We start from the raw sequence: 1,153,433 nt of genomic DNA on the forward strand, positions 1-1,153,433 counted from the left end.
CAATGCAATCCCAATCAGAATCCCAATGACATTCTTCATGGATGTGGTGTATATATATATATATATATATATATGTATATATATATATATATATATATATACAATGGAATACTATTCAACCATAAAAAAGACGAATTCATCCCATTTGCAACAATATGGAAGGACCTGGAGGGAATTATGCTAAGCAAAATAAGCCAGACTGAGAAAGACAAACACCAGATGATTTCACTCATATGTGGAATACGAACAAACACATGGACAAAGAAAACAGTTCAGTGGTTACCAGGGGCAGGGGGATGGGGGGGCGCAGGGGGTGAAGGGGAGCACTTATGTGGTAACAGTCAAGAAATAATGTACAGCTGAAATCTCACATTGATGTAAACTATTATAAACCTGTAGCTGAGTATATAGGAATGGAAATGTTGATGGGTCAAAAATGAAGAAGAAACTGAAAAGTAGAATTGCAAGAGAAAATCAAACTGCAGCTATCTGAAAGGATAATGAGGTGGGATTGGATATTGCAGTCTCAGTAACAAAAGTTTTTGGTTTAACAGCCACAAAATTGGGCTCTCATATGCTGGACAACTGAAACTTAGAACATTTAAAGAACTACATCATCATTTATTTGGACATTCAAAGGACTTGACTATCATTGAACAGGTAGGTTAGAAAAAAATCAATTTTTGACAGCTAGCAAATAGAAACTCATCTATCATTGCTTGGGATTAACGTGGAAATAAAAGTACTCTTCCCTGAGGATTAATAAACATGAGTGTGGCCTCATATGAGCTTGAATGTGTTATCTTTTGTCTGATGCAGGAACACCCAAGCCAACTAATTAATATAAAAAGTGATCTCAAGGGCCAGCCTGGTGGCACAGCGGTTAAGTTCACACGTTCCGCTTCTCGGCAGCCTAGGGTTCGCTGGTTTGCATCCCGGGTGTGGACATGGCACCACTTGGCAAAAGCCATGTTGTGATAGGCGTCCCATGTACAAAGTGGAGGAAAATGGGCATGGATATTAGCTCAAGGCCAGTCTTCCTCAGCAAAAAGAGGACTGGCAGTAGTTAGCTCAGGGCTAATCTTCCCCCGAAAAAAGTGATCTCAAGTGGGACCAAAAGAGACAGAAACATGGCAAAAGTGTTCTAGAGGGATAAAATTTAATTTAGATGAGAGGATTTCCACAGATAAAGTCTTGCTGAATGTGAACTCACAACCCAAAGTGGCACAATACTTGTACAGTCTTCCAAAAGTAGAATTTGCAGACAGAACAAACAAGAATTTTATGTAATAGAATTACTAGACACAGACTTTTAAATGATCAATAAAATGCTTAAATATATAAAAACATTTTGAAAATTAATGAGGAGGTTGAAAATGAACAAAATTGAACTTCTGTCAATACAATATATACTAAAAAAACCCTCTATGGATTGATCAATTATCAAATTAGATGCAGCTGAATAAAGAATTAGTGAAGTAGAAGATATAGCTGGAAAATTACAGGAAATAAAAACAGAGATACAAAGAGAGAGAAAATATGAAAGGCCCAACATGTATCTAATAGAAGTTCAAAAATGAGAGATCATAAGAAATAGGAGGATAACACTCTGAGCCCAAAAGTTTGAGAATAAACATATTTTCAAGCCTACATGAAACATTTATAAATATAAAAAAGTGACAATATAATAAATTTCACAACAATCACTCTCAACAAATAACAAAGAAAGAGCATCATTCAGAGCATGTTCCCGAATCACAACATAAAGAAGTTTTAATTCCATTTTAAGAACTTAAAAATCCCTATACATGTGGAAATTTTAAATGAATATATAAATAGCTCATAGGACACAGAGTAAGTCATAATAGATAAAAACTTAAGACCAATTTGTAATCAAAATTACATACCAAACTTTGTTGGATCCAGCTAAAATAGTATTTAGAAGAGAAATTTTACTTCCATAATTTACATCAGGAGAAGGATGAGCGAGAGTTAAAAAGTTTAGAGTACAGGATGAGAAGCTAGAAAACCAACTCAAGAACTATCTCAAGAAAGTATAAGAAAGGAGCTAATGAACATAAAACCACAATATAAAACAAAAGTATAAAACATTTGGACCAATAAAACCAAAAGCTTATTTTCTTTTAAATTGGAAGAAATAGACAATTGAAAGAATCAAAATCACAAAATCAATGCTAGGATTTAAAATCTAAAAATGTATGTTTTCTTATATTTTAACATCAAGATTCCTTACAATCAAAAATATGTCATAGTTTAACTAGTGAAGTTTCTTTTACTTAAAGGAAGGTAAATTTGTGGTGAATCTTATAAATGACTGAATATAATATAAAAAAGCACTATAAGCAATTTTATGTCAATAAATTTGAAAATTTAGACAAAACTGACATTTACAAAAATATAACACAAAAGACAGAAAAATTAGATATACATATTAGAAAAATGCTTTAGCCTGGGTGTTCTTAGAACCAGATATAAGGCCTTGCATGTGGTACTTATGTGATGCCATGGAGCAGGAGTACAGGACAGATGGAATGAAACAGAAAAAAAGAACAGACAACCTAAGGATTGTCAAATTGTCCTCAACTCTAGGTAAATATTTCTGGATCTAAGAGGATATCTCGGAACCCTCACCTGAAAGAGAGGAGCACATATCCATCTGCTCTCATTCCTCATTGGTCAACTGTAGCCCAAGGGTCATTAATTGCACTTCCAGTTTGTGCATGAATGGGTGAAGAGTGGTTCTAAAGGTAGCCTCACGGTAGAAAATGAGATGTACGTGGAGTGGTTTGAGGTGATGGGTTGCTCAATTGTCCTTGCATAAAGCAAATCAACATCTGCATAGAAGCAGTACTGTAGCAGTGACGAGGTTGAGAGAATTTTGAAGTGGTCTATAAGAGATAACCAAAGTAAGTAGTTATAAATCTACAAACCAAAACAAGCTGATAACTTGTGCCAGATATTTCCAATTTCATGTAACTCATCCCAAAATACAGAAAAATTCAAATTATAAAGTTCAAAACATCTTGATAGCAAAAATTGTCAAGGAGGGCATAAGAAAAAATATTACATGCCAGTCTCACAAATACTGATGCAAAATCCTAATTACAGTGTCAACAATTTGAATCCATCAATTTATATTTACAGAACAAAGCCCCATGATTACTAAGCTCAATTTATACAAGAAATACAGGGATAGCTGAACATTAAAAACAAAAACTTCTTGTAATTCATCATATGTACAAATTAAAAGATTTTCTTAAAGCATAATCATCAAAACAGAAGCAGTTTTCAAAGGAAGATACTTCTATATTTGAAACAAAAATAAAAACTGAATTAATTGCTTACTATGGTAAGGAAGACCCATGCTGGTCACAGTCTCCCAGAACAGAGGAGAATGCTAATCCTCTATTGAGTGTTTAAAATCAAGGGAATTTAGGAGTTGGTGGGCTTTTAGAGGCGGGTATGGTGGGTATCATCATTTGGTTACTCACAGGTGAGAGTGTATTTGATTGGTTGATTATCAGAAGCAAGTTTATTTGAATAAATTTTCCCTGATTGGCTGACTTTCAGAAGTAAAAGGTTGATGCTGATTGGCTGGCCTGGAAAAATATGCTCATTTAGGCACACTGTTGATAGAACAAACAGTTTAAATCCAATTCTGGTGTCTGCAGAACAATATGTATTTTCCTAAACTTGTGAGAATATTAAAACATTTAGTTATGTTCATGATGATATGTCTTGCTAAGTGCAAACAGCTTGGGACTTCCTAACTGGCTAAGAGGTATCTACCAAAACTCTACCAAAAAAAAAACAAAACACATATAGTGATGAAATGAGAGGCATCTTCTCTTTTAATAAAAACAAAACAAAGATTTTCATTATCACTACTAATTTTCAACATTTTACTGGTGATGCTAGCCTGAACAACATGACAAGAAAAAGGGCTTTATGATAATTGGGCAGGATCAAAATGGCATTGTTTTCAAATAGTACATATATATGCATTTTAAAATTCCAAGAAGAACTACAAAAGATTGTGAGGGTAGCTTTACTGTACAGAAATCAATTGAGCTTTTACACATAAGCAAAAACAGCAGAAATCATAATTTTTAAAATATTTTTGTAAGAGCAATAAAAAGATATCTAGAATATATTTTAGCATTCTGCTTAGAGGTTAGAGACCACTAGAGGTAGAGAACTTTATGGTGACATGACATATCTTCATGTTTGGGAATAAAACAGAAACCCCAGAACATGAGTAAGACATCCCACCCTCCATTATTTCCCACCCTCCCTCCAGTCGTTATCATTAGAGGTTAAGAAGCTGTCCTGAAATTTGGTATAAGATTGATCTGATCTTGGTTCTTCAGGAGTCAGGCAAGAGCCCCAACTCCAGGAGATTACATGGTCCCAGAAAAATCTCCACATTCATAGATACTGTAACCTTCTGCCTTGAGATCAAGATTCGTCACAGAATATCTTATATCCTGGAGTTATGTCACTTCCTACAAGAATCTCATGATTGCCTGGTCATCATCACAAATACCTTCCCTAATCCCTTTCCTGACCCCATCTTCTACCTCTCTCCAACTCCTGCATCCTTTTGCACCTGCTGAAATTTAACGTTGGTCATCATAAAATTTTCTATATTCTTAATCTCTTCTCTAGTCTTTACCTTCAACTTCTCAGTCTAACAGAAACTTAGAATCTCTCTCTTCCACCAGAGCCTTCTTCCGGGCCCTTTTCAAATGACAAGTTTAAAACATCTCAACCACTGCATCATTTATTGCTTTCAAAATATTATTTTTGTGGGTACTTCTAAAGGTCTACAAAAGATATGGCTTTTCCATTATGGATTAGTGTTTGCTCTGTCTGTTGCCAGGTGACTAGGACAGAATTACTTAAAACACAATTTACTATGAGACAGTTCCCTAGACTACTTTAGTGATGAAAATTTTGGCTGCACATTGTTGATAGGGCTGACAAGATTCTCCTTTGTTTCTTTTCTCTCTCTCTCTCTCTTTCTCTCTGGTCAATGCCAAGGCAATTCTCCTTTGCATCTCCTGGGTGAAATAAAGGAAGCTGGTTTTCTTTTGATTTGCTCTTACTCTGATCTCATTGTAATAAGCAGAAGGATCTACCAGATACTCTATATTTTGACTTTTACTTTGCAAGGCCTCAAGACTAAGGTACAATTTGCAACTTGATTGGGTCTTGATTGCCAAGAGCCTTCAGGCGTTCATATTTTTGGGCTGCCTCTCCAGTTGTCACAATTTGCCTGAAATTCTTTACTGTTTTTCTTCTATTTTATGCTTTCAAAGCATTCTGTTTTTAACTGAAAGGTTTTTTTCTCAATGACATCACACCTTTACCAAAACCAGAAGTGTTTAGAATATTATTTTCTGTGTTTCATACATGTAAACTGGAATAAAAGAAGAGGACTAGGTATTAAGATTCTGTATAGGACCCACATAACCATATGATTAAATAATCATAATTATATAGGGACATTTTGTATTAGAATATTAGGAGAATATTATAAATAACAATCTGAGTTGAACTGGAATGTTGGAATACTACAAAAAAAGAAAAATTGAGAGTTTTCATATGTTTATAACTAAATTAATTCCTTGACAAGTTTGGCCATATCTTCCTTAGAGGATAAAGTCTAAAATTACGACATCCCGTGGATCCTGGCCATTCTACATATACTAGAAATTACATTTTTGAGACCAAGAATAGGTTACCTACTAGGGCTTTAAGCTTGATGTTTCACTGCTAATCTTCAGAGGGATTCTAACTTCTCTCCTGTTCCTATTCTATTTGCTATAGTTGGCACCACCACTCAATGGCAGCTACTGCCTATAGGAAATTTATGAGCTAAGGCTACTTATGGAGAGAGACTAGCAGCAGCAGATCTCTAACCGAAAGATAAAGCTAGAATTTTCTCAGTTGCCAATGGTGTTCTTGAAGGAGAGATAAAACAATGAGTTTCCCAACTCACACACTCTCTCTCCCTTCTTCCATTTCTATAAAGATATTTATATGTGTGCATATAAATGTGTATATCTATGTAAAGGTTATAAAGATATTTCACGTATAACGTATGAATGATTATGCATATAACTGATTCCATAGAGTATATATGTTAATTAGTTATATGTTGCTGTATAACAAACCACACCAAAATCAGTATCTTAAAATTAAAAGAATTTATTATTGCACCTAGGTTTATGGATCAGCCAGGTGATTTTGCTAATCTAATCAAGACAGCTGATTTTGTCTGGTTTTGCTTATGTTGCTGTGATCAGGTAGTAGTTTACCTGGAGGCTCACTGATGTGATTAACCAACCATCATCAGGCGTGCTGGGCATGGTTCATGTGTCTCCAAGCATCCAGGAGGTTGGATTGGATCTGTTCACATGATAGTGTCAAGGTTTCAAAAGAAAGAGGAAATCTTCTAGTGCACTCAAGCTCTAGGCTGGGAACCAGCATAAGGTCACTCTCCACACATTCTTTTGGCAAAAGCAAGTATGAAGGCTATCCCAAATGAAATCATAGATCCCTTTTTGTTGTGGGGAGAACCACAGACACACTGCAAAGTATATGAATACAGGGAGGATTGACGAATTGGTGCTATTTTGTAATCAATCTACCTCAGCAAGTATTACACACTCAATTTTAATAATTATGTGTATTTCATAATTATGTGTATTTATATTAAAACAAGTTTCATTTTTATGATATCTTTTTTATTTTTTTTAATTGGAGTATAATTGACATATAACATTATATTAATTTCAAGTATATAACATAATGATTTGATATTACAAAATGGTCACCAAAATAATTCTAGTTAACATCTGTCACCTTACATGGTTATGAAAAAAATGTTTTTGCTTGTGATAGGAACTTTTAAGACATACTCTGTTAGCAAATTTCAAATACGCAATTCAGTATTAACTATAGTCACCGTGCTGTACATTACATCCCCGTGACTTATTTATTTTATAACTGCAAGTCTGTGCCTTTTGACTCCCTTTATCCATTTCTCTCACTCCCTACCCCTGACCTCTGTCAACCTCTAATCTGTTCTCTCTATCTATGAGCTTGGATTTTTGTTTTTGTTTAGATTCCATGTATAAGTGAGATCATATGGTATTTGTCTTTCTCTTTCTGACTTATTTCAATTAGCATAATGCCCTGGAGGTCTATCCATGTTGTCTGTCACAAGTGGCAAACTTTCATTCTTTTTTACAGCCAAGTAGTATTCCATTGTGTATGTATACCATATTTTCTTTATCCATTCATCCATCGACGGACTGAAGAGATTCTTAAGTTGAATTGTATATAACTCTTTGCAGATGGCCCCATACAAACTACGTAATTCGTGAATGTTGGTGGTGTTAACATAATGTGAGAAGTATCATGAGCAACATGTAGTTTTCCAGATAGCCACGGTTATGCCAATTATATTCTAGACTACGGAATTTGTGAATCTACCCCTTTTCTGAATTTTTATTGTAGTAATGACCATTATCTCATCTTTCAGTGATTCATTCATACATCTACTCATTCATGCAACAGAGGGTTCCTTGGTGCTAACTATGTTCCAGGAACTGCGTTATATGCAAGCAACAGTCCAAGGAAAATAAGAGGCAAAGTAAAAAATAATTGAAGTAAAGACTTCGAAAAGAAGGCAATAGTCAATAAAAAATGGACTTACATTTTTTATATACATTAGCAATGTGTCAGTTTTGAAAAAAAAATTGATTTATATTTCCAACATTTTATCATTCTAGTTGCAAACTGCATATATTCATATATATACATACAGAGATATTTATAGGTGGAATAAATGAAAAAATAATCTTATGACTACAGTTATCAAAACGTATTTCACATTAGCAAAAATATCCAATATCTATAGACAATATAATGTGCTAGGTGCTTTATGTGGATCACCTTTTTAATTCTCAATCCTATGGAGTAGGTACTATTATAATATTCATTTTAACAGATGAAGACATTGGAGATTACCACCTGTAAGTGACAGAGCTGAAATTCAAACTCAGGCTTTGAGATTCTTGAAATCTTTGGTACTACACCATCCAGCTTTGCCAACTCTTCTTTGCTGAATTGACTGTTGCAAATTCCCAGGATCTGCTGCTTGCTATATTTTCCCAAAAACACAAAGAGGCATTTATTACAAAGAAAGAAGGCTTCATCCTTACTACTTCTCTTTACCCAAACCTCTCGATCTGCTTCCCTCCCTGGCCATCAAAATCACATCTCTTCAGGGAAATAAATCACATAATAAATAATTTCTTCATTAGAAATGCATCATTATTTTATATTTTAAAATTCTGTTTCTTTCATATCTTATTTTAACTTGCTAGTATATTTCTTTGGTTTTGAGTCTGTCTCACCCACTAAGTTCTAAATTCCTGAGTATAGGATGTTCTCTATCTGCCTTTCTATTGTCCCTGGCCAGTAACAGGCAATTACCAGCAATTTCTTGCTCTAGACTCTGAGTCCAGGCAACTCTTGGCAGTGGCTCAGGGATCCAGAATCAAACTGAAAATGAATACAGAATTAAAGAGTAGCTGCTTCCATGAGACCAAAGAGCAAAGCTAAGGAAGAGAGAGCTGCTCCAACTGTTCCCAAAGGCCCTCCACTGCCTTTCATGCTGACGCAGGCCAAACATACCTGCCAGGTCTGGTCAGATTTCCTGCTCGTGAGAGGTCCCTCTTGATGACACTTTCTTTGTCTATGCCCTCAGGACAAAGAGGAGATCTGAAAGACGGTCTGCTGTCTGAGGCTGGAAGGAAGCAGGAGTGGTTGATAAGATGACTTTAGGAATGCCAATTAAGCTTGGGGACTAAATCCAGCTCACACGTGTGCATGCTCTCTCACCCCCTCTCTCCCCTCTCTCTCTCTTCATCTCTCTTTTCAGAATCCTGAAAATACCCAGGAACTCCTTTCCCAAATGTCTTCCAGCTTGAAATACATATATGATATATAGTGATTTTACCATAAAAAAATGTTCTGCACACATTTTTCCCTACTCACTTCTTTTTGGACAAAATATATTTGAAGAGTGTTCACATACTTGAATAGTTTTTGGATATTTTGCCTCCCCAACTACCTGTTATGAATTTACTAAAACATAGAACAGAGAAGTAAATGAGGCACTGCAAAAACAAATACCCCTAAGGAAGTTTCAAAGCCATTCAACATTTTTTATTGTAAATTATATATCGTGTTCTATATAATCTATAAAGTTAAACACTCCCAGCACGTGACACAATTCATGCAAACCTCTGTTTCTTCATAAAGAAATACCTACTCACAAAAAAATGACCATTTGTTTGTAAATTTTTATTTTGCTGCTGCTGGGAGTAGTAAAGAGAAAGGGAGCAAACCATTTATCAAGAACCTATTATATGCCACCCGTTTTGCTTGCCCCTTTAGAAGAGCTATTTCCATTAATATTAACAGTAATCCTATTATATCAAATCCAGAAACTGTCCCTAAGAGAGAGTGTGAAACATGTTCCTGGTCACAAAGTTAATAAGAAGGAAAGTCAAGATTTAAGCCCAGGTCTTTTTCTAACTCCAAAATTTGGGTGTTTTTCATTTCACCCTGATTCTTGCCAAAACTTTTTTACTACAGTATTATTCTAGAGATATGTATTCACAGTCATACGCTAATGAGAGATGTATAAGCCATTTCTGATACAAGTAGCTCTTCTCTTGAGAAGCCACAAGATGCTCACATTGAAGGGGAGGGATGAGAGTCAGACTTCAAATTACTCACATCTTTCTACGTCAAGGAGTAAAGGAGATATTAATTCTATCACAACAATTCTGTCAACTTAATCCTTCCAGATGTTAAATAACTCAAACTGAATAAAGCTCCTTGACTGTTGATTCTCTCAGAAAATGGATAAAAGTGAAATGATTATGGGAAGTTTGGGTATCATATTAAAATCAAAAGATTTACAACTGTAAAACCATTTTTACTTGGATAAGGATGACATATAACAAAGACATTATTCTATCCTCTAAAAACCAAGAAAAGTTCCGTAACAAGATGAGAAAGTATGATTGGCAGAGAGGATGCTGATTTAAAAAGAAGAAAGAAAGAGCACAATAAATAAATTTGCTAACAAAGAAAGATAATGGAAAAATTCAAATTGCCTAGGTATTCCCTAAACATCCTTGATTCACTCTTTCAAGGTCAACTCATTGGCTGGTCCAGACCTTTACTGGACTCCTCCATTCCTCTGTCTTCCTCTTTCCCTTTCATTTACAGGATAACATCTTCCCTGCTTACCTAAAATTTCATGGTGTAAACAGAGACAATGTGGTAGAGTATTCACTAAATTTCCTGTATCACTACTTGCTTGCACACACACACACACACAGCCACCAATATCCTTACATTCTATATTAGAAAAAGAAGTATCCTTCTATATGGACTGCTGGGAAGCCCAATACATCCAACTGTGCTGTCTTCAAGACTCTTAATATAAAAGTTAACCCCCTTGCCTCTTGAATTTTGACTCTTTGTTCTCATAATAAAAACATGCTCTAGGATAACCTCTCAAGAAAACTTTTAAAAAGACAAAAAAAAATCCACAACCACAAAAAGAAAAACATTTCACTTGTTTTATCATTGCCTTTCTTCCATCTCAGTCCTTCAAACAAACTAAGAAATCTGTACACATTGCCTCCCTTCTTCTTATGGTCCATCCTTCCCTCCTTTCTTCCTTATTTCTTTTGTCATTTAATAAATCTGCATTAAGTATATATCATCAGCTCTACTAGAAGTTGAGGATGCAGAGGCACCTAGGTAACAGTTTGTGCTGCCAAGGGGCTGCCTTACTTATAATGTAATAGAAAGAGACCAATAAACATAAATAAGTGAGTACAATTAAATGTTGTATTGTAATGGGAGAAAGATAAGAATGCACTATTCTGTCAGTGGATCAGAAAGATTTCAAAGTTAGAAAATGGCCGTTGAAAAATTGAGCAGATATTTACCTCTTGAAGAAGATCAACACATGAAGCAGAAGAGCAATTCAGGCAGGATAAGAGGAAAAAACAGTTAACTATTTGTGAAAGAATTTGTGGTGTTTAGAAGCTAGCAAACAGCTATAAATGGCAGTAAGATGGGATACAAGGATTGGAGACGGCGAGAGGAAAAAGAGAGAAAGCTGAAGAAACAAACATAGATTAGATCTTAGAGGATCTCATGTATCATGTTGAATTTAGACTAAATTAAAAGGAAATGAAGAATGACTTAAGAGTGAGAATTCCAGGTATACATTTCAGTAAATTTTGCTGTGTAACAAACCACCTCAAAATTTATTAACTTTAAAACAACAAATGCTTATCATTTCTTAGGTTTTGTCTACCAGTTGGACTGTTCTGATCTGGTCTAATTCAACTGATTTGTATGGTCAGAAAGCAGTTCAGCTGGGGTTGCATGGCCTAAGATGGCCTCATTCAGATGTCTGATAGAGGCTTGACATCAGCTGTGGTGCTAGAATAGCCTGGCCATGTGTCTCTTTCCACCCAATAAACTAGCTCAAGCTTTTTCACATGATAGAAATATTAGAGTAGCAGGAGCCAATGGCAAGACACTTTATGAGTGTCTGTTACATTGATATTGTCCCATTGGCCAAACCAATTCACATAGCTAAGGCCAGAATCATTGTGAGAAGTAACTACCCAAGAGCATAGATACAAGTAGAGGCATAATTATGGCCATTTATTGAAGTCAAATTGTCAGAGCAAAGAACTAGAACTTTATAACATCAAGCATCATGGTACTTATTGACAATTTATAACTAACCGATGGACCGGAATTACAATATATACTATCCTTTGTTCCCTGCAGTTATATAATCTGCCCGTAACAGTTGTAGAGCATGAAGCCAGAATACAAATGGAGGTTTATATAACACAAGTCTAAATATTTAAAAGTTATAAATCAAGCTAACAAGTGTTAAATAAAATATAGACTAGTCTCTTACTTTGACAAATATATATTCATAATGACTTGGAAGCCCAATTTCAAATATCTTGGATTTCTTGGAGTTCCTTGCTGGAATTCATAAGCCAAGGAGAGCTGGTCCACAGCATACCCTTCCTTGCTTCTTTCCCCAGCTCTAGCACTGTGAAAAGCTTCATGCCATGCATTTGTTTATCATAGTCCACATTTCCAAGTTCATCTGTCTTCAGATAACAAGAAAGTCACCTGTTGAGCCTCGGGTTGTGTCCAGCTGTGGTATGGTCTTTCTTCTGGAGGATCAACATGGAGAAGAGAAATTTGCAAGCCCTGGAAGTGGACTTGGGGTCATTTGAGCAGGGAATTTGGAGTCCAGGACACAATGGAGCATGGCCCCTGACCTGTGGAGACTTTCTGTCCCTTGGATACGTATGCAGCTGGAAAGCACAGGACCAGATAGAGAAACTCTTCTTTCAGTATAATGGTAGTTATTTCAGATGAGAAAGTAAGAATAATTTTAAATTCTCATTTTACCATGTTAAAACCTAAACTGAAAGCTGAACAACTCTGGCTGGGAGCTCACTGATGAATTTCTCTGGAAGAAGCCATTTCAGGGGTCATGAACAATTCACCACTGCCTACTTTTCTTTACACTTCTTAAACCATTGCCATCTCGCTTTTGTAGAAACCCAGCTACCAGCATAACCCTGTCATCAATGACCTTTGCTTTTTGTGGTTTTTTTTTTTTTGGTTAAGGAAGATTCACCCTGAGCTAACATCTATTGCCAATCTTCCCTTTTTTATATGTGAGCCACTGCAACAGCATGGCCACTGACAGATGAGTGTCTAGAACTGAACCTGGGCCACCAAAGCAGAGCATGCCAAACTTAACCACTAGGCCATCAGGGTTAGCTCATCAATGACCTTTTGATGCTCAAAACCAATGGACATTTCTCAGAACTTACCTCACTAGCAATAATAATGTTTCTGGTGGGCTGTCAATCAATTAGTCCTTTCTGCTTTTTTGCAAGAGTGGGCACGTGAGGCTGGCCAGGCGACATAGTTTATCTTCTTGGAGTGGTCATGTGATCCAAGGATAGTCCTTTACAGAATTTATATGGATGCTCAGGCAGAGAAAGTCATGTTCCCCCTCCTCCACTCTGGAATGAAAGATGAGCCTGGAACTGCAGGGAAAAAAGAATTGAGATGGAGAAAAACAGCGACAGACAGAGAGAGAGAGGAAGAAAGACAAAGAGAGAGAGAAAGTAATTCCTGATTGATAACATATTTTAAAACCCTGGATCCAGCCATAACTGATCCAGTCAGTCATCACCCTGGACTTCCCATGAATGTGAAAAAATTATTGCATTTATGCAGATATGTATTGCTTTAAATGATTTCAATTAAGTCTGTGTCATTCATAACTGAGAGTGTTCTAAGTGTCCTGTGGTACATGGTACTCTTGAAAACGCCCTCTGTTTTTTAACTTGCAAGATATATCTCTCTAGTTTTCCCTCCTGCATTTTTTAATACTACATTTATTGATTTCTTTCTTTATCTGCCCCTGGAAAGTGGATATATCTCAGCCCTTTGTCGTTTCACTCAATAGACTCTCCCTGGATAAAAACACCAACATCCATTGTCTTACTCCCTTTTGTATCCCAAATGTTCAAGCCAGGCCCCTAAATATAGAAAACAGATAAAAATTCACTCTATCTTCTTGTGCTTTCGTTCAGGAATTGCATTCACCCCCTACTTCCTCAAATTCCCATCCTTGAATCATGTACTGCTATAAATGATTTAACTGCTTGAGCCTAGCTTCACACTTTCTTGTTTCTTAGTTTCTCTTCTTTGCTTTCTTTCGCCTCTACAATTCCTGTTAATTCTGGAGAAGACAATCTGATTTTGAAAACATTCCCCAGCTTATTTTGTAGTATCATCAGGTGGTACATCAAACCTGACTCCAGGAGAGCAAGAAGATCTACCACCTACATCAGTGGTTCTCAAAAATTTAGCAGGCATCAGAATCACTTGGAGAAGTTGTTAACACACAGAATGCTGGGTGCCACTCCATGAATTTCTGATTCAATAGATCTGGATTGGGGCCAGAGAATTTGAATTTCTGACAGATTCCCAGGAAATGCTGATGCTGCTCGTGTGGTCCATAGGAATAATTTTGATCTAGTCTATATTCTGTTTGTTATTTTCATTATTGAAAACCCTTGTATTATGTGCTCCTCTTGCATCTGGGAGGAGACTACGACTTTTTTCTAACTGATAGAATACAGCAAAAGTGATGAGACATTACTCCATGACTATATTACAATATTTAAGAATCTATTTTAGCAGACCAAAGACGGACAAATTCTGTTGGCCATGAAGAAACAAGAAGCCATGCTGTGATTGTGAACTCCTCATACACAAGCCACATGTCTGAGATATCAGGGTGGCCTCCAAGAGCAGAGGGCAGCCTCCAGTTGACAGCCAGTAACAAGCTGGGACCCTCAGCATACAACCACATGGAAATGAATTCAGTCAACAACCTAAAGGAACTTGAAAGTGGACTTTTCCCCAGTTGGGTATCCAGAAGAAAACACAGTCCAGCTGGCATCTTTCTTGATGCCTTGTGAGACCCTGAGCAGGAGACCTAAATAGGCCACGGCTGGACTCCTGCCCCGTGGAAACTATGAGATAATAAATGTGTGTTATTTGAAGCTGCTAAGTTTGCAGTAATTTGTACTGAGTACAATATCTTCTAAAAATATTATCCCAGCATCAAGCTTTCTGAAGCTCCCATTGCCTACAACTTAGTAGAGCATGTAAGGCTCTTTGTAAAACGTCTTCCTTCCTTCTGTAGTCTCAATACTCAAATTGTCCCTCCTGGTTAGTATCAAGCCATTTCAACACTCCTCTTCAAACGTGGATCATGCTTTAATAGGTGTACATCAGAACTGTTGAACAATTTTTCACTGAGTATTCCTCATTTTGCACCCATTCCTATTGCTGTCAAAATTCACTCTGATGCTGTTATCTTCTGTGAACCTTCCATGACACCATCCTCAACCTAACTCATGAATCTAACTAATTATCTATGGTCTTTGCCTCTAAGCACCGTATGTTTACCTCTAATTTTGCAGTTATCACGTCATCCTGCAAAGTTAATTTGCTTTTCTATCTCCACAAGTAGATCTCAGCAACTTGAGAGCAAGAGGTTTCCCTTTAATTTGTCTGTATTCTTAATGCCTATCGAGAGGTGAGAGGTATCCAATCAATGGCTCAACCAAGGACAATAATTTGTAAGAGAATTGCATGTATTTTTAAGAAAAATTATTTATTAAGAAACCATTAAAGTGAAAAACTAGAAATCTAGGTAGACGAAAGATATATATAACAGACTAAATAGTATCTGAAATAATGATGTGGCAATTCCTTAACAGTGTGGGAAATAAAGAGCAATAGGAGGTCTTTGTCTAGTCATGGCAGGTAGGTCAAACACTGAGTTACATTTGTGTTTTCCAGGCACTCCATGATGCCACTTTATGATAAATATGCTACTTCACACTGAGCTAATGCCACAAATTTAAGTGTTATATAGTTGTACATGGATATACTCTTTGAATGAATCAACTACTGTCATCGCTTTTGATGGAAGATATTTAATTCAATTACTAAGCAAATAGATAATTATATACTTTATAACAATCCAATTTTAAATGTGCGACATAGTGAACATATTATAGGGTTTTAAAAAACCAGTGGTCTGTTACATTTTCTATTTCATTAAAAAGAAATCTCATTCCTTTATAGTTTTTCCTCACTTTTCTGGGAAATTAGTTTTAAAAGACTTGATGGCATTCAGATTTATATTTAGAGACCTCACACGAGGAAAGTTTTTCATTTATAGTTCTACTGCTCTTCTCCTTGAGATGTATATTCTCCTTAAAGATATCATTCAATGTAATAATCACATTGAATTCTTTCTTCACTTTCCTCCCATTAGGCTGGGCCAAAGTGAAAGGTTAATCTCATGTCACAGTCTTAATAAATAGGATTTGTAATACACAAACAATTACACAGGAATCACAATAAATAAGTCCATTCCATAAAATTAGAGAACATGACAATAAAATTATTATTTAAATGAGATCTATTATCTTTAATAAGTCAAACCTGTGTGCCTTTTGAATAAGAAAACCACAATAACTCTTTCAATATAGATATCTACAGGCCTCCCAAACCTTCTTTCTTATAAAAATAATTTAAATTGCAAAGCATAAAAGGGAAAGAGGTCTCATGGCTTGTGTTAATCTACTGACACTACCTGGTGTAGACTGAAATGTGTCCTCCCAAAATTCATATATTGAAACTCTAACACCCAATGCCTCAGAAAATGACTATATTTGGAGATAGGGCCTTTAAAAAAGTGATGAAGTTAAAATGAGGTCATTAGGGTGGGCCTTCATGCAATCTGACTGTTGTCCTCATATGAAGAAGAGATTAGGACGTACAGAGAGGGGCCAGAGATGCTCACACACAGAGGGCAGGCCATGCCACAAGAAGGTGACGGTCTACAAGCCATAGAGAGAGGCTTCAGGAGAAACCACCCTTCCAGCACCTCGATTTGGACTTCCAGTGTCCAGAACTATGAAAAAGAAACTTCTGTTATTTAATCCGCCGATCTGTTGTGTTTTATTACAGCACCTCTAGGAAACTAATACACTGCCCAATGCTCCCTCCACTCTACTAAGGCAATGATAACAACAATATGAAAATAGAAAAGAACTTACATTTCTCTTTGGAAAATGAAAGAAACAAATAACTGCTGATACTATAAATATTTCTCAGAAGCAGTTTGATAAATGATGCATAACCTTAGATCTATCCTTATTCGTATTAGTATTGTTTTTCTCTCTCTTATTTTCTTTACCTTGACACAAATCTGCTCTGTCCTATGTCTCATAGAAATGCTAATCTGAATGTATTACACTGAAATTTAAAAAAAGATGGTAGCTGTATTTAACACATCCCTGAAGTGTTTACTTTAGAGATAAAACATAACAAGGAGGGGAGAGACTTTCATCTTAAAACCTATGCCTGAATATTAAAACACAAATAGACTGTATAAGGTGCAAGAGTCTCAAAAATCGCTTTGTTAAATATCGTTGTAAAGACAACTTGACATTTGGTCTTTACAATTAAGATGATAAGCACCAGGTTATGAAACTTCGAAGTTCCTCCTGTCTTATAAGTAACTATGAAATTTAACAGCTGAAAAAATGTCTTTATCTTGGCAACCTGTATTATAACTGGCATTATTTAATTAATGCAAAATGGAAATACATGATTCCAGGGATTGCTACTGAATGAGTTTTCCAAAGTTGATGATTGAACTCATAAAATATGTAATTATTATTCAGATAAGCAAAATGAACATGTTGTTATCTATTAATATACCATAAGCCTAAAGGCTTTTGTCAAACTCTTTATTCCTTTAGGAATGAAAAAATCATGACTGTTTCTCATTATGTTCCTGATATAAGAGAACAGTATTTTATGATCATTAGTATATAAGAAGACACCTATTCTATACAAAATTTAATTCCACTAGTCACAGATCATTTTTAAGGTACTTAGGCTACTATGGTAGCAGATATTATATCTTGAAGTCATTGAACTATATACCAGCTGACAAGCTAACAGAAAATTGAGAGACAATTTTCAATACTATGCTCCAACTAAATGCCAATTTAGAAACTAAATATAACTCCTGGATTCTGTTTCCACTTTAAAAATTACACTCCGAAGTTTAATAGTAGAATGAAATTTTCTGTAAGTTCCACATTCTCAAGTCTTGAGGCATAGGTAAAGTTTGTTCCAAAAGAATGGGCACTGTTACTTAAAATGCAAAAAACATTACTAAATCTGTACACAGATATTACACCTTTTAGGTAGGAAAAGTTTTTGGAACGCTGAAATTCTCAGTCATCAACATAACTAGGAACAGATTGGATGACAAACTATACCTTCTGATGCTAGGAAGGGATGACCCAAACTTGCTATACAGAATCTAAGGTGATTGATTCAACAAACATTTATGGAAATTTAACTATGTGTCAGGTACTATGCTATCTGCTAGAGAAAGCCAAGACCCAGTCATTAAATTTGAAGAGTTCATAAACAATTGGAGGCGCAGCAGAGAAAACAATGACCACCCAGTGTGGTAACAGATAAGCAAGAGGTGTCATGGGAGGTCATAGGAAGAGAGTTACTTCCTACAAGGTACTCACTTGAGAGTAGGTAAGTGCTGGTTCCTGCAGGAGGTGACAAATATAAGAAGCTTTAGAAAATGAGTAGAAAGTGGGCTAGACAAAGCATCATGTACAAAGGCACTGAAGCTTACATATTATGGCCTACAAGCTGATAAATTAGGATGGCAAAAGGAAAGAGGCAAACAATCAGTGGGAGAAATTAGAAAGGGACTTATTTGTAAAATCTACAGGAACCCAGAGAAAGGTAGTGTGCTTAATGGTTGAGTATTATTGCCCAGGGCTACAATCATGAACCCTATAACCAGGAAATTGTATATTAATTAGTATTACATAATACTAATTGAGGTTACTTTTTTTTTGCTTCAGTATGCTCTCCTATAAAATGGTAATAGTTATATCTACCTAGTAGCTTAGTTGTGATGAAAAATTAAGTAACTTATATAGATGTAATGGACTGAATGTTTGTATTGCCACAAAATTCATATTTTGGAGCCCTAACCCCCAGTGTGGCTGAATTTGGTGACAGAGCTTTTAAGGAACTAACTAAGGTTAAATGAGGTCAGAAGAGTGGGGCCCTGATTTGAAAGGATTAGTGTCCTATAAGTAGAGACACCAGAGAGCTCTCTTTTTCTCTCTCTCCATGTGTGCACACCAAGGAAAGGCCTTGTCAGGATGAAGAGAGAACACAGCTGTCTGCTAGGCAGGAAGAGAGCCCTCACCAGAAATTGAAACCTTGATCTTGGACTTCTAGCCATGAGAAATGTGAAAAAGTAAATTCTGTCGGTTAAGCCACCCAGTCTATGATATTTGTTACAGCAGCCCAAGCAGACTAGTACAATAGGTAAAAGGTGAAACACTGGAGCTGGCACATAGTAAGAACTCAGTAAATTGAATCAGTCCCTCAGACAGCATTATCCAATTTGCTCTATAGAAAGATAACTCTAAAAGGAAGAAGGAGAATGACTCAGAAAGGGAGAAAACAAGAGGTGGCAAGAACATCCAGGGCCTGTGGATGGAGTTAACCCAGGTGAGAAATAAAGGTATGGATAGAAGGGTGCACAGGGGTAATGGGTTCGAGAAAGATTTGAAAGCATTAAGAAGTAGAGCCTTTAAAATCTGATGACCAGTTGCATGTAAGAAATGAGATGGTAAAGTGAGAGATGACTGCCAGGTGTGTACAGGTGCAATTAATATAGGGAATATTGGAGGAAGTGAGTAATTATGGGAGAAAACATTGAACTCAGTTCTTGAGCTTTTTATTTTAAGATGTTGCTTTGGAGCAACATCCAGACTGGGATAAAAATTTGGGATTAGAACCAAATTCTTCCAGACTTCTGGAATTAACATTTTCTTTAATATCCAGAGAAATGCTACAGGTCCCATCTCCTGTAATTATAAAAATACAAACCTTCCCAAAATTTGCTGAGGCTTCCAGAGGGGTTAATTTTTGTGTTTACGTGTTCCTCCAAATTTTAGCTCCAAATTCATTTTCTGTGTGTGTGTTAAGAACAGTTAACATGAAAACTGCCCTCTTAACAAATTTTAAGTGCACCGTAAAATATTGTTAACTATAGGCACAATATTGTAAAGCAGATCTGTAGAATTCATACGTCTTGCAAAATACCAGGTCATTTCTCTAACACAGTAACCCCAATGTAACCAGACCTTTTATTTTTATATACATATAAAATAATTTAGGATTCCAAAACGCATCTCCCAAGAGAGACAGGTGAAAGAGAGAAAGCAAGGTCAAAGCTGTACAGCTGTATTCACTCATATGACCTAGCCTGGAGAATGAGGTAGTGTTGCTTCCATTGCATTTTACTCTATAGACAAATTACTATGGCCAGTCCATACTCGACGGAAGCGGAATTATATTCCTCCTCTTGAGGAGTGGGTAGGCTATATATGGCGCCCCCTAAAGATGTCCATGTTCTAATCCCAGAAACTTGTATATGTGTTACCTTACATGGCAGAGGGGACTTTGCAGATGGGATTAAATTAAGCATCCAGAGAAGGGAAGATTACCCTGGATTTTCCAGGGGGGCTTTATATAATCACAAAAGTCCTTCTAAGAGGGAACAGGAGAGTCTGAATCAGAGAAGGAGGTGTGATGACAAAGCAGAGGCCAGAGTGAGGTAGGACCATAAGCCAAGGCAGGGCAGCCTCTGGAAGCTGGAAAAGGCAAGGAAACAGATTCTCACCCAGCGCCTCCAAACAATTGGAGCCCTGCCTTGATTTTTGACCCATTTTGGACTCCTGACTTCCAGAACTGTAAACTAATCAATTTATATTGTATTAAGCCATTAACTTTGTGGTAATTTGTTATACAGCAAAAATAGGAAACTAGTAAAAGGAGTATCAAAGCATTTTGGACATGTTGTAAAACTGTCACATTCATCATCTTCTTTGACTTGCTGAGAAACTCAAATGACTTCATTAAAAACCCCGTATTATGTAGCTTCCACGTGCTAGCACTGTGTTAGATGCTGAGGATATAAAGATGAATTAAACATGATTCTTTTCCCCAGTATGCTCACAGATAGCGTTCATGGAAGGACTTTGTAGAACTCTAAAGGGCAATATAAATGTGAAATACTGTGAGTCACTTGTGAAGTTTAATATGCGAACCAACCATTTCCTAATTTACTAAATCATAAATCAGAATCAATATTTCAACAGATGGGAACTATGCGTACTTCCTGAGTAAATTACAAACAAATACAGAAGATAATTTAAAAATTAAATGTCAATTGGATTTGCAACAGACGTTTACCGTGTATCAAAGTAAGAAATCCTGTTAGAACAAATACACTATGGTCAATCTCAGGGCGAAAGCTCTGTTAATGAGCCTCTAAGATGCTAAGGGACATCCCCCGGGGATGAAAGGCTAGGTTGGTCCATTCTCTCCCTGAACTTCTAACTGAGGCAGCTAACAAGACAGCCAACTGTGATTTAGACACATATCTAGTAGAAACTAGGTAGAGATTGCTAATTTAGTTTGTACAGGTCACTGAACTGATTCCATTAGGTGACAACTTATGGTCACTTACAGATAGGATCATGACACAAACCCGAGACCAAAGAAAAGGGAAGAACTTCTTGAACTATCTCATTTGCCAAGACAAGAAAAGCAATGAAAAATCAGAGAAATAAGCAGTCACTCAACTGAAGTACCTATTTTTGTTATGATATTTAGATCTTGGAACTTCTTTGTACACTTGAGAATTGCAAACAAAAATCTAAAGTGTGTCTAGAATATGTAAATGCTTTCATGAAAATAAAGTTGATGTGAACTAAACATTTCTTTAGAGAGCCACAACCACTTTAATTCTTGAAGAAAGTTGTTCAAAAGATAACTAGCTTAATGATTAGATGCTAAAAAAAATACAAGTTCTCAAGAAAGCTTAAAAGAGTGATATTCAGTGGCCTGTCTAGAATATCTGGGGGCGCCCTCTTTCTACAGGCACAGCTGCTGGCAGCTGGCCAACATCTCAGGCAGGCAGCTGGCAGGGGAGGAGTGGGCTCTGCCAGCTGGTGCTAAAAAATTGAAATTAAAATTAAGGGGAAAAAAAAACAACCTGAGGCACACATGCATAACAATCAAGCCTTGATTCCTGGTGTTCTCCCTTCTTCCTCTGTCCTTAGGGAAGCCCCTTGGAAAGGCAGCTCCTCCTTCCCCCTTCCAACATCCCCAGGATGCTCTCTTCTGGTTTTGGTCCCCTTTTTTGGAGGTTTTCTGTGTTCATTCATCCAAGCCGCATTTCTTGAATTATAGGGTGTGCCAAGAAATGTGCTAAGAGCTGAGGATGAAGACATAGGTATTAGTTACATTCCTGCCTTCTAGAAATATGCAAATTAATAAGGGTGATAGGCTGATTTTAAAATGTTTACAAATCACTGCAGAAAATGGGGCAACCAGAGAGCTTAGGAAAATAGAAGAGAGCCCAGAGGAGATGATGGAAGGAAATAATGATATAGAAATAGAAGAATCATTAAGGCTTTGTCAGCTGGACAATGGGGAATAATCTCTTCAAGAGGCAAGAACACGAGGAGGTGAATGGAGATATAAATTGGAAGTTGCATTTTAACATGTTAGTGTACTAATAGGGTATAGTCTGAGCTGCTATAACAAAGAGAATGGAAATTATAGAATCTTTAAAGTCCTATCTCTCTCTCTTTTGTAGTATGTTTCAGAAGAATATGGCTGGCTAGTATGGCAGCACAGCCATTTGCAAAACACAGATTCTAACTTTCAGATCTGAGGAAGCTGTTCCAGATCTTTCTATCATGTCTATATCTCAAGGAGAGGGAAGAAAGGGCAAAATCTCCTTTTAAGGGAGCAATATACAAGTGGTTTACATAACTTCTAATCACAATGAACTTCAAATGAGGCTGGGAAATGTAATTTGCTGAATAGCCTTGTGCCTACCTAAAACTCAGAAGTTCTATTAAAAACAAAAAGAGAGAATTGAGACTGGTAGAAAACTAGCCCTAGTCATAACAAATAGTAAATCTATACAAGCATAGTTCTAATTGTTAGTGGACAATGAGTTTTGTCACATTCTCTTTAAATTATTCTATCCAAGATTTACATTCCTTGGGCTATTACCAGGACTAGAATATGAATTATTTAATGAACAAATATTTATTAGAGATAAGTTAAGAACAAGACATTGTGAGAAGTACTGTGGCAATAAAATATGCTTCGATGCACTATAATAAGGAGGGAATTTTTGAATGACAAAATATTATCATAAGAAACAGATGAACACATATTATTAGAGCCAATAGTGGAGTAGGTTGGTCATCAGCCTTCTTGATAGATGCACGATACTCACTATAAAACAGCCCAAATAGTCATAAAACCTTTATTCTGTCAAGTCAAGAAACCTCAACTGAAAGTGTTTGCTCAACCTGCATTTTATCCTTTCTCTCAGTCTAGCCATCAGATTTTGATCTATGTGAGCCTCAGGGTAATACATTATTGCTCCTAGAGTCACAGTATATTCCGTATAGTCACATTTCATGCATAATGAAGATGGCAGTGAACTACGCAGGTTTTTATCAACCCAAACAGGAATACAAATGCTGTCTGAGGGCAATTTATGGTGTGTATTTTAAAAGAGGGAGAAAGGGAGGAGTTTTTAGGTCAAATCATATGTCTTTAGGGAAAATTATATCTCTTAAAAGCATTTTGAAAAGGGAAAATTCTCATTTTAGTGGGTTTTAAGATTCTTCTGTATTTCATCCTTTTATTTTATTTTACTACTCAAATGGTAGTGTTGACAATTCAAACAAAAACTCATTAGAAGAAGATTTTTTTAGGTATAGATATTTTCTTTTTTAATATTTATTGATTGTCTATTGTGTGCAAGACACTTTGCTAGACACTAGGATACAAAATTGAGTAAGTCATTTATTTTAATTAGGATAATTTTGCTGTAAAGATAAAAGATTCATCAAAAATAGATCAAATTAAGAATGTATGTTGTCAGAGGTAATAAGGAGCAGTCCATACAAATTTAAGGACTAAATGTAGACAAGGCTGGGGCTTGCTCAAGACCAAGTTGAGGAAGTTTTCTAGACTCAAGGAAGCCCTGGGGCCTTAGCAATATGTGTGGACTTTCTAGTGTCCTGCCTTAGTGAGATTCAAGCACGGAACAGAAATCTGGATTTGGTTTTGTTTATTTTTTTAATTGCTGTTTTATTTTCCCTTCTGTTTCTCTACCAATTGTCAAATCCCTTCTAATATTCTTAGTTCAAATTGCCAAGAACAGGAATCTGATTTTTACAAATTGTTTCCCAGGCCATGCTACAAGTCTCAGGCCCCTGTCCTTAACATATATATCCACTCTTCTTATTCAACTGGGACCAAAGCAGACGAGGTCACAACATAGAGAACCTCTCCATTTAGGCCAGAGGAGCATGGGGAAATCAAAGATAAATATGACAGGGTTTTTCAATGCATTAATTATACTTGCAAACTGTTTCAAATTGTCAATTGACAAAATACTTACTGAGCAAACATAGCTATTATTATTTATATAATATTTTATATGATACAATATAATAATTTATACATATTATATATGTACAATTTTATAAAATACTTTAACATAAACTAATTGTACAGTCAAAAAACTCCTGTGGCATAAGCAGAGGTGATATTCAGAATAGTTACCAACTGGTACAGTGTGGACACTGACCAATCAAAATGAACACCCCAAATAGCAGAACAAATACTGTCACAAGCAACCAGCATAATGAACGAGTACATGTTGGCTAAACAGTAGCCCTGGATCCTGATCCAGCCTTTATTTGATCCCCCTTTTACAGATAGAAAAAAACGGAGTTCAAGGGAGGTTAAATGACTTTGTACAGGAAGCTGCGTCTTCAGATTCCAACGCTAATGCAGTTGGCACAGTTCGCCTCCATCTGTACCTTGTTACCTATGTAACATATAGCATGCTCAAAGGCCACATCTGTGACCTCCCTATCTAGCAGCCATTTTTCTTTGCATGGTTTCTTAAGTGCTATTCAAGATTTTATCTCTATTGCATTTCCTGGGACATTGACTTTCTATTGTCCGCTCTCCTTTTTCTACAGACTATACTCCCTGGAGGCAAATCTGATAATGTTTATTCCTTGTACTCTGTACCTCCTACATCAGGCAACCATTAAACACATTTTGAAATTTTTTGAAGGGAGGGGAAATTATCAAGTGCATCTAAACTCGTATTTAGATCAAAGAGTTGTGGAATTTAAATGAATTCAGGAATGTCAAGGGCTTAACGCAATGTGGGGCGCACAGTAAATATCCAATAACTCTTGGCTGTTAAGTGTGGTCTGGAGACTCTTCTCTGTAATCCAGAGGAATCACGAATCACCTGGAGGGTTAGAATCCAAAGTCAGTGCATGCAACAAAAGGTGCAAAATTTTCATGAGCAATTTCCAAATTTACTCTTGTAAATCTCTTACATCATCCATAAAGTGTAGTAAACTGATTTTTGTCCATACAACTCAAAAAATGGATCAGAGTATGTAGAAATGCATGGTGTATTTACCAATATATTTTATCTAAAATTCTCTGGAAGGATCATATTTAGAAATTGATTTAGTCAAGCCTTTCGGTTATAGAATTCTTCAGTACAATCACCAGGCTTTCATCCTTTTTCTGTTTGTTGTTTTACCTTTGTCTCCTGGCTACATGTGTTTGTTAGGCAATGTTTTCTTGGGCCCTTAATTAGTTCTTCAATAGCTTTCTACAGGAGGCCCAGGAAACCTATAACCACCTGCTTCCAGCCAGTCACTCTGAATGTTCTCAGCCGCCTTCTCTCTCTCAAATGGAGTTGAATTGAGATAACTTGAAAACAAGTGTGCTGTGATAATTCTGTGTAATTTACTTATAAAGTGGTTCCAGTGTAAGGCATGTTTCGATTAGTCATATAAAAGGTTGGCATCATTACAGTGTCTTTATAAACAGCAGAAAACTAAATCTCAGAGAGTTTAAGCAACATCTTCAGGGTTACCTACAAATAAGTGGTATGAAAATAGGTTATGAACTCTGGTCTTCAAGTCTCAGATACTTAAACTTTAAATCAATGGATCTCCAGGGAGTCAGACCACGTGCAGAAGGAATTCTGAAAATAGTATGGGAGGTTTTTGGTTATATTCTAAGTGGGCAAAGTCACTGACATTTAGTGGGCAGGGGTCTGAGATGTGGATCTACCACAATGTGCAGGAGAGTCTGTCACAGAAAAATTGCACCAGACCAGTTAAACAGGCAAGGAAGACGTTATTTAAGACTTTTGCAATGAGGTAGACAGATTGAATTTAACTTCCCTGGAACAAAAAGTGGGAGCTTTTTTAAGCTCTGTGGTAAACTAGTGGAAAAGTACTGGGGGACATTACTGGCCGGTTGGTCAATGTTGTTAGGCCACCTGTTTTTGTTAATTATTGTTTATCAAAGTTAGGCTCCTGTCCACCCACAGAGAATGGAAGACAGGGGCTCTAACTTCCTTGAAGATTATATTTCAAAGAGATGGCTCCTGGGTCCTTGCAAAACTGGATTTTCAAACTGGCAAGAGGTTGGAAGATTTACATCTCAAAGCGGCAAAAAGAGAATATACTCCTCTAAAGTTTAGTCAAGCTGAGGGGAAAATTAAGGCCTTCTTGTTCAGGTCCCACATGAGGAAAAAATTGGTCCCATCTCCTGCTTTTTTGTAAGTGATAAAACTGTTTATAATTATGAGAGCTTGGCAACCCACTGCATTTTATGTACGGACACAAATATTTTCGCATGGTTTCAATAGAAACGCATCATCCAGGAATGTAGCTAACTTTTAAATTTAGGGAAGATTGTTTTGGGTTTGTTTGTTTTAGAACCTTACCAAGATTTGTTCCTCATTATAGAAAATCATGTCACTAATGACCATGCTGATCACAGATTTTAAACCACCAAAGAAACACCTGTTTAAGTCTGCTTTTTGCAGCTCTCTCGCTTTGGGTGACTCCATATGCAAATGCAAGAATCTCATGTAACCTCATTTTGACTTCTAGCAAATTCTTATCTGAGTATTTACATTTTAAAATTCAGATTATTTTATTATAAATTGTTTCCCTTTTTTTGTTCTTTATATTAAAGTTACAGCATCTTTTTAAAGTTCTTGGTGATATTTAAAACCTTTGAAAACTTGAATATCCCTCTTGTTTTCCCTATGACAAGACCAGACATAGACTCCAAATTCCCATTCTTTGCCTCGTAAATCATTAGCTGGGCTACTGTCCTCACGCATCAATCAGAACAAGATGCTTGTTGCCCAAACTTCTGTTAAGCCCCTCTCCTTCCCCAGGAGGATCTTTGACATAGCTTCAGCCAGAGCCAGCATACAGCCCCTTCTGAGTACGCGCTGCCTGATTGTAACACATTCTCTGATCTACTGTCCTTTAATGCCACGCTTTCATCCCACTTCCCCACACCCAGTCCTTTGTAGCCTTGTTTGCTCCACCCTAAAATAGACAAATCCCATCTTGCCCAGCCCTTCAGACACCTGCAGCTGTGCGGTTGGAGAGCTCTCCCTACTGCAAAGGTCCCCCAGCCACATGCAATGCCTCCCCACTTACCGGATCCTAAAATCTCTCCTTACGAAGCCCAGATTTGTTTATTACATGACACATTATCTTGGCAAAATAATTAAACAAATTAACTAAAATTCATTCGAGATCAGAAAAATGCCAGGGGATCCGAATACATACATTTTACAGAATTTCTAGAATAGAGTAATATACATTTAAAAGTTTGCTGGAGTTCTGTTCGGAAGCTCATTAAAGTAAACTCCTTCACATTCTTAGACTGCTCTGTCAGGTGAAAGATTATTGTTTCTTTCTTCCCTTTATTTTTCTTAAACTAATATCACTCTTTGATGTGTGGCCGAGCTGGTTAAGCCCCAGTAGTCGGACGGGGAGCCCTCCCTGGCGGCACTGCCAGAGGGCCGCTCTGCTTTGGTAAGGTCAGATCAACCTGAACAAAGATGGAAGAAAGGATGAATGTCAACGGTAGCAATTGTTAAATGGACTGTGGAAAACGGGGAAAAGATGAAACCAAGTTTAGATGACCTTCGTGAGCATTTAAGTCATAATGGCCCTTGGCTGCTCATAGCCACGTTCTTCTTCACGGAGCACTTAGCCAGGCAGCAGTTTAACAACTTAGCTGATTCTCCTTCCCCAGGATGGAAACACATTAGGTCTGGATGTGGTAAAAGGATAAGCAGTCAATGAAGAGTTACAACCTATGAAATTTTGCATTTTCTAGTTGGCTTGAAAACTCACTCTTTTTACTGGACAACACAAGAGAAAAGCAAAAAGCAGCCAGTGTGAATTAATATTGAAAAGTTGGGTTTTTTAATAAACCAAGCTCTGATTATTTGCTCTAATAATTAAAAAAATACAATCCTAAATCAACCTGACTTGTAACTTCACATGTGAGTGCTTATTCAATCAAGATTCAGAATTGAAGCTACAACTAAGTCTCTTTTTCTAAATATGTGAGACATGGACGCTGGCCTAAGTTCTCCCACCAATTCCAGGAGCTCCCGCTGCGGAACAATGCCTGTGTTGCCAGGAGGGGAAGCGAGAGGCACACAGCTGTGCTGCTGCAGCTGGTGGAGGTCAACAACCGTGATCTCTGTCTAGGAAGAAAGAGAAATGAAAGACAAACTCCATTTTTCAATTAATAAAATGTTAGTGCATTTGAAGGTAGACAATGACATGTTCCAATTTTAATTTTCAAAAATAAATGTAAGGTTTTATATCAGCATACTTATTAATTGAGTCTTCTGGCTTTATGTGAGAAATACTTGTTTCTTCATGAGTGCAAAACCACATATACTAAAAATTGACTTTTTGGGTGGTCCCCGTGGCTGAGTGGTTAAGTTCACGCACTCCGCTGTGGCAGCACAGGGTTTCGGCGGTTCGGATCCTGGGTGCGAACACGGCACTGCTCACCAAGCCATGCTGAGGCAGCATCCCACATGCCGTAACTAGAAGGACCTGCAACGTCCTAAGATATACAACTATGTACAGGAAAGATTTGGGGAGATAAAGCAAAAAAAAAAGAAAAAAATTGACTTTTATTTGCCTTAAGAAGTTGGATTATTTCCTTATTATAACTCTACAAAAGCTTCATTCCAGAAAGCATAGAAAAAAATTGCGTAAATTGTAAGTGATTTAATCATAAAATCATTATTTAATTTATGGTTTAAAAATAAAGACAAAATCTAATATCATACTTTTAATGTGATTTAACTCTTAATACCATTTCACTTAAATATTGTATTTCTTATCCCAGTATTGCAAAATAATAAAAAGGATATTTCAAACAGGCACAAATATTTTTTGTATTTTCCAATGTGTTTATCATTCAAGCATGCTTTTCATATTAGCATCTCTTTTCACTATATCTCCTTTTTATCTACTCATAAGAATGCCCTCCAACTATATAATCAGTACTGTTTCCTTTTTTATGTATAACCCAAAAGCAATTACTTCTATATTATTTTTTTTTTCGGAATGAGAAAAAGAAGGAAAGAGAATAAAACTGCATACATGTTCTTTGTGAATGGCTTAAAACCAGATTATTGAGGCAACCTATTCCCCACCTCCATGCCCACCGCAACATTTTCCCCCATGAACATGGCATCTATCACTCAGTGAGGATTTAAAGCAGGTAGAAAAAATAACCATAATGATCTTCATTTTCTCCTGATATAGAAGGTGGATAAGGTCAGGGACGCAGGCCTGGGTCAGGCAGAGGTGTCATTAACTAGTGTGAGATGGTGATTTGAGTGTGTTTATAGCACCTTTGCCCCAGTAATTCCAGCGAGATGAAATCACATGCCATTCAAAACAAAGTGGAATCAAGCTCCTCATTAGTTGAAGAGGCCAGTATGTCTCTTGGGGGTGTCACTCATCTCAGACACTGCCTACTTTAAATGGTTCATTTTAAGACAATATAATGGCTAATCATCTTACTTTTTCACAGTTTAATTTTTTTTTCTATTGTTAAACATTGCTATAGCATCCCAATCTTCAATTGTCACTTTTTCAGTTTGTTTGGGACTATCAAAAAAATTTAGTATGATTTGCACTTCATTTCAGGCTTCCATCTATTCCATTTTTTTCAGTGGTGTGTGTGTTTGTGTCTGTGTGTGTTTCCTTGCCAGGAGCTGTTAGCACTGAGCAATACCTGATCTATGAGTGTGCCATCCTCAGATTTCTGAGCTATGCTAATGTAATAGGTATGAATGTTCCATGACATACTGTAAGATGTATTACTCTTTTTTATTTTTAAAATTTGATTCAAATCCTCTACTCACCAATATTGTCATGAGGTCCACTATTAGTCATTTTTCATGCTTCTCTCTCCTTCCTTTGAGCTTTACCAGAACGCTGTAGCTGCCATAGTCCAGTAAAAAGGGAGTCCACTGTCTCTCACTTAATAACTGTCACTGTTGCTCATGCTTCTTGACCAGGATCTTAGGGACTTTTACCTACCTCCCAAGATTAAAGTTCTTGGAGTTCAAATCACCACAGATATTCTCCACCTACTCCCGTCCAAGTTCCTCAGCCTTTAATACACTGATGGTGAGTCTGGCGCCCCTCTTGGTCACTTTGAGAATCTGGCATTCTCTTTTCCCCCAATATGAGGAATCTCCACCTCTCTTACACACATGCAACCAGCCTTCAACACCTCCCATTCTAGGAGAAATTTACAACTTATCTCCTTAATGGGCTTAGGGCAGAGGTTGCAAAATTGCAGCCTAAGTGACCAAAACCAACCCACAGAAGTATTTTGGGGTGGCCTAATCCCTAGTTTTAAAAATTAGGTTATTTCATATCAAAATCTAGATTTCAGGCTCGTCTTGAAACTCAGGGTTATTAGTCATAACTAGGCGAAAATGAGTCCATGGTTTAAAAAACACTATATTTGACTGCAAAAAAAAAAAATCAAAGTAGAGTAATAGGAGAAGTTTCACATTAAAGAGTTAGCATATTACACAAATATGTTTTTCCTCATATGTAAAGGACATTTAGGGATTATGGCTGAATGGTCTGTGTTTTCATAAGGTAAAAACACCCAAATTTCTTGGGGACCTCCCTATATCATTCTCTGTCCAGGTGGTTCTGATGGAATTAAAATGTATCCCCTGACTGCAGAGATGGGCATGTGACCCAGACATGGTCAGACAGAACTAAGGATATCAAATGTTAAGGGCTTATTTTTGCAAGGGTTGGGGGGTGGGGTGGATAATAACAAAATAAATGTTATTTTTATAGTGTCAGTGAGACTGTGAGGGTGTATCCTCGGCACTGTGTACGTAGCTAGGAGTAGAGAGTCTACTAAAAATGAAGCCAACACAGAGGAATGTAGAACGCAAGGACCGAGAAAAAATGAGACATGATGCTCTTTGAGCCCCTATATTCAGCCGTATAAGCCAACACATTCCCCACTTGGAGAGGTTTCTGTGTCACCTGAAATCAAGGGTCCTAATGAGGGAGAATCTAACATACATATTCTTCCATTTGTGAATTCTCTTGTTCTTAACTCTTTTCTTTCTTCTAAAATTTCTCTGTAGTCTTTCAAATATACCCATCCATACTTTTCACCCCTTCCAGCTAATTGCACTTGTCAATGTCTTGAAAGACAAATGTATATGGCAGCCTGGAATTCTCAACATGGAGGCAACATGAAACTTCCACCCTGGACTATTACACCAATTTAAAAAAATGACTTTATTGCTTTCTAAACCACTGAAATTTAGCCTACCATCACTAATTTATCAACATATTTTCATAACTCAAATTTAGCCGGTGGCCATGGTATGATTCACACAGGTCAAATTCACATAGTACACTAGTAATTTTGATGATAGGGGTCTAGAATTATTTAAAATCGATATTACATTTAAAGTCTCTATTGAAAGCTAGCTGTAGAGGACTGTTTTCTTTTTAACAGTCTAAACATAAAAACGGGAATGCCAGAGAGAAGATAAAATATATGGTAAATTAATTTTTATTTCAATCCATTATAAAGTCCTTAATTTAAAATGGCAGTGAGAGTGTTAATATGTGAAATTTATGGATTAAGAAGAGATTTCACAACAAACACATTGAAAAGGAAATTTAGAGGACAACGAGGTCACATATTAAAGCATTATCATCCTTCTTTTTCCAATGATTCAAGTTTTTACTCTTGTGGCATTTGACCAGTATTCACAAAATCCACCCCAGGACTAAAATTATTAGTGAATGGTTGGAAACTGAGGTGAGCAGGCATTTAGCAATTGTTCAGTGGTCTGTAAAATGAATTTCTGATCTCAGTCCAGTCATAAAACCTATCATCACAATTGATGCAAGTCAATGCCTTTTCTATCAGTCTCATCAGGGAAGCCTGGGACAGCCTGAACACAGACACAGAAATGTCTCCTATCGAGCCAAAATCTGTAAGTCAAAATTAAGGATCACTGGTAAGGGACTTACTCTCTCTGCTTGAATCATTCTGGAGCTAAGTGCAAGGTTTTAAATGATGATTCTAGTTCCTTTAGGAAGATTTACATTCTCGCTGAAGATAAAGGGAAATAGATACTGTGAAAATCCTGCATCCAGTAGAGAAGAAATTGAAGATAAGGAGCTGCCACATCCCCCGGGGCAGGAAGCTAGCAGATCACCTATGATCCTAGTCGATATAGCAGATATTCTGACTTAGAGGCAGAGTGAGGTCAAAAGAGTATCTTTTATGTTCAAATGGATCAATGGAATTCAGAGAGCTTTAGAGGGGTCAAAATTCTGCATATATCTAAATTAAATGTGTTTGTACCTGTCTGAAATGACTCAACCATATTTTATTTGCAAAATTCTAGGTGTTCTCTAGGTCTTTTTAAAAAAGTCTTAAAACTATCTTTCTTTATCAGTGTCTTTTCTTTGTTTTTTAACAATTCTTAACTTATGGCCTCTTCCATAAAGTTACACTTTTTTTTCTTAGATTTAACTTAAGCATGGTTTAAGGGACCAATGAAAAAGGTTTAAAATAAGCTCTATCACATACCCAGTGGCAAAATTCCACAGTCTAGCTAGAACTGGCCCTCTCTCCCCTTCTCTTTGATTCTCTGAGAAACTCTTGTGGTCCTCTTACATTCTGAATGCTCATCCTTCTGTGATTGCAGAATTAGATACAGCTGAGACCTCAGCAGGTATATCATCTTTTCAATGGTCTGATTGTAGATAATGAGAAGGTGACATTTCGGAGTCAAGGTTCATCTGTTTAATTTTCCAGGCTAGAAACAGATGCTGATGTAACAAGATCCCAAGAATCTAAAAGATTTTGATCAGGTCATCAAATGAGAATGTAGATTAGAACCTGCTGAATACAGACACCTCCAAATTAAAGGTGAGATTCTCAAGTTCGAAAACTTTTCACTTAATTTTCTTCTCATAAAACCCCTCTGAATTTTAGGGGCTATAGTTTTAAAGTAAGAGGAGTGCTAATATCAGAGGAAATTTTGTAATTCTTAAGGAAGATATAATCTACACAAACAGTAATGAAGATTTATGTCTTTGGTGTAATATACCAATTGCTTTCGTGATGCCAGCAAATATCATAAACATGTAAATGTGTCCTTTAGCTTTAACATGTAAATTTGATCCTTTCCTCTTCTGAGTTTTATTTGTAATATTCTATATAGAATGGGGGTGGAGAGTATGCCCTGAAGTATTAACTGCTTCAGTCAGAGAATAACTGGTTACCTTCAGCTTCCCTACACTGTATATGTCACATGGTCCTGGATTGTGTAATGGTAACTGGGGCAAAGCTGGAAATATTTTCCCAGAATCCCATGCTCTGTGAGATTCTAAGTTAGAACTAGCCAGAAGAGGAATTTTTAAGAGATTAGGGAGGTGAAAAGGAAATTGAAAGGAAAGTCATTCTCTCAGAAGGTCAACACAATCAGATACAGTGACAGACCAACAGTGTGGGGGCCAGAGGGTCCCCATTGGTCCTTGCTCTCCTGTTTCTCATCCCAAGTGTTGGTCCTGCTGATCAAATAGCCCCAAGCTCACTACCAGGCACTTGGTTGTGGACCCATTTGGGAGCAGCTACACAGAGAAAACAGCTTCCCTAGAAGCTGCAGTTCTCATGTATTTCTCTAGGAGCGCTCCCTCCATGGTCTGACTTTAGTTGTTAGCTGTGTTTGGCTTTTCAGAGTCCCCTGCAAGTCCCACCAGTCCACACACATCAGATTTTTATTGATTTTCACTTGTATTACTATTTCTCTTTCTCTTGGGCACTCACTCACTGGAAAATTGTAGAATGGGTAAAGAGAGTTAGTCTCTTAATTACGAAACTCACTCTATATGAAATATTCTATTAACCAATTTTAATATTCAATTAACTAGTTCTACTGTTTACATGCAATTACTTGTCATATAGTCTCTGAGTGAGGCCTAGACATATCCTCAAATTCAGGCCGCCACTATCAGAATAGACTTTATTTCTCAAGGTTAGGGAAACAAAAACATTCAATGAGGAGGGAATGAACAGAAAAATAAATTGTGTTGATTATATTGTTTCGGTGTGAGAAATGTTGTGTTCAGAGAACAACCTCCTAAGAGAGGTCCCTAATTATGAGGCCTTCTTTTGGCTCTGTCAGCAACTTCATTCAATGCCTGTTGGGGCTCCTACCTGCTCCCATTTAAGTATACTCTTAATTGGGCCAAGGCATGTACAGACATTGAGGATCTGACATTCCATTTTCAGCTGCAAACTTTTTTCCCTCAATTTGTAGATGATTCAATAACTTGCTTTGTTTATAGTTGTTTTATTCTTTCTGCAATGGTTTTGGGCAGGAAAGCAAACTTGGCAGTCAAGGCCTGTGAGCAGAACTGGAATCTCTCTAGAACTAGAACTATTCTAGTTGTCTACTACATTACAAACCACACCCAATTTAGTAACTTAAAACAACAGTCATTTTACTGGGTCCACAACCTTTGGGCCAGGAATTCAGACCCTGCTTACCTGAATGATTTTTCTGTTCCAAATGGAACCAAATGGGGTTACTGTATGGTATTCAGCTGGCAGCTGAGCTCATCTGGAAGATCCAAGATGGCTTCACTCACATTTCCAGCACTTTGGCAGGAATGGTGTCCCCCCATGGGCTACACTCTCCCTCACTATGAGTTTTTAGGGCCTTGCCATGTGGTCTCTCCAGCAAGATAGTCAAATTTCTAACATGGCGACATAGAGCTTCAAGTATGAGTGCTCCAAGACATAGAATGTGGCACAATGTTACTTCTGCCTTATTCTACTGGTCAGAGTAGTCACAGAGCCTGCACAGATTCAAGAAGCAGGCACATAGACCCAACATTTCAATGAATGGAGCACTGGAGATTTTCTTGTCATCATAGGGGCGTACCTGGTGACATGCTGGTTAAGTTCCTGCACTCTGCTTCTGCAGCCCAGGGTTCTCAGATTTGGATCCCAGACGCATATGTACCTGTGCACCACTCATCACGCCATGCTGTGCCTCTACACACAAAACAGAGAAAGATTGGCACAGATGCTAGCTTAAGGACAATCTTACTCACCAAAAAAAAAAAAAAAGAAAGAAGATTTTCTGCTTATCTTTAATTCACCACTAACCAGAAATGGATCGGTGCATATTGCTATCAAAAATCTTAATGTGTTAAACCTGGGGTGGTCCTTTGTGCTCATTCAATCCTCTTCATTTTAAAAATGGTACAACTAAGGCCCAGTGGTAACAAGGGAGTTGCTCATGGTGAAAGAGATGAGCAGATTCAGAGCAGAGACTAAAACTCTGATTTCCTGACAAAGTCTAGTACCCTTTGAACAGAAACACACTGATAATGATTATTATTTTCTGGTAGACATTTTCTGGTATAATTATTATGCGCAACACCACAAACACGGTCTAGCACATAGTGGTCACTGAGTAGGTGACAGCAATAAAACAAGCCGGTGCACATCAGTTTATGGTTTTGTGGGGACCTGAAATTGGCCACCCCAAGATATGTCTCTTTGGCATCAGGATTATTTGAGGCTGATTGCTTTTGATAAACTGGGACAGGGAAGGAGGCTCTGAGGAATGGAACTTGCCCTTTGTTAGCACACATTTACATTTGTAAGGTAAATCTCTATCTGTAAAAGGTGCCTCCCTCTCTGTACCAGGAAGAAGAAAGGAGATGACATTCTCTCTAGAAACTCTTAATCAATACCAAAGGCAAGGACTTAAATCTGCATTTTATTGTGCTTGTCTGGTAACCTCCTGTAACTGACTTCCCTCCCCCTCCCAACATTGGCATTTCTTTAAGGATTAAGCATCTTTCCTTAGGCTAGGAACTGATTGCTGTGCTCACCTGTGACCGCCCAGCTCCAGACGATAGACTTGCCTCCTGCTCCGCCCATCGAGATAGCAGACCATAACCTGCTGTGTCCATCAAGTGCTGTGCCTACAGGGCAATCTTGTGACTATTGTGGGAGGGACATTTCAATCACATGTGAAACACCCTGTTTGGGGGTATATAACCATTATGTGCACCCCACTTCTTTGGTGCCCTTTCTTCCTGCGGGAAGAAAGGCCCCGGGCCATGGTTCCTCATAAAGCTTTCTTTAATTTTCTCTTGCTATTCTGTCTCATGTGAATTTAATTCGTTCTCCGGCCAGACGAACCCCCGTTTGGGAAGAGAAAATGTCTTCCTCCCCTACAGTTTGCAAGCAGATCGAGGTCTGGGCTCCACTCAGACCACCTGGTTTGACTCGAGGCTCCAATACGACTGCAATTAGTTGTTTTAACCTCCCTGTTCCTGTTTCCTCATCTGCGATAATAAGAAAACTACCTTATAGGTTTATTGTAAGGATAAAATGAGATGATATGCAATGCCAGGCGCCAATCAGTGGTCAGTAACTCTCAGGTATTGTTTTTAAGTTTAGAGTCGGTAGATAACATTTTTCTTCTCTGAACACATTTATTGTCCCATTCTTATCTTGGTAAGGTCATCAGCTGAGAATGAGGTAGAGAGAAAATGTTGGAATATAGAGCAAAGAAGAGAAACTATAAAACTGTTTTCTCAGAGCGTGAGAAAATGTGGAGAATTTCAGAGCAATTGAGGGACCTTTGCAGTCTGCGGTAACAAATTGAAAGTGAAACCAGGCAGTCTAGGGTAGTTTCTCTCAGCAATAGTTACTTTTTTAGATGTCGTTGCTGAGAAGCCACAAAGTTGGATCAAGTAGAATTGCAATCTTACAAGGCACGTAGGACAGAGGGAGAGGATTAAGATAGTTAAAAGTTTTTTCAAGAAAATGATAATAATAATGGACTTTGGAAATTGAGTAAAATTAAGAGGGGAGTTTGAATGATTTTTCTAACACAATAAAGTCATTTCTTTAAAAATCATACTGATTGCAGAGGTGTAGTAATTTTGGATAATACCAAGGTCCAGTTGTGTCTGGGAAAGAGAGATTAAAAAACGTGGAAATAAAACTCATTAAAATTCAGGTCAAACTACGCTGTTGAAAATCATGTGGATGAAAGAGTTCTATAAGCGAAGACAGAGGTTCAGTTTCAAAGCCTTAGAAGAGTAAGATAGAGTGACAGAGAAGGCAGACGATAAGAGCAATGATGAGAAGAAGAGCTGATTGACTAGCTTGATGTCATAAGCTTTAAAAGACCAGAGCCTCTTCTGTGAGAGTGAAAAATGGGTTTCCTAAAAATTGTATCTTAAAGCAAAAAGTAGTTGAGTGTATTCTCAAGATTCTGAAGTGTACCAAGGAAGGCAGAATTAGTAACAACATTTTGAGAAGGCTGTAAGGAAGTTGTATCTTTGTTTGCAGGATCAGAGAGTGTCACTTAAGTCACAGATGCTGGAAGAAGCATTCTGTCATCATCATCATTGTTGTTGTTATTATTCCTATAACCGTTATCAGTCTGACCAGGGCCCAGCTGAAAAGACTGAGGGTGAAGGAACAGGACTGGGTAGTTCAGAGAAGATGGCAAAACAGTGGAGGGATGAGAGTGAGGAGAAGATAAGTTGTTTCCTGTAGGTGCCTACCTACTGTTTAGGGACTGAGAATAACAGGACTGAGAAGTGAGATGGTCTCAGTGTTTCCAAAGAACCAGCCCTACTAGTACCGGTTTGAAAGGATTGCATTCCAGAGCAGTGTTTCTCAAAGTCTGACACGTGTGTGGATCGCTGGGAGATCTTACTCAAATACAGATTCTGATTCAGTAGGTCTTGGTGATGGTAGTTTCTGCTTTTCCAACAATCTCCCAGGTGCTGCCCTCCTTTCATTCATATTAACACAATCAAGACCTCCCCACTCTACAGGCAACAAAAACGAGTGAGAAGTCTAAATGAAGAAGATCACTCACTCTTAATCTATGAGAGCACAGAGAAAAACAATCAGAAGAATGAGATGTAAGTGGCTTGGAAAAATTTAATTACAACTTATTGGCTTAATATTTGGCATATCTATTTACTCTTAATAACCGCATACTCCAGATACTTTCTAGAAAGTATGTTAGCAAGAATTTTGTTAAATTAACTTATCAAACATCTCAGCTATTTCAAGAAGTGCTGAATTTGGGGTGGAGAGAGAGAAAGTGGTGTGTAGAAGGTTGAAGATTACCAAGAAAAGCAATATTCCATGAAGTTAATTAACTGGTAATTCAAGAAAGATTGAACTGACATAGGCGTTACACACTGAACAAACAATTTCCTTGTAAGTTGTGGTGATGGGACTGAACATGGAGGAGAGCACTAATCCCTACTCCTCATTAAAAAAGCAAATGTGAGCTTCTTGGTTTATTTTTGGATACTTTTCAAAATCAACTAATGGAAGAAATTTAAATTTAGAAATCTAAGATTGTCTTCAGTTATTGGGTAAACTGAAACTTGGAGGAAATTTTTACATTGAGAAGTCAATTGCTAGTGAAAATTATTAACAAGAGATCAGGCAGAAAAATATGAATTTTCTGATTCAAGAGGACTGAAGCAGCACAGAAGAACCATAAGGATTTATGAAGAGTGGCAAATACAGATACAACATGTATCCTGACTTGGAATGACCTGAAAAATATCCAAGAGAAGAAAGAAAAAGAAATGTGATTCATTTAATTGATTGACTTTTCTTGGAATTTTCTCATGTAATCATTTGTTTTAGGAGCATCTCCTCTCTTTGTCCCCACCTCAGGGTATTCTAAAATGCCTCTGCATGTTCCCCCAATACAGGTAGATATACTTAATTGTTATGATTGTATAGTGGGTCTCTTAGGGCTTGTAAGCATCCCAGAGTATTATAGGAACTCAACTCAGTGGAGTGAACAAAGAGTGGTAGGGGGAGATTCAAAGCCAAGTAGCATCAAACGAGGCATTTAATCCCAGGTGAATGACAGACATATGGATCCGATGTCTAGATGGTCGCAGGCTAGGTCCTGAGTCCCAGGCAGCCTTACTCTTTCACCAACAGCTTGAGCAGCCAGTACTGCAGTCCTAACTCTGTCCCAACACAACTCCTGGCCCCCTAAGTGCCTCTCAGATCTCTAAATTAGTTGTCAGTGACATTTTTCTGGTAACAGGTTATCAGCGGAAGCTCACTCGGAGATGGAGTGCAGGCATCTAAATGTCAGACACATTGATCCAAATAGGTACAGGGCCACATTCTAGGGTCTTGGAATAAAAGTGTGCATGGAACAGTCACTGACCTCAGGAACTTAAATTCTTTGTGCTCATAGAAAACAAGGGGACAAAAATCAACTGTGTTTCTATACACTAATACCAAACCATCAGCAGAGAAATTAAGAAAAATCATACAATTTACGATCACATCAAAAAGAATAAAATACCTAGGAATAAATGTAACCAAGTTGGTGAAAGACCTGTACAGTGAAAACTTTAAGACTTTGATGAAAGAAATTGAATAAGACACAAATAAATGGAGAGATATTTCATGCTCATGGACTGGAAGAATTAATATTGTTTAAGTGTCCATACTACCCAAAACAACCTACAGATTCAATGCAATCCCTTTAAAAATTCCAATGGCATTTTTCATGGAAATAGAACAATCCTAAAATTTGTATGGAACCGAAAAAGACCCCGAATAACCAAAACAATCTTGAGAAAAAAGAACAAAGCTGGAGGCATCACACTTCCTGATTTCAAACTAATTTATAAAGCTACAGTAATTAAAACAGTATGGTATTGGCATAAAAACAGAAACATAGATCAAAGGAACAGAATATAGAGCCCAGAAATAAACTCACACGTATATGGTTAATTAATTTGCAACAAAGGAGCCAAGGATAACAATAGGGAAAGGACAGTCTCTTCCATAAATGGTGTTGGGAAAACAGGACAGTCACACGCAAAAGAACAAAACTGCACCACTATCTTATACCATACAGAAAGATCAACTCAAAATGGATTAAAGACTTGAACATAAGACCTTAAACCATAAAACTTCTAGAAGGAAACATAGGCACAGTCTTGGCATCAGTCTTGGCAATGATTTTTTGGATTTGACACCAAAATCACAGGCAACAAAAGCAAAAAATAGACAAACATGACTACATCAAACTAAAAAGTTTCTGCATAGCAAAGGAAATAATCAACAAAATGAAATGGCAACCTATGGCATAGGAGAAAATATTTGCAAACCTGACATTTGATAAGGAGCTAATATCCAAATTCTAGAGGAACTCATATCTAAATAGCAAAAAAACCCAAATAATCTCACAAGAGCTGAATAGGCATTTTTCCAAAGAAGACATACAAATGACCAACAGGTATATATGAAAAGGTGTTCAACATCACTAATCATCAGAAAAAGGCAAATCAAAACCACAATGAGATAATTACCTCACACCTGCTAGGATGGCTGTTATCAAAAAGTCAAAAGATAAGTGCTGGCGAGAATGTGGAGAAAAGGGAATCCTGGTACACTATTGGTGGGAATGTAAATTGGTACAGACATCATGAAAACAGTGTGGAGAGTCCTCAAAATGTTAAAAATAGAAATACCATATGTTCCAAGAGTCCCACTTCTCGGTGTATCCAAAGGAAATAAAATCACTGTCTCAAGGAGATGTCTGCACTCCCGTGTTCATTGCAGCATTACTCACAATAGCCAAGACATGGAAACAACCCAAGTGTCTGTCAACAGATGAATGGATAAAGAAAATGTGATATGCACACACATACACAGACACGCATGCACTGGAATGTTATTCTACCTTAAAAATGAAGGAAATCTTGCCATTTGTGAAACACGGATAAACTTTAAGAAAGTTATACTACGTGAAATAAACCAAACAGAGAAAGGCAAATACTGTATGACCTCACTTACATTTAAAGCACACATTTTTGACTTTACAGTTCTATAGAAGCCTGACGTGGATCTCCCCGGGGTACAACTCCGGTGTTGGCAGGGCTGTTGTTCCTTTGTGGGGGCTCTAAGGAAGAATCTGTTTCCTTGCCTTTCCAGCTTTGAAGGATGCACGTATTTCTTGGTTCGTGGTCCCCTTCCTGCATCTTCAAAGCCAGCACTGTTGCTTCTTTCTGCTTATTCTTCCATAGTCACATCTTCCCCTGAAAGACTATAGCTGGGAAAATTTCTCCACTTTTTAAGGACCCATGTGATTAGCCTGGGCCCACCTGGACAACTGAGGCTGCTCTCCCCTTCTCACGGTCCTTAGCTTAATCACAGCTACAAAGTACTTGCAGGCTCAAGGGACTAGGATGTGGACATCTTTGTGGGGCCACCATTCTGTCTTCCACATCTGTTTTATGCTTTTTCTCTCCTTTTTAAAACTTGGTAAGAATCATTCAGAGATTTCCTTGAAATTTCTTCTTAATCAACTCCCAGTCCCTCATCTCTAATGAATAGTTGCAAACCTCAGCTAAACTGCCAGTTCGATTATTATGGCAGGGCTTCATTATAGCCATGGTATAAACATCTCAGGCAGGATTTATCTGTCCATCTATAAAAGCCTGTATTCAATGGCAGGCTTGTTTTATCATTTCTCTCTAGTGTGCATCTTAGTTTTACAGACTCCTAAAAGATTTTCTCAAGGATTCTTTGGATGCCCATACCCTACGTAAGACGTAAAAAAGGAAAAATAAGTTACCCATATCTAAAGGAGAACCAGTGACTAAAAAATAAATATTTCATCAATGTAGATGCCTTTTCTTGACTCTTGCATGCCTGAAGAAAGAATAGCTGGTTCACTGGGAGGTGTCTGACACATGACTAAGATGTTTGTGAGGGATGGCAAAAATAGAGCCAATAGCCCCAGAAAGCTCAAGTCAATTGGCTTAATTGGGTTAAAAAAGTGAACATGGTATGGACAATGATAAAATACACAAGTAAATGGATAAGGAATAGATACATAATCTGATTAGCATAAGTGTTACTAAAAAAATAAACAAAGGGAACACACAATTTAGCTAAGTGGGGGAAGAATGGCATCTCTGTAGGTGTTATTTGTCTAAAAATCTAAATGAGGAGAAAGTACCAGCCACCATAAACATCTGGGACCAGGGACTGCATGCAGAGGGAAAGGAGGTATGAGATCCTGAGGCAGGAACTACCTTGTGAGGTATAATGAAAGTTTGTGCAGCTAGAAAAGAGTGAAAAAAGGCCAGGGTTGGGAGGGGACATGAAGGATAAGAGATAAGGACAGAAAGGTAGGCAGGGTTCCAGACATTTGGAGCTTTTGGTTAGAGAGGCTATGTAATGTTTTTGAGTCAACTGGACAATTTTTAGAGTGGAAAGGACACTATCGACAAGACATTAAAAACAAGCATTGAGAGTAGAAGATTAGAGCAATTCAAGACAATCCATGTAAATGAGGACCCTCCCAGGTAATCTGAGGCATAGGGTTTCCTTACTTACAGACCAGGTAAGGGGTTTTAATTTTGTTCAGTAGCAATGTGATCTGAGAGCTGCTCTAAGATGATCTGGTTGCAATGTGGAGAATAGATTATAGAGGCACAAGAGGGGATGGATGGAAACCAGTGGGAGACCACTGAAGCACATCGTGCGACATTAGGGATACAAACAGTTCCACGTAAATTACAATTTGAAGATGGCGGTGACTGGCCTTGAGAGTGGATGTGAGGAAATGAGCAGAATTAAACATGACTCCTAGGGTTTTTACCCAAACAGGTAGATAGACAGCAGTGCCATTATCTGAAATACAGATGACTTGGGATAAAAGTGTTGGTGTGCTTTCATTCAGGTAGAACTCTAAGATGGGATTTATATTTCAGAATTCTTTTCATAGGGGAAATATTAACAGCTTGTGATTAAAGGACATTGCCTGAGTACAGTGTGGAGGATGAGCAAGAATCATGAGGTCCAAATTCCAGTTGGAGTCTGAAGAAAAGAGAATTGAAGATGACTAAGCGGAGATGGCGATGACGGTTAATACAAAAACAAATTAAAACACAGAGTTTTATTTTGAAAGAGAGCAAAAAAGTGGTCGTTATAAGATCCCAAATCTTCTCTATCTCTCTCTTTTCCTTAGATTTTAACTAGCTTTTTCTTCTAACCCTCAGCTTTCACACTAGGGTCAGATAACTACCTTACTCTGTGACCTCAGACAAGTTACTTAATCTCTCTGTTCTTAATATCTTCAACTTTAGAATGAGAGGAATGAAAGTTGATAATATAAGGTTGTTCAGAAGATTAAAGTATATAATACACATAAAATGCTTATGACAGCACCTATATATTGTTAGTTTTTGTTTTTGCAATTATCATTATTATTGTTGTTATTACTACTCAGTATCACAAACACTTGTTTATCCTATTTTTGGGCAAAGAGAGGTCCAATCCTACGAACACAATGACAAATCTCCCCTTACCCTTCCTCTAAGGGAAAAAAAAAAAATGCTATTATAAAATGGGAAAAACAAACCCTGGCAAACACAACTGAAATTTTTGTACTCTGGTATATAAAATTTCATGCATACCTATAATTTTCTTTTAAAAAGGTAAATGCTTAAATATTTATTTACATTTGCTTTTAAAACCATGCACAAGCAAGCACTTAGAAGAGTTTCTACTGGGTAATTTAATAACAAGAATAGCTCCCATCTGCGGAGAGCCCACTCTATGCAGAGAGCTGCGGTAGGCAGTTTACACACATTATCTTGTTTAATACCCACAATACTTTTTCCATATAGGCATGAATATCTCCATCTTTACAGATGAGGGACCTGAAGTTTAGAGGAGTTTATTAATTTTCCTGAGGCCACAGCTTTAGTGGACTCTACGGTCTTCTTCTTCCCAAGGCACAAAAATGGCTCAACTATGTAATACATCCCTTGAAACATCTATTGAGCTCCTATTCTGTACAATGACCTTCAACGATAGCAGGCCCGTGGGACATGGATCATAATCCCCGTTATACAAATAGGGACACAGAGGCTCTGAGATCACAGTTATTCGTCCAAGGATACGTTATTTAAAGGTTTGAAATAGGGTTAGAATTCAGGTTTTCTGGCTGCAGGATGGTCCTCTTGCTGTTTCACCAGGCAGCCCCCCAGTAGAGGGTTTAATCGTAGCCATGCCAGGGATGGAGTGCTGAACAGAGGTTCGAGGATATGCTTTGGTTTTTAACTTTAGCATAATTATAATGACTTAAAATAATAAATTACAATCGTCAAATTGGAAATAATAAAATTTACATCGCAAACTTCAATTCTGAGGGCTAATTATATATGCTGTCAGTTCATGATAGGCTAAACTTCTAGTCCACCTATTTTCTATTTGACTTCTATCCAAAATACAATCCCTGTATTCCAATTACATCTTCTCGAGAAAAATAACTAATCAATGTTATATTCTCTTTTTCCTTGACTTCTGTACTGCACAGATAATATCTTAGTATGTCTCATACTTGTGATGTCAAGGAATCAGTCCCTGGGCCACTCCAGAGATTTATTTCAATAACAATATTTTTGAATAAATACAAGTCTTTCAGGGGTTATTTGCCTCTGTGCTATTTTCCCTCTCTTATACTAGAGTTTTTGCTAAACTCATTTATTTCTACATCATCTTTAATCACCCCTCTTACATTCTAATTCCCACAATCCAGACTCAGATTTTATTCCACATTCAAGATTGCTTAAGCTAAAAGTGCATCAAAATAACAAAGATGGGACTATTGATATTCACAGCAGCTTCTTTGCTTTTCTGAATTCTCAAAGTGAGCATTTATCACAGAGTCTTTAAAAGTGAACTTGCAGAGATTTTTGAAAAGGGCCCAAAAAGTTGCCACTATTTTACTATTTCATAAAAATCACATATCTGTATAAACTTACTTATCCTCCCCAAAACAAATGCTTTGTAACAATCTCTCTATTGCCTTACAGTGACATCCTCCCTACCAGCCCTTCTGCCTCCAGCATTATTCTAGAGTAGGTATAATAAATAACTTTTCCCTTGGTGACTGAGGACAGTTTTAATTTGAAAATGTAAAATAAAAATAACTAATATTATTGAAGAGTTATTACATGCCAGGCACACTTCTAAGCTTTTTTTTAAACTATAGTTTTATTTAATTATTATAACAGCACTATTCAGTAGATGTTATATTCTCCCCATTTTACAGATAAAGAAATGGAGAAACTCAAAACTAAGCAACTTTCCAAAAATCCCTAAGTAGGTAATTGCTAAGTAAGAATTTCAAATCAATCCAGAGGCCAAGTAATTAACTATTACTTTGTTTTCTCAAATATGCAGTGTTCAGATAATAAAGAGCATTGGGGTTTTAAAGTTTTGGGTGAAATCTACGGGATGCCATTGGGTGGGGTTCTGTTATTACTTCTCTCATGGATGTTGACTGAAGTTTGTGTCTCTCTTAAATTCATATGCTGAAACCTAATCCTGAATGTGATGGTATTTGGAGGTGGGGCCCTTGGGGGTTGGTTAGGCATGAGGGCAGGAAACTCATGAGTGGGATTAGTGCCCTTATAAAAGAGACCCCACAGAGATCCCTCCCTTTTTCCACCATAAGGTGACCACACAGTGAGAAGATGGTTGTCTGCGAACAAGGAAGCAGGTTCTTACCAGACACTAAATCTGCTGGCACCTTGATCTTGGACTTCCCAGCCTCGACAAGTGTGAGAAACAAATGTTAGTTCTTTAAACTACCCAATTTATACTTCGGTCATAGCAACCCAAATGGACCAAGACAGGTATTTTGAGACTCAAATAAAATGATCTTTTTGAAAGCATATATTAAATAACACAGTACATATTTTGCTGTAATTAGTAGAATTTTAAATAATAAATCCTTTCATAAAAGTTGCCCTTTATTTTTTGAAATTTTATTTTCAAGTTCAGTGTTTTTATTCCACTCATTTTTAATGTAAGCTGATTTTGAATAACAAATTGATTGATGTTATGTACTGTACTTTAAAATATAATTAGCTATCTCCTTTTTATTTCCCTGTGAATATCTAACTGTTTTTAAAATTTTTGAGGACTGAAATAAAGATAAAATAGAGAAAAATCAAAGCAATGGAAATAAGAAATTAAAAGAAGTGTCTGTGAAAGGAATATAGCTATCATTATCATTATTATTGTTATTTTGGTGAAGAAGATCAGCCCTCAGTTAACAGCTGTTAGCAATCTTCCTCTTTTTGCTTGAGGAAGATTGTCCCTGATAACATCTATACCAGTATTCCTCTTTTTTGTATATGGGACACTGCCACAGCATGGCTTGAGAGCAGTGTGTAGGTCTGTCCACAGTATCCAAACCTGCAAATCACAGGCTGCCAAAGTGGAGTGTGCAAACTTAATCACTACACCACTGGGCCAGCGCCTAGTCACCATTATTATAACACTAACTTTGGTTCTAAATTCTGAACTTTTTGACACTCCAGGGTTACATGATTTATTTTTTATGATGGAGGAAAGTATATCAATTTTTTAAGGAATAAAAACTATTTTAAGATACTAAATTCCAAAGTAAATTTGTCATATGACACCTATTTCATGAATATTGCATTGCAAAATAAGTATCTTTCATTTTCACTTTAAAAGGTATTGTGTGTAGAGAATCCATGTTCCTAAACCAGCTGTTCCCTGTGCGGAGTATTGTGAAGAATGCAATCAGTGAAAGAGCAAAAGCAAACTTTCTTATGATCTGACTTGACACAAGCCTAATGTTACACTATGTAGAGATATCGGGGGGAATTTATCCATTTCCTGTGTAACTCTCCTCCTACTTCTCTAGCACAACTAACTTAAAAAGCATGATATGTCCATTTTATAGGAATACAAGATTTATAGATGTTCAGGAGCATGTCCAAGCTAAAGAATTGTATCCAGGCAAGTCAATCTCCAAAGCTATGTTATTGCTAATAAAATTTTCTTTCCTTCTGAAAAGTCAAAAGAGTTAGTGATATTTGCACCAAGTTTGGGAGCATTCATGTAACCCACTGGGTAGAATGAGAGGAAAGTGCAATTCAGATAGTGAACAGCGTTTGCAAAGCATCAAGACACGAGAGACCATCTCTACTCAGGGAGCTGCAAGCTATTTGATACAAGTGGAGTATAATTAGACTTGTGTTCTGGAACCAGATCATTCATAAAGTTAACCATTCTCAGAAGTCTGGATTTCATCATGAAAATCATGGGAAACATTGATGGATTCTACACATTAAGTGGGAAACAAAAGGGACTAAACCAAAAGGAAAAATTGCTGGTAGGATTAATGACCCAACTAAAGTTATATTCTTTAAATATTTAAAGATGTCAATACTCTCTTCCCTTTTTTAAAGAGCAGAGTTCAAAAGTTCAAGTGCAAGAATAGAGACATTAGCCTGTGGAATTGGATAGGATGTTCACAGACTTGAACATGGTATTCAAGAAATTTTAAGATAACAGTAATAGAATAGGTCGAGATGTGAGTTAACTGTATGAGAGGAAGAGAAGAAAAGGCAGGGTTGGGCGACACTCTGAAATGTAATTTAGTAAGGATGGTAGGTCTGGATCAGGTTAAAAGAGCTGGTGTGATTGACGCTGTGGAACACTGAGCTTAGGAAATACCAAATCTAAAAGGGGCCTTCTAGCAACCTTGCCCAACCTTTGTCCCAGGAGAATGTCCAATTACCCTGCAATGTAAGCAATATCTTCCGGGTAGAGGAAGAAGGCTTTACTGCAATGCAATGTTTTGGGGGACGGAGATGTTCTCTGTTTATGTTATATTTGTCAGTAAACAAATGCTGAGGGATAGGCTATCTCTAGCTGCCAAGGCTGATTGCTGTTCAAAAGTCTGTGACAAGATAAGCCCACACAATGTGTAGAAATCCCAGGGAGTATTGCCTCCCAACAATCTCACAAGTAGACTGTGTCCAGATGATAAGTTCTGAGTTGTATCCATGGAAATGGGTTGCTAATCGATATGAGTTACCTATAAGAAGAGCAGAAGTTGACATAAAAAAGTAGGCTATGAATAAGGTTACCAAGTCCTTTAATGAGTTGCAGAGAGCAATCTGAATTTGAAGATAGATGATGAAAGCCCAGAACAGAAAGATACAGGAAAATTTTCCCTAGGGGGTAAAAAAAACAGAGAAAACAATAACCATACAACAAGATTTGTCTTGCATAAGAAATAAAAGAGAAGAATTTCTATTTTAATAGTCTTCACCTCCAAAACATACACATTCACTCTGGTTTTAGTGGTATGCATGCTGAAGTATTTAGGGAAAAGTGTACTATGAAATCCATCAAAAAACAAGATGATGATGGATAGCTGGATAGAGATGTGGTTAAGCAAATACAGTAAAATGGTAGTAGTAGCATCAAGATAGCAGTTATATAGGTGTTCACTAAAACATTTCATTTTTTCTGTATGCTTGAAAATTTCCTACAAAATGCTGGAAACGAAAAAAAGATGGAGTGGTGATGGGGATGTTTGTTTTCTCGTTTGCTCTGCTGCGGAGCTTGGGCTCTGCGTTTTCATGACATTACTACATCAGGGTCTAAACCTCTGCAGTACTGGAAAAAGTGCCAGTTGTTTTGTCAAAACTCTGGACATTTTCTTTGGTTCAGATCTTAGCTTCTTTGACCTTGAGCATTACAGCCTCCGTGTTGACTTTATCAGGCATCACAGCTATCGTGGCACCTTGGGGAGAAGCTGTGGCCTTTGACAATGACAGTCACTGTAGATATAATTACAGCAAACTAGAACCTGAGAGAAGCTATTACAGGAGCCAAGAGGTTCGTCTGGAGAGTACTTTGGTTACATGCCCTTGAAGACATGCTGATCTCTTTGGAGGAATCTGACGGTATCCAGAATTCCAGAAGAGTTGAAGAAGGAGTCACAAAAATACTGATTTATGATTGTAAAAATATGTCTCCTTACTTAGTGTGACTATGGAATCACTTCTTATAAATAATTATTTAAAATATCCATGGAGTTGGAAGAATGCTTATAGTTCTGTTTCTCAAGAATTTATAATGGCCAGCGGATTCATGAGTTACCCACAAGCAAAGAGATGATACTGGATTAAGCTAGGTTCTAACTAAGGCTAAGCTTGGAGTGAATAATAAGTGATGTGATGGGAAAAGTAGGGCAATTTTAATACAATGAGCTGAGTATCAGAAGCCATGCTGCATAGAATTGGAAAGGAGTTCAGATGAGAGAGGTTGAATCAGTAGACACATCACCCAGAGCAGAATAGGAACAGAAAGGTTGATCGGATATGATGTTTGTGTAAAGTCACTATTTCCCTCTAGACTCTGAACTTTACGAATGGGATCTTAATGTATCCACTTCATGTCTGAACTCCCAGCACTAGACACGGTGTTTGAAACCAGAGAGAGATTTCCCACGAAGATAAAGTCCTTAGGCTTCGGGGTCCATTCCTTACACAGGGACCTTCCAAGGCCAAGAGAGGGCCCCAAGCAATGTTTTCACAAGTTCATGTGTTTTTATTAAACATTTGTCATTTTGGGGCTGGCCCCGTGGCCGAGTGGTTAAGTTCGCGCGTTCCGCTGCAGGCGGCCCAGTGTTTCCTTAGTTCGAATCCTGGGCGCGGACATGGCACTGCTCATCAAACCACGCTGAGGCAGCGTCCCACATGCCACAACTAGAAAGACCCACAACGAAGAATACACAACTATGTACCGGGGGGCTTTGGGGAGAAAAAGGAAAAAATAAAATCTAAAAAAAAAAAATTTGTCATTTTGTAAAATGTTTTATTCTATAGTCTTTTATTAAAGACAGCCTCCAAAATTCTAAGTCCATCACTGCCTAAGACATAGTAGATATTCAATTAATATTTATAGGATTATTGAATGCATATAAAAGAGATTGGATGGTAAGATTTATAAAAAGGGACCTCTAGAACTATCCCTAAAACTTGGGAAAAGTATCTTAAAAGTAGTCAGCACTTTGCATATATTGCAATCTTTTCCTGGAGAAAAAAAATATGAGAATATATATTAATGTTGGGGGAAAGTTTGTGAGAGGAAACAGGAGCAAACAAAAGAGAAAGATGGATGTTTTAAACAAATCATTTTAAAAAATACATGCAAAAGCCAGTATATTTAAATAAATCAAATAAATGAGGCTGCAAATATTGAGCTTTTATCAGCAAAAGATGTGATGGAGTATACATATTTTATTTTCTCTAATAGCTACCAAGAAGAGCCTTAAGCAGCTCATTCTAATTCCAAAACAGACTTTAGAAGAAAGTGGGTGGCCACTGTAGAAATAAAATAATAGTACAAGACATTTCCAAATATTTCTATAAAACCAAAGAAGCTGTGATAATTGAGTCAACTAATAAAATAATTAGGACACCTTTGGAGAAGTTTTTGGACAAACTAGTAGGTATTCTGTAAATGTTTGCAAGAAACCAAACAAAGAAATCAAGACATACCATATTTGAAAATCCTCGTTAAAGTCATTTTTATTTTTTAAATAAGGAGAAAATAAAGTTGTATTCTTAATCCTATTTGTAGTGTTCATGTTAACAGAGGCAGCATTAGACATATTAATGTGTTTGCTTCTCCTCTAATTTACGATTCCCTTCCTTCTTTAATGAGATCTGCTCTGTAGCCCATAAAATAATTGTTATGGTAAACTGACTTTTTAAAATTAGCTACACACCAGTTGGTCCAGAAACCTATTCCTCTAGACCATTCATGCACAAAATACCTTTGTGTGAAACCCTTTCCAAATGTGTAATGACTGGAGTAAGTCCAGAAGTTTGCCTGCAGAGTCTCTCAGTGGAAGCAGCCTCACAATTTCCTTTCCACACGAGCGTTACCATGAGCCTGTCTGTCGCGCGGGAATGTGCAGGCCACTGGCAGGCCGACACCAAAAGTACATTCAACCTGAGTGCGATTTCCACAGAACTTGTTTTCTCTGACCTGCCGAGACGCTACCTGACCCAGTGTCTGGCTGGATGGCAAGGATTTTAAGGGAGAAGCTATTCAAATATTCTCAAAGGAGCTAGAGGAAGATTTACATGGAAAAATCGAGTGGGTCCTTAGAACCATTAGTTATTGTTTCATACTCTTACAAACTGTCTTCCTTGGGTTAACTCTCATACTGTGTTTGTTATGCCACCACAGTGACCACTGATGGAAGAAGGCCAACTGAGACAGGAATAGTTGGCCCCGTCCTTTCCTCAAAGGTGGGAAAGAGAGACGTCTGTAAGATACCCCACAGATATACATATAAAGTAGAACTAGCAGTATTTCAAGTAGGTAATGTGGAGAGGGAGGGTGGAGATGGAGCATGCAGGCTCATTTCCCCCTTGCCAGCGCTCTCCTAAATCAAAGAGGCTAACAGGGCTGAGCGTGCGCTCAAGTCATTACTGATTAACATAAATATTTTTGAAGGGTTCCAATTTGTGTTCATGGAAGCATCCTGCGTATCTGGAAGAAAAATGAAACTTTACTTTAGAACAATTAATATTGGCATCTTTTGTAACAGTTAACAACTCTAAGAAAATAAACTGAAATGAGAAGAGCTTTAGCATTACTTAGTACATATTACCTTATTCTACTCAATTTTCTTTCTTTTTTTCTTTTCTTGAGAGTATGATAGTTTATTGTGCCAAAGTAGATTATGAATTCCCCTACCTACACTGACAAATAAGTTCTCTTTAAGTCTGTTTTAATTTTGGCATTTGAATTGACGACATGAACATTCATTATTTAATTAATTTTACAAATACATTCAGAAATTTTGAAGCCTCGTGCTGGATTCTAGAAATCTGAGGCAGACAAAGTTGACACACATTGGAAGTTCTCAGCCTGTGTACTAATTATTTTAAATAAAATCTGTGTTTTGATAGAACTGATCAATTTGGTACTACTTTATTTTGTATTAATTGAATATTTGAAATTAAGAGGCTTGTCCTGTATCAATAAAAATTTGTGTTAGAATGCATCACCTCAAGGCAAGTTGATATTATTACCTAAAACACTGAGAGTGTCAGGAAGAAGGTGGAATCTAAAGTGTCTGAAAGATCAGAGCATATATTTAGAAAAATATCTGATTGGCAAAATATAATTGTAAAGAATAATTTCCAGTATGTAGTGGAGAAGATGATCAACTAAATTTTTTAGCTTACACTTCTCTCCAAAGGAACATATCTACTCCTCTTAAATATAACTCAAAGGAAAATCATGACTCGTTTTCCAGAAATTTACTTTATGGCTGATTGCTAAAGAGTAAGAGAGGTAGTGGCCAATCCATAGAGACAAATTGCAAATGGGAGAATGCATAAGTGAGAAAGTGAGATGGAGCATAAGTCAGGTCAGTATTTGTCTTGTAGATTTTTAAAATGTAGGGAAGTGTATAAACAGGTAAAGAAGAAATAGCTGCAGCAAGCAGCAGGCCTTATTTGAGAACGAGGTTTGAGAACAAGGGACAAAAACTTACATCTAGAGCCACCCATTGAAATATAAATCATTACGAGGAGAATAGAGCCAGATGTGAATGCTGGACTCTAGGAATGAATGCAGTGCCATGGAAACAGAGAGAGAGATGAGAGAGAGAGATCAAGTAGAGTTGAGCTAAGCAGACTATAGGTTACAATAGCTTCCTGGAAAGGGAGGGAGTGAAAGTCTGTGTGTGTGTGTGTGTGTGTGTGTGAGTGTGTGTGAGAGAGAGAGAGAGAGAGAGAGAGAGAGAGAGAGAGAGGGAGAGAGGGAGTGTTGTGGGAAGCAGCCCAAAGGCAGGGCTAAGACACCAGAGAATTCAGACAGGCGCTAGAGAGCCTCAGGCTGCATTTGGTTGCAGGTACAAATCTGCATGCAGCTCCTCCGCAGCTGCTCTGCAAACCTTCAGTGTCTAGACTCCAGTCAGCTCGACCTAATTTAAGATTATGGCTGATCTCTAGGGGTGAAGTGATTTCTTAAGAAATGCGAAGAAAGGAGTGAGAGATAATAAATAGTTTAATCCCATTCTTAATAAATATAACATGTGAGGTATTCACAAGCAAATATTTAACATGTATATTTTCAGAAAAATTCATTTCTTTGCTTCTGTAAAAAGGATTTTTGTCTTCAACAAACACAGCTTGACACACCTTAAATCACCTGGAAATAGTCATGTTTATCGGCAAGGAATACATCTATCAGTTAATTGTTTTAGGGATTCAAAAGATATTCAATTTAAATGCATTTGAATAGTGTTTGAAAAAGAAAGGATAGTAAATGCATATCCCTTAAAATCAGGCCACAGCAAAATTTGTATTTTTAACTGTAAAGAAACTTTAAGTGTTTTATAAAATGGACCATCTGAGCATACAGCTATTAAGTGACCTAAAATTGTAGTGATGGCTTTTTCATGGCCACAAAGACGGTTAGTAATGACATGGGTTGGGCGTAAAGGAAGGGCAATTTCCTCTTCAAAACTTCAAAGATTTAAGTAGTGGATCATGAAAGTTGTTTAGTGGTAAAGGCCAGAATTTTGTTTTAAATAAAATGAAAAGTGGTAATAACTATAATATATATGTATTATTGTGGGTTGGAATAAAAAAAGTTGGATATTATGTGGTCTAGAAATGGAATTGGGGAAGAAGTAGTCCCAACACTTTCTATATATTCTTCTTCATACTGTATCTTATGATATTTTCCTTTATTCAAGTGTTTTATGAATGTTGCTTTTTATCTGATTTCTCCTGCATAAATGTTGATAGAGAAATATGGGAAACAAGGTTTTAAAAAAAATTGTGCACCTCTCTAGTGATGATTCTGGCAAATAAAATATTCTTCCAAGACTTACCTTCTAAAATTCCAACTTATAGACACTATTCAAAAAGTTAAAACCTAATGAAAATGTTGATCTTATCAACCAGGAGTATTATTGGTTTTCAGTTAATCATGTCACTAAGCCTTAAAACTCCTAACAAATATAAACACTCCATCATTACAATTTTAAAACTGCTTTAAAAGAAAAACTCAGATAAGTCAGACTTTTTTTTTTCTTTATCAGCTTCAGGCAATGAAGGAATTTGCTCTGTCTCAATGCGACATTTGAAATGTCCCTCATTTAAATTGTCCCAACTTCAAAGCATTTAAAATACAAATCCATCTTCTTTTGGCAGTCTCAATGTCAAAAAGTTATCAAAGGAACAAAGCCCACCTTCAGCTTAATCAAATGATACTTTTAACGAAAGACATTTCCGTTATCTACAGCTAAAGTAAACTCTATAAACAATCACCACAATACTGAATGCGAATTACCCTATTTATAAAAAATTGTCAGAAAATAGGAAATATTAAAAACTCCAAAGAGACATAAAATCAAAAGACTCAACTCAGTTAACAATGCAGCCTACAGAACTGCCAGATGAAACCACAAAAGTTGTTGAAATACTAGAAGAAAGATTGACGGTTCTGGCTCCTATTGTCTCCTTCACGGAGTGAACGTATCATTGCACATACAGACTTACTGGTTTGGGGTCTTGGTTTCCTGCTTAGAAAAGATAACTGTGAAAATGCATGCAATATCTACTTGTGATCCATGTAAAGGGATCTGCTGAATAAAACCCAATATTTTTATTTCTAGATTAAATATTATCATTAGCTTACATTTAGTGAATGGTTTTATTTTCTTGAGCCAGGCTACTGAATTCACAACAATTAAATAGCTGTGTGGTTGTGTGATGTTGGATAAATAAATTCTCTCAGCCTTCATTTTCTCATCTGTAAAATGGGGTAATACTTCTGCTTCACAAAGTTGCTGTGAGAATTCAGTAAATTACTAGATGTAAATCACTTAATATGGTGTCTAATATATAAGAAATGCTCAATAATCATTTGTTATTGTTATTATTATTTGCTTAAATTTTCCGTCTTCACATCCCAACTTCCCAGTGAAATCGTGAGGAATAATGAGGTAACATATTTCAGCACAGTCTAATTAGGTAAAAGGTGTTATGTAAATACTAGAATCCATGAGATCGTGGAGCACCTTTTGCTATATTTATAAACACTCTCATAGATTGTAGAACAATATTAGTGATAAAAATAACACTTATTAATAATCCTAAAAAATTAAACTTGTTCATGCAGGTTCTGATGTGTAGAAACTTTGAGGGATAATCTACAAATAAAAATATTTCTCCTGTGTTTTCTTCCTCTCTATATCTTTTGAACTTTATTTTAAAATCGCAAACACAACTACACAAAGGCTTCCTTAAGAACAAATGCTTGTTTTCCTGACAGAATAGACAAAAATTAAATGTGCAATATCTAGCTGTTTGCTATGTTGAGAAGAGCGAGCTCTTCAGCCAATCAACAGCAAAACACCCACCCAGACACACTAGTGTCTCTCCTTGGCTTTGTCTCGCTCTGTTCTTCTTACTCATTCCCTGACACAAACTATAGGGTTCCTGTGGAAAACAGACAACATACAATGTTCAGGCATTGTAATCATTTAAGGAAAAGAGAACCCGAAAAAGAAAAGTAGATGAAAAGAGCACAAACTATGTGACAGGAATTTTACAATGTTACTAGTTTTGAGCCTGGTTAAGGGCCTTGTCTAGAACATTTAAAGAGGTTCTCTAAAGTCTCCTCCAATCTGAAGTTTTGTGTTTAGGTGAAATAGTTATACATCTGAGTCCTAACCTACCGTGTCGCTGTAATTGTGTAAAGCATACAGCACCTTTAAATGCATATATTCTCATTCAATAGAACAGAAACTCCATGAGATTGATCACCCTCACTCTAGAAGCACATAAATATAAATGAAGCTTCAGAAAGGTTGAATAACTTGTGAATGGTGGATAGCAAGTTAGAATTTGAATGGATTTCCTCCAATTCAAAGCCTGTGCTTTCCTCCTATGTCACTTTACTTCTCATATACGCTCATTCATTGAAGATAAAATGCAATACATTTCCCCGCTGATAGCCAGGACAGTTCTGCATATGAAATTTCTCTTTAGTAATTAAGGGAGCTAAATGACCTCAATGAATTTAACAAGTATTTACTGAAAGGCACTATGGAAGCCACTGCATAATGTATCAGGGTACAACACTAAATGTGATGATATGATACCCAACCTTATAGAGTTTATGGTCAAGAGGGAGACACAAGATTTATAAGAAATACAAAAAGGTGTCCAATTATTGCTTCTATTTTTTTTTTGTATGACACCATGATTTGTGTCACTCTGTGCCAACTATTGTGCCAGATGCTTCTGTATATTATTTCTTTTACTCCATATCTGTGAATTAAGTATTCTTTTCCTTATTTTACAGATCAGGAAACATGCATAACTAGTATATACTGTGCCAATTTATTCCCCTTCCAGCAATGGATAAAAATGGCCAATTTCATCATCACCTCTCCAATACTGAACAGTTTCCTTAAAAAAATACTAATTTGATAGATGAAAGAATTATATCTCATTGGTTTTTTGTATTTTTATTTCTAATGAGGTTGGAAATTTGTTGATATATCAGAAAAGATTTATTAGGCATCTATTATTAATCAAGTACTATACGTGGCATAGAGAATAAAAGAAAATTGCTTTAAAAATGAGAGAGATTAGATGAAAATAAAAAGAGTTTATAAGCATCACAGATGAAGAGAATACACATTTTCTTCATGGTCTAGTATCACCTGTTTGGTCACAGGGTTGTGGTTTGGTGAATCTCAAAAAGGAGGGCAAAGAACATTCTAGATCATTGCTTTTGTTGTGTTTTTACAAGGATTTTGGCTTAATAAAATTAGCTATGATTTAACTCTTTTTATATGGGTTTCTTCTCAGCTTTCCCTCTACCATACTCCGATGACTTAAAATTTAATATGATTCCCAATTTAAAACAATGAACGGCTTTCACAATGCTGATCCTGACTATATGTAGATTTAATATCTATGATTCATCTGAACAAAGAATTGCTAACTTGAAAATAAAGTTTATTTTAATGCACTTCCAGAATATTTCTATTGTGTTTGCTAAAACAGGTTAACTGTCTTGTATTTGTGATGTTGCATAAAGGCTATTAGATTACTCATGAAAAACCAGATTAGAACCAATACCCATTTCTGGTGTCTTGGCTTTCATTTCACCTTCTTTTAGCCAAATCATATTGGTTTCTGAATCTCTCACTGGACAGCAAGTGAAACTGCCTTAGGCTGGGATTACCACAGTATGATAGTCAGATGTAATGATAAAGGCACCTAATATTCATTGCACACATATGACACATTCATTTTTCATAGAGCTCCCTCTTTGATTTGCAAGAGCACTTATTTTATTCTACCCTATTGGTTTCGTTTCTTTGTTTTTAAACTGTCAGAAGTTGAGGCTACATCTATTTGTAGATGAGATCAAACTTGTCTAAGCTACATCTGTGAAGCTATCCGTCTGTGAGGCATGCTTTTTATAATTAATTGAGGACTTAAGTGACAGTGGCTTAAACCATAGGATGTTGATTGTCCCCTATTAGGAAGTCTCAAGCTTGGTGGTTGCTGAGTTAGCATACAGACTCAATATGCTCAGGCCTCTGCGTTAGCATCTTTCCCTTCCCTTGGCCTTCTCTTCATCAGGACAAGACAGCTGCACCCAATCAAGACATCTTTTTTATTAAAGAAAAACAGAAAACAGTCCCAGAGGTTCCCCAGAAGACTTCCCTTCCTATATCATTGGCTAGAACTTTGTTACATTTCCACTCTTATCCCAGAGACTAGTCCCACCTTCAGCGAATTAAAGAAAACCTGTTCAATTTCTGAACAATATCACGCATATAGCACTAAGAAAAAAGTAGGAAATAACTTTTGTACAAAAATCCAGGAGTATCTGAGAAAAAATGTTTTAGAAGCCCAGTGATTGATGAAATCTATTAAGTTCTTAAATCTCTTTAAAAACAGAAGAAAACAAATTGATTACGATTGAATTTGGTTCAGGGCCAAACAGTGTAAAATTTAAATATGTAAGCCTATCACAAATATCATACATTAGACACATATCCTAAAACCAAAGAAAAACATTTCTTATTTAACCATATTTTATATGTATTTAATTAATATGTCATGGAATCATGGCTTGATTCCACTGAGTGGCATAGAGTTCAAAATTTATTGACCTAGTTCAGCCTCAGTAATAAAAAGGACCATATGTGCAGTAATTTAACAAAAATATTATGAGAACATATTTCTGTAGTAAAAGAGAAGTTTTTATACCTGTAATTGTCAAGAAGACACTCAGCTCGTTTGAACTTATGACAATAAGTCTTAAGTCTGTTGAGAGGTAGAAATCTACCTTTAGAAAACTAAACATATGGCAGCTATGAAACATATCAAGCAGAGAAAAAAATAACAGCTAGGTTGGTCTAGATTTTGAAAATTTATAATTACCTGCTATTTTTAGCAACATCTTATGGATAGAAATATCACAATAGTTTAAAACAAAAAATAGAAATGGACTTAAACATTTTTTAAGTCTCATTTTTTGTAGTTTTTCAGTAAAAATGTTTAAAATGTCAATATTTAAAATTAATAAGTCAAGGCATATTTTATTTATGTAACATACATTACTTAATTTTAATTTAATGAATATGACATGAAATCTAAGATTACTATGATGCAGAGTTATTCTCAGATGCTTATATAGTTAATAAGATTAAACAGGCAGTGGTTCTCTAATAACTTTGTATTACTGAACATTCATTTTAAATTAAATAATCTTGATTTGATTTCCTCCTATTCTTTTTGACTAGCTTTTGGAGATTTAAAGCCACAGGTGGTCAGTAATTGTAACTGATCTTTTCAATATTTCATATGCAATTACACATAAAGATAAGATTATATTTTAAAGGAATGGATGTGGTATAGATTTCTAGAAATGTAAACTGCAATGAACATTTAAATAATTGATATCACAGAGATAAGATATAGTATTAATTTTCCAAAGATGATAAATTGCACAAACCAAAGTTAATGACTGTATTTTTGGTTGGTGTACCAAAATAAGTTTTCTAGTAAAAAATGAAAATTACACTTGAACAAAAGTGGGATAAACTGGTTAAAATTTTTGGAGAAAAGTTTTTCATCTCAGTGTATGTAAAACAAGCATTAAGAGTATTGTTTTAATAAATATTTTTTACTGAAAGAGAAAAGCAAAGTCTGGTGTGTAAGTAGTATCAGGTCATGATCCCAAGAATAGTTTCTTAGAATTTTCTAACATTGGAGCTAATCCTTGGAATTTGCTTTCTTCAAAGCCTTTCCATTCATTCCCTTTCAATGACTGTAGCCTAATGTTACCTCTCTGCCCACCTCAGCTCTACTTCTCATCATGACCCAAGGACAGGTCCAATAGTGACCTTTCCCTTTGTCCTCAGTAGTGCTACTGGCTTGACCAGTCAGTCCCAGTCTAACATCCCTAACTCTCTGCTTTTTTAAGTTGTCAAGGAAAACCAGGATCTGGTGCAGATGCTGCTCTCAATGCACAAAGTTCCACCAGTAGCAACTCATCTTAATTTTGTATTTTTATACAAAGTTGAGGCAAGAAAAAAAAGGAGAGATGGGAGGGAAAACCTGTGTCTTGATGGAAGTGAGTCATAAGAAAGAACTTCTTCTTATTCTGTTTGTCAATAAATGTTTAAATTCGAAAAGCAATTGGTTTGCAATCAAGACTATGATTTGATCCATGTTGTCGCCATCAATTTTGTATGGAAGTAGGAGACTGTGGCCGTGAAAGATAGTAATGTGGTACCCAAGCATTGAGGATTAGAGAAAAAAATCAATAAAGTAAAGAAGTTTTTGAGGCATCTATCTACCATACATAACTATTATATAACTCTTTCTTTGAGAAAAATGATCCAGATTTCTACTATTCAATATCCAAGCAAACTTTCGGAGTATGACCTATTTAAGAGTGCATGAATGCTTGTTAATGTGAATTAATTGAATCTATACTATGCACGTAAATCCAGAGCTTCCACTTGCCAAGTTCATTCAAAGTAGTTTCTCTTCCAGTAACACCAAAATAATATAGCTTAAGCTCCCAATCCTATTTGATTGCAGAAAATGTGTATCTTTCACAGATTTATCTTCCTTCTTATTTCAGAGGATTCCCAAGAAATGCTTCTCTAATACAACAAATTGAACCTGGTTGCCTTTTGCCATGTCTTAATGCAGTGTTGTTCCAGGATTCTCTGTGACCTCTTGGCTCTCAATTGCTTCTCCAAATGCTACCATCTTGCAGACAAGACAATGATTCTGCACTATTCCTGCGCAGCGCAGTTAATACCAGTTTGTAGAATGTAATACGACTTTGCTAAAGTTTGATTATAATATCAAGAATTACATGCAGGAAGGGACATCTTAAAAATGAGTATCAGATAATATAGTCTTAGAATCTAGCCCTTTTCACTTCTAGGACCATCTGGTTTTTTTAATCATTTTGCCTAGGGTCAACTTCTGATCTCATTCTCATAGTCAAATTCCCACTGTCTCTCGTTTTATGCCTCTTTGGGGTGGGGAGGAGGGAGGGATAAGGAAAGAATGAATAAACAGTATAGTAACCTTTTTCAGCTCTAACTGAACCCTAATGACATCATAACAACTCTGGTTGTCTTCAGTCAGACTTCAGCACTGGTTCAAGATTTCCTCACATCTGTGTGAGTCAATGTTGCTCTCCAGTCGACATGACCAGAATAAGCAGAAAGTATTTCCAAAGCACAATTCCACTGCCAAACCTAAGATTCAGAATTTGTTTACAAATCTCGCATTTGCCATTTTGCCAGCTTCAATAATTTTAAAATCCAGATTCCACTTTGAGCAATAGGAGAAACTCAGTAAATGTATATAGCAGTTTATCTCCACTGCATAAGCATTACTGCTTCCATATATTGGAGCATCGAGTAAGTGCAAATTACTATCTCTTACGGAATATCTTTTAGTATTTCAAATAAAATGCATTTTTTAAGAATGACTGATAACTCATAATTCAGTATTTAATGCATGAAACTTTGAACAACTGTATTTGAGTATAGTCTTTTCATATTCACAGCCCAACCATTTTATTTTATGGTGCTATTTAGCAATTGAGGCATAATTCTTGAGTAGTTCATATTTGAATTTGAAAATCTGAAATGTTTTTGAATTATTTATACTATAATATAAAGTTGAAGAAGGGGAAATCAAAAAAGGACTTTGAGCAGGAGGTTTTTTAACTTCAGATTGCAGTAAACTAGTCCAATGTCTGCTTTATTATCATGTTAAAAAAAAACTTCTGGGGCTGACCCAGTGGCGTAGTGGTTAAGTTCACGTGTTCCGTTTTGGCAGCCTGGGGTTTGCAGGTTCCGATCCCAGGGACAGACCTAGCACCTCTCATCAAGCCTTGTTGTGGTGGCATCCCTCATAAAATAGAGGAAGATTAGCACAGATGTTAGCTCAGCGACAATGTTCTTCAAGCAGAAAGAGGAGGATTGGCAACAGATTAACATCTGCTCAGGGCCAATCTTCCACACACACACAAAAAAAATTTTAAATAAAAATAAAGAAAAACTTCCAATGAAATAATTACATTTCTAAAAAACAGACAACTTTGGGTCTCAATTTTCTGCTTTGTTTTATAGATCTTTATTTTCCAACCTTACATTACCCTGTATCCTTCTCCATAAATATATCCTACTTATTGTGTTACAAAGTGTTATAGAACACCAATTTGGAAGAAATAATACTTAAAGACCATTTAATCAAACCCATATCTGAAGGATGTATCTTTTAAAAATTCTGACAAATGGTTGTCATGTTTATAGAAATCATAGCTTGCTACTTCTCGAAGCAGAAGAGTTTTATAACATATTTCACACTATACATTCATTAAATGCCTACCATATTATAAGCCCTGTCTGAGATGTTTATTTCACAGGGTTAACAAGTCAATCTCTGCCTTCAAATAGTTCCCAACTATTAGGAGTGGCCAACAGATAAACTGATACTTACAATTTAATGAGATAATACTTCGATAAGGAGGGGCACCTGGGCAAAGAGGAACCAATCAGTTTCTCTGTGTGGTCACTTCTGCTCCTGCCTTTTTGTGTCAGCTGCACCCTGGCAAAGGCAGTAAAGTCTAAATCGGTTTCTATCGAAAAGTAGGTCAACTTTTTTCCCAGACAGAAAAAAAAATAAAAAAGAATAAAGAAAAAACCTAAAACATAATATTTCAGAGAAGAAGAAAGCAGACTAGTCCTCCCCAACTGGTTGAATAATACATTTAATGCCTTTATAACACCCGTAATACCCCTATAACAAGCTCTTGGATTGTTGTCGTGGTTCTCTGAATAGTTTCAATGTGACACAAAACACTTTTCTTTGTATAGGACCCTACAATTGGATTATGGTTATGAATTGACTCTACAAACATGTATTGATTCCACTAACAGATGTTGACCCCATACTATGTCAAAGGTCCAGCGAACACAATAGTGAACAACAGAGACATAATATTTGTTCTCAAGGAGTTTAGAGTCTAATGAGGGATTCTGGCAAGTAAATGGACGCTTAAAATACAGTGTAAGTGCTATGATACGGCAATATAATCTGGTTATTTGGGAGCAGTCAGAAAAGCCTTTCTAAAGGAAGTCATATTTTAAGCTCTGACATGAAGAGTAGTAAAGAGGGAGAGAACAAAAAGAAACTCTACTCAAGGGAGAGAACAAAAAGAAAGAATATACCAGCAGAATGAAGAACACTCACAAAGGCCCAGAAGCAAAAAAGAGCATTCTGTTTTCAGAGAGCTCAAACGAGTTCAATTTAGCTGAGTCATCAAGTGTTCCATGTTTTGGGGTAGCTTGTGAAGAGGCTGGTCAAGTAGTCAGAGGGAGAGTGTGCTGGAGTCTGCAGGCTATTTTAAGACGTATGGACTTTTAGACTGAGAGTAATAGAGAAACTTTGAACAGTTTTAACTCAGAGATATGATCAGATTTTATTTTAGACAAAATACGCTGGCTACTTGTGGAGAATAGATTTTCAAGACTTCAGTCAAGAAGCAGAGAAGTATACGTTAGAGCTGACTACTCCCATCATGGTACCTGTATCGGATCCAATTTAAGCAATGCCTCCAATTTGTTTAGTACTAGGCCCTCAGTGGCTTTAGTGGCTTTTAGGGGTTTAGTGGAAAGAACAGTCACATCATCCCTCACGTCCTAGCACAATTAGCTATCCTGGCCTCCCCCTGTGAGGTTGTTCTCACACACCTCCATCCTACCACCTATAGCAGGACCCAGAGCAGCTCTTGTGCTCAGGCACACAGGGGCTCTGGTTCCTTCTTTACTTCTAGGTTCGGACATGGTCTAGAAGCATGAGATCTGACTTCCCTAGAAGCTGTACAGAGATGCCAAGTGAAATTGAGTTTGAGGCATTTCTGAGATATTTCATTGGTCAGTTGTTTACATGGATCTGGTGTGTAGGAGAAAAAGTTGAACCGTACTTATAGATTTGGGGCACCTGTAACTGAACCATTGGTGTGAGTGAGATTGCCTAGAGTATGAAGAGTGAGAGAAGACGGAACGTTGGGGAACACTGACACTCAAAACTTGGAAAGAGGAGGGAGTTTTGCACAGAATATTTAAGAAGACATGCCCTGAGGATATAAGCAAAAACCTAGCAGAGTTCCTTGTTTCAAAAAGAAAGGAGTAGAATGCTCTAAGAAGATGTGAAATCCTGCTAAGAGACTGAGCGAAGTAAAGCCTGAGAGGTGGCCTTTAGATTTAGGAATAACTTTGAGCAAGAGAACTTGGAGAATTTAGCAAGAGAAATTTTGCTGTAGCTATTAGAGGTGGAAAAAAAGACCGTGGTGTGTTGAGGGACTGGTACACTTTCAAGAAGATCGTGAAGTGGATGAAATGAATGGGGCAGCAGATAAAGTGAGTGGAAAAAGATTTTCTATTTATTTGATTGTGGTTTTTTTGTTTGTTTTAAGTTAGAGAGACTTGAGCATTTCAAAATGCTTATGAAAAGACATAAGCTCATGAGCAAGTGAAAAAAAAGAAGTTGAATTTAAAGAAAATAGAAGAAAGAATTTTTGACCAGTTAGCGAACCTGCTACACTGAGCCATAAGTGGCCTATAGATTTGCTTCTTTGTTTCAAGCCTATAATGTATTCTAGAGAGAAATTTCCCATGGTATTATGGAATTTAGGCTTCACTTGAAAATTTGGAAGGTTTAGCAACTCTTGGGCCCCCTATTCTCTATGGAAATGGCTGTGGTGGCCAAACAGACACCATGTCTTCCAAAGGAAGTAAGTATGATTTCCTGCTCTATCCATTTGTCTATTCTGAACTGGCCTCTGTAAGTGTTTGAATTTGTGCAGGCTGACCTATGGAATAACAACAGAATAAATATAGAATAAGCCTGAAAGAGCTGAAAAATATGGATTCAGAAAAGTTGAAGAATTTTGATGCAAGTGAAAAAGAAAAGAAGCAAAGAGACACAGCTAAGTTTCTACCTGTTTGAGTAAAAAGTTGAGAGAATTGACTAACAGTATCTCTGCTGTCTGGAGTCAGGGGCAAAAGCTCTGAGAGTAGAAGGAAGTTCATTAGTGAAAATCTTGATTAGAACACTTGATTAGAACACTTGAGGTAGGAGCAGAGCTAAAGAAAACTGTATTAGTGATATTCTGTATAATTAATATATTTTAAACTTTTTGGGATTTGAAAAAGTTTTGAATAAACTCTTGCTAGTACTAACGATAATAATTATAATAATAATAAAAGCATTTATGGAGTACTTATGGTATTCCAGGCACCATTCTAAGCTCTATAAATGAATCACTCCATTTAATCTTCACAATAAGCCTATGAAGTGAATATTATTCTCCCCATTTTACTTTATTAAGAGATTGTGTCAATTATATAAAATGCCAGGTTTTATGTTGCAAAATGGAAATTTCTCCATTTGAGGAGATTCGGGACCATTATCTCCTTTACAGTTTTCTACCTAAGTAGGATTTATAAGCTAAATCTCCTTATCTTCATTCCATTATTAATTTTAATAAATATTGAAATATTATAAAGAACTTTACTACCCCTAACTATTGCTGAAGGCATCAACCGTGAACTAAATAGTTAAGGATTTCACTTTGTACCATCTAAGTTTAAATTAATTCATGAGGCCCTAGAATGCATAACCAAAGCAATCTCTTCTCTAGTGATATTTCATCCGCCCGAGGGAGTTTAAATGCCATCCCACTGGGAAATGGGTGTTTGTGCTAGATGAACTTCTTCGCTTAGAATTCTGAAATTATACAAGCAATACCAAATTAACACATACAATAATCATATGAGTTATTAGTAATAAATACCAAAAATAACATACATTGGTCTATATAACTATATATCTTTATATCTATATCTATCTGTAAATGATAAAACATTCAAAGATTCCCAGGTTAATATTCTTAAAAGAAACGCCCTTGTATGTTTTCTTTAGCAAAAAGTTTAATATTGTTGGTTTTCTTGTACTGATTACTGTGTGTGCATAAAAAGACATTTCCTATGCACTCAATTTCCAATTATTTACACCAGCAATTATGGCAAATAATTAAAGATCAAAATATAAAAGAGAAAAGAAAGGTTTCCCTATACAAGTGGCTTAATGGAACAATGGCCTATGGAATGATATCGTTAAACTAGTATTAACTGAATACTTATATTTAACACTTTATGTCATTTGTTATCACACCGTCACGAAAGAGTGCACTGTGAGATTGTAAACTACAGGAAGTTGACATTTAAAAATCTATGGTCGGCCCTTCCTGGGGGAAGGGGAAGGCTAATGAAGTGCTACCACGTGGTATGAGTTTGGCACTGTAAGTGATTTATTTCATATCTGTAATCTGGAATTCTTGTTTGTCAGATTAAGAGAGAATTCTCCATTTGGATAATACGCCAAACTGTAGATGTAAGAACAGTTGACTAAAATTGGTGATGCAGTGAGAGAGGGCATTTATGCTTTGAAGCTTAACATATAGCTTTCTCCGTGACGCTCGAGGAGTCCATTGTCTTCACCCGGTGAGTGAGTAGCTGCCCTTGATGTCAATGGGAGCTGCATGTCCGTGACGAGAAGAAAATAGGCTTGCTAAAGTTAATTATCAGACTGATTTTGGTCTCATTTTAATGCCCTGTTTATTGGCAATGGAAGCCTGATATGTGGCTCACTTTGCTCCTCACCTAATTTTCCAAGGTAGGGAACAGAAGGCAAGTGCCTCGTGTAAAAAGGTGTGAGCTGTGAATAGACACACTGAGGGCATGTAAAAGGAACTCAGCATTTTTATCTAGCAGCAGGGACTTTAGCTAGATTTCCCAGTAACACAGTTTAGGATGTACTCACTCTAAACTTGTGTGCCATTCTAGACGGTGCTATTTTGTCCCAAGGCTAAATAGCACAATTGTTACACATTTAATAAATAAAGTGTTTAAATCAACATATAAATATGTCATCCATTAGGTAAACCAAACTCTAAGTGAAAGAGAGAGATTTATTTCAGAACAAGTTAATAAATCATCTTGTTACTGCTGTTTTTTTAAAAAAGGCAATTTATCATTCAGTCCCAGAATCAAAAAGTGCTTAAATCTTTCATAAGGAGGTACTATAGCATAGTGGTTAAAAGCTCAGACTACAGTCAGGGCAGGAGGCTGACACTGCTGCTTGCTCATTCTGGGAACTAGAGTAGATTCATTTAAACTCCCTGTATCTCAGTTTCCTCTTATATAAAATGGATAAGCAGCATATACCTAAAAAACAAAATGAGAAAATTTAAATGTTAATACATGTAAATCCTTAGAAATGTTCTGAGCACAGAGTAAGTGCTAAGTAAGTACAATCATAATTATTAATGAATAAATAAGACTAAACCTCATTGAAGGATAATTATATGCTGCAGAAAAACAAAGGGCAGTAAATTAGTTTCCCATATATTTGAATTTCAGTCTGACAATTGTGCAGTTAGATAGATTTTACCAGGAAATTATACTGTCTTCTGATGTGTAAGGCAGGCTTCTCTATCAGGTATTCTGAAGATCTCTGGGCCCTGATTAAAGCCCCCACTATTTCCACTGCTGTTTGGAATAATCCCAATGAAAGGTAAATAAAACCCTAATTTTAAAAATACTGTATAGCACAACCAGAAGGACCTACAACTAGAATATACAACTACGTACTGAGGGGCTTTGGGGAAAAGAAGGAAAAGAAAAAAAAAAGATTGGCAACAGATGTTCGCTGAGGTGCCCATGTTAAAAAAAAAAATCCTATGTATCTGTTGTCATATTATGGAACTTAACTAAAAGTCATCTAACCCACATGCACTAGTCAGTAAATATATTAACAATCTTTTGTAACCTCTGCCATATCCAGGGACAATGGTCCTTTAGATTCTGGACAGAATTTTATTAGGAGTGCTTTAAAAAGGGGGAGAATGAAGACCCATTATTGAGGCTGGATATGTTTTGTTCTATAGGAATTATGGTCCTCCTGTCTCTGGCAGCCAAGGAAATTATTTTCTCCTTTTGAAACTCTAGGCTTTCCTAAGGGAAGCAGTCTTTTCTATGGTGCAGAGAGGAGAATTAGATCGTAACAGAGAGCTCGGTGGTATGAGTTGTCAGGGGACCAGCATAGATACCACTATTATGATGTTTTCCAACGGGTGGAACTTGTAAGCAAGATTACTTAAGTCATATACACTTGAATATTTTAACAATATTATTATAAGTGAAGTAAAAAATGTATTTTATGTAGCTTATATAGTGATATCTGTGATTTACACAAATTATTACTTAAAACAATACTACACTTTGAAAAAATGAGTCTATTTAAATATATTGTTTCCAATGGTCCCTTGGTTATCAGACTTTGGAGAAAATTGCAAAGATAGAATGTGATCCACAAAAACTTGAAAACATACTTTACTGGTAAATGGAATGCTTTTGATTGTTTGTTTTTCTTTTTCTTTGGGTCCTAATAATCTCAGAGACAAATAAATGGCCTATTCCTGGAAAGCGTGCAGAATTGGTGACATGAATTTATGAAATATATATATAACATATATAAAATGTATGTAATAAAACATATATATAATTTTCTAATATATATTATACATAATATATAATACAGACACACACATTCCCTCTGCCTTAATTTTCTGTTCCTTTTTCGTAATTTTTCTGATATTTTTATTGTTCTGTGATTTATCTGTTTTGGGGAAAAAATGCAATCTAAAACTTGTTTGTGATAGAAATAAGATGTTTTTAAAAATAATAGCTGCTAAGACCTTAGCCTTTCAATAAGGCTGATGGCCACAGAGAGCATCTCCTTGATGGGGGTGCACAGCCCTGGGGTGGGGTATATACAGGGAATGCAACAGAGTGTGAGGGAAGCTTGTGTGGTAACCTCAAGTTATGAAGTGTTAAAGAAGAAACAATAACCTAAAAAAGCAGTGATCACATACCACAGTCAATGCAGTGCGCAGACCTCAAGGAGTTCAGAAAGGAAAATAGATTCTATGAAGAAAAAGAGCTAGATAAAATGAAAATTATTTTCTTCCTAAGTAGTTTCTTCCCAACCAGCAAATTCCTAGAAATGTAATAATTTTGTACTTGAAACTTACTGAAAAAAAAGTCTGGAGTTCCTCTGGGGAAAAACAGATAAATTCCACTAAGTAGATTGAAGGGAATAGAAGAGGTAAAATGTGGAGAGTAGAGTATTTCAGTGTTTTGCAAACAATGCGTTTTGTTACAATTTCCTCATCATGTAATCTAAAAGTCTCCTAGTTTATCTTTACTAAGGACCTTGTTATCTGTCTGAAAACTAAGCTGTTGATAAAGAGGGGTCAACTTTTCTCTATTGCATGCATACAACCAGTAGAACTGAAAAGGCTGAGAGATAGGGTGGTAGTTCATTCATTCTTGCACTCATCAAATATTGAGCATATTCTAGGTGCCAGGTACCATTTGAAGGGCTGTGGATACATCAGTGAATGAAAGCGTCCAAAATCTTTGCTCTTATGGGGCTTATCTTTGAGTCAGGGAAGATAGACAATGAAAAACAAACATTGCAAATAAGTAAATTATAGCTATGTTAGAAGGTGGTCAGTGCTATAGAGACAAAAGTAGAGTAGGTTACAAATGGGATTGGGATGCTGGAGGAGGAATTTTAAATTTAAAATGGGGCAGTCAAATATATTAAGCCACAAAACAAGTCTCAGTAAATTTTAAAAGTTTGAAATCATAAAAGGATCTTTTCTGACCATAATGGATTGAAGCTAGAAATCAATACTAGAGGGAAAACTGAAAAATTCACAAATATGTGAAAATTAAACAACACACTCTTAAACAACCAACGTGTCAAAAAATAAATCACCAGGGAAATTAAAAAATATTTACGGATGAATGAAAATGAAAACACAACATACCAAAACTGCTGGCATGAAGCGAAAGCAGTGCTCAGAGGGAAATTTATAGCTATAAACACTTACACTGAAAAAGAAGAAAGATCCAAGAATAGCCAATGAGGCAAGAGGAAATCAAAATGTTGTGGTTTCTAGGAAGCCAGGAAAAGAAAATATTTCCAGGAGGAGGGAGTGTTCAGTTGTGTGTCTGTAATTAAGAGGTTTGACACCCCATCATGAAGGCCAAATTGTCAGTTAGACTGACATTGAAGTATGTTTGGGTGTGCATGAATTTAATAGTAAATGAATTTGATGGTACCTAAATCTATTCATGATTTTTCTATGCAATAAAGCAAAAGCATTTCACATATAATTTAGATCACAACCACTTATGTAAACAGTCCATTAAAAGAAAATAGATGTAATGTCATTAAATATAAAAATAGTATAATTTTACTTAGAATCACTTAATATTATATTACAAGAAATCTTGATTGTGTTAGAGTTCCAAGATCAAGTTTTTATTATTATTATTATTGGGTATCATTATTCAGGATTATGTCAATGATGCCAAACACAATGATGAATTTGGAAGTAAGAAAAATAAACTCTTGATAGAACCGAAGAACCATAAAGATAACGGTGATTATAGTAAATAATATGTATTGTATACTTGAAAGTTGCTTTAAAAAGTAGATCTTAAAAGTTTTCATCACAAGTAAAAAATCTCTAACTATGAGTGGTGATGAATGTTAACTAGATTTATTCACAATATACACAATCATTTCACAATATATACAAATATCAAATCATTATGTAGTACATCTGAAACTAACTGTAATGTTATATGTCAATTATATCTCAATTAAAAAAACACACAGATCCATAAAATATATAGTTTGAATTTAAATAGTACTGTAATATTACCTGAAAAATCACTGTAGTTGAACATATTTGCAAATATGTGGACTTTATAATATCTGGCATTGAATGGTCTAATAATAATTATGTTATATATATGCTAATAAGAACTCAATCATAGGACTTTAAAAAGAAAATGTGAAGATAAAAAATCAAAGACTTTATTTAAAAAGAGATTTTTACTATAAAGTCTCAAGAACAATGTAATATGTTAGGATAATAAAAATGTGGACAGAACTGATTTGAATGTGGTACACCATTTAAGAATTCTAAGACATAATAAAATAAACTGCATATATAGAAGTAGAAAATATAGTCCTTATTTAATATTTTAAAGTAGATCATGATGGCATCAAGATAACTGAAAATTGGTACCTTTGGAATAGCCATTAATTTATACTTTGAGTGAATTAAATGTGAATGAAATATTATTATGATAGTCATGTTTTAATAGTGTATACCTTATAAAGATATTTCAGTACTAAGAGAATAACTTTACATTTTTTAACATGAAAAGCCTGGTTGATATCTACTAAAATTTAAATTGGTAGTTGCGGAAGGGGAAGAATAGTATACAGAGAATTCATTATGTGATCACTGTGCCTTTAAGAACACTGTGAGAATTCCAAAGCAATCTCTTTCAAAAGAACCAATGAAGGAGCTTCCTTTAGAGAGAGAAGATCAGCTCTATCTAAGACAAAGGAGAACAATGAAGCATTTTTAGACTCACAACATCACTCCTTTTCACAGTTTGGTTTGTCCTCTTACAAAGTAGCACCCTGCCATCCACATTAGAACTGAAACCAACAAGGCATCTTTTTCATCCTTGGCTGCCAAAACTCCTTACTACTAATAATTAGCCATTCCTGGCTTCTATCCAAGAGAGTTTAGTAAATACTAGAATGGCTTCTGGGCTCAGCTTCATTTCTAGCTTTAGCAGTGGTATGATGGGGAGGAGGGGACACTACTCTTTGCTGACTGGGATTTGCTGAATAGCATAAGCGCAGCAAAATGACTATTCTGTTACCTATTAGTGAATGACCATTATTTAAATACATATTTTATGTCAGTTTGTGTAAAAATGCTCATTCAAATAGGTCTTACTCAGCTTCATAAAATGTATTTCTATACCTACCTTAGAAAATGTGTTAGTACACAGCATTGTAATATTTGATAAGCAACCTAAAAGTCATTATTTTCATATATTTCATATAGTTGTGCATTCCTAGGAAATGTAAATGCTTTGATTTCCAGGTAAATGATGATTCATAACATTCAACGTCTACACAATAAAACAACGCGGATAATATTTAAGGGATAGTCATTACGAATGTATTAGTTTATTTACTTGATGGGTTAATACTTCAGTTTGGTTTATGATATTATTGATCTTAAAATTTCACAAAGCATATAACTAAAAGCCTTGATAAAAGTAGATATTATTGTATTTATCAGAAGAAATATGGTGGAGATGAAGAATTTCTTTTCCAAACTTATGATTTGTTCATAGAGAGGAAGGCATTTCTATTCCACTCTTTATGAAAAGAAAAAAGTGTGAGAGAAATTATTTTAGTTTCTCTCATCCTTTATTCTTCAGGGCAGAGGGGAATAACCTATCCGATTGGTAGAAAAATGGAGAAAGGGACTCTGAAGGCATGGATTCTTCCTTTTTTTTACAGAGTGGCTTGTTTTCAGGATTCATTCATTCATTCATTGGGAGTGGCCTGTTTTCAGGCTCTGCGCCTGTAAAGGAGGGAGGTGCTATCCATGTGCCTCAGACTCGCGGCTTATTCAGAAGTGAAGGGCAGGGGTTTCACATACAGCCCCTGGTCCAAGCAAATATCTTTACTTCCATGTCTCTTTCTCTCAAGTCTTATTTCCCAGCTGTTCAAAAAGCTCTAGAGGAAGAGTCAAGCCTACTTATTTACGCTAAAACTCTCACATGAGTGAACACTGATCCAGTTGCTCTATGGTGAATATAAACACATGGCGTATGTGTGAGTGTGTCTTATATTATCCTTGACAGCTTTCTGTGAGTATTTTTCTAATCCAAAAGAAACTTAGGTGAAGTTTTGGCCCTTGTTTCAAGACTTTAATCCCAGAATAGTCTTCTTCTGTCGTGGCTAAAAATGAAATATCTGAGAGTTTATTTCATGAAATCTTAGTAAAGAGACTAGGAGTCAAGAAGATAACCTCACTAACCAACCAGTGCTACCTGTCCTGTTTCTGGTTTCCCTTTGATGAAACTTGCACGAATATTGACTAGAAAGTGAACCAACTTTCTCCGTGAATTTCCCTAGAAAATGATTTCATAGACCATTAGGGGAATTTAATTCTAACTTGGAACCATATTTTCAGAACATAGGTATTAAACCCCTAGCAAATCTTCCTTGATTTCCAATTAAAAGTTAAGTTTTATCAACAAATATTTATCCAACAATTAGAGTAGAAATGATCACTTGGGATGTTGACCAAGAATTAACACACTACAATCAGGAATTCAGAACATTTATTGCAAGAGCTGAATAATTGTAAATAACGTAGAACTGGCAAAGCAGTAACAAGGGTAATTGTTTAGATATTTATTCTGTTAAAGTCATCAAACACCCCTCACAAACCGACAAAAATGTACTGCAATAAGCAATGCACCCCTACCCATTATTTTCCATTATACTGTGGAAAAATGTGAATTGCTATTTACAAAGTAATTTTATTTTTGGTAAGAACAAATTAACTATCAGATTAGCAAACCTTTTTTTTTATTTTTTATTTTATTTTTTTTAACTTTTAAACTGATGTTGAACCGTGGCATTAAGATAACTTTCACTTCTCTCAATAAAGACATTTTGTTGCATGCTATTTATTTGTTTAAATCATCTGTCATGCCTTAACAAAAACCTCCTAAGAATGTTCAAATTTGGATTTGTTTGCACGTGCAACTGAGATCTTATTAAACATTAGTCATCACTCTGCTGGTTTGACCTAAGTGACGAGATGCTGGTACCTGCCAGGCATTGACCAACTATGATAACAAACAGTTAAACAGCAATAATTAGAGATTTATCCCTTTATTTCCCCCAACTAGCCTACCTGGAGAATGTTCTGTTACATCATGAAGGCACAACACATTAAATATTTTGTGGCTATGGTCTAACACTTGTGTTACAACAACATTATTGTATATGAGGATCAACACAAACTCTGCCATTTCAACAAAGTTGTAGACACACATTTGCCCAATTGAAACTAGTTTTGAACAGTAATTTTTCTTCAAGATATGCTAATTTTGATACATTAGTTTTGCATGAGTGACAAGTACAGAATATTATATCACTTTCTGAAGGATAACACTTTCCCATTACTCTCTCACTTAATGCTACTAATTAAGTGATTTTGCTTTTGCCTACTCTGAAAATAAGGATGTCAAGAAAATAGGTTCTGAATTTCCAAGCTTTTGCAGGAGTCCTTCTTTTTATATAAAGTTTTTGTTTTTTATGTTTATTTTTTACATAATTCCAGCATGATAAGCTATCATAAAAGAAGCAAGATTCCAGAACCTTTTTTAAACACAAGTGTTTGAGATCCGTTGAACAATGTGTGTCAAGACAGACTACTAACACAGAAACACCTCACTGAAAGAAACAACAAAAATAACGACAAAGAGACAAAAACAAAAAAAGGAAGGAAGCAACCATAAAACACAGGATTATGCTACAACAGTTTTTAGGTGAATGTTATAAGTACACAAAAGTTGTTAATAATAACTTGCTTCTATTTACAAATACTTTAACACTGATTGACTTACAAGTGTCCACTAACGTTGTTAACAGCACAATAGGTTTAATGCTTATCTTTTTAAGTTTTTTTTTGAAGTATAATGTCAAGTATAGCAGTCCCAGCACAAATCAATGACAAAAAGAGCACAATTTTCTAACTGGATATGTTTGTCAGTCACTCTAATCCATGGAACTTTCTTACTCTCCAAATGCATATTCTATTGTTCGTAGCAGCAGTCCAGGGTCAAAATAAAATGCAATTTAAAAAAAAAAAAAAAGGATATTTGCACAATGGCGAGATCTCTAGAGAGTTTAATCAATTCTAGTAAACACATGGCTAGTAGAACTATTTTCTCTCTTATGTCGTGAAACATTGACTCCTCCATGGTGCTAACACAAAGTTATGGATTTCCCTGCTATAAGGGGCATAGTTGTAGAGATCTACTGAATACATAAAGCTCTGACACACACGGTATTAGCATGTCTATTTAGATTAAAGTTATTAGGTCCCATATAGCCTTTATTTTTAGAGTTGGTGCTCCTTAGGACTCTCAATAGCACCTCCTGCTTGCTTATAAGACTTCAGATTTGCCAGAGGAATGTCTGTCATGTGGCTGCCATTGTTGAAATGGCCTTCATTGGAGCCATACTGCTTACGGTCATTGAACTGGTTCCTGTTGCTGTCTTCTTTCCAGGCTCTGGTCAGGGTGTGCCCATTCACAAGCTTGTCCTTCTTGACCCATTCTTTCTGGGGTGCAAAGGTTGAGAGAGGAGATTTAGGGTGTTGATATGGACCCAAGCCAGGTGGCATCCAGCAATTATCAGAATGACCCAAAACCAAGCACTCTTGAGTGCACATTTCTGTAGCTTCAGCTAACCCTCGGGGTCCCAGAGGCCCATCTGCAGAGGACAAGAGACAGAAAATAAAGGAAAGGGGTTAGAATTTTTATTTACAATTATCTTCTTTGAGAAAAAGTTCATTGGTGATCTCATTTTCTCATGAAAACTTTATTAAGAAATTCAAAGATATTATTGCCCATCCGTTTAAGACTAACACAGAAGAAATCAAATTCCTTGTTCTGGGGGTAACATTTATCTCTTTTCCTCTTTATGCCTTCCTTTACATCCAGAAACATAAACACACAGAAAAATAGAGATAGGTAATAGACAGATGATAGATAGACAGAGAGAAAAAGACAAACATGGATAAACAGATATATCTATGATATATTATTTCTGATCAACTCTTTCCATGCCATATGTATTATTACTGATTTATGTCCTAATTCTCAATGAAAAGTTCATATTTATGAGAAATTATGAGAAATAGAAAAAATTTATGTGCAATGTTGAAGAATATGTAAATGTTACAATTCTATGAAAAAATATGCAAAAGCACTAGTTAAAATATAATATCATTAAAAATAAAAACTCTAGAGGCTGGCCCCATGGCAGCCCAGGTTCACGGGTTTAGATCCTGGGTGCGGACCTATACTACTCATCAGCCATGCTGTGGCTATAATCCACATATAAAGTAGGGGAAGACTGGCACAGACGTTAGCTCAGGGCTAATCTTCCTCAGCAAAAAAATTAAAAAATAAATATTCTAAATAGTTATGTAAAATGTCATGTTTTCCTATAAATACTTTTTTTATATATGAAATCACATAAAAATAATTTCGCAACATTTTAAAAATTAATCATTTTAAAGAATATTTTAAATAAAGTATGTTACCAAAGGCACATCTGATGTGCTGCAAGCATTCTGAAGTCCAAATAAATAAAGAAGCCATTTGCATCCAAAGACAGCATTTTGGTTCTTTCCGAGCTTAATCTATTTTCTAGATTTCTAAGGGTATAAAACTATAGCTAAGTTGCAAATTGGATCACATGGAATCTAATATTTGGGGGAAAAGAGTCACCATAGATGTTTCAATTTTATTTTATATTTTTTGCCAGCAGGCAATTGAGAACATACATTTTAACTATGACTTCAAAAGCAAACTCTTTTCTGATTGTGTAGGAAATCAGCCCTTTACTGAAAAACAACTACTGCCAAATGGTAAAGAAAAAAGTTGTGTTTTTTCCCCTTGATTAAACAGTCAAGCCATAAGTGATAGCTTGGAAATTAGGAATTGATTTTATGAATGAGGTTAAGTGGATAGGCAAGAATGCCTGAAGCATAAAGCATTTTCAAAAGCAGAGAGTCATCGGAATAAAAATGTAGAAGAAAACATACCTGCAAGCTTGCCTAGTCAACAACTAAAATAACTATACAATTGGAATGTACGTCTTTGCTAAAATCCAAGTTAGTACTACTAACACTTATAAGTGCCCAATAATTGTGGGGTATTTTATCTGTTTTTCCAAATAACATTCTAGATATTTCTTACATGTGATAAAAATGCCTGCTGAGACAGGCAACAGTTGATGACAAATACCTGAGACGACAAAACACAGGCTACATCAGAATGGACAGTGGACATGAAAAAACGTAGCTAAAATGTACTCTTTCAGACAAACTCAAATTTTAGTCATTTTTGAAATCTAAAATCTGCTCTGTAGAATAACCTTAAAAGTCCTTCCCATCCAATCCATATTCCCATCCCCTCAAAAGCAAACATGTTTGTTTTGTTTAAACACAATTCATTACTTAAAACTATTTCTCTCATAAAGCTCCAATGATTACTTACTTCCTAGGATATTTAATTTAAACTTCTCTATGAACCTTTCTTTGCCTTCTGAATTCTGCCCACACTTTAAAAGTTCAAACGAATTTCTCCATTTTGGGTTCACTTTGATGTGCTCGGTGACTCTGTATCCACAAAGCAAATACAACTGGCTCAAACCAATCCATGCTCTCTACACCAGCATCACAGGCTCAGAAGGTGCTTTTTACCTGGCCCTTTTTCATTTAACTACTGGGTCTTTCAAGGGTCAACTTTTCCATAACTTTCCATAACAGAACCAATTCATGTCTCATATGCAGCTTCGAGATTTCCACAGATCTCCCCTTATTGATGAATAACACATTTCCTATTGGAGCTCCCTCAACTCTTACCTTGATGCCATTTTTGTCTTTTTGGGCAGGTTCTGTATACTCATGAGTGTATGTTTTTATTTTTGTTTTCTCCCAACTAGATTTGAAATCCATTGATTTAAAAAAATGACTTATCAGTCTTCTGATTCCTTATAGTGCTAAGCAATAGGGAGGATCTATGAACAATGTTAATTGTTAAATAAAATTTCATGAGGTTGAAATGTTTTGCGAAATTGTTAAAGATATCCTCTGCTTAAAGGTAGACCTGAAGTAATTATATTAGAAGATGCTGATTGCACAAACATCACACCAAAAGCTTCTGCAACAACAAATCTTTTTGCCTAGAAATATTTTGTGACAGTTAATAAATGAAGTAACTTCTCTGTTAAACATATTCACTCCTCTCTAGACACCACAGGAGATAAAATAATCATCAATTTGATATGTAATATTTCTTGAGCCCTATAAACCAACCCTTAATCTTTCCTTTCCCAGCACGATTAATATTTTCTTTCTTGTTAATATCTCCAAAAGAAAAAAATAAATTATCAGCTACTTCAGAAATATCAATAGAATTAGGTTTTTATTGAGTACATCAAAAATAGAAGAGTATACACAATTATTTTTAAAATAACCTTATCCAACATACATTGCCATCTTATTACCCAAGGACTGAGAATAAGGAATATTACTCAAGGATTGAGAACAATGTGTGTGTGTTTATAAGTATATGTGGACCCTAAGTTTTCAGCATTGAGTGAAATAGTTTAAAAAATAGAGTATATACTTTTTTTCAGAACAGATAACATTTATTTAGTCCACAAATATTTACTGAGCATGTACTATGTGCTAGCACTGTGACAGGCACCAGGAATATAGCAGTGAATAAAACAGATGTCAACACTACTTCATGGAGCTCTTGGTCTATCCTGGGAAATAAATAATTGCCTTAAAAGCAGTGAACTGAGAGGGAAGAGAAAGGTTTCATTGGGAAGAAATAGGAGGCAGTCAACTGATTTACAGAGGCCTGTTGCTTTATAAGATAATGTGGGCTTTGTTCCAAACTATGTAATTTCTACCATTTTATCATTGACAATTGAAAACATTTACAGTTAAAATTTGTGTGTACCATACAATATCTTTAACTTGCAAAAAAAATGAGTTTCTGCTCATTAAATAATATTAATTGCTCTTTGAGAACTGTACTTCCTATGATTTATTCTTGTAAATAAATTTAAAGGCTTTGATAAAGTCTATAAGTTTACAGAAGTTTTGTAGATTTTTAGTTAAGTCTTTTAGGTAGCTGATTGTCATATAAGATTTAAAGACTTACGAAAACGTGGAACACAAAACAGTGATACTCAGATGAAAGCCAGACGTTTCAGTTACGTAGAGCTCCCAAGGAGAAAAGCCCACCAGGAAGGACCACATAGCAGATTGTACCAAGAACAGAGTAACAGCAAACTGGACTGTTGGGGACAGCTTATGGCAGACAGGGTGGGGTTAACTAGGTTTCCAGAGGTCTCTGTGGATTGACTGATGTGAGTAATTTCTCAGGCTTCAGGGCGTAGGGGTTTGTCTCAAATCAGCTGGTAATCCTGACCGCTGGGCAACTATGGCAGGTACATAGTGACCCAGGAGTTGAGAACTTCCAGAGGGAAGTAGGGGGTGTGGACTTACTCAACAAAGGGAACTGACCAGCCTCTAGCCAGGGTCTCAGAACTGCATCAAGACAGCATTAAAAAAAAAAAATTAAGTTATATTACACCAATTTGCTTATGTCCTTGAGATAGGTGAGCTGTATTATTGGAAAATATGCTTTGCTTTATGCTTTGGTAAATTTTTATTTTGGGACATGACATTAACTAGGGAAAATTTTACTTTTTTTATTTGGGCCTACATATAATTCCTGGTAGTTGCCCTGATATTAAAAGAAAAAAAAAAAAAAACACAATGTGTTTTATTTTGGGAAATAACAATGCTTCCAAGTTTTCTTCCATAAAATCTGTCATGAACTGGTAAGAAGAAAAAAAATTTTGCTTTTTTTTTTTAGAAATAGATTCTTTCAGGCACCACTCTGAGAGGAGTCCTTACCAGCTCCACCCCTTCTGAAGGCCAGAGTCTTTTTTTTTTACAGATTGGCACCTGAGCTAACAACTGTTGCCAATCTTCTTTTTTTTTCCTGCTTTTTCTCCCCGAATCCCCCCAGTACATAGTTGGATACTTTTTAGTTGTGGGTCCTTCTAGTTGTGGCATGTGGGACACCGCCTCAACATGGCCTGATGAGTGGTGCCATGTCCATGCTCAGGATCCAAACCAGCGAAAGCCTGGGCCGCTGAAGCAGATGGCGCGAACTTAACCACTTGGCCAGGAGGCCAACCCCAAAATTTTTTAATTTGATGATGGATTATTAAAAGGAACACAGTCATTCCACTGGTCTCCTAATACAGTCCCTGTCCTTTAAAAGTTCATAATCTGAAACATGCTAGACATTGAATAGTTTCCAATTCATTTTCCTCAATTTTAGAACCACTGACTGAATTATTTTTATGCTTTTAAAAAAGAGAAAAACATTATTTAAAATAAATGATATTGAATATTGTCATTTTCTAAAATATGATTGAAAATAATCTATGATTATCCATCAAATGTATAGCAATTAAAATATCAGGCAATTTTTGCTAATACTACAAAAAGTTTATGCACTAAAATATTACCCTTTATCTTTGATACAATTATTTTTTAATGTTATCACTAAGTAATTATCTTAATTGATGAATATTTACTTTTAATACATCCATTTTTTCAACAGGTATTTATTGAATAACTAACATGTATCTCATGAATAAGATATTGTGCTGGATTCTTAATAAATTCCTTGAGATTTTATATGTGTGTGTGTGTGTGTCTGCATGTGTGTGTGTTTCCTGTTTCTCCAATTTTTTCATACATCTTGTAATGTTCTATTTGTGCTCTATCACACAATATCTATTTAGAATTCAGATCAGGATTCCAAACTGCTTATAAATACTTTCTATAATATCAGCATTAGACCTTTCTCTTAAAAGAAAAGTAATTAAGGGGCTGGCCTGGTGGCATAGTGGTTAAGTTCGTGTACTCCACTTCAGTGGCCCAGGGTCTGTGGGTTTGGATCCCAGGCATGGACCTGCACATCACTCATCAAGCCATGCTGTGGAGGCATCCCACATACAAAATGGAGGAAGACTGGCACAGATGTTAGTTCAGTGACAATCTTCCTCAAGCAAAAAGCAAAAGACTGGCAACAGATGTTAGCTCAGGGCCAATCTTCCTCACCAAAAAAAATAATAATAGTAAAATAAAAATAAATAAAAATGAAGTAATTAAAATTCCCCATCACGATTTTTCTAACACCAAAAGATTTATTGATTTTTTTTAAAAAACCTAAATGATTTGTTCCTTTCACAATCCACAATCTACATGTTTAGTTATCGTTCTTGGTTTTTGAATGTAGAAAGACACAGGTGCCAATAAATTGTACAAGCCATCTGTCTCTGCATTTAAGTGTTGAAAGCAAAAGCAAAAGCACATAACAGAAAGCTCCTTGAAAGTTGTCTCCATTAATATTTATATCAGGCCTCAATGTATTTCCCTCTCCATCTTTGTATAACTCACCTTCTCACTCAAAACCAAACAAAATACTTTTTCTGTGGTTTATGCATCAACAGCTGTCAGAGAGCTGCTTGAATTGCTGACTTTTAAAGACGCAGCTTTAAAATGTGAAACTATCCAGGTTAATGGATCTCCAACTACACTTAAATGGTAGGATACATGAATGGGCCTTGATCTCATTTTATTGTACCTGGAAGCAGATCTGATACTTCACTGATTAACTCACTGCTGTCATTAACATGTACCTTCTGGCCTGTTGACCACCAGCTTTTCAACCTGATGAATTGAAGTCCTTTAATTCCAGAGCTGGAAACTGATATATTTTTTTAAAATCCAGAGATGTTTCACACTGTATAAAGGTTTAGCCTTTTATGTGAAGGAATTTTCCTTAGAATTTTTACTGTTGGGTAAAATAAGACTAAAGAGAGTGCCAAAATTGAATTGTAAAATAGCTAAGTCATTTTTATATCACGTTGGATCAAACTCAGCATATCTCACTCAATTTTTTGTTTTGTTCAATTTTTATTATAGAAAAGTACCTCTTCCATGCAAAATACATCAAATTGTCATGTTATAATGGTCTTTTTGTGGAAAGAACATATATCACTATTTTTACACAAAACGATTGCTCTTAAGTTCCATTTTGCTGTATTTCCCCAAGATTTTACCCTAGCAGGAGCGTAGTTTGCAAAGAATTGTGAATCACTAAACACGTTAAAGTGAAAGATGCATCCACTGATGTGGATTTGATGAAGCAGTTTCCCTGATATTTAGGCCCAGTAATGAAATTTCTTTACTTGTTTTAAAGAAATTTCCATGTTATGTAGGCCTTTATCCTATGTTTTGCTTTGCACTTGCTATTATTAACACATTGAGGAAATCTTAATTTTCATACTTGCAACTGGTCTTGATCAATCTTTTCTGTAATAAAATTTAGAGGAGCGACGATTTGCACTCACTACATTTTAAGTCAATTTTAGTATCTCTAGGTGACCAATACAGAAAAATTTAATATTTTTACTAGCTTATTATCACCCTCAATTTATTTTTGTTCTTTTTTGTTTTTTTGAGACAAATGTAAGAGCATAACAACATTGTATCTTTTTGTTGTTTACCTGGAACGGAAGCTAAAGCTAAATGTTTATATAAATGTGGAGGAACCTGAAAAGATGTCAGGCAAATTCACTTGATAGTCACCCCTAATAGCCACTATTCCATCATTTTCTATATTGATTAAATAATTGCTATTACACATCAGATCAATCAATTTTCTTGCAATCTAAACATGGAAAAATTAATTTCAAATATGAGCGTTGGCATGATAAACAGAGGAAATTTTTCAGCACTGTCCACATTCCCTTTTGATACATTATTTCTTTGTCACATCACATTATACTATGCCCAACTGATATTTTTAAATCAGTGTTACATGGGAATAAATATCAGTTATTACTTCGCTCTTATCATACAGGAAAAAATCAAAGGGTATAAATTTCATTGCAATTGTTATTCAGATTTATATATGAAATAGTATAGCATAGTTATGTGGACAATCTAAACAGATCTGGCAAATTTGAGTATGTATACTCATGGGAAAAACATTGGTTGTGTTTTTTGTTTTTGTTTTTGTTTTTTGGTGAGGAAGATTGGCCCTGAGCTAACATCTGTTGCCAATCTCCCTCTTTTTGCTTGAGGAAGATTGTCACTGAGCTAACATCTGTGCCAATCTTCCTCCATTTTGTATGTGGGATGCCAGCACAGTATGGCTTGATGAGCAGTGTGTAAGTCTGTGCCCAAGATCCGAACCCACAAACTTTGGGCCTCTGAAGCAGAGTGCACAAACCCAACCTCTATGCCACTGGGCTGGCCCTCGGAAAAATGTTTTTTATTCATTCATTCATTCATTCAATAATTTTTGTTTGATCTCATGTTAGGTTCAAGAGACTGTTGCATAGAATATCTACAATCAGAACTAGTCCAGAAATCTCAAGTGACATGATCATTATAGGGAGGGTAAACAGAGAAATGAAGTCCCAGTAAAACAATGAATTAGTGCGGACTTTAAGAAAGTAATTTTAAATACTCTTGTTGCCAGTTTCTCATCTATAAATTGAGAGTAAAAGGCTAGATTTTGATGTATAATCTCTATCATTCTTTTATTCTTTCATTAAATATCACTGTGGTTTGTCATAGACAATCAAACTTTTCAGATTTCATTTTACTAATGAGAAACCCAAGACAGGGCAAAGAAATTATGAATCGATTGATCCTTTAGATTCCTCTATTACTAAGGTCACACTTATATTTTGGAACGTGAAACTATATTTAGAACAAATATTTATATTTCTAAATCTAAGTAAAAATCTAATGGTTTAATCAGAGTTTTAGCTTATAGCTCAGATTTAAACACAGCTTTCTGCATGTATCTACAGTCACCTTGAGAGGCAAATGCAAAAACCCACACTAGCAGGATTTGACAAAACCTTTGGTTAACAAGTAAACAAGGATTAAATGTTTTACACGTTCCTCACAGATCTTTTTCCTTGGTCACAGATGAAAAGTCAACATTTGCAGATGGAGACAGTCCAAATACAATAACACATGGCTAGCCCAAGCGGCAGACTCTCCGCCGGAGAGGACATTGCTATTTGAACAGACTTTAGAGTTCACAGAGAATGGAGAGCACTTCCTTATAAATCTTTAGCTTTCTTCTCTGTGCGATGAATATCAACTGCCTTTTCTCATCTGCTAAAGCTAAGTGCTGAAAAGAAAATTATCTTTGATAATTTTATTGATTCACCGTTAGTATTTGACGTTGCAATCAATTGAATGACAATAATCTAATGGGATAGACTTTCATTGATTATTTAAATTACTTTCAAATTTTGATACAATTGCTTGATGCGAAACACCTTATTTACATTGTCGCAGATCAAATTTACTTCCCTCTAAAGTTCACGATTTCTTTTAATCATATTTGATGTCTTTCATTTTAAAAACTCATTCATGGACTGGTATTTTCTAAATTATTCTCCATATCTTGCAATTTGTATAGTATCTTTTAAAAAAAATGGTAAATCTTATTTGGTGTGCTACAAGTTTTAAAGAGTAAATCTAAGGTGGTAAGAAATGAAGCAATTCTTTACAGATTAGTTTCAGGCTGCAATCTTAAGTTAAAAATGAAGAAGCAAATTATATAATTTTACGTCCCCTTAAAAAACTCTCAGAAGTTTGTCTGAAACCAGGCCAGTAGTACACAATATTGTGAAGTAATTAGCCTTCGAGCAATTTCCACTGTTCCCCGTATTTCTGGTAAATTTAATTAGAATGGGGAAAAAACTGATAGAGTTAATTTTCGTTTGCCCAGTGCTCTCTGATAATTTTCGCCTGGGGCACTTATCACTGCCAGCCCTGGTGGTCTAGTGGATAAGATTTGGTGTTCTCCCCAACGTGGCCCGCATTCATTTCCAAGTAAGGGAACCACATCACAAAGTCTGAATTTTCATACTGTGGTGGCTGCATGTTGCTGTGATGCTGAAAGCTATGCCATTGGTATTTCAAATACCAGCAGGGTCACCCGTGGTGGACAGGTTTCAGCAGAGCTTCCAGACTAAGACAGACCAGGAAGAAGGACTTGGCCACCTATTTCGGAAAAAATTGGCCATGAAAACCCTGTGAAGAGCAGTGGCACATACTCTGATACAGCCCCGGAGGTGAGAGGTTAGTGCAAAAATTCTGCCTGCTGTACACAGGATCGCTGGAGTTGGAATTGACTTGACAGCACCAACAACACATAACTGCAGCCTCATTCCCCTCCTCGTTTCTGGGCTAGAAATTCTACTTCTCACAGTCTTCACAGAGCATAGAGACTTCTCCCAGATGGGAAATTTGGGGGAAATACTTTGTTAAGTTATTAAGGATTTAAAGACAATTTACATATTTAAAAAGACGTTAAAGGTTATGTTTTAAAGGAAATAAAACATCAATTATGGTGCATGTGATCTGTAGGGCGTGTGTGTATGTATGCTTACACCAGGATTGTTTTAGCACCACTTTGAATTAATACATAGCACAGATCAGTGCTTTTCAAATGTTAATGTGCATATGAACCATCTGAGGAAGTCATTAAAATGCAGATTCTGATCCAGTAAAGCTGGAATGGGTCCTGAGTCCCTTTATTTCTAACAATATCTCAAATTCTGTGCTGCTATGTTCAAGGACCCCATTTTGAGAAGCAAGGACATTGAGGATTTAACTATCCCCATTACGTCCTTTCCCAGTGGTCTAAACAAAGAAAGTTCTCTAACTTTTGCATGAGATCAGAGTTAGCTGGAGGGCTTTTTACACATAAATTGCTTGACCCCATCCAGAACTTCTGATATTGTAGGTTTGGGGTGGAGACCAAGAGTTTTCAATTCTAACAAGTTAAGCGGTGCTGCCTCATTCTCCTGATTTCTCCCGTCCACCACGGGCGTCTCTGTTTCAGTTTCTTTTTATGGCACCACAACCTTTTCCAGACCCCTAAATGTTGGAATGCTCAGTGCTTGTTATTCTCACTCCATCTAATGGGCTTGAATAATTAGGTGGCCTTACATATCATATATATGCTGGTGATTCTCCAATTTATATTTCCAGCCCCATATCTCTCCTGAGAAGTCATGTCAGTCTATCTGACTGCCAGCTCCTTGGCATCATTTGGATACCTAATTGGCATTTCCAACTTACATAATTCTTGCCTTACTTTTCCTTTCTTCAAACTTGCTACTCTCCCTGCATTTACCACTCTTGTATATGGCACACAGATCACCTGCTTGCTCAATTCAGAAAGAAAAAATAAATAAAAAGGAGTCAGCCTTGGCACCTGTTAGGCAGAAATCTAAAATGTCCTTCCCCTAAATATTTCCCAATTTAATCTTTGGGACCATGAATATGATAAGATATCACACAAGTGATTGTGTTAAATTATATGGCTGCCGTGGACTGAATATTTCTGCCCCCTCCCCCAAATTCATAAGTTGAAATCTACTTCACAATGGGGTGGTATTTGGAGATGGGGCCTTTGGGACATAATTATCTTTAGTTGAGGTCCTGAGGGTGGAGTCCTCATGATGGGTTTAGCAAATAGACCTTATAAGAAGACACTAGAAAGCTAGCTCTGTCTCTCTCCTATATGAAGATATAGTAAGAAGGTGGCCGTCTGAAAACCAGGAAAAAGGCTTTCATGAGACACCACTTTTGCCTGCACCCTAATCTTGGACCTCTCGGCCTCCAGAACTCTGAGAAAGAAATTAAATGTTTGTTATTTTAGCCACCCAGCCTATGGTATTCTGCTATAGAAGCCCAGACTGACGAACACAAATGCAAAAGGGGTTTTGCAGATGTAATAAAGTTACTCTTGTACTAATAAAGTTGACTTTTAGTTAATCAAAAAAGAGATTATTGGGTGGGTATAATATAATCATGTGAGCCCTTGAAAAGCAGGGAGCTTTCTCCAGCTGGTAGCAGAAAAGAGCTCAGATTCAAAGCACAAGAAGGACGCAGTGGGCTTGCTTTGGAGATGGAAAGGACCACACGGAAGCGATCCTTGAACAGCCTCTAATGGCTGAGAACAACACAGCCAGCAGGGCTACAGGGATCTCCGTCCTACAACCACAAGGAACTGGATGCTGCCAACAACCTGAATGAGCTGGAAATAGACTCTTCCTCAGAGCCTCAGAGCAGCTGACACCTTGATTCTGCCTTGTGAGCCCCTAGGCATGCCCAGCACACTTGGACATGGGCGGTAACGAATAGATGGAAATTGAGATAATACATTTGTTTTGCTATAAACTAAGTTGTGCTAATTTATTACTCAGCAACAAAAAACTAATATATCTATCTTTTCCTCTTCACACAGTCAATCAGCAAGTTCTTTAGCCTATCTCTTCTTTTGCAAACCCATCAGCCCAAGCTACTATTTCCTAACAAGACTCCTTTCTTCCACTCTTTTGATATTTTATTCTCCAATTGCTAACTAGAGGCAAATATGTATATATATATAGTTCTAACTATATAACTAAAATACTTACATTAGTTTCCTATTGCTGCTGAAACAAATTATCAGAAACTTAGTAGCTTAAAACAACATAAATTTATTCTCTTAACAGTTCTGGAGGTCAAAAGTCTGAAATCAGTTTCACTAGGCCAAAGTGAAGGTATTGACAGGTATGATTCCTTCTGGAAACTCTGAGGGGAAAATCCATCCCTTTTCCTTTTCTGAGCTTCTAGAAGACATCTGTGTTCCTTGGCTTCGGGGTCCTTCCTGCATCTTCAAACCACATCACTCCAATCTCCACTTCCTTTATCATGTCACCTCCTCTAACTCCTCCTGCTTCTAAGCACCATTCTGATTACACTGTGCCCACGTGGATAATCCAGGAGATTCTCCTCATATCAAAAGCCTTAATTTAATCGCATCTGCAAAGTCCCTTTTGCCATGTAAGACAACACAGTCCCATGTTCTGGGGACTGGGATGTGGGTAAGTTTGGAGGCTATGCAGCCTAACACGATATTTAAAGCAGACCACCTCACTTCTCTGCTTCCAATCACAGAGTAAAAGCCGCAGTCCTCTCCTTGGCCCAGAGAGTCTCACATGATCTGGTTCCTCCCCAACTCTCTGATTTCATATCCCCCGTCTCAACACTCCCCCCCACTCCCTCCCCCGCAACTCTCTTTGCTCTGCTACAGTGACTTTCTTGCTGTGGCTCAAATACCTCAAGATTAATGAAGTCTCATAGCCTCTGTATTTGCCATTATTTGTTCCTGGACTCTCCTTCTCATTGGCCTTAGAGTAACTTACTCCCTCACTTCATTTAGATGTCTCCTCAAATTCAATTCTTCATAGAGGCATTTCCTGACCACCTTATAAAAAAATAATATCCTCTACTCAGTCATTCTTTATCCCCTTACTCTGCTGTATTTTTCTTGATAGCACTCATTACTACCTGTCACATTATATTTATTTGTTAATCATCTAGCTTTCTTACTAGAATATAATCATCACGAAGCCAGGTAATTTGCTTTTTGATAACTGCATCCTCGACATCTGTTACCATGGCCTGGCCCACTGTAGACAATGACTAGATTTATTTTGAAAGGAAAGAATAAATGACGTATGTGCTGAGCCCCAAATCAGTGAGCTAACATTAACACTGTATGTAAAACATTATGCAAGAAGTAATTTACATTTAGAAAATAGTTAATAATCAAATAGTTCTTACTTGTACATAGGAAACATTGCTAAGAGTTCACAGCATAAAATTTCACTAGGACAATATTTGCAATGTATGAAGGGTATTAATAAAGGCAAAATAGCTGAATTCCAAAGCACTTATGTTCTACCTTACTTTGGAGTTGAAGCAAGTGGGAATGCTCCAAAGTGAAACATAATTAGGTTGCTTCCTATACCCCAGGGAACTCCTTCATCATGCCAGAAGGTCATAATTCTTTTAACCAACAGAGTTCTTTAGATGTCTTCAGAAATCCAGATTCATAGGATACATAACAAAACAATTCTTTAAAGCCTGAAAACAGCAAAGTAATTATTAGCAATTATTCTGAAGCAGAGTGCTAATGAGATCCAGATAACTGTGCCGGATTGAGCCCTATGGTACAGATATGTCCCGGTAAATTGGATGATATTTAGAAAAAATTAATTTGAATAGGGAACGTATTGAAAAATTTAAGCTAGCTTAGGCTCTCTATAAATATATTGGCCTACAACTATTAGGGATGAAATTACTTTTAACAAATTTTAGGGAAAAAGGTGATTTTAGAAGAGGCTAACATGCCACGTTAGATTACATATAGAATATCATGCTGAAATTCATTGCTTAAACACAGTTATACATAAAGAAAAACTACTTTAAAAATGAGAAATATAATGCTACATTTTGAAAGAATCTCCTAAGGGAATTATTGAAAATGGCCTACATAATAGAGTATTGTGGAGAGATATCTTGTCCTCTCAGGGTGATGCCCAGGATTACCCATTCCGGACCAAGATGTATGTTTATCTCTGAATGCACCTTGTAAATCCAGAGAAATTACCTCATTAATATACATCTTTGAAAGATAAATTTCTCTCTTAAAATAATAAGTATTGCATGCGAATTTTGTAACATCTATATAAATTTGGCTGAGATTTCCTCCCATATTTTCTGCTCTGACTATTGCCAACCAGGGTATAATTTTCTGATGATAGAAGACAAGTTACATCTCTTTAGCATTTCATTATTTTATTGGTAGTTGATCATAATTCCCAACTATTCAAAAGATATAATGTTGCCATATTTATCATCAAAAACATTACCTGTCATTTTGATTTTATGAGACATGAATCATTCATCATTTTTCTGAGATAAAAAAAATTTGTTGCAACAAATTTTGTTGCAACATCAATGTACTTTAACATTTAATGAAAATATTTAAAAATTTCTCAAGATTAAGCTGACATTTACATGCAAAATTTTAGGAAAACTAGTATTACTCTTAGAATAAAATATCTTGGTGAATATATGAGAACAAAATAGGGGAGAGGGACGCTATTAACTCCACATCTAGGAGAAAAATTCTTGGTAAGCAAAATTTGACCTTGTCTTCTGAGGGGTTGTCTTTCTTCTTCCTCTGGGTTATTTCAACAACTTCTTTGCAGGAGTTATGGCTAATCACCATTGCTTCCTATCTAGATCTGCTGTCCCTTTGCAATTAAATATGTTTTTATTATCTCCAATCTGTCTCATCAAAATGACCCGTCTCTTGGGCATAATTGGTGGTTGGCTACACGGATAAGCTCATTAATCTTACAATGTTATTGACCAAAATGCTAATGGTTATCCTTTAGAAGAATATCTACACTTCAATAAGAGCCTTATAGAGCTGTTTCAGTCCAAATACACGAATGCTTGAGGCATGATGGCTGATGAATGTAATTTTGAGATAGAGAAGGCTTTGAGACATCCATCAAATCACAATGGGAAAGTATGCCACCCCATGAGCTGGCATAGCTTGGGCATCTTTCAATTCCTGGCATGTAAGAGATGACACTCAAAAGGATTAATTGAAAAGAGTTTAATGAAGGGACTCTTTGTGGAGTGTGGGCTGAGGAAACTGAATGAATATGGAGTGGTAAGGGAGGCAAGGACTTGAAAAACTAGGAAAATATTACCATTCCCAGGCCTGAAGGGGCAAGGGGAGTGTGCGATGTGCCAGGAATCTAGAGAGAACTATGGAAGATTCAAAAGAATTTATGCAGGAAACCAGAGAATCCACAGGCAAGAGCACTTGTAACATAAATGACAAGAACACATATAGGAAAGTTTTCTGCTTTTTTTTGTTTATTTTGGAAATCACCAGATATAAAACCAATAAATGTCTTTTGAGATAACCTTCCAATTGAATCCAAGCTTTAAAGGCCTAAGTGGTCTAAACACAACCTCAAAATCCAGTATGGTCATCTACCACTAATCCAGACAAGTGTGATCAGTTTGGAAACAATACTTCCGATTAACTATAGGTAATATGTAAACCAATTAGTAAAATAATAACGCAGAACAAATATTATTAAAAAATTCAGGAGGCCGGCCTTGTGGCTGAGTGGTTAAGTTCGCACGCTCTGCTTCAGTGGCCCAGGGTTTCGCTGCTTGGGATCCTTGGCGTGGACATGGCACCGCTGATCAGGCCACGTTGAGGCAGCAGCCCACATGCCACAACTAGAAGGACCCACAGCTAAAATATACAACTATGTACCGGGGGGATTTGGGGAGAAAAAGCAGGAAAAAAAACTTCAAAGCAGCCTTGTGATTTGATGAAAATAGTGCTAGTGAGAATGAGTGAAGTATTCCATTGTCTTTTTTAATATTTTAGTAAAAATTCTTGAAATGCTGTACTTATTATACTCACCAAATACCACACTGTATACACAGATCTTCATAAAATAACCAACCTAGTATATCTTCATTGGAAATTAAAATTATTAGTAAACTTATGAATTCAAGTTTCTGAGTCTTTTTTCTTTTTTTGAGGAAGATTAGCCCTGAGCTAACATCTGCTGCCAATCCTCCTCTTTTTGCTGAGGAAGACTGGCCCTGAGCTAACATCCATGCCCACCTTCCTCTACTTTATATGTGGCATACCTACCACAGCATGGTGTGTCAAACAGTGCCATGTCCGCACCCAGGTTCCAAACCGATGAACCCTGGGCCCCCGCAGCAGAACGTGCAAACTTAACCGCTGCGCCACTGGGCTGGCCCGTGTGTCTTTTTAACTTTATGCAGTAAAGTAGTGTTAAAACACTTTATTCCTGCTGTGAGTTCTTGAGTTGGCCTCTGTGCCTCAGTCTACCACATCAATAAAAGCACAAGACAGCTGGGCCTTGCCAAATATTATCAATACTGCTTAGGATGTCAGTTTGTTTCTCTCTAATAGAAGTGAACTGCAGAGTGAACCTTGCCTTTTTAATCTAGATGGCAGTCAAAGGTTTCGAGATCTCTGAATCTTTGGCAAGATTTATAAAGTTAAGTTGTCATCTAGAACAATTGGTATGGCTTTGGTTCAAAATCCATCACTAAGACTATTTTTTATCTAGCTGAAATACCTCAAAATGTTCTCCCTGTCAGAAGGGAATGTAAATGGAATTCTGACAAACAGCATATTTCACAACCATCTTATAACAAATAAATTACTTGAGGTTATTACTTGGGGAATATATATCTACATGTATCCATCTATCTATCCATAACCTCGCTATATTAGAGTTACCAAGTTGACAGTGGCATTATTTTAGTTAACATAACTATAGTATGTGGCTCTTAATTATAGTCTCCAAGCCTCATTTTACTAAAAGATGGCATAGATGAGAGAAGATGCAATGGTGTTTTGGATTACATAGATGATTTAAGATCACATATAGCTTGAGCATTCTTCCTTTATGCAATGCCACTGAACCAAATTTCTTTCCCTTTCAGAGTGTTTTTCACTAAATCGAAAGCATTGATTCTTGGTGATTACTCTTATAAACACTAAAATGTATTTTCCTCTCAGTTGAATATTCTACAAACACCTTATGCAGAACTAACTTAACACATAGACCTGGCACTGCTACACGATCATGCCTGAACTGTAAATATATACCACCCATTACAAACTGCTCTTCAATTTCTATGGCATAAAGTTGAAGAAAGCCAAAGTCGTGAACCAGGAGACATACCACAGATTTTCCTCAAATGGAGGGTATTCATTTGCCATTAGATTTTTCTGCTTGTGATGATACAAAGAATCAAGGATTTTTTAAAAATCTACTTGCTTGTAGGCGGTGAGGGGTTAATATTCTAATTAATTTCAAAAAGTAAACTGGAAATAACAACTGCAAAATATATTTTCCTGATATAAAGAACAGATTTTTGAAGTTGGTATCTAGGTGAACGAGCATGGATGAAAGTCAACATGACACTGACATTTTTATATTTATATAAGTTATTTTTGATTAGTGGTCATCACTACTATTTTAGGAGCTAATGCTGTTTGAAAGTGTGCTGATTGTCTGACTGACTATCCAAGAGCCATTTGAATCCCTAAGATGGTCAGGTCAGTGCATGAAATTCAAAGTAGCTTTCATTTCTTTATTTGTTAATTAAAATGGTCATTACAGACAAACAAGTTATTTATAAACATATATAGCATTCATTTTTTTCAAAAAATTCATTATCTCTAATTGCTACATGACAAGATAAGCAATCTCTACATGTGGTTTTCTGAACTCCTGTAAGTCTTGAAATTACTACTTAGTGTTTTCTCCTTCTCGGTTGTTTGAAGTTTCTTCACTGTAGCTCACAATGGAGTAGATGTTTGCTTCCTTGTTATCCTTTTTTTGTTTTTTCACTAGCTCAATGCCACAGTGTCTTTTGTACCCAGCTACAGTGCCAGTGGACTGGAAATAGTCTATGCCTGTGATGCTACTGCCTCACTAACTGTTCTTAAATTATAAGTGAGGCTGATGACCCAAATTACATGAACAGGCCTACAGACTGTATTTTGGGGAGCATGGATTGTGTAATTATCACCATTAGTTGGAATTGATGTTAAATCGCTGTCACATTATTTTTGCTTTTTTCCAGAAGGACACACTGGTTTTGTTTGTTTGTTTGTTTGTTTGTTTCCATGAGAATACATTCCTGGGTCATAGTATTCAAGTACCTAACACAATGTACCAAATGAATGGAGAGAAGCCAAGCCATTCCATTCTCTCTGGTTGTCTCAGTGACAGATGTAAATTAACCTATGACTACTCTGGCTGGGATGATCAGTATTGATTGTGAAAATGGCCACAACTCAGTTTCTCACATACAGACACTCCCTAAGTGTTTGAAGACATGAATCAAAAAGCTGACATAAGTTCAACTTGAGTGGCAGCACTTAGTGAGCTTCAGGGACTAGAAAACAGGCTGGATTTGAGGTAAGCTGGCAATCTATTCCTGTTCATGATTTACCAGCTTGGACTGACACAGCTTTGTTCGAGCCATTGGCTGCCTTCATATCATTGGAGAACAAGGCAGAGGCCCTACTTCCTCTGTTTATTTTACAGCACGCTTGTTAGTGACTGCATGCCTACAGTCTTTATTAATTCAAGAACTTGTATTTTCAGATAGGAAAGTGTGCTCTATGAAGGCTGGAAATTATATACTCTAGAAATCAATAATATGGAAGTTTTCTGTAGTAGATCCAAAGATTTCATAGCTAGTATTTAGTGGACATTTTAATTTCATTTGCATATGCACATATGTTCACTCTAAGCTTTGCTAACAAAACTAGATGTATAAAAAAAATCCCTATATATTTCATGTCCAAATGGATTACAAAAACAACGGGTTGGTAAAGCTCTCTGGCTCTTTTTCTTTATTTCTTCCAATCTTACTTAAGAGGAAAATTCTTCCACTGTGAATTAGGAAACATTATGAGTTTCCATTTTAAAAGGAAAAATATAGTTTTAACAGAACTATTAAGATCAAGAGGAAAAGAATTACTGCATTTCCAAGCGTTAACATATTCAGTGTTTTCCTTTCTTGACAAGAATAGCAGTGCAGATGTTAATTATGATATATAGAATGACTCGTCAAGACACCTAAAATCCTTGGTCTTTGTGCCCTAAGGTCCGCTGTGGGGTTTTATGACTGGCTTATGCAGCAGAATAAGGAAATGGATCTCTAACAATCTTTTTAAATGAGGATCTTCACCTCCCCCTACCAATACCTTTCCAGAACATTTGACCTTACCTCAAAAATTAACTTTAGGAAAGGAACTATTATAAAAACTTTTTCAGAGGAAACCTCTTGGTACACTTTAACCAGCTACTTACACTTGCTCTTGGTGAATTAAATTATTAAGAAACAATTTCAGAACAGTGAGTCCTTTAGAGGCAATAGCAGACAACTGAAGCGTGTGTGTGTGCATGTGTGTGTGTAGGGAGAGCGAGGTTCTAAAACATTAATAATAATAATAACACACATAATTAAATAAAAAATCATTGTGTCACTGAAGAAACAGTGTTGCTTGGTTTCATTTTAAGGAATTAAAGAGTTTTGTTTCTTTGGCTTCTCTCATAATTTGAATTATTGCTTCTAAACCATAGATTTTATGAGCATTGTGGAGATTCTTTTATGATAAACTGATTGTTAAGTCTTCTTTTTATTGGTTTTGATTTGGTTTAGAACTTATATTTTTGAAACCTATAGTGGCATCACATCTAAAGTCAGTTTCAAAGTGAGTGCTTAAGGTAAAATACAGGTAAGGTCAGAACCACCCTTGAAGCACACTCAGCATGTCAAGTTGTTCAAATTATAAAAAGTGTGAAGGGGCTGGGGGGACAGGCATTCATGTCACCCACAGCAGTTTACTCAGAGGCATCTGTTTACTCTCGTGGGAGGAATGACCGGCAGAATCATCTTGACTACTTTAACTGTCTCTCTCCTGTCTGTTTCACTCTCTTGGTCCAGCAAGCATAGCTGAAGTTGTGTCACTGAAATGCACATACATACATATGCTGGGACTTTGCTCTATAAAATAGTGCTTACTTTCTGACTACATTTCTGCCATAGCTCCTCTCTCCTTTATTTTTATTTTTCCTAAGGAAGGACTATAAAGGAAGAAGAAAGGAGAGACTTGAGCAGCCTACTGTACAATAGAACAGCCAGCCATGAAAGACCACACGAAATCTGTGAGGCTGGGTTTTCATTTTTGCATCTGAGAGAATACCACTGGTGCTATGAAATGCATTCTCTCAATCTGCTATCCTGCCATGTTCTCCTCTTCACAAGAGGAAAAAAGTAGATATTCTGGTGAATATTATAGATAAGACTAGACGTTTTAGAATTGCCTGAGAGGGGCATTAGAAAGCATTTCCCTTAGCCCCATCATTTTCATTAGGTAAGATGGGCTCAAGGAGGTAAAGTGACTTGCCAACGGTGACACAGCTCCTTAGAGCTAGGTCAGGATTTAGAGCTGCTAATTCCCAAAACAGTGCTGCATGCTGCTGCTTCTCTATTGTTAACAGAGGACATTAAATTTAGGTAAATAACGGTAATTAAAACAAGCATAAGCAGAATAAAATAAAACTATATCTTCCAATTAGAATAGTCTAAAGTGGAGGTACAGTCATTGGTCACTCTACAGAAGAAAAAAAAATTTGAAAAGGTAGACTAATAGTGTAAGGATGGCACAGAAAAACTGATCACAAGGCAAAAATAATTTACAGAAAGTTAAGTTTCCTAAGCAAATAGAAGAAAGTAACTTTATAAGCAGAGAAATATGCTGTCTGTAAACTGAAATTATTCAGACGCCTTAGATTAATATCAATTCACCAAGTGACTGGAAGTGACAGGTTTATCCCTGTAAAGTTCTATCTGTGACTAATACTTCTGGGTCGGTCATCCAAACCTTGAAAACCTCCTGCTGAAAATAAGGAAATCTGAACACACACAAACTTAGAGCATCCGTGATCTCTCACCCCCATTCTGGTAAACCAGACGTCAGTTTCTCTACTTTAAGTTACCAATATTGGGCCTTTAATATAGCTCAGAGAAATATCATTTATTGACATGACAGAAACAAAACCTATCACCAGAAATCTACCACATCCCTCAAATTCTGGACAACAAAACAGGCACGGTCTCTATAGTACAAACTTCACGCACAGTTTTACAATGTGGTCCCTAGCTACTTTCAGTTCTCTATGAGAAATGTTTGTCATTCCATTCCAGGGTTGGCTTTTGCGTTCTTTGCTAAGGGAGAATCATTATTCAGAAAGCTAGTCATTATTATAAAGACCAGAAGGATAAGTGCATATCTTCAGATTTGTGGCAGATTGCTTCCTGCTTCCATGGGTTAAGGTTTAAATGCATGTATGACATTTCAGGATTTGTGATGAGTTGTGTTTAGCCAATGAGATGGAAAAAAAGTTTCCAGAGGCCAAGAAAATTTTAAGGGCAGGGATAACATTTGTGTTGAGTTAAACTATGTCAGTCTATTCCACAATTAGAGCTGACAAGGTTAAATTTCTGGTTTTCTTTTATTGAATGAGCCAGCATTCAGAGAAATACAAGGATGTCTTCCTTTTTCTCATTCTAGAATTTACTTAGAGAAATGGTATTTAAGAATGATCTCTGTGCACCTGCATTTACAGACTGTATGAATTTTCTATAGAGTCACTGTTCCTGCTATGTATGTTTAATCCAAGAATACACCTGTGAGAGGTCAATCATTTCATTCACTATTGTTAAAGCTAATACTTTGGTTGCTATTAATGAATACAAGTATTTTCGAAAGATACTGAGAAAAAAAGTCACAGAATTAGATAAACTATGTGATCCTGTGTCCATGGAGTTGGACTGAATTAGAATGAAATAGCCTTGAAGCAGAGGTTCATTACAATGGTGATGAAGCAAAATTGGCAGATCGTTCCCCCTCTTATTCAGAAATCTGACAGGAACTGCGGCTTGTTTTTTCCTCGTAATATGTCTCAGGCACATTATTCTTCTCATTACTCTATCAAACCTCTGTCCAGTTTCTGGTTGTTTCACATTCAGCAAACTCTAATAGTCTTATTTTCTCCAGCTTCCTGCTTCTCACGTTTTTGGCTAGTCTGCTCCAAATGCCATGACAACAAAATTACATGCCTTCTCTATTCCCTTGATCACATCTTCACATGGTTTAAACCAGGGCAAGGATGGATAAAACTTAAATAATTATCGATCTCTTCCCACTTGCATGTATGTAACCCCATGGATGTTCTCTTGGCTGTACGTTTCCCAGTCTTTCATTTTCCCAATTAGAAATCCTTTGAGCTAAGTCCTCTACATAATTTCATAAAAACGCATAGATACCAGGGCAATTCCATAGATGCACAATGAATTTTAATTCATGATAATTATACTCCTGTGGGTGAAATTAATGACAAAGGAATCACGAAATTTTACTCAATTTTTAAACTTCACATATAAAAATAAACATATTGAGTTTAAGTAAAACTAAGCTATTAAAAGAATAAAACAAATGCCTCTCCTCCGCTACTCAACCTAAGCGCACTGCCTTAGTTTAAGATCCGCCATTTCTCACTCGGGCAACTACAGTACATTTAGATTAGGCTTCATGTCTCCATAAAGAGTCTTTCTTTCTTTTACTTTTTTCTCTCCAAGGCAATCACAATTATCTCTCTTTATATAATTATCTTTCAAAAGATTAGAACACTCTTCTGTATATAAAGCCTTAGAAGTAGCTTTAAGGGTCACCACACCAAACTCTGAAATAGTCACACGAAGTCACCGTTCTAAGAATGAAATGTATGTACGTTTGCTTTGGATGCTAAGGGAAAACCCCAACAATAACTCTGTATCCAGATCAATAGGAGTTAAACTTCTGATATCAGGGATTTTTTTGGTGCTTTGGCTAACTTGAATCCCCTCTCCTATACCAGAAAGCAACAGCGTTGTTTTCCAGTTGATGGAAAGGACAGTAAGAGACTACTACTATCTTTAAATTTGCTTTCATTTACTTTAATTTGGGGGAGCTCACCTCTATGAATAGGAGAATGCGAGACCATGTGGTACAGAACTTTGAAAAGCAAAAGAACTTATTTTGTCCTGAAATATTTCCTTTGCAAGTCTCCCTTTTTCCTAAATGTACCATATTAATCACTCCTTTAAAAATATTAACCCAGAAGTAACCAGAAAAATGAACCATGTAAATACGTAAAACATAATCTCATAAGAGGCAGCATAATGTGGGCGAAAAAGCTTTGGACCTGCTCCTGAGCACCAAGGTTCGAATACCTGTATCATTGTAGGGAGCGGACATTGGGGGCCTTATCTAACTTCTCTGTACCCTAAACTCATCTCTACAATTGTGGAATATAATAGCTGATTCATTATGAGGTTATTGTGAGGTTCAAAATCAATTGGATAAATGTATTAGGTGACAATTGGGAGTAATCACCATAAAAATAAAGTGAAAGCTATATAGTCAATGCATCGAAATTCTTGTACTCTATCTTCCTCAGCCATGAAACCTAGAATGAACTGAATTTTATTTATCCTTGTTTGCAATTTTAATCTCTCTAAAACTACCTGTATTTTTCCACAATCCTTGGAACTGATGTGGCAGCATCTGACATCTAATTAACAAGCCTTTAGTTACCTATTAAAGATCAATGTTGAAAACATAAATAAGAAATATCAGTGACCCTTCAAAGAGCCCATTAGGTATCAAAAATGAATGCAAGATACTTTATAATTAGTTGCATGAAATTCATCAGTGAGTTTTTAATCTTCTTAAGGTTTACTCTCATCAAAGCCAGAAATATTTCATTCCTCCAAAATATTTTTTGCGCCACTGAACAAAATGCTTTAACAAAGTACTATCATTTATTACTTTTATCCTCTGGTTTTGTAATTCCAGAAACCAAACTAAGGATATTTTTCAGGAATAAGTAATATTGGCCCAGGTCTGTTTGTGACTCAGCGGGCTCACGCCACTTAAACTAACGAGCACTTTCACAGCATCAGAAGAAAAATAGTATAAAAGTAAGAAGTGCCTTAGAAGTAAGATATTGTCATTTATAGAAAATGATGCAATAGTTAAGGTAGGACATGAATATACCATTTTCAATTATTTTATTTTATTTTTCAGATAAAATACAGAAAATGTACAATGTGGTATTACGATCAAACCTCTTCGTGTATCAGGAACCCTCCTGGGCTGCTCTCCATTCCTATTGAGCACTCAAATAACCTGTGTGAGAGTTGACGTCTGTATGTCTTAAGGGCAGTGGAGTGGTTTATATTTTTTCCAATTGATCCGTGTTAACTGAGAATGGGTTTTCTGCCTGGATTGAGGACAGTCACTGAGTGGGACGAGTATGACTGACAGCAGCAGCCCAGGTAAGCACTTTAGTCTTTCAATATGATTTCTACAGTCAAGATGTGATTTTTTTTTTTCCTTAGACAAAGATATTGAATTGAGCTTTGGAGAAATATCAAAGAATATTTTCTTGGAGACTGGCCCTAAAAGTTGAATGTTCTTTTTTCAAACAGGAACATAACTTACAGAAGGAATTCTTCAACCTCATCTTAAAAGATTAGTTAATATTGTAATTTGTCAGCTTTCAGTTAGTCATTCAAAGATGTCATTCTGTAGCAATGCTTCCTATTATTATTTTCCTTTTCTTGTTTTCAAGAAAGTAAGTTTAAAAATAGTTCTTTTTTCCAGATAATTCTATATTTTTTCTCTATGTTAACTATAGGAATTTAGGAATCAGTAAAGTAATAATGGGAGAGACAGGGAATAATTAGTCACATCATAAAGCAAATACCATTTAACCAAGAAAGATTTTCTACAAACTAAATCTGGGTAATTTCAGTACTTTTATAACTGTAACTTTGAGTCAAAGCCCACAGCCGTGGTTGCTTATGTGGCAGCGTGATTGCTAGATTCTGAGTGCTTAACAATTATTCTGATTTGTACCGCAATGTAGAAAAGCTACATTATAGAGATTGAAAAAAAAGTTACTATCTACTGATTCTGGGAGTTGCTCAATGACGGAATGTGAAGACTCATTCAACTCAAGTATATAATTTCAATTTATTACCACACTTCTGCTCACCGTCGCCCCATCTCCCAGCACTGTTGCCCAGAGGAATCTATGCTCAGTGTTCTTCCAGCTCCTTTTTCCTTGAGAGAGCGTAGCACGCTAAGGACAATGTCTCCAGTTGATGAAGGACACCATGATTCATGATGCTCTCTAACGTCTTTCCCTGCGGCGAATACATGGAATGGGCTTTTAATAAAACGTTCAGGGATCCCTCTTCAACCCTTGTCAGCCAAAGGAAGCCTTGCTGTGGCTCAGCTCTTAACAGAAGAGTGTGTGCCTGTGTGTGCACATGTGCATTTGCGGAGGATGTGTGAATCTGTGTACACAGATGGGCCGAATGGAGAATATAAAAACAAAGATCTTTCTGAAATGGTAGTGACAGCACCATAAACATGAATTTTCTTTTCTCAGGTTAGCCACCAGCTACTGAAGCAAAACAGGTATTTCTTATTATATGAAAATACTGATTTTCTAGAAGAAAAAAATGCGTAACTCCACATCTACAATGAAAAACATCTGGTAGCTGTTCTGAATATAAACATTTCATTCAACACTTAAACTGCATCTTTTCAGTGCTAATTAAATGAACTTAACCCAATTAGAGGATTAAAAACACTTTGTAAGTGCTCGATAGCAGGACTGCCTGAGAAACATTACACACCGTCACTTCTTCCCCTTGCACGCCACTTGCACATGGCATGAATCATGTGGAAGTCTGTTTAGCGCTTATTTTGATAGTCTTTTCCTGTTTTTCTTTGCTCTTTAAAATCCTCTTGTCCAATAGCTTGGCACTGGCTGCTTATTCAGGATGCTTGCTAATTCACCACGTAATTGCTCATGGGGACCCATTTTCGGAATTGAAAAGTAGAAGTGGGGAGATCTTCTGTTTCCTGCTGATACAGTGACATATTTAGAAGCAGTTGTCTATACAAGTGTCTGCCTCAGCATGTCCTGCGGCAAAATTCAGCACCAGAAGCACTTGGCTGTGCTGCATATTCACCATGTTTCAGACACTCATCCTTTCTGCCAACACCTACTGGGCTTTGCCTATGGCCCACTGGACAGATTTGTTGCCAGTGCTGGTTTGTTTATCCGCCCTACTCCCTGCTAAGGCAAGAGGAGAGAAATGGGATAAAAACAAAACCGTACCTCAAAAGAAAAGATCCAGGACAAAATAACTTCCAGAAAAAATTCTTTAGGATTCTTCTGGTATAGTAGAGGTAGAATATAGATCTCAAAGGTGTTCAAGCCTTATTTGTCACTTGAGAAAAAAAAGAATCCTGCACATAATCATACAATTCTGTATAAAACAAATGCCTTCAGTATGTTACATATTCAAGTACAAACCGCCTATATTCATCACATCCAGACTTAGCATAAGATAGTTCTTGAATTGACTACTATATTTTAAGGAAAGAGGATACTATTTGGGAAAAATTAGGCTCACATCTGAAGGCTAGGTCACGTGTTGGGAATAATTGGGTGTTGTGGGATATTTTATTTATGTCTGAGATAACGTCTCACAAATGCGGTTCTCCATTTTCAGAGAAAAGTGTAGTTGGAAGGATACAAATCAGGAATTGGTTGTATCTGTCGCAGAAAACCAGACTCAACCTTTGAACTCTGCTCAGAAGAGAAAATTTGAGTGTGTGTGTTTGTGTTTCCTGGAACATAGTAATATAAAACAAGTATTTATTATGCATGGAAGACATAGGGTAAGCAAGGCCTCATGATTTCCACACAACTCAGGAGACGTTTCAAATTAAAGTAGTGATTGTCACTGGAAAAAACCCAGCCTTGGCAAACCCATTCATGGAAGGGACAAAGTTTGGCCAACACATATTGAAATACTATTATGGAAGCTCTCTGGCCCCAAACTGCACAAGTGCCAGAGGAAATGGTAGATGGTTATAATAAATCTCTTTATTTGGTTTAACATTTGCTGGAATTTATCATTAGGCATGGCTATGTGCACTAAGGAACAATCATATAAGTGATCCAAAATTCTCTGAGGATTTGATAAAATTTAAAAAGTAGCATAAACTGCTATAAAATATTTTGCAACTTACTGAAAACTTTATTTAAACTGGTGACCAACCCAAATGAGTTGGCAGAAGATTTACTATTCAGCAAACCTTTAGTGATCCCCTAGCTGTTCCAGACACTCTGCTGGGGACAGGAGACCCAGCTAGGAACAAGACAGCGTACCCCCATGAGGACTGTAGTTTAGTGGCACTAAATGAATAAACAAGCCTGACTTTCTCTATCCGGGAACTTGGAGCAGCCGTTCCTTGGCAAGCAAGCTCCGGGAGAGGGAGATGAGGAAGGGAGGATTCTGCCTTGCTTCTTCGGCACTGCAGTGAGATAACCAAACACTTAAAATAATTATAGATGGTGATCAATGCTGTCAAGCAACGGAAGAGTATGCAGTGAGTGAGAGAATAGAGAGAATCAAAGTTGCCAGCGGGTGTTTTCTAAAAAGCAAAGAGAAGGCTTCCCTCAGTGGTCCCACTAAGAAGAGGATTCAAAGAACTCTCCATGCCTCCTCGGCTCACCTGGGTGAGAAGTGCCTTCCAAATTGCTGAGGCATTTGGGGGTGCTAAGGAACTCTCCACTCCGAAGAGATGACTGCTGTGACGATTCGGGGGAGACAGAGGGGACCACAAACAAAAAGAGCAAAGCTGTATGTGAGGCAGAGGGCACCATGTTAGAAAGGGCCCTTAATCAACACTAAACAAGCCACTGACAGTGGTCTGTCCACGACTATCTGCATTTTATCAAAAGAGACTGCTGCCAAGCCCATTTATTAGTAGAATCTACAGAGTTGTATCATAATTCTTGAATCAACAGAACTCACCAGTTGTTTATGGATTCATTACTTTATGTTAATTCATTCGCTCAACAAATACTGATTATGCAGACCCCAGTGCTGGGTAATAGGGAAAGAAAGACCTGCGGAATACAAGCCAACAGGTAGGGTGGCACATGTCACGGTGGTGCTATCCTCGTGTGCCATAGGAGCACGGAGGTCTGGCTTCTCTAGGGAGGGGTGGTCAGGGAAAGCTTCCCTCGAGAGGTGGCTCCTGGGACCCATTCTTTGGGAAGGAGGAGGGGGGACAGAGCAGTGTGCATTGGAAAACCACACATTGTTCCACACAACTCTAAGGAAAGGTTTATATATATATCACTATACGTGAAAATATATGTACTTATTAACTCTGCTCTTTCACAGATCTAAACAGGGATGTGTTTGTCACTGCTCATTGAGATGACAAGCTCATTGCAATGCAGTTCGAGTTTTACTCTCCCAGCATTTATGGCATTATTTGCCCTCTTACATTGATGCTGACAGATGCCTAGTTTATATTTAACCTAAAGGTGGCATTTACAACGGCAAAGCCTCTTAATTATGATAGAATTGAAAACATATAGGATCCCCATCGCAAGGAAGACTTTCTTACGAGCATGTTTCCATTCAAAACACCAAATATAAGGTAAACTAAAAAAGACAAGAATCAGGAACTCTATCTTAGGTAAGAGAAATAAGCATATAGTGTGTGTAGATTTTCAGGAACCGGAATGGTGTAATAGTCTCAGAATATTTGTCAAAGGATAAGATGGAGATTTTATTTTTAACCCGGTCCCAGACAGTAACTGCAGGAGACATCAGAAAGCTGCAATGCCCTTTGTACACCAACATAGCACTGAGGTAAGAATGAGGGACTAGACACCCCCCACGAAGGCCACACCAGCAGGGGTGCCATGTTTTTCACAACACAGCCACAAGCAGCTTGTCCCTTTGCAATGCTGTTTCTCCTCTGTATTGAAGTAAACAGTGGGGTCCCCAAGGACCACATACTTCTGTGAAGGAGAAAAATTACATTGGATGGAAATTTTAAAAAGGAATGACCTAAGAACAAAGATCTTTACTTCTCATTTTCTTTCTTTCTTTTTTGTTATAAAAAAATTTCAAGTTTTAGAACGGGAAGAGAAAGCTTAAATAAAAGATGTTTCTTTCAGAAACAGATTTTGGGGGCCGGTCCCGTGGCCGAGTGGTTAAGTTCACACACTCCGCTGCAGCGGTCCAGGGTTTCTCTGGTTCAGATCCTGGGTAAGGACATGGCACTTCTTGTCGGGCCACGTTGAGGCAGTGTCCCACATGCCACAACTAGAAGGACCTCCAACTAAGATATACAACTATGTACCGGGGGAATTTGGGGAGATAAAGCAGGAAAAAAAAAAAAGAAATAGATTTTGAGGGGTTGTTGCATGTTTGTCTCTGATGGTTGGGGTATTTATTAGTAATAGAATGATTAGTTAATAACAAATGATTTAAGTTCAATTCTGAAAAATAATGGATACAATCCTATGATGGTTAATTTTATGTATCAGTTTGACTGGGTCATGGCACCCAAATATTTGCACAAACACCAGTCTGGATGTCATCGTGAAAATATTCCTAAGACAAGATTAACATTTAAATCAGTAAACTTTGAGTAAAGCAGATTATCTCCATAATGCGGATGGGCCTCATCCAATCAGTTGAAGGCCTTAAAAGAAAAAAGATAGGTGTCCCCCAAGGAAGATGGAATTCTGCCTCAGACTGTAACATCAATACTTCCCTGGGTCTCCACCTTGCCATCCTACCTGGAAGATTTGGGGCTTACCTGTCTTCACAATCACGTGAGCCGATTCCTTAAAATAAGTCTGTCTCTGTCTCTGTCTCTGTCTCTGATTCTCTCTGTTTCTCTGTCTCTCTCTATGTCTCTATCTCCATCTCTCTCTCTCTCTTTCTCTCTCTGTATATACATCCTATTGTTTTATTTCTCTGGGGAATCCTGACTAATACAAACCCTTATAGTAAGTACGTCTTCTTTATTTACAAAAAAAAAATGTTTCCTTGTCAGATTATACTATACAACTAATTTTTCTTCATTACTTACTTTTGATGTTCACGCAGTGGAATGATTGTGATCAGGGCAAAAACTCCTATTCTTATAACAACAATTTCTCTTTTGATTCATATTTTATACGGAACGGATACTAGTATGATCCTTTATACCTGAACCTATAATTGTAACCTCTAAGAATTTCCCTATAATTCTAGAAACTTCTCCAAATAACAATTTGATGTTTTACAGCACTTTTATATTCACTGATTTCAAATTATTGAGTTTCACACATACACACAAAACCTAAAATGTAGGTATTTTTATACCTATCTCATAGATGATAAATGAGGGAAAGAGTCTGTCCAAATCTTCAAGTGGAGAAAAGGCAGAGGGAAAATCATTTCCTGAGCGTGGGTCCTGTAGCAGACTCAAGGATTGGAGCTGGGATTCAAACCCAGGCAGCCTACACTGACCTCAAGACATAAAATAATGTGGCAGAGTTAGGACTGAAATTCACCTCAAGAGACTTCAAACCCTTGGTTTTTCCACCACATCATATCATCTAAGTCAAAAATACACACTCTGGAAATCCTAACTATCCTCTTCAGGCCACCATCACAGGTGAGCCCAGCATGACATACAGAAGAAAGCAATAGGTGGACACCTCACTTCTGTTGACTTCAAAGTACTAAGTTTCTGGATCTTAATTCCTTCCTCCTCATTTGACACGAGCATTTTCTCATCTCTTACTTATCTCCTCTTAACTCAGAGCCTGCTCTACCCCTTTGCATGTGATTGATCCATTTCATATTTATGTATTTCCTAGCTGGTTAGCTTGTTAGGTAATAACAGTGACAACAATAATAAGCAACACCAACATAAAACAAATTAAATGAAAAAAAGTTCGCATTTTTTGAGTACTTATGTACCAGGCACCATGCCAAGTATCTGATATGCAATATCTTTTAAAAATATTAATAACCTTGTGAGGTGGGCCTTTTTATTCTTATTTCAGCAAAGAAGAAACAGAAAGCCAGAGACATTAATTTGCACAAAATAGCCCAGCTAATAAATGGCCAAGCCAGGATGAAACCCAGGGTTGTCTGATTACAAAACATACTTTAGGCCACAGTGGTAAGCAGGATGAAATATTCCCTGCTGTGAAGTGTGGTTTGAACTTACAACCTTCTTCTTGGCAGTTTTTAACGATCTTTAACAATAAACAAGAGGAACTTGACTCTCCTCTTTGTAAGCCAGGAAAACATTAGTAAAAAGTACAAGGGACTTCTACTGAACTTGAAAGCATGGCTTCTGGATGCTTATATTGTCACCATCAAGTAAGGTTTGCTGCATAAGAGTGATGCAGCAACGACCTGGCCTTGGTAAAGCACACACTGGAAAATCCTATAAGAATAGATCGCCCAACCGTATCCCCCAACATCCTCTGGGCTGTAGCCCTTTCTAAAGCGAAAGAATCATGTGTGGTAATGGGCACATGATGGAAAGAGAACCCTTCCAAACCCAGGCATATATGAAAGGGCTCAGCTGTGGGGTCTGTAGAAATCCACTCTCTACTCACGGGAGTGAGTACTGCTTGAGACCTTATGACTATATCAAGTTGAAAGTGCCATTTAAAAAGTATATACATGAAATAATTTCTCCTATTTTTCTCAGCACCCCATCCAAAGTCTTTAAGTTGCAAGAAGTTCGCCTGATTACAAAATCCAGAGACCTATACCAACCATGAACACTTATTTGGACGCCCAGCAGTGCAGGGAGATTTGGTGTGAAAATGCAAAAACCACGATGTAGACCTATATGGCCTATGTTATTCACTTCAGAGCTCATCAGACTGAGTTAAAAGGATGATAAAACACTCTGGAGGGGCCAGCCCCGCGGCCAACTGGTTAAATTTGTGTGCTCCATTTCGGTGGCCCAGGGTTTTGCCAGTTCGGATCCTCGTCCGGACATGGCACCGCTCATCAGGCCATGCTGAGGCGGCCTCCCACATAGCACAACCAGAGGCACTCACAGCTAGAATATCCAACTATGTACTGGGGGGCTTTGGGGAGAAGAAGAAGAAGAAGGGAAAAAAGGAAGATTGCAACAGACATTAGCTTGTGTACCAATAAAAAAAAAAATAACACACTCTGGAAAAATCAAAGTTATCTCAATTATTCTAATAATAAAGATCATTGAATAAAAATACTTTAATATAAATTAATAATATATGATATATTAATATAAAATAGCTTATAGATGATTTTAAAAGTGCTAAATAGGGGTTGGCCCCTTGGCATAGTGGTTAAATCTGGCACACTCCACTTCAGTGGCCTGGGTTCATGGGTTCAGATCCCACTACACTACTAGTCAAGCCATGCTGTGGTGGTGACCCACATACAAACTAGAGGAAGACTGGCACAGATGTTAGCTCAGGGCTAATCTTCCTCAAGTAAAAAAAGAGGAAGATTGGCAACAGCTGTTAGCTCGGGGCAAATATTCCTCATCAAAAAAATCCCACAAAATATGCTAAATAACCTTTGAAGGGAACTAAATGGAGAAAAATAGTTTAATATTCCTGTAGCTTTAAGAGAAAAATAAATGAGCTTTGTTATTTGGACACAAGCAGGGTGAAGTTAAATTGAAAATATGTATATTTTCTAAGTTGTAAATGGTGAAAAGGATGTGGTAATTTGTGGTGCTTCAATATCATTTTTTTTAAACCTAGAGGAGTAAGTCAATATAGATTCTATTTTTAAACTGTTTTGTTAACATCAGCTCAGAATATTGTCTCATGTCTCATAAGAATCAGTTTCTTCTTAATTACAAATCCTCCATATCGCTTAGCAACTAAATATAGGCAGCTTCGATTAAATAAATTATATTACACGCAAACTAACAAAAAATTTTTGAAAAACAAAGTGAAGAGAAATAATAAATAAAAAAATTCTCCTTTGCAACTATAGAAGATACTGGGTAATAATCAGACAATTCTCTTCTTATAGAGCTTTTTCTTAGGGAATATTCTTTTCCCTAAAACAAAGCTTGAAGATTATTTGAATGTAAGTGAACATTAAATACTGAATAGAGGATTCAATGACTAAGTATACAAAATCATCATCAGCCAGTAACAACAATAAAGTAATATGTGGTCTCTTTCCAAAATCAAATTTAAAAGCACTTTAAAAAAAAATACGGAAAATGACATGAGGTCAAAACTAGGCTCAAAATAATTATGACTTTCAACTCAATTTACATATATTTAGAAATATGAGTGCTCTGAAAATTATTTCCTGATATTTGATTTGGTCTCTGGAGAGAAATACAAACACAAGAAAAGGTGCCTAGTCTTGGAGAAGCTAGGTGATTACACTAAAAGGCCCAGTATCATTTGGCCTAAAGTTAAGGGTTTACCATCCCGGAAGGCCCTTGGTGAATGCGATATAAGGCTCACGTATCTGGCTTTTAAAATGGTCACATCCCTCTTAAAACTTTGGTTCATCCTGAAACCTATGCTACTGAATTGCAATTTAGTATGTTTAAATGTCCCCATTGGATGTAAGCACCTGGAGGTACTTGTGGAAAAAGGAAGCAAACAAAAATACAGACTAATTGACCATTCACGTCTGTTAATGACTTTAATTTCTGCATCTAAGTCAAGGACTGCTCAAGTCATTTAGGGACGTTTTAAATATTTAACCTTCCTAAAGGTTAAGAAAACCCTTAACTACAGGCCAATACATTATAGGCCCATAACATCAGACTAGAAAAGAACAGAATAGTGGGCATTACATTATGTATAATTGCACAAAGTAAATAAAAGGGCAGTGGATCTCCAATTTATTTGAGAAACATTTATTTAAAATTAAAGATAAGGGGCCAGCCCGGTGGCGCAGCGGTTAAGTGCGCACGTTCTGCTTCCGCAGCCCTGGGTTCACTGGTTTGGATCCCAGGTGCAGACATGGCACCGCTTGGCATGCCATGCTGTGGCAGGGATGCCAGATATAAAGCAGAGGAAGATGGGCACAGATGCGAGCTCAGGGCCAGTTTTCCTCAGCAAAAAAGAGGAGGATTGGCAGCAGATGTTAGCTCAGGGCCAATCTTCCTCAAAAAAAATAATAATAATTAATAATAATTTAATTAAATAGATCTTCAGAATGACCTTGGGAGGGAAATCTGTGCTCTTGATTTCGGAAAATCAATGTACCATTAAGAACATGGCAAAACAGTTGGATATCAGTGAGTGATTTTCTCTTCTCCATTAGATTGAGATGGACCCTGCTCCTGATACACTGCTCATTTTATACGTGAGGCTGTGACTTTGGGTAAATTCAATAGGTAGCCAGAACTTCAGTTTTCAATTCTATAATGTTTAGGATGTACCTCTAAAAACTGTTTCAAAGATTATTAAAACACGTAAGTAAAATAAAACAGAATATAGTAGGTGTCCAATAAATATGTTTCTCTTCTTTCTTTCTCCTTCTTTTTCCGCCTCCCTGATGTCTATCTTCCAGTGTCACTCAACTGAAGGACAAAATTACAACAGTTCTTACTGACTCATATATATGTGAGCAAATACCTGACATATTACAAACATTCTTTAGCGTAAACATTATTTAGTATGACGAGTATTTAACATTTTTGATAACATTTTTGATTATTTAATAAATAATCAAAACAAGGGGTTTTACTAACTTTAATATGGCAAGACATGGATGCACAAGAATCAACATTACATTTTGGGTATGACAGAGCCAGTCACTGTATCCTGAAACTCTTTTTAATATCTGCTTTCATACTCATTTAGAATATTTTGTAAACTTAATTAACAGCATTCGTAAATAGGAAAATGCTTTTTTAAAGATTAAAAGGGCCAGTTTTCCTCAGCAAAAAAGAGGAGGATTGGCAGCAGATGTTAGCTCAGGGCCAATCTTCCTCAAAGATCAAAGATCAAAATCTCGCATCCATGCCCATCTTCCTCTACTTTTTATTTAAAGAGGAGACATTCCCCTCCCTGGCAGGTGAGTGCTTTCTCTTCTCAGCATAATTCGCTGTGAAAGATGCGGGGTGTTCTCTGTGTAGAAATTCTATCTGCCCTCTAGCTAAGTTTGCTTCAGTGGAAATGAGATCCTGACCACTGGGCTGATGGATGTACACATAACTGACTTGTTCAATTCTAATTTAATTCTGGAAATCTATCTCCTTTATGACTTTAATTTTTCTGACATGAAAACGTTCTATCTTTTTAGGCTTCCATCGCTTCTGCAAAACAGTATTCTCTTGGTGGAGGGGGAAAAAAGCAGTAAAGAAGCAGCAATAAACAATCCCACAAAACCAATTTTCACATTGGCAGAAAAACACAAGCGCTCCAAACAGCCGTAACTTGAAACAGTGGCAGATCTTTGGCAGCGTTGGATTTGAAATTATTAATGAAAACTTTCACCACAAACATGCACATCTTTTAGTTTCAGGAGACTTGAGCTTTTTACATAGGCAATAGTCTAAAAGTATATTAGAGCAGAAGACAGAAAACGGAGCTTCCACTCTTAGCGTGGCTGCAGTTACAGCCCGTATGATCACAGGTGAGCTGAAACACTCAGGAAGGTATTCGTTTCAATTTTCTATCATATATAGAAATGAGAACAAAAGAAGCACAAGGCTGATGCTAAGAGAACTCTTGCTACATCTCTTTGCTTATCCTGAGTCTTAGAGATGACCTCAGTCCTCTGGCTTTCCAGCTGCAATAGTAATTACTTAATTTTATATATATATAAAAGAGATATTTTTACTTACCTCTTACATCACAGATACTTTGTTACAAATTATTGAGATAATATATCTAAAGTACAATGAGACATTCAGAATAAAACTGCTAAGCAAATATACCATATCATGACTATATTTGTTTGCTGTTAAGTGTATGCATTGCTCTATTTGTAAACAGTGGGAAGCAAACAGAGTTCACTTTTGCTTTAATTTTAATCTTTTCAAGCATACAATTGCAGTTGACAAATAGCAGAATGGGAAAAAGACAGCCCTATCCACCCTTTGGAGTCACTTTTTATGAAAGGAGATATTACAGCAACCTGTGGCTTCTTCTAGTTCACTTCTTTGGTTTTCTTCAACCCTTTCAGCATATCAAAAATGCTCTTTATTCATTTTTTGTTCCTCTTGGCACATAATTTTCATTCGCTTTGAAGTTGACTCCCTCACCACCTCTTAAAAATCTATTGTTCTTTAGGCTTAGTAACTTACGGGCATAAGCTTCCTATGTAACTCTACTTGAGGGAAAAGACGAGGAGAGAGAAACTTTTTAAAACCGACACTTATCCATTGTTTTCCTCAGTTAAGAACTCCAGCGTAATTACAAACATCCAGACACCCAATTGAATAAATAATACGATGATGCCATATTATTTTCAAATATTTCCAATTAAACTCCTTATATATGAAACCAAAATTCATTTGGTAAGAATTTGCTAATGTTTTAAAAGTCCTCAGGCTCTTTTTTCCTCTCGTTCTCAACTAGTTTGATAGCAGCAAATTTTCTCAGCTAGCAGAAATTTGGAATTGGGAGATATGAAAGATCCTGTATTTTTTTCTTGATGGAATAGTTTTTGTATTTTTTTTTTTTTTTTTTTGAGGAAGACTAGCCCTGAGCTAACATCTGCCAACCCTCCTCTTTTTTGCTGAGGAAGACTAGCCCTGAGCTAACATCCATACTCATCTTCCTCTGTTTTATATGTGGGATGCCTATCACAGCATGGCTTGCAGGGTGGTGCCATGTCCGCACCCAGGATTTGAACTGGTGAACCCTGGGCTGCTGAAGAGGAACGTGTGCACTTAACTGCTGTGCCACTGGGCTGGCCCCTTGAGGGAATAGTTTTCATGGTGACACTTTCCACTGTGCAGCTTGTTTTTCCAGCCCTAGAACAATGGGCTTAGAATAAATCTAAATGATATGAAATGATATGCTTTTGGTTTTGGTGAGGAAGACTGGCCCTGAGCTATCATCTATTGCCAATCTTCCTCTCTTTTTTCTTTTTTCTTGAGGAAGACTGTCACTGAGCTAACATCTGTGCCAATCTTCCCCCATTTTGTGTGTGGGATGCCGCCACAGCATGGCTTAGGTGAGTGGTGGGTATGTCCACACTCAGGATCCAAACCTGTGAATCCTAGGCTGCTGAAGTGGAGCGCATGAACTTAATCACAGTGCCACCTGGCTGGTCCCATAGAGCTAGAGTTTTAACAACAAATCAAACAGTTCCTTCCACATTTTAGATATGCCCATAGATTAGTATCCCTACAGCAACAGCTAAACTTTCTCTTAAAAATGTTCTTCAATAACAATCTGCCAAATATATACCTACTGAATTTCTTGGAAAGGGTTTATTTCTTTAAGCATTTTCCTAAGTTATTTACATACATAATTCACTTAATTCTTACATAAAAACTCCAGTGGCAGGTATGACTCTTTCCCCCTTTATACAAAGAGGTTAGGGGACCTGCCCGAGGCCGCCTGTGTGCTCAGAGGTAAACTGACATTTACGCTTTCCCCAAATCTGAATTACTAGAGATTGTTTGATTACTTGATTTTCTGCATGTATTAATACTAAAGTCCAAATGCCAAATCCCTGTGGGATTTATACTTTTATTTCAAGGGAAATTATTTAAGTTTAAGAGAGAAGCTTTTATCTTGATTAGTTGTCCTGACATCAGAGCAGATACCAAAGGTATATCCTACTAGTGAGACGTAAGTACTTTGAAATGATTAAGAATTAGAGTGCATATTCAAAGATATTGTCGTGCGTTCATAGCCAACAATGACTTGCTTAAAAAGAAGATAATTACTTACAGTTTAAATGGTGCTCTAATTTTGCTATGCAAAGTGTGGCAGTTAGAAATTTTGACTCTTAGCCCCACCACAGATCTCCTGAATCTAAATCCACATTTTAACAAACCCACTGGTGATTTCTAAGCACAATGCAGCCTGAGCACCGATCTAATTAATGACTGTTGATTTTTGGTTGCACAACTGACCCAAAGAGAAAACAAACGTTTTAGATCTCTGTGTGTTCCGGGGTACAAGGTGCACGCTTGCACCGAGCTGGTTTGCTAGAATGACTCTCGCACTAACAGGCACAGGGCTTTTGGGCAGCGATGGTCATAAATCTCCAGAATGAGGGCACGGTCAGGGCAGAGCAGAGGCAGAATGGAGGAGAGCTGTGGCCCCACACGCTCGGGGGAGACATAAATATGCACACTTGAAGTGTGTGTTTACACGCGCCTTGCTAGCAGCAGCGCAGGTTGCAAGTGTCCACCCGAGTGAGACCGAAGTCTCAGTAAGACTGAAAAAATTAAAAAATGGGACTCTCGTCCCTTCTCCTGTTGGGTAGGTGGGGACAGCGGGCTCATTACTAATGACTTCATACATTCAAAGGGAGAAACTTGACATCACTAGTCCTAAAAAGGAAAGAACTTTTACTAAAACTGTTACCTCATCTCGTTGGAATTAAAATTAATCTGAACATACAGATTTTTAAAAATCCATACTCTGGCACAGTTGTCACATCAAAGCTGACTCAAGATCACTTAAGGTCACGTTTCAATTTTGAAAGAAATATCAATTTTGTTTCAAAATTATAAGCTCCAGAACTGTTACTATTATATTTTTAAACATACTGTAAAATTAACAAAACATGACAATTCCCATATTAAATAAAGAGTTCCTGTTGAAGTAGTTAAATGTGTTTTTCTACAACTATAATGATGGACAAGTATAATAATCATCAAAATAATTAATATTTTTAAAGCACTTATTATATGCCAAATGTTACATGTAATAACTTATTTACTTTACATAACAGGATAGGTGAAAATATTCTTCTTTTACAGATAAAGAGAGGCGCAGAGAGGTTAAGTAACTTGCCTGAGGTCACACAGCTAGTAAGTGATTATGTCAGGATTGAAATCCTTTCAATCTCTCTCTAGAGCCCATTTAATCAAGTGTTACACTTTACTACCTTCTGTCTTACTTTTTTGTTGATCAGGAATCACTCTTCATTCTCACTCTCCAAATAAGCAAGCAAGCAAACAATAAACAAACAACCCACAACAACTTCACTGGTATCTGTAATTGCTGTAGCTAGTAACAAGTTTTTATTCCATAAATAAAAGTAATGATTAAACTGCAGATATTCCCAGGAAAGGTAAACTTCAGAAAGAATACCAGAGGACGGGTGTATTAATTTTCTATTGCTGACATGACATCTTACCCCAAATTAATAACTTAACAAAGTCCAGTTATTAGCTCGCAGTTCTGTAGGTCAGAATACTGGGTACAGAGTGACTGAGCTGGGTACTCTGCTTAGCGTCTCATGAAGCCGGAATCGGGGGATCAGCATCATGTCACTTTCTGGAGGTTCTGGGGATAAATTGGCCTCCAAGCTTACTCAAGTAGTTAGCCGACTTCAGTCTCGTGGTCGTAGGGTGGAGGGCCCTGTTTCCTTGCTGGCCGCCAGCTGGAAGCCACGCTCAGCATCTTAAGGTCGACTGCATCCCTCATCCCACCGCCCCCTCCATCTTCAAACCAGCAACAACATATGAATCCTTCTCCCACTTTAAATCTCTCTGACTTCTCCTTCTACCGCTCATCTTCTGGCTTCAGTCAGAGAAAGTTATCTGCTTTTACGGGTTTATGTGATTAGATTGGGTCCACCTAGACAATCCATGGAAATTGCCACATTTTAAGGTCCATAATTGGAACTACATCTTCAAAGTCCCTTTTGCCATATAAACTCATATATTCACAATTTCCAGGGGTGAGGGCGTGGACGTCTTTGGGAGGGGGCATTCTGCCTTTGACACTAGGTTTGGAAGCGGGGAAGGAGAGTAAGGGAGCCCAGACAGCCTAACTGGAGGACCAAAAATAAACTTTGCAATAACATAATTTTGCCTAATATAATGCTTACCTCTCATACATAATCTATATCTTATTTTGTCTGTGTATGTGAGGAAGACTGGCCCTGAGCTAACAGCTGTTGCCTATCTTCCTCTTTTTGCTTGAGGAAGATTGTTACTGAGCTAACATCTGTGCCAATCTTCCTCTATTTTCTGCAGATTGCCACCACAGTTGGCTTGATGAGTGGTTCTGGGTCCGGCCCAGGATCCGAACCTATGAAGCCCCGGGATCCGAACCTGTGAACCCCAGGCCGCTGAATTGGAGGGTGTGAACTTAACCACTACGCCACTGGGAGAACCCCCATAAACTTTAACTATGTGCTTTATGCAAAAGGATGTCTTAAATCTTTTACCAAACATTCATTGAAGAGGGAATTGTAAAAAATTAATTTGCCCATGTAATTTAAGTAAAAAATCTGATACAAAATGTCGATATCCTCATTAACTTTTGTCCAAAAGAATTACAAACTGGGTGAGAACATAAAATCTTTTAACTCAACCAGATAGTGGTTCAAAAGTGTACCCACCTATTATTCACACAACCAAGGGGATGCAAATGTGAGTATTGCTAATATAGTACAGGGAAGAAATAAGAATCTTATCACAACAAAATAAACCAACTGTGCTGCTCAAGTCTGAAGCTAACTAGTATAATATGTTTCACTTTTTGCAGAAATATAAAATCCATTACAGGCGGCAAAATGAATTTTGGAGTCCTGCCCTTAAGCTCTATGATGGCTTTATTTTTATGATGTCTATATTCTTTGAGATACTAAATATTGTCATTACTAATTCTCTAAATGCGGCAGGCCTGCTGCTGTGGTTATTAATGTTTTTTAACGGTCCCATCTGTAAATACTGTGCAGCTTAAACCAAAACACACACGCACGTCTCCAGAGCAGAAGACTGACACAGGACTGCTGACACATGAACGGGATGCTTTGTCTAACTAACACAAAAATGCAAATGAACCGCAGAGAAAGAAAACGAAGGAATTCAAAGGCTTTCTTGATTGCCTTCTTTAAAATGCCAAGAACTTAAGCTGGCCTTTCTTATCTTCCACTACACGCATGTGACACTTTAGGAGGTCTTTCTTATTGTACTATAATTCAGGGATTGTTCCAGCTCTGTGCTCCATGCCTTTTTCCAAAGGGCAGCCTGAGATGTATAATTCGGGTAATGAACAGCTGCATAATTTAAGGGTCGAGCTAGTAGGGCACTGTTCTTTATTTGTGTTGCTTTAGCAGTTGCCAAGATGTTCCAGGCCTATTTAGGAATACAATTTTTTGACTGCTTTATTTCTCTCAGATGATATATGCTGGGATTTGGTTGTGTTCCAGAAAGTGAATTTTATCAGCAGAAGTACCAGAGCAAGCTTTTCTCTCATTTTACTCCAAAGGGCAACAGCACTGAGCTATAATGAGGTAATTTTTTTTCCAGCCATGCACACTCTGTGTTCTATCAGGCAGGGTTGTTTAAACCCAGTCCTGTCCCTTTCCAAAGCATGATAGACTCAATCACGGAGCTATCAAAGGCATTTCCACACTACATCCTTCTCACACAAGGCCAATCTCCCGAACGTTGAAAAGGGCCAGGCAGCGAGGCCCTTCAAGATGAAGGCTGCTTGCTGATTAATCAGTTGCTTTTTTATTCCATCTTGGCAAGTATTCCCTGTTTGTAAATAAAAGGTTTACCCTGAATTTCCAGTAAACTCAGGAGCATAAGGCTGATTTGGACCTCAGTCACAGAGCAGGAAAGCTGCCGGCTGTCCCGTCCACAAAGATACGCCATGTCCACTGTCATAAAGACTCCCTCAGGTGTCTTGAAGCATATCCTGAGGGTGAGCTAATCTAAAAACAATTGTCATTTCAATACGATAGAGCAGACCAGGCCGACATAAAAAAATGCTCTTCTCTCTCATTCACTATAACACTCCCTGTTTACGAGAAAAATCCTAGTGAGCATTTGCAAAGATATTGAAGTGTACAACGCACAACCATAAGCTTGGAGGGGAGAAAACATCAATGAAACAGGATATCTGTTTTCAAAAAATAAATTAGTGCCCTCTTCCACTCATCAGATGGTAAACAGCTAATGGAAAGGAATGTGACAGACCACAAGGACCAGGAACTGTCGGCAAACTGGCAGGCGCAGTGATTTGCAGATGACCCAAATTATTTTCAGGCGGTTTGGCACATCTCTATATGTCACACTTACACTGCCGAGCCAAATGCATTCAATTAATATGAAGCATTTTCCTTTTCTTGAGGTAGGAACAAAACAGCAGACATTTCTTGATTGCTCTCAAATGTCCCCAAAGAGGAAGAAATTATAAGCCTCCTGTCAGTATTCACCTTTGGTTATCTCCCATGATGAGCACATGACCACCGAAAGATTCATTCCTGATTAGGGACTTATGTGCATACAGAAACGAGTCTACTGTGTGCACTGTGTGTGCGAGCTCCAAGCAAGTAGAAAATGTAGTTGTTGAAATAACCTTTTGTGATAAAAGTTTGGCATATCCCCCCTCAGTTTTGAAAGCAAGGTGAAGAGGCTCATTTTGGAAGAGGTGAAACCTTCTGCATTAGTATCAGGGGTTGACAGCCATCCATCATAATGCAGCAATTACAGCAATGACTCGCAACATGGCCCCTGGGGTTGGTGGGGCAGCCTGAGTTTCTGGAAGGACACTTATGGAAACGCAGAAATGGGAGTTTTATTTCTAAAATACCTTCCCCAATGAGACAGAATGCATGCGCTACACAGTGCAGAAAGTACTGGCTAGGGGCCCTTGCCTTCAGTCCCAGTTCTTCCCCTCCCTGGCGATGTGTCGAATAACCTGCACTGGCATGGCTTTACTCATCCTTAAAATGAATTAACCGAGATGAGTGCAAATGGCATCTCCCAACTCTAGGAATCAATGAACCCAAACGCCCTAAGAAATGTTTTTACTAATTCTAAAGAAATGCATAGGAGTCAGAAAGGCTCATAACAAAAGCAAAAAAGAATAGTGAAAAGAAAAATGCTTTCTCCCCAAATAAAGTCATTTCACTGTATTAAATTTAGGATTATGGGGGTACATTAACTCTTTCAGGCCTTGGGCAGTTTTGTGTCAAAAGAACACATCTTTACAGCTAAAAATGTACTACGTATTACAATTATAAGTTACAGCTAGCTATATAAATTTTATACACTGATATAAAATGTACCTGGTACAGGAAATTTAAGAATGTCTCCAAAGAAAAATATATTAAAGCTCCTGTTCAGTTGCATACCAAGTGCATTTTAATGTATTCATGTTTCTGAACATATGTAATACACAAATAGAATGCAATAGTATTTTGCATTTACATCCTGAATTTTAATAGATTTAGTGAGTCTCTCTGTTTAGATGGAAAAGAGTATCTTTAACAGTTACAATTTCCTTATCACTCAGTGTACTTCGAATGTATAAGCATTTCAGGCCTTAGGCTATGGTTGACACACAAATTAGAGACCAAAAGAAATGTCAAAATAGGCAAAAATAATTGTCCCACTCAGTATTGCACCACCACCAAAAAACTTGACTTCTGAAATTATCTACAAACAAAATTCACCATCTTCTGTCTTGTGTCTACTGAATGTATTCTTGTTTTTTGTTTTGGAGGAAGATTAGCTGTGAGCTTCCATCTGCTGCCAAATCCTCTTTTTGCTTATTTGTTTGTTTGTTTGTTTTGCTGAGGAAGACTGGCCTTGAGCTAATATCTGTGCCCATATTCCTCTACTTTATGTGTGGACACCTGCCACAGCATGGCCTGACAAGTGATACGGAAGTCCGTACCCAGGATCCGAACCAGCGAACCCCAGACTGCCAAAGCAGAACATGCAAACTTAACTGCTGCACCACTGGGCTGGCCCTACTGAATGTATTCATCCTAACTGAGACCTATAGTGCCTTAGGCACTTCCTACTCCCTAGTTTATTAACTCCTTTCTGGCCCCACCTGCCCTCCTGCCCAGCCTTTACCCCGTGCTCAGCCATTTCAGGTTCTCCTACAAGGACCTTATAAAGCCTAGCTCTGTAGACTTTGACCTTTGCCCTCCTTGCTTATCTTTCCGCCTGCAAAGGCCTCAACCTTCTGCTTTCCCTGCTTCTCTCCTGAGCTGACAACTATCGCTGGAGCAATTTGGAAACTGGTGTTGACAGGCTCTTCTACAAATCTGTGCTGTTCCACCTCAACTTGACCTTCCCTGGTGGTCAACCATTCCTTTAACGATCGCTTATTGACTCATGGGAGAATTCAACATGATAGCTTCTCCTAGGGCTTCAGTTCTGGCCTAAACACCTCATTTTCGGCAAATGACACCATCTGCTATTTAACTGAATCTACCGAAACCCTTATTTTCTTTATCTTTTCTCCTTTACACTCATTTCTTTTCTTTGTTAATCTCTCAGAGAAAGAACCTATCCCCAGCTTTGCCCCTAATCTTTTGCCTATTTTCTTTTACCTCTTTTTTTTCTTTAACTTTTTATTTTTTTCTGAAGAAGATTCGCCCTGAACTAACATCTGTTGCCATTCTTCCTCTTTTTGTATGTGAGCTACCGCCACAGCATGGCCACTGACAGATGAGTGGCACAGGTCCACACCTGGGAACCGAGTCCTGGGCTGCCAAAGCAGAGTGTGCCAAACTTAACTACTAGGCTACCAGGGCTGGCCCTTCTTTTACCTCTTTTTCTGTCCTGGCATCTTGCCGGCTTGCCAGCACACCAGTGGATTTTGGTCAGTAAATCATGCCCCTCTCCCTGACCATACAGACACAATTCCATTCAATTTCCCCATCTGCAGGCTCCTTCCATTGTCGAAATGTATAATAACTGCCCCCCATCATAAAACAAGAAACAAAACTCAACAAGAAAAAGAACACTTTCCCTAACCTCATTGCTGTATCTCTCAAGTGCTTATGTGTTTGCAATTTACCTTTCTTTTTGCTACCAAGTTTCTCTAATGATTAATAGCCTAATGCCTAATAGATTCCACTTCCATATCACCCTTTAAATCCTTGCGATCAACACCCTCCTCCTGACTGAAATTATTTTTTCAAGGTCACATCTGACGTCCACATCAACTAGTTACATTTTATTTCCTGGCAGCCGCGTTCTTTGTCCTCCCTCCAGCACTCATACAGCTCATCATACTTGGAAGTTTCCTCTTTCCTTGTGCATTAGGAGTTTCAGCCTGGGATGTAAGCCTTGTGCAAAAGTATGATTCAGGCATAAATGGGATGCCCAAAGCAGTGGTGACCAAACGTATCTGCACATCAGGCCTATCTGGAAAACAGGTTCTTGGGCTCACACCAGACCTCCTAAATCAGAAACTGCAATGGTGTGATTCTGAAATACTGAGAGTTTGTCAAGCATAGATCCAGAGATCTACAGGGCTGAGATTAGCTACATGAGGAAAGCACCTCATCATATGGTAAGCGGCAGGTGGTGTTTGCTGGAGGAAAGATGCTGGCACATATTAGGCTCTCAATAAATATTTGCTGAAGAAATGAATTTATGAATGCCTGCCTTGGATGTTGGAGCGAAGTAATGATTTAAATGATAATACTGTGTTTTTCACTCATTTTTTCTCCTGCTTAGTTTCCATTTTCTCACAGATGACAAGTTATTGGTGTCAGATATTTGGGACCCAAAGCAGAAACGATCGTGACCAATATAGAGAAGGTGACAGGAGTTTCCTCCTTCTTGTCTCAAAGTGTGGCATTGTGCTTTGGAGGAGACAGAAAATGTGTCATAGCTTTGGCACATCCAGAACTCTTTGCACAGCAGCAGTGCTCGAAGGCCTGGCGGGGCTCCTAGCATCTGATGTGCCAGGGGCACCAAGTGCCAACATCTTCAACAGCAGCTGATGAGAGCACCAGTGGCTTTGGAGCAACAGGAGATAGCATTACCAACAGGAGTTCCCATTAGCAGTCATGCCACCTTTACCTGGCTTAGTGCGTACTGGAAGCTTTGCTAACTGGATTAACAGAAGAGGGCTGAAGAAGGAAAAGATCAGACACCAGTTACAAGCTGAGAGAATGGAGCCTATGGAAGTACATGTCTTACAAGGTAGGAAGGGTTAATGCTAGGGAACTACTGGCTCTTACTAATACCCCGATTGCCTTTCGCTACTGATTTATATAGTCAAAGGACATGTTTGACTTTAAAAATATCATACAGTTCTGGTTCTGTCCGTTTTGCTCTCACTGCCCCTCTTTCCTTTTAAATCTTCTTTATCCTACCCTTCAATGTTAGGCATTCCCAAGAAACTTCCATTGGTCACTTCACACACTATATGCTCACTGATAATATGTAATCCCACAGCTTCGACATAATCTCTATTTACATGATAATCAACCTATAACTTCCAGTCCTGACCTCGCTCTGACCTCCAGACTCATAGTTTAGGTCAAATATAGCTGACGTGATGTCTCACTCATACCACGATTTCAACTTGTCTAACACAAGTTCGTTAGCGTCTGCCCCAAACTTCTTCTTTCTGACTCCCAATACATATTAAAAGCAACAATATTTTCACAATTATATAGGCTTGAAATCTTCCAGTAATTCCAACCCTCGACATCACAGCATTGGACACAGTTGATCACATCTTTTTTTGTGGAATTCTGTGTTTTCTTCATTTGGCTTTGAGAAAACACTTTTGGAGTTCTTCTCTGACATCATTGCGCACTCTTTCTCCAATTTCTTTGTTATGATTGCTAAGCCTCGGAGCCTTACAGGGCACAGTCCTTACTCTTCAGACCTCATCTCTTCTCTAGCAATATTCCTTGTAGAAGAAATCTCATCTAGTCTCAGTTTTCCTTTGTCTGGCTCTCAGTCAATGAAAAATCAATCCTCCTGGTGTCTCATGACAAAAATCTTGTAGTTATTTCATATGACTTTTACTCCACCCCACATCTAATGCACAACCACGTTCTGTGGGTCTTCATGAGAAACCCAAAATCTGACTCTTCTCACAACACCCTTGTCCAAATTGCCATCATTTCCTCCCTGGATTATTGCAATAACCTTCTAACTGGGCTTCCTGCTTCTTGCCTTCTGCACCTATTTTTCAAACAGAATCAGAGTGAATCTCTTAATATTTATGTCAGATTATGTCATTCCTTTCTTCACAACTCTCCTATAGCTTCCATCTCACTTTACTCACTGGATCACTGAGAATGTCTATGTTACTTAATAGATTTAGAAATAATATTATAAACCAAAATGCTGTTTGCCTTCTTACCAAACTTCATGGCTAATCTTTTCTCATTTATTTTGTTCCAAAGAATATAGGACCAACTGTACATTACCAAGAAGATGGACTATGTAACCCATAGGATAAACATTATAATATTAATAACGATAGAAATGAATAACTGTATCAGCAATAATCAATTGTGAAGAAATTACTCCAGGCCGGATGCAATACTAAACACGTCACATGTATTCTCTCATTTAACCCTCTCTACAACCCTATAATTTAGTTATTAAAATTATCCTTTCTGGCACCGTAGCCAAATTTTGTCAGACAAGCCCAGCTTGGCTAGGCGTATCTTGGACAAGTTCCTTTAGAAGACTAGAAGAAAATGGGATTATGATAGGAAGTAAGAGTGGAAAAGGAACTTGCCCATTTTATGTCTTCATATCAGGAATCTCCTACCGCTAACAATACCCAAAGCTACCAGTCATGAGGCTAGTTCTGTCCTTTCTAAGAAATTGGTTATTTACTATATACCTAAAGTAGGTAATGGGTAAAAGGAGAAGATACATGTTTGATTTATAGCTGTCTTAAAAAGCACAATATTTTCTTTAATCAGGTTAACATTTATGAAATAATAGAAAATGGGAACAGCACTCCAAATCCTCACATATTTTTGAACGCTGCTAGGTACCAAGCACTGAGCTGAGTTAGTTGATATTACCCCATTTAATCCTCACAATTACCACATAGGATATTATTATCCAGATTTTATACATGAAGAAACTGTCTTTTGAAGAGATTAACTGACATGCCCAGGATCATAAAGCACAAAATTGACTGAATCAATATTCTAAGCCATATCTTCTCTATTCAGCCCACTGCAATTCCCCATAACCAAATGAAAAACTCGCTCCCCCTTATACATTCCTTTTTCATATTGCATTCTTTCCCTCAAAGCTGGAATTGATGCTATTCAGGGACACATTCTCAAAACAGCTTCTTAACTTTAGTGACACGTTAATAGCGATTCCAACCAAAGATACCTACTTTGTCTCTTTGTAAATTATCTAATTCAAAGGTTTGACATGATCCATGCCTGTGCATTCACTTATTCTTTTTTATACCCTATAAATCAGTACTAGTCCACTCAGGTTGCCGTAACAAACTTCCATGAGATAGTAGCTTAAACAACAAAAATTCATTTCTCAGTTATGGAGGCTGGGAAGGCCAAGATCAAGGTGCCACCAAGGTGGGTTTCATTCTGAGGACTCTTCTTGTGGCTTATGAGCAGCTGCCATCTCACTGTGTCCTCACAAAGTCTCTTCTTGTGTTCCGTGGAGACAGAGAGCAAGAGAGCGAGCTCTCTAGTGTCTCTTCTTATAAGGACACTAATCCTACCCATCAATGCCCCATGCTCATGCCCTCATTTAACCTCAAATACTTCTTTAGAGCTCTGTCTCCAACTACAGCCACATTGGGGGGTAGCGCTTCACATATGAATTTGAGGGGGACACAAATTTTCAGTCCGTAACAGTAATCTATGCTGTCACTGGTGCTGCACAACACGTTCTATAACCAGTTGCTGAAAATGCTTCCAGTAGGTTACAATTCCAAAATAAAGCTGCCACTTGACACTGATCATCACAAACATCTGGAAACTTACAGATAGATCACAACACTGTGGAACATTTAAATGGATTCTTCCATTCTGATCTATCCATTAAATGATAACCACGACCTAATGCACAGTCATGATCAATACACATGTTCATAGTGGCTGTAAAGCAGCCTCTCTAACCAGGGAGGGTAATCCTCCATTTTACAGATTTGAAGAGCCAATCAATTAAATGCTGGATAAGGTCAAATACTATTGATTCTAGATTCAATGAAATCCCTTCCTTTACCTTCCTTTCTTTTGATTTTTCTTGTGATCTAAGTATGGTTTCCTTAAAATACATTTTTTACTGTAGCTCACTTACATACTGGTAGAAAGCGAGTGGTCCTCAAAAAACATAATGATTCCCTGGCACTGAAATCAATAGGGTTATAAAACCTTGAAGGCATGAAAAGGTTGAAAAATAAAAATATTAATGCCTAAATTTCAAGAGCATACTTAAGAAGTAGAATTTAAGAGATGCCCATTGCTAACAGGAGGTAGGTAGTTCATACATCAATTTAGACAGCTTCCTGCAGTGTATCTGTGAGTGTCGAAAATAAAACAACATAAGGAGACTGTTAATGACGTGTTTAAGTATCACTCTTCATTCAACTCTGATTTTTGAGACAATTTCAGGTTATTTCTTGAAAGTGCTCTCAGTGCTCATAAGGCAATTTTATATACACTTTACTATTTATTCTGTACCGCTTTTGATTTTTACTGACACTTTATACAGTTGATAACCTTTTTAGATTTTCATCTCACAGCCAAGGCAAGTCTTCTATGCTTATTTAATACAATGATATTTTTCATCTTCATAAAAACATAATAAGATGGTTTTTGTGCGTGAAACAATGCATTTTAGGGCTCTGTCTGTGTTTGAGTCTCAGATACTTAAGTACATTCCCCTGTCTGGAGAAAGAACTATTTGCCGCTGTATTTTTATCTAACTGGCTCCAGGAAGTAGTAAATAGAGAATTGTAAATATCGCATGCTTGGAAAAATTCCACCTGGCACAAATCAGTCACTAGGTGGCTAAGTATTGTGAACGGAAACAACTGGCAGGAAGGAAAATCCTCTTGTTAGAATCCAGCAGCACATGAGAGCTCCACGTTAACATGGAAACAATTTTTTTTTTTGAGTAGCTTTGATAATGTTTTAATGAAAACAACACTCCTTTCCCTTTTTACTTCTCTCTTGGTCTCTTCATAACCAGATGCATTTTGAACTTGATTTGAGTGGGTTTTCTTTTCTTTCCTTTCTTTTTTTTTAACCTTACCCAAAGAAAAGTTGGAAAACATAAGATTAAATATCAGATTCCCTCTGATTTTCCAGGAGATTTATTCTGTAATTGCAAATCTCTTTGACATATTTTTAAAAAGAGAGATATTCTTTTAATCATTTCAAAAAGGCTGAAATAAAATATGAAGGTATTTAACACCACCGTAATCCATTAAAGAAACTCTAATGTGGCTGTCTCTTGCTTTTAAGATGAAAGTGAGGGTTTTTTTGTTTATTTCTTTTGTTTTGTTTTTAATGAGAAAAATTATATGACCCAAAGATCTTGAGAATGGTATTCTTAAGTCTAATTTCCTCTATTAGTTGCAAACCTTCTTTGGAAAAAAAATCAACACATCTCTTTTTTTTCTAAATGTAATTAAGTAATAGTAGAAAGTGACAAACACTTTAGAATAGGGACAAAAGTAAAAAAAGAGAATGGAAAAGAGTTGCTGCTGCTGAAAAAATGGATTTTAAGGAAATCATGCCTAGAAAATAAAATCAAAAGTAGAAAAGCTTTCATTTTGACAAAGATGTTTAGCTAAGTAATAGAAATGCTCTTCCCTCTTTCCACCACCATTAGGCCCACTGCATTTAAGAGCTTACCTTGAATTTTCATTTAAACTTACCTCATTCAATTTTTGCCTGGACATACAAGGCACACGTCATTATCACCATTGCACTGATCAGAGATTAATTCACTGCATGTCAGGACGGATACTGTTCAACCTTTGATATGCATACAAATTGTTATAATGCATAGCCTGATACAGTAAGTCTAGGATGAGGCCTGAGTGTCTGCATTTCTAACAAGCTCTCAGGTGATGTCCATGCTGCTGGTCCATTGACCACACTAGAGTGACAAGGCTAGAGTACAAGCCGAAGGCAAGTTTACACAATTCAGTCTAACAGCACATTTATAGATGTGTCATTGACTGTGTATAGCATTTTCTCATGTTAGTAACAACCTAAGTCAAGTGAACACTGATTTTTCTCCCCCACTTTCATTAGGAAGCAAGTATAGTGGGTCCTCCTTATTCACCATTCTGTATTTGCGAATTCACCTACTTGCTAGAATTTCTTTGTAACCACAAAAATCAATGACCACACTTTTTTAGTCATGCACATACTCATGCACAGAGCAGAAGAAAATTTGAGTTCCCTGATGTCCAAGTTCACAGCTGAACTTCAACAAGGTGACTTTCTGCCTTCTTGTTTCAGCTCTTACATTATAAACAAGTGTCCTTTCTAGGTCTACTTACTGTTACATTTTTTGCATTTTCGTGCTTTTTGTTGGTGATTTCACTGTTTGAAATGACCCCAAGCATAGGGCTGAAGTGCTGTCTAGTGTTCTTAAGAGAAGGGCTGTGATGTGCCTTACGGAAAAAGTGCATGTGTTGGATAAACTTTGCTCGGGCATGAGTTATGGTGCTGTTGGCCATGAGTTCAATGTTAATGATTCAATGATATACATTAAATAAGGTGCCTTTAAACAGAAACACACATAAAACAAGGCTATGTATTGATTGTTTGATGAAAATATTGTGACCAGATGCTCACAGAAACCTAACCCTGTATTTCCCCAAGGAGCAATGATTCAGTGTTGGCTAATTCAGTGCTTATGGTGACTTTATAGAACAAAACCACTGCAAATAACAAGAACTGACTCAGGAGAAAACTTCAGTAGAAACATACACTCCAAATTGATGTCCGCTCTGACTAACAATATTCCCTTTTGGGTGTCCACTCCAACCGACTCTCAAACCAGATGCTTCCAAACTATTTTTAAGCAGTAAAAAATAGCTTATTAAATGAACACTTGTGTGGAAAACAACAAATACTACAGACAAAGTGAAACTTTATTAGAATAAATAAATTCTATGCATTAAAAATTAAAATATTTACTAAAAGAAAAACCATTCACCATAACAAAAGAACTATTGGTGAGCTCCAATGTGTTAATGATTTGAAAATACAGTATGTTTAAATGAATACTTTTAAAATTACAGCCTTAAAACCATATAAAACATTTAAAACTAAAATGCCTTACAGAATCTCTAAAGTCCCTTCACAGAGCTCCTGAATTTTAAAGGTTAGCTTGAAAACCATTCTTTTAAACAATCTTCCTCTTTAGGTATTTGACAAGGTCATCAATTTCTACAATATACTTCCTCTTCCAACTGCTGTCTTTGATAAACCAAAATCTGTTTTCTTCAAGCCTCTTCTACACATCCCTTATATAGGATCTCTCATTATATAACGTTGTCTTTCTCACTGATATTTTCTTTTTTTGTCAATCTTTTTGATCACACTGAAAAACAAATGAAGAGTTTTAAAATTCATCATTGTGTCAAAGACAATAACATAACTTCTTCACAAAAGGCAAGTAAAACAAAGTGCAAAAGCAAAGATGGTGCGTCAGGACCATAACAGTGATTGTATTGGGTCTAGTTAGAGTAAATTAAAGACTATTTTTTAAGAGCAAAAGGAGATCCTACAATTACAGCCAAATCACTTACCCACTGAACAACTATATGCTAAGCACGTGTATCTTATTTAACTCTCCCAGCATTCCTGTGATGACTGGACTATCATATGAGGAGACTGATGTGTAGTGCTTGGGCTATTTGCTCTAGGTCACAAAGTTAGTGCCTGGCAGTTCTGAAAAGCAAGCCTGGTGTGTACTCCAAGGCCCATCTTTCCATTCCTCTGTACCATTGTGCAGGAAAAAAAATTAGAAAGATAAGTAAGGTATATTCCCTGCCACTACAGAACTCACGACTTCTCAGAAGAAAAGAAAAGAAGCACAAAGTGTGACAGGCAAAACACGATCAGGCTTTCAGACAACTTAAGCAAGATAAATACATTCAGAAGACCCACTCAAACTGTCATAAAGAAGGCTGCACCAAGATGGGCTTTGGTGAGCGGGCACGATCCTGATGGGTAAAGAGAAATGTGGATAGCATTTCTAGCAAGAGAAGTGGAGAGAACTGCTACATACAAACAGAAAAGTAAAAGGCTTGAGTGAGGACATTGGTGAAATCAGATTTTGTGAATCTGAGTATTTCTTCAGGGCAATGTTAGGGAGATAAACCTTGAAAGGAGAGTTGTAAGGAAAAGTGAATGTGTTTTCCCGGTGAACGTAGGGAGTCCATTGTCTACTCTAACAGTGATTAGCCACAGATGCCAAAATGAATGAAACAATTTATCAATTAATTCTTTGAGTAATTTAAACCAGCAGCCTCTCAAACCCACTACAGCCACTTTCAGGCTCTTCACGGAAGAAGGTAAATCATAAACATAGGTGCATAGTTGACAGCATGTGTAAAAATGGCCATTGCTAAATTGCATGCAAAGATTCAACCTCACATGATTACTTCCTCTCAGATGTCTATCCCCTGCACTGTTAGACCACAAAGAATAGAAATTATCTCATGATCAATGTTTAGTAGATTGCTGAGGATACACTTTGTTTAAAACTCACTTGTATGCTCAACAACTTCTCTACAAATGAGAAAACAAAATTTAGATAACTATAAACAACTTCTGTGTTGTATACATACCTTTTGATATTAGCAGAAATGCCCTTCAAATATACTCTATATCATATACGTTTAGGCATTTTGCAGTAAGTTTATCAATGTAGAAAGCTCACAAGATTTTTAATTTTATTGTCACAGTAAATGGAATGAGTGTATTGCTTCTACAACTAGCATAAAAATATTCATCAGTAATATACTGTGAGTAGGGCAACATAAATTGTAATGCTAATTAAAATTAGAATTTGATACAATGTAAGCAATAGACTTAAATTGCTTACCAAAACTGAGTTTAAGTTGATGATTATGTAAGATAACGCACTGATAATTTTATCATTTCCCAAATCCAACATGCAGTAAATTATTAATAATTTTAATTTAAACAAAACTACTAATTAAAGGAAAATATCAGTTTTATCAAATGTTAATAGCATGGTCTTTTTATATCAGTATGGTATGTTTGGTAGGATTTTAATTATTTTCTGCATCTTTATTACCCTTTCTCTGGAAATAAAGTATTTAAAATGTTTGAACTAATTTACTAGATTTCATATAGCTATTTTTACATAGAAATAAGACACAATTTTATTATAATAAGGTATATATATATTTTTTTCACAGCTTGCACGATGGAAAAAGTCCTTCATAAATTCAAAAATGATTTTAAAACTGGTTAAATTCAATTTTCTATACTGGGCAATTACAAACTCTCATTTAAAAAATTAGTAATCAATACATATGGAAAGCTCTCTTTTTCAGGATGTGCATTGATGTTTATGAATGCTGATTTGGATTGGATTTATTTTTTATAAACCATTACAAAACAGTTGACAACTGGATTTCAACATTAGTATAAAACCTGATTATGTGAGAGAATAAGAGAGCAAATCTGTCTCTCCTACACAAAATAAGTGTATTGGTACATTATGGGCTACCTCCATCTTCAACCTAACTATTAGTCCATTAGTTTCACAGTGTGTGTTTGTTTGCCCACGCTATTTTTCATACAAGGACAAATGACCTCTCCCAGGGTGATTTCTAAACAGAAGTCCATAAAATGTTAACATACAAAATGCCACCTTCATTTTCAGTTTCATTTTAAATGCTACAAACTATGTGTTTTTTCTACAGTTTCCCTTCCCACTACTGTTTGGTAAATAATATTTTTTCCTGTGAAATCATATAAACTAGTCCTAAAATTCAGGCAAAAGATACTTGTTAACAGTGAGTTCACATTATATTGTTTTCTTGGGCTTCTTTTTGACTACTTTCAAATATAATCAAGCCTGAGGGATATCGTAGGAGTAAAATACAACATGTAAAGGATCACAGATCACATTGAGTGACATAATTTCACAGTTTCATCATAAAATTGACTACATTTTAGATGCCTAAAATTTTAATTCAATACCTAAAAGCACAAGAAAAACATCACATTCCTTATTATATCATTTTTCCTCTGAAAGATATTTGCGCCATCCTGAAGGTTTCTTAGTTTGAAGGAATGTCAGCATTCCACAAAGGCTTGTGATATTCTTCATTAGCTATAATACAGTTAAAAGGTAGCACCTGCAATATATCAAAGTATTGGAAGATTGCATTAAAACTTATGACAGTTACAGAGTTTGGTGGGTGTTGGTTATTTTTCCTCCCCAGTATTCTAGGGTCATCACTCATAATAGTGAAAAGTATAGCATAAAAGGGAAAAAAATTCAGAATGTTCCTAAAAATAAAATAGAAAGCCCTCAGGAGCCCTTTCAGAACAACAATAAAAAGTATTGCTAGCTGTAAAATTTGTAAGCAGGTTCCATCCTGTCGGCACAGAAACAATGAAGATGAATTACATTCTACGGGAAACATTGAGAGTGTCTGGTAACATAGTGGCAAATCTACTACATTGAGGACAAAGCACAACTATTTCTTCTGTGTCTTAAGTTGAAGGTGGCAGAACAGGAAGGTATGAATTAAATGGAAACAAAGCACCATCTTTAGATATTATCTCCTTAACCATTCAATTCACTCATTCGGCCATTGTTCAGACTATTCAGTTATCAGAATCTCTGTTATTACCTCTGAGCTCATAATCAGTATATAATTCCCTGTGTTAAAGGTATAAGTATGTATTCTTCTAATACAAAATAGATGAATATAAGTTAGAGTGATGGCAGTTATTTATATCTCTTTCAAGTATCTCTAGGTGTGATGTGAAAGCAAGAGTAAAGTTTGTTTGGCTAGCTCTAAGCAAAGGTGCTTTTGTTTCAGGTGGAAGGACATTTGATCTACGTGGGAGATGTGGCAGCTGGTAAGATACGTTGGGGAGGACCCCACAGTGCCCTGCGGAGCAGACCTACTACATAGAGCCTCATCTGCACAAGAATTAAGAGTCCTATTTTGCATATGTCCTTGTTTGATGCCCTGGATAGTAGTGTGGTAGCTGAAAAGACAAGCTGCTAAAATGAGAAATATGTGGATGGGCTTGTTTTGAAAAAGCTGATGCCCACCTTGATGGCAGGTTGTGTGTTTAACAACAAACTTTCCATATCCTAAACCAAGGTCAGCATATGCAAAGTGAAACTCACACCACAGCAGAAATGGGGAGAGTGTTTATTAAACCTTAACTGTGATTCTCAAAGGATATTTTGGTGTGCAATATGCCTGCCCTCTACTAAAACAGCTTGATTTTTAATTTAAGTTTAAAACTCAGAGGTTTTCTTTCTCATGTGTTTATGAATGTTAATTAAAAGAAACATCAGATAGTTTGAGCAACTACTTAGAGTCTTTATTTGACAATATTTGAAAGTTGGTTTCCTTTTATGCCAGTACTCAAATTTTCTACCTATAAGTAATGAATGTGGCTTGAGTCAATTGTACATTAAAAATTGAAAGTAATATTAGGTTCTCTGAAAATCACTGAAAATTGCCATAAGTCATGTTCCAGAGTCTCAATGATTGATTGCATTAAAGTGGTAGTGGAATTCAAGGTGAACTGAAATAAATGTTAAATGAAGGTTCTTTTTAACCTCATCAATACCTTTTTAATACATCAGTTTTTTGTTTTTTTTTTGAGTTGGAGGGACAACTAATAGTAACCAATTCTCCAATTACCCAGCACTAGATACGGAATTTGTTTGAGTACCTAATAATCTCTTAAACCTTTGCTTTTTCCAGCTGAGCTCATTTTTGATGGAACACCATTGAGAACAATAGGTCACTGAGAGCAAATGAAGTGCGGCTACCACTGTGTTTCCTCAAGTGTTCTCATATAGCCCAGCGCTGGATGGCTGATGAGGTAATCTGCATAATAACATGGCCCTAGTGTGTTTCTATTAACTCAATGGGGCATTGACTATATACAAAAGCACCACTGGTATCTATTAAGCGGACTGGATCTACAGACCCACAATGACTTTACTCATCCGACAGGAAGAGTTGTGCACTAATCTCATAATTATACCCCTTTACTCCTCCACTCCGTTCAAATTTTGTCTGTTGGCAGTAAAATAAGTATCATTCCGAGTATAATTCTAATTAAATGAGTTAAAATGCACTGTTCTAATTATTTGCATATGTATGCCATGTGGACTACATTTCTGTAAATAATTATTAATTCAAATTAATGAATTTTAAAGCAAACATATCTAAAACAATACAGACTAGTATTCACATGGAGCTAGAAATAGGTAAAAAATGTGATTTAATAAATACATTAGTCTTTCACGTCATTAGTTTTTCTTGCTGAAAAGGATTCTCTTTTTCTAATATGTCACTCATTTGATATCTCCAGTGCGAGGAAAATCCTAGTAAAGATGAGATTTCAAAAGTGAATACTTGGACTAATTTTAAAGCATATATTTCAAGATGTTTTCTATGCTCGAGAAAGGAGTGAAAACCAAATATCTACCACATAAATTCAATGCATTTTATCTATTGATCACCAAGATATATGTTTTAGGTAAAATAAGTTTCAACCTATAAATGACTTAAAATATTGGATTTTTTTTTTTTAAAAAGTATATAGTATAGGACAAGCTTATCAAAAAGTGTCCAGGTTTATGTGCAGTGATAACTACTGTCTCCAGGAGTGTTTGAGCAGCTACCCAAAATTCCTTACTTGGCTGTCTAATGAAATACTATTTCTTGGCTTATGTTAAAATCAACATTTTTAAACATAAGAGAAAAAAATCTCTTAATTTTGCAATGTCAGATTTTTAAATTGATAAGATTTTGAGTAAATTAGGCAGAGTTTTATTTTCAATCCCTGGTCAAGATTTTGGTTTATCTTCTTACTCTGACAGCACTTCGGAAATTTTAACTGATTTTTATTAGGATCGCTACAGAGGACTAAATGTCATTAGAATGCACTTTAAATGTGATCTGCATTTCCTCTGTTATCATTCAGTAAAATCAACCAATAACATTTTCAAAAGGATAGAGTTTCTGTGTGTTTTAACAATAATTTAAAATCTTTTATAAGTTTAAACCCAGTCTATCAACTTAACACAAGTTCTTTCCCAATGATATGTAAACATAATGGAAACCTGTCTTTTAGTCAAAATTGTTGTTTCATTTAGTACTCCTGTGTGAGAACTACAATTCAAGAATATCTAGGTTAAGCATTAGTCAAATTTTGGGCCCTCCCATCGGGGAGCTATTCTCAAAGTCATTATCACGGGATTATATCAACATTGGATGGGATTCTGGAATGAAAGTCATTGATGAGAATGTATGATGATGAAAGCCTCTATCCATTGTGAGAAGCCTCTATCTGTGGGTGTGCCCTTCTGGACGTTTTCTTTGTGTGAAATAAAATGATTAGCAGTTTACAAGTTCCCAGAGCTGAGGGAAGTATGTATGCGTGTTTCTCTTCCCTTCTCTCTCGTCTCTGACTCTCTCTCTGTTGTGTACTCTCTCTCTTTTTCTTTCTCCATCTCTCTGTCTCAGTCTGTACTTGGCTTTGGTTGTGGAGGTGGTTGAGGGGTGTGTGTGTATGCATGATCTTGGAAACTGATCAACAATGACCAATTGAGGGATAAAGTGTAATAAAAGGACAACCATATCATGTACTATTTGCAGCTCTTGTGCTAACTATGAGCAATATCTTACACAAGTCACATACTTTATCTAGCTTGTATCTCCCCTCATCTAAAAATGGAGATGATTAGGTAAAGATCCTTTTTTTTCTTTGTGATTCTCATTGTGACTAAACAATTGAAACATCTTTTAGATTTATTTTATTTCTCATTTTATCGCATCATTAGATTTTTATCCATTGATAAATTAGAAATACAATATATTTTCATGTATCTTTTAAGTCCTTTGACAAAAAGGAAAAGGATCAAGACCAAGATTGCCCACTAGAATATCAAGATTAAGCATTAGCCACAAATCAGTTGAGAACCACACGTATCAGTTTCAATGGAAATAAAAAGATAAGCCATGAAATTAGAATAAAGAAAATTATAAAACAGAAGTTTGGTATTAAAATAATATTTTTGGAAAGTTTACCCCAAGAGGTACATCCTTAAAATTTAAGGAAAAATTGTGAATATTATTTCAAGTTCTTTTTGCTTATTTTATAGATTCAAGACAAACTCCATAGTAAATTCTATAACCAAAATATGTAACATCCAGATGGCAGAGTTCAATTTTACTGAATTTCATATGAGAAAATGAACTTAAATATGAGCAACTATATTTGTACATGTAAACATATTCCATTCATGCATAATGCATTCTCTTCCCCATGTCAATGTGTACATATCTCCATGCACATACATTGAGGTTTGGTATAATGATGTTGAACCTACTACTTTCACAGTTTCTAAAGAAACAAAGTTTATTTTCTCATTTCTTTTTTACCTTTGTGTTTATTTTATTTAAACACATATTGGTACGGTGGAGCAGGTTTGATAAACTATCCTTGATTCAACTGTCTACAAATATACCTTTAGCCATGGAGCTGGGGGAGGAAGAGGCCTCAAACCTTCCTTTATGGTTGACTATTTGATCAGTCTAAGCCCTCAGCAAGTCTTCCATCACTGGAGCTTTAATACTGATGGTAATTGGTAAATATTTAAGATGTTTATACTGAAAAGAAGATGATTTCATTTTAACGGCTGTCTGAAGCATGATCCTATCCAGCAGTAAGTTTATTTTTTTAAAGTCTTCTTTGAAGAACTAATATACTTAGGCTATATGAGGAAATGATTAGGAGTATCTCCTTTCTACCCACTGCATTAAATTTTCTAATTTTCTGACAGCTAGAAATACATTACCAGTGTACAGAGAAAACGGAATGAAATCGAGAGTGAAACCCCACCACAGATTAAGGAAAGAAAATGATTTCTAGAGAAGAAAAAAAACTTTGGAAAGAGAAAATAGCGAGATACTGCTACAACCTTCAAAAATGTGAGTCAAAGATTGATTTTCTTGCATTCTGCAAAGTAGATGCAAAGAATATGCTGAAAACAGGAGAGAATGTAATTGTACAACTGCCAAGGTGAATTGAGGACTCAAGTCAAATAGAGGCTCTGATGCTAACAAATTCAAAACCAGAGACAGGCTCAGGAGATATTTCTCACAGACCCTTCCATCCCTTTAATTCTGTAGCTCTGCATTTCAGAAAGGATGGGTGCATACTCAGACGTGGTTTTTATCATGACTCTCCTTTTTAGAGCATCAGCCCTTCCTTTGAATTAAAAGGCAGTAACACAAATGACCTTAATTTCTTTCATTTTATACTGCACATAGTTGGAGTAAATATACCTCGCTCTCCTACACTTGTTCAGTACCCTCTTTTACTCTAGTTTCTGGCTCGTCACACTGCAAGAGTGAATCCCCTACAACAGGCAGGAACAGAACAAGATTCCCTCTTGGAGAAACGTCATCTAACGTCTCTTGTAGTTCAGGTGATGTGTCACCTCTGGAGAACAGGGTTGTCTGACAGTTCTTTCTGAGTCATCTTGGTCTATTTGAAACAGTTGGTTCTCCCCCTTAGACACTTGTCAACACGTGCAGATGATGTTTTAACTGGCACATTGTCACCAGCTACATCAAATCGGGCAAAGCTGAGTAGCTGTGAAAACGGTGACTTCCAACTCAAGTAAGAATTAGAGTACTAGGAACAGACCCCTTCAGAGTGGGTGTCATTTTTATTCCTTTAAATGTGTGACTATTGTGTTTGCTGATAATCAGCTATGTTTATCTGTTTATTTCCTTTGTCTTTCTTGCACCCCAGTAGAGAAGACTGAGAGAAATGGGCTTGTTAAATTAAAATATAGAGAAAAATGATTGAATGGTATTTTTTTAGGTATATGGATGACAAGTAAACATCATTTTGACTTCCTCTCAACTACCCTGTGATTTTTCTCTTTGCAGTAACAAATTTTGTTTATTTTGGAATCATCAGTGCCTAATACATCTCTTGATATGTAACAAGGGCCCAATAAATGTTTACCGACTAACGAGTGATTTAATCAATTATCATAACCACAAATTAATATAATTAATATATAGAATTCATATAATCATATAGGAGTAGTAGTAGCAGTTTTAGCATAAAACTGTTTTTGAAAATTTTGAAAGTTTCGAAATAACTTAAAGTGTACATGCAGTAAGAAGTTCTATCGAGGGGCTGGCTCCGTAGCCGAGTGGTTAAGTTCGCGTGCTCCGCTGTGGCAGCCCAGAGTTCGGATCCTGGGCATGGACATGGGATGGCTCGTCAGGCCACGTTGAGGCGGCGTCCCACATCCCACAACTGGAAGGACCTGCAACTAAGATTTACAACTATGTACAGGGGTGGGGGGTTGGGGAGATAAAGCAGAAAGAAACAAAAAAAAAGATTGGCAACAGTTGTTAGCTCAGGTGCCAATCTTTAAAAAAACAAAAAAAAAGTTCTATCGAGTTATATATATTTTTTTTTTTTGAGGAAGATCAGCCCTGAGCTAACTGCTACCAATCCTTCTCTTTTTGCTGAGGAAGCCTGGCCCTGAGCTAACGTCGGTGGCTGTCTTCCTCTACTTTATATGTGGGATGCTTACCACAGCATGGCTTTTGCCAAGTGATGCCATGTCCACACCTGGGATCTGAACGGGCGAACCCCGGGACGCCGAAGCAGAATGTGAGAACCTAACTGCTGCGCCACTAGCCAGCCCCTATCAAGTTATATTATTGTTTGGACTTACCACGTTAAAATGAGGATAAAACAATCACAAAGAAAACCTATTATTTCTTCCTTGGGCTTCAGATTGAAGCTGGGTGATTTACAAGGATCCTTCCGACTCCACAAGTTCATGTTAAAAAAAAATCTTTTTCTTATTGAAAATTCCATTTTTGTTATTACAAAATTGGCCTTTGCAGAATTAAAATGTTTATTTCCTGATTATAATCATTCTTTAATTCTATTTAGGTATCACCTAATGCCACTAGATTATGTCCATGAAATAAGCATACTATCTAAATTTATTCACTGAAGTAATCTTTTCTCAAGAATCTTTGGTATTTTCCTGTTCCATTACTTCTTCCATACCTTTCAGTTCACTCTAACTCAGACTCCATCTTTCTGTGAAACCATACCAAAATTGATTTCTCCCTCTTTTATAAACTCCTGATAGCATTTATTGGTTTTAAAATTAGTCATGAACTATGAGATTTCTATTATTTTCTTGACTATTTTTTAAATTTTTTATGACTATATTATTTACCTAATTAAATTGTACATCTCCAGAGGGAGGTAAAGGTAGCATCCTTTCAATAATTTCTAATAAAACATTGCATATTCTTAGATTAAAGGTGTGCAAAGCTTCCAGATACATAGTATCTAAAAAGTATTAGCTGATAAAAATTACAGAAGTTCAGTGAATAATTGATTTCATTATAACACAACATACCTGGATAGTTTATGTAATTATAATTAAATAAGCCAGGTTCACTTAAGTTATTTTTAAAGTATCTGGTAAAAACAGTGCAACACACCATTGTCCATCAGCATAAAACAGACCTCAACTGTTACACACTCATTATATCATAGCAAGTCTCATAAACTGTGGTTTTGTTTAACAAGATTTAACACTAATCATAATTTTGTTTTGTAGTTTTGATATCACACATAATGTATAACACAACTTATTTTCATATTCTTTTGTGCTGATAAGCTACAATTATTTTTTCAATATCATTCATGTCTACCCAAACCAATCCAACATTAAATATTGTGTAGGCAAAATATCCATTTTGTTTTGTTTTCACCAATACTAGCATTTTATTTTTCTATTGTGTATCCTTTCCCTTCAAAAAAAAATTACAAAGGTAACCAATAGATTGACTCATTTTAAGAAAAATTATATGAAAAGAAAAAAAAAGAAGGTGTTCACAGTGGTAAATGAAACACAGCCTATGTCTATACAAGTATTGAACAGAGGCTACCATGTATATAAGTCAAGAACCAATTATTTAAAATAAATACACATTTAATAACATTTCTTAGTCAACCAAAGTATGGCTTCAATTCTAAATATTGTGTTGGAATTGCTGTTAAGGGCTGACTGTTAAAACTCAAATGTCACTCTACAGGCAAGCACTTTTAAAAAAGAATTCTTGACAGGTTAACTGCAATATAACATCAAGACTGAAAAATTCTGGGTTCAGATGTGGCTGGTGAAAGGAAGTGGTTTCACGCTACCCTGTAGAAACAAAGAAAATGGCATGCACGGGGAATGTCACATGATGACAGAGTCCCGGATGTTTGAGGGTGGCTGATGGTAGAAAACTTGGGAAAATAAAGCAAGAGGCCATTCCTGAGGGGCTTTCATATATTTCTCAGGCGTTTGGACTTTATTACCAAGATGGGCAGAAGCCACTGAAATATTTTTGAAGAAATGTAATAAAATTTGTTTTAGAAAGATAACTCCAGGAAATCTGTAAAGCCTAGAAAGGATGGAAAAGATGCCTTCAGGATACAACTCAAGAAATGAAATCTATTTTTGCACAACTTCCACGCAATCCTTAGAAGTGATATTAAAACTACATCTCTTAAAGTGTAATCAAGATGTCAAGATGTATATACATTTTTGAAATGCAAATTGAATATTTAAATTAAGAAATTTAAATGACAAATTAAATATTTGCAGCAAAAATACAGTAAGTATACAATATTTAGCTTAAAAAGGAAAGAAAAAACAATGGACTCTTTATTGTAAGGATAGTAATTAAATTTAACCTTTCTAGACCAGATAATGAACCTTTTTCTTATTGTCCTTGTTAACACTACTAAATGAGTTAAAATTTTAATGCAAAAATTAATTTGAAAGTATGCAGATTTGTCTTTCTTTCACTATTCATTTCTGAATAATGGATGTATCCGGAATTATTTTCCAGTATTTTCAACATAAAATCAAAACATGTGCCCAAATTACTGAAAACATGGTCAAAGCAATATTTTAAGATAATCTCCCTCTTCCCGTCAGTGTTTGTTAATTCCTTTTAGCGTTCAAATATTGATTTATATTGTGTTTACTAAAATCAGTGACACCTCTAATTTTACATTGCATGAGAATGACATACATCTTCCTGGTAAATTTCAGAAATAGTGTCTGGGGAAAATACATTAAATATTATGAATTTAAGTTCAACACATCCTGTAAAATATATACGGATGGAGAGCAAATCCTAGATTAATTAAACTGCCACATTTGTATGATTAAGATCCTTGTTTTGGTTTTCTTGTTAAAATAAAAGGAAGAAAGTTCAAAAAGATTTTCCTTTGGTTTGGGTGTGTTTACGAGAGTACTTGGTAGTCTTTAGAAATGGCTGCATCTGCAGAGCATAAATGTGTCTTAATTACAGGTTTTTTTAGGGTGAACATCTGTGCCCTTTTCTGCAACTCTATAGATACTTTGATGGTTATCTGGGAAGGATATGTGGTTAAATTTGTACACTGTACTTACTTGCTAATTCACTTTATTTAGTATAAATCAGGAATATTTACAGGTTTATATGTATCACTGACATACCACTTTACACTTAACACAATTTTGTTTTCTATAATTAGTTTACAAGATAAAATTAGAATCAGATTAGGTTTTTTTTCTTTAACAGGGATTCTGAGTTGCTGAGAAGGAAACTTAAGATCTCCTCCATTTCTCTTTTCTTCAGTAAAATGCTAGTTTCTTGAGATAGAAAACAGAGTTCTCTTGGTTTCTCCCCCTCTTTGACAATCACTTTGGCTTTAAAATAACATGCTACCTAGGAAAGTACAATGCCACTTATTTTTGAAAAAGAAAGTTATTTTATTTTACTTGTCTGGTTATATAAATAATTCTACCATGGATGAAAGAACATAGGGAAACTCTTTTGTCAAAGAATGTGAACTTAAATACTTAGAAATAACAGCAGTTCTCTCTAAATTAGCAAGTAAGTAAGCAGGGTATATGGTGGGGGTGGACTATGAATGATCCAGCCAGAAATACTTTTGATAGAAAGACTGGTATTTAGAAATTGCTGACAGAAGGCCTAAAAATGGTCTATTTCTAATCCTCTGGGTATGACATTTTATTTGTCAAAAGTATTGAATATTAACTTTCACCAGAGAACAGTGGGAAGTACCTTGCTTGGAATGAATTCTTGGCACCTATTAGGTCAGAATCACCCCACTGAAAAGTGGAACAAAGAACAAATTCAGAATTTTTGCTAAGTAGCTAACGGTCCTAAAAAGCAAATATCTACTGTGAGCAAGACGGCCTTAATCTTCCCTCTGCTTCTGTCTGCTTTAGACAGGTTTCTTCCTGACTCTAGGCCCCTGAGCTCCCTTTTCTTAAAGCATTTACTTTAGAAAACTCAAAATGGTAAATTCTTTCTCTACCCTTTTGAGATATAAATCTTATACACCCCAGGAATGCCTTTTTCCAGGACCTGGGAGCCATCCTTTTGAAATGTAATTATCAAGAAAAATAGGGCCCCTGTTGCCCAGTCCCTGTGGGAAGGTAGGAGACTAACTTGGATAAGGAACAATTAATAAACACAAATGACCTAATCATTTAAACCAAGCTCCTCCCTAAAACACTTTTCCATTAGCTCACCCCTCTTTTGTTTCAGCAGAGCAAGTTCAGCTTTCTCCCCTATTGCAATAGTCTTGACTCTTCTTGTAATAGTCTTGAATAAAGTCTCACTTTTTTTTTTTTGGTGAGGAAGATTGGTCTTGAGCTAACACATGTTGCCACTCCTCCTCTTTTTGCTTGAGGAAGATTGTCACTGAGCCAACATTTGTGCCAATCTTACTCTATTTTGTATGTGGGATGTTGCCTCAGCATGGCCTGATGAGCAGTGCGTGCAGGTCTGTACCCAGGATCCAAACCTGCAAACCCTGGGCCACCAAAGCAGAGCACATGAACTTAATCCTTATGCCACCAGGCCAGCCTCCCTTACTTGCTATTTTTAACAGTGTCTGGTACAATCTTTCTTTTACAGTTGTCTCTATTTCTTTGAATTTATGAATTAGAACCATGTTTTTTGATTATAATTTTGAAACTTCTGGACATAGGTAAATTTACAAAGTAATATTTTGCCGCATTTATTAGAAAGTTGTAGAAGTGATAATGACACAGATTTAGTTGATTATAGCTTAATGAGCTTTGGAGAAAATCATGAACATTCTCTTTTGATTATGTCATAATTCTTGACGATGTAAGATGATTATTTTTGAAAGTAATGTGGTTAGTTCAAAGACAGTACAAAGGTGGTAAAATTGTGTATATTTGAGAAAATCTTTCATGAATCATATTGTTCAAAATTTTTTCCAAGTTATTAATTATAAGGAAGGATTTCCCAGAAAAAAGGTCAATCAACATAAGGAACATGAGGGAATTAGTTCAGTGACTTTCAACTTGTCACTACAACACGATACTGAGATTTTGTTGGCTATTTGGGGATCACACAATCTTATGATTCAGACACGCATACAATTTGCTGGAACGCTACTTGACTTTCCATGTACTCTGCTGTATAGAAAACAGCTTGTCTAAATGTCAAAGGAGATATTTTTGTTTCAATTAATTAAAGCTTTGCCCTGTCTGGGAGGGATGGGTACTGAGATGTATTTTGTAATGTTTATAAGGCAAAATTTAAGTGAGTTCAAAATGATATATCTTTTACATCTGCTTGACTACATTAAAACTCTTTAAAGTATTTTCCCTTCAATTTTTTAATACTCTTAAAATAAAACAGAGCTATAACTTGAAGCACTTAACAGACTAAAATAGCCCTTAAATTAATTTTAAATTGAGCTAATTTTTAGCTTTCAGGCTAGTAAACTAAAAAATAATATTTTTTTTAAAAAAACAGGATACTAACCACTAAATAAAATACTTCTTCTGGCTACTAAGTAGAATCATATTGCCATTACTTACAATTTTTCCTTGAAAATGTATTTCAGAAGTCAAACTTTTTGATTTGTTTGTTTCCTCAAACATCTCCTGAATGCACAGAAAAGTTGCAAGTAGGCCGCCTTAAAAGATTTGTGGTTTCAGGTTCAAATGCCAGCCCTGTTTGAATAGCTCATTCCCTTTTTCCTCACAGCTTAGCAAATATAAACTTTTTGCCACCTTTAAAAATCTGAAGAAACTGTCTGTCCCATTCCACGATACTTATGTTAATTTATTTGTTGATTCATTCCCTCAAAACATATGTATTGGTTGCTAATTATGTGCAAAGTACTCTGTCTTATACTGAAGAAGACAAGAAGATGAAAATACACACATGCACACACACACACACACACAACATCTGCCCTCAAGCTGTAGTTTGGAAGCTCAGACTTAAAATTTAAAGTACATAAATAACTATTGTACAAGATAGAAAGTGATAAATGCTGTAGGAGAACAATCGATAAAGTGCTCCCGGGTCTTGGGTTTGGAGAGGTTTATAGAACCATGAAATTAGAGATGATTTCAGAATTTTAGCTGGGGCTTGAAGGACATGAAGGATTTGGATGAGAGAGAGAGTAAGAATGTGTAAAAACATTTCAGATAGTGAACAACAAATAAAGAGGCAAGAAGATCAGAAAGCGAAAAGTGTAGAAAATATGTCTGTAAGTAATTCAACCCACCTGGAACCCAGGCTTGGTAAAGTGGAATAGTGGAAGCTAGATTGAAAAAGAGGTTAAAATCATAGCAAATCTTGGTCACCAGACTAAGCAGTTTTGATTTTATATGGCAGCCAGTGAATGGGGAGACATTTAAATATCAAACAAAGAAACAAGAGCATCAGAGCTATACTCTAAGGAGACTATCTGGTGGGAGTTTTAAAAATATATTGGATGGAGAAAATGACCATTGGCAAGACAAGTCCCTAAGTACATAATTATAATTATCTGGGTGCAAGGAGGATTGGTTTATAAGCATGGAATCATCAGGATATGTTGAAGAGATAAAATTTTTAAAACATGATCAGTGAGAATAAGGCAGAGAGCAGACAAAGTCCTAGATGACTCTGATTTAGTTTGGCTCCTAGGAGCTCTGGTACTATTGATGGCTGGTACAACTGCTATGGAAAATGGTATGGTGGTTCTTCAAAAAATAAAAATTAGAATTACCATATAATTTACCAGTATCACTTCCGAGTGTATATCCAAAAGAATTGGAAATAGGTTCTCATAAAGATAGCACTACACTCATTCTCAAAGCAGTATTATTTCAATAGACAAAAGGTGGTCATAACCAAAATATCCATTGATGCATGAAAGGATAAAGAAAATGTGGCATATATAGGTACAATGGAATATTATTCAGCCATAAAAGGAAGGAAATTCTGACACATGGTACAATGTGGATGAACCTTGAGGACAGTATGCTAACTGAAACAAGCAAGTCACAAAAAGACAAATACTGTATGATTTCACTTATATGAGGTATTAACAGTGGTCAAACTTACAGAAACAAAGTAGAATGGTGGTTGACAGGTGCTTGGAAGAGGGAGAAATGCGGAATTGTTTGATGGATATAGAGTTTCAGTTTTGCAAGATAAAGAAGTTCTGAAGGGCCAGCCCCGTGGCACAGCAGTTAAATATGCACATTCTGCTTCAGTGGCCTGGGGTTTGCTGGTTAGGATCCCAGGTGCGAACATGGCACCACTTGGCAAGCCATGCTGTGGCAGGCACTCCACATATAAAGTAGAGGAAGACAGGCACAGATGTTAGCTCAGGGCCAGTCTTCCTCAGCAAAAAGAGGAGGATTGGCAGATGTTAGCTCAGGGCTAATCTGCCTCAAAAAAAAGAAGTTCTGGAGATTGGTTGGACAACAATGTGAATATACTTAACACTACTGAACTGTAGACTTAAAAATGTTTATGATGGTAAATTATATGTTACAGGTATTTTATCCCAATTAAAATGTTTTTAAAATTTGAAAAGAGAGAAAGAAGAACAGGGAAGTAAAGAAAAAAAGGGAATGGACAAAAAAAGAAAAGAATCAAACAGCCATATATACATATGTTTAATCAGAATTACTCCTTCAGTACAGTGCAAAATGGAAAGAGAATGCAAACAGAAATGGCCTTGAAAAACTACCAGAATCTATTGAAGAGCAACATGAACAAGGCAGAAATAACGTAAGCGTAGGTGGTACTATTTTAATAGATGGATGCAATTAATTATTGGAACCCATTGAAGAAAGGTTTTCAAAGAATCTCTGCTATGTGAGCATGAGAATAATGCAATAGGAGGCCTAACTTCCAGTCCTGGCTTCTGACACTTTTTATTTATAAGATCTTGGAAAAGTCACTTAATGACTCAAATAAAACGAACAATTCATAAATAATAATACCTGCTTATCTCACGGGATTATTTTAAGATTTAAATAATGCATTTATTAGTGCTTGGTATACAAGAAAGGCAAATGTTATTATCATCTACTGACCTCCTTGATGGGTTCTGTGTAAACAATGATAGCAATTTCTAGGTTAATTGCTGCCAAGAGGATTGCCAGAGACTGTCAAAGGCAGGTGAAACCATTATCAGTCACCAATGTCACACAGGGCATTGTGGTCAGAGCTGAGAACAAATTAGATAATTTAGACTCAAAAGTTTAGACTCATTTACCATGTTTGTCTATTTACGTTAATGTAATTTACTTGAAAAAATCCAGCACTTATTTCCTCCTTACTACATATTGTTAATAAGTGTTGATCTTTCACGTAAATTCTCTACACAGCAATAGAAAGGAAGAAGTGGGAAAGGAACAGGGGACCTGCATGAATTTGACAGAATATGATAAGGAGATAGGAAAAACGAGCATCAAGAAGGAACTCAAAGTGATGGAATACTAGTACTTTTAGAAATTTGATTAGGGAATTCTCCTTCATTTAAATTTCAGCCGACAGGAAGCTGGGGAGAGAGGGAACAGCAGTTTCTATCACTGAGCTCAGCACTTTACACATTTTATTTTATTCGATTTTCACAACAATTCTAGAAGATAGATTTTTATCCTCATTTTTTAGGTGAAGACACTAAAAGTAATTTGCCCAAAGCACACAAGTAGTAAATGGTGGGTGGGTTTCCAGACAATTCTCTCTAGCTCCTGTGCCCAGGCATTTTCAATAACACCATTCAACCAATCTTCCACTTCTCAAAATGCACTCAGGTGGTTTACCAGAAAGCTCGCATCTCCATGGCATTTCATCTTCTAAATCTAAACTGTCTCTAACTGGAGGGCATACGTCTATAAAACAGAGTATATTCCTGTGCTGAGCAAAATGTATTTCTTCGATGAGGACAGACAGGTCAGTCGTTTAGAGCGGAAGGCGCGCTCAGAGATCACCACAGCTAATGTTCTTGTTGAGGACAAGCAGACCCAGAGAAATGAAAGAATTTGTCCAAATGCACTCAACCAGTTGGCCCTCTTCCGTACACTATGTTGCCACTTCACAAAACATTGCCAATTTCAGGTAAACAGATTTGAGTTGCTAAATATTACTTATGAAAATTCTAAAGCCATTCGGGCCTAATACGTGAAAATTCTATTAGAAAGTCACTAACAGATAATAGAAATTTCATTGCCAATGGCATAGGTATTTTATCAAAAGTTGTCGGCATTTGCCAGATGGAGTTAGATTACATTTTTGTAATTCCATATTATTACTCAAGTGCCTACTTATGAGTGGTGTTCTCAATTTGAGCAGCAAAATTCTTGGAGGTAACCCCACGCTATTACTCATAATCAGTAAAAGGTAAGTTTGCCTAGCAACCCTCGCTCTTTTCACTTCCCATCTTTGCAGTGAATCTGATCTTTTCCTGATATACTAATTTCATTCTCTTTTCACTAGTTCCTAAAACTAGGTTATTGCTTTATTTTGATCAACAAGACGAGAAAAAATATGCAGTATAGTTGCCCTTCCATTCTTTTTCATTACAAGTAAAACTTTATATTTCAGTACAATTTTAATAAGAAAGGTCAGGACAAGTAACAGAATTGTGCTTCTTCAATATGCAGTGAGTGTGACTGTCAGGGCCTTAAAGTTGATCTTGCAATATTTCTTCCTGCCTTGTAAGGTGAAGACAGCCATGCTAGAAAACACTCATGACGCTACATGCAATATTAAGAAAGTGCAGGTAACAAATTGAGAATAGTTTATAATAATGGACTTTATTATTTAAAATGAAATATGACTTGAGTAAATGTAGTATTTCAGAGTTTAAAATCATCATTTTGGAGCCAGAAATAGATGCCCTGCACCCCCATCACCACTACTCCGTCATCCCAAAGCATAAGTTGAGCCTCTATTAGAATCAGTTTAAAAAAATCATGCTTCAGTCCTCCTGTGTGAGTGCTGAGAATCTTACAAGAAACAGATGTTCAACTTACAACCAAAACACAAACATAAATAAAGGCGGAGTATCCTCATGACTGACTTCCCATGGAGTCAAAGTTCCTAAAGATTATTCATTCAAAGTTCCCTAAAGATTAGAATCACTCACGCACAAATGCAGAAAAAAAGTCCATGCCCCGAAATTTGCCATCACCTAAAATAGAAGGACTAGAACAAGGTTAATTGAGTCAGAGAACCTAGCACATTAGCCCAGATCCTAATACAATAGAGGGTCACTTATTACCTTGCTTGTAACCAACACACCAGATAAAAGGATGTCTGTTGTTGTCTAAAGCCTGAAGAGGGAATTCCCTCACAGGCTGACGGCTGCAGCTGCTCTGGTTCACTAGTTCCTGGTCTTCAGCTCTCATCAATTGCACTGCCTGCTTACCAAGTTTCCTTTGACTGTTCTCAAATTTAAACTTAATATTGTAATTGTTTTTTTGTTTTGTTTTTTTTTGCTGAGGAAAATTCTCCCTGAGCTAACATTTGTTACCAATCTTCAGATTCGCCCTGAGCTAACATCTGTTGCCAGTCTTCCTCTATTTTGTATGTGGGTCACTGCTGCAGCCATGCTGTGGTGTAGGTCCATGTCATCAACTTGGGCTGCCGAAGTGGAGTGAGCCAAACTCAACCACTAGGCCACTGCGGCTGGCCCCTCTAATTGTTCTCATAAATGACCCAATTCAATTAATATGACCTTTTTATTGCAATTATTCTTCTTATAAATATGTAGTTTAAATATTTTATACACCATTGAAGTTTAAGTGTAAAATAGAGAGTATTTTTTTCCATGAAAACCAGTCATTTCTCTAGAGAGGCAAAATGAAGCAGATTACGCAAACAAAAACAAAACAAAAAGTATTTTTGAATTATGTCTGGGTAAAATGTGTGTAACTTAGGAGAGAAATGTCACAAAAATCCAGAAAAGTTCTGTATCGAAACTCCTTTCTTTACATGTATCTTTAAATTCTAGAGAATTTTATACTTAGAAGATTACAAAAACAGATGAATTATAGCAGGAGTTAATCAAGAAACTAATACAAGTCCCTTAAGGAAACTAACCAAAAGTTGGCCCTGGTATTACATAAAAAGCTTGGCAAATGGTTATACATTAACATGTTTTAAATTGAAATGTTTATATTATTTCTACTTTAATTAATGTATATAAATAATCAACCAACTACCTGGGCCAACAGCATCAACTCTGAGGTCTTCTATTGTATGTAATTATGAATAGTAGCAAAATAATGAAAAATAGCTTTGCCAAAAACACCAGAAACCAGTTTATTCAAGGCGCCCTCCTAGAATGTAATAGGCACAGAGGGGCTGTTGTACCTTGCTACGGTTCTCTTGTCATTTGTAAGCAATCATGGTGGTTGACTGAGCCTGAATTGTTAGTTTTCCATGCACATGGACTGCAGTGGGACAATCATGTCCTTTTTAGTGGACACCTCCTCTGGCCAGCTCACTGTGCAAGGCGCATGCGTTAGGCCAGTGGTTCTCCATTAGAAGGATCAGAGTCACCTGGAGAGCTCCCCCACCCCAAGACTGCTGAGCCCCACACCGTGAGTTTCTGATTCAAGAAGTCTGCGATGGGGCTCCAGGATTACATTTCGAAGGAGTTCTCAGGTGATACTGTTCCTGCTGGTCCAGGGACCACATTTTGGGGAAAATATGAAGAAACAGAACAAAACAAAATAGTTTTAGTCTTGATAATTTTGCAATCTAAAAAATCTCGGGGAGGCTGAAATTACCTGCAAAAGACAAGGTCTATATACACAATTCAATACATAAGTTAACCAGCTGGTTTTCCACTGATGCATCTCACAGTTGGCTAGAGTCAATGATATAAAGGATTTTGAAGGAATTAGCCAGAAAATCTTCTCCTTTCAAAGAATAAAGCAGGGTGATTGAGTATTTGTAGGAACAAACAAATGTGACTTGGCATGTGCTAAGAAATATTTTGAAAGCAGACTGATAAAATTGTATCTGTCTCTTTTATTGGAATTTGACTATGCAATTTAGAGGTAACTGACAAGCTTCTTACAATCTACCTTCTCATCTCCATGTGCCTATCATTCCTTTCCCTCACCTTTTGTGTCTGATACTTTTTTTCTTCTTATTGTTTCTTTCCCTCTGTATTTTTAAGTGTAGTCACTATCACAAATGAGATTTTTAAAGTCAATATTTCAGCAAGAGCTCCAACTGTGGCACAAGCTGATCCTAAAGGTAAATTCTGTTCATTAGTATAATAGATTAAAATCTATTTGGAAAACATTTTTCAAAGACATTTAAATGGTGCAGAGAAGGGAAAATTCATTCACAGAGAGACTCTAGGTTACACTTTCTATTCCTCTTTAAAGGATTGATTATAGAAATAACTCTGCTGAAAGCCCTGAGGATGAAGAAAAGTGCAAACTGTGTGCTGAAATGAAAATAGATTTAATCACACGAACTGTGCTGGAATTATTTCCGTTCAACATTTCAAAGACGTAATAATTTTTTATACCATCTTGCCTGAACCCTGGGTTTTTGTGAGAAGTAATCCATCCTGAGTTCATTTTACAGTTGTTAGCTCCTTAACTGGAGATAGGTAAGTGCCTGCCTGGGATCCGAAGTTATGCTCTCTGTAAAATAGTATTTGAAATCGGGACAATAAGGAACCTTTATGTGTGTGTGTTTTTGAAAACTGTACATTTTCACACAGACTCCATCAGAAAGTGTCATTAAGTCACGCGGGGGTCATTGTTTCAAAGCTAAATGAGAAACCTGAAAGCAATGTGAGGCTCTGTTTTCAGGGGGCTTCACTAAAGAACTACGGTTCTAGAACATAACTATGCTTTGCTATACAAGGGGTGTGCACTTTTTAATCAGAACTGTCTTTATATAGTGCAGGTACAAAATGAACATAGGGAAATTTCTTCTGTGTGTATGCAGAAGGTAAATGAGAGTGATCACAGCTTTAGGCTTATAAACAGACACAGTACAAAACTAAATTTTGACGTTACTTTTATTAAATACAAAATAGTATGTAGTAAAAGGAGTTTTCAATAGAATATTAAGTAAATGCCATGTACTCTGGATTTTAATGTGATCACTGAATGCAATTACTTCATGACATTAAGACCTAATTCATTTTGAATACCATCCTATCCAAAAGAGAAAAATACAATGCACAGCATTACCCTAAAGCATCATATTTGACAAGTGTAATATTGTGGTTCTGTATTTCCCAGATAAGTAAAAGCATATCTCCTTCTACCCGCTCCACCCCCAAATATAGTATGCACTTCAAAGAAGCTACAGGTTTTCATTTCTTCAACGAGGCGTGAGAGCTTTTGAGCTTAGGAAATATTACTTTATATCTTCATCTTATTCATTGTTCCTAAATATTTATTAAATATGAAAGAGGAAAGATCTAGGAAGACTGCTATTTTTGTAGCTTTTAGAACTTGCTGTAACTATCTACATATTAACCAGTCGAATATTTACAGATAAGAGGACTAGGTTCAGGTCTTATTCTCTCATTCACAGTGAAGACTAATATGTAAGGTTAAAAATTTTCGAGGTCTTAAAATAAGAAAAGATTGGTTCTTCAGTTCTGTGAAACTGCAGTTTGCTGCTGAATTAGGAAGATGACAAAAGTTCACCGGGCAAGTCACCTTCAAGTTGTCAATATATGGCCTTTGCCTCTCAAGGGAAACCATGCAGAAACACACTTAGAATTTTTCCACTGTATAGGCAAACGCTACCTAATTGTTTAGCAGCGAGGATCCCAACAATCTGTACAGCAGATGTGACTACTTCACTTAACACTATCATATGAAGGAAAGAAGGGCAGAAGAGTCATATGCTGTGGGTAAGGATGCACAGAGAAAGTGCTGCATGAGCACAGATAACACTTCTCTCTGGCCATCTGTCCCACCATGTGTGCTGCACATCACGAGAGGATGTGAGAAGGGTGGACAGCTGAGTGCAACTTACAAGTAAGTTGCTCAGAGTGGCAATATGATGGCGTTCAACAGCAGTGTGACACTAGAGTATAAGAGTTTTTATTAATATTGTAAGGAATGTGTCACTAATGTTACTTGAAGAGCCGAAGCTTTTAAGAATTACATATTTTTTAAAAATAAATTAGTGTCACGTTATCAGTCAGTTTCTTGTGTATGACACCCATTATGTGCATATGGATGAAACAAAAGTTGAAAAGGGCTGCTGAAGGATATCATAGGCCAAGTTATCATAGACCAAGCTTACAAAGCTCTGAGCCAAAGAGGTATGGTATCTACACCACTGGATTACCCCGGTATTGGTGTTGACATCAGATCAGAACTCAGCATGATATTTTAATATAGTTAAGGTGTTATAGTAACTAATCCATACTCTCAAAGACTAATTGTAGGATAAGAGAAATTCTACTCCTGGCACACACAACTGGATAAAAAAAAAAAATTTGTTGAATGATTACAAAGATAAAATAATCTCATTGATGTACAGGGAGGTGGCATGGAGAGGCAGGATTTGGGTGACAGATATGATTAGTGAGTGCTGCCACAGGCCTTGGTGGAACTGAGACTCATCCTAGGGGATGAGGCAGTTGTGTGTAGGCTCAGGGCACAACTTAGCTTGCTGTGTGTCATAGTGACCTTGCCAAGGAAGAGGAAGAAGAAGAGGAAGAGAAGGGAGAAGAGGGAGAGAAGGGAGAAGAGGAGGGGGAGGAAGAGAAAGAAGAGCAAGAGGAGGAAAAGGCGGGGGAGGAGAGGGGAAAGGAGGAGAAGGGAGGAGGGGAAGTGAGAAGGAGGAGAAGAAGAAAGAGGAAAAAGAAAAGGAAAAAGGAGAAAGAGAGAAAAATCCACTTGGAGAAATGGAACATAAATAAAAAGTTTAAAATCGTATCCCTGTATAATATTTGTGCATGTACATATACAGCTGATGCAGGCAATTAGCTTTCCAGAATTATTCTTAAAAAGGAGAAAACACTCTGCATTGTTTGATAAGAAAAGAGTTCTGAATGGTTGGGGAAAACGGCCTGTGCCTTAAAAACAAACAAACAATAAACAAAACACAAAAATGAGGTTGTTTTCCACATAGAGAAAAAGATCAGCGAAAAAGGATTATACTTAGGGGTCGGCCTGATAGCGTGGTGGTGAAGTTCGAATGCTCCACTTTGGTGGCCCAGGGTTCAAGGGTTCAGATCCCCTCTGCGGATCTAGCACCACCTGTCAAGCCATGCTGAGGCAGTATCCCCTATGAAATAGAGGAAGATTGGCACAGATGTCAGCTCAGCGAAAATCTTCCTCAAGCAAAAAGAGAAGGATTGGCAACAGATGTTAGCTCAAGGCCAATCTTCCTCACAAAAAATAAAAGAAGGATTACACTTAGAATATATGTGGACCTAGTCAAACCAAAAGTCATCCAAACACACATTTGAGATGAGGGATGCATATGGAGCATATAGAAAAAATACCTAATTTCTTTCAAAACAAATTGGCTCTTTAGTTATAAAAATTTTAGAAGCAGTCATAAAGATTTTAATCTCAAGGAATATACTGTGTTTCATGAATTAACGGACCTATGATAAGTGGCTTTCAAAACTGGGATAAGACAGAGTCAAACTAGATAAAATGACAGCTCTATGTTTGGAAGTTCAAGACAAAAACTTCAGAAAACTGTCCATTCCAGTGTTACCTGAAGATATTACAAATTCTTTTCCTATTTCAGAAATTTCATTAAACAGTACACTGAAACAACCATAAACAATCTGAGGAACTTGGGAAGTGATAAGAAGTAAGCAATATGGATCTCCACAGTGAATCGACATTGTAATAAGTATAGGAGATGACACATATTGCAGGGGAAAAAAAGATGGAGAAGGATTGTGGTTGTTGTACGGGAGAAAATCACATTTTCCTCCATGGTCTATAAAATATGATATATCAGGTTTTTTTGGGGGGACCTAGAAACATAACCTTGATTCAAGTTGAGAAAGACATATTCATGTCACCCTCAGTAAGAGAAATACAAAGAAGTGTTTCTATCAGTATATACAATACTTGCAAAACTAGTACGCTTATCTCTACACGTGCCAAAAAAAATATCATTTTATTTCTTTGAAGAATAGAATTCAAAATTATATTTTAAAAATAGCAATTAAAATTTTTCTCCTTCTGAAGACCACTGTCTTGGCAATAGCCTGTGTCTTAGGGGTAGTGATTTCATCTCTAAACTCAATCAGGTCTTTAACTTTCTTCAAGAGACAAACCTACCTCTTATAATTTATAAAGGATCAGAATTCATTAGGGGGAAAAAATAGAGCTTGAGCATTTGATGGCAAAGAAAACATACAGGAGAGGTACTTGGAGCATCTATTTCTTTTATAGTGACATAAAATATTTGATTAAAATATGTGCTCTCAAATGATAAGAGAAAACTTGGGTGTATAAAACCTATCATATGTATTTGAAGTAGCTTCTATATGAGGTAAAAATAACTCAAGATGATTTTCCTTCTGTCAGACTTTGTAAGGTTTCATTTTAGTACTGAAATTAAATAATATTGAATTTTTATGACTTAAAGCAGTTTTCTCTAACAAAACTAAACCCAACAGAAGAGTCCTAAATCACAAGTATAGCACAAGGTTCTCAGAAGGCCATCTTAGAAAAGATAAACATAAAGCCGGGCTACTAAGCCATCAAATTCTAAGGCAAAAGTAAGGGAGTTAAAATTTTAACCTAGGCCTCGTCATGTGACTTTAATTATGAAAAAGTCTCTTGATTCTTTTATTTCTCCTTGAAAAAATTTTCAAACTGTACACACCTCCCTGTAAGTATCTTATTTAATAGCAGTTTTAAAACTTTCAAACTCTCATCCAGACTCTACTTTAGAACTGCAGTAAATTAGACAGGAATTTTTAAGCTGTCTCTAAATGGCTCTAATTAGACCCTCACTCACAGCGCTGCCGTCTATGCCAAGGGCAAACTCAATGTGTAAGGGGTGCATAAGAGTAGAATTATTCAAATGAAAAAAGAAGAAAGAAAACCTGTGACTTAGCATAGATTCCTGTGTAAAGGGTGCAGGTTAGGCATTCCAGTAATTTCTAAAAAGAAGTCATTGGGTATGTGAAGATCAGAAAGGGTAGCTGAATAGAGGAAATATATTACAACCTTCCTTTTTAAAGCTATGCTTAAAAGTGAACTCTTACCTTGGAAATCTATTAATTGTTAAACTTTTCATCTTCTAAATACACTATGAAAACAAATGTACGTCTTAAAAATGACCCTAATTTAAATCTAATGTGTACTGATAGGTCAAATTCTTTGAAATGAATCTGATTAGCAAGAATAGGTCACCTAACCAATGGGTAAGGAAAGCTATCTGGTGAGACTTCAAAATGAGGATGATATTAATGTCGAGAGGCAGAATTGGTGGCTACTGACACAATTGTGGAATGAAAAAAAAGCAACAAAAAACAGTGTACTCTTTCAGACAAGAAGGAAATTACCGATTGCTGTTTCCCTAACTACTAAAAACTTAAAATAGAAGGAAATACATATGACATTCTTGCTGTTTTAATTATAATGATGTTTGAATGTTTTTTATGAACTCGGTCATTTAATAAACTTTTTCTTTTTTTTGGAAACAAAACTATTTTCAGAGATGAATTGAACACCTATCAGAAAGCTGCTGTCCAATAGTGAGGATTTGTAATTTTTCTATCATTAAAAGACAATGTTCAACTATGATCTAAGGATAATAAAATATTCTTAATTATTTCCTATATGAGGGAAAACGTACCTTACCTTTATAAAGCATAATATAGTTCACATTAAATGATATTAGGCATTAATTTCTGCTGATGAAAAGACTGTCAGAAAAGAAGGAAAATTACATTATGAACATTTATCTGATGAGGAAAATGAAATGTAGTGAACACAAAGAAACGGCACGCTTCTATGAGGATTTCGCCAAAATATAAGTAGAAAGATCTTGCAACTCCTGTTCGTTGCATTTTCCACCCCCACACAGTTGGTTTAAAAGCACTGTATCCCACTGCCTTTCTTCTAAGAAAATGTGAGTCCTTGGTGTTCATGTTTCATTTGAAATGTTCCGAAATACCCTATCTCCTCAGGGGAAGTGCAATGTCATTTTCAAGGATGGCGCACATCAAAGTCAATTTGCTAATTGGCTTTAGTTGTTTTCCAAGAACTATGAATGCTACCTAGTTATTCCAGCAGCAATTCTAGGGGAAGCGAGTTTGATGACAGGGCATCCAGATTATCAGCAATAATTACAAAAAGGCAGTGTCACCATGGTTTTCAATTGGAAGAAACCATTCATATGTACATCTTGCTTGTGCCAGTGTTTCATTTATGATCTAATACCAATCTTTTCACTTCCTGGGAATTTTTAACAATCACTCTAATTTTACTAATTCTCATTTTCCCCATACGCAACTATATTAAGATACTAAAAACACTGTAAAAGATTTCGAAATAAGAATAATTAAGACAAAATATCCTTAGCAAGATGATCTTCTAACAGAGGAGCAATAAAAACATTTCAAGGATACAATATTTCTACTGAAAAGTGTTAATTATTTATTTTTATTAATTGTTTATAGGTGACTAGTGACTTTTATTAATTATACCTGCTTGGTTTATTTTTCCCTGAAATATGCTTATGTTTTCCAAGACTTTGATTTCACACACCGTATCTAAACTAAATCACTATATTTGAATAAAAATACCTCTGATCAAAGTATAAATGGTTATTTTGACAACATGTAACTTATAAAAATGATTAAGAGCTGAAGGAAGATTTTTCTATTTGTGCATCCCAGCTATGGACATTATGAATATTTGCTCTTTGGTTTTAACATTTATAAACTTACTCTGATCGGTAGTTAAGCCTCCTGTTTTAAAATCTCATAAAATCTAATGTTAACTGTGTACATCTGCTTATAGTGCAAAGAAAAAGAGTTGCAACAAATTTTTAGGTAAGAAAACATGAAGAATATTTTTACTGAGATATCAGAAAAAGTAAAAAACCAATAAATATAAATGGAATCCACTATGTAATTTTTTTCTCATACTTACCTTGACTTTGCCTTATCCCCTCAAAAATAAGAGTGCTTCAAAATCACTAACCCAACCATTGACTCAGCATTTGAATGCTCCTTTCCCCCATTCCAGTCCAAGAAATTAACCACAGTGTGTTTCATTTTATCTAAATAAGGTGTTGATGATGTCATGGAAATAATCAGACTTAAGATGATATGATCAACAGCTTCTCAGAGATTTTGTCTTCTTTTTCATTACTCTTACTTATAATTTAAATTTACAGCTAGTAATCAAATGGTTATGGATTTTTAGAGGATTCTAACAGTAAGATTACAAGAAGGCAGTAAGATGTCATTGTAATAAGAGTTAAATGGGTTCAGTTACAATTTAATTCTAATACTGGTTTCAAATATAACCTGTCTGATAGGGTTTAATAGAAAACAAAATCAGGTTTAGAACTCTGGGGAGTAGTATGTCAATCTTGAGAGAAAGCATGGAATGTGAAAATCTTTGGTGGACAGGCACTTAAATGTGTTTAATGTAGCAAATGAAAGATGTTACAACTGTATTTTCTATTTAGTTCTAAGAAATATGTCTGATAAAGGAAGAGAAGAAAAGGTATCTTTAATTACAGTCAAAAATGTTGGTAATAAATCAGTTTAATGGTCCATAAGATTCTTCACTTATACATAGACAAATTATATATTTTTGCAACAATGTTGCATATTATCCATTAGTCAAAAACAGCACTGTCTGCACTCTTCAACAAATAATACTATGCCATTATACATTTTTCTCTTAACGTTATAACTTACTACTATTTTATGAAACTGACATTAAATCTTCCATCTTAATAGAAAATCTTATGAAATGTATTCCTCTCTCCATTTCTGAAGGTTGTGTTTTTTTATTTTTTGAAAGTCAGATAATGCATCTTTTACTTCTTTTCATTTACACTCCACTCTGCTCCATGAAGTCCTTGACTAACATACAATGAATATACCTTAGTTTTTTGGGGTGAAATAATGAATTAAGTTTGAGCTGGGTGAATGGTTCATACTATCAAAGAATAAAGGAAGTGCTTAATAAGTGTAACTTTAAAACATAATGATTTATTTCACTGTACTCACACAGCATAGCCTTACAAAGAGTAGTAAAATTATTTGTAATTATTTATCAATCATATTAATCTGTTATAGATTAGTTATACTATAGTCCCTAGTTTACAAATGGATTCCAAAAATTACAGTGTCATAGGAATACGCTAGTAGTGATTGGCAGAAGTGGAGGGCTAACTTGATTGTGAATTAATAACAAAATTGAGCGATGCAGGTGTTACATGGCACTACTATCTATTAATATTAACATTACTTTATTTGGAACAATAGGCAGAGATCTGTCAAATAGTCCAAGTTATTCAGCTGTATTACTAAACATCAGCTTTGCCACATGATGTCACAGTTCCTCTGTTCTTCAACTCATGTAGTGATGGCATGATAGTTGTGGTTTTAATAATTCTTAAGTGTTTTGCTTCCTACCAAGAAAAATCATAATGTGTCAATTTAATGGCTCCTGAGACACAAAAATCAAGTCTGTAATTAATACTCAATATTCAAATAGGCATTTATCATTCTGCACTCTAAAGATAATAAGTTATTTTGGAGAAATGGTCTTCACAGATATAATCCTTTAAAAAACAGACCAAAAAAACCCTCAGAAACAATGCATTATCTTACCTTGTCTTTTTATCCTGGTTGTACACTATTACCACTTACAAGACTTTCTTCCCCAGCCAAGCAATTAAGCAAGAAAAGTTCCCACCTTTTGATTGATTTCTACTCATCCTTCAAATGTATCTCAAAAGTTATTTCCAGTGTGGAATTTCCCATAAAATTACAAAGAGCTTGCTGCTTCCTTCCCTGAGCTCCCTGGGCAGGTTTACTGACTAAACCTCCTTTACTGCAATTATTCCTTCTGTGATTTTCAGCCAGAGGTTCTCAAATGCAGCCTTCTGTTCCATTCGTGTCTCTGTCTCCAGAGCCTACTATGTGTCTGGTGCATGGTTGCATCAATTATTTGATGAATAAATAATTGAATGAATTAAATAGATATAAACAGGGCTCTTTCCCTCAAGCTGGTATTGGGCAGTTTTAAAAAGTCAGCCTGCTATTATCTGGATGCCAGTCAAACTCCTTGGAATACATACCTAAGGAGAAGGTGATTATTGCAAACACATTTTCGAAGAGCCTTTTATCAGAGGATCTCATTAATTTATAGTTGTCCCAATTTTTATCCATGATCACTCAAAGTAAAGATATATTTCCCTTAAATAATTGTGCTTGCCAACAGAATGAACTCCTCTAGACTAAAAGGTATTGGGGATACGTCATTTATATTTATGAAACTGTGAGGTGTATGACTATGTTTATACTCATAAGAATTATACTCCCTACTCCCTGGAAATAGAATTAGTCTATACTAGATAATGATTTTACCTCGAGTGAACCGATTTTAGCTTTTTAATTTATTGGGTTAGTATAGATTTCACAGTAACTGTTACCAAGGTTCAAAGATAGTCAATGTGGTATTTATGATTTTATCAAGGTCTTTTTTCACCTTCTATTCCCCACCACAACTACTCCACTAGACTTTTCAGTAATATTTAATGGTTATAGGTGGTGGCTTTAAAGACAATGGTTTTATTTTCGACTGTGAGAAGTTTAGATAGTTTACTGTGAACAAATGCTTTTTTCAAAAATTAAAAGAAAAATGTTCACATCTTTGATCCAAGTGTCATGACTTTTGTGTTCACAAAAGTCAGTAAAGAAAAGTTTCAAAAGTTCATTGTGACTTGAGGGTAGAAATTTCCGCTTTATATGATACTATTATTTATACTGTAGGATATCATGAATACTTGTTTCAAAATCCTGTTAACCAACATATATTTTCACAAACATGTGATCATGCAAGTCTCTTGTAAAAAAGGTGATTTTTCATAAAATATGTCAAAATGTAGCCTCTCAGAGGGTAAAGCCTACATATACATCCAGATCAAAGCTCCAGGAAATGTAATTAGTAACAACCAAGATAAATATTCGGTAGTGAATTAGCCATATTTTATTATGTTTTAAATTATTCCAAAATAGATTATGATGCACAATTTTCCTTTAAATTGTGTGTGCAAACAATTACATTTCTTCTGTCCATGTGTTTTGCTTACTATATACTCCTTTACATTTTAAAACTTGCATTTGCAAAATCATGATAGTAATAGAGATATGATAGTAACTCTCCTTATTTTATGAATGAAATCATTGGATTAAAAAAAAATCTCAAATTTTAGCATCTAATCATGATCTTCATAATGTGTTTTAAAGTACCATCTTGAGGCCTATTTACTGTCTCATATTTCCCAACACTCGGCTTCCTCTCCCTCCCCAAAGTCTGTTTCAAAATGGTTGCATCCAATGTGGAAGATCTTTGAAGAAATGTGACCTTCTTCTGTATGCTGGATGCACAAGGGGATTGGCCCATGGAAAGTGATTTCTAAAAACACAGGAACAAATATGTTCTGCCTCTATACATAAGCCAAATTCTGAGTCAAGGATAAAGGGTGACCCATTGAAACCATAGCAAATCTCAAAAAATTGTTTAATTTTCTAGGACCCTGACAGACAGAATTTTAACCAAATTGCTTTAAGATTTAAACATAAATTCTAATGGTATATAAACTGATTTCAACAGCATCTCCCTTGTATATGAAAACAGGGTCCAAAAACTGGCTTAAAAACTTGCTGTTTATGTGTGCTATCGGTTGGCTCAAACTTAGCTGGTAAAGAGATTTCAATTCCCTTGACTAGTTAGAGGGGGCTAAATGTAATAGCAGATAAGCAGAGTCATATTGATCTGTTTTTGCTTCCTAGAAGCTAATCTTCCAGTTTCACGCAGACTCAAAAAAGTAGTCAATGACTTTAGTCATGGAAGTTCTTCTTTTCCAGATGGTGATCTTGACCTCAACTACAAAAGTGGAAAGTATTTTATAAGGCTTTCATTTGCATTTTATATAGACATACATGTCTGTTTTAATTAAAACACTATCTCCTTAATGTTGTCTTTCCTGGAAGAAAATGCCACTACTGATAGGCACACAAAAATATTTGCTTTTCATAGTCACAGATTTTTCATAGTCAGAGAGAAAGAGAGAGATAGAAATAGAGACAAAGAGACAGGGAGATAACTTCCAGGCATATGATTACATCTAAATATGTTTGTTTAGATCATTTTTCATTAAAAAATCTTGGTTGATATTCAATGTCTAAAATGCACACATCTCTGTTTCAAAATGCTGACCCAAAAAAGAGCACATTTCCCCAAAGATATGATCTAATTGTGTCTCCTCTTAAACATGGTGGACAAGCGGCAAGCATGGTAGATTAAATCTGAGTTAACTTTGATAAGAAAAATCAATTCAGGCCGTTGGTCTGTTTCATGACCCTCCATCATTTTTTCATACTGACCCAAAAATAGAAGTCACCCTGTGACCTCAAGATTAGATGACATCCTCTAGTAGAGTAGATCTCCTGAATAAATAATAATTCCTGGGGAGAGAGCAACCAGAAATAAATGCGACACCTAGCAGTTGTCTAAAAATCTGAGCAGGACCATCCCACCCCCAACATTGCTTCATAGACGTCTTATATCTTACAGCCTTCCACTGTCCCATGCTAGGAAATGGATGGAATCTATATGATGAGCATAGAAACTGTTAATCATGGAGAACTGGGACTAGCTTCCCAGGTTATCAATCCATTCATTCCTCCATTTATCTGAGACCTTAGGCTGCCATTTCTTTGTTTTTCCTTTCAAGGTTTCCCATGCTGTTACTTAAACTAGTATTTATCTCTATTAAGTGGCAAGTGGAAAACACCAGGGTCTTTTTCCTAGCCCCATGCCCTGTATCCCAATCCAGCACTCTACCACGAGAAAAGGATCAAATGGGAAAACAACTACAGTTTTTGGTTTGCAGTCCTTCGAGAAAATAAACTCAAATGACAGCTTTATGTTTTACTAACACGGTCATTGTAAAGCAGCATATAATATGTTATATTACCTTCATCCCTTACTTTAAAGTTTCATCTCTTACTTTAACAGTGATCTGTAATTCATTAATTCTTTTTTACCTTATTTCCATAGAATATTGTAATATAAAATAAACTGTCACAAGTAAAATGAAAAAAAAAACAACATCCAATAACAACCAATAATTTTATGAGGGAGAATTGTGCTGCAGTAAGTGATCAGAACCTGTTCAAGATTTTAGGACCTGCGTATGTACTGCCTGCTGACAAGCTATGCAATTATAAATATATTCTTCATGTCAATGCCTTGAAAGTTCCTAATGAAAGTTGTACAATATAACTAGGAGGCTCCAAATACTGTTAAACTCTACAAATGCTCTGCCTGTTTTATCATTTTCTTCAGTGAACAGGTACATTTTTAAGGCACCCAAGTGTCAACAAGTGTATCTAATAGAGCCTTGAGCTTCAGTGATTTCATAAAAGAGGAACTTGCCAACGAATTTCGGAAACTCGCATTATATATTCAGGTTAGATTCACAAATTCAATGTTGCATGGCGAGAAGTCTATGCTCATTTCTTGGTATCATGAATTGCAATTTTTCCCCCAATTCAGAGAACCAAACCTAAACCTTCATAAATGAATGAACAACTCAAAGGTAGCTCATACCGTAGAAGTCTTAGGGAAGGAATTTATCATGTATTCAGTTTAAAGGACTCAGTTTATGAAAGCGATTTAGGTCCAATCTGTCCTGTATGGTATCAGGTTGCTCAAAATAAATATGATGTGCAATTTATTGTAAAAATACATTTCACTCTCTTCATACACACACACACACACATATATACACACATACACACACTTATACTCACACATATATACACATACGTAGGTTTGGGATTTTTAGTTTACATGGCAACTTCTGGTAGAAGAAAACAATATATTAACTGATATACTTGCAGCCTTTTCAAAACCTACTGCTGGGGCTGGCCCCATGGCGTAGTAGTTAAATTCAGTGCACTCTGCTTTGGGTTCACAGGTTCGGGTCCCAAGCACAGATCTACACCATTCATCAGCCATGCTGAGGAGGTGACCCACATATAAAGTGGAGCAAGATTGGCAACAGATGTTAGCTCAGAATGAATCTTCCTCAGCATAAAAAACACAAAAAACAAAAAAACTCTACTGCTATATAAAGCTAGGAACTAGAGACAAATTTTGAATCACTGAGAACAGGGAATTTTGTCTTGCTAATTGTGTAACCTGAGTACTACATGACATACAGTAGATATCAAATAGAAATTCATCCAAAGAAACCGAATTGAAGTACTAAGAAAGAAAGTCACTGAAGAAAAAATACATGTTTCTCTAAGGTAAATAAAATTATTTCAGCTAATAATTTGAGGAAATAATAATTATTTTTTTTGGTGAGAAAGATTCGCCCTGAGCTAACATCCCTTGCAAATCTTCCTCTTTTTGCTTGAGGAAGATTGTTGCTGAGCTAATATCTGTGCCGATTTTCCTCTATTTTATGTGGGATGCCACAGCAGCGTGACTTGATGGGCAGTGCTAGGTCTGTGCTGGGGATCCGAACCTGTGAACTCCAGACGGCCGAAGCAGAACAGGTGAACTTAACCACTATGCCACCAGACCAGCCCCAAGGAAATAATTTTTAAGCCAATTTAGACATATATTTAAGATGAGTGTATTAAATGTATATATGTTAATGATAGATGAAAAAGTTGCAACACAACAGAATTATTATTCATGACATTTTTGAAATTTTCTTAGCTAGCTCATAATTTTCAAGATATCTGTTACATTAATTTTGGAAATTTTTATATGGTTGGATACGTAATTCAGGTCATATCTTTTATAATTAATCCCCAAAACATTTTAGTACTTACTGAACTAAAAGTAATAACACCATGTATTGTTTTCTCCCACAACAAATTCTTTATTCCTTAAACTCTTCCTCTCTGTTGGGGGATGCAATTTTCTCTTACTCTTTAAATTTGAAACAGAGTTGTTTGCCTCTGGAACTGCAAACTTTAAAGTCTACAGAGCATCAAGTGAAGCAGAGATGGGTCAGCGGGTTAAACATATTTTCCTTGGCAGTCTACACTTGCAGGTTTGAATTACACACTTTCATATCTTATGGAGATAAAATTAGCCACCACAACTTCAGATTAAGCTGTGTAAAAAATGCTAGAAAGGTCGCATCTCTCCTTCCAAATCGCCCACCATATTAGAACTAGGGGGAGCTTCCTTATTTCCGTAGGCAACACATTGCTCTTCTTTTCAAAAGAGCAAGTAGGGTAAAAGTAAGGGCATTGCTTCTTTCCTACGGCAGGACTTTAAAAATCCACTGGACGAGCAATAATTGATTTATTCCTGTGTAAACAACATTTATTACATTGATAGCTCTTTAAATCTTGGGTGTTTTTAAAACGCAAATTAAAACACTGCCCCATGCTTTTGCTTTTACCTGACTTATGTGACCTTGAGCTGATCTCTTGGAGGGTTTGGACTCGATTATTCCAAGTATACATTTCCTTCGAGTCTTAAAATGATATAATTCTTATTTGTCAATGCTTAAAATCCTAGATCTAAATTTCTTTTCCTTCTAAAAAATGTCTGCACGTTGATGATGGAAAAGTCAGAATGTAGATGGCATTTCATGTTTGCAAATAGCCACATGTCCACTCAGACAAAACAAGGAATGATTTATGTTGTAAGAATAGGGAGAAAAAAGACCTGTAAACATATACACAGACAAAGCACCACTGCTAATTCCTTTTTTGTAAAGAGCAGAGTTGGCACTGTGTCTTCAAAGCTCCGCAGAGAGAGGAGCTGGCACAGTGGTGGAGGAAGCTGATGTCTGACTGGGGAACAGAAACTCAGCAACATTGAAAATAATGCAAATTATGGACACGTTGACAGGCATGGAAGATTCATGCCATTGGAGAAGGCCGGCAGGAATCCAAAGTAGCTTTGGGCAATACGAGTCATTAACACATAATTAATGCTGAATAAATATTTATTGAATGAGTGAATAACTGTAAAGATAGGTCATGCAAAAGACACACAAATAAATAAAACAAGTATGCATAAATTATTCTAGAAATACAGAACTGTGGGTAAGTGTAGTAGGGCAGGATCCAGGTTCACTGAAGGTAAGGACACATTTCCAGAGGTGGCTTGTGAGTTGTCTTTTAAAAGAAGAGTACGCTGTAAGTTATTGATGACAAGACTGAGGTTCATTTATCCCTGGAGCCTCCTGGGCTGTTAGGAAATACTTACTGAATAAGAGAGAAGGAGAGAGAGGCAAGAAATGAATCTATAGAGTCTGGTAGGGGCTAACAGGTGTAAGGCTAAGGCATTTGACATTATGCTGTAGCTGAAAGGAGAAATAGATGGGTTCAAAGCCAAGGAATAAAATGCTATCTCACTTCTCATCTGGTGGGAATGTGGAAGGGGACTCAGTGGGCTGGGATTTGGCGGCAGGGAGTCCAGTTAGAAAACTGCTGTGATTATCTACGCAGAATCGTGAGGATCTGATAACAGAGTGACAGGGGAGAACCCTGTCAGATTTTCATGGGTCACTGGTCTAAATGATAAACTGTAAAGTTCACTTCTATAGCATTTCAGTGAAATAGATATTCTTTGGTGAAGTATAAAGGAAGTTACCTTAGTTTAATAAATATCAGCACACAGATGTCCTTCTATTAAAATTCATCCCCTACTATCATTTCCAGAAAAAAGTTAGTATTTACCTGTATGATGATTACTTAGAGATGTACATATTTACTTGGGGATGGGAAGGAGAAGAAAGCCTGACTTGAAGATTGAGACTAGTAAATATTTCCATGTTTTGTGGCTTTTTTCTTTATAGTTGACCATAAACAATTACATAAAAACTTACAACATAACCACATTCCCATAACAGAATTAAATATGCTTATTTATGGGTGGCCTGGGGATATCTACATTTACATTTTCTTTGCAAACTACGGAAAACGACTGATAATTTTCAAACTTCCATCTCATTTAAAATATATTAAGGGGCCAGCGTCTTTAGAATGTCAACTGCCCTCTTTCTAATTTAATGTTTTATTTAAATACAAAATGTTCTAATTGATATACAACTTTGAGAAATGGACAAGAAAAAAGAGTGGAATAGATAATAATGTTTCTTTAATGAACACTCGCCATTTTTTAAATGAATAAAAAGAACAATTATGCATAGTAGAGGACGCAACATAGTTTATTTTAAGTAAATGTATCTGACAACCAGAAAATAAAAGGAGTCTATCCTATACTGAATAAAATATACCGAATATAAATAAATTATTGTAATGTATGCCAATAATCAGATCATGAGCATATATATTTAAGTAATTCTGCTAGTCTCTCAACAAGAGAGAAATTCCAAAAGTGGCAGTCACGGAATATTCTTGCAAAACAACATTGGTCATATCCATGTCCTCTTTTGTGCATTTGTTTGTTTGTACAGTTCTGCATCTTGGAAAAGGGAAACATGACATTAGTCCTCATATATGGCTTCAAATACCAATGAAACATTCAATAAAACTCTAAATTTTAGTGTTGGGCCTCAAGGGATGGGAAAAATAAAGAAAACTCCTTCAGTATTTCCATTTAATACACAATTGATGGATCTTTTTGAGCACTACTGATATTCAAGAATCTCATGCTTCCCTAAATAATGACTTTATGAAAAATAATCATCTATAGAAGATTTGAAATAAATAGGACTGAGCTCAGACAGTACCCACAGAACATATTAATATAATGAGAAAAACGTTTTGTGTCAGCAAAATACTGTCTTCTTACTGGTTTGTCCTAAATCAAAAAGTCACTAGGCACTTAATAATTATGGAGTAAGACATGAGGTAAAAATTTGTACACTCAAAAATACAAAAAATAATTTCTTTTATATTATCTTTTTCATAGTGTATTTATATTAACTTCAAAGTTTTATTATACTACTTGCTATTTATTTATCAAACATTTTAAAATTTCCTACCAAGGGGAAAGCATAGCTTGCAGAATGAGGACAAAAAATAAATAAGATTTCTTTTCTCAAAGAAGATTTAAATCTATTGAGGGAGCCATGTATAAATAAAAATATTTGGAGAAAGTATGGGTAGGAGGCCTGAGTTTGTATCTAGCATGTATCTAACTAGTTTAAGAGTTTCAAACTAGTGTAATGGGGGGAAGGGGTTAAGGATAGAAATGTGGAGCAAAGTACACATACTGAACACTTCCTGTCACTCATGGACTATCATAATGTTAGAGGAGTCATCCAGGGGAGGTGGGGATAATTCTGTCATGGAATTCCTCTCAACTCCTCCTTCATTGATATCTATTTTACTAAGTTGTAAGTTCTTCAAAGACCAGATTTTTGTCTTATTCATATTTTTTAATATCAGGAACCTAACACCTCCCAAAGCACAGAAGCTTCTTTAGAATACGTGATGAACCCACTTGATAGAGTGTGTGATGAACCCATGCTGAGGACCTGACTTAAGGCTTACTTTACACAAACTATTAGCTACCATTCACTGTGACTTCAACAATGATCCCAAATGCCACAAATGCTTATCTAGTCATTACAACCTGCAATGTTTGATTCCTATCCATGAACGGAAATTAATGAACAAAGCAACAAACAAATAAAGATCTGTGAGTCTGGAGGCAGGTCTGTTGCAGGGGAAAGGACATGACTTGGAGTGCAAGACTCTCAGTTCAATTTCTTGCCTTGCTACATACTAAATTCACAGATGTGGATAGTGACATCTTTATTCATGTAGTTGGTGTAAGTAATAAAATAATGTGTATGAAAATGCTCATTCTGGGGCCTGCCATATATAAGCTTTCAGCTGAGTAGAGAATTGCAGATTCTGAATTTGAGAGTTAACAAAGAGATGTAAGTGATATAGGACCAAGCATGAGAAAAATCAATGAGAAAGAAACATTAATAAAATGGGATGGAAAAAAGGAGATGGGTGAGACATGGAGAATATATTTTGGTATCATTCTATGATTCTACTTAAAAAAGTAAATATTACTGAAAGTGCGGAGCCATGTAAATATAGATCTTCTATCTGATAATAAATAATTTTTATTTATATAAATAAAATAATTCAGCATACTGGCAAAGTGTATGGCCACATCTCTGGAATCATTAAAATGTTTTGAATTTGGAAGCACACCCACACCAAGAAGATACCAGTGGTTGATATCATGTAATCACTGACCGAACTGTATTAAAGGAGTGGTCAGCCCTGTTTCTAAACACAATGATAGCAAACCATACAAAGATTATTTTAAAATATTTTATTTTAGGGGCTGGCCCCGTGGCCGAGTGGTTAAGTTCGCGCGCTCCGCTGCAGGCGGCCCAGTGTTTCGTCGGTTCGAATCCTGGGCGCGGACATGGCACTGCTCGTCAGACCACGCTGAGGCAGCGTCCCACATGCCACAACCAGAGGAACCCACAACGAAGAATACACAACTATGTACCGGGGGGCTTTGGGGAGAAAAAAGGAAAAAATAAAAAATCTTTAAAAAAAAAAAAAAACTTTATTTTAAAATATCTTTGTGAAACTGTGTTCTCCATTCTCCTTGTTATCACTGACTGGCTAAACAATGTTGTTGTAATTAGTGAACTAATTTTCCTTTCTTCTAAGCATCTTCTTTTATTCTCCATGGAAGAGGAAGATAACCAGACAACAAGCTTCTCATACAAATGCCTCATAACAAAAATTATTGGCGTGAAGTGACTGTTATTTGTACAGCAGATTTTAAAATTATTATTGGCTTTGTGAAATAATCAGGGTTTCTGAGAAAACAAAAATGAGATATACTCAAATTGTAGAATTAATAATGGCAACATATACTTAATTTCACTTAATCCTAGTTATTCAGAACTGGAAAATACGCTGACCCTTCATTTCATGGAATAGAACACTGAAATTAGAAAAGGTTGTGTGATTTGAGCGACATTATATAGTACATGAAAGGCAGAGTTAGGACTGGAAGAAATGAGGCCACCAGATACCATATCCCATGCTTTAAAACAAAATCTGGAGTGAGGAGTGTAACAGGAAGAAAATAGCTTTGTAAGCTTAAACGATATGTATAAATTAAGGATAAATTTTCAGTAGAGAATGCAGAATTTTGGAGGTCAATATTTCTTGAATTATTGTAAATGTATTCAATAAATGTATTTAGAAACTCTACTGTTGGAATGATTGTGACTTCATTTGATAAATAACAGGCTCTTGGGTTTAGGTTCACATTAGCGAAGAGCACAAAGGACCTTGGAGATTTAGAGATATTTTAATTAATTTAGGATCTGATTTCTCTACTTAAAAAAATCTATATCCCCATTAGATTTTCCTCACTCTCTCTTTGTTAAGTCTCAAGAATATGTAAAATTGAGGTATCCTCATTAAATGTGAAAGAAGAAGAAAGGAAAAATTTATAGATCACATTTAAGTGAATTTTAAATTGAGTTTAGGAGTTAACACGTAAAATTTTAAATATATAAGAGAAAAACATTTTGGTACCTACTAAGAAAGTTCAAAAACTCAGACCTGGAGCCAGTCTGGTGGCACAGTGGTTAAGTTCGCACATCCCGCTTCCCGGTGGCCAGGGGTTCACCGGTTCAGATCTCAGGTGAGGACATGGTAAAAGCCATGCTGTGGCAGGTGTCCCATTTATAAAACAGAGGAAAATGGGCATGGATGTTAGCTCAGGGCCAGTCTTCCTCAGCAAAAAAAAAGAGGAAGATTGGCAGTAGTTAGCTTAGGGCTAATCTTCCTCAAAACAAACAAACAAAAAACTAGGACCAATGCACTATGTATGTCAATCACCAGATTATAGCTAATATTTATTGAAACATGAGAGTAATTTTTATTATAAAGGAAAGTGTGATTTTCATCCACTAAACACAACAAACTTATAAGAAGGAGAAAAGAAAACAAACAACAAAAGTGATACATAGTCTGTAGATAGCATGCACCTGGAGGAAGTTTTTAATTGCATGCTGTGAGATTTGTTGATGGTGCTGCCAAGGGATGAGGCAGTACTGAATCCCACCCCTCATTAAGATAGTAGCTTTTCACTGAGCTATGCAGTGGGAAAAGCTTGGAATTAGGTACACCTGTAATTGAATCCTGGCACTATCACTTAAAATAGTGGACCCTGGACAAGTTATAATGCTTTTCAGAGCCCTGCTTTTTTTCTTTCTACTTTTTCTTTTCTTTTCTTTTTTTTTTTTTTTGAGGAAGATTAGCCCTGAGCTAACATCTGCCACCAATCCTCCTATTTTTGCTGAGGAAGATTGGCCCTGAGCTGACATCTGTGCCCATCTTCCTTTATTTTATATGTGGGACACCTGTCACAGTGTGGCTTGATGAGCGGTATGTAGGTTCATGCCGGGGATCCGATCTGGCAAACCCCAGGTGCCTGAACTGGAGTGCGTGAACTTAACTGCTGTGCCACCTAGGGAGCCCCCTTGCGTTTTCTCATTTGTAAATATTGAGAATCATAATCCCTGTCTGTAGAGCTACAGTGTATAACTGAACATGTACTGGAAAGCTCCAGAAATAGAGCCTAGCACCATACTTGTTCAATTATTTTTTTCTCTTGAACAACTAGCCTGGGTCTCTTATGGTCTTCCACTATCCGAGCAGGGCAAATCCATAAGCTCACCCGAGGTGGGACTGTGCCATTTTCTGTGGAAGAAAGAAACTTCTGAAAGATGTGCCGTATGCCTGAGGTTGGCCTGTAGCTTTCTATCTCTTGTCAGCATCTTATTTTGGAAGTTCAAGTAGTTTAGACAGGTCTGAAGATTTTCCCCCCTTTTCTTTTGGTAACGCTTAAAACAGGAAGCTGGGAAAACAGATTTGGTGATGTTACTGACACTCTGGAATTAGAACAGGAGAGTCAGAGTAAATAAATATAAAAACACATTTGATTATTCCCCTGAGGTAAGATGTGTACCTAAGCCAAATGGCGATTTGTCCATTTTATTCTGAGGCATATCAATAAAAGCATTTAAATTTAAAACAAATAAGACACAACTGCAATTCCCCTTACATATCTACTCTAGAAAATGATGTTTTGTTAAAAGGAGAAAGAGACAGTGAAACTAAGAAGAAAGAAACCAAAAAATAAAACCAAGTTGGATTCTTAAGTAAAATGCCATCCAATAGCCAATTAAAAAGAAATATCTGTTCATATACACAAACATCTTTAAATTAATTGGTTTAGTTAAATGAAGAAAAGCAAGCATTAGACCCTGGGTCATAATTTATTGTCTTATATTTTTATTTTCTGATTTTCCAGTTGAGTTTAAGAGAAGTTGGGATTCATCAAACAAATTTATTCCCAGTGCAGGCCAACATCACGGTTCTTCCCAGGACAGCTCAAAAGCGTCCACACTCGCTCACACTCTGCCATCTCTTCAGGGCAACACAGCCTGTTCATATCCTCTCACTGCAAGAAGGACCTGCTGTCACAAGTCATCTAAACAAAAACTGGATTTAGAGAAACTATTACTCTATCTCCATGTTTTAGCATGAAGTCTATCCACTTGACCTGTAATAATTGGTTAATTATACAAGTCTCTTAAGATACAGCTCTGTTTATCTATGCCAGGGGGAAATCTGTTATGCATACAATGAGTATCAGTCCTAGGCAAGGAGGCATTATTAGTGGAAGAGTAGAATAAAAATGTTGTTTCTAATCTTTACAAGTAAATCTTAACCAAAGGCAAGGCCTAAATAATAGATCATATCTATACAATATGATTCTAAGGGCAAAATTCCTAAGGGCAAAATTGTGTGATCATCATTTATCCATAATTAGCAGTTGCTCTCCGATTATGGCTTTCCCTACTCGAAAGAGTCATACTATATCCAGATAAGTTTATAAATTTGCATTTGCAGTAATGAATAGCAAGAGTGACAGACACAGCCCAGCCACTATTACTGTGTTTCCACCTGCACCAGAAGCAAACTCATGGAATATCTATTCTCCAGGTAAACTACAATAGGCTAATCTAACAGGACCATAAGGTTGTTGAGGGATTTGACAAACAACTGATTGAATCTCATGTAAATTGGTGTGGAAAATGCACAGTCTTAACAATGGTTATAAAGCAATTATAATAAAAAGAGAGTTGTTTGATTTCAACTGCTCAGCTTGAGTGTAGTTTCTGAGGGAAAAAAAAAAAAAGCCAATGGGTCCCAAGACTCTTGGCTCAGTGATTTCAATTCTTTGGTGCTTTAAAAGTTAAGAAGACCCCACCAGGAATTCATAATGTAATCTCACAAAATGCAATAAGGAATCCAACCTCCCTGGAGAACTAACAGAGGAAACCCCCAAAAACTGACACAGCTTCATCACACCACTTTAAATGTGTAGGAAAATCCTAAGTGTGTGAAAGCACTTCGTTGACCTCGTGCAATGATATGACTACGTGGACATGTATTCTACTGGTTTAATCTTAACCCTGCTTGAGTCTGGAAACATACCCACGCCAAGCTGGGGAGAAATGCGTGGTAATTGCCTTCTAACAAATACAATTTACAGAATGAAAACTGGCCTTTATTATTGAAATCCCTTCAGACTTTTTACACCACTTAAGGTCCCAGATAATATCTTTCTGGTTGCCTTTCCACATCTTTCCACATCTTTAACTCTACCTCTGCCTTCTAAACTTGGTTCACTAATCCTCCCTTTTACTTTGTCTCCCCCAGCTCCTCAGATGGGGCTTTCCGATCCTCTGGGTTTCTGAGATCCTGTGCATGCCTTTGTTTTTATCACTTATCGATTATGGCAAAAACTATTTATTTCCCATTCAGCAGGAACGATCCCTTCCCTTCCTTATAGAATTAACATTTTTTCCCCAGGATATCAATGTGCCCAACGCAGAAGGTCACAGAGAGGTATAAACCAAATATTCAGGTCTTAGTTTTCCACCTGATACTCACTCCCCAAGCTTTGCTTGCCCTAGAGGATGGTCACACGACACACTTCTGGGCAGGAAGACATTCAGAGAAGTCTGCCAGAGGTTGTCTGAGGAAGTCTTTCCTTCTTGTTTTAAAAAATTAATAGATAAATTGTCTCTCTTTCTCACAGATTGCTTTCTGCCAGGGAAGACAGAGCTAATATGTGAAACGAGCCTAGTGCAGCCATATTGAATCCAACAAGAGGAAAAATGTGACACAGTAGAAGAATAGAAAACACTCAGCCCCTGATGACATTATTAAACTACCGTTAAACCAATTCTGAAACTATGTCCAGAGTTCTTGTCAAGTAAACAAGAAATGTCTTTATGGTTCGCAGAAATCTGATTTATTTTATTTGCATATATTTCTTTAATAAGAGAAACACTGCATCTAAAAGCTTACCTAAGAATATGTTCATTAACATACCTAATATCTACGTTATTATTATTATATATTATTACTGGTTACATAAAGTGTCACTATAACTTAGATTAAAGATTTATATCCATCCTCCTAATTTAACACTTTGAAACCATAATGATCACAATCTGATTGTCGATTGACCTGGATCTTTGATTTATTAAATCAGCTTAATGGATGCAGCAGAGATGTCACTATTAATTTTGTTACAAATTCAAATTCTTATTAATGCTGACATGTCATATAAATGTGTAACGTGTTAAATTTACCTCTGCTGAAAACTTCTGTTTCTCAGCATTTTAAGCTGAAATAACGTTGACACTTAACTTAGTCATGCAAAATGTACTTAAGATAATAGTAGACAATGAAAAATACAAGTTCTTCATCACAGGGATACAATAATCACAAAGATAATAAGCAAAAGTTAATCCACATTATGCCCTTATGTGTTTTAAATCAACTTTCCAAATGCCAGCTATTTATTTTTATCAAAAGGTGATGGCAGTTGACTAAAATCATACTACCACTAATATCCTTTACAGAAATAAACATGAACGTCTCTTTCTCTAAATACTGTTTAACAAACAAAGCACACTGTCCTCAGGCAAAAAGCCTCCTAGACATATAACGGGTGTATTAGAGAACAACAAAATGCTGGAGAAGTATCGGTAACTCAAGAGAAACTATCACAGAAAAGGCTGCTAAAATCACTTCAGCTTAAGATGTATAGTTATAACTTCATGAAGTGAGAAATAAGGAAAACATCCTTGCAACTTTACACAAATTATGTACATTTTATAGTTATTATTGTGACTTGGCAAAACACTGCCCATGACTGGACTGGTAGCGGTTCTCAAGCGTTTTGGTCTCAGGAACTCTTTACACTCTTAAAAAATACTGAGGACCCTAAAGAACTTTTGTTTATGTGAGTTATATCTATCAACAGTTACCATATTAGAAATTAAACAGAAAAACACAAGAATACCAAGCACACGTCCAGTTAGCGATCAGAGCAATAAAGCCATCACACGTGATGTAGCCTTTAGCAAACTCCTCTCTACATTGAGAGAATTATGGTGGAAAAGGCAAAGAATGTCTTGGCATTATTGTGAAAATAGTTTCGATCTTCCAGACCCCCAGGAGGCCCAGCCCTCTTACTTTGATAACAACTAGACTCAGTAATAGGAGGAAAACTTGGAGTAAAATGAAGAGACAAGTGCTGGGAGGTACGCTGTTTTTCAAGCAAGTATTCAAAGAGAACAACTGATTGGAGGAAAAGTATCTCAATATCTAAGTATTCCATCTAAAAGTAGAATATCTGAGAACATTTAAGACTTGCCTTGAAGTCACTTTTATCTCACCAAAAGTCGAAATGAATAGATGCACTGCTTACTCCTGGCTTAATTCTGACACATAAGGAAAAACTGAAGTTTGTTTATGTGTAAATGATAAGACTCCTTGAAAGACATGAGCGATTCATATTTTAAGTAATAAAGAAAAGAAACTACAGTCAGGTGGCGATTTTAGATGAGCAGGGTCCAGCATTTCTAAGAATAGAAACTTATGGTTTTATTGCCAGAATTCTGAAACATAGGACTAATAAGGGAGGAAAGTCCTAAAAATAGAATGTAGTAGTATAATTATGGAGAGAGCTAGCAAAGAAGAAGGAGGGGGAAGACTCTTCTAAGGAAATTAGATTCAGAAAGAGACTGATGATCTCAGAACTGTGAGTAAATAAGAGGAAATTTTTAAAAACTGAAGCAAGCAAGAAAAGGGAATAGAGGGAAGGAAAACAAAGGAAATGAAATTATGGGTCAGGACGCAAATCATCCAGCTTAAATACATCATTGAAATTCACAATGTAATTGTAAACTTTATAATTGGCCTATGCTGTTTTAATAAGGTTTTTTTTGGAAACGAAAATATATTTTAATATTTTTATTTGCATCTCTCTCTTCAATGGCCTTTTTTTCTTTTCTACCTTGAGTTCAGTTAAGTTTCTATCAGATTAAGATATATTTTCTGTCAGTTATGCGTTTTATGTGATCTTTATGGTAAATTGTTGAAACATTCCTGCTTATCACTATGATACCATAACACCAGAATAACAGTCCATCCTCCTTCCACTTATTTATAGCCTATATGGTGTTTAAATGTTATATCTATACAAAAAAAAATTTTTTTAAAGAAATCAGCTGTATCTGCTTTCATCACAGACTCCCGGTAAAGATGGACAAACGATTTCAGCAAATTCACTAATTCTAAACAGATCCTAAAACTCAGTAACACCTGAGAGAATTCATAATAGCTTTTTTATGTCTCATTTCTATTTGCTCTATTTTTTTTCCTTTCTGCCCCCCTTCCCTCAGAGTTCAATCACTTACTGAACTCTGCTTATCATCTCTTCACTTCTCTTAATTTTTCCTTTATAAAAGCTTTAACCTCTCAATCAGTTTCCAAGATGCCGGTTGCAGTAAGAAACTGTTCCGAATAACTGGTGGTTGCTGTAATAGCAAAATTTGCATTACAGTTTACAAAGGCCTCTTCCTTAGCAGAGATACTTAGCGATGATTGAACCAACTATTTTGCACAGCACATTTCCTTCCAAATACATACGTTGCATATTTGGGCACTGCCCAAAGGATTTGCAGGAGAAAATAAAATATTTTTATACATAGATGTACTGAACAGAAAGTAGATTATTTACATATTATAAGGAGAAGGTGCCAGTTATTCATTGCTCCTTGAACTGAAGGAGCAAAGAAACATGGAAGTGGTTATCACACAGCTAGAGCAGGTGACTGAGTATGGGCTCGAGGCTGCATTAGTAATGTAGCGACTTCACTCTGGCTTCAAGAGGAAAATGTTTCTGTATCCATATACAGGGGCAAAGAATGTTTCTCCCTTTTATGCTCAAATTAGATTTTCCTAATCTAACACATAATCTAAACCTTGGACTCATAAATAGGGTGAGCATACATCAAGGTTTCTCCAGGATGGAGCCAGTTTACAACTGTTAACCCAGAATAATTATCATTATGCCTCTTTTTACTCCCCAAAGTGTGCCAGTTTGGGAGATAAATTATATGGAGACCTTACATATAAGGGGACATATCAGGAGTGGAAAAATTTAGGGAGGAGGTGATGCTAAAGAGAGATTATTTTAATAGTGGAAGGCCAAAGTCTGTTCCAAGGTTATGGAGCCAGAGTGCTGTTTTTATGAGGAAGTTAGCTGACTGTCTTGCTGCTTTCAGAATACAGATTTGGGCACAGGGAAAGGTATAATTTGTTTCTCTTCCAAAGAGGAAAAAAAAATAGAAGAATAGCTTCTCCAAGCAAAGCAAGTTTTGGATTAAGTATCAGATTTATGCAGTAGAAACTCATGGGCTTTGGCATCAGATGAACGTGGTTCAAGTCTTTGTTCTGAGAAGCAGCAGCTGTGAAACCTGGGCGAGTTTGAACTGGACTCCTGCCCTAAGCCCCAGATTCTTCAGCTGTAAAGCAGGATGGCTGTACACACCTTACAGGATTGCTATGAAGTTTGCAGATGATATTTGTGACGCACATAGTCAATGTATGAACTGCTCCTGTTACTATTAGAATCTTGGCACATGTAAAGCAGTGCTAATAACTAATATTTATTGTACATTTCCTGGAAGTTAAATGCTATCTTAGGCTTCTCATTTTAATCATGTAACATAAGCTTCCAAAGAGTGATTATTATCAGTTATTTACCCATGAGAACATTGTGACTCAAGAGAACTTACAACACATATCCATCTTCACAGGGCTAGTAATTGGCCAAGTTAGGATTACAGTTTAGGTCTGCTCAAATCCAAAGTTTTATTCTTAATCTCTAATTTACTTAGAATTTACACCCTCTAAGGAAAATCATGTGGTGTTATTCACCACACTATCACCAGTGCTTGAGACAGTGCAGAAACTGAACCAAACCAAGAAAATCAACCACATAAGCATTAATGACAGTAAAATTCATAGATCCTATATCTATAAGTGCCATAAAGTTGTAGCTTCTTATCGTATTTTTCACCTAATATTGCCAACTTTTGTTTAAAATACATTAAAATACATGAGATCTTTAGCTACACGAAAAATTCTATTTTCCATGTTTCAGCAAAACCATAAATAGTGGTTTAGAAAGAAACACCCAAGAGGCACGTAAAGAAAAGCAACGCCTTCCCAATACAGAGTTTATATGTTCAGCTCACAAACAAGGTGCAGATCCCATTTAGACCCCAAAGACACACGTAAAAAGAATTAAAGGGTAAACCTTTCCACTGGAGCAACCTCGTCCTATTAAATGACTTTCACCATTTCTCCTCAGACACGGCGAACAACAGGGAAGGTTCCAAAGTTTAAAGTGTTGGCAATACTAACAAAGCAATGAAAAAAGCAGCAATAAATGTGTTTAAGCATAAATATATCCGAGAGACAAAAAAACTTCCCAATAAGAATCTTAGGAATGTTCCCAGAGAGAATCTATGGTCTTCTAATCTATGGTCACTCTTGTATGCTATATACTGCGTTCAGTAAAGGACAAAGGTTTGGACTCACTAATAGAAAGATGTTCTTTATCATTCGAAATTTATTGCATAACAGAGGGAGCCAGTTGTGTGGCTCTTGGGTAGTGTTCATCTAATTGTAGCCATCAGGGGAATTTTTGTTTTTCAATGCTGTTGCTGTAAATGTGATTTCTGTGTACTTAAAACATAATTTAGAACATTTCAATGAATCATGTATTAAATATTTCAATGTAGCATCTACAACATTCGTGGGAAAATTGTTTTCATTTTTTTCTCATTCCAAAGGATTAGAAATGCAACCTACCATCATCACCAATTATTAATGTTAAAGTTTACTATGTTGAGCATTTAACATGAAGAACTACAATCCCTCAGTTTTGGTATTCCTGAGATTCCTGACAATTTAAAATAAAACAGAATACGTTTGTAGACACTGTAGGGGAGGAAGACATTTCCTCTATCCAAAATGTGGGTTCGTCTGGCCGGAGAACGAATTAAATTCACATGAGACAGAATAGTAAGAGAAAATTAAACAAAGCTTTATGAGGAACCATGGCCCGGGGACTTTCTTCCCGGAGGAAGAAAGGGCACTGAAGAAGTGGGGTGCACAGAGTGGTTATATACCCCCAAACAGGATATTTCACATATGATTGAAATGTCCCTCCCACAATAGTCACAAGATTGCCCTGTGGGCAAAGTGCTTGATGGACACAGCAGATAGTGGGTCTGCTATCTCAGTGGGCGTAGCAGGAGGCAAGTCTATTGTCTTGAGCTGGGTGGTCACAGGTGAGCTCAGCAATCAGTTCCTAGCCTAAGGAAAGATGCTTAATCCAGAAGGAAATGCCAACGTTGGGAGGCTAAGGGAAGTCAGTTACAGCAGGTTACCAGACAAGCACAATAAACAAATGCAGATTTAAGTCCTTGCCTTCCCCATTAAGAGTTTCTGGAGATATCTTTACAGATGGAGAGTTCCTTTACAATGTAAATATCTCCTAACAAAGGGTCAGTAAATTCTACTTTTCAGTTGTTTTCTTGTCTGCGAAGTAACTAGCCTCAAATAATCATCATGCCAAAGAGACATACCTTGGGGTGGCCAATTCCAGACCCCTACAACACCGAAAGAAAAAATCCCTCAGTTGGGTCCGTTGACATCCTTTAATTACATGCACTTATCTAGTGAAGTTTTATCTAAGCAGCCTATCAGACTTCACTATTTTAAACATTGATAAAGAAAACAAAGTCAGGTTCACTGGACCACAGTGAATTGTATAATTTAGACTTTGAACAAAGTTCAAGTGAAAACATCCAGAATTGAAACAGATCCTATAGTGGCAGGGGTGGCTTTTGAAGGACAGAGAAGCAGCAAGAAGCAGGGTACAGCCCGTTGTGAATTGTCCACATTTACCATTTTCTTGACAGGAAGTACAGAATTTAAAATGTTGGTAAATGTAACAAACAGCACTATTTTTCTGGATATACGGTAGCACACACAGAGGATAAAAACAGAATAATGGAAAAACACATGGATATGTTTCGGCTTATATTCTTTCAAACTCTGGAAAGAGTAAAAGATTATTGTGACTCGGTTTTGATTTGCTTTACTTCGGCTAAATAGGAGAACCTACTTTAAACATTTGGATACATCCTTGTGAATGTCTAATTGCCTTGATCTTGAAGAACCAATTACAAATACATATATTCTTCTCTTCTTCCTTCCCTCCTCACTTGCCCCACGCTCCTATTCTTTTTCCTTCCTCCTTTCCTTCTTCTTCCTTTGTTTTTCAAATCACAATGATGGAGCTCAGGCACACTAAATCACTGACTAGATTTAAGTTAAATGGCATTAAATAGCAAAGATTTACCTGCTTCAACATTACTATTTCTGTTTCGGTTGATAAGTTTTAGCCTTTGAGGTTTTCTGGAAAAAAAAACTTCTATACTGATGTATAAGGAAGAAAATCTTCCTACTTCGAAATTTATAGAAACATATTTAAGAGATTCTGTGAGGTAAAACAGACAGTATAGAAATTCTTTATATGTAAGGATTAGGTGATATAATGAAAGGAAGACAAAGAAATAGCAGGGAGGCGAGGGAGAGAGAAAGAGGAAGAGATTAAAATGAGGATGAGTGCAAACATGTGTGACTGAATTGGGTAGAAGCAGAGAGATTTAATGCTTGAATACCACACAGACTTTGATAAATGAAGAAAGGGAGCCAGGAAGCCAAGAAAATATCCATAAATATGAGAAAATAAATACAAGGCTTAAGATGATTTTTTTTCATATTTCAGTGGAAAACATCTTTAATATTATGTTCTCTTTCTATGAATTCCATAGTATTTTAAAAGATGCTTTTTAAGTATTTGCTGTATTTCAAAACCCAGCTTTGGGGCAGGCATGAAGTTTGGCATGCTCTGCTTCAGTGGTCCAGGATTCACAGTTTCAGATCCTGGGCGTGGACCTACTCGTCAGCCATGCTGTGGTGGCAAACCACGTACAAAATAGAGGATTGGCATGGATGTTAGCTCAGGGCTAATCATCCTCAAGCAAAAAAAGAGGAAAATTGGCAACAGATGTTAGGTCAGGGAGAATCTTCCTCAGCCAAAAAAAGAAAAAAAAAATCTAGCTTCATATATCAGATTTAAGTATTTAGTTTGGTATTGCACTAATTGTTTTCACTTTTCTTCCCTATTAAAGCACGTTCTGCAATGGCAAATTCTATAATGCCAGAAATTCTCTTCCACAATTGGGCTCACCGTGAACAGTAAACATTTCCAACATTTTCTGCATCTAAACATCATCACAATTCTTCAGCTCCATAATTTCTCTTTTTCCCTTGATGTTCTTTTAATTTGTAGCCAGCACTAAAACTAGTTTTCTCTAACATATGCATCCTGAAAATTGCAGTCCACTGGACTAAGCAATCTAGGTATTAAAATAACATTTAATTCTAGACCCAGGTTCCCGAGTGATCCATATATTCAAGATCATCCCACTTTTTATTGCTGAATCATGAATGTGAGATGGGAAGCAGGACATGGTTGTGACATCTGTGCTCCCATCTATGGTATTCAGCAGCTTCAGTATCTAATAAGTTAGTCCCACTGGTCTACGTACAACCTGCCCTGCCCCAAATCCCTGGTAGACACATATGCCTACTCCATATTCTGAAAAGTTAAACCTGGCAGTCCTATTTTAAGGTTCCCAGTAGCCACCTAACAGCAGTGAGAAGCAGCAGCAGGAAAGAATGAGCCTTGTCTGCTTTTCCCCTCTCCTAAGCAGATGGTTGGCTAAAACCAGCTTCACACGGGAAATCAACTTTAGATGTTTAACTTGGATATCAAGCAATGAACTATAACTGCCAAGTATGAGAAAAGTAGCCTCTGCATGTATTTTTATCTGCAGTGATAATAATGGAAATATGAAAAGTAAAATTGCATTTTTGAAATCATTTATTCCGTAAAAAAAAAGCAGCACAGTAGCATTAAAAGAATGACATTTTTAGAAAGGCTACAATGTAGAAATGTGGTTTTCTGTGTAAGGATTAGCATCCTAACATTGTTTTACAACGCCCAAACCTGTAGCCTGTTCATACCTTTTGGAACAGTATAGAATAGGAAATTATAATCACATGCGACGAATGATTAGATATAATCCCATAAGTAATGCTGAATATTCCTGAGTGACCACTGGAAACTATAGCTTATGCCAATGTCACTTTCTAATTATTTTGCTTAGTTATTAAGGCCACTTTCAGAGCCAGATGTTACTATTCAAAATGAATGATTTCTGGTGTTCCAGAAAAGTGGAAGACCAGAGATTTAGAAACTCACCAGCCACTGTAATCTTATCTAAACCTCTTCCTGAGCAGGTTAGCTCCTGCAGGACAGAAATGTTGCTGAGCCTGGGGAGGTACAGAGGTCAATGAGAAGCTGAATATGGCTCACTGAATGGGGGCTTCTGAATAGATTGTGAGTTAGAATCATACAATTACTTTTGGCCCACAAGCTTAGTATCAGCTATCTTAATGGAAGACAAAATGCTGATTTTTTTCCTAAGGAAGATGAAAGATTTTGGTAATTGCCAAAGATCTGGAAAACACTGCTGACTAAGAAATGGGCTCTATGAATAGTAAGATGGTCTAAAACCCACAAGATCCAAAAACAATGAAATACCTAACTGCTGACAGAGTTCTTCAAACAAATTCAACACTAGCCTCTGTTAGTCTCTGCAGTGGTAAGGAGTAGAATTTAAAAGACATACTACTCATCAGTAATATATTTTATTTTATTTTCCCTTTTGATTCTAATCCTTAAAATGTCCAAAATGTAGATTATTACTTATACGATTGGTATTCTTTGGTCTTATCACTGGGAAAAAATATTTTGACCTTCTCAGTGACTAGAGAGCTCTACATGAAAGCTGACATTCCATATCAGTGGAAATCTTTCCATAAATTAGATAAATTGGATAATCACTTCTTGGTGCAGTGATTTAAAGAAATGTCACTTATCTTTGCCTAAAATGCTACAGAAAAATTCCTGAAACGCTGGCTATTGAGATTTTGAAGACCTGGCTGACTTTGATCAGTGCCAATAGATTGATAGATTGATAGACTGATAAATAGATATCCCAAAATAAACATCTTGGAGGCAGTGAGGAAGAGAAATTCAATATGCACATATATAAGAAATAGATAGGTTTTCTGAAATGTGTACAATTTTTATTCGTGTAAGGTCAACCTTTTCTGAATGTTTTATTTCAATATTGACCTAGACAGCTATTTATGATGTGGCAATGAATTCCAAAATCCAATATTCTTCACTGGAATGGGAGACAGAAATATCACCCTGCAGAGCATTTTCAAGCAGTTACTTCCCCCTTAAAAACAACAAACAAATTCCATGATCTACATAGGCAGCATAAGAACATATATCAGATAATTCTCTGCTGTTGAACTTTTCCTTGGAGAACGTACATATAGAACTGTCAAATCCAGCTTGACAGCAGAGATAAATGATTGGGACGTTGTAGAAATTATATTCAAAACTCAGAGCTATATAGTATATCATGAGGTATATCACTAACACACTTTCTTAATTAGCATAAATGTAAGCCAGGCAAGACAGAAGGGTTTTTCTATAACGCACCTTTCTTTGGAAAAAAGATTTTATTTATTTTGTTACTACCTTTATCATAGAATTCTTACAGCTCTTCTTTATTTATGATTAAGTAAACTCTTCTTTAATTTTAAGTATAATTTTTTTTGCTTCAGCAGAGATGGATAATTGGTATCCCCAATATAAGATACAATCAGATAACTGAACAATGCTATTAAGTTATGTTCTTTTTTCCTCAAGCTAACAACTTTTCCATACCAATCCTGGTGTCCAAGTTTGTATTCACTTTTAGCACTTTAGTTGTTTCCCTGTGCCCAATGCCCGATTTTTGTCCTTCTATTAATTGAGTAAAAATAATCTGGCATGATGTTGAGTGAACTGAGGGCAGGTGGTAAATTGCCCTAGATGTCTGGAACGTTTCATAGAGAAAGTTGAAGTCACTGCTTGGGCTAAACAAACACACACAGGGAATATGTTCAATATTTGCTGCACCTATGCACAAAAGGATATTTTCAGTGGGGTCTGCAGAGGTTTGAATTAATAAGGCTTGTTACCGTTAACAAGCATCATGTACCTACTTCCAAGGAGGTTGTTCTACAAGCTGACAACTACATGTTTGACTTAAACTGTCACAAGACAAGGAGAAAATGCAAGTGTTTATAATTCGTTCCTCATCTTTCCATATCTTACCATCTTTCCATATGCCCATTTGCTTATAATCTCAAGGATATAGTTCTGCATGTTTGAATACTTCCATTGTACTTAACTACAGTGCAAAATGAAGTCACTGCAACTTTAATAGGCTCATAATTATTTAGTCATGCATTTTTCTATGAATGTCCATGTACCTACATGCCACAAATTTAACCTATAAGCTATTGAAAAGATAGAGCTATTCATTTTTGATTAAATTATCTATTCCAAGAATTCTCAGACCTTTGACTGTTTTTTATTTGAAAAATCTTTGTTCAGATTGAGCTGTAATAAGTTGAGAAGAAAAAAATTGCACTTTGTTTACTTAAACCAATTACTTACCTGTGATATGGGGCAAACCAGAAAACCAAATGTCCTTCTGCACAGTATCACCAGAGTGTCTCCTAATGCAACTTCACATACTCAGTTTCAGATTTTCGACTGGTCCCATTGGTATTTAATCGTAAAATGTGTTTTTTTTTCCTTTCCTATATAAAATTCTTGTCTAGACTAATAGATAGAAAAGGGGCCTTTCTTCAAACACCTGAAAATTGAGAGAAAAAAACTACATTTCTATCTTAAAAGATTAAGAAGAAGACTACATTGAAAAAACTCAAAGACTAGACATGTATCTTATGCACTTCACTTATTTTCATCTCTTTCCTAACACTTTAAATTTCACTCTGCAATTTGGAACAGATTTGATCAACTTGCTTTCATGTGTCGCTGTTTTTCAACTGCAATGAAAATAAACAAATGGGTTTGGTTTTGTACAAAATTGTAGAGATCCTGACTTAACTACAACAGTTGTTTACTTTGGCATGTGTCTCACTGTACAGCTCTTATAGCATAGTGTCTGGTTATCTAAAGTTTATGTGAAACTCCTGAACAGCCTCCGGTTCGTTATATCAACAAAGCCCCTTTGGGACAGAAAGGAAAGTAGCTCTCTGTGACTCTTCCCTTTCTTGGTAGAGAACATTTGGCATGACAAAAGCTATCAGGGGTATGGATTACTTTACAATCTTGAGGAAGATCTTATTTTAACTTTACGGAAACACAAATATATTTGCTTTGTGCACTTGAGCTCTGTATGGCTTACGAAAGTGGTTAATGGAGTCTAGGAGTTAACTAAGTTTAAAGGCTTAGAGATTTTGCAGGATGCCACTAAATATTGCCAAAAATGTGAAACATATCTTATTTTCGGAGAGGTAAGACTTGCCCATGTGATCAAATTACTGGTACAGTTCTTGTCACTATAATTTGTTGTCAGCTTTGGAAGCGTAATATTTCAACATGAAACCTATTATGTCACACTTTCTATTTTGCCCCTGAGAAAATAAACAGATTTGAATTTCAAAAGAGTAAAAATGTTACGGATGCACGAACAAAGCCAAATGCATATCCACTTTCCTTTGTGAATGAACAGACTTATGAAAATAGGACAAAACATGACATCTGAAAGCATACAAATAATATGCTTTTAAAAGAACTAGCATTGCTCAGAGGAAGATACTCCTAACTTTCTAGCCATCTCTATGGTATTAATACATTAAAACTTTTATGTTAAAAATGAGAGAAATTGATGAGATTGTGTAGAGCCAAGTGTAATATCTGGGATTAAATTTTCAAAAGAGGCAAACTGAATATATTTTGGAAGTTAGCTTTTTTAAAAAGAAACTAGCGTTTTGACTAAAGACATCCTTAAATATCTAACAAAACTCAGTTCCCCCTCCGACATTATTTTCATCTTCCACATCTCACTCCTCTTATCCCGTTACCATGCTTTTCTTTTTAAATGAAAATAGCTGTGCTATGAACTAAAAGCTTAAGAGAGTGTTTATAATGGAAACAGTATCTGCCAAAATGCTTCCCCAAAATCCATCTGCTCCAGAAAACATTTCAGATTCATTGACCACCTACTCTACGTTGCCGCACTTCCAATTCTGTCCACATTATGATAAATGCCGTCTCTTCATGGGTAGAATCCACGGCATATCATTTCTCACCACCCACAAATAAATTCTACTACAACAGGCTAGGTAGTATCCAACGCATAACAACTGTCAGATTGTTTTGCTACAGAATGTTCCACCATTTGCTGACTTCTGCTGTCTTACATTTCCTATCCTTCATTGTCTGTCTTCAGAAGGCACTTCTCATTTCCCTCCCACCCTCATTCAACTTCGAAGAATAAAGGACACATCATTTCAAAGGCGGACAGATAAGAATGCTAAGAAAATAAAATAGAGACATAAAAAAATAAAAGAGATATAAAATAATAGGAAAAACTAAGGGACGTGAAAGAAGCATTACTCTTATACCTCACCTTTTCATTCTAAAAGACAAGTAATGTAAAAGTAGTATAACTATAAGATTGTTGTCTTAATATACAGCGAGGTTACAAATCAATTCATTTGAGCTCACATAGTACCACACTTTAAAAAAAATTAAATATTATAAGAAGGGACTCCTAATGTGTAACCTCTTCAGATTATTTCCTGATTACTGTCAGGAATTTTTACGGGTTTCCCTTCGAAATTTAGACTATAGCAAAATGTTAACAGATGTGAAGGCAGAAGAATGTCTCATTACTAACTTCTAAGTGTTGTTGTTTCAGTGAATTCCAAGCTGTTTTCATAGGTATTTTTATTTTGTTGGGGTGGAGGGGAGGAAATATTTTTTAATGAATGACAATGGCATACGGAAACAATCTTTTGTATATTTTTGGTTTTCTGCACACCCTGAAAGCAATATCACCTGAGAATTCTGAAACCATCTTCTCTTTGAATGGTGTGAGTCAAAGTTGAAAGGACATAACATCTGGATGCTGTTGGCAGTTTATGTGCACCGCACAGACAGTCTATATTACTAACCCAAAGAAGACAAGCTTACGAAAAAGAGAAGGAAAAAAGCAAAAAGAATTCCTACAAAGTGTGCTTCAGATTATATTCAGGACTCCAAAAGTCTACTGAATGGGCAGTAGATCTCAAGCTGTAATATTATCCACACCTTCTTTCAAATATCTAAAATTTCATATTTTTCTAAAAGTAGAATAACTAATGCCCTAAGATAGGATGTTATTTTCGGAAACCAGAGTTACAGTGAACACTGCCCTGAATCTGTGTTAGTGTGCCAAATTTGGCCTGCAGAATTTTGCAGCAGGGAGTTATCATGGGTGTGAACTCAGTATAGGTCCAGGCAGGCAGGAAGCCCAACAGGAATGCGGCCTGGGTGACAGAGGAAACACGTACTAACAAAATTGTAGGTTTCACGTTTCGAATTTCATCTGCAGCAGTGAAGTTGAAAGTCTGGCTTCTCTGCATTGGTCTGAAGCCACTGAGATTACTGTGCTCAGCCCTGAGTGAGAAAGGGAAAACACAGTGAAGGTGTCAGGAGACACAGTCTGAGAAAACAATCTGAATGGTGTAGAAATTTGGACCCATGACAGAAGGAGAAGATATGCATGGGAAAAGAAATGTCATCAAATATTTCAAGTGTTATAATGTGGATGGAATATTAGATTTTTTTCCGTATGATCCTGAGTGGGATGATTGTGTAATGAGATGAATTTTTGTCCCATTTTTGAAAAAAGCAAATCTTTTAATCTGAGCAAGTCTAAGAAAATTCAGTTTCCTCGGAGGAAAGATGCACTCCTTTCACTGGAGTTACTCAAACATGGTGTGGAAGACCATTTGGGAGTAGTATAGAAAGAATCTAAGCTTTGAGTAACCTGTACAGATGGTTTCCTCTAACCCTGAGACTTTATCATCTATAAGGGCAACCCATCAGACGATGGAAACTTAAGATGAATTAAGTGCAAGTCTGCACATCGATGACAACATGGCTTATTTCCCAATTGGCCCATAAATTTTCGTATTCATCCTGAAGAAGTCCTATTACCACATCTCCTGTACACTGGCCAAAGGTTTGTATTACCAGCTAAAATAGACACACATACAAAAAAAGTAAGATGTAAAAAAGAGAAAGAAAAAGGTCATCAGACTAACAGATTCGTCAATTTATTTAATTTTTCTTTGAGTAAACTTCTCGTGAGTTTGCAAGTAAGAGGCACAGGGCTAAATCTATGGATAATCTTCTACAAGATTTTAGCTATATCTGGGATTATGCTAGCCAATCTTTAATTACTTATATTATAGTGAAAAGTAAAGAAATATCTACCTGGAAACTTCATCAATGATACTTGGAATTATATCTAAAAGCAACACATACCATAGCAGTTCATTTGCTAAAGAAATAATGTTTTTGCACCAAGACAGTCAAATTGTAACAAATGAAATGTTAATATTTTAATGTATATCAACTATTTTGCATAATTTGAATCAAAAATCTCAATTTCTATTACATTCATCATTTTATGGTACTTATAGTTCAATACAAAAGAATCATGAATCCTGCACTAGATGTCTTGTTTGCACTAGATATCTTGTTTGAAGATATTCCACTATCAAATAAATAACACTTGGTCTCTCTTCTTGCCGAAAGAGATTTGAGAAGACATTACAGATAAAGACCATTATGATTTGACAACTTCGGTCACAGACAACCTTTTATTTGAAGTGCCTTTGAAGCTAACATTTAATGGTGCAACAGACATGTGATTTGGACTGATTCAGTGACTTCCCATCACACTGAGTGTATAACTCAGTTTCCCACGGTTTGCCAATAATAAAAGCAAGAATACAACCAAAACATAGATAATAAACTGTAGGTTTATTTTTAAATTTCCCCATCTCATCAAAGACCTTTATGTCCTTCTTTTTAGGGAAGAAAATCCATCCTAATGGCTTCAGAGTTTATCCTATTTCCAGAAAATGGAAAAAAAAAAATCCTGTGGATGTGCTTTTGCTCTACAAAAGTCCTCTTGAAAAATTCTCCAAAGGCATAAATTATATCTCAGGAATGGAGGAGGGAGCTGAGATAGTATACATTCAGGTCACCAGGATTAGCTATCATAGCATTTTACATTGTATAGGTACAGGCCAAACGTTTGGAGAAATAGTTTTTATACAGAATCATTCTGGTTAGATAACTAGCATTTATCCTAAATTGGATGAATTTGGACATCTGTGGATGGTATACCAAAGAAAAAACAGTATCCTAAGAAGGGTCTAGTAAATGTACTCTTTGTTGAAGAGACAAGGGTGACTTCTGAATCTCATTAAGAAGTTTAACCTCCATCAAATCTCATCAGCAACAAGAAATGAAGACACCCATCTAAAATGTAATTAATGAAATATAAATTATAGTCTAATTAATTATAAACATGTCCGTCGTGATGTAATGTCGTAATCATAGAAGCTGATCAGGACTAATATACACGTCAGAAAAAGGAGAGCTGGGAGTAAAAATTTTCTTGGTTTGTACTAAATACTGATTATGGAAGAAAGGGATCAAATTGGCCACACGGATACTTTGTCTATTCAGTGGGTAACAGGAGAAAGATTCTATCTTTCTATTGAACTCGTCACATAAATGAAAGAGAAAAACCATTCCCTGCCATTACCAGAGAATTGGGACTAAGGAATGTTAATACAGTCTAACAAGAGCAGCAGATCCCATAGTTCTATTTTTTTTTCAACCACAGAATATTCAATAGAATATATGAACCATAAGTATATTCTCTGAATTTGAATCACACTTAGAGAGAAAACCTCCTTGAAGTGGTTAATATTTTAAATAGTCCTTTAACTTACTGGAGCATCTATTTTACCCCATTTTGTTTTTCAGACTATAGCTTGACCTTTCAACAGTGCAAATTTTTTTTTTTTTCCTTTTTCTCCCCAAAGCCCCCTGGTACATAGTTGTATATTCTTCGTTGTGGGTCCTTCTAGTTGTGGCATGTGGGACGCTGCCTCAGCGTGGTTTGATGAGCGGTGCCATGTCTGCGCCCAGGACTCGAACCAACGAAACACTGGGCCGCCTGCAGCGGAGTGTGCTAACTTAACCACTCGGCCACGGGGCCAGCCCCCTCAACAGTGCAAATTTAAGTTTCCTTTGATGCTATTTGTAAACATGAAGAAAATTCTACTATGTTATGTTAAAAGTTCATTCACAAAAGTCATTATTTATTATTATTATTAAGAGAAAATGTGTGGAAACTAAACAGTGAATTTCTAATTCATTGGAAATTTATGGTACCAACTTAAAAAAAAGACATCTAATTATCTTAATTGAAATTATCTGGCCTTTATTAAAGGCCAACACCTTACTAAGTAATTTTCCACATTTTTAACTACTATCTTAATAAAATTTTACTAGATTTAAATAAATTATGTATATTTTACTATTAATTACTCCTTTAAGATATATTAAAATGGATATCCTTCTTTTGTGTAATAAATGTGTTAGAGAAGTTCCCATTAAAAATAATTCTCGAACATTATTTATAATTAGAACATTTTGTCATAGTATTTATGTTACAATAACTATTGTCTGGTTTGTCTATTTGATTCTGCTTTTCATATTGAATTTGAAATCAATGAGCTACGTGCCGTCATTTTTATGGCATACAAACACATGGAAAAACAAAGAAGGGGGTGAGTAGGTTTTAGTTACAGGGTCAATATAAGAACATTTGACACTGTTGCTTTGAAAAGACTAATAAAATATTTTCTATGTGAATAAAACAAAACTCAAAATCTCTAAAAATACTAATTTTTTAAATTACTAATGTATGTCATGAACCTGTGAAGAATAATTGTTTAATATATCTGGTAAATACCTTTGACTACAAAGCTGAATTACCACCATAACAGATAAGTTCTAATTACACAATCCTCGCTTACCTACACTATATCTTGTCTGCACATTCACTGGCAGAATGAACAGAAGCATGTTTAGTTACTTGACTTATTGATATGCTATCTCTCCATTTCCTTTCGTTGTTTGCATTTATTCTTTTATGAATGAATATCCTTTCAAATCCATTTAATCTCAAACATGGGAAACTAAGAGCTCACAAGTTTACTTAGACACCTGTTTTGTATTAGTTTCAGATATGAAAGTTTGCTCTTGTCATAGTTATAAATTGGAAGTCAGGAGCCCGGGAATAAAATCTGGGAAACTGCTCCATTTCTATTTGAATTGCATCTTCATGGGATGGCTTTCTTTACTTACTGAATGTTTTCAGGACAGATAACGTAACTTTTTTAGCCACCCCTCCACCCACCTTTTTTTTCTTTCTTAAATTCATCAAGGATTAAGCGAAGTCTAAAATAGTCTTATGAAGAAGCCCCAGTGAGTTGCATCAACCAGATTTGGGGGTCTTTGGCATCAAGTATTCCATCTAGCATGTCTTATTCACAGTAAGCTCGGTCATCACAAAGGGCAATCACTCCTAGTAAGTATTTCATGTTGATAATGATGAAAGAAAATTAACTGAGCTCACTAAAATGCCAAAAGATATAAATAATACAACCAGAGAATTAGCATTATAGATTTTCAGTTAATCAAATATTCAGCAAGCTTGCAAACTAAAGCTTTGATATTTTTTCGCTCTTTTTGATTATAAGAATATTTTATTTAAAGAAACCGTATTTGGCTATAAGTAGTAGCGTTTTGGGCAATAGTCTATACTATTGTTGCTGATATTTTGAAAAAGTTCAATGGAAGTTTTGTATACCATATTAGATGGCGAATAATGTTTCTATACAATCCTTTTTTAACATCTGACTTTGTTCTGTGTAACCCAATGCATAAAGGATAGGAAAAAAATCACAATCAATGAATCTAGAAATAGCAAGAAAACTTCTCTTAGAGAAGTAGAGGCAGTTAATAAAGGCAGTTAATAAAGGTCTTAAGAAACGGTATGTGTCCTTGCAGAACCTTTGTATAAAAGATTGCCAAAATTTGTATCATCAGCTTGACTGGCATAAGACTAGATCAAGCTTCTGGCAAAGAACTGTACAGAATGCACATAAAATTATAGAAGTCTGCACTCCCTCAGGACAGGCATCATGTCAGAGTTTTATTGACAAATATTAGTCTGCAAATGTAATGAAATGTATAAAATAGTAGAGTGTTAATACCTGCTTCAGGCAGTTACTTAATCTTTTTTGTGTACAGCTTCCTCATTTGCAAAGCAGGGGAAAATATCTACACTAAAGGGTTACTATAAGGATTGAATGATATATGCATATATACAGAGAGAGAGAGAACAACGGAATGCATGCTGCATGATTGAGTGTGTGGGATATCTAGGGTTAACAGATTTGGATCATTCTCAGATATTCCTCTTTACTTTTTATAAATTGGATTAAATTCAGCACTTGATTTGTCAATCATTTTAATCAATAAAAACAGAGTATTAGCTCATATCTGACAGTACTGAACATATTCAACCCTTTTAAGATGATATGCTCCAACATCAAAAACTTAAATTTGCTAAAAGTGATATAAATCTATAAATAATCAAATAACTAAACATTTAGTGGATTAATGTTCATATTGTCATGGCATACTACAGGATCTCAGTCTAAAAGAAAGGGTGGAAGAAGGAAGAGAATTTTAGTTTCATTGTAGCCTGCATAGATTAAATTAGTTCTGGCACATGCCGTTTTACAATAGTGACCCGAAATAAGAAAGAACACATACTGTGTCCTATTTGCTTTGTGGTAAAATATGTTTATACAGGAAAATCCACTCTGTTGTGACAGCAATTTCATTTAAAGAATGACGTGTCTGAGAAAAGCAAGAGAGATTAACAAGAATGAGCACAAAAGAATTTAGTGCACTAGGAGAAATGAGCCAATGCCATTTCATGAAGAACAAGCAATATAAATAGGAGAGGGGGTACAAATTAAGTAATATTTAATGATGACTATGTGAACAACAAAAATCTCCTGGTGTGACTTGACGGGTCTTTTTTCATTTCCTTTTTAAAGTTTTATATTTTGCACCCACAGTGGGTAAGAGGAATACACCAAAAAAAATGTTTCTTAATACAGAACTTTTTGCCAGAATAAATATGTTAGAAAAGGAGGTGTGGAGGATACAAAACAGTGAGCGTGAAGCATGCAAACTGAAGGGCTCCCTCAGAGGGATCTGAACTTGGTCTGTAAATATCTTCAAGGTAACTGTGTGACTAAGGGAAGGACATCATTCATAATGTCAGAAGATAGAAGGACATAGAACAATGGCCTACGGCTAAAGAAGAAGAAGGAAAAAACTTTTGCTGGTTATTTTAAAAGTTCTTAAGGCTGAGGTCAACTGGTTTGAATCACTAGCAGACAAGAACACAGAACTGATCACTGTTGACAGTCAAGGACAGTTGGTTAAAGGCATTAGCACCAATGGTGAAGTTGGCAAGTTAGGAAGTGGATCATCCTTTGCATCACAGAGCTCATTAAGGAGAATGCAAATGCTAGTGAGACAAACAAACATACGTTCATCCACTCACCCCCTTCACCCACGAGGTGGGTGTAGAAGGGGGTAAAGTTTCTAGGAACTATACTCTGGGAACTACTCAAGGAGGCAAAAGAGCCCTCTCATATGTAGGTGGACCCAAATTCAGACCTCTCGTCCATTTACATTCGGTTTCCAGTCAAAGTTGCTTCTCTCTTTAAAATGGTTTATTTTTTCTATTTATAGAAGTAATACATGCTTATTACAAACATTTAGAGAAATAAAGATTACTCTTAATTCAACCACACAGTCACAGCTACTATAAGCATTCTGATTTATATTCACTTAAAGTTTTACTAAGGACAGACACACTCAAACATTTTTTAAAAATGAGATCGTGCTACACATCTCGTTTTAACCTAATTCTTTCACTTAATATATCAAGGGCATATTTCCACATCAATAAATATAATAAATTTGGGTCAAAATACGAATAGGCTAAACTGAAAGGAGAGTAAGAATGAGAGAAACTAGCTCCTCTATTTTCCTCACAGCTGCAAATCTTGGCTCTGGGTGGTCTGTGAGGAAGAGTGGGGGATGCATTTTTAAAGATGTTGTTAAATCCTTCCAGGAAGGCAATAACATGGAATATTTATTTATTCATTCAGCAAACACACACTGAGTGGCAACCAGGTGTTGGCCCTGTGTTAGTAGCTAAGAGACACCACATGGTGACAGGGTCTTGTCATCAAGAGTTTCTCCCTGATTCCTCACCCTGCTGTCGACTCTGGAATAGCAGTAAACGTCTTTGATTCATTTTATCACTAACACATAGCAGAGTCTTGGAATGTTGCTAAATGAACTGAACTGAAGGGAGTCATATGTGTAAACAGGCACTAGAAATGCAGTGCAGACTCAAAGTGCAGCATAGGCACAAAAGGGCTGGAGAGTAGACATGAAAGAACAGTCTCTCTCAAAGTTGGAGAGAAATTTGAACTGTTAATTCCCAAAGCGTAAAGAGTTTGAATGCAGCAATTTGTACATTCGCGAATCAATTTGCAAATGTGCAGTTTAGCTGTGAGGCATACCTTGGATAATGTCAATTCATTAAAAATCTTTGAACACTTTGTTTCAAAGAAACTGCAATATTTGTACATCTTACGAATGACTCCTTCTCAAGAAATTTGAATACAGTATATGTATGTAGATCCAAGGAAATGGGAAGAATAATTTTACCTTTAGTTCAGATATGTGTCTATAATAGATCATAGAGTTGTATTATTATACACTCTTATTCAAGGGAGCAAAATTTGAGTCAATTTTTGATTCAATAATAAGAAAGTTAAAATGTACTTAGCACCTTGTATGTGTAAAGTCCAATACAAAGTACTCTCTATATATTAGCTTAGTTAATTACTACATAAATGCTATGAGGTAAGTTATGCTATCCAAATTTTATCAAATAGGAAACTGATAAACAAATAGGTTAAATAAATTGATCAGATCACAAAGCTAGTAAGTGGCAGAGGTGAGATCGAAACTCAAAGAATCTGTTTGTATTCTTCTATGTTCCATGTTCTTATACAAACTACTCAGTATTTATGTTGATTTATCAACAGTATAGTTTGTTAGAATTGAAAGTCCACAAAGGAAATGCATCATATATAATAATAACATATCTTTTTAAGGCTCCATATTGCTACTCAAATGTCAGTTTTCTACTATGTACCATTAACATACAAGGGTTTAACAACATGTGTTTACCTCCTCTTCATCAAAATAAAAGGAAACCTAAAAGGCTTTCATTTCAACGTCTTACATTTCAAAACCAAGACACTCACAAACACATTAGGTGATTATTTTTAAAAAATTGACAATATAGAAAGAGGCTTTAAAAAGAAAAGCTTTATGAGAACACGGGCAATTGCATTTTAATGACTTCTGAGATTCATTAGGGTTTATGTCTCATCATTCTCTCTGATATGGTTTCATAGACTATTGAAACAAGACAAGTGGAATGACAAGCCAATTTAGTCAATGAGCAGATTTCTAACGTTGGTGGTTTTGATTATTAACAACACTAGTTATTATATTCAATGTAGTATTTCCAAATAGTTTCTAGGAAGATGCTTCAAAAGGCAAGAGTTTTTTGTTGATTGTTTTTAATGATACTGATGATGTAAATTTTTCTTCTGTGTAAAATTTCCTTTGCATGAAAGCAAAAGTTGCTTTATTTAAACAAGTTCTTTCTGTTTATTTGTTATAGTATAAGAAAATATTAGCAAATAAAGTAGTTAATATTTTTATCTGAATGTTTATATTTAGGTAAAACTTAGTTATATAGGACCCTTGAATCAAATGGAAAATTATGGCATTACCAGGTCTAAAATGTCCAATGTAGGCAACAATACAGCAGGCCCAGAATATGAGATGAGAAGGCTGCTTAAAGCTACCTCTGGAAATTTCTAACAACATGATGTCTGAAACTTGAGATAATTCACCTGAGGAAAGCAGAACATGGGTACTTTCAGAACAATAGTTAATTTTCCAAAATTTTTATTATAAACGTGATAACACACTTGATGTCCTCAAATGAAATCTCTTTTCATGAAAGTTGTCAGATTACATAGAATTTTTTCAATATGCAATATTTAGTAAAATTAGAGGAGTTAATGTTTTGCTATGAGAAGTAAGTTGGGCAGACACCTCTTTAAGTAGCAGGATGTAGTAGAAAGATAAATGCAGACTAGAGGAGAAATGACTAATGAGTAAGGTAGGAAAGCCATAATTTCTCATCAGTCCTTACAGAAAACTAGAGAAGAGAGAAAGATGCTGGATAGAGGGAAATAAAATCAGATGAGAGGAAAGGATAGAGGAGAAATTCCTAGACTAGGTCCTGTCTTTCTCAGCTGTTGGGACCCTCTCACTGTTAACAGTTTCTGGCCCACTGTATGTTCCTATGATGGGTGAACATGAGACTGGAGACATGGGAGAAACCAAAACAGCAAAATTGTGGATGGTAGTTAGAAAACAATGAGGAAGAAATGGTGAATACCACTTAGTCTAAGTAGTTATTTACTAAATAGCACCCCACTGGCCTATATGAGTTGACACAGCTCCCAATATGCTTCAGTTACTCCCAGGGCATAGTTATGCACACCAGAAAAATATGGCTCAATGCCCTTAGGAAAGTGCCTAACCTACTATAAGGAAGTAAATTCTGTATTGTGAAAATCCCATAAAGTATAAATCACATAAGTAACAGTCTTGGGGCTAGAGGAATATTAAAATTCCATTGTTCTTATTAATCTGTGAAATGAAAGGGATGCTTAAGCAGGTAATTGTCATTTGAAATGGAAGACAAAACAACATATATTTCAATCAGCACACTTATTAAATGTCAATTAGAATTTTCATCAACTAAATTATATCAGACTAACTTGCAATAGCAAGCTTGCCAAATGTTAATTAAAAGAATAAACGTTAACTATTAGTTTAATTTTAGTGTCTTTGGAGTTTTCAAAATTTTATATTTATGATTACTAAGCAATTAATCTTCCCTTATTTTCATCAGTTTCTTAAATCTAACTAACCTGAACATACAAAAATGCTCTCATAAAAATTATCTTAATTAACATGTAATTGAGAACTAATGAAAATCTTCCTTATATTTCAAGCTATTTATCTATTTCATAAACAAATCTAGAATCAGAGAATAATGCCTGAATGCTAATATGAACAATTTACATGCTACAGAAAGGGATAATGCCTGAATGCTAATATGAACAATTTACATGCTACAGAAAGGGATTCTTTTGTTAATATCCATTTAAACAACATGTATGAATTCACATTAAACTGTATCTCTTAATTGGTTTATGGTAATTGAGAACCGGAGCTACAATCTAATGTTAAAATTCTTATAGCAGATATTAAATATCTCACTCAATGAATTAATATGCTAGGTATTAAAAATACAGTTTAAAGATTGATTCCATTCAAGTTTGCTCATATTTAAGTTAGAGAAAATATACCTCATTGTTTTTACATACGTACTCTCAAATTAGAAGTCTCTCTTACTGTAAGTTTAATATTAAACTACAGTGCAAGTCAAATAAAAAAAATTGAAGAAAGAGTGTTAATTAGACTTTCGCAATTGGATCTTTATTTCAATGATGTTAACTGATCTTTTGTTGGGATAATTTTGCTTGAAATCAACAGAGTACTCAGATAGATATTATCTACGGTCAAGAGGCAATAATTAAGGGGCTGGCCCCGTGGCCGAGTGGTTAAGTTCACGCGCTCCGCCGCAGGCGGCCCAGTGTTTCGTTGGTTCGAATCCTGGGCGCGGACATGGCACTGCTCGTCAGACCACGCTGAGGCAGCGTCCCACATGCCACAACTAGAAGAACCCACAACGAAGAATACACAACTATGTACCGGGGGGCTTTGGGGAGAAAAAGGAAAAAATAAAATCTTTAAAAAAAATTAAAAAAAAAAGAGGCAATAATTAATTTTCTAGATCTAAGAGTTAAATACAGTTACGTTGAAACAGCTGGATCTATTGCCACTTTAATTTAAAGTGGATATGAAAAATAGAAATATATAAAATACAAAATTATCAAGATAGTCTGTGAAAACGGTTAGAAGTTTCAAGAATTGTATCAAAATCCGTAAGGAAGCCAATTTGATCCTGGATGACATCAGTTCATTTTTATGACATGGTTGTCACAGGAATCTCTCCAATCCTCTTTAAACTGACAAATACCTAGAGCTTTTGAACATCTATACACATTCTGGATTTTACACAGAAAACACAACATCTCAGGTAATTTTTGTTCTTATTCTCAGCTGAATTTCAGTATTTAGAAGGTAAGGTCAAATGAACTGTCCTTTAAACTTAATCAAAGGGCTTTGCATTTCTTGGGTTTACATTATATGTCACATATTCATTTGTTCATGTTCTGCCTTCGCTGACTCCAAAGTAAGGTACAGTAAAGTGGAGAATTTCTGTTTTGTTCACTGTTGCCTCATTAGCATAATTCAGCGTGTAACATATAATGGGTGATCAATGCTTGGTGACTAGATAAAAGTATGAATAAGGCCAAGAAAACTGAAACATAGTAGTAAGAATTGTCGTCATTTAAAATAAATTCCCATGAACTTAGAATACCTGTAGTTTTTAAAATGGCATGCATATAAACTGAAAATGATGTTCACACATTTTAACTTCATTTGTAATTTCCTACTGCTAAACTATAACACATTCATTCACTCATAAAAATATTTGTGAAAGTTTCTACGATATGCCATCCATAATACCAGAAGTCTATGAGTCACATTCTGAGTCAATAAAAAGAAGAATGATGTATAAAAAGAATTCAACAATAATGTAAACATGCTATAATGGAGTGTGAAAAAAACGTGCTAAGAGAACCAACGAAGGAGAGGTCTAACTGCCTAGAAATCAGCACAGGCGGCACTGGAAGTGAGGTTTGACTTAAGATTGGAAGGACAAATCAGAGTGTGGAAATCACAAATCAAGAAGTTCATTCCAGGGAAACGACAAAAGTGCAAATGAATTCATAAATGGCTTGAGAAAACTGGTTGTTTTTTCAATAAGTACTGAAGCACATATTGGGAGAAATGACAGCAGTCAAGCCTGGAAAAGTGGCTGATACAATTAATCATTATTTGTGACTGAAGAATTAAGTGAAACTGTTAATTACTGTGCTTTTGACAAGTAACTCGGTCTATATCTGGTTCTTTTTAAGTGGCAATCCAGTTGGAAAAAGAAAAACAGGATATATGACTCGTTAAATGTCATGTTCATAGTGGCTATTAGTACATTAGCTAGAGCATATAGATGACTTATTAAATGGAAACTACCAGGGTTTTATCAAAGCCAGTAATTCAATATAAAACTCTTATCATAATATTTGCATTGGTAGCATGCTAATTGCTTTCTTATCACATGAGTCAACTTGGTGTGTGAAAGTCACTAACATGTTAAAGCAGTGATAACACTTTAAGATGTATTAATAACTCTCCTAAGATGAACTCATTTCATGTTCACTCACACGCTAAGGCTTTAATATTACCTATAGCAAAAGTACTTTCAAATCATATTCATTAAAATTGAATTTATTAAGACAAAGTTGAGACTAGAGATATTATATACTGCGCAAGAATAAAAAAAGTTGTCTTTAATGGTGGATTACAAAATGCCTGTTTTAATCATCTACAGATATTCACAAAAAGCAGAACAGCTAAGAAAAAAATCTTGTTATTAGGATCCCAGGGTTGAAGGCAGATCCATGCTTGGAGATTATAATGGGAGCCAAGGTCTGGGGAGAGAAAACGGTTTTATCTAGTGCTCTAACTTTTTAATATTATCTTGGAACCCCACATATCAATGATTCTCTCCCACTCTTCATATACTTGGCAATCTTAGGATGTCAGCAAAGCAAGGGCATTATTTTTCAAAATAATTTTATATGTAAAAAATCATTGCCTAGTAACCATAAGAATACTTCTCATTTTGCTGGACTTTTTTGTTTGCTTTATGATTTAGTATTATTTTAATTTAGATTGTGTGAATATAAGGAGGGTCACCATAATCTCTGTAGTGTTGGATAGTGTTAAGATTTTAATCTATCTTTAATACACCAAAAATGACTCTAGTTTTCTCAGCTTTGCTTCTGGATTGTTCAATTCTGCTTCTCTCTCTGTCCTGAACTCTCCTTCTGAACACAGCATGGTACACTAACTTTACCTCTGAGGTCATTTTTTCCATATTGAGTTGACTTTGGAAACTGACACTGTGCCTTAAGTCCAATTAAATTGTCATAATTGTTGACATAAAGATAACACAGGCCTATGCTCCATCCCATTAAATTGCTTAAACTTATACGTAACATATGATTGCAATCTTTTGTGAAGTCAAAGAAAAATGATAAGAGAAAACTTCATGAGCAATTTCTAGTCAATAGAATGCTAGATATTTCTTATTGATATCTTCAAGGTGAATATTTTTTCATAAACTACAAAACTTCACTCCCTGATGAGAAAGCTGGAGTCTAGGATGCAGATCTGAACCTATAGATCATTCCTGCATTCTCATCTTGTTGAAAACAAGGGAAGAAAAACAAAACAGCTTCCGAAATTTCAAGTTACACTTTGAAAATAAGCAGAAAACATTACCAAATAGGAGTGGGATTCTCATCACATGGTTCATAAAGTTCCGTGGTTGAAAAGATGCTTAATAACAATAGCCATCAAGGACATATCAATAAAATCAAAATGAAATAATTTACATGCCAACAGAATGGCTAAAATGAAAAAGACAGAAAATACCAACTATTGGAGAAGATGTGACATACCCAGAAGTCTTATGCACTGTGGTGGAGCATAAATTGGCACAACAACTTTGGAATACTACTTGGCTTGGGAGTATGTGCTGAAGCTGAAAAAACACATTTCGTATGGTCCACAATTTCACTCCTATGTATACACCTAAAATAATACCGTACATATGTTCACCAGAAGATGTGTACTAAAAGGGAACTGGAAAGGAGCCCTAGGAAGAATTCTGGATATAGGTAATATTCTGCTTCGTGATCTGGGTGCCACATATATGGCTGTTTTCAGTTTATGACATAACTCTTATGATACATGTACTTTTATTTAACTACATTATATTTTAACAGAAAGTTAATATATTTTAAAAAAAAAAAGGATCCTGAGTACTCTTTGACATCAAGGCAAATCATTTTATCCGAACAAATTGGGCATTCCCACCATGTGTCGTATACACTTAGGCACTAGCGAAGGAAGGAGTGCTGAATAACTGTTGATTGCTTATTTGAATCAGTAAACAGGTCTAGGGCAAAATAGCAGAGAGTGATTAATTATTTACAAAACAATTTCCTTTTATCTCCTGGGCATACATCAAGAAAGTATTTGCCATTCTAGCTTGTTGGTGGATAGCAGGGATGTAACTGATATGACCAATGAAATGTGTGCATGAGTGTTCACCACCTGCAGACCCAACCCATAAAAGCCCCGCACAGACTTCTTCATCTCTCTCTCCTTGCCTGGCAGAGTCACTGGATTAAGAGAGGAGTCCAAGACGTAGTAAACTGTAACAACAAAGAACTTCATCGCTGATCCACTCTCAACAGTGAAAGAAGAAGAAACAACTGGTACAGTGTTTTGTCACTGAGATTTGGGTTTTTATAATAGCAAGCCTTCTCTAATATTAGCATTGAAGCCAACTCAGTAAGCAAAGGTAGCTATGAACAGTCAAGGAGGATGAAAAGGAGGAGGAGTTTTTCCCCAATGCTGCAACATTTGTTCCAATACACCCCGTCATGCTTATAATCTGGATAGTCTGATCCTGAACAAAAGCAAATGGGCCTGGTGGAAACCCAAGATCATGGAGAAACACTCATACAGAAAATTCTGTACAAAGATTGTGATTCAGCATGGGATGGAACAAACATTCCCTCCTGGATTTTGAGTATGTCGCTTGCCTTTGTCCTTAAGAATATCCCAATTGCTCACTCCTGGCCCAACCTTGTGTCTTCAAATAGTAATTGTCTTAATTCATTTCTCATAGTTCACCTGAGTTGTATCTGAAATAGCTACTTCTTATTTGTGTGAACTTGCGATGAAATTTAATGTATATAGGCATTACTTATCTCATCTATGAAATGTGATTAACAATATAACAGTATATTTGTTTAGTTGATTAAAAACTAAATACAGGTAAAGTATGCTGCTTCTTATGCAGTGAACAGTCAATGGTGGCTGCCGCAGCTGTTATTGTTGGTGTTTTTCTTCTTATTAAAAGATTTTAGTTAGGGCTTATCTTTTTAAAATAAGATCTTGTTGCTCATGCTATTGATTCATACAATTTATTCATGGCACTAGGACGCACGGAATTTTATAAATGATACAAAATTGTAAATACATCTCTTTTAGTTTCTCACCACGTCTTCTGGGGTTAGCCATGGCTTTCATGAGTTTCTACTTGGTGTTGCATGCCCCTAAAAGCTGCCTCTATTTTGTTAGAGGAGTTAATAAAGGGTTAGAAGAAATTGTTTTAACATTATATTCCACAAGCCATTATAGTCTGTGAGTAAGTTCATGGGGACCCTTACTTTATTCTTAATTACTCAAGTGTACATTTGTTGAACAAATTAGAGTTTATCTTGAACTAAACATGCATCTCACAAAGTAAAACACCAAATCATATTAAGTGAAAAAACAATAAGGATTCTTAAATATGTGACATACTTGAGGGGTAGTTCTTTACACTGAACAAAAGGTGGACACAAATGTCTCTCCACATGATGTGAGTTCTTCCATCAAACAGTTGGTATCAGTAAGCCCTTCCATGTGTTGCAAGCAGGCCATCTATAGCCAACACAGCAACAACTGTATGGGGAAATTTTGCAGTTTAATCATAAAAGAATGTCTCAGAATTTCCCTTACGCCTTTATTTTTTTGATCCAGGAGGCATGTATGCCAACGCTGATGTCACTGCCACCTTTATTTATAGAGGAAACTGCCGAAATCATTGCCAAAAGAAATTAGGCCACTGCTTAATTTATTATCAACTTGTTGTGATTGATGTCTAGAAATGCTTTTTAGATTTTGGCTGGATCCTTCGAGAGTTAAATCAGTTTCTAAATATTATATTTATAAATACTACATCTACTAATAAAGATATTTTGAAACTATGTTAATTTTGCAAAGTACATGATGTTTTTGCATTCTTTGCAATACATGTGGAACAGATACCATTAGCTCCAAATGACAGGTAGAAAATAAATTCAGAAAGGTGTGAAGTCATGTCTGAAGACACAATGGTAACAAATGGCAACAGCAGGGACTCCGATGGACAAGGTCTTCTGCATAGTCATACAGGTCACACAGTCTGCAGGTCATAAGCCCTGTTGCATTTCTTCTTTCGCTAATGCAAATATTTGACAAATGTATCTAACAAAACGTAATTTTCAAACTTTTTTGTTTTCGTAAAGAAGACTTCTTATTCTTATTGTTTGTTCCTCTTTTCTTCTCTTTTTCCTACTTGCCAGCAGGTTCCTCCATGCTTCCAACATAGAGGCTTTACTCATGTTGTTTTCAAGATGTGATTTCATGGAAACATACAGACTTTGCATCACATATATCAGATACGCAGCCACAAGATCAACCGCAAGCATAATTAACTTTAAAATGACTCAACTTCCTTCAACCATGATCATTTTGTCTTTATTGAATTTTAATGTCTTTTATTTTAATCAAACAATATCCCTTCACAGGATATACACTAAGAAATGAGTTTTCCTAGACAAAATTGCTTTTTTATTGCCATTCTACCATCACGCCATTTACATCTCTGGAACATTAAAAGCACTCTTTGGATGTGACTTCATCAGGAAGTGAAGCGTGTTATCTCCAAGAATTCTGGTGGATGGAGCGCTTTCTCTATGGGCATGGGCAGACAAGCTGCATTAACAAGTCTGAATATTGCCACTGTTTTCAGAAATTTCTCCACGAAAGCTAGAGACAAATTTCATATTCTCAAAGCAATAAAAACAGACTGGGGTGAGGTTTTTGTTTTTAATTTTTCCATGTCATGAAGGAGAGGAGGAAAATGATTAGGACGGCCACCTGAAAATACATTGAATCAAAAGATTGCTTTTAATTTTAGAACGTAAATTTGCAAAGCAAGATAAGTATTAAGTACATTCAATTCTAACAGAATTGTTTTCTCTTAAATAATTGTCAAAAGATGTTTCAAAAAAATATACGCATAGAGTGTTTTAACCTCAGTGGTTTATTTTGAAATTCCTAAATGCAGGACAGAGTTTCCAAAGCTAATAAACTATCTTTACATCACTAATGATCTTCAGAACAAAAACCACCATTAAGCTAGCTCTTTTATATATATTTTTTATTACTCTATATTTTTAATAAATTCTTTAGGGCTTTTATTTTAATGAATTAAGAAAGGAAAAGAGTAATTGTCGGTGAATAATGAAAAACACTAAAAATATCTAAAAAACAGAGTAAAGCAGTGCATGTTTTATGACTTCTAAGTACTACATTTCTTCTCTACTACAGAGTCTCTGGGTTTCTACATTATAAATCTTAAAACCATTTCTTCATATACCCTAAGATTACACCTAGCTGCCAGGCTATGTATGCAAATAGAATTTGAATCTCATTACTTCAGAGGAGTAATCTAGTTGGGTTCTTAATCTAAACTGAATGTTAGACAAATTTATCGGGTTGTATGCACATCATAAGTTTACATGTTAAGTTTTCCAAGCACATAAAGAAAGGGGGAGAATTCTATCTCCCGCTTCTACAAGGGTTCTTGTCTAGCGACAAAGCATGGCTGTATCAAAACTGGCTGTTACGTGCAGTAGTCGGCTTTGACTCTCCTGTGAGTACCTTGCAATGGCTGCATGAAAAAGTAAATAAATAAAAAGTTAGAGATCACCACAAATGTCCCTGGAGAATATCAGGGTACGTGAAGTCACTCTTAAAAAAGAATGGGAGAAAGTAGGGATAAAATAGCACACTCTAGTCTTTCAAAGAGAGGATGCATATTCTTCCTCTTTTATCTAAAACCACAGAGGTTTCTACTCAAAGGTTACTGTTAAATCAGGTCTTTAATTAATTAGTTGGAGAAATGTTCAAAAATTGTTTTTTTCCCTTGTTCATCAGGTCATGGATCAGCATTCTTTTCATTGAAAAAGGATATAATGGAATAAATCTATGATGATGAACAAATGAATGATCTCTTCCAAAGAATGGGATAAATTATTAATATATGTAAAATACCTAACAATTCAAATAAAGAAATTTTAAATTCCAGACTAGAAAGAGCTACTCCAATTGCCCAAAAGAATAAATCCACCTTTAGTTTGTTGCTTTTCAGTCTTATCTGATCTAAATCATTTTGGAATGAGCTTTAGAGATATTATTAATATAAAATATTAATTTAGTAATAAATGATTATTCGATTTTGAAATTGTCTGAAGTCTCATATCACAGTGGCATTTATTTGCTCATCATAGTATTATTTCTTTTCAGGTTTTTGAGATTTAACCACTAATGAAAAAAACATACTAAAATATACATAATTTACCTTCATGATCAACTTTATTAAGTGAGCAAAACATGTAAATGGTAGTTCCAAATTCCAGGCATAGCTACATGCTATTTCGTTTTTCAGTTTACACAGCTGCAGAATTAACACATTTCATCAGGGCAAGCCAAAAATACATGGCATGAGTGCCAAGTCAGCCCTCTGACTCTTTCTGAATGCCAAAACAAGAGCAAAGCAATGGGCTCACTACCCATATCAGAAAACTAAAACAGACAAACATATTAAGAAACATGCAAGGTCAGAGTGGCCAAGAAAGAATTCAGAAAATACTGGCTTGAGTTTATCTTATCTTTCATAGAATAAACAGACTTAAAGTCACAGACTCAATGAGTACTTCGAAACAAACTCATTCATCTTCTTGGCCAGGAGATTGAAACATTTTTTAGTTGGCATTGATAATGGATGTTAATTGGTTGAAGAGGGTGTAGCCTTTTAATTCTGACATAATCTTTTAAAAAGTTTGACATTTTTCAAGGTTTTAAGTTTCCACTGGTCTGAATGAATTAGCTCTTATGTTGTTGTTAATCTTGAGCTTCTGCAAACCAATAATACCAATAAACCAGTAAGACGCAAGAGTTTTAAAATGTTCACAGTTAATAGTGACAAATGCCACTGTAACTAATAGTGCTGATTTTCTTTTTCCTTTTTCTTCTTTTTAGTTTTGGAATGTAAACTGAAAGTTGGGAAAACACTTACGGTTTTGTCATAGCTTTACACAACATGAGTTTGCATAATGATTCTTTTAATTAAGAACTTGTCAGAAATTCTTGGCAGTATTTCTGATGTCAAGTCTAATTTCATAATTTTGGAATTTTAATTTATTTTGGGGGGTTTGCATTTTTTAATGGGTTAAGAACACTTAACATGAGATCTACCCTCTTAACAATATTTGAAGTGCGCAAGTTAGGATGGTAAATATCTAGATAAAGATATGTAAAAAGATCTTTAAGCAACACCACGCCTCTCACCACAGACATTTGCTCACCACCCTCCACATCTCATACCCATACACATGCAAAGGAAGAAAATAATTGCTCATTGTTATCATCCAGTTTCTTGGAAATTACTGTAAATGTTATTTAACAAATTTCAAATTTCTTTCACATTCTTTCTTCCTTGTTTAAATTCCAATTTGACAAGGCAATGACTTGGGTAAGTCAGCTTTAGAAATTATTTTCCTCCCCTACAAATTCACCTTTTATCTCTAATCCCTGGGTAGTGCAAGGCTGATCCTATAATCTGTTAATATCTGATTTACCGAAAGCCAGTTGTGCCCCACAGAGACTAAGCCATTCTTGCTCTCCAGCACATTAAGAATTAATATTTACCCTTACTGGACCTTTCAGCCTCAACAAGAAACTTTAACAAAAGCTGTGCAAATCCCTATCCAACATATACTAGGAGGATTAATAATAATTCCTTTTGATCAGAATTACTCAGTTGGCCAGCACTGGTTTCCATGGTAATCAGGTGGTAGACAGGGCTGAGACTGATTTCATCAGTTGTAAGACATCATTAGAATTATCCTACATGTCTAATTATAACTTACGAGGACTGACTTCTACATAGCATAGCTCAGAGGCATAGGAAATGAAGTTATGAGTTTTAACTGTTAGAAAGCTTCCACAAGGAAAGAAATTATTTTGCTTTCTCCTAATAAGACTTTTTTTTCCCTGCTAAGAATATTATGCATTGGAAAGAAAATATTTTGAAAAGAAATTTTATAAGAACTGCAGCCAAAAGTGGTACACCTATAAAGAGAGTTTCATTGAAAGTTTGTTGTCCTAATAGAAAAAATAATTTGTAATCCTAAAGAGCTTAAATTTCAGAAAATATTGGCATAGTAGAAAGAATTGTAACACTCAAAACTAATAGATACTAAAAGAGAAATGCTCAGAGCTCCATTGTGTGTGTGTGTGTGTGTGTGTGTGTGGATTATGTGAGTATACATATATTTCTGTGTTTGTTGCAGGTGAAAACATTTGCATCTTTTTATTTTTGAACAGGAAGTCCATTAGCAGAGTTTTATTACAGCGTCCAGCTGGTAACCCTAGAAAAAGACCAGTCAACATTTGATAAGCTTGCCAGCTCAGCACTTAATCCTTATATTAAAGGCAAAATCCACACTTGGAAGTAAAAGAGGAAAAGAAGACAGCTGGAAATTATGATATAAAATAAGCAGTATGGATTTGTAAGTTAATTCCAATGTATAGTGATTCAGTTAAAAATAAATGTTATTGGAATTTCTAAAGGATAGGTAGGAAAAAGAGGACCCTAGAATTATCAAAAGTCCTGGTAAGGACTTGCAAGGAATATTAAAAGATCCTTGCTACATATGAAAAGAATGTTGCTAGTTTTCTGTTCTGTCGGTTAAAGCACATTCTATACTTAAGGCAAAGCAGGTGAATAGAAATTTCGTTTTTATTCCCTTGGGCAATGACTGAAGATCAAGAAACAAGAGGTTCATACTAAATGAAAGGATGTTGATGTTGTCTCTCATATCCAGAAGTCTTAAAATTGTGGAATCAGTTAAGTGTTGAACCTTTTTTATCTAGTAAAGCTGTGGACTCTGAAAAGTGGAATTCCTTAATTTTTATTCTAATTTTCTGAAATAGAAATTTTCTGAAATATTTAGAAATAATTATTTCTAAAAGATAAACAGATAAAAAATGCATTTCTAAATCAATAGTACATTCTATAAATAAATCAGTGGAGAGAAACAAAGCAAAAGATTCCCTAAAATGTAACTAGGAATTTGGGCTCTAAAATTATACAGTTAACATTTTCTTTCTAAACATTTAGCTTGTTCATAGGTTTATGGACATGACAATGATCTTGCAATTAATTAAAGCATTTTTCTTCACTCTGACAGCAGGAGTTTTTTGACCAAAAATAAGGATATAAAATTTATATTCATCATCTATTTATAACTATAAATGTTTAATGAATTTTATCATGTTATTCTAAGCCACACTAAATTTGTTGAAAAGGTTCTAATACAGTTTTAAGTTGCAAAATAAATTTCCTTTGTCAAATGAGTCTTCATTTTATGATATCTGCAACACAACTCTGCTTGAACATGTGTATTCAGAGTTAACATAACTAATAGCCTGGGAGATTTGAGTCTAATATTAGGCTTATAAATTGCACTGTGTTCATAATACACTGCAAATGCCTTAAGAGATATAACTGGGAATAATTACCACCCCTTGCGAGCCTGTGTCAGAGGCATCTGTCCATGCCAATGCAGCTTCTCCCAAAATATTTACCTGTGTCTTTTTCTTTCTTTTTGCAAAAAAAAATTAATAATAATTTCACATTCCTTTCTACTTCATGTTTTAATATTTTGCACCCAAGTAAATCTCTATGAGGCGATCAGCACTGAGTTCCTTTTTATCAGTTTGCCGCTTAATGTAGTCCTTTAAAAATGCTAGGTTCTTAAAGTTTACAAAACTTAGTATAACAAAAACAGAAAGCATGGTTATCTGGGATACAGTTAATTTGTTGTGAGGATTACTTGAAAAATTAATGAGTGAAATAAAGGAGTAAAAGTTGTCTTGTAATTTGTAAAAAGCTGGCTATCTAACAATTTAAGTTTAATGGTCTAAGGACAAAGTAAAACATGTTTTGATCCTGATCTTGCCTCTATCTTTACCAAATCGCTAATTCAGCTCAACGTATTTTCAAGTACTGTAAAATATCAGGTAGGGATACTATATCTGGGTCATTTCTATCAGTTTAGAGAACTACAAAAATCCTACCTTTTTCTCATTATAGGAACCTCACCATAGTCATTTATGCCTTAATCATTTAGTTATCACACTGTAATTGGGTCCTAATTGGGTAACATGTGGCTGAGTAAGTTCCTTTCTTTTATCATGTTAGCCAGTAAAAAAGAAAATAAAAAGCCAGTGGGAAATTTAGTTATTGGCTCTTTAGAAAGGAATTTCTCAGGCCAAAATAGATACAAATTCAAGTCCAAGATAATGGTGGAATTGAGATGTGAAAATCTATATTGTATACTATTTATGGCTGACCTAATGCCAGAAATTCACATAGTTTTTTGAGAAGCGGCTATAGAAGTATATTTTTGACAACTCAGACCCACAGAACTCCAATTACATCCCCAGAGACCTAGGCATACATTGTGTGCAGTGAACGTGTATGTACAGTGCACGTGTAGGTGGGAGATAAACTGAATGAATGCTGCATTTCACACCGTAAGGGTCAGGCCCTAATTGGAGTCCTGCGTTAGTTCTTTTCACTACATAGCAAAAAGACATTGCAACGCTTTAAAGAAAAGATCCCTTGAATTGTAGCTAGGTTAATCCTAGGATTGAAGAGACTGAGTTATGAGGACAGGTTAAAAATCTTCATGTAAAAAGAAAATCTTTGAAATTCCATGTACTGACCTATCTTGGTGACATGTATAAAGCACATGCAATTTTGAGAATGCTACATCAAAGAAACTGGGACAGAAATTTAATCGTGGGTTAACAAAGGTAAATTAGAACATATATTACAACTACTGTATCAACGAAAAGAAAATATTTGGAAATACAGCTAAGGGAAAATCTATTGGTTTATAACAGAAAGGACCAAGATATTTGCTACCTACTATTTTTGAGTTGTAAATAAGTTTTTCAGCCATACAATCAAATTAGTAGATTTGTTTCAGGAAATAAAGTTATGCTGCAAGATCTTCTTTGAATCATGAAATAATTCTAGCTGAAAATATATCTATCATGGAAACTTAGCCAAATTTTGATGCTTTTGGTCTTCTTAGTTGTCCAATTCTTTCTTAGTTTCAGTCAACCCTGAAGCCCACAGCAGAAGTGAGAATCATTTGATATAAAGAAATTTTATAGTCCAGACAGTCCCCTTAATTCAACTCAGCAAGAGACAAAGGAACAAAATTATCTGTCCCTGCTAGTGAGCTTATACAATCTTCTATGAAAAACTGACTGGGGGGCCAGTCCGGTGGCCGAGTGGTTAAGTTCATGCGCTCTGCTTCGGTGGCCCAGGGCTTTGCCGGTTTGGATCCTGGGTGGGGACATGGCACCACTCTTCAGGCCATGCTGAGGCAGCATCCCACATGCCACAGCTAATATCAAAACCTGTTTGGCAGGTTTTCCAAATGAGTGAAATAATCAAAATATACATTTAAATTTATGCATAAAGCCTTTCTAAAATTTTGTCAAACCCCAATATCCCAATTTTACATTAGTGTAGGCATACTACTTTACAACACTTCTTTAACAAATACAATTATTATGCATCCATACATGATTCTTTTCAAGAAAGAGAAAAAATTTTCCTTTATATACTAATTACATTAATTGTACATAAGTGACATTTCTGACTTCTAAAACATAAAACAGTTAAATATTCTATAAACTATATTTCAGGAGCCTTACCTCCTCTACACAATAGACAGGAATATTGCTTTGTAAATTGCCATCATAAACTATAAAGAAGGCAGTGGAAGTTTAGACTTCAACACTTCCAATCATTCACTTCAAAGGAGTTTATTTTTTCAAAGAATAAAGAAACAATGAAAAATATAGACATCCAAATTTGATCCAAGAAAATGTAGGTGGCCATCAGTTGATTTCATCCATAATATTTCAAAATTGTACAAAATCTGGATTGTGTACAACTAGCTAATACCACCATAAACAAATTGATTGCCACTTTGCAACAATTTAAGAAAACATATTTAATGAAAATGTTTTATATATATGCTATCACACAACATGCTATAAGATTTAGAGAGCATTTAAAAAGAGTCCCTGTCTTCAACAATCTTTCATTTTTAAGAACATGAGAAAATAAGTGATTAAATCCTGGTAATGAATGATAGGAGATTTTCTAGAGAACTACGACTACACAGCAATGATGAGTCAGAGAAGGGAAAGGACTGTCTTGTTGGCTGGAGGTGTCTGGAGAGATACTGAAAGAAGATTGAGCATTTAGAAAGATCTGTAATATTTCAATTGGAGACCAGGAGAGAGGAAAGAAAAAGCAAGCATTTGAACATACCAGAACATGTTTGAAGAACACAAGTAGTGACCAATAGTATTTTCAAGCAGAGTTGTGACATTTCCAATAACATCAAATAGTAATCTATATTTTATGTAATTTTTATACCAACATTTTTGATAGCTTATGTAATTTTTATACCAACATTTTCGATAGCTTAGGAAAGTAATGGGTATTAAAATTGACTCAAAAAGCTGTACTTCTCATGCCAGGTCTATGCTGTACAAAATGAATGAAAGAAATTACTTGTACAAAATAAATTTGGGAAACATACAAATCTAATTTAGACAGCTGTCTGCTTTTTTACAGTTTGTAGAATTCCCTCTACATAACGTTTTGATATAATTTACCTAATCTAGAGATTACAAAATAATAGATAGGCTCCATTCTTTCAAGTTAAAATTCCCAAAGCAGGTGCTGTGGTGTTATTTGAATATGAACCTGAACAAAACAACAACTTTGATTAATTTCAATATACCTTTATCTACTAAACTATTATTTACTTAATATTTCTAGAGCTACTATAATTAGTTTAAAATAAACTTTTAAATAATATTATAAAAAATAATGTTAGCAATTGTTTATACTCACATCATGCCTTTTATATTCAATACACATGCACGTTCAAAAACTGTTTACAAATGAGAAATCTAAGGTTCAGAAAGACTATGTCAGTTCCCAGAGGTCACAAAGCTAGCAAGACTAAAAACCAAGCATTTTGATATCTAGCTATCTAGTGAGGATTCTATTAAAAAAAGAACACATAAAAATCTAAAGTATACTATTAACATGTGGCAAATTCACCTAGAGTTATAAATTGGAGATCCTGTGATATTCTATTTTCACTAAACTATTAAGAAACTTAGAATGAATTTACATACCATAGAGTTCAAAGATGATAATGATAATAACTATCTTTTGCAATAATTTGGTAATGTTAACAATATTCCTTTAGCATTTTTGCTTGTTTGCTTGTTTGTTTTAAGCTTGAGCAAGGGCCTAGCCTGTCATGGAGATTCTAAATTCGGAAATATTCTTTTGAGGCTTTAGGGTTCTTGTGTTTTCAATAATCCTCTGAAGGATGTGAACATATCACTGTGATGGATAACAACTCTATCAGCTGATACTGGAGAGAAAATTACTTGATATTGTAGCTGACAGCAAGACTGCAAGGGAGCAGCATGTGGGGCACTGGGAGAAAAGGATGCTTTGGGGAGGGGGAAAGGGTGTCTGAACTAGTCTAATAATGTGGTCCATACTGGCCTTTGTCACTGCTATTAAATTATATTGCTTAGAATGCATTATATGTTATGCTTGATAGGCCCAAAGCATAGCTTTTTACACACCTCCCTCAAGCAAACCATCTTTTGCCAAATTTTCAATTCCGCCGATATTTTAGCATTTTCCCAAGAAACCAACCTCAAAATTTGGGATCAATTTCTGACTGTTCACTTTTATTCATCCCCATTTATAACATATATGCATTTCTTGGAGATCCTTTCTTTTGAGTGTTTTAGGACTTGCCTGAATTGCTACATCCACACTGCCACTCCTTTGGTCCATGACCTCATTGCTCTATGCCCAGATTACCGCAATAACCTCTTAGTCTCTAGTCTTTTCAGTCCACGTGAATTACTCCTTCCATGATGCCACTCTCCTGACTAACAATTCTCAATGACTTTCCCAAAGCTTATTAGGTCAATCGCAGACTCATATCACTGGCCTCTGAGAAGCTTCATAAATAGATTTCACCCTGCCTATACAACCAAATACATTACTTTACCTAAACATATGTTGCTTAAGACAGGACATTTCCCTCATAATTATTACCACTTCCTAGGTATCCCTTCTTACATGACTTTGACCAAGCCGATCTTTTCAGTTAAGATATATTCATCCACCCATCCACCTATCCATCCCATCTTTCTGTCAATCCAGCCAGCCAGCCCACCAGCCAAATAGCCCACATTTAAGAAAGAGGTGCCTGGCACTGTGCTAGATATTAGAAATACAGACTAACATTTTTTATGTCCTCAGGATGCTCCCAGTCAAGTGGGGAGGCAGAAATTACTTGATTACATGGCAGTGTAGGCTACAGATAAGATGTGTTATAGGAGAATTTGAAAGGGCTTTTAACTCAGCCTGCAAAAATCAGGAAAAGAAAGAGGTGACACCTAAGCTAAATCTTAGAATTTTCCTTTCTCTTATCTCTGACCATCTAAAAACCATGCCTTTAAAAGAAATCTGACTCCACTCTTTCTTTCAAAGAAAATCTCAAGTCTAACTTCCTACATAAAGCTGTCCTCAACAACGTGAGCTGACCTAGAGAGCTACCCTTTCTACTAGCTGGTGAGTGCATTTTCAACATAGTGATAGTCCAAGTCATATTATACTCTAATATTTCCTTTCTGTAAGTCCCCAGAACTATAATCTATCCCCAGGAAATCACTAGGTTCTTCAAAGGCAGACTCTGGTTCTTCTTCTTTGTTCCTCCCAGTGCCTATTATAATGATGAATTACTTTTAACTGTGCTAACACAAACACTCTTGAAGTTAATTAAATCAGCTTCTCTTCCTAGTAATCCTCTAGCCATTGTGGACACCCACAGGGACATCTGTGGAAATGTCATTTTGGAGGCTCCCAGCAGCCATGTTTCTGCTGCAGTGTAGGGCCCAAGCTGGGCTAAATCAGATTCCTTCTGAGAATTTGAAATTAGGATATTGAAGGATTCCACACTGGTCAAAGCTGGGTTTTTTTTATTCTCAAATTATTATGAATATTCCTGAATTATTTACTTCTGAATTATTACTAAAATATGCTTAGATCTCATTAGTAATAATTCAGGAATCAAAACAAACAAAATAAATCTCTCCATCACAATTCGCCTCAATCCAAAAGTACTTATAATACTTTTTAAAAATTAGATGAAAATATCATATTTGACTTTGGAATAATAAATATGATTCTTTTATATTATAGTCAATAACTTTTTTTATATTTAAATGTATAGATTTGGAACTAAAAGCTTTCCAAGAGCCTCTTTTTTTGGTCCTTTATGATAAGAATAGTATCATAATTTCAGCCCAAACCAAAATATATCCACTAGTCTGGGGGAAATAAGTCTCCAAATAAAGATTTTTTCTTTAAAGGAATGTATGTTCTTCCTAAAAATAATATGCAGTTTATGAGGTAGTATTTTTTTAAAAAAAACATTCTTACAGCTACATAAAAGTTTATATCTGAGCAAATAAAATATAATGAGCTAGAATGTAGGAAAAAAAAACAGCAAACTTGGATTTCCTCACTATCAGATTTTTAATGAGCACGTATAATATTTAAGAACATTCACAGATGCACTAAACTCAAATCAAACAACTGTAATGGAAAAGGTCCTAAGGTTCTCTCTTCCTATCTGAAACATAAATAAAATTTAACCTTCCCAATGATGTATCATGGGCAACAGAAGGCAGTGCTGAGGAAGGCATTCCCTCCTTCCTAGTCAATGGGAACGCACACTAAGGACCTATGGGAAGCTGTGCTCTCCATCTCTTAGTGATGCGTTACCTAAAGTTACAGAGGATTTGAAGGAAAGAGACCCAGACATCTTTTCTCAGGTTGGAGAAGGAATGAAATTTTACCAGGAGCTTTCTGGCAAAGTTTTCTTTCTTCACAGAAAACATGATCTTTGCATAAAATTTTTGGCAAGATGTAGGAAAAGGAAATTTTGAGAACATAAATTAGTCCTAAGAGTTTATTAGTTGATCTTCCTGAATGTGTGATTGTAAAAATTACCAAGTTTCTATCTTGACATGAGGGAATCCTTTTGAGGAACAATGAGAATTATTTTCTAACTAGGTAAGCATTTGAGTATGGCAATTATTTGTGTTGATTTTCTTTGATATTTTTATGTCTTTTAGAAATGTTTGCCCATTTTCTTTTCACATATATCTGCAGTTATACAAAAAAGTGCAAGTAAGGTTATCATCTAGCTAATTCAATTATAAGTTTAATAATTCAATTATAAAATAAACTATTATAATTTTTTCTGTTTATATTTATTCATTTTAATTTTCCTAACCTCAGTCTAAGTTACCATTCTTGTTTTGACATTGATCAATATTGACCATATATTTCTTGCCTTCCCACTCATATTTCTATATTTAAAACTTAAAAAGTTATTAAAAAATATAATTGCTTTTTTACAAATTCTTATCCCCCCATAAAAGTGTTCATTGTTTTCCATTCATAAGAACATTCCCACAATCATTTTTAATCATTTTTTGGAATAAAAGCACAAAATACTACTGAAAATATTCTTTGTTGTTCCCATAATATATCAGATTCCTAAGGGAAACTATTATGCTTCAGTCTTGATCCAGTATGAGGTACTTCTTGGACTTCCAATAAACGTTTTAAGAATGAGAATACGAAAGAAGAAAGGAATAAATTCTTGTTAATTGCAGTTGGATAATCCTTGCAAACTAGACTTCTTCCATCTCAAATTGCTCAGTGTGTCCACTCATATTTACCACATCTATATTTTCAGAGCAAAACTGTGCATGTAATGCTAAAGAATAGTTTCTAGAGTATTACAAACTTGGAAAGTAATATTTTATCTGTTAATTGTTATTATTCATCTTAAGTGAAAATATTCAGTCAATATAATGCCTTATGTTAAATCATCATACACTAAAAAAAGAGGCTATTTTCAATGTTATTTTATTCTAAAGATAAGAGACAGACAGGAGACCTTGTAGAAACTTCAGAGAGGTCTACACAGGACATGAAATTGCATGAGCAATGCTGCTTGAACACATATATTCATTTTTCTGTATTGAGAGTCCATCGATCTTCAAATGTCTCACAGAGATCTCTTAGTAAAGAGACTTTAGAACTCCTACTAGAAAATATTACGGAAAGTTTCTAAGTGAACATATTCCAATACATTTGAATAATATGAAAACATTAAAAATAAAATACTTTTTATCTGGTAGTTGATTTTTTTTTTAAAAAAGCAAAAATTTAATAAAATTATCAGAAAAATTCAAGCCAAAAATGTTAAAACCCACATTCTAGTAACAAAGAACTGGCTAAATCTAGGACTCCAATTGCCTCTATTGAGTGTCCCCTTACTTCAGTTTTACTGTATTAAAACCCAATTCTGAGTTTTATTTTTTTCCTTTGATAAGACTGCAGCATCCCAATTCTCACACTTTCTCAATGTGCTAAATTGTTAACAAAACAAAAGCAATTATTTTACATCTCTTTATACTTTATATGAATATTATAAACTGTATGAATGCTTCTTGAATTTCCTTTGCCAATTAAGTTTATTATTTTGATATTTATCCTCATTAATATGTAAAGCTTTAATGTGTTCTTTTGTGTGTGTATGTGTGTGTATGTGTGTGTGTGAAGATTAGCCCTGAGCTAACATCTGTGCCAGTCTTCCTCTACTTTGTATGCGGGATGCCTCCACAGTATAGCTGATGAGTGGAGTAGGTCCACACCTGGGATCTGAACCTGCAAACCCAGGCCACCAAAGCAGAGTGCTCAGAACTTTAACCACTTAGCTACAGAGCTGGCCCCCATATGTTCATTTTTTTTTTTAAAGATTTTATATTTTTCCTTTTTCTCCCCAAAGCCACCTGGTACATAGTTGTATATTCTTCGTTGTGGGTCCTTCTAGTTGTGGCATGTGGGACGCTGCCTCAGCGTGGTTTGATGAGCAGTGCCATGTCCTCGCCCAGGATTCGAACCAACAAAACACTGGGCCGCCTGCAGTGGAGTGTACGAACTTAACCAGTCAGCCACGGGGCCAGCCCCCATATGTTCATTTTTAATGCTAAATAGAATTTCATTGAATGCGTCTATCAGCTGTTGATAACCCAAATAACCAGCAATGCTTGCTAAATCCAAGTAGTAAAAGGGAACATTTCCAATTTTAAAATAAAAGTTATATTTACATTTATATACAATTAAGGAAAGCTTACACATACAAAAAGCTATTGCTTACAAAAAAAGAAAATAGCTTCTCTGATATATTTTATTTTTTTAAAGGGCATTATATTCGTGTCAGTGATCCCCAAACATTACTGTACATTAAAATAGCCTAGGGAGATTTTGAAAATCCCAAAGCCTAGCTCACAACCTGTAATAATCAAATCAGAATATCTGGAAGTGAGAGCCAGACATTAATATTTTTAAAAGATCCCCAGGTAATTGCAAAGTACAGCAGAGCTGGCAACCAGTGAGTTATGCTGAGCCATTTTTTATTTAAAGTATTGAGATTCGAGTACCTTCCTTGTAGCCTCCAGCATGCTAACTCCTATTACCCTCCTCTACTCTAGGAAGTTTTCCCTGAGACAGTGTTGAATTTTTTTTTTTTCTTGGTTCACTTTCCTTACACATGTTACTACTAAAACTGCCTGCTCTAGTCCCTGAATAATATACCTTAAATTATTTAACTCACTGTGCTCTCAGGTTTCGTCTCTGTTGCTTTTAAGTCCTTTATATATATTTATATTGTTATCAGTTGTACATTGCAAGGTCCTAAGGATTTGGAAACAGGTCAGTTCATTAGCTCTGTACAGTAGCTAACAAAGGGCCACACACAGAGAGACAAATCATGCTTTTGCTCATAATGATATCTTGCACAGAACAAAAACTATAACTCTCTAAAATCTGGTCCCAAGCCCCTTAAATCATACATAATACTTGAGCTGTTTTATTCTAGACTTTGTTTTGATTCAACCTTATGCATTATATGCAGTTATTTAAATAATTTTCTGCTTATTTCAGATCATAATTTTATTCATATTTACTTACATATAATCACATCTAAATTAAATAGAAACTACATAGTATTTAGATTTAGAGCCAACAATCTATGCTCCAAAGAATATTTTCTTTTTTAACAGAGCATTATCTCCAGTACAAAGAAATCGATGTATTGAAATCAGCTTAAGCTAAAGAGGCCACAACATCTGCAACAGAAGCAAAAACGCAAAGAGAACATATCTTTTTCTGTCATCTGCATTTTGCTGATTTCTACTGCTTTCTTCACTTTCTCCATCTCTGACTGTCTTCATCACTCTCAAAAATAATATAAATTGTGGAACATATGTATACTTAATTTAACTGAAACTGTGATGGAATGTAATCAGGTTACATACATCACCAGTACGACAGGAAAGGTACCTTGAGCCTGTCCAAAATCTTATTTAAGACAGTTCCCATTTTGACTGAGAAGACAAACAGGGACATTTCAAGAGTACAAAAACTTACTGTGTACTACAATAATTGGGACACTCCCGAATTTTTCCCTCGAGAAAATGTATTTTAGGATTATTGTAATAAAGAGGACCTAGACATTTAGTTTAAAAATTAAATAACTCTAATTCAAATTATGTCAACTGTTTATCACTCTCCCCTAAGATGACATTCTGCAGAAGGTAGTAATGTTTATATGATAGAAAAATTCAAGCTAGTGACACATATCTCAGGGCCATTAAATGGAATCAAAGCAGTGTGCTCTTTGGAGGGTAGGGGTAGGGGTACTTTAATTCCAAAAGGATCAAAATATGCTGCTTCTGGCTCTTGAAAATAATAACTCATAATTCAGTGTGGCTTGTTTACAGTTGAAATTGCAAGGAAAACTACTTGCAGCGGCCTGATGTTTCAGGTGGAAGATATTAAGTCTGTGGTAAGTTGCCGCCTGTGAAGAGGTTGACTCAGATGAAAAGAATCCAGCTAGCTGAGTTACAGGAGCATGTATATTTATGGGGTTCTGCTTCAGCGTTGTTTACATGTTGGAGGGTCCAGTTCCTACCCACAGCCGTCACTTAGTGCAATAGGGCGGAGGAATGGAGAATTGACAGCATTGGTGACACTCGGTACCATCTCTGGGTGAAAAATAGAAAGATAGTCATTTTTGCCTTCCACTTAGCAGCTATTGATTGCAATGACATGAGGTTTTACTTTTGAATTAAAAAAAGAGTTTTGGTGCTTAATAACCTTTGGGTTTGGGTTAATGTATTGAAGGTATATTCATTGATGTAAACTTCTGGAGGGCTAAAAAATATAAACTGTAAAATAGATGACAACTACAGAAAATAATACTAGAAAAATAGTTTGTTCTTAGAGGAGTACCAGAAAGGCAATTTGAAGATTATCACTTCAGCATCCAATCACTTTGATGCCAGTTAGCCTCACACTCCTAATGAACTTGAAGACAAAAGGTACTATCATGCTTAAAGCTATGCATTAACGTTTAATGTTATAGCATCTAATAAATATCTCCTGATCAAATTGGATTCTAGATTCAAAGTTAGCTCTGGGCTTGCTTTTAAATCCTTTAACGTTTTTACAGATTGTGTAAATAATACACAGCCCACGAGAATATGGTGAGGAGGTGTGCAATTGTTGTTCTCTCACACCATACCATTATCTAAACCCACCTCCAGTGTACAGCTACAGTCTGTTTATTTAAAAAGCATCTATATTCTAGATAAAAGAAGTGAGGAGCAGCAACCACAAGACAGCTAACATAAAATTTGTGCTGTTTCATTTGTCAAATCAATAGTGCCATTTTCATATCTATCTTATACTGTTTAATTTTTACAGATTTTGTGACAGGTATTGACTTCCAGCTAGAGACATAAAATATAAATATTGTTTATGTTGTTTAAAATATATAATTGAAATTAGCATGACAGAAAATCAATGACACTCTAAAAATATATAATTCAGTAAAAATATACTGAATTATCGACAAATAGGAGAGAGAAGGAAGATAGAGGAAAGAAGTTTTATAATTTATAAATATAATACAAATATCTAAATGCAGGACTGCAACTTTTTCTAATTTGAAGAGCTTTATCAGCCTGAAGCTACTTCAACAAGAAATAGGAAACTATGGGGAAATGAACTCCATGCCTGCCCAATACGGCTTACTTAACGAGAATTTTCTACATGGTGACAGTAGGATGTCAATAATTGTGGAGAGAAATGGTGGTTATTCAGAAAACTCTGCCAAGTGAGGGGAAATTCAAACTTCAAAAGTAGGAACACAACTAACGGATAACAAAAAATTAGAAAAACCTGGGCCTTTTCTCACTGGGACTGCAAAGCCTTGAATGGATGTTACACCAATGCTAGTGTGAGATGTTTAAATTTAAACCATCTTCCTGTTTTAAAGGTATTGGGATAAAGATACCTGGGGTGTTAAGTGACTTTTTCCAAGGTCACATAGTTGAATCAGTGGGAGAGACAAGCACAGCTGCTGAGTGACAGAGACAGCAGAAGCTGTAGAATCTTCTTTCACTCAACATCTGCAGAATTGCTTGAACTACTCCAGCATGTAAGCCCTTCACTGGTGACACCATGCTAATCATTATAGCATCTCAGCAGAGGTGACAACACTGGAAGCTTCTACCTACACCCCGGTTGTTTCTTCATGTTTAAAGATAATACTGATTAGATTATTAGCATATATGGAATGAAAAACATAAGAGAAATTGGCCAAGGGTTTTTCATATCTCTTCAGACAAATTATTAGATGCTGAAACAAGAAAGACTAATGCTGGTCCACAATTTAGACCTTCCATGGCCTCCACTCACCCATCATCACTCAGGAAAGCCCCAAGAGATTGTCTCAAAACGCTAAAATAAATTAACCGGGAGTCAGTTCCTAAGGTATCACTACCATATTAAACCTTCTTAAAAGATTATGCCTGACTCACACACTCCTTTGATTATTCATTCATGTGGAATTTAAGACTACAAATCACATTTGTTGCATTTTAGAAAATTCCCTTAGCATAGTTTCAGTTATATCAAAACTAAATAAATCATCTTTAGCCAAAAAATGCTTTTTAATCTTCAAGTTCCTCTGGGATACTGTACATTTCTATTCTTCTCAGACTTCACTGAATTAAAATTAGTATTTTGTGTGCAATGCAGAAAAATGTTTAGAAATAACATTGATCTTGAAAAAACAGGTCAGCAGTCTAAAGGTTTTAGTTTTAATAACACATTTTTTAGTGGATACACCTAATTCATTAAAAAACCCATGTCCACATAATCAGCTATGCAAAAAAAACTAATGTTATGCTTAACATAGATTGTAATTTTACTTATTTGCAGTAGACATGATGACATTAAAGCAATATGCATAAAATGTGAGGCCTACAATTTTAGAAGTTTATAGTTTTATGTGCATGTATAGTCCTTTCGTTTTTCAGAGAAACGTTATCATACAATGCCCTGAAAATTAATAAACACCTACTTTAGATACAACATCAACTGCATTAAGCAATGTTTGATTGCCAGGTAAACTGTGAAGAAAAATATGCTAGTAACAAATACTACTTTTTGTTCCCCAAATAAATGACTATATTGGATTATAGGGTTAAACAACTTAACATATAAGTGAACAAATATTAATGTCAAAATTCATGTGTAATCAGAGCCCTTACCCTAGTATTCCTATTCGTTACTCAATGATCCTATTCAACATCTGTATTTTTTGCATACCTGATGCAGTGGTGCTCTGAAACCAGCTCACACTAGCTTGCAAGAGCTGGTTGTTAAATATTATGAATTCCGCAAGCCATCATTACCATGAAATCAGCCATGATGTGAGAATCTACACCATGGAAATTGGCAAATGGCATAACTCATGCCTCTCCCCAGTCCCTTTACTAATACACTACTGTAATTATCTAGAAAAATCTGTGCAGAGTGCTACAGGGGCAAAAAATAAGAACTAAAACCCAGCGTCAGTTCTTAACATACTTACTTGAAGGGATTGGATAGGAGAGACGAAGCTTAAAAACTGAAAAGAGGAAGACTCGAAGCTAATTTAGACAGTTTAAATCTTTATGGTTTGGAGGATGAAAGCGCCATTAATAGAAAAACAGAATTCAGGAAGGACATTCTTTTGGGAAGTTTGTTTAGGACAGGAGTTGTTCACCTAGGGACTAAATTCAGTGGAACAACTAGGAGAGCGAAATATGAGAGTTCAGATCATCCACGATCACATCTTTGTCTATGACAACAGTTGCCTGAATTGCCTGAACATTAGCATCAGCTAGAGAACCTCAAAAAACACTGACATCTGTGTACCACCCCCAGAGACTGTGGGTTAATTGGTCTGGAACATCGTCTGAGCTTTGGAATATTTTAAAGATGCCAAGTGATTCTAACGTGCAGACAAGTTTTGGAAATACTAGTCTAGGATCCAAACGTTTGTAAATCTTTAAATACCTTAAATTCCTGAAACACAGAGAGAAATGGAGATGTCAGAAGCTTTATGACCTTTATGAAACACAGAGAGAAACGGAGATGTCAGAAGCTTTGAGAGACCTTTACAGACTCTCAAAGTGTGCTAGGTACTGCCATTCCTCAGAGCTGAGGGAGAAAGACACTCTTATTTTCTACCACGTAAGAGGGGTTCAGCAAAATGAATTTGGTCGCTTTGCACTAACCCCAAAATTTAACAATTGGTAGTCAGGGAATTGTGAGAAAAAAGTTAGTTGTTTGTGATATAAACTGAGATGTGATGTCACCACTTGTACAAGCTATCTGAAATAAAATGCCTTATACATTTCATGGTGCATGCCTAGCTCACCAAATATAATACCACAATGTTTTCAACTGTATTGGAAGAAGTAGCTCAATCACTTCCTAAGTGATACTTGGTAAGGAAGAGAATTACCTCCTTAGCCATATGTTCTCCCATAGAGAGAATTCATTAAGATTGTAAACAATCAGCCTGATTCTAGAAAGTACAAGAATTCAAGGAGTGGGCGGAGCAAAATGGCGGGGTGAGCTGACCAGGATTCTCTCACCTCCAAAATACAACAAAAGATTGGAAGAACTGAATTTCAGAGAATAAACATAATGCCAGCTCGTTAGAGACCTACAATACCAAGAAGGCAGAGATCATAAACCTTGCAGATGGCCTCGGAGGCACTGGAACAGTAGGAGAGAACATCGCTCCCTCCCCTAGAGTCTGCGATCGCTGCGGCACAGGTCGGGAAGGAGCGGGGGAGGGGCCGCGCGACTGGGGGATCATCCAGGACTCCTGCCGCTGATTCAGTGGAGACCCGCTGACAGGGGGAAAGCTTCCGCCTGCGGGGACCCTATAAATCAAGGGCCTTGGGAGACCAGAGAACAGAACTGATCTGAATCCAGACTGGCGCGTGTGAGTAACAGCCCCTCCCCCCAAACAAAGCCAGTGGGCGCAGCCATCTTGCCCCAAGGCGGAGAGCTAACATGCCGCTCTCGACCCCCATCTAGTGGCAACAGGCTGTAACTGCAACTGAATTCTACCACCATGAGAAAAAAACACTCCTCTACCATCCAGCAATTTATAAAAGCCCCAGACCAGAAGGAAAACAATAAAAACACAGAATTAAGTCCTGAGGACTTGGAATTAGGTAAACTATGTGATAGTGAATTCAGAGCAGCTATAATCAAAAAACTCAATGAGGTAGAGAGAAAGATAGAGAAACAAGCTGAGTTCTGGAGTTACTTCACAAAAGAGATTGAAATCATAAAGAAGAATCAAACAGAATTACTTGAGATGAAAAACACAATGGACCAGATAAAACAGAATACGGATTCCCTGAATGCCCATGTAGACAACATAGAAGAGCAAATCAGCATAATCGAGGACAGACAGGCTGAATGGCGCCAGAGAGAGGAAGAAAGAGAACTAAGAATTAAAAAAAAATGAGGAAAATCTCCGAGAGATAATGGATTCAATGAGGAGTAAGAACATAAGGATCATAGGAATTCCCGAGAATATGGAAAAGGAAAATGGAGCAGAAAGTGTGCTTAACGAAATTATTGAAGAGAACTTCCCAAATCTAGGGATCAACGGAGAAATGTGTGTAGAGGAGGGTTTTAGATCTCCTAGATTTGTCAATGTAAAAAGACCCACCGCAAGGCACATAATAGTAAAGTTGGCAAATAGGAATGATAAGGAAAGAATACTCAGGGAAGTAAGAAAAAAAAAGAGAATAACCTATAAAGGAGCCCCTATCAGACTGTCAGCGGATTTCTCTACAGAAACCCTACAAGCTAGAAGAGAATGGAGTGATATATTCACAGCTTTAAAGGATAAAAACCTTCAGCCAAGAATACTCTATCCAGCAAGAATTTCCTTCAGATATGAGGGAGAAATTAAATCTTTTCCAGACAAGCAAAAGTTAAGGGAATTTGTAACTAAAAGCCCTCCATTACAAGAAATCCTCAAGAAGGCTCTCATACTTGAAAAAAGAAAAAAGGGAGAAAGGGGACACAAGCCACAGACTAGGGAGACCGATGGATAGAACCAGAACAGGATAGCAAATATTCAACTATAGCATTAGGGTAAAAATAAGGAAACTACCAAAACAAGGACGATCTTAGCACTCTAACTACAAATTAATAAGACGAGTTGGAATAAAAAATGAAAATAATTATTTAGGAGGGGAAGAGCAAAGGGTCTAAATCACTATTGGTCGAGTAAGTAAGAGACCACCAGAGAATAGACTATATTATACACGAGATTCTAAATACAAACTTCAAGGTAGACACTAAAATAAAGTACAGAATAGAGTCACAAATCATAGATAAGGAAAAATCTAAGAAACCCAGCATAAGAAATTGCAGTATTAAATGGGTAGTCTAAAGCACACAGGAAAAGAAACACAGGAAAACAAGATAATGAGCGACAGATTGACAGCATTATGTCCACATGCATCAATAATCACTCTCAATGTGAACGGATTGAACTCTCCAATAAAAAGACACAGAGTGGCAAAATGGATTAAAGAACAAGATCCAACAATTTGTTGCCTCCAGGAAACACACCTCAGCCCCAAGGACAAACACAGGCTCAGGGTGAAGGGGTGGAGGACAATACTTCAAGCAAATAGCGAGGAAAAAAAGGCAGGTGTTGCAATTCTCATATCAGACCAAGTGGATTTCAAAATAAGACAGGTAAAGAGAGACACAGAGGTACAATATATAATGATCAAAGGGACACTTCATCAAGAAGAAATAACGCTTATAAATATCTATGCACCCAACACAGGAGCACAAAGATTCATAAAGCAACTATTAACAGACCTAAAGGAAGATGTTAAAAACAACACAATAATAGTAGGGGACCTCAACACCCCACTCACATCAATGGACAGATCATCCAGACAGAAAATCAACAAGGAAATAGTGGAGCTGAATGAAAAACTAAAACAATTGGACTTAATAGACATACATAGATCACTCCACCCTGAAGGACCTGAATACACATTCTTCTCAAGTGCACATGGAACATTCTCTAGAATAGACCATATGTTGGGAAACAAGGCAAGCCTCTACAAATTTAAAAAAATTGAAATAATAACAAGCATCTTCTCAGATCACAGTGCTATAAGGCTAGAAATTAAGTACAAGAAAAAAGCTGAGAAAGGCACAAAGATGTGGAGACTAAACAACACACTACTGAACAAGCAATGGATCATTGAAGAAATTAAAGAAGAAATAAAAAAATACCTGGAAACAAGTGAAAATGATAGCATGCCATACCAAGAATTCAAGAGAGTACGAGAATGCTTTCTCTCAGGAGTCAAAGGGCACTCCTTTTTTTTCTGAATGGTGGGTAGAATTCCAGATAGTTTAAGAAAACAGAATGGCTTAGAACATGTTATATAAAATTTGATGGATGTCCTTTCTACTCTAATCATTCTCTGCCACATGCACTTGTGCCATATATCAAATGTGTGTGTGTAAGAGAGAGGGAGAGAAGGCAGAAACAGGGTCTGCCAACCAGGGATTTCCAGCATTTAATGTGCATTTAGAACATAGATTCCAATTTAGTACGTTTGGGGCTGGGATTCTGCATTTTCACCAAGTTCCCAGGGGAAACTGATGCTCTTAAGTTTCTTGGCTCATTCCCTTCATTTTGAACAGCAAGGTGGTAAATGCCCAGAATAAACAGTTTGTTGGATCCACTGGATTCACTCCCTTGACGTTCTTTGAGCAGGCACGAAAATACAGTGCTCAGAGGCAGAAATATCATATACCCAGCAGAAGACACGATCTTCTCCCCTTACCCCCCTAAATCATCACATTTCCCTCAAAGGTACAATTAGGCATTTAGCAAAGAACGTTTTATCAGGTATTGGCGTAAGCTAACCATGAATCTATGAATGATTCTGTATTACTTATTTATATATAAGTAGGTGCTGCGGAGGGGGGGAGGCAAAACAATCTATCAGCATTAAGAATTTAAATTTAACTGATGCCAGAATTACACAGCATGTCTGTTCTACACTACATACACCCAAGTGATCGATGGAATCTTCTCTGCTCAAACATTTAGTTTGTAAATATGAAACCAAAATATTGGAGTCTCCTCTCATTATAAGTATTTGCACAGACCAGTAAGCAGATTCAAGCGTTTAAGCCAAGGAGGACCCCAGCATACAATGCAAATCAGCCCATTAGGCCAAGCTCAGTCACTGACTTATGAAGCAAAGCGAACGATAAAAAAAACAAGTGCTGCCGCGGCAGCTTCATAGTGTGATCAATGGTATTCACCGTCCTCTCTCAGTGTAACCGGAATGTCTATCAAAACCAGAAAACGGAAGGCTTCAGAAGCATTATGTAGCTAAAAAAGGAGACTATTTTACCCATTAGTAATAAATGTACCTGCTGAGCAGAACACAGCTACACCTGAAAAGGTTTCACAATTCTCTTTTGCTTGGCTCTGCCTGCTATGAGGGAGCCAGTGCTAAAGAGCATTTTGTAAAAGCAAAAGAGTTTATATAATTGACTTTACTGGAATTAGAAGACGGAGTACACTGTGCTGAACCTGAAGCAGCCGACTCTATGATGAAGGAAAATTGCACAATTTAATAGCCAGATATAGGGACTCTGCAGTAATAGAAGTAATCAAAGGCTTGGACATGCTTAAAGGAACAAATCTGTTACTTTTCCGTTTACTCCAGATAAGGGGCTGCACGTGGACAATTTTCAGGAAAGTGCTTGGGTCCAGCTTCCTAAATTTGGGTGGTACTCTTAGGAAAGCGAAGATTTAGAAATGGACAAGTATCTTAACATTGGTGTGTTTTCTAGAAATTTTATTCTTGTGTTCAAAGATTTAACTTCTGTTTCACGTGAGATAGTTACAAAGGATATGTCTAATATATCGCAGCTAATGTTTCATCCCCTTCTACTTTGCCACACCAAGCTTTGCCTTCATTAAGGATACCATCTTATTATTTCTACCACATATTTTCTATAGAAAGGCAACAAGAAAGCCTTATTTAGGGTGAAAGCATATTAGCCTTCCTTGAACATCTGGTGGAAAGTGAAGTTTCAGCAGTAGCAATTTATACATCTGTAGCATCTTGGGGGAAATGTGACTTGAGTGATGTAAAAGCAAGAAGGAGCCCTGATTTGCACTGCAGCATCAACAGAACAACAGCTTGTGGAAATCCAAACGATCAGGATCGTAACCTCGGATGATCTTAATACAATCTTGACGTTCCCAAACTTCAGATGATGAAAAGAATGTTAGAGGGGACCAAAATATGTTTGAATAAATTCAGGAATTTAAACATAGAAATTTTGATGACAAAAAAAAGACGTGAGAAATTATTTAAATCTTGTCATAACCTGAATCTATCAGTATTTATAATGATTCAGACTAAGTAGTTGAGCTTTGGATTGCAACTAAATTGCCAGTTAAACACACATTAAATGAATTTTAGTAGAATGTAAGTATATGTGACAGCTCAATTAGTATGATTTATACACTTCAAAATAATTATACTATTAAGGTAGGCAGTATACCGTCTAGTTTTATTCACATCAAAAATCTTTCTCATGCTTTGCTTAGTTTAAAGTAACAAAAGTATTACAGAAGGATGAACCCTGAACTAAGCTTTTCCACTAACTCTAATACTGGAAATGTTGTTTAGTGTCATTGTGCCTCAGTTTCCTCATTTGTGAAATTATTATTATTATTAAAAGTACTGAATTTCCTTTTATTGTCTTAATAATCCCACAGAAATTAGATGCCTACATTTATCTTCATAAAATAGATGTAAAAGTTTTTAAGTGAAAGCTCTTCTGTATTAGCCAACAAGATATTTTATTAAAATGTATTAATATAATAAATTCAATAAGCTCTCACCTAAGCTAAAGGAAAGAAATAGCATTAGATTCTTACGCAAAGTCCTTACAAGGTGGTAAGTAAAGAAAGGTTGCCTTAAGTCAAATGTTATGTTTCTCAAGAAGCACCAAGTTCACCAAGAGAAATAAAGAATTCTCACAATCAAAAATATAGAACCTAGATTCTAGAATTACTTTTTTGAAATATTGGCAAATTCTTCTTTTTTTCTCTCACAGAAATGCAACTATATCTCTCGACAAAATTTTTGATTCAGTTCGGTTCTGTAAAATTCACTTTTCTCCCTCCCTTCATCCAAACTTTCTTAGGTTCACAGAAGATTCTTTCAAGTCTTCCATTCCCTCACTCACTGAATATCTCTTGAATCCCCAAATCCTATATAGAGTTGAAGACCTCCTTAAGGATTTCTCAGACCTTACTTGTGTTTTCCATTCTCTTTGCCTTGGTTCAGGACCCCACACTAAGACAGGCAGTGTAGCTTCTAAAAAGTCCCACTCCCATGGAGTGAATTTATTCTCAATGTTACTTCAAAAGTAATCTTTCTAAAATGATATGTAATCACCACTACTTTTCCTTTAATGGCTTCCTATGGAAAAATGTGGTTTTCAAACTTTTGTGTTCAAAGAGATAATGATTTAATATACCGAGTGACAGGAAACTGTTTTAGCATGTATCTCAGGTGATTCTAATATAGGTGTTTAGGAAACACATTTTAGAAAAACTACATTAGACCAAGAGGAACGACATATGGATAAGAGTACCTGAAATTATTCACAATTTTGTTTAAATTTAAATGTGCTTGAGATAACTTAAAGAAATACCAAGTTCCTCAAAAGATCTCTCTCACTCACTCACCACTTGGTACTGACTCTGTTTCAGGATTTGCAGAGAGGATGATGGTTAAAAACGGTTTAATAAATGATGCCCCCCAACATGAAAAAATTCCTAATCCAATGGAGAAGTGGACATTTGTTTTGAAAACTAACTAGTTTAAAATGTGATGCTCCAAGGGAGCAATGAGAAGTTAATTAAACCTGGGGAACACAGCAAAAGTCTTCACAAAAGACAATATCTAAGCTCATATTTTCTTTTACATGTTTACCTATATTTTAATATGTACACATGTAAAAGCAATTCAAACAGCATGAAAAGACTAAATTTAACACAATAAAAAGTTGTTGATGTCTCCTCAGTCCCAACCCTCAGCTTCACCAGGTTTCCTCCACAAAGACAACTACTGTTTCTGTTTTTGATTTCTTGCGATTCTTGGAGAGATCCTCCACACCGAGTAAAATACCCAAATCTACTCACTAGGAATTGTATATCTTCTCCTCTCTTCTCAAACTTCCAACACCTTCTTCCTCAACCTCATTCTTGGATGATGACTTTGCTATCTATTTCACTGAGAAAGCAGAAGCACCCAACATCTGCCAGCCAACTTACATCTGTGTCCATATCCTCAGTCTTCCCTCCTGTTTCTATGACTAAATTGCCCATGCCTCTAAGGACATGCTCCAGAAACCATCCCTTGTGGTCTAGAAAACTACTCCCTGTCGCTAACTCAAGAACATTGTTCCAGTCATTATCCCTCTATCCAGTACCATCTACATTCTCTTTTGAAGGGATCACATCAATCCGAAAAAGAAAAAGGAAAAGAAAAAAAAAATGAGATAAAACAAAAACAAACAAAAAATCTATCTTGATCCTTCATCTGAGTCCAATTATCACATTTCTCTGTTCTCATTTGTAGCAAAAAATTCTCAAAAGTTGGTTATACTTGCTTCTTCAATTTATCTCTTTCTATTCTCTTATGAGCCCCTTCTAATAATCTTTCATGCTTACTTCTCTTCCCTGAAACCTCTCTTCCCTATGTCAACAGTGATCTTTCTGTTACTAAATCCCATAGCCAATTCTAAGTCCTAATCGTACTTTCTCCTCCGCCTCTCTTTTCTGAAATCTAAACTTGTACTGCTCGCTGTCCTCTCCTGATTTATTTATCCAACTGTCTCGTCCATATCTGCAATTGGATGTTTCACAAGTTTCTTAAACTTAGCATGTCCCAAACAGGTCTACTTTATTCTTCTCCAAGCATCACCTTGTTCACCCTGCAATCTTTCTCGTCCCAGGAAATGGCAGCACCATGTTCTTTCAGAAGCAAAGTCTAAAAGCCTTCAAATCATCCTTCCTGTTTTTCTTACATATTACCTCCAGTCTGTCAGGAAATGCTCTACCTTAAAAATCAATTGAGAATCAGTCTACTTCTCAGTATGTCAATGGCCACCACCCTGGCCCAAACCACCATCATCTCAGAGGCTTCTCTAATGACCTATTCTATTCTCAACATAGAATCGAGAATAAACTAAAAATATAAGACAGATAACTGCCATTTCTCTAACTCACCTAGTAATGAGGCTCTCAGCATTGCCAAATTTTTGTTAACCACTCTCATACTCTAGTTTTTGAAAAGAAGATTCATCATCCCTTGCACTTCATGACAATATATACACTGCCTCAAATCTAGTGATAATGGTAATACTATCTATTAAATGAATCTCTCAAATACGAGGCACATTACTAGTTACATGCATTTCTGACTAGTGTCCCAATTTATTCATGGAAAAAGCATAGATGATAAAATAATCCTTTGTTCAATGGCTTGTGCACCTACAATTTGTGTTAACAATTAGGTTACACACATTGTTTCCACATCTACAAGTATCTCACATTGATAATGAGTTGAATAAAACACTGAGTATACTCCTTCTATAGAGAAATTTTCTGAGATCCTTCTATGATCTTCCTAAAGAGGCTTAAATACTGAAGTTATAAGCAAACTCACCCAGATCTGGTCATTCTGCACCCAAAAAGACAGGACTGAAGGATAAACTAGGGCAAAAATATATGCAAAAACATTATTCTGAAAACGTAATGTAAGTGAGGATGCTTTCTAAAAGATTTGTTTACGCATTTGTGTGTGTGTGTGTGTATGCTTGGGTGTATGTCTATGGGGCCTAAAAAGAATTTGGGTCAAAAATATCTCTATTGCAAGGCTAATTAATGTCTTGCTAATGTTCATTACCATTTTGAGCTTGCATTGTATCCATTTTATTTAAATTTAATTATAATTTATTTTCATATTGCTTCAAAGCTGCTTATAAATTTAATAATTAGATATGCAGTTACAGTTGACAGTTTAATTTGTTTTAATGAGGATAGTAACATACCTGTTTACACAAAAAGAAACATTTGCTATGACAAAAGCACATTATGTTGTCTTATCAGATACTTTCTTAAATATACAGTATATTAATATTGATTTACAAAAGGCAATAATTGTAGAAACTAGGAAGAAAGGAAGAGATGAAGGGAGGAAAGAGAAAGCAAGAGAAGAAAGAAGAGAAGGAGGAAGGAAAAAAAGGAAGGAAAGAAGGAGGAGAGGAAGGAAGGGAAAAGAAAAGGAAAGAAAAAAGAAAAAAGGAAAGTGCTCAAATTGTAACCAAATACTTCAAACTGGATCCGTTTTCTCTCTTGACTTACAAGCGATCCATGATACTGATATAATTCCTTCTATGCCACTGATAATTTGTATTATATTTTACTTTCAAAATTATAAAATATTTCTTCAAGGCGTGATGATAGCACACTGAAACTATGGAAAATGTAGTATCCCAGATGACCTCTTATTCGTCTACGGAGCTGCACATTACTGCTTTCTGCACGCTTCTCATTCCCTAATGGTTTGGTCTTTTTCTCTCTAGTTTCACCCTTTCTCTCTTTTATTCTTCTATCATGGACGTTTTATCTGCTATGTCTGTAGCTGATAAAGACAGCCACAGCGTTTCATGGACAGGGGAACTTTCATCGTCCTTCAAAGCTAATGACAGAGGGGTGATACTGTGAATTACACTGTCTGCCTGTCTTTCTAGACTTTGTCCACTTTCCACAGTGGTCTCTGGTGAATTCCTGAAATCCGCCAGCTCTACCTTTCTCTCTCTCTCCTCTCTGTTTTTTTGTTTCATAGGAATGTTTCTGTTCTAAGTGACTAGGCGAGTACTGATTAATGTCATGTCTATATTAGTATAATTACGTCCATAACTAAAAGAATATGACAGACCCTCCTTGCTAGTTTGAGCTGTGACATCTGTAGGTATGGATATATTCATATAGATGAGAAAGAGAAAATAACAAGAAAATAAAATCCAAAAAGAAACAGAATGACTTAAGGTATTTTTATACTTAGAATTATATATATCCTTCTGTTGAATTTTAGTACATATGCATACCCAACACATGGTGTGCCATATTTATCCAGTGCCTACTCCCTAAAATGTAGGCACTTATATAAGATGCATTAACTCAATTCCCTAAGTACATTACCAACAGTCACTAAAATACTCTGGAAATCTGAAAGTGTTAATGCATCTTTGAAAAGTGCAATATTCCTAAAGAGTATCTGGTGACTTACAAGAATCTGGGTCAGTTTAACTGTGAAGAAAAGCTCACCTAAGCAGGACCTCACTCAATGGCATACACAGACACGTCTCTATGCTCCACGATGAGGTACAAAATACTAAAAACATGAAATCGTATAAATAACTAGAGGAAAAAGCCAAGCAGGATTGCGCGTGTCTGTACACGGGTCTTGAAATCCAAAGCCGTTTGGAAGCTCATACAGAAATCAATATTAAAGACCGTGTAGACATGTGACTGGATTCAAATCCTACCAGCTCTACTTCTCACTGTGCAAATTTCGACAAAGGGGTTTTCTCTCCCAGTCTAAACTTTCACAGCTATAAAATGGACACATGATATCTGATCCTTAGGTGATTTAGAAGAACCATTACCTTTTTTTAAAGACATGCATGTGAAGTGGATAAAGCACCCAGATGGTCAGTAATAAGTACTCAATAAAAGGCAGCCATTTTTAATGCTCAATTGTTAATATCTGGTATGAAGAAAGTACTTCTATTCAGCACCTGGGGGAAGTTATTCCTTACCTTGTAAATGAGACCACCATAGAACCCTTGCCTAGAGCCTAAAAAAATTGCTACTTGCACAAAAATCAATCTGTGTTTTCTGCCTCATATTTTTAGCTACAGTTTTAAAAGGACTGATCAGTTTGTACATGCCTTTTTTCAGAGGGGAGGGAGGCAGTGAAAAAAGGTGATTGTTAAATCGTTACCTTGACAACAAAAAGAACCAATTGTGAAATAAGCAAAAAGACATTCTTAGCAGTTACTCAGCTCCTACAAGTTTAGCTAAAACAGTCAATTCTATTTAATTGAACTTACAGAGCTGCTGTTTTTCTTATCAAAGGGTTACTGCTACCGAGATTTACTCAAGGAATCTGCAAAAAGAAAACTTGGTGATAATGTTAATTTCATTATAATAGATCCCAAGTCGATCAACTTGTGGCTGTGTAATTCTTTGCTATGAATCGTTGATATATTTTTACTTTACCATTATAATAACTAACACAATGCCATATTCTATGTGCCAGACACAATGTAAATCAGTTTGCTTATGTTGAATATGTTTACCCTTCACCACAGCCCTAGGAAGGCCATATTATTATTCTCTTTCACAGTTGAGAAACCGAGGCAACAGAGGTTACAGTATCTTGTCCAAATGTACATAGCGACCAAGTGACAGAGTGGAATTTGAACCCTGGGCATCTAGCTCCAGAGGATCCTCCTAACCATCCTGCAATTATCAGAGAAATATGTAAAATAAGGGAAGGGAAACTGTGTTGAGTCAAGATCTGGGTTATTTTGTGGTTCTCCCAAATTATAATTCTTCATATAACATTTTCATTCATTTAAAATAGAAATGTAGTTCATCTTTGTCAGAAAGAAAAATGAATCTAGACTACATCAATTTTGCCTTGTTGATTTTCCTACTTAAAGTAACTGACCACGGGCATCCATGGCCACGTCACTGAAAATGATTCCAGAGCTCTCATCTTAACATCTTTTTTTTTTCTAGTCAAGAACCTTCTAATCAAGTTTTATGGTTTAAGCATCCAAGCCTGTCTTATTGTTAGAATCTTCCCAAACTCGGAAAGCACTGAATGAGAGGAAAGAATCTGAGAGCAAAGCTTTTATATACTATATATTTAAAAAATTATCCTAAGTGGTGTTAATTAAATGAAATACTGAATCATTTCCTAAAGTATAAAAGATCAGTGCATTATTATTTTATTTGAAACTGTATGATGTCTAGTTATATTTATTCCCTTTAAATACTAATACGCGATCACAAACTCACAAGATCTTCTTAGTACCTCTTATACATTTTTGACTTTTTGTTCAATTTATTTGCAACAGGGAATTGAGGAGCTTCCAACTGACGATTGTAGTTTCATATACAATCGAAGATAGTAAACTCTGGCAGCCTATTTGAACTTCGTTTGGATTTCACAGAGATGCTGAGTCTTACGGAAGAAATTATATGTTTTATAATTATGTATATGGCAATTTTTGAAGGTTATGTTGTTGGAGATTTCAATAAAAAAATAAAGGAGATGCATAGCAAAACTTGAAAAAATTATCACGCAGTGGGAATTGCAGTGTTAACATTTGCTAGTCTTACTTTCAATAAGCTAATGTAAATATGAATGATTAATAATATGAAGGTATTATTTTTTAAATTTCTATTGGTGCATATATATAGACACAATCCACATAGAAATGTGTTAGAATTATTACAACGAATACTACTAATAAATGCATACTGAAACTAAACTTGTATATATCTCTATTAAAATTCTATCAATAACTCCTGAATAATACATTTATTAGAATTCAGGTTACAATGTAACTAGTAATTTACTGCATACAATGTGATAAATGACAAAAGATGAGCCCTTCAAAATCATTCTGTATGTGTCATTAGCAATTCACTTCACATTCTTACCTATACAAAATATCTTAAACCACTTAACAGCTTTCTAAAGAGAGCCCTAGCTCAAGTTATTAATATCTTTATTTAAATGCAGATTTTGACTTTTCCTTGGGGACTAGTAAAGCTTCTTCCATAATGCTGCAAAGAGAACAGCAAATTTTCATTCACATAATATCCACGAAAGAAATATATCCGGCTCTTTATGTCCTATGGATATGTAGATCTCCGTATGTTTGTACAAGTTTGCCCTGAACAAACATTGCTATTAATAGCAGCCATAATAAAAGGTATAAAAATCCTTAACTCTTTCATCTCAATACGCGCATAGCAATCATAACTTTCAATGTCCATCAAAAACTTCAAAAATCAAATAAAACTGCCATTTATTTTGCCTTATTTAACATAAACATTTAAGGAAATTGAATGGGAAAACAAATGTGTCCAATATATTTGTACAAACCCAGGCACAGATAACCTGTGGATATTTTCATGAGCATGACCAAATTTAATCAATCCACAAGTTTACATCCATTTCTCATTTTGGCTTATCTATCCATGGGTACACCACAGTGTGAATCTGGAAACACAACTGCGTGGCACATAGAACATAAAGAAGGTCCCCAGTGAATAACATGGCTCGTATTTCTCTGAGTTCATACAGATCCTAGCTGTTTTGAAGACATCATTTCAATAGATCAAATGAGGAAACCACAGAAAAACTGAGAGATTCACTTCTACCATCTAATGTGCTGACCTGTAGCTATATATGATAGACTGAACTGTAACTAACAGTATAAGGTATATTAAGCACCCAATAAATATTTGCTGAAGTGAAATTTTGGAAGGTACATATAGCCGATATTAGGTTACAACGGCCTTTACTACTCATACAAGAAAACATTAAGTAAACCAAAAAGTTATAAAACTGTGGTTTAAAATACACCAAAATACAAACATATCAATAACGGTCATGAGTAGGATTTTCATTTTCATGGTTTATTATAATTTAAAAACATACAACATAAACTTACTGTTTGATATGCATAAATTTTATTTTAATAAAATTAGTTAAATGACTGGAGTTGAAAAGTAAATGGGATTGATATTTCTTGGCTCTTAGCATTGTGTATCACTGAATGAACATGTGCTTCTTAGAGTGGGAGTCACCAAAATCAACTTTCTATCTTTCTAATCCAGAGTTAAAATTTCCAGAATTCTAAATATTTTGTTCCTACGGTTTCTGTTCTTAGTATTAATAGGTTCTGAAGTGGAGCAGAAGAAGTTACCTAGTCTCCTTGAATGAGTTTCATTGTCATCCGAAAGAATAATTGAAACTGTATCTACATTCACAATTTTTTTCTACAGGCAAATGTCATCTTGGGACACTAAGTCATGACAGATAGACAAAAAATATAACCAATAAAGTTAGCTGATGTGTGAAGACTTCCAGACTAGTGGAAGAGATGAATTCTATACAACTTCTAAGAAAAATAGTTTGCTGAATATAACAAGATGCTTTTTTCATTATACAAGTGTTATATGCTTACAGCATAAAGAAAAGCATTTGTTGTTGGTTGTGGAGACTATCTAGATACAAGATTAGCAAATATCTGCCAGTTTTGCTAAAAGAGACCATATGTATAAAGCACACTTGTTGGCACATAGTAGATGCACAAAATATGTTAATCACCTTCTTACACCCCTGCTGTCACTGTGACTTGAAAATAGCTTTGCAGAAAATATGTTTTCTTATAAGGATTTTTATCATGATATTTTACTACATACTATTCATTCATAAACAATAACTTAAAATGTCTATATTCTTGTACTTAAGGTGCCTAAATTCATCCATTCTGAGACCATGTGTTTGGAACTAGCATACCATTTTTTGCAGCTTTCCAATTTTTCCTGCATGAATATATTCCTGTTCTCAGTTGTCTTCCCTCTCTTCACTTTCACTGTATTTTCTCATCTTTATTCTTCCAATGTCCACACAAAGGAGATGAAAGAGAATGGAATAAACACATATTTGATATCAGTTCTTCTTAGTAATGTGCCCTTAAAATGGTCTCCTTTCAGGAGAGAATACTACTCAGATCACCACTGAAGCTGTAAGGCCCTGTGCCCAGAAAGGGAGGTTTAAGACGTATTTTGTCACAACGAATTGCAAGTATTGGTTCAACTTGCATATTGCCACAAAGCATTAGCACCAGATGGATCTTTCACTATCTTTTTTCTCTCTCTCTGAATTTGAGCTCCTCAATTCACCTCCAAGTCTCTTCCCTAACTGAGCCACTGTCTCCTCACTCTTCCCTTGTCCTTTATTGTTGTTCTTTGAGTTAACTCTTCATTTTCTGCCCTTTCAGGCTTAATGTTTTTTTCCTATTCTGTCTTCAGCCTTCTTCACTGCACGTTTTATTTGATGTGAACTGGGTTGTCTTTCTTTCTTTAAAGATCTTCTCAAAACATTTTCCTAAGACCAATGTCCCAGAATGTTACCCTGACTTCACTTCCAACACCCACCTACTTTTATAAAGCCAAAAAAATTGGTTCATTGCTCAAGTCTTCCTGATGTAGCCTGGGAGCTTGTGTGTCTGTCTACTCCAGGAACAAATTCAGAATATTATCACTACTTACCTGAACGCTCCTCCCCACCACAGGAGAGATGCACTTAAAAAAAAATCACTAAAATATTATATAACACTACTATTAAACAAACTATTAGGCTTTGTAACATAGAGATAGATAAAACTGTTTTTCTTGTAAAGAAAATTGTCAACAGAATTACTGTTATATGCATTCAGTGAGATGTTCTAATCTTGTTATTACATTTCATTATTTACAATCCTAATTAACTGTATTAAACTATTATCAGATTAATCAAAAATATTATTATAAATATAAATAAGTGGAAGAGATGAGTGTAAATTCTCAATAGTGGAGATGGGTTCTATTTCCAATATTTTAAAAGATTTCAATAAAAGATTTCTTGAAATACTTCTGCTATGTCAGTGCTTTAAAGCTAACAAATGGATGCTTGCTTCTCTTTCCTACCACCTAGGAAGGGAAGTATCTTCTTAGAAGTTGATGACGTTGTTTTATCATCACAAACTAGGAGTGTGCTTTGGAGACTAATACCTGAAAATATTGTTAGGAAGGTAGGTATAACATTAACTTGATGGCACTGATGGTACTTCAACCCTCGACTTGTCAAATAAATAGCTCTGCTTCAAACATTACTTCTTAGGATGTAACGATCTTCGATTATACCCATTTAAATAAGCAGGTGAAATACAATTATGGACAATTCCGTTTCCTAAGGGTTGTTTATTATTCTAAGCTATGAAATAAAGTCTGAATAATCCAATAGTCATTTTACTTAAACAACTAACTGTGTTTCATTTATTTTAGTCACTAGGAGGAATGCAAAGCATGAATTTTGACATGAGTAGAGAGGATGGTTCAATGTATGTGTGCGTGAACAAAGATGACATGATAAGACCACACATTTTATTAAGAAAAGTTTGGTTAAGAGCACATACTCTGTGTTTAGACACACCTGAAAAGTCTGGATGTCCCTTAATCATAAGCTGTATGGCTCAGGCAACTTGCTTTCTGAACCTCAGTTTGCCTATCTATAAAACTGAAGAATAACAATACCTAATTAAAAGGAATACTGTGAGGATTAAATAGGATCGTATCCAAGCACTTAACAGTGTGTTCATAAATATCAACTTCATGATTAGCTATGGTTATGATCTGACTTATGGGAATTTATGCTTACCCAAATTATATAAGTTTGAGAAGGATTGTGGGCAACTTACAGATATCAAAGAATAGCCCCCCAAAAGACGACTGTTTATGAAGATTGAAAGAATTACTGTGTCAAACACTTATTATAGCACCTGGCATGTAAGTTTTCTATAAAAGTTTATTATTATTATTATTATTAATATAAATCATATGCAAACCATGCTTAAATCTATATTCCCATAGACAAAAAATATATATAATTAGCATCAAGAAAAGATAAAGTGACAAAAAAAATTATGCTCTATCCATTCTCTTAAATTGCAAAAACTTGGCTTATTTTGCATAAACTCATAATTCTCTTGAGCATGACCTTACATGACCATGAGACTAAAAATGGGTTATTATGAGAAACTATATATTGTCATTTAAAACATCTGTTTTGTTAAATCAGTTTAAACAGCACAGCATAATGTTGAATTATTCAAAGTTAATTGTAGATCTAATTACAAATGTTCTGTCCCAGAAAAAGTAATTGACAATCATAATCTACGTCATCCTACCCAACCTCTAAAATTAAGCAAAATCTAAAATCTCCACTTCCTTAAGGAGTTTGAAAGATATCCAAAGCAAAAGTCATTAACAAAGGCACCTCAGGAAATATTGAAAAAAAACACAAGGCATTCAGAGGAACACACACAATAATGTAAATAGAACACAATAAGAAGTCAATAAATGAATCAACTCAGTGTGTGAACCAAAACCTATTAACTCTATTGATGCGAATCTTTCATCTACTTGCACATGGTAGAGGAGATTATTAGTTTGGAATGTTCTCAGCTGCAAGCAACAATAACAACACTCTTAACTGTGGCCTAAGCAACACAGGACTATTCCACAGAACAAGATGGCTGGTGATAGGAAGACAAATGATGGAGCTGCAATTCAACAATGTCTTCAAGGACCAGTCCCTTTCTACTTTTTTTCTGCCATTTTTGGTAGTTTGTCTTTTGACCCGATGTTTGTCATTTTACTCTCCCAGTGTGGCTACCGCAGCTCCAGGAATAACATCTGAAAGCAGCTCCAGGAATAACATCTGAAAGCAGCCTCAGCTACCGCTGGCCTATTGTATCCTTTCCTAGACAGACAACCCCTTCTCCGGGAGACTTCCCCTCATTTCTTACTATCAGAAGTCGGTCACTCTACCACCCCTAGCTACTGAAAGGCTGAGAATTTAAGTGCCTGACAAAATTAAATCAAACTTTTGTGATAGGTCTATACAAATCATGATTTATCACATGATGCTGGTCATAGTGTCACCCCAAATAGAATCATGTTCTGAAATCAAGAAAGGGAGGGACCTGGTGGGATGGATATTTGTTGGGCAACTCCAACAATCTACATCAAGTAGTTCTTTCAAAAGCAGCAGCAGCAGCAGGATTTTTATTACTATGACATGATTTACTTTCCCCTTATTTTTCTTCTACTTTTAATCTCTCCAAATATTAGACTAATTCTAAGAATTCTCCAATTCTTCTAGGAAAAAATTATTCTAATTATTACGAAATCAATCTAAATATCCAACTGGCATCACTAAGGTAAACGATATGAAATAATTTTGAAACACTTTTTCACAAAATTATCAGAAGGAATGGTTCTGTGATAACTGTTATGACCTTACGGCTCTCTCACTTCCCCTGGCCTTTGGTGCCCACTTCCCCCCACACATACTAAGCCCTGCTGTGTTTTGCTCTGGAATTCATGGACACTGCAGAGTTTTTGCTAAAAGGAAGAATGTCAACCAGAGGATTGATAGTAGAAAAACTGTTCTTTGTGACTCATGTTCTAAAGAGTCTACAATCTATTTTGGAAATTGTTAATTCATCTGAAACGCACAGAAGAGACGTGCAGTTATATCTGAATGTTTGGCTTCAAACATTTTTGAACGTTTGCTTGAAAGTAGTTATGAGCTTCTCTGATTAGAGAACATGCTCAAAACTACAGCATATTGTCTCTTTCTGCTTTATTTGTACTTTTGTCTTAAAGGAAACAATTATACGCTCCACAGGGATTATAGATTCAGACACATTCTTGCCAGAGAAGAAGATAGTTTTGTCAGTACCTTTACTTAAAGGGACAACTGAGGTAGGCAGCCCAGAGAGTCCAATTTATCATTACCATAGCTTTGCCAATATATCAATCTCCCGAAACATGGAATGAAGGAAGCTCCTGTTACGCCACCACCAACATGAGAAAACCGTGATCACCAGCACATACCTATGTTCATGCACACATATAAAAGCAAGGAAAACTTCATTTTACTAAAAAAAAAATGTCATTTAAAAATAGAACTACCTATGAGCTAGCAATCCCACTTCTGAAGGAAACCAAATCACTATTTTAAAGGGATATCTGCACCCCCATGTTCATTACAGCATTATTCACAAAAAGTCAAGACGAGGAAACAACCTAAGTGTCTACCAACAGATTAATGGATAAAGACAATGTGATATAATATACATATATATCAGAATATCATTCAGCCATTAAAAAGAATCAACACCATATATGAACCTTGAAGGTATTATGCTACGTGAAATAAGTCAGACAGAGAAAGACAAATAATGTCTGACCTCACTTTTATGTAGAAACTAAAAAAGACAAATTCAAGAAACAGAGAGTAAATTGGTGGTTGTCAGAGGAAATAGGGAGATGTTGATCAAAGGGAACAAGCTTTCAGTCATAAGATCAATAAGTTCTGGGGCTCTAACAGTGTTCAGCAAGGTGACTGTAGTTAACAACACTGTATTGTAAACTTGAAAGTTGCTAAGACAGTAGATCTTAAATGTTCTCACCACAAAAAAAGTAACTATGTGATTTGATGGATGTGTTAATTAACCTTATTGTGGTAATCATCTCACAATGAATACATATATCAAATCACTATGTTGTACCTCGTGAACTCACACAATGCCATATGTCAATCACATATCAATAAAGGTGGAAAAAAAAATCCCTCTGTTCTAAAAGTAACTTTGGTATCTACATTTCCAACAGGAAATGCAACACAGGCTATTCATTTTAACCAGATTCTCCTCATAAAGTACCCTAAATTAGAAGGAAGAGCCAATTCTGAAAGAGCGTATTCCTGGGCAGTCCTTGATGCTACACATGTAATTTAACTGGATTTTATGATGCAATTACAATTATTTCCCAGCTTTCTTGCCAATGATAATGACAAATTCTCATGTAGATCCTCACATTGAATAGTTACTCATTGCAAGGAAAATTTTATAACCACACGAACACATGTCTACAGTGAGAGAGCGCTAGCTTCATGTTATGGGAAGAATGTGATCTGAATTCACATGTGGCTTTGGATTCAAATTCTGCCCATGGGAATATCACTTAACTGCTCTGAGACTTTGTTTCCATATCTGTAAAACAAGGATAATTATGTGAATATTTCACTCACTTGTTGTAAAAATCAAGTAGAATAAAACATGTACTAGTGCTTTGTAAGATGAGGCGAGCTCTAAAACTATTTATTACGTATTGGAGAAAGGATGTACAGATAGACACATGTACCCTTTAAAGTTCTGCTCTAGTATTAATAACAAAATGTACCTGCAATTTGGGTTATTTATATGTTCACAAAATCAATTTTAAAACACTGATATCTGTCACTTTTTTATCACATTCTGCAAGAAAGTGAAATAGAAAGGTGGATGATAAATTCTAAGGTGTTCAGCCCTGACAGTTAAATAGTATTCTTGAAAACTGGAGGCATAGCTTGGGGAAAATTTAAAACTGCTTTTGTTTTCTGTTTGTTTCTTTTAAAAAAATGAAATGTTATGCATGGAAACATGTCTAAATCTGATAGAATAACCTCATCAAGGCTAATTCTCTGCATAATTTCTTCATGTATTAGTTACTATAAAATTTACTTTTAAAGGTTTATGCATTATTTCTTGATGTTTGTAATTATTCTTATGCAATAGTGACTTATTTTGAAATTACAAACCATTAAATTTACAAAACAATATGCTAGACATTTTAAGGTAAACTAATTAATTTCTTCATTCTGCAAAGATTTCCTCTATATCTACCATATGCGTATACCAGGCAGTGAGGTCTGAATTCAGGTTTAACAACATTAAATAAGACTTGGTCCCTGCACTCAGTAGTTCATATATTCAAGGGGAAAATAGGGAAGGAAGTATATACATGTATGTATACATATGATACATATGCCTATGAATATATGTACGTATGTATGTGTATGCATATATACACATATATATCTTAATCTGACAATCTGGCTAGAGGTTTATATCAATCAGATAAGGTTGGCACTGACAACCTGTGTGTGGCCAGACAAAGGCCATAATGAACCACTAGATTGTTGGCTAGTAGCTCAATTTTAGAGTCATCTAGAAAGTACATACATGCCATTGACTGCATATATGTACTGATTTCATTAAAAAAAATTCTGTGGAACCATTAATGGTGTGCATATACATAAAATTTTTCAAAAGACCAGTGGATTTAACAATTAAGTAAGTTTAATTTGTCTATGTTATGTATTTTTAAAAGGGACATTGAACATATACTATTTCTTAATAGTAATATATCAAGTTAACACTAAATATACACCTTTGAAACAATTTTGATAATTATTCTCTTATTTTGCCAGGATGTGGTGCCAGAGACTTCCTTTGTGAATCAAGTTGTACTTTGAACGTTTAGAGAATAATTTTAGGTTCTCAATATAAGAACTAAGTATATGATCGATGTCACTATATAAACTACAGTCTACAAAGATATATTTAAGACATGCGATAATTCCTCAAAGCATTGTATAATTCTGCACACATTCAGTTTTACACTATCTAGAAAAAAAGAACAATTTTCACTTATATAGGGAGGCTTAGTTTACAGTTATCAAATTACTAAAAATGCATATGTCTTTCACTAAATTTCTTCCTTATGGATAGATGTTTTCTTTTTTATAGAAATTGTGCTGTAAATTCAATATGGCCTGTGCATTTTACAAAGTAAAGTGCTTTTCCACCGTTTGCCAAATTTACTTTGTCAGTATCCGTAACATAAATTGTTCAGGAATGTGTATAAAGATAGTGAAATGGTTTATTGTATGAATAATCAGAAATCTTCTATTTCTATGAAAAATGAGCTACCATTTCAAATCTCTATCAAGGACAATTTTATTGGATAAATTATAGGAACATACCTGAAAAAGTCTTCCCCTCTCCCACCAACTCCAGTTTTTGCCTCTCCTGAGTCAAAGTGATAGATAAGTCAGCTAGATGCAATAAGGGCTGAGGATCTCTGGAGAGAACTTGACTGGGTAAGCTTCTAGGCCAGGATCAGGGAACCGATTGGTGAGCACCAGAAAGTGTCACACTCTGGGAAGGTCTTGGCTGGCAGAAATCTGTGTTGCGGAATGTTCAGCATCAGAGCAGATTCTCAAATGGACAAAGCATGTGGAGAAGAGCCACAGCTGCCTTGCAGCAGAATCACAGCATCCGACAGGTTTCATGACTGAGAAGTGACATTTGTTTTTAAACCACTGAGGATGCTTTATACTGCAACCAAACTGCTGACACTAGGGAACTCCAACAACAACTTCTGAGCTGGAAGAAGCCAACACTGAGTAATAAAAATCAAGCTAATGTAGCAATGTAATATCCGGAGGGAGATCAGTTCAGAGAAACACAAAATAGATCCAGTGAGAGAGAATTGCTCACGGGGAGAGATGGCCAATAGAGATTCAAATACAATGCCAAGGAGAATTCTGGTGCTAACAGAACTGATGTCCCTATAACAAGTGGGTGTGTGCTTTGATAAAGGGATGCTCACTGGCGAGGACCAAATGAGTGCCCTGGAAGATCAAATGCAAGAGGTATCATAAAGCACAGACAAATAATTATTGTTAAAAAGTGGTAAACCATAGGAAAAGATAAGAGAATTTTATGAGTAATTATGTAGCACAAACATAAAAACCCAGCATTTTATATGAAAAAATAAATACCCCAGAATAGGTAGAGAAAAGAAAAATGGAGTTGCTTTAACAGATATCATAAAATTCTAGAGAATTTTCTTACTCACTGCAAAAAAATTAATCTTATATTGGTAGAAAAATAATTTACAAAAATAAAATATATCACATATACATATATACATGGGAATTTACACATTTATGAGAATTAATGTATGATATTTGTGATAGTTCAATTCTGTGTTAGAAAGATCAATTATTTAATAAACGTTGCTGGCATAAAAAATGCTAATAATCCATCTTGAGGAAAATAAAATTGAATCCCTATATTGCATTACACAAAAATGTATTTCAGATGGATTAAACACTTAAATAAAACAAACCAACCAAGAAAAACATTTATTAATTTGTTTATTAATTAGTTCCCACAGGTGAGTGTAGTAGAATATATAAAATAGAAAATACACAAAACTGAAGTATGTAGGCATGTGTGCACACACAAAGCGCATTTTAGTTGCATGTAAATTCTTTGTCTACTATTTGCCAGTGGTTTTATAATTCTAACAACTTGCAAAGCTTCTAATCTAAAGAATCTTCATAGAAGTAGATATTTTTCAAACTAAATTTAAATAGTTTTTAACTTTAGTTTTTGCTGTTTTGAATTAGTCATGATGCTTCTTCCTAATTGTGACATGATTACAGCTGACACTGTATATCATGTTACTAGCTGGTTGCATTGAAAAACTGCTTTAATCTGTCTACTCCTCAAATGAGCCCACGCAGACAGGGAATTTCTGCCCCTTCTTCTTACTCCAAAACTCCTTCAGCATATTTTCCATTAATATACAATTATACGTCCACTGTCTATATGTCCACTTACTCCACTGCAAATCCCTTGAGGAAAATTCCATCTTTGTATGCCCAACGCTTACGGTAATTTTGTTGGTCCCACTGAAGACAGACAGAAAAATCAGTGAAGGATCCTCATCAATTACACACTTAGATTCTTACTAGCTTAAGCGATAACCAGTTTCAATCTTTACTGTCCTCAAACAAGAAAACCATTTAAATTACAGAACTCTCAGCAACTGAGCCAACTACTGATTTCCCAATTTCTCTCTAAACACAAAAACTCAAGCATTAGGTGGAAATATTTCTAAATCTTCTATCCTCTTTCCTGACTGCTTAAGGAGACTTATGTCGAATACAATGGTTAACCCAGGGTCATCATTAGGGATAGAAATGCTTGTGCTTTGCTGAAGAATATCAATGCCGTCAAGCTTCCTGAGTTTTTCAGGGTTTCTGTGTTTTTACCCAAGTCCTGAGCGGCACTTTCAGGCTCGTATGAATGCTTTCTCTGCAGATGTGCTGGATCCTGCAACACAGTCAGGCTGGTGGCCCTGTTTGGCGCTGCTCGCGGTGTATCAGCCTGTTGCTGACCATTTCTCCTGGTAATTTGCTTCTGTAATCATCTGTGGACTTTAAAACCTAATAGCTAAGCTGGCAGGAATATGAGGAGACCTTTTGAGGGAGTAGTTCATGGGATTTAGCCTAGGTTTGGGGTGTTTTTGTTTGTTTGTTTTACATCTATTACACGCGTTTCTGTGGTTTCTGTTTTTGCTTTTGGAGGGATTTTTTTTTTTGTCAGCTTGTGATATTAAACTGTTTTTAACGGATGAGGTGGTGGCCCAACAGTGCATTTCAAGCAAGAGAGTTATCAAGTGTATAAATCTATCACTTGCTTAACTATTTCTTAAAAGATAAATCAAAGCACATAAAATTCAGAAAACAATTCCAGTAGAGAGAACTATGAAGAAAGTTAGAGCAATAATGTTCATGATATCTGATCCAAATAAGCCTTTCTCTTGTAGATAAAATGTATAAATTATAATATATTATAAAATTATAAATGTCTAAAATTTTTTGGGGGGGCCAGAACTTTCCAAGGCTTTTCTCTGCCCAGCACACCTATCCCTGCTTCAGGCCACACTGTAGAGGATCACAGCTTGTCTGAAAGTGAGCCAACCTTTTCACTGAGCTAGCTCAGCCCTCAATTTATAGAAATGAGATAGTCTCTCACTTTGGAGTATTAGCTTTACAGTCTTCTTCTCAGCTTCCCCTCAACACCTACTTCAAACTGAAACTAAACCTCACTTTCACTGCCCCTAACAAAGTGGACACTTCCTCTCCCTTTCCATTTCTTTGTTTAATGAAAGCGAACTTGGATAGGACCCAGCTACATGGATTGAGTTTGATTAGTCCATAGTTCTTCTTTGGAGACAATGGGTAAGAATCATTTGGCTTAAAACATGATAGAGAAATTTAATGAGAAGCTGTTTTCTATGGAAATGGGTGTGTGTGTGTGCGTGTGTGTGTTCAGCCAGTGAACATTTAGTGAGGACCTACTGTGATCCAATAGAGAATACAAATATTTTTGGATCTAGTACCAATTAAGGTCTCCCAAACATGCCATGTTAGTGAGTTAAGTGACATGTTGGCTTCTAAGGTCAATACTTGGAAAGCTGATTACTTCTTCTTTAGTTGCTACCCTTTCAAGAAAGTAAGATATCAAAAAGAATCTGGTTTCTTCTTAAGGAACTGGCAGTGTTTGGAATTATTCAGCTTACTACTTAGATATTTGAGGGCTTAACTCATATACTATATCATATAGATACAATTACTTTTGTAATAATATCATTTTCTCAGGTAATTTTAACATGACACACGTTTGATTTATAATGGTATGTTTTTTCTCATAACATAGGTAAATTTTTAGTACGGTAATTTTTTGACAACTGTTGATTACTTACCAGCATCCATACCGGCTCTCCCTTTCCTATACACATATGTTCCATTATCCACACCTTCCTTCCGTAGCTCACGTGCTTTGAGTTCAGCTGATTTCACATGATATATACTGATAGGTTGCATCCTCTATTCTACATACCTTGTGTCAAAGCGATTGATGCAAATAAACCAGACCTAAGCCACACATGCATGGCATTCTCCTCGCCACAAGTGTGGATCTCAAATGGACACATATGACCAAACTTGGATCAACGAAATGAGAGAAGACTCATCTCAGGGCTTCCGAGAAAGAATCTCCCTCCCTTAAAAGAAATATCCTGCAGTGAGACAGAACAGAAGAGACACTTACTCCCTGCCCTCTCTCCTGTGATATCACTTGTTAGTGTTATTTATTATTAGCTTCCTTGATTTGCAGTTATTTGCTTTCATGATGATACTCCCTTATAAGACAGTAAGGTCCTTGAGTCTAGGGGCATATCCATGTATCTGTATACCATTCAAATTTTCTCCAAGCAATAAAGAGAATATATTAAAGCTCCCTGAAGGCAGGGAGGCATCTTGTTAACCATTCTATCCTAGGCATTAAATAGGTCTGCAATATACGTTTGTTTAAAGCTGGACTGAATGAATGAATGATGAATAGATGGGTGAATGTTTTGCAAGTAGCATTAGAGGAAAACATGACGATGGGTGAGTAACACTGCAAGCTGTCAGAAAAGATAGATGGCTTTGCTGGTCATGCTATAAATAACCACCAGGTGCCACTCAGAGCTGGTGGAAGCCTCATTCTGCATGACAGTCATTGATTTGCTGCATGACTAGGATGTAATCTTTTGTGACACCACTTGAGGAGAAAAGGTTATGTTTCACATTTAAACTTTGAATAATAAGGTCATGATCAAATTAAACGAATTTCTCTGGTGAATACATAAAATATATACAAATTAATACAACAAATTAGAGACATTATCGCAAAGAAAAGGTGAGCAGGCTGGAGTTAAGCGCGATCCTGGAACTCAGTCCTACCGAATGTTTTATTAATGAAGTGAAAATTCTGCCTCATTAAAAATATCCTAAGAATCAATTCTCACTACCTATGGTATGACTCTAAACTGCAATCTAGACTAGAATATTATGGAATAAACAAAATAATAGATATGTTTCTTAACTGATTATAAACTTATTAGAGCATATTCCAGAGGCAAGAAAAATATTCAGAGGAAAATCATGTATACGAATTCTTACATTTACATCTTTTTGCAGACTTTTAGTAAATCTCAAATTTAGTATTTGAAAGAGAAGTTCACTTGTATTTTATATTAGTCTGGCAAATACATCCCTATAGGGTTTGAATACTAGCTAGCAAGTCTTCCTTTATGAGACAAAGCAACAAATTATGTCCTTGACTTCAACTTCCAAAGCTACTGGAGATGTTATTCTCTTCATTCCCCTCCTAACAATCAAATCTTCTATTTAGTACCAGTTGTGTTAGTAAATTTAGCACATATGTATACATTATTTGACATAATTGAGCAAATAATATTAGTCTAAATGGTTTCATTTTTAAACAAGCAAAATTGTCTACTCGTGTTTCATACAACTTTGGTAATTTAATTGACTAGCATAAAAAATATTTTAAACCCTTAAGTGTGAATGGTCAAAACGAAAAGCTTAATTCCATATTTCTCAAATGTAAATAACCTAATGTATAAGTATCTGCATTTACCAAGGAATTGCCATAACCAAGGAAGATGCCATAACATATATTTAAAATACTGTTTTATTATCAAAACTATGCAATCATTCATTCATTCAACAAATATTGATTAATTTCCTACTCTGTACTAGCCACTGATGTAGGCAGTTTGACAAACTGACTGATTAATAAAAGCAGCTCATTTTGTCAATACTTCTGTTTTTCATATATATTCACATTATGGTAGACCACATAATTAAACTTATTAATTATTAATGATAATTACAATGTTTAAAAAACATTTTTCAGTATAACAGTAAAATATTTATGATGATATGATGTGTCACTAATAAATAACAATGGCAGTGATGACCATGATCACTAATGCTTGCTAGTAATTAAAAGCATGTGCTCTACAATCAGAAAGCTTGGATTCAAATCCTGCCTCTACCACTTACTGAGTGTTCTTGGGCAAATCACTTTACTCAGCTTCTCTGTGACTCAGTTTCCGCTTCTGTAAACAGAAGTAATAATGATATCTACCCACATTGCCTTTCTCAGGGGATTGTATGGATTACATGTTTAAAATGCTTAAGCCTGTGCATGACCTATAGTAATAAAAATTTGATACTTATTCTTATTATTTCTCATCCTGTAAACACTCAAATATCTATAGTATGTCCAATACTGTCTTCATTCATTCCTCCCTGACCAGGAAAAATGTTGACCTGTTTGGCCCATATTGGTTGGCCCATTTTCAAAATAGCGCTCTTCTTCTGCTACTCAAACTAGATCGCATTTGTCCAGTAAACTAAGCGAACCCGTTAACTTCCTTAACTCATTTCAATCTTTGTCTACTATATCCAAACTATCTTCATATCTTCTATGTCATATATCCAAGATCTGTTTTCACTTTCTATTCCCCAAATCCCCAAACACATTTTCTTCTAGATAATAAACTGTCCTAATGTTCCATTCTTTAAATGTTTCTTGACTGCTACATTCATCTCCTTTTCTCATTGCTGACTCTAAGCCCCCGTAAAAACTATTACTTCAAACATGATATGTATTATTGCCCTCTCAGTGTTATGAATTAAAAAATACGTATGTTCAGGGTACCGGCCTGGTGGCGCAGCGGTTAAGTGAGCACATTCCACTTCTCAGCGGCCCAGGGTTCGCCGGATTGGACCCGAGGTGCGGACATGGCACCACTCGGCACACCAGGCTGTGGTAGGCAGCCCACACATAAAGTGGAGGAAGATGGGCATGGATGTTAGCTCAGGGCCAGTCTTTCTCAACAAAAAGAGGAGGATTGGCAGTAGTTAGCTCAGGGTTAATCTTCCTCAAAAAAATAAATAAATAAATAAAATAAAAATAAATAAATATTAAAAAAATACATATATTCATTCTACCAATATGTGTCTCTATATATGTATATATACATATTATATATATATATAGGTTGAACGAATAAATGTTCTGTATGCCAATTATCTAATGTAAACATTTTTCTTGAGATGGCCTATACAGGTTTATACAAGTTGGTAATTTGGAAACAACATGGAACATAATGTCAATAATTCTTCAGTGAGGTATAATCACGTTCTTGTACCAACAATTAGCTACTCGTCCCTTATTTAATAGTGAACATGACCTCATATCACAAGCAATTAAGTTCTTAATAGTGCAATTAGTGGCAAAATCAAATGCAAAACAAACAAGCAAAAAAGGTTTCCTTTTTTTTTTTGTTAAAACCCCAAGGCAATGTGGGATTATTTATCTATGGTATTCTTTTAAGGCTCTCATGTCCATTGCATTACCGGCTGTGATTAATCTGCTTTCACAAGGCCACATAATTGATATCTAATCTTTGATTTTCCTCCTCTTGACACCTTAAAACCACAAATCAGCCTTCTGTTTCAACACTTTTAAGTTTGCAATGGATTTTTTCAAGTTTCTGCTTATTTTCGATTAATATATTAGAAGCATATCAAGAAATGAGTGCTACTCGTAAACTATCTATATTTAATAAGCTACACTTTGTTTTATATTCTGCCTAACCTCACTTAACTCTGCTTAGTTTGACGTAATTTCAGTTGAATTCCTCATTTGCCCAAAAGTCCAATAATCAATAGAAATTTATGCTCAAAAATCAGCCATCTCTCCTCCCTTATTTCTCAAGCCATCATGTTAACAGCTGAGGGGGATGTTAGAGACCATGTTTCAAATTCCACATATTAACAGTTAGAAATTTGAGACCAAAGAAGTTAGGAGATATTTTTTCATTTCTAGGTGGGAATAAGAGGGGTTGATAATCCAGGTTTCCAAACTTGGAAGCAGGTGTTCCTTACACAGCACCATTTTGTTCCCCACGAGGGACCAACAGCTAAAAAAGTGTCTAGAGTGGAGAAAAACTACTATAGGCACTCTTTCTGTTTTAGACAATCTGCTCTCCCTAAATTGCTGCCCTGTATTCCCAGCCTGATGTCCTCTTCCTCAAGTTGAAAGAACACAGGCAAGAAATGTTAGTAGGGACAACTCTTTGCATTGACTACTAACCTACTCATTTCCTCAACTTCCCTGGGGTCTGAAAATGAACTTACAACTTTTTGGAACTCATCTTCTACATATCACATTAAAATGTCATATCTCATTCTCAACCCCCATCTATATGCAAATTTTCAAGTACAACATGCCATAGTTTAATTAAAGAAATATCTCCACAATATTAAATGAATGTTCTAACAATAAGCCCTGAAAATATAAAAAAGAAAGAATAAAATGAAATGCTGGTATCTTATCCCATATTACGTGAGAAAAGATAAGAGATGAAAGAAGACAGAAGTAGTTTTACTCTGTCTTTGGATAAATTAGTTTTTATAGTTGAGCCTTGAGTTTGGCTCTTAAGTTGCTTGGCAGCTACACCAAAAGTTGCTTTTCATCAACAGAATCAAAATACAAGGCCAGAGCAATTTTTAGATTTAAGCATCTAGGATGTCATTCTCAAATGTCACATGGCAATAGTTCACTTAAAGAACAAAGAATGAAGCGTTAAAAAAACATTTCACTTTCCACCATTGTTTACTTATATTCTGATGGATATGTCAGAGCTGAATGCCTAAAAGCAAATGTGGATGAGAGGGACAAAATAAAAGCTCATAGATTTGGGGGCTAGAAAAGTCTTTACACCATGTGCATTCCATCCTAGTATTATGTTTAAAACATAATAATATTACTTGAAATGAAAATAAAGGCAATATTTGAGTGGGGAAAAAAAAAGAAAAGGTAATTTTTAAATGGTTTATTTATTCTTTCCTTCATACTAAATCTTTGAAGCAGATTCTTTTTATGCCCATATATGAAAAAACCAATTTCTATGCTGCATATATTTGAATAATGATTAAAGAATATAACACACATTAATTCGTTTTTAAAAATATGTTCCAAACAGTATGGCAGGGTGTCAAAAACATTGTTGTCCCAATTAATTAGCTGTGAGATCTGAACAGTTTTGTGACTCACCTACAAGTCAGGATTCTCAAGTCGGTGGTGATGGAAGTGGTATTGCCAGTGGCGTGTTATCAAAATCTCCAGGAGACCAATTCAAACCATGTAGTCCATGGAGGTGGGTATTGAGTAAGAATGGTTATTAACCATTTCCTTTGAAATTTATTGAGTGCAGTAGCACTGACAGTCGTGCTACCTACATGAATACCATAGTGACACATAAAAGGCAGGCAACCCAATAAGATAATCTCCTCTTCTAATTCTCGTGTGTAGGATTAATAGATTATTAAATGTATGACACAAAAGAGAGTAATTACATTGCTACAATAAGTGTTATTCCAGTTTGTAATTCTCATGCATGTCTCAGGGATTTCTTATTCTTTCCTTTTTTTTCCCAAACATATAAGACAGGAAAAATAAAATTTTCTAACAGGGTAAGTTTTTAATGAGATAATGCACATAAAACATTTAGCAGGGTAACTGGCTCCTAGGAAGAGCTCAAAAAATGCTGGTTACTGTTATTTTATGGATACTATCCAAAATCTGGAATATAAAGATTTTTATATCATGAAAATTACAACTTGAACATATTTTTTCAAAAAAAACATATTTTTGTTTGTCAGTTTCCCAAAAAGAGTTAATTGACTTAAAAGAAAGACCATATTATCCTCTTGGTGTTTAGGTTTTTTTATGTTTCCTACTTTTATTTTCTGCTTTATTTTTATAGTCTATATTTCATTAATACCTAAACTAATATTCTAACAACATCATTTTCATTACAAATGAGATATACTCCTTGTCTGACAGGGCAATTACTTGCTCTTTCTTCCTCTATCCACATAGCATTTTTTATTTGGCTGAGATTAATGATAACAAAAAATACTTGGCAAAGCTAATACCTAAAATACTATAATTCACATTTCTAAGAACTTCATTAGGTTTAAGTATATTTCTAAAGGCTGAATTAATTAAGTTGTAACATTTTCATAGGAAAAGAACCACCAGGAACTTTTAAATTTAATGGAAAACATAAGAAATTTCTTTTACACTGTTGGTGGGAATGTAAATTAGTACAGCTACTATGAAAAACATTATGAAAGCTCCCCTCAAAATTAAAGATAGAACTACCATATGATCCAGCCATCCCACTTCTGGGTATTTCTCCAAAGGAAATGAAATCACTTTCCCAAAAAGATATCTACACCCCTATGTTCATAGCAGCATTATTCATAACAGCTAAAACATAGAAACAACCTAAGTGTCTACTGACATATTAAGGGATAAAGAAAATGTGGTGTAGGGGCCAGCCCTGTGGTCCAGTGGCTGGGTTTGCACACTCAGCTTTGGTGGCTTGGGGTTTCATTGGTTCAGATCCTGGGTGCGGACAAGGCACTGCTCATCAGCCATGCTGAGGCGGCATCCCACACAGCACAACCAGAGGACCTACAACTGGAATATATAACTACGTACTGGGGAAGTTTGGGGAGAAGAAGATAAATAAATAAATAAATAAATAAATAAATATTAGCAACAGAAAAAAAGAAAAAGAAAATGTGGTGTATATATACATATATATATATATATACATATATATATATATAATGGAATAATATTCAGTCATAAGAAGAAGGAAATCCTGCCATTTGTGACAACATGGGTGAACACTGAGGGGATTATGCTAAGGGAAATAAGTCAGACAGAAAAAGACAAATACCATATGATTCACTTATATGTGGAATCTAATAAAAACAACCTCACAGAAACAGAACAGATTGGTGGTTGTCAGGAGTAGGGGCTTGGGGTGGGGGAAACGGTGAAGGTGGTCAAAGGGTGCAAACTTCCACTTATAAGATGAATAAGTTTTAGGGATGTAACGTACAGCAAGGTGACTGTAGTTAACTATCTTGTATTGCATATAAGAGAGTAGATTTTAAAAGTTCTCACCAAAAAAAATTGTAACTATCTCAGGTGATGGATATAACTAACCTTACTGCAGTAATCATTATGCAATATACACATGTGCTCAGCTTTCCTATGAGAGTGATATCTCTCTCCTTCTTCACTGGGAGACTCAAGAACTTCAGTGTTTCACCTACCGTTTCTCCATCAGGGATAAAGCAGTCTTAGACCAAACTATTCCATCATGTGGTGAAGCGTCATTAAACATTTTGCTGACTCTCAAATGTCAACTATGTTCTCTTGTGTCGTAAAGAATTTCATTAAACAGCATAGCGGAAAAGAACAGAGAAAGTTTAGGAAATTTCCCTCTATTCATTACAAGCTCTACTACTTCTCTCCCATTCCATTTTCTCCCAGCAACTATGAGTGATCTCTTTCTCATCCAAATGCTTCTAATCCAACTGCAGGTGTATATTTTTAAGCAAAATTTACCTAGAATGAAAAAATTACTTTCTCAATAGCCAGCAACAATAGTCATCCCCGTGAATTCTAAGAGTTTCAAATATGCAGGCATATTAAACAATTAAGATAAATGAGAATCCCAAGATATATTCATCATTCTAGTAATGTGCATTCTAAAGAACTGAAAAATCAAACTGACCCAAAAAAATCTCCCGTCCACCAGTTAACAGTGTACTCACTTTTGAGGACCTTTTAAGGAGAGATGTGCATTTTACTTAAATGGAGGCATTAAGCTCTCTGGGAAGGATAAAGAAAGCAGAGCCTAAGTGACTTTTTCTGACAAAGCACTGTGTCATCTAATAGAAAAGAAGGTAAAGGTATAAAATAATCCATACAGTCTGAGAATCTTTCATTGCTTTCTGGTCTAGAGCTGCATGTTAGGCATCCAGAAGGTGATATAAAGGCTTTAATTAATATATAGGTGAGAAACAGCAGCATTTTGCAATTTTGCCGATGGCCAGCGTTGATATTCTCTCTCTGCGCTGCCCGATATGGCAGCAACTACTCACACATGCCTATTGAGCACTGGAAGTGTGCCTAGGGGCCAAATTTAGTTAATTAACATTTAAACTTAAAAATTGAAACAGAGTAAAATATTTTTCTGTTAAACAGAGTACGGATTCAGTAAAACTTCCTGTCACCTGTCACACTGCATAAGGTATTATTATTGTAGTATACATGTATATTTTACCTTTTCTTAAACATAGCTACTAGAAAGTTTAGAATTTCATTTTTGGCTCACACACTTCTGTGGGACACAGCTGCTCTATTAACAGACTACTTATGAAGTTTATGGTCTATTTTTTATGATCAAAGTATTTTTTCTAATGTGTTTTATTAGATTTTTAAAAACACACAAGTTATTTATTCTTTTTATAAAAAGTAAAACTACATAAAAACACATTAAGAAAAAATAATGATCTCCTGAGGTTTAGCAATTTTATCTGCCAAAACTTTTAAGCAATTTCCCCCGTACTGTAAAAGGCTGTGAAGAATATGGAAGTACATGCTTTTGAGGAATGTTTACATATCTAAATAGGAGTTAACTTAATAAAGGATAAAACTTTTAATAAAATAGAAGTACACATTCAAGGCAATTTGTTGAAATATTGGTAAGGTAAAAATCCCAGTGTAAAATGTTCCTTTAAGAACCTGTCAATTCTTTCCACAAAAATGCTTATTATCTACAATTTGGAATTGCATTGAATCTTACTGTTAATTTATCTTCATAAACATGTGCTTAATCTCCAATATCACATAATTCTTAAGCAATGGAATAACTCATTTGCCACAAGTTTTCAGAAGAAAGGTTTTTACCCTGTGAAGAAGCACTGAGACACTGTTTTCCAAAATATAGTGTACATTTATCAGTGTTTCAGTAGAGGAGGTTAAAAATATGTATTTCCAGAGTCCGTGTGGGGGCTGTTTCATTTATCAAGAATCTCCATTTTACCAAACACACCAGATGATTCTCTTCCATGGTAGACCTAAATGATATTTCAGAAAAATTATTTGAGGAAAATACTAGTGTGGAATTTTCCCTCTTTTACTGATACATTCTCCTCCCTTTTCTTCTTTGATGAAAATAAAGCATGAAAGGAGATATAGTGTGTTGGATAAGGATAATTAGGTCCACTAATAATTTCTGGGTGAATTTGAGCAAGGAACTTGATTTATTGAAGTTTCATTTGCTTTATCTTTACACAAGGGGTAATAATCATATCCATTCCACCTTCTTCTGAGATCCAGAAGGCCATAAGGTGAAAGCCTTCCGTAAAGTATGCACATCTTTCAATGGCTTACTTAAATCGTAATATTTTCAAATTTTGCTTCTCTTTTTTGTTGTTATCTCTTTCACTTAGATCACATTTACTGACCGCCCTTTATGTGCAAAAATTAGGCAGGATGTTGTTATATGAAGGGAAATAAGATATCATCATATCTCTAAAGAACTGTAAAGCCAACAGAAGAGATAAATTGCCAAAACAGAAGTTTAAATTTTCTTACCATAATCCACAAAAGCCACAAGCCAGAATGATTCCTAGCTACAAATCCAACTTCATTTCAAGCCACTTGTTCCTGAGTTCACTATTCCTCAGGCACGCTGACCTCATCTCTGCTCCTCAAATACAGTTTCTTTTCTACTTCTCCAAGATGAGACATTGTGCTGATATAAGAAAAAGAATTTATACTTTCAAGTATACAGGGAAATCATTCTGGTTTGAATCTGATTTGGCTTGAACTATACTTGAACCAAAGAAGCCTGACTTACAGCCTGTGCAATGTACACTGTACCTCCACTTTAACCTATGGTAAAGAATGTATTCTTTGAAAATAGGGATCAACACCTCCCTTTCTATGGTGCCAGCATCACGTTGAAGGAATACGACGCATGTGCTAGCATCTCTGCAACAAACATCTCTGAATCCTTGAAGGAGTGTACCCCTGGCATGCTTGATGTATGTATTTTTTGTTTTGAAATGGTATATAACTATGTTGGAAATTGCTCTTCTCTGGAACAATTTCTTTTCCTGTGGAGGCTGTGACTCCCGGGCTATAGTCCTCAGTAAGACTCAAATAAAACTCTCTTCTTTTCTTTTGCAATAGAATGATTATTGATTATTTGTGTCAACAGTACTTACTGGCTTGTTTTGTCTTTCAGGTTGCAGAATAATATCACCTTCTTAGAGAGGCCTTCGCTGATTCTTCTTTCTAAAATGGTCTGCTAGACTCATGTCTATCTCCTGTCTAGGTCTGTTTCCTTCAAAGCATTTTTTGATATTGGTAATTATCTTATTGAATCTTAACTCCCCCTGTGATCATATGCCCATACCTTTTTACAGCTTCTCCCTTCAAGGATGGAGTGTATTTTTCTATCTCTTGAATCTGGGCTGGACATGTGAGGGAGGCCATCATAGACCACCAAGTCCACATGGCTTCCACTGAACGCAGGCCCAAGAGTAAGCCAGGGTTAAACCAGTAGAATATTGCCCAGTCACCCCACAGAACTGTGAAAAAGAAAATGGTTACCATCTTAAACCTTTAAGGTTCAGGTGGTTGGTTTATAGGTAACTAATTCATACACCATTAATAGATTAAACTTCCATGGGCACAGAGACTGTCAATATTGGTTATCCCTGTGTCTGCAGAGCCAAGAACTATGGCTAGCATAATAAGTGTTCAATAAATACATGTGAAAAGAGACAACTGGATAAAAAAGTGGACTGATAAACCTTGCCTACTAGGAAAGGTATTAGGGGCGCTTCACACAGGATCTGAGGCCAGACAAGTAATGCTTATGAGGTGAAACACTCACTGAGTAAACATCTATTCCCATGGCTATCTTCCCTTCACTCCCCTTCAATGGCTGCTAATTTCATCAGGATATTCAAACTCCTTAGCAGAGCAAGTACGGTCCTTCAAAAACTGGTGTCTGTGTTCTGTTCAAGGGTTATCTTCAGAAATTCCACCACTACACATCCAATGTTCTTTCCATATCAGATTATGTATCACTTCCAGACATACCGGGAGCTTTGAGGTTGATGTGGCTCTGCTTATGCTATTTCATCTCTCTAGAGTGCACTCCCTACCTTTCTCAGTCAAGGATAACCCTACTCAGCATTCAAAGCCTATTTCTATTTTCATCTCTCAGGAGATGCATTTACTAGAACAGGAGAGTAATCCATACTCTCACACAGTTCTTGCACATATATAGAGTATATGTGCTAACCATGGTCTTAGAGCAAGTTTTTAACATGTCTTATTTTTCTTTTCCCTCTTTCAAAAACTCTATATTCCTTGAGGGTAGACATCCTGCTTCATCATCTTCCTATCCCTGGCAGACAGATATTCACTATAAACACCTGAGAAGTTGAAACAGTTGAAATAATGTCTAGAAGTATTTGGTGAGGGAATGGGATCCAATATTCATATTGTCTTTTGTGAGCCTGTAACTTTACACACGTTTTGTTTATAGATAGAGTTGAATTACCCCACAAAACACGTCTGGAAAATTTCTATGATCATATTTCCCTAACTCAAAATTTAAAAAGCTGTAAACTCCTGCTATTTCTCCTTCTTTCCTCCTGCCTTGGAAGATGGGCATAATAACAGTCTATTTCAAGTCTATTTCTATGTTCAGAAAAACATGTCAGAAATGAGAAAATGCTCATGGATCATAATAGGAAAGAAGATCAATTTATAAACATCATTACTAGAAAAGATCAGACCTTTATAGCCATTATTCTTTACCTCAGTAAGTAAAGATACTGAGTGGGCTGGAGTCCATTGTGTGGTTACCAAGCAGGTTATAGGCTGCTCTGTTCTAATGGACAGAGACCATGTCTGTTTTAAATCCTGATTATGGCGCCACGCAACAAGGAAGCTTAATAAATGCTTAATGATGATAAGATAGCATCTATTGCATTTGAAGCTATTTGAATTTAAAATAAAAATGCAAATTAGTTCCAGAAGCTAACTTTAAGATGTGTTCTATAAAACCACCTTTGCTTTAGTAAATAATAGCCAAAAGGAAGAAATACTTTTTCAATATCTTTAAATGTCTGTGCCTTGCTTTATAACACCAGATTAAATGCATGAAAAATTCTTTGTTGTGTAGAAAAACCTGGAAGGTTATAACAAATGATGGACAAGTTCTCATTCTTAGGCATTGCCTATAGCTAGAGACTTGCATATTTTTATTGTTATGATGGTATTGATTGTTAAGTCAACAGAAAGCTATCACAAGGGATTGCAAATTTCTATACCAATACTCTGTTCTGTAACATTAAAATGTCATTACTGAATCACCAACTTTTTCCCCTGGTGTAATATTATTCTCTGTTGATTGCCTGCCTGAGCTGAAATTTGAAACTGTCACCCTCAGACTTGCAAAAGTGATTCAACTTCACTTATAAGGAAAGTGAAATTAAATATTCATTCACGGGCTGCATTTCAAGTTCAAACTGTCTGAAGCTCCTTAAGGCAAAATGTATTTAAGTTGAAACACATTTTTTCTTCATTTTTATGCAGCAAAAATTCAGAATGGGTATCATGGGTGGACAAATGGCAAAATAATAATTTATTTTGAACTTTACTTGGGGGATGGCTAGGCTTTTCTTCCTTCTGCGAGCCCTCTGCTGTTTCTAGCCTAATCCATTTATCTCCTTTGCTGGGAAACCTGCATGTGTGTGTTTGTGGGTGGTGTTTATTGTTTGAGGTTTCTGTATGTGTCATGTTCTAGCATTAATCAAGTTGTAAAGAATCTAGGTATTCAATGAAAGCACAGTTGTGTCTATGTCTGCCACAGAGACACACAGTGGCAAGTGTGCAGACTAAATGGGTTCAAACTTGGCTCTGCTTGGTGTTTCCTGTGACTCCTGTTTAACCTCTATGCCTCAGTTTGTCTTAAGGTTGAAGTAAAGATCAAATAAATTATTTGATATAAAGCATTTAAAATAGTGCTTGGGGCATGGTACCTTCTAAATAAATGTTGTTGTAAATGAATGTTACCTATTATTTGGACCCTCTAATAACGATATAATTTGCATGTAAAAAAGACCTGATATTTTAGGTATTTCAGGAACTCCTCACACATGATCTTGTTTCATGATCAGAACAATCACATAATAGAGTCACAAGAGTAAAAATAGCACATAAATTTGAGGTGGATGCTGTACATTGGCTATTCAACATCCATTCTACTTCCTTCTTGTGTACCTTTCCATACTGAAGAAGCTGGAAAGGTAAAACTACATTTCCCAGATGCCTTTGCAACCATGGTCTGGATTAAATTTAGGTTCTCACCAATCAGATGTACTTATGTTAGATTTATGTTCAGAACCGAATTAAGTGAATGACAAGCAAAGTGCCAGGAGCAATTTTGCTGGTGTGGATTCTAACAGCACATCTCTCTGTTAGCAGCTTCTTGACTCAATGGCTCCTTACAAAGGCAGCAGGAACCTTCCCATTGAAAGACAAGGCGAGTGATTCTGGGAGCTGGGAATCATTATTGGAAGCTCAGCCTAGAGTCTGCCACCCTCCAGTTGATTCACTGAATTTTCAAGACACCTTTCTGTTTAAATGACTTAAAGGACTTTTCTTTGCAAATACAACTTAACCTATTCAGCACTGAAGGCAAATGAACTTGAAAGGAATTCTTGCCTCTTAAATTGTGATCTTGGTCAAATTAACAAGATGACTTTTACTGTAATTTAGTCATCTGTAAAATGGGGTTAATAATACCTAACTTGAATTGTTGGAAGATAAAGATTAGATGCATAAAACACCTAGGAAAAGATCAAAAAAGAAAATTACACTTAGGGAAGAAACTGAGGCTCAATATGTTGATTGACTGACACAAGTCCTCAAGACTGTTTTGTGGTAGATTTGGGACTAAATTTTCATCTTTAGATGGCTAGTCAAATGTTCTTTGCAGCACCCCATGCTGCTTTTCAGAGAAAGTAAATATTGTAACAACTGTTCTCTGCTTCTAGGAAGGAACATGATATTTGATGAGATGGCTTTCTTTCTTTTTTTTTGGCAGGGAGTCACTCTGAGCTAATATTTGTTGCCAATCTTCCTCTTTTGTTTTTGCTCCCTAAAGTCACAGTGCATGGTTGTGTGTCCTAGTTGTGAGTCCTTCTAGTTCTTCTATGTGATTCGCCACCACAGCATGGCAACTGACAGATGGGTGGTGTGGTTCTGTGACTGGAAAATGAACCCAGGCTGCTGAAGTGGTGAGAGCATTAAACCTTAACTAGTAGGCCATCAGGGCTGGCTCGAGATGGTTTGCTTCTGACAATACCTGGAACGTCTACAAGACTACGAGTTTTCACATGGAAATGACAAATTGCTAGCCTTATATCCCTGACTTCGTATAGATGAGCTAATGTTTGCTTGTTTGTTTTACTATGAACTATGAGGACATTGAGCAGTGGACATCAACTCTGCCTAAATATTAGAATCATCTAGGAAGATTTCAAAGATTATTGAAGCCCAAATACCACTCACCCCACCTGAGTAAGAACTTCTAGAGCAGTACCTCAGCAGCGGTATTTTTAAAAGGTCCTCAGGTAACTTAAAGACAGAGTCATGAACCTTCCATACAGAGTGAGAATCTTTTGTCATTTGAGTATAGGCATACCTGGGAGTAGCTTCTTTACCCTTCTTTCTGAAACCAAGGCCATCATTCTCAAAAAGAAAGGTTTTGAATCATAGGACATTAAAGGATCTTTAGAGAACACAAGATCTCACCTCTCACTTTCAGGAAACCAAATAGGTTACCCAACATGATCCTAGTCTCTCAGTCACTTGCTCAGAGTAGAAATGTATTGCTCTATATAGTACCTGCAGGCTGCCGGCCTGGTTGCCACCATGTCCTAAATACTTATTTGCATGCCTGTCAAAAGCAAATTAGCTTTCTTTCTTTTCTGTGTATCTTTCTCTAACAAAATATTTTATTCAGAAGTGTGCTAGTCAGATAACAGACACTGAATTCTTCACTTTCATGTTGTTTACTAGTAACCATAACATGGAAGAGTAGACACATACTTGGAAACACAGATGTCAAGTAAGAACAAATTACATCAAGAATTTTGTAGTCAATTAATCAATGTTTCACAAGCACTGTGACCTTCATGAGGCAGGGAATCTTGGCACCCCGGCAATATTCACAAAAGCCCACACCAAATACCATTACTCGGTCCCATCGATCATATTAGCCTAATAGATTATTGTCTTAATCATTTCCACTATCTTACACAGTATGGGAAGACCAAATAATGTTGGGACATCCAGTCTATGTTTCAAAAATACATTCATGCTTGCAATGAAGAAATGGGAAGCTATTTTCTTTTGAGAAACTCTTGGAGAGATAATGCAATATAACAGCTGTTTGGAGTCAGACAGACCTTGGTTCAACTCCAAACCCCTGCACTTATTAGCCCTATAAACTTCTCTTCCCTCATAGGTAAACTGTGATAAGGAGAAAGAATTCTCAGGATGTTGTGATGATTGAATGAGATAATGAACTTAATGGGTTTTGAATTTTGCTTGGCACATAATAAGTACTTGTAATGGTACTTGTTAAAAAAGATTATTATATTAGATGTAAAATAGGCAGAGGTATGCTGTAGTAGACAAAAAGAAACCAGTTGATTTTCAAACTGTGTTACATATATACACTGTGACTAAGCTCCAAGCTCTCCTTAGTTTGACTAAACTTCAGACAAGCTTGCTCCTGACTCTAGACCTCTGAACTCCCCTTCTTAGAGCATTTCCTTTAGAAAATTTGAAATTGTGAATTCTTTCTCTGCCTTTGTGAGATGCTTGTAAATCTTCTCTCAGCCTCTTGCCAGTTTTACAACCCAGGAAATGTCTCTCTCAGGGACCTGGGAACCACGTCTTTGAAATGTAAACATGGAAGGAGGTAGCACCCCTAATTCCAAGTCTCTGTGGGAGCTTAGGAGACTAACTTCTCAGGTGGGTGGAAATTAGCCAACAAGATGGCCTAAGCAAAGAAAAAAGCCTTTGCAAACTGAGGAATAACTAAATGGCCCTGACACATCCCATTGGTCAACCTCTCCCTACCATGTCTTCCAGTACTTTTCCATTAGCTCACCTCAATGCTCAAAAATCCCATCACCTTTTGCTCTGGTGCTTCAGCCTCTCTCCTCTGTTGCAATAGTCTTCAATAAAGTCTTCTTTGCCTGTTTAATTTTGACCAGTGCAATTTTTGCTGACAATTCACACAGAGCCCAGGGACATCTTCCTGGAACTTAGATTTTACATGAAGATTTGGAAAGAAAAATGCAATGTAACTGGACACTTAAAATGTCCTTTTATGAAAACAAACATGGATATATTACAGGGTAGAATTCAATTTTCATATGTACTTATAAAGTAAGGAAATTACAAATGTATTTCCAAATAAAGACTGATAAATTTGGTCTGAACTTGCAGACCCCCATGTTGCTTGATGTTCACACTTTTCTCCCTGTGAATTTCAGCAGAAAATTTTGAAAAGTGCTGTCTCAAGAAATCTTTCCAGTTTATAAGCACACTTATAAACTCAACAGCCACACTGAATTATGAGTTACTAATATACATCATAATTTCTACATCTTCACTAAAAGCATTTTTGTTTATCAGATATTGAATGTTTTGAGTTTGTGTTTGAGGAAGATTGGCCCTGAGCTAACATCTGTTGCCAATCCTCCTTTTTTTGCTTGAGGAAGATTGTCGCTGAGCTAACATCTCTGCCAATCTTCCTCTGTTTTATGTGGGATGCCACCACAGCATGGCTTGAAGAGTAGTGCTGGGTCCGTGCCTAGGATCCAAACTTGCAAAGCCCAGGCCACCAAAGGAGAGTGGGTGAACTTTACCACCACACCCACTGGGCCAGCCCCTGTTTTGCATTTTAATGTGCCTCCTTTTTAAAATAAATGCATTATCTATTGCTTAGGGATTTAATAGTTTTTGTTTTCTCTTTACAAAGCAGCTGAGTCTTGAATTGTGTATTTTGATTGGAAAAACATATTTTTAACATCTATACACCATATCCTCTTCTTAAGGAGTAGCTATGTTGAATTCTTAAGAGGATAAAATGTATATAAAACTAGACCTTTTAGAGAACCCCTGAAATTTCTTATTGAAGTGCTGTTAAATTTTTGTTAGCTATAAACAACTAGGTAAAATTCAAAAGCCAAGAAATTCGTCCTGGCAACGCTTCCTTTGCTCATTAAAGAAAATCACTCTTTCCATAACATGCAGGATAAATGGTGTCAATGAGGCCTGAAATTGTGATGAGCTTTGAACACTCCAGTGTTCCTCAGGATTAATATCCAGAAAGATTCTGATATTAAATCAGTCACATTAAAATTCCTAAAGTATTTATGAAACACACAATTACCATAAATTTGAGTATTGCTCTTAATAAATATGAAAATGCTTACATTAGTTTTGCATTGTAGTTGCTGTTTTTCACTGTATATGCATAATATAGTTGAGCATCCTATTTAATTTTATTGACCCTAAATCCCTATAAACTTGAATTGGAATTTTTATTCCTCCATTTCCTAGCTGCATGCCTTGGGGGATGTTAGTTAACCTCCTTGTGTATTAATTGCCTCATCCCTAAAATGCAGATAAGAAGATCATACATGCCGAATAGGGTTGTTACGAGTATTAAATGAGATACTTAATGCAAAGCCCTCACACAGGGCCTGGCATGTTGTAAATGCTCAATAATGATGGTGATGATGGTGGTGTCTGGTAGTGGTGCTGGCAATGGTGGTGTTATAGATTGATCAGGTCATCATAACTGATGGGTTTTACCTATGTTTGATAATTTTTTAAATCCACTCCATTTTGAAAAGAAAAGCAGAGACATTACCATGATGTTAACAAAGCTTAACTTTTAGGAATTCTCACTTGTACAGGTCTCTTCCCAATTAATATTTACTTCCTTACTCAATGTCTGTATTCATAATTTTATTTCACTTTCTTAAACAGGGTCCCACAACTTTTATAATATTCAGCCCTGGATCCATGCCGGCCTACTTTTCTAATAAACTTTTGGAGAAACATAAAAAAATTAAATTTAACAAAAAATATATATGGATACACTAAGAACTATAAGCATACAGTAAGAATGTTTAATAGAAAATAGCTATTAATCATTAATGAATGGGTTGAACCAACTATATATAAAACTTGTAACTTATAAAGTATATATGGCTTTTAAACAATTTTATTTAAAGTTTCCTTTGACTGAGAAATTGAAATGAACAAAATATTAAATGAGAATAGGCTCTAAGAGTAACTGCAAAGTATTTCAAAGGAGGGGGATAAAGATATTTCTCACTTTTTTTTTTTTTTCAGGAGGAGTAGCCCTGAGCTAACTACTGCCAATCCTCTTCTTTTTTGCTAAGGAAGCCTGGCCCTGAGCTAACATCCATGCCCATCTTCCTCTACTTTATATGTGGGACACCTACCACAACATGGCTTTTGCCAAGCAGTGCCATGTCGGCACCCAGGATCCCAACCAGCAAACCCTGGGCCACCAAGGAGCAGAACATGCTAACTTAACCGCTGCGCCACTGGGGCGGGGAGCTCCTGTTTCTCACTTTGTATAGTCGTAACTGGACCCCGACAATATCCGCAGATGCTATGGACCAAGGCTTTGCTGTGAAAAGTCTATCCCTATCAATGCGTAGGCTTGCCTGTTTTATTTTGAGGTTTTAAAGACAACACACACACACATACACACGCACATAAACAAACACATAGTCTATATTTACAAAAAAATAAGAAAAATATATTATCTCGCATTGGATATTGTTTATGTGATGAGAAGTTTCCTGAAATTTAAGCTGTAAAGCTATTAACTCTGGCAAAAAGTCTCATTCGTATATGTACTATAAAAACAGACAAATCTATTTTCTGTGTGTCTATCAAACAACATATGTTCTTCTCTGTCAGTTAGAACATTTTATGTGCCGGGGTGAATAAAATGCCCCTTTTCTTGCATTTTAGCATGATTTTCATCAACAGCAAATAAAAACTTTTACAAATTGTCTGCCATAGTTTATGAAATCTTCTTTAAAAATAATCTACTTTAAAAACATAAAATAAAGCCTCATGTTTTATGATGTGTCTAAGCTATTTGAGTGCTTTCCTTTACATTTTTTCAAACCACCTGTCCCGAAATATTGCTACCTTGTACATAATTTCATCCATCCGCTACGGTGTTCTTATGTCCTTGTACTCTACTGAGACAAAAGACGAAAACTACAGGCCCATCAATCAAAAACAACACAGTCAGCACCAAGTCTAATAATGAAAACCATGATTTCATAAATCATCTTCCACAGGTTGGGGTCATCTTTAAAGAAAAAAATCTTATCAGGTGCAGCTGAATATTCTCACCGTCTTTCATTCTTCAGTCTTTAATGAAAACAATAGAACGGCTGACAGAATACAAATGTGTAACCTTTCTTCACTTAAAAAAAATGCCCTGGCGATGCCCTTGAAATAAGTTGAAGTCAGGGTATTTTTCCCTCAAAAGGTTCAGCCATTCTTTCTTTAACAGTTTGGCAGTGAGATAACTTTTTTTCCTCTTATTCTCTTTTCAGATATGTGTGTTTAATTCAATCAAGCGGAGATTAAATTTAAGAACTTTCAAAAAGCTATTTCCTGGCAGTGACTAACAGTAACTGAAAAAGCAGATTTGACAAGGCATTTTTGTTTTAGCTGAATCAACAACTCTTGGGTAAATTCCATTCTATGACCCAGGCCCACATTCACGTATTAGGGAGTAAAGTTAAGCAGCTGGCACTCACGAGGTAGATTCAGACCGAATGGAGATTTCTCTCTTTAAAAATATGGACTCTCTATTTGCAAACCTGGTTAAATAGGTCTGAGTAAAATAAAGTTTGATTAGGCATACACGGTACTGTATACTTAATCAACGTTCTCAAATTGATTTTGCTAAGACCTTGTTGCTTGGCATATCCCAAGTCCCTAATGTAATTCAATAAAATCTATTTTTTGGACTTAAATTAGCCACACTTATTGGGACATTCACCTTGTTCAAAGACCTAGACCTGGTTTGTATAATTAATACAAAATTCATTTAGTAGTGGGATGGAGACATGGTGCAGGGGCACGTCCTTATATGTAGACAGAGAACAGCAGGGTGCCTAAAGAACAAATTGTTTGAGTTTAAAAATTAATGAATGGGAAAATGAAGTAGATACAGAAAAACGAGAGACAGGTGAAACAGGTGCTGAGTATAGGTAGGGGATGCCGTAGGCAACACTTATATTAAAATTTTTTTAAATATATTTTATAGGATTCAGGAATTCAATACAGAAAGAATTTTTTCTTCAGGTGTGCTTTTCTGGCTGACATGAGAAAACCAGTTAATGTAGCAAGCTTCCATTGTCTTATTTAGTCGGCATTCTGGAAACCTCTATTCAGAAGAGGTTGCTATTTACAGGCATTTTGAATTCTCACCAATTTTCTGCCTGCTACATAATGTAAAAGCAATGAATGGTAGCACTGCATCGTTCACACGTTCAACTCGAGGTGATTATCTGGTCCACTGGTCTACTGTAGTGTATTTCTGAAACGAATTGAAGATAAACCCGTAATAGTCCATTTCATATGGAGACATTTGTCTCAGTTTAAATTCAGGCCCCAAATATCTACTTATTTCCATTCTGTTTTATAAGTACAGTGTTTTCATCACCATAAAACTATATGAGTTCCCTCATTATACCTGGTATTCTGCAAGTGCTGTGAGAGAGCAACCAATCTCATTCCGGGTTCCTTACTGTCCTCACTTTAAAATAAACAACACAGTTACTGAATAAAGGACCGAAGATTCAGAAAGCAGTGGTGGGGAATCTCTCTCTAGACACTGCATTATGTCCGGTTTTGTATAAATAAATGTATTTGTATGTGTGACCATGGTGCTCATGTTAACCTTGCTTTGCTCACACAAACACAACATACTATACTTGAATAAGAAATCTAAATATGATTGATGTTTAAACAAATTCAAGTTTATTATTATTCAACCAACTAGAGTTATTAATATGTTTAGTAACTATGTTTAAATAACTTCAGCCAATCAAATTCCTTGTCATTAAAATACTCTTAAGCTCATTTGATTTTTAAATAAAAGTTGCAAAAGGATGAAATACATGATATCACCTAGGTAAATTTTAAAATAGGAAAATAATTATCATGTATTGTTTGGGGAATATAAACTATGCAGAAAAATCATAAAACCATACACACATGGAAATGATATGTCTGGGCAGGAAGAAGGGGAGAGAATGTTGTATCTGTAATGTTTTATTTCTTTCATAAAAAATTAAGCAACGAGACGCAAATAGAGGGCAGTGTCAGTATCTGCTAAGTCCAGGTAGTGAATACACAGGCATTTCGTTTTTTTCTCTACAATGGAAATCTTTTCATAATTAAAAAAAGGAAAAATTGAAAATATTATTAAAAAAAAATATATGAATAAATGAAATAGTAAATGAATGAATAAATAAATTGATAAATGAATAGTAAAATTGATAGAAATTATGGATCATGTAGAAAAATTCTGTATAAATTTTGCACAAATGCAAATATCTTATTTTCTCTATTTCTTAATAAAGCAAATTTAGAATCCTTCGTGTAATGAATTTCAAATTTGTAAACAATAAAAGTTTCTCCGAGAACACAAAATCAGTATACTAAAAGAGATTACTTTTCTGTGTCTATAGGAAGGAATTCATATCAATTAAACCTAGAGATTGTGTCTTATTATATTGATTTAGCCTTAAAATCAGTTACACTTTTGAGGAACTTGCATTGTTTTTTGTGTTTTCAAAGAAAGGAAGCTGACTACTACATTTATAAGTTTACAATGGAACATTTTCCTCGCATACCCACCAATTATGCTCTTGTTGAAAATGAAATATTTTTTTCAGAATTTCTTCTGAACATCATTTGAAATACTTCAGTTTTAAAAGAAAATATTGGCCTATATAACATTATCTTCCTTGTTAACTCTCATCAAAATACAAACAGTGTAATAATTCAATATAATTTTATTTTCCTCAGTACAATTCAATAGATAGAACATACATTAACTTTATAAAGCAAGAGTCTACAGAATACATATGGTGTTCGATGGGTACAAGTGGCAAAAATATTAAGACAAAGACACGTATACACGTAGTTCAAGATGGTTTAATGGTTACAAGCCCTTTAAGCAAAGCCAAGAGAACTACTGAACGTCGTTAATACTGTCCATAATAAGTTTAGAAGATGCCCTTCTCTTTTTGTTATTCTATAATGCTTTGCAAAGGCAAAAAAGACAAAACTGTGTTCTAAGCCTTTAATATTTGCACCCCAATCTTTATTAACTTTAAAATATTTTAACGTGTACCAAATTAGAAAAGTTCTGGGGGAAAAAAAACCATGTTGACGAAGGTAGAGTAGTAAGACATTTCTAGCATGGCTTACCATTTTTCCATATATTCTTTGAGAGCAATTCAATATTTTGATTAATGGATCCTGTTATTGTTCAACGACTATCCCATTCTCTGTCTTTAGCCATTTGGCTACACACCTACAGGCAGCTACACACAAGCTGCCACCCTCCTAAATCTAGCCACCCTCAACACACACACATATACACACACTCTGTGTGTGTCTGTTTCTCATTTTATCTACTCTAGGTGTGTTCAAATTTATCCTCCTCGTCAAAGCCTTTAGCACTTATCTCCTTACTTAAGGACCTCACTTCCTTTAAACTCTTAATGTATCTATAGTTAGCGTCCTATCGTTTAGAATTAAATTAAATAGTATTTTCCATAACGTGGGTTCACAAACTACTGCCAGCAGTCCAGACTCAGCTTTGCCCATCTGTTTAGTGTTGTCTAAGGCTGCTTTCCTCCTACAACAGCAGGACTGAGTAGCTGCCACAGAAGCCTGATGGGGCCAGCAAAGCCGAAAACATTTGCCATCTAGGCCTTTACCGAAAAGGTTTGCCAACCCCTAGCAAATTACATATAACATGGAATAGCAAATAGAATTTAACTGTTATATTTCCAATATCCTTTAATTCAAGTAAGTTTATTTTTCCCACTAAAATGCAATATACTTGAGATTAAGATAAATTTTTAAAAACATGTATTTTGAGTATGACCTCACAGTGCTCAGGGAAGATATTGGGCACTTGATACCTAATTGATTTATTAAATCATTGTAGAGCAAGATATCCAATTATGATATAAACTACATTTCCTCTAAGCTTGATCCCCTTATCTAGTGAGATCACCAGAGCACTATATATCTGGGCTGCATAACTGTGGGATTAAAGACAGCTTTGAGGACCTTTGACAATAATTATGCTTTTAGCTTTTCCAGCAAAACAAGCATTCTTAGAAGTCTCTGTAATTTCAAAAATAAAAAAAAAATTGCCATCAAGGACAACATCCACTGTGTTCTTCAAAGCCCCTCTTAAAAGCTCATGTGAAATTCCTCCCAGAATTCAACATTAAAGAAAAGTGTGTGTTTCCTAATGAAGTGCTATGTTTCCCTTTAGTAGACAATGAGAGAGACCCAATTCACTGCCCTTCCCGCTTACAATTGGCCTTCAGGAAATGCAGAGCTAATATTGAAGCTCAAGTTTAGTAAGTAATCTTAAATTTCCCTTCCTGTCATGTACCCCACACTTTTGCACTCCATAATTTTAACATATAATTCTAGTGTTTCTTCCTTTTAATGATTTTACAATTTTTAAAAATTTTCTGCACAATAAAATCAGTTGGAAGTAGGCATGAAAAAAATGATGAATGAATGCACGCATACATAAATGACTGACTGAATGAATAAACATGCTCCACATTATGGCATCGATTATTCTCAACAAGACAACTTGGCATGTTCTAGCCAATGCTGTATTCCTGTACCATCAAAGCAAGTCACAACAGGGAAATACTTTCAAGAGTTTCAGGAGTGAAATTGAGAAACAATAGCTGACTCTTGACCCTAAGATGGGAACCCCTTCTCCCAAAGAAACACTATATGTAAATATTAATCTAAACTAATCTATCTAAAATATTAATTTAATATTAAAGATTAAATATTATGGAAACATACCTTTATATGTACAAGGCTAGCGCTTCAAGCAGGGATTGAAAGGATACACTTTGAGGAATTCAAAAGTTTTGTGTCTACCATCTACGAGTGAAAGGACAGTCACTTCAAAGTAGATATTTGCTCTGTGACCTGAGGGTTGTAAATTATATACGTTTAGGAGGAACATGAATTTACTTTGAATGTATGTGAGTTCAGCTGGATAGGAATAAAGTTTTCCACTTGCCACACTCCAAAATCTTTGGTCTGCAGTGCTGTGGGTGGGAGAGGGCAGAGAGGGGCAAGGGAATTTAAGGGGGAGGGTCAATCAATTTTTAGAAGAATTTTAAAATATTTAGGGTCGGAGGGACCAGAACTTTAACTATGATTTGAAACCAAGGCAAATTGTTTTACTGGAACACAGTCGTCCCAACAATGGCCCAAGGACACATAGGGCAACAAGATCTCTGGAGTCAAACTGCTTTAAATAACAGAAATTTTGCCTGGTGACCAAGGCATAGCATAAAATTTTCTCAGGGTTAATGTGGAATGGCTTGCTTCTGAGCATAGCTCGTGTTTGAGGCTGGGAAGCTCTGAGGACCCAGCCACTTGGCAGTAATCTTGTGCTTTGGGAAAGCTGACTGAGTACGTGAGCTCTGTGCACCTGGAGGGTTTATCTCTGCTGTCAGTGCTTTGGTATCCCATTCTGAAAAAAGATGTGACAATAGTGAATTCCTCTTCGGGTTCTGTAAGGATTACATAAGTTAATATATGTAAATCTTTAAAAAAAAGTCAGGTACCTAGTAAGGCCTATATGAGAAATTGTTTATTATTATAGCCAATAAGCATGTTTGGCCATATTTATCAATGTGGATTCACCATTAATTGGGTTATGTATGTAGCTGATGGTAGAATGGGCAAAAGCTTTGTGATGATCAAACTGACCATCAACAGAGAAGGGGTCAGAGGAAAACCTTTTATAATCTCAGGCTTGTTTCTAATTAGCAATATGTCCTTGGGTAAACCACTTAGAGCTTCTGAGTCTCAACTGCCATATCTGAAAAATAAAAAATGAGTTAGTCTAGAAAATACCTGAGGTCCTCTTCACCCTAAGATTTTATTAGTGTCTGAATCCTCTTAATGTGCTGTTATCACACCCTCAGACCTTTGCTAGGCATTATGAAAGAAACAGACGAAACACAAGCCAGTTGTCTTCCCTGGAGAGGTGATGAACCCAATATGACTAAAGAGTCCTTTAATCCACGTTTGCACAGTGTAATAACATTCTCAATTATATAAGCTTTGTTAAGTTTTCTGTGTTTTGATTTTATAGACCAAAGCACCTCTAGGCCATTGGAAAATCTTGTGCAAAGCCAGGATGACCAGCATTTACAGATTCTGAGCTTCTCTTTTTGAGTGATCAGTGGCAGTCCTATTAAAACAGAATCTACACTTTCATATTTTACTGACAAGGGATTACACTAAATAAAACTTTTTGGACTGACACCTATTTCCTACTACTCCGATTGTCCTTTGCTGCCAAAGTAACACTCTAAATAGGTTCATGACAAAAAAGCTAGGAGGATTTGTCCTCTCCTGACTATTAGGGATGAGGAGACGGAGCGAGGTGCCTCCCAACAGTTAGCAGGCTTCAGGGGTGTTTGCGCCTTTAGCCCTCTTATGTCCTTTCCTTATCCAAAATATTATTATTTATTTTTAGCATCTTTTCCCTTTAAGTTCTTAAACCGATGAGGACTATGTAATAAAATGCCACTGACAACAGACTTCCCTGAATTTTTTTTTATTTTAATTGAAGTTGTATTGCTTTATAACATTGCGTAATTTCAAGTGTATGTTATTATATATCAGTTTCTGTATAGACTGTACCGTGCTCACCACCAATAGTCTAGATTTTATCCGTCACCATACATACAAGCCCTTTTACCCTTTTCGCCCATCCCTCCACCCTCTTCCCATCTCGTAACTGCTCATCTGTTCTCTTTATCCATGTGTTTATTTATCTTCCACATATGAGTGAAATCATATGGTGTTTGTCTTTCTCTGTCTGGCTTATTTCGCTTAACATAATACCCTCAAGGTCCATCCATGTTGTTGGAAATGGGACAATTTTGTATATAAGGATTCTTTTTCTCTCTCTCATTTACTTTGGAATTTATAATTGTCCTGAAATTCCTTAGGTCTTCTTTTCTGTTAATAGAAGAAATTAGTAATCTGAATATAAACTAAACACATTTAATTTTTTCCTAACACTCTGTGGGAGATAACGTCAGGTCAGAAACTGCCAGGTGCTGTGCCTTGCTGCACTTTTCCTGCATGAATCCTGCAGATTACCTGGAGGGGCCAAAGCTGCAAGGAAACCTGTGGTGCAGAGCAGTCTTCCTGGGACCAATGAAGCTTATTTTAATGCTCATTGCCTTTAGAATTGATCTATCAAGTACCTGATGATTTAGCTGATCTTTTCCAATGGCACAACCTTCAAATCCTGTGCATTTGCAGGATGAATTCTTAACTCTGGACTTTTACTCTTTAGGGCTAATAAAATCCACACAAAATCACTATGAACCATAAGCGGTCTATTTGCCTCACAGTAATTGAACCATATGATGTCTTGTACTTAAGTATCCCATGTCTTAATTCATGCCCAGTTTTTAAAAAGTCTGTTTCCATGACATCAGGAAACCCTTGTCTTCCACGATAGAGGAGAATGAAATGCTCGGTGATTAATGACACTATCTAAATACTGGCACAAGCCAGCAAGCTCTTGCAAAGGAGGCGTGTTTAACCGCATTCTGCCCAACACACCAGCTCATTAAGCAATATTTTCCCCATTAATGTTTAGTATTAAACACTGAATGAAAGACTAAATATCATACGGAAAAACAAATTGAAAACAGCACAGTAGGGTTTAGGATAAGCAGCCAACATCCTCCCCTTCATTTGGAAGACAACTTGCATACCTACTCCAAAGATTAATGAGCAATCAGTTCTAAATTAAACCAAGACCTGCATTTAAATCTTTTTTCCCTCTGTTGAAAGCATGGCTACAAGTTACACTAACTGAGATAAAATACAGTATTAGCCTTTCCATGTGTTGTGTAATGTGGTTAGAAAACATGAAAGATTGCTTCTGAAACATTTCCTTCACATTTTTTCATCATTTATTTTCCTCCGCAATTTGAAAGGAAATGGGCCATGATGAGGTCAGTAGTTTCTGCCACATGATGTAGAATCGTGCTCTCTGTCAGTCACTCAAAAAACAGTCACTGCTTTGAAGATGGAATAAGAAAACTGCTTTTACGAACATCACAGGTCCTATCACAGGTGGCTAACATAGAATTTCAATTTTATAAAAACTGTCGAAAGAAACTACCTTTCAGTAGGAGCACTGATATTGTTATCATAAGAGAAAATAATGTAGAGCCCAGTATATTGCTGAGGCCTCGAGACACTGATAACACTAGAGGTACGTGTTACTGAGACACCGTTATACACAGAGGGGTATGGTGTAACTGACAATGTGACCGAATTCTCAAAATGCAAAGTTGGTTCAACAAGAATTAACTTAATTGGTGGGTCTTGCTTTAGAAAAGCTTGATAGGAGAAATTATTCACAAAATAAACTCTTTACTTAGGGATTCTTAACCCAAGTCTCTCTAACCTTAGGACATCTGTGAAAAGACTTGCATGGATGCGCGTGTACACATGTACCTTTTTAATAATTTTGTTTGTGTGTGCACATATATACATTTTTCTGGGGCAGATTCCATAGTCTTGCATTAAATTTTGAAAAAGAAATTTGATACCAAACTTTTAAGAATTATTGCACAAGGTAGTGTTTCTATACCTTGGCTGTACTTTAAAAATCATGTAGAGAATTTGTTAAAAATACCAATACCAGAACTCTTCTGAATTGAATCAGAATTTCAAGGGTTAGATTCAAGGCTTGGAATATATTTTAAATACCTCAAATCTTAAGGTAATACATGACCAGGAACCGAAATAAGTGACACAGACAACATGTGCTATTGACATATGGAAAATAGGAGTCTGATGTAAACTCAAGGGGCCGGAGAAGACTTCCTGGAAGAGGTTACACTAAGACATCAAACTGAGGATTGGGTACCATTCAGAATTAAGAAAATAGATTAAATTACTTCAAGATTGATTAAGGACAATTACACAATTATTTAGAAACACAGGCATCACATAACCTAAGTACATCTGTAGGATGTTGAATGGTGCCCCAAATAGATATATTCATGTCCAAATGCCCAGAATTGTGAATATGATCTCATTTGGGAAAAGGGTCTTTGCAAATGTAATTAAGGATCCAAAGATGAGATTATCCTGGATTTTATAGGTGGGCTCTTTATCCAATGACAAGTGACCTTAGAAAGGACATTTAGAGGAGAGACGCACAGAAAAGAGGAAGAAGCAATTTTTGACCATGGAAGCAGAAATCAGAGTAATGTAGTCACTAGCCAAGGAGCAGGTGCCTTCTAAGAGAAACCAGAAACTACAAGGAACGGGGCCTCCCCTAAGACCTCCCAGGGGAGGACTGCCCTGCCAGCACCTTCATTTTGAACTTCCGGCCTCCAGAAGCAGGAAAGAAAAAAATTCTGGATTTTAGGTCACCAAGCTTGTGATCATTTGTTACGGCAGCCACAGGACACTAATGAAATATCTCATTTTATTTAGCTATTATTAGATAGGATAATAACAATCTCAGTTTAGTTCACTGGATTGAAATTGCAGTCTCAGAAGAGAGTATACCGTGTTCCTTCCTCTTACCTGTAGGGTGTTTCTTCAAAATGACCTTAAGGCAAGGGTGCTTTTAGATGAAATCACGACAATTTGCTCTGGGAAGAATCATGAGGATTGTGGAAAGTTAACTCACTCTCTCATTTGCCTTTCCTGCACCATTGCCTTTTTTGTGAAATGCCCCATCATCCTCCTCCTGCTTCGTCCTCATCGCCATCACTGCAATAACTTACGATTACATGGCACTTGCTATACGCCAGTATATTATATAAGAAAATTCATTTAATTCTCAGAGCAGCCATATAAAACGAGCACTAGTATCATGACCATTTTACACGTGAGGAACTGAAAAACAGAGCTTGAGTATTTGCCCAAAGGTGAAGTAAAGAGAGGAAGTTGATATGAGAAAACTAAACTGTCCAGTGGTGATATTGTTACAGATAATGATAATAATTCATTTGTCCAGGTAACATACAAAGTGTCATCTAAGAGCATAGTTCCTTCCCCGACCTGGGGTTCAGATGAGTGTAACTGTGCAAAAGAATAATATACATACACAGTGATTCAATAGAAAAATGCACACACAGACTTCTCTACCAGAGTGGGGGGGATTCAATTCAGGAAAGAGGAAAAGTGGGGGCTAAGAAGAGATTATATAAGGATGCTTTTAATTATTATTATTGCTATAGCTACTTATGAGATGATTGGATCAAGAGATAGCATCTATAGAATCACTTTCAGAGCAGGATTTCTCTGTTGGCACAGAAGGGAAAAAACATATATTGCAGGGGGAAAAAATCATTATGGTTTTTAGAAATTTAAATTTTTGAAAGATAATTAAACAAAATAATTTACCTAACAGAATAATAAGAAAGTTTTGCATTGGGTTATATACTTTAGGTTCAATCTATACCAATGAATCTTCCATTGATATGCAGATAAGCAAGGTCCGCACAGCCCATTACGAAGTGATGCTAAACTATGATTAATGTGCTTGATCATTCAGACCTCAGGTGGAGAAGGGAGGGAAAGGAAAAAAATAAATATTGGGAAGGGCCTTTAATGAGTTCATGTTGCTTTTGCCAAGATGAGCTTTTAAAATCTTTTATCACATTCTAATTACAGGAATTATTCAGTTAAAATCAAATAAATTGAAAGTAACAAAACATTTTGAAAGCATTTTATTATGTATGATAAATCTTCCTAGCTTTATAATCATACAAAATGGTTATTAATTTCCTTTGAAATATGAATTCTATTTGTATTAGAAGCATTATATTTTTTCTTATTACTCTTCCTTTTGTGTCTGTCTTTATTCTGCCATGGAAGATTGGGATTTTAGTTTTGTGGATCTTGTGTGTCTTGAACTTGTATATACAATTCCAGAAGAAGTAACCAACATTCTTTCTGTACAGAAATTCTAAAGAGGTTATGGGCAAATCTGACAAATTTCAAGACATGTGAAAAACTCTCTTCTTTTCAGCTGAAGGGGAGTGTTTATGGTAACATAATTCAGACTCGCAAAATGACACGGAGAAATCGGAAAACGCAGAGCTATTAAAGGGGCAACCCAAGAGGAGAGGAACAGGAGTGAGAACGTTGCATTATTCCACCCCAGCCCTCCAAATGTGAACTCAGCCTTTGTCGAGAAATGCAAAAGGACTGAAATGATTATATGAGCTTTCTAGCAAAGCAAATAGAAGCCAATATGTTGCAGTTTATAATGATATAAGTTGGGAAATCAAAAGGTAGAGAATATTCATTCTTAAAATAGAGAATACTATTCTTTTTTTTTTAAGATTTTATTTTTTTTCCTTTTTCTCCCCAAAGCCCCCCAGTACATAGTTGTATATTCTTTGTTGTGGGTCCTTCTAGTTGTAGCATGTGGGACGCTGCCTTAGTGTGGTTTGATGAGCAGTGCCATTTCTGTGCCCAGGATTCGAACCAACGAAACACTGGGCCGCCTGCAGCAGAGTGCACGGACTTAACCACTCGGCCACGGGGCCAGCCCCTAGAGAATACTATTCTTAAACGAAAATACATAGATCTTGAAAAAATTGCCATCTTTTGCTCCTGTTTTAACACAGCTGGGAACTTTCAGAGGAAATCTCTATTAAAAATCTTGAGTGAGAGCTGGTCTGGTGGCATACTGGTTGGGTTCACTCACTCCACTTGAGCAGCCTGGAGTTGAGGGTTCAATTCCTGGGTGTGGACCTACACACCACTCATCAAGCCATGCTGTGGCGGCATCCCTCATACAAAATAGAGGAAGATTGACACAGATGTTAGTTCAGGGACGAACTTCCTCACCAAAAAAATAAAAATCTTCAGTGTGTCTGTCTCCACAGGCACTTGCAAGCCTCAGGAAAAAAGTCTCAGAAATTCACATTAGTACTGCTATTAATCTGTGGTTCTAACCTCAGCTGTGTACTAGTAGTATTGCTAGGCACTGCTTCCAGTTCTTTCTTTCTCTCTCATTCCCCTTCTCTACAATGGCATTTTAAACCTTCCCGCTCTCTAACTCATCTCCACCAATCTCCCTCCTACTCTAAAAAGGCCATAGTGATTCATAGAAACAAACATCATCAGTAGGCAATTTTTCACCTCTTTACAATCCTCCCTAATTCTTCACTTATCCTTTTTCTGCTTTCAAGTGTTTAAAATTAAAGTCGGTCAGTCTCCTGTCACATCCTAGCCCCTCCATGTGTGTTCTGCGTACAATTTCCTCTTTCCTCTCCTGGAACTAAATACTGTCAATTATGACTCCTTTATTCAGTCTTCAATGTTTTCTTCTCTTCGGACACTCCCTTATCAGTATTTACATATGTCCAAATCTTTTCCATCTTAAAACAAAGCAAAAAAAATCTTTCTCGGGCTGGCCTGGTGGCACAGTGGTTGGGTTTGTGCACTCTGCTTCAGCGGCCAGGGTTCACAGACTTGGATCGCGGGCGTGGACCTAGCACCACCTGTCAAGCCACGCTGTGCTAAGCATCCCATTTAAAACAGAGGAAGATTGGCACAGATGTTAGCTCACTGACAATCTTCCTTAAGCAAAAAGAGGAAGATATGGGGCCAGCCTGGTGACATCGTGGTTATGTTTATGCACTCCACTTTGGCGGCCCAGGGTTCACAGATTGGGATCCTGGGTGTGAACCTAGCACAGCTCACCGAGCACACTGTGGCAGCATCCCACACAAAACAGAGGAAGATTGGTACAAATGTTGGCTCAGCAACGATCTTCTCAAGTAAAAAGAGGAAGATTGGCAATAGATGTTAGCTCAGGGCCAATCTTCCTCACCAAAAGAAACAAAAACAAAAACTTTCTCTTTAGCTCACTCACTCATTCTTGCTGCTTTAAGCCAAATTTCTTTAAACACATCTGTCTACATTGAGTGTCTGACTCTTTACCATCCATTTGCTCTTCAAGCTTCTCTCATTTGGCCTCTGCCCACAACATACACTCAACTGCATCTCAGACATCTCCATTTGCCTTCTCCAAAGGTACTTCAAAATCAGAATGTCCAAAACGAAGCTTACCATCTTCTCTCTCAACTCCCTATCTTTCACCTTGTTGCCAAGGCTAAGACCATGCACGCTGTTCTTGATTTAGCTCTCTCCCTCAGCTTACCCACTTTAATTCTTAGATGTTAGCTCCTAAATAGCACTTAAATCCTTTCATTTATTTGCATCTCCACTGCACAGCTCCTCTCTTTCAAAGCACTTATTTGCACTGTTTAATTTAGTGTTGTTCTGATTCCCCCAGCAGAAGGGGCTATGACAATATTATTCCTGCTATAATCTTAGCGCTGAGCACCAGGCTTGGGCATAATTGATGCTCAATAAAAATAAATAATAATCGTGAATGTAAAGCCATCTTTCCATTTCTACCAAGAAGGGGAGAAAGCTGTCAACAACTGCAGTCTCCCTATTGCAAGCGCTTTAAGGAAGGAATAATGTTATTTATTTTAATTATGAACGGAAAGAGCACAAAGAAAGAACACCTGAGGTTTGAGTTACAAATGCTGTGTAAAGTGACTGTGATCCTGTGGGTGGTGCCAATAAAAGATGAAAATAAGAGTACCGTGTCTTGTACAAATATTTTGATTAACAATTTTGTCAAAATGAAGATTCCCCAGAAGAGGGAAGTCTGTACGGCTCAAAGTTCAGAAATTTTGCTGAGCTCAAGTGCCTAAAAATCATGGCAATCTTAAACTCCATGTATTTTTTAACTTATGCAAGGCTTTGCAATCTCTCTCCTTCTCTCTCTCTTCCTCTCCGCTCACCCCCTTTCTTTCATAGCATACAGCTTTACAATTCCTTCTAGATCGCTAATATTTGTCAATTTGCCGTCATTTGTCCTTTTATTTTATGAGTATTTAGAAAGAACTCAATTCTCACGGCACTGGGAGTTAACACACAAGGTGTTTCTGACACCCCGTTTTTCTCTGAATACCTGAAACAAATATCTGAAATGAATATTTGAAACACAATGATGTCAAATTTCTCCTCAATGGACGTTCAAAACAGACACATCCCAGCAAGTGTATCTCAGTGACCTAAATTTGAAATATTAAGATTGCTTTTGTTTTTAACAAAATCTCTGTGAATAAGAGAATCCGTCCTTTGGATTAGTTATAAATGATAAACCTACATGATTACTTACAAGTACGGGGAACATATCCCTGCTTTCACACAAGTACAACAGGGCTGGCAAAAGCCATTCCCCTGCTTGGTTGACCTAAATGTGATCAGGTGGGCCATGCAGTGGCTATGGGATGAGAATACGAATGTTCTTGAGATTTCCTCATTCCTAGGCCAGGCGTGTTTTGGGACACTAAAACTAAGAAACACTAATCCTCTACAAAAGCTTTTCAGGAAACATTATATCAGTCTTAAAGGGCACTCTGTGGGAAAAATATTGGAATATGTAAAACTTATGTTTTTACTTTTGTCCATCTTTCCATGTTGTAATCACTCCCAAATTACTGTAAGTTGGTGTCACGTGAAATATAGCTGGTCACCTTGTTTTATTCTAGCTGTTAAAAAAAGAAGACTACCAGACCAGAAAACATTGTCATGCCATTTTTTTATTTAAAAGATAGAATTACTTGTTTGGATTCACCACTTTCTATGGTAGATACAAATTTTCCCTCCTACTTTGACCTACAGATGCTGGGTGCCTCTTTCTTTGCATTCATCTCTGCCACTGCCTTTTAATTTATATAAAACAGGTGATCACATTAAAGAGTTTATGTGGACATAGTTCTGATATTCCAAAGTAGAACGTTCAGTCTTCTGGACTTTTCATTCCATAGATTGAATAGCACCCTCTGTGCTGATGAGGTGCTATATGGTTGAAACTACACAAGGAAACTTGCTTGCCTTTTTACATTCTTAAACATACCTTGACACAACGGTCCAAAATGTGTAAGAAGGTTGAAGATAAAAAAATAAATAAAAGAGTGGGTCGTTCATTAGAGATAAATTATCAAAGACACTAATTATGCATGCATGTATCAAGTGTACAAAGATACTTGTACGTGTCCACAAATGGATACTAAAAAGAATCAAACTGCAGTAGCTCTGCTGGTGAATTATAATGCCACAGTCTCTAAAGAAAAAGGGGTGAAGATGTTATTAGAGGAAAAAAAAAAACCCTAAATTGTACAAACAACAAATAATATATTGTTAAAGTTAAGGTTGCTTGATAACGCTGACGGAATAGCTTTTTTATTTTTCCTTCCTGCAATTTCACCATCTCTCAGATGACTAGAATTAGAAATACAAAAACAGAAATGGCAGAGGAAGAGAGAGTCTGGTCCCTTTGGAGCTAGCTATAATTTCTGAAAGATCCACCCCTGCTTTGTTATCTTGTGCAATGAAAACTCTCAGCAGTTCCCTTCCCAGGGGCGTCTTCCATTTCTGACTTGGCATTCCTCCTCCATGATACAAGGTCACTCAATTATCCTCTCTTCAGATGCCAGCCCCACAGAAGGAAACTACTCTACTGAGGAAGCTCCTAGTGATAGCGCAATTGTACAAACAGAAACAAAGTACGGGCATCGTGCTAAAATGTGTTTTCCCAAGCAACTGAAGTGTTATTTTCAGCTGTACAGTATCAACTACTAAACTACACATAAAATGTGGTACCTAGTCAAAAGGAAACAATCTTTCTTCATTCTAAGCCAGTCATACCTTTTGTATTATCCTGCAAAGTATCATTTATTTAAGTCAGAGTAATCTATCTGGAGACAGGGAAAATCCATTTAGAAAAGTATTACATAAGCACGGCAATTGCCAGCAAAATTGTCCTAAAAGGATGGGCAGGAATTGTGTAACAGTAGTCCCCTTTTTCCTTTTAAACAGTAAAACTGCTGATTTACACAGTTTACAAGAGCTGTGAAATTGACTGAGAATTAAAAACATTTTTTCTTGAATTTGTCCGAACCCGTGTGTCATTCTAGTACTCAATCAGATACGTTTGCAAGGTAGATTTAAAAAAATGACCTCCCATCATCCAGTTAATTTTCAAAGCAGTGGCAAATCCACTTAGAAAACCACTGTTCAGTTTTGAGTGGCACCCTTCCTACTCTCCCCTAGCAGCCTTATGGGGATTGATTGCTTCCACAGTTAAGTAGAATATCTCCTTTAATCTCCTCAAACTGCTGTTGACCTATCTCTGCCATTGCTTCCCAAGTATATAATAAATCAAGTGCATTTTACATGAAAAATGAAGTAATTACTCAGTGAATCCAATGGCTAATTGCACACAGAGGCCTCTGGGAAATACAGGACAAATCCGTGTCAGATTTCAAAAGGCAGAAAGGAAGTTGAAGTTAATAATTCTCAAATACTGACAGGTTACAAAAGACTTCAAATGCACCATTTCTTCAGAAAAACTGATTCCTCACTTAAGGGAATTGGAAAATTCTAGCTATACATCCAGGTTTTATGCCAATAATAGTATTGACAGCTGAGAAAATAGAGCCTATTGCACTAAAGTGAACTATTTCGGGGGAAAAGTAACTATCTTTAATATTATTTGTACGAAGTTTCTTGAACAACAAAAAGGTTTGTCTCTCTTTTTCTTTTAGTTTGCACATCAGTAGAGTCATATTTGTTCCAAAAACTAATAACTACACTGTTTGTTGAAATGTAATGAAATCTGATTGTCTCTAGAAAATTGAATAAAACCATATTGGAACCGAAAATTATGCAATCTCTTTTTATTATAAGAAGTCTGTTTTAAAATTTTTTTTCTGTTTGCAAAAGTATCTGATAGATCAAACTGATCTGTTTTGTTTCTTTCTTCTTATAAGTCTTTTATAAGGTAGGTAGTATATATCTGTGACATAAAAACATGAGATATATCACAGTTACAGAACAAAGATATAAAGCAAAAGACTTCTCATACAGATCAATACCACATAAACACAAGATAGGATTGCAAACTAGAAAGAAATTATATTACCATAGTTTGAAAACAAAAAAAGAACTGTACTTGTTTGAGGGGAAAAAGAATTCTCCTTTTGCAGAAATTTAATGATTCACAACTTTTTTGATGTTACAGTCATAAATATACATACAACACCTTCACACAACATACCACGAACAGATAGACAAACCTTCTTGCATACGTATTTAAGTTAAATTGCTATTTTGTATGGCCAATCAGTAGCAGTGGAGTTTTATAAGCAATAACTTCTCTGCCTATAATTTCAAACTTAAGCGTGGGTTTTAATTTTAACTTCTTTTTAAGCTGCTTCTACTTCCTTCTGGTATGGCCTTGGGTTTTGAAGGTCTTTTGTCTATGGAAAGGAATTATTAAGACTGTCAGAGCATGGGAAAATACGTGTTTGTGACAAGGATTCCCAGTGGCCAACCTTTCAGACTTCATTATTTTTAGACAGTGTGTGGCTTATCTCCCGAAACCATCTCAAATGAGATGAAAACTTAATGCTGACTTTAACATTTTACTTCTCTCTGCTGCAGTGCTTTGAGTATTAGATATCTATTAATTGAGCTAGATTATTTAAATAGTCATATCTTTATTTTGGGGATTCTTATCTCTGTGCTATCTATTATGTGTCTTTTGTGGTATCTTTTTTTAAAAAAGTAAACTAGGATATTAACAAGAAAAAGAAAAAAGTCTTTCATTTTTCATCAATCTAGTATCACAGTATATGCTAAAAAAACGCCATTTAGAAATTAGGACAATCCTCGGTTTACATTATTAATGCCTATTTCCATGTGCCTGCTGATCCAATGAAAACATAAAAATATGATTAATATCACCAACACAGCTTTTCCTTCTCTTTTCACCAGCAAATAAGTTGATAGTGGGGAAACAAGATGTTTTATCTGGTTAAATAGCACAACTAAGTCCTTTGCTGATGTTGGTTGCATTATGATTCTAAGAAGTTACTCTGGGGAGAACACTGTCTTCTGAAATCTCTTAATAATCACTTTCTCTTTTGAAGTGTTTGCATACCTTTACACAAAACTCACTGACTTCCACCACTATTTTCTCCTCTTTCCTCAGGCCAGGCCATGATGCTTGACGTTAAGGAGTCTGTGGTTTTTTGGGTTTTTTTTTTTTAAAACCTCCATTGTTTTTCCCCATGCTTATTATCATGATAGTACTGGAGTGCTTTAAGAAAAAGGATTTTAAAAATAACTTTAAATGAATGACAAATGTTGGAGGTAAAAAGAAAATCACTGTTTTGTTCTAAACCTATTTTTTTTGTCTTTGATCCCTTTTGTCCCTGTTTTCTTGGTAATATTGGTTCTATCAGACTCAGGTGGTGATAAGAACTCTGGGTAAAGAACAAAAGACAAATGAGAACTTGCTGATAGTAGATAGCTCCACTTTTGCATTTATTCTGAGACGGGGAGGATGCTGTACTTTATTTCCATCAAGTACAAGAAAACAACAGTCTTTATCCCCATTTAATCTCAACGGATTGCTGTGATGTACTCATTAAAAGTTATATATGGAAAACTGATTAAAAATCATTGTTTGCAATCTGGCAGTTGAAAGCTCTGTTATCAACAAGACATAATGTTAAAATAAAAGGATAGTATATTATGAACTCCTCAAGAAGCAATCTTCTTGTTACGGTATGAATCTTTTTCATTCACCTTGAGATTCTTTACTGTCAAGAATCTGTACTAAAGGAAGAAAAGCCTCATCTAAATTTTAACAGCTCTTCTAAGAAACATCAATTATGTTTTGAGAGTCCTTTGTGGTGGCTGTCCATTTCCCTAAATCTGTAACATTTAACAAGAGGGCTCCTGGATAAACGAGTGGAACAAATTTTGATTTGAGGCTTTAAATAATATCCATTTGAAAATACTGTGTATACATTCTAATTAATGAAGCATTAAAACCAACATGTTCATTGAGTTTTAAGTTAGATTTCCACGGTATGGTTATTAATCAATGATAACAATAGGGGAGGAATTTAGAGACTGGGGCTACAGACTCGAATTAATTTAAATTCTCTGCGATGCAATTTCCTCCCTTGTAAGATGAGGAGAATGTCTATACATCTCTACCTGCTCTGTTTCTCCCATGCTAAAATAGACTATTTGCGTTTACTTCATAAGCTGAAAATCCTTAAATCAAATCTTCATGCCATCTTTAAAAATGGTTTAACCAAGGACAAGATATCCTGTAAGTCAGCGTAGAAATTGTTCAAATAAGGATTGGAAAAGATTTACAATTATACCAGTGAGTTTTAGTATTTAAGACACTCAAAATGAGTTGTAAATAGGAAAACAAACTTAAATGGTTTTAAAAATTCTTAATAATTAATTGTAATGCTATTTCCTGTTCCAAATATATACATATTTCATTTATTTTATTTTCTAACTGCTCTCATCCATGTCGTAATAGCCATTCTCCTTGGTTTTCACTTTTCTTTGTCCCTGTTATTAGTGCTTGGCTCTTAGAGCATCTTTGGCAGAGTAATACGGTATCTAAAACTAAGTGACAACATGAGAATTAAGTATAGTTTTTAAAAATGGTCTAACCAAGGATAAGAGATAGTGTCTTAAAGAAACGCATAACTCAAATATCTATGAAGAAGTTAAAAGGCTATCATATGGTTTTGGCCACACGTCATTGTGCAGGCTGAGGAAGCCACTGGTGCTCTCACGTTCTGTAGCACTCTGGCAGTTCTGTGCTGCTGGGACTCAGGGCTTCTGGACCGATGTTATTTCTGGCAGAGAGGCACCAAACCAGGGCCTTCACTTGAAGCGATGGTGAAAGGGCACCAGCTGTTTCCAGATATTGTGGATATGTTCCAGACTATTAATCTATTCCTTTTTAGAATTTAACTCATTTTTTATTTTCTCATAATGAACCCTTGAACCTCTTTCTACATCTTCTATCCTTTTTTTTTAGTCAAATATTGAGGATATGTAAAACTAAATAGAAAGTGTAAAACTATTTGGATGCTCATCATAAATTAACAATCAAACTCCCTTTGGTTTTGTGTATAATAATTATTTTGATAAAATATATATTTTTTTAATTCCTTGTCCTCTGGAATCTAAGATTCTTTTTTAGCTAGATACGAAGGTATGAGTCAATACTAGGGGCACGTTGTCAACGTAGGGGTTGAAGTCAGCAGAATAGATAGATAGAATGGGAAGGTTACCTGAAAGATAGTGTTCACAGAAAAAGAAGACCTGCCAAAAACATGGTGAGTTTGATTTCTTTTATATCTGTATCTACTTCTATTTATAAATCTTGAAATATATGCAAGACTAAAGCCTGAGATGAGAAGTTATGGAAAATTTTACTTTCAATACTTACATATCTGTAATATTTGACTTTTTTCTTTCTTATTTTTTCCAGAACACCATGGTATTTTGTAATAAAAAGTATTTTAAAGTATATTAAAAGTATGGGAAAACTGAGAGGAAAAAATGAATATCTAGAGTATTTTGACAATTTAGTTGAACATGAAATACAAGGTAGCCAGGGAGTTGAAATAAGTTGTTAACTATTTTTGAAGTTGTGATAAAATATACTGAGCTTTTAAAATGGTTCTATATAAAGGTCTAGAAGTTCCACATAGACCTCTAAGTTCTAAGTTTCATATAAAGGTCTAGATAGTTAAGTAACTAAAAAGAAGCAAGAAGTGCAGAAACGAAAAAAAAAAAGTAATGAAAAGTACACGGGCTTACCAACTCGGAGAAATGTTATAATTACAATAACAGTAAAAATAATGAATCCATAGATTAAGTTTATAAAATACATAATTATTTAGTAATTCTGGTTTTCATTTGCTACAAATAGGCAAAATTTTATCTCCTAAAAGACTGTGTAACTATATTTCTTTCGTGTTTGATGAGTAAACATCATTTTTGATCAAGATTCTACAAAGATAGTTAAGAAACTGAAAAGAACACACTTCACTGAAAGTATGCATGGGCTTTTCAAAAATTATTTTTAATGTCCCTATTAAGTTAATTATAAAAATGCTAGGATTGTAACAATTTGTTTATAAGCATCTAATGGTTTAATGACATGGGTCCCATACACTTCCATTAGAAGGAAAACTAAAGTAAAAAGTCTTATTTTAAAAACATGAAATTATTTTAAGAAAACAAATGCTTTTTTATAAATCCAAGTAAAATATACCATATTGAAGTTAAAATTCACAAAATAACAAAGAAGAATTTCCTGAAAATTCTTCTATACCTTACTTCATGTATTTTCCTATATATAGCAAATATCAACATATTACAATTAAGAAAGAGTAGTGGAGCCTGCCCTGTGGCATAGTGGTTAGGTTCCATGCACTCCACTTTGGTGGACCAGGTTCTCAAGTTCGGATCCCAGGTGTGGACCTACTCCACTCATCAGCCATGCTGTGGCAGTAACTCACATATAAAGTGGAGGAAGATTGACAACAGATGTTAGCTAAGGGCTGATCTTCCTCAGCAAAAAAAAAAAAAAAGCAGTAAACTATTTTAAAATTTAAGCTTTTATCTTTCAGTGTTCTGCAAATTTGTCAAAACACTTATAAAATCTACTTTCCTTTAAAACTATTATATCCCAACCTTATACTCAGTGATGAAAACATCTGCCTTTAAGCATTTTTTTCTCATGTCACTGAATTTAAATAGACCAAATGTCATTACTTATTCATTGCAAAATGCACTTATTTAACCACAATATTATTTTAATTTGTTTATGCTGTTAGTTTTAAGAGACATAAGCTTAGAGAGAAGTTAACAAGTATTCTGCATGGCTATCCAACTACTTTATTGACTATATAATCTAACAACGCATTTTGATTAAAATGCAATCAAATATAAAGTCACAGACAGAACAACCAGAAAAACATTTTTTTTAATAAAATCTAATTTTAGTGTCATTGGTTGACTTCTGGAGCTCTGTGTGGGCCACACGTTTATGAATGATGGAACTCTATCCAATTACACAATTTAACAGTATAACTGTAAACAACACTATGAAATGATCATCATGGCAGCATACATACTTTGTTTTGATTCAATTATTTTCCATACTCTTGCTTTTAGAAGTGCCATTTTCACTAATGCATATTGATATTTCAACTTCAATGAATGAACCAGATGAATTCAAAATCAAAAGTTCAGCCAGTCCCAACTCTATGATGTCATTTTGATACAACTATATAATTTAAAGAGTCAGGGCAATTTTTGGGAAAAAGTCAGGCGAATCTGCCAAACTCTAGTTTTTATACAGATGAACAATTTTTTTTTTTAAAGGATGCCTTAATTAAATTTTTATTGTATACCTCTTTTCCTTTCTGTCTTGTACACAGTTTCTCTTTGTAACAGTCCTGGTTGCATGCATTCCTATAAGAGTTATACAAATGGGTGGCTCTTCACTCAGTGTAAATGTCTAATGAATACAGCACACATCAAGGCTGCCAGTCTTTTTAGTAACCTTATGAATACTGTCAGCATAGTCTGTTGTTAGAGATTCTGAAATTCATAACAAATTCAAAAATAGCTCTTGTCAAGTGTGACAAAAGCTACAGTTATTAATACCTGGCAGGCATATTTTACTATAAAACAGAGGCTTACTTTTTTTTCTCAATTTATTATATTAAAATATCCCTGAACCCCAAAGTATAAAATTGCTCTGTAATAAAGAAGTACTATTGAGTCTTTTGATCCAAATCTGTTAGTTTATGTGTATGTGCCATGAATGGAAACCAACCAGTGACCCACTAAATCTTTTTTGGCATTCTGGTTAGTAAAATGGTGGTAACAAAACAATATATTTTAAATGATATTCTTCAGAACCTGTGACATTGAAACTGGAATATAACCACTTCAATATTTAGTAATGGTAGAAATAGTAAACTGTGTATAGGGCACCTTAAAAATTGTTAGCAAGATGGAAAATATTTTCTTAGTATGCCTGGTTTCCATTGCAGCAACTCGTCAATAGGCTCTGAGTTATACACTAATAAGATGTTCCCTTTTAACTAAGACGAAATTTTAAAAGAACACAAAAAACTGTGAATATTTTTACAACCTAAGTCCAAAATACCATGCTATAAACACAAATATTCTTGTTGAAACTCTCTTAGAATAACAAGCTTGTAAGTTTCCTATCTATCTTAGCCCTTTCTCTGCCCAGCCCTCCACTAACTGACCCAGATGTGAGAAGAGCAACAGCCAGAATAATCTCAAATACAACAAATTACGCCATTTTGTTTACAAAGTATTATTTGAAGTTAAAGTGTGATGTGCTAGAATTTCACACCAAACTTGATTGATTCAGAATGTAACAGGTAAAAACCCACCCTTACCTAGCCAGGAAGCAGATATTATTGTTGTCAGTGGATCCTAGAAAGTTCTCTTAATTTCGCCTAATTGAAATAATGCTCAGGAAGGGCTCTGAGAGACACTACTTAGGAACATTCCCTCCGATTTCCCCAGAGCCAATGACACCATCATTGGCAGCCCCCACTTTAATCACAGACTTGAAATAGCTGTACGAGGGAGTAGTTCCCCCCAAGAATACGATGCTAGGTACCACAAGACAGATTCAAACGATAATCCAAAAATGTTCACTATAAAGTATTTTTTAAGAGAATTCTAGCTATATTTGTAACAACATTATTGAAATGAGGTCACCAGTTATAAAATTGTATCTTAACATTGAAGTGTGGGTACGTGTATACGTGTATACATGCATATACACACAAACACACACACAGACATATATCTCTATGGCCCATTAAGTTTAGAAAACAATTTTTCAACTATGATTCATTTGATTATCCTCACTATGTCATACAGTCGTAAGAAAGGTATTATTTCTACTTTATAGATAACAAGCAATTTGATTTTATTAGGTGGCTTATTCAAGGTCATACAGCTTAGGGAGTAAGATAGCTGAAGCTCAAACAAAGGTCCTCTGACTCCTCACCTAGTGCCCTTTCCTGTATACCATGCAAGGAAGGATCTGGTAGAACCAAAACACAAATAAATAAAAAAGGAAGGTAGCAAGGAAGGAATGAAGGACTACCAGAAACAGTTTAATCATTTAGCACAATTTCTTTCAATATAAAAATAAATTTATTTGTTGTTTTAGAAAAATTTTCTTGTGCTCTAGTTTTATGGTCTTCTAAATGCTTCCCAGATGTTACTGTATTCAATCTTCACCTGTCTGTGATGAAAAGATAAGACTCGAAAAGGAAGCCCTGTTTTCCTACTATCAACATGGCTTCTGCCGCTGAGCACAAATGAAGAAAGCCTTGGTATTCTGATATATTTTAGGCAGTAAAAGAATAATTCATAAAGAATGATTTGGGGGAATTAGAAAAATGTTAGCGTAGTTTATGCAAAAAAGTTTCAAATGAATAGATGTAGCTCCTAAAAATTGGATACGTACACATATAATATTTTGAAGTGGATATATGTTAAATAAACACTGATTTTAAATTATGAGGCCATGTTCTTCTATCATCAAAGAAAATGTGCCAAAATAGCTATAAATTAAAATTGAAATCAGTGGGCCTTTAAAAGCATATACAAAACTAGTTTTATCCATGATGACAGACACCTTGAAGTACAAAAACACGTTACAGAATTGCATCCAGTTGGTGAGTTTCACATGACTGAGTCAATGAATTTTAGGAGCTAAAAACTCTCACAAATCTCTTTGAAGTATTTTGGGGGTATAACACGGAATTATTAAAATTGCAGCTCTAAATGAATTAGCTTATTTGGCTCTCAACACTATGGTTCTGAAGAATAGACCTCAGTTTTAGAAAGTATGGAAATAAGAAAGTATGGAGATAATGCTTGTATCAAGCGTGTATTTCATGGGATTGCTGCCAGTGGGCTCAGGTATTTCCAATTATCTGCCCAGCTGAGAACCAGTAGTCTCACTGCACACAGTGATCAGGAGCACCCTGGTTATGAGCACCCTTGGGTCTTCAGGGCTCATTAGGCAGCTAATGATGCATTATGCCCAGCAAGCAGTGGCATCACTCTTGGTAGATATAGGGTCTGGGCTAGAATGAATGTGAAACCTATCTATATTGTCCATAGTAACTATTTAATTAACTATTTAATTATGTAATTAGCATACCTATTTTGATATAATAAATAGATAAGACAGGGTCAGTTAATATTTTATACATAGATGGCCTCCTGAGAAGATGACATTTGAACAAAAAACCTCAAAGAAATGAAGGAGTTTGAAGATAGCTGGCTGAAGAGCATTCCAGGCAAAATTTGCTTTGCATTTTGCAGAATTTGAAGAATAAAAGGAGGCCTGCAGTGCTGATGCAGAGAGAAATGAGGGAGATGTGAGGAAAGAGGAAGTCAAGAAGGGAGCCAGGGGCCAGATTACATAGATCCTGGTCGACAATTGAAAAATCTTTCCTGTTGACTCAGTAAAGATGAATATGGAAGTCATTCAAACAGTTATTCTAATTAAAATAAATTTTTTATTCAGGGCACACTTGGTCACTGAACAGGAAGTCCTTTAGGCTTTGAGTATTCAGTGACCAAAGTGAGGTACACATTTCTGTTACAGGTTCATCTTAAAAGCTATCCAGTAAAACTTTCATTAACCAGTAAAAGGGCCCTCTAAGTTACTCACTGTGAATTGTTCCCATGCAAAAAAAGAACATGCTTTTGTTTGCACCATTGCATGCTGTTGAATAAGGCCACTAGAACACCAAAAATGCAGTGCAGGAATACAAGAAGGCAAAACAGTTTTTTCTTTACACTTCTCGTTAGCGTTACCGCAGTTGTCTAGTTCAGTAACAAGGACAACTCTTAAAAAGTCTTTCATGCTAATGATGTTCAGACAAGACAAATGTTTGACTTATATTTTCATTAATTAGTGCTTTGTACTCTTGGTTTCCGCATATTATTCATAGTGACAAAATGAAAAGGGATGGGATAACAATTAAAATATGTATTTAGGAAGCAATTAGGAGTGGAGGAAACATCTACGAAGAGCACACACCACTGGAAGGTGATGATTTAATATTTTTCAGTATCTTTCTATACACAAATGTGCAGCAAAATTGCCCAAAACTAGAAAGTTCAGAGGAATTATTTTTGCCAAAATGGAGCCTTTTACCAAATTATAGTTCCTTATCCTCCAATATTCACATGTAATGGGGCATTCGAGTTCTCCAGAAAAACAGAGCTAATAGTGTGTGTGTGTGTGTGTGTGTGTGTGTGTGTGTAGAGAGAGAGATTTAGTTTAAGGAATTGGCTCACACAATTGTGGAAGCTTTCAAGTGCAAAATCTGCAGAGCAGGTTGGCAGGCTGGACACCCGGGGAAGAGTTGCAGTTCGAGTCCAAAGGCAGTCTGCTGGCAGAACTCCCTCTTCACTAAGAAAAGTCAGTCTTTTTCTCTAAAGGCCTTCAAGTTATTGGACTATGCCCACCACAGCATGAAGGATAATCTGCCTTACCCAAAGTCTGCTGATTTAAATGCTAATCTCATCTAAAAATACCTTCATAGTAGCATCTAGAATAAAGTTTGATCAAACATCTGGATATTGTGACCAAGCTAAATCGACACATAAAACTAACCACCAAAGGCGCCGGCCCACTGATGCAGTGGTTAAGTGTGCATGTTCTGCTTTGGCGGCCTGGGGGTTCGCTGGTTCGGATCCTGGGTGTGGACATGGCACCGCATGGCAAGGCATGCTCTGGTAGGCATCTCACATATAAAGTAGAGGACGACAGGCACAGATGTTGGCTCAGAGCCAGTCTTCCTCAGCAAAAAGAGGAAGATTGGCAGCAGATGTTAGCTCAGGGATAATCTTCCTCAAAAAAAAAAAACCCAAAAAACAAAAAACCTAACCATCACATATGGCATGAAGTCCACTATAGGTCTGGAGTGAAGTATGTTTCTCTCTAGGGAGTATGAGAATTTCATCTCAGCAAAATATTTGCCAGAAGATTATTCTTCAGTGAGAACTGTAGTTCTCAACCCAGTATCTCATGATTCTAAAGCCATTAAAGAAAATGGAAGCAAAAGTTTAAACTACATATAGAGAGTTTATTATATAAAGGAAGACATTGAAATATTTTTATATCTTACATGTTCGTGGTAAGATTAAAAGAAAATCCTTCTTTCTTTTCATCCAAACTCGTCCAAAGAATAGTGTATGTTCACTGCCTCCATTTCTTGAACAACATCACTCCACAGCTCACTACAGTCTGCTGGAACCACCTTCACTGAAGTCACCAATGGCCTCTTTACTGTTAATGGGCATTTTTCAGTCTTACGGATTTTACAACCTCCTTCATCTTGACACTCAACATTAACTTTCCCAAGGTCCACAATATTCTTCATCTTCTTCATGGGCTCTTTATTTTCTGATCATCCTAGGATTTTGCAGATTCTCTTCTCCCTCTAAACAAACTCCAAAGTCAGTATCATTCACTTGGAATGATTTGAAATTTCTAATGATTTCAAAAAATTTACCTTTCTTCTCCTGACCCCCTGTATATCTTACAAGGTAATACCCAAGCTCTTTACTTGGCTCCAGGCCCCCTGGTACAGAGACTCAGCCTCATTCCTCTTTTTCTTTGCATGGCGCACTGAACACCACATTACATCTTTGGGCAAACTATGTTATTTCCCTCTTTTATGTCTTACTGTATGCTTCCTACTGTCTAACTTTGGCCTGACATTCCATCCTCATCAGTGCGACTTGGTTCAAATAGAACTTTCTTAGAGACTCTTCCTAAGAACCACACGCTTGCATGTGTTATATCTATTCTTTGCTTCTTATTGAATAAGTAAAGAAATAAAAATTCTGACATACCTCAACTGTGACATTGTCCTCTTTTTTGTATTTTAAGACACATTATATGAGTATATGACATTGAAATAAGCACTATTTCAAAACACAGAAGCATAAAGACATTCCTTATATATAAAAATGTCTATAATCTATACAACATAAGAGCTTTATAATAAAAAGACCCATTGTTTTAAAATTTTATAGACATGGACACCTTTTTTTTAATTGATCCATTGATTTAGAAGTCTAAAATAATTGACTGGGTTGAAGAAGGGTTTGTTAAATGATGAACATAAATTACTCTATGTAAACAAAGTTATTTTAAAAATCTATAGGTAATACAATATTTAATAGTATTGAATTAAACGTGAAATGCTTTCCTAGATAACTGAAGTTAGATGGTAAGACTTGCAGAATTGATTTGGCACTTAGAATTATCAACTCAAACTTGTCATTTCATTGGTGGGGAAATTAATACTTAACAAAATTGTGACATCACAATTTTATGAGAATATAGGTACTCAATGTCGCTGTAGACTGTGCTCTATAAAGATTACTCAAGTGGTTTCTAGATCAACTAAATTAGAATCTTTGTGTAGAGACTTAAATCATTCTTATTTGACAATCATCCTGTGAAAGACTGCAAAAATGATCAGAATTCTCCATCTTACCCTATAATCACATTTTTTTGCATTGTGACTTGGCAGCTCCTCCCATGAATATGCACAGTCTATTTATTTACACCTTGTATCTTAATGGTGTTTGTAACTTGCTTTGAGAAACAGAAGGTAGACTAAATGGAGTTGTGCCTGTTCTGAGCTTAGGACTCATGCGGCCTTTCCCTCTGCCCCTTTTACCACTGGAACCCTGCAAAGCTGCCATGAGAACAAGCCTAAGCTGGCCTGCGGGATGATGGGAGACATGTGGCCTAGTTGCCCTTTCACCTCAGCCAACAGGGAACTAACAACAAGAGATGTAAGTGAAGCCATCTTAGCTGAGTCACCCCCTAGTCAATCCACCATATGACTGGCAGCTAAATACAATCACAGAGCTCAGCCATAGACTGAAGAATCATCCAGCTGAGCTCAGCCCCAGTAGCTGACCCACAGAATCTTATGCTAAACCAATGGTTGTTGCATTAAATCATGCAGTTTTAGGATTTTTTGTTTGTTTTGGTTTGGTTTTGCACAGTAACAAGTAACTGATATACACCCTTAGGTTATTTCCTATAAACAATAAAATGTTAATATTTACTACTTCTTTGTCTTGCTGCCTCTCCAAAATTCATTTCTAAGAGATACCCAAAATGGGACCCAAAGTTTAGAATATGAACAACTGATTGCTGAATCAGCCTTCTAAACAAAACTGAGAAATAATACATTGGCTTTTTTAAAAAAAAGCTGTTTATACACACATATTTATGAAGGAACTATTGAAAAACAAATTGTAGGTTCATATAAACACAGTACATTGTAGTGCTGGTTTTGCAAATTTAGTAATTTTAGTAGGAAATTAAATTTGATCTGAACCACATATCAAACTGTCAGTTCTATTCATGTAAATTAAATGTAACTTGTGCTGCCTGAACATAATCAGAAAATTAGCTATTAAGCTTTCTTTACATGGCAACTGAAGTTTAAAGTTCTCCTTAAAGCTCTCAAGGATAATTCTATATTAGAAGTCACCCAGGACACAATTAAAATTTTATGTACACTTATGCTGACAGTTGTCAGGAAATGCCTTGAGAACTTAAGGTAGGTTTGTTTCTGGGTAAGACTAATTAACATTCATTCCCAAAAGGGTACCTCGTGTACAAAAGGAACAGAGGACTCCCTTTGGGTATATTAAAACTGCATCATACCCTAGATATACATAGACCATTAATGGTAATTAAAATTCATTTTGTATCAATGATAAGCCAAGAGATCACAAAAGGTCATGACTTTGCCCTTAATGATTTGGGTTATTGTTTTTATTTAATTAGATGAGTTTAATGAATCTTTGGTTGTGGCATGGCTCTAAATTGAGCAACACACCTTAAAAGGCCGTATCTTTGACAGTCTTGGCTGTTGGTTCTTACTCTAATGGAAGTAAGTTATTGCACTCTGCACACAACAGATTAGGTCAGTTAATTCTCTTGGGAAAAAGAAATTGGACAGGGAAAAGAGTTTTGACTGGATCCAACAGAATTCAATTCAGTTCAAGCAATGTGGTATTTTAACATGTCCCATTGAAGAAGAATGCCTTCCTTCCTGTCAGTGTAAATGGTGGTCAAATCCATCCCACTACCTTTCCTTCCAAACAAGACTCTGAGGAGAAGTGCCAAAATGGGGCATTCTGCCATATCCAGAGTCTTGAGAATACCTTAAATTTAACACAAGTCATTTAAGATTTCTTTGTGGAAGCCTCATTACTCTTTTCAAAAGTAATGTAAGGAAGGTGGAGAAAGCTCCAATGCTTAATTATAATAAGTGTCTTATGGCTGTCATACTAAATTACCACAGACTGAGTGACATACAGCAACAGAATTTATTCTCTCACAGTGCTGGAGGCTGGAAGTCCAAAATCAAGGTGTCAGCAGGGCCATATTCCCCTGAAGGCACTAGGGAAGAATTTTTCCTCGCTGCTTCCAATTTCTGGTGGCTTCTGGTGTTCCTTGGCTTCTGACAGTATAACTCCAATCTCTGCCTCCATCTTTATATGGCCATCTTCTCTGTGTGTTTCTGTGTCCTCACATGATCCTGATATTCTCCTCTGTTTCTCTCTCTATTCTTTTATAAGGATATCAGTCATTGCATTTAAGACTCACCTTATTCTAGTATGACTTCATCTTAACAAATTACATCAGCAAAGAAACTATTTCAAAATAAGGTCACACTCTGAGGTTCCAAGTGGACAAGAATTTTGGGGGGACGCTCTTCAACCCACTATAGAGTAGGTAGTTAATTACAGACAAAGCACAGAAAGGCCTAGAAAAATGTGGTCATGCATCTACGTGAACCAGAGAATCAGAGAAGTTCATAGGAGTCTTCCTTATCTGTAAACTGACAGACTTGGAATATATATGCCCTTCTAGTTTTCAGTTCCTGCAATGTTTGCATATTAAAGGCTTGCGCATATAGGTAAAATGAGTTAAGGAGAAGTGCTGAAAGACCTCCTGTAGGAAACAGTAGATGAGAAGCCTTTAAATGAGGTGATGTGAAAGTTTTCGGTGGGTTTAGACTAATAATCATCTTCACCATACATTATATCCCTTATACCTGCTTTATATAAGGTACCATGTGAAACATCTAACAGTCTATTTCCATTAACATCACCAGGATATAAGAGTAAATTAGGTTTGACCACCAGATTTTACCAATGAAGAGTGTAATGGTTGGTTTTGTGTGTCAACTTGGCTAAGCTATGGCAGTCAGTTATATAATCGAATTCTAATCTATGTGGTTAACATCGATAATCAATTGACTTTAAGTAAAGGAGGTTACCCTGGAAAATGTGCATGGGCCTCATTCAATTAGCTGAGGGCCTTAAGAGCAAAAATTGAGATTTCCTAGGGAAGAAGAAATTCTGCCTCCAGACTGAAACATTGACTCCTGCCTGAGTTTCCAGCCTGCTGTGCTGCCCTATGAATTTCAGAGTTGCCAGCCTCCACAAACATGTGAACCAGTTTTTTAAAATAAATCTCTTTACGTATGTATGTATTTTACATCCACATTTAAATTTTTATATATTTATCCTATTGGCTCTGTTTCTCTAGAGAACCCTTACTATTAAAAATGGTGAGTTAGTCATCCTTATAGAGAAAATTTACAGTATTTATAATTTTCAGATTAATAGATGAATGTAGAAGGTCATATGATTATAAATGTAATTTACAACTTAGGAGAAACATATACAAAGATAATCATAATTGACTGTTGACCAGAATATCTTTACTCTCCAACAATTGCACATTTTTCCCTTTTTATTCCATTTCTACATACTCATCAACATAGCGGTGTTCTTGAGAAAGAGGACTAAATTTTAAACCAGTTGCACATTAGACTGTGAAAATCACTGGCACACTAATTGTTTCCCATCCCTAGACTGTAGAACAAAACAATCAGCACTAAGTGTAATTTGCACCTCAAACATGTCTACGTAATCTGGTCAGGTGGTGAAATTCTCAGTTTGAGAAATGAATATTTGTCCCACAAACTTATTTATCACACTGTAAGGTAGTTAAGGAAAAGAGAAAAGTCAATTGGATTAAACATATTAACAAAAGACATCTCTTAAATATCTTTTTTTCAAACAACATGTGGTATAAACAAACAATACAAACAGAATATAGAAACAACAAGTGTCCTGATACAAGAGTTCTATCTCTAATAAAACATCATCTAGACCCAAATTAGCCTCTGTGAGGTATGCAAGGAACGAGACAGAATGGGGACACAGCCCACTCCCTCCTCCTGGCACAGCCTCACCTCGTGATCATGTCTGTGGGACAGTCTACACAGTTTGAACAGCTCCTCTCTTTCCAATGGTTAGATACACATTAGTTCAATACATTAATGCCCTTGATTCCACTCTTTAGACATAAAATTAGAAATGACGACCACTGAATAATGTTCTTTCTAATCAGATACAGATAAACTTTATATTTGGTTTATAAAGGGTTTTGATGCCTTGTTTTAAATAGCAGTAAGTTCCAAGGACTATAGGAACAGGGTCTCTCTATACTACCAATATTTCCCTAGCTGCCATCACAATCTATCACCAGGAAACCCTTAACAATGAATGATAATTCACACTTAAAATATTGACTAAGGGACATACCAAGCTCTTATAAACTTCCGAATTAACCAAACATATTCAATCAATTTCAGTAAGGGTGGTTTTACACACACACACGTGCACACATTCACATATACATACATATACATGAAAGGTTCTTCAATTTTATTTAGGCAGATTCAATATTCCCTGACCAATTTGAATAACAGTTTAGTTTAAGTGCAGATTAACTATAAAATTGATTCCAGCAAGCCTAGATGTCCTTTACATTGTTTGTTACCCTAAGATTACATGATTGTACTGAATAAGAAAAACATAAAGTGCACTTAATTTCTGTTACTTGATTTGCATGCTAATTATCATTATGTTTGTTTTGTTGTTGTTTAGAATCAAGACAACCAGAACTATAATCATTTTGATTGAGAAATCTCAAGATTTGTTTTCCCCTTGGTGAACCAGAACAGCACAGTCTGATATTGATTAACTCATCTCCCCAAAGTTTCTGTTCTCTGGGTTAAATAGACATAAAATAAAACATACAAATTAGTTAGTGAAAGATTTCAAGAAATGTAATAAAAATCAGGCTTGTTTTAATTAGATGATGGTTGTATCAGTTTCACTTCTGTATCTAATAAAATTGGCCTTTTACAATTTGATAAATTACATAGGTTTATTATCCTGGAATTACTTCACCCTTCAACCCAGTTACTCATAGCGCCAAATTTATAGAAATTAAATTCAATTGATAACTTTTAAACTGATCAGTTATTATTTGCTATGTGAGCATCAGTTGCTGGGAAGCATTTTATCCACATTTAGATCGAGCTATGGCTTCTATCTGCTGTGGGGACTTTGCAGAGCCTCATGCCTTAGAAGCATTTATTCTTAATTTGAGGGCATTATATGCCCTGATTGCAAAGGAAAAAAACAATATTTTCACATTCTCCATTTGATAACTGAATGTTTCTTCTTCTTTGTTCAAATCAACAGAGTATACAAGGCTGTTCTTGGGAGATTAAGGTTAATTAAATTGACTTCCTAGGAACTGTTGTCATACTCTTCCACTGAACCATACAGTAGAGTTTCTTCTGGGCATAAAGGTGACTGCATTCCACACTACTTCCAGTATTGGCAAGAATCTGCCCACATCCCGCCTATATTTGTTTGGGATGCAATCTTTCTCTTTAATCCTGATAAAAGCTAAAGGTGCCCATGCATATCTTTCCACTAATTTCCACTAATTTTACCAACTACTATATTGCTGTTTATCTTTAATAATTTGTGAAAGGAAATTTTCTTGGAGGTATTATAATTTTAAAAAGTGATTTTCCTATTTCCCCACCCATATAGAGCAAGATTATTAAGCATGTAACATGGAATTCACATTTTTTAACAATTCAAAGAGTCAAATGGGTATGTCAATATATAAATTAACTTGTGGAACTATTTAAATAATATTCAATTATAAAATAATGACCTTAAAGACACTATAAATTATAGAAGCTTTATAGTGTGTGTGTGTGTGTGTGTGTGTGTGTGTTTTGATGTCTGTTTTCCACTGTCTTTGTTAAGAAGAACAATTATATCTTCTTCATTGCATAATGAGATGATTGCTAAAACTTAATGGCAATGCCATATGAAATAGACATTTTTAATTTTGGAATATGAGAGCATTATAATTCAAAACATTTTTTAAAGATCTATTCTTGTAAAAATTATAAATGTTAGCTTTTTTTTCTGGTTTTAAAATTTTATTTTAATCATTTTCTATAATTTATGAAACTCCTCCCCTTGGATTTGTATTTTGTTGTAATTACAATAACTATAGTAATATCCATTTAAATGGTCTAAATTTGAATGATATAGATTGTAATTTTCATGGAAAAAATTTATTTGAACTTTTCAAAGGTGATTATAAATAGAACTTATGACACTGACAGGTTCCCTTTTTATATTTAAAAAACTGCTAAAGCAATCAAAAATTGAAAAGGATTTTTAATTAATTTTATCAACAACACCACTGATATCTTTTTTATTAAAATATTATATGATTAAAACTCAAGAATAAATTTTAAAATTTCCTTTGGTTTGGACAGTTAATTCAAGGAAAAATATACCAGCATAAATGAGAAAAGAATCAATTTTTCTCAACTCATTGCAATAGATCTTATACTAATTGCAAGACACTCTTTCCCTCCCAATGTATATTCCTTAAATAGTTTTGGAAATCTTATATATATATTATATATATGTGTGTGTGTGTGTGTGTGTATGTATATGAAAGCACTAGATGGGAAAGAATGAGCTGTGAATTTACATGGGAATATCTTTCCACGTACAAATGAGGCTTTTTTTCCTAGATGAAGGTAAAACATATTTGGAATGCTTTTGATATTTGTAGATGCATTTTGAAAAATGTTTTCGATTACTGAGATACGCCTTCTCCTTATGTCAGACAATTGTGTTTAGTTTATAATGAGGACAAAATTAAGTAACAAGTAGAATGCAAAATATTACTTAGAAAAAAAAGGCAGTATGTTTGCTCTTGTTTTGATTTTAAGCAGGGAAGATTTATATAATGCAGATTAAAATACAAAACAGGTGCAATACTAGATTTAGCAAATACTTGTTATAGTGCTCAATTACACTAGGTGCTTTCATATATATGAATTCTTATAACAATATTATTTACTAGGTTCTACTGTTATCACCCTTTTATGGAAGAGAGAAATGAGGCCCTTAGGAGTTCCCATACTTGCCCAAGTTCACACAGTGGGTAACTGGCAGAGCTAAGTTTTGGAACCAGATATTCTGAATCCAGATGCTGTGATCACAACTCTGTGTAACATCTCAGAAAATTCAAGCTTTCACTCTTCATATGTTATTGCTTTTTAAAAAAAAATTTGCAGAATTACCTTAATAAACAGATGAAAAGATAAATCCTCATAAAATAAATTAAAGTTTTAATTTTTCCCATTATTTTGTTTAGATCTTATTTCTTATTCCTACTTCTTTGTGTTTTCCCCCTTTCTTTTTGACTTAACTTTTCAGCTCTTATACATATTTATCCATTCTACCATTTTTCTGTTTTCTAAGTCATATCTCCCTTGATTTATTAATTAAAATTGATTAATTATTAATTTCTTCCTCCTCAATTATTTGTATTTGATTACTCTTCTTAATTGCTCAAGTTAAAAGAGCAGTTATTAATTTTATTTTTTATTTATTAGTTTAATAATTTAAGGATCTAGGTCTGTGAATTCGCTTTTAAATATACTCATAGCATAGACATATATATGTGTGTGTGTGTATGTACATATATAATGTTTCATTACATGATGTTTAAATTTTTGTAATTTTCAAAACGGCCTATCATTTCAGTTTTAAGTGCATCTTTCGTGCAGATGTTGTTCAATCCTATCACTAACGTCTAATTTCACTGCACTGTGGTCAGAAAATCAGGACTCGCAATATCTGCTTTTTGGAATTTATATATATTTATTGTCACTCACAGATTAATTAATTCAAAATTTACCTGGCTTATATGTAAATATCTTTCTGGTCTTTGTAACAAGTAATAAAGATGCTATTCATATTCTTAAAGGTGATTAAAGTTTGACAATATAAAATGTTTTTCTTTGTATCAGACAATTGTTCTAGTCATTTCTAAAGAGTTTTACATGATTTTAGGTAATATTCTGGACAGATGTCAAGCTTTTATCTCCATTCTGTACTTAAATGTAAACTTATTATACTCCACAATTATCTTTATTTTGTATTTCCGGTGCCAAGTATTTTTCCCGCTACATGGTACGCTTTCAACAATAAATGTTTGGTTTTGTTTTTGTTTTTAATCCATGAGTAGTGAAATGAAATACAGGTGGTACATAAATGATGTCCATGAAAAGGAGAGCCATGAACAATGTCATTCAAAAGAGTTATTTCTCATTGGGCAGACACAGCCTAGATAAATGAAGTAAAATAAGGAATACATGATTATACACTCTAGGATTACTACTCAGAGTTCAATTTTTTAAAAAAAATTTAACTTAGCAAAATTAGAGAATTTTTATTCAAGTGAATATTCCATTTTGGGTATTCTTGGTGCTCCTGAAATGAAATGACTGACATCTGGCACCTAGTCTGTGAAGACTTTCTCCAGGATTATGGTGAACCAAGTTGTATTCTGAATTCGTGATTTGATTTTAATAAATATACACACTACTTATTTGAATAACAATTACTTTCATCATTTCCTAAAATGTTTTCCACAAAATACCTGTTCATTAAGATTGATGGATTGATTAATTGACTGTTCCTAGAACAGAGGATCTGTGGTCAAATATGTTTACGTAGCACATTCCCCTCTGGAAGAGATACGATGCAGAGTAATATATTAAAAGGTCTTCAAAGTATTTCATTATAGAATTCTGTTGAATTCTGTTAAAGCTAGTATTTCCAAACTTACTTAAGTATGAGCTTATGGAATTAAATACATTGTTATAAACTAGTGAAATAAATCAATACATACAAACAAATATATCTGTGTGTGTGTGTGTTTAAACTAAACCAGTTTTACAAGGCACATACTACATTGGAAACATTGGTCCAAAGGACACTTTAGTACAAAAGATTTTAAAGATAGTTGATAAATCAAATTACTTTTTGTAAGAGTTTCATGATCAAAGATCTGCTCTAAATTTTAAGTATATCCTTGGGGTTACCTGTAAAGTTAACTTTCTTGGTTATATGGTGCTAATTAAAGGAAATAGATGAATCTATGGGAAATGTCACTTAAGATGCATGGATATAATAACACTCCATTTTTTCTTGAGATTCTTGAGTAAAATACAGGCCATAGTAACACTAATTGAAAGAAAAAACAAATTTTCATCTAAAAACTTGGCTTCTATATTTAGCAAAAAGTACTTATAATTTTAAAAAAAGAAAGCCTATAATTCAAAAACATTTTTGAGTAAGGCATACAGATGAATTCAATACAAAAGATTTTAACACTAATTTTGCGTTATCAATATATGCAATCTATATTCTCATCTGCCTAATGTAGGCTAATTCATTTTTGTATTTGTATTTTATAACTGTTGAATGATGTAAGCTTATGGAGTAAATTCAAGTAATAGAGTATCATGCAAAGTTTATAACATTCTTAATAAATAAGATTTTCCTCAATTTACAATGGGGTTACAGCCTGATAAACCCATTGTAAGTTGAAAACATTGTAAGTTGAAAATGTATTTAATACACAACCTACCAAACATCAGAGCTTAGCCAGGTCTACCTTAAAAGTGTTCAAAACACCTACATTAGTTTACTCTTGTGCAAAGTCATCTAACACAAAGCCTATTTTATAATAAAGTGTTGAATGTCTCGTGTAATTTATTGAATACTGTACTGAAAGTGAAAGACAGAATGGTTGTCTGGGTACAGAATGGTGGTGGGTGTATTGGCTGTTTACCTTCATGATCACATGGCTGATGGAACTGCAGCTCGCTGCCGCTGCCCAGCATCACGAGGGAGTATTGTACCAGATATTGCTAGGCTGGGAAAAGTTCAAAATCAAAATTCGAAGTATGGTTTCTACTGGATGCATATTGCTTTTGCACCATCGTAAAGTCAAAAATTCTTAAGTCAAACCAAAACAGAAGTATCTATAGGATGTTTTTGGCCTCCTTTTCTTCCCCTCTACCATCCGCCTGCCTGGGGTTTAGAGCTGCTGTCTTGGACCTCAAGTAAGAGGGAATATATCATGAAGCAACAAGTAAAAAGAAGCCTGTGTTCTGGATAGCACAAAGTCCCATAGCAGCCCTAAACATTTATATAAAGGAAAAAGAAATTATTTTGTTAATGCCACATGCTATTTTGAGTTTTCTGTCACTTGTAGCTAAACCTCATCTTAACTTATACAAAGTTGTTGAAGGGAAGAGGGATGATACTGACTAAACAGCCTGGCATTTTTATCAAAGAACAGTCATTCTTTACCTTTTAAGTGATTCACGAGCACACTAGAGAGACATCGTATACCGAATGTTTACGACATTACAAATGATGCTCTAGACTAACATCCCTGATTCCTCTACTACAACTTGTTTGATTAGCCCCCTGACACTATTCGGAATTCAAGGAAAGCCAAAGTAAATCATGACATTTTCAGAAATGTGGCTAATCTACTTTCACAAGCTTGTCAGCTGGGTTTCTAGCTCAGGGTGATTCTGCACTTAATTTTTTTTTTAATTTCTCATTTTCTAAGGGAAGCAGAGCTTTTCTATAAAAACCTCTTTCCGTTACGTTGGACGACAATGTCTTTTCCTTGTCTTGATATGTAATCTTCCTAAAATGACCTTGAAACTAAGATTCCCAAAGGACCATATCCAATTTAAGCCCTCTCTGCCACAAGGAGACTAGATGGTTATTTTTTCCAATGACAGATGTGAAACACAATGCATCTCACTGCAGAAGAGATAGGGAATATGATTCATAACATCGCAGCATTCATGTGTTTCATAGCATCCACAGCTCACCAAGTGAGGAAAAAGCACTTAAAATCACACACCCTTCTGTTGTTCCTGGCTTTCTCTCAGTTGGAAAGAATTAAACTAGAAAGAATTACAAAGGAGGTGGCAACATAGGGGAAAATTGGGAGGGAGGCGGTAACAGGAAATGAAAGAGTTCTAGAACTCATGTCAAATTTAAGGCACACTCACAGTGACAGCTAATCAATTTTTAAAATTCTCCATGTACCCTATTCTCTACCTGAGAGTGCAAACATAAGCACTGATGCCCTAATGACATAGAAGGAAGTTCTTTAAAAGAGCTGGATGTCAAGTAGAAACAAAGTTGGTTAAACTCCGAGGCTATAATTGACTGTCGATATACATTTTTAGACTGTAAACTTTTCATTTTTCACATTGCAAATAGTGTGGAACAAGTCTCCACCTGAAAAAGTGAAGCAAAAACATGTTTTATACAATATAGGATGCAATATGAGGGGCCAAATAACCCACATTTGCTTGATTCAGTTTTATGAACGAAGAAATAAGTATAGTTTATGTGGGGATTTTATCCTAATTAATGAAGTATCTGATTTTTCTATTACCTATCACTGAACATTCAACTTACAATGAACCCATTTATGAAAAGGCTGAACACAAAGAATATTAATGCTAACTGTCTTATAGTTGTCAGTCTCCAGTGAAGTTCTCTCTCCAGTCCACCAAGATGAGCCCACAGTTACCTTGTTTATTGGGCTACTTTGGCCCTACCCACTTTCCACCCTAATCTCTGCCCTGATCTCTACCCTTGCCCAGTCTATGGCAACACAGTGAGGCTCAGGGAGGTATCCTTCATATCAACCCAAACATCGGATCTTGGTTGAAATTTCCTGATACTGATTCTTGGATTCTAAATTATCCCCCTTTCTCAGTCTACATTACCTTGGTGTGTAGTTTTGTGAAGAGTTTCACAACCAGCGTCCCTCTAAACTATTTCCCTGCAGTCTCATAGGCTTGGTATTTGCCTGTCTGAATGCTTACTTCCCATCTCCATTCTCTACTGCTAGGCCACCTCTTTCCTTGGGCATCATTAAATTTCACCTTGGACTCTCACTACAGATGTGCCTGATAGGGAGCCGGAATTTGGATGGTGTCATTCCCTCTCAGGTATCAGTGGGGCATAATCCCAATAACTCCTGATATATTCACTGAGGCCTGTGCCAGAGCCTTATGCCTGTCCCAACTTCCCTTGCACTGTTGAGATAGTCAGCCTTATGTTCAGTTCAACTCTACAAACACACTGAGAAGCTAATGTGTACCAGGCACTGGATGTATTGAAATCACTAAGATGTTGATTTTATCTCCTTGGGAAAATCATACAGACAAAAATCAATATAATATGTCCAATATGTTGATGATTGGTCCATAAATTTAGTAATTTGAAGCAGCTAAAAGAAGAGAGATGGGCACCTGCACTGGCCAAAAAGGAAGTCCAGTTCTAAAACAAAATCACGGAAGTAATTTGGAAGAAGGCTGAAGAAAGACCCAGTGTAACAGCGGAACATTCCTTGTGTATCCTTGCAACCCAATGTCTAAAATATAGCCTAGTACATAGTTGAAATGCACTAAATATTTGTTGAATGAATTACCAACTGAATGAATAAATGACTATTTTTACAGCAAATTAAACTGTTGGAGAAGTTAAATAGATTAATGTGAAATTCTCACTGATGTAGATCTGTGACTCGAACATATATACCATATGTACTAAATTGTGGTATGTAAAGTTGATTTGTAAGCTGGCTTTACACACTGCTTCAATCAGGACAAAAACTGACCAAAAAAAGAGAACACTTCTGTGGAAAACTGAAGAGTTGGTTCCTTGTGTTAAGACAGGAAAAAAAAAAGTGGGAAAAAACCTCGATCCTCAATAGAAATGAGATTTGGGTGAATGCCAGGGGCTTACACAAACAATACTGTGTTCCATCATTTGGACATTTATGAAAGTCTCAAGAGGTGGCCCTTACTAATATCATGTTTCTCCTGTATATAAAAAATATATACATAATGTGGACATTTTATTTCCTCTGTAATTTGATAATATCCCCATTTTTACATATTTTAGAACAATTTCTACACATTTTGAACCATTTCTATTTCCATTAAAATCATATAAATCCAGAAGAACTGTTACACTTAGTTTCACAAAGTAATTTTATAAACAATGAGAAGTTACTGATAGGTGCTACAATTATTCCATTCCATTCACTCAGAGTTCATATGTCTTCTGTAGGGGTTTCTGAGTATTCTCTCTTTTAAATGCTGAAATAGTCTTTAGTTCTAAATTGCCCCTTATATCAAAGCTCCTCAGATGCATAAGCTATGTAAAAAGGACATTTCAGACAAAGAAATGGTTAGTCCTAGGCAGACTGGGGAGAACACAATATTGTTTATAACACTCCATTCTGTATTTTAGGACCTTAATAACCTTTCTAGAGAAGCTGAGCCAATTGCTAATCAATAGTAATTACTTTTCTTCTAACCACCTAAAAAGTACTCTTTAACCCCTAAAAGAAAGTTTTTAGAAAGCCACACACTTATTTTCTAGACATGAAATATGTAGCTATAACTCAAGTTTTGATATTTATAATGTATTCTCTGTTGCAACTTTTAGTAGGACCATTTTCAGCAATTGAAAGTTGAATAAGATCTTTCCAAGAAGGTAATGCAAAAATCACAATTTCTTGAAAGATTAAGGCAATAAAACATTTCTAATCAGCCTCAAAATTTTATTGAATAAGGGCATATAGACATTAAATGGATAACTAGACATATAAATATACTATGAAATATTTCTTCTGATTTCAAATGAATTAATAGTTAAAATCCATGTACTTTACATCACAAAAGTGAAGCGTGACAAATAAATACGCCGTTGGATATTTTTGTGACTTATAGAAGAATTGCTTAGGTGTGGGACTTTATTGAATCGGTGTAGGGCATCATCACTAGCAAGGTTAATGGAAAGTATTAACAAAATCTAGATTTGAAAAAGGAAGAGTTAGTAAAGATTACAAGAAATTTAAAGGAAAAACAAACAACCTACTAGCAAATTAATGGTGAATAACAGGTTCAAATTAAATGATGGTCTCAGAAAAAGATGAAGAATAGAACATACAATGCAAAGTAGAAATGTTAAATGGTTAAAAAGATGCTTCTTCTATTCCAGCTCTGTGCTAAGCCATATACTTGCACTGGAGATACAAGAGTTATTTCACAGAAACAAAAAGCCACTGTTTCTCAAGTGTTTGTTTTTATAGATTCTCTAATACAATTAAAGGAATTATTGGATCATTTATGCCACAGGCCTAGCAATTCTATGCTTCATTGTTCATTTTATCATTCAAATACTGACCAAATTCAGAAAAAAATTATCTGCAAAGTATATTTTTCATTTTTTCTCACCATTGTTACCTGCCTACTTGAGATTAGCGCTATTTGTTTTAATCCCCCCTGAAACTATCTGAAGTCCTCTTTGCATATTAAAGTACTCAATTAGTTTACTATTGCAACAGTTATCATCATCACCTTGTATTGATTAAGAACACATCCATGTTCTTCACTACACTGGTAGATATACAGCGCAAAGTCTGTGATATATTCATCTAGCCTCTAGAATCTAAAACAACATATGAGTTGAATGAAATTAGTTTCAGACCCTTATTCTGAGCATTGCCCACCAACACTAAGCTTTGAATGCAACCAATCCATTCTAAATTTGTTCACAGAGTCCTAAAATAGCAGTTTAACTAACAAGAGATATAGTCCTAAAATATATCATGAAATTTTTAAAAAGTTGCAGGTAACGGCAGCTTCAATTTATATATTCATATAAATATTTTATACTCTATAATATAATATATATTATGTATAATAATATAATAAAGCTATATAACATAAATCGCGTATATATATTTATCTTTTGTTTCTCCTAGAATTTGAGTAGAGGATGTGGGTACTGAGAAAAACAGGCTGTAATAATATAGATAGTTTTCCACTCAAGTATTAAGGGATAAACTCTTTCTCTGCATGTAAAAAGGTGATTTACTTTGCGGTGGGTTTTCTTCAAAAAAATAAACATGAGTAGTTTCTATTTCCATGTATAGAATATGTCACAATATTCAAAAAATGACAAGAACTCAATCTTTTTCTTCACTGGTGGTTAAACTTTCAGAACTTTAAAAGCAGAATTTGATTCTTAGATAAATCAATGTGATAAGATCAAAAGCTTTATCACATTGTATATGAACTTCTATTAAAACACTATAAAATATTAGTCTTTAGTAGATTTTCAGTGGTATAAAACTTGAGACCGAGATAATTAGATGCAAATCACATGTAATTCAATGAAAATAAATCACATTTTGAACTTCTTTTGAAGATATTTAACAACTGAACCTGAGAAAGTAACATAAAAATAATCTAGGAGGACTTTTAAGTTAAAAACTGTCTTCTTGGAGAAACTGTCCTATGTCTTCAAAAGCTCGGGGAGTGTTCTGACCTTGAATCTTCTCTGGTAAGCTGAATTATTGCGAGCACAATTCTTTCTGCTAAAGAACAATTTCTCTCTCTTCCAGTTTTTCGCTCACTCTTATCCTTGACATTTAAGGGGCTGAATGGAATATCAAGAAACACCTCAGCTTAACCTAAAGAATATAACTGTAATAAGCTATTTCTGAAAGTTTTGCAGTGGATTTTCATGGGACATATCAGTGTAGGTGATGACATAATTTCTACTCATGAATTAGTCTAACATTATATTACCCAGGATTGGCTAGGTTATGAGGAGATAACAAATTAACCCTGAAAATCTATTGTCATAACACATTAAAAATTTATTTATCACTAATTTTATAGGCCCTGCACAGGTCAGTGTTTCTTTACAAAGTCGTCCAGGGACTAGACTAAAGGACACTCCATCCTCAATTAGTTGTTTCATCTGGAACGTGAAACTTTCTAGGTCATCTCAGCTGGAAAAGAGGCTGGAGAATTGGGCTTGTCATCAGCCTGGAAAAGATATACAACACTCCGTTGGCCCGAACAAGTCAGATCACGGTGGTTAATTGCAGAGGAGTTGTGAAATACAGGGAAACAGATGGAATATTTCTGGTGAGAGTTACTCTTTCCATCACAATAATCCATAGTTTATATGCTGTAAATGACATGGTAATATGCTGATCAAGTTGTATTAGTAAATTAGTTTTATGATGCTTGCCTGAAGTGCATAATTTAATCATGAAAACTTCAAAATACAACTGAGAAAGAATTCTAAATTATGGTTTCATATTGTGTTACCTAGGTCTCTACTGTGGCAAACACCAAACTACAGTTGTTTAGTAGGAAAACCAAGAATTCTACAATTCTTCCCTGAGACAGAAGAGCATATTATTTCATAACAGAAAAGGCAGTGCTGAAGTAGGAAGAACAAAACCCAAGAACCTAAGTGCGTGGCAGGTAACACTAGATTGGCAGCTATGTTTTGTTATTTAAAATCAATGCCTAAGAGCCTTTCCTTCTTCACAAAGATAAAGGAGTTATCAGAGCTAATGGTTGATGTGAATGCTTAGCACTGTTTTAACAGATTACAGGTCGATTTTAATTTTGCTTTACAAATTACAAAGGAGCCCATCAATAAGATTATGGACGAGAGACACCCAAATACTGCTGAGGAAGTAGTCCAGCCTTTCAAGTTCAAATGGATTAGAGAAAAATGCAAAGGGGAAAAAAATTGCCAGCAGACATGGAAAAGGAATGTATTTTTTGTTTGCCTATAAACCATGCAAAAATCTTACTGAGATAATTACTTCATAACAGAAGCTGATAATTATTTATCAGAATGTTTTGGCTAGAAATTTAGAAGAATTTCCTTGGTTAATCCAAAAATGTAACATTGCAAATTCTTTCAATATACAAAATTATCATTTAAAAACATACATTCATCAAATATATACATTTTAAAATGTAATACTAAGTGTAGGCTATTTTGCAAATTTATATTCTAGAAATATTTTATTATTAAGGATATGCCTCTTACAGAAAATTACAAAATTTCAAGGAAATATATGTTTCTCATCTGCTCATAAACATAGAGAAATCACCACGTACTTGATTACACAATGATTTATACTGCTTTTCCTTTCGTATATGGGAACTATTTTTCTCTCTGCAATAGAATAGAATTCCTCTATAAATTTATTAAGCATTTTTTTAAAAAGGGAAAATCTAAAGCAAAAAAAAATCTTGTCTATTATAATATGATAAATGTTTATAAGTTTATAGAGCCCTGTTAGGCTTAAAGTTAAGGGTCTGACCAATATGTGAAAGAGAGGATATGCTAAGAAAAGTATTGGCATATATATAAAGATATACGAAGAGTACACATCCAGACTAGGATAGAATTGTATACAAAGATTAATGTCAGAAGTATGATCAAATTCTGGATAAAGAACAGAAATAAATGATAATAAGCCAGCCACGCCACTATAGCTTTCACTTTTATTACTAAATAGCACCATTATTACATGAAAATCCATTTAAGTAAAAAGACTACTTTTGGAAATCATTTTACATACTGTTACACAAATTTGTACTTAAAAAAAAAGCCTTTTATGACATAAAAATTTTAGCATAGTCAAAAAAGAGGTCATAACTTCTGCCCTGCAGCTGCCTGTGAGGGGGTGACGGGGCGGCGAGACTGCGCTCGACTCCTATCTATGCTTTTCTGAAGTCATTTCAGAGGCCCTCTGGTGAGATTCCATTCTCTGCAAAGTACACAGAAAGATGTTTCACAAGGGGAGAGTCAAAGAGTTGCTGAGGAAGAAAATACCCCCAAAGTCCTCTTTGGCACAGACTGAAATCAAAAACCTTTCTTCCCTCCCTGAAACTTTCAGACAGTGCCCTGGTACGCAGTCAGTTCCTCTGGAGCAATTGCCGAAGTCAGCGCCTCAAGCAGAGAGGGCAGGCACTAACCGTAAAAGAACTCAGTGATGCAAAGGATGGGCTTAGTCTGGAAAATGCTGGATTCCCTTCAGACCACTCTGGATGCAGTCAGCCAGAAGCTAAAATTTGGATCTTAAGACTCCTTAGGGCAAAGGTTCAAATGGCTTATTCTATAAGTTGTTCCTAGACTTGTTTTTAGTTGTAATTAAGGGAACTAAAATTCTGTAAGCCAAATGGAAGATTTTGTCAATGAAGTGAGACAAAATTACCTGACGGTAGTTGCCAGTTCTTAACTTGTGTTTCAGTGACAAAGTTGACAAGCACAGAGCTTTGATGACTTGAAAAGTGGGGTCAGAAGGAATCATTAAAAGGCTAGGAGTGGGAACTTTCCACTTAACTTCTCTCATGCAGTGAATTTGAAACCTGTTGTTTCTGTTAGCAAGACTTACCTTTGATCAGAACCAGAAGGGAATTGTCGGGAAAGTAAAGAATAAAACGTCTGACTCTTCCATTGACTAATTTACATCCTGTTGAAACTATTAATATGTTCACGTTACTGGTACCTGGTAATCTCAGTGATTCAGAAGAAAATTTGCATAAACGAGTAAGTATCTAAGAACTCATATTTCTTGAACTCTTTCTTTCCTACACCCACAAATTAAGAAAATTTGTCTTTTGACATTGTATCAGAGGACATGGCGTGCTTGCTATAAGACCCATATTTTATTATATATTGTCTCATTTAATCCTACAAATCGCTGGAGGCAGACATCATCTCTACTTTAACATTATGAAACTGTGGTTCACAGAATTTAAGTAAGTATTTGATATCAAGCAACTGAAAGGGTGGATCAGGATTCAAATGGAGGTCAATCAGAGGCAAAGCCCACTCTCTTTTCACTGCACTATGCTACATCTTCAGTGACTTTAACATACACAACTAAGGAGCATCGTATTTTCATATATAAAAGAACAACAAAAATTAAAAATTAGAAGTATCAAATTTATTCAGTCTCAAAAGAATTGCTGTTTTTCAGTGTTGGGAAAGCCAGGGTCATGCATGCAATCTTTCAACCCCCACTGGACTACCTAAGAATGGCCCTTGAGCCTGGAACATTTCCTTACTATGACATAAGGAGCCCTCACAGCCCGTGCTGGCCTTATCACCTCCTTTAGGAGTATCTTTCCCTGTTCTGGGCTTCATATCGTAGGGGAGGAAAAAATGTCCCTCTACCCTCCTAGGTTCTCCTGGCTGCTCTAAGAAATGACAGAAGTCACCAGCTTAAATACCATCCTGAAGACAAAGGAGGATGTTGGGGATAGTGGTTTGGGACTTCAAAGAGGGGGAAGGAAATTCACATGGAGATGGAAAAGCAAATGTTTAGTAAACAAACATTTGCCTGCCTTGCAGAGACAATGGGACATAGAGAGGACTTTGATCAAATGGGCCTTGCTAGGTTCCTCCCTGTCTACCACACCTAGGTCATTCTATACTAGAGTTATCTGTGGTGATAGTTCCTTCCTGGAACAGACGTTCTATCTTAAATTCTTTTAGGCATTTAGGGGGAAGGTCAGAGTTTCTTTGTGAGTCTTTTGTTCTTAGAAATAATCAGCCTAAATTTATCCCCAAGCCAAAGAGAAACAGTTTGGGGTGGCAAATTCTGCTCCCCTACAATGTGTACTTTATTCTGTTTAAGCACATGCGTCAATGGTCCTCAGGTGCACCCTCAGCTTTCTGCAGTATTTCTGACCCCATGGGGGAGGGGTTGGGGTCCTTCCACTGCAGCATGAATGGGAGTGTGAAGCACATTGTCTGCCTGGGCTGTGAAATGGATCCACTGGCCACGAGGGACCAACTCGTTGCAAGGAGCTGGACCACACACATTCTCTTCTTTCTTTCTGTAAGTAAAGACTGTACTACTTGAGCTTGTGGAATGTTTTCTGTTCCTAGCAAGAGCAAATCATGCACTGGTTTCCTCTCTGGGTGGCAATTATCTCCCTTTCAATCACGGCCTCACAGCCTGGCCACCCACCGAATGGTGCAACACTCAGCTCTGGGTGTGTCACAGTAGGTAATTATATGAATTCAAATAAAGGGTCAATTAATAAAATTGGCTTCAAGCTACTCTTGGATTGTGGAGTTGAAAGGGAAGATTTAATTCAAAACATCTTTGTCTTTGTGCTATAACTTAAAATATCTTTTTGATTTAAGGTTACCTTATCTAACTTCTACTTTGTCTAACTACCACCACGGCCACTGCCACAGTGCTACCACGGCCCAGTCACCGCTCCACTCAACCTACAGAAATGTGATCCAACACTAGTCCAGAAGTCAGTAATTGCACAGGTTAGGAAGTCTATGAGTCATGCGAAGAACTGGTTATGCCTGAAATGTATTTAGAAGGGGGAAAAAAGAAATATTTAAACTTACAAAAAAATGTAAATCCATTATCACGAATGACATCATCATTCCTGATACATTTTTTTTGAGCCCAGCATGTAGGCTGCTGTTTTTTCTGCATCATTAAGCCTTTAAGAGTTCCTAGTTTTAGACACAAATAGATCTCAGTAAAGCAGATGTACTAAATGCATGAATGGTCAGAACAAAGCTATCTCTTGAGTAAGTAGACGGAGAGTTGTGAAACTGAGTTACAGAGACTCATAGAGCCATCGCAGGATGAGAAAGAATAAAACACAAGTAGCAGCTCACGGTTACACTCCTCATTTATACTGAAATTTGGGGTATAGTGTACGTATGTTTGTGTATCTGAAGTGTATATATGCTGTAGACACACATGCTTGTATATATATAGTATATAGTAATACCTCAAATAAAATTCAGTTTAACATATCCTCTAAAAGCTTTCCGTTCTAGTTAAATTCACTGACTTTATGAAATTTATATAAAATTCATGGTCTTGATGGACACCATTCAGGCTCGAGGAATTAGATATCAGAGAAGGGCATCTTGCCTTCGGTGTCTTATTTGTTCCTCTATCTTTGCTTTTCCAAAGTAGAACTCTTATTGGTTCTTCCCACCTCTCCCTGTGTAAACCTGTTCCTGCCTTGGTTCCATTTCCAAGTTCTCTTAATATCATTACTCTCTTTCCAGTCTGGACGCCAAAAACCTAGAAGACATCCTTCCTTCCACTTCCCTCTCACTCCCCACAGACAAATTCAATCTATTGTTAAGTCCTGTTGGCTTTGCCTCCAAAATAGATCCTGCACATCCACTTAGCCTCTATCTCTTCACTCTTACTACTAAAGCCGAAACCACTATCTCCTGCCTGGGCAGCTGCTATACACTCCAAAATGTTCTCCTTGCTTCTATATGGTGGGGGCGTTCCTGAAAATCCATCGCTACATTCGAGCCAGAGTGATCCATCAAAATCATAAATGAGAGCTTGTCATTTCCTGCTTTCTCATGCTGTCTTCTCCTTGTGCTTAAGATAAAACCTGAACTCCTCACTTTCAGAACAAGGTGCTGCATGATCTGACTGTTGTCCATTGCTTTATCAGCCACCATGCTCAGCCTCAATTACTAGTCTCCACCCTCAGTGGTCTTCCTTCTGTTCTTCAGGAGAAAGGCCCATTCAATCCGCAAGACATTTACTTGGCCCTACTTTGGAATGCTCTTTTCCAAAACCACTGTCCCACTCTTGACTTCCTTCTATTTTTGAGCTTGGGCTTAATTGTCACCTCTTAGAGAGCAACTCCTTACCTACTCATTCTAGATTAGCAGCATAACTGCCTACCTAAACCCCCTTTTTGAATCACATTGTCCAGTTTTATTTTCATCATAGCAATTTTTTTTTTTGAGGAAGATTAGCCCTGAGCTATCTACTGCCAATCTTCCTCTTTTTGCTGAGGAAGACTGGCCCTGAGCTAAAATCCATGCCCATCTTCCTCTACTTTATATGTGGGATGCCGACCACAGCATGACTTTTGCCAAGTGGTGCCATGTCTGCACGTGGGATCTGAACCAGTGAACCCCAGGCTGCTGAGAAGTGGAATGTGTGAACTTAACCACTGCGTCACTGGGCCAACCCCAGTCAGAGCACTTTTAACAACTGAAATAATATTTATATAGTTTTATTATAATTCTTGTTATTATTATTTTGTGAGTGTGTGTGTGTGTGTGAGGAAGATTGTGGCTGAGCTAACATCTGTGCCAATCTTCCTCTATTTTATGTGAGATACCTCCACAGCATGGCTTGATAAATGGTACTAGGTCCATGCCTGGGATCTGAACCTGTGAACCCCAAGCCACCAAACTGAAGCATGCAAACTTAATCACTACGCCACTGGGCCAGACCCCTTGTCATTATTTTTTAATTTATCAGTTCTAGCCTCCCCTACCTCAGCCCTTTATAAAAGCTGTTTTTTGTCTGTTATTGTCTGTTATTGTCCATTATATCCGCAGGGTTTAAAATGTGCCTTGCATGTAGTCCACGCTTAAGAAACAATTGTGGGATGAATTAAAGAGCTTTGTTGCTGACAATAAGCCAGACAGATACAAACTTAAAAGCTGACACCTCTAAAAGGAACAATAACATTGACATCTTGTTTCAATATTTTTTATGAGAAATTTTGATGCTCTCTTACCAATGGCTTAGCAAAGATTTTAAATATGGTTTTTAAATATGGCTCAAAAATTAAAAAGACTGATGAAGGAAAAGTGGGAGGATTATTACATGTGATATCACTAAAATAACAAATACTGTCTTCTGAAAACACAAGATACCTTCTAGTTATTTCAAGTCTCTTCTCCGAAATTAGTATATTAGTAATAAAAATACTCCATCTACTTGCTGAGATATGAACACATTTTCCTTTTTTCCTGATGCACAGTCATTAGAAAGTTTTCTCTCACAAGTGATTTTTTCCCCATCTTTCATCCATCTCAGAAGTGCAAATAAAAAATTAAACTCAGACACATCATGCACATAATGTAGGATTTTTTTTAAATTTTGATATCCTGGGGATTTTTTTGCTCATAAATCAGTGGAAGGGTTATACTCATCCACACAGATGTAACCTCTTTTCTCCTAATAGACATCATGTGGAGAACAATCTTCCCTTAGGAAGCTATACAAACATAACACAATATCATAAAACTTGTACATATTCTTTTAACTGTTTCGGATCAATAAATGTACATTCTGAATACCATATACTCATTCATGTTTGATTGTTGCTAAAATGCTATATAAATCATCTTTGTTGATAAATTGCTGTCTTGAAATTGTAACCTCACATTGATCCTAATGCTGATGTACAGAGTTTTCACCCTTGTATGGAGAATACAATAGCATGCAAATAAATAAACAGTGATAACAACTTCAGGACAGAAGAATAATTATCCAGTTTTGTGATAAAGATTGTTGTTTCATTTTCATGAACGGATGTGCCCTCAAGATTCACAGGGTTTGATAAACAAAAGCTGTATGAGAAGCCTAGAAAGTGCAGTGAAGCAAATTCCTGGAATGAACTTTCTCAGGCCTGAGTTCACAGAAACTAAGTGTGGCAGATTTTGACAGAACAGCTGTTAATGCGAGTACAGAGAAAGCTTCAAATTGCTCACCATCTCAGATTTCACGTTCTGCTTAATATCTCTCACATAGTTAGTGCTCTCATCTTCAGGTCCTTCTATCATTCAACATTTTCATAATTATAATATTTCTTTTTTGTGCTAAAAAATGTTATTCTATGAAAGCACACACATCTTGATAAAACCTTATAGCCAGACCCAAATTCCTTAAGAAAATATAGACACCCATATACATTCCTTTATATTTATCCACATTCCATCTAGAAAACTGGTCTATCAGAATACAAATATAAAGTGGCAATCTAGTCATTGTTTTAACATCTGGTCCCATATTTCTTCTGCTTGGGAGGGACTGCTCAGACATCAGACAGTAACAGCTAGAGCCTGAGCAAAAATGGAGAATTCTTCCCCTGCTCTGCCTGGGAGAAGACATTCTTGGTTTGTGGGTTAGTTGCTTGGCTCCAAGCGGGGAGGAGGAAGTGAGGAAAGCAGTGAAGGGAGGCATTGGAAGAGTAGAGAAGAGGAGAGTGTGAGAATCCGGCTTCAGGGTGGTCTGGGTTTGGGAGGAATTCAAGGTGACAGAGTACATGAAAGGACTTCTAAAAACATGAAAGCCTAATGTTCAATTTGAACTTATTTGACCTTGATGTACTTTTCAGATTTCCCTCCATCCTAGAATATTAAAAAGAAAATAAAAGTCTACTATTTTCCAGGAGTGTGTGTTTTTGTAAAAAAAAAAAAAAGTGAAAGAATGGTGCTTTACATTTGGGACAATAGAATGGGACTAAAGAAGCAAAGTTCTGGAAGTGGAGCAGCCATAAGAATACCAGCCCACTGTAAATATCCATAAAATGCAGCAAGAGCTTTAGATTTCCACAAGGGAACCAGGGATGTTGATCTAAGCTTACCGCCACATCAAGAAGCAAGGCACCTTTAGATGATTTCTGTTTTCTATCTATATGTGCCTCATCTAATAAAGAAATAGCAATAGTATCTGAGTATATTGCCTCTCTCTTTTTTCACACTAAACAACTAGGCAGTGAAAAGGTAAGCGAGCAGATAACACAAAATTCAAAGAAAGTAAAATGACTATGCCAAAATCGCTACATCTTTTACATGCATTTCTTTGACTAACAGGAACACGGGCTTCCACGGACTTAAGAGTTGATACGTCAAAGTGATTTGGCCTGTTATTAGTCACCCTCAAGTGGAATTGTCTTGCATGTCTTAGAAACCGAAATAATGGCTAGTCTTGATGATCAATTAGGTCATAATTTTAACATCTAGTTATAATTTTGTTAGACAGCATCTTATAAAAAATCATGCTCAAATTTTTGATGCATTCATTTAATTATATACCAACAGTAGAAGATAATGTTTTAGACGTTAGTGGAGACGATTTTGACATCTCACAGTTATACAAGCAAACGGCAATTACTAACAGTGGAAGGACACAAAAGGATCACAGGAAATTCACCAGGATTATGTGGAAAACAGAAGTGAGATAAAAATGGTACGTGAACGGAAGAAAACAGTGAGAGGAAAATTTCTCTATTCTCACATTTAAAATAATCCTTAAAATTCAGGGCCAGCCTGGGGGTGAAGTGGCTAAGTTTGTGTGCTCCACTTTGGCAGCCCGAGGTTCATGGGCTCAGATCTCGGGTGTGGACCTATGTACTGCTTATTAAGCCATGCTGTGGTGGCATCCCACATACAAAATAGAGGAATAGTGGCACAAATGTTAGCTCAGGGACAATCTTCCTCAAGCAAAAAGAGGAAGATTAGCTGGGGCTGGCCCCGTGGTCGAGTGGTTAAGTTTGCGCGCTCCGCTGCAGGCGGCCCAGTGTTTCGTTGGTTCAAATCCTGGGCGTGGAAATGGCACTGCTCATCAAACCACACTGAGGCAGCGTCCCATATACCACAACTAGAAGGACCCACAATGAACAATATACAGCTATGTACCGGGGGACTTTGGGGAGAAAAAGGAAAAAATAAAATCTTTAAAAAAAAAAAAAAGAAGATTAGCAACAGATGTTAGCTCAGGGCCATTCTTCCTCACCAAAATACCCAAAAAAAACAAAAAAAACCCCACAAATCCTTAAAATTCAATTGTTTACTGAAACTTCAGCCAGTCCTGAGGGGAAAGTCTTTTCAATTCAGTGTTGTTCAGTTTAAGTCAATTCCATTCAACAGGTGCATTGAGTTTTTTTCTGGCAAGAGCACTGTGCTGAGTGCTGCACAGGATACAATGGAATCTGCATCACTGTTTCTTTCTCAAGGAGCTTACTTTCTAGTCAGGGAGGAAGAGTTCACACATATGACAGTACGAAACTAGATCTGAATTAAAAATGCATGGGTTTATGGTATGGGTTATGTAGTTTTAAGAACTGCTTTTCATTGGTTTTTTAATCAGTTCCCTTTACCCCCGACTTTGACATCTTTCTCCCTTTCCCATCCATTATACCAGAATGTCAATCACTGACTGACCTTCAATTATTACTTCGATTTCTTTCATTTTTACAACACTGAATAAATCTGTCCTTCAGCTAATAAATCAATAGTCCTGATCTTAACAAATGATATTACAATGTAAATGCATGAACAGAGGAATACATAGACCTTTGAAGCCCTTGCATTTCTTTCCTTGGCATAACTGGCCAGGAGGACAAGTTTGAAACAATATTTAGTGAAATAGTTTACCACCAATATCAGCAACTCAACAGAAAGTTTTCTTTAAGACTGTCAGAAGAATCATTTTAAATACAAAACCAAATTTAATTGACATTGCAGTCAGTGACTTTTCTTTTCACTATCAAATTATGTAACCAGCGAGAAATTATCTTTGTTAAACCCCCAAAATTGTAGTGTTTATAGGATTTCTGCTGTGAGATTTTAATTCTTATTGTATAAACCACATACAGTGACATCCATGCTAGCCTAACTTAGAACTACATTTTAGTTGAAAAAACCTGTGTTTCTGGCTTATATTCCACTTCTGTTGGTTTTCAGGCAAAGCCTAAAGAATTGCTTGATAAGCACCTACTGTGTGTTATTCTCATGTTATGGACTGACTGTGTTCCTTCTCCCTGAAAACTCATATATTGAAGCTCTAACCCCCAGTGTGACTGTATTTTGAGATATGACATGTGAGGAGTTGATAAAGGTTAAATGAGGTCGTAAGGGCAGGGCCCTAATCTGAGGGCTGGTGCCCTTAAAAAAAGAAGCAGAGACACAGGAGCTCTCTCTCTATCATGTGAGGACACAGTGAGAAGGCGGTCATCTGCAAGCCAGGAAGAGAGCTCTCACTAGGAACTGAATTCGCTGGCACCTTCATATTGAACTTCTCAGCCTCCAGAATTATGAGAAAGTGAATTCTGCTGCAAAAGCTACTTAATCTGTATTATTTTCTTATAGCAGCCCAAACAGACTAAGACACTGTACAATTAAGACCTGGGGATATTTACACACACACACAGAAGGCTGTTTGTAAGGAATATGCAAAGCATATTAGTGAAAGGGGACAGGAGAAATTCAAATGTGCCTTTAACATTTAATGGAAGTCAACGGGAGAAAGAGCAAAGTATACAGTCGTGTGTGTCACATAATGACGCTTCAGTCAATGATAGACCACAAATATGACAGTGGTCCCGTAAGACAGTACCATATAGCCTAGGTGTATAGTAGGCTCTACCATGTAGGTTTGTGTAAGTACACTCTATGATGTTGGCACGACTATGAAACCATTTCTCAGAACGTATCCCTGTGGTTAACTGACACATGACTATATTTATGAAACTGTATAGGCACACCTTGAGCAACATTTCTGAAGGAAAAAAAGGATATGAATTGTGAGCGGAAGGTGAAAATTAATGGAAGTTCTGGAAATGAAAAGGCTTCCTCACGATGCTTGGATGTAGGAGAGATGGATCTTGATATGCAAATACTAAGCAATATGGATCATGAAACGTCAGTATATTTGGAGATTCTATTAACTCTTTCCTTTCCTTATAAATTACCATTTTAGAAAATTAGGAAATGCAGATGAAGAAAAGTAAATTATAAAGTCATCTATAATGCTACTATTCAAAATTAATATAATTAATATTTTGGTGTTTTTCTCTCTAAATAATGTACAATACACACAATAATGTAAGCTTTTTCCATTTAAAGATATATCATGAGTATTTTTCAATGTCATTATATACCATTCTTACTCAATATAATTTTTAACCTTACCACACAGTCCACTCCACACTAAAAATTTGTGTAGTCAAATCACCATCTACAGGCTTTGCAGTTGTTAGTTGGTTGGGGGATGTTTCCATTTATGAAGAACATAAAGAGAATTTATAGGTTTATTAGACAAGAGATGGGATGATCAAAACCTAATGGAAGACAACATCGAATGTTGGTGAGGATGTGGACACACTGGATCACATTGAATTCCTACATTGGACACATTGCTGTGGGAATGCAAAATGGTACAGCCTTTCTGGAAACTAAGACTTTTCAAGTCTTTTAAAATTAAAACTACAATTACCATATAACCTAGTAATTACACTCTTGGTCATTTATCCCATAGAAACAGACATTTATGGGGCTGGCCCCGTGGCCGAGTGGTTAAGTTCGCGCGCTCCGCTGCAGGCGGCCCAGTGTTTCGTTAGTTCGAATCCTGGGCACGGACATGGCACTGCTCATCAGACCACGCTGAGGCAGCGTCCCACATGCCACAACTAGAAGAACCCACAACGAAGAATACACAACTATGCACCGGGGGGCTTTGGGGAGAAAAAGGAAAAAATAAAATCTTTAAAAAAAAAAAAAAAGAAACAGACATTTATGTTTACATATAAACCTGTACACAAATGTTCAGCAGCAGCTTTATTCTTAACAGGCAAATCTGGGGACAGCCCAGATATCCTCCAATGAGTAAATTATTCAACATACTGATCTTACCGTGGAATATTACTCAGCAATAAAAAGGAACAAACTATTGACACCTGCAACCACTTTGTCAAATCCCCAGGGAATTACGCTGAGTGAAGCAATTTCATATCAAAAGGCTAAATACTCTGTGATTCTATCAATATAACATTTGTGAGATGACAAAACTTAAGAACTGGAGGACAGATAAGTCATTACCAAGGGCTAGGGATGGATTGGGGAGGGGAGTAGGTGATGGGAAGGAGGTGTACATGTTATAAAAGATCAATAGGAGACATCTTTATGTTGTGGGAACTATTCAGTACCTTGACTGTTGTGGTGGATACATGTACCTACCCAGGGGATAAAACTGCACAGAACTAAATATAGCCTCCCCCCCCCACACACACACACACACAAACACAAATGAGTACCAGTAAAACTGCTGAAATTTGAATAAGATAGGTGGATTGTATAAATGTCAATATCTTGATTGTGACATCGTGCTATAGTTTTGAAAATTTTACCTTTCAGTAAACCAGGCAAAGTGGATTAGGATCTCTCTATATTGTTACTTAAAACTGCACGCAAATCTTCAATTTCCTCAATAAACATTTCAATTAAAAATTAATTGGAGAAGAAGATTTGTAGTGAAAACTAAGTAAGGACAAGTGAGATTTTAGAAAAGGAAAGGTAAGTGATCAGCTTCACAGTGGTTAGATTCAGGCAACGGATTTTGAATACAGAATTACAGATGTTGAAGACTACAGTATCATATTCGCCAGTTATAAGACATAAAATAAGAAGGTATTTATTTCATTTGTGAATCAGAAGACATTTAAATAAATGGCTCTCAAAAGTAGAGGAAAATTAATAAGTTTAAAATGTACACTTTATAATAATTTCAGTACCTACCTGATTAAATATTATGTATCCAAAAAAAAAAACTGGAAGGCTAAATTGACCAGGATGTATAAATACCTATATTAACAAACTATTCCATAACGGAAATACATCACTTTTATATTATAAGGAATATTTTTTTAACATTATCAGGCATAAAAGGATCAAAATCTTAGCACAGTTCAAAGTAACTTTTTAAGAACTTTTGCTTTGTTGAAATATACTAAATGAGGTCTAATAAAATTTGAATTATGTCTCCTATGAGAGAATATTCAGTGTGATATGGTGTTATGCTACTCAAATAGCATACTCACATAGTATATCAGATACTCTGTTATAATTCTGGTCGTCCAACACATTTATTGTGAATTGTTGAGGCTGATCTTGAACAATATTCTAATACATTTGGAGGCCTCTTTATAAGCAACAAATACATGTAATTTAAAAACATTGACCCTTCGCTTGGCATATGTAGACCTATCAGGATTATTTGCTCACCTAACTGTGTATGGAAAATTATAACAGCCAGAGATTGAATGTTATGGCAAAATAGAAGGGCATTAACAAAGACTCAGCAAGCTCTATTTAGGCTAAAAATAGCAATTAAATGGCATTGATGTTCTCTTTTACCTTGTTGCCATGAGAAATAATTGTCCTCTTTTACCCTACATCTCAGCTGTACTCCCGGCTACCATCCTCATTATCACTTGACAGTTCAACTGCTAAAAGACTGTTGTTTTTATATAATTATTCTTATTAGCCATTTTTCATAAAAAGCTTGTAAGATAGACTGATAAGTCTATTGCATATGCAATTACTAATGAGAAATCTCAACAGCGAATGGGCAAATAATTCTTCTGAGGTCATAAAGCAGTCAAATGTTTGAGCATAAAAATAACATTTTTTTCTTTTTCCAGTCTCTCAATCTGACACTTTGTTTCTGGCTATCTTGGCTGAGTCTTGGAAACAAATGTGTCATTGTGTATGCCTGAATGAAAATGAATGTCTGATTACATATAAAAATCTACAATTTGCTCTAGTTGCTCCTGCAGCAAATTGGTAGTGACATTAACTTTTAAATATATGTGCTTTTGCAGACAGTATGTCAAAATGGGGTAAACAAAGTAATAGGATTTCGAGTCAGAAAACTTGGATTCTACTTAGACTTCTGAGTCTTTTTGACCTCATAAACTTGGAAAAATCTCTTAAACCCTCCGAGTTTTCCCTTTCTCAATTAGGATCCAACACAACTATCACCTCTATCTGTAATTTTGTATGACCCTCCTAGATAGGATGCCCTATTGCCTTATGTGAATTCCTTGAAGGCAAGGATCACACCTTGTCCACTTTGTGTCACTAGATTCCAGGACAGGGTCTGGCTTGATATCAACCTGACATACCAGGTGGAGATCATGTATGCTCAATGCTTTATAAACTAAAAAGTGATTTACACACTTACATCTTAATAATTATTGCTATCAAGTGGCAGTCACATAATCAAAGGTATTTAATTGGGTGTTAATGATTTTTTTTGGTATAAAATCAACTGAAATGCAGTGCAACTGATCAGTCAATAATACTTGTACATGGACACGGGAATCCTGAACAATTCCACTACAGTCTTCTTTTACCCATTGAGTCTCCAGTCAACTTTCTCCTTTGCTTTCTTTTTCTCCTTCAGTCTTCTCCAGCATTACTTTTCCCCCTGCTTTTAGTTTTAAAATTCTATAGTCTGTCCATAAAATCCCTCTAGTCAATAGCCTAATTGCCCTTGTCACTCTGGGCAAATCCACCCAGGAAAACAGCATTTCCCAGTAAATTCAATTTTCTGCTTCCTACATGCCTACATTCAAGCTGCTAACCATTGCTGGAGAAAAATTACATTACATAGGGGCTGGCCTGGTGGTGTAGCGGTCAAGTTCAGCCCAGGGTTCACTAGTTGGGATCCTGGGCACAGATCTATGCACCACTTATCAAGCCATGCTGTGCCAGGCACCCCACATATAAAGTAGAGGAAGATGGGCACAGATGTTAACTCAGGGCCAATCTTCCTCAGCAAAAACAGGAGGATTGGTGGTGGATGTTAGTTCAGGGCTAATCTTCCTCAAAAAAAAATCACATCACATAACCAGAATGGTTCAACTATGTGTTTGTAGGCACCAGCATAAAGCGGAAGCTGAAGTTGCTTGGCAACAACGATATCAATTTTCTGGTCAATTTGCAGTACCCTCTCCAGAGCTACTGTTTCCAAACAGTTTCAGTTGCCTCAAACCTGTGTTCGGTCTCCCTCCTTCCACCAATCTCATTTCTCTTTCTCCCTTTCTTTATTGAACCAGCTTCAACGGCCATGCAAATGACCCAGCCTACTAATACGGAGAGAAAACAGAAGTCTTCAGATGAGGGTAACCTTAAATCGATGATATCCAAACTACCCAACACATCTTCTTTTCATATGCTTCTTTTAAAATGGAGTGTCTCTCACTTAATCACATCTTCTAGGTTCTGTATTCCAATCCCTCCAGCTTTCTCAAGCCCTTAATGCTGTTAAATCAATATCTTTGTATCTTCAAATTCCCACTCTCTTATAGTCTTTCAAATAGATTAATCATGTTTGTCTCCAGAAATAATTTCCTCAAGCCAATGTGTCTAGCTACACTTTAATTTCTTTCTTTCCACCCATGACTCCTGGAAAAGTCACATTCTTCACAGTTCTTATCCTGTTGTTCTTTATTCTTCAACAAGTTCGTGTGGCTTCTGCCCTTGACTGCTTCATAGAAGCTGGCCTTGCTCTATCCACAAATGATTCTATCGTGAATAAACTCCTTAGAAGAGGAAATAAAGAGTGACCTAGCAACAAAACGGATATTTATGTTTGAAAATAGTTATGTTTATATGTTCAGCCCTAGCTCTCTCCTGCTTCCTACCATAGAAACATACAGTTGTATTTCTCACGAGTGTCTCCAGTGGCTCCTGCTTCAGGAAATGGCACCATAATCCACCCAGTCTCTTCAGTCAAACATCTGAGTGTCTTAACTGATATCTCTCCTGAATGCCCCTCACATCAGTTGCATCAGCATTTACTTAAAATCTGGCAAAGGTTCTCCACTGCTGCTGGAATGATGAGGGTGCACGAGGCCCTGCATGATCTTCCCCTGCCTAGCACTCTACTCTTCAATGATGAGTATACTCCAAACACGGTGCCTTCATTTAGTTCCTCAATTATGCCTTGCTCTTCATTCCTTCCCGGCCTTAGCATTCCTCCATCTCACTGAGTGGTATCCTCTCTTCATCCATCTACACCTTTTCATTCTTCAGGTCTTAGTTAAGACGTTGTTTCCTCAGAGACATTCCTTGACCATACTTCCATCAACTATGTCAGGTTTCTCTATTATTCACTCTGAAAACACCCTGGAATTTTTTCATTTAATTTACTTTAGTTTTTAGAAATTAATTAATTATATGTGACTTCCTCACTAGACAATCCAAGGAGAGAAGAAACCATATATATCATATATTCTATACCCAATACTTAGCATGGTCTTGTAGATAGTGACTGCTTGATAAATACCTTAATTATATATTTTTGTACTACAATTAACACACTAGTATAGTACAGAAAGGTCATCGGATTAGAGTTTGTAAGGTAAATACTTTGGATTATTTTTAACCTAAATAAAAAGAGCAATTATCATAAAACATCATGGCAGAGAGAAAAAGCAAATGAAAAATTCTTCAACAGTCCAAAGCAGGCAGCCTTTACTTTTATAATCAGCATGAGGTTAGAAATATTCTGTAATCCAAATCAACTATTCAAACATAAATGTTTTATTGCTTTGATAGTTTCCTTACTCTAGAACTTCAAAGTTAATACATAATCCAAAAATGTTCATTATAAATGAAGTATGCAGCTCTGTGTGATTAGATCTTGTATGTTAACACATAGATTTCTCTACACACACACAGGCACACACACAGAGACACAGAGCTATGTGTACATATATTTCTTTTTATAATATCCATAATTGCAGCAGTCAAATTTAAGCTTGCAGCCTCAAACCTTTACAGCTATTATAGAGCCTCTGGAGGAATCTTGCTTAAGACTGTTAAAGATAGCATTCACAGTTAGAGTCCTAACCTTGGTAGATCATTAAATAAGAAACTACTAATGAGGCCTTCCCTTCGTCCAGCCAATGCTTCTCTTTTATTCAGCATGACAGCATCCACACCATCACTGCAAAGTAACCTGTTTTGTTTTGGAATCATAATTACATATTGACAAGTTAAACTGTGAGACTTAAATCAGGGGAATTTAAGCTATTATGGGAGCATTCTCATGGGGAAAACCTAAAGGGACATCAATTATTTTGCCACAATCTCACTCCTTTTCAATTTTCCTTTCTTGTATGGAGTGAAATCCTGGGAGAAAAGAAGCTATAGAAAAACTGGCTGAGTACTTTGCCATGGGATTGAGAAATAGCTTCCATGGGTAATTAAAATAAAAACAGGTAAAACTCATCAGTGAATTTATTTAGAGGAAGACATTTCTATCACTGCAGTGTACTTCTTCTGTTTTTTTTTCCCATGTAAATTTACATTAAAGAGCTGGAATATAAATACATTATTCACAATATACATAATTATGTATATAAAATTATGAAGACATAGCTGCTTGAATAAAAAACAGCACCTAACTTCATGGCACAAGTAAGTGACAAATTATCTCACTGAGAAATAACCTTATATAATTTAATTTCAAAAGTCTTTGCCACTGTTGTAAGAAATCAGAATTATTGTTATTGACTTCTTCAATGAACCAGCCTACTGACAAATAAATATATAGTCAATTAAAATTAGAAATATTATCTTGGATGATCTTTGCCAACACTATAAAATTAAGATGGATCTTTAAATTTAAAAAAAAAAAAGTTTTCTTTTCAGAATTGATTCGTCTTAAGGGTGATTTAAGTACCCTCAATTTCAGGAACAAGAATTATCAAAGAGGGGCCGAACCTGTGGCTGAGTGGTGAAGTTCGCATGCTCTGCTCCAGAGGCTCAGCGTTTTGCTGGTTCGGATCCTGGACGCAGACATGGCACTGCTTGTCAGGCCACACTGAGGCAGTGTCCCACATGCCACTACTAGAAGGACCCACAACCAAAACATACAACTATGTACCGGGGGACTTGGGGATAAAAAGCAGGAAAAAAAAGATTGGCAACAGTTGTTACCTCAGGTGCCAATCTTTAACAAAGCAAAAAGAATTATCAAGTAAATAATAGAAATAGAAATGGATAATGGAAGCATTTTTTTAAATTTAAAGTTTGTTTCACTAAGGACATTTTAGAATATTTATATTATCAAGATTATATGAATTCTACATTTGGAGTGCAAAATAATTCCAGAAAATTTGGTATGCTCTAACACCAATTTGTCCTTTTTCCCAGTCGGTAGCCCTGAAATACACTGCATAGAATATATAGTTCATATCTATATTTTTATTACTTTGTATTCCTAAAGAAATTGAAATGGAAGCAGCCTGGTTCACTGATAGGGGATTGCTTTCATATTTTCTTAAGTTTTGCAGTTCCACTTGAGTTGAAGAGCATTAGTTATTGGTTAAAATAGGGTTTTCAGAGTTATGGATTTTAGCACTTTGTTGACGGAGGATTCTGATGCTCAGCAAACTTGGCTAAAACCTAAAAGGTGACAGATGCATGAAAAGTTGAAAAATAGGACACACAACTGTAAGCTCAGCTGATAAACTCCTGTCAGAGATTTACTATTTCTTAAAGTGCTGATGTCAAAGCAAAGGTGAAAACTGTGGTCACAAACTAATTTCTGGTGCTTTCCTCATCTCACAACCAGTGATTAGATTGAGATCAAAGTCAAACATCTGTCTCTGTGTAAAAGGTGTACTACATATCTATCAAGAGATAACATAAATTATCTAAAAGTTTGGTATTTTGAATATTTCCCTAATGTATTCAATATCCTCCATGAAGACACTTGAAGCAAGTGTAAAATCAAATATTACTAAAACCCACCTAAACTAGAAACATGTACTCTCTTAGACAATGTGTTAAAATGTTATCTTCAAGGAAGACATCATACTACCCGGGCTCACATTATCCTCTCAGAACGTGGCGCTTATTTACCGAGGGCGGAGCATCTGAAGTGAGGTTTTTCAACAGAGTAAGCCGACTTTGAATTGAATGTCTTTAGTTGCCTGACTTTGGACAAATTACTTAAATTTAATGAGCTGCAATTTTTTCATCTTTAAAGTGAGGATAATAACGACTCACCCTGCAGCGTACTGAGAGGGCGAAACGCTGATAATCGGCCTGCTAGAGGGCCAGGATAAGAGGCTCAGTACATCTATTGAGTGGCTGTGGGTTTGACTTATGAGGACAGAACAATTAGAAAGCTCGCTTACAAAAGCAATTTCTAAAGCAGTGATCTCAAATGCTTCAATCCCAGACATATTTCACAAGAAGGAAACCAATGTCCACAACTAGAAACGATGCTAAGTCTCTAACAGTCGATGAGTTTAAGCAGAAGAAAGGGAAAGTCGAGCTTTGAATGATCCACTGAACATCCCATTTCCTGCATATATTCTTCTGTGAAAACAACACTAAAAACAACAACAATGATAATAACATAATGGTACATAACATGAGGTAACACAATAAATTCAGTAAGCATTGAGGGAACCAATTGAGTTCACATTGTTCTCTGCCAACTAACCACACAGCCCTCTTCCCTTAAATTTCCAGGCAGCTTCTTTAATCTTTGGGGATAGCAAGGCAACTTGTAACTATATCATGATCCCCACCTGAGACACTCATTACGGTACTCTGTGTTCCTAGCAGCATAGGTCAAGGAGACTTAGTGATCAACAAGTAGGGGCTGGGGTCTCTAGAATAAACTTTCTCCCGTTTTGTAATAACCACAGAAACTGCATATTTAATAGGAGCCCCTCCATTCTACAGGTACACGGTCTCTTAATTGCTTTGTCTTGAGTTTTGGCATGCATAATAAATAGGGATCTCTTTCTTGTGAAATTGATGCTCCTATTAGTTTCATCCTGCAGTAGCCATTAACCACAACTAAAATATAAATGTATAAATCATAATAAGTGTTCCATAATGGAGATCATAAAATCTACTACATAAAATGGCTTCATATAAATATACTGAAGTTTATCAGCCGCCAAAATGCTAAACTTCGAACCGGAAAAATATTGCAACAGGGACAAGCAATGTTAAATCATCACCAAACAAAATACCGCCACATTCATTCACTGAAGGTCAAAAACATGAATGAGAAAATGACTGTTATAAGAAATACAGACAAATGGTGGAAACAGGGATTCTTATGCAGAACATTTTGCTGTGAACCTGAACACTTGATATCATGGTGCAACGTGGAGAAAGGAGGTGAGAGGAAGTTATCAATCAAAAACGTTGTTAGAACAAAAAACGTGACAAAAAATGGGCATATCAATCAGCTAGATTGGGCTAATTTGTTTATGCCCATCTTATTCAAAAAATGGTTTGAAGTAGCTTGACTGTCAAACAGTAAATGAAAATAGTGTCTGGTACACAAACATTAAAATATCTGAAATATTTGAAGAGAAAAAGAAGGGAGGAACAAAGAACAGTGACAAACATAGCGTTTGTTTTAGATCTATCTGACAAAACTAGTGTTCATAAGCATTAACTCAGGAAAAAATAGTCTTGAAAGAGTCTTCATTGGAGCACATTAAGTGAGTCGATCCTGAAGATAATTTAAAAAACCCAGGGAACATTTCCAGAGTGAAAATTAGACCGAAACCATAAAAAGATTTTTGAAGATGTTCAAATATCTTTCCTTAAAGTGTATCTTTGAACTCTTAAGTTTCAAGGATCAATAGGATCTATGCATCTTGAAAGACTAAGGATTCAAGCCTGACGTAAACTATATTAGTATTATATAAATGAACGTTTTAATTAAAAGGTAATAAATAATTAGCTATTGTACATGTATACAAACTTTATCTTTCCCCACCTCAGGTAAATTTAACGAAATTTTCCTTTGAAATTACATCGCAATTTAAAACATCTTTGTTAAAATATTTCTTTCATTTTTCCAGAATTATTGGCATACATGACTTTATTTCTTGCTAGATTACTTTCCAGGCTGCTTGAGGCATGGGTCCAGTGTTAGATTCATCTTTCTATCCTCAATACCCACCATTCTCTCTGGCACTTGAAAGATATTCAATAAAACGCTTGTTAAACAAGTATATGTCAGATATCACCATAATGCATGTGAGGAAAAGTTCCTTAAACCTTGCATGAAGTGCTAAATATTGTCAAATTCTAATGCATACAGGTTGGTGCTTGGAAGTGGGTATGGGTTTCTTTGTGGGGTGATGAAAATATTCTAAAATTGAGAGTGTTGATGACCATAGAACTTTATGAATATACTAAAAACTATGTAAATGCCCGCTTCAAATGAGTGCATTTTATAGTATGCATATGATATCTCAATAAAGCTGATGAAATACAAGCAGCTCAATAATTGCCATCAATTTTGACAATTTTTCTCCTATATACTTAAGCTGATGTTGAAAATAATTGAGAAGAATCAGAACAGAAGGAGAAGACATAAGTGGAAATGGAAGAGGGCTCCAGAGGGTGGGGGTTTTCTCAGGGCTGAGCATGGTGGGAGTTCTGACCACGGAGGCGGTCAGTGAGTGAGACCCTCTGACTAGAGCCTTGCCAGTCTTTATTTCTGCAAATATTCCTACGTTTATGAAGCCCTCATCTTACACTAAACTCTGTTATTTCCGTTTTAAAAAATGCTATGAGAGCTACTAAACTTTACCATAAAATGAGCAATGCCTCACATTTGCCACAAATAGAAACCATGAAGTCATAATTTTTGGATTCCAGACAGTACAAATTTGTAAATAGATTATGTCTGGAAAATGGTTTAGCTTTCTAGAACAAATTTCAATAAGCAAATCAAAGTCTTAATACTTTATTGCCACTGGCAAGTCACTATCATTCCACGGATGGGATAAAATAAGCATCAAGATGGCAGGATTATTAAGCCAGGCCATATTTTGCTATTTGAAGGTTTCCTGCAATCCTGGGTGGTGAATAATAAGGAGATTAGCATTAAACATCCCATCTGTTGTGGGTTTCCTGTCTCTAAAAAGATGCACAGCAAAAGTGAATTCCCTGAAGTACAATGTTATCAGAGACGCTTTGACCTATAGTATTTATTCCTACTCCTTATGCCAACAAACCTATATTGGAAGGAAACATGAAGATAAAGACTGGTAAAAGGAAACATTACTTCAGACTTAAAAAGTGTTCTACGTGAAGCAGAATCATTTAATTGCTCTAGGATTTCCTCAAAAGATTTAGATTTCATCCACAGAAATTGAATTATAGTCCATGTGTGCCCAAGAAGTGAAGTGTGCCAGGTGCTGCTATGAAAACCAGCAACTCAATGGCAGTCCCACATTTTTTCTTCAGTCTCTTTGTGGTTTCAAATGCCTACTGCTTGAAGCTCTGCCTCAGACATCTACATAATAATATGAAATTTACACCGTCCACCAGTCATCCTATTTAGATCTTGAAAAATGTATCTCATCGAGTCAGCATAGTAACTATTCATATGGATATGAAACACATGATCAGCTAATCCATTTCTCTTCATGCCCTCTTTAAGTCAGTCTCAAATTTAAATCTTTCTCTTGAAAGCCAGTGAGAATCCCATGCTCCGTTCTGGGTAATGTGTTGAGACCAAAGTGTATATCATTACACACCTAATCTATCATAATGAGATAGAAAAGTACCCTTATTTTTTAAAAGAAGGACAAAAAATTGCATTCTGCTACATTTAAAAAAAAATTTGGCTTACCTTTGCAATCTCACGCTGTTATAGTCCATATTATAAGATAAGATTTTTTCTCTATCTAAATGGTACCTATTCTAAGAAAAATCTGGATAAATTAAGATGTCGTTAAGCCATTTCAATGATCATCCTGATATTTCACTCATCTCAAGAAACTATTCATTTCATATTAAGGATAAAATATTAACGAGTTGACTGATAATTGCTACTTCTAAAGAGCCTTGTTCTTTCAGCATTTCTTAATACAAACTAACAGACATCTCTTTATGACTTCCTACATTCAGTGCAATTATTTAAAATTGTATTTCATAAAAATTCCTAATGCTGACAATACTATCAATTCCAGTGACAAGCAAAAGTAAACTCTGTGGTCAAGAGTACCTAAGTAGTACAGAGGCATAAATAGACAACCAGATTTGGAATCATAAATTGATTGTCCTCTCTAAGCGCAATTCACCACTGGTGGGCTCCATTATAAAATCTATTTCTCAGTAAGAGAAGAAATTTACAAAATCTGAAGCAAGACCTTTGTTCCACCTTCTGAGGACAGGGATCTCCCACCAATTCTTGTTAATACTTATTTACACGACCCAAGTTCTCTTGTGCTCCAGACATAAATCCAACATTTACTCTCCACTCAAACACCTGTGATTATCTCTCATTTAGCTTAGATCCCTCCTTGGAGCCGGGCACCAACACTAAGTTTAGTGTTCTACAGGCCTAATTTCCATTATGCTAGACTGCCTTATTTTTTTGTCTAAATCTGACTTTCTCTCGTTGAGTCTCACTTTTGTCCTCGCCTAAAAAATATCTATACATGGGCTTAAGAATGTTCTTGAAATTGTATGCAAAATTGTGAGTATGTGCATATAGGTTTTACTTGTAGTGGAACCTTTTGGTGTCATGAACCACTTTGGTAATCTGATTAAAGAAATGGACATCCTCTTCAGAAAAATAAATGCATAATTGTACCTTCCTACAACATCTTGATTATTTTTATTTCCTTGATAGTACTTTCTTACCATCTGATTATTTACTCAATATTTAGGATTAAAACTTTTCAAAAGAATTTAGCATCCTATGCTCTATTTCATCATTTTATCTGTCTAGAAAGAAACTATGCCATGTAGGTAGAAAATATTTCATGGAAAAGCCTACGAAAGCTACCTTTCAAAGGAATTTTTAATAAAATATACATTCAACAGGGTTGTTTTTGAGTACAGAATTAATCATGATTTCTAGACTCTCAAGAAAGCCCACAAATCCTAGAATGAAATCAAATATTACTGCTCCAAACAACCTAGGCATTTCCATTTTAATTAGTAGGAGATTCAATAGTTACCAAATTATTGACCAAAGTAGAGAACTGTTACGTACCATTACCATGCAATTCTTAAATGAGTGATTCATGTAAATGTTTCAGTTACCTCAGGCTCAAATGCTTCATTATACTGCTATAAAATTAGTTTTAATCCCTATACTTCATATATTTCTAGAGCATCTCTAACTCCACAAAAAATCTTGAGTATTTTTCAGAATTGTCTTCATTACTTTAAAACCTGCCAGGAAAGTATCATTAAATTCAGTTTGAAAAGCATCTATTTAAGTCCAAATACATACAAGGTATGGTAGACGATAGAGGGAGGAACAAAATACTGTCTTTGACCTCTAAAGACTCATAATTGAAAGAGGAGGTAGTTTTATAAATGTTAAACTTAGTAACACCTATTTTAAGAATATGACTAAAATGGCTGAATTCCAATTAGAAATAAGCTAACAAAATTTCAAAGAGAAAGTGGCATTTAAATTAAAGAAAAATAAAACTCCGTTGTGTACAGAAAAATGGTAACGTCATTCCAGTTAGAAGAAATAGTTTACACAAAGTCATATAACTAGGAAACTGCATAAGTTGTAGAATTAGTTGTTTTGAGGGACTACAATATGGGGGTGCATGTTGGGAGAGCATACAATATGAAACACACAAGAAAAATAAGTTATGTTTGTACTGTGTAAGGTTTTGATTATCAGTGAGAAGTTGAGACTAATGAGGTAGTGTTCTAGTGGAACTAGTACTTTTACTATCCTTTATGTAAACATCAAGTGCAACTAATCAAAATTCATTTAAATGTTTATTTCCCTCTCTATATACAAACTTAGTAGATTCTTATCTCTGCATTCCTGACAAAACTTTCTGAATAAGTGAGATTCAGCAAGGTTGCTTCTTGTCCTACCAATTTTTTAAAATAAAATGTTACTTTGAAGAGTACTTTATCTATTCATTTAATATCTTCAAAAGATATTTAAGAAACCAAGTCCTTTAAAATATTTCATATTATTCATTATTTTCTCTTAAAAAAATAATTGTATTGCCATAAAAACAAAGAGCTAGCGATACTGACACTAGGCAGGGGACTTGACACATTCTATCAGAGGATCTCAGAAATGGCCTGTCATGCCACTGGCCCTTTTTACGTTTAAACAATTTTAACAATTACCTTAAACTGTATTGCAGTGCATAGAGGTGAACAAATGATCTTAGAACATGAATACATGTCCAACAAATACAGTTTCAATTTTGACCTGAGACAAGGAGACTAAAAGAGGTCTTCTGTTTCTTTTGTGGGCAACGCTCTGTGTTTCAAGCTGAGACCAGGAAATGAGTGATTTATCTTGGGTCAACTCTATTGGGTTAACACACTATACCTTTGTGATACAAACTTGCTCCATTTCAAACCACATCAAACAGATCTCTTAGTACAAAATTCTCTCTATGGGATAGGACCAAAAGAAAGCATTCACATCTGAGTGTCAGCTCATACACTTGTTAAATATACTGGAGATAATGCATTGATGACTTTAGATTCTCCAATAGATTCAGGGAGAAATAAACATAAATGAACTAAAAGCTGGAAAGGTATTACATAAGGATAGAGTAGACTTTAAGCAGATTAATGACAACACATTTGCAAAACTGAAAACTATAAGAGAGCCAAAGCAATAATAAGCAATAGCCACATAAAAGAAACATATTAGCTACAATTCAGAGACTAAACTACAGATTTTTTTTTTTGACTGACTCTAATTTTCAATTCAAGCAATGCCTTTTGGAAGAATGTTTTCACTGTAACATTGTATACATTTCCGAGGAAAGCAGATCTAAATGTGCGGCCACTAGCCTTTCAAGTCATCTGGCAGATCAGCTGGGGTCTGGGCTCAGCTGGGATGGTTGGGTCTCTCATCCTCCAGGAGGCTAGCTCAAGCTTCTTTGTATGGAAGTCTTAGAGTTCCCAGCAGCAAAACACAGCAAAGCCCAAAGTGCCTGCACTTCCTACCTCCTTATGATAAGAGCTACAACATAGTGTGGCTTTAAAAAACAAAAACTACCACAAAATTATTACATAACATGCTCAGAACTAGAAATTTTAAGTGGCAAATCTGGAAATAAATTCAAAATTCTTAATTAACATAATGTGTCATTTCAAAACATAGACTGAAAAAAATCTCATCATGGTATCAACATTTTGTTTGTTTGTTTGTTTTTGAGGAAAATTAGCCCTGAACTAACATCTGCTGCCAATCCTCCTCTTTTTGCTGAGGAAGAATGGCTCTGAAATAACATCCGTGCCCATTTTCCTCTACTTTATATGTGGGACACCTGCCACAGCATGGCTTAACAAGCGGTGCCATGTCTGCACCCGGGATCCAAACCGGTGAACCCCAGGCTGTCAAAGCAGAATGTGCAAACTTAACCGCTGCACCACTGGGCTGACCCCTAGCTATTTTTTTTTTTAAGTAAACCAATTGTATTAATTGAGCCATCTCATTATTTATTCGCTGACCAGATAAATAAATCTTAAAGGAAAACTGAAAATAAAATTAAAGGATTACTGCTTAGAATATAGTATAAGTCAAGATGAATTACAAACAAAAAATACAAACATATAACAAACAAAATGAGCATCACATTGAATTAAAGAAAATGGTTGCAGATATCGTCTTCATTAGCTACCAACTTTTGAGCTACTCTTTAAGGAAAATCCAAGAGTAGTGTTGAGTTAGCACTCTAAAGGTAAAACCACCTCAGTGTCCATGAAATTTATGTAAGCACTGTCATCACTACATGCTTCCACCTGGGAGAATATCGATATCTTCTTCCAGAGCTCTGAATCTCAGGGTATTTCTCAGAGTTGACAGATAGATGGCCTAGTACTGTGTGAAAGTAATTGCCTGAAAATACAGTACTGTGTGTGTGGATGTGGTGCTCAGCTTTCTAGTATGGTCAGAGTCAAAATTTCTGAATTAGATCTTAAATGATTCTTTCTCAAGTGAAAGCATGTTGCAGCAATACAGCAGAAGTTAACCTGCAATATCATTTAAAAAAAAAAAGTCTTGGAGATTTTAAAATCATGCATAAAACTTACTTTCAAACCAAATAAAACACTGCCAAAATGATCAAGAATGCTAAACAGCAAGAGTATAATAATTCTTGAATTTTTACACCTTTAGTGGCCCTCATGATTTTTATTGAAGGCCACTGAGCAATCCACTCACCTCAAAGATCTCTCTCTCTCCCCTCTCTCACAACTATCTTGTTCTTTCATATTCTGAGAAACTGAGCAAAAAAGGGGAAGAGATGGTCACAACCTCTTCACTTTTTCTTTATAATAACTTTGTTAAAAAATCATTTCTTGCTTGACAGAATTTCCCTATGGCATTGGGGCACCTTCACATAGCCATCTATAATTCTTCTCCTGCTTGAAACAATCTCCTACATGCCACTCTTGTTAATGACTGAGATACCCCCTGATGGTGCTTAACATTTAATAGTGCTGGAGCTCCACATTTGCCCAAACAACCTTTTCCATTTACCTTACCTCAAAGGCCTTCTAATTTTTCTTCAGAGACAGAAATCCTTTAAGCCCATTGTATCCTTAGGCTACAAATTTACTGAGATTTAGGTTTCCAATAAGAGCGTTGAGATGAATGCCACCATCTCATTTATGAATCAATTTTTGCCCATCGGCTTTTTACTGTTATTACTTTTTATTTTATTTTGTACTCAAACAAGAGAACCCCTATTATGTGTGTGTATAATAATATACACATACGTGTATATACATATATATTCATATGTTTCATGTTTATTAAACTGTTGAAAATTTAAAGAAAATGAGTCTATGCACACGAAAATTTCTAAATAAATCCATTGCCCTAAAATCTGTCACACCTTGTCCTTCATTTCTATGTTCACTGGAGAAAGATGTAGAAGATAAAATTCCTAAGAATTATATCTAAAGCTGACTAAAAAAGTTCTTTTCTTGAATATAATTCATGGAAACTCAATAGTGCTGACAGCATAATATCCTTTATATAATTGTACGGTTTGGGGTTTTAATGCAGACAGTATCTTGAGATGAAGAAAAAACATTTCCTGGGAAATGACAAATCTATTGTTATGAGATTTTTTTTTTAACTTTCCATTGTTTCATAAGGAAAGAAGAGGAACAAGTTGACTTTTACATGACTTAATAATCAATACTTATGAAAGATTTCCCATACTTCCTTTTTGCTTTCATTCTTTTTTAATGTGGATGTTTATACTGAATGTTCACTTTTACCTAAACCAGGAAATGCTGCTTTAGTGGTAGCCTATAACTCATCAGTTCCAAAAAAAGGTTTGAATATATCCCAATTTTTAAACCCAATCAAGTAAAGAATTACTGCATGACTTCATAGATAAAGTATGGCCATGCCTAGCTGTCTTTTTAATCTTACTGGTATGTACAGATTTGGTAGAGCCAGCGTAGGTGAAATAAAGTAATAAATTCAGACAAGTTCTGTCAATTATAACAAAGTTACAGGGTGGAAGCACAAAATACTAAAAGATTAATTTTAAAGTAGCTGTATGGGATAGTCATAAAGGATGGCATGATTTGAGAGCTGGTGCTCCATGGATCCCTAGGAACTCGAAGGTCTCTGCGGGGGTCCACTGGGGAGGTGGTCATCATCGTGATGTAGAAACTAGGAGGGTTTCTGGAAAGACAATAGGCTGGGCTCTGTGTCAATTAATCTTATCTTCACCTACAGCAGCTGTTTTATATTACAAATAACATTGCACATGATTGCAAAGTTTTATAATTGAAGGAATTAAAAAGCTTGAGAATACACATAGTCAAATTGAATAATCTTACATCTGGGGAGATTGTGTGACTGCAGTAATTTCACACAGCTATTTAAGAAAGCAGAATCAAATATATTATGTCATGTCAAGAAATGATTGGCATGCCTTCTAGGCCAAGTAAAAGCAGAGTTTTATTGCTTTTGTCCCTATAAAAATGCCTAATCAAATGGGAAAAATAGGGAGAACTTTAAAAGAAAAAGAAATTCTCAGTCATTTTCTATAGATGTAATATAAATTTCTTGTGTTGCTTAAAGTTTCCTTTGTTTTATATGTTTATATAGGTTTATATTATGCAAATAATCAAAAAAATTGATTACATTTGTATTCTATAGTGATTAGCTAACATGTGGTAATGTCCAAATTTGAGGTTTAGATAAGAAATTCTTAAATCTTTAAAAAGTTCTTAAAATGATTAGTATCTCTAACTAATGTTCTAAAGATATATTTAAGAAAACCTTAATGAAAAGGCACTAGAAATCCTAAAGATCCCTTGATCCAAAACTTCTAAGCATGGATTGTTTTTTAACCATAAAACTTCTGAATGTACCAAAATTAACAATAGTTCACAGATATTTTAAGCCTCTTATCCTTGTTCTGGACATCAGAGAGTGGGGATGCCTACAAGTAATCTAGTTCTTCAGAACTACTGAAAACTTTATGTAGCCAGCAAGAGGAAAAAAGAAAACAAAAAAATATTCTCTTGAACTTACTTTTTAAAAAGTTAATATAATAATTATGAGACAAAGTCTTTTTCAAAGTTATCTAAATTCATGTTAAATCATGAACTGGTTGACTATGCAACAAAGTGAAAATTAGATTCAGAGTGGGACATAATAAGGTTCTGGGGACAAACAAATGCACACATTGTTTAGCAGAGAATGAGGATCCCTTTAAGCAAATCTAAATCTAATTTGCATCTACCATTTTCAGAAAATGACTGGAAGTTGTCAACTGAAATATACAACTATTCAGAGAAAGCTGTTCTCAGTGTTCCCTTTTGTTAATTGTCGCACAGCCATAGTACAGGTTGAAAACACTCTTTGTTAAAATTCGTTATTCCTTCTCACACTCAGAAATCCGAAAACTAAATCTAAAAGTGGATGTATACTTCTTTATCTAACTCTCTAGATTAAAATATTGCATTTCCTTTATATAAAACTCTATATCATTTTATTTCCTTATATTATTTTGTTCTCTTTTCATTAAATACATAGTATAAATATAAATATAGTAAAATATATAAATTTAACATAATTTAAAAAATACAAAGTTACAATAAAACTACAGGCAATATTTAATTGATGTTAAAAGATCATATGTATCTCAGATGCTCTTTATTATTTAACATTACAAGTTAATGTTAATCCATGATAATCAAACAAAAATTTGTTTTCTGTATTTATCTCAGATAAAAAAAATTGTCTGGAAATTCTGTGCTAATGTCCCACAGGAGGCACTGTCATGAACCCATCATCTATTTTTTTGTTTCCTAATTATTTTGACATTAGACTTAGTTTGTTGTTCTCTACCTAAAATAAAGCAACTATGATACATTGGTTTATCCGGACTATCACATACCTTATTCAGCTCTTTGCAAGTCAATATTTTGTAAATAGGATATTTGGCCTAAAATATATTTCTCATTTAAATCTAGATTTTTCTAACATTGCATTTGCCTTAAGATGAATCACTTTAAAAGAGACAGTATGATGAAAATTAAGCCAATATGAGTCAAACTTCTACCCACAGATGGTAACTATCTTAAAAGAAAAACTAAAAGCAAAATCTCACTTTTGGAGTCTTGTCAAGTAGTTTGATCTACTGCAACACAGAGAAAGCAAATTAAATAGAAATCAATTAGCATGTAAGTAATGATCAGCTATGATTTAAGCTTCAAGGGAAGAAGAGTTGACACAGACGGAATTACAATAGGCCTCGGACATATTTTAATTTGTAATTATGTTACAACAATGAATTTTGAATAAGCCAGAAAAAAAGATCTGCAATGGTTATAGGCTTTATAATGTTGCAATAGTATAAAATTCTGATGCTTTAGTTATCTCAATGCAAAGTAAGGTAGGGAGAGACTCACAGTGGAAAGGAAACAAGATGATTAAATAATCTAAAATGTTGAACAAAAATATCTGTACTATTTTAAACATTAAATAATAACATTTCAAATAAACAAAATGTGTGCTCATGACAATCTTAATAGAAAAAAAATCTACTGAAAATATGTCACTGAAAAGAAAACATTGAAAACATCTGCTGCTTATGTGAGGTCAGCTATTTAATGAATTGTACATCATTCAGAAAGACTTTCAGAGAGTATAAATTTCATGTGAGCCTCTTTGAAGTAGTATCTCTCAATACATGGAGTACAAAGAAGCACAATAAGATAGAGGATGTATTATATGCTGAATGTACTGAACTCACCTTTAAGGAAAGACAAGATTCAATCAACCAAACAGTGCTTCATGTTTCACAAGACACAAAAAAGTAGAGCACAATTTCAGTTAACTGGAACGCTAGGCATGAATCATTACCATGAATCTAACGTCTTTCTGTAACGTCAGAGATCAGTATTAAGCTTTTAATAAGGAAGAAAAGGAAAAGAGAGCGAAAGGGAAGAAGGAAGGAAGGAAGGAAGGAGGAGGGGTTTAAAATATACTATTTAAATTCTTTCCTGCCTTGTATTTAATAGTTAATTGATAGATCAGAACTTTTCAGAATGCTGTGCTATTGAAACAAGATATTAAAGGCAAAATAAATTAACTGAATCCACGTCAATACTAAAACATATAGTGCTTTTCAAAAACATTGCAATTTCCTTTTATTTTCTGTGATTTTTCTCTTTCTCCTAAAAGCCAAATGTAGAAAAAAAATTCCAGTGAATTGAGGATTTTATATTGTTTTCTTCTTTATATTTTTTAACATTATTTTCTTCTTTATATTTTTACTGTAATGGGTTTGTTTGAAGTTTTTCTTATTTTATGTATTTTGTATGTTATGAGACAAAACAGCTTAATTTTCTGTAATATCATTTTAGGGAAATGACTAAGAAAAACTCCAAAAGAAATGGAACAAGGAGATAATGATAAGAATAAAAGAAGTTACAACAATAGCTAATTGATGAAGAGTTAAGACTACTTCATATAAACAAGTTTGCTTGGAAAGTGAATCAAATGGATAGATATAATACTTAATGTAAGAGAGAGGAAAAATAAAAATGAAGATAGAAAAAGATAAAACTTCAATGTAGTTGGTTTCCTCTTAGTTTACTTACAAAATGAGCATTATTTGGACATTTACTTTCCACTGTGCCTTAAAGTTAAAGGTGATGGCAACAACTACAAAGGCCCAAGGGAAGACACTATTTCAAGAATAGAGTGGATCATGGATCCTCAAATCTCCATCAATAGTTCTGAAATCCTATCGAAATTTGGAAGTATTTATCAAGAACTGTTAAAATTGCATGGTAAAATTTTTGGTATTTTATCAGATACAGTGCTTATATACAGCCAATGTGTACATGGGGACTTGTGATTGAAGATTACAAGATCCTCAGAGCATTTCTTGTCATTGTATAAGGTAATTTTAATGGTGTTTTATTAACCAGACATAGATTTCCATGCAGTGTAGCAGAGAGAAATTCTGATGATACCCGTGGAAGACATGGAATGCACTAAGTATATGGAATTGTAAAAACAAATTCAGGAAAAGAGGATCTGGGATAGAATTCTTAAGATACATTTTCCTTCCCTAGAAAGTGATTTTGATGTAGTTCCAGCGATCTAAAACAATGAATACAGATGGTTCTATATTTGTAAGGGATCCTGCTTTATGATCAAGTCCGTGTTATTCTGTACATATAAAAGAACATCTATAACACTGAGAAAACATTAAAATACACAGTGGATTTCTTACTTGACAATGGTTATACAGCCAGATTTATTTTCTTAACACCCCACAAGCGTTAATCAATAGTCTAATTGTAAATAACCATGGCTAGCATTCTTTTTGTGGCAGGGAAGGGACAATATTTTTGTTTTTGTTTTTGAACTCTAAGTTTTCATTTGAAAACAAAGGGGAAAGAATATTCTTTCCAAGGATGAAACAGACTTGGATTTGTTGTAGTCTTGAGGGGTAGCATGTCAGGGAGTTACTCATTTTTCCCTGGGTCTCTCCCATGTGTACATGAGGTGCATATGTTAATAAATTTCTGCTTGTTTTTCTCCTGATAATCTTTTATTACAGGAGTGGCAGCCAAGAACTCAGAAGGGTAGAGGAAAATTATTTTTCTTCCCCTAAACGCTTTAAGTAATTTTCTTCTAAATGACATCAAAATCTTCTATATATCAATATATTCCTTATCAGGGCTGACATGTGGAAGAATTAATATTATTACATGTAAAGTATTTTTATACAGCTTTTAATCATGAAACTTTTTTTCAAGGATAGTGGTGTTTGGGACAACAGATGGTATGACATAACTGAAGCAATTATGTTTTATTAATGTAACATGCCATGGAACAACACAACATATCTCCTTACAAATAAGGCTCATGCTAAATTTAAGCTAATTTAGAAGTGAAGCATCTAGGCAAAATATTTTCTGGAGACAGAATAATATGACCAGGGGATGTGTGATATGAGGGAAGAAAGAAAAAATATGCCTATAACATTCTCAGGAGAATAGTGTTCTACTTAGCAAGTCACAACACTTGAATATACTCCTCTAAATCAAAGACAAGGAGCAAAAAATCTCTGACCCTGGTCCTCTGAAAAAGCACCCAATCAAAAATTCATGTGAAAGCAATGTGCAACTACCACTCCAATTCCTTATCTTAAAGAAAATAAAGTTTTTTGGGGGGACAATATTGATGAACACAGACTATAATTGGTTAAGATAGCCAAAATTAAGGTAGTATCATGTTACTTTAGATTAAACAAACAATTACAGTTTTGTTGGTATAAGGACAAGTAAAAATTAAAAGTATGAGGCTTAATTCTCTCTGTTGAAGACAAGGGAAAAGATTCTCCTTTCCTTTTTCTTAGGTTGTTTGCTTTATAAAACTTAAAATTATAATTACTTTCTCATCTGTTTGAAATATATGTAGATCCCTTTGAAAACTAGATAGGATTTTTGTCAGCTTTATGACCCAGGAATGTCTTTCTCAAGAAGCTGGGAGCCATCTCTCTGGCATGTAAACATCAAGGGAAACGTCACCCCTGTCTCCCAGTTTCCGTGGGACAGTAGAAGCCTAACTTCCATGGGCACTGTGCTCCAGGCTGCAAAACTGCCTCCTATCATAAAGATATGAGAAGTTTGTTTTTCCTCTTGGTAAAGCCAATAAGCTAACTCAGATGGTCACCTTTATTACCAGGTAAAGTTAATTGAACTTCTGTGTGATAAATGGTGCTACCAAATCCTCTTCCTTGAGGACTGATTATTGTTTATCTTGAAAACAAGTCTGCGATAGGTTGTATCTGCTCCGCTATACAAGGGGATGAGATTCCTTTCTGTCTTTGCAGTGTCTCAGGGGGTTGCCTATGATGCTCATCACATTCTGGTTTAACGCATATTCAATAATGTGTCTTTTCTTTCTCTCTTACATTTGTAGAAGGGATTTCTGAGTAGGGAGAAGATTTTGTTTTTAATTATAATTCCCCAACAGTGGTAAAATTAGAAACAAAGAATTCAAGATATTTGCACCAGAGAGAAAACATATTTCAACTTTTTATTATTAGTGGCATAAATTAGAATAAATTTATGAACAGTCACTGACAATCACATTTCTAAATACAATGTACTAAGATCTAGGAATCATTCCTTTTCTGAGTGAAAATGAATAACTATAAATTCTCCACAGAGTGTAAGAAGAGTATAAAGAACGTAAGATAGGAGTGTAAAAAGTAAAGTTTTTAACAGATAAGATCATGTAACAACAATATGCAATAATTTATGACAAGCAAAACATATATTATATTCCTATGATTCAAAAGAAGATCACATTGTCGTGATCCAATATTGAAGATATCTAAAGAATGCAAAATGTAATTGCATATTGCGTAGAGATTCTTTTTTATTTCATACACATGAAAAAATGATTAATACTATATACCTGCTTGTCTAGGCAAAGGAAAAATTGTTACATCAAGTCTTCATTCAATTCATCTACTCTTTGTCCCATTTCCCAACAAATGATTCTTTAACGCAGACATCAACAAGTTGAACACTGTCCACTTTTTCTAGAAAACTTTTTGAATTTTAAAAATAAGATACAGAGATTAAAATGGTTGTATGTTTATATTTATGTATTTACACGTGTATTCACACAAATATATAGGTTTACAGATATATACACACACACATATATGTAAATTTCGGACAGGTACATTACATTTTCATTTCTTCTATATGTAACACATGTTGCCGGTTACTTGCTCTTTACAGTCTTTCTTTTAGGAAGTTTTGTATATGTGTGCAGGAGGAAGACTGTCGCTGCGCTAATATATGTGCCAATCTTCCTCTGTTTTATATGGGATGCTGCCACAGCCTGGCATGAAGAGTGGTGCTAGGTCCATGCCTAGCATCTGAATCTGCGAATCAGAGTGCGTGAACTTAACCACTATGCCACCAGGCTGGCCCCTCTTTTAGGAATTTTACATAAGGCCCAGTTAATTAAATAGATGAGTTAGACTATAAAGATTTGGAAATAATGTTCTCTGTCTCTAGATCACTCTTTAGTCAATCACAGTATGTCAAATGATTAAAAACTCAACAGAAATTTTGAAATCCCTGTGATAGAACTCCTATATATACTATTTATTAATTCATTACTTTACCACAAATAAACATATTTTGCTGTATTTCATTTTTTCCCCCAAGTAACCACTTTTACAACAAAAAAGGAGTTAAAATGTAAGGGTACAGTTTGTACTGTGGCAAAACACAGCTAGGCAAAAGAGACTACATTTTTTTCTTTTCTTTCTTTAGTTATTTTTATATCAAATGAAAAGTTAAATGTAGAGGATATATAGAAACAATACAGATAATACAGATAATACAGAAACAAGGTGAAGGAAAATTGTTCAAATACTGTTATGAATTATATTCAAGATTATGCTCAAGAAATTAATACATATTTGTCTTTTTTAAACAAAATGAAGTATTTGAGACAGAAAGGTTAAAAATGGCTCAGGGAACAACCATGCTAAGTAATGTGTTAGGGCCTTGATTTATGCAACAAGTTCAGTTTAATAATGAGCAAAACTGCTAATCAGTGCCCACAGATATTAGATAATAAATTCAACAAGGCCAAATGGGTATTTGCAGCGTAGCAACTACTGGCTTAATGATTTAATTAATCTAAACTCGCAAAATTTTGTGCTTGCTTAAATTTGTTTAGCATATGACACATTAATGGAGATTAAAAACTAGAAGTGTGTTCATAAATTTAAAATGTGATTTAGGGGAAAAGGGACAATTACCAGATCCTACATAAATGCCTCATAAGAACCATATCAGGAACTCGGGAGAATGAGTTCAGATATTTGACCTTGTAATTATTTACCTGATATTGCTAAATTGCAATAGCTATGATTAGTACAGCGCATCTATAAAACTGCTCTAAAAGAAAGACAGTGATAATCAAAGTAGCATATAATTAGAAGCATACTGGCTCTCCTTAAACTTCCCTATTATAACAATTACTTCAACTGAACAATTTAAAATCATGTAATTTATTGTTCTTATTACATCTAACTGGAAACTTAGAATGGTCTCTTTTGCAAGACTATCTTATTGATCATTTAAAATATTTTAACTTTTAGGCTGCTTTAATATGTAGCAATATATGTATGTTTCTTTCATTTATCACTATTTTCACTAACCATAACATAAATTAGGCTCTATATTTTGCTACTTGATATAGTTAGGAAATATATGAGAATCCTTTAATAACGAAACCTTTTTCTTGTTTGTTTTTCTGTTCTGGGAGTTCAGTATGAATTGCTTTGATTGAGGAGTTTTTGGAGTTAAAAAAATCATAAATAATTAAAATCCCAATTCAGAAATATTTGGGCCACCTAAGGGCTTCATGTGTCACTCAGTGGGTTACTTCTACAGTGTTTGCCAACTATTGGAAATTATTAAATAGAATATTAATACTTTATGTTCGCAACTGCTTTTACTTCTTGAAAAATACTTAAATATATTGTACATCATTAATTAGCAATTTTATTTTATTTTATTTTATTTTGAGGAAGATTAGCCCTGAGCTAACTACTGCCAATCCTCCTCTTTTTGCTGAGGAAGACTGGCCCTGAGCTAATATCCATGCCCATCTTCCTCCACTTTATATGTGGGACGCCTACCACAGCATGGGTTTTGCCAAGCAGAGCCACATCTGCACCCGGCATCCCAACCAGTGAACCCCAGGCCGCCAAGAAGCGGAACATGCGAACTTAACCGCTGCACCACCAGGCCAGCCCCCAACAATTTTATTTTTTAAACTATGCACTATCATTTTCATTATGTTAATGCTCTATGTATACCAGAGAGGAGAAGTGCCAGAAACAAACTTTAGTACTTCAATTTTGTCTGTGATTGATTTTGTCCCAAATATAATTTTCCGAAAATTTTATTAAAGAGGGATTTCAGGATTGGGTTTCAATTTCAATGTTTAACAATGATAAGCCTCCTGATTGATATGATGTTATGCTTGCAAATGCCCCATTACCTCAATTGTAGCACTTTTCAAATTGAGACCATATCTCATTTATATTCCCTTTCCCCGTTATGTATAAGCCCTCAGTAAATTTTAAATGAATAAAAGTACATATGAATGAGTGAAATATGAATTCCAGAAATGGAATTAAACAGCTCCCCTGCACCTAACTACTTTCAATGAGTTTATTAGACCAACAGACCAAGAAAGAACTATTAAATATACTATGTAGGTTTCCAAAGTGATTAAAATTCCAGAATGTTTAGCATCAGCTATAAAGATTCATGATCAGAACCATTGCTTTAGAACTCGCTGTGAGACAATTCAAAGACAAAAGATTTTAGTACCACAGAGTCTGCTGAGGAATTGTCTAGCAGTTTGATATTTTCTGTTTTCAATGATGTTTTTTTATAGAAAACAAAAAATCATTATTTTATTCTACTAATATTATTTCTGGTGACTGGTTTTCTTATGTTTTGAATAAACTGACAAGAGATAAATACAAACTAAAAGCACTTCAAGCAATTCTGCAATTACACATTTTTCTTCTAACATTTTGTGTAAGTGCATGATAGCATACTTAATATCCCCATAGTAGCAATTAGGAGTTGGGCCTGTTACATATTCTGCAGAAGTAGAGTATTATATTGTCATATCTGTTTTGTGCTTTACATTTTATGAGCAGTAATTATGGATATTGGTATAGACATTGGCATCAGAGTTTATGCCTGAACTCTTTCTTACATGTTCAAGAAAATACACATATAATAACATTTTAGACAAGCGAATTAAAAGTGTGTTTTTTTTTATGGGCACTAACTTTATACCATGTTATAATTGGTTTTGTTTTCCTCTAGATTTCCATGTTAAGATTGAAATTATACACAAGTCCCAGGGAACATTCTAATTTACTCAAGAACACTTAACCTTAAGATTTTTTTCACGTTTCTTTTTTTAATTATTGTAAAATTCCAAGGAGAGAGAGAGAGACTATATAATTCCATTTCCAGTGGTTTTCATGAACAAATTAAACAAATCTTTCCCAGTGGCACACCTAAGACTCATTTGTACACTTCCGTGAAGTCATATTATAAGAAAATATTGCTTTATATTTGAAGCGCCCTTTTAACTCAGGTTACAATATTTTATTCACAAAACATACATGTCACATAGAGAATCATATTCTTTAGACAATCGCTCTGGGCTGGATGTAATGACTTCTGAATTTTATCCCCAATTAGTAGAAGGAATTTTGAGAGATATCCATAGCAAAAGATATTGGTGCCTTTTGTCTGTCTTTAAATAAAAAGGTGCTTAACTTTTCTCAATGCCTTATACAGACGTTCTTAAAATGTATTGTCTGTTATTTAAAACACAGACAAGCACACACACATGCACATGCACAAACACATACTCACCCCTCAGGAGAATTTTTGCTAGAGAATCACACTGGCTACTTCCACATAGTACAAGTGCGATCAATTTTTTAGTTAATTCAACCAATGCAGACATACAAAACAGAAATTAGTTTCACTGGGTAACTGTAAAATTGGCTTCACTCAATTTGGTGAGGGTGAGGGAAGAGTTAAATAATCAGGTCACAACCCTACCGGTGCTGTAACTGACTTGTGATAGTAAATCCTCTCTCATGACTCTGACGTCATTAGTATCATAACTAAATCAAGTCAAATGTCTTAACATTTGGAGCAGGTTATTTGCATTGACGTTTTCTCAGAAGGTTGTTTTACTAAGTAGAAATATTCTAAGAGCACACTCAAGAAAATAAATCATCTGGGTTCACAAAGGAAAGCAAAGCTACTAAGTTTTAAGACTAATACTTAGTGCTAGTTATGACAATGCCCAGACTAACTATTAACCCTGTAGAAATCCAATAGAGCTTACTTAATTTAGAGAGGGGGGTTAAATGCCTTTTAACTTGGAGAGTGTGGCTGTGATAACAATAAAAATGGTTTTAACTTTTTCATTTAAAATTAATTTGAATTTAAACAAGTATAATTCTTTGGATGTACTTAGCATCATTCTTCCAAAATTCTAAATATCCTTGCTTATATCATCAAAGAGACTTCCACATATAGAGTGTAGTGATACTTTTGTCATTGAGAAATTATTTGATTCATTTAATGTATATCCAAGAAATTTCATAGAATGCATTTACAAGTTATACACTGAAATTCACACACAGAACATTTAGGAATATTTGATCTTTAATTAATGTATTTCCATTATTACAAAGAGGCCCCCTTCCACCACTTTCATATTTCATTTTTTGATTGTGACACTTATTAATAAGTTAAGGGTTTCAAAAAAAGTGTGACATGTTTCTGGTGCCTCGCTGCTGTTTTGAAGAGTTTTATATTATAGTTGCCTATAGAATTTCTCCTACTTTTTCAAGACTTTTTAAAATTTAATTTTGCAGTTCAAAATCAACCAAAAATATACCTGATATTACCAATAAAATCATAAATATGAGAACATTAAAACACAATATATACCTGTTCAATTAAACTTAGATGTGTTTTTTTCTTTCTTTTTCTTTTTTGGGGGGGAAGCTTAGCCCTGAGCTAAAATCCACTGCCAATCCTCATCTTTTTGCAGAGGAACATTGGCCCTTAGCTAACATCTGTGCCAATCTTCCTCTATTTTATATGTGGGATGCCTGCCACAGCTTGGATTGACAAGTGGTACGTAGGTCCACAACCAGGATCCGAACCAGCAAACCCCAGGCTGCTGAAGCGGAGCACGTGAATTTAACCGCTGTGCCACCAGGCTGGCCCCAAGGTGTGGTTTTTTCACTCTACTGATTTTCTCTGGTAAAATTCTCCTTAATCAGACGTGGCTGTAACTATGCATTTCCTTTTCATTTACGATAGATGTGTTGACTCCTCCTTATAAATATAAATATTGCTGTTATGTTACAATTTATATTTCAGGTCATCAAATTTACATTCCAAAATATAGTTCCTGAAAGTAAGCACTCAACCTTGGCCCCATTCCTCCTCTCTTTCAGACATCCCAGCCTCTGGCACTTTGTTCATATTGTAATCTTTCTTTGCAGAACAGAATATTCTAAAGAGAATTTACATATGTATACAGATAGTTATGTAGATGCACATTTATTTTCACCAACACATTGTGATAGTGGGACAAATAATTAATTTTATTCAAACTATCTTTTTTACTACTTAAATGTAAAAAAGAGAAAGCTCTATGATTCCAGGTAAATTATTATATATTACTAATTATACATTTATTTCCATCCCAAATTAGCATATCTCTCTCAATTAATATGAGTGCAAAAAAGTGTTAATGATCAGAGGGGTAGTTGATTTATTTTAACATGATTACCAAAACTGTTAACCCAGTGTATAAAAATAATTTTTAAAAACTATTAAAAGGGCTATTTTACTTAATAAGAAATGAACACATGCTTGAAATATAAAAGTAAAATATATAGAAAAACAGATCAAATGATAAATTCCTTCTCAATCCCATCATTCAATGGAAACCATCCATTAGTAAATATGATTCTCAGGTATTTTTCTATGCACGAGTTTTCCCAAAGATGTCTCTGCTGGTGGGGCAACAGCTACATCACTTTCCGTAGTATCTTCTCCTGATTTAATACTTGCTTTTAAGTAATGATGCAAAGTTCCAACAGGATCAGATAGCCACATACTGATCAAACTGTGACATTTACTAGGTTTCTGGGTGTTGGGAGAAAGTGAGACATGAGAATCCTGGGGAATTAAAGTACATTTCTAAATACTATTATCTCTGACATTTCTTATACTAATTAAGTACTGGAATACTTACGGCATATCAAATATATCGTCTATCCAAATTTACTACAACTGTTGCACATATATATATATATGTATATGTATATATGTATATATGAGCTGAAGTTGTTTGTAAATTCTTTTATAATATTTTCTGAATATTGGACCAAATACTTGACTAAAGTAGTATTTGTACTAGAACTGCCCCAAGTTATGCTATCCTAGACAAACTCACTGGATTTATGGAGAAGTTACATTTTGATGATAAAGAAAATGAACAAGTAATATAAGGGTTACTCTTTGTGGTATACAGAGGACTCCTTGTATGTGTTCCTATGATATTTTACAGTGTCAGATACAAAGGTTAAGAGTTAAAGTTCTGAAAGGAAAGACACAAAAGCAAAGGACACAAAGGAGACAATATCAAAGGATGATACAAGACTTCTACAAGCAGCTCTTGCAAATATTGAACTGTAGGCTTCATAATAAAGCCTCATCTATATTTAAAAGTTATTGTCTACTTGGCTCCTGCTCTGTCCTGTTCAGCCTTCAGCTAAACAGTAAATGAAGTGTCCACATGACACCCTATTCAGCAGAACTGGCACTCTGATTATTTATTTAACAGTTTTATTTATTTATCAGTTTTGCCAGATGAATAAACATGTTTTCCATACATTATCTTAATAGAGTTGACGATGCAAAGCCAATACTGTACAATATCATGGGTGGTTCAAATATTTCAGCTTTTCTCTGTAATTCCCAGTGTTGGATAAAAGTATTTATTTATCATGTGCTAGGACCATTTTTTTCCCAATAGTAACATTGGCTGAGTTCACTTTTTCAAGTACAATTCATTATTCTGGATAACAGGGGCAGCCACCTCCTTGAGGGTCTGCCAAGATTTGCAGGATCTAAAGTGTGGTATGGGGGAGTGAAATGGAAATCAAAGGGCTGCCTTCAGCATTCATGCAGCTCTTTAAGCTGCAGGAAGACCTTTCATCTATCAATGGCCCTCTGGATTAGAGTTCGCAGAGGAACAAGGCTCATCGTGACTCACTTATTTTTCCCACACAAAATCAGAATTAGGAGGACAAGCAGTGAGAACAAATGGCTGGTTCACTCTCTCTGGTCACTGCAACATTTTTGTGTTTCTGTCAATAGTAAGAAAAACGTATACATTTCCCTCCTGAATATATGCCAAATACTTAATATGAGTATTGAGCGCTTTCTATGTTCATTCATTCATTTCAACACATATCCACTGAGTGCCTCCTGTGTGCTCAGCATTATGCTAGGCACTGGGGATACAGCACCGAACAGAGCTTCTCATGGGGTTTCCATTCTAATAGGAGCAGCTCATTAATACGTTGGATGATAACAAGCGCTTGGCAAAATATGCTGAAGGGAATCGTACTGGTATTCTGGAGTAAAATCTGGTCGATTCTGTAGGAAGCTGAGATACATTAGTAGATCCCATTTCTGCTCTCATTGTAATGATGGTCCAGATGTGTGTGCAACTATTAGTAACAAAATTAATAATAGCAAATCATATCAATATCTTCTACTTGGTTTAAAGTCGCCAGACAAAATATAAGATACCCAGTTAAATTTGAATTTCTGATAAACATAAATATTGCTTTAGTATAAGTATGTCCCACATCACTAATGGTACATATTTTGAAAAATTCATTGTTTATCTGAAATTCAAATTTAACTGGGTTTCCTGTATTTTTATTTGCTACAACTGGAAACCCTAAGTGGCTTTGTTTTTCTTTAGGTAGGTGATCCTAGCCTACATAGCAGCCTTTCTCTTTTATCTGAAGCTTAAAAAATAATATTAAAATCATCTAAGTATTGCTTAAAGAAAAGTTAAAAGTATATCAGAGCCATTGCATTAATGTTTCTTACCACCTGCACATTTAAGTTAAACTTATTTGTTATACTAAAATTGTGATGGTCCCTTTGTGTTGTGTAATATGAAAGACAAAATTCTTTAGTTAATAACTAATCTGAGATTGCAGATCCTACTCAAAAGAGCCCAAAATTGACTGGTTTTCAATGGGTCTGTTAAGACACTAAATAACCCCACTGAAAAACTATTTGGGGTAAATACAAAAGTATTAGGATTAAAAATATTAGTTAAGGAGCAGTTAATCTAGTAGTTGACAAAGTCAAGACCCTATTCCCCGCCATCAGCACTGTGACCTTGAGGCAATTATTAGTGAATTTAAGCCTCAGTTTGTACGTTTCTTTTTGTATGGGAAAATGATACTTAATTCATAAGTTTGTAATGAGGATAGAATGATTTCAGCCAGGAAAAGAGTTGATCACAGTGCCTGGCACATTGTAAGTCTTCAATAAATGACAAATATTATTATTAAAGTTCAAACTGTTACAAATTATGTCGTGTCATCTACTTTTCTTTTATTAAACACGGTAGTAATGACAGTTCTTGGAGGTAAAAATTATGAGGCCACTACAAATGGAACTACTCATAGTAAAGGCAAAATAAAGTTTCCTTAAGCATAAAATACTGCATTCTACCAAAGTTTCTACCTAATTTCTGTGCTGTTCTAATTAATTATGTCACGTAAAGACACTAGATTAACATCTTATATATGTTTATATCTGTGTTCTCATAGTACCAATGAATCAGTCTCAAAATTTACTTGATTGGATTGATTATAGGCAAATAAGTCCCAAATCTAAAATCTGCTAAAAGGAAAATTATACACATTGTTGGCTACTGTAAAGTAGTAAGTTTTTCCAACCAGTATACACCTAAGTCATAATCAAATGACTGAGGAAATTTTCCAGTATAGGAGTTGATCATTTGTGTGACTCTTTAATAATTTATTTAATTATTATTATGTGACTACAAATTTTCTATATAGTCACCATTTCTGTAGAAAGCATGAATAGAATGAGCACTATCTAAGTAGACAAAAGCAAATAAAATAGAGCACATTTTTAAGTGTTTCTTCAAACATCCTGCAATCTAGTCAGCATTCAGTAAAAATTTTCCAAATGTATGAATAAATAAATGAGAAAATGAAATTTCTGAAATAAATGAAACAATTTTTCAAATAAATGAAAACGTTTGAATGAAAGAATGAACCAACGAATGGAGTGTTCAAAGAAGAAATGTGCTTCTTTGGGAACAATCTGGTTCAGACGGTTTTTCATAATTGTGTTTTTGTCATATTTGTCCTTTAAAACTGAGACAGAGAAATAAAAGCTGATAAAAATATTTCAGTAAAGCTCTAAGTTAAACATCTACGATAACTAATCATAAAGAGTTTACATAGTATCATTAGGTTTAAGATTAAACTTTAAATTTATTGTGCAATTTCCATAAGTTGTTCCTATTTCCTGGAAAAAACATTCCAAAGTCTAAAACTTCAAGGAGGCCAAACTGATTTTTTAACAATTACAAAGTCTCACTTATTTACCATCTTACACATTTCTTCTGAATAAATATTGTAGGAAAAAAAATTTAGTATTAAAAAAGCCCCTTCCTTTTGCTTTAGGACTGGTAGAGAGAGACAGCATTGCAGTTAGTGTTTTGTTCCAGCTGCTTGGAATGAGACGACGAGGCACATCATTCACTCAAACCTCCAATTCCCCAAACTAATAGTGCTGGGAAAGAGGCAAAGGGAATAGACAGAGTTTGAACCTCACCCTAAAGGCTAATAGAAGATAGTTCTGTCAAGCTCCTCCAAGCAGGAGATACCCTGGGCTACACTCAGGCCCAGAATCAAACTGAGGGACTCTTTAGGCGTGCTGCTCCATTTGACCTCCACATCATATAGGACCAAAAAGGAAGTAACACTTCCTAAAATAGTTGGGAAACAGATTTAAAATGTTTTGGATCAAAACCAGCATCTCGAATTGTAAGAGGAGGAAAACTCTGTCAATAAGGAAAACAGAGGATGATCTCTACAGAATATAACCTTGATTTGTAGCAAAGGAAATTAACTAAGGGAAGTCTCAAGTCTCCTTTATGTTTGCCTTTTCATTCCACGGACACCCCAAGTTGCTGTGAGCTAAGTGAGATATTGGAGTGTGTGTCAGCGTGATGAGTGGGTGTCAAAGGTGATCACAACATAGCTAATGATAAAGAGGAAGGAGGTGATAAGCCATGGAGAGAAGAAACACTGCATTCCAGGTGCTTGTGCAATTCAGTGAAAATCAGAAAGTCAATGCCACATACCAGGCTTTCCAGCAGTGAATCAGGAATGTCTGCCTACAGTTCATTTGGGGCCGAATCAGCAAGCAATTCAGAGATATAAGGAAAATACAAAGACACATTCCAAAGGAAATAGAAAATTTGATTTCTGTATAAAGCATTTGAGTGCAATATATAAATTATTACAAATATAATGAATTTTTTAACAAAAATATTATATATCATAAAAATGGATATTTTATTTTATTGTTATCTCTTCATAGCAATTTTATTTCACAACAGGCTACTATTACTGTAATCAAATGTCTATTAGTATAACACAAATCAGTAATTTATGAATTTTTATCATGTGAAGAGAAACATATTAGAATGCAGCAGTGGGTTTTTAATTTTTAAAACTTTTTATAAAAACTTATACTTTCTATGTACATTTGGCAGATTATTTTGAATAGCTGACCATTTGAGAATTTAAGGTTCTTTATACAATACCATCTAAACTATCATAATCATGCATATTGTGTTTCCTCTGATTTTATATTTGAAAAACATCATTTAAAATAATTCTTTTTGAGAACTAGAAAGTAAATAAAATGTTGTCTGAATAGTCAAAATACATTTCCCTTTGTTCATTAAAAAATGGTGGTACATCATTCATGGAAATACCCCAGGTTTTTCCTCATTTACTTGCTCAAATGGTCTCTTCAGTTTATCAACACAAATTTAATTAGAAGCATCATATTGGAAGGACTTGGCATGAGGACACTGATACAAGTAAGGAGAGAGAGTATTTCTTATTTAATAATAGTAATACTGACGTTTTGGAGTTTATTATCTGCCAGACTTTATTCAGAATAATTTGCTTATATTATTTCTAACATTTCTAACGTCTTCTCTTTAAGATAGTTAGATACAGGAGAGAGAGAAAGAGATTGAGAAAGAGAGAAAGGGAAAGAAGAGAGAAAGAGACAGAGAGATTGAGAGAGAAGACATTAAGACTTCATAACACAATGAGAAAGTACAAGGCCAGTGTCAACCTCAGTTTTCATTATTCTGAAGTACGTGTTCCAAGGGCCCTGCAGATCATAAAATATCTTCGTGTTCCATATCTTTTTTGAACAACAAATGAACTAAAGTACCAAAAGCCTTCTGATTGAGTGAACATCACATAAAATTGATAGACTATAACCCAATTTCCCTTCCCTTTTTCTTACGCTGCTTGGCCTCATGTCAAGATTTTATTGCATGTGGAGTATTGGTATTTCTGGCTCAAAATACCTGAACTTCTTATTGTATTTTATTTTTAACACATGCTTTTTTCTTCTTTTTTTAGTGAGGTAAGATTGGCCCTGAGCTAACAGCTGTTGCCAATCTTCCTCTTTTTTTTTCTTGCCTCTTCAAAGCCCCGGTACATATTTGTATATCCTGATTCTAAGTCCTTCTAGATCTTCTATGTGGGATGACGCCTCAGAATGGCTTGATGAGCAGTGTGTAGGTCCATGCCCAGGATCCAAACCAGTGAACCCTGGGCTGCTGAAGCAGAGCATGCAAGCCAACCACTAAACCACCAGGCTGGCCCCTGAACTTCTTATTTTAAATTATAATCTTCTACAGGACAATCGTTTTGACTGAGGAGAGATTACTGAAGAGCTACTGTTAGCTGTTCTATGGCTCTGTCTTAAGGAGCTTAAATCAGAACTCAACATCCTTTTCTGAATGAAGAACCCTCTTCCACTTCGTTTAAACATATATTTCCCTAATAAAAAAGAGCCTTGAGGAAATATTCCAATGAGGCACCACTCTTCCTATGATAGGACTGTGCCTTTCCTAAGCCTCGGCTTGCTTTTTGTGGGGCCCCTACATCTATTTTTGGCCCCCAGAGAGAGTGTTTAGTCTAAGACCGCTTCTTAAAAAACATAAAGTACAATGTATTTCCTTCCTGGACTAAAGCAACTTCTTTATCATTCATGGAATATTCTAAAACCTAGTTCAGGTTTTCTTATTTCATTCCTAATGTGAAAGGGTTTTTCATTCGAATGCTCAGGAATGATAAAATACATGTTCGTGTCAAAACATAAAAGTATGAAAAAAAAAATCAATGAAACCAGTGCCTGCACTTTAGGAAGTTTATCGTTTAATTCTTTCCTTCCAACATGCATTTAAATTGAAATTATTATGTTATTTTTAACTGCACTGTTGATTTGCAGAGATTAACTGGCAAATTTGTCCAAAGTACAGTATATTGCCTGTTTGCAGATCTGACTGTGAGTTAGGCGATTAGTAATTACAAAGAAAGAAAGAGTTTACTGGCCAATTAGTAGGAATAAATCTGTAAAGGTCCAAACTTTAATTGAAGAATAAGAGCCTGGAATACCGTAAGACTTTCATTAATATTCCTCATATATAACTAAATGCTCACCAGTTAAACCGACCTGTAGATGTTTGGGTTAATTATACACATACCTAACTCCCTCCACGTTATTATTCAAAAGCTCCTTTTAGTCTTAATCTATGTAACATTTCAAACAACTGGTGCTAAATCACACAATTTTTAAAAACAAAACTTGACCGTCTACACAAGTAAAGTGAAATAAAGAGCTAAGATATTATCTTGATGATTCAAGATACCCTAAAAAAGCAATACCTATCTTTCCTCAACTAGTCAGCAAGAAATTGGAATTTACAATAATACTAACATAACTTAAGACTTACTATAAACCTAGAACTATTCTAAGTGAGTTACACGTGTTAACCCACAATCTGTACAAGTCCATGAGGTAAATAGTCTTACGATCACTCCATGTTACAGATAAGGTCATTGGGGCAGAGTAACCTGCCCAAGGTCATGTAGCTGGCATAAGGAGGAGGTATGACCTGTGCTCAGTCTGTCTAGCTCCACAGCAATTAACAACTACACACATTTCCTCCCAACATTTTACTTAAGGGGTCTCTTTTTTAAAAAAAAGTATGTATTTCTTTTGGTGAGGAAGATTGGCCCTGAGCTAACACCTGTTGTCCATCTTCTTTTTTATTTTCCCTCCCCAAAGCCCCAGTACATAGTTGTATATCCTAGTTGTAAGTCTTTCTCCTTCTTCTATGTGGAATGTCACCACAGCATGGCTTGGTGAGCATTGTGGAGGTCGTGCCCAGGATCCGAACCAGTGAACCCCGGGCTGCCGAAGCAGAGTGCGTGAACTTAACTACTACTCTATTAGGTCAGCCCCTACTTAAGAGAGCTTAAAATCTATTTTGTGTACTCTAGATGGATATATTTACTAAGATATGCAATCAAAGCCTTAAAATTCCAGAAACAAATTGAAATACTGTCTGTTCCCGTCTCCCTCTCTTGGCTCTCTCCCCACTACCCTCCTCCCATGTTGACATAGGTTCCTTTGGATGTGGTTAGATACTAAAAATTATAGATTAGACCCTGAAGGAAGGAGAGTATACAAAAGTCAAGGAATATATAAAGATTCCTAAAATACGATGTATCAAAAAAACCCATTAAACCAAAATAAAATCATGAATCAAAAACTTTAACCAGAATTTCTCTCTGTAAATCAGTAAAAGACCAACAATCAGTAGAAGGCTCACATAAAAGTCATCATTCAATGATGGAACAGTGCATTTACACTGTTGAATATAAGCACAAACTGAGCTTCTAACGCTGAAGTGTGATTATTTTCTGGACATGAAAGTTACTATACTAAAAACTGATGCTTTTTTTTTTTTTTTCTCCCCAAAGTCCCCCGGTACATAGTTGTATATTCTTTGTTGTGGGTCCTTCTAGTTGTGGCATGTGGGACGCTGCCTCAGCGTGGTCTGATGAGCAGTGCCATGTCCGCGCCCAGGATTCGAACCAACGAAACACTGGGCCGCCTGCAGCGGAGCACGTGAACTTAACCACTCGGCCACGGGGCCAGCCCCAAAACTGATGCTTTTTTAAAGAAAAGAAATAACATCTCTACATGGGGCAGTGCCACATGACTAATTCTAATATAAAGTTGACTAATCATTGCCCCGAATTTTAACTGTAATTAAATGTATGCCATGGATACATTTCCTTATAATACTTGAATTATATGATTTAACACATTTAATGCCATTTTATTAAAACACCATAGTTTTAGAGAAGAGTTGCCAGATTTAAAAAAATTAAAATAGAAGATGGCTGCTTAAATTTGAATTTCAGATAAACAATGAATGTATTTTTGGTCTAAGTATGTCCCCAATATTGAAAAGGACATTACAATATTGCAATATTTAAGATATACTTAGACCGTAAAATATTTCATTGCTATATGAAATTCAAATTGGACTGGCCACCCTGTAATTTACTGGGTAACTTACTTTACAGTTGTTAACATCTGGACCTCCATATATTTGTCAGTCACACTAATCTGAATAAGTCTCAACCCACTGGCAGAAATGTGTGTCAAAACAGTGTTAAGGTATGTGTAGGACATTTTAGACAAACATCTATGGTTTCTTTAAAAATTTCAAATTGTTTTCAAACACTAGACAATGTCTTTTATATTTGCTTTATGTATTAAGGTAAATAAAAGACATTAGTTTGATTTTATGAGTATACGTCCTTTACAATTAGCAATTTATTTCCAGATTTTTCTTGGGGGATGTTTTTATTTTGAGGTTTTAAAAAAAAAAACACTTTAATCTTATGCTTCAAAGAGTTACTGAAATCAGTAAACTCCTATTTTTTGATATGGGTACTGATTTGCTTATCTATTTATCTATTAGTTTTAACACTCTCAAATTATTATAAACACAGATATACAAAGAATAACTTCTTTCTCCTCGAGGGCAGACCACATATCCAGGGTTAGGTAATGTCATGCCTCTTCATGGATCCTTAGAAGAATGAATCACATGACGGTATGCAGCTATGGAAATGCGATTCTAAGCAGCACACCAACAAAAGTTGACATTACCCTTACTTTACACTAGGAGGCATGTTGTCCCTACAGATTTTTCTACTAAAGCAAACATACTAGTCGTGACCTCTTAAATAAGCTCGAATGCAAGAGAATATTACTAACAACTTTTAAATATTTATAATAAATGACTACTCAAACTAATTCTTTCTGGAATTAAAGTCATACTTAAAATTGATGACATCTAAAATTTTCCAGCAGAGAAAGATGGGGTTCCTGCCTGTTTTACAGCTATCTTTTACCTGCTTTATGAAATAATACATAAAGTCATCTCATTGTACCTCTTTTAAAAGTAAAATGGTAATAAAACAGAAAATGTATTGTGAATAATTAATATTATAATAAATACTTTAAAATCATAAAGTGAACATAATTTGTTTAAGGTGAAGCAATGAAGATACTGGAGTACAAATATGCTACTATGTCATTTTTATTAGACTTTAGAGAACTGCGATGTTTTGGAAGCATCCGTCAGATATGATAAATATGAAAAAAAGTCACATCAAAAGAATTCAAAATATAAAGTTTTTTAGAATTTGAGACCAACCCTTTTTTAGAATTTTTATTTCTTCTAATGTATAACAATAATTTTACGCTTCAAAATTCACCATGGTACTTTTTAAAACTTGATTGGAAACTTTTGCTAAATAATTAAAATACGTCTTTTACTTCTACACCTTTTCAATATCTAATGATAATAATAACAATAAGAAATTAATGATATCTGTAAACTAAGCCTGCATTATACGCCAACCACTTTGTCACCTCAAGGTCAACGAGTTAAATGATGGGCTATTTGGATTCCACAGTCTGTGTTCTTAATCACACACAACTCCACATTGCCTCCAAGAAAAGCCACCATTAACCGTACAGGACTCCAATCTCCCCGAAGGTTTCAAATATCTTTTTAAATGTACCTTAATTTTTGTAGTTTTTGCTGTCACTCCACCGTTCCCTCACTTTTGCCTGCCCTAAACATTAAGGTTTGTCATGAATTTTTCCTTAGGCTCCTTGTCTCTCTTCATCATTCTCTTATTTATTCCTAGAATATCATTCACCATCTATGTTGTCAGTTTCTAATTTCCAACTCAGAATCATATTCTTAGTTCCTAGATAACCTAGTCCAGTAGCTCAAACTTTAAAACTAAAGAGAAAATTGTTAATTCTTAATCTGAGATTTTCTCTTATAGTCTCTAATTTATTTGTGTCATTTTCGAGTAAGTCTCCCAAACTAAAATCTTGGAAATACTGTCAAGTCTTTCTTTTCCCTTATCTGTTATATCCAATTAGAATTTATCTCATAACTCCTCATCATTTAAAATCTGGTCCCAACCTATCTCTCAATCCAGTTTCATTTATCGCCACATACTTGAGCAGATTAATATTAGCCATTTGTTGAGTATCTACTATGTTTTAGGCACTGTGCTAGGTGATTACTTACATAAAATAACTCATTTTTATAAAAATATTCTCATGGGGCTGGCCCATGGCCGAGTGGTTAAATTCGCCTACTCCATTTCAGCGACCCAGGGTTTTGCTGGTTCACATACTGGGTATGGACATGGCACTGCTCTTCAGGCCATGCTGAGGCTGCATCCCACAGCCACAACTATAAGGACCAACAACTAAATATACAACTATGTACTGGGGGGCTTTGGGGAGAAGAAGGAAAATTTTAAAAAATAATAATAATTTTAAAAAGGTTAAAAAAAATTCTTATAGATTTTAATAGCCCCATTTTGGTGATTAGGAACCTGAGGCCAAGCTGTGGAGCTGAGCACACCTGCATGTCCTACTCACCAATTGCCCTACTGACCATGACCTTCCATAGCACCAAGAAGCCCATTGCCCACACACACACACGCATTTTATTAACTTAGGCAATTTCTATTCATCCAATGTCACTTTAAAGTATAACTCTACAGAATCTTTATTGATTCTTTATTCAAGACTTATTCTATTCTAAAACCTTATACTTTTTTATGCACTTATCATTAGCATTTATTCTAGTTAACTATTGTTATTGGTACCCAGTATCTTCTCTCTTACAAAAAGCAATCTTTCTTTTTCTTTTTCTTGTTTTGTCCCTTTTTTATGGTCTATAAAATGCTCATAGCATTCCCCTCAGGAAAAAAGAATTGCAAAACAATTTCAGGAACTTCCCAGATTCCCAAAAACCTATCCAAGGGCCTCTCCAACCAAAGAACTCAGATTAAGAGCTCTTGCTCTTAGTTTAGTAACTGTGAGGTTGTTTAAGTTTAGAGAGTCTTGGTTTTAATGTCTGTCCCCAGAAGCCAGTGTGGGACCTGGCACAGAGTATCCTCTATATGATGGTTTATAGAACAAATAGATAAGTGACCAAATAAATGAGTGAATCACGGAAAAGGCAAGTGAATAAAGGATCTTCAACAAAAGACCTTGAATACTAAGATATATCAGAATGACAAAGTCTTATAAAATTGTGGCAGACATGATCTAGGTGGGCCCTCATGATCCCCATCTCCTGGCGTTCACGACGATATGTATCCCCTTCCCTTGAGTGTGGGCGGGATCTGAGACTTGCTTCTAACCAAAAGAATATGGCAACAGTAATGGAATGTCACTCCCACGATTATGTTAAGTCATACAAGGCTCGATGTTGTTACACACTCTCTAGAGACTCTCTCTCTAACTGGCTTTGAAGAAGTAAGCACTCCTGTTGAGAGGGATGTGTGGCTAGCAGCAGAGAGTGGCCTCCAGCTGCTGAGAGCAGTCTCTAGCCGACAGCCAGCAACGTACTGGGGCTCTCTGTCCTACAACTGCAATGAAATAAATTCTGGTAACCATCTGAAGCATCTTGGAAGTAAATTCTTACACAGTTTAGCCTGCAGATGAGAACACAACCTGGCTGACACCTTGATTGCAGGTTTTTGACACCCTGAGCAGAGGACTCAGCCAAGCCATGCTCAGACTCCTGACTTAAAGAAACTGTGAGATTACGAATGTGTGTTGTTTTAAGGCACTAAATTTATGGTAATTAGCAGTAGAATACAGATAGATAGACACATAGATACACACGTAGACACATGGAGAGACACATAGATAAGAGATGGGTAGATATATATTTGGTTTACAATCAAGATGCTTTTAATCTAGAAAATGTTCTGCCCGCTCTGATTTTGAGGTAAAAATAGTTAATAGTAGATAAGTTTTGAACTTAGATTTAGAGAAACATATTTAATAAAGCAAAGAATTAAAGTCTCACAGGATAAAAAAGGTAATCAAATTATGCTTTTTTAAGTTACTGAGTTTTGGGAAACTTTTTTCTCCTTAAAATTATGTAGGATTGATTACCTTTTCTCTATCCCATTCTCTGAGGAACTTTAGATTCATTAACTCAGGGGCCACTTTTGTAGAATCATCCTGAATTGATTACAAAAGTCCCATGGGGAAGCAAACACAACAGGTGACAATATGAAATCTCTGAACAATTGTCTTTAGATTTACGTAATTAACTCAACCCGGGATACTTATAAAAGTTATAAATACAGTTCACCAATATTATTTAATACAATACTGTGCCCCCCAGATCAAATTCATGTTTAATTCTCAAAGCTTATTATCATTAGTGATTTTTTTTTCCTGCAGGTTAGGATTAGCACAATTTCTTAGGATCGGAATTTGATAGAGTAATTATACTTTTTCTGGAATCTTCTTTACTTTATTAACTTGCCTTTTCTGCCCAAAATGACAGCCTGTTTCTCATGCCCAAATATTTTAAATTTTCAAGTTTTCTTACCATGTATGGCCTATATCTTTAGTACTGACAGGAATAATATTTTTAATGTAATTTTTACTTGATGCAAAATATATATGTACTGAGAGTGAATTTTTTTCTCAGCTGTGTTAGGTGATTTCCACGTATGTTAGCTCATTACAAAATGAAAATATAATTTTGAATACATTATTAAAATTGTGGAAAATATGGACGATTAAGAAGAAATCGATACTCCAACCCAAAGATAACCACAGTTAACATGGTGCACTACATTCTAGCTTTTGTTGTTTATTTGTTTGTTTTTATCTTAATAGGACACTTTTAGTTTGTCTGATTGCATTTTCATATATTTGTGAAATATTGATTTATTCATTCAGTCAACAAATAAAATCTGCATCACAGAATGCTGTTTCAGTCAACAATGGGCCACATATACGATGGTGGTCCCATAAGATTAGTACCACATAGCCTAGATGTGTAGTCGCCTACACCGTCTAGGTTTGTGTAAGTACACTCTATGATGGTCCCACAAAACCATCTAACAACACATTTCTCAGAACATATTCCTATCGTTAAATGATGCATGACTGTATACATTGCTGGCCTATTATATGCCAGGTATGGTTACAAATAGTGAATGGAAAGGTGAGCAAATAGTCAGAGATTAATGGGGGAGACAATTGTTAATCAAATAATCATAGAGATTTTCTTTGAGGAAAAGGGATAAGAGTCATGATAAGTAAAAACTGTTCCAAAGAAATGAGCACTAAATAAGAGTCAGCATATATGAGTTTTATTCTTGACTCACAAACTATGTAACTACAGGCAAAGGATTTCCCTTTGTATGCCTCTGTACAAAATAATTTTATACTGCATGATCTGTAGGGTCCTACCAAGGTCTAAATCTTCATTAACTTATCAACCTAAAAAGCATATTCACCTGTTATTTTACCCTCAAAATAAGTTTATTTGGGACTAGCCAAAAGAATTGCAATTTGGGATGTGCTTGCTCTGGCGAACCATATGCAATCCAGAGGACAAAAGAGGTGAGCTTGCTTTTGTAGAGAAAAAGGGGGGGCTAGTGAGGGGCTGTCCTAAACAAAAGTCCATTGGGGGAAAGCAACAGTTCAGGGTGGCAACAGTTTTTCATTGGCCGAGCTGCAGCACTTCTCATTAGCCGTGCTGTTGCCAGGTGGGGTAAGAAATCTTCCTTCAGTAGTAAAGTAGTTGTACTGCCTGTGGAAGATGCAAGAACACATCTCTTCCTATCTGGAGTAATTGATGATGTATGATAGGGTGTGAGAGCTCCCCCAACAGGCCTTCCTGACTCCAATTTAGTTGAGGTTTCTCATTCATTTCACAATCCCAACGCCAAAAAAATTCTGTAGTTTTCTCACAAGCTGTTCATTTCACTAGCAGACTGTTCAACCATCTCCATAAGATTCAATTTCTCAAATTTCCTCTTAAAAAATAAGATTAGCGCCCCCAAATTTAACTCAATGAGTTATACACTGCCTTAAAACAGTGTCTACATTAAAGGTGGTGTCTTCGAACAGCAAAAACATAAACTGTGGAGTCAGGCGCTCCTGAGTTCACATTCTGCCTCAGCTACTTGCTCGGTAGTTTTGACAAATAACTTAAATTTTCTGAAATTCAGTTTCAATACTATCTAACTTGCTATATCGGTGTGGGATTATAGACAATATATTGAAATATTTACTAGCATTCCTGACTCATAAGTAAACCTCAATAAAAATTACTCATAAACATCATCAAGCATCAAAATCATTCTTAGTGAGAATTCATCAACTGATTCATACGCAGTCCAGGTATTCAGAAGCAGATGACAGAGAGGGCTTTCATAAACGAAATATAATCTGCTATTTTGCACATGGTTAAACAGCAGAAAATCCTTTAAAATAACATTTAAAAGAAATATTGGATATAAAAATAACTCTATTCATAATTCTCAATGGACAAAATTAAGACTTAATGCTGAATTAGTGGTAATAAGCTGACCCTGATCTGATCACATAATTGTTTTTGTTTGCTTATAACTTAGTAAAATTCTTTCATCAGTCTAGTCATATTGGTCAAAAATAGCAATCTTCAATTGCAAATCCCTTTAGTCTTTTCTTAGAATTAATGGTTTTATTGAATTTTACATGGAGCGTATGATCACATAAATGAGTTAAGTTCTTAAGGAATTATGATTTACTCTGCTATTTGGGAATGGGATAAATCTTTGAATGCAGAAAAGGTAACAAAACTCAGTACAGGAAATACTGCATGTCTGTGTGTCATTCCTGGGGCAGTTGGCTAAGTCAGCTCTAAGACTCAGATGTACCTAGAACATAGAGACACCGTCTATTTGGTTACCAGAGAGGTACTTGTCATGCCCTGCCTTTAATCTCTTCTTGGGTGTCATACAACAGCTCAGGGCTGAGGTTTGTGCTTAATGATTTTATTGCTAAATTTTAAAGGGACGTTCTCAAAGCTTTATTTTACTCAAAAGGTCTTTAATGGAGGCAAACACCCATTTACATTCAAGTATTCCAAATACATATGTAATTACTGAAAATCTCTGCTTAATTGCAATTTCACCATTTGAAACGTACTTCAATGTATAAAATATGCTTGCTGTATACAAAAACATTTGGCTATACTTTTGTAAACTAAACCATGTCTTTGCATCAAAAAGATTAAGAGAAAGAGGAAAAACAGATATATTTTTGTTTGTTTGTTTTTCCTGAGGAAGATCTGCCCTGAGCTAACAAGGGCAGATATGTTTTATAGACTGATTCTGAGTTTTATACCAGACTCCCACTATATACTTAAAATAAACTTTCTATTTTGGGAATTTTAAAATACACAAAAAATTAGAGAGAATGGTATAATAACTTCCATACAGCCATTATCCAACCTCAATTACTAACATCTCGTCGTTTAATTCATTCCTATCATTACTATCACTATTATTATTTTGCTGAAGTATTATTAAAACAAATTCCAGACATCATATTGTTTCTCTTATAAATTCTTCATAATCTATCACGACCAATAAGGATTTCCTTTGAATAAAACTGCAATTACATTATCACATTGAATAAAATAAATAATTTTTAATATCATTTAAATCCCAGCACATACTCATATATCTACAATTGTCTCAAAAATTTATTTTCTGTGATACTGATAGTGAAAAAAGAAACAAATTTATTCATCACCATTGGAGAGTTCTAAGGCACCAATTCATTCTGTAAATTAATATACTACTCAAATATATATCCCAGATTTCCTGTGAGAACAGCATCTCAAGGTAATCAATGATTAACGGGGTGAAATTCTTCACCACACATTTTTAAAAACCACTTTGTTAAAAAGGAATAATTCTTTTCGTCTATCAGTTTTATATCCACCCACTGTTCAAGTTAATAGCATGCTCTGTAACTGTTTTAGCAATAAGGACAAAAATCATTTTACTTATTTGTGAAAATAATTTTGAAATATTAACGATTTTTTATCTGCTTGTATATATCCCTTTATCTACCCCAGTTTTTTCAAATTGGGCTGGCAGATACAGGTTTCAGATTCACTGAATGGATGAGGATGAGACAGAGTGGAGAACAGTAAAAAAGCATTCAGTTATTTTGCAAAGTTCTAAACCTGCCACGGAGCTTATCTTTTCAGTTGCTACTGAGGCAAAAAAAAAAAAAAGAAAAAAGAGGACTTGTGTCTTTGAGGGAAACTATCAAGAAAAACAGTGGGGATCCCCAAGCCCAGACATTAAAAACATTTACTCAACCTGACTGGGAAGAAGAGGGGTGAAAGGGATGGGAATAAAGAGGAGAGATTCCACATCCTGCTTGTTGGGCAGAACTCAGAGAAATCCGGAGGCTTGGGATGAGAGAGTCCTAAAGCCAGATTTCACGACAGAGTCCAAGGAAACAAGAAGATCCTAGAAAGTGATGCACTGCACTGGGCAGCTAGGCCCGGGGGTCCAGAGACAGCCTTGCACAAACTCCTTTGCCCTTCCACGGCACAAAGGCAACAGCAGTATTTCTGAAGGAGCCAGGAGGACTGGAACGAAGGCAGTGTCATTTGAGACTCATGTGGACCTAATGAGACAATGGGCATCTCAGTGAACATAGACAGATAACCCAGGGACCAGAATATCTCAACTCTTTATGGCTTGATATAGAATCGCTGGGATTGAAGGAAAAAAGAAGTGTAGTTTCTGCCACACTGGCAAAATGGGGATTAGAAATTTAAAAATAAATGAAAGAAAAAAATGAAAGTTATATTTCCAGCACATCTAAATTATTGGCATGAGTCATATCTGATACAATAGATAAAGATTACTCTAGATTTTACATATCACTTACAAAAACCATTGATTATAGATTAATTTGCAAACTTTTAAATTTATTTTTGGCATTGCATGTAAAAATTTCCATCTTTTCCTTATTTTTTAAAAAAAATCAAGTTTGATATAACATAAAACTGATGATGCCAACGACCCAAAATTATAAAATTTAAAATAAAGAATATTTTAAATCAATGCTTCTGTGTGTGATTGTGTGTGTTTAGAAGCAAGACCCTATATTAAAGCCTAAAGTTTTCAAAGACCTCCCATAAGACATCATTTGTATTAATTTTTTTGAAAAAATGCACAATGAAAAGAGTTACTATGAAATCAGTCCTAATTCTTAGTGATTTTTTTAATTGAGAAGTATCATATTTGAAAAAAAAGAGGAATTCATACACATGCAACAGTTAACAACTCTATAGATAATACTGACATTCATGATTTATACACATATAGCACAATTGCTAGAAAATCATGCCTCTTTAAGAATTATCAGACCACAGACAGAAAACCCCAGTGAAGACAAAGGAAACAGTTTAGATCTAAATAGCAAGATTATTACTATTGAAGATTATTGCTTCAATTATACTGTACCTCACTTTACAAATTCTTCAAAGTTAATTACAAAAATGTGACTGCAGAATTTTAAGATAATATATCATAATACTATTCTAATATGAATTACCATTTAGTTATGAATCTCTTAATATCTCTGGGCTATTCTAATTAATTCTGCTCTAGACATTTACAAAGGAGGTTAAAATTTTAACTCCCATTAAATGTCAAAAGAACTGCTAGCCTCGAGGGGCCCTCTGGGCTCCTCCTTTCCCTATCTGCCTCTTCTTCTTTCCCAATGTTGAATAAGGATGCTGTCGCCATCAAGCACCACTGTTCAGTTTAACACATTTTATTGACCATGATTCTCCTGGGTGAAGTCACCATGTTGAGTTGAATGTTGGAGTGTGCAAGGGTGTGCCATCTCTTGGGTCTCTTTTTCCATGTGACTAGATTGGCAATAACTCTGGGGACTTCTTGAACCAGGCTTAAAAGGGTTTTTTTTGGCTTTAGAATCTCTTCTATCTTCTTGCATTTGGCGGCTTGCCCAGTGCTGTTACCCAGGTCTAAGAAGTCATTGCGTGAGTAGGTGCTCATATTGGATAATGGTCTGGCCTAGGGCAGCTTAGGTTCACCATACTTCAGTCTACTTTCTTTTAAATTTCTATATCTATAAAAATAACTTTGTTGAACTATGTAGATAAGTCCTAAAACCATTTGCACCAGAATGTTTAAAATGGAGTCTTTCTGTCTTGGTTTTGGCTTATACAAGAGGAGCCAACCACTACCATCTTCAGAAGAGGTAGTCAAGAACCTGTTTTGAGACCTTTGGCTTAATGCCAATAAGAGATGTTTTAAAATTGGAGACTAGGAAATCAGTTTACAAAGCGCTGTGCTACCTCTCTGACCTCTTCACACAAGCCCAGGAAAGGCTGATTCAGTGGAACCACTTCGATTCAATGGTGCTTAGACTAATCAAACCCAAGAAATCTAAGGAGAATAGTTGGCCAGCTCACCCAAATGCTGTGTGATGAGAAATTGTCCCTTTGGGTACGGCCTGACCTTCTGGATATGTGAAGTCAAAAGATGCACTTACATTTTCATTATGAGACCAAGATATAGAACACGAGAGGTCAAGAACCACAGCTGGTATGGAATTTACTTAGATCTTTCTAAAAGATTGGCTGATACAGGGAAAAACCTTAGCAGAAAGGAGATGCAAATGTCACGATGCCAATGAGAAGAGAACCATGTATCAGAGAAACCTGCAGAGATGGGGGCACAGACTGGAGGAGACGTACAAAAGATCCCTCCACCACCCAGGAAACAGTTTAAAATCCTAGAAGTCAGAGAACACCAAAGCTGGATTACCACAACAGGACTAGTGAAGAAAGCCTTTTCATGCTTTTTACCTCCTCTTGGTATTTCTACTTCAGCCACAAAATTGCCAGAGGCACTTTAATGTCTAAAGCAGTAGGAGAGAAGTAGCTAGAAAATTAGGAAAAAGTCACCTTATCCTCATTTCATGCTGTAGGCAACCAGTTTTAAGCAAGTTCAAGAAAAGTTAGAAAAAACTTTTAATTTAAATCAAATAGAAATCATGTTTATTATTCTGGACTGGACATAATTATTATCGGATTGAACTCAATTTTTTAATAAAAGTGAACTGATTAGTGATTTTTTTTCTTTTTTAAATAATAGCATGACCAAAAAAGGTATAGCACTTGCCCAAAATTTCCTCCAAAGGCCAAGGAAGAAGCAGCCTCACAGGACTGACTTTAGGCAGTGATTTCTGAAGTGGGGTGTGGGTCTGTAGAGAAGAAAGGTTTTTGCCAATTACATCTCACTCGTTCAGCTTGCCAAAGTATTGATTAAAACCAAATCATCGCAAATTGAAATAGACAAAAAGGTAAAACGCGAAACTCATTATCACCCCTCTTCACTCTTGTTCTAATTACTGTTTTATCTTTTTTATTGTCTTCATTTGAAAATAGCATTCCACAGGACAATTTTATATATATATATATATATACTTTTTTTCCCTTATTCTTCGTTGATTATGTTCTACTTAACTGTATTTTACCAGTTCTAAAATAATGTTAAAATGTCTTCACATTTTAACATCTTTGACAGGATGTCTTGTAACAAATGGCTTTTCACAATTATATTTGTAGCATTGTTTCTTCTTTAACGGTTCATAAAATAAAGATGCATTATGCAATTTAACAACAAATATATCAACACATTTGGCTTGACATACAGCAAAGAATATAACAACAATATAGCCAGCAAAAAGCAACCAAATGTCTATTTACTTGCTCCCCAGAATTACGGTTAAAACTCAAACGCACAACAGAAAACCAGAAGAACTCGAAGGGGTGGAAGTTTTTAAGGGGACTTACCAGAGTTGGGGTCAGAGTTGCCGTCCGCCTCGGTCCTCTTGTCCGGAGAGGCCTGGTCGTAGAATTCGTCCTGTGGCTGAACCAGAGGAAGAGGGTGTGAGATCAGGGTTCCACTACCCACCGGCTCGTGGTCTCCCAGACCACTGTCACTGCAGCTTTCCTGGGAGCCATCAGGGAGGTGAAACGTAACGCGGCGCTGCGACTACAAAGAAGACCACAGGACACGCGGATTAACACTCCTCCCAAATGAAACAGGCGCAGCGGCACACAAATTCTAAGCAATTTTCAACAAACGATACAATGTAAAAAGCAAAGTAAATAAAACTTGCAACAAAGCTAGGAACAAACATTTATTATTTGCTATTTACTTTGTAATGTACAACTCGCAAAATCTAAGAAAAGATTTCAATCTTGTACAATTCAAGAACAAAAAACTAACGAGAAGTGGTTAAGATTTGTAGCAAGAAAGGCAAAAAGAGAATATCTATAGTAGTTGTTGAAGTTATACAAAAATACTTTAAAGAAGCAGAAATGTGCAAATGTTTGTTCCATAGATCTGAATAAATACATAGATAATACAACATTCCATTTTTTTGAATGACCAGGCATGTGATTTCTTGATAGTTTCAAGGTAGTTTTTGCAATGAAGTCATTATTGCCCACTGGCCCAGATATTACCACCAGCCACTGGTTATGGGATATCCCAGTTGAAAGGTGTTTGGAATATTACTTTGTCATCTATTTGCACAATGTCAGTATCAGAAATGACCTAAAATATGTATATGGCATTTCAATAAATTTTAGTGTTTTAATAAAATAAAATTGTGCATTTCAGCACAGACTGCTGCTTAACTCTCTTGGTAAATATTCTTTTAGCTGATGTAATCCATGAGCTATAAGAATATTTACAGTTATACAGGGTAGAGATTTATGCCTTATGAATTATATGAGAGTTGTAAATTTGCGCTATATGTATGACTGCACCTAATTTTCATTCTGCTTTAACAGCCAAAAGACCATTCAATATCGTGTCATATGTGACCACTTTTACTCAGATTTAATAAAATTGTGAATATATAAATAATAAAATATATAAATACATAATGTATAATATGATCATTTTACAATACCTAAAATTTGTTTTTCGAGAGAACTTATAGATTGTATCCATCTCAAAGAAAAACTAATGCAGTTAGAGACAAAATGCTACAGACAGAAATACTGCTACTCTACAAGTGCGTTTTTACACACTGACAGTAGAACATAGTCTATTTCCTATGAGTCACTGGTTCAAATCCAGCTCTGAGTCATAATGGAGAAGAGCTGATACCACTTTATTGCTGTTCAACGACCTGTGTGAAATGATTTGATAGTTCAGTACATTTTTAATGAACTGATGCCAACATCACATAAACTATAATCATAAATGGTACTAATTGAGTCTATTGTAGCACATTTCACCTTCATGCACAACTCTGTCAGTACCATCATTCCTCCCTCAATAGTTTTGAAACGTGCCTAGGTGAGTGCTACATGATATGCGAGCCAAATTGGAATATTAATATCCAAAATGTATTTCTCCTTGTATAGGAAAGGTCAAGCTACCATTTTCATTTATCATACTGTTTCCCCCCTCATGTAAATTTACCCTCTAGGGAAAACCAATAATACAAGTATTTTCCATTCTGTTTCAATATGCCCTTAATTCCTCAGTATCCTTTGTGATAAACCTGGCACTAATGCCAATGACCAGACTGCCCTTTTTACGTGACTGTCAAAGACAGCTCTGAAAGTGATTAGCCTACTAAAAATCCATAGTTTTAGTGATTCAAGTATCTTCGATGTTATCTCTGGAGGAATATCTCTTAGTTATAGCTCACGTGAGTAAAAAAGTCAAAACACAACAGAAAGACAACGGAACAGATGATTCTGCAATCTGTATAAAGCATTTCCAGAAGCCTCATAAGCCATTATAAGTTATATGTTTCATAGACAGAAGAAAAAGAGGAAAATTTGCATCTGTGATCTTCTTCTAAACACAATTAATGTTGCTTCAATTACAATATTTTTTTCTCCTAAGAAGTGTCTAAATCTGCAATACCATTTATACTTGAATCTGAATCCAGTAGTTTCCACAGTATGGTCATTAGAACTAGCATTTATTGAGCTACATATATATATATATATATATATATATATATATATATATATGGTATAGCCTGGTACGTTAATTACACTGAGAATAACAGGGAAAATGTTTTCTTCAAAACTATTTCAAATACACTTATTAGATTCCATCTCTCATATACACTATGACAATTCTTTACCACTTTATAAGTGAGAATAAGAAAAGACAGAAATCTAGTGTAATTTATTTGCAATAAGACACTGTAAATTAGAGTAATATAATGTTTAAACTACTGTGCCTTATGGAAATATTCCCTAATTAATTTGACTCAAAGATGTTTAAGTCTTAATTGGCAAAATTGTGCACAATTCGTCAGTCTAATGGGAGGTGGGGGTGGTGATGCATATGGACTAAGAATTAGGACAGGGATATTACGGTATGAAAAGCAAATTGATCAAGCAAATCAATCTTTAATTTATCATCACAATGACTGATGCAAGTAGAAGAATGTTTGAAATATCAAAGTAGATATAAGTAACGTATCTAAATAAGTTGAAGTGCAGAAAAATGAGGATCTATGAAGTGTTAAGAAACAGGAGTTGGGGGTGTCATCAAGGATTCAATAGCACTCATTCTGGTTTTGCTAAAGAGCACCAGGTGAGGAGCCAGAACCAGACATTTTGGCTGGGAGCCCTTGCTCAGCAGAGACTGGCCCACGGCACGGCACTTTATTTCTTTGAAGGAGTTCCTGCCTTTGTAAAACAGAGAAAATAGTGCCTTCGCCAGAGGCGTGTTGTAAGGCTCAAATAGATAAAATAAGACATGTTCCTGGTATATAATACGTGACACATAGTAGGTACTCAATAAAAGGTAGCTCTAATTCTTGAAATTTATAGCTATATATTCTCTTTTAACCGGGGCTATCAATGTTAGTTTTAAAGATATGATTCCTTCAGCCTAGAAAACAAGTATTGTTCTTTTGGAAGAAAACTGCGTGAACCCCGGAATCTTGGAATGCCTCAGAAGGTGCCTGTAGATCATGTCAGCTCAGAGCCTCTCTGAGGGGAAGCTGCTTTTGGGTGGGAGTGAGGGATGAAGACCAACTGTTTAGAATACAGGCTTTCTCCTTAGAGAAAGTGAAGCTTTTCTCATTCTCCTTTCAAGAAACAATTGTTTGTATATTCGAAGAGAGAAAGAGGGAGGATTTTTTCTTACTGTCTCTGGGAATTTTGCCTTTGGGTTATCCCCATGGAAATAGGCCCAATTTGGCTTATAAACATAGTCAAACCCTGCCTGACTGCATTGAGACACCACGTGTTATCACGAGACGGCTTCAGACTTTCCAAAGCTGGGCACTTACATTTTGTTTCCTAAATCCATTTCTTACCCATTCCATTTTCTCCCATGGGAAACATTATTGTTATTATCGGCTATGTCTGGTTAATGGTTTGAATGTCACATTTGTTTGTCTTGTTTATCACTGACAGGTTAGCTCCAGGTCCCTGGCTGCCCTGAGAAAGAATAAGATGGGAACAAACAACTCCTAAGACTGCTTCATGTTATTTTATCTCAGGGCTGCTGATAGGAACTCTGCCCAGGGGAAGCTTCCATCAGAGACTCTGTACTCTACACAATCATAAAGGGCCATTCATGCAAACATAGATAAGTCCAGGATCCTGCAAGTCAGAAGGTGTCACTGGTTCCATTTGAGAAACATCACAAAGCACCTTTGAAAAGAACGAGGGAAAATTCAAGACGTCCTGGGAAGATCTATGTATTTCCTGTATTGGGCACTTTTCTTCAAGAGTCACTGAAAGAATGAATCTCCTAAGAAATCCCAATCATTACTTGAACGCTTCTCATGAGTGTTTCTTACTGGTATTGAATATTCATCAATGAATGACTCACATTCAAGCCTACAATCCCAGTCCCATTAATCCAGAGAGATTCCCGTGTGCAAAGATTTGGTGGTAAGTTTCATTGTGTCTTTGCATGAAATAGCAAAAAGGCAGAAAAAAGTGAAATGTCCAATAGGTGATTAATTAAAGTTATGTAATATTATACAATTGAATAATTCACAATACTTAAAATTGTGCTAATGTTTATAGATATAGAAAATATATATAATCTATCATTAAGTATAAAAATCAGGTTAGTAAAAATGTTACTTGGTTGAATTGCATTCTTGTTAATGTGTTTTTGTGTGTCAATATGCATACATCAAGTGTTTAAAGTGATATTATTTGGTCATGAAATTGTGGTATTTTAAAATTTTATTGTTTGAACTACATTAAAATTTCCATGCATTATCTCTGTAATATTAAAACATATTCTAACGTGGCTATAATAACCAAGACAAGAGGTTGTGGAGAAAAAGGAACCCTGATACACTGCTGGTGGGAATGCAAACTAGTGCAGCCACTATGGAAAACTGTATGGAGATTTCTCAAAAAATTAAAAATAGAAAAAACATATGACCCAGCCATCCCGCTACCGGGTATCTATCCAAAGAACTTGAAATCGGCAATTCAGAGAGATGTATGCACCCCTGTGTTCTTTGCAGCATTATTCACAATAGCCAAGATGTGGAAGCAACCTAAGTGCCCATCGGCTGATGACTGGACAAAGAAGATATGGGTGGGCACAAAGGGTGAAGGGGCGCACCTGTAAGATGACTGACAAATAATAATGTACAACTGAAATTTCACAATGTTATAAACTATCATAACCTCAATAAAAAGAAAATATTCTAACTTTTAAGCATTCCTCTTCATCACTTATAGCAAATTAGAACTTAGTCCAAGAGAACAGAAAGATCTGGTAGACAGTAGGTGGGCTTTCTCTCCAGCTAAGGAATGCCAAACCATCTTCTTATCCCGGCTCTACTGTTCTGACTTCCATTCGTTACTTTCTTTACCTAAGCTTTTTAATCATTGCAATTAAAGATCCTTGCCTTCTCCTCAAATCACAAAGTAACAACATGAATTTAGCACTAAGCCAATTATTACAAGTCAAAAAAATAAATTTACCAGTTAGTGACAAACATTTAAAATAATTATTCTCTGGAAAATTATAAATTGATACTATGACAGTAGAAAAAAGTGCTTTAGAATTGTTTAAATATGGGTTTATTTGTAAAGAATTCTTTAAATATCTTTTCAAGGACATACTCCTAATTCTGATTTAGTTCCTTTAACCACATTTAAGAAATAATATATCATCTATCTATTTATCTAATGTCTAAAGAGTGTACACACACATACATACACAAACACACACATCAGCCAGAAATTATTTATTATGAAATAAAGGACAAAATCATATTAAAGTTCCTTTTCTGACTTTGTTTTTGCTTTATCTCAGCATTAAACTCAATAAAGATATGCTTTTTGTTTATTTGAAATAATATTTTCATATATATCTCTTCCCAGAGTAACCAAAGAAATCATCCCAAAGAGGGTTGAAACAAAATCTGGAGACTGGAAACTGCATTTTAATACAAATATTTTTTATAGTGCTAATTAGAAACATTTTGATCTTCCTTATTTTTAAAAGAACATATTTTAATTGAGATGTAAACAATAACAGTCATGGCTATAGTCTTAGCTTGCAAGCTATAGGAAGAGGAATTTTTAAATGACAGAAGAACACCTTTTCAGCTGAAACCACTCATTTGATTCAATAGTAAGTTGCTCAATAGCTGCTTGCCATCTAAAATCAACGCACAGTCTTCCTCTTAATAAAATCCAGAATCGAATAAAACTCATAGTGGTTTAGAAGGTAAGGTAAATGTGACCGAAAAAGCAAACTGTGGTTATAGCTTAATTTGCTTTTGCTCAATACATGCAGGCTCAACTGAAGGGAATTAATATTAATACACACATGTTCTTCTTCATTCATGTTTGAGAGATGAGAACTAGGCAGTAAATGAAGAAAAGATTCCTGGATACAGGACTTAGGAAAGGTATTAGTAACTTATGAGTGAAAATGGGCCCATTATCAGCAATAAGGAATAGTTTTGAAGGACAAAATCATAAGGGACTTTTCAACTGGTAATAAATGAAATATTTTGAGCACAGAATTACTTTATAATGAGTGATTTTATTATTTGTAACTGGTAAATTGAGTTAATCTCCTATCCTGTTTATTGGAAGCACTTATGTTAAAATGATTCTGTTAATGTAGAGTTTCTAGGTTTTTTCTTTTAAGCTGGATATTATTTAGGGATTTTCTATCCTATTTTATTCTGCTACATTTTTTCAGATGAGGAAATCAGGCAAAGCGACTTGCAGTGGGACCCAAATCCTGCATTTTCTGATTTTCAACATAAAACACTATTCACTCATCCATTCATTTAATAAATAATTATGAGTACCTACTCTGTGTTAGACACCATTCTAATTGCTAAGAATATAATGGTGAACAAGACAAAAACTATATCCCACAACTTGCTAAAAAGTAGAATTTCATTAAGTTACTCCCTATCAGTTCTGAGGAATGTTTTTGGCCAGCAGCTGTGTGTCACCTTTTTATAATGTGATTCCCTTCTAATTCTTGCAAACTATGCAGACTTAGGCAAGGTCAGTGCATGAATAGGAGACCTTCACTGTATTAATCAGCAATGACCGAGGGAGAAAAAAGAAAGAATGGGAGTGCATTCTGAGTTTATCCTAAACAATCTCCAGATCTGTTGCAATTCTCAGATTGGGATTCATTGCCAATCTGTGACAACGAAAAATAAAAAGGATAGAAGAGTATCTGAGACTATTAGACTAGGCTATTCTTGACTCAAATATAGAATCATTGTTAACTTCGCAATTTTTTGCAGTTTTTTTCCTCTAGGTAGTTAGAGAAATCTTAACAACCTCAAATAAGAATTGATGAAATCAAAACCAGCAAGTTTTTCTGAGGAACGTATACACTTGACATTTTATGAGCTTATAATGAATATTTACTGAATGAAGATGATTTATTCAGAATTTCATTAGGAGATCTAAGGGGATACAGTAGAAATGAAATATCATTGTCCATCCTCCAAAGACGCTTTACTGTGGGAAAAGCTCTCTCTCTCCCCCACAAGAACTCTTCAGTGAGTATTGCCCTGTTTTAAAAGTAGCAAAATGAAACATGATAGCATTCCACTAGCTGTCAGCCCTTCCTTCTTGCCTCTTCAATGTCTACATTTTTGAATGTCTGGAGACAAATGAGAAGATTCAGTTTGTGTTTGAGAAAGATATGTAACATCTTCTCTGATCATAGGTGACAGATATAAAGGTGTCAGCAATTTTAAAATGAATTTTTTCATTCTTATATAAAAAAGGACTAGGGTGTGGATGATAGGTGGCCATTTAAAGTTGAGTAGCATTTTCAGGGGAAATGAGCGTTCGTATGTACTATGCTTACTGCTCTGTTAACCAGTTCACGATCTGCTGCTAAGCAACTGCTTCATTTCAGGATAGAGCTGTCAGCTGTTCTAACTTCACTGCTCATCTGCACATTTAGTTTAGGAACCTTGTCTCAGGGTGTGTAGGAAACTCACATTGACTTAAACTTAGCCTATTTACTTTAGTTTGTAAATGTCTTATTGTGAAATGACTTCCCAAAGTAAGGACCTGAGTTTCTCGTGCTTTGTAAATAAAATGCATTGAATATCTCTTAGAACTGCCTATGGCTGGAAGACTTATGTTAACAACAGAAGGTGAAATTTTAAAAATAATTTTATTTTGTTTCTTTTTGATTTCAGTGTGATCTGTGAGAAGGTTAGATGGCAATTCTCTTCATTTGCAAAAACCATTGAAAGCTTTAAGAAACTTGAGGGAAAAGTAAATTCCTGCTACTCTTTTTGGGTGTAACGTTGGTGCTTGAATTTAAATACTAGGAGCAAACATAAAAGAGGATTCTCCAGCCTTTGTCATTTTCCCCTGTGGGACAGCAGAGAAAGAGAAAAGGGTTTGAATCAACTTTTCTCTTTGGTTTGCGGGCATCACCCCACCCTTAAGTTTCCTCTGGGGTCCAAGACAAGCAGAGAGGATTAAGAATTGTCAGCATTGTTGGTTATTTTGCTCCCTGTATTTTTATTTAGTTTCTGCTATCAGAAATACCCTCAACCTATTTCTTACAGTTAAATGTTGCCCAGTAGGAATGAGGCACTTTATCTGAGCATACAAAATATAAAATGACTACATTAAACAGGAGCAGCTGTTCCTGAATCTGCAGGCAGAATTTTTGCATCTATAAATTATATGTACAGAAATAGGGAAGAGTCCTTTCCAATTTAGATTTCTAGTATAAACAAATCCATGTGACAAAGTAAGTTACCCTTATCATATTTACAAAATCAGCACACATGATAGTTGTGGCAATTTAATTAGAAATTACACTAAATTATCACAGTTATTAAGTAAATATATAGAACCCACTGACACAGTGTGTAGTCCTTAACAAAAAGTGAGCTTTTCTTTGGATAATTAAAAATCACCAAAAAAGTGTGTCAGATCTCTTAGTATTAATAATAGAAGCAGAGTCTGATTTGGTAACTGGGATTCAAGAATTCATCTTAAGTAGTTTTAGCAGAATTAACAAAAGAGGTAATGGGCATCTCCCTAGTGTTCCCCTCCGTTAGTAACTCCCAATACAAAATAAGACTTGTAAAACCAAAATAGGCCATATTTTCTTTAGGTAAGTAGTACCTTTCAGCAGGTAGCCCTCATTTTGTATTGTAATTAACCTCAGACCATGGGCACTTGACTCAGAGAAGAGTTTACACACGCGCGCACACACACACACACACACAAACACACTTTAAACTTTCCTTGTGCATTGCTAACAAGCACGAGATCATAATTATTTAGTAAGAATGAAAACCAGTAATTCACAACTTTAGAGGACAGACCATGTTATTCCAAGTTAGAGAATGAAACACAAATAGAGGGGTAGAAGAAGCAATCTGTATAAATCCTCCAAGAAATACTATTACTGTACAATAAGGTTGTTTAAAAGTCCTCATGAAGGATTGTTAATTTGCACCTAAAATGTGGTATAATCTGTTTCGTTTGACCTTATGTCACATATGGAAGTTTGATTTTATTTATTTAACTTTCTGGTCTTACTTTTGTAGGATAAAGAAGAACATTAAAACTCTTTTTTAGAAGCAGTGAAGGAGTGCAAACTTCTGTGAACTAGTCCTAGCACATGTGATGGACATCTATCACTGGCAGCCCATAGATTACAATTAACTCTGAGCCATCAATCATGTCTTCTTCAGCAAAAAAGGAAAATGGCAATGGGAATAATGCTCTTGGAGAACAGCCTCTTTCTAGTCTGTAATTCATATGATTCAAATGTGGAGGTGGTCACATAACTATTAATTAGCATAGGTGCCACGAAAACAGTCACAATAAAGAACCCTATCCTTAGAGGCAGATTAATGGGGGGACTAATTTGCATGAAGAAGATTGAGAGTAGAACACAGTGTACAAAACATAGGTAGAGATCCAAGTTACTCTTAGAGGATATGGAAATGTGTGCGTACAGGCACAGAACGTGACTATGACACAATTGACCAACTGTTGAATTCTCTCTTCTAGGCTCTCCTATAAACATGACACATATTTAAGAAATGTTTTTGCAGAATGAGGCAGGGAGAAGCACTGCAGAGAGGGAAGGGCTGGCTTTGGCCATAGAGAGCACACAAAAAAGAAACAAGCATCCTTGGAATTTCATCTGAAATCTTGGACTCATTGGTAAATGATTTGACATGTGATAGACAGGATAGACAATCATCCCATATTGATACAGGATGACTATTCTCTAAAAAACTGTATATTAACTATCATATTAAACAAGCATTTACTAAGAACATCATTTATCCTAATTATATTGCAAAAAATACTTGTGATAGACAAGCATTTTCTAACTTTGTCTTCCTTTAGCTCTCTCAAAGGACGTCAATGAAAATATTGTTCACAGTTGAAAAATTTTGATTAGGAATGTGTGATAGTAAAGTCATATTTTTTTTCAGAGTAAGTTAGGAAGAAAATGAGGATGCTTTGAAAAAAATAGATACAATATATACATAAATTCATGTATACGTATTTATATGTACATATGATACAAAACTTATGAGCACACTGCAATATAGACAGACACACTGCACATGTCTTAGAAAGAAATTTTCCTATTCTTAGTCAAGGAAATTGTCAAATATATCTGAGATCTTTGCTTTACTTATTAATGCTAAAAATGAAATCCAAACTTTATTAATTGAATAAGAAGACCTGAATTAATCTAGATAAATTCTGATATCACAAATTATATTCCCAAAACAGACTCTTCAGGTTTATATTTAATGCCATATAATATATAGCCTGACTTGGTGACAAAAAATTGCTTGTTTAGCAATGATACTTCTTTGAGTGTAGACTACACCATATAAAGTTGTGATAAGTTGAAGAAAAGCAGCTTTTGAATAAACAGAAATGATATAAAACATCTATTTAATTCTTTCAAAGAGGAGGTACTTAATAATCTAAATACTTTAGCAGTGATATCACTGCATTTGTAGAGATTTTTTGAGTTTGTACCTTTGAATTGTTTAGAATGCCTGCATGACATTATATTGCACAGTCTCAAGGTGCCAACTGTTTGCCTTTTATGATCTATTTTTACTTTTTGAAACAACTAAAAGCCATCTGTAGTGATGAACAATCGCATTTTAAAAAGAAGAGAGATTACAAAATAACATGACACATTTTCTTCAGTGGCTTAAAAACTATCTTTGAAAACCATTACAAAAGAGGAGATCCAAAATATTTTGAGAAATGACAATATTCGCTGTAGGAACAAACGAGGGCAAATTTGAAGGACATCACTCATCTACGTGCATAATTTCTGTTCCTTAGATAAAAATCAGTCTCAGCTTTATTCTCAACTTATATGCAGGAATGTTCTTTTTGGACCATAAATTTAGAAAGAATAGTGAAGGCGGTATGGTCTGAGAGAATGAGATAAATGGCGATGGACTTCATAAGGGGTTTTGAATTACAGAAATCTGAGAAAAAGCTTATGAAGCAACTTTGCTACATATGTGTTGAGTGGCAACATTTGGATATGGAAATCATATCAAAATATTTTTGAAAGTATTAATAAGCATTATTCAGTAGAGTGTAAAACACTGATGTCCTGATATTCTGTAGGAAAACGTTTTAAGCCTCTATTGCTTTGAAAAATGTAATATGTAGCTACCTACTGAACTCTGCTAGAATCAGAGCCCTTATAATGATCTTAAGAAAACAGAGAAACTAACCCAGTTGGAATAAACATGAGTGAGATTTTATATCTCTTTTCTCCTGGGGAGAGCAGCCTTTGTTCTGAACAAAGTGGTTGGACTTTATTTCAAGAAAATATCCACCTATTATTGCAGACAGTCACTGTGACTTTGAGCCTGATATTTGAAACAAAAGTCACTCCTACATCTCAGTGATAATCGCTACTTGCCCTGTGGCTCTCAGTCTTTCCTTTGAAAACATTACCAAGTCACCAATCTCAGTTATTTGTGTGCTGGGGATCATTTGTTTTCCTTGGATACAAACATAAAATTCAAACATATGTCAAAAACTTCTGCATGTCAAAAGCTTCTTTAGATTTAGGTAGCATCTATAAAATAATGAGCTATACTCAGAAAAACGTACGTTTGAAGAGACAAAACTCCCAAATATTATGTTCCAAGTGTGAACACAGATATCCAGAAGGTAAAGATCCAAAAATCTTAGTAACATTTTTTGAAGATAAGAAAGTAAACACTTGTAAGTTCTCTTGACTCAAAGATTCAACACTTGTGCCCAGAAATGCCTTCTAATTTTTGTCTGGGGCAGAGACAGAAAGACAATTTCAGAATGAAACATTTAGAAAATTTCCCATACCAGAGTCCACTTACTCTATGGCACAATTTGGCTTGTTCATTAAAATTTAAGAAGGTAGCCTGCCATTTGAAAAACAATATGAAACTTCCTGAAGTTTATATTTAGCATTGTGAAAGTCAGGAATATATTATCCTAGGAAGATGATATTAGAAATGATGGACAAATTGATAGCCTGGAATTAATTCTTTTCAATGAAATTGTTTTTGTGAGTAATTGTTTAAACCTGTACACTGAAATAAAATGGGAGAAAAGTACAAATAAATATTTGAAAATAATTTTCTTAAGGATATATAAAAAGGATTAGAACACAAAGAGCTAACACTAATGTAAACTATGGACTTTAGTTAATAATAATAAGTCAATCTTGTTCCTTAATCATAACAGATATACCAAACTAAAGCAAGATGTTAGCAGGAGAAGCTATTCAGGAGGAGAGTATATATGGGAACTCTGTACTTTGTGCACAATTTTTTCTGTAAACATAAAACTACTCTAAAAATAAAGTCTATTTTTTAAAAAATCCAAGGATTAAACAGGGAGAAAAGGAAGACAAAGACTTTTGTAGTGAAAGTGAAGGGGATTTCAGGCTGTTTTCAAGGAATTTAAAAGATGATAGCACTGGTGTGTATTACGTTGAGTTGTACTTCTATTGAGTCTGTGTGTATGTGTGTGATAGAAATACTCATGTATCATCATTCTTATATTTAGCCCTGATTGGTCCTTTTTAAGTCATGAATAAAGGTTCTATATTTATATAATTACATGCATTTCAAAAAAGAATATTTCTGTACGCACAAAGTTGTGATTGTTGTCTACAATTGTCCTTTGTTCCTTTTTAAAAATTTTGAAACAGTGTCAACTTTTAAAGGTTCTTCATTAAATAGACACTTTAATTCATACTTTGCAATGATATAAAACAATTTTGACACTTCTAGGGACATATTTCAGAGAGTTAACTTCATGAAGATGAAATGAAATGTTCCTCATGTCAAAAAGCAATTCTGATCTAGTTCCTGTCCTAGCCTGACAGATGGAAGAAGATAGATGATGGTACTTTGGGAATTAAGGAATTACCTTTCCTGGAATAGATCATAGAGCTTAATGTCTATAGAAGGCATCTTATCTTACGTTTCACAGACTGACAAAGCACATAGAGAATGCAGTTCAGATATCTTGTTTGATCACCAACTTTTCACAGATATGAAAATCCAGGAGATTTTCATCAGAACTGCAGTTTAGGTGATAACTGATCAAACATGGCAGCTAACCAATTTTAGTCCCTGGGAAACTGTGATAGAAAAAGTTCTTTCAGCACAAGCGCATGATCGTTTGATTCCCATGCACATCTAACCTCTCCTAATGTCTGTAGGGCAATACTGTTAGAACAAAAAGTAGCATCATAGTGTTTCCAGGAAAAGAAAGAATTGAAAATTATCAACTGGAGATTTAAATCTAGTTTAGCAACATATGTTAAAAATCTTCCAACTTATTCTATTCACTAATTTCCTTATCAGGCTTCAAACTGTAAGAGATGTACACATTAGCAAAATAGAGTAAAAGAAAAACTATCTAAAAATTCTGAGTCCTCATAAAATGGACATCTCTGGAACTATACCATTAGGAGAATTTGTAAATGTAGAGAATACACGCTAAGATAGAATAGTTTAAGATTTAAGAGATTCCCTAGAGCTCTTTACTCAGCTAGTTAACAGAAACTTCAATCACCTACTTTCTATCAGATACTCTTAGATACTGAGGGAAGTTTTTCCATCAAGAATGGCACAGTCTCTCCACTCATAAGGCTTACAACCCAGTAAAAGAAATGGACTGGAACAAATAATCACAAATATATTAGGCATTATAAAGGAGAAATTCAGGGTGCACTAGCAGTACATAATAGAAGGATCCCACTCACCAGGGAAGCCTTCCAATGAGGGATATGGCAGCTCATGCACGGCCACTTGGAAGACTCTGGGAGGCTACAGTTCTTAGTCCTAATAGCTTATAATTCCATGTAAAAACCAGGAAATAGTAACTCTCCACAATCAGCCTCTTGCCCACTCTTTTTTGCTTTCCTCTGTGGAACAGAAACTTTATACCCCCTAAACAAAGCTAATGTTAGAAATTCTAGATGCTATTGAGGCACATTTCTCAATGCTTCTGAGGATCTCTTGATTTTTACTGCTTGCACCTAAATACATAAGATAAATATGGATGTAGTAATTTTTATCTTTTGGGAGTTTAATGATCAGGTCCAAATAATTCTGGGTACGTAATAACGGTACCTCAAAACACTCTCCATTGTTTGTTTCAGGATTTCTTTGGATAGGTGGTATTTTCAGCTTATTATCTGAAATTATGATCAAAATCATACAGGCAGAAGATTATGACCTATCAGAACTAGAAGTAGAATTTCCTCAAGGTCAGTAACTATATCTTATTTGACTTGTAATATCTAGTACCTACTACAGTCCTTAGCGTCTGACAGGTACTTAAAGTATGTAGTGAATGAAAATATATAACCATCTACATAATCCTAAAGCTTTCTTTTCTTTAATGAAAATGTGAAAATAAAAGAACTAGCTTGACTGAGTTTTCTTTTAAACATGAAAAAAAACCTCTTATCTCTTAGGAAAATAATACTGAAAATTTACCTGAGGTGACAGATGGAAAAAACAAAAGATAAACAGATAAGCTTTGCATGTTTTTAATAATTAAAAGCAATTGAGGGGCTGGCTTGGTGGCGTAGTAGTTGAGTTTACCTGCCCTGCTTCAGCAGCCCAGAGTTTGCAGGTTCGGATCCCGGGCACAGACCAAGCCATCAAGCAGATTCAGACCCCTGCTCCGTCAAGCCATTCTGTGGCCATATCCCACAGAAAAGAGGAACATTGGCATGGATGTGAGCTCAGTGACAATCTTCCTCAAGCAAAAAAAGAGGAAGATTGGCAACACACGTTACCTCAGGGCCAATCTTCGCCCCCCCAACACAAAAAAGACGGAAGTGAAATGGATTCTATAGAAGTGTTGATTATCTCAGTGGATTTTTCCACCTTTTTGGTTCTGAAGGCCATTCAACAAGTTGTGTCCCTGCCTACAATGTCTTCTTCACTGGGAGTTACAGGGGACTCTGCCGTGGATGACCCTTGTATTATGAAAGAAAATACATATCACAGCCTGAGTCTCAACAATCGAAAGCAGCGGTTATGCCCAATGAGTACTCCCTGACAAACGATGAAGTTGAGTTTCCTGATCACAGGTTAAAAAAATAAAAATAAGGCACAAAATAGCTATACGGAATAACAACTACAAAAGGGGCAAAAGAGGTAGCGTTTCTTTATTCTCCCACGCAGAAAACATTTAATATGTTAGGCATTTTAAATAACAAAATTCTAAATCTTCTTTTTTTAAAGATTGGCACCTGAGCTAACAACTGTTGCCAATCATCTTCATCTTTTTCTTTTTCTTCTTCTCACCAAAGCCCCCCCAGTACATAGTTGTGTATGCTAGTTGTGAGTGCCTCTGGTTGTGCCATGTGGGACACTGCCTCAGCATCGTTTGATGAGCGTGACGTGTCCATGCCCAGGATCCGAACCAGGAAAAACTGGGCAGCCAAAGCAGAGCACGCAAACTTAACTACTCAGCCACGGGTCCAGCCCCAAATTCTAAACCTTAACGAATCTTTTCAATGCTATGAAATGCTAGAATAAAGCAATGTTGGCTAGACTATTTTTTTCATGCAATCTTCTTAATGTGCCTTTTCTTTATATAAGGTCAATCCTTTAAAAACATTTAGTCTAAATGTTTTAAAAATTATAATGCATAAGAAAATATAAGCCACTCTGACCATAAAGTGATTTATTAAGGGAATGTGTATTTATGATGAACATTAATTCAGCTAAATAATGCTCAGAAACAATATAAAAATTCTTAAATAATTACATTAAAAGTTATTTATTACATAAACCTCTTCCTTAGGTGAATAATTTGTTGCAGTGGCCATTTGTAGACACGTTTTGACAGAAGGAATGATGACCTTCACTGGAATCAAAAAATATCCTAAAATGTACTTACTCCTAATAGTGTTTAATTTCATATTGCAAAGATTAATCAGAGTGAATGACTTTATTTTCTGCTGTTTTAACTACAAGAAATGATCTCTTCTGTTTTTATCCTATTATAAGGATCGTTACAAAAATGGGAAACAATTAACACCGGGTTTAATGCCTGAGTGCTATAGAGCTGAAGTAATTGCACTCAAGGTCTGCTAACTTTTTAATCAGGCATTTGGTTGCAAGCTGCTCGCAATTGATTCTGAGAGAACTAAAACTATCTAAGGAGGAAAGCAGGTGTGCCAGAAATGCAGGCATGTTGGCAAAACAAATGAAAGATTTTAAAAGGAAAAGAAAAAAAAAAAAGCAGAACCGAAGCAAAATGCTTATCAGCAGGCCATTTACTTGGCTCGGCCTGACACTGAACACAGCCAGTTGTGCACACAAGCATGGTTGTGGCAGCCCCACTGACCTACTGCTTTCAAAGGGTAATACAAAAGCTTAGAAATAAGGAGCCCTGTCCATCCCAATGTTAGTGAATTGAGTTCATTAACAGAGAAGGCTGAAAATTTCCATATTCAGTAGAGTCAAGACACCATCAGAGGTTCCTAGAATTACATTCTAATTAGAAAAGTTCCCTCTTCTTTGCATTCAGGCTACTCTTTGAAAAACAAATTTAGTTACCTGTACTTTGTTCTCTCTTAAAAGAAAAAAAAAATTTACAGTTTTCCTCCGAAAGCTAATGATACTTTTCTTTTTCTTTCTTTAATAAGTGTCATTCTCCTACTGTGAAAGTGACTCCCCCTGGTATGTTGCACACATTTAAAGGTGCATGCGTTGATTGAGAGCACTGAGGGGTGGGGCAAGGGATAATTTTAAAATCCCCTCCTCCGTAGTCCCTTGAAAGGGGAGCCTCTAAGAGTTAATACTCCTGTAAAAGTGCTTTGCACTCATAGAATAATCTGACAAGAAGCAGATGAATATTTATTAAATTCCAAGCTTGAAAGTTTTATAACAGTTGAGTACATGATAGACCTCCCTTTGTACAGAGAACAGGGAAAGAAATGACAGATTTGGCCATTTGTCTGGTGAATTCCAAGACAGTTACTGCTGCTTTCTTGAATGCCCAAAAGGAATTAAGAGCATTTGAACATTTAAAGAAGAGTATAAAAGAGAACTGCCTCTTGCCCCAGAAGAGCAAGTCAGAACAGCAGATTAAGAAAAAGAAAGCAACAGAAAGGAGCTTCCTCAAGCAAAATCCTATGCGCATTTTAATTACTCGTGTGTGCCTGGGCTGTGGGGGCACTCTACATTAGAATTCCTTAGGATTTCTTAGGGCCCAAAAGAAAGTAGGTGGAGATCAATGGATCTAAAACGTGATGGCCATTTACATGAGTTTCTACTCCAGCTCCAAACAAGTTAGGGAAGACTCAGCTCATTTGTGTGGATCATTTTAGTTTCCAACTGGCTATCTCCTACTGTAAACAGCTCGCACTGGGTCACTGTGGCATCTGTTGTTCGTAGGTGAAGGGCTAATACAAATGAAAGAAGGCATCTGGCCTCAGTCCACCTGCACAGAAAGTCCCTTAATCATATGGGACTCCCACATTGCTATGATCCTGAGCAGTTCAGGAAGGATGCCAAGTAGGAGGAGAACAAAGGGACTGGCAGGCAAGGAGCCCCTTGGTGGCCCAGATTACGTCACAAGGATGACTTCTGCCAGATTAACAACTAAGCACATTCTGACTCCAAATGTAACTTTAAACAAAATTCTCTTTCTCTGTGCAACATTTTACAGCAATTTGAAATCCAGTATTGAAGGAATCCTTTGGAATCCGGTAGATCTGAATGCAGTGTGTGTGTGTGTGTATTGTATTCCAAGAATTCATGGAAATGCATGCCATAATATCTCCTCCTGCCAGTGGAGCAGGGAAAATCATCCCAAACCTCTGGGCACATTTGTGAGTGTGAAGTTTCACTGCTTACACGGATTACCTATCACGATGTTTATTACAAGCCTATTGATAGTCTTCTAGCGCCTCAATGTCAAAGAAGTCTATTAGGAAAACCTGGCCTTTGCTGGACTTTGATCTTTTGCATTTTTGCATTGAGTGCTTTGAATTTTCTCAAGTTATTTATAACAATCAAATTCGTTTTGGGAAATAAAATCATTGGAAAACTTGGTTGATAGATGCCAGGATCACTCAATATATTTAGAAATAAATTTTTCCCACTTAAAAAATAATAAATACAATAAGAAGAAGCACTATTACTTCGAGTTGTGTTTAATTTGCAAGTATTTCTTATATCTATTCTAATTTGTCAAGTAGAATTAAAAACGAATTTATTTTAGCTTAAGAGGTACCTACAGTTTTTAAAGATTATTTATTCATTGGTTCCAGACCGTTGCTTAAATGATAGAATAAGCAATTCTTAAGCATTATGTTTAGTCATGATCCGTTATTGGTTAATTTACTTTTATTTCCATGTCCTTCCTCAATATATCCATGAATGTGGGTACATATAATTATCAATTTTACTTTTCTCTATATCGTTAACATGAGTTATCTTCAAATTTAAAACACGGAAACCATTATGTCTCATGAATGAAATTTAAACAGCCATTTGTTTATTCACAATGTTTTTTAAAAAATATATACATACATTCTAGATTCAGGATGTCATATAATCAATGTGCTAAGAAAGCATTATGTTATAATTTAATTGTCAGCATTACTTTCTTAACATTGCATAAAATAGTGGTACATACTCTGTACTTTATAGCCTACGGCTTCTCAGAACTGACAAAATACTGTGTTAACAGTCAAGAGAGGAAAAACATGGAACTAATATTTTTTGAGAATTTATTGTTTTCTGGTTACTGTACTAGCTGCTTTATACTAATGATCATATTCAACAAACTCTGACTTAAGAACTAATATCCTCTTTTTGCAAAGGAGTAAATAGACTTAAAGAAGACTCATAACTAACCTGCCCAGGTCGTATTTTTTAAGTGTAATTGTCAGAGTCGAATCCCTGACTTGTTGTTTGCATAATCCCTGACTTTCCATTTGCACAAACACAACACAACATACATACACACAAACCTTAAATTATCCCCGATGATAGGAAAGAGTACTAAAATTCTTAAAATGACAAAAATATAGAAAATGGCCATGCAATGATAAATTGGCTACTCTTCCACTAGTTTATAAGCATCATGAAACAGGGTTATGTTTGTTTCACCGTCAAATATATCCCTCGCTTCAGAACAGTGTTCAATAGGTATTGACCGAGTCATAGAATTTCAGTCTCGAAGGCTTATTTTGTGCATGCACTAGTCATCCAAAAAGAGGCTTCACACCATCAGACTCATCAGACTCAATTACAAGTCTCCCTAAGTTTTACATCCTTGGGGAGCACCAGTGCTCCAAGTCATTCCAGAATGACTTATGGAAAAACAATCACACTAAAACAGAACTTGGAACATTTGAAACCAGATGCACTTTAATGTGGTTTATCCCTCCATTTAGGGTATATATTTTGTCTGCTTGGCAGAAGAAGCAGAGAAGAGAGTGTTTGCTTATTCGTTAGCAGGTTTTAATTTTCTTCTCCAATTTTAAAGCACATGTATCTTACTGCGTTTTCCCTGAGAGATTTTTTAAATATTTCTTTCCTATTGTTGCTTCTGTCCCCTTCCCCGCCACCACCACTGCTTCTCTACGCCCTCTGCTTCCCGGCCCTAGTCTCTTCTTTCTCAATTTCTTCTCCTGTTCTCACCTTAACTCCACCCATGGAATCATTAAAAATGTAGTCTGCCTTTTGTCGCAAAGGTGAACTGATTTGGGGGGAGGGTATATATTTTAGCTTATTTTTACCTAGGACTAGTAAATGGGCAAGTAGCCTAATTGGCCTGTAACAAGTAACTGCAGAGCAGGTGATGACACTATTTAAGGTGCCACAATTTTGCTGATGTTGAAACAAGACTTAACTGCTGGTGGATTCTGAGCTACAATGCTTGAGAAGTGGTATTTAATTCTCTCCAACGCTCAGAGCCAGATGAATGCCTAAATCCTGTCTCAATGTCTCCCTCTCTCTACTTTTCTTTGTTAGTTAAAAATGATCTCACACCACTATGCATGGCTTATTGGGGCTTGGGTTATGGAAGAAGAATATTGGAGGAAAATAAACATTCTAGCTTGCTAAGGGTTCCTTGGAAAAGTGGGACCATTTATTTTATCTGAAACGCCTTCAGCACTAGCTTCCATCTACCTGGAGAAGCAAGAGGTGCCCTGGCTACTTGCAGGACATGGAGTTGAGGTCTTTATTTCTTCACCCCTTTCTACCTTGAGTTTCTTTTTTTTGGTGGTCATTGGCCTTATTAATTAATAATTCCATTATCTGACCTGAGAATATGAAAGAAGTATGTTCAAATATTGATTCTTGATGTATCCAACTGATTATAGTGATGTGTCTACTAACACATCTGACTTCAAATGCCCAGTAAGTTTACATGTAAAACCTCTTTTAAGCAAAAAACATTTTCGGTTGTGAGGTTTTTCTTTAATATCAATTTCTAACTGCAGCAGAAGTTTTAAGGTTACACAACACAAATATTTTAGTGACACTTTCTAGAAATGTATCTAGCAATTTGTTATTCATAATATATTATTAGTAGTTTATTATAAATAAATGAAATGTAAAACAATTCATAGAGAGTATTAAATGAGGATACAAGTAAAAAAAATCAAAATTTAACAATTTTCTTTTTATAAACAAAATGCCAAAAAAAAATCAAGCCCAGGTATGAATCTTTATTTTGAGGACTAGGATTTGGTGACATGTTGGTTTAACTATAACCATAATTATGCCACCATTTCCTATTTCCTTTAATAGGAAATAAGAATTAACAACAAAGAATTTCAAGATGATGAATCTTATTTCTTGTAGAAAGATCCTTTTCCCTGGCTGGAAGTGCAGAATTGTGATAACTCTGAAACCTGACACGTGGATATGAGTTCTAGCGCCAGGAGGGTGAGTGTCCCTCACTTTGATCTTTATTTCCAGGAAATAACTTTAAGTGACACTTCTCATTACCCCTCGCCAGCTCTTCCCTAAAGCTCCTTGCCTTTCACAGCTGTGAATGAGAACTCGGACTAATGGCACCAATATTGTCTGCTGAGTACCAGTTTGTTTTGAATGTGCAATTTCAGGATCTTTTCCTAATTAAAATCGCTTTACCACTGAGAGGTCCCCTGAGGTTTAGCCTGTTTATCTGGGTTAGACCATGAAATCATGGTTGAGCCAACCCCAGGACCATAATTTGTTGCTAATTCAAATGAAAATGTTGGAAATAAATGAACAAAATTGGCTCACAATTTTATCCACAGACAAATACAATGAGATTCTTTGTAAACCAAATAAATGCACAGGTATACAAACATGCCAAAAGGCAAACCCTGTTTATGGACCAACAGAGCTATATGACTAACTTTCAAATGTGCTTCATAAAGGGAGAAGGGTGGATTTTGAACAAACTGCCTTTTCTGGTTGATTTATACTTAGGACCATATAGTTCTGGAGTTCTAATAGCGAAGCCCTTTCATATTAATTAACATGTACACCCTTTAGGGTATAATCACTCAAAGCCAACCAATAAAACAGGCTTACTTTCAGGCTTACTTTCCCACATTAGATTAATGCCGTTACACGCTGAAAATTATTGTTCGTGTGTGTGCTTGATGAGTGTGTGTGTGGTGGGGGAGGGGGAGTGGGGATAGGAAGTCTTTGAGAAACTGATTCCTTCAGGGCAGCGAGTGACTTTGAAAGAAAATATCAAGTATATAAAAGATGAGGCCCAAACGAACTAGTAAATGAGATTCAAAGGCAATGTGGAAAACACGATGTAAATGTCAATGAACCAAACAATTCTCCTAATTTAGATCGATTATCCAAGATGTTGCATATTCAGTATCCAGCAAAGTTATCTGGCAGGCAGCAGACTCTCAGACATGTTTGAGGAGAAAAGTGGGAAAGGATGCAGGGGCACATAAAGGACCAATGGTGAAGGAAGGAGTTGTTATAGGCTCTGGTCTGTTCTTCCCCAGCTCAATACCAGTCAAGGGCAAATAAGCAAGACAAAGAAAGTAGGGTCTAAATAACTCAGTTTTGAAACATGGTGTATTATGTGAGAGTTAGTAAGAAAAACTACCAGAGAGAGAATTAGCAACTAAGACTTACAGCACATTTTGAATTGAAATACTTCTATCTTAGATTTCAATTGTCATATTATTTTCGATAACCGTGGAATAGCGAGTTCACTTATAGTTTCAAAAGCTAATAAGTAACAATGCTGCATATTTAATCATTAACATGAATCATTAAAATTAAATGATTAATTAAGCGACACAATCCAATAGCATTTTTTCCCTTCATCTTTATGACAAACTAGTCTCTATAGGAGAATCTTAACCATAGCCTACATGATGTGAAGAGAGGTAAACAAAATATAAGTAAACTGTCCTACTCCTGGTTAGGTTATGGCATCTAATGATACTTTTTGCCTTACGATATTTCATACATCTTTTGGCAGAGTTCTCATTTATGTTTCTCAGGAGATTGATGTCCTGGGATATTTAAAATTGAAGTGTGTATCCAAAGCAAAACAGAAACAAAAATATCCAGAAAACCCTTTAACCATTACTATTATTCTGTAGCTCTGAAGGCAGCAGGATCTTTCTAAATGTCAGTAAAAAAAAATCTGGGCAGAATCTGACAGCAAGAGAGAAAAATGCTGCTGAATTTGCACTGTCTGAGAAGGCCTTGGGGAATAGAACATATATTATCGTCTTAGGTAGTCAGTGACAAAAAGAGATTTGAGAAATAAAGATGAAAGTTTTCATAAGCATGCAGGTATCTTTGCTAACACAGAAAAGTGGCCTATCTCCTAAAATATGTAAATTGTTTTTCACAGAATAAATGGATATGCATATGCATTTATGTGCAAACACCTTGGCACCACTGACTTATACATTTTAACTATATTTTCTGACACATGAACTAGATGTATAGAGAAAATAAAGAGATGAAAATTAGTTAATTCTTTAGTTTGTTTATCCTAATATCCTATGTCTTTCGAATAAAGATTCACTTGGCTTTATTCTGTAATTCATAATTTCCTATTGTGAATTAGAGATGTGTACATGCCTTGAAGGTTCCGTAGAATCCTTTTTAGGGAGAGCTTGATCTAAAATGAGGCATATGTTAAAGCTTCTTACACAAGGCCAGACTCTCATCTTGCTCTGCACCCCACAGTGCTCATTCAAGTGAAGAGCCATCGTTGAAGGCAATTGGAGTTTCTTGCTTGGCTGAGCACCATGGAGCTTGGAGCAGGATAAAAAAAGAACCACAGACATTCAACTGTAATTCTGCAAGCAGGACATGCTGAATCCATCCAACTGGACCATGGTGGGATGGGATACATTCTCTAGCCCCTTAGCTACATAGAAAATACAACCTAGTCTAATTGGCCAACAGTAATTTCCATTAAAAAATGAGAAAAGTGTTTCTAAACATGTTCAAGATTTATTGAAATTATCTTCTGAACAATTTGCCTGTATGCTACATAATTATGCCATTTACAGTCTGCACAATTTTATTTGTGTTGGGATAAGGACAAATAAGAAATTCATTTTATTGAGTTGTCATTAAAACAACTTATAGTGATGCCATCAGGTCAAGACAGCATTAGTGGCAGTTTGTTATGACTTCTGAGAAAGGTGGAGGTTGAGCTTGGACACCCTCGTCTCACAATCAGCAATTTTCAGATCCCTTCCCTTCCCAAATAGCTACTTGGCTTTTCTCAAAATAAAGATTCAAATATCTCACCTAATACTTACTAAATTAAAAAAACATTAACAAGTTGTTCAAGCGATTCCGATACATCATCAAGCTTAGGAAACACCACTGTGAATGATATTATGACTCCTAAAAACTTCTATGAAGTTCAAGAAAAAATTCATTTTCAAGGTTTACTTTCTAAAAGGAGAGGGGCCAGCCTGGTGGTGCAGCAGTTTAGTGCACACGTTCCGCTTCTTGGCGGCCTGGGGTTGGCCAGTTCAGATCCCGGGTGCAGACATGGCACCACTTGGCATGCCAGGCTGTGGTAGGCATACCACATGTAAAGTGGAGGACGATGGACATAGATGTTAGCTCAGGGCCAGTCTTCCTCAGTGAAAAGAGGAGGATTGGCAGCAGTTAGCTCAGACTAATCTTCCTAAAAAAAAAAAATTAAAAAATTAAAAGGAGAAATGTGACTTGTTTCTCCTCTGAACCATGATCTATATTCTCCATAGAGAATAACATGCTTAGAGAGGTAGGCGTAGTTATCAACATTTTATCCTTCTTCTGTCTACTCTGTACACTTCCTCTCCTACCCATCGTTTCTTCTACATTCTCTTTTCCTACCTTTATTTAAACACTCATACCCTCTTACTGAAATATTTAAAGCATCCTTCTATCTCTGCCACCCTACTCCCAGTCTCTCCCCTCTACAATATAAAAAGCAATCTTCCTAAGGTATAAGTAAAATATGCAATGTCTTACCAGTCTCTACAAAATAAAATGTAGCTTTCTCACACAAGCTTTGAAGCCCTCAAGGGAAAACCCTAGCTAACCGGTCCACTTTGTTCTCCTACTATTTTCCTTGTACCAACATTATCCTCTTGCCAAAATAGAAAGAAAGCTACTTTCTTGGTGATGTTTCCTATTTTACCAATTCCACATTTTTTACCCTTATTGTTCTCTGATTCTGTTAGGTCCCCTTTATATAGCCCAACTTTCTGCCCAAATCCTACTAATTCATTAAGATCCATATCAAATTCTACCTCTTTAAGGAAGACTTCCTTAATGTCCCCAATATACATCATTTCTACCACCTATACACTCCCTTTGCTCTGTTTCTGTTGTTGTATGTTTTTTAATGTGCCTCTGGGGCACTTGGTATAGTCTGACTATTATTTATGTGATTATTTCATGTCTAGTACTGTCCTCTACATGTGCTTTCCCCTTGTATATACTCAGTATAATTGTAAATTGAATTACTGATATAAATTCATTTAAGCTACCACTTGTACCATCCACAGAAGAGTAAATGCATGCTGGCAGGATCGATTTACTTATGGCTTCGAAAGATATTAGATTAGGGGAGGGAGGTATTCCGCACTAAGGGTGAGTAATGAAGTGCTGTTTCAGAGCTACCCACTAAAGAGGGGCATGGGCAGGACCCAAATAACATCAAATTAATCAAGCTGAAGTTTTCTCCTCCGGGCTCATTTTTGGGATCTTGGGTCTAGACCTCGGATTCCAATGAGTGAAACCAAGGAAGTTATGGTTGAATTAGAGGCCTGCAGCAAGTGTACAAATAATGTTGCAAATGAATCTAAAGCTAGGAACTGAGCACCCGGCTGTGTGTGAATGCAGAAGCTGTGACCAGAAGCCAGGCTGAGTCAAAACCAAGGACTAGTAGTCATGGCAACAGGGGCACATCCAGAAGTCAGAGGCTGAAATCAGAGCAGGTCAAACGTGGAACAGGCTGTCGGTCAGAGCAGAGAGATGAGGGCCAGAGAACCAGGCTAGGTCGAAGCCAGGGAACGCTCCATGCTGCCCAGGCTGCAAGGGAAGTTCCTGTGTGAGTCCAGATGGGATTCTGCTGGATGTCTAGTCACGGCTCCAGCTGGCTCAGGGTCCCATTTACTCCTTATGCACAGATTCTTCCAACTGGCTTCTGATGTTCTATGGTTTTCTATGTTTGGATGCTCTTGAATCAGCCTCGTAAAGCTATTTTGCCAGAAGCTCCGTAAGGTGACCCCATTTTTAGAAAATGCCAGAAGTAAGTTAAAGGATAGGTTTTTCTTTTTAAACTACCAAGAAAGATACAGTATATCTTTCTGGACTAGAATAAAAGAGTTCAAGAATTTTCACCATGCTAGCCAGGCAGATTCCAGAATGAGCTTCCAGGAGAATTGTTCTACAAGGTGTCAGATTCTCCACAAGAAAACACCTATTTCTTTATTGTTAGTAATAATGGTGATCAGTGCTTCCTATTCAAAATAGACTGTATTGTGAGAGTCAGAGATTTTCACATTGCATGAATTACTTCCTAGTAAGGGCTGGAATTTATGGATGCTTGCTTTGACTTGATATATTCCAAGTATTAGCAAAAATATTTGAATATATGAAATATGGGTTTTATTTTGCACAGAGACCTATGAGATTGATTATTATGGGTTATTATGATTACTCTCTACTTCTTTTATAGTTAAGAAAACTGCAACTTCGATATACTTGTGAACCAAATAAGAAGAGGAACCAAGGTAAAAAGAAGAAAGTTATAATGCCAGCCTTAAACTCAAAATATAAAGTATCTATTTAGGGACATCAAGCTTTAGAACTAGTAGGGGTGACTGTCAGCACATTTTATCTAAAAAAGTGAACAGAGTCTGAGAAAAGAACGAGAGAGAAAAGATCTGGCAAAATGAACCTAACAGTGGACACATTGTGCCTGTGCCTAAGATAGTGTCTGGCTTGATGGTTGTGCAAAGAAGAGGGGAGAGGGAGGTGGGGGGTGGCAAGAGATGGAGGACGTTTGGAGCGTGCTATCCATGTGAAAGGTCTTTGCAATCGGTCAAGCACTCACAAATGTGACGGTTTATTACTTCTAAGAGCCTTGTTATTCCCAAATATTTGGATGTTTTAGAAAGCATCCACAGTAATGGAAATATAAATATACTAGAATAAAATTTTACAAAACGGTTGTTTACACTGATCTTAAATTTTGTTTCTTTGTTTTTTCTCAGTCCCTTTTGAAAATCTAGTGAAATCCCTCCAGCAAAATTCAAACCCTATACATACTGGGGTTTACAGGAACCCTGAAATATTGAACCTAAGCCCATGGATCTGGTGGAGTTATGGATCATAGGTTAAGAACTCCAAATTTATAATATTTCATTACTTCATAGCTTTTATACCTCCTCTTGAATTATGAAAGTCCAGGGTCTTTCTACACCTACAAATGGGCATGTTCAAACTTGTTCTTATTGCTATAGAGGGCCACCATTATAATCCCCTAACTACTTTATTCCTGACAAATTAGAATACGCATCTAGTACTACGTGCAGTGTTGTATTATATATTATTATACCTCACCAATATAATTTGAAGGCAAGATATATTTAGCTTCATAATTAGATGAGTCTTAAGTATCTGTCTATGTGGTATTAACTAAATATTGGGGAAGAAACTTGCGAGTGTGGTCATGATACATAGTTTTAAATAAGTATAGCCTAAGCTTGTTCTAAAGATTTATACTCAATAGCAAATACAAAGAAATATGTGTTTCTTTGTACATCTAATTTTACAGTGGAATAAGCACAACAAATAAAATCCACTGAATGATATGAAAAGATGAGTTTCAGGAGGCTGGGAATTAAATTACTTATTTGTTTCCCCGTCTCTGTAGATTCTGTAGTTATAATTCCTCGCGGCCTATATTCAGTAAGGCAGATTAGGGTGATTATTTTTCTCTGCCTTTTCTTTTAAAACAGTTTAAAAAGGTGAGTGATAACTATATAACCAAAACATTGGCAACTCTTTTTTATAACTAAAAGGTTCAACATTTTTGGTGATATACATGGTTTTCGTTGGCTTTCAACAAAATTGATACCTGGTAATTTTTGTTTTTCTGAGAGTTTGTCTAAGCTCCCTTTCCACTCATCTCTCTTACCCTCCAAGATCCCAAATCCAGCATGTTTTCCTTTTGCTTATCAATCTCATACACTTGGTGGCAACCTACCTACAACTGCTCTGTACAGTAGGGACCCAAACCCTGAAACACTGGTATTTCTCTGATTACTGTCATCCAAATTTCATTCTCTGTCTTAAAAACATGCACTATAAGTAACCTATTTGTTTGACTTACGCGATTCATAATGAGGTACAAATTTCTTGCTGAAATGTACATGGTAATAAGGAGTGGTGATGGGGAAAGCCCTCTAAAAATTTCCAGAGGGGCCAGCCCTGTGGCGTAGTGGTTAAGTTTGGTGTGCTCTGCTTCAGCGTCCTGGGTTCACAGGTTCGGATCTGGGGCATGGACCTACACCATTCATCAGCCACACTGTGGTAGCAACCCACATATAAAGCAGAGGAAGGTTGGCACAGATGTTAGCTTAGGGCTAATCTTCCTCAAACAAAAAAAGAGAAGCATTGGCAATAGATGTTAGCTCAGGACCAACCTGACACAGGAAAAAAAAAACATTTCCAGAGCACCTGGCTTTCATGAATGAAAATTTTAGAAGCAACTTACTATTGAAAATCACTTTTTCTCTGAAGAATCTTTCTCCTTCTCTCCCTTCTTTTCAAAAACATTTGTTGAGCATCTACTATGCATAAAATTAACTCATTGTTAATGAAGAAAGAATTCGTATACTTTGCTCAGATTTTTTAAAAATCTAGTGTATTTAACAGATTTTACTCTTTCAGAGTAGCATTATGGTCTCACATTTGTTTTCAATAATTTCTGCCTCATTGAAGGATTTTCATACTCTTTAGGGAAATATTTCACCTATAATTTTGGTAATAATTGATTTATTTCATCTCATTTTGCATTTGGTTTTGGATTTCATTTTACCTCACTGAATCTATTTCAGTTGTTCTATGTCCTACAGTAAGTAAGCAAATGGAATATCTACCTGCACCCTTGTCTATCTAAGCTACATCATGGGCTCTGTTTGCAGCATTCCACTAGAGGGGTGAAATTCAGCTAGTAACTGGTCTGAAAAATAAAGAATAAAATTAAAGATAGCATTGCTTATCTCTCTATTTCCCTCTCTCAGTATCTCTTTGTTCTTGAGAAAAAGTATCCCACAGTAAATTGCCCTCCTCCACAAACAAGAATGGAAACTTGGGCTGTTCTCACTCTGAAAACGAACCAGTTTCTCAGCCATTGTGTTTTCTGTCTGAACTGTCGAACTTAAATTGAATGTCCTCGGGGCAGAGAGTGGCCTTCTATCTTCCTTTTTTTTTTTTTTTTTTTTCCTGCGGAGCCAAGTATCCTGTCACTGTTCTACAAAACAATAAATAATGAAGCGAATTGAAGATGTGTGAATTGTGCCAGGTTGACAGAAATGGAGCCCAGGTTCTCAGAGGTGTTACAGCCGTATTTCCTAACAAGCAGCCTGAGCCACTCTCCGACAGCGCAGAACCAAACAGAGATAGAAGGTAAGAAAGTGGAAGTAAGGAGAAAGGGAAGAAGACAACAAAGGCATAAGAAGATCATTATTTGGAGTTAACTAGTAGTTGCTTAAGCTGAGATGGCTACATGAAATGAGCAAGGACAGTGAAGGGTCATTTAATCTTCAGCATATTTTAAAACCATCACTCTTCCTAATCACACATTAAAAGAAAAAATCACTCACAAAATTTTTACTTTATATATGTAATATGTAAATGAAAACACTAAACACAGATAATCATATTTGTTAAAAAGTTTTACTTGGTTTCTTTCATAAACAGACAAAGTGACCTCCTCTGAGAAGACTTCCTTGACTGTATTTAAAGTAGCCCCATCCTCAAACTTCTGCCTAGCATCACTCTTCTACTATTCTGGGTTATTTTCCTCTATAACGTGCTCCTATCTCAAATGATTTATTTAGTGGGGTTTTTTTGTGAGGACTATTGGCCCTGAGCTAATATCTGTGCTAATCTTCCTCTGTTTGCTTGAGGAAGAGTGGCCCTGAACTAACATCTGTGCCAATTTTCTTCTATTTTATATGTGGAATGCTGCCACAGCATGGCTTGATGAGTGGTGCGTAGGTCTGCACCTGGGATCCAAACCTGTAAACCCTGGGTCACCTAATCAACGCACATGAACTTGACCACGATGCCCCTGGGCCAGTACCTAGTGTTTTTTTTTTAATCTGTCACATTATTACAATATAAGTTCGGTGAAGGGAGTAGCTTTATTGGTCTTGTTTCACCAGTATCTAATAGAATGCCGGTTGATGGGAGATATCAATAAATATTTGTTAAAAGATAAAAGAAATGGAGCTTAGAAATAAAATAACCAAGTTAAATAATGCGTATGTTTGATTTAAATAATTCATAATGACATATCTCTTACAAAAAGTGTAGCACATAGTGGGTATTCAATAAATGTATGCTGAAAGAAGAATGGAGATTTGACGTAAAAAACTACATGAATATCATTATCTTAATTACAGGTTCGGATCCAAAAGTTTAGAGCAGGATCTTTGAAAATTTTGAAACTTTACCAACTTGGTGGCATGATTTTTTTAATATATATATTTCATAGCAGATGATAGGTACTCAGTTAAGCGGGAAGAATGAGGGATGTCCAAGGAAAGATGGAAATTATATGACACTAACTGAAACAGAAAACATACTATACTTCATTTTGGCTGTTTTCATACCTTCATGTACATCAATCACTATCACCCAGGCTTTCCGGAAAATCTTCATCATGTAATGAATTTACATAATATCCATATGTTACAGCTTAAATTGAGTCCCACAAAAGTTGAAATCCTAATCTGTAGTACCTGTGAATATGATTTTATTTGAAAAAAGAATCGTTGCAGATGATCAAGTTAAGATAAGGTCATTAGAGTGGGCCCTAACGTAACATGACTGTGCCCTTCTAAAAAGGAGAAATTTGGACACAGAGTCAGACACACACAAAGGAAAGACTGTGCGCAGGCACAGAGAGAACACCATCTACAAGCCAAAGACCACCTGAGGCTACCAGAAGCTGCGAGAGAGGCTTGGAACAGATTCTCCCTCACAGCTCTCAGAAGAAACCAATCCTTCAGACACCTCGGTTTTGCACTTCCACCCTCCAGAACTGTGCAACAACAAATTTCTCTTATTCAAGGCAGCCAGTTTTAGGACTTTGTTAGAGCAGCCCTAGCAAATGAACACACCATCCAATCTCGACTTCAACGGTTGACATCACTACACAGGCTCAATATCTAGATATCGGCTCAATTACCTTATTATGCTACATAGCATTCGTTTAAATAGCTTACATATTTAATAACACAATTTAAAATTTATTTACTTAGGGGCTGGCCCCATGGCCGAGTGGTTAAGTTCGCGCACTCCACTGCAGGCGGCCCAGTGTTTCGTTGGTTTGAATCCTGGGCACGGACATGGCACTGCTCATCAAGCCAAGCTGAGGCAGCGTCCCACATGCCACAACTAGAAGGACCCACAACGAAGAATATACAACTATGTACCGGGGGAGCTTTGGGGAGAAAAAGGAAAAAATAAGATCAAAAAAGAAAGAAAAAAGTTTATTTACTTAAGTAATTACATAATCGCAATTAGTTTGTCTTCCTTGTATCATTCTCTTGCTAGAAAATTAGTTTATGGTGTCATTCTGTTGCCATGAACACATTTAGGGAAATTATAATAAGGCCTAAAATTAGGAGATATTATCTTGAATTTTTTATAATGTATGTAAAATTAAATATTAATACATTTTTCACATAAAAATATGCAGTTAATTTATAATTTTTGGATGCTCTTTAATATCAGACAACAGATCTTCCCACCAGCAAACAAAATGCTTACTACAAGGAAACCAGGTAATATTTTCAAAAACCATGGAAATAATTTTATGAGAATGACTTATAATCTTTACGTATATCCACACTAAAAGAATATCCTAAAATAAGCATCATCTGATACAATTATCAAAGAAATTTTCACAGTTATTTTGCTTGAACCATAAAAATGCACATTCTACTTGACTTTCTCTATAATATAAACGAAAAAGAACTACCTATCAACAATTTATATTGACCACACTTATGTATGTAGAAAGAATTTCCATTTTACATCTTATTGATTAAAAAAATGATTGACTGCAGATGGAAAACCAGTAGTAGAGTTTAATGCCAATATAAATGGGCCCTGTGGGCAAAACATTATGTTAGCTTGTGCTATGCTCTGAAATTGTATAACCTCTAAAAATACTGCCATTTGGAGTTTTCTTTCTGCATACTGTAAAATTGAATAAAGGAATCTTTCACTAAATATCAGAGCTATCAAAGAAATATAATTAACAATAAGGATTAGAACAAAGTGATAATTATTTTCCTTTTGTATTTATTCCCAAAAACTGCACCACAGTTGTGGATATGTGAGTTCAAATCAATTATATGCTACAATAAATGTTTGCCTCTAATGTAATTCACTTTAATTTGATTAATATTTATTTCATTTCTTTAAGATACCTGAAACATTATATAGAAAAGACTCAACAAACAAATTTGTCTACTGTAGAGATATGAAAATCTACATTGAGTTTAGATGTAAATGTGTAGTTAACTGATGTTTCCAATGTAATAAGAGGAACAAGCATTAAATTATATCTCCCAGTATATTTAATTTTAAATCAGTCCTGATAACCTTTGTATTTAACTCTTATCAAGATTTGTGTTTCCATTTACTATTCCAATCTTAATTTTTGTGAGATTTATTTAATGTTACTGTAAAACTAGATAGGAATTTGTGGGAATAAAAGTTTTAAACTGCTGATGCTCAGTTTCCTTATCTATAAAAAAACCCTAAAGATTTTAAGATAATATCTTATATTTGTACTTTGTCGATTTTTTTACGAGTTTCAGTTTTCTAAGTTAAGAACAAAATTCAGTAAACACAAAAGACAAAGAGCTGTGTGTTCTTTTTAGAGCCTGTTGCTTATGTCTTTGCCTATGGTTTGATTTTGATCCAAGAGATGTTTTTTGAACACATGAACATCCCTTTCATGCAATTTTGAATAATATTTTTAGTAGGCAAAAGAAATGCAAATATATCTGGCTTTCAAAGTTGCAAATTTAATAGATTTTGCAGAGGATTGTGCTGGTAATTGTTTTGTAAATTATTGCATGTTTCTGGTTACAAGTGCTGCTGTATCTCCTGCAAAGTAGAGTAGTCAAAATGTTCACTTTAGATCAGGATATACATTCAGGACCTAGATTTAGATAATCAAATCTTTCATCCATGTATTTGGGGTTACTCATATGTCAAGGGAACAAGCGACTTAACCAAATTCAACCTCAGGTGTCATGTCAATGTCTACATTGTGGAATAATTAAGTAGTGTTAAACTACATAGTTCAGAGTCTCTAATCAGCACCTAGCAAATATTGTTTCCTTTCCTGACCCTTCCTTCATCTTTCTTCAGAATGGTAACAACAGGTGCCAGGTTGATTGGCTTTTGATAGTAACTCTAGCAAATATTGTTTCCTTTCTTGACCCTTCCTTCATCTTTCTTCAGAATGGTAACAACAGGTGCCAGGTTGATTGGCTTTTGATAGTAACTCTGTCACCAAGAAAGTCTTGTTTTTGTACAAGTCAGTTAAGCAATCTGTGTCAGCCTCCTTGTTCACTGAAGGAGAGGTTTAACTTCTTAGCTCTCTTTCCCATAAATTCTGTAATTTTCATCTCTGCTTTTATTATTCTGGTCTATATTCAAGCATTACACAGAATAATTTGAAACAGGCAGATTGTTCAATTCCCCTCCACCTCCCAACCTTGTATAACAATTTAGTACTGTACCTAGACAATTTTAACATTCACAAAGAAGTACGTTTTTTGTAGCTCCAGGTTTTGTTAAGGAGCATCTATCATGTGTCAGTCTCTATGCTATTTTTTTCATATATTTTATCTCAATCTTCACAGCATGAAGAATCACAATTTCAGAAACTTCATTTCTTGTTGGTTAGCCTGCATCCCAAGTGAACTCTCACCTTAGCACCGTTACTTTTAAAAAATAGTGAGAAACCATTTGCCTCATATTTTAATATGATTCACTGAATAACTCACCTTCTACAAGGGAGGTAATCTTTGCAGTCCAGTGGGAACATATCACATGATTTTAGTAATCAAATTCTATTCCATTGGAGCAAGTTTACACATTAGTTATTTTTAATCAGTACCAACGAATTATTTGAAACATTGCAAAAATATTAAAGGAAAAATTATATACATCTACACCAAATAGTGCCCATAATTCTCAGGTGATTTAAAGCATATGCTTAACACTTGGAAAGTTGTGGAGGCTAAAGAGCACATGACGAGTTCTTGGCGAAGGTAAGATCTCCACCTAGGTCTGTCACTTCAAAGATCAAGGCTTTTTTCATTTATCACGTCATTCTCAAAAATAACTTATTGCTATTGAAATTAAGGATTCATGACGTGTAACTCTCATCTGTCTCATGATGAATCTAAAATCTAGCTAAGGGAAAGAAAACAATTCTGTATGTAAATATGCACAGGTGGGTCTCATTCTAGCACTGATTGGCGTGTGTGTTTTGGAGGGCAGATCATTTATATCCTAACTGTTAGAAAATCGCAAAACTATGGACCCTCAGGTGTAGAAAAGCATTATTTTCTATAAAATAGTCATTGTAGTTAGCGATCTTAATATAATTTATATATTTTTTCTCTTATACTATTAAAGTCTGAACATATATTTACATGTCAATATTGATCCATTTTCCAAGTACTCAAAGTAGATATGTGAATTAAAACTTCTTTTAGATCAAACTCAAGAAGATATAGATAGTGATACAGGAATGTCTTGAAGGTTAATGGAGGGACCACGGTTAAAAAATCATTAAAGGGTGTACAGCCATCAGGGTACCTGTCATCTTAACTTCTTTATAAAGCAATTTAGAAAACCATAAACACAACGCCCAGACAGCAGTTTTAAGATAATAGAATTTTTAAAAATGCTTTATAATCAATGTGAAATTTCATTTTAAGTACCTAGAAATGAGAGGAAGTGCATGTCTAGGTTAACTTATAAAAAGCCTCTTGTCAACAATGTTTTTATTATTTTTTTAAAGTTACATAAACATGGATTCCATAATTTTAAGCTCTAGGTTAGAAAGCAAGTTGTCTTAAATATATATAAACACGTTTCAAAGTTTTTTAAAGTAAATAGGTAGCACATTCAATATCAGAGAAATTTTTAAAAATATGTATTATTTAATACTCTGCTTCAGTGACAGTTTGGTTTCCTCTTAAAATACTTACTTTCTATTTAAATATTTGTTTAAAAAAGAATTTCAGTTTGCTTAAAAGTTAGAAACTAATTTATTTTAACTGTAATTAGACAATCATAAACAAAATCTTCTAAAGAGATGTTTATCATATTATTACAAGCTATTCCTTAAATTTTGAAAGTCCATGATTGATTATTTTATAAAGTTGCTATGTTATGGTTCTCATTTTCCTTCCCACCTATTTCTGGCATTAACGTACAAACATTGGCCTTAGCCTTCTCTCTCAGTTTCCTTGATCCTTACTTTATTTTTCACCAGAGGTTTATTTTATTTTATTTTATTTTTTAAAGATTTTATTTTTTCCTTTTTCTCCCCAAAGCCCCCCGGTACATAGTTGTATATTCTTCGTTGTGGGTCCTTCTAGTTGTGGCATGTGAGACGCTGCCTCAGTGTGGTTTGATGAGCAGTGCCATGTCCGCGCCCAGGATTCGAACCAACGAAACACTGGGCCGCCTGCAGCAGAGCGCGCGAACTTAACCACTCGGCCACGGGGCCAGCCCCACCAGAGGTTTATTTTTAAAGTCCATTAAAAATTATAGTAAATGTTATAGTCAATTGTTGTCATGGTAAATCATGTACTTTTAAATGTGTATATAAATTTAGGCAATTAAAGAAATGAATTTCAGGAACGCCCAGAAGTATAGCATTTAGATCTCAACTCCATTGCTCTAAGCCTGGAAAACTCTTCAAAATTTAATACTAATTTAAAATGTATGAGCCAAAACTGAACACAAAACCTTTTATGTATCACAAAAGAGAATCACTGAGGTCCTTAATATACACTATCTTATGAAGAACCCATTTTTAAAGATTTAGAAGCCAAGTCTCAGAGTGATTGAGTAACTTATTAACAGTTAATATACATGGGACTTATTGTGACCCAGGTACTGTTCTAAGCATATCATATATACCAAATAATTTATTTATGTGCAAAGCCAAAAAGTTATTAAGCAGCAAAGCCAAGATTGGAAACTGTATTTGTCCATACAAAGCATATGCTCTGCACATTGTCAATCATACTGCTCCTTGTTCCTCTATATGGGAGGAACTTTTAATATGAGAAAGAGAATATTCTTATGAAGAAAATAGGATAAATGATTGAATTAGGAATCAGAAAATTTGGGCCCTTTAACTGTATTTACCACTCAGGTGCTGAGGGCTTTGTGCTACTCACTAATCTGATATATAAACATAAACATAATTAAACTGTAAATATATACATGTGTGTGCAGGAGGGAGATATTTCTCTAGGAATTGCATGTTATATGAATCTGTGGTTTTTGTATAAAGGTCAGAATACCAATCAAATAGTTGTCAGGCCACAATTTGAGCACAGGTGAATAATCTCTCCAAACTGGATCCCAATTAATTGATTATTGTTCTTTGAATACTTGATAATACTTTTTGTCAACCGTACTGACTGATGCTCAGAGCAGGCAGAAGACTCAGAGCTATCAGGACACTGTTGTCCCCTTGTCTGTTCACATCAACATCCACTGGACGGACAAGGTGCTTACCAACATTAGGTTGTTTTTGTTCCCAATATATTTATTTAACTTAATTTTGCTGATACTATATAAATTAATTACCTATTTTGAAATAATATGAACTTGCAGTGAAATATGAAGGCAAGATGAAGAAATATTGTTTCTATGGAGATTAACTTGAGTACTTAGGAAAACTTTGATGAAGTTGCTAAAAATGTTCTGTTGAGATTGATAAGAGCAATTGTAGAAAAAGTGGAGAAATGTTCAAAAAAATTTCTCAAGATTCTCTATTCAAACTCCTGAAAACAAAGCCTAAAATTCATAGTTGATGTACTTTTTTGGTTGTTTTTGCAACAAACAAGTGGCAGAGCTCCAGTAAAACTCAAAGAAGGGTTATGCCCTGTATACTATATGTTCCAAGGTAAAATAAATATTTTATTTTATTTTTTTTAATTTTTATTTTTTTCGGATGTACATCATATTTCAAATTCTGTATACATTACATCATGTTCACCACCCAAACACTAATTATAGTGCATCCCCTCACATGTGGCCCTAATCACCACTTTTGCCCTCCCCCTGCCCCCTTCCCCAATGGTAACCACCAGTCCAATCTCCAATGCTATGTGTTTTTTTTTTTTTCTGTCGTTTTTATCTTCTACTAATGAGTGAGATCGAGAAAGGAGAGTCTCTTCAATAAATGGTGTTGGGAAAACTGGACAGCCACATGCAAAAGAATGAAAGTAGACCATTCCCTTACACCATGCACAAAAATCAACTCAAAATGGATTAAAGACTTGAATGTAAGACCCAAAACCATGAGACTTCTAGAAGAAAACATAGGCAGTACGCTCTATGACATTGGTCTGAGCAGCATATTTTCAAGTCCCATGTCTGACTGGGCAAGGGAAACAAAAGAAAAAATGAACAAATGGGACTACATCAAACTAAAAAGTTTCTGCACAGCAAAGGAAACCATCAACAAAACGAAAAGACAACCTAGCAATTGGGAGAAGATATTTGCAAACCACATATCAGATAAGGGGTTAACATCCAAAATATACAAAGAACTCATACAGCTCAACAACAAAAAAACCAACAATCCAATTAGAAAATGGGCAAAAGATCTGAACAGAGATTTCTCCAAAGAAGAAATACAGATGGCCAACAGGCATATGAAAAGATGCTCAACATCATTAGCTATCAGGGAAATGCAAATCAAAACTACAATGAGTTATCACCTCACTCTGGTCAGAATGGCTATAATTAACAAGACAGGAAACAGCAAATGTTGGAGAGGGTGTGGAGAGAAGGGAACCCTTATTCACTGCTGGTGGCAGTGCAAACTGGTGCAGCCACTACAGAAAGCAGTTTGGAGTATCCTCAGAAAATTAAGGATAGATCTACCATATGATCAGGCTATTCCACTGCTGGGTATTTATCCAAAGAATTTGAAAACACAAAGGCATAAAGATACTTGCACCCTCATGTTCATTGCGGCATTATACACAATAGCCAAGACGTGGAAGCAACCTAGGTGTCCATCAAGGGACGAATGGAGGGGCTGGCCCCATGGTGGAGTGGTTAAGTTCGCGTGCTCCACTGCAGGCGGCCCAGTGTTTCGTTGGTTCGAATCCTGGGCGCGGACATGGCACTGCTCATCAGACCACGCTGAGGCGGCGTCCCACATGCCACAACTAGAAGAACCCACAACGAAGAATACACAACTATGTACCGGGGGGCTTTGGGGAGAAAAAGGAAAAAATAAAATCTTTAAAAAAAAAAAGGGATGAATGGATAAAGAAGATGTGGTATTTATACACGATGGACTACTACACAGCCATAAGAAATGACAAAATCTGGCCATAAAATAAATATTTTAATGTGTATATTCGTCATATTTAATCCATCCACCACGATCACTTTGGGTGAACGACTACATCGTATAAATAAATACATAATATATATGTTCAAACAAAGCATTAAATTAAGCTAATTGTCTTCTTCCAATATTTCCTCAAATTATTTAAATGCATTTCTTGTAAAACTCTTGAATAGTTTGTACGCATAATTCATTAATTCTGAAAAACAATTTTATCTTTAAAAAAAATTTAGTGTGATCCTTTAATAATTCCTTGTTAATTGTAGAAATTCATAAAACAATGCTCATTGTACCATGATACAAATACCAACATTATTGTAATATTGGCTCTGTGGAATGGAAACCTTGCGAAGGTTGAACTCAATTGCATTTTGCACATTGTGATAACACATGCATTCACTGGCACAAATGCGTACACCCCAAAGCACTGGGTCCAATAATGAACTTTTTGAAGATTTTAGGCTTAAGATTACAGTATCTTCCCAACTCAACATAACCTTCTCACATGTGTTTAATTTTTTTGTTCCAAATTATTATTGCATTGCTCTGAAAGGTGAAGAGAAGAAAAGGTTTAAATTGGAATTAATGTATCTGAAACTTTCATTTCTGTATGAATATAGCAATGTTAATGGTACAGTAATTTAATTTGAAAAGCAAATCCCCAATAGATTATTTAAATATGTTACCTAAGAATATAGAGACATAATTGCTTTCAGAGATATAATATGCATAGATTGCCAATGCTGAAAAGAACAATTTCTATAATTTTTATATGCAAATGCTTTTGAAAATTACCTCACCTGATACATTGCAAGGTCTTGAATGCATCTTTAATTAGATGATCTTTTGAAAATTCTATTTAAATAAAGGCAGATGATTCATAGGATAAACCATCAAATTAAATTGCTTTTTTAACATCTTATTTAAGACTACCAAGGAATTCTGATAATCTAGCCAGACTTTTCTTATTTTTTTCTTTATTGTCACTTCTTCTGGTAAGAATCTGCATATGTGTTTAAGAATTTAGATTGACACTTTCAGCTCCTGGATTTCTTTGGCAAATATTTATGGGGGATCAACTATGTCCAATGCACTTTGGAATCTGACATCAGCATGGATGACATGTTTGCTGTCATCAAGGAGCTTTTCAGTTTTATACATCATCTTGGACTTTTGTGAAACTGATTCACGTCAGAGAGCAACAGAAACAATACACATACATTTAAATGCTGAGTCAGTGTTTCCTCATTTTGTAATTAATGACCATCCTATTTATAGTTAATTTAGAAAGTTTCTTTTCATTGATAAGAGACAGAGATTAATGGGATCTTGCCAGTTTAGAACACAGCCAATCAATCAATCAACTAATTTTGCAGCACATTATACTTAAGGCACAGTTTTATTCCCTAGATAACCTGGGTAGTTTTATTTGGGTTAGTATATTTCATATTTTTTAAGTATTTTAAATTTAAAGATGTTTCTTATTTTCGTTTACTCTGTAAGGTTGTGTGTTTTCCAGCAGTTTGTTATTTCACGGAGTGTTTTTCGAAAAGCTTAGAGTTTTTTCAAGTCTTACTTTCATCCATGGGTTACTGCCATAAAATAAAATTGCGTTGTCATTTATAATTTCCTTTTTTGATTAATAGCATTTCAAAAGCTCTGTAGCTTTCTAAATGAACCCAGGGGCCATTACCGATGAAAACTAGTACACAATACACAGTACCAAAGTAAACTCCCCCAAACTCAAACAAAACAGCAGGCTGCTCAATTCAAGGAAATATGATGAATTTAAATTTAATGTATTGTAATACTCTTGCAGTCAAATATAATCCAAAAGAGGAGAAAATAGCAAAATTAACATACCAAAAATAAATGTTATCCATATGTGCATAATCACTATGCATTGAGATAAGACAAAATAGATAATAGAAAGACTTTCTTCTTATTCTTACGCCTTCACTGCAGTGTATTTTTATATTCGTATGTGAACTATTTACATCTTAGAAAAGCTCTGGCTATTAAATTCTCACAATTTGTCTTCTATATTAAGAGAAAATATTTTGAGATAAAGTTTTGTTTTTCATTCACTCTATTTGTGAAAAAATAAAAAGCACTGACAGGGTGGAGGAATTACTTAATGGATTATGTATCCCTATTAATGAAATGGCTTAAAATCTTTTACTCCTTTTGATGAGGATTTTAGGCTGGTTACTTTTAAAATTGCAGATGAGAAGGAGGCTCTGAGGAGTGAAATTTGCTTGCCCTTTGATGAGAGACATTTGCATTTGTGAAGGAAGTCTCCATCTGTGGGTGGTGTCTCCCTCTCTGCACCAGGAGGAAGGCGGGATGGTCTTATCTCTGGAACCTCTTAATGGGGAAGGCAAGGACTTAAGTTGTTTACTGTCTGGCAACCTCATGTAACTGATCCCCCCCCCACCCCCCGCCCCCAACATCCTCCTTTGTCTTTAGTTGAAGATAATATTTAAGCGGTGGCTTCTGCCATTTACTTAATCTGGTTTGATTCTTACCTAAAAGTTATAAGACCACCCAATAACCAGACCCCACCTGCCCTGATATCATTTTAACAACTTTGTTTTACATATTCTTTCCTTTGTCTTGTAAAGAGATAACTCACACACCTATGCCTTAAATTTAGCCCTACTCTCAACTCATGTTTGCAGCAGAAGCTCTGACTGCCCATGGGTCCTGTCCCCATGCAGCAGAAGCTCTTTACTGCCCGTGGGTCCTGTCCCCATGCTATTCCACACTATTCTCTAAATAAAAGAGCACTACTGCCAGACCTTGACAGTCCAAGAAATCTTTCTTTCGACTCCTCGGCTCACCGGCCCACATCGTTTCTAAATTTTACTTTTTAAAAAAGACAGCTGTTCAAAAAGTTATCTTGACTACAGCTCACAGAGGAGCTTGAGCTCCCCATGACCACAGACAGACTGGCCCCAACTACTCCATAAGGCCATTGAGAATAGAAATTCTACAGGTCCCAGAAAACCAGCTCAGTTATACTCCTACTTGTATTCAAATTCTATGTCTAGTCATTCCATCAACATGAACTGCTACATTCACTGTAGAAACGCACAGCAAATGTCACAGGCATCTTAAGTCAAACTGTCCCACATGCCCTGTAAAAACTTGTCACAATAGGTTTCACCTCCTGCAAGTACACTATTTGTATATTTGACTAAATGAACCATTGCTTTCTTTCCTTTTCTCCAATTTCCAGGTGGCATATTGCCAAGCAAGGATTCCAGCTTTAGGAGTTTTCCTTTTAAACAAGAGCCTTATATAGTTGCAAGTGTATTCATTTGTACACAGAAGGAGATCTGTTGTTAGGCATTTATTTACATTGAAAATTTTGCTAGACCTAATCCAGTCTTTCAGTCACACAATCCCGATCAGGTGAGTCACTCCCCTCCGTAAAATGATACAATGCTCTCCCTTTTCTTTGGGATGGATTCCAGGATGCTTAATGAGACTTATGTGGCTTCCCTCTACCTCTGAGCTGCTTCAGTTTACTACCTTCCGCTGGCCTCTTCCTGGTCTCTAAATCTCAGCCTTCTGGATCCCATTCGTTTATTTGGACATGTCACACTGCCTCTGACTTTTGGGCCATTGGACATACTGGTGCCTTTGCTTGGAACACTCTCTTGCATGACCTTTGCCTGGCTGCCTTCTCATTTTCACTCAAGTCTGTCATTAAAAGTCACCTTCCAAGGGTTCCTCTGCAATATGCTCTCGAAGCACTGTACATCTTACTTCCTTCCTACATCCTCTCTGCTAGTAATAGTTTGATAGCTGCTTTTGTCTGGCTCATACTCCCCATAAACGCACATTTACTGCTCTATTCCAGAAGAAGTACAATGCCTGGCACACAGTAGGCACTTCATAAATATCAGTGGAGCTGAGTTAAAGTTAAAGATATATTTATTAGATATTGTACACATCAGTATAAATACATGCACAATACAGTTTTGGGGCTCATTTTTGTTTTTTGGGGGTTTTAGTCTGTCCTGTGATCCCTATCTCTGTATAATTAGAAGGCCAGATAAAAGTTACCTATGACTCAAACTCTACAACTATATCAGTATTTCTTAGTCTTTTTTCCACTATATCACTGCTGGTAAATCTTCTTAGAATTTTTTATTCCTAGTCACCTCTACCCTGTGAAATTTAAAAACCAAATATACACTGTACAGCTGCTTGTGTACTGTGGAGAGTCACAACCATTATAACATTTAAGAGTTTTTTGCTCCTAATAATAACCTTTTACCCATTGGGGGTCATATTGCCCCTATTGAGAATGTATCATCTATCTTTTTTCCTATGCCTATCTGTCTGTCTACATATCTATCTATCTATCTATCTATCTATTATCTATCATCTTTTCTATCTAGAGAGAAAAAGGAGGGAGAAAGAGAGAGAGAGAGAAAATGCCCACCTGAGTGCTGTTTGAGGTGCTGCCTCAGCTGCTATTGCAGAATCTTCTCCTGTTTCCAGCTCAGTCTCAGAGTTTGGGTCTGCCCAGAGGTTTATACAAAAAGAACAGCCCCCTTTCTGATTGTTATGCTTGGTCTCCTGGCTATTGTGTACTTTCCTGAGTGTTAACAAAACATTAATTTGTCTGGAAATATTAAAGTCAGAATGTATTTTAATTTTAGATTTTCATATTTTGTGTTTACCATAGCTATAATTTTATTCATGTCAGTTTCTAAATGAAACGTTTTATGTGTTCCCAACTAGAATTAATTTTCTTTATCTAATTTCTTTTAAAGCTGTATCAAAGTTGAAGCTTTGAAAGCTATTGGTGGCTTTAGGATCTGTTCAGTTTCTCTAGGCAGCTTGAAAAATAACTCTCCACGGGCAAACATCTCCTGTGCAGGGAAAACCATGGTCTTACATGAGCAGTGGCAGAGAGAAAGGGATTGCAGCCCTATTTCTTGCTTTCTCTGGCTTTTATTAGTCCACAGAGTGGTTGGAAACAAACGACAGGGGTTTGCTGGGAACATTTTACGATGCCTCGAGGGACCACCGTCTTGTTAAATCTACTGGCTGTGGCAGTTGTCATTTAAATACAATGTTACAAGCTGTTATGACACAGAAAGTGGGTGGCTTGTAAAGCCCACAATGGAGGAAGTTTCAGCGATGATGGCAAGTCTAAAAGACACTTCTATTTGTCTTTTTCTTCCTCTTTTGCCCAGCAGGCACTCACAAACTCTCTGCCTAACACCAGTTTAATCCAGCCACACTGTCGGTTTACATGGTTTAACTGACAAGTCAAGCTTGTCACCAGTCATTAGCTGTTGCCCTCAATGGAGTCGTCCAACACCACCACATTGGCTTCAAACACAAGCAAGCATTAGTTACAGCAAAACTGAGAGAAGTTTCCAAATGTTCCCAATTCCCCTCCCCCACACTAAACACTAGACCGCAAGCCTTATAATATCTCATTTTGCTGCTGCAGGAACTCCACTCCAGTCCAATGGATGCATTCATAGCTCATATCTTGATAGGAACAGCTGGCTTACTATGTCGGCAGGCCCTGTGTTTAAGTGCTTCACTTCGTTTATCCTCACACCAAACATATGAGATAGGTGTTATTATTGGTCTGTTTTTATGGATGAGGAAACATGCTAAGAAGAAAAAAGAACTTGTGTTACAGTAAATAGCCAAGAAAGAGTAGATCACAGGTTTAAAGTCTAAGGGTGTGCATACAAAGCCCACAAGTTTAATCTTTACATCCTTATGCTGAACTGCGTCTCCTTTCTCAGTATTGTAAAGTAATGGCAATTGTCTTTCCCCCATACCACATGTACTTAAATGTTAGCCATCTTTCAAATCCAAATCCAAGCCTTTTTCCTACCTGAAATCTCTCTAAAGAAACGTAATTCATAGGGATAAAGTGTAGGAACTCATATGATTCATTTATAAAATAATGACCTCTTACGATCACTCTATGGATTACTATTTAACTCTTCAGGATTCTAACCCTTAAATAGACCACCTCTAAATAGATCAGAAGGTTTTAGCGGGAGGGACTATTCCTGATACTTCTAGTACTGTTTTTTACAATGACCAACACAATGCTTCATACATAGTATGAAATTGTTAAAAAAAAAAAAAATCCTTTGTTTTAGTCGCGTCTGGAAAATGTTTGGAGTTACCGTACACTCCAAGGAAATAAACGACAGCTTACTCTAGTCTTCTACTGGACTTCTACAGCATAGTCAATTAAGAGTCCTGTATTCTAATTACAATCGTGCCCCTTGGTTATGCTGTATAATTGGTCATTTCTCTGATTTAACCTTACTTATATAAGATTACTTGTCAATACATGAACAAACGCTTGAAATTCTTTACAAATTATAGAACCTCTTGGAAAGCTTCTAATGATTGTAAGTCAAATCTGAAGGGCAGGCATACAAGTATGAGAAGCAACAGAAGAATCTCTAGCAGCAGCCAAATTGTTATTGACCTGGTAAACTAAGTGGTCTTTAGCTCCCAGGTACACAAAATTATTACTGCATTTGTCTCTCAGAAGTTTGCTTTCTGGTTTCTCTGTTGTTTTCCAAATAGAAAAAAGAAGATACATATACATACATATATGAAGGCATATTTTTATATGAAGGCAGATTAAGATGCCAAGTAGAGCAGTAGCGTGAAAATTAAGACTCTTTAGAAAGGAACAATAGTGACTCTCTAATAGTAATGACAGAAACCAGACTTTGCAAACATTACAGCAATCCAAAAGAAACAAGTTCCAAGCTTGAAGTTGGAAGATACAGTTGCATCTAAATGGTTGTAACCTTTGACAAAGAATTCAACTTTCTCAATTTTTAGTTTCTCAATTGTACATTTAGTTAAATTTATCCTACATACACTTCACTTAAGTAAAGTATATCCCTAATCATTGTTACAAGAAATATTACCATGCTTATAGTCATTGTTATCTCTATACATTGTCACTTTTTTCAAGGGAACTTTTGATGAATTATCATGAAGAAATAAAATATAACACTGCAATTATTCACCTAAAATGTTCAGTTAGCCATTAGTAAGTGTTACCTAGTGATAAATATACATTCTTTCATTATCTACTTTTGTCTTTGAATCTCATTTTTAGGAAGCCATTATAATTAAATTATTTATTGCAATGGAAATTCTTGAAGTTGGAAGTTTACAACTTCTCTACACAAATTTAAAACAGGAATTGAGTTATAAGGTTTGTCTATGAACTCCCGCTTTGTTTATAGAGTAGGTATTATATTTCATGACTGAGTGTAAAATCTTGGCTTGAATAAGCATGATCCTTACTTAAAAGCAAAATAAAGGGTAGAGAAAAGGATTCTTCTCATGCTCTGTCACAAAGTTTCCACCTTATGTGAATACAGTCCCTTTAAAATCACATCATTGATTATGTATATATGAAGAAAGTAATTACTTTGTATTTCATACCTAAGAATAGGAAAAAGTACTAGTTCTGATAGAAGTAATTATGAAAGCTTGAAATATACTTTATTAATAGAAATTTATTTTATTTCTTTTTAAAATTCAACTCACATTTATTTCTAGGAAACTCATTATAGTCTTCTAAATCAATATCCAAAACTAAATAACTATGAGATGACTGGCTTATTTAATACCTTAAGGGCATGCCATCAATTCGGTAGTATTTCAAGTTACTTGGAGAGGTCATCCAACATAGTCAACCCATAGGCTCAATAAAATGTTTGCAATTAAAAGAAGAAATTAATCTCACTTCTTCCATATGCTGCAAAAAAAAATCATAGGACAAAATAAATATTATTTGTCCTCTAGAAAATATTCATTGGTCTTATCTAATATGTCTGTACGAATAAGGGTGCAAGTGGTAGTGTATTTACTAATAAGTGAGCAATTTGCTAATAAGTGGTAGACCCAGGATTTAAACAGAGACCTCATTCTTTCCTTCAGAGGCAATGTTCCCAGGGCAAAATGGGCATCACTCAGCTTAGAAAAATTCTCAGAAATACAGATTGTCATAATTTTAATTATAACTTCTAAACTTAAATCTGAAAAGAGTATACAGAAATGGAATTTTTTAAAAAGACTATTCAGAACAAATGGCCTGGGTCCTAATTGTGCCCAAAGACAGACATGAAGATTTCCCACCAAAGTAGGATCAGATATGGTTTGGACAACTGCAGAGTAAACTACATGTGACCCAGGAAACATAGGGTTATTATGAGAGAAGTATGAATTATTCTTATATGGCAATCACAGCTCCAATAAGCTGGGCTTTGTTTATATGGCCAAACTGAAGAATACGCTTGGTTCAAGCTCAGAAATTCTCAGACAGGAATAGATAGTAATATCCATGAGTTACCCTCAGAGCTTTTTGAGATAAGGATTTTTCCATTCTCTAGTATTGAAAAATGTATAGTAACTTTTCTTTAAAATTCTGCCTCATTGATATCCAGTTCTTCAATATTTTTTTCTATTTTGTTTCACTTACTCCTCTCTTTGTTTTACTTTGTGTCATAGTAATTTTTTATTTCCAGATTCTGCAGAAGTACATTCCCTGGGGCCTTCTTCCTTCGTTATATTTTCTCATTTTCTCAGACTTTGCATCTACACTAAGCCCAATCATCCTTTTTTGTAGATTTCTCCCAATCCTGTATACCTAGTTTTGACTCCTTTATAAGTTCTATACTTGTTTCCAATTACCATTGGACATACACAACTGTGTATTCTATTGGCTTTGCACTTGTTCAAAAAACAGGTTTCAAATGAGTTAATAGATATACAAACCCAAAGAAAGTCATTCACATTTTTGCCCCTTGATCCCCAATTTTGGTCACTTAATTCCCACCCATATCTACTGACATCACCTGTTTCAAAACCTCATTGTGAAATGAGGTCGAAAAGTACCCTTGACTGTTCCCCTTTCCGATCTTTCATTTTGAGCTGTAAGATTGCTCTCTTCAAGGGATCTTGATTTTTTCTTGCTCCCATTGCCTATATTATAGGTTCTAGGAGATAAAGTTCAAAGTTCTTTATTTATTTATTTATGTATTATGTTGTGGGATTAAGTCTTGCTCTTTCCTGCCTGTGAAACTTTGCCCACACTATTCTTTCTCTTTAATGATCTTTTCCTCATCCGTACTTTCTTAGTGTTACCAAAATTCCAAGCCTCTCTTTCAAAGGTCGCCTTATTTATGACGGCTTTTCTATACTTTCATCTCCATATACTATTCTTGTCTCTTAATGCTTTCCTCTTTTAGGACATTTATCATAGCCTGCCTTCCTTTACAACTATTTGTGTATTGACTTTATACTCCTGACTCTGTAGGTTTGCCTTATTTTTTCTGTCACAAATGTCTGAAGCTCACTGCCTTCATCCTTAACCTTTGTTCTTAGCTTTGTAAGAATTAAATAAACTGTTTAGCTCATCATGTGCTCCATCTACTATTTGATTATATAGATTGATCTCTTTCACCACTCTTCTTCAGTTTTTATAGATGAATAGAGACTGTGTGCCCAGGGATCTTATGTGAAAGTGCTTTTTGACGTTTTAAAGAGTATTTAAGTAGAGATGTGCACAAAATGTTGATATCTATTCAGCATGAAAGTAAAAGTGAAAGGCTCATATTATTTGAAATGAAAAGTTGGTGTATATATAAGCATTGAAGCTAAAAAAGAAGTATGTGAGAGTTATCTTTCTTTGTGATGTGGTTTTGAACCAACTGCTTTACCAACAATGCAACTTTCCCAAATCTATTTCATTCTGTTATGTTCCAGAAACCACTGTCTGAAAGTCATTATACCATGGAAACTTAATGATTAATAACGGTAAATATAGCCACCTTACATTTTTATAGCACTTACACATTTTCAAAGCATTTTCTCAGCTATTACCTCATTTCAGCCTCGTAACAGCCCTGCTGTTATGTATATGGCAGATATAGCAGCAAATTCATTGTAACTACATCCATATTTTTTTTGCATCCTACTGTTAGTGTACTCCATTATACACATATTAATTATATAAGAAAACATATTGCCTCTGGTGCCTGGATGGGAAAAATCTATGGACATTTAAAAATCAAGGTAAGGTTGAACCAAAGGCCAACAGCTTCAACAAGCATGTGTTCTCAACTATAGTCATTATGCTTTGAAATACTCTGCATTAAGGGAAACACGTGTGTTTATAGCCACTAGTATATGTTATCCATATAAATTCTGCTGGTATTTTTCTTTTTCAAAGACTGAGGTTTGATTTTAATGTCTAATGCGAACCCCGTATCTCGGGGAATCCAGCACCCTTACAGGTTGCTATAAAAAGACTTATACAGCCCTCTAGTGTTTCAAAGCTAGAGACCCCCAAAAGAAAAGACGTTCAAGCCTGGCTAACCTCATCCCCTCACCCAGCTTCTTTAATGTGGAATCACTGCTGACAATCCTACTGCTAGGAGCACATATTACTTCAACTACTAAAATTATAGCATTAGCAGTGGGAACTGAACTGTTCTCACTCACAGCACTAGGGAAAGAACACTCAGTACATGACTGCTTAGAAACTGCCTTCATGGGGGAAAATGTTCAGATAAATCAATTTTCTGCAGGAAAAAAAAATTAATTTGCTGTGTACTTATTTAAACAGCTGACTGAAGAGTTTATTATGCTTGATTGCAGGCCTTCAGCAATAGTTATTGCTTCCTTTTCCTTCTCTCCCTCTCTCCCAATAAATTCCCATTGACAGAGCCTACAGCGATCCTTGCAGAAATCATAGAAAACCTGACATTGTGAAAAAATTAACCTCAAAAAGGTGTCTTCGGGTGTTGCCTTTCAAATCAAATTTTAATAGACAACTGCGAGCTGAGAGCTCATTCTTTACAGGGCGATCACCAAGCAAGATTCACAAGCTGTCCCTGGTCTGCAGATGGAGCTATTGACAAAACAGTACCAGTCACTTGAGAAAAAGCAGGGCACAGATTTGAGTTTTATTGAATGTTTTTTTTTTAAGGACTATGCCTCAAGACATATCCTAAGTATTATCTTTTCAATTAAATCTATTTTCTGCAAATTAAAAACAGCTTCAAAATTTGTTGAGCATTATCTATCTTAGTTACAAAATTGGACCACATAAAACTTACATAAATAAAAACAGAGATACACGTGAGTGAAAAGTGACTCAAGCATGTGGATAGACTATGTCATACAGCAGTCCTCCCTTATCCACAGTGGATCTGTTCCACGATCCCCAGTGGACGCCTGAAGCCACAGATACTACTGAACCCTATATATACTCTGTTTTTTCCTGTATATATATATGTCATATATATATGATAAAGTTTAATTGATAAATTAAGCACAGTAAGAGATTAACAACAACTAATAACAAAATAGAACAACTATAACAATATACTGTAATAAAAGTTATGTGAATGTGGTCTCTCTCTCTCTCAAAATATCTTACTGTACTGTACTCATCCTTCTTCCTCTTGTGATGGTGTGAGATGATACAATGCCTATGTGAGGAGATGAAGTGCGGTGAGTGATGCAGGCATTGTGATGTAGTGTTAGGCTACTATTGACCTCCTGAGGATATGTCAGAAGGAGGATCATGGAGCCATGGTGATGTTGACGGTTGGATAGCAGGAGCAGACCATGTCAATGGTTGGGGATCCTACAAAGGATGAGTCACATCCTGGGTGGGATGAAGTCGGACAGTGTGTGATTTCATCACACTACTCAAAGTGGCGTGCAATTTAAAACTTATGAATTGTTTATTTCTGGAATTTTCTATTTGATATTTTCAGACCACAGTTGACCAGGGGAAACTGAAACTTTGAAAAGCAAAACTGTGGATAAGGAGAGATTACTGTGTAAGAAACACTAGTAGAAAAATAAACTCCATATCATTCCTTTCTAAAGGAATTTAGAACATAATATACTAAGTTCTTTAACATTTAGTATTCAAACAATACTTTCTGTAATAGAATACAATTTATTTAGGTATCAAATAGTCCATTATCACAGTATAGCAGTTAGGTGACATAGTTACTCAAGAAAATCTACGTATGGAATAGATAAATATAGAACTGTCTAATTTTCAAGTTAGAAGAAACTTTGGTAATAATCCCCACAAGTTCTGACATATTTTACTTAGAAGACACTGTAACTCATGTGAATGGTTACATTTCATTGGTGTTAGGATTAAAGAATCATCTAAGCCATCTCCTGCTCTCAGGAAGTTTACAGTTAAGGTAAAAAAACAGACACATCAAAGGCTTTAGGACAATGTAAAGGTCTATGGAAATAGAGGGAAAAATCTCTAACCCTAAGGACTGTGTTATATCAGAAAAGGCAATTCAAAAAGTCACTTAAGCTGAAGTTTTAAGGTCAGCTAGAAAGATTTCATCATCTTACAGAGGTGGAAACTGAGTTGGCAAAATATCACTGCTGATAGGTGTCAAAATTGGGGTGAGAAATGACCTTTCCTTGTTTTCTTTCTAGAATTCTTTCCACACAAAACACATTTGTAGGTGAAGTATATATTAGTATCTGCTCAGAATGGAATTAAGGAGCCCTAGTGAATAGTCTAAGCCGATGCTAGAAGGCAAGCAAGATATCTATCCTCAACCAGAAACTTCATGAACTAACAGGAATCTAGGACTTGGACCTGAGATACATTGCACTAAGGTTTTAAAAGTTACTAACAATTTTTTGTTTAAACAATTTCTTTTACCAGATTTAAATACGTTCAACTGCTGTGTCCTTCTATTGGCATAGTTACAATAACAGAGTAATGAATTCCTGTCATTATGGAGTACTTTAAGAATGCTAAGAAATAACACCTGGTCCGGTGTATTGTCACAACATCTGTCCTCTTGTATTTTGTTGCTGTAGGATTAAAAAAAGAAAAACTATATCTGATGTTTCCTGATTACTTTAACTTTTTATGTGATAAGCAATAGAAACTACTTAAACATAGATGATTTTGCATCTGAAAATTACTATAATATCTGTCTTGATATCTCAGAGGAAAAATAAACTTAATCACTATAATCACCGTTGGGAAAATAAACCCACATATTCTATACTCGTTGAAATTAGAGTTCTTTAGAAGAGAACAAAATAAAAGAAAGAAAACATGCATTATATTTGTAAAAATGTGCTGAGTGCCGTCAAATACTAAAAATATGGTAATGATGTGTTTTCAAATTTCATATTAAAGTTATAAGATTTGAAATAATGGTCAGTATCCTTATTTCTTATCACCAAATAGATGTTTGTTATATTTTGTTTCGTTGAAAATATGACATATTTCAAAACATAAATAAGAGTTTCCACTGGGAAGGGTGAGAGTGGGAGACAGATGCTGTGCCACCTCCTTAAACTTGGGCAATGTTTGATGCACGTGAAAAATAAATTTAAAAAAATTCTACCATCATTCATCCAAACCTCTGGCTGGGCTATCTTGAACCATGGAGCATTAGCATTGGGTTTCTGAATTTCTATCCAAAACTTTACACATCATTGTATAAGTCACCAACAAATAGACTAGGTGATGCCCAAGCTGTGGAAAAGGGTCTTTGATATAAGCCCCCATATGACATGGAGTAATTGTATTAATCTTCAATTCACCAAGTTATAAATTTGAATGAGAAATCAGTTAGCCTTGAAGGAAACTTAAAACTGTATCTGGATCATTAATGTATAACATGTTAGAAGTTAAGAGAGAAAATATTTCCTTGATTATAATATATAAGTTATCGAGAAATAAAATAACCCTTCTTAATTTTGATGGATTGGAAGCATCATATTTGGTTTTGAAGACCTTTATATAATTTAATGTTCTTCGTCTCCAATAACACACTGAAAAGGAAGTTCTGAGATGAAATAACAATTTTCCTCACTCTATAGGTATTGATTAAAGTTGACATACTAAACATTGATTAAAATAATATTCTGAGATTTAATTGCTGCTTTCTAAGATACTTGGTTACAATCCAAATGTAGCCAACGTATTTGAGAACATCCACACAAACCAATAATAATCCACAACCATCCATTTCTGCATTATGTTTCCATTCAATAGTATTTTACACAAATACCCTTAGTTATGGTATAACAGTATAACTTAGACACCACAGACATTCAAATTACGTTTAGAATCACCTTTAGTTTTTGTTATAAAATATTCCAATCATTGCACTATTTAGCGATGTACTGACAAAACAATTATATATAATTTCATATCAGGAACGGTAGCATTGTATACTAATCTATCACTAGACAGTTATCAACATGGCACTGTACTGAGCAGATTAGGTGATATAAACAAGGAATTAATTATTTGAGGAGAACTTTACGAACATGCCTAACATAAGGAACTAAATATGAAAACATAAATTCAATATGAGTGGGTACCAATGACACCTATTATGAGAATTCAAAAGAAATCAAGTTCCCTGCGGTGGACTTATATAAAGTTTAGAGAAGATTGTGGGCAGTGTGTTAACAAGTGCGTATAGCTAGACAGCAGGAGGCATAAGTTCTAATCTAGGTTCTACCATTAACCATGTCATCTTGTCAAAATGTTTTACTCTTTATGAACATTTATTTCCTCATCTGTAATTGGAATAACAACATTTTCCTGCTTATATCAAAGAGTTGTGGTATTATACTTGTTTTCATAAACTTTGAGTAGTTTTAAGTTTGTCGTTTCATTCAACTACATACTGATCATAACTCATTTTTAGATTTTGCTATCTTTTTCAGTAAGCTTTTTATATTATTATGCTAAAAAACCCACTTTCATCTAAGATTCTTGCAGAACACACAGTCAAGAATACAAAGTAAAAGGGATTTGTAAGAAACTATATATTATCGTGACTAGAGCATAACTACCAATAAATACTTAGTGATAAAATTATTTAGTAAATATTCATAATTCACGATTTTATTAAATCCATTATTTTTTTAAATTAAACATGTCAGGATTTTTCCTGAGGTTACTTTTTACAAACAATTTGCCAATTGTTTATACATCCAAATGCCCTAGAATTGATCAGCTGTTTTCCCAATAACAAAATTGTTTTGGCAGACTTTATATTTTTCAAAATTGTATGTACAATAGCTCAAATCGTGCCCTCCTAAACAGAAATATGCAATGCATCTGCAAGAAAAATGGCAAATACATTGTTAGGTAGTTCTAGTTAATTAGTCCTAATATCGGTAACATGAAGTGGAAGCGGTAGCTAGGAAATTCAGCTTCCATCTGTAAGACACTTTTGTATGGCAAATGGCAGTGTTCCAGTTAGTTTTAGAAGAGAGAGTAGAACAAATTGTCATGTCTCCAGTCACACATGACATCACAAATGTTGTGAAATACACAAAAAATTAAAAAGAAATGAAGATGAAATTTGCAGGTGGCATTCGGCAGCCTTGCTGGTTGGAGTACTAGCCACATCCATAGGAACATCTCAGCTGAGAAATCAAGTCAATGTCTTGTTGTTTTCAAAATATTTTTATGCCATCTGTTGAAAATATTATATAAATGCAAAAAGTCATCTATGAATGACATTGCAACTTGAAGCTGAAAGGATCTTATCTGAATTTCTATAACGATGTCTGTAATAAAATCTTGTGTATCATATGATTTCAAGAAATGCATTACCAAAGCATAAACACCTTGCTAATAGTAGCTGTGCACAGCATTGGCCTAAGGGGCTGTCAGATGATCAACATAAACCAAAATATCAGAAAACAACTGTGTGTGTTGCAGGTCAGTTAAGGGAAAGACTCTATCAAACAATCGAAGTTGCATTTACTCCTCAGGAGAATATTTTGGTTTATATTGATTGCATCAGGGACGCCCTTAGGTGAGATTAGACATTAATTTGTGCTTGCTCTTATACAAATGCACTAGTAGGTTAAAAAAATATGGCCCATATAGGGAAAAACATCATTGCACAAATTTATGATTGTTATATGTTAACTAATTATTTTAAACAAATATTATAGAAGATATTTGAGTGAAAGCAAATGGCCAAATGTTATATATATCACAGATTTTAGAAACTTCTCTATTTTAAAGGCCTCTTCTCATTCACCTTTGCATATCCAGCAATTAGACAATGTCAGGCACACTGCAGGTGGTCAATAAATATTTGCTGAATTAAATATGTGAGCATTTCTTAAAGAATACATATTCATCACTCATATAAATATTTTAATCACTAATTGTGTTATATTGACACCAGTTTAAGACTGGAAATCAAAATATGTGGGTTCTAGTTTCTGTTACTAAATCTGAGACTGAAGTCCTATAATATAACCCATTTCTAATCTAGGATCTTCCAGTAATAGATTCAGCGAAATCTGGGTCTGTTGTCAAATTATCATATTCCAAAGACTGGTATATTTAACAGTAAATCTTAATAATAATGATTCACATGATGTGACTGTATCTTGAACACATATAACACAAGCATGCTTTCTCCTTCAATCATTATTTTAGGTATGCTAACTAGTAAGTTAAAGGTACTTTGCTATGCTAGAAGTAAATGTAACATACATTATTCTATAATCACGCTGTAAGAGAGGTTTGGAAACCAGCTTTGGATACTGTACTGGTTATTAAGCGATGGTTTCTCAATCCAAACTTACCCCTCTAGTCTCTGCTCTATGATACAGAGGCTGAACTCTGTAAACTGTTTCTTTTTTGCCATCTGGCTTCCTGCTGAGTTCTGCCAGTACGGGGCACTTGGCAGACTCAAAGGGAGGAGGAGGTGTTCTGTTTATCGGCTGCCAGATTGCTGCATGCTGGAGGCCCCAGTGAAGATACAGCCCCTACATTTGAGGAGAGATTGTTCCTCTCAATTCCTGAAAGCATCACCCAAGCAATGGTACCTTGTTATCCAGGTTGTGGCCTTTAGCTCCAATTGCAGTTCATTTCAGATTCTAGCTTCTTTCCACACTTCCAGACTCATCATGCCTCAGAGGAAGTACCATGCCTGCCATCTCTTTAGTATTCAAACTCCATGAGGTCCTGCATCCGAGCTACTGGGATTTGGAGTCTATGTCTGTGGAACTTAACCTGTAAGCTCTTGAGAGATCAGCACTAGGTGGGTCAAGCCCTCTCTTCAAAGATCTCATCCCAGCGCTTCAGGGTGCTTCCCCAAGCTTCTAGGTTCTGAACTGCCTCTTCTCGTCGCTGTTTCCAGCGGTTTATGGTTCAGTGTTCCCACTTTATCATTTTAGTCTTTTAATGTCTCTTTCACCATTTGCTCATATTAAAAACTCCCTGGTAAAATAACCAATAGAGTTTCTGTTTTCTTAACTAGATCCTGATCAACACAAGTACCATTTTTTCCTTAAGTTTTAGCTCCATGAATATCTTTTATTAATGAATCGATTGCATTGTAAATACAAAAATATACATGTCAGTTTTGATGGCCCTAACTGGGCTTGAATGTGAGATTAAATGTAGTTCATACATTTGTTCAATTATGAGATGATTATACTTGTTATTGTATTGTTATGGCCATTTTAATATTTTCAATAAGTGGTTAAATAATCAATATTCTAATTTACATTCTGAGAATAAATATTAAAAATCAATTAGAACCATTTTCTTTGCGTTATCATGCATTATCATTGCATTTATCATGACTCAGAAAATATGGACATGATGAATAAACATGATAGGTTTAGCTAGTTATCCATCTTGGATTTTAAAAATCTTTATTATATTGAAAATTATATAAACTCATAAATTATGTTTGTGTGGTGATTAAAAAGCAAGACATTATGCACTGATTAAAATTCCCTGGCAATTAGAATTGTGCTTCAGGTGATATGTGAATCAAGTAAATTTTTTTTAAAGCCATTTTTCTGAGACTGTATAATGCTGAAAAAAAGGAGAAATGATTTTCAATTGTGCTAAATTAATGATCACTGAAACTTCATTTATGTTACAACAACTCAATATTTCAGTAACTGTTGATGTGCTTTTCTGATAATTATGCGATCTTTGTTATAAGAATGATAACTGAAATATTAATCTGTGCTTTTCCTTTATGCAACCATCTATTTTAGAAAAGACATAAGCTAACCATCTGACAATAATTTCCACATTCATAGCAATGCCAAGCAAAATAAATATTCTGTAATCTTTCTGTAAAGAAGAATTCCTCATTCATTCACTGGGTCTTCTATAATATATATCTTTGTATATGTCTACACAAACCATCACTCTTGTTGGGCAATGGAATTGAATTACTAACAGCAAAATTGGATTGCTCAGGGAAAATGTTTTGATTAATAATATGCTATGTAACTCTACTTTTGTGCAATCAAGTGCTTGAAGTCGTATTTTTTACTCCTAATTTGTAGTGCCAATGATCTACTGGAAGCTTCCCTTTCTGACTTTGAAGAACAAACATGACTAGTTGTCCAGGCAGGTAGGACCTGTCTGGATAAGAGCTGCCCTGTAGTCCGGATTTGGCAGGGGATGGCAGAGACTCAAATGATTCATCAACTGAATAGAAACTGTCATAAGAAAACACACAAGATTGCAAGTTAGGTTTCGTCTTTGGCAACTTTGGCCACATCAAGACTCTTTGAGTCTCAAATTTTTCCTTTGTAAAATGAAGGTTGACTCAGGGGACTTGAAGTGGTAGCACACTATGATGGAGCTTTAGAGCCAACTGAGCAGAGAATTACCCTTGGATCTGCTACTCATTATTTGCATGGCTTTAAGGAACTAATTTAATCTCCTTGAGTATCAGTTTCTTCATCAATGAAATTGGTACTGTGGATTCAATGCAGTAATAGTTACACAGTTCTATGTTCAAATAGGCCCTCTACAATCTGAAATCCTTCTAGCTCCAAAATTCTATGACCAATAGAAGCTTTAACATTTCTTTTCTATAAAGTAGTTTCTCTTCTAATCATTGGTTGGTAAATTTTTCCTGCAAAGTTTTTGTTTGTTTGTTTATTTTTGCTGAGGAAGCTTCACCTTGAGTTCACATCTGTGTCAATCTCCCTCTGTTTTGTATGTGGGTCCCTGCCACAGCATGGCCACAAATAAGTGGTGCAGGTTCATACCCAGGAACCAAACCAAGGCCGCAGAAGCAGACTACACTGAACTTAACCACTAGGACACGGGGCTGGCCCCTGCTGCAAGGTTTTGAAGGGCCCTAATGCATTTATCATTGAAGAATATGTTCATTAAACAAGGAAAAATTAGAAGTTTTTAAGCTACATTCTTGGAAATGACAAATAATTTAGTAATAATTTTAAGACACTAATAGTAGTAGTTCTCATGCATGATTTCATAAACTGCTTCCTGAAATTTACCAAAAAACCTTGAGGGAAAGTCATGCAGTTGATCAGCAATTCTCACTGCCTACTACATAAACCAATGTTATAGAGCCAAACTACAACAGAAAGAAAGGTGATGGGCTCCCACATAGGTGAAGAGAAATTGTATTGCACACTGTTTTATGGTTGAAGCCTTATTTACAGAACTATACAAGGCAATATTCCACAGCTCTCTGACAATATTTGGAAGAATTAAAGTAATAGGATTAAGATCATTCACAAGTTAAGATGTCTTTAAAACAAAGTTCTTCAACAGGGGCATAACTGACATTCTGAATCATAATACTTTGCTCACAGGGGAGGGAGCTGTCCTGTATATTGTAGTTGGTTTGGCAGAATCCCTGGCTTCTATCCAGTAGATCCCAATAGCATCATCACCCCTAGTTGTGATGATAAAAATTGTCTCTACAGTATACTGATTCCTCAAAAAACTAAACATAGAATTACTATATGATCCAGAAACTCCACTTCTGGATATATACTTCAAAGAACTGGAAGCAGGGGCTCAAACAGATATTTGTATATCAACGTTAGTAGCAGCATTATTCACAATAGCCAATAGGTGGAAGAAATCCAAATGTCCAAATGAGGTATCTATATACAATGGAATATTATTCAGCCTCAAAAAGGAATCAAATCTCATGCATTTTACAACATGGATGAACCTTGAAAATATTATGCTAAGTGAAATAGGCCAGATGCAAAAGCACAAAAATTGCCTGATTTCACTGAAATGTGGTACCTGGGGTAGTCGAAATCATAGAGACAGAAAATAGAATGGTGGTTGCCAGGGTCTGTGGGAAAGGGGTAATGGGAAGTGACTGTTAAATGGGTTCAGAGTTTCAGCTCAGAAAAATGAAAAAGTTCTGGAGCTGTATGGTGGTAGTGGTTGCATAAAAATACTTAATGCCACTTAACTGTACACTTAAAATGATTAAAATGGTAAATTTTATGTTGTGTATATTTTGCAACAATAAAAAAAAGTTTCTAGACATTACCAAATGTCCCGTGGGGGTAGGCTGAGGGGATAAAATCACCCATGATTGAGAACTACTGCTTTAAAATAGTTTGTATGTATTTACATTCTATTTAATTTTTCATCAGTTAACCACTTTATTTCACATAGTGCCAATGCTATTTCTTTGGTATTTCAAACTCCTCTCTTATTTATAGAGGAAAGATTTTCTCTTTTTTTTAACTGATTAGTACAAATTTTCTCTCAAGCTCCACCGCCCCCTTTTTTGTTGCTGAGGAAGATTTGCCCTGAGCTAACATCCATGCCAATCCTCTTCTATTTTTTAGTATGTGGGCTGCCAGCACAGCATGGCTGCTAACAGAGGGATATAGGTCTGCACCTGGGAACTGAACCCAGGCAGATGAAGCAGAGTGCAATGAACTTAACCACTCGGCCACTGGAGCTGGCTCTCTGTAATAAACAAATATCCAAACCAGCAAAACCCTGGGCTGCTGAAGCAGAGTGTGTCAACTTAACCACTCAGCCACAGAGCCAGCCCCTCAAGCCTGTTTTTGATGAGAAGAAATTTTTATTTTAAAATGAGTCTTTAATTAGTACAACAGAAAATAATTGCCTAATGACTAGCAAATAAATGAAAAATCACTAACCACACTGACCTGCTGGCATGCCTGGGGAAGCAGTGGATTGAATGGTGGTTCCCCCCAAAATATGTTGAGGTCCCAATCCCCGGAAATTCTGAATGTGAATTTACTCAGAAAAAATGGTCTTTGCAGATGTAAACAGTTAAGGATCTTTAGATGAGATCATCCTCGATTATCCAGGTGGGCCCTAAATACAATGCCAAGTGTTCTTATAAGAGGCACAGAGAGGAGAGACGCAGAAGGTGATGTGAAGGAGGAGGCCACGATTGGCATGGATGTCACCACAAACCAAGGAATGCCAAAGACTGACACAGCCACCAGAAGCTAGGAGACAGGCTGGAAGGGATTCCTGCCTAGAGTCTTCTGAGAGAGTGTGGCCCTGCAGACACCTTGATTTGGACTTCCGACCTCAGAACTGTGAGAGAATAAGTTTCTGTTATTTATATCACCCAGCATTTGGTAATTTGTTACAGCAGCCACAGAAAACTAATACAAAAGACAACTACAATTTGCAATTGGAAATATTGTACTCACTCTTCTCTAAAATAAGATTTAAAATATTTAGCCATATCTCAAACATAATGTCAATAGTGAGAGACTGTTAGGCTGTTACTTCTTTTTAAGGAATGCTGTTACATGGTGTGTCTATCTTTACCTAACAATAAAAGTATCATACAGCATTGTCTATAACTGTTCTAAACATGCTCATTTAGAGACCTCAGAAATAAGTAAAACAAGGCGTCTGTTCCTGTTCTGTGCTGTTAGGGCTGTTTGATTGTGACTCAGGGAGCTGGTTAACATGCACTCACGGTAGCAGACTCCGGCACCTGTATTGTAGGCACTAATCAAAGTGCTCCTTCATGGGGTGAGAGAATTGCTATTTGTAATGCAATAATTAGGCTGGGTGGAAAGGCCTGTAAAGTAAATCAGTCTAGTCTGCTCTCGCCATCCGACTCCATTCTCTTGGCAGATTGTTAACGTAATGAGACAGAACCTTCACAGGAGGTCTTGCAGAAAGACCGGTGTCATTCTTTTCCCTTCTTTCTTTAATGTTACAAGATTTCTTAGGACATAATTGTGATTAAAAGTAATATAAGCCACTGATAAAACAAGGGATTCTAAGCTTTCCAAAAGGGTATGGAAAAGATGAGCTGGAATGCAGTAGCGGTTTAAACCCATTATTCACAACTTCTGAGTTTTCTCATTGCAAGCTCTCAAAAGAACACAAGAGTTCCTGGTAAGTAATTACAGTTGTGGGAAGCACGGGAAGAACATTCAAAGGGCAGCTTGAAAATACTGGGTGGATTAATCTGAACTTCAACAAAAGGAAACAAATTAAGTGTTCTTTATAAATCAGGACGAGACTTTCAAAAGCGAACTTATTTGTTCTGTCAAATATGCTGAATAGGCAAAATGTGCTGCCCGACCGCAACAATGAAGCTGTTTTCTTATATACAGCAAGATTCTCATACAGTCCTTTAAAACTACATCAATGGAAGTAATTCTCACGCGTCAACAAATTATTTTCTATCCTTTTCCATGCTTTGAAATCCTCTTTCTCTAAAACTACCATATACATACTTCTATTCCACTTCGTGGGCATAAACAATTAAATTAGACTCCCCTTTTTCTCTATTTACATATTTTACATATTTCATGGAAGTCTGGTTTTTTAAGTTAGTTTTTGTCTGTAATAAACAAATATACACCCTAATTAGAAATAAAAATAAGATATTTGCATTCCATAACTTGCATCGGAATGATACATTAATTTGAAAACTTCAGATATCTTGAAATGAATAGCATCGAACTCAGACAGGGAGACTTTCCTAGGTAGAATTATGCTGCATGATTTCTCTTTGTTCAGACTTTCATCATGGCTACTGTAAACAATACTGTATATTTATTTACATTGATACCTGTGTGTGTATGTATATGCATATATATGTATGTACGTGTGTGTGTGTATGTTCACATTTTCTTAAAGCTCAGGCTGTCCAATACTCAAGATTAATTCAGCAGAAGTTAAGGAACCATAAAATTCCTCATTACCCTGATTGTCCCTTTGTTTGGCCTGGCTATTTATTTATGTGCAGAATAAAACTGCATTCTTTTAAGGGTAGATTCAGAAGGCTTCATCAACAACTGAGATTGCTATTGCTTGTTGTTATTATTGTTCTGCTGGTTTTGTTTATTTGTTTACTAGTAACATAATTTCTTAGGCTTTCATAAGCTGAATTTTATTTCTCTGATATTCTGTGTTAAGGCAAATAAGAAATATAAAGATACAGTAAAGAAAATAGTAAAAGTTTTATTTAATGCTGGTTAACTACATGCCCCATACCATGCACATTTTCTGACTTGATCCTGATAATGGCCATTCCCATGAGGCAGATATTGTTCCCTGTTTACAGGTGAAGAAACTGAAGTCTAACTTGCCCAAAGTCAGGAGTTTGGGAAAAGCACAGGTATCCAGGTCTGAATCTGAAGCACATGCCCTTAACTGGAAAGACACAATGCCCAGAGAGCATTTTCATTCTACTCTTTTCATTTATTTATGCGTCATTTTCAAATAGCAATTTAATCAACAACTCATATGAAGTTTGATGATATAAAATTAAATTTTTACAATTGCTTGAATAAGTACATCATCTTCAAATTAAATTTTAGCACTACAGTTTCTATCACCAAAGGTATTTAGAAAAGGAAACTTAAAAATAAGCCTTTCAGAGCACAGATTTTTAGTTTTAGAAAATAGGTATACTAATGGCCTGTGAACAAAGGAAATATGAATCAAAACATTAAAAATGATATTAAAAGGGCTTCCAGTTTTCCAAAGAAAAACATAAATTTGAAATATACTGTATGTCATGTGAATTTCATTAAATGTTTCCACCTCCAATATCACCTCTATCATAATGGAATGAGACTTCTAATGATAGAAAAATTGTCAGTTTTGAAAAATAAAATGCCAAAATAAAATATATATGTAGATATATAAAAAGTGTATATTTGTATATAAACATACATTTTATATACATCTACACATCTATATATACATATGCATGTATATATAAAATATATGTATACATGCGAGTGTGTGTGTGTATTTTTTTTCAGGAGAAATTTGGAATAAATAGTGCAAGTACACATGGAATTACAAATTAAAACAATGGAGTTATTACTACTACTAAAAATGTCCTAAAATAAATATCAATATAAATTGCCCAGAATTTTTAAATTTCAGTTTACTGCTGTCATGCGATACGTTATATTATCACTGAATTTTTTGTCAAATGTCTGTAATTCTATGCAACAGATATACTTGATCCACTTGCTTCCATCTAGGAATTGCCCTTCCCTCTCTCTTGCTCATTCAAGCAATACCACAAATAACTCTGGCTCTGATGCTGCATTAACATAATGGCTATATCACTTTGTTTATATAATTAATTGTGCAGAGTGCCAGGATTTTCATAACTGACCTAATGAACAACAGTCATAGTCTAGGATAGATCAAACTTTGCATTCAAGCCGTCAAATAATCACATCCAACACTCTAGGTATTGCTCACCTTTGGATCCAGAAGAGTACACGGGATTAAGAGATCATTTATTTTCTCAAGATAGTCTATATAGATTTGACAGACAGATACATTAACTGAAATTAAGAAAGGTATTTCCATTTGGTTAAATCTTTGTGACCATACATTCCCATTCATTGATGTTGATTCAGCCCATAAAGAATAAAAAGCGATGAGACTAAACATATCTGCTCTGATTATTTTTCCTTTTAACGACACTAAAAATGCTTCATTACCCTTAGGGTATCATGGTGCACAGTTTAAAAATCAATTTTTCAGAAGATTCATTTTTGTATACTAAGGCATGTAAGACTCACACAGAAACAAAACTTTGAATAGATGCTTAACCTTGATTAAAACAACAAGCGAGTTCATGAAATGAAATTTGATATGTTCAACTGTGAATGAAATAAAATTACTATACATTTAGGAAAAAAAATTAGAGCTTCAATTCTGTAACATGCCTTCACTATAGTTAAAGCCTAAACCGATGTCTTATATTTGACAGGCAGTTTAGTTGCCTAAGGCTAAGCTGATCTGAGCCATAAGACTAGACATTTCTTAGGGCTGTTTTCTTTCTGTAACATTTCTGCCTTACATAGATAATTCATGTTTTATTAAGAGTCTAAATAAAAGCAAGTTTAGTTGGATTTATTCTTTCCTAAATGTAAAATGTAAAAATGACAAGAAGGCAAGCCTCTGGCAGTTGAGAAAACTAAAGTAAATGAAAAAGGCAGTCGGGTTGAGGGGAGAGGAAAATTTGCAATTCATTTATAAATTAGAGGAAATTATTGTAATACAATAAGACAGAATGATGACAATGGAAATGATGTCATGAAAGAAAAAGAGAGTGGTAAGTGTAACTTTTAGGAAAGGAAAATAAACTCATGTTTCTGTTATGATAGATAGCTTGTACACAAACATGTTCTAGAGAAGCAACTCTCTAGAAACTGATTTAGCAAATGCAAGTGCTTCTATGCTGGACGGTAGACCTCTAGGACTGATTCAGCTTGTATAACTGAACCTTTAACTAATACAAACGTCCTCCCAGTCTGTGGCAATCGTCATTCTACTCTCTGCTTCTATGAGTTTGACCAGTTCAGACTCCTCACATAAGCAGCATTGTGCAGTATTTGTGGTGACAGATAAGTTTATGGCATAGATTGTGATGATGGTTTCATGGGTGTATACTTATTGCCAAGCTCATCAACTTGTACACATTAAATATGTGCAGCTTTTCGTATATCAATCATGCCTCAATAAAGTGCTTTTAAAAAAAAGAAAAGAAAATGCAAATAAGATAAAACAGCTAATTTGTTCACTTTTGTTCTATTTAGAGCCTCCTAAAATATACTTCGTTTGGGTAAATATTATGTTGATTTTGAAATATTAGTACATTGAAACATTTCTAATGCTGAACACTTTACTATCATTCTATAGTTTATAACAATTTGTGTTCATGAATGCTTAAATATAAAAGTTTAGTTAAATTTGAAAATTTTCTTTTCTGACTTTTAATATCCCAGTAAACCTGAGGTTATAGAATGTATACCTTTCTCCAGCCAAAGAAACAGTTATTCCAGAAATGGTTACAAAGGGTTAAATTCATGGTGATGGTTTATACAATAAAGCTTTTATAGAAGAGATAACTCAATTTCTTTTATTCTTGAAAATATCTAAATTTTCTTGGGATAATTTTGCATGAGGTCTATTATACATAACACATGTGCAGACTAGGAGATCATTTTCTAAAATGAAGAACAAAGGCAAAACATGTAGCATATAAACTGCTGCTATCGTAATAATGTTTACAGGAGAGGTGGGAAAGACTGTTCTCCATGCTGGCATTAATCAAATTTGGATGCTAGCACATTTCTCCAAGCTTAACTATATGTTGATTCAACATGTTTGTTACTTATGTTGACTTCCTCCTAAATTACACAGTTAGCTAGAGGAAAACAACAAATCGCCCAATCCCCCATCACACCTAAACAAAGTTCACCTCATCTATTTTAGAAGCAGCAGCTTGAAAGTGCCTGTGAATTGGTGTAATGTATGGCATTTTTCATAAATAAATTTATATTCCACATGTATAAAACTTTGCAAACAAACCTCTTTTTGTATGTGAAAATGTATTATATAAAGAAATAAAAACTAAAATGCAGTTTTCACTCCTCTCTCTCCACGTCTAGAAATACAGAATTACAAGAGAAGTACATATGCTAATGATGGAGAAAATAAAATATCATAAGACAAGATGACAAGTTCAAACTTAACTGAGGACTTCATTCAATAAACCGTATATAATCATATACATACGAGGACTATAGGAAACTTGATTTTCCAAGTAATAAATATATTCGATTGTTCGTTATTGAAAAGAAAAGTCCTTCATCTCAAGGCTAGTTTTCCTTGGCCTTGTGGGCATCTTACTTTAGACGATTTCCTTTGAAGTTATTCATCAGCTATTGATCACAACTCAAGTGCCTGTAATGAAATACTTTGATTGGGGAAGAATAAAAAGGACACTTTGGCCAAAAGACAGCTAAGATTATGTAAATGAGGAGTCATTAATTTTAGCTGAGCCAAAATATGAAGATTAGAGTATGTATTTGAACAGGAGAAATATTCTTTAGGGGAAATAATTTAACTTAGAAATACTTGAAAATCTGGGAGTTAAAGCAAGACCATGAAACCCAGTGGCATCATCATTGTCAGCTTTAAGAATGCCCTCATGTATAATGGGTTATGTAGGGTGATAAGGATACAAAGATATTAGGCTAGATTCAGAGACTTTCTTCAAAGTTCTTATGATTCAGTTTAACCTTGGTTCAAATTCACGATCAACCACTTACTGGGTGCGCAAATTTGACAAGTTCATTAATCTCACTGAACTTCGATTTCTTCAACAATACAGAGTAAAGAAACACTTAGATCCCAAGAATTTTGTTAGGATTGCATCAACTGGGCTATGTAAAGAGATTAGCAAAATATCTGGTAAATATTCCATGCTTGACGAACATTAAAATGCTAGCAGTTATCGTAGTGGTAGTGGCGGTAATATTTACTAGCTATAAAAAAACCACATATCTATATACCCAAAAAATAAAGCAAACGCCAAGTGCCAAATGATGTTTTAGACAGTAGACATAGATGAGAAGTTGTGACTGATGAGTCACGGATGGAAGGTATGGAAGATAAGAGGCCAGTCATTGCTTTTATTCCTTACTCAGTGAAAACTTTGGAAATAGAATTGAGATAGAAAGAGTTAAGAGGCAGGGGAGTTAGTTGTCAGAGCTAGGACTAAAAGGAGTCAGTTATCAAATGGCTCATGGGTGCTGTCCATCAAGCCAAGAAAATGGGTTATTGAGAAATATCTAGCTCAGTCATGGGGCCTGTTATATTTTAGTGCTATGTTGGCATCAGTCCCCAGATGTTGAGCTCAGTGTCCTAAGCCATTAGGAAAACAGATGTAGGATCATAGGGTTGGGATCAGTGCTTTGAGCCAAAGGTAAGGACAAATCGAATAAGTAATCTTTCAAATTAGTATGTGATGAGATTCCTTTAAAATTTTTTCCCTCAACAAATATTTTAATTTTAGCACTCCCACCCACTTTCATATATGGAATATACCATTGATGTGAAAGGGGTGAACTTAGCATGACAATATTTGGTCCTCAACCAAAACATTTGGCAATAACATGGTTTAGGAAGCTAAGCAGTTGCCACTGAGGACAGGATCAGGTTGATAATTTCAACTTCTTCTGCCATTTCAAAAACTACAGAACATCTTTGACTGGGTTCCTTCATCCAAATATTTGTGCTGTTGACTTATCACAGTGTTGAATGACGAGATCCAATGATGATGAGGCCCTTAGAAGGAACAAGTGACGGATCCAAAAAAGCAGCATGTAACATCAGCTATTAAGTCACAGCAACCCTCAAGGACATGACCTTGTCTTAGTTTAGGCAGCACTTAATTTACTCTGCACTTAGAGAGAAATACTCATCACTTTTATTCCTTTGTGCAGATCAACATATGTATAAATGAGATTACATAGGCTCTTTTACTAAACTCAGATAATAAATATTAATTAATTAACTCATCAATGGAAGTAACCCAGAGAGTTTATCAAGATTTAAAGGATGATGAATTAGTAGCAATGGAAAAGAAACACATTCCTCTCTTTGCTCAGGTCACTCACTTATCTTCTGTGTGCAAAGGGGATGTTTGGCAAGGTTTTATCCAATCACCATCAATTAACATTTATTGAATGCTTCATGAATGTATCATTATGTATTGAATTGCCGAGCAATGTAATAACGATTTACTAGTTAAAATGTTTGTAAGATTTAATGTATTCTCCTTGATATGCCATGATAAGCACTTTTTGTTCATCCTAGAAAATTGTTCTGCTTGTTTGTCTTTACACCAATTTCTTGACACCAGTCTTCACACTAATTCACAGTAGAATTTTCTTATCTGTGTTTTCTTGTTTATTTTCAAGGCACTATTCAAACTAAACACAGGAAAACTCCTTTAATTTAATTCTTCTTGTAAACTGGGAAGTGTATGTGGTGATTTAGTTTCAAGCTATTTTTGTTTTCGTCTGGTCTATTTTGAAACAGCTAGGCAACAACTGCAGTCCAGGAGATGCTGCTTTAAATGTTATTTCCACAGGCGTAGTGCTGTATTCAGGAAAATTGGTAAAAAGCTGTTGAAAACTATAGACATAGGTAGATGTCTTTTAATGACAATAAGTGAAGTCAATATTCTGGTTTTGAAATGTAAGAAAGGGCTGTGAATGCACGCTATCATAAAGTCATTTCCCACATCAGAAACATACAAAGATGTTGAAAATGCATAGCTCCTTCAGTGTAAGTATGTGACCCAAATAACGGCACTGCTTTCGGGGACAGGAGAATGAAATTCACAATTAAACCACGGACCCTACAGCTCAAAAGGAGAGTGTTGCGAAAACAATCCCTGGCTTCAAAAATAACACATAAGAGCAAAATCTGTGACAGTCAGCTGCTGTTTTGATAGAGATCACTCATTCTGCCCCCAACCAAATTTTCAGAGGTTTGGTTTTAGGGAGATGATTATACCACCCAAAAGTGTCATAGTAGTTATAGTGTGCTCTGATATATCTTTGGGAAACATACTATTTCTAAGTAAGCCCTTGGTTCAGGGACAAGATCAGAATTGAGATTGAAAGCTTTAGCCATAAGATAGTCTTCAGGCTTTTTCATTTGTAGGATAGAGCGAGATGTGCTGGTAGAAAACATGACTTGACAATTGATTTACTGCACAACTTCCTGGAAGGAGGTTTTTCCAATTCACTGGAAAAATAACATAATATTTTCTATATTGCTATCATCAACATTTACAGACTTAGGGAATCGTGGCACTGTGAAGGACAGCAGGAGACTACACATTTAAACTGATTATTTTACTCTAAAAATAAATTATATTCATGTACACATTTTACATTGTTATTTTAACATATATTTCCTGGTCCGAATGATAATTAAACACAATTGTATCAAAGAAAACAATTATTTAGAATTCAGAAACAGTTATTTTCTTCTGTCTCCAGTTTCAGTTTACCCAGGACAGGTTACATGACACACTCTGCGTCTCTTTGCAATCATCTTGTCATTTTTTCTAAAGGTAAGTTTTATTTCAGGTCCCTTTCTCCAAGTAAGCATATGAGTTAGCAGATATCTAAGAACAGAGCTTGATTAGCGAGTTACTAATAGGCTGCTTTGCTAACAAACAAACATCAATTTCCTCTTCTGGTACCTGAACATTTCGCTGTCAAATACATTGTTTTGAGGCAAGACACTGGCCTTTGAACACCGATGTTAAAATGAATATGTTTGCAATATGGGAATAGGACGTTAAAAATCATTGTCAATGACTAATTCAATTTGTCTTCTAGCAAAGAGCTCCAGGCCTACCATATAGAACATGCATGTTCTGATGGGATGATGGAAAGATATGACAGAGGGAACATATTCTTGGCAGAGTCAGGGCAGATGCAAATTTGAGATCTCCCTTCATTTAAGGAGACATGAGCGTTTTAGGAGAAAGATGAAGTATACAGGTTAACAGAATGTCAACGGAGAGTATTAGTGTCTTCTTTATATTTTCTAAGGCTAATTCTGACCACGGACTTGGATTGAGACCATCAATCATTCAATACATACATGCAGACCTGCATATATAGATAAATAAGCAAAATAACTTGATGACTGTCAGAAAAGGAAATATCTTCTCATTTAAAATAAATTTAAATTTATCACAGTCATTTAAAAATACCAATGGATTTTCTGTATTTTTAAACACTGAGGGTTAAAAATTGGCTAATGGCTAGCCATTAAGATAAGTTTAATAAAAGCAATTGTTGCTTGGTTTGGCATTGTACACATTCCCTACACAGACTGGGAGGAGACTTGTGAATGAAATCTGTTTCATTTAACATATAACTGGAACTAGAATGCTTTTCTTCTTACTGAAAATTAATATATAGCTTTCTTTGCACTTTTTACTAGAATGTTTTATGTCTTCTATTATTTATTGCTATGGTGCAGCAATTGACTTGATTTGATTTCATTTTGAGTACCAGAAGAATGCATTGTATTCTCCTGATACCAAAAACAATAATACCTAACCTTTAATCTTTTAAAGTAGAAAAGCATACAAGATGACAAGACAGCAATGCTCTTTGCTGTGTGTGAGATTTACTTTTACTGTAAAAGATATATGTTTTCCAACTCGGCAGCCTTTATACCCCTCCTGAAACACAAAAGCATCTTGTTTTCTGTATTTCAGTAACTCTACTTCAGAAATGGGTAACTACAGGAATATTAATATAAGCATAATGTATTCGTTTTTTATTGCTGCTGTAACAAATTACCACAAATCTTGTGGCTTAAAACAGTTCAGGTTTATTATCTTACATTTCTGAAAGTCAGAAGTCTGACCCTGTTCTCACTGGGCAAATGTCAGGGTGATGGCTCATATTCCAGTGGAGAATACATCATGCTTTTCTATTTTTAAAGACTGCCTGCATTCCTCGGCTCATGAATCTCTCTCTCCGTCTTCCAAGCCAGCAATGTTGCATCTCTTTGACCATTCTTCCATGGTCACATCTCTCTTAACTATTTTTTTTAATATTTTATTTTTTCCTTTTTATCCCCAAAGCGCCCTGATACATAGTTGTGTGTTTTTAGTTGTGGGTCCTTCTAGTTGTGGTATGTGAGATGCCACCTCAGTATGGCTTGACCAGTGATGCTATGTCTGTGCCCAGGATCCGGACCAGTGAACCCCAGGCCAAAGAAATGGAGCATGTGAACTCAACCACTTGGCCATGGGGCCAGCTCTCTCTTAACTCTTATTCTGAACCTGTCTTTCACTTTTAAGACCTTATGATTACATTGGGCCCACCCTGTTAATCCAAGATAATCTCCTCATTTCAAATTCCTTAATTTATTCACATCTCAGAGTCCATTTTGCCGCATAAAGTGACACGTTCACAGGTGCTGGGAATTAGGACATGGAGTTATTGCTAGAGGGAGCATTATTTGCCTACTGCACAAACAAAAATACACACTATTATTTTAAATCACAGTAAATTGGAAACTACACATCAACAGAGAATAGACTAAGAAAATTTTGATACATAAACGCAATGCAACATTACACATCTGTTACAAAGAACAAAGTCAGCCACCTATAGAATGGCATAGAAATTGGATAATAAAATGTATTAAATACAAAGAAGCAAGATGTTCTCAAGCAGACTTGTTAAGCTGATTGCCTCTGTGGATTCAGATCCAAGTCTGTATATTGACCTTTTATAGAATGGTATTTATATGTGTTGAGGAAGAAGAAAACTCCAAAACAAATTAACCTGAAATACAGCAACCAATGTATTGCAGCTTATTTTTATTAAAGGTGGCATGGAGCCTGTGATGTTAAGAGTATATTTTTTCAGCCTTATTCTTGAGCATCATCAAGTGCCAGAAATAAAGAAGAAATTCAGTAGTATTTTACTTAAAAATAAGAAAAGTTATTTAATGTTGATGATTTACACATGAAAGATTCTGAGATTCAAGACTCATAGACATTGGGTTATGTCAGTAATTTTGGAGATAATGAAAATTGGAGTTAAAATTATTTTTGAAATATGTTCATTCTTTACCACAAATTACTTATCCTTCTTATAATCCATGGCCACATTATCGGAATCATTTATGCTCTTAACTTGGAGCCCTTTGGAGTCTGCTGTATGCTTAGTGTTTCAAGGAACATCTGCTATAATCTTACTTGGATTTTCAGCACTTGTTGACTTCTGCTCTGAACACCAACATACTGATTTGATTCAAACTCACAAACAGTGTCTTACTTTATGTCTCTGTTTCCCAATTCCCAGGTTTCTGACATTGTATGGCCCCTTCCCAGCTCATGAAATTTTTTTTTTTCTTTCTCTTTCCTTATGTTCCTTCTTTATGGGTTATAGAGCAAGAGTACTACTAAAATCCTTACTTATGAATCTGAATTGTTAAGTTATATAGATAGCTATTGGGAAAATTAAAAGGAGAATATTTCATTTGTTTTGTTGAGATTCTGAACTAATTTTAAAATGTCAAAGTATTATTTTTCCCATTGTACTATTTCCAGGAATATTTTTCTTTTGGCTTTACTTTAACATAGGCATGATAGTTAAAATTATATGATAGAGTGCATTTGATAATTTACATTGAATGAAAAAAAGGTTATTATTCTACAAAATTAATAGTCAAGAGAAATGGAATAAAACAAAAAACCCCAGTACTTATTCATTTGCTACTCAGCTTAAATAAGACAGGGTTATTTTAATAATGCTTGTTAAAACTCAAGTCTAAATTTAGAGTTGTGATGTTCCATAAAATAGCTTACACACAAATATGATGATTCTCATTCACTTAAACACAAGAATAAACGTTATAATGGCCACAAGGAAATGAAAAACTAATTCATTTGAAAACAGAAGAATTTCCTATTACAATTTTAACATAAGATTTCCTTTTGAGAAGAAAATGGATATTGTCAAGCTTTCAAGACAGAAATCATTTGGATAACTTTTCAGTTGCTGTGTACTAGCAATCTTACCTTCAGATGATCATCTAAATTTTTTCCCTATTGTTGTTAATTCTGAATGTAGAATCGTGGAGCTATTGATGGTGCATACACATCTTATATTTTCTAGTATGTTGTAACAAAATTGAACCCTTTGGATTGGCTTTTTGTATATAAACTACATAACTAGAAAGACATACATTATATTAAATATGTGCATAAAGCAAATGGTCAAATTTTGCCCTCGAGGACAAATTCTAAATAATTAAATTCAAGTTGAGAATGTACTTGCGAAAGTAAGAGGATGATTAAAATATTTTAGATTATCCAACAACTTGAGCTCAGATTTAGTTTGCCAATAAATCTTCTAATCTCTTTGTTGTTTGTTGTTGCTTTCAGTAAATGTGTTAGCAGTCCAACATCAGTATGTTTCCAAATGGCACATTAATTTTTTATACTCTGAGCTAATTTAATTTTTTATACTCTGAGCTAATTTAATTTTTTAAGAACAAACTGGTCCCTCTTGAAAACCTGACCATAGAATGAGTGTCTATGGGTTCAGAAAGAGAGCTACAAACCTGAAATATGGTGACCTTACCAATCTTCTCAAAACAAAAACAGAAACAAAAAAACACTAGAAAAAAATCTCCTTGCCCAAACCAACTCTGTCACTCTTTCTGTGTAGTTGTGTAAATGTGCGTTCTTTAACCAAAACCTCTGAGCCTCAGTTTCCTCATCATTTGGCAGAGCTGTTGTGAAGGAAAAGAGATAGCATGTATTAATTGCCTATCACATGCCCATTTTAATGATGGTAGGTATGGCCTCATTCTCTAACCTAAGGGTTCTAGCTCAGCATAAAAGATAAAATGTTTAGAATTGTGGTAAGTCTGGGTTTTTGTTGTATGGTTGTACTTCTTTTCAGTTCTTTGAGAGCACAAAGAATCACCATTATCATTTTTTTACTGAGCATCAATTATATGTCTTATTCTAGTCATAGAAAAATAGTAGTTAAAAAAAAACTGGCACAAATCTTGCCCTCATGAATCTTATTTTATGGTGAGGAAGAAAGACAATAGACGTAATAAATAAATAAAAATAAGTGATTATCTCACAGTGATAGGGCTTAGGAAAAAGTAAAGCACAAAATAGAAATATGAAATATTTGATGCTGGATTTGAAATTTTGGATTGGGTGCCACGGGAAAGTCTCACTGAGGTAAAATTTAATAAAGACTCAGAGAGATGAATGACTGAATGAATGAGTTTCGTGATCCAGCCTGGGAACCTATTAACCATTCGCTACATTTACTCTATAAGAAAATTTATTTTGAGTTCTAAATAATCATCTTAAAAATGAACACAAACTGAAATATGTTGGAGTCGAACTATACTTTCTAACTAAACTGTAAATTTCACTAGCATCATTTGCTGGCTATTCCAAGTTCCAGTTGGCTTTCAAATAGTCAAAAAAAGAGTAGTCAAACAAGATCAATTTAAAACTGCCAAATACCATTCAACGTAATCACCCTGTGGCAGCTATAGCAAGAGTGTAATGATATCTAAAAACGTTTAACATTTTTGATGGTAAGATATACCAATGACTTTTTTATTAATTATTTTATTGATCTTTTGTAACTACTGCAAATCTAAAGAAATACATGAATACCAAAAATGAACTATTTTTCATTTTTGAAAAATGAGAGTTTCTATAAAAATGAGAGTTGACAATGATGTCATCTTCTATCCTCTTATTGGATGTCCAATCACAGAAAGGAGGGCAAATTTCATCTTGTATAGCTATAACTCATTAAGTGTCTTTGATTATTTCACAAAAATATACTGGTTACATAAAGTTAAATCATTCTAACCCTTAATTGAAATAATTTATACAAATTTTTTAGAATTGATGCTTAACTTGGGAATAGATAATATTTTTGTGTTATTACCAGAAAAAGGTTTATATCAAATTTAATTTTATTATTTATTATGTTTACTGTTCTTTACTACAGCTCCTTGTATCCTTCAATCCTCTTATATTTCCTTTTCTGATATCACCATTGTTCAATATCTTTTCAAGAAACATAAAATCATTGTCCAAATTAGTTAAAAAAAATGTAATGATGAGGAGCCACCATTACCATAAGCCACATGTAAATCCCAATATTGGAACATTTGGATTAGTTATTCTTTCAGATTATCTCTGTAATGCTTCCTTACTTTTAACTATTTCTGATATATACATTTTTTCATAATATAACTAAATCTTAGCTGTGATTGAGTAGATCCCTCCACCCCTATTTTCTAAGACCCTAGGCCTGCTCCTCCTCAATAATAAGGGCAGTATGGAGAACCGTTAACGCCTCCCTGTTTTACCCAGTTAACACCTAATCATCCTCCAATCTATGTTCAAACCTCTTTCTCCAACAGGGACTCTCTTTCTCTCTTGAAATTTTGTTCTAGTTCTCATATTCCATTGTTCTCAGAAAATATGCCATTCTATTGTAAGTTATTGTTTAGGAAAGAAGACAGAAATTAAACATATCATCAAATAACTGCATAAATATGAATTGCTATAAATGAAAAGAAAAGAAACAGAGTGCATGCTCTCTTGGTATCTCCATTGCTTAATACAGCTTTTGAGATTTGATGACCAGATGGATAGTACGTTTGTGAGCTTCTAAGAATGGGTGGTTTTAAGGTTACCTGAATGGTTCCATGTGAATTAAAAAAAAAATTAGATTTTACTTTTTCATCCTCAACTGTTTTCTTCCCATTGGTGTGAATAATTGTGTTTTGATGCCTATAAACAGTTAATAGTGTCAATCAAGTTGCAATCAAGTATGTTAAATATCTGTGAAGTAAGAGATCCGTGGAACTTTTGAAGCCTTCATAGCCCATAACATCTCTGTGTAATGCAAGGACACGGAGAGTGAACCCAGCTAAATACTTTTTTTGTACCTTATTCTTTGAACTCTACTTATTGCTTATGAATAATTGATCAATTAGTTTGATTATCATTTCTTCATCCTACAAATTATTCTAAAGGGGGTAAAATTAACATATTGTTGAAGGTTATTGAGGATCCCTAGGTAATGGATAGCTAAGTATGCTAATGCTATAAAATATAAATAAAGTTATAACCTTATACTGGGATACACGTTTCACATAAAGAAAAGGATATTGCTTATCAATATTGTTTTTTAAAAAATTGCATATTATTTTCTTGGAATGGAGAGCAATTTCACAGTCCAATAATGTAATAATAATGGAAATAAAAATAATAATATAATCAATTTAAGAATGGTATATGACTACATTTCTATCTGTCCATCATATACCTATCTATCTACCATTTATCTATATATCTGTCTATCATCTATCTATCTATATAATTTGGCTTACCTAGCTGCTAATGCAATTTCCTTCTGTTTTTATCACATCACCACTTAAATTGAAATTATATTGATGGCTATCCACTGAATGTTATAATAAAAATATGATTTGTCATTTTACGTGGCTTGAGTCAGTTAAATAAAAGACTCCCACCTGTCTTCTAAGTTCTCCTTCAAACTTAAATAGCATTACCTTTTCTTGAGAACCAAGGAAACATCAAATATTCAAATATTTTAAATTGTTTAAATGTTGTTAACTCACTGTTACTACCTCTCCTCAACCCCAGCACAATAATTTACGGGGTATGGCTGAGCATAACAAAGTCAGACATCAGCAACTGATTCTGAGTTTATCCAGAAGCAGTGGTCATACTGCTTCTATTGGAGAGAGGAAGAATAATAAGACAGTGTGTAGGATCACCTGGATGTAAGGACAAAAAATTCAGTATCTTTGGAGCAAAGAACAATGAACACATGTTTAGACTGCTCCTGTCATAGCAAGAACACTTAAGACTTCAGCCCCAAGTCATCTGTCCCTTGGCATCTTTCTATTCCTCTAGACTGACAGAGATCCCTTGAACTTCAACTCTTGTAATACACATATGGCTAAAATTTTAAATTACTTCCTATTAAACAGCATCTGCTATTTATACTTTCTGCTATCCTGAATATATTTTTCTTTCAAAACTGAAGTGTTAAACTACCTCACCAAAGTGATCAATATTTTCCACTTCAAAGTTATAGGTTTTGTGGTGTTTCACTAATGCTGATTAACGGTTTACTTAGATTTCAGAGACACATGACTTAAAAATGAGGGATTAATAAGAAGAACATGTAATAATGAGACGTTTGTTTACCTGAAAATAAGAGGATGCATAATTTAATAGTCAATATGTCATATTTATAGTATGCTTGAGCCATATATAGTTTATAATTGGGTTTCAACTTAATAAATTAACTCAATAATTTACATGGCACTGCAAGATGTTATAGTACAAATCGTATACATACCTAATTCATCATTCTGTACATCTTTGTCTGTAATGTGCTCTCTGTTTCCACAACACTCTACTTCCCCATAATAAAAAGTCTAGTCTTTATCCAATTCCTCTGAGTATAAACGTGTCAATAAATAATGCACAGACAAATAAATACAACAACAAACAGATACTAAGAACTGATAGATCAATATGAATGTGCATTAGTGTCCTCATTTCAGAGGTGGTTTCACTTAAAGAAAAGCTCCACTTCACATTCATGCCTTGCCTGCTTTCTTCTTTCAACATCTTCTGCTTTCATAGATATAATAGTATGAAGGAGCACTCACAATCTTTAAGACATTTCATAAAGCTAAATAGAGATAGTGGATTCTTCCTATCTGCACTAGTCAGATACACTGCCTCAAGAATTAGAGCCACTGCATATTGTGTAAAGTAGGATTAATAAATAACATAAATAACATACTTATCCTATCAGAGGGAATCAAGAGGGTGGCTGCAAAGCATTGAGAATATGTTTATATCTCTGATTTCTAATTGCTATTTTCCAAATTTCAAATGATGAGCTCTTAATTTATTTTGAGAAAGCATTTGCTTTTGTCCGGAAGATTAGTAAAATATCTGCTAATATAACGAGTGCTATAGAAAGTAGTTGTGTTTGTTTGGTGAAAGCAGAAATCTTTGTTACTTAGTCAACATGTGGGCTGCCTACTGAATACCTTCAAAGAGATAATTGATATTCAGTCTTGGATAAATCAATGTGTATAATCAGTAGGCCTGTTGTTGATTCACAATAATAAGAGCAGAAGAGACCAGAGGGGTTGATTCATTTTTGCCTTTTCATCCTCCTCCAATAAGCAGAGGATGGGGTTATGGGAGTGGAGGGAGGAGGGGAGTGGAAAGGTTTGGATGGGGATTAATCCAATCTTGGCTTTATAAATGGGGAATTGTATCCTGGTAAGATCCTAAAATGGCCAGGTGGATCCATCTCACAATACAGGCAGTTTTGCTGACAAAACTCAAATTCTCAACTCTATTAGCTGTGATTTTTCTCCCCAGAATTGCTTGGATGTGCAATGTCAAGATTTATCTCAGGAATTCTCCTGGTGATACAGTTTCCTGGATAACCACTTTTTTCCTATTGGCGTGTTCTCCTTTCACATATGCTCATCCATTTACTCAGCTATACTCAGTGGTAGAATAACCCTAAAGCTAAAGAAGATTAAGCTTCGCACTCGAACACGTCTTTTCCAAGGCCTGAGGAAAAGCCAGAACAAAGTGTCCACATAGTAATAGATTTCAATCAAAATTTGGAAATGAAGATATTTATTTCTGAAAGAAGGTCTTCCAATATAAACTTCAGACCCCACAAAACCTGAATCAGCTGCTGGTTATGGTGAAATATGGTAGTCCTTGACTGGGAACCATTTTGTCATATCATGGTGATTTTTCCTGTGTATATTCTGATCTTAAAGCTTAAGTTTCATGACATGATCCTATTTTTTTATTTTAACTTCTTAGGGGACTCTTCAAGGTATTTTTCACTTACTTACACCATATGGTAACTTTAAAAATAAAATGAAGCTAGAATTTAAGCAGTGCAGTGTATATGTGGCATATGAGTGCAACTTTGCTTAAGAGTTTTATCAACCTCAATTTATTTGCCGTCTGCTGTTTAAATGGCCCTAATATATGCAGGCCATTTTTAACATGCCCTGCAAAGTTCTATAATCAGCTCATGGTTGGTCTTTTTGTTATTTTTCTACCTAAAAACTCTTGCATATTCTTTATTGTGCTATTTTCTAAGTAGGTACATATATCAATGTTAATGTCTATTCTTCCTAGATCTGATTCTCAGAACAAAACTTCCTAAATGTGTCATATGTGCATATTGAGATGCCCAAAACAATTTATAAGTAAGCAGTCTATTTATTTATACAATCCCATGCTTCTCAAAGAGGGCAAGGTGGAGATCATTTTGGTATTTCCAAAAGTCAGCAAAATAATCAGGGTCATTGGAACATAAATCATTGTCTTTTCATAGTTTAATCACTTTAATAACTATATGTTGTCCTTCACATTGAAAAAAAAAAACCCCACCAGTTGAAGAAGGGCTCATCAATTAGATTTGAAAGACGGTAAACTGATGGGAAGAAGGAAAAATAATTGTCTTCTCACCATTGCGCTTATTTAAAATATGCTCAGGGTCAAAATGCCCTGGACATACATATTTTAATTACATTTTGTAGACAAGTGAATTGGGGCTCGTATACTTACCAAAATTAAGAGGTAAGTATAAGGACTAGAATTCACATTTAGCTTATTTTACCTTTAGATCTATTCAAACTATGAAGGAAGGTACTACGCATTCCACTTTATAAAGTGCTTTCATACATGTTGTGTTATTTATACTTCACAACAATCCTGTTGTGTCAAATTTTTGTGGACGTGCAATTGAAGTCCAGAGGAGTTAAAGCACATTTAAAAATATTTCTTCTACACTCCGCTGAGCTGGGACTTTAACCTAGGGCTCCAGATGTAGTTGAATCTGACTCCATAATCCACCGCACCATGCTGCTAGAAAAATAACTCATTTTATGTGTATGTCTTCAAACTATGAATAATAAAATTAAAAGATAATAAAATATGTTTTCACTATCACTTGTTTTAAAATTGCTAACTGCTAAAAGGCAAAAGAAGACATTAAAGCCATCATCAGAGGATAATTTCTAGAAAGCTTATGATAAGTTGTCATGAGAATTACAAGCAATTGTAGAGAGAATAACCACAAGTTATTTTGATGATTCAAAGTTTACGATGAGACAAAATCACTCTAAAAAGCGTTGGTCCCCAAAATAAACACCAAATTTAAGCATGTCCTATGGGGATAGACGGTCTGAGCTTAAGCATGGACTGTAAGAGAAGAGTTTTAATATTCCCTTGAGCAAATTTATTTTTATCTTCCCAAAGCCTTAGCAGTACCTGGTTGGAAGCATGGGGCAGCTGCCCTGAACCGTGAGTGTGAGACTGTTTCGGGTGCCAGCCTGGATATTAGTTAAGACAAACTCCAAGCCTATGGCGGAGTGATAAAAAGGCTTGTTGAATTATTTTCTGTCTGTAGATTTTGTTTTTATCTAAATTTACAAAACTTAGTATGGCTTAACTTTTTATTTCTTATCTTCAAACAAGAACTCATTATGTAATGCAGATTTCCATAATAAATTCTTCAGATGTAAGAGAAGCAAGGGTGGTTTAACAGACCGCTATTTGGTCCTGGAGGTAGCTATAGCTGGGCATCAATCCAAGCTCCACTACTCTTAGGTAAATAGTCTCAGAGAAGTCTTTAACATGCCTCATTTCCATAAAAATAATATCTCTCGTTTTCATAAAAATGCTAATATTATGGATTCAATATGAACATGAAACATGATTAGTGCTCAATACAAGGTGATGATAGTAATGAAGAAGACAGGTAAACATTTGTATCACTTCTCTTTAAATAAATAATTTGAAAAGGATTCTAAACCTTTCTCTAAACAACTATAGTGAGGTTGTTTGGCATCAGAATGCAAACAACATAATAACTTGAAATTGATTCCAGATCTTTGTCTAAGCAGCTATAGTGAAGTTGTTCAGCCAGAATAATTAACAACAAATAAGGGGACAAGACTGATGAAAGCACCAATGGTTTAAGTGAAAACAAGCATGGCAGTTAATAGGATAAGGAAGCATCTGCAGACCTAAAGTTATAATTGACTTCTCCCCTCTCTTCAGTTGACCCCAACTTTCAAGCAAATGCTTGATTGCTCAGCCACCATGTCTGAACACTTAGGAGACCAAAGGCAAGAATGGGAAAAATCAATACTGATTAATAATCAATAATATTATTAAATGCCTGTAATTTAGGACTAGGACTATTTCCTAGATTTTATTAAAAAGCATTTATGTTAGACAATATAAAAATAAAGTAAAGAAAACATCAATTTAGAGATAAAGCAGAAGCAATTTTTTTTAAAAACTGAGGGCACACAAACATTTTCTTTCTTCCAAGAACCACTAGAGTCCTAATTAAATGCCATATATATCCTACAAATTTCTGCTACAAAATGTAAAGTTAAATGAGTTTAGGGAGTATATGTGGCAGGAGACCAAACCATTAAATACATTCTGTGGAAAGATTTTTAATTTTTAGATGCAAATCATCAATGAGAACAAACTCTAAGAACAAGTAACATTAGGATATCAGTAAATTCTGGCACAGAGTAAAGTACAAGAGAGAAAGTTATAATAATGAGAGTAATTAAAGAATATAATAGTAACTTGATGATGGTACATTGTGGGCTCAAAAATCCAAATGAAATTGCAGGTATATGCATGGTGGAATGAGATAAATAGCAATAAGTGAGTCCATAACATCTGAGCACTTACACTGAATGCTGCCATAACACAATGTTAGTGTCAGTGTCTTACACAGAGGAAAAATCTATACAAAATGTTCCAAATGTTATGGGTGTGTAACCATTAGTCTTCATACAAAAATTATTTGTACATCAGGAGTTCTTTTCACGAAGTATGGACGAAACCATCCTGCTGTTATATGGGCTGTGCTAATCATATTTTACTAATTTTGAAATAAATATAACACAATACTCAGAAACAATGTAATAAAGTTATGTTTCCTGAAGTGGGGACTTCAGAATACCAAGCCTTACAAAGTGTACTATAGAAAAGTGTGCTGAGGTCAAATACATCTTGGAAATTCAGCATATCATATTCCCATGTTGGACTTCGTAATGCACATTAGCATATTAAAGTCTGTGTAAAGTCTTGCAGTGAAGATATCTATTTATCTTTACTTATTCTAGTGTGTTTTTTTATCATCTATTAACATTTAAGGGATGTACAATATGCTTAGCAAAATGCTGATTTAAATTATAAAAGCTCTCTGAGTATATTTATATTAGATCTTGGATATTTCAGTGTTTTTTCTTATTATGACATGACAGAACTCATGCTCTCGCCACAACCATATTCTGATTCAGATAAAAACACCTACAACTTAGAGAACGATTTATATTTTTTAAGCACTCACAATGCATTTAATCTGGCAATATTCTCCTGAAGTATTAGCAGTTGCTCAAATCTGAAATCAGCAGCCCTCATGCTATGGATAGATCTCTGATAGCCAATATCATTCACACCTAGTAAGTAAATTCTGCAATATTTTTCTAAAAACATTGAAATCTGTATCTTTCCTTATGCCCTTCCACAATCTTCTCTCACAGTGCTTTGCTCATTCTACCTCAAGTACCACAAATATCTTATATCTCCCCAAACCTCCAAAGACGTGAGCCTCCAATGTATAACCTTACTGTGGTTTCTAATCATTTTCTTCAGGAATAAATTTATGAACACAGACCCCAAAGGGATATCCTTGTCTGTTTCCTCCTATTGGGTGTCATTTATCTTAAGCCATTATCCAAATATACTTGCTTTAAGAAAGACGCTCCTTACTTCCTGCAGAACTTAGGGTGACCTAGATAATCATGGACATTTGCCAGAACTGTCATCATGTGTGAATGGCCTCATAAAAATAAGGGATAAGTGCTTATTGCATTTTCTTAAAACTGAGACTATATTAGGTACGTGAATATACCAAATTAGAATGTGCTCCACACTAATTATATAGTTAGAATATAATGCATTTAATGTTTTGCTTTTGACAAATAGCTAACATTTATTGGTTATCTTATTTAATGTGGTAGGTACGATTGTCCCCATTTTACAAAGGAGTAAACTAAATCTCAAAGAGATTGAGCATATCATTCCAAGTTAAACAGGTAGTAAGTGTTGGAGACAGACTTCCTGGAAGCCATGATTAATTGTACCATGTCACCCTTTCCTCCACTCCAACAGTTATTCACTGGACTCAGTTGGTTTAGGTAGGCCAAGCAGAGTTCCTTCCCTCTGAAATTTTCCTGTGGGAGGATTCCTGCCTCAGTGTCAGGAGTGAATGTATGATTTTTGGGGCAATCATTTCTTCCTTGTGGAGAAAGACAATTGGAAGAGAAAGGAAGACAACAAATGTGATAAGAAACAATGAAAAACTCCTGTTTCTGACTCTTGCAAAGTTTTGATTTCTGCTCTTGTGTTGAACACATACCCATGCATTCTCATAATGAATGCCCTCAGAATTTTACTTTTGCTGTAAGTAATTTACATTGCTTTTTATTCTATGCAACCAAATATTTTCTAATATTCTAAGTCTGCCTGATTCTTTGCCCTATATTTCATGGCCTTCCTTTTAAATCTCCTTCCCCTGCCTTTTATCCTAAAAAAAGAAAAAGTCAGAAGGAACTTTCTGGACGTCTGAAAAGGAAAAGGATCCACATGTAACATCTTATAGAAAAGGAATCACCCTTGACGAAATGCACAATCATTTCTAATTGAAATTTTTAGAATAAAGTGCTCAAAAAGGGAAGAGCATTAGGTTTTACAAATTCAGGGAAATGGTGTAAAAAAATTATACCAAAGGATTTGTACGCATTTGCTATAACTATAAATGAGAGTTATCTCAGTGCTCTATTCAAAGATTCAATTGCAAATAAAGTCAAGTAGTTGTGCAAAGTATTGACTGGTTTAAGGTAGGGACTTAGCTTGGAAGCCAATGGCCTGCAGAAGGAAGGAGTAGGGCAGCATCATAAATCATAACAGAAGAAGACAAAGGACAAGGAAGCAAGACAAGGAGGGTAAAAGAAGCCAGATAACAAAGGATCCAAGCAGAAACCAAAGAGAAAGGGGTAAAAGGAAGGGCAGAGCAATAAAGGGAAGGCTGGGGATGCCAACATGATGCAACATGCCCGGAATTCTAATGAAAAGCTGCGGCCCTGGAGAGCATAGAGCTAAGGAGACACAGTAAAAGGCCACACAACCGTCGGACAGTTTTTAAATGTAGCATTGTGCCAGAAGGCTTGCAGCAAGTCTCACCCCACAGAGAGTCCTTTAAAATTTAAAGTATGTGGCTTTGCTTAATTGGAAGTTATTCTCTAAAAGAAGGCCACAGGTTTAGGGAAGAAAAATCTGACAACAGGATGCAATGAAAGAAGAAAAGAGGAGAAAGACAGAAGTGGGCACAATTACAATAGCAGCAGCCTAATCAATTATGACGTTGACAGTGCCCAGAAATTTTTTTTTTCCCATTACAAAACCTCCTGATTCATTCCAAATGACCTTGGCTCGTAGTTATCTCCACATGACAATCTAATACTTAGGATTTACAAACAATTCATTTGATTATTTTTCACTACAGGTGTTATTTAAGCGAGCCAACAACAATATTTGAGTCAGCTGTGTCCTTGCAGAGATGAGTTAAACTTGAATCAGAAGCATCACGGGAAACATACAAGAGCATAGGGCTTGAAATTGCCACTAGGAGTTAAGAAAGCCATTCCCCTGCCTCATCTAATGTAGCAACAAGATTCTATCCACATTGACATGCCTGTAAATCTTCATATTTCCACCCTTATCTTTTCTGCCTACATTTATTCCCATGGTAATCTTATCTAGAGTAAGAGACTGAATATGCAAACGGACAATGGCTAGACCACTTATGACAATAGAACTCTGACCCACGTAAGATATCTAGGAAGCCAAGTCACAAACTCTGCAGAAATTGTTCCAGAATGGTCAGTACTTTGTCAACAAATGCTTGCTATTTTGCCACCACCCACCTTCCTTCCAACTCAAGGGAGACCAAATAGAAAGCCAACTAACCTTCTTGAACGAATCACATAAGAGGCCCCAGTTTTAGGTAGCTCACCTCCAGCTTCCCTGTGCCAATAACCTCCAATGAACGCATATCTGAACTCTTCCTTCCTCCTCACTCCCCAATGCCTGTTGTAAAGCTTTCCTACTCCCCCTCCTGCCTTGAAGTCTGCCAAACACAAGCGATGGCGGCTGACTTCCTGGACATAATAAGCTCTGAATTTATAGGCTCTCTTTGCTCTCATTTGAGTGGTCTTTGTATATTTCCACAAACAAACACTTGGGATTAAAATACAATATAGATGCTAATGACTCCAATATTACATTTCTAGCCCAGGCTTCTCTCCTGAATGCCTGGCTTTCTCCACAACAACTATACTTGAAAATTTAATGAGTTTGTTCAATTTAAGTTGTGCAAAAACATCCGCCCCCCACACACATTCCCTGAATGCTCTGCCATTCCGATTTCTTAAGTCCAATATCTTGATATAACTTGATTTCTCTCATTCTCACACACCTTGCACCAAATTCAATAGCAAATTTTGAAGGTTGGCTCAACCTTCAAAAAGTATCCAGAGTCTGTTTAAATTGCACTATTTTACCATTACCTACCTGGTTAATTGTCTAAGCTATCATCACCTCTCAGACAAATAACCAGAATAGCCTTTGAACTGAATTCCCTGTTTCTACCCTCTACCTCCAGTTTCCTACCAAAAACACAGTCAGAGTGATGCTTTTAAAGTGTCAATCAATTTGGCACTTCTCCACTTCCCTTTCCTCTCAGAATGAATGTCAAAGTTTTAAAATTTTCTACAAGGTCCTCCATGATCTGGTGACCAACACCGTTTTCCCCTCAGATACCTCCCAGCCACAGCTATTTGGACTGTGACAGTTACTTCTCGAAAGGCTGAGCAGTGACCTTTGAGAGAGTTTGCTTAAAAAAAAGCTATTAAAGAATAAATTTTAAAAGAGAATACAATCATAACTCTCATAAAAGTATAAAATAAACTTGTGTCAAATAATTTATTTACCTCCTTAACAAGGGAACCAGTAAGATGTTAAAACTTCTTCAAAAGAGAATCAACAGAACAGAATCATATCTAGAGACTAAGAGATTCCGAAATAAATTTACAAATAGATTCAGATCACAACTATCCACAGAAACAATTTTTTTTTTGTATAAGGATCATTTCTATTCTTATCATCACTTTTTATTTTTTATCACAACCTTATTTTTATCACATTTATTATTACAACTTCCAGAGTTTTAAAATAGCCCAACACAGTGAAAGGGAGAAATAATCTAGACGAGTGAGCAAGAGAGAACATCTCCTAATCTTTTATTTCCTTTTTTTTTTAATTTAAAAATGTTTCAAAACTTCTCCTGGCAAAAGAAAGAGCGAGAGAGAAAGAGAGAGAAGGAATGATGGAGAGAGAGAGAGAAAGGAACATGTATGTAAGCATCATAGGAGTGGGGGTTGAATGTTTTTTCTTTAAAATTTGCAATAGGCAACAGGGAAAGACCGCACCAGTTGAAAACAGGGCTAAGGTGAGAAGATGTATTGTGAGACTCCAGGAAATCGATAAAGTTGCAATAGAGAGGAAATAGAGTTGAGTTAAAGGAGGCTGACAAAAACTTGAAGGTAGTGAAAAGTTGCATGATGAACGGTAAAAGATAAAGCAATTAGATGGTAGAAGAGGCATACAAGTACAGAGAGTAAGAAAAATGGAGAAGTGAATGAAGCTTTTTGAAACATAACATTAGGGTGTAGATCGAAGACTGCTTGCTACTCTAGTCCCTAGAGTATGTTTGAGTCATTGAGTCTCATGGTTATGAAAATATACTCCCATCTCCATGAGACCCAGCTGTTCCAGGGCTTCCGTGGGATTCATGATCCACTTATTCCCCAAATTGCTTCAAAATAATCTTGCAACACTTGAGGTAGCTTGAATTAGTCTTTTTTTTCCTTCTGCATATCAAAAGACCCCAAATATAGCGCTATTCATGTTAGTATCCAATTTCTAACACACTTCCTGGAGTGTAGTAGGTGTTAAATAAATGTTTGGAGAACTGAGCTGATTTGAACAAATTTAGCCAAACTTTTCAACATTAGTCAATCTGGATTTTAGAGACTGCCGAGAATCTCAAATATATTTACCAACGGCAACAAGCTTCTAGTCACGTTATCAGCCTACTTGCTCAGCTCATTTCTTGAATCTCTTTAAGTATTTGGATTGTTTAAAAAATCCAAAATGCTTGGTAAATATTTAAATATTAAACTTAACAATCTCTTTCAAATACGGTAAGAGAGTTCAGAGTTTTCGATTTGTCATCTGCCTAATGGCGAAATTTAAGCCTCTATTGTTCATTGTCTATCTTTCTTTCTATTCTCTATTTCTCAAAAAATAAAACTATGAAGAGATTTGCTGAAACTAACACACTAATCAAGGAAAAAATTCCCACTAGAAAGCACTAAAAAATATTGAGTTTTAGTCATGAAAAAAGGAAAGTCAAATAAAAATAGATTACACTTTCGTAGATAGTATTTTACTGTTTGTGTGTGTGTGTGGATATTAAGGATATAGTTACAGAAATAGAAATACAGATAGATATGACATGCAAACCTGAATTATTCTCATCCTCTCTTTCATCTTACCTTTTTCCTCCAAGAATAATACTTGATGTGGAAATTAATATAAACTGAGTACAAAAGAAAAAGAATTCCTATGGTTCATTTTTCCAATAGGTACCAGTATCAGGGAATATTACTTTATCAGTGAATTTAAAGAATTTTAAGGTCTATATAATCTTGGAGCTTATAAATCCACTAGCAGTAGGTTTTTAAAATACTTTTAGAATCATCATAGTGGCAAGGAATTCGTTATTTTGATAAGCAGGCATTTTATTTACTGACAACTATAAGTCTTGTAAATTTATTTTATATATTAATTTAAAATATGTTTCACCATAATTCCTACTTGGTCATCCAGAATAATAAAAAACAAACATAATTTTCTTTTTTGCATGATAAGCGCTTACATTTAAGTAAAATCGTTACGTCCTTCCTAAAGCATCTCAGTTCAGTTAAGCATCCTTCACATTATATGATGTACATACAATTCACTATTTTAATTGTACTGTTTGATACCCTAATTTTTCAGCATTACTTTTCATTTAGAGAAAGAATTTCATACAACTTAACTCCCCTGTACTCTGGAGTTTACAAATAACTCTTTGTTCCTGAATTATATTTTCAACTCTGTGAGGCCTATGAAATATATAGACATGTCAATTAATGAAACCTAGAAGCTTCATTAGGGATTTTTTCCTTTGCTTTTAATTGAGATTTTTTTCTCTGTCTCTCACTTTCTTTCTCTTTCTGTCATCATGTTTACTGTTATTCCTTAGGAGAGGTTAATTCAATTCTCCAGGATTTAATACTTTTCAAGGAAGATCTTGCCCATTCCTAATTTGTGCAATTGATTCTTTGATTTAAATTTGGTACTCTGTATTTATCCCGCTAAGGTGTCTTTTAAGTTTGATTCTTTGTTCAACATAAAAATAATGAATCTTTTGACTAAGCAGGCATCATAGGAGGGGGACTTCCTTAACTTGATAAAGACTATCAATAAAAAACAAACAGTTGACATCATACTTAATGTTGAGAAACTCAAAGCTTTCCCACTAAGATCAGACACAAGGCAAGGATGTCCCCTCCCACCACTCCTTTCCATTATGGTACTGGAAGTCCTTGCTAATGCAAGAAGGCAAGAAAAGGAAATGAAGGTATATAGGGGGGAAGGAAGAAATAAAAGGATCTTTGCTCACAATTGACATCATCATCATCAATTACCATTTATTTGCTGATGACATAGGTTTGTATCATCAGTTTAGAGATCTCTTCTGAGCTCTCAGTCTATGAATTAAACTGTTTCACAGGTGTGAGTGTCTATGTAATATCCACTTGGATGTCCTAGAAATCTCTGACATCCAACATCCCTAAAAGTAGACTCAACATCTTATCCTCAAACCTGTTGTTCTTCTTGTATTCATTTGATGAGTGAAATAAGATAGTGTTATAAGCTTACCAGTCATGTGACACCCAAATGAAAACCCTGCTAGATATCTTTTATCTTCCATTTCCCTCTGGCTCAAAATTCATCACAAATTCCCCTTGGATCAGGCGCATATCATTTCATTCCAGTGTTAGTACAATAGACAATCAACGGCTCTCCTTGCCTTTAGTTATGTGCATACATGTGACTGAGTATGCATTCTTGAATATCCACTATTCTGCTTCCAGGTACATTTCCATAAAATGCAAGTGAATTTGTGTTACTCCTCTGTTTAACGATCTTCAAACCTTCTCTTTAGCTTCAGTAGGAAGTCCAAACTCTTAGAAAAATTATGCAAAGCTTCTGATGATCACTTCAACCTTTATTTTCAGCTGCCTACCTTCGTCTTCGCCCTCTGCACACTTCACTTCCTACCACACTGAACATATCGCTATTTATTCTAGTTATTAACTCACATTGATATTATTGCTCCTTCTGCGTGAGAAAATTCTTTCAATCATCTACCAGGCCAACTTTGCTTGTCTAACTCCTATTCTATTTTCAGGGTTGAATTTCTCCATGGAGACTTTCCTGAAATTTCTTGACTTTTTATGCACTGATTGTGCCCTGTGCTAACCAAGATATTAACACTTATCACAGTGTGCTAACATAAGTCAGATCTTTTGCTTGTCTGACTTGCCAAGTAGACTATGGAATGCTTGAGAGCAGAAAATATGGCATCTCATTCCATCTTAGTCCCTATAACCTCAAAGCCTATAGAATAATATATGTTTAAGAAAACTTTTCTGAATAATTATCAAATCATTCTTTTGTGTTTATTTCATTTTTAAACATATTTCACCAACTACAGTGGACCTGTTGATCCATTGTGCTTTCTTTGTACAGGCTTGATTTTCTGTATATTCTTAAAAATTCAAATAATCTATCTATTTAATTCTATTAACAATATTTTATATATTCATTCTACTTTTTTTTGCATCCTGAAATCTTTCTTTTTATTCTTTTGTTTCTACTTTACTTTTAAAACTGGAGATATGGGGAAATCTTTCTGTCACTTGAAAATATTTGATATTCTTATATTTCACGGTATATTTATAAATTTCATAGTTAGAATCAATCTTTATTTTAAACCTCTACTGCATAGGTCTGTGAAAAAACTTAGATAGTACTCTTAGAAATGTTTTGCTTCTCTTCTTAACCTACTTAAATACCACACAATTTGCAAATCTCCGCACTGCATCTCTTCCTCAAGGAAATACTAGCTGCCTTTGTTTTGAGCTGGATTCCTCTAACCTAGGCAGGCTCCCAGGGCACCATGCACGCCTTCTTTATATCAGTTACCATAGTCACAACTGTATAATTGTATGATTACTAATCTCTAAGCTCCATAAGGAGTAAATGTCTATAGTATCTCTCCATTCTTTATCTTGTACCTTGCATGGTGACTAACATGATTGGTGGGTACACTATTTATTTATTTATTAATATGCCTAACTCCAAAGATGAATGGTTAAATGTGATTCAATAAAAACCTTTAGTCTTAGAAAAGAATCTTTCCAAGAGAATGACCAGTTATTTCTGAAGTCAATAGAAGAGGAAACGGTAGCAATTGGAGGAAAAAATACTCTTGTTAGAGGTTTATTTCCAAAGAAAAGCTTTAGATATTGAAATAACCTACTAAGGATGTTCATAGAATTTCTTCTCTACAAGCATCATATATTTATATAAGATTGGTAGTGAAGTCAGACAGTTTGTATCCAATTTGTGTCTGAATATGGTTCTAATGAAAAGAGAGAAGATGGCTTTTTAGGGTTATTTTTGGCCTTTAGATTCTGAATCTGTTTTATTTTACTTCTGATTATGGAGTTGTTGAATCATATACTCAGGTAATACTCCATATTGTTTCATTAGCCTAATAAAATAAAACTTTGTATTTTCTTTGCAATAGAAATGTAAATTATCTGTACCATATTAAGTTTGTAAATGTGATTCCCAAGCCACAACATGATGGATTATAGTCCCACTGAGCATTCAATATGAGCTCTTGCATGGAAAGGAGAAGGAAATTCACTTTGAACTGAATTGAGATAAACATATCTCATAAGTGAATCAAGTTTCAATAATTCACAAGCAGTAAAACCCACAGTAAGTCAAAGGAGATATATTATAAATGCCATAGCCCAAGCCCAAACTGGTATTATCATAATATTAAATTACATATCCTATTTATCAACAGATTTCTTTTCCACACCTTTCTTGAAAATACGATTTGAAATATTTTATATCAATATTAAATAAAGTTGCATATTTTATATCATTATAAATAGACTCTGCAATATTTCTTAAAACTTTGATGTTGCTTTATTATTTTTTGTGGACCATAGGAATGTCACCATATGTGGAAGGCTATCAACACTAGTATATTTGCCTTGAAAAATCAAAATATATTTGGAAACAATATTTTTTCATATATTTTCTTTTTTACACCCAAGGTATACTTTTGATTTTACAATAAAATGCAATCTTTAGCTTTTTAGGCAATAATATTCTAAAAAGACAACCTGCTCCTATCATCTGTGATGTAATATAAAACTTCATGTCTACATTGATCTGGCTTATACAATATCTGGATGTGTCCATATGGGCCTGCCAATTTTGGAAAATAATTTAAAGTTATTCAATTATTGGAATCTATTTGAAGTAACAGACAAAATATCACCACCCCAAAGTGAAATGAATTTAACATTTTAAAAATTATTTTTCAAAGTCACTAAAGTCAGATTTCCAAATCCTAGAAACCTACCAGATACGTTCATTGTTTTGTCTCCTTTTCATACCTAAGTAAGAACTGATGTTTCATTTCTGCTAAACGGCTTAGCTATGTCTTCAGATTGTGTTACTATAAGACTAATGGAGTCCTTGAATTTTGAACAGGCTCATTTGAAAATTTACATTTTTATTTGCATATTGATAAATATATGAAAATTAGCCTAAGATTTTTAATTGACCCACATCTTCAAAATCTTCCCAGAAATATGATCTGTGAGAGAAACTTTATGACAAGTACTACTTGAGGTACATTACCCACCTAGTTCTTGTAGCTCACTTTACCTCAACATGGTCATATCTGATACTTACTACCTCTGATACTAAAATGGAAAATTACAATTTAAGCATATATAATTATATTTCACTAAATTAAGTGTTTTAACAGAAACAGGTGTTGGTTACACCGTCAAGTAAACAAAGAAAGCCTTATAGGCTATGACGTAGACCATGATTTTTATACAGATTTCAGACCTGGCTCTGTGGCTTTGAATCTAACCTTGAAAATCCTCTGCATATAATTTTATAAACTTAGTCATCAGAGAGTGTTTTCATTTACATAATTATCCTATTGAGGATATTTCCATCTCTCACAATGTCCCTTTAACTATGACATCAATTCCTCCTTGTAGTTCTATTAGGTATAGCCACAAATTATTTCTTTCACATTTTTAAATTTAAAAAGTGCTACTCAATCACCTTTAGTTAATTGTTTAGATCACCTTCCTTCACTCTAATCTTTTTTGATGTATATGTTTATTAATCTTGTAACTAAAACCACACAAATTAGAAACCTGGTGCCAACAATTCATTCCCCAAATTGGCAGGTATAAGCTATTGGATATAAGCTCGTACACTACAAATTAATACTCAAGTCAGATAGTTTGATTCTGTATTCAGATCTCAATAAATTTATTTGGAAAAATTTTACAGGTAGATAATGTTCTAACCTTCGTAGGTATATGGAATTTTAAAGATTAATAACATTTTATATGTAGAAAAAGTTACAAAAGTTGGCTTTTTTATAGCATTAACACTCTAAAGGCCATATGGCTATCAATCGAGCTTGCAGGTATCTTTATAACATTAAGAACATCATTATAATGTTGACTATTGGGGATTATACTTTGAAAATTTTCACAGCAAGAGCAACATTTTGTATTTACATTCATATTTTATATTATTTCAATAATCACCCTACCAGGTTTTTATAAAATAGCAATGCAACAAAACCAAAACAAATCAACCTATTTGTACAATTAAGGCAACATAACTGTGTTGTAAATAATTTGACCATGCCCAAAGAGAGATCTGGGCTTTTTGCTCGGCTTCAGGGAGGCAATTCATGTCATACCTCATAGGAATGTCTTTGTTTAGGGCAGGAGCTGTTCACATCAGATGTTATGGTAATACTGGCCATAATCAGTAGTCTTAGGAAGTGGGCTGGCCAAGCTAGAAAGACCAACCATGTGATTAGGATGAAGGCTTTGGGTCACATGGTAGAAGTCAACCTGGTGAGTTCAACAATGTGGGAAATCAATAAAGCAAGCAAGCAGCCCTACGTAATGAAACCCCAATAAAAACTCTGGACATCTGAGTTCTCAGATGAGCTTCCCTGGTGGCAATATTCCCTGGATATTGTCACACATCAGGATGGGAGGATAACACATCCTGAAGACATTAGAAGTTCTGCATTTGGAGCCTTCCCAGATTAAGCCTTATGAGTCTCTGTATTTGGCTGATTTTAGTACATGTCCTTTCTGTAAAATAAACGGGAACTGTGAGCATAACAGCTTTCACTGAGTTATGTAAGTCCTCCAGTGAATTATTGGCCCTGAGAGTGGTTTGGTGAACCCCTCAAATCTGCAAGTGGTGTCAGAAGTGAAGGCAGTCTTGGGGACTGTGCCCTCAGAAGTTTCAGTTTGGCAGCTTGCCTATCTTGTAACATACTACTAATGTATAGTAAATATCGATTAATATTGATATCTACTTCTGCTTAGTTGCAAATTTTTGAAAAATATTTAAAATATGAATCTGGTAAAATAAATAGCAACAGCTCTAGGTACCGAGTACTAATTACATGCTAGGCAGTGAAAATGTATTAAACTCTTGATTTGTAATAGTCTGTGAAATGCATGTTGTTATGCCCATTTCCAAAGAGGAAGAGAAATAAGTAATTTTCTAAGATTCAACACCTAAGGTGTGTGGTAAAGCCAGAATTTAACACCAGCTCCATTTCAAATCCCACACTCAGAATGACTATCAAATGCAGCCTCTCCTTGTTAACACAGCTCCCAAACCTCTTTTGAGGCTGAGTTGATTAGGACTGAAATATCTTAAGGCTAAAACAGTATGAAATTTTGATTACCATGATTAGCTAAAATACAAAGAATAACTTGTTTAGTCACATGAATGTAGCTCTGGACACTTTCTGGGAACCAAAAATATCATATATTTGTTAGTTGCAAAATTACATCTACAACAGATTGTGCTATTGACTTCTCAAAGTTTTGAGAGTATATCAGCTAATTAGGGCAGCTGTGAGATCTCAGGCAGATTCCACTACCTTCACTTGACACAACATACTGCCAAGATGCTCCAAAATATAAGTTTAACTATCAAACACTTTCAAAGTCTTGTGTAACAAAAGCTTGTTCTATGAATACAGGGGACGTTTCAAACTATTAAAATCAGGAGAGGTTTATGAAATATCAGGAAATGTCTCATACACCAAAGACCGGGTATATTCTGTGCCAAACACAAGGCTATACTCTATCACATACGTTCACACACATTTAGAGGTATACCTTGCAAAGATTTAATGAGATGTAATATGTTTGAAAATATTCAGTATATATGCTGAAACATTATAGTTACTCAACAAAAGTTAGTTGAATATATTAAATTTTTGATTCTTATATGTTAGATTATCTATTAAACATAATATACTATTACAGTTTAATATATTTAGAATATTTATATTCTTGGAGACTGAACTTTGGGACTTGTTAGGGGCTGAACTGTATCTCCCCAAAATTCATATGCTGAAGCCCTAATGTCCAGTATTTCAGAATGTGACTGTATTTGGAGATAGCGTCTTTAAAGAGGTGATTAATTTAGGTGTTAGGGTAGACCCTAATCCAGCTTGACTGCTGTCCTTATAAGAAGAGGAAATTTGGACACGCAGAGAGAAGGGGATGTGTGTGCACAGAGGACAAACCACCTGAGGGCATGGCTAGAAACAACCAGCTGCAAGGCAAGCAAAGAGGCCTCAGGAGAAACCAAAACTGACCACACCTTGATGTTGGTCTTCTAGCCTCCACAACTGTGAGAAAATAGTCACCCAGTCTTATTTTGTATTTTGCTTATAGCGATATTTTGTTATGGCAGCCCTAGCAAACTAATACAGCCTTCAAATGAAAAAAAAAATGAAGTTTTCAGGGTAATACATAATTGGCAGTTCAAATGCTTCTTCAGAGCTTGAAAACTGGTCACTGCTACAATAGTTTTCAATGCACTGAAGCACGAAGCTCATAATATCAGTAGGTGGGTCTACTCTATTTACCTTGAAGCTACCATTTACCTTGGAGAGTCTCACTGCTCTGTGTGCTCATGGAGTTCCCATTTCTTGAAACACACACTTCCTTTACATCCGTCTGAATCCAATCTGTCATGCAAATGCTAGCTTTCTCCGTAAAGACATAACTAACGACTCGATCCCCCAGAGATCTTTCTCATGAATTGACCCTTAACTACTACCTTCTTTTTCCCGTAACTTCTCAGGATCGTTTGTCTTACTTATAAAGTAATATAAAATGTACTTTCCTGAGAGAAAAAAGGACTGGAGCCTGTATTTTTGGTATCTCACACAAGACCCAGGATAGCACCTTACATAAAATAAGCAGGAGAATGACGTGAATTAATGAATAATTTTAATAAAATATTAACAAGTGAAAGGTATCATAAAATATTTTTAATTTGTATTCATTCATCAAATAATAGTCGTTTTTACAGAGGTTACACTGACAAATTAACGAGTATTCTTGTTCATTTTCTTAATTCTCGTTGCCATATAAAAACACACAGTTGCTCACATTTTGGTGTCGCCTGGTTTCCTATTATGCCATTAGCATAGTGTTTCAAGATGGATAAACTTAGCCTGACCACAGTTGTCCAGTCCTTACCCACAGATGTGTGGTTCTTCTTTTTTTTTTTTTCTCCCAAAGATTGGCGCCTGGGCTAACAACTGTTGCCAATCTTTTTTTTTTTTTCTGCTTTATCTCCCAAAACCCCTGCTGTACACAGTTGTATATCTTAGTTGCACATCCTTCTAGTTGTGGGATGTGGGACGCCGTCTCAACATGGCCTGATGAGCAGTGCCATGTTCGCACCCAGGATCCGAACCCTGGGCCGCAGCGGCGCATGCGAACTTAACCACTCGGCCACAGAGCCAGCCCCAGATGTGTGGTTCTTGATGCTTCCTTTGTTGGGGATCTCTTTCAGAATCTGATTAAAAGCTATAGGTTTTTTGCCCCAAAACTGATACACACACACACCTTTGCAATCAGTGTCAGAAGTTCACAGACTCTCCAGAGTCACGTGTACAAGCACCATCTTACACACTCTGACCTTAGAGAGACGAACAGGCTATTGTGATGGAGATGACTACTTGCAGGCAAGGAAGGGACATGTGAGAATATTTTCCACTTGAGGAAATTTGCAAAAGTCAAAACAGGACATCTCTTACAACTAAGTAATTCAATTGATACCATTTTGTCATGTCCCATTTCATTGCTTTAACCAGATAGGTCTTTTATTTTACTTTTATTGACTTAACTTAAAAAATCTTCGGTAAGGAAACAAAAACCAAATGCAGCCATGAGATACAACTGAAACATGTTTAAGACATAGCACCTGCGCTAAAGTGGCTTCAAGTCTACTGGGAAAATAGATATGTCCACAAAACAAAACAAAACAAAAAGATACAAAAGGGAAAGGAATGTGAGGTGCTAAGTGCACAAATAGCCAGGCAAAAAGTGTCAAACAAGATTACCGAGATTACTGGTGTTCATGTGAAATCCACCTCCAGCACTGTGACTGAAAGTAGAGTCCTACAAGTCTGGAGAAGGAACTTCTGACGGCTGTGCCTGAAATTCCTAAACTGTAAACCATTTTCTTAACAGTCTTCAACTCCTGGGACACATATTTGTCATTTTCATAATATTCTATTCATATTTCCTCAGAGAAAGATACTTTATGACTCTATGAAGACTAAGTAGTCCTGACAGATTAAAAATTCTTATTCTGTTTATAAAATAGTTAAGTACTTTATATACTTGGATCAAATGTCCAAAGTTATAAAGATGGACTCTAAAATATGACTTTGGAGTAAAGGTTAATGGGAATATCAATGAATCACTGTGTTTTGAGAAGCCCAAAGCTCAAGGAAAGGCATACAACCAATCTCTTATACTAAACATTATGATTGTGTTAACATTCCAACATCCATCACACCCAACACGTATTCGCACAAAAAAATACGCTTCCTATACTTGGTTAATTACATATAAAGTCAAGTGTGTCATTATTTTATTCGATATGGTAAACAAATGGCTATATAACAGAACAAATCTTTATTATATTGTACCCCTGATGCTCCTTGTCATACACAACATAAGTACAAGAAAGAAATCCAGATATAAAAAATCATATTCTGTTCAGTATGTTTTTCTTCCAAGGTAAATATGGATAGAATTCTAGACTGAAAGGAAATATGGCTTCTAGTCCCAGTTGGACCATTGACATATTGACTTTCATAAATCTGACATCTCAAATTTATATTAGTTCTGGCATTTACTAGCTACTTCCTCACATTCAGGAATAAAATGAGATTGCTGGTAAATGTCTTAGAGAGAAAAGTTTTTGGTATCTTTTCACTTTTGTTTTCGTTTCATTTTATTTTTATATTCACCCATATACAATGAGTGTATACTTTAGGGCCAGACTGCTTGGATTCAAATTCATGCTTCCATGACTTACAAGCTATAAAATCTTAAGTAATCTACTTTTTTCCCTATGTCTCAGTTTCCTCATCTGGAAAATGGGAATAATAGTACCTGACTCATAAGGATGTTGGGAGGATCAAGAGGGTTAACACATCTTCAGCAATTAGAATGATGTCTTGCATTTAACAAGGATTAAATAACTATGTGTTATTGTTATTGTTGAAGATGATGCCCTATTCATTTAAAAATGTTATTGATTCTTTTCTAAGTATTATACCTGCAGAGATTCATAAGCGACAGAAAAGTCCCTTCTCTCAAACCCCTAATAATTTCCTTCTTGTGTTAAATTCATCATTGCTTATGAGACAAGCAAAAGGAGCACCATCTCAAAATGTGACCAGAATAATAGGGTTTATTCAACAAATAGTAAATTGCTCCTGAGCAGGAGGTTTCCTAATTTGACTTGAGAGATCAACCAAGCAGGAGCGAGCTGGTTCCAACACCTCAGTACAATGCTAATGATTTTTTCATGTTGAATTAATAGGATTGAAATGTTTGTGATTTCAGCAGCTGTTGGGAACAGTGGGAGAGCTTCCACCAACACACTGACAGCCTTGTGCCCCTTTCATGGCTGTGTTTAGATAAAACAAGAATGCTAACAGTCTGTCTAGAGTATGCTAATCTTAAATTAATAATAATTATTTCCACCAAAGGCAGATATCGAACATCTCCTCCATCCCATGGAGAATTTGTACGTTTTTTTATGTGTGCATGAAAGGGTAATTTGTTGTGCACGTAAAGTAAAATTTATGTTTTGAAGCAGGTGAGTGGCTAGTGCTTAGCTGTCTGATTAATTATCACAGCAAGAAATGATTAAGATTTGCCAACATGGAGAACATTTTTACTTTGCTCAAACACATTATTATCCCCTTAGATCCTTTCACTGGCTTCCAATCGCCTCTTGTTTAAAATGTAAATGTTTCCTCTACATCTATATTGAGCTTTTCTCCTCTCAGAAATACAACTGCTAACTAACTGATTCATTTCTGTTATTTCCCCAAATACGCTGATATATTCATTTAAATCACTTTTTAAAATTTCATTTTCTCTTCATTCACTTGGTCTTATCTGTGTGTTGTCATATACCTTTCATTTGTCTGTTCCTTTAATTTTAGATTGCAAAGAATATAATGGGAATGTTTCTTTGTAGTGTACTTTGCTAACAACACCTAAAAATACTTCAATGCTACTAAAAGGAATAAAAAGAATTTTCAGGTATGAAAGTGTGTTTAAGGTTAATTTTAGGAATAATAATAAACAGAATAAATAACAATAAGCAGAATAAAGAGAGAAAGGAATGATGAAGCAGGAATCAAAAGAGGATGTAATGCCATTACTAGTAAAAAATCTCTGAAACAAGTAAGTACAAAAATTGGGTTGGAATTCCTAAAAAACTGAGAAAAATGAATATAAGTATGTACAATTTAATTTGTATTAAAGAGATTTAGGGGTCTTTTTTCTAAAAGGTTAAGATTGCACCCATCCTTCTTTCAATATGGAATTTGGCATCAAACTGCTTCAAAAATAAATAGTAATATTTTGACTTTGAAAAGGCAAATTAAAATCAAATGTATGTAATCAAAATCAGGTTAAATTTTTCTCACCACTTTGGTAAAAAAAAAAAAAAATCAATGTTTTGGAGAACCAGTATTAGAAGAAGTAAGAAAAACGTTTGGCATTGTTTGCATCATAAGTCCTTTAGATTGCTAAATGTGATTATCCTTCCTCCCCAACTTTCATGATTTGTTAGATTTCTTGCTCATGTTCCCCCTGAAATGACAAACTGTAAAAACAATTGTTTAAAGATTTTATGCAGAAAGATGCATTTATAATAAAAAACAGGATGCCTAAATCTATAAATACATAGCATCACCCTAAGTCTTTTCAGTAGAGTATTTTAATTTTGACCAATACAAATATTTTGCTCAAATACCAGACCAGAAAGAAAGACGATCCATAAAGGCTAGATACACTTATAAGAGAGCATATAAAACTGGAAATTAAGCTTTTGACAAATAAATTGACAATTAAATTATTAAGTGGTTTTCTCCTCTAGTGTATTGTGTATATACATATACATATATAATCTAAAAATAAAATATCCCAAATGTACATTTTGCTAGGCATTTATCTAAGATAGACACACACATGCACACACATATACACTGAAGTGTATGTATGCACATAACGCTCACATTATAATGGAGTCTTAAGATTTCTGCTTCATAAAAATATGAAGATAATCACTAATTGCGGTGTCTAACCTCTAAAACTGCACCGTCAGACCTTGTTCATTACGCAGTAATTAGAAAGAGACCATTAGCATCAATGCTGTGAACTTTTCAATGTAGTTCAGGATATAGTGTGGTATAACCAATTAAAACAAAAACATTTAAGGAGGTAAGGAAACCATTAAAGCCAATTCATTAGACCTTCATATTTTGGGTTCAGTGGTACCAAACATGCACATTCAAGCAGAAAAATGAATTGCTGATTTATCCCAGAGGATACTGTAAATTTGAGAGGTAGGATAGTTTAGAGTACTGATTATACATTGACAAGGCTAGCATAATGATTTAAACAGCTGTGCGGGATTATAGAGCCCTAAACCAATAGTGATAGATAGCTATAAAGTGGATTCTTTTAGAACTATGTTTCATTATTGTTTGGACAATTTTAATGAAATAAATTTTATTTTATGTATATCTTGGCTGGTTTATGCAGTCATCAAAAGTCAGATTTGTTTCTCAAGTGGAGGAATGCACAGTAATTAAACCATAGCAGATCACAAAGTGAGGTTAAGGACTCACGCATCACCAAGATAATTCTCTAGAAGCGGCCATGTATTTTCAAATGCCAGTGTATGTTTGCTCTGATGTGACCATTCTGCATAGCTGTACTTTAAAATTTTTGCCACTCTGTCTCTACTGGAACACGTAGGAGTGTGATGTGTTAGCAGGGCAGACCCATATACAGCTTATTAAAAGTTGCTCATGGTGGCTCAGGAAAAGAAACCAATAAGAAAATGGTATAGTTATTTGTGAGACCCGGACCTTCTTTCACAGTCATCATTATTAAACATAACATTACTGAAGGATACACATGCAAACACAGATACATGACACACTCATCTAGATTGTTGACTCTTTACCAGCATAAAGAATTTCATCTTCTTAAACTTGATTACCCACCAATAATGTGATATGGGATGGGGAGCATTCCAGCATCATCTGCAATATACAGCAATGACTGTACCTATTTCAAATTCTTCCAGTATTTTTGACAATCAACAGCTATGATGATAGGATGATCAAAATCCACCTGCACCCTCCTGTACTCACCCCAGGAGGGATAACAACAAGTATTATACCATAATCCACAGTCATTTATGAAGTACTTACCATGCGCCACGCAATGATTTCTTTCTATCCTCACAACAACCCAGACATAAGCATTATAGTTTGATTTTGCATGTGAGAAAACTATGGTTTAGGGACCAAAGACATAATCATATTAAGAAGGGTTGGTACCATTGGAATTCCTCTTAATCCTCAAATCACTTATCTTAACCAAAGTAGAATGCTGTCTTTCCCATTCCCACTGGTAGCTCAACACCAGGATTTAGAAAGCATGTCTAAGATACTTTTAATTAAAAATACCCAATGCCTAAAATCTGGGCAAATGTCTGTTCCAAAAGATGGACACCCACCACTTACCAGCCACATATCTCTAGATTCCAACACAACCCACTGTCTTAAGCTCTGCTTCAGGAATAGAATGAACTAGGAGAAAAAAAAAATCTACTTCATAATCACCGAGACCTGACATTGACCCACCTCTTCCGTACTAGCTCTAGATTCTACAACAAAAATACATTGCAAGAAGGAAGAATCAAGGAAAAGCATAAAAACAGGGTCGGTACAATGAGAAGCGTTTCATCAATCTCTCTCTCCCATACCCACACACACACAAATCAGAGGTAAGATATTGAATGAAAATAGCTATCACCTATTCTCAGATAAATAGGAAGGACATCATTACTACTAAACAAGAAGAGAATGATGGAAACTCTTTAAAAGGAGAAATAACCAAATTAACCCATCAATAAAAAAAGTTAAATATATGTAACAAAGTACACTCAGAAAACGTATATAGAAGAGAAAAACAATTTTACAAAAAGTGGTTTGCATGATTAATAACAATCACTTAAGTAAGTGGCAGTTTGATTACATCTTTGCTTTAAAATGATAACTCTTATAGCAGTGTCAAGGCTAAATTATAAAGAGAAACAAAAAGAACGTTGAGACTACCACAGTGGTCCAGGTGAGAGATCATGGTGTCCTGAAATAAGGAAGTGGCAACAGAGACGAAGAGAAAAGGATTTATAAGGTATTTAAGCAGTAAACAGACAAGGCATGATGACTGATGGAGTGTGGAAATTGAACAAGAAGGAGAAATAAGAGATGCCTCTAAGACTAATCAGGTAGACGTAGTTACAGGTAAGATTATTCAGGACTGGCTACATAGCTTGTAGAACCCAGTGCAAAATGCGGGGCACCTTGTTCAAAAGTATTAAGAATTCCAAGACGGCAACAGCAGAGCATTAAAACACCATGGGGCCCTTCTACACATAGGTCCCTGTGCGACTGCATGGGCCACAAGTCCCTGGAGCCAGTCCTGAAACTAATTCACCAATTTCCTGGAACATAAGGCAGAGAAGCAAAAGAAAAGAAGTTAGAAATATTAGTCACCCAGTATTTTAAATAAATTCCATGTTAGAAAAATAGGATAAACAAGAGTGAATCTCTACATGGCCTCCTCTTCTGTCCCCATTTGGCCTTTTTCCGCCCCTGGCTGTTTGAGCTTTCCTTACAAACTTTGCCTCTTACCCCAGGATGAGATAGACCTCCCTTCAAGGTCTTGGCTCTGTGGGAGAGCGGCAGCCCTCCACCACTTTGTTGAGATCCCTGGGTCTGTTCTCAGTGTCTTAGCAACAGAAAATCTGTGTGTGTGTGTGTCTGTAGAGGAGAATGAGCGAGTGTCACTGTCCAGCCTTCTTCTTCAGCCCTGCATTCCCCAATACCTTCTTTGTTCTGGTAGGATAAACTTCTACTTCTTGCAGCATTGCCAAAAGCATGGGACTTCTTGTGGGTAGGGGGCCAACTGCTAGCCTCCTGCGGCCCGGTGAAAGGAATCGTCCCGCTGTGGTCTACGCTGCGTTCTGTAACTGCGGTCGACATCAGCTTGTCAGAGGTTATAGAAGAGAAGTGGGGAAGCCTTCTCAGCCTCACAGATGAGTGAGGCAGTGACTGCCCGGGCACTGAGACACAACCTGTGTATTTCTTTGCCTCAGTCCAAGATGAAAAACAAAGCACATCCCCTTTTCACTCAAGGGAGTCCTCACTGACCTCTGAGAGAGAGACGGCTTTCTAACACAGGTCACACGTCTTTGTTTGTGTGGGCACAGGCAGATGGAGCAGAGGGGATGAGGACATGGGATCTGGGCAGGTGGAGTTAAAGTGGACACTTCCTGACAAAGGACTATAACTCCCCAAACTGGGATTAGGGAATAAACCTGCTAGTGGAAAGTGGAAGAGTAGAGAAGGCATCTCTTCTTTGTGTAAAAGAGACATAAACTATGAATTGAAATTTCTGCTTTTGTCTATTGCGCCTCCTATCACTGAAGCTGCCTTTGGTTTTGTGACAATAAAAAACCATGCCTCTCCTCCAAATCCATCTTTAAAAAAGAAAAGATAAATTGTAAAAGCATAAATTAGAGGCCAAATGAAAATTTAACTACTATAACAAAATATGACAAACATAATCATCTTTAAAATTAACCCATTAAAATAAAAAAATATATCATGGGTTGAATTTTTTTGATCTAAACATGTTCTGTCTAAAATAAACATAAGGAGGCTTATAAATAAAATTTTAGAATAAATATAAAAATGAAATGAGCATAGCTATAGCCATAAAACATTAACAAAAGGGAAGTAGGAATGGCTATATAAATATCAAACTAACGTTTAAACTTTTTGAGGCCAGATGATGTGTTTCCTTATAGTACTTATAAGTATAATGTATGGCAATTGTTTAAGACCGAGTGAGTGCACCATTATGAAAATGGATTCCTAAGACGTGAAATATCAGAATCACAGGGAGCACTGAATTCTATATAAAACACTAGCTTACAACAAACAGCTAACACCAGTCTCAAACATTCTAATCTTTTATATTTTTACTAAGTTTTCCCTTCTGCCTTCTAACATTCCCACCTCCTCTTCAGGGCCTCCAGTTTTCTTTGGCATCTATATTTTATAATACCATAGGTACATTGCAAGATCTGAAGCAGAGCAAATAGACTAGCAATTCATCAAATATATTTTATTTCATCTTATAGATACATGAAAAGGAATAACATTTTGCCCCCTGGCACAATTCTATCTCCTATTCCTGTTTGGATCTCCCAACAACTTCAAAGAGAAGTTTTCTCTGAGAGTAGTGAGCAAGGTTTGTAATGTATAAATCTAAGTTTTTGAAAGTCAAGACATAAAATAACAATGGTTCACTTTTTTAACTAATAAAAAAGGTCAACAAAAACAAAAAATAAGTTTAAAAAACCCTTCCACTATTAACATATGTTTACTTTACTGTAAAAGACAAAATTTTACTAAGTTCATGCACCTATAATGTATTATTTGTGCAATTCTGTGTTGTTAAAAATTATGTCTCAGTAGAGTGATGTAGCAACTGAAATGTTATTCATTCTAAAGCAACACTGGTCAGTAGAACTTTTTTCAGTTCAATCCTACACTGTCTAATGTGGTAGCCACTAACCTCATGTGCCTACCTAACAGTTGAAATGCGGCAGGTACAACTAAGGAATTAACCTTTAATTTCATTTAATTTTTAATTAATTAAAATTTAAATTTAAAAAGTCCATGTGTCTATTGGCCACCATATTGAACAGCACAGTTCCAGCTGTACTTTTCCAACTGGGGATTGGCTAGGCAGGTGTGCAGTGAAAAGTGAAACTAGTCTTGAACTCATGGAACTAATAACGTAGTGCTGGTAAAAATGAACAAGTAAAAGAATAAAATGAGAACTGATAAGAAGAAAAGCACGATTGAGAAAAAGAGAAGATTTACTATGGCTGGGGAAACAGTGAAACCACAGGAAGGGTTTGAACTTTAGGCCTAAACCTTAATGACAGGAAAGGTCTAACAAAGGAAATAGCCCAAGGAAAGGACATTGGTGGCTGAGGGGCAGCAGGAACCAAAGCCTAAACATCTTGGCTTTTCCTTGGAACTGCACGAAATAGATGGCTGGGACAGCGTGAGAGGGAAGTAGAAAGGAACAAGCCAAGGCAGAACAAAAAAGCAGTTTCTAGTATATGTCATGCCTTGGTATAGTTAAAGAGCTTGGGTATTCTTTAAATTGCAAATAGAAACTATCGCATTTTTTAATTGGAGAGAAATATTATATTTTAAGTTTAAATTTTTACTTTCATTGCCTTTTGCAGAATGAAACAGAGAGCTAAAATGGGAACGGGGAGAATAGTTAGGAGGATATTGCAGTGGTCTCCTGTGATAAGCTTCCAGCATTTAAAATGGAAGAGGAAGAGGATCTAAGGACACACAAGATGGATTAGGTTTGGGGACTAAGAAAAAGAGAAATCAGGTTGAAGCTGCAACGTGTAGGTAAATGAATCTCAGTGAGATGGAGAAAACTGGAGATAGAACAAAGTTCAGGGTTCAGCCACATGTTTAATTTTGACAATTTTAATGTGTTTTTGAGACGCTCAAATGGAACTCTCAAGTAGGCCATTGGAGCCAGAGGGAGGATCAAGAGACAGTTAGGAGCTGAGAATTTAGTTTGGAGTCTTCAACAGAGAGATGATGATTTTTTTTCATTATGATTTAAATTTCCAGATTAAATTAGGGACTCTCTTCAGGGCTTCATTTCCATAAAATTTATCCTAATCTATTAAAGTAATTTATATTTTGCCAATCCTTCTCATTTATTTGTAAGTACTATAAATTTTTCTCATCTTTATTTCCAAAAACTATTTGATAGGTTGTCAACACAATTTTTGTTAAAGGAGTCTTGCTCTTAAAATAATATAATGGGGAGATGTCGTCTAATTAAGAAAACTGGCTCAGAGGACCGTGACTGGAGGGATAAGGTGAACAGAGCAGGCTGTGTATTCTACTCTCTCTGTGTCCTTTGTGCCAACTACATTCCCACTCTCATAGCAAGTCTACCTATAAAATGTTCCAATGCATTGACTCAAAGCTCAATGCTGCTTAATCATTCTGGATAAAAGATGCTATACTCCTGCTTTAATCAGTATGTCAAAAAGTTACAAAATGTGCCATACTTTGTTTAGCTATAAGGCATCTAGACAATCAAAACTGTGAAAAACACACATGGGGACAAATAAATTTTGGGAAGAAAGCTTTCTTGTACTAACAAATATTGAATCTTCATATGTTTCTGTTAGTTTTAGATATTCATTGATTTTCAATGAAGTAAACAATCTTTATTTTTTTTTCTAATTTGTGAACTTCTTAATTAAGTGGCTTCTTAGCTTTTTCTTCATTCTCCTCATTGGAAGAGCTGTGTGTGTGTGTGTGTGTGTGTGATGTTGCTTGGGTCAGGAAGGGATAAACTCATTTCTGAAGCAAATCTTGTAGTCCAGAGCTTAGAAGAAACATTTTATGAAGAAACTGAAAATAATTAATCATGCTATACTTAATCTACACATGCTTTAGGAATTCTGAATCCTTGAGAATTTCATAAAGAAACGTAATTGCTGATCACCTATTTTTATAATTATGTAATAAATACATAACCCAGATGAAATGGATATAAATGGAAATACATCAAGCATTTACATTAGAAACTAAAATGAAAAATTTAGCTCTTCTAGATCAAAATTATAAATCATACTGGTAACTCATTTATTCCTCTTATTTTTGGGAAGCACTAACCAAGAAAGAATTGCAGGTGCATATTTACAAATACATATGTATACAGGTAATATTCATATTCTAAAGCAAGTTGAAATTTATACAAAATGATATATCTCCAGAATTTATTTTTATGTAAAGAAACCTCATCAATGAGGAATGAATTATGTTAATTATAACGCACTGAAAGGAATTTGCAATAAATTACTTATCTCAAATTTGTATTGTACTTTGGGAGTATTTAGTCTTTGTTTCCTCTATGAAAAGTCAATATTCAAACAATCCCCAAAACTGTAATGCATAAACCAAAAATTTGCTGATCCCAGAGTAGACATATAAAAGTTCATAATCACTATAAATCAAATAAAATCATTTAATTTCTCATAATATTCTTATAAGGCAGATATTATCTCCTTTGTACTGAAGAGAAAACTAGTGCCTATAAACATCAACTGAATGTCTATATCACACACGTTAGCAGACTATAAATACTTTTGAGAGCTAGGACTGTCTTATTCTTTTCTGAACCTACGGTATGTGTTAAGAGAGTGACTGACATATCATAGGTATGCAGTGTGTCTGCTTAATTGAAATGAAGTGTTGGAGCTAAGAATACAAGTGAGTACTTTTTGGCATTAAAACTCACCATCTTTCCACTGTGTTGTATAACACTCTACTGAATAAAGGGATACATTTTTTTGTCACAAAATATAGGTATCCTCTACATTGCAGATCTCTCTTGCTTTAATTTTCTTCAATGTGGAAAAGCAATTTGGATTTTCTGAAATGCATATTAACTTATTCCAAAAAAAACCCATCAAACTAACTGAAATTGAGGGTCTAAGGTGTTGGGCGATGGAGGTAGATGAATCCCTTAAAATCTATCATTTGAGGAAATAAATGATATATGCCGCGGACTTGGAAATGTCCAGGAAAACAAGGGTGAACAAAACAATAGGAGAGCACAAGGAAAAAATTCCAATGAGTAAGAAATTGACACATATGGAGAAATTTTCCAGTGAATGCTCTTGAATCTAGATTCATGTTGTTCCCATGGCTATGGATCAAGAGGTCTCTGCATTTGAGCAGCTTTCTGTGCATGTCAAAATTCTTTGCATCTGGCGGGCCCAGTAGTGCAGCAGTTAAGTTCATACGTTCCGCTTCTCGGGGGCCCGGAGTTCACAAGTTCAGATCATGGGTGCGGACATGGCACCGCTTGTCAAGCCATGCTGTGGTAGGCATCCCACATATAAAGTAGAGGAAGATGGGCACAGATGTTAGCTCAGGGCCAGTCTTCCTCAGCAAAAAGAGGAGGATTGGCAGTAGTTAGCTTAGGGCTAATCTTCCTCAAAACAAAACAAAAACAAAACAAACAAACATTCTTTGCATCCCTTAAAGCTCTCAAAATGGTGCCTTATTAATAATAAGTGCCCCCAAAATGTGGTAATATCTTGGTTAATACCATGGATCTGCAGAAGGCCCAGAGTAAAAGACTACGGTACTCAAAGGAGTGAAGATATGGCTGTTTGAAATTGCCTAATATTAGACTTAGATCCATAAACTCATAATTAAATGCCTACTGCTTGTAAAGCCATGTATTTAGTGATTAAGGGAAAAAAAACCTTGTAAGTTCAGAATTATTATGTTTAAAAAATTATGAGGAATATAAGTAAGGTGAATATGAACATGTTTACCAAATCCTAGCATATCAGAACAATGAAAAATCAAGGACTTCTATATAAGATAAGGTTAAGATAAATGGATATTTTGTAAGCCATGAGTTAACTTATCAAACTGTTTATCATATAAGGCTATGAAGTCTGAATTTGTAAATAGTTTTAGGAATTCTATTAGATGATACACCATCGTTCACTATTAAAGATAACAAGAAGATATTGGCAAAAAGATCCATAACCTCTGATGTTGATATCAATGAGGTCAATAAGGTCTTCTGTAGAATAATCTTTGATGCAATACCAGTCTGCATCTAAGGCTGCATATCATGGGAATGTCAATTCCAATTCCCATGCTTCCAAGATTCATTTCTGAACCTTATACTCATTTTCAAAAATTATATTTGTGTCTGTGCCAAGGGGACTGTGGCCGATACTAGTAATTGTACATCAAATTCTGTTATCTGCTTATTTTATGGTACTAGAGTTGTAGCTAGAAATTATTGCCCATCTAGGGAGCATATTTTCCAGCACTCCCTGAAGCTAGGTATAGTCACGTGGTTGATTTCTGGACCAACTTTCATGTTAGATCCTCAACGCTCATTCCCTCTGTTTTTTTTTTAGAGTGACATTGGAAAACACCAGTTGAAGATGGCAGAGCTGACCTTACCTTGCGTCTCTGAATAACTTCATAGAGCACAACAATTCATTGACCTTCAATAGCTATTTTAGATCATTAAAATAAACTTTTTTGTTTTACTTTATTCTTATTTTATTGTATTCTTTAAGTTAAGGAATTATTTTTAGGTCCCTTGCTAAAGACTTAGTTTTTTGGGTTTTTTTTAAAGATTTTATTTTTTTCCTTTTTCTCCCCAAAGCCCCCCAGTGCATACTTGTATATTCTTAGTTGTGGGTCCTTTTAGTTGTGGCATGTGGGACGCCACCTCAGCATGGCTTGATGAGCAGTGCCATGTGCATGCCCACGATTTGAACCAATGAAACACTGAGCCGCCTGCAGCGGAGCGCTAGAACTTAACCACTCGGCCACAGGACTGGGCCCTAAAGACTTAGTTTTAATTAACTACCACAGTAACATAGTTCTGAGAGTTCAGGCCCAGGTTTACTTGAATTATCATCATTGGGTTGTTTCACTCATTTATTCATTCAATCAATTTCTGTGTGTTCTCATTAAAACAATGAAAAATTCCTAGAATGTGTAAATGATGGAAAATAGAATACAGAGTTTCCCTTTCAGGATATAAGAATGGAACTCAATCATGACATAAAATACGGAGTCAAACTTACATAACACATATGGGGATAACATTACTTCACCCACCCAAAAAGGGAAAATATCTGACTATTGTTGAAAGAAAATATCCAGTGGTAAGTATTCAACATCTTCATATGCACCAGCTAGTGTCACGTACCTCAAGACTAATTAAACCAAAATGTTTCCATGTTGATGAAAGAGCAAAGAAATGTAGAAAATGAGATTTCACCAAACTCTGAGCACATGAATTGTGCTCTTCCAATTTTTTATTATTAAGAAATTTAAAAAGCTCAAAAGCTTAGTCTGAAATCTTTACTGTATTCTTAATGGATTAGAAATCTAAATGTCAATAATTATCTCAAATACAACCAACATTATTACACGTTATTGGCGTGATACTCAAGACAAAGAATATGAAAAGTAAAGAGATTGTTTCTAAGATGTATATCTTAAAATTTATTTCTTTGATGTTACAAAACATACTTGTGGCAAGTTATTGGGTCAGTTCATGTCATATGAGTATCCAAATTCATTAGCTTAGAACTCTTGGGAACTGAAAGAGAAATTCAATAAGTAAATCTGTTCACATTTAAATTTAGAGTTCAGCCTTTAAGGCAAATGTAAGGTAAGTCATTTTTCAGAATTATAAGACTACTTAATTTTTTGTGTATATATTTATGTGTATGCATGTATATATGTGAATTTTATAAAATAACATATATTTTCTCTATAATCTATATTCATGAGTAAAGGAAGACATAAATACATATAAAAGTGGAAAATAGCGTACAATTCAGACAAGGCAACATGCAGAATAAAAGCTATATTTAACTGGTAGCAGTTGTGTTGAAAGATAAAATCAGAGTCAAACAAAAGGCTAGATTTAGTGGCAAGGATGTGAAGTACGTAAGCACAAGGGAGAAGAAAACGAGGTTGGATTAAGATAAAGACGATTCCACTAAGGCCTATAACATTTTAATTCCAGATTTAAAATATAGCTGACATAGCCAAATATTTTACACCTGTGACCCTCCCCCACCCCATTTTCCTGGAGATAGTCGAAGAGAATTCCAAAAGAGAGGAAGAAGAAATTGTGCTGTCACATTGAGTAGAGAGGGATGAGCAGGCATCCTTATTAAAAGTGTGGCATTTAGTAGGAGAGGTGAGATATTGTCAAGGCTGACTACAGAGATCTCATAGAGAAGATAGTCATGAGAGTTTATTCTTTCAAGGATTCCTGGGCCAAGGCATTCTGGCCTAGATCTCAAGTTTTATTTTATGGTAGGTCTCACAAATGTAATGTCTTCAATAGTTAAAACTAGGCAATTGTATGTAGGGCCTGCTATATTATATTTCTCAAGAGGTGGCCATAAGGACAAGGTCTCGCCTATATAGTGAAAATAAAAACCGAATAATCAATTACACACACACAGAAACTTGCACATGTGCATCCAAAACCAAGCAGTAACCCTTGAATCTCATTCTGTCTTGATTTTAGAGAAAATTTTGAGTTAAACAAAGTCAGGGTCAATTAAAAGATAAGACCCAGGCAACAAGGAGCTTGTGACTCAGGCAGGCCTTAACTCTCTTCAATTTGTTTGTGTGATAGCCATTAACATTTGCATGTAAAACTTTCTATATAGATTATATGAGGTGTTCCAATTCCAGACCTTGAGACAACCGTATATCCTTAAGATACACTCTATATTAAGCTAAAGGTTAAATAGTTTGAAGAAGGGGACAGGAATTCTCATAACATAATACCATTTTATAATTTAGCTTTAAAATGTCTGGTTAACATGATGAAACGAGAAAACAATGAAAGAAAGGAGAACACAAATATTCTACAGCCTCTAAAGCAGATCTGTGGAATGGAGTTCAAAGTTATGGACCAAGGGTACACTATGACTATAGAACAAAAAAAGAATAGCATTCCTTGCATCAAAGCTTTGTTAATTTGCAAATACAATATATACTGTTATTCAAAAGTTTATAAATAAAGTAATACTAAGGGAACTTGGTTCTATTCTTTCGTCTATTAATGAAGGCAAATTTTATCATTTACAAATTATTTTAAATTATCCTAAAGATATGTTTAAATGGATAACACACTCATAATTTTAGAGTACTGAAGTCACAATATTGGCTATAATGGAGTAATGGAAAGCCAATGAGATTTTCAGTCAGAACACTCAGGTTCTAGCTATGAAACTGACTGAGTCTCAGTATAGGAACTTCAGTTCCTCTGTCTGAAACTAGCAAACATCATCTACATCAAATATAATGAAATACACATATTTGTATACTTTAAAATCTTGTTTTGAGTTGATTGCTCAGAAATCTCAGATTTATTATTTAATCTTCTATCCCTTAGGCTTATTGAAATACAAAATAAAATCATGGTTGCAAGTTGCTTAGAACAGTGCCTGGTGCAGAGGATTCTGCCCACAAATATTAGGTCGTGATGTCTGTATGGGTTTTCTAATAACAGTTATAATCTGTTTTGAGACCAGTCTGCCAGAATCCTCAGGTTTTAAGGGTTTTAAATCCAGAAAACAATCAGCCTCCGGGAAGCAACAAAGAATTAAGTCAAGATTCTAATGATCATACTCCATGTACTGTGATTGGTTAGTTCATTAACAATAATAAAATAATAGTAATTCTACTTGCTTGACATCAGCTAGTGAGACTTTTCAGGTTGTGATGTGACAAGAGACAAAACTTACTGCTAGAGATGGAGGGAAGAAAGAAGAGAGCAGAGAAGAGAACTGGAGTTAAGAAAAGCATGAAAGTGTTTACAAGTAGCAGCTTCTCCAAGGATGGTTACTAGAGATTGTGACAGGCTCAGTCCCTGTGGCAACTTTTAAGAGAGCCAGTAATGAAGAGAGATCCACCAGACCAAGGTAGGCTAGGCTGCTGCTTAGGAAAGAGAGGTGACAAAGAGCTCTCATGAACACTTGACACACAAATATAGGGCACACCGAATCATTTCCAGACATAACTGAGCATTCGAAGAAAAAGAAACATAAGCCAAGATCCCAACCTTTACATATCAAAACACAATCCTTACAAGCATTTTAAAATTGGAATGTGCAGATAATTCTAATGAGGAACAGTAGCAGCAGTCTATAGATCTGAGTTTAGAAAATGGTTTATATTTCAGAGAGGAAAAGAATAAGAATAAGAATGAGGAAGTGGAGGAGGAGAAAGAGTATGAGGAGGAGAAGGAAGAAAAGGAAGAGGAGAAGGGAAAGGGGAAAGAGGAAGGAGGAGAAAGGGAAGGAGGAGAGGGAGAAGAATGCTAAAAATGGTTTTAGTCAGTCTTGACAGCATTAACTATTCCAGCATTCTAACTTCCATGTGTTTGGGAAATTCAATTATTGGGATGGGTCAGTCATCAATGGTGCCGGATGACTGAAGATTACTCTACAACAGCAAGCCCAAATACAAACTGAGATTTTAGTTTCCTCAATAAATATGTTCCACGCCTACTATCAGCTACTGTAACATGGTGTTAGAGTACCACGTAGTGGTTTCATTCAATAAACTTTTAGAACATCTAATGCAGTTGTCACTTGAAGCTTAGGTAAGGTTCCACCTCCAAAATATGTAAAACAACAGTGATTTCAAGTAAGGTAAGCCATGCAATCAACACCTAATGGTTTGGATGGAGATGTTTAAAATCTCTTTACATAAACTGACTCCTGGATCTGATCTAGAGTCTAAAGACATAATTGAAGTAGAAAGATATCCAAAGAAAGGTTGTGTCAATCTGAAAAGGGTATGTTTGACAAAGGAGCCAAGGAAAAGGAGTCACTGAAACTCACATTGGTAGTGACTTCCAGGCACAATGAGGGGAGATGGCACCCCTAAGACCAAAGGGAAGATTTTATGGAGAAAGTACAGATGCATTAAATTTAAGGCAACATCTTAGCCTAAGTCCTTTAAACAGATCCCACTGTTGGAATTCCTTGATCACTAAGCAACATTCTGGCAATTTACTCTCCATTCAGTTTCCCCTCTGAGTAAATTCTGAGTCAAGATAATCTGAATTGTGCCTGAGTTAATGTTTGTTCAGGTATTTTTCATTTAAGCTTAATTACCAGAGAATCTGATTTACATACTTTTCTCTTAGTTCACGAGAATGAGCCGAAGACTAAAATTGATACCCATCCTAATAGCGATATATCCATTGATCCTTTCGAACTTCTACTAAAAATATCTAGCAGGTACTTCTCAGGAAAGGAGTTGGTTATGCTGAGCAGCTTGAGAGCAAAGGACCAGAATCTCTGCGATTCTTTCAAATAATAGTCACGAGAGGGTGGAATTCAGGATAAAGTGAATTGTGTTGAACTGTGCTCAATATAGCTGTTTTTTCCTGAAGTCCCAAAAGAACATCTATAGTAGTCGGTCTTGTCTATGGAGAAATCCCAGGACATAGATGTTAAAAATGATCCTTCTTTCCCTTCTCCCTTCCTTCCACAAATATTGAAAGCCTTGTGAATATACCAGGCAATACAAAAAGAGCTGGAACTGCAGAGATTCCTAAAGCTAAGTCCTACATCCACTCAGTCTAGTAGAATGGACAGACTTGAAAAGTAATAATTGCAACAGAGTGTGGTAGTTGCTATGAGGAAGGAATATATGGGTTTCCCAATCGACTCTTCAGGGGCAAAGGCAAGGATTGAGAAAGTTCTAGACTCAAGGCCTCATTTTATCATTCTAAAGTTTCCAGGTCAAAAAAGATCTATTTTAGTTCAAACCTTATATCTATCTAGGTATTTTTTGTATATTTATGACTTTTATTGTTGTTGACTTCCTGGAAAACTATGGCTCCCCATTAAATGTGTAAATTTTCCTCCAATGGCAACAGTAGGTATGATCAAAGGCATAAATAATAAAAGAAACTGAACTAAATTTATCATCTCCAGGTGTTAGCCAGGTTTTCCAAACAAAAGTTAAATTTACACTTATTTATATCAAGCTAAGCCTACATAACAAAATTTTGGAGGTAATTCAGTCCTCATGAAACCTAATTTCCTAAATTCCTGTAATGTCAATAAATTTAAAGATAAAGTGGTTTACATTCTTTCTCTTTAGCGAAATGCTCTTTTTCCCAGTGAATAAGGTAGGCAGGATGTGACAAAGGGAAGTCGACTACTCCTATAAAGTTGTACCACTTCTGGATCTAATGAGAATGTTTCACTTATATATAAAACAATATTTTTAACAGCTTAGAAAGTTGGCTGGAAAAAAGAATTACATAGTTTTATATTTTAATCTATAATTTCAAAGGGTTTTCTTGATGAACTTTGAAAAGAATGCAAGAGTATATCAGCTACTAGAAAGCAAATATAAAAGAAACCCCTTGCTGACAAAGCAACCTTTTATCCTTCACACTTTATCTATGGCCTGGAGGAGATTTAAAAGGCAAATGGCACCGGAGATCAAATGTCTTCCTTCTAGAACTCATTTTATTATATCTTGATTTAAAACATAAATTAATAACCTTAAAGGTAATAAAGTTAGCAGGTAAATCACATAGCAAAAAAACCCCAGTTAATTCTATGCCGATTTTCACATTCAGGGAGATGACGCAAAAGATCAGTGAGATTTAATGAGAAAAATGTTAAAACTTATATACAAGGTGTGCCTCATCTCACTTTGTACATGTTTGGATTTAATTTTCATAGAGAAGGACTTGCATTTCTATCTCTACTCAGAAGCAGACTCTGGTTAAAAGTATTATCTTTATTAAATCTCAACCAGCCATCGAACAAACAAGTACATTTCAAAGTAGCATTCCCACCCTGCAGGGTTCCAGTAAAGGAAATAATAAAGTGAAATATGGGGAAAAAAAAAAAGATTGTTCTTTGAGAGGAAGAGATCTAATTAAAAGAAGGCCCTAACAACTCCATGGATTAATTGGGAGCCAACTGAGATAATTGGAGCTATGGGAGTATGATTACACCCATCATAAACTGCTTTTTTCACAAGTATATGTTATGTGCTTGATGCTTTAATTGGGTATAGCACTACAATGAAAGTAGAGATGATTTAAAAAAATTAATATTTGGGAAGGCAACCTCCTAAAGTTCTCTGGTATCATTAATAGCTATATATTTCTTTTTTCAAAGATGCAATCCTCTAGGTTTCTTGGAGCCACTTTGATAACAGTGTGGTTACAATTCTATCAACCAAAATATACTTATGCTATTAAAAGTTGACCTACAGACCACAGGTAGCTGCTCTGCAATTAGAAATTCAACAAGATCATATCACTCTGTGATTGAAGTTAAAATGGGCTGCTTTTTTTGAAGACGATATACTTAAACATTCACTACAACAAACATTGGCTTTCAATTAAATGATCTTCCAGGAAACAGAACCACAGAATTATAGAGCCTCAGGGAAACTCATTGATCATTTATCTGGTCACACTCCTATTTTTACAGTTGAAGGGTCTACTTGAAGACAGATGGTTGAAAGTTTTAGAACAAAGTGAGATCTTTATTGGGGGCTAGAAGTTGTGAGGACTCATTTGATGGAGGGAGGGTATTTCCTTTTAAAAATAAATGACTGAGAAACAAATAGTCATTTGCATACATCTCAACACCTTGTGATTCTATAATATTTTAAAAACAAATCTCTATTAAAAGAAGTGTGGAGGAGGCAAATTGAGAATCACTCTATTTGTACTGGGAAATGGGGTTGCTTGTACCATTTAATACTGAAAAGTTGTTTCAGCTTAGTTAGGTAAAAAGGCAGAAACAATATTCAACTCTTACTATCACAGAAAGAGTAGAGTATGACCCATATCCCCTAAGTAAGCAAAGAGGTCAGCTTAAAGAGTAGGTTTAGTAAGATGTAACATCTGTCGGTTTTGGTAGCATGCCCCAAAGTCTTAGATCAGTCCACTCTTTTCCCTCACGAAGACTAATTTGTAACAGTGTGCTGGATATTTTCCCTTCTCACCTGCTTTGTGCCCAGAAGGCTGACCCCAATAGATGGTGTCAAGAGGATCCTCCTGCCCTTTGTCTTCTTGTTGGGTTCAGCCAAAGGGACATAAGTAGGGGATTGGATGGTGGGCAGAGAGACAAGTCAGGGTAATTATTCCCACAGATTCCCTCATCAGAGAGCTACTCTGGCAGTCTTGTGACCCTCCAATCAAGACCACAGGTTTTGCCAGAGAGCTTCTCCTACTGTAACAATAGCGCTCTCCCGCATCCTGGGAAACTCTTTCCTTTTTGGCCCATCAGGCAAAAACCGACCCTTGGCCTCCTTAAATCTATTTTAAACACTAAAGCCAAAGAAGCTTTTCAAAATTACAAATATGGTCGTTAATCAAGCCTAAATTCTGAACTTGAGTTCCAAAATGCAGTAGGTCCTGGCTTCTCCTATCACCCCAGTTTCACCTGAATTACCTCCTACTTCTCCTTCAGGACTCAGCCTAAATGTCGTGTGCCATCTAGGTTTGCACCCCCACTGTGTTCCTGTACTTGTTCATAGCAGTCATCTGAATTTTAGTCATTTGTTTACTTAGCTTTTGACTTACAGGAAAATACGGACCACTTTCTTTCTTCCCTCCCACCTCTCTCCTTCCCTCCCTTTCTCTCTTTCTTTCTCCCTTCCTTCTTCCTTCTTTCCTTCCATCCTTCCTGTCTTCAGACTTTATCATTCAGTCTTTCTTTCAGTTTGTCCTTTTCATAAACATTTAGCAAGAGCTCACCCTGGTCCCTGCCCTCCTGGATATTACATTTTGACAGAAAAGGAAAATGTTAAACCATTAATTGCCCTACTAATCATTTAATCATAATCATGCTAAGTGCTAAGAGGGCAAGCTTTAAGGTCATATACCATTTTTGTTGTATTAACATCAGAACCGACAGAAACTGGCAGCTAATAGACCTGTCATAAATTTAGGAGGCAGTATAGAGTTTTTGGGTTTTTTTGAGATTGGCAACTAAGCTAACATCTGTTGCCAATCTTCTTTTTTTTTTCTTTTCTTCTTCTTCTTCTCCCCAAAGCCTGCCAGTACATAGTTGTATATTCTAGTTGTAGGTTCCTATGGTTGTGCTATGTGGGATGTCGCCTCAGCAAGGCCTGATGAGCAGTGCCATGATCATGCCCAGGATCCGAACCAGTGAAACCCCGGGCTGCCGAAGCGGAGTGCACGAACTTAACCACTCCGCCATGGGGCCAGCCCCACTAGAGTTTTGAAAAACAACATTGGTTGCGCTGTCAGTTCTAATTGGATTCAAATTTTGGACTCTGGCTTTCTTTACCTATGGACACTAGACAAACTGATTTACCTTCTTAATTCTCAGTTTCCTAATTATAAGTGAGACATACAATTTTCCCTATGGAATTACCCTAAGTATTAAATGAGAAAAAGTTACATAAATCACTAAGAAGAGAACCTGATAGACATGTAGAGCTAACATTATAGTAGTATTTCTAGAAAGGCAAAGATATCTTGGGCTATGTACACAGATTTGTAAGAAAAAGAAGAACAAAAAGATCCAAAATAGTCTATATCTTTTCTATTTTTAGAAGACTATCACAATTTAAATTAACCATAATTAAAACTTCCCCCAAACGTGGAACAATTGAATTTTAAGCAGAGGCATAAGGTAGCCAACATTCTGGCATAAGGAATTAGAAAAAATATTACATTAGCTTCAGAAATATAGCTTTAGGTACAAGAAGCCACCTGGCAAATGCAATAAAACAGCTTTATTAATACAGTGTGTTTCATGCATAAATCTGATCAGATTTGCTCTAGCAATCATCCTGTGTGCCTCGAGACACCTGCAGTAGGAGAAGAAATCGTGTTTTTATACATTCTTAAAACTCCTATCCTCTGTGGCCTCTGCTGAGTGTAAATTTGCCATACAAAGTTAAGCGATACCTGTTTATCAGGAGCAGGCTTTGTTTACATGGAAGTGTTCAATTTCTAGCTTATTCTTGCCTCATTTATAAAATATTCCTGAAGTTTTTTGCATTTGGTAAATATTAACCACATAAAAGCTGTGTATTATTCTTTTATAATTACATTACTCTTTTATATATTATTCAGTAATGAACTCTATTACTGAAATATTTGCTTGAATCATCTCTGAGAAAATTACAGCAATCAGAAACATTGTCTTTTGATTTTCTTTATTTTATACCACATAAACTTATGTATAAATCACTCTTAACTGGTGTTAATCTTGGTTTACATAACGATATCTCTAAGTGTCACAAAGGGGGCATCAACATAAGCATAATAGAACATTTTAACAAAATAAGAATAACAAAAATTAAAACCATGAAAAGCTCAAAGTTAATCTTATAAGTTTGAAATACTATATTTTTATTGTTCATTCTCAAATATCAAATTATATAATGTTTTTCAAAGCATACCAACGTCATAGGACTATCAGTACTTATACCTAGTATATTAGTCATTAATATTTCTCTACCTTCTGTGCATAGATTCACGTTGTTTGCTGGAAAATAAGCCAGGAAAAACTGTCTCACAAAAATAGTTTCAGGCATTTAAATTTAGTTGATTACAAAAGGATGCTAGCAACCTTAAGTTTAGCTTGATTAGACATGAACTGAATAAATTAAACTAAATGTATAAGTTGTAGAATTCCAGTTTTTGTGGTAATATGAAGTATCCATTCAACCCCATGACTGATTCTAAGCGAGCCAGCTGGTGTGTCATCCATGTATGACCGTTCCCATCACATCAAATACAAAAGAAAATGGAAATGATACGCTTACTCAGTGTTTTCCAATAGAACTTTCTTCAATGATGGAAGTGTTCCGTATCGGTGCTGTCTGATATGATAGCCTCTACCCACAAGTGGCTATTGATCACTTGAAATGTGCCTATCGTAACTAATGGACTAAATTTTTTATTGCACTAAATTTTCATTAATTTAAATCTAAACAGCCACTTATGGCTAGCCGCTATCATATTGGACAGCAGGGGATGGTCTGAATAATTGTCCCTGCACCTAATCCTGCAATTTCTTAAGTTAACATTTTCATCAAGAAACAAGACAAATATGTCCAAATATATTCATAATAATCTGCTTTGAGTTGCAGAATATGACTCTTCCTGAGTCTCTTTAGTAAGATTCATAAGGGACTAAAGATCACAGGAGACAGACCTGCTATTATGAGAGTCAATGTCTGACTCACCCCATCTTTTCCTGGGGGAATAAAAAGCCACCTTGCAAACCTAACGTGCTCGCACTGTCCCTATGTGAATCACCATCTGCTTCTGTGATGAGAGGAAGAAGGCAGTTTCCAAACAGATGATTTATCATTGTGCAGAAGAGAGAAGGGAGAAGTGATGGAATCACTTCCTTTTTCTGCTCATCCACTAGATTTTAACTCCGGAGGGAACTCATCAGCAAATTTTAAAAGATATTTAACATATTTCCAAAGCATATAAAATGGACAGATTGAGGATGCCGTGCCAAACATACTGCACTGTGTTTATATTTTAGTCTTACTTGTTCTATAAAAGAAGCCTATGTATTTATTGTGCTTCATCAAGGTACCAACACTTGGGCATTGCTCAGCCCTAGAGTTTTCATATTGATCCCTCGAGGTGATTTACAATACCCTAAATGACGTATTGTTATTATCACCTAAGCATTAAAGTGGCCTAGATTCAAGTAAAATCAGTACTCAGTGGGCAATAATTCTATTGTGTATAATTACAATTGCCCATGCCCTCCTAACTTTTAGCCAATGTTCATATTCACTCACCTTCAATCAGACAGCTTGTTTTATCTATTCAACTTTGGCTACTTGGCTCCCTGGAAAAATTTTCCATTTTATCATCAGCCAGCTTATTACTTTTCCTCACTTGATTTAATTTGGATATTATTTTCTAAGTATATGACATTGAATTCCTTTATAATTATCAAATTCTATCTGCATGATGATTAAGTTCCTATTTTTTATGCTGATTACTGCTAATGCTTTATAAAAGGAAGAGTCTTTTACCTGAGCAGCTTTGATTTATGGATTATGAACTAACACAGTGTTTCTTTCAAAAATGACATAACATTTGTTTGCTTTTTAAAAAGGATCACTTTTCAAGAATAAGAAGTGGAATAAAGAGATTTATCAGTGTCTCAGGAAGCAGGGCATGCATGAGGGAAAATGAAATCACTTTGCATTTTCAAAATGCCTAATGTTGCTTTCAGAGTTGGGTAGAGTGTCCATATAATTTATCATCCAGAATGGGACCCTTTTGAGAGTGAAATAAGGCTCTGTTAACAATTAATGTGTAAACAGGGACTGTCCATGGAAACCAGGATATAGTGACCCTGGATTTAAGAGGACTTGGATATATCATGGGAATTCCCCTTCAGATGGAGACAAACCCCCAGGAATATAGTAATCCAAGCCTCTCTTGAAGTGACGCCTGAGCTCCTCTACATTATAAGGGGGCCCATTAGCCTACCATGTTGGAGGCCCACTGGTACAACTTCTCTTTTTATTTCAAGTCTTCTGGCACACTCCCATTGATCAGGATCTTGCTCTGTTTACTGTATTCTCTAAAGTGTCATTACCAAACCCCATTTCAAAATTTTCTCCATTTTTCAAGAGCCTACTCAAACATTCTGCTATAGACTGAATGCGTTTCCCTAAAATTTCATATGTTGAAACCTAAGCCCCTAGGTGATGGTATTTGGAGGTGGGATCTCTGAGAGGTGATTCATGGAATATGGAGTCCTCACAAATGGTATTAGCGCTCTTATCAGAGGCCCCAGAGAGCTCCCTTGCCGCTACCACCATGAGAGGACACAGCATAAAGACTGCCATCCACGAACCAGGAGGTAGCTCTCACCAGACACTGAATCTTCCAGTCAATGAATCTGCTAGTGCCTTGATCTTGGACTTCCCAGCATCTAGAACTGTGAGAAATAAACATCTGTTGTTTATAAGCCACCCAATCCAGGGTAGTTTTGTTATAGCATCCTGAACAGACTAAGGCATCATCTTTCCTCCCCAGTATCATCTCCAGTAACATCTGTGAAAATATTTCCTCTGGCCCCCAGGTTTGGACTTTACATTTTACCTCTCATTTTAGTTAAAGTATATTCCTTCATGTTGCAGTTAATTATTTACATATCATTCCTCCAGGATGGCAGAGTGGTGCCATTTCCTTGTTTGACTCTAATGATGCTTGTCACAGTGTATTTCCACATAGTAATTATTGAGTTGGTTAAACAGATTACTGAGGAGGTATTTGAGGAAGTTGGTAGTTAAACAAGAAATACACTACTAACTCCAGTTATTGTCTACTATGTGCCCAGAACTGTGATGAATGTTCTAAAATATTTCACAGAACTCTAAACTACACATAACTAACGTGCCAATGAGGAAGCTGCTACTCAAAAAGTTAAATATTACATCCTGAGTCATAGAGCTACTAACTGACCAATCTGAAATTCAAACTCAGGCCTGCCAATTACAAAGAATGCAGGAATATAGCCAGCAGCTCTGTATGGTTCTCCGTCTACTCTCTTCTGTTAATACTAACCATCTTCCCTGGGTGGTGGACCTTGCCTTTCTTGCCTATCTTCTTATTTACAACATAGATTAAATAAATAATTTTTAGTTTCCTTAACATTTCCCCATCTTATAGTACATTTAAGATTTTTGAGCTTTAAGGACATGATTTTTACAAATTAAGCTACTTTTTTGTGTTTATCTTTAGCTCACTTCCAGTTTATCCTATCACTATTTCACAGTTGAAGAAAATTAGTTTGTCAGAGAGCTCCCTATGCAGTCACCTTGATTTTGGTAGCTATTCTACTGATCACTTCCTCCCTGGGATTATTCATAATTCTAAAGTACAATCACATTTTTCACATTTCCATTCTCCTTGGACAATATTTCAATTTAGAAAGGTTGTCCATGAAAGAAAATCTCTCTTTTGTTTTAAATTTTATTTTTAAAATTGTATTTCCTAAATACGTCTTTCATATTTCACTAGGAACAGCATCTGTGTCTTTATACTTTAAACCTGACCCTAGGAGACCATGCAGAGTATTGAAGAGAGCAGACCCTGGTTGCCAATCCAGGGTTCAAATCCTGACTGCGTGCCCTCCTGCTGTTTCTCAAGCATACCAGGTGCTCTCTTGACTTAGGAACTGGCATGTTCCCTCTGACTAGAAGGTTCTTTTCCCAGATAATGGCCAGCTTGCTCCCTTTCCTGGGATCTTTACTGAAGAGCTATGTTTTCAGTGATATTCAAGACCATTCTGTTTAAAATGGACTCCCGCACCCTACTCCCTACTCAATGTCCTTACTTTATAATTCTTTAAAACACTTATGAATGGCTAATATACTGCATTTTCTAACTTATTTATTTCTTAGGTCTCTTCCATAATAGAATCTAAGTCCTAAGAAAACTTCTGATTTTTGTTTAGCTCAGTGCTTTATCCCCAGTGCCTAGAACAGTACCTACCACATAGTAGGTGTTCAATAAATATTTTTTGACTGACCAAATCAATTAAAAATTTCCTTTGCAAAAATTGCACTTAATAAAAAAGTATTTGTTTTATTTTTTACCACATCACGTGCAGTTTAAAAGACCCATAAACCTTAATTGAAGTAATGACATGAAGCTGTAATTGTGGAATTTTAGGCCATGCTAAGGAATGGAAGAGGGCTAGGTATTTCAAGAGATTTTGTCATTCTAATTTACTCACATGTGACTCACTGTATGAAGCAGTCAATATTAAGTAGCACAAAACTGAGTGGAACTTGCTAGAGATACGTCTTTGAGTATAAAGAAATCATGAAAAGAGATCTCCTGTTTCTAATTGTCCAAGATATCACACCGACTTTATTTAGATATCATTTGATTTTATTTAAATTAAGGTTAAGTTAAAATTAACTAACAAACAATCAAACAGAAAATGACTTTTGTTGTATTAGCGCCACGCATATCAGTCACTCCACATTCTGCCCTTAATGGCACAACTGCACTAGGATTCACCTCTTCCAGGGCAAAGTCAAAACATGGACGGAATCCAACTTTTAATCAGCTGTACAGATGGGTTTATTTCACGAATATGCTATGTTGCACAGATGGAAGTTCCTGAATGCCTGACAAGGTGTTAAAACTGCTACTGATATTACAAAGGAATTAAAAATCAGCACAGGAAATTATAATTAGTAGAGGCTTGGTCTCTGAGGAGTGCATTAGCTCAGCGCTTATATCTCGTCTTTGGCAGGAAAAGAAAACATTTGGGGAGAAAAATCAAAAAGAACACATTAGGCTTACACGATGTCAGATTTTATGAAATATTTTTTGGCCGTGTAAGGACTTAGTAACTTAAGTAACATGCTAAACTGGTAGAACATAGGAATTCACTTCTTTTAAAAAGTATTTCAACATCACTTATTATTAAGGAAATACAAATGAAAACTACAACGAGATATCATCTCACATTTGTCAGAATGGCAATAACTAACAAGGCGAGAAATAAAGGGTGAGGATGTGGAGAAAAGCGAACCCTCATACACTGCTGGTGGGAATGCAAACTGATGCAGCCACTACAGAAAACAGTATGGAGATATGTCAAAAAATTAAAAATAGAAATACCAATTCCACTACTGAGTATTTATCCAAAGAACATGAAATCAATAGTTCAAAGAGATTTATGCATCAATATGTTCAACACAGCATTATTCACAATAGCCAAGATGTGGAAGCAACCCAACTGGCCATCAATGGAGGAATGGATAAAGAAGATGTGGTATATATATACATATACACAATGGAACACTACTCAGCCATAAAAAAGACAAAATCATGCCATTTGCATCACCATGGGTGGACCTTGACGATATTATGCTAAGGGAAATAAGTCAGACCAAGACAAACACCATATGATTTCACTCATGAGGAAGATAAGCAAACACATGAATAAGGAGATCAGATTAGTGGTTACCAGAGGAGAAGAGGGTAGAGGAAAGGTGAAAGGGATAAAGGGGCACATATGTGCAGCGATGGATAAAAACTAGACTATTGGTCTGAACATGATGTAGTCAATATATAAACTGATGTAAAATAATGTACACCTCAAATTTACACAATGTTGTAAGCCAATATGACCTCAATAAATTAATTTTTTTTTAAAAAGTGTTTCAAGGGTTTGGATTTTTAAAATTCCATCCTATCTGAAATTAACTATAAAAACAATACTTCAATCATGAAACTAGTACATAAGTTATGAATTTATTTTAGTTATTTATTAAGCTAATTCAATAAAATAAATCATGCAATAGTCAATTTAGGATGAAATGGCTTCCTGTAGGGCTCAAACAATCAGCAGCCTCTAGGCACTATCTAAAACTTTGACTCAAACACTGTGGTTCCTTATTATGAGATCATTTTCTTCATGGAAAATAACTGGTAAAAAGATAAGTATTTTCATTCTTCTCTTCAAGTAAATCTGCATATACTTAATTTCCTGGATTCAGAGTTTGGTATTTTCATTTTTTGCAATTTTTTTAACATGAACATCTTGCATCACATCACATCTCACGTTCTTAACATTACAGCTTGCCTTGGTAGTCCATCCTTCCTCCCACTCCCATTTTCCCTCCTCCACCAACTGCAAATGTTAAGAGTTTATATTCATCCTATTTATGAAATGGAAAATTCCTAATTCCTACAAATTAGGAATCTGAAAGAATTTTAATGGCATAGGCATACTTAAATTATTTCCTAGTCTAATAAAAGAACTAAAAAAGCAATGAGAGTTTAGGAGACATGGCTGTCAGCTGGCTGAGTTATTTATTTGGGGAGACTGCAGGCTAACGATGTCAATTATGGCGACATGAAGTCAATCAGCTTACAAACAGGCTGCCCAATATAGTAGCCAGTTGCCACACGTGGCTATTAAACATTTGAAATGTGATTAGTCCAAACTGAGGTGTGCTCAAAATGTAAAACATACATTAGATTTAAAAAAAAATCTAAATATCTCATTAATGTTTTCATTTTGATTTCAAGTTGGAATGATAATGTTTTAGACACATGGGATTAAATAAAACACATTGTTAAAATTAATTTAAATTAATTTAAAATTGCATATATGGCTTGCATTAGGGGCTCCCATTATATTTCTACTAGACAGCAGTAGTAGAAAATTTATTTAGAAAGAATATCTCAAAAAGGGAGTGTCCTGCAAGAGGTAATTACACATAACTTCAGTCAGATAAATATGCTTTCTTTTCTGTCAAATGGTAATGGATATTATTAATATTTCTAAATTAATGACCCACTATACAGCTATGGCTCATTTAACATAAATTAATCTAAGCAATTTTGCATTTATGTGTTTTAATGTTGTTCTTCCCATTGCAAGAACACAAACTTTTTCTAAAGCAGCAAGACTGGTTCAGGACAAGAATCAAAGTAGCTCCATAGGCCATTTAACTCTCTGAAGGGACCCATACATGGTCTTAATCACTCCTTGGGTTTCTGCTTCTCTCTGCATGCAGCCTCTGGCTTTTTTCTCTAGTCCTTGTTTTCTTGACTCCCTGTACTGTTTTCTTCCTTGTCCTTCTCAGCTTTGGCCATTACATAGCCCCAAAGGGCTGTCCTCTACTCTCTCTCTTCATGTGAATTTTTTTGCTTTTGTTCCCAGTGTTCTCAGTCAATTCCCTCTTTATTTCATAATTCACCTTTCCTAGAGAGGGAATCTGATTGTCCTCGCTCATCTTGTCATGCTTTGCCATAGCTCAGAGGTGAGGGCTAACCTCTGTATGCTGCTAGGACATGGCGAGCTGGCAAAAACATTAGACACCTAGATCATACCTTAGCCCAAGCTATAAGCAGGCTAGTTCCCCTCTAAAGCGTCATGCTATCCCAGGTATATCATGACCAATGTCATTTACAATAGAAGAAATGAAATAAACCTAACTGAAACTAATGAATAGTGCCTTCTACAAAAATCGGAATCTTTGATGTTTACCAAGAACACGCATAGATTTTAATGGTTATTATTTTAATTCATTCAAGTATATTTAAGAAACAAACAAAACTCCACACATATTACAGAGTGAAGACACACAATGAAGGAGGTAATCATATTGCTATACTTCTGATCAATGGTAATACTTTCATTTGACGTTATATATACTTTCCCCCAAAAGTTATCACCTCTTTTTTCCCCATATATTTTCTGACTTTACAACACAGCAGTATTGAAATATCCTGAGTATTATCAAACTGTTTGCAAGATTGCATATTTATTCTTTTAAAATTCATTTGTAGTGATTGCTGTATCATTGATTATGATTTAATTGTATCTCCAGGCTGAAATATAACAGAATAAATTTCCAATTTCAAAATGGAAAAATGGGGTTATATAATTGAGAAGAACTTCATAAAGTTTCGATTAAACAAAAATTTCATTAAGGAAAGGATAGTGGTATCACAAGCATCGATACTAGAAATTTAATTATGTAGAAAAAGCTGCTGGTTGCCTACCCCAACAGCCACCTTTCTCTTTCACCTGATTAACAGCACTGTTATGTTTAGATAGCACATTGCCACCACACATAAAAGACTAGACCTGCCGGTATGTCTTGCATCTAGGTATTACCAGGTGCCTAGATTCTGGACAATGAGATATTAGCAAAATGTTGTGTGAGACATCTGGGAAGTCACCTGAAAAGCAAATTAGAGTCATCTATTTTCCTTCCTTTGTTCTTCCGGTTACCTGGAATGCAGGAATGCCGTCTAAAGTTCTAATAACCCTCTAGGACCTATGGTGAGCTTGAGAATGGAAGCCGTATGCCAGGATGTGGCAGCAGTCTCTGAGGCCACTATGAAGAAATCCAGAAACCCTGGACCACCCATCTTCAGACTTAATTTATGTTCAGATACGTAAAGCTTGATTTATTTTAAGTGATTCTTATTTTGTGTTTTTCTATTATATGCAGCTGAATCTAACCCTTATTGATAGAGTATTACTAATGTTACAGTCATGTTCATACTTTATCTCATATAGGCATTTCCCCCAGAACTTATAAATGTAAAACTCTTCTATAGGTGGCTCCATAAATGTTGTATTTTTCTAAAAAAGCAAATTTGCTTTCAGGCGAGCAAGTACTTTATCAATGCAAAACATTTAGACTGCAAATAGCATTTTTATATAGCAAGGTCAGTTAAAAAATTTCCTGAAGTCAATACATCTTGATACTATTTCCAAGAAAAAAATCCTACTTAATTACGATGTTCGCACTTTCATAAACTATAGGTAACCTCTAAGTAATAAACATCTATCTTAGTAATTTTTCTAAACTTTAAAAGGCTCTGCTGCATATTATCTTCCATTATCTCTCATTTTTGAAACTCCTCTTTAGTATTTCCACTATTATTAAAAGTTATGATTCTAAGACACATAAAAATACTAATAATTGTAATTCTTTTCTTTAAAAAATGAGATGACACTAATTGCATTTTTTACACCTGCTTTATTCACTTAACGTTGTAGCAGCTTCATTAGCCATGACATTAAATATTCTCCAAAAGTGGATAAATAACATTCCACCAACAGTTTAACCATGTTTTACACATCTATTAATTTATCATTGCATACTATAGGTTTGTCTAATGTTTTACTATAATGCACCAAGATAACAAGTAAATAAATCCATGTCCCCATCATCAATTACACCTTTGGAAAACTGATGAATGGAATTTTAAGTTAGAAGACATGAGTGTTTTTAATACTAGTGATGAATATTTTCAAATTGATCTCTTAGAAGAATGTATCATTTTGGCCTCCTTCACTGAGCCATTGCCCAGATAGATCACTTAATTATTACTTTTATTTTATTGATAATTTTATTTACTTTGCATTTATTTGACTATTACATTTCTCTTGGTTTTTAATATGGGAGAGGTAGAATTATCCTAGAAGGATTTACCTCAGAGAGCATATATCTATCAAGGCAAGAAAAATGCCATTGGTTTTTCTAGTCTGCTTCAGAAAATTTCATTCTACTGATAAGTGACAGGACATCAGCAACATTAAGATGAAAGTAATGCACGTCTATCATTCTGATCTACCACCTCTTATTCTGTAATCCAATAGAAAGCTGCTGGCAAATGTGAGTGTTAATACTCACTGACTATTTCACCATTTTCCTCAGTTGAGGAGCATGATGGAGCAGGACATGTACAGGTCATTCTACATCACGATTTTCACTCACTGATTACTGTTGAGGTTTTGTGGTTTCTACCAAAACAATTTAACTACTTGAGACTGTCATTTATCTAGCTCATAGCTCTAGAGAGAGACAACAATGATAAATTTTGGAGTTTTTGAAATAATAGTAATATTTTAACTATAGAGCATTGCCCAGGTGTCGTACTGTTACTTCATGTTATATTATCTCATTGAATTTCTTACATTCCTTGTGAAGTGAGATCTTATACTCTACATTAATATTGCTCTGAGAGCTTAAAAATGTTTTCCTGGTCACACAGCTAATTTGCCACAACGGTAAATTGATTGAATGGCCAATATCCATTTCTCCCCCTCCATTTAATAATAGATCCCTGGTATTATTTGAGGTCTACCCGTGCTACCTTCAGCCACATGCATCAATGGTAGCTAGGTACAATTCCAAGCTGCAGAGTGAGTCATCCTAAGAATCAGCCATGTGGAATTGCCTGGTGACTGCTCCTGATCAAGGATTGGAGCTATTATATAAGTTGGTCCAATAGGACCAAAGGACAAGGCTTATGCTCTGTGCTTAGGGGAAGAGGTTTGCCTTTATGGACTCCTTCCACATATGAAGAAAACTACCCAAATTGTTGCTTGTGTCCATCTTGTAACCATGAGGAGAACTAGAATGACTCTCATGCTAAATGGCAGAATATAGAAGAAAGTTCCGGATTCCTAAGTCATATTGAGTTGTTGACCTGATTGCATCAAAATAACTAAGTGAAGTACAAGTTTTCTTATTTTCTAAAAAGTCATTTTGAATCAACGTTTCTGTTATTTCCAGCCTAAATCATCCAGCCTGTTCCTCTGGCCTATCAGAGTCAACAACCATGCTCTTTCAACTGCTCTAGCCTTCCAGAAGGTAGGACTAGCTCCAACTGGGGGAAAATTCCATTCCCATTGAGGTAAATATGTGACTTAAATGTAGCAAATAGCTTAACGTTTTAAATTGGAAACCAAAACAAACAATAAAGCTGTTCATATTTGAGAAAATTTAACCTGATTAAATTTCAAAACATAAAAAAAAGGCCTTGACATGCATATTAAGGAAAGGAAACAAAATTAGAACCAATGATGAATTACAAGAGATGTCTAAGCAATGCATTAAAAAGGATAAATAAGACAACACAGATGATAGTAACTGATTCTCAAAAGCAAATTAATAATATTTATCTGACTTCCAAACCTCAAAGGTTTAGCCAAAAACCAATCCTAACTGAAAAATTTAGATGGGAAGCAGAATGAATTATGGATTTCTAATTTGTGATCTTTTGTCACAGAAATAAATCAAGTTTGTTCACTTTTGTGCTTTTGTGTGTGTGTGTATGTGAGTGTGTGTGTGTATGTGAGTGTGTGTGTAATCAAGCACATGACTCTCAACTACATGCAGTGTTGTTTGGTGTAACGCCAGTCTCTTTAGCTAGTAGCCCTGACATACAAGGTTGGAGCGAGACATAGTAAAGAACACAGAGCATTTTATATGTGATATTGTACTGTCAATATTTTTCCAGAGGGAAGACTCTTTTTTTTTTTTTGGTGAGGAAGATTGGCCCTGAGCTAACATCTATGGTCAATCTTCCTCTTTTTGCTTGAGCAAGATTGTCCCTGAGCTAACATCCATGCTAATCTTCCTCTATTTTGTATGTGGGATGCTGCCACAGTGTGGCTTGATGAGTGGTGCATAGGGCTGCACCTGGGATCTGAACCTGGGAACCCCGGGCTGCCAAAGCAGAGCATGCAAACTTAAGCACTATGCCATGGGACTGGCCTCCCAAAGTGAAGACTTTTAAAGGATAAATGTTAAGAAAACGCTAAATTTGGATTTGCTGCTTTATTTTAGTTATTACTGAATGATGCTTTTGAACTGTCACCCAATGTGTCTCAAACCCAGCTAGTTTTCAGAATCACCTGGGGAGATTTTTTTCCCCAACGACTTAGGGCCTCAGTGTGCTTTATTTTAGTTATTACTGAATGATGCTTTTGAACTGTCACCCAATGCGTCTCAAACCCAGCTAGTCTTCAGAATCACCTGGGGAGATTTTTTTCCCCAACCACTTAGGGCCTCAGTGCTACAACTCCTCACTGTCATGGGGTACATAGGCCTTGTATATTACTAATGCACCATAATAAAGTCTTTGATAATGAGGTATGTTAGCAACTCCTCAAGATATAAAGATACAGAACTTGGAAACATACACTCTCATTTGTTTTTTCACTTTGGCTCATGCTTGAAGCAGTTAGGGTGACAGCATGGGCACAAGACACCCAGTCTTGGGTTTAAGTCCCTGTTCACCATATTGCTATTTGGCAACCTAAAGTAAGTTATATGATTTATTTCACTGTCACCTTCCTCATCTGTAATAAGGTAATCATAGTATACATGTCATAGGGATGTGACTGTTAAGTTGAATAGCATTTGTAAAGACATTTAATGACGCCTGGAATCTTTAGCCTCTCCCTATTGTTCCAAAGTTAAGTTTTGGAATTGCTTGCCGGCTCGCTGACTTCCATTCTGAATTTCAGGTTGACATTTTAGTCTATTACCTCCCAGGTTACAAAGAGAAACAGTTTTTTTTTCTTCCTGGGCTTCAAGTCAATATCTTAAAGACTCAAGGGAAAAATCAAAACAAAATAAAGCCAAAAATCCCAGCAAACTAAACTCATCCTACGCCTGTCCTCACAGCAGTCTTATTGAATGAAATCAATGGTTAATCCCTGTTGTCTTCCCTCTTCAGTCTTCCTTCTTTCCTGGCAACACAAGACACAGGGAGAGTTTCCTGGAGGTAAGACTTCCACTCTGACTAGGAGATCCAGAATTCCCCTGGTTCTCTACAAACCCACCGGACTTTTAAAATCTTTCTGTTCTTCCTCTCCTGGCCTTTACCAGGAAGGCTCAGCAATCCTAGCCACCCAAGCAGCAATTACAACAAACATTTCCCATTTATGAGTGCTTTCAATGTGTCAGGGTCTGACAAGCAAGACATTTACAGATGCTGTCCCATTTAATCCTCACAAAGTCCCTATGGATTATGGGTAATTCAGACCCTGAGGAACTTGCTCAAGTTGAGTTGGGTGACATCTAGCAAAGCTGAGATGCGTGTAAATGTCTGTTTGACTCTGTAGCCCAGATTTGTAACCCAGCACTCTTCCACCTCAAGGCAATCTCCTAGGTGGCTTACAGTTCCTATTAGCCAGGCCATTAACAATCCAAGAATTTCTGTATCAACTAGCGCCTGCTGTTTAAGGGCATACTGAAATGATTCTTTCCTTGGCAATTAGGCAAACTTAAATTTTTACCTCCAGCTTATCAAACTAGTCTCCATACAGTAAGGCACTAATCGATCCACAATGATTTTTTTTCAGTTAGGAAGACTTTTGCTCAGAAACTAGCCTCTACTTGCAAAGCAACTGAAGATACCTCCAGACCCCAAAATGGGTTACACATGTCCTTTTTGGCTCTGTAATCTCCATTAACAAAACAAAACAAAAATTTTTTAAAGATTGGCACCTGAGCTAACATCTGTTGCCAATCTTCTTTTTCTCTCTCTCTCTCTTCTTCTTTTCCCCAAAGTTCCCTAGTACATAGTGGTATATTCTAGTTGTGGGTCCCTCAGCATACCCTGATGAGTGGTGAGATGTCTGAGCCCAGGATCTGAACCAGCAAAACCTCGAGCCACAGAAGCAGAGCACGTGAACTTAACCGCTCAGCCATGGGGCAGCCCCAATAAAGCAAATTTTAAGATTGCATTTACCCCCAGTACTCCATCTCCCCTGTTCCTGCTTCCTTGGTCTGGCTACCAGTTACTGTCTTCTAACATACCATGTAATTTCTTTTCTTCTTCTGTTCGTTACCTGGCCTCTGTCACACTTTTGTCAGTGTTGTTTGTCACTATATCCTCCACATCTAGAGCAATATCTAGCATATAATAGGTGTTCAACAAATATCTGCTGAATTCTCAGTAAACACAAGTGAATACTGAACAGATGTGTCTATTGTTTGGTAAAGAATTCTGCTCATTTTGAGTAACGCTGAAGTCTACAATACTGTGAACCGCGATTTTTCCAGGGCACCCGTCCCCTAATAGAATAGCTGGATTGTAGTAGGGTACTTACCAGGTAATACTAAACTGTTTCTAACATGGCTCTACCAATTTTTTGTTCCATAAAGCAAAACAATTTCATTGAAGGCACATGCAGACCACTTGGCAATGTCAGATTTTTTTAAATGTTTTTCAATCTGATAGGTGTGAAATGGTATTTCACCATTGTTTGACTAGAATTTCCTTGGTAATTAATAAGGTGGGACTTTATTTCATACAGTATAAACCTTTATTCTTTCTCTTTTGTAAAATTATTTTGCCAATTTTTGCCCAATGGATTATTGTTTTTTTCTTATTGATTCATAAAAGTTCATTAAATACTTTGCATAGTAATCATTCATAGGTTAAATAAGTGGCAAATATCTTCTAGTTAATGGTTTGACTTTTCTTTCATTTTTGGGTAACTTCTCGTAAAGAGAGGTTCTTATTTATTGTAGTTAAATTTAGTCTTTATCAGCATGGTTTATAATTTTTGTGTGTTTTTAAAAAATTCATGAACTTGACTTCTAAAAGTTTACTGGTTTTGCCTTACATATTTGGATTTTTAATGCATATGGGGTTGGATCTATATGTATAGTGTGAGGCAGGGGCCTAGTCAATGTTTGTATTCAAATGAATAACCAACTCACCAATCAATATTTATTGAAAGTTCTATGCTTAACCCAATGGTGTGCAATGCCACCTTTCTCATATATCAGATATCCCTGTTTATTTTTCAAGGGTCCAATGTCATATATAATTTCAAACAATATTTTTCCATGTGGCCAAAATCCTTATATATATATATTTGTTTTTATATAATTTAGTTTTTATATATGTTTTATATATATGTTTAGTTTATATATATGTTTTTATATAATTTATAATATATATTATATATATATATATGTTTTTCCCCCTGAGGAAGATTCACCCTGAGCTAACATCAATGCCAGTCTTCCTCTACTTTTTAGTATGTGGGCTGCCAGACAGCATGGCCGCTAACAGAGTGGTGTAGGTCTGCAGCTGGACATGGAACCTGGGCCACCAAAGTGGAGTGCACTGAACTTAAGCACTAGGCCACCAGGGCTGGCCCGATCCTTAGCCATATTTTTAATCTGTGAACCTTTATAGAGGATTAAAGAAGAAATGGCATGTCCCTCAAGAATCTGATCTCCTAAGCTGTTTTTAAAATTGTATTTTATCTTAGCCAGTCAATGTGGGCTCTCTATGGGAGGTAAATTTCAATAAATAATCAATCAAACATAACGTAGGAAAGTTAATGCTCAAATGCAAGACAATTTCTAAACAGGCAATTTACTATTACTATGCAAATTCTCCAGCTCCAAGCCTGTGGTAAGGCAGGCACTATTGTGTGAGGTTAGCTATCATCTTTCACCACGCACTGGATTTATTGCAAGAGTAGGTGGAGTGACTTTGCTTTCTATTGTAGCTTTGTTAACCTGCAATAATGCAAGAGCAAGCCTTTGCAAAGAAACACATCAAGAAATTAATACATTTTAAATAAGTACAACAAAATCAAGGTCGGTAAGTCATAAAACACAGAGCATTTAATGTTTGACAATTATTTTATGTTTTGAATTTGTGATGAAATAGTCCATATATTATAACTGGGCGGTATTTTACAAAAATAATTAAGTATGTGTTAAAAAGAGTGCTCATTACTACGCTACTCTGGTAGACCCTTCAAGTGAAATAATTTTACGGTATTGGCAATGTTAAAATGACTAACTCTGCAGGACTTTAAAGCTTTTGTAATTTACATGCACACATATAATAACATTGTGTTATAATAGTTTTCTAAACATATATAGACCACACTCTCTTAACTCCTTCTCTATCATGTGGACTTTCCTACAATAGAAATATTATAGTGTATCAATTACCACCCAAATATATTAAATTATGCTCCCAAAAATCTTTGTTCTAGTGACCTAAAGTCAATAGATACTTATTCTAAGACTCTTAAAGACCTGGGTTATGAATTTTACAATGGAAATCAATAATTTCCTACTCAGAATGTTTACTTTGCTCTACCAGAGTGCTTTGCAAATTTCACTTCACAAAACTCCAAGGGTCTATTAAGGTATATGCATGTGGTTTTATGTAACGCAGTCATTGAAAATATTTTTCTTGTTGGTCAATATATCACCTTCAGGATTTATTCTAGGGTCATATGAAGAATTCCTCAGTAATAGGAAAAATGTATTAATATACGTAACTGGATAAATTATTACAAGGATATGCCAGTTAAAAATTATGTGAACATAAGCTTTTACTAAATATATAACACATATATATGTATCAGTTCTATGAAGATAGGAGAAAACAGGCCATATACATGTGATTCATTGTAAAACTCAAGCCTATGATAATTTGGTGTATTAATACAGGTTACCTTAGAAAACTTCTAATCACTAAATTGACTCTATATATGTGCATGCATGTCATATATACATATACACACATGAATGACATATAGGTATATATAGACCTGCATGTGTAGGTCATATATCTATGTTGTATATATGTCACGTATGCTATATATACAAATGTACATGTTATATATAACATGCATACACACGTATAGAGTCAATTTTCTGATCAGAACTTTTGTTCAGACATATATTTGTGATTTTGCACTTAAGAGTAGGATGCAAAACAAGTGAAACACTACATCAGAATACTCTGAGTAGTTACATACAGTGTGTTGGTATCCAAAATGTTAAATGAATCAGTGAAATAGCTTAGAAATAATTTCAACAGTGAATCAAAGAATGAGTAATATTTTCCCCTTAGTAGATCGGATGTCATTATGCTGGGATCCTTTGTGAAACAAAACAAATAAATAAATAAAATTATTAAAGTTGGCTTTTTCTACCAATTTAACAATTTCACAATACTGCACATGTAATATATAAAGAATAGGTAACATGGTACCTTATAATGCATTGTCATATGATAGTCAGAACACCTGGCACCCGGGGCTACAGTTAATCTATGAACATCTACCAAGCACAAGGCACCCGTCTTCAGCAAACCTGGAGTCTATTGAGTTACTGTTAATTAACCTTGATTATATGTGCGCCTCAAGACCACCACGATATACATTTACCTACGCTATTTCATCAAATACTAGATTTATTGAAAGAGTGGAGAGAATGAATTCATTTTGCTACGGATAGATGGAAAGAGAATATTTCTTCTAAGAAGATACAATCTAGAAAAATAGAGCTAGAAAAGAATTTAGTGCTACTCTAGATGAGTCATTGATTTTACAGATGAGGAAAAGTAGAGCTCAAGAAGTAATTAATTCTAAATACCACCAGTAAATTGACTCTAGTGCTACTATTCATTCACATTACCACTGCACTGAAATATATCTAAACAATCCTCATACTGTCTTTCAACATTTGTAATGTCTTTATTTATTCATTATTAGTGCCAAAACACTTAATTGGAGTATTATGAAATGATTTATTCTTCCATCACATTTATCTCTCTTTGTAGAAATCTATGTGACTGTATCGTATAAAATCCCAGAGAAGACAAAGAGGTATGAGGAATGGCTATTAGAACCTAATTTCCTTCAGAAAGAATTGCGCTGAAAACTTTAACATCTGTACTACTTGATTATTGAAGCTTTATTTTCATTGGCTTCAAAAAAAATGCTGCTACATTCAAGCAAGCAGATTAAATGTTATTAGCTTTAATACCTTTTAAAACAAGTAATCTGTTGAAGTGATAATGGAATTTAAAGTAAGTACATTTCATTAAATTGGTTGTTACACTATTGAGGTGTCCCTGTTGGCCACATGAATCTCTAAATCTGACATTGCTAATTACAATTATAATAAATGGTGTATGTATACATGATTAACTTCACACTACACTTAAAGCAGACGGAAAGGTAATTGAAGAACTCCACTGTCACGTATCATTCCAGCAAAGAAAAACTGTGTTTGCTATTTTATTTGTCTTTAAATTAAGAAATAGAGGTTTTTCACATAAATGCATGAACCCAGTAAAATCAGAAATTTAGACTGCAATGATTACTTGCCAACTTACTATCAGAAGAAAGGCAGGAGGACTCAGAAGGAAGGAAAGAAGGAAGAGATGACGGAAGGAAGGAAGGAAGATGGAGGGAGGGAAGAAACATTGATAGAAAAGATCTTAGAGTAATCTTTCCATGTTAATGCACCCCAAATTAGGTTTTCAGTTACTTAGCCTTGAAGAATTGGCTCCACTGTTGTACATGGCTGGAGGCATAGTTTCAATACTTCTTTTTGTGTCAAGACACCTGTCTTTTTACTTCGGTGCCAGAAGGGTTTAGCATCTTGTCACTGAAGCAACACAGCCTGCACATTTATAGGTGTCACTCACTCTACCATCTGTTCCTTAGGATAACAGCTACCATTATCACCCAACCTCCACCTGAGGCTTTAACAATCTCTGTGGATTAAAGTTCAGATCTACAAGAAAGAATGACTAGCAGTAACGTAGCCATTCAACTTTGCTTGACCTTAACTCTCCTGCTGTCAATACTGCATTGCAGCCTGTTAAGTTGCTTCTTCATCCTGTAAGGTTCTTGATTAAGCAATGAAAGTGTATAAAAGACTTCCCACTGTTATCAGCATTTTTGGTCCCTTTTCTGTTTCTAATTCACTAAAACACTCAAGGCTACATATATAGTATTTTTAATAACTAAATTTAAAATGAATGAATCCTAATTAGATTTCAGTTCTAGGGTCACTAATCAGATTGTTTCACAAATGGAATTAGCTCAAACACACACACACATAGAAACTGAAATAAGAAAAAGGAGAACATTATGCTAAAAGATTGACAGTACAGGGTAATCAAGTTTCTTAAGAGCATATTTAATATGATATCAATTAGTTTTCTTTTGTAGCCTAAAATAAATAAATTGTATATAATATATATTATAAATTCATTAACAAATTCTTATTGCTAACACTTTCATGAAAAGATACCACCTGACAAATAATTTATAAATACCTTTAATCAAATAATTCTAATCAATATACGACTGGAGGAAAATATCATAATGCGATATTTTCTCATTCTTTCTTAACTTACTCCCTCTTTTTACTGGTGATATGAAATCTTTTCAGATTTGGAGTGGTATTTTTATGCCCTCTGTATTTTCATGGCTGTGATTATTTCTATATAAGGCATTCTTCCACATTCAAATGATAGGGAAAAGAAAGTGGGCTCTGTTTATTCATTGCCAATCAAGCTAATAAAAATGTTTAGCAAAGATGGTAAAACATGATAATGCTGTCAATTTAAAGCAGCTCATTACAAGGAGGAATGTTTGCATTCGTTTCTTTCTAGAACTGAACTTTTACTGTGGCTATAAAACAGCATCCCTTCATACTACAAACAGTGAATTCTGCTGTATCCTCTCGCTTTCCCCACTGATTTGTTTGTGTGCTTGCTCATTGCTTTTGGAAGGATTCAGCTTTTCTCTCCTCTGGGAAGCAGTAACTGTTGCCCAGTAATGTTCTAGAGAGCTGTCTGCATGCTCTCTCCTCCATTTTATAGGCAATATTAGCAGGTTGATCAGTGATTTATTCAACAAAACAAAGAGTCTAAGCTTTCACTGCAACATGATATTTCCATGACAAGTTAGCGTGATCCTGTGGGGGCATTTTCTACCAGTTATTACCAGCCATTGGCTTACAGGGAACTTCTGGCTTTCATCTGCAGTTGGCTAGCACTTAGAGGTCATGAGCATTCCTGATTCATTTGAATACGTGTGAAGGAAGCTTATTTCCTCAACCAGCTCCACTTTTATTTTTATTTATTTATTTCTGGTGAGAAAGATCGGCCTTGAGCTAACATCTGTTACCAATCTTTCTCTTTTTGCTTGAGGAAGATTGTCGCTGTGCTAACATTTGTGCCAATCTTCCTCTATTTTGTATGTGGGATGCTGCCACAGCATGGCTTGGTGAGTGGTGTGTAGTTCCACACCCAGGATCTGAACCCAAGAACCCTGGGCCACCAAAGCGGAGTGCGCAAACTTAATCACTATGCCACTGGGCTGGTTCCCAGCTCCACTTTTATATAGCATTATGGCATTTTTGTAATGTGCACAGAAGCTGGAGTGAATGATGTTGCAATCTCTTGTCTGTAAAACACTTGAGCCCACCATGGAATAACACGATAATGTCAATGTAATGTTCTCATTATTGCAGTGGTATTGCTTGTAATCGTTAGTCTCCTTTCTTCAATTAGTGACAGTCGCTTAAGCAGTACCCCAGTCTACTACAGAAAGTGGCAGCTTCCTCAAACAACTGGTCTCTGGTTTGAAAAGTTAAGCAAGTGTAATCATTTTTTAGTTCTGGATGATATTGGGATAAGGCACACATAATTTAGTGCTCCCCAAAGGAAGTACACATAAATAATAAAACTGAACAAACACAAAGATTTTTAGTATCATTCCGAATATAATTTTTGCTCTAGGGAATTAATTCATTTAACAAATATCTATTGAGCTTCTACCACGCACTGCTTGTAAAAATGATGAATAAAATAGTTCTTGCCTTCAGGAAGCATAAAGTCTAGGGGAGACAGACATGTAAACACGTGATCATACTATATTTGTATTATTGATACAGTAAAAGTCACTGGACTACACTCAAAGTTCAAGACAGGAATAATTGGCACAATAGGAGAAGTAGTAGAATGTTAGGTAAGGCTGTAAGAGGAGGGAAGTTTTTGTGAGTAAGGCAGAGGAAGAGTTTAAAAGGTGGGCAGTGGGGGACAAATTCTGTGCAAAAAAATGTTAGAGGAATTTCAAGAAATTCTGTATAGCTAATTCATATGTTGAGATAGAGTGAACCAGGGAGATCAACAAAGAAATGTTTGAGAAGGTAGTTCTATGCCATGTAAAGTTATTAAGACTCTATCCCATAGGTTACCAGCATCTGTTGATTGGGAGCTGACTTTGAAAATAAGAACTGCTTTAATTTTTCTAGTACTCTAGGCCATTAGTCTTGTATTGATTTAAAGACTTATTCAATCTACCCATACTTAGATTTCTTGGGGAAAGTGAGGTAAGGAGTAATTAAGAATGTAAGATGATAATAATGTATATTTATTTAAAATTGATTTTTGCCCCAGAATCCAAATGTATGTGGGTTTCAAATTAGAATTTAGCACTTTGACATAATAACACAGCTCTCTGAATTCTAAAAGTTCATGTTTGGCTGCTTCAAGTTTATTAGGGAACAAAGTTATTGCAGAATATAAAGCATTAACCTTCTAGTAATAAACTTTCTAAGTAAATCACCTATGTGAATCATAATTTTTGAAACAATTTTGCACAAATGGTAAAAGAAAAGATCACCAAGTCAGTATGTACGTTACGGTAAGTAAAGCACATAGGATTATTTCTTATAAAATAACTTAACAATGAACCTCTACCATACAGTGTGTCTTTCTTTTGCATATAAATATGATTGCATTTAAAGAGCATGCACATTAAAATAAGCCCACAAACTAGACTTTTTAAAATAAGGGCATGATTGTGTATAAACAAGAACAGGAGGTTGTAACTCTCTGTAGGGTCTTTACTGTCTTTTCCCGGTTTAGGTGAACTTTTCTCTCTAGCCTCTTCTACCAATCTTATCTGGTCACAATGCAGTGTTCCTTTCCCCTACAAGCAGAGAACAGCAATGTTTCTTTCTTTTTTTTAATGCAATAAATGGAAGGAGGAGAAGAGAAAGAGCAAAAGAGAAGAAGAGAGAAAGAAAAAGCAGGATAAGGAGGAAGGGAAGGAAGAGAAGGAGGGAGAAGGAAGTCATTCTTGGGAGTTAAATGGAATCAGTCTTTTTCTTGTTTTCCCATACAATAGTGTAGGGGAGGAGGACATTTCCTCTCCCCAAATGTGGGTTCGTCTGGCCGGAGAACGAATTAAATTCACATGAGACAGAATAGCAAGAGAAAATTAAACAAAGCTTTATGAGGAACCATGGCCCGGGGCCTTTCTTCCCGAAGGAAGAAAGGGCACCGAAGAAGTGGGGTGCACATAGTGGTTATATACCCCCAAACAGGATGTTTCTCATGTGATTGAAATGTCCCTCCCACAATAGTCACAAGATTGCCCTGTCGGCACAGTGCTTGATGGACACAGCAGGTAGTGGGTCTGCTATCTTGGTGGGCGTAGCAGGAGGCTAGTCGATTGTCTGGAGCTGGGCGGTCACAGGCGAGCGCAGCAATCAGTTCCTAGCCTAAGGAAAGATGCTTAATCCTTAAAGAAATGCCAACATTGGGATGGGGAGGGAAGTCAGTACAGGAGGTTACCAGAGAAGCACAATAAAATGCAGATTTAAGTCCCTGCCTTTGGTATTGATTAAGAGTTTTTAGAGAGAAGGTCATCTCCTTCTTCCTGGTACAGAGAGGGAGGCACCTTTACAGATAGAGATTTACCTTACAAACGTAAATGTGTCCTAACAAAGGGCAAGTTCCATTCCTCAGAGCCTCCTTCCCTGTCCCAGTTTATCAAAAGCAATCAGCCTCAAACAATCCTGATGCCAAAAAGACATATCTTGGGGTGGCCAATTTCAGGTCCCCACAATAGTATTACATTAGACATTCACTAAATTCTTTACTGATACAAATATAATTCTGGGAAATTTATGATCATCAATTCAAAATATCAGTTCTAAATATGACAAGCACAATACAGTACTATTTTTTTCTCCCTTAGGCAGATTAGCCCTGAGCTAACATCTGTTGCCAATGGCTGGGTGGTGGGGGATGAGAGGAGGTTGGTAAAAGGATACAGACATTTAGTTACAAGATGAATAAGTTCTAAAGATCTACTGTATAGCATGGTAACTATAGTTAGTAATAGCGTATTGTATAATTGAAATTTGCCAAGTGAGTAGATCTTAAGTGTTCTCATCAAAAAGAAAAGGTAACTGTGTGAGGTTATGGATGTGTTAATTAACTTCATTGTGGGAATCCTTTCACAATGTATACATATAACAAATAATCACGTATGTTTTAAATATATTACAATTTTATTTGTCAATTATACTTCAATAAAGCTGGGGCAGTGGGGAATCTTGCTGCTTTGGAGGAATATTACCATTAACATCACCCTGATGAGTCACCTATGAGCATACAACTGACTTTATTAGCAAGGTGTTCAATATGTAATAAAATTACTTTTCCTTAATTGATATCAATACTCAATAATTATCTGCTAAGATACATAAAGGTCTGTATTTATTTCATTCATAATTTGTTCTCAGAGATTAAGGAATGTCTGTACATGGTCTGCTCCTACTTATCCTTTAATACAACCACTGATTTGTAAGAAACAATCAGTGATTTTAAACTTTAAACTCTTCATAACTTTTGTTAAAACCGTAAGTTCTTTTAAATGTCACTTCACAATACTACAAACCAAGTCAAAAAAATGCAGCATTTTTTTGAGTCTGCTTGAAATTTGGACATTTGGCAGTTTGGGTGACAGCTTTAAAATTCCGGCCCATCAGGAGGTTTTATTGGCTCAGAGTCATTTAAAAATCTCCTGACATGGACCATGTCCCCCCACTCCTACTACACCATCCTACTACAGTCACCTGGACTGGAACGGGAACTTCTGATTTGTCTTGTTGCTTCCCCTCTAGCTGCCTTACAATCTATTTTCTATACGGAAGCCAGAGACATCTTTTAAAATCATAATCCACAGTACTTGACTTCCTTCCTCAAAATCTCCATTGGTTTTTCATCATACGTAGAATAAAATCCAAACTATTTTCCATCGCCACCGAAGTTTACAGTTTCATCCAGCTGTTACAATCTCTCTGACTTCATAACAGTCAGATCTACCCTTTGGCCTTTTCCTCTATCATTCTAGTCTTGTTTTTCCTCCTAGGGTCTATTTTTTCTTCCTGAACTACTTTCCTCTACATGGTTGAGAGAATCTCTCCACATTTCATTTGAGCTTTTGTTCAACTAAGCAATTCCTAACCAAACTACAATTTAACCTTACCCTACCCTCATTGTCAACCGCTTTGCACTGCTTTGTTTTTCTTACCACTACCTGAAAGTATATGACACGTACATTTGTTTCCTCGTTTGTCATTTGTCTCTAACATCCTCATGAAAGCACTAAGACTACAAGGCTTTGTTTGTCTTAATGACTAATGAATCTTCACTGCCTACATGGGACAGGTTGTAGATACTCAAGCATATACATGTATGTCAAATGAATAAATGAAAAGTACTTTATTAATCTAAAAATTTTGAGAACAAGGTCAGTAAGATGCAACACCCGCATATTAACTTTGGTTAATGTCTTGGTACATTTAAATCCAGTGAGAAAATCTTGGTAGAAATCAAACTTTGACTTTAAATTGCAACATAGGTCTAATCGCTCTTTGTATAAGCATGTTTAACAAGCTCACTATTCCTCATTTTCCTAACTTAAAATGGGGATAACAACAATACCAACTGCCTAGAGTTGGGGAGTTACTACTTAGAATAGTGCCTGACGCATCAAAAGTACTGTCTGTTACCTCTTAGCACTATTATTATCTAGTTCAGCTCAAGCCAAAATGTATTTGCAGCATTTCCATTCTTATTTCACAGCAAATACATCCTTCTTGACTCAAAATTTGTAGTCTGAAAGCTCTAGGACACAGATGTAAGTCTGAATGTATCTCCAGCACTTTGCAAGCTGTCTGGAAAACAACAGACATTTGACAAATGCTACTTGACTAAGTTAATGAACGTGATTGAGATAAGTAAGTCTGATTTTTTTTTTAGTGAAGGTTAACCAATATCGTTAGCTTTCTCTTGAATAATGAAAGTTCCTTGCACTATAGTGTGTTTGAATACCAAGAAGTATGTGTAGCTAAGGAGCAACAAGAAGAAAATACAGTGATCATACTTTCCTTTTTTGTGTGAATTCTAGGACAAAAGTATAGACATTGTCAAGGTCACAGAATCAAATGCTCATTGGGACTGATTAATAAAATTATACTTACTGATATTTGCACTGTAACAAATTTCCATCTTAAAGCAAAATGAAGTTTACATATTGCTGCAGGCATTGTGCAAATTAGAACTTCATTGAATATTAATGAATTACTCTTTGCGGCCAATTGTTATGCAAATTACCAGAGTGTCAGAATTTATCATTTTATTTGGTTGAGGATTAAGGGGAAAAATACTTTTAAAAATCAAACAGATATCTCTACCAACTAATACACGAATTCAAGCAAGAAAATATATAATTCCTGAGTGTTCAGGATTGCCATGCCAGTTTTTGGCTATTTTTCTAAAAATATTGATTCAATGCATATATACTTCAAATTGCAGAAAGGTTAAAATGTATTATTAAGCAAATGGAGAATAGTCCTGTGGGTTTTGAAATTCTTTTGAACATTTAAGAAATAAAATTCACATAGCCTATTTCTCTACAAATTATTTAAACTGACTATATTAATTTTAGAAAATAGTTTATTTAAATAGAGAGTGTTTACAAAGAATTCACCAGACTCTAAGTCAGGATTTTAAAATGTAAACATTTATATGTACACTGAATTATTAATTTTCCTAACATGGGAACTAGGTGATTTTTTTTCTTTTTACGAAAGTTTCTGTGAGGAAATATAACAAAATGGCAACTATGCACAGAATTCATTAATCCTTTTTTTTCTAGGGCTATTATTTTTGTTTTAGTCTGCTCTCAAAAATTAATCTGTCGGTATTTATCAAAGTGTCAAAAACATAGTTCTAATAACTGATTTAAATCTTAAGAGATCACAGAGACTGTCAAAAACAAATGTTCAAAGGCAGTTGTTAAAGATGGTAAGGCAACTTTACTCAGGACCATCATGATGGGAATAGGGACCAACGCAACAGGATTTTACAGCAATGGGGAGAGACTGGGTTAAACTCCACATACACCATGAGCAAGTGGGAATTGATAGCCAAGGGGCAGCAGGGCAGTCAGCGGATGGAAGATTTCTGCACAGAAATATCAAGTAACAGAAATTCCGGCTAAACTGACCTCACAGGATTCTTGGTGAGGACAGGCCAGGGTGATGAGACATCACTGGGGAGATGGTGGCAGATGAGGAACCTGATCAGACATCCCAGGTGATGAGAGATCAAGGGTGGAGGGTTCTGGTTCAACTACTTAGCAGATTTTTGTAAAAACTGGGGTTTACAAAGAAGCATACAGAAGAGCCTAGGAGAAATTTCCAGAGCCTGACTAAAGTTTGGTGGAGCAAAGAATCTTTGTCAAGACAAAACTTCGCAAAAGATTGAGTTCCTATATTGCACCTGCAATATAATATACTGTGAGCAGGATCTCGCACACACAAGGCTATTTATTCACGTAGGATATTTAAAAGGATGAACAGTTTAATTAATAAATACCAGGTATAATTTTTCATTAATAAAAACAATTTGAGATTATTCACATATTTTGCCTTAGAAATATTATGAAATCAGAAATGTAACAGCTATCATTATAAATGACACATTTTCTACTGCCTACTTCTTAAAGACCGTGGAGAACCTTAATCAACTGAAGAGTATGGCATGTGCTATCCATTTCATTATTTATTTAATCTGTTATAAAGAATGTCCACTTCTGTAGGTTGTTGTAAAGTTTAAAAGTACTTAATTTATCTTTCACCAGACCCATCAAACTTCAAAAATTCTATCCAAATAAGAAAAAACTATTAGTATATGATTTACAAAATAATTTTTCTTTCTGTAACATTGCAAAACAATTGAGACAAACAATCTTGACATGTATCAATTTCTTACACTTCTCTTTTCATTTCATTATTTTGCAATTATTTCAAAGTAAGAGGTGATTTGCTAATTAAGCAGAGTGATAATGGGGTCACTGGCAGTCTAACAGTACTAATAGATTATTATAAGGGATCATTTTATCTTTCAAATTCAGCTAGATGTTTAGGGACTCTAACAGAGTTGTCTTTAACTTAGCAATCAAGTCATAAATTATAGAAGAAGTTACTAATTTAATGATATACTTCCAGGATTTGAGACGTTAAAGTGCAGTATATAATGTTACGGATGAAATCGACTCTGAGTACACAGTAGAGTGAAGACTGAATTCCATCCCTATGAAACAAATGAGTGTATATAATTAATTATGATGTCAGCCTCTCTAGAGGGGGCATCCTGTCTCTAGAGGTACAGAAATAATGTGTGTTGTTTTCAGCCCTATGCCATAAAACAAGTATCCTTTTGCTCTTCTTTGCTTTCTATAGACGTTCAATTCCTGATACAATAAACAGCCAGAATAAAAAGCCATCAAATGCACGGATGAAGAGTGTATGGCTACTGAGGAAGTCTATGCAGTAATGACTAGGTCAAAAGGTGACGTTTACGAGCTAAATGAAACAAGTGTCTACTTTCAACTACCTCTAATTTCAAGCACAGCCATTTCATAAGATTCCAGACAGCAAGGTTCGATGACCCTCACTGCACATTGCATGTCTACTGTTGAGTATTCAGCAGGGGCCGCCTGCCCCCGCCACTCGCACACCAGAGCTCCTGCAGCAACTCTCTGAAATCACAAAACCACATGTTCACTGATGCAATTCCCTTCCTTTGGCTGTCTTTGATGTCAGGGCAGCAGGTTTTTATTTTATTTTCCTTTTCCTCTCCATTACTCTGGGGTGTCTCAAATTTCATTACAATAATGATTTGTTTCCTATGCATATGGCAAGCAGGTTTAGAGACTGCTCAGTGTAAAAATGAGTAGACAATGTTACAGATAATTTGACCCATGAGAAGGAACTGTCAGCTATATTCTTTTGCATAGTAAAGTATTTTAAACAGTATCTGGAAAGATGTGTGGCATAACAGTACTGGCTTATGGAATAATCCACAAATAGGTAGGTGCTTTCCAACTGACTGAGACAGACATGCTGTGAAGCGATCTGTGTGATTAGCCTGGTGTAATAACCAGTTGTCTCTGGCTCACAGGGTGCCAGGGGCTACTTGAACAACTCAACCTTGAGCTTGACAGAGACTGCTGAGTGACCACCACAAGCAGCCATTTTCCTGGTTAATACCAATGAAGTCCTGCTGTAATAGTAGCATTTGGGTATGTGACTACCGTTAGCAATCAGGAGCCTTCCTATCTAATCTACTTATATGCATCTAATTCTCCCTTCCCCTCCACTCCTTTTCAGTGCTTTATTTTCCTGAAGATCAGTAAATATTTAGGTCATAAGACTGTATTCCCACAGTCACCACACATGTAAAGAACAGAGGAGACTGGTACTTGGCATAAAAAAAGTGACTAGAGGGCCCGGCCCCATGGCATAGTGATTGGGTTTGCATGCTCAACTTCCACAGCCCGGGGTTTGCAGATTCGGATCCCAGGGGCCGACCTATGCACCACTTATCAAGCCATGCTGTGGCAGTGTCCCACAGGCAAAATAGAGGAAGATGGACAGAGATGTTAGCTCAGCCACAATCTTCCTCAAGAAAAGAGAGAAAGATTGACAACAGATGTTAGCTCAGGGACAATCTTCCTCACCTCACCCTGCCCCCCCAAAAAGTAAATAGGCATGTTTCTTTACATTTCGCATGAGTCATAAATTTCTTAAGTTTTACAATAAAATTTAAATTATTTTATTGACGTTTCCTGGTTAGAGATGAGATAAAGTCTGTAAGGGGTGCATGGTTTCACAAGCACTGCAGGACATCAGAGTTGCAAGAGAAGCAGTATTAATAAACAAACAAATTAATACATAAGCGTAAATAAATAGAAAGGCTCCTTTGCCCTGTTACTGCTCAAAGGATCTGTTGTTAACTAATTGGAATAATTCTTATAAGAGTCAAGTTAGTTTTGCATGTGTGTGTGTGTGTGTGTGTGTGTGTGTGTAAGGAAGGTTGGTCCTGAGCTAACGTCTATTGCCAATCTTCCTCTTTTTGCTTGAGGAAGATTGTTGCTGAGCTAATATCTGTGCCAATCTTCCTCTATTTTATGTAGGATGCCACCACAGCATGGCTTGATGAGTGGTGCTAAGTCTGTGCCTGGGATCCGAACCTGCAAACCCCAGGCCGCTGAATCAGAGAGCACAAATTTAAACACTGTGCCACCAGGCCAGCCCTTAAGTTAATTCTTATTCAGAGCTCATAAATTTGTCCTAAATGAAAATTATTATTTTTTTTTGTGGAAAGTTGGGGATATAATTGATACATCCTAAGTTTTCCCAGGAGTGTAAAGGAAAGAGTTATGAAAACCCAACGTTTGACTCTAGAACGTTGGTAGAGATTTCTTGTACTTCCTATAGGTAGGATGACAAAATTTTTAATTGCCCAATTTCAAACATTTTTGAGAGTGAAAGCGAGTACTATCAATAATTACATGAAGATAGCCAGCATAATCCTGGACAAATTGGGCTATATGTTCAATGCACCTCTAAGCAACGTTTTTGGAAGTTCTAAGGGCATTGGCTGAGCTTACTGACCACAGAGGCTCTATGGAAGGGGTACGTTGGTAAGAAGGCAAGGAGAGTATATCCTATTCTGCCATCCTCCTTATCGCAGCAGACATCTAATAAATATGTTTTAAGCCTTTGTTTACTTACATTCCTTAGGACTCTTAAATGCTTGATTCAATAGTACCATACAACACCAATTTTGTTCAGTTTACATAAAGTAAATAGCTCTAAGTTTTAAAAATTCAATTTTGCAGTGTTTCCTAAAGTACACATACTACAGAAATCCTGCAGGATATATAGCAGATCTCTGGAGAATATTCTTATGTCCTAATTGCCAAACAAGGGAATTAAGTCTACAGCCAAACTTATCCAGGATACTCAGGAGCGCTGGTCCAAAGACCATAATTTAGGACTTGAGGACGTTTTGGAGAATCCAAGGGTGACAGCTCTATACTCACAGAGAATTTCAAGAAAGATACAAGTTTTAAACTAAAATATGTAAAAATAAAATTTTACATTAAACTATAAAATCAGAAACACAGAGTTTTATTGCTGGAAGGAGATGAGTGGCAATGCACTTTAATCCCCCTTATGCTACACGAGGCAGACATCAAGTTCACAGCAGTTAAATAAAGGGCACAAAGACACCCAACCAGACACTTGCCCACTGGAAATGTAACCTAACCTTCCCTCCAACCTACATCTTATGAATAAAAACTCCAACAATAATTGAATAGGTTTGTTAATATAAAAGGGAGTTAATGTTCTAATCCTTTCCCATGTTCTTCAGATAAAGATAATACTATAGCTTGTTCCTTATTTATTTTGCTACGGTATTTTTATCCACTCTGGGTACAATGCAATCATATTTGAGGTTTGGCAGACTGCCCTTTTGGCTTAGCAGAGTTGATAAAAGGTTGCCACAGTAGTTCATATTTATTTTCTGTTTTATGACATTTTTTTTTCCCAAAGCCCAATGTTCTTTTCCTCAGCAAACCATCAATCAATTCTAGAAAAAACATGACTTCTTCAATGGGTTGCCAATGTGACTCTAGCTGCCGACAGCATGTCTTTTATGTACACAAAATATGTTTTTTAATAGTTCAAATCCACGGGAAAAATGTCAAATTTTAGAATCTTGTGTATGCATGTGTGCGTGAATAGATTTCTATCATCTATCTATGTAGACACACATGCGTATGTATTTATCAACGCATAAACATTCCTGCTAAAAATATTTATGTTAAAATTTATTTTAAATCTCAACTACAATTTGATTTAATTTCTCCTTGTTGAGGCTTGGTGTCATGGGTAGTTCAGTGTTACTAGACTAGTAGCAGGTTGCAGCTCTGCTAATGCAGAGTAGCCCCAGGTGGTACGATCTAATGTTGCCTAACTCTTAGCCTAAAGGATGATTCAAGTATTTATAACCACATCTTGCTGAAAACTTAAGTTTCCAAGACAGTTTCCAACATGAATCAGACTATTAGTTACTATGTTGGAACAGGCCCATCTGCTGAACGCTTTTGCCCAGTGTAATCCTGGCTCTGTGCGGTTACCTTTGCCATAGTTATGGAAGCAAACAGCTAGTCATCTATTCTACAAACAGTTCCTGCAACCCACATATACTCACTGGCATAATTAAATAACTAGTATAAGGATTAGGAGGACTCTTTCCGGCTTTGTAGTCTGAACCTGCTGTTTACAATTTCTCGCTATGCAACCTTAATGAAGCACTTCATCTCTCTAAGTTCTACATATAAACTTGGGATAAACTTGAAACAGTGTACCCTGCTGTGCTGTATTTAGTGAGGCAAATGAGTATGGTGCTTAGCACAGTGTCTACATGCAAGCAGTCATCCATCAATCCATTTAATTTTCAAATATTGGCAACTACTAGTATGTGCATAATAAATACTAGCAATTACTATGCATTTTGGAAAAGGAAAAGAAGCCATTTTTGTCCATTTAAGATAAAAAACAAATTTATCATTAATTATGTCTCTCATCATACCTCCATTTCTTTCTACCCCAAATATCTACAAACTAAATTGGAAAAGTATCATAGCAGAACTTTTGCTTTTCCTTTAATAATGTAAATATAAATCCAGTAACATACTCAAACCCTTAGTTCGTAACTGAATCCCAGATTTATGGAATGTTATTTGGAATATTTGTAGCAGTATGAAATTAGACCATCTTCAACCATTTTTCTCCTATAATGAGAAATACAAATATACAGTAACTTGCAGGATCATTTTATATAACAGGTTTAAAACGTATAGTTTTATCATTCTCCCATGATTCCCTTCCTGCATCAAAAATATACTCTATTCTAGCCTAGAGATTTCAAAATCTAATAAAAAACGTATTATTGCATTGCTTGAAATTTCAAATAATTACCACTTAGCTATATATGGATTGGGGCAACACTTTTAAACACATTATTTTTCAAATGCTTCAAATTGAAAAATTAGAAAATCATCATACTCTGGTCTACTTCATTGTTTAAATAAAAACAAAAATCATAAGGTGGTATAAAAGAAATAGGGCCTCAGATCAGAAAACTTTCTAACCATTTCTGTCCTTCAACAGGTGTGTGAGTTGCTCCACTTCTCAAGTTTCAAGTCCCTTCTCTGAAAAGGGAACAGTAACTAGTGTATTAATGAGCTTTAAATGAGATAATGTATGTAAAGAACTTCACATAATGCACAGTATAAAAAAACGCTAAATAAATATTCACGATTATTGTTAACAATTTTGAACACTTTGAAAGGTATAAAGTATTAGACAAAGGAATTTACTATTTTTAATAAAGAATATTTTTCAGGTTCTGAGAATTTTTAATCCTTTGCATTATTCAAAGCAATATATAAAGTCTGAATAAACATTCATTAAACATATTAATAGTTCTCTACTCTGCAGAGGTGTTCATAATTGTAAAATGTTTGTAAACTTTTCTGAACTCTTTAATAGTAAAAGGTAAAGGAGGTAGAGAGATATCATTCTGGTTGATTTCTGTCTTCTAGACCTATCCTAGGAGGGCTGGAGGAATAGTGGTGAGTGTGGCGGAGATGGACGGGAAAGTTTAGGAGTCATTGCTGTAATAGACCAGACGAGAGGACAAGTTTTCTCAACTTAAGAATATTCTGAGGTATTTTCCTGTTTAATTTGCATCCAGAGGTACGCAAGTGGCCAGACTCAAAGGAAAAGCTAGATATTACGTTCAAATAATAAAAATATATAGAAGGATCATAGCCCCCACAAGTCCATCCTACTGAGCCAAGGAAATATTGGCAGCTATAAGGACACAGATTCTAATTGGGTATCTTGATTTCTTTGTCTCTTATATTGAACGAAGGCATGACCACTGAAATTTGATTTTAATCAAGTTTCTGTAATATAATGATATATCATCAAAATACCATAAACAATATAGACCGGAAAAAAGTCAATATAGGCAACATGAGTTTACTATTTATAACAGAGCCACTGGTGTAGCGGTATCATGCAAGATTCCTCCTATTTATAGCAAATATAAGACATATGATTTTTACATTTATAAAACATCTTTAAAAACAATTATATAGTGACAGAACAATTTAATCTCAGGTTATTTTACTGCAGAAGTCAAACAACAGATTTAACTAAATGTTAACAGATTTGAGAGCATGTAATGTGACCCAGTTCTTGATACTTGCCTGAAAAGTCTTTCAGATCCAATCTGATTAAATTCAAGTTTACTGAAAATATTTCTGTTCCTGCTTCCCCATAAAGCACGAGTAGGCTAATAGAACAGAGAGGTGAAATACTCTATTGGCCTTACAGAATGCAGATTCGTCATGACTACTCTTGCTCCCGTTTCTTAAAGTGCAGACTCTAAACCAGCTGCATCACAAAACCTAAAAGCTTATTAGAAACGCAGAATCTCAGGCTCTACCCAGGATCGCTCAATGCAGGTCTTCATTTCAACAAGAGCTCCAAGAGATTTGTACACACGGTACGTGTTGAGAAGCAACACTAAAGGTATTCCTATGATTTAAAAACTTCAAAACAATCACTTTGTTTTAAAGGCAGAGTACCTGGAGTCTGGTACAAAAATGACTGAGTAGACAATGCACTGAATACATCTTGAGGTTTACAGGAAATTTGTTTAACTTTGTTATTACAGAATTCTGGCAAAATGATAAAGATCAGAAAATCTTTGTGGAATCAGTTTTTTTTCAAGAAATTATTCTACAACAAATAAGAATGCTTAAATTATTATCAAATCCGTGGTCAAAGTAGGAAAAAGAAATCAACAGATTCTAGAGGCACAAAATATGGTAACAAGGTTCTTTGTCTCTAAGGCTCAATATCATTATGACACTTTTTGCAAATATATCTGGTAAAGGTTCAGGATTATAACACTTTAGCACCAATCTGTGTATACTTTCAGCTCAGTGCTTTCTAATTTCAATGTATTTCTTTGTTTACACTTAGGTCTTGCTGTACTTACAGACTCATGAAAGCGGAGACCATGTTTTATTAGCTTCTACAATTCTAGTACTTTAGTCCTTGGCAAAAAAAGTAGATGCTTAATGAATATTTACTGAGTGTCACTGAAAATATATTCAACAAAGTCAACATGATCAGAAGCTTTCTTAAATTCTTTAAGATTTAGGCTTTGGCCAAAATTAGTAGAGAAAGTAATGTTATTAAAATAATTATAATAATAATAAATCTTCTATTGAAGAACACACAAGACACAGCAATAAAACAGAAGCATGAAATACCAATAGAAAGAGAATTAGGCATAAAGGAGAATGTGTGTGGAAAATGCTAACCAAAACTGACTATATGGTGTGGAATTATGTTTATTATTATGTCATTTACTGTCGTAAAACCATGCAGACATAATTCACTGGGCATTCATATTTTATCAGCACCCCATATCACAGTCTTTTTCTGTTAACTTTACAAAAAAGTTTGGAACATAGGTTTGTAATCATTTTTTATGGACTTAAAATTCTTTGTGGAAGCTGAGGATTAGTACATACAAATTTGTTAAAGATATCTTCTGCCTACATCATATTTTTAATAACTTATAAATTAAAAATAAAGTTTGAAAGATTCAGGTGCATTATCGTCCAAGAAATCCACTCAAATTTAAGTTCAGTCTTGTCATTTATTCATTATGTGACAATGGATAAGTAATTTAACCTCTAGAGTCCCAGTTTCCTCATCTGTTAAAAAAGTAGATAAAAGATAAATAATTTTTAATTTGATTGGGACTATAATGAATGTAAAGCACCCGGGCAGGTAGTTGCTTAATCAGGGGTGGCTATTATTACTGTTTATGCCACTTCACATAAACAAGAATGAGCACTTAAGTATATGATGATACACTTAAATTAAACCTCTAACACTAACACACTTTTATTTCTATCTATCTTCTTAAGAGAGCTTATGTTAGGTTGCAACTCTACATCTAAAAGACACCAAAAGAAATTTGAAGAATACTATAACTAACTGCCAGAGAACAAAATATTAAGTAGCAAATATGCTTTTAGTGAAATACTTCAACCTTAGGAAAAATAAGGTTTAACATGGAAGCTAAAAAACAGGTTTAGTATGGCATTGCCAATACCACTTCAAGATATGTATTGCTATCTTCTTTTATAGATGAGGAAAGTGAACAAATATATAATTGCATTTTAGTTAATATAAATGTTTTTTATTTCCTTATACTTATCCTTGGCCATCAGCTTAACTAACACTGATAATGAAATGGAACTCCTTCTAACAGCACCTTGTGAGAATTGTTTGCAATTTCACTGAACGTTATTTTAGTATAGGAATTCTGGGGTTGAAAAGAAATCATGCTACTATAAATTTTGCCTCAAATTTGTTTACAAGTAAAATTTTAGTTTAGTTCAATAAATAAACAAAAACTTACTAAAAGAGTGAACATCTAGAGATTATGAATGCTGATTTCAATGATTAGTTTGTAGCCTCTTGGGTCTTTTGTACACCAGAGGGGAAAACAAGCAGAAAGAGGTCTTCCTGCTATTTTACAGAGAAATTCTAATTGACACAGGGGCCAAAACCCTGTATTAAGGAATCTGTTAATGAGGTCTCTATGGTCCTGCATTAAGCACCTTCCTATGTACCAGGTGTGTGATTGTCAAAGATTTTGTAATCATCAGGGAAGTAACTAATAAAGATATTTTGCAGAATGTTCTCATTCAGCTTCCATAATAATGCTATTTTTCCTATGCTTAAAATATTTCACTAAATTAATAGCTGATACTTGAAAATATTTTTGCTCACTGGCAGTTAATTTTAATATTCTTCAGATTCCTTCCTGCCTGCCTTCCTTCCTTTCTTCCTTCTTTTCTTCCTCCCTCTCCTCCTCCATCTGTCCCTTCCTTTCTCTCTCTCCCTCTCTCCCCCTCCTCTCTCTTTCTCTCTCTCCCTCATTCTTTCTTTTCTTGGTCACAAGATTTGCAGCTCAAAATATCTCCACAAGCCAAGAGAAAAGTCATAAAGCATAAAGAAAGTTTTAATAACATTGCTTATGGATGGAGCCACTTCTTTCAATATTTTCTTACGATTAAAACTTCCAGAATAAGCATAATATCTATAAGGATTTAAAAAAGAGTTTAGAGGAAGGAGGTACAAAATATACAAGGTGACAAAATATAAAATGTGGGAGCAAAAATCCCTAACATCTATACAGTACATTTTATAAGAATTGGATAATGCTAAAACTAGGCATCTAAAGAAGAACAGAACAAAGGAAAAGAAAAATGTGGAAAGTTTAGCCACCACTCCACCCACATCCTGTTGGGTCAGGCAGACTCTAATATTTAGGTGACGTATCATAGACACTGATAAATCACTATGTCAAACACTCAAATTATTGTACTCTGATGACACAGAGGAAGAAATTATTTGCATATAAAATGTATCTGATTTGTCTAGGAGCAACTCATTTTCTATTCCTATTTCACAGCCTGAGGCACTGAGGGAGCCTGCAGGATTTAAAGTAGTCTGTGGAAGAAACAGAGCAATGGAATACCATAAAATAGAGTAGTGCAGAGTACTACATCTAGCTATGAAAAGTCATTGACATAAGCAGTAACACATAGGAAAGGACTAATCTTAATGACTACCTGACCACAGTTTAGTTATCACAGAATCAAAAATAACATTTGAGGAAATAATTAAGAGCAGGTTTATTGGTTCCACTATGTTTTCTTTGGTTTAAACTTTATTGTCACCTATATGGGCTAAGTGGCAACACCACTCTTGGTATTTAGAGTTCCAATGGCAACCATCACAGACACCAGCTTGCTCCAACATTATCCCAATCCCGTGGTTGTGTTCATGCTTGCTGGTCGCTTGGGAGCAGCCTAAATGGGGATGGGCAATCAATAAGCAATCAATGTAATTCCTCATATCCGTAAATGTAGCTCGTTCACATGGAACCCTTCACTTCCCCCTTTTCTGGCAGGTGCATGAGGAAGGGAGGCAGTGATGGTTGTGGACACTGATTTTTCGTAAGAACCAACTCTTTTCACTTGTCAGATGACAAATGAAAAGACTGCTACCATGCGCTAAATGCACATGGTATTAACAGAATAAAGATGACCAACTCAAGGCATTCTCTCAGAATTTCTAAAGCAATAAAAAACAGTATCTAATTTGACTGTAAGCAAAGCGGGTGTGCATTAATCTAAAGTAGTTTTATCCTCTTCTTTAATCAGAATATTAAAAAAAGAGATTACAGCCAAACAACTCTTACTACATAGTTGCTACTCAATAAATATTTGTTAAATGTATAAATGAATGGAGAGGGAAAGAGAGAAGGAAGGAAGGGAGGGAGGGAAGAAAGAAAGAATGAAAGGAATGGAAGAAACATATCAAAATAAAGATAAATATTATTTACCTATCATGTATAAATAAAACCCTGAAAGACAAAAAGAAAAGACATCTTTCGATATTGTATTGATTTCACGGTGTCTTTTTAGATAGTACTGAGTATAATTTGCCTATTATTCTGTTCTTTATCAAGTATAGCAGGTACTTTTTGTTAACCATGCTCTTCCACCTGACAAATTGTCCTTCAACTGTTCCTAAAAAAAGAACAAGGACAAGGGCTTTATTACACACAAGATAGTGAAATTCAGGTTCAAAAATACCCTAGCTTCTTTAAAGAAATGGTCTAAACAAAAAAATCAGAGGCCAAGTTGAAAAATAGTGAAGGTTACTACCAAATCACAGGCTTTTAAAAACCTGCAGGAAAGAGTGGAGCAAGTGACAAGTAAGCAACCAGCAGTTTAGTCCTAATTAGTAAAAACACTGTTACTTTAATGTGTAAACACAGAATTGAAGTAAAACATACAAATGCCAGTAACATTTAGCTTATTTGCTGGTCGGAAGAAAAAATGGACAACAGGCATATTACCTTCTAAAAAGTCAACAGACAGCATTTATGGAGGCATTTAAAGCTCCTTTCAGTTAACAAAATAAAAGATGCTGTAATATTAAGAAAGTAGTACCCTCCAAGTAAACAGGCTTGTTCCAAACGTATTTAACAACTTATTTCAGAGTAATTGCAAATAACCGCCGCGGAAATTTAAGCCCCAGAAAGTGTAACTTCTTGGTAGCTTAATTTTTTTCTTTCCCACTTATAGTCTTCTCTAGCAGAAATTCATTAAGCCATCATTAACCAATGATGGTTATGAGAAAAGATGCATAATTTCCAACTAATTCCAAAATCTCCTCAGATATTCATGTAAATGCAATTTATTGAATGTTTATGCTATTATTTTAAAGTGATATATTTGCATAGAAATAAATTAGATAATAATGTAGACCTTTTAGTCACCCATGCCTGGTTTGATACACAGAAAAAAAATTTGTATTTATCTATCTGGTTACAAATACCTAAACGTCCGTTATTGGGCTCCCAACAAAATAATCAGTTTCAAATGCCCTAATTCTACTAACTAACTTTTAAATTAGAAGCCAATATTATATTGGGCTTGTTTTCCTCATGACATAACACGAGTCTAATACAAATGCAGTTATTTTCCATGACATAGTTTTAAAATTTAGGGAAAAGTTCACTGAGCACCGCTATTCATTATGACAGGTGTTTTTCCCAAACAAGTCAATAAGTTAGGGATTGTAATTCCTTCTCACAAACTGGAAAATTAAGATGTGAAGAGATTAAGTAACCCCTCCAAATTCACATAAATGTTAGGAGGGCAGAATGGAGCTTGCACATCTGAGGATAAACTGTGTGCTTTTTCCATGACACCATGCTCTGGCCCAAGATAAGATGGCAAAAGTGTCCAAAAATATTAGCAAACTAAACCTAAACCAGTCCTATATCAGTAGGACTATGATCAAGTCAAAATATAGCCAGATGCAGAGGGGTATGCACAATTTCTCTCTCTCCTTCTCTCTCTCTGACACATACATACTCACAATCAAAATCACAATAGTTTTAAATTGGATTCCCTTTACTTTACCTAAGTCAGCATTAATGTTCTTTTCCAGGTCTGTGGACAGCCTGGAGAGAGTAGGAGAAGACATTCCTTTGCAGATATTTCAAAAGGTTAGATGCACTTTCACAAATATTTTCAATCCCCATGGGTAATTAAAGAAACAATTTTTTTGTGGAACAAGCCATGGATTTGTGAATCTTGTAGTGTTGGTGGTTTTGTAAGGTTAATGTATGAACTCAGTCGACTGTATAGTAACTACCACTTGCATTTTTAACATGTTGGGATCACAAGTTTTGGAAATTTATTAACTCTCTTAATGATGAATATTGCATATACCTCTTCCTAAATTTCGGCTAGGAAAACATAGGCTGCAGAAGTCTAATACTCTAAAGGATACCATTTTATTTAGGAATTTTAATTTGTATAAATGAGCCCCCACACACACATCTCTATCTCTTTCACATCTATCTGTTTGATACATATTGCTGAACATAGTCCAACTATTGAATCATTTGCAATAATAGACCTTGTGTTTTATAAAGCTACCTAACGAATAGAAGATAAATGAGCACATTAAATAGCTTAGCATTTTCTAGGTTAGTTCTCATTTGGTAAAATATTATTGTAATACTGTAATACTATTGATACTTTTGAGTAAAATTACTTAAGTAATTTCATACCAATGGAATTATACATTTAATTAGATTTTTCAATTTTATATAGATAAATAATTCATTCCAAGACTTCTTTCCAACACTCTAGAGAACTATTTCACTAGGGATCAAAATTAATATATCCAAATAAGTTGTTGATGCTGAATATAAATTATACAGACGTTTCCTTCCTGAAGGACAGCATCAATTTAGTTTCTTTAATGATAATAATTTCATTTGAGATAAATTTCTATTATCGAGTTTTGAGATCTCGACTGGTTTCAGAATACTGCTTTGGTAAGGAGCAGAGTCTTCATTAGTTTGGCAATATCATTATGCCCTTCTCTCCTGGCCATGGGCAGATTCACGAGCTGAGCAAGTGACAAAACAGATATTTTCATTAAAATGTGTCGAAAATATAAGCAAGACTTAAATTCCCTTTTATAGTTGTATTGCTTGCCTTAATTGATGTTTAAGTTATGTTGTTGCTTACTTTTATAATTAAAAAATAATTTTTAATCTTTCTCAGGAGAGGAGGATTTACGTCAACTCCAGTTTTAATTGGTATTTAACTTTTTTAATAAATTAATTTATCTTGAATAAGCATAAAAAATGACTGACTAAACTCTTATGTTTGGCACAGTATCAGCAGAAAAGGAAATTTTAAAAACCCACTAAACTGACAATATATCAAATCAATAGAGTAATTAATAACTCATAGTAATCTCCTTCCATATTGCAAATGCTGGCAAAGCCAGAAACCTAAGCAGAAGGAAAGAGGAATCAGTGTTTCCTATCAAAAAGGTGTGATGACTTATTTCAAATAAAAAGCCAGAGGCTTTAAAGTAAAGCTTAAAATAGGTGTCAATACGCATGATTACAACAAGGTACTCTGCAAAGAAAGGTTTCCTTAGGGCAGCCAAAACCAGCAGATGTCTTCCAGCTCATCACTTTCACCAACTGAGCATAACACAGATAAAGAGCTTGGTTGTGGAGTCCATATTTTAAACAAACAAAAAAGAAAATCACCTGAACCACTGGTTTGCCAAATTCTATTGGGTTCTAGATTCTTAACAGAGTTGCCTCCCCAAGCATTGACTGATGGATTGATTTTTCCCATCATAAAGCTTTCCATTTGCTTCCTCTCAAAGAAGTTGATAAGGAGGAAAAACAAACCTTTCAAAAGGCATTCTGCTTGATTCCTTCTTTATGAGAATGAACAACCTTCTTAAAAGGACTGTAGAGACAGGCTTTGGATTCTATCATGTACCCACTCTGTAGTTCAGATTGGTTAAAATTAATGATTTTACTATTTTAAAAAAATGAAGATTTCTTTATTATTAAAATCTATTCAATTAAAGGACAACACCACTACTTAGACTTTCATGGAGTCCCTAAAAATGAATATATTAGGGAGAGTAACTGTTGTATCTTCTTAAAATCTGCCTTGCAATTTCTCTTCATTCTAATTCATTGGAAAGGTCAAACATAAGGTTTAATAGAAAAGAGAATTATGGATACTTTAAAATAAACAAAAGTAAAGCTTACCTGTTACTCTTTATTCAAAGAAAGTAATTTTTAGGATAAGTAGGAATACTATGAATAATCAGCAAATTTTAGTGTCTACCTTATTCCAATAAGGCATTTTGTAAACATTTAGGTTAATATGCTTACCTGCTTTTTCAATGACAATAAATTTATTCATAAAAACACAAACCAAAAACATAATCCACATTATGTGCTGTGCACACTATTAGATATCATTGTAAGATAAAAGGAAGACATGTTAGTTGAAATAAGTTTCTAGGTCCAAGATGGAGCCGGTGCTGCCCCAGGTGCCAAGTCAGCAAACCAAAATTTAGATAACTTTTGTGTCCCTGTAAATGCTCTGCTTGATCAGAAATGTAGCATATCCAGGCAGCCAAGCCCCAAATGCCAAGCCGTCTCTGGGCTTCTCATAACAAACAAGTTGACTATGTGGCCCCAGCCAATCAGACATTTTTCTGCTTTTCTTTTCTTTGTTCTTTATTCTTTATCCTATAAAAGGTTTCTGCTTTCTGCCTTATTTTGCAGTTCTAAAGGAGACTGTCCACTTTATGAAGTGTTAAATGAAGTTTGTTTGAATCACCTAAGTTGTTTTCTTTAATAATTTTTAACACATTTAATTTATTATTTGCTCCACTCCTAGTAGAGTTATTTTTTTTGTCAGTACGCCTACTTTTCTAGCCTCTATTCTACTCATTGAGTATTAAAAGGATTCCTCCTCTGATAAAAATTACTGTATTCATAAACAGTGGATGCCACATTCTGATTATAATGTACATTCAAATTAAACTATAATTTTTTCATTATTTATACTTTGTAAACCTTTTATATCGCTAGTGAGCTTGAATTCTCTGTTGTACAATTGTAAGTTAAAGGTGGAAATGTTCATCTCCATTTTTATGTTGAGCTGGAAGCAATATTTTACACTAGATAAATAAGTACAATCACGTTTTCCCGCTCAGATCTTTCTTAGACCTCTGGATTAGGAAAAAATGAAGATACTTCAGAGGATCAGAAAAAAATAGGCAACAAGAGGAAAATTGAATCACAGAAATAGAGTAGCTATTCCATTTTGAACTTCACAGAGTAATAGGGTTTATATAAACATAAGCTAAACGGACCATTTTCTATCCCTCTGAGACTTTCTGGAAGCCAAACTCATAAGAATCATACTTCACTAGCAATGGCACAACATATCTTCTAGCAAGTACTTCATCAGTTTTCATAGAAAAAGGCAGTATTTTAAATGGCATCCTTAACAGAGTAAGCCAGACCATTTATTTCCGGAGGAAATAAATTTGGAGTGGTAAATGATGCAGGAACTTTTTTTATTAAGTCCTTCTATTAAGTCCTAAGTAGCGCTTCTACCAACTCTGTGACCAGAATTCCCAACTTAAAAATAAAAACATCTGTTAATTGTTCCTGGATGAAATTGTTATCCTTATGTGAGGATGTTTGTGATGCATTCAATTCCCAATGTGCCTTAATACTATAACTGGAAATAATTAGCAACATGTCTGGAAGATTTAGCAAAGAAACATGTTAATTTGGCCTGGAGTTAGTTATTTTACCCTGAATATTTATTTCCGCAGATTTCGTACTGAGTTTGTCTATATCATTTTATGTCAACTGACTGCTTGTAAAATCGCAGGCTACATGAACAATGCTTTTATAAAATGTTGAGAGTTGTTTCCTTTATAATCAAATTTTATGCATCAACCTATACCAACATTTTTAACATGTCAGTATAAAGCAACACAGCTCGATTCAATAGTCACTTGGCATTTCATTCTTTTTTAAAAAAATTTATTGAGGAATAATTGACAAATATAATTGTATGTATTTAAAGCGTGCATGTGATGATTTGATAAATATATACACTGCAGAATGTTTACCAAGATCAAAATAATTAACACACTCATCACCTCACATAGTTAATATAGGTGACTCTTGTGTGTGTGCGGTGAGAATGCTTAAGATCTATTCTGAACAGCTTTCAAGTACACAGTACCGTGTTTAACTATAGTCCCCATGCAGTACATTAGCTTCAGAATTTATACTTCTCGTAACTGAAAATTTGTACCCATTGACCTACATCACCCTGTTTCCCCCTCTCCCCACCCAGCCCCTGGCAACCTCCATTCTATTCTCTGTTCCTATGAAATCCATCTGTCTTTTTATTTGTTTTTTTAGATTCCATATGTAAGTGATATCATGCAGTATTTGTCTTTCTCTTTCTGGCTTATTTCATTTAATATACTGCTCTCCAGATACTAACTATACAATGAGACTTGCTTAATACACACCACACACACACACACATATATCTACATATTAAGATTGTCTATTTACACACACATACATATGTATAAGATTTACTTATTTCATGTATTTACTGTCATGTTGGTATGCAGATCCCGAGTGTTTAACATGCTTAGCAATCTCGAGTTTATCCGGAATAGTTAGGACATAGATATCTCTGATTAAATTACTTGAAAGTTAAAATGGACATGGTTCACGGATTACTAATATTCAAAGATTTAGAGCCTGCATCACAGGAAGCACATCCTACTTTCACTTCTTGACATGCTTCAGAGTCACAATTACAAATAGAAGTTTTCATTATGCAGTGCTACAGCTGTACTGAACCACAGATTAGTCTGAATTTGTGATACCCTAGATTTTTTAAGTCATTAACTTACTATTGGTCTTCATTATTACTTTAAAAGGATATATATTAAATAAAGACAGTTGAATTTCCTGAATTCTGGATGAGCTCCCACCTATGTACCATATATGTATGGCTAATATATTTGTGACGAGAGCTGTATTGTGAAATTTTAACATGCATTTCAAGTAATTCATAAGTTTTGTAGAGATTGAAATACATAATTATCTATACCTTTAGTAAAGCAAGTGTAAAGTATTAAAAAATACATCAAATTATTGAGAGAAATATATTCCATCTCATACTCTCCATTAGATTATAAATTATCAGTACTAAAAATTATACATATTAAAGAATTTCAGATTATCTTTATATGCTAAACAGAAAAAAGTAGTTCCACTTTCACCATGTTTGCATGTTTTTAGTTTTCTATAAATATTAAAGTATAAAAATTGTCATTTTGATGATCACAATATTTTCATATAATTATCTAAGAAAAGCAGTAAATTGAGGCATATCCCATTAAAAAGAGAAAAAAGCAGTAAATACACATATGCTCAACTTAATGCAAAAATATAAAGTATACAGTATAAAGATAAGGCCTTTGAAATATTTAATTAGATATAGGCAGACTTTAACAAATAAATCGTGAATATATAGGCAAAAAACATAGATTACACAATTAAAAGTAGAGGTTTTATAGTCTAGAATGAAAGTAATTCTGCAAGCTGCTTTTTTGTATTAAAGAGTTAACCAATGAAGTTCTTTAAATAACAAATTTCTGTAAGACATCTTAATATAATTTTAATTGCAAATGACAATGTATTGATCTTTCGGGAACACAGATTGTTTGTTGAGGTATGCCTAACACCTCACCCTATTCTCAAAGAATATTTTGACTCTCTTCAGCAACTGTGCTCTAATGTTAAATATTCTAAATAATTTAAGACAGAGCTCATAAAATTGCCCAAAATGTTTGTGGTATATTTTAGTTTCAAACCATTAAATGACTTAAAAGTGAACAAAACTGATTCTCTGACACTATACTATATCAGTTATCAAGAATGTCAGGTTTACTGATTTCCTTTTCTATGTATTTATGTCATCTAATGTGTTCATTCAGTCAACCTATACTTATAAAGCATGTAATATTTATAAAGCATTCTCCTCAGGAAAGCACCATGTGGATTCCAAAGACAAATGAGGCCTGAACAACTTTTTTTACAGGGCCCCAGTTGTTGTGTATCCCCAAATTCCTTTCATGACTTATCATATAGTCAAAATTAATCAATTTGATTCAGACCATTTAAAACTATGTTTTGTTCATTGATACAAAATAGAATCTCTTTTAAATCTATTTTTTTAAACTTGCCTCAACATGCTAATATATTTTCAATTAAATGTATTTCTTTTAACTCACCAAAGATATCTTGGACAAAATTTCTAATTCTACCTTTGTTTGCCTGAAATAATATGTATATAGTTAAATGTTCAGAAATGTTAAATCCAATCGGATATAGGATTATTATATTCAATTTTCCAATTCAACAAAAATCATCAAGATGAGAGAATGGAGTATAACCCAGAAATATCCCAAGTGAAAGTCTAAAAATTTGTCCAAAAGAGTATACCCACATAAGAGGATAGATTTTTGTAGCTATCTTTGTGTCCCTGCCAGATATCTCAAACTGTAGGATACGTCTGTTATCAGCATATGCAGTAAATTAAGAACAGAGGATAAACTCTTCAGGAATAAAATATTTCCTTAAGTTTAAGATATTCATGTTCATATTGCTAAAATCAATGACATGCCATTCTTTAATTTTAATTAATTGCAAATTTACTAGCATTTTCTAGTCATCTGAAAGGAGAAAAGTGGGTCCAGAATGCATGCATTCCATTTGGCCTGTTGCAGAATGACACATGGAACACATGCAAATATACATCCTTCCTGTGGGCTCATTGTATGCTTTTCTTACCAATGCTCTGGGGGAGCATTGAGGCTGGTCCTAAACTTCATTGTATTAATTCTAAATAACACTAGAAGCAGAGTGTTGCACAAGCTTTTTAAAAATGATGCATATTTGTTAGGTTATCTGTTTAGCTGAATCCAAATTGCCAAAATAGTGATAGAAGTCGACGTGTCTCAAAACAAAATCAACATGATGAAATTCTTGTTTTTTCACACACCCAAGAAATTACTCTACATGAATGCAGTGATTCAAGAATCTGGCTGACAGACAAGCAGCTTGATAAAATAAATGGTGCCAGAAACAAATCACAAACTGCATGGCACTATACCAGGAAACCATTCTCATTAAAACAAATAAATATTATAGTAAGTTTTTGTATATGGATCACAAGCATTCATTTGGTGAAGCATTAATGTTTATCTCTAAAGAAATGAAAAGCAAAAATAAAACATTACATATATAAAATTACATTTTTTGTACTGCATTAAAACCTACAGACTCCTTAAGGATTTCAATAAAACGACCCAAAGAATGATTTCTTTTAACATTCCAGAGTCATGTTTAGGATGAGAGAAAAGGAACTTGCGTGTTAAGGACCATATTGTATAACATCTTCAAGGACTTAATATAAATCAGTCCCTGAGCTTGAATTCACCAAATGGTCATGGAATGGATTCCAACATGGCACAATGTCAGGAAAGAAACAAAAAGCTTCAACAGCACTTAGAAGCATATTGCTCTCCAGGATTCCCTGAAAAAATGCAAATAATGTGTGTCTGGGTTTGGTTCTTCTTCTTGTGGCTAATGTAGATGCATATTACTAAAGGTCATGGTTAAAGTTAAATTCCGTTCAAAAGAAAGAAATAATATAAAGAACGTGAGTTTTAAAGTCAGAGAAATCTGAAATGAAATCTCAGTTCTGCCACTACTAGCTCTGTGATCTTAAACAATTTAATTAACCCTTGTGCATTTCAGCTTACTCATTTTTATAATTAGAATAATATATTGTTTACTCAATACAAATTTAAGAAATTACTGTGTTCATGCCAATACAGTTTATCCAGGGAATGCATCATGGACAAGACAAAGACCCTGCCTTAGGGTGGTGTAGTCAACTAGACAATAAAGAAATAAAATAATTTCAGTTATATAAGCTGTGAAGTAAATACAAAGCTGAAAAGTGAATGGATGGCCAGCCCTAGTGGTCTAGTGGTTAAGTTCAACATCCAGATTCAGTTCCCCAGCACAGATCTATACCATTTGTCTGTCAGTGTCCATGCTGTGGCAATGACTCACATACAAATAGAAGAAGATTAGCAATGGATGTTAGCTCAGGCAAATCTTCCTCAGTAAAAAAAAAAATTAAAAAACTGAATCGGAATATTTTTAAAACAGTCAGAGAAGATCTCTTTGAGGAAATGGCTCTTGAGCAGAAACCTAAATGAAGAGAAGAGGCCATATTCTGTGCAGAAGAAACAACAAGCAAAAAAGCTAAGAGGCTATAAAAAGTTGACTTGTTTAAGAGACTAGCTTTGGTTTCAGTGAAGCAATACAGGGGTGTGGTAAGCTGAATAATGATCCCCCACAGATGTCCAAGTTCTCATCACTGGAAACTGAATGCTACCTTATATGACGAAAAGGGCTTTGCAGAGGTGATTGAGAACTTTGAGATGCGGGATTTGTCCTGGATTACCAGGGTGGAACATACAGGTAATCACTTGTGTTTTTATAAAATGGAGGCAAAAGGAGATTTGACGAAAGAAGAATGGTAGGAGATGTGAAGCAAGGGGGCGGAGTGATGCAACCAATGTGTCACCAGTTAAGGATGCCAGAAGTAAGAAAAGGCAAGGAAACAGACTTTCCCCCAGAGTCTCCAAGAGGAGCAAACCCTGTTGACACCTTGATCTTGGGGCAGTGAAACTGATTTTGAACCTCTGGTTTACAGAACCTGAAAACAACTTTGTGTTGTTTTAAGCCACTTAGTTTGTGATATTTCTTACAGCAACAATAGGAAACGAATTCAGAGGGAAATGGCAGAAAAAGGCAGGGCCTAGATCATATAAGGCACTGTAGAAGGATGGCAGTGAAAGCAAGACGGCCAGAAGCTTCTACAAATACTCTAAGCACCAAACAGTGGTGAACTGGGCTTTGGGTATTGGTGGTGACTGAGGTAGAGAAAAGGCTCAGGTATGGGCTATACTTTGAAGGGGATTTTGACAGGACTTGCTGATGATTAGGATGTATGGAGCACAGAAGAAAGGCCTCCGAAAATCCGGAGTAAGTGGGTGATTTCTATCCAGTTTCTTTACAGATAAAATGGCAAACATATCTGCTAAGAAATTAAATTCAAGCCGACATCTGAACTAACATCTGAGGAAAATACTGGCAGACAGAATAAAAGAAAAAACATAGAATGCTAAGTTTAAAACATGAAAGTACTAATGACTAATTTATAGGGTTGATGTAAGGATAAATGAAAACATGAGTGAAAATCAGTAAGTTTGTAGAATAAAAAGGTAAATCAAGGCACAGTTTAGGACTTCAAAGTTCTATGTGGTGGCTAATTTTATCCTAAAGGTAAAATAACTTCTGAATTCCACTGATGTAAGCATTTCATGAGAGAAATATAAATACAGCACAACAAAGATCAAACTCAAAAAATATCAACATTACTGAAAAGAAAACCAAATACAAAGTTTACCCCCAATTATTAAAAGTACACACTTTCCAACCAATACCTATATCTCTCTTAATTGTGTTATTTAATTGACATTTTAAGGTAAAAGCACAGGCATCATTAAACAATACAACATATCATCAATCATCTGAGAAAATCACTGTATTGTAAAAGTCTATCAGATAGTACACAATGTTTTAGAACGGTAAGAAAAAGCTAAAATAATTTAAATGTCCATAAATCACTGACTTGTCTTAGTAAATAATAATACAGTACATTAAGAAAAAGTGACAAAGACTACAGGGAGTCAGGGAGAAGATACAGAATAACAAAAACATTTTTAAAAGAAATTTGAATAACTTATTAAAAGTATCCAGAGTGATTGCTCCTTAAATTTCATGGTAAGCCATACATCCAAATAATAATCATAACATGGAGAGAACAAAACATCTTCCTTTCTCATCCATGTAAGTCAAGTTAAAAAGTATACCTCCTGCCACACCCATATTTGATAACGATGCTCGTCTTTGTTAGATGTTATAAACAGCCATATAAAGGAATTAATAATGACTTTATTAAAAATGAAAGACAAAAAGCGAGACTCAAAAAGTTACATAATATAAGATTCCATTTATATGACATTCTGGAAAGGCAAGATATGGGGACAGAGAACAGGTAAGAGGTTGTCATGAGCTAGGATTGGGAGAAGGGTTGACAATAAAGGGGCAGGAGGAAATTACTGGGGATGATGGAAATTTTTCATATCTTTATCATGGTGGTAGTTACAAAACTGGATCCATTTGTCAAATACACAGCAACTGTACACTGAAAAGGGTGAATTCTACTGTATGAAATTCTACCTCAGATTACCAGACTTCAAAAAAAAGTGAAAGAAAAAGATATCCCTTTTGGAATGTTGAAAAACTGTAGATTTTGTTCTAGAATTCTGGGTTCTATAACTTATTATAAAAATCATAATTTTGCAGCCCATTTTTAACTTATCTAATCTGTATTCAGAAATCTAAAGTTTATATTGAAAAAAACTCATTTACATTCAATCCTAAGGCTAAAACATATAAAAATTATATAAAAGAAAGGGAAATTGTTCCAACTTTTTATTATCTTTGGTTTTGAGTTTGTTGAGAAGAAAACAAAGCAAAACAATAACAAATTGGCCTAGCCAAGTTATAAATATTACAAAAACATCAATAAAACCTTAATGTAAATAAAGCCAGAGCAAATATTTGGAAATAGAAAAATATACAACGTGAACTCTGCTTCTCAGTGACTAGCAGAATAAATTCAATATTTAACTTTAAAAATCAAGATAAGACTACAGATATGAAAGGAAATGAATACTGGCTGGCTCAACAGGTGGTTCACAGCTTCCTGATTGCTCAAAGTATACACTGGCTTTGTAAACGGCTAGAGGTTACTTCCTCTGAGGCAGTTTGTCCTGTTTGTCAGTAGTCGTTAATAAACCATTATTGACTTCTCCAAAACAGAAAAAGTTACACTAAATAAATTTCTATAAATGAACATCATCTCAGGGTTCTTAAACTTAAGTAATAAATATGTGCTCATTAAATATAATGTGAACTTAAGACAAAATATTAATATATGTACATTCGTAAGAGTATATCATATGTATAATTGAAGGTACTGTTTAGAATTATATTATGAAAAAATATCAAGAGATTAAGTAATGAGTTATGAGCCAGTGGGTGTTTAAATGAAGGCCCTATATGCTAGTTGTAGGTGTCAATACAGTAACATTATTATATCACTTCTATGAAATTCAAAATGTGTGAATTTTGGATATTTTAATCTACCCATGGCCAATAAATGCGTAAACCAACTCAGGATATCTTTAAAACGATTTGATTATTTTTCACAATTACATAAATACTTTTAAAAAACATTTTTCCTATGAAGAGGAGAATGAATTCAAAGAGATTAGTATGTATACATACATATATATATACACACACATTACAGCTAGATAATATTTTTTTATTAAATTTCAACTTTTGAAATTGTACCTTTCACAAACTCTATGCCTGAGGTACAAGTACCAAAGTAAAAACATTAATAGAAAACATATAAAATGGAAACAGCTACAGCTATTACAAAAGTAAGGTCCCTTAGGGTAGGTCAATCCACAAAGATGTGGGTTTATACTATGGCTTGTTGCAAACAGATTCTACTAGACTACAGAGGACTATGAGCTATAGAGAATCAGGCCCTCTATGGATGCATGCACTCTGCAAATGAGGGCATCAATTCTTGAGCAGTGGTGTCTCTGTCATACAGATCTTCAGTGCATACTAGCCAGGCTGTTGACCCAAAATCTGTATTATTATTTGTATTGACTGTGGTGCAGCCTTTTGCAATTTTTAAAGACACCTATGACCTCTTTTTCATTTCAAGCTAAAAGGCTTTTTGTAAATTGACAGTATAAAGCATGAGGCGTGGCTTCTGGATACCAATCTTTCCTATAAATGAAGCTACACTAAGCAGGCATTGTTTTCCTTCTCTTTTGTATTCTGAGTTGTTACAAGGGAATTCCAAAATGATAGCAGCTGTGACAAGCATACTAATTCTTGTGCACCAGTTGTGTTTGTTAACAGGCATGAGGAAATGATCTCTGAGACAGGGAGGTAGAACCGATATGGAGACAGAAATAAAACCTAGATGTCACACTGGCATCATATCAAAGCCGAGAACATTGAAACAGCAGAACAGCCTAATCTGCAGTTAACCTCTATTTGATTTTCACAAATAGGATTTCATCTGAAGCACCAAATTAAATTTGAGACTGAGAAATGGGCCTGTATATTAAGATGTGTCCAAATTAATTGTTGTCATGATGAGTGGCTGGCATTTAGCTGCAGATTTGTGTGAGTCACTCTATTACTATGCTGGGGTTACAATTCGTGGGGGAAAATTAAGCACAGATTTCACCTGCACAGATTTCACCTAGTATAAGAATATGACTCTCAGCATCTGGGACAACATCACTAACAGAGTCAGATGCCTGGCAATTGACTAGTGTAATGAAAACTTCAGTGGAAAAAACAAAAGCTCAAAAAAGTTCACATAATTACTTGCATGTCTCCTTTTTTAAGGTATAATATTATGGGAAAATATTTCAATTTTTTTAATTCAAAATTTCTTTTCTTTTCACACAGTCGCTTAAATGTGTTATTGGATTCCAAACAGAACGCAGGAGGCCACTACAATTTTCACAGAGTTAAAGGATGACGGTAACTGATCGACTACCTCAAAAGGAAAATTCTCTTTACATCATAACAGTACACAAAGGGTACAGGAGCACAGCTGGCTGAGAAGAACAGAATCCAATCCAGGATACAAAAACATTTGCTTTAAATATTATAAATAAAATTTCTATTGTCTGACTATATTTAACAGAATTAGAGGTTATAATAAATTTACGGCATATGAAACCTTATACAGAGTTGAGTTGAGTGTAAAGGTGATTAATAATGAAAACAGAATTAGAATATCTTTGGATTCAATGAAGTTTCTAAAACAGCTTGCAAAAATTTCAACACTTTGCTACACTACCATATTTTTTTCCCTAAGCTTTATCTGTAATGATGATAAATTATAATTACTAACATTTTTCACAGATATTCATTTAAAACCAAATCTATAGAAAATCCAGAAATTTTATAGAAATATCTTTCACATATACTGATATGTGTGTTTATTGAATAGGCACCATAAAAATGAATGAGTATATGGAGATATGAATAATGGTTATCCATTTCTCAATCTCTCTCTATTTTTCTATATATAGGATGAGCTCGCTTGGTTAAATTTAGGTTATAATGCCTAAATGCCTTTCCCACATGTTCATTCAAATAAAATTAAAAATGTATATACCTTTCCATGATAGGAGTCTTATAAAATAGCTATTAATATCAATTCAGAGACACTCAATCATTAGGTCAAATCAGATGATTACCAAATGTTCCTCTGGTCCTGGCCCCTCTCTGAAGGTGTTAAGCCACGGGATGCTCTGTCAGTGCTACACTAATCATGCACAGCACTGAGATTACTTCTAAGGCCACTGGTGTCCTTCCTCTGCTCCCTGTACTTGTTGGTGGAACTAACATGCCCCAAGTCACTGGCTCAGAATCTTAATGCTCTGCCCCTTCACACCACAAAAGAATCAGTTATCAAGTCTTTTTGTATCTCAAAGTGTTCCTTTCTTTTCATTCTCATTGCCCACTGTTTTAAATCAAATACTTTACCATGTAGTCTCCCAGCCAGTCAATCTTTCCCCTTCCCCACTATCCTGCCCATGACCCCCAGGTAAATGTACCCAAAAGAGAGCTGTGATGCTCTCTCCTCACGCTCTACCATCTTTACTGATTCCTCACAGTAACATTTAGAGAGTATGCACCCCTAATTTCCTTCCTCCTTCTTTCTAACAAAAGGGAACTGAAACTCTTCCCTGGAGCCCAGGTCTTGTTTTCTTCATCCTAATCCCTTTTTCTTTTCTCCTTCTTTTACTCATATTTCTGTAGGTGTAAATTCAGCTTGTTGGCATTGTCTGAAGTGCCAACTCCTCCATAACATCTTGGCTGATCCTCTCTCCACCCCAAGGCAGAGGGGATCACAATCTTATTTTCTTGACACGCTCTGTTCCTCCTTGGGGCCAGCATCAAATTACATTTTTTCTGAACCTCCTGTGCACCTGTCCTTTCTATTTAGGGAGCATAACAACAATGGGAGTGGGCACTGTTTCTTATCTCTGTATTTCTCAAAATACTTGGAAGATTACTTTAACTAGGATACTTGATTGATCATTTTTAATAGGTAAATGATTGAATAAATGGTGATTATTACATTTCTCCATATTTCTACTTACAGTTTTGACTTTGTTAGCAAATTCATATAGAAAAGGGGTCACAATTGTGTGAGTGAAGTGACATCAAATAATGTTTGCAGAATAGGCCTTTATGAGCATATGACCATTGGCTTTCAAATTAAAACTGCAGACAGAGGGGAAATCATTTTCAAAATTTGAAATTTGAACAAATTCTTTTTTGGTTTGTGTAGGAAAATAGTGATAGAAATGACTTGTTTCACTTTGTGCTGTTTAAATAGCTGACATTAACTGACAAATAGTTAAGATCAATGAAACAGATATCAAATATCTGTTTCTAGGAAGAAAAGAATACCTTTGGTAGAGTGAAAAAAGTCAACTCTTACAAATTCATTCCTTTGCAATAATATGGCATTCTTTATATACACATAGTCTTATACTCTGGAGTCCTCTCAATATATGTTTGCTATTTGTTGTCCTAAATATAATTTTTGTATGCCTAATGATCTTTCTAAATGTTTACGCACCTTTAGATGGATGCATATTATAAACCCACACCCCAAATTACCCTTTACAGATATTTCTAAATTTTGTAAAAGCCCAGAAGAACCCTAGAATCCTCTCAAACTCTGTAGGTGTTTGTTTTACAAGAAGTACAAAAAGTCATTATATTGTGCTGTTCATATATGTAGTTACTATACATTAACTAGTTGCTGTAAGCTGCCAAACTCATTGCTCATTGGAGAATCTAAGAGTTAACCTTCCAGGTGGTCTTTCAGCTAGAATGCTTTTTGGAAAGAAATGTAACAAAGAGTTAGTCAAAATGCATAAGCCTTGTTTAAATGCCTCTAATATTTAAATATACCTGTAAGCAAAGTTTCCTACTGTTCCATTTAACGCCTCAGCAAAAGGCTAATGAACTGCAGAGTACTTTGAGCTTCTCTTCTTAATCTGGACACTCTGTTTAATAGAATGACCTCTTTGAAGTTTTAGGAGCAACTTCTTTAAGTTGAGGTCAGAAAATATCTGTTTAGCTACCTGACTTTAAACTTTAAAACAATAACTTCAATAATTGGGGGCAGAACAGCAGCTCCACAATTATTACAGAAGTGTTTTGACATGTGTAGTGTTAATTGGGCTTTGGTTCTGTCTAGAAACTCAAGTCCAAGGGCTAAGCATGGGATGTCCTGGGGACTGACTACCAAAGTGACACAGTCACTAAAGACAATCGCCAGCTAGGCCTGGTTCCAATGGGAAACAATTTCCTCTGGCAGCTTTTGAAGTTTGTTTTTATAGGAAATTGCCTCTTGGAGCATATAAAGCTAATTCATGGCCGTTCCCAGAGCTTCTGCACACCCGGCTGGAGCTCCCTTGTGGACCAGGCCGTCTTGTTGACATAATCGGGCTAGGCTCTTGGCAAGGCTCCAGCTGTTTGTGTGGAGCCAGTCAGATTAGGTTGAAAGCCTCTAAATCTTCCAGAGTGTCCCCGGGAAGGGAATATAAAATGGTGACGGTGATGTGGCAAGACCCAGGGAACATAGCAAAGTCGTGACATTTGTATTTGGGTCTGTCATTGTGATTCAATAACACATAATGTGCTAGTGGATTCAGCAGAGGTCATGACAAAAAAGTGATGGATGGTCTGCAGCTCTATTTTTCTCGCTGAATCTGTGCTAGATGCTGGGTTCACTTTTATTTGGGGGCTTGTTATGGAGCCACAAATTTGTGCTCCTAATCACCCAGCCTTCACAACAAATATATTTTGCACTTGAATGCCTATAAACACTTGAATAATGAATTTAAAATCAATGGACTTTTTCTTTTGCACAAAATGTCAGAAGACTATCATATATTATAAATTGGAAAGGGAGGGCTGCTCTTAATTTGATTATTTTCCCTGCATAATTCATATAACACATACTTATTACGGAAAATTTTTAAGGACAAAAAAAGTTATTTACTCAAATTATAAAAAGCAAGGTGAAAAAAAAGCTTGAATATGACCCTAGACATCAAATTTGAGATAAAAGTTGAAAATCAAAAGCAATATCAATTTGAACTATAAAAGAACCAGCATTTCTTTTTCCAGGTGTGAGAAATACTGAAGTTTGAGCATAAAAGTAATGTTAAGTGATTTGAAACAGCCAGAAACAAAGAAAACAGCAGCTGTGTACAGAACAGATAGGAATAAAAGTAAGAGTACATTTAGTCACATGGGGAAACAGAGTTGAAAGAAGCTGCGTGTTTGTTTGAATTTGATATTGTCCGCTGTAGTAAACACTGAAGTTTAAAATGAAAAGCTATTTCTCTTATACCCTTAGCCCCTTTTTCTTGGCTCTACGTTACTTGGGAATAAAAGAGAACAGAAATCTGATGTGAGATCCTTTTCCCAACTGCTTAGTTAAATTTGAGGTCTAGAGTATCAGTAATTTTTATGTTGTGCAAATTTTGCAAATTGTCCTTCTTTCTTTTATCACATTCCTTTCATACTTAAATATCACTTTTATATGACTTTTTAAAAATGTTATATACTATTCCTTTTGTTTGGAAGGTCATTGTGGTACCTAGTCCTGTCTGTCTATCGAACTTCTTAGTAATTCCATTCATAGTTTCCTTTCTTTATTATGTCTTCACCTAAATCCCACAGATACAGGCGGAGAAGTTAACTCTATTCTCTGTGCCCCTACATCAGCACTTATTTCACTAAACGGTAATTTTTGCTTATATATCTATCTTATCCAAGAAAAGCTGAGCTGTTGGAGGTTGGGAACATCATCATCTCCCCCTACTTGTGATTTATTGGTGTCTAAAATAGTTTCCGGCCCTTCGTGGACTTTGAGTAAATGTTTCTGAACGAAGCTATCAGTGGCTTGTCTTGTTTCTGACTTTGCTTTCTTATGACTGGGAGATAAAAGCAAGATTCTGGGTCAGATTGTCTTGGCTTGAATTCCAGATCCCTGATGGACCAGGTGTATAAGCTTGGACAAGTCACTTTTCTACGCCTTGTTGCTTCACCTATAATATAGTCTACTCACGTAGTTGGCCTAAGGGGTAAGTGTGCTAAAGAACAAGACCTACTTAAAAAAGAGTTCAGCACATACTAAGTACCCAAGTAAGTCTAACAATCAACATTGTCGTCATCATTGTACAGGGCCACCTGTACAGAAACTGTGTGAGGATTCCTTGGTTTATGTACTCATGGATGGAATTGCCAGGTCACAAGATAGACCAAAATTATGAAGGTCAACTGACTCAGCTAACACTTTCGAGATACTGTTTTTTTTTTTTTAGTTGTCGGGCTTAATTCCAAAATCTCTCAAAACCAAGTACTCTTTTGAGTTTTCCTTTATTTTGCCTTTAACAAATACTCACCCAGCACTTTCAATATGCTAGGTCCTTTCCCAAATGCTTGATAAGTATTAACTCACTTAATTCTCATGAACTAACGTATTGTTAGTGGCTTCATTTTACAGAGGAGGAAAGTGAGGGACAGAGAAGTTAACTGACCTGCACAAAATGAGGCAAAAATAAGTGCCTCCAAAGATCACGCTCAGAACCACCACCTTCCTCTGCCCATCATGGAGCTGGGCTCCCTTAGACATTCTCTTGTTGAAAGCAAGTTCTGCCTTCCTTTCCTTTGTTTTTCTTCCTGATTCCTGTTTTGCTTCTTTTTTCCAAATCAAGTAGTAGGGAAGGGAAGGAGAAGAACAAAACTATGTAGTGGGTGGAAATTTTCTTTCTGTTCCTTGCTTCAAATTTTGCCCTGCTCAAAAACCTTCTAAAAACATGTACAAAGTATTGCGTGTTTCCATTCTCTATGTTTAAGTGACTTGCTCTATAAATAACAATCTTCTAAGCCATCTTTGTGTAGCTATGAGGTTTGGTAATATTTTCATCAAATAAGCTTCAAGAAGATAAAGGCAATCCCCAGGCAATAGATATAGTTACACTGCAAGACTGCCAAATACATACCCACAGGAATTAACACTCAGAGCTGCTTCCTCTCCCATTTTAATCAGAGTGCCAGAAAATGCAATAGTGATAGGAAGATGGTGTGAATGAAATTGAATACTAAATTTTCACTGAAACATAAAGGAAAAATTAAGCATCAAAAATTAAAATTAAAGCATAAAAAATTCAAAATGAAATTAATCCACTATGCCAAATTTCCCAGTTTTGTACTCATTACACCATTACTTCCAGGGTTCTAAATATATATTCATGTTACAGAACATATATTTCATTTCACATTATCTTTTTCTCATCTTTCACTTTTCTGTAAATCTCGACAACTCTCTAGAGTCTAACCAGAAAGTCATTTCCATTTTTTCCTTCAAAGGTCTTCTTTAAGTACAATTCAGCCATCTGAGATATGTAGGATAGTAAAATCAACTCAGCAGTACCATACACTTTAAACTTTATATTTATAAAGGTATTTAAATTAACCTTCAAAAATATTCACATTTTTAAAAATGCACATTGCTGATGTGTTGATGATTTGGGAAAATAAATTCTGAATATATCATAAATAAAATGAATTCTTTGTGCATATTCATATACAGTTTAAAAATAATGTAAAATCCAGCCAGGCTTTCAATAGCGAGAACTTGCTCTGATATTAATAGCCTTAATGTATTTGATATATTTTCCAACCTTTTGTTCTGCTTCATTAAAATTGAACCAATATTAACACAATTTTTCATGCTATCATGAAAAACTGTGGTACATAAAAACCCATGTGAATGTTTGTATTTTAATATTACAATTGAAATAAACGTATGGGTTTATAGCCATATATTATTACAAACATAGCTAAATATCAGTGCCATGTTTCTATTCTTTTTTTCACTTAAAAGGAAAACATGATGTACTAGAATTATTTAGAGCAACTCATTTTGCCATTCTGTTTATAATGTATGATGCACTAATCTCTAGTAACAGACTTTTATTCAAAAGGGAGAAATGATCACTTTAAAAATAATGCCACTTATTTGAACCAAAGTAAAGTCCTCTGCGAATAAATTTTGAACTGGTACGAGAAAACTAACTTCCTTTAATAATTATCCAATCTGTGCTTTTGTAAATTGCAAAATATAACAATGAGATTTTTAATCATTTTCATAATACATTTTGTACTAACATAATTTTTTTCTAAGGAAGGATGGTATTAAAAAGGTTTAAAATAATATTATATTATTTTCTCCATATATTTATGTTCACAAATAACCTCTTATAGAAGGTTTTGAAACACATTTAAAATATTATGTAACTAGTTAACAGGCACGCATCACTTTTTAATGTTTATGTCTAATCTGACTTCTCTCCAGATTCCTGCTTCTACATAATTACTTTGCACTGCATCTAGATATATCAATAGAATTTTCAAGATGTTATGTGCCTAATTTCTTTACTTTATCTCCAAAATTTGTTTTTTCTCCGACATTTCTTCCTTTTTTACCAATATCAAAACAGTTTCCAGTCATTCAGACTACAAATACCTGGGCCATTTTCCACGTTTTCTTTCCTTCACGCTTCACAGAATGTCATGCCAATTACACCTCTGAAATGTCTTCCTATGTATTGGGAACTCCCAGATCCTCTCTTCAATTCTGGTATTTTATGTGGATATTTTAACAGCGCTTTAATTCATCTCCTTGCCTCTACTTCTCTATCCTCAAATTCACTGGCTATAATATCATCAATCATTTTCAAAAACACTTCTCTGATAGTATCAGTCGTCCAGTCTTCTGCTCCAGTTAGCTAATTAGCCTTTCAGGTCTCTACCGCAGCTCAGAGCTCTGAATGGGATTCTAACACCTTTGATTAGTACCCTAACATACCCCTAAACACTTGTCAATTATTTTTCCCTCCCATCCCGGTCCTCAACATTCCCCAGATTGGCTGAAGTTCTGTTAAAAATTGAAAAGAATACCAGGAATATGAAATTGATATTCATTATATTTCCTGACTCACCACTACCCACTTTACTTCCATATTTTTCCTTCTGAATCTGACTTCACTAGTACTTACCCAAAGAGTCTTAGTGCAATGACATTGCAATTGGATATCTCATTCTACCTGTAAAGGGCGTTGCTGTCCTAAGATGGTGTCAATTCACCTAGACCTGTCCTGCTCAGTCCAAGTCCTATCTCTTTGCACTCTAGTCAAGCCACTGAGGGCCCAATATATCCACACAAAAGCCTATCAAACAATCTACAAAGCATCCAGAACCATCTTTTGAAAATATAATATACTCTATAATATGGAATCAATTACTCAAAGGTCCTTTATATTATACTGAAAAGATAATATTTCTTTTGAAGCAAAGGCTCTGACTCTTGAGTTACAGATGTAATTATAATTAGAATTAATTGATTTGAAGGTTCATTTTGCATTTGCAAGTAGTATTTCTTTTTTAATTTAAGAAATACAGTTAACTAACTCAAACATCTCTTGATTCTTTCCTGGGCATAGACATGTTCATGTAAGGTTAATTATTTTATTTAAAAATGGTGACCAGATTTGACAAAAGTGTACAGCGAACCCTATTAAATTTATTAAGTAATCTACATTATTCTGTGAAGCCCTTATTATATATGCAGAATCATGTAATGAGGCTAAAGAAGAATCACCATGTAACCAATGAATATTATGATTTTATATTGACTTGTGCAGCAACAAAGCACTTGTAAAAAGGAGAAAACCACAAAATGTTGAGAGTGGAACTGGGATATAGGAGTGGATCTGATTTCACTCTAGTAGGGCAGTTTTTCCATATGCCACTTTCAGTGTTTCTGTTGTACATCTGTTGCATGACAAACATAAAATGGTTGGGTTCACTATCAATTACAGGCTGGAACAAGTAAGATTTCAATTACAGCAGGAGAGCAAAACAGCTGGGAAATCCCCAAGGGGAGGTAGAAGAACCAAGGGGTGAGGCAGGCATCACAATGGTACATTGCACACTACTAATTAGAGAGAAATGAAGTCAAGTTAAAAGGAAATATACCCCTAGATGCTGTTTCATAGAGACCACTTGGGTACTGAAAACAGTACCTCAGTGGCTTGTCTCAGTCTGAATTCTCATGTAATTATTGCCTCATGAGCAGCTTAAATGAAAACTCTAACATAAAAATATTTTATTTTTTACAATAACATTTTTAAAAATTCAGCGTGATTAAATCTAGGCATTTAGATCATATCCAAATATTTTTAAAAGATGGGATATCATTAAAAGGTAGCAAACTAAAAAAATGAAGAAAATTATGATAATGAGTTTTGCAATAGTCTGCAGCTCCCTACATAAGAGATGCATAAATACAGGCACATATAAAAGTCTTTTTGACAAACATCTTAGTCTTAGAGAAAAAGAAAAGGGATCCCTCTACTATGTACACTGCATGACAATTATGTGACTTTTTTCCCCATAAGCCTGCTTTTCTCATGTTTAATTAAATGAACTATAAGCAATGAAAACTAAAGCAGCATAATATGCTATTGAAAATAAATTAGTGTTTTTTTCTAACATAGTTAGAATAGAGCAATAATAATTAAGTATTAGCCACAGGTTGTAAAATGTTAGAGAACAGCACACTTCCTCTGTAGTTCTCATAATCAACAATTAAATATATTTCATAACAATAATGAAAGTGACAATAATTTTAGAAACATGTCATATTTGATTTACTTGATCTATAACCTCCCATCCACATTTTTTGGGAATTCACATATCTGGATTTAAGAAAATAATAAGAACTATTATTATTATTATTTTAATAAATATTAGCGGAGACATTACAAGATTTACCCTGTAGCTCACACATACCTGCTATCAAAGTTGGAGGGGTGAACATAGACCTGAAATTTTATCTGGAGTACCCCAAAATATATCTCTTTATTGCTTTATCATTCTCACTAGAAATTCATGTGGGAAGATATAAAATCATGGCATTCTTTCAGGTCAAACATGATTGGGGCTCAATTAGGAGAGTGTGGAGAAAACAATGACATCTTAAAGGTAGGAATTATGAATATTAGAGAAAAATGAAGCTGAGGGTGAGGGGAAGGAGAAGCTAGAGTAACTCTGAGATTCCTAGCTTGGAAAACTAGGAGTGGAGAAGGTTGGAGGAAAATTAGATGGCAGTATTACCAGGGACTCCTCTAGGCCCACAATGCGATAATTCACTAACATCAAATGTAACTTCATTTAACTCATAGTTGGAAATTACGTTTCATCTTAATTTTTTCTACATGGAAAGATATATTGGATCTTTTGGAAACCAATAAATCCTCATATAGTTACCATTATGTCTGAGGGCAGTGCCTGCTATAAAATAATTTACCAGTGACCTGGGTCTTATTTTAAACATTATCCTGGAAAAAGAAAATGTCTTTCCCTCACCTCTTTTCCCAGTGTATGCATAGTAAACTAATTCTAATGCGATTCAAATCTCAGTTATTTAAAGCCACTTACAGTGAACAGGGAAGGACAATTCATGGCCCCTCTCCCCTCCTCATTCTTTTCTTCAGTAACTTTTTGAGGCTTTGGATGACACTTCCAAAAGGAACCATATAGGGGCTGGCCCAGTGGCTTGGCGGTTAAGGTCACACGCTCTACTTTGGCAGCCGGGGGTTTGCAGGTTCAAATCAGGGGCACGGACCTACATATCGCTCATCAAGCCATGCTATGATGGCATCCCACATACAAAATAGGGGAAAATTGGCACTGATGTTAGGTCAGTGACAATCTGCCTCAAGGAAAAAGAGGAAAATTGGCAACAGATATTAGCTCAGGGCCAGTCTTTCTCACCAAAACAAACAAAAAACCAAAAGGAACAGTGTGGGTCCCATGGAGGCTTTGACCTGCTGTATCCCCCAAGACTGTGTGTTAGTTCCCTCATATTAAAGAAATAAGGAAGCATCATCTCTTTCCTACACTGAAGATGGCATATAACTACTTCCAATTTGAGCATAAAACAAAATAAGATCAATTTTGTATATAGATGTGTTTTGGCAAATATATTACCCATTTATTAATTCTAATATTTGTGGAATAAGAATAAAATATTATCTCCCAAAGTTTGGGTAATGAGAATGAAATTTTATAAAACTATTGTAAGCATTTAATAAGAAAAGGAAAGATACACATCTGATGATGCTAAAACAGACAATTTTCTTTTCAGATCTGGTAGTGTAGAATGTCTTCCTAACTCAGATCACAGGGAGGAATCAGTCAGTGCCTCAGAATTAAATTCAGTAACATTCCCGGCCTCTATGGAAACCGTAAAAGATGGACTCTGTTTGACAGGCAACAGCAAAATTGCAGCTGCTGAGATCGTGTGTGCAGCCAAGTGCCACCTCACTCTTGATCTATGTTAACTTGACTGAAGGAAGGAAATCAATTACCATCGGCAGTGAACTTCAGGTAGACCCAGGTTTCAGATGCTACTACATGCAGGTGTGTGCCCTCAGCAAAGATAATTCTGACTAAGCCTCTATTAAGTAGGAGTACGACTGCATTCACTGTTTTGAGATTCTAAGTGGTTGTATTTTAAATGTAGACAGAGACAGATGGAGAAATGCAAATATTATAAACCTCCTAACATCACCAACAAAAGTATCTGCCTGGTTTGGTTGAACTTTTTCTAGAAGACCAGGTCTATTAGAGGAGCATAGACACACACACACACACACACACACACACACAACATTCTCTGGTGAACATAACAGACATTAGACATATTAAACTCTCAGGGACCACTTCTATTGGATATTGGTCATTGCCTTCAGCCTGGAATCCACTTCCATTTCTTTCAGTAATAGTGTCCTAGATTTGCTGTGGACAGACTTTTTCCTCACTTTCAATCCCTAAGTCTGAGGGTAGCTGCAATGGTCACTCAAAACAGGACCTCTATCCTCTCAGACATAGATATTTGTTCAGGGTTGGGAGCATGATCCAGTTTCCCAAGGGGAGACAGGGTGACAGCCAGGTCTAATGTGAGAACTCCTGGAGAAGACTATGTGCTCAAACCACATGAGTTGGCCCTGCTGCTGGGGTCACAAAGAGGAAGGAGTCTGTCAGTGGGACAGCCCAGAGGAAAGGGACTATGAGATGGTAGCTCATGCCACTGCTTGGATTTTAAATTAAGCTACAACTGAAATACAAGTTAATAAATGCCCTTATAGATGCACTCTTGTGAAGATAGCTTGTATATATAGTACATGACACAAAACAATGATTTGGTCAACAATATACGACATATCTGACTGTGGTCCCATAAGACTTGTACCATATAGCCTATACATAGGTGTATAGTAGTCTATACCACCCAGGTTGTGTAAACACTGTAGGAGAGAAAGAAATTTTCCTCTACCCTTCTAGGGTTTTCTGGCTGGTCTAAGAATTAAATTGACATCAGACAGATTAACAGGAGAAAAACAAACAAAATTTAATAACCTGTATATGTGGGAGAAACCCACAAAAACCAAGTAACTCACCAAAATGGCCAAAGCCCTCACCTTAACATCATCCTCAGCCAGAGACAAAAGAAGATGTTGGGGATGGGGAGAGTCAGGGACTTCAAAGGGAAGGAAGGCAATTGACAGGTAGGTGAAAAGGAGCAAATGTTTGGAAAATAAGTGTCTATTTGGCCACACAGACGCAAAAGAACACAGAGGAGATCCCAAAAAACATTTGTAGGTTCCTCTCTATCTACTACCTAGTTCACGTTATGCTAAAATGATAGCTCCCTTCCTGAGACAGGTTTTTTCATCTGAAGTCTTTTAGGCAGTTAAGGAAGGGGTAACGATAAAAACTTTCTGAGTCTTTTTTCCTTAAAAATAATCAGCCTAAAATAATCTTCATGGTAAAGAGACACATGTTTGGGTGAGAAATATTATTCCCTTTCAGTACACTCTATGATGTTCGCGCAATGACGAAATCACTTAAGAACACATTTCTCAGAACATGTCTCTGTCCTTAAATGATGCATAATTGTACATATTTTCAAGAGCATATATCTGAGAGACAGTTGACAAAGAGAATAATGGAGGGGGATGAAAATCTGTGATTGCCTTATGATAGACTTCAGTTCAGTTAATTTAGAAAAAACTCACACCTATTACATATTACTATTTAATTTTATATTTAACTATGTTTTCCAAATTCCTCACATCCAACATTATATACAAGCTTGTATACAAATAAGTTTCTAGTTATGAGCCATTAAGATAATGTCTATAAAGCCCTTTGAAATCCTCAGAAGAAAAGTTTTATGTGTATAGGATTTTAATGTTATTTACATCATTTACTAGGCATCTTGAGCAAACATTGCAATCTGATTGACTTTTCAGCCTTCATAATTATATCCTTACATATAGACTTGTCCTAGAAATCTTCTCACCTAAGAAAAATAATGTTGAGAAGATCCAAGATGGCGCAGTGAGTAGTCCTCTTTGTCTCTCGCCCTTCGAGTCTACAATTATTTGGACACTTATCGCTTGACAAAGGATATCCAGACAGCATCTCAGGACGTCTGAGACACCCACGCGACTATACATCGGAAGGCGGACGGACTTTCCTCCGGGAGGATGTGGAAATAGGTGAAAACCCTCCGACCCCGACGGGTAGCCTAGTACCCGCAAGCAGCTTTCTTCCAACGGACGCCCCCAGAGGATCCACACACATCTAGGGCAGGAGCGAGAACACAACAGAGGAGCGACGGTGGAAACAGGTGACCAGAACCCTACCTAAACCCCCCGCAATTACTCCTAAACGCAGAGGGAAACTTTGGAGTTGCACACCTGAGCCCGCGGGGAGAGTCTCTCCCCGCCATCGGCGGGGAGACCCAGCCTGGTGCCCGGGGCGCCCAGAGGGTCCCAGAGAGAGTCCCGGAGGGTACGGAGGTCTCCCAGCTGCCGTTGCCCGCCCCGTGGGACTAGGGATTGCCGGAGATCTCGGAGAGGACCGGGGCTGGGGGAACTTTCAAAGGCCGGTTCTGCGACTCGGAGGGGAAGCGCCGGAGTTCCGCCAGGCAGCAGACAAAACTCTCTGTCTGCCATTAGCAGAGGGGCCACACCCAGCATTCAGGGCTCCCGGGAGAGGCCCGGAGAGAAGCCCAGAGGGCGGGGCGAACCCCAGCTGCTGTTGCCCGCCCCGTGAGACTAGGGATTGCCGGAGATCTCGGAGAGGACTGGGGCTGGAGAGAGTTCCAGAGACCCAGCTTAGTAGCCTAGGGGGAAACTTTACAGGCTCACAGCAGCCTTAGGGAAAGCCTCTGCACAGCACCAGTAGAAGGCACCCAGCCTCCAGCCACAAGGCTGGAAGACCCCAGGGCAAAAGCAGCATAGTTAGGTGTACTAACCACAGACTGTAGAAGATGCCAATAGCTCTCCTGCAACCCATAGAGGACAAGTGAGATTCGGTGGGTGCCGACAGCAACAGAGCGACAAATATAAGTGATCCCACCCCCGGCCGCTGGAAAAGCCCATAACACCGTTGCAGACTCCAAGGAGAGAGCACATCTAGGTGGGCTGCAACAGTAGGCACCTGCAGCCTGAAGCCCCCCTGTGACGGCCCCCACGGCAGAGGAGGGAATCCAAAGGGCCACTGTGGCTATGAAGAGGGGCCCAGGCCCAGTTAGCAACTACGGACAGGGTTCCTGGTTGGTGAAGTATAAACAGCTGCTCCCCCCACCGCAGCAGCTGAAACAAGTGAAAGGAGCAACTAAACTCTATCTCCATGCGGAGGCACAAATCAGCAACATCAAGCAATATGAAAAAATACATTAAATCTCCAGAACAGAAAGAAAGTAACAAATACACAGAAAACAATCCCAAAGAAAATGAGATATATAACCTAAATGATGATGACTTCAAAACAGCCATCATTAAGATTCTCAATGAGTTAAGAGAGAATTCTGACCGTCAACTCAAAGAGTTCAGGAGCTATGTCACAAAAGAGTTTGATACGATAAAGAAGAACCAAACAGAAATATTGGAAATGAAGAACACAATAGAGGAGATTAAGAAAAATCTAGATGCTCTGAACAGTAGGGCCGATAATATGGAGGAAAGAATTAGCAATTTGGAAGATGGCAATATAGAATTGTTGCAGGCAGAGGAGGAGAGAGAAGCAAGACTTAAAAGAAATGAAGAAACTCTCCGAGAATTATCAGACACAATTAGGAGATGCAACGTAAGGATTATAGGTATACCAGAGGGAGAAGAGAAGGAGAAAGGGGCAGAAAACCTATTCAAAGAAATAATGGCTGAGAACTTCCCAAATCTGGTGAGGGAGATGGATCTTCAGGTGACAGAAGCCAATAGATCTCCAAACTTTATCAATGCAAGAAGACCAACTCCACGGCATATAGTAGTGAAGCTAGCAAAAGTCAACGACAAGGAGAAAATATTAAGGACAGCCAGGCAAAAGAAACTAACCTACAAAGGAACCCCCATCAGGCTATCAGCAGATTTCTCAGCAGAAACTTTACAGGCTAGAAGAGAGTGGAATGATATATTCAAAAATCTGAAGGACAAAAATCTACAGCCGAGAATTCTCTACCCAGCGAAAATATCCTTCAAATACGATGGAGAAATAAAAACTTTCCCAGATAAACAAAAATTAAGGGAGTTCATTGCCACAAAACCTCCTCTTCAGGAAATCCTCAGGAAAACCCTCATTCCTGAACAATCCAAAAAAGGAAAGGGGCTACAAAACCAAGAGCAGAGGAGATAAGTAGAAGGACAACAACAGAGAGTAGCAGCTCTACATCAGAACAGATTAAACCATGGGACGAGAAACAAAGGAAACTGAAGAAAACCGGAAAACAAGACACAAAATGGTAGTGGTAGGCCCCCACGTCTCAATAATCACTCTAAATGTAAATCGATTGAACTCCCCAATAAAAAGACACAGAGTGGCAGGATGGATCAAAGAACAAGATCCAACAATATGCTGCCTCCAGGAAACACACCTCAGCCCCAAAGACAAACACAGACTCAGAGTGAAGGGATGGAGAACAATACTCCAAGCTAATAATGAACAAAAGAAAGCAGGTGTCACTATACTAATATCAGACAAGGTAGATTTCAAAGCAAAACAGATAAAGAAAGATAAAGAGGGACAGTATATAATGATAAAAGGGACTCTCCACCAAGAAGACATAACACTTATAAATATATACGCACCCAACACAGGAGCACCAAAATTTGTAAAGCAACTCTTAATAGAACTAAAAGAAGACATCAACAACAATACAATAATAGTAGGGGACCTCAACACACCATTAACACCAATGGACAGAACATCCAGACAGAAAATCAACAAGGAAATAATAGAATTAAATGAAAAATTAGACCAGATGGACTTAATAGATATATATATAGAACACTTCATCCAAAAACAGCAGGTTACACATTCTTCTCAAGTGCACATGGAACATTCTCAAGGATTGACCATATTCTGGGAACCAAAGCAAACATCAATAAATACAAGAGAGTTGAAATAATATCAAGCATCTTTTCTGATCATAACGCTATTAAACTAGAAATCAACTACAAGAAAAAAAGCAGAGAAAGGTGCAAAAATGTGGAGACTAAACAACACGCTTCTCAACAAACAATGGATCATTGAAGAAATTAAAGAAGAAATCAAATATTATCTGGAGACAAATGAAAATGAGAACACGACATACCATATCATTTGGGATGCAGCAAAAGCAGTCCTAAGAGGGAAATTCATCGCAATACAGGCTCACCTCACTAAACAAGAAAAAGCTCACGTAAGCAACCTCAAACGACACCTAACAGAACTAGAAAAAGAAGAACAAACAAAGCCCAGAGTCAGTAGAAGGAGGGAAATAATAAAAATAAGAGCAGAAATAAACGACATTGAAACAAAAAAGACAATAGAAAGGATCAATGAAACAAAGAGTTGGTTCTTCGAAAGAATTAACAGAATTGACAAACCCCTAGCCAGACTCACCAAGAAAAGAAGAGAGAAATTGCAAATTAATAAAATCAGGAATGACAGAGGAGAAATCACAACAGATACCAATGAAATACAAGAGATCATAAGAGAATACTATGAAAAACTATATGCCAACAAATTGAACAACCTGGAAGAAATGGACAAATTCCTAGACTCCTACAATCTCCCCAAACTGAATCAGGAAGAAATGGAGAATCTGAATAGACCAATCACAAGTAAGGAAATAGAAACGGTAATCAAAAACCTCCCCAAAAACAAGAGTCCAGGACCAGACGGCTTCTCTGGAGAATTCTACCAAACATTCAAAGAAGACTTAATACCTATTCTCCTCAAACTGTTCCAGAAAATTGAGAAAGATGGAGAACTCCCTAACACATTCTATGAAGCCAACATCACTCTGATCCCCAAACCTGACAAGGACAACACAAAGAAGGAGAACTACAGGCCGATATCACTGATGAACATAGATGCAAAAATCCTCAACAAAATTTTGGCAAACCGATTACAGCAATACATCAAAAAGATTATACACCATGATCAAGTGGGATTTATACGAGGGACACAGGGATGGTTTAACATCTGCAAGTCAATCAACGTGATACACTACATCAACAAAATGAAAAACAAAAACCACATGATCATCTCAATAGATGCAGAGAAAGCATTCGACAAGATCCAACACCCATTTATGATAAAAACCCTCAGTAAAATGGGTATAGAAGGAAAGTACCTCAACATAATAAAGGCCATATATGATAGACCCACAGCCAACATCATACTCAATGGACAAAAGCTGAAAGCCATCCCTCTGAGGACAGGAACAAGACAAGGGTGCCCACTTTCACCACTCCTATTCAACATAGTACTGGAGGTGCTGGCCAGAGCAATTTGGCAGGAAAAAGAAATAAAAGGAATCCAAATAGGTAACGAAGAAGTAAAACTCTCGTTGTTTGCAGACGACATGATCTTATACATAGAAAACCCCAAAGAATCCACAGAAAAACTATTAGAAATAATCAACAACTACAGCAAAGTAGCAGGGTATAAAATTAACGTGCATAAATCAGTAGCATTTCTATACACTAACAATAAACTAACAGAAAAAGAACTCAAGAACTCTATCCCATTCACAATCGCAACGAAAAGAATAAAATACCTTGGGATAAACTTAACCAAGGAAGTGAAGGATCTATACAATGAAAACTACAAGACTTTCTTGAAAGAAATAGGCGATGACATAAAGAGATGGAAAAACATTCCTTGCACATGGATTGGAAGAATAAACATAGTTAAAATGTCTATAGTACCTAAAGCAATATACAGATTCAATGCTATCCCAATCAGAATCCCAAGAACATTCTTCACAGAAATTGAACAAACAATCCTAAAATTCATATGGGGGAACAAAAGACCGCGAATTGCTAAAGCAATCCTGAGCAAGAAAAACAAAGCCGGCGGAATCACAATCCCCGATTTCAAAACATACTACAAAGCTACAGTGATCAAAACAGCATGGTACTGGTACAAAAACAGGTCCACAGATCAATGGAACAGAATTGAAAGCCCAGAGATAAAACCACACATCTATGGACAGCTAATCTTCGACAAAGGAGCAGAGGGCCTACAATGGAGAAAAGAAAGTCTCTTCAACAAATGGTGCTGGGAAAACTGGACAGCCACATGCAAAAGATTGAAAATTGACCATTCTTTTTCACCACACACCAAAATAAACTCAAAATGGATCAAAGACCTAAAGATTAGGCCTGAGACAATAAGTCTTTTGGAAGAGAATATAGGCAGTACACTCTTTGACATCAGTTTCAAAAGAATCTTTTCGGACACTGTAACTCCTCAGTTGAGGGAAACAATAGAAAGAATAAACAAATGGGACTTCATCAGACTAAAGAGCTTCTTCAAGGCAAGGGAAAACAGGATTGAAAGAAAAAAACAGCCCACTAATTGGGAAAAAATATTCACAAGTTATTTATCCGACAAAGGGTTAATCTCCATAATATACAAAGAACTCACACTGCTTAACAACAAAAAAACAAACAACCCGATCAAAAAATGGGCAGAGGACATGAACAGACATTTCTCAAAAGAAGATATGAATATGGCCAATAGACACATGAAAAGATGCTCATCATCGCTAATCATCAGGGAAATGCAAATCAAAACTACACTAAGATATCACCTTACCCCCGTTAGATTGGCAAAAACATCCAAAACCAAGAACGACAAATGTTGGAGAGGTTGTGGAGAAAGAGGAACCCTCATACACTGTTGGTGGGAATGCAAACTGGTACAGCCACTATGGAAAACAGTATGGAGATTTCTCAAAAAGTTAAAAATAGAAATACCCTATGACCCAGCCATCCCATTACTGGGTATCTATCCTAAGAACCTGATATCAGATATCTCAAGAGTCCGTTGCACCCCTATGTTCATCGCAGCATTATTTACAATAGCCAAGACGTGGAACCAGCCTACATGCCCAGAAACTGATGATTGGATAAAGAAGATGTGGTATATATACACAATGGAATACTACTCAGCCATAAAAAAAGACGAAATTGGCCCATTCACAACAACGTGGATGGACCTCGAGGGCATTATGTTAAGCGAAATAAGTCAGTCAGAGAAAGACGAACTCTATATGACTCCACTCATAGGTGGAAATTAGTATATTGAGAAGGAGATCTGATCGGTGGTTACCAGGGAAAAGGGGGGGTGGGGGGAGGGTACGGAGGGGGAAGTGGTGTACCCACAACATGACTAAGAAAAATGTACAACTGAAATCTCACAAGGTTGTAATCTATCATAACATTAATAAAATAAAAAAAAAAGGAAAAAAAAATAAGTTTCTAGTTTGAATCGGCAAACAGCTTTAAAGAAATAAGACTGAGGAGAATATTCCAAACATTCTAAATGGAATAAAAGACCCTAAAAGATCACATGACCTAAGTACCATGTTAATCAAGAGTATCCATTTTGTAGGAATTCCTTGTGGAATGGAGAATATCTAAAAATTGTAATTCATGCCAATGACTGTTGCTGTTATTGGGGAGTAGATACTTTGTCCTGCCACATATATCCATGCAGTAGAAAAATAAACTCAGTCTAAAAGAAAAAAGAAGAAAAAGAGAAACCACAAAGCCTTTCTTGTATTTTTAAAAGTTCTTAGGTAGTTTGTTCAAAGTTTTTTATTCTAGGACACATAAAACAAAAAGTTAAGAGAAAGTCCAAAAGCCACAGACATCCTTTTACTGTGGATTGTGGAAGAATTTCCCCAAAAGGAAAATTTTAAGTCCTGCAACTCAATGTATGCTTTAAAAGTCCCCTATAGCTTTGTGTTTTATTATAATAATAAAACCCTAGTTATAACTGTGCATTAAAGGTCAGTTTGCACTGTGTCAGTACACTTTATCATATAAATACACGCTTAGGGACCTTTCAAGACACAGATTAAGCTGGTAAATATGTATTTAGATACTTCTTAAAATGGAGATCAGTACAATGATAGCGGATAATGCCATCCATGTATTTAGAGAGTTTAAAACGTGGATTATCAATGAGACGGACCATAATACTTCCTCTGGGGCTATTACAGTGGAGCATGTAAACACATATAGATAATGCAAGGGGGGAAAACAGCAAAAATCAGCTTGTATACAAGCAGTGCAGTAAAGCTTCCTGGGAGCAAAATACAGGGCACTGGGTATGTATTTAGAAAATGATTTGTAAAGAACTTGGGGAAAAGTATCACTAAACACATAAATACCTTTTCAACATTAAAACTTAATTTGTGTCGAATAGGCAGGACCAAGATGGCGGAGTGAGTGGTCTTCTTTGTCTCTCCCCCGTCAAAGCTACAACTAATTGGACATTCACCGATTAACAAAGGATATCCAGATAGCATCTCAAGACGCCTAAGAGTCTCGTAGTACTATACATCAGAAGGCGGACGGACTTCCCCCCAGGGAGGAGGTGGAAATAGGTGAGAACTCTCTGCCCCCGACCCCCGGACAGCCTAGTTCCTGCAGGAGGCTCTCTTCCAGCGGACTACCCCATAGCATCGCCACACACCAAGGGTGGGAGTGTGCACTCACCAGCAGAGCGACGGTGGAAACAGGTGACAACAGCCCTACTCAAGATCCCCACGGTTACACCTAAGCCCGGGGTAATCCCCAGGGTCCTGCACCCACCAGCAGGGAAGGCCTCTGCTCGCCATTAGCAGAGAGGCCCCACCCAGAATCCAGAACAAACGGAAGCTCCCGGCAGGCGGATTCCCAGGCACGGCACCAGACCGCAAGCTGCTGCTGGGCCCATGGTCTCCGGTGCATGGGTCGGTGCAGAGGTCGTCCGGACTTACTGTGGACCTGCTTTGGGGACATGGTTGGAGCTCCAGCACCCGGCTCTGCGGCCCGGGGGCAGGCTCCGGGGTCCCGCACCTTCCCAGCAGGGAAAGCCTCTGCTTGCCATTACTAGGGAGGCCACACTCAGAATCCAGGACAAAGGGAAGCTCCTGGTGGGTGGATTCCCCGGCATGGCACAAGAGCACAAGCTGCTGCTGGGCCCACAGTCTCTGGTGCATGGGTTGGTGCAGAGGGCACCCGGACATCCTGTGGACGTGCTTGGGGACAGGGTTGGAGCTTCAGCGCCTGGCTTTGCAGCTTGGGGGGAGGCTCCAGGGTCCCGCACCCACCCAGCAGGGAAAGGCTCTGCTCACCATTAGCTGGGAGGCCCCATCCAGAATCTAGAACAAAGAGAAGCTCCCGGCAAGCAGATTCCCTGGCACCGCACCAGACTGCAAGCTGCTGCTGAGCCCACAGTCTCTGGTGCACGGGTCGGTGCAGGGGGTGCCCGGACTTCCCGTAGACGTGCTTGGGGACTGGGTGGAGCGCCAACACCCGGCTCTGCGGCCCAGGGGGATGCTCCAGGGTCCCGCCCCCGCAGCAGGGAGGACCTCTGCTCGCCATTGGCAGGGAGGCCCTGCCCAGCATTCGGAACACCAGGAAGCTCCCTGGGCAGAATTCCCCACAAGGCAGCAGCTTACAAGCCACTGCCAGGCCCACAGACTCTGGCCATGTCCCAGACGAGGCAAAGGGCTCCCAGAGATCCCATGAGAGTGGAGTGGGGCAGAGTGGAGCTCCAGTGAAACAGCTACGTAGCTCAGGGGGGAACTCCAGGTTCCTACAGCAACCTCAGCGAAAGCCTCTGCACAGCACTAGTGGAGAGGTCCCGACTTGCAATCACAAGGTGGGAAGGCCCTGGGGCAAAAGTAGCACAGCTAGGTGAGCTAATGACAGACTGCAGAAGATACCCATAGCTCTGCTGGGACCTATAGTGGACAAGTGTGATCTTGTGGGCTCTGCTAGGACAAAGCGGCGATTATAGGTTATCCTGATCCTGGCTGCTGGGAAAGTCCACGACACCGCTGCAGACCACAAGGAGGGAGCGCATCTAAGTGGGCTGCAACAGTAGGCACCAGCAGCCTGAGGTCCCCTTGCGATTGCCCCCACAACCAACGAGGGACCCCACAGGACCACTGTGACTACGAGGAGGGGTCCAGGTCCAGTCAGTAACAGCCGACAGGGTTCCTGATTGGTGCAGTCTAAACACCTGCCCCCCACACACACACACCAGTCGCAACAAGTGGAAGAAGCGACTAAACTCTATCCCTATGCAGAGGCACAAATCCACACCACAAAGCAGTATGAAAAAATATATTAAATCTCCAGAACAGAAGGAAAATGATAAGCACCCAGAAAACAATCCCAAAGACAATGAAATCTGTAACCTAAATGATGATGATTTCAAAACTGCCATTATTAAAAACTCAATGAGTTAAAAGAGAATTCTGATAGACAACTCAATGAGTTCAGGAGCTATGCCACAAAAGAGCTTGACACTATAAAAAGGAACCAATTAGAAATACTGGAGATGAAGAACACAATGGAGGAGATTAAGAAAAATCTGGACTCTAAACAGTAGGGTCGATAATATGGAGGACAGAATTAGCAATTTGGAGGATAGGAATATAGAAATGCTGCAGACAGAGGAGGAGAGAGAATTAAGACTAAAAAGAAATGAAGAAACTCTCCGAGAATTATCCGACTCAATTAGGAGATGCAACGTAAGGATTATAGGTATACCAGAGGGAGAAGAGAAGGAGAAGGGGGCAGAAGGCCTGTTCAAAGAAATAATAGCTGAGAAGTTTCCAAACTTGGGAAGAGAGATGGAACTTCATGTGACAGAAGCCAATAGATCTCCAAACTTTATTAATGCAAGAAGACCAACCCCAAGGCATATAGTAGTGAAACTAGCAAAAGTCAACAACAAAGAGAAAATACTAAGGGCAGCCAGGCAGAAGAAAATAACTTACAAAGGAAACCCCATAAGGCTATCAGCAGATTTCTCAGAAGAGACCTTACAGGCTAGAAGAGATTGGAATGAAATATTGAAAACTCTGAAGGACAAAAACCTGCAGCCAAGAATACTCTACCCAGTGAAAATATCCTTCAAATATGATGGGGAAATAAAAACTTTCCCAGATAAACAAAAGTTAAGGGAGATCATTGCCGCAAAACCTCCTCTTCAAGAAATGTTCAGGAAGAACCTCATTCCTGAAAAATCAAAAAAAGGAAATGGGCTACAAAATCCAGAATAAAGGAGATAAGCTGAAGGACAATAACACAAAGTAACAGCTCTCCATCAGGACAAAATGCAAAAGAACCGGAAAACAAGTGATAAAATGGCAATAGTAGGCACCCACCTTTCAATAATCACTCTAAACGTGAATGGATTGAACTCTCCAATCAAAAGGCACAGAGTGGCAGGATGGATCAAAGAACAAGATCCAACAATATGCTGCCACCAGGAAACACACCTCAGCCCCAAAGACAAACACAGACTCAAAGTGAAGGGATGGAAGACGATACTCCAAGCTAATAATGAACAAAAGAAAGCAGGTGTTGCCATACTTATATCAGACAAAGTAGACTTTAAAGCAAAACAGATAAAGAAAGACAAAGAGGGGCAGTATATAATGATAAAAGGGACGCTCCACCAAGATGACATAACACTTATAAATATATACGCACCTAACACAGTAGCACCAAAATTTGTAAAGAAACTATTAACAAAACTAAAAGGAGACATCAACAGCAATGCAATAATAGTAGGGGACCTCAACACCCCATTAACACCAATGGACAGAACATCCAGACAGAAAATCAACAAAGAAATTATAGAATTAAATGAAAAATTAGATGAGATGGACCTAATAGATATATATAGGACACTTCATCCAAAAACAGCAGGTTACACATTCTTATCAAGCATGCATGGAACATCCTCAAGGATAGACCATATCTTGGGAAACAAAGCAAGCATCAATAAGTTCAAGAGGGTTGAAATAATATCAAGCATCTTTTCTGATCATAATGCTATGAAACTAGAAATCAACTACAAGAATAAAGCTGGGAAAGGGCCAAAAACACAGAGACAAAACAACATGCTACAGAACAAACAAAGGATTATTGAAGAAATTAAAGAAGAAATCAAATATTATCTGGAGACAAATGAAAATGAAAACACACCATACCAAATAATTTGGGACACAGCAAAGGCAGTCCTATGAGGGAAATTCATTGCAATACAGGCTCACCTCAATAAGCAAGAAAAATCTTACATAAACAACCTCAAACGACACCTAACTGAATTAGAAAAAGAAGAACAAACAAAGCCCAAAGTCAGTAGAAGGAGGGAAATAATAAAAATTAGAGCAGAAATAAATGATATTGAAACAAAAAAGACAATAGAAAGGATCAATGAAACAAAGAGTTGGTTCTTCGAAAAAATTAACAAAATCAACAAACCCTTAGCCAGACTCACTAAAAGAAAAGAGAGAAGTCTCAAATAAATAAAATTAGAAACGAGAGAGGAGAAATCACAAAAGATACTGAAGAAATACAAAGGATCATAAGAGAATACTATGAAAAACTATATGCCAACAAATTGAACAACCTAGAAGAAACAGATAAATTCCTAGACTCATACAACCTACCCAAACTGAATCAGGAAGAAATAGAGCATCTGAATAGACCAATCACAAGTAAAGAAATAGAAACAGTAATCAAAAACCTCCCCAAAAATAAGAGTCCAGGACCAGATGGCTTCTTTGGAGAATTCTACCAAACATTCAAAGAAGATTTAATACCTCTCCTTCTCAAACTATTCCAGAAAATAGAGGAAGATGGAGCACTCCCTAATACATTCTATGAAGCCAACATCACCCTGATCCCCAAACCTGACAAGGACAACACAAAGAAGGAAAACTACAGGCCAATATCACTGATGAACATAGATGCAAAAATCCTCAACAAAATTTGGCAAACCGAATACAGCAGTTTATCAAAAAGATTATACACCATGATCAAGTGGGATTTATATTAGGGACGCAAGGATGGTTCAACATTCGAAAGTCAATCAATGTGATTCACTACATTAACAAAATGAGAAACAAAAACCACATGATCATCTCAATAGATGCAGAGAAAGCATTCAACAAGATCCAACACCCATTTATGATAAAAACCCTCAGTAAAATGGGTATAGAAGGAAAGTACCTCAACATAATAAAGGCCATATATGACAAAACCACAGCCAACATCATACTCAATGGACAAAAACTGAAACCCATCCCTCTCAGAACAGGAACAAGACAAGGGTGCCCTCTTTCACCACTCTTATTCAACATAGTACTGGAGGTTTTGGCCAGAGCAATTCAGCAGGAAAAAGAAATAAAAGGAATCCAAATAGGCAACAAAGAAGTAAAACTCTCGCTGTTTGCAGACGACATGATCTTGCATATAGAAAACCCCAAAGAATCCATAGAAAAACTATTAGAAACAATCAACAGCTACAGCAAAGTTGCAGGGTATAAAATCAACAGACATAAATCAGTAGCATTTCTATATGCTAACAATGAACTAGCAGAAAAAGATCTCAAGAACTCAATCCCATTCACAATCACAACAAAAGAATAAAATAACTTGGGATAAATTTAACCAAGGAAGTGAAAGATCTATACAACGAAAACTACAAGACCTTTTTGAAATAAATCGATGACGACATAAAGAGATGGAAAGACATTCCATGCACATGGATTGGAAGGATAAACATAGTTAAAATGTCCATACTATCTAAAGCAATCTACAGATTCAACGCTATCCCAATCAGAATTCCAATGTCATTCTTTACAGAAATTGAACAAAGAATCCTAAAATTCATATGGGGCAAGAAAAGACCCCGAATTGCTAAAGCAATTCTGAGAAAGAAGAACAAAGCTGGAGGCATCACCATCCCTGACTTCAAAACATACTACAAAGCTACAATAATCAAAACAGCATGGTACTGGTACAAAAACAGATGCACAGATCAATGGAACAGAATTGAAAGCCCAGAAATAAAACCACACATCTATGGACAGCTAATCTTTGACAAAGGAGCTGAGGGCCTACAATGGAGGAAGGAAAGTCTCTTCAACAAATGGTCCTGGGAAAACTGGACAGCCACATGTAAAAGAATGAAAATCAACCATTCTTTTTCACCATTTACTAAAATAAACTCAAAATGGATCAAAGACCTAAAGATTAGGCCTGAAACAATAAATCTTCTAGAAGAGAATATCGGCAGTACACTCTTTGACATCAGCTTCAAAAGAATCTTTTCAGACACCATAACCCCTCACATGAGGGAAACAATAGAAAGAATAAACAAATGGGACTTCATCAGACTAAAGAGCTTCTTCAAGGCAAGGGAAAACAGGATTGAAAGAAAAAAACAGCCCACTAATTGGGAAAAAATATTCACAAGTTATTTATCCGACAAAGGGTTAATCTCCATAATATACAAAGAACTCACACAACTCAACAATAAAAAATCAAACAACCCAATTACAAAATGGGCAGGGGACAAGAACAGATATTTCTCCAAAGAAGATATATGGATGTACAATAGACACATGAAAAGATGCTCATCATCACTAATCATCAGGGAAATGCAAATTAAAACTACACTAAGATATCACCTTATACCTGTTAAAATGGCAAAAATATCCAAAACCAAGAGTGACGAATGTTGGAGAGGCTGTGGAGAAAAGGGAACCCTCATACACTATTGGTGGGAATGCAAACAGGTGCAGCCACTATGGAAAACAGTATGGAGATTCCTCAAAAAGTTAAGAATAGAAATACCTTATGACCCAGCCATCCCACTACTGGATATCTATCCTAAGAACCTGAAATCAGCAATTCCGAAAGTTCCATGCACCCCTATGTTCATCGCAGCATTATTCACAATAGCCAAGTCATGGAACCAACCTAAGTGCCCAGCAACTGATGATTGGATAAAGAAGATGGGGTATATATATATACAATGGAATCCTACTCAGCCATCAAAAAGGACAAAGTCGTCCCATTCACAACACCATGGATAGACCTTGAGGGTATTATGTTGAGTGAAATAAGCCAGACAGAGAAAGACGAACTCTGTATGACTCCACTCATAGGTGGTAGTCAACATATGGACAAAGAGAAATGATTGGTGGTTGCCAGGGGAAAGGGGGGTGGGGGGGAGGGCACTAGGGGTGAAGTGGTGTACCTACAACATGACTAATAACGATGTACAACTGTAATTTCACAAGGATGTTAACTTTCATAACCTTAATAAAAAAAAAAACTTAATTTGTGTCCTCTAAATATACAAGGAAATCTCATAGGTAGATAACTGTTGGTTAACATATTTTGCAGAATAATTAAGCAGATGCCAGTCTTGCTGAATGATAGAATATAGGCATGCCTTTTTTCACTAACATATTGAACTTGCTGTTTTTATTATTCACCTAAAATACTAGAAATAGAAAACAATTCTGTCACCTAAAATAATGGGGATATTCCCTTGCACTTTATTTTTGGAAAGATGATTGATATTGGTAGTCCTCTGCGAATTGTTACGTTCCTTTTCTTTCTTTTCTTTTCTGTCTTCTTTTCTACCTTATTGATCTTTGCTTTTCTTCTCTTTCCTTTCTTTTTATAAATCAAACTACTGGGCACTATATTCAGCTAGAATTCCCTTAGATCAAATGAATTTCCATCTTTTAAAAATATATGACTATTCCTGAGAATGAAGAAAACTTTTTAAGCCCTGAATAGAATTACCAAAAATGTTTAAGGTATATTTTCCTTCTCGACTTTGTATGTAAATACTATAATAGCATGAGATGCTATGAAAAAGAACAGGATATTTCTCTAGACATTTCACCAGTCTCTCTCTCACTGATACCCCCGCACACACACACACACACATACACACACATACACAGTTGTTTCCTGATAAATGATAATTTCATGAGTAGAGGTCAATAGTCCAATGAATTATTTCTACCACTTCCTTTGAACAGGCAAAGAAATAAATATTAGAAATTATACATACAAAAATAAAAGTATGTCTAAATGACACATTTTCTAAGTTTGATACATTAAAACTGTTAAGTGGCCCTCATCTTTAGAAGTGATTTGCATTGATGTTGTCTCCAAAACAAGATTTATATAAATTATTTTCATTCACTTAAATATTTCTTTGAAGCAATCAAGTTTTTTCTATAATAAAATTGGTTCCATAATATGTTGTTTTCCCTTTCAGCTATGATTATAGACCATTTGAAGTAACAAATTTACTATTTCATGCTTACAGATTTGTATAGAGTATTTCTATTTGTATGTATTTAACTTGATTATTTTTGTGTGTGTATGTGTCTGTGTTTGTGACTGTGCTTGTGTCTTTGATTTGATTGTTCCAGCATCTCTGATATCATACCACCTATGGTTTGCCAGGTGCCAAAATCTCATGTCTGTATTTTGGCATATCAAGAAAATTCAGTGCCTAAAAAGCAAGCAATATTTGAATAAAAAGATGTATCATTTTTATTATAAACAATATATTTCCCTTTCTGTTTGGCTGTATTATAAATTGATATTAAAATTACTCAGCTTAATAAAAATAAGCTATATTTAGAAAATGGAACATTTATAATTTAAAAATAGCTAACATACTTTTAAAATTCCATAATTGAATTTCTCAGCTCTGCTTTTGCTGAAAACTGGCAAGAAATCTTCAAGTGGCCAACCATATTTTATTGCTGTCTTACATAACCAAAGGAAAAAATAATGTGATTTTAATGTTTTTACTAAGACATCATTAGTCAAACATTTACCCTTACAAAAGTAATAGCAGATCTTGGGATGTATGATTTTAATTAGTTTAATGTGGGAGTATTAATAAATGTTCATGCTCTGTCACTAACTGCTAAATATAAATAGCACTAAAGCTCAAATCCTTTCATAAGTATGCAGTCTAGATAATTCTACATACTTTGGAGACATAGTTTCTAGAATATATGAGGGAAGAGAAAATTAATTTTTCCTTCATTTGTTATAAAGACTTTACAGTAACTTCACTACCAAATATTCTTCTAGGTGTGATCTGCTTTAAGTGGGAAGTTCTAATACATTAGCATTTTTCGTATAGTATACATTTGTAGCTAATGTCATCATCTGTTCAACTAACAATGATTGTATATACAAGGATTTATCTTACTTATTTTTTCTTCCATGGTAACATTTTGTGAATATATTATTATTTGACTAAAATTACCCCTACCTCGACCACTAAATAAGATACAAGAATACAGTGACATTCATCTGTTCAGTTCAGTGTGACAGCATACTTACTATTGGCAATGTGTGGCAGTGATAGTGGTTTTGTTAAAATATAGCATGCAAGACAGCCTTCTTTAGTGATTTGATCAATGACTTTGCACTTGGTTAGTATATTTGTAAGTGTTCCAGGGGGCCTATATGATAAGATATTTAGGAATGACGTCATATATATATATATATATATATATATATATATATATATACACACAGATAGATAATGATGGAGAGAGAAGATAGATAGAGATTTCAAGTCTTACCTTGGAATGCCCTTCAGCATGAGTGGGGTGGAGGAACTGTGGGACTCTAAGGTAATGGATTCTGAGAGAGTCAGCGAATCTATATCTAGCCTCAGGGAAGAGCATGTGATGGAGTCCTTTGGCAAAGGCTAAGACACAGGTATCAGAACTATAGAAGTAGGGCTAGGACTCGCTGCCAGTGAGAAATGAAATTGGAAGAAGTCTCTGTTAACAAGGTGCAGCCAGGTGATGCTGCCTTTAGCGTCCACAAGTCTTCAAGAGCTCCCACAGGCAAAGCTAACGGAAGCTGCTGAGAAGTGCTGCTGGCCATGGTGCTGCCACATTAGCCTTAAATGGAATGTCAGACCAGACTGTTTAGACGCCTGGGATCAAGTGTTCTCCTTCAGCCTTGAGTCACAATTCAGGAAAGAGAGGGTCAGTCCCTAATCATCACTTAATATCCAGGGGGATCCTCTTTCCTAGGGGATAGCTGTTCTTTCCACTTTACCATCTAGCACGGCAAGACAATAATCTTGTGCTACAAAATATGATAGACCTGGAGGTGCAGAAATCGTGACCGCTCAAGAATGTTAGAATGACATCACTACAGAAACTTAGTTTTTTTGTTGTTGTTAGTAAGATACAACTATTAGAATGTAAGTTAAAACTGCAAAGTAAAGGAAGGAGACATTATCAGCAAGGGATGGTTATTATTTCCTTTATTCAGGAAGTTATTTAAGATAAGTTACTTTAAAATCTACTGAAGCTTAACTTAACATGTGTGATTCCTTTCCTTTAAGTGAAATCATATTTCAATGATTAGCCCACATTCATTTATTTTTTTCATTTGCAATGATTGCAAATTCTAATATGATTGCACATTGTGCTGAAACATTAGAAGTTCTTAGTTCAAACAAGACAGTCAAGCTTAACAGGAAATTCTTCTGTTTGAAAATACACCCAGCTGATCTTTCATATCTTATGTGGGGCCCTGTGCTCTTCTCAAGTTACATCACAGTGTTAAATGCTTTGAAACAGTGTGACTATAGACAAACCAGTCTTTTCTGAACTGAAATTTCGGACCTCCTTGAGGAAATTCTGTCTCTGCCAACTTGCATGTTTTCAAAGAAATGTCAAATTAAACCAATAGAAATCTAGTTTAGGTTCTTCTAACATCTTTTGAATATGAGGCACTGTACCTACTTTCAAAGAACTTAAAAATACAAAGTGTAACAAAGGACAGGAAAGCATTTGAGAAACTCTTCAAAATACGTGCTGCCCTTAGACAACTTTCCTTTGAAATCTGCCACAAAAGCATTAGTGTCTAGAAATATTTCAACCTATTAGGAAAAAAAAAACCCTTTGAATAGATTGCGAAATTCCTGACTGTAGAATCAGAAACACTTTAAAACAAAATAATAATAAATTTATTGACAAAGGACCTGTTCAACACATAACAGTAGGTTTATACGATGATGAATTGCAATACTTCTCAACAAATAAATTACTTAAGATGAAAGTGATTTTAAAAGTAAAATCTTTAAATTACATATCCATAATAAAAATCAAAAAGTCAAATTACATGCATCTATGGGAAGTATGTGTGGTTTCATCATTAGGATTTTAGGTTCTAGGGTTAGACTCTCTGAGTTATATCTAACATTGACACCAGCCAAACACCTTTTACTGGTGTGTGACCTTGAACAAGTTACCTAACTTCACTAGACCTGGGCTCTTCAACTACAAACAGATCATACTAATTCTCTTCAAATTCCTACGACAACAATATGAGAATATATTCAAGTCCTTGTCCTAGTCCACTTGGCTACCATAAGAAAATCCCGTAGACTGGGCAACATAAACAACAGAAATTCATTTCTCACAGTTCTGGAGGCTAAGAAGACCAAGATTAACATGCTGGCTGATTCAATCTCTATGAGAGTTCTCCTCCTGGCTTTCAGATGGCCACCTTCTCTCTGTGTCTGTCACAATGCCTTTCCAAGGTCCGTGGGAATGGAGAGAGAGAGAGCTATGGTCTCTCTTCCTCTTTTAATAAAGACATTAATGATGGCTATTATAATGGTAATGATGATGATGATAATATTGCTCACCCACTAATAGACTTTCTGGACATCCTTCCAGAAAGTGCCACCGAGCTATGTGACCTGGTAGACAAAAAGTAGTTCTTTCCTTTTCCTCTCAATCTGCTGATATAAACACTGCCAATCTCCTCCAATCTATATTTCTCTCTTCACTGTCTGCTTAAACCCACTCAAGGTAATTCATTTGATGATCAACTTATCGGTGATGAGAGTGAAGGATAATGTATGAACAGAAAAGATCCCTCTGGATAAACTTTCACTTCCCTCTCTTGACCATTGACATCAAACTCAATCCTCCTTTACAAAAGATGGCACCATTGTTACCAATCTCCTGTTCCTAACTGTGTAATAAAATGTCCAGTAGATCTTGTTTCTGGGCTGTCTGAAATGCTAATTCCATTTAATTTCCCATATTTATATGTAAAGATCCTTTAGTAACCTGCAAGTGTGAACTTCATTTCCTTTTAAGCACTAAGTCACAGGTTGCAAGGTGGTCCTGTTTCACCTCTATCAGAACTACCTGGGGGATCTTAGAAATGCAGATTCCTAACTCCATTGCAGACCTACTTGATCAGACTGTCTGTAGGTGAGATCCATGGATCTATATTCTTCTAAAAACACAGTTCTTAGATGATTTGTATTTATACTGAAATTTGAGAGACAGCAATTATAGAGGAAGAAATAGGCGGATGCTGGGGTGAGGGGGAGTGGGAGGGAGGGTGAGAGATAAAAGAAGAAAAGAGAATTCTTTAAAAAGATTTTTTTTTCAATATTAGCACTAAATACCCTAAGAACACATCAATTATTTGTGAATTTTGAACTTTAGGGACATGAATATAAATGAAAATCTGTAGAATTATCTTCTTCGTGGTAACAGGGAGATGAGAAAGATGGGTCAAAACCAACAAATACTGCATGTGAAAAAAGTGGGTTACCAGTCAAAATCCAAGATCAGTAGCAGTAAAAAGAGACACTATTTAGGTAAGAAGACGTCCTGGCCCCATCAGCATCCCCAAGTAGACAGGGCGTTAGAAGGACTTTCCTCTTACCAAACTTCTGATCGCCACCTTGTTTCCTTCTCCTCAATCTCTCCAGCTCCAAAGTTTCTGGGGTTCCTTTCAGTTATCTTCTCAGAAAGCCAGTGATGCCTTTGAGGTGGAGCAGTCTCAACACCCACCTTTCATCAAGGAATGCGAGTCTCTAACCTAACTGCACTGGGGATATATTTGTTGTCATTCCACCCAGAAACTGTATTTTTCCAAGGAAACATTATTCTAGAAGGCATTTCCAAAAGTACTATTGTTGTTCATTTGCTAGTTTGGTTTTACGATGGGATACATGGGCTTGGAGGGGCTGGTCTAGGACATAACCCACTATGGTTAAAAAAGGAAACTTCTGAATGACTCACAAATGAAACGTGGGAACATGACTCATCAATGAGTCATTTTTAATGGAAATATGCAGAGAGAAAAATATGAAATTATTTAGATGGTCAAAAAATGGAGAAGACTATGGCTTCACAAAATACACAAAGAGAGAAATATTTTACATCTCAATAGCATGTTCAAAGTAAGAAGTAAAGGCTTGAACATAAGATTCAAAGATCAAAGAAGAACTAAAATGGAATGCGCTGGATTTTTAGCCAATAATGTTGCTCTATTGTGCATAAATACTATATTCCTTATAATGAGAAGTACAACACAGTGGTTAACAACTTGTAGTGGTTCTGGACTCAAGTAGCCTGGTTTGAATCCTGGCTAGTCCACTTCTAGCTGTGTGACCTTGGCCTTATTCTTTAAGCTTTTATTTGCCTGTCTGTAAAAGAGCAGTATAGTCATGGTTGTTAAATGAATATAAAATGAGTAATTCAGTGCCTGACCTGACATTTACTCAATAAATGTTTATTGTTATAAATCATTTCTGTGCCGTTGTTATCCTAATGCAAAGATAAAAACTTTTAAAAAGTACAGATTATTTAATAGGTACAGTCAATCCTCATTATTCATAGATTCCATACGTGTGAATGCCTACTTGCTGAAATTTATTTGTAACCCCAAAGACGATAATTACCGTGTTTTTGTGGTCATTGTGGACATGCCCAGAGCTCCAAAAAATTTGAGTCACACAACCCACATGTTCCTAGCTAGGTCGAACAGTGTGACACTCTGCCTTCCTGATTCAGTTCTCAGATTGTAGAAAAGCATCTTTTTTGCAGTCTATTTAGTGCCATGTTTTTTTGCATCCTGGTGCTTTTTGTTGGTGATTTTGCTGTTTAAAATGAATTCTACGTATAGTGCTGAGGTGCCGTCTAGTGTTTCTAAGCACAAAAAGGCTGTGATGTGCCTTACAGAGAAAATATATGTTCAATAAGCTTTGTTCAGGCATGAGTTACAGTGCTGTTGGCCATGAGTTCAATATTAATGAGTCAACAATATGTATTAAATAAGGTGTCTTTCAACAGAAACACACATAAAACAAGGCTATGTATTGATAATATATTAAAATGTGTGACCAGAGGCTCATAGGAACCTAAGTAACCCTTTATTCACCTTAGATGTAATGGTCCAGTATTCATGAATTCAGTGTTTGAGCTGACTTCATAACATTACTGAGAATAAGGAGGACCTGAATGTATTTCTTTCTAAGTGGAAATCTAAACACGGAGTTTGAAAATTTAGGAAACACTAAATTCCTCTTTCTTCTACTTCATAGGTGACAAAGCATAAAAGGAGTAACGGCAAGTTTGGCGTCATGCTGCTAATGCTAATGGAATGATGAGGGATCTGTGCCCCGGGATCTGGTCCTTCTGATTCTATTTTATTCAAGAGTGGTGGGGATTTGGTCCATGAGAAAAAGTCACTCCTCACATTCACTAAAAAATGGTAACGTGTGATAAGACAGGAAATCAGCCCTAACATACAGACCTTACCTTACAACTAGTATTTCAGAAATGAATAATGGATCAGGGGTTGCTGTGTTGCAACGCTGTCTTGATTGATTGTTTCCTTAATATGTTCTGAGTGCTGACAAAGTGCAAATCTCCCAATGTGCTGTGAGGGGACGTCTGTGATTAAAGAGTACAATTATGCTTGTGTAGCCTTCACTCATTTCCTGATTTCGCTAGACATTTTCTCAAAGAAATATAAAGAACTTTTCAGTTGACACAGGACTAAAATAATACCTAACCTTCATTAAGCTATTATTCCAGACATTCTGGTAAACAGGATAGATCAGTATACAATTAATATATATATATATACACACATATGTTCTCATAGCAACTTTATGAATTAGGTGTTATTATTACTGCTATTGTTCCAGCATACTGACAAAAAACAAACAAAGCTTGGAAAAGTTAAGTAGCTTGTACAAGGTAAGTGAGTGAGTGGTTGACCTGGGCATTCAAACCCTTGGTTAATGTACCTGCCTACTGTGCTTCCTGTTCTCTTTACAGGAAGTGAAATTTTGTGTATTTACATATGTATAAACATAAATAAACACACATACACCTATTTACTAGACCAAAAATGTAACATTTGTTGTCATAGATAAGATCTATTGAAAGAGTGAAACATTAGGAATTATGTTTCTCTAAAAACAAAATAAAGAGATAAAATCATAAATCTCAAAAGAGTGATGATAATGGTTTACTAGTCTCTTTCTAGACAGAGGTAAATGAGAAAAGGGGAATCATTTGAATATGCAATAGGTAATAGGTTCTTGGCTTAATAAACACTGTTTTACTTTGAAATTCAAGAGTAGAGGATTTTCTTATTTCAGCCCTTTGACTTTGCACAGTAATAAATAAATAATTCACTAACTTCAGCAACCTGTATAAATAGAAACCTAAAAAAGTGATACTATTTTGATACTTTCTAGCACACTGGAGCAGATTTTGACAAATGATAGTTTCCTTTAACCTAAACGTTTTATCACCATTTTAGAGATTGTAAAAGAAGAGTAAAATACACCACACATCCAGGTAAGTGTGAAAGTTAGAGGTAAACTCTTTCTAACTTGAAAGCAATAGGAGCTCAAATGCATTTCAGACATCCAGTCTTAGAGAATGAATATGAAACAGAGCAGTAGTTAGTTTCTCTGATCACCTGAAAATCGATGATCAACCATAATAAACAGCTTCTTCTGAAAATAATAGTTTTGTGCCTGGAAAGTATTTTCCGAAACCTAGCAACAATGATAGAAAGATAATTTTTTTTCTGTGTTGCTTTTAGAGACTAGATAATATGTACACTATCTCACTGCTGTTTCTCTGAAATATCAGAAATTTCCCTTAAAATTTTCATAAGAGGTCTATCCGCCCCATCCCTGTGATTCAGCACCGCTGCCACAGGCCCCCAAATTAGTAGGTGATGTCACCTAGAGATGGGGTTATGGAATGGAATGTCCATTGTAAATATGGATACTCAGTAAATATCTTAACAAAGATATCAGAGATGTTTATGCCAGAGGTGTAATACTCATCATCTGTTCCCCTTTCCACTTCTGTGTTCCCACCAAAAGAGTACTTCTACAGTCACCTCTTCCCCTAAAACCAGGGGCGCGCACCCTCACCTTCATGGGGGAGGGATTTACCCTTGGTGGAGGGGCATATAAAAATGAACATTCCTGTCTTTTTTCATATAAAAATTAATCAAGCTTTTCCATTTATAAACTTCATATGATTGAATATAAGGAATTTAGCTGTCTTTACATAACATTAAACCTCTCAAACTTTTAACCTCTTCACTGTAAACTAATTCTATAGTATTTTAGTCTTTAAATATTTGTTTACTTTAACTCTCTCTGTTTCAATAACTTAAGTATACCAATAAGTTCCTCCACCCTAGATGCTAAATTCTTCACAAGTATCCTAAATTCTAAGATCTCGGAGTGCTAATGATGTTTTATAGCAAAGTCTTAGAAAAGGTCAGAGGCCATTGAGAGACTTGAGCTTTGCCACAAATTCACAATCTATGTTTGACTTTTGAAGTTCAAATTACTCCTTTGCTTTGAGGCCAATGAGCATTGTTCCATTGATACATTTGGTTTACTGAAATCCCTTAGAAAATAAACGAGCAGTCAAGATTTTTTTTTCATTTTATTGATGAGCAATAGATACATGTATATGGTGGAGGGTGGTGGAAGAGATGAGGAAAAAGGATGTTGAGTAACCAGAAACCAGTCTGTGAAAAAGCAGCTGCTCTACTTGTACATTGCAGAAAAAGGTGCTGTTCAAAGGAGCAACTTCTGGAGGTAAGTAGGGAACAAATATAGACCTCCATTCACACGGCTCTATTTATACCCCAATATAAAAGACAGATTATGCAACAGAAGTTTAAGCACATTCCTTCTTCATTTTGAGCTGTGTATTTATTTCTTCTTCTTCCTTTTCCTCTTCCCCTTCCCCTCCTTCTCCTTCTTATTCTACTTCTTCTACTTATACTCATCCAATTCCAAATAGATAGTGACTTCAGATTAGATTTTATTATTTGATAGGGAAAAGAAATGTAGCAAACAGTAAAGGTTCACAGGTCATTTTCTCCTGTGGTTATATCTTGGGAAATATACACTGAACATACACACTGAATAGCATGCATGTCCTCTTCCAAACTCATAGACAGACTGATACTATCTGCCTTGCCCACAGCAGTAGTGCTAGAGTCTCAAAGTGGGTGACAAAGCAAAACATAGAGCTGATTCTCCCTCATCCTGTACCTAATAACCCAAGAAGCATCACACTGTCAAAATCCCGGGACAACTAGAGTGTACGGAATCTGTCTTTCAATCTAATTAGTTAATGCTCCTTTAAAATAATATCCTTACTAGGATGAATAGCACAATTAAATTATTGAAGTCACCTCTGCCTCTTTGTAAAATTTCAACATGGTAAATTTATTCATTTTTCATTTGATTTGTTTTCTCTTTTGGCTCCCAGAGGAGATTATATTTGGGAGGGTATGCCCTTAATCAACCAGCTCCATAAACCTGAATAGTATGGTTACTTTCAAACACTTGCTAGAGTGATTTCTTTTCTAGAAATCAAATTTGATCCTTATAAAATGTGCTTAAGATATTTCATTTTCCTCCCTAGTTACAGATAAAATGTCCAAATTCCTTAGTATGACATAAAAGTCGTATATGACTTATATTCTTGTCTTTCCAAATCCATCTTTTGCCATGTCCACACAGCATCATTGGATCTAGCCACACTGACTTACTTATATTTATATTAAGCCTACAATTGCTGGCACATACTTTTTCCTCTGTCTTGGACTCTCTTCTTTTTTCACCTGACTCCTCCACTATATTTTAAGAATCAGTTCAAATTTCAACACACTTTTGAAGTTTTCTCTGCCCTGCCACCTTCAGGTTACCAATCTCCACAAAACACAGTTTGCCAAGTCTTCTGGATGTTTCCAGAGCTCGCTGTTGTCTTCTATTTTAATAATTCTCACATGCGGTAATTATTTGTTTACGTGCATGCCTCCATGATTAGGGAACAACTCACGCCTCCATTGATTTTTGTTTCCCAGCGCTTAGGAGAATGTCTGGCTCAGAGTAGACACTTAATGTCTCATAAGGCCCTTCTCATTCTCTCTCCTACTTCCTCCGATATCAATTTTATTATGTCTACATAATCACTGCACAGATTTATTAATATTTTATACTAATTACTGGTGAAAATGAGTTTTGGGGAGTCTACTAATCAGTGCTCTGAACATCAGCTATTTGGAAAAATCTTTTCAAAACAAAAGCATTCATGTTTGGCTCTATCAATATCACTTGCCTGAATATGTGAGCTTGATAAATCATGATTTTTATAAAGAACAACAAAGGGCCGTTTTGCTATTTTACATTTTAAAAGTAGAAAATACAAATAAAACTCTTCCTTATCCAAACTGCAAATTAGATATCCAAACTTTAACTACGTTTCACTTATCAGAAAACTTTCTATTTGCAGGGTGCCCAGAACTCTATTCCACCATTGTTAACATTTCCTTTTTGGTGTAGTCAATAGGCACTCTGATTCATTGCTTCTTTGCCTGGCATTTCCTCATATTAACCTCTGTTAATGTCTATCTTTAAACAAGAAGAGCCTTTGAAATGCCAACATTTAACCAACACTTTAGCTTAGAAAGCAGTTTAAGGGTAAAATTCAGTTTAGGTAGATTAGTTAGTTTTATGCAATATCTCATAAAAACTATCTTTAAATTTTATAGTCAGCATTTAAATGCTCTCAGAAACAAAAAGTTGCATATATTTTCAGGCACAAACAAAACTCACTTGAGTGCAAGATTAGAGAAGAAACTTGATGATGAAATTGGCGAGTAATGCTGCTTCTGGTGAAAAAATATAAAGCAACCAAATGAAGTAATTTCTTCTTGTGTTAATTACCAACCTGATTGTGAAGGCATTTCTAAAACAGGAGTTTTAAAATTATTTTGAGAAAATACAGTATAAGAATAACTATATAATCCATGAAGAAAGTACAAGGAGGGCTACATTCTGGTGTCATTGTCAGATAATTGCTGATTGCTTTGTAACCCTTTGTCTCTAAGGAAATACAATGCTACTAATAAAACATGTGGCTTAGTTATAACTTAAAGATGCCCAAAGCCATTCGAATGTAATGGATCTTCAAATTTTAAAAGTTTACAAACATCCACAGCCCGGTTTTATTACAACCTGATGTATTTTAGGTCTTCTCTCTATTTCATTAAAAGGTAGATTGGATTACAAAGAAGTATATATGGAAATCAAGAGTTGGCCGATCATTTAATGTTATGCAAATGACAGGAAAGTGTTAGCGTCAAGCTTCCCAGAGTAAAGAATTTCCATTTCCCAACAATGTCAATGTCTAAACTAATCTAACAATGTAAGTCCTAAGTGGCATCTATTTTTGACAAGGAATCAAAGGAGAATCTTTTCACTCCTAACCTTCAGCTACATCAATGAACGCACTGTGCATAAGACCACACTATATCAAAAAGTACACGGGCATTGGCAACAGCCTGTGGTGCAATGCCACTTCTGTGGCTTGTTGGGCTAGGAAAGGCCTGCTGCCTTTGGCCTAGGGTCCAGTTGGCTGGTGAACAGAGCTGACACCTGTCTCTAGCCCACGTTTTGCAGAAAACTAACACGAGGCAGTGTGAGAAGCTCCTATCAGTGCTACTATACTTGATCTGCAAAAAGATGGAAAAATTCACATTCCAAAGCTGTCAGTGTGCAAACTTTCAGCAGAAAGAAAAGCTTCCCTTCAAGAATGTAAACAAGGACAATGAAGGTCTTACTATCTAAGGATGTCAGCATGGGAGAAGCGCTCTGGCAGCTTGAAGGCAGCGAGGCAGTGGTGGACCCCATGCCCTGTTGTGAGAGTAAGCTTACCTTGGAGACCCCAGCACTGTTTTCTTCCACTAAGCACTTACTGTGATTGCAATGGCAGATTCTCCAAAAGAGTGACACAGAGGCCTATCTCTTTAGAAGCAACAGCAGTCTCCCTGAAAGAATCATCTTGGCATTTCCAGTGGAAAGGTCATTTCTCTACACCTCTGAAGAGGATAGATAATAATAATAGAAAGAATATCAGGCATGAAAAGCTACATTTTCCCACACCCCTAAAGGAAATCAAGCCATAGCTGTGAAGCTGGTCCTAGGAGCCAGTGCGCTAATTTATCCCACTTCAGGGTATTGACTTTCTTCTTCTGTGAACTGGCATCCCAGCTGGGAAAAGAAATGTTTACTGAGACTTGCTGAATTTTATTTACGGGTCTAGTGGACTCCTTCTAAGTTTCAAAGAGATACCTCTGGTGTTGATGAGATATGAGGTGGTGTGAAAATCACCCAAATGTCCTTGAAAGATAGCACTCTTGTGACCTAAAGAAGCATAATATCGAGTTAAGAGTGGCACTTTGAGTTCATCCAGCATAAATATCAGTGCCAAGGCAATCACATGGAGGGCCCTTGGGACACTGGGGTGATAAATCAGAATTTGGAAGGAAGCCACCGAAATTACCTTGATTGCAGTGGCTACGGAACAACTGATGGAGCCCTCTCTTAAACCTTTTCTTCATCAGAAAATAGAGAAATATTTTGTCATACATTATCTAAAAGAGTTGTGTTGTTACAGACATTCTTATTCAATTATTTATATATCCTCTTCCTGGTAAATCTCATCGGATTCTCTCTCCTTTCTAAATGTCACGAGTTTTACTCTCACACTGGCACTGATGTTAACATTTGAAGGGGGGAAAGGTTGTACTTAAGTTTAATAGATTTCATATGTAATAACGTAGTCAATAAAGTCTGCCCACTTAATCAGTCAAAGGCTATTCCGCTCTGGACACTAAATGCCTCTAGTGAGCCATGTTGTTTCCATTATGTACAACTCACCCATTATTTTCAACGCTTAGAAAAATATTTTACTATTTCCAGAGCTTTACTTATCCATAAATAAATAAAATGGCATTGCTTTAAATAAATGAAATCATGCTAATATTATCCTTTATACACTATTATTAACAAAATCACAGAACAGGGAAAGAAATTCAAATCTATATAGGATTTAAAGGATTTAAAGCACTTGTGAAAAAAAAAATCATGTACACTTTTATATGCTTCCCTTTCTCTCTTGTGACAAAGATTCTTTGCTTGACCAAACTTTAGTCAGGCTCCTGAATCTTCTCCTAAGCCCACTGTACATTTTCTTGTAAAACCTAGTTTTAGCAAGAACCCTGCTAAGTCAAGTTAGCAAGAATCCCCCACATGCGGTATCTGATCAGGTTCTTTTTCCTCCACCATCCCCCAGGTGATGTCTGTCACCCTGCTCTGTCTTCTCCAAGAATTCTGAAAGGTTATTTTAGCCAGAATGCCCCTTATCCCTGATGTTCCCTCCTAGTAGTTTTCCATCTACTGCTACCCACCCTGCTCCTTGGCTATAAATTCCCATTTGCCCATGCTGTATTTGGAGTTGAGCCCAATCTCTCTTCCCCACTGTAAAATCCCATTGCATGGTCCCTACACCTATCATGCTGATCCTGAATATAGTCTGCCTTCCCATCTTTAACAAGTGTCATTTGAATTTTTTTCTTTCACACTTGCAATTTCTCACTTTACAGAAGGAGGGCTGCAGAAGTGAATTCTATAGAAGAGAATTCTATAACCAGTCATGGTCTCTAACATTTCCATGTATTGTTTGTTTTGCATTCAACTTTACAGCACTCACCATCATTAGTCATAGCAATATTACTCTAAATAGTATTAGCAGCATTGCTCTATTGTCGTCACATTAGCTTTGTAGTCATTTAAATAACATGTTTTCAAACCTCAATTACTAATATCCAACGATCTCTAAAGAAAGAAACAGTGTATATCTAAGTTTTTTTTCTCATATCTTGTAGGTGTTCTATTAGCTCAAAAGAGAGTGTGTGCAAAATGAATCACTCTTGAAAGACCTTAGTTTTAAGCCAGGAAAGAATGTATTCAGAGGCATGTGCTTATGGTGAGTAGGTGAGGGTTGTAAAGCGTACTAAGTCTAGTGATTTTGAGAATTAAAAAACTTTTGCTGCTAACTGTACACATGCTTTCCTGTTATGGAGAAATAAAGGTCCTACACTCGCTGCATCACTGTCTACCATGGAATCCCATATTCTCCGGCTGTTTAGAAAGTCTGCACCCAAACGGCTCTGAAATGTAGATCTTTTACTGGAAGTTAATATGGAGGCTGTCTTTGGCTTTTGCTAGTTTTTATTATCATACTGTGAAGAAAATTAGTTATTTATGTTTTCTATGAACTGTTTGAAAACTATCTGAAATGTAAACAGAGGAAATGAAGTGTACTTTTTGTTTCCCTAACTCATTAAGTCTCAGTTGAGGATTTCCTTCCCAAAAAATCTCTTAAAATGATCCAGATCGGGTGGCTTCATTTGTATTCTGGGTATCCTCCCTACCTATAACTTTCATTGCATTTGTCACTCTGTGTTATAATGATCTTCCCAAACTTTTTCTTCCCAACTACTCTGTAAATTCCTTAAAGTCAGTAATTTTTAATATAAAAGATGGAATAATTTGCCAACAGAAATTATTACTATATTGTATGACGTGAGCAATCTAGATTCATGAAATGAGCATATCTCTATCAGGAAAGAATCCCCTATGACACACATCATTGCTATGTCCAAGGTTTTCAATTAATATACATTTGTTACTCTTTCTCTATTTTGTCATCCTCAAGCAAATGGCAGCAAGCAAGAACATTTTGAGAAAGAATTATGAAAGGAAAAGTAAACATAGAGAAAATTCACTATATATTTTTAGACATTTGGGACATATAACTTTTTTTTCTTTTTAGCAGCCCACCCCAAGTAAGAATATCTGTATAATAGTTTCTCTTAACAAGGAGTGGTTGAAAGTTGCATTTTCAAGGTCACCATGTCCTATTCCTTTAAAAGTAGTTGGTATCATTCAAACATGTAAAGCTTCCTACTGAGAGGTTAATTTAGTTGTCTCATAGGGCTGGAGTAAGGTTAAAAAAACAAATAAAAACAAGATCTGAAAACAGACAGACTGCTGAGATTCTAATTCTGTCTCTGTCCTTTCTGGTCATGTAACCTTTAGAAAGTTGCTTAAGCTTTCTGGACTTCAGTTTAATAGAACAGTGGTAATTGTAATAACCATCTCACAATTTGGTCTTCAGGATTAATTGAGATAATACAGGCAAAAAGCACTTAGTACACTGCCTAGCAAATAATAAGTGATCATTGAGACAAGGCCCAGGAAATCAACTTACTGAGTTTCAGTTTTCCAAAATAAAACATAGGGTAAAGCACATTCTGAAACTGAGCTATATGTTTGGAGAATACCAAATAACAGTAAGAGTTACCCACTGCATAAATCATGTGACGTACAAAATTTCCAGGGAACTTTAGGTACTATAGGACATTAGAAGAGGTTATAACACAAAAAATACTTTAGAATATCACAGGAAGTTATAGTGCCAACATTCTGTATGGTATTTCTCATTTTCTTGGTAACAATGAGAACATTGCCAAGGTTCTTCGGTCAATGAGCCAGTTTCTTAGGCTCACTCCATGTACCTCCCTCCCCTCAAAAAGGCGAAGTGCAAAGAAAGAAAAGAAGATATTAGGTGATTTGAAATGAGATCAATTTTATTCTAAAATCTATGTACTTTCCTTTTTATTGTCATATGCGAAGTCATTTAATGAAAAAACTGATAATGGATGATTTATTCTTGATGTATCACTACCAAAGTGCATTCGAAATTTACTTGGAAGTAAAAAATATTTCTTTCACTTATATTTAACTCTACCCAACATTTGCGAGCAAACTCATTTTCTCTAGAGCCAACTCTGCCCACTTTGTCCTGCCTGCAAAATTTCTCACGCAATGTTCTCAGTCAATAATCACGAGGCTCCTTTAGCGTTTTGCAGGTGGCTGGCCTGCACTGCTTGTTTGTTTGTGTTTCAGAAGTTAAACTGTGAGCATTAATCAGATCCGAGAGTGTTTTATTTTGTGTGTTGTTTTTAAAATGCAAATAAACTTGAAAGCTGACCAATTGCCTGGAAAGTACCAAGAAAGAACAGTTGCAGAACAAAACTGCTAAGGAAGAAAACCCAACACATGTTCTCAATCACTTTGTCATGGTGGAAAGTTGGAGGCAGGACAAGAGTTACAGAACAAGAACAAATACAAGGGGAAGGAATGAGCCGAGATCTTAAAAACAAATCCTTCCAATTGAGTTTTGCAAATATGTTAAAAATTCAAAGTATATGTCCTTAAAATGGAATCTTCATATTTATTCCTTTAATTCTATTCTTTTCCTTAAAAAATATTGTTTAAATAGCTTGGGAATATGGTAAAGGATTTTAAAGTTAATTTTTAAGTATGGCTAAAATAATTCCTCCTTAAGCATGTTACAGGCACATTATGATCCTCTGAGCTCATTAAGCTCATTAATGGATACATCAGGTATCTGCATGCATTTGCCTCACAAAAGAATACAAATATTAATAGAACATTCAATCCCACAATGATATATTCTCTTATTAGTTTTGTGTGAAGTCAAATTTTTCTTTACGATTTTAAACATTACTTTAAATACTGTCATTAGAAGTTGCAATGATTTATTACCAAAATGACAATAGTTTTGAATAATTAGAACCTATGGAAAAAATGATTAAGTCTTTTGATTCCTATTAGCTTAGGTTTTTTTTTTTTTTATAGGGGCAGCTTTAATTCTTCGACTTTTTCAAAGGTCTAGAGAATCAGACAATACAGATTAGACAATTTCCAGGGTGGTTCTACTAAGATGTATCACAAAATATCTTCCCTATTGCTTAGGAATGTCTGGTGAACATCATAAAGAAGGATGTGGGATGTGTTGAGATGCCCATTTCTTTCTCAAATGTTGTTGTAAAGCTCATCCCAGTGTGCCAGCGATTGTTTTCACTTTGCACTTCTTTCAAGTTACTTCCAGAATAAATTCTTGAATTATGGCAGCTATATCCAGAACTGATATGGAGCAACATTAACTGATTGAGCTCTTAAAAATATATCCTTTGAAATGGATAAAATGTGTATCTGTTTTCAAAAATGATTTGAGCCAGAAATTTATGGAACCTTTGCAGAATTAAAGGCTATCCCTAAGATTTGTTTCAAATTCATCAGTTTAGTAAAAAATTTCATTTAATAGTGGGCCTTTAATATACCTTTCAACTACTAAATAAAAAATATCAAGGATAAAGGTATGGGGCAAATTGATTTGCTATGATGGGAGGAAAGAGAAACAAGAACATTGCAAGAAGAAAAGGCAAGAATAAACATATTAATTAAATGAAAATCTGTTTCTATTTAATCATTTCCACAGATATCACTATTTGGAGGAAATACATAACCTTGGGGAAAAACCTTGTTGACATGTATGTGGAGGCTATCACTTCACACTAGAGCGATACACTAAATTTCTGATATTTTTGAAATCCAGCAAGCCTAAGGCAAAACACCATTTTCCCAAGACACTGTATATTACTACTGGACATTTGAAAACTAGATCTGTATGGTTCCCAAACTCTTTACGGTAATGATCCAACCTGTTTCTTATGTTGCATTTTTTCCATTCAACATTTAATGGGTCTGGATTGCTATCCCAGTTTTGCTTTTTGAGCCTTTTAATCTTGAACTCACATAGGAAGAAAGAGCAAACCAAAAGACAAGTGATCATTTTCTCGTTAGTAGTCATTATTCAGACCCTGAGGATCCATCATAAAGAAAGTGTTACTCACGGTTGGTCTTCATTTAAGTTAAAATCTCATTAAACTATTTCCCAATTTCTATTGAGGCACATCCTTAATGATTATTAATGTTCTCTCTGGTGATGTTTATGGATGCAGAGCCAGGGAACAATTTATCTCAATAAGAGAGACTAAGACTGTAGAATGATATTTTGGTATCTAAATATTTAAAATACCTAATTGCTTATCTCTAAGTAATATTCTCTCCCTTTAGGGAGACCGCAGAGTGCAATGCTGAGTTACTGAATAGTATATGATTTAAGGTTTTTATATGAATCATAAAATGTACAAGACAAAGTAGAGGCATGGATGTGTGATTAGAAGAGGTACAATTTTTTAAAAAGTATGAAAATGTGAAGTATGAAACATGCAACGTGCAGAATAATTGAAAGTTGGTGAATAATTGAAAGTTGAGGGCGAAATAATTTGTTAAGCCATGCTATTCAAAAAACATCCAAAACGTATTATCATGGGATGTATATCCAGCTATCATCTTTCTTTGATGACTTGGATTTTGCTATTGCGAAAAAGTAAGCATTTCAAAAATCATTTATAAAGTAAATCTGTAGAGGTCAAGTAAAGAACGTAGAGATGATTATTTCCTGACTTTACCAATCACTCTCAACTTTTTGAAAGAATCCAAATATTAGTTTTTATTCTTCTTTCATTTTTCCTTTTGAAGTATAAAATGTCTATAGTTATTTTTTAAATTGGTGAATAAATAGTTATGGATTTCAATTAATTTGATTCTGATTAATTAAAAGTTTACTTTATAGGATGTATTCACTTAAATATATTGGTAGATTGCTAAAATGTGTGACATTATTTAAATAATAAATTAGCTGAAGTTAAAATCACTCTCTAAATAGGTTTCCTAGACTGATTTACTGTCATAATATAAATGCCAAAATGTAATGAGTGATTCAAATTTCACTGATATAATATGACATCTGACAGTTAATAATGGGTTCCTGAAACTGCTGCTAAACTGTAATATGCAGTACAAATTTAGCATGGCTAAATTCAATATTAGCCTATGAAGATAACAGTACAACTGGGCAAATTAGGTAATTTTACCATGACAAAATACTATAATTAGTTTTATAATTACATTTATTTACATGGTGAATTTTGATAATACTAACTCATTTTCAAGTGATCATCCAATTTTTTTTATGGAAAATAACATACAATTATATGGAATACTACAATCATTTTAAAACATTGGCTGTGGTTTTCATATTCTCTTATAGAAGAATAAACCCAAATGTATCAACCTATTTTCCTTTTACATATATTTAACAAATATTTGAAAAATACCAACCATGTGCAAGAAAAAAATAATTAAGAATTATAGGATCAAAAATGTGCTGCATATTCTGTAGAAGGTATTTGTACTATTTCTCTGTCATGGTGTGAGGGAAAAACATCAGAGACATGAATCCAGAGTGAATAAGGACTAAAGATGAATACTGGACATTTGAAATCTGCTTGTGAAATAAACTTGCTATTACATACATTCATTAGGAGACATGTGGTATAAGAGTATGGCAGGAGTTGAATGCCTCCAGTTGGTAACTTCTGTTCACTTCAACAAGTTGGGAAAAATAAAGCTTATATTTGATTTAGTGAACAGTAGTTTATTAGACGCCTACCCTATGCCAGATACCACACTAGGAATTTGTCAAGTTTAAAAACATGAGAAAAAATATGGTTCTCTTTGAAGAACTTATAAACTAGCATGGCATATATACACTTAAAATATTTATTAAAATTATGTATATAATAAAGTAACATAAGCAAAAATGTTATGCTGTGAGAGAATAAAGGTGTGATTAGATAAGTCTGGATCAACTGACAACACCCTAAAATTTAGATTCAATCAAAACAAAAATGAAAAAGACTTTCATTCATGAGTTGACTTGATGAAAGTAACCATGGACCCTGTGCCTTTCCTGGTCTGACCTACAAGTGACAGTCATGGCCCCAGGATGCCCACCGTAAGATGGCCTTCATCACAGTTTCAGCTCTCTTACTGAAGATGGTACATTTGAAGAGGTGATTTTTAAGATGACGAAATTAATGTTGAGTTTAATAATCAACAGTGGTAACAGTAATGAGGAGTTTTAATAGTGTCCTTGTCCTAAGAGAACCTTAATCAATACCATTGTCATAACTAACATTTACTGAAGGCCTACAATGGGCCAGATGCTGAATGTATACTGTTTTATTTTTGCAACTTTCAAGGAGAAAAAAATGAAGCATAGAGAGGTCAAATAAATTACCTAAGGTTTTATCAGCAGGAAGCAATACAGATGAGATTGGAACACAGATTTCTTGGACTGTAAAGACTGGAATTTTCCATTTCCATCCTATCTTTCTTGCTCACATGCTGTGCTCTAATAGAGTATTTTGAGCAATGATAATATTGTTGCAGAAAACTGAGGATTTATTCTGTGGGCCTCTATGTTTAACTTTTATACAAGACCTGTTATATATTTGATTGACCTTTCGTTGCTGGGCAAGCATGTGCTCATTCTACTTGAATATGCAAAACCTCGTTAATCCCCAAAGACACAGAAGCAAGCTTACACACACTCCTGTCACCCGTTCCTTACTTTGTTCACTACTGTTTGTCTAGTAATTAGAAGACTGGGGATAGGCTGTGGATTCAAAAACATTTTTGGATGAAAAGAAGGAAGAGAAGGGAAGGAAAGTTTGGGGCTATAGAGAGGGACTGAATTCCAGTTAAAACACAATTCTTTTTGATTCCTCCGTGAGCACAGAGGATAAAAATTAAAACATGATCATCCTGTTTTACTGCTGTTTGTCACTGTTGCTCATTGCTTCAGAACTAGGTTTTTGTGGTAATCTTCTAACTCATCTTTCTGAATCAGGATTAGATAGACTTTAACCCCTCTGCCCATACTGCTGCCAGAGTGGTCTACCATACCTGAATGCCCATGGCACTGTCAGCTTAAATTTCTTATTATTTACATTGATCATATTATTTATATTGATATTGATCATATCTGGACTTGCCCTAGTACAACTTTTGAGATGTACTTCCTGGCACTCATACAAAATCAAATCTTTTTTCTAGTCAGTGCTATTTCATCTCTCTTCTTTCCCCTACATTTTTAATTCCCTTTCTCTGAAATAGTCTGCCTACTTTTACTGCACGGAAAACTTCTCACCCTTCCAGACACAAGTCAAAACTAATCTCCATTTAATCACTTCTCTAAGCCCCTCAATCAGAGTGAGTGATGATTCTTTCCACACTACTTCTAGTATATTTGTAAAACTGTATTTTGATTATTTTAACATCTATCTACTACTAGAATTTGAATTCTTGTAGAACTACCTTAAACAGTGCCAGATATTGAAGATTCTCAGTAAAGGACAGATGACAAAAGTGTGACCAAATCTGAGGAAAGTGTCAAAATTAAGGATGTTGCTGACCTATTGTAAACCTTTGATTTCAAGAGGGCAAAATATGCTTTTCATTATGAGCCACAACTATTTTATAACCAGATGTAGACAAGCACCAACAAATTAATTATGTTCATCTCCCTTAGTGAATCAATTCATACAGAAACATAAAATTTCACTTCTTTTTTTCTCTAGAATGTTGACCTTCCCTTTTCAATTCTAGTTTCAATGAATAAAGCTGAAATAATTTTACTGTATCTGGCTATATCCATGTCTCCAGCATACATTAAGCATGGTTATAATGTTTGGAGAAATGTTAACTATGTGGTAATTCTTCATAAAATCACATACCCCTAGGAAAAAGATGGGTGTGGCAAATTAAAAAGCCAAATTAAAGCAAATTAAAAATGAAGGAGAGTTTATTAAAACAAAATGTCTTTTTAAAAGTCAAAATCTTTTATCTATTCATTCTTCTAATATTATTTCTTATTTTCTTTATATCACATTCTTTAGTGAAGCTAATTTAAAAGCACATGTGAAAACCAATATGATATCTGAGCATAGTCATGGGTCAAATTCTGTGGAATTCAACTTGAAAGTTTTTAAAATTAAACAGATATGCTCAAATATATTGGCCGATGCTATTTCTTCTAGTATCTCTAGTTACAATATACTCAAAGAATGTGCTCTTATGAAGTCAGAAATACTTTTCTCAACAATATCTGTAAACCTTGGTATGAAGTGGTTATCTCCCCAAAGCCCCAGTACATGGTTGTATATCCTAGTTGTAAGTCCTTCTAGTTCTATGTGAGTCGCCACCACAGCATGGCTACTGACAGAGGCGTGGTTTGATTCTGTGACTGGGAAGTGAATTCAGGCCGCCGAAGCAGTGAGAGTGCCAAACTTTGACTTCTAGGCCATTAGGCCTGGCTCTGATTTTTTATGGATGATTATAGGGAAGAGGTAGTTTCTCATTTTTAAATTTTTAAGTCTAAAACTTGAGTTCTAACATCTAATACCTTAACTTAGATATAGACACATTCTTAAAAGTTACTATTAAATATATATATATATAATAATATAGAGCATTTCCTTTTTTTCATATATTCTGAAAAACATCACCTTGATAAGTTAAGAAAAAATAAAGTCAACCTGTGTCTGAATAGGATTTTTATTTTTTGTAAACAACATTCATGACTCAGTCTACTTTAGGTTATTTTATGTTATCACGGCCTGCTATGAAATGTCACCATAATAGCTATAAAAAAATATTTTTTAAAGTAAGAGAAATGCCATTTTTTTGTATTTAAGATATGCATGGGCTATTTTCTCTCACTACTTCATTTTACATTTTAGGTATAAAATCTGAAGCATTTAAAATAGAAAGAAGAGTAAATGCCAAACATTCTAATTTACCTTTTAATACAAGAAATGTCTTTCTAAGGACAAGAAGCACATTACAATCTATCTACTGTGGAACATTTTTCCTTGCTATAATTTCCCTTTCAGTGAGGCAGGCTTTCCTCCTAATCTCCATTCACTGGTCCTATTGAATGCCATAGATTTGTTCACTCCACTTCCCCAAGATAACCTTTTTAATATTTGAAGATACATAAAACATATATAGCTCCTTCCCCATGTTCTCCTCCAACTTCCCACATCTCCCTGTTTTCCAGATATATCATCCCTGATTGCCACAGGAAATGGTGTCCAGATCACCACTGTCCAAGTTTACCTCCTTTCTATATATTCCATTCTAGCAATGCATCCTTGAAACTTTGGTGCTCAGAATTGAATGTAAAACTGTAGATATAATTTGGTCGGCCCAATATAAAAATCAAATCAGGGGCCGGTCTGGTGGTGCAGCGATTAAGTTCACATGTTCCACTTCGGCGGCCCAGGGTTTGCCAATTTGGATCCTGGGTGCAGACATGGCACCACTTGGCAAGCCATGCTGTGGCAGGAGTCCCACATATAAAGTAGAGGAAGATGGGTATGGATGTTAACTCAGGGCTGGTCTTCCTCAGCAAAAAGAGGAGAATTGGCACCAGATGTTAGCTCAGGGTTAATCTTCCTCAAAAAAAATAAAAGAATAATAAAATTTAAAAAAATCAAATAGTTAAATTCCTTAATATAGACCCAGAATATTTCTTAATCTGTTCTAAGAAAATATTATCACTTTTCAGTAGCAATCTAAATCTGCTAGATTACAGCGAATTATGATCAATTTAACATTGTAAATCTTTTCAATTGATTCACTGCAAAGCTAGGTGAAATTCACTTTCCAATTATATATTTCTTTAGTTCTTACACGTATGTAGAACATCACACATAAAACTGTTAGCTTTTGTCTTTATTATTCCGGACACAGAGATTTTCTTTATCCCGATTTGTCATCTACCTTGTAGATTTTACTTCATACAGCATGCAGATATGATAGACACACTGTCTGGATCTTTATCAAAATCAGTAATATAGTAAGCCTAGACTAAACTAGGATCGGGAGCAGCACTGTGTTGCTTAACAATAGAAAGACCTCCTTCAGCTGTGCATGGCTACCACATGGAAATAATTATAATATTATAAAGCTGTCTGAAGGAAAAGAGATAAATGAGGATGCGTAGGGAAACATTTGGCTTAGGATAGGTGTTCAGTAAAATATACTTGGTATGATTCTTTTGAGGCTAAAACATTAAGTAATTCTCATTTCACTAGATAAGACTCATTTAACTGGGCATCTAGAGGTTTGAAGACTTCCCTAGGTATCAAATCCTCTATAAAACTGTTGAAATATTTCAAACTCTTAAAAGTCCATTGAATTATTTTTTTCCAACAGAGTTTTAGAGATGAGGGAGGTAATAGATTATGCGTGCAAAAGAGTTCACACGTGTTTATATGTGTGTGTGTATGTGTGTGTGAGAGAGAGAGGAAATGTCTATCAGACCTCTGGTATCTTTCAGAGAGAAAACATTTCATAAACATATGAAATAGAAAAATTAGCTTCAAGCCACTAACTAACATCTATTGTACCACCTGCAGGGGCAGTATCAACATCTCCCCTAGAGGAGCTAGACTTGATTATAAAATTTTTTCAAATATGATGCCAGCAGCATTCAAACAGCAAGATGACTTTGATAATTCAACTAGTATAATTCAAACACATGGCTCATGAACGAGGGATTACAATATCACAACCCACTGTGTAAAAATCTGGTTACAGAGCTCTGTGTGTGTGTGAAAAATTAATTTCATATTAGATATAGATCCACATGCATCCTCTAACAAATTATTTGGAATATTCAAGCATATGTTCTGCTTTTCTTCTTAGGCACTGCAGTAGGAAATCGTGCACCCGGCTGTTTAGTAAACATCAACACATTTGGATTCTCACTGAGTGTACATGATGCTAGATACACAGAGCATACTAAGCAAGGAGTGAGAGGCTGCTGGAAACATTTTCCTATTTTTCTACGCAAGAGAGTGTGGGCAGTTTCCATTCCAGTGTCTATTTCAGTGAAAAGAACTGCACTGTGTATTTTTAAATGTCAACCAGGGAAAAGTTTCCACTTACCATAAGAATCACATTTTACCCTGTCTTTTCTATATAATACCATATGTTTGTTATCTACATTCTAAAAAGTAATCTGTCCCCAATTTACTTAGAGTTTACTGCTAACGATTTACAGTTATGGTTATAAATTCTAGGGGGCCTATAGGCCCTTTCATATTTGTTTATAGTGGAATTTAGAGATTCTTACAATTACCGGAACAATTTGGGGGACGTAGAATACATACTTTCATTCTCCTTAAATACTGTAAACACACGTTATGTGTCAGGCAACATGCCAGGTCCTAAAGTCCTCCTTTTCTCTTAAAAGACAGTCAATTCTAACATGTCTATCTGTTATAAAAGATTGAGTTTGGGATTTTAAATGCAGATGTTGGTGACCACCAAAACAATTCATCAAGGCATGAAATATTGTCATTGGAAATTCTGCTTTCTTGTCTTGTCATCACATGAACAATAATGAATTGGTTGATGCCTTGTGTGAATTACCACAGTGTTCAGTAGTTGATAAAGTTATTCACTAAAATATTGCCAGGACTTACTTAAACCAATGACCAGAACTGATGAGACTTTGTGCTGTGAATTAAAGTGAGTACTATGCATCAAGAGTCAGAAAGTAAGGAAATAAAAAAAGATATGACTCAATTATTGTGCGTCTGTCTTTCTCAGTATAAAAATGAGAGCATGGCTACAGCTCAGAGATTCAGTTACTGCTGATTAAGAAAGAAGGCACAGTGTAGCAAATAACATTGCTTTAGAAGGAGTAAAGTGGAAAAAAAAAAAATCACAACACATCACGTTCCATGTTGTTAGTTCAAATCTAGTTTCTTGTCTCCACATTCAAACGCGTTCCCCTGCTTTTCAGTATGTCAACAAGGAGACTAATGAACTTACTTCTCAAAGGAGTGAATTAGGAGAAATTTGAGTTTCTCTAGCATTTGTTATTACTTGATTTTTGTTTTTGTTTTATGGACATTGACATCAATGGTGATTTTAATTTAAAGTGTGTGTAGCCTAATTAGTAGTCAAACTGAAAGGAATAATAAAAAGAGGGCTTACTATGTTAGAGAAATTATTTTTGAAATCAGCAGAGAAAAGAGACTTCCAAAGATGAAAATGTTTTACATGTCACCAGGCAAAACATGACTTTAAAGTAAAAGAAAAATTTGGTAGCTTCACATATCCTATTTTATTAATATGATGGTATTTCCCAATTTCTTACAGTTATATGTGTATCTTTGGAACACTGTTGTGCAATTTAGACTGCTATTATCATTTGATATTAGATCCCCCTTACATACTGTAATAGTTTTATAATCTAAATATTAGAATAATAATACCTACCTCACACATTTAATTGAGAAGATTAAATAAGACAATGTATATGAAAGCTCCTAACAATGTTTGATGTTCAAAGAATCTTAGCCACATTGAAAATTGGAAAAAAAAAAAGCATTAGTTGAAAGACACGAAAGTCAGATATATGTCCTTTTGACCACAAAAAATAGATTTCTATTTTAAATAACATTATTTTCTATGAACCTGCTCAGTGGCACAGCAGTTAAGTTCACGCACTCTGCTTTGGCAGCCTGGGGTTCGCTGGTTCAAGTTCTGGGCCCAGACCTATGCACCCATTGTCAAGCCATGCTGTGGAAGGCATCCCACATATAAAATAGAGGAAGATGGGCACAGATATTAGCTCAGGGCCAATCTTCCTCAGCAAGAAAAAAAAAAAGGAATGGCAACAGATGTTAGCTCAGAGTTAATCTTCCTCAAAAAAAACCACACTATATTCTACAAATAAAGAATCGCATCAGAATTAATAACAGGTAGCAATATTTAAAGAAATGCAAATCTGAGTACCACTGGATTACTTTCTCTCCTGGCAGCTTTTACTTTGTACCTTAACCTCTGCAAGCTTCCTAAAGTGGTTTTAAAGATTCAAGGAGAATCCTAAATCAGAAGCGGTCAAAGAACTAAAGAATATGAGCTGATAAGACTTGGAGTCATCAGCTTCAGTTAAGGGTCCTTAGGGGTTTTCTCGGGGAAAATGTACCTGTATTCTGCCCATTCCAAGCCTCAGATATTTGTGAAAGCATTCGAATCATTTTCACTTCGCTTTCTCCCTCTAGGCGCGGTAGAGTTATTTTTATGTTAAAACCAACACTTTAGTCATGAAACAACATCTTCATTGGACTGTAGCTTTCAAGTACACGATGTTTGATGTTCATAGAGGAAAAAAGATTATTCTTCAAGTCCTTAGAACCTACACTTTTCTTTCTTCTGGTGGGTGGCTTCTGTGAATTCAAATACCTTATCTGGACAGTGTTCTAAACTCAGTAAGAATAGGGAACACTTAGATATTTCAGACTCCCACAAGCCCCTTCACCTTAACGAAGGCTCAAATTAACTTTTAACTTGCTAATCGCAGACCAAAAATTAGAGAAGACAAACTTTTATTCTAATACTTCCTGTTCCTTGATTAGCATTTGACACAGTCTTAAACCCAAAGGGACTTTTAAATACCTTCAGAAATAGTTTCAAAAATAATGAAAAATACAAAAATAAGGACTGTGTTCTAAAGGAGAAAGTAGAAGATGCAGAGAGTGAAAAGGGGAGATGAGTAAGCGCAATTTTAAATTCACAAAGAGGCTAAATGTAAGAGCAGTTCTGCTAATTTAAAAGAAAAGAAAACTTTTTCATATTTGGGCCTTGAAAGCCTAATTTCATCTTTATGGAGTGTAATGTTGGGTACCAAGGTGGAGGGGCAGAATAAACAACTAGGCTTTAGTACTTGTGGTCTTGAAAGTGGAATAAGGAATAGTTGGCAAATTATACATTTTAAGACTTAAAACAAAATAAACGAAGTATAAGATGGAAAATCTATTTGTAAACAAAAGTTTTTACAAAGAAGGAAAATCATTGGGAATTGAGATTAAGAAGGAATCTTGGTGGTTTCAAAGTATAATAAAACAGAGATTAGAAGTTGTAGAATGGAGTATAGGACAAGCAAGAACACCAGAAGGATAGCTTCAGTGTTTTTTTAATTTTCTTTTCTAATGGACATCCACTTCCAAATTGGACAGAGCATCGTGTGCATAGAAGACAATTAAACCAGGGAATACATGTATGAGTACAGATAACCTAAGACTATGATACTGTCATTCAGTGTAGCAAGGAGGAGGCATCGCTATAGAAACCGTAAAGCTGCTGTTTGTGAAAAGCTTTGCCTCTCCCATGGAGAAGACAGTCACATTGGGAAACAGACACACAGCAGATGTGCTGTGAGCTAATTTAAAAAGAGCAGAGAGCAGTGACTTGTTCTCAAATCAAATTAAAAAAAAGCTAATGCACAATTAATAATTATGTTTCTCCTATTCTGAATTTTATCATGTTGAATAGTAGGAATTTTGACTATCAAAACCACTAGTGGAAGCATTCTCTAGGGCGGTAGAAAAACAAACAATTACAAATCTTAAGCTAATTTTACAGCTGGCTACGTAATTGCTTTGGCAACAGTCATAGACCAGCCTTCACTCTAAAATGTATTCTTATATTGAAAATACATGGCTAAAAAACAATATGCCTAGAAATGAGGGAGCCCGGCAGAACGAACATGCTTCCAGTGGTTGGCTACCAATTATCATTCTATTTTTTTTTTTCCCCTTTGTGAGATACAGACATATACGCACCCCTGCAGATGGCATGGTAGCTTTGGAAAATAAGCTAATGCACTTGCAAATATCAAACAGCAATTTAGGATTAATTACGTGTAAATAACATAAACATATCAGAAGTCTATTTTCTCACCTTGCTTATTTAAAAAGTAATCTCAACTAAATGGTATCTTTGACAAAACATAGTTCTACTTATTTCACCTAGAACTAGAAATCAGAAGGAAGCATGAAAGGAAATCTCAAAAATGAAGATTTGAGGCAACACATCAAGTGTCTAATTGAATAAAAGATTATTCAAATTAGATTTCCACTGGGTTGAACAATTACTAATACTATAAAGTTAAAAGCAGAACGGGAAATGAAATAAGACATCCTTTGCAACTGACTGACATATTTAGTGGCTTGGCTTGAAGACAAAATAAAAAATGTAGTTTAGTACAAACGAATACAAACAAATCCTGGAGCCAAAGGACAAATCCAAAAAAATGCTCCAGGATAGAGGATGAGAAAGGAGATGCTATTATTGAAGGAAAAATAGCTGCAAAGCCCTCAAATCAACGCATAATAGCAGTGAATAGAACAAACAAGAGATGGGTTGTATTGTGCTATTGAAGTACAAAAGAATAAATCAAAGTAACTAGAATAATGATAAAACACTGGCTGGATTCCTAGTACTTACTATATGACTAGTACTTTGTTAGGAAGCTATGGCGAGGGCATTCCTTTTAATGTCCATAAGACACCAAACACAGCTGCCTAAAAAGCCCCTGGGTACAATCACCCTATGAAGTTCAAACATCAGACATCATCACTTGTGACAGCCACAACTCTGAAATGGGGGAAATTGATGAGGGATGAGATGTGCCTTTTGAATGGGATGGTCCACCCTCAGTAATTGAAAGCTGGCAATCACGAGCAGAAAGATTTTGAAACTTTGTTGGACTACAAAAACCAGTAGGAAAGCAAATAATTATATTATTTGGCAGGAAACTAACGTAAACTTACATTCAAAGCAAAAAGTCTAACTTTCTTCAGGCATCTTTCTCAGACTTTATCGCACTTAATATTTCATAGTCTTGATATGAATAATCTTAATTGTCTCACAGTATCTCAAGGTCTGATTGCCTTTACTATACAAGAAATAAAGATGCCGATGTGCCACATGAGAATTAACTGACATGGTATTTATTTAATTGACATAATATACATAAAGCATGTAACGGGCAGTGGAGTTATGGGATATATTTGGTTATATCTCTTAACATATCATAATAATTCAATAAATTAATTTGATGAATTGCTTACGGCTTATAAATTCCTGATGATATTGAGTTTGAATTGTAGGTTCTGGAGCCACAAGCCAATCCCAACACTAACCCTGGTTGTGTGACCTGGTCGAGCCAGAACTCCTCACTATACCCTGAGCTCTAGACAGAACTTTGGTTCGTGCTGTTCCCTCTGCCTAGATAGCCCTCCATGTACGTCTATATCACTCTAAGACACTGACAAATTGCTAAGCCTTTCTATGCCTCAGAAATCTCCTCTGTAAAAAATGGGAGATAATAATATTTTTGAGTTTTAAATGAAATAATTCATGTAAAGTACATGCCTGACAAGAATAGTTGTCAACTAGCAGTAGATAGAAGGTCATCTATGTAACATATATCTATTTAACGTAACTAACCAAACTATTAGTAAAATATTATAATTTGCAATTTTGATTTGTGATTAGGGAAGTGCTTTATATCAGTAAATGATATATAACAATATGTGATTCCAAAGCATGTTACCTCAAGACATTTTATAAAAGAAAATAACGATTGACATCTAAAAATGGGTTCTTGTACAGGCATGGGGAAATAATACAAGTTTTCAAGCATTCCAGTCCTAAAACTAGTATTTAGATTTAGGATCTAGTTCTGAAAAAAAATAGACTATTTCCAATGCCTTCTATAAATATTTAAGTTGTGTATATTCTTGAATTCATACCCACGGAAATAGAGCAAAAGAAAAGAAAGAACTGCTTACATGAAATATGGGAAGGAAATATCACCAGTGTTAGAGCTGGGTAAAGCAGGGTAACTTTACAGGTTTATCTAAGATAACCCTAAGCGATGCTTGAAAAAGAGCTGGCCTGCTCTTATTTCAGTTGTTGTAGTATTTTATGCATACTCTACTAAATCTGTATGTAGCACAATCCCACTTTTAAAAGCAAATTTACACTTTCTTAAAACACAACTTACTGCTGTATTGCCTATTTGGAGTAGAAAGCCAAGTCACCAAATTCAAAAACAAGGTAGTTTTCTGTCTCTACGGAACATTAGTTTCTCAGAAATTCTCCTGACGGCAATGTAATTATTTCTGAAACTGTCATCTCTCTCGTGCGCCATGGAGAAACTGGTTAACATTTTAAAAAATCTAAAAATATTCTACTCTTTTCTAAATTGAAACTCTTGGTTGTCATAATGTGCCTTATATCTCCTTAGTGTACTTTTACTTCGCAAACAATATTTATTTGTCATGTCAGAATCCCATCTATTCCTCTCAAACACCAGGCGAACACTGCAACAAAGCTTGATAGAGTAACTGCGCACGCATTCTCCTACTGATGAATTCAATGCTTCCTCTCTACCTTTCCAAATTTTCCTCCTTCATCAAAACCCAGCCCTGTTTTCATTTTCTTGACTGACGAGGGGCAACCTGCACGCCTCTTTCTGTGCTCTAAACTATTGTATTTACATTTTAATTCCACGTAATATAGTATATAATTGCCTTCAAAAAGTGTCACGTATGTAAGTATGACTTCCCCCAATCAGACTAGCACTTGCTAAATATGTGCTCGCTTGTATGTCCTCAAAACATATCTGAAAAGCAGATACTCAATGGCAATTTTTTCATTGGTTTAAATACGAGGTATTCACAACTACGCTTTTCCCATGACACTAAGGAATGGAAAAGATGTCCAGTTATAGGAGGACATCAGGAAAAAATATATAAATCTCACAAAACAAAACTGTCTTCAAAAAAATATCTGAGTGCATAAATTCTATCTGCCTGTACTATCCTAATGATAAATACTGCTGAGCCCATGAAGTTCTTGAAATTTCTTTTTTCTTATGATGATGTCAGAGTTTATAAAGGTAACTTTATATTATCTAGAGGTTGACTTGCAAACTCCTTATCATGACATTCAGTGTCCTTCAGTATCTAGATAAGATGGAAATCTCGTTCTCATTTTTCTCATCTTTTTTTCCAAAGCATACTACACACATTCAGTCGAGCCTGAGCTCTAGACAGAACTTTGGTTCATGCTGTTCCCTCTGCCTAGATAGCCCTGCATGTACGTCTACATCACTCTAAGACACTGACCAAATGTCACCTGCTTCATGAGTGTTCAGCTATTCCAACAGCTGGAAATAATCCTTCACTCCTTTGTAAAACTTGAACACACTGTCAGCTACTTAGAGACTCACGCTGTGCTTCACTCATCTTATTCTGATGCTATGATACCGTAGATATACTGCCAGATGAATAATCAGTAATAATGTGTGTGTGTGTGTGTGTGTGTGTGTGTGTGTGTGTATTTGCTTGTTTGAAAGAATTTGTCCCAGTTTCAAGCAACCAATCAGTCTTAAATCCATCTGCCCTCTTCTAACTAAATAGGCACATTTTACTTACTGACTGAGGATATTCTAACCCAGCCTTTCCCAAGTCGTGTTCCATGGCACACTAATCACATTAGATGCCTCCTGAAATAATGGTAGTGTTTCACGGGAGAAGAATGAAACACATTAGCTTATTAGAGGGGTAAAGAAGTCCTCCAGCAAGGAAACCTGGAAGTTTATATATTTATAACTGTTATACCAGGGTTTTGTGTTTGCTTGTTTTGTTGTTGCTTTTCCCAGAACACCACCTCTTGAGATGTAGTGTGGGAAGTGCTGTTCCAGCTTCTGCAGATGACCAGCTCCTCCTGTAACATGCCTCCATGCTCACACATTAATCTCTCCCCCTTTGCAACCTGCTACCCTCTCTACCTTGAGGGCTTCTGCTCCAAACTGCTCTCTTACTGAATTCCTAATCATGACTCTAGATAAATCTTAAACACCACCCTCTACTGGTTCTTCTGCTTGGCCTCTATCAGAGTCTAATTGCCTGTTTATTTGTGTTCTTTTCTTTTTTTTTTTTTTGAGGAAGATTAGCCCTGAGCTAACACCTGCTGCCAATCCTCCTCTTTTTTCTGAGGAAGACTGACCCTGAGCTAACATCCATGCCCGTCTTCCTCCCCTTTATATGTGGGATGCCTGCCACAGCACGGCTTGATGAGCCGTGCATCGGTCCACATCTGGCATCCCAGCCAGCGAACCCTGGGCCACCGAAGCAGAATGTGCAAACTTAACTGCTGCACCACCGGGCCAGCCCCTTTCTTTGTATTCTTACAGTACCTATAAGATAGTAGATATTACATCATTGTTCTTTATTTTATGCTTGTCTCTGATTCCTAATTTAGGTGAGTGTAATGTCCTACATTCAACAGGAGATCTAAAATGTTCGCAATGTTGAAAGAATCCTGTGAATTAGGCTGATTTTCTGTGGATGTGTGTTGGGAGTCAGTTGAGGGTGGTTATGTTCATTTTCGGAAAGAAGAAGGTAAAAGGAAAGATATTATAAGAAAAAGATCCCAAAGGTAAACTGGCTTTCCTTCATTATAACATTTTCATTAGGTAACATCACATTGATAGTTGACCAGACCATCTGTAAAATAAGTGTTTTTGTAGACTGATCAAGTTTGCATGTTAGGTCATCAAATAGAAGGGATGCTTTGAAGAAAGGCAGAAGAACATAAAGGGGATGTGCCACATCACTGTAATTGATAAAAATGTTTTCTCTTTTTTATTTCTCCTTCTTTCCCATCTCCCAAAACATCACTGCCTGAAAGAAGAATCCTGTATTATGTGTTGTGAATTAAAAAAAATGTCAGGTTACACACTGTTTCTCTCAAAAACATTTTCAAAAACATTTACAATCTTGCACTCTATTGCCACCTATCTCAATAAGTCTTTAGGGTCAGAATACTATTTCTGGCTTACAAATTCATATCAGCAATAAAATTGATTCAACTTTGTCTCTTCTATCACTTCTCGGCCTCTTGGCTAGGATCAAGTGTAAGAATTTCTCTCCTGGTAGTGCACTCCCTGACCACAATGTACCCCAAATTCCACATCCTCTGCGCGTCACTTGGCTCCCTCATTTCTCTAGACTGCAAGACTCCCACAATATTCTCTTCCGATTAGCATTCTAATTTCCTGCTAGCTCTCCTACTGTTCTCTGATACTCTACTCCAATCCCACTTCTCCTATGAGGCATTCTTTGGTATGTCAGCCTGAATCCATCTCATCTTCCATCCTTCCTCCACCTAATGTGCCCCATCAGAGCATACAGTTCAAACCAGCGTGCAGTATTGATGTGTGTGTAGGATCTCTCTCAAGCCCTAGAAAACCTGGACATAGAAGTTAAGAACTGGCTAAAACGTTTATCCCCAAAGTGCCTAGGAAAATATCTACATATGGTAAATAAGAGATATGCTAATATATGTATGCTAAATTGAATATTAAAAGAATGTGCTTAATTAACTAGGCAATTGTGATTTGAATGCATTTACTCACTTTTGAGCCATGATGTTATACAACAACAATTTAGATTATATAATATCTTCAAGCATTTGCTTTCAAGAAGATCCAAGATGTTTCTTTAATTGGGTATCTTTTAAAAATATGAAGTTCCTGGGTTCAACATTTGATGGGAGAGAAACTGATGAGAAAGAAGAGAGAGAGTTCAAGTAAAACTATGGATTACGCATTTATATTGCCAAACCAGCCAATATTCCACTTCACTAGTTGATGGTTCTGAACTTTTAGTTTTATCAAGACCTTTTATTCTCCTAGTTGGTGAGAATACTTAATTTCTCTTCTATAGCTACTTTGAAGCATATAGGAATAAAAATTGAAGTAAATTGGAGGAATTATAATAACATAATCTGTTATAGCCTGTGATAATAAATGGAGATTTCTGCAGGGCTGTGAACAACTTGGACCTGGAAATAGCTTATTCTTCCCTCTCATAAAAGTCTTTTCTTTATCTAAAACCTCATTTCTATTTAAGGATATCCTGCTGGATCTTTTCCATTTCTTTCATATGTTCCATGTCTTACCCCTATAGGATCCTCTTGGTATCGTAAAACACACCATTTTCTTCCCAGTGAAGTCCTCCAGCGGGAAGAGCTTTAACCGTGGATGGATTCTCAGACCACATTTAAATGTTCAGCATGAGCTCAGGTGCAACTCTGAAGCCCGGCCTTCTTACTGTTTCTGTTCTGTTGATTCATTTGCCTTTGCTGGACTATTAAACCTCTAAAAGAGACTTCTATGTTAAGCTGTGTGTTTTTTAAAGGGCAAAGATGTCACTGAGTCCCATCTCTGATCTGTGTTTTTCAGAGCCTACCTGAACAATTTCCAAAAGGTTTATCTCTCTCTGAGGGCTTATAAAAGAGAAAGGGAAAATTGGGGGAGAGGAAGGGCCCTTCTCTGCCTGCCCTCCAACCTCCAGCACAAAACAGAAACAGAATTAAAATCGGAAAGGGGCCTGTGAGCATGCGTCCAGGACCACATAGGTGTTCCCCAGTGTCTGCAGCTGCAGCTTCCACTTTGAGCCTGCTGGGACTTGATTCTAAGTGGCTGTGAAAAGCCACTGAGGGGTTTGTGTTAGCCAGAGGCCACGAAAGCTGCCATCCCCAACTGAGTGATTCTCTGTTCAAACTGGGCATCAGCCCAATTTGAACAGAGAATCTGTTTTCTTCCCTTGTTTCAAAGGGCACATTTCTGTATACTTCCTCATGTGCAGGGGTGAATCGGGAACAATAACATTCATTTATAAAAGAAATCATTGTGTTAATTATTATCACTGAGTGTTAGTAAATACTTCAAAAGTACTATGATATGGAAGTGTGTGGGTATCTGAAGAGCCGTGCATTCTGGCCCCTTCTTAAGAAAGTGCACATTTATCAGGAATTATTTAACATTCAGGAGCTACCTTCTTTTAATCAAAAAGTGACACCAAGCTGTCTGGATATTCTCCAATTCATGCATCCTGAGATACATATATCCCTGTGATAAAATTGCTATCCTTATTCAATAGAGTCTTGAGGTAATTGAATATTCCTGTTTCTACTATTTCTTCTGTTGTGCTCTCTCTCCTCTCTAACTCACCCACCAATAAATACAGTAACACATACACACACACACACTATAATTCTGGACAACTCCTTAAATTATTCCAGACATTCTTCTAAGCAATGCTTTTTTTTTTTCCTGGGTTTGTAGTTTTGGCAGTCCAACACCAAGTTCACATCCTGGACCATGCCTTCTATTAGTGGATGTCTGGGCAGTCTCCCAATAAAGCTGAGCGGCTTCAGTATCATTAGTGGGATGATGGTATTTCAGTTCCTCTTGCTTTCATTCCTCTTCAGTTTACTATCGGTGCCACTGAGCTTAATGAACCAAACCGCCTGCTCATGCAGTAAAAACGGAAAAGCGCATTCTGCCATGGAAAAAAAATGCTATGTTCCATTTCTACAGCAGACACTTTTTAACAAATCTAAAGCAGGAAAGGAAGTATGAGAATATTTGTATAATAGAGAGATGTTAATAAAGGCATTTGAAACTTTCAAATAAGGAATGCACTGATTTGTAACTTCAGAGTATCCTCATAAATAGCATACATTCATAATAATATAAAATCATTAAGAGTATTTTTAGTACTGGCTCCTACTATACTTAGGTACTACACATATTAATACTAATATGCTAATTACTAATAAACTATCAGAGGTGGCCATTGTGTGACAGCTGTGCTGTAGAATATTACCTAGACCCGGCACTCATACTATTATTTCACCTCATCTCTGGTATTCTATGTATACTAGACACTGGCTTAGAAGTAAAGGCATACCCATATTGATAAAACCACTAAAACCCCTAATTGTAAAATCTAAACATCATTTTTCTATATAACAAGAATATCTAAAATTTCTATTATTGCAGAACTGAAAGTCATAATACTGCTTTTAAATAGTGGCGTGATTACACACATTATGTGGATAATAATGATACATTCAGTTATATTAATGGTGGCGTTTTTAACTATATTAAGATTCTCTTAACTATATTTAGTGGTGTTCCAAAATTTTGGCCCCATATTTTGCGGTATTGAAGTCACTCCAGCAAATCAAATTACTATGACGTGGTTTTACTGAACTCAGCTTGCAAACACTTCTGGCTAGTAAACTAATTCACTTTACTCACTTGCATCTCAGGGAGCGGGAACCGGGAGAGTAGCTACTCAAAACTGTCATCCTCATCAAACTGTGTGTTCACCCAACTTTGCTCTGTGGCTCACATAGGAAATAGACCCTTGAATCACAAAGAGGCGATCTTTGAAGAAAGTTAGGCCTTGGAAGAGTGTGGATTTTTGAGAGCAGCCGCAGCAAGGGAAATACAAGGCAAAGTTCAGAAAGAGAGGGCTCAGAAAGAGAAGCGGAAAGATAAACTGAAAAGGTCTTACAATCTTGCTTCGTTCTTTTAGTAAACAAATTTTTATCTGCATTTCCCCACCAAGAAATGCACTGCACATTGTTCATGAGTTTTCCCAAGATTTAGAACCTCTTAAAAGCAGTCAGGGCTCCTCCTGATGGAAGCTGTGATTTTCCTACAATAATTTTCTATAATTGTGCCAAAGAACTAAAAATAAAAATGACGTAAGAAGTTTCGCCACAGTGAGAATCACAAGCTCAATTGTAGAACTGAGTCATCGCCTTCGTGTTTCGGGAAGATATATCCAGGTTAGGAAATTCACTGTGCTGATTGCCTTCCTTCAGCCTGTGCTGGTTGAGATATAAAGTCTATGGTATGGTTATCAATAACTGCTAGGAACTCTGGCCATAATCGAGTAGATAGCTGTAAAGTACTATCGCATTGAGAAAGTAAATGTGGTAAGAAGCGTAACAGGCTGAGGTTTATTGAGAAAGTCCTGATTACTGTGCAGGCTGAGTACCTCTGATCTGGGGCCAAGGCTGCACAGAGCAGTTATAGAATTTATTTGGCCTTATTTAAACTAAACATATATCTCAGTTTCTCCATTTTATTTCTCTTCATCATGCAGCAGAACATAATTTCTTGGTTTATCACGAATCTTCCATCTGTTCCATCCTTTAAGTCATTCGTCACACTTCTCAAGGTCACGGGGGAGCCTCAGAAAGGAAGTATTTGTGTTGATTGATTGATTCTGTAATGCTTGTGCCTAGGGTGCTGCTAAATGAGCCTTCTGTATTTTCAATGAAGTGACTAAAGGGTGGGGAGAAGAGAGGGACTTGTGAATCCTGTTAACAAGACACATAAGGCATGCTGTTCCCTGGAGATCCTGGTTCCTTACATCCCTAGCCCCTTGTCACTTCCTCCCAGGTGAAAATGAGAACTTTGCCCTCCAATCACCACTACAAGGAGAGTAGACACTCGCTGGTTCTGGAATTAAAATAAAGCATTCAGCAGTATAGAAGTCAACATACAGAAACTCCCTTTTCTTTTTCTGCCACTACACTGTTGCATTCTGAGAAAGAGGCATATGACATAAAGCAAAGTTCAGTCCTGCTGAGATGCTTTTCACCATAACTATGTACATCAGCTGTTGTTGAAAGAATAGGACAATTGCTCCAATTCTAGGAAGATGGAAGAGTGAGTGTGGTATAGTATTTGGATATATCAGCGTATTGATTTTAATCAAGTATGTTCCTCTGGGTAACAGCTTCTTGCTTAACAATTCAGTAAACAGAAAGATATGCACACAAACACAGTTCATCTATGGCAGCTAGGGTATCACTTTGGTATTCTGAGCAGAGACCTGCTATCTCTTGAATATTTTAGGTTTATGAATTATCATGTCATTAATGAAAGATGGTAGATGTTCCATATACGGAAAAGGACTTATTTCCTGTGGGGTTATAATCTCACTTTTTCCTTTCTCGATGGCATCATGATTTTACTGCTCTCATTCCACATCAATGATGACATTTTTCTCAGCTACATTTTTTTTAATGTCAAGTTTATTGAGCGTACAATGAAATAATTTGCATACAGTGAAATTCACCTGTTTAGGAGTAGAGTTATATGAGTGTGACAAACACACACAGTCATGGAACCTGACTAAGAGCCCTTAACATTCCCCTAGGCTTGACTAAACTTGAGACAGTCTTCTTTCTGCCTCTAGGCCCCTGACCTTCCTTTTCTTACAGTATGTACTTGTAAATTCTGTATTTATACAATTGTATAAATTGCAATTTTAAATTCTGTTTCTGCCCTTTTGAGATGGAAATCTCCCTTCTCTTGCCAGTCCTACAAGTCAGGAATGTCTTTCTCAAAGACCTGGTGGTTATCCTTTTGAAACGTACTCAAGAAAAATAGCATCCATATGTCCTAGTCTCTGTGGGCGGGGAGGAGCCTAGCTTTGATAAGTGAGAGCAAACACAGATAATCTAATCACACTGACCAACCTCCCACTAACACCCTCCAATCTTTCCCACTAGTTCACTCCAGTGCTGAAAACTCTCTCTTATTTTTTTCAAAGGAGTTGAGTTCCATCTCTCTCCCCTATTGCAATAGTCTTGAATGAACTCTCCTTTGTCTGTTAACTCCATCCAGCGCAATTTTTCTTTGACAAACCACAACAATAATCAAATTATAGAATATATTTATCCAAAAATATGTTCTCTACAACTCCATAATGCCATAACTCCAAAAACTTCCTCTGAGCCCCTTTGTAGCTAAGATCCTCCCCTGAAGCACCAGCTCTCGGTAACCACTGATCTGAGTTCTGTCTTTATAGCTTTGCCTTTCCAAAATCTCATAGAAATTAAATCATACAGTATGTAGCCTTTTATGTCTGTTTTTTTTTCACTTAGCATGATATTCATCCATGTTATTGCATGTATCAGCGGTTTCTCCTTTACACTGCTGAATAGTATTACATTGTACACTACCACAATTTATCTATTTTTTCAATCCATATTTCGAATTTAAATTTGGCTCTCCTTATTGTATCAACATTTGTCTTACTCAAGATGATGCTCATCATACTTTTTTTCCAGATACTTTCTGACTCAAGATTAGACTCACCCAAAGGTTTTTACTTTTCTTCCCAGGTTTAACAGAAGTTTCCCAGGATCTCAACTGTAAAGGTTCTTATATAATAACTATGCCAGTAAATGAATAAACAAACCAGCCACCACTTTGAAAACAATACTAAATCTCCTATAAAATTCTGGCAAAGTGCATGTCTACAAATTGCTTAAATTTAAACATCAATACGAGATTTGCTGAAATTTTATACTGTCCATTTGTTTTAGATAGATATTACATCCTGAATACCCATTGAAATCAAAATTGAGATAATTAAGCCAGAAATTGTGCTTTAAAGCAGCTTGGCTTCCTTACAAAAAATATGGAAATAATTACACACCAATAGAATAGGAGTATTAGATTGTAGAAGGCTATGAGATCAATTTGGAAAAATACAAACCTCTTCCCTAAAGTATGCTTTTAAAAAAATCCTATTGCTAGATGTGGGCTAAACCCATATTTATATATTTTAAATATATGAACTTCATTATTTTAGAATTCATTATCAAACCTACCTACACACAATACAGCTTTTGCTTTTTACTTTTTGGTTTTTTGGCTGCCTTTTTAATCTTTAACTGACACTGAGTGAAATTATTTGAGAGAGCATAACTCCTGGGCATCAGCGATCTTCCTCCTTCTGTAGCTAGAGAAGAGACTGGAAAGTAGTGGCAGTCTCCACACTTCTACTCCAATTTTAAGACGTAAATATGTAGGGTGGCATATTCAAAAATTAAAATAAATTAAGAAAGTATTAAGTAATTAATGAATTTTCCCTCTATTCTCATATTGCCATATGAGAGCCCAAGTGGACTAGTTTTCAATATTAGTGGCCAATCTGAAACTACTTACATTTAATATATATAAGCAGTATTTGACTTTTATATAATATACTTTTGACCAATATAAAATTTTGGCAAATTTTGATATGTTCAAATTTGAGAAATGTCTATTGTATGCAAAATTCAAACGTTTGTATATTACTTGATGAAGAAGCTGGAGCTTCCTGCCTTCCAAAATTTAGCTCTATTTCTGCCATCTTTCACTGTACAGCAGTGTTTGTGCAATTATTTCAACATATTACTGTGTTTGAGCTTTATTATTTTGTAAAGTAGATAGAAACTAGAAAAATTAATTTTATTTCTATCTAATTTTTTTTTAAAGATTTTATATTTTCCTTTTTCTCCCCAAAGCCCCCTGGTACATAGTTGTATATTCTTCGTTGTGGGTTATTCTAGTTGTGGTATGTGGGACGCTGCCTCAGCATGGTCTGATGAGCAGAGCCATGTCCGCACCCAGGATTCGAACCAACGAAACACTGGACCGCCTGCAGCGGAGCACACGAACTTAACCACTCGGCCACGGGGCCAGCCCCTATTTCTATCTAATTTTTTAAAAATTTGTAGCAGGAGTGGAAAAAAGAACACATCGTGCTTGTGATAAGACATGTCGTCTTATAAAAAAACAGCTACATTAGAATGGGTAACAATGCCAAAAGCATTAAGAATTTAATCTCAATAAGAAAGTTTCTGGGCTTCTGCTTTTTGAATGGCTCATTTGAAAACTGTGCTAGATATACATATCATTACAGATGTTATCTAAAAAGTAAGGCAGAATCAAAAATTTAAAAAATACTTTTACTTCTCTGGTAACAAGTGTATGGATAATACACACACATGCACATCACAAGTTTGACAGCACAAGTTCATTTCCTTTTTGTTTTGTTTTCTGACATACATCTTGCTTAAAAATGGAGGTCTTACTTAAATTTTAAGAGTCTTGATTTTAATGTCAGAAAATCAATTTTAACATATAGTATGATTCATGATCTAGGCCAGTGTTTCTCAAAATGAGTTATACGAAATACAATATTAACAGATGTTCTTTGAGTATGTTATTATAGTCAAATTATTTTACCAGGGATTAGGTTGAACAAATGTAAACAGATTCATTTATTTTAAATTGGTTAAGTGCATTTATTCATTAATCCTATTGTAAATCACTAAAAGGAGTTATCGAGGCAGAACTTCTTAAACTCATTCAGCCTAGACACTCTTTTGTTTGTTTGTTTGTTTGTTTGTTTTGGTGAGGAAGATTGTCCTGAGCTAACGTCTGTGCCAACCTTTCTCCATTTTGTATGTGGGATGCCACCGCAGTGCGGCTTGATGAGCAGTGTGTAGGTCTGCACCTGGGATCTGAACCCACAAACCCCAGGCCGCTGAAGCAGAGCAAGCAAACCCAACCATTATGCCACCAGGCTGGCCCCCTAGACACTCTTGTTATGAGGAACATCTTATTGGACAAATGATCTGTGAGGAGCACATCAATAAACTCTGACCTATGATTGGGGTTTGGGTGAACAAGGGAGAGAAATGATAAAGTGAAAGAGAATCATATTATACTGTAAGTCAGGAGGCTGGTCTCAAATCCTGGTTCTGCCACCATCTTTGTCAGAAGCATTAGAGCAGTGGCTGAGAGCACAATCTTCAGATTTATACTTTCTAGACTTGAGTCCCGCCGCAGCTTCTCATTTGCTGTGTGAGAATTTGCAAGTCACTTGCCTCTCTACACCTTCCTTTATTCAGCTATAAACAAGAGTCATAGGAAATTTTAATCCAATGAGTTCTCAGTTAATATAATCAAAACGTTTTTGAGAAGTTGCTGATAAATGATAATTGGTATGTAAGTGTGAGCTATTTTTTATCAGTGGCTTTCAAACTTTTTACTTCAACCCACAATAAACAACCCATTTTACATAGAGACACCCAAACATACACAAACAGATACACTTGAAATAAAAGTTCAGTGAAATAATACTTAACTATTTTATATGCCATACATTCTAATATTTTTTTATTCTCTTCTATTTCTTCTCTTATTCCTTCTCTGTCTTCTCATTCTATTCTGTTCTAACATATGCATTCAACTCTATACCACTTTTTCTATTCTGTTTTTTTCAATTCTACTAAGAAAAAGTTGGTCTTAATCCTCAGATTGCAAGACACTAATCTCTCTACATGAGCTATGTACTGATCATCATTTAATCTCTGCCTTCAGTCCTCCTGTTAACCTTTCACATAAAATCCATTAAATACTTCATAAAATTTGAAATTTTTCACAAATTCAGATTCAGAATCCATCTCTGACCTGCTGAATATGGATATCCTGGGGTTCTTGGCTTCAGAGTCTTTCTCTCTCAGTTTAACATGCTGTAGATGTCAAATAATCTGTTTCCAGTATTTCCAAAATTGAAGAAATAAATGACATTCAAAAGTCTCAGCTTAATTTATTCTTTGTTAATATTTAGATCTGAATTTATGCAACACACACATACATTCTAAGGTATATTCATTGTTTGAACTACCTAGAGAAAAAAAAAGTGGTCCAGGTAACTATTCCTCAATAATTACAGTGCTTCTATGCCACTTCTATTTGTAAATAAGTTTTAACATTTTTAAATTCAGAACTATATAATTAAAATAAAAGTTAAAATCAAGTCAAAGTTGAGATTATGTAGTGTGTATTATCTGTATCATTTTCTATTTAATTGGCATATTTAAGTGTATCTCAAGCCTTTTTTTTTGCATGTGTGTGAGGATGATTGGCACTGAGCTAACATCCATTGCCAATCCTCCTCTTTTTGCTTGAAGAAGATTGTCGCTGAGCTAATATTTGTGCCAATCTTCCTCTATTTTACGTGGGATACCACCACAGCCTGGCTTGACAGGTGATACTAGGTCAATGCCCAGGATCCGAACCTGTGAATCCCAGGCCGCCAAAGTGAATTTAACCACTACACCACCAGGCCAGCCCCTCAAGCCTTTTAAATAGGTAAAACATTCTTATATCTGTGTGCAGAATTTTATGTACTATAGAGCAGATAAGAAGACTAGCTGCAATTCCATCTCCATTCCTCCCAGAATTTGATGACACACCAAACTTTATTTCATAAGCCCTCTGAAGTAATCATTATATGTGTTTATAGAGTATAACAATAATAATTATATTATATAAACATATAAAACTCAAGTGCAAACATCCAAAAATCCATTTCAAGTCTAAAGTTTCTTTTAATAGGATTTCCATAACTTATGTGTTAATTTAGAACATGATTATAAATTCTATAATAAATAAATACAATTAAAATTGTTTTGTAAAATATCAGGTATCTTCTATAAAGAACTTTATTCTTGGTGGATATTTGGAAATTAGAATGAGGATTTTATCATATGAAATGCATTTGTGAAAAATATTTAATTTAACTAGTCAATGTGTACTTCTAACAACAGATACTTTGACTTTCCATTAGATTTGTAAATTCTTTGAAGAGTCGTTAAAAAGGAATGTCACAGTTCACAATCATCCATGAGTGGAAAAGAATTTCGTTTATTTTTATTTCAGTATAAGTACACTTTTCTAGAAAAAAGATCTTCTATTTTTCTATCTTTTCCATTTCTATACTCTTCTCACATGTATTTGTATTACTTTTACTCCTCTTAATGTGTCCTCAATATCCTGAGATATTTCGCATCCCAATACATTATTTATGACCATGCCCTCTACAGGAGTTTAAATACCAGACTTTCTGGTAGGCTTCCCCATGTGTATCCATGGACATGTGCAGAACCTCCTGAAAACTCTATGCATCTATGTTAATTCCATAAGCAAATGCCTGACCTGTATTAATCACAAGAATATGTAACTTCAGTTGATTTAAAAAGTAGTATGAAGCAGCTGTATTTCTCTTTCATTCTCACAGTTTGATATTATTTATTGTCATTTCACGTGTGGTTGCCATGCTGATCCAACAGATCCTGCTTTACACCTTTTTGTATTCTGCCTTTTGGTTGTTTTGTTATATCTTCAGGATCCTTCAGTGAAAGGTACTATGGTTGTCACTTGTTTGAAAGGCTCTTCCCCTCTCTCTTTGTACATTCCTTTCTCTCCACGAGCAGCTGCATCACAGCTGTCATTCTGAATGGCAAAGATGTCTTTGGCTGATAAGTCTATGCCTGTGGCACACAGAGTGGCTTCAAACAACTAATTAGTGGGAGCTGGGCCACGGCAAGGTTTGGTGCTGTCCATCAAGCTTGTGAACACTGCTGACACCATCAGCAAATCTGTCAATTGTGGCTCTTCCTGCGAATAAAACCCAGCCCACTTGTTCTGTGGTGAAGACAGACGGGCAGAATGCGTTTGATAAAAAGGAAAAGAAGGTGATGGCCATCTTTCACATAGGGTTAAGTAACTGCAAAAACAATATTGAGCTGGTGGAAAATTTGATAATTGTTTTATATCTGTTGCTGGAATATAGGGAATCCAGCTGAAAACTTCTCTACGGATTTCATGGAGCAATTCATCAGGCCACCCCCATTGTTCAAATATATTTATTAGCCTCTGGAAACATTAACGTGTACTCTCTTTAATAATTAAGTGGGTATTAATTACTATATATAAAATCGGATTTGCACATCCACATAAGGATACTACTCTACATCAGATTTATTCTATATAATAACATACATCCATATGTAGTATATATACAATTATTACATATAAAATTTATTTAAAAAATCCAAATCTGTAGGAATATATCCATAAATATGCATATCTGAATTTAAAATTAAGTCTTAGAAGTTTTAAAGCCAACTATATTGAACATACATTGAGAAATATTATATAGACATTGTTCTTAATAACTAAAAATGTACGTAGATATCACAGTAACTAAGAATGTGAAATTTGATAGCTACTGTCATTCCGCATTTTTAACCAGGATAAGGTCTTAATAATGGAGCCAGAAAGAGCTCTGAATTGACAAAAGAAATAACCAGTGGGACTTTTCTCAAACCTGTGATGCATTCTCCTAACATGTAGGCTTCACACATGCAGCCTACTTGAGAAACATTCCCATTTCTCCACGGCCACGTATCACACCACTCCTGATCATTCACACAGCAGACTCCTGAAAGTCTTACAGTAACCTTACTATATTTTTCCTTTACTAGGTTAAATTTCTCCTGTGATGTGTTCTTCTCAAATCTTGAATATCTCTTATTTTAGCGATACTTACACTTTTTGGTGACTTATTGAACATAAGAGTGTATCCCCGTAGACTGTAAGATCTTAGACACAAAGAACCATATTTACCTGCTTAGCATGATGTCCTTAGCATAGAATACAACAACGTCTACGGTATATTTTCTGGATAAATATTTGTGGAAAGAAGGAGAGGAAGGAAGGAAGAATAGAAGAAAGGAAGGAAGGACTTGTCAATTGATGGCTTATAGATTGGTTTCAGCATAATTATGGAAAAGGTCAACAGGGGAAAGAAGGATACGTTGTTGTGAGAACTTAACTCTAACAATGTTGCAAACATGATACGTAATGATTTTGTTATTTTGCTAAAGTCCAGAAATTAATTGCAATTACTTTATTACTCCCAAATATTATAACACAAAAAAATTATCACTAAATGGTTTATCTATTAGTTATTTTAATTTAAATGATGATATCAACTATAATACCTATTTTAAGGACTGAACACATTTATATACTAAAAGCTAAATGTACTTGGGTAACGACTATATAATACACCAAGAACAGGAAAATGCAAATATGTAGTGCAATATTCATACATTAAGTTCTGTTTATTTAGATCCAGACTATTAGTTAAGTAAGTGAAGGTTAATCTGTGATAAGTGCAGAAAGGAAAAGGAAAAGAAGAAAAGACCAAGACAAAAGCAGAGTTTTGGCCTTACATCTCCCGTTTTTTATTTGAAAGTAGCAGATAATGTTACCATTTTGCTCTTACTCCACTTGGTATTGTTAATGTAGACAGGAGTATTTCTTAGCTGTGTTACAAACACTGTGCCCAGTTGTACTCTTAGCCCTCAACGTGCCTTTGGTTTGGTGACCTAAGCTCAAGGTGGACCCACAACATCATCTTCAGTGGGGGAATATTTAACTTACCTGGAAGACTATTGTCCTAAATAAAGTTATGAATATGAAATGCAAGACACATAGTAATAGTAACAGTTTAATACATTTTAGTTCTCTTACCACACACTCCTCTCACTGTCCATTTGCCATATTTTTATTCTATTAAGTATTCCCATCAAATGACACCATTGCAATGTTCATGAAACCAATGAGAATTTAACTTCTATGAATCTGAGTCCAGCAAAACCTGCGTTATAAATTTACATAAAAGGTCAGAAATATATCCCTTATCAAAATAGTTTTCCCCATTTTGGTCTGGAGATTTACCGCCATGGTCCATCCTAGGATATCTTCATCAACCATCTGCACTCAGGAATTTCACACTTGCAATAACTGCCACATTTCCAAAGTCTGGCGGCTAAAATTCACACTTATTTTAAAACTCTTCCATCAATCTCCCTAACTCTTAGAGCTAAGATTTCCATCTGACATTGATTTTCGGATTTCATTGCTACAAGTGAAAAGTCTTATCTCAAAAATTCATACGCTGAACACTAGACCATTTTGCAAAAATACTTTAGCTCAAGCATCAAAAACAGTGACGGGGAACAGCTACTCCTACTAAGATGCAGTCTTGTGTGAATTCTAATAACTATGAGACGTTTTCCTACAGATTGCAGAACATAGACCCTGCAAGCTCTATCTGCTTACTTTCTATGCTGTTTTACAGTCAAGGGAATTGAAAGGAAGAAAAGGAAAATGACGATAAAATTTATAGATTAAAGATGCTTAGTAAAGGTAATATGCATTTACAGTAAGAGAACGATATGCACTTATTCATTTCTGTGACTCGTATTTTCTTTCTTTCTTTCTTTCTTTTTTTTTTGAGGAAGACTAGCCCTGAGCTAACATATACGGCCAATCCTCCTCTTTTTGCTAAGGAAGATTGGCCCTGAGCTAACATCTGTGACCATCTTCCTCTGTTTTGTATGTGGGACACCTCCCAGAGCATGGCTTGATGAACCGTGCATTGGTCCGCACCTAGGATCCGAACCCGCAAAACCCAGTCTGCTGAAGCAGAGCTGGGCAACTTAACCAACCAGTATGCCACAGGGCCGGCCCCTGTGATTCTATTTTGATCACTATGGTTCTCTATGTATCCAATGACACACAGAAGGCCTGCCAGGAAGAGAAAACTTAAATGTGACAGTTTAAATTACACACCTTATTTGAAATCCAATTTAAGAGAAATTTCAAATACGAACTATTTTCTTTGACACTTGTTTGCAAACTTCTTATGCAGCTTGAAGGCAGTCATTAGATCACTCCAGGATCAGAAAACATGGGTCTAACCCTAGAGCGATCTCTAGCTAGCTCTGTGACGTAGGGAAGCTACTCCATCTTTCTTGTCTTCAAGCTATGCTCTGGTAATATGATTATATAATCTCCATGGTCCCTGACAGTCAAAAGGCCTGTGATTATTATTTTTTTGTGACTTAGACACTATCACAGAGTAGTTAACTTTGCAGTTTCTGAATCCATTTTGCTATGGTTATATTCCAGCTCTATTAATTATGATCTGTGTGAATTTGAGCAAATTATGTAATCTTAGTGTGTTTCAGTTTCCCCATCTGTAAAAGGGAATAATAATAATAATAGTACCTATTGTGAAAATTAATAAAGGGAAACCTCATTTAAAATGGAGTCAGGGGTCCAGAAGGGGGAGTTCCTACACAGTACCACTGGAAGTCAATTACAGGAAAGATAGTCAATTACAGACCCCAACAGAAGCCAGTCAACAGGAAAGAATTGTTAATTAATAGGAAGAAATGTACACTGCATCCCAAACAGAAATTGATTACCCCAGCAACTCAGTCAGCGAGAAATCATCACCACCCTGAACTCTTGCTTTTCTCTAAACGACTTTCCTTCAAAACGACCCCTCCCAATTACCTCCTTTTTCTCCTCAAATAATGTTCATCTCTCTTGTTTATTGTATTTGCCTATGGTCTGCCATAGCATGCTCGTCCTGATTGCAATTCTTTGGCTACTCTCAAAGAAACTCATTTTGCTGGTAAAATAATGAGCTGTCTTATCTTTAAGGTTGACACTACCTAATGGGGTTGTTGTCAGTTTTAAATGAGCTCTATTTTAACAATTCTAATATGTAAATTTTTCTATATTTTAACATATCTTAAAGCAAGATATATATTAAGGAAATCAAAAATAGGCAGAGTTTAATTGACAGCATTTTTTCTAAGTTGTACATGAAATCATGGCATGTTTTGGACTCAGTAATATCTCTGATTAGATGAAAATTGGTAATACATATTACGGGCTTAGAATAGAGTATGGTACAAAAACAGCCCATTAGATAATATTAACATTTCTCTATAAGTAAGCAATATTTGTTATATCTAAGTTGAGTAATAAGTTAATGATAATTTGAGAATGATTAAAAGGTTGCTAGTCATATCAGCCTTTGTTTTATTTTGTATATAATATCTAATACAAATTTAATAACTTGATTCAGATTAATCAACATTAATTGACACAAAATCTGACTTTCTACTTCAACATTATAGTTTTATTCAATTAAATATTTTCTATGATAAAAAAGACAAACATGCTATTTTTCACTTTAGTAAGGTGATTCAAGAGAAGTATAAATTGTGAGAAAATTAAAAATTAGGAATATACATTTGCCAGGCTTAGCACATAATTCAATATAAATACAAAATAATAACATATGGCAGACACAAACTCTACAGTTTATAATCACCTTTTGCTATTAATTCTCAAGAATGATTAACACTAGGTTAATAACTTTTAAGGAACTGGTTACCAAAACTATCCTCTTTATTATTGGTCTGCAGATATTAAGCATTTATACAGAAACCCTGTCTTTCACAATGCTTTATAGAACTCCAAAGCTGGTGCAACTTCTATCTTCAAGTTTCATTTTATAAGAAACATCAGAAATTGTCTCTCTCCATTTAAAAAAGTGTATACTTAAGAAATTAAGCATATTATTATCAAAAGCCATTTAACCTGATCAAGGATAAAATGTAAATGATGGCTGAATAATATACACAGAGAGCTTGAAGCAGACCCTGGCACAGAGTATGTGCTAAAAAAAGTGTTCATTGTTGATGTCATCATCTTGATTTAGCATTTTAGACCGTTAGAGAGACAGAGGACTTTACAGATGATCTAGTCTGAAACCATTCAGACTGCAATGGGTCTGGAGTATGATGGTTAAATGAGAATTTGTGGGATAAGAGATTACTAAAATAATGTGTCTACTTTCCTTTGTTCATAAATATAGCACAGCGGATTTACTTTCACTGTTCTTTGATAATTGGAGTCATAATATAAATCATCATCATAACTCTGAGTATCATTTTCTTGCCCACATTCCCCAGAACTTTAGTCAAATAAACCCCGTACAAACTGTGTCCTTATGTTTTGGGTCCTATAAAATATCCAGGGGAGAAAAAAATATGGTTCATAGAAAATTATTTTAATTATAGCTTAATTAAATTCTCTACAAAAAAATGAGGAAATCTTTGGTAAAAGTTTCCCCATCATATCCCCTTGGGGTAATGAAAGACCTGTCTGGGGAGTATGCATTATTTACTCAAAAACACAGACACAAAAATGTTATAAACTTAATTCTTAGAAATTTGAAATTTACTTGGATTTCAGTGGCTTTCAGAACATTCTCAATAGGCTTTTTAAAGAATTGCATGAGTCTTTATGAATAAAACATTTATTTCTGTCATAGATTAAGGGCCATTTTGTTATTATTGGTTGAAATAAGAGTGTCTAATGGGAGAAACACCTGTGTTCTAGATACTTGAAACATACATGGTGATGATGAAAAATCAGAGGGTTAAAAAATTACGGTGCTTCTCTCAACTGTCAAGTCATTAAGATTTGGGAGAGAGAGAGATAAAGAAGAAAATGAAAGTAAAACAGGAAGAAGAATATATAGTGAAGTTCAGAAGGCTGTTTCTGAATAGTTAGATCCACACAAAGAAAAAGCAGAAAAATACGTGAATAAAAAGTTAGGGGAGAAAACTGTCAAAAATATCACTATATCCTTTTCCTGCCCAATTAACGGTTTGTACAAAAAGAAGTTGCTTACTTAATCAGATTTCTATTAATCAAAGTAGTTACTCTGACCTACATTACAACTGGGGAATTTCAGAATATAGATTCCCAGAGTTGGCAACAACAAGTGCAAAAACCTTTTACTGCTAGTAATAATCAAAAGGTTTTCAATACTTTTAAGGGAATGGGGAAAAAACCTAGCTTCAATAAGAAAATAGAATATATACTAATACACTAACAAACACACATACATAGATACACATACATATTATCTACCTATCAGTCATGTATGTTATGTCAACATGGATGTTATGACTGTGGAAAATAGGAGAAACAAATATACATGTATTAATATTAGAATTAATTACTGAAAGAGAACTCCTTAAAAATATGGATCTCCTATTGCACAATGTGAGCATACTTACCACTGAACTCTACACTTAAAAATGATTGAAATTGTAAATTTTATGTTATGTGTTTTATACCACAATTTTAAAAAATGAAATAAATGATAAGAGATTTCCTCATCCAGCCATGTTAGAGTAATTCATACTGGAATAGCCTTCCCAACATATAAAAAGAAAAAAGATATGTGGATCTTCTACATTTTACAGTGGGTGAATTCATTAAGAAAAAAAGGAAAATAATGACTTTTATTTTAAATTAAAACATACCGGGAAATAAAGGATCAAGCTGAGAAAAAGTAGTAAAAAAAGAAAAAGATTAAGAAAAATTCCAGTTTAACCTGTTCATATTAGGCTGCACAGTCTTATCTTCCTTTAGTATAGGGAATGAAACAAATCAATCTTTCAAGAAGTAGACGAGTGTATCTTTTAGCTCAACTAGTAAAAATGAATCAATTAAGAACATTTAATTCCAAAAGAAAGTTGCTTATTACTTTCTTCAAAAATAGGTAAAATTCAACACTTCGCATTTAAGACAAGACATTATATTTAATAGTTGGACTATTACCAATGAGGAAAAAGATGATTGCTTTTTATTCTAAAATTTTTTAAAGTTGTTAAAAAAGGTACTAGTATAAAATTATGACTATAAAAGAGGTCAGTAAAGACAATATTTATAATAGTTAAAGTATTTAAAAATCACCAGGAAAATGCAAAGTGCTCAGTACTAACATGGTCTCTATAAAGATATGGCATACCTCGTAATGGCTTTCTTCATTCTCCTGAATGTGGAAACCCGCAGAGCTGGGACATTTCTGAGGAGTGACAGGAATATTGTCACTTTTGCTGTGTGAGTTACACTGAAAGAGATTACCAAATAATTGTGACAAACTACTCCACATTTAGAGTGTCTATCGAGAGACATGGTTGTTTGCTATGAGTCTAGTAAAGAAGAACCATTTGAACTAACAAGGATCTATGCTCATAGGTACATGCATTAATACTGAGCCTTCACCAAAAAGATAAAGAAAATGTCCCCAGGATAAACAGATTGTGAAAATTTTTAACTAAAACTAAAGAAATCTAAGATGTAGTTATTGTATTTTTACCCTTTCTTTTTTTAAGCAATATTTATTTACTATGCTTATGATTTTAGTAGCTAAATCTTATATGGTGTTACTATTTGTGTGAGATATTATTCAAGTGCTTGACATATATCATACGCATATTAACCTGTGACCTAGATATTGTTTTTATCCCCACTTAGAGATGAGGAAAATGAGGTATCAAAAGCATTTTTCCCAAGGTTGGGCTGCCACCCAGCTTTCTGCGACCAAGCTCCATACCTTATTTACCCCTTGCACAGCCTTTATAAATGATATATTTGAAACAGATAAAATTGAAAAACTAAAAGTTTGTCTTAAAATATTAGTTCATTTTTTTCTGTACCAAAATAAAGTATTTTTAAAATCAGGTTAACTAAAATAATTCACTTGTAAATGGATGTGAATTGTAGAACATAAGATATTAAATTATGGTTTGGCTTTTCTCTGTGAAAATATTAAAATGGCTGTTTTCCATATTCCTCGTAAGAGTTTTTTATGTGAAAATAAGATATTATTCGCTTTCTGTTACTTTGCTTCTTTCTTTCCTAAATCTCTTATTAGATTGAAGGCAAGGAATGTTTATAAGCATTGCTGTTTGGCCATATGTTAAACATAACATTAGGGTATCTAAGGTTCCCATTTTAATAAAAGATAATGTAGGGCCTCACCAAAGAGTTCATCATTGGTATACACCCTTTCCCCTCCCATAAGACTATAACATACGTACAGATTTTTATGACACAAATAGGGAAGATAATATTTTTTCAAAATAGTATGTCACATTTTTGATTCACTAATGAAATTTTACTTTCCCCATCCCAAAGAACAATCTGTTAGACAATTGCTACCAAAGACATTTTAAAAAGCAAATGAGTTTGAGTTTAGTATATTGAGTTCAGTATATTTTCATCTCAACACCACCGTTTTATATATTTAAACATGTTTTAAAACCCTTGTTTTACATTCTTTGAAACTGTTTACTTTGAATAATTTTAAAATCACAGAAAATGAGCAAAAATACTAAAAAGAATTCCAGGATGCCCTTCATTACATTTTGAAGGTATGAAGTAACTACCTCATTTATTTTTGTGTTTGTTTAAGGGAAAGAGCAATATGGCAGAGTAGGAAGGCATTGTTACTGGCTCATGGTTAATATCAGCCCTGATATTGATTCCCCTACAGTGAACCTGGCATGTATGGGATTAAAACTGAAAAAACATGCAATCCTAGTTCCCTGGTTCTTTAGTTACACTCACATGTAAATATTTGTTTCTTTAACCTCTGACTCCCTGAGCTTTACAACCAAATAGAAGTTACAAATTGTTAAAGCCCAGATGACCTTAAACTGGGCTCCCACTAAAGCAGCTGATCCCAGAACCTTGAAGTTCTTTTACAGAGAAACTAAAGTCCAGAGAATATCAAGAAGCCAAAGCTTCCCAGGCCCAACTCCTTGGCTTCCTGACATCAGAGCCTACCTCCCACTATGGAGATAAACAGCTAAGGACTCTCATCCGAGAAATCTTTTGTCTCCTGCACTGGAAGCAGCCCCACACACAGGTAGATGGGAAAACGCTGACCAAGAAATCCACGGTCCCCTTCCCCTACCTAAAACCCAAATAAAAGCCCCTACCCATTTCTTAACAGGGAGCAAGCAACTTTTGGGGCACTGGCCCTTTGCTTTGCTCCCTCTGCCTGGCAAAGTAAAGCTTTCCTTTTTCCCCCAAGACTCTGTTCTCATTATTTGGATTGGCATTGGGATCAGAGACCGAACTTTCGGTAATAGCATGACTGGCAAACCCAAAACCATACTAAGAAAACTTCTGGCTTGAAAAAACTTATTTTATGCCTATCCTCTCTATAACAATGTCAGTTCAACCCTATTCAAACTTACCTCCTCTAGGAACTCATCATGGGTAATGAAACAAATGGAGACTGCCATTTTAACCTCTGCTTGCAGCCCAAGTGACTTTTAGGTGTACTTTGTAAAATGCTGCTCTGCCAGTTTTAGTTCTTGGAATGTGCCTAAGTTTGTCTGAACAACTTCACTGCTAATTATGAAGGCCTATCTTTGATATCTTTCCACAGAGCCTTCCTTAGCTTTCTTAAAAAAAAAAAAAAAGTTTAGGCCTTAGGCCTTAAAACAGTTATTTTCATCTGTGATGTTCCTAGACATTTTAATCACTCAATTCCTGTCCCCAGCCTCTCCTCATATCTATTCATGCTGATTAATCTTTTTAAAACATCTCATGTATTAAGCAATTTTTCTCCCTAGAAACATTCCCTCAATTCCTGTGGCCCAGCAGTGGCTCTCACCCTGGCTGTATATTAGAAGCACCTGGGGAGTTTTAAAAACTGTCAATGACTGAGTCCCACCTCACACTTGAAAAATTAGAGCTCAGGCAAAAATATTTTCAAAATGCCCAGGCAATTCTAATGTGCAACCAGAGTTTAGAATCCCTGGGTTAGGACACTACAGCGAATTTTGGCCTCATTCCTCTTTCGATCTGAGCTTTTGCATCTTAGCATTTGTTCTTCCTTTTCCTTATTTAACCCATCATATATTGGGTGATTTTTTTTTCATAGATGTATCATAATGTTTCTGACCTTGAAAAAATATCCTATATTTGTATAATACATTATGTCTTTACATACAAGATTTTATGTATTACCCACAAGAAACCTCTGCAGAGAGTTATAAAATATAGTCCTTCTTTAACAGATGGGGGAGAGAGAGATTCAGATATATTCAGTGTCCTTTGTGCAAGGATTTGCCCCACAAAAGCACTCCTGGGTGACAAGACTCAGGCTATTTCTCCTCTGCCATATCTCCCTTAAGAGGTTCGTCCATTTACTCATTCATTCACATATTCTATTCTGCTTATTTGTTCATTTACCCGATCATCAGACATTTACTGAGTGCGTGCTATGCGTCAGGATTTTACTGGTTCGCCAAGATGTGGCATTTAATATCTGCAATACTCTCACTCTAGCAGTGAAATCATACATGGAAATGAATAGCCACCATGCTATGTGAAAATGAGACACAAAAATGTATGCAGCATTTGCTAAGGGACTGAGATGATAGAAAGACTAGACTGCTGAGTTTGGTACGAGGAAAGATTCTTAAAGATGGGCGGATGGTTAGCACACATTCACGACAGAAGGAACAGCATACACAAAGTCTAGAAGATATGAATTCTTGTGACTTGGCCTGTGAGCTGCAAGTAATTGGACAGTGCTTTAGCCACAGATCATGAGAGGAATGATTTGAGGATAGGGACAGAAGTTGTTAGTGCACTAAATTTAACAGTGGATCCAAGGATGGGAAATTATAGAATTGGACTTAATGTGAGGGATGACTACCAAATAATAGGATAGGTGCTTTCTAGACAGCGGTGGTGCCAAGAGGGAGCATTAAGTGTTGTTCCTTCTCTGTCAACCTCCCTATGGAAATAAAATACAAGCAAAATGAGTGCATTTGTAATACGACCGTGACACTCAGGTAAGCCCCTCCATCCCAACAAGATTTCACCCCTCAGCCTCTCCCGTGTCTGATTCTGGAGCAGCCTCTGTTTATAGAACAGAGAATGAAATCAACAAAAGTTTAACCCACTGTTACTTCTTAATTTTTAAAAAATTTTTGAGTATTATAATATAAATAGCCCCTGAGGATTACAAATCTATGAATCAGAGCAAAAGATAAGAAGGAATTTAAAAATAACACTATAAACGATATTTTGAGATCAAATATTATAAATAGCTAAAACTTTAAGGAAGCAAGTTCTTAAGGGAAAAACAATTTAATCACTATGCATCCTTCCTAACAAGTTTCTATTTCAGGGAGAGCTGTAGCCTGAAATGGAAGGAAGATGTATTATAAATGTCCCAAGATTTCACCCACAAAAAAATTTTTTTTCTGTTTGCCAAATCTGATACGAGTAACTATGTAATGAATTATGGTTAAGATGAATTTGGTAAGTCAGATTTAATACTGCAGGGTGCATATGTAAATCAAACTCAAGATGTCCAAAACTCAATCACAACAATCATATTAAATGGAAATCACTGTAAATACATTTGTTTTATACTTTAAAATCCATTGGCTGTTTTACATTACCTGCGATTAATAGTCTCTATTTTAATATGTGGATAAATCTTGCCTCCTCAAAACACCCATTGTGGTTCCTGGGAAACCATCATTTACTACCTATAGAAATACCTACTCAAACCTGCCTTATAATCAGGCATGTTAGCTCTTTCATTTTTGACACAAATTCCTATGAAAGGTCTCCATAGCCATGATAGCAAGAGAAAAATATCAACAGTAGCAAACGAAACAAAAGTTTTATGGAAAAAAAATCACATAACCATAAATAAGACACAGCTGTTTTCTTTGCTAAAGAGTTTTCTTACATTTTTCCACCCGACTTGATAGTAGTAGTAATATGCCCTTTTACTCTATTACTCCTCCAAGCTTCTTACAAAATCAAGGTTGTTCGCTAAAATTCAATGGCACTGTTATAAATTTTGTGCAATCATTATAGAGTCAGTAGCCTTGTATTTTTGTGCTATAGGTTTCATTAAATAACAATTACATTTGTTAAAAACTCCCACTGAAAATGTTATTCCTACACATTTTAAGAAACTAAGCTTTCCTTTCATGAAGAATTGGAAAACATTCTTAAAACTTTTGATAAAAAAAGTTCTAAGGTTAATAAGAAATTTGCATTTACAGAAAAGAATCTAAAGAATTGTCTGTACTTGGTGTCGCCACCTTCTTCTCTCCACTCATCCCCCTGGAGAACCCACATGCATCATGTTTCCACCAGCCTCATTCCGCTGAAACTGCTCTATTGTGATCACCAGTGATTTCCACATTAGTAACTCAAGAGCAACTCTCGGTCCTCCTCGCACTTGACACAATTGGTAACTCCTTCCTTCCAGACACTCATGTCACTAGCCTTCCAGGACACCGCATACTCATGGTTTCTTTTTACCTCTTTTGCTCCCTTTCAGAATCATTTAACTGTTCATATTTTTACTGTTGTTGTTAAAATTGAAGCCTACAGAAAATGAGACCTGAGTACTTTCTCAGAAAGTATGTTCTGTGTTGGATCCTGGCTCTAAAATACTTTCTCAGACCAACACATTAACAATTTCCTATTTATAAGCAGACAAGGGAAGGACTCTTAGAACATTCCTAAAGATGCTTACCTCAAAGCACATACTTTTATGAGTATTTCTAGAAACTGATAAAAATTTATCTATAGTGTACACTATAGGAGTCTATAGTGTAGGTTCTTATCATTTCTGAAAATTTCTTCCAATCACTTAATATCCTGAAACCTCCTCTGTCTAAAATCAGGAAGCTTGAGCCTGTATTTAGAGCCTTCTCTCTAATGTCTTCTGTGTATCCTTCTCCATTGGCTTATTTTCCTGTCATCACTAGGTATGATTGTAAAACAAAGCTAAAATTTTCATCAAAGTGTGATGAACACACAGGTATTCAGCTTGGGTAATATATATCATGATTTAAACATAAAATGCAGAATAATAAATTTTAAAACAAAATGCCATATAAATACTTAATCAAATCATAGAAATACAGATGGATAGAATACATATTAATTTCAAGGTAGAGATTACTTACGTAAAATGAGAAACAAAGGTGGGTCGTCAGTAAAGGATTCAAAGGGAATGCCATCTGGACCTTTAGTATAGAGTTTGTTTGTTTTTTTAAAGTTGTTTGTTTTGCCTCTTCTTTAAAGAAAAGAGTTTTTTTTTTTTCTTTAAAACTTGGAGAAGAAATATGACAAAATACTAGCATATGTTAATTCTGAGTATCAGGGACATGGGTATTTGCCTTATTTCTCTTTACTTTTTCTGAGTTTTGCAAATACTTAAAAATGAATAAGCACACAGAAAAAGAATTAGCATGGCTTTGTGAAAAATCCGCTCCATCCACCTCAACAAGATTTTTGATAATGGTTGTGAAAGGGCTTTATAAGCCTTAATATCTTGAAATCATGCATCTTCAGAAGTAAAGGTACCACGTGGGCGCTCGGTGCGTACTCATTTGGCTCAGGGTCAATCCTCCTTTTTTTCAGTAGAAAATGTTTCTCTAAAGCCAGGTGAGGAACATGCTAGTTTTTTTTTCTCTATGGTACTACAGCTTAAAGGTCTCTCTCTACTTCCTTTAAATATAGTTTTGCTCTCTTTCTTTCACAAAGGAACATGATCCTCCTGTTGACAATTATATAGTACAATGCCTGCAGCATCACTAGGTATTGCATAAATATTTAAGTGAAAATTTTAACTGAAATGAAAGAACAAATAAATAAATGCAAGACTTTTACAGTGACTTATATTCACCTAGATTGTTTTGGCTTCTAACTCTCCAGGTGATTTCTTTGTAGTTATTTCCTCCTTTCTTGTCTTTTTTTTTGGCCTGTGTGGGATTGGAATTGGCCACCCCAAGATATTTCTCTTTGGCATGAGGATTATTTTGGGCTGGTTACTTTTAAAAACTGCAGACATGAGGGAAACTCTGAAAAGTACAATTTACCCTGTGTAACAGACATTTACATTTGTAAGGGAAATCTCCATCTGTAAAGGTGTCTCCCTCTCTGTACCAGGAAGAAGGGGGTATGACTTTATCTCTAAAAACTCTTATCAATGCAGAAGTCAAGGACTTATATCAGCATAATAACCTTACTCTTGTTTACTGTACTTTTCTGGTAATCTCCATAACTGACCCCCCCAACCCCAACATCCTCCTTTGTCTATAGCTGAAGATGGTATTTAAGATGAGAACCTCCACCATTTTGGTGAGTTGCTCAGTTTTCCTGAGTGGCTCCCATGTATACGTGTTATAAAGCTTTGTTTGATTTTCTCCTGTTAGTCTGTCTCATGGGAATTTAAATTCGTAGCCTGGACAGAAGGACCTAGAGGAGTAGAGGAAATGTCTTCCTCTTCTACTGTCTCCAACAGAAACATTCATTGCAAAAAAAAAAAAAGTTAGCATTTCCAAGACCTATAGTTATATCACAAGTGCAATCACAAAAATGTAGTGCCTTAGTACCATGGACTGAGAGTACCTGTAGCATTGAGCAAACCTGAAACATTGAGCAAAGCAGTAGGTCTGCTCATCATGCTTTGTTTCTCCAACTGGACCCTTAGCAATTCATGGCAGGAAGCAACTTCCTCACAGCAATATATTACCTAAGTGGATACATTTGAATTTCCCTACTATGTATATGAACAAATTAGCTCCTGTTCAACTTCTGGGCCCTGCAACATTTCCCTTCCCAGGAGACTTTGCCAAGGCCACCCTCTTGGTTCTGCCAGGACAGCAGAAACCCCTAGTATGTAAGTTGACTGCTTCAAAACTCCTGAACTGCTCAATAACCCTTCTCATTCTATGTAAACTCTACTCCATCCTTCTCACAATTCCCATTTCAGGTCTCCTTTGAGTCTAGAAACACCCTTTTTCTACCTTCTTGATGTCTCAAAGGTACCTCTTCTGTTCTCTTCTTCAGTAGCACTTTCTTTCTCCTCTGTGCCAACAAAACTTTCATTTTTAATCCAGGTTTGCAGAGAAACTAGCCAGATGGAGGTAGTCACCACTGCTCAGTGAACAGAAAGAAGTTGACAATTCCACGTGGGATTTATGAGAAAACAAAAGCTGATTTTATATAGTCTTCTAGCACAGGCCATTAAATAGACCAGTTGGCTTCCCTCAATTATAGTTCCCGGTAATCAAGTGAAATGGACAGATAAAAAGACATATTTCTTATTGTGCATTTTGTTGTGGCAAGAAGGTCACTTTTAAAGCATTAGTATCAATTTACTCTTTTATGATAAATAAAACCCATTTCTTCCAAAACAGTTATGATATAAGGAAGACTTTACAACCAGAAAAAATCTTAACAAATCTAAGTAAAAAGAGGATTAGAAAAACATCCAAGAATGTGAAATTAAAGTCAGGAAATTCAGTAAGTGGTTCCATTGAAGTATCAAAAGAAATATTTTGTTTTTTTCTTTGTTTAGGAATTCCTCTTTCATATGCTATTCCAAAATTTAATGGTCTCTGTCATAGGCTGGCTGACATTTTTCAAACTGTAACTATTTAATAAAATGTATAAGTGTCAAGTACCATAACCAAGACATAGCTTTCTCTCGGTGGGTTATTGCTTAAGTGGTATTTGAGAAGAATCTATTGGCATAAATATCTTTAGTTATTATGAAGTTTTAGCAACTCTGTATGTTGTCCATTTCTGGAGACTGTGTATTCAGTTGACTTTCCCTTTATTCAAAGGCCTTCAAGGCTTTTCTTAAGAGACTTTCACAAATGCAGAAATAGATCTAGAGATATATTCCAAAAATAATCATTCAGTTTTTGAGAGGGCTACGTTAGGCTGAATTTTGTCTCCTTTTCTCAACACAACACTCAATGAGAGTGTGGAGGAAGGAAAAAGCTATTTTGTAATCTTGTGAAATTTTTGGTAATTCAATTAACAATTGAACAATAGCACCCAATGTCAAAGTTATTCAGTAGGTTCCCTCTAACTGTGCCATAACAGCGCAGACCTCTGTGACCTCAACATTAGGTGTGCCAAAGAGTCCTCAGGGCAGAGGTGCTGCAGTGCTGGGTACATGAGGGTGAATGTCATTTTCCTAAATACATAAACACATGAATAAGCCCATGTATTTTTCCTATGTCCAGCTGTAAATTCCTTCCTACGCAATTACCGCTAAGCTCTCTAACTTAATATAGATAAACTGGATACAATTTCAGGTCATTACTCAGCAAGGAAGAGCAATGCAAAACCACCTTCACAAAGACCACAAATCGTAGCTGCTCTGTGCGCATTACGATATTTTCTTTAAATGGTTCATGAATGTTATATGAGAGTTTTATGCACCTCTTCTGACTCAGTTGCTATGGGCATGCATAAAAATAAAATTCCTCGGGAAGTATACTTTAAACACTAATGTTCTATACTTTTCAATTTCTCCATTGGGCCCCTCCTTGTATTACCTTACTGTAAAGCCATTTCAAAGAGCAATAAGACATTGAAAGGTTTTAAACTACAAAAGGATTGCTTGTTATATTGCTCGGGCAGAGCCCTGTTAATGCCAGTCAGCACTGCAATTGCAACTTAATTTTGCATTTTAAATAAAGGGATGTAGGCAATGCAGGCCTTTGCAACTCCACAGACACTTAAGGAGAGATGATAAATTCTGTCCAAACATATTCCAAGGAATCTAATAATGACATTTTCAGTACTGGGGTTAATCAAGATTATTCATGCTATGTTTTTATTCAGGACAACTGTTTTTTAGTTCATTTAAGTTTATTTTATTTGTTATTGTAAAATCCCTGAGACTTTTTTCATATATCTATCATTTAATTGTATTTATATCTTGAAGAGAAATGAAAGGTAAAATTTCTCAACACAAGTAAAAATAGATTGCCTAAAAATATTTTAAATTCCAAACATAATGGAAGAGGTCTTGTTTTAGAAGTATTCACAGGCAATTGAAGGATGAAGTCTGTCTGTTATGTTTCCAGATTGAATGGAAAGACTTCAGGGAAGAAATAGGATGAGTTTCACTCTCATTCTAGGTAATTAATGCTTAAGAACACAAGTCATAGGCCTGCCTGGTGGCACAGTGGTTAAGTTCACGCGCTCTGCTTCAGCAGCCCAGGGTTCATAGGTTTCTGATCATGGGTGTGGGCTTAGCACTGCTCATCAAGCCATGCTGTGGTGACAATCTACACAAAATAGAGGAAGATTGGCACAGGTGTTAACTCAGGGCCAATCTTCCTCACACACACACGCACCAAAATGAATAGACAAATCAATGTATTTTTTGAGTTGATTAAAATTTCCAAGGAATTCTGAAAGAGTACCAAATATATAATGCTAAAACTAATTTATTAGAAAACAACAGGGCCGGCCCGGTGGCACAGCGGTTAAGTCCGCACTTTCCACTGCGGTGGCCCGAGGTTCGCCGGTTCAGATGCCGGGTGCTGACATGGCACTGCTTGGCATGCCATGCTGTGTTAGGTGTCCCACATATAAAATAGAGAAAGATGGGCACAGACGTTAGCTCAGGGCCAGAGTTCCTCAGCAAAAATAGGGGGATTGGCAGCAGTTAGCTCAGGGCTAATCTTCCTCAAAAAAAAAAAAAAAGAAAAGAAAACAACTCATTAGTTTATAATATTTTCCGTTAACTGACATCAAAATGCATGAAAAGTTAGATTAGCCTATGATGTCAGTTCAGGGATATAGCGATGGGCCTTGCACACAGGAAATAGTCTCCTTTCCTGCAAAGGAGGTCATTTGTGAATTACATTTACATGTGTGCACACATGCAAACACACACACATCATGCTTGTGAATACACATTTCATGTATTTTTTCATATAGATGATTGTATATATTTGTATATGAAGAAATATTTCTTTATTATATAAAATTGGTTCCATTATTATTCCATCAAAAACTATATTTTTTCAAAAAGATTTACCCTTAACTATACAGCTAAATTATACAAATATTTATTTATAAATTTTTAAATATGTTATAAAGAAACCACATATTATACTATACTAAGTTAATACACACAATGTCTAACACAGGTGCATCCTGGAGTGTAGGGTGAAATACTTCCGAAAAAATAATTACCTAGAATTATAAATATATTTTGAAGTTTCTGCAGTAAAGAGAGAAATTAAAACATCTGAACTGAATATAATTTCCTATAGTAGGACTATGTCCTTATATCATGAAAAACGCTTTACAAAAATAAACCTTTACCATAACATTAGCCTTGGCTACCTGCAGGCCAATCTTTAACAATAGTCTGCAAGTCAGCCTTCAGTCAAAGAAATCGGGTAATAAATTCAGAGATTCAAATCTAGAGTGCTTTAAAGTGAATTCAAAATTCAAGGCTGTGCCAGTTATTTGAATATTGTCTTTTCAAGGTAAATTCTTAAATAAGTTCAGTGGTTTATTATACTTCCCTTATTGAAAACTTTTCTAAAACAGACCCTGAAGCTGCAACTTATATTTTAAGAGCATACACAGAGAGAAAAAGACAGAGAGAGCATGTTTGGTTTTTTATAGTACACTAATAACATATAAACACTTTCCCTTGAATACCTAATTTTAAGATGTTTTTTGTAATTTGTGTTTCATATTTTGATTTTAAATTCATTTATACAAGTTGTACGTTATCTAAATTTGAGTGAAAATTTATAACTTTCTAATCAATGATTTACAGTAAAAAGGATATTCTTTAGAATATACTGGAAAGTGCCAACTGGCACATGGACTTGACTCTCAGCTCTGTCACCATCTGACCATGTCATTGCTCAGCTTCAGCATCTTTGTCTGCAAAATGGGAAGTTTAAGTGAGAGGATCTCCTCCACTTCTCCAAGGCAAAAATGCAGTCTATCTGGGAGATATTGTCAGATATGTTACCCCAAAACATAAGGTAGGATTTTTTTCTCCAAATATCAATCTCTAAATTTAGATCTTTCTCAAATGGCAAATAATTTAGTTGATAAAGGGACTACAGAGAAGCTGAAATGATATCACTGATTCTGGTGTGTCCACTTGCTGTTAGCTTTGAAAATATGTGTGACTCTATTAAAATCAAAGTATAATTTTTAACTCTCATGTTCTATATACATCTTTTTAATCATAAAGAGAAAAACGCCACAATCAAAGGGCTGATTTTATTGGCTACACTTCCACGTTCTTTTCAGAAAAAGAATTGGTGCATCAAGTAACTTTTGAAATAGGTCAGAGCATTTAGGGTCAAATTAAAAAATTAATCACAGTGATGTTGGACGGAAACTCTTGAGCAAGTCTGGGATCTTTCTAGCTTTGAATGTTTAAAAGACTAGAGTGTGTTTTAAAGCTATTTTTAAAATTAAAGTTCTATCTATTGAAAGGAACAAAACCAAGTCACATGAGAAACATGCTCACTTTCAAGGCATTAAAAACGGTTCTTCTTATAGGTGTGGGGTGAGCAACCCTGCAGGAATGTACTTTATCATCTGCATGTGTAAGCACTGCTAATAGAAGCCACCTTTTGAATTACTTTCTTTGTCTCCAAGCTCCAAACTAACATATCTTCAGCAAAACCACTTTACTGTTTATGTTTTAATCCTCAGGTCATAGAACTGTAACAACTAGATGACTTTCTAAAACGCTAACACTTCTCTGCCTTATCCTTATGAAGTTGCTCCTCTGGTAAGGAAAGGTATGAAAATGAAGCAGAAATAGATGACAGAAATATATGTAAAAAAGCTATTTTGTGAATGTATGTTGATAAATAAGAAGCATAACTAGGAAACATTTCTTTTCTGAAGAAGAAAATGATCAAACATGATCCGATATTCTCTTCAAGAAGCACATTAAATACTGTATCTTTTAGGAAGATCCTCCCAAATAAACACATTCATTCATTCAACAAACATTACTTATTAATCTCCATGTGCCAAGTATTTTTTAACGATTTGGTTAAAAGAATAAAAATAAGAAATAATTCTTGCCCTCAAAGAATTGATAGTATATTAAATGTGGCCAATTTGATGAACTCTCTACATCTTCCAAATGTATTTTCAGCAACATATCTAAATGTCTCAAAATTGAGTGGAAAAAATAATAAGGTCTGAAGAGAAAAGAAGTAAATAGTGACATTTTTACATTATTTTTTTCCCCCAGGTAGTGTTCTTCAGAAGAATACAGAATGACAGCTGTCTGTCAGAGAATAATGTATTTTTGTCCTACAATGATATTAAAATAAATATATTTACTCAAGCTAAATAAGGATTAATATTTGAGTTCATAATAGTTTTTTGAAATGGAGATGGGGCAATATTTAAAGGTGATTAAACAATATAGAGAGAATGTTTTGTAAAACATATCTCTTCATATTAATAATAATGATAACAGAAATCCACTTCCAAATCAATATAGTACATGATTTAAGGAAAAGAATTCTAAGAGGAAAAAAATATATATGTATATACTAATTATTGCCTTTTAATTTAAAATTCAATACCATTAAAACATGACTCTTTGTGATCTTGTATTACCATTCTATTACAGTTTCAAGCTATTTTACAAAAGGTTTTTTTATTCAGCACGAGATGATGAGGATCTGTCAAGAATGAGTAGACTTTTGCACCCCCTTCAAGGAAAGAACAGAAAAGATTCTGCTAGACTATTCACGTATTTTTTTCTTATTGTTTTCATTACCAAGAAACATAGGATAAACAGAGTGGAGCCATCAACACTAATTTATGTTGGTTTTCTTACATCACTGTAGTGTGATGTAGTTAAAATTAATCCTACAATCTGCAATGTTCTGCAATAATTCAAACAGTTAAGGGCAATTTAAACAACAAAGTATAACTTTCTCCAGCTTTGCAGGGGTAGGAGTTTGCAGTGTGTGTGTGTGTAGAAGCAGAAGGAAGCAACCAGATAAGGTAGCTGGCTTCTTTTGAGACTCAACATGAAAAGAAATAGGAAATCAGAGTAAATATGATTCATAGTCTGACACTGAGCTCTGTAGCTCTGAATCCCCCTCTGCCTTTCTTTCAGTCTTTGCTTTTTAAGTCCTATTAGGTTGCTTTTTCATTCCCCTCTGTGGCACTGAAACGCTTTTAAGAGCTTGGAATCTGGGCTTGAAAATTGTACTTGCAAGTAAAGATTTGCAGCAATTCCCTTCCCTTTGGTGATTTCAACATCTGATAGATTCATTGAATATTAAACTGACGGGGACTTTAGAGATTCTTTTCTTAACCTCTATTGTTAGTGCCATCCAGTTGATTCCAACTCCTAGAGACCCTGTGTACAGCAGAGCAGAGCACTGCCTGGTCATTTTGTGCCATCCTCTCACCTTCTGGTGCTGTATCAGACAATGCTCCATGGCTATTCACAGAGTTTTCATGGCTAATCTTTTGGGAAGTGGGTAGCCAGGTCCTCCATCCTGGTGTGTCTTAGTTTGGAAGCTCTGCTGAAACCTGTCCACCATGGGTGATCCTGCTGGGATTTGACATACTAGTGGCATAGCTTTCAGCATTATAGCAACATGCAGCCCTCACAGTATGACAACCGACAGATGGGTGGTGTGGTTCCCTCACTGGAAAATGAACCCAGGCCACAGTGGGGAGGGCCAAATCTTAACCACCAGACCACTAGGACTAGCATAAAGTCTATTATCAGTGAGGAAGTTAAGGCACAGAGACCAAACCAAGGTCAAATATTTAGAGGCCAGTGGATGATGTATTTTATTTTGTTTAGATGACATAGGGTAGAAATTATCTTAATTCCTTTTAATATAATTGAAACAAAGAGAAACTCAGCCATATTCTCATTCTCATATTTTAAATTATGGGCTTAAGAGTTTAAGGGGACCTTTGAACTTAGCTCATTAATATTCTCACAAATTGCTCGGATCACTGCCATGCAAGAGGCTAACAACTATGACCCATCAATAGACCGGATTTAGAGCCCCTAGTTCATTTATTACAGAGGGCTATTCACTTAATAGGAAAAAAATTTTTCCCTTGAAGGAACTTATAACCAAATATTAAGAAACCATCTGCTTAACTCAATATTCAAATGTATTCATAAAACATACCTTTATCAGTTCAACTCAAAATATCTCATGCTCAGAATCTGGGAGGTTGAAAGGGCCAATCAGATATTCTGAAACATGGGCTAAAAAGGAAGGTCTGATGAGTTTAAAACCAAATGCTATGATAAATATGCATTTGGATATGGCCAAACTGTAGGTTTAGGGGCCAGGCAAGAGGCACAGCAGTTAAGTTCATGGGCTCCGCTTCAGTGGCCCAGGGTTCATCAGTTTGGAACCCAGGTGTGGACCTACGCACAGCTTGTCAAGCCATGCTGTGACAGGCATCTCACATATAAAATAGAGGAAGATGGGCATGGATGTTAGCTCAGGGCCAATCTTCCTCTCAAAAAGAGGAGAATTGGCAGCGGATGTTAACTCAGGGCTAGTCTTGCTCAAAAACAAAGAAGAAAAGAAGAAAATGTAGCTCTAAGTATAGCAACTGTGTATATAATTTATCCATATAGCTTAGACTCTTTGGTGTTAATAGTTGATTGTGAGCAAGGCCTGACTGAACCTTACCAACTAGTATTTTGTGCTTTTAAGCCAATTGACATTGTATGTATCTTCTCCAAATACAGAACATTCTTTTCAAACTTATTCTCTAGTGAGCTCTCTAAAGCATGGAGAAGTATAGAAATTCGTCGATGGTCTTATTAAAATAAATAGCTAAACGCAACAAGCGAAGTTTGCCTAAGGAAGATAAACCCATACACACACATACACCCAATAAAGGGCACATACAGCAAATATTTACAAACTTTTAAACAAGCTTCAGAAAATACACATGAAAGATAACAAAACCTTATTTTCTACTGTTCATTAAACTGAAACTACTTGCAAATGAAGTTTTCTTTGAAAAACAAATTCACAACCTACTTCCCCTTACTTCAATTGCCTACTTCATATTTTGAGTACCAAGTAATAAAACATGCACTTCACTTGTTGAAACCTTTTCCACTCATTTGATGGTTTATGTTGATGTCAAGTCAGACAAGGCAACAACTTTTGTTCAATTTATTCTTCCTGTATAAGCAAGCGTACACTTTAAAATGAACTGCCATGAAACTCGGCGCCTTTGGGAATGTGCTGCATGTAAAAGCCAGGCACCCTTGCCTTACTTGTGCAATGATATTAAGGGTCAAAATTGTCCTTTCAGTTTTCCCCATTGTCAACAGCCTGAATGAAATGACTCACCATATTCTAGAAACATTTTATATTTTAAATCCTTTTTGAAACATAAGCACTAATGAGTTATTTGATTATCATAATCAGAAACACTAATCACTACAGTCTTAATGAAAATTCAGACATTATCTCAAGAGGGCTCTGGTCGAGTAAATGTGTTGACATGCTATTTGTTTTTATGATATCTATTCATTGTGATTCATGGAAAAGAAGTGACAAATACTTGGTGTGAGAATTCAATACAAATAGAAAGTATGTAAGATAGAATCTACCAGAAGATTCCTTTTCATTTCATTACAAGGTGAAAAACAAAATCTAAATTTTCTCTTGCTAAAATGCCCCCAGAGTAATAATTCTCTATATTTAGGTGAACTCTTGTGCGAGTTTAAAATGGCGTGTTTTCACTTTCACATTATGTTTATGATAAACTAGTCAAGCCATCCCCCTCTACTGTATCCAATCCCCTGAAGAGACTTCCCAGCATACACGCACAATCATCTCTCTCTCATCCCCTCTCCCTACAGACCAGTCACATGAGGAAAGTGGTGTGTCTCAGATACCCAGACAAGCAAAATCTGAGATGACCAGCGTCTTATGTTAAAACTGCTGCATGCTCAAAGAGGGGTTCTTTCTCTCCAATGCTCTCATGGAAATTTAAACTAAGAGGGAGAAAAGAAAGTCTCAGTTGGTGGTTGAAGTTGAAATCGAAAGGTTTAAGTATACAAGGACCCAGCAGCAGCCATGTACAAGTTGTGACAAAACAGTATAAAGAAGTAAACAGATGTTTCCAGAAATGCATAGGTACCAAATGGAAAGAAAGAGAGAGATGGACAGAGACAGACAGAGTGAGGGACACAGAGACATACACAGAGAAAGTGTCTCATTTACCATTCTCTGTTCCATTGCAGACACGGACTCAAGTGGTCTTTATTTTCTTTCCTTGGATTCCAGGAGATCTCTATTCTAATGTAGCCGGTGTGAGTTTCTGTTTCTTATAACCATACGTGTCTTCGTCATCACTTTTGTAACTGTATACCTTGTACTTTATTAAGACTATCTTTTTAAAGGGTGTTTTATATCACTTTATCACTCTGCTTTCGCAGGAAAGGGTGAGACAATTAGGGGGAAATAGACTTTCAAATTCAGTTTTACTAAGGCAAAAAGAAAAAAGAATGTGCCATAATTTACCATTTTAACAGTTTTTATAATTACTATAGTAATAATTTTCACCCTTTGAAAAAATAAATAGGCAGAGATGTAGGATAGCTGCCAAAGTATCAAATGGATGCCCCACTATTTCTATATTATCAATGATAAGACCACTTATCGTGTACTCCCAACATGCCAAATGCACTTACATCTAAATAATGATATAACTTTGACACTTCTCTTGTAGAATACTTACAGGATGGTTTTTGATCATGATAAAATAAATTTACCTAAAATTGACCTAACTCTCATTGGTATTTTCAACTCTGTTTTCATTGTGCATTTTGGAAAGAGTATTCTACACTTTCTATTTTCAATTTCCTTATTTCTTATGGCTCAGCTTCCTTTCACTTGACGAACATTATTCTTGGAAAGCCACCACTCTTCTTTCTTTCCCTTTTCTTCCATAATGCTGATCTCTCTGCTCTTCAATAATTTTCTTCACTTCGGTATCCTCGACAGTTCCGCTCCCATTGGAAATGTCCTTTATGTTGGTGTTTCTCAAGTCTACATTCTTGGTTAGCTTATCTTCTCACTATTTCTTATTTCTCTGGGAAATTTCATGCAATTCCAAACCTTGAATTATCTCCTATCCACCTGTAAGTGATGATAACCAAATTTACTGCTTCATAGGAGAACCAACTGCCCTCCTATGCTTCATTCTACATTTTTAATTGTTTGCCAAATATTCCACTTAAGATTCCTTTGTGTATCTTAAAACCAACTTGTCCAAAGCCCAAGTCATTGGCTTGGCCCCTCCTTACTCTTTCCCTTTTGCATCCATAGCAAATATAACTTTTTAACATTGATTTCTCTGTATGATAATTATGTGTATGTGTCTATTTTCCCCTTGTTATCCTAATGCTGTGCACAATGTCTAGAAGTACTAGATTCTTAAAACTGTTTTTGAATAAAAATATTCAGTATTTTCAACTTCAAATTCTGCTATGGAACAATACATTACATTGACATTCACAGAACACCATATATTTGCTGCAGCTAATTGGAAGTATTGAATATCTGGGATTGTTTTGTTCCGACAGGTTGCATGCAGGCATAGTCTTCAGAGTGTTCCATTGGAAAAAGCATTGTATTCACTGTGAAATCATGAGTAAGTAGTTATGTCCCTATGGGGATAATAACCCCTCTCCTAGCTGTCAGGGAAGGTGGCTAAGAGCCTTAAATGAGATAATTAGATGTGAAAGAATTTAGAAAGTATGAAGGGCTATACAAAGTCAGGTTCTATTAATTAATATTAACATTTAAAATTATATATAACAGGTTCCTACTACTCCCTATTAAGTTTTAAAAGTAGCATGATGTTCATTTTTCAAAATAACAGATTCTGGCAATGTTTTTAACATTCTTTCACTTCTTAAACATATTCATAAAACTGATACTACATCTGCTCCCTAGAATAACCTAAATAATATGCTATTTGTGACCCCTTACCACACTGCTCCAAGAATGAACATTGACATGCTGATTCTCAGAAGGACATAAGCTTGATATAGAAACACTGTTTGCATTTACTTATATACTCTTTGCCTTGTAAGAGACTTGACTCAATGAACCCACATATTTAAAGATGTGTGCTTTTAAGTTTTACTCTGGAAGGATAGGAATAGACAGTTTCCCCCCTATATTTACAAGTAAGATATGCAGAACAAGAAGGACAGGAGATATTTCAAAATGGACTTGGTTTCCAGGTAAATTAAAGAAAAATTAATTGTATTCTGATGGTCACTAATCCTCAGGACTCTTATCACAACTTTCTGAAAATTCCTGAGCTGCAGCATAAATCTCCTTGAAAGGGAGACACTCAATTTACAGTGTATTTTGCATGTCCCTAAACAAGTCTTGAATGATGAATTTCACTGTCTGACTGAGGTGGTTTACCTCAGCACATAATTTCTTATATTAATAACCTTCCCCACAGGAGCTGAATGACCTTCTATAAATACAATCCCTTCATTCAATCAAAAAATTAAAGTCTGTAACCACCTCGCAATTCATCATCTTTTTACAGCCAATTGTTGAAGCAGCAACAAAACACAAATTCCCCATCTTCAGCCCATGTAATTTAAAATTATGGAGCCTTGTGCACTTATATAACATGGATATACAGTCACGTTCTGCCTAATGACGTTTTAGTTAACAACGGACTGCATACATGGCAGTTGTCCCATAAGATTAGTACCATACAGCCTGGGCATGTAGTAGGCTATACCATCTAGGTTTGTGTAAGTGCACTCAAAGACGTTCGCCTAAGGGCGAAATTACCTAATGACGCATTTCTCAGAATGTATCCCTGTCGTTAAGCGACGCATGACTGTATTGAAAATTATGTAGCATTTTGTGTTCCAAATCAATTCTATTGAATGAATTCCTGTTTCCAGTGAGCTGTAATTTTCAGAGGAAGAAATAACTCCTTTCCGAAATCAAAGGCATCCTAAAACAATAACCTCCTGAATGTTTATGTATTTTCAATCAGCCTTTAAAAAATGCATCTTCATATGCATGCCTCAACAATTATGGTGAAGCCAGATTATAGGGTTATTCTTGGAATCTGCATGACTTCCATTTACATAAAACTATGGAAGAGTGAATCTCAGAGTTTAGTAATGGAGAATTCCTCTTTGAGCAAGACTGATGAATATTTCTACTGAATTTCACTGTGCATAAAGACCCTAAAATATATACTCAACAAACTGATGCAAATTCTTAGCTCAGCTTGAAAAGATCTGTACCTGAAAAACATAATCGCAGAGCAGATAGTAATGTCGTGGATTTCTCTGGTAAACCAGAAAACGTTGATAAAAGGCTTCAGATAATTAGAATATTTTCAAAGTGAATAAATTAGGAATATTGGATAAGCCTTTTAAAATTCAATATTCTTAAGTACTTTTAATTATAGTGACTATGGAAGCAGAGACTGTATTTTCATAAGAAAAAGGATATTTATTAAAGGTAAAAATCAGAGTTAGATTCGGAATAGCTCTCTTTTTAAGGCAGACAACACAGCCACATTGAACAGGTTCTATTGGTTTATCCAGCTGACAAAACTAGGGTGAAGGTTTATAGTTATTGCATCTGATCCTCTGACATTAGGTAAGTAATCTTTATTTTACCAAAACTATAAAAAGGAAAGTCAGTTTCAGTGGAAGACCTAACAGAGCTATAATTTGCCACATGAATACACACACCTATTAGATGAATACATGCTTTGAACAAAGCAGAAGCAAAGCACATACTCAAACCTGCTGGAAGAATTGAAAAGACTAAATAAAACATGGTATCCATCTTTTAGAATCTCAGACCTTGAGCGAAGACCACATGAGCAAAAAGTAACTTAACCCAAGGTAGGTTGTTATGTGAATGCTTCCGATTTTGAGCGCAGTGGAGCTGAGTCTAGTGGTTAGCAAAACTTCTGCGGAAATCTACAAAACTATCCTAATAATAACGGCTCTAACAGTCATTTAAACCATTCTGAAATTTAATCAGGTTTCTGGTAGCAGTTTTCATAAACTAACCAATTTGTAGAACAAGTAAGGCCAAAATGTCGCCACATGAATATCACTATCAAGAGAACAAAAACGTTTATGTAAACTTTGTAACTTGTAAACATTAGGGAAACTTTGTCAATTAGGCCTTGAGAAGACTTGCTACTTGGGTTAATTTGTTTCATGTGTAAATAGTACTAACATTTGTTTTCTTTTCATAGAAACTAGCCCATCTCTTCAATTTACTACACTCAATCTTGTAATTCACTATGCACTGATGAAATGCTTGTGTAGAAATTGTGTGATGAAAACACATAACTTATCAAAAATTAATTTAATATTTTACGCAAATGTTTTAGAATATATAACAAATATGTCTAGTTGTAACTGTCAAGTATCACATTTGGAATACAAAAAGAAATTGATCAGCTCATTCTTCTTCAATTCCAGGAGAACTACTTCTCTGCCTTCTTTTTATAAAGACATTTTCCCCCTTAACCTAAGACAGAGAGCAAGATAGTATATTTGAATTGCTTTTGGATGGGCAAGAGGGCAGACTCAATGAGTGCTAATATGCATTGTCTATCTTTTCATGATTCTACAGGAGATGTGTGAGAGGAAGATGATATGAGAACTTAATTCCGGCAGCTCCCCAAGAAGTAACTTCCTCAAGTTCACATCCTAGCTGAGCTTTTGGCTTGAATGACTTTGTTGGTGGACAAACATTGCCACCACCTCATGCTTGGAAAGTTCCGAATATAATTGTCTGTCAACGATATGATGATTTATAATGCAATCTGTTCCGATGTTAGTGCTGCAGAGAACACTAATTTGCCACTTTTGTATTAGATACAAGGAACTTGACAGTCTGTCTCAGTTTTACAGTTCAGCTTCTCTTCAGGTGATACCGCCAATCAAAACACACCTCCCTTCCATTCTCCTTGGGAAAAGAATAATGCTACCAACACTAGCTGTTACTGCAATGGTCATGCTTTTCTAACTCATTTATTTGTTAATCTTTAAAAAAACTCATTATATTATTAAATGTTTAGAAATAAAAATAACTAGAAGTGTACATTTACCACTTTTTAGTTATATCTTATCTAAAATTCTCCTGGCAGCACTAGAGTATGAAAGAGATGAGAACATTTATGTTGTCAGAAACTGAGGATATAACATAGTTAATGTTTAATGATGCAGATAAGTAAAAAATTTGCACAAATCTGAAAAGTTTAAATCACCAGGGAATAGGTAAATTATTGTATGTCCATTTTCAGAAGAGCAGAAAATGGCATAATTCATACAATTTCTTCAGATTCACAGAATTAATATTTAAGGTATGCTACACCTGGCTAATACACACGAGCAGTTTTATAATTGGCACATGTTTGATAGCTAATTATGTGTACCAAATCTTGACTATGAAGAATAGCTTGTTTCATAACAGAGTTATTTCTAGAAATTTTGTATTCAAATATTTTTATTTGGTAAATTGAATAAAGACTCCATCTTAACAAAGACAATCAACATATCTAGTTCTATATGATTGAGGCTATTTCAAAGTCCAAGTTAAAATGAAAAGCTTATAATTACAGGTAACATTGATTACTATGTGCCAGATATAGTGTGAAGTAATTCAAATACATTATTCTTTTTTTTAATCTTCATAACCACCCAATAGAATGTATGCAATCTACATCCCCATTTTAACAGATAAGGAAACTGAGGCATAGAGTGATTAAGTAATTTGCTCAACGTCACAAAGCTAATTGATTAAAATGCCCCAATGTGAATTCTCTGGCATGGCTACAGGGCCCAAATGTTGGCAATTGCCCTGTTCTATTACTGCTTTATTAATGAGGGTGAAGTGGATTCCAGTAACCAACAAAAAATTAGTAATGCATCGCCCCACAGCTCTTTCCATTTTACTACCTATAGACTATTTCGTGAAAGGGTTGTCTGGTGTTTAAATACAGTATTTATCATATCAATAAAATTTAATAATTTTATGTTTTAAAAAGGTTTAAAGATATAGGATCCTCCTGTTTTATCCAGTCCCGGCAATGAGCTTCCAACCTGAGGTCAGATTCCAAAAGCACCCAGTCATGTTGACACAGAATTAAAGGAGGACGCAGGAGGGTCAAGAAAACAAAGTGACATCAGAGACCACCTACTCTCAAAGCCTGTAATCCCAAAGACAGCCATTCCTAAATTTTATTTTATCTTTAGCATATTTGACCACTGCCTACTTACTCCCTTATTCAATACTGGTTTTGAAATTGTATTCAACTTGGTTTGTTTTTTTAAGTTTTCTACTCCAAGGATACCTCAGGCTTTTCTTTTTTATTTATTTATTTTTTTAATTTTGGTCATAATAGCTTCTAACATAGTGAGATTTTAATTGTACAATATTATTTGTCATACACCATGTAAGTATGCCCCTTCACTCCTTGCGCCCATCCTCCGCCCCGCTTCTCCCAGTAACCACTAATTTGTTTTCTTTGTCCGTAACTTTGTTTATATTCCACACATGAGTGAAATTATATGGTGTTTGTCTTTCTCTGTCTGGCTTATTTCACTCCACACGATACCCTCAAGGTCTATCCATGTGGTTGTGAATGGGACATTTTCATCTTTTTATGGCTGAGTAGTATTCCATTGTATATATATACCACATCTTCTTTATCCAATCATCAGTTGATGGGCACTTGGGTTGCTTCCACATCTTGGCTATTGTGAATAATGCTGCAATGAACAGAGGGCTGCACAAGTCTCTTTGAATTGTTGATTTCAAATTATTTGGGTAAATACTCAGTAGTGGAATAGCTGGGTCATATGATATTTCTATTTTTAATTTTTTGAGAAACCTCCATATTGTTTTCCACAGTGGCTGCACCAGTTTGCATTCCCATCAACAGTGGATGAGGATTCCCTTTTCTCTACAACCTCTCCAATATTTGTTGTTTTTTGTCTTGGTGATTATAGCCATTCTAATGGGTGTAAGACACTATCTGAGTGTAGTTGTGATTTGCATTTCCCTGACGATTAGTGATGTTGAGCATCTTTTCATGTGCCTATTGGCCATTTGTATATCTTCTTTGGAAAAATGTCTGTTTATATCTTCTGTCGACTTTTTGATTGGGTTGCTTGTTTTTCTGTGGTTCATTTGTGTGAATTCTTTATATATTATGGAGATTAACCCCTTATCGGATATATGATTTACAAATATTTTCTCACAGTTGGTGGGGTGTTTTTTCATTTTGATCTTGGTTTCTTTTGGCTTCCAGAAGCTCTTTAGTCTGATGAAGTCCCACCTGTTTATTTTTTATTTTGTTTCCTTTGTCTGAGTAGACACAGTATTTGAAAAGATCCTTTTAAGTCTGATGTCAAAGAGCATACTGCCTGTATTCTCTTTCAGAAGTTTTATGGTTTTAGGTCTTACCTTCAAGTCTTTGGTCCATTTTGAGTCTATTTTTGTGTGTGGGGAAAGATAATGGTCTACTTTCCTTCTTTTGCATGTGGTTGTACAGTTTTCCCAGCACCATTTATTTAAGAGGCTTTCCTTTCTCTGTCATATATTTTTGGCCCCTTTGTTGAAGATTAGCTGTCCACAGATGTGTGGTTTTATTTCCAGGCTTTCAATTCTGTTCCATTGATCTGTGTGTCTGTTCTTGTACCAGTACCATGCTGTTTTGATCACTATAGCTTGGTAATATATTGTGAAGCCACCAGCTTTGTTCTGGCTTCTCAGGATTGCTTTGGCTATTTGGAGTCTTTTGTTGCCCCATGTGAATTTTAAGATTCTTTGTTCTATTTCTGTGAAGAATGTCAGTGGGATTCTGATTGGGATTGCGTTGAATCTGTAGATTGCTTTAGGGTAGTATGGACATTTTAACTATGTTTATTCTTCCAATCCATGTGCATGGAATATCTTTCCATCTCTTTATGCCATTACTGATTTCTTTCAGTAATGTCTTATAGTTTTCTTTGTATAGGTCTTTCACCTCCTTGGTTAAATTTATTCCTAGATATTTTATTCTTTTTGTTGCAATTGTAAATGGGATTGTAGACTTGAGTTCTTGTTCTGTTAGTTCGTTGTTAGAGTATAGAAATGCTACTGATTTTTGTAAGTTGACTTTGTACCCTGCAACTTTGCTGTAGTTGTTGATTATTTCTAATAGTTTTCCAATGCATTCTTTAGGGTTTTCTATATATAAAATCATGTCATCTCAGCTTGTGTTATTTAAAAAGCTTCTGAAAATCCCTTTTGGTGAGAATTTAGTTATGGCCACCAATCCATGAACATGTAGCCATCTATTTCTCACTGGAAGTGCATCACTTAAAAACACCTGTAATTTATAAGCCACTTTTCTTAGACCTCATCAAATCAAATTGCTAATGTAACATTTTAAGACATACTTATATCTTGTCTTAGACAGTCCTCAAATACAGACAGAGCAGGATCGATTAAAGAAATATATATGTTTACACTTTCAGGTAGTACTGCTTTGAATATAATAAAATATTCTTATTTCAAAATATTCTCCCTACTATTTTGTTGTTTGCAAATAAGTTACACAGATAAGCACATGCTTTATGTGAAAAGAAAAATGTAAAAAATATAGTGTCTGCATTTTGTATATATTCTCAGTCAACTCCTTTTTATAATTAGGTCTGAACACAAGGCAAGAATTTTGATGATCTGAGTGATGCTACTTAAAATGAGATTTCTACCAATATTTAAATGTACTAGGGAATCGCTTCATTTAAGGAAAATCTATAAGGAATTTCATGGTGTACTAATAAAAAGCAAATAAAAATAGCATCAGAAAATGTGTATGATCAGTTTCATAAACATTTGAAAATTATATTAGCACATTAATAAAGAGAAAAGTATATACACGAGGATATATAAAGTAAGTACTCACATGTGAAGAAAAAAGAAAAAGAAGTATCTACAGGTATGCACAATGTAAGAGGAATTTCGCTGCTCAGAGTTAGAGCGCTTAGACCTTTGAGTTGGCCGGTGTAGTTATATTATTATTTCAGTCCGTAGGGAGCTAGATTAGTAAAACAAAATATCCCACCAGGCAAACTGGCATACTGGGATGCAGCACATAAGCCCTTAATACTTTTCAAAACTCACAAAGTAGCATGAATAAATAAATGAATCGCACAAATATAAACATACATTTTTGTAGGAAACATTAAAGAGTTCAGCAAATCAAATGAAATTATGAAGTAGGAAATAGGAAGAAAATACATCAGAAAATGAAAAGGCATAAATGGCCTTCAAATAAACTTTAAATTTATTCTTTAAATTTGATTGAACTTTTAATATTTTATTCTTGAATAATTTTAAATGGACTAAGAAATATAGTATTATGATAGACGATTGTTCATTCAGAAATTTTAAAATGTGATTTCTGGAGCCAGCCCTGATGGTTTAGTGGTTAAATTTCCGTACGCTCCGCTTTGGTGGCCTGGGTTTGGTTCCAGGGGGAGAAACCACACCACTCATCTGTCAGTAGCCATATTGTGGCGGTGGCTCACATAGAAGAGCTAGAAGGACTTACAACTAGAATATACAACTGTGTGCTGGGGTTTCGGGGTGGGAACAAAAAAGAAAGAGAGAGAGAGAGGAAGACTGGCAACAGATGTCAGATCAGGGCACATCTTTCCCAGCAAAATATAATTCTATTCTTTCTGCAAACTGTTTTATTTAAAAAATCAAAAATTGCTTCTTATGCTAAAAATAACTCACTTCCCCACGTTTAGAGTCCTAAAGCCTTCATTTACATTTGTATCCTTCTACCATATCTATAACACGTACCTTATAAAATGTTTTCCCTAGAATATAATCATGTGATATTTTGCAAACCCTGTAAGTATTCCTTTGGGAGCCCTATGTGGAAGGGCCACAATGCACAGATTTGATTTAAGTCAGTCACACTGGAATCTAAAAGTTTGTTTTTCTCCATACAATAGTCTTTAGCTTCAATTCTCTGTTCATTTCTATGTGATTATGTAGTCATCAATTGTTATTTGTTGATCCTCTATTTAACCTTGTTAAGTCAATTTTGTATGTTCTTTCTTCATTCTTATTACACATTCAATGCCTCTTTGGTTAACATCATATTTGGTTGCTTCTTAATTTATTAATATTCCCTTTATCAAATCTTTTATAACATACAAATGTATTATAATAACATGTAATAAAATAGATAATAGCATAAAAATATTTTCCTAACAATTTTCTATGATAATTCTTAAAGTAAATCTTTGCCTCCAGATATGGTAATTTAATCATCATTCATTCTTTGCAGGGTTTCATTTATTTATTATCTACACATAATCATCTGAATAAAACAGCAATGGCAATGGCAATGCCTGAATTACACTGCTATGATTCCATAGATTATTTTGCTTTCCAAACTGTATTTTCCCAGAGAAGTGCCATTAACCGACATAACAAACTTTCTGCTAGGAAACCAGTCCCCTCATGTGGCTTTAGTATCGCATGTGGCTCCCTCCTTGTCTGGGCAATGAAGAAGCAGGTGCCTCTTAACTGATTTCCCCTGAATACAGTTCCCTGTTCCCTTCCTTGACTATTGCATAGTATCTGCAAAAAAATAATATCTTTCTTCTTCAGGTGAACCAAAAGGTGTTTGAAATATGCTCTTACTAACCCTCACAGTATCTCAAGTAATTGTTTGAAGCTGTAACGCCCTGCGTGGACAGGAGCCCCTTCACTCTTTCCCTTTCACACACACCCCATATTGATAACTCATACTGTGTCACCGGGCTCTCAAGCTAAACTACTTATTTTCTTCTAATTAATATCGCATCACTCTAATTGGGTTTTCCACTTGTAAGCTGCCTGGATTAACGTTTGTATTGCTATGTTAATTAGCTTTAGGTACCAAGGATGATCACTACAACCAACAACCAGAATTACCATTCTGGAATTTCGCTATAATAACATTGGCATGAGTAAGTCTTTCTTGGAGACCGTCCAAGCAAATTTAATTATTGAGCTGTTTAAAAGATCATGTTGTAAGACTGTTTCACAACCAAGGCAGTCAGTTACATAGGTACTCACATCAGCATTATGAAGAGGTTTCAGTGTAATTCCACAAGCGTTTATCAAGTACGCATATGGCCACACACTACACTTTGCTGTGCCGAGTGCTAACTGCTTAGTCATAGAGTTTTTATTTTACATGAGCTAACATTCTTCTAGGAGTGCTAGACACTCAGAGAATCAGTAAAACGCAACATAAAAAGATTCCTAAGAAAATGTCACACACACGTGCTTAAGTAGATTGACAGGACTGGACTAGAAGAGTGTGTTCAATTAACAATAAGATGGATTTCTAATGAGTGATTTCTGGATTTCACTGTTTTCCCTTGACTCTCAAGATGTGCATCTTTTCAAGGAAAAGAATAAAGTCTCCATTTGGGGAAATGATCTTAACATTTCCAGAGGACTTTGAATGACTAGTATAGAATTTCAGCTGTGAATGACACAATGTAGATAAAGTTTTCAGAAGAGTGTCTAGCATGCAGTGTACTAGTTTGCCAGGCCTGCTATAACAAAGTACCAAAGACTGGGTGACCTAAACAACAGAAATGTGTTTATTTGTTTTCTCACAGTTCTGGAGCTAGAAGTTCAAGATCAGGGTACCAGCAGGGTTGGTTTCTTCTGAGGCTTCTCTCCTTGGCTTATAGATGGTCTTCATATTCCTATCTTCACATAGCCTTTCCTCTGCTTGTATCTATGTCCTAATCTCTTGTGGGTTGTTTTTTGTTTTTTTGTTTTGTGAGGAAGATTGTGCCTGAGTTAACATCTGTGCCAATTTTCCTCTATTTTGTATGTGAGTTGCCACCACAGCATGGCTTGACGAGTGGTGTAGGTCCACACTCAGGATCCAAACTGGCAAACCCTGGCCGCCAGAGCAGAGCATGTGAACCCAACCACTACACCACTAGGCCAGCCCCAAATCTCCTCTTCTTATAAGAACACCATCCATATTAGATTAAGGTCTACCCTAATGATTTCATTTTAACTTAGCCACCTCTTTAAAGACCCTATCTCCAACAGTCATATTCCCAGGTACTAGTGGTCAGGATTTCAACATCTATATTTTGGAAGAACACAATTCAGTGCATAACACTTAGTAAATGCATATTTGTTAGCTAGAAAATAAAAATAAGTAGTCAAAGTCATATTATTTAATTATTGAATTATTAAGTCCAATCATTTATATATGAATAATATGAATTATTGAATCATAATCAATCAAATTCTTTAATTTGAAGTTCTATTTGGATTCATATCCCCCTAAACTGCACCCCTGGCACACAGGAGTAGGGGTGGGAAAATATTAGAAAAGGAAAGCTTATAATATCTATTCTGTCTACTTGTAATCATATGGAAAGATCAGATCAGAAGTCATGAGACACAGGTTCCTTCTCAGTTTGCTACACATTTGCTGCATGGCCTTGGCAGGTCAGCTATTAGGGTTTCAGTGGTCTCATTTTTAAAATAGAAAACTTGAAGAAGGACTCTGAGATTTCTCCATGTTAAAGGAGACTTCAATGGCCTCCCTTTTAACAAGGTGCTGGGATCATGATGATGATGAAGATGATGATAAGTGATACCATCTATTTAGTGCAAGGTTCAGAATCTCTCCTCTGTCTGGCTCTTCGTGTACAGAATTTCACGTTCTTACAGCAATACACAAGGTGAACAATATTATTCCCAGTTTTGTGATATGGAAATGGAAGCTCAGAATACTAAAGAAATCTTCTAAAGCCAAATAACCAGGAAAGAAATGGCTTTGTGCTTCTGCAATTCACAATCTTTCCATATCAGGGGGAAATATGTCTACAGTTCCAGCCACGTACAGTAAAAAAAAATCTCGACTTTATCTTCCCCATTTAAAAATATTTTTTGAACAGAGAATAATTTCCATACTAAATACATAAATTATAGGACATAATTCTGATATTTTAAATGTATTTACCTTTAAGCAGATTACTTTTTAACCAAAGAACAATACTGCTTTCTTTTTCCTCTTCAATATTATACACAAAAAATTTAAACACTCACGCAATCAAAATTATAGTTACAAAATACTTGGTCAAATTTCACAGAATAAATTTTGAAATTTTGAAAAGCTATATTTACTAGATGTCTTATATTGACATTTTTTCCATGTCTAGTAGCCTTATAACTTATGACTTATTAAATCTTATCTTTACTGTTAAATTGAATAATTCATATTAATTTGAACTTTTTATATGAAAATTTAAAACTTTAGAAACTTTATTTTTGATAGTTTAAACTTTGTTCTATACCATAACAACTTGTACACACATATATATTCATATGATAAAATATAGTAGTACATCTTTTAAAATGTGTCAGTATATTGTATATTTATATTTTGTGTTATCTAGTCTTCACAATAAAGGAAATATTGAGAAACACTGAGGGATATAATGAAGCAGAGAATTTTCACATTAAGTGTATCTTGCAAAAATCTTCATAGTTCCTGGCAATGAAATAAATAGACAACTGAAAGAGATATTGTGCTCCATGATACTCCTAAGTGATGTATAATCTAGTCTTGTGACAAAGCGTGGCTGATATTCTCACACTATTAATTGGTTATTTGGTTAAACTGAGACTTTTGTTTCTGCTTTCTGATGATCAATATTAATAAAAACTCAGTATTCACCTTAAGAAAGGTGGACCTAGTCTTTTTATCCGAATTCTATTCCTGTGGTCTACTCTAGGCCCGCACAAACTTTGAGAGTACTACCTCAAAACAAAGGAATATGTTCTCTTATTTTACCTAAAAGTAATGCTATTTCGCATTCTGCTCTCATTCCAAGGATACAGTCATTCAAAATGGTAACATCATTTGTGGCCTTAAAGATCATCTTGAGTAGTTTTCACCGAATGACCAAAATTTATTTCCTCCATTGTTGCCGTTATAAAATCTCTCTCAAGAAGAGTAATTTTGATCTAGGACATTCCTAGACTCTGGCAGTGACAGCAGCAGCTAAAACTTCAACTGAAGAATATTTACAGGTGGAAAAGGAGCTCTAGGGAGGACACTGCTCGGTTTTCCATTTCTGAGCTCTGCTTTCACTCCTTGTAGCCTTTCATCTGTAAATTCAGGATATCTGTTGTAAAAGCCGTTGAAGAAGTATTAGCACGAAAATCTTATGAGGCCATTTTTAAAAGATTACTTCATCTGACTACACATATATCATGCGGATTATGAGCAATTGTCCAGCTGCCACTCATCTATTAATGTTCACGGTCATTAATTCCTTTGGAGGGCAGGGAAGAAGGTGGAGCCAAGTCTGGCGACATACAAATATGTGTTTTGCATATATTAATGATAGCTCATATTTAACAAAATCAAGGAATGGCCTATATTTGTAAATGTTATCTGCTTTGATGTATTTGTCAGGCCTCCACACCCTCCCCCACACCCCCCAAAAAATGAAAGTGACAAGGCACAGTGAGAAACCAAACAAGTTTCCTTTTTATGACAATGACCTCCATATAGAAGCACACATACAAGTGGTGAGAGGAAATGTGATTAAACTGTCTACTAGAAACCTTTTAAGGTTCTCATAAAAATTGGATGTGCAGGAAATATTGGGCAATGCATTAAGTGGCAGCACACACTGAATGTGCTCAGGGTTTTAAAATTTTCAAAAAGGAAACCTATCTTTTCTGCCCGCATCAAGTAATGTTTCCCAGCTCTGTTTTGTTCACTGACTGTCGCTCACTGAACTTCCTTCCTCACCCTCCTAATTTCAAAAAAAGGATCAGCTTAGAACTTTGTAAAAAATGGCGTCATTTATGAATACAGTGTTATGTATTTAAATATTCTTTATGAGTTCAAGTCTATTAATAAATGTTACTGTCTTTTTCTTCTTTGTTCATTTAATATTCAGAGATGAGCTAACCACATTGTCATAAAAAATAGAAGATATAAAAATATTCTCAGGATATATGAAGTCTACATAACAAGCAAAATATTAAGAATGAGAAATAACAAGAATCCAACCTCTAAACATATCACTGTACTCCATGGTTTATAAATATATCACTGAGGAGTCTTGAGGGAAAAAATTTCCTATGGGTAATCAGAGAAATTCTGCTGTGTCCTCAGGAAAATATAAATGAATGTGTTTGATGTAAAAGAAAACTGTAATCTATTTAATTTTTTTTTTTTTGGTGAGGAAGATAGACCCTGAGCTGGCATCTGTTGCCCAATCTTCCTCTTTTTGCTTGAGGAAGATTGTTGCTGAGCTACAATCTTCCTCAAGAGCTAACATCTGTGGCAATCTTTCTCTACTTTGTATGTGGGGCTCCACCACAGCCTGGCTTGATGAGTGGTGCATAGGTCTGTGCTCAGGATCTGAACCTGAGAACCCTGGACCGCTGAAGCAGACAGCGTAAACTTAAGCACTATGTCACTGGACTGGACGCATAATCTATTTAATTTTATTTTGAAGTTAATGATGTTTTAGAAGGGTGGAGACAAGCACACACACACAAGGAAATCAAAGAGAAAAATGCTATCACTCATTGGATTTCTAATGCATTATATTTCCAGTGCTTTCAAACATAGGAAGCACCAAGGAGCTGGCATGAGTTTTCTGCTCCGTAGCATATCTCTAGAATGGAGAAGTTTCCTCTCAAGTCTTTAACTCCTGATTTCATCAACCAATGATTCCATCCAAGTAATTATACTTTGATTTAATACTATTGATAATTTCAATTCTTATGATGATTTTCCAGAAGTGACTGAATATGCTTACCAACATTGCCCTCCCCACAAATGTTTGACTACCAGCAAAGTACTATAGTGTCGCTGAGAGAATTTATATTTTCAATGACTAAGAATGGATGAATATTAGGATGCATGTACATATGTGTATATGCGGGATGTGTGTGTCTGCTTCCTTTTGTTTGAATGAAACTGTTACAACACTAGGAATGAAGTATATAGATTAGTAAAAGGGAAGTCAGTAGTCAACTGGACACCAAGATTAGTATCTGCTATCATAACAGGAAGGAAATTATAAAGTCTTTCTGGAGACCTCAAAGAATAATTCATGATCTCTCTTTCTTGAAAGAGTACCAGAGCACTTTTGATTCACAGGATGTAGAAGGCTTGCATAAAAATCTTGGCTCCGCCACTTGCTAGGTGTTTAATATTAAAGCCAATTCACTTAGCTTTCCTGTGTCTCAGTTTCTTCCTCCACATACTATCAGAGTTAGCTGAAAACATCACTTCAACTGTCTTTGAGTCCGAAATCATTGTAAAGAAATTAAATTTTGAAACCCTTTATTTTTCTTTGATTCCAAAGAGATTTCTAAAATATCTTTGCTATAATTGTAAATTCAGGTGAATATTCAAAAGCCACATCAGCAAAACAAAACAAAATCAAAAAGAAAAGTAAAAAAATGACTTCTCTAGATAAATAATTTCTAGAGCAGTAAATTCTATTTACTTCCACTCATAAGAAGAGAAACCACATCATTCACTTTGGAAAATTTAAAAAAAAAAACTTCCATTTTTGTCTAGGCTCAAATGTGTAAACATCCTAATAATATTTTTAGAATAGGCTTGTAAGGCTTTTAAGTTACATATTGTAAAATCAGAATATAGTAAAATTCTAGTAGTGTAACTGAGAAAAAAAATAAGTCCGCAAAACCATTTTCGGAACATCTAGTAATGTGTCAAAAATTTAGAAAATAGCCAGTTGCTTAAACATAGAATAGTATTTGCATTGATATATAAATATATCATATTATGGATTATATAAGATAATGTTAATATAGAAATAGTCAAAATAATTAAATTTATTGAGGTAATGGGAACATTATTCTTTATGCTGCATAAGGGGTGTATTTATAAATGATATAAAAATCTTTGAGAAAGACTGTATATTCTTTATAGTCTGTCCCCCAGAGAATCACAACCCTACTCAATTTCACAGTAAAGTAACACAATATTTTTGTCTTTCTAGGTCCTGCCCCTCGTATCCTGAGATATGTGTGATTTCTTGTTGTATGTGAGTCTTTCTTTGTCAGAAAGCAAATGCTCTCTTTCTATAAAGGACGTTTTTCTTAATAATCTGTGATCAAAAGTGCCTTTTATCTATGGCATCAGTATATTTTCAGCACTGTCAACGAAGAGAGTATTAAAGAATTAGTTTAGAGAAAACAAGTTCTCAGATTCTCAGCTGAATAAGGTAAGTAACTGTTTTGCAAAACTCAACAGGAAAGATGAAGGTGATTTGTCAACAGTATATATTATCATGTTGTAGGTGGTGTTCTTTCATAATCCAAATATTACAGCCAAATTTGGCACCTACTGAGAAAAACACTTTCAAGATTTGGTCCTGCTACAATAGTAAAGTAGATTTATTAGACCTCAGTATCTAAATTGGGAATAAGAATGCCCTAGTTGGTTCATAGATGAGATTTATAAAAGTACTTTATTCAACCCGGGGTAAGTGATATCCGCAGTTGCTGTTTTTCTGTCAAGACAAAATGTTCGGTTCTCCTGTTAAGATCTTCAGCAATTTGAACGTCAGGCAAACAAGGCAGAAAAACGTGTCATCAATCACATCTTAGAATCCTGTGAAGTGTCTTGGATTCTGTAAATATTAGTTAGAAAATTTGTATTAATTTGCCTCAGCTCTAATTAAACAGCTCAAAACATGACATTTGTTTTTATAGGAAACATTTAGAATCCAGTAATTTTATAAAAACACAAGCTAGGCAGAAAATATTGGGGCAGAAGAGACCTTGGGTTTCGACTGAACTAAGAAAAGAAGAGAAAGATCCACTTACAACGCAATCATCCTGACCAAAGTAATCAATTTTAAAATGTCAGAAATTATGTAAAGACAAGCGATGATTACAAATACGCTCGAAGCACCTAAAGTCTGCCTGCCCACTGCCTGCTTAACTACTGTTATCCAAGAATTCAACTTGACATTGACTCAGCTGAATGACTTGACACTGTGGCATTGTAGCTATTTCACTATGTTGACTCCTACACAGTGGTCTTTACCCATCTGTACCATCTAGGAGAATTGTAAAAGCTCAGTGCGGCATAAGAGCAAGAAGTAGACAAAGTAAAAAGCAGAATAGTTGTATGCTGAGGAGTTGTTGGTGAATATTTTATGATGGTAACAATTCCTTTTGATATTTGGGCTCAATTTTCATGTGTTTGCATTTTTACATTGCACTGATTCATTCAGCTTTTCTTTTTGAATTGAGCACTTAAGGTTTACAAAGCTAATTTGGTACTGAGTTGAACTCAGTGGTCTCTGTGATTCCCTAATTATACTGCAATAAATTAGGAGTACCTTGTGCAAACTGAAACATAGTGACAGACAACACAAATACAATGAAGAAATAAACTCTGTCAAAGTCAATAGTTACTATTAACTCCAGTGAAATAATGGAAAGCAAAATCTTTATTGTGGATAATTGTTACATTGTTCTGATTACAATGTAGACCTTAAGAGAAACAGCAAAAAAAAAAAAAAAAAAAAAAAAAATGAGTATTTACCTAGAAATAATAAGGAAAACAAAAAGAAATGTTAAGTTACGATAAAAGAAATTTCTAATGCTCTCAATTTTAGTCACAAAATGATCCTCTGAAGTATGATGAACCTTCTACTTTGTAAAATTAATAATGGATAGGCATTTCTTTGTGTCTAAAATGATACCTGATTTCTCCTAAATATCTTATACAGGTTATTCTTTGATGTGTTAGCAGACTCAAATCATTTGGAATATTGTTTTAGAGATCATGTATATCACATCTTAACATCAGAGATCAAGAAGTTCTAATCTTTACCATTTTCTGACTTGACAATATAACAGTATTTTTTGTCAGTTTCAGTTTTTGTTTTGTCTTGCAATTAATAACGTGGGTCCAAAAACCAGGTGTATGTAGGGAATAATTAAGGACTATTTTAAAAGCGTTTTCATTTTTTATTTTATTTTATTTTTTTTGAGGAAGATCAGCCCTGAGCTAACTACTGCCAATCCTCCTCTTTTTGCTGAGGAAGCCTGGCCCTGTGCTAACATCTGTGCCCATCTTCCTCTATTTTACATGTGGGACGCCTACCACAGCATGGTGTGCCAAGCAGTACCATGTCTGCACCCGGGATCTGAACCGGTGAACTCCGGGCCACCGAGAAGTGGAACGTGCACACTTAACCGCTGCGCCACTGGGCCAGCCCTGAGTTTTCATTTTTTAAAAGGCATATTTAACCAGATTTCTGGAAGAAGAAATTTAGGACAGTTATGTCATCATGTTGAGTGACACAATTAAAATTCAGAAGAAATCTAGACAAGTAGAAATGATAGGTTGAAACTAAAGTAAAGTAAGATGGTGCCTGCAGAAGAAATCTCAGTACATATACACAGGAGACCTGAATTAATACCTGTCTCTTTCATTATCTGGCCACTAAATAAGTAAGTGAAAAAGATATATCAATGATATAATAATAGAAGCAACAATGTCTTTGCCTTCAAAGACACATAAATTTGAAGTGCAATGTTTTACCAGTTAATAACAGTGAGCTCTCAGCCAAATTTCTTAATCTTTTTAAACTTTAATGGTGTCATCTGGAAAACGGGGATAATATTTGTTCTCCTCAAGGCAAATCTAAGACATTTGTTTTTTTACAATTGCTTGACATATTTTCTATCTCACTATTTATTGTTTATTGTATCAAAGATTGAATGTCCTACAGGTCAAATTGTATAAGCCATTTTACAAAACTGTGGGGTGCACAATATGGAAAGACAGAACAACAATTTCTACTCAGATCATGTAAATTTTTTCTCAAGCAATAAGATATAGGATATAAATATTTGTGACAGTCATTATGATTCTTTGTATAATTTTTCCAGTTTTATCATCTGCTTTTATTTGTTAGATACATGTAATAACAATTACTACCGCTACAATCATTTCTGGATGTGTATAATGTGCTAGACATTTGGCTATGCATTTTACATACGTTATCCTATTTGGTAATCATAGGAACCCTATGGGTTTTATTATCCTATTGTATAGATGAGGAATTTCACCTTTGGTAAAGTTACTAAACCTGCAGGAATTTGCAGAGTAATAGCATAGGGTTTCACATCCAGGAATGCCTGACTCTAAACAGCATGCTCTCAACTGTTATCTGAAATTGTTACATAACGACCAGAAAATCAGGATCAGCCTCCTCTTTCTGCATAGTATGTATAACTATTTGAAGTTATATATTTACTTCTTTATTCTTGTTACTGCCTGCCTCCCCAACCTGCTTCTAAGCTCCATGAGGACAGGACATACATTGCTTGTTCCTTGCTTTATGCCTCACACCTGACATAAACTTAGTATATGTAGGAACCCAATATTGATCGAATGAACATGTAAATAAATAATCTTGCCAATGGAGTAGAACTGTGTGTGGTTTGCCCCTTAATGCTCTAAAAGTATGGCTCATTCTTATGGTTCTGAATAAATTTTATGAACCTATATAAGGGATAGACACTTCAGTCTTCCAAACTAGAGGAGTCCTAGCCTTAATTCTGAGACATAATTGATGGTTTGACTAGAGGTCCTCAAGTACTAGAGGTATAATTAATTACCATTAGGAAAAATAAAAGAGGAATGTATCAGTAGGGCTTTTTTAAACTAATCATAGTTACAAAGTTGAGATTGAAGTGAAATAACTTCCTTTACATGGCCAGAATAAATAAAGCAGCCATGTTTAAAATGTCATAGAATTAGAATATAGCAAAGTTTGTAAGATGAAATAATCCATTAATTTAACTGCAGTGATTTAGATCAGAACTTCTATAAAGCTTGGAGTCATGGCTCTTTTTGAATGGAGGATCATGACTAAATTCAGGTATAAGAAATAAATTGTAGCAAACCCTGTAAAAACTACAGCAGCCCCAAATCACAATGCAACATTTCCATGTGGTGGTTGTTTAGTGTTTTCAGTGTTCTCCTCAGTCATTCCTAACTTCACACAGAAACTACTGCCACTGATGTCATCCTTTGAAATAAAGGAAAGAGAAAACTTATTTCCTTTCCTTTTATTTTACTGAGGTCATATTGATTTATAACATTGTGTAATTTCAGGTGTACGTTATTATATATCCACTTCTGTATAGACTGCATTGTGCTCACTACCAATAGTCTAGGTTTATCTGTCACCATACATATGTGTCCCTTTACCCCTTTACTTTTTTGTTCTTATCTTTTATCTCTCTCTTTCACTTTAAGCTCATCTCCATAGAATCATTGGAAGAGTGAGAAAGGCCAGGAAATTATTTTTGTTAGATTAACGTAATCACTTACACTTTACTTTTGAGTAACATGAATACATTTTGAGCCTACCTATTTTGTCTACGTAAATTTCACATATCCAAATCACTTTAATTGGAATTGCATGTGCGAACATAAGATAACTCTGATAGAATTTAAAAAAATTGCATTTATTTATATATTTTTCAATTTAATTGAGAAAATGTCTATCAGATTATTTCTTTATATTGAGATATAATATCAGAAAAGTTATACTAAAAGGTCAGATTTACACATTTAACTAGCATATGCTGAGTTAGTTATGGTAAGATAATAGATTTTTGTTGCATTTGGGCACAGCGTATTTTTCTCAAGCTCTGCTGTATTTTAACTTTGAGTCATTCAAAATTTACTGAAAGCCATCTATACTGTATGAGATTCTTTGTAAAACAAAAGAATTCATGATAATTACTAGAAAATTTATTTTTTAAATATTATTTTTAATTAATGAATAGTTCATTTATTAATGATAAATTTTCTCCAATCATGATTCCAAGATCAAATCAAATTTAATTAAATAATTATAAAAGATAACAGGTTTCTAGACTGTATATGTGTTCTAGACATGTGTTTACTGAATATAAATATGTAAGACTTTCCTAAGATAATTTCAGTTTTAATAATAAATTCTCAAAAAAAGTGAGATCAATTTATAGGGGTATTTTTGGTGAGGAAGATTGGCCCTGAACTAACGTCTGTGCCAATCTTCCTCTATTTTGCCTGGATGATGCCTCCTCAGCATGGTTTGATGAGTGGTGTGTAGGGTCACGCCTGGGATCTGAACCTTCAGACCACAGGCCACTGAAGCAGAGCACATGAAATTAACTACCATGCCACTGGGCCGACCCCAATTTGCTGTTTTTATATTTAAATAAGTTGCAACTGAAACACACAGATGTTAAATATTATGAATAAAAGTGGCTGATATTAGACTATAGAAGCTCTACTTATAGGTGGTACTTAGTATATAGTCAGATAATATTTATTTTTAGAGCTGTGAGTCAACATCTTTGGGGAGTGGTAGAGGTCTCTCTGTATTGTTTCATAACACTTACTTTTTCATGCTTTATAACTTCAAATTTTCTTTAACATTCTTTAAAAAAAGATTTTTCACTACATTGTTTGGATTTGAAAATAACTATGGTTTTTAGAGTAAGCATAATGCATACCTTGTAAAAATGGAGACTAAGCATGCTTGTAAGGAAGGCTAAAAAGGACAAGCAAATGATTGTAATTTGACCTAAATTTCAGCCTGTGTGAAACTTAAATGTTTTGTGAAAAGTTTTAGATCCATTTTTCTTTCAATTTCAGTGCCATTTTCAATTCACAGGTCCACACAAACTGTATCAATTTAAAGCTACTCATTCAAAAGTTTCTTAACACCTAGTTTTAAAATGCATCATGAAATAAGAATCACCTTATCAGCTCAATTTCTAGCCACAAACACCCCTACATTCAAATCTTTTATTGTTGTTCAAAAACACCATATTGTATGTAAGCAATTCCTTCAGAGAACCAACAGGTATTTTCTGTTTACAGAGAGCAATTTGACGTGATGATAAAACGGAATATTAAAAAACATTTTCTGAAATTTCTGATTATTCTAGTAACTTATTGATCACTATCATTACTCACTATCATTAGTAACTATGAACAACTATTCAAATGGAATTGTGTAGTCTATAGCTTGTGTTCAATTTTTGAATAATAATGAGGACCAAAAAAATATAATGAATGAAAAATAAAATCTGTATGTTAAGCAGCTGAGTAACAAAACTTTTCTATAGATACTTCTGGAATAAGTTTATTTTCTGCAAGAGATATTATTCTTAATTACCAAGACAGTAAAAAGTTCCATAGTACACTTTCATGAGTATAAGTAGCAAAAGTAGAAGTAGAAAAAGGCACAAAAAGAGAACAAATAGCAGAAAAGAAGTAATTTTTCTCAGTAATAAATTTTTCTCATATTTATTTTTCTTGTGTTAAAATCAAGACATAATAAAATTAAATGCCAGTGAGGAAATATTTTCACACATTGATTTCCTTTATCTCTCAAGATCCAGAATCTTATAGGAACAAATTGACCAAATTATAGAAAAATTCTCTTCTCATCTATAGGTCATATACTTGAAGGGAAAGTTTATAGAGGGTAAACTTTACCTAGCAGTGTATAAACTGTTCCCAAATCCAAAATAAAATGCAATTTTACTTTTAAGAATTCCTGACTATAAAATTGACATTTGAAAGGTTTATGATATGGAAGTATACTACTGTGAAGTTCCTATTCTATATGTGAATGGGTAGAATATTCCTGGAAGATAGAATGTAGTAACTTACAGACATACACTATAAATTCTAAAACAACCAAGAAAAGTAACAAAGCAAAATGTCATAGCACACAATCCAACAATGGAAATAAAATAAATCATTACAAATATTCAATCTCAAGGCTGAAAAGAAAAACAAACGGGAAAATGCACAGATGGAACAAATTGATAACAAAGAGGCAGATGATAGATTTAAACCTAGCATTATAAACAATCACAATTAGATGTAAATGATCTCGACATCCCAATAAAAAGGCAGAGATTGTTATAATGGATAAAAAGCAATGCCTAACTAATATGCTGCCTACAGGAAAATGCACTTTAAATATAAAGACTCAGATTACTTAAAAGTGAAAACTTGGAAAAAGATATATTATGCTAGCACTATTCAAAAGAAATCTGGACTGGGTATACAACAGACAAAGTAGATTTCAGAATGAAAATATCCCCAGGAATAAGGAGGACCATTTCATAGTGATATGTTGATTAAGAGAACATAATAATCCTAAACATTCAGGCACTAACTAAGAGTTTCAAAACACATGAAAGGAAAACAAATAGAACTGAAAGTAAACAGAAAATCAGTATAGACACAGAAGATTTTAACAACATAATCAACTAACTTGATCTAACAGACATTAAGAAGCACTTTATCCAAAATAGCAGAATATACATTTTTTCCAACGCAACTGGAATATGTGAAAAGAGAGATGGCACTCTGAGTCATAAAGCAAGTCTTAAATTTAAGAGAATTCAACTCATAAAGTATGTTCTCTGAGCACAATGGAATTATACTAGAAATTAATTATAGAGAAATTTCTGGAAAATCTCCAAATATTTATAAACTAAATACCACATTTCAATATAACCAATGGGTCAAAGAAGAAATCAAATGGAAAATTAGAAATTAGTTTGAATTAAATGAAAATGAAAAAACAATATATCAAGTTTTCTGGAATGGCACAAAAGTAATACTTTTAGGATATTTATAACAGTAAATCCCTGTATTAAAATTGAAAAAGCCTCAAATCAAGGACCACAGTTTCCTCTTAAATAAACTAGAAAAAAAGCAGAAATGTATACCTGAAATTCACCAAAAGGAAATAATATAGATCAAAAATAAATAATGTAAATAGAAATCAGAGAAGTCAAAGACAAAATCAAGGTAACAAAGGGTTGGTTCTTCAATGAATAGATGAATTCATCTATTCATTTAGATAAACAAAATTGAGAAACCTCCAACCAGATAGATGAAGGAAAGTGAAAAATAAGAAAAAATAACTTATCAATACCAGGAATAAGAGGTGACAACTCTACGGATTCTACAGAGGTCAAAAGATAATAAGGAAATATTATAAAAAATATTATGCCAATAAATTCAAATTCAGTTTTATCAAACTTTTAAAGAGGAAATAATTTGAATGCTATAGAAACTCTTCCAACAAATTGAAAAGGAAGGAATATTTCTTGATCAATGAGAGAAGAATTGTTCTGATACAGAAATCATAAAAAGACATTGTAAGAAAAGGCAATCAAAAACCAGTATTCCCTGTGATCATAGATCCAAAAATTCCAAACAAAATGATAGCAAATGGCGCCCAGTATGTCATTCACTGGGTAATAGATCATGATTGTGGTGGTTAACTTTTATGTGTTAACTTCACTGGGCCACAGACGGCCCAGATATTCGGTCAAACATTATCCTGGGGTTTACTGTGAGGGTGTTTTTGGATTAGATTAACATTTAAATCAGTAGACTGAGTAAAGCAGATTGTACTCATTCATGTGGATGAGTTTCATCCCACCAGTTGAAGGTCTGAATAAAACAAAAAGGCTGATCAACACGGATGCACCTTGAGGGTATTATGCAAAGTGAAATAAGTCAGACAGAAAAAGACAAACGCATTATGATTACATTCATATGTGGAGGATAAGCAAACACATAAATAAGGAAAATGGATTACTAGTTGCCAGAGGAGAAGGAGTGGGGGGAGGGATAAAGGGATAAAGGGACACATATGTATGATGACAGATACAAACCAGTCTATTCCGTAGTGAACACAACGCAGTCTATACAGAAACTGAGATATAATAAAGTACACCTGAAATTTACACAGTGTTAAAAGCCAATATGACCTCAATATAAACAAACAAACAAACAAACAAACAAACAAAAAAATAAAAGGGCTTGCCTTCCCCCAAGTAAGAGAGAATTAGAGAATTCTTCCTGCCTGATGATCTCCTAACTGAGACATCTACTTTCTTACTGCCTTCAGATTCAAATTAAAACATCAGCTCTTCTTGGTTCTCCAGCCTGGCAGCCTTTGGACTTGAACTAAAGCATCAGCTCTCGAGTCTCCAGCTTGCTGATTCGACCTGCAGATCTTAGGACTTGCCAGTCTCCATAATCTTGTAAGCCAATACTTTACAACAAATCACTTAGTATAGAGATCCTACTGGATCTCTGGAGAACCCTGACTAATATACACACACATACACACACAAACACATATAAAGTCCAACATACATTAAAGATAAAAAACTCTCAGAAAATTAGACATAGAGGAGGACTTCCTCAACATGATAAATGGCGTCTGTAAAAATCCTCTAACTAACATGATTCTTAATGAGAATGATGAAAGGCTGAATGCTTTCCCCTTAAGTTCAGGAAACAGATAAGGATGCCCAGTGTTACCACTTTTATTTATTATCAAACTGGAGCTTCTATCCAGTGCAAAAAGGCAAGAAAAAGAAATTTAAAACATACAGATTGGAAATGAAGAAGTAGTACTATATATATTCAAAAATGATACCATCGTCTATGTAGAAACTCCAATGAAATAATCCAAAAACTAACATATGAGTTTAGCAAGGTTGTAAGGTACAAGATAAACATACAAAGTTCAATTGTATTTCTATATACTGGTAACCAACAATTGACATGGATATCTTTAAAAAGCATTATCATTTAAAAGAGCAGTAAAAGATTGAATATTTATGGATAAATCTGACAAAATATGGTGAAAGCTGTACGCTGACAATTATAAAACATTGCCTGGAGAATTAAGGAACACCTAAATAAAAGGAGAAATATACTATGTTGATGGTTTGGATGACTCAATATTTTAAAGATGTAAATTCTTTCAAATTGATCTGTAGACCTAATGTAACCCTAACCAAATTCCATCAGGAATCCTTGTAGAAATTGATGAGATGTTTCTAGAATTCACATGGAAAGGCAAAGGACCTAGAATAGGCAAAACAACTTTGCAAAAGAAGAACGAAGTTGAAAAGCCAAGAAAATCTGATTTCAAGACATTATAAAGCTATAATCCAAAAACTGTGGGATTGGCACAAAGATAGAAAAATAGACCAATGGAACAAAACAGACTCCAGAAGCAGACCTACATATATACTGACAGCTACTTTTCAACAAAAGTGTGAAGGAAATTCACTAGGAAAAAAAAGAAAAAGCTGATCTTTTGAACAAATGGTGCTGGAATAGTTGGATAGTCATATGCCTGGAAGAACCTCAATCCCTACTTCACATCTTACACAAAAATGTATGATTCATGGACCTAAAAATAAAATCTAAACTATCATACATCTAAAAGAAAGCTGGAGAAAAGCTGTGTGGCAGTAAAAATGTGATCCTTTAAAAAAAAAAAATGGATAATATATGCATGAACTTCAAAGGAGGAAATGCTAAAAAGAGCATTCCATTGCTTCATTCTTGAGAAAGTCCTGTCCATGTAGCAAATCTTGAGACATGGATTCGCGGGGGAATTGCTTCTCCTTTGCTCTGCAGGTGTAGGCAGGTGAGAATGCTCAGGTTTAAGGACAGCCAGGTTTCTTATTGAACTTTGTCTTTTTTAATATCTTCACTGATTAAATGTGGCTAAGGATACGTCTATGTCATATGAAAGTTCTATTTAATAAGTAAACATGTTTAAAATACTTCCATTGCCTGACATTGAACATTCAATAAATATAATACTACAAATACTGCTTCAGTTAATTTCTTCTTTTTGAGTTTAAAATATGCAGAGACAGACATTGTCATTTGGATATGATGTATGGCACATCATCCGTGGAGTCAATAAGAATGATTGGAACATGTTTTTTACTTGTTGGTAGTAACATATGTCCCTGAATCAATCCAGAATTATTTGAGATAATATCGTATTCAAAATAAAAACACGTCAATAGACTAAAGAGGTAGTTACCATGATTGCACTACATCCAGCTAATAACTCACTAACGTTCCACTTAGTAGCAAAAGATGAGAAAATATGCAGATTTTTTAAAAGGAATTGTGTCACTTTTTCAAAGAAAATTTACTAAACCAATGGACTGATTTTGCATAGACATCTCACAAATTCATCTAGAGTAAAAGAAAAATACATAAATGTTGGGCTACATGTTATTATGCAAATAAGATGCATTTAAAATAACTGAATCTGAAATTTGGGGAAGAAATTTTAATTATTAATAAATCACTTTGGATACCAAGAATTCTAATTAATTAGAATTGAATTCTAATTAATGTAATTGTGTAGATTAAGGAATCCTGGTCATCAGAATCTTGATAAAATCAGGCTAACTTATAACAAAACAAATGGAAGACTCCATTAGTGGCTAATTAAAGAAGTTGTGCTTGGGCATACAACCCAGATCTTTTCTCTTTTGTTTGGATTTTGTTTACTAGAAAAAATATAAGATAAATCTAACTCAAATATATGCCAGAAGATATATTATAAAAGATTTACCAGTAAAGAATGGGGATTGGAAGAGAGGAGAGATGATTGAATAAAACCAAGATACATTTCATAAATGAAAATTTAATCTGTATTTGAACTAATAGGGAAATTGAGATTGGCAGAGATTCGGTCTGAAAGGAGAAAAAAAAAAGCAGTACAAATGGTATTATTACCTGGAGAGCAAAAGCATATTTATATAAATTATAAATATATTATTTTGCTGAAATATAGACTAGAATCGAAACTTTAGAGACTTTGAACTTCCTATCACATTAGTCTTTAGTCCAATCATATCATGTTATAGATTTTGGGGGGGAGGGAAATTTTTAAGCATGCTTTAAAACCATGCCAATGCCTTGGAACATAATTTTTCTATTCCAAATTATAAAAAGTTTATAGATATTGTATCTATGCTTTATGATATTGTTTGTCATTATTTCTGATATATTTTATTCTAACTCTTTGGTCAAGAACACAACCTCTAATTATAACATTTCTCTTTTATAACAACTTGGCTTAAAAAGTGGTTTTCAAGATACGTTCTGATAAAAAGGATTTTCTATATTGAAGGAGAGATCTGGAAAAAACATTTTGGCATTTCAATATATAAAACAGTAATTGGAGACATGGGTGAATATGTATAATATATGGATTATTGACATTATTGTACAACACATGGTATATTCAATGACATTACATCATATGTTTCGTGCACTGTCCTCATTAGCACTGCATAATTCAATGCATCCGGCAAATTGCAAGGAAGGTGGGGCATTAGTGCAGCATTTGTGTCAATCCCTGCACATGTATCTGTGATGTGTTGTATTTCAAATGAACAGTGTCTCTGATTCTTACTCATTAAACCTGCACCTTTCAGTGCTCCCCTCCCCTGCCAAATAGACAAGGAGGTTGAGAATGGGTGAGCATATGATTCATTCCATACAGTCATGTTATCTATTTCAGTTTTGGAAATTTTCATCTGACATTTCTTCACCATTCTGGGATAATGAGGTATTTCATCATTCTTTTTGGAACCAGTCTGAGTGACCTCACTGGTCAAGCCATATTTTAAGTTGATACTATATGCTCTGCCTTTTTGGTTGATGCAGTCAAATGCATATTTCAAGGCTATGTGAAGAGGAAGAAGAAATGGAATAAGGACTGTGCCTCAACCACCAAGCCCCTGAGATCAGGGACACGTTCTGGAGGCCTTAGCAGCCTCCTCTTCCTTAGCAAGACTGGACATACCCTTCCCCAGCTTCTTGAAAATCATTCTTATTCTTTCAATAAGAATGTTTAATCGTTCAGAATTGCACAATTTCGGAGCTGAATGGAAGCTAGTGAAATCTAACATGAAATCTGAATTTCTAAATTTAAATGACGGAATTGTTCTTATGGTTTAATTCTCAAGTGACTTGAGGCAAGTGTCTAAATACGCCTAGAGAAAGCGGCCACTGAGGTAATGGATTAACAACACCCAGAGAGCAACTCTCGAAGAACAAAGAGGTGCTCATAACCTCACAGCTCTCCCTGCGTGGCATTTGATAGAGCCCTTCCATTATTATATCAAATTTACAAACAGAAGGAAAAAAAACTTTAAGAGGTTATAATTAACTCTATTTGACAGTTTAATTTGAGAAGCATTATCACAACTCTTACATTAAGCATTCTACCAGTTTAAGCATCATTTTCTAGTACTGATTCATATTAAAGGTGGTTATCACAACACACCTTCACAAAGCATTTGTAAACGAAATTAATCATGATAAGTCAAGTTGTTACCTTTACATTACAAATGGTCTGTCATTTCACAGTAGTGTGTTTTTGCTCCTTTCTAGTCATGAACTCCATCCTTAACCTCTCCCACATTCCCCACTGGGCCCTCATGGGATGTAGGCCCTATTTTGGTCATAAGCACAGTTGTCTAACTGAAATGGGACAATAGAAGAAGATCAATATAAAGATTATTTGGATGTTCCACCCTGAGTTTTCCAGATAGATAACCAAGGACTATGTAAATCAGAGAGAACTGACATTGCTCTATTTCACTATTGCCAATAATTTCCCTAACGACAATTTTTGTTCCTTGAAATTTTCAGTTTACTTAACTTAGCAATTGAAATTACATGAAAATTACCTCCATTAGATTCAAATACAATTACTCTAAGGTTTTGAAAACTTTTTTTTGTTTTTAAAGATTTTATTTTTTCCTTTTTCTCCCCAAAGCCCCCCGGTACATGGTTGTATATTCTTCACTGCGGGTCCTTCCAGTTGGGGCATGTGGGACGCTGCCTCAGCGTGGCCCGACGAGCAGTGCCATGTCCGCGCCCAGGATTCGAACCAACGAAACACTGGGCCGCCTGCAGCGGAGCGTGCGAATCCAACCACTCGGCCACGGGGTCAGCCCCTTTTGAAAACCTTTTTTTGAAACTGACTAGAGACTTGTCGTGTTATAGCTTTCTCTGGAGACTCCTAGAGATTGATATAGATTTCTATACTCAAAGGACCAGTGTACTTATCCACATCTATCTTTATGCTTTGTATTTAAAAAAGAGTGACTCGGTGTAATTTTTCTCACTATTAGTACAGGACTACGTGAAGACCTCAGGTAGTTACTGTGTGTGAGCAGGGGGAGGAGGAGAAGGAGACTGCGGATGGATGGCACCGACGTGGCTTAGAAGATCTGCTTGAGACAATGCAAAAATGTGAGCTGCAGAGACCAATGATCGTCTTTTGAGTCTTTGCCTTCCTGAACGTAAACTGCAGAACCCTGGGCCTTTCTCTTGAAAACTCAGCAATTCGTTTTTCTCAATGGCAGATTTGCTTAATAATAATGATTCTATGTCTCTATCTTAGGGCCATTGTGAGAATCTAATGAAATAATGACTATTAAATTACTTTGAAAATTATTAAGCAATATTCAAATAGTAGTTATTATGAATAATTCAAGAACTGCTCAAAATCACAATACTTTTCAACAACTGAGCCATATATTTCTTACGCAAAATGCATATCAATAAATGTTCTGTATTCTCATAAATCTTTCCTCCTTTAATGCAACTACCTCCTTAATTTTATTTTATTTATTTTATTTTATTTATTTTTTTATTGCAGTAACATTGGATTATAACATTTCAGATGTACATCGTAATGTATTTCGAATTCATGTTCACCACTCAAAAACTAATTATATTCCTTCACCACGCATGTGATCCTAATCACCCCTTTTGCCTTCTACCTCCTTAATTTTAAAACATGTGGAAAATTTTGGGATCATATTTTAGCATAAAGATATAAAATACTAAGCAAAGGGATCATGATTAGAGTGACGAACAGCAGAGTATGAAATAGATATTCATTAAACACTGGTACAATTAAACCACACTGAAGGCATATGAAAATACAAAGAATACTATACTATTACATTCATGAGCACATATTGTATTTAATTTGCTGCCTTAAGAATATCTTGCAAAAGGTCGTATACAACATCTGTGAAAAGACTACACACAGTGGTTCTGAGTGTTTAATAGCAATAATGGTAAAAAAGAAACCATAGCAAAGGCCATAAATATACAGTCCTAAGTTACAATATCTTGTGAAAACTAGAGAATCCAGGAGTCATTGACTTTCTCAAAAGTATAAAGTCTTTATAGATTTAATGGCAAAAATATCTCTTTTTCTATTTCTGACCTCACCACAAATTCTCTATCTTTTAGAAATAATTCCTAATGGAATTTTAGTAGCCTGAAGGGAATAATATGTAGTTAACATAAATCTCTCAAGAATAGTTCCAAAAATATGTCACTTTTCTGCAAAATGAAGCCACCATATGCCTTGAACAAAATATATGTTCAATAAATGTGCTGTTTTTGCCATGAATTTTTCATCCTTAATGTGAATAGTCTCCTTAACTTTAAAACAAAGAGAAATATAGTTTAGAAGTCACATTTTAGCATAAAGATATAAAATATTAATAAAGTAATACTGACTAGATTGATTTTAGTATATATAATTCAACTGTACTCAACTGCAAGCTTGCTCTGCCATGATGCATCTCTTCGACGGGCAGCTGGTTGGCATGACAACAGGACAGTATGCAAGGGCCAGAATATTCAAGGTCAGATAACTCTTCTGAAATTTTCATCCTTTCTGTATTCATCTCTGATACCCCATAATGAGAGGTAAAATAAGCACACCTGTACTAAGGACTTTCACATAGTGTTATCTTATTTAACTGTCAAAACGGGCCTGGTAATAACAACTTCTTATCCCCATTTCACAGATGAGGAAACCAAAAGTCAGAGACATCAGCTGCTAGTATAAATTTTGCTATAAAAAAATGAACTTTACTGTAAAAATGAACTGACAAACATATTCTCTCTCCAAAAAATAGTCCCTACTACGAGTGCTATGACAAGTACACAGATTACTGCAGTACAAAGCAGAATATAATTGCCATTGGAAAGATGAAGACAAAGCCCTAAAGAGTTTAAAGAACAACACATTGACGCAACTTATTTTTTGTAGACACGGCAGGTGGTGGGAAAAGACTTCATGGAGACAGATTTGAATGAAGATTAGAGGATTGAACCAGAGGATTAGAATCCTCATGAGCACATGTCTAGAGGTGGAAAAGTATGTAATCTTTTTTCAGAGAAGAATAAATAATTCATTTTGCCTTGAAAGTAGGTTATGTTTAGGGGAAACATTTGAAACAAGTTTAGAAAGGTAGTGTCAGGGAGTGGAATTATACAGGACCATGCAAGGCCAGGCTAATGTGTTTATGGCTTTTCTTGGGGAAGCAGTAGGGTTAGAGGGCTGACATAATTGAAGTACCCTTTAACAAGGTGAATTTGTCTTCAATGAATTGGATGGATTGACAGGAAGCACTGGATAGAGAGGAAAGTCAAGTAGCTACTGGAACTACCTAATCTAGAGGGAAATAGAATATGGTGGGGGAAAAAAAGATGGGAAAAATTGATGTGAGAGATACTATAGAAGTAGAATTGACAGGACTTATTAACAAATGTGGGAGTATGGAGGCTAATGAGCTTCTCAAAGATACTTCCATAAGTTGAAGTTGTATGACTCAAAGAATAGTGGTGACATTGACATAAATTGGGAATTCTGGAGAAATGGTTGGTTTACCATATTCATTTGGACGTGCTAACAGGTTATCTGGAGACCTCAAACTGCATAAATGTTAATATATATTTGGAGAGAAATAGATGTAGTTCATACTTGTACAGTTCCCAGCGTAAAGCAGAAATTTAATAAATTGCTTGTGATTAATGATTGACCAGTAAATCGAAATATCAGTTTTGAAAGAAATCAGTTCATATATGAGCTGTTATAGTTATGTCTTGCCCTCACTTCTCAAAATTCTTCATGCCTCCTCTTGGGAAGGAAATTGGAATGCAGAATTTGTATTAAGGGTCCAGATTTATATGCCTATTTCTTTTTGCTTAATTCTTGAGTATCTACAGTGATGCAGAAAAACAAAAAAAAAGTATAGCTAAAGAGCTTATCTTTAATTGTAAACTCCATACTACAAAAGCATCCTCAGAATGTTTGGAAGAATGAATAATATAAAGCAGGAAATAGGTAAATGCCTAGAGAATTTCATACAAATATTAAAATGAGTAGCAAATGTTAACATTTGTCAAGAAAGAATGTTGTACTCACCAATCAAATACTAGGATACTAATTAATTGACCAAATAAAGACCAAGTTTTTCAGGATGTTTCCCCAACTTTCTTCACTTCAAGAATGTGTTTGAAAGCCTCCTTTACTTGTTTTCCATTTTTAATGTATTATCATCATACTTAATTACTAAGCCTTTTTGTAAATTATTCAGCATTTTAGGTTTGAAACTACCCAGTAGGGTGTCTGTTTTTGCATAGAAAATTACTATGTGAGAGTATCCAATTTAATCTAGCATATATGCTAAATCAATGCTTAAAAGAAAAAAAACCTCTCAATCTTTTCAGTTCTTTCAGTTGCTAAAACAAGCAGGCGTACTAGCTTGGCTAAATATGCTTTAAAGAGCGAGTTCTGCAGGTGAAACGACAAAAGCTTGTTTGGTGCTTTATTATGCATTCTTTTCTTTAGGTATAAGAGGCTCTAGCATTTATACCAAACGGTGTTTCCCTTTTAGGTGTGCATCATAACACAGCGAAGGAAAGATGGCATTTCCAGACAAGTCTTTCATCCTATGACAGCTGAATTATTCTCTTCCAAATATGCTAAAACAACAGATTTTCATTTTGTTCAAGGCCTTACATCATCGTTAAAAAGCCTTTTAGAATTTGTTCCAGTCATCAAAAATGCGGAACTAGGAGAGAGAATAAACAGTGAGGTACCAATATCACACCATCTCTGAGACACGATTCAAACCTTTGAAAAAGCGTGTGCAATTACAGGGAACCTTCTCACTGTAAACAGCAAAGCCAAGGTCTTACAAATAAATGGAGTAGGCAGCTTATGGGATGTGATTAGAGGGGCAAGCCAGATGCTCCTATCTAAAAATATCTTTCCCTCCTGTTACCTTTAGAATTTATTCCTCTGCATCTTGGAGGCTTTTTTGATCGGCAAGAGACCCCTATTAAAATGTAAATACTCCTGGGAGATGCTGAGCCTTAATCTTTTATCAACTATCATCTTAGTGGACTAGTTGGGATGAAACAAGAAATAGAATAGAGCTTTGGAAAAATGAGTAGAGAAACAAGATAAAGGGGAAAGGGATACTGGCAGGAAAGAGAAGACCCTGAAATAGGAACTTCTATATTTCACAATTTTGTCTGGCACCAGTTCTGAGTAAACTGGATATATGTAGATGAAAGAAGGAAAAATACGCAGAAAGTCTTTTAGATTTAGAATTAAAATGCTATTCAAGTAACTTTCAACTATTTATATTGAATAGAAGAATCAAGTGGTTAGAAGAAATGTCTTTGGACCTGAACTGGTCTAGATTCTATGTCCATTCTATTTACTTTTGAAAGACAATGGAAACACTAGTTAATCTTTGTTGACAAGATTATCACATTAGATGGATAATAATGCCTAACATAGAATTTCTGTACATATTAAATTAGGTGATGTATTTAGTGACACAAAATAACTCTACACTTCAAGAAAATCAGATTTGGCTGTAGCTCAAAAACAGTTGTGTATCTTCCAATTTAATCCACAGAATTCCTTCAGACCTTTATGGTTCTCTCCCCTGTGTCTGTGACATCCTACAGCAATGGAGTAAAATCAGAAGATTTGAATTCAGATTTTGTCACTTACTAGTGAGATATGTAGCACTTTGTTCAACCTTTAGAAATGTTAATTTTTTCATCTATAAAATCACTATTGTTATGCTATGCCATGTAAGTTTCTCTTAAAAATTTGAGATAATTTAGGTAATATCTAAGTTCAGGAAACATAGTAGATTCACAATACAGGACGTGTCTCTGATATTTTTGACTCTTAGTATTATCACTTAAACGAAAGTTTCAACTGTTGTTCTAGGAAAATATTCTTATCTCCTTGTATACTAGGTCATTGTATATATTTGGTTAAATAAAAGATTTTCCTCTTAATATTTAATAATCATAAGTGACAGAATTTTAAAATATAAAACAAGTGACCATAGGTATGTATATACAGAAAATATTTCCCCAGAAAATGCCTACTCAGCAGTGCCAGGCCCTTGACAAGGAAAATAAACATTCAAGACAGGTGATCATGCGGACTTTTTTAAATGATTAAAACCATGTGAAGAGCTTAAAATTGTCTACTTAACAACAAACAGCTCTGCTTCCATAAGCTATCTATCCATCCATCTGTCATATGGCATGCGACAGGTTTTCCCATTGTGTATTTATTTTTTCTCATTACTAAGGACAGCTGGTTGAATGTGAATTTTCTATCAGATACACTTAACCCTTGGCTTGTAAGCAAGAGAAATATTGGATTTTATCATTTAATTCTTTTTCTCAATGTTTACTGGGTGAAATATCTTCCATTCTGCCCTGTTTCTTGATCCTGGGGAAAGCTGTGGTGCATAGTGCAATGAGCACTTAACTTATTGCAAAACCTCCAGTCCCATGCCACATGCAAATAGATTATTAATTAATGCTTCACAATGATGAAGGATCTCGGTTTAAGTATTAATTTATTCCTTTCCTTTTTGTTTTCACACTTTTCGGTGCACCAGAAATATACACCATTTGCTCATGTTGATGGTGAATGGCATTACAAATAAGGTGACAATATAAGGGACACATCTAAGTGTGCACAGAATGGAAGTCTCCCAAAGCAGCCTGGTTTGAAAGCGGTCTCAGGAGGATGAGGAAAATGGAATATATTTCACTGAGCCACGGAGAGTATTCTTTCACCTCAGAAAGAGTGAATGCTGACATAATCAGACTCATAACTTCAAATGAGAAATAAGCAGCAGTCACCAATGAAATTGTCATCAAAGATCCTGTTTTCTAATAAGCAGCTTGGGTGAACATTTTAAACGCTGAGGGAGTGAACTGGAAAGAAGAGAAGAAAGATGAGTGTGTCTGTGCCGTCACTTCCTCATAGAGTCAGTACCCATAATGACACAGATGTCAAAACACCAAAGCTAAGTCTCGCAACAAAACAGACAGAATTGATGGTGCTATCTAGATTTTCCTCATTGAACTTTCCATAGCATTTGCCTAAACAGACGGGAGTTTGGGGGTTACACTTTCCTGAAAACAACCTTAATTTCCTAATTCCCTTTTTATAGGTAGATACAGTTTCTGTATTCTAAGTGCCTGCAGGGATCTAGCTGTTTAGAAGAAAATTTCAAAGGAGAAGGTGAATTTGTATGTTAATCCTTTCCCTATAAAATAAACATGGGGTGTGTTGTAATTATTTCTTTCATCTGTACTAGAGACGGTCCTAACTAAAGTAGGGGTGAGCATCTGTGCTACGGTAAGCAAGCTGTCTTTACTGAAAACCTGGTAACACTGCAAGTCATTTCTCTGAATTTTGTGGCACCTTCTAAACTTACATTCTTACAGGGGAACATCTCACATGGTTATGCGCAGGCTAGTTTCTCCTTCATGAAATAGCAGGGTGCTGACAGCGCACGGCAGGGTACAAATGCTTCTCCAGCAAAGCACAATGGATTGTGGAAAGAACCTTGGGCAATAATTGATACAAATCCTGCTTCCCTGTATTTATTGAGTGATGTTCAATCTCCTGCATCTACAACACTGCCCTAATTATTCAAGCTGACATTTCCGACTACAGGGTTGACAGCCTCACAGACATGTTTAAAAAATTAGTGTAAGTGAATGGTTCATTCCAAGTACATGAAAGTCTCCAGCATAATGTAGATGCCCTAGAAATGTGCTTCTTGTTCTTATATTTAAGTTTTTCCAATTCATCTCATCCAAAATAAAATCCTTCTCATAACAGAATGAAATACTTGACATAGAGGGTAAGTAGAAATGAGAAGCCAAAGAAAGGTAAATTATTAAATGGAAGGTGACAGATTTAAGGGACACTAATTATATGCTCCAACTTCCATTATGCCTCGGCTATTCGTCCCACCACCCAGTATGAGACAGGAAACACCAAAACAGGTCATCAAATTTATGATTTTTGAGGAAAAAATGTTAAAATCAGAATGTGTATGCACAAATGTACACATGTAAACACATGCTATAGGAACTAGACCTTACAAAGTTGCACTAGTAAAGAATAATCACCAATATGTGAGAATACATAATTTTTAAATTTTACATAAAAATGCTAACACTGAAGCCACATGCCACAATATTGTAGTTATTTACTATATGCCCTCTCAAGGCAGGGACCTAGTAGGATTTGGTCATCCTGCATCCCCAGTGCCTACAACTCCTGGAACACAGCACATGCTCAAAAAATACTTGCTGAATCAATGACTGAACATTCCATTACATCTCTTAACCACAAGGTTAGTCATTGCAATATTTATTTTATATCATGGATATATATATATTCAGAAACTTGTTCCAAAAATTTCTTGGCAAATATTCTAGAGAACAGACATTGTTGCAAAAATATTACACAAATTATTTCTCACTGCCTCAGCGTCTCCATCCTTTCCTTTTTGCCAGCTCTTTTCCCATCACAAGTCAACCCTCTACCCTGCATCCATTAATAATAATGGTGGGTGATGTTACCCTTAAGTCCTCATGACTCCTCATTTACTTCTTCCACTCGCCTCACCAACAAACCCAACATGCAGTGTATGTTTGAAATAGCTGTCTTCATGGTAATTTTACCCAATATATCTAGTATTTGTATTTTCTCCTTGAGTTCAGAATTCTACTGGGTGTGCTTACATTAAATAGGGGATAAGGGAATTGAATCATAGAAAATCAAGAAAAAACCACTCTATTTCCTGCAGAGATACTGGGAGGCATAATAGTCATCTTTACTTCACCTTTCTCCTTTGCTTCCAGCTGGAATGTAGTAGTTCTGCAGTTCAGCAAACCACTTGAAATTTCAGGGACATGTGACAACCAGGATGCCTCATACCTGACAGCGCAATTTGGTCAGGGCACAATATCAAGTGAAGAAACCTCGGGCCGACAGTATACAACGAGGGTGTGCAGTGGCATCTGCCAAGTATCAGGAGCTGTTGCAACTTAAAATAACGTAATTATCTCCTTAATGTCCCCGGGTGCTGCCAACCCATGCTTTACGACACTGTGCAACTTACAACTCTCTCTCTCTGCGTACTCTGTTTATAAGTACAATTATATTTCTCTACTTCATTCATAAAACTGGTATTCAGAGTGATTAAGTCCTTTGTACAAGTCCATCTGGCTAGTGATTGAGCAAACTGACTCATACCTAGGCCAACTACTCTACATTCACTGCATTGCCTGCTACAAATTTTTAACCTAAGTATTGGATTGGCTGAAGCTGACAGAATGAGGAGTTTTTGAGTTGTTAGAAGAATAACATTAGCTTGAATGATGACTATGACATGTCAAGGGTGCTGGAATCTATCAGCAAAGGGATCCTGGGCTCCTCCCCATTGTTTCTTCTGAAAGCTCTGAGCTGTAGATCACTGTAGACCCCAAGTCATGGACCATGTCCACGCTCTGGGCACAAAGTGCACCATCACAGCAGCACCCTCTCTCTCTCACAGACCAACGACACTTGAGTTAAGAACCCTCCTCCTAAAGTTCCTTCCCCTCAGATCAATCATCTTAAATCACAACTTGGATTGCCATCTATCTTTCCTTGATCAATAGCACATCATTGAATATCAGTGATCTGATTATTTCAAAGCCCTTTACCAGGTTAAAAAGTATATAAAAAATTAGAATTTAGAAGAAATTAAAGATTCAGTAGTAGAACCTTCAAAGAAAGAGAGAGAAAGGGAGGGAGAATGGAAGGAAAGGAAAGAGAGAGAGAAAGGAAGAAAATTTGGACATCCAGCTCTGTGTTAGGATTTCCAGTGATAGTAAACTTGCTCTCCTAATAAGTTATCTCAATTATTAGAAAATGTCAGAACAGTTATTGGAATATTATTCAAATAAATAAAATCAGCTGAAATCTGCCACCCAAACATAGGTCCTATGGAGTTGGGCAGATTTCATCAAGTCCCCTTTTTTCAACTTGAGATATAATTGATATAACATTATATTAGCTTCAGGTGTACAATATAATGATTTGATATATGTATATATTGCAAAATGATCACCCCAATAAGTTAGTTAATATCTATCACTACACAGTTACAATGTTTTCTTTCCTGTTATGAGAACTTTTAGGATCTACTTTCTTAGTAACTTTCAAATATATAATACAATATTATTCACTATGGTGACCATGCCATACATTTTATCTCTAGGACTTATTTATTTCATAACTGGAAGTTTGTATGTTTTGACCACCAAATGCCCTTTTTTAAGGTTTACCAGGTACCATGCATGGTTGAACGTAGGTGATATTTTTAGCAAAAACTGTATGTCAGAAGACAGGAGCCAGACTATGTCAGGCCTCTTTAAAATTCTTTCTTGCTATGAGCCTTGCTTGAGGAAGACACATCAGCCTTTGAGAGCATGAATCAGTTCCTATTTTGGATGCTTACAAAGGTCACTGTGAAAAAGAAAGGACAAAGTACTTTAATACAGTTTAATAATTAGTCCAGGGATGAATTAAAATTTGCAAGTGTTTTATAACTTTGTAACGATACATTTTAAAGGCCACTTCAAAAACTCATTGGAGAAAATGTAGCTGTTGAGGCAGTGAAGAATACATACCTAAGCAATGAATGAAAAACTAATTGTTCTCTTGTTATGCAAATATGAGAACACAAAGGCTGGGCTTTGTTATTTTTGCTCACTGCGTCATCCCTGTTACCTACAACAGTGCCTGATGTATTTCAAATGCAGTTCAAAATGCATTTGCTGACTAAAGGAATGAATGAATACACGGTTAATTATGGCTTGAAATGAAAATTTCTAGCAAGACCATCAACTTCAGAAAGTACTCTCTCTAATAATTTGAAAATGGAGATGATGTGTTAGATGGCCCCCAGGTGATGTTAGTGATGACTAAGACACTCACAACGATATAGCTTGAATTAAGTTTAAAAAGTTTTTGCTGCAATGTGATATTAAAAAAGCAATAGTTGTAATTTAGATATTACAAGTAGAAATTTGATTATTTCTTAAATCCTTACATGTTTATGTATTCAGGTAGGTTATTGTTTGTCTGGTTTTTTTCCAGAAAAGCAGGGGTTATTTTTATTTAGGGTAGCATTATATTCCAGCTTTGAAGAATATAAAGCCTTGACTTCCAAGCTGGTGTCTCCTCAGACTGAATCTTCTATGTTTCTATGGGGGACACTCAAAAGGCAGGATTTTGATTCACCCTAATCTATATCACTGAATATGTGGCACCCAGAATTTAATGTAACAGTGCTTTGTAGTTAGATAGAGGATAGAGTGAGGTTTGTATCTCCCTTATTTTGGAAACTGTATGCTGACTAAAGTAGCTTAAAATTGCATTTGCGCTTTGGCAGCCGCATCACACTATTGACTAATATTCAGACTTCCAGTAACTAAAATCCCAACATCTTTCTGACATGTGCTGATAAGCCTCATAATCCTCAATCGTTAGCTGCACTGAACTCTGTTTTCACCCCTACTTTTGTCCAGCTTACAAGATAGCCATCCGACACAGGACTACACCTCCAAGTTTCACATAATCTGCAAATACGATGCCTATTAGGAATCTATGAGCTTACTGAAGTTTTTGATAGAGGAAGTAAATGAAGATGCATTGATGGGGTGTCATGAAGTTAAAAACAGATCCTCTCCTAAAGAAAGCTCAGTCAGAGATGTGAAATACTTCAGAAAAGTTGCTGTGGACTGAATTGTGTCTCTGCAAAATTTTTATGCTGAGGCCCTAACCCCCAGTGTGATGGTATTTGGAGATGAGGTCTTTGGGAGATAATTAGGTTTAGATGAGGTCATGAGGGTAAACCGTTATGATGAGATTAGTGCCATTAGAGGAAGAGACATCAGAGAGTTGGCTGGCTCTCTCTTCTCTCCACATGAGGATGTAGCAGGAAAGCAGTTGTCTACAAGAAGGAAGAGAGCCCTCTCCAGAACCCCACTATGCTGCACCCTGATCTTGGACTTCCCGCCTCCAGAATTGTAAGAAAGTAAATTTCTATTGTTTAAGCCACCCAGTCTATGGTATTTTGTTATGGCAGCCTGAGCTGACTAATATAAAGTAAAATGAAAAGGGAGTTACTTGTAAACTTCAGAAGAGTTATACTTTTGATGATGGATTAACATGATAAGACTTGTATGAGTAAGATAATGGCAGCATGTGTTACATATTGTCTAAGTGGAGAATTTTGGCTCCAAAAACAAGAAGAAATATGACTGATGTTTAGAAGTGGAAGAATTACACATGAAGGTGTGTTCCAGTTTTACAGATCTTCCCGTGTTTGAAGGCAGAAGAAATGAAATCAATGAAAACACTGAAAGTGAACATGATGGAGCCGGTAGAGCTGAGAGAGAGCAATGGGTTGAAATGAAAGCTAGTGATGATGAGAATACTCCTGGAGATGGTGTATTGGAACTGGAGTGGTTAGAAAGTTGGAGTTATGAGATGGATTGGGTGAAAACGTGGAATTCTACGAGTAATTTTACAGATTGCAAATAATAAGATCGAAGGAAGTAGGAATTGCTCCAAATGACAAAACAGTCAGGGAGTAGCAGTGATATAGCAGGAAGGCTAATTGTTCACTTTTTTCATGGCATGCCTTAAATTACATGCAGCTGGAGATGGAGAAAGATCATGAGTGAGTAACATGGATGTAAGTGACTTTAATTTTATAAACATGGAATACATAGGAGATAATATTTAAGGACCCATATTTCTTTTCTCATATATTACATTACTAAAAAAAAACCCAAAACCTCTTCATTCATTTCTTTTCCCTTACAAGTACAACTAGGACATATTATTCATTGATGTATTTTTTTTAAGCTTTTGTTCTTTTATTTTTTCATGAAATAAACTAGATCTTCCGAGAGCATTTCTATATTAGGCACAGAGCTTTGCTGCTGTTTTTAAGCTAAGTTAAACATAAATAGGAGCTCTCTCCATTCCCATTGAATTGTCAGTCAGAGGAGTACCCACGCTAGCGAGGAGGTGGTTCCCTCTATAGAGATTTGTCATGCTGTGACTTATACTTAGACATTTTTCTCAGAAATGAAACCATCTAAATTTCCCATCTTATTTTCAGACTAGTTTTTCTTTGAAAACTTGCTGTTGTTTCTAGCCTAAACTCAAGCTTTATCTTTTCTTTCACCTTAGGACTTGAGTATTAAATGATCACTTACAAATGTTCCAATCCGTGGCAAGTTAGTACATACTTTAAAGTAAGAGCGTATGTGGGGTAATATAACTTTAAATAACAGATTGGCATCCTTAGGTATACAAAAATTTCAGGAAATATTCAAATGATATTTTTTAAAGAGCATGATAAAAACACCTCTTTGAATACAGTATTCTTCACATAACATGGGGCATATATAAGAGCTGTCACTTAGAGCCCTGGAAAGTCTTAAATGAATAATACAGCAGGTGCTATGAAATAAGTATGATTTTAAAATTAAAAAAAATAAAAAACATTCTATATCACTCTTTTCTACAAATGTGTCTGACAATTGTAAACTACCAACAAGGGCATTCTTTCAACAAAAAAGAAATTCTCAATATATTTGGCTAACTGTAAAACGTCTGTAATAAAAATATCAATTAAGAAATTACTTAAGTAAGAAAAGATATTCTTTTGGCCTCAGAGCTAGAAGTAACAAGCTCAGTTGACCTCTTTTTTAAGTCATTGAGTCTCAATCAATGAAATGGACATCAACAGGCTTTCTAAATGGTTGAGACTCTATGTTGAAAGTTGTCCATGGTTTCTGAACAAATTTAACTTACTGGGGACCTTTATATCATGTCCTTAGTGACTCAATACTCTGAAAGAGCATCTAACGTATGAGAATACTTATTAGGGAGCAATTTTGACACTGGGAAGCAAAAACTCTCACAAAATGATCTAAAAGTTTTGCTATGAATTGACTTACAGACAATAATTCTGCAATATATCAGTCTTTATACATTTGCAAGTGAAATGAAATCAAAACATCTCTGCTGACCTCATGTTCCCTTAAAAGATATATTTAATTGCAAACAGAGCTTTTGGTCGTCAGCCAAAATTAGGTGTCAGTGTTCTACAAACATCTTACAGACACAGTTTAAAAGAAAATAATCACAAAAGAATGGGTTTAATTTTAAAAAATGACATATAATTAACTATTTCCAAGCAATGTCATGTCATGGGGCCCCATCAGAGTACTTTGAATCAGAGTACTTTGTTGACTACCATCAAAGTTGTACATCTAGACTCATTTTATCTACTTTCTTTTCTCCAGTAATTTGGAAAGTCCTGTGAAGAATTTGTGATAGGAATTCAATCATTCCAAAGAATTTCAAAGGGCCACCATGGGTTCATGGAAGGAGATGGTCTCTAGTTAATTAAATTCTGCCCAAGAAATAATGAAGGTCACTCTCACATTATTATTTACTTTTTGGATTTTACATGAAGCAGTAGTTGAGATTATAAATAATTTTTCTTTAGAAGCTGTAATATCTAGCCATTGATGTTAAGGTTACTACTTTAACAGAATTTATAATTGGGCAGTTAAGAAAAAGGAAAATAGCAGCTTTCATTACAGTTTTAAAGCAGTATACAAAATGAAGAAATTATTTTTCAAAGGGAAATAGGATCACCAAATCAGTTCTTAATAATTATGTTCAATTAACTTATGAAATTCTAAAAACAATTATTTTTTCAAGTTATTAAAAAACCATAGGTATTTAACCACAGTTGGCTTGGTTTCTACGGAAGGTTAAACTGTGTAGACTATCAACTGGTAAAATAAGAAAAACGTTACACTATTTATGGGTCATCTATAAAAAGTAGCAGCTGTGGAAAATCCATTTAAATGGATGGATATATATATGCACATATATATAAACATACATATACATACATATTTAAAACTTCTGTATATCTTCTACTTATTTCTTCAACTGATTTACTCCAATGTTGACATGACTATAGTACAAGAAATTTACCATTTCTATTTCCCTTTAAACGACCATGTAATTTAACGTAGAATGGAAAAAGAAATCCAGTGATATATTTTATTTTATTTATTTTTTTTTTTTAATTTTTTTTTTTTTTAAGATTTTATTTTTTCCTTTTTCTCCCCAAAGCCCCCCGGTACATAGTTGTGTATTCTTCGTTGTGGGTTCTTCTAGTTGTGGCATGTGGGACGCTGCCTCAGGGTGGTCTGTTGAGCAGTGCCATGTCCGCGCCCAGGATTCGAACTAACGAAACACTGGGCCGCCTGCAGCGGAGCGCGCGAACTTAACCACTCGGCCACGGGGCCAGCCCCCCAGTGATATATTTTAAAGGAAATGTTCTAGTACTCCATGGGTGTATCATCATTTTACAGGGTGTTTCATTTTACTTCAACTCTTTGACTTAAAATGATTGCTCTAAGGTAATATGGACCTACTGTGTGCTTTTTATGGCTCAATCTTTTGGAATAGAATGCTTTCCCAGGAAAAAATATGAAGAAAGTTCTTCAGGATTCTAACAGACCTTCAATTGAGGAATTTTTTCTATTCATCTCTTATATCCTTTCTTGGCAAAATTTCTGTCCAGTTTCAGAATGATAGACAGGATGTCATTGCAAAAATATTCCTTCAATTTTCTGAAACAAGTATCTATATATAAATATTATTTTAAAGTAAAAGCTTATGTTCAAGGTTAATTAACGTTGCACTTCTTTTGAGTGAGAGATCTGGGGCATATGTAAAATCAAGGGCATCACAGAACTAAACACCTTTAGTTGTTTAGATGTCTAACAGTCATCAACAAAAAATCTAAAACTATTAAATATGCATAGTTTTTATTTACAAGAGATAATGCATCAAATAATTAGAGCAAGCAAGTAAGTTTCTGCACATTTTGGAACAAAACATTTTTAAATATTTCCTTTTAGGAATAAAAGAAAAATTAAGTGTTTAAAGTCTTTCATACATTGAAAAATGTCCTTACATTTGGAAGGGAAACAACACAGGTACTATAAAATAAAGTCATTGTAACGCTATGCAAAGCATAAAATTAAAAACTCCAGCATACCCATTATTGGACATTTTTAATTCTAAATTCTACTTTAATCAATACGCTGAAACTGGAAACTACTATCGTGTAAAACCGTTTTTAACCATTCCAGCCAGTTTAGCCTCTTATTGAATTATTATAGTAGCTTATTCTCTGAAACAGCATATTCAAAATAATCTCATGTTGTCTAAAAAATACAGTGACCATTTCTACATCTGTTCTCATCTCCTTCCCTCAGGCTTTTTCCTTCCCCCAAGCTTTTCCTTCAATTTATCCAGTTTTTATCTTTCCTTACTAGCATTTCTGTGCCACTTTTTCTCACCACTCCATATGCTTAGGAAGCTATCCAGATTATACTCATCAAGTGATTGCAGCCTCCTCCATACATCCTCAAAAAGCAACCTGCTCCGTCAAACATTTCAATCGTGACCTTTCACAAATCTCTATTTCTCCTATTTATATTAAATTGTTCTATTTCTTTTTCTGCCTCAGGGCCATCACACTTTAGACCAGAAATTTATTATTAATTGATTGCAGAAGGTTTCATAATTTATTTATTGTAATGCTTATGAATGAATGATTATTTTTAATCACAGCAACTCATTATGCCCTAATAACATAGTGAAGGTGATAACACTATTACCATACTAATAGAATAATCTCTGATTATTTTTAATGTCAGCTATAGTTGTTCCATTAAAAAGAAGACAATGTGTGAAAACAGATGTGTAAATTCTTATCTAAAACATATTTTAGATATGTTTCTTCAAGACATACAAACCAATGTTAAATTATAAATTAAGAAGGAGAAGCCAAAATATCAAGTTCCAAGTGTATTTTATACTTTTAAGAATCGAATTAAGGTCACCTAAATTCTTTTGAAAGTGTTCTGATTACTAATTTATGCCATGAATAAGGAAATAGCTGAATTGTATGCCATATTTTAAAAATTATTATTATATACTCAAATGGTCCTTCTTATTTCTTGACATGAGGATTAGAGGCATTAAGCAAGAGAAGGTCTGGTTCTTCTCCCACCTCTGCAACTCAACATGCCCAAAATCTTGCACAATTATGTTTCTGAGCTTTCATTTTCTCATTTAGTAAACAAAGATGGTAATGATTGCCTTGCCTATCCAACTTGTTGTTTATATTGTTTCAAGTATCAAATGGGATAACACAAAAACACTTTTATAAAAATTAAGGTAAATTAAAACAACAATGAAAGACCACAACACATCTGTTAAAATGGCCACAATCTAGAACACTGACAACAGCAAATGCTGACAAGGATGTGGAGCAACAGGAACTCTTATTCATCACTGGTGGGAATGCAAAATGGTACGGCCACTTTGGAAAACAGTTTGGCAGTTTCTTACAAAGCTAAACATACCCTTACCATGGTATTTGCTCAAAGGAGTTATAAACTTATGTCTACACAAAAGCCTGCACACATATGTTTACAGCAGCTTCACTTATAACTGCCAAAACTTGGAAGCAACCAAGATGTCCTTCAGTAGGTGAATGGGTGAATAAACTGTGGTACATACAGACAATGGTATATTATTCAGCAGTAAAAAGAAGTAAACTATCAAACCATGAAAAGACATGGAGGAAACTTAAATGCATATTACTAAGTGAAAAGCCCATCTGAAAAGGCTACATAGTGAATGATTCCAACTATATGACATTCTGGAAAGGGTAAAACTATGGAGAGAGTAAAAAGATCAGTGGTTGACAGGGGTTGGGGGTTTAGAGGGATGAATTGGCAGAGCAAAGAGGATTTTTAGGGCAATGAAAATATTCCATATGATACTATAAAGGTGGATACATGTCATTATACACTTGTCCAAATCCTTAGAATGTACAATAGCAAGGGTGAAACTTAATGTATGGACTTTATGCGATTATGATGTATGAATGTATAGTCATCAATTCTAACAAATGTACTACTCTGGAGCCAGATGTTGATAATAGGGGAGGCTATGCATGTGTGGGGAAGGGGGAATGCGGGAAATCTCTGTATCTTTCCCTCTATGTGAATATAAAACATTTTTTTTAAATGTAAAAGTACTTAACTGAATAAGAAATAAGGGCCTTCAAGTGAGGTAAAAACTACTCACAATAATTTTAGTGCCCTCCATCTTTTGCTGCAGGGTTGTGAGGGCATGACAGTGTTCATAGATGCAGCGGCCCATTCAACTGAATGTTCAGAAATGAACTCTACAGTGACGATGTGAGAGAATGAGAAACAGGGTGTGAAAAACAGAAGGAAACTGGAAACATTTTGCATACAGAGTCCTTGGTAATTTAGAATCAGGAAACGTCAGCAAATAAAAGACCAAGGCAAGAATCTAAAGGGATAAACTAAAAGTAACCCATAGCCTGACTCCCAAATGTATGAATAAATAAACATATCAAATGCAAATTTCAATGCCTAACTTACAGACCAATGTGAAAGAAGAGGAATAAGGTAGGAGAATTATCCCAGGATAGGTCTTGATCTGACATTAGAAGAGAGAGGTTTAAAAATTCAAATGTACTGCTCTCTGTCAAAGATGAGACAGATTCTAAGTTATGTTGGAGGGAAAACATCACCTTAAATAGTAGCATGAATTTAAATCCTCATAATGCTAAAGAAGATAAATAGTTACTTTTGTCCTATATACGCTTATTAATAGATAGGTGCAATTTTTATTAGTGATATAAAATTAATCCAGTTGTTTTAAGCAGCATTGTTCAATATTGTCGCCACTAGCTACATGTGGCTATTCAAATTTAAACTAATAAAAATTAAACAAAGTTCAAAAGTTAGTTCCTCAATTATGTTAGCCAAATTTAAAGAGCTCAGGAACCACACATGGCTATTGTATCAGTTAATGTTTACATAGAACATTTCCATCACTGCAGAAAGTTCTTTTGGACAGCACTGCTTTAAAGTAATAGTTTTCCCTAATATTGAGGCATAGATGCATATCCTTAAGTGACAGTGCTGTTTAAAATCATAGATAAGCCCAATATATAACTATAATAATACTAAATGCAACATAAAAACAAAATACAAACACAGCAAAAATGCAACAATTTTCCTCATAATGAATGCTTTCTAAAGTCAAAAAAGTAAATCAAACTAAATAATTTGACATCACGGGTTTAATTTGATCATTTTATTTTTACCTGTTAAACTGTACTATAGAATTTAGTACAGTTTAGTATAGAATATAGGCTAATTGGAGGTCTTGGGGTGGGTTAAGCGCTCCTTCACTGCATCCTGGCACTTATTGCTATACTAAAACCTGTGCCATTTCCTGGCCCCTGTTTATCACCTTTGTAACCCTGGTATCCAGCATGCGCTCAGTACTTGTTTGTGGAATGGAGGAGACTCTCACCCAGTTCTAACAGGAAATCACTCAGCATCTGCTTCAACACTTACATTGGCAAAGCATTTACCACCTCATAAGGGAAAACATTCCATTTTTAACAGTTCAGTTAGAAAAAAGTTTCTTCATTACAAAAAAATCCAAATTTACCTGCTTATGTAACTTCCATTAATCCTACATTTTATCAGATGAAGTTTGAAAGAAGAAGTTGATTTCTTTTTCCATGTAAAAGCCTTTGAAATACTTGCAGGTGATTATACCAACTCTCCTCATAAGGCATCATTCCAGATACTTCTTTGACCTCTTCTAATTTTACGTCTCTCAAAGTGCAACGTCCAGAATGTTACAATATCTACGAGTTGTTCTGATTAGTACAGAGAATTGTGGGAATTACCTCCAGGGCTCTGTACAGTATACTTCTATCAATGATGCCCAAGATTCCATTAGCTTTTCTTGGCATTCTCATCACAGGATGACTCATAGCCCACTTACAATCAACTAAGAGTTCCTAAGGCTTTAGAATGAGATGTTGTCAAATCATGACTCCTTTGTCCTTGGTTCTTTTAGTTGATTTCCTGCATTTGAGTGGAGGACTTTATTTCATGCTGATAGCTTGGGCACATTGTTTCCATCAGTTAAGATTTTCCAAACTTTGATTTTGTCAATCATCTAATACATTAGCTATCAATCCAGCTTTGTGTTGAGTGCAAATATGATAAACATAATCTATATGTCTACATTAAAGACATTGATAAAAATAGTCCAAGGGCAAATGCCCCTATCACAACACCAGAAACCTCTTTCTAAGATGATACTCACACATTACCATTTTTTGATCATTGACGATGTTTTAGGAACCACACATATATGATCCTTGACTCTTAGAACAACCCTTTAATATACTATCCCTGTTTTATAGAGAAATAGCAATTGCGAATGATTTCATCAAGAGCACTTAACCAGACTTGCCAGAGCTGGAATTCCCACTGGGACCTTCTACTCCAAACACTGCGTGTTACCACTTGACATAATGATGCCCTTCCAGAACAGATGCATCCCCTTAGATCTAACACCTAAAACATGGTTCTCTACTCTGTTCCCTTAAATATAATAAAGACTGTCAAAAGCCATGTTGATATCACTAACTTATTTCTATAGCACTCCAGTAAGCTGCCAATCTATTTCTTCAAAATTAGAAATGAACGTTCTCTGGCATTCTTGCTACTGTAAATACTTCTTAGTGATTCTATTTCTTTTCCTAAATGTTTGCAACATACCTAATTTTCTATCCCACACTTTCCATGCAGAAGGTTGTCTATTAATCTTTATTTGTTTTTAAAACCATCATTTAACCTTTTATGAATTTCAGACCGTCAAAAGCAAATGAGATACACAGACACTTTTCAACATTTGATTTCTCATGGTTAAATATGGAGGCTTATAATGTAATAATAAATTGAAATCACTACAGTCTAGTGCTTACAATTATGTTCATAACATAATCCTGTCAAAGAATACTGTACTCTTCAACTTTAACAGTATGATTGAGAAATCTAAATTTGACTTTCTTGCCCAGCACTTTCTGCATGAAACAGGATCATGCACATCAATTAAATACCTTCTGTTTCAAACCATTTTTCAATAATAAGCATTGATTGATTCACTTTCTAGCCATTGTTACCAAACATCTCAGAATCATTTGTGCTTTGACCTAAAGCTCTAACATGGTTTTTTTATCAAAATTCTATTTTCACAGATATATACAGAATCAATTATAAAAGCTAAATCTATTCTGAAATTAGCTATCAGGTTTTTCTTTTTATAAAACTCAGAAATGGGGCATGTACATATTCTTGAGGCATAATTAGCTACACTTTATTTTTTTGAGAGTAAAAGTTAATTGCAAAAGTGTTTCCTGGAAAAATTGTAGGTCTTAAAATAATCATATTGACAACAATGATATTTTAGCTGCTGGTTATGAGTCCAAAGTATGTGCATATATGTGCACTATTAAGATATCATTCTAGAATCAATTCTCCCTTTTTCTTTTCAGCAATTATAAATACACACTCTTTGAAAGAAGAGGAAATAGAAAAGCAAACATGCCTTAGATATTCTTGCAAAATAAAACTAGATTATTTCAGACCTATGAAAATTGTTGCAGGTTGATGCTTCTTGAAACTCTGATTAGAATTTCAGAAAATCTAGATGCATAACAGCTAGAGATAGTGTGATGATTATTACTCTCACATAATTTTCACTGCAGAAGAACCTAAAAAATAATTTGTTGAAATGTGCAGTATTATGTGAAGTTACATGCATAGTGAGTATAACAAGCACATGTGGTATTTCTTCAGCAGCCCTGAAGACAAAATTAAGGAGTTAAAAAAGGCTTAGCCCCATTTCTTATACAAGCCCGGTTTTCTTCTCTTTACTTCTCTCTCTGAGTCCCTTCTGGCTTACGACACTGATACTAACATTTCCAGAGGGTAACTGGAGTGTTCCTGGTGGTGAGGTTTACATTATCTCCCACCCCACCCCCTTCTCTATTGTGGTTAGAAGACTCTGAGGGTGTCTCTTTATTTAAAAAAAAAAAAAAAAAAACAGGCTAGCCTATATCGAATTCTTCTGTCTAGCCTATAATGATCAGTGTCAGAATTGCCGCCTCCGCAGTCTAACTGTTTGACCGTCTTGTCTATGCAGATCACTGCGCACCCTTGTCAGTCATAGATATTGATCCAAGGGGGCCACGTTGTCTAGATCTTTGGTCATGCCTGATATCAGCTTTCTAATCACAGCCCTGCAGATTTGAAGTGCGTTTGGATGAATTCTATGTGTTTTTAGAATCTTCCTCCTTCTAAATGGCAACATAATACTGTGGAGTTGTCATCTAACACTCTGGAGCATGATTCACCGCCTTCAGTGCAGAGAATTGTCAGGATACTTTCATAGATTACAATAATGTATATCAGAGAGGATACACGATTGTGTTATTCATATGTGTAATCATCCATGGACTGACTAGAAATAACAGTGGTCTTATTATGCAAACAGCAGTCCATAATATGCAAATGAATATAAACAAAACCAAACACAAACCTCCAGAATAATGTTTACTGATGTGTCCTTAAGAATCCCTTTCTCAAAATCATATTTTTCCTGTCTTCTCAAAAACATTAAATAAGATCAAGGATGAATGCACGGAAAAGTTTATGCTTTCTCTCTTGCATTTTTGAAAAGGAACCACAATATAATCTTATTCTGATTATTTGATTTATATTCCCCCAAGGCCATTACTGCCTCCTGGCATCATTACATGCTTGTGTAAGGTTTATATGGTGTCTCTTTTAATTGCTTAAACTAATCTATTCAATGACTGCAAATCTAATGCACACTGGAACAGGCAGCCCATAAATTCCATCCTTCAGATGTGTCCTTGAACATGTGTTTGTCCTAATGAAGAGCAGAAACAAAACAAGAATAATAAAATGGGAGAAAACCTTTTCAAATAGTATATCCAAGAGACCTTAGAAGTCCAAAAGATATTTTAGTTAAAACGAATAAAAAGGAACAACTTCTTGCTCTTTCACATATCATAAGGAATCATTCTAATTACATCACAGTTAAGACCTTGGGCTACTCTTAAACAATAGAGTGCCATACCAAAAATAAGATTAGATCATTAAATATGATCTTAATACAATTGATGTAATATAAATTTTGTTTTAGGTATATAACCCCCATTGAGTGCAAACATTCTTAATACCCAAGAGGAAAACTGAGTTAGGTTATTATGGCTATTTATTTCCTAATCTTGCTTAGGCTATCCCACATTGATTATAGAGCACTCTACCTGAAGTTATTGCTAATATGCATACAGATAATATTGCTAATATGCACACAGAGACATACATACACACACACACACACCACAATGCAAGAAATAAAATTACTTACATAAGGTAATTGTTTTAGTTCTTAGAAATAGAGTTGCTAAAAGATATCCAAATCTGGATCCTCTTCCGCATTAAACAGACTAATGGGATTTTCCACGATAGACATAAGTATAATCACAGACACAAATAGTGATAGAAGAAGGAGGTGAGACACAATTGCCATAAAACCCAGAAAAAAATAGTTTTCAAAAGTATTTTTTCCACATACTATGCCTATTTTTTTAGTGGCCCTTTCCTTAACTGGCACTATGACCTAGTGTTGAATCCTGAAAGGGACATGGCTTAATTATGCAAATTACATGTTTGTAGTCATTCCCCTGCTTAAGAAATGGCTTCTGCTACTCTCCTCACCAAGCACACATGCAACACTTAGTTTTTCTAACTACTAGAGCATAATTTAAAATAAGTCCTGAAATCACGAATTTGTGGTCTCGTTGTTGAGACCTATGGCCATTTCGAAAAACACCCATCTGAAGTCCTGGTTCACTGTCTCACTTATTTTTCACAAGATTTGACACAATTCTAATCTCCATTACATTGATACAGAAATTCCAACCCAGGTTTTGGCAAACCAAAAGCCTCAAGATCAACATGAGTCACTGGCAGTTCTCGTAGAAACTTAACACCTTACGACTTACACTTGTTCTACCATCCTTCCTTTAAAATGGCAAAATAAGACAAGGAAATAAAGCTAAGTTAGAAGACCAGTCACTGCCATTTCTTTATCCGTGCTTTTTAAAAATTCACCTGGTATAAATAAACAGGCAGGTAGCCTCAGGAACATTCTTCCTTTCCCTATTTCCATGAGGTATGCCCATCTCCTTTCCAATGAACACTCTGTCTAACATTACCGGCTATACCTTAGTATACTGCTACCTTACTTCCTTTGGATTCAGGTCCTAATTCACTGAACTGTAGTATCATTGCGGAAATTGGTCCTCTGAGCAGCTCCACATTTTGTTCTTCATCGTGGCTTCACTAGGGCATGGTCCTTACATTTTCAGCACTTACTCTTTTCCTAATTTCCATCATCCATGTACTAAAAGCTATAGGATCTTTTGAATATAATGCTTTAGTCCTTCAGAATCTAAAGCTTCATCTTCATTTTTTTACTGCTTCTTATGATCTAAGTTGTTATAAGCAAGAAGAAAAGCAAACTCCCAAGTAACAGGACAACATACCATGGCTATTTTATTAAAAGACCTGCTCATGAGATTGGGCTGTGTCCCACAGCCAGCTACAAGAGGATAGAAACTACTTCTGAGCCATAAGGTGGAGCAGTGGAAGAGGAAGACAACAGATTGATATTGGAGGTCCTCAAAGAAAAAGGAAGAGGTGACAGGATGGTGACCTAGAACAGTCGTTTCATAGGGCTAGCCCAGTGGTGTAGTGGTTAAGTTTGTGCACTCAGCTTCAGTGGCCTGGGGTTTGGGTGTTCAGATCTCAGGCATGGACATATACACTGCTCATCAAGCCATGTTGTGGCAGCATCCCACTTGCAAAATGGAGGAAGATTGGCACAGATGTTAGCTCAGGGACAATCTTCCTCAAGGAAAAAACTGACAAGAAAAACACTATATTACTACTATATCACTACAACCCTCTTCCCAGCTCCTAAAAAAGAATAGGCCAGTAGTTTCAAATTATTTTGATCATTTATTTCAACCAGTTTAAAAAATAATATATAAATATGAATCTACTATATGTAACTATCTATTCCTTTTCAATTATATCCATGTATTTACACTATTAGCTTATCTATTAAGGCACAATAAAAACCTAGGGTAAAATTCATCATTAATAATAGACGGTGTAACATCTCATTGCAAATGTCTTACATTTTCAATTTTTTGTATGACATCACATAAGATAGATCATCAATTAGTTTAGAAAATATGAAGTATTTGATGTAAAGCTTATTTTGGAGCAGACATGTCATGTTCTTGATGTTTGCTTGCATTTATACTTATATTATGTTCAAATGGCAGTTTTGTGCTTTGCCAATTTGAAAATGGACACATGTCCCCTTGCTGAGGATTAGTTTAGTTATAACGAAATAATTTAATTGTGATTTCACATAACAGGAGTGAACGTGAAACATGATACATTACAGCATAATCAAATGTGTGACTAAGGATGCCACCTTTCATCTTTCCATGTTATGGTTCTTCCACTCTTCCCTCAAAATACCTCACAAAGGTGTATACCACCATGATGACCTCGGAGACGGGGTTGAGTCTCAATCCATATATTTAATACTACATGGTTAAACTTTATTTATTTTCCTTAAGAAAAAATAAACTAAGATTCTACTATTTTTTCTCATACTACAACGCATCATTTCAACTACCCTCTGGAGAATGTGCTCCCCTCTTTGGAGGCTACTGATAGAAAGGAGAAGCTGTAAGGGACTATAGGAAGCAAAATCTCATTTCTGTTTTCCCTAAGCCAAGCTCATTCTCTTCCTCCCTCTCCAGTTACAACTCCTTCTCGGAGCCGTTCTGATGCCGACCTGTCCAACTTCCTGGGGTAAGCTATAGGCTTGAGATGAGGGTGGCTTGAATCCACCTGTACAGAAATTGGATTAGAGAAGAAGCAGAGAAATGAAAGTCCAGAATTGAGGGGAAGACAGTCTTGGCATCCCATGTTGAACTTCTGAAAGTATTTTCCCACATAACTGTAAAGTATTAGTAACATTCTACAGAACTTTTTCTTGAGGTAATTTATGGGCAAATTGTTTGTGGGCTAGCCTGTTTTCCTAATTTCTTCTTAAAATACATTGTTGCTGTAGTAACATGGCTTTCTAATTTCAAACGATTGACCTTAACCACACACTTCAGAAGTAAAACCCATTCATAAATGACAAATTGCACATGTAGAGATTTTCAGGTCTTATGCCAATGGAACATCTAAAGCAGCTCTAAAGTGAAATTTTATATTGTGAAGTTTAATTATGAGCGACTGAACACGCAGTACAGTGTGAATTATTCACCTTATCTGCAACAGTGTTATGACATAACCTGGTTTAAATAAGACAGTTTTAACCACATAGCAGTTAAATGACTTTTGATATGACACTAATAAAAGCCTGTCTGTTGTTAGAGATGCTTAGGCTTTTACTCCTTTGTTTATTGTGAGAATATTAATTATTGTACTAAACTAATAAAAGAAAATTGTGGGTTTAAAATTTCCATTAAAAAGTCCGCATCTTCGCCATGAACTAGCATGATGAATGCCTATAAAATCTCTCTCTCTATCCCAGAGGAGTTTACAGTGAACCAAAGAGACATGGATGGATGGGCCATGTTACAGAAAGTAGAAATATAAATTACCTCGAATTATTGAATTATAGCAATCAGAATTATTTCTAATACCATGAAGTTTTCTCAGTTGAAGAGATGTCAATAAAATATAAATTCTGGGGGGGAGGAGGAACAGACAATCCATTCCAATGTCAAATTATTTCATTGAATTGCTTTGTTAGGGCAAGAATTAATAACAATTACTGACATTGACTCAACACTCACTATGAGCTATACACTATCCTATGTACTTTATAAGCATGGAGTTATTTAATCCAAAATCTATCCCAGGAGGTAGATAGGTATTATCATTTCCATTTTATCTGTAGGAAAACAAAAGCACAGATAGGTTAAGTATCTTGCCTGAGGGCATCCAGCTAGGAGAGCATACTTTTAACCACTCTGCTGATATGAAATAACTACTGTTAAGAAGTTGAAAGCTATTTCTGAGGAGTTCAAAAAATTTCGGTCAATGCTGAACATCTTACTTAGAGCAGTGACAAAGAGGGGTAGGTGGAACAGGGGACAAGAACTGAAGAATTACTCGACAGGCATTTCCATATTTATTAATGTCCTCATTAGCAAACCTTTATCAAGTGCACACTATGTGCAGGGAACTAGATAACTAGGTGCAAGGAATACAAAAATAATGTACTTGACCTTGAGGGAGATCTCAGAATAGTAGAGGAAATAGAAACAATTGCAATAAGATATGGTAAGAAATAATATATTTATATACCAAGTGCTATGATATCATCTCCCTCCAAAAGCAACTTTACAATGAATGGAAAGTAATATATTTCTAAGTAAAACTGTATGAAAGAGTAATTTAGTAATCAGTGCAATACAGTTAATCACATGAGACAGTCTGTAAGAGGTGAATTTCCACTACATTTTTTGAAAAAAGGATGAGGAACTGAGATTGAGAGATACAAGGGAGGCATTGATAAAACCATTTCTTCCGAAAGATAGGGCATGTACAAAGTGAAACAGGAGATGTTCTTTGTCCTTTGAGGAAAAATAGTCAAAATGACTACTGCCTGCTGTCTACTTCAATCAAGCTAATGGATATCCTTCAATCCTAAAATCCCCTCACTAGCAAATTGCCTTTTGTTTATAAGCAATTATTTCTTCTTAGTTTTAAATATTGAAGGAAAAAATGTTAATTATTCATCTTTAAGAATTAACAGAAAGAAATGTATAGAAGATATGGTACTCATTCATGAAACAGTGAACACACAAACTAGAGATGTATTTAAAATTCCACTAGGCAGCTCTTATATGGGTATAATTCGAGGAAAACTAGACAGGCCCTTTGGCTAAAACTCATTTCCTCTGTGAAATCTCTCAGTGCCGGAAATTTTACCAGTAAAATAATTCCTTGAGTTTCAAATGATTTTTGGCTTTATGAGGAAACTGTAGATTCCCCTAGGCAAAAACCACATCTTGTTCCACGAATACTATATTTTACTGAGAGGAGCAATTAAGTCAACCCAAAAAAGCTCAAGACCAATATGGACAACAGGAATCAATATTTAGGCAAGGCAGGCAGTGCTAATGTTGGGGGCAAGTGCCTTAATCTGGAAGTTAGGGAAGGTGGTGGGAAAACCGAGTACAAACTGTCATTTATCATTTGTATCACCCATATCCAGTCCAGGATATTACATTTTATCTGTAACCAGATAACAGAAAAAGGAGAAATATAACAATTGGGGAAATGAAGAGTTTATTTTACCTTTGTTTTTATCTATAGATCCATCTGCACTACCATGTTTTTATTTTATAATTCTTGAGTATAAAAACAAAAACATAGAGCCAGCCCCATGGCTGAGTGGTTAAGTTCCCGCGCTCCGCTTTGGCGGCCGGGTGTTTCATGGGTTTGGATCCTGGCCGCAGATGTGAGACTGCTCGTCAGGCCACGCTGACATGGCATCCCACATGCCACAACTAGAAGGACCCACAACTAGAATATACAATTGTGTATTGGGGAGATTTGGGGAGAAAAAGAAAAAAAAAAAGATTGGCAACAGTCATTAGCTCAGGTGCCAATCTTAAAAAAAAAACACCATAAAATAAGACTTCTCTTCTGGAAATTTGAAAGTAATTTTTGATTTAAACCCTTCCCAAATTCTGAAAAGTAGACCATGCCCCCCTACCCCAATGATCCAAATGCCTCGCCTGTCGTGTTTAAATGACTTGTTGGGGTATCATTTTCCTTTATTCACTTGAAATCTACAATAGTTTTGGGGTGTGTCATTTCATTTCTTATTCCATTAATAAATTTCTAAGATCTTTATGCTTCCCCCTAGGTACTATTTAATAAATAATATTTGACTCTTCTTGAATAGTATACCTTTCTTTATATTGTTAGAATACGTACCATCTATCCACTTGACACTTGGAGGATCTTGTCTAATTTTCATAGGAAGAAGAAAAATCTGGCTTGTAGGGTGTTTAGAGTACAATGATGACAGCCTATATGCCGATTTCACAAGCTTTGCAGCCTGAATCATAGGCTGTACTTAAACGGCAGCATATGGCTGGAGAGTCATAGCAGCAGGAAAGCGTGGCAGTGCCCAGATCGCAGCTGTAGGCACACAAAGTTTTGATGCTGGTATCCATATCCCTCCTTCACATCAACAACAAAAAGGATGACTATTTAAGATTCTGTTGTCTTAAAGGCTTTATTAAGTTATTGCCCAAGGTAGGAAAGGGATATTATTGTCTACATATGTTTGCCAGAATCATGTAGCTTCTCTGTTCTGGCTTTCTTAGCAGGTGTCTCTTTAAGTACTTATTCTAAATGGAACACAACTGGGAGACATCAGAAAGGGCACTGTTGACAACTGTCATAGCAGGTTCCAGCTTGAAGGGTAACTGAGCAGAAGGTCTCTCTCCAGAGTACTTCAGATCATCCTAATAGCAGCATCATTTCCACTAGGAACCCAGCTTCTACCAGAAAGAGTGCTGGGAAATAGTGCTTCTGGTGAAATCTGAGCTCCTCACTGGAAATGATCCAGGCCACCAGATTTCCTATAGAAAACAGCTATGGTGCAATTAAAAGAATCCTGATTTTAAAGGCAAAATTGCAATATTTGAAGGAAGCACATTATCCAGATAGATGTTAATAATGTTAGATGAAAATATGCTAAATTAACCCTTGTTTCTACATGTTGAACTCTTGATATATTCTAAAACCTTTCCCTAAGATATATTGAAAGAAACCCCAAAGCTGTCTAACTTTTTCATTAAACTAATACATTAAAGATTAATATACCAAATACAAGAATGATGATTTACATGTATACATTCAGGTACTTGATATTGATGTTTCTGTCATATAACTATTTTTGTGAGTTCTGGGTTCTGTTATTGTTGCTATCATTAACCATGAGAAAACAGGAGACTTATTTTTAGTTATTTAGTTAAGTGATTTAATTTAGACTAATTTTGCTGAAATTTGAGAGTCCATTTAAATAATAATTTTCAGATAGATCTTGTTAGAGATTTAAGGTAAAGTTGTTCTGCAAACCAAATATGGGAGAAAAACAACAACACGGATTTTCCTCTTGCTCAGGATTATCCATCTGCAAAATAAAAGCTACTGTAATTTCTGCATGATTGCAAGCAAAATAGATAATATTACCTAGCCTGCTATATTACAAATTTCTGAAAGGTACCTGTTGTGCAGATATACTTGTTTATAAAGTAAAATTTATTATAGGCATTAACGTATGTCCATATTTTAATTTTTTCACAACATCTAAAAAACATATTTATCCAGTCTTCTTGTGTAGAAATGAATCATAGATCAGATACCCATATATAGATTATTTTTTTCCTATTTTAAGCTATTAATTACCTTCTATGAGAATATATATACAGTTATTTAAATTATAAGCGCCAAAACACCATATATATTTGTATTTATAAAGAATTACATAAATTAATTTTTACTCTTATGGTTATATCCATACTTGGTTAGCAAAGAATGGCTTGCTTTTTTTAAAACTATATGTTGTGTTGAGTTGATATTAAATGTTCTTATCAGAGCAAAGAGATTAAAACCCACACAAAAAATAAAACTACAAACCTTGGAGTTTTTGCTTCTTTGAATGGTATAGATTTGCAATCCATGTAAAAATGGACCCTAGGCAAACTTTCTTATAATTAGGTCCTTTCTTTACTTTTGTAACAAAATGCCTTTGTGTGGATTCCAATGAAAAAGCAAGACCTTGCAACACATTTCATTCAGGAAAATAAAAGCCATTTGATAGAAACGTGCTCATATTGTATCCAAAAAGTCTGTAAATCTGCATGGTCCTGAGTCTATCTTTTCCATCATCTTATTCATTTTAATGGTGGACATAATCTTTTTTCCTATTAAAAGCTAATATAACCATCTGTTCTGCAGCCAATCTCCCACTCCATGAGGTCTCAAAGATTTCTTTCCCCTGAATCTTCAGCATTCCTCTCTAATGGATCATTCCAAGAACGTACAAACATTCTGTAGTGACTCTCATTTTAAAACAAACATAACTAATTGTATTTTGCTCCATATTTCCATCAAACTATCATCTACTTTCTCTTCTCTCAATCATTGTCAAAGTTCTTGAAAGAGTTGTCTATTCTAATCAGATTTTAAGACCACCAATAGCCTCTGTCTGTCAAATTATAGGAATACTTTTCAGAGCTCATTTTACACAATTGACCATATTATACTTGAATCTCTATCCCTTCTTCTCCCCTTCCCCATCCCTCTCTCTCCTTCTCTCTCCCTCCCTCACCCTGTCTCTGTCTTTGGTTTTACTCACTCACCACCTGCTATTTATTTTCTCCTATCCCTCTGCCTGTCTCTCTTTGATTTTCTTTCCTATCTCATTCTTTTCTATTTGACTACTGACTACTGAAACTCTTAATAGATCCACTTGGAGTAACTCTTCCCCCCACCCCCCTGCAATGGATACCTTCTATTCTCATTGCTTTTAATACCATTTATTTGGCAATGACATCTACACTAATAAATATATATATATGTATATATAAACTATATGTATACATACACACACATATGTCTCTATACATTTATCTAGCTATCATCTATCAATTTTAACTGCTGATCCTTCCAACAATTTGTTTTTATCTCATTTCTCCATCTTAAGAAATGGCAATGCTAATTATTTAGTTGCTCATGTTCCCAAACTGGAGGGCATTCTTAAAAGCTCCACCCATTTCACCAGCCCCATCCAATCCATCTTAATCACACCACATATTCACACACACACACACACACACACAAACACAAACTGTCTCCATCTCCATAATCCAAGTCCAAGCCAAGTCCGAGTCCACTTCACAAGGACAGCAAGGGTAATCTTATAAAAGTATAATGGGATCATGTACTCCAGTATCTAAAATGATTTTTAATTTAAAATAAGATAAAGATTTATCTTGACCAACATTTCCTTATAGTTTCTAAACACATCAACCACTACCCTGTGTTCTAGAAATTTCTATCCATCCTTAAGATCTCAATTTGTATATTAACTTCCTATTAGACAATTTTCCTGATTTGATCTAAAGTCCCTTTATCCTTTCTCATTCCCTCTACTTTTCCATTACAATCCTTGTCACAATTTGCAATCATATATTCTTTTGCCTGCTCACTTATTTAAAACTATATCAATCACGATTTTTTAGGAATCAGAAAAGTCATGTTTGTATATGCTTTCTTTATTACTTTATATCCAACCTCTGGCTTAGTACTTGGCACTCAGTAGGTACTTAATAAATATTTGCCAAATAAACAAATATTTTAGCAAAACTTTTTCAGCAGTAAAGAACATTAGGGTGAAATTCAGTATAAATCTAAAACAAAATAAACAAAAATGCATAAAAACACACATGCTGGTTCCAAGCTGTTTTATAAGCTATATTTGTTCCATCATCGTCAGCCTTTGTACAGTGCTTATTAAAGTAAGCTCCATGTGTTTTGCTATTACCAGTCTATTTTAAATATGTGCTATATGCTAGGTGTTATATCTATTAGCAGAATATATAAAGTATTGGCCTTAAAGAAATTTACAGAATAAGGGAAAATAAGACTAAGATATAAAAAAGTGAAAAGCAGTAAATTATTCCCAAAAGATGTACTTGAGAAAGATTTAATTTTTCTTTATTACTACTATAATTGCTTATCTTAAACTTGATCCAATTTAAACTTATTGAATTCTTACATTTTATTAAAGATCCTTTAATTATACAATGTCTACCAAAAGAAAAAAACTTCCTGGTTGATTAACTTCTTATTAATGGAATTCTTGCTATTCCATAAATTAAAACTCTCTACTTACTGAATGCAATATATATCCATCCATTTTCTTGATTCATCATAATGCTAATTACAAACATTAATAATTATTTAAAAATAAACTGAAATGATAAAAGTCGAAAACTGACGTTGAACGTTGGCCTAAAATTTATGACAAAGGTAAGATTTATAACAGAAAATTAGTCCAACAGTAACTTATTCACCAGTTACAATAAAATAACAAATCCCTTATGTCAGCTCCTATAAAATACGCATTTGCTTATAGACCACCTCTATCAAAGCTGGTCTCTCCTGAGCTCCACTCCCCAAACCCTGCCTTGGAAAGAAACCGTGAGTCTGATGCTTTAAGCAGAAAATCTGGGAAAAGAGAAAACACTTGGATTCTTCAATCTCCTCAGCAACATTCGTTTCTTAATTTCACACAAAATTATTTTATAAACTGGTGGGGTGTTTTTAATACCAATGGGAACTCCTGATTTTCACGTACATTTAAACTTATTGTATGTTCCATTTTTTCAAGAGTGAAATTTTCATTGCGTCTTTCAAGTTGAAAAAGTTATCAGAGGACAAACAGTAGCTTAATGGAAAAAGAGGCAAATTTGTTTACATTTATCAATTAAGATTTCCATAAAGGTTCTGAGAAAGCGGCAGTCCATTGCTAGGGGAGTCCTACTCAATGTAGAAGCTTGTAGGTAGGAAAGAAGTGATTTTGCTATTTTCTCCCATTCTTTCTCAGCAACTTTAGGTTCATTACTGTATTTCTTGCATATGACAAATCAAATAGGGTAAATACAGTCCTCTTTGTTTCTTGCATATCACAAACTAGAAAAGAGCTCTATACCCTTTTTGAGTTTTCTCGAAAAGTGTACTTTCCTTCTTCACACAATTGCTTTTAAATCACATGGTATGAAGATCAGAACTTTGAGGTTAGATAGGTTCAGGTTTAAAACCCTTTGGGCAACTTAACAGTTTCCCCATTTCTAAAATTGCGACGATACCTACCTCACAGATTGTTGAAAGGTTTGAATGAGATCTTAGATGTATTCAAAAATTATTTGCTCATTTATTCAGTATTTACTATATAGTAGTTATTGTGCTATTTCGCTTCCCTGTTTTCAGTTTTCTTACATGGATAAATTGTCCAAATGCCTAAGCAGAGGAATGTACATATGTATACTACATCTAGTATATTTCAGTGTCTTTATTGGTATTAAAGAGTGATTCCCATAAACGATGTTTTCAGATATATTTTTATCCAATGGGTACTTGCATCTTTGTAGTACATGACCAATTACACTACGTAAACACTCACAAACTGCTGTGGTTGTGCACGTGTGTGTATACATACATATATATATAATGTTAGTTTTATTCTGAACGTTTACAATGTCTCTAAAAAAATCGAATCCCGACTTATGCTAGTGACAGTCAATAGAAGTGAAGAAAATGATGACCCAAAAAAATCCTTCAGAGAGATCAAATGTCTTAGTCACCACTGGCATTTCAATTACCTAATAGGTTATCTGGGCACAAGTACACTATCGAAGACCAGAAATAAAGTTTTTCTAAGTAAGAACACAGTTAAACTTTAGTTAAAAGAATTCAAGTCAAAAATTTCCCTTATTTAAAAAATAATTTTATATTCCATTAGAGATCTTTTGGGAAAACTGTCATTTAACCTATGTTGTTACACTATACACACACGAATATATTATGTATATATATACACATACATACACATATATATACATATAAAATCACTCACACAGAAATACGTGTGTGTATATTTACAAAATGGTGGGAGAGATTGTCTGCTATCTCCTGCTCCTTCCACCATTAATTGCATGTTTTCCATCATAACACTGAAGAGAGGCAAAAAGCACTTATTGCTTCATTGAAAAGGGGCTGGACAGGCATGAGCATCATGGTGTTCTTGTCCCCTTGCCTCTGATGCAAGGAGTATATTTCCTGAGATGCATTAGACCATAGACTATGGTAGTTGGCTTAAATTACACAGTCTGATAATTTTATTAGATTTTATCTTTAGGATAATGCAGATGGAAAATATTTTATTAGCTTTTTCTGAATAATTATATCTTCTTTTCCAGTTTTCCGCATGATCTAGATACTATATGCCATACATTATTTTATGTTGGTTAAAGTTACATAGTTATATATTTAACAATGTTATTTAACTACAGGTAAACATAATTTGTTTCATAATTAGAATGCAATTTTCCCAATTTTTACTATGTTCTAAGAAAGAAAACAATTCTAAACCAACAAGAGCAATCAACATTGATAAGAAGTTTGCCTTGTATAGTCTTCTGATTTGTTTTATTAAAAAATTGCCTTTCCGAAAAACAAAGGTTTACTAAAATAAATACTGTTGTCTTTGTCCCTTAATTAAATCTGCACTACTCCCAGACAATATGCTCTTAAGTAGGCCCTAATTAAATGTAGAGGAGAGGCTAAATGGTACACGATAGAAGGCCGCATCACGGTTGCTACTTCAGGCTTCACAGTGAGAGGCACACATAGCTGCAACCTCTGGCTCTGCCGCTTTAGCGCCAGGAGTTTACTTAACCTCTCACAGTCTCACAGGCTGGTGCGTATATTGGGGGTAAAGACCATTTCTATTTCATAGAGTTGTTGTAGGAATTAGGTGAGATAATTCAGGTAATTGCTAAAACAGTGACTGATACATTGAAAGCCAAAAACATCTGAGTACAAAATATAAAGCACACCCCCCACAGCTAATTCTCTCAGCAGCCAAGACATTCCTTTTAAAATATGTCAGATCGGGGCCTGCCCGGTGGTGCAGCGGTTAAGTGTGCATGTTCCGCTTCCGAGGCCCAGGCTTTGCCGGCCGGGAACCCAGGTGCGGACATGGCACCACTTGGCACACCATGCTGTGGCAGGCGCCCCACATATAAAGCAGATGAGCATGGATGTTAGCTCAGGGCCAGTCTGCCTCAGCAAAAAGAGGAGGATTGGCAGCAATTAGCTCAGCGCTAATCTTCCTCAAAAAAAAAAAAAAAATAGCTTGCTTTCCCAAAATAAAATCTAAAATCTGAATATGGACATCCTACAAGGTTCCCCATGACTAGACCTCAACTCTTACATTCTTCCCTATCTTCCTCCTTGTTCTTGAAATAAACCAAGTGAGCTCCTGATTTGGGTCATTGCACTAGTCTTTTACCCCAAACCTTGAGCATTTCTACTAGCGCCCCCAACAGCATCTCTCCATGAACTCAATCTTCTGGGCCTCCTTCTTCCTCCTTTCTTGTCTCTGTTCAAATTTCATTTCATCAAAGTCCTTCTTTACCCACCAAATTCACATCTGCACCCACCACCCAGGCCTCTACCCACTTACTTTGCTTTGTTTATTTATTCATTTATTTATTTATTTTGAGGAAGATTAGCCCTGAGCTAATAGCCATGCCCACCTTCCTCTATTTTATATGTGGGACACCTGCCACAGCACAGCTTGATGAGCCGTATGCAGGTCTGTGCCCAGGATCCAAACAGATGAACCCCGAGCTGCCAAAGCCAAGAGTACCAACTTAACCACTATGCTGCTAGGCTTCCCCCTACTTATTTATTTTTTTAATGGCCCTTAAAAATGTTTGACATGCTATTTATTTCTTTGTTTACCTGTTTATTGTTTGTTTCTTTCCAAAAGAATTTAAGGTGAGGGAGAAAAGAGGTTTATTTCTGTTTGTTTACACTGCTATTGGACTGTACATTGCATATAGGGGATTTCAATAAATGTTTTTTGGATTAATTAATAAACCTTGTTGGCATTAAGGTTTTAGAAATCCTAATGCCACCAATTACACAGGCTTCAAAACAGAATTTGACAGATACCTTGAAGTAAAATATTAGTTTGTTTATATTTGTGGAACTTTCATGAAAAAGCACACTTCCAGTAGTCTTATATTAAATATTCTATAGTGTGAATATTAAACATTCTAAAATATTAATATTATGGAAAAAATATTGTCTATAGAATTAATATATTCTATATTAAATAGCATAATATTAAACACTGTGAATATTGATATTCATACAGAATGTGAAACTTTATAATCATTAAAAACTTAATTTAGAGCCAGCCCCCACAGCCTAGTGGTTAAAGTTTGGCACACTCCACTTTGGTAACCTGGGCTCAGTTCCTGGGCACAGAACGACACCACTTGTCTGTCAGTAGCCACGCTGTGATGGTGTCTCACATGGAAGAACTAGAAGGACTTACGACTAGAATATACAACTATGTACTGGGGCTTTAGGGAGGAAAAAAAAGAGGAAGATTGGCAACAGATGTTAGCTCAGGGTGAATCTTTCCCAGCCAAAAAATAATTATAAAAATATTGTTGAGTAATAAGAAAATAAAACTGTCACTATTTCTTGATAAAATTAATATAACATAGCATTGGTAGTAATTGAAGCACTTTTAAAAATATAATGTGTGTGTGTGTGAGGGGGAGGAAGACATTCCCCCTACCCACTCAAGCTCCTTCTGGCTGGACTATGAATTAAACTGAGGTGAGACAGAATAACAGGAGAAAATCAAACAAAGCTTTATAACACGTATACATAGGAGAGACTCAGGAAAACTGAGCAACTCTCCAAAATGATGGAGGTTCTCATCTTAAATACCATCTTCAGCTAAAGACAAAGAAGGATGTTGTGAGTGGTGGTTGGGGCTTCAAAGGAGAGGAAGGCAATTCACATGGAAATGGAAAAGTAAATGTTTGGCTAAATAGAGCTTTGATAAGAAGGGGCTTAGCAAAGGATCTCTCAGTCTACTGAATACCCAGAGTTTTCTAAGGTGATGGCCTGTCCTGGGGACAGGGCTTTATTTTAAATTTCTTTTATGTGGTTAGGGGGAAGGTCAAAGTTTCTTGCAGCGTCTTTTGTTCTTAAAAATAATCAAGGCAAGGCAAAGAGACAGATTTTGCGGTGGCCAATTCTGATCCCCCGTGTGTGTGTGTGTGTATAAATCCATGAAGAAAATTATATATATATATTCCCATGAAGCAAATTATATATTTTAATCAAAAAAACAAAAAATAATTCCCTACATTCATTCTCATTGTAAAAGTACTTCTGTTTATTCCTCATTGCTTTAATGAGATAAATTACGGCATTTGGTATTTTTGTACATCATACATTATCAGAGTTTGGGAAGGAGGACTCCACTCCTGGCCTTAAGGGTGGCCTCTGGCTACTTTACCAATCCACATAATCATACTCCTTATGTGGTTTAAGGACAGACACATAACCCAAGTATAAGCCAATCCACACATGGCAGCAAAGGACACCAGTGACTGTTTCAGGGTGGGCCAATAAACTAAATTGGCCCAATCAGAGGGAAGCCTAAGACTTGGGCTTGATGTTCCAGGTAGCATGCACTGTGTGAGCTCAGGAACTTTTATAGCACTTTTGCTATCATGACGGAAACCAGCCAGAGACACATCTTAAGACAAAGCAAAGATGAACCATGAAAATGGTAGAAATACGGAGCAAGATCCCTGATCAAATCATAGCTGAAGACTGTACATCCTGGCCTGTCCGATAGGAGAGACAACATGTCTTTGTTGATTTGTTTGTTTAGGACAGTTTGAGTTGAGTGTTATGCTGCTGACAGCCAAGAGTATCTACCATGTTACCATGACCTCCTTTGTGTTTTCAAAAATATGTAAATTAAGAAGGTGCCGGAGAACTGCAAACTGACTTGAATGAGATTCCTGCTGGAGTTAATAGTGCCATCCTGTAGTAGATGAGATATAGCTCAAGCAGCACATTTGCATTTCTTCATACATACATATTTACATTAAAATCACGTGTTAAGAAATGGAGAGGAAACAAATACCCCATTGTTTTTAATGGCATTTTTTCCAATTCCCATGGATCAATCTTTTCCTTATGTGCTAGAGTCTGCTCAGAGTTGTCACTACCTTCAAAGAAAAAAATTATCAAGTTTTAAAATGTCACATTGTAGAATAAAATTTGCAGATTATTCATTATGAAAGACTGCTTTGTTCCCCTTCACTATGCAGCAGAGTTGGGTCACATGAAGAAAAAAAAGGTTCATTTCCTGTTTGTGAAAAAAGTGAGTGTGTGAGAGGTTAGATGTTTGTGAAGGAGAAAAATAAAAAGCAAGAGAAGATAGAAAGGTAATTAGCCAAATATAAATAGTTTTTGGATTACCACTGCTTTACTTTATCCTTTTGAGAAGGTAATTGGGAACTGATTGCGTTCTCAGAATTACTAGAGATGCAGCAGATGGCTTTAAAAATATTCTCGAATTAAAACATGAGTTTAGTGTGTTCTCTGGCAACAGAAATCATAAAATTTTACTTTATACACTCACTCTTGTTTTCACAGATATAATCTAATGTAAATAAGAATTTCATTCTATTGGAAAGATGCTTTTTGCAGGATTTCTCATCCTGAACATCATATTCTGATAAACACCAGCTAAATAAATAAGAGACATAATTGTATGTCTCATAACTGCTCATAATTGTAGATATCCTGTGATAAATAAATGGCAAGCAATAGGATATATTGGGGTATATGAGGAAGCCATTTGGTGTAAAACTAATTTGGTTTGACCTTTTATTTTCCCAAAGGGGCTGACATGGCTGTTGAGCATGCATTTTATATCTGCCTCAAGAGTTTACTGTGCCCCAAAGACTAGAACAATGCCCTTTAAGATGGAGAAAGATGTAACTTCTCCCATGTCGTCATTTCCTTAAGGATAAGCATCTCTCTCTAGGCTAGGGATTGATTGCTGGCCTGCTATGACCAAACAGCTGGAGACCATAGACCTGCTACCTGCTGTGTTCATCAATCGCTGTGCTGGTTAGGCAATCTCCTGACTGTTGTAAAAGGGATATTCCAATCATATGTGACACATGCTCTTTTACGGCGTATAACCATTCTGTACACCCCCACTTCTATGGAGTGCTCCATTCCTTTGTGAAAGGACTCTCCCTGACTATATGGTCCTCAGATCTGGCTAATAATAAACTCATCCCAATTTTGATTTATAGATTGGTTATGGATTATTTGCATCAACACCTGCTATGACCTATTTTAGGGGAGGAAAACAACTCTAGGTCCTTCTGGCTGGCCTAAGAATTAAATTGACATGAGAGAGAATAACAGGAGAAAATCAAACAAAGTTTAATAACATGTATACATGAGAGAAATCCAGGAAAGCTGAGTAACTCCCAGAATGGCCAAAGCCACCGCCACCTTAAATACCATCTTTAGCTAAAGAAAAAGGAGGATGTTGGGGGTTGTGGGAGTCAGTCGTAGGAGATTACCAGAAAAAGTAGAAACAGAAGTAAACAAGAGTAAGGTTATTATGCAGATTTATGTCCTTGCCTTCCATATTGATAAGAGTTTCAAGAGATAAGGTCATCCTCCTTTCATGGTACAGAGAGGGAGACACCTTTACAAATGGATATTTCCCTTACAAATGTAAATGTCTTTTACAAAGGGGTAACCTCTACTTGGTTTTCAGAGCTTCTCCCATGTCTGCAGTTTTTAAAAAAATAACCAGCCCAAAATAATCTTCATACAAAAGAGACACATCTTGAGTTGGCAAATTCTGCTCCCCTACACTAGGTACCCTTTTTATACATTTATACTATGCAAATAAATACTCATACTAAGCAACGAAATTCAAAATATCAAAAAGACAGATGTAAATAAAATTATAACTTTATCAAATATTAGAGTGGGATTGAGACAACCTCTTTACCAGCTCAGATTCCCATTTATTTGAAACACTGAGAACAAGGAAATCATTCACTATTTTTTTTTTTTAAATGGCTGGAATAATATTTCCCATTATCTAGGGTTGCCTTAAGAATTATTTTAAATCAGACACTTAAGTACTCATGAAAATTGTCATATTCTTTTACGATATCTATAATCTACATTTTCAAGCCAACATCATTTTTTCCACCTCTTGAATATTTCCGTAATGGAGATTCACATGGGTTGCTGCAAGAAAATACACACTAGCCTGAGTACTCAGGGAAAGTTACATCCACAGCCTTTCCCAGCTCTGCTTGATTGACCTCAGAAAAATCACTGAAACCATCCAGGCTTCGTTTTCCTCATTTGCAAAAGGGAAGCAAGGAAATATTTAGATATGATAAAAGCTCAGATATTTTTCAACACTCTAATTCTAAAATGGAACCACCCATTGGTTGGACTCAAGAAAGTAAATGATAGCAATAAAACCCATCTACTTATAATGAAGGATGAAGGGAATAATTTAACTATAGTTGAAATTTATTACCAAAATTATATCTATCAAAAAATTTGAATTGTTTTTCAGCAAAACAATTGATGTATTGTTTCATAAAATATCATACTTGTATATTTTCTCACCATTTTTAATGATAATTAGGTTTTTAGTAATTTCATATACTGTTCCCAAAGGTTGATTTGAAAAGGTCTTCTATATAAATGGACCCTCCACCTCACTCTCTCTGTTCCAGCTCTATTGACTATCTGCTTGTTCTTCCAACTTGCCAAGAGAGTCCCTGCCTCAGGTTATTTGCACCACTTATTTCTGCCTGAAACATTTCTCCAAGTCATTGCTTGCCTAGATCATGCAGATCTCTGTTTAACTCTCATTCTTATGAAAGTGTCTCTGATTTGTCTATATATTATTATCTATTACAGTCTCTACTGTTATTTCTCAGGTTTATCTTTTTCACAGTGCTTATTACAAAATGAAATCATTGGGTTTATGTATTTTCTGACTTGTTTTTTTCTTTACTTCGATGAGAGTATATATTGTTTTTGTGTTCTTTACTCCTGTGCCAAGATCAGTCCCTGGCAATGAACCCTATCATTGTTGAATGAATATAAAAGTGCATTTGGGCATTTATAACATATAAAAAGCTAAATGATTCTTAAAATAATATAAAGTTAATTCCTTCACAGTTAATAAGTTATGATTATATAACGTATGTAGATTGTTTTCATGATTTGGCCAATAAACAAGTAGCTATGTCTAGTAAAATGCATTGTATATAGGTAAATCTTATGCGTGTGTTATCTTTTTCTTAAAGCTTACTTGAAATTTCAGATGTTAACAAGACCAGAATTGTTTTCTTCTTCAACCATGAAGTGTATCAAAGTTCACAGGACACAGTTCTCTTTTCATCTGTACCAGCCATCAGTATAGCTTATTTGCATGACTGATTATAAAATTTACTTATTCATTGAATGATGCTCAGCTGCTGTACTTTCAAGCTCTGTAACAATAACTGCACAGTGACTGACTGAGAATGGCATATCATCTCTCTACTACAAAAGTATGTAAATTAGTAAAATGTTTAGTTGTGTGTGTGTGTGTGTTCGTATGCTGGAGTTGGGTGTATTATGCTTTGCCATTTCAATGCAGTGCTGTACACTCTTTATACAATCTGGGAGGAAAAAAAAGTATAGAAAAATGATGGTCAATCTTACTCATAAATCCTTGTCTGGTCAATAGCCACTATATTCATTCCCTTAGACAAGAATATGACCTAAAAGTTCACAAATTCACACACTGTCTATTTTTTATTGGTAAAGTCTCTTCATCACATCACCCAAAACAGGAACATAAGTATTTCCTGCGTCGTCTTTGACACCTTATGAGTAAATGATCATGTCAAAACAAATGCAACCGAATAATCTGTTTTTCATTCAGGGCAAAAAATTCAAGACAACCTGACACTGTCTTTAAGAGGTGGTATTGGAAATAAATAAAGTCCAAATACTAGATAGTCCATTTACACAATTAATGGAAGAGGCATGACCTTTAGCTACCTGTTTTATTCGAGAAATTTAAATTAACTAGCATCTTATTAAAATTTCCATAGTGAATCTTCATAGTGATTTTCCAATAGGTTTTAAGGGTACTAAAACCATGATGGCTTGAGATGTCTAAAAATATATAACAAGATATTGTCAGCTGCACAGAATATTAAGTTGTATACTGTTCCATGAGAAGATTCACTTTATTCTCAATAAAGTCTAAAGTGTTCAAAATAAACACAAAAACAATCACATAATAGAGTGAAATAAAGATAATGTAAATAAGCATAACAGCAGACAGAGCATGACTATTATTATGATATCAATGCATAATAGTAGATAGGCATGCATATTATACATGGTATATATCTATATCTGTATCTGTATCTATATAAATATATAGATTTATATCACAGGCAGGAAAACTAAAGGAATAATTCAAACTAAACTATTAACAGAGCCTACCTTCGCAAATGGCATTGGAAAGGGCAGAGATTTTGATTCTTAGCTTTTCCATACTTCAGTTTTACTTAATTACAATGAATTTGTATTGCTTTGCAATTTAAAAAAAAGTCAAATAAACCAAACAAAGGGCTGTGATTCATATTTTGTATCTTTCCATTTTATTCCTTCAAAGTGTGCTTTGTAAAAAGGATCATCCTGAGCTTCTTGGAAACATTTGAAATAGAATTCTTTTAATGATTCCAAGGCTACATGTTGGTATTTTTCTGCAGCATACATGTGAAATGCCTATAGAGCCCAGCTTTCTTGCCTGTTATAAACACTCAGAGGACCCTGGTGTGATCAGTGGCATCATTACATTGCTGCTTAATAGCACACGCTGTTGATACATTAATTGCTTTATTGACTATTTTAAAATTTTATGACCTCATCTGCATTCCAATTTGACCTTGTTTTGCACTTTTCTAGTGAATCGCCACATTCAACAACCTACATTATGTGTATTATACCAATAAATTTTAGAAATGAAAAAAGAGTCAGATGATATGCACCTCATTATTTTTTTAATCAACTAAATCATGGGTAGGCAGGATTTATATTGCAAAGAACTGCATAATCGCAAAACTGTGATGCCACAGCCTTATGACTAGAAAACTGCTCCACATTTTTTAATGCAATTTTCTTTTAAATAATGATTACTAGATGAGTGAGCTGGGCAATATGCTCATGGTTTGAAGAAAGAGATGTGTCTCTGAAACTTTAAAGATTTTATTTTAAAATGTCAAATGAATTAAGAATGTGCTCCACAACACCATAAATATCTATTCAAAACTATATTTTTAGGGGCTGGTCCCATGGCCAAGTGGTTAAGTTTGCACACTCTGCTTCAGCGGCCCAAGTTTTGCCTGTTCAGATCCTGGGTCTGGACCTACATGCCACTTATCAAGCCATGCTGTTGTGGTGGCCCACATAGAAGAACTTGAATGACTTACAACTAGGGTACACAACTATGTACTGTGGCTTTGGGGAGAAAAAAAAATGAGGAAGATTGGCAACAGATGTTAGCTCAGGGCCAATCTTCCTCACCAAGAAAAAAAAAACGTATATTGCAGCAAACCTTTAATATATATATATATATATATATATATATATATATATAATGTATGTATGTATATGCATATGTTTTTAAATGGAATTATTGTTTGTAAAACCTGAATAAAGTCTTATGTTTCCCAAAAGATGAAAGCTTATTGGGAAATGAACATAAGTTAATTGAAGTCATGAAAATTTGGTTATGGTGCAAGATCCAAATAAAATTCTGTATCTTAAAGGCGACCTTTTAACATAGGGACTGATGTTTATACAATAAAATCTCACGTAAAGCAGTTTTGCAAGTTTCCCTATTCCCATTCCACCCTCAAAATGCCAAGAAAAAATTTTTTAAGAGTTGTGACACAATTTCTCCTTTATTAGGCACCAAATGGAAAGTTTGTGAATTCTGTGTTCTCAAAAGAAGTAGGACAGGTATTACATTACATGACAGCAAGGATGAAACTGACTTTTGGGGTATGTACTGAATTTTCATTATTGGAGAGTAGCGTTCTCCATAGTGCTCTGAGTGCTTAAAAAATGGATGAAGTAGAACACATGCAATATTTCCCATATGGAATGTAAATGAAGGAACTGGACAAGTATGCAAATGAAAGAATGAAAAAAGAATTAGCGGGAATTCAAATTTCAGAGCTAGATGTAATAGGGGCAATTATCTATTCCTACTTCTTTTTACAGATGAGGAAATGAATGCCCAGAATTATTAGATGACTTGTCCACAGCTTTGGTGTTACTAGAGAGCATGATAGTGATCTAAACCTAAGAGGTCTTATCCAGAGCTTTCTACTGATTGCAACTGCAGAGAAGACTATGGGGAGCCATTCAGGGCAAATAAATGGTGTGCAAATTTGTTGACATATGAAAGAGATTCGCACAAGCAGCAAACTTTGTTGGAGCACAACATATACACTGAGCAACAGTGAGACTACTTAGATAGGAAAGTTTTAGAGAAGGGATTTTTGAGGAACAAATATTAAAGATCTATACTTGCTTCCCGATCATAGTGAATAAGTATTGGTATAAATATTCTACACATTACAAATCATGAACTGATTGTGATTCTAATTGAAATAATATGGAGCAAGGGGAATGTAGAATATTTAAAAAGTCATATTCTACTTAGTTTATGGATATCACTTGTTAAATTCATTAGAAATGTTTTCCATCTGACCCACCAATATCCCAAATGACCTCCTGAAATAGGACAGAGTCACATTGCTATTAGGAACAGACAACTTCCTTAATATAGAGATTGGAGCCATTAAGTAGACTACAATTTAATTTTATCTTTCCAATGGTTTGCTTCCTATGATCTTACAAATACATTTGAAAAACAGACTAAAATTTATTCCTCAACTAATTTTATCAAGTAATGAACGCCACTTTCTGATTGTAGAAATAGCACTTTATGAAATTACTTCATGCTCCTAAGTCTTTTTTTACTCAACCTCTTTACCAGAAAGACTTTCATCTCAGCTTCAGCTCTAAATCACTTTATTCATGAATAATGAACTAACAATCCTGTGTACTTGTAAATTATTTTAGATATCTAAATTATTGTTAAAATTTACATTCTCACTTCATGTGACAGAGCGTCTAATTGACCATGCACTTGATAGAGCAGTCACTTCCACAGACTCTCGCGGAATATTAAAGAACAGGGTGAGCCATTAGCACAATGGAGAAATAAAAATTGAACAAGGAGGAATACTTCTTGAGACTGGCAGCATTCTCACCTGCATTGTAGAAGAATTCAAAATTATTATCTTATAGATGCCTAGGTTGTTTCCTTAAAAGAAACAAATAAAGTACTCTATTAAATAGCACATTTCAAAGACTGGTGGAAAATAATGTTTTCAAGCCATAGCAGTACAATAAATGTATCAGAATTTATTTTTTGCAGCTAACAAAGATAGTAATTATTTTCAATGGAAGAAAAAGTGTTGTGGTGTTTTTGAACTTGTTTGCTTTCGTTTTCTGTAATTGTTTGCAAAGCAACTGCTTAATAAACTTTGGTAACAGTCCAGTAAATGGGACTATTAATTTAAAGGCTAAATTGGTTGAGGTAAAAAATAATAGTCATGTATATCCTTATATCTTGAGGGGTAAAATAGGATAAAGTTTTAAAATGCAGAATATTTTAAAGAATTATAAGCAGTAAACCCCAAGCACTAGCTATGCCTGGCTTTGCAAAAATTCATGTGACAGTACTTGACAGTCTATCATCTCCCTTTCCTTTCGCTTTTCCTCAGAATACAGCATTTGTGACACAGTTAAGCAAATGTCAGAACCAAATCAATATCAAAACCAAATTCAATAGCAAACAAAATTGATAGCGATTTCTCATTTATGTTCAAAGAGAATTCACATTTCTGAAGAGGGTAGCTGTCACCATACTGGATTTCTGATACAATACTAAGATTTATGCTTACTTATATTTGATATTTTCATTACCCATTGAATTACTGATATGATTTCCGTTTTCCAACTCCTACTCATCCTAATTTTGATTAAAATTTTTCATTTCTTTTCATAACAAAGAAGTACTTTTTGTGGTCAAGAATAAGTTCACTACAGAGAATATCCAAAAAAATTGGGTCTGACATTTATCTCTTCAGAAAGTTTGGTTTTCTTTTTATTGTTTAATGTTAATTTTCCTTTCCACCTGAAAAGATTTCCAATATTAGTATTCTTCTGTAGGATGTCCCTGACTCCAGTTTGCCAGTTACATACATCATTTGGACCAGAGTTCATAATATATTTTCTTATTCCCTTTTCTGTGAGACTGTGCTTTGAATCTGTCTATGGTCCATAACTTATCTGTATATAACAGAGAATCAAGATGGAGCTCCAAGACATCGGTAGGTGTCAACTCAATTTTACAAGAGCAATCCACTTATATCTAAAAACCACTAATAGAGAAGAACAGATGAGGCACATTTTTTCCCATTGCAGTGGACAAGGACCAGGCTAGTTGTCCTTGTGAAGTATTTGATCATACATGTCAAGACCAAAAGTATATGATTAATGCTGTCTTACCAAAATTAACTGTCTCTTGTATATTACTGAAAGAATACTCTCTAGGAAGAAAAAATATATCTCTCAAAGAATCACAAAAGACTTCAGAAGAAAATTATTTTCTCTAGCTACACCATTTTTTCTAAAAAGCATAATTTTGATTTACTCTTCTTTAATAAACTTAGCATCCTTTATTATTTCCAATTACTGCAAATTTAATTTATTCATTATAATTTCACTTAAGTAATTGCTTTTCAATTCCATTTTCACTGGAACTCAAGCCTGGGAATTAACTTGAGTGAACATTAAGAATGTTTGACTGGAAAACAAACAAAAATAACAAAAAATCCCAAACAAAAACTAAAGCCTTTATTTCAGAAGTAAAGCATATTTTCATTAAGGAAATAAAAAATTTCCCTAGGGGAAAATAATAGTGTTTTCATGAAGGATAACAATAAATTTCACTACCATAAATATAAATGGAAACAAGAGAAAGAGGCAAAGTAAAAACCATTGGGACATACTCTTTGATTATTAGGAGAAACCACATAGCTTAATTTTTGAGAAGGTAGGAAATGATGGATTATGTTAAAGCATCTTTTTAATTTAATATCACTTCCAATTTGATGGAAGTTTTAAATCTCCGTTTGATAGGATAACTTTGTTTTTGCCTAATGTTACAATGAAAAGTGGTGCCATAAACTCTAGATTTTTAAAGAAATATATTAAGATGTTGACCAGTGACCTCTACATAAACGTGTTATGACTCTCGATCTATGAATGAACAGATTATTACCAGAGATTCTGGGAAGAACGAGGCTAATATCCCCATAGGAAAACAAATGCTTTGGTCATCTACTGATACATTCACTCATCAAACATTTTCTGAGCACCTACTGTGTTTTACATCTTATGCTAGGAGTGGAGGTACCACAGAGGAAAGATACTGTCACCGCCTCAAGAACAGGCAAAGGATCTAACTTGATATTGAGGAAACTATGCCCTCCAGTGGAGCGAGGCAATTTGAAATGCACACCAAGCCATCAGAGATGCTATTTGTTTTTCTTGACAGTGTACCAGCTTAACTACATCTAAGTAATATTCTTTTCCTTGACTCTTGTACTTCTTTTGTCATACCAATTCCTTTATTCTTTAATATATCATCACACGTCTGTTGGAAGATGAGCTCCTTTAATTTTAGAGCCAGTATCTGTTTCCACTTCACAACCCTCTGACATTTGTCGTTGAATATAGTGGATGGTACAGAAACATTGACTAATTAATGGCTGATTTCAGACAAAAAGCCCTGGATGACTTCAGACTAGTCAAAACAACAAGCTGAATTGATAAAAATGCGTGCCCCAAAAGACAAAAGACAGAACAATAGAGAAAATAGGTCAATGAATTTCATCATCGAGATCTCCTAGGGCCGAAGTATAGCATTATTCTTGCCTATCAATTGTCTTTATGAGGATGTAAATCAGAGCTATAGAGTAAAATTCTTTGATCATTTAGAGCTTTGACTCAAAAGAAGTCCAGAATGGATTACAGCCAAAATGTAAAGTAGCAGCAAAGGAGAAGACATGTCTGCTGGCACCAAATGAAGGAAATATTTTACATTAAAGTTTAGACCCTAAAATTTAGATTTCCTATGAAATGAACTCTAGTGGGGACAACAAATAATTTTAGTCTCCACGAAATAATTTTCTGTGTATTAAGAATACTACTTATTATTTAGTAAAGAGTAATTCCACAAAGAATTTCACATTAGAAATGTTCAATCAGTATTAGCATCTTGCCTAATACACAGTAGCCATTTGTGAAACATCTATTAAAATAATGAATGAATATATAATAAATGGAAAAATGATTAATCAAGGACATGGTTTTGTTTATTTTCCTGATTTACCTAATATTTACTTTGCATACTGAATATGGAAAAATAGAACATCAACAATTCTAACTTTCTATAAATAAACATTTGTAGCTAGTCTCTTTAGCTTAATTCCATTTGGGGAAAGATTTAAGTTGGACTAATTCCTGACATTGCATTTGTTCAGGGTAATCTGAGGCATGGTTATGAAATAAGAGTAACCATTTCAGAAAGCAAAATTGTTCATACAATGATGAAAGACATTAATGGAAGGTGGGCAACTTCTCTGCTTTTTACCTGAAGCTTCTTCTTTACTCAGTGGGTGGGGAGCAGGAGACTGCTTAGCAGACCTCTCCCTAGTATAACAGCTAATAGGGAAAGAGATTCTCAAAGTGGTAGCCATTGTCGTACCACTGTCCTTCTTCACATCTTGGCTTGAAATGAGAGGGAGACATCATCACAAAGCTGGGTAGGGCGGGAGGGAAGGAATCAAGGGGTAAATAAGCTGTGAGGTAATCTACTAAGAACTCTGATTTTACAACTCTTAAATTATATATATCATAATTACATGTAAAACATTTTCAATAGTTTAAGACAAAAGAGATCAGAATATTCTAGCCGTTCAATTATATGGAGTTCCCTTAGAAGCTAGAGACAAATTGATTCTCTTCTTTTTTTATGGTCTATGGCACTTGTACCAGCCAAGGGCCAGCTGGAAAATCACAGAGCACACTAGTCATGTTAATAGAAAGAATTTAACATAGGGAATTGTAAATCAGGTGTCGGAGGGCTAAAGATGCAAATAAAAAAATGAAAAGAAAAAAGGAAAGAAATAAGACACTGAGGTAACACAGTCATGAATAACTATGGGAAGGATTGAATACCTATACAGCTTAGGACACAAGGGAAGAGCTTGGAGTTATCAGAAACTAGAAGCCTGGCAGAGGGCACCACAGAATTGGGACTCAGACTTCTGAAAAGAGGACACTGCCTGGCTGCCTTTGGTAACTCCAAGGGAGCGCCATGAGACTGATTCCAGGAATGAGGAAAAAAAGAGAGAGAGAACTGCAACCAGGGTGAAATGCCATGCCTGGGATGACAACAAAACCAGCAGAGAAGAAAGTCACAGTTCCCCTCTCCCAGGCCGCCAGCCTCTCTCTAGTGTGCCCTGCTGGCAGATCCTAACAGGAAGCCAGATGGCCAAGGGGAAATGCAATTTGCTGAGCCCCTGCCTGGGAACCACAAAGCTGGTGGGTTTGGAGCTGAAAGATAACAGCTTAATAACCGGCACTGAAGTTTAATCACAGAAATTAAGATGTGATAACTGATAAGGTTCCTTTGATTTTAAAGCATAATATTACTCAGTAGAAGAACTTGAGCTGAGGTACTGGCTCCAGAAATAGCACTGAGCGTGTCCAGAAGCTAGGTGGTTGAGGACTTCTGAGAGCAAGAGAAAAGATGAAAACATTCAAAGCACGATTTTGTCATCTGATCTCCCCTTTTGAGTCTCTTTTGAAAAGAATTACTTCCTCGGTGATTCAACGACATTGTCTACAAAACTGTACTGACTTTATACCCTGCTCTATACTATATATAAATATAGGCTAAAACCACATAAGGTCTAGCTATATTTGGTATGCCCCATCTATCATGGGATAGTTAATTTGTGCATTCATCTTTTAAAACTAATAATGAATTTCTAAAACCTTTTAAACGGGCTTAAGTTTTGTAATCCATTTATTGAACATGCCTGCAATGAAAAATTAATTATTAAACAAGAGCCTTGGGAAGACATCGGCGGCCTTGTCACCCCCGCACTAGATTGATAACACGTCAGTTTTCAGACCAAGGAGGGTGCTGACGACTCTCAAATTTAAACCTGGAAGGGTAATGCTAAGCATGTCATGGCATAAGTCACATTTTTAATTTATTTTTTATTAAATGTTAGATAGAATAAATTCATCCATGCCTCTCACGCTCCGCCTGATTAAATGATCTGGCACTCTTTCAAATGTAAAGCATCGTTACAGCTTCTCAAGGGCATCGGAAACGCTGAAGCATAAGACAACGGTAAATACAAAAGGCAAAAGAGGTGGACAGTGATATATTCACAGGCACCACAGGCGAGGTGAGGTTTTTGAAAACGCTGAGGCTAACAAAACAGGGGCAGCCTGCTCCCCCAGTGGTGAATGCACCTGCAGTCAGAGGCTGTGCTTGAGCGCTGGTGCGTGAATGTGTCCAACACTAACGTTGACAAAAAAAAAAAAAATCCTAAGAAACAGAAAGGAACAGCTGTAACCAATTTTCAAACCCTAAGTTTGGGCGTTGGGTTAAGAAGTTAGGAGAACTGTTCAATATTTGTGTCAGTTCTACCCTTTAATTTTGCAAAGTGAAGACTTTTTCTGTGACTATAAAGAAGAAAAGAACATCTGTTATCCTGTGTGTTCCTGCAGCAAACCCTGCAGCTTCTGGAACTCTTCTCCTTTCAGGCAGAGCTCAATCTCATTCTATACAAGGATCGGAAAACAGTTTATAGCAAACATAGTCAACCAGGTCAGAGAGGACAGATCAGCCATATTACAGCCATGTAAAAACGCCCTGATGTACTGAATTCAAACTAAAAGAGCCTGACTGAACAAAATGACGATGACTTAGAGCTTTTAGATGATTGTTATTGGGCCACAATATTTGAAACCAGATGACATCTTCATGGTATAGTACTTCACAGTTTATAAACCTCATTCATTTCTCTTTCCAGTAAACAGTTATTTGCTATTTCCTGGGTTAATGGGCTAAATGCTATGGAAGAAACAAAGATGTGAACCACACTGTCTAGCCTCATAGAGCTTTTCATTTAATAGAAAGACATGGCAAAGCAGAAGGTTAAGTCCTATCTGAGAGGCACCAGAAAAGTGCTGTAGAAACCGTAGCTTGAATCCTCAGAAGAGATTTCATTAAGAGAGTGTTTTTTTGAGCTGGACATTTTATTGAATGTTACTATGTTCCAGGCAGTCAGGGTACACTTAGGAATGGTCACAGATCCCTGCCCTTGCCCAGCTTACATTCTAGTGAGTGGAGACAAATGATTGACAATAGGCATAACAAATAAGTAAGTTATATGGCGTGTTAGAACATTAGAGCTGAGAAAAAAGGAAAAACAGAGGAAATTAGTTGGGATTCAGAGTGCCCATGCTGGGAGTGAGTGATTACAATTTTAAATAGGATGGATGAGATAGGCTTCATCAAGAAAGCGACATCTGAACAGAGACTTGAAGAATTTTGGTAAGCATTTGATTGTGAAAAAGAGTGTTTTATGGAAGGAAATAGCATCAAAATTATAATTCATTTTTATGTTTATCCTCAGAGTCAAGTACTAAACTGACACAGAAAAGGAACACAAAAATATATTGAATAAATAAATGTATGAGCAAACTTAGGGTATCATCAGGGCTGGCCCAGTGAGATAGTGGTTAAGTTCACACACTCCACTTTGGTGGGCTGGGGTTCATGGATTTGGATCCTGGGTGCAGACCTGTGCACTGCTCATCGAGCCATTCTGTGGTGGTGTCCCACATACAAAATAGAGGGAGATTGGCACAGATGTTAGCTCAGGGCTAATCTTCCTCACAAAAAGAAAAAAAAGAAACTTAGAGTATCATCAAAGTACCAAGTGCACTTGTCCAAAAGTGAGTAGTTCATTTAGCTGGAAAGTGGTACATTTGTAGTAAAGTCATGGTAGAAAAAGTTAAGAAGTTAGGTCAAGGCTTTATTCCAAATTTGACAGTGAAGGATTTTATGGGAAATTCAGTATACAAATGAAAATGACAAGTTTTTAACCAGAGTCAAGGTAGAGAGAAAAAGAGAAAGGAAGAGTGGTAACATAAGCAGAGCTATGCTTTGAAGTGGTGGCTGAATTAGATTCGATATGGAAGAGCCTGGAGACATGGGGTGATTAATAGGCTCTTAAATATTCCTTGCAAGAGATAACAAGACTTAATCTCAGATTACAATATTGGGACTTGAAAATTGGGCCATATCCAAAAGAAACTTACCCATTCATTCATTGAGAGCCAAAAAAAAAAAAAAAAAGAGTCATATTATTAAGGCTCAAGTAAAAACAAAAACAAAATAAAAAGCAAGCAAAGATTTTAATCAATCAATATCGACAATACTATAAGCCAAGATAAACCACCTACTCTTTAGAAAGACTCAGAGTCCTACACAATCTAAATCAGCCTCCTTTCCATCCTTAAAGTGTAGCCATTTTCCCAGCCAACCATACTTTAAAACTCCATGAACTCCAAATAAACCAGATTCTTTCCCACCTCTCCCTGTGCACAGGCTATAGCTTTTATTTATTTATTTTTGTACTAAGTCTGGAAAACTCCTATTCATCCTTCAAGGTCCAGTTCAGATGTCATTTATTCTCTAAATTCAATTAATTTGGCCTGAGATGTCAAGCAATGTTGAGATACAGGTTTCTGAGTCAGCAGCAAATAGTAGAAACACTCATAATGGATGAAAGTAGCATAGGAAGTATATATAAAAAAGAAGTCAAGGGAGATGAGCAAACCCATTTATACTTAAGGACATGCTACCCTTGCAAATTTCTTTTACATTCTTTGAACTTTTAAACAACATAAACGTAACTGCTAAAGGAATAAGTAACTTGACATCATTTCCATTCTTCAATCATATTTCTGAGAAAATAAATTTATCAAGGAGTTGAATCAAATTCTCTTTGTACAGAAGGAAACCAATAACATTCTTAATTTTAATGCATGGTAAAATGTAGATTTCAGGCTTAATTCATGACCAATTGATTTTATTCACAGCATTTTTAAATAGTTTTAAGCTACAAAACAAATACCAAAAAATTTCCTGAAGTTGAAAATATAAATTTCTGCTACTTTTAAAGTAGTAAAAACATTTATATAAAATAATATCTTTATTGGCATTATTGATTTACATTAATTGAGTACTTATATGACCTTGTCATTTTTATAAGTATTTAATATACTTCACTCATTTACAAAATGATTAAGAGTAGCTTTTACAATTATCTACATTTTACAAAAGATTAAAACTCAAATTTAGAAAGGTAAAATATCTTGCTAAAGTCACATAGGTAGTAAGTTCAACACACAGCTAGGCTTGTCTCAGTCAAATGCTTTTTTTCCAACTATAGAGCTGAGAAGCTGGTTTTTATATTGTAATCACTATACTTAGATAAAAGTGGGAGATTTGATGTTTGAACTAGAATTCCAGCGTACAGTTATTGTGCTTCTGTTGACCACTTTGATTAGAATAAAATCAAAACTGTGTAAAACATTGAAAAATTGTACCGTAAAATTTTTAAGAATTAGTCCCTGAAAACTATTTCACCAGATGCAAAGGGACAAGAGTAGGGAGCTATGCTGTGCTGCCGGGAATCCAAGTTTCAGTTTGTTTTTTACTGCTAACAAAACAAGGGTAGAGAAATCCCAAAATGGGAAAAGCCAAGACTTGTTCCCTGGCTGGCATGGTCTGAGAATGCTCTTGGTACAGCATTCTAAGTACCTAGGAGAGAATGTCAATCCCCTTGGTTTAATTAGGACCAGAGTTGTTTGGCTGTGACTGAAAGACAGAGAGAGAGCAACATGGGATCTGGGAAGCAGGAGGAACAGACAGGCCATGTACTCCTAGTGGGAGAGAGGGGACACGAGCGTCTCCCACGGTAATAGTGAATCCCAAGTATTCTGCTTAAGAAGAGAGTCTTCCAGAGACAAATCTTAGCCGCCCCAAAATCATGATGCATTCGATATATTAAGCTTTTTTAGCTTTTACTTCTTATTCTCTTACTTCTAATTTCTATCAGTAGAGGTGACTAGTCTGCTTGTAAGAATTCAGTTACGGTCAGGAAGGCTTTTCAGCTTATTTATTATGCCTCAAAGATCTTGTACAAAATTCATGTACGTTTCCCTGTATTATATCATTCGTATAATAAATATTTATTATTTGAAAAAGTGCTAAGAAATTGTTCCCCCTCTTCCCAGAAATAGTTATAACCAAACTACTTTAATACAAAAACTAAGCAACTTAGATTTACCTATAGAATGTCTTTCTCTTCATAATTCCTTGGGGTGAATATTTATAAAAGATTCAAAATGTTCAGTTTTATATAAAACCACACTCTATCAATCACTGAAATACGGATAACATAGCAATCATGAAGAGAAATGTTTATTATTAAAAATCTAATTTACTATGTCAATAAACTCACACTAAAAAACTTTAAAGTTGCCTATAATAAATTCATAAGCTGTTCGATAGCCTCTTAACTCAATTGAAAAAAGACACAGTAAAGTTTTCAAAATTTATGTCAAAATGCATATCATTTGGGTTTATACATGAAACCATATTTTATACTGAGTTAGAATGGTAATCAAATATATTAAAAACTGCATTTTTTAATTTAGAGTCAGGCCTAAAAGTCACTATTCTTTCTTTTTTTTTTTTTTGAGGGAGATTAGCCCTGAGCTAACATCTGCCACCAATCCTTCTCTTTTTGCTGAGGAAGACTGGCCCTGAGCTAACATCTGAACCCATCTTCCTCTATTTTTTTTTTTTTGAGGGAGATTAGCCCTGAGCTAACTACTGCCAGTCCTCCTCTTTTTGCTGAGGAAGACTGGCCCTGAGCTAACATCTGTGCCCATCTTCCTCTGCTTTATATGTGGGATGCCTAACACAGCATGGCTTTTGCAAAGTGGTGCCATGGCCGCACTCAGGATCAGAATGGGCGAACCCCGGGCCGCCGAGAAGCAGAACATGTGAACTTAACCACCACACCATGAGGCCGGCCCCATTCCTATATTTTTTATATGTGGTACTTCTGCCACAGCATAGCTTCATAAGCAGGATGTAGGTCCACACCCGGGATCCAAACTGGCGAACCTCGGGCCACTGAAGAGCAGTGTGCAAACTTAACCGCTTTGCCACCAGACTGGCCGCTGACTATTCTGTTTTTGAAATGAATTAACAGTTAGTCAGGAGTCTAACATACCCAGTTTTCTTGCATGTCTTATTTTTTTCCCTTATTAAGAAGATAGCTATCAATTTTTAGAGACCAATGATTATCCCGGTTTGGTTCCAAATAAGACTAATGATGTACTAAATTTAAACACTCATAATTTTCACTGAAACAAAGTTCACCTTCCGAAGAAGGAGTTTAATCTTCTATAAACTTCTTTCTTTCTATTTATTTGCCATCTGACTCTACTTTCAATCATCAGGTTTATTATGCTGTATTTGTCTCTGATGGAAAATCTTATGAATGGTGTTGGAAAGTGACATATTGATCAGTCCATCAATTATCAGTTGGTCTAGTTCTTTCATTTTCTGGCCATCTACCTCCAGGCCTTTCTGTAGTTTCTGTGCGGACATGGAGCCTGCTTTGTTTGTTTGGTTTGGTTTTGGTTTTTCGGTTGTTGCTTTAATGTTAAACATAGCATCCACATTTAGACAGAGATTTTTTAATAGAGTTGCACATCTGCTGACGAGACAACCTGTTGCATTATATTGGCACTTACCAGACTTGTTTTCCACATTTTCTCAAACTGATTGATCTGTTTCATTTAGGGAGCTTTCTCACAATTATAAGTGTACACATATACACATACATTGTAAGTGCACATGATTTAGAAATCCGTGTATAGAGCAAATATACTTCTGGAAGTATTGTTATATTTTAAAAACTACTTTACAAATAACTTTCTTGCAGCAAAGATACCATCTGACTTCTAAAAAGGTACTTACTGCAAAAACTTTCATATTCTGGTCCCCTACACTGGGCTTTGAACAACAGTCTAAATTTAAGAAATGAGGGAAAAAAAGACGTTCAATCGATTTATCTCTTCATTCTATAGCATGTTTATTATTAACATATACCATCATATTACTATTTTAAGGAACTGTAACGATAGAAGTTTACTTCCACATTTTAATCTCTTGTTTATCTGAGGGTATCTACACGAGATGTTTTTCTTTATCACAAGCAGCCCCTGATGAATGCACATATTATTAAGCAGACCTAATGTTACTGGACTTGGCCTATCCTTAGGAACATCACATCCAATTATTTAAATGAAGATTAAAAGAGAACCAATATAGTATGAAGCAAGAACTTTCATTACTTCATATCCTGCCAAAGAGACTGTCCCAGTTGCAAAATTAGTCATGATACACTCAAGATATTTCACTCTCCAGTCTATCCATTATAACTACAAAATTAAATAACACTTTCAGGAACTATTTTAATGATTGCTACTCATTATTAGAGAATAGCATAGGAAGAAAAAGCCTTCATTTAAAAACAGAGCCTCTTTAAAAGGCATAATATCTGTCAGGCGTTCTCTGTCCCTACTTAGTCTCCAGGGAAGGCAGATGGATGTGCCCGTTCTCATGTGCAGGGGAGATCGAACAGACCAGACCGAGCCTCTGATAAATCTTCTCTATAGTCCCATTAGTTTTGATGAAGTTCTTTGAGAAACTGAGAAGAGAAAAATGCCTTTGAAAAATGCCCCTATTCTGCAGTGTGGTGTTATCAGGGCCCTGATTTATTCCGTAGAAGGGAGTAGGTCACAGGGAGAAAAATTAACTTTTTTTTTCTTTGACATATTTATTTGCTTCGTGTAAACATATGGTTAAAAGCCACACTCTCAATTGAAGAACTTTTCAGAATACCGTACATGAATTAGAGTCTTGAAAAATATTCACACAATATTCCGTTCTGAAATTAAAAAAGGAATCTAGACCTTGCATTTTGTTACGAGCATTTCGTTATATAGAACATATTTTAAAACAAAGATGTTTTGAAAACTTTCGGCAGTAAGCAGTAGACAGTAGGCTTCTATGGAGTCCGGATTGAATCCTGGTGCTCTCACTTGGTAAATCTGTATTTCGTGGATGTTTCTTGAATTATTTGTGCTTCAATTTCCTTAGCATAAAGTAGGGAGAGAAATAATGTGAGATTCATGGGATTCGGGCAATGATGAAATGAGCTATTTTATTTAAGGCTCTTGTGTTTCTTGACAAATAATAACAGTTAAATGCTTTAGCGGTTGTTGCTGCTGCTCTTGATGTTATTATTATTAGCATTGTCTAGCCAATCTTCAAATCAGTTATTTCTAACTGTAAATGTCAACATCTAAGAAAAAAAGGATATATGGTCCACCTAACAATAAATATTGTGTTCCAAATTATTTATGGGATATTTTTCTCCTCTCTGTAACTTAGAGGACATTAAATAAGGTCCCCTTTGGAAAGAGGTGGACACAGGAAGAAGAGATTGTACAGCAAGTGTTTCCTGTTTAAAACTTCACACAGGAGATTGGAGGAAATCAGAAAAGTTAAGGCAAGCAGAGTCACAGACATCTCAGCTTGTGGGAACACCCATTGGCTTTCCTTCCTAAGTAGAAGATGCACACTCGAAACTGAAATCTTTCTGCAAAAAGTGGTAGGGAGAGGAATCAGGAGAGGAAATTGATTTGGTGAAGTGAGGGGACTTTCTTCTATTATTTGAGTTGGCTTTAAACTGTCGGTTTTCCATTTGGAGAGTTTGGGTAAATGTGCTTGGCTAGCATTAAACCTAGGCAAAAATAGAGCCAATGGGCTTTTCTGTGCAACTCTCTCGGTACTATTTATCACTTTGTCTTCAGATCTCTTCCGCCCCCACCCCTACACTCCCAGTTTAAAACTTTAAGTGCACCTTTCATTTCCCTCACGCATTCCATGTGTGCTCCCTGTGGTTGGCATCTTGTGTCCAACGGACCGTCTGGTTTTTTGCCACCAAACTCCTCTTCAGGCCTTTGTGCTTCCTACACTGGCAAGCAAGTTAAATTAAACCGTGATAATGTCAATATGTGTATTTGAAGATGTCTTCCAAAGACCGTATGCACGTTTCAAACTTTCAAACACAAGGAATGACTTTAGCTAGGTAATAGGTGATGATCGCATTCTGTCAGTGAAAGCAAAAAATGAATGGCATATTTCAATGTTCTTTAAATACTATATTTCTGCTTATTTCACAGGTATTTGGTTTTGCCCTATAGCCAGGATGGCTTTAGATAAGGGTTAGATGATAAATCTAAAAAGAAGCAGCAGGCAACATTAAATAATGTTAGTAAAATTGGATCTTATACGGAGAAACATAATAATACCTTAAATCCAAGCCCAAAGAGAATGGGCTCTCTATGAAACATGGAGGGTGGACTGTGGAGGGATGCAAGAAATAGTAAATGGCGTCTCTGGTTATCTAGGTCATTGGTTTCTGAAAACTGTCTGAAATTATCAGAATTACCTGGGGAACTTATTAAAAATACTAATTCCCAAGTCTCAACTCCTAAGGATTTGGTTGATGAGATCTGGAAATAAGTATTTTTAGCCATATCCCTGGAGATTTTACACAGTCCCTTCCACACTAATCTTTGGACCATCGTTTGGAACTCAATAACCTAGAAGAGGGAAGGTCAGTGAAGGGATATGTTTAAAAATAGATTTTTTTTAGCTTTGTAAGTTGGATTAAGGTCACGTATTCTAAAAGCATATCTTTGGGACCATTAATTTGGATGTAATTTTCATTTATTATTTAGCTCATATAATGTAGTATTACTATTTATAATATCATATTTGATTATTATATATAACTGTACATTATATATTTTAATAGGATATAAATAACAACATTTACAACTTTAAAGGGAAACAACTTCACATATTTTAAAATATATAATGTATAATTCAATTTCAAAGGGGAATGACATAATTTCAAAGGGAAAAATACCTTTTAAAGAAAAAAAAATCCATCTAAGCCTAATTTGGCCTCCAATGTCAAGACTCAAAGTATTTACATATACTCTAGCTTCAGCAATACTGCCAATGTGTGAACACATTAAGTTGAAATATTCCAGAGAATATCAAAACTTATTCTGAAATCTTTCTTTCTGGAAAATTTTCCCAAGTTTATAACAGTAGAAAGGGCTTTCTCCAAAACTTTTTATAGCAGCAATATCTATGACGAGAGTTGAAATGGCTACATGTATTGTAGAATATCAATTCAAAGTTATTACATTGCATATTGTGCAACCATCAAAATAATAATAGGAAAAATGTGAAAACCTTTGGAAATATTTAAGATATGTTTGAGTAAACAACAAACAGATTCTACACGCCAATAAATCTGTAAATATATTTATATCTGAGCACAAAGAACAAGAGGAAAAGAGTTAAAACATTAATCATAAGATAGTGGGATTTATGAGGGCTTTAAAATATTTATTTAATCTTAAAATATTAATTTTATTTAATTTATCAACTTAGAAAACATGTTTGTGAAATGATTTTTAAAATTAAAAATTTCTGTATAGAGAGAAACACAATATTAATTTGGCTGAGAAATTCTTTTCACTCTATTGTCATTTGTGGCATAATTGACAACGCTCCCATTCTCTCCCTAACTTTCTTGAGCAGCTGGGAGTGTGGGATATAGAGAAGGAGAAATAAATTACTTCCATTCACTCATTCAGGCAAAAGTCGCTAACTATATATTAAGTTCAGGCCATGCAGTGGAATTTGAATAAGAATCCTCATGTGTGCATGCAGGTGATGTCCACTTTTGTTTCCATGTTCCTCATTTTGGTTAGTGCTGATCAGCAACTTGGGCGACCAAACCTCAGAACCTATGCACCTCTGAGTCCTTGAGCTTAAGGGTAACATTTTTATTCAGGTACCTTTTCTACCAAGCATAACAGCCAATTTGAAAGTGGTGGGAATAGTCATGAGTTTATCAGCTTTACACCATTAAGGACATAGAATGCATTGTATAACTGCTTTGAAAACAACTAGTACATGGAAAATGCTTCTGGTCTTATGTGACTGTACACAAAGAGAAGGCTTATAATCAGAGCTTATTTTACCATTCATGTTAGCATACATCATGAAATGCAAATACATTTATTATGTTAAACTGCCAAAGTACAAATAAAATAGGCAAATTTTATTAAAGCTAGAATAATTCCCAATCAGCATCGGATATAATATGTAGATTTTGGAATAAAAGAATGAAACAAAACCACAATAATATGGAGCAAAATAATGAAAAGCTCTCAACAAATCCTTTGTTTCTGTTTACATTCTCCATAGCGGTTAAAATTGCTAGAGTCTATTCAAATTTACTGGAAACTAAAAAGCACTATAACCAACAGTGGAATTTCTTTTAGGTACTAGCTACCCACTGGGAAAAGAAGCATATCACATTTCTTTTCTATGTAAACAATTTGAACAAGGAGAAATCAGCTAGTGCACAATCTATAAAATTGTTAGTTTATTTTTTGTGGGGTGAGGAGGGCGTGTAATTATATACTGTTTTGTATTATATTGTTATCCAAGAAATATGCTAACTCTATACCTCCAGTCCTTGCAACTAATTCCAGTCCTTTTTACCCCACTGGCTACTAGATACTTTTTACTTCAATATCTCATTGATACCCCAGAGTCAGCACGTTCAAAGAGACTCTATTTTAACATGATGAAGGCCATGTCCCATTTCTGGGCCTCCCTCTTTTCATCTCAAAAATAAGGATGATAATATGAAACACATATTATGGGCTTGCTGAAAAAATACAATATATATTTTTAAAAATACAAGTTGGGGGAAAAAAACAGAAAACGCTCTACAACTCTAGGTAGTGTAACTGTTAATCCCCTTCTCTTGTTCCACATTTTGCATATAAATGATGACAGGGAATAAGAAAAAAACCATCTGTGCTGTTGTAGAATCTCAAACTTCATTTTAAGAGGCCTCTGAGTGGTTCTATGTTTTACTCATCATCGGATATGCCTCCCCCTCCCCAGTTGATTCAGAGCGCCAATTCTGGCGTAAACTCATCTCCAGTTTGAGGGCTGGAGAAGACCCTAGGAATCTGAGGAGGTCAAGCCCCTGTATCCATCCAGTCTTGCATCATCATGTCACCTGCTGCAGCTCAACTCTTGAAGGCCTCCTCTCACCTCTCCCTGGGACATTGATTTGGGAGGATGTCAGCCATGGAGGAGTCTCACAGTCAAAGTGGGACGTCAGGGGTCACCTCCAGGACAGAACTGAAAAGAATTTATAGCGTGCACTTAACTTGTCTTAGTTTGGGTCTCATTCAAAGCAGAATTTCCTATTCCTCCCCCCACCCATCAGTCCCATCTTCTCCTTCCAGCACACCGACTCTCCTTACTTTCAGTGTTGCTGTCCAAAGCAACTTGGACACTCCGACTCTTCCTGAGATACCTCCTTCATACCCGACATACAGCAATCAAATCTAGTCAATTCCTCTCTTCTTATAGATCTTCTTATATGCATTACATACCTGCCAATGTAGCAGCATCAAGAGTTGCCTATCTACCTCTAATCTAGCCAATGCTAAACACATCTGTAATGTGGCTAAACTCCTTTCATTCACAGCATGCTATTACCTAACGCACCCTCATTATAGGCTTCTCGGAGCCTATTTCCAACACGGTGATTCTCAAGCTTTAGTGTGCATCATCATCACCAGGAGGGCTTGTTAAAACACAGCCTGCTGGCCTCAAAATTTCTGTATCAGAAGGTTTGGGGTGAGGCCAATTTGCCTTTCTAACAAGTTCCTATAAGAGGCTGGTGCTGCTGATCCTGGAGCTCGTCTTTGAGAACCACTGTTCTAACACAGAGTTCTAAACCCCTCTGCCAGGATTGCAGAGCTGTCCGTAGTGTATGGCCACTCTACTTATTTCATTACACTTAGTAAATACTTCTCTTATTAGATAGATGTGGATTTATAGTGAAGTTAATACATCAGCTTCAAGGCCCCTCGTTTGCACAGGCCTCTTCAAAGGCCTTACAGTTAATTTGTATTCTTTTCCTTAAAAGGAACTCTAAAAATAAGTGTTTTAAGTCACACAAAGGCTGGATCCTCCCCTGCTGCTAGAGATCTAGGGTTTTTCATTGATTTATGAGCACGTCAAACTTCTTTTCCTTTGTGTGCCCTGTCTGATCTGTTCCCCTTCCTTAGAAAGTCCTTTAGCCCTCATTCTGCACTTGTTTCCCTTCCCACAGCAAATCCCACGCATCCTTGACTACCAGACCATTTCTTTATTTCCTAGACTAATCTGGCTCTTTTTTTTTTTTATCAACTTTCAACTGCTTTGTGTTGCTACTAGTTCTTTATCACGTTTCTCTTTAAAGAGAATGAATGTAAAATCCTTTGGGATGTTACTTTGCCAAGTTACATATTTATCAATTAACTAATTGGTGTTAGGGAAATGTGAAGAATACACTAAGCAGGTTGATTAAAATAACTAACAATAGCAGCTGATATTTATTACAGACTTACTAACTGGCAGGCGCTATCCTAAGAGCTTTACACATATTATTTCATTCTAACCTCAAATCTTCCCTAAAATAAGCTACCATTATTGTTGTAATGATTGTTGTTGTTTTAAGATAAATCTGAGGAATAGAAAAGTTAAATAACTTCCTCGAAGTCCCTCAGCTAATAGAGAGTACGGATTCAAACTCCAAACTATAGAACTCTAGTACCGTAGCTCTTAATCAGCTAAACCAGAAACTGTAATCTACTATGGTGAGGTGCAGGGGGGTGTGCGGGAGATTCTCCAAATCATTTTTCTTCTCCCTATTGCATATAAAAGCCTGAAAATTAGGAAGTAAACTTCATTTAATTATAGCACACTAGCCCCATGGATAACAGTGCCACACCAACTCCAAACAGAACAGGTACATTTGGAAGTCAGAAGAACGATTTTGAAGAATATCAGAAATGTCATGTTTTATAGCTTCCAGACTGATAAAATACTAGTTAACAGGTTGTGATGACTGCCATTATTTTGATGAATGTCCTATTAGAACTAGAATTCCATATTAAGAAATTATTCTGATCTATTTGCAATATCCTTCTCCTTACTTGTGTACACATTGCCCAATTTGTGACAACTCTTGTCTAAGGCAGAGATTCCTTGTCCCCAGTGACAGAGATACAACTCAGGGTATATTAACATTTCCACTGGACTTTACCAATTTAAAGGAAAGTAATTCAAACTTAGATCAGTCACCTTTGGCAGGAGGTAGAAACTAGAGGGCAAAGTCAAATGTGGGATTATTTGACCTCCATTCTTCTGAATCAGAAAGATTAAACACTTAATTTTTACCTCCTGCCAGTTACCTTTCTCTGGATTCAAAAAAACTTCACAGACGTTGTGATATTCCTCAAAATACTCATTTGACCTAGAGAGAAGGTGACTAATACAATTCCCTATATCAATATAACACTAAATAAAAAGGAAATTGACGTGCATATCATATGGGCAAAAACAACTTCCGACTCTACTTAATATATGGCCACATTTTTTTGCATATATTATCTTTTATTGCTCCTTTGAATCATGATGTTAATAGCATCGTCTACAATAAAATGATATTGAATGTGTACTTACAAAGTCATCATCTACAATACTTTTTAGGCACATGCTATATTCAATAGGACCATGAGGAAACAGAAAAATCTGCATCCACACCTATGCTTATAGTCTAAAGTCTAATAGACCAGAATATTATTAAAAGATTTAATCTAGAAGTTTATCATTTATAAATGCCTTTTATTCACTTCACATAATAGGGATACTAAAATACTAGTTTTCTAAAACAGCAGCATTTTATTCTTATCTTGGGAGGTGGAAGTTTTGCTAAAACGTTTTTCATTAAGATAATCTGTTAAATTAATGCCTTAGAGGTGAGTAGACCACTGCGAAGTATTTTTTGTGTGCCAATAATTAAACGTCTTGTGTACTACACCAACCCATCACAGTTATGCAAGAGACTGTTGCCACATGAAACATCACTAGACCATTGTAATAAGATCTAAGGCATTTTTCAATCAGAAAAGCCTCTAAAAGACTCATCAAATTAAATGTACATAGAAAAATAGCAGTACCAACAGACTAAAAAAACTTACTTAGAGCCATGAATGATGGTTGGAAAGCTGAATTTTGTTGGCAGTCTTCATGAAATTATCATGCCAAAATCTTCTCCTCCTAATAGAAGTGTTCATGTTTAGATCTCCTGTTGCTTGAAAATATGTCTAGGTGGCTACTAGTATCAGCAAACTTGCACTTCAAAATAACGAAGGACCTATTTTCAAATTCATCTCTTTTACTCAGCAAAAACAGCATGGTAACTCTTCCTTATCATTTTATAAAAATAACATTTTTCAGTTCAATTAAACCATGAAACTAAGAATAAATACAGGACTCTGCTTTGGGTAGAATATTCGATGCCTGGCATTAAGTCTCTTTCTTCCTTTCTTCCTTCCCTTCCATCCTTTCTTCTTTTTTCCTCTCCTTTTTTTTCATTCTTTTCGCAATTCTGAAATCACTGTATTGCTTATATAATTTTTTTTAAAAAGCACTGGATCTTGAAACAATTGATTTAATAGAATTTTTGAATAGTGATTCTATTATTAATTGTTGAACAGAATATTAAGCTATGAGAAATTAAATAAATTTAACCCTTTTATAAAGTTATAAAATAAATTACTACTCAGTTTAAATACTAGCAAATGAATATTGAAACCCCTCAACTTTCGATAATTAAGCATATCATGATTCATGGATAGCATGTTACATGGCCCATGTTTAGAGCTCAATAAGTCTTGTTTCTCTAATGGTATCTTTAATAATAGTTGAACTATTGATCACTATGCGATTTAGTGAGATTTAGGCTGGAGTCATATCAGCAAAACAAAGTTTAAATATCTGGTAGCACATTTGTGTGCACGCGCATGTGCGTGGGAGAGAAAGAGAGACAGAGAATGAGAACAAACCTGGCCATCGGGTCTTCTATAATGAGTTCCATTCTTTTTCAAGGCACAACAAGCAAGTTATTACCAACAGTATTTAATTACTTTTTCTAATTTATCATTGATGCAAGAAGGAAAGAAAAAAAGCAAAACCAACCACGGGACCTCAAGATTTCTCCTGCTGAATGAACACTGATAAGAAAATTCTGAATCATTGTTTCACCCAGTTTATACTATTCATGGGCTAATGAACAGGAAGAGTACAAATAAATTGAATGGTTAGTGAATCACATTGTTTTCCACCTCGTAAACAGTACAGACGGCCTCTGATTCATCCTGCTCCCACCCCCATAATTGCGACGGTTCCTGCACTCCTTTCCTGCGCCAAAATCAAATGGTTAACACTGAAACACTGGATAATAGACAAATATTTCCTGTTTTATGTAAAAAGATTAAAGAGTCACACTGTTGAGAAAATTCTAAAGTGTTATTATATCATGAAAGCCCAGAAGATCAATTGTAGAGGAACTAAGTGTAAATTGGCTGGCATTAGACACTGTGGCAAAAAGAACACACTTCCCAGACCTGCAGGAGATAATTAGGCCCAATTACTAGGTGAAGTCACTGTGCTCATTTAAGACCCAGACAACGTGTCAAAGTGTGTGTGTGTAGACCACAAAAATTGTGGCATAACAAAATTATAGCTGTGATCATATAAGTATTCTTTTTTATTAGTAACATTTCTATGATTAGAAAAGTGATACATGGTCACTGTAAAAATTTAGCATATCTAGGCGAATGTATTGGAAAGGCATAAATCACTCATGAAACCACAATTCAGAAACAACCAGTGTGGAAATCATATTGTAGTTTTTCTAGGACTTTTCCTAAACATATGCTTGCAGTACACACACACACACACAGACAGACACACATTTCTTCCTCCTAAAATACAGATCATTCTTCTGTATCCTATTTTTATTTAGTTAACTCTATAACATAAGCATTTTTTTCAATATCCAATTTTCCAATATTCCAGTGTGAAGTAGAAACTCATAATTTCATCCTGTAAATATACCATATATATTTAACCATATATTTAACTATCTGTGATCAACTCTATGCATAATTATTTCTGCACATCTCTGATTTTTTTTCCATTAATAAAACTCCTGGAATTAGATCAAGCTTTTGATTTGTATATGCCATAATTATAACAAAATGTTTTTAAAAAAATATTCGATTGAAACCCATGTGTTGACCACATAACCTAGGCTTTGTGCACAGACTGGGCCTGCTCCTTTATCATTCCTCAGATGTTAGACTCACTCATCCCTGATTGGTTGTCCTTAGACGAGTTCTACACATAGTTGGTGAATGAAGAAGAAAAAAAATCAGAGGTTAAGTAGGAGAAAGAAAGTGTTCAGCATCCAAGCAATTTGGGACTGGAGAAACAGGTTCAGCACAAGCCTATGACCTTAACTATGAGGAAAGCTAAGGCAGCCAAGAGAGGCAAGGCCCTGAGGGTGGAAGACAGACACTACAAGGGAAAGTACTGCTGTCGTGAGGCAGGCATTCTCTGGACCCCACGTTCTTGTTCTCGTTCTCAGTGTGTGACCCAATGCTCTGTCCATCAGCCCATTCTGTTCACTTGCTCCTCAGAAACATTTCTGTATCCTTCATACTTGAGACCTTAAAACCCAGATCCAAATATGTATTTTCCTTTTATAATTTGAAACCAGTCATAACTGCATAGTTTCTTTTGCCTTCTTTGAATCTAGGTAATTTATTCGTCCCCGCTAACAGATCACTTTCTATAACTTCCAACATGCACATCTTGCTAGAGTACTATCCCCAGACAGCTGTTCTTGGCCTGGCTAATAAGCAAGATTGTCTTATATTGATATCCTTTGTATAAACAAAGAAGGGGCAATTAGTAGAAGTAGGAACTGCCACAGGCAGCCATGCACGGTCCCTTGCTGGACCCTTTAATATCTCTTTCCTTGCAAACTGTCCTTTCTAGGTTGCCTGTATCTTCTAGAACTTTTATTCACTTGCTAAGAAAAAATGGATATCCTCAATTTTTTCCCCCAGAACATTCTATTGCTCTACTTACCTGAAGTCTGGATTTCCTTTGATAATATCACTGCTTTTATCTCAGTGCTACCAGGCACACTTAATCACATCTACTTGGCTTTTCCCCCCATTCCTTTAACAAAGTTCTGAGTTATAATCACCCTACGCAAAATACCCACCCCTCCCTGCCACCAGCCAACACACACATAGCCAATCTTTCAGCAGGTGATCTATTTCTGTACCACTACTTGCCAACTCCTTTACAGTCTCTTAGGAAGTAATGGCTCAAGTAGTTTCGGACTGTGTTTTTTATCTTATTCCTCTCCCACTTCTTGCAGCTTTACTCTAAGAATGCTTACTCTCCCTCCTGAATTTCCATTGCCTCCATCCACCATTTATTTGCTTGTAGATGTGCTAAAATGTCCTCCATGGTCAAAGATCTCTTTTGAGTCCAGCACCCCTTCAAGAAGCAGTCCCATCTCTCTTTTGCTTAGTTACCAAACTTCTTGAATGAATTGTGCAGCTTTACCTTTCCTTTACTATAATATACCCATTGCCTCCCCCACCCCACAGTGAATTTGTAATAGTCAATTCCAAAGATCAGCTCTTAGTCTTACAAAATTAGTTTTGGTCTCAATCCAGTTTACTTGACATCACTAAAGCACTTACTAATGGGATAGACCTTATTTGTTGAGACGTTATTCTAGAGTGCCTGTGGCGTTATTCACTTCTGGCTCTTCATTTACAACTTTTGTCTGTTATCTACAAGAGCTCCTCTTTTGTGAATAACCCCTTAAATGTTATTTGAAGTTGGTCCTCACCCTCTTGCATTCTCCATCCCCCTATTCTCCTGGCCTCCGTGGCTCCACTGTTATCTAAACACAGGTAACTATCAAAACTGCAGATATTTGGGTGGATATTAAAAATACACCCTGATGTTTAAGTGAAGATTGGAATGTGAGATACAGAAGAATATCATACTTAATTTACCAAAATCATATTTGTTATTCCTTCCCTTCATCTAAGCTTGCTTCCCCTCTTTACTTCTGATATTTGGTAAATGGTATCCCCATTCAACCAGTTACTCAACTTAGAAATTATCAAATTCTATTTGATGTGTCCTACTCTGTTGCTGTTTCTCTTCACAACTCATTTTTAATCTAATTTTCTCACTACCATCAAAATTACCTTTCAAATACATAGAAGAGATTAAACACATTGATTAGATTCAAGAGGCTTAAACACAGTAATGTTTCTCTTAACAGGATTCAATCAACATCTACTATTCAAGTCCTTTACATTTTGTCCTCAAACTCCTTTTCTTTTCTTTCTTTCTTCTTCTTTTTGTTTGGTGAGGAAGATTGGCCCTGAGCTAACATCCAAGCCAATCTTCCTCTATTTTGTATATGGGTCGCCACAACAACATGACTTGTTGAGTGAAGGTCTGCGCCCAGGATCTGAACCTGAGAACCCTGGGCCACCAAAGCAGAGTGTGCAAACTTAACCACTATGCCACCAGGCCAGCCATCCAGACTCCTTTTCTAATTTCTATTTCTACATAATTGTTCTCTTTATTCCACCCAAACAGAATGAATCTCCATTTCATCTATGTTCCTGTGGCTCATTATTCATGCCAATAGATACAACTCTCAACTCCTTTTGTTTTATTAAGTTGTCAGCATGTCTGTTCTTCCAGTTAAATTAGAAGTTCCCGAAAGGTAGCATCCAGATTATTCATATCATAGGACAACTCCTGGTAAATATTTCAGTCTCAATAAATGTTCTAAAAACTAATTGCAATTAAGACCACAATAAAAAAATTTTTTAAAAAAACTAATTTCAGTAATTAAAATCACTCTGATATCTACATGAATAAGCTGCCTTTAGATGAGATTAATTCACCAGCAAAACACGCTTTAGTGTAGCTTTAAAATTTAGTGCATGTTTTTTCTTCGGAAGAATTCCAAGAATTTTCTTGAGCATTGACATGACTTCTTACAACACTCTTCATGATATTAAGTAAAAAGGATGACTATTTCTCCATGGTACAGATGAAGAAAATAAGACTAATAGAGGTTAAGTAACTTATCATTGTCACAAAGCCAGTGACTGATACAGTAGAGATTAAAAACACTTTGAATTTCCATTCATTAACATATTCACTCTATGAAGCATTCATTCAATGGTAACTTCCATTTCTTTATGAGGACAAATGAGATAATGTCTGTAAGACAATTTGAGCTACTCAGGAAAAGCAAGCTATATAATTTAAGAGATGAATTTGATGAATTGATTTCCCAAATAAGTGGATTGGCTCAAAGCCTCCACAGAGAGGAAGTTATTGTGTCATTTTCCCAATCATCTTGCCAATTTACCTCAAGCTTTACAATCACACAAGTCTTCTAAAGAGATCAGCAGATGAACTTCTTGAAAATGAGCTTTGGTTTCAATTCAGTAAATTTTATTTGTGCTTTCTCCATATTCTCTCCCATAGTTCACTGACCCATTACATCACCACAGCTACTACTCATCAAAATCAGAATATCTAGCACATTTGGTTTGTTTCATGGCTAATATTCTAGCAATAGTCTCATATAATATTATTGATTTGATATAAAAGCATTTTCTCTTATATTCTTACACACATGTGAAGGTTCTACATGAGAACTAATCATATAAGCCTTCAAGAGTATACTTCTTGCACTGCTGTCTTTTTCAATAATAGCACCTACTACACAAGACCCAAGGGCATCCATTAAGAGCTCAATGATATTTTCTACAAGACATTTTTTTGTCCTCAGAGGGCATTTCTAGCACTCTCAGAAGGGCAATACAATCAATGCAACCTCCAATAGTTCTGAATTTAACAATGTGAATGTTATACAAATAGCCATAGCATATGAAGAAGGAGCTGCTGATACATGGGCAAATGTGAATTATAAGCAGGCCAGACAAAGCTGGTCATGTCCTGTCTTCCACTGTTTAGAAAAATAGAATGATTTCATTTAGGGCAGAACCATGATCTGTTGAACAGAAATAGAGTAGAATTCAATTTGATTTCATAAGTAAACCCTGCTCCAAGAAAAGTGGCTCTGTATAAACCAAAAATGCAATTTAAACAACACAATACATTTTAGATATCTGAACGTTCATTCGGGGGTTTGCTATAAATAAAGTTTCACTTTAAGTGAATTATACCGTCACTTTTGGGAATCTAAATAAATCTCGCTCTCTAAGCAATTTACAGACATTGATATTCTCTTACAGTTTAAAATATCCCTGCTTACAAAGATAAGGCAGATGGGTACCAGCAGATGGTCACCATGAGGGGAAAAGGAGAGGTGCCCACCTGTTATTGTGTATGTGCCCATAATCCCAGGTTTACTGAGGAGATAGTTCTATTTTTACATTTTTGTTTCAGTTATGAAGGGGAAATAGGATAAATCATAGTTAAAACATTTTTAGTACTTCCAGAAATATATCCCAAATGTAAAATAATGACTATTTTTAACAACTTCCTACAAAACAAAAATGACAAAATCTTTAAGAATTTAAGAAAATTATTGCTGTGAACAGTCTATGAGTAAGGAAGGCTACCATCCACAGGAATTTATCAGTAGGGTAAGCAGGGACAAAAATGTTAAAAGCTTTTGCTGTGCACAGAGAAAAATTACAAATCCAATAATCTCAGATAGATGTTTAAGAAAGTGCATATTAGTTTAGAACTGATGCTATAGTGAGGGAAAAATAACAACTTTAAAGACCTACAGATATACATCTCAGCTGGACCTAAGAATGAATATTTGGACAGGCATAGCTATACACCTTCTTTTGTTTACTAGTAATGTAACTCTGTTGTTACTCTAGTATTTCTTTTTTTGGTTTTACAAATTTTTGTTTGATTTTAAGCAATTATCCTGTCACTAACATGTAATATGTTATTGTGTGTTACAATTCTTTGGACATTGCCTGTGACAGCTGAAATGGCTCACAAATCTGTTCAGCAAATATTGAGTAATTGCTAATTATGTGCAAATTATGTTTGGAATAAGAAAAGTTACATTAGGGAAATAACACCATCGGGGTTCTAAGTGAACTTGCAATTTAGTTAGGAAAAAAGTCGTAAATGGGTAAAAATAATTAAAAATGAGAGGTTCATATTTCATTTCAAAAGAAACATAAACAAAATATATGACTTAAGATGACAATAAATGGGATGGCCAAATAATGAGTTACTAAATAATTTGAACTAACTCTGCCATGAGATTCCCAAAGAGAAACAATAACTAGGAGTCATCTTATCTCAATAATGGCAAATATATATCCCCTTGCTTGGCCCCTCTGATTGACTCCAGGTGGGTTTCTGAAGAGTCTTGTTCTTGAGCTATACCCAGGTTTAGCTACAATGAGTATCCAGATTGATTAGTACTGTGCCTATGGGTACAGAGGTGGGAGGGATGGCACTCACAGCTGAATTGTCCATCCTTTCCTAGACCCTTCCTTCTTCCTCATTCTCCATATGTAATCAAGCTCCATTGCACTACAGTCTTCTCTCCTAAACACATCAGCTCTCACACCCCTCACTAAGTCTTTGCAATGCTCTTGTTCTAGTCTCTCTGCCTGTAAACTCAATAATGCAACCTGATGATTAAATTCCTTCTGAAACTTAAATATGACCATGTCATCCCCTCCCTCAAATCAAAACCATTTTAAAGTTTGAACTTAATTTATTTGGCAAATAAGAACATTCCTGATCTCATGACTTTACAAATATCTATCCTCATGACAACCATCATCACCCGCCCTGCCTGCTTCTTTTCCCTTAAGTAGTACGAAGCTCATTACATCTCCTTGAACATTCACATCATTGTTTTCTCATACTTTTTGTTCCTTTTCTTGAAATGCCCTCCCTCACAAGTCACATGAGAATCTTCTCCTCCTTTTGAAAATGTCAGTTCAAACAGTTGCTCGTGAGGGCTTCCCCAACATCGTCAGTGGGTAGCTCCTTTTTTGATCCACATATTTCCACTGTAATGTTTGCTTTTTGTGGATCTCCCACAAGACTATAAGCTCTTGAGGGAAGGCACTGTATTCCTTCACTGCTGTGTTCCCACGGCCTGAACATTACCCTGGCCATAGGAAGTATTACTTAAGGGGAGGAAGGATAACCTCAAGCTAGGATAGAGGGGGGAAACGTTAGAGAAAACGGGCATGGGGATTATCTGGAAGGCAGCAAGAAAGCTGCAGGAGACTCCTGGAGGGGATAGAGCAAAACTTCAGGGGCAGGAGGGGAGAACCAGGCACACTCCAGGGACAATGAGCAATCTGTTTTGCGCATATGACAGTTAATTGGGAGAAAACAGTGCCTGGATGGGTGTGGTAGCTGGGTAACCTGGCTTTTATCTATTAATTTGCTTTATTGTACACACTCTCTCAATCATTTACAAACTAAGAATTCTTTAGCTATAAAACAACTTTTCTATATTTGAGTGACAATGCTTTTTATAAACTTTCTGCCAAGAAGCCTTTAATTTTCTATAATATCTTCTATTTCAGAAAGCACATGTATCTAGTTATATTTTTCTTTTTAGTCTGTGTCTGTAGTGTGTTTCTTTTTTCTGAAAGTCAAGTACTGCTTACAGGCAGAAACCATCTGTAAAAAAAAACTATAAAGAAAAACAACCACAAAACAGGCTTTTATTTGATTGCATGACACTCACTTATCCCAGTGTGATTATGCTATATCATGTGTGACTAATGCCAACACATCCAACCACCTACCTTCTCCCCACCAGTCGGTGACAAGCTGCAGTTAAATAGAAGCTGAAGTACATTGACAGACAAAATAATGTTTGGATTCACTGTTCAAGGAAAGCTTTGTTGAATTCACAGCAACCCAAGCAATAGCCATATCTGTCTGGATTACTATGCAGGCAAAATATGGGTCATGAAGGTTGAACCCCTGAAAAAGTATCCGCATATCCAGAGATGAAGTACAGATATTCCGTTCTCCCCAAACCAACTACAAAGCAAAAAGAAAAATCAGGGAAGAATGTCCATCAAGAAAGCAGCTGGAAAAATCAAAAGAGTAAAATAATATAGCTGGCATATTGCTCGTATATACCAGCCAAATCCCCACAGGAAAAAATGCCATGTAGATTTAGTCAATAAACAAACATCTGACAAGAGGTCAAATAAATCAATCCAGCTTGTTATAATATATCATATGCAGAGTTATGGGGATGGAATCATCACCATAACACCAGTAACAACATGTTTGGTTTTAACTGGATTATGCATCTGTCATCTGTTAACCTGAATCATATGGGACTATGGAAAATTTTTATTTGAAACGCTTTGAGCCCACAAAATCTGAATATATGAGCTTTCTAATAGTTGTTAAAACAGCGGTGAAAATAAGTATGAGAAAACTGAAGTAAAACTAAAGACAGTTCAAAGTACACAATTAAATGTGAATGTCTTCACTATATAACTATCTATATATTATAATTTGGCATTTCTATCCTCCTTTTTGCTTTGTATGTTAAATAAAAGAAACATATTCCTTTTCTGAAGTATCAGTCTCCTTCTGCATTTCTTGCTATTCACCGCACAATTCATTCCTATGTTACCCGATGCAGACACAGTCAAGCTTCAAATTCAAGAAGCAAAGTGACAACTTTGTTGTTATATTGTTATATTATACAACAACTAGCAGACAAGGAAGAATATTTTGCTATACCTAAAAGTCCTCTTAAGAAGATTAAGTGGAATTCTGCAGGAACCACTCACAGTTGTATTTCTCTCACCTAGCACAGTGCGCGAGTACCAGACACTCAATAAATATTTAATAAATGAAGGTAACCGGAAAAAAGGAATCATTAAATACTTGAAAGCATACTTACATGACAAGTAGTATAGTTTTATTTTATTCAAGTACCCATAAAAGTTTTTGATACTAGAAAAGTATCATTGAAACAGATTACATATTTTTTTCCTCTTATACCTCTGGGCTTAAAAGTTTATATACTACTACGAATGTACTAAGGGATGTGGAGGTGGCATTTCTTATACTCATTATGATGCTATTTTCAAATGTCAATTTCTTTGTCCTTTCTCTTGCTCTTTCTATATACGTATACGCACATCCCTTGCATTTTTGTTAATATTCACCAAGTGGAAAGTGAGAAAAAAATTATGAATGAATTTGTATGCATTAGTGCCCCAAAATGGAAGATTTCTTCATTTTATAAAAAAGCTCCAGCCTGTAAGGGCTAGGATGGACGAGGAGATGGTCTTTATTTAGTTAGTTTTTGGTGAGGAGGATTGGCCCTGAGCTAAGATCTGTTGCCAAACCTTCCCTTTTGCTTGAGGAAGATTGACCCTGAGCTCTCTGTACCAACCTTCCTCTATTTTGTATGTGGGATGCCGCCACAGCAGGGCTTGATGAGTGGTGTACAGGTCCACACCTGGGATCCAAACCCACGAATGCCAGGCCTCTGAAGTGGAGCATGTGAACTTAACCACAATGCCACGGGGCCAGCCCCTGGGGGCCTGAATCAGAGCTGAGAAGGACTTGGGTATTCCACCTCAACCCTCCACCCTCCATGGTGAAAAGTGTGTAAAGTTACTTTGCGACTTTCCTTCTTAGCCAGGAACTATGCATGACTTCCATGAATACCTGTTTAACTCAACCTGCTACACTGAGCATTGTGAAAAACCAAAAAGTTATTTCTTTACTTTCTTTCAGAAAACAGTATCTTACACTTCGAGTGTTCAGTCACACTTAATAAAGATGAATCTTTCTAGCAGTTCAACACCCTCAGCCCTTTTAAAAACAAGGAGGTAGAATTTTCTGAGATATTCCCTAAATTTATAAACCGTGATGTTCTTTCCATTAGAAATAGAACAGAGTATTGCTTGCCAATCAGGCATCAAAGGCTCCTCTCTCAGGTTGAGGCTTCTGAAACGGGGGTGCAATTATTGTCCAAAGGGAAACCGACTGTTTAAGATTGGCTGCTTCAGCTCTCTATACTGACTGTGACAGGGTCTGCAGGTGTACAGAGCTTTGTCTATTGATACAAATTGAATCTGAAAATAGCAATTTATTCACCAAATCAAACCAATCACTGCAATGCAGTTTTCTCTTTCGGCTCTTGTTTTCAACCAACCACTCTTAATCACTTTGAAACTTCTGTTTTACAGTAACATTTCTGTTTCTGGAAAGGGTTTGGGAAATCTTTCATGGAAAGACTTTCTTGTAGCCTTTTTAACTTTGAACCTTTATTTTAGAACAGGATTTGTTTATAGTTACACTACTTAATCTAGGCAAAAATGATCAACACCTGTTCCAAATTAGTACTCCAGTCCCACACTCCTTTTCCCCTTCTCCACCAACTGTCATTTGCCTTCCTTTAACCATAAAAAAGCAATCACATTAGCATCCTTTGTAACACAATTTCAAAACTTCAAAGATGTACCAAAAATTCTATAGTAAACCTGCGCCGTCTACATGCCAACATAATCAGCTTCCAGGAAATGGGAAAGCATGTAAAATAAAGACATACTTGAAGAGAATCTTTTCATTTTAGCAGTTACTTGAAGTGACACCTAATAGCCAAGTCAAGAATTTGAAACAAGTAAATGAAAGATAGTTTGCCTGAGGGGAAGCAAGCAGAGCAAAGAGCTCTTGATTTGGATCAAAGACTGGACAACTAAGGGATCCTCTCAAAGTTCTGAATCAACACATACCTCTGGCATCTGGCCAGCCCTTCCCAGTCTCCTGGATGGAGAGGCTCATAACAGCTAACCACAGGCTGTTGCCTACAAGCAGCCAGGGGTACGGGGAGGACCCAACTTAACAAAAAGGCAATTGGGAAATGCTTAAAAGGAAAACAAGTTGGCCTGGAAAGAATGCACATTTAAATGCAATTTTTAGGCAAAGAGAGAGTCTATCAGAAAGAATATAGACAAAAAATAGATTAAATCCTATCCTTAACAAACCAGACTGTATTTTAAGGATGGCCCATGTTATAAGGGATTCTATCTGAAGGAGAAAAAAAGAAAAAAGATAAAGAGCAAGAGGAGGATGGCGAGGAGGAGACGTGGTAGTAATAGTAGTAGCTCTCGTTGTAGTAATTGTTTGCCATATCTTGGCACTTGAGAAAAGTGAAACCTGCATGCAACTTTTAGCCCACGTATTCATCTAAATTCTTTGTCAGGAAGTCAGCAGAATCTAGTTTTTGTATTTTATCTTGAAATCAGTGTATTTTAATGTAAAAGGACTATAGGAAAACACTTAGTCGTTTAGTTCAAGAGACGTGGAACTTTACAATCTGGAGAAAACTTAAGTTGATTTCAGCAAAGATTGACCCCAAACAGGGGATTAACTACTAAAGAGCAAAAGTGGTAGCAGAACAGGCTAACTACCATAATACTCAACGGCATTGGTCACAGTTACTATGTCGAGGACAGCAGCCCTCTCTGGGCAATGGGGTACTGGAGCTATTAAAATCGGTTAAATTTTCAGGAATTTTGTGAACCAGTTATTAAACACAATCACTATTTAAAGTTAATGTAGGTGTGGTGGAGTGGTTCTGTTTGTGCACTCTGCTTTAGAGGCCTGGGGTTCATGGGTTTGGATCCCGGGTGTGAACCTACACACTGCTCATTAAGTCACGCTGTGGTGGCGTCCCACATACAAAATAGAGCAAGACTGGCACAGATGTTAGCTCAGGGACAAGCTTCCTTGAGCAAGAAGAGGAGAACTGGCAACAGATGTAAGTTCAGGGCTAATCTTCCTCACTAAAAGAAAAAAAGAAATTAATGTATCTGAACTTATAATTTAATGAATTACATTAAAATAATTTTTACTAGCTTTTACTACTATCTATGTTTTTGGGCGTTTTTCCATTTATTGTAACCGTATGGTGGAAATAGTATATAATGGTGTGCTATGTGCAGCCCTTCTCAACTCCATGTTCTGTATTATCACTTTGTTAGCTTGAAAATGGCCATGGTTGGAGTGCTTACACCATAAAAATTGGCAAACACTATATGTCAGGGCTTGATTTATTGCTGTATTGATTAAAATCACTTAAATTAAAATCACTGGACTTAAGACAGTGATGGAGAAAATATTAATAATACAGAATAAACCTAAAAATCTGTCATATCTGTACTCATTACATTACAAATAGCAGAAAAAATTGATGAAATATTCTTCCAGTATTTGAAAACTATTATCTGATTAAACAAATAAGTGCTCACATTGCTGATAAATGAGTGAAGTTCTGATATATGTCTTACTTTTGTTTGTTTTATTTATGAACATAAATGAAAATATCAACCAACATGCATGTCACAAGCATACTCATTTGTTATTTGCTACCAATTAATGAAAATATTCTGTAATAACCAGTTGGTTATATGGAATTTACCTTGAAATATACGTTATTATTTGTAAATTGTAGACACACATTCTTTATATCAGTAAAATGTACAATAAATATGTGTGTGTCTGCGTGAGTATGAATACGTGTACATATGCCAGGGAAGAAGAAGCTATTTTTTACTTGTGGTGCTGTATTCTACTTGTTTTTCTTCTAAATGAACAGGTAAAAATAGCTCAGTATGTTTTATTTTAAATCTTCTATGAAGAACCAAGTCACCTGTTATAAATCCTTATTAGAATACTGGACAAATCTAACGAAACATCAAAACCAGGTTGTTTCAAATATGATTCATGGGTTGCCCAAGAAAAATTAATATGAATGTTTCCTTACTCTTCTTTAACTATTCCAAAATCTCCATTGCTATTGAGGGAAGCCCCCTTATTTTATCTTTTTCTCTCTGGACTACAGGGGCACATTCCAAAGGATATAATTATGATCTCGCCATCGGCATCAAAAATTAACTAAATTATGCTTTGAAAAGAATCATTTTAGAGGATGAAATTAATGTTGATTTACTTAATTTACATTTGTTGAACATCCACTGTGTACTAAGTTAAAAGCAATTTCATTTCTGAAACAGTAGATTAAAAATTACTGGGGAAGGGCGGGAAGGAGTGGTTACAGAGGCCTGAAGAAATTTCTTTCATTGTGGTGATGACTTCACAGGTATATTCACATGTCAAAACTTAACAAATTTCATTTTAAATATTTGTATTTTAGTCCCTGTCAATTTTATCTCAATAAATCAATTTTAAAAGTTTCTAGAATGAAGATAGGTTAAAGCATACGTACATGCTTTTACTATATATATGTATATAATACTGCATAATACTATAAAATACTATAATATTATATATTACTATGTGATATTATATAATAGTCTAATATTATATAATATTAGGGTTATCACTGCATAGCTGATTTTGTGCCTACTTTTTCTATCTTTTGTGCTATGTTCTTTTAGAAAAGTAACAAACATTCTATTTTATGATAAACAGTTATTCTATATTTTAGAGCAGGCAAAACACTATATACATGGAATGAATTAATTTTTAAAGTGGGCAATTTAGAAAAAAATATAAAGATGTTTAACGATTAAAAGTTAGTTAACCCAAGGCTTATGAGACTGCAGGTTTTAAACTTTCTTGTACTTTCATTCTAAATACATTTTTCTTCTAAATATCTTACGAGTATGTGTTACTTCTCTACATTCAAAATATGTTATTTAAATCCCTATTTACAATACACACACACTGACACCTTAGAATAAATGATACTTTAATTTTGATGGATTATCTACAAATTTAAATGAGGGCTAGGCATATTTTGACATCTTCAAAGAGCTTTATTCTTTCTTAACTTAAGATAGACTACTAGAGTTGAATTATATCAGAAAGATAATTCTGGAAAAATCATGGCCTGAAGTCAAGTTAGCTTCTAAAAATAGACTAGATGAACTCCGTAATTTTAAATAAATTTCTTAATATATTCCTATCAATTTCCTAATTTATTCAATAAATATTTTGACTTAAACACTGATTATGCAAAAATGAATGGGAAATAAATGATCTGCTGTCATGGAACTCATAATATCAAGGCAAGACAGATGGAATAATAATTTTGATAAAATACTTAAAAAGCTGTTGGAATTTTTTTCTTACCAAAAAGAAAGAGAGGGCCCAGCCCAGTGGCCTAGTGGTTAAATTCTCACGTTCTGCTTTGGTGGTCCAGGGTTCACATGTTCGGATCCCAGGTGTGGACCTACACACCACTCACCAAGCCATGCTATGGTGGATTCCCACATATAAAATAGAGGAAGATTGGCACAGATCTTAGCTCAGGGCAAAACTTCCTCACCAAAAAGAAAAGAAAAAAAGAGAGAGAGAAGGATGATATCTATGATATCTTACTCTAATTCATCCTAGATGAGGTTTATATGTGAAAAGCTGTGCACAAGAAGAAGCATGAGAAAAACATAATGGCTTCTTTAAAAGAATGTTAATGCAGTCTTTCACAAATTTTCACTCTTTCTAGTTATCTGGTTCTTGAAAACACCCTGTGTAGACTCTCATGGGGGCTCTGTCCCCAATCATGGAGAATTATCCACCTTTTTTTAATATCTGCTGCTTTTTCATCCCTTCTAAAATAGCTTTTCAGTGGTTAACCTCTTCATTCAAAAGCTAATACAACCCTGTGTTCCCTAGAAAGCAGCTTCCTTTACTGGCATAATTCCCTGTGTGTGTTTTAAGAGCCTTGACGGTTGTTTTGCTTTTCAGTTTGCAATGTGCTTTTGAATGATCAATATGCATTATGGACCTATGCTTATTCATCATTTTTTCCAACCAGGAAAACACATCAAAGTTCTGGCAAGAACATTTAAACATAAATAATAATACTCACCTAATGCAACCTCTCATTACTCTCCATTTTTCAAGTCCCAAACTCAAAGTCTTTCAGTTTGTTTTTCTATTATTATCTTTTCATTCTTTCCAGGTAAATCTCTCAGTAATGAATATTTGGAAACAAGTCAGAACGCTTTATCTTCCTGTCAAAACTATTGTAAAAATTAGCAGAGGCCTTGGGTCATTCACAGCTTGCAATTTTTGAGCCAATCGTCTTTCTTGCTGGTTTAGTGATCCCATTATCAGAAAGAGACTACATTTTATGTTGCATGAGAAGAAGAAGAAATAACCCAGGCATAGTCTGCTCTGGAGCTGTAGCTTTAGCTCAATAGTGAAACATTCTCCATGGGCACAAATGGGCAGAGGGGAAGGCAACAAATGTTCTAGTAATTCGGAATGCTTAACAGAGGCTCTGAGACCCAGGGCTCTTTCCTGGAGCAAGTCGCTTCAGCTGAGATTGAGGATACTGCTGCCAGAATCCTGTGCCTTCTGCCCAACGAGCTCTTCAGGAAAAGAACACTTTGCCCTCCATACTTCACTGGAGCCTTTGCCCTGAAGGCTGAGGGTCTCTCACTCCATCTATTAAAGTTTACCTTCATTCTTCTCTCATTGTTGATTAAAGATGTTACCATATGACATCACAAAATTTTAAATTTTTGGCAAAAAATTAAAAAGTAGCAGGTGTAAGATCTGAAAAATATAGAACTCCTAAAGGAAGTGTGTTTATTTAGTATTTTAAACAAGTCATTCACAGTAATCAATTTAAACTCCTAGTAACACTGATACAGGAAACTTAGAATGACTAACCCTATAATTAAATGCTATGGTTTCAAAAATGACATTTTGAGAGTAATAGAAAGAAAAAGAATTACTGCTTTAAACTCACTTTGCATTCAAAGCATAAATGAATGAAAAAAATGGAACCATTTATAGAAAGCTTTGAGAGAGCTCTAATGCTGCTTCACTTTTTTTTCTTCCAGCCGTAAACTACTTTGAAAGCAGGTGTTAAGAAAAGAACCAATAATGACACCACAGTGTAATCTAAAGTTGGAAACATCCATAATTTTTGTAATGAGCAAACAGATTAAAAAAACAGGTTATTCCAGAAAATTGAAATATATGTATATATAATGAAGTTAAAAATTATCCATATTTTCTGCAATTTACAGTAATAATTTCTTCCAGAATTCTTACCTCTTTTCCCACCTGTAAAACCCAATTCAAACAACACTTGTGGCCCTCCAAAATGTCCATTAGTCCATGTCTAAGATATAATTCTATAAAATATTAGATTTTTCACTGTTTGGGCATTTTGAAATATTTGCCTTGCTAGTACACTTTTTGGAGAATTAAAAATATTTATATTGTTTCTGATTTATTATTACAGAATTAAGAGAAGCTACCTTTGGAAACTATGCCTATCAAAGACATGCAGTCTTGCTGGGCTTTTACTTAGATTTCACACGATTTTGTAGAAACTTGCCAGTAACAGAGGGAAAAAATCATTCCAAAACAAAGGTTCAAAGGTTTTAATAAGAGCAGCAATTCTACAGAGAGCACAGGTGCACTTGCACCAATAAGAATCTTGCAATTAGCCACTGAATTTCCAGTGCAAGTTGTTAGAAAAGCCAGCAGTCATAGACTGTGGGTGTGAAAGCAATCGCTAAATAACATTTGGAACCAAAACTTCAGTTTTAATAAGAAAAATTTAATAATTAAATATTTCCAACTTAGAGAAGTTTAGAATTGTTTGTGCGTATATAAAAATTCTGCTGAATACTAAAAAAAAAAGTCTCCCTTATTCTAAGGTTTAAAAAGCAGTTTTTCCATGTTATTAGCACAATTTGAATGAGACTCATCATAAGATGGTTTGCACAAATGTTCATGCTATTTTTTAGTTTGAATTAAAACTGTGAAGCATGAGTCTCATTAGCTATACTATATAAAGGGCACAAATTTAAGAAGATAGTTCTTAATATATAACAGGATTGATGGTTTTCCATGCAAGTTACTGAGTTAACAATTTGAAGAGCTTGCCTCCTAAGTACAGCAACTGCTGTGTTTGGAAGCAATCAGATTCAGTTATTATTTGCCGATCTCCCAGTATGGTTTTTATAGTTTGCAAAATCTGAGTCACTGATTTCTAATATTGGCCCATGTGTTTAGTCTGCTTGCTAAGTTTTCTTCTAAATTGCTTACTCTTGACGACTGTGATGGGTAGTTAAAAATAAAAAAATTAGGTCTGAGGAAATCCTTGGAATACAAGCTAGACTTGCTTTCCAGACTGTCTGTCCTCCTGGTCTGCCAGTCCTTCCCCATAGATGTACAAGTAAGGAGGCTGTGACAGTCCCGCTCATACCAATGAGAATTAGGATCTCTCTCTCTTTTCGCTGTGATTCTTTGTTATCAAATACTGCGTCTATCTTTTCACTGAATGTTGAAGAAGAATAATGAAATATTTTCCACGCTAGAGCTCTGGCTCACTGTAGTGAGAAGTCAATGTTCATATGAATGATGGACAGCACCAGACAAGCACGAAAGGGGTAAAAATAAGGCAGAAAAAAAAGGAACTAATCCATTGGTCAGAAAGTGTTTTTGCAAAGTTGGAGAGAGGCTAAATTCATGTGTCACAGATGAGATACTGAAAGACAGAAGGGGAAACAAATGGAACAACGATAGGAGAAAATTTTGTTTTTCAATCTGTGCGAAGATAGATGTTGGGTTGTACATAAAGCCTTTGCTAATGAGGGCACGTTGCTTTAAAGAATGTCTTTCTGCCTAGAATCATGGTGTGAGGGCATGAGGATCAGAGCAGTGGCTGGCATCTTCTAACCCTGAGAAGGATTTTCAAAATTATACTTTTCATAAATGCCACACTCACATCACTGAGCCACTGAACCCCAGAACTGCCTAGTTCCACTCTTTGTGATATGAGATTATTAACTGTCTTTATTGCTTAAGGAACAGTTGGTTGAATATTCTTATACTTGAAATCAGTCTGAGACAGTCTCATGAAGCAAGATATTCAATATCTTTTCAACACTTAATGTCCCCTTCAATTCAGTGATGATAAACAAACAAACACAACAGCTATTTGCTGAAGACAGCAAGGATTAGGATGAAATTTAGATCCAAATTACTTTATATGAAAACCACTATTAGGCTGGCTCTGTGGCTGAGTGGTTAAGTTCAAGCATTCTGCTTTAGCGGCTCTGGATATGGACTTACACACTGCTCATCAAGCCATGCTGTGGCGGCATCCTACATAGAAGAACTAGAATGACTTACAACTAGGATGTACAACTATGTACTGGTGCTTTGGGGAGGAAAAAAAAAAGAGGAATATTGGCAACAGATGTTAACTCAGGGACAATCTTCCTCACCAAAAAAAAAAAAAAAAAGGAAAGAAAACCACTATTACAACTTGGAAATTTCAAAAGGATGGTGTTTTCTCTTAATTTTTACAAATAAAATGGACAGTGATATAATCTTAAACATATGTTATACTTATTTGAAGTATAAACAAGGGTATATATATGTAATTACTGAAGGTCAATTCTTTACCTTTTCTATATGCTGATCCTGCCTACGACATTCATACCAAAGTCTTCACTATAGATAAAGTGGGGTGTTACTGATGATCTTCTAGAATGTTCAATTAAAGAAAAAGAAACAAAACACAAACCAATGTACACTGTAAAATACAGGTCTATGCTCCATCTGTGTCACCCTGGGCACAGGGAACTATATGATAGAACCAACTCTGAAGGAACAAATATAGTAAATATTTTGTGGTGTTTTTGCAAAACATATCATGGCATCATTTAGGTCTATACTTTTCATGCTAGAATGTTCTTCCATTTCTTAAAATTTGATCTGTTCAAAACATTTGAAACTATTTAAAGTATAATTTAGTGCACAGAAGTTCAGGGATATCTTTCTGCTAAAAGTTTAGTCAATTTGTTCAACTATCCTAGTCAATCCTAGAATAAAATTTCATTTCTACCAGAAAAGAATTGCATGATTGTATCATAAATATAATGGTCCTGAAATATTGCAGTCTGTTGGTTGTGTGTACTTGTACATAAATATGCATATGTGTATATTTATGTATACATATATGTATACCTGTGTTGTTACATTGCTTACAGTGAAAAGAGTGTAGGTTCAATTATTATCAAACAATTGTCAATTTCTCATGGTGTTTATGAGGTTCCAAGCTGAAAAATTAGTTTAGTTGTTTTTTAAATAGATTTTAGCCTAGAGGTATACCAGAGGACACAGTGGCAGGCAGATATATACTGTCCAAAGTGTGCAAGATACCTCAAGGACGCGCATCTCTTACCAAAATGTCTTATCAAGATTTATTCTTACTTGGCTGTGCTACATATAACATGTATATGTATATGCATATACATTATACATCAATAGATACAATCCCCACTTCAATTTTTCTACTGTATTTACTCAGAAGTTCCACAATGGCTGAATTATGTTCATAGATTGACATACAGTTTTCCATTTCTTCAGTGAACATTTGCAATTGCTCATTACAACCTTGTGCTTCTCTCACTTTTGGAACCTTTTAAAACTGAACTCAGAAATTGGATTTCAATAAAAACAAAGACTGCTTCAAAGAAATATATATCACATAAAATTATATATTAATTTAAACTATATGTTAATAGTATATTATTAAAATTAAAGTAAGTATTAAATTTTGACCTATTGGAGAAAAAATGGATGGTAATTTTGATAAGGCACCTAAAGTAAATTTGAACATAGATTCATGAATTCTGCTTGGGAATCAAAAAACTCCCCACCAAACACCACAACAATCTGAAAACACTGAAGAGGAAAAGATAAATCAGAGCAAATCTATCACTACTTCTAGAACACTCTCCCAGAGCTTGCCTATCAATGATGAGAACTCTTGTCTTATCTACACACAGAATACTACAAATATTTAAAAGTTTAGCACATAATCCAACATTTGTCCTCAGTTGATTTTCTCATTTGCTAAAAAGTTATCTGACCACACTCTGTTTTAACCTTGAAAACATATAGACATAAATCATTAAAACTGTTCCAAACAATAAAATGTTAAAATATGACAAGAATGACTCCTATATATTTTCAAAGCTCTGATAGATTTTCTCTTTTTAAAATGATTACTCATGCCATTGACGGAAATTGGAACAGCATATGAACATTTTAGTAGAGTCACAGTCTGTTCTAAATCTAAAAAGGAAAAACATAAAATGCCACATTTTGCAATAAACAAAATTCAATTCAGACACAACTGTAAGGAGAGATATTTTCGGGGGGGGGGGTACATGGGCATTTGACAAAAACGTTGTAGCTACTGTGGGATTGGTTTTATCTCCACTGTTTCATATTTTATCTGCGTTCATAAGCTAAAGTGCATTCCCCAAATCATGTTTCTAGCCATTCAAATCTCTCTTCCTACATAAAGCTCTAAACCCACTAATCTCTCAGCCCTTTCATAAGTCAACACTGCAATCAATAGCATGCTGCCTTTAGGTCTCAATGGCATCCTTTGATTAATATCAGCTTTCCAAGAGAAACATATGACACTCATACCATGTGCAAGTGGATCAAACTGACATGCAAATTTGGGAAACTGAGATATTCAAGGAAAATGTGAAAACGAACTGTAGTCGATAAATGTCAATTTCAGAGTTTTTGACATTTTGTTATACTTAAAGGCGATGTTATTTTGGTCCTTCCTGCTCTAAACATGTTGGTTTTCCCTTTTAGGAGATTCTGATAAAATATATGATCGTTCCTTGCCAACATTTTCAATTCCTCTTCTGTGCAGACAGCAGGGTTTATATGATAAAATTTTAATGACCATGGACCTGCATAACAATGTGAGGCACTAGCACATTTTCAATAAGGCTATGCATTTGTGAAGACTGGCATTGGGTGGTATTCTCTAAGCGGAAGGCTTCATGGCTTGAGAAGCAGGCTTAGTAGCAATAGAAGCTGCTCCTGAGAAAGCACCATTATCATGCAACAGTCGTCAGATGAAATGGGGATTTATGAATCACCGCCAAGGAAACTATATTACAGGTCGTAAATTAAAACTGAGGTTTAACATATACCCGACACTAGGCTGGAGGATCTAGTTTTCAGATTACCCCACAGACTTAGTTAAAAGCAGCTTTAGAGGACCCCTCAATCCCTGATTACATCCCCTTCAACTTTCCACAAAATCCTACACAATTTTCTGGTTGCTGTTTCATAGGGGGGAAAAGTCTAAATTCAAGAGAGGTTTTGGGTTTTTGTTTAACTCCTTCCAATTCCTGATTAAGGAGTGTGAAACTGGGAGACAGAAATGCTCACTTCATCAATGTTATATCATGAAGTTATGTTACTTGCTCGGCTTACACAAGTGATTTTTGCACTTCGCTTTTTGACTCACATATGTACCCTCCACCATGAGCCTGGGGATATTGACGCTTTCTGCAGCTTTACTGTAGGCATTCTATGAACAGTTATAAACATCTACTACCAATTGTCAATTCTAAAAATGTTACTTTTAAGTTTTTGTTGTTGTTCATAAATATGGCCATCTTTGTGAACTCTTATGATCTAAAATATAAATACAAAAGTCTGAGGTCTTGATTCTGGGTCTATGTGCACCATCTTACAGAAAATTTTCAGGTTTATGTTGAGTACACAATGCTATTCTAGTTATGTTATATAAACCTGACTGATACTAGGAGAGTTCTTTCTGTGAGAAGTACATTGTAGCTTTCACGTGACGGAAATATTTTGAAAGTTCCTCTCTGGCACCAAGCATACTGTCATTTGTTGTTGTTAGTGCTGTCAAGCCGATTCTGACTCCTAGCAACCCTGTGACAGCAGAACGGAACCCGCCCGGTCTTTTTGTGCCATCCTCTCACCTTCTGGTGCTGTACCAGATAATACTCCACTGCTGTTCACAGGGTTTTCATGGTTTTCAGAAGTGGGTGGCCAGGTCTCTCTTCCTAGTCTGAGTCTAGAAGATCTGCTGAAACCTGTCCACCATGGGTGACCCTGCTGGCATTTGAAAGTACCCGTAGCACAGATTTCAGTATCATAGCAACATGCAGCCGCCACAGTATGGCAACCACAGACATGTGGTCTGGTTCCCTAACCGGGAAACAAACCTGGGCCACAGCAGTGAGAGCAATGAATCTCAACCGCTAAACCACCAATACTGTCATAGAGCACGGAAATCAGCGATGAAAACTCTCAGAAGGGTCATGGTTCAGGACTGTTCCATTTCATAATTGAAACTATATTACTGCTATATTTCAGTATCTCGGCAAGATGAAATTAATGAGAACTTCTGGGAAAGAAGACCAGCTTGAGACTGTGGAGGGATATTTTATTTACCCCATAAACCTTCATTCTTGGCCAATGGTCTTTCTGAGCGATAAGAATATTGGGATATTGGCATACAGAATAATTTTTTTGGTAATAAAGGTAGTGAAAAGATCATTGCAATGGAGATGGAAAGATGCTGGAGGTGAGGGGGCTGGCAGGAAGACTGTAAATATTAGAATATGGTTGTAAGACAGTTCAGTAGAGAAAAGAATTCCTAGAAGCTTAACATTAAGATATAAATAGCAGTTCATATGGAACTGATGAAAACAGCTGTTAAACCAGAAACAGAAATCACAAATGCTTTAAAATAAGTTGCACAAAATTCCAATTGTAATTAAGAACTTACCTAGAATCCAAGGAAATAGTCTTTATATTGGCCGCCAGTATAAGAAATTTGTTTTGGGATTTATATCATAAAATGAATTAAATTTTAATTTAAGATGAATGTTTTTAGAGTGAAAATACTACAACATTAATTGCATTATGAAAAGCCACGCATTTCAAACTTTTTTCAGAGATATTTTAAGACCACTATATACTGAGAGAATAAGATTAAAGTGATTATAAACATAATTACTGTAGATAAGTATAGTAATTTAAATGTGCACATATATGTTTAGAATTTTAGGAAAATGTAATCTGGTATGATATTTAAAGTATTAATTATTTTTATGTAATTGCTCATAAGGTAATAACATAGCAGATTGCCTTAACAAACATACACAAGCCCCAAATCTGATTTAATTAGATTTGAACCAAACTGTATCCAATTTCCTGATGAAATTATAAATCTAATATTTAGAAACACCTAGGCAAAGAATCCACTCTTCTTCATGACAGTAAAGCACTTCAACAATAATAATCACATTAATATGACTTATTTATAAATATAAACATTGAGATCATATTTAAAACCTAGAAATATGTTTTTTAGGAACAAATTGATTATAAATTTTGCTGGTAAAAGGTTAGTATTTGGAAGAAACAATAAAGATTCACATATACAAATAAAGCAAGTCACAGTTTGGTTAAATAATTAAGTACTAAAGTCATAAAAATACTTATTTTTATTTCAGAAGGAAAACTACTCCTCCAAGACTTAAAAATTTAAGTATCCTATATTTATTCTAGAATATTTCCCTTTGTTATAATTGGCAATTTTGAAGAATGTATTAAACCACTGACAGATATTATATTTTAAGTGAAAATGAGAATTTATCAATACACCTTATATATGCCTAGGGACAACTCCAAATGAACATGCTAATGTTTCTTTGGATAATAAACGTAGTCGGCATTTTGTTTGTTTGTTTTGCCTTCCCAGGATCCATTTCCTCTCCAGAACATCCCTCTCCCCAACAACCAGTCCAAGAACATGAAGAGGAGCAGAATATGCCACTACAAAATGTGCCACCTTGGCACATTGATGAATTTGAATTAAAGTTACTTAAGAAACAGCAGGTGCAAGAACAGTCTGACCCTCCTTTGTCCCCTCAAAAGCAGGAAATAAATCTCCCACGTGATGGTACCCTCCCTGTACCAGGAAGATAGAAGGCATCCTCTTGCCTCTGGTGACAAACACTGTTACTTCTTCACTTATTTGCTACCCCAAGCCCAGACCCCTTTGCTATGTCAGTTCTTCACAAATTTATTGTTCCCTTGTCTAAAAGGTATACAAGTTGCCTGCTTTGGTCACTTTTTTGGAGTCTCATATTTCTATAGGCTCCTGTACATGTGAAATTAAATTTGTTTGACTCCTGTTTATCCGTCTTATGTCAATTTAATTATTAGACCAGCCAAAGAATCTAGAAGGGAAAAGTTTCCCACCCCTACAAATGTCAGATGCAGCTGAGCACCAATGCAGCCCTCCCAGTTCCAAAGTTGAGCAAATAACACAGGCCTGGCCATTCCCAATATTTGATCTTCTATGATTAGTCAAGACTTGAGCATTCGATATGAGCCAGGGTAATGAAATTCTCTTTCAGGATTCTGCCTGAAACCGTGGGCAAAGATAATAATAACTAACACATATGCAACGTGTACCAAGTGGCAGGCCCTCTTTTAGATACTATAGTAACTAATATCATCCTCCTAATAACCTCACTGTTAAGGAGCAGGTAGGGTGTAGAGATGGCCAAGGAACACTAAGTGACAAGAGCCTACCTAAAATAAAGCCCAAATGGAGGAGAGTTGATCTAGAGATGGCAAATGAAAGAGAACTCAGCTCCTGACAACATCATTAGAGCAACAAGGCACAGCCGAACCTGAAGTCTCTGTAGCCTATGCCTGAACTTCTCAACAGTATCAGCCAGTATATTCATTTTTGTGTTTAAAAGACACAGTTGGATACTGTACCTTCAAGTGAGAATGTCCTGATGAAAAGAGTAAAATGATATATTACTTTTTAAGTTTTATTTGTATTTCATTTAATGTTCTATATGCAATTCAACAGAAATACAAATATACACAGAGAAGGAGAGAGAGAGGACTTCTAAACTTGAGTCTCAAATGAAAAGCAGTATTGCCTACGGGAAAGGAAAAAATGAAAGGTCTTCACTTTCTCTCCCTGCCTTCTCACTCATTTTACAAACTTTTCCAAGACTGCATTGCTATAGACCCATCCATGAAACAGGTACCATAAGACTGTAGCAGAAAGAAATGCTTACTAACAATCCCATTTGCTCACTTATGTTTTCAGCCCCCTGACATTAGGCAAGGCCATGTGACTAGTCCTGGACACTGGAATTGTGATCAAAATGAAATGTGTCACTTCCTGGTTTGGGCTACAAAAACCCACGCACAATTCTCTGTTCTCTTTCCATGGTATTGCTCTTGCAAAGGCCCCATGTCCTGAGGGTGCCTCTCCAGGTTGGGTGCATATTGTCAGCCTGGATCCCCGAGTGGCTGTGTGGAATGGAGGTATTCTGTAACACATGTGGCTTGCAGCACAAGTGAGAAGTGAAGTTTTGTGGTGTTGAGTCTCTGAGATGTTGGGATTTGGGGAGGGGTGGGGTTGTTTCATTTTGGTTTACTACAACATGACCTAGCACCTCAACATGACCTAGGCTGTCCTGATAATTACAACACTTTCACCCAAAATAAGCTATAGAAGATCATTTCCTGAGTTCACTCTAACAAGTTCTGCAGTCTCCCCGTAAGTCAAACAGAATATTGCAATCACTTAATATCAAGTAATTAATATATTATTCTGCTTAAAAATGGCTAAAAACAAAAATTTCCATTTTATTTTCCTGATTATTGGCTTAAAGTCTTATTTAAGACAAATCCACCTTATCTTCTGTTACTGAATACATTCTAAAGCAGAAAAACAATACAAAACTACAAAGCAATCTCAAGCATCTAAGTGAAACACAAAATAAAATGAGCAGAACAAATATAAAACTGGTCGTGTATTATCACAAGGATAATTACAGACAAAAACAATGAACTCTCTGAAATTTTCCTTTTTAACAAGCCGGGCTGACATCATACGCAGATAGCCTTTAGTCTTTACATTAGCAATTCTCTTTCTCACTATTCATTCAAAAACAAACATTGCTTGTCTACTATGTGCCAGGCACAATGAGAATATCAGAAATACAATGACAAATGGTGCTTAGCTCCAAGAGGTCAGAGTTTAGCAGAGAAACAGACAAGAAAATAAACTATTAGAATTTGCCTTGTGCTCTAACAGAGGTATGCAGTGACATTGTGGGAGCCGTGTAGAGAAAGACCTAATGCTTCCTAAGGAGCGTTAGGGTAGAAGTTACGTAAAAGGTGATCCTCGACAATCTTTGAGGACAAAAAAGAGTTTGCCATACACAAATATTATAAATTAGAGGAAGTACATGGAAGGAGGTGAACTGGAAAACCACCAAGTTGTGAGCAAAAAAGTCATATTTAGAGAATTTTAGGAAATTCAGTATGATTGGAACATGGAGTCATCCAGCAATAAGGTAGGAAATGAACAAAAAGAAAAAACATGCATGTATTAAATATTATGCAAAAGACTTGGGACTTCATCCTCAAGGAATAGGAAATTGCTTACAAATTTTAAGCAGGAAAATGATATGCTTGATTTTTATTTTAGAAAGCTCTTCCTGGAAGTAATTTGGAGATTGGGTTGTTGGAGGAAGAGATGGAAGGCCCAGGAAGTGATTGGCACGTTTTGCAACAGTCCATGTAAGGAATGATTAGGGATTGAAGCAAGCCAGTCAGAGTAGGTATAGGAGGACTGCGTGAATTTAAGAGATACTTAGAAGTTTGAATCAATAAGACTTAGTGATTAGGATTTGGGAAGTGAGGGGGAAGAGGAAATAAAAAAATCTAAGATTTCTCTATGACAAAATGCAAATACAGGGAGAAAACACATAGGAAGTAGAACACTGGAAATAATGCAATAAAATTGCAACATCTATGGGACATTGAGATAAAAATATGCAATAGCTGGAATTATAGATTCAATAATAGGAAAATGTCTAGGTTGGTTTAATAAGAGGGAAGAAATGGTTTAAAGTACATGGGAAAGTATTGGCTAGTCTAACAAGGATCCAAAGTTAAAGCAGGTGTCAGAATTGATTGATCTAGTGTTTTAAAACTGCGATCAATTATTACTTCCTTTATACTTCTGAGCTCTGTATTTGCTTCCACATAACGACAGTCATGGGATGGCTCCGAGTATAATAATCACGATTACGTATATGTAACATTGTTGATGTCCTGTAGGAGAGTTGTGCTGACTTTCTACATTCTGTTTTAAATGCATGGAAACTTCAAGCAGGCCACTGCAAATCTCTCACAAATTAGTTTAAACTAGCCTAGGCTAATCCATCCCTAAATTAGGGCAAGAGCAATGGTATTGCCAAGATTACCTCATTTGAACAAAGTTCCACCCCTCGAGTGGGTGTTGGGAGCAAAGAAGAAATCCAAACACAATGAGGGTTCTATTTGGAATGAGGAGAGGAGGCACACATATTAGGTAGGTAACCAAAACATCGACAAAGTTCAAAAAAGCAATTGGGCCAATTTCTGAAACTCTTTTATCCTGAAGCTGCGTTCAAAGGGGGAAAAATGGAAGAAAGCAAGATCTTTTGAAAAGAGAGTTTTAAAATACCCTTTGCTTCAGAAAATAGTAAGAAATATAATCTTATAACAACATTCCATTACTAGAGTGGCCAGAAGGAAGAGATCAAAATTCACATCACATTTTGTATGGCTATTAAAATGATGCCCAAAATCCAATTCCACATGGAATTCTTAGTCCTTCTCAAAAGTATTCATTGTGTTACTTTCATCTGTGAAAGTGTGTGTTTGTGCACAATATATGCACAGACACGTACAAAGTGCAATAACTCAGCCCTTAGCCCCAAGAGAATTATGCCCTAAGCTTGCTCCAGGCCATCCCTTTTAAAACAAGTCTAATTCTTTCAATAGAGTATCAAAAATGGAATGGCAGATGTTAAAATATATCCTGAGATCTTCCAAAGGCTGCTGACTTTACACTACAGTTTCAGAGGTAGGAAAAGGCTGTGACTAAATCTTACTGAACATTAATAATTCAAGAAAATGAGCAAATTCATGGAGGTGGGGGGAGTCCCTGAGGGGCACGGATGTCAGTTTGTATCAGGGCTTCAGGGAACGGGGAGAAACTACTTTCAAAGAAATAAGAGGGAGGGAGGGGAGAAGAAGAAACTTAAGGGTATGGCCTCTCAAATCTTCAGCAAAATCACTAAAAATGTGAAATGCTTATTGCAGATGGATTTTTTAATGGAAAAATGATGCTGAATCTGATATCTTTCTAGATAGAGGGTGAAGTAGAGATTGTGCACACAGAGCAAAAGTGAAGCATACAATGGAAATGCCAGCCTTTTGGAATTCACAAATTGTGGGGAGTGATTGAGACATTCACAGGATATTACGGATTAAGGAGACAGGGCAAGTTTACCCAGATCTCCAAGAGGAAGGGGGAGCCTCAGAAGAGATCTAGGTAAAATAACATTTAGAAATAGAGCCCTTTGTCCAGTATCCTTATCATTTCAATGCCTAATAACCAACTTCAATACCTGATGTGGTAAATATTCTCAGCTCAGTTTGAGTTGTTTGACAACATAACTCAAACGTTTCTTCCATATTTTATTCTTCACCATCCCTTACCTAAATGCTTTGTTCAGGCCAAACTAGGTAGTGTGTTGTACAATTTCCTCCCATGCTTTTTCCTTTTCTCCCCCCGTAGCCGATTATACTTTCAATCTTCTCATCTCAATATGTCTAGCCAACTATACCTGGTCCTTCCCAGTCACTCAACAACTTTGTCTCTCCTTCCACCTCCCATCTCTGCTTTACATCTCTTCCTTACTTGTTGATAATGCAATGTCACTTCCCAGCAAGAAAATGAACAGAAATGGCTGTACTGTGACTAAAAATCAGCAAGATTTCAGATGACCTCAAAGACCACTAAACTCTGAATTGTTCTACTTAGCCATGGAATTGGAAAACCCATCACACTTTAGCATCAATAAGTAAATGTTTTTAATGCCCTTATCATGCCTTATACTAAAATTTAATTGAATATGATGAGATGCTTCAGTGTTACTTTTCAAAAGGAATAAACCCTTAGCCTCATTTTGGTGTCCAGAGCATCATGGAAAGAAACATCGTATCAAATTCTGGTAATTGTTCTCTCTTGATTATTTTTGGTATTTGATTTGTTTTTGTTTTTGTTTTCCCCTTAGTCTTTATTTTCATTTTTCCCTGTTCCCTCTCTTCCTCATGAATGGTACCGGGGTGTTTTAATGGTCAAAGAGAAATAAAAAGGAGGAGTGTTTAACTAAATGTAACTCATCCTATCTCAAATACACACTGAAAGTATTTCAAACATAGTTTACACTGGTGGATCTTCACCTCAACAGATTATAATTCCTTCCTTGGCCAGTAGCCCATGCTGTTATTCACACCATTCTAATATGCTAAGAACAAAATCTCCCGAGAATATAATTACTATAAGATAATGTACCCTCTTATGTATGTGGGTTTCACTAGCAGTTATAAAAATGTTTCCAAGATTGCATTCTAGCAATTAGGCTGCAGTATGGGCTGCTAATGGATTTCACATGCAGCTTTAAGATATAGACCCTAAGACTGTTTCAGAAAATATCTGTTAAAAATGTTTTTAGATGAACAGATAGGGACAGACTAACAAATTCTGTTCGACCAAGCAAACTTTTTCTGTTTGATAAAGCTTAGTAATATATTACTAGTTGTATCACAAAAACATAAAAAGGTATAGCTTTTTATAGAGACCTAAAGTCAAGTTCACAATGATCAATGTCAAGATCACTATTTTGGCAAACACTGTGGCTTTGCTATATGATTTTAGTGTCTCATAGAACTGAGAATCTATGGTATTTTCACTTATTTTATCACTCGGAACAATCTATTGAGGGAATATACTTAGTTCGCTGTATCTGAGTGAGTCAGTTGGGCTACAAAAATAAAATTAAAATAGCAATGATCTATGATAACACAGGGAATGTACACCAAAAAATACTATACCATAACATTATAACAACAATAGAAAAAATATTAAGGAAACGGTCCTTATCTTGATGAGGAGAAACTACAATCTTAGTTTTATTTGACAGAATAAAAACCCAAACAAATGAGAAATGAGGGACATAAAAGGTCAGTTCAGCCTAACAAACCTTCCTAAGCCTCTAATATGCCAATAAAACACAGTCTCTGCCACAGGGGAGAGTTAAACTCATGAACAGATAATTTCAATGTAATCCAGTAAATGTTCTGATAGGACATTTCAAATAGAGTAACACATGTAAAGGACTTATCGTCATGTCTGTATCGTCAGCACAGGATATGTGTGGGCTATAATATGTATATAACATATAAAGTGCTAAGGGAAAATGAAGGCGAGGAACTTAGGCAAGGCTAGTGATGTCTTCTTGGTTACATAACTAGTGGCAAAACCAGCTAGAATCCACATTTCTTAACACCCACTCTAATGCATTTTCCAAAAGGCCATGGTGCTTACAGCCTCCAAGGGAATGAAATTTTCGAGTTGAATAGTAAGCAGCACCTGCTGAAGTGCCTTTGCCATTCTCTTCCCTCCTCGAACTCCACCCAAGTAAAAACAAAACACTTTCTACATATTCAAGTTATGTATTTCTAATTATAGCTCTAACTAAAATGACATCTGCAATTGAAAAGAGTGGCAGTTTCTTTTTGATTTCATATATATAAATAAATCACACAACACTTTAAAGGTTAAGTTATGCAAAATATATAGTTACAGACAAAGGACTCTCCCTCCTTCTGCTCATTGGAAATTGACATCCAGAAGGTCTTCTCTATGAGGGTTCTATTTCTTTCCCACCCTAGCTGCCGATCAATTTGGGTTTGCAACTTCACCATGAGAATTTCTCTATAGTGTCATAAATAGATACAGGAAGGAGTGGGTGTAACGCCTTTAAGCAAAATTAAACATATTAGTGAAAATGTACCATGCCATTCCAAGTAAAACAGGGTCTAACAGCATGTCACTACACTTCTGTGTTCTAATACATACCTACTTATACCAAAAGCCAACTCTCTTGATTTTAAAAATATCATACATAGTGAAATGGGAATGCTTGTGCCAAATTGGAAGATTGATTTAAGGACCTATATGGATTAATACTTTAAGATTATTCATCCAAAAACACTGTCGAACATATTACCAGTTTCTCTACCAACAAAAGTACAGAACAATTTATGAACCAGATTCCTTTGAAAAATAAATTCAGAGGGATTAATTAGTTGAGAAACAGTGTTTCTGATTTTGCATCTCTTTTCAGCAATAGAAAAATAACTTTCATTCTACTTCTGTCATTACATGTGTTGCCCATCCCTTATCTTTGACCATTGACCTTAAAAAACCTATGATTCCAAAGATACAAGTAGTGAAATTGATCCCTAAAAGAGATCTTGACAAGTACTTTATTTCAAAAAGGATCCAAACACTTGCTCATCTTATGGCCTAACATGAGAGCTCCTCATGTATATCCTACTGACTGAAAATGGCATGGAAACCAGTGTTTAATAGCTTGACTGGGCATATTTTTCCCCTTCCATAAATCCGTCCCTCTCCCAAGTGGTTCGCAAACACTGCATTTTTCCAGGAAGGTACAGTAAATTTTATATATGTGCGATAAGTGGAGCTGAAGACAAGCCCTTGCCCATATGCTCAGGGCCTGAGGTGACACTGTCAGGAGCCGAGGGGAATAAGGCCCTGTTCTAAAAGCATAGCATGCTGCCTGTCCCTTCTGTTTGTTTTCACGCGCGTGTGAAGCGACACAGGGCATTTACTCCCACACAGATGTATATTCTCAGTCTCAGAGGAAAGAGGCCAAAAAAAAGAAATCAGACTGCATGGGAAAACAAAGATAACGGTAAACTGGTGAGTGGAGGATAGAAAAATGTGTGCTGACTGGAGTTTCCCCAGGCCTGCTAACTCTCAAGCTATTTGGCTTTAAGCCTGCAACTCTCCCCTAGATTGTGGGCAGTCCATAGGGAGGGGCTCTGCCCTCCTCACAGGTGTGTCCTGCCCAGGGACTCACACAGTTTTTGCACACAACAGGTTTTAACATCATATCTCTAGAATTGCATCTGCTCCTGGGATAGTTCTGATACTGACAGGCAAACACGAGGACCCCTTATAACTTGAATGAAAAAGCAAAACCACTGGAAGACGTTACAATACTAAAATACCTGCATCGTTTGCCGTGGCAACATGTGCTTTTGAGAACCTTAGGAGACTGAAAATTTTAGTCACCCTTGAAAGGTAAATTACTTTTTAGATGTGAGTGCCTTATAATCAAATATTTCTAACAGTCTAAAATTAAAAATGATCTGCTCTTTTTAACTTTTAGCCTTCCTTAAGTGGTACTTCTTGTTTTAACGGAAAGTGGCTTTCTTGAATACTACGCTCTCTGTGTTTATTAAAATGGGCATAAATGTAAAAACAGTAATATTTGAATGATGTAGAACTAATTATTTTGTGAGTCTAGCACATTCTTTAAAAAGAAGCTTGAGCATATCATTTATATGGTCCTGATGAATTGTCTTATAGGCACGTACTAAGGGATGATATTGCTAACAGTGGGAATCTGTAAATTGTGGAAAATCATCTACTATACTATATTGCATCCTTCGGCATCTATAGCAATAGGGATAAAACATATTCCAAGCATTATGGAAAAGATATCAGATTCTTCTTCCTAGCAATGAATAGAGTTTTCTCAAGTGGCAGATTATTATAGTTGTCTCCTCACTCTTGGTGAAGCAGAAGTCCAAGAGGCATATGTATACATATCAAGAACTTATTAACAACTTTTTTTTTTTAGGGAGATTAGCTCTGAGCTAAGTGCTGCCAACCCTCCTCTTTTTGCTGAAGAAGACTGGCCCTGAGCTAACATCCATGCCCATCTTCCTCTACTTTATATGTGCAACGCCTACCACAGCATGGCTTGCCAAGCGGTGCCATGTCCACACCCGGGATGTGAACCGGCGAACCCTGGGCTGCCAAAGCAGAACTTGCGAACTTAACTGCTGTGCCACTGGGCCAGCCCCTTATTAACATCTTTTGTAGGATTCTTTGCCTGAAGATGACTGTAAAGAAGCCATATGCTTTTAAACAAGGCACCAAGCGCTTACTGGTAGCTGGCTGAGTACCCTCATCTTTTCTTCAGGGTTAACTTTTCAAACAAAGGAGGTATTTACATTGACAGTCTAAAAAATAACTGGCAATTTGGGAAACTCTTGTACATTAGCAGTTTAAGAAATTTAACGAGTCTGTAGGATAATAATACGTTCAGGAAAAGCACAAAATGTATAAACATAAATAATTTTTTCTACTATACTCTGAAGAACTTCACGCAGCCAAAAAATTCTGCAGATAGACAGCAAGACAAGACATCCGACAGTTAGTGTTTGTTCTGTTTCTTGCCTTTGGAGAACAATGAATTCAAAATGAACAATAGCAAATTCAGAGGGAATCACAGAGAACGAAAATGTTTTCTAGTTGACCTTAAATATTTGTCACAAGATTTCCTGCAGGTTCTTCTGAATCCCAGGCTGATATTATGTAGGGTGCTCAGTATGGCACAAAATAACAAAATACTTTAGTTTTGAAAATAAAAACATACTATTTTCTTCACTAGAGATTGGCTCTTTGCAGGTAGATTTTCCATCCTAATTTTGGTTGCAAGAGATAAGCCATAATCTGATAGCATTTATTCTGAAGTGTTCCCAGAAACATGTTTAAGTAATTCATTGTTCTTTGGATCTTCACACACCCCTGAGACGTTAGGAAAAAAACCCCACAACTTCACCACAATAAACATTTGTGATTCCACCCACTCAGTTCCTACCACATTGGTACTTTAGTTGATATTTGCAAATTTTCCACTTTTCTAAGAATGACTCTCCTTCAATTTGATCTCCACTGGGTATTTATAAGAAGCACTAATAATTATGTTTGTGGCAAGCTCATGAAAATTAAACCTAAGCAAGAATGAAAAAGAGAGCGGAACCCGGTTTACAGTGAAGTCATCACAAGCTTACTCATCTATAAGCGGTATTCAGCTACTTATTGTTATTGTACAAAGCACTTGGAAAATATGCTGTCATTTGGCTCAAACTTAATGGAAGCTTAGGGTTGGTACTTTAATGATTGGAACAGTGAGTCTGTCTAGCGTAAGATACAAAACTAATAAAACTGGCAAGTTGTCTTCTTTAAGCCAGCAAATTCTCTGCTCTAAAAATCATGTCTGTCTCACAAGCAGAAGGGTATGTCTCACAGCAGATCCTAGAGCATTTACATTCTCTTAGATTTCCATATTTCATATTGCTTCCTTTTCCCTGGATACAAAACAACAAGGATTGATTCAGTATCACCCTGCTGTCTATTTTAATTGAAATCTTCAGCATATACAAACATGTCAAAAGTTAGTAATAAAAAAAAATACAACTAAAAACTCAACAAGCAATGGATATAGATCTTTAGGGGATTAGAAATCCTATTCCTTCACTTGGCTTTTGAGTTGTATGAATGGTCACAAATGAAAATACAGTAGTACTGGGAATCAGACTCCACTCAAGAACACAGATAAAGTAGAGAATTGTCAAGATTCCTTAAACATAACCTGCTCCAAAATAATTACCCACCAGGCTGACCTTGGCCATAAAAATTCCTATTCCTACAGCCTTGGGCTTAAGCCATTTTGTCTCCAGAAGGTGCTTATAAAATGCAATCACATTAAAAAAGGGGAAGAAAACATTAAACTAGTTTGAAATTAGCATTGACTTGCGTATATATTCTTGAGTCTCTATCTTTCTGGGAGCTGGATCTGCCTGATCTGGAGCAAGGATGAGCGGTTCTTGAGGTTAAAATGCTGGAAGTACAATGAAAAGGTAAAACAACACAAGGGTCCTTTAGCAAATAGTGAAAGGCCGGTAAGGAAGGACCTAAGGGAAGTGAATCATTTTTTTATAACTCAAGCAGGCAGAAACCATCTGCCTTTCAATTTCTCTCTCTTTCTCCTAATATATATTAAGTTATCATATTACTTGTAAGGTCACATCTTTGGTAGGCAGGATGAATAGATTATACAACTAAACTAATTGGAAAGTTGCATAACTTATGTTGGGAAATCTCCAGATAACAGCTACTATTCATGTGCTGAGAATGTTCCAGGCACCATATTAGATGTTATAGGGTATTATTAAAACTTACTACAGCCATGCAAGGCTGATGTTATAGTCCATATGTTATAGATGGGGGAAAGAAACTCAGAAATTAAGTGTCATATACAACGTCATTCATCTACAAGTGATATGGTTGGAATTAGGCTCTCCTGTTTCTAACTCCAAACTTAAATTCCAAAGAATTATTTGGTGCAATTATATGCTGGGAGATATCAATGATCAGCAAGCAGCATGATGAGGGTAAACAAACAGGGAGTACAGTGTATACAGCAAGGGACCCAGTAGGAGGGGGCCAAAGGGACATCCTGAGAAAATGACATTGAAGTGAGAGTAGACTTTAGCTCTTTAAGAAGAGGGTAGGGGAAAAAAAAGGAAGATGACTGCAGGCAGTGGAAATGCATGCCCTCAGGCTAAGAGGGAAAAGAGGCTGTTGTGCTCCAGGAACTGAAAGAAGGGAGGTACAGGTGTCAGCTCCCAGATCACCTTGTAAACCCTGTTAAGGATTTGGGAGGTTATCTGAAGGATAACTGAAAATCCACGGAAAGTTTTACTTGTCAGGAACATATTGGCATCATAAAAGATCACCCTAGCAGCAGCTTTAAAACAACAAGAACAAGAAAACATAACTGTAGGTCTGGTTAAGAGCGGATGCAAGAAGACCCGGTAAGAGGGAGTTATAGCCACTAAGGTGAAGGGCACTGATACAAGTAGTGAGTGAATGCGTATTGATGAAATTTATAAATAAATGTATAAATTCATGAGATATGTATTAGGCAGAAAGAACTGAGCTTTGTGACTTATTTGTGGAGGTGGAGGGTGAGGAATGAGAGGAGATTCAGGATTTCTGGTTTGAGGAAGTATGCTATTTACTAAAACAAGCTACAAAGGCAGAGAGTAGATTGTACCATTTTAGACAAGGATGAGTTTGATATGCTGCAGATAACCATATGGTGCTGCCCATATGGACATGATAAGTAAGCAGTTCTATCAGAGCTTGAAAGGGCCTAGTGATCTAGAGACACAGCCCATAGTCTGAGAAAGGGTGGAGAGGTCAAGTCCAACTGAGTATCTCATTTCAGAGAAGCCAGTGAGAGCAGGCGAGATACCAAGGTAAAAGAAATAAAGAGCATCTGAGTAAAACTCACAGTAGGGCAAAATTTATAAGAGGAAGAAAATGGAAATTTCCATTTCCATCTAGGTTGTCCAAATCCATTTGATAAAATTTGGGGCAGGGGGAGTGGAATTTGTGCACGAGCTTTGTCCAAAAAATAAGTGCCAAATAAGTGACATGCATATGTCTAGAACTTCACTTTTGCTCTATCCTCCAGGAACCCCAGAATGGAAGAGAGGAGCAGAAGGATAAGGAAGCTACAAATAGCACAGAGAAAACAAGACATAGGCAAAGAAACAGCAAAGTGTCTCAGATCCGAAGAGAACAAAGTATGGCACTCTGGGGTGGGAAATTTTAGTTAACAGAATAAATTTTAAAAAAGGGATATTGAAGGGGAGTAGAGACTAAAATTCAGATAAAAGACATCAGGTCTCTCTCTCGAGAACATAAGTTATCTCAAAAAAGTGACTTCATGCTGAATTCATCTCCTTCCATATTTGTGCACCAAAACAACAAACAAAATAATGCAGAACACCTTTGTGAGTCACTGGTCAAATAATGTATATAATGTATGATTTGCCTTTTAGGTTAGGTTGTCATTTACGTTAGACATCTTGATGACTCAGATGATACAATTTCAGTATATAATTCCAATATTTCTCAAGATTGATGTTTGAAACTAGTTCTGAGTTAAAAAGCACCATCATGACCTAACATTTAATGAGCATTTTCTATATGCCAGGTATTGTGCTAAACAACTTACAACTATTAACACGTTGAATCCTCGTAAAAACCCAACAAGCTAGATATTATTACACCTCTTTCAGTGGAAGAAAACTCTCCATTCTAAGATGCTCTAAAATTATGGAACCTTTGACCCATCATCAGGGGAAGATACAAACTGTTGATTCCCCCCACTCACCCACCCACCGCCTTGGGGAAAAAACAAGCAAACCTAATTGTAATAGATAAACTGGTAAATAAAGGAAAAAAAGGAAGAGGAGAGGCAAAATATTGAAGGTTTTTTTCTTTTCTGACCAAGTATTTAGAATCACTTCCAAAATCTCTTCAAAATATCAACAATAGTTCACTTTGAGGAAACATAACTTAGTTAACAGAGTAATACATTAAGAAAGAAAAATCTGGTATTTTGAAATTGTATCATTTTTATTTTCATATGTTTTAATTTGCAAACGAGAACATAAATGTATCCTGTTTTATACATATACACACCCACAGACAAGCAAAGACCTTTGCTTATTTCATCTGGGAATATGTGTGCTTTTTCACATAGTGGGTCAAAAGATGTTGGATTTGTTACCGTAGACTCAGCTGCAAGTCCTGCTTTTATCTGAAAAACCCTCTATAGAGCCCTAAAAGGTCTAACTAGCAGGCTTGGAGGTGAGATAAATTACTATTAGTAAAACTACAGAGTTTTTCTAGCTGTCCTTCTTTATTGCACATATGATGAATATATGTAAGGTTTTTTTTTGGGGGGGGGGGAGATTAGCCCTGAGCTAATATCTGCTGCATCCTCCTCTTTTTGCCGAGGAAGACTGGCCCTGAGCTAACATCAATACCCATCTTCCTCTACTTTATATGTGGGACACCTACCACAGCATGGCTTGCCAAGCGGTGCCATGTCCGCACCCGGGATCTGAACTGGCAAACCCCAGGCCGCCAAAGAGGTACATGTGAACTTAACTGCCATGCCACCAGGCTGGCCCCTGAATCTATGTAAGTTTTGACAGAGCTATTGTGTTAACATTCAATACCTCAAAGAGAAAAGAAATAAAACGTTGCAGTTTTTTAATGTTAAGAAACTTGTTATAATCAAAACAGCTTGAAGGGTTAAAAGTAGAAATAACAGGACTAAATTCACCTTTAGAACAATCACAATCCTTAATGTCAGAAAAGTTTATGTCCCTGCATCTGTCATATTATCCAGCACTGAGAGTTATATTCAGTAGATGCTCAAAAGAAAGAGAGTATTTTTCATGAATAAATAAGTGAACGTGGTTGCTTGGGCATCTTTTAGATAAGCACATTCTATTCATTGAGACCATCAGAGAACTATATGATTCTAAAAGTATCTTTAGTTGCTGAATTCTTCCTTAAAGTTCTCACCATTGCATTGTTACTATTATAAAATTCAATTTCCCTTTGGTGGATTATATTTTATTATTTCCACTTAAAATTCATCAAACTATTTTCATCCTCTCTGTGTTTTTTTCCCTGTGAGGAAAATATTACACTTACTAAAAATTATTCTTCTTTGTGCTGAGGTTTTCGATATTATTACAGTACATTTGTTGAATCATTAAATATGAGTAATAGTTACTATAGAAAGCATTGGTGAAAATAAACGCTGAGACGTTCCAAACAGTTTATAAATGTCAAATGATTTTTCTGGAAATTCTGGTACATTTGTTGCGATTTTAAGATAAATATGTGTGTATCTGAACAGGTCATGTGAATAGAATCAGTAGTCATCCAATTTGCATTCACAGAGTGTCTTTAAATGCGCAGTACTCCCTCTAGAATTTTTTGTTAGATTCAAATGGAATTATGTATCCTAGACCTCCAAGGAGCAAGGAGGGGCCATTAGAGTGGATATTATATTCTAAGAAAAATAATGTCTAGGAGATCTTGGAACATGGCAGCATAGATGATCTCTGAACTCATCTCCTCCCACAAACACAGCAAATTTACAACTGCTCTTGGAACAATTACCCTGCGAAAGAAATGCAAACTGGATAAAAAGAATCCCTAAAACAAGGGACAGTGCTGACTGAGGTAGAAGAGGCAGAAGTTCCTTTCTGGAGAGAAGAAAGCCACCTTTGCAAGCCACAGTGCTTCACAGCTGGCGAGGAGCAATCCTAAGGCATGCAGCCTTCCCTGGAGCAGAAGGGGGTCTGAGCAGGGGAGCATTACCACTATAAGCATCTTTTGGGGTCAGTACAACTGAAATGAGTCTTATAATATTTGGCTTTGCTGGCTATTAATTACAATGAGGAATACCCCTAGAAAAGCTATGAGACATAAGCGGAAAAAAGCCAGCTCTTAAAGGGCCCATGCACAAATTCACCCATTTTGGAAAGCAACCTAAAATCACCAGAAAGAAAGATGCACAGTCCTTTAGTGAAAAGAGACTCATCTGGTAGGCTCTGGGTGCATCGCAGTGAGAGGAGGGCCCTTTCCAGTGACTGGAATGTTGGCGGCAGCCATTATTGTGACCTAGTACAGGTCTGCTGATAGACACACTGGTAGACACCATTGGAATTCTTCCACTGACCTGTTAGCCCACGGTCAGCCCCACCCACTAGAGAGCAGGTTTAATTCAGCTCAGTCAACAGCAAGCACTTGGGAAACTTGTGGGCCTGCATAGGCTGGGTGCATGGATCCTCTGCAGCCAGGCTAGTGGGTCTGCCTCTGTGGGGCAGGGTGTACATGAGGAGCAGGTGGAGCATGTGGGGCATTGATGGAGTGTGTGTGTCCTCTGCAGTGGGGGGACTGGGTCTGATTCAGGGGTTTGGGGCACTTGCATGTGGCAGGACTCTGTTGATGGTGTGTGTGGCCTTCTGGGTGGTGGGGCTTGTCAGCTTCAGAAGACTTGTGCTTCTCCGACAGCCACATAGGGGGTCGGCCCTACCTTCCAAAGCCTGAAACAATTGTGTGTTCCCACACTTGGGTCCAGCCCCACTCAGGTGCAATCCTGAGAGAGCTGACAAGATCCTTACAGGCCAGAGGCCTACAGCAATTATAATCCCCTGAGCCTAGCAACCAGCCACACTGAGGGCCTACTCACTTAAAAGAAAAATTCCAATAGGAATGCGCGATTAGACCTTAAAGCCAACTGTGCTGGGGCTTCCCAAACCCAATAAAGTGATTGAAGTGTCCATAGCAGCCATATGCAGTTAAGCATTACAACCAGCTGGCCAGGGGGACAGCCTAGTGTCCCTGGTACTTGCAGCAAGAGCAACCCTTCCACAACAGAAGAAAACATGGCGCCCACACAGGGGACACTCCTGGAACATTTGGAACTGGTGACGAAAGGGAAGCACACTGCCAGGCCTCATGAGGCATCTCTTGGAGAGGTAGCTGACCCACCTAATACAGAGATATAAGCACAAAGAGGCAAAGTGAGGAGGCAAAGGAATACGTTTCAAGTAAGGGAACAGGACAAAACACCAGAAAAAGAACTAAGTGAAACAGAAATAAATAATCTACCTGACAGAGTTCAAACAAGAAGTCATAAGGATGCTCAGTGATCTCAGGAGAAGAATGGGGGGAACTCAGTGAGAATGTCAACAAAGAATTGGAAAATAGAAAAAAGAACAAGTCAGAAATGAAGAATACAATACTGGAAATGAAAAATTCACTAGAGGGACTCAATAGCAGAGTAGATGATACAGAAGACTCGATCAGCAAGCTGGACGGAAAGACTAAAGGAAATCACCCAAGCTGAACAGATAAAAGAAAAAAGAATTAAAAAGAACAAGAACAGGGCTGGCCCCGTGGCCGAGTGGTTAAGTTCGCGCGCTCTGCTGCAGGCGGCCCAGTGTTTCGTCGGTTCGAATCCTGGGCGCGGACATGGCACTGCTCGTCAGACCACGCTGAGGCAGCGTCCCACATACCACAACTAGAGGAACCCACAACGAAGAATACACAACTATGTACCGGGGGGCTTTGGGGAGAAAAAGGAAAAAATAAAAAAATCTTTAAAAAAAAAGAACAAGAACAGTCTAGGGCAACTCTGGGACAACATCAAGCACACTAACAGTCATATTATAGGTGTCCCAGAAAGAGAAGAGAGAGCCAAAGTGGCAGAGAATCTATTTGAATAAATAATAGCTGAAAACTTTCCTAATCTAAGGAAGGAAACAGACATCTAGGTACAGGAAGCACAGAGAGCACCAAAAAAGATAAACCCAAAGAGGCCCACGCCAAGACACATTATAATTAAAATGTAACACATGAAAGATAAAGTCTAAAAGCTGCCAGAGAAAGGCAAGAAGTTACATACAAAGAAAAGCTCCTAAGGCTATCAGCTGATTTCTCAGCCAAAACCTTACAGGCTAGAAGGGAGTGGCATGATATATTTAAAGTGCTGAAAGGAAAAAACCTACAGCCAAGAATACTCTACCCTGCAACATTATCATTCAGAATGGAAAGAGAGAGAAAGAGTTTCTCAGACAAGCAAAAATTAAAAGAATTTATCATCAAGAAACCAGTTCCACAAGAAACGCTAAAGGGATTTATTTAAGTGAAAAAGAGAAGACAAGAAACAGGAATAAGAAAATTATCCAAAAAAAAGGCAATAAAATCACCGGTAAAGGCAAAAATACAGCAAAGGTAGCAGATCAACCACCTATGAAGATAATATAAAAGTCAAAAGACAAAAGTACTAAAATTATTTCCTTGGTAAGAGAGTAATGGATACACATGTACAAAAAAAAGAGGTTAGACATGATATCAAAAATATGAGATGAGGGAGGAGGGGAGTAAAACAGTACAGCTTTTAGCAGAGGTCAAACTAAAGAGAACATCAACTTAATATAGATTGCCATATATGTAGGTTATTATATATGAACCTCATGGTAATCACAAACCAGAAACCTATAATAAATAAACAAAAAATTAAGAAAAAGGAACTCAAGCATAATGCTAAGGAAAGCCATCAAACCACAAGGGAAGAGAGCAAGAGAAGAAGAAAGGAACAGAGAACTACTAAAACACCCAGAACAAAAGTAACAAAATGACAATATGTACATGCTTGTCAATAGCTACTTTAAATGTCAATGGACCAAATGCTCTAATCAAAAGCCATAGTGTGGCCAACTGGATTAAAAAACAACACCTATGGGGCCAGCTCAGTGGCACGGCAGTTGAGTTCACAAGTTCCACTTCGGTGGCACGTGGTTTGCCGGTTTGTATCCTGGGTGCAGACATGGCACTACTTGGCAAGCCATGCTGTGGCAGGCATCCCACATATAAAAAAAAATGTAGAGGAAGATGGGCACAGATGTTAGCTCAGGGCCAGTCTCCCTCAGCAAAAAGAGGAGGATTGGCAGCAGATATTAGCTCAGGGCTAATCCTCCTCAAAACAAAAAACAAACAACACCCATATATATGCTTCATATAAGAAACACACTTCCAGGGCCGACCCAGTGGTGCAGTGGTTAAGTGTGCATGTTCCGCTTCAGCGGCCTAGGGTTCACTGGTTCAGATCCCAGGTGCAGACATGTTACTGCTTGGCACGCCATGCTGTGGTAGGCATCCCACATATAAAAAGTAGAGGAAGATGGGCATGGATGTTAGCTCAGAGCCAGTCTTCCTCAGTGAAAAGAGGAGGATTTGCAGCAGTTAGCTAATCTTCCTCAAAAAAAAAAAAAGAAGAAACACACTTCAGACCTAAAGACACTTACAAACTGAAAGTGAAGAGATGGAAAAAGATACTCCAAGCAAATAGGAACAAAAAGAAAACTGGAGTAGCAATACTTATACCAGACAAAATAGACTTTAAAACAAAAACTATAACAAGAGACAAAGAAGAGCACTCCATAATGATAAAGGGAACAATCCAACAAGAGGATGTAACACTTGTAAATATCTATGCACCCAACATAGGAGCACCTAAATATATAAAGCAATTATTAACAGACGTAAAAGGAGAAATAGACAGTAACACAATAATAGTAGAGGACTTTAACACTCCACTTACACCAGTGGATAGATCATTCAAACAGAAGATCAATAAGGAAACATTGGCCTTTAATCCACATTAGATCAGATGGACTTGGTAGATATATATAGAATATACCATCCCAAAACTGCAGAATACACATTCCTTTTAAATGCTCATGGAACATTCTCCAAGATTGATCACATATTAGGACACAAAACAAGTCTCAATAATTTAAGAAGACTGAAGTAATACCAAGCCTCGTTTCTGATCACAAAATTATGAAACTAGAAACTACAGGAAGAAAATCAGAAAACCCACAAATATGTGGAGATTAAACAAAATGCTACTGAACAATGATTGGGTCAATGAAGAAATCAAAGGAGAAATCAAAAAATACTTGGAGACAAATGAAAATGAAAACACAACATGCCAAAATCTATGGGATACAGCAAAAGAGGTTCTAAGAGGGAAGTTTATAGCAATACAGACCTACCTCAACAAACAAGAAAAATTTCAAATAAACAATCTAGTAGTGCACCTAAAGGAACTGGCAAAAGAAGAAGAACCAAAGCCCCAAGTCAGTAGAAGGAAGGAAATAACAAAAATCAGAGCAGAAATAAATGAAATAGAGACTAAAAAAACAATAGAAAAACATCAATGAAACCAAGAGCTGTTTATCTTTAAAAAGATAAACAAAATTGACAAACCTTTAGCTAGACTCACCAGGGAAATCAGAGAGAAGGCTCAAATAAGTAAAGCCAGAAATGAAAGAGGAGAATTACAATGGACTCCTTAGAAATACAAAAGATTATAAGAGAATACAGTGAAAAGCTATTCACCAACAAATTGGACAATCTAAAAGAAATGGATAAATTCTTAGAATTATACAACCTTCCAAAAGTGAATCAGGAAGAAAAAGAGAATTTGAATAGGGTAAGTTGATCAAAACAGTAATCAAAAAACTCCCCAAAAATAAAAGTTCAGGACCAGATGGCTTCCCTGGTGATTTCTACCAAACATTCAAAGGAGACTTAATACCTATCCTTCTCAAACTCTTCCAAAAAACTGAAGAGGAAGGGAAGCTTCCTAACTCATTCTATGAAGCCAACGTTGCCCTGATACCAAAACCAGACAAGGACAACACAAAAAAAGAAAATTACAGGCCAATATCACTCATGAACATCAATGCAAAAATCCTCAACAAAATACTAGCAAATTGAATACAACAATACATTAAAAAGATCATACACCATGATTAAGTGGGATTTATTCCAGGGATGCAGGGATGGTTCAACATCCTCAAATCAATCAACGTGATACACCACATTAACAAAATGAACAAAAAAATCACAGGATCATCTCAATAGATGCAGAGAAAGCATTTGACAAGATACAGCATCCATTTATGATAAAAACTCTGAATAAAATGGATATGGAAGGAAAGCACCTAAAAATAATAAAGGCCATATATGACAAACCCACAGCTGATATCATTCTTAATGGAGAAAAACTGAAAACTGTCCTTCTAAGAACAGGAACCAGACAAGGATGCCCACTTTCACCACTCTTATTTAACATAGTATTGGAAGTCTTAGCCAGAGCAATCAGGCAAGAAAAACAAATAAAAGGGATCCAAATCAGAAGGGAAGAAGTGAAACTGTCACTATTTGCAGACGACACGATTTTATATATAGAAAACCCTAAAGAATCCTAAAGAAATAATAAACGAATACAGTAAAGTTGCAGGATACAAAATCAACATACAAAAATCAATTGTGTTTCTATACATGAACAACAAAGTAGCAGAAAGTGAAAGAATACAATCCCATTTACAATTGCAACAAAAGGAATATAATACCTAGGAATAAACTTAACCAAAGAGGTGAAAGATCTGTACACTGAAAACTATAAAACATCGTTGAAAGAAATTGAAGAAGAAACAAAGAAATGGAAAGATATTCTGTGTTCCTGGACTGGAAGAATTAACATAGTTAAAATATCCCTATTTCCTAAAGCAATCTACAGATTCAACATAATCCCTATCAAAGTTGCAACAACATTTTTCACAGAAATAGAACAAAGAATACTAAAATTTATACAGAACAACAAAGGACTTCAAATACCAAAGGAAACTTCAGGAAAAAGAACAAAGCTGAAAGTATCACACTCTCTGATTTCAAAATATACCACAAAACTATAGTAACCAAAACAGCATGGTACTGGCATAAAAACAGACACACAGATCAATGGAAAAGCATTGAGAGGCCAGAAATAAACCCATGCATCTGTGGACAGGTAATTTTGGACATGGGAGCCAAGAACATACAATGGAGAAAGGAAAGTCTTCTCAATAAATGGTGTTGGGAAAACTGGACAACCACATGCAAAAGCATGAAATAGACCATTCCCTTACACCATAAACAAAAATTAACTCAAAATGGATCAAAGGCTTGAATGTAAGACCTGAAACCATGAAACTTCTAGAAGAAAACATAAGCAGTAAGCTCTTTGACATTGGTCTTAGCAGCATATTTTCAAGTACTATGTCTGACTGGACAAGGGGAACAATAGAAAAAGTAGACAAATGGGACTACATCACACTAAAAATCTTCTGCACAGAAAAGGAAACTATTAACAAAATGAAAAGACAACCTGACAATAGGGAGAAGATATTTGCAAACCATATATCTGATAAGGAGTTAATATCCAAAATACACAAAGAATTCATACATCTCAACAACAATAAAACTAACGAGCCAATTAAAAAATAGGCAAAAGATCCGAACAGACATTTCTCCAAAGAAGATATACAGATGGCAAACAGGCACATGAAAAGATGTTCAACATCATTAACTATCAAGGAAATGCAAACCAAAATTACAATGAGATATCTCTTCACTCCCATCAGAATGGCTATAATTAACAAGACAGGAAACAACAAGTGTTGGAGAGGATGTGGAGAGAAGGGAACCCTCATACACTGCTTGTGGGAGTGTAAACTGGTTCAGCCACTATAAAAACAGTATGAAGATTCCTCCAAAAATTGAGAAGAGAGCTACCATATGATCCAGCTATTCCACTGCTGGGTATTTATCCAAAGAACATGAAAACTTGAATGTGTAAAGATACATGCACCCCTATGTTCATTGCAGCATTATTCCCAATAGCCAAGACTTGGAAGCAACCTAAGTGCCCATCAAGGGATGAATGGATAAAGAAGATGCTATATATACACACAATGGAATACCACTCAGCCATAAGAAATGACGAAATCTGGCCATTTGTGACAGTATGGATGGACCTTGAGGGTATTATGCTAAGCAAAATAAGTCAGAGACAAAAAGTCAAATACTATATGATCTCACTCATAAGTAGAAGATAAAAATAACAAACAATCACACAGAGACAGAGATTGGACTGGTCGTTACCAGAGAGGAAGGGAGGAGGCTGAATGGCAAAGGGGTGATTTGGCACGTGTATGTGGTGTGCATTATAATTAGTCTTTGGGTGGTGAACATGATGAAATCTACACATGAATCAAAATGTAACGACGTATACCTGAAATTTATATAATCTTATTAACCAATGTTACTGCAATAAAAATAAATATTTACTGAAAAAAAGAAAAATAATGTCTAAATAGAAATAGTGCAAACAGTACAGAATAAATGGAATATATTAGGAAACAACATGCAAAAATGCACAGATTTGCTAAAGTGGAATCTTCAAAACTGAATGCTATTATTTTAACAGTAGAAGCCGCAGGATATTAGGATATTTAAAGAAGTCTTATCAATTCTCACAAGGCAGTTAATGTACTAAATGAAGCCAGGCCTGCAATTTACTTATTTAAGAGACAAGTACTTATTTGTTTAGGAGAATGGATGGCACTTGAAAAACAGCACTGAGGGCCTAATTAACAAAAATGTGATTATTTCTGAATCTGATCACTACATCTCTTCTAGTTAGCTAAGTGAGCAGACACTATCTATCTGTGTATCTCTATGTCTATTTTTGTATCTCTGGTTATTTGATTTCCTGCTCCCAATAAGATGCACAGTTAATTATTAACTATATTCACTAAAGGAGGTGATGGAGGTTCAATATTACAGATGATAGAGAAGATTTTTGGTAGCAGTATGTCTCAGGGGAATCACTGAAGGAAGACCCTTAGCCTCTTAGAGTTTCTCACTCTTCATAGGGGAGAACGAAGTGTAAAACTAGTCATCTATGTTCTGGAGTCAGAATGCCTGGGTTCAAATCATGGTTCTATAATAAGTGTGTAAAAGGTGACTAATTAAAATCTCCATCCATTCATTTCCTCCTCTGTTAAATGAGGAAGAAAATGGCACCTTAGTAATCGGGGCATTATGAGGATTATATAGGATACTATATGTGAGGTACTTAACATAAGGCCTGATACTCAACGAGCGTCAGTGGATACTTTATCATCATCATCATCACCATCCACTACACTATCACAAAGACAGGAAAGAAAGATTCAACCCAAGCTGTTAAGCCAGTACTGATGATGTACGCACTCTTTTACATATACTGGGCAAGGAATTGGGGATACAAAGATGAATAACTCTTTACTCTGTAACTGTATCACTATGCTATTTGTCATATACTCTCAAATGCATGACCATACGGGTACTTAATTAAAGATACAAATCATTACCATGAAATGAGTATTCTTGCTTTTGTAACATTTCTAGTTGAATATTGGCTTTTTTGAAGATCAGCGGTTCTCAATCCAAGACACAACTATTTGATGTGCCTCTGTGGGTTTAGGAATACTTGTAGCTTAACAAAGCTTCCCCATGAATTCTGATGTGTTCTCCTGATTGAAATCTACATTTCAATACATATTTTCCTTAGAATAGTGACTGCTTCATTGCTGAATGGAATTAACTGGGCAGCCTGAATGTTATTGACTAGAGCTTGAGAAAGAGGCGCTAAAGTTGACTCTACATCCACAGAGAAAGCATGACCTTTAGTCTTGGTGGCCTTTGGGCCCACTAGCATGGCTACTTAGAAAGAACCCAAAGTGTGGAAGGATAACAACCTACTTCTCCACTTTCCTAGAATTCAATATCATTGATATACTGTACGGCAACTCTTGCCCTTGGAGGTATAGCAGATGGAACACAGGCTTTTAACACAAAACGGTAGCTGGAATGTTATCTACCATTTACTGAAAACCAACCAGATGCCACACACTCTTCAAAGACATCATATATATTATCTCAGATAAATATCACAGCAGCCCTATAAAGTTTTATTATGTTCCCCGTATGTATCAGAAAATTGAGGGTCAGCAGGGTTAAATATCTTGCACAATGTTTTACAAGAATATAATTTGAAACCACTAGAATTTGAAGTTAGGTATATTTGACTCAAGATTCCAGTTATTTTGAAAATGTATTTATTGGAAGATGCAACTTCATACATTTTATTTAATTATGCTAACTTCTTCATTTATAAAATGGATAGTACTAACAACAATATTGACTTGGATCATTAAGTGGCTGTAACAATTCAAGGTACCCATGACATAGTGGGTGCTCATACATATCTCTTTTTCATCTAGGTCAGGGGCTTATTTCCCACTTATTAGATATCACCAATTGCTTCCTAAATGAATAAGTTTCTCTTCCTTATTAAACAATTATTAACCTATAATGCCTCTTAAATTCTGAAAATGCAAAGATGATCCCAGTTCTCTAGGAACTTACTATTTAATGGTGGGAAATACATTAAACAATAATAATTTCTACAGACAATGCATTTTGACGTGTTGGGCTATATGCTTAATGTATTTGTTTTGCACATAATTAAACAACAAAAACTGTGCCAATATTTAAGAATGAATGATTTCATACAAAAATCTAGAACTTTTTTATCTCCTCCTGAAAGACTATATTCCAGGTAATGCTGAGCTCCATCACTACATGGCCATGATTGACAAGCGTTAAGTAGCCGTTACACTCTTTTACATGTGGCAGGTGTCTTTTGGGTAATTATAGATGCACCCCATACACTTACTTCTCTTCTTCATATTACCTGCCTATAAATTTGTGTTCCTAACCTTTGCAGAAGTCTTTAGGCTGTATAAGGACCAAAGCAAGGTCTGACACAGTGTCTACACAGGGTATGCACTATGTTGAATGAATGAATAAATGAGTGACAGAAATCCAAAGGGAAAAACAGTAGTTTTTTAATTAACCTTTCTTTCTTAGATTCAAACCCACTTTTTAGTCATTGGCAACTGATTTAGGAAGGTGACTGAGAGGATATAAAATTATCAGCATGACAACTCTTGGAAATAATCAAAATGTGCATCTTACAGGTCCTGGATCATCAGCAGCATAGCTGGGTGTCAAGAGTGGAAAGGTACTTAAATCCAGACCTATTAACCATGTATTTGAGGGGTCTTCATGCATTCCCAGCACTAAATTAGGCTTATTCTTTGATTCCTTTTTCTAAATTATGTGTTAAGAAAAAACAGACAAACAAACATAAAAACAAGATAAATTACTTTTGTGGAAAGACAAGAAAAAAAGAAAATTGGGTTAGTCCCAAATAAAAAAGATGGCTTTAGGTGAGGAAGATCAGCCCTGAGCTAACATCTGTTGCCAATCTTCCTTTTTTTTGTCTTTGCCCTCCCCAAAGACCCAGTACACAGTTGTATATCCTAGCTGTAGGTCATTCTAATTCTTCTATGTGGGATGCCACTACAGTATGGCTTGATGAATGGTGTATAGGTCTGTGCCCAGGATCTGAATTGGTGATCCATGGGCCTCTGAAGTAGAGCAAGCAATCTTAACCACTCAGCCATGGGGCCATCCACAAAGATGGACCTTGAATTCAGAAAGATCTGTTTAAATCCCAATTCTACCAATGGCTGCCAATTTAACTATGGCCAAATTATTGAATGTCTCATAAATTTTGTTTCCTTTCCTCTAAAAATAGATATAATACTTAGCTTTTATATTAGCTCTGAGTGTAAATAGTATTACCAACTAAAAGATGGCCAATCAATATACTTGAAACATAATAAGCCAAAAAATAAATGTGATATTTTTCTTTTCCTTTCCTCTTTCTTGTTTATAATTTTATGGAGTTTTTTTTTTTCTGACTCAGTATTATTCTTTGAAACTCTGTAATTATGAATGTGTAAATAAAAATCCCAAAACTGAATTTATTTACATAGTCTCAATTTACATCCGATTTAAATAGTAGCATGCCTAAACCATAGCTTTTAAAATCATAAGAAATATTATCTCTAAGTTTCTATATTTTACCTTGTCTAATATTTTCTTTTTTTTATCAAAACACTGTAAAAGAATAACATTATTGGAAAAGGAATTTTTTATGACCTCAATTTTTATCTCTTAGTATGTAAATAAAACTTATTTGTTCAATATATACATATCTCTGTGTTTTTGTGTCTAAGTATATATAGATACACACTCACATATGGACATATACATCATCCAAGAGAAAGTTCTAGGCATTTAAACAAGAGCCACAAAACCAGTATCTTAGCTTCCCTGCAGGATATGATTGAACGTTCCTTATCTTACTATAGTGACCCCATGTTCTCCTGTGCCAAGTGTGCAAGTCCCAGAAGTGAATTTAAACCCAATCTCATTTTAAGTTTCCATTGTACTCAGCATGATCCTCATTTTTCACTGCATAGCCCTCGTCAGGGCCACGGTCCAGTCTAGGACACTGCTACCGATATACCAGGAGCTGTAATTGAACTTATAACTACACACACTTTCCTCCCACCACAGAAGTATTACTATAAATGAGAGCAAAAAGACTTTTATGCTTTGAAGAATGGGATATAATCTTAAGTAGCAGTAACACCATGCCTATGATAGATGATAAACAGTAACACCGGTAACCGGCTCATCTCTGACCTTCAAAGCATAAGGAATAATTGTATTAATAGCTTTCTATACATTAGCACACCTTTGAAAAGAGCTTTTAGCTGGAGGTGAAGGCGTCTTCAGGCATGGGGAAGCCCACATCTTGAAACAAAGTGGATACGGCTAATCTGCAAATATATGACAGCTTTCTAATAATTGTAAACACATGTACTCTACTCATTTTTAGGTGTAGTTTTTTAAAGAAGGGGTCTTTCAACATTATTGGAGTAGAGAGTGTGTAAGGGACCCTTCAGTAGATGACCACAGCGTAAATGAGGGCACTCCAAGTGCACCCAACTTCACGCTGCTCTCCTATGCCTCCTCTCACACAGCTAGTCCCCAGGAGGGTCAGCTCTCCTAGGGTCACTCAAGCATCCTGTACCAAAAGTTAAGGCACAACTCTGCCCTCTCCTTCCTGTTCTGTCCTGCTTTATTTTTCTAAACCAGCAAGCATGGTTGCATGGTTGTCCACATGTAACTCTTTCACTCATTTATGCAGTAGGTATGTACCACCTATTGTGTGCTAGCACTGTTCTAGGTGCTGAGGACAAAGGACAAACAAAACAGTTCAGAACCTCATGAATATTACATTCCAATGGGGAGATAGAAAAAAAGTTCAAAAAGAAACTGTAATATACTATTAAGTAAGTATGTATTATAAAGAAAAATACAGCAGGGTGGAGAACACAGCACGTGGAGGGTGATTGTAGATAAAATGGTCCATCAAGGAGGGCCTCTGATCACCTCACCCCTGTCAGAATGGCTGTTATCAAAACAACAACAAATAGCAAATTTTGGCTATTTGGATGTAGAGGATGCAGAGGAAAGGGAACCCGCGTGCACTGCTGGTGGCAACTACTATGGAAAACAGTACAGAGGTTTCTCAAAAAACATTAAAAACAGAACTACCCCGTGATCCAGCAATACCACTTCTGAGTATTTATTCGAAGAAAACAAAACCACTAATTTGAAAAGATACATGCACCCTTATGTTCATTGTAACATTATTTACAACAGCCAAGATATGGAAGCAACCTAAATGTTCATCAGTTGATGAACGGATAAAGAAAATGTGGTATATTTACATGGTGGAATATTACTCAGCCATAAAAAAAGAATGAAATGTTTCCATTTGTGACAACATGGATGGATCTAGAGGGTCTTATGCTAAATGAAATGAACCAGACAGAGAAAGAATAATACTGTATTATTTCATTTATATGTGGACTCCAAACACAACAGAACAAATGAACCAACAAAATGAAACAAAAACAGTTCATAGCTACAGAGAACAAATGGCTCATTGCCAGAGGGGAGGAGGTGGGGGAAGGTCAAAAGAGGTGAAGGGGATAAGAAGTACAAACTTCCAGTCATAAAATAAATAAGTCATGGGGATATAATGTATGGCCCATGCCCGGGAACCAAACCTAGGCCACCGAAGAGGAGTGTGCCGCACGTAACCACTAGGCCACAGGGGCTGGCCCAGAGTGATCATTTTGTAATGTAAATAAATGTCAAATCAGTGTGTTGTATACCCGAAACTAATACAATATTGTTGTCAACTGTACTTCAGTTAAAAGAAAAAGGAGGGCCTCTGACATTTGAGTGAAGACCTGAATGACAGGAATGAGTGAAGTCATGGGGCTATCTCGGGAAGAGAACTCAGGCACATGTGGGTGTAAACGTCCTTTCAAGACAATAATGAAGCTACTCAACATTTGCCTAATCAAACAGAGTAACACAGGAAGCTTAATAGAGGAAACCGTTTGAATAAAAGAATACATTTATTTCTAGTGTTGCACTGACTTTCTAGTTAACGTATTTTTCAATTTCATAGAAATTAACTTTGAAGCTACCAGCTTCTCAGAGGTCTTTACTGCTTTAGGGACATCCACAACACCAACATTTTGTGTTTATCTATGTATGCTCTTTTTTTTCCCTGTGGGATGAGAGCCCACCACTTTTGCTATACATTCAAAAAGTAAAAAGTGTGACATACACTGTTCGCAAAGAAGAGAAATGGCATTTATTGAGTGCCAGCTATGTAATAGGGAGTGTGGCTCTGAATTCAGAGACCTAGATATGAATTCTAATTGTGCTATTCACTACCTGTGTGACTCTAGGCAAGCTATGGTCTGAAGGGCTGTGTCCCACCCAAATTCATACTTTGAAATCTGCATCTCTAAAGGTGACAGTTTAACAAGGGGAGCCTTTGGGAGGTGATTAGGTTATGAGAGTGGAGCCTTCACGAATGGCATTCTTGCTATTATAAAAAAGACCCCACAGAGCTCCCTAGTTCCCTTTTTCCCATGTGAGGATATAAGAAGTCTGTGACTAGGGAGACAGCCCTCACCCGACCATGCTCACACCCTGATCTTGGACTTGCAGCCTCCAGAATTGTGGGCAATAAATTTCTTCTGTTTTAAAGCCATCCAGTCCATGGTATTCTCTTATAGCAGCCTGAGCGCACTAGGACAGGACAGGTTGCTTACAGCACTTGACCTTCACTATTATAAGTCAAAACGAGAGGCAAACACCCCCAGCATTTTGCTGGGAGGATTTCATGAGGTCAGGTACACAAAGTGCCTGAGATCTGCTTGGCATTCCAGAGGCACAAAGGAGCTCATAGATGGGTGGGTATTTTCCATGCTTTATTCCATATAATTTTTACAATGGCCCAATTTACCCGAGATACCAAATCTAGATTTAATATCTAACCTAATTACAACCTCAACATTCTCCAGAAATGTAATCTTAGTCAACCAGTCTAGAATTTTCTGGTCAATACCAATGAGATAATCTGTCACTTGGGCCCTCTCCATCCGCCCCCACCCACCCCCAGGAAGAAGAGGTGATCTGCATAATAAAACCATTGCTGTTCCCTTCTCCCTAAAGAAGAAGATGGCCTGGAGCAAAACAATCCTTTTTTTCTTTTGCTTGTAACTTCTTTGCTTTACCCTCCTTCCTATAAAAACCTTCCACTTTGTATAACTCCTTGGAGTATCTCTCTGCTTGCTAGATGAGATGCTGCTTAATTCATGAATCACTTAATAAAGCCAATTAGATCTTCAAATTTACTTGGTTGAATTTTGTTTTTTAACAATTTTTCTTTTTTTTTGGTCTGCTTTGTCAGTTCACAAATAATAAATGCTTTCGATTCTTTTGTCTCACCTGACTGTCATATCTAATCACTCTCTAAGACCTGAGTATTATTTTTGTTTTGTTTTGAAATGACTCTTTTATCAATCCCTCCATTTCCATTCTCACCGCCAGCACCACAATTCTGACAATTATCACCATATAATAGAAATATGATGACATTCAAATCAACCTTTCGCTTCCATTTCCTCCTCTCTCCCCAAATTAGTTTCTCTAAATCACTTTGAGAGCAACCTTCGCTGACTCAAAACCAAGTGAAGCATCAAAAATAATATACACCAATTCCATCGACCCTTGAATCATTTCCCAGGTGATGTGGATGGATTTTTCCTCCATGATTTCTCATGGATCAGAGTATAGGAGCCTTCTGTGATGTCTCGTCTATTAAGGTTTGCTTTAAGATCATTTACACTAGAACACTCCTGCATAAAATCTTTGAGGAGGAAGTAAGAGCACCTTGTTTGTCAATAAGATCTGGTTTGTCCTATTTACTATTATTATGATGATGGTTATGGTTATTATATTATGTAGGGGAGGAAGGACTCTTCCTCTAGCTTCTTCCTGCTGGTGTAAGAATTAAACTGAGATAAGACAGAATAATAGGAGAAAATCAAACAAAGTTTAACAAGATGTCAACATGGGAGAAACCCAGGAAAACTGACTCCCTACAGCGGCTGAAGCCACCACCTCAAAAGCCCTCTTCAGCTAAAGACAAAGGATGATGTTGGGGGGCGTGGTTTGGGACTTCAAAGGGGAGGAAGGTAATTTACATGTTTGATAAATAAGTGTTTGCTGGGCCATCTCTAGACAATGCTACCTGAGAGTTGATAAAAACGGGCTTAGCAAGGCCCTTCCCAGTCTACCAATCTCCAGAGTTATCTATGGCAATGGGCTGTCCTGGGAGGCATTCTATCTTAAGTTCTTTTAGGCAGTTTGGGGAAGCTCAAACTTTCTTTCAGAGTCTTTTGTCCTAAAAAAATAATCAAGCCAAAGAGACACATTTTGGGGTGGCCAATTCTGATGCCCCACAATTATTATTAAAGAATCAAATAAACCGAATACATTTTGATAGCTGACAGGTCAAATGACTTTGTAAAATTTAATTTCTATTTTTTACTCATGTGAGGTTAGACTACGTCAGAAGAAATATGAAAAAAGATTCTATGTATTGTTTAGTGGCAGTAAAAACAGAAACAAATGTTCCCCTACAAAGTTACCTTTCTCCCCAGCTTTCCCACTGCTTCCATTCCCCCAGGTTAAACAGCCGGGCGGGCTGACTGAGATTAGAACCCGGGCTTCCTTCAGTCAGTCGTCACCAACAGATAGTAGATTTTTTGCTCATTTGACTGCCTCCACAGAGATCCTGCAGGTCAGTTATGGCTACAGTCAAATGAGCAGAAAAACTAATACCCACTAAACTGCAAGGTCTTTGAGAGCAGGAACAATGTATTAATCACATCTCTGTATATATTCCTAGCACAGGTATAAAATAATTGCTATGTTCATATGCAAAGAAGCTATGATTTGAATCCTGGCAGGAAGCATACTTGAAAGGACATCATGACTGGTGAAAAAAAGATTGGTTTAAAAATACATACCATATCTTTTTCAATTTACTTTGTTTTTATTTCTGAGCTTTTTGTCTTTTAGAAACTTCCTAATGAATCAATTTGAAAGGCAAATCAATTAACTTTCTCATTTCCCTTCATGTCTCTTACCTCTCAACAAACTCCCAAAAAGGAACACACTTTTTTTAAGGTGCATTATATACATGTTCTCAGTGGGTTTACAGATAAAGAAAAATAACCTCCCTACTGCCTTACATTTTCTAACATTTTCAGGTAATTATTTGAAACAGACCTTGCAAGGGCAGAATTCACTTCCTTGAATCTGTCTTTTGGGAAGAAGCCAAAAGCAAAGGGACCAAAATAAGGAAATCAATTCCTGCCAAGGAGTGCCTGAAAAGCTCTGGCTAAATGAACTGATGTAATCTCAGTGTAGGACTCGCAGGCGGTAACACGGGGGAATTCTCATTACTCCCGAATCTTGAGGCGCGCGAAGGAGATGGAGCGAAGCATTCTCACAGTTTCAGCTGGTGGAAGTCAAAGATTACTGATAAGACAGTAAGACAGAGGCCGAAGGAGTGCTCCCCGGCTTCAGCTTGGGTGATATGTCTTACAGTGTTTCACCAGGCCCCAAGGGACAGGAATCCAAGGTACCACTATCAATCTTATTTGCCCCAAACAGATAGAGAAACACAGACAAGAAATTGGAGAGATTAGATAGATGGATTAAAAAAATGGAAAAACACTACACATTGAAGCTTGTGACCTATGCCTCACATCCCTCAACATATTGCAGGAAAAATTCCAGTGTTTATCAGAATAGGTACAAGCATGCTACAGTCAGCTCACCAAAGAAAAGCCTTCTTTGCAGTTCCCAAGAATGGGAAGGGAGAATTTTGCAGAGGATGCAAGATTACTTTCACAATGTTAACCATTTTAGATAATATAAAAGGCAAGCGCATCTCTTGCTATTTCACTGTATTACTGCATATTGCACATTGTATATTGTTAGCTCACATTTGCAGAGGCAGATATATGTTAAAAAGGAAGAAAAAGATAATCATTGGGAACTATGAACCATTGTGTGTTCTGTACAACGTCTGGAGCGCTGGTCTTAAAAAACTGTTCCGTTTTTTTAAACTTGCAAAATTTTATACAGATATATTTCATATAGCAATCTAGTAAATTATAAAATTATTCTGAAATCAGAAGTATGGGGAGTGGATCTGTGTCCTAAAACAACTGTGAAGAAAATAGCTAAACATGCTTCAGCTTAATTAAATTGATGATGTAGATTCGGTCTTTTCTAACACGTTTGAGAACAATAGGATATATTCATTACTTTTCTCTTAAAAGGGAAGAGAAGCAATCTATGAAACACGCATTAAAGTTTTCTCATCAAAGTCAGAATTTGTTGTTAACTGGTAAGTAGTTTCAAAGAACTGGAAGAATGTTGATATTACACTCTCTACCTATTTAAAGGTTATGTAGATCAGAATAGGCTAGAGTATGCTGCAGTAAATAGCTCCCAGAGCTTAGTAGTTTAAAGCAAATAAAAGGTTTATTCCTCACTTATATTACAAGTCCATCACAGGCCGGCTAGAGGCTCTACTCTATGTCATACTCACATTGGGGTCTCAGTTGATGGAGCAACTACTACCTGTAACATTGCTGGTTGCCATGGTAGAGAGAAATAAAGAGTTCTGGACAATCTCACACAAGCAATTACATGCTCCAGCCCAGGAGGGATAACCTCACTTCTGCCCACAATTCATTGTGTACTACTCACAAGGGACCAGCTAACCACAAGGGAGTCAGGAAGCATAAATACCAGAAGCAGCAGCCACCATTTATTAAGGGCCAACTAAGTGCAAAGTTTGGGGAGTCAATTTACTACTTTGCATAATTTTAATACATACTGTAATTCTTGCGGGTGGATTTTATTAAGGTTCAATTTGCTTACTAAACGAACCTGAGGCTTATAGGATTTAGGAAACTTTCCAAAGCTAAAAAGCTACTACTGTCTGACAGTGGTCACCCTCCTTCTCTCCACACCATAGAGCTGATTATTCCACTAGGTCTCAGGTACTATTTAATTCTTCACTTTAAAAGCAACAACAAAACGCATGCTGCATGCATAGAGCCATTTCGATTTGCTTTGTAATTTTATATAACAAAATGTCTGTGAAGCAAATTAATGGTATAGTGCTAAAAGACGGTTTTAATCATTTATTTACAGAAAAGGAAAGAGCAGACTTAACTTTAAAAAAAATTCATATCCTTTGTATTCATTAAGACTCAAAAATTTACTACAAATAGTTTGCAGAGCCACAGGGAGTATGATGAATTGACATGATATTTATATAGCGTCAAGAGCCTATAGGAAAAACGGAGACAGAGGGAGGACATTTTGGTGTAAATTATTCAATAGAAAAGGAAAGATGATACTTCACCCTCTGAATTTCCCCTTTTGTCTCTTTCCTTTGCTTGCTTAGTTCTCCTGGCCTCAGTGTTAACCTCAGAAAATAGTCCCTATCTGGTACCAACTGTTAAAGGGCTAGAGACCTCTGTTGAGCAGCATCTTCAAAATTGCCAAGTGTTCTAACTCCCTAATATTGGGAAACAGTAGACTGGAAAATTACAGGAGATTGGTTTCCACAGACCCTTGTTTACAACTGTAGCTGGTAACTAGACATCTTCAGCTCATTGTATGGCAAGTGATTTCTCTGAAAATCTCCAGATCAAAAGAAAAACCCACCAAAAAACCAATAACCCGTGGAGCAAATTTTAAACCCTATTTATTCCTTCCTAAATTGCTGCATTTTACAGATACACTCAGCCAGAGTACCAGTCCAAGAGTCTAAACTATTTTCTAGATTTAACATATATAATGAGCAGAGGAAATGATTTAAATGGTAATAAAATAACAAGGAATAACTATTTTTAAAAGCCTAATAATCAGTTAGTGCTTTTATTGCAACAAATGCATTCAGCTTCTTTGAACTGAAGTCTTTTCATCATAATGTACTAAATTAAATATCTGCTCCTTGTAGAATATGATTCTGCTAAACTAGATTAAAATCAAATCATGGACAAAATCAATTTTACTTACAATAATCCTAACCTACTGAGACGCCACTCTAGTAATCACGGTAAACGTCTCTCCTCCTCTTATTTTTTTCCAGGTTTGGACTTTCCCAAAAGGCATAATTTGTCGACCTTACACACTTTTTCATGTATTTCATTAGAGTACTGTGAAGAAAAACAAATGGCACACATTTCAACAATCCTTTAGGGTAGTCAAAGGGAAAAAGTACTTGTGTGTTTGCGAATATGTGTGTATGCCTGTGTAAAGAGATAGATGATAGATAGGTAGACATTGATACATACATCTGTAGAAATGGAATCTGAATGAACCTAAGAGATTACTTGATTTAAGAGAGAATGATAAATATTTAAGCTGTCTTGGGGAATTATGCTGACATTGGATCTTGGGATTACTTCGCACATAAAACTCAGAGGATTTGGTATCTTGTCAGGAAACTGGAATGAAGCACGCTTACATGATGTTAATCGTGCATTTAATCATTCTTTTATTGCAAGCCCACTGAATGGTGACAGATAAAAGAAAAAGAAAAACAAGCAAGTGCTCTCCCCACCCTACCCTCCGCAACTGAGCTTTATCAAAGGAGAACGTGAGTTTAGCTATGTTCATTTGAAGAAAAAAAAAGATTTTTTTATTCATCTAATTTTAAAATAATACCTGAAAACAAGTAGTTGTCTTTCACTTAAAGATATAATTATTCTTTCACAAATTCTATTCAGTTGTCTAAAATTATGTTCTCGTTTCAGATATGAACTGAACTTCAACTCCAATACAAACGAGTGAGAAAGACTTGACTTTGGAAGTTGCGTCATCACGTCACATATGTGTTAGGAATCTGTGACGGCTCAAAATTCCACTAAATGTCCCATAATGATACGGGGTAGATGGTACAACTTTAAAACAAAATTGCAGTTTTGAACTTCAAAAATTCCACCGGCAAATATTATCTACCACCACTGCTGCTTTAGTAATGAAGACGCCATGACTCAAATAATTGACAGGAAAATCATAAAGCCGTACGGCGGTTGGGGGCACAGCAGGTTATATCACCAAGTCCAGTATCCTTTCACTTGATATAAAAAGAATTTTGCTCTTGTCACCCTTTTGGTGGAACTTTATGCTCAAAAATTTTAAGACTTTGTATACAAAGCATATATTAATTTGAATATTTAGGCATCAAGTTGGGAAATAAAAATCAGCATGTATTTTGAAAGTCTAAAATTTAGCGGGGTCATGGATAGAAAAAAGAGTCAGTCTCCTTGTTTTGCTGGTGAAAGTACAGACTGACACGCAGTTTCTGAAGGAGAACACGGCACTAGGAATTACACGTTACAATGCTTGTTTCCTGTCGCTGAGCACCTCTACCTTAAGAAAGTTATTTTAAAACATAAGACAATATGTATATGTAATTGATGTGACACTTAAGGGTTGTTCCTCACAGCATTTTTTTAAAATAGAAATGATATATTTGTAGATTTTTAGCCTACCAACTCAGTGGAATACTTGTTAGTCATTTAAAAGCAGTCATTACAAATTTAGGTCACTCGATTTTAAAACTCACGGGAAAAGTACGCTTCAACTTAAACCACATATGCAAAAGCACATGTGCTGCTTCTTTTTCTTATTGTTTTAGTATTACTTAAATGACTGGAACAAATACTTAAACATCTTACGTGAAAACTTTCATAAAGAAAACTTTTTTATATTTGTCATATTATTTTGCAATTCTAGAGATTTTATCAGTGTTTTTCTTGTTGAAGGAATAACAGATGTGGTTAATATGAAATAAAATAAGCCACTCCTTCATTTTCTGCATTAGCACACACCTAGTAATTATTTTCCCCATATGACCAATTTCAATATGCCCGCTTTTGCTGCAGTTTATTTGAGGTCATACAACATTTCTCTAATCAGATTTATAAGGATATGCACTTATAATGTCCCTTGATGGGGTCCAGGACATGCTACACCCAAAATATGGCACTTTGGCATGTTGATTTTTTATTTTTATTTTTTATTTTTTGCTGAAGAAGATTAGCCCTGAGCTAACATGTTGCCAATCTTCCTCCACTTTGGGTTACTGCCATGGCATGGCTGACGAGTGGTGTAGGTCTGCAGCAGGACCTGGGCCTGTGAACCCAAGACACTGAAGTGGGGTGCACCGAACTTAACCATCAGGCCACAGGCTGGCCCTGGCATACGGAATATTTTAAACTGAAGGAGTTTGAGAAAACAGGAAGCAGGAAGGTCCCTCTGCCCTTCCCCAGCCCTTCTCCCCTAAAATAGGTCATAAAACTCTCACGTGAGAGGTGCCCTCTCTAACCTGAAGAAAGGAGCATCTTAATCTCCGAGGACGGAGAATGCTTAGAAGAACCCGAACAAACAGGCCCTGCTCAGTTTCCACCAGTTCGCTACACCTACCTCATACTTCTTGACCTACTATGTCTCTCCACGACTGCCCCTCTGCATTAGCTCTAGCCTCAAAATACTCAGGTCTGTGAAAGGATTTCAGTCTAAATGGAACTGGAGAATATGAAACGGAGAATCTCACACAGGCGCCCTTAGGAAATGAGGTTTCAGAACTGAGACCGAATTCCTGTAAATGCCACACTTACAGAAAACCGGAACTTGTCTCCTGACCGATGAACCACTGCTACGAATCTCTCAAGCCAGTGAACCTACTGCTTGGACTCAAGCTGGACCCCCTCCTTCTTTGCACTCCTTGTCCATAAATACAGCCTGCCCCAAATCGTCAAGGGTCTCTGAATTGCAATTCCTCTGCTATTCCCAAAGAAATTCGTAATTCCAGCTTGCCTCAGTTTACCTCTTTATTTAGACCGACAGGTCTAACTGTTTCTTGGGTCTTCATTTCCTTATGGAGGCTCTTGTAACATGTAAAACTTATATTAAATAAATCTGTCTAATTTTCTCCTGTTAATCTTTGCCAGTTTAATGTTCAGATCCAGCTAAGAGAGTAGAGAACGTTTTCCTCCCCTACATCCTTTACTATTATATTCAGAGCAGACACAACATATCCATAGTAAACGCATAAATCTATATCCTCAGTATCGTTGTTGCCCACTAATGGTGTTGAATTCTGCTTCTGAAAGTGATAAATGGCTAAGGCTGGAAAACTACCTGGGGCTGTCAGGCCTGCCAGGGTCATTGGCCGCTTTTCTTCTTCTTCTTTTCTTTTCTTAGCCAAGGATACCAGACAAAATCTTTTCATTCATATTTCTAGTCATCCTACTTTATACTGCTCTTCAATTTAATTGTGGGAGAGGAATGTCTTTGTTAATGAGCAGAGAAACAAAATCGCAAGTTCTGTACCAGGACTGTTCCGGAGAACTATGTAAGACACATATGTAATTTAAAATATTTTAATAATCCTATTTTAAAAGTAAAAAGAAATAGGGGAAGTTAATTTTAATAATGTATTTTATTTTACCCGATGTATCCGAAATATCATTGCTTCAACATGCAATCAACATAAAATATTAATGAGATTTTTACAATTTTTTGTGGGTGTGTACTGTCTTCAGAGTTACTGTGCATTTCACACTTAGGACACATCTCAATTTGCACTACCTGGATTTCAAGTGCTCAGGTGCCACGTGTGGCTCATACTTCCCCTCTTGCACTGCACAGTCTTTACTGACTTAAAGGATCATCTCTCTTCCCAGAGTAGCTACTCTGTAGCCATGTGATTGGTTTTAGTTTTAACCTTGTTTTTGGAAAAGAATTTTAAAGAATAAAACAAAGGTCACCGGAGCTAAAAAACAGAACAAAAATCTGAATGGATTAACTTCTCAGGCAAGGGAACGCCTGGCGGTGGACAAGCGTGCTGTGTAGGTTACTGATTTAGGGAAAGAAGTCCAGGATTTTAAGTGTTGGACCTATATGTGGGGATTAGGGGAGAGGGTGGGTGGCAGTTTCATGCAGGATATGCTAATTAAAGATGGAAAGATAGCACCCTGGATTGTATTGGGTACAAGATTTTTTTTGCAAGATTTAAATGTAAGGATCTCCTGGTCAGAAAAGATTTCAGTTAGTTCCAATAAAGGTGTGGCATTCTTAAGTCACTCAAAGTTCACAGTTCTTTACTAGTTCCATTTGGTTAGAACCAGTTGTGGTGATAACAGCATCCAGTTTTGATAGCTCCTAGGCAAACACCACTATGAGCAAAGATAGAATTACCCAAGAAAGCAGAGTAAAATAAGCATACTAAGTACAAAACAATGTTAACTATTTTCTCATTTTACACAGCATTGGCACAAACAATAGTATTAAGAAAATCCACGTATATTTAGTAAATACTACCTCATTTAAATTTTCTTTAAAAAAATCCTTCAGGTGTTAGGTAGGAGGATATTCTAAAATACAGTTTTTATGTAAAGCTTATTCGTTAAAAGTTTATTTTTCCAAAAAGCAGTCATGAATAAAAGTTAGCTTTGCATGTCACATGGAACGTGCGTTATGCTAAAGCCTGGATCGCAAAGATGCCTAATATGTGGTCTCTTTTGAGATACAGAGGGAAAGAGAATGAATATTTATTGTGTTTAGAAAAGTAAGAGCTCCATATTTATTATATTTAATCACAAGGCCTTTAAGTTTTCGATATTATTATCTCCATTTTACACATGAGAAAATTGAAATTCAGACGAATTAAATAGCCTGTCCCTGTTTCTACAGGTAAGGGGCAAGATCAGCATTAGAACAGGTGTGTTTGATCCCAAACTCATTTCTTTTTTTTTTTTTTTTGAGAAAGATTAACCCTGAGCTGACTGCTGCCAATCCTCCTCTTTTTGCCTAGGAAGACTGGCCCTGAGTTAACATCTGTGCCCATCTTCCTCTACTTAATATGTGGGACGCCTACTGCAGCATGGCTTGCCAAGTGGTGCCATGTCCACACCTGGGATCCGAACCAGCGAACCCCGTGCCGCAGAAGTAGAACGTGTGCATTTAACCACTGCACCACCAGGCTGGCCCCCCAAACTCATTTCTGAACCTCATGTTGCTTACAGTTTAGAATCATCTAGCAAAAAATCGAAAGCAGAAAAAATACGTTTTCTCAAATATCTCCTGGAGTAGCACACTGAGCTCATCAACAACTATACACGTAAAAACACTAAATACAACTATTTCAAATTATCCCAACATACGAAAATATGAAGTAAGGACTAATCCTATCAGAATATGTTCATGTCTTACTTTCTTGTCGTTTTAGCCAAATAATTCAATCTATAATAGTAAGTCTTTGAATTTAAAACTTTCATCCTATCTAATTAGAAAGGTCTCCAAACAAAATTTAGCTGCATACTGTTAAAAACAAGAAAACAGACCTAAAATGGAGGCGTTCATGCTAAGCCCCACTTCACGAAACCCAGACTTCATTACAGTTTCGGCTCTCCCAGAAATGAAATCTTAAACCAGTCAATCATGAATTGCCACATTTGCACTAGTTAGGTACTCTGCCTGATAGACCCCTGTCATTCTCTAAAGGAAAGTAACTTTGCAGTAACCCAACGGGTTTGCTTTTTTTTTTTTTTTGGCCTAGTGTAACTTCCTTCTTCCTGTTCTCTTCTGCCTGTAAGTCGTTCATTTTGTACAGCTCCTCAAAGCTCCTTTCTATCTGCTGGACTGGATGCTGATCAATTCAAATTGATTTTTGCTCAAGTAAACTAAAAATTTTTAATGTATCTCATTCTATCTTTTAACAGTTCTGGTGTCAGAGGAAGGAAACGAAGGAGATCCCATGGTCCCAAGGAGCATCGAGCAGACACATGTATCTGGGGAACCCCACGAGCTCGTAGCTTTCTCTCCGCCTCTTGAGGTGGTAAGTCAGTCCCTCTCGAATCCTAGCTCTGCAACTTTTGTATTATGAGCTTTCAGACTTTATTTGAGCATTTCTTTTTCCCGACTGGGTCTGGGGTCAAACTGGTTCTGACTTAAAAACTAGGCTGGGTCTAAGGTCCGACTGGGTCTGACTGAAACTGGATTGGGTCCAGTATGAGGCCTCAGGTGAGTAAAATTTTGTCTTAAGACGGAACAAGCAGGTTAACCTCACCAAGGTAATCTTGGATTACAGTGATTGCAGTGGAGACCTTTTAACCTGGTTAAGCTTATCCATTTATGAGATGCCCTAGAGAAAAAGATGTCACAGGAAGCACTCACCGTAAAGGGTTGAGGGAAAATTATTTGTCCTCCTCCACAGTTTCTGGTGACCTGGATGAGACCAGCTGGGACACCCCACTCACACTATGGAGTGAGATGGATCCTGGGATGGATCATAGATGGATCCTGGGAAAACTGGCAGAACCTGGCAAAGAGTGAGAATCTTTACCAAATCATCTCTCCTAGATCTCAATCTGTGGTGCCTGGTCGAGAATGGAAGGTAAAATTTCACGTTGTCTCTTTCTTTTCAAATTCTGATTGGCAGGCAAAAAACTGTTGTAAGAATTAGCTCTTTGAATTGTGACTTGTGAATTTGCCTTCAGGTACCTACTGGTTGTCAATCCCTTCTCTCCCAGGGATGGCTATTGCCTTCTTGTTTGTCTTGTTTTGTGTCCTGAGGACTTGGCTGGCAACCATCAAGTTGGGGGCCAAAAATAATATGGTCAGACAGAAATGTAGGTTATATCCCATTTTGGGCTAGATAATGCTGGACATGTGGGTTGCACTCCATTTGCGGCAAGGGTCCTACTGACTGTCGCCAGCTTTCAGGGGAATTGCCTAAGTCTTTGTTATCTTTGAGAGTGGCTCTGGATCTTGGGAGAGTAGTATCCTTTGCACTCTTTTTGGGGACACCTCTTGCTTCCAAGGAGTTGTTCAAGACTGCCAGGAATATTTACTGTTTGTCCTGGCTGAAACCTGACAAGACGTTTGAAAGGATTTTTTCCTTTTCTTAAGCAGCTCTCTGCTCAGAAGTTGGCCAAGTTGGCAGCTGATATTCAGAGCCTGATTGGAAAGTTTTTTGAGGCCTTCTCCCCAAAGCTAAAATGAAACTATGTACTCAGTTTATCTTTTAACAACACAAAACTTCCTTGCTTAAATTTTTAAACTTTCTTAACATTTTAAAGTTGGGGATGTTTTTATAGTAATATTTTTGTAAAAGTGAAAGCTAAATAAAAACACTTGATTCACATTTAATGCTCATTTCTTAAGACACAAAATAAAATGCATTTAACTTACATTTTCATGAAACCTCATTATATTAGTAATCATTTTCTAATGAATTTCTTGAATGACTACAAACAGCTTTTCTCTCACAAAAGATACTATTTAATGAAGACAGCATCACATATGATAGTAGTATCTTTCTCCATCCCCCAAATTCCTCCAAAACCCCAAATAACAGAAGTGAGTTGAATGTACGGTCAACCTATATTTTCTACATTGGTGTTCAGTAGCAGAGAAAATGAATTTGAAATACTATTCAGTTTGCAATTGTTTTAAAAATTATATTCAAATATTTTGTGATTAATGATCTACTAGTTTAAAAAAAGACTTCAATCAAAGTCACAGGTTAATAGGACCACGCTCTGCGTGAGAAGGGTCAGGCCAGTTTCAAGCCTGCCTAACTCCCCCTTGCTTCCGGGTCCGTGCTGAGACGGGGCAGCTTGGTCTCATGCTAGTGCTTTTCACACCCTTTAATGACCATCTCCTTTCTTTCTAAATTTGCTTTTTGCAGACCACAAAACTCCTTTATGGTAAAGAAATCATTACATGTATTTACCGTGAGGAAATTTCCTCTAATTAGATTGTTGCCTTTTTACCCTTATGGAGGCTAAGAATAAATAGTACTAATGGGAACAGATCTAAGCAGATTAACTGATAAAGAATCTGTGGTGCTAATTGCTCTGCTTCTCTGAAAAATCCTGGGATTGTCAAAAGCAGAGTATATCCATAGGAAGATGTTGGGCATGTGAATATTATCCATCGTTCGTGTTACATCAAGTAAAAGACTCAGAACCATTTTTGACAGAGATTGTTAAGCCTCCCTCCATTTCTTGGCATTCTGTGATCCACAATGCTTCAAGGGCATTCTGAGTAATTGGCAGGTTCTTGATTTTTATCAGCCCTGCCACCTACTATATGAAGATTAAACAAAGTGGAATACAAATATAAAATATAAATTATAAGTACAGAAATATGTATTTTAAATAAAATACAATTGTTTTCCATGCTTTTAATGGCTACTTATTAGTACTGTGTTTTATTGTGGACTAAATTAAGAAAGATTTAGCCCTTGGGAATCTACAGAGAAAAGTTTAAAGCACCAAAAGACTTCCCCTCCCCATGATGTGAAGGATTGCCAGGCCTAACTGCTGTGAGGAAAAAGAGAGGCTCATGTTACCTCCACAGATTGAAAAAAAAAAAAAGAAGTTTATTTAAATCTTTCAACAGATATTACGAGGTTTCTGAAATCAGTAACATAGAAGGTAAAGAGAAGTGGCCAGCCGTTCATTGTTAAGTGTGAGAAGCATTAACAGCTTACAGTTTGCGTGAAACTTGCCTTCACTATTTTTAAGCTTCTCCTCTTCAGGCTCACAGTTGTTTCAGGCATCTACCTGCTGTGCTTGTTTCTAGTGATTCCACAGAACAAGCAAAACAACTATTTTATGTTAAGCCTTTCCTATTCCATCTAAGCATGGCAATTGCCACTGATTAAATTATGCAGGGGACATCAAGAATCATTATATTCAGTCTTAATGTACTTTTCCTTTTTAAATTATGCATCTTAATAGCTCTCCTTTTCACATAAACATTGTGGTCTGTACTTGGTATTTCTAATTATTTGTTCATTTTAGCTCTTGAATGAAAAACTCTAATAATTATATATAAATTGGTTCTCTTTATTTTTTTTTCCCCAAAGCATTGGTACTCAAATTATAGTTTGCATATAGGCAATGTTAAAATGCAGAGTCCTTCCCCGACTTGCTAGGGATTTTAATTCAATAGGTCTGGAGCAGTTGTCTGTATTTTTATCAAGCTTTTAAACTCTAGGTAGTCTGGCATATATTTTGACAAAATGTCCTTCTAGCAAATTAAGGCAATAATCTGAACACTCAGATTTACATATTCATTTCCCAAACAAAAGGCACTTTCTCTTCAGAGATTTTTCTCTTCAAGGAAAACCAGCCCTCCCTGCTCAGCCCCCTATACCAGGGCATAATAGAAAAACTGTAAGAACAAAATTATTTAAAGACAATAGAATGATCAGATTTAATAGATTTGTAATCCCATTTCCGTTGCATGCCTAACCACTGGCAGTGATTTTTAAACAAAATGAGTGACTACCATTCTCCAAATCACAAAAGAAGAAATATAAAAGGCTAAACTCACTAAATGTTATAAAAAGTCAATAGATACCACTGTATAATATGTTTGACTCTTAGATGGGCAAAATTTAAAAAATTTAAAACTGATCATGTCTAGTCTTGGCAAAACCTTGGTAGGAATTTAAAGTCATACAATGGTGGAAGAGAAATTTGGTAGTATCTATCATAGCTGAAATCATCGTAATCTTTTTTTCCAAGCAACCTTTTAATAATTTTTCCTACAGAAATAAAACACACATTTATTAGAAGTGTATCAAGAAAATATTAAAACAAACTATTCAGTAATAACAGAGTGCTTAAAAAACATACAGTTCAATACACTGTTACCCCATAAATCTTACTAAATTTACCAAAGTTATAAAAGTATGGTTAGTGTAATTGAATTCCTGGTAAAAGCCATAGAGTTTTGCATAAGGCTTATTTGAAACCAGTGAGAGATATCCCTCTGAGCAGATTAGGAGTGACTGCTGACCTCTATATATCTATCCACATAAACATATCAAGCCCATCTTTTTCTTTTTTGTTAAAGATTGACACCTGAGCTAACATCTGTTACCAATCTTCTTTCTTCTTCTTCTTCTTCTTCTTCTCCCCAAAGCCCCCCTGGCATATAGTTCTATTCTAGTTGTAGGTCCTTCTGGTTGAGCTATGTGGGAGGCCACCTCAGCATGGCCTGATGAGCAGTGCTAGGTCCCCGCCCAGGATCTGAACCGGCGAAATCCGGGGCTGCAGAAATGGAGCAAGCAAACTTAACCACTCTACCGTGGGGCCAGCCCCCTCAATCCCATATTATTAACAGGAGGGCAAGTTTCTGCATGCTGGAACCCAAGGATCAGAAAGGGAGTTTTCTATGTAATATACTTCCAAAAAATAGTGGTGGTGTAAATATTCCAAAATTTCTACAAAGTAGAATGTCTTCTGTTACATAATAAGTAAATACTAAAATTAAAAATAAATTTGTATTTGTACTACAATGGGAATATCTGCTAAGTGCCGGAAAATTTCAAAAAATGTATACAAGATGATTCTCAGGGACCAATAATTTTAGTTCATTTTTCTTCTTCCAATGAAAGAAAATTTTGAAATAATGGTTGACCACATGCAGAGGTGAGTTGTAAATGTTTTTGGAGAAAATGATTTGGTTCTACATAAGTATATTCAAAGTAGCTCAGTTGATTCCCTGAAGTTCATGTCCTACAGCAGCCACTTTCAGGCTTTAGGCACCCTACAGTCACACACAGCGCTTGTTAAAATTGCAGATTTAGGGGTAAACATGCCAAATGGTCTGGGGCGGGGCCTCAGGATTTCAACTTTTATAAAGTATCAAATGTCATTCTCATGAAAGTGGCCTGGGAATCACAATATGGGAAAGGGCATCCCAGAACAAAGTTGAGGTGAATGGGTCTGGAAAATTGTTCTAGGAAGTGTTACTGATGGCCTCCTCAAATGTAGCAAACTTCAATAATATTAGGATGAAATGTCATACGTCAAACAGTAGAGTTCCAAAATCCAACAGAAAGTGATGGTCATGGAACACACCCAAAGGTAATTAAAATAGTTCATTTTGTACGTGAGCCTGTTTAAAAGCGACCGGTTGAATTTTGGCACATAGCTGCCAAATATAATTTTCTTTTTCAGCAGATGAATGTTGAGCCATACGGTCTGACAGTAAATATCAAGACCCATATCAGTAAAAGCTACCTTTGCTTCATGCCATCAATAACTTCATATTTGCTGTTGCAGAAATATACATATCCAATTAATTTAACTGCAGAGAAGTTTCAAGGAAGAACTAAGACACTGTCTGATTTTATTCCACCAGAGATTATGATATGATCGATTAAAATACTCCTTATGACCTCCAAGGGGGTTACAGGTGGGAAGAAAAACAAGATATGTTCATAAAAACATGACATTACATATTACGAGCAACAAGAAGGAAAAGATGAAAACAATAAGAAACTTTGGTGGCAAGTGGGATAACACACAAGTAAGGCTATCAAATGAAACGGGAACATAAGAATCCCAGGAGATCTTTAAAAGACAAAACTTTTTGGCAGAAAACCCCAGCCAACCACTGCTCACATTCTAAACCTTTATACTGTAACAGCTTTGTCTATTATATAACTACTACAATAATGTAACTATTATTTAACCGCTTTATCTTATGTAAAACTATTCCACGTGTAATAAATATCTTTCTAAAGGCGCATAGTTTTGAGATTCAAAATGTGATATGTAGTTTTCTTGTATGCTAACTAGGTGTCTATTTCATTTTTAATATTATAATATTAATATATGTATATTGTTTATACACATAAAACACCCTAGTTTCCAACACAAAAATGCATTTTCATTTCCACTAAAATGACATAGTTCTACTAAAAGTCCACTTCTTGAGTTGCTTTAAGAGCTTTTTATTTCTCCTGGGTTAGCTTGAGGCTTTAACCTTCTGAACTCCAGTTTTGCACGATAGCCTTCCTCATGTAAGACTTGGTCTATATACTTTTTATTTCAGTGAAATGAAATTATCTATCTATCTATTTCTATCTATCTATCTATCATCTATCCATCTATCTATCTCTATCATCTATCTATCTATTTCCCTATAACAGCAAATGTTATGCAGTGAAACTCAACACAAGACAGTTTTGTCTTGAAACACAGCCAAGAGGATATTTATTTCCTGAAGTGCCTACAGATAAACTTATAAGGTTTATTTATATATAAATTTATACGTATATATTTATAAGGTTATCCAGGAGAAGAAAACTCAAGACAAGTACTATAGAATGGTTCTACTCAACTGTAAAAATATAAAAGTCAAGCAAAAATGAGAAAAATTTGAAGGATGTGTTGTAGTCTGAAAGTGTCTTTAATGTGTGATTTATAATAGCTGAGTAAAAAGGAATTAAGCAAGAGCATAGTTATTAGTATTAATATGCAAAAGATTGTTTTGAACTTAAAAATAAAAGGAAAAAAATGGTCTTAAGGGGGCTCTGGTTCCCAACATATATTAGTTTATTCTCGTACTTGAGAACAGGAGAATCCCCTGATAGCTGATCAGACACTCTGTAAACCTGAGCTGGAGCCAGGATTTTCTTGTCCTAAGTGCAGACATTTTTTAGGTGCCATGTGTCATCCCAATGGGAAATAGATCAGTTGTCATGTGTACTTCTGTTTGCAATCCCTAGTGTATTAGTGTGATATAGACAAGAAAAAACAATGAAACTTCTTGTTTCAAATAAAATGCTTAGAAGCAGAAAGCCAAATGATGAAAGTATTTCAGGACACCAAGGAGTTTAATCCACCTACATGTATCATTTTCAGCATCTAGTTCTCTCTTTTGAAGTAGTCCATCTTGCTCAAAACTTCTAAGTCAATTTAGTACATTTGTTTTTCTTTAGGGAGCAAGAGTATTGTTTTTCTTGTGGGTGCATAAAAAGGAAGGTTATTGAAGTCACTTATGAAAGAGGAAAGAAAGAAGAGGAAAGGAATTAGGAATATTTTGATTTTTACATAAACATAAAGTGAAAAAAAACTCTGACAGATGTAGCTTTTATTATTGCTCACTGGGTAGTGTCCAAGAGGACTCTAGGGCATTCCCTTCTCCCTTCTTTTCCTACTTTTAAATTCCTACTTTTCTTAAAAAATTTGAGTTAATTCAGTTAATTGTTTTAAAGGAAAAAATGTGATTTTAAAATCTGGATCTCATAAGGGAAAGGAGTGGAGAACCTAGGGGGCTATTTCAAACTTGCTTTGCCATCCCCAGCTCCAGCTTCTCTGTTCTAACAGCTCATTCTTCCTGGAGGGACTGGGGAATCATTACTGTTTTCTTTCTTAATTATGATAGGTACTTTTCAGAAAGTTTCCTAAAATCTCTCCATCTATTTTCACATCTAGTTAAAATTCCATCACACCTTCTTACTCTACTCCAACTCATTATCTCTATTTATTTCTGTACCCTTTCTTCTATATTTTTACACATAACCTGATACATTCTGTGCTTTAGATTTAGAAATCTTTTCAACAATATCCATTGTTTTCCTTATTATAAGCAAGAATAGAACGCTCCATCTGAATGGTCTAGTTAGAATTGTTCAAATGTGCTTTTTCTATTTATCAAAAAAACCCCAATAAGTGAATAGTAATACTACTGTCACTCCTACTACTAATAATAAATAAAAATACCAAGACACCATAATATGTCAAAACTATAAGAAAATCCTACTCTACTTTGTGAAGTATTGTCTGGTCCTATTATGCAATTCTGTAAATTTAGAGATTGGAAGAATTTGGAAAGAATTGGCAAAAATATTGGCAAAGCAGTGCTATAAGTGTATTATTAATATAATTTCACATACAAAAGTTTTAATTGAAATTAAAATAAACATTTAAAGAAAAAAATGACAATAAGCAAATATGTTGTTTGTGTAAGGCACTTATAACATCTATCTTCCAACCATTTCAGAAAAGAAATGGTGAATATATATTAAATGGAGAATTTATATTATATTATATCTGTATAACATATATTGTATTATGAGTATATTAAAATATGGGGGAGAAAACATGTTGGCACTTTCTATATGTGCCAGATACTGCTCTCAGTACTCCACCTGCATTATTTCAGTTCCCGATCGCATACAGGCAAGAACAAATGCAAATCTCCCATTTGGAGGAGAGTGCATATATGCAGACTTAGCATAGTGGGGCATTTGAATTTGTGGAGATGGATGAGGTTCAGTAAATTTGCGAGAAGCTATGTCTTCTCAATATGTGAATAACTAGAAACACACATCATTATTTGGTAAATCAAATAGCTGTGTAATGAAGCAGTAGCAGAAATCTCCTTCAATGGAAAGAGCTCCTTGGCTAAGGGGAAAGACAGAAGTTGAAATCAGCAAGCACCACAAAGCATAGGTGTCATAACAGGCAAAATAGGCAGGGCTGCGGGAGCACAGGGTGGGAACACAGGAGTCTGTGATGTGGGCTTTCAGTCAGGAAAGACTTCTCAGCTGAAGTGGTATTTAAACCAGGAACTAAACTATGGGGAAGAGAAATAGTGTTTTCAGACAGATGAATCAGTGTCTGTAAAGTCTTCTTTAGTTTCTAGGAAAACTATTAATAGAAGTGATCATAAAATTTTGTGAAACAAAGCTGTTTTTCGAAAGACGACTGGAAGAGGAATGATAGTACATCTTATTTATTCAAGACAGATCACCAGCAACACTCAATGTATGTACAATATAGAGTTTAATTTTCCTATTGAAAGTAACATAAGACATATGTTTATTACCACTGCTTCAAACTTTAAGAAGTGAATATGCAGAATAATGACAGAGTAGCAGTGTTTAATGTCTGATTATGTCTGATTAATAGATCCAAAATCTGAATTCTTCATACCACATTCATTGCTAACAACACTTGCCTGATACTGGAAGAGCCTCACATGAGGAATCCTGTTTCTGAATTTGCTCTCCTCCCGTCTACTTGCAAAAGGGTCAGCAGAATGAAGATTGAAGTGAGATCAAGCCCCTTCTCTGATCAAAAATATCAGTGACCTCTAATTTCATGTAATATCATAAACGACACCTGCCCCCACCTCCTAATCACCGTCACTCATTAGTCTCTTGCTTTGTTTCCCATTAACCTCCGTGTCACTCTCTTTTCCCCAATCTCCCTGCCCCCTTGCTGTGTATTGAACAGCAAGAAAGCTCTTACTTTAAGGCTTTGCCTTGTTGCTTTTCTTCTGTCCCTCACTCTCCCTCAGATACCCATTCGCCTGCTTCCTCAGCTATTTCTGTGGATTTCTTTCTCAATGGTAATTCTGATGAAATGTCTTTGATCACTCTTTTTAAAAGAGTAACTTCTCTCCTCACCTCCCTGGTCCTCCTTATTCTTCTGCACTCTCTGCTGAATTTTTCTCGTGACACTTCTCACCACTTGATAAAAATCTTGCTTATTTTCAGTCTCATCTCAAATGTAAACTCCATCAAACAAGGAAGTTTTGCCCCTCTTGTTCCCTGACTTATCTCTGATGTCTAAAATAGTATTTGGCACATAGTAGAGAGGCTCGATAAATATTTTTTGAATGAATAAATGAATAGGTGACATTAACCTTCTTTGAGGAACCTAGATTTAAACTTAGAATCATTTCTCTTCCCTCCCATTCTTTCGTCCTACTTATTATCTCTCCCAAAGTCTTTGATTCTTTTGTCAACATGTTTCCTGACATTGCATTTCAGTCACAGCTATCAACATTCAATATTAACATTTAGGGCTTCATTTCTTCAGTTGAATTAGTACAATAGATACTCAGTGGTTGGATACCCAACCTCCCCCCTTTTAAAAATCCATATGTATATTAGTTTAGATATATTCTAAATGCTAATGCTTTGTAGATGATACTTCTACATAAAAGGCTAAAACTTTTCAATGTCTTAGCATTAGATAAATCACACATTCCAAAGGATGACACTTCATGACCCCACCCCCCCCCCCCACCCCCCCGATGTAGTCTCAGCTCCTTCCCTGTGTTACATTCTATACGTTCCAGCCAAGGAAACTACAGGGCATTCCTGAAGTTGGCTGCAATGTCAACGGACATCAGCCACTCAGATCTCCTTCCAACTTTTTGCAGGAGCCAGGTTTGGACAAAGACTCCAGAGGCTACGTATCGATACTGAAGCCATACTTCCCTGGACTGCTTCCCACCAAAGGCTAAGAGAGGCAGGCGGACTAGTGCCAGTGCCTTGGCTCCCAGCTGCCTCATCAGCCTGGCCAAGTTTTTCTCAGCCCTGCACTGAGTCCTGAGCCTCTCCTGCCCAACCTCCCTTACCTACCTCTTCTTGCACAGGTGTGGGGCCTGCATTGGTCTCCAGGCTCTCCCTGTCTTCTCCAGCTCCCTCCCCTTCATCCTTCAATAAACCCCCTGTAGATCTTTCCCCATCTTGTTGCCTGCTTCTCTAGGAGAATTTGAACCCACACAACGCTCCTCAAAAAAGTTTCATGTTCTTCAGCTCTGTCTTTGCTCTTCCTACCATGCCTTCCTTCTCTTTCTACCTGTCTAAATCTTTCTTGGACATAAAGTGGCAAATTCAAAGCCCAAATGTGCCTCATATATATTCCTTCTGTAATCTTTCCAACTTGTGAACTTTTATAAAAAAGTCTTTTATTATAGCTCTTTCTGTACAATATCTCATTCTCCCATTGGACTTCAAGCCTCTTGATGGCAGGAACCATGTCTTATTTATCTTCATAAAGTGTAAACACAGCACCTTGGAAGTTCTAGAAATTCAATAAGTATTTGATGAATTAGATTGTTGAAGTCTCTTTATTAGAAGAGAGTGAGGCTGGGATATCAAAATAAAGTACTATTTATGATCTAGAGCCCCTCTTCACATTTATATCTAAATCTTTCATAACATTCCAATAAATCAGAAAGCAATTCTCTATTATAGTTCTGCAGTGGCCAGTCTGGATCTGATCCACAAATAAGAAACTAAGAAAAAGTCACTTTATAATAGTGGACAAAGTCCAAGGCTCACGGGTGGTTAACAAAGTCCACATGTAAGTAGTATAGTTACCGTGACCCTAAAATTTGTTAGAGAAGCACTAAAGATCATCATAAGGGCACCTGGAATCAAGGATTTCTGAAAATTGCAAAAAGTAAGGCATTTAGGATACTCTTATCACACAGGAAATAAAAGATATATTAAGAAATTATAGTATTCAGAAATCTATTCCTATTTATCACTTAAAAATATGGTGAAATGTATGAAAAATACAATAAAATAATTTCTAAATGGGAAAAGAAACACTTTCTTGGTAAGTTAATACACTTTATAGTAATTTAAAATGTGATTTTATCATTCCTAAACCATTGTCAAAGCTCTCAAAACTTTAACCAATTATCCAATTAACTACAATAAATATTTAATTATTATCCATATATTTCATATAGACTTCAGAACACCAAATTTGGAATTTTAGTGGAAAATGTATAAAAAGGCTATTAGAATCAAAAATTTCAAAAATTACAATTCTAATGGCCACATGCTACATTAGCAACATTTTTTGCCTAGTAGTCAATGTTCAAAGGTCCCACTTTAAATACCCTCTGATTAGCCATTTATGAAACTATATTTCTATGAAGTGTTCGTTTTCAGTCTAATGCTGTTATAACCATGACTACTATCTGCATTAAGAGTATCAGCAAATAAAAATCAATAAAACAATTTGGGATTTCAGAAGGAATTAGAAAACAAAAGCAAATCATCAATGTTTAGGCAAACTCCCTTAGAATCAATTGCCCAGTGTTAACAGCCTATTAGGATGGCAGTCACCAAATACAGTCAATGCTGTGAGCAGATAACAGAGTGTTAGCAGAAGCACAATCTATGAATTAACCTCTTTGTGAAAATTATTTAGTTATGTTAGCTGTGATCTATGCATTGGTGCATAATAAACAAACCCATGAATCTGTGTGATCTTGTTATGAAATCTAATGGAATAACTGTCATTATTTTGCAAAAAGTACAGTAACTTTCTGATTAGCAAACCATTAAACCCTTGCCAATCACTCTAACTTAATGTGAGGTGTTCTTATATTAAGGCAGTAGTGATGGTAAAAGAACTTTCTGATTTAATTTTGAAAAAAACAAATACCTATATCTAGTGGTCCCGTGGTTTAAACATTGTTCAATTTACTATGTTGAGAATGGTGAGACTGACTCAAAAATAAGAAAAGACAAGAAAATAGAGAACAGTGGTAATTCCAGAATGAATCACACGTAATAAATGGTTGTTTGCGGTGATAATAGTTGAACCAATGTGGTGAATTTGTTTTGTTTTGTTATGCATTTAGCCAAGTATCATCTGTGGTTAACGACAGTCTCATAGAACAGGATGTTGTTTTATATGATTAATTTTGGGGTATGTTGAAACCCTACAAATGTAATCTGTACTCCCTGCCCTGTACTGCAAATCTTCTGCTCTTAAAATGGTAAAATCCTGTTCTCCCTTTAGTATTATATTTATTATTATATCTGAAATGTAACATTTCTACTGTCAGCCGTGGTAGTCTAGTGGGTAAGATTCAGTGCTCTCACGGCCAAGGTCTGTGTTCCTTTCCCAGTCAGGGGTCAACACCACTGTCTGTTGGTTGTCATACTGTTTATCATCCTGTGTGTTGCTATGATGCTGAAAGATATACCATCAATATTTCAAGTACCAGCAGGGTCACCCATGGTGGACAGGTTTCAGTGGAGCTTCCAGACTAAGACAGTCTGGGAAGAAGGATCTGGAAACCCACTTGAAAAAACAACTGACCATGAAAACCCTATGAACAGCAGCAAAGCATTGTCTGATACAGCGCCGGAAGGTGAGAGGATGGTGTAAAAAGACCAGGCAGGGTTCTGCTCTGCTTTACACAGGGTCATTGGGAGTCAGAATCGACTGGACAGCACTAACGACGACGTTTCTACTCCACCTTTAATAGTTTCCTGGAGACTGACTGCTAAGAATGAGAAGTTCACTATTTTCCTTTATTAGATTTTTCTTAACTGTCTCTTAATCAGTGATCCTGTTTGGCCTCTGACAGGATATAATTTAGGTCCTGTACATTCATGTTGTGTTTCTTAATATTCCTCCGAGTCAGAGTTCAATTTTTAAATCAAAACTTTACCAGTAGTTCCTCTCTGTATGTTCTACTATCCCTTATTCTAGATTTCCAATTTTTTTTCCGGAAATCATTTGGAGGAAAAAATATCTAAGTAAAAATCCATATTTACAAATGGTACTTCTTATCATCCCCATGTCTTCATGTTGCTTCTTCAAAAAATCACAAACATCTGTTCTCAGAGCTCGACCCAGGTACAAATTCCTAAATAAACAGACCAAATAATTTTACAGTGCTGTTTAAATAAAAATTCCCATAAAACTTCTGAAACTCTATATTTTCAGATATTGATTTCTACTTGTTCTTTTGTTAAACAAGAATCCAAGTCCAAAAAAATACTACAATATCTCTGGAACTTTCCAGTGTGCTAAATAATTATTCAAATTGGATTATGAAGCTAAAATAAAATTAATAAAAAGGATCTTGAATCCTGGTTCACCCTGAAAATGGTTTTCTTTTTTTAGCTGGATAAGATTAAAGAAAATAAGTATAAAAAGTAAAGTTAATCTCCATGAATTGAAAATATATTCTGCATCTCATTCAACTGAATATACAGATTAATAACTTATGTATTATTAATATGCATTTATTACCTCTGTTGAATTCCATTTTATAGAGTTTTACATAATTAATGTGGTATTTTAATCATGTTACAATAACAAAACCCAGTCTGGAAACATAACTGGGTTAGTACATTTAGTGATGTCTAGTGGGAAGCATTCTTATACAGCCCTAAATAAGTAATTAGAGAGAGCAACAAAAAATGTGTGTCACTAGCATTATTGAGAAAAGATGGTCTATATATTCATTTAAAATGTCAACTTGCAACTGGGAAAAGGAAATCTGACTGTTTAAAGTAACATATATACAGAGAATTACAGGAAAATAATCAGTTCTGCAGACTGTGGCTTTTCATTAATAAGTATCCTTACAAGACCTCATGAGCCTGATTTTTTTTTTCTAATCAAGAGTGTTGTTCATGTAGTAATAGGAAAAAAATTGACAAGGGAATGGTCAGCAGAAAAATAAGCACAGAGCACAAAAGACTCCTTCAATGGAACACGTTAGAGTATACATCATGTTAGTACCAGCCACTCTGAGAGCCACATCCATGTACACCCGAGAGGGCTGATTTGGAACCGCCCTTATGAGATTCCAAACACAAATGTGACATAGCTCAATTTATTAGCATGTCTTAGGAACATTCATTTTGAAACAGGTTGACCATTTAGTTTAAAAGAGATTTTTAGTCTCTTTTAATTTTCCAGCCCATGTAAATTTCATCTAAACATGGGGCCTGTATTAAGAGTTTATGCCCCACTAGTTCCTGGTATATGTTGTTAGTTAATCTTATACTTAGGAGTATATTCACTGATTGGAGGCTACAAGTTTTATTAACACATACTCTTACCATTGGGGGTTAAAAACTAGAAAAGTTCACTCTGGTTTTTTTAATGGGAAAAAATTCATTCAATAAATGAAGATTTACATCAAGATTATAAAATGGCTTCTTGATGGACACATCCCCAGTACAAAAGTAATCAATGTAGTAATCTGTGAATATTGCCCTGAGAGTCCTAAGGATCTTTCTAAGCTCTGCAAGGAGCAATACCGTATGTCCTTAAAGAAAGATTACCCACAAAAATGACAAAAATAACGAATGGGAGGAAAAGAAAAGATAACGAAGCATTCAGTATGCACTTACTACGTGCTGGCCATTTCAAATATACGTAGCATATTGCCACATGAACTGTAAAGTTCAACTATTTACAAGAGATGTGTTATAAAATGAATTAATTTTGGCCACTAAAAAGTATTGTTGACAAATTGCTATCGGAAACTTACAGTCTGTCAACATTCATTTCACACCAACAAGGCGATAAAGTGCTAATTCTAATACCTGGCTCCCTGGATATGAAGAGAAATATTCTTCAAATATGGAGAGACAAATTATTGAATGTGCTTATTTGATTGGACAAAAAATAGCTTGAGACCTAACTCTTACTATGCTCTACTTCTGTAGCTAATAAGGAATATTCCAACCAATGATTTCATCTCTTGACTGAATGAGCTTGTCCAAAGGAACTACCAAATGCAAATGTTCAGTTGAGGTAGACAGATCTACAATATAAATTAGTATTTTCTTGTTAGCCTAGCTAACAAAAATGAATCCTCCAGAACCTCATCACTTATACAGATGATGTGTTAATGTTAAGTTTCAGAATCTGTAAGGTGAAAAACAATTCTTGACCCAAAACGACTCCACTAGCAAATCCTGTGAGCCCAAGCTTGATATAGCCTACAGTTTTCTCTCTAATTGTCTTTATAACTAAGGGAAATATTAACACTCTATTCAGGCAAATCCTATAGAGGCATAACAGTGGGTGAAAACAAACCATATAGCCCCTATAGACTGTTCAATGTTTTTCTTTTTGATAAAGAACCTAAAAGGAATTTATTTTTTAGGTATAAATCATGTAAATTATTAATGTAGCATACGGGCAGCCTCATTTGCACATTTCTTTTTTTTTTTTTTTTGAGGAAGATTGGCCCTGAGCTAACATCTATGCCCATCTTCCTCTACTTTATATGTGGGACGCCTGGCACAGCATGGCTCAACAAGCAGCATGTAGGTCTGCACCTGAGATCTGAACCGGCAACCCCAGGCTGCCAAAGTGGAATGTGGAGCTTAACCACTGCGCCACTAGGACAGCCCCTGCACATTTCTCGTATGTATGAATTGTAGTTACCATGGTTTAGTTAAACAAGACCAGTCTCCCAACGACCTGGTTCAAACTTCAGCTACCACAGTGTATTAATAGTGGCTGACATACAGTTTGTAGCATCACACAGTACAAATTCTGCTGCTAGCCCTTCAGTCCACAAACTACTATGTGTTTATCAGCGTCCAATCTAGGCACTTCTTTCAAAATGCACAGACAGCAAAGTATATAGTTCTGTTTCTTTCTGTCTCCCAGTGATAAACCTACATGGCATTTTACGAAAATGGATAATTGAAAGAGGTAATTGGCCAACAAAGATGAAAACTGTAGCAAAGAAACAAAAAATGATAACATCACAAGTAAAATTTGGGAAGAATACCAATGGGTTATCGAAGAAATAATTGAGTATGGGAATGTTGATTCTGCTGTGTTCAAGCGGCTGTAGATCTGCAGCCAGAGGAACTCAGTGAAGGCAAAGCTATCGACATAAATTAGCAAAATGGCTGTGGTGAAAAGGATGATGATGTCCAGAAGCGACGCAGGCAAGAAACTTCACAATAATGGAACTCTCAGGAAGAATCCAAAATATTGAAACTGCAAAGGATAAAATGTTGCTAGCTGATCCAAACTTAGAAAGGAGTATGACAATTCACCAAGGCATAGAAAAGATGCTCGCTCCATATGATAAGTTATATGAAGAGAAGAAAAGGGCAAGAACTGTTTAAACTACTCTTGATACGTTTTTTCTTTTACAAAGAAATAAAACACTTTAATGGTCAATGTTTCCAAGGCATTAAATTATAGTGTACTAAATAAATATTAGTTTTACTAGTTGTTCATTTCCCTATACATGTATGACCAGCAGGAAGAGAGCTTTCAAGGTTTTGTAAAAACTTTCAAAAAGTGACAGAACAATTGTAATTTTTTCCATTGATTTGTGCGGTTTCAGCTTGCACATTTCTTTTTTCTTCTTCTCCCCAAAGCCCCCAGTACACCGTTACATATTCTAGTTGTGAGTGCCTCTGGTTGTGCTATATGGGACGCCACCTCAGCATGGCCTGATGAGCGGTGCCATGTCTGAGCCCAGGATCTGAACCAGTGAAACCCTGGGCCGCCGAAGCGGAGCGCGCGAACTTCACCACTCGGCCATGGGGCCAGTGCCCTGCACAGACATTTTTAAGATCCTTTTCTAGTGTGCAACACCAGGACTGCCTTACTTCAAAGAAGGGTCTTTACTCTTCCCTCAGGAAGACATGTATGCTAAAACCTTCCACTAGGCTTCTGAGTCTTAGGCCTTAGAAAAGTATTTTATATGTTCCATGAGAGAAAAGATTAAAGGATACAAGAATAAATCTTCTTAGTACCAATTTTACAAATATGTCACAAACCCCATTTTACTCTAATCTACAGAGAGAAAGGTTTATATTCTCTAATCTTCTCTAAGAAATAAATTTTAGTATAGTAAGTTATTCAACCATTACTAGCACATAAATGGTAAATGCAAGTTCTGAGCATTAAAAATATTTTAAATGCTCATCTCTAAGTCTCCGGGAACTGCAGCACACTTCGGAGCTGTAACACATCCTCCCTCTGAGCTTTGTTCTTCTCAATTGGCAAACATTGGCTGTCCACGCTCCCTCCCCCTGTTACACACACTTTACTTATACAACACAAGCCAACATGTTTTTTCTTCTGATGTCCTCTGGATCATCATAAGCATCATAGACATTTTCATCAATGATGCCAAGAGAACTGGGAATATGTTAGTTTACTTTTGCTTCCTCTGTTGCCTAGTTGGCTGCTTCTGTAGCAACAGAACAAAAAGAGGATCATGCATGAAATACAGCTATTATTTATGAGAGAATGGCTGGTTTTAACACAAGATAGATGTTTAGTATTCTGTGGCTATTCCCCCACCAGATTGTAACAGTTCTGAAGGAGGTTAAATTGCGAGCCAAGGCTGTCAAAATTTTCTCTTGATATAGCACCAAAATAGCCTGATCAGCCCAAAAGCTGCTGAGCCTCACTATTAGGAATTGCGACTACTCTGCAATATGAAAGATAGGGGATTTGGACTATTTCATCATTTCGGTTTTTTACCTCTCCGAGTTACTGCCTAAAGAACAAGAATTTCTGCTTGAATGGCTTGATATGACATTTATCTCTAGCTTTGTGGACAAGGTCGTAGTGTTGTTTAATACATGACATTAACCCATGGCTCTTGGATCGCAAATCATTTAAGACTGTAGTTCCGTTTTACCCAGCTTCTAGGAGTGGGTATGCAAACAAGTTCAGATGATAGTCTACATCAAGATTAGTCTGCAGTCCATCCTTTCATTCACCAAATTTTGTCAAGCATCTCCTATGTGTCAGTAATAGATCTTGCACAGAGAATTCAATAGTGACAAAACATTTTTTTTCTCTTACGTCTTGTTCCAGATTTTTCCTTATAAGGTCAATAAAAAATAACAGAATTTTGGCAAAAGACACAAGAAAACTCTAATGATGAGATTAGTATGTGAACAAATGATGTTTTAACTTCTGACAGACTGGCCAACTTGTTCTCCACTAAAGAGGGAGAGTTACTACTATTCCTTAGGAGGTCTTAAGACTTGGGCAAATAGTATAATCGTCACTTCATCGATCAGAAAAGAAAGTGTGTAAGAACTTGAAGCATACACAACATCAAGGTTCATAGTGCTTAAGTTGAGAACTAGGCATTCGAAACTCTGCGAGATCTGTTGTATTATCAAATATGTTTTAAAAATATTACTGAGCAGCTTAAAAATACAATCCTAGTTTTATTTCAATGAAAAGAACACTAAGGAAGTCAATTATTTTCATGCAAGTCTCTGACACTTGTATTAATATTTCAAGTACTTCTAACATTAATTATAGGATCATATTGAATTTGTGGTATGGAAGAAGGTTAAGAACAGTAGCTATAAGATTACAAAATATAACTAGAGAGATAGAATTTACTCTCTATAAATAAACATACTCTGTCGTATTTTATATTTCTTTTGTGTATTCATTGCCTTCATTCAAAATTTTTTAACCTAATGAAGTTTTAAGGTTGTTTCAGACTACATATCCCAAAAGCAAGAAGAGTAAAGATCACTAATAATGTGGGCATCATTTTCTAATCTCCAATTCTACATTCAGAGGCAGAATATTATAACAACAGGAAACAGTTGTTTGTGTGGAAGATGTATAATTAGAAATTCAAATATCACTTGTCTTTTTTTCACTTTAATTATATACAAGTACAGAAATATAATTGCCTGTTTATATAAGATTGTATTTTTAATTCACTTTTTCTAAGTTTGCTGTTCATTTACAAAGCCCAAGATATATAACCTCAATGGTCCTTCCCTCAATGATGAGATAGCAGTGATTCATTTGAAGAAGTTTATGTCTCTTATGAATGAATCCAAAGGCTTCAGTCAAGATCAATTCAATGCATTTTATTGAACCACTTTTTTGAACATATACCATACCCATGTATTGCATTAGACCATGAATATATGAAGGATAAACAAATTTGCATTCTGCCCTCAAGCAATATAGAGTTTTGTGAAAATTTTGTAATTCCTTTTTATAAGAAGTTATCATCCTGTGACAAATAACCAGCTTCTGTAATATAATTATTTAATTGCATTTTATAAATAAAATTATTCTAAATACACAAGGGAACTCATTTTTATGAAGGATCTCTTTGGTCAAACAGTGAATCCCCTAGATATGAACATTCTCCTCTACATTTACCTGCATTTTGCTGTTATGTTTTTGTCCCTTTTCAGGTGTTCATAGAGCTATCCCTGGGCAAAAAGTACAAAGTTCATATTTAGTGTCACTTCTTTACCCTACTTATTCCTGGAGCTTTTAGTGCACCTGTAAATACAATGAGCCACACCTGTCATGGACCAAATTACTAACGCCCCAAATACACAGGATTGACTTTCCTTATTTTTCTTAATTGCTTCTGCAACCCCTCCCCTGGCCCAAGCTAACATGCTAATTAGTCTGCTGAGATTTTAGCATGATCATTCCAAATTGACCTTTGTCCCTTTGCATTGACCACAACCTCAAATCATTAGAATGGAAGAATTTCAAGAAACCAAAATATGCACTTATTAAATATCTGTTCAATGATTAGAGTAAATGACTACTAATGAAGACCACAGGGGCTGGCCCTGTGGCCAAGTGGTTCAACTTCCACATGCTCTGCTTGGGCGGCCCAGGTTCATGGGTTCAGATCTTTGGTGTGGACCTACTCCACTCATCAGCCATGCTGTGGAGGCATCCCACATACAAAACGTAGAGGAAGACTGGCACAGACGTTACTTCAGGGCTAGTCTTCAAGCTGAAAAAGAGGAGGATTGGCAATGGATGTTAGCTCAGGGTAAATCTTCCTCACCAAAAAAAAAAAAAAAAAGCACTCTCAATGAAGACTATAGCTGGATGAAAATGTTTTAGGGCAATCCTTGTCAAATTTTAATATGTATGTGAATCATCCGGGAGAACTTGTGAAAAGGCAGATTCTGATTCATTACTTCTGGGGTGGGACCTGATTGTCTGCATTTCTAACAACCTTTCAGGTAATGCTAAAGTGGCTGGTCCCTGGATAACCGTTCAAATAGGAAGAATTTAGGGTACCACTGTAAAATTTCATTAATGAACACATCTTTTTCGGCCATAAACACTTAGTTTAAAAAGCTATTAGAAGGCGTTATCCTGCACTGAAAAACAACAATGATATTTGCTTCTTCATTTAGTGCTTACCACATGGTGGGCACTTTTATAAGTTAGGAATTTACAAATTTACTCAAGGGTGAATAAAGAATGTTGTACAACATAAAGAGGAAAAAACAGTAGTGACTGAATTAACCATTACCAGCTATTAAAGCAAGGGTTGTGTAAAATTACAATGAAGTTCTGAAATGCTGAAGAATAAAAATGAAGAAAATTGTTAAATTTGATAGAAAATATGAGAACAAGAAGGCATGCTATTCCATTGAGGGCATAGTCCAATCACAAAACTCAGGAAGCAACCACATTTTAGATGCTGACGTTTGTTAACTCTTATGCATAATCTGAGACAGGTACTATTTTACAGATGAAGAAATGAAATCCCAGGCAGCTTAAATCACTTGTTCTCGGTCACACAACTAGGAACTGGTAGAACCAGTAATCAAATTAAGTCTAATTCTAGAATCTTCACTGATATATGTATTTTTTTAAAGATTTTATTTTTTTCCTTTTTCTCCCCAAAGCCCCCCAGTACATAGTTGTATATTCTTCGTTGTGGGTCTTTCTAGTTGTGGCATGTGGGACACCGCTTCAGCGTGGTTTGATGAGCAGTGCCATGTCCGTGCCTAGGATTCGAACCAACGAAACACTGGGCCGCCTGCAGCAGAGCGCGCAAACTTAACCACTTGGCCACAGGGCCAGCCCCGACATATATTTTTTTTACCATTAGAGCACCTGTAGATCTAAAAGTGTGTTATCATTTTTAGAACTTGATTGTACTTTTCCTCAACCCTTGATGTTGTATATGGCAGTGGTTACGAAATGACTCACTTTCAACTTCTTTCTCCTTTGAATGCTTCCTAAAATGTTTCACTTTCTTCCTCCTCCAGTGAATGTATAAATTCACAACATGTTTGAACTCAAGTATTAATTTAAATAAATTCTACATCCCTTTGGTGCAATGAAATTTAAAATCACATATGCTCTTTATTTAAATGACTTAAATATTACAAATGTACATAAAACTGAAATTCAAAACATAAATCTATGTTTTATCTACACAAAAATCTTCATGAAAAATGCAAGAGATGAAGCTAATATGGTGTAGATTTTGCAAAATTAAATCCACACTGTTACACATTACAAAAGCTAAAGTTTATAAAACTCCAACTACAAATATTATCACGTTTTGTTGAATATGTGGATTGCCATGACTTGCTGCCAATGTTGTTCTCTTACGTTTATATACAGATTTTGGCTTATGTGCCCAAGAATCTGTGATGGCAGCCGCAACCTTTGAATTTCTTCATATTCACTTTGATTTGTGATATTTTTAATCTTCCAACATTAAGCAGATTACCAGGGACTAATGTCCTATATTTTAATCATCCTAAGAAATAATTTGAGAAATAGAATGACTATAGGCTCAAATGTGGATGGCAGGGTTAGAGTGTTTTTTCAAAATTGCTTCCTGACTTCTGCCTCCCTAGAATAATTAATAGGTATAATAACAGTCAAAAATCAACATCTGTATGTGCTCTGTAATTGACAAAATACATGCATCATCTTCTATGACTGTCATATATCAATCAGAAAGTGATATTAACATGTCTCTTTACAAATGAGAAAACTGAAGCTATCTAGCCTGAAGGGAAATACTTAGGGATTGTGAAACAAAATCCCACTGCTGTTTATTACACCATGGTTATCTTTTCTGAGTATTACAAGTCCTACTTATATCAGACACATACAAACAGATACTCAAACAAGCTTTCTCTACTTTTATAACCAATACAATCATGACTTCAGAATCTCCTCCAAAGGCACACTACATTGTTGCCATCATTGCCTTTGAAACCACACACAGCTGATCCCGCTCTGCCCTTCATTAGTTGCCTTATTTGCATAATGAAGATATTAATACTCATAGAAGCATTAAACTTACAAAATGTATGCAAAAATCAATAGTTTATGTAACACTTTGGCATGGTTCAAACTGTGGTAGCAATTTCTTGTTAAAATTGCCTCAGGTATGTCATAGACATCTTTCTTTTTTCTGATTTTATTTATTGTGTCAATCCACCAATGACTTATGAAAAATGAACAGAATCATGTGCTTTTATTCCCAATAAAATGGCTTTGTTTTAAGTATTATTTATTATTTATTGAGGTTCATGCTTTTTCAGATTGTTTTGTAATTTTTTCTGCAGCAGAATGTAATACTTTAAAGGGAATTTGTTTTACTTATATCTAAAATACAGAAGCAAGATTTAAGATTTTGGACATATGTTAAGAACAGTTCCATAGTTTCTTCAGTGATTTGACTTTCTGGTCTATATTGAAATTATCAGAATTTTAAATAAACTTATTTTCATTCTGATCTTACTTTTCTTTTCTTTTCTTCTTCTTCTTCTTCTTTTTTTTTTTTTGGTGAGGAAGATTGGCCCTGAGCTGACATCCATTGCCAATCCTCCTATTTTTGCTTGAGGAAGATTGTCCCTGAACTAACATCTGGGAAAATCTTCCTCTATTTTGTGTGTGGGACGTCACCACAGCATGGCTTGATGAACATGGATATAAATCTGTGTCAGGATCCAAACCCTCGAACCCAGGGCTGCTGAAGTGGAATGCATGAACTTAACAACTACACCACTAGGCTGGCCCCTGATCTTATTTTTAAGGTAACAAAAAGCACTTTGTCCATTTCCTTGGGTTGTTCTTAGCTTATTTTATGGGATTTGAAATTTTTAATATCCATATCAAGGATCTATTATATATCTGGCTTATGATACATATATGTAAAGTGATCCCAATCTTTCAGCACTGGCAGATTTTTATCTTAGGTATTTTTCTTTTGATTCAAATAACTAATAGCACTCAATCTGTAGCAAAATCAAACCTTCAATAACATGGTTTGTTATTAATTTCTTCAGTAAACGTGTACCGAATTGTAAAGAAAATGACTCAGAAACAATGTACCTGGATGCATGTATAGCTTTAGAATCCAGGCAAAAATCTATGGGAGAAAAGCAAAAATCTCACTTCTAAAGGCCCATAGAGATTTGCTCTACTGCCATTATCATAACTCTTTCCTGGTAGTTTATTCCCCCTCACTGAGGAGACAGTTTCAATGCCTAATGCCGCACTGGCCTTCCTTGATGGTAGCATACCTTGTTTGCTAAAGTTGTCATCTCAACAGCACTAAACCACATGATTTCTCCCCTATGTTATTTCATTTTATTTCCCATAAAAAGCACAATGAGAAATATCCTAGGAGCCAGAGCTTTTACTCTCCAACTGTAATGTTCAGTTTTATAACATCATTCGGTTTCTTACAGAAAAATAATAACGTGGGCAATACGAATCAGTGTCTCATATCGGCTTCAGCATTTCTGAGACCCAACTAGCCATCAGACTCACTTACTGATTGGAACTTCAGCTACTTAGTGATGTAAACTACTAGGCCACTAGGCAAAGGAAAAAGAAATCTATAGCAACTTCAAAACTACGTAATTACACAATATCAGTCTCACAGAATAAGATCTGAGCTAAGAATGTTTTGATCCCCAAAAGAGAAACGTCACTTGTTATCATTTGAAACCCAATGGAAGTAGCTAGAAGGGAAGTTTAATTTTATCAGCTAGTAAAAAATAAAATTTGAGTAAAGTGTCTCTAAAAAAGTGAAATTATGATTGTCACCTGTAATCTCTGGGCTATGAACTCAACAAACAACACCTTAGAATAACATCCTTCAGATAAAAGTATGCTAATCATTTCTCTGATAATTATCACATCCTGCTTCTTTTCCTCACTAGAAGATCAACGCATCCATTTAGCACAGCAGATCTGTAGAGATTCCAGCCCCTGTAGTCAATACCTGCCTGCAAGATGGCTACACAGTTACAGACAGTGGAACCTTATGATTAGGGCTATTGGCAATTAGATGACATTACTATCTAGTTCCAGTATTATTTATCTTGGTAAATTTACTTTCTGGTTTTAGGGAATTTGGAGGATGAGGTGGTAGAAAAGCTACCAGAAATGGACTGGGTAGGTTTGCTAAGAAAGAGAAAGTGTAACCAGAACTTTACACTCTTCTACTCCATGGACTCCCACTGACTACAAGCAATACATTTGCTTATATAATTGAAAACCTTTATACTCCACTAATCAAAGACTGCAATACTAAGTTATAGGAAATACACTCCCAAGCAAGTATTCAGAACTCCTCATGGGTATTCAGGAGCAGAATAGGACATTCCTTAGTAATATCTGTAGCAATCATGGGCACGAATTCAAATCGTGGACTAATGAGAACACTTGGTGAAAAGCATTTCGACCATTCTCACTATTTACTTCTCATATTTCAATTTCCTATTCCTGTAACTTAGAAAATTTTACCACAAAACCCTTCTTGTTAACATCCTCATTTCCACCCCAGGCTGAAGTAGCTAACACTATCTAAATATCTCTTCTAACAAAGTTCATAGTCATGGTTTAAAAAGGAGAAGAAAGAATGCAGCTGACATTTCTGAAAGGCATTCAATGTGTTTTATGCTCTAGATATTTTGTAGCATTTAACCCTGACTCCTATTGTAAGAAACTAGTGTTTCTTTACTTTACACATGATGGAAATGAGATTAAGTAACTTGCCCAAGGTGACAGAGGCGACATAAGAATGCCAAAATACAAACCCATATCTAGCATTGTTGTGTTGCCTACCAAGAAAGACCTCAGAACATTCTTAGCTTGTTTTTTTGTTTTTTATTTTTTGGTTTTGCTTGCATAAACACGCTTAATGAAGCAGGCATGAATTTCTTTCTCTCTCTCTCTTTTTTTTTAAATGATGTCAAGCCAGTTCTTTGAATCATGAATCTCTTTTACCCAGTTTCCAAATCTTCTGGAATTTCTGAATTCCATTCCCGGGGAAATCCAACCATGTTACCATTACTGCCTTTCCAGCTAAAAGTAGTCCATTCCCTTCAAGTGTTTTATCAATTTCCCTTAGCCCAGAATTTGGCCAAAATCTCACACTAAAATCAGGAAACAATAATATTTTAAGAACTGAAAAGCAACTCTTAGTTGAAAATCAAGTTGTCTCCCTAAGCTGATGGGAAAACTCTGAAACATTTGGCTCTCCTTATGACATATATATTTTGATTTAAAAGCTTGAGAGGTCTTTTTTTTTTTTTTTCCAAAAGACAAATATTCTTTCAAATTGTTTTGTTCATTTTTACCACCTTCACTGAAGCATGAACAGCACAGAAGTAGGCATTAGTCTTTGGCTTGTGTGTGGTTCAATCGAGTGTTACTTGCATTCCAATTACTCAGACAGCATGGAATACAGCTGTGTCCAAGAAGTATTTCAGAGTTTCTTTAAAAAACTCTATATACTGTGGTAATGAATTCACTAGGATTGTATGTGAACGATTACAGTGCAGAGTTGGACACAAGGTGTTCTTTGGTTATTACTCAAAGTCATGGATTATATAAAATTCTCATCAAAGTCAGAAAAGATTTTAAGTATTATATTTTTAAAAAGTAATATATTTAAGCTCCTCAGAGTCAGTCCACATGTACAGGTGGGGCAAATTAGATAAAAGAAAACCAGTGTCAGATGACACAACCCATGATGGCAGCCTCTCTGCTAATATAGAAGAGAAGATGCACATTTAACCAGGATGAAACATCAAACTAGTCATCAGGGCAACACATTTTACTAAATTCTGCCTCTGCCATTTGTAGCTGTGTGACTTTGGAAGCATTATTAGCTTTCTGCTCTTCGGTTCATTTTAATGGGCTCCTTGTTGTGAAGGTTAAATGAGATAATGTATATAAAGTACCTATCATAGTACTTGTCGCCTACTGAGTCTTTGTCACCAAAGAAATGATTAGTTCCTTTCCCCAGCTAAATGAATCTAACTCAAGGTCTCAGACAATACCTTATTTATCACGAACTGTTGGGTTTGTCATATAACAAAACACAGTCCAAATTACTGCAGCTTGAATCTTTATATACTCGGAAAAAAAGCCACAACTAAATAGAAACTAAATACCTTTTACTAAAAGGCAAATCTCATTGGCCCATGCCATAGCTGAAGCTGCAGTTACTTGAGGCCAGGAAGGAACAGAAAGCTAACTTTTATAATTATGCATGCTGTATCGGTAAAGATAAGCAAGCACGTGATAGTCAATGGTTTCTTTTAACCAAAACATAGTTAATATATTATAGAGAATAAATTTTCCTTAAGAAACTGTAACAGATTTTTACCTATTTGGGGAAAAACATTTACTTAACATCTACATAGGGTAGTCATTAATAAAAAAAACAATGTGTGTGTGTGTGTGTGTTTGTGCGTCTGTGTTGGGGGAGTGTTTCCTATACTGTATTTTCCTTATCAGTTTATAATATTGCTGTCACTCTTTTAACCAGATTACCATACAGCAACACAACAAAGCCATAAACCACAAAATTCTACCAAATCATTTGAAAAATATTTTATTTTTTATACCCAGAAGAGTTTCAGAATTTACTAAAAAAATACTCATTTTGTTTAAATCCAGCCTCCCTAGAATATATTCTCATTGTGTCAACTAAGAGATGGAAAAACTGAATTTATTTTCCGGTAGATAATCCCCCCCAGATGGATCTAGTTCTCAGCAACACCACAGGAAACCTCAGCAACTCAAGGAATAGGATCCTGATTAATGAAATGAAATTGGCTAAAAGACAACTTTTAGAGGCTGTTCACTTCTCTTCAACTGCTCCCATCAGAGGTTCTCCTTCACATTGCTGGCTAGGGATCACCATAGTATATAATAGAACCACCATATTTGAGATACGCAGATTTTGTGTTACTGCATTATTTATCCACTTCTGATTTCTTTCTGGCGTAGGATGGTGACAGAGAAGGAGGCTGTGCGTGTGTGGGAACAGGTGGTATATGGGAACTTGGCACTTTCTGCTCAATTTTGCTGTGACCCTCAAACTGCTCTAAGAAAGTCCATTTTTAAAAACTATGTAAAAGTAAAGCGATAAGATCATTTTCCTATGCTTTACTTTCATTATCAGATGCATGACTGGCACAGTTTTAAAAGTACCTTAAGAATTTTAAAAATTGAAATATTTTCAAAATATAAATGCAGATTTAACTAAAAGTTATCCTTTTAATTTCTCTTTTCATTTCATATAAAAATTTTACCTGCAATACAAAATAAATGATCTATATTCTTAGGCACCAATCAATTTAAAAATAAACTGTCAAATATTAGGCAAAATATAGCGAGAGGATATTTCTTAAAATGGAAAAACTGCTTTAATTGCTCGGCTGTTTACTATTAGAAAAAAGGAACTCATTGTGGCTAAAACAGTAACTGGGTCTTTTTAGACAGGAGCTATGCAAAAAGTTTTTACAACCTATCCTTAAGTGGGCTTTCTGCTCTCATAACCATTTGATCTATTGTTACTCTTTCCAGTAAAGGAAAAAACTAATTTCATTTTTATTTTAACTTTGATATCCTGGAGCCCACACTAAAGCAAATTTGTGGGGTCAAAGCATTTATAAATTCTCAACATAAAGAAAAACCACACACCTAGAACTGATAAAAACCAGGAGCACAACCAATGAAGAGCTAAACAGTTTACTGTCCTGGGGAAACCTTATCAGAAAAGGACTTCAGAGCACTATATAAATGTGCTAAGTACCTTCTAATTAGCTAATCCCGAACAACATCCTTGTGAAGTTGATAAGTGTTGTCTACATATATGAATAAAAAATATTTTTAAAAATGTTGCAGAAAGTAAATCAGTTCTTCAAAAGCCACTCTTTAGATTTGGTTAAATACACACACACACACACACACACGTAATAACACACACACAAAACACTCGCACAGCAATTAACGTCTGATCCTGAAGCTCCATATCACTGAAACACTAAAACATAGCATCATTGCCAAGATTAAAAACAAACAAAGCAAGTAGCAGCAATACCAACAACAACAAAAGACACAGGAGGAACAAATGATCCTAAAAAACAAACCAAATAGAGCTCTGGAAGAGTATGCAATAAATAAATATTAATTTGCAGAATGTCAAAATACTTATATCATTTCTGAATCATGACATTCTGTGAGCATTCCATCTGTTAAGTAATGAGTAAAGATCTCTGAAGCATTGCCCAGCTCTGTAACTCTAAACATCTAGGATTAAACAATATAGTTTGAAAAAATGGTTAAATGCTTAGAGGAAATGCCTCTTAAAATTAAGTGAAGGGAAAAAAAAATCAGGTATTGTTTCAGTAAGGACGGTCCTTTCCAAAGCCTGCTAAATGTAGTGGCATTTTTTTCTTAATTCTTTTGATTATAAATAACGTAATTTAATGTCCACAATTATTTAAGTTCTTTATCTAAATCCTGTTTCTGATTAGATTTAACCCAAACTTTCTTTAAGTTTTCTAGTTTGCATGGTTACCTTATGCCAAAAGTGTTAGCATAAAAGAATTTAAAGGGAATAATACAAACAAAAGTGACAAGATAAAGAAAATTTGTATTTCCACAGCTTGCTCTTACTTGATGAAGTAGACTTATTATTGTTGGGTGATAGGGAAGGATGGTTAAAATATCTTTGTTAGGAAATGCAAACAAAGAGGACTGAAAATTGCATAAAAAGAAAATAAATCAACATAGTGACAAAGTAAAAGAGCTAAAAATAACACAGCAATAAAAACAATAGCAAAAGAACCGATTTCTGACTGGAAGGTGGGTGGTGGTGGCTAGAATTACTGTTCCAGTTATTTCTAGAAGTGAGATAGATATTTAATAAATCACAAAGCATTTGCACTAAATAAATGTCATGTCGGGTAATCCTTTGTAAAGAATGATCTGAAGTTAGACCTTCTGAATCTAGAATTTTACATTAAATTCTGTGGATTCATGTTATCACTATCCTCTCACTCCAGTCATTCTAGTGAGCTAAGCAACGACTAAGTCGTCAAAGAGTAGAATCAATTTACATAAACCTAGAAATGCTGCGAATACTCAGTCACCATTAGTCAGATGTTTTAGGACTTTAGCTTGATGCTCCAGTTTTCCTTTTGTTGGTCATAGGAAAGATTAACGGAGAGCTCACTGGATAGGGCTGGCTTGACAGATCTAAATAACCACATTCTCTACACCCTTTTATGTACGCTATATGCCAAATAACTAACATGGACCGCATGAAACCATCAATTTAAGTCAAACGTCAATAGACTTTTAAAAATCTTCCTCTACATTTGTAAAAATGCAGATAAGTGAGGAAAACATCAATGATTTCCAATATTGACTTTTTATTATCTGACCATATGTATCTAACTTAAAGAATGTTCTACAGTCAGTACACCTGACATTTGATCCAGAGTATCTTAAATGAAATAATGTAAAGAAATAACTTTTTCTAAATATTCAGAAATGGAGTTTATTGTGTTTTGAAGCACAATTCATCTGACTAGACTGCACAGTGGGGAAAGCTAACTCATCTACAATGCATTAGATGAAGCACGGGCACTCGGGTGAAGGGCCCCGTGGAGAACACAACAGGACTAAGTAGAAGTTGATATGAGGGGCTGACACTACAGACTGAATAACATTCACGCTCAGTAGCTGCAAAGGGGCGGTGAGTGAGGTCTTTCTAAGGATAATAACTTAGAAATACCTTTCAACCCTTCATCTAACTTATTCCTCTAGCAAAGGTTAAAAGTAAGTTTGACACCTTGTTCTATTGCCTGCACTTACCCTCAGGTAATAAAAGAGACAATGAAATATAATAACGGGTCCCTGTGCTCCATGACACTGTATAACATCTATTACACATCTCTAGAAGTTCAAACACACTCTTCCTAGTGATTTTAAATCATTGAACTACATTTAAAAGAAAATAAAAAAAACATTCGAGTAGACATGTCACTAAGTCTATGGCTTTTTGCCCTTGCCTCTGAAGTGGCTGACATCTTCGTTAACGCTCCCCTCTTCAAAGTCCCTAAAGAATCTGACACTGCTTAAGTCATTAATGCATTTTAGGTGGACCAACCTGTGACATATTAATTAATTAAATTATAACTCTATTGGCTTCTTTTGATCCTCATTACATGATTGATCAAGAAATAATAGTACACATAGTGATAATAAAAATAATAATGAGCTCACTTACTGTGTGCTCAGTATGTACCAAGGACGATTTTATATGGATTATTTAGGTTTCTTTCTTGAAAGGCAAAAACACTTGAAGAACACAAAATAATTTACCCTTAAATATATGCATAAACCACAGCCTACTGACACATAGGAAATCCTTATATCTCGAATCATACTCACTTTATTAAATTAAAGCCTGCTGAAATACAGGAAATATTTCCATCTTGAATTACACGTATGTATTTAAGGAATACTATTAATTAATGTAAGAATTGATATTGAGGAAGTGCAAAAATAAGTATCAAAAAAGTAGTCACTGCAGTTTCTATCTTACCTCAGCTTTACCAAAAATTGTGCCAGAAAGACCTTTAATCGTTCCTTTCTCCTCAAAGATACTTGTCACAGTCTTTTCTTGCTCTCTTGCTTATCATCTTCTAAGATCAGCACATACTTTGAGAATTTCATTCTTTGCTTGGTTGCTTACAAATTGCTCTAAACTATTCATTTCTTCTCATCCTATTTAGTTGAGATTGAACATCTGTACTTCGGGCTGCTCACTGGATGTCAATGGAGAAAGGCCGCTCAAGAAGCAGCACAGTGAAAAGAACAGAAAGAGGACTAAGAGAGAAAACTGCTGGGAAAGAAAAGTAATCACTTAAAAAACGGGTAGGTTTCTCTAGAGTGCAAAGTGCCTCATGAATGGAATCTGTGATTTACCCGTGAAGGGTGTCAGCAGTTGCCTAACCATATCCATCAGACTCGAAAAGCACTGCCTGTTCACAGAAAGCAGGAACCACTGACATCAGGTGTCTTGTCAGCGCCCCAGCTCAGTGCTCTTCTTCACCCTTATCCCCTGCCACTGCCAACAGCAATGGAGGTTTTCCATGCAAAACAAAACAGCAAACACCAACTCCTACCTCTTCAATCATGCTTTCAGAAAAAAAAGACTTTAGATGCAATCTGATAATAAGCAAGAACATATTATCTAAAAACTGTAGTTGTGACGTTTACTGCCAGCTCATCATCATTCACTGAATCAGCTTCTGTACAGATGGGAAAAAAGAAGTTAAGGGAGGATATTTTATGTGTGAATAGCAAATACACTTTATATTTGAGCTTTTCTTCTGAGATCCAATGTGGTAGCAATATCTTTAAAAATAGAATTTCTTAAAAAAATTGAGAAGTAGGTTGCCAAAGAAGTAGGATATAAATTTGCCTCATCCATTTAGCATCCTCTAAATATATATGTGTATATATATATATATATATGTATGTGTATATATATATCTTATACCTATAAGTATATCCAAAGGACTGAAAATGTAGACCAATGTAGAGTAATGTAACTCTAAAATATGGTAAGAATTTTTTGTTTGTTTTTATGTTGATGTACATATTCTAACTAATTTTTCTGTGTATCACTCATTCAGCATTTTAACCAGGGTGAATAATCTATTGATTTTTAACTCTAGGTTTCTAATATCTTCAGTTAGGATGTAAGTTTTCTTTGGGGGTAAATATTAATGAGTGACATTGAAGGAAAAAAAAAGAGTAACAAAAAGAATAAAAACCAGCAATGGATAAGCAACACTATTTAAAGGCATACCAGTGCTGTGATAGAATAGAATGGAATCCATGGATGGAACCATGCCTGAACGGAATACCAATGTTGGTAAACAACTGAAATTTTCTAAATCTCCACAATCTCACTCCCAATACTGAGTCTTTGTGAGACTGTTTCTTTCCATAATAGTCATAATATTTACGTCAGTGTTAATAAGCCTTCTCTGTCATAAAAGGGCAGAGAGGTCTTTGTTCAAAAGTCATTCTTCTACATTAAAAGATCAAAAAATTGCGAGTCTTCCAGAGCTTCAGTTAAAATGCATCAAATGTGAAGAACATAAGGGACATACGGTGTAATAGTGAAACTGCCAGAATTGGACCTCAGGTCCCTTGATTCTTAACAGTTATGAACTAAAGTAATTGTAGTCTTTGTACACAGGCAGAACAAGGGCTGTCTCATTAGTTTGTTTGGATTTTGCAATGTTAGGTCTTTCTGTGCCTCAATGATCTCATCTGTGAAGTCAGCAACCTGCACGTACAACTCAGCATATTCTGAACATGGAATGATACACAAATATAAGACCTTGACATTCAAAAGTATCAGTGTTGCTGACAGTGCTCTAACATCTGCATTTTTACATATAAGATAACGAACTCAAAAGTTCTAGGGGCTGGCCCCTTGGCCAAGTGGTTAAATTTGTGTGCTCCGCTTCAATGGCCCTGGGGTCTGCTGGTTCGGATCCTGGGTGCGGACCCATGCGTTGCTCATCAAGACACGCTGTGGCGGCATCCCACATGGAAGAACTAGAATGGATTATAACTAAGATATGCAACTATGCACTAGGTCTTTGGGAAGAGAAAAAAAAGGAGGCTTGGCAACAGATGTTAGCTCAGGGCCAATCTTCCTCACCAAAAGTTCTAAAAGATGAAAGGAAACAGTTTCAAATAGAAAAGAAACATTCTGAATACCCAAATTATCACCTTTATTATCCTTCATGCCTCTCAAAGTAAACAAAAAACATACCCAAGATATTTTTTCTAGCTGGGAGAGAGGTGCAGAGGGAACATGACAAAAAGATTCTAAATTTAAGCTGAAAGCTTAAATAATGAAGAATGACAGACATTCTGGGGAAGAGAGATAATGATTAGGGCTGAACTATTGGATATAAAACACATTACAAATCCACTGTACTACTGAAAGAATAGACAGACGAAAGTGAGAAAACACAAATAATAAGAAACAGAGATTAGTATTCCCATGAATTTAGTTAATAATTAAATTAACAAAAACCATTAGTTATTAAATAGCACGTGGGCAACTGATAAATTTATTTGAAAGGCAATAATGTTATATTTCTACCTCTTATCACGCACAAAAACACAGTCCCTGTAGAGTAGGGTAATGACACTTTATTGGTTATTAAAATATATAGGAAAAAATATAGGTAAATATTTACCTAAAGTGTTTTCTAAGCATTATTGCAAAGAAAACAACAATAAAAAAAAGAGATGTCACAATATATGACAAAGTGTTAATACACATAACATGTTGGGATGTTTAAAATCAATAAAAATACAATAATAGTAGAGGGAAAATAATAAAATCTATTTAAAAATTCATACATTTAAAATGTCAAATACCAACACATCTGTGAGGAGGGGTGGGGAAATGGACACCTCACAGTTGCCTTTTGGGAGGCTTAATCAGTATGACTGCTCTGCAGGTAAAGGTGGATAAAAATGGAAAAGCTTTAAAATCTTCCCATTGTAATTCAATGATTCTACTTTCACGAATTTATTTACAAGTAATTATCAGGATGTCCACAAAAAGGTATAGATTGTATAATAGCACAAAAAGGTGAACTTAAATACACAGCATAAAGAGAAGATTGTGAACCTCTAAATTCAGTATAATTTCAAACTTGCTAACAATATTAGCCATTAACATGGATTTTCCTCAAGTGCCAGAAGAACTAGTGGTTTTCTTTTTCTTTTTATTCCTTTCCTATCTTTCCCTAATCTCTACAATAAACTTGTACTACTTATACAGTCTGGAAAAGTATTTTAAATCATGTTGAAACAGAAGTGATGTATGATGGATAAGAAACAGGATAACTGAGCTTGCTCTCATAGGATACGTAGGACAGTGGTGAGTTCCTAGGGACTTGAATTCTTGACTAAGGAATTTTTGTCATTGAGGAGGCAGTGGGAAGCCATTGAAGTTCTTTGAGCAGGGAATTCCCACAGTCAGTCTGATGATTATGTGCAGGGCTAAGCGAATGACTGAATGTAGTTGCAAAGAGGCCAATTGCAATCAAATTTCAGTACTTACGGTGTCGGTGTCGTTAGAGTTTAGTGGTCTTAAGAATGTAACATCAGGCATTTCAAGATAATCAAATATGATTCACTAATACATAGCTTTTATATGAGATATTCAAAGTAAGGCCTTGCTGTCAACTTCCCTACGATGCAGAATTTTAAGCTTTGTGTTCCTCTCAAGGTCTTCTCTTGAAAAGAATGGTTTTAAGTTCACGTGATCCAGATGAAGAACCTACTGAAAACACTGCCTTCTAAAATCTGGGTCCTGGAGTTCTAAACATATCATGTTGAGTTTAGGCTAGATTTCACCGTGAGGATAAAGGAAATGCGTATCTCTGTTACTTCTAACTAGCCTGTGTCTGCACTGAACTGCTGGAAACTCAAATATTTCAGAATTCTATGGCAAAAATAACAAATTCACATGGAATTTTTAAAGGACCCTTAAATATTTAAAGCATTGTCAGACTAGCTTTATCAATGATAGAGGCTGTCATAACAACCCCCCATGTTCCCCCACCTCTGCCTTTGAAGCCATCTTCCTTCTCAGTTAGAATATAGGTTATAGGTTTTAAACTAATTGCAAATTTGTTTAGCATGACACTTTACAAATAACCCCTTTGGATTACTAGCCATATACGTCAGATCTGGTTAGACAATGAAATAGTTTTAACCTTCAGGATCCCCCTCTTTCTGTAAGAGAATTCTTAATCTCATTTTTAAATCAGTTCAACTGCACTGAAATAAAAACCAACTCCTCTTCCCTAGAATGTTCTTTTGAAACGTTTCCTTCACAAGATGATCTTACTCTTGAGCTCAAACCCTCGCTCATCACTCACGCTGGTACATCTATAGTCACATATCTTGCCACTAACCCTCCTTCAAAACTGAAACCTCCTGGTGTTGGAGTTCCTGTTTCATTCATTCGGTATTTTATGTCTCTTTTCTATAGTTGGATCACAAACTGATGTGGGAAGAAGATCATGTGAAACTGTCTACATTTTTTGGCAAAAGACCCAAACTATAGAAGATTATACTATTTTTTGTTCTAAGAAAAAAATCAGATAAAATGGAAAGTCTTCCTTCATCTGTCAGCAATTTAGTAAATTAAAATAATATTGGGTAAAGGAACTCTAAATTTTGGAAATAAAAACACAAGAAAACAGAACACTTTATTTTAGAACATAAAACTTCGTATTCTTTGGCTACCAGTTTTGAGAATTGCATCCTAGATTACTGGAAAAGAATGGGGCATTGACAGGAAAGTCCTGAAATAAATAATTCTAGCTGCAAATTCTCTGTGTACCCAGAGATGAAGTGAGCACATGAATTAACTGTTAGAAAACTTGCCTATTTGTGAAATAAATTTGCACTTTTTTCTTTATTAAAATATGAAAGAAAGACGTTATGATTTTTGTTGATTTATGTTCAGAAATGATCTAATTTAACAGTTTAAAAACAGCCTCCTTAGACAATGAATGAGAAGAGGAATGATGCAGCATGTTTCAAAACTAAGGGATGAAATATATTTCTTTCATCTTTTGTTTCTTTTCTTTTTAAATAAGTAGTTTTTCATTTTCTTAGTATATCAGATACATAATGTTTAATTATGTACATCATTAAAGTTAATAATCTCATACATACATATACATAAGTTTGTGGCACAGGGAAAAAGTTTGATGGACTTCTGAGTCAGCTAGAACTTTCATCAATACTCACTTGACCACTAAGATAATGACGCCATTGACCAAGTCATTCAACTTTTCAAATCTGTTCCTTTGTTAGTAAAATGAAGATAGTACTGTTAGAATTAAGGGAGATTAAGTATATAAAGTGCCTCACATGTAGAAGGCAGTCAATAAAGGTACCCTTGCTGTTTCAGCGTTATTGTGAGGATTAAATTGGGTAATTTACAAAAACTCTTGGGACCCTGCTTTACATGTGATTGCTGTTTATCCTTTTCTTCATTCATTCAACAGACACTTGTTACATAGCTATGGTGTGCTGGATATTTTAAGCGCTCTATGTTAAAAGAGTAAGTGTTCTATGTAAAACATAAGATAAATGTAAGATTGTCAAGCTTATCTTAAACATTAATTCTATTTCTGGACTCGCTCTGTATTCAATGTAACAAAGGATCATAGCATCTTTAAGTGAAAAGCAGCAGGTTAATCATCACTTGTGCTTATTTCCTATTTTATGTTAAAGTTAATTTGGTCATACTACAATTCTAATTTTAATATGGTATATTAAGGGTAATGTAGTTCTGATTTAGGATATTATCTTTTAAAATAGTTAAATGAGACACATGGTCACTTGCTAGTAAGTTGATGGTATAATTGTATGGAACCGAAGATTATTCATAATAAGCAATATATAATGTTTTAAATCACAACAGTTAACGGAAATGAGGCAGATGTACTCAAAAAGGCAGCCATGCCAAAGCAATAAACCACTTGTTTTGTCAGTTTCAAGGTAGAAAAATCCCACTTTGGGACAATAGCAGAATCCATTTTTAGAGGAAAAGCTAATCTCCATTTGTACCATTTGTATTATATAGCATATAGCCTGACACAACATTTATTATGGGAATAAAAAATAGTCCACAAGGATATAGCAGGGACTCATTAAATTCACACATATAAACATAAAAAAACTCACCATTTCTCTATTAAATAAATCCATAATTTTAATTAAACTATGTATTATATTAAATAACTGGGTAGGGACAAGGTGAATATTTTAATAAATTTGAATAAACATATATAAATTTTACTACAATAAATACATATTTGAGAAAATATTTACCATTTCCCATTTTAATAATGTTATAAAGAATAACATTGCAGTATGGACCTACAAAACAAAACTATTAATCGGGTCACCAAAATATTTTAGCATAATTTTCAGTTTGGCTCAATACCATTACCACGTCATATTCCGTCAGTTTTAGTCAAAATCATGTGGCCTATCTGAAATGAGACAAGTGGTCTCAGTCCTATGGCTAGAAAGCATCTGTGCAAATTAAAAAATACATCCATGTTGTAAAATGTTCTTTCAATTATAGCTATCACACTGCAAACTCTCACGCTTCTGAAACTTTAAAGAGGTAATGGAGATTAATCATGCTTCATAAGAAAAAAATGAGAGGTGATCTTTAATTTATTCAAAGAAGGTTCTCTGATTTTGTCACTTTTTCTCCTTCCTCTACACGTCCTCACCCTCTCCCTATTTTAAGTCCATAACCTAAGAGTATTATACCTGATATGATGTTGATTTATTTTGAAGTTCTATTTTGCCAATGGAATTTAGGTAATTGTGTGTTATGAAAATGATCATATTCATTTTCCTAAGTAAGCCAATAATGTAGCCTCATCACGTAGTTGAGCATATTTCATTTTTCAAATGCATCTGTCTTTAATTGGTATGCTTACAGACTCGGTCCAAGTCTGGACATCTTCCCTATTCATAAGCACACATAAACCCTCATTACTGATTTTTTAAAAGGTTTCTCTAAAATTTGTGTCTAATGCTTTCTAACCTGCGATCAATATTTGTACTACCCATTTGAATAAAAGTCTCCAGAAAAATCCTAATATTTAGTGTCATGACACAAGAATTATTTCAAAACTCATCTCCAGTAAGTCTAAATTGATTTTCATGCTATTTTAGAAATAGTGAAAATATTTTATTTTAGATCAAAATAGTTCTATGGGCTAATGAAAAAAGCTGGTTCGAATATGATATATCTTTATTTGGTTTAGGGACAGGCTATTTTGCATCTTGAAGCTTTGATTTCTTATTTATAAAGTGAAAAATCAAAGCTTTTGTGATGAATCCTTAGTGAAATGACAATATGCCCCTTGAAGTGCATCATATAACATAATTACATTTAACCATAACACGTGACCCTTACTGTGTACATAACACTCGCTTTGTGTACCACATTTCCATAATATTTTAAAGGAGATGAGTCCTCAATCTCAAGGGCTTGACAATTTAGTCAAGGAGGCTTTACACACACACAAAAGAATTTAATAATAAATGGACTTATCTAAGCAAGTGCACATTTTAAGAGTCCTTGTAATCTAGGTTTAAGCTCTTCATATGGAAAACTTTTATGCAAAAATGTTCATTTACAGAAAATGAGAGTATGGAAATGATTCTTTTAAAGGCACACAGCATGTTGTTGTGCAGATGATAAGCCAGGTGGCCCCTGAAAAAGCAATCTGGTAGTGACGCATTTGAACCAGGTTCACTGAGATAAATAATTTCCCAAAATACCCAAGGAGCACGTGACTACAGTCTCTTCACCCTTGTAGAGGAGCAAAAATTCCTGACCACAGAATAATTACTCCATTTACAGTGAGAATTAAAAGTTAATGCAAATATCTATGTGTTTAGTTTAGGAGACCTTTCAAAAAGCAATTCTAAGTGAAAAGGACATTAGAGACAAGACACTACCACACGAGGGACCCTTGTGACTTTTACGGTGTGATTCCTAATGATTGACAGTTGTTGAAGGCCTCTTATGCAGCAGGCATTATACACGTAATATTTGTAATATCAGGATAGTTTTGCAAGGTTGGTGTGATCCTTCTTTTACAGATAAGGAAAGAGAAGCTCACTGATGTTAACTGACATACACATTCAGGAAATGGCTGAGCCTCGATTGATACATATCTATTTACCTCTCTGACTCTACGTCTATGCTTGTTTCTACATTATCCCCCAATAAAGCACTCCCACTCAGTTCATTTTTATCCTATTATCCGGCTTCAGTTTCTTTATAGCAGTGGTCATTATCTGAAATTACACAATTAATTTGTTCACAGATTTATAGTCTTATCCACTAGAAAGCAAATTCCATGAGGTCAGTACCTTATGCATTCCTGGCATTTAGAACATAGTGACTACTCAATTCATATTGGTTGATTGACTACCTAAATAAATAGCTTGAACTAATTGAATCTCATGCCCCTTCCATCATATGGCTTCCTGTTCTTTCAGATGGCTTCTTGGAATAACGTTTCTTTACTTCTTTTACCAAAGTGAGTTAGAGTTCTAATTCTATCTTTTTATATCATATTTTCAAGTCCCTTTTTGTAAAGCAGTCAGAACAGGTAAATACGTAAACCTGGGATATCAAGAAGGAGAAGTAATGAGTGTAGGAACATGTGGAATTTAGATACAGTTATTACCATTCTGAGATATGAACACTCCACAATAGTTCCAAATTATTCTTTAGGCAAATGACCCTTCAGACTATATAAAAATCTACACACACAAATAAACAAACATACTTGTTTTCAGCATAGGTGAGCACTAGGGTAAAAAGGCAACGCCTAGGTTGCACTATATATGTATGGCCTATTGCAAGGGCTAGATAAACACACCAGCCAAACAGGGATGCACCATGGAAACGGTAAACACCTGTCACCACTACCAAATAGTTGAGTTTATTTTTAAGGAATATAGGAGAAATTAAAAATTCACTGTCACATTACTTATCTTTATCCATTGTAAAGTTAACAGTATTTTTTGTCACTTTTATTTTAAAAGCATATTTTCTTAGTTATTTCAATAGAGGTGGGTGGGATCACTCACTAGAAACTAGTATGGAAAGGCTTAGTTTTGAGTGACTTTGATAAGACTAATGGAACAAGATATAATATGTACAATAGCTACAAAATAGCTATTAATATATACTATTAATGTTATCATTTACATTTATATATAACATAATATATATTAATAGTTACAAAAATGAGGGATTACATGTAACTCTCACCTCTTTATGCTAATTAAGCCTCCTATGCCACTGTTGTCATTTATTTATAATAAAATTAATTTAAATAATTAATGATGTTATTATCTTAACTTGGGACTAAATTTCAGGAAATGCACACACAACTTTAAATGCATTTAGACAATCCAATCCTTAGATATGTCATGGCACTATCCCTCTTGCCATATCACTGAGCACATTAGCTTTGTACACATTTTTAACAGCGCATCTTGACATCACAATAATGCCAGTTAGATTATCCCTGTGTCATTTTCTGCAGTTAAGTCATAACCAACTTAGAGTAGAGCCTGGTCTGAACTTTCACGTGTGCCCCTTCTCAGTACTCCTTACAATACTGTGTATACAATTATTATTATAATACCTTTCCCGTCATGATAATTTTCTTCATCCCTAATATTAAACTTTCTCTCAACAAGTCTGTGTGCTAGAGTGTTTGGCGCATTATATGTATTTACCTTCAAAGTAGCTTTATGACACAATTCTTATGGTTGTTATTCAGTGGATGAGGCAACATGTTTGTTCAAGGACACATCGATAATGTGTGGAAGATCCATATTTAAACCCATGTTTGCTGCATTCAGTGGCAGAACTCTTACCCACAGCAGATATATTCTATTCTAACACTCTGTGTACATTGCTCTTTCACCCTCAGCATCACCAACTCTTCCAGTGATGGGATTCTCATTTGCCCTGATCTGCTGTGCCAAATAGAGCATATTAACTAATGAGGTATCGATCAAAGAATCAAAAGAATAAGAGAAGCTGCAAATTTTCCAAACTCTAAAAAAAACTGAATAACATCTTCTTATTGTTTGACTAACATGCAAAAATGTGTAAGGCTTCTGCAAGATAATGTCGTGTATCGATTCGGGCCTCCTTTGCTTTATGACTTTAGCCCAATCTCATGAGAATATTTAATTTTCCAGTTAGAATCAAATTACTGACCTTGGTGTGATATTATTCCTACTCTTAGATTTTAGTTCCTTATTAATATTTTGCCTTAGGTTGAAACTTTAATGAAATTAATTTTGAATCCACAATATAATGCTGAGTAAAAGTATAGTACTCAGATGTAGTGAAGTGGATCAAATCAGCCCGTCATCTTAATTAGATAAATATAACTTTATCCAAACAAAACCTACACAGAATATTTGTGACTATATTTCTTCAGCATTTGTCCCTAGAAAAAGGCAAAAAAAATAAATCTTTTTCACCTTCCCAATGCAGGTGACTTCCAAGTTCCAATTCTTATAACTTCAACCACAACACTATCAGCTATCAGGAATATTCCCCAACAAACTTCAAGTGATACAATTGCTCTCCCTTTCATCATTAATAACTGCTTTTGCTCCATATGGTAACAAGAAGAACAGCTTACATTAGTTTATGCATTGCCAAATCATGCTTCCTTCTGATTCAGTAACTGCCAAAACTTTGCCCATCAAACACCTGGATCACACTGAGAAATGCAATCACTGAGGTAGGCAATAAAATGTACTTGTTTTGCTGGATAGAGCTAATTAAAAGTCAAGGTGTACAATTGGTACATCACAGAGAGTAATGCTTTATACACGCAACACAAGTTTTATTTATTTTTTTGAATCAAATTAGAGAACATAACATAGCATAATTAGAACTTAGCAGAAAACTCTGAGTTCAATTTGCTTAAAGTCAAAACAACTGGTCAGTGTAATGTAAAAAAAAAGTGGAAAAAATCATCTATTGACTATATTGTAATTTACTATTCCATGAACTACAGTAGACTTATGTTTGTCAATCCTTTTATTCATTTCTCCCCCAAGTAGCCTTTTAAGATATTTTTCTTAATTACCAACCTCATCAAATTTTAATACTGCAGATAAAGTACATATCTTTTTTTTTAATGTATGTATATCTGTGCTTTATGTACACAAAGAGTAACATTTTTTTCACCCCTCTCTTCCAGGAACCAATTTTAGCCCCTTGGAAGCTACATCTCCCCTTGAGAACGTATGCAATAGACAAAGCTCAAAGTTTTGAATTGTAGAAGATATACTTTCATTTAATTTCAGTGAGGCATTTGCCAGGTCATATAGTTTAAACTACTCTTACAGTTTTTTACAGAGAGAATTTTAAATGAAAGAAATGAAGAAAAGAGAAATGAAGAAAAGCAGAGAAACATATTTTGAAACCATCTTTAAAGCAATATATTACACAGTTATTCCATGAGACCAAGGTATGGCTGAACGTCAGATTTCAACTGTATTTATAAATAAAGCGTTCTAAATTAACTCCAGAACTATGCAACAGTTCCTTCCTGTGCATGTTAATTTTGCAAACTATAGTCTGGACAGTGGAGGGAAGAAAAGAAAAAAGAGAAAGTCAGTAATAAATATATCTATGTAGCAGAAACTTGGTTCTAGATAGAAACACAAAGAAGATTGCTTGGAATTTTGACTTTTCATCTGCTTAGACTGATATTATATACAAATTGTCTTACTTTTGAGTACAGTTTATATGAAAATATTGTAAAAGGCTTTGAAATTTGGTTAGTGTCCTGACTCTCACTCATCTATGTTATCTCCACTTTGTTGTTATCTCATTGTTTTTGTTCACATTTTGTTTTTACAGCTCTGTACAGATAGAATTTAAACTGTAGAAAAATGAGAGTGCACAGCATGGGTTAATTTGAGCTGTTTTGAATTGACCACATACTAACCTCTATGGCTACTAACCCAATGCTATAGAATCTATTAAGAAAAGACAAATGCGATTCCATAACCATGAGTCTATACGTTGTTTTGGAGTAGAATGTATCAAGCTGTTTTCATTGTCAAGTAACAGTAATTGGACCTACACGATTTACGTCTAGTTTTGGTGAAGCCTGGGGTGGAGTTTCAAAGGTCAGTGCTGGTCCTACAGCTAGGATGTGCCTATGGGAACGGTACTCCTTCCACCACCAGTGGTGGTCCTGGAGACAACACATGCTCTATGCCACCCACTCAGGAATGGGAGGACAAAAGAGTCTGTTCCTGATATGTCTGGAACCCTTTTCAGTGCAAATACTGCTGCTGTTGCTGTTCGGTATCTTTTGCCAACAATATAGATGCCCTATAAGAGTAAAGTGATTCTTGTGAGTCCTTTAACCAATGGGACAGGTAAGGGGATTAACGTGCCATTAATACAGCTAGTAATACAAATGATTCCTGTCCATAAAAATACAAATTGTGTCCAATAGAACACAATTGATTATGCCCCTCTGGATATTGACCTGTTTTGCCAGTTCTGCATCCATTTGTAAATTTATTTCAGCATTCCTTATTTGAATTTATTGTGTGGAATTTGGGTTTCTCCTTTGGACCAAATGCAATAACTTACCGGTTCCCATATTAACTAACAAATTAAAGAAAATCTTCGACATGTTTTTATTTGATATCTGCCTGAGATAATAATTATATCCTGTTTTAAATTTTATCCTTTATCAACTTAAATAAAGAGTGGCAGCATAGCATAGTCATTAGGACCAAAGGCACTGGGCAGACTATTTGGGTTAGAATCCAGAGACTGTCAGCTACATGATTTTGGCTAAGTTACTTAAATCCTCCCAGTATCCATTTCAGCAATAGAGAAAGAGTTTCATAATATAACTTTCTTATATATTTTTAAAATCAATATGCTTTCATTCAGCAAAATTGGAAAAACTACCAACTCCTGTCTCCTGTGATTTTGAGATGAGTAAATGAGAAAATACATACAATGAACATAAGACTGGCAAATGGTTGGAGATAAATATTAGGAACTACTTGGAGCAGCAATGGGAGTAGTAGTGGTATTTGAGTTGCTGTCATTTCACTTTTTTCCCTTTATTTTTGACTACCATGTTGATTTTCTTCTTTCCTGCCTTATTCCAACATGCTTTAATTTGCTGACCTCTTGGGAGGAAGGACACGGTCTGTCAAATCACATAGCTTCTTCTGTCACCTCCTTTCTCTTAGATGCCTGATATTCAAAGATTGTCTTATTTCTTTTGGTATGTGAAAACTCCCCAACCCTAGAAGGAAACTCCCAAATATAGATATTTTAATATAGATCATAATATCAACCAGAGAACACGAGAATCATAGCCACACAGAATCAGAGGAAATCAGATGAAAGTGTTACATTATCTTCATTCTTATAAATTACTTATAATGACATCTCTCAAATAACACAAATGTTATTTATCTCAAACGGAGATCATGACCAAGTTTGATATCACTTCCAAAAATCAACTCAGGATTTTCTCAGCTTTTTCAAAAGTTTATCCAGGGGTCGGCCAGTACCATAGCGGTTAAGTTCACTTGCTCCACTTTGGTGGCCCAGGGTTCGCTGGTTTGGATCCTGGGCGCAGAGCTGTGCACTGCTCATCAAGCCATGCTGTGGAGGCATGCCACATGGAAGAATAACTAGAAGGATTTACAACTGGGATATATAACTATGTCTTGGGGATTTGGAGAGAAAAATAAAAAAGTTTATCCATTGCAAGAAGAGGCAGAGGAGGAGAAAAGACTAGGAAGGCCAGTTGAAAAATGAAGTGCTGATCATTCCCACTCTTAGGTCCTGAACAGGGTAAATTATTGTTGAATTCAAGCTGATTAAAAAAAGTCCTCTTGGGAATGAGGCTTAGTCAAGTAACCTACGAAACAGATGGATGAGCAGTCCCTGATATTTTCTCACTCTAAGCTAAACTGACTGAAATAAGGCTAGTGATACTGGTAAAAGCAAACACATCACTCCTTTGTTCCAGCCACCTTAAATAGACAAGAAGATACTATTAAAATCATTATGTTCAAGGTGAGGAAAATAAGCGGTTAATTTAAAATTCTGTGCTCTATTGAACCCAATATACATACTTTCCCCAAAGCAACAACAAATGCACCTCAGAAGTGCAATCAAGGCATCAAACCCATTTTAGCAAACTTATTGTGCCAACCCATTATTAATGCTGCCTCTCAGGGAATTTCCCTTTCCACGTGAGCTGGGCCAAATATTAGTCACAACTTTTATTGTTATATTTTACATTATCCATTTAAAAAAGAAAGAAATGTATAAATGGAGAAGGATGAACTTTAAGGATATGCTCTGATAACAGAACCAAACTTAAAAAAAAAAGAACACGGGAAAAAGTGTCTCGACAAATTTGTAAAGAATTTATGATACTGACACTAATTGGTGGTAAATTTGACAGGTTATAGATAAGTGAGTTGTCTCTGTTGAAGAGCAATTCTGTAGATCCACTTTTCTGTATTCCTTTCCATGCCAATCACTGAAAATGCCGGTGAACGGGCCCAGCTGAATTGAGCCATTGAAGGCTAGGGTAGGGAATTAATTGTGTTCTCTTGCATCTTTTCCTACTGCCAAAGAAAAGCACTATTGTCCTCCTTGAAGGATTCCCTTTCAGCCTTAAGGATCACTGCCAACTTCACTGAGAAAGTCAAACTGCATATCCAAGTGGAAGTAAGGCCAGTTCACATCTAGCTTTGTTCTTGGGGGAGGGGCTGTGATGGGTTCTAAACATAAGCATTACTGAGCATCATATTTTAAGCTTATTTTGAAAGTGGCTTAATGAAAAATGAGAAACATGGAAGTAAGAGTGAGAAAGGAAAAAGAATAAAGTACAAATTTATAGCCGGAATAAAAGTTATACTGAATGCTATTTATAAAGTTGTCTATGTATGCATGCAATGAAATTGCACTTGTGAAATGCGTCAGAGCCTCTAAACCACAGAGAGCAATCTTATCTGAAGTAATAATATAAATGTCCACTTTCACAGATGAATGGATACATTGGATTTTTTTTTTTAAAAAAAAGCACTTTCCTTAATGTGACCTAATTAAGGGTGTAAATTAAAAAGGATTTGAGCCATAAAAATGTCAGATCTCAAATGTAACTTATTTGAGGATTTGAAGATAACCCACATAAAATGCCAAAACTATTCAGTGACTCCCCAAGAAAAAGACGTGCTGGTATAATTGCCATGGGGAACGTGGGTAAATTGACTGGATTATCAGGGTTAGAATGTATGAAATTTTAAGAAAGTATAACATCACTACATAAATGAAAAATGACATTAAATTTTCAACACTGAGTTTGTCTGAACTCAATAAAACTTAGCAGGTTAATTGGCAGTTTAGAGTTCATATGGGCAATTTTAAATAACTTTAAGGTAAGAAAATATCTATATTCTCTTTAGGAACAAAAGATTACATGCTGCAGAAACGTTTGCTGTGGATCCTGGATACAAGGATACACCATAACCAAACGGACACAATGTTATATTCACTAGGTTAAATGTCTTCATAGCTCTTGCCACTTGTAATAGGACTTGGAGGGAACCAGTCTGTAATTTTATTCGCTGTTCTACTTGGATTTCATTTCGTACATTTTGTTCAACAAGGACGCTACTAATTTTTTGTATAAGTCTGGGCAAATAACCCTACAGAAAATCTGTAAAAAACATTGGATATGTATAGTTAAAAACTGTGAAATGCATAACCCCACAGTTTTATTTGGTAATAAATTCAATGGTATGGCATAACTGCCATACGGCACCATGGATTTTGTTTGTTTATCTGTGCTTCATTAAAGTGAGCTCCCAGCACTTCTTCTTTGTCTGTGAAACATCTATTATATAAACGCAACTTCTGCAAGCCAAGCAGGTGAAACATACACATACACCTTAAATTAACTTTCCAAGTGGCCAGAGCCTTTTGAAAAGCAAGAAGCTATAGAACAGAACAGTATTTAACTGCAGATTGGCCTGAACTCAGGATCAAAATTTAATCAAGCTCCTAAATATTTATATCTACGGCATTGCGGCACCTTCACACTACAACCTATTTATCCTAAATACCTTTTCCTAACAAGTAATTTTCTGGGTGTCACTACAATTTACCAGGGTCAGCATCCAAATGTAGAACAAGTAACTTATTTAAATTAGTTTATTTGGTCAGAAAAAAGCTATATGACCTGGCATACATCATATGATTGTTAATTTAGTTGTGCTCGGGATTTAAAACATCTTCTTTGCCGTAGCAGGTGTTTTATAACAGTGAATTAAAGCACAACAGTTAAGATCATGTTTGGAATATATCAAGCAGGAAACAGAATGTCCTTTTAGCAAGGTTGCAGTGGATAGAAAAATAAAAGATGCATCCTAAAATCCGTCATAAGCCTAAAGCCTTATAAGACTTAGAAGTTTGCAGGTTTTTTTTCTTTTTCCTTTTCGGGTTTGTTTCTTGATTTTGTTGTTGTTATTACCATCGTCATTTAATCAATTAGGCTTGGATCTCCAGGACCTTAACCTGGAATAAAATACATGATGTACCCTTACATTTTCTCTAAGCAATAGTCTATGAGAGCTTATAATTGTTAGAATCAACATACTACCCCCAACCTCCTCCTGAATACTACCATTGCATTAGTAAGGAAAGATTATTCATTTCCACATCAATCTTACTTCTTTTTTTTTTGCCAAGGAAGATTCACCCTGAGGTAACATCGGTTGCCAATCTGTTTTTTTTTTTTTTTTTTTTGCTTGAGGAAGATTAGCTCTGAACTAACATCTGTGCCAATCTTCCTCGATTTTTTTGTATGTGGGACACTGCCACAGTGTGGTTGGTGAGTGGAATAGGTCCGCGCCCGGGATCCGAACCCACAAACACAGGCTGCCAAAGTGAGTGCAGAACTTTAACCACTGGGCCACAGGGCCAGGCCCTAATCTTACTTCTTTTTAGAAATTAAATATGAGAAATGTCTTTCAAACAGATTCTTCGATCAGTCTACATATTCTAATACAAGATAGGTAAACGCAGGACATGCTACTGAGTAATAAACTAGCACAGAAAAGAATCATGGAACAAAATTTAGAGTCCGATAGACAAAAAAATTGTGTAGTCTGGAAATGTGGTGAAAATGGAGAAATGACACAAATTCATTTGTTTCCTCAGACTTTAGGAGTAGAATGTAGACTCAGTCATTGACTGGCCAAATGGGGTAAAGTATCCTGAGAGATGGAAACCTACATGTTTTTGAAATACTTAAGCAATGATTTTTAACCAGGTAGGTTAGGGTATGGAGGAGTGAGCCACATAAACATCATTAGAGCCTCAAAGAATGGTGCAAGTTGGTTAAGAAGATACGGGGCCAGGGAGTTATGAGTAGGTTGGACTGGGAACACTGTTTTAAGGACTTCAGTGGCTTTTGTTTTCCATTGCCAGATCTTCCATTGTCTTTTTCCATTTCCCAGAAAACATGTAAATATATGTAAACAACAACAATTATGTAGTCATCTTACTCTAACTTTATAACTTCATATGCCACTTCTTTAATAATCTCATGCCATCCTTAAGAACAGAAAGTATATTTAAATATATGAGGAATTTAAGAAGACTTTCTATTTTTTCCCGAGCCTATACATGAATGTAGTGTGTGAATTAAAATCAAGTCTTCTAAACTCCACTGCATATCATGCCCATGTATTAAGAGATAGTAAGGTCTGCATAAATGCCCTGAAGAAGGCTGATGGTGCATCCAGAAAAGGCATTTATTCCTGTCATTCTTCTTAGTCTGGGTCTCCATGCAATTACATAATGAAATGTGTAATACAGATTTTTCTTTGTACACAGGCAACCCCTGTGGTTGCAGGTACTATCCATTATGAATGAATTTTCACTAGCCCTCATGGCTAAAACACCTGGAATTAGGGGTTAGAGATGAGTGTTCAATTCCTTTTTCTGCCACCCAACAGCTTGGCTTTCCCTACTCAATCCTCCTTCTATCGCTTCTCCCTTTTTCTCCTTTAATCTTTGTATCACTCAATCTTAAAGATCCAATTTAAAGTATGACTTTCTCTGTAACTATCTCTAACTCTTCCCCAGACAACAAACGCAATTTCTCTCTCATATTGCTTACAGAGGACTTTACACATAGTTCAATTACATCATATCAGTGTTTAGTCACAGGAATGCCTGATCCGATATGACCAAGTGTAGGTCTCATTAATGCCTGAATCCTCGGTGTCACAATTAGGTCCTCTTTAAAAACCTGCTGAAATAAATTCATAATCATTTTTTTTCATTTATGTAATACTTTGTAGTTTTCAAGTTACTTTCTCATATATTATGACACAAAAAAAATATAGATTTTGCAATAAGGAGCTAGTATACGTTTTTAAGTAGCTGAAAAACATCTTATTTTGAGGAAATTACTTGGATCACCACAGAGGAAATGGGCCTTGAGTAACTATTCCCTTGAGAAGGAACATTCGTTAACAAAATCTATTTACTTTTAATCTATTGAATAACTACTGACCTCTTACTACATATTCTGCAAGATTCTGAAGACACCAATTAAGGACAAAGTTAGTCCCTCAAACAACTGAGAGTGCTGCAGTAGGACAGATTATGTACAAAGATCTTATAAAATAATCTTCATCTCTTTCAGGGTGAGAGAGAGGATTTATTTATATTCCTAAATATGAATATTTATTTTTAAAATTTTGGAATTGTTATAAAATACAAGAATCAATGTACCCTATAAAATTTGCAAATATAATTTATTTTGGCTGTAAGTGTAGTCCGGGTCATGCAGATTCTTACTCTTGCTTCTCCTAGAAGCTTCGACCATTTGTCCCACAAGCAGACAATAAGCACGAGCTGTCATTTTAAAATGTGTTGAAGCTGCAAGCTCCTGAGTTACTGTATTGGGACTGGGGAATCTGCTCTGTGTTCTGCCAGAGAATTACAACACATTGCTGCCTGGAGCAATGTTAACTTTTAATGTCTTTGTTGTGGTATCTTAGGGTTTTTTTTCCCCCATCATACAGAATAATTATTTTTCTCTGCCCTTTTCCACATTACTTTGTATCACACTCTCTAATCTTTCTTACATATTATCAGCAATCTCAAGAGAACGACACTTAAATGCCTACCTCTTTCAGAATTTTTAGTTGGAAAAAGTACTTGTATGATAGCGAGGAATAGAATCTTTTTGATGCAAGATCATTTGAATATTGCTGTCTGTAAGAAAAATCTTTTGTTATAAAGCATATTTGAGAGTGCAATTGACTTGGCACTATTTGGGCTCTGCCATTAAATAAATGTATGTAATCTTATAAAACTCATGTGATGGCCCTGGGCTTCACTTTCCTTACCTAGCTCTAGATTGTTTGTTTGTTTTGTTTCTGTTTTTCTAAATATTGATCATGATGAACATGCTCTAAACACATTGTCTTAACGAAGAACTTACGTCTATCTTAAGATGGCCAAGTTGAATTAATTGACAAGGCCTCTTTCAAAATCTATTATTTGGTTTAGATTCCTGCTTGGCTTTTTCTTTGTTTTTTTCTTATTTATGAATAACTGAACTACAAATATGACAATTCCAACTGCGATAAGGAAATTAATGTCCACATAAAATAAAATATGGCACTGAATTGTAAGCACCAAGCATTTTTCTTCATGGTAGAGATGCCTGTGAAAAGGGATCAGTGTCTCTTAAATGCCTTCACCTCCTTGGCATGTTATATATATTTTCTAGGTTATTCCTAACAATAACCTCATGAAGAATATGCTATCATTTTACAGACGGGAAAGTTGACACTCAGTGTGAAATTAATAGTTAGGATGCAAGGATCCTATTCAGCTGATTGTCACTTCACCATACCAGAAAGTCTTCTAGGGAGATTGGGCAAATAATATTGCTTTTAATGTGTAGATTAGTTCATGCATGAAATTAACTTTATTCTTTTTAAGAAACAACTTTGTCACTATTTTGCTAGTGACACAAACATTGAAAACAGTTACTCAATACAACTAATCACAATTAATATGCAAAATTCCCTAATTTTGTTTTAGGCTTTTTCATTCATTCATTCATACAGGTATTAGTATAATTGCTTTTAAATTAGCTTGATTTCTCCCTTCAAACTTGAAAGAACAAAATCTACTCACCTTTACAGACACATTGCAGTAAAGGATCCCTTTCTACTCGTCTTTATATTCTCACCTGATTCATGAAACATAAGCTCCTAGGAGCAGAAAGCAAGACTCCATCATTTGTGTTTTCGAATGGACATATATGGTAGCATATTATCTGCAAGAAATGCTGAGAGATATAACCACTGAGAACTCTTTCCTTTCCTCTCCAGCCTGTCCCCAGTTAGAGAAAATCAAGACAGGGCTGTGTTCCACTATAGCACCTCTGTTCACGTGTTTAAGCCAAAGAAGAATGCTTTCCATCCTTTGTAAACATACACTTGGTTGAAGAGACAAGCTTTCATTACCTATGTTTCTCTTTCCTTTTGAGCACTAGCTGAAGCCCCTATTTCGATTTTCGTTTATTCAGATATGTCTTTCTTAAGCAACTTTATAACTCCCATCGTTGGTTAGTATGATTGTCAAATTATGAAGTACCATTAGGAGAGAGTTTGTACCTACAATTAAACTTATTATCTGTCATCTTATTCTTGTTCAATCTAAAGAAAATAAAAGGTACTAGAGAGCTAACTTGTTCTGAATATTAAGGAGAAATTAAAAGTTCCCAAGAACTGATGAAAAAAATCCAAGTAAATTAGTTGCCTTCTGTACTTTTCCAGCATAAAACACCCAGTTAGATTATAAAACATCTGTTATGTATATGTATGTTATACACTATTACTCAAAATTAGTTCAGATTAATTAACTAGATAGCCAGTACTAAAGAATTGCCCCAAACAGTATCTTAATTCTCAAAATATGCTTCATCTGAAGAATTAAAGGAAAAATTAACAAAAATGCTTGTTATCATGCCTATCCATGACTGAATACAGGTCTTTACTTTCCTTCTAATTTACGCAATTATTCTCAATCATAACTTTGTGTAGTTTTTTTGTTTTTAAATACTAAATAATAATGAATCCACAGACTCAAAAGAGTAAAACATATGCATTTCATAACTACTAGATATTGTCAAAGCAATGGCATCTGTAGTATGCCTTCCTGCTATCCGCTGGAGACAGGGAAGATCAAACTGAAGTTTTAAGCATGCTCAGGTCTTTGCTATTCATGACTAATAAATACAACAAACGAAAACTCTAAAATCCACTAGATAAATGACTGTTGAGGGTGTCTCAGATGTAGTAAGCATATATATTACTTTGAAGACTTCAATATATGCTTACTGAATACCCAACATGTGTACAGGAATATTATAGGTGTAATGAAAAAGAAGAGTATATAAATAACCCATTCTCTTTCCTCAAGCATCTTTAAATCTTGTGAAGTAGAAAAGGATGTTAAAAATTAATTCTGTAACAAGGTAGAAGGTCCTAGGGGCCTTCTTAATCAGTTCTTCGCTGTAAAACAATAAACATATTGTTGGCTACCCAGTATTAATTTACGACAAACCCAAAGCACTTTTCAAGCTACATTATTCTTTATTAAATTTAATAACCTAACATCTACTAGAGAATCACCCCTACCTTTCTTGTGGTTATTTGTTGATGTAGATCATTGACCTCACCTGCAGTCGTTCTCTCTTATTTTGATTAAATTTTTGGAGGAAGAAGGGGAGGAGGAAGAAGCAAAGGAATCTTCTTTTGAAATACACAGTGAATTAGAAGAAGTGGGAATAGGCGACAGATTTTGGATTCTCTTTGATTGTACATCTTTCCCCCTTATGGTCATTGCTGTCTAGAGCAGATTTCAGCTGACCTGGCAGAGTAATAAATTGTTTAGGAAGCTTTATCCCTGTGGGACTAGAACCATTTCACTAGTGTTAAGGAGATTTTTGTGTACATTGTGTGTGATGCATTTATGTTGATGACGTGGATGTATTTAGTTTCACCTCATTGGGTTTACTAATTTAGATATTCCCAAGATCCGGATGGGTCTTGATACAACTCCCTAAATTAACACATTAGGAAAGTGACTTGTTTATGTCAACATAGCCAATGACAAGCCTGGAACTAGAAATCAGGTTGTGGGGAAGTAGAAGGATTGTCAGCTTGGAGTCAGTGCAGAGTGCAAATCCTCGTCCTGCAACTCATGAATCTTCTGACTTTGGACAAGTCTTTGAGCCTCAGTTTCTTTGTGTGCAAAATTTGGAATGCTCAGAGGGGTGGGAAATAATGGATGTAAAGTGTCTGTGTCTGACACAGAGCAAATACTCATAAAATGTTCACCCCTTTTTCCTTCCTAGCTCCTGGATGAGTAGTCTCCATGGTGCTCCTACATGGTGTCAGACAGACATAAATTTGCACCTATGATGTCATATTTTGCAGCTCCTTTGTAACTTGGCAGCCTGAACACAGTGCATGTGCATTAATGTTGCCCGTGGAATAACACAATCTTGTTAGGGAATGATTAAATGCTTTCCTTTACTCTTAATTCTTACCACTCTTACTCAGACTTTGTTTAGGTGCAGTGTGGAGGGCATGGCTTAAATTAAAAGCTCGGTGACTCCAGCTGGTTGGGAGAAAGAGGGAACAAATATATGGTAGAAGAGGAAGAATCTTTCCTCTCCCCTTTGCTCCAGAAATATTAAGCTACAGAAAAATCACAACATAATTGTGAATATGGCTTACATGAAGAAGTGAGTAAATTTCAGGAATTTTTAAACCTATGTCACTTATCTCTTTCCTAATCAGTGAATATCACCATTATCCAGTATGTGATACACTTGAAATTTATTTCTTAGTTTTGAAATCAATAAAAGGTATAATAACTGATCCATAGTCACCTCTCATATATTCCAATGGGCTTGTCTCTCTTATATTCTCACTTATTTTTGCTTAATTTATCTTACATTGGCCAGAGATTTTCATGTTTTTTTCTACCTTTTAGTTTGGCCATCTAGAGTGTCCTTTTAAAAAGATTCTTCTAATGCTACAATGACAATCATATTGCAATATATAAGTGTATCAAATTAGCAGTAAATCTTAAACTTACACAGTTATATGTCAAATATATTTCAATTAAAGAAAGTTTCTTCTTAAAGTTTATATATGTTCATGTATAATTTTGTACACAGTCGTGCATTGCATAACGATGTTTTGGTTAATGATGGGCCGCATATATGACCGTGCTCCCATGATACTAGTACCATTGGCCTAAGTGTGTAGTTGGCTATACCATACAGGTTTGCATAAGTACACTCTATGATGTTCACACAACAATAAAATCACCTTACCATGCATTTATGAGAAGATATCCCCATCATTAAGCATTACTAATACTAATCTGAGTTGAGAATAATGGGAATATTATTTAAAATGTTAAGTATCCTAATCTCCTATTGCTGCAACGTCCTTTGTATTTTAAGTTAAGAACTTCCAAGCATCTCTTTCTACATTTTTTTCTTTGTGTATTCACATACAAAAAGTTGGGAGTTTTTAAAAATATGATAAAGATTCACATAATAAAATACAGTAGGTATTATGTTTAAAATGAAGAGTCTAACTTTTTATTAAAATATACAGTTTGTATAAATTTTTTTTAGTTCCTTTTTTTAAAGATATTATTTTTCCTTTTTAACCCCAAAGCCCCCCAGTACATAGTTGTATATTTTTAGTTGTGGGTCCTTCTAGTTGTGGTATGTGGGATGCCCCCTCAGCATGGCTTCATGAGCAGTGCCATGTCCGAGCCCAGGATCCGAACCAGTGAAACCCTGGGCTGCCAAAGCAGAGCACGCAAATTTAACCACTCGGCCACGGGGCCGGCCCCCAGTTTGTATAACTTTTTAACTTAGCATTATTAATACATTCATGTGATATTTACTGCTTGATTAAACTCTTCAAAACAATTTACAAATTCTCCACTAATATTTAATATCAAAAATAGCTAACATATATTGAGTGCTTATCGTGTGCCAGTCATTGTTTTAAGTGTGTGACTTGTACTGATTCATTTATTATCCCTAGTAGTCTATTAATATTCCCATTTTCCAGATGAGAAAACTGAGGAGCAAAGAGGTTAAAAAACTTAGACATGCCATATATTTAGTAAGCAGTGATCAGGATTCAAATTTAGACTATGTGGTTTCAGAGCCTGGACTTTTAGCCACTACAATGGAGCAAGTTAATTACTGTACTGAAGTTATTTCACTTTTCCTTTAACGATCTTAATCAACCAATAACATTGCTCTCTAGCAAACTCTAGTACACTTATAAATAGAGCAAAATGTTACCTCTTTTAAATAAGTGCTCACCAGAGCAGTGTAGCCAAGACATCAGTTTATAAATGCATTGGTTTTTTTAAAGATTTAATTTGTAGATCAGTTGTTTAAATATGGAAACAATATTATAAATGGTGGTTAGATGCTAGAGATAGTTACAAAATCCCCTTTAATCTACTATTAACCAACTAATCATTACATTAAGGCATTAATGTTCCTCTGTTCTGGCAGCAGGGAGGCAGGCATGGCAAAGAGGAGAATAGACAAGTTTATTCCTTTTTCTGAAGAGGAATAGGGCTGACTCCAGGCAAAAGTTTTAAATGGTTGAAATTTCACTTTGGTACTTCCCAAATATGCCTAGTGTCCTCAAGCTATTTTAGCCCACGGTATTTCATTTCCATGGCAGTCAAGATTTTTATTTCCTTAAGTCAACTGATCTTTATTATGTGTTAGATGGGGAGCATGGAAATTAAATGAATAATAATATATAAATGATAATTGTCCCAGGATGGACCCAGAGATGTTTGTATTATAAAAAGATATTCCTTACTAAGATTAATAATAAATTAAATAAATTTGGTCTCTAAATGAGGAGAGACAATCCAAATGGCCCTGTAGGCAGATTTTCTTTTCTTTCTTTCTTTCTTTCTTTCTTTTTTTTTTTTTGCTGAGGAAGATTAGCCCTGAGCTAACATCTGTTTCCAATCTTCCTCTTTTTTTTGCTTGAGTAAGATTAGCCCTGAGCTAACATCTGTGCCAATCTTCCTCCTCTTTATTTGTGGGTCACTGCCACAACATGCCTGACAAGTGGTGTAGGTCCACACTCAGGATCCAAACCTGCGAACCCAAGCCACCGAAGCAGAGCATGACAAAGTTAACCCCTACACCATGGGGCCAGACACTAGAGGAAGATTTTCTCCCTGTTTTGGGTAGTTTCATAAGAAGCTGGCTCAACAGACCCAGTGGGCTCAATGGAGGAGCAGGCTGATGTGATGTTCTCTGAAGGCATCATCATCCAAGGCCACTTTGCTGACAGGAAATTCAGGCTGTACGTAGTTGTCCAGATGTTTCTGTCCCATGGTTTCTAATATGTAAAGTATTGTTGGGGTGGGGAATGCCCTCTTAGAGCATTTTCCCAGTTGTGACTGGTCTAGCTATGCCCAGCATAAGCATCCTTCTCTGCAGGATGATGAGATTTTGGGGGACCTTGCTAGTGACTTTCTCTGATAACCCAATACACTGTAGCGTGCTAGTGTGTGTGTGTGTGTGTGTGTGTGTGAGTGCCTTCTTTGTACTACAGAGAAACAAAGGCTCACGCTGTAGGGAAGGGCATTGTGAGCATGTCCTTACTCCAGCCATCTCTGGAGTCAGTTCCTCTACACATTTCAATAGTTTTTGTTTTTGTTATATGTATGTATATCTAACATATGAAGCCATAGTTTTTCGAATCGCACTAATATGGATACCAACAGTTCATGTCATCTGTCACAAGGAAGTCGATACTGGGGGCAAGAGTACATCTTTGTCCATAAGGATCATTTGCAAATCAGTTGTTTATATGCTTGGCATTTTGTTAATGAAGAGACTGCTTTTATTATTTTTTTTCTAGATGAAGTAGATGCATTGGGATCTTTTTAGCACCACTTGTTTTGGCCAAGTAGGAGGATATTACACAGGTATTCTCATCAAAGTAATTAGGTTGTTGGATAGGCTCTGCATGTGGCAGTTAATGTCATACATTAGTTAAATTGTAGCCCCAAAGGCTTGTGGGATCAGAATCACAAACACGGAGTTCCCAAGTCCCGTGAACCTACCCCTTTAGGACATGCCTCATCTGTAGTGAGAGGGAACACTGCAATAACAAATTCTCATCACAAGAGTATGAGCTGATTCTCTTGGAAAAAACACTTGTGTAAAGAAATTCAGTGTTTAAAGAAGCACATTTGGATATTCTGGAAGTTTTCCACAACCCCAGACATGCCAATCAAAGATAACACAATGCAAGTGTCTCTGAGTGACACTTCAAGCTGCATTCATAAGCAACCTGCCTCATTCAAAGTCAATGAAGAGACACGACTTACAAGTTCATGCTGAAAAGTTATTGAAATGTGACTGACATCTCAAAGAAAAGGTGTCAAAGGGTTGCATGACCCAGTGCTGAAACACAGCGGGGTTAATCAAAGTTATGGCAGTTGGGTACCACAAAGGTCTTCCTTAGGCTTATTTATTTATTTTATTTAAGTCATTTTACTGAATGGGTTTATTATCGTCCCTCTACTCCCTCCATCTAGCATTTAAACCGTAGTCTGTATTATTGGTTGGAAACTTTTGCCTTGGTTACTGTTTAGAAAGTAGGAAGTAGTCTCTGTCACTAGTGAGGCTTCTGAGGATAATGCCAGTGTTACATCTCTTTCCATTGCTTCAATTCCCCCAGGAGATCTTGAGTGTCTACAATCATGTTCCAATATGATGTACCTCCTAGGAGAGGAGGATGGAGCAGCCAGTCTACTATGCTGTTCAAAGAAGTTTTACTAGTACATGAGTTTAATGATTTACTGAAACTCTACCTACTCTAAGAGAGGGTCAGAAAGGAGACAGTAGAGGTAAGTTTGATCTTGGTTTATCTAATCATTTTGTCTCTTCCCAATGGCAGACATATTCTCCTGCCTAGTGCTAACCACTTGACGTCTGGAAACTCACTTTTTTCTTTTACTTGATGCCACCTCAGGACAGAAGTCAATGCTCTGAGAGCAACTGTAACATGACCATGAATAATAGTTATCAGCAATTCTGTTATATTTATATTTTAGGCTAAATGTTTCCATGGCTCCTCTTCCATTTCCTTGTAAAATACAGAAGGTATATCATCATCTGACAGCGAAAATAGCTAATAACCTTGCCTAACAAAAGAAGGAGAGAGAGAGAAAGAAAACCTCTCTGTGATGAACAGAATCTGGCAAATGCTATAATTATGTTCATGGTAATTATGCCCGTAGTTTAAAAAGTACAGCAATTAGGAGTTATGTTTATATATGTTAGAAGGTAACAATGCATGATAGAAATTATATGCATGAAAAATTGTGTGTGAGTGAATGTGTTTCAATCCAATATTCTGGCCTTATTTAAACTCTACATTTGGGTCCAATATTTCTTGGCTGTTTTTTTACCTTGTGAATCTATTAGGAATGAGTCACTGGTTAAAACAAAATAATCACAAACCTCAACACGACTGGCTGCTAAGTGCTCAAACATCTGCTCTGCCCTGGAATCAAACATATATATTCTTCATCAAATACATACATATATACATTCTCTATATCCAAAAGACCTGGAAAAGAAATTTGTTTTTCTTTCCAGACAATTCTACTACAAAAGAAGTGCTGGGTCTAATAATATCGAATAAATTATCTATTCTGGAATCAATCCACAATTCATATTAAAGGCTTTCATAATAATACAAGAAAAAAATAAAAAAGAAAAATGACAGTAAAATGACTACATTCCTTGTTATTAATTATTTTAAAAATTTAAAAAAGGGATGAGAGTTACACTTGGGAAAGATCACCTTGGAAAGAAAGTATATCAAACATGACTAGCAATGGGCTTTTCTTTTACAAAGAATAATGGTTTAATGTTTAATTAATCTTATCCATTTCTGCATTTATGGGAAGGCAGAGAAGAGTCTGCTTTATAATGTAGAAAATTAAATATTAAAACCTTGGTGCCTACCAGACTTACATTTTCTTATTATGAATGAGCATTTTCACTTTCTGCACACACAAAGAAAGAAACACGAGATAGATGTAGTCACTTAGCTCTGCAGAAAAGGATGATTTCAACGTATCTCTGATACCAACTTGCTACTAGAAACAAAATACGTCAAAATGAATAAAGATTTAAAACAAAAACAAAAAAAATGCAAAACTATAAGATTGCTATCATATATAATATAAATCCTTAATTCTAAATGTAATAAATAAATTCTTCACTCTTTTTTTCCACGTGTGAATTACATAAAATTCTAATACACCAAAATGGTATATTGCTGAAGAAATATAATAATAGTTTTCATATTCTAGGATGTCTTTCCCAGTGAGGAAACTGAATAAGATATATTAATTAAAAATAATAAAAATGCAGCCACATTAAAATATAGAAATAACAATTGAGAACAATGAAATGAAAGATCAGATATTTAGATGCTTAGTTCAATTGCCACCTATTTACAATATTTATAATTGGGCCAGATGGTATACTTTATAATTAAATGTGAAATTTTGACTTCATTTTAAGTATGGTTTGGACCTTTGGTCTCCAACGTATTACTTATTACAAAGCAGGGATTAAAGAAAGGGTCAAGGAAGGGGCCATATCAAGAAGTTCCATCTATGATAAACTCATCCCCACCGATCATCAGAGGTACTTTGCCTCTCTGTGACTGATTTATTGTTCCTGGAAAATAGAATTGATTTGGAAGGAAAAGAAGGCACGCTTTACAAACATTGTTCCTAAACTAAAGGATTAATGTGTGTGATTTAACACGGCAAATTCTTCCAGTTTTTTTATGTGCATTTCTGAACTTGTTGACACCTTGATCACAAACCCTGCAATTTGTTGCTTCTATGATTAAATAGGGATAGAAAATATTACATTCACGAAATCTTGGTGACATGAATTTTTTCAATTTTGCTTATTAGAAAACATTAATAACAATTATGGGGAGATGTAGCAGAAAAATCTGGGAAAGTTTAGGAAATAAAATTCAAAGAAACTTTCACACAACTTTCGGTTTCTATTTCAAGGGTCATCTTCCAAGTAAGTACAATGTGAGTCTTTAGATGTTGCCTGGGACAAGTGCCTCTGAGACAGAGATTAGGGATATGATAAACATATGATTCCAGTTACAATAGACTTTGTAACGGCCTGCATCCCCCCATCCTTGTTCTGATCATAGAAGACCACCTTTCAATGAGAACTCAAGCCCTGTGCACCCATCTATCTGCTTGTTTGGTTCTGTGATCCCACACCAACTCCATCAAATGCCCACCCAGAACTTCTGTAGCTAATGTCAGAAAGGAAGTGCTCTATTTTCATAGGGATCACGAATGCAAATGTCTAGTCCAGCTTAATTAGCTACCAAATTGCTTTATGTATCTATAAATATGACAAATATCAAAGGGTAAGTTTTATGAAAATACAAGGAATCAGAGAGTTAAAAAATTAAAGTTGATTTTCTGATCAGGGGAAACAAGGAAAAAATGGCATTACTTCACCTCAATTTTCATTTCTTCCACACTAGTAATCCATGCTCCCTTTAACCAAGTTACCTAGCACCTTCCCATTTCCTGGAATATATTTGAATTACTTGAAATATACTCCCCACTTACCCCCTCATCTTCCAATCCATTAGTTCCTGATTTCTCCAGCTAGAAATATCTTAGGGGGTCACAATTGAGTTGACTTTCTGATATCTATGCAAACCCAAAGTTCAGTTTAAAGATCTTCCCTTTTCGCCATGTTTAAATCAATAACTTCAACTGAGATATAGAAGGCATGTGTGTCAAATAGAAGGCATCACATAGTTCATAGCAACAGTGGCAGATAACAGCAAACATTCCAAATAATTTTAACAGGCTGTAATAGCGGGTCATGGAAATGAAGCTGGGCCCCCTCTCCCTGGTCTAACAGGCAAATCTAACAAGCGAGCTACATAGGCTTAAAATCAGTACAACAAAAATTCACGCTGTACTGTGAAGCAGCCATGCAGGTCTCATAAGCCTGTGCTAGAATGACCTGGCAACCCCTCACATCATGACTGAAGACGCCAGCAGGATGAATCACCAACAAGGAGAGATAATGGGTACTGCTCTCTCACATCCAACCACATTTTTTAGAGATTGAGGGAAAAAGCGATGACCCTGGTGCTTGCCTCCCCCCCCACATAGATAACGCCGACATTACAAGCCTTGTTTGACTTATGACCAAAAAGTTCTTGTTATCCCTAAAGTATATGACTATTAGATGTGTAAGCACTTTCTTGCACATATACAGCTTTGTTAAAAAAATATGTAAACAGTACTCAGACCTCTAGACCTCAGAGTAGTTCCTCAGAATACTCTGTTGGACTGTTTCCCAGGATTTGAATTCCTCACCTTGATTATCAAATACACTCCTTTAGTTAACCTTTACCCAGTCTCTTTATTTTAGTAGACAGTCAAAATCAACAAGAACTTATACAAGTTAATAGTAATTCATGCCAAGTATACAACACAGCATTAAAAATACGTGACTTTAAATATATGACTACAGATATGGTTGACAAAGTATATGTCAAAACGTTTGAGGTCCTTAACGTATTATGTGGTCAATAAAATTTAAGAATTCAATACAAAGTGTTGTGTCAGACAGAAGGAAAAACACTCCCAATCCTTTCTTCTAGTTAAAACTCTATGAATTCCTTAAGGCCCTACTGAGATCCAATTATATCCAGGAAGTCCATCCTGACTACATTGTGTTTTCTGAATTCCTGCAATCCTCATTTTATGTACCAGAATTTAAGATATCTTCGTATAAGATATTTCAGTGATGCTCCTCAAAAGATAAATTTATAGATGGGTACCGTATCATGAGAAACAAGACTCTGCCACAGTCAGATCATATATATAGGCAATTCTGTGACCATATAAAATCTGCATATCAGACTTCCATCAAGAAATGCAAGATCTCAAAAAACAAAAAATAAGATAAATTTGGAATGAGATATCTCAATCTGTCTACAATAGAAGAGGGGCATAATAAACTGCTTCAAAATTTTGCTGGGTCTTAAGTTGGAAAAACAGTTGATCTAGCCATTTTTATTTCAGAGGGTAGAAAAGAACAACAGATAAAAATAAAAAGAGAAGCAGATTTTAGCTTGACTTGTAACTGAAGCTCCATAGTGTAAAAGGCTACCTTTAAAAATGATGAGTTTCCTATATGTGGATACATTTTCATAGAGGCTGAACGAGACTGTAAGGAATTCTGAATCGGAATTCTTACACTGCTTGAAAGGTTGGATTACATGATTAAAATGTCTTCTTCAATGCCACAATTCTATAATTTCTAATCCAGATTCTATGTCAAAACATTAGAGAAAAAGACAACCCCCTTCCATTAGGTTAGTGCTTTACAGAACCCCGGTCTCTATCAAAGGGAGATAAAAGATTTGCCTAAGAGGAGAATTGGAACAAACCCAGGTTCCCTGGCAGGCAGTTTGTGTTTTATATAAATGACTGCATTACCTCTTCTTAGGTTGCTCATCTAGAAAGGAAAGGTTATAAAAAGACATCGCTAAGAAAATACCTTAATAGGCAAGGTTAGACTCTTCATGCAATAAATTAATTAAAAGCAATACCAGAAAGAGCGACTGTTTCATGGACTAATTCAGTTTAGGAATACATGAAAGTCTCATGAGTGATTATAAAAAGTCCACAGTGAGGGTTGTATGGGAAAGACATCTACCTAAAGATACATGTGAATGTTCATAGTCAGATAGGTCTCTTAAAAAATGTAGAAATGAAAATTTATGAAAGCAGGTCAGAAAGCCTCCCACTCTTGAAAATTTGCATCAATAGCTTTTTGATGATTTTGAAACATTTATATCCAATAATTATATTTTCAGTTGAGCAATTTAACTTCTAATAAAAGTGACTATTTTTCATAAAATCTTCTAAGACAGCCTCCAAGTGTTTTCAAAATAACCATGAAAGCCAATGTTGACAAAAATATGCAATTTAAAAAACAAAAGCCTAATGGTTGTATCCTCTTCTTTTCCTATTTTCAATGTAGCAAAGATTAGGATTCAGGAGAATTTAAAATTCAAAACATTCCCTGAGGTTTTTAGATATAGGTCATTTCATTTAGATAAAAACACAAACTTGTAATATAAGTGATATAAATCACCCTGTATCACAGAATTAGCTGTTTTAATAATCCAGAATAAGCCATTCTTTTTGGCACTCTAATTCACCACGGTTCATATACATGGCCACCCCAACGGGACCCCAGATCACTAGCCCTGCTTCTCACGCAGGATTAAGATGACCCAGAGAATGAGAGTCACTGAAATTTTGGTCCCACAGCCAACTCTCTCTTGCTGCATTTTCCTCTAACATATGCACGCTTCTTCATTTAAAGCTTGTTTTGTATTTTTTTCCCCCAAAAGCACATTCTTAAAGAATAAAGGCTGAATTGCAAGGTGGCTTGCTGCTCCAGTACATCTGAAAATACTTCCAAACAGCAGCATATGTAAACCTAGCAACATGCATGAAAGCAAACACGTCATCTATAAATACGCTCCAGAAGATTCTAACACAGTGTAAAAGTGGCATCTGGCATGGGTGAGACGGCAATTTAAATTCCTCAACTCTTCATCCAAATTGATGGTTAAAACTCTTTAAACAACGATTATTTGAAGAGAAAAAAAATCATGTGGTGGTGGTTGATTTTTCTGCCATAGAAACTGGAAAGAAGCTGTAGTTACAAGGTAACGATATGTGAGGAATGAGAAATTTCCAGTGCCCGATATAATACGCATAGGTTTATGAAAATCATTCTTGGGTAGGAAAGATTACTATTAACTAATATTGTTAATAATAATGCATTTCATTGATTCCAAGATGCCATCAATTCTACAATGCACGATGATTTTCTGTGCCACTGAAAATGTTATCAACTAGTTTTGAGATGTCATTGATTGCAAGATGCAGCACAACTTCAGAAATATCAAAACGTCTGTTGCAAATTGTTAAAATACATTAATATTTTTAAGTTTTTATTTTGTTTGCTGTTTTATGAAGCTATGACTTAGGGGAAGCGGGGAGGTACTTGGGGTATATCAGAGTCAGTTCAAACTGGACTTTGGCTTCAGCACTCAGCTTGGGAAAACATAATCTAAACTCCAGCTGTGTGTATCCAATTTGTATTTTCTACATCTCCCTTCATTTTCTTCCCATGGATGTCATTTAAAAAGGGGCATTTCCTGTCTTTTTGTTTTCTTCCTTTTTTCAATCTGTCTCACTTTGATTCATATAAAGTTTAAATTTTCTAAAATTATGATGTGGAACATCTAACCAAATACCAGTACTTCACTAGCCAAGGTAGTGTCACCATAGGAACACTGGTGGGCAGTATTTAGAAGATACAAATAATTAGTGATTTATAAAAAGCAGTGTTCTGGGGGAGGATGTACAATGAGAACAGTCAAGGAGAATTTGCACATGCATGGAGTAAACTTGCTAGGAGTCAATTTTTTAAAAAAACATTTGTAGAAAAATATAAGTGGGAGAAATTGTAGTATGTTTGCAAAGTGGAGAGAGGTGTTGGCATGTTGTGCCATCATATTTTTTCTCTTGTATAATGCCTTCTTGGACAGTGGAAGAATTGGAGATCTGGTAGTGCTGATGGTAGTGAGGTATGCTATCCTTGTTTACAATGACATCTCCTGCTCCTAGAAAGCAAGAAAGAGCTTCTCTGACATGTCTGCTATGGGGCCTCCTCAACTGCTGTTGCTTGCTCTCCGTCCATGCTGAACATTCTTAAACTCTAAGGAAAAGTGATAGAGAATGAATCAGTCCTTCACTGCAGCACCTGTTCCTCTCCAAGAGTACCTGTATTCCAGATGGCATCATAACCTAGACCTGAGGTTGGTCCTTTGAGTTTGTTCCATCATATAATGCGAAAGTGAGGAAGGTTGGGAGGAGAGACTGAGTATATACTCTGAGGATTCGATATGCCGCATTTAATTGCACCCACGAGAAATGAAGGCTAACAAAATTACATAAGTGCTATAGTTTCAGCTGAATAGTGCCACTGTCTAACCTCTTAAAATGGAGACTAAAGTTGCAATCTGACTCAATCACTTGGACCTTAATTTGACATTTTACAAATTAGGTAAGAATAATAATAGGGAAGAACATAAAATATCTGTGGCTCCGTTTTCTCTGTCCCCCAAGTTTACACAATGTGTTTATGAATAGAAGGCTCTATAAAATGACTTAAAAGACTTATTTATATTTATTTACCCTGAACGTGATCGTGTAGCAATGTGAGAAGCAAAGACTTCTCATTCATTCATTTTACTCAGTAAATATTTTATCATTGGCTATGAATAGCTAGGAACTGATGCATGTAAGCCAAGTCAAACCGAGGTAATAATGTGAGGATGGAGACTGGTTGGTAATCTGTTTAAATCAAATCTTGTCTTATTGAAATCTCCAACTATAAGCTCAATGACAGCACCAGAGTATCTTTCACTACTTCCTCAGTCTGCTTTATCAAGTGCAATTTTGTAGGTCAAAACTTTGGGGTGATCTTCTTGCCTCTATCATGAGGATGAAAATATAATGTGAATTATCTTTAGTGATAAAGAACAGTTACCAAAATAGAGATGACTCAACTTCTGCACAGTGAAGCTATGTTGTAATGGAAATTGGCTTTCAGCTGCTGTGACATGTAATTTTATAATACATTTTAGAACATTTAACCCATCCACATTTTTTTCAGCTCTGTCTGCAATAGTGAGAGGTAGTACTATTGTTAGAGATTCTGCTAAAGCTACTTATGTGCTATTAATACACAGGAATAAAAGGGACTTCTTTCTTCACTGGTGGTCTCTTACAGCTACTCAAAAAGCTGCTTGGCCTAAAAATGTCATCAACCACAAGGATTATTTGATTTTCTTTGTCCATAATCGATTACTTGGCTTTTACTAAAAAGCACAACCTTAAAAATGCCCCAAAAGGAGAGAAAATCTGTTCAATTCCATGTCAGAAATTTCTAAAAATTTTTTAAGCTGAAAGGAATGCCCACAAACAATCTGATTCCAGTCTTATTTTCAGTAGTGCTGCACAGACCATATAGTAAAGAAAAAGGAAATTTTCTATGAGAGAGACTGGGAAGAATGCCATTTTAACTCAGTGGAAAATACATGAACTGTTTTTATCATATGAAGTGGATTTGAATCCCATCTTTACTATTTATTTGAGAGATTCTGAGCAGAGTACTTTGTATCATTGAGCCTTAGTATCTTCCTCTATAAAATGGCAAAAATAACACATGCTCTTTTTATTGAGTTGTTGTGGGCAGCAAATGATCTGGAATACTTGTCTGGCACATTATAGGCACTCAATACATAGTGTCCATTATTTACGCAAGCTAAGTAAATTGCATGAAATGTTTCAAATATTGTTATGATGGTTTTTGTGTGTTCACGCTTTATTTACTATCTGTGCCACTTGTTGATCTAGGGTGCTGAACTTAATGGTAATCTGTTCATATATCATTGAAAGTAGCCTGTACAAATCAGAGTAACTAAATTCTTTGATGAAATCACATAAAATTCTCCCAGGAAACAAAATGGAACAGTTGTAGTTTAAAGTAAAATAATGAAACCATGGCAATGGTATGAGTATCTGTGTGATTCAGGAAACAGATCTCCCATAGTGAGAATCCAAAGCATTAAGACGATACCTGCTTCAGGAAGGAAATGCCACTTCCCCCAATTCTCAAGGACAAAACTCTAGTCAATACCATCACATGTGCATCTTCTTCTTCCCTGACATCTGCCATGTCCTATTTTGCATAAGCCCCGGTGGATTCTGTCAAATCACCCAGGTAATAACATAACCATCTGAAACATTAACAGAAGACTTTCTTCTGACATCAGCTGTCACACTATGTGTGAATCAAATTTGTTCCCTTAAAATAATTTGGGTTTTGTTCTGACTGCTCAACGTTGCCATTCGAATCTATGAGCAGTGTTACCGACTCTCCATCGCTATTAACAAGTCTTAATCGCTCTGAGATTCAGCACAGTCGGATACTGCAATCAGAGCAAATTCCCCATTTGATTCCAGCACAGAAGTTACCGATGAAACTAACAGAGTGATAATACAAAATTCTCAAACTTCATCTCCTTTTATCCCAAGTCTCTGTGAATAAAAATGAAACCATGTAGGGCCCTATTTGGAAGCTGCTATTTCTCTGAATTTGCAGTGGCTATTAATATGCAGTATCACCAAGGATTTGAACAGATCCCAAATATGTTACTATTACTTTAAAATTAAAAGCATCCGATAATCAGCAGTTTTGCTTTTCAAAGTGTATGACTTGTACATCTGGTTACTCAATCCAGTCAAGAGGCAATCGTTGTAATAGGTTCAGGTTGCACCATAGCATGACATCTGCTCCACAGTACCAATCCGACTCTGGTTAGGAACCCTTGAAATAAAGTAATTATGCTTTCATTAACTCCAAAACAGTTCCCATCAGCTGATATTTGGTCACAAATGATACAGCTGATAACTACGACATCTGAATTATTTTCAAGTAGTCTTTTTTGGTGTTTTGGGATTATTTTTATGACAGGATAGAGTATTTTTCTTTATCTGAAACACACCCTTGATAAGGTAATTCCATATGCTGGTTTCTCTTCTGCCACTGGAAATTCTATTTTCTTCTCACTCCCCACTGCCCTATTTTTTAAAACAACAATATTCTTGAGGTTTAAGGAAAGGTTCAATCATAAAAGAACCTGCTTGCTAGTGTCAATGGCTTCTGATTTATGACAAGAGCACTTTTAGTCAATTATTGTCTGAAAGATTAAATGTACCTCCTGGGGTCTAGAATTTAGCCATACAAAGTATCTGACTCACATTGCCAGAATTGGCCATTAATTATGATGACCACAGGTGGCAATCCATGTATATCTTAGCTTTTCCTGGAAAATGTGCAGCATGAGATCTATTGAAGGTAAAAGTCCACTGGAGGAAGAATCAAGAGAAAAATACTGAAACGTGAAAGACCCTTTAAAGTATCTAATTCACACTCTTTGATTTAGAAATCAGGAGACCCAGAGAAATAATACCAACAGAAACACACGTCTGGTATTTGGTGGCCTCAAATCTAGGAACCAGTCCTCTCTACTCCAGGCTGGGAGTTCTCAACCCTGAGGGTACATTATAGCTACCTTCAGAGCTTTTGAAAAATAATAATTCTTGGTTTCCCCCACGAAGATTTGGATTTAATTGATCTGAGATGGGGCCTATAACTGGTGTTTTTAAAAAGCCCCCAGTTAATTCCAGTGTGCCTTCTCCATTGGTCTCTTTATTTGTAGAATCAGGAGAAAAGCTTCTCTTCTCTTGAGATCAGAAAAAGTTTGTTCTTCTTTTGAGAAATACGTGCTCTGGACACTGTGGATCATGTGTAACATTTCTCTTGCTGTCCTGGCTGCCGGAAAGCTTAAAGTCAAGTCTGCAGCGGAAACTATGTCTGCACCGTCCTCCAGGGCATACACTCTTTTCTGTTTCAGTTATGGTGCTACCTTTTCTTTCTTTTGCATTTTTTTTTCCCTCAATTGTTTGTAATATTTCTTATTTTGTTGTTTTGTGTCTTATTGGAAGCTAACTTCAAAAAACAACTTGGGACATCACAAAAGATAAGGAACTAGGAACCAGATCCCTAACAACAGAGAAAAGAGAAGACAAATATGTGAGTATAAGCAATGAGAGTCCTAAAGAAAGAAATTTAGAATAGCTTCATATATTTTGTTTGGAATTCCACAAATCTTTTTTTTCCTTTTTTAAAGGTATACTTTTTGGTGGAGAAGATTGGCCCTGAGCTTACATCTGTTGCCAGTCTTCCTCTTTTTTTTTACTCCCCAAAGCCACAGCACATAGTTGTATATCCCAGTTGTAGGTCCTTCTAGTTCTTCCATGTGGGATGCCACCACAGCATGGCTTGATGAGTAGTGTGTAGGTCTGTGCCCATGATCTGAAGTGGGGAACCCCAGGCTGCTAAAGTGGAGGGCACGAACTCAAACACTACCCCAACTGGGCTGGGCCTCTCCACAAACCTTTTAATATGGACAAAAAATAAAAAGACAGACAACAGTACATATGCAATAGGAATGGTGGGCTAAGTGTTATGAGTAAGTGGGAAAAAAGAGAAGCAAGAATTGGAAAGCAGAAGTCGTGAAAGTTGAGTAGTGGGAATAAGAAAGGTAGGGAAGCAGCCGGTGAGTCAGTTTGGGACTAAATGGGGTAACCACGATTCTGAGTCTCAATAAAGTGATTACACCACCTTTTTCATTCCTTATTGTCTTGCAACATCACATGGAGTCCATTCTGCATCAATAATTCTTTATTTACAAAAAGCCATTACTTTCAGTGACTCTAAGATTTACTTCTGTACCATTTATAAATGTAGGGTACAAAATTTTATATGAAAACTTTGGATGATTACCTAAATGCACTTTGGGTTTGAAGATAATGTGGTGGTATTGGTGACAGTGATTTTATGTTACCATCAATAGAACAAACAATGTTCCTGATATGAAAGCCTGAGGAGATATATGTAAATATCAGAATATGTTCATTTGAATCCAGAATTTAGACAATTAATCCCATTCTCTTGGTATCATAAGTGTAAAGAAAATCAAAAAGAATTAAACTTTTGTATGGTCTAGTAAATTTATAAGCTTTAATAAACTTTTATATGATCTCATTTATCAACATTAATTGCCTCAGTGGAGATCTTACATTGATTCAATATGGAAAAAAAATGGCTCCACATCAAAGACCTAGAAAAAGAGCTCAAACTGATTGTATATCAAAAAATGGTATCTTAACACTTATGGGTCATACTTCATTTTGATTTCATGGCTTTTAAATCAGCAACACTTTGAATGGCCTCATTCATACCCAATGTTTGAACTTTAAATAAAAATGAAGGTGATGGCCTAATTCACTACTCTCCACCCAGCAATTAAGAGCACATGATGTGTGCTCAAGAAAATGTTACAGAATGAATAAAGATAAGCTTTGAGAGTGCAAAGTGATATTAAGGAAAGGTAAAATTAAAATATTAAAAGTACAAATAAATACTAATATATTTGAACTTAGTTTCTGAAATTGAATTCTTTGCAAAATCTAGTAATAACTGATAAATTTCATGAGAGTAAATGAAATGAGGACACAGACATCGATTGAAGAATTTGACTTATTTTCCTTAAAGTGTATATTAAATACATCAAAATAAAGCTATTTCATCAAATACATCATTAGTAGCATGGACAGAAATAGAACTAGACTATAATTGTTTTAAATATTCATTTTTACATAATTTTACTCTTTATATTTTTCCATAAATGTCCCCAACTGAGCTTCATAATAATGCTATGAGGTAGACACAGGATTTAATGTTAAGGAATTCTAAGGCTCAGAATTAAGAAACTTTGTTGTTAAGTTTGGTTTGCTCCAGGTTGGGGGTTTTATTCTGGGGTTCCTTCTTCTAGTTATTGAAAAAATGGTTCTTGTCACATTAATTTCATAATGCAGACGTTTATAAAATAAAATATAAATACACTTAATTTGAATACATCTAGCATAAAGTACTTCTGTAGGATTTGAACTGAAAAAAGGAGGAGGGCTCTCTGGGAAGGTGTTCCTTCTCTCTTGGGCTTACAGCTTTAGGAAAGTCACAAAAGTTCTACTAAGAAAAGAAAGCCAGACAGAACAACAGACCCCTGGGGGAGGGAGGAAAGAGGCGAGCTAGATCATATCCATATGGCCTCCTCAGGGACAGAAGGTTCCATCTGAAGTCTGACTCAATCCAAGCCCATTTAAAGATATCAAGGCTGTTACCTGCTTAGAGTAGGCTATGAAAGGGAAATGGAGGAAGAAATGCATCCTTACAGACAATTCAGTTGAGTCCTCACAATTATGCACCTGTATATTTTGGGAGAATAAACACTGTCAGAGAACACACTTCGCATTTCTTCCCTTGAGGAAACAGATCCCGTATCTCCCTGAAGGGCGAGAGTAACTATCATAGAGGAACCCCCTTTCGTCTAAGAAAGGCAAATTTGGGTGTATTTAGGAGCTTTCTAACAAAAACACGTAAAGAGGAAATGCAAATAGAACTCTTTAGAGCAAGAATTCCCATTTCCGGTTTTGCCACAAAATTTCCAAAAGAGATTTTTAATTTGCTCTAATGATAGTGGGCTTATTTGCCAGGGAACAATTTAGGGAAGAAAATATTTCAAAATGAAGGACAAAGAGGGTGCCACCTCTTTGTAAAAATTTGTAAGGAACTGTCTCTTAGGAACAATGATCTTGTTTTCCATCCTAATTAATAGTGTTCACGTGAGAAAAAGAGCTTGCTGTATATAATATCTTATTATTGGTGATGTTATTACAAACTAAAGAAAATACAGTCCAAATAAAGCACCAGTGTCTTGTAATCTTGAACCACCTCAGTTAATTAGCACAACGTTCATACACTTTATAAAATATTCATACTAGGAAATATTTATAGTTCTGGGAAAAAGTTCACATATTAAGTGTGTAAAACATTAGGCACTTGCTATATACCAAACTGACATTGAAAGAGTAAAAATGCCAAGGATCTTAAATCTCTGTATGAAGGACTTTTATCATTCACTGTAAAAGAATGCTAATAGAGTGTCTAGAGAATACCTTTGTATATCAGATTCAATGTTCCTTAGGACTCATTCCACTTACATTTTAAAGCTGTTGATAGAAGGTGAGTATGATATGCATTAGGGAGGAAAACATGCAAAGAGGACATACAAATGTTCTGCAATTCATTATGTACTTTTTTTTAATGCAAAAATAGGATGAAATGGGAAATGCTGTCTCAGCAGTCAAATTCTTTTGAATTAAAAACCTCTCATGTTTGTCAATTATTTAAATCCCACTCGTCACTTTGACCCCCTTAATTCCTAAAAAAAAATTCCTCTAGATACTGAGTCACATTAATTGTTCTATTTTATAAGTACATGCAGAGATTGAATTGGGAGGTGGGAATGTTCACAGATTTCCAGATTCCCCATCGTCTTTGGTGTTTGACATGAAAACAAGAGGAAAATGAAAGTTCCATTAAATCAGACATTCATTAATCTCCTTAACTGGTTTTAACGGGAAAATCTACTACACACCATAGTACAATGCAATAATGACAGTCAAAAAATATCTACCCCAACATGTATTGCATGATGACTGCCCAAAGCTCTCTTTGGATGACTGTCTAAATATTAGTAACAAATACCAAAGCAATAAAATTCTTCAAGAATTCATGATTTGGTCTGAACAAGATACTTATAAATGAAGTATCTCTCTATTAAGATGCTTAGGTTTCTTCCAAGTGTTTTCAATTAATTATTTTTACCTCGTCAGATTTTTTTGTTCTTCCCTTCTGATACATGATAAGAATGTTGAGGGGTTTGGGGCACCTCATTTAGTACTGTAGAAGCTCAAGAGTCTTAATTAAGACAAAATATGATTTCTCAATAACAAGAAGAGACTGCTCGTGCCTAACAGGAAAGAATATCTTATCCTATTAAATTAGTATCATCCAAGCTACAGTTTATATTATACGTTTTATAGTATAAAATAGTAGGTGACACAAAGAAAACCTTTCGAAGTTTCAATATACATTCAGATGTACATCCCATAACTTTTCAAATCCAGGAATATGTAACAGGAGTCTTTTGTGGAAAAAAACTATGAGCAGCATTAATGCAAACTAGTCCAGCTAAAGTCAAATTATTACTTGGATGGTTACTGTATTATTTTTATAAGATATAAAATATACTAGTATAATGATTGAAAAGTCCTAAAGTGTTTAGAAAGTCACTTCAATGACATTCCTCAAACTTCAGAAGAGATGATATATCTGTCAATAAAATGACACCAAAATCATATTTTATAAGGATTTTATATTAACACGTGCTTTTGAAGGATGACATTATAGGGTCTTAATATCTATAATCAGAAAGTCTTTTGCTCTTAACTTGCAAGGCAATAAGTTTAAGAATTAATTTTGTCTGCTATAAAACTGGCTTGCCTTTAATCTTCAGATTTAATAGGTCTCTTTTAGCTGAATATTTTAGGCAGGTAATTGAGGAAATAGTCCACGTTCCATTTCAGTCAACATAAAATGACATTGAAATGTCTTCAAATGTTTCCAGGAAACTCACGCTAAAGAGTCTCTCTATTGTATTTGATATTGAATAACAGCAGAAATCCCCATATTTAATAACGTCTTTCTTAGGATTCTACGCAATGAAGGTACATGTTTATGACAACCTACTTTGCTAATTAAGATGTTACAAAACTAAGCATATATAAAGTTCATATCAATTAATATGTGGATATATGACGATGCATACAGTGGAGAATATCACACATGACATATGCTCTTTCCTCCAGTTGAAATTTCTCAGCATAATCTTGAAGCCAAATTCCTCAAAAACCAACGAAACTAAGATAAACAAAAAAAGCAGAATGATTGTCCTTGGTTTGCTGTGATGGACATCTTGATTCAGGCTTTCTGCCATTATTTATGTCAATGGAAATCTTGAAAAATCATCTGCTCAGTAAATCTTATAAAGTGCGCAAAAAATATGCACAGAACATCGGAAACCGGCAAATGACCCTCTCCAAAATAGATCCTTCCAGGAATCTTTGAGACTGTTCACATTTAGAAGCGGCAGTGGTTACATTAAGGACTTATGAAAGGGTTCCAATTCTGAAAAGCTTTCAACGCTTGTGGATAACTGGCAACTTCTTTCTCTTTTATTAAAAGTACTCTGCCAGAAAAGCCTACTTCAGTCAAAACAAACTTCCACTTAAGATTGTTTTTTTTTCTCAACATTTTCATAAAATAAATAGTGAAGCTTCTTTTTCTCCTCTCTCTTTTCTGATAGGAAGTGAGATTCAAGTTTGGCAAGGAACAACTATGATTTTGGCCTTCTTTTTTGAGTTTAGTTACTCTTTCATGGTTCTGAATTTTGCTATATATGTGCCCAGAGGCAAGTGGAAGCATCTTTATACATACAAAATAGATAAACAATGCAGAAAAGATGCTCTAATGGGCCGTTTCTCTGCTCCTCTCATCTAGCCTACAGTGTTTTATCTAGTCTGCAAGTATTACGTTTCATCTGAAAAGGCTTCATATACCGTCGTTTTTAGACTTAGCATTCTTTTTTATTCAATTTCTTATTTTCAACAGCTGAAAATAGGATGCTTCAACTTTCTATTGGACTTTCACTTTTTGAATGAAAAATGATACTTTTGGAAAAGTGAAATGGCTTTATCTTTGCAATTATTCAAATCCACTTATGGTATTGTTTTAAAAGCAAAGGTGGGAGCAGGGCAAGAAGAAAGAGTGAAGGGAAGCGCACATCACAAACATAAAACTGTGATGTGTATTTACCAGCACAGCAACAATATACTGTCTGGTCACTTCCAACCACACAGCCTGTGCTGTCGCTGGAGGGAGAGTATGCTCGCTTGACTTTAAAGTGAACTCTTTGGCTACTGTTCACAGCTGTGTTAAAAAGCTTGAAGAGGGTGCCATATCCACTCCTTTTTTAACCAAAAGGAATAATAACTGAGATGGAGCGGTTTTGAAAGAAGGCAAGGGCACTTGGGGACTATCCCACAACTGCTACCTTTTCAATAGCTCAAATCACTTCCTTATATTTCAGAGCACATTTACAAGCAGAAATTGTCCACTGTTCATTTTTTCCCCTCATTAGGTATTAGAAGAACGCCTTCACAGATGAATTGCTAAGAAATAGCGGGGGTCTGGGCCAGTTCTCTTGTGTTTTTGGTTTGTTACCTCATTGTCAAAGCGCTCCATCCTTCCCTTCCAACTCCCACCATTCCCCCAGTAAATGAGTATGCATTACATGCAGGATAAAACGATCATATCCTTAAACAAATGTCCTTTTCAAAAGTATAATATAAAGCAGACCTAGAAAGTCTGCTGCTATAATGATTTCATGTTTTGCTGATCCTGGTCTTTTCTTCTGAAAGGCTTTTTAGTGGTCCCCAGTGAAAAGTTGAGATCAGCATTTAAATGCGGGTCTATCTTTTTAACATACTTTAAGTCCTCAGAAGTCATGAAGTCTCAGTGGCTTTGAGAATTTATAAGCACATCTAGGATGTTAAGGATACCTTCCACGTCCTTTTTTTTTTTTCCTGCAAAATTACATTAATTGGAATTTGTATTTTTCTCCCCCTTTGTGAATTGAAGGAAACATACTACTGAAAAAGATTTGTTCAAGACCATTTCTTTGTGTGAAGCAGCTCTCCCCAGACAGTTAGGGACCAATTATAGGAATTTCCTATATTCTTTGGAATTTCACAGCTGATGTATACCTGTTTCTCTCCTAGGTAACAGCAGCATGCACATGTGCAATGAGAAACAGGAAAGCAAAAAAAAGAAAAAAAGTAATTATGTTGTTCCTTGTTATATGCAATAACCAGCGTGTGGTTAGAATGCCGTGAGAGTTTTCATTTTAAATGAAAAGATTAAGGCAAAAGCAGCCAACATTCTCTTTAAAATTACCACTTTTCTGAATCAATCAACATATTCATTTGCATTTAAAACTTAGCATCTCTTGTTTCAGTCATATTTTTCTTCTATGTCCTTTGAAGTCCTTCTCTACATTCTTTACACATGTCATAAAGACATTTTTATTTACCATTAAAAGCCTGAGAAAAACTGATCAAGGCCTGACGGTCTCATGTTCTTAAAGATTTGGGTGTACATATTAAATTGGAAAAATACAGTCACTGAACACTGTCCAAGGATGAATATAATAAATACAGTTCTTTTGATCTTTAAAAAAACGTATCATATGGTTTTTGATTCCTGTGAGGTAAAACTATTGCATGACATTGTCCATTCCAATTAAGCATGGAATCATCCAATGAAACAAATTTTTATTGAGCATCTACTACAGGGCTGCAACTAGGATAAGGCAAGTGAGGCACCTAAAGGGCAAAATTAAAAGAGGTTACGCCCTCAGGTTTGTGCTTAAACCTGAGCATCCAAGTCTGCCCTAATCTACTATATGGAATCAATAACCCTTCAACTATATTTATTGATCAACTATGCCAACAATGTGGCCAGGTCTTCTGAAGGAATATTACCATGCATTATTATGTACAAAAAGTGTAAGACAGAGATCTGTCCTCCTAGAGTTTGTGATCCTTGAACACCTAGGTATCAGTATGAAGACAGCAAGCATGATATAGCGAGGACATGGATGTCTGTTGCTGACCAGCCAAGCTGGAATTCTGCTTCACCCGCTGGCCCTGTCATACTGAACATGTTATATTTAATACTTAAGTATCATTTTATTTATGAAATGTGTACAATAATAGTGCCCACTTTAGAGTTATGGTGAGAATTTAATGAGATATCTTCTTTTAAGCATAATGCCCACCACACTGTTAGGACCTCATAAATTTTGTCAGTGTGATTGTCATCATTATTTTTACAAGAAAGGAAATAAACAATCCTGAAAAAAATCTGCTTTCGTACAAAGCAAAGTAACATTAAAGGAAAAATCAAACTATAAATTCTAATAGCCATAAATTTTTATTTGATTTGTTTATGATTACTTGTTACCCTAAGATTACAAAGAAATTGCAATTTCTACTTCATGAAGAAAAATTGTTTTAAAAGCTTTTGCTTCCTATAAAAGAAAACTAAGATTATTATCTTTAAAACTAGGTAATGGTAGTAGTAATAAAAATGCACTTGTATAGTATCTGAGCTTTAAAAAATTCTGCTTTTAGCTGAACACTTTCACACGAATGACCATATTTAATCCTGACAAACACTCTAGATGGTATTCTTAGCCCCATTTTACAGATGAAGAAACTAAGACCTAAGGTTATAGGGCTTCTTAGTGGCAGAAGTATCTGATATTCACTTCTGAAGTCAAAATTCTGAAAATAAAAGCTTATAAAGGTTATATAGAGGCAGAAATATTTTTAGTCCATATTTTAATAGCAAACATAATTTTAGTTTTAATCCAAACAAAAAGTCAATACATTGCTTTCCTAACAAGTCAGAAAAAATTCATAACTAACACAGATTGCTACAATTATTAAGCTATATTTTGACAGCATGAGCAACTTAAAAGGATGTAAAACAAAGATATCTTGAACAATGTTAATCAGAAATATAATCATTTGTTCCATGTCAATTTCAATGGCCCCATGTTGCTCCCTCATGCTTGGTTTTGCTAAATCAATAAGCATAATTTATTCAAGTCATGTGATTCTTAAACCCAATACACCAAAAATAAGTGCCTGTAATTATATCAAAGAGTGAGAACAATGGTTTGTAAATAGAGAACCATTTACAACTAATGTATACTTGTTTTTAATTTACCAAAAATACCGCTGGAAAACAGAGTAACTAGTACTCACCAATTGTAACCACAGGCACTCAGTGCTGTTCTCTCAACCAACAGAACTCCAGGAAGCCTGCATCTTTCCACTGCACAACTATTTGCAAACAGAGTTAGTAACTAATCCCCTTTAACCAACCTACTTGCTGCAACCAGATTAACCTTCTTATCTTGCCAGTTTTAGTTAGGATTCTCCCCTTCCCAAGACCTTCCAATTGCTCCTCACTTACCACTGAACAAAAAACCTATGGAACAACTGAATGTAACATTCATCATATATGACTCCTGCCTTATGCTGCCTTGTCCTCTGCCTTACCTATTTTAATCCAGAAAAGTCCTCCACTTTTTCAAAGTGCAGTGAAAGGGTCATCTTCTTCTTGAGGGTCTCTTTGGACATTCGATTCAAAATTATTCTTTCCATGAATATCTAAAACTCCTTGTTTATATCACATTTCTGGGTTTTATCTCTGTACTATCTTGAAATAGGGTCATTTATTGTTGGGCTTTTCTGCTCCTAGAGACAAACTTTTGGTAAGACAGACAGAATTTTTTTTCACTTCTATATTCCCCCATTGCAGCTTTAACACAATACTTTGCATATAGCAGGTGACCAAAAAATACTTGAAAAAAAAATAACATTTCCTCCTCTTTAGGGATATTAATATTTAACACAGTGAAGGAACATGACCTTCTTTCTTACCTCCCTTGCCATTTCTCTTTATGGGTTGCTGGCTGTGGGTGTACGTAGGCAATGCAAGGAGAACAGGCTCAGGTTCTACTGGTAAACCAAAGGCTGCAACTTCTTTGATGAATTGCTTAAAAGAAATGGGCATGATTCCGACTGGGTAGGAAATCTAAGAGGAAGCACTGCATTCTAAAATCCTATAATGTTAGAACCGGAAGACCCCATCTGACCCAAGGACCTCATTTCATACAGCAACTAACAAGAGGAACTACTTCTCATAGAAACTGGGGAAGCTTTTTGCTCAATACTCAGATGAAGAAAAAAATTTGTCTTTTCAATCGATCAAAACAGGAGCAAATAATAATCAGAAGAAGAAATGTATCATTAAGCATGGGGACCTTAGGTTTTTCAGGCTGGGAAAAGGCCTCAAGGAGTAACAACCACAGTAAAGCTGCAGGGTACAGCTCCCTTCAGTTCTGGACAACGCTCACTTTTAAGACAACTTAGCCCAGATGCACTCAAGGTTCCTGTATCATCATTGTACCCAAAGAGGTAATTCTTTCATTGCAAGATGATGTGAGTGAATTAAAAGATTTTGAAGATACTTTTTCTTTCTTAAAATGCTCATCTCAAATTATATGACAGAAATTGCAGTATTTCACAAATTCCCCCAGATTTCATCTTATAACTAAAGAAGTTACAAGAGCTTTTGGTGTTATACTTGTTTTAAGAATTACACTTTTTACATTAAATAAAAGCCCAAGCTGCCTTTTGGAAGTGAGAACGTTCCATACCCACTGAAGAAACCTGTATGCTTTACTGTTGATAGGAAGCGGAACTCTGCCAAGCAGTGAACTAATGAATTAGAATTTGGCAGCACTCCATGCCTGATACAATTTACTTCAAATTTATGAAATCTACTGCTTCCAGAAATCCACTTGTGCCTTAGGCCTCTCTGTACTTTTCAGAGTAAAAAGCATGACATTGCTAGACTTCCGATTCTACTGTATTGACGAAGAAAAAAGTATGAACACATTTTTCTAACCTAAATCTCCAAACATTTCTTCAATTTTGCAACAACAACAGTAAATCAGTTGAAATCAGCATCTCTTTGGGTAGATAAGAGAATATTTCTAGATGTCTGACTAAATTAAATCCCCTTAGACATGACAGACTTAAGCATCTGAAAATGTCTGCCGTCTCAAAATGATTGATGCCCTTTTGGAAAGGAAGGAATATCCGCTCTGTTCAAAGGCATGTTGTCTTGACTTTTATACTCTTACAACAAAAACAGCACCATTTTTTGCAAACAAGAGAAAAACAATAGAGCTTTCTATCATCATTTAATGCTACTTTAAAACTCACTTTATTGGGGGAACTTCTTTCAAAATTATACTACAGAAATGAGAATGAGGCAGATGAGAAAGTTTTATATTTTAAATACCTAGGAAGAATAAATCTAGGGTGCTACTTAGAGGACTCAGGCTCAGATCTCAAGGAAGCAGTGCCTTTTCTGAATGCACAAGGATCAGGTCTCCTCCTATTTAATGGATGTGGTTAGCTGCACCCCCCCCCCCCCCCCCCCCCCCCCGCTCCCGTCCCTGCTGCGCATTCCAGACACTTCCCCATCTAGCCCTAATCACTGCCACCTGGACCTGCCCTTTCTCACCTGTGGGCTTTATGGCCATGCTGTCCTCTCTCCTTATCTTGCTTGCCCTGGGGTACCTGCACAGCCCTATGGTCCAGTCCAAGCTCCCCATTTTAAGCTTCCAGAATCAGTTGTACCTTCTACAATATTTTTAAAAAATATATTTTATGGCACTTCTCATAACACACCTAACAACTTATTTCAACATATTTTCTGTTTGCAAAATTATGAGCTTCTCACCTATAAAAGCTGTGTCATTTTCATCCTTGTATACTTTGCAGTGCCTTACACATTTAGAACATTCTATATGCGTTGATGGAAGTCATACAATTAAGTAGGTCTTTTGTTTGTTTTGTTTTTGCTTTCCACTTCTTTTTTTGTTTTTTGAGGAAGATTAGGCCTGAGCTAACATCTGCTGCCAGGCCTCCTCAGGCCTCCTCTTTTTTTCTTTATCTTTCTTTCTTTCTTTTTTTGCTGAGGAAGACTGGCCCTGACCTAACATCCATGCCCATCTTCCTCTACTTTATATGTGGGACGCCTACCACAGCATGGCCTGCCAAGTGGTGCTAGGTCCACACCTGGGATCCAAACTGGCAAACCCTGGGCTGCCGAAGTGGAATGTGTGAACTTAACCACTGTGCCACCAGGCTGGCCCCAATCACACAATTAAGTAGGTTTATTGAAAAAAATATATAAACCCTTTAATATCTACTTCCCTCGATTACCAGGAGGTTTCCAATCTTCCAGGATGCTTTTATCTACAGTTACTGGAGATTTATCATTTGCTGAAAAACTACATTTGCAGTATAATAGTCACTGATGAAAAATTTAGTTTACCCTGGAATAACTGAATGACTAAAGAAAATTGTTTTGTATGACTGACAAAAGCAATAACAGTCTCATCTGGCCTTGTTATAATCTTAGAAATCAAAAGATACACGATGAATACACACATATATTTTGGCATCTTGCTCAAGGCATATATTGTTTTATGCAACTAATTTAAAAAGAATTGGTGCATTGAATTGAAACAAATGTAAGGAAGAAGAGAATAAAAAATAAACAGAAAATTAAAAATGACAAAAAGTCCTGTTCATATAAAACATAAAAAGTGTATAAAATAATCTACCACCAGTTTAGAATATGCAAGAAAGAGATACTATCTTGTTTTGGTAATTCATACAATGTTAAGAAATGTTATCTTGTAATGATTTCCTGTCACCTTATTTTCATCACATTCTCTTAATGTATGTCTTTTATCAAACGGGTTTTCCTTTCTATACACGTGATTTTCAATTTTGTATTTTAGCATCCCATCTCAGCTTATCAGATATTTCACAATTTCTCACTAACTCACTTTTTAAAACTTATGTCAGTTATTTTTCAGAAGCAAACTAAAACTCTGTCTGGAACTGAATGCAACAGGCCAGCAGGCTCAAGTAATTGCAGTATCATTTCTAAATCTTTCAGGTTTTTCAGAGATAGTTCAATGCTTCAGGCTTTTCTAATATTTTAAAATCTGTTACAAGGCTTTGTTTTAGTGATTACCTGATATTCCTGTATCAGAGGCTACAGTATTACAATAATCATGGGAAGATTTTCAAACGGGATAGAGAGGTGGAGTAAGCAAAATTTATTTACGTTAAAATTGGATCATAATCTTAAGTAGTAATTATCAAATGTATGGAAAACAAATTTTCTTGCATTTTTTATAACAAAAGAGCACATGCCAGATGCATGATGTGTTCCATTAGGTGATTTTATTTTTGAGTTGTTTTCTCTTTAGGTCCCAGGGGCTGTCTCTTTCTTCCCACTGTATTTGCTGAGGAATTACTCACTGTTGACAGAAGCTAGATACCCTAAAGGAAATATCTGGAATACTAAGAGCTGTACAAAGTCGAGTAAAATATTGGACTCACTCTGAAATAACCAACAAAAGGGAGCTGTTTTGTGGGAATAAAAAAAGGCAATACCAATCTCATCTGGCTTCTGCTTAGCTATCTAAAATCTATCCACACCTTTGAACCCAATACAAATAGCAACACAACTGGCAAACCTATGCCTGCTTCATAGCTTCTTGGCTTGCTCTTTTTTCTGCCTGGAACATTCTCCTCCCTGATTTTCACGTGGGTGGCCAATTTCATCCTTCAATTTCAGCTTGAATATCAGCTCTTTAAGGAGGCTAGCCTTTATAATATATTCCCCCTTGCCTCTCGCTCTCTAACACATTTCTTCAGAGTATTTAACATTATCTGATGGTATTTTATCTCTTTTTGCTTTCTTTGCTTTATAAAATAAGTTGCTTATCTTTCATAGCCCTGTATCCCTGGTGCCTAGAACGATGCCTAACATATATGGAATAAATATCAATTAATTGAAGGGATGAATAAACACACTTCTTTCTGAGTATTAATATATCTTAACTGCATCATATCTCGTGTCTTTATATTCATTCTTGCCCCAACACTGTGCATACATCTCACCTCAGTCATTTATCACTCTCAGTATTTATGTCATTTAAAAATCTCCCTCATTAAACTGTAAATTTTTTGACACTTGTTTCTTTTATTCATTTTGAAACATTCATGCCTTTAAGACATACATAAACTAACTGCTCAAATAATATTATTTAAATGAACTGATACAAATTGTATTACTGGTAAGTCTTAGAATGATCATTTCTGTTTTACCCAGCAGCTTAAAAATGTTCAGTTTTCTGAAAGTCTCTGACATGGCACATATATGATTATAGTGCTGGCCTACACTGTGAGTAAACCCTACTGACTCTCAAACTCACGCAAGATCATGCAAAAGTGTCTATAATGCCAAATAATTTCTTTTATTGACTAGGAACTGGATAGGAAATAAAATATGCCATGTAAGTTAATGAAATAGTAATATAATTATGAATGTAGTCAATTTTTCCCCCACAATATTTGTTAAAGATAGTTCTCCGGGGATCAGAAGGGCCCTTAGCAAAAGGCAAACTTAAATCTATCACATACACAGACACAGATTTTGGGGAAGTTTGAAACTTGAGTTTGCAACCTTAATGGGCATTCTCATTTCTTCCTTGCCAGCATAATTCTCTCAGTCTGGGCTCTGGCAGGGAAATCGGACAATTCTCACTGCAACCTGGGGTTTGACATTAATTAAAAACATGAAATCATAAAGCATCTGTGGTGAGTTTAGATGCCAAATGAGATGGAGCGATTTTAAAAGTAAACTTCTTACAAAGGTAACTGAATGTCAGGATCTTACTCTTTTTTCTCAAATAATGATAATTATAATGTCTTTCCATAGTGTATCACATAAAAGCTCTTATAATGAAGATAAGTGGTATCAGTAGACCTTATGATACTCCTGACAGACAAGTTATGAGGGTATAAGGTATTAGTGCTTATTTTAGGCCCAAAGAAAATAAATATCTATGCTTCTTCATTTTGGTTCACACAATATAAGCTAATAGAACAAAATGTCTGTTTATTTCCATATTTCCTTGGCTTGAATGTTTACATAGCTTGCAAACTGAGAGCAGGAATTATAAATGTTGACTCGCTTCTTCAGCGTTTTTTTCTCCCAATGGGTGAAAGGCCCCAAAGCCTTTCAAACACAAAATAACTTATTTTTGTTACATCTTTACCCTTATGAGATAACGGCTTTCCCTTCTATGGTGTTTTTACTATACCTCTCTAATCTTGGGAACACTGAATGAATGACAAGCAAAAGATACATAAGCTGCCATGTTGAAATTACACTAGTTTAGTCTTTCTTTTTTTTTTCTAAAGTAGGTGGTTTGAAACATGAGAAACGTTTCTCATTTTTTTGGTTTTTTGCTGGGAAAGATTGGATTTGAGCCAACATCTGTTGCCAATCTTCCTCTCTCTCTTTTTTTTATTCCTTTCCCTAAAGCCCTGGTACATGGTTGTATATTCCAGTTGTAAGTCCTTCTAGTTCTTCTATGTGAGCCACCCCCACAGCATAGTTACTGACAGACAAGTGGCATGGTTCTGGGCTTGGGAACTGAACCTCAGGCCACTGAAGCGGAGCGTGCCAAATGCTAACCATTAGGCCATCAAGGCTGGCTCTAGTTTAGTTTTATTCCTATCTGCAAGACGAAATAACAGTCTCCCTATAGTGTAAAACAATATCAAACTCCAAAAGAGGAAAGATATCACTATATTTATGGACAATAAGACAGACATCGGCCAGTGACACTGTCTTTAATCTTCAAAAGAATCATGAACGGAAATGTTATTATCATTCCTATTTTACAAATGAAGAAACTAAAGATGAGCAAAATAAGATGATTTCTTCAAGATCATACAACTGGAAATCTTTGGAAGGAGGGGGTTTGAATGGGAGGATGTTAGAGATGAAGGCTGCCCTATAGAGTGATCAACTGTCCTGTGTTTACTGAGACATAGGACTTTTGGCTAAACTAGGACAGTTGTGGGCAAAGGGTGAGAGTGGGGCACCCCATATAAAGACACATAAACAATGGCAAGGAGTTTAGAACTCATTCTAAAGGAAATAGTTTGCGCTGAAGTGTTTTAACACAGGAATGACATGACTCGACTTGAAGTCAGTGCAGAGTGTCATATATGACACAATATCGGCATATTTGGCCCTTCACAACACTTCTTGAAATTGAATGGAATTTACAAAAGGAAAAGCAATAGAGTGAGTTCTTGGACCTCGCGTAGGAAATAATGGGTGTCAGAGAAACCAGATTGATCCCTGGAAGGTGAGAGTAAAAATCTCTTAAAAAAATAAAATATTTTAGATTTGCAATTTATTGAAACATTTTCATTAAAAACTTTTAAGAGAATTGGAGAAATGAAGGGGCAGGTGGTGAATAATTTCTTGCCTAACAAGTGGCAACATATCTTCTTACAGAATTGATCCATTCAGTAAATGACTCCTAGGAACAAGTTCATTCAGGGAAAAAAAATAATAAACCTGATGCTGAAAAAATGTAGCAATTAGTGCAAAGAAAATCAATACTGTAATAAAGAAGTAACTAAACTATGAAACCAAGATATTTTCTTTTTTGTTAGAAAGGAGACTTTGCCTGCTTACATTTTTCTTTTGTCTATTATTTTTGCACAGTTGCTAGAACTTTAAGGCCTTCTTTACAACTGTGGAAATGAGTCAACTCTAGATACGAACTTCTCTCCTTTTTCCTCCATTGTCAAAGTACTCCAGCTCAGGGACATTCTGAAGCGCTTCCTCAGACCGCCGTCTGGGAAATCCTGACTCTGCGTTTTTCTGATTCACTTCTCTTCAGCCTCACAGATTTCAAACAAACAAATCATCATCCTCCAAAACAGCAACAAAATGCAACAAAAACAAATACCCCAAAAGTTTCAGGAGTTTTCTTTCCTGCAATAGAAAATTGTCTTCTTAGTTCAATTTTGATTAAAAGTCCAACCTTCTGTAGTCTAATGTTATTCTTATATTAGGGTTTATAGTTTGTATATCATGATTCAAAAGAGCATTCGGGCTGTGGTACTCTTCATGCCATTGTGTTTTTATCGGATAGAAACTAGCATTTCATTGGATTCAGCTACTGCAATCTCATGAGCTACAAGTACCATTCAGATCTCTTTTAAGAAAGGCTACTTCTGCTCACACGCACCTAAGAGAACCATCCGTCCTAGTGAGTGAGATTCTGGTTGCCCTCTGAACCTTCGTGCAGCACTGAGTACAACTGAATTATCACGCCCTTTGAATTCATGTAGTTAGGAGCTGGTTTGTGGAGCAGTCAAACAATTTTTCTAGTCACTTAGATATTTTAAGCATCTCTGAAATCCAAGTACCATGGGAAAATTTATTTGAAATTTCAGGTAATCTATCTGGAACAGCAGTCGTAATGAGGTTGGTAGAGAGATTCTTGCGAAGGGTACCTTTCTTGGGTGTTTTTTCATCACACTTTCAGATCACAGTACAATTAATGGAATAAAATGATTTAACAATCTGGGTATCTAGAGGAAACCATTTCCAATCCCCTTCCTGATTGCAGAATGAGCCAGAATTGTTAGACAATTCTCTTTAATTTTACTTCCGCTATAAATTTCTGTTCAAATACAAGGAAATTCTCAGGGAAACAAAGCTTATGCAAACAGACAAACCTCCCAGTTAATGAAATGCCTCCGTGAGGACTGCAATCAATAACGGTATAATCTATGTTCATAAATAAGAGTACAGCCTCGGAAGAGCATTGGGCCGTGATGAATTATTCAGGAGGCCTGGTTGGCTGCTGTGTGCTCCTTCCATGCTTCAAGCTCTTCAGTGACTGAAACACCTGGCTTAGCACCCGCTGACGCCAACCTCCTCTGAAGAGCTAAATCTTTCTTCTTCTTGTTCTAAATGGAATTTATCCATAGAGCCCATGGCTCTTGCAGCTTATCTGAGGGTAAGCTGCAAATAGAGCCACTGAACTCCAAGAGGAGGAAGTCGCTTTCCACAGGTCACAGACCAACATGCAGAGCTATTACTTATGGTGGGGAAATGCTGACTGTTGAAAGTACCACTGACAGTGTATACAAGACCAGGACCTGAAAACATTTTAATTTCTAGGGACTGTCAGAAAGGGTTAATGTAATTAGGAAGAGGGAATTAGCAGTTAATAAGGGAGTGTAGCAGAAAATGAAACTATTTCCCCTTGCCAAATGTCTGTAATTTGTGCCTCTTCCCATTAGTTCACAACTAAAGAAGATGTTGTAATAATAGCAACAACACAATTCCTCCAAGGATTATAAAAGGTTTTGCCCTTCTCTAGACTTACTAAAGTGATACCTGTGATATTTTATGTGTGGTCAACAGTGCCTGGGAATTGGCGAAGGCCAAAACTTATTAGCTGGCCTAGTCCACAGACTAAGCATTTTGTTCAAGTCAGCCTTCTTAAATGACCCTTGGAGTAGAGATTTTGCCACATCTTCTGGGAAGCAATTATAAAGCCAATAATTTTTAGTGTTATTAATTTTTCATATTCAGGCTAAATTTTCCTTGGCTTTATTCCTTCCATTTATTAATACTTATTGGCCTAGATAGCTACCCTAAATAATGTACAGTTGCACAAAACTAACTGTAAATTATAGACTATAGATTACAATGTTTGATAAAATAGAAAAATATACCTGTCTCTTTCTCAGATTGAATTATAGTTCAGATTTCTCCTAAAATATAAGTATTTCAAAAACACATGTTAATTTTCAAAGCATCTGCCTCTCTGAAAGCTTCTCTCTAGAACTTCAGTTTCAAAATTTGGGTTGATTAAAGTGAACTAGGTATATTCTCTTGGGAATTTCAGTGCGAAATATTTTTATTAAAGTTCACATACCAAATACCACAAGCAGTGTTGACTCCCCTTGCTGGACTCCTAACTCACAGAACAACCATCAAAGGCCTTTCCTATCTGATCACCAGAAGAAACTGTTCACAGAAGGTCAGAAGTTTTTGACCTAGTTCCTCGCTTGCAGGAGTCTGCATCAGGAAATAAAATTGGCCATCCTTCAATGCCCTCTTCTAACACTCCCGAGTGGGTGGAGAAGACAAGGTGCTTCAGAGTCTTTAACATCTTTCTCCACATCAGAGAGAAAGGAAAACTGTGTGCCCCCTAGACATTACTGTTTAAGTAATGTACTCAGAAAAAAAGATACCTGTTGAATATACAACTACCTGCACCGTTCTGGACTGAGAAAAGAGCACTTCGGTTTGAGGTCACTGAAAGAGAAAATCTTTCTTAAGTGTGCCGCTAAGTTTAGTAGTGAAATTGAGAAGAGTTAACGAGAAAAGATGGGCAAAATCATACAGGCACTTTCCCAGTCCTCTACTGCCATCCAGTTCTCCCACATTCATAGCACGACGCAGAGTAGCCAGGACAACTAATTAGTTACCATACGTAAATAGTAACACTTTTAAGTTTGGCATGTAAAAGCAGAGAAAGAACCGACTCTGGGCTTTCAAATGTTTGGTTACTGTAGCAACTCCATGCGCATGAATGAGAATCAAAAGGAATCAAATATAAAGAAGCTCATACAGATCTTCCTCAGCCCTGAGAAATAAAAATGTGGAAGCAAAGACCATAGCTTTCCATTATAGTTGCACTAATTGTTCGTAACTTTTTGGATGCAATCTATTTTATTATTTTACCATCATGGCATTATAAAAATTTATCTATATTCTTTTAAAAACATTGTATAGAAGTAGGGACACTTAACATGATCTTTACTCTCAACAGAATTTTAAGGGTACAATACAGTATTGTTGGCTATAGACGCAATGTTGTAGAGATCTGCTGTACAACAATGCTTCACGGGTTTATCAGGCCTCAGTGGAGAGGAATCAACCTACTCTCAAGTATAATATGTATTAAAAATATCTAAAATCTACATTTAAATGTATATATTTAAATATATTTTTTGAAATATATATATAAGACCTTGGACAGTGCTTTTCAAAGATACATCAGGTACTTTAATCTCACTTGTCAAACATAGTTATTAAAATTATCCTTTATAGGTGCTCCAACTTTTCCATCTTAATTTTGCTTCTCTGTCATTATATTCCAACCATTTAAAATTCCAGTGCAGGTTTTCTGTAACAAGGTCACATCAAAAACCTGAAACTCCCTAATTTCAAATCATTGTAATATTTCATTTCATCTTGTAGGAAGACACTGAGACAGTAATAATAATTTCTGGTTTTAGTTATTAACATGCCAAAGCAGAGCAAAAAAAATGTTTATTTTTATTCCAACACTTGCTGTGTCAAAGAACTGAATTTAAACCCTGCATAATATTTTGCAAAGATATATCATCATTTATAACTTTATATTCAATTGCCAAAATGTACAAATCTTTAAGTAATAATCAGTGACTTACAATGTTATTTTTTCCTTACACATAGTTAGGAAAACTATTAATAAACATGTTCACAATTGTTTATTCGTGATCTGAAACCAGGTTCTTACAATAAAGAGAAGCATAATGACAGCCTACAGGAATTTTCAAGTAAATGATAAAAGAGGTTCCTGAAGTTTGCGAAGGGAATAAATGACATGACTTTTCCCTTACCTTATTGTAAAAATTAATTAGCTGAAAGATTAAAGGATTTAGCTTTTAAAAAGTTATTAATCCACTCAAACACAATTATGTGCTTTGATATCTTCTAGTCATTGCCCACATGCATATGCATTTGCACATAATGCAATTATAATGCATCTCCAAGTTCATTTTCTGCTGTTCTCATTTCATCTATAAACATTTTTATGTTTTTTAATTTCTGCCTCTTTTAAATAGATCTATATTTCAGTTCAAATAGTCAAGAATATATAACCTGTTTAGTATAGAAAAATTCAAAAATTAACATAAGTATTAAGGAGAAGTAACATTCAACTCCGGCCTCACTATGTGCTGTCAAAACTCCCACTACACTTGCAGACCACTGGCACCCTGCTCTGGCCATTTTCCGATTGTTGCGCGGGCAGAGTTTGTTCTTCCCCCCAGGCCTTTGACCAGATTGCTCTTCACCTGTCTGTTTTCCACTTGTGATCCTGGTCTCACTTTATTTCTTAACTCCTCAGATCTCCTCTGACCACACCTTATATACAAGAACTTCGGTCTCCCTCTTTCTACTCAGTCACCTGCTATCTCATCACTCTGTTCTCTGTTCCTATAGCACTAACCCTATGGAAACGATCTTACAAATGAATTTATTTACCTGTTGACCAAAGCTCTTTATGAAAGCCCCATCAGGGCAGAGACCTTGACCATATTGCTGACCACAGCAATACAGCATCTAAAATAGGGTCCTAGCAAAGTGTAGGTACTTGATAATGTGAGTTGAAAAACAACGTATGAAGGAATAAATGAATTAAAAAATCACATATAATCTTATCACTCAGAAAAAAACACCATTAATTTTTTTGCTATTATTTATTTCCCTCACTTTATTATTTTTATTAGTGAACTGCGATAATGAATAAAAAGAGTTTGAGTGAGTTAAATGGTAAGTTAAATATAAATCTCGTTATACATGATGAAATATATATGATTACTTTTACAAAGTGAAATTATACTGTAAATATTGTTTGTAATCTGCAATTTTTATTTATCCATATATTAATAAAAATTTCAGCATGTCATTGAATTCTAAAGCTGAATTTTATGGCTGTAAAATACACCATTATATATTTCACAATAATAATAGCTAATATTTTGCAAGTGCTTACTGTACTATGTTCTGTGTTAAAAATCTCACATTAGTTACCTTATTTATGTTCTCAGTAACTCTGGTATTGCTCCCTTTTATGAATTGTCAAGACTGCCTTAGGATTAAATGGCAGAATTGAGATTGAACTCAGGACAAAGAGAATATTTCCTTCCTTCCTTCCTTCTTTCCTCCCTTTCTACCCTCCTCCCCTCCTTCCTTCCATCTATCTATTACCTCTCTTTCTTTCCTTCCTTCCTTGCTCTTTCTCTCTTTCCATCTATCTATCTATCCTTTCTAGGAAAAAAAGTTATTCCAATTTATATTGTCACGAGCTCTTCATGAGAAATGTTTGTTTTTGGAAACAAAATCGATTTGGGATACTTTATTTTTAATTTTTGACAGCTGGATAGGCAATAATTATCATATTATCTTTTTAATATAAGTTTATTGCCTAGTGAATTTGAATAATTTTTGAGATGTGTTGGTATTTGCATTTTTCATTAGTGTAATAAATCATACTTGAATGACCAACTTGTTGATTTAGGATTATGTCTTAACAGTCAATTATGCTCTGTAAATTAGAAGCTACACAACTCTACCCATTTTGCAGACTGAATACAAGTAGTAATCTAACCAGATTCAAGCCAATCTGATTAATTAGGCTTTCTGAATCTGTTTCTTCTTAAGTTGGAAATGCTGTAGTATGAGGTCAGCTGACCTGAATGGTTAAGAACATGGGCTTTGCAATGACTTCTTTTGGATTTTTCCTATCAGCATGTCCTCCTCTGACCACTCCGTACACAATAATTTTCACATCCACCGTAATTTCCTGGTGCCTTAAATTGTTTTATTCAGCTTTGAAACCTTTATAAGCACAAGACGTAGAATATATTGTTATTTGCTTTTCTCTTCTATTAGAAATGAATAAGTGCCATGAGGGCAGAGCATTGGTTTAGCCTAGTGTTGTATCCTCCACCTCTGTTACATAACATAAAACAGGTATCCAAAAGATAATCAGGAATGGACTGAATGCATCGCTCCCTTTGAATTGGAAGCTGTTTCCCTACACTGGATAACCTTGAACCAGTCACTTAACCTCTTTGAAAACTGTTTCATATTACAAAAAATGTGTATATTTAAGTATGTACCTTAACTATGACAGTATAATGAGTTTATACAAATTATTTGGTTAGTACATTGATTTAGTTTGGTAACACAACATAATTGATATTTTCTATCAAATGAAAATATCTGCTTATTTTATTAGACTTATATATAAAGCATGATCAATAAGAATTTTTAAGGATTTTGATTGTTTTGCTGGACTTTTTAATTCTATACTATATTACATAGTTGTAATAGGAAAAATAAAGTTCCTTCTCTCCGCTGAGATAAAAAAAAAATGTATAATGTTGAAATAAAATGGCCTACAATGAGTGGTCAAAGTCTATGTTGATCTCTTACTGCATTTCTGTCTAAAAGACCACAACTTTATAATTATTTCTGCTATGTGGAAAATATCTTTTCTTTGCATGAAAAGGTCTTTGTATGACATTAATACTGACATAAATTTAGAAAAATGATCGCTGGACAGTAAGAGTCCTTAACATTGTGTCATTGCTAATTAAATTAATTAATACTGGTTTCATGCCTTAGAACAATACCCTTCCTTATTCTATCTTAAAATAACAAATTTATAAGAATCCGCTATGATTTTTTAAAATCCTTGGCCCAATCTAAGTATAAATTATTTAAGCCACAATATTTGACTTTAAAGGAGCTATGTGTGTCATTGGATAGTATAATGAAATGGTTAGGAGCAGAGAGAATCTAGAACCAGGCTCTGTAGGTTTTAATCTGTTTCTCCTACTTAATAACTACATAGCTCTCAGCAAATTACTTAAATGCTTTATTTCCTCTTCCTTAAAATGAGGAGGATAATAACTATATTTACTTCATCATGTGATTGTGAGGATGTAAGATGTTAACATAGAAAACAATAAGGACAGTACCTGACTTCGGTAAGCCCTGTATCATATAATTCTCTAGTACATAAAGTCAAATTTACAGTTTCATAAGGAGAAAAGCCACTCTTCATCAAGCTTTCACTTAACCATAGAAAAGCTTTAGATGTAGCCTTCTAACTCATTTGCTCTAAGTCAATTTCTCTTTCTTTACAAGTGTTGACATTCCCCTGTGGCAGGAAAATCAACATTTTGAGTCACTTGCTTTAAATAACAGACTGAGGCCCAACTTTGGCATCTATCCACTTCCGACTCTTTTCAACAGCCTTTTAAGTATGCTGAAGTTCTAAGTCCCATTGCATCTAAACATCAGGGTGGTTTTTTCCCCTTTTCTTCATGATTACACCGTGACAGTAGTTATTGTGCTATGACCAACCTTAGAACAGATCAGCTGTCTGAGTTATATTCATAATCCAATTTATTATCAAAAGTATTAAAATTAATGTTTAGAGGAATTTAGATTTACATGGAAAAGTCAGAAACCAAGCTCCTCCTAATATGCCCAAGGAAAAAGGAAAAGGAGACAGAGTTGTCTTCAGGAGCTTGAGGTCACGTCCCTACTATTTCATGCAGAAACAAATTGCTTGCTCTATAGCAACAGATAACAAAAGCTTATATTAAAAATGACAAATACAATACCTGGAGAGAAGAAAACATGCTGATAAAGGCAACCACGTTGTAGACAACTTCTCTAGAAAATCACTTGTTATCCAAAGCAGGTGGCAATCCATATTCACATTTATGACAAGTTGTGACAAAACCTTTATTCTTGTAGCCTTCTTCTAATGTAAAATATCTGATTTGGAAATGATTTCAATATATAATCTCTTTGCTAAGCCTCAGCATCATTGCACAGTCTTATATCGCTATAGTTCAAGAACATTGATTCTAAAGGTTGATACAGAATGTTCATAGCCATGGGGAAATAAACAGGGAAGAAGAGGAAATATGGGGAGAGAAAAAGATCCATACCAAGAATACTAAAAAGGACTTCAGTGACTCTAAAAAGGGGTATTAATAATACAGAAGAAAAATACTGAGGGAAAAAAAAAACGACTACCAATTGTCAATCATTATTCAAAGTTCACTTAAAATGCTATCTCAATATTTAAACTTTTGTTATCTCTAACTTGAATGTGCTCAGCTTCTTCTGAATCTCTACAACAATTTTTAAAATGGCTTTTAGGGCACCTTTCATGAGTAAGTCTGGATCATTTTAGTGTTCCTAAGGATGAGCAACAGTTCCAGTAGGTGTTTAATGAATGTTTGTTGAACAAGGTTATTAATATACATTTTATCTTCTCTTCCCCAATCCTCACACATTCATAACATTGCAAACTCTTGATGTTAGAGACATTATCCTGTTGACACTGGTGACACTGGCAGTCATCAGTGTCATTGTAGAAAATCAGTGGTTGTTTATGAGTGGAGACAACACTTAGATTTGTCACACAGATGACTGCATTTGACATGAAAACAAAAAATGCAAATATGAGGCAAGAACTATGCAATTATTGAAAATTCACGCTTTAAGGAAAGCAAAACTATGACATTCCAAAATCATCAGTTCAAATTATTTATATATATTTTACAATGCTTATTGTGGTATTTGTATTAACTTTAATGCTTTATTAAGAAAATCAAAAACATATACATAGATGTGTTCCAATGATCTACCATAGAAAAGTCCTTCCATTTTTTTTAAGGAAAACTATGGCATAGATTTAACTCGTAAAATTTTTGCTATATACATTTCTCTTGGCTTCTTTTAAACAGGATCTTACAGTAGATTCTGAAGTGTTCATATTTTAATTGTTATTAAAACACTCTACAACAGACCAAAATATTATTTTGTAAATTAAACAATGCGTTAAATTTACTCTGGAGCTGTTGAAACTGGCATGTCAATGTTAACTGATATCGAATCGTAGCAACCCTCTGCTACTGAAAAAATTCCAACAAAGTATCTATGTAATGAAAAATATTAAAATGACACTTTTAAGATTAAATTAATAAAGCTGCTTCTACTAACCACTTAAGAGATCTTGAGCAAGTGAATTAATCTTTTTAGCCCTTATTTTCCACTTCTATGTATTTTTTCCAATTAGCTCATTGTTGAAAGTCTCACATGAGTCTGCTTATTTTCTGTTGTAGCTCACTATGTCAAACTACAATGCTGCAAACACACCGACCCCCGGAATCTCAGGAATAGATCACTGAGTGATTTTTGTCACTTTTATTTTAATTTTTCCAAGTAAATTTTCCTACAGGGAATGACTTTTCTTATTAATTGTATGTACTCCAAGCCAAACAATATTTAAAAGACAAAAGCGAAGATAGGGCATCTACATTAAGTAAAGGCCAGCATCCATATTTACAAATTGGGGTAAAACTTTAAAATGAGGATAACGCTTGATTTTTCCTGCTCAGGGTAGGACTTGGTGTTCTATTCCTATTAATAGCAGAAGACTTTGCGGGCACTGGATTGTCACCAGTCATTAAGACCCTCAATCTCATTCATTCAGCATTTTCTCAAGTTGATATACTTCTTCCATCTGTGTCAGAAGTGAAACTGGGAGCCTTGAGCCAAAACACTGAACTACCTATGATCTCATCCAAAATCTCAGGAACTAGACCCAGGTGAAATTGTGACAGCGGTGATTTATCTTTGGTAATATGGTTTTATCCCTAATTTAGTCCACATTTCAACTAAGATCTTTAATGGTCTAGTGCATAGAAACTGGCCATTGAAGAAATCCTTCAGGACTTAAATCCTGCCTCAGTGACTTAATAGTTTGGTGATCTTAGATATGTTACCTGAGGCCACTGAACCTGAGTTTCCTCTTCTATAAACTGATGATTATAATACTTTCCCACAAACTGGGAAGTTGTAGAGGTAAATGAGATAACCTTTATGAAGTACCAAGCAGCACTGTAGACACGTCATACGTCTTCAACAAATGAGGACAGTGGAATTGATTTCCCTAAAAGGCCTTACTCTTAGTATCTAATTCTTTGCCATAGGTATCGGGATTTAGCTGGCTTCTCTAAAAAATGTGAAAGTTTTCAAAACACTAAGGAAGCACAATATAACAGACAGGATGCACATTCAAAACTTAAGACCACCACTTACATCAGATGAGACCTTGAACCTCAGCTTATCTGTAAAATGGGGCTAACAGGATTATTACACAGCCAAATCAACAGGTGTGTGTTAATCTGTCTTAAAAAAAAATGTTCAGTAAGCCTCAATTACTCTTCCAATTGCTGTAAAGGGACTAATTCAGCTACTTCAGTCAACCTTGCTGTCCTTCCTCTCAAGTGTACATCCACCATGTCTAGCATGATTGCTCTCACAGCTCCCCTGGCAGATAGCGCAATTCTTGAAGGCATACTTTCCTGCTTAGGCCAGAAAGAGCCCCAATATCATTATTAATACATCTCTCCAGGCAGAACATACTCATTCATAAATGTTGGCAGAAAAATTGTAACATGTATCCCTTCATATAGAATGAGCAGAAAACTCAAATGACTTCAATGAGCAGGCAGTTAAAGTAAATAAGTGAAGCTAAACGAGGAGTAAGATGAAAAATGGAGACTTGACCTCAAGTGAGGGAATAATAGGCAAGTGGTAGGAACCATTCAAATCTGAGGGAACCTGCACTTTCTAAAGAGGTTGCTGGGGATGAACGCTAGAGGGTTTTTTGTGGATATTCAAGAATGGAATGGTATTGCTGGTTCATCCAAACAGTGAAGTCAAATCCAAAAAGCAAAGAGTCATTCAACTCTCTGAAACTCTGTTCCTCACAGTTCGGGGAACTCAAAATAATAATAATTTTAAAAAGCTTTGTTTAAGCATAAATCACAAAGAGGGAAATTTAGACCATCGTGGTTATCCTATACAGATAGACTGAAAAATTGGAGCAGGGTTTGAAAGGACTGAAAGTTACCCACCTTAATACTTTTCCTCCCATAGTGATCTTCTTGAATAAACAGAATTTGCAATTTTTTATATAAAAATAACTACGAGCAGGAGTGGCGGGTGGAGAACTCTATCACCTGAGAAGTATAGTTATTGAGTCCACCTTCCTGTGAACAGTATTAAAGCAGAAAATGGAGGGGTGAATAGCTTAGCCCCTTGAAAGATATATCCTTCAAGATCAGCAAATTATATATATTTTTTCCCACTGCAACCCTGATTCACAATGTAGGGACTCGTGGCGCATCTGTCAGTACTTAGCTCCATTTTCCCCTCTGCAGCCTCACTGCAGGAGTTTCACAAGATGGAAAATTCGCTTAGGCTACCTGCTCTAGATAAAAGTCTGGAATGGTGAACTCAAATCCCAAGAGCCTCTGGTACATACTTCAGTTCGACAGAGAAAAATTTTAACTGCACTTGAAAGAAAATGACCCTGGAAAATAGGTTAGCAAGGCAGCAGGAAGTGTGTGTCTCGATATGTTTTGAATTTCGAATTCTAAGTACTCTTTACAGGCAGAAAATGCTGTTTTATGCCTCTAGCTATAAGACAAAAATAAAACAGAACCCCACCACCTTTGTAGCAAACCATAAACTTCCTCCAAGAGGTTTGATCTGTAGAGTTGCATGCATGAATTATTTCTGCTTTTTAAAAAATCATTTTGACAAAACCAAAAGCTAACTCTTTTCAACAACTTGGATGACAGGCTTTCCTTGTCAGATGAAACCCTCCATTAGAGGGGGCAAAAATTAAAAATCCATATAATTTATAGACATTAAATTTTAGAATCAATTTATTCATATCATTCTATTTTTTAGATGGAAGGAAAAATTAAAAACATCTTTAATATCTCATAGACTATATGGTCTGCATGACAAAACATTGATTAACAAGACTATTTATTTGTGGGAAAACTAAATATCTCTTTTATACACACACACTCTAAATTACACGCAACTTGTCCTGTATACTTGGATAGAAAATATTAATTTTGAAATATACTACTGACAGCAGGTAACTAGATAATAGACACATACATGCATACATGGGGGGGTATGGAGGGAGGGAAAAAATTTATTGTTTACTACAATGGTCCTGTCTACAGAAAGCTCAGCTTGAATGCTGTGCCCTTTTTTATTATGGATTATGAGTATTGCTGATTATAAACACTGTTGATAATAAATTTATCTATTAATTGAACCAATAACCAAAGCTACATTTCTGCAGGTAAACAAGAGGTGAAGTGGGCTAAGCCTGCGTGGGGGAGATCCCAAAGCATTAAACACAAGGGATGCATCCACACCAGATTTCTTAATTCCAACCTAAACTGGCCTTTCATTTTCCTTTTTATTACTTTCAAATTTATGTTTAATGAGTCACTGTAAATTTGAAAACAAATTAAGCATCTTTTATATCAGAAAAATACTTATTCATTGACTTTGATCTAAACAAAGCTAAATGCTCTTTGATAAAGAGGCATTTCCACAGACTGAAAGGTTGCAAGGAAATTTGCTTTTGGGCACTTTTGCATGATATATTCAGATATGAGGAGAAGCAAACAGTTTTTGTTATTTGACTCTATATGTCTTTTTTTCTTTTTGGTGAGGAAGATTGGCCCTGAACTAACATCTGTTGCTAATCTTCTTCTTTTTGCTTGAGGAAGATTGTCACTGAGCTAACATCTGTGTCCATCTTCCTCTATTTTGTATGTGGGTTGCTGCCATAGCATGGCTTGATGAGTGTTGTGTTAGGTCCACACCCAGGATCCAAACCTGCGAACTCCATGCTGCCAAAGTGGAGAGCACAAACCTAACCACTATGCCACTGGGCAGGCCACTATATGTCTTTAATGATTGTCTAAGCTTGGACAATATGGTGCATATGCCTGAGAAATTTACAATATTCTTCAGAGAAACTAGCTTTTTTGACTAAAAGTAATAATTACTTGTAGAAAACTAATTTTCACATCCCCAGAAATAAAGGGGTCTTGGTTGGTTTCTACCTACCACAACCCAAGATTCATTATAAATAAATCATCCTGATGTGGCAAGCTATCTGAACTTTCATACATAAACCACCCTAACTATCCATGAAAACACCATATGTAGGGCCTAGAACAAATAGGGGCTATAAAATGAAAAAATTATATATATATACATCCTAAGAAGGCCCCTGTATACCTGTGTATATATACATTTATTGATGGTTGCTGTGGGTGAGAACCAGCTTCTCACTTCTGCATCTATTTCCACCTAAGCCGTTACTTCACACTAACTCATGGTACCATCCATACCAACGATCCTTCCAGTAAAGGTTCTGGGAGTGTCCTGGATGAGTGAAAGCATCTCACAAATACATTTTCCTTTATTATAAGAAAGAGAATGGAAACTTAATTGTTGCTGGAGAGAGGTTATTTGCTCAAACTGATTACAGATAGAATAAAATACTTATTTCTATAACTCTCAGAACTCACCTAAAACTTATGTCTCTAATCCCATTCCTTAACTAATTATAAAGAGAACTATGATAGTACTAACTTCTATAAAATGCTAGCACTAGATTTTCAAAACGCACAAATATGTAGGCGTAGAAACCATGTCTAATGCTCAAACAACAGATCCAGTCTGTTCTAACAACAAAATCCAGGGAAACCTTTTTTTAAAACTGGTCTGTTCATTCGCAGCAAGAAGACATTTCCAGCTGATGTGTTTGATTGAGCTAGCTGATAAGTTTTATTGCTCTCATGTAGACAATGAAACAAACGCCTAATGGGGTAAATTGCATGGAGCCTTACTTGGAAGCCAAGTTGGCCTCTGGCTAGTGAGTGTGTCCAGCTGTGAAAACTAGTTTCAGTCCCCTATAAGGTCTAAAATGTAAAGCAGGAAAGAAAGACAGAAGATGGGTATTTCATTAAGACAGATGAACTCAAAAAGAGCGGTGATCCAGAGAAAGTTAATAAGGGAAGTAGGGAGTAAGCAGTGTTGCAATTATTACCAGCATAAAGCAAATTGCTCAGGCTGCCCTAAATCTTTTCAGGTTCAATCCCCCATGCTTAACCAGATGATCTGCCTGGATCTTTGCACATGCATCTTGCCCACTCTCTTCACTTAGTTCCTCTTCAACTAAGAAATACTTTCAGTTCAATGTTAAAGTTTTTGACTAAAATCATTCTACTATCAAAGCATTATTGTTAAAGTGATTGAGTGGTTTCCAGAAATAAAAACATAAAGCAAAAACAAAAAGAGCCTCTATTAGGACTGAAAAACATATCTGGAGATGATACAACTGACAGCACTACCTAGCTTCACTTATTCCGTAATACGAATATTTTTAGACCAAGCAAAAATGAATATATCTACAACACAATATTAAGTAAAAAAAGATTATTTTCTCCCTTTATCTAGCTTTGTCTATTCCATCACATGTCTGGCTCTTTTACGGGACTTCTCTTGTTTTAAGAGCATGTGAGGATACTTTTATCTGCCCTCATAAGATATCACTCCTATGATCTTACTACAAAAAAAGAACGAAAAATATGCTAGACTGATTTTCTCTCAAAGAGAAAAGACAGTGCAGTTATTAAGTTACCTTAGGTACTAACTGTGTAATCTCTCATAGTCAATTTCTTCATCTCTAAAACGGGGAGCAACAGTCACACTTTCTTCATAGGTTTTTACTAGAATTAAATTACCAATTGCTAGGAATACTGTGTCCAGCCCATAGTAAGTATTTAATAAAAAGTGCCTTTATTATTGCTATGAATACTCACAAGTCATACAAAGTTTCAGATATTGATCCACAACTTTCAGAACTTAGATTTGTTTTTTTCTTTTTCTGCAAGGAAAGATTCACCCTGAGATAGCATGTTGCCAATCATCCTCTTTTTTTTTTTTCCTCCTCAAAGCCCCAGTGTATGGTTGTATAGCCTAGTTGTAAGTCCATCTAATTCTTCTATGTGAGCCACCACCACAGCATGGCAGAGAGGAGCTGTGGTTCCAAGACTAGGAAACAAACCAGGGCCGCTGAAGTGGTGAGAGCACCAGACTTTAACCACGAGGCCATCAGGGTTGGCTCATAGGTTTGCTTTCTTTTAATTAAAATGAAGAGTATTTATAATTTATCAAATTATTAAATAATTAACACCTTTTGTCTTCAAATGAAATTTTCTGCCATCAGTCATGCCTCCAAGCTTCTGAATCTTCTTCTCCCTTTCAGAGTCTTTCTTCTTGAAGAAAGACTCCATTTTATCAACACTACTTGCTGCTCACTCACCTGACTACCATGTGGATTCCATCAGTCTGCTGAAATTTCTCTCACAGGTGTTCTCTCACCAAATCCAGTTGATTTTCTAGCCCTTAACTTACTTAGCATATCCTGGCTGCATTTGACACCTGACTCTCTTTCCTTTTGTTGACCTCTCTGATAATACTCTCTCTCCATATCAGCTGCCATCCAATTCCTCTGTCCATCTTTGAATACACAACTCTACAATCTTGCTTCTGTAACCTTAACCTTAAATATTGGTGTTTATTCCACAATGTTGGTATTTCCCTCTTTTGTCCTCTTCTCTCTTATAACGTCTTGCAGGGCAAGACTTCAGTTACCATTTACCACTGATAGTTATCAAATCTCTGTCTTCAGACAGGAAGACATAGTTTACTACACTGGACCTATCAACTAGGATATGTCCTGGATGTCTCAACCTCAGCAGGTCCAAAAGTGAACCCATGCTGTCTAATCTCCACTCCAAAAATCAGTCCTCTTCATATGCTCTCTAGCTCAATAAAGGGAAGCAACACCCTCCCAATTGGCAAGCCAGGCCTGGAGTTCATCTTTGAAGCATCCTTCACATTCAAACACAATACTATATGTTCAGTACAAAGTGCTATTGACTCCACATATCTCTCAAGGCTCTTCTTTTCTCTTTATCTCACTGCCACTATCTTAATCCAATGATATTATTTCTAGAATTCTTGTTGCTGCCAACTCCCATTTTACCTCTCTGTACCCTGAGAAAGATCTTGCTAAGATGAGTAAAATAGGAAAAAATGTATCGCAGAGGCTAAAGGTCAGAATAAAATAGGTTAGAATTCAATTTTCACCAGTGTAGTTGTACGACCTTGGACAAATTACTTATTTCTTTACATCTCAGTTTCTTCAGTTGTAAAATGAGGATAATTAATATCTTATGTTGGGAGGATTAAATGAGATATTGCTTATGAAGTACTTAGCACACAGAACTGTTCATTCTTACATTCAATAACCATTCCTTCTCACTGTTTTCTCTACATTTGATTATGTCAACTCTTCACATTAAAACTTTTAGTGAGTTCCTGCTACAAGTTAGAATAATGTCTACATTTTCTAACAGTTTATAATTGGCCTTTTCATAACTCGAGCCTTGAATGCCCTATCTCCTTTAGTCTGAACTTATTACTGAATGCAGTAGCCATATCAATGTTTTTAGCTCCTCTTAAGTGCCACTCTCATTTGCCCCAATTCTTTACACATGCTGTTGTGTTTTCCTGAATCTTCCCCCCTCCATCTTTGCCAGTTTAATCCTACTGAATTTAGATCTTTTAAATCTCATCTTAAACATGTTAATGATAAGTAACACTTGCTGTATGCTTATTTTTGTGACAGCCACTGAGTAAAGATTTACACAAATAATTTCATTTTTAAATTCTTCAAAACAATCCCATGAGGGAGAAAGACAGACTTTCCTGAGCTGTAATAGAGTGACAAATAGATATCCTGGCTATAAAACCCTTTGGTACTCTATACTTACCAGAAATAGTACAATGCAAAAGCTTGCTTAATTTTCTTTTCTTCTACTGTGATGTCCTTGAGAACAGAGACTTTAAATATAATTTGTGCATTTATGCCCATATACCCAATTAAACATTACTGTGGCACACAGTAATTGCACAATAAACCTTTGAGTCATGAAGACGTAAATGAATGTGTTACTATGTCCCAGGCACTGTAGCGCGTCTGCCTTCTTTAACTACTGTGAGTTAGGTAGTAAAATCCCTATTTTATGGAAGAGAAAACTGAAGTTGAGAGAACACCTAGTTATCATCCAAAGCCAACAGTATTTGTCAAAGTCAGTACTCTCAGAGTTGTCAGACACAAAAGTCCATGTAGAAATTTTATTTTCTTTATTTAAACATCTGCCTAACTAATCCTTATAATGGGATCATTGAGATTTAAGTAGACGAAAGCGCTTGCCACAAGAGTCGGTGGCTGGGACTGATCCTTTGCAATCTATCCACAGGTTATCAACCAAAGCCTGCCCAGTACACAGCTGCTAAATGACTATGAAGTGGGTTGTTAAAGTAACTAGATTAGAGGTCAAATCAAGACTACAGGGACTATATCCTAACAAACCAGGTTAAGCAAAAACAGATTTCTAGTGTTAACTGCTATTTATTTAATTCATAATAATTATAATAATTACTGGTATTAAATCTGGTTTTTATGCCTGTCATACTCTATTAGAATTAAAGTTAAAAACACCAGAAGCCATTTTGAGGTCATCAGTTATGAAGTAAATATTCCATAGATCTTCTTTAACCAAGAGTTGTTATTTTGGAGAAAAATGATAAAAAGTTAAGCTAGGTTGCAACATTTCTGCCCAGTTTCTTGGATGTGCCCTCATTACTTCTTATGGGAATCTGTTTCTATCATATTTTAAAACCTATTTCAAAGTCAAAGTTAAGGGGAAGGGAAAAGAGAAGTAGAACAGTAAAGAAAATATTGATTACAATACAGACTTTAAACTAAACTATAGTTTGCTAAGAAATCCATGGTCATATTTCAGGCACCCAAGAAAACTCCAAACTAAAATGTATCTATCATTGCACGTATTTATGGTCAATTAGTCACTTAGAATAGAACTTCTTTTATTATTATTATTTTAATTGCAGTAACATTGGATTATAACATACAGCTTCCAGATGTACATTGTAATATATTTCGAATTCTGTGTAGATTACATCGTGTTCACCACTCAAAAACTAATTGTAGTCCAGCCCCTCACAAGTGAGCCTAATCACCCCTTTTGCCCTCCCCGCCGCTTCCCCTATGGTAACCACCAATCCAATCTCCATTGCTATGTGTTTGTTTGTCGTTGTCCACTTGATATTATTTCTTAGAAATTCTTTCTACAAAATTTGATTGCTCAGAAAGTTAGACGAAATTGCTAATGAATATGTGATTTAAGTATGATATATGGAAATGCTTTTTAACAATCTGTAGTATTTCCTAGAAGATCAGTGTCATCTCTTAATTACAGAAGCTTTCTGCTATATTCTTTCCAACAGAGAATGAAAGAATGGGCAGCCTATGGGGCTTGCGGCCCACAAATTTTAACCCACAACCACGATCTGTATGCTATATAACTGGCACCAGTTTTCAGGAACAGCTTTTACAGTTACACCGTCTTGTAAGTGTTATGATTCAAAGCTTCTATTATCTCCAAGTCCGATAGTGAAGCTCACTGTGGAGTTCCTGTATGGCTCACTGGAAGCCATAGTTCTGCTACTATTACAGGATGCCTCCAACTCTAAGAGTCACTTGTATTAAATCAACCCATCACGTTACTTATGTCTTCAAGTTTCCTAATTCACTTTTTGTTATTGATTTTTAGATTTTGCTTTTGACCTATAAGACTCCGCATGGCCTATGCACATGGAAAATAACTATTCAAAATTCCCTGGTTGGTCTTCAGGAGCTGAGCTGACTCTGTGAGCTGCTCATAAGCCTTGTGTCATTATGATTGCCCCCTAGGCTTTTCTATCTATTCCTCCTTCTACCTTCAGAATTAATAGATTGGGAAGATTAGGTCAATTGGCATTTCTGAGGCAAGTCTGAATTAATTTTCTTTGGCTTGTCTTGTTGAATTTCACACTCCCTGAACATTTCTCACTGATAAGCAGATTATGATGCTGGCTCATGTTCAGGGACAGCAACTCCAAATGTGTTTACAGAGTCGTATTGTTACCTTTTAGCACTATCTACTGCAATAAGCATTATCATTTATAAAGTTAAAGCTCTTCATTTTAAATTTGTGTCAAGAGGCTAATAAAACTGTGATTTTAATTACTAAAAATCAATTTCAAATTAATGTAAAATTTAACAGTGGGATATGTGTAGGAACCCAGAGAAAATCAGCTTGGCCTTTAGCTTAGGTGTTGTCCTCTGTAAAAGATATTAACATAATACTGTTTTCTAGATCAGTGGGTTTCAAACTAGAGTCTATGAAAAGCTTAAGTCAAAAAAGGAGCTCCTGGGGATTTATTATTGAAATTTAAGTCATGGTAAATCAAACTTGCAAATAGTGCAAATAATTTATTTTGAACTTCCTACTCAAGGTAGCTACATAAAGAGAATAATCATAAAAAGCCACTGGTTTCAATGTTTAGGAAATCATTGGTGTCATTAAGCAGAGCGATTTCAGGAGAGTTGTAGAAGAAATTCATATCGCAAGGGGTTTGACAGAGAGAGAGAATAGAGAGGAACTGGTAGAAAAAGGATATAGATCATTTAAAAAACGTGTTTGTGAAATGAGTATGACGACAGCTAGAAAGCAGTGGAAGTTAAAATAATTTTTTTAACTGGTTAAGATGGGATGGCATTTGAATCTTTGTTGGTAATAGTGTAATAGAAGTGGTATAAACTGAATATTCCATATAAATATCCTAAAGATGGTGAGAATTACAGTGGGTGCTAGCTCTATTAGTGGGTGTAAAACCAGAGTAATGCGGGTCAATCTTGGAAAGATGGAGGGACACTGTAATCTAGCTGTCTCTCTTAAAGTCACCAAAGGGAGTGACTGAAAATGTAGGACATGAAAAAATACCCCCCAAAATGGGTTCTAGAACCATTCTTCTCAAGGCCACTAACAGTCTCTGTCTTGCAGTGGTCAATTCTCTGTCTTTTAATGCCCTCATGAACCCTCATTGGAATTTTACCAGCTAATCACTCTCTTTTCCAGAAACATTTTCTTTCCCCCCTTGGTTTCTAGGACACCACAGTCCCAAATTGCCCCTTACCTTATTGGCTACATCTTTATGTACTTTAGTGGCTCCCTTCCTCCTGCTTCTGAATGTGCCTATGTCTCAGGGCACTGTCTTTGGATTTCTTTTCTCACGTGCTAATTAGATTGATAACTAGTTTCAGGGCATTAAACTTTTCAATGATGGACCCCAAATACATCTCTCCAAATACAGCCTCCCTCCCTCTCAGGGCTCATAAATTAAACTACTTCCCTGATATTTCTATTTAAATGTCAAATAGGCATCTTAAACTTCTCGTAACTAAAACAAGACTCTTCGGTTTTATCCTAAATCTACTGCAACCGCAGAATTCTCCAATGCCCCTCAATCAGGCCCAAAACCAAGGAGTCAAGAGGTTAGACACAAATCATCTCTTCCCTCCACACCCCACATCAAATCTGCCAACATGGCCTATCAGCCCTACTACATATCTAGTAAATATCCCAAATCTCACCATTCTTTACCACCTTGTTGGCTATATAATCTGGCCCAAACTACCATTATCTTTATCTTCGTTTTCACGCTTTACCCACTAAAATCAGTTCTCCGCATAGTAATTGGAATGATTTTTTAAAATCATAGGTCAGATCAACCTATCCCTCTGCTGAAAACTTTAAGTCACTCCACTTCCCACACAAAACATAACCCAAATCTTTGCCAACTAGACCTTGGATAAGCTGATCTCTGCCAGCTCTTCCATTCATCAACATCCCTCAGTACATTGAGAGTAAATTTTTACCACTCACACCGAGGAACCATTGGTTGAAGGAAGTAGAATAAAGAGTTTACTAGTCCTTCTTGGAAAAGTTAGGAAACAGATGAAATTTATTTTGGGGCACCCTCCTACTTATTTGTCCCTGTCCTCGAGTGCTCTTCTTAGACCTGCAGCTCCTCACTACTATCCCTAACTTCCACAGATCGTTTGGAAGGTGCCATGGCAGGACGGATCTACATCCTAAAATTACGCTCATTTCAATCTCTTGAAAAAGGAAGATGAACAAAACGAAAGTCTCTATTTCCTTAGTGTAGTTTTCTTCGCTAGATGTTGGGAAGAAATAATTGGATTCAATTAATTTATCTACAGATGTGAATGACTGCTACAACTACCGTTACTACTACTATAGCCAATATCAATGATGATAAAAATAATAATTGCTACGGCTTGAGTCTTATGTCCATTTGAAACTCACTGCAATGAATTTCAGAAAGTAAGGATCAGAGGGTCTAAAACTGTGCCCCAAGCCAGAGAGCAAGCAATTGGCAGGAATGAAATCCACTTCTATTGACAGTAAGCCTAGACTCATAACTATTAAGAAAAAATACGAAGTCAGCATGTCTGGGGGAATTTTGGGCAGTGTAGGTAATTATATTTTTGAAAAAGTCTGCTATGAACTATATCCCTTACAAGTTCAAGTTCCTGCATCCACAGCCTGCTTCCTTCCTTTTCTTCTGAATCCAAATATCACCCTAAATATCTCAGTTGCTATTTTTATTACTCTTTCTTGAGTCTTTGGGATATCGTCAAAGAGGGATGTCTCAAAGGATAAAGGCAGTCACTTTTAATTATAAAACTTGCCATACATTATACACTTTTTTTCAAAAGCCAAAAACAAAAAAAGAACATACTATGGCTGACGTTTGAGGTAAAGAGAAGTGGTTTAAGCAGTTTGATTAATTTTAACTTTTAAAACTTAAGATTATTGTTGCATTTAAAAATTATAATTTAAGGAAATATACAAAAATAAGATTGTGATTAAAAATTAAGATTTAAGATATAAATTTGGAGTAGCTTTTCATATATATTTGCAATTCATTCTATGATACACTAATAATTCTCTTCTTAAATGCATGGTGTTAATGAGAAAACTAATGTCTTAATATTAAATTTTCTAAAACATAGAAAATTTAGCTAGACACACAAATTACTATGTTTCATTCCCAAGGAAGAAAGAGATCAGTGTCTCTTTCCTTAGTCATCATTTCACAACCACTTGATTAGTGGAAATGTATGATAAAACTCCCTTCAGGTGGTTGGTGTCTGAACATGCTAACAAAGGACACAGGGAACAACACTGACAAGCAGTCACACAGCTTCTTTAGCAGCAAAAATTGTGAAGATGAAGGTTATAAGGGACAAAGGGGTCAAGGTCCTATTTACGTTATGGATTCTGTGCTAATTCTAAACAACTTATGCCCTTTGTCCATGTGACAACCTTATTCAATCCCATTTAGATTTCTGAATTTATGGAGGTACAGGATTTTAAAACTAAGGCATGCACAGGGTGGGGGTGTTGATAAATTGTAAACGGCAATGCTACCCTGAAAACTTCACTTAGTGTGTTATGGTGAAAGTAACTTTATTATCTTGGCAAATAAAACCACGAATTCTAGAAACAGGACAGTTTTTCACTATTTTCCATTCATTTAGAGTGACCTTTCCTGACCTGTCAAAAGGCGATTCATCCTTCAAACCTCATCTTAACGCAGCTCTTCTTAGTCTTCTCAGCTGACTGAGAACGCCTTCCGCGGAATGTCCAAACTATGTGGTCAAGACTTTCCTTATGGTATTGTCATAACTACCTTCTATGATAATTACTTGTCCACTCAGCTCCTCTAGCTCGTATATCTAGCAATGTCCTTGAGCGCAGTGAGTGAAAATTATGCTAAATTCTTGATCCATTAGAGAGACTGGCAATGAAAATAAATATATTATTTGTAGTTCATTAAAAAAACAAGAACACAGCACAAGGTAACAAGTACTTAAAATTGTACATTAAGATGGTAGCTCCTATGTTGTGTTCTTACCACAAACACACACACACACAAATAAACAGAAAAAAAAGAAAACACCACCACTACCCAGGACAACTTATATGATATTTTCTTTAACAATATTTCTGCAATACAGATTTCTACTCTCATTGCTTAATTTTGGGTATTCGCTTATTTTATTTGTTTACTGGGGGATAGTGAAAACTCATCACCAACTCTACATGGACAATCCAAACTAACTTAAAAATTAAATTGTCTTCACTTAGAATTAAATAAAAGACATTAATATTAAGCTAGTGTTATAGCTCTATATTAATATAGTAGCTCTAATATATTAATATTTATGGCTCTCAATATTAATAATGTAGCTCTAACATTATAACTAGTTAAAATTGAGCTTCTTAAAATATAGAACTGTGTGTCCCTTTGTGTAATATAAATATAGCAGATTTCTAAGAAGAATTTTATGACATTCGAAAATTTCAATGCAAGGTTCTATTGTAATCTGAGAATCCAATGTATCTTCTATATAGTCGAAGCTGTGTGGCCCAGAAAGAAGCTAATTGGTTAAGCTAAAAAGAAATGTTTATTAAATGTATTAGGTTTCATAATTAATGATAAGGCTTTTGATAAATAAATTGAAATGACATTCCTTTACAAATTATTTTCTGGGATTAAAAATAGTTGAGGGGTCTGGCTCCATGGCCTAGTGGTTGAGTTCAGCACACTCCACTTCAGTGGCCTGGGTTCACAGGGTTGGATCTTAGGCATGGACCTGTACCACTTGTCAATCATGTTGTGGTGGTGACCCACATACAAAATAGAGGAAGACTGGCACAGATGTTAGTTCAGGGTGAATCTTCCTCAGGCAAGAGGAGGAAGATTGGCAGTAAATATTAGCTCAGGGCCAATCTTTCTTAGCAAAAAAAAAAAAAAATTGAATGTATGGATGACTTCAACCTAAAAAAACTAGTTAAAAGTGGCAGGAGGAAGTGTTTCTCAAACTATGTAAGATGGTTAAAATTAGAACTAGGAGGGTAGGATGAATATAGGCTAAAAAATAATATCTTGGGTGTGAGGGGATAGATGTGATGGCGTGAATCAGGATTATAGTTATCTGTGTGAAAATGTCTTAACATACAAATATGTAACATATGGTATAAGTGATCACAATATATAAAATAAGTATACATTAAAACAATGGGCTGCATCATAGGCCAAGAAATCTTTACACCCGAAGCTAACATAATCTGGAGTTAATAAACCAAAAGTGACCATTTGAAATCTTCAATTTGCTCAGGTATTTAATATACTATTTTTAAAGGTTTTCTAAGACATGATACTGAGACCACAGATCTCAAATCTTCTGAAAAAACCTCTCATAGTATAGGAGCCAGCCCTGGTGGTCTAGTGGTTAAGATTCAGAACTCTCCCCACCGTGGCCCAGGTTCACTTCCAGTCAGGGAGCCACTCCACAAGGTCTGTTGGTTGTCATACTGTGGCAGCTGTGTGTTGCTGAAAGCTATGCCACAAGTATTTCAAATACCAGCAGGGTCACCCATGGTGGACGGGTTTCAGTGGAGCTTCCAGACTAGGACAAACTAGGAAGAAGGACCTGGTCACCTACTTTAGAAAAAACTGGCCATGAAAACCCTGTGAATAGCAGCAGAGCATTCTCTGATACACCCCTGAAGGTGAGAAGTTGGCCTAAAAAGTCAGGGCAGGGTTCTGCTGTGCTGCACACGACTTGAAGTCGGAATCAACTCCATGGCACTAACAACAAAAGTCAATATTGTGGCGACGTTCTACCATTGATATCCTTCAACTAGTTGGAAGTATTTTTAATGAACACTTAAGATTTTTGAAAAGCTAAAACTTGTTCTGGTGTACAAAAACATAATTAAGGTACCAATAAAGATGAAACAGTCTGTGGTTGGAAAGAATTATACTTCTCACTCTCTTGGATCCTAAGAGCATATACCTAAATTAACAATATGGATCCTGATGGATAAGTATAATGTTAAAATAATTTATATTGACTCACCTTTGAGTATGTTGACTGACAATGAAGTTAAAAATTCATGACTTGATGGTTTTATATAATGGAAAATAATTTCATTTCAGGAATCAAAAATTTATACAGGATTAGGAAATGTCTACCGCAATATAATGCATACATTAAAATATTGCTTCTCAAACTTTAATATGCATTCAAATCACCTTACAATCTTGCTGAAATGCAGATTTTGGTTCAGTAGACATGGAGATTCTGCATTTCTAACAAGCTCCAGGTAATACAGATGCTTCTGGTTCATGGGTGAACTGCATTTTTAGTAGCAACATCTTAAATAAAGTTGGTTAAATTTTAGTGATCTACCATAAGGGAAAAAGATTAGGATGAATGAAGGGAAGCGTAAAGAGAGTTATTTTCCTCTAGTGAAGGATCAACTGGATAACAACTCTAACTAATGTGTAAGACTAGTTAGATATACTAATGTTCATTTTTTAACATACAGGTTAGCTGCAACTGCAAAATGAACATGCACATTACATCCCCATTAAGTTTCAGACGTGGAAAATTCTTGGGCTTTATAAGTCGCAGCTGTTAAAGCTTGTGTGAAAAACAGTATGCTAAAGCAAAAATTGAAATATTAAGGTCATTTTCCATGGTCTATGTTGTAAGTCAAAGAGAGAGAACCATTGATAACTTGGCCAGCAATTTACTTTTCTTTGTTCATTTGTTCCAACTTAGGTGAACCCAAACACTTTTAGAGTATCTCCTTTAAACTCAATCCAAATGCAGCAGCATCTGTCTTTCTCTGTACTGTGTTTTCTATCTAACTTATGCCCCACAGGCTTCAAAGCTGAACATGATGGTCATGCTGGTCCATGCAGCCCTGAAAGACAAACAAAAGAACAAGCACATCCCAACGACTTAAAACCTGGAGCCAAGGGAGCTCTCCAGGTTGCATGAAGCCTCTCTGATCCTCAAGGTAAATAGAAAAGCCGCTTTCTTCCGTAACTGAAAACCACATAGCTATCTTTCCCAGAGTCTTGTTGAATTTCTGGGGCTAGAGGAAAGGTAGCGTATAGAAACATGCACCAAAATGTCCATGGACGGATTTGATTCATACCGGATGGTTTGCTATAACCTGTGGAGGTTAGATAATGGGTTTTCTTAGATATAGTTTCCATTGCCAGCAGAAGATCTTCTAACATCTTTAAATGTTATATTTAAAAAATTCTGTTTCTCTAAAGTACAGCTGATCAAAAAATGCTCTCACTGAACTGCATCATGGATTTTATATGGCTTTATATATAAATACATATAATCCTAAATGTTATCACATGTGTACTCTATTGACTGTAACGAAATTTAGAATTCATATCTACTTTTATTTTATTGATATAGGCTAAGGGAAAATGCAACCATATCCACAATATAGTGATTTCAAAGGCCATGTTCTTCAGATGAATAAGTCAATTTCAAGAGTAAAATCTAATTGTAAAATCACACAGGAAGTATTCAGTAATAAAACTAACAAGGCAGTTTATATGTTACAGTTTACTAATAAAGTTGAACTTTAAGCAGAAATGGGAAAAAAAAGTATGCCTTTATTTATTATACCAATTTCTATGCATCTATGTGAGATTTCTGACTTTAACGATAATTTTGTTGATAATAATGTACTGACTTTAAGTAGTCACTTATTTTATTGTCAGCAATGCTATACTAATATTATTATAAAAGAGATTATTTTCTGTCATAAATACATAGCCTTCCCGATTCCTATCTTCTAAATTTTGTCTAAATCTTTACTGAACCTACAAATATAAACCAAATGTAGGTTTTTTCAAACAACATTCTGATACTTTTATTTTGACAATCCAGTTATTTACGAGATCAGAGGAAACAATTTTATTAAAAGTATTTTTTAATTGGCAAGGGAGGAATAATTCCTCATGTGATCAAGTATCATAACATTAATTCTATTTTATTAACAATAAATTAATTTTCTGCTAATTTCAGCAAATTATCTATAAAGAAATGTACCTTTTCTTTTAATAAAATACTTGGAATCACATTTGAAAAGAGGAATAAACTAGTGATTTGCCCTGGAAATCTTTGCCTCTGTTGGTGAATAAGAATCTGGGAAATAGGCTTCACCTGTTCATTTTTACAATGTCTTATTTTGCATGGGAATAATTCCATATAAAAAAGGCAAAAATGACAGGTCTTAATTCAAAACTTTAAGTTTTGTTGAAGATTTTGGATTTGATCCCTCATTATTTATCATGCACCTATAGTATGTTGATCACCGTTCACAGAACCGTCCATAGCGATGATGGAAATATTCCATGTCTACACTGTTCAGTGCAGGAGTTAGTAGACACATGTCATACTGAATAGCTTAAATGTGACTAGGGTGACTAAGGAAATATTTTTCTTATATTATTAACTTTTGATTAACTTAAACTAAATTGCCACATGTGGCTAGGGTCTACTTTATTGAAAAGTATAACAAGTCTGGGCAACAGGGAAGCAGCTTTGCTGTAAATAAAGAAACCAGCCTCATAAAGCTTATTTCTCATAGTTATAAAAATACATACAGTTAAAAAAAAAAGCGCAATGTAAGCTCAGGAAGTGATAAGTGTTATGAAAGATACTAACTTAAAATGACAGACAGCATTGGAGAAGGAGTATTGAACAGAGACATGAGTGAAGTGAGGGAGAACGCCATGTGACAACCTAGAAGAACGCACCAGGTAAAGACAAGGAACTTACAAGAGAAAAAAATGTTACTAAGCTAATACTTCAAGGAAAACGTGAGTTAGCTTCAAGAGATAAATGTGGTTTTAATTTGTCTATATAAATACAATTAGTGTATGAAAATTAATCCACTGAAACAAATACTGTTAAAATAAAATAAATATTCCTCAAATAAATTGATGAAAAGTAATACAACTTTAGATACTGTCACGAAAACACATCACACATTTATGCCACTTGACATGAGAAGCTTATTTGTCAATCTTGTTTTAAAAGACTAACAATATTCAAAAAGTTTTGGGGAGGTTCTCGTTGAATATTAATATGCAAAGAATCTTGGAAGTTTTACTCACAATTCCTAATTGTCCAGATAGAGACCCTGAAGCATAAAGACATTACTTGATTCTTGTCACTAGGCCCTTTGACATCTAGTCCCACTTAACCATATGATGGTGCTACACATGGTCAAGACATTGGATAGGCAGAAAATAAGACAAGTAAAGACGCTACTTGTGAACAGAATGTTAATATTTGTTAAGTTAATGAGACAATGGATGAATGGTAGTGGGGCTAATTTTTCCTTTTCCCAAATTTGAAATTAAGAGACTTTGGCTAAGTTCACCTAGACTTTGATACCTTAAATTAAGAAGAAATGTTTTATTTTGTTGTACCTATAAGGAATTCAATATTGAAAGGAAACAGCAATTAGTGGGTCCTTTTGAGAAAGATGAACTAGCAAATTGAATAATGTAGTTTCTAAGATAGAACTTTGGATTTCTATTTTGAAAATGCTGAATCCAGCATACTAGGTGGTCAGAATTCAGTAAAAAGCTGTTAATGTAAAATTAGTAACTAAATTATAGATAGGAGAAGTGCTCAAATGCACTAAATAATACAGACTTGTCAACAAAGATTTTTACTAATATGAATAGTTTTACTATTTGTAACTCAAACTTTTCTGTAATTTCAAACGATATATTTTAAAGCATAGCAGAAACTTTTTTCTATCTTCTGGTTAGGATACATATTGCTTTTATAGTGTTCTATTTCCCTTAAATTCTTGATCCTTCCCAGTAATATTTTAAAATGTCAAATGAAAGCTAATTTTTCATTTGACCTTCTTATAGATAAGTACAAAATAGGGAAAAAAAGTCAAATCGGTCATTTCTATTTTCTATCCTACTGAAAAATACTGAGAAATGATTGCACAAAAAGTTCTTGAGGCCTTGGCCTCCGTTCTGCTCAAATGTGATCTCTTAAGACTGAACCTCTCAAAGCAATGAAATTTGGTTTTGATGCTTTAATATCCACTAATACTTTGGTGAATGCTCTGAAAATACTCCTTTTTAGGAAAATAATTCATTCTTTGGGTTTCTAATCTTTACAGTGGGCTAAATCCCAATTCCATAAGTAATACAAATATATACTTAACACATTACATAACTACTATATTTCTCTGTCTAGAATGGAAATTCCTTGGAGAATGTACATTCCTCGAAAAATATTAATTCCTTGAAAACAGGGAGGATGTCTGGCTTATTTTGATGTCCCAGATTCTAGCATATAATAGGCTCTCAGTTAATATCTGATAAGTATTTGAATAAATTTGAAGAACTTACCTCTACAATCTACTATTTTGTTCATGTCTTCTCCTGCTCACTATCTTGAATTGCTTTCTGCTAGCCAAAACTGTTTCTAATATTTTTAAATAAAACAGCATATAATCTTATATAATGTAAGAAATAGATCCCCCTACCTTAGTTTGGAAACAATGGAAACACCTAGAAGGTTATTGTGCCCTCACTGTAACTTAACACCAGCCTGCCGCTTCCGACATATCTCTAACCTCTTTTATGCACAAATGTCTGCCTGGCCAAACCAGCAGCACCTTTCCTGGACCTGCCTTATATTCTTCTGCATGCTCTTCTCTCTCCTCTACCTGGCCTGACTCAGGCATCTCTCAAGGGCCTTCTCCCTCTTTTTTTCTTTCTGTTAAAACTCTCCTAATTCTCGTTCAAGAAATTGTGTGAAAGAAAGACATCTCAAATTAGAAATAAGGGGTTCTTACTGAAATTGAACCACCTGCTTTCCATATGTCCTTAGGCAAGTCGCTTTACTACGTTGATTTCTTACTTGCAAAAATGGGGGCGTCAATCTATAACTAAAAGGATTGTGGAAGACTTAAAAGAGATTAGCAATTCTTAGTGTATATTAAGAATATAATATACGTTCTTCCACCATGCATTCCATCATTTAGCCTTAATTCTGTCAAGGATAAGATGTAGGGAGAAAAATATTTGACTTCTCAAACCCAGAATTCTTTTGTGAATAAGGGAGAAAATAAATTTTAAAGTGATATGAAAAGACTGAAAACTGGGGCCGGCCCCGTGGCCGAGTGGTTGTTTGCGCGCTCTGTTTCGGCAGCCCAGGGTTTCACTGGTTTGGATCCTGGGCGCAGATGTGGTACTGCTCATCAGGCCATGCTGAGGTGGCACCCCACATGCCACAACCAGAGGCACTCACGACTAGAATATACAACTATGTACTGTGGGGGCTTTGGGGAGCTCAGGTGCCAATATTAAAAAAAAAAAAAAAGACTAAAAACCAAACAAATGTAAGTTACTATTCACTTAAACTTTGAAACACTTTTATTATGTTTCAGTTTCTGTTGGCTGCATATATATTGCCTTGTATTATATGGATAAAATGGATTTATAAATGCTTTTATAAAATATCTTTAGGATCCTTGGATTCCAAATGACAGGAACATACTCAGACTGACAATGAAAATAAATTCAAATCTAGAGGGGCAGTGTTGGAAATGTATTGCAAAGGTTCTGGGCAGTCTCATGGAATGGAAGAAGCCTGAATAGCTAAGATTGGTGGCCTAACTCAGAAAAGCAGAATTCATCATGAGTGAAGCAGATTCCTCAGGAGCTGTTTAAAATAATACACATCATCAATAAGAGGGATAATCCTTTCCTTATTTTTGTGTACAAAGCTGCAACTTTTAAAATCGCTCAATTTAAATACCCTGTTCACTGAATTATTGCCAGAAGCATACATAACTTCCATATGTTTGTAAGGAATGTTTATGTAAGATCCTAATATCTTTCACCAAGTAGCCAGAAAGGAAGACTGTTGAACAGGAACCATCATCTCTGCCCAATTATGTTGCACGCTCCTTCTTCCTGTTGCTCCTTTTTCCATTTGGCAACACTCAATTTCCTTTAGCAAAAACTAGAGAGATAAACCGAAAATATGGGCATGAAAACCCAATTATAGCACAAAGCATGAAGACTGTGCCCATATATGCCTGACTATAGTCACATTTGTTTGTAATCAAACATACATCCACTGACACGCCAGATTCAGAGTACATCTGGGATAAATTTCTTGAGCCTAGTGAAATAAAGATGTCTGATAAATTAATCCCACACCAAAGTGGTAGGATCATGAGATCAGGAGGCTTCAGTTCCCGGTCAGCTATATACAAAGAATCATGCTGTGTGTTACAGGAGATTAAAAACATACCCACACAGAAGAAAAAGAAAAAAGAAAGTTGTATAACTTTGTCCCTTCCATTCACACAATTCTTTTTTGCATAGTCAGTTATCTGTTTCTCCTCTATTTAGGTTTTATCATATTCAATATAAAATATTAATGCAGAAAAGAAAGCACCATATCCCAAATCTAGCCTGATGTTGAACAGAGTTAAGAAATGAACTTGAATCCCAACTACATGACCTATCTGTTAAACATGAGTTTTTCCAAAAGAAATAAACCATAAAAACAAATAACCTCTCATGGAAAGCTTACATTATTATAGATTACCTTGGATATATATTCTTAGTTCACCTCCTTATAAGTAGGAAAAAATACTTTAATTACAAGTAATGATTAAAGAGAAATCTTACAATTATGAGTTTATGAAACTTTCAGAGAAAGGCTCTTAATCTTTCGATTTGATAGTCTCTTATAATCCCCACGGGAAATAATCTTTTACTAATTCTGTCCATATTTCTGTAGAAGTCAAACTAGTTTTAAATATTTCTGTTAAATCATATTTTATTATACAAACAGGGCTAACATTTAATTTCAGTGTCACTAATATTTAAATTATACGTACACATATAGGAACAAGAAACAATGTAACTTCCAAATTTTGAACATTTAGATTATTTTTGTTTTTCCTTCTATATGACTCAAGATGACCTTTTTCTTTTTTAAAAGCTGATTGGACAGAATAGTATTAAAGTAAAAATAGTTATTAAATTGAGAGGAAAACTTTATTTTGGGAGTTTTAGCCATATTATTTATCAAATGTTATGCTTTATCAAGCGTAGATGCTTACTATGTCCCAGGCACTATTCTAAGTTCTTGCAAATATTAATTTATTGATTATTGCACTCATATAAGCACTATAGAAATGTGAACACATTTCATATTTCTCTGTTTCTCAAATGTTGAGACACAAAATCACTGGCTCCAAATTAAAACATAGGAGACAAAGACAAAAATTCAACAGCGATCATGGAAGACTAAAATAAGCTTTCCATCATCTTCATGTATTTCATTCTTCATAGGTATGATGAAGCTTCAATGAACTATTTCTCAGTTAGTGACCATGTCTGGTCATTTCCTCATATTACCTATTTAATATTTGCTCAGAAAATAAAATCATTTAAATATTTGCTCAAAAATTACAATTGAGGAATAAATATCCTACCAAAACCCCAGGAATGGCATCTTAAAATAAAACCAAATAAAATTTGGATCAGTTTTTGCAGTATATATTATCAAAGCTTCCCTTTTACAATAAGCTTCATAGTTATCATCTTATTAGATTATTTTTTAAAATGTGAAGTTTTCGTTTTCTAACGATCTCTGTAAATAATTATAAGTAAATATTAAATATTTTGCTTCTACTCATTTAATTTACTGTGGGAGGACTGGTAAGTTGTATGGTTCCATCACTTTTTTGATAAGAATGCCGCAATTGGAACCACTCTGTGGTTAGAATACATGCTAAATTATAGTAAAAAACAAAAGCATAATGAAGAAACACCATTAATATACAGGAGGGAACTTTCACCAAGAGAGTCAGCTGTAATTACAATGGGCGTATGTGTCAAGGAAGAATTACTGGTTTGATTGAAAGCGTAAACCTGGATCATTTGTGCCAACTGAGAAATCTCCCTAATGAGGGGTCATCTGAGCCACATCCAAATCATGGTCAAAAAATGCTTATGAAAAACTGCAATAAATACAGTCTCACTGGGTAAATTAATAATGTCTTGAATGTTGTTAGTTTTCACACATTTTGGAATCCTTAAAAATAAATAACCTATTATTTAATAGGTAATGGAGGAGGCAAACACCAGTTTTGGATGGAATAGTGATAATTTGTTACTCTCATGAAGAGTTATTTGATTTTACCAGATCTTTTTGAGAAAAGTAAGAATCTATGCCAGCAAAGCTGTGGAGGGAAATGATTCGTGCTGATGGGAATATAGATAAGTGTTATTATATTTTCACACTAATAATAATTGCAATGATATTTGAAGATGTATTCATTTGAAAATAATGTCAAAAATAATCACTAGAAAGCAAAATACAAGAGAAAAAAATCCTACGTATGGTATGATTCCATGTATATGAAATGTCCAGAAAAGTCAAATCTACAAAGACGGATAGGAAATTAGTGCCTGCTGGGGCCAGGGAGGGGGGGAAATGGAGATCAGCAGTAAATAGGCACAAGGGATTTCATTGGGGTGATAAAAAATATTCTCAAACTGATTTATAATTATGGTTGCACAACTTGCTAAATTTACTAAAAATTGTGGAATTACACACTATAGATTGTGAGTTATATGATATGTAAAATATGCCTCAATAAAATTGTAAAAAATAAAGGGATCACTAACTTGTAAAGGAGAAGTGGAACTGAAGTGGTTTACTACTTAATCTGTAATAGTTTGTTGTGAAGTTGAAACCAACTTTCTGGATACATTACTTAATGTCTATGACACTCAGTTTCCTCATCAGTGAAATGAGGATGAGAATAACTTTTACCTCACAGTGCTGTTTTGAGGGTTAGAAACAAGATCTATGAATAAAAGACTATGTGGAATGTATTTAAAGCATAAAAATTACCAGGTATAGTTGCTTTGGTACTGATACAAATTAGCCAAAACTAATGAGGAATTGCAATTGGAGGGGGATAAAGAAACCCATCTTGAAGAAATGGACTGGTAGGAATGGTACTAAGGTCATGGAAGCTGGTTTGTATTGGTTAAAATTCTCCCCCAGGACCTCTTACTCCTGAGTGATGAGAGAAACTACTCTCATCTCTCAATTCTGGCAGAAGATTCAGACACAAATACACACACATATACATGAAAGAAAGAAACCCTCACTACTTCACAAGCTTTGAAATGTCTCTGATCATGAGTTAGAGAAAACCACAGCAAGTGACAAAGTACTGTGAAAAGTCTCTCTGCATCTATGACAAATACTACTAAAATATTATAAACAACTCAAAGTTTTGTATGTATTTTCAAAGGCAAATTCTGGGCGCACACATTTTGATGTATCCTTATGTAAGGTTTCAATACATTGTCTTTAAAATACTTTCGTCTCTTATTCAAATCAGTTCTGATTACTGGGACGAGTGTTAGAAGATTAAAAGAAAAACCCTAGCTGAGTCACATAGGAGCTGTGTGACCTTGAAAAAGGCTCAAACACTGATCTTTCACTTTCTCAGAAATGGGGATGGAAGCCAAATTTACACGTTTTTGGTGGGGTTCAAACACACTATTTTATGTGACATTAGTTTATAAATATATATGGCTATAGGCAAAAAAAGTATTGTTTTTATTATTCTCTTTGTAGAATGAAAGAAAATGTCACACAAAGTCTAGGTTGGAAATGCGAGCGAACAGGAAATTACATCTTTGTTATGTCACTCCATAGGGATTGTCCGTGCACTGTACAGCAGCCAAAGAACAATGGCTGAAATATACAAAAGAAATCAAATTTAATAGTGAGGACTGAATACATCAAAGAGAGTTAAATCTAAAGCTGCCCTATTCCGTTTGGTTCTGTCTAGCTGCTTATTTGCATGTCTGCTAACAGCGTCAATAATACATGCGATGAACAGCATTTCATTAATGTAATCAATGTATTCATTCCTATGGCAAAATGGATGTTTGTAATGTGTTATCTCATTTTTCTACCGTACAAGGAAGCAAAAATATTTTGAGGTTTTAGCCACTATTGTAGGAGGAACTGGTTCCAAAGTGAGTTCATTTTCTAAAAAATAGCTATTGCTGAGAAAAGAATATTAAATTCCTCTTATTTGAAATACTTCAAACTATTTCCAAAGAATATTTAATAGAAGTTGCATAGGGAGTCCAATAATTTATACATATTTCGTTATTACCCAGGGCCATAGGCTCTTGGAAGATTTCACAGATGGGCTTCATAGGGTCTGTGGAAACTTTGAATGATTTGCGATTTTTAAAAAATAAATGAGAGTGTATGACTTTTTCTGAAGAGCAGGCCTATAGCTTTAAAGTGATACTCAAAGGAGTCCAGAACACAAAAAGTTTAAGCACAGCTGGTTTTAAAATGAAATATTTAAAGTAACAAATATATCTCTGTTATATTAATAAGCATTTATATGCTTAAGGCTACTGCACATTTCCAAAATGATTATAATAAGTAATTGCCAAAAGGCACAATATTATATGCATTCATTTAATACATATATTGAAGAATAGTCTCTTAAATGTGCCAATTAATACTTCTGACTTATAAATGAATTAACTCTAACACCCTTACTCTTCTATATAAGACATAAATCATGCAAAGAAAGTGACACACATGCTTATCAAAAGAAGAGTTTGCCAGTATGTTGTTTTCAATATTTTAAAAACAGAATACTATTTTACTAAATACCTATTTATAATTAAAATGGTAAATAGTTGGATGATGACTTTTCTGGACTCTAACAGCAATACACTTATTTTAAATACCAAGTACAGGTTTTGTATAACAAAACAAAACAAGAAATTGGTTATTTTCCCCATTGTAGGGAACACACTTTATTTTATCTTGTGAGTATGTTAAGAGGATAAATAAATAAAATGAAATAATAAAACTAACCCTAGCATGCATCTTACCCTATGACAAGATTAACTGAAATTTTATTTGAAAAAAGTATAAATTATAATTGGTAATATACATTAATGAAAACAACAACTCCATCATCAGGAGCCTTCTGTCACTCATTTATCCATAAGGTATTTATGAGTATCTACCAAGAACTAGAAATTCTGGCAGGTTTCTTTTGAATTTGCAGCATATTATTAAATCCCATTTGGTATACAAAACTCTCAATTTTATCCTGTCCACTCCCAAGAAACCCAGTCATTTTGGAAATCTTCTAATATTCAGAAGGTTGTAAGTGCACGTGAAACATATCAAATTATGCATAAAGATCCACTTGGCAAAAATATACACCAGAATATGGGTGATCAGTAAATATTTATTAAATAAATGAAGTGTGGGATTATCTTTTTTTTATGAAATCATATTTTAAAGTAAGAAGAGTTAAAATAATGATTCATTTACACTACTTGGAGACTTCTGAATTTATTTATATATCCATATGAGTAAATGGTTACACGTACATTTTCAAAAACTAAGTGGGTGTTGTGCTTTACTAAAGGAAATATGTTTAACTCCCATAAGCAGCTATAGTAAAAATAATGATCTCAGTCTATGATACTTAGGTTAATAAAAATATTAATTAGTGATAATTCTAAAGACTCTATTCAAAAATTTAGAACAGAAAGCTGATACATTATTCAAATAATATCAAAAATAATTGTTGGCATTAAAATATGTATTAAAATTTGATTGTATAATAAATAACTGATTATATTTAATAAATAAAAATTAGGTTTTTACATGATAGAATTAACATTTCAGTCTTTTTCGATCTATCTAAACATATGCATACAAATATGTTCTTCTATACATATATGCATTTAGATTATAATATATTCATATGTATATATATAAATATATGAACATATATCCATATACATATACCTCTCTAAGATTAAGTACTTTATTTCTAGTCATTAAATAATTAAAATTATAAACTAAATTAGCTGGTGTTTTCTATTAGAATATCTTGTTGTTAGGTATAATATTTATTCTGTTTTCCCTCTAATTCTTAAAAATCACTTGCTTCTTCTAAAATATGACTAATAATATTTATTTAACCCCCTAAGTTAATACCAGAATGCATGTGTAAGGTGAAATTAAGTGGTGAAAATGTTTGGATAATGTATTGTGTTAATGTGTTTTAATGTATTAAAATATGTACTATTTAAGAATAAAAATGTGGGCAAAATCTTTGTAAGGAATTACATCTCATGAAAAAAATATGAAAGAGGAAAGAAATGGGTAGAGGTACTGGACAGCCCTAAAATAGGAAACAATTTCAAAGAACTAATCAAAGGGGAAAATAGAGGTTTGGAATCACTTCTCCCCTCCTATGGAAAGAGCACCTTGTTATCCCTGGCTGTTTAATATTTAACTAAGATACCAACAAGCCACTTGCCCAGCCCTGTTGGTCCTCACATTTGACTACTTCAGCATTCAAAATATTTTTCATTACACGGATGGAAAGTAAAAGAAAAACTGCTCTGTTTTGTGTGTGGCATCAGAATGTCAATGCAAGCTAAAAATATTTTCTTTCAACTACATTTGTTGAATGGACTGACCAATTTACTGTTTTTAAGTGAAAAAAAACTGCAAAAACAAAACAAAACTTGGAAAATAGGGCAGAATAGGCTAAATCTCTCTGGGCTAAAATGAATAGAACTTGAAGACCAACAGCAGTCTTGAAACAGGAATTCCACATTTATGATGAGTATGTTTTTATCTTTGCTATTTCAAATGAATATCGTTACAAAATAAAACTCTTTCATATGAAAAACGTTGGGACCACTTAATGAAATCGATGAATTTTTTTGCTTGTTTTTAACAAGCATGTAAATAAAACAATCAACCTGCGATTGAGAAGATTATGTTATGAAAATTTAATTCAATTTCTCACTCCTTATCGTAGGGAATCAAAGCATAAAACACAAAGCAAACACCCATTTATCACTACCCAGCCATGTGGAGTACATGTGCTTCTCTGTGGAAATAGCCAAGCATTTCGTCCCATCAAGGATCAGGATGACCTTAAATACTGTGGTGAACTCACAATGATACGGGGTTTGTCCTCACCCCAGCAATCCAAATTATGTTAGCAAAATAAGTGAGTCTATCCCTCAGCGAGCTAACCTGAACCAAATATGGACATTTATATTTACTATATTCAAGAGTCTAGCCTTGCATTTTAATGGGACGTCAAAAGTAACATATGCTAAACCTTTACTCTTAAATATCTATTTAACTTCTGTAAATAGAGCATAAAAAAGTCTGACTAACAGATCTGCATATATTTTCTCCACATTACCTCCATGTAACTGCTTCTCTGCAATCTAGAACACTCAGCTAAAGTGGAAATTGCTTGGCATTCCAATGCTGAAAAGTGGACACAATGAGTAACTAGAGAGTCGAGGAGGAAGCCCACTTGGTGTCTTTTAGCCAAGGTTCCATAGGTGTGAGCAATTCATCACTGAGGAGAACAGCCTCCCAGTTAACCAGGGGCTAGCTGTTCACCACATCACGTGCTTTAACTCATCATTTTATCAATAAGATTAAGTTCAGGGAATCCTTATTAGAAAACCAGAGAACAATTTCAAAAAATGTTCACAAACAAATTCAACACAAAATCTCAACACTGTACAAAACAATTTCTGAAACTTTATTGTGAATTTTAAGGTACATTTAGTAAAAGATGTTTTCCTTAATATAATTAATTAAAATAAATTGGAAAGAAATGCACATACTACGTTTTTAAAGCAAGGATAAGTACAGACTTTTGAAGCCACAATATATACAATTATATGAGTGCAATAAGCTTCCAAATACATTAGGTATATATCTGTTTAAATAAATAGTAGAATACTTGTTTTGACATATGTGAGTCATACTGATTACACCAAAAACGCTTTACAAAATATAGCCAAAAATGGAACGTTATACATTTTGATATACAATTTTTAAATACTTTATATATTCATTACTTAACTCAAATTATAGTGTACAAAAGTCCATTGTAATGAGGACAAGTTTTCATGGTGTTTTTAACACTGTTCAGCAAATATAGATATTAAGATGCATCCCTATACATGTTACTAAATTCTCATTCAACTTAAATCTCTATCACAGGGAGGAAAAAATTCTACCAATTATTAACAGTAACCATTTTTATTGATAAATTATCCATATAACACACTACAACATTATTTTGGCTATTTTAAATGTTCTAAAATATATCACCTAATTCTTGAGCCGAATTTTGTGTATATAAAAACTTAATTTAAAATCAAAAGAGAAAGGTATTGCTACATTGTACTTCATATCTACTCTGCAGTATACTTACTTTAAATAATACCCTTAATTATCAGTTTTCAATTGGGAAAAATTTCCCTATAATTCTTTAATAATAATGCTTTGTGTAGTGCCTTACTATGAATCTCAAGAATTCATTTCACAAAGTAGCAATAGAATATACCGTATTGTGAATGCTACCTACAGAATAACGGTATTATAGAACATGTGATGTCAAGTGTTTACATTCATAATTATTCATACATTGCAGCACGATAAGGAAGTTACTTTCAGCCACATTCCATCATTTTTAGCATATAGTTACACATGACAATTTGTTTGGAGGATGTGAAAATGTGGCTATTTTGCAGAAGTAAAATTAAATATAAATTACCAGAGTTTTTTTTTTTAATTGAAAACAAATCTTTTATTTTCTATAGGGTTCTTTTGATAATAAACAAAAGAATGGAAAAGGAATCAAACACATCCACCTATCTTACAGCAGTGAAGTGGGAGAGGGACGGCTCCATGATCATTCTCTAAAAATTAGTTAGGCAATAATGATTGAAAAGATGCAGTCTGCATGTAAATAATGAACAATGTGCTTATCTATGTCTACAAAAATTGCCTGGTAATATCAGAACATGATTAAAGAATGACTAGGAGCATAATTATCTATTTATTCTTTTTACATTCAGACTATAAAAGCAATATAAGGAAACCTGTTGTATGTGAACTGATGTTGCATTCTTATATTTTTAGAGTATTAGGATACCAACATATCTAAAGGCATATCTAAAGGCAAGCAAGTAAAACAAGTTAAGTTCTCCTATTGCCCACTGTTTTAATGGAGCAGCACCACATGTCAAGCACCCAGTCAATCTCTATAACTCACCAAGTTGCCTTTTTATTGGTCAGAATGAAAAGCATATACATTTTGTGCAAGAAGTCGTTTGCTATTAGAGAAGCTATGTAGAGGATACACACAAATGCAGACTTTACCTACTTTTAGTGCAGGCCATAAACATGTAAAGCATGAGCTTTGCTCTACTAACTATGGCACCTTGTTTTTCCATCAGAGAGAAACGCCATCAGAGGTACTAACATTCAGTTTGTTAGGAAGAAATGTATTCACTTATGAGTGGCGGTATTCCTTCCGTCCATATTTGCATTGGAGTGTGAGAGAGAGTGTGCGTGTGTGTGTGGTGGTATGTTTTCAGGGTAATAAAAGATTAAATATAATTCAAGTGACATGTGATTGCCAAAGACTAATCTTATTTCTTGCCCTGTAAAATGAACAGGGGTTAATTAAGCAAATTGCTGTCTTCTCAGCGCTCTGTGGTTTAAGACCTCAACAGTAGCAAAGCAATGATTCATTTCACTGTAAAGGACATACACTTTCGCACTAAGTTAAGATATTTCCAGTCTCTAGAATTCTCTTGACCACTCTCTCAGAATATTAGACACTAAATAATAGAACCTCAAATATTCTTTAAATAATTCTTTCTTAAGTTTTTAAAGTTAAATGAATAAACAAGTTTTCATAAGCTACAAATCTCTCTAAATTGGGTAACAAATTTACTGAAAGTTTAAAGACAATCATTCATTTTATCTACATCTAGAACTCCATCATTATGGTTAATAGACTTTATAATTATATTTTAATGCCATACTATCTATCAAAGACTCATCTACAATTACCTCAATTATAGTATTAACAAGTTTGTGATTTCTTTTTCAAATGATGATCTTAAATTTGGCATATTCCTGATCCTTTTGGCTTTAATATTACTATTCTAAGAGGTAATCAAAAGAACAAGCTTTAAACAATACTGTGAATTACTAGAATCCATTGCCTAAGAAAGTGGATCTGTAAAAGTGACACTGGGGGCCATTTCCATACTGATGTAGCTCATTTTTGCCAATCTATGCACAGTGTTCAAATATGCTTTGTGCTTAAAAAAATAGAGTGCATGCAGTTAAGGAAAAGAAATCATCTTCTACTTAATAGACATCAAAAAAATCTAAAGATTAGCACCCCATCAGAAATCTATGTAAAAATACGTTCAAGAGCTTGCCAAATTAAAGTCCCAAAACAGTAATTTTATTAAAGCGCCACTATGGAAATACTCAATTTGCAACAGACAGTTAAAAAGTTCTCAGATAACTTGAAAAAATATACACACAACCTTAGTAGTAGAAAATACTGCCATAATTCTACTGCTATCATAGATAAGCTTTGTAGCAGGGGGAAAAAAACTCCAGCTGGTTAGGGGAGACTTCCATATTTTGTAGTTAAAATATTTTTATTAAAACTTTTGGTAAGGAAAGATCTTTTCACTTCAGAGACTTTTCCTATAGCAATATGTATATGATTGTATATTAGATGTATTGTATATATTCATTGCATCTAATTTTCTTATTGTGGTCACAGACTAAGCTTATCTTTTCTGTGAATATTTTTAAGAGATAAAGGTGATTGTGATTAAATGGACAAAATCATACACTACATATAATATTAGGCCACTCTGTTGAACCAATTCTTGATATTTATGAAAAGTGCTTTATGTATTTGACAAGAAAAATTATACCAGCTTGAATTACATAGTTGTCTTCCACTTCCCTTTTCATTCAGTTTCTTGAAATCCTGAATGTGCCAAGGCTCGGAATTCGTGTCCATTTGCCTTTTCTACCACATCCCTGCAGAAAAACCATTACAGAATGTTCTCTCCACTAGCACAATGCTGTCCAGTTCCATTAATCCTCTCACGTCATTACTCAACTTCCTAGAATTGATGTCTATTAATCCATAACTGTGGAGGTAGAAAACAACATACACGCTGGAAAGCTTCTGCTCTCCTCAAGGCAGAAATTTCCACTGCTAGGACTATTAAATCTGGCTCTTGTAACACCCATTTGAGTAGAGACTGCCTGTCACAATCATAACCAATAGGCATAATGTCACTACAAATTATCACCAACACCCAGAATGTCGATGCAAAATTAATTTAGTTTTTCATAAAGTCTTGTCTGTTTAGTCTCTAGATAAAGGAGAATTCCAGCTATATTTTAGGTCATCTGGAAAGCTAAATCCACTCATCATGTTAGGCCACCAATATCTGCATGCCAGGATTTTAGTTTCCAAACTCCAAATGGGAACTCCATCAAGACTGTAACCTATTGGGAAACCAAAACAGTTTGGCACTCTTCTACCTGAACTTGATAAAAAGAGATTACTAAAAGTGCTTGCTTTTATGTTTGGTTTTATTAAACATGAGACCAAACATTCCACCCAAAAGCATCATTTAAAAAAATAACTCCCTAAACAAATATACAGACTAAAATTATTCCTCACATCTCCACCACAAACTGATTTTACCTTTGCATGTGTTATCAATTTCAAAGTCAACTTGCCTGCTTGTTTTTGAGTTCACATCTAAGAATTACGGTCTTCTAGTATCTCACTTTAGTAATTTAAGGAAATCTTGTCACTCTAGTTCATTGACAAATTAGCAGGTGAACTTAGCTTTCTTACATTAATGGTTCATCTAAAAGTATGCCCTTACCAAATTCTTGTTGTCTAATTAACAACATAACATCTACTGTCACTCAACAAGTTCAATTCTGCTCTTTAATTAGAATAATTGAAATTTTTCTGCCTATTAAAGCATATTAGTGTCATACAGAAAAAGCTGCCGCCTCCAAATCGAACTAAGCTTTAAATAACTCAGTCCCCACAATGAAAATGTAAGCAATACAAGCTTCAAAACTATAGGTTTTTGAAATTATAAGTCAATCTGCTTATCTCATATCAAGAAATTCTTCTTGAAAGAACAGATCTTTCTTATTCTCTAGAAATGTGACAGACTTTACGTTCCAAATAAGAATAGCATTCATGAAAGTGATTCAGTGATCCACACTCACTACATACAATGGAAAAAACGTAAACATATTGTTCTGAGAATCAATTTCCTTTGCCAAGTGGAATAGGGCAAGCTGTGCATCCACAACTCTCAGCTATTTCATTTTAACCTTCAAATGCACCTCAAATTAAACCTGGACTTTCTCCCCTAGAAGTTTTATTAAAATACACTCATTATAGTAACCCATGATAAACAAATTTTATTTGACTAGATGGCTAAAATAGTTCTCTCCAGTTCTCAGATTTAAGGGGGATCTTGAAAGGTGGTTGGAAGTGTTTACTACCTATTGTTAGAGTTTTAAACAAGGAGACATTAAGAAGCCAATAATAAAACATGGTGTATTTATAGAACTCTATAAAATTACTAGATAATTTTTGTGGCTGTGGATGATAAAACTGGAAAACTTATTCTAGAAAAAGGGCTAAAATTTTATAAAAAATAATAAAATAACTTATTATACACATTTCTAAATAGATGTGAAAGTGCGTTTTCCTAGTGTATTACAGATAGGCTGGGAGAAGGCCCATGCTGATCTTAGCTGGTAAGTTTGTGCAGAGGTGGATGGTGTTGAGTGCTTCTGACTCATTCAGGTACAGGGGCTGGAATAAAAGTTTTTTTCTTTTAAAAAAACAGAAAGCCTCATTCTAGTCTAGCGGAGAAGAAAGACCTTTTTGTTATCATTATAGTTTGACCTCCCTCTCTTCTAGATCTCTTCTTCTCTGATATGAGCAGTTTAAAAAAAGGATACCCACAAAATTTTTGTTCTATTTTATTTTATTTTTTTGAGGAAGACAAGCCCTGAGCTAACATCTACCATTAATCCTCCTCTTTTTGCTGAGGAAGACTAGCCCTGAGCTAACATCCATGACCATCTTCTTCTACTTTATACGTGGGACGCTTGCAACAGCATGGCTTGCCAAGCAGTGCATAGGTCTGCACCGGCGATCAAACTGGGGAGCTCAGTCCGCTGAAACCGAATGTGCGAACTTAACTGCTGTACCACTGGGTGGCCCCAAATTCTTGTTCTATTTTGAAATGAGCAAAATACTGTAATTCATTGCTAAAATCCACTGTTTGCGAAAAGCATCTGGAATCCTACTGCCTAAAAGATACACTTAAAAATGCTATTACTGAGGCTGGCCTGGTGGAATAAGGGTTGAGTTCACACACTCTGCTTTGGCAGCCTGGGTTTAGCCACTTCAGATCCTGGGCACGGACCTACACACCACTTACCAAGCCATGCTGTGGCAAGCATCTCACATATAACATAGAGGAATATGGGTACAGCTGTTAGCTCAGGGCCAATCTTCCTCAGGAAAAAGAGGAGGATTGGCAGTGGATGTTAGCTCAGGGCTAATCTTCCTCCAAAAAAAACCTGCTGACAGTCTGACTACATACTGTCTGTGAGTGTTCACTGTAAACTGGAAAGAACCACACATGCCTCAAGCATGGTTGTAGCATCATGCCATGTGCTCAGTGGCAGCATTTACACACTAAAGGAATTAAAAACAAAATACATTAAATTAGACTTCAGCTGTCCTTTTTCACCTTTACACAAAGAATTTATTTTTGGCACAATTGACTGTTGGTGATGCACGACAATTTTATTTTTTTAAATAAAAGTTCGAGCATAGATGCAGTATTGCTTAGCAACCACGAGTCAAGCATCTGACATAAGACTGCTAGGGTTCAAGTCCTGGGCTGCTCGCCACTTACAAGAACTGTGACCTTAAGCAAATCATTTAACTTCTCCTCAGCTGAAAAAGAGGGACATTAATAATAGTACCTAATTCAGAAGGTCCTGGTTCCTATAAGGAGTTACTACATGAAAAGGGCTGAGAAGAACGCCAGGCACACAGTGAGCACTCGAGTAAATGTTGGCGATTGTCATTATCTGGTATTGGTGATTAGTTTCAAAGCATTGCAAACCAAGTTTCTAGAAATAAAGAAATAATGGTGCCAGAGTGAATATTGTGATCTCTTTACAGAGCCACAAATATCTTCCGTTTCTCCTGTGAAATTGTTTGTTATTTAGCTGAAATTACTGTGGTTTATTTTGGCCAATTTCTTTTATACATTTTTAAAAGCATGTTTACATTGTTTTAGTAATAAAGTAATGACTAATATGTTAAAGTGCTTAATAATTAGTTTCACTCTCAATAAAAAACTAAGTTAATGAATTTATACTTTTTAACATTAGCTTTTCCCATATATAGGCTACTCTAACTCTATTACGGTTATCAAATGTTGTTTTTGTCCAAATTCCTAATGAATTTATTCCTTTCCCAGGCAAAACATTGGAAGGCACAGTCTACACAAGTTCATTAATCTACATGCATACAATTCCAAATCAGATGCCCATGGATGTCATCTCTTTTATAATAAAGAGCTGATTTGATTAATCATATAGGGGTGATTCGCTCTATAGTCCACAGAATGGCCTACTCTGACAAGGCTCCACAAACTCCCAGGGTTTTAAATCTTGGCCTGTCCAGCTTCTCACCTTGCCAGAGACAGCTGATATCTTATTCGATCAATTACTACGCCAAATTACTAAAGTGCCTCTTATGTAAAAATCATGGGGTATTTATTTGACACTAATCTATTTTTTGTTTTGTTTGATATTACTTTCAGGTTTTTTATAATTTGCTGTCACCTGCATTAGTAACATTTAATTATTTTGGAATTTTATTTTGAATAACTTTCAAATGACCTTTATCCATGGAATGAATATTTAGAAAATATATCATGTCCATAGAGCCAAAGGTGTCTTTGTTGCTGCACATTCAGGATATGAACACTGGATGAGGTTGCTTAAGATGAAAAACAAAGAAAGTGTCTTGTGGCCAACATGTGGCATTTCTGGAACTATACCTCTTCCATCTATGTCAGCTTCCCAAACTTGCAAAGGAACTGCTAAACCTATCCACCTACAATGCAAAACAGTCTTTTTGTAACACTTCCATCAAAACCAGATAGAATTAAGTTTTCCTAAAATTTTTATAGATGAAAAAGCACACAAAAGTAAGTAGTGATAAATACAAACACATTTTGAGATTCAGAAATCATTGAGATATTAGAGAATTAAGCATTCCTAGGCCACTGCCCAGGTTTCAGAACCATTCTACGGAAGTCTGTTTCTGCAGTGTTCTGGAAAGAATGTCATAGGCTCTGCGGTGGCAAAATAAGGTCTAATTTATGTTTCTGTAAGCAAATAGCTCTTGTCTGACATTCAGGTGATATGTTTGGGGGCTACTTTAGGTAATTTGCAATTTAGTCCTTTTAATCTCAAACTTGATTTTCCTTCAGCAATAGATTGACAGTTCTGATTATTTATATTATTTGTTCAGCGTAACTTTATTTTTTCTTGGAATGAACAGGCTGCCAATAAAATCAATGAGCATTATTAGATTTAATTAGCTTTTCTAAGACTTAGCCTGATAAACGATGCCATCAATCAAAAATACCACTTTGATTTTTTTTAAATTATATTTACACATTATCCCATAACCATGTGTAATTTTCCAATATTCACAAAAGTTGAAATACTAAATTCATCTTAATCCCTTATTACAGAAAAAAATCAAACATAGAGTAATGTTACTGATAAAAATATGATAGCTACATCCTATTTTAAGTTGATAGTTTTCCAATCAAACTAAAAATACCAAAAATTTGCTTGAGATTTTATAGTTCTTCTGTTTCGTGATTTCTGATTTAGGAGGAAAAAGTTAATTTTCTAGTTCAGAAGGGGAAAATTAATCAGGCAAAGACCTCAAAGAAAATAAAGGCAATGCTCTGTTATCAACACTAATGCAGAGAGTGATAACATAGATCATACAAACAATGGGAATATTGCAAATCATTCATTGTCAGGAGACACTGAACCATATGATTTACTTTGTAATTGTTTTTCTTGAGCCAATGTTAACACTGATTTGCACTGTTTGAACATATATCAACTGATGATAGAAAGAAGTAGGCCAGATGAATGTTGAGTGGTAACAGGCAACCTGCCAAAGAGTGATGTTTCCCTAAGTAATTAACAAAAGCTGTAGTTCAATTTTTAATAATAGAAATGAAAAAATGGCTGAATCCAATGATCTAATTTTCAAAGGGGAAAATTGAATTCTCAAGATGCTAAGTGAAATTTTAGCAAAGTATAAATGGTTTTAAATAGATATTATTGTTGACAAAGATTAGAAAGCAATGTGTATCAAATTTTTGAAAATGGGAAAATGTATTTATTTTAATAACCTTTACTGGTTATTTTCTTTGGTAAAGCAATGCATAGTCCTTATAAAAGTCATAATAAGGAATTAAAATTATGTAAAAATGCCAAGTTAACTGTCACTGTGCGTAATGGTGAGATGGCCACATTTCTAATTTTATGCAGAAATTGGTTACTATAGACAGGATAACATTCATGTGATTTCCATGCCAACCTTATTTAAACGTATCTATTATACTAAGCGTAATCTATCCTGTTCCTTGGATCTAAAATAGCTTACCAAACTGTCCATATTTTCACATTATCGAAAAGTGGATTACATTTAGTTACATGGCTAAATATCAATAAATTTATGATTTCCCAAAAAATTGTTTACATTTTAATCAATATTTTTAATTAACAAGAGCTATTATACAATTTATTTCTGAGGTCTAGCTAGTTTACCAGGTTTCAATTTTGCAGTTCACTTTCATTATAGTAATTACTTGTAGATGGTTGCCTAAGCATCCACAGAGAAGTTGAAAGCTAAGTAACAAAAGTTAGGCAACTTTTCAGAGTCAGGCAACAACTTGATGCTTATCACTGAAGCCTAACTGAAACTAAAATAGTACATTTTCTGGCAGGAAAAGTTTCTCTTAAAAATATATTTGCACAAAATTGTGCAGGTGAGACATTAAATGTATTCTTTTCCAAAACAACAAAGATTTTTGTTTGAATACTATGTTGAAATTTTGAAGTGACCTCTTCATATAAACATCCATCCACATGTAAATTAACATTTTAGAAATGATTAAGTATGTTTAAAATGACACAGTCTGTGTTGCCTAAAATGTAAAGCCCAATTTATGACATTTTCTTCTTTGATTAAAGGAAACTGTCTTTTTGGGATATTAATATTTCTCAATTTATGAAAAATTTATATATAATAAAGGTTTCTATTTTCAACATTTATGTCATTGAATTGATTCCTTAAAATATTGTGTGATAAATACTCATGAGAAAATCAGAACTATCTGGAAGTAAAAGTCAATCAAACCAAACATTTATTCCAGCCAGAGTTTAACATCTATATTCCATGTCTATGGTAAGCCTATGTTTTTTCGAAGGATGAAGCCTGAACATTCTTTCACAGAATATCATGACTCAAAAATGGATCCCTACATAAATGGAATTCTATCTTTAGAGAACATTTTTAACTTGGGTTATTACTCAAGTTTGTCAATGTGTGCCATGTTTTTAAAGTGATTTTTAATACAGCAAATATGCTAATCTCATATAGTTACAAAAAGGAAATTTTACTTGCAACCATATTTTACTAACACCTTTGCCTGTAGAAGAAGTGTGATTTTAAGGATGAAAAAGTATGTTTCCCTCTAAATTAACCAAAGGATAAATTTAAACTTGGCATTCCTATAATTAGAGTAATAGATCTTCGAATTTTATTACCCTACTGAAAGATCAAGTCTTGAGCACTAGTTAAAAAAAGAGACTTCAAAAATATATTTCAGGGAAATGATGACATCAATTTAAAACTGAGAGGGAACTCATATTTTTTTTTAAAATAAGGGAATTCCAAGAAAAAAGTATCATGTTTAAAACCCACTGGAATCTTTTAAAGCAAAGACAATGTGTTATTCATCTTATAAAAAAATTCCCATTGTCTAACACTGTTCTTGGATCACAGTAGTTACTGAATAACACAATTAATGAAAAATAAAAAAAGAGTAATTTGTGTATATATCAGTGGATCATTGGAAGCAGAAAAATTTCATTGTATATCAGAGAATTACAAAAGTATATACATTTAAAACTTTAGGATATAATTCTGGAATAAGTTTTAGTCTCCATTAAGGAAAATATAACATGGGTTAATAGTCTCGTGATAAGGCTGGATATTGTCTAGTTATCAGGCTTACAGCCAAATAAGTGTTCACGAAGCAGAAAAAGTCCTTCACGTTGCTAAATGAGAAAATGAAGTGAACCCTGTCTACATAGGGAAAGATGTGAGAGGTACAGATTAGGGAATGTAATCTCTTCATAGAATAAGTATTTGGTCATTGTCAGAGCTGGAATTTATATAGTCTTCCTCAGATGCACAATCACCTTTCCATTATAAGAGTTAAAAGAAGATATCATTGATATGGGCAACATAAAATGGTGGCCATCTTAATTTACATGTAGCTATACATAGTATATATGCATATATACTTGACGTCATGAGAATGCTACATATTGCAAACAAAACAATGAACTCAAATTTTTAAAGCCTGATTCTTGCCATTTAAAACATGTTCAACACCCTCATTTTGCCTGATTATCTCCATGTTTGCCCCTATGTTGTGATTAGGTAGACTTTATTGAACATCTACTATAAGCCATGCTATGATGTTTACAACTCCATGAGGTCTGATACTCACAGCAATATCCACACTCTGTCCCACCCTGTCTAGTACCCCAATGCTCTAAGATGGGTGTCATATCTTAGCATAAAACAAGGAGCAATCTAAAGGATATCATGCCACTTTGCCATGTTTTTTTCTATTTGATTAAATTTTTCTAGGCACGAAGAATGAGTTTTCCTGTCATTGTTTGTTTTTTTAAGGTCCTTTCTTCTTACTGAGCCACTGTCTATATTTGAAATCGGAAGTAAATCAAAAGGCCAATCTAAAAACAATTGAATTGCACCGAGAGAGTAGGAAAGGTCAATAAGAAGTTAAAAATTTAATTTCTACAATCGAAGTCACGAGACCAATTGAAATTTGACTATACCTACTTATTTAGTTGATAAAGTTAATTGAATTAGTAACCGATCCCCACTATATTCTATTCCAAATCCAAATAATTAACTTTATTTGATGCTTTCAGCTATTCCAACATAAGGCAATGATTTTGGCTTGAGGATATTAAGAAAAAGTATTTTTCAGATAGTATCATATTATGTTATGTTTTTATTTGTTGGACCTCAGTTATGCCATAATGTCACCCACATACTAAAACATTATAAGCTTGTATATTCAGAAAGTAAAAATTTATTTTAAAATTATCTAAAAACAAGATAAATCATTTAAAAAACTATCGGTTATTATGATTCTGGTATAAATTTTATGAATCCCAGAAATATGATCCACATACTCCAAGGTATTTTAACTAGTTTGATTACACTATGGATGCCATTACTTCACAGAGATGCTTTCTAGTCTATGGAATAATTGGAAGCAAAACCCAGCAGGTTTCAAACGGTTCCAGCTGTGTTAAGTACTGACTGTGAAACAGATTCACTCTCTTATACATTGTTTTGTAATAGGAGTGATGTATAAGGTGAAAATCCCCAAACGGGTGGCATTCCTATGGGTAATCGACGGGGAAGTAAATTAATAACAAATACTAAAAGGAGCAGAACAATTTTAAAAAACAACAGGCAGATGAAAATGGTGAAATACTCAAAATGAAAGATGAAGCAATTATACAAACGCGAAACAACAGAGACTAAGATCCAAAGAAAACATAACATCCTATCTGCTGTACTCTGACACTGTTACGAAAATCAACTTTTGAGAAATCCTAAATAATCAAAAAACAATGTGTTAAACCAAAAGCAGATTAACAGATAACTTTCTTATTAAAAACATATAATAAAACTCAGATTCAAGAAATGCACCAAAAACAAAACTAAAAGAGCATGCATTAAGTGAAATCGGGCACCTCTGTTAGGGGCAAACTGGTGTCTTTGAACAAAAGGGGTGGGAAAAAATGTAGGGGTTTTTTGTGTGTGTCTGCCTACCATGGGCCAGACATTTACAGGTACTCATGTACCTGCTCACTTAATCTCATAACAGCCTCGTGGGTTAGGCATGATTACATCCATTTACAGCCGAGGAAAGCAAGGACCAGTACACTTAAATGATCTGCCCAATGTCACACAGGTTTTAAGTAGCAGTTCAGCAAGTCATTTTTCTCACTCCAAATAGCAAATCACTTCTTGTGTCTCAGTTTTTTCCTTTTCTTCTGGAAAAAGAATTAAATAGGCCAAATAATCTCAAAGGTCCATTTGAGACTTGAGAAACTATTCTATGAGTTCTATTAGACACTAAATTTATCTTTCTAAAATTAATATGGTAGCTAGACACTGCCTCAGTCACTATTCAATTATTATTTTGCTTCTTTTTATAGAATTCATACGTGCTTCTAGGGTGTTGTCTGGATGGCTCAAAAGTCTCTTAAGGGACCTTTAATATCAGGACTTTTTTTCCTCCAAAATACTTGTGTCTATCGAACAGATATCAAACTAAATCTATTGATCATTATGTTTAGACGTAATGACTCAATAATCTAAATATTCAAAGGTTTAAAAAAATTTTGGATGAGGAGGCTTGGAAAAGAAGGAATCCGATCCTGTTTATTTAGTTCACCTTTTCCCTTCCCATTATATCCTAACATGAAAAAAAATGTTATGATGGGCAGAGAGAATGGTATGGAAGAAATGAGGGAGAAAATGGAAACCACTCATATCTCTGATTAAGTGATAGAAGAGTATATTTATGTACATCAGAATCAGCAGCTTTCTCGTCCTCTGCTTCACTCTCTCATGTACATGCAGAAATAATGAGTGAGTCAAGACGCCGATAAATGACATAGAGGCGTTAATTATATTCCCCGTTTAAAAAAAATCAAAATGGCAAAATGCAGAAGCAGATTAACAGAGATAACTTTCTTATTAAAAACATATAATAAAACTCAGATTCAAGAAAACTTAAGTTTTCTTGTCAAGTCTAAGAACGTCTAAATCAAGTCTAAGAATGCCTACTCTTGCACATCTATAAGACGAGGTTAGGCTAGGTGGATCTTCACTGGCCCACCAGAAATATGGTGGAGTGCCAAGGAGGTTATCATTTCTTAGATTGGAGAGCATGGGGACTCCTGAGCCACAAAAAGTTCTTAAATCTAATTAGAGCTTTTGTCATCAGGCCTCAGCTGTTGTAGAGGAAAACACGGACAGCAGCTGAAACCAGACATTCAGAACTCTGTCCATATACACTTTATTCATTTTGGCCTCTGTCACAGCAATAGATCCAGATTAGATTTTGTGTGTCACATGCTTACCATATTTAACATAATCTTACGGTCTAGAGTTACTTTACTGGGACATAACTCGTGAAGAACAATTTTTGGTGCAATGAGTTGTCTTCGAATGTGGGTTTATTTTTTACAAATGGGCTGCAATCCTTTCTAACAAAAATAATGTCCCTAATGAAGAAAATCTTTCAAACATACATCTGGCCTAAAAACAGTGTTTTAGAAGTAAAAGTAGACTACATATGGGAAAGAAGGACCAGTGCAGAGGCAGGGTTCTGGAAATAAAAGCCACTAGCTTTAGCCAAGTGACTTGAAAAAAAGCACTTATATTTTCTGACTCTCATTTTCTACCTAAGTTGAATAAGAAAGCTAATGTAATTTTGCGTGGTTGTTAAGGAGATTAAATCAATGGAAATGTTATACATATATAAAGCCTGACTCCAATCTCAGTTGATCTCTCAGGTTAGGTCCACATTTATTAAATCCTACTGGGTTCACTCTTCTAGGCAATGTTATAGGCTTACTCTTGGAAATACAAAGGTAAATAAGACATAGTCTTGTCCTTTGAGGGACTCTCTTATGTTCTCCTTAATTATTATGCTTTAAGTTCTGATATATCAGTGTTTGATTTGACTGAGTTGCCATTTGAGCCTGAAGATCAGGAGGAACCAGGGCTGTGTTTTGAATAATCCTGAATATACGCCTGGGGTTAACACTGCATCTGCTGGAGAAGATGCACAGCCCTGCCAAAAACAGATGGTCCAGTAGGAATAGTTTAAACCCTGAGGAGTGTCGCTCCCAGTATCATCCAGAAGTCAATAAACCCTCAGCTAAAGCAGAATTTATTGTCTAAAACAGAGACTTTAGGTGTCAAAACGATTTTGCTTAATTATTACCATGTTTAAAAATCAATCAATGAATTCAACATATTTTGCCATCATGGTTTGGCAGAAAATTTTGCTGTCAAGACCAAGAATGAAAATGAGTTCATGTCAAACTAAAATATCCTAAAGGTTGTGTCTGTTTTTACTATGCTTTAATGTAACGTTATTACTCACTTCAATTTTAAAGCAAAAAAGAATTTTTCACAAAAATTCTAACATCCTTTTTATGTTGGAAATTTGATTGGATTGGGAATGCACTGAAACAGTATTAACCCATATAGCTAAAATTTAATGTTATTTCTTAACTTTGAAAATGGTATCACTAAGAAAAACTCAATTTTAAAAATTACAAAGGAAAACATAAGCAGAGATTTTATATTTCTAGGAAGAAAAGACACACTGTGGGTGTTTTATTTGACACTTTATGGATGTCTCTTGAGCAAAATATTTTGTCTGGTTTTTTTGAGGGAAGATACGTAGAAATAACTGGGTCATTTAAAAACCTATCAAGAAAGTAAGGAAGAAGATGTGTATGAAGTAAGATAAATGAATAGGGTCCACCCATGAAAAACAAGAAATAGACCAAAGAAAAGTTGCCAATCCAGGTGTGTTCACAGCTGAAAACAGAGGGGGACTATTGTGACACTAGGCTTCCAACGTGAAAAGCAGTTCAATGACACGAATATATGACACAGGAGGGCATCAACTCACAACTCAGAACTCACTCCATTTTGTCTCCATTTGTCACTTCCACCTTCTACAAACGTTTCCTGCAGAATCCTACGTTGCTGTGTATTTGAAAGTCCTCAGCATGCAGCTGCTCTCACACAGAGGCACAGATTGGTTGCATCCTCCGAATCCAAAAAAGCACCAGAATTTTTTTACTCAAGAAAAGATCTACTATGGAACTACTGTCAGCAGAAGACACTTTCTTCCTATAAAAGATACAGCTTCATTTTCTATATCCTTCTCTATTTCCCTTCTTCTTATAGAGGTTTGTTTAATGTGAAAAAAACCTCATTCACTGAATTGCAGTTGCTATTGTCTTACACAAAAACTGTTTTGCTTTCCTAATCAATCATCTGTGATGATTCTCAGCAAGTATACTGTACCTACTGTGGGCTGCACATGGATTATATACTTTTTGTAGTAGGCAAAAATATAGGATTTGTGAAATCATTTAAAAATACGCACGGTTATTTCCACTGATTTGTATCTAACAGGGCCAAAGACATTAAGCTTTAAAGAACTGTGAGGCATTTTACTGAACACTGCCATGAAGGTAAATATATTGAAATCCATGTATGGCTGGAATGAAATGCTGTGCTACAAATACACACCATTTACAAATGGAGCAAAGATGAGTTCTAAAACTAAAGTCTGAGAAATGATTCAATAGCAATTCCTATGAGGATCAAAGCACTCACTCAGTAGCCAGCCCTGTTCATTACAGTAATGCTATAGTTTTATAGATACCTAGGGTTTTAATCAGATTTACATCTAGAGGAGAGTCTACACACACAATGCAGTTTCTCCTAAGGACAGGCGAAGGCCAGATCATGGGCATCAGAGGTACCACAGGTAAGTGTGAGCAGGCCCGCATCATCTACCTTGAATAACTAGAATCAACAGAGAGCAAATCTGTCCATTCTAAGGCCTGTGTTTGAGATTTTTATTCTTTCAAGCACATCCAATGTTTCTGCATTTGAAAAAAATAGGCAAGACTAATTCCCTTGGCTATAAATCACTCTAATGTGGAGGGAAATGTGTTAGCTAGCTGTATTACAAAGCCTTTACTTCATATTTAATAGGCACCTGCAATACCAGCATTATACAAAGCTCTCTACTTTGCAAATCTTTAAAACCCCACTTAATTTTCAGCACTGATTTCCTGCAATCTAAGAGCTTATGAAGGGTTCACTGTGTTCATACAGATCTATGCAAAATGTGCCAGAACTTCCCTGTCTGTGATGGCATTCATTTGGAGGTGAATCCTAAATTTCTATCACTGGCGTGCTTATTTCCGACTAAAATAAATATTCTTAGAATGAAAGCTGAAGATTAGGAGGACAAAAAGGGAGGCAAAGTAACTAGCACTGGGAGAGATATATGCAAATATCAGCTCAATGACAATTCTTCATACCATTTACAATTGAAGCTTAAAGACCCAAATACTCTGCAATCCATTAGTTTCTCAATATCCTGGAAGGGATTAGAGTATTTCTTAATCAACTGCTAACAGACTGAAAGAGGCCAGAGACTGGATATTAACAAAGCAGTGTAATACTAAAACATAGAGATGGTCAGAAAAAAGACATACTATGGAAGAATCTTAAAATAGAAGATATTATACAGACATGGCAAAATTGACCACATTTTCACTCTTTCCTGCAGCCTACATAATTAAAAATCTATATAAATTAATGAGTGGTGAGGTGTAGTACACTCCTTTCTAGAAAAGATAACTTTACATATTTTCTCAAGGAATTCAGGAATAATTAGTGTAAAATGACTAGAAAGAATCAATCAAATATGCGTCAAAGATCTTGCCTGTGCTTACATCTTCACCACTTCCGGCTGTACAGGTGGTCCCAAGTCCATCCTTTTAAATGTGATATGTGCTTACGGCACTGTAATCAGTCAAACTGTTAAAGATCGAGGGAAAATATTTTCACACGCCATTTAAATAATGGATAAGTATGTAAAAACAGATCCCTAATAAATGACTTCGAGTTCTGAATGCCTTAAAGTTATATATTATGGCTCAGAAAATTTTACTGATTCTGCCACTATTCTTGTCTATAGGAGCCAAACTGTCCGTAGGACAAAAATATGAGCGAGAGAGATTTAATATGGGTTGTTTTCTCGGTTTATTTCTTCCATCACTCACCACTGTTAAGGAAGGGTAGTTTAACTTATTTAGGAATTTCACATTTTAATCAATTTTGGCTTTGGGAACAAAGAATATAAATCAAAACCAAAATGTCAATCCTGGGAATATATCTTTCTTGTTCTATGTTTCTGATGACTGACAGCCAATAGGTTTGTATCAAACAAAGGCAAAAATGCATGTGTTCCTTTCCAAATGAAATGTTTGACAGATTTAACAGCCATCTGAAATAATTGATGAAATCTTAAACGGGAGCATATCTCCTTATGTACACAAGTGATTACATTGCTACATTTAGATTTGCTTCTGTGATCTGATGCAGATTTTAGGGGTGCTAACTATCCAAAAGGTCATAACACATTAGCATTATTACTTAGTGAACATGACTCCTAAGCATCCAGATATTAAAAACTTTATAGGAAGCCCTTGACTTGCATTCTCAAATTCTCACTGATACCTGACCTGTGATTAGAGTCATCTTTCGACAAATTTGATATAAAATTGAGGGGGTTGGTATGTAATAAATTCTGGAGAACATATTAAATATAACTTTGGCTGTCAAGAAAGCCAAAATTTAAGAATCCACATTAAATAATTCTCAGTTTCCAACTATGTTAAATATATAAGATATTTAACTGAGTTGTTAATATTAACAGGAGAGTAATTTATCGTTTTAATAAAGGGTCCCCTTCAAGAAAACACCAGACTAAATTCAGAGAAGCTTACTCAAAGGAGTTTAACTGAAAGTAGTAAACACTCCACCAGGCTCACAGTTTTGTCTTTTTCTTTTTAAACTATACACAAGCTAAGAGTTCAGTTCTGATAAAGTCAAACTGAGAAAGTACCCAAAAAAAGCAATACAGTCGGCATAGCCCCGAGTCCTGTAAACACCCAGTCTGGTACGGCTCGACCAACACAACCACTGTAGCTTCAGTATTTGTTGGATTTCTGTATTCTCCCAAACCAAAAAAACCAGGAAATCAAAAGAATCTAAATAATAAAACAGAAATAATTATGGGAACAGAGGTTACGAGAAAATGTGATTTAAAGGTGTCACTTTAATACCTCAGGAGTGTCGCAAAAAATAATTCATTATGATGCCACTTCTAATATTTTGGGTGTTAATTTACACACATCTCATGTATTTCAATATGAAAATGAAACTTCAAGACTCCAAATAAGTCACAATTGGTTATGAGGAAACCTGATTTTAGATTTGAGGTATTGCATTAAATCTAAATTCTATTTCACTACATCACATATATTTTAATTTGTGCTATTATGAGAAAATAAATTATAACTTGAAATATTTAACCAATATGACTATGCATATGCTATAAGAATATAACATATTATTACAAGTACAATATTTGCAAGGTAACTTTAATGATGCCAGAATCTGTTGTGTGACACTATGAGGATGACTCATCTGAAACTAAGGGAACATCAATTTACAGTGTTTCTATCTATAGAATTAATTGCAGCAAAATTTGGAAAATAAGATAATAGAATATTTAAACTATAGAAATTATTTTCTCTATGTTAGCAAATGTTCAGGAGTCAGCAGACAGGTCTATGCTTAATACAGTGCCAACTTTTTATTTTTACCCTCTTTAAATTTATTAGCAATGAATGCTAAGATGTACCTTGAATTTTATAGCTTAGGTGTATCAATCTGAAAACAAAACCATCAAATATTTGTCTTACAATCCCAAGAGGAAAGATAGCCAATTTGAATGGACGGCCAATTCTCATTTCAAATTCTTGAAACAATATCCAAGGAGTCTGGGTATCTTCTTCCTCATAAATTTGCCTTCATGACCATAAACTGACTTCACAATCACAGAGCACTTAGCCAACGGGAAGGAGTAGAAATAAAATCACAACTGATAACATTTTAAATATAATTTGCATTTTGGGGAGCAATATTTCTCCACATGCCACCCATGTTTAACTGTCACCATATACTCCAAAATTTAGTAGTTTAAAATATCTTAAAGTTTTTGCCAGCCTCACATTAGTTAACATTTGCTCCCTTCACTTTCAACTGTAGTTTTCTTTGTGACTATTCTAAATAGCAATTCTATGACTGTCTTGCTCATCTTACATGACATAACAGCATTTCAGTAGTGGTTGTAGTGGGATTACTCAAAAAGGAAAAGTAATCATAAATGTAATACAGTATCTCTGAATGATTGGGAATAGAAACAATTCCCTTTATACTGTAAAAGTTCACGTATACACTTGAGTACAGCATGGGTACACATTTTCAACATATAATTTCTTCACTGTATACACAAATGTATATCTGAGCAAATACTCCAGTCTGTGAAAAGTTAAAGCAAGGATGTTTAAGCTCTAAAATGAGCATTTCATTTAAAAGTTAAACATGATTGTGTACCCAGAAGCAAACTCTAGTAAAACTATCACAGATTGTTCTGTTCCTGGAAGAAGCTGTCAAATGTAAATAGGTCACTTTTTTTTTCTTTAACATTTTCATTCACACCCCCACAAAAAGCACACTGGGGCCAAGAAAATTAATTCCCCAAATGCTGTCAACCAGGTTGGGAAACAGCAATAAACAGTTTACTAGAAAGCCTCCAGCTACAATAAAACGGTTGTCAATAAGTGAGCTGAGAGTTGGGCTTGCAAAAACAGGGCTTTTGGAAATGATAATCTGAAAGGGAAAGGAGCTGATATTTCCTCTTCCAAGATGCTGATGTAGTGGTTCTCAAAGTGTGGATCCTGGACTGGTATCATCTATGACACCTGGGATCATGTCAGCAATGTGAATTTTCAGGCTAGACTCCAGCGGTACTCAATCAGAACCTCTGAGAGTAGGGCCCAGCGAGCCCTGTCTTAAGAAACTCTCCAGGTGATTCTGAGACACCTTACATTTTGAGAAATTTTAATCGTATTTTAAAAATCGTATCCATTAAGAATATCTTTTCTTTTTAAAGAAAATACCCCAGTGAGCTTATCATTGAAAGCCTTACTGGAACCGGCTATGTTGTCGTCCTCTTAACCCTCTAACAGTGAACTTTAATTATCTATGAATAAATATCAAGACATGATCTCACCTTAAATAAAAGGTAATTTCACTCAATCTCTGAATGCTAAGGGCACTCCTAAAAATTCATAAAAAATTATTTGTGAAAAATTCAGTGACAGACTTGCTATCTTCAAGGAAAATGTAAGCTTAGTCAAATAAAGTGGATGAAGAATGTGGTTTACGATTGCTTCATATATTCTTTGCAGGGTCTCACAAGGAAAACAGCAGGGGAAAAAGTCAGACAAAATAAGAATCAATGCACTACAAGCAAATCATGGTGGAAAGGTCAGACACTATATTTTCATTGCATAGACAACACAAATTAATGATATTTAAATTTGGTAACCCTTTACTCAAGAATCTTGCATTTTACCCACACATCAACTAGCACCATAAAGTGACAAGATGTTCTCGAAAGCTGGTGTTGTCATAAACTCTACTTTTTCAAAATTGTGTAGCTTCAGGAGCACATTTTGTGGAAAAGCCACTAGTTGAAGCGAAGGAGGTAAAAAGAGAATTTTTGCTTTTTAGCTTAACTAGAATATCTTCAGATAACAATCATATAGTTCAGTGAAAAAAAAATAGAAGGGTTCTATATAATTTATGTTCTTCATTCATAGGAAAACGCCTCTTTTATACTAAAATTGTACGTATTGTTATCACCATCACCTCTCCTTACTTCCAATATTCCTTTTCTCCAACATCGCAATTTTTCTTTCTCAGCATGAAAATTTCTAAAAGGTATAAGCAAAGCCATTTGCATAGCTCTTTATCATAACAGTGAATTATAGCTACATTGGAACACCAAAATGCCTACAAGTGCACAGTGACACATGGTCTCAAGGAATGTCTAAAACGCACTTTAGTTCCAGTTAGAGAATTACTCAGCATCCTATTTCAAAGATTACATCATACAAACAAATGTTCTTATGACTGACTAAGCCTCAACAAAACATCTTTTCCATACTTTGCTGAAATGCACTTAACATTTATGTCAGGGTACTATATATAGTTTCAACTTTTGAGAAGCCAGAAAAAGTGGGTCTGTACCTCAATTCTAACACCCACCATACTTATATGAAAAGAAAGAGAATGTGGGAGGAAGATCAGTATATTTCTTTAGAAAACAAATTTCAGATTTTATATTAAAAGTCTTAAATCATGTTAGTTTTTTCAAAATATGATGCAAATCGTAAAATATCATTAGTATATGGTGAGTGACCTTCACATTAAAAATAACATTAAAAAAAAGCCATTTTCTTTCTCTTCATTAAATAGCATATTCATATTTAAATCTATTTAGTTTTACAAATTACTTTTCTTACCATGACTAACTATTTACCAACTTTTACAAACCTTTACTAAGCTTGGAAATTTTCTAAATATTAAAAATTTAAAAATCAACTTCTTTTAAAGCTGAAGTTAACATGAAAATAAGTTGTTCTAACTTCAACTTATATCTAAGTCATATTCTCCTCTAGAACTTCTATACTGACATTTTAATTCCTTTCATTCTGTGCATTCAAACTCTAAGTATACGCACTTTTATATTTAATGTGCGTAGATATTTAATCTTTTGCTTTAAGAAATGGAGATTTTAGTTGTATAATCATAGGCATTATACTTAATGTTCTGACAGTACCTATGTGATTCACTGTCAAAATTATTTTTATAAATATCTTATGACCATGGAGTGTTAAAGTTACTCCAGATGAATAAACACTAGATGATGAGAAGGAGATGGCGTTTCAACAAGACTTTCCACCCCCCAACCCCCACAAAAAAAGCAAAAGGAAAAATCTCTTGAGTTTTCAAACACTATTCAGTGACTGTCCGTCCTATCCTGAAGATTTATTTTGCTTTACTTCATTTTCTGAAATCTATAGGTTCCTTATTTTTAACAAATTCAGATGGGCCATCACCGTAGGTGGACTCAATACCAACAAAGACAGAACTGAGCTTACGACATCCTAGAAAGGTGGTGCGGTGCGACCTAGTCACAAAAGAGCAAGCAAATGAACTTAAATGCTAGTTGCTCCAGAGCAACTATCATTAAATAAAAGGTATCTTTGGCGATAGCACCAGTTGGATCCTTCCCTCCCCCTTCTCCTTGCTACTGCGAGATTGGCACCTGGCCAGCACAAGCGACATGATACCCTAGTGCCATCTACAGGCTATTATTGACACTCAACTTTCATGGCAATAGACAAGCACCAGTGAAATAAATTAGACAGCGCTGCATTTAAATCTTTATTAACAAGGAATTATTACTAATTCTGGATTTGGTTGAAATATGAGTTTCTCAGCCTCTTAATCCCTCTTCATATGGCATATTTCACAGTTTAAAATGAGTTATGACAGATCACTTATGCATTACTAAGATGAGAGAATATTTACAATGGATTCATTCTTTTCTGTATAAATCAGTTATATCCAGGAGAAAGCATTCCTTTTTTTTTCTTTTCTTTTTTTTTTTTTTGGAAGAGTACTTTGGCCATTGTGGACAAGCTGCAAACCTCTCTATTCCATACCCAATCTACTATATTACAATAAACTCATCTGAAATCAAAGAGAAGACTTCCTATATGGCTTAGTCGCAATCTATCAACAACCATGTGCTTCACAGCTGATGTACATTTCATACTCTACTATCTTGTTTAGAGACTAAAAAAAAATTAACCCCTTTAGCAACCACAGCTCCGACATCATTACAGTCAGACCTTCAAACGTCATTTAAAACTTGAGATTTGAAGGTGACTTTCGAGATCAAAAAGTAATGTGAAAATCTTGAAGCAGTCAATTTGGAAACCCCAGGAGCAGAATTTGGCATATCAGGACAGGTTTTCTTCTTCAGCAAACATTATCTCGGGACATTTTGGAATAATTTCCTCTTTTCATCTTTTGCCATTTGAAGGAAACTGGGAGGTTAAATAATTCTCAGAACTCAGAAATTTCAAAGCTGTTCTAAAAATTCTTGACTGAGCCCCAGAGGAATAGAAAAGGGGTCAAGTTTTTTTTTTCCCTCTTTATAACTAAGCTAAAGTTAGACCAAAACAATAGACACACTGGCACGTTAATACTGGTTGACTGGGCACTTGTATGCAGTACTTATAGACCAGTAAAAGTGCTCGTTTACCTGTCTGGTGTGTAAGGGGCCCTTTGTCTTGAAGCCTCCTTGGGAACTGCACTCTGAGGCACTGAAGTGATCTGAACTAGTGGAAGAGCGTTTGGAAAGGGTGTCACAACCCCCGACAAAGGTGTTGTCCAAAGGGAGTTCCTGAATCACGTGATGCTTTTTCACAGAAACTGGAGTGTCTGGTTTAAGATGAAAAGCAGGCTGTGGAGAAGCAGATTTGTAGTGCTTGGCCAGGTCAGGGCTGTTAGGTTTGAAGGTTGTTGGAGGTGCTGGGCCCCAGTCAAATCTTCCTATACTTTGCTCCTCCAGCTCAGCTGGTAGACTTATTGTCCCATTGATAGGTTCGTGAACTGCATCATCGGGTTTGGACTCTTCAATTGTAACAAAGTTCAAAAGAGAGCTCTTGGGAGACTTTCTTTTCTTTCTTTTCTTTTTCTTGTTTTGTTTGTTCTCTTGGTTTGGTGACATCCATTCAGCACCTTGCTTGCTCCTCTGAGCTGCTTTGAACCTTGATGCATGGCGACAGCGCACCAGAACGGTGACGAAGATCACGACTATGACCACCATGGCGCCGGCGACAATGGCGATCATGATGGTGAGATAGTCCTCATTTTGATAGGGTTGGCTACTATCCCCTATGTTCCTGTCCAATGGGGTCTCCATAGTCCTGCGAATCAAGTCATAGATATAGGAGGCATTTCCAGCAGTGTCATTAACATAAAGAAATACAAGCACAAGTGTGTGCAAAGACTTAGGGTATCCCAGGTCACTTATGTTGACCACCAAACGGTGCAAGCCCACATCAGTAGGGGCTGGTTTTTCTTCCAGAGTAATGTTACCTGTGACTGGGTCAATCCGAAACAAGCCTTTATTGTTCCCACTCACGATTGTATACTTAAGTTCAGCGTTCATCCCAGTGTCAATATCCACTGCAAAAACTTCTGCTACCACGGAGCCAGGAATGGCTGAGAGGGGCACCAACTTAAAGGAAGTGTTAGACGGTGGAGAAATGACAACTGGGCTATTGTCATTGACATCCATGACATTGATAGTTACTTTTGCAGTAGAGGAACGAGGTGGTTGTCCTCCATCAGTGGCTTTGACATCAAAAGTGTAGGAACTCTGCTGCTCTCTATCAAATGAGACATTTGACTTTATGACTCCGGAATAGGGATCCAACACAAAATTATCATTGTCATTTAGAATGGAAAGAGTCACAGCTTTATTCTCTCCAGCATCTGCATCTGTCACTGTGATTACCCCCACAGTACTATACTTTGGCAGATTCTCAGACACAAAAAATTGAAAATGATTATGAGTAAACTTGGGGCTATTGTCATTCTCATCCAGAACAGTGACTATCACAGCCGCTTGGCTTTGAAGGGGAGGGGTCCCATTGTCCCGGGCAGTTACTGTAAAAATGAATCGCTCTTGTTCTTCTCTGTCAAAGACTCTGGAGGCTGTCAAAACTCCTGTCTTTCGGTCCAGATCAAAGAAGGAGGCATTCGGTCCAAGCTGATAAACAATGTCTGCATTTTTCCCACTGTCTTCATCTGTGGCACTAATAGTTGTTAAGTATAACCCACGTCGGTTGTTTTCAGAAACTGACAGCTCAATTACAGGCTGGTTGAAAATTGGTGGGTTGTCATTTTCGTCCTCAAGCTTAACCCTTACCAGGGCAGTCTGATTTAAACTGGGCTTCCCAGAATCAGAGGCAACAATTTTAAAGCTGAATTCTTTGGTGCCCTCATAGTCCAGCAAAGAAGAGGTCTCTAACAAATACTGGTTGTCGTATACTGCCTTCAAATGAAATGGGACCTCTCTTTCAATAAAACAGATCACTTTGCCATTCACATCTGTGTCCTTATCTGAAACTGTAATTAGGGCAATCTTTGTATTGACAGGATCTTTCTCAGATAAATACACTGTGCCATTGATGGGACTTATAATGTACCTTAGGTCTATGTTAGGAGGGTTATCATTTACATCAGTGACATTGATGGTAACCGTTGCTCGAGCGGGAGTGGAGCTGCCATCACTAGCCAGCACTGTCACTTTGTGAATGGCAGTCTCCTCTCGATCTAAGGACCTCTGAACGGTAATCAGCCCGGTAGTATTATTTAAAGCAAAGAGTCTTTTGGTTGCAGGGGCGACCTGGGCACCAAAAATGTACCGAATTTCAGCATTACTGCCTATATCTGCATCAGTGGCATGGAGCTGAATTACAGAGGTGCCTACAGGAGCATTCTCTGGAATATGCACCTCCACTTGACCCTCTTTAAACACTGGCCTGTTGTCATTTACATCACTTACTGTGACCTGCAGTATGGCTGTGCTGGATTTCTGTGGAGTGCCTCCATCCTCTACTTTGATTTTCATCACATAGGTATCTTTCTGTTCTCTGTCCAAGTTTTGCTGAACAATCAATTGCGGCCACTTCTCTCCCTCCGGAGTTTCCACGATATCCAGTCCAAAAACACTCTGCCCATTTAACAATTCATAATGCTGTACACCATTGAAGCCTGTGTCAGGATCTGTTGCTGATGGAATTGGAAAGCGGCTGTTGATCAAAGTGTTTTCTGGAATGGAAATATTGATGACAGGAGATGGAAACATGGGGGCATTATCATTGGTATCCTTAACAATTATTTTTATTTTGATCAGCCTGAAAAAATCATTGGGGAGGATCACCACCTCAAGTTCAAAGAAACACTCATTCTCCTCAGCATAAGAGGCGCCCGCACAGAGTTTTTCTCTGTCTATTCTATTGGAGGTTGTGAAAATTTCCCCAGTGCTACTGGATACTTTCACCAAAGGGGCGTCCCCAGCTTTAGAAACCAGTCTGTAGACAAGGCTGGCACTGGTCCCTGTGGCAGCATTGATGTGAGAAATGTTCAGATCCTTTGGTATGTTTCCTATGGGCACATTTTCAGGCAATTCCTCTCTAATAGTGTAAATAAGTTCTTGAGCTATTGCGGAATCCAGCCTTAAACAGGCAATCAGAGCAGCCAACAGGTAAAAATCCCTCAGGTCCATGATAATGTATTTATTTTCTTTTCCTGGATTTTAGGGTTTAAAGGTTCCCACTGAGGAATGATGCACGAATGGCAAGAGGAAGCGTGCATGGACGGGAGGATGCATTACATCTCATCGCTTATTTGGAGACAGCCACTGTCAACACAATCGTACAGACAATATTATTCTTCAGTAAACAAAAACACACAGTCACGAAATATCACAACACATTTTCCACTACACATTAGTAAACATGGCAGTTTGCTCTGCTACTGTTTGCAAGTTAACTCTGGGGATAAAAAAAACACTGAATATCCCCTGCTTGTTGCATTTGCTCAGAGAAAATGAAATTATCTACTTTTGAATTAAGGACAGCTGCTATTTTTACCTGTATTCACCTACACTGTTTTGCAGGATACTGTTTAATTCAAAACATGCATTCTTGTTCTCCTCTTCCCCTCCCCCGGCTTAGCCGCCTCCTGGCTTCTAACCAATCTCCCTTAGTTTTTTTAGGTGCAAGTGAAAAACACTAAGTATTTAGCTATGGTTCCCGCTAATTGCTTTGTCACATGTCAAATGTGATGTGTTTTCTTCTCTGCCACACTGAGTCATCTCTTTCTTCTGAAAAGACTATCTTTTTCTTTCCTCCCAGTTCTTCAACTGCCTTCTAGTACAATCTTACTGGGAAACAAGCATCCGGACATGCTACTGCAGCATCAGAAGCAATAGTCACCGGCCACTACATATCCTCATTGCCTAAAAGCACAATACCAAGACTTCAAATTTCTTGCCCAGACCTTGCTCTCATTTCTCCATATTGTCAAATTATCCCTATTAGAATTAATAAACACATTAAAACTTTTAAAAACGTAGAATAATATATGATTCCTTCTCCTAGAGGTGGAAGAGAGTGTCGAGATGTAAATGAAACGCAGCTAACATTTCCATGTAAAAGCACAATATTTTATACTGAGTATAAAGAGGAAAAAAAGGCAGTTTCTTAACCCTGATCTCTGGTTAAAATATAAGTAACATCTGCCACACATAAATACTGCAAACCAATGATGCAGGTAAAAAGGCTGCTGCTTAGATGCTCCCCTAACTGCAATTTAAATGGGTGCAAGCCTCCAGGCAGCTACCTACTTGAGTAGAACTGGTCAGTTCCCAAGCTCTAATCTTATCTGCATTAGGCTGCACGGTAGCTGATGCCCGCGATTAGTTCCGGCAGAGTGATGCAGGTAGGGATGCAGATACAGCCGAGTAGGTGAGCTCTGCCCCAACCGTCTACCCAATTACAAACATCCTTCGTCTCCACTGAGGACATCTCTAAACACAGAATTTACAATTGTGCATGCAAAACTTTACACTTACGTTAGTTGCCTCAACCTTTCCCCTTTGCCGGTATGCTGCAGTTAGCAATGATTTGTTCCAACACATAGAAAGCCATGCATCTGGTAGCACCAGTTTGGGGAGAAATCAGAAGCAGCAAAACGTTTCCTCCTTGTAAAATGTGTTGCTTCGGGCTGGCAAATTAGCAACTCCAGAGAACAAATTCACAGATTTGTCGTTAGTCATTCTCTCCACATTTCGTCTCTATTACCCACGGGGTCTGGGCTCTTCTGGTATTTAACACACACACAACATCCAGTTGCACTTCTTCAGCTTAGGGGTATTTTCCACAGCGTCAAGCATATCATTTCCCTCCGATGTTAATATCGCTTAAGTCTCTAACTTCTTGCAGGAAACGTCAGAGTTGGGGTGATGGTGATTCTCTGGCTGCTGTCCGGGGCGACAGTTGCCCCCAAAATTCCTAATTGGTTATCTCTTTCGTGCTTCAGAGACTCTAAGGCGCTCCTTCCTGTCTTGCATGCTCTCCTTCTCTCTCCCTTCTCCTCTGCCCCTCTCTCCTTCTCCCTCTCCTCTCTCTCCTCTCTCTGAACTGAATTTCTTGATATAACTCTCAATAAGCCCAGAGGGAGGGCGTGACGGCCTAGGCCCCGCCCCCGGCCCCTGATTGGTCCGCATCTTGCGGTGCGGGCGGCCGCAGCCGGGCCTGAGGGGGGGGGCTCGGAACAAGGCGCAGACTGTCTCCCAGCCTCTCCTCCTCAGCGCCCCCTCGGCAGCCGTGAAAACCCGGAGAACTGATCCTGGCCCCGGGAGAGCCGGCTTCCAGAAGGCGCACTGAGCATGCCCAGCAGGGTCCGGCCCGGAGGGAGGCGCCGACGCTTCCGAAGCCTAGGCGGACCGGTCCCTCGCCGGCGCGTGCGGGGCTGACAGCTGCGCGGGTCCGCGCGGGGCAGCGAACTGCCGAGCCCCGGCGGTCCGGCGAGCTGGGGCGGCGCGGGAGGCCGGCGGGGCGTGCGGGCGCCGACCCAGGGAGCCTCGGGCACCGCGGCGGGCGTTTGGGGGACACCGCGGCGGCTCGTCTCTGGGCGCGCGTTTCGCGCACTTCTCTTTGCTAAATGGAGGGGCTAAAATGCAAAGATGGGAGAGTCAACCCGGGTCCGAGGCGCTAGATGCATTGTCGGCCCTCGGAGGGGAGCATGGGCCACCAGATCCCCAGAGCGCGTTCAGCAGACAACACGCCCGGTGCTGCAACTGGAGGCTTTTGCTGCCGGGGACCTTGGCGAGAAGGGCGGAGAGGGCGGATGGCTAAAGGTCGGGGCAGAGAATATTTGAATGTCAGACGAGACCGGAAAGAAAATTAATTTGAGCACTCCCTACATGCTTGGGTGACGGAAGCCCCCCAGGGGAAAGGGAAAGTGACAGCCTCTGGGGTCCCCTAGGTCAGCCCTGGCCAGTCTCCTGTGCGGTGCGAAGTCTCCTCTCGGGGAGCAGGACGGGCCGCGGCGGGCGATCGTGGCTGTCCTTGCATTTCTGCTCCCGCCGCGCCCGGAAATCTGCGAAGCCGAGCTCGTCCGGACAGGCGGCTGCAGCAAAGCCGCTTCCAGCTCACCTAACTGCAAACTTTGCTCGCTAAAGGCTGGAAGGAGTCCCGTCCAGCTGCTCCCCAAGCTGCGGAACATTTCCTTTCCCTTTGCCCTTTCTGCTGATTCCAACTTTACATGTAATACTTGTCTTTTCCTTTGCAGTTCATTTCTCTGACTCCAGTTGTGTAGCGTATGCTCACACGTTTCTCATTTTCATACAAGCGCCGGATGGAATGACTCCCGAAAGGATTAACCTTATTCCTTCAGTATTGGCCCCGAAAGTACTATCTATATTTGAATGATCTTTTAAAATCAGGAAACCGCGAAGGTTTGTGTAATGGGTTGTACTTACAACGCCAGGTACCTGAGTAAAGTTTGACGCATTAATAATAACAATTCACTTGGAACAAAAAATTTATTTTTTGGAATGACCTATAAAGGTTGTCTGAGGAGGTCTTAATGCATGATTGAATAACTTGTTCTAACTTGCAGAGATAGAGGGCATTTATTTTAAACCTACGTGTCCCCCATTCTGTACTGGGTTGTATATGGATTCAAGGCTCTTACCCTAGCTCTGCGCTATGATGGCGTGGGCAGGGATACCTCCTGGTTTTGAATACAATGGTTTTCATTTTCAATAGGAACACATTTTTAGCTTTTAAGTAAAAACAACAAAAAAAAATTCACTAAGCAAACCTACCAAACTATAGTATAAATAATTCCATTATTTAACCAAGTCATTGGACATTACAGTTTCCCCACATCTATGAAAATGTAAGCTCTTTTTAATTCAAACTTTTTTCACAGTAAAAGCCCGCTTTAAAATACATTAATCCCTTGTATATGAAGTATAAAAACAGGTTTCTTGCACGCAATGGGTTGATAGTGCTTTTAAATAGCCAACCAACTCTTACAATAGTATTTTGTATGATTAGAATATATAAAATTTAAGAATAAAAAGGACTTAAGTATCTGAAAGTCAAAATAAAAATATTATCTCATACAATAATGTGAGTAAATTAAAGGAAGATTCCTTTATCTTACCACAGCGAACGATCATATTGCCATTCACAAAATCTACAAGTAAAGCTAGTGCATTGTTCCAGTTGTCACCTATTTTATGCTCTGAACTACTTTAAAATCATAAATGAACCATCGTTCGGACACATTTACAATAAACATAGCAGCACTGCCACTTTCCAGTTGATTTCATAAGCATCACAGTTCTCTCACATTATTAATCATACTGTAGTCATTTCAAAGTCATGTTGTAGTCGCAACACATAGCTTAGCAATAATTGTTGAACATTATTGCTAAGTGGAATTGTTTCTGTTTGCTAAGAGATAGCTTTACTTGTAGTCACAACCCAATATTACACTATGCTCATAAGTGAAATCTTAGTATGAACACAGATGAAGGTGAGGGGAGAGAAAAAATCCTCGCGATTGAATTTATGACCGTGAGACTTCAATTAACGGAAACCACAGGTCAAAGCCCCAAAATGAAGTATGTCTAGATTCTTTTCAAAGGAGATTGAATATAGAAATAAAGCCACTGACTTCAAGGCATTCTATCTTGTGGGTGTTTATTTGGCATATCTGAATTATTGACACTCTTTACCTAATCGTACTACTTTTAGCTCTTAAATTGAAGCTTATGGTTTGCCCTGTTATATTCCAACTGCTAAATTCCAGAATGAGATCTATTCTTAGAGACCTTATTAATATTCTTGGAAGAAAATTAAATATGAAGGGTCATGTTCCTAACCCTCTGCTCTCACAACTTGAGGCTTCTGCCCCAAATACCATGTAAAACATTTACAACACGAGTAGCTCAAAATCCACCTTTATTTTGTTTGAAGTTATATCTGCATAGTTATGAAGTACGGAAATGATATTCATTAGTTTTAGTTTTTGTAGGGGAACATGTACTGAAGGTTTTTTTGCTGTATTTTAATCTTTTTTTTTTTTTTTAGTGAATATTGGATTTCCAATTATATGACTTCCAAAAGAAATCTTGCAATATACGTGTTAGACTTCTACTTGGAGCTCTTTAATTAACCCTTGTTTGTCTTTGTCAATGCCTGTCTGCTACAGCAAGGAATGATGACATACTCACCTGTGTTGTACCTGAGTAGTCCTTTAGGAATTCTGTCCTCTGGGCTATAGTAAAATTGCCCTCGTGCTCTCTGCTGGTGATATGGATCATGGGATGGATACTTGTGAAGTGAAGGCACCCTAAGCAATAATTTCCAAGTAATGGCATTTAATAACCTAAAATATTAAGCAATCAGTTTGTTAATTGGATTTTCATCGATGATTTTCTAATTACCACTCAGCATTTTAAAATTACATTTCACACAGATTATAAAGGCTTTTTCCTTTAAGTTACATTTTATATAAAAGACATAGACTATGCTATTTAGAAAGATCAAATGACCTCCTCAAGGATTTTAAGTCTCATATTTTCAACTTTACTACACTAGTTCTATATTCCAATCAAAGTTAAAAATAAAAACTTTTGTGCCCTCTACTTCTAAAGTTCCTTTAATCCAGATGTCTCATTGTGTCTAGCAGACATTAATCAATCAATCACAGGGGCTCTCATGTCACAGCAGGTATTATTGTCCCCATTTCACACGAGACTAGACTATTGTACTGTACTTCTGGGGGGGAAATTGTGTGAAAAATGCTAAGGGTTATTTGTATTATCACTCCTTAGAAAATGACAATGCAGAATTTTAACACCACGGAAAGAAAATTAACACCTTTTAAGGCTGTGCAAACTGGCAAAGTGTAGTAAGCTCTTAGAAGAATTCTTTTGCTTCACTGTTTATTAGCTCTTTCCTTTGAATCCCTTTCTTTTCTCCCCTTTTCTTTCTTTTTAAGGAAAACCTAGTCCAAGGTAATCAAATCACAAAGGAAAGCAGGTGACAAGCAGCTTCATTCTGTTTGAATGACGGAACTAAATTTATCCCAATTTGCTATATTTTTATGACTGACAACGATTATAGATGTCAGATTTGTAGCTCTAACAGTTATTACAATATAAACTGACATTTTCCAGTGCCACTATTTTATCATGATTACTATATAAATGAAGAAAATATTGAATTTTCAAATTTCATTATTGGTTTTTTAAGACTTCAGGTTATATATAGACAAGTGTTTTCCCCATCACAGGTAGGGCTCAAGTAATCACTCAGGAAAACATGAGGAAGTAGTTTTATGATGATAAAGAGAATAAATATATGTTTAACCTTAAACAGTTTGATTGAAGTCATGTAATTTCAAGTGAAATATAACTTACAAAACTTGCTATTTCTTATGTCTGTATGATATTTATTTTCGTAAGAACTGTTAGATTAGAAATATTAAGTATGATCTATTCAATTCATATTTGTATACGTGGTAAATGTCCAAACATGCAGAAATAGCACACACTTCACTTAAAAAGAGAGAGAGCAAAATGTTGGGACAAGGACACGTTTCAAACACAACAGCATTTGCCCAAAGATAATTGGGAAAATAATTTTCTTAGGTATTAGGACTCTTCTTCCCCAAGTTAAAATAAATACAACACGAGTTTTTCTTTATTCTCTTTCAGTACATTCTGATTAATAAGAGTATATTCTTAAAAACAGAACTTCTTATTACTTGAAACAACATCCTTATGGGAACTTTCATTCTCTATTCCCTCCCCCCCCAACTTCTTCATGACTATTTTTTCCTGTCCTTTTTTTTAAAAAATAAATAAACTTACATGATATTCTTCTAGGAGTCCAATCTGTTATGTAATGTGCACATAAATAGACTTACTAATATAGGGCAGGATGGATAAGCCTCATTTTTCTCTTATAGTCTCCTCTCAGGAACCAAATTCAACCCACAGTGCCCCTCTAATTGAATTAGGATGAGTCAGGGAGACTATGCATATCCCACTGACTCTTGCAGCCCTGGCTTAATTCCATATCACTGATAACACCCAAGTAATGGAGAGAGGGAAGAGGGATTGCTCGGCCTTTAAAAGATATCGGTATGCTTTGTCTGGGATTTAAGTCAATACCACTCTGCTTACAAACATTGAGTGCATGCTTTAAAATAATTTTTTCTCAAATGAAAATCTTATTCTGTAATGTACATTAATACAGTCCTTGAAAAGGTCCTACAGTACACATCATCTTTTCAATTCTATGCCTGTGAATTTTCTGTGCTCCAGCTACAAGCAGATTGGTGAAATTTTCAGAAAGGATTAAAAGAGCGTCAAAGAAACTTCTTGGCTGTATGGAATGGGGTCGATCTGCTTTAAAGTAAGCCAGGACACATCATAAGAGAGATTTATTTAAAAAGTAGTATAAGAAACATAAGTGGAGTTCATAAGAAGGCCTGATTAGGAAAATTGTCCTTGGAAAAATATCACTTGTAAAGTGTAAGAAAAAGCAATAAATATCTCTTTGCAATAAATTTAAGATTTCTTTATGTCACAAAAGTATTCATGCAATGTGTTGATTTTGGAGAGTAAATAGCACCCATGTTTGAGTGCAATATCAGTATATCTATGACCTAATTACAAATGTATTTTAATTTCTAGAAGTAACTGTACCAATGGAGGTGTCTTTAATGGCTATGCAGACAGAGAGTAATGAGATCATTTTCGAGCAATATTTGTTCTTCACTGTGGAACTAGGCTGACTTTTTGGTACATTACAATAGATAAGTAGATCCTAAAGACCAGGTGATATGAGGTAAATACCACAATTAGTAGGAAAAAGTGGAAAGTGAGCATTACATGAAATAATTATAAAACACATAAGGGACAAACTTAGTGTCATAAGTCTATTCATTAGTTCATTCAAAAATCTGCTTTAAAAACCATACTGTGTTAAAAAAAAAAAAAAAAAAAACCTATCTTCTTTTAAAACTTCCTATATGCCCAGCACAGAGAGATTTTAAAAAACCACACCTGAGGCATAATTCAGCTGTTTTACTGTTTTTCGTTTTTTAGATGGAGGCATTCTATCCTGTGAGTCCTTTCTACTTTGCTAATTCTCATCATAATCTCTCTCCTTTATATTTTAGATTTAAAAAACTTCGCTTGTTCCATTAATCTTAATGGTTCAAATGCTTGATAGCAAGTTCTGGATAATACACATAAATATACTAGTAATCTAGTTGTGTTTATCTTCATATTGTTTCAGGACGTTTACTCAGTTTATTATTGTAAGCCTAATATTATACTAAAACTGACTTCATGATTTAAACAATTAACCTGTTGTGTGTTTCACAAACTTTAATGTGAATACAAATTTACCCAGAGGTCTGGCTAAATTAAAGTGCTGGTTCTGATGGATCTGCGGCGGGCGCTAAGGGCCTGCACTTCTGCCAAGCTCCCAGGAGATCCTGATGCTATTGACCTGTGGACCACACTTTAAGTAGCAAGGACCTAAAAGGCCTCTTAGATACAAAGTGTCATAGCTCACAGGAGAAAAAGAGCAAAAAGAGAACACTGGAGAAAGGACTGTGCCCACCGTTGTACCACGCAGGGACTCATCTCCTTACCAAGCATTCTTTTGATGCAAGCACTGCTCAGAGGCTCAAGAAACCTACACATAACTCACATATGAGTCTGAGTTAGTCTGTTTCCTTTCTCGCAGAGATTAGGTATCTTGAGCTAAATTTTTGTTTGACTCCAGACTGGGAGGGAGGAAGAAGTCTATTTGGAGCCTGGCACCTTTAAGGGGAAGGCAGAGATTGCAGAAAAATGAATTGGAGGCTTAGGGCCCTTGCTGAGCAATGTGAGGACACCAGGCCACTGATGCATTTAGAAGATATTGACAAGGAGGTGATAGAATAGACGTGTGAACACCTATGAGTCATCTCCAAAGCTCACAAGAGTTCCTCCATTTTTTAAAATGTTTCTTCCCATGTTCCATCCACATGGTAAGCAAAGCAGCTATCTTCACATGGTGTGGACTCCTCCCATCCTGCCAGAAATGGATAGATCCATCAATTTCTAACAACACTTGATTACATTTGTGAAGTTACTGAATTCAAGATGGGCCACTGAACCCCTTCACCAAAGAACCTGGATCTGTAACAGAGATACTCCAAGATTAATCTCATTGCTCTGTGAGCGGGAAGTGACATATACGCAGGTGCAATTAGAAGCAGTTTTTCATTACACAAACCAGAAAACCAAAGGAAGGTTGAGGGAGAGAGAACAAGAAAAATGAAGACGCTGCATAAAGAGGGAACCCCTTATGGTAGTTAATTATCTAGTTCCGGGTCATTGTTGGTGCCTGCCCAGTCATATCCCCACAACTCTTCTTTAAGAACTACACCAGTAGCCTTCATAATAGCTATTACTTGCAACCAGAGTCCTATCTAACAGAACTACCCACAGCAACTTGGTAATTTTGCTTGACCTATTTTTTCTGATTAATTTATCCACTGCAAGACTAAAATGTAAATTGTAATAACATGATTGGCATTTTATAATTGTAAGGGAGAATAAGAAGAGTGAAAAAAATCAGATGTTTCTATCAGTGGTTTTCAGCTTGGGGTGATTTTACCCCTCTGGGGACATTTGAAAATTCCTGCAGACATTGACTGTCACATTGGAGTATGGGTAGAGGGGTGAGTGTTGCTACTGGCATGTGGTGGGTAGGGGCCAGGGATGATGCTAATTATCCTGTAATGCACAGATTATCTCCCCCCCCCGGCCTCACCAAACACACACACACACACACAACAAAGAATTATCTGGCCCAAATTGGCAGTAGTGCCAAAGTTGAGGAACCCCGCTTTGGATGAATAGCATTTATAGCTTTATATATTATGATTTATTTAACCAAATTTATATTTAATTATTTCCAAATAGCCAAATCAAAATTTAAAATATTGCTAGAGTTCGTTTTCTGACCCGTAGGGAAATAGACAAAATATGTTACAAATTATGCCTCTGAAATATTAGTTGAAATCTAGAGAAATACATCTCTCTCCCAATGCTTAGTGACAAGTTTTCTATCTTTAGTGAAGTCATACAAATCTATAAACCAAGCACTGGGCCTGAACTTGGCCATTTCTGTCCATTTTTGTTTTCAGAAAATGTAAGATTCTTCCATGTATATATGAGGCATTTTTATTAGTTTTTTACTAGTATGTAATATTATCCAGTATAAAAGTTAATATATATATATATATATTTTTTTTTACTGAGAGAGGGAAGTCTTTTTCTTTTCCCCCTGGGAAGATTGGCCTTGAGCTAACATCTGTTGCCAGTCGTCCTCCTTTTTCCCCCTCCTAGTTGCAAGTCCTTCTAGTTCTTCCATGTGGGACACTGCCACAGCTGGGCCTGATGAGGAGTGTGTGGGTCTGCGTCCAGGATCGGCACCGGCAAACCCCAGGCCACTGAAACAGAGTGTGCAAGTTCAAACACTCAGCTACAGGGCAGGCCCCTCAAATTAACTTTATATCATATCTTTATCATTATTTCTACCATTTCATAATTTTAAAAAACCTTCCTGACTCACAAGTTCTCTGACAAAATATGATTGCCCTACATTCTGTTATACATCTGTGGCTTATTTGGGTTGTTCGTCAGGTCAAAAAATTAAAACTGCAATTATTTCAAATAAAAGATGAAAATCTCCCTTGGTTATAAGACTATAAGTCCCAATAAAACATCTATAACTCCATTCAAATCTACGATTATACACAAGCTTGAAAAACAAAAGTAATATAATTCATCTGGTTACTTGCTAAGATTTCTTTCATCCTATTACCACAGTCTCAACAACTTATTTTAATTCCTCCAAAGAATAGAGATCACATATATGTTTATTCTAAAGTTTTTGGGTCAACTTAATTGTTCCTGGAAATTTGCAAATTAAATTGCAAATTAACCTAATAAATGAGCAAAATCTTGCTGAATTAGGTTAAACATTCATTCAGAGCAAAACAAAAATGCTGAAGAAATATTGACTTCTAGAGAAATAAATTTTTAACTATACACTATTTGGCTCATGTAAGAATCATTTTAAAAGTTAAAATAGGTCTAAAATAATTTCTAACTGTGGTAAACACTGCCATCTAGAGGACTTTTCTGGTAATGCAGATTAAAACTAAAATCGCTAAAAATTTTAAATGTGTGGATTTATGCTATAGTTTTTATTTTATAAATTTCAAAAATATGACAAAATTTTCTATCTTTTATGAAGTTAATTTAATGCAACATTAAGCCATTAGGCATTTTTTCTCCTGTTTCAAGTATCAATACTATTATCAAAGAAGTTATTTGAATGAAATATCTTTTATTAACCATAATGTTTTTAAATTGCTTACTCACATTTGTTAGACATAAATTTTGATATCTAATAAGCTAGTTATAATATCAGAATTATAGTCATATTCTTACAAAAGATATTAGAATCCATAGCAAGAAAAGCTAGCTGTACAATGTCAATATATAATTTATACACTTCACAACAAATATTTCCTTCAGAAAAGTGATAAAATCACCTGTGCTATTCTTGTTATTTCTTCATTTTTTTTTTTTACCTCGTGTTAGTTTTAACGTGGATATTTTTCAGTCCTTTCTCATTAACTTACACAATGTGCTTACTTCCAAGGTCTGCTGTTTGAGGAGTTACTCATTAATCAATGGTGGCTGACACTCTGCGGGGTACTCAGAACCTAAAAAGGTGTAAAACAAGAGGTACCTTGCTGTATTGTCTATTTAAATAGAAATACTAGCACCTTAACTTTATAACGCTTCCATTTTCCTATGACAATTTTTCCAAATACCAATAGCATCCATTTCAAAGTTAAGTGGCTATCAAATATATGCAGTTATAGTTAAAAATGATGTAATTGTTGTTTACTGAGATTTATTTTTATATGCTCCCTGAATTCCAGATTACTAATGAAATTTGTGAAACAGTCTACCTTGTATCACTTGTAGCCATAATTATGTGTATTTGCAATTTTTTGAGATGACTAGAATTCTGTTTCAGTATCTTCTTTATGTTAGATCGGCACTTAAGCTACTAGAGATTATTCATTCTGTTATTAGGAAGACAAAGGAGAGTGTAAATTTTAAATGTAGTCAAACAAGACAGATACATAGCATTAAAATGTAGTTCTGCAAAGTTACGATAAAGCTGTAGAGAGGAAGGGAAAATCTATGAGCAGTATACAAATAATTTTTCTTTTCATAATTTGATGTTTTAAGTACAATGACTATCTATAATAGAGTCCAAGACAATTTCATTTGATTATTATTTTACATTTACTTGAGTAAAAATTACAGGGTTAATGACAGTGGTAGAACGCTGACTGTTACAATCACCATTTTGCATCTGGTGTTTCAATTGTAAATTATCACTGATGAGAAAGGAAGGAATTGAATCAATATCAATGTACATAGGAATAATGACTTCCTTTCCAGTGGGGACTTCTGATATTTCCATATTATTTGATATTATACATTTATGTATTATGTTTTTATCAAAGTAAGAAATACATAGGAAAGACCGTAGTATACCAAAGAGGAACTGTAAATGTAAAATTTTTGGCCATCCTTTCCCACTTGAAACTTTGGACCCTTGCCTTTTGAATAAGAAAACGTTTATGTGTAGAAAAATAGTACAATCCTCTATCTAGATTCATCAATTTTTAATATTTGGTCCAATTTCCTTGAGCTCTTGCTCATATATTTGCACAAGCATTTGAAAGAAAGATACAGACCTGTTATTACAAAATCATTCAGAATGTATCTCCAAAGAATAAGGACAATCTCCTATGTCACCACAAGATCATTATCATGCTTAAGTAGTAATAATTCCATAACATCATCTAATATCTAGTTTATATTCAGATTTTTGTAATTATTCCCAGAAAGAACTTTATAGCCATTTGTGTTTTCCCCCTTGTAAATTCAATCCAACCTAATTTATGTTCACATTGCCTTTATTGTTATATCTCTTTACTCTCTTAGTTTAAAACAGTTCCCTCATTTTTTTTCCCCTGACACTCTACTTCTAAAGAGTTTAAGACAGTTGTAGGATAGACTATTATACAATCTGAATTTGCTTAATTGCTTCCTCTTGGGTCATTAACTTGGTTCTCTGTGACCTGTATCTTTGTAAACTGGGATCTAAAATAGTGCTGTTCAATAAAAATATAAGTTGAACCACATAATTTTAAATATTCTAATAGCCATTTTTAAACAAATAAGAAATTAACGTGAAATTATTTTAATATTTTACTCAACCCAATATATCCAAAATACATCATTTTACCATGTAACCAATATAAAAAAATTGTAATATATTTTCCCTTCTTTTTTTTAAAGTACTATATCTATGAAATCACAGCTGGTGTATACTTGACACTTATAGCACATCTTAATTTGGACTAGCCACAATTCAAGTTCTCAATAGTCATGTGTCCAGTGTCCAACATATTGCATAGCACAGGACTAGAGTTCCGATTAAAGCTGAACTTTCTGTGCAATAATATTTCATAGGTGAGGTTGTGTTCCTCATATTCAATTACACCAGGAGACCCATAATGTCAGACTGTTTTCCTGTTCATGGCGTGAAGTATGGTCATTTTATGCAGGAAGTAACTGCAATCCTTTCCACTGTAGGGGATTTTTCTCCTCTCAATTACTAAATGATCTGTGGGAAGATGTATTGGTTCTGTTTGAATGTTTGGTTACTTGATAAACTGGCAACAAATGATTCTAACATCCACTGATGATCTTTGACCTGAATCAATGATTACATTACATGTCACAAAATAGGAATTTTCTAATATTATCCTTTCTTCTTTTATTAGAATAACAGCTTTTCAGTAGAGAAGAGCTTTCCTTTCTCCTTTTTCTTTTACTGTCACTTAAAAAAAATCCTAAACAATCATACTTTTAAATTCCAATGCTCTTTCACATTCTCTGGGGCTTCCTTTTTTCATAGTATCCTGTTCATGTTTCTTGAATATAAATTTTTATCAAATTTTTCTGAGTGTCCTAGATGGTTCTCAGTCTGGTTTAACATTGAATCCATATTATGAAGATGGCCAAGGCCCAGGATGGAAGCAGCCAGGATCCTTGACTCAGGGCTTAGAGGAGTCCCAACCCCCAATCAGGAGTGTCCATGAAGAGTGACCCTGAAACGCTAAGACTGAGATTTGAGGGTTCTCGCTCATATCAGTGGGCACAGCCTAAAGGCACACACAGTGTCTTTCTTATTCCTAAACTTGTGGTGAGTCTGGGGTTCTTTAGGCTCAGCCCTAAACTTCCTGTATCCTGAACTACTGCTTTCTTCACTTTGAACATATGCTGCTTCCTTTGTTTTTTGACCGTCCACACATTTATTGAAACTTCGCATCTGCTTCTGCCCTCCTTCTGAGCTCTTCTCTCTTGTGGCTTTTGTCTGATTTCATTTCTTTACTGTCACTCTGAGATGAGTTTTTGAAGGAGTTGATAAAGCAAGCAATCCTATCTGGAAAAAGAAATATACATACACACACACACATATATGCACACACATACTATGTGAACATATTCGATTTAGAAATATATCCCAGAAAGGAGTTTAATTTACATTAATACAAATACAGCGTCATCTGTGCTGACTGCACTTTGAACAGTCTCCAGTCATCTGATTATTTCTGCCGCAACACAATAAATTCAGCAAACATCTAATTCTCTCTGTCACTCTGCCCACAGAACATGTGGTTCAGAGAAAATACTTTAAAAATGGCACCTGTCATGGCCCCTCCTCACTCGCCCTAGCTATCTTGCATACCACTTCCTCAGGATGAAGGGTGACATCCAGCTGGTTGTTTGACAGAAGAAAATAGTCTTGAGTATAAGACAGTTTTCCTTTCACTGTTCAGCAGAAATTAAACATTAAAGAAACAAGGTCACCCTGTAATTGAACAAATGAATTTAAGGCTAGATACGTTTCTATGCAAAGCCACTTGAAGAAAGGGAATCTCTGTTCTGCCATTTTAGTTGCTAGGGCTTTTGTACAGTGTTGAAAAGGCTGTGTATAGTCACTGCTAATAAATGGGAAAGCAAATACAAAGAAAACAGAGGACAAACCAAGACAAACCAAGAAACAGATCAAACCGAAAGACATCCCAAGACTCGCAAGTGCCAGCAAGCACTGAGTTTCCCCAGAAGGGTTGGGGTGGGCTCCTTCCTACCTGAGATTTGCCTGCTACAGGTAGCCCTCCCAGTCCTACATCTACCACATCACCTGGAGTAGATTGGGTGCCCGGTCCACCAACAGGGGGGCCTGCAACTGACCTGAGCATCCACCAAGAATCTTCAGTCACAGCATGACGCCTGAGCATGACCTCTCGGAAGCCTGGCCTCCCCAGTGTTTCCACCTCTGCCGGCTCAGTCCTGTCTGTCCTCTTGGTTTTCCCTTCAGTTCCCCTCAGGTTCCAACACCTGCGAAGAATCCCAGGCTGCTTGTCAGGCATCCCGAATCCTTGCCTTCTGATGTGTTAGGGTCTCTTTTTGTCCCTACCTCTCCTTGTTTGGAGTCAGCCTTAATTCATAGAGCAACTGAGGAGCCAAATACTGTCATTGGTCTGATTCTGAGCTTCATTGTGTTGCAGGGACCACGATCAGCAAATATGGACCTGCTGGACTCTATGTTCTGTATGTTTTGATTTGGACTCGAATTCATCAACTTGTCTTGGATGTTAATATTTGTAATGCTTGCCTTCTTCGTCCCCTTTCCCCAACTCCCACTTCTTCACTTCCTGGGGAACATTAAACGTGGGGTACTGTAAGGATCAGCTCCTTGCCAGCACGCCCTCTGCCTCCCTCCATCTTCCTCCTCCTAGCCTCCTCACTCCCTTCCCTCACAAACACAGAAAACTTTTCTATTGAATCAGTTTTCAAATACATTTGAGGGCATTCTCACTTGGATTTTAAATTTACTGCACAGATACTTCTCAGAATGTTTGCTCTTTAATTGTTTTTTCTTTAAAGTAATTTTATCACTTGAAAAGGTAATTTTTTGCACTTTAAACAAACAAATCTAAAAGACCACGAGGCATTGTAGACAGCTTACTCACACTTTGAAGAGCTGGTATCAGCTTACTGTGGCATCTATTGTTGATCTTTTTCTGAGGTTTCAGGGTTGGGCCCCAACTTGAGACATATGTGACATTGCCATATGCAGCCAGCAGGTCTATATGCCACGTGCATTTCTCTCACAACACACAATTATATACTTAATAAAACTCGGCTTCCTACAGTGAAACAAATACATGTACTGATCAGGTTTCCAGCATTCTGTTAACATTTTGAGGTCTAAATCACCCAGCATGAAAAGGGTTCCTTTTTCTCCGAAAATCTTTTTTAAAGGCTTAGAAAAAGAATCCATGAAATTACATATACTTGAAAAAATATATGTAATTTTTCTTTAAAATATGCTTCATTACTGAGATTGTATTTTGTGAGATTCATAGAGGTATTGTCAAGTCTCAATTAATTTATTCTTAAAAAAAAGGATCATGTTCATTGGATATTTAATTACATGGATTTTGTTTTTTCCAATTTTGGCCATTTTTATCAATTTTGTTTCAACAGTATTTTCATTTCTATTTTAAAATTTAATAAGTATGAATTGTACGTGTTTGCAATTCTGATAATCTGTTAGGCTTCATTGTCGTTGTCTACCACGTTGTATCTTAAATTTATATAATCTATCTAAATTCAAACCTCTAATAAAATGCTTTCAATGGTTGAGAAATAGTATTTTCCCCATAAAACTTAGGCAAGTGTGTTGTAAACATTTCAACAAGTCCAGGTTAGTAACACGATTATTTAGTTTAGTATGATTCAAAAAGAACTGTTATCTATTCATATCAGTGATTAAATTCCACTTTTAGTGTAATCGTACTTTTAATACTCTTCTTTCTTCACCAAAATGTGGCATTCATATATGAAAGTGTTTTTCAGAGTAGCAATAGCTTCTTAAATTATAAAGCTATACAAATTCCTTAGGGAAAAGGAAAATCTCAAAAAACAGTATAATGAGAGAGGGAATGTCTCCTCTTACATTGTCTTTTCCTTATTTTCCCACTTCAGCCACTAACTGATTGCTGTACAATAGCTCTAGACTCTCCCAGGCTGCCCTCCCCACCCCCCACCACCATCCTCATTCCCACCACACACGTGCACACAATTAAATATGCATTAGATGTTTATATCTATTTTTAAAGATATCTTCGTATGGAAATACTGAGAAATCCACTTTACCAGTGTTGGTGGGAACATTCTAGAAATTTAACTATTCCTATATATTTTTTTCCCAAAAGTCTGTGCTATGTTCGCCATCACAATATATATATTTTTGTTTCTTTTGTTTCCCTGTACATAACTATCTAGAACTGAGATTGTTGGGTCAAAGGAAATGCATGTGACATGTTGATAAATATTTCCAAATTGCCTTCCAGATGGATTCCAACTTAAAGATGAACCAATAGTATTTACTCAAATCCTTTCTAACATTGCATGATCAAGCTTTTTGATTTTTATCAATCTGATAGGCAAAAATGATAATTATTTTTAACTCTTCATTTATTTGATTATAATTTGAGAGTTTTAAACATTGTCTATTTTGTTTGTATGTCTACTGATGCTTGTTCCTGCCATTTTGTTTTCTAACAAATTTGTATATTCCTTACTGAAACATAGGAGCTAATCATGCACTTGAAAAGACTGTCAGATAATGCAACTATTTTTGTCTCTTGTTTGCCTTTCAACTTTAATTATATCTTTTTTCAACAGAGACAGTTTAAATGTAAATGTAATCAAATCTGTCACGTGTTCCTTTCCAATTCTGAGTTTTATCTCATAGCTACCAGAGTTCTATCTATCCCAAGATCATAAAAAAAATCGCCAATTAACCATTTACAGACTTTTAAACATACTTTACTTAATTATCCTCCATCTTTATTGAAAGCTATACTAACATGGCAATAATGATAAAAAGCCATATTTCAAACCTGTACAATATTTTAGCACAGAATGAATGTTACTGACACATTTTTACCAGAAAAAAATCCAATTTACGAAGAAAATTTGAAAAACATGGGTGTTAAGCGCAACTATAACTTATACAATGTGTCAAATGTTGAGATTACAGGATAAGTAAGATAGCATTTATGACCTCGCAGAGCTGTTAGGTAGAGGAAGGTGATGAGAGAGAGAAGAAAAAGCTCACTTAAAAAGCTGATTCCCATGCCATCTAGCAACATTTCCCATAACATCTTCCTCAGCACTTATGAGAGGATAAAACATAGACCTAGAGAATTGGGTTCCACAGTCAAGTAAGTTTACAATGTTCTATTTAAAAATATATATATTTCAGGGCTCCACATAACATTTCATATGATAATATTTATTATTACTTACTAAAAAGAGACAAAGTATGTTTCCCAAATTTATTTATTGATGGAACACTTCCACAAAGGAGCAGCAATTAGCAATGGTGTTTCAGGAAACAAAATAGGTACAATGTTTTATGATATATATATGCACTATATAATAAACATATTTGCTATATATGTATGTGTGTAGATATATATAGAAATATACTCAAACACATATATGTGTTTGTATATTTACATATGTATATACATTAATTTGATTATTCTATAGTCTGGGAAATTCCAGTTTTCCACTTTGTCTCTGGGAAAGGAGAAGTTCAGATAACTAGAAAGACATTGCTTATCTTTTGAATTTCAAAACACACTTTAGTATTCATCTCAAAGGCATTAATTTGAGAGAAACAAAAATTGAGTTCCAAAAGCTTGGATTTGAGAGCTAAGCTCTCAAAGTCTGTGAGGTCTTAGATGTGAGCTCCTGTGGAATCATCATTTAAAAGTCTATGCCAGCTTCACACGGTCCAGCACCGCCTCTCCCCGGTGCCAGTGACAGGCAGCTGCGTGGAAGCCCAGGGAATAAGAGCTCTTTTGTTATGTGAGTGAACACCACCCACAACCATATGGCCAAAAAACTACATTGTCCTTCTCATTTCTGTCCTGCAATGGACTTTCTGACATTAGTCTATCTCCCCTTGAAAGTTTAGTGGAGTTGACGCCTTTTGAGTCTGAATCTTTGCTCAGATCACCTGAGCTATCCACGTGGACAACCTTCTCTTTTCAACAATGGAGAATGTTTATAAAACCACTCTGCCTACCTAGAGGGACAGAAGGGATGTGAAAGGTACAGAAGCCCAAATTTACACTCCATATTTGTGTCTCTGTGACCATGAAATGACGGCACAAATTCACTCAATACTTTCAGTTAAGCAAATTAATTATGTTTCATCCAAAGTTTGTCTTCTAACATCCAATGTTCTATGCCGAGTAGTGATGGATAGGGACATGGTTGGAGAGCAGATAGGACTTAAGTTTTCCAGTTAAAAGTATCTGTTTTTTCTTACTTAAGAATGTACATTTCAGGGTAATCAGCTCAAAGTTCAACCCTCTATCAGAGCTGTTTTTCTCCCACACAAAGATTGCATTCCCTGCAACGCTGTTTTCACTTTCTTCCTTTTCTTACCTCCTCCATGGCAGGGAACTCTCGGATAAAGCATCCCTTCTTCTAGAAAGACTTCAGCCTTCTCTGAGTAACACCCCTTTTTCCCCTGTACCACTAACTCCCACACGTTTCTTTAGTCATGTGCTCTTCTCATTCAACATCATCTTTTAATTCATTGAATGCCTTCTACACATGTTTATCAATAGATCACATGCATTTATTTTGACCCAGTAAATTCATTTATCAAAGGTGAGGAGAGTGTGCTGCATTTTCTTCTGCTTTTATGGGGATGCTCTGTATCTTCTGGCTTAGTCCTAGGCACCTAGTAATTATGTTTGACAAATGATTTTGTGAATAATGTAAACACTTCCAAATATTTAAATATTTCATATTTAATCTCCATTATCCAACTAAAATTTGAAATGAACATAATGACAAGTTTTTATTTTTTGAATAAGCTGCTCCTGGTTATCATATTTAATCTCCATTATCCAACTAAAATTTGAAATGAACATAATGACAAGTTTTTATTTTTTGAATAAGCTGCTCCTGGTTATCATATTTAATCTCCATTATCCAACTAAAATTTGAAATGAACAAAATGACAAGTTTTTATTTTTTTTATGTTGTACCCTTTTTTATAGGGTCAGGAACAAGTACAACCTTAGAGCAAATTAATGTTATTGATGGCAGACAGCATATGAAAGCCATCCTCTGAGGTGAAGCTCCAACAGTATCTTTTCATGGAAACCTTTCTAACATGTCTTCCCACTCACTCCACCTTGGAAAACATGACTCACTGTTGAGCATAATAGTAACCACTTCTTGAACACCTACTGTGCACTAGGCATGCCACTAAGTACTTTACAAATGACGTGTCTCATGGAAACCTCTTCATGCATTTAGAAACTTACATCTTCATTTTGCAAATGAACAATCATATTTGGAGAGCTTAAGTGCCACGACAAATTTGTGCTGCTTGTTGGAGGCAGACTAGGGATTCAAAATCATTTTATTCTCACTTTGAAGACCATGCTATTTCTCTAAGACAGAATTTCTTCCAAATCTGTAACAATCAGCTCAATATGTTATACTTATTAGTTTACATGTTAGTTTCTCACTAAATTTTTAATTTCCTAGAGTAGTTATCCCATTAAAAAATATTTGAAACTCTGCCCAAGATATATATTTATTACTTGGAAAAATTTGTCAAATACAAACAGTTGCACAAAACAAAATACTAGATAAAAGAGAACCTCACAGTTCTGAACACAGATATTTAAATGCATTTTCGTGGCCTAGTTCCCATTTTTACATGTATTTTAATGACCCTTTTCTTCTTTTTCCCTATGTTTTCATTATGTCTGCTGTTCAAATATGATATCCTGTGATGAGACAGCATAAGTATATTAAAAATGTGTTGAAGTCTTTACTATATTTTGCTTAATGACACAATTCAGAAAATATTTAATCTTTGGACAGTGACATTTCCACCTCACTTCTGTGACTCTCATTCCTATAAATTATTTTAATTTTTCCAGTCTTATCTTTTGTGGTAGTCAACTTAATTTTATGAGTCCCAATTTTTAACTGTAAAAATAAATATAATATTCCTAGAAGTTGAGAGAAAACCTGTGAGAGAATCTTTTACTAATATTTACATTTTTAACATAATATATATATATAAGCTGATGATATATTAGCATATAAAACTTCGTAATTTCAAATATCTAAACTTTACTTGCCTTTAGGCTTTCTTCAAGTGTGAGACATTTCAATTCAAAAGTATGTATTTTTGGAAGCGATTCATCATCACCCTAGAAAATGCAGCAGATACTTTGTGTATTTAAGGAGAAAATTCCAAACTGTTCCTGCCTTGAATAACCTTTGTAAAAATAAATGATTTTTAGTGCCTTTGGCAAATAGTCACAGGCAAAGAGCCTTACTTCTCTTCTTCAAAAAAATGCAAAGTTTACCAACCTTAGAATTCTTAGCTTTCTAGGACTCTGTCCATCATTATAATGAGCGCTTCACGTGCATCTCTTCTAGAAAACTACAATAGCTCAAATCACATCCAGTCTCTACTCAATTATAGAGTCTGATCTCTAGTCTCTAGAGAAAATGGTGAATTTCAGAATCAGTATGAAACAATACTAGAAGGCAGCAAAGAACCAATAGGAACTGCATTTGCCATGGATGTTAACTGCTTCAGGACGCAATGGAAGTATTGTGACATTTCTTTTTTGCTAAGCGAATCAAATCCAGTTCTGGATGTCCATTTGCAAAAGTCAGCAAAAATCTCAATGATATACATACCTGTATACACATTGGGTTATACTCTAATCTGAGGCTACTATTATCCAAGAAAATTGGAGGGAAGTATGAAGGTTGGGATGGGAAGAGGCCTCTGGTCATCAACCATTGTGCTGGACATTCCTTGGTTAACATACAAAATATCTATCTCACAGCTATGTTACTCATAGCTGTGATAAAACACTTGAAAGCCAGCATTTTAAGGAAACAGTACTTAAATAGGCAATTGCTAAGAGACCACTAGGCAATTAGTAAGAATTTGAAGAAAAAAATGTCAGGGTAAAATTACAAAAATGTTGCACCATGTAATTAACAAATACTTCTTTTAAGAATATCAACTGATTTTATTCCTGAGAGGGACTCCTGAGATAACTTTATGAATTATAGCCCAGTTAGTCTCAACCGCATACTTATTTCCACTTAGTAGGGTGCAATAAAACATAGAATTAGAGGACATTTATGTCATTGCATATATTGAGGAAAAGATAGCAAAACTTCTGTACGTGGAAATCACTTTGGTTAATAATTACAGGTGGGTTTTTTGTTTGGTTTTTTAATTTTTCTTAGAAATGGAAAAATTAGAACACAAAAACTTTTGAAAAGTTAAACACAATGTTGAAAAATTAAAAGATTAGGGGAAATAAGGAAACGGATTATGGATAAAAAAGTGAATTGAAGTCAATGAACACAAAATAGAAATAAATAGATGCAACTGTTCTAAAAATTGCTTATGAGACCATCGTTATTTACTATTTTTAATAAGATTTCTAAAGTGATTAGTAAACCTGCTCGATTTGTAGATGTCACTGAATTTATGGAGAACGAAATGGCACATGAGTAGCAAAATCTAAAGATGATCAGGAGAGATCATATAAAACGAGGGAGGAGAAGCGTAGGAACTTTAAGCAGTAACATATAGAGACTTATACTAGATTTAAAAATTTACTTCATTTTTAATTTGATTCTCTATTAATCAGTCATCTTTCAGGAAAAAATAGTTACTGTGAGCTTTGCCTAAAAGATACCATCACAATATGCCAAGAAGTTGAGAATCTTTGATAAGAAGTATTGACCACAAAACAGAAAATATTACTTTAACTCCTATAAAATAGAAGTTATAAAATAATGATACATCCAGACCTGAAATATTATGTGAATTTCTGGGAAATGCACTGCAGGTGGGAAATTACCACACTGAGAAAAGTTCACACAATGTAATAAAATTATTAATGGAGTAATCCCCAATTGGTTAACGAATGATGCTACACGTAGCCATAAATCACTGCCCACACGGCCATAACTTCTAGACTTGAATTATGCATCAAACCCCCCTGTGCCCTTTTTGAACAGTGAAACAGTATTCCCCACTGGAAACTTAATGAATCAGAATATCTTGGGGTGTGGCCTAGATGCCTGTGTTTTGTAAAGTTACCCACAGAAGATGATCATAGTTAGGATATAAACTACTAGTCTATTGCTTCCTAATAGTTCTTGTTAAAGTTTGAAAGAACAGAATAGGAATTGTCATTAGTGCCTAGTCCTGTGCAGTGGCCTCCAGAAATTTCCATGTTCCTACCAATGAGTCAACACCATAGTTAACAGCTTCATCCTCCTCTCCCTCATCTTCATAGTGAACACAACAATTACTAGACCAATGAGGACCAGGGCCATGCCTGTTCTGTATGTTTTCAATTCCTGAATACTCACTATTACCCCAGAATAGTTTTCAACACATATTTCTTAAAAGAATGAATAAATTTACCACTGACTTCTAGGAGTTAAGTACTATACTAAGCCCTTGCATATATTATGCTTTTATTTTTTAACAATCCTAAAAGATATGTGATATAATCTCGAGATTAGAATAATGACAATGAGGACCAAGTTCAAGTTGTCTAAAGTCACACATGTAGTTAGTATATGCTTTGGCAGCGTCAGCCCACAATCCTCCTCTCCATACTACTAATACCAAAGCTTCAAAAAACCAAACTATCCGCTCATCACAAAAGCTTGAGGCCTCATGAATTATGGAGCCAAAGAATGCTTCTGTATAGATAGAGATTTTAAAAATAAAATAGAATTCTTCAGCCTAGAGAAATAAAAGTCAAGAAGGGATGTTATAAAAACCATAAATTCAAAAATATTATGAGAAATGGACATGAAAATTTTTAGCAATCTGAGAACATTTGAAGAGGCTGTCCCCAGAAACTCACAAAAGATACTTTTTAGAACTAATAAAAGACACTTCCATTTTACAGAGTTAGTTGCAAAACTGTGGAAGTTAAAACCCTGAAAATGCTCCACGTTGAAGATATAAATAAATCTGAAGAGGATAGAGAAAATTCCATAAGTGGCAAATTCATAAGAAACTTAAGGAAAATTAGGACCTGAAGGCTGATATGGCTCCAAGCTATGACTTTTATTAATGAGTCATCTCAATATTTTAAGGGGAGTCCAATTTGTTTGCCGTTCACATTCTGTATCCTATTTGCCTAATTTTTTAACACTGGGGTTTATCATGGTTGCTGTTCAACTAGCAAAGCTAAACTGATGCTGTGGTTCTATGAGTAAAAATGGTCATCATACTGATGTAGGCTAGGGAATAAGTAATGTACCTAAAAATCAGTATCAAGTTATTAATAAAATTGTAATAAATTAACAAAATCCATATTTTACTGGCCTTAAAAAATAGGACTCTGTATATTTTAATTTTGCACTGAGTTTCATGACAATAGGATAGGGTTTTAACCAGTGATTCCTAACCAGGGGCAATTTTGCCTGCCAGGGGACATTTGGTAAGGTCTGGAGACATTTTTGATTGTGACAACTGGGGTGGAGGGTGCAACTGTCATCTAGTGGATAGAGGCCATGGATCCTGTTAAATATCCCACAATGCATGGACAGGCACCCACAACAAAGAATTATCTCACCTTCTGGTAGGCAGGACTCTAAGATGTCCCTGAAGATTTATCACCCCCTTCCAGTGTACACACCCTGTATAAATCCTGCACTTCAAATATGATAAGATTTCACAGCCATGATTATGTTATATGGCACAGTTGACTTTAAGGTAGGGTGGTAATCAAGCAGGTTTATCATATGAACCCTTTAAAATTAGAGTTTTCTCCTGATGGTCCCAGAAAAAGAAATCAGAGAGATTTGGAATGCGAGAGAGAACTGACAGATGTGAGAAGATTGTTGTTGCTGAGATTCAGGGGCCCATCATCAAGGATCTACCAGTGACCTCCAGGAGCCAAGAGCAATTCCTGCCTGACATCCAGGAAGACAGGAACTTCAATCCCACAACCACAAGGACCTGAATTCTTCCCATAACAGCAATGAGCTTGGAAGAGGGCTTGGAGCCTCCAGCTTAGAACTAAGCCCACGCCAGAGCAGAGAACCCACCTAGGCCGTATTGGACTTCTGACCTACGAAACTGTGAGTTAATGAATGGGTGTTGTTTTAATCACCAAATTTGTCATTTGTTATGTAACAATAGACAACAAATACTACGGGCCCAACATGTCAATAAGGCCAAGGTTGAGAACCCATAGTTTAAGCATTCTAGTCTAGCACTAAAGGGTGTTAGTAGGTTTGTTTCAAAGAAACAATGAACAAAGAACTTGCCCTGAGGAAATAGGTTTATTCAACTTAATCAAGTTAAAGATGTTTCTTTACTGTAGGACATCTTGGAAACTTTAACATCTTAATTATATTATGAAGCTACAGAAAAGGAGTTAATTCTTCAGTAATTCCAAAGAGCATCTGAACAAAGATCTGTTGTTCTTGGCAAATGGATTAATATCTTTTGATCCTAAGGTTTCTTAGGATTAAGTTTAGCAAAATGTACAAATTAGTAGACTGTTTTAAAAGATCAGATTTCATCTTTCCAATTTCACACAAAATCAAATGTACTAAAAATATGCATCACCCTTTGTGATTTAGACTCTCTTCCAACAATGTTTCTTCTTGATCATTTATTATTATGGAGGTTTTGGAATAATATTTAGGACATCTGGAACTTTAAATCTGCAAAAAAGACTGGACGTATATCTCAATTATTTGTGCAGGGGAAGAGCTAGGGCTGAGGGAAATGCCTGTTGGACACTGCATCAGGTTCTACTCTTACCAGTTCTGCTAGTGCCTCCTTTCCAAGGTCTTCTGGTCACTTATATAGCATTTCCACAGACCTGAGTGGAACTTTATTATTTTTAGTAACTCTCTCACAGATTACCGTTTTCTCTACAATTCCAGAATATGGAGACCTGGGGGGGGGGGGCGTGATATGTGGTGCAGGATCTGCTACCATTCTTCAATTTCCTTGGTGTGCGCTGTTGTCCTATCTGAATTTCACAATGGCCTCATCCCTATTTCCTACTCTTGTTCGGACATTTGCTTCTCTTCACTAATATTTGCAATTGCTACAACCCATTGGGCATCATCCATTTCTGTTTTTACTTCCAGGCTCCCCATCGATCAGTTTTTATTTGCAGTAATGTCAGTTTCTCCCAGCCCCTGTGTGTGGCTCCAGTTTGAGAAAGGACCAATATTTAACATATATTATGCTGCAGGTGGCAACCAGCTACTACTGATGGGATCCAAGCTACGGGAAGACATTTTGTTTGTAGTATATCAATAACCCTAAAAATGATTATAGAAAAAAACTCCATATCTTTACCAAAATAGCTTCCGGCATTTCTTCGAGTTATCTGTTAGTTGAATAGATGTCTATTAGTAGTAATGTACAGATACTATTTTTTTAACTAAAGTTTATGGATTAACAAACTTTCTTTCAACAGGTGTGGGACCTGGCATATAGAAGTTGCTTAATGAATGAATTAAGTAGGATCCATCTGCAGAGCAACTATACAAGTTCAGATATTAATTATACATCTATAAAAACATAAATGAGTACTGGCTTTTGTGAAGAGTTTTCCTAAGAATATCAGCAGAGAAATATTTCAGAACCTTGAAGAAGTTCTTAAGCCATATATATTTTGTAGAAATTTAGTAATTTTTGAATTTTTCTACTTTTTTTCTTGGAATTTAACAGGCACTTACATAAGAGAGGGAAAGAAACACTAGAAAGTCATACTTCTACAAATGTTATTTTCAGTATTTGTATGGCTTATTGAAGTGTCTGGCTGTATATAGCATTTGGGTTCCATTCCTGACTTGATCAATAACTACATAATTCAAATCTGAAAATATGAGAAGCGCTCACCCATTCCAATACAGCGGACTCACTTGTAATATGTGAGAAAACAATCAGGTCTAATAAATTAATTGAAATGCAAAGTGTAGTTATTGTTGCTACACTATTCTTTCTACAGATTAGTTTCCTTTAACAATTGTCAGGTATAGATTTGAATTAATACCAGCAAATTTTCTCCTACAGAAAAAAAACATATGCCAATGAGATTATTTTGTCTTGGAAAAGCAATTAAAATTCTCAACTACATGGGTAACTATGTGTGTACATATGTGTTTACACACACACACACCTAAGCCTCTGAAACTGTGTTAGGAGGAAAATCTTACCAACTTACTAAATATATTCAATAACATTTTAGGATGAGATATATGTTTTCAGAAAACATTCATATCTGAAATATGCATTTTATTTATAAATTCCTTGCTTCTTGATATTCTAGATGTCAACCAATTTTTTACCGGATTTTCAACCCATAAAAAGGAGTTGTAAATTTAAGAAAAATGAGAGTGCGATTCCCAGACAAATACATCACAAAAGTGTGAATAAGAAAGAAATGCGTTGTTTCAGCATAGGCAGGTATTCCTCTTAATTTATGGAACCGTTGGTCCTGCTTGTAAAATTCCATTTTTTATGGAATAGAGAATTATTGCTGCTGTAAGATGTAGCAAAATGGCTAAATGCATGAGGAAAATATAGTAGTATTCAAAAGCTTTTATCGGCAAGTTTAGACAAAGTTATCCTCGTTTTCTTTTAATAAATTGGGGCAAAATGTTGATTTAATATTAAACAAATATAATAATCTAAATGCTGCCACATATACCAATGTAATCTCTTTAAAAGACTGGACAAACGGTCTATATGTATTAGTAATTAAAATCATTACTAAAATTCCATGATTTTTTTCCTATCTTGAAAATCATATCTATTTGTCTAATTTGGGCTAAATATTAAAAATTTCCACGACTTTGGTTTGCTACATATAATCAAACAATATCAGAATGCTGAGCAAAATGTGGACCTAACTAGATAGTCCTGGCTGTCCACTCAATATTCATTTTCCCCTTCTTTTTTTTCCACTAACAGAAACCCAATTCTGCTTGGTTTAGTAATAATGTTCCCAGCTAAATACATGATTTTCCATGTGGCTGCCAATCTAGGTGTGGCCTAAGTGACACATTTCTGGCCAATAAGATATAAAGGAAGCAATACTAGGCAGGACTCTAAGAACTGTTATTCTTGGATTAAATGAGACAGATTGAGCTGTCATATCTCTTCTAGTTTCCCCCTTGCCTTTTTATCTTCTGGAATGTCTTTGTGATGCATAGGAGCACAGATGACCTGTTACAATTGAGGATAAAAGCCACATTTCAAAAACTGCAGGACCCACAGGTAGATGGTGCCTGAAGCATTGATGCTATCTTAGGGTCAGTGCCCTAGCTCTGGATTCTTGTTTTATAAGAAAAATAAATCACTTTTGCAATGTTAGCCGTATATTTTTCTCTCATACAGTGCTAAACACAAGAAAAAAGGGAGAGAAGAGCAAGGAGAAGAGGAAGGAAGAATAAATCCATGTTGTTTAGATAGAAGAAATTAAAGATTCCAAAGGAGGCAATAATTGTGAACCTTATCGTCATGCTCCAAAATGACTTAGGGAGTCACACCATCTGCTGTCCAGGGCAGGACATAGGAGATGAGAAATGGATAAAAGAGCAAGTGCAGCTGAGTCAGCCCTCTTTTAAGATGTCTTCTCAGGATCCTTATCCAGGAACCTGTACTTGGACAAAAATAGTCCCATGTTCACCTCTCTCTATGAGGGAGCCTGAAGAATATACCTCTTTATCTTGGTACAGTGCTACTCCAACAACTTTGAATTTTTGTTAGGAAAGAATATTGAATAGAAAATTGCCACTTTATCATTGTAATATTAATCTCATAAAATGAGGTGGGTATTTTTTTCTACTGTTCTCTTGAAAATTTGGGGACAATCTCTTACTTTCGCTCATGTATATTTTTCAATTTTGGTTGGCAATGTTACACTGTGATCTGAGGTTCACCAAGAACCAAACCCAAGTTAGGGCTGGATCAGTAATCCTGAATCTTGAAGAAGGGAATACGACTTCTTTTTCTTTCTAGAATCCTGGCTAAGACAGACATGTTCATTATTCTCTCTCTGCTGGTGGGTTGGTCTTCACTGTTTCATTGCGGGTGAAACTCCTAGGTTCTCAGTCCTTTGGTTCATTCTCTTTGAGACAGTCTTGGTTCTAAGCGGCTGTCTTACTTCCATCCATTCACATCTTTTACAAACACAGCTCCTTAGTTACTGTGATGGCTTTAAAACACGGCTGCAAATTCTCTGACATTTGTCCCAGGTAGCAGATTCATGAATCATATTAAGGTTATTGTTTTTTAGCAACTCACTAACTTCTGGGCTAGTTTGTCGTGCAGCCGTGGTAACTGGAACAGTGGTGGTGATTACATCCCCTTGACCACGCAGCTCACCTTCCTACCTTTAGGTTTCTTCTTCATTTGTGAAATGTGGGAATTTCGTCTTTCCAGACACATTTTTCATTGAAAACTAAAACTATTCAGGGGGAAATATATAGCCTTAAAATTTTAGTTCAGAAAATCTTATTTAAAAGTTTGAAAAACAACCATAGGATAAAGAGGAACACAAAGTATCTGGGCCTAGTCTATTTTATTTGTGTCCATGGCATAAATTTTCAGCTACAAATTCAATTTCAATAATAATTATAGACTTCTCCGTTCTCTTTGACTTCCTGAATCTATTTTTAGTAAACTATATTCAAGAAATTGCTCACTTATCTAAGATTCTGATTTAATAGCATATATTTTATGACATTCTCATTTATTTAACTCTTTTTAAAATGTATGATTATGTCTCCTTTTAATTGTGTGTTCCGTGTTTTTCTGGATTAATTTAACCAGTGTTTTTTGTTTTATTTAACTTTACAAATAATCAGATTTTTAGTATTTCATTCTTCTCTATTAAACAATTAATTTTTAAAAGATTAATTTTATGTCTTCTCTATAATTTTAAGAAATTCTCTGACATTTATGTCCTCAAAGCTTAAGATGTTTCTCATCTCTTTTTTCCCCATTGCAAAATGAAATATTTTACACCATCCACTATATATCAGGCATTCTATTTTCTAAAAAATGAGGTTATGAAAGGAATAAAAAGCTGTGGTGAGAAATTAGGATAATGACTTTAAGTATTTAGAAGTTTAAGGTATGCTCTTGGGAGTGAGTTGCTGAAATAGAGTGACAATAGAGGTCACTGAATGAAGAAAATTAAAACAGACTTGGTGGTTTGATAGATATCCAAATACATATGCATATTTCTCAGTTTTAGGGCAGGAGTTGGGATGTTGAAAGATCATTTAGTTCAGTTTGACTTCTAAACGAATGTGAGCAAATGACCCATCAACATACACTAATGAAAACGAGGGCAAGAATGTATGAATTTGAAGGGGCAGGTTTTACATGAAGGTAAAAGAATAATGATCACATTTTGAAAAAGCCTGGTGAGAAGAAGGCTGACTTTGTCTCCTGATTTCATGGTCAACAATGTGAGGTAAGAGAGAAGGACCAATTTCCACTTTTGGAGACTGTAGAAAAAGTACAAATTTCTAGAGGAAATCCAGGATTCAGTTTGAAGGAGGAAGTAAACAGAAGGTTCCTATAAACTGACTATAATTACAGAGAACTTCTTTTGAAATGCAATGAAGGTGGATTATACAACAAGGTAGAAAGAGTGGAAAACTGTATACGAATAAGAGAATGGAGAACTGGGCAAGCAAGAGGTATGTGTAGGAGCCTCAGGAATTACAGCAGTGTGAAATAGGATGGACTCAACCCATGAATATTATGAGCCATAGGGCTGATGCAGCAGAATGTCATTGCCTATGACAGAGGGGGTGCTTGGGAACTGATCAGGGGGTAGCTTGGATTGGCATGCGGCACAATTTCAACAGGTGCTGCCTACCTTGAGTTGAAGTGGAAGAGTGTTGAATGTCTTGACCTGTTTCCTGTCTTCAGGGGTCATCAGCATTTTGTTTCCACCATGGTTATAGCCTAGCCTTGTTGACTCCCATCTACTATTCAACCGAGATGTCACAGTTACTGACAAGTAACAGTACTTTGAGCGCTCTGTTTTCACTGAGGAGTAAAGGCAGCATCTGGCAAGTGGGGCTTCATGCTTATGAATGCTTGGTCCAGACTGAGGCAAAAGTTATATTAAATTATCAGATTAAAAGATGGAGAATTCAAGCACGAGTTTAAGTTTTAGTGAATTATTTAATCTGGCAATTACAGCCCGCTGATATTTCAAGTAACTGGGAGCCAACAGCACCCTTTGGTGTTAGGTTGTATTGGTTGGCATTCCTTTTTTGCTTTGGAAGGCAGGGATGAGTTTTTTCTGGTCACGGGAATGGAATAGTAAAGGCCTTACATGAAATATCAGACAAGGACACTTCTTTCCTGGTGATCCTTGTAGCTTGATATTCTCTTCAACAAGCTTTTTCGTTATTACACTGTACTTTTTTCAACATTAATATTCCCATTTTCTCCTTTAAATTACCCAATAAGAATGATATAAAAGTTATTTCCAGTACATTTTCATTTAAGGATAATGATCACTAATGACTACAAAGCTCAGATTTCCTCAGCTCAGAAAGTCTAAATATAACTAAAGAAGATGAGCAAGGCTACATATTAATGATAAATATTGAAAATGAGTCTTCTTATTGGGGTAGAAAAAGATATTTAGATGGCTAATTTGTAATGAAAATTAAAATAAAACATATAGTTGCTAAATAGGTCTAGGCCAGCTACTGCTTATAAACAAACTATTCTGGTATCTCTTTATACTAAATCTTTACCAGTCTTGCTTCTAATTGCAAATTAAATGTTGGAGACAGCCCTAAATTTGCTGACATTGTCATGTCACAGTATCTCCTTTTGCACATCACACATCCCTGCCCGTAAATCATTCTCTTATTAGCATATTCTCCAATTAGTATATTCTCTCCAAATCTGCAATACCTACAAAGTACATCATAATTTCATTTTAGGCTATTCCATTTTAAATTTATTCTTGGCTTAAATATATGTCAAATTTCATAAAATTAATTTGAAAGTTGTTTAAAATAGTTGTTCTACATATTTCCCTTTAACATTTTTATTGAGTCTGGAAACTTCCTCCATTTCCCTTGTTGTTAGCCCTTTATTTTTATGTTGGCCATCCTTATTCTATGCAAAAGCAAATGATGAATATTGATCATCTTCTATCACTTTTCCGTTTTTTACCTTATTTCCTCTGGCCACACCTTCCTCAAATTCCCCCATGTGAGAATACTGATGCTCAGCCACTGTACTGCTGACTGAGAGTGTTCCTCACTGATCCTTTAGTATTTCTAACTCATATGTAGACCTAGATTAGAACCCCATAGACGAACATGTAGGAGTCTATTTACTCCCAAGTCACAGTTTTCCACTTCCTTTATGCTGGTGGCTTTGTAAGTAGAACTAGATTGCGTCCTAGGATTCTAGTTTCACTCCAAGATAGGAGGGCAGTCCTGAAGTTTGTTGTCTGGTTGAAGCTTTTTTACTACTCCTCAATCCTATAGCATTAGGGTTCTGCCTTCCTTGGCTATCTGAACCCTGGATATTGAACTTTGCCACCTGTCATAGAAAACCTGTTGCTCACCACTGTCTGAGATTATACGGATCTTGCCAGATTACTTGGCCTCTGCTTCCAGTCTGCCTTGATATACCTCTGGAACCAGTCTTTACAAATATCTCAGTTTTCTCAGTGTATTTCATAACTAGATAACAAGGTTTATACAAAGTCTGGGCTCTAAGTGGACAATTGTGCCACAAGCTTGAATTAAAAGATGCCAAGGACTATACTACGTACACATCTTCTATTAGACTGACAGTCACCCTGCTTGCATATTCCCTACCACTCTAATTCTAAAAATGTTCTAATCTTGGGCACCAAGATGTTCAGTCTTGCCTAATTAGAATTAAAAATGTGCCCAGATACCAAACTCACTTCACTGACTCTGGAAACTCCATTCTAGTTAAGGTAGGGGATATTGAAAACAAGAGTGAAAGTGCAATACTGTATAGCCTGCTTCTTGATGTGTAGGGTGAGTGTGTATAGTGTGTATATATATATACACACACACATATATATGTATATACACTAAGTATGTATAGTTTAATAGCGATAGTCTTATCTATTATGCCTTTATAGACTGTATTATTCCTTTCCAGCAGCAAAGACCTCAGACACCAAGGATGGTATCTAAGCCTCCCTTTGTCAAGTAGCACTCAAATATGATATGATAATAGTAATAATTGATAATATAGGTACCTAGCAAATATGATGGGAAATTACATTCATCTGAAAAGAAAATACAGGGGCTGGCCCGGTGGTGCAGTGGTTAAGTTTGCATGTTTTGCTTCTCAGCGGCCCGGGGTTCAACGGTTCGGATCCCAGGTACGGACATGGCACCGCTTGGCACGCCATGCTGTGGCAGGTGTCCCACGTATAAAATAGAGAAAGATGGACACAGATGTTAGCTCAGGGCCAGTCTTCCTCAGTAAAAAGAGGAGGATTGGCAGTAGTTAGCTCAGGGCTGATCTTCCTCAAAAAACAAACAAACAAACAAACAAATTCATTAGTTTAGAAGAAGAAGATGGGAAAAGTAGTTTGAGTAAAATCAGTTGCCTGATTATCACTTTCCAAATGAATTATTGTTTAACATTCTCTATGCTATTACATAAAGTTGGCTATAACCCTATTGAATAATTCAGTTAGGTACAAGGGCACATAATTGATCTCCTGAAACCTCTCCTGGCTTATGCATTATAAAAGGTTAAAGACCCTTTTTTACACAGCATCCTTAGTTTCATGGAGAAAAAGCAGTCTCATGGGAGTCTGAGAGCATTAGTAAAATATTTGTTTTGATAAATTTATGTTTGTTACCTTGGGTATGTTTAGTTTGGAAAACAGACCACACACAACATTGATCAGTGGGCCTTAGAGTTAATGAGACCACACCTGTCATAAATAAAGTGTGTCTGCTAGTGATACTGGCCAGAGATCCGCCTTTTAGTGTTAAGGCCTAAGATTCTTTCCAGTAAAATTTGGTCTGTTCTTTCCATGAAAGCATGAGAGCTGGATTTATTTACACTAGTTAAAGGAAAACCAAATTGACCTACAAGGACAATTCTATTTTTTATTCATTGATTACAGTTATGGAAGTTAATAAAAATGTGCTGTTATGGCTGTTTTCCTGTCTATTTTTACTACAATTTACAAGGTTAGTAATGTTTTCAATTATATATTTTGAATAATGTTGAAGTGATATGTAATGCAGGTGAGTATTTTAAATTGAGTGTCATTTTTTTCCCCAGTTGATTCCCATGGTGGTCTAGCTTATTCTTCCTTATGCATCAAATATTTCCATTTCATGAAATCTAGCATAAATAATTCACCCATGTTTCCTTTCCTTTTCTCCTCCTTTTTACCTGAACCCACTTTCCTATCTCTTTTGTTATTTAGTTTTCTTTATTTCTATAAATATTTGTTGTCTTATTATATTGATACTGCTGTGCACATTTGGGGCTTAAGAGAGATGCATTATCTCAGCCCTCAAGGAACTTTTCATCCAGTAAAAGAAGATGCATGCATTTTAGAAGTTCATCAACAATCAACTGACAAATTAATCATCTGGAAATAACATTTTCTTTTTATAACTGCCACCACAGTTAGAAAGATGAGAATATATATGAATCTGTTACATGTGTTCCTCTTCTTAAAATTATAGAGTGAAAGATTTCCCACGCCAGAAAGATAGAAAGTACCCTGAGTGAGCATAAAACATAAATCAAAGAAAGCTGACAAAGAAAAGATGGCAGAGTAAACAGTCATAACATTCCCATTCTCCCTGCCTAATGAAGCAAACAAGCAAAGAAACAAAAGTAAAAGCAGCAAAAAAATATACTAGCCTTAACCAAACTAAGCAAAAGGAAAAACTCATATGAGTTGGAAAATTATTGGCCAGAGAAAGAACAGCTGCGAATAAATACATGAATGTGACAGTACCCCTCCGAAAGCATGTTGGTGTGTAAGAAGTGGGTGGTGAGGGTAGTAGAGATTGCTGGCTGTCTCCACTAACCAGTCTCCCTTTCTTTCTTTTTTTTTAAATTTTTATACTGCTCAAGGTGTTTATAGTACACCAGAAACCATACTAGAATTTAATAATTTAAATTCCACTGATAAATTGTTCTTGATAAATCTAATCATTCCAATTAAACAGATTTTTGTCCCTTTTTGTTAAAAAGAGTATTTTATTGTTCATCTATTGGGGGTTAATTCCATTCTCTTAGTTATCTATTGCTGCATGACAAATTACCCCCATATTTAGAAGCTTAAAACAAATATTTATTATATCATAGTTTCTGTGGTTCAGATATGTTGGTGTAACTTAGCTGGGTCCTTGGGCTCACTCTGTCTCATAAATATGCCATCAAGGTATAAACTGGGGCTACAGTAATCTCAAGGCTGGACGGGGGGGGAGGAGCCCCTTCCAAGCTCACTCATGTGACTATAGTCTCAGGTCCTTCCTGAGACATCAGTTTTTCCCACTTGGGCCTCTCCATTGCATAGCTCAAATATGGCAGCTGGTTTCTCTCAGAGCAAGAGAGCCAAGAGAGGGTGAAGGAGCATGCAAGACATATACCTCAACTCTTCATAAGTTAATCTTGGAAGGGACAACCCAACGCCCTTGGCTTCGGTTCATTAGAAGAGTGTCATTGGGTCAGCCCACAATCAAGGGAAGGGGATTACACCACACTGTGACTCCTAAGAGGCCAGCATCTTTGGAGCCATCCTAAGGCTGAGTACCACATTCATATTACATGCTATTGTTCAATCACAGCAAATTAAAAGAAATAAGATTCCAAGAGTCTGACCTTCACTTTGTCTAGACTTCAAGGAAAAAGTAACAGGAACCCAATTCAAAAATTCAAACTGGCTTAGTAAAAAAAAATAATAATAATAATTTGTTTAATTAACAAAAAAGTCTCAAAGTCTCAGGTTGTTCCGATTGTAGATCCAGCAGGATTCTGTTCTCCCGTCAACACATAACTCTGCTTTCTAAATAGTTCTGAATACATTCTATTGATCTGTCTTGTGCTCCATGCCCATCCCTATGGCCAGGGGGAAGGGAACACCCCACCTGACCAGTCCTTGGTCACTTACCAACTCCTGCAATCTGGGGGAAAGTGACAGAAGTAGAAATCTAAATCATATGAACTGAGAGTGAGGGAAAGAAAAATTGAGGTGCTGTTACGACAATAAGGGGTACTGGCTAGTGGACAGGCAAATCACTACTGCCCACTGCACCCATCTGTCCCCTTTATGCCCCTACCTGTTCTAATTCATGCAGTTTACTGTTTCTGGTGGACCTGACAATGGACATGATGACATATGTTGTTCTGGTAGAAATGAAGAGAACCATCTTCTTGAGCAAAAGAGTTCAGGCTAAATAATTGCTTAAAATCAACAAATGGTAATTCATACTTTTGTAATGCAAGTGTGTCCTATATAAGCAAGAGGCTTCCTAAGCCTTCTTTTCCCTAGCTTTTTAGAGATGCAATTGACCTATAATACTGTGTAAATTTAAGGTGCACAACGTGTTGATTTGATACACTTATATCGCAAAATGATTACCATCATAGCATTAGGTAACACCTGCATGACGTCAAATAATTACCAGTTTTTGTGGTGACAACACTTAAGATCTATTCTTAGCAACTTTCAAGTATATATAATACAGTATTATTAACTCTAATCACTATGCTGTACGTTTGATCCCCAGAACTTATTCATCTTCTAAGTGGAAGTTGGTACTCTTTGACCAACATCTCCCCTTTCCCTCATCCTCCAGCCCCTGATAATCACCATTCTAGTCAGTTTCTACGAGTTTGGCTTTTTACAAGTTCTCCCTTTCTTTCTTTGTAATAGAAACCTACATTTTAGCATGAGCACACAGGATAAAGACTACATTTTCTAGACTTCTTGCAAATAAGTATTGAAAGTGACATAGTTTTAACCAATATGCTACAGAATAAAGTGGTGTATGCAACAGTTGGTATGTTTCCTTGGAGGGAGGCGGCATAGTCTTTCCTCCTCCTTCCCACTTCTGTTGGCTGGTGGACCTAGTGACTCAAGAGCGAGTGGTTTTCTTGAATCACAAAGTGGCATTCCGGTACAGAAAATGAAAGAGACTCAAGTTAAAAAGGATCAGATCCCTCAGGATCCTGGAACTGTCCTAACAATCTTGTGCTACCTACAGGACTCAATGATAAAGAATTTAAACTTCTATCATGTTTTAGCCACTTATTTGGATTTGTTCACAGCTGAGAATAATCCCGTTCTTGATGAGGAAGCACTACAACTAGAGAAACACTCCCGTCTCCTATTGGACTCGTCACTCTTACCTTTCACTCAGTTGAATGTGCCAATCAAAGTTCCTAGGTGGAAGGGTAAGTTTAAGGAGTACAAGGTGTTGATTTGATATATATATATATATATATATATTGCAAAACGATTACCTCTTCCTCTATATCCAGGGCCAGAAAGAGACAGTGGTTTAGGAAAACATTTCTGCTCTACAGACCCAAATTTATCCTCCAGTGGGCCATGCCAGGACGGCGGGCCAGGCGAATTTAGGCTCACCCTGCCCTCCTTTCTCCAGCACTGCCGCCCATGACGTGTTCACTTTGAACGCCACCACTTCATGTCTCCCCATTACTTTAGAAAGTAGGAAAGAGAGGGAGTAATTTATTAGCAGTCTCAAACCCCAACAGATGTTTAAATGGGGAAAAAAATCTTCACTTCAAAATTTAGCAGGAAGGGATTCTGGAGTACAGTCAGAAAGCAGCTCAGAGACAAAAACACAGCACGTAACTCTGTTTTAGAAACCCCTCAACACCACCATGTGTCGAGCGAAAACATAAGACCTGCTAACACCATTCAGTTCTCTCTGCTGGAAGGAAGGAATAAGAGATCCCAGAGAATATCATCATCATATCATGATACTTACTGTTTTCTGGCTCAAAAAAAGGCATAGCAGAAGGAATCAAAAGAAAGGAACAAAACAAGATATGCTGGAAATTATGGGTATATCCAAGAAATACCAAGATAATCTGGGAAATTCAGCCTCTGTGGGTGTCAGCCCTTTCATTTGTTGAAGGGATTTTATTGTCTTCATCTCCTACCTGATGAACGTGGGCATCAAATGAAAGAGGCTGAATAACGCACAGCTCTCTTAAGGGCTGCACATACTAAGGCATCTTCATTATACCCTTTACCTTTCTATCATCTGTCCTCTTGGTTTAGGGAATTTCTTTTTTTGGAATAGTTTTTACCGATTTGGGTATCTGTAACCTTTTTGCATTCTTTATATTGACTCTTTCCATGAATCCTTTCATGTTTTTAATCCTAGACACCCTGAAATGGAGTATTTAGACTATTTAATAATCAAGACAGCCTTTTTTCTGGCCACAGTATTACTGCAAGCGAGTCATAACCCTCAAGCCACCACCCATTTCCTTGTTTATATTTGATTGTTCAATATCAAAATTTCTAATTACTAGAATCAACTTGTCATCAAAACGGCTTTCTGTCTGGAAAGTCTTTTTCACTCTATTTCCCATTATCTCTGAGATCTTCCTTGAAATCATTTATTTTTTCATTAACAGATTGCTATCTATATATCCAATCAGTTTTATTTCCTTCCACTAGTTTTATTACTTGCACCTCACTGCATTCACACAGCCATTGTAATCTTTTCAACTCATTTCAAAGTTTCCTTTCTATTTTCCTCAGATGATCCAGTTCTTGTGATGTTGATATCCTTGAAAAAATGTTGAGCTGAGTTGGATTTGCCCAAGAAAAAAAAAAAAAAATCGAGGCAAGAATACTTTTGACACATAAGATGTGTTACAGACCCATAAAAGGTAATTTTAATCAAAATGATATAAATCAAATCTGATTTTCATATAGAAATAATGGTAAGTATTTCTGACAGAGAGGCATAACACTGAAGTTTTTTAAACAAATGCCCATATATTTTGTATTTAAACCACTATGAATAGTTTTTAAAAATCAGAATACTAAATCTTTTCAAATGTTTTAGTGGAACAAGCTTACCAATCATATCCAATTTTAATATATTACTTAGGACTGACTTATTTATCATATTTTGCCAGTTAAATTTTAACTTTTAGAAAAATAAAGAGGAAATAAATATTTTTTACCAGGTCAAGGTATTCTGAAATTTTTTTTCTTTTGGTAAGTAATAATAATGGACATGTTTGAGAAGATTTTTAGTTTTCCCTGGAGCCCTCTAAAAAATGACCCAAGGAGAAGTAAAAGAATGCTGAAGCTCTAAACGGGGCAGATCCTCTGATAAGCAAATCAAACTATAGATTAAAATGAAATCATTTGTGTGGCTCTATGTGCTAATGAATTGATAATTTGAATGTAACAGGCTGAGGTTCATAAATGCAAAATTCTAGAACCAGTCTACTCACCTGCCTCCCCTGAGGACAGTGTCACAAAGATAATTTGAAATAGGTTTCAAATAGAAGTAGTCGTAGATGGTAGTAAGAGTTTTACCTTCTAATAACTATGTTATTCTCTTAGGTCAGGACAATTGAACTCTGTAAATTTTCATTGAAAGCCTTTGTGTAAGAATAAAATTAATTAATCGCTTATATTCCTTGGCAGGTGGTAGGTATTTAGTAGTTATTTATTGAATAAACAAAGGAACTAATGGTTTCTGGATAGCAAAACAACCAATTGAAAGTTAAAGTGAATGCCTTTGCTCTTGTAGAGCCCAGACTGGAACTTGAACTGACAGCTTGACTACTTTCAACCCTTTTTCCAACTCAATTTATCCCGGCCCATTTTTGTATATGGGGCCATCACAGCCATAGCACGAGCACTAATCAAATACGCCCAATGCAGATTTACTCACAGTTACACCTGTGAAGTTGGACAAACCATAAATATTCTGCTAAATTTTCTCTTAAATCTGCGTGAAATTACCTTCTAGGATTATGGTAATATAAAATTTTTCTACCTTCATCATATTTATAGTAATGAGTAGTTTAATTGACTTCCCTACAGCAGAACTCTCTTCCTTTTGAATTAAAGTAAGAGTCAAGATGGGGATATTAAACTCTATTAATAGTTTAAGATGTAATAAATGGCTCAACCAGAAATAGCTGACTCAGAGACAGACGAAGATATTTTAATTTCTCAACAATTCATATAGAGGGACTGATTTCCCAAGTATAGAATTGGGGGACTGTGGCTTCTGCACAAATTACTCCAAGGCCCAAATCAGAAACTCTGGGAGAGGGAGCCGTGTTCTGAACAAGTTTTCCTGGTGGTTTTTGGACATTCTAAATTTCGTCAACCATTCCTATTAAAGAAAAATTTCCTTAATTATGATTATGCATTATCTTAACTCGAGCATTCTGTCCCATAAAATTTAGCCACATTGACTAAAAGAGTCCTAAGAGTAATAATAAAAACAGCAGCTGTCGTAGTTTTCATGATAATAGCATTCTTAAATATTTTCAGGAAAAAGGCAATGCAATTAATATTTGTAGAGAAAAGTCATAAAAATGGCTATAATATTTATCAATAGCAGCTACAAATTCACTAGCAGGAATAGTTCCCTTTTAGCGAGTTCCCAGTATGCACGATGCCTTATGCCAGGTATTCCTTATACTGCTATTTCAGTAAGTATTCAAGGCAGCACTACGTGATAGCATGTCTCCACTTTAAAGGAGACTGAGGGTGAGAAAAACTGCGTGCGCAGCCGCAGCACCCCAATTCCTTCCTTTCAGAGAGTTTGAATTTCACATTTAGAGAAACTAATACCACAAAAGAGGGCAGAAGAAGTAAGGCAGAAACAGAGCGGTCTACTCACTGCACCGGGGAAGCACTGACGCCGGAAGCTCTTGGTGGTCTGGGGGTTTCACGTGTTCCTTGAGGTGAAGTTTCCCCTTTTAAACTCCAGGTGTAGCGTTTGAGCGCCTGCAAGTCCTCTGACCCCCTTCCCCTTTCTTTCCTTTCCTCAGTTCCTGATTGGAGCCCGGGTTTTTACTAGGGCCCCATCACTGGAGATTCTGATTCAGTATATCTGGGAAGGCGGCCAGACGCAGTATTTAGAAAACGCTATCCAGGTATGAGGAAACTTACAGAGCCTGCCACATCGCCAGGCTCACGGATCCTAGCTGGGCCACAGTCCGCCTGGCGCACGCAAATTTCTTCAGTATCCAATATCCTTCTTTATTTCATTTCGATCGTTTGCCTCAGGAGTTTGCCCTATGTACTCACTTGAATGCCCAGCTTTTCTGACCTAAAATTTTGGTTTTTATCATTTGCACGTCATTTGGGCATTTTAGAAAATTGTTTTCATCTCTCACAGATAATGGCATTTTAAGCCTGAATTTTCAGCATAGTTCTTCCACCAAACAATTTTTGAATGTAAGAGAGCATGGGGAGAAGGCACCTAATGCGCTGACATGTAGCAAACGTTCCATAAGTAATTGTTGAATGGGTGAAATAATAAATCTCTCGTGTTTTGAACATAAAATTCATATTCACATATGATTTGTTCTTGAATCTTTCCTTTTTTCTCTCCCTTGTCGTTCTATTTTTGTGGTAAAGATGCAACTTTTCTCCCCTAATCTCTCTGGATATATTAATTAGATGTTTTTTAACATCTTTTTTTGAATTACACATTTCTCTGGGAATCAGCTTTTGTTTTGTTGCTCTCGGTTGCTGTCTTCCATGCGGCCAGTGTTCTTTATATATCTACCTGGTAATCTCTGGTTGTCCATTTATATTCAGTAATTAAGCACTGGGAGGGTGGGATGGGTTTCCTCTGCTGTATTATACAGGCTGATTTTTCACCTTCCCTGACTGGGATGTCTGCAGGGACCACAGTGTATGCGGAAAGGTTGGGTTGACTGGCAGTCTTCACTTTAGGATGAACATGCAGGTCAAGCAGGATCTAAAATCCCCAGAACCGAGAGTCCTTTGCTCTGAGACTCTAACACGCCATTAGAGACCTTCTCTTTCACCTTATTACAATTTCAATTTCTTTAGAGAAGAACCACTGTCCTTTTTGCCAGAAGTTATGCTCTGTGTGTGTGTATGTGTGGGTATACAGGAGGGTTGGTGACAGGTATTGCACAGTTGTTCCTTTTCATAGACCTTTAATTAGTCCTTTGGTTTTCAGCTCTGCTTCTTACCCTGGCCCTCCATTGTATGTGATGATTTTCAGCTCCGTGGCCGTCTGGGATTTTGAAGGGTAGATTAGCTCTCATTTCTGTGGCAGTCCCCTTGTAGAGTTCTTCTGTAGGTTAATTTCGAATTAGTTTTTGATCCCAGATTTATTAAGAAGTGCTGTTAAATTTCTGAGTGGCTAGTTGTTTTGTTTTGTTTGGCTTTTTGTTAATTTCTAGTCTTATTATAATGGGATCAGAATGTGACATTTATGAGTTTGGTCTGCGGAATCATACTAAGTCTTTTTGTGCATGTGCAGAAAACATGAGCAATATAGTGAATTTTTTGGCTGCTCACATTTGAATTCTCTTCCTATGCTTGGAGAATTATCCTCCAAATGAGTCCTAGGATAGGGAGACACCGTCTCTGATGATAGAAGCTGGTGGGCAAATGCAGTATCTGGCTGCTGTTAGGGAAGGGTGCCAATGGGATTCCTTAAGTCTTTGATCTAATCTCTGTCTACTGCTCAATAATCTCTGCACTCTTTCATCTTCTGCCTGTGGGTTGTTGAGAAGGCCTTTCAGTCTAAATGCAGTTGTGACTAGCACTAGGAAAGGAAGAAATGTGGAGACTAGTCTGATTTGGAGATTTCACTACTTTACTGAAGGTTTTTCTTCTTCTGTATTTTTCGGGGTAGTCACAATCCCATGCATAATTGGAGAACTGCTTCCCCACCTTTTTGTACTGGATTCTCCATCTTGCACTGTCCAGTTGACTCACCACGTGACCCCTAAGAGTGTAAGTCACAATCAGTTTTGGTCCCAGTGAAGTTTTCAGACTTTTTCAATCCCCATCACTCACAAAACACACACAGGTGCACACACACTTAAAGATACGTGCACGTGCATATGCTCACAGGTAACACTGCCTCCTTCGTAGTTCAAACTGGTGATTTTTTTTTCTAGAGGGAAACAAGTTCATTTGTTTCTGTTTGTCCTTCTTTTGATATGTTTAATCAAATGCTTTTTGAAACTAATTGGCTTTTTCCTTAGTCCAATCCCATTTGATTCCTCTATTACAAAAATTAATCCAAGTTTTGTTCTATTGATATCACTGCTATTTATCTAGCTCTGTTTTAGACTTTATCACGTTTATTTGATAAACTGTATTACACCAAAAGGGAAAAATGTAAGTATGTGGGCTCAATTTAACATCTTGAAATCAATAGTTTGTTTTTGTTTCCTTGTAAAATAAAGCATTCATAATACTCTGGTAGCATGAAACTTACTTGTTTTGTGTCTTAGAATTTGTCTTTACAATTTTAGATCTACCTAAAGTAATTTACCTCATTGGACTAGGCAGTGCATGTGATTTCTATAAGCTCTCTGACACAAAGTTATAGTAGGAAATCTGGTTAAGCAAAAAAATACAATAAATATAAACATCTAGCACTGAGGAATAAATTTCTTGTGCACAGACTCTCTTAGTAAATGCACCTGTTAGATATCAATTTACCGAACCCTAAACCATTGACACGTTTGTTCATTAGGCTGACAAGGAAAACGTTTGTGCTGTATCTCCAGACCTCTTAATGTTTTAGCTTTTCCTGGCCTGAGTTTGGCCCCTCTGTGAGTTTCCTTGGAAACATTTTTATTAAAGTATGTTATTTTTGCTACTTTTGCCTGGCTAGCCCTTATACCCAAATTCTACTCTACTCAATCATAAAATCAAGAAGTCATTGAAACTCCAAATTAATCAAACCATTAATCTCTGTTTCTAGAGCTGGGGATTCTATTTCCTCACTTGTTGCTCAGAAGACATGTTTTAGACAACCAAAGGCTTCCAAGCTCTTGGAATATTAATGCAAGTCCAAACTCATCAACATAAATAGCTAACTTGCATTTACAACAAAAGCTATCTTCTTTTCTATCTGCATTTTTCTTCTGTCTTACATTTGATAAAAAATAAGATAGGAATAGCCAAAGTCACGTAGAAAAAATAGAAAACAACAGTATCTAGCATGCTTTAATGGAGGGAGCAGGACTTATGCCCCTCTCTGAACAGAAGAGTTAGCCAAGAGACAGAAGCCTTCTCCAGTTAGTATCATGGATGTTAGCCAAGTTTGCAAGGAGGTAGACAGTACGTCAGTATAATTCTGACCGGTAGCCAAAGGGATGAATCTGGGGCCAAATAGAAAAGAATTCCTCACTACCCTAGAGATCCAAAGAAAGACACAAGACAATAACTTGGGCCAGAAGTTGGAAATAGAAAAGACTAACTAGACCAGCTACAACCTTTATGGTTGAGAGGTCTTTGGACTAAAGGAGAATAATCACAGGTGTGCTGTAAAAGTCTGTATTTCAAAACCTCCACTGCTTCGTATTTTGAAGCATAAAACTACTTGTGGTAAAGAAAAGATTAGATAACAGTGCTTTTTATTTTATTTTGTTTCACTGAAAATTTGAGATGATTTGGTAAGAAAGTCCTGTCTTCACAATACAAATATAACCACCTCATTCCCTTTTTTCAGTTTCAGAGAGAGAGGGGCTCCTGTAGGATTCAGGGCTGATGTCTCCATTGGTGCTCTCAGTCTCAGCTCCTTCTACTTCTTCAGAGACTGTTTCATCATTTTTTACTCCCTTCCTGGAAATCTTCAACCAGTCTCTCCTCAGTATTTCTTTAACATCTAAACATATTCAAGTAAACATATGCTCTAGCTTTAGAATAGTCCTCAATTCTATATTCTCTCTCTAGCTAATGCCCTATACCTCTTTCTCCCTTTATAGCCAAGCTCTGTGAAAACTATTTTTTGTTTTAATTTTTTGTGATTTGATTTAATCCAATTCACACTTCGCTCCATTGCCTTCTGACCTAGCTCCTAATACGCTAAGAATATTGCCCTTTTAAAGGCCATTAAGGAGTTCTTTGCGATTAAGTCCTCTGAGTTTTCCTAGTCCTCCTTTGTATTTGATCCACTAAGTGTTTGGCTTCTCCTTTACTTCTCTTGGCATTAATAGGTGTCACTCTCTGGAAAGAACTTCAGGCTTTGTGTCTTCCTTCAAAGGACTTTACTCAGTTTGTGCATATTTTACCACAAGGACAGCAGAACAGTGAAAAGAGGAGATGTCTGAGACAGTGCAATTAAAAATGGGATCTCAGGAATGTGGCTTTGGATGGGTTATTTTCCTCCTTTGATTGTTGGGTTCAGACTACAGATTAAAGACCAAAAATCACTCACTGAGTAAGATACCGTGGTGTCTCATTTCACCCTAGGAAGTAGTTTGACAGCTTCCGAAAGGAAGCAGCTCATGAAATGTTGTTCATTCCATTTATAGAAGTGCAGCTCCACACTTGCAGAACAAATTTTCCTTGTTGTCCACTTTGCAGGAAGAATAATTTCTATTTGTTCTCCCAATATTTAACATTGACTGGAACTCTGTTAAATTAAGAATGGATACCTAGTCACACTCTCAAATGTACATGTCGCTAAAGGTATAATGATAACGAAGACTTAAGGATATACATTTAAAATTTAAAAGTGAGCTTTAAAAAGAGGAAAAAATTCAGACAATACTGGAGAAATTGGAAGTTTTTATTATTTATGGAGTAGTCTGTGAAAAGATGAAAGATAGTCTGAGGCTGGAGAGTGAGGACCCATAGAAACTGTTAAAATTTTGAATATCACATTTTGGATGTTTTGTTTTCTTATATTAGAATTTTTTGAAAGTTTAGAAAATGCATGCTTTTAAAAGGATAGTTTTAAAAAGAATATTCTAAAATGCTATTCATCTTCATCTCTACTTTTTATTACTTCTCTGTCCTTTGGAATGTGTGTAAATATCCACAAGCATAAAAAACTCTGAAATGGGCATGGATAATTATACTGGTTTTGCATATTTGGTAGAAAAGAGAGAATAGGGGATTTCTCTCTTATGAGATGCAAATCAGAAAATATATGTGATTTAATGGCAGATTAGCATCATTTATTTTTATATTCACTGCATTTTGTTATTTTTAATAGAATTCCATTTGCCAGGATTTGGCTCCAAAATGTAAGTTATTTAACAGATATCATTAGGTTGCTAAGCATTAACACTTAATTATCATATTAATAAACAGTTATTACTCTCTTCTACACTAAGCCTTGCCTCTGCCACATTAGTATGCATGCACTGCTCTTAGGCAACTTAATTGTCCTTAAAGGAAATCATTACAATTTAAATGAAATTGGGAGCTACTGGTTAGGGAAGGCTGTAGGGCATGCACAATACATACTAAACAAGGAACTGTAATTTCCCCAAATCACATTTTTTTTTCAGTAATTTCACATCACAGCACTATATCTATTTGGTTTTGGGGAAAACAGTTTATTTTTTGCCTTGCAATTTTACAAGGGCACCACTTAACCAAGGACACGCAAGACTCTGGAATGGCAGCAAAAGAACTTGAGTCGATCAAATAATTTCTTTGCGGCTGGTAAACTGTTGTCAGCATTTGCAACACAGTCAATGAAGCAATAAAGTATAGCATGGTGGGCAGCCATCAACTTCCACGTCTGCCTCTAGGATGGAGGGCAGCAGGAGGCCAAAGACTTTATGGAGACAGCTGTTGCCTCTCTCCATATGTGACTGTGTTTGTTCACTTCACAGCAACACGCTTCACATGCTGCCACAAAAATGGGGAATAGGGTCATTCTCCTGTGTCATGTTACCCCTCTCTCACAGTCTAGAGCTTACTTTTTGCAACCTCAATCATAAAATGACTTAGTTTAGTGATTTGAGTTAAACACTATCTACTATTGAAACGCAAAGTTTAAATATCCCTGGACTCTTATTTTTGATGGATAATTAATCAATGTTTTACACAACCTTAAACAGCTCTTCATTTTTAGTGCGTGACTCACGATGAAACAAGGATTTAATTCATGTGGGTATTTAGAATTTCAGATTAATTAGTTAGCAACTGAGGGTTAACTTTATTAGCGTCCAACTTTGGGGGAATATATGAGGAATGCTGGTAAAATGAATGAGAGCTCTGCTTTTTCTGAAATAGATAAACAATAAAATGAAAATTTCAAATATTGAAAGTAAGACATAGGACTGCCAGGTATTGAGGAATCTGCAACTAGGCATCTACTAAACCCATTGCAAATGATACTTTTCAGTGACATGAGTTGAATATTTATTTCCATTTTACATGCCAGTTAGAAATCTCCATTTTGCATACTAGAAAATTGAGATTGGAAAAACTCATTAACTTCACCCAGGTTTCATAGTTATTAAATGGCTGCATAAAGTTTAGATACCAATTCTGTCCATCTTTGGAGCACATATTCGTATTTGAAAGCCTCACTAAAAACCCCAAAGCACAAACCATCCTGTTACTTCTAGAACTTTCTATTAATGCAAGAAGAGAAAACTGATTTATTAATCATTGCAAAAGAATTTACAGAGATTCCCTCCTCTTAGACATTATTAATTACTGTACTTTTCTGTGTGTGTTTTCTCATTTGTAGGAATGCTTTCCGAGTAAAGTCTATATTATGGCCGCTTTTCATAAAGTTTTGTCTTCCTTTTTCATAGGAAAAAAACTACCAAATTAGCAGGCAGAAGTGAAGAATGAGCATTGGCAAAATGTGATGCATAATATAAAGCTAAGCCACATTTTAAAAATGTTTCTGTGTTTCCTAGAGCTGTGGCTTACTGAATTTCCAGGTTGGTGATAGAAGTGTGTCCTTAACCTTATGCTCTCCAGGAATGTGAAGGTAGGTTTGATTGTTAGCCTCTCTGCGTTTTAGCTTTCTTACTTGTAAAACAAGAGTAATAACTTAGGCCATACTCATTATACAAATTTTACAGGGGACAAAATAGATTTTCATGACTTTTTTTTTTTTAATACTACAGAGCAATGAGCAAGCAGCAATTTGTTTTTATTGAGTTATCGCAATGTACTGGAAAAAGCATGGGATTTATACTCAGACAGACCTAGGTTGGAATCACAAACACTAGTTATCTGATAATGGCATATTATTTCCTCTGTCTTAGTTTCAGTTATGGAGTCTCTAAACTGGAGATAATCATCCTTGTATTACAGTTATAGTAAAGATGAAAGAAAATGTATGTAAACATCTAGTATACAGAATATCTGAAGAAAATGATACCGATTGCTACTATTAATGCATATATGACTGGAGTAATCTAACAATAAAAACCAAAATATAATTTCAAGCACAATTTTCAGAATTTATATTTAGACTTTATAATTTATGTTATTGGGCCCAATCTATGCACCTACCTAGATTCATAATTTCCACTTTCCTTCTCTATTTGACCAAAAGAGGATAGGACCACAGCAACCTCCTCTGCCTCATCACTAAATCTCTAAGCACTGCTGGCCATCTCACCTCTCCTGGCTTGGGAACTAGGCAGTCTCCATCATTTCTGCTATAGTGGGAGTTGCAGTAAGTCCGAAGTCCAAGCCCACATATGATATCTTGTGAAGCTGGGACCAATTTAGCGACAAGCCTTGTATTTGCTTTCTCCCTATCCTTGCTGCACATTCGTTTTCACTTCCCTCTCACTATCTGGAATTTTATCCACCAATAAAGTATTAGCATGCAAGCTTTAGTTAAAGCCATACTTTCAAGGGAACTTGGCTGAAACAATTGACCAGGACTGGCCCTGGAAAATTGATCTGCAGGATGGGATTTTAGAGTAGTTTGAATGAAATAGGGCCATGTTTCTTATGAAGTAGGGTGTTAATTATCCCTTGTATTCAGTGACATCATAGTCAGTCATGTTTTTACCGGAGGTGTAGGTGTAAGGCAAGTGCAGTTGATCAGTATAAGGCCAATGATAACTAAGCATTTACTAATATAGTATGACCTTTTTTATGGCTTTTCAGACTTTATAAAAAGCTAATTCCAACTTAAGGTAGGCTGTCAAAGCCAAGGAGCCTCTATGGTAGATTTTCTTTTTAAGATTTTCTTTTTCCTTTTTCTACCCAAAGCGCCCCCAGTACATAGTTGTATATTTTTAGTTGTGGGTCCTTCTAGTTGTGGCATGTGGCATGCTGCCTCAGCATGGCTTGATGAGCAGTGCCGTGTCTGCGCCCAGGATCTGAACCGGTGAAGCCCTGGGCCTCTGAAGCAGAGTGCGCCAACTTAACCACTCAGCCATGGGGCTGGCCCCTCTGTGGTAGATTTTAAGAAGACGTTTGTCTTTTGCAGCCACTGGACAGATTCTGTTGAAGATCAGACCAAAGACCTGATTATAGAATTGGTAGAACTCCAAAAAAGTGTGTGTATGTTGGCTTTTTGTGTTTTTGTAGTCTCCACAAGTGTCTTATATCCAAGTGAGAGTCATGACAGTGAAATAGTGCCAGAAAGTGGTAATAAATCTATATAAACTAGATGCTTGCTAGACTAGTGAAATTTTTAGGGATTCAGAGATCTGGGGTATTCCAGGATATTCTGCATTGAAGACGAGTTGTTGCTCAAAGAACTATACACAACTAAGAAAGAACCACTGTACTTGATAAGTCTTTGTGTTATGGATGCAACATGCATATCACTTGAGAATATAGCTCCAAAGCATTGCTCAGGAGACTGTGAATGCTGTAAGTATTGAATGAGGTTTAAAAATCCAGTCTTCAGTGAGGGCTGCCCTGCTATTATAGGCATTTCATCCATTGACCGACCAATTTATGCTAGAGGAATCTGTGATAGATAAGGATGCTGTGTTGAGTCTCTGGATATGGGATAATCACAGAGTTCTAGAACAAAGCCATGCCCACCATGGCAGAGAATGACCCTCCCTTTGAAAAGTACAGTTTTGTCTGCACATGCCAGCAACTGCTTTTATCTGAGCAGCTGCTTTTGTCTGAGGACCTGACCAAAGAACACCAAGAGATTATGTAACCAGAGCTTTCTACCATGAACTAACTTATTTTGAATTCAGCTAGTCCTAAGGTTAGGCAGGTGCAATAGTAATCAAATATTTAGTGGAAGTGACACATTTAGAAGTAGGTTGAAGCAGATTCAGAAAGCACAAGTAAGTTAAATGAACAGATGACCCAGACTCCCTTGTCACTTACTTCTGTTTATCTGATGTTTATCCTTCTACTCACAACTATGTCCTTATGGAGGGTAACTTTTGACCAATTGACAGAGGAAGAAAAGACTTAAGCCTGACTCACAGACAGACCCCCACAACATATCAGTATTATCTGGAAAAGGGCTGCTGCCATGTTATGACCCCATTCATAGGTGGTCCTGAAAGATACTAGTCAAATCACATCATGTCAGGGGGCAAAGCTGTGAAGAAAACACTCAGTCATCCATTTTGTATGGAGGGAGATATCTCATATATGGATATACATGAAATGCTCTCTAGTGGATAATGGCTGGGAAGAAATAAGAATGGAAGACTGGGGATAAGGATGTCTGGAGAAGAGAGTTATATGTATGGACTTGTGAGAGAGGGCACAAAGTATGAAGATCTTTGTGTTTCATGTTAATGCCCACCAGTGTGCTTTTACTGAAGAACAGGCTTTCAAAAACTAGGTAACAGGATGACAGTGCACGTTAGCAAATCTCTTTCCTCAACCATCTCACTACCTGCAAATGGACCCATGAAGAGAATAGCTCTGTGGCATGGCTGGAAACTATGTATTTGTCAAAAATTGTGGGTTGCCTATCATAAAGGCTAAATTAGCTACTTCAGAATATCCAACCACTGAAGTAAAGAACAGTGCTGGCTCTTCAATGTTGTTGTTAATCCCAGTGAGTTGATTCTGACTCCTAGTGACTCTATGGACAGCAGAACAGCACCCTGACCAGTCATTTTGCACCATTCTCTCACCTTCTGGTGCTATGCCAATAATGCTCTGTCCACTATTCACAGGGTTTTCATGGCCAGTTTCTTCAGAAGTATGTGGCCAAGTCCTTCTTCATAGTCTGTTTTAGTCTGGAAGCTCTGCTGAAACCTGTCCACCCTTAAAACATCGATGGCATAGCTTTCAGCATTACAGCAACTTGTAGCCACCATAGTATGACAATCGAGAGGTGAGTGGTGTGATTCCCTGACTGAGAAACAAATCCAGGCTGCAGCCATGAGAGCATTGAATCTTAACTATTAGACCACCAGGGCTGGTGGCTCTTCGATATGGCACTCTGAGTCAGGGCAACCATCTAGTTGGTAGATTATATCAGGAACCTTCCACTTTAGAGGGAACAAAGATTTCTTTCACTGAAATTGATACACATTGTGGATATCAGTTTGCCTTCTCTACTCCTGTCAGTATCACCATTTGATGATCATGACCTTTAGAGTGCCTGATCTAATAACATAATATCCCACACAGCATTACCTCCAACTAAGGGAGCCATATAATGGGAATGACTTATGATAATGGGTGTATGACTGTGAGATTTTCTGATCATAAATGTTTTCTGTTATTCAAAATGATTGTTCCTATAGAATGATGGAATGGCCTACTGAAGTCTCTGCTAAGGTCTCAACATGGGATCAACAACATGAAGGGTTTGGGGCATTCTTCTGGTCATCTATCTCTATACAACTAACTAAGTGGCTTAAACAAATTCTCTCTCGCTCTTCTGTTGGCTGACTAAATTCAGCTGGAATGTTCTCATTGGAGGTTTTCAGTTGGCTTAGGCAGATGTTGGGGCTGAGGCTGAGGCTAAGCTGGAGCTGCAGAAGGCTTGATGGGGCGGATAGCTCATTTACATGAGTGGCAGTTAATGTCAGGAGCTCAGCTGGGGCTGATAGCTGGATTATCTACTTATGGCCTCTCCATGCAGCTTGGGCTTGATTGCTAGGTTCTGAAGTGAGCATTCCAGTACCAGATGTTCTAAAAGACACACATGGGGACTGCAAGACATCTTAGGATCCAGCCTATAATATCACCATTGACACTATTTTTGATCAAAGTTCTGAATAAGGCTGGCTTTACCTCCTGATGTGAGACTGATAAAGTTACACTGCAGAAGAGCATATGGAGGGGAAGATACTACTGTGGCCATTTTGGAAAATACAATGAGTTCAAATGCATTGTCCTCTTGGAGATGGTATATGAACTGATCCAATGGCTGATATATGGAGCTGTATTCCCAGAGAGTTTAGGTAATAAGAGGAAGAGAGAAGATTGATTCCCTCATCATAGCTCCCAGTGACCAACTTATGGAATTTCTACAGCCTTTCTTCCCAACCAATAACTGCAAAAATAGAGGTTCTGTTACTATAGGGGTAATTTCCACCAGAGGAAATGGTAAGAATTTCACTGAAATGGAAGTTGCAAATATCATTGGGCTCCTCATTCCAGAGCATTAGCTGGCAAAGAAAGAATTACTGGACTGCCTGGTAGTTAACTCTGATTATGAAGAGAATCTGAGGTGCTTCTGCCCAATGGGCACAGGAAGGAATGTGTATGGAATGAGTGAATTTCAGGGCACCATTACTTGGTGCATCTATTTAGCAAATTCATCTGGACACGAGCAAGACAACTACACTCAGACCCTTCATATCTGAGGATCTCAGTCACTTCACTGCTTTGCTAAGTAAGGTGAAGTATTAGTCAAAGCAGAAGTGGGTGGTGAATCTAGAATTGATTGGAAGAAGAATATCAATTATAGCTTGGGAACAGATGCAGTGATAGGGACTGTAGCATGGTTTGCTAACCCTCCACAATACTTTTTAGAATTCTGCAACTGGCTACTAAACGATTGGATTTGTACCACCATTCTTGGTGAAGAAGTGCAGCAATCTTATTTTAATATTATTATTGGAGAATGTGAGCACATCTGAGTGGTACAAGGGATGGATTGTATGAAATCTAATTTATGTGCTCTCCCAATAGATTTGCTCAGTCTTATCTGCCTCTTGAATTGAGATGCTTACACAATGGAGCTCCTTAGCTGCCACTATTGTTCCCTAATCTAATACCACTATCTGTCTCAGAGGTCCTTGAAGTGATAACCTGGCCTCCACTGCACCTTCTGTGGAGAGAGCAGAGCATCTGCAACAGTCAAGTTTCACCTAGTGAACCCATAGATATTCTCATGTTTCACCATTTCTAGGCTCATGTAAGATACCTCTCTGCTGGGTGGCAGCGGTGGTGAGGGCTCTGACTTCCTTTGTAACTGTCAAGTGGCATCAATAACAACCTAGGATTGCAGGGAAGTTAATATCTCATGAGGTAAACTTCAAGCCCTGAAAGATAGAATAAGGGAAGGAGCTAGCAGATAAATACTTGCTCTCCCTTCTCCCAGCATTCCACACTGCATAGTATTTTCATATGCCTGTGTGGTAGTTTCATAGTCTCTTCAAAATGTCTTGCATAAACAAACAACTGAATGCTATTTATTGAAAATCAGTGGCTGGTGTGGAAATGCACATTTATCCCCCTTCCTGTCCTTGATCTTTCTGCTCCGAAATTTTACTGATCAAAGCAAGTCCCGGAGCCAGCCCAGATTCAAAGTGAGTGGAAATAGATTCTACCGCATATATATCCAGGGATGTGAGGAGTTCTTGGCAGGCACCATTCTAGACAATTTATCATAATACTCACTTCTTTCAAATTTTCTAGTTCTCTGTCTTTTGGTTCTAGCATCCGGAAATTTTTTTAAATTCTAATTTACAGAGTTTACATTTAATTTTCATTGAATTCTTAATATTTTACATGAAAATTTAAATTTCTAAGAATTCGTTTTCCTTTTTGGGAAGTTCTTTTTTGGAGTACATATACTACCCTTTTTTCTCCAGCTTAATATTTACTTTTTCTCTTACAGATGAGGTAGTGGGCATCCTTTAAATGAACTTGGATGATCTTTGTCTCCTAGTATCTACACCCTGTGTACCCCCCACAATGAATAATGATTAGCTAATGTGACCAATAGCATATGGAGGAGGTAGCTGTATGACTTCTGAGGTTAGGCCATAAAAGACAATGTAGTTTCTGTGTTGGCTTCTCTTAGACCACTTGCTCTGGGGGACACCAGCCACCAGAGTCATGAAGACATTCAAGTAGCCTTGGGAAAGGGCCCAAATGGGGAGGAACTGAGAGCTCTTGTTGAAAATTAACAACAACCTGCCACCCATGAAAGGAGTCCTCCAGCCCCAGTCAAGTCTTCAGATGACTGAAGTTTCAGACAACATTGTGACTGTTACAACATGGGAAATCCTGAGCCGGAAACACATTGCTAAACTGCTCCCAAACTACTGACTCACAAAAACTGTGGGACATAATCAGTATTTATTGCTATTTTAAACCACTAAATGTTGAGATAATCTGTTAGCCAGTATTAGATAACTAATACAGTAAAATTAATTTAAGATTAAAAATGTTATTTTTCTTTCTGCATGTTTTTCTAATATTTTATGAGTTCTTTCTATTTTGTTTGTTTTGTTATTCTCTGTTTATGGTATTCTTTTCCTTGACTACCACTTTATATTTAGGAATGAGATGCTAAAAGTTAACTAAATGCTTACTGTTCACAGAGTTCTTATAAAATTGCGGACTTCACCATTTTTTTTGAGAGACACATACCTGTCAATATTTGTAGATTTTACTATTTGGCTTATCATTTTCTTCAGAGAAGAGTCTTCCAGTTTTCTATATAGGGAGATTGCTGTAGAAGTAGAAAAAGAGACTGGGCTTGTAGAGTTTAAGTTTGAAAACTGTAGTTAATATCTACTGTTTTGGTGTAGTGCTTTACACCTGTCCTCAGGTAAGCCCCGATTCCTGTTACTCAGGGTATTTCTGATTCAGTCTCTCAAGAGAGTAAACCTTCTGTCTTCTGCTGGGATAGAGAAAAGGATCTGGAGATCCTATTGGTTTCAGCCTCACCCCTCACCTATCCTTCGTTGATAGCCAGGGAACAGAAAGACTATCCAAAATGAGTAGTAACTCTACTTCTGGAGCCTGTCCAGGGACCCAGGTTCCTTCTCTCTTATTGCGCGGTCATCATCTATGGCATTGCACTCATCTGCATAGGAAGTTGGACCACCAGCACTGGATCCAAGTTGTAGCCAAAAGGACAGGGAAGACATCACTGGAGGGCAAATAGCTTTCTTCTCAAAAGGATGCAAGCTGGGAGTCACACAGGCTACTTTCATTCACATTCCATTCACTATATCTTAGTGAGCATATATAGTTGCAAGAGATGTTGAGAAATGCATTCAGACCCGGGCAGTTGCGTGTCCAATTAAAAGAGAGGGGGCCTATTACTGAAAAAAAGAAAGAGGAGACCATTTGCCTTTACTGCTTCTGATACTTTTAGCTTTCTCTTCTCTAAATCATTACCTTGTGTTACATACATTCAATCTCCCCAAATTTTGTTCACATATCTTATCTCCTCTATCCTCTCTTTATTTCTTAACTACTATTTTAGTAGGTTTAGGGAGCAAGTAAAATCTCATATATTCAACCTTCCGTATTAAATTGAAAGATACTTACTCAAGATAACACACATTTACAGTCTATTTAACTGATCAAAAATAGTATACATATAAATTGTTTTTCTCCTTTAATATAGCTTTGCAGTGAGAGACAATGTAGGGCAATTCTTGTCATGCACAGTAGTTATGTTCTATAAAGTTGTCAAAATCTGAATTCGCAAATACCGAACCATTGCTCCAGGGGAAATATGTACATATGGATATACATAATTCACATAGATTATGATCTTATATCCTAAAAGCAACCCATCCCGTAGATTCTATTTTCTTTATTTTGCAAAAGGGAAAATGAGGTTCAGAAGTATTAAGTGACTTGCCTGAGGCTGCCCCATTTACAGGTGCCAAACTCAGGATTTGTTCTTCATCCCAGAGCTAGAGTTTCTTGTGCTTCACTCTACTACCTCTTACTGTGTCCATTCTCCAGTCATCTCTGTATGAGGACTGAAACAAGAAGGAAGGGCCGTGGCTTGTATTATCTCAAATGGGAATGTGGATGTCAGGTGACTCAAATTTGTCCTGCTCTGAGCATGTTTGCAAATGACCATGAAAGCCCCATAAGTATTAATTTTGGGGTTACAAGTAAATTTAAGCAAGTAGACAAATTCACAAATGTAGAATCTGGGAATAATGAGGATTGACTGTAAATTGTTGTTGAACATTTCTACCTAATATATACTGCATATATGCCAGGAGCTGATTCATATTCTGCACATCAGTGGTCTAATCAAAGTGTAAAACACCATATCTGCTATCATATATATTTCCATTGATAAAGGACTGTTGGTAATCCCTCATTTTGTGTTCTCTCCAAGGATAATATTTATGATTAGTTCTCTGAAATAATGTCTTAAATATGATTGTTTATGATTTCCTAAAAGAATAAACTTTGATATGTCCATAATCTAGGTACCTAAATCAGGGCAAATTTTTCAAATTTATAACAGAATTAATATTGAGCACTTGTTTTAGAAAAAAATATGATTAGTTTACCAAACAGAAAATTGCTTTGAAAATTACAAATTTCATAAAAGATAACATACTGAAAACTTGAGGGAATGAATTTCTAGTTCAGTACAACCCACTTTGTAGTCCTATGACTTTTACATCATTTTGGTCTATTTGTATAAAATTATCACACTTAGTTTTATTTTCTCCAGCTAATAAAGATTTATAGTCTACATTAGTTTTGGCATCCTCACACAACTTATCTATGTCTTGACTGTAATGTTTATGTAACTGTTTTCATCACTAACTTATCTTTTCAAGAATTGCTTTTGAGTGCATGCTATACATATGCTTTTCCACAATTCAATAAAAATACAAATTTTAAAAGTGTACTTTATAACAGACACAGTGATCTGACCCTCTCCCGCACTTCAGATGAAACTATTTACTAACCTGATAATGAATGTTAAATAAGACACAGCAAAAATTTTTTAAAAGATCTTTGAAGCATAATAAAATCTTTAAGAATATAAAGATTATACTGACAGTAACAATATTTTTGAGAAGATATCAATGAAGCTTAAAATTCAAATTTGTGAAATGCATGTGTCCAAGATGATTTCATAATCTTTTAAAATAAACTACTTGTGAATCTCTTGATAGAACATCAGACTTTGAAATGCATTTGTTTAGGTTATTATTTAGATGCAAACTTTAGAATTTTGGTTGAAAATCGTAGTTTACAAAATGTATATACAAAATACTTTTCAGAAGGGAAGATAAAGTTTCTTTTAAAAGGGTGATAGAAAAACTTAAGAAGCCAATTATAGATCTTAAGAGTGATTCAAATTTGAAAGCAGTAATTCCCTATTCCAGATATAAAAAGTTCTTTGGATCAACAATGAAACCATTCTCATTTAAATAAGCGGCTCCCCAAAATAGATCTATAGGGTGATAATAGGCGGCTGAGTAAATAATGATCACCTCCAGACCAAGTTAAAAATATAAATTCATAAAAAACACTTTCAAAACTTTTAACTCATAAAAGTGCAGTGGGACTAAGGAATCTACGTTTTACAAAACTTCTCTAACAGTTCAAATTTGAGCACCAATAATATAAATTATAAGGAATAAGTTGTTGAATGCCTACTATGGTGAAAGCGTATTTGAGTCACTGTTATATGTGCTCTAGTTTAATTCACAAAACAAAACTATCAAGTAGATTTCACTATCCAAAATTTACATCAGAAGAAACTAAAGCACATACAGCTTAAGTACCATGGTCATATATACTAGAAACAACAGAGTGTACATAAAAATCTGTATCCCATAAGTAATAGTTTTCTAAGGCTGCCATAACAAGGTAACACAAACTGGTTGGCTTAATTTTCTCACAGTCCTGAAGGCTAGAAGGTCTGGAGCTGAGAAGTCCAACAGTTTTTTCTCGGAGTTCTGGAGGCTAGAAGTCTGAAATCAGTAGGGCCATGCTCCCTCTGAAATCTGGGTGGAATTCTTCCTTGCTTCTTCCTAGCTTTTGGAGGTTTACTGACAATGTTTGACCTTCCTTGGCTTGCAGCTACATAATTCTAATCTTTGCCTCTCTCATTGCATGACATTCTCCCTGTGGGTCTCTGTGGGTCCGTGGCTGTCTTCTTATAAGGATACCAGGCATTTCAGATCAGGGGCCCATCCTACTCCAGTATTACCTCATCTTAACTAAATTAATGGCATCTGCAATGACCCTATTTCCAAATAAGGTCATATTCTGAGGTACTAGGAGCTAGGACTTCAACATATCTTTTATAGAGGAAACAATTCAAACCATAAACCATGTATCCAAAGAATAAATATTTCCACTATGCCACACCACCTCTACAGAAGGAATACATGCAATAATTTTCCTTAACTTCTAAATAGCAATATTCACTTTTTGTTTGAGAAATCCTGGAATGATCTTCAAAAATAGAATACCTTCAGAACTGAGAGAAACTTAGGGATTATTTAGCTTATCCTTTCTATTTTGCAGATGAGGAAAAGGAAAGTCAAGAGACAGAAGAGATTATATAACTTGCCCAAGGTCATATAGCTAGTTAGTTGATCAGCATAGGCCAAAACTTGAGTCTTCTGACCATTAAATCGACCAGTTCTTTTTCATAATACCATTTTGGCTGTTGCTACAAATTTTCATATAAATTTTATTATTTTTTGCTTTCCTAAAGCAATGTTTTCCTAGAAATATTTGTCCTGGTCTATTCAATTGCCTTATTTGAAAATAAAATACATACATTTTTTCTCAATTTCTTCATACTAATCCATCCCCATGGAGAGTAAAAAAATAGGATAATTCATTTTCAAAAAATATTTCTATAGCAAATGCCTAACTTAATGTCTATTAGGTATTTTTTTACTATTGTTTTCCTTGAGTTGATGTTATTATTTTAATGATTGACTAAGACACAATAGCATCATAAACCTTAAAATATTAGGAAGAAATTTAGCAAAAAATGTGCAGGAACACTACAATGAAAACTAAAAAACAAAACCAATCAAACAAAAATTGCTGAGAGAAATTAAGGAGATCCAAATAAGTGGAACAGTATACAATTATTCATGGATTGGAAGACAATATTATTAAGATGTGAATTCAACCCAAAGCGATTTTTAAATTAACACAGTTTCAATCAAAATCCCAACAAGCCTGCTTGGAGAAACTGACAAGTGGGTTTTAAAATTTATATGAAAATGCAAATGGCCTAGAAAAGCAAACAATGTTGACTTAAAAAGAAAAGCTGACAGGGACCGGCTCCGTGGCTGAGTGGTTAAGTTCGAGAGCTCTGCTGCAGCGGCCCAGGGTTCGGATCCTGGGCGAGGACATGGCACTGCTCATCAGGCCACGTTGAGGCAGCGTCCCACATCCTACAACTAGAAGGACCTGCAACTAAGATATACAACTGTGTACAGGGGGGTTTGGGGAGATAAAGCAGAAAAAAAAAAAGATTGGCAACAGTTGTTAGCCCAGGTGCCAATCTTTAAAAAAAAAAGAATAATAAAAATAAAAAAAAGCTAACAAAGAAAAAAAAAAGAAAAAAAAAGCTGACAGACTCATGCTACCTTATTTCAAAATTTACTGTAAAAGTTCAAGGTTCAAAACAATTTGGCATTGTCATAGGAAAGAATAACAGATAAATGGGACAGAATAGAAAGTTGAAGAGATTTAATTGGTGTGGAACAAAGATGCCAAAGTAATTCAATGAAGAAAAGGAAAGACTTTTTAACAAATGTTGATGAAGAATTTGATAAATGTGTTAAAAAATGAATCTTGATTTCTCCCTCATAGCACACATAGCAACTAATTCAAATTTGATTATAGACATAGACATAAAAGCTGAAACTCCAAAGCTTGCAGGAGAAGACAAAAGACAATATTTTTATGATCTTGGATTAGGCAGTAATTTCTTACAAGGACGCAAAAAGTAAAACAGCATAAAAAATAAAATGATAAATTGAACTTCATCAAAATTAAATATCTTTCCTTATTAAGACATACAATATAGAAAACAAAAAGGCAAGACACAGACATGTAATTAGTAACTAGGGAAATAAAACTACAATGAGAGAAATTTCACACCCACCAGAATGGCTAAAGTTAAAGAGATTAACATATACTAGTAGATGGAAAGAACATAGAGCAACTAGAATTCTCATATGTTGTTGGTAGGATTGTTTTGCGTATATCTCTTTGGTATTACATAATATGTACACAGTTTATCCCCATAAATTAATGTTGATATTTTACGACTTAGCGTGAAATGTAGAAACCGAATCTGTCATTCTGCACTTTTGCCTCCCTTATTTATAATATGATTGTCTTAAATTTCTCTTCTACATACATTTAAAACCATAACGATGTTAAATTTTTGCTTCACCATCAAACAAAATTTATAAAACTCAAGAGGAGAAGGAAAAAGTATTGTATTTACCCCTATTTTACTCTTTCTGTTATTCTTTCTTCCCAACGTTCTAAGATTTCTTCTTTTTTTACCACTTCTTTTCTGTTCAGATAACTTCCTTTAGCCAGTCTTTTGGGGGGAATTCTGGTGATAGATTTTCTTAGTTTTCCTTCGTCTGTCAATATTTTGATATCCTCTTCATTCTAGAAGGATATTTCCTCTGTATATAGAATTCTGGGTTGATCCTTTCTTTCTATCAGCCCTTGAAAAATGTGGTCTCACTCCCCTGTGGCCTACATGATTTCTGATGAGAAACCTCCTGTCATTCCAGTTGTTTTTCTTCTATAGGTAAGGTATTATTTCATTCTCCCTGTTTTCAGGATGGTTAATTTTCAAAAAGTTTTCTCATGATATATCCTGGTGTAGATTTCTGTGTATGTGTCTTTCACTCAGCTTCTTGAATCTATAGGTCTAGATCTTTTGTCAAACTTAAGAAGTTTCTAGCCATTATTTTTTCAAGTTTCTTTTCAGCCCTGCCCTGTTGCCTTCTGGGATTCCAATGACATGAATATTTAATTGTTTGTTATAGTCCAATGGGTCTCTGAGGCTCATTCTGAAACTGAGGATGAAGATGTTAAAAATTTCTCTGGATTTGGGGTGAAACTGTGCCTTGTACTCACAAGATTAACGTGGGAAACAAAGTAACCAAAGTTTCTGAGCTTGCCTTGCAGAACAGCAGGAGGACTGCTGATAAGAGAGGAACTTGCTGACAGCCCCCCTGCCTGACTAAGCATCTTGTAGGAACATTGACAAGCTAAAACGACTGATTATAAACTTTAGATGTCAAAGACTAAAAATCCACTGCGTGCAACACATAGAACAGACAGTCATGCCTGTGCAGGACTGTTAGAACTTCAGTCCCCAAGGCCACAGGCTCCCCCTCCCCTACATAAAACCCTGAATAAAAACACTTGCATCTTTTCAGGGAGTTCAGGAGTACAGCATTTGCTGCACGTTTTCCTTGCTCAGCACTTTGCAATAAAATTCCTACTTTCTTCCACTACACCCAGAGTCAGAGATTGGCTTGCTGCACAAAAGGTGAGTGAACTCACTTCAGGTTCGATAACATTTCCACTTTTTTTCCTCCATCTATTTTTCCTCTGTTTTTTAGATTGGACAATTTCTATTGTTCAGTCTTCATATTCACTGATTTTACCTCAAACCCTCTGTTCTGCTGTTGAGCCCATCCATTGAGTGTATATCTCACATATATTTTTCAGCTCTAAAATTTTCAATTGGTTCTTCCCAGTAGGGGAGGAGAGTGGAATCCTAATACTGCCAGGTAGGGAGTATATTATACTCTGGAAGGGATGAAGGTTCTAGTTCTCTACTTAGCCTTCTCTGATACCACCCTGGCAGGGAGGTTATAACTTTTTAATTCCTGGCAAGACTGAAAGTCTAGGCTCCTGACTAAGCCTTTGTTCTTAGAGGTGGGCAACAGTTTTTTTCTGTGGTGTTGGGCTGGAGTAGACCAGTTCATGTCTAAAAGTGTTCCGTTTTATCATGCTGCACTTTTCTTGCCCTTTTGGCTATAGACAGGAGGCTTTTGCTGGGGTTTTATTTTGTCCACACCCACTGGCATTCTGAGTTGCTGGCTTCATTACTTCCAAGTCTTAGATATATGAGGCAGAAAGAAACCCTAGGGAACTCACCACATTGTTGTTTCTCAGGTACCCAGGTCCCTATCTAGTCTGCCTTTTTCTCTCTGCATTTTCAGAGTATATTTATGTTGGCTTTATATATAATGTCCAAGATTTTAAATATAAATTAGAGGGAGAAATAGGGAAAAGTATGCCTACTCCATCTTCTCAGAAGTGGAATCTCAATTCCCGTCTCTTGAGAATAGGATCTGTGGAAATTTCTCTCACCTATTGAGAGCATAATAACACATAAAATTGTAAGTTTAACCAGGATTTTGTGTGTGTGTGTGGTGTGTGTTAGAAAGTCCTTTCAGAGTACCTATACTCCCATGATGCAAGAATATAAAATGCTAGAATATATTTTGTATTATTTTCAGAGGTGCAGAAAATTGAAATTTCTGGCAACCAAATCTAGGGAATATTAGTTATTTAGATTCATGCCTTATTTTGAATTTTTGTTTTATTTTTAAAGGATGTGCCTATACTGATTATTTGAGAATCATAGATCAATGATTTAGAAATACCATCAACCAACGATATCCAAAATTGTTCAACTATGCACCATTTTTGGGACTAGACTCAAGGTTACTTTGAAAAGTGGTGCTAATTTGAATGTATGGGCATTGGCACATTTTTAGGAACTAATTTCATAATCATTTTTATACTTTTGGAGTCATTATTTCACAGTGGTAGGGATTGCACATCTAGTGGATTATAATAAATTGAAAATATAAGTTATCAAATTAGTTGAAGTATAGAATATGATTAGGGCTTTTGGATGGATTGAAGACAGATTTTTTATCAGTTTATGTTTTAAATCATCTTTCAAAAATTAAGATTCATGTACTCTGATGTAAGTATCCTTCTCATACTCCTTCCTCTGTTGTACTCACGAAGGTAAAATCAGCTAACGCTGCCAGGCCTCAAATTCCTGTTTTTCTTGTTCAACATCAGGAATGTAGGTGCTAGCTTCAGGGCATTTCTGTTACACTTATTTCCAAATGACTCTCTGCCTCATTCTCTCCAACACTAAATATTTTCTTCACTGTTCACTGTGTCTTTCTTCCCCTTCTTCACATACTATATCCCATTCATCAAACTCCTAGAACTCACTAAAACCACCACCTTACAAACAACCTCAACTTTCTTGTCCCTTAATCTTTCTGCTGCATAGACTGGCAAAGTTCAACCCTCAATCAATCCAACCATCCATCGCTACGACTTCTTCCTTCAGGTTGCTGAATGCTCTTGGGGAAAATCACTCAATTGTGTGGATTTGTGTCAGCACACATTCATTGTCTGCAACTTCAGCTGGAGATTGTAAGCTGTTTGAAATATGTGTTATGTTGATTGTTCTGACTTCCTAACCCAATGTGTTATACATTCTAGGCACTCAAGAAATGCCACCTGATGGATTAGATTTGTTCTGCCAAATCTTATTTATCCAAGACTATTCTATTGTAAATTCAGTACATTTCACACTTCTCAAATATAAGTTTATTTTTAAAACATTTTGATTATTGCATCTAATACATTAGAGAAAATTTTAATGTAAATGACCTTTAAATAATGCTAATAATTTGTTTTAATTGTCCTCACTTTACTTATCACTTTCACTTCTCTTGCTGCTTCTGTCAATCAAGAAATTCACAAGGCAGTTCCTGACTTTCTGGCATTTTGGTCCCCTGACTTGCAGCACATTATACCTCTAATTAATTCTCTGTGTTATTTTAGTATTTTGCTTGTTTGGCTCAATAGCTCTCTTCCTTTCAGGTTAAATGTTGTAAACAGAAAGAAAGTATAATAACTGCCCAATCAAATTATAGAAGGAATGCTGAAAAGGTCAAAACAGCAAACACACTATGGCAATTTATGTAATGTAGAATGTATTAAAATTTTGGCCTTCATTTGACTCAAAAAGAAATTGTAATGACAGAATAGAAATGGCATAGGCTATTCAGAGTGAAGTCTTATCTTCCGACTGGCAGGAATTTATCACCTTTGTTTGTTCCCCTGTTCTGGGAGTATCTCTCCCCTGGTTCAGAGGGAAAGTCACTACTATGCCCACTGGCAACCTCCCTCCAGTTCTCCCCTCCTGCTTTGTCCTTAAGGAAGAGAAGGAGCAGCTACGTCCTCCTGGTCTTGTGAAACTCTCATAGACCTTACGTTCCTTCCCCTGTGTGCATTTTTTTCCTTTACAAGCATTGCTTATGAGGCTGACTGAAGGCTTCCTTACTTAGTCTCTAGTGATGTATGATGTATTGGTTTTGGCATGAGCCATTTAAATAAAAGCTAGTACTTATAAGTAGAAGCAGAGAGAGTCGGAATATTACCGTTGTCTACTAAACTGATATTAATTTGTAATGAAATGAGGAGACGCAGTCTGGTTACTCCTATCAGGTAGTAGCTTTTGGATACTGATATAATATGTATACTGTCGAGAAGGCAAGGGAATATACACTGAAATTATTAAAGCCACATATTTTTCTCATCCTCATGCATTTGATACTGTAGTCACAAGGACAAGGGTAAAGGATAACTTCCTTATTTGAAAAAATTTCTATCTTGCTGGCAAGTTTGAATTAGGTAGGAGGCATAGATAGGGACATCTATTATATTTGCCTTGATGTGACTAGCTAAATTATAGAAAGATAAATTTACATACACGTTAACTAAATGAAATACCTTATCATTGTCGATTATTGGGTTCCTCAGGAAGCTGACTCTGAGATGGAGTTTAACATACAGGATGTTTGTTAAGGAGCGTCCTTGGGATTTATACCTGTGGAAGCAGGAAAGGAAATAAAAGTGGTCAGAGAGAGGGCAGTCATCCTCCAGCCCAGCTTTGGCTGAGCCCACTGGGGGCTTTGAAAATTGAATAGGCTTTCAGAGTTGTACTCAGTTTTGGTGAGGGAGCCAGACTCTGTATCCCCACATGGATTAGTCATTGTATATAGGTCATGCTGGATGGGGCTTGTCCTTAGACAAAATGACTTTGCAGCTGAGGCAATACCTGAAAGGAGTGAAGCTGAAATACATCTGCTGACAACACTCCAAGAAGCTCACTCAGGTTTCTCATTAAAGAGGAATCTGTCTAGAGCATTCTCTGCAGCTAAGTGTGGCCAAGTGACTAAATTCTCTCTAACAGAATACGGATAGTAGATGTCATCTGTGTATCATTTGAGTTTCTTGCTCAAAAGGAAGTTGCCTGTTCCCAGTTAGATGTTCCTATTTCCATTGACTGAGACAGAGCTTCAAAATGACTTCTTGTGGATGTATAGATGAAATCAATACCATAGAGTGGGAAAGGGTAACAAAATGGAAAAAACCTGGGTTCCTTCATAGAAAGGACTTCACAGAGGCATGATGGTTTTCAGTCTGAACCACTCCCGAACTGCATGTGTGAGAGAACTAACTCCTATTTAAACTAATGTATTCTGCAGTCTATTTGTAATCAACTTAGTCTTTAATTAATCCAGAAAAAGATACCTGGAAGTGAGGCACTACTAAACAAAAACCAAATCATGTGGCACTGGCATTGCTATTAGAAAGTGAAAAAGAATGGCATGCATGTTCTGGCTGGAAAGATGATGTCATGTCAGGGCATGGTTAAGTAATTGTAAAGCTATAACCTGTGATAATTTCAATGGCAGACTATACGCTTATCAGGTCTGGAGCTTTACTGGAACTTGTTGGAAAATTCAGATGAATGATATGTTTGGCTGCTCTTTGTTGTTTTAGCAAAATTCCTAGTAAAGAGAGCTGAGATCAGGCAAGAAATGACAACTTTTGCTATTGTTTATAGAGGAAAAGATAGCATCACTAAGAGAGGCAATCTCTACCTGCAATTGGCAATCATATTGACTGAAAACCCAATAATCTGGGCCCTAAAAGCATAAAAATACCAACTGCTTTTTTATCCTAAGTAGCAGAAGATGAGATTGTCACTTGCAACCTATCCCCATGCCTCCAAATTAAACTTTTTAGGCAGAATAGGGAGCTGGTCTGTGGTAAAGCTCTGATTGAAGGAGTTGCACTTCTCATCCAACCATATTGTTTCAGAGTATCTTCAATTAATCTGTCTTTACCTCATTAGAGAATGGATGGATCTAGACCAGAACCGGTAAATAGAAGAGTCGACAGGCTTAAGGTGTATATCAAAAGAGTTGAATGTGAGATCTGAAACCATTAAACTTCTAGAAGAAAACATAAGCAGTCTGCTCTTAGACATTGGTCTTATCAGAATTTTTTCAAACACCACGTCTGATCAGACAAGAAAACAATAGAAAAAATAAACAAATGGGACTACATCAAACTAAAGTCTCCACACAGCAAAGGAAGCCATCAACAAAATGAAAAGACAACCTAAAAATTGGGAGGACATATTTGCAAACCATATATCAGATAAGGGGTTAATATCCAAAATATACAAAGAACTCATACATCTCAAGAACAAAAAAAAAAAACAACAGTCCAATTAAAAAATAGGCAAAAGATTGGAACAGAGATTTCTCCAAAGAAGATATACCGATGGCCAACAGGCACATGAAAAGATGTTCAACGTCATTAACTATCAGGGAAATGCAAATCAAACCTACCATGAGATATCACCTTACTCCCCATCAGAATGGCTATAATTAACAAGACAGGAAATAACAAGTGTTGGAGAGGATGTAGAGAGAAGGGAACACTCATACACTGCTGGTGGGAGTGCAAACTGGTGCAACCACTGTGGAAAACAGTATGGAGATTCCTCAGAAGATTAAGGATAGATCTATCATATGATCCAGCTATTCCACTGCTTGGTATTTATCCAAAGAACTTGAATAAAGATACGTGCACCCCTATTTTCATTGCAGCATTATTCGCAATAACCGAGACTTGAAAGCAACCTAGGTGTTCATTAAGGGGTGAATAGATAAAGCAGATGTGGTATATATACACAATGGAATACTACTCAGCCATAAGAAATGATGAAATCCAGCCATTTGTGACAGCATGGATGGATCTTGAGGGTATTATTCTAAGTGAAATAAGTCAGAGGGACAAAGTCAAATACCGTATGATTTCACTCATATGTAGAAGATGAAAACAACAATAAACAAACACATAGCAACAAAGATTGGATTGGTTGTTACCAGAGAGGAAGGAAGAAGGGAGGAGGGTGAAAGTGGTGATTAGGCACATGTGTAGGGTGATGGATTGTAATTAGTCTCCGGATGGTGAACATGATGTAATCTGCACAGAATTCAAAAAAAATAATGGAAATCTTTGAGCATGGTTATTTTACAAAAAACTGACAAGTGAAATAAGGTGAAAACCTTTTTTTTCAGAGAATTTTATTGACAAGGAAATCAAACCAAATGCCTGGCCTACTGAAATTAGCTGTATGCCTATAGAGGACTGATAGCTTGTTCTATTGAATTTTGTGTGAGAGGTCGTCATATAAATTGTCTATTAGTTTATAGATTAATAGATTGCGAAGAGTCATATTTAGCCTTCATGGAGAGGACACTGCTTCACCAAGAGATCCTAAACTGAGCAAGATGCAACAAATCGTGGAATGAGTCTGCATGTGGCAATAAAGAAGGACACACATATTTGGGTCCATTTATTCGCTGTTGCTCCAAATCCATTTTTCCACTACAGTAGATTTTTGCTGGACACACGGCTGCTATGACGTTTTTCCAACCTTCTTTGCAGTTAGTTGTGACTATTTTTCTTCAGTGGAATGTGAAAATGAATGAAGATCCAACTCACTTCTTAAACGAAATTTGTTTGAATTGCTTTTTCTTTTCCCACAGGTTGCAGTATAGAAAAACGTTGGTCTACATTCAACAATGCAGAAGAGAATGTCGCCTTGGCAATGGAAAAGCAAAAATGTGAAATGAACTTAGGCCTCTATTTATTTCTGGAGCAGAGTCATCTGACCTGCCATTCATCTCCAGACTGTGATGAGAGAGGAAAAATCGATTCTATTTATTTTTATATTTTGAGTTTTGTGATTCAATTTTTTAACAATGTCTAAGCCTATACCATGACTAATATAAGCCATAAGTTTAATTTTTAGTACAAATTTTATTACTTTTTGGTTTTTAGATATTAAGAGGCTGTATTGGGCATACTTTGTCATAATTTTTATTAGGACAAAATAACTACAGACTGTGGCTTATCAGAGTATTAATTTTTTAGAGAATTGTTTTCTCTCATGTGGCAAAAAAATTTCAAAAATAACATGACAATTTTCAATGAAATGCATTAAACATAGTTAACATATACAAACATCAGAGGGAAAAGAATATCAGTTGTTTAGGAGTTTTGAAATTTAAAGAGACTTTCCTGCAACTGCTAAATTTTGTCTTGATGATTTTGGAATTTCCATGAATACAAATTGATAATCAATTCCTCTGTCTCACATACTGGATACATCTGTGAGTCCTTAAGAATTAGGGCTATAGCTATGGCCATATGACTACATCACTTTTTTTTTTTAAACTGGAAAACAAAACCTCCTCTTAAATGAGATGGTGAGCGTTAAGAAATTCAAAATATCCTCATTGAAACAGAAGAATTAAACTCCATTAAAGCAGTTGGTTAGATCTGTTCTTTGTTCTGTTTCAAGTTCATAAACTCACCAACAGTTTATCTGTTGCCTGGAGCACACTGACAGGTGATATATGCACCAAAACATACTCCAAATGTTCTTTGTAAGTGGAATTGGTGAATAAGTAAATATATTATTCACTCCTTAGCAGCCAGTGATTAAACTTCCACACTAGAGCCTATTTCTCTATACGTAGTAATTTACTAGGAGTCTGAGGACACCATTCAGGTAGTTCCTTCTTCCCCATTTCGCAGCCATTTTTCCCAAGGGTATTGCACCTGTGTGTTATATTGATCAAGATTTAGAAGGTGATTTGTAATTGTCCAGAATGTGAATGGATTATTATGTGAGACTGGGGCGACAATTAATATAATCCAAACAGTGTTCTCTTTTACTTTATAAGCTGGTAGGTATAGTGACACTTTAAAATTTTTCATTCTTCAAGCTGTGTATTTAAAAATGTTAAAAATGAACAACAGAGATTTTTATTTTTACTTACTTTGCACTATACTCTTAGGGAGCTAAGGACCATTGAATTCAATTTGTTTCTGGTGAACAAATTTCATTTTTTAATTTATTTTCGTTTATAGAAATTTGAGGTTTGATTTTAAAAATATAAACTGGTTACTTTTGGAAAAATCCAGATGTTTATTCTAACAAATGTATGTTGACTCAGTACAACACTTTTCTCTCAATTCAGGATGGTATTGATCAATATTACCTTTTTATAGGTGCTTTATTTAAAATGATTATTATTAAAAATATAAATAGCAATTATATAAGAAGTATTATCTGAAGTTAGAAATATGCAGACTGAACTTGTATGTGTTTGTTCCCTTCTTTCTCTAATTCTCTCAGAATTTAACCTACAATTCATGCAGAAAACACAGACAGTAGCTAATACAATATTCATGCATAGATTTTCCCACACCTTTTGCTATTTCAACTTGCTTTATTTATTGAAAAATGTTAGGATTATTTCACATCGTTATGTGAAGACTTTAGTTCAAATAGTATTACCAAAATCTGGTTTCATTAGCAAATGGCATTTTGGCAATTCCGGTTTTTTAGTTCTTATTTGAAAATGTTTATTTTTTTTAATATACACACACATTTTCTCAGACTTCCAAATTGTGGGGTGATTTCTTTTTTGAAATAGATAGCTAATTTATCAAAATGTACATTTGAACAATTTGAAAATAACAGAAAGTGTTTAAAAAGATTTCCACATATTTCTTCCATTTTTATTGTATCAGTATTTGCTTCATGCAGATATGTAGGTTATATCATACGTATTTGAATATCTTATTTCATTACTATTTGAAATAATAACTAGTGTTCTCTTAAATTTTCATCTCTTGTTTCTCTCCATTCACCAGTTCAACTTCCCGTGTTCTTTCTATCTATTGTCAGAATACCTTTCTTATTAACTACATTTAATGTGCCATTAAAGGTAACCTCTCATGCAATGAGGACAAATTTATAATCGCCCCAAGGATTCATGCTCATGCAAGTATTGCACAAGAATTTTTTATGGGAGACAGGTTTCTGTTTCATACAGGCCTTGACAGGGAGACAGCAAGGCTATATTAGAACATCTTCATTTGTCACTTACCTCATTGCATCCAAACAGAGAGAGCACTAGGAATTTTTGAGTTGTGGAATCATTTGGTACATCAAAGTAATAAGTTTGAGTTTCTAACAGCGCATATCCTGTGATGTACTTCTGCTACACAAGTCCCTCTACAGAGTTACCTTAAAGTGCCGCATTATTTAGGGCTGGTGTAAGGAAGGTATTTCCTCTGGACAAGGAAAAAAGTCCCCTTCAGAGGAAAAATTGTCTAATGCCTCCCAGGTGTGTAAGAAAGGTGAAAAACTGCAGCTCATCTGAAGTCCTGTTCATGACTTAGCGGGCTTATTAGTTCCCTGAACCAAGGCTCATCTGCCCTGCATTTCCGTGGTTTAATTTAACGGACAGGTTCTCCAATAAAGGTAGACGGAAACAAATGCATTAGACAGCTCATGCAAGGAGCGAAAGGAAAAGGATTTAACCATCGGGGTTTTTATATCTTTGAAATGGTATGTTGTTTCGAACAATCTCAATTTTTCTGGCTTAAGTTTATTATTCTTTTATCTGATTCTTACAGCCATCTGGTTCATGTGCAATTGCAAATCATAAGCAAGAAAAAACAGAGCTAATTTTCCGTGTCAGCTTAACAAACAAAAGCTGTGCGATATGGCTAGCTATCATTAAAAGTATCCATCGTGAAATATTGATCTGAAATAGGTCACTTTTTCAATGTTTAGATATGAGATGGTAATTAGGATTATTTGAAAAAGGGTGAGTGTCAATCTGTAATGTGAGAGGCTGTATTGATTCTGGAAAATGACTTTGTAAAGCAACTAACATTTTCTACACAATTCTTACAAATTAATCTTTTGAATTCTTTCATTTTATTAACTGAAAATATAATTAATAAGTTATCTGAAGTTTTTCTTGCATGTATATAGCTTTACATTAGTCCCTTTGAATGGTATAGAATGTAACTTACAGTTTTGGTGGAAAGATTAAACACAATAGAGAAAATACGACCGAAGAAAGAGAAAGATATCTTTCTGATTGTTAGCTCATTGTTGACATTTTATGTATCAGAGATAGGTTAAAATCTTCTATTTTATCATTGTTCCTCATTCAGAGAAATAAAAATGTCTTCTTCCACCAAAAATAAAATTATAAGGTGTAATAAGTTAATGCTGATATGAATCTTTAAATTGTTAGGAAAAAACATTTTATAATGAAATATTATAATATGCCTGTTTGAAAGGGCTTTAACCTCTTACAGTGTTATAATAATTGTTTGTTTTGTTTATTTTGCCTTAGGGCATTAAAGGTAGTGAATAATTACAAAAGGTACTTTATCAAATGGAGTTTTTATAATTTAACCACAAAGATATATATCCATATATAATGTCCATGTGCATAAATGTTTCCCTTTGGAGTTAGGTAAATCTCCCTCACAGATGGAACAATCTGCTGTTCCCAGTGTAGACGTATCTGAAGTCAATTCTATTAGCATTACAGTTAGATCTAGTTATATAAAGAAGGGAAAATCACCTCCAAAGACTTTTGGTCTTTTAAACTTTCTTGGGTATTAATTCCACGTTCTTAAGACTTGAATGCCTCAATTACATCCTATTGATTTTGTGTATTAAAGATACTTAAAATAATATTTACTTTAATCATTTAAGATGTGAAACATATAATGGTGGTCACCCTCTAAGGTGGCCCCCAATGATCATTGCCTTTTGTATTCATGCTCTTTTATAATCCATTCTTGAGTGTGGGCAGGACTTGTAGCCTTTCTTTTGAGGAATAGAACATGGCAGAAGTCTTCAGATGTCACTTTGAAGATTAAGTTATAGAGGGTCAGCCAGGTGGTGCAGTGGTTAATTTTGTGTGCTCTACTTCATCAGCCCGGGCTTCTCAGGTTTGGATCCCGGGCGCAGACATAGCACTGCTTGTCAAGCCATGCAGTGTCAGCATCCCACATAAAATAGAGGAAGATTGGCACAGATGTTAGTTCAGCAACAATCTTCCTCAAGCAAAAACGGGAAGATTGGCAATAGGTGTTAGCTCAGGGCCAATCTTCCTCACACACAAAAAAAACATTAGGTTATAAAAACACCTCTGGCTTTCTGTTGGGTACTCTCTCTCACTCTCTCCTGGATCATTAACCTTAGAGGAGAAGCTGGCCGCTATGTTTTAAGGCAGTTCTGTGGAGAGGAACCAAGCCCTGGTAACAACCGCATGAGCCTTAAGATGAGGCTGCTTGCCCTTACAGACAGTTTGATTTCATCCTATGAGGACTTTAAGCCAGGAGATCAAGCTAGACCATGGCCAGAATCCTGACCCACAGAAAATGTGAAATGATAAAATGTTTGTTGCTTTAAGCTGCTATCTTTGGAGTAATTTGTTATGTGATAATGTATGACCAATACAGATGATCTAATACATTTTGAACATTTTTCTTTTACTTTTGTGTAGAGGCAGAGCTTATTTTTTCATGGTTTATTTATCTGGAAACAGGCCACTTTACACGTGGATGATACTATATACCTGGATCATCATATTTACAAAGGTAAATTCTTTAGCCAAATTCTCAGATCAAATTAGTTACTTTCTTTTATCTGAATCCTGCTGAATTTATGAAAACTAGAACAATATAATCAGTGAATACAGGGGCATAAGCTGATATAAATCATTTAGGAGGGCGATTGCTGTGAGACAAGTATAGAATTGTATTCCTGTGACCCCAGTAGGGAGAAAGTAGATAACTATGCTAATGCCATAATATTTATTCCAGAATAACTCAAAGAGATTCTAAAATAAGTTCTTTATGTGCTTTCATGTATAACGTAGTGATCTTACTTATCTTTTCTTCAATTTAGGAGTTTTTATACTTCCTGTCCTCTATTATTCTAGGTCTATATCTTAACACCGACACGTAAATAATATCGTTTAATATACACTTGATATATTATCATTCTTGAAATGATTATTTTAAGATGAAAAAGCAGTTGAAAAGTTAATAAATAATAATTTATTTTATTTGAAAATATACCAAAATAAAAATAAGAAATACAAAAAAATCTAACTTGCTTTGCAGAGTGGATAAAATGCTGCATGTGGATAAGCTAAAAGAGAAGGTCATATTAGTATACTAGATACAACAATTTTTTATTTGTAAGACAGCACTGACAACACTTTACAATATTTGCTACCAAGATAACACTCTAAAGGAGGACAAATACAGAGTTTAATGATGAAGCGTGACCTTTATGAGCTTAACGGACAAAGCTGAACCTTGGCATTAAGCTCCAAACCATTTGAATGAGTAAAACACGGTGTTACTATCTAATTTTGAATGAAATTTGGACTGCCCACAAATGCCTTACACCACTTCCTGAGGCATTTCATCAACAGCTTGCTAGACTGCATCCAGTTCACCATCTGGAAGTGTCACTTGCTACAAAATAAACCTGCTCCCTGGATGACAGCAGGATATCTGAGCATCTGCTGTTTAATAAGCTGCAGCAGAACATCCACCACCAGCACAGGAAGGGGCAATATTTCAAGGAAATGATGGAATCATCTAATATTAGCCCTTGAATGCACCTTAGGGAATCATCTAATCCATCATTTTCAAGGTGTATTCCATGAGATACTAGTACTATGGGATGACAACAGGGTTTCCATGTCTAAAGAATAAAGAAAAAGTTCCTCCAATCCTCAATTAAGTTTTGGAAATTCTGTGTTAACAAAGACAAATCAGAAATGATATTAAATGATGATGTTATCAACTCTATAGTCGATAACTATAGATAGCTATAGATAACTACATCCTTAATGAGGAAATAAGACATGTAAGTAAATAGATGAGGAAATAAGACCTGGCTTAGAAAACAAAATTAAAAAATAGAGGCACAGGTAGGGGATGGGGGAAGTGCACCAGAGTCTGGGAATCTACCTACACAGAATAGCATGCTACAATGGAAAGAACATTATATATATATATATATATATATATATATATATATATATATATATATATATATTTGGCAGTTCTCTAATATCTGCTGATATATTGATAATTATGCTTTTTTTTTCTGGTGGAAGATAATTGCCACTTCTTTTCTACTTTCCTAGTTTTTTCTTTCCTTAACTTACCTCTCAGATAAAAATTTGCCTTTGGATGGATGTTGGGATGAGTCCTAGACCTTAGTTCCATGATCTGGAAAAATTCTGATCAGGTTGATATTCACAAACTTCCAACCACAGGTCTTGTTCTCTAAGTTGCAATATAGATAGGATTTTCTGATTCAGGGGCACTAGTCCATGTTCTTTTGTTGTTGCCTTTTCTTAATTTATGAAGTATTTTTGGCATATACAAAGGTACAGAAAGAAACATCATGAATACTTAGGTGCCTACCATATAGTCTAATATATCCTCTCATTTTGCCATATTTAGTTCAGATATCTTTTAAGAAATGAAATACTGATAGAATTAAAGTACTGTTTGTACTTTTCCCCGATCCCATTTTTCTTTTCCTTCCCAAGAATGCAGCGCTAGAGTTTATGACCTTGTTTATTTTCAAATTAATACAAAATAACCACAACCTTTCTGGCTCCTATCCTAAACTCTCCTCGTCTCCTGTAACTTCAATCCCTTAATTGCTCAGATGCAAAAGAGATTCCTCTCTTTGACTCATCCAGTTTAGCTTGTATATTTTTTTTTGACAACATTGAGCTTGAAATTTCTACTTTCCCCATATCATTTCAGTGGTGTAATTTGCTGAACAATAATCATTACTTTCCAGGAGAGACTCTGATGCTACATCTTAGGATAATACATTTGTGTGGCTCGTTGTAGTACTGTGAGTATCTTCTTATTCCTAAAAAGCAACAATACTGTGATTCTCAGAAAAAGAGAGTTTCAAATTTGTGCATATTGAAAGAAAATAAGTGCCAATAGAGACTCAACAGAGCGTGTTTTAGGAAAGTAGAAGTTCCATAGAAAAATAGTCCATGTATTCTATATATTTAAAGGCTTAAGTTTAAGCCACGACAGACTGAAATAAAGAATTGTTTTCAGTTAGTGCACACATAAGGATGATTTCTGTATTACTTAGATAGAGTTCCTTTTTTGGTGGCTGCAGGTAGAAACACTGCTAATCCCAGATTACCTTATAGTCCGCTAGGTGATTGATGCTAAAGATGGAGAAACTTCAGAGACGTGCTGCCCACATCCTAGGAGATGAAACCTCCATGGCTTTATAATAAGAGAGAAATGAAGAGTGGTGCAGTGTACTGAGGACAACAGTTAGGTGGAAATTTTCACTAATGAGAAATTGATTGAAAAAGCAGCAGAGAGCCAGTTAAACAGGTGGGTTGAACACATGCTTTTGTTTCCATGTTCTCTTGAAACTCTGTCAATATAACAATTAAAGACTTTAAAAAATCATAAACACATAAGCACCAAGAAAAGAGAGTTAAGAAGTTAATAGAAAATATATGTCAACTAAAGTTTTGGACTTGAAATGTGGATGAAACTCAGCAGAGCTGAGAAAGCTAACACCTAAGCTTTCAGGAGGATAGTCAAGAAGTAGCTTATTGTGTAAAGGCTCAGGAATGGGAGTAACTTATAAGAAAGGGGTGCTGCTATGATTTAAAGCCAGAGGATGGTTTGAAGGGCTGTCTTATCAAAAGTTCTCGCATTCATCCTCCAAATACAAGCAACACTGGTGAGTATTCTGTAAATTTCTTCCCCAGAGATGTTGAAACAGAGGACTCTGCATGGGAGCAATGGGATTAAGTGAAAGTCTACATACCTAACAGGGCACTCCTGGCCTCTTTCTTGAATTTGCTTCCAGATTGGGGGCAGTCATTTTGAGACTGCATAATCTCTCTGAGGGAAGAAAACCTAGAAACTCAGGAGGAAAGATCTACACATTTCCTGTTAGGCTGATGGGTTCCTGCCTGATCATTGTAGAATAATGATTACCAATGAACCCCAATGCATGGGATTATTTGTGCCTCATTCCTAAATAGGAACTGAGAACTAAGGAAGTGAAACATTTGTGGAGGAGTAATTTGGGAAACAGAGACCAGCACAAACGAAACTCCCAGAATGACAGTAATGCAGCAGGTATGTAGAAGGAAATGATTCATATTGGAGCAGAAGGATGGAGGAGTCCAGTTAAACTTTCTCTAAGAAAGAAAGAAAAGAAAAGAAACTAAGGCAAATTTTGATACATTCAACTATATTAGAGGAGATATTTACTTCTGTGGGAGAGTTTGGGGATGAATTAAGGAAAAGTAGGAAAAAGTCTTCACCAATGAAAAATAGCTATATTATTAACTATGAGGAAAACAAAAGATGTTATATAAGGAAGGCATATCACATAGCTCAACTGTAGCAAATAGTTAATAATTAAAGAGTATTGTAATGGAAGTAATGGAAAACAATATAGCCAAAATTTTTCTTTTAGTTATATTAAGATGAGGGTTATGGTGGGAGTTCCATGCATAGATAGAATTTAATATATGATTTCTAAATTTTTTTTTAAAATCAAGAAATTAGGTAAATAGTATCTACGACTAAAAAACTCAAGAAATGTGGATAAAATTATAGAACAAAAGAAGATATGAAATGTGCTACCTCTGGAGAACAGGCATGACATATGAGGAGGGTGAAACACAAATCTAGTTTTTATACCAAGTTTCCCAGCCCTCTGTTAGTAAGTCTATGGACATTACTACCTTGATGAAAAGAAAATATTTTTACAGAAAAGACAAGGGCTGTGCAGGGTGATATATACGAAAGAGGTTGCAGAAGTATATACCAAGGAAAGGAGGAGGCTCCCACAGCTTCATGGTGTGTAAAAACAGGATTGTAAGATTGCTGAAGATTATAGATATTTTTCAAGCTACTTAGGAAAGTATAGTTTTATTATTAGTAGTAGTAGTGAGGGTGAAAGAGGTGATTAGGCTCACATGTGTAGTGATGGATTGTAATTAGTCTTTGAGTGGTGAACATGATGTAACCTACATAGAAATTGAAATATAATGATGTACATCTGAAATTTATATAATGTTATAAATCAATGTTGCAACAATAACTAACTAACTAACTAAATAAATAAGAGAGAATGGAGGGAGCAGGAGCCTGGAGAGATGACAAGGTTCTCATGGACAAGAAACATCAATCTGGACTATAACACCGCACATTTAATCGGTGTTCTTGCTGCACGGTAGAGAGCTTTCCATGTATTTTGATCAGTTAATTTCTGGTTTACAGATTGGGAATGTAGGAAACATTGATGCTTATCTGAGTTTCCTTATGCCTTGGAACTTGTTTTTGGTGACAATGAGAAATTGGGCGAACAATGAGTAGAAAATACCTAGCTTCAAAGAAACAATCTTGCTAAAGTAAAACAGCATAGGACGCACAATAACCAAAGAATTAATTCTTCCATAATGCAAGACCATCTGCAACACTTGTTCTTAGTCAAACTTGCCTAAATACACTAATAATTCTTTATTTAAGAGTTAATGGTAATTAATATAAATTCTCTACTGCAGATTATTTGAAATAGTCTTGCATGGGCCTGTGTAGCTTTCATTCCAAAATGTGGGTTCTTTCTTTCTCAACCGATATATTATGTGTTTATAAAGTCCAAAATTTAAAAAATGTTCCTTTCCAGGTACATAAATAACTGGATAGAGTGGATACAATCTAAGGACAATGTTTAATTTACAATTATAATTTAAGGACAAAGCCTAGAACAGAAAACCACCTTAGTGTCCCTTTTTCTGAAAGCCACCCAGAATAGACATATTTTAGTGGATTGCTGAAATTTCCAACAGAGTATCTTCAACTATGACAGTGAAGGAGTTAAAGTAGGAACTTTCCAATTCAGTATTCAGCAGGATGTGAGGGTGGCATTCAGAATCATAGGACCACTTATCACTTGATAACTCTAACAGAAATTCATTAGCTTTTATGTAATAAAATTTAAACTTAATCCTTAAAGATTACCAATATGAAGAGTGATAGTTGAGCCTCGTACTCCTGACTCCTTTTCATGAGACCCTTATTCTCTTGACAAGCTCTCACTAATTTTCATACAACACCAGACTGACCCCAGTGAGTTGTGGCCCCTGAGTCCTTGGAACACTGCTGAGATCTAGCTACAGCACTTAATCATGATTTTCCTGTCGTATTTCCTTGAAACTCACACACTGTCTAGTTATAAAACACAGAATCAATTTTGGGATAATGTACTCTGTTAAAAACAGAACTTTTTAATGAATCAAAAATCAATAATGCTACTCTTTCAATTCCTGACCATTTTCCCTCTTAAATGTCACAACTAGAATTTCAGCCTATGCCTAATTCAATTTCAGGATATAAAGATTTCTGTAAATCACCTCAGATAATTGACAGTCGTTATAGCACTGTGACACACTTCCAATATGTAATGATATCTTTAAGCCTCATTATATAATATAAGCATCCTTAAGCTTCAGGAAATGATTTCCAGTAATGTCAAGGAATACCATGATTCTCTCTGCAATTCCTATTTGGCTAAATGCTTGTTTGTTTTAATCATAATTCAATTAAATATTGTTGAAAATTAAGCAACACTTTTCTAAAGTCTGCCAAAACTCTTTTCTTTCGATAGCTGCTGGCATCTGTGTCATAGTTCTCCATCATGTATGAATCCGTTCTCTCTGAACTCCTAATTTTGAAAAGGTTTATCCTATCCCGAGAAATCTGGCAATTTCTGTCACCGTTGATTACTCTGCCTGGTGGGTGACAGGCCATTGTCTGTGTATGAACTTTCTTTTTCAATGCAGTATTGTTGTGCTATCATTTTAAAGACATTTTAAGAGTTGTTGAGGGACCTAAATTTGAGTTACAATTCAAGCCTCTGCTGTGTTGCACAGGCAAATAAACAACTAAGTTGACAAAAAATGAGCAGATAAAGTCTATTGCTGAGTTTGCACCTGGCTAGATAGTTGAACTGCTGGGAAAGCTCAGCCTCTGAATCTGACTGTCTTCTGGCGCATTTCTCAATTGTAAGTCACGTACAAATGCCAGAAATTGCAGTTTAGATTGTGGAAAAAAATTGGTTTTGATATCAGTGCTTGGATATAAGAAGAGAAAATAAATACAAATAGTCTCATGCAACTAGGTAATATAACTTCACTGGCAATTCAAGAAAATCTATATAGGAATTGTTTAAAGTACCGATCTGTTTTAGAGGGCCTATTGATCTGGAAGCTGCATTTGCATAGCAAGGGTAAGAAACTCTTTATCTGCATCTGAGGTTTTTGAGGGGTGTTACAGTGATTAAGTCTGAGCAGCAGGGAGGCCTCTGAAAGTCCATCCTGTTCCTTGGAACTGCCATTAATGCCCAGCAAGTTTTAGCTTATCTTTATATTGTAACCCACCACTTCTTTTTGTTGCTTCAGCTTTGTCTTTAGAAGACAGGGACCATCTTGTTTTTCTTTTTAATGCTTTTTGGTGAGGAAGATTGGCCCTGAGCTAACACCTGTTGCTAATCTTCCTCTTTTTTTTTTTTCTCCCCAAATCCCCAGTACATAACTATATACCCTAGTTCAATGTCTTTTTAGGTCTTCAGTGTGGGACGCTGCCCCAGCATGGTTTGATGAATAATGTGTTGGTCTGCGCCCAGGATCCAAACAAGCAAACCCCGGGCCGGGCTGCCGAAGCGGAGTGTGTGAACTTAACCACTATGCCACTGGGCTGGCCCCAAGACAGGGACCATCTTTTCCTTCCCGTCTGAAACTACACCCAAACCTGTCTAGAATCTTTATTTTTTTCCCAGCTGTATTGAGATACAATTGACATATAAAATTGTGTAAGTTTAACGTGTACTATGTGATGATTTGATGCACTTATATATTGTCAAATAATTAGCACAATAGGGTTAATTAACATCTCTATCATCTCACATAATTAACATTTATTTTTTGTGGTGAGAACATTTAAGATCTACTCTCTTAGCAACTTTTAAGTATGTAACGTAGTATCATTAACTATAATAACCATGCTGTGCTATAGCTCCCCAGAACTCATTCATTTTATAACTGGGAGTTTATACCCTTTGACTGACATCTCCCCATTTCCCCCCACCCCACAGCTACTGGCAGTCATCATTTAATTCTCTGTTTCTATGAGTTCAGCTCTTTTAGATTCCTCATATAAGTGAATATCATATAGAAATTGTCTTTCTCTGTCTGGCTTATTTCACTTAGTATAATGCCCTAAGTTCCATCCACATTGTCACAAATGACAGGATTTTCTTATGTCTCATGATTGAATAATATTCCATTGTGTTTTTATCCATATCTTTCTATCCATTCATCCTTGTTGGCCACTTAAGTTGATTTTATAACTTGGCTATTGTGAATAATGCTGCAATTAACATGGGAGTGTAGATGTCTATTAGATATCCTGATTTTATTTCCTTTGGATATGTACCCAGAAGTGGAATTGCTGGATCATATAGTAGTTCTATTTTAAACTTTTTCTGGAACTTGCATCCTGTTTTCCATAGTGGCTGCCCAATTTACCTTCCCACCAACAAAGCACAAGGATTCCCTTTTCTCAACATTCTCTTCAACACTTGTTATCTCTTGTCTTTTTGATGATGGCTATTCTAACAAGTGTGAGATGACATCTTATTGCAGTTCGATTTGCAATCCCCCTGATGATTAGTGATTCTGAGTATCTTTTTATGTAGCTGGTGGGCATTTGTATGTCTTCTTTGTAAAAATACCTGTTCAATTCCTCTGCTCATTTTTAAATCAGATTGGTTTTTTGCTACTGAGTTGTATGAGTTCCTTATATATTTTGGATATTAATCCTTTATCAGCTGTATGATTTGCAAACAATTACTCCTATACCATAGGTTGCTTTTTCATTTGTTGATTATTTTGCTCTGCAGAGGCTTTGTAGTTTGATGTAATCCCATTGATTAATTTTTGCTTTTGTTGCTTGTGCTTTTGGTGTCGTATCCAAAAAAGTCATTATTAAGGCCAATGCCAAGGAGCTTTATCTCTATGTCTTTTCTAGGATTCTTACAGTTCCAGGTGTTACACTTAAGTCTTGAATGTATTTTGAGTTAAGTTTTGTGAGTAATATATGATAGCAGTCCAATTTCATTCTTTTGCATGTGGATATCTAGTTTTCCCAACACCGTTTGTGGAAGAGACTCCTTTCCTGTTGAGTTTTCTTGTCTCCCTTCCCAAATATTTTGTTGTCTTTAGTGCCGTTGAGTCCATTCCAACTCATAGTGACCCTGTGTACAGCAGGTTAGAACCCTGCCCAGTCTTTTGTGCCATCCTGTAGCTTTCCAGTACTTCACAGCTATTCACAAGGTTTCGTGGCCATTTTTTTGGGAAATGGGTGGCCAAATCCTTCTTCCTACCTTAAATACTAGTTGACCACATATACGAAGGTTTATCTCAGGCCTCTTAATTCTGGTCCATTGGTCCGTGTGTCTATTTTTATGCCAGTAGCATACTGTTTTAATTACCATAGTTTTTTAGCAGAGTTTGAAATCGGGAAGTGTGATGCCTTCAGCTTTGCTTTTTTCTCAGGATCTGTTTGGCTATTCAGGGTCTTTTTTTCGATGAGTCTAGTAAAGTTTGTCAATCTTTTCAAAAAAACTAACTTTTGGTTCTGTTGAGATTTTCTATGATTTTTCTTGTCTGTACATCATTTATTTCTGCTCTGATCTTTGTTATCTCCTTACTTTTGCTAACTTTGGGCTTAGTTTGTTCTTCTTTTTCTAGTTCCTTGAGGTGTAAAGTTAGGTTGTTTATTTGAGATCTTTCTTTTGTCTTAATGTAGGCGTTTATCACTATGAACTTCCCTCTTAGAACTACTTTTGCTGTGTCCTATAGGTTTTGGTATAACGTGTTTGCATTTTTGTTTGTTTCTAATATTTTTTTGTCTTTTGATTTCTTCCTTGATCCATTTGCTTATTCAGAAATGTGTTGTTTAATTTCCACATATTTGTGAATTTTTTAGCTTTCCTCCTTTTATTGGTTTCTAGTTTCATGTCATTGTGATTGGAAAAGATATTTGGTATGATTTCAATCTTCTTAAATTTGCTAAGACTTGTTTTGTGACCTATTGTATGATCTATCCTGAAGAATGACCTGTGTGTTTGAGAAGAATGTATATTATGCTGCAGCTAGATGGAATGTTCTATATACATATTAGGTTCATTTGATCCAAAGTATAGTTCAAGTCCAACATTTCCTTGTTGACTTTCCTTCTGCATGTTCTATTCATTTTTGAGGCTGGGATACTGAAGTCCCTACTATTATTGTATTGTTGATTTCTCCCTTCAGATCTGTTAGGATTGCTTAATATATTTATGTGCTTTGATGCTGGGTGCGTATGTATTTATTATTATGTCTTCTTGATGAATTCACTCCTTTATCATTGTATAGTGACCTTCTTTGTCTCTTGTTATAATTTTTAGCTTAAAGTCTGTTTTGTCTGATATAAGTATAGCCACTACCCCTACTCTCTTTTGGTTTTCACTTGCATGGAATTTCTTTTTTCATTCGTCACTTCACACACACCTATATGTGCCCTTAAAGCTGAAGTGAATCTCTTGTAGGCAGCATATAGTTGTCTTGTTTTAAATCTATCTAGCCACTCTATTTCTTTTGGTTAGAGAACCAATCTATTTACATTTAGAATAATTATTGATAGGTAAGGACTTATTAATGCCATATTATTGTTTTCTCCTATTTCGTAGTCTTCTTATTTCTTTTTTCCTCTCTTGCTGCCTTCCTTTGTGTATTGATTGTTTGTAGTGGTATACTTTGATTCCCTTCTCTTTATTATTTGTGAATCTACTGTAGGTTTTTGCTTTGTGGTTACCATGAGGCTTACATAAATATCTTGTAGATGTAACTCAATTTTATGCTGACAACAACTTAAGTTGGATTGCATCCAAAAAATTCTACCCTTTTACTCCCTTTTTAAGTTTTTTATGTCGCAATTTCTTTTTATATTGTGTATTTATTAACAAATTCTTATAGCTATAGTTATTTTTGATGCTCTCGTCCTTTAATCTTTATACTAGAGTTAAGTGGTTGACATTCCACTATATTATAGTCTTAGAGTATTCTGGGTTTGATTAATACTTATCTTTACCAGTGTGTTGTGTATTTGGATATATTTCCCTGTTACTAATTAGCATCTTTTTGTTTCAGCTTGAAAAATTCCTTTCAGTATTTCTTTTAAGGCAGATTTAGTGGTAATGAACCTCCTCAGCTTTTATTTGTCTGGGAAAGATTTTAGCTTTTCTTCATTTCTGAAAAACACCTTTGCCTGTTAGAGTATTCTTGGTTAGCAGTTTTCTCTTTTTCTTTTAGTTCTTTGGATATATCATCCCACTCTCTCGTAGCCTCTAAGATTTTTACTGAGAAATATGTTGATAGCCTTTTGGAGTTTCCCCTGTAAGTTAAAAGTTTCTTTTCTCTTGCTAATTTTAAGATTCTCTTTTTGTCTTCAATTTCTGACAGTTTTATTATAATGTATCTTTGAGATCTCTTTAAGTTGAGTTTGTCTGATGACCTGTGAGCTCATGAACTTGGATATCCAAATGTCTCCTCAGATCTGGGGAGTTATCAGCTGTTATGTATTTAAATAAACTTTCTTGCCCCCTTCTTCCTCTTTTCTTCTCTGGAAACTCAATAATGCATAAATCGGTTCCTTTGGTGGTACCCCATATATCATGTAGGCTTTCTTCACTTTCTTTCATTCCTTCTTCTTTGTTTTCTTCTGACTGGATAATTTCAAAGTTCCTGTGTTCTATCTCACACCATCTTTCTTCTGCTTGATCCATTCTGTTATTGATACTCTCTATTACTTTTTCATTTTAATAATTGCATTTTTTAGCTCCAGAATTTCTATTTGGTTCTTTTTTGTGATTTCACTCTCTCTGTTAAACTTCTCATTTTGTTTCTGTATTGTTTTCCTAATTTCCCTGCATTGACTGTCTGTGTTTTCCTGTAGCTCGTTGAGTTCCTGAAGACAGCTACTTTGAATTCTTTACTGGGTAACTCACAGTTCTCCATGTCTTTGGGGTCCATTCCTGGAAGATTATTGTTAACCTTTGGTGGTGTCACATTTTCTTGATTTTTCCTGTTCCTTGAAGCTTTCTATTGCTGTCTTCATATTTGAAGCAGCAGTCACCTCCACTAGTCTATACTACTTGATGCTAGGAGAATAATACTTTCCATCCATCCTACTAGGGTGTCTGAGGCTTTCTCTGCCCTCCTTTGGGTACACCTGCTCCATGCTGCTTGCTCCATCTTGTTGCAGACTTCTTAAAAGTACATGCCTTCTCTGGATCCTGCAATGTACTAGGCTGGGTGCTGACAGCCTGGGTACTTTTCCCAAGCAAAAAGCTCAAGTTTGTAGTCTCTCTTTGGCATCTGTTTTGTGCTATTTTTTTGTGTCTGTTTACTAGGTGTCTGCCAAAGCTTGATCTTGCTATAATTAGGGATGCACACAGAGAGCTCACAACAGGGTGGAAGTAAGTTTGGGTGAGGCACATGGAATACTGGTGGTACCTGTTGGCTAGCTGAGGGATCCATGGGAGAAGCTTCCCCATTAGCTCCTGTGCAGGATTCTTTATGGAGTCCACCATGTAGTTAATAGGATCCACATCCTTTTAATGCCCTTCCAGAGTCCTATCTGCCACTCTCCAAGACCCCAGTCCTGTAGCTCATGACTCTGTTCTCTGGATGGGGCAAAAAAGAAATGCACTTTTGGCAGCATCTTGCACAACTGGGGAAGTCAAGTGCTCATTCACATGCTCTCACTTTCCCCCGGGAGAATTCATGGGCTGAGATCTCTCTTGGCATTAAGATATGCTGTGTTGGGGGAGGGGTAACATGGGTAAAGTCAAACTATTTTTCTTACCTTCTCCAGTGCATCCAAACTCAAAATTTTTTTTTTTTTTTGCTCCAAATGTGTGTTGGAATTTCTCTGCTGGAAACCTGGATTTTCACAAAGACTCCCTCATCCATGGGTCATTGTCTGTGATAGTATTCTTCTAAATCTCCCAGACTACAGCCAAGAGGGGATGGAGCTGGTTCACAAACCATTGCAGGGTGCACAGTCAAGTCTGAGGTCTATCTACCTATTACCTAATGCACTGGTGAATGAGACTCTTCCTGGGTCCCTTGGCTTCTGGTGCTTTTTCTCACAGATCCCACAAGGGCACTTTTGTCTGTGGATGGATCCGAATTGTTGTTGTTGAAGGGGACATAAGAATGAGTGATGTTTTATTCAGCCATGTTGTTGATGTTCTTTTTCCTGTCTGGAATTTTTAAAACGCAGATCTCATGGCCTCAACATGAGCATATCATGATGCAATGATGAGAATCTGATATTTATGTATGAAATAATACAATAGAAAGAGGGTCATTTGTTACAATAACCTTGGCCAGGTCACTTATTCTTTATGATTCTTATTTTAATTATCTGTAACTGTGTTTTTAAGGATAAAATAAAATATGTGCAAAGAGTTTGCATTTAAAATGACTGCCATTATCATTTAAAATATCTATAATAAGTATATTTTAGATTTTCATAGTATAAACAACATGTATTAAAATATAATAGATGGGTGTAGTAGGCAGAATAATGGCCCTCAGAGGTGTACATGCATAGTCTCCAGAACCTTTGAAGATGTTACCTGACCTGGCAAAAGGGACTTTGTAGATGAAATTACAGGCATAGAACTTGAATGGAAGATTTTCTTGAAGTATCCAGGTGTATTCAATTTAAGAACATTTCCCAGATGTGGTCACAAAACCAGAGAGACGGCAGCATGAGAAGGACTGAACTCACCAGTGCTGATATAAAGCTTGTGAATAGGTGCCCCAGCCAAGGAACGTGGGCAGTCTCTACAACTGAAAAGGTTAAAGGAACAGAATTTTTCCTAGGACCTCCAGAAAGGAACATGGGTCCACTGAGTTTATCCCCATGAGACCTGTGTCTGGCTTCTGACCTACAGAATTGTAAGGAAATTATTGTTTAAGCCACCAAATTTGTGAAAATTTGTTCTAGCAGCAACAGAAAACTAATACAATTGTCTTTACCTTTTGGTAGCACAAAATTAAGATAGAAAATATATTTAATTTATATTATGGAGAAATTCAGAGACTTGCATAGAAATATTAAGCAAAAAACTGTCAAGATGTGTCTAAAGTAGCACATGGGATGTGTCTAATGTATATATCACGTGGGACTAGAACCTAAGTGTAAACCTGGAATTCAAGGAAAATCCAATAAGTAGAAATAATGTAGATCCAATAAATAGAAAGACATAGTTAAATATTATTAATTTACTAAGCCTTCATGAAAGTGATGTGTTTGAAATCATTTAATTATTTTAAAGAAGGAAGAATGATAAATCATTTGGAAAAGAGTATTTGAAGACTCCAGTTCTATATCTGAAGGTATAGATATTAGTTTCCTGTGGCTGCTATAACAAATTACTACAGGCTTAATAGCTTAAAACAGCACACATTTATTCCCTTACAGTTCTGGAGGTCAGAAGTCCAAAGTGTGTTTCACTGGGTTAAAACCTGAGGGTCAGCAGTGCCTACCTCTGGAGACCTTAGAAGAGAAAATGTTTTTTGCCTTGTCCAGCTTCTAGGGCTGCAGTCCTTAACTCATAGCCTCTTCCTCCATCTTTCAGTTTAGCAGCACAGCAGCTTCAAATATTTGTTTTGTTTTCACATCCCATATTCCTCTCATCCGTCTCTCCTGCCTCGCTTTTATAAGGATACATGTGATTGCATTTAGGGCCCATCCTAATAATCCAGGATAATCTCCCCATTTAAAATCCTTGGGTGTTTTTTCCAGATAAACTAACACTTACAAATTCTGAGGATTATGACCAGATATCTTTGGGGACCATTATTCAGCCTACTACTGTACAGTGGGTGTAAAATGAAACTTTTATTGATTCTGATTTATTTTTATTAATTCTGTTTCCCTCCCATTCTTTAAAGTGTGTCGGTCTATCTGTCTATCTATCCCTAATATACTTTGAAAATTATATAAGGTATGAATTTAAGATAATGTAATTGATTATACAAAATTCTCTCTTGCATGTTTTATGAGAATTTCCCTGAGTATCTTGGTAGTGAAAGACCTGACAATAGAACTTACTCTATATACTGGGTAATTTTTATTTTCTCAGGAAACTTTTAAAGGCACAAACTATGCTTAGAACTATTTTTTCAATCTGACTATAGGTTATCAATATTTTTAAGCTGATTTGAAAAATTGACCTGATTTCAGTGAATTCTGGTCTCAAAACTTTACTGAATAAAGTTATTCCATGGCTTGATGGAAATAATTTCCTTTCCCTAGAACAGATTTATGAGGGTGCCATAATGATATTGTAGCTTATTTGTTAATCTGCTTCTTCTCCAATAGAGGGAAAAAAATGTTATAATTTGAGAGGACACTTGTACAGTGGAAGAGAGACTGCGTGTTCCAATGAAGAGATTGCTTTAACTGGGTATGATGTCTGCACACATCAGTTTGTGCATTATTGTCTATACTGAAAATCATGTACACTATCCTACCACAATGCCACCACAATGCACAACTCCAGGGGTATCCTTCCCAATTATATACATGTATTTATGTAAATGTCCCATGGAGTTGTGCAGTACATCCATATATCACGGGTTCCAAAAATGGACTCAACTGGAAATTCATTTAGTCTCTCCTTTTGCAACTGGAGAAACATTTGATTGTGGAAGGTACAAGACAAACAGAAAAGAAATCTATATTATAGGAAAATGTTAATATAAGTCAGGGTGATCTAGCATATCTTTTCTGGTGAAAGGTCTTAACATATTTATAATCTTCCACAAATATTAAATTGCAGGCCTAGTAAGAAGGCACAAACAGAAACATTTCCACTTATAGAAAACTGGCTCCAAAATTATTTTATGTCATTCATTATTAGCCATCCTCAGCATTTCTGTAAGGTCTATATTATATGCCAGACACCACGGTGAAAACTGATACACAAATAGTATCGCTTGGTCCTGCCTTTGAGTAGGTCACAATCCAGTGGAATTTGCAGAAAGGCTTATAACAACCTGGTTCTCAGATAAGGAAACTACCTAAAGTCTACTTCATATGGAATGCACCATTTAGAATACACTCTAATCAAGAAGCCATGTTTGCATTTTAATTTTTCCATCTTTTGAATCTAAACAAGATTGTAGGATGCATTATTGAATTCGACAAATATTTGAGTATTTAGAAAGTTCCTGTGTCTTTTTTTCCCAAAATAAAACACTAGCTCACCTTTTGATTCAAATAACGTTATGAAGCGGATCCTTTTATTTTTTAATCATGTTAGTAGCTTGTGTTTGTCATTAATGTAGTTGTCTGTCTTTGAATGTGACAGTGGCCCTGGCTTTAGACAGTTCCTCAGGGCATGGACAGTGTCTACTTAAACTGCTTTGTGCAGAACACAGGTGGCTGAGTAATAAACACTTTTGCTGATGCAATGTTTTGTATTGAAGACAAAGCCTCTGATTACTTAGTGTTTTGAAATTAGTTTTTAAAGATGCATCAGGAATCCAATTAGTGTATAATGTGTGCCTCACACTGAAATGGCTTTGGAGCAGATTAACAAGACTACATCACCCTCATCTCAAAAGTTGATATTTTAAAACCAGTTCTACGGGATGAAAACAAATGTGGACATTGAATAAGTGGATTATCTTTCTAAAACCTTAATAGAATTCCTAATATTGTACAAAACAAATATGCATATTTATGTGTGCGTGTGTGTGTACATTTTTTCTCCTCTCTCCATCACCAGGGCTAGAAGTAGATCAATGACACTGTTATCAGAATAATCAGAAGCAAACCGACATTAGTTCGGCTAAGAATACTAGTTCGACCTTGACGTGTTCCATATGACTTTTTGTTTTTGTTTTTTCTCATATAGAATAATACTCTATCTGGGAGAATAAAAGTGTTCTTTTTGGGACACATCTGCACCTCCAGGCCTCCCTCCCCAGGGCAAAGCCCCCATCACCCCTTTGAGATCAGCCCAAAAAATCCCTTAGGTCCCAGAAGAGATATGATGGGCACAGTTCGTTCCTTTGACCTTTAACCCCTCAATGCCTGCTCTGAGCTGATATTTTTCCACTTCTGATCTAGGCTTTTCCTGTGGGTTCCACATGGGGCATAGGCTTCTGTTCTTGTGGTTAATATTGTCTTTCTATCCAACTCCCATCAATGATGCCAGTAATTATTCTACAGAGAAAACCATCATATCACACATCTGTCTAAAATCACTCAGTGGTTTGTTTGTCTTTCCCTGATCACAAATTCTGTGGAGTCACAGCTCATTTCTCATTACATTTCCTTACCATGCCTTATACATAATACACATTCAATACCTGTTTGTTAATCGACTGACTGAGTGATCTGACAACCATCTTGGTCCTTCACTTTTGACTCAGTTTTATCCAAGGTTTTCATGTAAAGTTTCTCCTTGTGATTTAAATGTTGGCTCTGCTCATGCCATAGTGATTTTCATTCTGCTTTTCCTCTTGCTTTGCACTGCCAAACTTACTCGGTCTCCTCAATTTATAGGTTTTTGGCCATGCAGTTTACCTGATTATCCTAACTACGCATCAGATTTGTCTCAGTGCACTTTTCCTGCCTGCATTCATTTTTTTGTTGCTGCTGTAACAAATTACCATATACACAGTAGCTTAAAACAACACAAATTTATTCTCCTAGAATTCTGGAAGCCTGAAGTTCAAATCAGTCTTTCAGGGCTAAAATCAGAGTGTTGGCAGTGCTGGTTCCTTCTAGAGGCTCCAGGAGAGACCCTGTTCCTGACTCTTCCAGTTTTTAGAGGCTACTGAAATTCTTTGGCTCATGGCTGCATCTCTCAATGTCTGCTTCTGTCTTCATATCTGCTTCTCTCTAGTCAAACCTTCCTTTGCTGCCTTCTTTTATGGACACTTATGGACACTTGGATATCAAGGAAAAATCTCCCATCTCAAAATACTTAAGTTAATCACATTTGCAATGTCCCTTTTACTACGTAAGGTAATTCATAGGTTCTGGGGATTTGAATGTTAACATGTTTGGGGAGTCATTATTCAGCATACCTTATTGCTCTTATTGAAACAGATTTACAAAGCAATGAAAGGTTTCCAAAAATAATTCCTTTGTGTCTCCCAATATGGCATATCTCCATTTTGTTTCCTTGTTGATCTACTCATCTGTTTTTTGCAAATATAATGTGGTCGTCATAAAATTTCAAGCAACACAGAAGTACACAATATTTGGAAAGCTCTCCTCTCCCTTCCCCCCACCTGTTTCCCAGCAGTGACCAATATTGAGAGTTTGGTGTGGATTATTCCATTGCTTCGTAAATGCACACAGAGAAAGAAGCAAAAATACACGCAAATTCTATGTGTTCTAGCTATATACAATATTGATGACTGATAAAGGATCAGATATTATTTTTCATCTTCCTTTTTTTCAACTAATAATATATATTGAGCATATTTCCGTGTCAACACATGTATATCTACTTTTTATTACAGTTTTGAAGGAGATTACGTTGAAATAGCGTGTTCATTTTAGTATAATTGACGTATATATATATATAATTGATTCTTCCTTTCCAGGAGTATAATATCTTTTATTGTCTTTTTTTTTGTTAATACTTCCTTACTATTTTATTTTGTTCAAATACATCTTTCTCTAATTTCTAAAGTTCTTTTCTAAATATCTGATAGTCTTTTTTTCTATTTTAAATTCTGTGTGTGTCTGTGTGAGTGCGTGCATGAGTTCCTAACTGATTATTGCTGGCATTTGGGAAAGCTATTATTTTGGTATTTTTCTTGTATCTGGCTATTTCACTGAATACTCATTAGTTTTATTAGTTTTTAAGTGGTCTTTTTGCATTTACTAAGAATAGAAATATATTATGTGCAACTAATGACAATTTAGTTTTTTCCTTCTTAGTTTGCCAATTTAAAAGTTTGCCAATTCTCTCTCTATAATTACCCTCTGGATGCTCCAGCTTCAGGCATTTGTGTATGTAGGTAAAGATGGCCAAGTAGTCATGGATCAGCTTCTTATAATAATCAACTATCTTGACATCTGTTACGGGGAGAAGAAAAAATAGTATTTGAGGCCAATATCAGATTAAACTAAAAATCTCTTATATCTTAATAGGAACCTACAAGTCTCTTGGTTTTAATTTTAGGATAGTGGGAAGATAGTGAAAGGTTCAAAGGGAACAAAGTGGAAATACCATGGGATTTTTCAAATTCTGGTCCTTCCACTCTCTACTGTACGTCCTCATGGTATATCACTTAAATTTTCTCCTTATTGGTTTTCTTATCTTGTGGCTAATAAACGTGAAACTGGTACACATAGCAGAGAGACTAGGTGAACAATCTTTTTATTAACAAGGCTTATTTCTATCTAAGAGTATTATATGCTAAGAAATTGTTTTCTACAGTGTAAAACAATATGTTATTTCTAGTGTTAATGTTAAGCACTAAAAACACAGAGAAAGTTGTGTACTAAAAATGAAGCAAACAGCATGACAAGAACCAGGAAGCAAATTTTTCAAGCAGATTAATGTTTTGAAAAGGAGTAAACATACAATAAATATCATTGTCAAAGTCAGAGCAATTGGAGAGACAGACTATGAGAGGCTGGAAGAATGGCATGTAGGTTCCAAGAATGTTCAGAATCCTTTTCAAAACAGGCATGATGTTCAGCTTCACCACAGTTTTTCCATTCATCTTTAGCAGTTTTGAAGCCTACTTGTTATAAATATGTGCCCATGTATTGAGATATATTCTTGAGTTTCCTAACTGTGTTATTACCAGGAGAGAGCTGCAAATTCATTGAAATATCCTGGACTCACTATCATAAAAATCAGTTACAAATGTTGCTCTAATGCTGACTTACTTAATCTTCATAAATAATGTATTCATTTTACCCAGCTATTCCTAAATCATTTAAGAACAAATTGCCAGTATGAAAAGAGTTATACCATTACTATGGTTTCAAAAAATTATCTGCATTCATTTTATCTTTAAAAATATTTTATGATATTTTAAATATATAAAAAAATTTAGAGAATAATTTTGCAGACACCAGTGCAAATACATAGACACATATCTCAACATTTTGCCGTATTTGCTTCAGTTTTTCTAAGAAATAAAATATAACATAAAATGGAAACCACTTTGTACTCTTTTTCAGTCACATTTTCTTCCATCTTTACACAAGTTAATCAGTGTCATAAAATTCGTGAGCATCCTCCATCCATGCATTTTTTAATATTTGTAACAAGTATGCATATATTCACATGAAATATTGTTTTGTATATTTTTTAGGAAGATTAGCCCTGAAGTCACATCCACTGCCAATTCTTCTCCTTTTGCTGAGGAAGATTGGCCTCAGCCAACATCTATGCCCATCTTCCTCTACTTTATATGTGGGATGCCTGCCACAGCATGGCTTGTTAAGCAATGTGTAGGTCCGCGCCCGGGATCCAAACCTGTGGACCCTGGACCGCTGAAGCAGAGCGCATGAACTTAGCAACCTCGCCACTGGGCTGGCCCCTGTTTTGTACTTTTAAAAATATACACAAATTATATCATACTGTTGATTTACTTTTGCATTCTGTCTTTTAAATCAATATTATATTTTAGTATTTGTCCAGATGAATACCAATCATTTATTCATTTCAACTATCCTGTACATTGTTCTATTGAATAAAATAAATACTTATGTATTCTGTTATTGATGGACATTTAGGTGATTTCCAATTTTCCCTGTAAGATACAACGTACACTGTTACATGTGTAGGGATTTCTCTAGAGTGGTGCTTCTCACGTTAATTTGCATGTGGATCCGCCTGGGACTCCTGTAAAACGTAGATACTGATTGAATAGATCTGGGATGGAGTCTGAGATTATGCATTTCTAAAATATTCCTAAATGATGCCTCTGATTCCTGTTCAAGGAGCACAGAACACATTGAGAAGCAAGACTCTCAGAGAAAAGTTTTCACGTATATTCTCTCCATATATTCCTATGGGAGTTATGTGCCTATGAAGTGGTTATTGTCAGCTGGCGAATTCAACACTACTCAAACCCTTTTATGTTGGCTATTTCATCTTTAGAGTTTGAAAAGCAAATTACTCTAAATCCCAATCTCTTTTGCAGTTAGAGGAGGCTAAGTCACAAGAAAGTGCCGGCCAATGCAATATAGTCATAAACTGCCAGCGCTGACTCACTCATCCCTAAATTTTTTTTGCCTGGAATTGTGGTGATTCTGGAGGTGCAGCAGTCACACATTAAGGAAACCAGAGTGACAAAATAGGTCTGGTTCCTTGAGGGCATTGTTAGCCACTGCTCCAGCCCTGAGATGCCTGTCCAGATAATTTTTATTTTAATGTCTGAGATAAACCCCTTGCTTGATGAAGTCACTGTAATCTGGTTTACAGTTACTTATACCTGAACATCATTCCAAATGATACAGTGCCTCTTAAACTTTTCTAGATGTTGCCAAATTGCTTTCCAAAAGGCTCCTGTTATTCTACACTTCCATCAGGAGCATGAGATAATCTCTAATTTTTTTTCCATGTCTTTGATAATTTTTGGCATCATCAAATATTTTAAGGTTCTTCGCTATATAATGGTGAGAATAGTATCTAATTGTGTTTTAATTTTAATTTCTGTGGTTACTAGTGATATTAAAGAGGTTTTTTGTGCTCATTGCTCATTCAGATTTCCTCATTTCTTCTTGTGTGAATTTTTTTTTTTGCTGTTGTCAATTTTTCCATTGGGTTATTTGTCATTTTATTACTGATCTATTATTATTGAGGGGTTCTAATTAAAAAAATCAATTTTTTTATATAAGTCCAGCAAATATCTTCTTTTAGATTGTAGTTTCCTTTTTCACTTTGTTTGTGTTGTGTCTAGGTAAAATTTAAATTAAATGTGACCAAATTTATAAATATTTTCCTGTACATTTTGTGCTCTCTGGTCTTCTTTAAGATGCCCTTCCCTATCTTGAGGTCATATCCTATTATATTTTCTTTTACAATTTTAACATTTTGCTTTTCTTGTTTAAATTTTAATCTGCCTGGAAAGAATTTTTGTCATAGGATGTGAGGGAAGAATCCAATTCAGATCCCGAGCCAGAGGTGGACTGTTTTAGCTCCTGGTCTTAAGTAGGGTCTTTGAATCTACTTCTCAGATCTGTAATTTCAAATAAGCCACAACTTTGACTCTATTTGGTGCTAACTTATTTTACCTCCTTTCACCATCAGTGAAAATCCTCTTTAGCCTTGGTTTTAAGAAGTAAGCCTATCTCTGGCTGCCCCGTCTTATATGTTGCAGTTTCCATCTTTATTACTTAGACAAAGTGAACTTAGGCTGCCCAAGCTCACACTGATACCTGAAACCAGCAAGCACACGGCTTTACCCTCTACTCATTGCTTTATGTTTATCTTCTATTTCTGATGCATGGAAATACTTATCTTATTGGGCTTTTAAAATATCTCCGTACGTATTTATCTGCCATCGCTACACATTTTGATATAGGAGGTAAGGTATCAGAGAAATGAAAGGTTAAAAGTGTCAATTTACATAGTCATCTTAACCAGAAATTTCTTTCTTTTTTCGGGGGGAAGAAGATTAGCCCTGAGCTAACGTCCACTGCCAATCCTCCTCTTTTTGCTGAGGTAGATTGGCCCTAAGCTAATGTTCATGCCCATCTTCCTCTACTTTATATGTGGAATGCCTGCCACAGCATGGCATGGTAAATAGTGCATAGGTCCGCCCAGTATCCGAACCAGCCAACTCCAGGCCGCAGAAGCAGAGCACATGAACTTAACCACTGCGCCACCAGGCTTGTCTCCAGAAATTTCATATTTTGCTTTTCTCATTTTTGATGTCTAAAAATAAACTTCTAAGAAAGGCAGAAAATATTTTCAAGATGAAGAAACCGCACACTGATACTAGCTGATACACCTAGCATACCTTGTCAATATGTGACATTAATAATAATTAGGCAATCCTAGATGGTATAACTCCTGGAGTTTTCCCCTTCCTTTGGAATTATGAAGCAGGAGAAATTATTTTTAGCTAGATAATATCCTGCACAAAGGCCAGGTGGTAGCTGGGAATTACATTAATATGTATTTGCTTTAAATGAAATTGTGTTTTCTTCAGTATTCCCTTATTATCTTGCAGATCAAGCCGTTTTCCATGAGCTATCTACTCTTCCCTACTCAAACACATATCCAATTATTCTGTAACATTGTGTCAAGCAGTACTACTCCTTTCTCCTGAAGACAAAACACGCTCATTGCTTGCATAGTAGCTTTGCTTATTCTGGCTTGTCTTTCCATGAACTTCTGTAACACCTTTTCCTCACTGATCCGCATCCTTCACATCCTTTATGAACCAATCAACTCCAGTCATCTGCATGAAGCCTTGCAGCTTTTCAGGAGTCCCACAATAGTTTGGGACATCCCATTTACATTACATCTCATTTTTCTCTATTGAGTTTTTATTTTTCATACTTTAGCTCTGTATATGTTGGCATCTCATTTGAATTTTGAGCTCTATGAGAAGAAAAACTGTGTCCTAGATTTCTTTGAATATTCCACCGTGCATGGCCAAGTGCAGAACACATTGTTGACTGGCTGATTTGACGAGAGGTCTGGGGATTTAATAATAATATGCACATTACTCTTTTTCACTCCCGGTGGCCCACCCTGCCCTGTTCATTTATCTGTTCAGAGATATCCATGAAGTTTCTGCCAGGAGTAACCGGAAAGGAAGACTGAATTTGCTTCCTCTATTTGAGGCAATTGTTACTTCCCCCCCATACATCCTCACTTAGATTTGTCAGAAATAATGATACGTAATTATGTAGCTTCTAAGTTTTCAAGCATTGCATGCATCAATTGTCAATCAATCATCAAACATCCACTGACCTCTTGCCTCAAAACCTAAACTATGCTAGACGTTTTGCATATCTATTATACAGGGAATACAGTAGCAAAGTTAACATGGAAGTCAAAATTATACGATTAAAATATATTTGTAAGAATCATCCACCTGATGAAAGTAAGAGTTTCCATATCACAACTGCATATTTCCTATGCATTCTTCTGTTTCACACAAAAGATGCACAGAGAATGTAGTACTCAATGGCAAATGTGCAGCATATAGCTTGCGAGATTTAAGAAAAAGTGGAGAGAATAATATTTAGGCCAAAGTTCAATGAACCTTATGCTCTTAACCAAGCGAATCAACTGGTATATTTTCTACGAGACTTATGTCCTTCTAAATTTCTAAGAATTGCAAGAAAAAAGAAATTCAATGAATTACAGGCAATTTATATAATGGTGTTACAGTTTTTGCAATGTAAGCAAGCAGTGGTAAAATGTGTTACTTCCCTCTTTACGCCGACTTAATGTACTAGTTTGTAGCATATGGCATGTGAGCCTCATGATAGGAGAATAAGCTTAGGCTTTGATTCCATCTACCAATAGGTGCCAGCATTCATTCAGTTCCCTCCAGGCATGGTAATTGTTCACAAAACAGCAGGATGCACATCTACACTCATGGCAATGGCTGAGAAATTGAGTTTTTCTTGCATTTTTCTCTCAAGTTTTTATTACGTCGTGTATTTCAGAGCAGTGACTTGATTTTTATGCAAGTTAATCCTCTTGCTGTGAGCATCATCTTTGAGAACTCATGATCTTTCAGTTCATTTTTCATTCAATAATGTGTTTATGTGTTCTGTATACAGCATTATTTTGATATCAGCTCTTCTGTCAAATGTTCCAAAAAGAATCAATTCATACAAACTGGGCCAAATAAATCAGTCCTAAGAAATATGCCATCAATTCCATTACACAAGTGAAGGGGAAGAAACGTATTGCACTGAAAATTAGAACAACTGTAGACACTAAAGTATGCATTATTAATATAGCAACCCTTTTATTTCAGTACATACCACTTCTAACTGACTCTTGTTGTGACAGTGATTGCCATAATATAATTTAAGTTCTGACAGGGATTTGGGCTATAAAAGGAATTATGGGGTGTCTCGAGTATGGCCGATTCAGTTAAGGCATCATAGAAGAGATCTCAGACCACCACAAAATAGGATTAATATATTAAGATATCTAAAAGATGAGAGATAGAAAGAAAGGAGTATTTTTTTAGAAACAAAGAAAAGTTCATGAAATCAATAACCATATTTTATATCCTTAAAGGAATGTATCAATTATATATTAGCCATGTTTGTATCAAAACAAACTCCTTATGAATTTATTACATGGGACAACCAGGTTTTTGATTGCAAGCAACAAATCCAACTCTGACTCTCTCAGGCAGAAAATAATATATTTTGGAAGAATTTTAGGTGAGTCTCGGAAACTATAGAAAGACTGGAGAAACTGACTCAAAAGATGGGCCAAGGTCAGGGGACACTGGGCTGTGGCGACCGGTGCCAGAGTCACACCCCAGCCATGGCACAGTGAGCCCTCATCACTGATGCGTCTGCCATCCCTGCCTCTACTCCTGCACCAGTCAATGTTCCCACTGCCACCTCCAGACGGGGAGGCTGGGAAAACAAACTGCAATCTCTCCTTTCTCCAGCGATCACTGGTTCTAGGCTTAAAGTCTCAGGCCAGAGATTAAGGTCTCTGAACCTAGATCACTTGCTCACACCTAACCATGCGAGTCCGAGAGTAGAATCTTGCTCCTTCGGAATCTGCCTCCTTCAAGAAGCACATGCCCTTCAAATAGGATTAAGATACCTGTACGTTTACAGACATCAAGGAAACTAAGCTTTTCAAAGTAACCTTTCTCTGTTCATTAATCATTTGGTTATATGATTCCTTATAGTTTTAACAGTTTTATTTGATGATCATTTTTTAACATACAATAATGCTGTGAGTTATATAGGGTGGATATTACTTCTGCATTTTACAGAGGAAGATAATAACATCTAAAGAGTTTAACTTACTTACTTGTAGTTACTTACAAATAACTCAGATATTTGACCAGGGTCAAGTGTTCTTTCTACTGCATTCTTTGTACGTTTAAATCATGGACATATTTCTATACTTTCCTTTCTATCTTGCGTCACTTAAGTGATGTTGGTGGACAAAATGTTATAATTATCTGAACTAATAAAGCTTGTGTATTTCAATTTTTGTTAACTAAATTAACGACACTCTTATAAAGAATGAAAAATACACAATGTGACATTCACTCAGCATGAATATTTCTCAGGATACATATTGTTGTCAGCATATAAAAATGGCTAATGAAAACCATGTGTCCTTTGTGGTCCAATTTAGCTGATTTCCAACAGTTTATATTTTTTTCATTTTTTTACCCATTTTAGAATGAATGAATTCTAGAGAGAAATAAATTAGTCAACTTTAGCCTTCATTTTCTAAAATGCTTTTTCAGGATGATTTTAAATATTACATATAAAGACTTGAACTGATTGCAAATCGATCACCTTTATTTTTTTAAGCATGGATTTATAGAGTTTTCCACTCTATAACCAATGACTCAAGGCCGTGACTTATGTGGAGTTGATTTAGGAATAAAAATGAACTACTTGAGGGGGCCGGCCTTGTGGCACAGCAGTTAAGTTCGCACTGTCCGCTTCTTGGCAGCCTGGGGTTCGCCAGTTTGGATCCCAGGCACAGACATGGCACCGCTTGGCAAAAGCCATGCTGTGGCAGGCGTCCCACATATAAAGTAGAGGAAGATGGGCACAGATGTTAGCTCAGGGCCAGTCTTACTCAGCAAAAAGAGGAAGATTGACAGTAGTTAGCTCAGGGCTAATCTTCCTCAAAAAAAAAAAAAAGGACTACTTGAGAACGTCTCTCTCCAGGAGCAATGTGCATTTACAGTACACCATTCCCATTTACAAAAGTGATTATTCTCTCAGTGCTGGACAGTGGGCAGAAACACAAAATTTTCTGCCACGTGACCATTTCTTCAGTGTTTCATTACTAATATCCTCAGGTTGGAACCACTTGGAATTCTTTTGCAGCCATATATTTTCACATCTGCATACTGTAACAAAATAGTTACCATTGCTAGCCAGGACATCTCTCCGGGATAAAGACATTACATTTGGCTTACTGTCGTGTAAAACATCTGCTGAGGTAAACTAGCATATAAGGAGTATGCAACGTTCAAGTGCAGTTGAAATGTTTCACATTCAAAATGATTTTTATTATCCAGATTTTTGTAAAAAATCTGTCTTTTGTAATCATGTGGAAGTTAGTGAAAGATTGCTTCACCTCGGTCACTTTCAAGGATACCTTAAGGCTAACATGATTTTGTTATAACCTCCATCTCTCGGGGAAATATTAAGCTACTTGTGTCAAGAACAGTCTTAAATTTATTTTGAAATGCTAGATTACCTTGACATTGCTGGGATTATAAATGATGATCAATTAGCCTGGTATGTTCATTAGGTGAAAATGAGCTTTTTTTTCAGTAATAGTCAAAGTGCTATCATATTACATAATTGAAATCTGCTAAAATGAGAAAACATACGATGTATTAAGAATCTTTTCTGGCACATAATAAACCCTCATATTATTCAAACTGAAACAAGTGTATCAGGTTGATCATGTTTTTATATACTGCATATTCTCAAACCAATTGAGAAGCAAATGGGACATATTTTATTAAATTCTCATCCCAAATTGTCCTCCCATTACAGTGGGGATGAAAAAATTAATGACATTTATAGTACAATATAAGTAAAATAAGAAAATAGAGGTACAATCTAATTTGTGTCTAACGACATCAGAAATAGTATAACCATGAAAATTTTTTCAAAACAGTAAATGAAATAATGTTTCTTTTAGTTAGGTTTCAGACAATACTCCCTTCTCCAAATTTCACATGGTTCTTTACGTCAGGTCTATCATTTTCCATCCTCTGTATTGCTATTCTCCAGGACACAGTATACATCGTTGGAGTAGCAGTTCACAGCCTTTTTTTTTTTTTGATATGAAGTGGCTATAATGCATTATCTACTGCTGAAGGAGATGAGGCAGGCTGGTGAATATCAAGCAGATAAATCAAAGTGCAATGGAAAGAATAAAAGACAGGATCCCTAGGTTCTACTTCTCCACATGCTATAAAACAGCTTGGAAGAAACAAAGTTTTGAATTGAAAGGAGGTTTTCACCAAACATAAAATGCAGCCCGATCTGTTTTTCAGGGTGCCAAAAACTTGCCGCCAATTCTCTGCTTGAATATATATATTAATAGGAAAATCACTACCTCATAAAATAGTCCATTAAGTATCTTTCCAAAGCATTACTTTTTTTCACACCTTAAGAAAATTAATAGTAGTTTATAGCATCAAATATTCTGTTCATATTCAAATTTCTCCATTTGTACCGAAATGTCTTTTATAAGGGTTTTTTTTTCTAATCTAGATCCAGTCAAAGTTCACAAGTAGCATTTACTTGTTATGTTTTTTAAATCTCTTTTTGATCTAGAACAGTTCCTCTGCCTCTTTAAAAAATTTTTTATGATAGTCATTTTGTTTTGTTTTGTTTTTTGATGAGGAAGATTGGCCCTCAGCTAACATCTATTGCCAATCTTCTTCTTTTTGCTTGAGGAAGATTGTCCCTGAGCTAACATCTATGCCAATCTTAATCTATTTTGTATGTGGGGTGCCACCACAGCATGGCGTGATGAGTGGTATGTAGGTCCATGCCTGGGATCCAAACCCATGAACCCCAGGCCACCAGTGACTTTTTTCTTTTCACTGAAGTGACTTTGGTTTGTAGCATTATATAGATTTCACATGTACATCATGATATTTTGACTTCTATATACACTACATTGTGTTCACCACCAAAATCTAGTTTCTATTTGTCACCATACAAATGTTCTTTCCTATGGCATTACTTTGAATGTTTCATTTCCCGGGGCACTCAGTCTTTTACGTGTTCGAAGGAGATGCAGTGTAATGTATTCCTTCCAACCTCACTCCACCTCACACAAAGTCTTCTCTTTTTCAGGTAAGTACAGTCACTTCTACAAATTGTATTTCCTATAATACTTTATGAACCCTCTATAATATCTAGCAAAGTGTTTGGCAAATTATCAGTGTGCTGATACATGTTAAACTGAGTTACACTGGTTGTTCTCTTCAGTATGTATTCTTTGGCAATGTTCTTTGTGACACAGATGTCCAGAACTGAACACTAGGGATGTAGAATACAGTGGAATATTGCTCCGCTTGGTCTAAAAACCATAATTCTTTTAGTTGATTATTCATTATATTAGAATTCGAGGCATCAAATTATCTTATGCTCATGTTGAGATAGAGTTATTTCCACTAGAGATTTTCATTAGGTTGTGTCTTTCCCATTCTGTACTTACCTCTCTGAATTTGTTTCATTCATAAGTGAAGTCTGCATTATTCATTATGCATTTGATCTTGATTATGTATACCCATCATTTCAGCATGTCAGAGTATACTTAAACTAAAAATTTTCAACCTGTCTATGTACTCTTTAGTTTGGCTTTCTTCAACAGACCATTATTGAATAAAAAATAAATATAAAATTACCTAGTTGTGTTCATTGAAACCTCCCAGTACAGAGCCATGAACTCAGAAATTGTTGCTACTGTTTATATTGGGAATCTCAATTACTAATCCAGATAAGTTGAAAACAATATATTTCTGTGCTTCATCTTCTTTTTCTGTAATACAAGGGAACACTGTACATCCTCCTACCACATTCACATTCTAAAACATCGAACTGCTGTTCACTCAGAAACATTCATGCTGCCCCACTGCATCAGTGTCCCAACCTATATAGTCTGGTGGCAACCACCTCTGAAATAACACCTCTCAGTCACCACCCTCTCTCCTAACACCTGCAACTTGGACCTTTCCTTACAATCTGTTTTTATGTGGCTGTCTAGCCTCCTGGTCATGGCTCTCTGGACCAGACTATGTAATACCCCATCAAATCCCAGTGCTGATTTTAAAAAAATCATCACGATAAAGAAAATATTTCAGGATCCTTCCTTTTAGGGCATTTTTATGGGAAGATTTCTGTACTCGGGAGAAGCTTTGAATGGCTAATTCACTGCATGCAATTTAGGACTCCAGTTTATTTAAGGCTGGATTAGTCCTGTTGAGGTTTTTGGGTTTTGATGAATTGGCCTGGGTGGTACAGCACAGAATACCCAATTTCCAGGAAAGGATATGCAGGAAGGGATACGATTCTGTCTTTATTCATTCTTCAGTGTTTTTCACGGCCCTGGAAATGCTGTGTCGATTTTTATATGATTATTATAGCAAACATCTGGAATACCAGATGTGAGCAGACACATTAAGGGGCATTTAATCCATACATTTAAGAATGAGTCAAGTTAATCAGAAAACTCATTTCATTTCTGAAAATGAGTTAGATAAGCCAAATCAATAGTAAAAGTCTATACAATCTGGAAGACGAAAGATTTCAAAAGAGACCATATGGCACTTAAGACAAGAAATTGTCTGTGAGCGTGCATGTGTGTGTCCATACAGAAATGCAAACTCCTTTGCAAGTCATAGACGAACCTGCAAAGAGAAGGATAAATAAGCGAAAAAAATGCATCCTTATATTATCTTGCTCCACTAATTGTATACTAATTGCAGCTATGAACATGGAACAAATGTAAAGATTTTAGTAAATATGCCTCAGGAAGTATACTATGTATTTCACAAAATATATTTCAAGTTTCAAAGAGATTTTAGCTTCATCACTTATTTTCTGATTACTGAAACTTAGTAAAATTAAGTATATATTTGTATATACGACAGAGAAATGTATAGGCTCTGTAAACTTTTGATTGTCCCTCAATAAATTCTGCTAACAGATTTAATTTACAAGAAGAGCCATCCATTTGAACATATTTAATGCTTAAACCATCAAGCAAGACTGACTGCAACAACTATTAAGCAACTCTGTTTTCATAAGAAAAGGACATTCTGTATGCCATCTTGAGATATCTGGAGACAGCTGAATTGGCACATGAGGAAACTTGTCTGTGGTCAAGACTCAGGGATTTAGAATTCCATAATTCAACTCTGCTCATTGTGAAAACAAAGATTAGACTTCACCTCACATGCCAATCAGTCTATTAAAAAATTATCTCATTTTTTCTTGTAATATTTTATAAAGATTCATTCTCATACTCTACTATGCAAAAGAATCAACTTGGGAGTTAGTAAAAGACAGATTTCTGTGTCCCACAGACCTAAGAAATCAAAATTTCTGGTCCTTGGGATCCAGAAATCTGTATTTATAAGAAACACTTTAGAAAAATTTGATATTCTTTACTGCACTGTCATTAGTTTTCACGCAAATGTATAAATATAGAAATTAATATAAATGTATGAAGTCATTTGTATAATGTATGTTTTTGATTCATCTCATAGTGCTAATATTCTAGTGTGGATGCTTCACTTCATACTGTTTTTCACTAGATGTCAATCGAGAGACTGCTGTGTTTCAGCCCCGTGCTAAGTCCCCTAATACAAAGATGAAGAAGACCTTTCCCCGAAGGGACTTTGAATCTAATAAAACAGACATATAATTTAATAAATACTGATACTGAAGTTTGGCAGATGGAAAAGAAAGATAAAAAGAAGGACATCTCTTCCTCCTCTAAGGTGAATCAGAGAGATATTTGGTAGAGGTGATGCTTGAGCTAAAGCTTGAAAGAGAGACAAGAGGAAGAAAATGGGGTAGGTGTTCTACTCAGGGGGAACAGCATGAACAAATGCAGAGAGGCGTAATGTACTTCAGAAGTGGAGAGCCTAATTGGGGAATAATTGGAAAGGAAGGCGCAGGGAGGTTTGTACCTGATCAATGAACTGCCTTTAAATCATGTTGAACTATGTGGATTTTAGCTTGTAGGCAATGGAACCATTGTAGGATTTTAAGAAGACTAATATGATCAGACTTGTGTTTCAGAAAAAATCAATTAAGTGACAGTATGATAAAATTGGAGGCAGAGACCATTTAATACTTCAGGAGATGAAAAGAGGGGGTTTGAATGATTGCAGAAATCACGAAGGTGAAGAAGAGGAATGCTTTTCACAATTTGACCATTCGATAATGCAACGACCTTAGTAGAAATATAAAAACAACCTCAATTCAATCTGAAAAACACATAGGGCTTCAGAACGAAAATATGTGATAATGCATGAAAGATGTAAGTAACATAAGAACAAGCAAATATTTGAAAAGAAATTTGATAGAAAACACAATGATTAAATTGACTATACCAGAAACCCATCGAAATTTAAAGCTACAGCAAAGCTTAGAATCTTCTTGTCCAGACCAAAGGAGAGCTGGTTGCACTTGTAGACTGAAGAATGAGTGACTAGTGAGTTCACCGTTTCCACTGAAAAACTGAGCATTATACTGAGGGATTCTGTTCCATTGCAGGAATACAAGGAGCCATTTTTATACTTTAAAAAGGGTTTGCTACTATTGAAAAAGAGTGAAAAGTTTGAGATGGAAATAGTGTTTGACCCTACACAGGAATGTAGTGGTAAAGCCAACATTTTTACATTTTATTTCCTCTATTTGTCTCACCACCGGATTATGGGGAGACAGCTTATTTCACACTTAGAGTAATCTTCACAGAATTCTTGCAGGGATTAAAAAATATGTGGTTGAGCTGAACTAACTGTAAGAATTTTCATGTTTTTATGCAAAACTAATTTATTTCAGGAATCTCTTCTTTAGATTATGCTAATCATAAACACGTCTTGCCGTACACGTTTCTATCATCTATCTATTCATACATAAACATATACACAGATATACATGTACACGCATGCATTTATATATGCTCACACACATAAAACAGGCAGATATTTACACACACACACACAGATATTTTGAGTGTAAAAAACAGTTTATATTTTCTTTGCACCACGAGAACTGCCTAGTGCCCTGGGCAAAAAAAGACATATCTATCATTCAATAAAAATGAAGAAATATGTCAGTGATTTTTTTCTACATTCAGATTGTATCCATTGTTGTTTTTATAATTCTGGGAAAAAAAGCATAAAAGAATAAATACAACTTTACTAATAATGAGTAGTTAATAAACACAGCCAAATATTTTACCTGGCAGCTACAAATGTTACAAATATCAGAAAAAATAATTATATTTTCATTCTGAAGTTCTTTAAATATACTTGTGGCAAACATATGTATACTTATCCTGTACAATGGCATCTAAAGTGTAATTTTGACTTAAAATTTAGGGTATAGTCACAAATTACTGATATGAAATAGTTTTTTTTCTTCTCTCTCTTTTTATTTTTTTGAGGAAGATTGGCCCTGAGCTAACATCTGTTGTCAATCTTCCTCTTTTTACTTGAGGAAGATTTGCCCTGAGCTAACATTTGTTGCCAATCTTCCTCTTTTTACTTGAGGAAGATTTGCCCTGAGCTAACATCTGTGACATTCCTCCTCTATATTGTATGTGGGATGCTGCCACAGCGTGGCTTGATGAGTGGTGTGCAGGTCTGCACCCAGGATCTGAACCTGCAAACCCCAGGCCACCGAAGCAGAGCATGCAAATTTAACTACTACACCACTGGGTCCGTCCCGATATAAAATAGCTTTAAATGTAGAATCTATTCTCATCAAAACTCATCTAGCTTTTCATTCTATTTTAAGATCTGGGGATAAAAGAGTAGATCAGAATGGAAATTCAATGTATTTTATATTATTTATGATGATGTTGAAAATGTCATTTTTGCAGACATTAAGATTTACATATTCTCTGTAGTTTTAAGACATTCTGTGGTGATGGTGCATTGAATTCTACAATTTAGAAAATCGCCAGTAACATGAAGACTTGAGTCCCCAATTCTCTAATTTAGTGCATCCAATATTAACATACATACAAATATTAGCATATGGAGTTTTTCCGAAAACAATCGTCAATGGAACCACAGAAAGTCTAATACAAGTACGTATTTAAATACTGTGAAATTCAGCAAAGTTTCATGAAATATTAATGTAGTTTTGCAGGATGCATTTTAAAATTCAATGATTAATAATTGATTAGCCTATAAAACTGATATATTGCACAACATATCATCACTATACCAAATTTACGTGAAAAATTAATTTTGGTTTAAACTTTTTTTTTTACAAAAAGGGAAGAACCATTAAAATACTCTTCTTTTTATTGATAGCATTCTGAAACCTAAGGTCTCCACTCATTCTCTTCTTTCTTATTAAAAACTAATGTAGCATGGAGACATAGAAAAAAATGAATATTACAAGAATATATTCCAATTTTGAAGGAAAGATGTAGTGAAACCAAAACAAGAAGTCATTTTTAGCAAATAAATACACAATGATACAAATAAAACACATGGGAAAAGGAATCATAGCAAGCTTTCCAATTTGCCAGCTGCTTCGAAGGTGGTCATATGTTCACTAGCATCAATAGCTAAAAAATTATCTTCAGATTCAGAATCCAGTCCTAATCTAATGTTTCCTTCTCCCTAGAACTCAGACAAGACTGAAGAGTGTTAGTAGTCTAAATTTTAATTTCATAAGGATAGAGGAAAACGCATCTTAAGAGAACTGTCTCAAAAGTCAAGGTCGATTAGTTAGTCTATAAAATGCCATAGACTTTTGCAACAAAGATTAGGTTAAATATGGAAGATTTGCCTAAATTTCATATGACATTGGCATATGGAATGCACCCGCCCTTATAACCCCAACCAAGGTCACTCTCTCTAGTGTGTGTGTGTGTGTGTGTGTGTGTGTGTGTGTGTCGTCAGATGTCTATCATTCCTTTACCAGGTTTACATGTTCAGGTGACTTTTACTCCCATTTTTTATTGTGAAATAGTTGGTACATAAAAAGTATTAGATACGTGTGTAAATTATGAAGCATAATAGTAAATAATTAAAGATCTGTGAACTCACTCTCCCTTTAAAGAAAGGAAACATTACCAATTCTTTTTGGTGTTTTATTTTTTTTTAACCAGTCTATCTTTTTGCCTTTCTCGCAGAGAAAGAGAAAACACACACACACACACACACACACACACAATGTCCAGATTGGTTTATTTGTTTTATCATTCTCTTTATTTTTGTAATATACTGTATCTATTATTTATATACATGCCACATTTTTTTAATTTACAGTTTTTGCTTCATCTTTTAAAAATGTTTTCATGTATTTCCTATTTTTCTATAAATGTATATATTTTCTATTTTTACAATTTTGATGCCCATTGCTATAATGCAGTCGTCTTATCCTTTTATACTATTATTTCAATGAAATATTACTTAACTATTCTTTCGATGGACATTAGGTTGTTTTCAGTAACATGACATTAAAAACAATGCTTCTCTGGTGTTCTTCCTCATGTTTCCTGAGACAAATGCATGAGGGTTTATTTGTTTACAAGATGTCACTTAATTATTCTCTCGAGTAATTATATCAGTTTTAACCCACAGGCAGTATATGAGAGTTTGTGAGCACCACAATGTGCCAGCATTTCATGTTCTTACAAATTTGAATTCTTGCCACGTTAGTGGTTCAGAGTAGTTTTCTGAAAGCTAAGGCTGAGCATATTTTCACATATTTATCGACCTTTTGTGTTATATTATGATGTGCTTGTTTATAATTTTTGCCCATTTCTTTATTAGGTTGTATTTTTCTTATTAAGTTTTAGCATCTTTTAATTTTTCCGTCAACTAATTCTTTATTGATTAGGTGTGAAGCAAATATTTTCTCTCAACTTGTGGATTATGTTTTCTCTTTCTTTATGATTTTCACATTTAATTTTAAAATAAGCTCTGATCATATGGACTGCAAATAACTAAATGAAAGTGCTTTTTTCTTAAAATCCTTGAAAGACTTTGGCAATTCAAAGAAGCACAAGTCCATGTAGCTTACTGAGCAGTTTAACTTGCATGGATACAAAAGACATTGTCCTCAGTTTGTGGCTATCACTTGAGCGCCATCGAATATGGGGATGAACACAAAGATCTGAACTTCAGTTTATAACATCTATTCCTGAGGTGCAGCAGAAAGGGGAAAAATCCTTTAGAGGAATTTGATGATGAGAGGAAAATTATTACAGTTAAAGCATGAGAAAGAGAACAAGACAGGATTCATTTGCAGACTAAAACTATCTACCAATTTCTAAAACTATTAGGACAAATTTAATTACAACAAGGCTGAATTTCATGCAAAATGGATGAATGCTTCACTTAGAATATTTATCCAGCAGTTATGCTGATCTTCTTATTGTCCCAAGAGTATTAGACCAGGAAAAATGATTACATATTATAGTTACAAAATTTCAGACAAATTCAATGGAAGGCTTTCACAATCCTTAGCGACAAATACATGTGACGTATTTAGGTTTTTTTGGATCCTAGTAACAGCTTTGTCAATCCTAGCTGCTTGTACTAGCTTTGAAATCCTATGAGTACAATAAAGTGATACATGGGATATTTTAGACTAACTCACACATCAATGTTGGGAGACAATTCTCCGTGATCTTTCCGTATGTGTTTCAGCTTTTATCCTGGACTAAGTTGTAAGGATGTTTGTATAGCAAGCAGCCTTGGAAGACAGAAATAGTGTTCCTCTTCAGGGTTGTGAACAGGTTTGTTTGGGGACCAGTTCGAAAGAGATAATATCTCTCTCCTGGAAAAGTATGGATAGGTTTGCTAGCAGCCACTTTTAAAATATTGAGGTTTCGTAAGCTCAGGGCTCTTCAGTTGTGACACTAACCCACTGTGTGCTACATCCACCTAAGCCCAGCTCTGCTTCAACTCCATGGAGCTTGGGAGACAAAGGGAAACCAAAGCACTGCTGCTGTGTGGTGCAGAATGGAATAATAATATTCTTTGTCTATGACCCAGGAGTCTCACGTCTTCTGCCAGCACTATGAAAGTGTGGTAGGCTAATAAGATGTTAGTTTGCGAAAAGGGTAATATCTCAGATCCTGCAAGGTTCTTGAAATATAAAATGATGCTTCTTTCACTATCATTTCTTGGTGAGTTCACGCTTTTATGTCTATCACTACCACTCATTATAATGGAACGTCCTGATGATTCTTCCAAGAATAGAAGGGCTTAGAAACTCTTGTGGAACTAGAGAAAAATTTATCCTAAGTGTGAATGTTTCTCAGTTATCCTATACCAATTCTCTTCGAATTTTCTATTGTGATAAATCTTTAAAACCAAAGAGTAGAAAAGTGGTAAAAAGAAGTGCAACAGCGTAAAATAATTCATACCAGTTAGAATTAAGCTAAAAAAGTGTTTAATTATTATTTACCTATTCTTTGTACATAGGATGCTGAATTTAGTATAACAATTTATAATAGAGCAAAAAAATACTAAAACACATTGAGTTTAATTATGAAAAATGTGAAATTTTTTGTTCGTATACATGTGTAACCTAAACAAGAGATAAGGAAATTCCAAGGAAAATTCTCTTACTTTTTCTTTAGTAAGTGACATACAAAAAGTTCTTAACTATTATAAGTAATCCAAGATATATAATATGCAATAAAAGGGGTTTGATTACAGATATGAGATATATTTTCATGTTTAGTCTCTCACTGACTGGATGCCTATGCAGGATGTCATAAAAAGGACTTCATATTAGATGGCACATCATGATTCCTAAGATTCCTTTCGACTATAAGACTCAATGATTTTACAACTTTCAGAAATTTAAAAAAATTCACACAAGTATCTCTAATTATCTGCTTTTTCCAACAATGGAATTGCAAGATTATATTTCATATGTCACTAGATTAATTCTATTAATGGAATCATCTTGTATTTAATGTGACACAAGATTCTCCAGTTTCATTCCTTACATGTGCTGAAAATATAGCAAGTGTTAAGATATACTGGGACATTTCAGGGATTATATACATTTGGCTTTATACAAATTCCGAGGAACTTGTGTATTCAGAAAGCTTGAGTCACACAAATAGAGCCTGTAACTGATACATGGAAATACTATTTACTCAATCTTTGTGTCTTTTAATTGTAGAAAATACGCTGATACCTTCTTTTCAAGAAATGGTTTTTCAGAGCCCTATGAATTTGTTTACAGTGATGTTCCTTAAAGAAACATCTAATTTCATTTTTTAAATTAAAGTTTTAAAAAATTTAATGTATATTATAACTTCAAACAAAAATGTGAAGGCTAATAAATGTATCGTATAGTAAAATTTCAAGGACAACAAGTATTGGTCTGAAAATGTATCTTTGTGTCTTAGTAATAGGAAATCTGGGCTCTTATTTTTAGAAGAAGAGTTAGTATAAGCTTAATCCAAAGTGTGGAAGCTAAAGGGTTTCTCTATGAATAAAACAACTGAAATATTTCATTTGTGCTATAATTCTACCTCAGTAAGTCGCAAAAACAAAAGAAAAACTTTGACCTAAACATAGTAGATTAAATTACTTTAATTTATCATTTCTTATGGATGTTTATTGCAATGTTGGGCTCAGTGGAAAACATATCTGTTCTATTCTAGAAAGAAAGATAGGGATATTGATAGATGGAGACAGACAGAGGCAGTGAGAGAAAGAGAAAAAGACAGAGACAGAAAAAGTGAGAGAGAGAGAGAAGAAAAAAAGTTAAAATGTAGAGGCTTTTAGCAATGATGAAAAACATGTTTTAGGTGTCGAAATGAGATGCATGCAAATGACAAGCTGGCTCTCTGTACCCTGCAAACATTCAATTCAGAGTGACCTGTAGCCATAAATTACCAGCACGAAGCTTCAGATCCTAGCCTTGTAATTTCATCAAGATCAACAAGATGCAATCTTGAAAACTGTTTGCATGGTGTGAGGACGAATTGATGTCCTTGTTCTTTCAGACAGCTGAGTTTGATGCACAAGAGTCTGACTACTTTTCTGTCTCTCTGTAGCTGTATATGGCCATTGTAAATAATTAAGTAGAAATTTGTTACCCTTTTGTCAAATGTATTTCTGATGTTGCTCTTCCTAGCTTCCATTAAGAAATCCCTTGATTAAATTTTAAAGTCTTAAACAATTTGAGAGTCTGAGAGCATTGGATACAAACTACACTTTGAATGTTTTGCTGGGGAAAGTCATATTCTCTTTGGGAGTTGGAAAAATAATGTCAGGTATTTAGTATGCCGCCCCATGATTCCTTTTCAAGACACGATATTACAGATTTGATTACCAACTCTTAACTCCTTCTCGTAGGTCATTTATTTTCCCAACTACTTTTTTGTAGATATTTAGAATAAATTGCTCAAAATATTTGAAAACGTTTTAGTTTAACCAAAATGTGTTTGTAATGAGAAATTTAAACTCTTGATCACACCAACTCTTACATAATATGATAAAAAGAAAATGCTGAACAAATGCTTATTTATAAAAATAAACTTAGAATTAATAATTCTTCTTTATATGGTATTTATAATATTTTAAAATAATTTTTAGGAAAGGAAACAAAGCAAGGAGAAAAGGAGATAAATAGTGAAATATAATTTTCCCGATTTATGCTTTGGAAAATATGAGTAACTAATTTTTAATCATATTCTTCTTAAAATGCATGAATTCAAACCAGATTGATATGAATATGTGACACTTTTGAGGGCACACCATTACTGTTATACGTAGTTTGGAAAAAATAAAACAACCTTTATTTTTATTTATTTTTTTTTTTAAAGATTTTATTTTTTCTGTTTTCTCCCCAAAGCCCCCCGGTACATAGTTGTGTATTCTTCGTTGTGGGTTCTTCTAGTTGTGGCATGTGGGACGCTGCCTCAGCGTGGTCTGATGAGCAGTGCCATGTCCGCGCCCAGGATTCGAACTAACGAAACACTGGGCCGCCTGCTGCGGAGTGCGCGAACTTAACCACTCGGCCACGGGGCCAGCCCCTGAAAAAATAAAACAACCTTTAAATCTAGAACACATAGAAGTCACAAAACAAAATATGGCATTAATTTTCTTTTTTTTTTTTTAAAGATTTTATTTTTTCCTTTTTCTCCCCAAAGCCCCCCGGTACATAGTTGTGTATTCTTCGTTGTGGGTTCTTCTAGTTGTGGCATGTGGGACGCTGCCTCAGCGTGGTCTGATGAGCAGTGCCATGTCCGCGCCCAGGATTCGAACTGACGAAACACTGGGCCGCCTGCAGCGGAGCATGCGAACCCAACCACTCGGCCACGGGGCCAGCCCCGGCATTAATTTTCTATACTAATTAACGAGAAGCAGAGCACACTGTGTGTTGTGAGGTGATAGTCCACAGTGACATAATGAAATGTTTTCTGTGGATTTTTAGTTTCTTTTATGTGGGTGAATGGTACAAATCTTTATTTCTCCTCTCTGTACATAATTTCTCCTTTTGCTTCAATAAGATGGCTGAAAATAAAATCTGTATTTATAGTATTTAGAACTACTCTCCTAGGGACTTTATTTTCATGGTAACACATTCTTTTAATAACTCATCTTGTATTTTGACTACTGTAGTCATTACATTTACATCATATGTGTCTCTTTCATTTTGGGATAAGAAAATTAGAAACCACATGATTCTTCATTTAGGAATTCTCTACAGGTTTGAATTATGTTTTGCATATTATAAACCCTGAATCTAAATAGAAAGTGCTAAAAATTAAAATTGCACTACTTTGAACATACTGCCCTTCTCCCCACCCACACTCCCAAACTTTGCCTTTCATGAACTCTATAGAATTCATGTTCATGTCTCATTATTTTTATGTTTCGCTCCTGCTAGGCCTTGACTGTGGAAACTTGACTGTGCAAACCAAGGATTTTATTTTTTCAGGGAAAGCTCCACGCTGAGCTCACATCTGCTGCCCATCTTCCTCTTTCTTTCTTTTTTCCTCCTCAAAGCCCCAGTGCATGGCTGTATATCCTGGTGGTAAGTTGTTCTAGTTCTTCTACGTGAGCTGTCTGCCACAGCACGGCACCTGACAGAGGAGTGGTGTGATTCCATGACTGAGAAGCAAACCGGGGTCCCTGAAGTGAGGAGAGCACCGAGCTTTACCCACTACGCCATCAGGGCTGGCCCCAAACCAAGTTTGACTGTGAAAGTTGTTGATCCAGACATGGAAACCAGGATAGCCTATCACTTCCTCTCCTGCTCTCTCTCTCTTTAGGAGAACAGCCTCATCGGGCTGGCTCTGGTTGTGGCCGCTGTTGGGGTCTATTCCATGGAATTATTCTCTTCTAACATTACTTCATGTTCAGAAAAGAGAAAAAGGCAGATAGCCTCAGGTTTGTAACAGGAATCTTTTACTCACGTGACATTCAATGAGTCAATTATCACAACCTCTTTATCATTTCCTCATTAGAAAAAGAAATAATAATTTGTGTTTTGCAGAGTGGCTTCGAGGACTGAGATTTTTAGATATATGTAAGTTTGCATATATATTACATATATATATATGTAAGTTAGCATGATTCTGACTCATAGTAGGCAATCAATAAATGGCTAATGGCTTTTGTTATACTCATTAAACTCTTAGTCCCAGACCCTTGGGTGAGAAGGGTGCTATAGCTTTGACTTGGTTATTAAATCAACTCATCAAGTTAAAGGTTTGAGCAGGAGGGTGGTTCGCTGTAATGGTTTGAAACATTAAAATCACTGGCTTGGAGAAGGGGAGGTTTAAAACATATTGATGTGTGGGTCCCTCCTCTACAGACTCTGATGTAACTCTGCTGGGTCATGGCCTTGGCCTTGGGAATTTTAAAAGCTCCCTGGATGATTCTAATGCACTGCCAAGGTTGAGAACCACTCGTATAATGTGCCGTATGTCTCTGGTGTATTTTTAATTTAACAGGAGCTTCATGTATACAAAGTCCTGCAGTGGCTCCCAAGCTAGGAGGTATCATCTGCCTGGGTATATTTGGAAATATTTGTGGGCAGTTTTGTTTTTCATAGCGACTCTTGGTGCCACTCGCTTTTATACAGGGAGCCAGGTATGTAAACAAGCATTTACATCCCTGTAAGGATGTAAAGTCATTGTGCCTCACTTATGGTCAGCAGCGTACCTCTCCCCAAAAGACACTGAGGTTCCACTGTGTGTTTCTACCATTCTTTTCTCCTTCTCTCTTTCCTTCCTCCTAGCCTCCCTCCCCCTTCCTTCCTTCCTTTCCTCTTTCATTTTTTCCTGTCTTTCTTTTAAGTTAACATTCATTTTTTTCTCTCTTTTATTTTTGTTTTAATAATAATTGTCCTGTATATTGTTAAAGAAAATAAAATAAGAGCTTGAATTTGCCTATGCCCCCTGCAGATAGGTCACTATTATTTTAGACAAAGTTAGACAGGAAAGCATTGTAAAATCTGGAGCATATGCTAGACATTTTGTTCATGCTGTCCTGAAAGTACCCCTTTAACAACACTGGGTTGGTGGGTATCTGCTCTGTTTACTCTTTGCCATCCTTGCCCTGAGATAATAAAAAAATCTACTAATGTAATTTGCACACTTTTTCCCATTGATTATTCAATGTTCTAAGACTGCCCTAGAGTACTGAAACAGCAGCAATAATTAGTGCTTATTGAACAACCATTGGGTGCATGCCTAGCACCACATCGTAGACCACTGTGTGAATCTTTAATAATTCTGCTACTGCAGACTTCAATGGAAAACAGATAGTCAAAGCACTTTTATATTACGTGGAAATCCATCTTTTCAGGCATGTGGTCAAAATTTAATTCTAATTTTCTGTGCCGATTGGATTTACAGGGATTTTTTCTTACGTTTCTCTATCACTTGGTTCTAAAAAGTCCTAGGTAACTATAGTTGCCAAATGAAAAACAGCTGCACTTTCTTTCAGCATAATTATTTAGTTAGGATGAAATAACACCGACGTTCATGTAGGACACGGGTTTTGACTGTGGGGTTGTTCAATGTGTATTTGAGCCTCCGTTTTGCAGAGTCCAGTGACAGAGGATGTATAGAGCTTGTATTATAGAAACTCTTGCTTTACACACATAGAGAGGAAAATCACGCAGACACACCGAATATTAAACAAGACTTGCATGATTAAGCTTTTTTCTACCATTGGATTTTTGTTTTGCTTTATTCCTTTTAACTCTTGCTGTTTTAAAATCAATTATTAAAATGCAAACAGTTGGTTTGGAAGGTTCAAGAAAGGGATATTGAGTTGATAAGCAAGTCAATAACATGAGTATTGCAACTGGGATTTTAGAATCCTGGCTCCTTATCTCTAATATGCCTGCATGTAAACAATGGCAAGCCACATTTTCCCAGTAAAGAAATCAGGATAAGAAACAATTAAGTTAATTTTGCCAATGATTTGTATTCATTTGAGTATTTGAGTATCATAAATGAAGAAAGAAAGAACACTGAAACAACTAGGAACTTACAGATGAGAATTTTATAAGAATTACAATGATTCAATGCTTTTATTTGTCCTTTGATTTAAGTAATTAATATTATAATATATTGTTGCAAGTGTAAAAAAACATGCATTTCCCAGAACACTGTTATTGAAGATATCTCTGTGATCCATTCATTTTTAATGACAGGAGTCGACTCGGTTTGCTGTTTTTGCAATGGAATATCACACAAAGTGCCCTAGCATGTAAAAGTATAGTGTAATAATCTTGGTGCATTCTCCTGTTGATTTGACAATTGTTAATTTAAGTGCTGTATTAGATACAATACAAAGGTCTTCTGGCAGGGGAGTGATTTCACCAAAATTATTCCATGTAAAGGTATTGATTAACTTTTAAAATACAAATTACAAAGCTTTGTAACATATTTGAGTATTTCTTTTAGACATACATAGCCAATTAAGTAGAACTTATTTTTATAACTCTATGGGCTTTTCTAGCTGTATAAATATTTAAATATTCAAGCCTGTCACCTGCCCAGCATGCATGCTACCCTTTCTGCCATAAGCATCTTCCTTTTCCAAACAGTTTACACATATATTATGTTTAAGTAATATCTCTCATCCATTATGCAAATAGATGAAAATCTCATTTGAACTTCCCTGGAAGATATGGAAAAAAGGCATATCCAACTGGTGTGTGTGAGGATATTAATTGTTAAGTAATTAGGTCTTGTGCTATGTTATTTATATTTCTAGCATTTTGACAAAAATACCTTATTTCTCACTGTAGATCGACCTACAGATCTATTACCGTTATTCAATTGAAACAATTAAATAAATAAAATAGGAATTATATTAAAATGCAGTGTATTACTCCAGTTACCCACTATAATATAGACATAATGTATGTGTATCTCCTCAAGGAGGCACTCTATAATATGGTTTCAATCTATGTGGGGAAGGGAGATATCATATGAATGATCTAGGGAAACATTTGTATTTTTTATTAACTCTAATCAGCTCTCGGCTTAAGTTAGCATATTATTCTGGCTACCTAATAAAATATTTTAACATCTAAACATTTTTAGAAGTAGTCTATAACTGAGAAGCCTCCAAAGACATAGAGATAAACTTAATAAGTATGTAGCTTATCCTGATACAAATAAGTATTATAATGGTACTTTTATCTGGTAAGTACTGCTAACCTGCACCCCAGGGATCAAAATTTTAATTTTTCTCATAGAGGCTCATCAGGAATAGATATTTATAAAGAGCAATACCCTGAAGGTACTCAAAAATTGATGTTTCCAAAAACTGAAATTTTTAGAGGGGTTCTAAAAATTGGTATGTTTGAAAGACAACAAACATCTCAGAGAACTAGCAAATATATAATAAACCACAGAAAACAGTAAGTTATATAGAAATTTCTGTATGGTTGCCAATGGAGTCATCACTGAGAAATATTCTCAGGGGCCTCAGATATAAGTTGGGTGATACATAGAGCAGCCAGAAACAAAGAAAAAGATGTTGCTTACGAACCACATCTTTGGGAGCACTTAGGATCAAAAGCTTGAAAGCAATACTTAGTTAGATTTGTAACCCAAATACATTTGGTTTTCATTGGACATCATCCTTTCTCCTATTATATAATATTAACATTTGATTGTGTCCAATAGAAAACCATATGACTACAAAAGTATTGAAGATATTCAGCTAAAGATTTTGGATGGATGAAAATTTGGATCAAATCATATATAACACAATAATTTCCTCTTTAAAATCTTTCCCCTTCACCAAATTCCCCACACTAGGATAATAATATACATAATATCTGATATACGTATATCTTATTATGAAAACCTTTTTCCTCTCTGTATCTCTAGTTACACTGATTCCACTTGCCTCTCCTGTATTTCCTTTCTAAAACTCTGTCCAGGGTCCTATGCCATTTAGCAAGACAAAGCTATTTGGCACAATTAAGAAAAAACAAAACCTTGTAATAGGCTGAAGCTCAACCAACAATTGCTCCTTGAGAATAACCCTGAAGACTCTCATTTTATTGCAGTACACAGAGTTTAGATCAAATAATGTGTAACCTGTGGTAGGTAGAATAATTGTCCTACAGGGATGTCAAAATCCGAACCCCTGGAACCTGTCAATATATTACGTTACATGGCAAGAAGGAATTAAGGCTGCTAAACAGCTGAAATAATCCTGGATTTCCCACGTAGGTCCAATATAATCACAAGGGTCTTTAAATGAGGAAGAGAGGGGCAGGAGTGTTAGAAACAAAGATAGTGTCATGAGAAAGACTAGATGGGCAATGGCTGGCTTTGATGATACAAGGGGGCCACGAGTCAGAAAATGTGGGATGCCTTGAAACTGGAAAAGGCAAGAAAACAAATTCTCTCCTCAGAGCCTCCAGAAGGAATGCAGCCCTGCCAATACCTATATTCAGCCCAGTGAAAATCATTTAAGACTTTTGATCTATGGAACCCTACAATAATAAGTGTGTTGTTTCAGGCCACTAAATTTGTGGTAAATTGTTATAGCAGCAGTAAGAAACTAGTACAGTGCATTTCTTAGGTATTTCTAGAAACTTTGATTTTGAAAATGTTTCTTCTAGTCCTTTCTGGGCATCACCATGATGTGTCTCATACATGCAGTGGACAAATCCTGGGAACTACTAAGTAAGATCTGACATCTTCCTTTCTTGCTCTGTATGCTGCTTCTTTGTGCCCACTGATGTGTGTCTCTCATGAAATATCATCTTAATTTGTTGGACATCATATTGTAGATGTTTCAAAGCCACAGGTAGATGTAGAGAATCAAGATACTGACACTTTTTTATTCCTTTGTTAAAATTGATATGTACAAATCCTGTTACAATCAATCTTTTTCCTACCTGCACAGCCTCAATTCTTACACTAGGTTGAAGGTATTTGTAATTCCTTAAACACACAAGGCTATTTCATATCTCCTTTCCTCTGGCTGCAGTCATCTTTCCACCTGGAATCTTTTATTCTCATGACACACCCAAGCCCACTCTAGGCTGAGTGAAGGGTCCCTCATCTGTACTCCTAACAGACCGTGCACATGGGTTTTTCTTCCTTTCTTAGCATTTGTCAAATGTTATTGATTTCTATTTTAGCTCATGTCTCTACCACCTAACACAAGGAATGTTTCTCAAAAGGAGAAATTACCTCATTTTCTGTTATTTTTCAGTGCCCAGCCATGTGATAGGCACTGAGTGATATAGGCAATGAATAAGTATTTGCTGAATTAAATGGAATTGAAAATGTACAGAGGCCTATTAATACAATTACCATACTTTCTCCAGTAAGGCTACAAATCCTAAGCCAGAATTAAATAAAAGAGGTAATGGGCTTACTCAGGTCTGGCCATTAGTAATTGTGCATAAGAGATACTCAGAGGGTGATATCTGTTAGTTTGAATACATTATGGGATTGGGCTGTGTAGGATAGAAAATTACTTTAAAACTATGTTGGAAATTTGTGATAGTGGCTGGGGAGTGCGAAAGAACTGAATATCAGAATGGGGACAAAGAATAAAGGACATTAGGAGCCAACATGAGGAGTTATTTTGAACGTAAAAAATCTGGATTTTTATCCAATCAGAATGTGAAATCTTGGAAATTTCAAGTGATAATAGTTCATCTATAACTGTTTATCCAAATGAGATTGCATTACCAAAATTAAAAGTGTATAATAAATGCTCTTTATGCACCATTTGCTAGGATTCATATATTTAATTAGCCATTTTATAGCAATTTGAACTTTAAACATTACCTTTGCAACAAATTTGAACTGTAAGAAGTATTTTCTTTTTTTTTTTCAGTGCCTGTTTTCTCAATGACAGAATTTCCTGGGTATTCTCGTTTGGCAGCCCCTTGGAAATACCAGAATGGATTTTCTGTAGTCCATGTTGATCTCGAAATAATGGAAAAATCCTAGAATAGACATTAAGGAAGTAGAGATAGTTATCTCGATAAGTTACTTGTACCTCCCTCCTTGATACAGCGTTTTAAATCCTATGTGAGATTATAGAATACTTTTATTGCGGAACAAAGAGGAATAGAGAGAGAGGATATTTACTAGAGCAGAACGGAAGAAGGTCTGGGGTCAAGGGCTACCTCTGGCCTAAGACGAGTTATATATGAAGATACAGACATGTCTTAAAATTGAAATAAGCTGTGTTGACAGGTGTTGGGTTTGTCTAGAGAAGGGACATTGTGAAAATCATGTCCAATGATTTTAGTCTTACAAGAGAATGAATAGGTAAAGTCACCTGCTGAGTGAGACAAGCAGGGATAATATTGAAAACAGTGGGAATTCTAGAAACGTGGAAAGAGCTATAGAGCTATAAAGAAGCCTAAAAGGAGCTTCAAATACTGAAAGAAAATGATTGGTGAGAAAAAATAAGGGCTTAATTATAGTTTGATAGTAAAGATTGTAGTGACCCCTTCAGTAGAGTCTTATAATTTTGTCCAATAATAGTTTTGAATACAGAAACAAATTGGGGAGAATGATATTAAAATGTTGACCAAAAGCTGCAAATAGCCTAGGAAGTAGTGAAGAAAGTCAGGAGAGAAGATTTCAGGATGAGTTAGATAATAACGAAAAAACTTGGGAATAATTACATATGTAAGATACAGAAATAGGGTACATGAGTTACTATAGGTCAAGAGGAGTTATGGTTCAATCGTAGAGTTATTTTTGTTCCACTAAGATTTACTTTAGTGGAAGTCTAGGTAAAGCAGAATATGTATTGTTTCCTAGGTTTTTAGCTGTTCAACTGTAGTTAATGTCCATTAATTCTTAACCATACTCTTGCCCAACCAATTAGGCATAGCAGGACTAGGAAAAGTTATTGTATGGGTAAATAGTATGAATTGGGTCCCTAGGTAAGATTTAAGCAGGTATACATAAGAAAAGTGAACTCCAAGTGGGGTTAGGAAATGCTTAAAAATGGGACTGAATTGAGACACAGAGGTTGATGAGTGAGTGTCCAGAAGCCTTGAGTTCAACAGGGTGAATTTAGACATGGAGCCTATAGATAGCAAATTTTTCAAACCATTCAACTTTTTCTTTCAGTTGTGCTTGGTGCTAAAAAAAAAAAAAAAAAAAAAAAAAGGGAATCACAAGGACATAAGGCATTGCATATAATGGGATAGGTATCAATATAAAGAAGCTAACTATGCCTAAAATTGTTCCACTCGAGCAATGGGAATGTGTGGATCCCTCTAAGTTAAATCTCTTGGAGCAGTAGTCATCCTATAGGAGGGAATTAGAGCAGTCTACGAAGCTACCCATTACTAACATGGAATAGTGGAATGATATGCCATACATACTGACAATATCTTTGGGAATGTCCACACACTTCCTCAGTGTGGTCTTATTTACCACAGAAAATAGGCAACTAAGGAAAATTCTATTCAGTGCCCTCTTGTGGGATCTAAGCAAGAAGCAGAAATTATATTTATTTAGCAGCACAAATGCATGTTTCCAGAGTCCTCTGACTGTTCATAAACTCAGTAACTGTTATTTGCCCACATTCCAACTGTCTGTCTAATTTACAACTTTCCTGTACAATATGGACTTTAAGCCCTAGAATCAAAAGCTTTCCATTTATAGTCTATGCAATGGAAACACAAGACTTCAGAATATATTTTAAGGGCTATTGTTAACTGTTTTTAGAGTTACTAACTTCTGAAATGCTTTTGCATATATAAGCATTTAATCCTATACATTTCTCCTCCAACTGCTTGTGTGAAGACAGCTGTACATAGCTTAAGAAAATGGATACTTACCTCTTGGGAAGTAGATTCAAATATATTATGTAATTATTATAAATCCTGTAAGACGTTCGTATAATACAGCAGACAACAGGCATCTTGGGCACTGAAATTATGCTTGACCATCAGAAGCTTTATGTTTTTCCAAGATATGTAATCTGGGGGGGAAAACACTTAAAATAACATTGTCCCATCCTGTTAAATCAAGTCAGTTTAAAATAAAAGATTAAGATATCTTTGTAAAGTAATGGTGCACAGCAAGTCTTGTTCTTTTCCTTTTGTTCTTCCTCCCTTTCTTTTGAATCGTGACCAAGTACTTTCTTTTAAATACGACAGAACTGAGTCTATCTCAGGCCATAATTTAAGGATGAGAAAGGCTTTGATTTTTCCATTTTTCTTTCCTTTTTGAAAATTTCAGCAAGAATAAGCACCATGTGAACAATTAAAAGTGTTGTGAGGATGATTTCATTTTTAAAGTGAACAAATCTTGCCGTGTTATTGAGGATATTTTAAAGTTGATTATATCGTCCTTTTTATTCTCTCATTAAGTTTGAAGAGAAGCACTTTGTGGGAGCAGCCCCTTATGATACTCAGTGCATTTCTGGTTACCAGGGTGACAAATTATGGTCATCTCCCACTGCCATAGAAACAAGGCTACAACAAATGTAAATTGCTTATAATTTTCTCATTCTCATAATTTTTGTTCACATCTACATGAACAGAAATGTATAAAGACAGGTGTGGTTTATGCTGCTTTACGGCGATATTAAATCTTAAATCACTGTGATTCTAAATGTAAACTTTCTTTAAAATGGAAAGACAAATCTCTGAAAGATTATTTGTGAGATATTTTAGAATATTTCTGTGTATTAAGGAAAGTTAAATCTGATATATAACCTTTTAAACCAATTTTAAAATATCTAACATTAACAAAGTTCTACATCCTGTATTACCCTTACTCTTTTCTTCATATATTTGATCTTTAAAAAAAAAATTGTGACATTTCATATGGAGTTCAATCTACAATACTTTAACCTTTCTCTGGTATGGTTCTGGCTTCCAGAGGATTCTAAGTCCACTATATTTCTTTTTAAATTTTTCCAATAATTGTACATTTTTAACAAAATTGTGAAATTTTCATTTAGATTACTAATGCATTCGTTAATTCATATAAAAAATTGTATGAAAACCACCCAGCTACAAGCCTTTGGATTTACAAAAACATACAACATATGAAACAATTGATGTAACAAGCACACGATTTGAGATTAAAGAATGGGGTTTGATTTTAACAATACTTGATAGAATATGGGCTTGAACAGGTCATTTTATCGCTTTGAGTTTCAATTATTTATTCCTAAAGTTGGGGACAGCAATAATACTGCTTCATCAATCTCATTTGTTCTGAAGGTCAAATAAGATAACACAAGTGAAATTATCTTGTATTTGATAAAGGTTTATAAATATTGGTATTATAACTTTGAAAAAGTTCCTAACATATTAGGGGAGGTTAGCTAAGTATATACAGTATCACAGTAAAAGTTAATTGATAAGGCACTGATATTTTGTGATATTGTGAATTATATTAAGAATTATATATTTAGTCTTTGACCCTGTTTCTGGCACAGAGCTTTTAAAATCCTTGGAATTTTCTAAGTGATGAGAGAGATGAAGGTGTCTCATGTTAGTAAGGTGACTTTTGGTTGAGGGGTTAATAAGGTGACACCTGAGGTTGAGGGCTGGTTGCCTGGAGAAGAACCAGGTGGTTACGTGGTGGAACTTTTAGTCCTACCACCCTGACTTCAGGGGAGGGGAGAGGGGCTGGAGGTTCAATCAGTGACCAATAGCCAATGATTTAATCAATCATTCCTGACATGAAGCTTCCATAAAAACCAAAAGGATGGGGTTGGAGAACTTTTGGGTTGGTAAACATGGAGATTTGGGGAGAGGGACGCCCTCAGAGAGGGCAGGGAAGCTCTGAGCCCTTTTCCCCTCCCTTGCCCTCTCTTCCATCTGGCTGTTCCTGAGTTATATCCTTTTGTAATAAACTGATAACCTATAAGTAAAATATGGCTCCGAGTTCTGTGAGCCATTCTAGCAAATTTAATCAAACCCCAGGAGGGAGCTGTGGGACTCTCCAATCTGTAGCTGGTCGGTCAGAAGCACAGGGAGCAACCTGGGCTTTGGATTGGCACCTGAAGCAGAGGGCAGTCTAGTGGGATTGAGCTCTTAACCTGTGGCTCTGACGCTATCTTTGGGTGGATAGTGTCGGGACTGAGTTGAATTGTAGGACACTCAGCTAGTGTCCAAAAATTGCTTGATGGCGTGGGGAACCTCCTCCCCATTGGAACTGGGTGCTCAGATCTCTTAGATTTAGTATCTTAAAATTTTAAATTTTATTTATTATCTTTAAAAATCTTAGATATTGACAAATATATAAGAAATTCGTATTATGTGCTGGACATAGGCCCTGAGGAAACAGAAGTGAATAATGTATCACCAGCCCTCTAGGAGTTTACTGTCCTGTAGGAGGAAGGAAAACTATGTAAATTATTTTTTTAAGTATATATACATACATGCATACATACATAGGTGTATGCTCACATATATGTACATGTACACATATATGAACATGTGTATATGGGTGTATAAATAGATAATAGAAAGATAGATAGAAAGATACATAGATAGATGTGCTATAAAAGATGCAGGTACTATCAGGAATCAGACTAAAAGCAAGAATGCCCAGCTACTATGGGAAATCAGACTAACAACAGCTGAACCACTCATATGTGATCAAGGAGGGTACCCCTATGGAGATGCCCAGAAGACAGCCAGGTAAGGAAACAGCACGAGTGGAATCAGAGGCAGTGGAGCAGGAGAACCCTGGACACATTTGACATCAAGTGGTAGGTGGGGACCAAATAAAGAAGAAAAAGGCTTCTCTCACAAAGGTTTTGTAAGCAAAATTAAGCAATTTGCACTTTATTCTCAGGGCCATGGGGCTCTTTGAACTAATTTAAACAGGGCTGAGAAACAAGATCAAATTTATGTTTTTGAAAGATCTTTTTTTTTTTGAGGGGGGTGGTGAGGAAGGTTGTCCCTGAGGTAACATCTATGGCAATCATCCTCTATTTTGTATGTAGGATGCCACCACAGCATGGCTTGATGAGCAGTGTAGGTCTGCACCTGGGATCCGGGCTTGGGAACCCTGGGCCACCAAAATGGAGTGAGAGAACCTAACCACTATGCAACCACACCAGCCCTAAAAAGATAATTTTTGACTAAAGAGTAAAGATTAGATTACTAATTAATTAGATTGCTAATCTGAAGAGGTAATCTGGGTGAAATTTCATGGTAGACGTGGAAAGAATTGACAAGATATGAGAGAAATTAAGGGAGCAGAAGAGACAGGGATAGCTTGTTGGATGTTTAATTAGTCTTGAGCAAATAAATGATGCCATAAAATTAAATTTATGGTTACAAACTACAATAGTGCAATGAAGGAAAGATAGATGGTGCTAAAACAGTGTGCAGTAACAATCGAACTCAGTCAGAAGTTGGGGTGCGAGAGCTGCCTTGAAGAAAGGATGAGTGAGCTAAAATTTGAATGAAAACTAACAGTTGAGTAGGTCAAAGGGGAGGAGAAAGCATGTCCAGAAGAAGAGTAAGTGCCAAATATTGCAGTGACAGGGAAAAAGTAGGGCACGTTAAAGGAACTGAAAGCAGACCAGTGACAACTGGAGTCCAGAGAGTAGCCAGGGAATTTATGCAAAATGGGGAAGCAGCAGAAAGTAAACCAAACCATACAGCACTTTGCAGGCCATGTTAAGAATTTTGGGCTTTATCCTCAGAAACATAGAGTTTGAAGTGATGGTGTGTGTAAGGCAAGTTCAAGTAGCATTTAAAAAATATTACTCTGGTTTCTGTGTATAAACTAGATTACAGGAAGCCACAGAGGATATAGGAAAAAGAGTTAGGGAGAAAGTTCTTAATATTCCAAGTAAGATAGACAAGACTTTGGGGTAATAATGCTGGTGATGAAGAACTTTGGGGGTATGTACAAAATAAACTATAGAATTTCAGAATTCAATATTTGTGGCAGCAAAAGGAAGAGAACATTAAATACAGACACTTTGAAAAGGGTTCCAGGAAGGGAGGTGCTGAAGGGTGTTCCACATCTTAGTAACAAGTAAAAGGATCTTCTATGTACCAGTGGGTGGAGAGAAATTGAAGATACATTGAGAAAGGTGTCTGGAAGATGTGACCCAGTAGATCCATTGGAAGACTAAGAAAAGGGAAGCTAAAAGTTGGTGATAGTTCTCTTTGATATCTTCTCTTTATTTTGTCTATGAAATGGAAAGTCTGTGGACATTTTCAAGAGATTGCTCACATTTTTTAAAAGCAGCAATAGACAATGAAATCAAAACTTGACTAGGAAATGAAAGAATTAGTTACTTCCCAAGGCTTTCAGCATCTCTTGGAAACAGCCTCAATTCTGGTGATACGAGATCTTTGGGCTCTCTAGAAAGTCTCAGCTTTCGCCACTACAAATATAGGTTCAGATCTAGAAAAATTCAAAAGAGAAAAAGAATCTGGCTTGTGATCAAAAAAGGTATCTTAATGATATTTTTATCCAAATTTGGCCCAAACACAGAAGTTTATCCAGATGGGTTTCCAGTTGGTTTGGGATTAGAGGAGACAGATATTTCAGGCAATGGCATAAAAGACTTGGCATACATTTAAATTGATAATTAACTAGATACTATGTGTAAGGAAGATACTGTAAGTATTTAAAATAAATATGAGATATATTTGCCTCTTCAGGAGATATATACTTTAATTAGAAGAAAGGCACAAGAATGTGACAACAATGCTGTGTTGGTATATGAGTGCAAACAAATGGCACAGACAATAGCTGAAAAATGGTATTAAAGAATTTTAATGGTTTAATAGTCTCATTGAACTAAAGAAATCCACTTAAATGAAAAGCCTTTTGCATGTTTTCCTATTTTTTTCAGTAACTTTCAATAACCAAAAATATCAATTGCACTTGCCGTTGCTTAATATGCAAAAGGCCTACTTATTTTTCTTTAGAGTACACTTCTAAAGTGAGGAGGATTTCAATGAATTGAACAAATGTCATTAAGACAAAAATAGGCCAAAGATCAGAAGTAAGCTCCTTCTCAGAGTGAAAAATGATCTCGCATTGTCTGAGGCAAATTTTAAGACACATTTAGAAATTGTTAGCTTAAATTAAGGGAAGTTTATAAACATTTTGTTTAGGAAACTATCGTGGGGTGTGATGTTAATTTCCCTGGTGATATCTAAGTATCCTTTAGATGCTTGTTACAGTTTTCTTCTTGCAGCTCTGATGAGGAAAATGGGTTAAAAATTGACCTTTCCCGTTTGTAGTTGTATTAATGGTGACAGATTGTGTTCCAGGCACTGTGCTGAAGGCCAATAGGTGGAAAGACGCTCATCTTCTTCTGATAGAGCTAATAGGGCAACATGAATAAGGAGATTCCTAAACTTGAATGGTAGGTTCATTTGCTTCTTTTGATGATAGACTACTATATTTTATCTCTCAGATCAAGAGCACAGATATTTTGTTTTAATTTTCTGTCTGAGTCATTGGAGTTGTAATTATTATATCCCAATAGTTAAGTGCCTCAGAAGGAAGGCACTGTTTCACTACATTTCAAAAATTCATAATTCTATTTATGGATACTTCATAGACCATTAACTCAAATATTGCTTCATCCATGTACTGATGAGCCATGCTGATATCTTAAGTGAAAAATAAACGCTAGTTTCTGAATAAATAATTCTACATACAGAAGATATATTATTTAGGTGTAAGTAAATTGTTAAGTCTGAACACTTAGCTGGAAGTGCTTAAACACCTGTTATCATAGCTGTAATGGGTCTTACCTAAGCCAGCGGCCTGAGGATAATAATAGATCAAGGGACCAGCAGCATAAAAAAACCCCAGGAATTTGTGGGCTACCACCCTTTCTTCTACCCAGGAGCTAGATTGTTGGAACTGGCACCTGTTCATTTTTTTCTGACTTGCTCAATTGGATAAATCCTGGGAGGTCTCACAATGCCATCTTTCTTCCTATTTTTACATGGCTTCCCAGCCCATATACTGCCAATACATCTGTTCCTGATTGATGTCTTCAGGTGTATTAGAAGCTGACACCACCTGACCAATGCTGCAGCCAGGTGAATGATTCCACCCAAAACTCCTGCAAGGTGCATCTGTCTTGTCGCTCTTCAAACATTTCACCTTGATTAAATTGTTATTGTTCTAAAGTCCCAATGTGGAACTGCCTCTCGTCTAGAGAAAGCACCGTGACGCAGCTTTGATTCGCCCTGTTCATTATAATAACCTCCCTTTCCCTTGGATTCTGGCATTTGAATAGAGTTAGGTCAAGAGAGAATCTGACAGGCTATCAAATCAAAATGTACACAGTGGTCTTTCATCTCTCCACATCAAAAACTGAGGTGTTTTGGTCAAGGAGCTGGCTGTGGAACCAAAAATACCACCTCATTTTTCCTTTTGTTCTAATTCCAGTGTGCTTTACACAAATCAACAAGAGATGGCAAACTGGTAGTCTGCTGACCAAATCCTTTTGTTGGCCGGCCCGATGCAGGGCAATGGTCTATGATCTAACTTGACAGTCTTATTTTTCCAGTGACTCTATTTTCAGGGAACAATGTAAATATTAGCTGATGGGAATGAATGGGGTGTGCTTACCTGATTTATCTGATAAACACAAATATTGAATTATTTCTTTTCTATACATCTGCTTAGTAATTTCAAAGGGAAAATTTTTAAAACTTTGGATATGATTTTATAAAACATAAAAGAATTAGCTACGAGACACTCAATACCTACTGCAGAGAAAAAAATATTCAAGTTCACACTTGTAAATTTTAGCAAAATTTATGTCACACAGGATTAAATTTATTGGGTCTAATGTTAATTGTCCTTTTTTCCCCTCAGTACCATATTGATTAAGGCTCTATTCAGGAAATAGTATGTCCACCTAGATTTTGTTTGAGAAGTCTAGAAATCTTTCTCAAAATTCCTAGTCCTCTTGCTTTCCACGAGGTTGACAGTTCCTGGAATCAGAATGACACTGAAATTGAAGAGTATAATCAGCCAGTTAGCAATGATTATAAAATGTAATACGTTTTTCTTAACTATAGAGTCTACTAACTGTATTTCCGTTAATTTTTTTTAAAATCTATTCAAAATTATGATTGCAAAAATCTGTACAACATGGGAACTGCAAAACAACCAGCATTTGAGAGAAACTTGTCATGTCATTCTAATGCATAAACAAAGCCATCTTTGTACGGCTGTTTTGGGAGGGGTTTTTTATTAAACTCCATGTATCTAAGAGGTTAAAGGACACTTTGCAAGTGAATGACCCCTATAGTATCTCTGCCATTATTCAGAAATTCCTTCTCCTGGGGCTCTTTCCTATCTCACACTACAAAAATACCCACTGAAAGTGAACAGCTTGTCCCTAAGGCATGTGAACTTAGCATAGTCAGCTGAGTAAGTACATTTTATGCTCACAGAGTTAGAGGCTAGTAAAAATAAAGATGTGATGAAATTGTGCAGGAATTCCAACCTTTTGAATTTTCATCCTAGCACTGCTTTTATAGCACTTTCTCTCATAGGGAAGCTATTTGGAAGGGATTTATAGTTTGTTTCTATAGGGATTCAGCCACAATCTCCTATACATACTCGCTAATGATGAAAGGCCACAATGGGCCCGTATGGCCCTAAGTCTTCATTCACAGTCCTGATTTAGAATCCAAGCACTCTTCTGGTTCTTATATTCCAGGCCAGGCTATCCATATACCTGAACAGAAAAAAAAGAATACCGGTTTTCAGTAACCACCAACTGAAATTTAATACTTCCTTCAATTATGAATATGGGTAAAAAACCCGCAGTAGTATCAGCTAATCTGTTGATACATACCAATAGAAATTATGGGTTTTTTTTTCTTGTTACTTAGTTATTGCAGATATACTGAAATAATGCTTTTTACCACTTTAAGGTTATGGTTAATAATAAACAAATTACTGTATCTTATTACTTAATGTTTTAAACAAGAAATATGTTACTATAGAACAATTTTTTAAACATTTTGGTAACTCTATTTTAATGTAATGGGCTTCCATGTTAATCCTATGTATTTTATTTTATGGATTTAAATGGAATATTCTAAGAGGTTCGTAGGCTTTACCAGACTGTCAAAGGGGGTTCAAGACACAAAGAAGTTTAAAAACTCTTCCCCTACAACCACATCGTAGTCTTGGTCCTCCGTGGCCTTGCTATTACCAAGGATCAAAGCCAAGGAAATATGAATCTAAGAAAATATTAGCAAGTGAAGGGAAATATTTATCTCATGACTTTAAGTGATTGTCTTAGCAACACATACCTAAGAATCCCTAGAAATTTGCACACCTCCAAAATAAGAGGCATTTCAGCTATATCTTGGAATATGAATCACATGTGAGAATAAACCCAAAAAGAGATAAAGATCAAGGAAAATCTCCAGGAGCCCACGTGGTGGTATAGTGGTTAAGTGCATGCATTTCACCTCCATGGCCCAGGGATTGTGGGTCCTGATCCTGGGCATGGACTGACACACTGCTCATCAAGCCATGCTGAGGCAGTGATGCACATACAAAATAGAGGAAGATTGGCACAGATGTTAGCTCAGCAACAATCTTCCTCAAGTAAAAAGAGGAAGATTGGCAACAGATGTTAGCTCAGGGCCAATCTTTCTCATCAAAAAAAGAAGAAGAAAGAAAGAAAAATCTCTCGATACAAATTGAAAAATGTTTTCAGAAAGAGGTTATAGACTAAGAATTTGAACAAAAGAGTGCAATATCATCCCACATCACAAAAAAGCATCATTTCCTAATATCATGAATTTAGCTCTGTCAAAGGAAACATTAAACAGGCCAAAGTTAAATGGGTGAGGAAGATTTCATTCAGGCTATTGTAATAAGGGAGAGAGACAGAAAACGTCATTCAAACAAAAGTTGAGAAAATTTTTAAGAGCTAGGAGGAAATCTTAGGCCACCTATTTTTGTTAATTGGCCTTATCAAATGTAAACTTTTCTCATCTCCAACACTGGAGGTTGTTCTACAACCTGGAACAAGGCTACCTACTGAAGTCAGGCTCCTACCCTCCCACAGCAACTGGGAGACAGGGGTGCTAACTTCCTTGCTGAATATATTTCAAAGGTATGAATCCCAGGTCTTGAGAAAGACACTCCTCCATTATAAAATTTGCAAGAGGCTTTTAAAGAGATTTACACCTCAAAGAGAAACATAAAGAATTCACAATCACAAGTTTTCTCAGGTAAAATAAATGTTCTAAGGAAAGGGAAATCAGGACCTGGAGTCAGGAGGAATTCTGTCTAACTTCTAGTCAAGCTGAGGGAAACATCAAGGACATCTTTGCATCTTGATCGACTCATAACAGCCTTTCAACCTCAAGGCAAAAGGAGGGAGAGAGAATCCAGGATTATGTTCCTACAAGATAGATTATTTCTGAGTATAGGTATGTGCATGTGTGTGGTAGTGTGTCTGTGTGTGCGAAAGAGAGAGTATGTTATTTTGGGATAATGGACAATGCCGCCATAAATATAAACCAGAATTTTAATAAACACCAGCAAACCAAAATAAGGAGCCATTGAAATGATTAGAGTTCTTGAGACCCAGAAAGACTCAAGAAAATGTTGCTTTCTATTTACTAGATCTGATCCAATAAATTACTAAATACAATATTATGGCTTTGTCAACTGGTATATGTTTTTCCAACAATCCTTAAAAAAAATTACCATTTCTTTTTCAGTCTGCCTTCAAAAGAAATGGTATGCCATCCAGTCTCAGTGTAAGCACTGAACAAACCACAAGGAAGCAAGTAAATCCAGGGTCATTCTTGGTTCAATAATCACCTTCTCAGTCAAAGGCGAGTTGCGCTGGTCGGATTTTTTCCTGTGCAATAGGAACCGCACCCCAATCCTCATTCCTTATGGCAGAATCAAAGGTTACCAGTTGACCTACCTGAAACTCGCTTTAAATCGCTCTATTTTTCTCCCCAGACTTCAGCTGTTTTAACTTCCTTGATTATTCACATTCACGGTTGAATCAGCTATTTTTGCGCTTGCGTATTTTTTGTTCTTCACATTCTATTCTGTATTTTTCACAAAACAATATTCCCTGATCATGGTATCAGAATCAAGTAATAAATTAACAACTGATAAAAACATAGTCTTTTGGTTTGTCTTTGAGCACACGTAATTTGTAGTAACTTTAAGAGGTATGCAATACATAAAATTAGTTTTTAAATAAACATAAGTTTTTAAATTTGACATTTAACATGTAATGTTACTAAACCTTATGTTTCCAGCAATTATTTTTATTATAATTATCTGAATCCAGGAAAAAATAGTAAATTTTTGATGCCTGATGACACATAAATTTAAACTTGCACTTCTTTGCACAAGGTCCTTTTTTTCCCTTTCCTCTTGCAAGTAAAATTGAAATCATGGGCTCCTTCCAAAGTCATATGTCTGCATAACAACAAAAGATAGGTGCCTGATAGGAACTCAAATTCTGCATCATGATAATTCGTTTTTTCTTTAGTCTGAGAACTGCTCACTCATTATTTAAGACGGAAGGGGGTAGCAGGAAGAGAGGATGTTATGGTTTGTGTTTTCTCATTGTAAATTAAATTGCTGGTTTTTGGCCAAAAGGGGGCAGGCATTTCCATGATAAAGGAAGAGATCTACTTTCATTCAGGATTATAAATGGTTAAAAACAAGAGACAGCTATTACCTATTCTAGGACTCTACTTGTGCAGAGAAAGCTCCCGGTACTTCTAATAAGAAAGAGAGAGCAGAGCTTGCTGACAGGAACAGAACGAGCCTTTGTTGGTCCTGAGCTTTTCTGTTGCTCAGCTCTAGATAATATCAAGCACTGTGACAGGGACAAGGTGTATGTGACTGTTGTTCAGGCAGTGGGGACTTGCAAGCTCCTAGTTGAATTTCTCCCAGAGATAAAGGGATTTTTAAAAAGTAACAATTTGTCAAGCAAATTTGACGGGCTAATTGCTGTAGGAAACTTCTGGTTTTTATCATGGATTTTAGTTTTATATATTTCTCAAGTTTTTTTTCTGATCTTCAACCGTCTAAACAATATCCATTGGAACTTCTTTATGATATGTGTGTATGCTAGAGTAAAAATGCTTTTGTGTAGTTTCTAGAACTTTATTGTGGAAAATCTTCAGCTGTGTGTTGCAATTATTGCAACATTTAAAAACCAACTAGAGGGCTGACCTGGTGGTGTAGTGGTTAAGTTCACATGCTCCACTTTAGTGGCACAGGGTTCGCCAGTTTGGATCCTGGGCACAGACCTACATACTGTTCATCAAGCCATGCTGTAGTGGCATCCCACATAGAAGAAGCACAATGACTTACAACTAGGATATACAACTATGTACTGGGGCTTTGGGGAGAAAAAAGAAGAAAAGAGGGAGATTGGCAACAGATGTTAGCTCAGAGCCAATCTTCCGCACCAAAGAAAAAAAATTTTAAAAATTAAAAACCACCTAATAAAATATTAAAAGTATTGCTTCACTGCTGTCTTCCTAATTATTGATGTGTATGTATATATCTATAATCACAATTAATCACTTATACTTGCTAACGTAATTTACAACAATGCTGAAATTCTGTACTATCAGTCAAGATGTACAGTCAATATGCACTATTTTCAAGGCACGCTGACTGCACGTAGCTTTCCCTTTGCCTGGAGGCACAGAAGGCATACAGCTTCTTCATCATCATCAGTCTACTTCCAAATCTTCTCTGAAATTGAGGGTTCCTACTTTGCATATTTGCCTTTATTTTCCTCCCTCTGTTTATTGATATAATCCATTTTACATTTGTGTTCCGAAATAAGAAAATATAGACAGAGAAAAATCACAACTCCTTTGTTGTCTGGTAAGAGAGATGGAAGTAGGAGTTTTCTTATGTTTGAAGATCCATTCATCACAGAAAGAATAATGACTTCCGCATTGTGTGACAACTTACGTAAAGGCAACTTGTGCGAGTTTAATATCTGGGATGGTGGATGACTTATTTTGTGGCATTCGTATATGAGGTAAGTTCTATTAGAATTTAGCATAGTATAAATTATAAAACTACAGCAAAGGAACAAGGATTTGATTTTTTGATTCTTTTCAAATATTTTATGTTTTGAACACAATTTCTGAAAAGAGACAAATCCGAAGGCTTAAAAATGTGAGAATTTTCCACAGAAAATACATGGTGACCAGAAAAACAAACATACACAAGTAGTTAGAGTTTAATTTAATTTTTATTTTTCCTCTGAATACAATGTAGTGGTCATTTATAAATCAGTATATCAATCTATTAATTTTATGCGACTGTAAAGAAAATAACTAGTTAAATTTAATACTAGATATTTTAAATTCAATTTTTTGTAGCCCCAGACAATATCTACTTTTTGTAGCTCTAGTGTATATATGAGAATCTGTCAATCGTGCTGCAAGATGTTTCATATCTAAGTATAACTGTCAGGAGGACCTATTTAAGATCCACTGGAGTTTTTCTGGGTAAACCACTGAAGTGAATTCTCTTGGAGATATCAAAAGTAATGACTAGGGCTAAAAAAAATTGTATGTGCAAGTTTGGACAATATAAAGTAAATTTGGGAAATATATTATCAAGTCTCAAATCATTTGAAAGTAGAAAAAAGATTTTTGTGAAGTCATTTTAATATTTTCATTTAAGTGGTACAAATATGATGATGTTTTCTCTTTTATTCTTATGTAGGAACTTATTTCAGTGAGAGTGTCTGAAAAAGCTATTTGCAAAATGGCTTTCTTTCCAATATTTAATAAAAAGACACATCCTGACCTCCTTTCAGAAAGTTAAAGATCTTTTGAGAAATCATTCAGTCCTTTGCTTAATATTCCAGAGTGATTTTGATTGCTTTTGAAATTCAAAAGATGATAGCTAAATTAGAATTGTGTTGTGCTTTATTGTCGTTTTAAATGAACCTCACTTTCTATGTTCTTATTTGGGAGATGGATAGAAAAATAGTGAGCATGATAAATACTTTTGTAAACAACTCAAACTCTTACTGAATATTTGATTAAAATGTTAAAAAAAAAAAAGAGAAAACATTTAACCCATAGCCTGTAACACTATTTTCTTTTAAGTATGTAAAATCTATTTAAAAAATTACATTTACAGGAGATTTAATTTTCTTTATTATTTTTAGTATATATGAAGATGTCTTTTAAGACAGCATGTAACAAGTTATAAAAGCTGTAAAATTTCAAAAGTCTACATTTTCTATTATCTTTTTATCAATCTGTAACAGACATGCTTATGTGAATGCTCTGCCCTTTATGAGTTTGGTACTAGTTTAATTCCATTTTATAGATGAAGGAATTGAAACTCAAAGATATTAGATAACATGCCCCAAAAGTGATTTTCTTGATGCTATTTCTATTTGCTTTCATGAATTAATCAGAATTCTATTTATTTTCAAACACGTTTCCATCCACTTACTTTTTCAATGCTTTTGTTTAATAGAGGCGGAGAGATTGTGGTGGAAAATTTTGTCACTTACCAATGCTGTGACTTCAGTCAAGTCACTTACCTCTCTGTGGATTACTTTTTTCACTTCTAAAATGTGTATTTTAATAATAATACTCCTATCAATACTTTATCATTTAAAAAAAAAATATATCTCAAAGTGCTTTGTCATCTGCAGTAGAAAGAATTTACTATAAATTAACCATTTATTCAGTCACATATCCAACTTTTTTTCAGTATGTACTGTGTGTTCGACACTGAGTTAGGAGCTCATATTAACCTAGTCCTGCATTCAGTCTTTCAGAGTTCTTAAAACAGTATCAGCTAACTTTAATTCATATTATGATGCTCCTGGCCTAGAAGCCATTTATATTAGTTTGCTATTGCCGCATAACAAATTACCACAGTTTGAAACAACTCCTGTTTATTAGTTCATAATTTCTGTAGATTAGAAGTCTGAGCATGGCTCAACTAGGTCCTCTGTTCAGAGTCTAACAATGCTGAAATTAAGATGTCAGGCAGCCTATGTTCTCATCTGAAAGCTTGACTAGGGAAAAATCCATTTCCTAGTTCATTCTGGTTGTTGGTGAACTTGTTTTTTGTGGTTGTATTACTGAGGCCCCAGTTTGCTTGCTGATTGTCAGCCTAGGGTCACTCTTGGCAATTAGAGGTCACCCTACCCATGTTGGCAGCATGCTTTCTCAAAGACAGCAAGAGAATCCTTGAAATCAGGAAAAGTCTAAATTTATTCATATAGGGCTCTCTCAGTAGGATAGGCCTACCCAGGCAAAATCCTTTTACCTTTGCCATATAATATCACATAATCGTGGCCATGATATCCATCATATTTGGAGGTCCCACTCATACTCAAGGAGAGGGAATTATACAGGACATTAACACCAGGGGGTAGGAATCTTAGGACCATCTTAAAATTCTGCCTACCTACCACAATATGTGAGGATAATTTGATTTGAACAGTAGAGGATGTGCCTTATTCTCAGAAGGTCATGAAGATAGTCTAGATTTGGAAGGTGAAATGGAGAAGAAGTAAATTATATGCCCTAGTGGATGTGGACTCTAAGCCTGCTATCACTGAAATGTACTACTTTGACTCTAAAATTAGCCAGTCTTGACAATCAGAATATGAGAGGCATGCTGAATTATCAAATTATGTTTAATGTCTACTATATTGGTCTTAGTCCCTGATATCATAAGACAAGACAAATTTCAATCCCAAGATCTGATTAATGAATGTATCCAAGTGGTTATTAAGACAGTGGAAATGAAATAGGATCTCAATATTTTGAGATATTGAGCTAGAGACACACATACATAGACAGTGGCACAAAGCTGTCTGCATTCATGACCCAGTCCTTGAAAGTTCATATTAACAAATGTCAAATACAATGTCAGCTATTTTAATCACTTTATATTTGATTGTTCCATCACAATAGCTTCCCTCCTTGTTCCTGTAGCTAAAACTGGGAAGTGACTACCTGTAGTCATAATACGTAAAAAATAGTCCATGCTCTGATGGGTCATTATTACTTATTAAATATGTAATAGGTTGCAAGACACTCTCAGCTCTGTTTCATTTCCCTTGGTGAAGATAGTATTGCTTGTTAGGAGAAGAATACTTGCAGTTCTTGGAGAGTTTTATAAATAGTAGCAGGGGAAACTTCAAGATACTGATTATTTTCTCCTAGTTAGCCCAGGCTGAATTGAATTTACAAGCTTAATAACCTCAAGGGAGAAAATTACTAAAGTTAAATACAAGAAAGAGGAGAGAAAAATTTTTGTCTGTACATAGAAAACTAAAGAATTAAAGAAATCGTTTTTTTCTGTGATCTACACAATCTTCAGTGTATTAAGAATAGAAAAAGGTCACTGGGCTCAACAAGCAACCCCCTGCTGTTTTCCTCATCGCTGGTTTCCAGTTCACTCTCTATTCGCTCGTTTCTTCTCTTTGTCTAATACATATTGACTTTCTGATTTCACAGACTCTGTGATATTTTGCAGCCAGGGTGGTAACCCAGAAGATTTTCTTTTACTGCAAAACAAAGCGTCATACCTCTGAAGATGTTTCATATATCCTGGTTTTTAAATGTTGTTTAGAAGAGGAAGAACTTCTGTAGCTTAAGGTAATACATTTTTATATGAAGTTTTCTTTCTTTAAAAACTCTAACACAAGGTATCTATAGTTTGGGCATGTACAGTGTATATACGCATATACAGCTTATAGAATTAATGTTCTTCCCACCTGAGACGTGCATGTGCTTGGGTATAAATGCATGCACGTGTGTGTGCGTGCACACACACACACACACACACACTCTCAAACTTAAATACACGAAATCCTAAACCTGGTTGGAGTAGAAGACTCATTTAACAGGGTTCAGTTTTCTGGGACTGGATCCCACAAATTCAGTAAAAACACTTAAGAACCAGAACAAAAAAGCCACTTCAGCCCTTTCCCTATGTCCGAGAAATGTCTTGTGAGTTAATGTTCTTGTTTTTACTTTTCTGGAATACAAATATTCTCTCATTCATTATGTCCAACATCACTGATTCCTCCCACTCCCAATTTTCCTTATTTTATCAAATATATATTAAAACCATGTTAATCCCTCTTCCTTTACAAGGAGCACCCTGGAAGAAAATATGTAGGACGTAGGAAGTATTTTCTTTCAGATATATGTCTAATTCAGGAATCTTCTACATGGGGAGAACTTTCACCTCCCACTGCTGAACTAAAAGTTTGAGCAACAGTGCATCTTCTGATATCCTCTACTCCTCTTTACCCAACACCCTTTCTCCTTCAGCTTTGCTCAAAGTTCAAGCCTCTAAAAGCTTCTTACAGTCGCCCCACGATGGAAATAGACATTCACAGCTACTTAGTCCTTTCCATCCAACTTTATACTACTTAAAAAATTTGGCTGTTGATGCCAATTAGCATTGGGAACACAATGGCACTCTTTTTCTCTCTAGATCTCCCCTCTGAATGGGCATGTGTGTTTGTGTTTAACCTGAGGATGGCCTCAGAGTTGCCAGATTTAGCAAACAAACCAAGAAATGGCAGCTAGTTCAATTTCAATTTCAGATAAACAAAGGATACTTGTTTAGATGGTTGCCACTCTTCTTGACCAGTCTTACGCAATTAGGTGCAGGAGAGTAAGGCCAGGAGGAGAGGGCAGATGTCCCACACCAGCTGAGTCTTTTTATTTGTATTTCCTTAGGAACAAAAGTTTTTCTAGGTATGTCCCTCTGCTAGCATGATTCCACTTAAGTTCACCAGATGCAGCTGTGTTTCTTGGTCATCCGTGGGTATCAGGAAGCTGAGTATTGAATTTTATCCTCTTAGGCCTTATATTAGAAATTGGCAAGGGAGTCTGGCCTGGGAAAGGGTGTTAAGTAAGCCAATTAGACTTTCTGTAACACCAACCAAATTAAGTGTAAGGACAAGATAGACTTTTCTAGACACACACACACACACAAACTCATAAAATCTACCTTTCACAGACTCTTCTTGTAGAAAAAAATTCCTTGAAGATGTACACACACACCAAAAAAGATTTTTAAAAACTCTCCAAAACCGAGAAGCCATGGAATTAAAGAAACAGTGAACTAAACCCAGGAGCAGATTTTTTTCTTAAATGCGAAATTTTAAAGGGATAGCAGGAAGTAAGAGGAACAACAACAACAAACAAATCTCGAAAAACGTGTTGCATTGCAATTCAAGGAAAGTTAAAATTTTATCATGCGGACATTTTTTTTCCCTATAAATAGGGTGAAAAAGTAATCTAAAAGTTTAACAAAAATAAAAAGCTATTTCGAAAAGTCTTACTCCATCTATGCCAGTAAAAAACAAAAGGAGGCAGGATTTTTAAGCAGTCAAGAGACACATTTACTGATATAGTTTTATGTTTCTTCTTTATGGGTTCAATCATAGCATTTGATCTTGAAGAAGAAAGTAGTTACTTAAGCATGATATTATGATCTTGTATATTGCTTTGAGTTTGTTCAATCAGCATATAGAAAAAGGCAATAGACTGAATTATAGTTTAAGAATGTAAATACTGTAAACTTGGATAATATAAAAGAATAATGTGCAATGACAGAAATCAGGAGAAGACAGTAGGAGAGATGAGTCATATACCGAGCTTCAATAAATACTGTCTATAATTAAGACATGCAGAAAGTTTTATGTATATGTACTCAGGTAAAGGACTAAAAACTAATGAGTACAAACAAAAATTGGGAGGCTAATAGGAAAGAAATTATGAAATATAGAAAAAGTTCTCGAATATTTTCCTTTCTTACGTTGGAGAATCAATAAATGTTGTCTAAATACAATAAATAAGAAGAGGAAGTATACGCATGATATTTTCCTGAGAACTACAAAATGATCTTAAAGCATAAATAGATAAAGTTGGTGAACTCAAAGAGACTCTAGATATTTTCTTACTGAGGATGGGCTCTTGTTCAGTCTTACAGTTTAGGCAACCGAGTTTAGTATTATATGATGATAATGGTACCAATCAAAAGCGTCATTATTTTTTAAAACCTTAAGAAAAAGAATGCTGAAAATTACACTACAATTCAGTTCATTACTGTAACTTAGAATTTTAATTTTATACCTTTTGAAAGAGGTCTGTCAGACACATATAGATTTTTATTATTTATCACCTTAATGAACAAGTGAATGGGAAATAAAAATGAAATAAACTGGGTAAGGTATTTTTAAAGTTCTTCATATGAAGAGTCTGAATCACTGTTTATCTGTTTTATTGTATTCCTGGTTTTTTTTGTCCAAAATATATTGCCTGCTGAACCATCAAGATATTGATGATCGATAATCTTTTCAGACTGCTCTACATTATCTCCAGAATTTCCTTCTATGATATGGATGTCAATTCTAGAAGACTTGTTGCTGGTGCTCTCTTACTGGAATGTGTCTATGGAAGGTTTTCAAAGTATAAACAGAACTCACATTCCTTCCCGAGTTGTTTCTTAAGTAGTTTGAGATGGAAATGTCAACATTTCAGTTGTGTTATCATGCCACAAATAACAATGATACTTGCTCAAGCACAGGCAGTGATGAGTTTGTTGGGAATGCCGTCTGCCTGACAGAAATTATAAGATATCATTAATCTTAAGAAGCATCTTGATTTCAAAGATGTTAAAATATGTAAAAAAAAAATTGTAACTTATAATAAATGTAATGCAATACTTTACCTACCGTGGGACTTTTGTGCTACTGACTGACATGGCCATCAAGTACCGACTTGTCAAATATTTAATGTTGAATAGGATGCATTAGTTTCTATCCCTCATTTCAATATACAAGTCAGCTACCTTGATTTTCCAATGAATATTTTAAAAATTTCTTTTCTCTGACTTTGAGAGTACATATAGTGTAAATTATAATTTTTCTTCTGTATTTTATGTTCTTTGTCATTGGTAAAGACTATATAAAACATGATTCGAAGAGTGTAAGAAGTAGTGATTGGTTTAATTGACTAAAATTGGACTGCACATATCCTAAGTGCTTAGATAAAGGGTACGTACAGGTTGTGGTTGGCCAGAACAACCACGTATCCTTGCTCATTGGGCCATGCACCAGACTACGCACTTATAAGGCTTTTAAAGCTTGACTCAGGAGGGAGCCCATTTTGTGAATTGATAGAGAGCAAATGATTTTTGCCTTGTAGTGGATAAAATTATAGACTAGTATAACCCAATAGAAATATAACTTAAAGTACATATCTAATTTAGAATTTTCTAGTACCACATAATGTTATATGTCAATTATATCTCAATAAAAATTTTTTTTTTAGTACTCATGCTTAAAACAAGTAAGAAAAAACAAATTCATTGAATTTTAATATTTTAAGCTCAATATTAACAAAATATATTATTTTAACATGTAATCAGTATAAAATATCAGTGAAATATTTTACATATCTTTGGTACTAAGTCTTCAAAATCCAGCAGATATTTTGTCCTTACAGCACATCTCAATTTGGGCTAGTGTTCAATAGCCAGATGTGACTGGAGACTAACGTACTGGACAGCATAGTTTTAGATTATAAATGCCAGTGTAGTTCTAGACTATAGATGCCACTGTCTTTGAAGTACCTCTATCCCTAGGTTCAGCTTACATTTACCTGCCAATGGATACACACATGTGTCTAAGATGCTATAGTGTGAGGTTAACTGGCTTCTCAGGCAACAATGCTGATGTATATATGAAAAGTAAGGCAAGATATCAAGACTAAGGCTTGGCATAGGCCTCAGATTGTCAGCGACAGACAAGAAAGAATTTCAAGAAGACCTAGTCCCTATTAGAATGGCAGTAGAGGCCTGAGTCTGGGAGATTAGGTCATTTGTGTGCGGGCTCTGCCTGGCATCTTGGCCTCTCTTTTCAGGCCTGAATTTTGAGAGTGAGATCTTCTGTTTTCTTTTTCTTGTTGACATCTTTCCTCCATCTCTGTCCCTCTCTCTCTCTCATATTCTATCTGTATTCCTGTTTTCCTCTTTCAGATCTGAAATTTTTATCAATCTTGGCTAATCTACTTTACTGTTTTATTCTTTCCCTTTCCTTCTCTTTGCTCTCCCACTGTGCCTTTTCTCTGCTGCTTCTGTCTTGAGACATAAAATCCACTCACTGTTGATCCATCACGGGGCAATAATGCTTTTTCCCTTTGATATTAGTACATGCACATGCTCAAGCACGAGCGGAACACTCTATTATTACTGCCTAACCCTGTACTTATGCAGAACACCAGCTACTTGCCATGGGTTTGTTGCATTTAATGCTTGCTTATAATTTATACTCCACATAATTTCTTAAATTTTATCTGACTCTCTTTCATCTGGATGCCTTCAACATTCTGAGCCGTATTCCTCAAGCTGTGTTGTGCTGACAAATCTTTATTATTGCTGTATGCTTGGAATGAAATATTAAAGAGTTATTAGTTTCTGGTTGTCTAAAACAGTCTGTTTTGTTTTTTAAAGATATACCCAGAGTTTTGTAAAGTTAACATTATTTTTAGGCATTTAAAATAAGAATAAGCCAATTGATAAAACTATTTAGCCCATTAATGAAGCCATCATTTATAGAGATTGATATAAAATTTTTTCAAAACATCTTTTTTTAGAAATTCCTAATAAAGATCCAACTTAAGAAAAGAAAATACATAATTCTGGAGTCTTGATTTAGTTTTATATTTGGCACTATTAAACAATATGGTTTTTAAGAAAATAAATCTATAAACAAGCATTAAAGGAAAAAAATTATAAAAGACTGATGAAGACTTTATTTTCAAAAGCATTATTCTAGAGAAAAGCAGACACATAATTCTATGCGCTAAATTTATTAAATTCTTATTATGTGCCAAGTGCATGCATCCAAAAACATACTTATAGTATATAATACTTATATACTAGTATATAATATAATAGTATATAATACTTATGGTAATCTAATAAGTTTATTCCCATTTTTCACAAATGAGGAAACTGAGGTACAGAGAAGTCATTTAGCAAGAAAGTGGCAGAATCAAAATTCAATCAAAAAGCATATGTTTCAGATGTGATTTTCTAAACAGTTGTATCATATCACCTCTCATAAGGTATATAAGTTTTAGAAGAGTAAGGACAATAGTGAACTATGACATAGAAATTTTTATTAGAGTAATAAGATTGATTACTACAAATCTTAGTACCAACTTATGCATTAGTCATAGAACCCTCAGTTTTTAGCCAAGCACAAGGTTGCCTGGAATGAAGACTACATTTCCCAGCATCCTCAAACCCAGATCTGGCATGAGAGTAATTTCTGGATAATGTGATGTAAGTTATTTTCCGTTTTTATCTTCAGGGCTGTGCTGTTAAAACAATGTTTCACGCAGCCAGACATGACCCTTCTCCATTCCCCTTTCCCAGTGTGTAGACTGCAGCCACGGTGTTGAGTCGTCTTGAACTATGAACTCAAGTCATCCACAGAGGGATGTTACACAACAAAATAGAAAGCCCCTCAATCATAGAGAAATTCGTATGTCAGAGTCTCCATACCAACCTGGATCTACATTAAAAAGAAATGAACTTCTATTTTCTTTAAACCACTGTTAATTTGGGTCTTTGTTAAAGCAGCTCAACCAATATCCCAACCAATATAAGTGGATTGAATTTACTGTGCAGTTTTTTATATCAGCAATCACCAATTTCCTTATTGCCTGTTCCTCGTTTTTTCTTTGGGTGTTGACTAAAATGTCTGATGGAGAAAATGAGCAGAGCAAGTAGTATTATATTTTCACTCTGACTATGTTCGAGAACTTTGTATCCAGCACCCTTTACCTGCTTATAAATTACATTGAGCATATATTACATGCACACACATGCATGCAACACACACACACTGTTTTATCATCATAAGGCTTCAGAGACAGGGAAACAGTTCTGCACACACACAAAAAAAATCTGTCTCTGATATGAGATGTGTACATGACAATATTTTCAGAAATATAGTAACCTAGAGAAAACTTCTTGCTGGAAAATATGACCTAACTTGATTTATTCCAATTGATTGAGACAGTCACTAAAGAAAGTGTTAGTGTGCAGAAATCTCTGAATGAAATAATCTAGTAGGTTCTCTTGGAATGTGAAGAATATGGATTTTTCATGCCACTAAGTAGTATTAGAAATACCAGTTTAAGTCGAAGTTCCAGCTCGTAGATTTTTCTTCCTACTCCCTGAAAAATTATGAGAGTGGGAAGAGAATTTCATTATACTTTGCTTTAACTGTTTCCAATTTTTACCTTAGACAAACTATGTACATCGAGTCAAACTGTACTCAATTTGAAATAACTTGACACTGCATATATTAAGCTAAACGGAAGGCAATGTGAGTACACTGAAACTGATTTAGTATGCAATATTTATCTGTGGGGGAGAGAAACACAATTCAATTCAGACTGATTCATCCTCCATTTTCTGCGCACAGAAGCCCCCAGGAGGTCATCTACTATCATTTTATATCTATTTGGTATGCTCGAATATATCAGGTAGTAATAGAGTAAAACCTGTGATCAGGGATGTGAGGGCAACCCACTCTTCCCCGCGTAGCTAGCATGCAGAGCTGAAGGTTTTGTTTTTTTCCCTCATCCACTTTGTAAGCATGAAATTATTGTAATTGTTTTTGAAAAAACTTTTATGTTTTCACTTTGACAGTCAACCTAGGAGGCCTTTCCATGCTGTGTACTGTTTCTATCTCATGATGAATATGATTTTAGAGTTTGGAGATGATCTTGCTTTTATTTATTTGTCCAGTTTGATTAATTGTCTTGTCACAACCCAATGATAGGGGATGGCTTCCTTTTAACTCTCTCTTCTTCTAGATTATGATGTTTGCTCTCCTACTGAAAGCACCATTGCTTTCCTCATATATTTTTCCAAATGTTATTTTTTTAAGCTATATTTACTAGAGACCAGAGACTTATATGCTGGTAGGGTTAGTGTCTGGGAAGCATTGAGCATTGAAAACATTTAATTAGATATATTTCTTTATTACTCCATCCTCATTGAGTTATTGTGAATTCTAACTTGTACTATACAGCCATTATATTTAGTAGTATCTGCTGTCATAAAAAAATGTTAATCAAAGTTTGAGAGTGCCCTTAAAAATCCCCATTTATTTAAAGTACACAAATACATATATGAAGACTGGCAAAAAATCAAGGAATTTATTTTTCTAAATGTATACACTAGAACTTCTACATCCAAGTGATAATTCTTCAAAGCAGTAAATTTGGAAGCTTGTCACAAACTCCGATAACATTATCAACGTTAAAATGTCTATGGAATATTTCTTATGAATCTTTGAATTATTTTACACGTTTTACAAAAATGATCACTTTTATTACCTGATAGCCACACATTATTTTATAACCAAAAGAGGCTTTATTCTAGTTTCATAACTACCCATATTCCCATTTAATCTGAACGAATTTTGACCCTTTTAAAGATATTAAATGCAAACATGATAAAGTTTTGCCAATAACAAGAATGTTCATGTCCAATTTCAGCTCCTTATCTTCCTCTACTATTAAATTTTTTTCTCCTTCTCCTTCTCCTTCTTTTTTTGGTAAGGAAGATTGACCCCGAGCTAGTATCTATTACTAATCTTCCTCTATTTTGTATGTGGGATGCCACCACAGTATGGCTTGGCCAGCAGTGTGTAGGTCTGAGCCTGGGATCCGAACCCATGAACCCAGGGCTGCCGAAGAAGAGCACGCAAACTCAACCACTATGCCAAAGGACTGGCCTTTAAATTTTCTTCTTTGTGCTCCAGTTTCTTTCTCCTTAGTCCTTCAGGTTAGAAATATGGATAATATCTTTGCCTTTTTTTCTCTCAATTTTCTTTAGATCAATATTTGAAATCCTCAGATTCTATGGAATCCAACCCCTTCCTTTATGGCCATGGTAAGAGTAAGAGGACCTATTACCTATTGCTTGGTACCTGGTTTCTTTGCCCAAATTCTACTCTCAACCTCTTTCCAATTCTTAATTCTTTCACGTCGTTCTTGAAGGCTGAGGAATGTGCGCCTTGCCTAGTGCTCATCTATAGGGTGAGCTTGGCTGTTCATTTAGTAGGGTAATTTTAAGGCTGTTCTGTGACCATAGCAAGATATAACTAGTTCTTCCTGGCTAGCATGACTAGATGATCACAATTCTCCTAAAGTATTATAGATTCAAGTAAAGTTGTAAATTGATGTAGCTGGAAAAATTCCTGCCTATGGATATATTTACTCAGGAAAGATTAAGATCTTCTTCACTTATTTTTTTTAACATGGGTTAAAATTTAATGCAACAGTATGCCCTTGTTCCAGGCTAGGATCTGAAAACTCAGCTAGAACAAATGTTAGCCAAGAGAATTGAAGCTGGTTGCTTACTTTCTCTGGGACAATATCAAACACTAGTTGAACCTTTGTAATGAGATTCCCTAATTGATAATTGGAGGATGCATTTCAAAACCAAGAGAATGACTATGGCCTTCTAACTCTCTTAACAGACTTTTGAGAAGCTTAGGTTCTAAACAATAGTCTAACATAAGTTCTTATGAAGATATCTTTTTAAGAGTCATGATGCTAAAAACTTCAGTGCTGAAAATTCCATTACTACAGCTTAATTAATCATTAATCTTGACAGTAATTACACAAATTACTCATAAAAGCTACTACCATTTCGGTCAGTATTTTCCAGTTGCATTTCTTTTTTTCTGGAAGGCGGCCATTTGATTCTCATGCTATATTATCAAGAATCTACAGTTGCTAGGGAAACCTATGTATTTCAGCTTTCCCTGTCTTTCTCAAGCACCTTATAGCTCATAAAAAACTGTGAAGGAGACAAGTTGAAAGTCATGCCTATTCATAAAATTCAAGACCTTTGTTCTCTTACTTCAAAGCCAGTGGTATGTGGTTTACATAACGTCTGCTGATCAGGATGTCACATTTAGTTCCTCTCAGTCACAGAACATTTACTTGTCCTCTTGGAATCCTTATTCCCAGTCTTCTTCAAGCATCTTTTGTTCTCCACAGCTCAATTGAATTAAACATGCAGTGTTTGGTCATGATTTCCCCAGGAATGAAAATATTTTGAGCACAGTAGAGAGGCCCTCAGCTGATATCATTTCAGAAGACTGAAAAGGTCTTTCAGTCGCTGGGAACCTGTCCCAAAGACAGAGTCAAAAACATTTGAATAGATGAAATTGAAGAACTTTCTGAAAGCCTTTTCTTTTACCTTGCCCTTTTGTTCGTAATTATCTGCCATTGGTTTTCAATTTTTAACTTGCATTTGATTTAGAAAGACAGAAAAAGAGATTTTTGCAGAGAACTGTTCATGGCCATTGCTATTCCTTACCTTATTATTTCACTTATTTGGCAGATCTGTAGCATTAGTGTTGACTGGCATTTTGGGGGTGCTTACTATGTACCAGGAGCTGTCCTAAGCACTTGAGATGGAGCAACTCATTTAATCCTTAAGACAACTCGATGAGTAAACTATCTAATTATCACTATTCTACAAATGATAAAACTGAGGCATTGAGAGATATGGCACTTGTCATGTTCTTATTGCCTGGCACTTCCTAAGTGTTCAGAAAATGTAATTTCACCGAATGAAGAGATGAATGGATTGGTGAATGATACGAATTTCTTCTACCCTTTCATTAGAAATTGGGGAAATTTTATATCAGAATTTTAGAATTTCTGAAATTTCTCTTCTCTATTTGGGTTTGGTTTCTCTTCCTCCTAAGTCTTCCAAATACTACTGATCTTCTTTTACCTTTGTGTTGTTTTGCTCAAGGTCATTCTGTATTGGAATGGTTATGACCTTTTATTTGGGACCAGTATTTTCAGACTCAGCTTCTGTTCTCTAAAGATCATCTAAAGTATGGGATTTTTGTCAAGTATTTTGCTGAGTGACTTTTTCGTCCTTCACCAAAAGATTCCATTAGTTATTACAAGGCATCATCTCGTTTACTATTCGTGTGATTCTATGCTTTCAGCCTCTCTCTATTTGAGCAATCTGTATTCCCTGGCTGCCAGCCTTACTACTCTGTCCTAGCCTTTGTATGCTGCCTGGGTTGTCACAGGAGATATTTTATAAAAAACAGCATTTTGGAGCGAATATACTGCAAATTTTGGGCCAAGAATGCACACAGTCATACTTCATGAGTAATACCACTAGAAAGCAGTAGAAAATTCAATGATTTGGAGTCTGATGTTGGAATATGAGTTATACAATTCATTTATTAAATCACTTATTTATTCAAATTGAAGCCACTGAGAACATGCTATCTACCAGGCAAAGTCTAGTCATGGAGAATACAAAGAGCGTTCAAGAGCTCACAAAATTCACCAAGTATTAAAAGCAAACTTATACTGAAAAAAAAATGACATTGTCACCCGTTTATTGAATAAATTCAGGCAATAATCTTTGATCTTCTGCTATGTTTGAGTTAGGAGATATAAAGATAAAGGAACATGTATAACAATTAAAATTTAAACAAAAAATATTGTGGTTTAACTCTATACATTAGAGATTGTTAATTTATAAAGCTTCTCTATATATTTGCTGATTATTTATTACCAGTCAATTCTTTCCACCTAATATCTGACATCTCAGATCACTTTCATAATTCCTGAATTAAATCCATACTAATTCCTTTAGTGAAGGTCTCTCGATGGTAAACTTTTATGGTTTGGGACTGACATTCACGCTTAAGAGTTTTGCTGTGTATTCAATTCTAGGCTGATAATTTTACTCTTTGGCACTTTGGAAATGTTATTTCAGTATCGTTATTGGCAAGTTTGCCGCTACACTAATTTTCATTCTTTTATAAATTATTAGGATAGTAATATTTGAAAAAATTTATTTTAAAGAAGAACATTAAGTGAGAGATAGTACAATTAACTCATTAATATAAAATACTTTACAATTGCATGCACTCAATAGTACAGCTTTGAAATAAAGGAAATAAAAATTGAGAGACATATAAGGAGAAATTGATAAATATAAATTTGTAGTTGTAAATTCTCATATACCTTGTGGGTAGCACTATCCATAATTGATAAAACATTCAAAAATACCAAAAAGGATATAGACATTTTAAACATTAAAATTCACAAAAATTGACGTAATAGAAATCTGTCTATCTACCTAGCTATCATCTATCTGTCTATATTATTCCTGCACACAAATGTGGAATAAATATTTATTTAAGCAGACTTTGAATATTTGTAAAATTTGGTCATATACTTGTCCACATAAAATGCCTCAACACATGTCAAAGAACTAAAATTTTGTGACCAAATATTCTTAAGGTAGAAAATAATATCCAAAAGAAAAATACACTAGAAATTAGTGATCTCACATCTAAATAACCCAGGAGTTAGTTAAACAAAGAACTGAAAATTGAAAATGAAAAATATATATATTTTTTAAGATTTTATTTTTTTTCCTTTTTCTCCCCAAAGCCCCCTTGCGCATAGTTGTATATTCTTCGTTGTGGGTCCTTCTAGTTGTGGCATGTGGGACGCTGCCTCATTGTGGTTTGATGAGCAGTGCCATGTCTGCACCCAGGATTCGAACCAATGAAACACTGGGCCGCCTGCAGTGGAGTGCGTGAACTTAACCACTCAGCCACAGGGCCAGCCCCGAAAATGAAAAATATTTTAAATTGAATGATTATGAAAATATTATGTGTAAAACTTGTAGTTAGAGACCTAACTACTTAAACAGAGAAGAAAGATTCAAAATCAATGGACCAACAACCATTTGAAGATTTTAGAAATAAAATTGATTGAAACTAAATTTAAAGTGAAGGAAATAATAAAGAAAGAAGCAGAAATTGGTCCATGCCCATGGCCGAGTGTTTAAGTTCGGTGGCCCAGCGTTTCGCCAGTTCGGATCTGGGGCCCGGACATGGCACCACTCGTCAGGCCATGTTGAGGCGGTGAACCACGTACCACAACTAGAAGGACCCACAACTAACGTATGCAACTGTGTACTGGGGAGATTTGGGGAGTAAAATCTGAAAAAATAAAAGAGATTGTCAAGAGTTGTTGAGTCAGGTGCCAATCTTTAAAAAAAAGAAGCAGAAATCAATTAAAAAGTAAATAAGCACACAAAGGAAAAGATTAACAGAAATCTAATAAAAATGATAAACTTATAGTAAAATTGATGTAAAAATAGGGCACAAATACATTTGACAAATCATAGATATTTCATGTGTAGCTTACTGAATATATTATGAAAAACTTCATGCACATAAATTTGAAGATGTATATGAAGTTAATAAATTCCTAGAAAAATATAACATTAAAACTGACTAAAAGAAAAATGTAAACTATAACCAACTCTGTAGCCATAAAAAAATAAAATGGTAATCGAACATTTCTCGATTTAAAAAAAGAAATTTAAAGAAAAGCACGTATACTTCAAGGCTTGATATATTTTTGGTGAAGTTCTACTGAAACATGAAAAGTAAACAAAAAACATTTTTAGAATACAGTCATCTTAGGAAAGGGAAGGATTTTTAAACTAGATTGACCACATGGATAAAGATTGATAAATTCTCAGAAATTCTTTTTTAGGATTTTTTTCATCAAAAGACACCACAAAAAGAGTAAAAAACAAATCATACTGTGGGAAATAAAATTTTCAACACTGGAATCCAACAAAGACTAGTGTCTTGAATATATTTTAAAAACTCTTCAGAATCATTAGTGGATTAAAACAGCAAACATTAATTTCTCACAGTGTGTGTCCTTCACTGGTGGGCTTTGACTCTACTCTGTGGTCTGACTCAGGCACCCAGACTCTGAGAGCAAATCCATTTGGAAGATGACTGGCCTCAGGACAGAGGATAAAAAGTCATGAAAATCACAAGCTGGCTCTTAAATACTGTGCACAGAAATGACACACACAGTTTCCAACCCCACCTTGTGCACTCCTAGTTCAACAGGACAGAGCTGGGTAATCCTCCCACAGCGGGAAGCGCCACTGGGAAGTGCACCTCGGGTAGGGATGGAAAAGATTTAAACGCTCATGTAGTCTCCCATGGGGCATGTCACGGAGAAGAAACGTATTCAATGATACTCATTCTCATGATTAATCATCAAGATGCCAATTAAAACCACAATGAGATACGTTGATTTCCCACATTGGCAAAAATGAAAAAGAAAACTGATAGTAACAGATTTGGTGAAGGTTTGGAACAACTAATGAGATGCTCAAATATTGTGGTGGGAGTATATATTTTTAGAATCACATTGGAAAGCAATTTTTTATTATCTAGTAAAGATTTTGTCATCCCTATGATCTAGTCTTCTACTCCTTGGAATATCTCCCGAGGAACACTTTCACTGGTACTCTAGGAGACACAGCAAGAACCAAAGAAGAATTGTTTTTACCCCTAAGTTGGAAACATCTTAAATTTTCATTAATGGTAAGATAGAAAAATAATTAATACATTTATCCATTTTACTTATTGATGTGATCCAAATAATTATATGAGTTACATTCATATAATGAAGTAATGAGTAGTAATAAGATCAGTAAACTATGGTTCACACAAAACCGCAAACATTTTTCACAATCTTATTATTTAACAAAAAATATAATTCATAAAAAATATATAATATTTGAGCTTTCATTAATATAAAGCTCAAAATAGGGAATTATAGACTAGGAGGATGCATACATACTTAATAAAATCATGCATTCAAACAAGGAAATAATTATTTTTTAAAAATCGTAATAGAAAAGGAAAAAAAATGAAAGAATATTTTGTAGGTTTTTAAAATCAAAGATCTATTCACTCCACTTCCCATCTCTGCCTTTTTAACTTGAACTATTAATGTCAGGAACCTATTAGGAATAGAAATTTTCTGTGCTTAAGTCTATAAAGAAGAGTAAAGATTTTCTATTTAGTTACATCTAGTATGGGTTTGGGTTAATTTTAATAGCATAATAAATTGTCTTAAAAAGAATTATCTTCAGAATACCAAGTGATACAAGAATAGAGATACACCAAATATGAAATTTCTACAGTATTTGAAAAATACATCTTTTTACTTGAGAATAAAACTGAGTCTACTCTCAAAGAAAAATCCTCCTCACAGTAGTAATAGTATTTTCTTAAAGCAATTTCTGTTGTTTTGGCCTTTGCCAACCTGACAAGATTGCACGCATACAAATTGCAGGCTGCTTAGTTTAGCCAAATCAATTTGAAAAGTTCTGCCCATAAAAATCTCTCACTTCTCTAGCTCTCAAACAGATTTAAATGAGGAAAATCTGGTACTTAATGTTCTCCTGGTTAGGTTGCTTAGCTACCACTCCACCCTGCAGCTCACACTGTGGGTTAGGTGCAAAGTTAACTATTGCAACACTTACAGGAACACTGCAAGTAAACATACACACAAAGGGAAGAGAATAACATACCTGCAAAAGTCACGTGGCACGTGTTTGGTTAGGCTAAACCCCTTTAAGATAGCAGCTCTGTTGTCTCTCATAAATTTGATTCCTAACGCAGATATGTATGCATAATTCTAGAACTGATTACTCGTTCACCTAATTGATTTTTTAAAAGATTTGTCTTCACTGATTTAAAGAAGTTCAGTTTAAGATATCTGACATATATAAGGAGATCTTTAAAGACATTGATAAAAGAGTTAAATAAGTCAATATTTTAATTCAGAATTGTTTTTGAAGAGAGATGCTTTAGAAATGAATAAAGTATACATGTTTAACTTATATTAAGATTATCAGTTTAATAAAAGATTTTAAAGAAAATATAAAATATTTTATAAACTTTAATCTCCTAAAATATATTTTCTTTTATAGTGTGCATCTTTTATTTTGTCAGATCTCGAGTTCCATGTATATTACTAATGAGTTGTCATCACTAAAACCATAATAAGGATAATTTCTTGTCAAATGCCCTACTTCAATTTTTAACGAAATTCTTATTTGATTGGTGTTCTATTCTGGATCATTTACGCTTGTAATTTTCAACTTGGGCCTGTCACAAAAATTCTCATCAAAGTCTTTTTCAAAAACAAATGAAGCATATTCTTAACTCTTTTCAATATGCCTGTAAAATAATGATTCAGGTATGATGCAAAAACATCTAAGCCTGGTTAAGCATATTTTTAGGAAAAAAATATTCTTTCTTGTGAAAGGTTCTTCTTTAGTTGCTTATTTGTAAATTCTATTATTTGAAAAGACATATAATCTCTGTTTTCTATTCCTTGTATACATAAAACTGAATCAAATTTTGAGACCAATTATGGGTTTAAGTTATAACTCTTACATGCTAGTTTTCATTTGCCCTAAGTCATAAAGAGAATTTTGGTTAGTTAAGTGGAGATAGTAATATAGATAATAATTATTGAGATGCATTATTAAAATGCATTAACCATAGAAGTAATTGTATTACTCATGAAAATCTCTCACTTTGGTTTAATATTTTCCTGTGATTTGCAATTCATTACTGTTTTCTAAAGAAAAAATACATTAGAGGTAAATAATTTTCAAAAACTGTGGCTGCTTGGTTTCTTATCAGTTTTCTCCATTGTGCACTACCTTTTCCCTAGGAAAAGAAAATGATTTTAGTTTCCCAAGCTGATTATAATAGGAGCATCATCATTGACGAATATTTAAAGCCCTAATTACTGCTGATGAGTTCTTTTGCTTCCTTATAATGAAACTGAAAGTAAACATTTTCATTTTCATTTGTGAGGTGTCAAAAATTTTCGAGTAAGCAGGTAGTACCTAAATAAAGAACGAGGCTGAGTAACTTGATGGGCTGAGCCCAGTGTGGGAAACGGAAACTGAGAGTATTGATCTTGGATACAAAAATAGTCATATTTTGAAGATTCATGACAGTATTCCTGTGCATGAAACACCAGAACTTCTTGTGCGCTCATGGTATGAGGAATAAATTCTAGAAGATGTAGATAAATAATTTTTATATTTGTTATTTATTTCTCATAGATTGATTGGTTCGATCAAGGAGACACAAATGGATCACAGACTTTCCTAAATAGAAATTCAGTGCCTAGAAGTTGTCCTTAAATCCTCTTATTGTTGTTGACCTCATGGTCCCTTGTTTCACTGAGTGTGCCCAAGGCAGTTCTTCTGCCAGTGCCTGAAAAGAAGCATTGATTCTCTCTTAACTATTCAGTACAGCACAGCCCGGCAGATTAAGAGAGGTGTTAATGGCAAGACTGGGACTTGAGAACAAAATTTTTAGAGGCATGGGGAGGCATATAAGATTCAGAAACAAAGATATTGCCTGCATTAAAGAACACACACATAGATAATAGAGAGAAATTTACTGAAGAGTCTAAAAATGGATATAAAAAATGGAGCTGTCAATGACAAAAAGGATAAAGGAAAGAAAACGAGGTGTTCTTTGAATAAACAAGTAACATTTGGGTAAGGAGGGAGGTGGAGGGGGCCAAAGTGAGATGACAGATGGAGCTGGCTTCCAAAAGTGCAAGATTATACGAAACAACTTCAACTTAACATTCAACAAAGGGTGAGAAGGTTCTCTTGCACAGACTGGAATACCTTTTCCTGTAGTAGAAAATGAAATATTAAAAGGCTTTATTATTGCACTGGAGCAGATAATTAGGCAATTAAAACTATTAAAATTTGATAGAATATCAGAACTTAGAAAGCATGCCTGCCAAGTTTTAACTTTGCAAGCTAAGACTTGGCTTTTGAAACGTTACTTTTCAAAATTTCAAAACGTTGCTTTTAAAAATTGTTCGTGCTGTGTTGCTGACTAAGTCTGCTTTCCATTGTTGGGAATCAGAAATACTGAAGGGAGAAGTAGGGTGTAATGCCAGAGAAAAATAATAAATTTCTAAGGAATTCATATATAGAACATAAAGAAGCAAAGCCAGGCAATGGGAAAAAAGATTTGTGAATTAAAGAGAATCATAATAGCTAAGATTAATTCTTTTTGAGAAAAAAGCTAATATCAAAAGCATTTTGGAGAGAGTGTATATAAAACACATAAGCATTCACATAGCAAATTAATGAAATTGTTCTGCATTTTTCTGAATTCAAATGTTTAAAAGACGGAATGTTTTAGCAATAAGAAAATAGGAATTAAATTTAAGATTGATAGCAAAATTTCTAACATAAAGTGTTTTGAAATCTTTAGGTATTATGTAATTTAGAATTATTAAAGGTATTCTAATATTTCACTTAAAAAAGAATAAGGTAATTAGGATTTGACTTCTAACTAAGACAAAGGGGAAAATATAATCATTGTAGGCAAATTGTCTCCTTTTTTTATCTTACCTGAAAAATATCATTATCTGTAGTTGTCATTTGACCATTACGATAACAACCTCGGGATCTGGTTTGTACTATAAAATAAACTTAAATATTTAAGCCTGGAAGAGTCTTGAGAGTCTAATAAATTGGTGATTGCTTTATTAAGTCATAGTTAAAATGTGAACAGCATCTGATTTTATATTTTAGATAAAAATTGGATCACATTTCAGAAAAATATTGCAGTTTTTGAAAATTTTCAGCAATATGTTAACATACATTTCTGAGGAAATAAATAGCCTTCTGTGTTAAATTTATATTCAATTTATTTTATTTATTATTTCTTTGAGGAAGATTAGCCCTGAGCTAACATCTGTCACCAATCCTCCTATTTTTGCTGAGGAAGATTGCCCCTGAGCTAATATCTGTGCCCACCTTCCTCTATTTTATATGTGGACACCTGCCATAGCATGGCTTGATAAGTGGTGCATAGGTTTGTGACCTGGATCTGAACCAGTGAACCCAGGGCCCCCAAAGCAGAATGCATGAACTTAACCCCTGTGCCACCAGGCCAGCACCTATTTTCAATTTTATTAAGAGTTTGGTTTGTCACTTTTAGGGTAACATTTGGGCATTAGTTTATGTGTCCAGAGAAACCATAACTTTCAAGAATAAAATAAGCTTAATTCTTCTTCTCATCTGAGCAAAATTATTTCAGAACAGTGTGTCGTTATATTTAAAGCATCAGTGTTCAAGATTTCCAGTCAAGATGACTGATTGGAGTCATGGATGGATACATGTTGGAGTATCATCTTTTCTGTTTCAAAGAAATATTTATTTAGTTTTTTGCTAGATAGTCATGTTCAAAAACAAGAAAAGGAAATCCCTGAGTGACCAGAAACAAAATAGGTATCTGGAATATGAGCAAGAGTTAAATTCATGTGGCCCACAGAAAGACAAAGAGTGAATATGGCTATTAGGGATAGGATTTAAAGCCCACATGGGACCCACAGTTAAAACTGGTCCAAACAAAGCCAGAGGCTAGAAAAGTACTGTACTGCCTACAAATAAGGACTAGAACAGTCGGTCTGCTATCTTTGGACCTCAGTTGAAGGTGCTTCCCCATCTAGGCTGAAATACAGAAAAATACCACTAAAAGATTGAACCCCTAAGTCTCACTTGGTATCAGTTTTAGCAAGAAGGAAATGGGAGTAAAATTTAAGATCGATAGTACCTGAATTCATAATGACATTTAAACCTCTAGTAAATCAACAACTGTAAGCAATGTTTTGGAATTTACCAGAAAAAAAGGTAATAGAGGGGGCCAGCCCAGTGGTGCAGTGGTTAAGTTCACACGTTCTGCTTCAACGGCCCAGGGTTTGCCAGTTCGGATCCTAGGTGCAGACCTACACACTGCTTTTCAAGCTGTGCTGTGGCTGGTGTCTCACATATTAAGTAGAGAAGGATGGGCACAGATGTTAGCTCAGGACCAGTCTTCCTCAGCAAAAAGAGGAGGATTGGCAGCAGATGTTAGCTCAGGGGTAATCTTCCTCAAAAGAGAAAAAGTAATAGTGGAAGCACCCTACAAAGACAAATGAAAGATGATTACTGTTGAAGATGAGCTCGCAAACAACAACCATAGAGCATTTGGGAGTATTATTACATGAAAGGCCGTCCACAGACTCAAGCTAGGAAAATTCACAGCAGAGTTTAAAGAAAGTAGAGCAGGATTAAGGGGACTGTAAAAATCTGTATTAGAAATTGTGGTTTTTCAATCCTTATTAGAATCTTTGTCAGAGTGTTTGAAAAGCAGAGATGCCCAGGCCCCATGCTCAGAGGTTTTGGTTGAATCTAAGCTTTTAAGTTGATGGAATTGGCAGTGATTTGTAATGTTCAAAGAGCTTTCAGATGAAATAGCTCCCGTGAATCAAGCATAAATATTTTAAAAATATGGAAATAAAAAATATAGTTAATTTAAAAAATCAATAGATTGTTAAAGAATAAACAAGCCCAGAGTTTCCCACCATTGTTTTCTTTGAGTAAATTAGTTTATTCTGAAATATAGTTGATCATAAATTTTAATTTTAAAATATGTTTACAACCATTGAAAGGTCTACACTTGAAATTATGTTGGAACATTTCTGCGTCTCCCTCTATAAAATTCCTGAATTCATAATTTGTATTGTTGCCCAGGTGCCTTTGTATCGAGTCCACGCCATTAGACAGTGTTCTGTATTAGTCACGCTGCATGATCCCATCCCTTATCTTCTCATTAAATATCTCAGTTAGTCTGATGATTACTTTTAATTTCTATTGTCAGTGACATTCCTTATTTTGGGAGCATATAAAATATGATATTTAATTCTGCACTTTTTTTTATAATCTAGCATTTTTGTTGAATTGTCTAGCAGTTGTCATTATTCCCATCATCTGATCTTAGCTATTCCTGTATAGAACATGCTTGATTGAATTCTTTCTTTGTGCTTTCTTTTTGATTTTTCTCTTTTACCACTACTGTTTTTTGACACTAGGAATTAGGCACAGTTTGATATTTGATGGAATTTCATAAACTATTTTATGGAATAAAAAAATGTTTATTTCTGAAAACTAGCTTGGTTGGTACATACAATGAGCTTCTTAAAATTGATTTTTCTGAGTGCATTATCATTTATAAATATATTATTACTTTTTTGTGATTTTATAGAATTATACTCATTGAATTAAACAAAATTACTATTTCCGTATTTACTAATTTGTTTAAAACATGCTAGATGTTTCAACACCTTCATTCTAATTTTTTAAAACATCATTTAAAACATTGATTTCTGAAGCCAAAATGTTTCTACTTAAGTATTTTATATTTAAAATACATATGTTCATAGTCCAAGCATAATGAGCAATTGTTTTGATTTCAATCATCAAAGGCACACCTAAATATAGTAATTAGAGAAATAGACACAAAGAAAGAGGAAAAGAAAAGAAAGAGAAAGGAGGGGAGAGAGAGAGGGAGGGAAGAAGGGATGGAGCAAAGCAGGGAGCAAGGAAGGAAGGAACGAAGGAATGAAGGAAGGAAAAAAGGAAAGAAAGGAGGCATGAAAGGAAGGAGGTAACAAAAATTAAGATACCCAAATGTATCTTAGTGTGACTCAATAATTCTTTTCATTTTCAAGCTAAACAGTTTATTGCAAATTTATCATATAAAGCAAGGATGCTGTGCATTGTATAGTGATACCAGCAATGGTGCCAAGCCTTATATAATTATAATAGCAAATTACTACGAAAATATCCATCATAGGCAGAAAAAGATTTGAACTTTTTAAACTTCTTTTATGAGGACACCACAAGAGTATTAGAGTGAGATCAATAAGCTAGTTGCAATATCTGACAGTTAGTAGCTGAAGTCAAATTAGCACACACGATTGTGGAATAATTGTCTTAAGTAGCCTGCATGGCAGTTTTCAACATTTGGTACCAATAAAAAGAAGAGAAATAGAAAGGCATGGTTTCTGAAGAACACAATTAATACTCACAATGATAACGTGTCAGTTGCTATATAGATAAGCCACGAAACCAGATTTTTAAGTCAAAAATGTTTCTTTTACAAATGGATGCACCTGAAGATATTAGTGGCTGTGCTTGGCTAATAGCACTAGTTATAAATCTTGGAGACAGTACTGAAAGAAGGTCAATTGTTCTGCTAAATTACTGGAATGAGCAGACTTGTCTTTTACTTCAGTGTGCCCTATAAGTATTAATATTTTCTGTAAGTTCCATGATGAGATGAAAGCTGAGAAACACTTAGATTGAAATCTCTATACCTATACTTTAGTGCATTTAAAGGCAGAGCAAGAGAATGTCCCCAAATCCAGTATGGAGGGATACAAAGATGGCAGACAGGCAACAGAAATAAGGAGACATGAAGATTAACATGAGGTTCTGTAACATACTTCTAAAAGAAATAAGAATAAGAAGGAGTAAATAAAGTGAATGGTAGAGGGGAAATATTTGAAACAATAAAACCTGAGATTATTCCAGAATGAACAAACATGTGATTCATCAGATTGAGAAGCCCCATGTGTGTGGAATAGACAGATCATAGTGAAATTGCAGAACACCAGGACAGAGAACAAATCCTGAAATCGATCAGAGAGACAAATTCAGATTATTTACAGAAGAATAGTATAGGAACAGCAAATTTTTCTTTATCTACAATAGTTGAGAAAAAAAATTCATATGAACACTTAGAAAGGTTACTCCCAGACACTGTTGATGACAAAGCTATTCAAGGATTTACTTCTGCAAGTAAAGAAAAAGTGAATGCAGAAGAAAAGAATAAGACAAAAAGTTAAAATGAGAACACATGTTGGTAAAACGTAGTAATAAATTTACCAAATATCAACAATAAAAATAAGAAATAAAATATAAAGAAAAAAGATAAGTGTAGTTTTTATGGTTAATAATAAATTTGAACTAAATATGCAAAAATGACCTTAGAGTTGGGGGAAGAAACGTTCATAAGAAACTGAAGTATGCCATGTGACACACCTTTTTCTGGATAAAGTGCGAAGCATTAATATTATCATTTATTAGGAAAAAATGTAGATTTAAATACAAATGTTAATAACTAAAGGGAAAACTAAAAAGAAATATACAATATGCAACCCTGAAGATAAAAATTAAGGGGAAAAATTTAATCTAACAAAAGTCAGAAGAGAATAAAAGCAAAGCAAAGCGAATCATGTCAAAAGAAAATGGCACAAACAGTCCAAATTGTCAGCAATTGCAACAAATGTAAATAGGCTTAACTCCATATTAGGATGATAAAAAAGTCTTTCGTCAGGTAAAAGCTGCAATTCAGATAAATGCCCCTTTTAGAGAAATACCTAAATCAGAGGACACAGAAAAGTGGAGTAAATTCTATCCCATAAATCCTGGTGCAGCAAAGCTAACCTCAGATAAGTGAGGATGCAAGGTAAATAGTGTTCAAAGACACAAGAGAGTCTTTTCTGAGTGTTCTTTATAAAGGGTCAATTATCCAAAAATAAAAGCCAAAGAAAAATACCAATTGAAAACCACCATATAGTTCTTAGATCCACTGTTACCAAATAGAAAAAAACAAGTGGCAACTAATGTTTGTCTGTGTCACTTTCAAATATGTCATGATGTCAATAAATATTTCTAATAGATTGAATAATTATGCAATTTTGTTTGAAATACAGTTAATGTTACATTATTTTATATAATAAGTGTTTTACAGTTTATTAATACTATTGGATTAATACTGTCAGATTCTTTTCATTTCATTTCAAAACACTATTTTACTTATTGCAGTGCATGGTTCTTGTAAAGATCTGGAAAAATAATATTAAAAACTGTATAAAATAATCAGTTTTAATTCCAATGTATAAAGATAAATGTTAATATTTTGGTTTGTATTCTTTAAAAAGGGATGATGATGATGATGATAGCTCTGATTTATTGAGTTCTTACTATATGTCTGATAAATAAATGAAAAGCAATAGGATACATTGTAGTACATGAGGAAGCCATTTGGTGTAAAATTAATTTGGCCTGACCTTGTTTTACCAAAAGGACCTGATGTGGCCTGTTGAGCACGCATTGTACATCTGCTTTAAACTTTTACTATGTCCCAAAGACAAGAGTGAAGCCCTTAAAGACAGGGATATAACTTCCTCCTATATCAGCATTTCTTTAAGGATAAGCATCTCTTTCTGGAAACTAAGGATTAATTACTGACCTGCTGTGCTCACCTTGTGATCACTGACTTGCTGACCACCAACCTGCTGTGCCATCTAAGCATCTCGTGACAATAGTAAAAGAGATATTCCTGTCATATGTGATGTATGCTCTTTGTTCCAAGATGGTCTATAACCACTCTGTACACCCCACTTGTTTGGTGCCCTTCCTTCCATCCTTGGAAGACCCCTTTGGGACGGAAGGCCCTGGGCTATAGTCCTCAGACTTGGCTCATAATAAACTCACCCCGATTATGATTTATGGATTGATTATGGATTATTTGCATCAACATGTCAAGGACTATTTGGCTACTTTATAGGTGTTATATTATTTAATACTTACAATAATATTATTATTCCTATTATATAGGCATGTAGAAGCTAATAAGCGGAAGAATCAGGAATAGAAACCATTCAGTATGATATAGCAGGGAGCCAAGTTAGAACCTAAGGTGAAATTTAGAAACAACGTTTCTTACAATTAGAGCCATCTTACCAGAAATATAGAGTCACATACGTACACATAATATACTCATGCATGTACATATACATATGTGCATATACACCCACACATATATATGTATATGTTTGTGTGTGTGTGTGTGTGATTTTATGATATAATAAGAAATATTTATTTTGATCTTTGTCCCCAGCTTTTGACCAGACCTCCTAAAATTTTACCCTTGTAATTTCCTAATTGATAAGAGCTATTTTATTCTATTGCTATAATATTTGTTTTTTGTCACCAGCTCTTGAAATAGCTCTGGAATGGTAAAGGTGAAAGGGGTATCTTTTGTTGTTCATAACAAGCCTCTTTCAACTACACCTGAGTGTATGTTAATGATAGAGTTTCCAAAAGGAGGGGCAGTGGTTGCCAGTGGAACCAACCATGTGATTAGAGGATTGGAACTTTCAGCTTCACCCCTGACCTTTGAGAGGGGCTGGAGGTTATGTTGAGTTAGTCACTAATGGCCAATGATTTAATCAACCATTTCTACATAATGAAGCATGCATGAAAAAGCCTAACAGGGATATCAGAGAGCTTCTGGATTGGTTAACACATTCACGTGCTAGGAGGGTGATACACCTGGAAAGCATAAAAGCTCCATGCCCCTTTTTATACCTTGCCCTATGCATCTCTTCCATTGGCTGTTTCTGAGTTATGTCCTCTGTAATAAGTGGGTAATCATAAGTAAAGTGTTTTCTTGAGTTTTCTGAGCTGTTCGAGCAAATTACTGAACTCAAGAAGGGGGTCGTGGGGCCAGTCCAGTGGCCGAGTGGTTAAGTTCACGCACTCCACCACGATGGACCAGGGTGTCACCAGTTTGAATCCTGGGTGACGACATGGCACCGCTCATCAGGCCATGCTGAGGCGGTGTCCCACATAGCACAACCAGAGCAGTCACAACTAGAATATACAACTATGTACTGGGGGGCTTTGGGGAGAAAAAGAAGAAAAGAAAAAAAGAAAAAGGCAACTAGCAATGGTTGCTAGCTCAGGTGCCAAGCTTTAAAAAAAAAAAGAAGGGGTCATGGGAACACAAGATTATTAGCCAGTTGGTCACAAGTACGGGAGGTCTGGACTTGCGATTAGCATCTCAAGTAGGGCAGTCTTGTGGGACTGAGCCCTTAACTTCTGGGATCTGATGCTAACTTCAGGTAGATAGTGTCAGAACTGAATTTAATTATAGGCAGTCAGCGTTGTCCAGAGAATTGCAGAATTGCTTGATGTAGTAAACCTACACACTTAGTGTAAGAAGTATTGGTAGTAGTAGAAAGGAAACAGTATTTTTACTTTATGTGTGTATGTGTGTCATTGAAAAAACTTAGGAAGAGGAATTTGTCCTAACGAAGACAGACTTAGTCATTAAAATCTTGCCTCAATTAACAAAGGCTTTGTTTTTGTATGAAAGTGATAATTCTAAAAACAACATGGATTCTGATACTTAGATATGTCTCCAAATTCTGATGGGAACCCAGGGAATGGTTGGATGTGATAGCAGGGGACAGGGGTCCGGGCTACGAATGAAAAAAGAAAGCAGAGGAGCTGTTCCACAAAATCATTGTCACTTTGTAACACAGGATTGTTTTAAATAGTGCTATTTACTTCATCAAATACCATGTAATAGTTATTTTTGGACTTCTAACTGAAGTAGATTTTAGCAAATGGCAAATACACACACATACACTCACACACAAATTTTTATGCAAGACCAAATACTTCATATTGCCTGTATTTGAAAATGCTATTATAGAATTAATCACTTCACCAATATAAAAGAATAGAATACAGTCTAAATACCATGTTGGCAAATATTTCCAATTTGTGCAAGTCTTTAAGGAAACAATGGCACACTACATACATATGCAGTTCAACTGCCATACCATTCATTCAAAGTTAGTCACAGAATTGCAACTTTGAAAGTTGTAACTTTAAAACACACATGTAATTAAAATTTTACCTAGGGAAAACCTTTATATTAATTGTTGAAAAACATTGAGTGAGACGCTATTAATATCCTTCATTTCTTAATAATATTTTGTTTTCTCCTTTAAAGAATTAGTATATTGAGAAAAAGTTGCAGGAAAAATTGCTTTGGATAGCATTTCAGGGCACTACCAACAATAAGTCAGCCCATAGACTTTGCCTGGAATAGGCCAATGAGATGTGTTTCTTATAGATTATCTAGCATCTATCTATGTAATATAAAATATATTAATAGACCTATCTAATGCAATAATGTGCTAATAGTATAGATATACACTATGTACTATTTTATGCCAAATTATCATTATAGTACTGTAGACTATACCATCTAATCTATAGCAACATACTAATAGTATAGAGATTATACAGTTGATACCAAAATATGTGTATGTCATGGGTTGAATTGTGTCCCTTAAAATTCATATGTTGAAATCCTATACCCTAGTTCCTCAGAATGTGACCTTACGTGGAAATAGGGTCACTGCAGACGTAATTAGTTAAAATAAGGTCATACTGGATTAGGATGGGCCCCAATTCAGTATGACTGATGTCTTTATAAAAAGGGGAAATTTGGACTCAGCCAGGCACTCAGGGAGAAGGCCATGTGAAGATGAAGGCAGAGATTGTTAGCACTTCTACAAAGCCAAGTAATGCCAAAAATTTCCAGCAAACCACAAGAAACATGGGACAGAGTTTTCCTCACAGTCCTCTGAAGGAACTCACCCTTCTGACATTTTGATCTTGGACTTTTAGCTTTTAGAACTGTGAGATAACAAATTTCTGTTCTTTAAGCCACCCGGTTTTTGATAGTTTTTTACAACATTTTTAGCAAACTAATAGACTATATTATATTATACTACATAATATACATAAGATATCTATCTAATATGCTAATATATCTATTCTAACATATATCTACCTGTCAAATATAAAATGTAGTGCCATCATTGTGAAAGACACAAAAAGTTCTAAGATAAAAATGAAAATGCACTTAATAAGTGAGATATAGTTTTATTTTATTCAAGTAACCTGCATGCAAAAACCTCACCTGTAATTAAGCTTGTTGATTGATGTGGGTAGTGTTTATGCAAACATAATAGCTTGTAGAAAAGTAATAAAGAGTTGGAAGTGACCTTCGAGGTTATTGAATCCAGCATCTGTCTCAGTACTGGAATACTCTCCATAAGATCCTTCACTGACAGCCAATTACTTCCTTTCATGGGAGCAGACAAAGGGGTGTGACTGACTGCCTAAAGGCACCAGGGAAGAGTTGAAAAGAGGAAGTGATAATTAGACTGAGTTGAAACATGGACAAGAATGGCAAATTCCCTAAGGCTAGAATGTAGTGTGTGGGAGAGAGGAAAGGAGGGGGTTAGCAGGAGAAGCTGGCCTAGCCTGCCTGTGAAGTGTCTTCCATATTATCCAAGAGGCTTCATTAGTGTCTTAGATGATAGGGAGTTTTTGGAAGGTTTTACGTCTAAGAGTAATAAGATACAAAATAAATGTTCCTATTATTAATAGATATATATTTTAGAAAGCTCACACTTGTGAAAGAATGGGGGTACTTTGGAGAAATATCAGAATACAAGTAGCTCAATCAATAGGGGAATGTTACTTGTTTGTTTAGTAGTAAATAATTTGCAGCTCCTCATTTGATATTATTGACTACAGGACCTGTCCTGTCACCACATTCCATTCTAATTGTATCTCATGTCAAACACTGTCATGCCTCCTATGCATTTGTCATACTAAAATTGTTTAGTATCCTATAAATATGTACTTTCTTCATGGTGCTGTGCCTGCGCACAAGCTACTCATACTACCTGAAGAATATTTCCCCATTACTTGACTATTAAAATCTTATTTATCTTTAAGATACAACTCAAAAGTCACCTACATTTTGAAGTGCCTCTAAGCAACCAAAGCAATATTCCTGCTTCCAAGAATTTTGAACTTGCCTCTCCAATATCCCTTATTTATTGCATTATTCTTATTTGTATACCCTTGTGGCCAGACAGTCAGTTGCATATGTCCCTTTGAGCATATAGAGTATTATATTTATTTTTGTATTTTCAATCTACAAGTAGAATGCTTCATACATAATACAAAGTCAATAAATGTTAATTACATAAAAAAGAGAATAAATGCTATATGTGGTGACTTCTGTGTCGGAAATTGGAGGATAAATAAAATATCATCATCTTTCCTGTATATGAAAAAATGTGAACTTGTTGGAGAGCCCTCTGCATAAGCTAACTTTCTTTTTTATATACTGTTGTTGCCTTGGTCTACAGCAATGACTTAGAAATTCCACTAATGCTTGACAAAATATCAATAATCACTGTGGATACTTTAGAATTAGTTTTAGAATTAAACTTGTTTAAGACTGAACTCACAAGGTTAAAATATGCAAATGAAGATTTATAAAAATTTTAATATTAAAAAAGTATAGAGAAAGATGCAAAATTTATTTACAAGGGAAACCAGCTTCTCTATTTTTGTCTTGAGCTAATCTTGTTATTTTCTAAGCCCTCAGATATCTGTTAGAAGAGAAACATTTAAATTTTGGTCCTAACTGGTTTAAAACCTAGTGAACTGATCATTTAAAATAATCTATGAAAAGAGAATAAAAATTGTCGTCTCTCAGACATGTTAGACTTTCAGTCTTCCTCCCTAGTTCCATTCCGTTATAATATTTGAGTACATTGGAGAAGAGATTTGGCTATACAATTCTGTGATGAGGGGATGAAGCAGAGTCCCTGGCAAGGAGGGAGCGTCTGGCTTTCTTGCTCTCCAGGACTGTCTGTTGGCCACATAGCTGCTGCTTGATACGTCGGCAACTGCAACGGAAAACTCCAGTAGCTATAATTTATGAGCTGGTCTTTCTTGGCCTCACTTCATCTCCTGCTATCATAGAAGACCCTTCTGGCATCTGGCTGAGACTCCTATTCAGGTATAGCCTGGGTTATAGAAATCCACCTTGTTCCTGGTATGGGAATATCTTGGAATAAGTGGAATTTGGGGGAGTCCCGACATGAATTCATATTACTCATCCCAAATTACATATCTGTTAATTTATTATAATGTTATCCAAAATGTATTATAGGGTCTCAAAGAAAGCCTGAGTTTCCTATACCGGTAGTTAACAAGAGAGATTGGTCATGAATACATTTTAGATTGACCTTTCTTCAGCCTTTGTTTTTATGGACAGATATTCATGAAGACATTCTTCATTAGCCATCGGCACATTACAGATTTTCAGTTATTGATTCTCTTTGGAATCGTGCCCTCCTTTTCTGCCATGAGAATGAGGTTCTGTAGGATTGTCTCTTGAATTTTTTCTTAAATACTTATGTCTGATGATTCTATTTAATGGTTTTTTTTGATGATTTGAAGTAACCGACTGCCTGAGAACCATGACTAAGTAGGCTGCCCTGAAAAGCAATCTCATATATAGAATTTGTGCATGTGTGTTTATGCATGTATATAAATTGTGTGACCTCCCCTTAATTACAGCAGTTGGATTAATTGCATATTTCTATTAATAATTATCATATGTAAAATCTAATTTATCTAATTTATTAAAAGAGTCAAAGACACTTTTCGGAGAAACTACTGTCCTTATATTTAATAGATTTATAGTTAATAATTACCGAGCTATTTTTCTCCTTCAAATATCTTGCTTAAAATTGCTTTTAAGAAATTTCGACTAAATCATAACAAAGTGGTCGGGATGTCTTCAGATTCAAACTACATGGATTATGTATAAAATGGGAATATTAATAGGATCTCCTTTATAGGATTATTTTTGAGGACTAAATGCAATGACACTTCTGAGAGATTATCTATTGCCTGATGGCTTGAAAACAAAAATATTAGCAATAACATCATGTGAGGAAGAAATCTGGGCCTTCAATTTTACCTATCTATGAAAGCAGGAGTTGACCCTACCAGCTTATATTTCCTCAGCTCATTTTCCAGCAGAGACGTGGTGACCTTATTTTTTGTCAAAGGTTCTTATATGTTATATGGATCTACAATATGTATTAAAAAGAAAGTGTTTTTACTGTTAAAAGCATATGGCTCTACATTTGAGCAGTTGCTCAGAATAGCTTTCCTACAAGGATTAGTCAGGGAAGTAATCTTGAACCCAATATTGCCCAATGTCAAACACTGTTGTGTTGTCGTTGTTTCAATAAGAAAAACTATTTTTCTCCAAGGAAATCTTACACAGAAACTCAAGAGATAAAACAAATTTTTAAAAATTTGTTCAGTTTGAAGGATATGAGGACTATCAAAACCAGGCAATTATTCATCCTTCGACTTCCCAGTCCTGCTGGCCCCTAATACAGAATCCTCTGATTTTGAGGTGAAAATTACTCCTTTAGATAATTTAATTTCCTCTCTTGTACTGTCCAGAACATGAGAAAGCTGTGTGCTCAGCTTATATTGTATTTATTCCCCATCCTTTCAATCATTCAAAAACATTATTAAATGGCTGCTCTGAGCCAGACACTGATCTTGGTGCCGGGTTACAGTAGTGACTGTTTCTTGGGCCATGCTGTATTATATTTTGGGGAAGCAAGATAAATAACAAACAAGTAAAAAAAACAATGTGTATACTAATCATTATCACATACACTTGTAAGTTCTGTGAAGACAATGAAACCTGGCGTTGTAGTAGAGGGGCTGGTTTGCAGAAGGGGATCACATTGGGCAGAGTCGGTGAGGAAGTTCTCTCAATGGAGGTAATGTGTAGGTGGTGGCCCGAATGAACTGATTTAGCCATGCATGTGAAGATCTGGGTGGAAAGCTGTCCTTGAAAAGAGGAAAGCAATTGCAACAACATGAAGCCATATTGATTTGGGCTTACTTGAAAATCAGAAAGGCAGAATTTAAATACCTTGGTAAGAAAAGCAGAGAAGATGCGTTATAAGATGGCACCTGAGACTTAGGCAAGGACCAGTTCATAGAAGGCCTTGTAGAACCCAGTTAGGAGGTTAGACTTATTTCATGTGCGGTAAAATACCTCCAGAGGATTTGGGAAAGGGAGGACTTGATTTACATCTTATAAAGATCCCTCTGACAGTCAAGAAGAGAGAGACTGGTCCAGGAGTGAGAGAGCTAACCAACAGATCCTTTTTAAAGAGCTTTCACTGGATAGCAGTTTGACCTCTTTTGAGAATCATAAAGTCCTCTTTTAAGTGTCTTCAGGAAAAAAATAATATATTTGGTTTCAATACTAAGAAGAGTCAAACGTCTGCCAAGCAATTAGTTTGTATTAATTTGATGGACGATTATAGATCACTTTACTGATCACTGTCTTTGCTTCCTGGACTGCAAGTAAAAATGTAGGAAAGTCCATGCAGTCCATTATGTGCACTAGCAAATCACCAGCGATTCTTAAGTTCCATCCTTCTTTTCTCTTGGCCTTACCTTTTTCACTTATATGCAAACATATTACACTGTATAGTGCAAAGCTACACAGGATACAGTGTATAGCTTTGGAATTAGCCTTACCTAAACCACCTGCTGGACCAGCCTGAACCACTTTCCAGACATTCCAGAACCACATGCCAGGCACGCTGGAACCAGGTGCCCAACACGCCAGAACCACCTGCTGAACACGCCTGAACCACCTGCCAACCTTGCGTGAACAACCTGCTGGACATGCCGGAACCACTCCCGGATGTGCTGCAACCAACCGCTGGTCACAATTGATCCACCTGCTGGATCCTTTGTTTGATTGGTGATTTTTTATGTGAATAAGTGTAAGTAGAGAAAATCATGGTCAGATGATGAATAAATTAATGATTAAAAATTAGATGTACAAATCTCTTATATCAAAGCATGTTCTATGTGTCACTTCAATTTCAGCAAACTGTTGTAGATTTTTTCATTTTGTATAATCATATTGATTAAATAAATAAATACCATGACTCTAAAGAGAAAAGAATAAGATTGTATTATACATTATAAAAGACTATTATAACACCGAATCCCAAGTTCTTAATATATAGAAAATTATTTAAAACCAGAAATTATAGTTCAGTGTTCTTTGTCAGAATTATAGAAAATATGACATTTATTTTTATAAGTATTTTCATAATTTACATGTGTGACTTATTCCAAAGATCCTTATGTTGTAATATATATTATCATCACTGATTATGAAACATTCAATGTAACTTTCCTAATCTCCTGAAATTTTATGACATTTGCAGATTTCATTATATATGCATATAGATATATACATACACAAGTATGCTTATAATATTCAATATCATGACTCAATTTTAATATTTTTGTGTTAAATGACCTTTGAAAATATATATATAATGACTGTAAGTTTTTACTGAAGTTTTAAAACTGTTAGCATCCCATGGAAGACAAGAGAAAATGCACTTAACCAGAAATGCTAGATCGAGCTTTAAAAGTAAGAAAATAAAGAAAGCGTCAAGAAAATCTACCGTGATTGTTCATAAATCAACGTGCGTAGAATTAAAAATGTGACTGTTCTAAGTTAGACTTCATGAAAAGCCTGTACAGTCTTGAGACTATGTCTTGACATTTAAAGTATGTGCAGCAACTCATTGTATAAAAATGGCCTGGTTCCCAAGACAGCAGCTCAAATATGTTATATGCTTGAGAAACATCTGCAAAGCTGCATGCTTTTTGCAAATTTCTGTGTTTGCCAATGGAACACAGATCAAACTACTCAAAACAGAAGATAGCCCTAAAAGGGAAAAGGAAAATCAAGATAAACTATCTTAATGGTTATATGCTATGTTCAAAGGTCACACATTACGTCAAAAGCTTTAAATAAAAATTTGCTTTAGCACAGTTGCTATTTTTTGCATATGTTTATATGTTTATTTTTTGCAAGTGTTTATAACACATAACCTGAAATCTAGTTCTATGTATTGTCTATTTGTACCTATTAATATCTAGAAATGGTATAACATTTTATACAGGTGCATAATGATGTCTCATATAGTATTTAATTAATTGTTAACTGTTATTAAATAATTGATGTGTTTAGTGTTTTAAAATTTTTATATGAATTGTCATTACATTTTCATAAAAATGCTATGAATTGGATATCCTTGTTGCTTTACTTACAAATGAGAAAATTCATGCACATAAAATTTAAATTATATATTTGACTACTAAGTAGCAGATCTAGGAGTAAAAGTGACCTATCTTGGTGCGTATTCTTTGAGTGAGACATATAGCATTAAAGAACATCCTTTATAAGTGGAACTTTTGAGATTCTCTTTGCTTTTCGTCCTCCTAGTAGACATCATTTTGCTAAATACAACTCATAAGCAAATGGACCTTCCTCTGACTAGTCAGCCTCCAGATGGGGATCTATTTTTTCCTCACTGTTTTCTTCAAGGCTTTCCTCCGCTATCCTTCATCTGGATAACAATCGTGTCTTTTAAAACCAAAGGAACCATGTGTTCTCAGAGCTGAGAACTGTAAATTTCTGCTGTATTATCTCCTGCCTTCCATCACCCCTGACACAGTCCCTTTTTTCTGTCTTATAGTGCTCTAAATTTGTGTGTAAGTGATTTTTATTTTGATACTTTAAATTTAGAGGAAGTTTGCGAAAACAGCACAAGAAATACCCGTGTATCCTTTACACAATTCAGAAATTGTTTGCATTTTGCTCCATTTCCTTTATTATTCTCTCCTTCTCATATACACAAACATATTTTCGTGGACCATTTAAGCAAGTCAGAGATGTCAAGCCGATTCTTCTAAATATTTTAATATAAATTTCTTCAGAATAAAGGATTTCTCTGACAGCCAGAGTACATTATCAAAATCTGAAAAATTGTCCTTATTATATTATCCCAGTCCTTACTCAAATTTATCAATTGATCCAATAATGTCTTTTATAACTATTTTACCCTGCTCTAAAAACCAAACCAAGATGAAGCATTCATTGTATTTTAGTTGTCCTGTCTCTTTAGGCTCCTTATATCTGAAACATATGATTAGTTTTTATTTGTCTTTCTTGACATTGACATTTTTGAAGACTATGGGCCAGTGATTTTGTAGGGTGTGCCTCAATTGCCTTATTAGATATTTCCTTATGATTAGATCCAGACTATGCAAGAATGTTGTATTTCATACCTATATCAAGATACAGAACAATTATCTCACTCCAAAAAGTTATTTCATCCCTCTTCCCAGTTGAAGTTCCCATCTCCAGCCCCTGTTGAGAGGCAACAATTGTGATTTTTTTAAGAATATACTTGTTTTCATAGTCTTGAACTTCCTATATATAATTTTCCTACAAACTGTTAAGTCTTTTTCCACTTTTTCCATGTTTCCCCCAGTTTGTCGTTTGTCTATTTTCTTTAAAAGTGTTTTCATGAGCAGAAATATTTAATTTCAGTGGAGTCTAATTAGTTTTATTTTATTATCATTATTATTTTCTATGTCTTATCTAAGAATACTTTGCTTAACCCAAGTTTGCAAAATCATTAAAAAACTTTTGTGTGTGGAATGAGATAGGAGTCTAGATTTTTTCCCTCCTGTATATTCAGTTTTTCTAGCACCAATTGTTAAAAAATAATCACCCTTATGTATTGAATTGCTTGGCTGCGATTGTAGAAAATCAATGTGTGAGTCTATTTCTGAACTCTGTGTTCTCTTTGTCCCATTTATGTATCTGGTCATTCTTATCTGGTTTTACTTTAGCTTTATACTGAATCTTGAAGTCAGGTCCTACAAATTTGTTCTTCGAGATTTGTCTGTATATACTAGGTGCTTAATATTTTAATATGAATTTTATGATCTGCCTGTCACTTGCTTTTAAATCAAACAAAAACAAAACCTAAAAGCTTACTGGTGTTAGGATTGAGAGTGAGGTGAAGTTATAGATCAAGTCGGAGAAGGTAATATTTTAAAAATAGTGAGCCTTCCCACCCATGAATATGATAGATCTCTCCATTTTTAGGTCCCTTTAAATTCATGTTAATCATATTTTGTAGATTTTAATATAAAAAATTTGTCCATCTAAAGACTTTCTTAAGATATTTATGTGTTTATCACTGTTGTAAATTTATTTTTAGGCTATATTTTTCTATGTTGCTCCAAATACAGACATTAAATGGATTCTTGTATATTGACCTTGTATTCTACAAACTTGCAGGATTCACTTAAAGCTTTAGACAATGTTTTGTAGATTGCTTTGAATTTTACATATTACGATTTTATATAAATAATCTTGTCTGTGAGTAGGGACAGTTATATTCTTTCACTTCAATCTTTACTCTATTTTTTTAAATTTCTTATTCTTGTCTTTTCTTGAGCTAACTTGGTCCCCAGTAAAATTTTGATTAGAAGTGTTGAGAGAGTATCTCCCTCCCTTGTTTACAACACTTGAGAGGAAAGCACTAAATCCTTCAGGATTGACTATGTTAAATATCAATTTTTTTAGATGCTTTTTATACATTTCTAATTTGCCAAGTTTTTTTAACCATAAATGTGTGAATTTGGATAAATTATGTTCTACTTCTTATTCTTTATTCTTTTTTTGATAGATTTTCATCAGTGAAGTTATCTGTGCCTAAAGTTTTCATTGTGGAAAGATTTGAATTCATTTGAAAATGAACGAAAATAAAGGCCTCTGCCATCAGACTGGTGTTAGTCTGCTTGATCTGCCTATTTATTGTATTCCAACTTTGTTGTAACTTCTCTAGCTTTGGATGTTGTGCAGATTTGAATGTATTTTGAACCCGTGAAAAACTCCTTTACTTGCTTCCAACTATTCATTAACAGCATTTTAATCATCTTTAGGTTTTGTGTTCTGGAACTAATTGCTAATAAAGCATAACTGTGTTATGTGTAAATGAGGACGAGAGTTGATGTTCTTTTGGTTTGGTCATAACTTTACTTTTTTTTATAGAATTTCTTTCATTAAAGTTATTAAGAAATAAATTTATGTACTTCTTTTATCTAACACAATAGTTTTCTTGGAAATGGGAATATACAAAATGTTTCTAAATAAAACTGACTGGAAATAAGTTTTAAGAAAGAGCTAAAGCTGAAATATTCTTACTTCTGAGCTCATTTTACAGAGACCACTTTGTAAAGCAACAAAAAGTAATTAATTAGCTTATTTTTTAAGAGCATAACATTTTAAAATTTGCTATAATAATATGATTTCTATCAAGCCAATATAAAAATTCTGAACAAGTCTGAACATACAACTAAAGAACACAATTAGCCTTTTTTATAGTTTTTCATCTTCAAATAGAAATGAAACAATTGGCTGAGAATTGGATGAATCATTTTGTTTGTTTCTGTTATAAAATTAAAATGATGCACTTACCTCATTTGCCAATTATTGGTAACAAATAGTCTGACAGCAGTAGAAGGATCAAAATACATGAAAGTATATGTGAAAATTTGACATCTAACAGTTTATATACTGTAATTACTGGGATGTTTGATAATAATATGGTGTCTGTAAGGGTGCCAAATCGGAAATAGTTTCCCTATTGTCAATTTGCTAGTTATAGAATTCTAGAAATCAAGATAGAGTAAGCTTTTTTCAAGGTTGCATATTGTATAAAGGAAAACGTAACATTTTCATTTCAGAAAATATCAAAATCTGTCATATCATGTTAATCCTGTCTTTTCTCCACCTACGGACTGTTCATTATTAATTTTTATACTTCTGGCTCTCTCTTGAGCAGTGTCCATTAAATATGTTATTTGGAAATATTTAAACTGGATGGAGTCAAATATTTTGGGTATATGAGAGCGATTGTTCCTCCATTAATGGACACAAATTTCTCAAAAGACCTAACAAAAATCTGCGTTAGAAAAGAAACATCGCCCACAAATCTGGTTCTTCCATCAAAAAGTCCCTATTCCGTGAAGAATTAATTGAGGCTATATAACCTTAACAAAGACTTTTTACTCACTTGTGAGCATACACGATCTAAGTTTAGCTCTGTGGTTTGTCTGATTTCCTTCTGAAGATAGATAAGAAAAGCAGCCCATTTAAAATGTCTGAAACATGACATTCCACGCCTTACAACATTTTGTTCAACTTTATTACAGTATTGTTATTTATAAGGATTGTAATTACTTTCTTGGTCATACGAATTTTTTTACTCATCAATCTTTCACTTGAAATGATCTTGATTTTTTAAAAACAATCCATCTCCTCTTTTCTTAGCATTACATCATATTTGAACCAGATTGAATGGTTTTCCCAGAAGCAAAATACATCAGATTCTATTGTTGTTGTTGTTTTTTTTTGGTCAAGATATTGAGTAGAAAAATATTACTGCTTCCAATAGCGAATCTTTTATTTAGAGGTATGGGCAAAGTAGCATTTACTAGGATTTTGGCATCTGTGTTAGTATTGCTGTAATTGTATTTCAGCGTTTGGCTTCTGTTCATTTTTCTAATAAGGTGCCACAAATTAAGAGGAAGAGATGCTATTCACTTAAAATTGATACTAGATTGTCTTCAAGATCTTTGTCCACAAAATTTGTCTCTAAAACCACTTTACATATAAATATTACAGAGTATACTCTTATCAGCCAAATATGATGAGTAGGGTTTTTCTCTTAAAAACAAAGAAAAAATCTTTCTCTTTAGGAAGTGATATAAGGCTGAATTATTGGCATAAATGATAACATGAGATATTTTATAGTGGATGAATTGTACCAGATCACCTCTATTATTGTTGACCCATTTTTGGAAGAAAAAATAGTATTTACTTTTAAAGGAAATGTATAAAAATGACAGCTTTAGTTTAATTGGTCTTGGTACATAATCATGTGAAGGTAGCTAACATATTGAACTAGCATTTTGTCACTTCTGGTGAAGTACAACCATGAAACTCTACCATGATAATTACTGTTAATAAATTACTGACATTATTAAAGTGTACTGAAAGCACAACTTTGAGCTTGCCCCAGTTTATCTACCTTCATGTTACGGACGCTATAATTTTTTCTTTTACTTTGGGACGGCTTTCTCTACAGAGGAACTCTAAATCTTTCCCATCCCATAAATACGTGAACATAAACCCATGATTTATTGCAATTTAGCTTCTGTTTCCGTGGAGAAGGTTTACCGTGCTGAGAAAACTCATTAATCTCATTCGCAGCTCGTAGCATAAACATAACCTTTACAATATATAACAGAACAAATTATTGTGTTTGCGTGATTTACTGTTTCTGTTTTGGAAAGAGAAGAAATTGTAGTGTTTTTTTCTACTTTTAGTTTAATATTCATTGATAGATTTGCACTATTAACACAAACCAGGTATTGAATACATTGTTTTTCACTTTGACATTTGTTTTTACATTTACTCACTATAAAAAGAAATATCAAAGTGTGATTTGACGTAAAACAAACTTCAAAGTAAAACTATCTGCCATTGTGTTTGTGTGTTGTAAAATTGGCTTTCCATACTGAATGTAATTGTGGACACGATTTTATATCTATTTGTTGATATCTTTTAAACTCCATTTTGTATTACCTTAGTACAGAATTTCTTTAAAAGTAATGGATTTAAAAACATTATACCATTTTAATTTGTGCAGAACAATTTCTCTATTTTGTGTCCTACATTGTTTTGCTATGTCATTACAGATTTCCCTGAGACCTACCAATTGAGTTTTAAAGATGTAATTGTGGTTATATGAGAAAAGTTCTGCTACTGCCTTACAAGCTTTGTTCTAAATCGTTTCTCATTTATTTCATTTGTCTTTGCAATTTTCTGAAAATTTTATTTTGTATAATTTCCTCTCTTTGCAAACATTTAGATTAAAAAAAGATAATTCTCAATATCTCACATCAAACTGTACTTTCTCGATTATAAAAGCATTCTTGCCCCATTTACTGGTTTGAAAAATGGTAATTTCAACAATTAGTGGAAGAGAATATTATTGTTTGGGGTTCATAATTTGCAATATAAACATTTTTTTATGTCGTTAAGATTTTTAAAGTGATAATTTGTGAACCTATCAATTGTTGACTCATGATCAAAATTATTTTAACTTCTTAAAAAGCGTTTTTGTTAATGAGTTAGTAATGATCTAATTAAAGTCTAATTTCTTTCTTCTACTTGGATAGAATATTCTGAGACGTATTCATCACGGATCTTTGACCTGGTACCGAAAGAGAAGTACTGCTGACAAGAACTTAGAATGGCTTTAAAATATGTCTTCTGGTAATCAAGAACATGTGAAAAGGACATTATTTTTCCTTCTTCTTATTGGTCTCTCATATCTGAAAGCACATCCTTTAGTTGTCAACCAACCTGCTGTCTCCAAGCCTACTAGAAAGGCAGTAGAGGGCACTATGAGAATGTGACAATACGTACAGCAAAGATAGTGACTGCTTCAAGCATGATGCTATGAAACTCAGCAGACAAAGAAGGGGAGTCGTTTTTCAATCCCAAATTATTCTTGATTTACCGATCCTTGAATTGAGAGTGATCTGTCAAAATCTAATGCTTACAAATAAATGTTGCCTCAAATCTTTGCCTCCTGGCTGCTTGAAGGGAGCCTCTTCTCTGAAACAAACTTGGACAGTAGGTCAATGTGCATCAGCATATGGCTTAATTTCTACTATCTGAAAGCTTTACCCATAATGCTCTCATAAACTGCGATTCTTTCCATCTGTCCATTTTTTTGTCCCTCTGATCCTGGTATAGGTAGAGCATATGGGGAGTCATAATATAAGACATAATATAAGAATCTACCAAGCTGGCTGCCAACAAAAATTACTTTTGGAATTAAAGTTTCAAAATTCAATACACTTCTATCATTTCCCTACCATCAAAGTTTCCTGGCCTATTGTTGCATGACAATGGTGATTTCAGACTGGAATTTGAACTAATTGCAGCACCGTGGTTGCCTCAGAAGAACAGCACCATCGTCGGATGCCTAATTTCTTGGTGGGGTTTTACCTTGTGTTTCTAAACTAGGGAATAGAAGGAGGGGAAGGACAAAATATCCTCTAACCAACTTACCCTAATTACATTATTTAATCCAGTTCTACAGGCCTTCTATTTTGGGAAAATTTGTCCCAGATTATGATGACAGGTTGACTGTCCCACCGTTCTGTATTCAAACAATCTCTTGTTTTTGGCTTTCACAAATTTTATATTGGAAAACACTGCACCAATAGCTGCTAGCCAGACTGTATTTCTTATCAAAGTACCCCCTTAGAGAAGCTTGCTCCCAGTCTTCTCTCTACAAGATTAATATGAATACAAACCTTATAATTTATACTTTTTAAGGTTTATTATTAATATCTTTCATAACTCTCTGACTTATTGTGACTGGGAGAAAAACCCCAAAGAATTGAGGCTACATTTACCTCTGATTATTATATAACATACACTTAATGCCTGTAATTGATGAGCAAATGATGAAAAAGCAGACCCTTATGTGCAAACGCACTTATATCCTACTAGTTTATGTTTTCCAAATTAGTGCTATTTCAGGAGAGCAGGTTGAAAGAGTTCAAGAATTCCATGTTGCATTATCCTTAGTGTGCTTATATTTGCAAATACAGCTTGAAACAGTAACTGGAGAGTGATGCAAAGTCTTCTATCAGGTATTCTAAAAGACACACGGACAGAGTTGATCTTCAGCTCTTGAGACAGAAACAATTTAGTCATTTAGAGCTAAAGTTATGTGAGTCAAGATCATTGAGAATGCTCACAAAAGGTATTTTGATATAACATGGTTGTTTTCTTGTACCTTTCTTTTATACGATTAGCATGTCATTTCATAAATATATGAAATTCTCAGATTTCTAAAATTAATGAATAGATGTTAAAATATCTACAGAGTAAGAAAAAGAAGGCAAAAGATGACTTTATAAAGATACTTTCTGTTCTCAGGTTGAAAGATGAGCACATAATTTGATCTGAAATGAAGGATGCGCTTTATAGTAAAGTAGGTAATGTATTGCTATTATGTTTTTATATTTACGTTCCTTCCTTATCACAACCTTGCTGCCGTCAGTCCTCCATCCCCCTACACCCTGATGTCTCTGCCAGGTTTTCACTTAGTGATTGTTCTTGTCCTAAGAGTGACTTTTCAGAAACTGGTGGAATGATCAGTTTGTGTTTATACACTATGCTAAATTGTCATATAAAATACCTTCCTAGTCCCTGGTATGTTATAGTAAAACAAAATATCCTGTCAATTGCCAGTTTCATTAGATCAGCAACTTTACTGGCATGATTTTTGCAAACGTTAAGCTTTTGGAAACAACATTAAATAAGCTTTATTTTTCTGGTTAGAAGACAAGTAAAGAAAAATAGTCATGATGCGTTAAGTGCTTGCCATGCATCAGACAATGGTGATGGTTTGCATGTGTCATCTCTAATCCTGACGATGGCTATGGGCGGCCAGTTTTATGAGCATTTTATAACCAGATGAGTGAGGCTCAGAGAGCTTAAAACATTGCTGAGTGTAGAGTCAGTATTCAAAGCCAGGCCCTTTGAGAGCACAGTACTTGCTCTCTCTAATATGCCTAGCTGCGATTCACCACTGCGGACTTCCTTCCTGATATTCAGGCCATCGTTATGCTTGATTAACAGAGAATTTTGGACTGAGTTATTCCATTAGAGATTACTAGTTACATTCGTCAGCACAATGTGGAGGAACCTATTAAGAATAAGGATTCTGTTCATACTTTTTCTGAACTTTCCACGGTATTGGACCATTTGCTTGAATTTATAATGGTCTAAGCAGAGCCAGAATTTAAGGCTGTGCTGAGCTTTGGGGATTATTGGAAATAGCAGCTAGAACAAGCCCAAACTTAATTCTGGAGAATAAATAATAAGCCTGGATGCAGTACCTCAGCATAAGTATGGTGGTCATATTTTTTTAGACATAAGATTTTCATTTGAGGATTTCATATAAAAGATTTCACACTATCAGTTTCAAGAATTCCTTTATTTCAACTTAGAAACAGTTTTAATTTTTTTTAGAATTTTCAAGATACTTATATTTCCTAAATGGAAATCATATATCCTTCTTTTTATTAGTTTCTAGAAATTTTAGAAGCAAATTGTGTCCCCCTTCTAGTTAATATACAAGATATTATAGCTTACAATTTAGTAAATTTTCCTCATTTTGATATTTACTTTTTGCCTTTTTGCTCGTCTTTGTTTTTTTTTCACTGAGGAAGATTCACCGTGTGCTAACATCAGTTGCCAATCCCCTTTTTTTTACTGATGAAGATTTATCCCGAGCTAACATCTGTTCCCAATTTTCCTCTTTTTGTATGTGAGCCACTGACACAGGATGGCCACTGACAAGTGGTGTAGGGCTGTATCCAGGAACCAAACCTGGGCCACCGAAGTGGAGCACACCCAACTCAACCATACACCACCAGGGCTGGCCCTGTCTTTTTATTCTTTTTGTTCACTTCACCATGATTTGCCACTTATTTATTGTTAATTAACAGTATCTTTAATAAAACTATACCTTAGAACCTTATGCAATAAGGCAAGGTATAAAAACTCATAAATACATAAATAAATATGATCTTTCACTGCTAACAGGATAATTTTCCTTATGTCTTGTAAAACCTTAGACACTCAGTGCATGTAGTTCCCAACGATTTGAGATCTCATCTTAGTCTAAGCCATCATCACTCACCTAGACTGTGTACAAGCCTCAGAATTATCTCTGTACTGCAACTCGTCTCTGCTCAGGGCACCCTCTCCACAGAGCATCCAAAGCGATGTTTTAAAAGATTAAAGTTAATTTGTTACCACCCTCCATATACTTCAAATATTTTCATGACTTTGCAATGTAGTTAAAATAAAATCCCTAATTCCTTAACCTGCCTTACGAGATTCTTCAACTAAACCTACCTATCTCCACCTTTACCCTGGACCGTGCACGGCTGCTACATCTATGTTGATCTACATCTCGGAGCTTTTCGTGCACATTCTCAGCCTGAAAATACTTCCTCCCATCTGCTTCACCCCAAACTAACCTTTCTCAGCAATCTGGTCTTAGTTAAAATGGCTCCTTGTGAGAAGTACCACTCCAGATCATCCCTTCTAAATTCGATCTCCCGGGCTATTCTCTTACACAACTCTACTTTTATTTTAATCACAATAGTTACCAAAATTTATCATTACATATTTGTTTATCGTGCAGCCTTTTTCTAGACTGTAAATTCCCCCAAAGAATGAAGAATGTCTGATATCCAGTATCTATTAGAGCATTTACCTAGCTTGTAATTTTGAAACATAATTGTGGGTACTCACAAGAACATTTTCCTCAAACATAAACTATAAATATCTTTTCATTATTTATCACTATGTTTCACTACCAATTTAAAACATTTATATTTACTCAATTATTTAGTTAAAATTAAAATTAAGCATGTGGAGGTGATACCATCATTTAGTGAACTCCATTTAAAATACATGTTTCACTGTGAGATCAAAACCCTTACAGTAGAGAGAATTTTTGAGTCAATAAGATCTGAAATATGTATTTTGCATTTGAAGAAGAAATTTGATTGTTTGTTATCCAATGTCTCATCAGTATTTGGTGTATAATTTCTATATTGCAGTTACATTTGTGATAGACTATAGATATTATAATGGGTAAATATGGTCTGATGGAAAAATAGGTATTCTGTTAATCACTAGAACGGCAATTTAGAGTCCCTGCCATTATTAAACCTTCAAAAACAGAGTTTGTTGGGATGAGCTGTTTATGAATAGCTTGTTTATACTTGACATATAATTCTACATATTAATTTAATGGCAACAAGCTGTGCTAATCACATCAAGACACATTTTTACTACTTCTTACTTCCATGTATTTATATACTGTCGTTAAGCCTCCTGATTTTTATTTTGCAAACTTGCTTTCTCTTTAAGAACAACTAGATCCTCAAATCTCTTTAATTTCTAACTATGAGTTCAACACTTGTTGCTTATGCCATAATCACTTTGTCTTTCTTACTTAATTATGCTGGCTTTTAAAGCAGAACACCTGCTGAGGGGAAGGCTGCTTTTGAAAAGATCCGGTTGTCTTTAGAACAAAATGAAATATAGGCACAAAGGCCCAATTATTATTAAGTGTTAGCATAATTGTAATCATAAGTAGAGTGTTTCATTATATTACATCTGTTGAAGTTTTAAATGAATCTGTGTAATGTGCTGTATTAATAAGCAGGGAAGAACTGCTGACTTGGCACCCTTTTGGATCACATTTGTGACAACAAAAGAGGTTATGAAAATGAATTCACCACAGGAGCCCTACTGAGTTGGTTACTATGATTCACAAGTTTACTATAGCAATAAAGCAACGTGAGACAATAATGGTAGAGACTCAGATATACAAAGGATGCTTGATACTGCTCCAAAAACATTATGAAGAAGAAGTTAAGAAGAGCTGGGAATTGTGCGTAACTTAGTGTAGCAGCTGTCATGCTGCTGAAGGAAACCAGAAGTTCCCCTTCACCTTGCCTTTTCTTTTCATAGTTCCTCCACCTGCAGTTTTCTCGGCTGAGAATATAGGAATTGTTTCAGTTACACAGAGAAATTATTCTCATCATGATCTAGAGGTGGCAGAGTCACCTCTTTTTTATAGGAGGACAGAGAAAAATGGCACAGATCGGATCTTCAAACACAATGGGGTTGTAATTGTTCTCTCCTCTCCGTGATTTCCACAGGAAGTGGCAGGGTTCAAACAAACACACAAAACAGAAGTGATGAAGGTCAACGGACGTTGGAGGAAGCCAACTCCTGAGATCTACAAATCTGGATTATTTCTCTGGCATATACAAACAAGTCAGCGTGTGTTTTGTACTGAAGCACAAATAGCAAAATCCCTACCAAATAGCCAATGTTTATTTTAAAAATATCGTTTAAAAACCTTCTTCATTTCCATTAACATTGCCTTGTTGACTAGAGCTAATTTATAGGGTGTTCATAATAAAGTAATTTAATAAACCACTTTCTCTCATCTTTTTGAGACTCAATTTTAACTCTTTAATAATAATTAAAATTAAATTAGTAAATAATAAAATTAAATTGAGTATTTTTTATTTTACTATTAAACACTTAAAATTGAGTATCAAAATATTGTGGTCACATACGTATGGTGACAGAGAAAAAATAGATTATTGGTAGTGACCACGATCCAGTTTATACAGAAATTGAAATATAATAATGTGCACCTGAAATTTACACAATGTTATAAGCCAATATGAACTCAATTTAAAAAAAGCATTATGGTCAGACAAATTTAATTCATCTGAGCCTTGTACAACTTTTCTTTGTATTTGCAAGCCAAATCTACCTGTTTCTATAAAGAGATACATTCATTTTCTTTTGTTGTGTAATGAATTACTATAAATTTAGTGGCTTAAAACAGCACCCGTTTATTAATTCACAAGTCCTTGGGTCACAAGTCTAGGCACTGTGGAAGGGTTCTCTTCTTAGTGTCTCAGAGGCTGAAATTTAAGATGTTGGCCAAGCTATGTTCTTGTCTTGAGCATCTAGGGAAAAATCCATTTCCAAGCTCATTAATATTGTTGGCAAAATTCAGTTCCTTGTACCTGAAAGACGGAACTGAGGTCACTATTTCCTTGCTGGCTGTCAGTTGAGGGTCATTCTCAGCTCCTAGAGGCTTCCTGTATTTCTTTCCATTTGTCTTTTATTATCCGTAAAGCCAGCAACACAGAATCTCTCCTGCATGCAATTCCTCTCACACTTCAAAATCTCTGACCCTCTCCATCTCTAACCTCTAGATCTAGATTTAAAGGGTCATAAAGTCCTCCCATATAATGTTCCTGTTGTAAGGTCAACTCATCTGGAATATTAACTACATCTGCAAAATTTCTTCATAACATCACCTAAATTAATGTTTTATTAGGTAATTGGAAGAACTTATATGTACACTAGAGGACAGACCATTGGGGACTATCATAAAATTCTGCCTCACACTTAGTCCTTAACACAAACACACACTCAAATCATTAAATAAATAATGGAGAACTCGACTAGAATTATACCGCTGGATGGTGGGTTAAGGTAGTGTTTTCAAAGTGCAACAGCATCAAAAATCTACATTGTAACTTGGCAGAACATACCTTTGATTGATTTATCACTCAAAAACTAATAGTTTATCACTTTTATTATGTGTTAAGTTCTTTATTCATTCATGCAACAAATATTTATCACACTCCCCAATATACTCAGCATCAAGGGATAGGGATATCAAGAGTATGGCTAGATCCCTTCTCTCAGGGAAGTTATAGATACTTTGTGTCAGACACTGCTAGAAACAGAAGGTGTAGTTACAAACAGGAGTGATTCTTATGTCTGAGCAGCTTAAAGTTTTATTGTGGAAAAGACATAAAAGGAATAATTATGGGAATAATTATTTAATTACAATTGTGATAAGCACTTTGAAGGCAAGAATGTGGGGTTCATTAAGATATGTATGAGGGATGCAACCTAGAGAGAGGGGTCAGAGGCTTTCCTGAGAAAGACACATTTAATCTGCCACTTGAGGACCAGGAAATTGTGATATAGTGAATAGTGACAGGAAGAAAGAACACAGAGGGCTGAAGGAGAATCTTAGCTCTTTGTTAACATATGAAAAATATTAGTAGCGTTCTTTTCTTTTATGATAATGCCCTATAAAATTGACTAAGAAGTTTTTCTGTATAGTAAAATCTGTAATCTTTTTATAATTAAATATGTAACTTGAACTTATCGTGGGAATAATTCTTGTGACAACTATTATATTTTTACCTTAAGGCATGTGAATAGTATGACTTCTCAAAGTGGAATGAATTTAAAATTGTATTTAAAGTACACACAAACACAGCTCAATATGTGTCTGGCATTCTTCTAAATTGCTTACAAATACTAACTCATTTAATCCTCATAATAACCCTATTAGATTGCTACAATAATTATCTGCATTTTATATATGAAGAAACCTTAAGCACAGAGAGATTAAAAATGTCTCCCAAGATTACAGGCTGATCACAGAATGAAAGAGACAGAATGTGAACCCAGGTTGTACGGCTCCAGGTTTCTTGACATTAACTCTTATGCTATACTGCCAGATGCCAAGACACTTGCAACACCCAGGACCTGGGCCAAATATACTCTGTTGTGCAAACAGTCACTATTTCCTTCTTTTTTTTATCTTGACCCCTTTGTGTCGCCGTATTCTTCCTTTTGCATGCATTATGATTACTGATCATCTTTGAAAATAAATCACACTTGAGAAGATTCTGCTTTCTTCCTAACCACCTTTTATCGAACTGATGTTATTTTCAGAAAGTTCTCATAAGTTGAAAGAGCACAGATTCTTTTTGAATGCTTTTCTATATTTGGTAAATATTTTATTTCCAATATGGTTAAAAATACATCTCTAAAAACATGTGAGACAAGTATAATCAGGCTGCTTGAAATTATTGCAGAAGAATTATATTGAATTTGTCTATTTCTTTTATTTTAGGTATGCAAAAATATATGAAAAGGTCTGAGTTATTTATAGAATCAAATATAGCCATAAGTTTCTATTCAATATGGTTATTCCTCCTCTCAGTATCAATTCTGCTTTTATTTTTGTAAGTCATTTCTTACAGCACAATATGGAACTGATAATTTCTTCTAAGGCTTTCCTTCCTTTTAAGGTTTAGGCAAGAAAAACCAGTAAAAGTTATACAGATTGAGAATAAAGAAGCAATCTGTCTTTCTTCTTTTGTAAAAAAAAATAAACACACACGTAAATAATCCTAGGGCATCTGCTAAAATGGACTAGACAAGAAAGTGAATTTAGAAAAATTAAATAATTTAAGTTGAAAATACAAATTAGTTGAATCTCTTTATACTAACAACAAACAAATGAACAATTAAATAAAAAATACACTTTACAATAGCATCAAGCACATATAATGCTTTGGGATAAGTTTTAAATACTATGTTCAATATTTATTGTTATTTTATTTCATTTTTGTTGTTGTTGAGGAAGACTAGCCCTGAGCTCACATCTGTGCCAATCTTACTCCACTTTATGTGCGAGTTGCCTCCACAGCATGGCTGATGAGTGGTGGAGGTCCACGCCTGGGATCTGAACCTGTGAACCCAAGCCTTAGGTGGAGTGTGGAGTGTGCCAAAGTTAACCACTATGCCAGGGGGCCAGCTCCCTATGTGCAATATTTTTCTAGCAAAAAAATTTTTTAAAACATTTCTGAAAGAAATTAAAGAAGTTCTAAAAAGAAAGAAAGAATGTTTTAGTCAGGGACCGCCAAAGAAGCAGAATCTATAAGATATAAATAAATAAAGAGAGAGATTTATTTTAAGGAAATGGCTCACACAATTGTGGGGGCTGGCAAATCCAAAATTTGCAGGGCAGGCCAGCATGCTGGAAGTTCTAACAGAAATTGATGTTGCAATCTGGAGTCTGAAGGCCATCTTAAGTCCTTTCTCTTCTTTCTCAGTCTTTTTTCTAAAGTCTTCTATTGATTGGATGAGGTCCACCTACATTATGGAGCATAATTCACTTTACTCAAAAGTCCACTGATTACATGTTAAAATAATATCTTCAAAGCAACATCTAGATTGAAGCTCAACTAAACAACTGGTTACTGTAGCCTAGCCAAGTTGACACATAAATTTAACCATCACAGTAAGACATATATCTTGTTCATAAATTGTAAGAATGATAATTATTCCCAAATTGATATATAGATTCAGTGCAATCCCAGGAGAAATCTCTGCAGGCTTTTCTGTAGAAATTTACAAACTACTTCTAAAATTTATAAGTTTTTGAAAATGAAATAGTACAGCAAACAGAATTTTAAATGCAAAGGACAGAATTGGAGAATTTACACATCCCAATCTTAAGACTTACCATAAAGTCAGAAAAAACAAGAAATTATGGTATTGGCAATAGGATGGGCACAAAGATAGAGATTAGAGAAATACCTTCACACATATATGGTGAATTAATTTTCAACAAGGTGCCAAAGAAATTAAACAGGGAAAGAATAGTCATTTCAAGAAATAATTGTGAAACAATGTAATATGGTTTTGAAACTACGCATATATCTCTAAGTTATGCAATACACAAAATTTAACTAAAAAATGGATTATAAACCCAGATTTCAAAGTTAAAACTATAAAACTTCTAGCAGAAAATCCTGGGGTAGGCAATACTATGGTATGGAAAAATGTCTTCAACAGTACACTAAAAGTAAAAAATTTATAAGAAATAATTAAGTGAACTTCTTCAAAATTAAAATATTTTGCTCTTCAAAGCTCACCATTTCATTAACAAAATGAAAATGCAAAACACAGATTGGCAGAAAATATCTGCAATTCATATATCTGAAAAAGGACTTTTATCCAGAATACATAAAAAACTCTTAGAATCCAATAGGAAGAAAATTAAAAATGTGCAAAGGACGTTAAAGAAATATAATCAAAGGGACTCTTCAAAAGCCTCCCAACACTATTAGGCAGCAAGGAAATGTAAATTAATACCACAGTGAGATACCCTATACATTCATTGCAATAGCTAAAATTTTAGAAAGACCAGGAATATAAGTGTTAGTGAGGTTGTGATATAACCGGGCCTCTCATTCATTGCTGGGAGGAATATCATATGGCACAGACACTTTGGAAAATGATCAGGCAGTTTCTTGCAAAGATTAATTTAATCATCATATGGCCTAACAACCCCACCATAGGTAGGTATTTATCCAAAAAGAGTATAAACGCATCTTCTCACAAAAACTTGAGGGCGATAGTTCAGAATAGCCTTCTTCATAATAGTTTAGAAATGGAAAAATCCAAAATGTCTATCAAAAAGCAAATTCTTAAACAAATTTTGATATGTTTATAAAAAGAAACTAATTACCAAGTGAAAAAATGAACAACTGATGTAAAAGCACTGAGGAGGAATCCCAAAAATACTATGCTGAAAATAAAATGTCAGACACAAAAGGGTAACTAACATATAATTCCATCTATATGAAATTCTAGGATACACAAAAAATAATCCATAGTAGTAGGTAAGACATTTGACTAAGAAGGGGTGAGGGAACACTTTTGGTGGTGTAAAAAGTTGTATTTCTTGATTGGAGTTGCAGTTAATTGGGTCTATACATTTGTCCAAACTTATCAAACTTCCACTTAAAATGGGTCAATTTTATTGTACGTAAATTGTATCAAAATAAGATCAAAATAAAAAATAAAATCTCATTTTATAAAATACTTTTGGTTGCATTTTAATAGCTTCATGTTCGTCATTTGTCCTCAATCACTTCCACGGTACGCTATTATGCATGTTTCTAGATTCATTTCACACTCCACCACCACCATTCATTATTGATAAGTTGAGCCACATGTGGCAGAATAGTTGCGTTGATAATATTACTGGGATAATTTGAAGCAGGTAGAACATTTGCACTTTATTCCATTGTCAAATCTTATTTCTAGATTCAATAGTATTATATTGTTGAGTGATGACAGATTAAAATGCTAGATCCAGTTTAAAATAAAAGATAATGCACAAATGATAGGAAAACTCTACTTGTCACAAAAATAATGGGGTAGAATTGGGCATAAATTTTAAAATTATAATATAACTTCATCTTTGATGTTAGAGTGAGGAAATTAGTTTTCCTTGCAGTTAGACTGTTAATTGATTATTTGTTCAAATACGTGGAAAGCAGTGTTATGTACTGAATGTTTGTGTCCCCAGCAAAATTTGTATGTTGAAGTCCTAAACACCAGTGTGATGGTGTTTGTAGGTGGGAGCTTTGGGAGGTAATTAGGTTTACATGAGGTCATGAGAGTGGGCCCTCATGATGGGATAAGTGTTCTTCTTCTAAGAAGAGAAACCAGTGCTCTCTCTCCACCATATGAGGACACAGGGAGAACGTAGCTGTCTGCAAGCCAGGAAGAGAGCTCTTATCAGAAACTGAATCTGCCAGCAACTTCATCTGGGTCTTTCCAGCCTCCAGAACTGCGAGAAATAAATGACTGTCTTTTAAGCTCCCCAATATAAGGTATTTTGCCATAACAGTCCAAGCTGCTTAAGACAATCAGTTTCTGAAGAATTATTTCCTTCTCCTCTCACAGCTAGTTACTATACAAGATGATTTTAGGTGGTGTGTAGACCTCCTTTTAAAAATTCATAGTTATATGTTTCTTCAATATAAATTAGAAAAAGTATAACTGTATATCACAAGCATAACTTCATGTGAATTTTCGTTTCATATTAAAATAGGTGAAAATGAAGGTGAAATGAAGGTTTATTTTTAAAATATCAGGTAATACTAGTGAACTATCATACAAATTAGACAAGAACTGTGAAGATGGTTCAAAAATAATTCATAATGCTTTGCACTTCTATTATTCAATTTCTGAATTACTATGTGATTTTCTTTTTGCTTTCTTTTCAAATTCTACCCTTTTTAAAAAAACCAAATCATCTTAAATTATAATCACTGATTCAAGTACATATAATCCTTCTACCAATGGTTTAATGTAGCCTAGATATTAAATTTTGCCTGTTTTGTGTTTCTTTAAATGCTGCTTGCGATGAATTTCCAGTCAATCTTTTGGAAAAGTAAAGGAAGTGAACTGTTCTAAAACTATTGCTTATTTATCTGAAGTGTTCTCTCTCAGAGGACACAAGATATCTGTGTTTAAAAAAGATCTTTGTGTAACTACTGCTTTGTAAAAATTTACAGGGCACAATTTTTCCGTGTTCCTCTGTCTGAGGAAAGGGCCCTATTTATGTTTAGCACCTGAAGATCTATTTTTGATGCAATGGGCTCATTTTTGCTTAGGAAAATTTCTGCTTATTATACTGAAATCCATCCCTATGCATACTACTCTAGTTCTATTTAAATCTGACACAAAATTTTAAAATCAAGCTCTGAGTTGGATGATTATATATGATAGTAACAATTATCAATTGCTAGAAATCAACTACTGCCAAAGGTAGTTTGATGCATTCATGTTTCCAAGAACCGTATTTAAGGGTTTGTTCTTCCGATGACTCACTGTTGTCCTATTACCAGCTGTTGAGCCTTTTTCACAGGCCTCTGCACATTCATTTTAATTTGTTATTTTAATCAATAATATTGAAGTCACAGAGAGGAAAAGCAACCAGCTTAGTAATGACTGTAGACCCTTTGTTGATTTGAGCTAATTATGCCAGTTTCACAAGTGCGCATACAACCAGGTTAAATGGAAGCTGGCTCTCTTGCCTTGTACACAGAAAATATTTAGACAGTGACATCGCATGGTAGGAACTCCATTTTCTAACTCTGATTTTCATTTTATGAGTGTTTGTTCTTCTTCCCTACATGTTCTTTTTATCTTTTGCCTGGTTCCTGAAAATTTTGGGACAAATTTGAATGTGTTCCCAGAACTCACAGATGCTTTCTTGCTTTTATACCTTTTCTATGCCCTTTCTCTGATCTTTCAAGGAGTGGTCAAATGCTAAAGAGAGTTCTAAGGAGAGCAAGTATTGAGAAACATCGAGTTAGAGGATGAAGAGGTAATGGGTAACTTTTGAAAGGGGAACTTCTTAGAAGCCAAAACATTTCAAATGTTATGAAGATGTAAACATGTTTCAAATGTTAAGGAGTTGAGAGTTGGTGATTAAATAGAGACAGTCAATATATACAACTTGTTTAAAAAATTTGGAAGTGAAAAGGAAATAAAAGAGAAGGAAAACAAATACTAAGATATTTCAAAGCTTTAGACATTGGAGAGTAAAAGGTCAGAGACCTTTCTATTAAGAGAGGGACAGGTCAAATATTTTAGAGTGTTTAAGGATAATTGAGGGAGTAGATCTTCAGGGGACGAAGAAGAAAAGGGAACTGGGGAAAGTTTACCTTAAAAGGCAGCAGTAGATCAAAGCCTCTGAGAATATAAAGAAGGAAAAGAAAATATTATAAAGACTGAAATATTTTGGATGATAGAGATGCATATTGGGGAACTCATGTCAGTCAAACTTGATCTTTCAGTAATGTAAAAACAGATGTATTTATGGGGCAGGGTAAATTGGGAATCTCTGTACCATCATCTCAATTTTGCTGTGAGTCTAAAACTGCTCTAAAAATAGTCTGTTGGAAAAAAAAAAAAAGATGTCATTTCCTTACAATTAATGGCATGAATTAAAGTCTCAGGAAAACAATCTTTTGAGCAGCTGTTATCAACATTATAGGGAATCAGTCCCAGGGCTTAATAAAATAATTTTAAAGCAAGAGTAAAGTCCCAGTTGAAGTTAAGATTACATGATTTTGCACTGGGTTCCATTTTTTTTTTTTTTCACTTTTATAATTCCAAAACGACTCAAGAAAGCAGGGTGGTTTTTTGTGAACAGGGACTATATTGGTTGATGAAGAAAAGAATTACAGGCAAGAGTGACTAGGGTGCTGACAATAGCTGCTAATTATTGAGCACCCATCATGGGCCAAGTGCTATGATCACGGCTTCATATAACTCATCACCAATCTTGAGAACATCTTGTCAATTAAATGCTATTGTGTCCACAAGGCAGATTATTATTACTATTATTATTGCATTAAATATAGAATATAACATTTATTGAGTTCTTACTGTATAGCAGCACTAGCTAAGTGCTTTATAACAGTTACCTCGTTTAATCCTTGGGACTTAACTGGGAATCATGGGTACTGGGCTCTATAAAGTGCTTGACAGTCATTATCTCCATTCCTTTACCACAACTTTATGCAGGAGCTCACCCTACTTTATAGAGGATAGAACTGAGGAGCAAAGTTGTTAAGTAATTTTGAATTCAAGTACAGACCATTTGACTTTAGAGGTTACGGTCTTAAATACCATGTGCTATTCCTTGTATTCAAAGATAAATTTGTCTTGTTCCAGATTTCTTGCTTCAAAAAGAAGGCCAAAAATAAATTGGTTGACAATAGACTTCAGGCTAGTAAGGGGGTCAATCATTGCTGGATCAGAAATGAAATGATAAAGCAGGAATTGTCATCCCATTCATATTTAGAGATTAGATAAGGTCAGATTTAGAAGGTGTGATTTATTAAGTGTTAAATAATGAATTTATCCCTATGGAGGTATTGAAACTGAAACATGGCAATGGATATGTCCAAAGAATTGGCCTTTATCCTTGCAAAGAGTTCAGATGGAATAAGATGACTATTAGAGGCTGAATCAAATGGGTTTTAAATTTTTAAAGAATAAAAAAGAGTTTTGAAAATGAAATGGGATATATAGTAGCAGGAAAATCTGGATGCTAGTACTATTGAATAGGATAACAACAGTTAAGGCCACTTGAAAAATGATATTGATAGGACTTCTGAGCGAATATTATGGCTGTTTTATATAGCATATGCAAGAGGGGAAGTCAAATGGAGAAAAAAGAAACAACCATTGTTATCTCAGACAAGTCGCACTATGTATTTTAGTCTCAGTTACCTTACGCATTAAAAAAATTAAAAAGATCTAGTCACTATTACCCATGTAAGTAACAATTAAAAATGGATGTATCGTTTATGAAAACCATCTGGTACATAGTTTTCAATGTGCTGTTATTTTATGAGTTTGATAAATTAAAAAATTTAAAGAACATGAGCATCTACCTTCCCACTTGCCATTAGTTAGGGAACTCTTTCCTCTTGCTTTTCCTACATTGGAGGAAAAAATTATGCAATTCTAGGAAATAAAGACTATGGAGACAAAAGAAGTAAAAAAGATCTGTGACGGGGATAACTAAAAGAGGTGATAAATCTAGATTCTCAGTGTTCCAAAAGACCATTTCTTTATCCTTAACCTAAGTTTTATGTCTCATTTGAATGAATGATAAATGAATACATTTAATATTAAATACGAATTTTCCTCTCTATGCAGTCTTCAGTCACTGGAATCAACAGTCCCGGAGGCTATCAGGATGTAGATACAGCAACCACTTTCGATGTCACCTCATCACATTTCTAATAAGCCCAGAATGAGTTGCTATTGTACCACAGACCCAAGTATAGTGAGCCAAATGCTCTGTCTATATAGGCCAGAGCTTCTACTTTCCTCAAAGAAACAACTGGATTAACCCTTCATGCCTGTTTTTATTGTTGTTAATCTGTTTCCAAAGTATAGGTCTCAAGGTTCCTAATGAATTTGCATGCCATCATCCCCATGATAATCTATACTTTCCAGTTCTCCACTTCCTATCTTCCTCAACATTCCACTACACCCTCTTCATTATTCCCAGACTCCTATATTCACATCATCTTCTCAGAGCCTCTGCCCAGAACACATGACTTCATCTCCAAGCCTCTAGAGTGAGAACGGTTGATTTTCTCACACGTCATACTCCTCATTGTGGAAAAATGGGTTAGTGTTCTCCTTGTTCACCTTTGCTGCTTCAAGACTACCATTTCCCTAACCTCTTGTAAAAATCATCCTTGTTTGAAGCTCGTGAATTTGTTTTTATCACCCTCTTCTCTACTCGATAACAGTCATAGCTTGTGTTTATGTGGAGCTTATTAAGTGCTAGGTGCTGTTTTAAACATTTTGCATATTTTAAGTTACCGAACCCTAATAAATCATCCTTGCCTCCCAACTCCTTCTTTATCACATTCATGCAGATGCCTTCTTCTTTTCTGATCATTAAATGATAGTGTCATAAAGATGAGTCCTAGACCCATTCTCTTCTCACTCTGTACTATCTCCATAGCCCATCTCCCTTACAAATGAATTCATTTACCAGTTTAACCCTACTGAGACCCAAATGTATCTCTCTAGGCATACTTTGCCCTGAGCTGTAGATCAGTTATGCAACTATTTGACAGCTCTATTTGCATATCCTAAAAAAACCTCAAATTCAACAGTTCCAGCAAGTATTCTCTTTCATACACTTTATTATAATGAACAGGACCATCTACCTGGTGATGTGTGCCAGAACCAAAGAAGTCATCACTGAAACATACCCCATCCTCCCCACCTAATAGATCACCAAGCACTTTCTATTTTATTTCTGAAATATACCTCGACTCCATCCATTTCTCTCAATCAACACTGCTATTTTTTTTTAAACTACCATTACCTCCTACCTGGACTGTTATCTCCCTAAATTCACTCTTGACTACACAAAACGTTAATACATTGATTTAAAGTGAATTTTAAAAATTCCTTTCTGGCTTCATGTTGTTCTGTGTGAATTACAAAATCCTTATAATGTTCCTTAAGGGAGAATCTTGAGTGGTGGTTTATTCCTCCCTTAATCAAAATGAAAAATACACAGTGAACCTATAGCTTCCAGGTTCCTCTGACCAGGTAGGTTGCTCTCGGCAAGTAGGTCGCACTGACTTCAAACACTGCGAGTAAGTTTCTACGGGATATTAAGGGAGCATCAGGGAGTCATGTACTTACTTGTATTTTTATTTGTATATAGTTTGTACTCTCTGTTTGGTGTTTGGAAGTTAAAACTTCCACACACATAGACACACACACACACACACACACACACACACATGTGCACACATTCCCAACTCCACAACATTAAAAACAAACAATAATAACAAAAACCGAAACTTCAGCTAAATCTAAGTTGTCATTCTTGGGCAAGATCTCTGAAGTCTGTACCTCTTTTTTGGTATAATTAACAGGATTAGAGAGCATGGTCTCGTGACGTAAATCAAGAGTAATGGGGGAAATATAGATTTGATACATTCCTACCTGTCTAGACTGGTTCCCTGTAAACCGACTCTGAGATGCAGAGTTATATGCAAAGAGGATTACTAGGATAAGTTCTCGGGAGATTCAGCTGTAAGGAAGTGATGAAGACACAATTTGGTAGAGGGAAATGCTGTAGAGTTGCAAATAACACCTCAATCAACCCTATGGGAAACTTTGGAGTTGGCATGTATGTTTATATTAGTGTCCCAAAATGAGGCTGTGCTTTTGCATCCCTTAAGAGGAGGCATAACTGTGGTGGATGATGCAGTTTCTTGTGATCAAGAGCCCTTTTCAATGAGGGGTACATCTGCAAGCGATTCTCAGCAAATGGGGAATGGGTTAATTGTCCCTAAAGAAAGGATATGAGACAGCACCATAGTATCCACTACAGTGAATGAAGCTCAGACGCACCTGCTGCTTCTTCTAAATTTGTCCCGTCTAGGAACGGATTCTCCAGGAATCTTGTTGGTCTTGTATCTTAGAAAACTTATAAGAGAAAGTTTAGTGAGACCACAGCCCTGATGTGCTGTTATCTCAAGGACACCATTAATAGGCATCACCCCTCTCCTGTACCACCATTCTATATTCCTCTCACCAATGATGATCACATTTGCTGTGCTATATGACTTGTCTGGTGGGATAACCCAGATCCTAAATACTGCGATATCTGTGTCTCTGTTTGCCATGTATTGTTGCCAACATATGTCTGCTAATTTTATCTGTTTACTACTGAAACTGGGCACAAGAGCAATAATAGTGACCAGGCAGCATTTATACTTTAAAGTTCAATGGGACTTTCACTGTGTCTTCTGCTGGAAGTGTTAGAACTCCAAGAATGAGGACCTCTAGACCCACAGAGACTAAAGTTGGGACAGGAAGCTCAAATTCCCCAAGAGTCCCTGGAGTGACGCTAAGTAGGGTCACTTCTGCTTCCAACCTGTGGTTCCTAGGCCTGTGAATTTTACTTACCAGGAATAGAGCACTATAACACTGTAGATTTAGGGTATCCTGTGAGGAGTCTGGCTCCAGGCAAAAATCCTACGTGTGATCTTTCAGACGTGACCATAGGTAATTACAAGACTTTTCCTAGCGGTCCTCATGGGGTGAGCTTATTTTCTCCATACCAGAGTTGGTGCACAGACAGTAAATTGCAGTTTCCTGGAGGGATTTTCATTCAATGGCATCCCCAGGCCAGCCGTGCTCATAGCATATCCGCATTCTTAGCCCAAGCCATCCATTGACGGCTTTCTTATCTGGGACATTGGCTGAGGAACTTCTCAGCCACCTCCACGAAGACCTCCTTATCTGGAGCTTTGGCTGAGGTACTTTGCTCCATGTGGACCCAATACCTTTCCAATCCCAGCTCTCTCTCCCCCTATCCCACTAGTCCCTATATACACAAAGAGGCAGTCTTTTGTTGGGGTTTCTCAGCTGTGAGCATTCACCCGAAGCTTGCTGGGTGCCATTCCATGGGAAAAAATAGAACACTCTGTCTTGCATGAACTGTCTCAGTAAGTGAATAAAGGCTCTATTGCTACTTTCAGTTTGGATCTTTTCCTAATTGACTACCTTGACATCTGCTTGCTCGACCTGACACCCCACCTTTGCAGATAACCATTTCTAAGCTGGCATCTCAGCCACTTCTTTAATATACCATTCCATTCTCTCTACTCTGGGTGACTTCTAGGTGATATAACCATGATCATGTGACTACTATCACATCTTTTTTGCTATAAAGCAGATAGATCTCCTCTTCTTGATGTTACGTGTGATCCTGTGTCAGTGAACCAAATCCGCTATCGCACTTTCGATAGTGCTGCTGACAAAGTTTCTATGGACAGGAAAGGCAAACACATATCTAAAATATAGGTTAATTCAAGTCAAGATGAATCATTGCTCCTTTTGGAGTCAGAGAAATACTCCTTTTTACCATTTTTGTAATCCAGAATTCACTAGAGAATGGGTCAGCTATCGTTCCTCCAGCCTGGCCTTCTGTTTCAGCAACAGACTATGCATAGTGTAGTTGTTGATCTAGGTAATGATGAAGAGGGCTCTAGAAATAAGGAGGGACGACTGAAATAAAAGAAATGAAGAGGCTCTAAAATAGCATGGGATAACCCATTCCAAGGACAGCTGCAGAGGCACAGGAGAGGTTCCCCTAAGAAAAAAGGCTGCACTCTTGGCCACCCAACAGAGTGTTACATGTTGGAATCAAATGGTCTGACCTGTCGCTAACCAAGCATTTCATTCTGGAAGTCCTCATCGAAAGTATTGACAAGTGGTGTTAGTCCCTGTTTTCATCATGAATTTATGGTTTCCATTGCTGGGCTAGGCCCTGGCAGTGAAATGAGCCTGTGTTCCTAGTGGAGTTATAGGAATCCACTGATGTTATGAGCCATGGTGACTAGATAGCTCAGACACAAACAGTAGGACCTGAGCTACAGCTCCTGACATGGGAGAAACATGATGTGTTTCTGACTCAGGGATGAGTGAGCTACAGCTGCGATGACCCAAAATGTTCTGGAGTTTCCCGAGGTCCTGCAATGTACCTATCCATGGCACAAAGCTCATGTGTCTTGGTCAGTTCAGGCTGCTATAACAAATTACCATAGATTGAGCAGCATAAACAACAAACATTGATTTCTCACAGTTGGGGGGCTAGGAAGCTCAGATCAAGGTGCCAGCAGATCCAGTAGCTGGTGGGGAGAACCCACTTCCTGGTTTGCAGACAGCCATCTTTGCATTGTGTCCTCACATGACAGAGAAAAGAGAGAGGAAGTTGTTGTGTCTGTTATTATAAGGACACTAATCCCATTGATGAGGGTTCCACTTTCAGGACCTAATTACCTTCCAATAGCCCCAGCCCTAATGCCATTATGCTGCTGGTTAGGGTTTTAACATACGAATTCTGCGGGGACACAACATTCATTCCATATGCCAGGGAAACCATATGGCAGATTATAAACCCCAGTTTGCTGCTGCTAAGCAGCTGTATCCCCTCCTTCCATGAGGAGTGCTGGACAGAATCACCAAATTCATACCTGCGTTATTGGGGCAGATCTTAGGCCTGAATATTAAAGATGAGCAAGTGTTACGACAAGTGAGTGATTATGCTACCAAATTTGGGACTACTTTCAGTCCTACATGTGATAAACAACTAAAGTACTTCTTCATTTTCTGTTTCCTCTGTGAACTCAAGAACAGAGGATCTGAAAGAGAAGCTTAAGCTATGGATCTTAAACTTGATATCACCTCATTTTCAGCAGAAGACACTAGGCAGTTAAAGCCCAAGGAAGTGCTGGGGGCTTATCAAGAATCTTTACTTTGTAGTAGAAACTACTAAATAAGGCTGGCATCACCATTATAGAGTGGATACGATACAGTATATTGATTGACTAGACTTCATTTTCATTCTTTTGGAAGCTTCTATTGGATTTCAGGGGCTAGAATTTTCTGTCTTATCTGAGTTGAACTCCAGACACGTTTAAAGCATTTTCCTTGATTTTAAAATCACTCACTCTCTGGGATGACTCGGAGTATATCTTTTTATAGTTTAGTTTATCTTGGAGATACTTAATAGAGGAGTTGGAGTCAGCTATCAGTATCATGATTGGGTGTTCTGAAAGTGAATAGAATAGTTCAGTCCTGCACATTTTCTGCTTGCAGGGTTAAAGAGGAAGTGTGGGGAGCACTAGAAGTCTTGTTAAAATTACAGAAAGTCTGAGTAGAAGGCACATATATTAGGCAAGTGTGTGCCGCATAGAAACTCAAATCTCAGTGGCTTTACACAATAAAGATTTATTTCTTGTTTATCCCAAACTTTCAAGGGTGTGGACAACTATTCATGACAACTGAACTTCATACAGCACATTGTGATTAACATGGCTACAATCTTCTGTAATTTTGAGTCTTCATCTCCACGCAACAAAGACAAAGAAACAACTAGAAATCATGTGCCCATCTTCAATGCTTTGACCTGAAAGTCAAAGCCACAGACTATCAGGCAGAGCTGTCGCATGGTCTGACCCAACTTCAAAGGGGCTGAATATTCTACTTTTCTGTATGTATAGAATGGGAGAAGATTCAGATACTGATAAAGCCTAGTTGTATCTACCTCAGTGCCTTCGTGATAAACTTGATGGAAAGAAATCAAAAGACTTTAAGAACTTCAACAAGTATGTCCCCAGAAGACAAGAAACTGGAGAGAAGATTCACACTGGTCAATCTGACACTGACACTGAGCCTCCTGCCTGAGGATGATATTCTCAATCATACACTGTCATTGCCTTGATACTCACTATATCCTCTTTGGTTGGGTGAATATCCATACAAAGCATCTTTGATGTTGAGCTTCATTCAGAGAAGAAAGGTGGACATTAAAACTGAAAGAAATGCCTGGCAGGCACAGATCTAATAGTTCCAGCCTTAAAATTAAGTATGGAGCACTTAAGCCCTCCAACTGCATGAAGAGCTGCAAAACTATATTGAGTTTGTTGGTTTTTCAAACAAGGTTGTCATGATAATTAATATCACTTGTTTTTATTTTGTAGGGTTTTTTTGGATATGCTGTTGCCATGTTAAAAAAGTGACATCTCTATGTATCAGTGAGAGATGGGTGAGGAACGAGGGATGAATACCCATGTCCCCAACCAAAGGGATGGATTTTAGTGGGTCATGGCCCAACATGCTCTGGGCCTAATGACAGAGAATGAACTAGAAAGAGAATAATGCAACAGTAACGCAAGCAAGTGCTTTCTGTAGATGGTATTATGTAGACCACTGAGCATTAAAATAGTCCTTTCCTTAGTTTAGTGATATAAAACAAGTGTCAGCAAACTTTTTATATTAAGGTCCAGGCGATAAAGATTTTGGGCTTTGTGGACCGTGCCGTCTCTATTGCAGCTAGTACGCTGTGCTTTTGTAAAGTGAGAGCAACCATAGACAATAAGGAAATGAATGGGCATGGCTGTGGTCCAACAAAACTTTATTTACAGAAACAGGTGGTGGGCTGGATTTGACCTGTGGCCTTTAGGTGCTGACACATAGTGTAAAAGGAAGAAAATTCGTAGTTTGCCAGCAACTCTGACCTGTGGGTACCTCAATTTACATGAGATTTATGAAGAAGATCTTGTCAGGCTTCCATGAGGAATGAGGGAGATGTACATGGGCAGAGCCCACTCTTGTTTGTGCGCTTATTCATAAATCCTTTGCACTGCAGTGTGTTTGTGGTTATCACCAATCTTTTAATCCAGGCCACTTCTTTATAGTAGTGTTTAGTTAGTGTTTGGTAAATAGTTAATAAATAAATGAAAATGTTAGTATCTTACATCTTTGTAAATATTTTCAAAGTTAGTAAAATGGTAATATTAGTTCTATACTGACACAATGTTTGAAAAGCGATAGTCAAGTATAATTAGATATATTTTAATTTTAGGTGAACTAGGAGTGATTCAATGATAGAAACCGTTGAGATATAAATGTCTGATGATTTGGGTACCATTAAGCATGAACTAGCAGTCATCACAAGTTATCCATCTCAACTACAACTTGTTTTAAAGAACCAGCAATAAGTATTTGAGGAGTTATATGTCTGAAATTTCTGTAATGTAAGCTGAAGCATAGGTTTATGCAATAAACAAGACAGGAGCAGCATTTAAAATTGAAAAAGTGCACATTACATTTTATAATTGGAATTTAAGGTCAAATTTAGAGGCATTGTGTTTCCCAAGCATAGCCTCCTTCACAAATTTGGCATAACATGAAAATTAAATATTATATAGCAGAGTAGAAAAATTTTGACTTAAATTAGTGAGTATAGGCATATATTAAATATTAAAATACTTTTATGTATGTTAATATTAATCATTTTGATCATTAAAATTTTTTTGTAGCTTGACTACTTGTGAAGAAAGAAATAAAAATTATTTATTAAAAATAAACACTATGGGGGCTGGCCCCGTGGCCGAGTGGTTAAGTTCGCGCGCTCCGCTGCAGGCGGCCCAGTGTTTCGTTGGTTCGAATCCTGGGCGCGGACATGGCACTGCTCATCAGACCACGCTGAGGCAGCGTCCCACATGCCACAACTAGAAGAACCCACAACGAAGAATATACAACTATGTACCGGGGGGCTTTGGGGAGAAAAAGGAAATAATAAAATCTTTAAAAAAAAAAAATAAATAAACACTATGTCTATTGGTAATCATGTATGTAGGTGTTTTTCAAATTCTTAATCTCTGGCCTCAGTCCTCAGTGTGGACTGGGAAAGCCCAGTGGAAGACTGTCAGCTAAAATTCGATGTCGGAAACACCAACCGGAATTTTTTCTTGTGCCTGTGATAAGGCTGTATACAACAATTAAAATTCCAAGCGTTTTTGCTTTAGTTGAATTCAAACGCACTCACTGACATATAGTCATGATGATGACTGGAAGTTCAGATTTATAGCAGTATCTGTGTTTTATTTTTTCAAAGGAAATTTGGTTATTTGTTAATGAAACAGTTTATTTTGTAGGTTATGACATTCCACTGAAAGATGCATCTCTTGTTTATAGGATTGGCATGCGTGCTGTACAATATTCAGGGGCAACATTCTCACCGTATCATTTTTCATGATTTTCTGATTTTCCCCTTTGAGTAGATGTTAAAACTGAAAGGCAATGGGAACACTGCCAGAGCTAATACTGTAACAAGTCATCCCAACTTTCCATACTGTCATCAATTTATTAGCCTTTGCTGCCATATCTGACTTAGACTTCATACTATGTCAGATAAAAAATATGGTTTCAAGAGATAAAGGAGGATAGCAATTTTCAGATGCATTTTT

The 1,153,433-nt window shown here is 35.6% G+C and overlaps 1 protein-coding gene and 3 long non-coding RNA genes across 17 annotated transcripts; 2 read left to right on the top strand and 2 right to left on the bottom strand.

The window, feature by feature from the left end:
- Positions 1-73,169: 73,169 nt before the first annotated feature.
- On the bottom strand, positions 73,170-954,125 carry PCDH9 (protocadherin 9). 13 transcript variants are annotated; one of them, XM_070578888.1, is made up of 6 exons: positions 953,481-954,125; positions 949,095-952,265; positions 623,452-623,553; positions 372,805-372,880; positions 100,332-100,482; positions 73,170-75,353 (listed from the first exon to the last, which is right to left on the bottom strand). In XM_070578888.1, exons 2-6 carry the CDS (start codon positions 952,128-952,130, stop codon positions 75,323-75,325), a joined length of 3,396 nt encoding a protein of 1,131 aa, XP_070434989.1. In that variant the 5' UTR covers positions 952,131-952,265; positions 953,481-954,125; the 3' UTR covers positions 73,170-75,322. The 13 variants fall into 13 exon arrangements, with proteins under 13 accessions (XP_070434989.1, XP_070434987.1, XP_070434986.1 ...); XM_070578886.1 differs by having other exon boundaries at positions 372,805-373,006; XM_070578885.1 differs by lacking the exon at positions 100,332-100,482 and having other exon boundaries at positions 623,452-623,508.
- Positions 93,424-115,598, top strand: LOC139076472 (uncharacterized). Of its 2 annotated transcripts, XR_011528116.1 has the most exons (4): positions 93,424-93,635; positions 99,359-99,609; positions 100,731-100,759; positions 115,331-115,598. It is a non-coding gene; the product is annotated as an uncharacterized lncRNA (long non-coding RNA). The 2 variants fall into 2 exon arrangements; XR_011528115.1 differs by lacking the exon at positions 100,731-100,759.
- LOC103555202 (uncharacterized) lies at positions 216,218-232,654 on the bottom strand. Its single transcript, XR_545958.2, has 3 exons — positions 232,464-232,654; positions 230,306-230,352; positions 216,218-218,179 (listed from the first exon to the last, which is right to left on the bottom strand). It is a non-coding gene; the product is annotated as an uncharacterized lncRNA (long non-coding RNA).
- Positions 232,691-234,015, top strand: LOC139076473 (uncharacterized). The gene is made up of 2 exons (XR_011528117.1): positions 232,691-232,831; positions 233,793-234,015. It is a non-coding gene; the product is annotated as an uncharacterized lncRNA (long non-coding RNA).
- Positions 954,126-1,153,433: the final 199,308 nt, after the last annotated feature.

Source organism: Equus przewalskii, chromosome 16 (assembly GCF_037783145.1).
Source record: "Equus przewalskii isolate Varuska chromosome 16, EquPr2, whole genome shotgun sequence".
Classification (NCBI taxonomy): domain Eukaryota; kingdom Metazoa; phylum Chordata; class Mammalia; order Perissodactyla; family Equidae; genus Equus; species Equus przewalskii.

What these genes read in the sequence shown, in the direction of transcription:
- PCDH9 (XM_070578881.1), bottom strand. Translation starts at nt 952,130, where the DNA reads ATGGACCTGAGGGATTTTTACCTGTTGGCTGCTCTGATTGCCTGTTTA. An exon ending in ATGAAGAAAGCCATTACGAG is followed by an intron (nt 373,007 to 623,451) that starts GTATGCCATATC and finishes TCTTCTTTGTAG; the next exon opens with TCGCAGCGCCGCGTTACGTT. An exon ending in CAACTCTGACCCCAACTCTG is followed by an intron (nt 75,354 to 372,804) that starts GTAAGTCCCCTT and finishes TGTCCTCTGCAG; the next exon opens with ATGGGCCTCTGGGACCCCGA.